Here is a 1,153,433-nt window from a genome sequence, read left to right as displayed (position 1 = left end):
GGCAGGGCCAGCCAAAACCATGGTATTGGAGGCAGGGCCAACCAAAACCATGGTATTGGAGGCGGGGCCAGCCGAAATCATGCTATTGGCGGCAGGGCCAGCCAAAACCATGGTATTGGAGGCGGGGCCAGCCAAAACCATGGTATTGGGGGCGGGGCCAGCCAAAACCCTGGTATTGGAGGCGGGGCCAACCAAAACCATGATATTGGAGGCGAGGCAAGCCAAAACCATGTAACTGGAGGCGGGGCCAGCCAAAACCAGCCAAAACCATGGTATTGGAGGCGGGGCCAGCCAAACCCATGGCATTGGAGGTGGGGCCAAAACCATGGTATTGGAGGTGGGGGCAGCCAAAACCATGGTATTGGAGGCGGGGCCAGCTAAAACCATGGTATTGGAGGCGGGGCCAGACAAAACCATGGTATTGGAGGCGGGGCCAACCAAAACCATGATATTGGAGGCGGGGCAAGCCAAAACCATGTAACTGGAGGCGGGGCCAGCCAAACCCATGGTATTGGAGGCGGGGCCAGCCAAACCCATGGTATTGGAGGCGGGGCCAGCCAAACCCATGGCATTGGAGGCGGGGCCAGCCAAACCCATGGTATTGGAGGCGGGGCCAGCCAAAACCATGATATTGGCGGCAGGGCCAGCCAAAACCATGGTATTGGAGGCGGGGCCAGCCAAAACCATGGTATTGGAGGCGGGGCCATCCAAAACCATGGTATTGGGGGCGGGGCCAGCCAAAACCATGATATTGGAGGCGAGGCAAGCCAAAACCATGTAACTGGAGGCGGGGCCAGCCAAGACCAGCCAAAACCATGGTATTGGAGGCGGGGCCAGCCAAACCCATGGCATTGGAGGTGGGGCCAAAACCATGGTATTGGAGGCGGGGCCAGCCAAACCCATGGCATTGGAGGTGGGGCCAAAACCATGGTATTGGAGGCGGGGCCAACCAAACCATGGTATTGGAAGCGGGGCCAGCCAAACCATGGTATTGGAAGCGGGGCCAGCCAAAACCATGGTATTGGAGGCGGGGCAAGCCAAAACCATGTATCTGGAGGTGGGGCCAGCCACAAATGTGGTATTGGAGGCGGGGCACACCAAAACCATGGTATTGGAGGGGGGGCCAGCCAAAACCATGGTATTGGAGGCGGGCCAGCCAAAACCATGGTATTGGAGGCGGGGCCAGCCAAAACCATGGTATTGGAGGCGGGGCCAGCCAAACCATGCTTTTGGAAGCAGGGCCAGCCAAACCATGGTATTGGAGGCGGGGCCAGCCAAAACCATGTAACTGGAGGCGGGGCCAGCCACAAATGTGGTATTGGAGGCGGGGCACACCAAAACCATGGTATTGGAGGGGGGCCAGCCAAAACCATGGTATTGGAGGCGGAGCCAGACAAAATCATGGTATTGGAGGCGGGGCCAGACAAAACCATGGTATTGGAGGCGGGGCAAGCCAAAACCATGTAACTGGAGGCGGGGCCAGCCAAACCCATGGTATTGGAGGCGGGGCCAGCCAAACCCATGGTATTGGAGGCAGGGCCAGCCACAAATGTGGTATTGGAGGCGGGGCCAACCAAAACCATGGTATTGGAGGGGGGCCAGCCAAAACCATGGTATTGGAGGGTGGCCAGCCAAAACCATGGTATTGGAGGCTGGGCCAGACAAAACCATGGTATTGGAGGCGGGGCAAGCCAAAACCATGTAACTGGAGGCGGGGCCAGCCAAACCCATGGTATTGGAGGCGGGGCCAGCCAAACCCATGGTATTGGAGGCGGGGCAAGCCAAAACCATGTAATTGGAGGCGGGGCAGCCAAAACCATGGTATTGGAGGCGGGGCCAGCAAAACCATGGTATTGGAGGCGGGTCCAGTCAAAACCATGTAACTGGAGGCGGGTATTGGAGGCAGGGCCAGCCGAAACCATGATATTGGAGGCGGGGCCAGCCAAAACCATGGTATTGGAGGCGGGGCCAGCCAAAACCATGGTATTGGAGGCGGGGCCAGCCAAAACCATGATATTGGAGGCAGGGCAAGCCAAAACCATGTAACTGGAGGCGGGGCAAGCCAAAACCATGGTATTGGAGGCAGGGCCAGCCAAACCCATGGTATTGGAGGCGGGGCAGCCAAAACCATGGTATTGGAGGCGGGGCCAGCCAAAACCATGGTATTGGAGGCGGGGCCAGCCAAAACCATGGTATTCCAAACCCATGGTATTGGAGGCGAGGCCAGCCAAACCCATGGTATTGGAGGCGGGGCCAGCCAAACCCATGGTATTGGAGGCGGGGCCAGCCAAAACCATGGTATTGGAGGCGGGGCCAGACAAAACCATGGTATTGGAGGCGGGGCCAGACAAAACCATGGTATTGGAGGCGGGGCCAGACAAAACCATGGTATTGGAGGCAGGGCCAACCAAAACCATGGTATTGGAGGGGGGCCAGCCAAACCATGGTATTGGAGGCGGGGCCAGACAAAACCATGGTATTGGAGGCGAGGCAAGCCAAAACCATGTAACTGGAGGCGGGGCCAGCCAAGACCAGCCAAAACCATGGTATTGGAGGCGGGGCCAGCCAAACCCATGGCACTGGAGGTGGGGCCAAAACCATGGTATTGGAGGCGGGGCCAGCCAAAACCATGGTATTGGAGGCGGGGCCAGCCAAAACCATGGTATTGGAGGCGGGGCCAGCCAAAACCATGGTATTGGAGGCGGGGCCAGCCAAACCATGCTTTTGGAAGCGGGGCCAGCCAAACCATGGTATTGGAAGCGGGGCCAGCCAAAACCATGGTATTGGAGGCGGGGCAAGCCAAAACCATGTAACTGGAGGCGGGGCCAGCCACAAATGTGGTATTGGAGGCGGGGCACACCAAAACCATGGTATTGGAGGGGGGCCAGCCAAAACCATGGTATTGGAGGAGGAGCCAGACAAAATCATGGTATTGGAGGCGGGGCAAGCCAAAACCATGTAACTGGAGGCGGGGCCAGCCAAACCCATGGTATTGGAGGTGGTGCCAGCCACAAATGTGGTATTGGAGGCGGGGCCAACCAAAACCATGGTATTGGAGGGGGGCCAGCCAAAACCATGGTATTGGAGGCTGGGCCAGACAAAACCATGGTATTGGAGGCGGGGCAAGCCAAAACCATGTAACTGGAGGCGGGGCCAGCCAAACCCATGGTATTGGAGGCGGGGCCAGCCAAACCCATGGTATTGGAGGCGGGACCAGCCAAACCCATGGTATTGGAGGCGGGGCCAGCCAAAACCATGGTATTGGAGGCAGGGCCAGCCAAAACCATGGTATTCCAAACCCATGGTATTGGAGGCGGGGCCAGCCAAACCCATGGTATTGGAGGCGGGGCCAGCCAAAACCATGGTATTGGAGGCGGGGCCAGACAAAACCATGGTATTGGAGGCGGGGCCAGCCACAAATGTGGTATTGGAGGCGGGGCCAACCAAAAACCATGGTATTGGAGGGGGGCCAGCCAAAACCATGGTATTGGAGGCGGGTCCAGACAAAACCATGGTATTGGAGGCGGGGCCAGACAAAACCATGGTATTGGAGGCGGGGCCAACCAAAACCATGTAACTGGAGGCGGGGCCAACCAAAACCATGATATTGGAGGCGGGGCCAGCCAAAACCATGATATTGGAGGCGGGCAAGCCAAAACCATGTAACTGGAGGCGGGGCCAGCCAAAACCATGTAACTGGAGGCGGGGCCAACCAAAACCATGATATTGCAGGCGGGCAAGCCAAAACCATGTAACTGGAGGCGGGGCCAGCCAAAACCATGGTATTGGAGGCGGGGCCAGCCAAACCCATGGTATTGGAGGCGGGCAAGCCAAAACCATGTAACTGGAGGCGGGGCCAGCCAAAACCATGGTATTGGAGGCGGGGCCAGCCAAACCCATGGTATTGGAGGCGGGGCAAGCCAAAACCATGGTATTGGAGGCGGGGCAAGCCAAAACCATGTAACTGGAGGCGGGGCCATCCACAAATGTGGTATTGGAGGCGGGGCACACCAAAACCATGGTTTTGGAGGGGGGGCCAGCCAAAACCATGGTATTGGAGGCAGGGCCAGACAAAACCATGGTATTGGAGGCGGGGCCAACCAAAACCATGATATTGGAGGCGGGGCAAGCCAAAACCATGTAACTGGAGGCGGGGCAAGCCAAAACCATGGTATTGGAGGCAGGGCCAGCCAAACCCATGGTATTGGAGGCGGGGCAGCCAAAACCATGGTATTGGAGGCGGGGCCAGCCAAAACCATGTAACTGGAGGCGGGGCCAGCCAAGACCAGCCAAAACCATGGTATTGGAGGCGGGGCCAGCCAAACCCATGGCACTGGAGGTGGGGCCAAAACCATGGTAGTGGAGGCGGGGACAGTCAAAACCATGGTATTGGAGGCGGGGCCAGCCAAAACCATGGTATTGGAGGCGGGGCCAGCCAAAACCATGGTATTGGAGGCGGGGCCAGCCAAACCATGCTTTTGGAAGCGGGGCCAGCCAAACCATGGTATTGGAGGCGGGGCCAGCCAAAACCATGTAACTGGAGGCGGGGCCAGCCACAAATGTGGTATTGGAGGCGGGGCACACCAAAACCATGGTATTGGAGGGGGGGCCAGCCAAAACCATGGTATTGGAGGCGGAGCCAGACAAAATCATGGTATTGGAGGCGGGGCCAGACAAAACCATGGTATTGGAGGCGGGGCAAGCCAAAACCATGTAACTGGAGGCGGGGCCAGCCAAACCCATGGTATTGGAGGCGGGGCCAGCCAAACCCATGGTATTGGAGGCGGGGCCAGCCACAAATGTGGTATTGGAGGTGGGGCCAACCAAAACCATGGTATTGGAGGGGGGCCAGCCAAAACCATGGTATTGGAGGCTGGGCCAGACAAAACCATGGTATTGGAGGCGGGGCAAGCCAAAACCATGTAACTGGAGGCGGGGCCAGCCACAAATGTGGTATTGGAGGCGGGGCCAACCAAAAACCATGGTATTGGAGGGGGGCCAGCCAAAACCATGGTATTGGAGGCGGGGCCAGACAAAACCATGGTATTGGAGGCAGGGCCAGACAAAACCATGGTATTGGAGGCGGGGCCAACCAAAACCATGTAACTGGAGGCGGGGCCAACCAAAACCATGATATTGGAGGCGGGGCAAGCCAAAACCATGTAACTGGAGGCGGGGCCAGCCAAAACCATGATATTGGAGGCGGGCAAGCCAAAACCATGTAACTGGAGGCGGGGCCAGCCAGTACCATGTAACTGGAGGCGGGGCCAACCAAAACCATGATATTGGAGGCGGGCAAGCCAAAACCATGTAACTGGAGGCGGGGCCAGCCAAAACCATGGTATTGGAGGCGGGGCCAGCCAAACCCATGGTATTGGAGGCGGGGCAAGCCAAAACCATGTAATTGGAGGCAGGGCCAGCCAGAACCATGGTATTGGAGGCGGGGCCAGCCAAAACCATGCTATTGGAGGCGGGGCCAGCAAAAACCATGGTATTGGAGGCGGGGTAAGCCAAAACCATGGTATTGGAGGCGGGGCAGCCAAAACCATGGTATTGGAGGCGGGGCAAGCCAAAACCATGTAACTGGAGGCGGGGCCAGCCACAAATGTGGTATTGGATGCGGGCCAACCAAAACCATGGTATTGGAGGGGGCCAAAACTGTGGTATTGGAGGCGGGGCAAGCCAAAACTATTTAACTGGAGGCAGGGCCAGCCAAAACCATGGTATTGGAGGCGGGGCCAGCCAAACCCCTGGTATTGGAGGCGGGGCCAGACAAAACCATGGTATTGGAGGTGGGGGCAACCAAAACCATGGTATTGGAGGCGGGGCAAGCCAAAACTATTTAACTGGAGGCAGGGCCAGCCAAAACCATGGTATTGGAGGCGGGGCCAGCCAAACCCATGGTATTGGAGGCGGGGCAAGCCAAAACCATGTAATTGGAGGCGGGGCAGCCAAAACCATGGTATTGGAGGCGGGTCCAGTCAAAACCATGTAACTGGAGGCGGGTATTGGAGGCAGGGCCAGCCGAAACCATGATATTGGAGGCGGGGCCAGCCAAAACCATGGTATTGGAGGCGGGGCCAGCCAAAACCATGTAACTGGAGGCGGGGCCAGCCAAGACCAGCCAAAACCATGGTATTGGAGGCGGGGCCAGCCAAACCCATGGCACTGGAGGTGGGGCCAAAACCATGGTATTGGAGGCGGGGCCAGCCAAAACCATGGTATTGGAGGCGGGGCCAGCCAAAACCATGGTATTGGAGGCGGGGCCAGCCAAAACCATGGTATTGGAGGCGGGGCCAGCCAAACCATGCTTTTGGAAGCGGGGCCAGCCAAACCATGGTATTGGAGGCGAGGCCAGCCACAAATGTGGTATTGGAGGCGGGGCACACCAAAACCATGGTATTGGAGGGGGGGCCAGCCAAAACCATGGTATTGGAGGCGGAGCCAGACAAAATCATGGTATTGGAGGCGGGGCCAGACAAAACCATGGTATTGGAGGCGGGGCAAGCCAAAACCATGTAACTGGAGGCGGGGCCAGCCAAACCCATGGTATTGGAGGCGGGGCCAGCCAAACCCATGGTATTGGAGGCGGGGCCAGCCACAAATGTGGTATTGGAGGCGGGGCCAACCAAAACCATGGTATTGGAGGGGGGCCAGCCAAAACCATGGTATTGGAGGCTGGGCCAGACAAAACCATGGTATTGGAGGCGGGGCAAGCCAAAACCATGTAACTGGAGGCGGGGCCAGCCAAACCCATGGTATTGGAGGCGGGGCCAGCCAAACCCATGGTATTGGAGGCGGGGCCAGCCAAACCCATGGTATTGGAGGCGGGGCCAGCCAAACCCATGGTATTGGAGGCGGGGCCAGCCAAAACCATGGTATTCCAAACCCATGGTATTGGAGGCGGGGCCAGCCAAACCCATGGTATTGGAGGCGGGGCCAGCCAAACCCATGGTATTGGAGGCGGGGCCAACCAAAACCATGATATTGGAGGCGGGGCAAGCCAAAACCATGTAACTGGAGGCGGGGCAAGCCAAAACCATGGTATTGGAGGCAGGGCCAGCCAAACCCATGGTATTGGAGGCGGGGCAGCCAAAACCATGGTATTGGAGGCGGGGCCAGCCAAAACCATGTAACTGGAGGCGGGGCCAGCCAAGACCAGCCAAAACCATGGTATTGGAGGCGGGGCCAGCCAAACCCATGGCACTGGAGGTGGGGCCAAAACCATGGTATTGGAGGCGGGGACAGTCAAAACCATGGTATTGGAGGCGGGGCCAGCCAAAACCATGGTATTGGAGGCGGGGCCAGCCAAAACCATGGTATTGGAGGCGGGGCCAGCCAAACCATGCTTTTGGAAGCGGGGCCAGCCAAACCATGGTACTGGAGGCGGGGCCAGCCAAAACCATGTAACTGGAGGCGGGGCCAGCCACAAATGTGGTATTGGAGGCGGGGCACACCAAAACCATGGTATTGGAGGGGGGGCCAGCCAAAACCATGGTATTGGAGGCGGAGCCAGACAAAATCATGGTATTGGAGGCGGGGCCAGACAAAACCATGGTATTGGAGGCGGGGCAAGCCAAAACCATGTAACTGGAGGCGGGGCCAGCCAAACCCATGGTATTGGAGGCGGGGCCAGCCAAACCCATGGTATTGGAGGCGGGGCCAGCCACAAATGTGGTATTGGAGGTGGGGCCAACCAAAACCATGGTATTGGAGGGGGGCCAGCCAAAACCATGGTATTGGAGGCTGGGCCAGACAAAACCATGGTATTGGAGGCGGGGCAAGCCAAAACCATGTAACTGGAGGCGGGGCCAGCCAAACCCATGGTATTGGAGGCGGGGCCAGCCAAACCCATGGTATTGGAGGCGGGGCCAGCCAAACCCATGGTATTGGAGGCGGGGCCAGCCAAAACCATGGTATTCCAAACCCATGGTATTGGAGGCGGGGCCAGCCAAACCCATGGTATTGGAGGCGGGGCCAGCCAAAACCATGGTATTGGAGGCGGGGCCATCCAAAACCATGGTATTGGAGGCGGGGCCAGACAAAACCATGGTATTGGAGGCGGGGCCAGACAAAACCATGGTATTGGAGGCGGGGCCAGCCACAAATGTGGTATTGGAGGCGGGGCCAACAAAAAACCATGGTATTGGAGGGGGGCCAGCCAAAACCATGGTATTGGAGGCGGGGCCAGACAAAACCATGGTATTGGAGGCGGGGCCAGACAAAACCATGGTATTGGAGGCGGGGCCAACCAAAACCATGTAACTGGAGGCGGGGCCAACCAAAACCATGATATTGGAGGCGGGGCAAGCCAAAACCATGTAACTGGAGGCGGGGCCAGCCAAAACCATGATATTGGAGGCGGGCAAGCCAAAACCATGTAACTGGAGGCGGGGCCAGCCAAAACCATGTAACTGGAGGCGGGGCCAACCAAAACCATGATATTGGAGGCGGGCAAGCCAAAACCATGTAACTGGAGGCGGGGCCAGCCAAAACCATGGTATTGGAGGCGGGGCCAGCCAAACCCATGGTATTGGAGGCGGGGCAAGCCAAAACCATGTAATTGGAGGCAGGGCCAGCCAGAACCATGGTATTGGAGGCGGGGCCAGCCAAAACCATGCTTTCGGAGGCGGGGCCAGCAAAAACCATGGTATTGGAGGCGGGGTAAGCCAAAACCATGGTATTGGAGGCGGGGCAGCCAAAACCATGGTATTGGAGGCGGGGCAAGCCAAAACCATGTAACTGGAGGCGGGGCCAGCCACAAATGTGGTATTGGATGCGGGCCAACCAAAACCATGGTATTGGAGGGGGCCAAAACTGTGGTATTGGAGGCAAGGCAAGCCAAAACTATTTAACTGGAGGCAGGGCCAGCCAAAACCATGGTATTGGAGGCGGGGCCAGCCAAACCCATGGTATTGGAGGCGGGGCCAGACAAAACCATGGTATTGGAGGTGGGGGCAACCAAAACCATGGTATTGGAGGCGGGGCAAGCCAAAACTATTTAACTGGAGGCAGGGCCAGCCAAAACCATGGTATTGGAGGTGGGGCCAGCCAAACCCATGGTATTGGAGGCGGGGCAAGCCAAAACCATGTAATTGGAGGCGGGGCAGCCAAAACCATGGTATTGGAGGCGGGGCCAGCAAAACCATGGTATTGGAGGCGGGTCCAGTCAAAACCATGTAACTGGAGGCGGGTATTGGAGGCAGGGCCAGCCGAAACCATGATATTGGAGGCGGGGCCAGCCAAAACCATGGTATTGGAGGCGGGGCCAGCCAAAACCATGTAACTGGAGGCGGGGCCAGCCAAGACCAGCCAAAACCATGGTATTGGAGGCGGGGCCAGCCAAACCCATGGCACTGGAGGTGGGGCCAAAACCATGGTATTGGAGGCGGGGCCAGCCAAAACCATGGTATTGGAGGCGGGGCCAGCCAAATCCATGGTATTGGAGGCGGGGCCAGCCAAACCATGCTTTTGGAAGTGGGGCCAGCCAAACCATGGTATTGGAGGCGGGGCCAGCCAAAACCATGTAACTGGAGGCGAGGCCAGCCACAAATGTGGTATTGGAGGCGGGGCACACCAAAACCATGGTATTGGAGGGGGGGCCAGCCAAAACCATGGTATTGGAGGCGGAGCCAGACAAAATCATGGTATTGGAGGCGGGGCCAGACAAAAGAATGGTATTGGAGGCGGGGCAAGCCAAAACCATGTAACTGGAGGCGGGGCCAGCCAAACCCATGGTATTGGAGGCGGGGCCAGCCAAACCCATGGTATTGGAGGCGGGGCCAGCCAAACCCATGGTATTGGAGGCGGGGCCAGCCAAAACCATGGTATTGGAGGCGGGGCCATCCAAAACCATGGTATTGGAGGCGGGGCCAGACAAAACCATGGTATTGGAGGCGGGGCCAGACAAAACCATGGTATTGGAGGCGGGGCCAGCCACAAATGTGGTATTGGAGGCGGGGCCAACCAAAAACCATGGTATTGGAGGGGGGCCAGCCAAAACCATGGTATTGGAGGCGGGGCCAGACAAAACCATGGTATTGGAGGCGGGGCCAGACAAAACCATGGTATTGGAGGCGGGGCCAACCAAAACCATGTAACTGGAGGCGGGGCCAACCAAAACCATGATATTGGAGGCGGGGCAAGCCAAAACCATGATATTGGAGGCGGGCAAGCCAAAACCATGTAACTGGAGGCGGGGCCAGCCAAAACCATGGTATTGGAGGCGGGGCCAGCCAAACCCATGGTATTGGAGGCGGGGCAAGCCAAAACCATGTAATTGGAGGCAGGGCCAGCCAGAACCATGGTATTGGAGGCGGGGCCAGCCAAAACCATGCTATTGGAGGCGGGGCCAGCAAAAACCATGGTATTGGAGGCGGGGTAAGCCAAAACCATGGTATTGGAGGCGGGGCAGCCAAAACCATGGTATTGGAGGCGGGGCAAGCCAAAACCATGTAACTGGAGGCGGGGCCAGCCACAAATGTGGTATTGGATGCGGGCCAACCAAAACCATGGTATTGGAGGGGGCCAAAACTGTGGTATTGGAGGCGGGGCCAACAAAACCATGGTATTGGAGGCGGGCCAGCCAAAACCATGTTATTGGAGGCGTGGCCAGACAAACCCATGGTAGTGGAGGCTGGGCCAGACAAAACCATGGTATTGGAGGTGGGGGCAACCAAAACCATGGTATTGGAGGCGGGGCAAGCCAAAACTATTTAACTGGAGGCAGGGCCAGCCAAAACCATGGTATTGGAGGCGGGGCCAGCCAAACCCATGGTATTGGAGGCGGGGCAAGCCAAAACCATGTAATTGGAGGCGGGGCAGCCAAAACCATGGTATTGGAGGCGGGGCCAGCAAAACCATGGTATTGGAGGCGGGTCCAGTCAAAACCAGCCGAAACCATGATATTGGAGGCGGGGCCAGCCAAAACCATGGTATTGGAGGCGGGGCCAGCCAAAACCATGGTATTCCAAACCCATGGTATTGGAGGCGAGGCCAGCCAAACCCATGGTATTGGAGGCGGGGCCAGCCAAACCCATGGTATTGGAGGCGGGGCCAGCCAAAACCATGATATTGGAGGCGGGGCAAGCCAAAACCATGTAACTGGAGGCGGGGCAAGCCAAAACCATGGTATTGGAGGCAGGGCTAGCCAAACCCATGGTATTGGAGGCGGGGCAGCCAAAACCATGGTATTGGAGGCGGGGCCAGCCAAAACCATGGTATTGGAGGCGGGGCCAGCCAAAACCATGGTATTCCAAACCCATGGTATTGGAGGCGAGGCCAGCCAAACCCATGGTATTGGAGGCGGGGCCAGCCAAACCCATGGTATTGGAGGCGGGGCCAGCCAAAACCATGGTATTGGAGGCGGGGCCAGCCAAAACCATGGTATTGGAGGCGGGGCCAGACAAAACCATGGTATTGGAGGCGGGGCCAGACAAAACCATGGTATTGGAGGCAGGGCCAACCAAAACCATGGTATTGGAGGGGGGCCAGCCAAAACCATGGTATTGGAGGCGGGGCCAGACAAAACCATGGTATTGGAGGCGAGGCAAGCCAAAACCATGTAACTGGAGGCGGGGCCAGCCAAGACCAGCCAAAACCATGGTATTGGAGGCGGGGCCAGCCAAACCCATGGCACTGGAGGTGGGGCCAAAACCATGGTATTGGAGGCGGGGCCAGCCAAAACCATGGTATTGGAGGCGGGGCCAGCCAAAACCATGGTATTGGAGGCGGGGCCAGCAAAAACCATGCTATTGGAGGCGGGGCCAGCAAAAACCATGGCATTGGAGGCGGGGCCAGCCAAAACCATGGTATTGGAGGCGGGGTAAGCCAAAACCATGGTATTGGAGGCGGGGCAGCCAAAACCATGGTATTGGAGGCGGGGCAAGCCAAAACCATGTTATTGGAGGCGGGCCAACCAAAACCATGGTATTGGAGGGGGCCAAAACTGTGGTATTGGAGGCGGGGCCAACAAAACCATGGTATTGGAGGCGGGCCAGCCAAAACCATGTTATTGGAGGCGTGGCCAGACAAAACCATGGTAGTGGAGGCGGGGCAAGCCAAAACCATGTTATTGGAGGCGGGCCAACCAAAACCATGGTATTGGAGGGGGCCAAAACTGTGGTATTGGAGGCGGGGCCAACAAAACCATGGTATTGGAGGCGGGCCAACCAAAACCATGTTATTGGAGGCGGGGCCAGACAAAACCATGATATTGGAGGTGGGGGCAACCAAAACCATGGTATTGGAGGCGGGGCAAGCCAAAACTATTTAACTGGAGGCAGGGCCAGCCAAAACCATGGTATTGGAGGCGGGGCCAGCCAAACCCATGGTATTGGAGGCGGGGCAAGCCAAAACCATGTAATTGGAGGCGGGGCAGCCAAAACCATGTTATTGGAGGCGGGGCCAGCAAAACCATGGTATTGGAGGCGGGGCCAGCCAAAACCATGGTATTGGAGGCGGGGCCAGCAAAACCATGGTATTGGAGGCGGGGCCAGCCAAAACCATGGTATTGGAGGCGGGGCCAGCCAAAAGCATGGTATTGGAGGCGGGGCCAGACAAAACAATGGTATTGGAGGCGGGGCCAGCCAAAACCATGGTATTGGAGCCGGGGCCAGCCAAAACCATGGTATTGGAGGCGGGGCCAACCAAAACCATGGTATTGGAGGCGGGGCCAACCAAAACCCTGGTATTGGAGGCGGGGCCAGCCAAAAACATGGTATTGGAGGCGGGGCCAGCCAAAACCATGATATTGGAGGCGGGGCAAGCCAAAACCATGTAATTGGAGGCGGGGCCAGCCAGAACAATGGTATTGGAGGCGGGGCCAGCCAAAACCATGGTATTGGAGGTAGGGCCAGCCAAAACCATGGTATTGGAGGCGGGGCCAGCCAAAACCATGGTATTGGAGGCGGGGCCAACCAAAACCATGGTATTGGAGGCGGGGCCAACCAAAACCATGGTATTGGAGGCGGGGCCAGCCAAAACCATGGTATTGGAAGCGGGGCCAGCCAAAACCATGGTATTGGAGGCGGGGCAAGCCAAAACCATGTAACTGGAGGCGGGGCCAGCCACAAATGTGGTATTGGAGGCGGGGCACACCAAAACCATGGTTTTGGATGGGGGCCAGCCAAAACCATGGTATTGGAGGCAGGGCCAGACAAAACCATGGTATTGGAGGCGGGGCCAACCAAAACCATGATATTGGAGGCGGAGCAAGCCAAAACCATGTAACTGGAGGCGGGGCAAGCCAAAACCATGGTATTGGAGGCAGGGCCAGCCAAACCCATGGTATTGGAGGCGGGGCAGCCAAAACCATGGTATTGGAGGCGGGGCCAGCCAAAACCATGGTATTGGAGGCGGGGCCAGCCAAAACCATGGTATTCCAAACCCATGGTATTGGAGGCGGGGCCAGCCAAACCCATGGTATTGGAGGCGGGGCCAGCCAAACCCATGGTATTGGAGGCGGGGCCAGCCAAAACCATGGTATTGGAGGCGGGGCCAGCCAAAACCATGGTATTGGAGGCAGGGCCAGACAAAACCATGGTATTGGAGGCGGGGCCAGACAAAACCGTGGTATTGGAGGCGGGGCCAGCCACAAAGGTGGTATTGGAGGCAGGGCCAACCAAAACCATGGTATTGGTGGGGGGCCAGCCAAAACCATGGTATTGGAGGCGGGCCAGACAAAACCATGGTATTGGAGGCGAGGCAAGCCAAAACCATGTAACTGGAGGCGGGGCCAGCCAAGACCAGCCAAAACCATGGTATTGGAGGCGGGGCCAGCCAAACCCATGGCACTGGAGGTGGGGCCAAAACCATGGTATTGGAGGCGGGGCCAGCCAAAACCATGGTATTGGAGGCGGAGCCAGCCAAACCCATGGTATTGGAGGCAGGGCCAGCCACAAATGTGGTATTGGAGGCGGGGCACACCAAAACCATGGTATTGGAGGGGGGCCAGCCAAAACCATGGTATTGGAGGCGGAGCCAGACAAAATCATGGTATTGGAGGCGGGGCCAGACAAAACCATGGTATTGGAGGCGGGGCAAGCCAAAACCATGTAACTGGAGGCGGGGCCAGCCAAACCCATGGTATTGGAGGCGGGGCCAGCCAAACCCATGGTATTGGAGGCAGGGCCAGCCACAAATGTGGTATTGGAGGCGGGGCCAACCAAAACCATGGTATTGGAGGGGGGCCAGCCAAAACCATGGTATTGGAGGCGGGGCAAGCCAAAACCATGTAACTGGAGGCGGGTCCAGCCAAACCCATGGTATTGGAGGCGGGGCCAGCCAAACCCATGGTATTGGAGGCGGGGCCAGCCAAAACCATGGTATTGGAGGCGGGGCCAGCCAAAACCATGGTATTCCAAACCCATGGTATTGGAGGCGGGGCCAGGCAAACCCATGGTATTGGAGGCGGGGCCAGCCAAAACCATGGTATTGGAGGCGGGGCCATCCAAAACCATGGTATTGGAGGCAGGGCCAGACAAAACCATGGTATTGGAGGCGGGGCCAGACAAAACCATGGTATTGGAGGCGGGGCCAGCCACAAATGTGGTATTGGAGGCGGGGCCAACCAAAAACCATGGTATTGGAGGGGGGCCAGCCAAAACCATGGTATTGGAGGCGGGGCCAGACAAAACCATGGTATTGGAGGCGGGGCCAGACAAAACCATGGTATTGGAGGCGGGGCCAACCAAAACCATGTAACTGGAGGCGGGGCCAACCAAAACCATGATATTGGAGGCGGGGCAAGCCAAAACCATGTAACTGGAGGCGGGGCCAGCCAAAACCATGATATTGGAGGCGGGCAAGCCAAAACCATGTAACTGGAGGCGGGGCCAGCCAAAACCATGTAACTGGAGGCGGGGCCATCCAAAACCATGATATTGGAGGCGGGCAAGCCAAAACCATGTAACTGGAGGCGGGGCCAGCCAAAACCATGGTATTGGAGGCGGGGCCAGCCAAACCCATGGTATTGGAGGGGGGGCAAGCCAAAACCATGTAATTGGAGGCAGGGCCAGCCAGAACCATGGTATTGGAGGCGGGGCCAGCCAAAACCATGCTATTGGAGGCGGGGCCAGCAAAAACCATGGTATTGCAGGCGGGGCCAGCCAAAACCATGGTATTGGAGGCGGGGTAAGCCAAAACCATGGTATTGGAGGCGGGGCAGCCAAAACCATGGTATTGGAGGCGGGGCAAGCCAAAACCATGTAACTGGAGGCGGGGCCAGCCACAAATGTGGTATTGGATGCGGGCCAACCAAAACCATGGTATTGGAGGGGGCCAAAACTGTGGTATTGGAGGCGGGGCCAACACAACCATGGTATTGGAGGCGGGCCAGCCAAAACCATGTTATTGGAGGCGTGGCCAGACAAAACCATGGTAGTGGAGGCGGGGCCAGACAAAACCATGGTATTGGAGGTGGGGGCAACCAAAACCATGGTATTGGAGGCGGGGCAAGCCAAAACTATTTAACTGGAGGCAGGGCCAGCCAAAACCATGGTATTGGAGGCGGGGCCAGCCAAACACATGGTATTGGAGGCGGGGCAAGCCAAAACCATGTAATTGGAGGCGGGGCAGCCAAAACCATGGTATTGGAGGCGGGGCCAGCAAAACCATGGTATTGGAGGCGGGTCCAGTCAAAACCATTTAACTGGAGGCGGGTATTGGAGGCAGGGCCAGCCGAAACCATGATATTGGAGGCGGGGCCAGCCAAAACCATGGTATTGGAGGCGGGGCCAGCCAAAACCATGGTATTGGAGGCGGGGCCAGCCAAAACCATGGTATTGGAGGCGGGGCCAACCAAAACCCTGGTATTGGAGGCGGGGCCAGCCAAAACCATGGTATTGGAGGGGGGGCCAGACAAAACCATGATATTGGAGGCGGGGCAAGCCAAAACCATGTAATTGGAGGCGGGGCCAGCCAGAACAATGGTATTGGAGGCGGGGCCAGCCAAAACCATGGTATTGGAGGTAGGGCCAGCCAAAACCATGGTATTGGAGATGGGGCCAGCCAAAACCATGGTACTGGAGGCGGGGCCAACCAAAACCATGGTATTGGAGGCGGGGCCAGCCAAAACCATGGTATTGGAAGCGGGGCCAGCCAAAACCATGGTATTGGAGGCGGGGCAAGCCAAAACCATGTAACTGGAGGCGGGGCCAGCCACAAATGTGGTATTGGAGGCGGGGCACACCAAAACCATGGTTTTGGAGGAGGGGCCAGCCAAAACCATGGTATTGGAGGCAGGGCCAGACAAAACCATGGTATTGGAGGCGGGGCCAACCAAAACCATGATATTGGAGGCGGGGCAAGCCAAAACCATGTAACTGGAGGCGGGGCAAGCCAAAACCATGGTATTGGAGGCAGGGCCAGCCAAACCCATGGTATTGGAGGCGGGGCAGCCAAAACCATGGTATTCGAGGCGGGGCCAGCCAAAACCATGGTATTGGAGGCGGGGCCAGCCAAAACCATGGTATTCCAAACCCATGGTATTGGAGGCGGGGCCAGCCAAACCCATGGTATTGGAGGCGGGGCCAGCCAAACCCATGGTATTGGAGGCGGGGCCAGCCAAAACCATGGTATTGGAGGCGGGGCCAGCCAAAACCATGGTATTGGAGGTGGGGCCAGACAAAACCATGGTATTGGAGGCGGGGCCAGACAAAATCATGGTATTGGAGGCGGGGCCAGCCACAAATGTGGTATTGGAGGCAGGGCCAACCAAAACCATGGTATTGGAGGGGGGCCAGCCAAAACCATGGTATTGGAGGCGGGGCCAGACAAAACCATGGTATTGGAGGCGAGGCAAGGCAAGCCAAAACCATGTAACTGGAGGCGGGGCCAGCCAAAACCATGGTATTGGAGGCGGGGCCAGCCAAACCATGCTTTTGGAAGCGGGGCCAGCCAAACCATGGTATTGGAAGCGGGGCCAGCCAAAACCATGGTATTGGAGGCGGGGCAAGCCAAAACCATGTAACTGGAGGCGGGGCCAGCCACAAATGTGGTATTGGAGGCGGGGCACACCAAAACCATGGTATTGGAGGGGGGGCCAGCCAAAACCATGGTATTGGAGGCAGAGCCAGACAAAATCATGGTATTGGAGGCGGGGCCAGACAAAACCATGGTATTGGAGGGGGCCAAAACTGTGGTATTGGAGGCGGGGCCAACAAAACCATGGTATTGGAGGCGGGCCAGCCAAAACCATGTTATTGGAGGCGGGGCCAGACAAAACCATGGTATTGGAGGTGGGGGCAACCAAAACCATGGTATTGGAGGCGGGGCAAGCCAAAACTATTTAACTGGAGGCAGGGCCAGCCACAAATGTGGTATTGGATGCGGGCCAACCAAAACCATGGTATTGGAGGGGGCCAAAACTGTGGTATTGGAGGCGGGGCCAACAAAACCATGGTATTGGAGGCGGGCCAGCCAAAACCATGTTATTGGAGGCGTGGCCAGACAAAACCATGGTAGTGGAGGCGGGGCCAGACAAAACCATGGTATTGGAGGTGGGGGCAACCAAAACCATGGTATTGGAGGCGGGGCAAGCCAAAACTATTTAACTGGAGGCAGGGCCAGCCAAAACCATGGTATTGGAGGCGGGGCCAGCCAAACACATGGTATTGGAGGCGGGGCAAGCCAAAACCATGTAATTGGAGGCGGGCAGCCAAAACCATGGTATTGGAGGCGGGGCCAGCAAAACCATGGTATTGGAGGCGGGTCCAGTCAAAACCATTTAACTGGAGGCGGGTATTGGAGGCAGGGCCAGCCGAAACCATGATATTGGAGGCGGGGCCAGCCAAAACCATGGTATTGGAGGCGGGGCCAGCCAAAACCATGGTATTGGAGGCGGGGCCAGCCAAAACCATGGTATTGGAGGTAGGGCCAGACAAAACCATGGTATTGGAGCTGGGGGCAGACAAAACCATGGTATTGGAGGGGGCCAAAACTGTGGTATTGGAGGCGGGGCCAACAAAACCATGGTATTGGAGGCGGGCCAGCCAAAACCATGTTATTGGAGGCGGGGCCAGACAAAACCATGGTATTGGAGGTGGGGGCAACCAAAACCATGGTATTGGAGGCGGGGCAAGCCAAAACCATGGTATTGGAGGCGGGGCCAGCCAAACCCATGGTATTGGAGGCGGGGCCAGCCAAACCCATGGTATTGGAGGCGGGGCAGCCAAAACCATGGTATTGGAGGCGGGGCCAGCAAAACCATGGTATTGGAGGCGGGGCCAGCCAAAACCATGGTATTGGAGGCGGGGCCAGCAAAACCATGGTATTGGAGGTGGGGCCAGCCAAAACCATGGTATTGGAGGCGGGGCCAGCCAAAACCATGGTATTGGAGGCGGGGCCAGCCAGAACAATGGTATTGGAGGCGGGGCCAGCCAAAACCATGGTATTGGAGCCGGGGCCAGCCAAAACCATGGTATTGGAGGCGGGGCCAACCAAAACCATGGTATTGGAGGCGGGGCCAACCAAAACCCTGGTATTGGAGGCGGGGCCAGCCAAAAACATGGTATTGGAGGCGGGGCCAGCCAAAACCATGATATTGGAGGCGGGGCAAGCCAAAACCATGTAATTGGAGGCGGGGCCAGCCAGAACAATGGTATTGGAGGCGGGGCCAGCCAGAACAATGGTATTGGAGGCGGGGCCAGCCAAAACCATGGTATTGGAGGTAGGGCCAGCCAAAACCATGGTATTGGAGGCGGGGCCAGCCAAAACCATGGTATTGGAGGCGGGGCCAACCAAAACCATGGTATTGGAGGCGGGGCCAGCCAAAACCATGGTATTGGAAGCGGGGCCAGCCAAAACCATGGTATTGGAGGCGGGGCAAGCCAAAACCATGTAACTGGAGGCGGGGCCAGCCACAAATGTGGTATTGGAGGCGGGGCACACCAAAACCATGGTTTTGGAGGGGGGGGCCAGCCAAAACCATGGTATTGGAGGCAGGGCCAGACAAAACCATGGTATTGGAGGCGGGGCAAACAGAAACCATGATATTGGAGGCGGAGCAAGCCAAAACCATGTAACTGGAGGCGGGGCAAGCCAAAACCATGGTATTGGAGGCAGGGCCAGCCAAACCCATGGTATTGGAGGCGGGGCAGCCAAAACCATGGTATTGGAGGCGGGGCCAGCCAAAACCATGGTATTGGAGGCGGGGCCAGCCAAAACCATGGTATTCCAAACCCATGGTATTGGAGGCGGGGCCAGTCAAACCCATGGTATTGGAGGCGGGGCCAGCCAAACCCATGGTATTGGAGGCGGGGCCAGCCAAAACCATGGTATTGGAGGCGGGGCCAGACAAAACCATGGTATTGGAGGCGGGGCCAGACAAAACCATGGTATTGGAGGCGGGGCCAGCCACAAAGGTGGTATTGGAGGCAGGGCCAACCAAAACCATGGTATTGGAGGGGGGCCAGCCAAAACCATGGTATTGGAGGCGGGGCCAGACAAAACCATGGTATTGGAGGCGAGGCAAGCCAAAACCATGTAACTGGAGGCGGGGCCAGCCAAGACCAGCCAAAACCATGGTATTGGAGGCGGGGCCAGCCAAACCCATGGCACTGGAGGTGGGGCCAAAACCATGGTATTGGAGGCGGGGCCAGCCAAAACCATGGTATTGGAGGCGGAGCCAGCCAAACCCATGGTATTGGAGGCAGGGCCAGCCACAAATGTGGTATTGGAGGCGGGGCACACCAAAACCATGGTATTGGAGGGGGGCCAGCCAAAACCATGGTATTGGAGGCGGAGCCAGACAAAATCATGGTATTGGAGGCGGGGCCAGACAAAACCATGGTATTGGAGGCGGGGCAAGCCAAAACCATGTAACTGGAGGCGGGGCCAGCCAAACCCATGGTATTGGAGGCGGGGCCAGCCAAACCCATGGTATTGGAGGCAGGGCCAGCCACAAATGTGGTATTGGAGGCGGGGCCAACCAAAACCATGGTATTGGAGGGGGGCCAGCCAAAACCATGGTATTGGAGGCTGGGCCAGACAAAACCATGGTATTGGAGGCGGGGCAAGCCAAAACCATGTAACTGGAGGCGGGTCCAGCCAAACCCATGGTATTGGAGGCGGGGCCAGCCAAACCCATGGTATTGGAGGCGGGGCCAGCCAAAACCATGGTATTGGAGGCGGGGCCAGCCAAAACCATGGTATTCCAAACCCATGGTATTGGAGGCGGGGCCAGCCAAACCCATGGTATTGGAGGCGGGGCCAGCCAAAACCATGGTATTGGAGGCGGGGCCATCCAAAACCATGGTATTGGAGGCGGGGCCAGACAAAACCATGGTATTGGAGGCGGGGCCAGACAAAACCATGGTATTGGAGGCGGGGCCAGCCAAAACCATGCTATTGGAGGCGGGGCCAGCAAAAACCATGGTATTGCAGGCGGGGCCAGCCAAAACCATGGTATTGGAGGCGGGGTAAGCCAAAACCATGGTATTGGAGGCGGGGCAGCCAAAACCATGGTATTGGAGGCGGGGCAAGCCAAAACCATGTAACTGGAGGCGGGGCCAGCCACAAATGTGGTATTGGATGCGGGCCAACCAAAACCATGGTATTGGAGGGGGCCAAAACTGTGGTATTGGAGGCGGGGCCAACAAAACCATGGTATTGGAGGCGGGCCAGCCAAAACCAAGTTATTGGAGGCGTGGCCAGACAAAACCATGGTAGTGGAGGCGGGGCCAGACAAAACCATGGTATTGGAGGTGGGGGCAACCAAAACCATGGTATTGGAGGCGGGGCAAGCCAAAACTATTTAACTGGAGGCAGGGCCAGCCAAAACCATGGTATTGGAGGCGGGGCCAGCCAAATACATGGTATTGGAGGCGGGGCAAGCCAAAACCATGTAATTGGAGGCGGGGCAGCCAAAACCATGGTATTGGAGGCGGGGCCAGCAAAACCATGGTATTGGAGGCGGGTCCAGTCAAAACCATTTAACTGGAGGCGGGTATTGGAGGCAGGGCCAGCCGAAACCATGATATTGGAGGCGGGGCCAGCCAAAACCATGGTATTGGAGGCGGGGCCAGCCAAAACCATGGTATTGGAGGCGGGGCCAGCCAAAACCATGGTATTGGAGGCGGGGCCAACCAAAACCCTGGTATTGGAGGCGGGGCCAGCCAAAACCATGGTATTGGAGGGGGGGCCAGACAAAACCATGATATTGGAGGCGGGGCAAGCCAAAACCATGTAATTGGAGGCGGGGCCAGCCAGAACAATGGTATTGGAGGCGGGGCCAGCCAAAACCATGGTATTGGAGGTAGGGCCAGCCAAAACCATGGTATTGGAGGCGGGGCCAGCCAAAACCATGGTATTGGAGGCGGGGCCAACCAAAACCATGGTATTGGAGGCGGGGCCAGCCAAAACCATGGTATTGGAAGCGGGGCCAGCCAAAACCATGGTATTGGAGGCGGGGCAAGCCAAAACCATGTAACTGGAGGCGGGGCCAGCCACAAATGTGGTATTGGAGGCGGGGCCAGCCAAAACCATGGTATTGGAGGCGGGGCCAGCCAAAACCATGGTATTCCAAACCCATGGTATTGGAGGCGGGGCCAGTCAAACCCATGGTATTGGAGGCGGGGCCAGCCAAACCCATGGTATTGGAGGCGGGGCCAGCCAAAACCATGGTATTGGAGGCGTGGCCAGCCAAAACCATGGTATTGGAGGCAGGGCCAGACAAAACCATGGTATTGGAGGCGGGGCCAGACAAAACCATGGTATTGGAGGCGGGGCCAGCCACAAAGGTGGTATTGGAGGCAGGGCCAACCAAAACCATGGTATTGGAGGGGGGCCAGCCAAAACCATGGTATTGGAGGCGGGGCCAGACAAAACCATGGTATTGGAGGCGAGGCAAGCCAAAACCATGTAACTGGAGGCGGGGCCAGCCAAGACCAGCCAAAACCATGGTATTGGAGGCGGGGCCAGCCAAACCCATGGCACTGGAGGTGGGGCCAAAACCATGGTATTGGAGGCGGGGCCAGCCAAAACCATGGTATTGGAGGCGGAGCCAGCCAAACCCATGGTATTGGAGGCAGGGCCAGCCACAAATGTGGTATTGGAGGCGGGGCACACCAAAACCATGGTATTGGAGGGGGGCCAGCCAAAACCATGGTATTGGAGGCGGAGCCAGACAAAATCATGGTATTGGAGGCGGGGCCAGACAAAACCATGGTATTGGAGGCGGGGCAAGCCAAAACCATGTAACTGGAGGCGGGGCCAGCCAAACCCATGGTATTGGAGGCGGGGCCAGCCAAACCCATGGTATTGGAGGCGGGGCCAGCCAAAACCATGGTATTGGAGGCGGGGCCAGCCAAAACCATGGTATTGGAGGGGGGCCAGCCAAAACCATGGTATTGGAGGCTGGGCCAGACAAAACCATGGTATTGGAGGCGGGGCAAGCCAAAACCATGTAACTGGAGGCGGGTCCAGCCAAACCCATGGTATTGGAGGCGGGGCCAGCCAAACCCACGGTATTGGAGGCGGGGCCAGCCAAAACCATGGTATTGGAGGCGGGGCCAGCCAAAACCATGGTATTGGAGGCGGGGCCAGCCAAAACCATGGTATTCCAAACCCATGGTATTGGAGGCGGGGCCAGCCAAACCCATGGTATTGGAGGCGGGGCCAGCCAAAACCATGGTATTGGAGGCGGGGCCATCCAAAACCATGGTATTGGAGGCGGGGCCAGACAAAACCATGGTATTGGAGGCGGGGCCAGACAAAACCATGGTATTGGAGGCGGGGCCAGCCACAAATGTGGTATTGGAGGCGGGGCCAACCAAAAACCATGGTATTAGAGGGGGGCCAGCCAAAACCATGGTATTGGAGGCGGGGCCAGACAAAACCATGGTATTGGAGGCGGGGCCAGACAAAACCATGGTATTGGAGGCGGGGCCAACCAAAACCATGTAACTGGAGGCGGGGCCAACCAAAACCATGATATTGGAGGCGGGGCAAGCCAAAACCATGTAACTGGAGGCGGGGCCAGCCAAAACCATGATATTGGAGGCGGGCAAGCCAAAACCATGTAACTGGAAGCGGGGCCAGCCAAAACCATGTAACTGGAGGCGGGGCCATCCAAAACCATGTAACTGGAGGCGGGCAAGCCAAAACCATGTAACTGGAGGTGGGGCCAGCCAAAACCATGTAATTGGAGGCAGGGCCAGCCAGAACCATGGTATTGGAGGCGGGGCCAGCCAAAACCATGCTATTGGAGGCGGGGCCAGCAAAAACCATGGTATTGGAGGCGGGGCCAGCCAAAACCATGGTATTGGAGGCGGGGTAAGCCAAAACCATGGTATTGGAGGCGGGGTAAGCCAAAACCATGGTATTGGAGGCGGGGCAAGCCAAAACCATGTAACTGGAGGCGGGGCCAGCCACAAATGTGGTATTGGATGCGGGCCAACCAAAACCATGGTATTGGAGGGGGCCAAAACTGTGGTATTGGAGGCGGGGCCAACAAAACCATGGTATTGGAGGCGGGCCAGCCAAAACCATGTTATTGGAGGCGTGGCCAGACAAAACCATGGTAGTGGAGGCGGGGCCAGACAAAACCATGGTATTGGAGGTGGGGGCAACCAAAACCATGGTATTGGAGGCGGGGCAAGCCAAAACTATTTAACTGGAGGCATGGCCAGCCAAAACCATGGTATTGGAGGCGGGGCCAGCCAAACACATGGTATTGGAGGCGGGGCAAGCCAAAACCATGTAATTGGAGGCGGGGCAGCCAAAACCATGGTATTGGAGGCGGGGCCAGCAAAACCATGGTATTGGAGGCGGGTCCAGTCAAAACCATTTAACTGGAGGCGGGTATTGGAGGCAGGGCCAGCCGAAACCATGATATTGGAGGCGGGGCCAGCCAAAACCATGGTATTGGAGGCGGGGCAAGCCAAAACTATTTAACTGGAGGCAGGGCCAGCCAAAACCATGGTATTGGAGGCGGGGCCAGCCAAATACATGGTATTGGAGGCGGGGCAAGCCAAAACCATGTAATTGGAGGCGGGGCAGCCAAAACCATGGTATTGGAGGCGGGGCCAGCAAAACCATGGTATTGGAGGCGGGTCCAGTCAAAACCATTTAACTGGAGGCGGGTATTGGAGGCAGGGCCAGCCGAAACCATGATATTGGAGGCGGGGCCAGCCAAAACCATGGTATTGGAGGCGGGGCCAGCCAAAACCATGGTATTGGAGGCGGGGCCAGCCAAAACCATGGTATTGGAGGCGGGGCCAACCAAAACCCTGGTATTGGAGGCGGGGCCAGCCAAAACCATGGTATTGGAGGGGGGGCCAGACAAAACCATGATATTGGAGGCGGGGCAAGCCAAAACCATGTAATTGGAGGCGGGGCCAGCCAGAACAATGGTATTGGAGGCGGGGCCAGCCAAAACCATGGTATTGGAGGTAGGGCCAGCCAAAACCATGGTATTGGAGGCGGGGCCAGCCAAAACCATGGTATTGGAGGCGGGGCCAACCAAAACCATGGTATTGGAGGCGGGGCCAGCCAAAACCATGGTATTGGAAGCGGGGCCAGCCAAAACCATGGTATTGGAGGCGGGGCAAGCCAAAACCATGTAACTGGAGGCGGGGCCAGCCACAAATGTGGTATTGGAGGCGGGGCCAGCCAAAACCATGGTATTGGAGGCGGGGCCAGCCAAAACCATGGTATTCCAAACCCATGGTATTGGAGGCGGGGCCAGTCAAACCCATGGTATTGGAGGCGGGGCCAGCCAAACCCATGGTATTGGAGGCGGGGCCAGCCAAAACCATGGTATTGGAGGCGGGGCCAGCCAAAACCATGGTATTGGAGGCGGGGCCAGCCAAAACCATGGTATTGGAGGCGGGGCCAACCAAAACCCTGGTATTGGAGGCGGGGCCAGCCAAAACCATGGTATTGGAGGGGGGGCCAGACAAAACCATGATTTTGGAGGCGGGGCAAGCCAAAACCATGTAATTGGAGGCGGGGCCAGCCAGAACAATGGTATTGGGCCAGACAAAACCATGGTATTGGAGGCGGGGCCAGCCACAAAGGTGGTATTGGAGGCAGGGCCAACCAAAACCATGGTATTGGAGGGGGGCCAGCCAAAACCATGGTATTGGAGGCGGGGCCAGACAAAACCATGGTATTGGAGGCGAGGCAAGCCAAAACCATGTAACTGGAGGCGGGGCCAGCCAAGACCAGCCAAAACCATGGTATTGGAGGCGGGGCCAGCCAAACCCATGGCACTGGAGGTGGGGCCAAAACCATGGTATTGGAGGCGGGGCCAGCCAAAACCATGGTATTGGAGGCGGAGCCAGCCAAACCCATGGTATTGGAGGCAGGGCCAGCCACAAATGTGGTATTGGAGGCGGGGCACACCAAAACCATGGTATTGGAGGGGGGCCAGCCAAAACCATGGTATTGGAGGCGGAGCCAGACAAAATCATGGTATTGGAGGCGGGGCCAGACAAAACCATGGTATTGGAGGCGGGGCAAGCCAAAACCATGTAACTGGAGGCGGGGCCAGCCAAACCCATGGTATTGGAGGCGGGGCCAGCCAAACCCATGGTATTGGAGGCGGGGCCAGCCAAAACCATGGTATTGGAGGCGGGGCCAGCCAAAACCATGGTATTGGAGGGGGGCCAGCCAAAACCATGGTATTGGAGGCTGGGCCAGACAAAACCATGGTATTGGAGGCGGGGCAAGCCAAAACCATGTAACTGGAGGCGGGTCCAGCCAAACCCATGGTATTGGAGGCGGGGCCAGCCAAACCCACGGTATTGGAGGCGGGGCCAGCCAAAACCATGGTATTGGAGGCGGGGCCAGCCAAAACCATGGTATTGGAGGCGGGGCCAGCCAAAACCATGGTATTCCAAACCCATGGTATTGGAGGCGGGGCCAGCCAAACCCATGGTATTGGAGGCGGGGCCAGCCAAAACCATGGTATTGGAGGCGGGGCCATCCAAAACCATGGTATTGGAGGCGGGGCCAGCCAAAACCATGGTATTGGAGGCGGGGCCAGACAAAACCATGGTATTGGAGGCGGGGCCAGCCACAAATGTGGTATTGGAGGCGGGGCCAACCAAAACCATGTAACTGGAGGCGGGGCCAACCAAAACCATGATATTGGAGGCGGGGCAAGCCAAAACCATGTAACTGGAGGCGGGGCCAGCCAAAACCATGATATTGGAGGCGGGCAAGCCAAAACCATGTAACTGGAGGCGGGGCCAGCCAAAACCATGTAACTGGAGGCGGGGCCATCCAAAACCATGTAACTGGAGGCGGGCAAGCCAAAACCATGTAACTGGAGGCGGGGCCAGCCAAAACCATGGTATTGGAGGCGGGGCCAGCCAAACCCATGGTATTGGAGGGGGGGCAAGCCAAAACCATGTAATTGGAGGCAGGGCCAGCCAGAACCATGGTATTGGAGGCGGGGCCAGCCAAAACCATGCTATTGGAGGCGGGGCCAGCAAAAACCATGGTATTGGAGGCGGGGCCAGCCAAAACCATGGTATTGGAGGCGGGGTAAGCCAAAACCATGGTATTGGAGGCGGGGCAAGCCAAAACCATGTAACTGGAGGCGGGGCCAGCCACAAATGTGGTATTGGATGCGGGCCAACCAAAACCATGGTATTGGAGGGGGCCAAAACTGTGGTATTGGAGGCGGGGCCAACAAAACCATGGTATTGGAGGCGGGCCAGCCAAAACCATGTTATTGGAGGCGTGGCCAGACAAAACCATGGTAGTGGAGGCGGGGCCAGACAAAACCATGGTATTGGAGGTGGGGGCAACCAAAACCATGGTATTGGAGGCGGGGCAAGCCAAAACTATTTAACTGGAGGCAGGGCCAGCCAAAACCATGGTATTGGAGGCGGGGCCAGCCAAACACATGGTATTGGAGGCGGGGCAAGCCAAAACCATGTAATTGGAGGCGGGGCAGCCAAAACCATGGTATTGGAGGCGGGGCCAGCAAAACCATGGTATTGGAGGCGGGTCCAGTCAAAACCATTTAACTGGAGGCGGGTATTGGAGGCAGGGCCAGCCGAAACCATGATATTGGAGGCGGGGCCAGCCAAAACCATGGTATTGGAGGCGGGGCCAGCCAAAACCATGGTATTGGAGGCGGGGCCAGCCAAAACCATGGTATTGGAGGCGGGGCCAACCAAAACCCTGGTATTGGAGGCGGGGCCAGCCAAAACCATGGTATTGGAGGGGGGCCAGACAAAACCATGATATTGGAGGCGGGGCAAGCCAAAACCATGTAATTGGAGGCGGGGCCAGCCAGAACAATGGTATTGGAGGCGGGGCCAGCCAAAACCATGGTATTGGAGGTAGGGCAGCCAAAACCATGGTATTGGAGGCGGGGCCAGCCAAAACCATGGTATTGGAGGCGGGGCCAACCAAAACCATGGTATTGGAGGCGGGTCAAGCCAAAACCATGGTATTGGAAGCGGGGCCAGCCAAAACCATGGTATTGGAGGCGGGGCAAGCCAAAACCATGTAACTGGAGGCGGGGCCAGCCACAAATGTGGTATTGGAGGCGGGGCACACCAAAACCATGGTTTTGGAGGGGGGGCCAGCCAAAACCATGGTATTGGAGACAGGGCCAGACAAAACCATGGTATTGGAGGCGGGGCCAACCAAAACCATGATATTGGAGGCGGGGCAAGCCAAAACCATGTAACTGGAGGCGGGGCAAGCCAAAACCATGGTATTGGAGGCAGGGCCAGCCAAACCCATGGTATTGGAGGCGGGGCAGCCAAAACCATGGTATTCGAGGCGGGGCCAGCCAAAACCATGATATTCGAGGCGGGGCCAGCCAAAACCATGGTATTCCAAACCCATGGTATTGGAGGCGGGGCCAGCCAAACCCATGGTATTGGAGGCGGGGCCAGCCAAAACCATGGTATTGGAGGCGGGGCCAGCCAAAACCATGGTATTGGAGGCGGGGCCAGACAAAACCATGGTATTGGAAGCGGGGCCAGACAAAATCATGGTATTGGAGGCGGGGCCAGCCACAAATGTGGTATTGGAGGCAGGGCCAACCAAAACCATGGTATTGGAGGGGGGCCAGCCAAAACCATGGTATTGGAGGCGGGGCCAGACAAAACCATGGTATTGGAGGCGGGGCCAGCCAAACCATGCTTTTGGAAGCGCGGCCAGCCAAACCATGGTATTGGAAGCGGGGCCAGCCAAAACCATGGTATTGGAGGCGGGGCAAGCCAAAACCATGTAACTGGAGGCGGGGCCAGCCACAAATGTGGTATTGGAGGCGGGGCACACCAAAACCATGGTTTTGGAGGCGGGGCCAGCCAAAACCATGGTATTGGAGGCAGAGCCAGACAAAATCATGGTATTGGAGGCGGGGCCAGACAAAACCATGGTATTGGAGGCGGGGCAAGCCAAAACCATGTAACTGGAGGCGGGGCCAGCCAAATCCATGGTATTGGAGGCGGGGCCAGCCAAACCCATGGTATTGGAGGCGGGGCCAGCCACAAATGTGGTATTGGAGGCAGGGCCAACCAAAACCATGGTATTGGAGGGGGGCCAGCCAAAACCATGGTATTGGAGGCTGGGCCAGACAAAACCATGGTATTGGAGGCGGGGCAAGCCAAAACCATGTAACTGGAGGCGGGGCCAGCCAAACCCATGGTATTGGAGGCGGGGCCAGCCAAACCCATGGTATTGGAGGCGGGGCCAGCCAAAACCATGGTATTGGAGGCGGGGCCAGCCAAAACCATGGTATTCCAAACCCATGGTATTGGAGGCGGGGCAAGCCAAACCCATGGTATTGGAGGCGGGGCCAGCCAAAACCATGGTATTGGAGGCGGGGCCAGACAAAACCATGGTATTGGAGGCGGGGCCAGACAAAACCATGGTATTGGAGGCGGGGCCAGCCACAAATGTGGTATTGGAGGCGGGGCCAACCAAAAACCATGGTATTGGAGGGGGGCCAGCCAAAACCATGGTATTGGAGGCGGGGCCAGACAAAACCATGGTATTGGAGGCGGGGCCAGACAAAACCATGGTATTGGAGGCGGGGCCAACCAAAACCATGTAACTGGAGGCGGGGCCAACCAAAACCATGATATTGGAGGCGGGGCAAGCCAAAACCATGTAACTGGAGGCGGGGCCAGCCAAAACCATGATATTGGAGGCGGGCAAGCCAAAACCATGTAACTGGAGGCGGGGCCAGCCAAAACCATGTAACTGGAGGCGGGGCCAACCAAAACCATGATATTGGAGGCGGGCAAGCCAAAACCATGTAACTGGAGGCGGGGCCAGCCAAAACCATGGTATTGGAGGCGGGGCCAGCCAAACCCATGGTATTGGAGGCGGGGCAAGCCAAAACCATGTAATTGGAGGCAGGGCCAGCCAGAACCATGGTATTGGAGGCGGGGCCAGCCAAAACCATGCTATTGGAGGCGGGGCCAGCAAAAACCATGGTATTGGAGGCGGGGCCAGCCAAAACCATGGTATTGGAGGCGGGGTAAGCCAAAACCATGGTATTGGAGGCGGGGCAGCCAAAACCATGGTATTGGAGGCGGGGCAAGCCAAAAACATGTAACTGGAGGCGGGGCCAGCCACAAATGTGGTATTGGATGCGGGCCAACCAAAACCATGGTATTGGAGGGGGCCAAAACTGTGGTATTGGAGGCGGGGCCAACAAAACCATGGTATTGGAGGCGGGCCAGCCAAAACCATGTTATTGGAGGCGTGGCCAGACAAACCCATGGTATTGGAGGCGGGGCAAGCCAAAACTATTTAACTGGAGGCAGGGCCAGCCAAAACCATGGTATTGGAGGCGGGGCCAGCCACAAATGTGGTATTGGAGGCAGGGCCAACCAAAACCATGGTATTGGAGGGGGGCCAGCCAAAACCATGGTATTGGAGGCGGGGCCAGACAAAACCATGGTATTGGAGGCGAGGCAAGGCAAGCCAAAACCATGTAACTGGAGGCGGGGCCAGCCAAAACCATGGTATTGGAGGCGGGGCCAGCCAAACCATGCTTTTGGAAGCGGGGCCAGCCAAACCATGGTATTGGAGGCGGGGCCAGCCAAAACCATGGTATTGGAGGCGGGGCAAGCCAAAACCATGTAACTGGAGGCGGGGCCAGCCACAAATGTGGTATTGGAGGCGGGGCACACCAAAACCATGGTATTGGAGGGGGGGGCAGCCAAAACCATGGTATTGGAGGCAGAGCCAGACAAAATCATGGTATTGGAGGCGGGGCCAGACAAAACCATGGTATTGGAGGCGGGGCAAGCCAAAACCATGTAACTGGAGGCGGGGCCAGCCAAATCCATGGTATTGGAGGCGGGGCCAGCCAAACCCATGGTATTGGAGGCGGGGCCAGCCACAAATGTGGTATTGGAGGCGGGGCCAACCAAAACCATGGTATTGGAGGGGGGCCAGCCAAAACCATGGTATTGGAGGCTGGGCCAGACAAAACCATGGTATTGGAGGCGGGGCAAGCCAAAACCATGTAACTGGAGGCGGGGCCAGCCAAACCCATGGTATTGGAGGCGGGGCCAGCCAAACCCATGGTATTGGAGGCGGGGCCAGCCAAACCCATGGTATTGGAGGCGGGGCCAGCCAAACCCATGGTATTGGAGGCGGGGCCAGCCAAACCCATGGTATTGGAGGCGGGGCCAGCCAAAACCATGGTATTCCAAACCCATGGTATTGGAGGCGGGGCCAGCCAAACCCATGGTATTGGAGGCAGGGCCAGCCAAAACCATGGTATTGGAGGCGGGGCCATCCAAAACCATGGTATTGGAGGCGGGGCCAGACAAAACCATGGTATTGGAGGCGGGGCCAGCCACAAATGTGGTATTGGAGGCGGGGCCAACCAAAAACCATGGTATTGGAGGGGGGCCAGCCAAAACCATGGTATTGGAGGCGGTGCCAGACAAAACCATGGTATTGGAGGCGGGGCCAGACAAAACCATGGTATTGGAGGCGGGGCCAACCAAAACCATGTAACTGGAGGCGGGGCCAACCAAAACCATGATATTGGAGGCGGGGCAAGCCAAAACCATGTAACTGGAGGCGGGGCCAGCCAAAACCATGATATTGGAGGCGGGCAAGCCAAAACCATGTAACTGGAGGCGGGGCCAGCCAAAACCATGTAACTGGAGGCGGGGCCAACCAAAACCATGATATTGGAGGCGGGCAAGCCAAAACCATGTAACTGGAGGCGGGGCCAGCCAAAACCATGGTATTGGAGGCGGGGCCAGCCAAACCCATGGTATTGGAGGCGGGGCAAGCCAAAACCATGTAATTGGAGGCAGGGCCAGCCAGAACCATGGTATTGGAGGCGGGGCCAGCCAAAACCATGCTATTGGAGGCGGGGCCAGCAAAAACCATGGTATTGGAGGCGGGGCCAGCCAAAACCATGGTATTGGAGGCGGGGTAAGCCAAAACCATGGTATTGGAGGCGGGGCAGCCAAAACCATGGTATTGGAGGCGGGGCAAGCCAAAAACATGTAACTGGAGGCGGGGCCAGCCACAAATGTGGTATTGGATGCGGGCCAACCAAAACCATGGTATTGGAGGGGGCCAAAACTGTGGTATTGGAGGCGGGGCCAACAAAACCATGGTATTGGAGGCGGGCCAGCCAAAACCATGTTATTGGAGGCGTGGCCAGACAAACCCATGGTATTGGAGGCGGGGCAAGCCAAAACTATTTAACTGGAGGCAGGGCCAGCCAAAACCATGGTATTGGAGGCGGGGCCAGCCAAACCCATGGTATTGGAGGCGGGGCAAGCCAAAACCATGTAATTGGAGGCGGGGCAGCCAAAACCATGGTATTGGAGGCTGGGCCAGCAAAACCATGGTATTGGAGGCGGGTCCAGCCAAAACAATGTAACTGGAGGCGGGTATTGGAGGCAGGGCCAGCCGAAACCATGATATTGGAGGCGGGGCCAGCCAAAACCATGGTATTGGAGGCGGGGCCAGCCAAAACCATGGTATTGGGGGCGGGGCCAGCCAAAACCCTGGTATTGGATGCGGGGCCAACCAAAACCATGATATTGGAGGCGAGGCAAGCCAAAACCATGTAACTGGAGGCGGGGCCAGCCATGACCAGCCAAAACCATGGTATTGGAGGCGGGGCCAGCCAAACCCATGGTATTGGAGGTGCGCCCAAAACCATGGTATTGGAGGCAGGGCCAGTCAAAACCATGGTATTGGAGGCGGGGCCAGCCAAAACCAGGGTATTGAAGGCAGGGCCAGCCAAAACCATGTAACGGGAGGCGGGGCCAGCCAAAACCATGGTATTGGAGGCGGGGCCAGCCAAATCCATGGTATTGGAGGCGGGGCAGCCAAAACCATGGTATTGGAGGCGGGGCCAACAAAACCATGGTATTCTAGGCGGGGCCAGCCAAAACCATGTAACTGGAGGCGGGGCCAGCCAAAACCATGGTATTGGAGGAGGGGCCAGACAAAACCATCGTATTGGAGGAGGGGCCAGACAAAACCAGGGTATTGAAGGCGGGGCCAGCCAAAACCATGGTTTTGGAGGCGGGGCCAGCCAAACCCATGGTATTGGAGGCGGGGCAGCCAAAACCATGGTATTGGAGGCAGGGCCAACCAAAACCATGGTATTGGAGGCGGGGCAAGCCAAAACCATGTAACTGGAGGCAGGGCCAGCCAAAACTGTGGTGTTGGAGGCGGGGCCAACCAAAACCATGGTATTGGAAGCGGGCCAGCCAAAACCATGGTATTGGAGGCGGGGCCAGCCAAAACCATGGTATTGGAGGTGGGGCCAACCAAAAACATGATATTGGAGGCGGGGCAAGCCAAAACCATATAACTGGAGGCGGAGCCAGCCAAAACCATGGTATTGGAGGCGGGGCCAGCCAAACCCATGGTATTGGAGGCAGGGGAAGCCAAAACCATGTAATTGGAGGCGGGGCAGCCAAAACCATGGTATTGGAGGCGGGGCCAGCCAAAACCATGGTATTGGAGGCGGGGCCAGACAAAACCATGGTATTGGAGGTGGGGCCAGACAAAAGCATGGTATTGGAGGCGGGGCCAGCCACAAATGTGGTATTGGAGGCGGGGTCAGCCAAAACCATGGTATTGGAGGCGGGGTAAGCCAAAACCATGGTATTGGAGGCGGGGCCAGCCAAAACCATGGTATTGGATGCAGGGCCAGAAAAACCATGGTATTGGAGGCGGGGCCAGCCAAAACCATGGTATTGGAGGCGGGGCCAGCCAAAACCATGGTATTGGAGGCAGGGCCAGACAAAACAATGGTATTGGAGGCGGGGCCAGCCAAAACCATGGTATTGGAGGCGGGGCCAGCCAAAACCATGGTATTGGAGGCGGGGCCAGCCAAAACCATGGTATTGGAGGCGGAGCCAACCAAAACCCTGGTATTGGAGGCGGGGCCAGCCAAAACCATGGTATTGGAGGGAGGCCAGACAAAACCATGATATTGGAGGCGGGGCAAGCCAAAACCATGTAATTGGAGGCGGGGCCAGCCAGAACAATGGTATTGGAGGCGGGGCCAACCAAAACCATGGTATTGGAGGCAGGGCCAGCCAAAACCATGGTATTGGAGGCGGGGCCAGCCAAAACTATGGTTTTGGAGGCGGGGCCAGCCAAAACCATGGTATTGGAGGTAGGGCCAGCCAAAACCATGGTATTGGAGGCGGGGCCAGCCAAAACCATGGTATTGGAGGCGGGGCCAGCCAAAACCATGGTATTGGAGGCGGGGCCAACCAAAACCATGGTATTGGAGGCGGGGCCTGCTTAAACCATGGTATTGGAAGCGGGGCCAGCCAAAACCATGGTATTGGAGGCGGGGCAAGCCAAAACCATGTAACTGGAGGCGGGGCCAGCCACAAATGTGGTATTGGAGGCGGGGCACACCAAAACCATGGTTTCGGAGGGTGGGCCAGCCAAAACCATGGTATTGGAGGCAGGGCCAGACAAAACCATGGTATTGGAGGCGGGGCCAACCAAAACCATGATATTGGAGGCAGGGAAAGCCAAAACCATGTAACTGGAGGCGGGGCAAGCCAAAACCATGGTATTGGAGGCAGGGCCAGCCAAACCCATGGTATTGGAGGCAGGGCAGCCAAAACCATGGTATTGGAGGCGGGGCCAGCCAAAACCATGGTATTGGAGGCGGGGCCAGCCAAAACCATGGTATTCCAAACCCATGGTATTGGAGGCGGGGCCAGCCAACCCCATGGTATTGGAGGCGGGCCCAGCCAAACCCATGGTATTGGAGGCGGGGCCAGCCAAAACCATGGTATTGGAGGCGGGGCCAGACAAAACCATGGTATTGGAGGCAGGGCCAGACAAAACCATGGTATTGGAGGCGGGGCCAGCCACAAATGTGGTATTGGAGGCGGGGCCAACCAAAACCATGGTATTGGAGGGGGGCCAGCCAAAACCATGGTATTGGAGGCGGGGCCAGACAAAACCATGGTATTGGAGGCGGGGCCAGCCAAGACCAGCCAAAACCATGGTATTGGAGGCGGGGCCAGCCAAACCCATGGCATTGGTGGTGGGGCCAAAACCATGGTATTGGAGGCGGGGCCAGCCAAAACCATGGTATTGGAGGCAGGGCCAGCCAAAACCATGGTATTGGAGGTGGGGCCAGCCAAACCATGCTATTGGAAGCGGGGCCAGCCAAACCATGGTATTGGAAGCGGGGCCAGCCAAAACCATGGTATTGGAGGCGGGGCAAGCCAAAACCATGTAACTGGAGGCGGGGCCAGCCACAAATGTGGTATTGGAGGCGGGGCACACCAAAACCATGGTATTGGAGGCGGGGCCAGCCAAAACCATGGTATTGGAGGCAGGGCCAGACAAAACCATGGTATTGGAGGCGGGGCCAGACAAAACCATGGTATTGGAGGCGGGGCCAGACAAAACCATGGTATTGGAGGCGGGGCAAGCCAAAACCATGTAACTGGAGGCGGGGCCAGCCAAAACCATGGTATTGGCGGCGGGGCCAGCCAAACCCATGGTATTGGAGGCGGGGCCAGCCAAACCCAAGGTATTGGAGGCGGGGCCAGCCAAAACCATGGTATTGGAGGCGGGGCCAGCCAAAACCATGGTATTCCAAACCCATGGTATTGGAGGCGGGGCCAGCCAAACCCATGGTATTGGAGGCGGGGCCAGCCAAACCCATGGTATTGGAGGCTGGGCCAGCCACAAATGTGGTATTGGAGGCGGGGCCAACCAAAACCATGGTATTGGAGGGGGGCCAGCCAAAACCATGGTATTGGAGGCGGGGCCAGACAAAACCATGGTATTGGAGGCGGGGCCAGCCAAAACCATGGTATTGGAGGCGGGGCCGGACAAAACCATGGTATTGGAGGTGGGGGCAACCAAAACCATGGTATTGGAGGCGGGGCAAGCCAAAACTATTTAACTGGAGGCAGGGCCAGCCAAAACCATGGTATTGGAGGCGGGGCCAGCCAAACACATGGTATTGGAGGCGGGGCAAGCCAAAACCATGTAATTGGAGGCGGGGCAGCCAAAACCATGGTATTGGAGGCGGGGCCAGCAAAACCATGGTATTGGAGGCGGGTCCAGTCAAAACCATTTAACTGGAGGCGGGTATTGGAGGCAGGGCCAGCCGAAACCATGATATTGGAGGCGGGGCCAGCCAAAACCATGGTATTGGAGGCGGGGCAAGCCAAAACTATTTAACTGGAGGCAGGGCCAGCCAAAACCATGGTATTGGAGGCGGGGCCAGCCAAATACATGGTATTGGAGGCGGGGCAAGCCAAAACCATGTAATTGGAGGCGGGGCAGCCAAAACCATGGTATTGGAGGCGGGGCCAGCAAAACCATGGTATTGGAGGCGGGTCCAGTCAAAACCATTTAACTGGAGGCGGGTATTGGAGGCAGGGCCAGCCGAAACCATGATATTGGAGGCGGGGCCAGCCAAAACCATGGTATTGGAGGCGGGGCCAGCCAAAACCATGGTATTGGAGGCGGGGCCAGCCAAAACCATGGTATTGGAGGCGGGGCCAACCAAAACCCTGGTATTGGAGGCGGGGCCAGCCAAAACCATGGTATTGGAGGGGGGGCCAGACAAAACCATGATATTGGAGGCGGGGCAAGCCAAAACCATGTAATTGGAGGCGGGGCCAGCCAGAACAATGGTATTGGAGGCGGGGCCAGCCAAAACCATGGTATTGGAGGTAGGGCCAGCCAAAACCATGGTATTGGAGGCGGGGCCAGCCAAAACCATGGTATTGGAGGCGGGGCCAACCAAAACCATGGTATTGGAGGCGGGGCCAGCCAAAACCATGGTATTGGAAGCGGGGCCAGCCAAAACCATGGTATTGGAGGCGGGGCAAGCCAAAACCATGTAACTGGAGGCGGGGCCAGCCACAAATGTGGTATTGGAGGCGGGGCCAGCCAAAACCATGGTATTGGAGGCGGGGCCAGCCAAAACCATGGTATTCCAAACCCATGGTATTGGAGGCGGGGCCAGTCAAACCCATGGTATTGGAGGCGGGGCCAGCCAAACCCATGGTATTGGAGGCGGGGCCAGCCAAAACCATGGTATTGGAGGCGGGGCCAGCCAAAACCATGGTATTGGAGGCAGGGCCAGACAAAACCATGGTATTGGAGGCGGGGCCAGACAAAACCATGGTATTGGAGGCGGGCCAGCCACAAAGGTGGTATTGGAGGCAGGGCCAACCAAAACCATGGTATTGGAGGGGGGCCAGCCAAAACCATGGTATTGGAGGCGGGGCCAGACAAAACCATGGTATTGGAGGCGAGGCAAGCCAAAACCATGTAACTGGAGGCGGGGCCAGCCAAGACCAGCCAAAACCATGGTATTGGAGGCGGGGCCAGCCAAACCCATGGCACTGGAGGTGGGGCCAAAACCATGGTATTGGAGGCGGGGCCAGCCAAAACCATGGTATTGGAGGCGGAGCCAGCCAAACCCATGGTATTGGAGGCAGGGCCAGCCACAAATGTGGTATTGGAGGCGGGGCACACCAAAACCATGGTATTGGAGGGGGGCCAGCCAAAACCATGGTATTGGAGGCGGAGCCAGACAAAATCATGGTATTGGAGGCGGGGCCAGACAAAACCATGGTATTGGAGGCGGGGCAAGCCAAAACCATGTAACTGGAGGCGGGGCCAGCCAAACCCATGGTATTGGAGGCGGGGCCAGCCAAATCCATGGTATTGGAGGCGGGGCCAGCCAAAACCATGGTATTGGAGGCGGGGCCAGCCAAAACCATGGTATTGGAGGGGGGCCAGCCAAAACCATGGTATTGGAGGCTGGGCCAGACAAAACCATGGTATTGGAGGCGGGGCAAGCCAAAACCATGTAACTGGAGGCGGGTCCAGCCAAACCCATGGTATTGGAGGCGGGGCCAGCCAAACCCACGGTATTGGAGGCGGGGCCAGCCAAAACCATGGTATTGGAGGCGGGGCCAGCCAAAACCATGGTATTGGAGGCGGGGCCAGCCAAAACCATGGTATTCCAAACCCATGGTATTGGAGGCGGGGCCAGCCAAACCCATGGTATTGGAGGCGGGGCCAGCCAAAACCATGGTATTGGAGGCGGGGCCATCCAAAACCATGGTATTGGAGGCGGGGCCAGACAAAACCATGGTATTGGAGGCGGGGCCAGACAAAACCATGGTATTGGAGGCGGGGCCAGCCACAAATGTGGTATTGGAGGCGGGGCCAACCAAAAACCATGGTATTGGAGGGGGGCCAGCCAAAACCATGGTATTGGAGGCGGGGCCAGACAAAACCATGGTATTGGAGGCGGGGCCAGACAAAACCATGGTATTGGAGGCGGGGCCAACCAAAACCATGTAACTGGAGGCGGGGCCAACCAAAACCATGATATTGGAGGCGGGGCAAGCCAAAACCATGTAACTGGAGGCGGGGCCAGCCAAAACCATGATATTGGAGGCGGGCAAGCCAAAACCATGTAACTGGAGGCGGGGCCAGCCAAAACCATGTAACTGGAGGCGGGGCCATCCAAAACCATGTAACTGGAGGCGGGCAAGCCAAAACCATGTAACTGGAGGCGGGGCCAGCCAAAACCATGGTATTGGAGGCGGGGCCAGCCAAACCCATGGTATTGGAGGGGGGGCAAGCCAAAACCATGTAATTGGAGGCAGGGCCAGCCAGAACCATGGTATTGGAGGCGGGGCCAGCCAAAACCATGCTATTGGAGGCGGGGCCAGCAAAAACCATGGTATTGGAGGCGGGGCCAGCCAAAACCATGGTATTGGAGGCGGGGTAAGCCAAAACCATGGTATTGGAGGCGGGGTAAGCCAAAACCATGGTATTGGAGGCGGGGCAAGCCAAAACCATGTAACTGGAGGCGGGGCCAGCCACAAATGTGGTATTGGATGCGGGCCAACCAAAACCATGGTATTGGAGGGGGCCAAAACTGTGGTATTGGAGGCGGGGCCAACAAAACCATGGTATTGGAGGCGGGCCAGCCAAAACCATGTTATTGGAGGCGTGGCCAGACAAAACCATGGTAGTGGAGGCGGGGCCAGACAAAACCATGGTATTGGAGGTGGGGGCAACCAAAACCATGGTATTGGAGGCGGGGCAAGCCAAAACTATTTAACTGGAGGCAGGGCCAGCCAAAACCATGGTATTGGAGGCGGGGCCAGCCAAACACATGGTATTGGAGGCGGGGCAAGCCAAAACCATGTAATTGGAGGCGGGGCAGCCAAAACCATGGTATTGGAGGCGGGGCCAGCAAAACCATGGTATTGGAGGCGGGTCCAGTCAAAACCATTTAACTGGAGGCGGGTATTGGAGGCAGGGCCAGCCCGAAACCATGATATTGGAGGCGGGGCCAGCCAAAACCATGGTATTGGAGGCGGGGCCAGCCAAAACCATGGTATTGGAGGCGGGGCCAGCCAAAACCATGGTATTGGAGGCGGGGCCAACCAAAACCCTGATATTGGAGGCGGGGCAAGCCAAAACCATGTAATTGGAGGCGGGGCCAGCCAGAACAATGGTATTGGAGGCGGGGCCAGCCAAAACCATGGTATTGGAGGTAGGGCAGCCAAAACCATGGTATTGGAGGCGGGGCCAGCCAAAACCATGGTATTGGAGGCGGGGCCAACCAAAACCATGGTATTGGAGGCGGGGCAAGCCAAAACCATGTTATTGGAAGCGGGGCCAGCCAAAACCATGGTATTGGAGGCGGGGCAAGCCAAAACCATGTAACTGGAGGCGGGGCCAGCCACAAATGTGGTATTGGAGGCGGGGCACACCAAAACCATGGTTTTGGAGGGGGGGCCAGCCAAAACCATGGTATTGGAGACAGGGCCAGACAAAACCATGGTATTGGAGGCGGGGCCAACCAAAACCATGATATTGGAGGCGGGGCAAGCCAAAACCATGTAACTGGAGGCGGGGCAAGCCAAAACCATGGTATTGGAGGCAGGGCCAGCCAAACCCATGGTATTGGAGGCGGGGCAGCCAAAACCATGGTATTCGAGGCGGGGCCAGCCAAAACCATGATATTCGAGGCGGGGCCAGCCAAAACCATGGTATTCCAAACCCATGGTATTGGAGGCGGGGCCAGCCAAACCCATGGTATTGGAGGCGGGGCCAGCCAAAACCATGGTATTGGAGGCGGGGCCAGCCAAAACCATGGTATTGGAGGCGGGGCCAGACAAAACCATGGTATTGGAGGCGGGGCCAGACAAAATCATGGTATTGGAGGCGGGGCCAGCCACAAATGTGGTATTGGAGGCAGGGCCAACCAAAACCATGGTATTGGAGGGGGGCCAGCCAAAACCATGGTATTGGAGGCGGGGCCAGACAAAACCATGGTATTGGAGGCGAGGCAAGGCAAGCCAAAACCATGTAACTGGAGGCGGGGCCAGCCAAAACCATGGTATTGGAGGCGGGGCCAGCCAAACCATGCTTTTGGAAGCGCGGCCAGCCAAACCATGGTATTGGAAGCGGGGCCAGCCAAAACCATGGTATTGGAGGCGGGGCAAGCCAAAACCATGTAACTGGAGGCGGGGCCAGCCACAAATGTGGTATTGGAGGCGGGGCACACCAAAACCATGGTTTTGGAGGCGGGGCCAGCCAAAACCATGGTATTGGAGGCAGAGCCAGACAAAATCATGGTATTGGAGGCGGGGCCAGACAAAACCATGGTATTGGAGGCGGGGCAAGCCAAAACCATGTAACTGGAGGCGGGGCCAGCCAAATCCATGGTATTGGAGGCGGGGCCAGCCAAACCCATGGTATTGGAGGCGGGGCCAGCCACAAATGTGGTATTGGAGGCAGGGCCAACCAAAACCATGGTATTGGAGGGGGGCCAGCCAAAACCATGGTATTGGAGGCTGGGCCAGACAAAACCATGGTATTGGAGGCGGGGCAAGCCAAAACCATGTAACTGGAGGCGGGGCCAGCCAAACCCATGGTATTGGAGGCGGGGCCAGCCAAACCCATGGTATTGGAGGCGGGGCCAGCCAAAACCATGGTATTGGAGGCGGGGCCAGCCAAAACCATGGTATTCCAAACCCATGGTATTGGAGGCGGGGCAAGCCAAACCCATGGTATTGGAGGCGGGGCCAGCCAAAACCATGGTATTGGAGGCGGGGCCAGACAAAACCATGGTATTGGAGGCGGGGCCAGACAAAACCATGGTATTGGAGGCGGGGCCAGCCACAAATGTGGTATTGGAGGCGGGGCCAACCAAAAACCATGGTATTGGAGGGGGGCCAGCCAAAACCATGGTATTGGAGGCGGGGCCAGACAAAACCATGGTATTGGAGGCGGGGCCAGACAAAACCATGGTATTGGAGGCGGGGCCAACCAAAACCATGTAACTGGAGGCGGGGCCAACCAAAACCATGATATTGGAGGCGGGGCAAGCCAAAACCATGTAACTGGAGGCGGGGCCAGCCAAAACCATGATATTGGAGGCGGGCAAGCCAAAACCATGTAACTGGAGGCGGGGCCAGCCAAAACCATGTAACTGGAGGCGGGGCCAACCAAAACCATGATATTGGAGGCGGGCAAGCCAAAACCATGTAACTGGAGGCGGGGCCAGCCAAAACCATGGTATTGGAGGCGGGGCCAGCCAAACCCATGGTATTGGAGGCGGGGCAAGCCAAAACCATGTAATTGGAGGCAGGGCCAGCCAGAACCATGGTATTGGAGGCGGGGCCAGCCAAAACCATGCTATTGGAGGCGGGGCCAGCAAAAACCATGGTATTGGAGGCGGGGCCAGCCAAAACCATGGTATTGGAGGCGGGGTAAGCCAAAACCATGGTATTGGAGGCGGGGCAGCCAAAACCATGGTATTGGAGGCGGGGCAAGCCAAAAACATGTAACTGGAGGCGGGGCCAGCCACAAATGTGGTATTGGATGCGGGCCAACCAAAACCATGGTATTGGAGGGGGCCAAAACTGTGGTATTGGAGGCGGGGCCAACAAAACCATGGTATTGGAGGCGGGCCAGCCAAAACCATGTTATTGGAGGCGTGGCCAGACAAACCCATGGTATTGGAGGCGGGGCAAGCCAAAACTATTTAACTGGAGGCAGGGTCAGCCAAAACCATGGTATTGGAGGCGGGGCCAGCCACAAATGTGGTATTGGAGGCAGGGCCAACCAAAACCATGGTATTGGAGGGGGGCCAGCCAAAACCATGGTATTGGAGGCGGGGCCAGACAAAACCATGGCATTGGAGGCGAGGCAAGGCAAGCCAAAACCATGTAACTGGAGGCGGGGCCAGCCAAAACCATGGTATTGGAGGCGGGGCCAGCCAAACCATGCTTTTGGAAGTGGGGCCAGCCAAACCATGGTATTGGAGGCGGGGCCAGCCAAAACCATGGTATTGGAGGCGGGGCAAGCCAAAACCATGTAACTGGAGGCGGGGCCAGCCAAAACCATGATATTGGAGGCGGGCAAGCCAAAACCATGTAACTGGAGGCGGGGCCAGCCAAAACCATGTAACTGGAGGCGGGGCCAACCAAAACCATGATATTGGAGGCGGGCAAGCCAAAACCATGTAACTGGAGGCGGGGCCAGCCAAAACCATGGTATTGGAGGCGGGGCCAGCCAAACCCATGGTATTGGAGGCGGGGCAAGCCAAAACCATGTAATTGGAGGCAGGGCCAGCCAGAACCATGGTATTGGAGGCGGGGCCAGCCAAAACCATGCTATTGGAGGCGGGGCCAGCAAAAACCATGGTATTGGAGGCGGGGCCAGCCAAAACCATGGTATTGGAGGCGGGGTAAGCCAAAACCATGGTATTGGAGGCGGGGCAGCCAAAACCATGGTATTGGAGGCGGGGCAAGCCAAAAACATGTAACTGGAGGCGGGGCCAGCCACAAATGTGGTATTGGATGCGGGCCAACCAAAACCATGGTATTGGAGGGGGCCAAAACTGTGGTATTGGAGGCGGGGCCAACAAAACCATGGTATTGGAGGCGGGGCAGCCAAAACCATGTTATTGGAGGCGTGGCCAGACAAACCCATGGTATTGGAGGCGGGGCAAGCCAAAACTATTTAACTGGAGGCAGGGCCAGCCAAAACCATGGTATTGGAGGCGGGGCCAGCCACAAATGTGGTATTGGAGGCAGGGCCAACCAAAACCATGGTATTGGAGGGGGGCCAGCCAAAACCATGGTATTGGAGGCGGGGCCAGACAAAACCATGGTATTGGAGGCGAGGCAAGGCAAGCCAAAACCATGTAACTGGAGGCGGGGCCAGCCAAAACCATGGTATTGGAGGCGGGGCCAGCCAAACCATGCTTTTGGAAGCGGGGCCAGCCAAACCATGGTATTGGAGGCGGGGCCAGCCAAAACCATGGTATTGGAGGCGGGGCAAGCCAAAACCATGTAACTGGAGGCGGGGCCAGCCACAAATGTGGTATTGGAGGCGGGGCACACCAAAACCATGGTATTGGAGGGGGGGGCAGCCAAAACCATGGTATTGGAGGCAGAGCCAGACAAAATCATGGTATTGGAGGCGGGGCCAGACAAAACCATGGTATTGGAGGCGGGGCAAGCCAAAACCATGTAACTGGAGGCGGGGCCAGCCAAATCCATGGTATTGGAGGCGGGGCCAGCCAAACCCATGGTATTGGAGGCGGGGCCAGCCACAAATGTGGTATTGGAGGCGGGGCCAACCAAAACCATGGTATTGGAGGGGGGCCAGCCAAAACCATGGTATTGGAGGCTGGGCCAGACAAAACCATGGTATTGGAGGCGGGGCAAGCCAAAACCATGTAACTGGAGGCGGGGCCAGCCAAACCCATGGTATTGGAGGCGGGGCCAGCCAAACCCATGGTATTGGAGGCGGGGCCAGCCAAACCCATGGTATTGGAGGCGGGGCCAGCCAAACCCATGGTATTGGAGGCGGGGCCAGCCAAAACCATGGTATTGGAGGCGGGGCCAGCCAAAACCATGGTATTCCAAACCCATGGTATTGGAGGCGGGGCCAGCCAAACCCATGGTATTGGAGGCAGGGCCAGCCAAAACCATGGTATTGGAGGCGGGGCCATCCAAAACCATGCTATTGGAGGCGGGGCCAGACAAAACCATGGTATTGGAGGCGGGGCCAGCCACAAATGTGGTATTGGAGGCGGGGCCAACCAAAAACCATGGTATTGGAGGGGGGCCAGCCAAAACCATGGTATTGGAGGCGGTGCCAGACAAAACCATGGTATTGGAGGCGGGGCCAGACAAAACCATGGTATTGGAGGCGGGGCCAACCAAAACCATGTAACTGGAGGCGGGGCCAACCAAAACCATGATATTGGAGGCGGGGCAAGCCAAAACCATGTAACTGGAGGCGGGGCCAGCCAAAACCATGATATTGGAGGCGGGCAAGCCAAAACCATGTAACTGGAGGCGGGGCCAGCCAAAACCATGTAACTGGAGGCGGGGCCAACCAAAACCATGATATTGGAGGCAGGCAAGCCAAAACCATGTAACTGGAGGCGGGGCCAGCCAAAACCATGGTATTGGAGGCGGGGCCAGCCAAACCCATGGTATTGGAGGCGGGGCAAGCCAAAACCATGTAATTGGAGGCAGGGCCAGCCAGAACCATGGTATTGGAGGCGGGGCCAGCCAAAACCATGCTATTGGAGGCGGGGCCAGCAAAAACCATGGTATTGGAGGCGGGGCCAGCCAAAACCATGGTATTGGAGGCGGGGTAAGCCAAAACCATGGTATTGGAGGCGGGGCAGCCAAAACCATGGTATTGGAGGCGGGGCAAGCCAAAAACATGTAACTGGAGGCGGGGCCAGCCACAAATGTGGTATTGGATGCGGGCCAACCAAAACCATGGTATTGGAGGGGGCCAAAACTGTGGTATTGGAGGCGGGGCCAACAAAACCATGGTATTGGAGGCGGGCCAGCCAAAACCATGTTATTGGAGGCGTGGCCAGACAAACCCATGGTATTGGAGGCGGGGCAAGCCAAAACTATTTAACTGGAGGCAGGGCCAGCCAAAACCATGGTATTGGAGGCGGGGCCAGCCAAACCCATGGTATTGGAGGCGGGGCAAGCCAAAACCATGTAATTGGAGGCGGGGCAGCCAAAACCATGGTATTGGAGGCTGGGCCAGCAAAACCATGGTATTGGAGGCGGGTCCAGCCAAAACCATGTAACTGGAGGCGGGTATTGGAGGCAGGGCCAGCCGAAACCATGATATTGGAGGCGGGGCCAGCCAAAACCATGGTATTGGAGGCGGGGCCAGCCAAAACCATGGTATTGGGGGCGGGGCCAGCCAAAACCCTGGTATTGGATGCGGGGCCAACCAAAACCATGATATTGGAGGCGAGGCAAGCCAAAACCATGTAACTGGAGGCGGGGCCAGCCATGACCAGCCAAAACCATGGTATTGGAGGCGGGGCCAGCCAAACCCATGGTATTGGAGGTGCGCCCAAAACCATGGTATTGGAGGCAGGGCCAGTCAAAACCATGGTATTGGAGGCGGGGCCAGCCAAAACCAGGGTATTGAAGGCAGGGCCAGCCAAAACCATGTAACGGGAGGCGGGGCCAGCCAAAACCATGGTATTGGAGGCGGGGCCAGCCAAATCCATGGTATTGGAGGCGGGGCAGCCAAAACCATGGTATTGGAGGCGGGGCCAACAAAACCATGGTATTCTAGGCGGGGCCAGCCAAAACCATGTAACTGGAGGCGGGGCCAGCCAAAACCATGGTATTGGAGGCGGGGCCAGACAAAACCATCGTATTGGAGGCGGGGCCAACCCAAACCAGGGTATTGAAGGCGGGGCCAGCCAAAACCATGGTTTTGGAGGCGGGGCCAGCCAAACCCATGGTATTGGAGGCGGGGCAGCCAAAACCATGGTATTGGAGGCAGGGCCAACCAAAACCATGGTATTGGAGGCGGGGCAAGCCAAAACCATGTAACTGGAGGCAGGGCCAGCCAAAACTGTGGTGTTGGAGGCGGGGCCAACCAAAACCATGGTATTGGAAGCGGGCCAGCCAAAACCATGGTATTGGAGGCGGGGCCAGCCAAAACCATGGTATTGGAGGTGGGGCCAACCAAAAACATGATATTGGAGGCGGGGCAAGCCAAAACCATATAACTGGAGGCGGAGCCAGCCAAAACCATGGTATTGGAGGCGGGGCCAGCCAAACCCATGGTATTGGAGGCAGGGGAAGCCAAAACCATGTAATTGGAGGCGGGGCAGCCAAAACCATGGTATTGGAGGCGGGGCCAGCCAAAACCATGGTATTGGAGGCGGGGCCAGACAAAACCATGGTATTGGAGGTGGGGCCAGACAAAAGCATGGTATTGGAGGCGGGGCCAGCCACAAATGTGGTATTGGAGGCGGGGTCAGCCAAAACCATGGTATTGGAGGCGGGGTAAGCCAAAACCATGGTATTGGAGGCGGGGCCAGCCAAAACCATGGTATTGGATGCAGGGCCAGCAAAACCATGGTATTGGAGGCGGGGCCAGCCAAAACCATGGTATTGGAGACGGGGCCAGCCAAAACCATGGTATTGGAGGCGGGGCCAGACAAAACAATGGTATTGGAGGCGGGGCCAGCCAAAACCATGGTATTGGAGGCGGGGCCAGCCAAAACCATGGTATTGGAGGCGGAGCCAACCAAAACCCTGGTATTGGAGGCGGGGCCAGCCAAAACCATGGTATTGGAGGGAGGCCAGACAAAACCATGATATTGGAGGCGGGGCAAGCCAAAACCATGTAATTGGAGGCGGGGCCAGCCAGAACAATGGTATTGGAGGCGGGGCCAACCAAAACCATGGTATTGGAGGCAGGGCCAGCCAAAACCATGGTATTGGAGGCGGGGCCAGCCAAAACTATGGTTTTGGAGGCGGGGCCAGCCAAAACCATGGTATTGGAGGTAGGGCCAGCCAAAACCATGGTATTGGAGGCGGGGCCAGCCAAAACCATGGTATTGGAGGCGGGGCCAGCCAAAACCATGGTATTGGAGGCGGGGCCAACCAAAACCATGGTATTGGAGGCGGGGCCTGCTTAAACCATGGTATTGGAAGCGGGGCCAGCCAAAACCATGGTATTGGAGGCGGGGCAAGCCAAAACCATGTAACTGGAGGCGGGGCCAGCCACAAATGTGGTATTGGAGGCGGGGCACACCAAAACCATGGTTTCGGAGGGTGGGCCAGCCAAAACCATGGTATTGGAGGCAGGGCCAGACAAAACCATGGTATTGGAGGCGGGGCCAACCAAAACCATGATATTGGAGGCAGGGAAAGCCAAAACCATGTAACTGGAGGCGGGGCAAGCCAAAACCATGGTATTGGAGGCAGGGCCAGCCAAACCCATGGTATTGGAGGCAGGGCAGCCAAAACCATGGTATTGGAGGCGGGGCCAGCCAAAACCATGGTATTGGAGGCGGGGCCAGCCAAAACCATGGTATTCCAAACCCATGGTATTGGAGGCGGGGCCAGCCAACCCCATGGTATTGGAGGCGGGCCCAGCCAAACCCATGGTATTGGAGGCGGGGCCAGCCAAAACCATGGTATTGGAGGCGGGGCCAGACAAAACCATGGTATTGGAGGCAGGGCCAGACAAAACCATGGTATTGGAGGCGGGGCCAGCCACAAATGTGGTATTGGAGGCGGGGCCAACCAAAACCATGGTATTGGAGGGGGGCCAGCCAAAACCATGGTATTGGAGGCGGGGCCAGACAAAACCATGGTATTGGAGGCGGGGCCAGCCAAGACCAGCCAAAACCATGGTATTGGAGGCGGGGCCAGCCAAACCCATGGCATTGGTGGTGGGGCCAAAACCATGGTATTGGAGGCGGGGCCAGCCAAAACCATGGTATTGGAGGCAGGGCCAGCCAAAACCATGGTATTGGAGGTGGGGCCAGCCAAACCATGCTATTGGAAGCGGGGCCAGCCAAACCATGGTATTGGAAGCGGGGCCAGCCAAAACCATGGTATTGGAGGCGGGGCAAGCCAAAACCATGTAACTGGAGGCGGGGCCAGCCACAAATGTGGTATTGGAGGCGGGGCACACCAAAACCATGGTATTGGAGGCGGGGCCAGCCAAAACCATGGTATTGGAGGCAGGGCCAGACAAAACCATGGTATTGGAGGCGGGGCCAGACAAAACCATGGTATTGGAGGCGGGGCCAGACAAAACCATGGTATTGGAGGCGGGGCAAGCCAAAACCATGTAACTGGAGGCGGGGCCAGCCAAAACCATGGTATTGGCGGCGGGGCCAGCCAAACCCATGGTATTGGAGGCGGGGCCAGCCAAACCCAAGGTATTGGAGGCGGGGCCAGCCAAAACCATGGTATTGGAGGCGGGGCCAGCCAAAACCATGGTATTCCAAACCCATGGTATTGGAGGCGGGGCCAGCCAAACCCATGGTATTGGAGGCGGGGCCAGCCAAACCCATGGTATTGGAGGCTGGGCCAGCCACAAATGTGGTATTGGAGGCGGGGCCAACCAAAACCATGGTATTGGAGGGGGGCCAGCCAAAACCATGGTATTGGAGGCGGGGCCAGACAAAACCATGGTATTGGAGGCGGGGCCAGCCAAAACCATGGTATTGGAGGCGGGGCCGGACAAAACCATGGTATTGGAGGTGGGGGCAACCAAAACCATGGTATTGGAGGCGGGGCAAGCCAAAACTATTTAACTGGAGGCAGGGCCAGCCAAAACCATGGTATTGGAGGCGGGGCCAGCCAAACACATGGTATTGGAGGCGGGGCAAGCCAAAACCATGTAATTGGAGGCGGGGCAGCCAAAACCATGGTATTGGAGGCGGGGCCAGCAAAACCATGGTATTGGAGGCGGGTCCAGTCAAAAGCATTTAACTGGAGGCGGGTATTGGAGGCAGGGCCAGCCGAAACCATGATATTGGAGGCGGGGCCAGCCAAAACCATGGTATTGGAGGCGGGGCAAGCCAAAACTATTTAACTGGAGGCAGGGCCAGCCAAAACCATGGTATTGGAGGCGGGGCCAGCCAAATACATGGTATTGGAGGCGGGGCAAGCCAAAACCATGTAATTGGAGGCGGGGCAGCCAAAACCATGGTATTGGAGGCGGGGCCAGCAAAACCATGGTATTGGAGGCGGGTCCAGTCAAAACCATTTAACTGGAGGCGGGTATTGGAGGCAGGGCCAGCCGAAACCATGATATTGGAGGCGGGGCCAGCCAAAACCATGGTATTGGAGGCGGGGCCAGCCAAAACCATGGTATTGGAGGCGGGGCCAGCCAAAACCATGGTATTGGAGGCGGGGCCAACCAAAACCCTGGTATTGGAGGCGGGGCCAGCCAAAACCATGGTATTGGAGGGGGGGCCAGACAAAACCATGATATTGGAGGCGGGGCAAGCCAAAACCATGTAATTGGAGGCGGGGCCAGCCAGAACAATGGTATTGGAGGCGGGGCCAGCCAAAACCATGGTATTGGAGGTAGGGCCAGCCAAAACCATGGTATTGGAGGCGGGGCCAGCCAAAACCATGGTATTGGAGGCGGGGCCAACCAAAACCATGGTATTGGAGGCGGGGCCAACCAAAACCATGGTATTGGAGGCGGGGCCAGCCAAAACCATGGTATTGGAGGCGGGGCAAGCCAAAACCATGTAACTGGAGGCGGGGCCAGCCACAAATGTGGTATTGGAGGCGGGGCCAGCCAAAACCATGGTATTGGAGGCGGGGCCAGCCAAAACCATGGTATTCCAAACCCATGGTATTGGAGGCGGGGCCAGTCAAACCCATGGTATTGGAGGCGGGGCCAGCCAAACCCATGGTATTGGAGGCGGGGCCAGCCAAAACCATGGTATTGGAGGCGGGGCCAGCCAAAACCATGGTATTGGAGGCAGGGCCAGACAAAACCATGGTATTGGAGGCGGGGCCAGACAAAACCATGGTATTGGAGGCGGGGCCAGCCACAAAGGTGGTATTGGAGGCAGGGCCAACCAAAACCATGGTATTGGAGGGGGGCCAGCCAAAACCATGGTATTGGAGGCGGGGCCAGACAAAACCATGGTATTGGAGGCGAGGCAAGCCAAAACCATGTAACTGGAGGCGGGGCCAGCCAAGACCAGCCAAAACCATGGTATTGGAGGCGGGGCCAGCCAAACCCATGGCACTGGAGGTGGGGCCAAAACCATGGTATTGGAGGCGGGGCCAGCCAAAACCATGGTATTGGAGGCGGAGCCAGCCAAACCCATGGTATTGGAGGCAGGGCCAGCCACAAATGTGGTATTGGAGGCGGGGCACACCAAAACCATGGTATTGGAGGGGGGCCAGCCAAAACCATGGTATTGGAGGCGGAGCCAGACAAAATCATGGTATTGGAGGCGGGGCCAGACAAAACCATGGTATTGGAGGCGGGGCAAGCCAAAACCATGTAACTGGAGGCGGGGCCAGCCAAACCCATGGTATTGGAGGCGGGGCCAGCCAAACCCATGGTATTGGAGGCGGGGCCAGCCAAAACCATGGTATTGGAGGCGGGGCCAGCCAAAACCATGGTATTGGAGGGGGGCCAGCCAAAACCATGGTATTGGAGGCTGGGCCAGACAAAACCATGGTATTGGAGGCGGGGCAAGCCAAAACCATGTAACTGGAGGCGGGTCCAGCCAAACCCATGGTATTGGAGGCGGGGCCAGCCAAACCCACGGTATTGGAGGCGGGGCCAGCCAAAACCATGGTATTGGAGGCGGGGCCAGCCAAAACCATGGTATTGGAGGCGGGGCCAGCCAAAACCATGGTATTCCAAACCCATGGTATTGGAGGCGGGGCCAGCCAAACCCATGGTATTGGAGGCGGGGCCAGCCAAAACCATGGTATTGGAGGCGGGGCCATCCAAAACCATGGTATTGGAGGCGGGGCCAGACAAAACCATGGTATTGGAGGCGGGGCCAGACAAAACCATGGTATTGGAGGCGGGGCCAGCCACAAATGTGGTATTGGAGGCGGGGCCAACCAAAAACCATGGTATTGGAGGGGGGCCAGCCAAAACCATGGTATTGGAGGCGGGGCCAGACAAAACCATGGTATTGGAGGCGGGGCCAGACAAAACCATGGTATTGGAGGCGGGGCCAACCAAAACCATGTAACTGGAGGCGGGGCCAACCAAAACCATGATATTGGAGGCGGGGCAAGCCAAAACCATGTAACTGGAGGCGGGGCCAGCCAAAACCATGATATTGGAGGCGGGCAAGCCAAAACCATGTAACTGGAGGCGGGGCCAGCCAAAACCATGTAACTGGAGGCGGGGCCATCCAAAACCATGTAACTGGAGGCGGGCAAGCCAAAACCATGTAACTGGAGGCGGGGCCAGCCAAAACCATGGTATTGGAGGCGGGGCCAGCCAAACCCATGGTATTGGAGGGGGGGCAAGCCAAAACCATGTAATTGGAGGCAGGGCCAGCCAGAACCATGGTATTGGAGGCGGGGCCAGCCAAAACCATGCTATTGGAGGCGGGGCCAGCAAAAACCATGGTATTGGAGGCGGGGCCAGCCAAAACCATGGTATTGGAGGCGGGGTAAGCCAAAACCATGGTATTGGAGGCGGGGTAAGCCAAAACCATGGTATTGGAGGCGGGGCAAGCCAAAACCATGTAACTGGAGGCGGGGCCAGCCACAAATGTGGTATTGGATGCGGGCCAACCAAAACCATGGTATTGGAGGGGGCCAAAACTGTGGTATTGGAGGCGGGGCCAACAAAACCATGGTATTGGAGGCGGGCCAGCCAAAACCATGTTATTGGAGGCGTGGCCAGACAAAACCATGGTAGTGGAGGCGGGGCCAGACAAAACCATGGTATTGGAGGTGGGGGCAACCAAAACCATGGTATTGGAGGCGGGGCAAGCCAAAACTATTTAACTGGAGGCAGGGCCAGCCAAAACCATGGTATTGGAGGCGGGGCCAGCCAAACACATGGTATTGGAGGCGGGGCAAGCCAAAACCATGTAATTGGAGGCGGGGCAGCCAAAACCATGGTATTGGAGGCGGGGCCAGCAAAACCATGGTATTGGAGGCGGGTCCAGTCAAAACCATTTAACTGGAGGCGGGTATTGGAGGCAGGGCCAGCCGAAACCATGATATTGGAGGCGGGGCCAGCCAAAACCATGGTATTGGAGGCGGGGCCAGCCAAAACCATGGTATTGGAGGCGGGGCCAGCCAAAACCATGGTATTGGAGGCGGGGCCAACCAAAACCCTGGTATTGGAGGCGGGGCCAGCCAAAACCATGGTATTGGAGGGGGGGCCAGACAAAACCATGATATTGGAGGCGGGGCCAGCCAAAACCATGTAATTGGAGGCGGGGCCAGCCAGAACAATGGTATTGGAGGCGGGGCCAGCCAAAACCATGGTATTGGAGGTAGGGCAGCCAAAACCATGGTATTGGAGGCGGGGCCAGCCAAAACCATGGTATTGGAGGCGGGGCCAACCAAGACCATGGTATTGGAGGCGGGGCAAGCCAAAACCATGGTATTGGAAGCGGGGCCAGCCAAAACCATGGTATTGGAGGCGGGGCAAGCCAAAACCATGTAACTGGAGGCGGGGCCAGCCACAAATGTGGTATTGGAGGCGGGGCACACCAAAACCATGGTTTTGGAGGGGGGGCCAGCCAAAACCATGGTATTGGAGACAGGGCCAGACAAAACCATGGTATTGGAGGCGGGGCCAACCAAAACCATGATATTGGAGGCGGGGCAAGCCAAAACCATGTAACTGGAGGCGGGGCAGCCAAAACCATGGTATTCGAGGCGGGGCCAGCCAAAACCATGATATTCGAGGCGGGGCCAGCCAAAACCATGGTATTCCAAACCCATGGTATTGGAGGCGGGGCCAGCCAAACCCATGGTATTGGAGGCAGGGCCAGCCAAACCCATGGTATTGGAGGCGGGGCAGCCAAAACCATGGTATTCGAGGCGGGGCCAGCCAAAACCATGATATTCGAGGCGGGGCCAGCCAAAACCATGGTATTCCAAACCCATGGTATTGGAGGCGGGGCCAGCCAAACCCATGGTATTGGAGGCGGGGCCAGCCAAAACCATGGTATTGGAGGCGGGGCCAGCCAAAACCATGGTATTGGAGGCGGGGCCAGACAAAACCATGGTATTGGAGGCGGGGCCAGACAAAACCATGGTATTGGAGGCGGGGCCAGCCACAAATGTGGTATTGGAGGCAGGGCCAACCAAAACCATGGTATTGGAGGGGGGCCAGCCAAAACCATGGTATTGGAGGCGGGGCCAGACAAAACCATGGTATTGGAGGCGAGGCAAGGCAAGCCAAAACCATGTAACTGGAGGCGGGGCCAGCCACAAATGTGGTATTGGAGGCGGGGCACACCAAAACCATGGTTTTGGAGGCGGGGCCAGCCAAAACCATGGTATTGGAGGCAGAGCCAGACAAAATCATGGTATTGGAGGCGGGGCCAGACAAAACCATGGTATTGGAGGCGGGGCAAGCCAAAACCATGTAACTGGAGGCGGGGCCAGCCAAATCCATGGTATTGGAGGCGGGGCCAGCCAAACCCATGGTATTGGAGGCGGGGCCAGCCACAAATGTGGTATTGGAGGCAGGGCCAACCAAAACCATGGTATTGGAGGGGGGCCAGCCAAAACCATGGTATTGGAGGCGGGGCAAGCCAAAACCATGTAACTGGAGGCGGGGCCAGCCAAACCCATGGTATTGGAGGCAGGGCCAGCCAAACCCATGGTATTGGAGGCGGGGCCAGCCAAAACCATGGTATTGGAGGCGGGGCCAGCCAAAACCATGGTATTCCAAACCCATGGTATTGGAGGCGGGGCAAGCCAAACCCATGGTATTGGAGGCGGGGCCAGCCAAAACCATGGTATTGGAGGCGGGGCCAGACAAAACCATGGTATTGGAGGCGGGGCCAGACAAAACCATGGTATTGGAGGCGGGGCCAGCCACAAATGTGGTATTGGAGGCGGGGCCAACCAAAAACCATGGTATTGGAGGGGGGCCAGCCAAAACCATGGTATTGGAGGCGGGGCCAGACAAAACCATGGTATTGGAGGCGGGGCCAGACAAAACCATGGTATTGGAGGCGGGGCCAACCAAAACCATGTAACTGGAGGCGGGGCCAACCAAAACCATGATATTGGAGGCGGGGCAAGCCAAAACCATGTAACTGGAGGCGGGGCCAGCCAAAACCATGATATTGGAGGCGGGCAAGCCAAAACCATGTAACTGGAGGCGGGGCCAGCCAAAACCATGTAACTGGAGGCGGGGCCAACCAAAACCATGATATTGGAGGCGGGCAAGCCAAAACCATGTAACTGGAGGCGGGGCCAGCCAAAACCATGGTATTGGAGGCGGGGCCAGCCAAACCCATGGTATTGGAGGCGGGGCAAGCCAAAACCATGTAATTGGAGGCAGGGCCAGCCAGAACCATGGTATTGGAGGCGGGGCCAGCCAAAACCATGCTATTGGAGGCGGGGCCAGCAAAAACCATGGTATTGGAGGCGGGGCCAGCCAAAACCATGGTATTGGAGGCGGGGTAAGCCAAAACCATGGTATTGGAGGCGGGGCAGCCAAAACCATGGTATTGGAGGCGGGGCAAGCCAAAAACATGTAACTGGAGGCGGGGCCAGCCACAAATGTGGTATTGGATGCGGGCCAACCAAAACCATGGTATTGGAGGGGGCCAAAACTGTGGTATTGGAGGCGGGGCCAACAAAACCATGGTATTGGAGGCGGGCCAGCCAAAACCATGTTATTGGAGGCGTGGCCAGACAAACCCATGGTATTGGAGGCGGGGCAAGCCAAAACTATTTAACTGGAGGCAGGGCCAGCCAAAACCATGGTATTGGAGGCGGGGCCAGCCACAAATGTGGTATTGGAGGCAGGGCCAACCAAAACCATGGTATTGGAGGGGGGCCAGCCAAAACCATGGTATTGGAGGCGGGGCCAGACAAAACCATGGCATTGGAGGCGAGGCAAGGCAAGCCAAAACCATGTAACTGGAGGCGGGGCCAGCCAAAACCATGGTATTGGAGGCGGGGCCAGCCAAACCATGCTTTTGGAAGTGGGGCCAGCCAAACCATGGTATTGGAGGCGGGGCCAGCCAAAACCATGGTATTGGAGGCGGGGCAAGCCAAAACCATGTAACTGGAGGCGGGGCCAGCCAAAACCATGATATTGGAGGCGGGCAAGCCAAAACCATGTAACTGGAGGCGGGGCCAGCCAAAACCATGTAACTGGAGGCGGGGCCAACCAAAACCATGATATTGGAGGCGGGCAAGCCAAAACCATGTAACTGGAGGCGGGGCCAGCCAAAACCATGGTATTGGAGGCGGGGCCAGCCAAACCCATGGTATTGGAGGCGGGGCAAGCCAAAACCATGTAATTGGAGGCAGGGCCAGCCAGAACCATGGTATTGGAGGCGGGGCCAGCCAAAACCATGCTATTGGAGGCGGGGCCAGCAAAAACCATGGTATTGGAGGCGGGGCCAGCCAAAACCATGGTATTGGAGGCGGGGTAAGCCAAAACCATGGTATTGGAGGCGGGGCAGCCAAAACCATGGTATTGGAGGCGGGGCAAGCCAAAAACATGTAACTGGAGGCGGGGCCAGCCACAAATGTGGTATTGGATGCGGGCCAACCAAAACCATGGTATTGGAGGGGGCCAAAACTGTGGTATTGGAGGCGGGGCCAACAAAACCATGGTATTGGAGGCGGGGCAGCCAAAACCATGTTATTGGAGGCGTGGCCAGACAAACCCATGGTATTGGAGGCGGGGCAAGCCAAAACTATTTAACTGGAGGCAGGGCCAGCCAAAACCATGGTATTGGAGGCGGGGCCAGCCACAAATGTGGTATTGGAGGCAGGGCCAACCAAAACCATGGTATTGGAGGGGGGCCAGCCAAAACCATGGTATTGGAGGCGGGGCCAGACAAAACCATGGTATTGGAGGCGAGGCAAGGCAAGCCAAAACCATGTAACTGGAGGCGGGGCCAGCCAAAACCATGGTATTGGAGGCGGGGCCAGCCAAACCATGCTTTTGGAAGCGGGGCCAGCCAAACCATGGTATTGGAGGCGGGGCCAGCCAAAACCATGGTATTGGAGGCGGGGCAAGCCAAAACCATGTAACTGGAGGCGGGGCCAGCCACAAATGTGGTATTGGAGGCGGGGCACACCAAAACCATGGTATTGGAGGGGGGGGCAGCCAAAACCATGGTATTGGAGGCAGAGCCAGACAAAATCATGGTATTGGAGGCGGGGCCAGACAAAACCATGGTATTGTAGGCGGGGCAAGCCAAAACCATGTAACTGGAGGCGGGGCCAGCCAAATCCATGGTATTGGAGGCGGGGCCAGCCAAACCCATGGTATTGGAGGCGGGGCCAGCCACAAATGTGGTATTGGAGGCGGGGCCAACCAAAACCATGGTATTGGAGGGGGGCCAGCCAAAACCATGGTATTGGAGGCTGGGCCAGACAAAACCATGGTATTGGAGGCGGGGCAAGCCAAAACCATGTAACTGGAGGCGGGGCCAGCCAAACCCATGGTATTGGAGGCGGGGCCAGCCAAACCCATGGTATTGGAGGCGGGGCCAGCCAAACCCATGGTTTTGGAGGCGGGGCCAGCCAAACCCATGGTATTGGAGGCGGGGCCAGCCAAAACCATGGTATTGGAGGCGGGGCCAGCCAAAACCATGGTATTCCAAACCCATGGTATTGGAGGCGGGGCCAGCCAAACCCATGGTATTGGAGGCGGGGCCAGACAAAACCATGGTATTGGAGGCGGGGCCAGCCACAAATGTGGTATTGGAGGCGGGGCCAACCAAAAACCATGGTATTGGAGGGGGGCCAGCCAAAACCATGGTATTGGAGGCGGTGCAAGACAAAACCATGGTATTGGAGGCGGGGCCAGACAAAACCATGGTATTGGAGGCGGGGCCAACCAAAACCATGTAACTGGAGGCGGGGCCAACCAAAACCATGATATTGGAGGCGGGGCAAGCCAAAACCATGTAACTGGAGGCGGGGCCAGCCAAAACCATGATATTGGAGGCGGGCAAGCCAAAACCATGTAACTGGAGGCAGGGCCAGCCAAAACCATGTAACTGGAGGCGGGGCCAACCAAAACCATGATATTGGAGGCGGGCAAGCCAAAACCATGTAACTGGAGGCGGGGCCAGCCAAAACCATGGTATTGGAGGCGGGGCCAGCCAAACCCATGGTATTGGAGGCGGGGCAAGCCAAAACCATGTAATTGGAGGCAGGGCCAGCCAGAACCATGGTATTGGAGGCGGGGCCAGCCAAAACCATGCTATTGGAGGCGGGGCCAGCAAAAACCATGGTATTGGAGGCGGGGCCAGCCAAAACCATGGTATTGGAGGCGGGGTAAGCCAAAACCATGGTATTGGAGGCGGGGCAGCCAAAACCATGGTATTGGAGGCGGGGCAAGCCAAAAACATGTAACTGGAGGCGGGGCCAGCCACAAATGTGGTATTGGATGCGGGCCAACCAAAACCATGGTATTGGAGGGGGCCAAAACTGTGGTATTGGAGGCGGGGCCAACAAAACCATGGTATTGGAGGCGGGCCAGCCAAAACCATGTTATTGGAGGCGTGGCCAGACAAACCCATGGTATTGGAGGCGGGGCAAGCCAAAACTATTTAACTGGAGGCAGGGCCAGCCAAAACCATGGTATTGGAGGCGGGGCCAGCCAAACCCATGGTATTGGAGGCGGGGCAAGCCAAAACCATGTAATTGGAGGCGGGGCAGCCAAAACCATGGTATTGGAGGCTGGGCCAGCAAAACCATGGTATTGGAGGCGGGTCCAGCCAAAACCATGTAACTGGAGGCGGGTATTGGAGGCAGGGCCAGCCGAAACCATGATATTGGAGGCGGGGCCAGCCAAAACCATGGTATTGGAGGCGGGGCCAGCCAAAACCATGGTATTGGGGGCGGGGCCAGCCAAAACCCTGGTATTGGATGCGGGGCCAACCAAAACCATGATATTGGAGGCGAGGCAAGCCAAAACCATGTAACTGGAGGCGGGGCCAGCCATGACCAGCCAAAACCATGGTATTGGAGGCGGGGCCAGCCAAACCCATGGTATTGGAGGTGCGCCCAAAACCATGGTATTGGAGGCAGGGCCAGTCAAAACCATGGTATTGGAGGCGGGGCCAGCCAAAACCAGGGTATTGAAGGCAGGGCCAGCCAAAACCATGTAACGGGAGGCGGGGCCAGCCAAAACCATGGTATTGGAGGCGGGGCCAGCCAAATCCATGGTATTGGAGGCGGGGCAGCCAAAACCATGGTATTGGAGGCGGGGCCAACAAAACCATGGTATTCTAGGCGGGGCCAGCCAAAACCATGTAACTGGAGGCGGGGCCAGCCAAAACCATGGTATTGGAGGCGGGGCCAGACAAAACCATCGTATTGGAGGCGGGGCCAACCCAAACCAGGGTATTGAAGGCGGGGCCAGCCAAAACCATGGTTTTGGAGGCGGGGCCAGCCAAACCCATGGTATTGGAGGCGGGGCAGCCAAAACCATGGTATTGGAGGCAGGGCCAACCAAAACCATGGTATTGGAGGCGGGGCAAGCCAAAACCATGTAACTGGAGGCAGGGCCAGCCAAAACTGTGGTGTTGGAGGCGGGGCCAACCAAAACCATGGTATTGGAAGCGGGCCAGCCAAAACCATGGTATTGGAGGCGGGGCCAGCCAAAACCATGGTATTGGAGGTGGGGCCAACCAAAAACATGATATTGGAGGCGGGGCAAGCCAAAACCATATAACTGGAGGCGGAGCCAGCCAAAACCATGGTATTGGAGGCGGGGCCAGCCAAACCCATGGTATTGGAGGCAGGGGAAGCCAAAACCATGTAATTGGAGGCGGGGCAGCCAAAACCATGGTATTGGAGGCGGGGCCAGCCAAAACCATGGTATTGGAGGCGGGGCCAGACAAAACCATGGTATTGGAGGTGGGGCCAGACAAAAGCATGGTATTGGAGGCGGGGCCAGCCACAAATGTGGTATTGGAGGCGGGGTCAGCCAAAACCATGGTATTGGAGGCGGGGTAAGCCAAAACCATGGTATTGGAGGCGGGGCCAGCCAAAACCATGGTATTGGATGCAGGGCCAGCAAAACCATGGTATTGGAGGCGGGGCCAGCCAAAACCATGGTATTGGAGGCGGGGCCAGCCAAAACCATGGTATTGGAGGCAGGGCCAGACAAAACAATGGTATTGGAGGCGGGGCCAGCCAAAACCATGGTATTGGAGGCGGGGCCAGCCAAAACCATGGTATTGGAGGTGGGGCCAGCCAAAACCATGGTATTGGAGGCGGAGCCAACCAAAACCCTGGTATTGGAGGCGGGGCCAGCCAAAACCATGGTATTGGAGGGAGGCCAGACAAAACCATGATATTGGAGGCGGGGCAAGCCAAAACCATGTAATTGGAGGCGGGGCCAGCCAGAACAATGGTATTGGAGGCGGGGCCAACCAAAACCATGGTATTGGAGGCAGGGCCAGCCAAAACCATGGTATTGGAGGCGGGGCCAGCCAAAACTATGGTTTTGGAGGCGGGGCCAGCCAAAACCATGGTATTGGAGGTAGGGCCAGCCAAAACCATGGTATTGGAGGCGGGGCCAGCCAAAACCATGGTATTGGAGGCGGGGCCAGCCAAAACCATGGTATTGGAGGCGGGGCCAACCAAAACCATGGTATTGGAGGCGGGGCCTGCTTAAACCATGGTATTGGAAGCGGGGCCAGCCAAAACCATGGTATTGGAGGCGGGGCAAGCCAAAACCATGTAACTGGAGGCGGGGCCAGCCACAAATGTGGTATTGGAGGCGGGGCACACCAAAACCATGGTTTCGGAGGGTGGGCCAGCCAAAACCATGGTATTGGAGGCAGGGCCAGACAAAACCATGGTATTGGAGGCGGGGCCAACCAAAACCATGATATTGGAGGCAGGGAAAGCCAAAACCATGTAACTGGAGGCGGGGCAAGCCAAAACCATGGTATTGGAGGCAGGGCCAGCCAAACCCATGGTATTGGAGGCAGGGCAGCCAAAACCATGGTATTGGAGGCGGGGCCAGCCAAAACCATGGTATTGGAGGCGGGGCCAGCCAAAACCATGGTATTCCAAACCCATGGTATTGGAGGCGGGGCCAGCCAACCCCATGGTATTGGAGGCGGGCCCAGCCAAACCCATGGTATTGGAGGCGGGGCCAGCCAAAACCATGGTATTGGAGGCGGGGCCAGACAAAACCATGGTATTGGAGGCAGGGCCAGACAAAACCATGGTATTGGAGGCGGGGCCAGCCACAAATGTGGTATTGGAGGCGGGGCCAACCAAAACCATGGTATTGGAGGGGGGCCAGCCAAAACCATGGTATTGGAGGCGGGGCCAGACAAAACCATGGTATTGGAGGCGGGGCCAGCCAAGACCAGCCAAAACCATGGTATTGGAGGCGGGGCCAGCCAAACCCATGGCATTGGTGGTGGGGCCAAAACCATGGTATTGGAGGCGGGGCCAGCCAAAACCATGGTATTGGAGGCAGGGCCAGCCAAAACCATGGTATTGGAGGTGGGGCCAGCCAAACCATGCTATTGGAAGCGGGGCCAGCCAAACCATGGTATTGGAAGCGGGGCCAGCCAAAACCATGGTATTGGAGGCGGGGCAAGCCAAAACCATGTAACTGGAGGCGGGGCCAGCCACAAATGTGGTATTGGAGGCGGGGCACACCAAAACCATGGTATTGGAGGCGGGGCCAGCCAAAACCATGGTATTGGAGGCAGGGCCAGACAAAACCATGGTATTGGAGGCGGGGCCAGACAAAACCATGGTATTGGAGGCGGGGCCAGACAAAACCATGGTATTGGAGGCGGGGCAAGCCAAAACCATGTAACTGGAGGCGGGGCCAGCCAAAACCATGGTATTGGCGGCGGGGCCAGCCAAACCCATGGTATTGGAGGCGGGGCCAGCCAAACCCAAGGTATTGGAGGCGGGGCCAGCCAAAACCATGGTATTGGAGGCGGGGCCAGCCAAAACAATGGTATTCCAAACCCATGGTATTGGAGGCGGGGCCAGCCAAACCCATGGTATTGGAGGCGGGGCCAGCCAAACCCATGGTATTGGAGGCTGGGCCAGCCACAAATGTGGTATTGGAGGCAGGGCCAACCAAAACCATGGTATTGGAGGGGGGCCAGCCAAAACCATGGTATTGGAGGCGGGGCCAGACAAAACCATGGTATTGGAGGCGGGGCCAGCCAAAACCATGGTATTGGAGGCGGGGCCGGACAAAACCATGGTATTGGAGGCGGGGCCAGACAAAACCATGGTATTGGAGGCGGGGCCAACCAAAACCATATAACTGGAGGCGGGGCCAACCAAAACCATGGTATTGGAGGCGGGGCCAGCCAAAACCATGGTATTGGAGGCGGGGCCAGCCAAAACCATGGTATTGGAGGCAGGGCCAGACAAAACCATGGTATTGGAGGCGGGGCCAGACAAAACCATGGTATTGGAGGCGGGGCAAGCCAAAACCATGTAACTGGTAGCGGGGCCAGCCAAACCCATGGTATTGGAGGCGGGGCCAGCCAAACCCATGGTATTGGAGGCGGGGCCAGCCAAAACCATGGTATTGGAGGCGGGGCCAGCCAAAACCATGGTATTCCAAACCCATCGTATTGGAGGCGGGGCCAGCCAAACCCATGGTATTGGAGGCGGGGCCAGCCAAACCCATGGTATTGGAGGCGGGGCCAGCCAAAACCATGGTATTGGAGGCGGGGCCAGCCAAAACCATGGTATTGGAGGCGGGGCCAGACAAAACCATGGTATTGGAGGCGGGCCAGACAAAACCATGGTATTGGAGGCGGGGCCAGCCACAAATGTGGTATTGGAGGCGGGGCCAACCAAAACCATGGTATTGGAGGGGGGCCAGCCAAAACCATGGTATTGGAGGCGGGGCCAGACAAAACCATGGTTTTGGAGGCGGGGCCAGACAAAACCATGGTATTGGAGGCGGGGCCAACCAAAACCATGTAACTGGAGGCGGGGCCAACCAAAACCATGATATTGGAGGCGGGCAAGCCAAAACCATGTAACTGGAGGCGGGGCCAGCCAAAACCATGGTATTGGAGGCGGGGCCAGCCAAACCCATGGTATTGGAGGCGGGGCAAGCCAAAACCATGTAATTGGAGGCAGGGCCAGCCAGAAGCATGGTATTGGAGGCGGGGCCAGCCAAAACCATGCTACTGGAGGCGGGGCCAGCAAAAACCATGGTATTGGAGGCGGGGCCAGCAAAAACCATGGTATTGGAGGCGGGGTAAGCCAAAACCATGGTATTGGAGGCGGGGGCAGCCAAAACCATGGTATTGGAGCCGGGGCAAGCCAAAACCATGTAACTGGAGGTGGGGCCAGCCACAAATGTGGTATTGGATGCGGGCCAACCAAAACCATGGTATTGGAGGGGGTCAAAACTGTGGTATTGGAGGCGGGGCCAACAAAACCATGGCATTGGAGGCGGGCCAGCCAAAACCATGATATTGGAGGCGGGGCCAGACAAAACCATGGTATTGGAGGCGGGGCCAACCAAAACCATGTAACTGGAGGCGGGGCCAACCAAAACCATGATATTGGAGGCGGGGCAAGCCAAAACCATGTAACTGGAGGCGGGGCCAGCCAAAACCATGATATTGGAGGCGGGCAAGCCAAAACCATGTAACTGGAGGCGGGGCCAGCCAAAACCATGTAACTGGAGGCGGGGCCAACCAAAACCATGATATTGGAGGCGGGCAAGCCAAAACCATATAACTGGAGGTGGGGCCAGCCAAAACCATGGTATTGGAGGCGGGGCCAGCCAAACCCATGGTATTGGAGGCGGGGCAAGCCAAAACCATGTAATTGGAGGCAGGGCCAGCCAGAACCATGGTATTGGAGGGGGGGCCAGCCAAAACCATGCTATTGGAGGCGGGGCCAGCAAAAACCATGGTATTGGAGGCGGGGCCAGCCAAAACCATGGTATTGGAGGCGGGGTAAGCCAAAACCATGGTATTGGAGGCGGGGGCAGCCAAAACCATGGTATTGGAGGCGGGGGCAGCCAAAACCATGGTATTGGAGGCGGGGCAAGCCAAAACCATGTAACTGGAGGCGGGGCCAGCCACAAATGTGGTATTGGATGCGGGCCAATCAAAACCATGGTATTGGAGGGGGCCAAAACTGTGGTATTGGAGGCGGGGCCAACAAAACCATGGTATTGGAGGCGGGCCAGCCAAAACCATGATATTGGAGGCGGGGCAAGCCAAAACCATGGTATTGGAGGCGGGGCCAGACAAAACCATGGTATTGGAGGCGGGGCCAACCAAAACCATGTAACTGGAGGCGGGGCCAACCAAAACCATGATATTGGAGGCGGGGCAAGCCAAAACCATGTAACTGGAGGCGGGGCCAGCCAAAACCATGATATTGGAGGCGGGCAAGCCAAAACCATGTAACTGGAGGCGGGGCCAGCCAAAACCATGTAACTGGAGGCGGGGCCAACCAAAACCATGATATTGGAGGCGGGCAAGCCAAAACCATGTAACTGGAGGCGGGGCCAGCCAAAACCATGGTATTGGAGGCGGGGCCAGCCAAACCCATGGTATTGGAGGCGGGGCCAGCCAAAACCATGGTATTGGAGGCGGGGCCAGCCAAAACCATGGTATTGGAGGCGGGGTAAGCCAAAACCATGGTATTGGAGGCGGGGGCAGCCAAAACCATGGTATTGGAGGCGGGGCAAGCCAAAACCATGTAACTGGAGGCGGGGCCAGCCACAAATGTGGTATTGGATGCGGGCCAACCAAAACCATGGTATTGGAGGGGGCCAAAACTGTGGTATTGGAGGCGGGGCCAACAAAACCATGGTATTGGAGGCGGGCCAGCCAAAACCATGTTATTGGAGGCGGGGCCAGACAAAACCATGGTATTGGATGCGGGGCCAGACAAAACCATGGCATTGGAGGTGGGGCCAACCAAAACCATGGTATTGGAGGCGGGGCAAGCCAAAACTATTTAACTGGAGGCAGGGCCAGCCAAAACCATGGTATTGGAGGCGGGGCCAGCCAAACCCATGGTATTGGAGGCGGGGCAAGCCAAAACCATGTAATTGGAGGCGGGGCAGCCAAAACCATGGTATTGGAGGCGGGGCCAGCAAAACCATGGTATTGGAGGCGGGGCCAGCCAAAACCATGTAACTGGAGGCGGGGCCAGCCAAAACCATGGTTTTGGAGGCAGGGCCAGCCAAAACTATGGTATTGGAGGCAAAGCCGAAACCATGATATTGGAGGCGGGGCCAGCCAAAACCATGGTATTGGAGGCGGGGCCAGCCAAAACCATGGTATTGGAAGCGGGGCCAGCCAAAACCATGGTATTGGGGGCGGGGCCAGCCAAAACCCTGGTATTGGATGCGGGGCCAACCAAAACCATGATATTGGAGGCGAGGCAAGCCAAAACCATGTAACTGGAGGCGGGGCCAGCCAAGACCAGCCAAAACCATGGTATTGGAGGCGGGGCCAGCCAAACCCATGGTATTGGAGGTGGGCCCAAAACCATGGTATTGGAGGCAGGGCCAGTCAAAACCATGGTATTGGAGGCGGGGCCAGCCAAAACCAGGGTATTGAAGGCAGGGCCAGCCAAAACCATGTAACGGGAGGCGGGGCCAGCCAAAACCATGGTATTGGAGGCGGGGCCAGCCAAACCCATGGTATTGGAGGCGGGGCAGCCAAAACCATGGTATTGGAGGCGGGGCCAACAAAACCATGGTATTCTAGGCGGGGCCAGCCAAAACCATGGTATTGGAGGCGGGGCCAGCCAAAACCATGTAACGGGAGGCGGGGCCAGCCAAAACCATGGTATTGGAGGCGGGGCCAGACAAAACCATGGTATTGGAGGCGGGGCCAACCAAAACCAGGGTATTGAAGGCGAGGCCAGTCAAAACCATGTAACGGGAGGCGGGGCCAGCCAAAACCATGGTTTTGGAGGCGGGGCCAGCCAAACCCATGGTATTGGAGGCGGGGCAGCCAAAACCATGGTATTGGAGGCAGGGCCAACCAAAACCATGGTATTGGAGGCAGGGCAAGCCAAAACCATGTAACTGGAGGCAGGGCCAGCCAAACCCATGGTATTGGAGGCGGGGCAAGCCAAAACCATGTAATTGGAGGCGGGGCAGCCAAAACCATGGTATTGGAGGCGGGGCCAGAAAAACCATGGTATTGGAGGCGGGGCCAGCCAAAACCATGTAACTGGAGGCGGGGCCAGCCAAAACCATGGTTTTGGAGGCAGGGCCAGCCAAAACTATGGTATTGGAGGCAAAGCCGAAACCATGATATTGGAGGCGGGGCCAGCCAAAACCATGGTATTGGAAGCGGGGCCAGCCAAAACCATGGTATTGGGGGCGGGGCCAGCCAAAACCCTGGTATTGGATGCGGGGCCAACCAAAACCATGATATTGGAGGCGAGGCAAGCCAAACCCATGGTATTGGAGGCGGGGCAAGCCAAAACCATGTAATTGGAGGCGGGGCAGCCAAAACCATGGTATTGGAGGCGGGGCCAGCAAAACCATGGTATTGGAGGCGGGGCCAGCCAAAACCATGTAACTGGAGGCGGGGCCAGCCAAAACCATGGTTTTGGAGGCAGGGCCAGCCAAAACTATGGTATTGGAGGCAAAGCCGAAACCATGATATTGGAGGCGGGGCCAGCCAAAACCATGGTATTGGAGGCGGGGCCAGCCAAAACCATGGTATTGGAAGCGGGGCCAGCCAAAACCATGGTATTGGGGGCGGGGCCAGCCAAAACCCTGGTATTGGATGCGGGGCCAACCAAAACCATGATATTGGAGGCGAGGCAAGCCAAAACCATGTAACTGGAGGCGGGGCCAGCCAAGATCAGCCAAAACCATGGTATTGGAGGCGGGGCCAGCCAAACCCATGGTATTGGAGGTGGGCCCAAAACCATGGTATTGGAGGCAGGGCCAGTCAAAACCATGGTATTGGAGGCGGGGCCAGCCAAAACCAGGGTATTGAAGGCAGGGCCAGCCAAAACCATGCAACGGGAGGCGGGGCCAGCCAAAACCATGGTATTGGAGGCGGGGCCAGCCAAACCCATGGTATTGGAGGCAGGGCAGCCAAAACCATGGTATTGGAGGCGGGGCCAACAAAACCATGGTATTCTAGGCGGGGCCAGCCAAAACCATGGTATTGGAGGCGGGGCCAACCAAAACCAGGGTATTGAAGGCGGGGCCAGCCAAAACCATGTAACGGGAGGCGGGGCCAGCCAAAACCATGGTATTGGAGGCGGGGCCAGACAAAACCATGGTATTGGAGGCGGGGCCAACCAAAACCAGGGTATTGAAGGCGAGGCCAGTCAAAACCATGTAACGGGAGGCGGGGCCAGCCAAAACCATGGTTTTGGAGGCGGGGCCAGCCAAACCCATGGTATTGGAGGCGGGGCAGCCAAAACCATGGTATTGGATGCGGGGCAAGCCAAAACCATGTAACTGGAGGCAGGGCCAGCCAAAACTGTGGTATTGGAGGCGGGGCCAACCAAAACCATGGTATTGGAAGCGGGCCAGCCAAAACCATGGTATTGGAGGCGGGGCCAGCCAAAACCATGGTATTGGAGGTGGGGCCAACCAAAACCATGATATTGGAGGCGGGGCAAGCCAAAACCATATAACTGGAGGCGGAGCCAGCCAAAACCATGGTATTGGAGGCGGGGCCAGCCAAACCCATGGTATTGGAGGCAGGGCAAGCCAAAACCATGTAATTGGAGGCGGGGCCGACCAAAACCATGGTATTGGAGGCGGGGCCAGCCAAAACCATGGTATTGGTGGCGGGGCCAGCCAAAACCATGGTATTGGTGGCGGGGCCAGACAAAACCATGGTATTGGAGGCGGGGCCAGCCACATATGTGGTATTGGAGGCGGGGCCAACCAAAACCATGGTATTGGAGGGGGGCCAGCCAAAACCATGGTATTGGAGGCGGGGCCAGACAAAACCATGGTATTGGAGGCGGGGCCAGACAAAACCATGGTATTGGAGGCGGGGCCAGACAAAACCATGGTATTGGAGGCGGGGCCAACCAAAACCATGATATTGGAGGCGGGGCAAGCCAAAACCATGTAACTGGAGGCGGGGCCAGCCAAAACCATGGTATTGGAGGCGGGGCCAGCCAAAACCATGGTATTGGAGGCGGGGCAAGCCAAAACCATGTAATTGGAAGCGGGGCCAGCCAGAACCATGGTATTGGAGGCGGGGCCAGACAAAACCATGGTATTGGAGGCGGGGCAAGACAAAACCATGGTATTGGAGGCGGGGCCAACCAAAACCATGATATTGGAGGCGGGGCAAGCCAAAACCATGTAACTGGAGGCGGGGCAAGCCAAAACCATGGCATTGGAGGCGGGGCCAGCCAGAACCATGGTATTGGAGGCGGGGCCAACCAAAACCATGGTATTGGAGGCGGGGCCAGCCAAAACCATGCTATTGGAGGCGGGGCCAGCAAAAACCATGGTATTGGAGGCGGGGCCAGCCAAAACCATGGTATTGGAGGCAGGGTAAGCCAAAACCATGGTATTGGAGGCGGGGGCAGCCAAAACCATGGTATTGGAGGCGGGGCAAGCCAAAACCATGTAACTGGAGGTGGGGCCAGCCACAAATGTGGTATTGGATGCGGGCCAACCAAAACCATGGTATTGGAGGGGGCCAAAACTGTGGTATTGGAGGCGGGGCCAACAAAACCATGGTATTGGAGGCGGGCCAGCCAAAACCATGATATTGGAGGCGGGGCAAGCCAAAACCATGGTATTGGAGGCGGGGCCAGCCAAAACCATGGTATTGGAGGCGGGGCCAGACAAAACCATGGTATTGGAGGCGGGGCCAGACAAAAACATGGTATTGGAGGCGGGGCCAGCCACATATGTGGTATTGGAGGCGGGGCCAACCAAAACCATGGTATTGGAGGGGGGCCAGCCAAAACCATGCTATTGGAGGCGGGGCCAGACAAAACCATGGTATTGGAGGCGGGGCCAGACAAAACCATGGTATTGGAGGCGGGGCCAGACAAAACCATGGTATTGGAGGCGGGGCCAACCAAAACCATGCAACGGGAGGCGGGGCCAGCCAAACCCATGGTATTGGAGGCGGGGCAGCCAAAACCATGGTATTGGAGGCGGGGCCAACAAAACCATGGTATTCTAGGCGGGGCCAGCCAAAACCATGGTATTGGAGGCGGGGCCAACCAAAACCAGGGTATTGAAGGCGGGGCCAGCCAAAACCATGTAACGGGAGGCGGGGCCAGCCAAAACCATGGTATTGGAGGCGGGGCCAGACAAAACCATGGTATTGGAGGCGGGGCCAACCAAAACCAGGGTATTGAAGGCAAGGCCAGTCAAAACCATGTAACAGGAGGCGGGGCCAGCCAAAACCATGGTTTTGGAGGCGGGGCCAGCCAAACCCATGGTATTGGAGGCGGGGCAGCCAAAACCATGGTATTGGAGGCAGGGCCAACCAAAACCATGGTATTGGAGGCGGGGCAAGCCAAAACCATGTAACTGGAGGCAGGGCCAGCCAAAACTGTGGTATTGGAGGCGGGGCCAACCAAAACCATGGTATTGGAAGCGGGCCAGCCAAAACCATGGTATTGGAGGCGGGGCCAGCCAAAACCATGGTATTGGAGGTGGGGCCAACCAAAACCATGATATTGGAGACGGGGCCAGCCAAACCCATGGTATTGGAGGCAGGGCAAGCCAAAACCATGTAATTGGAGGCGGGGCAGCCAAAACCATGGTATTGGAGGCGGGGCCAGTCAAAACCATGGTATTGGAGGCGGGGCCAGACAAAACCATGGTATTGGAGGCGGGGCCAGACAAAACCATGGTATTGGAGGCGGGGCCAGCCACATATGTGGTATTGGAGGCGGGGCCAACCAAAACCATGGTATTGGAGGGGGGCCAGCCAAAACCATGGTATTGGAGGCGGGGCCAGACAAAACCATGGTATTGGAGGCGGGGCCAGACAAAACCATGGTATTGGAGGCGGGGCCAGACAAAACCATGGTATTGGAGGCGGGGCCAACCAAAACCATGATATTGGAGGCGGGGCAAGCCAAAACCATGTAACTGGAGGCGGGGCCAGCCAAAACCATGGTATTGGAGGCGGGGCCAGCCAAAACCATGGTATTGGAGGCGGGGCAAGCCAAAACCATGTAATTGGAAGCGGGGCCAGCCAGAACCATGGTATTGGAGGCGGGGCCAGACAAAACCATGGTATTGGAGGCGGGGCCAGACAAAACCATGGTATTGGAGGCGGGGCCAACCAAAACCATGATATTGGAGGCGGGGCAAGCCAAAACCATGTAACTGGAGGCGGGGCAAGCCAAAACCATGGCATTGGAGGCGGGGCCAGCCAAACCCATGGTATTGGAGGCGGGGCAAGCCAAAACCATGTAATTGGAGGCAGGGCCAGCCAGAACCATGGTATTGGAGGCGGGGCCAACCAAAACCATGGTATTGGAGGCGGGGCCAGCCAAAACCATGCTATTGGAGGCGGGGCCAGCAAAAACCATGTAACTGGAGTTGGGGCCAGCCACAAATGTGGTATTGGATGCGGGCCAACCAAAACCATGGTATTGGAGGGGGCCAAAACTGTGGTATTGGAGGCGGGGCCAACAAAACCATGGTATTGGAGGCGGGCCAGCCAAAACCATGATATTGGAAGCGGGGCAAGCCAAAACCATGGTATTGGAGGCGGGGCCAGACAAAACCATGGTATTGGAGGCGGGGCCAACCAAAACCATGTAACTGGAGGCGGGGCCAACCAAAACCATGATATTGGAGGCGGGGCAAGACAAAACCATGTAACTGGAGGCGGGGCCAGCCAAAACCATGATATTGGAGGCGGGCAAGCCAAAACCATGTAACTGGAGGCGGGGCCAGCCAAAACCATGTAACTGGAGGCGGGGCCAACCAAAACCATGATATTGGAGGCGGGCAAGCCAAAACCATGTAACTGGAGACGGGGCCAGCCAAAACCATGGTATTGGAGGCGGGGCCAGCCAAAACCATGGTATTGGGGGCGGGGCCAGCCAAAACCATGGTATTGGATGCGGGGCCAACCAAAACCATGATATTGGAGGCGAGGCAAGCCAAAACCATGTAACTGGAGGCGGGGCCAGCCAAGACCAGCCAAAACCATGGTATTGGAGGCGGGGCCAGCCAAACCCATGGTATTGGAGGTGGGCCCAAAACCATGGTATTGGAGGCAGGGCCAGTCAAAACCATGGTATTGGAGGCGGGGCCAGCCAAACCCATGGTATTGGAGGCGGGGCAGCCAAAACCATGGTATTGGAGGCGGGGCCAACAAAACCATGGTATTCTAGGCGGGGCCAGCCAAAACCATGTAACGGGAGGCGGGGCCAGCCAAAACCATGGTATTGGAGGCGGGGCCAGACAAAACCATGGTATTGGAGGCGGGGCCAACCAAAACCAGGGTATTGAAGGCGGGGCCAGTCAAAACCATGTAACGGGAGGCGGGGCCAGCCAAAACCATGGTTTTGGAGGCGGGGCCAGCCAAACCCATGGTATTGGAGGCGGGGCAGCCAAAACCATGGTATTGGAGGCAGGGCCAACCAAAACCATGGTATTGGAGGCGGGGCAAGCCAAAACCATGTAACTGGAGGCAGGGCCAGCCAAAACTGTGGTATTGGAGGCGGGGCCAACCAAAACCATGGTATTGGAAGCGGGCCAGCCAAAACCATGGTATTGGAGGCGGGGCCAGCCAAAACCATGGTATTGGAGGTGGGGCCAACCAAAACCATGATATTGGAGGCGGGGCAAGCCAAAACCATATAACTGGAGGCGGAGCCAGCCAAAACCATGGTATTGGAGGCGGGGCCAGCCAAACCCATGGTATTGGAGGCAGGGCAAGCCAAAACCATGTAATTGGAGGCGGGGCAGCCAAAACCATGGTATTGGAGGCGGGGCCAGCCAAAACCATGGTATTGGAGGCGGGGCCCGACAAAACCATGGTATTGGAGGCGGGGCCAGACAAAACCATGGTATTGGAGGCGGGGCCAGCCACATATGTGGTATTGGAGGTTGGGCCAACCAAAACCATGGTATTGGAGGGGGGCCAGCCAAAACCATGGTATTGGAGGCGGGGCCAGACAAAACCATGGTATTGGAGGCGGGGCCAGACAAAACCATGGTATTGGAGGCGGGGCCAGACAAAACCATGGTATTGGAGGCGGGGCCAACCAAAACCATGATATTGGAGGCGGGGCAAGCCAAAACCATGTAACTGGAGGCGGGGCAAGCCAGAACCATGGCATTGGAGGCGGGGCCAGCCAAACCCATGGTATTGGAGGCGGGGCAAGCCAAAACCATGTAATTGGAGGCAGGGCCAGCCAGAACCATGGTATTGGAGGCGGGGCCAACCAAAACCATGGTATTGGAGGCGGGGCCAGCCAAAACCATGGTATTGGAGGCGGGGCCAGCCAAACCCATGGTATTGGAGGCAGGGCAAGCCAAAACCATGTAATTGGAGGCGGGGCAGCCAAAACCATGGTATTGGAGGCGGGGCCAGCCAAAACCATGGTATTGGAGGCGGGGCCCGACAAAACCATGGTATTGGAGGCGGGGCCAGACAAAACCATGGTATCGGAGGCGGGGCCAATGTGGTATTGGAGGCGGGGCCAGCCAAAACCATGGTATTGGATTGGGGCCAGCCAAAACCATGGTATTGGAGGCGGGGCCAGACAAAACCATGGTATTGGAGGCGGGGCCAGACAAAACCATGGTATTGGAGGCGGGGCCAACCAAAACCATGATATTGGAGGCGGGGCAAGCCAAAACCATGTAACTGGAGGCGGGGCCAGCCAGAACCATGGTATTGGAGGCGGGGCCAGCCAGAACCATGGTATTGGAGGCGGGGCCAACCAAAACCATGATATTGGAGGCGGGGCAAGCCAAAATCATGTAACTGGAGGCGGGGCAAGCCAAAACCATGGCATTGGAGGCGGGGCCAGCCAAACCCATGGTATTGGAGGCGGGGCAAGCCAAAACCATGTAATTGGAGGCAGGGCCAGCCAGAACCATGGTATTGGAGGCGGGGCCAGCCACATATGTGGTATTGGAGGCAGGGCCAACCAAAACCATGGTATTGGAGGGGGGCCAGCCAAAACCATGGTATTGGAGGCGGGGCCAGCAAAAACCATGGTATTGGAGGCGGGGCCAGACAAAACCATGGTATTGGAGGCGGGGCCAGACAAAACCATGGTATTGGAGGCGGGGCAAGCCAAAACCATGATATTGGAGGCGGGGCAAGCCAAAACCATGTAACTGGAGGCGGGGCCAGCCAAAACCATGGTATTGGAGGCGGGGCCAGCCAAACCCATGGTATTGGAGGCAGGGCAAGCCAAAACCATGTAATTGGAAGCGGGGCCAGCCAGAACCATGGTATTGGAGGCGGGGCCAACCAAAACCATGATATTGGAGGCGGGGCAAGCCAAAATCATGTAACTGGAGGCGGGGCAAGCCAAAACCATGGCATTGGAGGCGGGGCCAGCCAAACCCATGGTATTGGAGGCGGGGCCAGCCAAAACTGTGGTATTGGAGGCGGGGCCAACCAAAACCATGGTATTGGAAGCGGGCCAGCCAAAACCATGGTATTGGAGGCGGGGCCAGCCAAAACCATGGTATTGGAGGTGGGGCCAACCAAAACCATGATATTGGAGGCGGGGCAAGCCAAAACCATATAACTGGAGGCGGAGCCAGCCAAAACCATGGTATTGGAGGCGGGGCCAGCCAAACCCATGGTATTGGAGGCAGGGCAAGCCAAAACCATGTAATTGGAGGCGGGGCAGCCAAAACCATGGTATTGGAGGCGGGGCCAGCCAAAACCATGGTATTGGAGGCGGGGCCCGACAAAACCATGGTATTGGAGGCGGGGCCAGACAAAACCATGGTATTGGAGGCGGGGCCAGCCACATATGTGGTATTGGAGGTTGGGCCAACCAAAACCATGGTATTGGAGGGGGGCCAGCCAAAACCATGGTATTGGAGGCGGGGCCAGACAAAACCATGGTATTGGAGGCGGGGCCAGACAAAACCATGGTATTGGAGGCGGGGCCAGACAAAACCATGGTATTGGAGGCGGGGCCAACCAAAACCATGATATTGGAGGCGGGGCAAGCCAAAACCATGTAACTGGAGGCGGGGCAAGCCAGAACCATGGCATTGGAGGCGGGGCCAGCCAAACCCATGGTATTGGAGGCGGGGCAAGCCAAAACCATGTAATTGGAGGCAGGGCCAGCCAGAACCATGGTATTGGAGGCGGGGCCAACCAAAACCATGGTATTGGAGGCGGGGCCAGCCAAAACCATGGTATTGGAGGCGGGGCCAGCCAAACCCATGGTATTGGAGGCAGGGCAAGCCAAAACCATGTAATTGGAGGCGGGGCAGCCAAAACCATGGTATTGGAGGCGGGGCCAGCCAAAACCATGGTATTGGAGGCGGGGCCCGACAAAACCATGGTATTGGAGGCGGGGCCAGACAAAACCATGGTATCGGAGGCGGGGCCAATGTGGTATTGGAGGCGGGGCCAGCCAAAACCATGGTATTGGATTGGGGCCAGCCAAAACCATGGTATTGGAGGCGGGGCCAGACAAAACCATGGTATTGGAGGCGGGGCCAGACAAAACCATGGTATTGGAGGCGGGGCCAACCAAAACCATGATATTGGAGGCGGGGCAAGCCAAAACCATGTAACTGGAGGCGGGGCCAGCCAGAACCATGGTATTGGAGGCGGGGCCAGCCAGAACCATGGTATTGGAGGCGGGGCCAACCAAAACCATGATATTGGAGGCGGGGCAAGCCAAAATCATGTAACTGGAGGCGGGGCAAGCCAAAACCATGGCATTGGAGGCGGGGCCAGCCAAACCCATGGTATTGGAGGCGGGGCAAGCCAAAACCATGTAATTGGAGGCAGGGCCAGCCAGAACCATGGTATTGGAGGCGGGGCCAGCCACATATGTGGTATTGGAGGCGGGGCCAACCAAAACCATGGTATTGGAGGGGGGCCAGCCAAAACCATGGTATTGGAGGCGGGGCCAGCAAAAACCATGGTATTGGAGGCGGGGCCAGACAAAACCATGGTATTGGAGGCGGGGCCAGACAAAACCATGGTATTGGAGGCGGGGCAAGCCAAAACCATGATATTGGAGGCGGGGCAAGCCAAAACCATGTAACTGGAGGCGGGGCCAGCCAAAACCATGGTATTGGAGGCGGGGCCAGCCAAACCCATGGTATTGGAGGCAGGGCAAGCCAAAACCATGTAATTGGAAGCGGGGCCAGCCAGAACCATGGTATTGGAGGCGGGGCCAACCAAAACCATGATATTGGAGGCGGGGCAAGCCAAAATCATGTAACTGGAGGCGGGGCAAGCCAAAACCATGGCATTGGAGGCGGGGCCAGCCAAACCCATGGTATTGGAGGCGGGGCAAGCCAAAACCATGTAATTGGAGGCAGGGCCAGCCAGAACCATGGTATTGGAAGCGGGGCCAACCAAAACCATGGTATTGGAGGCGGGGCCAGCCAAAACCATGCTATTGGAGGCGGGGCCAGCCAAAACCATGGTATTGGAGGCGGGGTAAGCCAAAACCATTTTATTGGAGGCGGGGGCAGCCAAAACCATGGTATTGGAGGCGGGGCAAGCCAAAACCATGTAACTGGAGGCGGGGCCAGCCACAAATGTGGTATTGGAGGCGGGCCAACCAAAACCATGGTATTGGAGGCGGGGCCAGACAAAACCATGGTATTGGAGGCGGGGCCAGATAAAACCATGATATTGGAGGCGGGGCAAGCCAAAACCATGGTATTGGAGGCGGGGCCAGCCAAAACCATGGTATTGGAGGCGGGGACAGCCAAAACCATGGTATTGGAGGCGAGGTCAGCCAAAACCATGGTATCGGAGGCGGGGTAAGCCAAAACCATGGTATTGGAGGCGGGGCCAGCAAAAACCATGGTATTGGAGGCGGGGCCAGCCAAAACCATGGTATTGGAGGCGGGGCCAGCCAAAACCATGGTATTGGAGGTGGGGCCAGACAAAACCATGGTATTGGAGGCGGGGCCAGCCAAAACCATGTAACTGGAGGCAGGGCCAACCAAAACCATGATATTGGAGGCGGGCAAGCCAAAACCATGTAACTGGAGGCGGGGCCAGCCAAAAGCATGGTATTGGAGGCGGGGCCAGCCAAACCCATGGTATTGGAGGCGGGGGCAGCCAAAACCATGGTATTGGAGGCGGGGCAAGCCAAAACCATGTAACTGGAGGCGGGGCCAGCCACAAATGTGGTATTGGATGCGGGCCAACCAAAACCATGGTATTGGAGGGGGCCAAAACTGTGGTATTGGAGGCGGGGCCAACAAAACCATGGTATTGGAGGCGGGCAAGCCAAAACCATGTTATTGGAGGCGGGGCCAGACAAAACCATGGTATTGGAGGCGGGGCCAGACAAAACCATGGTATTGGAGGCGGGGCAAGCCAAAACCATGTAATTGGAGGCGGGGCAGCCAAAACCATGGTATTGGAGGCGGGGCCAGCAAAACCATGGTATTGGAGGCGGGGCCAGCCAAAACTATGTAACTGGAGGCGGGGCCAGCCAAAACCATGGTTTTGGAGGCAGGGCCAGCCAAAACTATGGTATTGGAGGCAAAGCCGAAACCATGATATTGGAGGCGGGGCCAGCCAAAACCATGGTATTGGAGGTGGGGCCAGCCAAAACCATGGTATTGGAGGCGGGGCCAGCCAAAACCATGGCATTGGGGGCGGGGCCAGCCAAAACCCTGGTATTGGATGCGGGGCCAACCAAATCCATGATATTGGAGGCGAGGCAAGCCAAAACCATGTAACTGGAGCCGGGGCCAGCCAAGACCAGCCAAAACCATGGTATTGGAGGCGGGGCCAGCCAAACCCATGGTATTAGAGGTGGGCCCAAAACCATGGTATTGGAGGCAGGGCCAGTCAAAACCATGGTATTGGAGGCGGGGCCAGCCAAAACCAGGGTATTGAAGGCAGGGCCAGCCAAAACCATGTAACGGGAGGCGGGGCCAGCCAAACCCATGGTATTGGAGGCGGGGCCAGCCAAACCCATGGTATTGGAGGCGGGGCAGCCAAAACCATGGTATTGGAGGCAGGGCCAACAAAACCATGGTATTCTAGGCGGGGCCAGCCAAAACCATGTAACTGGAGGCGGGGCCAGCCAAAACCATGGTATTGGAGGCGGGGCCAGACAAAACCATGGTATTGGAGGCGGGGCCAACCAAAACCAGGGTATTGAAGGCGGGGCCAGCCAAAACCATGTAACGGGAGGCGGGGCCAGCAAAACCATGGTTTTGGAGGCGGGGCCAGACAAAACCATGGTATTGGAGGCGGGGCCAACCAAAACCATGGTATTGGAGGCGGGGCAAGCCAAAACCATGTAACTGGAGGCAGGGCCAGCCAAAACTGTGGTATTGGAGGCGGGGCCAACCAAAACCATGGTATTGGAAGCGGGCCAGCCAAAACCATGGTATTGGAGGCGGGGCCAGCCAAAACCATGGTATTGGAGGTGGGGCCAACCAAAACCATGATATTGGAGGCGGGGCAAGCCAAAACCATATAACTGGAGGCAGAGCCAGCCAAACCCATGGTATTGGAGGCGGGGCCAGCCAAACCCATGGTATTGGAGGCAGGGCAAGCCAAAACCATGTAATTGGAGGCGGGGCAGCCAAAACCATGGTATTGGAGGCGGGGCCAGCCAAAACCATGGTATTGGAGGCGGGGCCAGCCAAACCCATGGTATTGGAGGCAGGGCAAGCCAAAACCATGTAATTGGAGGCGGGGCAGCCAAAACCATGGTATTGGAGGCGGCGCCAGACAAAACCATGGTATTGGAGGCGGGGCCAACCAAAACCATGGTATTGGAGGCGGGGCAAGCCAAAACCATGTAACTGGAGGCAGGGCCAGGAAAACTGTGGTATTGGAGGCAGGGCAAGCCAAAACCATGTAATTGGAGGCGGGGCAGCCAAAACCATGGTATTGGAGGCGGGGCCAGCCAAAACCATGGTATTGGAGGCGGGGCCAGACAAAACCGTGGTATTGGAGGCTGGGCCAGACAAAACCATGGTATTGGAGGCAGGGCCAGCCACAAATGTGGTATTGGAGGGGGGCCATCAAAACCATGGTATTGGAGGCGGGGCCAGACAAAACCATGGTATTGGAGGCGGGGCCAGACAAAACCATGGTATTGGAGGCGGGGCCAACCAAAACCATGTAACTGGAGGCGGGGCCAGCCACAAATGTGGTATTGGAGGCGGGGCCAACCAAAACCATGGTATTGGAGGCGGGGCCGGACAAAACCATGGTATTGGAGGCGGGGCCGGACAAAACCATGGTATTGGAGGCGGGGCCAGACAAAACCACATAACTGGAGGCGGGGCCAACCAAAACCACATAACTGGAGGCGGGGCCAGCCAAAACCATGGTATTGGAGGCGGGGCCAGCCAAAACCATGGTATTGGAGGCGGGGCCAGACAAAACCATGGTATTGGAGGCGGGGCCAGACAAAACCATGGTATTGGAGGCGGGGCCAGACAAAACCATGGTATTGGAGGCGGGGCAAGCCAAAACCATGTAACTGGTGGCGGGGCCAGCCAAACCCATGGTATTGGAGGCGGGGCCAGCCAAACCCATGGTATTGGAGGCGGGGCCAGCCAAAACCATGGTATTGGAGGCGGGGCCAGCCAAAATTATGGTATTCCAAACCCATGGTATTGGAGGCGGGGCCAGCCAAACCCATGGTATTGGAGGCGGGGCCAGCCAAAACCATGGTATTGGAGGCGGGGCCAGCCAAAACCATGGTATTGGAGGCGGGGCCAGCCAAAACCATGGTATTGGAGGCGGGGCCAGACAAAACCATGGTATTGGAGGCGGGGCCAGCCACAAATGTGGTATTGGAGGCGGGGCCAACCAAAACCATGGTATTGGAGGGGGGCCATCAAAACCATGGTATTGGAGGCGGGGCCAGACAAAACCATGGTATCGGAGGCGGGGTAAGCCAAAACCATGGTATTGGAGGCGGGGCCAGCAAAAACCATGGTATTGGAGGCGGGGCCAGCCAAAACCATGGTATTGGAGGCGGGGCCAGCCAAAACCATGGTATTGGAGGTGGGGCCAGACAAAACCATGGTATTGGAGGCGGGGCCAGCCAAAACCATTTAACTGGAGGCAGGGCCAACCAAAACCATGATATTGGAGGCGGGCAAGCCAAAACCATGTAACTGGAGGCGGGGCCAGCCAAAAGCATGGTATTGGAGGCGGGGCCAGCCAAACCCATGGTATTGGAGGCGGGGGCAGCCAAAACCATGGTATTGGAGGCGGGGCAAGCCAAAACCATGTAACTGGAGGCGGGGCCAGCCACAAATGTGGTATTGGATGCGGGCCAACCAAAACCATGGTATTGGAGGGGGCCAAAACTGTGGTATTGGAGGCGGGGCCAACAAAACCATGGTATTGGAGGCGGGCAAGCCAAAACCATGTTATTGGAGGCGGGGCCAGACAAAACCATGGTATTGGAGGCGGGGCCAGACAAAACCATGGTATTGGAGGCGGGGCAAGCCAAAACCATGTAATTGGAGGCGGGGCAGCCAAAACCATGGTATTGGAGGCGGGGCCAGCAAAACCATGGTATTGGAGGCGGGGCCAGCCAAAACTATGTAACTGGAGGCGGGGCCAGCCAAAACCATGGTTTTGGAGGCAGGGCCAGCCAAAACTATGGTATTGGAGGCAAAGCCGAAACCATGATATTGGAGGCGGGGCCAGCCAAAACCATGGTATTGGAGGTGGGGCCAGCCAAAACCATGGTATTGGAGGCGGGGCCAGCCAAAACCATGGCATTGGGGGCGGGGCCAGCCAAAACCCTGGTATTGGATGCGGGGCCAACCAAATCCATGATATTGGAGGCGAGGCAAGCCAAAACCATGTAACTGGAGCCGGGGCCAGCCAAGACCAGCCAAAACCATGGTATTGGAGGCGGGGCCAGCCAAACCCATGGTATTAGAGGTGGGCCCAAAACCATGGTATTGGAGGCAGGGCCAGTCAAAACCATGGTATTGGAGGCGGGGCCAGCCAAAACCAGGGTATTGAAGGCAGGGCCAGCCAAAACCATGTAACGGGAGGCGGGGCCAGCCAAACCCATGGTATTGGAGGCGGGGCCAGCCAAACCCATGGTATTGGAGGCGGGGCAGCCAAAACCATGGTATTGGAGGCAGGGCCAACAAAACCATGGTATTCTAGGCGGGGCCAGCCAAAACCATGTAACTGGAGGCGGGGCCAGCCAAAACCATGGTATTGGAGGCGGGGCCAGACAAAACCATGGTATTGGAGGCGGGGCCAACCAAAACCAGGGTATTGAAGGCGGGGCCAGCCAAAACCATGTAACGGGAGGCGGGGCCAGCAAAACCATGGTTTTGGAGGCGGGGCCAGACAAAACCATGGTATTGGAGGCGGGGCCAACCAAAACCATGGTATTGGAGGCGGGGCAAGCCAAAACCATGTAACTGGAGGCAGGGCCAGCCAAAACTGTGGTATTGGAGGCGGGGCCAACCAAAACCATGGTATTGGAAGCGGGCCAGCCAAAACCATGGTATTGGAGGCGGGGCCAGCCAAAACCATGGTATTGGAGGTGGGGCCAACCAAAACCATGATATTGGAGGCGGGGCAAGCCAAAACCATATAACTGGAGGCAGAGCCAGCCAAACCCATGGTATTGGAGGCGGGGCCAGCCAAACCCATGGTATTGGAGGCAGGGCAAGCCAAAACCATGTAATTGGAGGCGGGGCAGCCAAAACCATGGTATTGGAGGCGGGGCCAGCCAAAACCATGGTATTGGAGGCGGGGCCAGCCAAACCCATGGTATTGGAGGCAGGGCAAGCCAAAACCATGTAATTGGAGGCGGGGCAGCCAAAACCATGGTATTGGAGGCGGCGCCAGACAAAACCATGGTATTGGAGGCGGGGCCAACCAAAACCATGGTATTGGAGGCGGGGCAAGCCAAAACCATGTAACTGGAGGCAGGGCAAGGAAAACTGTGGTATTGGAGGCAGGGCAAGCCAAAACCATGTAATTGGAGGCGGGGCAGCCAAAACCATGGTATTGGAGGCGGGGCCAGCCAAAACCATGGTATTGGAGGCGGGGCCAGACAAAACCGTGGTATTGGAGGCTGGGCCAGACAAAACCATGGTATTGGAGGCAGGGCCAGCCACAAATGTGGTATTGGAGGGGGGCCATCAAAACCATGGTATTGGAGGCGGGGCCAGACAAAACCATGGTATTGGAGGCGGGGCCAGACAAAACCATGGTATTGGAGGCGGGGCCAACCAAAACCATGTAACTGGAGGCGGGGCCAGCCACAAATGTGGTATTGGAGGCGGGGCCAACCAAAACCATGGTATTGGAGGCGGGGCCGGACAAAACCATGGTATTGGAGGCGGGGCCGGACAAAACCATGGTATTGGAGGCGGGGCCAGACAAAACCACATAACTGGAGGCGGGGCCAACCAAAACCACATAACTGGAGGCGGGGCCAGCCAAAACCATGGTATTGGAGGCGGGGCCAGCCAAAACCATGGTATTGGAGGCGGGGCCAGACAAAACCATGGTATTGGAGGCGGGGCCAGACAAAACCATGGTATTGGAGGCGGGGCCAGACAAAACCATGGTATTGGAGGCGGGGCAAGCCAAAACCATGTAACTGGTGGCGGGGCCAGCCAAACCCATGGTATTGGAGGCGGGGCCAGCCAAACCCATGGTATTGGAGGCGGGGCCAGCCAAAACCATGGTATTGGAGGCGGGGCCAGCCAAAATTATGGTATTCCAAACCCATGGTATTGGAGGCGGGGCCAGCCAAACCCATGGTATTGGAGGCGGGGCCAGCCAAAACCATGGTATTGGAGGCGGGGCCAGCCAAAACCATGGTATTGGAGGCGGGGCCAGCCAAAACCATGGTATTGGAGGCGGGGCCAGACAAAACCATGGTATTGGAGGCGGGGCCAGCCACAAATGTGGTATTGGAGGCGGGGCCAACCAAAACCATGGTATTGGAGGGGGGCCATCAAAACCATGGTATTGGAGGCGGGGCCAGACAAAACCATGGTATTGGAGGCGGGGCCAGACAAAACCATGGTATTGGAGGCGGGGCCAGACAAAACCATGTAACTGGAGGCGGGGCCAGCCACAAATGTGGTATTGGAGGCGGGGCCAACCAAAACCATGGTATTGGAGGGGGGCCAGCCAAAACCATGGTATTGGAGGCGGGGCCGGACAAAACCATGGTATTGGAGGCGGGGCCAGACAAAACCATGGTATTGGAGGCGGGGCCAGACAAAACCATGGTATTGGAGGCGGGGCCAACCAAAACCATATAACTGGAGGCGGGGCCAGCCAAAACCATGGTATTGGAGGCGGGGCCAGCCAAAACCATGGTATTGGAGGCGGGGCCAGCCAAAACCATGGTATTGGAGGCGGGGCCAGACAAAACCATGGTATTGGAGGCGGGGCCAGACAAAACCATGGTATTGGAGGCGGGGCCAGACAAAACCATGTAACTGGTGGCGGGGCCAGCCAAACCCATGGTATTGGAGGCGGGGCCAGCCAAACCCATGGTATTGGAGGCGGGGCCAGCCAAAACCATGGTATTGGAGGCGGGGCCAGCCAAAACCATGGTATTGGAGGCGGGGCCAGCCAAAACCATGGTATTCCAAACCCATGGTATTGGAGGCGGGGCCAGCCAAACCCATGGTATTGGAGGCGGGGCCAGCCAAAACCATGGTATTGGAGGCGGGGCCAGCCAAAGCCATGGTATTGGAGGCGGGGCCAGACAAAACCATGGTATTGGAGGCGGGGCCAGACAAAACCATGGTATTGGAGGCGGGGCCAGCCACAAATGTGGTATTGGAGGCGGGGCCAACCAAAACCATGGTATTGGAGGCGGGGCCAGACAAAACCATGGTATTGGAGGTGGGGCCAGACAAAACCATGGTATTGGAGGCGGGGCCAACCAAAACCATGTAACTGGAGGCGGGGCCAACCAAAACCATGATATTGGAGGCGGGGCAAGCCAAAACCATGTAACTGGAGGCGGGGCCAGCCAAAACCATGATATTGGAGGCGGGCAAGCCAAAACCATGTAACTGGAGGCGGGGCCAGCCAAAACCATGTAACTGGAGGCGGGGCCAACCAAAACCATGATATTGGAGGCGGGCAAGCCAAAACCATGTAACTGGAGGCGGGGCCAGCGAAAACCATGGTATTGGAGGCGGGGCCAGCCAAACCCATGGTATTGGAGGCGGGACAAGCCAAAACCATGCTATTGGAGGCGTGGCCAGCAAAAACCATGGTATTGGAGGCGGGGCCAGCCAAAACCATGGTATTGGAGGCGGGGTAAGCCAAAACCATGGTATTGGAGGCGGGGGCAGCCAAAACCATGGTATTGGAGGCGGGGCAAGCCAAAACCATGTAACTGGAGGCGGGGCCAGCCACAAATGTGGTATTGGATGCGGGCCAACCAAAACCATGGTATTGGAGGGGGCCAAAACTGTGGTATTGGAGGCGGGGCCAACAAAACCATGGTATTGGAGGCGGGCTCCAGCAAAACTATGGTATTGGAGGCGGGGCCAGCCAAAACCATGTAAATGGAGGCGGGGACAGCCAAAACCATGGTATTGTAGGCGGGGCCAGCTAAAACCATGATATTGGAGGTGGGGTAAGCCACAACCATGGTATTGGAGGCGGGGCCAGCCAAAACCATGGTATTGGAGGCAGGGCCAACCAAAACCATGGTATTGGAGGCGGGGCAAGCCAAAACCATGTAACTGGAGGCAGGGCCAGTCAAAACCATGTAACTGGAGGCGTGGCCAGCCAAAACCATGGTATTGGAGGCAGGGCCAGCCAAAACCATGGTATTGGAGGCGGGGCCAACCAAAACCATGGTATTGGAGGCAGGGCCAGCCAAAACAATGGTATTGGAGGCGGGGCCAGCCAAAACCATGGTATTGGAGGCGGGGCCAACCAAAACCATGGTATTGGAGGCGGGGCCAGCAAAAACCATGGTATTGGAGACTGGGCCAGCCAAAACCATGGTATTGGAGGCGGGGCAAGCCAAAACCATGTAACTGAAGGCAGGGCCAGTCAAAACCATGGTATTGTAGGCGGAACCAGCTAAAACCATGGTATTGGAGGCGGGGCCAACCAAAAACATGGTATTGGAGGCGGGGCCAGCCAAAACCATGGTATTGGGGGCAGGGCCAACCAAAACCATGGTATTGGAGGCAGGGCAAGCCAAAACCATGTAACTGGAGGCGGGGCCAGCCAAAACCATGGTATTGCAGGCGGGGCCAGCCAAAACCATGGTATTGGAGGCGGGCCAGCCAAACCCATGGTATTGGAGGTGGGGCCAAAACCATGGTATTGGAGGCGGGGCCAACCAAAACCATGGTTTTGGAGGCGGGGCAAGCCAAAACCATGTAACTGGAGGCGGGGCCAACCAAACCCATGGTATTGGAGGCGGGGCCAACCAAAACCTTGGTATTGGAGGCGGGGCAGCCAAAACCATGGTATTGGAGGCGGGGCCAGCCAAAACCATGGTATTGGAGGCGGGGCCAGCCAAACCCATGGTATTGGAGGCAGGGCAAGCCAAAACCATGTAATTGGAGGCGGGGCAGCCAAAACCATGGTATTGGAGGCGGGGCCAGACAAAACCATGGTATTGGAGGCGGGGCCAGACAAAACCATGGTATTGGAGGCGGGGCAAGCCAAAACCATGTAACTGGAGGCAGGGCCAGCCAAAACTGTGGTATTGGAGGCGGGGCCAACCAAAACCATGGTATTGGAAGCGGGCCAGCCAAAACCATGGTATTGGAGGCAGGGCCAGCCAAAACCATGGTATTGGAGGTGGGGCCAACCAAAACCATGATATTGGAGGCGGGGCAAGCCAAAACCATATAACTGGAGGCAGAGCCAGCCAAAACCATGGTATTGGAGGCGGGGCCAGCCAAACCCATGGTATTGGAGGCAGGGCAAGCCAAAACCATGTAATTGGAGGCGGGGCAGCCAAAACCATGGTATTGGAGGCGGGGCCAGCCAAAACCATGGTATTGGAGGCGGGGCCAGACAAAACCATGGTATTGGAGGCTGGGCCAGACAAAACCATGGTATTGGAGGCGGGGCCAGCCACAAATGTGGTATTGGAGGCGGGGCCAACCAAAACCATGGTATTGGAGGGGGGCCATCAAAACCATGGTATTGGAGGCGGGGCCAGACAAAACCATGGTATTGGAGGCGGGGCCAGACAAAACCATGGTATTGGAGGCGGGGCCAACCAAAACCATGTAACTGGAGGCAGGGCCAGCCACAAATGTGGTATTGGAGGCGGGGCCAACCAAAACCATGGTATTGGAGGGGGGCCAGCCAAAACCATGGTATTGGAGGCGGGGCCGGACAAAACCATGGTATTGGAGGCGGGGCCAGACAAAACCATGGTATTGGAGGCGGGGCCAACCAAAACCATATAACTGGAGGCGGGGCCAACCAAAACCATGGTATTGGAGGCGGGGCCAGCCAAAACCATGGTATTGGAGGCGGGGCCAGCCAAAACCATGGTATTGGAGGCAGGGCCAGACAAAACCATGGTATTGGAGGCGGGGCCAGACAGGAGGCGGGGCCAGACAAAACCATGGTATTGGAGGCGTGGCAAGCCAAAACCATGTAACTGGTGGCGGGGCCAGCCAAACCCATGGTATTGGAGGCGGGGCCAGCCAAACCCATGGTATTGGAGGCGGGGCCAGACAAAACCATGGTATTGGAGGCGGGGCCAGCCACAAATGTGGTATTGGAGGCGGGGCCAACCAAAACCATGGTATTGGAGGGGGGCCAGCCAAAACCATGGTATTGGAGGCGGGGCCAGACAAAACCATGGTATTGGAGGCGGGGCCAGACAAAACCATGGTATTGGAGGTGGGGCCAGACAAAACCATGGTATTGGAGGCGGGGCCAACCAAAACCATGTAACTGGAGGCGGGGCCAACCAAAACCATGATATTGGAGGCGGGGCAAGCCAAAACCATGTAACTGGAGGCGGGGCCAGCCAAAACCATGATATTGGAGGCGGGCAAGCCAAAACCATGTAACTGGAGGCGGGGCCAGCCAAAACCATGTAACTGGAGGCGGGGCCAACCAAAACCATGATATTGGAGGCGGGCAAGCCAAAACCATGTAACTGGAGGCGGGGCCAGCCAAAACCATGGTATTGGAGGCGGGGCCAGCCAAACCCATGGTTTTGGAGGCGGGGCAAGCCAAAACCATGTAATTGGAGGCAGGGCCAGCCAGAACCATGGTATTGGAGGCGGGGCCAGCTAAAACCATGCTATTGGAGGCGTGGCCAGCAAAAACCATGGTATTGGAGGCGGGGCCAGCCAAAACCATGGTATTGGAGGCGGGGTAAGCCAAAACCATGGTATTGGAGGCGGGGGCAGCCAAAACCATGGTATTGGAGGCGGGGCAAGCCAAAACCATGTAACTGGAGGCGGGGCCAGCCACAAATGTGGTATTGGATGCGGGCCAACCAAAACCATGGTATTGGAGGGGGCCAAAACTGTGGTATTGGAGGCGGGGCCAACAAAACCATGGTATTGGAGGCGGGGCCAGCAAAACTATGGTATTGGAGGCGGGGCCAGCCAAAACCATGTAAATGGAGGCGGGGACAGCCAAAACCATGGTATTGTAGGCGGGGCCAGCTAAAACCATGATATTGGAGGTGGGGTAAGCCAAAACCATGGTATTGGAGGCGGGGCCAGCCAAAACCATGGTATTGGAGGCAGGGCCAACCAAAACCATGGTATTGGAGGCGGGGCAAGCCAAAACCATGTAACTGGAGGCAGGGCCAGTCAAAACCATGGTATTGGAGGCAGGGCCAGCCAAAACCATGTAACTGGAGGCGTGGCCAGCCAAAACCATGGTATTGGAGGCAGGGCCAGCCAAAACCATGGTATTGGAGGCGGGGCCAACCAAAACCATGGTATTGGAGGCAGGGCCAGCCAAAACAATGGTATTGGAGGCGGGGCCAGCCAAAACCATGGTATTGGAGGCGGGGCAAGCCAAAACCATTGTATTGGAGGCGGGGCCAGCCAAAACCATGGTATTGGAGGCGGGGCCAACCAAAACCATGGTATTGGAGGCGTGGCCAGCCAAAACCATGGTATTGGAGACTGGGCCAGCCAAAACCATGGTATTGGAGGCGGGGCAAGCCAAAACCATGTAACTGAAGGCAGGGCCAGTCAAAACCATGGTATTGTAGGCGGAGCCAGCTAAAACCATGGTATTGGAGGCGGGGCCAACCAAAACCATGGTATTGGAGGCGGGGCCAGCCAAAACCATGGTATTGGAGGCAGGGCCAACCAAAACCATGGTATTGGAGGCAGGGCAAGCCAAAACCATGTAACTGGAGGCGGGGCCAGCCAAAACCATGGTATTGCAGGCGGGGCCAGCCAAAACCATGGTATTGGAGGCGGGCCAGCCAAACCCATGGTATTGGAGGTGGGGCCAAAACCATGGTATTGGAGGCGGGGCCAACCAAAACCATGGTTATGGAGGCAGGGCAAGCCAAAACCATGTAACTGGAGGCGGGGCCAACCAAAACCATGGTATTGGAGGCGGGGCCAACCAAAACCTTGGTATTGGAGGCAGGGCCAGCCAAAACCATGGTATTGGAGGCAGGGCCAACCAAAACCATGGTATTGGAGGCGGGGCAAGCCAAAACCATGTAACTGGAGGCAGGGCCAGTCAAAACCATGGTATTGGAGGCGGGGCCAGCCAAAACCATGTATCTGGAGGCGTGGCCTTCCAAAACCATGGTATTGGAGGCGGGGCCAGCCAAAACCATGGTATTGGAGGCGGGGCCAACCAAAACCATGGTATTGGAGGCAGGGCCAGGCAAAACAATGGTATTGGAGGCGGGGCCAGCCAAAACCATGGTATTGGAGGATGGGCCAACCAAAACCATGGTATTGGGGGCGGGGCCAGCCAAAACCATGTAACTGGAGGCGGGGCCAGCCAAAACCATGGTATTGGAGGCGGGGTAAGCTAAAACCATGGTATTGGAGGCACGGTAAGCCAAAACCATGTTATTGGAGGCGGGGCCAGCCAAAACCATGTATTGGAGGCGAGGCCAGCCAAAAACATGGTATTGGAGGCGGGGCCAGCCAAAACCATGGTATTGGAGGCGGGGCCAGCCAAAACCATGGTACTGGAGGCAGGGCCAACCAAAACCATGGTATTGGGGCGGGGCCAACCAAAACCATGGTATTGGAGGCAGGGCAATCCAAAACCATGGTATTGGAGGCAGGGCCAGCTGAAACTATGTAACTGGAGGGGGGCCAACCAAAACCCTTTAACTGGAGGCGCGGCCAGCCAAAACCATGGTATTGGAGGCGGGACCAGCCAAAACCATGGTATTGGAGGCAGGGTAAGCCAAAACCATGGTATTGGAGGCGGGGCCAACCAAAACCATGTAACTGGAGGCGAGGCCAGCCAAAACCATGGTATTGGAAGCGGGGCCAGACAAAACCACATAACTGGAGGCGGGGCCAACCAAAACCACATAACTGGAGGCGGGGCCAGCCAAAACCATGGTATTGGAGGCGGGGCCAGCCAAAACCATGGTATTGGAGGCGGGGCCAGACAAAACCATGGTATTGGAGGCGGGGCCAGACAAAACCATGGTATTGGAGGCGGGGCCAGACAAAACCATGGTATTGGAGGCGGGGCAAGCCAAAACCATGTAACTGGTGGCGGGGCCAGCCAAACCCATGGTATTGGAGGCGGGGCCAGCCAAACCCATGGTATTGGAGGCGGGGCCAGCCAAAACCATGGTATTGGAGGCGGGGCCAGCCAAAATTATGGTATTCCAAACCCATGGTATTGGAGGCGGGGCCAGCCAAACCCATGGTATTGGAGGCGGGGCCAGCCAAAACCATGGTATTGGAGGCGGGGCCAGCCAAAACCATGGTATTGGAGGCGGGGCCAGCCAAAACCATGGTATTGGAGGCGGGGCCAGACAAAACCATGGTATTGGAGGCGGGGCCAGCCACAAATGTGGTATTGGAGGCGGGGCCAACCAAAACCATGGTATTGGAGGGGGGCCATCAAAACCATGGTATTGGAGGCGGGGCCAGACAAAACCATGGTATCGGAGGCGGGGTAAGCCAAAACCATGGTATTGGAGGCGGGGCCAGCAAAAACCATGGTATTGGAGGCGGGGCCAGCCAAAACCATGGTATTGGAGGCGGGGCCAGCCAAAACCATGGTATTGGAGGTGGGGCCAGACAAAACCATGGTATTGGAGGCGGGGCCAGCCAAAACCATGTAACTGGAGGCAGGGCCAACCAAAACCATGATATTGGAGGCGGGCAAGCCAAAACCATGTAACTGGAGGCGGGGCCAGCCAAAAGCATGGTATTGGAGGCGGGGCCAGCCAAACCCATGGTATTGGAGGCGGGGGCAGCCAAAACCATGGTATTGGAGGCGGGGCAAGCCAAAACCATGTAACTGGAGGCGGGGCCAGCCACAAATGTGGTATTGGATGCGGGCCAACCAAAACCATGGTATTGGAGGGGGCCAAAACTGTGGTATTGGAGGCGGGGCCAACAAAACCATGGTATTGGAGGCGGGCAAGCCAAAACCATGTTATTGGAGGCGGGGCCAGACAAAACCATGGTATTGGAGGCGGGGCCAGACAAAACCATGGTATTGGAGGCGGGGCAAGCCAAAACCATGTAATTGGAGGCGGGGCAGCCAAAACCATGGTATTGGAGGCGGGGCCAGCAAAACCATGGTATTGGAGGCGGGGCCAGCCAAAACTATGTAACTGGAGGCGGGGCCAGCCAAAACCATGGTTTTGGAGGCAGGGCCAGCCAAAACTATGGTATTGGAGGCAAAGCCGAAACCATGATATTGGAGGCGGGGCCAGCCAAAACCATGGTATTGGAGGTGGGGCCAGCCAAAACCATGGTATTGGAGGCGGGGCCAGCCAAAACCATGGCATTGGGGGCGGGGCCAGCCAAAACCCTGGTATTGGATGCGGGGCCAACCAAATCCATGATATTGGAGGCGAGGCAAGCCAAAACCATGTAACTGGAGCCGGGGCCAGCCAAGACCAGCCAAAACCATGGTATTGGAGGCGGGGCCAGCCAAACCCATGGTATTAGAGGTGGGCCCAAAACCATGGTATTGGAGGCAGGGCCAGTCAAAACCATGGTATTGGAGGCGGGGCCAGCCAAAACCAGGGTATTGAAGGCAGGGCCAGCCAAAACCATGTAACGGGAGGCGGGGCCAGCCAAACCCATGGTATTGGAGGCGGGGCCAGCCAAACCCATGGTATTGGAGGCGGGGCAGCCAAAACCATGGTATTGGAGGCAGGGCCAACAAAACCATGGTATTCTAGGCGGGGCCAGCCAAAACCATGTAACTGGAGGCGGGGCCAGCCAAAACCATGGTATTGGAGGCGGGGCCAGACAAAACCATGGTATTGGAGGCGGGGCCAACCAAAACCAGGGTATTGAAGGCGGGGCCAGCCAAAACCATGTAACGGGAGGCGGGGCCAGCAAAACCATGGTTTTGGAGGCGGGGCCAGACAAAACCATGGTATTGGAGGCGGGGCCAACCAAAACCATGGTATTGGAGGCGGGGCAAGCCAAAACCATGTAACTGGAGGCAGGGCCAGCCAAAACTGTGGTATTGGAGGCGGGGCCAACCAAAACCATGGTATTGGAAGCGGGCCAGCCAAAACCATGGTATTGGAGGCGGGGCCAGCCAAAACCATGGTATTGGAGGTGGGGCCAACCAAAACCATGATATTGGAGGCGGGGCAAGCCAAAACCATATAACTGGAGGCAGAGCCAGCCAAACCCATGGTATTGGAGGCGGGGCCAGCCAAACCCATGGTATTGGAGGCAGGGCAAGCCAAAACCATGTAATTGGAGGCGGGGCAGCCAAAACCATGGTATTGGAGGCGGGGCCAGCCAAAACCATGGTATTGGAGGCGGGGCCAGCCAAACCCATGGTATTGGAGGCAGGGCAAGCCAAAACCATGTAATTGGAGGCGGGGCAGCCAAAACCATGGTATTGGAGGCGGCGCCAGACAAAACCATGGTATTGGAGGCGGGGCCAACCAAAACCATGGTATTGGAGGCGGGGCAAGCCAAAACCATGTAACTGGAGGCAGGGCAAGGAAAACTGTGGTATTGGAGGCAGGGCAAGCCAAAACCATGTAATTGGAGGCGGGGCAGCCAAAACCATGGTATTGGAGGCGGGGCCAGCCAAAACCATGGTATTGGAGGCGGGGCCAGACAAAACCGTGGTATTGGAGGCTGGGCCAGACAAAACCATGGTATTGGAGGCAGGGCCAGCCACAAATGTGGTATTGGAGGGGGGCCATCAAAACCATGGTATTGGAGGCGGGGCCAGACAAAACCATGGTATTGGAGGCGGGGCCAGACAAAACCATGGTATTGGAGGCGGGGCCAACCAAAACCATGTAACTGGAGGCGGGGCCAGCCACAAATGTGGTATTGGAGGCGGGGCCAACCAAAACCATGGTATTGGAGGCGGGGCCGGACAAAACCATGGTATTGGAGGCGGGGCCGGACAAAACCATGGTATTGGAGGCGGGGCCAGACAAAACCACATAACTGGAGGCGGGGCCAACCAAAACCACATAACTGGAGGCGGGGCCAGCCAAAACCATGGTATTGGAGGCGGGGCCAGCCAAAACCATGGTATTGGAGGCGGGGCCAGACAAAACCATGGTATTGGAGGCGGGGCCAGACAAAACCATGGTATTGGAGGCGGGGCCAGACAAAACCATGGTATTGGAGGCGGGGCAAGCCAAAACCATGTAACTGGTGGCGGGGCCAGCCAAACCCATGGTATTGGAGGCGGGGCCAGCCAAACCCATGGTATTGGAGGCGGGGCCAGCCAAAACCATGGTATTGGAGGCGGGGCCAGCCAAAATTATGGTATTCCAAACCCATGGTATTGGAGGCGGGGCCAGCCAAACCCATGGTATTGGAGGCGGGGCCAGCCAAAACCATGGTATTGGAGGCGGGGCCAGCCAAAACCATGGTATTGGAGGCGGGGCCAGCCAAAACCATGGTATTGGAGGCGGGGCCAGACAAAACCATGGTATTGGAGGCGGGGCCAGCCACAAATGTGGTATTGGAGGCGGGGCCAACCAAAACCATGGTATTGGAGGGGGGCCATCAAAACCATGGTATTGGAGGCGGGGCCAGACAAAACCATGGTATTGGAGGCGGGGCCAGACAAAACCATGGTATTGGAGGCGGGGCCAGACAAAACCATGTAACTGGAGGCGGGGCCAGCCACAAATGTGGTATTGGAGGCGGGGCCAACCAAAACCATGGTATTGGAGGGGGGCCAGCCAAAACCATGGTATTGGAGGCGGGGCCGGACAAAACCATGGTATTGGAGGCGGGGCCAGACAAAACCATGGTATTGGAGGCGGGGCCAGACAAAACCATGGTATTGGAGGCGGGGCCAACCAAAACCATATAACTGGAGGCGGGGCCAGCCAAAACCATGGTATTGGAGGCGGGGCCAGCCAAAACCATGGTATTGGAGGCGGGGCCAGCCAAAACCATGGTATTGGAGGCGGGGCCAGACAAAACCATGGTATTGGAGGCGGGGCCAGACAAAACCATGGTATTGGAGGCGGGGCCAGACAAAACCATGTAACTGGTGGCGGGGCCAGCCAAACCCATGGTATTGGAGGCGGGGCCAGCCAAACCCATGGTATTGGAGGCGGGGCCAGCCAAAACCATGGTATTGGAGGCGGGGCCAGCCAAAACCATGGTATTGGAGGCGGGGCCAGCCAAAACCATGGTATTCCAAACCCATGGTATTGGAGGCGGGGCCAGCCAAACCCATGGTATTGGAGGCGGGGCCAGCCAAAACCATGGTATTGGAGGCGGGGCCAGCCAAAGCCATGGTATTGGAGGCGGGGCCAGACAAAACCATGGTATTGGAGGCGGGGCCAGACAAAACCATGGTATTGGAGGCGGGGCCAGCCACAAATGTGGTATTGGAGGCGGGGCCAACCAAAACCATGGTATTGGAGGCGGGGCCAGACAAAACCATGGTATTGGAGGTGGGGCCAGACAAAACCATGGTATTGGAGGCGGGGCCAACCAAAACCATGTAACTGGAGGCGGGGCCAACCAAAACCATGATATTGGAGGCGGGGCAAGCCAAAACCATGTAACTGGAGGCGGGGCCAGCCAAAACCATGATATTGGAGGCGGGCAAGCCAAAACCATGTAACTGGAGGCGGGGCCAGCCAAAACCATGGTATTGGAGGCGGGGCCAGCCAAAACCATGGTATTGGAGGCGGGGCCAGCCAAAACCATGGTATTGGAGGCGGGGCCAGACAAAACCATGGTATTGGAGGCGGGGCCAGCCACAAATGTGGTATTGGAGGCGGGGCCAACCAAAACCATGGTATTGGAGGGGGGCCATCAAAACCATGGTATTGGAGGCGGGGCCAGACAAAACCATGGTATTGGAGGCGGGGCCAGACAAAACCATGGTATTGGAGGCGGGGCCAGACAAAACCATGTAACTGGAGGCGGGGCCAGCCACAAATGTGGTATTGGAGGCGGGGCCAACCAAAACCATGGTATTGGAGGGGGGCCAGCCAAAACCATGGTATTGGAGGCGGGGCCGGACAAAACCATGGTATTGGAGGCGGGGCCAGACAAAACCATGGTATTGGAGGCGGGGCCAGACAAAACCATGGTATTGGAGGCGGGGCCAACCAAAACCATATAACTGGAGGCGGGGCCAGCCAAAACCATGGTATTGGAGGCGGGGCCAGCCAAAACCATGGTATTGGAGGCGGGGCCAGCCAAAACCATGGTATTGGAGGCGGGGCCAGACAAAACCATGGTATTGGAGGCGGGGCCAGACAAAACCATGGTATTGGAGGCGGGGCCAGACAAAACCATGTAACTGGTGGCGGGGCCAGCCAAACCCATGGTATTGGAGGCGGGGCCAGCCAAACCCATGGTATTGGAGGCGGGGCCAGCCAAAACCATGGTATTGGAGGCGGGGCCAGCCAAAACCATGGTATTGGAGGCGGGGCCAGCCAAAACCATGGTATTCCAAACCCATGGTATTGGAGGCGGGGCCAGCCAAACCCATGGTATTGGAGGCGGGGCCAGCCAAAACCATGGTATTGGAGGCGGGGCCAGCCAAAGCCATGGTATTGGAGGCGGGGCCAGACAAAACCATGGTATTGGAGGCGGGGCCAGACAAAACCATGGTATTGGAGGCGGGGCCAGCCACAAATGTGGTATTGGAGGCGGGGCCAACCAAAACCATGGTATTGGAGGCGGGGCCAGACAAAACCATGGTATTGGAGGTGGGGCCAGACAAAACCATGGTATTGGAGGCGGGGCCAACCAAAACCATGTAACTGGAGGCGGGGCCAACCAAAACCATGATATTGGAGGCGGGGCAAGCCAAAACCATGTAACTGGAGGCGGGGCCAGCCAAAACCATGATATTGGAGGCGGGCAAGCCAAAACCATGTAACTGGAGGCGGGGCCAGCCAAAACCATGTAACTGGAGGCGGGGCCAACCAAAACCATGATATTGGAGGCGGGCAAGCCAAAACCATGTAACTGGAGGCGGGGCCAGCGAAAACCATGGTATTGGAGGCGGGGCCAGCCAAACCCATGGTATTGGAGGCGGGACAAGCCAAAACCATGCTATTGGAGGCGTGGCCAGCAAAAACCATGGTATTGGAGGCGGGGCCAGCCAAAACCATGGTATTGGAGGCGGGGTAAGCCAAAACCATGGTATTGGAGGCGGGGGCAGCCAAAACCATGGTATTGGAGGCGGGGCAAGCCAAAACCATGTAACTGGAGGCGGGGCCAGCCACAAATGTGGTATTGGATGCGGGCCAACCAAAACCATGGTATTGGAGGGGGCCAAAACTGTGGTATTGGAGGCGGGGCCAACAAAACCATGGTATTGGAGGCGGGCTCCAGCAAAACTATGGTATTGGAGGCGGGGCCAGCCAAAACCATGTAAATGGAGGCGGGGACAGCCAAAACCATGGTATTGTAGGCGGGGCCAGCTAAAACCATGATATTGGAGGTGGGGTAAGCCACAACCATGGTATTGGAGGCGGGGCCAGCCAAAACCATGGTATTGGAGGCAGGGCCAACCAAAACCATGGTATTGGAGGCGGGGCAAGCCAAAACCATGTAACTGGAGGCAGGGCCAGTCAAAACCATGTAACTGGAGGCGTGGCCAGCCAAAACCATGGTATTGGAGGCAGGGCCAGCCAAAACCATGGTATTGGAGGCGGGGCCAACCAAAACCATGGTATTGGAGGCAGGGCCAGCCAAAACAATGGTATTGGAGGCGGGGCCAGCCAAAACCATGGTATTGGAGGCGGGGCAAGCCAAAACCATGGTATTGGAGGCGGGGCCAGCCAAAACCATGGTATTGGAGGCGGGGCCAACCAAAACCATGGTATTGGAGGCGGGGCCAGCAAAAACCATGGTATTGGAGACTGGGCCAGCCAAAACCATGGTATTGGAGGCGGGGCAAGCCAAAACCATGTAACTGAAGGCAGGGCCAGTCAAAACCATGGTATTGTAGGCGGAACCAGCTAAAACCATGGTATTGGAGGCGGGGCCAACCAAAAACATGGTATTGGAGGCGGGGCCAGCCAAAACCATGGTATTGGGGGCAGGGCCAACCAAAACCATGGTATTGGAGGCAGGGCAAGCCAAAACCATGTAACTGGAGGCGGGGCCAGCCAAAACCATGGTATTGCAGGCGGGGCCAGCCAAAACCATGGTATTGGAGGCGGGCCAGCCAAACCCATGGTATTGGAGGTGGGGCCAAAACCATGGTATTGGAGGCGGGGCCAACCAAAACCATGGTTTTGGAGGCGGGGCAAGCCAAAACCATGTAACTGGAGGCGGGGCCAACCAAACCCATGGTATTGGAGGCGGGGCCAACCAAAACCTTGGTATTGGAGGCGGGGCAGCCAAAACCATGGTATTGGAGGCGGGGCCAGCCAAAACCATGGTATTGGAGGCGGGGCCAGCCAAACCCATGGTATTGGAGGCAGGGCAAGCCAAAACCATGTAATTGGAGGCGGGGCAGCCAAAACCATGGTATTGGAGGCGGGGCCAGACAAAACCATGGTATTGGAGGCGGGGCCAGACAAAACCATGGTATTGGAGGCGGGGCAAGCCAAAACCATGTAACTGGAGGCAGGGCCAGCCAAAACTGTGGTATTGGAGGCGGGGCCAACCAAAACCATGGTATTGGAAGCGGGCCAGCCAAAACCATGGTATTGGAGGCAGGGCCAGCCAAAACCATGGTATTGGAGGTGGGGCCAACCAAAACCATGATATTGGAGGCGGGGCAAGCCAAAACCATATAACTGGAGGCAGAGCCAGCCAAAACCATGGTATTGGAGGCGGGGCCAGCCAAACCCATGGTATTGGAGGCAGGGCAAGCCAAAACCATGTAATTGGAGGCGGGGCAGCCAAAACCATGGTATTGGAGGCGGGGCCAGCCAAAACCATGGTATTGGAGGCGGGGCCAGACAAAACCATGGTATTGGAGGCTGGGCCAGACAAAACCATGGTATTGGAGGCGGGGCCAGCCACAAATGTGGTATTGGAGGCGGGGCCAACCAAAACCATGGTATTGGAGGGGGGCCATCAAAACCATGGTATTGGAGGCGGGGCCAGACAAAACCATGGTATTGGAGGCGGGGCCAGACAAAACCATGGTATTGGAGGCGGGGCCAACCAAAACCATGTAACTGGAGGCAGGGCCAGCCACAAATGTGGTATTGGAGGCGGGGCCAACCAAAACCATGGTATTGGAGGGGGGCCAGCCAAAACCATGGTATTGGAGGCGGGGCCGGACAAAACCATGGTATTGGAGGCGGGGCCAGACAAAACCATGGTATTGGAGGCGGGGCCAACCAAAACCATATAACTGGAGGCGGGGCCAACCAAAACCATGGTATTGGAGGCGGGGCCAGCCAAAACCATGGTATTGGAGGCGGGGCCAGCCAAAACCATGGTATTGGAGGCAGGGCCAGACAAAACCATGGTATTGGAGGCGGGGCCAGACAGGAGGCGGGGCCAGACAAAACCATGGTATTGGAGGCGTGGCAAGCCAAAACCATGTAACTGGTGGCGGGGCCAGCCAAACCCATGGTATTGGAGGCGGGGCCAGCCAAACCCATGGTATTGGAGGCGGGGCCAGACAAAACCATGGTATTGGAGGCGGGGCCAGCCACAAATGTGGTATTGGAGGCGGGGCCAACCAAAACCATGGTATTGGAGGGGGGCCAGCCAAAACCATGGTATTGGAGGCGGGGCCAGACAAAACCATGGTATTGGAGGCGGGGCCAGACAAAACCATGGTATTGGAGGTGGGGCCAGACAAAACCATGGTATTGGAGGCGGGGCCAACCAAAACCATGTAACTGGAGGCGGGGCCAACCAAAACCATGATATTGGAGGCGGGGCAAGCCAAAACCATGTAACTGGAGGCGGGGCCAGCCAAAACCATGATATTGGAGGCGGGCAAGCCAAAACCATGTAACTGGAGGCGGGGCCAGCCAAAACCATGTAACTGGAGGCGGGGCCAACCAAAACCATGATATTGGAGGCGGGCAAGCCAAAACCATGTAACTGGAGGCGGGGCCAGCCAAAACCATGGTATTGGAGGCGGGGCCAGCCAAACCCATGGTTTTGGAGGCGGGGCAAGCCAAAACCATGTAATTGGAGGCAGGGCCAGCCAGAACCATGGTATTGGAGGCGGGGCCAGCTAAAACCATGCTATTGGAGGCGTGGCCAGCAAAAACCATGGTATTGGAGGCGGGGCCAGCCAAAACCATGGTATTGGAGGCGGGGTAAGCCAAAACCATGGTATTGGAGGCGGGGGCAGCCAAAACCATGGTATTGGAGGCGGGGCAAGCCAAAACCATGTAACTGGAGGCGGGGCCAGCCACAAATGTGGTATTGGATGCGGGCCAACCAAAACCATGGTATTGGAGGGGGCCAAAACTGTGGTATTGGAGGCGGGGCCAACAAAACCATGGTATTGGAGGCGGGGCCAGCAAAACTATGGTATTGGAGGCGGGGCCAGCCAAAACCATGTAAATGGAGGCGGGGACAGCCAAAACCATGGTATTGTAGGCGGGGCCAGCTAAAACCATGATATTGGAGGTGGGGTAAGCCAAAACCATGGTATTGGAGGCGGGGCCAGCCAAAACCATGGTATTGGAGGCAGGGCCAACCAAAACCATGGTATTGGAGGCGGGGCAAGCCAAAACCATGTAACTGGAGGCAGGGCCAGTCAAAACCATGGTATTGGAGGCAGGGCCAGCCAAAACCATGTAACTGGAGGCGTGGCCAGCCAAAACCATGGTATTGGAGGCAGGGCCAGCCAAAACCATGGTATTGGAGGCGGGGCCAACCAAAACCATGGTATTGGAGGCAGGGCCAGCCAAAACAATGGTATTGGAGGCGGGGCCAGCCAAAACCATGGTATTGGAGGCGGGGCAAGCCAAAACCATTGTATTGGAGGCGGGGCCAGCCAAAACCATGGTATTGGAGGCGGGGCCAACCAAAACCATGGTATTGGAGGCGTGGCCAGCCAAAACCATGGTATTGGAGACTGGGCCAGCCAAAACCATGGTATTGGAGGCGGGGCAAGCCAAAACCATGTAACTGAAGGCAGGGCCAGTCAAAACCATGGTATTGTAGGCGGAGCCAGCTAAAACCATGGTATTGGAGGCGGGGCCAACCAAAACCATGGTATTGGAGGCGGGGCCAGCCAAAACCATGGTATTGGAGGCAGGGCCAACCAAAACCATGGTATTGGAGGCAGGGCAAGCCAAAACCATGTAACTGGAGGCGGGGCCAGCCAAAACCATGGTATTGCAGGCGGGGCCAGCCAAAACCATGGTATTGGAGGCGGGCCAGCCAAACCCATGGTATTGGAGGTGGGGCCAAAACCATGGTATTGGAGGCGGGGCCAACCAAAACCATGGTTATGGAGGCAGGGCAAGCCAAAACCATGTAACTGGAGGCGGGGCCAACCAAAACCATGGTATTGGAGGCGGGGCCAACCAAAACCTTGGTATTGGAGGCAGGGCCAGCCAAAACCATGGTATTGGAGGCAGGGCCAACCAAAACCATGGTATTGGAGGCGGGGCAAGCCAAAACCATGTAACTGGAGGCAGGGCCAGTCAAAACCATGGTATTGGAGGCGGGGCCAGCCAAAACCATGTATCTGGAGGCGTGGCCTTCCAAAACCATGGTATTGGAGGCGGGGCCAGCCAAAACCATGGTATTGGAGGCGGGGCCAACCAAAACCATGGTATTGGAGGCAGGGCCAGGCAAAACAATGGTATTGGAGGCGGGGCCAGCCAAAACCATGGTATTGGAGGATGGGCCAACCAAAACCATGGTATTGGGGGCGGGGCCAGCCAAAACCATGTAACTGGAGGCGGGGCCAGCCAAAACCATGGTATTGGAGGCGGGGTAAGCTAAAACCATGGTATTGGAGGCACGGTAAGCCAAAACCATGTTATTGGAGGCGGGGCCAGCCAAAACCATGTATTGGAGGCGAGGCCAGCCAAAAACATGGTATTGGAGGCGGGGCCAGCCAAAACCATGGTATTGGAGGCGGGGCCAGCCAAAACCATGGTACTGGAGGCAGGGCCAACCAAAACCATGGTATTGGGGCGGGGCCAACCAAAACCATGGTATTGGAGGCAGGGCAATCCAAAACCATGGTATTGGAGGCAGGGCCAGCTGAAACTATGTAACTGGAGGGGGGCCAACCAAAACCCTTTAACTGGAGGCGCGGCCAGCCAAAACCATGGTATTGGAGGCGGGACCAGCCAAAACCATGGTATTGGAGGCAGGGTAAGCCAAAACCATGGTATTGGAGGCGGGGCCAACCAAAACCATGTAACTGGAGGCGAGGCCAGCCAAAACCATGGTATTGGAAGCGGGGCCCGCCAAAACCATGGTATTGGAGGCAGGGCCAGCCAAAACCATGGTATTGGAGGAGGGGTAAGCCAAAGCCATGGTATTGGAGGCGGGGCCAGCCAAAACCATGGTATTGGAGGCAGGGCCAGCCAAAACCATGGTATTGGAGGCGGGGACAGCCAAAACCATGGTATTGGAGGCGGGGACAGCCAAAACCATGGTATTGGAGGCGGGGCCAGCCAAAATCATGGTATTGGAGGCGGGGCCAACCAAAACCATGGTATTGGAGGCAGGGCCAGGCAAAACAATGGTATTGGAGGCGGGGCCAGCCAAAACCATGGTATTGGAGGATGGGCCAACCAAAACCATGGTATTGGGGGCGGGGCCAGCCAAAACCATGTAACTGGAGGCGGGGCCAGCCAAAACCATGGTATTGGAGGCGGGGTAAGCTAAAACCATGGTATTGGAGGCGGGGCCAGCCAAAACCATGGTATTGGAGGCGGGGCCAGCTGAAACTATGTAACTGGAGGCGGGGCCAACCAAAACCATTTAACGGGTGGCGGGGCCAGCCAAAACCATGGTATTGGAGGCAGGGCCAGCCAAAACCATGGAATTGGAGGCACGGTAAGCCAAAACCATGTTATTGGAGGCGGGGCCAGCCAAAACCATGTATTGGAGGCGAGGCCAGCCAAAAACATGGTATTGGAGGCGGGGCCAGCCAAAACCATGGTATTGGAGGCGGGGCCAGCCAAAACCATGGTACTGGAGGCAGGGCCAACCAAAACCATGGTATTGGGGCGGGGCCAACCAAAACCATGGTATTGGAGGCAGGGCAATCCAAAACCATGGTATTGGAGGCAGGGCCAGCTGAAACTATGTAACTGGAGGCGAGGCCAGCCAAAACCATGGTATTGGAAGCGGGGCCCGCCAAAACCATGGTATTGGAGGCAGGGCCAGCCAAAACCATGGTATTGGAGGAGGGGTAAGCCAAAGCCATGGTATTGGAGGCGGGGCCAACCAAAACCATGTAACTGGAGGCGAGGCCAGCCAAAACCATGGTATTGGAAGCGGGGCCCGCCAAAACCATGTATTGGAGGCGAGGCCAGCCAAAAACATGGTATTGGAGGCGGGACCAGCCAAAACCATGGTATTGGAGGCAGGGTAAGCCAAAACCATGGTATTGGAGGCGGGGCCAACCAAAACCATGTAACTGGAGGCGAGGCCAGCCAAAACCATGGTATTGGAAGCGGGGCCCGCCAAAACCATGGTATTGGAGGCAGGGCCAGCCAAAACCATGGTATTGGAGGAGGGGTAAGCCAAAGCCATGGTATTGGAGGCGGGGTAAGCCAAAACCATGGTATTGGAGGCGGGGCCAGCCGAAACCATGGTATTGGAGGCAGGGCCAGCCAAAACCATGGTATTGGAGGCGGGGACAGCCAAAACCATGGTATTGGAGGCGGGGACAGCCAAAACCATGGTATTGGAGGCGGGGCCAGCCAAAACCATGGTATTGGAGGCGGGGCCAACCAAAACCATGGTATTGGAGGCAGGGCCAGGCAAAACAATGGTATTGGAGGCGGGGCCAGCCAAAACCATGGTATTGGAGGATGGGCCAACCAAAACCATGGTATTGGGGGCGGGGCCAGCCAAAACCATGTAACTGGAGGCGGGGCCAGCCAAAACCATGGTATTGGAGGCGGGGTAAGCTAAAACCATGGTATTGGAGGCGGGGACAGCCAAAACCATGGTATTGGAGGCGGGGACAGCCAAAACCATGGTATTGGAGGCGGGGCCAGCCAAAACCATGGTATTGGAGGCGGGGCCAACCAAAACCATGGTATTGGAGGCAGGGCCAGGCAAAACAATGGTATTGGAGGCGGGGCCAGCCAAAACCATGGTATTGGAGGATGGGCCAACCAAAACCATGGTATTGGGGGCGGGGCCAGCCAAAACCATGTAACTGGAGGCGGGGCCAGCCAAAACCATGGTATTGGAGGCGGGGTAAGCTAAAACCATGGTATTGGAGGCGGGGCCAGCCAAAACCATGGTATTGGAGGCGGGGCCAGCTGAAACTATGTAACTGGAGGCGGGGCCAACCAAAACCATTTAACGGGTGGCGGGGCCAGCCAAAACCATGGTATTGGAGGCAGGGCCAGCCAAAACCATGGAATTGGAGGCACGGTAAGCCAAAACCATGTTATTGGAGGCGGGGCCAGCCAAAACCATGTATTGGAGGCGAGGCCAGCCAAAAACATGGTATTGGAGGCGGGGCCAGCCAAAACCATGGTATTGGAGGCGGGGCCAGCCAAAACCATGGTACTGGAGGCAGGGCCAACCAAAACCATGGTATTGGGGCGGGGCCAACCAAAACCATGGTATTGGAGGCAGGGCAATCCAAAACCATGGTATTGGAGGCAGGGCCAGCTGAAACTATGTAACTGGAGGCGAGGCCAGCCAAAACCATGGTATTGGAAGCGGGGCCCGCCAAAACCATGGTATTGGAGGCAGGGCCAGCCAAAACCATGGTATTGGAGGAGGGGTAAGCCAAAGCCATGGTATTGGAGGCGGGGTAAGCCAAAACCATGGTATTGGAGGCGGGGCCAGCCAAAACCATGGTATTGGAGGCGGGGCCAGCCAAAACCATGGTATTGGAGGCGGGGACAGCCAAAACCATGGTATTGGAGGCGGGGACACCCAAAACCATGGTATTGGAGGCGGGGTGTAGTGATGAGGCGTACACAAATGAAAGTAAGGTTTTGCTTGTTCATTATAACAGAGCCCGCCGGCACAACCACTCCTTCTACCTCTCGGTCGACTGTCACTCTCGCCTCGCGAACACCCGTCTCCCTTGGTAACTATGAGACTGGGTTTCGCGTGATGCTGCGCGCGGCTCATCACATGTATAGAATACTATTCTCTACATATCTTCCCCTTTTGGAAGAAAATAAACATTTCACACATCAAACTTAAAACAGAACATGTTACATTAATTTTCCAAATAGGAAACTATCAATACATAACTGTACTGTAAAGTATACTAAAAACCTAAGAAAATGTATTTAATAAACAACACTGTTCAATGCTTTATTTGACATAGTCTCTTAACCAGATGGGTTTTGGCCTCGACCTGCCTGTATTCTTGACTTCGTCCTCCTTTCACTCATCTTTCTTGCCACAGTCCTCTCTACTACTATACTCTACTCTCCCTTCCCTTTCATTCACTCCTTTCACTTTCGCAATCCTTCCTTTCACTTTCGCAATCCTTCCTTTAGACCATACTTCTCCTCCTTCCAAAATTCCAACAGACTTCTTTACTGCAGAAATGTTCTTGGGCCCCAAATATTTACTCTCTACGCATTTGTTCACCACCCTGGGGTTCTTCACATATACTCTCTCCCCTACTTTCCACTCACGTTCTTTCACTTCCTCCCGATTATTGAAACTTGCTATATTATTTTCTTGGTTGACCTTTATGAGTCTCATTATGTGTGCTCTATCTACATGAACCACCTTGGCCACCCCTAACCAACCCAGACACAATCTCGTTCCTGGTTCCCTCCCTTTGAGAGATACAAACGGTGACACTCCTGTCACTGAATGTGGCGTTGTTACATAACTCCATGTCATTACATTCAAAACCTCTCTCCATGGTTGATTTCCTCTCATAGCCAATTATAAACCATCCTTCAGCCAACGGTTCACCCTCTCCACCAGCCCATTCGCTCTGGGATGATACAATGCTGTTTTGATGTGTTTTATACTGTAACTACTAATAAATGTTTTCATAGCTTCTGACACAAATTGAACTCCATTGTCCGATACCAGTTCGGTTGGAAATCCTTCTCTAAGCAATATCCTTTCCAGAAATGCTATTAGCTCTCTTGCGGTGACTTCTCTGACCGCTTCCCACTCAACCCATTTTGAATGATAATCCGCAAGTGCAAATATAAATCTTAGACCTCCTCCTAACCCTTTTTAGGCCCCATGATATCCACTGCAACCTTTGACCAAGGTTGACTGGGAACAGAATTTGGAACTAATGGGGTCTCTCGTACTACCTTGGTCTTGTCACTCGTTTGGCATAACACACAATCCTTCACCCACCCCTCAGTCATTTTGCCATTTTTAGGCCACCAATAATCCTTTCGCAATTTCTATTTCATGGCGCCTTCACCAGGGTGACCCTCATGAGCTTGTTCCATTAGACTACGTCTGACTGACTCTGGAGGGACAAACCACCTCCTTCTCCTAAGTTTATTCTCATACATGTTCAATTCCTCTTTTAGTTCCCACCAAACATCAAACTTCCTCTCCAAATTCTTCTTTTGAGGCCATCCCTTCACAGTCCATTCCTTGACTAACTTTAACTCCGAATCTGATTCCTCTCCTTTTGACCACATCTCCTCGCTAATAGCATTCAACACTTCAGCCACAACAGATTCCTGAACTTCACTCTCCTCGACATTAACGTTACTATTCTCAACAGGCAGCCTGGAAAGGCAGTCTGCCGCAACATTTTTCTTCCCCGGCAGAAAACTCATCTCAAAATTATATGCCTGTAATCCTAATCCCCACTTGCTTATTCTAGGAGAGCCTAAGGCCCACCTTCCACTCTCAAACAACTGCACTAAAGGTTTGTAGTCAGATCTGACTGTAAAACGTCTTCCCCACAAAAAGTATTTAAAGTGCATGATGGCCCAGAACATGGCTAACGTCTCTCTTTCGATGACCGAGTATTTACTCTCTGGTGCCTTCAACGCTCTGGATGCAAAAGCTATTACCCTCTCATAATTTCCTACACCATATTGAATTAATGTCGCTCCTAGTCCCATCACACTGGCATCTACTACCAATACAGTCTTATCTAAAGGGTCAAATTTTCCAATTGAGGGGGTTGCGCTAATTGCATCCTTAATGCTTTGAAATGTGGCATAGCACTCCGATGACCATTCAAATCTGGCACCTTTCTTCAACAACATTCTTAGTGGGCTAGAGGCTATCGCGAAATCTTTAACAAATTTATGATAATATGCCGCAAGGCCCAAAAAAGACCTCACTTGATCCTTGTTGGAAGGTTCTGGTGCGTTCTTTACCTCTTCAACCAAACTCTTTTTAGGTTTCACACACACCACATTTATCGATTTCGTGTCCCAAATACTCCACTCTGTCAACTCCTATTTTACATTTCTCTCTCTTTACAGTCAGACCCACTTCAGACATTCTGCTCAACACTCTTGACTGCACCTCATCATGTTCAGTTACAGAATTTGCATATATAAGTACGTCATCCTGGAATTTCACAATATTCTCTATCCCTTCTAATATGATGTCCATCACTCTTTGAAACACAGAGGCTGCGGAAGCTAGTCCAAATGGCATTCTGCAATCTTTGAATGATCCAAAGGGCGTAATGAACGCTGTGAGATGCTGGCAGTCTTCTTTCAAAGGAATCTGATGATATACCTGAGATAAGTCGATCACTGAAAAAACTTTAGCTCCCTTGAGTGTGGATAAGGCATCTCCAATTATCGGTAAAGGATGTCTGTCGATTAAAATGTTCATATTGATATCTCTCATGTCTACACAAAGTCTCAATTGTCCATTGGGCTTCATAGCCACCACAATAGGAGACAACCACTCTGAACTCTCACTTTGTTCTATGATACCCTCCTGTAACAGAGTTTCAATTTCCGCCTTCAATTTTCCTCTTAAGTCATGGGGTACAGGCCTTACTTTATGTACTTGTGGTATTGCACCGGCCTTCATTCGTATTTCGTGCTCAAACCCTCTAAGCATTCCCAACTCTGATCGGAACTCCTCAGAAAAGTTATTTTCCCACTTGTCATTAACTTCCGCAACTGTTATTGGCTCCTCTGCATTTGCCTGTATACGTATACCCAGTTTATGTTGCTCACTCCACCCTAACAGGGATGATCCTTCTTGTGTCACAACTTCTTCCTTTGTATTCAACAGTTGCCTTGAATTTTCCTAATGTCTCGATTCTAATATTGCCGTATGCATATGGTTCTATGTTGTGCTGTTTAAGATCATTGATTGAGCCATGGAGACAGTTCTCATAAGTCTTTTTGGATACCAAAGTCCAAGGTGAGCAACTATCCACCTTTAACGTGACCACTCGTTCATTTATCAAGAATACATCTGTGGGAGATTTTCCTTTGTTTGATAAGTCCACTATCTACAACACATGTTTGATTTGTTGGTTTTGAAGTAAATTTTCACTTTCTTCCTGTTCCGGCACTCTCATCCCTGGTTCAATATAGTTCACTTGGTTAGCTCCTCTGCATACTCTAGCAAAATGCCCCTTCTTATTGCACTTTAAACACAAAGCATTTCTTGCAGGGCAAAATGTGCTCATAGAGATGTGTCGATTGCTACCACACTTGTAGCACTTGGTTTCTTTGTTCATACTGGTTTTTCGGATTCATCTCACAGCTGCTACTTCTCCTTCTTGTTTGTCTCCCTTCATGGTCGCCATGTATTTATGTGTTTGCTCCATCCCTCTGGCAATTTCTACCGCCACCTCCAGAGATGCATCTTTTGTCAACAATCTCTCCTGTATTTTCAAGTTGCTAGTGCATCTCACTAATTGATCTCGCATCAACGAGTCAGTTAATTGTCCAAATTCACATGTGTGACTGAGAGACCTCAACGCTGCAATAAAATTCTCCACTGGTTCAATGGGATCCTGTGTTCTCTGGAAAAACTTGTGTCTCTCGAACGTTATGTTTTTCTTCGCTTCAAAGTGAATTTCTAGTTTTCTTTCTGCCAAGGTGTAGTGATCCACTTCACCTTGGCCTTCTAGCAGAGGTTGAGAGTTGAGGGAGACCATCGTATACACTGCGACCCTCTATGCCCAAATTATGTAAAAGTATTGCTTCTTTTCTGGACGCATCAAATTTATCCCCTCCAATTGCCACTAAGTAAATGTCAAATAATTTCTTCCATCTGTCCCATCTTATTGGAGGGATACCAGGTTCCATCAGGAAGGGTGGAGGTGGGGCCATGCTAGCTGCTGCCATTTTGAGAATCTCCGGTGTATTAGATCCCACTCAATATGTATTGTTAACTTTGTAGTATTGGAGACAATACAGAGATATATATTTTAACTCCTTCTCTATTTCTCTTGGCTCCAATAAGAAAACAGCCTCTGTTTGTTTACTTTTTCTTTTCTGTGTGGCAATAGAGCATGTTTTGTCCCTGGTAGTGGGTGTATCCCAAGAAGCAAGACTTAGGAGGCTTAGTATGGACCATTCAAATCTGGCACCTTTCACTCTCCTTGTGCGGATAGCTCACCTCCCCGCTCCCTCAGTACCCCTCCTCACCTGTCAGACTACATAGGCCGGGGAGCGGGGCAGGGTTCCCGAAGTTGCCGCTCTAGTGAGTGAGCCATCACAGGCTCTGCCGGCACCTCGCACCGTGCTCCCTCCCAGTCAGAGACACGGGAGGCGCCGAAACTCACGACGTGTGGCCTTGAAGCGGATCGTGCTCCGTCTGCATTGTCCAGTGCATGTGCTAAAAGAGATCTTGCGTTTATGAGTGCGCTCTTAATAGTAGGAGTTTCAAGGTCCTGTTTTTTTCTAGCAGGTAGATTATTTGTATATTTTAAAGTGTGTATTGGGGTGTGATGGTGGTTGATATTGTTAGGTATTGTGACTAAGGTAGGTGGTTGAGGCTGAGAGACTGAAGCAAAGCCTTTATCAAAGACATTCACTGATGTGTTAGGGTGGCTACTACAGGTGGTCTTAAGGCTGGTGGTGGGGTTAATAGAGCTAGATTGAGTGGCCAGTAGTAGAGTGTGATGAGTATAGTTATTATTGTGGTGGTAGACTCTTAATATTGGGTTGATACTTTTCCCTGCGGACTCTAGTGACAGTGTGTCGGACTGTTGCTTGTAAGTGGCTAGCATGGTAAATTATACCTGCCTTTAAGTTGCTGATATCTCCTTTAAAAAGTATATAGGTTTAACGTACCTTAAGGTAGCTGTTTGCCATCCTAAAATAAGTTACACGAGATATTGCTTACTTCAATCTGTGTTTTTTTGATCTCAAAAGCACCTGTATAATCGTGAGCAAGGAACTCATGGTGGAAACAGTAAAGATAGACTGATCACAGTTCCAGGGTGTTTATTAAACTGTATGCAGGTTGGAAAAACGCCTAATCTAAACCTAAATCTAGAATGGGAGCAAGCGCTGACCATCAAATGAAAAATAAGGCAGTCCTAGTAGCTTTGTCTCAAATGAAAAGGGCCTATACTAAAAAACCTATTGCCAAACCTTACAACTAATACAAAAAGGGTGAGGGATAGTTTTCAAGAAAAGAAAGAAGTGTTCAAAAATATTATGTCAGGATGCGGTAGCTTGGGTCCACTTTCCCCGTGCTTTGAGGACGGGGCAAGGTGGAATCTTGGAGCACAGTACTATCTCGAGCTTCCCCAGCACGAGACAACAGTTCGACTTTCGGCTATCAGGGCTGTCGATGGCCAAGTCTCGTTTCTCTTGAAAGTATCTTGACTTCGAGGGCCTGACATATTCAAATAACAAAACAAAAGTTATTTCAACAAAATGAAAGTTTTTTCTGGTTTTACTTAGGGTGAGGATTCTTCACCCCTGGGTCCCCTTCTTCCAGGCACTGACCCCTCTTTATTCCACATATACTCTAGGTGAGGGATTCACCCCTAGGTCCTCCTCTTCCGAGCGCTGACCCTTCACAAATAGTATTCCATAAATCAAATAATAGTTCCTTCTCTTGTTTGCATTTGGGTGATGGCTTCACCCCTTGATATTCCTCGTTCGAGTTCGGACCTCTCTTGACTGTTAGCCTCCCTTGCCGGGTTGCATGGCTTTAAGCAAAAAATCTTCCTCTATCATTTTCGTACAATGGGCCTCATTACGAGATGGGCGCAAAGGGATACCGGGCACCGTTAAGGACATCGGTGGTGGTAATCCCTTTGCGCTCTATTCTGAGGTCCCTTAGCGGGTCCCTTCTTTAATGCCTGGTTTTACCAGGCGTTATGGACGGGGCCTGTTAAGGACTTCAGAGCTAATAACGGTACCGCAATTTGCGATACCGTTATTAGCACCTTCCCCCTTCCCATTGAGCCCTATGGGGGCTGCAATGGGTATGTGGAATGGCTTTTTCAATGGGGATTTGCCGGTCCCGGAAAGGTCGGAATAGACCGGTAAGTCCCCATTGAACGAGGGCGGACTCGGTACCGGTTTTGGAGGTAGTCATGGCGCTAATAGCGCCATGACTACCTCCAGCCTCGTAATGAGGCCCAATGTCTTTTCACCAGTTCACTGTGAACCTCCCTTTCTCAGGTTCACTTGATCAGAGTAATAATGGCTCAACCCTAGGTCCCCTTCTTCCGGGCTCAGACCCCTCTCAATTTCCATCCTCCCTCCACCGGGTTCACTATGGCTTTTCTTGTTCATGATTTTCAATGTCTTTATAGACAGTTCCAGTGGACCTCCCTCACCCTTGTCAACACAGTGTTTCTTGGTACTTTAGACTTTGCCCTTTCTCCATCAGCATCCCTCTTCCTGGTTCACTCTTGCCAACTTCACATTCACATTTGCTTTCAATGTTTGCAGGATTCTCTTCCGTTGCTTTCTTATCAGTTCTTAGGTCAAAGGCTTTGGAATGTACTTGGATTTTGCTTGACCTCTTGTATGACCACGTTGACCTATCTTGGCAGCTCTCCTACAGCCTTCTGGTGTATGTAGTTTCACTCAGGCGGGGATCACCCAGAGTTTCTTGGAGCAGCACCCACGTGGTGCTGGTCCCCTTTTGCAGCTGGTCTCCCCTTTACAATTTAGAATTCTTTGAACTTTTCTCACTTTGCCACTTTAAGAATTTAATTCACCACAGCCCAGTTCTTATCGGTTCCCCCTTCGACTCACTGGCTGTGAACCGCTTGTCTTTCCTCTTAACTGGAGTCAAGGCCAGCAGCACGAAAGCAGGAGTCTCCCTCGCTCCGGCTTATCAGCATCAATATGCTCTTTGTACCATTGACATCTGCTGCAGGACACTTGGGCTATTGTCCTCAGTCTTACGATTCCTTCTGCAGAGGTTTTGCATGGATTTGTCGAGAATGGCAAGGTCGTGTCTCTCCTCGTCGGCCTTTCAATGTTTGCTGTCTTTCTCCTCCTCTTGAACTGCCAGGTATGGACAGCTGTCTCGTTATGCGGTCTGACTTGCTCGCACGGTGCTCTCTTGCTTCAACTTTTATCCCTGTGGGGAAGGGAAAGGGCCGTCAAGTGTGTGTGATTCTGGTCAATTGCGTGACTTTGCCTGACCCTTGTATTGGGACATTTCAGGTAAACCACTCTGATGTTAGTCTGTTGTCTTCTTTGGTGCGTGAAAGTCTTTGTGTTGGAAAGGGGGGATTAGAGAGGTTGAGTGTCCTATGTAGTAAGATAGAGAAGAGAGACTAATAGGAGGAGAATACCACATCTCACTCGTCAGTGTTCCCATTCCACTCCCCAAGGACCCCCCATCCAGATGATCCACCCTCACTGGAACTGTTTCAAGATAGCGATGGCCCTGTCCTGGCAACCTGGATGACAGATCCCCTGTGGTCTAGTTTGGGAGACACCTTCAGGTTTCTCACATCTATCACAAAATAAATTATAGGTTTTTACTGTACCTAGAATAAGTGTTCCACTGTTCTCAAAATGTATATTGTCGAGTTGGTTTACACAGTGATTTCTTACTGAGCACCACGGTCCAACTGCTAGGGTCTACTACCGTTATATTCTAAAAAGTAACTATTGATTTAACTTCCATAGAGGTTCTGTTAGGGGATCCAAATTAGGTTATATGCTTTGGTTTGAGTACCTTCAAGCATAGTGTTGTGTTTTTCTATAATGTGTTGATATGATCTGTGATAGTACTTGTTCCCCCCAAGATTTATCTGGGCCTACTTGTATTTAAATAAACCATTTATTTTTTACAATACATTGGGCCTCATCATGAGTCTGGCGGTAACCCTTAAATGCGGCTGTAGCGCTATTACTGCCGCATTTAAGGGTCCGCCAGATCATGGCATTGGCGGATTTCCCCCCAGCTTTGAACTGGGGGGAAATCCGGGGAAAAATTGCCGATTTTCGATGCTATTACCGCCGGCGGGAAATCCGCCAGCGGTAATAGTGCAAATTTTCCCCATTGGGCCCAATGGGGAATGAGGAATTCCCGAATGGGCCCAATGGGAAATGGGCAATAACCCTTCCACCCAACTCGTGATGAGGCCCATAGTGTTTCAGTGTTTCTTTTGACCATTTGTATTACAATGTCTTTGCACTGATTCTACAGCTCTCTCTTCCTCCGAATATAAGCTTGGCTGCTCTGTCTACGCTACTCTATACTCAGGTGGTACAGCCTTATGCAAAGAGTGGAGTCTTGTACTGCCTCAGTTGAATGGTGTTACTAAGCCCTTAGTTGGCCTTCAGAACAACAGACCTAGCACTGTTGGCATGCGCTGGGATAAATATGGATTGCATTACATTGATTTTTTATATACTTTGTGTCCAAAGGAAACCATCCAGTAGATTTGGATTAGCCAAAGTGAAGTGTACTTAATGTTTTTAACACAAGAACCAACACCATGGCCTGCTTTAGGCCTGAGGACTACTTGTGTGTTGCAATGGAAAGATTGTTCACAATGTGTAAAGAGAAGGGCCTTGATTTACTACAAAGGTTGGGGGAGCATAAGCATGGCTCCAGAGAACCTATGTCCACTTCTAACAATATTGCTGAGAGTGAGGATGATGAGGGTTCAAACAGCTGTGCAAACTCCTCTGAGGAGGAATAAGAGGGTTCTGATGCAGAGGATGTTAGTTCACCCCCGTTCCCTTCTCCTGCCTTTACCATACCTCATGCATGACTTCTGAAACGTCTCTGGAACTCTATAAAAGGCAACTCTTGTGGAAACACAACCTGCACATCTGGGAAAGTGAGAGAACATATAACCTGTCTGTCAAAGACAGGTTTCTGGACACTTCTTCCTTTTCAGGGTCTTCTGCGCCTGAGGTTTTGAGGATCACAGGACTGGTGAGTCAGTGTGATATGGAATGTGACTCTGTTGAATGGCTGAAAACATTTGAACTCACTTTTAAAAAGTTTGGTTTGTGTGAGTGATATAATACCCTGGGTTCTTTTTAGGCTTTCCTAGAGAGACTACCAAGTAATCTTGGATCTATATGTAGCTGAAAGAAGTAATCGGGGAAGGCTAAAAGAAGCTCTCGTAAATAAATATAAGACGACAGCTTTTCAATATCTAAGCCCCTTACGGGACTATGAGATGAAAGGTAAATCTTAAAGTGTTCTCTCCTCTTCCCTTAAGAATTCTGTCAACAAGGAGTGTAGCAAAAAAGATGTGGCCTTAAGCTCAGCTGAGCCACCTTGTAGAAAGGTTGAGGATCTTAAACTTGAAGTAAGAGAGGTCCACTTATGAAACCCCTCCTTAGAGATAAAAGGCATTTACTGCCACTCTATAGAGCACTTGGGTGTAGCACCCATAACTTCAAATAGGGAGAAAGCCCCTAGGCCCACAAAGCTAGAGGTCACTCCTGTGACCCCACCTTTAGCTGCTGCTAAGGTGACTGAGCCTCTTGAAAAACCACGTATAGTGGAAGTGGTTCAACTAGTTCCCAGAAACGTAAATGCTTCTGTCCTAGAGCCAATCTGGTGTGATGCCATTAACCAAGTTACTGATGTGACCCCACCTTCAGTTAACATTGATTTGAAAGAACCTCTTGAGAACCCACCTAGAGCGGGAGTGGTTCACCCTGTGAACAGGAACTTAAGTGTTCCTATTCACTACATAACACTTTGTAAAAACTGTGTTCAGGTCACTGATGTTATTGTTACTCTGCCTTCAACAGACCCTGAGGTAGAAACTCACTCTGAAAGCTCACAGACAGTGTGTGGGGGGGGGGGGGGGAGTGCTTGAATGTCAAAACCTGGACTCTCGACCAATTGCTGTGAAGGCAATTCCTAGGACTGACAAGAACCTTGGTGTTCCTGTCACACACCCTGTGTGGTGTATATCCTTTAGACTAAAGGCCCCTTCAGTTAAATGTGTAGTGGCTGGACCACTGTTTTCTCCTTTAGTTCAGAGTGCCCAGAAGGAAACTTCTAGGCCTGAAAAGCTGAAATACCAAAGGAGTAACAAGAAATCTAAGAATACCTTTCTTGTTAGGCCTTCTAATAAAAAGCCTGTGACTCCAACTACTTCTACAAGAGAGGTGTTCTGACAAGGCTAGGGTAGGTGGATAGGATGGACAGGTGTTCTGACAAGGTTAGGGTCTCTTCTTCAAGAGACCACTCTAAATATGTGGGATCCTCTACAGAGGACCCTACTGTCAGTCCTTATGTTAGTAGGGAAACCTCTAACAAAGGCAAATGAAAAACTCAAATGTTGGGGAAATGGGAGCTTAAACGATGATCCATCATTTCAATTCCATTTGTAAAGTCTTTGACCCACGCTGCTTCTGAGGAAGAGGTGGATAGACAAGTTGGAAACCTATCTAGGCCTTTGAGGACTGGTAAACCTCAAAGCGAGTGGAAATAAATACATTCTCATGCTAAACACCTTGAGACTTTGGCATCTTCCGCTGAAGACCCCATTGTAAATCCTAGTGTTAGAAGGGAAACCCCTAACCAAGGTAAAACCAGATCTAAGAGGAAGTGGAAGCATTTATATTTATTTGCTACACCCCCTCCAACTAAGATACCTGATACCCAACCTGCTTCTGTGAGAGAGGTGCTGAGGATTCATGGAGACCATTCTAGGTCTAAGGGATTTCTTTATACAAAAGAAACCCTTTAAAAGCCTACTGTAGGTTCAGAAGTTGTCACAACTTCTGAGGGGCTGTTAAATCATATCACCTATACCTTAGACAAGAGAAAAGTGCATGGGTGCTCATTTTACCAAAATAGCCCCCGTCTTCTTTTCTCACCAATTCAGTGTTCCTTGTCCTTTCTTGTTCCTTCCCCTGACCTGCAGGGGTGGACATTTCTTTTTTCGGTGAGAATCCTGTGGATTCCCTGCCCTGGCTCCAGAGTGTCCGTGAAGGTAGGAAGCAAGGGAGGAGTCCAAATCTCTGCAACCCTGTTTCTTTCAGCCTGAATGTGAGAATTCAGTTCAAACTGGAAGGCTGGCTGTCCTGAACCGACTGCCAACCCCCCCAAGTTTGAATGTTGCAAGGCGGTTTGATTGGCTGGGTTCCTGCATAAACATCTGATCCTGGAAGCTGAAGAGGTAGTCGACCACTGGACCCAAAAGCAAAGAGGAATATGAAGACTTTGGAGCTGAATCAATTTCTAGCGACCAGAGAGCCTGCTGTGTAACCGGAGCATGCTGTTACCCTTCCTTCCAATCAATCTGAGGACTCCAAAAATGATGACTCTGACCCAGAGTCTGGTGAAGCCCAATAGAATCAAGACAAGCTGCATTTCGAGCCATCCCACGCTGTGTTGCTACCTGGCAGGGATGCAATACCCCAATACCCTGGGATCTCACGCTGTTGTGCGGTGCAGTCTTCTGAATTCTGAATCCTGCAAAAGAAACTTCGTGGGCTTCCTGCTGGATTTCCAGAGGCACAAATCCAGTCTGGAAAGTCCCCTCACCAGAGTGCTGGACTTTGCACATGACGAGAATCTGACCAGTGAGATTCTGTCTTCTTCTGTGCTCCTGAAAAGGCGCCAAATCCACAGAGCTGCATCCAGCCAATCCAGCCATGAGGAAAACCTTGCCTAGAGCCTTCCCTGTGATCCATGCTGCAAAAGTCCTTCCAGTGTCCTTTCTTCTGTCTTCTTGATGAAGGAATTCAACAACCATGTTTTTGGCTGCAGATCATGAAGTTCTCCTGCTGCAAAATCTTATTCCATGCTGAGGTACTGTGCTGCCTTGGGTATTTCCTTACCTTACGTTTCGTGTGATTCCTGTGTAGATTTGGAGTGTTTTCTGTGATTGGGAATCCTCTCGTCCATTGCACTCAGGCCCCTGCTGGAATCCTCCTCGGGTGTCTTCTCTGAAGGCCCTGGAATCTCAACTAACTGTAAAAGTAAAGTACTTACTTGTTATAACAGTCTTCCTTTTGCTACTTTAGAACCTATCCTGACCTGCCTATTGGACACTAGACTCTAGTGACCTCCTTATGCCACTGAGAACACACATGCTCCACGAATAAGGGAAAGACTTCTAAGGATTTGGCCTTTTGCTTAGAAAAGAGAATACGTGTTTAAAAGTTACTTACTTTAAAAATAAGTTGGTTGATAAGTAACTCTGAGAGTGAACAGTTAGAAAAGTTATTACTTAGCTTAGAAATGTTCTGCCAGTCTGAAAAGTATATGTAAGGTTATTGCTTACCTTAGGAAAGTTCAGATATTGTGAAAAGCATATGTAAGGTTATTTTACTTACCTTGGTAATGTTCTATCATTCTGAAAAGTATATCTAACATCTTTCTTTGCTTAGAAATTGTTTCGCCATTCTAATAGTAGATTTAAGGTTATTTTACTCACCTGCAAATTGGCTGTGCCTCTTTCCCAAAAGTAATGTTGTTGGCTTCACTATTTCTCTCAGAGAATAGGTGTATAAGTTTCCCATCTGCGTCTTGCTTCCCCTGACTTGCTGTTAGCCTGTCCAGAATAAGTCAGCAGTAGGTTTTACCTACCTAGAATAACCTTGAGTCGTTCATAAAGTGTAAAACTGGGTTTTGCATTCCCTGGTCTGTTTTAGACCTGCCTTTAAGTTGCTGATAGCTCCTTTAAAAAGTGTATAGGTTTTACTTACCTTGAGGTAGCTGTTTGCCATCCTAAAATAAGTTACAAGAATTATTGCTTATCTCAAACTGTGATTTACTGATCTCCAAAGCACCTGTAATAGAATATTACATCCTTAGGTCTTACGCACTTAGTATAACCATGGGTTATCACAAAACAAGTTATAGTTTTTACTGTACTTAGAGTAATTGTTCCACTATTCACAAAAGTATTTTGTCCAGTTGGTTTACTACATGATTTGTTACTGAGCGTCACAGTACAACTGCTAGGGTCTTCTACGCTTATATTAGTGAAAGTGATCTAAAAAGTAACTATTGGTTTGACTTCCCTAGAACTTCTGTTAGGTAGGGGTTCCAAATTAGGTTATATGCTTCAAGCATAGTGTTGTGTTTTTCTATAATGTGTTTATATGATCTGTTATAGTACTTATTACCCCCAAGATTTATCTGGGCCTTCTTGTATTTAATTAAACCATTTATTTTTACAATACATAGGGCCTCATTACACAGAAGGCGGTGAACCATGGCGATATTAGCGCCATGGTTCATGCCGGTAAAATACTGGCACTGCCTTGGTGGAAAGGGGAATTACCACCCCATTCCAAGGTTGGTGGGGCGGTAATTCCCCCTTCCACCATTGCCCTTCCCCATTCCCATTTTTGCCCCATAGGGCTCTATGGGAATGGGGAAGGCGCTAATTACTGTACCGCAAATTGCGGTACCGTAATTAGCTCCACTGGTCCCTTTGCGGGTTGGTTTTTAACGCCTGCAAAAAGCAGGCGTTAAATTCCCCAACCCGCAAAGGGACCTCGTAGTAAGGCGGTAAAGATTTACCGGTACCGGTAAAATACCAGTACCGGTAAACCCTTACCGCCTACCGTGTAATGAGGCCCATAGTGTTTCAGTGTTTCTTTGCATCATTTGTATTTTAAATTCTTTGTACTAATTCTACAGCCCTCTATCCCGCTATTCTATCATTCTTTTTTCTGCACTATTCCGTCTTACAACTCACAGGGCGATTCATGGAATAATTAGCGCGGCGCAAGTGGCCAAAAACGTGCAAATCGCAGTGGAATAGCGAAAATCGCAGTGCAAGTGCCAAAATCGCACGAAAAGCAGCGCACATCGATTCATGGAAGGCCGTGCGCGAGAAAACCATCGGATGTGCGATAATAAAGTGCGCGGCGCACGTTAGCGCACAGGCCATCTAACTGCGTGCGCCAGGTCACAGCGAAAATCGCACAGGCCACAGCGAAAATCGCACATAGCGCGGCGCACGCAACAATAGTAGGCGGAACACGGGGCGTAACACTCGGAATGGGGAACAACTTGCCAAAATGTGGGCGTCACGGGGGAAGTACAGGGTACAAGTGCGCGGAATGCCCACACGCTCGCCTACAACACGTATTCATGGAATAGAATAGGGCAAAAAAGCGCACGCTCAAACCAGCGCACAGGCACAAACACGACCGCCACAAGAAAGCAAGCGGTAGCGTCTCTGCGCCTGTAAGAAATGTGCGCCAAAAGGTGCGGCAAAAAATAGCACCTATATACTGCCATGATGAATGTCCCATACTATGGCCCTCCAGGACAAATGACGTGCAAAGGGGTACCCACAAAGACGGACACCCGCTGACAAAAAATATGTGTGCGTGTATACCGGGGTGCGCGGGAAGTCTCACACGCGAATTGGCAGGGCATGTGAATTCCAGGGGTTTGCGGGAAGTTCCACACGCGATTTGTCAGGGTACGTGGATTACAGGGGTGCGCGGGAAGTTCCACATGCGATTTGGCCGTGTACGTGGAATCCAGGGGTGCGCGGGAAGTTCCACACGCGATTTGGCCGGGTACGTGGATTTCAGGGGTGCGCGGGAAGTTCCACACGTGATTTGTCAGGGTACGTGGATTTCAGGGGTGCGCGGGAAGTTCAACACGCGATTTGGCCGTGTAGGTGGATTTCAGGGGTGCGCTGGAAGTACCACACGCGATTTGGCCGGGTACATGGATTTCAGGGGTGCGCGGGAAGTTCCACACGCGATTTGTCAGGGTACGTGGATTTCAGGTGTGCGCGGGAAGTTCCACACGCGATTTGGCCGTGTACGTGGATTTCAGGGGTGCGCGGGAAGTCCCAAACGCGATTTGGCCGGGTACGTGGATTTCAGGGGTGCGCGGGAAGTTCCACACGCGATTTGTCAGGGTACGTGGATTTCAGTTGTGCGCAGGAAATTCTACACGCGATTTGGCTGTGTGCTCCCAGGTATTCCCTGTACACCCTCCACGGCCCCTGCACGCAGCACACACCACAGGGGACTACCCTGCACACCTGCTCATGTCACCCAGCACCCCCACCCCCCAGCATCCAGGGGCACCCTCCACCAGGCCCCCACTCATGTCTCCCACCCACCCCCACCCCCCAGCCACCATGGGCAGCCCCCACCAGGCCCCCACTCATGTCTCCCACCCACCCCCACCCCCCAGCCACCATGGGCAGCCCCCACCAGGCCCCCACTCATGTCCCCTATCACCCCCACCCCCCAGCAGTGCAGGGGCACCCTCCACCAGGCCCCCACTCATGTCCCCCTGCACCCCCACCCCCCAGCATCCAGGGGCACCCTCCATCAGGCCCCCACTCATGGCCCCTATCACCCCCACCCCCCGCCACCAGGGGCAGCCTCCACCAGGCCCCCACTCATGTCTCCCAACACCCCCACCCCCCAGCAGTGCAGGGGCACCCTCCACCAGGCCCCCACTCATTTCTCCCAGCACCCCCACCCCTCAGCATCCAGGGGCACCCTCCACCAGGCCCCCACTCATGTCCCCCTGCACCCCCACCCCCCAGCATCCAGGGGCACCCTCCACCAGGCCCCCACTCACGGCCCCTATCACCCCCACCCCCCTGCCACCAAGGGCAGCCTCCACCAGGCCCCCACTCATGTCTCCCACCACCCCCACCCCCCAGCAGTGCAGGGGCACCCTCCACCAGGCCCCCACTCATGTCTCCCACCACCCACACCCCCCAGCATCCAGGGGCACCCTCCACCAGGGCCCCACTCATGGCCCCTATCACCCCCACCCCCCGCCACCAGGGGCAGCCTCCACCAGGCCCACACTCATGTCTCCCACCACCCCCACCCCCCAGCAGTGCAGGGACACCCTCCACCAGGCCCCCACTCATGTCTCCCACCACCCCCATCCCCCAGCAGTGCAGGGGCAGCCTCCACCAGGCCCCCACTCATGTCTACCACCACCCCCACCCCCCAGCCACCAGGGGCACCCTCCACCAGGCCCCCACTCATGTCCCCTATCACCTCCACCCCCCAGCCACCGGGGGCACCCTGTACCAGGCCCCCACTCATGTCTCCCACCCACCCCCACCCCCCAGCCACCATGGGCAGCCCCCACCAGGCCCCCACTCATGTCTCCCACCACCCCCACCCCCCAGCCACCAGGGGCAGCCCCCACCAGGCCCCCATTCATGTCCCCTATCACCCCCACCCCCCAGCCACCAGGGGCAGCCTCCACCAGGCCCCCACTCATGTCTCCCACCACCCCACCCCCCAGCCACCAGGGGCAGCCCCCACCAGGCCCCCACTCATGTCCCCCTGCACCCCCACCCCCCAGCAGTGCAGGGGCACCCTCCACCAGGCCCCCACTCATGTCCCCCTGCACCCCCACCCCCCAGCATCCAGGGGCACCCTCCACCAGGCCCCCACTCATGTCCCCCTGCACCCCCACCCCCCAGCATCCAGGGGCACCCTCCACCAGGCCCCCACTCATGGCCCCTATCACCCCCACCCCCCAGCCACCAGGGGCAGCCCCCACCAGGCCCCCACTCATGTCCCCCTGCACCCCCACCCCCCAGCAGTGCAGGGGCACCCTCCACCAGGCCCCCACTCATGTCCCCCTGCACCCCCACCCCCCAGCCACCATGGGCAGCCCCCACCAGGCCCCCACTCATGTCCCCTATCACCCCCACCCCCCAGCAGTGCAGGGGCACCCTCCACCAGGCCCCCACTCATGTCCCCCTGCACCCCCACCCCCAGCATCCAGGGGCAGCCTCCACCAGGCCCCCACTCATGTCTCCCACCACCCCCACCCCCCAGCAGTGCAGGGGCACCCTCCACCAGGCCCCCACTCATGTCTCCCACCACCCCCAGCCCCCAGCAGTGCAGGGGCAGCCTCCACCAGGCCCCCACTCATGTCCCCTATCACCCCCACCCCCAGCCACCAGGGGCACCCTCCACCAGGCCCCCACTCATGTCTCCCACCCACCCCCACCCCCCAGCCACCATGGGCAGCCCCCACCAGGCCCCCACTCATGTCTCCCACCCACCCCCACCCCCCAGCCACCATGGGCAGCCCCCACCAGGCCCCCACTCATGTCTCCCACCACCCCCACCCCCCAGCCACCAGGGGCAGCCCCCACCAGGCCCCCACTCATGTCCCCTATCACCCCCACCCCCCCGCCACCAGGGGCAGCCTCCACCAGGCCCCCACTCATGTCTCCCACCACCCCCACCCCCCAGCCACCAGGGGCAGCCCCCACCAGGCCCCCACTCATGTCCCCCTGCACCCCCAACCCCCAGCAGTGCAGGGGCACCCTCCACCAGGCCCCCACTCATGTCCCCCTGCACCCCCACCCCCCAGCATCCAGGGGCACCCTCCACCAGGCCCCCACTCATGTCCCCCTGCACCCCCACCCCCCAGCATCCAGGGGCACCCTCCACCAGGCCCCCACTCATGGCCCCTATCACCCCCACCCCCCAGCCACCAGGGGCAGCCCCCACCAGGCCCCCACTCATGTCCCCCTGCACCCCCACCCCCCAGCAGTGCAGGGGCACCCTCCACCAGGCCCCCACTCATGTCCCCCTGCACCCCCACCCCCCAGCCACCATGGGCAGCCCCCACCAGGCCCCCACTCATGTCCCCTATCACCCCCACCCCCCAGCAGTGCAGGGGCACCCTCCACCAGGCCCCCACTCATGTCCCCCTGCACCCCCACCCCCAGCATCCAGGGGCAGCCTCCACCAGGCCCCCACTCATGTCTCCCACCACCCCCACCCCCCAGCAGTGCAGGGGCACCCTCCACCAGGCCCCCACTCATGTCTCCCACCACCCCCATCCCCCAGCAGTGCAGGGGCAGCCTCCACCAGGCCCCCACTCATGTCCCCTATCACCCCCACCCCCAGCCACCAGGGGCACCCTCCACCAGGCCCCCACTCATGTCTCCCACCCACCCCCACCCCCCAGCCACCATGGGCAGCCCCCACCAGGCCCCCACTCATGTCTCCCACCCACCCCCACCCCCCAGCCACCATGGGCAGCCCCCACCAGGCCCCCACTCATGTCTCCCACCACCCCCACCCCCCAGCCACCAGGGGCAGCCCCCACCAGGCCCCCACTCATGTCCCCTATCACCCCCACCCCCCCGCCACCAGGGGCAGCCTCCACCAGGCCCCCACTCATGTCTCCCACCACCCCCACCCCCCAGCCACCAGGGGCAGCCCCCACCAGGCCCCCACTCATGTCCCCCTGCACCCCCACCCCCCAGCAGTGCAGGGGCACCCTCCACCAGGCCCCCACTCATATCCCCCTGCACCCCCACCCCCCAGCATCCAGGGGCACACTCCACCAGGCCCCCACTCATGTCCCCGTGCACCCCCAGCATCCAGGGGCACCCTCCACCAGGCCCCCACTCATGGCCCCTATCACCCCCACCGCCCCCGCCACCAGGGGCAGCCTCCACCAGGCCCCCACCCATGTCTCCCACCACCCCCACCCCCCAGCCACCATGGGCAGCCCCCACCAGGCCCCCACTCATGTCCCCTATCACCCCCACCCCCCAGCAGTGCAGGGGCACCCTCCACCAGGCCCCCACTCATGTCCCCCTGCTCCCCCACCCCCCAGCATCCAGGGGCACCCTCCACCAGGCCCCCACTCATGGCCCCTATCACCCCCACCCCCCCGCCACCAGGGGCAGCCTCCACCAGGCCCCCACTCATGTCTCCCACCACCCCCACCCCCCAGCAGTGCAGGGGCACCCTCCACCAGGCCCCCACTCATGTCTCCCACCACCCCCACCCCCCAGCAGTGCAGGGGCAGCCTCCACTAGGCCCCCACTCATGTCTACCACCACCCCCACCCCCCAGCCACCAGGGGCACCCTCCACCAGGCCCCCACTCATGTCTCCCACCACACCCACCCCCCAGCAGTGCAGGGGCAGCCTCCACCAGGCCCCCACTCATGTCTACCACCACCCCCACCCCCGAGCCACCAGGGGCAGCCCCCACCAGGCCCCCAGTCATGTCTCCCACCCACCCCCACCCCCTGTCACCATGGGCAGCCCCCACCAGGCCCCCACTCATGTCCCCTATCACCCCCACCCCCCAGCCACCAGGGGCACCCTCCACCAGGCCCCCACTCATGTCTACCACCACCCCCACCCACCAGCCACCAGGGGCAGCCCCCACCAGGCCCCCACTCATGTCTCCCACCCACCCCCACCCCCCAGCCACCATGGGCAGCCCCCACCAGGCCCCCACTCATGTCCCCTATCACCCCCACCCCCCAGCCACCAGGGGCACCCTCCACCAGGCCCCCACTCATGTCTACCACCACCCCCACCCCCCAGCCACCAGGGGCAGCCCCCACCAGGCCCCCACTCATGTCTCCCACCCACCCCCACCCCCCTGTCACCATGGGCAGCCCCCACCAGGCCCCCACTCATGTCCCCTATCACCCCCACCCCCCAGCCACCAGGGGCACCCTCCACCAGGCCCCCACTCATGTCTCCCACCACCCCCACCCCCCAGCAGTGCAGGGGCAGCCTCCACCAGGCCCCCACTCATGTCTCCCACCACCCCCAGCCCCCAGCCACCAGGGGCACCCTCCACCAGGCCCCCACTCATGTCTCCCACCACCCCCACCCCCCAGCCACCAGGGGCACCCTCCACCAGGCCCCCACTCATGTCTCCCACCACCCCCAACCCCCAGCAGTGCAGGGGCAGCCCCCACCAGGCCCCCACTCATGTCCCCTATCACCCCCACCCTCCAGCCACCAGGGGCACCCTCCACCAGGCCCCCACTCATGTCTCCCACCACCCCCACCCCCCAGCAGTGCAGGGGCAGCCTCCACCAGGCCCCCGCTCATGTCTCCCACCACCCCCACCCCCCAGCCTCCAGGGGCAGCCTCCACCAGGCCCCCACTCATGTCTCCCACCACCCCCACCCCCCAGCCACCAGGGGCAGCCCCCACCAGGCCCCCACTCATGTCTCCCACCACCCCCACCCCCAGCCACCAGGGGCACCCTCCACCAGGCCCCCACTCATGTCCCCCTGCACCCCCACCCCCCAGCAGTGCAGGGGCAGCCTCCACCAGGCCCCCACTCATGTCTCCCACCACCCCCACCCCCCAGCCTCCAGGGGCAGCCTCCACCAGGCCCCCACTCATGTCTCCCACCACCCCCACCCCCCAGCCACCAGGGGCAGCCCCCACCAGGCCCCCACTCATGTCCCCCTGCACCCCCACCCCCCAGAAGTGCAGGGGCACCCTCCACCAGGCCCCCACTCATTTCCCCCTGCACCCCCACCCCCCAGCATCCAGGGGCACCCTCCACCAGGCCCCCACTCATGTCCCCCTGCACCCCCACCCCCCAGCATCCAGGGGCACCCTCCACCAGGCCCCCACTCATGGCCCCTATCACCCCCCACCCCCCCGCCACCAGGGGCAGCCTCCACCAGGCCCCCACCCATGTCTCCCACCACCCCCACCCCCCAGCCACCATGGGCAGCCCCCACCAGGCCCCCACTCATGTCCCCTATCACCCCCACCCCCCAGCAGTGCAGGGGCACCCTCCACCAGGCCCCCACTCATGTTCCCCTGCACCCCCACCCCCCAGCATCCAGGGGCACCCTTCACCAGGCCCCCACTCATGTCTCCCACCACCCCCACCCCCCAGCCACCAGGGGCACCCTCCACCAGGCCCCCACTCATGTCTCCCACCACCCCCACCCCCCAGCCACGAGGGGCACCCTCCACCAGGCCCCCACTCATGTCTCCCACCACCCCCACCCCCCAGCAGTGCAGGGGCAGCCCCCACCAGGCCCCCACTCATGTCCCCTATCACCCCCACCCCCCAGCCACCAGGGGCACCCTCCACCAGGCCCCCACTCATGTCTCCCACCACCCCCACCCCCCAGCAGTGCAGGGGCAGCCTCCACCAGGCCCCCACTCATGTCTCCCACCACCCCCACCCCCCAGCCACCAGGGGCACCCTCCACCAGGCCCCCACTCATGTCTCCCACCACCCCCCAGCCACCAGGGGCACCCTCCACCAGGCCCCCACTCATGACCCCCTGCACCCCCACCCCCCAGCAGTGCAGGGGCATCCTCCACCAGGCCCCCACTCATGTCTCCCACCACCCCCACCCCCCAGCATCCAGGGGCACCCTTCACCAGGCCCCCACTCATGGCCCCTATCACCCCCACCCCCCCGCCACCAGGGGCAGCCTCCACCAGGCCTCACCCATGTCTCCCACCACCCCCACCCCCCCGCCACCAGGGGCAGCCTCCACCAGGCCCCCACTCATGTCTCCCACCACCCCCACCCCCCAGCAGTGCAGGGGCACCCTCCACCAGGCCCCCACTCATGTCCCCCTGCACCCCCACCCCCAGCATCCAGGGGCACCCTCCACCAGGCCCCCACTCATGGCCCCTATCACCCCCACCACCCGCCACCAGGGGCAGCCTCCACCAGGCCCCCACTCATGTCTCCCACCTCCCCCACCCCCCAGCAGTGCAGGGGCACCCTCCACCAGGCCCCCACTCATGTCTCCCACCACCCCCACCCCCCAGCAGTACAGGGGCAGCCTCCACCAGGCCCCCACTCATGTCTACCACCACCCCCACCCCCCAGCCACCAGGGGCATCCTCCACCAGGCCCCCACTCATGTTTCTCACCACCCCCACCCCTCAGCCACCAGGGGCAGCCCCCACCAGGCCCCCACTCATGTCCCCTATCACCCCCACCCCCCAGGCACCAGGGGCAGCCTCCACCAGGCCCCCACTCATGTCTCCCACCACCCCACCCCCCATCCACAAGGGGCAGCCCCCACCAGGCCCCCACTCATGTCCCCCTGCACCCCCACCCCCCAGCAGTGCAGGGGCACCCTCCACCAGGCCCCCACTCATGTCCCCCTGCACCCCCACCCCCCAGCATCCACGGGCACACTCCACCAGGCCCCCACTCATGTCCCCCTGCACCCCCACCCCCCAGCATCCAGGGGCACCCTCCACCAGGCCCCCACTCATGGCCCCTATCACCCCCACCCCCCTGCCACAAGGGGCAGCCTCCACCAGGCCCCCACCCATGTCTCCCACCACCCCCACCCCCCAGCCACCATGGGCAGCCCCCACCAGGCCCCCACTCATGTCCCCTATCACCCCCACCCCCCAGCAGTGCAGGGGCACCCTCCACCAGGCCCCCACTCATGTCCCCCTGCACCCCCACCCCCCAGCATCCAGGGGCACCCTCCACCAGGCCCCCACTCATGTCCCCCTGCACCCCCACCCCCCAGCATCCAGGGGCACCCTCCACCAGGCCCCCACTCATGGCCCCTATCACCCCCACCCCCCCGCCACCAAGGGCAGCCTCCACCAGGCCCCCACCCATGTCTCCCACCACCCCCACCCCCCAGCCACCATGGGCAGCCCCCACCAGGCCCCCACTCATGTCTCCCACCACCCCCATCCCCCAGCCACCAGGGGCAGCCCCCACCAGGCCCCCACTCATGTCCCCTATCACCCCCACCCCCCAGCCACCAGGGGCAGCCTCCACCAGGCCCCCACTCATGTCTCCCACCACCCCCACCCCCCAGCCACCAGGGGCAGCCCCCACCAGGCCCCCACTCATGTCTCCCACCACCCCCACCCCCCAGCAGTGCAGGGGCACCCTCCACCAGGCCCCCACTCATGTCTCCCACCACCCCCACCCCCCAGCAGTGCAGGGGCAGCCTCCACCAGGCCCCCACTCATGTCTACCCCCAGCCCCACCCCGCAGCCACCAGGGGCACCCTCCACCAGGCCCCCACTCATGTCTCCCACCACCCCCACCCCCTAGCAGTGCAGGGGCAGCCTCCACCAGGCCCCCACTTATGTCTACCACCACCCCCACCCCCCAGCCACCAGGGGCAGCCCCCACCAGGCCCCCACTCATGTCTCCCACCCACCCCCACCCCCCAGCCACCATGGGCAGCCCCCACCAGGCCCCCACTCATGTCCCCTATCACCCCCACCCCCCAGCCACCAGGGGCACCCTCCACCAGGCCCCCACTCATGTCTCCCACCACCCCCACCCCCCAGCCACCAGGGGCACCCTCCACCAGGCCCCCACTCATTTCTCCCACCACCCCCACCCCCCAGCCACCAGGGGCACCCTCCACCAGGCCCCCACTCATGTCTCCCACCACCCCCACCCCCCAGCCACCAGGGGCACCCTCCACCAGGCCCCCACTCATGTACCCCTGCACCCCCACCCCCCAGCAGTGCAGGGGCAGCCTCCACCAGGCCCCCACTCATGTCTCCCACCACCCCCACCCCCCAGCCACCAGGGGCACCCTCCACCAGGCCCCCACTCATGTCTCCCACCCACCCCCACCCCCCAGCCACCATGGGCAGCCCCCACCAGGCCCCCACTCATGTCCCCTATTACCCCCACCCCCCAGCCACCAGGGGCACCCTCCAACAGGCCCCCACTCATGTCTCCCACCACCCCCACCCCCCAGCAGTGCAGGGGCAGCCCCCACCAGGCCCCCACTCATGTCCCCTATCACCCCCACCCCCCAGCCACCAGGGGCACCCTCCACCAGGCCCCCCTCATGTCTCCCACCCACCCCCACCCCCCAGCCACCATGGGCAGCCACCACCAGGCCCCCACTCATGTCTCCCACCACCCCCACCCCCCAGCCACCAGGCGCAGCCCCCACCAGGCCCCCACTCATGTCCCCTATCACCCCCACCCCCCAGCCACCAGCCACCAGGGGCACCCTCCACCAGGCCCCCACTCATGTCTACCACCACCACCACCCCCCAGGGGCACCCTCCACCAGGCCCCCACTCATGTCTCCCACCACCCCCACCCCCCAGCAGTGCAGGGGCAGCCTCCACCAGGCCCCCACTCAAGTCTACCACCACCCCCACCCCCCAGCCACCAGGGGCAGCCCCCACCAGGCCCCCACTCATGTCTCCCACCCACCCCCACCCCCCAGCCACCATGGGCAGCCCCCACCAGGCCCCCACTCATGTCTACCACCACCCCCACCCCCCAGCCACCAGTGGCACCCTCCACCAGGCCCCCACTCATGTCTCCCACCACCCCCACCCCCCAGCCACCAGGGGCAGCCTCCACCAGGCCCCCCACCCATGTCCCCCTGCACCCAGGTCCTCACAATCACCAACCATGTACGTAATGGTCAGCCTCCACAGCCAAAAGGCCCTACCAAGTAACCCATTCACCCACATGGAAATGAAAATTACATGTTACACCCCCAACGTACATAAAGCAAATGAACCCATGTCTGTCACACACAATGGTTGCAAATGAATTTGAAAACACCCAACATGACATGCATGAAACCAATGAGATGATACCACACAGTGAAGTATGAAAACAAAAATGTATTAAAAAAATATGAATGCAAATGAAATGAAACAAACTACAATGCCAATGAAAAAAAGAAAAGGTGCATGTCCGTCCCAAAAAATGAAAAACACCAAATCCAAAAAAAATGTACTTCAAAGTCACATTAAAAATGAAATCAATCCGACAGAAAAAATAAATAAATCCAAAAACCATTGCTCCCTGGAGAAGAAAAAATAAAATTAAAAAACAAAACAATCCAATGAAGAACTATGTACAAAATATCCAAGGGTCCATGAGCCCAACTGAACAAAGGAAACCTACAAAAAAGCCTAACAAAAATGCAACTATATACAAAAAGTGGAGATGTGTCCGTCGACTCCAAATCACAAGAATAAACAAATGAAACCTAAAACTAAAGAACTATATACAAAGGCGGCGGGCAAGTCCAGCGCCTCACTCCGTAGTGTTCCGGGTCAGGGCATCATCAAACTCCTCGTCTATGTCCCGGAGGCGGTCCTGTTCCATGGCCCAGAGGGTCCGCAGGGACGACGCCATCTGCTCCTCCAACCCCCTGCGGATTGCCTCGAGGCACTCGGCCCGCCTCAGGGCCCTCCGCATGGATTCTCCACCCTGACCATCGTGAGCCGCTCCTCTTCCGCCCGCCGCCGCTCCGCACCTATCTGCTGGCCCAACCGCAGCCACACGGAAGACACTTCCTGTCCTGGGTCCTCCTGCCCTCCGGCCGATGCCTGCCCCTCCGATGTTGATGGCCCCGAGCCATGATGCCTCCCACGTTGACTCTGCTGCTGCCTCCGACGCAACTGCCTCTGCCAGCACGACGGCATCCAGGCTGATGGAATCCACCGACGCCGTCGTGCACGTGCCCTGCCTGATGATGCCGGCACATCCTCCATCTGCTGGGGTACAGTTGCTGTGGTGTCCACCCCTGCTTGACCTCCGACTCCCGACTGTGGCAGGGATGGGATCCCCACCGAGCTGGCTGCATAGGTCAGGGCAGGTCCACAGGGGGCCCTGGTGGCATCTGGGCCGGAAGACGGCAAGGAGAACGACTGGCGTATAGCCTCCACAGAGGAGGAGAGGGCCGCCAGATTGGCCGACACATGCAGGAAACCCCCGAACATGGAAGATCCCAATTGGGCCACGTCGGCACGGTGCTCTTCGTGATGATGTGCGTGCTCCTCCCGGGAAGCACGCACGTCATCACGAATTGCACCCGCGCGCATCGCAACCCCAATCAGGACCTTCTCCATACGGACACGGGTCCCCTCGTCCGCAGGTGGAGGGGAGTCAGGTGACATGGACATCCCCTCTACCTGCGGACGGGCCTCGGACGGGGCAACCCTGCTGGTGCATGGTGGTGCACTCACAGGGTCAGGGACAGCGACATGCACAGGCCCCTCCACGGTGACCTGTGCTGCCTCCTGCCCCTGGCCCTGGAATGCACCACTTGCACCAGCAGGGATGCCCCCACCAGGCCCCATGTGTGCCCCTGTGGCGGCCTCCTCCTCCTCTGTGGAAACCACCAACCTGGATGGCTCCTCACCGTCTTCCACCGTAGCAGGCCCCTGTGGGGGCTCACCCACCCCTTCCGCTGCAGCCGTGGGGGCATCCCCGCCGCCTTGCTCCACAGCGCCGTCTCCGCCCTCTTCTTCACTAGCCGCTGCGTAGAGGGAGACAAAGAACACAAGCATCAGGGTACTGTACAATGGTCCCCTAGACAGGAAGCAATAGCAGACGAGTACCACTGTCAAAGTACACTTCCATCATGTCCCTCCACAACACATGGGTCAGTCCAGGCAAAACACACACAGTAACAGGCATGGTGCATGCCATGGACATTTCCATACATGTCCAATGGACTCTTGAAACATACAATGATATGGAACTCACATGCATCATGGGTCATGCCTATCACCTGCACACACTTCACCTCAGTCACATCCATCTGGCCCCATACACCCCAAACACAGCGGATACAAGGGTAACTAGGCTGCATCAGTGAATCTGTGCATTGTCACACACATGTGTCATGCATCCATGGCATGCACAAGTCACAGACACGCAGGTCAGGCACACAGACATGGCTACCATATATGTACCTGCCATCAGCACCGATCCCTCACCCCCACCCATGTCCAGGAACAGAGACTGGCATGATCTCATGTCTAAAATCTGCATAGGGCTCCCCATGTGGCATTTAAACACATGCAACAACCATGTGGTTCACACATCACTGGTCGCACATGCATTACCATGATGTCCCTGCACACATACATGCATACATGGCCTATGTCACACATACAGGCAAGTATCAGAGAACCAGCACACCGCAACATGCCCTGTCTCACACAGCAATGCTTGGACACTTACCGCTCAACTCCAGACGGGTCTCCCTCTCAAGGATCTGGGCGTGGAGCGCTGGGCGTACGCGTTCCAGGACCCTCATCTGGATGGAACTCATGTGGCCCCGGCCCCCCTCCACGAGGCGCCGGGCCTTCACGAGGGTCCTGGACCTCAAGTCCTCCCAGCGCTTCTTGATCTTCTGGACGTCGCGGGTTGCCACCCCCTCCGCGTTGATGGCAACCACACAGTCGGCCCAGATCCTCTCCCGTCCTTCCTTGCTGGCGCGGGACGATCCAAAGAGGGCATCATACTGCCCCAGGACATGCTCCACCAGGACACCAACTTCGGTGGCAGTGAAGCTGGTGCCCCTCTGCCCCTCTGGCCTGTGGTTGCCACTGGTGCCAGATGTGGAAGTGCCCGACATGGCAACCCCAGAGGCAGGTGTGGGTGGGCAACTGGGTCCTGGGGCTGGGCTGTGGAGCGATGTAATCCCAGTCGGGAGTCTTCAGTTCCAGCAGAGGTGGACACAGCAACTGGACCCCTGCAGATGGCTGATGTGCAGGCACCAAATGGCAGGGCACGGTGGCAGCAGGCAGGCAGCAGCAGATGGCACGTGGGAGGCTGCTCGGGGCACTGGGGGGCAGTAATTCGGCCTTCTGGGCAGGAGTGTGGTCTTCCGTGTGTTTTCGCGTGGCCAGCTTGATACGGAGTGATTTGGCACGTGAAAATCCTGCACGTCAGCGTGAAATTCGAGGAAAGGCCCTTAGCGCGTAAGCACACACCCAGAACCAGCCTTTTCGGGATGCCTGATGACCAGGTGTATGGGAGGTACAGGTTTCCACCACACATAATACTGGACCTGGTGAGTGAGTGGGAGGATGACCTCACATCACCCACCCTGTGCTCCCAAGCACTCAGCCCCCTGGAGAAGGTCCTCAATGTACTGCACTTCTTAGCCACTGGATCATTTCAGCGGACAAGTGCCATAGTGGGTGGGGTATCACAGGCCACCCAGTCACGCTGCCTACACCAGGTCTTGAACATCATCACTGCACGCCCATCGGTCCGCAGGCACATATACCTGCCCAGAACACCTGCAGAAAGGCATGCTGCCGCCCTGGATTTTTACGGTGTGGCACGATTCCCCAAAGTGCTAGGTGCCATCGACTGCACCCATGTGGCTCTACGTCCCCCCAGGGCATCAGAGCACATCTATAGGAACCGCAAGCACTGGCATTCCATCAACGTGCAGGTAGTATGTAATGCCAAGGGAATCATCACCTCAGTATATGCCAACTATCCCGGTTCCACCCACGACAGCTTCATTTACCGAATGTCAACCCTAAACCGGGACCTAGAAGCTGGACGGCATGGCGATACATGGCTGCTTGGTGAGTATGAATGCCACTGCACATGCATGCATGTCAGATACTGAGCAAGGTCACAACACCACCAATGATACCAATCACCACCTCCACAGGGGACAGTGCCTACCCTCTCAGCCCCCACATGATGACGCCAATTCGGAACCCCACCACGCCACCCCAGGTAAGATATAACACAGCCCACATTACAACCCGGGGCATAGTGGAGCACACATTCGGAGTGCTAAAGTCACGCTTTCGCTCCCTTGACCGTTCTGGCGGGCAGCTGTTGTACGCTCCCCCAGTATTGTGCAGGATCATAGTGGCAGCATGTCTCCTGCACAACGTTGCAACACGCCGGGGCCTGGCCGTGGACATGGTGGTGGCCCCACATCCCCAACCACATGCACAGCCGCTGCGCATGGGAGGGGAAAGGGCACGGGGGGAGGCAGCCCGTACACAGCTAGTGGCTAATTACTTCACATAGAAATCACACCCCTGTGGAGTGCACACTGCCCTGGCACATTCCATCTGACAATCAATGATGACTCAACCTGACACTGATCCTGAATGTCTGGAGATTCAACCGTGAAAACCATATCAGCCTGAGATTGTTCACCTGGAAGTGTTACAATGTGTGCATCCCTACCCACACAGACACCACCAATGCAGTTTTGTGAAGAAACACATTCAAGCAGCTAAAATGAATACCCACTTGCAAAATGCAACAAGAGGACAGTGCCATGTCAGCCAACCCATCCCCAGCACCGCCACACGACACACCGTGCCATGTCATGCTATTTGCAGGTAAACAAAGTAATCCCCACAACATGACACTAGTGTCACAATGTACAGTGTCCCTAACTGAAACTTGCAACACCTGAAATGCTCACAGTAATGCAGGACCAACAACAAACTTGAGCAGGTACTACCATTAACATGACATCACAAATGTAAGAAATTAGTAGTCTCACCACCTGGAAATGCCTGCACTCCCACCACTACCAACTGTGCAGTGTTGGCGCCATGTAGAGTTGTAGGTGCACTGCTGCCAACATGGACCCCATCTCCAAACTAGAGGGCCTTGTGTAGACATGAGGAAGGGACCTGCAAATTGGGAGGTAGACACAGATGATGAGTTACACATCAATGCAACATGCAGTGTACAACACAACAGCAATATGCACTAGGAATGTATACACAGTATTGACTAGACTACCCACACATGTAGTGGGAGTCCAATGTCACCATGTACGTCAATGTCACTTGGGCACACCCTTTGCAAGCCCATGGAAACGGGAAGCAGGAGCGGTGTGTGTGACTCAAACCCAAGCATCTGAACCAAATACATGAGAAGCCTGCATGTGCCCAGCCACAATGCAGCGTATGCCCACAGGAACCACGGAAGGCAACAAATTGTCCCAAAAAAATTGGGAAAAAAATAATTAAAAATAAAAATAAAAATAAAAATAAAAATTAAAAAAAATCAAAAATGGCCATTGATGGGCCCGGGGGGGTTGGGGAGGCCACCCAGGAGGTCCGAGGACAGGGTGCACACCAAAACCCACCTGTGTGGATCCTGGGAAAAAAAAAACACCTCCATGGGCTCATGGCCCACACGGCTACCCTATTGTGGGAGTATCACTGCTGTCGCTATTATCACCCTGTGCAGCTGCATCCGGAGGTGGTTGCACTATGGGAGGCAGCCCACGCAAGGCCCTAGTCTGCTCCTCCATGGCTGCAAGCATGCGGGTGTGGTAGGTCTCGTTCTGGAGGATGAGTGTGCGGAGGTCCCCATGCAACAACTCACGGGATGCCCGGACCTCCGCCCTCGTTGCCTGCATCTCAGCTGAGAGCCTACGGGTGAGACGCTCCAGCTGCTGTTCTGTCCTTTGGTGTGTTGAAGCCTCAAGCTCAACAAGAGTCGTCCTGAGGTGAAGGAGCTCCTGCCTCAGGGCTTCGCTGTGGCCCTGGGACTCTATGGAGATGGCCTCCTGCAGAGTCGCCAGTGCCGCCCGCCTGTCCCTGTTGGACGCCAACATGTCCTCCCTGTGTGACTGGCAGATGGAGTCGGTTGCCTGCTGTAGTCGCTCCATCAGCCTTTCAGGGGGAACAATGGAAGTGGCCACCCTATCCATGGCCTGAGCCATCATCTCGGATGATGCTGCCTGTTGGGTTGCCATACCGTAAATGGATTGCTCCCATGCGGTATTGCCAGGTGGCGTACGGCCACCACGTCAGCGGGCACCACACCTGTCTGGGGCAAGGCGAACTGCGCCTTGCTGTGCCGGCACTGCCTGAGGCTGCAGGACTGCATTCCCCCTCTGATCTGCTGGCCCAGGAACAGGATCAGATGTCGCGGAGTGTGACCCTGAATCCGTAACCACCAAAGGCGTAGCTGCCAACACTGACATCCCCATTGAGGGTTCTGACCCTGGTGCAGGTGGGTGTGACAGAACAGAATCCCTCCCTGGAACACTCACCTGCGACGGCACGTAGGTCTCATCATCCGACTGAGTACAGCTCGGGGGAGGTGCAGCCAGAGACACCCCTTGAGAGCACGACCTGCAGCCCTTGTGGGTTCTCACCCACCACCACACCACGTCCCTCACTGGTGGTTGGTCGGCCCTCAGACCCCTCCTGGGTCTGCACCATCTCCACAACCCCAGCAGTATCAGGTGCGTCTTCCCCTGCAAAAGACATAAAAACAAAGAAATGGAAACAGGCATTAGCACCATGGCACACAATGAGGGCTGAGAAGCAAAAGAACCAGTACTTGATTGACACATGTCCCGCATGACTAAAACCCTCCCATGCATGCACCCTCACTGCGTATGAAGGGGAGGCAAATGGCACACATTGATGACACCAAGATGGAAGATGAACACATTTTCTGCATGCTGCCTGGCAGTGGCATCACACATTGGCCTGTGATTGCCAGGTGAAACACACAGATTTTTCACCTGGAGCTGCCAGTCCAAAATGGTCCAATTGCACAGGGACATGTGTGAACAAATGTTATCCAGGTAACAAAGTCACTCCACTTTACCATAGCCATGTCAGACATGTGACTAGAGGACTGCGAAATGCCTAGTAAAAGTGGTGGAATGCAAACAATCTGACTGAATGAACAGTGAAAAATAAGCAACAATGTTGTGGCAAGGTGACACTTCAAGGGCAACTGGCGTGCAGTTGGGCTAGATGTCTACTGTTGGCAGAAGGGATACTGCTATGGCCAAATGCAGCTGCGCAGGATGTATTGCATGAAGCACATGGCTGACCCATACGACTCAGGCGCACACACTCTCACCTGGCACACAAACAGAAGCCCTCACACACACACCATGCACATGTATGACACACACATGCATGTGCACTCACCGGACAATGCCTCGTAATCAGGCAGATCTCCCACGCCTTGGATCTGTTCCTCCGTGACGTAGGTCCCAGCGACTGACTCATGTGGAGTGAGTTCCATGTCTACTACTGGAGACCCACCTCCAGTCACTAGAGTTGCGGCATGACTTGAGGCCAGCTTACTCTTTGCCCTGCGCTTTAGGTCATTCCAGCGCTTATAGCAATCATTGGCTGTGCGCCTCACGATTCCAAGGGCACTTACGATGTCCGCAACGGTCTGCCAGTGTGCCTGGCGTTGTGCAGGTGTGGTTTTGGATCCTGCAACAATGACCATCTCGTTATCATGTGCGGACACATACTCGACAAGTGCATTCAGTTCGTCATCCGTGAAGCTGGGCTTCCTCGACGGGCCGGACTGTGTAGCCGTGTCTGGGGCACCAGCCTGTGCCAGACGAGCACTCTTCCTCTTCCGCTTGGAAGGTGGTGGTGATCCTGAGTGTCCTGCGCCACTCTGGACACTAGGGGCAGGAGCCCTGGTGGACTCTGTATCAGGAGTGTGGGATTGCACACTCAGCATGGTAGTTGGTGCAGGCATTGGCTCAAGTGTAATGGTGTCAGGGGGAATGTCAGCAGGATGGACTAGGACCGACACTGTCCTGGCTGGGTGTGTGAGAGCTGGGGTGGATGGAGCCGCAGCTGCCCCTGCAGCCTCTCCGCCCTCCCTACTTGGGGCAGCAGATGACCTTGCTGCCCCAGATGCACGTGGCATGATGACATCAACGTGCACCAGCGCACGTGTCATAGGCCTGCTGACCTGGAAGTCAGCCATTGAGTCAGCCAGGTCTGGTGCCACAATGGGCTGGTCCAACAAGGGCTGAGCATGGATGGTGTCAGCCACATCAGCCTCAACGGGAGGGGGGGGGGGATTATGGGTGCCCTTGACTGGTCCTCCACACATGGGGGGGACAGGCTCACCCTGCAAGTAACGACCACGTCCCCTACCGGATCCAACACGGCCACCACTTGTGGCTCTTCCACCTTTGCCACCCTTACGGAATCCTCGCCTCCCAGCCATGGCACTGATGTTAATGTGCGTATGGGAGTGGCTGTAAACTATTGTCCTGGCCAATTGGGGGTCAAAGGGGTTGGGTACCAGATGGTAATTGTACCCTAGTGCTCTAGCAAGGCTGAATGTAACCCCTGGGGAAAGATGACGGGTCACGCTACGCACAGGAGCCCCAAAAAAGGGAGATGACGTGCACACAACGCCTCCTAGACCACGTGTGCAGAAAGAAAAACCTGCACTACGCTGTGGCACCCAGTAACACAAGAATGAACGTATGCGTGTCTCACGCAGCCTAGAATGATCTCTGAAGGGGTAGGCTACACACGGGGCAAGCACAGATGTTAGATACGTGCGTGACTCACCGTCTGCCAGGTAAAAGAGCGTGAAAAAGGAGCGCGTTTGGTTGGCAACACCCCCGCCAAAAGAAGATTTGTACGCTGTCTGAGGAGACAGGACAACAGTAGAAGGGAACACTGTTTGAGGGAACAGGCCAAGGTAAACCAGTAAAAGAGAAAAAAGAGAAAAAGCTGTCAGAGGTAACAGGGAATACGAACTTGAAACGCCGTGAAGTAAATCGCGTGTGAAACGACAAGAAGTACAGAATTCACCCACTCGCTCTCCACGAAAAGCACGTACAAGGAAATGGTGTTCTACACGTACCTTTTATACAGGCCCACACATCCAGCGTCACTTACGCGGCGTGTACGCGCTAGGGCCATTTCCACCAATTACACGCTTTGTCACTTCTGCGTGTAGGGCCATTTCCACCAATTACACGCTTTGTCACTTCTGCGTGTAGGGCCATTTCCACCAATTACACGCTTTGTCACTGCCGCGTGTACGCGCTAGGCCCATTCCCACCAATTACACGCTTTGACACTCGGACGTGTCTTTCATTTTTTTAACACGCAACATTTTCAAACGTGTGCCCAATTCAACGTGCACGTGACTTCATAGACGCGCATACGCTGGCGACGCGTTTACGCGCTAAGGGCCTTTGGTCCAATGACATCGCATATGCGTGCTGCCGTGCATACGCGCATGGCCCTTTCCTCGCATTACACGCGGACGTGCAGTTTTTCACGCGCGCTGAAATGCGCATGCACGTCTGTACGCGTCACGTCACAGGGGCGCTTGCGCTTGAGGGGCCTTCTGTCCAATGAAAATGCGTATGCGTGCAGAGGCGCTTACGCGCTAAGGGCCTTTCCTCGAATTACACGCTGACGTGCAGATTTTTCACGTGCCAAATCACTCCGTATCAAGCTGGCCACGCGTATGCACACCGAAGACCACGCTCCTGCCCAGAAGGCCGAACTACTGCCCCCCAGAGCCCCGAGCAGGCTCCCACCTGCCATCTGCTGCTGCCTGACTGCCTGCTGCCCACGTGCACTGCCATTTGCTGCCTGCACATCAGCCAGGGGTGCTGTTGCTGTGACCACCTCTGCTGGAACCGAAGACTCCCGACTGGGATTCCATCGCTCCACAACCCAGCCCCAGGACCCAGTTGCTCACCCACTCCTGCCTCTGGGGTTGTCATGTCGGGGCAAACACCATCTGTGACCACTGACAACCCCCGGCCAGAGAGGCAGAGGGGCACCAGCTTCAGTGCCACCGAAGTTGGTGTCCTGGTGGAGCAAGTCTTGGGGCAGTATGATGCCCTCTTCGGAAGTTCCCGCGCCGACAGGGAAGGACGGACTCGGATCTGGACTGACATCGTGACTGCCATCAACGCGGAGGGGGTGGCAGTCCGCGACTTACAACATGTCAGGAAGCGCTGGGAGGACTTCAGGTCCAGGACCCTGAACAAGGCCCGGCGCCTCTTGAAGGCAGCGGATGCCAAGGGGCGCCGGGGCCACTTGTCGGAAGAACAGATGAGGGTCCTGGAACGCATATCCCCAGCGCTCCACGTCCAGGTCCTAGAGAAGCAGACCAGTCTGGAGTCGAGCGGTGAGTGTACATGCATCCTGATTGTGAGCAGTGCGTGTGGTGATTATTCGGTAGTGTGCAGGTTGCACATCTGTTTGTATGGGGTCGAGTATGGGTGGGGGTGTACAGGGCCGTGGGACTGACACATGCGAGGGCTGTAATGTGTGAGACATGGATGGTGCTTGTGTGTGTAGGCTTGCATGCCAAATGCAGTTGTGTGGGCACACATGTTTGGATGAATGTGTATGTAAGTAGACATGTCCGTGATGTCACGCATGTATGTTGTTTTCGGCTGCATGTATCAGCACTGAGTACATGTGCATGTGTGAGTATTTGACAAGGGTGCAACAGTGATGCAACATGGATGCATGTGACAGCGGTATGTGGAAGCCTGATTGGCAGATGTGACATGGATGCCCGTCTGAACAGTGCGACACTTGGCAGAGGTGTACACATGCATGCAAGTGTGGTGGTGTGTGTACATGTGTGGTGCACTTCCTGTGTTGCATGTGATGTCGGGCTCACCTTTGGCTGCTCATGCTGTTGTATGTGTAGGGATGGTGGTGGCAGTTGCGATATGGCTGTGGTATGGCTCATGTGTGCGAGTTGTAATGACATGTGTGTTGGGGATTGTGATGACATGTCTGAGGTTTGCCAATGCCACTCATGTGCAACTGTCATGTGTGTATGTGTCCATTGTACAGTGCCCTGATGCCTGTGTTTTGTTTCTCCCTGTCTGCAGCGTCAACTGATGAAGAGGGCGGAGAAGGTGCTGTGGAGCACAGCGGTGGGGATCCCACCGCCAGCCGGAGACGCAAGGCCCGGCTCCCCTCCCGTATTGTCATCTCGTCGGGGAGTGAGGAGTCCGGTGCCGCGTCCCAGGCCGCAGCTGCCGGGAGGAGGTCCAAGAGGCGGAGGTTGGAGTTGGACTCCTCGGCAGCAGAAGGGGCAGCTGGGACCCCACAGGGCCCAACAGGGGAAGATGGCACGGAGTCATCCAGGTTGGTGGGGGGTTTGGTGGAGGAGGAGGCCGTGCAAGCACCAGAGACGGGGTCTGGAGGTGGGGATCCCACTGGTGCTAGTGGTGCAGTGCAGGACCAGGGACAGGAGGCAGCACAGGCCGCCGCGGAGGTGCCTGTGTGCAATCCTGTCCCCGATCCTGTCCCTGCATCATCTTGCACCAGCAGGGATGCCTACGTCCAGACCCGTTTTCAGGCAGGGGATGAGCTGACGTCAACTGGCCTTCCTCTGCCTGCGGACGTGGCTATCCAGATCCGGGTTGAGCCTGTCCTGGCTGGTGTGGCGTTGCGTCAACGGGCCATGCGAGGTGACCTGCAGTCTTTTCATGGAGAGACTGCACGTCATCTCGAATGGCTCGTTGACCACGTCAGCCTGCTGGGACAGGTCACCCAGGCCGGATTCCTCCGTCTGATGGGGCTTGCTCCGACCCCCTCCTCAACTGGACCCCCTACGCACCAGTCGTCCTCTGTGCCATCTTCCCACCCATCAGTCACCTGGGTGCCCTGTGGAGCTGCCTCTGACGGTGCGGCCAGGCTGGTGGAGGAGGCATCCCTGCCACAGTCGGGAGTCGGACGTCCAGCAGGGGTGGCCACGTCTACGACTGCACCCCAGCCGGCGGAGGATGTGCAGGCAGCAGGAGGCAGTGCACGGGCAGAGGCGGAGCAGCAGCAGCAACATGGTGGGAGCCATGAAGGCTCGGGGCCTTTGACATCGGAGGGGCAGGCATCGGCCGGAGGGCAGGAGGACCCAGGACAGAGAGTGTCTTCCGTGTGGCAGCGGTTGGGTCACGCCATAGATGCGGAGCGGCGGCGGGCGGAAGAGGCGCGGCTCACAATGGTCAGGGCAGAGAACTCCATGCGGAGGGCCCTGAGGCGGGCCGAGTGCCTCGAGGCAATCCGCAGGGGGTTGGAGGAGGACACGGCGTCGTCCCTGCGGACCCTCGGGGCCATGGAACAGGACCGCCTCCGGGACATCGAACAGGAGTTCGATGATGCCCTGGCCCGGAACACCACGGAGTGAGCCGCTGGACTTGCCCGCCGCCTTTGTATATAGTTCTTTAGTTTTAGGTTTCCTTTGATTGTTCTTATGATTTGGAGTCGAAGGACACTGCTCCACTTTTTGTATATAGTTGCATTTTAGTTAGGGTTTTCTGTAGGTTTCCTTTGTTCAGTTGGGCTCATGGACCCTTGGGAGTTTTGTACATAGTTCTTCATTGGATTGATTTTATTTTTCATTTGACTTTGGACAACATTTTTTTGGATTAGGATTTGGTGTTTTTATTTTTTTAAACGGACATGCAGCTTATCTTTTTTTCATTGCCATTGTAGTTGGTTTCATTTCTTTTGCATTCTTATTTTTTTAAATACAATTTTGTTTTCATCCTTCACTGTGTGGTATCATCTCATTGGTTTCATGCATGTCATGTTGGGTGTTTTCCCATTCAATTGCAACCATTGTGTGTGACAGACATGGGTTCATTAGCTTTATGAACATTGGGGGTGTAACATGTAATTTCCATTTCCATGTGGGTGAATGGGTTACTTGGTAGGGCTTTTTGGCTGTGGAGGCTGACCATAACGCACATGATTGGGGATTGTGAGGACCTGGTGGAGGCTGCCCATGGTGGCTGGGGGGTGGGGGTGCAGGGGGACATGAGTGGGAGCCTGGTGGGGGCTGCCCATGGTGGCTGGGGGGTGGGGGTGGGTGGGAGACATGAGTGGGGGCCTGGTGGAGCGTGCCCCTGGATGCTGGGGGGTGGGGGTGGTGGGAGACATGAGTGGGGGCCTGGTGGAGGGTGCCCCTGCACTGCTGGTGGGTGTGGGTGGTGGGAGACATGAGTGGGGGCCTGGTGGAGGGTGCCCCTGCACTGCTGGGGGGTGGGGGTGGTGGGAGACATGAGTGGGGGCCTGGTGGAGGGTGCCCCTGGATGCTGGGGGGTGGGGGTGGTGGGAGACATGAGTGGGGGTCTGGTGGAGGGTGCCCCTGCACTGCTGGGGGGTGGGGGTGGTGGGAGACATGAGTGGGGGCCTGGTGGAGGCTGCCCCTGCACTGCTGGGGGGTGGGGGTGGTGGGAGACATGAGTGGGGGCCTGGTGGAGGGTGCCCCTGGATGCTGGGGGGTGGGGGTGCAGGGGGACATGGTTGGGGGCCTGGTGGGGGCTGCCCATGGTGGCTGAGGGGTGGGGGTGGGTGGGAGACATGAGTGGGGGCCTGGTGGAGGGTGCCCCTGGTGGCTGGGGGGTGGGGGTGGTGGGAGACATGAGTGGGGGCCTGGTGGAGGGTGCCCCTGCACTGCTGGGGGGTGGGGGTGGTGGGAGACATGAGTGGGGGCCTGGTGGAGGGTGCCCCTGCACTGCTGGGGGGTGGGGGTGATAGGGGACATGGGTGGGGGCCTGGTGGAGGGTGCCCCTGGTGGCTGGGGGGTGGGGGTGGTGGGAGACATGAGTGGGGGCCTGGTGGAGGCTGCCCCTGCACTGCAGGGGGGTGGGGGTGGTGGGAGACATGAGTGGGGGCCTGGTGGAGGGTGCCCCTGCACTGCTGGGGGGTGGGGGTGCAGGGGGACATGAGTGGGGGCCTGGTGGGGGCTGCCCATGGTGGCTGGGGGGTGGGGGTGGGTGGGAGACATGAGTGTGGGCCTGGTGGAGGGTGCCCCTGGATGCTGGGGGGTGGGGGTGGTGGGAGACATGAGTGGGGGCCTGGTGGAGGGTGCCCCTGGATGCTGGGGGGTGGGGGTGCAGGGGGACATGAGTGGGGGCCTGGTGGGGGCTGCCCATGGTGGCTGGGGGGTGGGGGTGGGTGGGAGACATGAGTGGGGGCCTGGTGGAGGGTGCCCCTGCACTGCTGGGGGGTGGGGGTGGTGGGAGACATGAGTGGGGGCCTGGTGGAGGGTGCCCCTGCACTGCTGGGGGTGGGGGTGGTGGGAGACATGAGTGGGGGCCTGGTGGAGGGTGCCCCTGGTGGCTGGGGGGTGGGGGTGGTGGGAGACATGAGTGGGGGCCTGGTGGAGGGTGCCCCTGCACTGCTGGGGGGTGGGGGTGGTGGGAGACATGAGTGGGGGCCTAGCGGAGGGTGCACCTGCACTGCTGGGGGGTGGGGGTGATAGGGGACATGGGTGGGGGCCTGGTGGAGGGTGCCCCTGGTGGCTGGGGGGTGGGGGTGGTGGGAGACATGAGTGGGGGCCTGGTGGAGGCTGCCCCTGCACTGCTGGGGGGTGGGGGTGGTGGGAGACATGCATTGTTGATCAGTAGTGCAAGGTGACATCTGGGTTGGCTGGGGGGCATGCCCATGGTGGATGGGCTGCCTGCGGGACATGAGCAGGGGTGCAGGGTAGTACCCCGTGGTGTGGGCTGCCTGCAGGGGCCGTGGAGGTTGTGGAGCGTACACCTGGGAGGACCCACACGGCCACTTCACGTGTAGTACTCCCCAGAACCCCTGAAATACACATACCCTGCTGAAATCGCGTGTGGAACTTCCCGCGCACCCCTGAAATACACGTACCCTGCTGAAATCGCGTGTGGAACTTCCCGCGCACCCCTGGAATACACATACCCTGCTGAAATCGCGTGTGGAACTTCCCGCGTACCCATGGAATACACGTACCCTGCTCGCACTGGGCCAATCGCGTGTGGAACTTTCCGCGCACCCCTGAAATACACGTACCCTGCTTGCACGGGGCCAATCGCGTGTGGAACTTCCCGCGCACCCATGGAATACACGTACCCTGCTTGCACTGGGCCAATCGCGTGTGGAACTTCCCGCGCACCCCTGAAATACACGTACCCTGCTGAAATGGCGTGTGGAACTTCCCGCGCACCCCTGAAATACACGTACCCTGCTGAAATCGCGTGTGGAACTTCCCGCGCACCCATGGAATACACGTACCCTTCTTGCACGGGGCCAATCGCGTGTGGAACTTCCCGCGCACCCCTGAAATGCACGTTCCCCGCTTGGCGTTTGCTGTTTGCCAGCCCGGTGAACTGGTCCAGGGTTAGCGCAGCCCTTTGCGATGATTTAGCGATTTTGATGGCTTTTCCTTGCGCGAGGGCGTTCTTGGGGGCGTTACTGGCGCTGCTGCAGGGTCGCTGCGATTCTCTGCGCCACGGCTGGTTTGGGAGCCTAAAATCCATGAATACGCTGTGCGCGGAAATCGGTTTTAGCGCACGTGCCTGGCGCAGACAATCGCACGCGGACACTCTGCGCCAGCCGCTTGTGACACTTTTCTGCGAAATTCCATGAATTACCTTAGTATTTGAATATTTTCATTCTATTTTTACTTTTAAGATGCTTCTTTTTTAAATATTTTTTTCAATTTTCAGTGATTTGTTCGAATAGCTCAAGGGGATCATTATTAAAATCCCAGTAAATTGTGCAGAGGGGCCCTGTTACATTTGTGCTCGGGTGCAAACAGTTCCCCTCCATGCAATTTTAATCATTTTTTATATCGTAGTGCAAAAGGGAGGTGTAAACTAGAGGCAAAATCGCCTATCACAACTCTCTTTTGCACTCTGCAGTGCAAATTGAGTAAACACTGCCTGCCATTTTTTTTACCAAATGTCCCACTGTGGCTATTGCTAATCTGTTTTTGATCAGTTAAGTTTATTTTTGGGTATGCCTGATACCTAAAACTGGGAAAATATTGGTCCCAGAAGCCCTTAATGATGCACCATTTAATGTATAGCATTTTCATCAGTTCACTGCTCATACCCTGTGAATGGAATGCTCTGAATACTTACTGCTAATCTTCATTACACATAGTCCAACTCTTTCTCCTCACAGTACTGACATCACCATCCCCAGTGGTAAAATTGTCCTGGTTCTTTTGGGTATAGACTGATGGATTAGGAGACAAATCAGGAGATTTATTCCTGGCTTATAAAGGGGATGGGCCAACAAAAAAACTAAATGTTGGAAAGGATTCTGTCTGGCCTTCATAGAGTAAGCACTGGGACAAGGAAGAGAGAACGTGGAGGTTATGGACCTTTCCCAAATGGAGCAGATACATGGTTTAGGAATGGTTAGTGTTCCTTCTTGAGGGAATGGGCCTCAGCTACCTGAAAGCAGACCTTGCCATTTGTTGCAAACTCGCAACATTGTTGTAATGATCTGCTATTAAAAGGGTAATACTCTTGAGCAATATTTTATGCCGTTGATGTTTTGTTATTTTACTAAAAATATTAAACACGTACATCAATTATAATATAAAGAATGTGTTCTCCAAGCGTATCCCTTCACAAACACATTATTTGCAAGACAGTCTGCATCCAGGCTCGGACCGGCCTATAGGGCAATATGCCCATGGCCAAACCAAAATGCTGGCATGGGCCAGTTTTTTTTAGGTCAAAGTGGGCCAATTCTTTTTGGCCAATTTTAGGCCAGTTTGATCGGTTAATTCACAATTTTTGTATTTTTTTTATTACCACTTTGGTTTACACAGAAGAAAACCTTTGGCTATTACATTACCAGTCTTCAACAAACAAAAAAAAGGAGAAAAGAAAAAACACACAAAAGAAAAGAGCAAAAATCAAAACTAAAACAACAAAAAAAGAAAAAAGAGAAAAAAAACTTTTTCAAATCAACATCTCATTCGCGTTAGTGTACTGTAATCAGTTTTTCCAGTTCAAACCATATCACTTAAGTCTATAATGAGGGCTTCGTGTAGCCCGACTTTTTAGGTCTATGCAATTGTTGTTTCTTCAGGTTTATTTTCCTTTTCATTAGCAATTTTCTCAAAAATGATCAGTAAGAATTTTGTTACTGCTAGATTAGATGACATTTTTTCCCCTTCGAGGAGGTTTCTCCACCAGGTATCAGCATCTCTATGGTGACAATTTTTCCAAAGTTCTCCCAAATAGAGATCTCTTTCATTACTAAGGAACAGACATTGAAGTAGTAGATGTTTCAGAGATTCAGTCTCCTGCATGTCATGGCAGAGCCCACAATTCTTTGGTTCTTCCTTACATCTCACTCTATAGTTGTTATCTCTGCAGGGCCAAAGGTTGAGGCGAAATCTCAAGTAGGCAGTTCGTAAGAATGAGTTCGTAAAAATTGACAGGTACCTTGACAATCTGTTCAATTTGCGGGGTTCGGACCAAAACTCTTCATAGCCTCGATACTTCTATAGATCTTCTTGTGTTTCAATCCAGTCGTGTTCGTACATCTTTTTTTTTACTTGATCAGGATTTGTGATTAGGGATTCTTCTGATTCATTTAGATTTCCTAAAATGGCGTTAGAGAAATTTGCCATTCCGTTAGTAGAGGCTCATTTTGATTGTCTATGGCTTTTTTCAAAAGCTTAAAGCCACCAGTCAAAGCTTCTTCTCAACATTTTCTAAAAAATGAGATGGTTTTCCACTCTGATATAACTTTCAGAAAGGTTAAGGCCAGTTCCCTACAAATTATTTGAATCAGGTAGGATTTAGGGAGTCGAAGCGTTGTCCTCCAGAATATTCCTTTTAGTAATGGCCATATCTTAACAGATAGCAGGAAAGAGGTTTCTGCCCCATAAGTTAGAAATGGGACAACTTTAACTCTATAAAACGCAACCAACAGCTTTAGCAAAAATCTACAGAATCGTTTTAACAATATTTTTGCTTGGCCTGCCAGATTCTTTGTGCCTCATTTCTATCGTTGTTAACACACACACCAAGGTATGTTAATGCAGGGACTTCTATGATTTTTTTGTTCTTTACAGTCCATTTGTGTTTCCTTTTTTAGCCCCTGCCTGGTTTACCAAATGTCAATAGTCTTGATTTGTCTGGATTAATGGTCATGTTGTTAGTATCCACATAACTCTGCAGTGCTGCCAGTTGGTGCTGAAGGCCTATTGGAGTCTGATCGATCAGAACTATATTGTCTCCATAAATCAGTCTTCCCACCAACGAACCCGCTATTTTTGATAGAAAGATTATTGCTTGGAGAAAGGCATCTTCGATGTCCAATGTAAAAGATTGTATAGTTCTGGTGCCAACAGGCTTCCCTGTTTTAGACCCGTGTTGGTAAGTATCCTATCTTAAAACAGACCTTCTTTATTTGATTTTGATCGATGCATTACTGTGGAGATCTTTGATGTTGTCAAGTATAACATCTGGGCAATTTCGCTTTGTTCATTTTTCCCAATGGGCTGGGCTTTTAATGGTATCAACGGCCTTTGATAAGTCAATAAAGGCCACGTAAAAGTTAATTCCATTATTTCTTAATGATTTTTCTTTAAGTAAGTTAAGCATGAAAATATTTAAAGGGGTGCCCCTCTCCTTCCCAAAACCTGACTGCCATTGATCGCTATGCCCAGAAGATTCTGCCCATTTGACTAGTGCTTTTAGCAGTATGGAAGCAAAGATTTTTCCTGGCATTTCCAGTAAGGTTATAGTCCTATAACTTTCCGGGTTGGTTCTAAGACCTTTTTTGGAAATGTTCTACAATCACAGTTTCCTTCCATGTTGAAGGGACTCTAACTGATGTTAAGACATATTTATATAACTGATGTAAGAATTTTGCCCTTTCTTCAGGGTCACTTTTTAGTGCCTTATTGGTCAGCCCATCCGGTCCCGGCGTTCTTGAGTTCCTTAATTTTCTAATAATAGTTTCCAGAGCAGCTATGTCAATATCCAAGACAGTATGATCTTGACTTCTTTTGATTGACCTACTGAAGTCTAGATAAGCTTGATCTTGTAATTCTTTATAATACCTACACCATTGGGATTCCAGAATAGTATTAGCTGTTAATGTATTTTGAGGAGTTTACTTTTCATTTAGAAGAGCCCAGGTATCCGTCGTGTTCCTTTTACAAATAGTCATTAACATCTGTTGGGAGTCACGGTTTAACATTGTTTTCTTATGATTCAGTAACCAGTTACAATATTTTTGCTTGATCTTGCGAATCTCAATTGCTCTACTCGTCAGTATACTTTTGTTCAGTTGATTGATCATTTTCCTTAACGTTCTTTTCTTTAGGACGATTTCCCTGTCATAAACATGGCAATGGGTCATGGTTGGTTTGGTACCTTCAGTTTTAGAGATTGTCTGAAAGATTTTCAATAATGGAACATAATTGATTGTCTGCAGGGGAATTTGCTGATTCAACTTTATTATCGAGGTGGTAAATATTTCAGTCAGAGTAGGGATCTTTCCGGGTTGAATTTTTAGCCTGTTTCGTCCTGGGTTGATTAACAAATCATATCCATAATATTGATGCTTAGTTCTGTAGGTTGAAGCGAGAAAATGTGACGATCCCTTCCCACAATTCTCGTCCAAACCATGTCCTATGACCTCACGACCTAAGCGCACACACAGCGGGAGGAGTTTGCCCCGCTCACTGCCGCCCCAGATGTCAAGATCCACCGTGGCCACACCCCGCACACCCAGGCATGCTGGGCGTCATCCCAACCATGTGCTGGGACCTCGGGTGGAGCTGACACCGACCATATGGACCAACTCGATTAAACATCACCCACAAATATCACCATCGTTACAGATGCCATGACGACATAGCCAGCGGACAAGAACACACGTGCCACCAAGCACATGGATCAGACACACAATAATCCACACAGCGAACATAATCAGTGCTATGACGTAGAAAATGATTCACACTCACATATGCATTGTTGTTATTTTTCACATAGGCCAACTACAGCACTGCAGAAACGCAAGACGCCAGAAGAGCTTGTCTATATGCTTGCAGAGCCTCCCTTGCTACTAAAACCATGAAGATGTAGCCCTGTATATGGACTAATGCATAAGAACCCGTGTCGCCCCTCACAACTCCTGTATTATGGACTGTGCGCCGCCACCCATGAGCTAGGCCAAGGTAGGCCACAAACCAGAGTCCCCAGGCTGGAGCAGCTCAGACAAAGCTGCAAGATGCTGATCATGCAGAACAAACCCTGACGACAGCCCCACAGCCAAGGCCACGAAGTTGCAATTTACATGCTGCGTTCCCTGTGCCAAGGTTCACCTGCTACTACTAAATGCTCCTCAGAGCAGAAATACAAATCAAATACATTGTAATTCTGCTCCAGCCACGGTCTCCAACACGTGACCAGGCCGACCTGATACGATGCCAAGGACCAGAGAAGCTCTGGGGTCTCACATCTGGAACACAGACTGCAACAACGAAGTGACAAGTTGGACACCGATAGCGATGGGAAAGGGACAGCCAACAGCCATTAGTCAGACCTGTCCATTGTCCCCCACTGACACATAGTCATACATTGTTGCCAGCACCAGGTACACCGCGAGCTGGGAACAATGATGATCCCAGGTTTGGGGGCTCGTGGGTGAACCAATCAGAATACGAGGGGCTAACCACTGACGCCACTATAGTTTAGCCAATCACTAACTTTCCCCTTGTAACAATTCTTATGTAGCAACTGTTAGGGACGACCCAAGCGTAACACCTGACCCCTTCTCTACCAATAACCTTTTCTTCTATACGGGTCTATACTGACCCTATCACTCGGGGAGCCAACCCGAGATAGCATTAGGTTTAGGGGCTAGTTTTCCCAGGTGAGGCCTGTAGTCGCGTCATCCGGCTAGAAAAAGTGTCTGCGAGCCCACCACGGATGAGACGTTTTCCTGGATGCCTGTACTCCGAGAACCTGTCCCTGTCTGTTTTGTGCAATAAACAGCAGTAACCCTTTGCTCTTGTGTGTGCCTCATACTCATTTGGGACAAGGAGGAGTTGGGGCCTCCCAACCCTGGAGGTCCGCGGACGGCCCTGCCGACCCCTGGGCAATTACCACGACAAGTTGGAGGCACTGATGAGATGGTGAGATAGGCCACTTGCATCAAGGTGGCCTGGCAACGTGGCCCCCTCTTACGTTGCCCCCTTTGGAGGAATGCAGAACCATCGAGGAACTTTGAGATGACTGGACAGTGCAATTCGGAGATTGGCCGTCGGGAGCCGACTTCAGAAGTATCCCACCCGCGGTTGTAGAGTGTCTAGACGTGGTCCAGACTAAGGGAGGAGGCAAGGTGATTGGGAGGGGTGCCCGCAGTCAAGCGGCACCGGCAGGCGAGAGCCCAATGTGAGTACGGGACACTCAACCAGCAGTGTAATGATGTGCAGGTGGCAGGAGGAATTGTGAACAGGGTGGCGGGTGGTTTTTGCAGTCTGTTAAGAAAAGATTTTGGTCATTGAGCGCGATCGATGTGTAAGGTGTACTGGGATCGGGACGAAGGCCGTCCCCTCTAGTGTTACAGGGCAAGCTGGGTGGGGCTTCGAGCACCCACGTGTGACTGGCGGATCACGCTGATTGGTCTAGATCGTGGACACCTGTATAAGGGGATGTGGCATTCCTATGAGTTGGCATTGTAGATCAATGAATAGATGAGGATTCCTATTAATTGAGTGTTTTACCTCGGTGAATAGATCATGTATTCCCGCAGGAGGTAGCTAGAGTCTCTCTCAGATTGTGGAAGATAGTTGGCTGGTTAAGTTCCCCTAGCGAGGGAGCATATCACACGCGAGGTGACGCAGCAGGTGGAGCTCAATTATAATAACAAAGTGATTAATGAATACTCCACTCCAGGCATGGCGGGAAGACAGCTGTGGGGATTGTGGGGAATAACATTGTCAAAACTGGCATGCATTTTTCATGTAACTGTACATACCGGTAACACCTTGTAGTAGATGGTGACGTCACCCATAGGACTTCCATAGGATACCGTGGTCTTCTTCAACATAATCGGTGCAGAGGCACACGATAAAGGAGGGGTGAACGGGGGACAGGCGGCCATGCATGGAGAATGCCGGCACGTCCTCGATCAAAGGGGTCGCACTGAGAGGCGGTGCGACCAGTGGGAGGTGGAAGAGAAGGGCACACACTGCGCAGGCAGTGAGGTCAGAGAGGAAGGAGGAGGAGTTAGAAGTACATTGCAGGTGCGCCGAGTAGCGGCAGCACTGGAGAGGCGGTGCAGCTCAAAAGCACGCTGCGCGGGGCGCAAGGCCGCAGGGGGCTTCACAAGCCATGGGTCGAAGCGGCCCTTAGCTCCAAAAGGAGGAGTGTAAAGGGAGGTGATAGTGTTGTAAAGAACATTGGGGCGGTGGGGCCCAGCACAAAAGTGTTGTAATAATAACCTATCTATTCCTTGCAGCGGAAAGTCGGATGTCCCAAAACTATGGGGCCAGGTAACGGTGGTATTGAAAAATTGAACATTTCAAAATGTCTATGTATTACGGGGCAGGGGCAGGATACAGAGCCAGCACCTTAACTACACCACTCCAGCATATCTGCGCAACACTAACACCGCACAGAGATAAAATAGTAAAGTACAGTGTTGAGTGGACTCAAGGGACAGATAACAGAATTAGGATACCATGGTCGCCCAACGGCAGCTTTGACAGGTCCACTCAACATTCATTGCTAGCATATTTGCATAACACATATAAGGGGAAGAAGTTAGCGAGCCACCTAGAAGTTTTTGATCTCTGGAGAATGTTTCAGGGATATGTACCAGGCGTGCCAGGGATGTTAAGCATGCAGGAGGTAAAAAAGGAGAAGGTGAGTGAGGAGGGCGGGTGCAGCGCACCCCAAGCTCCTCCCAACACTGAGGAGAGTGAGGAAGAGGCAGAAGGATCATACCAAGTTGCAGAGGTAAAAAAGGAAAGTGAGGGAGAAACACCCACAATTAAAGAGGTGAAGAAAGAAATAGAAGGGCTGGATCCAATAAGGGAATTGAGAGAAGCAACACTACCACAGTTAAAAGCTGCTGAATGGTACTCAAACCCCGAATACAGCCCACCACCATACACACCAGCAGATAACCAACAAAAGGGGCTGGGTTCGGGGAGTCAGGTAGACACAAAACCAGCACAGGTAAGGTCCGCGAGCATAAAAAAGACACAAATAGATTTGGCAAGTACAGGGCCAGACGAATGGATAGCAGTGCAGTTGTTACTGAAGCTTTGGGGGACTTTAACAGGAGAAGAGGAATTAGCGGTAAAAAGGGTAGGTAAGGAAGAGATAGGACACACGCGTGGGGGTGCGAGGTAAGTACAAAGGAAGAGGGAAGAATGACAAGGGAAGAAGAGGCAGTGTTGGAGGTGAAATTAGCAGAGCTGAGGGAGGCGTGGAGCGTGTTGATTAGACAGCTCAAGCCGGAGGAGCGAGAGAGAAAGGTGAAGAGGAAGAGGCGCGAGCGGGGTTAAACCAGCAAGAGGAAGAAAGAAGGAAACGGCAAGAGGACTACATAAGGGGAATTGCAGAAAGAGTAGCACACATGGAGCAGTGGGAGATCAGGAGGAAAGAAGAGGAACGAGAAGAGAACGACAGGGAGATGACACTATGGAAGAGGAAGATTATATCAGAAAGCACACGAAAGTACGAGAAAGGGAGAATAATAGAGAGTATATTGGCAAAGGAGGGTGGGATATGGAGCAACAAGGATGGAGATGCAAGGGTGCTAGAAGAGGTAAGTGACGCGATAATGAACAAACTCTGTAGGGCAAGAATGGGTATGGAGGATGAAGGAAACAAACAAAGCAATACAGGGCTAAGAGGAACAAGCCAAGCACATGAGATTAAGACACATGTGTGTGACAATAAGGAGGTAACGATGACACAAGTACAGGGAGACGCGGAGAAGACGGGTGAGTATGCAGACATAGACTTAGAAACTTTAGCAGTGGGGGGGGAAACGCCCAAGCACAAAATTGACATTCTCAGACGGGTTTTGCGGAGAGGAGGAAGAGGGATCTTGCGGAGGCTGGAGTGTTGGGAGTGGGAAGGGCTAAGTAAATTATACAAAACACGCACAGACTTCGGGTTGTCATGGGAGTGTAAAACACAAGAAGAAGGAAAGACAGGACGTGAGGGCAAAAGACAACAAAGAGAAGGGACACAACGACCACTGACACCACCAGCACAACACACGCCATATGTTAATAGGATTAGAGACCTCCCAGGATGCAGAATGGAGGGATCAGCCACTCCACACAACAAGGATCAGATGGGTCAACAGAGAGGACATAAGGGCATAGGAGATACTCGGCTTACCCAACACATTACTGACTTTCTCGAAGAATTTTCTGACATGGAAGAGGAGAGCGAATACATACACACATCACCACGCAGATGCACGCCAGGGGGGGTAAAAGAATACATACAAATGCCATTACTGGAGAGAGTGGGGGCAAGGCCACAATATGTCCCATGTAAGCATGCAGACAAGGAAAACATTAAATGTAGACTACCATCCTTGAGTGGAGGGGCGGGGAAATGGATATATGAAGTGGGAAAGCAAACTGCAGGACACAAGCTAGCAGTGGGCGATGTCAAGGGGTTACTAATTTCCATATTGGGTGACGCAGCAGATGACATTTGGAAGAGGGCGGGATTCCCAGGGGTGACAATCAATGACACGTTGCATGATGGGGCGCCATTTGAAAATTGCAGACACGCATTATGGCAAGCGCTGAGGGTACAATATCTCGACACTTCAGACATAGGGGCAATAACAACACGCAAAATGCGTGAGAATGAGGACCCTGTTGATTACATCCAGGAAATTCAGGAGAAGTGGAGCCTGGAAACGCGGGAACCGTGGGATAAAACACTAGCAATTTTTTTACCACATACTGATACAGGGGCTCCCAGAACCAGTACAAAAGCAGTTTAAAAAATTGGTAGGAATGGAAGCGAAAGCATGGCCAGAAATACAGCTAACAATAGTACACCATTGTAGGCTATGGCAAGAAAAGATGAAACAGAAAGAGGAAGACAGAAAAGCAGATGAGGCAAAACGGGTCCAAAAGAAACTGTCAAAATATGCCATGGAAGGTGCGCTAATAACAAGCCCCGCCCAGGTGACACAAGTACCAGCCACACAAATACCAGCCACTACACAGCAGCCGCAACAACAAGCAGCACCACCACAGCAAGCTCAAATTACGACGCAGCAATTGCCACCGCCACCTCCATGCACAGACCAACACACCTATGCTTCTCCGATGGGGGGAGGATACACGCAAGTGGGAAATGGCTACGCAACAAACTACAGGGGGAGGGGTGGGTTAGCAAGAAGGAGGGGATTTGGACCAACAGCACCCCGGCACAGGGGAGGGTTCTGAGGGTACAACCAATATGGACAGCAGGGGTACTCAGACAACACTGGAGGATACCCGTGGCAAGCCCGAGAGCCACCAACGTGCTGGACATGTGGGCTAGCAGGGCACGTATCATGCACATGCAGGGCAAAGCCGGCACAAGCAGGATGGGGAGAGCATGGGCAAGAGGGTTAAACAGGGGACAACACTACTATCTACAACCACAGCCACAACAGATGACAGAAACACAAGTGCAACAACAAGTGCCACCACAACTGCAGCAGCAAACATACACAACGCCCCCTGCACAACAAATACAGTACCAACAAGCACAGCAACAAGCACAACAGCAAATGGTGACAGCACAAAAACAGCACGTCCAGACAGTACAACAGCTCAGACAAATGCAGGACAATAAACAACTACCCACGGACACGCCAATACAACAGATACAACTGCGAAAGGTGACAGTACTGGGTCACAACCCATACACAGGGAACAGATGATCACTATAACCCCCAATAGGACAGCCCACAGATGTCCCTGTTGTGTCCGAACCTGTAGATAACACCTAACCCTTTGGAGGAACCACGCATAAAGGTGGCGATAGGTGACAAAACATTTTCTTTCTTAGTCGATATAGGGGCCACTAGATCCTGTATTAGGGAAGGGAAGTTCAACTTGTCAGGCGAAGCCATGCACACTCAAGGATTCTCTGGGGCTCGAGGACTGGTTCCTTTTACTGATAACATCTCCTTATCTGACGAGGTCCATGACCTATCTCTGCGACTGTTATACTCAAAACAATCACCAGTAAATATACTTGGCAGAGACATCATGAGCAGAATGAACATGACTATATCCTTCACTGACAAGGGAATAGTATGCGCAACACTAGGCATACACATGCTCACCGCACGATACATACTCCAGTCTTACTGTGGCAAGACAGTGGCAAGGGCAGAACCAGTGGACGGGGACCTCTTCCAATATGGGACAGACATGGCAATAGCAAGGCTACTGGGAATTGAGGGCAAGGTGTGGAGGCCAGCAGCATACCTTTTCAGGCCAGAAACACCCACTAGTGAGGAGGAAGGGGCAATAATATCAGTGGACATCGAGAGTATTGTAGCAACCAGAGACTACATTGCAGTTCACGCCCAGGATGGGGAAGGGAAATTACAGAGAGCAGTAATAGCATTAGCTGAAGGATGCAGGCTGATGCAGGTGTCAGATGAGTAGTTGTTCTCAGACGAAGTAGGGGATGGAGAGATGGTGTTCCAGATGAGAGTCTATGTTTGGTTCAGGGTGACCTACAAGGAGGTAGCACAGAAAATGGCAATGGCACTAGAAGCACCCATCCCTACCCAAGTACCCTCCTACGAGGAAAACTTAGCAGCTGTACCCGCTTCTCTTTGGACTACTAGTCCCTATGACGTGGGTTGCATAAAATGCATCGGAGGAGTACAAATAAAATTAAAGAAAGGTGCAATTCTGCCCAGGATGAAGCAGTACCCACTGTCCAAGGAAGCTGATGAGGGGATGTACGAGACAATAAGTGCCCTAGTGGATAGAGGAATATTGATACCATCAGAATCCCCGTGCAACACTGCGGTGTATCCTGTGCGCAAGGCAAAGGGAGGGTCTTGGTGTTTCATACAAGATTTGAGGCCTCTTAACCACATTGGGGAGGCAGAGAACCCGATAGCAGCTAACCCAGAAGCCATACTGTGCGGAATACCAGCAGAGGCGTCACGATTCACAGTAATCGACCCCAAAAATGCATTTTCCCAATACCACTGCACCCTGACTCACAAGATTCAACAAGTTTCACAGACCGCAACACAAAGTGGAAACACACTAGACTACCCCAAGGGTACTGTGAGTCACCATCCATCTTTAACAGAGTAATACAAATGGACCTAGGAAACACAGATATGGAAAGCACGGTGCTGCAGTATGTAAATGATATCATCATCTGCAACACCACTGAGGAAATGTGCAGGAGGGACTCTGTAAACATGCTCACAGGTCTGGTTGAGAAAGGATACAAGGTTGACAAGGAGAAACTGCAGTATTGTCAAGAACAAGTACTTTATATCGGGCAGATCATTTCACAAAAGGGAAGGAACATTGCACAACAAAGGGCACAAGCAATAAAGAATACACCACAGCCGCAGACTGTCAGGGAACTGCAGCAATTTCTTGGCCTATGCAACTACTGCAGAGCATGGGTCTTTGATTACAGCTCATACATAGGACCACTGCTGGAGGCCCTCAGGGAGGCACAGAGGGGGGCAAGGAAGCTGGCATGGACAAGAGAAATGACAGATGCTTTCAATGAGCTTAAACACGCCATTTCTACGGCACCAGTAATAGGAACTGACAGGATTTGCGCGTGGAAGATATGGAATGCCTGGCAATTCTAATTCCTTCCGGGGGAACTGACTCCACGGTCTAGTCCTCATCCATCATGGCGGCAGATACTATAAATCCTGACCACGCCCACTGCTCAGCGCGTTGTATCTGTTTTCCATGAACTCTCAACACTTGCTATACACCGCCGAGTTTCTCTCCGCCTTGCATTCTACTTTGTCTGTCTTCTCGGTTTCCTACCTTTGTAGGAAACCGCCCGCTTGCTTATCTGCTGCTTTCCTCCATTCTTTATTTCTTGTTTCCGCCTTCTTAGCCTCCGGACTTCTCTTCCCGGTACCTCACCGGGGTTTGTTTACTCCCTACTTCCCTCTGTCCTGTCTGCCCTCTTCGCTTGCCTTTCTGTCCTCTTGCAGTGTTCCCTTCACGCTACGCTGTCTTTTTGCCTTCTGTCTCCTCTGCTATCAGGCTTTCTGTTCTTGTTCAGTACTGTGGATTTGACACGGAGCCCCTCCTCATCTCTTCTGCAACACACCTATTTAAACTTACCTTATTGCACTCAAGGCTGCACTTAATTCTCTCAGGTAAGTGTTTACCGCAGACCATCTGTTCTGTTTCTCATCCTCACACTTCTGCACGGCATTACCTGTTTTCTCTTGTGGGTCTCCGCTTTCCCTCTCTGTTCGTCCTTCTGTATGGATACTTTTCACATCACCCTGTGGATGTTTCCATCCTTTCCCGTGCAGTTAAGTGCTAGTCTGTACACAGCCCATTTCTGCCCTGGAGCTCCGTACATATCATCCATCTTCCGTTCTAAGGATCATCTCTACCTAACTACATTTGCAGCCTTCTGGAACTGTTACCAGTCTTGCTGAGGATTGGATTCTGTGCTTCACCAACCTTTTTTCTTCTATTACGGAATAAGACCACACTGTATTGCTTGAAAACTACCAGGGTTTTTTATTGCCCAGACGCTTTTTCCTTGTTCATTGGGGTTTAGATCCTCGGGGTTCCCCTTAGGTAGGTCCCATTCCCTGCCAAGGTGGCCTCTGAGGAAGCTAGAACCTACTTGCATGACAAGAAGAAAAAGACAGCTAAGCAAAGACTGATACCAGATCACAAGAAATCTCGGAGCACCACCACAGATTCCAAGGACAGTTCATCTGAAGGTCCAGGTGAGGAGGAGGTTGGGGAGGTACGACCTTTATCTGACAGAATACAACACTAGCAGATCCCTATGGCGTCCTTGGAACAACATCAAGAACTAGTTGCTGCTATGCAGAACCTCACAGTGGAGGTACAAGCCCTTAAGACTGAAAATGTGGCGCTGCGTCAACAAGTGGTCTTGCATAGAGATGATCGAGGAGATTTACCACCTATGACAATGTCGTACGGGAAGTATGATGATCATCCGGGAGGTTTGAAGGACTTCTTAGATGCTTGCCAGGTATATTTTACCTTCAGAACACACACCTACGAAACAGCCAGATCCAGAGTGGGAATCATCATAGCTAACCTGATAGGAAACGCATTACCATGGGCAACCCCGCTGGTGACAAACAATGATCAAGTCTTGAACGATTTTGACCACTTTGTGGGACTGTTACGAGAATGGTTTGATCACCCAGAAGTGTTGTACACCTCATTTGAAGCCATTCTGGATGTCAGACAAGGAACCATAGATGTGCAGACCTATATCTCCAGGTTTCTGAGACTGGCAACAAAGGCTGATTGGCCGGACCCAGCCAAACAAACTATCTTCAGGAGAGGATTACATGATGACATAAAGGATGAGCTGGCTCACATCGCTCGACCTGCTTCTTTCCAGGAGCTTATGACTCTAGCTCTGCAGATAGAATTCCGCTTACTCGAGCGATGCCAAGAGAAGAGCTGCCGCAATCTTTCCCTCCTTTGGGTCTCCTCCTCCAACCTCCTGCTAACGAAGAACCCATGCAAATAGGAACAACTTGTGGTCCCATGACACCTGAGGAACGCAAGAGATGCAGAGATGGGGGACTTTGTATGTACTGTGGCTCATCTAAGCATCTCCTTAGGAACTGTCCTGAAGTTCCGCCTCGTCGGAAGGAAAACGCCAGCCCCCGAACTTATGCAAGGGAAGTGTCGGCGGAACAGCCTACAAACCTTGCCACTTTACAAGACCAATAGAAGACAATCGTCTCATGGTCTTCAAGGTTCAAATATGGTTGTCTGGTCCGGAACCGTTGGAAGTATTGGCTATGTTGGACTGCAGAGCTGCTGGCAATTTCATTGATGTAGATTGGGTCCGTGAAAACCAAGTGCCAGAACGGCTCAAACAAAGGCCAATTCCAGTTGAAGAAGTGGATGGCAATCCCCTTTCTTCAGGGCCTATTGTCAAAGAATCCATTCCACTACGGATGATGTTAGGACAGCATCAGGAATACATGGTGTTTGACATTATCAGAGCTGTTCACTTCCCTCTGGTTATCAGCATTCCATGGTTGAGGAAACATAACCCTTTCATAGACTGGGCCTCTAGTAGACTGAGTTTCAACTCTCTCTTCTGCCGGTCTCACTGTATGGATGTACCTAGTTGCAAGACAGAGATGGAAGAGACAGAGGCTCCCAAAACTAAGACCGTATCTTCAATTCCCCTACAGTACCAGGACTACGCTGATGTATTCAGGGATGCATTACCAAGATACCTACCACCGCACCGGGTAGAAGACCTTTGGGTGCATGTATCCTTTGTCTTTGCCTGAAAGTAGGGCATTGAGGGAATACCTGGATGCTCACTTACAGAACAGACTGATTCAAGAATCCAGATCTTTCTGTGGGGCCTCACTGTTTTTTATTCCCAAAAAGGAATCCTCAGAACTAAGGCCCTGTATAGATTATCACGGTCTCAACCAAATCACCATTAGAGATCGATATCCAATGCCTTTCATAAGAGATATCGTAGAAGCTGTACAGGGATCACATTTTTTCACCAAGGTGGACCTCAGGGGAGCTTACCATCTCCTGAGGATCCGCAAGGGTGATGAATGGAAGACACCCTTTTGGACACCTTTGGGTCTCTTTGAATACAAGGTAATGCCGTTTGGGATTGTCAATGCCCCAGGCATATTTCAAAGATTTATGGACAAGATCTTTTCAGACTTACTGTTTATTTCAGTAGAGGTCTATCTACATGACATTTTGGTCTTCTCTCAAACTGTACAGGACCATCAGTGTCAGGTCAAGGAAGAGTTGCACCGTCTTCACACTAACCAACTATTGGTCAAACCCAAAAAATGCACTTTTGAAGCAAACGCAGTGTCATATTTGGGATTTATCCTCTCAAGAGAGGGTATACAGATGGATCCTTGTAAGATCCAAGCCATCCTGGACTGGAAGGAACCACAAAATGTCAAGGATATACAAAGATTCCTTGGGCTGGTAAACTTTTAAAGGCAATTCATACCGAATTTTTCCAAACTGGTACAACCCATAACAACCCTTCTGAAGAAGGGGGTCAAATGTGTCTTCAATCAAGAACAGAAGGAAGCATTCCACCAACTAAAAGAACGATTTACCTCATCACCCATTCTTGTGCAGCCAAATCAGATGAACCTTTCATCCTTGAGACTGATGCCTCTGCAGGGGCGGTGGGAGCAGTTCTACTGCAAAAGACAGAGGATGGTATGGAACATCTGGTGGCTTACTATTCAAAGATCCTGATGAGCAGTGAACAGAATTATTCTGTGCTTGACAAGGAGCTGTTGGCTATTAAACTGGCCTGTCAGGAAGGGGGTCATCTCCTGCTGAGAACCAGACATAGTTTCCTTATACACACAGATCACAGAAATCTTAGGGTCCTGCAACAGATGGAGTGTACCAAAGCTCGTCATGCCCGATGGGCCTACTTTTTTTTGCAGTTCAATTCCAAGCAACTCCAGGCTCGTGTTGCAGAACACAAAATCCTCGGCACTCGACAGTTAGGATATAGGGCTCGGCATGGAACTGAAACAGCCATGCTCGACCTTAAATCCACCCTGGCGGGCATTGCTGACAAGAATCAAGCCGCACTACTGATGCTTCTTGACCTCTATGCAGCCTTTGATCTGGTAGATCACATCTTGCTAGTGACAAGGCTCAGAGAAGTCGCTAATTGTTCCTCAATGGCATCAAAATGGATTGCCTCCTTCCTAAGCCCTCGCATGGTTAGGGTTTGTGTAGGTAGTCATCACTCAAATCCTATCTCTCAAACTTGTGGTGTCCCACAAGGCTCCTGCCTGTCGCCATTACTTTTTAATCTGTACATTCGCCCTCTCCTGGACCTCTTAAACAAACTTGGCGTTCAGTATACTAACTACGCAGATGACACACAGGTGGTCATACAGCTCCGTGGTCAGTACAGAAATGATGTTGATGTCATCAATAACATCTACAAAGCCATCCAGGATTGGATGGCTTGTAACTCTCTAGCCTTAAACAACAACAAAACCGAACTAATGATAGTATCCTCCAAGAACACCCGGAGCAAACTAGATACTGACTATTCCAAATTCTGTATTGCAGGCAATATCATCACTGTCCAGAGGAAAGTAAAGACTGGGAGTTGTCTTAGATGGTGAATTATCTATGAAGCCGCATGTCTCCTACATCAGGTCCAGCTGCGGACTGATCAATAAACAAATCAACTACATCCGTCCATTTCTAACAGCCGAAAACTGTGCGCTTCTAGCCACAGCGTTGATAAACTCCAGATTAGACTATTGTAACAGCCTAATGTCTGGCACTACTGCCGCAAATATTCAATCTTTACAAGTGGCCCAGAACAATGCTGTGTGAACCATTTTCATTCAATCTCATCGCTCCTATATCTCCATCTTGAGGAAGAAGCTTCATTGGCTTCCAGTTAAACATTGCATCACACACAAAATGCTTACCACGACACATAAATGCCTTTCTTTCAGCAGTCCCATCTACTTGTCTGAAAGCATAAATATCAAAAGCAATGGAAGAAATCTATGCTCATCCTCTGCCACTGTAAATGCTTCCCCCAGATTTAAGACCGCAAAATTTGGCAGCACTACGCTTGACGTTCAGGGCCCTCTACTCTGGAATGCCCTGCCTGCTGGGCTGCGACAAATCCAAAACTACATGCTATTTACAAAAAGCCATAAAAACCTATCTTTTTAACATGGAGTGATCCTTATGACCCCTTTATGATCCTGCTGGCTCTTCTCTTTGTTGTTTGTCCATGGGCATGCAGCGCGTTATAAGAATTAAAGTAAATAAATAAATAAATAAATAAATCACCTACATTTCAGGAACCGAAAACCAAGCAGCAGATGCTTTATCACGATGTCAAGGGGAAGAGGCTGGTACTTACCAAGATCATGACCTTGTTCTACCAGGGCTACGAACAGTTGCTATGGTTGTTCCATTCTTACAAGAACTGTTGGTGCAGTACCTACAAGAGACGGATATCCCAAAAACTGTCACACAAAGCAATGACAGTCTCTACTATCATGATACAACCCTGTATATACCTTCCAAGACACTCCAAGGTCAGATCCTCGTGTGGTGCCACGATACGCCATTGTCTGGCCATCCAGGTATATGGAAGACTCAGAAGCTGATCAGTCGCAGATTCTGGCGGCCCACTGTACTCCAGGATGTTAACAGTTATGTCTCATCCTGCCCGGTTTGTGCTTGTAACAAGAATACCACGGGTAAGCCCATTGGACTACTACAACAACCCATGATACCGGGTCACCTGTGGGAACACATCTCTGCGGATTTCATTGTGGATCTATTTCAAATGGTATGAATACAATCATGGTAACCGTAGACTCATTTAGCAAATTGGCTCACTCCTCAGCTATGTCGCAATTACCATCAGCCCCTGAGACAGTTGCAGTCTTTACGCGATATTTTTAGTTTACATGGACTGCCGAGGACTATAATATCAGACAGAGGTTCACAATTTACATCAAGATTCTAGTCTACCCTATGCCAACAGTTAGGTATTCACAGAGCTCTATCTTCGGGCTATGATCTGCAAAGTAATAGCCAGACGGAAAGACTCAATGCTAATCTTGAACAATATCTCAGATTTATTTGCAGTAGAAGACAAGAAGATTGGGCCTCCTTTCTCCGTCAAGCAGAATTCACTTACAATAACTCTCTTCTTACTTTGATTCAAATGAGTCTGTTTTATTGTACATACGTTTACCATCCTCAACCTCTGCCATGGACAGGAGCACCATCCACAAGCACGCCCGCTATAGACATTCTGTTGACTGAGCTCATGGACATATATAAAACAGCTAAGAAGGCACTGGAGACCAGTAGGCAGACACACAAGATGTGGGCCGACTGCAAGAGAAGAGCCAATCCCAACTGGAAGCCGGGTTGACTGGTTTGGCTATCCACTAAATTCCTACCCAAATGGGTCCATGCAGGCAAATTTTCCCCTCATTATATGGGGCCCTTTCCTATTGTATCCCAGGGCAAGCCAGTGGCATATACGCTTTGGTTACCCCAGAGTCTACGACGGGTACACCCTGTCGTTCATACCTCTTTACTCAAGGAACACAGGGAAGATCCGTATCAATGGAAATCACAGAGTCAGAGACCTCTCAAACACCCAATTCTGGAAGAATAAGAAGTTGCTTATTTGGTGGATTCCCGTTACAGAAGAGGAAGAGTGAAATATTTGGTTCATTGGAAGGGCTATTCTATTGAAGAAAGGATATGGGAACCAAAAGGTCACATACATGCCCCCAGGCTGTTGAGGCAATTTCATCTTCTACACCCGGGGAAACCCAGAGGCCCCCTAAGGAGAAAAGGGTATACTGTCAGGATTCACCCGTGGAAGATATGGAATGCCTGGCGATTCTAATTCCTTCCGGGGAACTGACTCTACAGTCTAGTCCTCATCCAACATGGCGGCAGATCCTATAAATCCTGACCACGCTGACTGCTCGGTGCATTGTATCTGTTTTTCCATTAACTCTGAACGCTTGCTATACACCGCCGAGTTTCTCCCCGCCTTGCATTCTACTTTGCCTGTTTGTCTTCTCGGAAAACACCCGCTTGCTTATCTGCTGCTTTCCTCCATTCTTTATTTCTTGTTTCTGTCTTCTGAGCCTCCGGACCTCTCTTCCCGGTACCTCACTGGGGTTTGTTTACTCCCTGCTTCCCTCTGTCCTGTCTGCCCTCTTCGTTTGCCTTTCTGTCCTCTCGCAGTGTTCCCTTTGCACTATGCAGTCTTTTTGCCTTCTGTCTCCTCTGCTATCGGGCTTTCTGTTCTTGCTCGGTACCGCAGATTTGGCATGGAGCCCCTCCTCGCCTCTTCTGTGACCCTCCTATTGGAACTTACCTTATTGCACTCGAGGCTGCACCTAATTCTCTCAGGTACGGGTTTTTCCCTTTCTCTGCGGCTTACCGCAGACCATCTGTTCTGTTTCTCATACTTACACTTCTGCATGGCATTACCTGTTTTCTCTTGTGGGTCTCTGCTTTCCCGCTCTGTTCATCCTTCTGTACGGATACTTTTTGCGTCTGCCTGTGGACGTTTCCATCCTTTCCCGAGCAGTCAAGTGGTAGTCTGTACGCAGCCCATTTCTGCCCTGGGGCTCCGTACATGTAATCCATCTTCCGTTCTAAGGATCATCTCTACCTAACTATATTTGCAGCCTTCTGGAACTGTTACCAGTCTTGCTGAGGATTGGATTCTGTGCTTCACCAACCTTTTTTCTTCTATTACGGAATAAGACCACACTGTACTGCTTGAAAACTACCAGGGTTTTTTATTGCCCAGAGGCTTTTTCCCTGTTCATTGGGGTTTAGCTCCTCAGGGTTCCCCTTAGGCAGGTCCCATTCCCTGCCAAGGTGGCCTCTGAGGAAGCTAGAGACTACTTGCACTACAAGAAGAAAAAGACAGCTAAGGAAAGACTGATACCAGACCACAAGAAATCCCGGAAGAAGACCATCACAGATTCCATGGACAGTTCATCTGAAGGTCCAGGTGAGGAGGAGGTTGGGGAGGTTCGACCTTTATCTGACAGGTACTCCTAATTATGAGGAAGATTTTTACATATTCACACATTGCGATGGTGTAGTAATGAAAGCAGTGCTAACACAAAGGACAAGCCTAGGACACAAACCAGTGGCATTTTACAGTGTCCATTTGGATCCTGTGATGATGGGGCACTTGCCGTGCAAACAAAGCCTAGCTGCAACAGCATTTGCAGTAGAAAAATCATCCTCAATCACCATGGGCTACTCCACCACACTGTACGTGGAACACACCCTCTTTGCAATATTAAACAAGCCATAATCCACACTGACTACGCAAAGAGCAACAGGGTACACGATTATCCTGTCTAGCCCTGAGCTGAAAATAGTAAAGTGCAGTAATGTCAATCCAGCAAGGTTTATAGCAGAGGAAGTGGAAAATGGAGAAAATGCACACGACTGTGCACATGCGATTGAATTTTACTCAGGTACCAGAAAAGTAGAAGAGAAAGCCCTAGAGGGGGGTGCGATATTGTACATCGATGGGTCATCAACTGTGTAACGCTCACCTGATTCTCGCAGAGGCGCCGGTCTTGACTGGGCGACTACTGTATCTTCAAAGGTGATGTGTAGCACCCGGTTGGCTCTTTGGGCTGGACCTCTGTGCACTGTATGCCTGACGTGTAGAGTAAGATGTCTGCAGATAGAAAATATGGGGTTAATGAACTGGGGTTATTGGGGTGTCCCTATCTCTTTCCTCTTCTCCTCTCCTGTAGACCCCCAAAGGTTAACGCTCTCACCTTAGGTAAGTGAATGCCGAGCTCTCCATCTGCCTCGGGGCAGGGTGCTGTAACCAGTTTCTTCACTGGATAGGTGGCGCAGGCCTCTTGACTTCAGAGGACTGCTGTCCGTCGTTTACTGCACGAACGGTAAGTTTCGAGTCATTCAAATGTCTTTAAAGTCTTTAGTAATGATGTCTCTTGTTTTGCAGGGTTCCGGCAATGGCGGATGACGGGCTGAAGTGAGTTGAAGATGGAGCCCGTGTGATGAATAGAAGCGCCTGGAAGCACGTAAGTAAGCGCTTGTTGCCTGCTTCACTATGCGCTCTAACTGTCTTTTTATTTTGCAGGTACGAGTTCGGAGCGGCTGCAGGGTGCCGGAATACCCACTGGATTAGATGTGGAAAGGAGTAATGGCACGTGAGTATTAAAGTTCCCCAATGTCTTTAAACGCACCTTGTTTTGTCTTTCAGATGCCGGAATGCATTGTGAAGACCTCCGGAGCGCACGAAGAGTAGGTAAGCCTTTGCCTTTCAGATGCCGGAATGCTAACCTGTTCTTTCTTGTCTTTATAGGTGTTGCTGAAGACTGGATTCAGGATGGTAAGCCTTTGCCTTTCAGATGCCGGAATGCTAACCTGTTCTTTCTTGTCTTTATAGGTGTTGCTGAAGACTGGATTCAGGATGGTAAGCCTTTTTCCTTAGACCCAGGACCGGATGCAGAAGACACGATGAGCGTTCTGCTGCAGAGGTTGCAGAATAACGCAAAGCAAGATTCATCCACCGGGTGTGGTTTAAATAGCCTCCTGTAGTGCTTAGGTATCTCCTTCCACAGCCACGCCTAAGTAAGAAAAGAGTTCCTGGTAAGAAAAGAGTTCCTGCCTTCCAGAAGAGTTCCAGTGTTCTGAATCTAGGGAGTGGCTCCAGCCCCACCCAACAGGAAAAGTAGTTCCAAACAGAAGAGGATCAGAGGCTCAACTGGCAGGCAAGTAAGCAGCATGGTCTGCTGAAGGTAAGTCCACCCAAGCATTATGAGCCCGGCGCTTCCAGCGCTGGGACTGGGCATATTTATGAGCCTGGTGCCACTGGCGCCAGGACTGGGTCCAAAAGGTCCCAATTGGGACTGGTTGGCACTCGGAACCTGGGTTATGGATCTGCTTCCAAGGGAGTTGGGAAAACCCTGCCCTTTTGGAAGCAGAGATCATGACAATACCCCCCCTCAAGGCCCCTCCCAAACCGGGCTTCTCCGGGGGTTTTGGCTTGTCAGGAAATGTTCGGTGAAATCTTTTGATTAGGCGAGGAGCGTGGACATATTCAGCAGGTTCCCAGGATCTCTCTTGGGGGCCGTAGCCTTTCCAGTCAATTAGGTAGAATAGTTTAGATTTGGAGATCTTGGAGTCCAGAATGCTTTTGACTTCAAACTCGAGTTCTCCATCCACTAGGATAGGTTTTGGAGATTTGGTTAGTCGGGTTTGAGGTTGCACGGGTTTTAATAGAGAGACGTGGAAGACCGGATGTATCTTCATGTGCGGGGGCAAGTCCAACTTGACCGCTACTGGGTTTACTATGGTAGTGATGGAATAGGGACCAAGGTATCTTGGGTTGAATGTGCGTGGCCCTTTTAGAGATAGATATTTGGTGGATAACCAGACTTGATCCCCTACTTGATAGTGAGGGGCTTCATTCCGATGTTGATCTGCTCCTTTCTTGTATTGTTCTTTAGCCCTTTGAAGGTGAGAAACAGCTTCCTTAAAGGCTTGGGTGATTGTAGAATGCAGGTAGTCTACTGCTGGTGTTTCAAGATCTTGGAGGGGATCCAATTCCGAGGTTCGAGGGTGACTGCCGTACAAAAGAAAAAACGGGGTTTTCCCAGTTCCCGAATGGACAGAGTTATTGTAGGCATACTCGGCTATCCAAAGGATATCTTTCCAAGTTTTTTCAGTTTGTTGCAGCATGCACCGTAAATACTGTTCCAGAGTTTGATTGGTCCTCTCGGTTTGTCCGTCGGTCTGAGGGTGGTGACTGGTCGATAGTCTCACATCAATTTGAGCCGACCGACAGCAACTTCGCCAAAAATGAGAAATAAATTGACTACCTCGATCCGAAATTAGAACCGAAGGAAAACCGTGCAGTCGGACGATGTTTTCGAGAAATTCTCGGGCCAGAGTTGCTGCTGTTGGCAAGCCTTTGAGCGGAATGAAATGCGCCATCTTGGAGAATAAGTCCACGATTACTAGAATCGTATTGTATCCGGAGCATGGAGGTAGATCGGTGATGAAGTCCATAGAAAGCGTATGCCAAGGGCGAGGTGGGATGTCAATAGGGCGTAAGAGGCCTGCTGGTCTTTCCTTTTGACTCTTGTTTTGGGCGCATACTCCACAGGACATTATAAAGTCTCTGATATCTTTTTTCCAAGACGGCCACCAGAAGTAGCGCTTGATCTTTTCTGAGGTCTTGGCTATACCGGGATGACCTTCCATTAAAGAGTCGTGATAACAAGAGATTACTTTTTTCTGTAAATCTGTGCTGGGTAGGTATAATCGTTCTTGGAAATACAATAAGTTGTCCTTTACTGCAAAGTCTTTTCCCTGCAGATGCCAATTCTGTATGTCTGCTGGAGTTACAAGTTGCCTGGCTTTATCCTTAACTTCCTCTATGGATTCTGTGGCGATTACACCCAGAATTCTTTGTTCGGGAATGATTGGTACAGGTTTAGGGTTGACCAAGTGTTCTTCCACTCCCATCCGAGAAAGGGCATCGGCTTTACCGTTCTTTGTACCAGGTCGATAGGTAATTATGAAGTCAAACTCGGCAAAGAATAATGCCCAACGGAGTTGTCTAGAGGATTGGGCTTTTGCGGTCTTCAAATATTGCAGGTTTCGGTGATCCGTAATCACAGTAACGGTGTGTCGGGCCCCCAGCAGATAATGCCGCCAAGCCTTAAAGGCAGACTTGATAGCCAGAAGTTCCTTGTCAGTAATCGTGTAATTGATTTCAGGAGGCGAGAATTTGCGGGACCAAAATGCCACGGGATGCAACTGATTGGTTACCGGGTCCTTTTGTGATAGAACTGCCCCCATGGCAAGGCTTGAAGCATCAGTTTCCACGATGTAGGGGAGTTCGGGGCGAGGGTGTTTTAAGATTGGTGCAGAGATAAATTTAGTCTTCAAATCCTGGAAAGCTTGTTCCGCCTCAGTAGACCATTCAAAACGTTTGTTTTTCTTTAACAAGGCAGTGATGGGCTGGACTATTCGAGAGAATTCGGGGATAAACCTGCGGTAAAAGTTAGCGAAGCCTAACATGCTTTGCACACCTTTTACGGAGGATGGTGATGGCCATTTGAGAACTGCATCGACCTTCTTTGAATCCATACGCACTCCGCCAGGTGATAATATGAATCCCAAGAATTCAACTTCAGTCACGTTGAAAACACATTTTTCCAACTTAGCGAAAAGTTTGTGTTGACGCAATCTTTCGAGGACCATTTTCACGTGTTTCCGATGTTCAGATTCTGATGAAGAATAAACGAGGATGTCGTCAATGTAAACAACAACACATACATCTATGAGCTCTCTGAGGACATCGTTCATAAAATATTGAAAGGCGGCCGGGGCATTGCAAAGTCCGAAGGGCATGACCTGATATTCAAATAGCCCATACTTGGTGCGGAAGGCCGTCTTCCATTCATCGCCCTCTTTTACTCGTACCAAGTGGTAAGCTCCTCTAAGATCCAGCTTTGTATATATGCATGCTTTTCTGACTTGGTCCAGGAGTTCAGGGATCAAAGGTAACGGATATCTATTCATAACGGTGATCTGGTTCAGGGAGCGATAATCGATACAAGTTCTAAGGTCTCCTTCCTTTTTTGGAACGAAGAACAAAGCTGAAGAAGCAGGGGACTTGGAAGGACGAATAAACCCATTTGCCAGGTATTGATCCAGGTATTGTCGAAGGTGAAGGTTCTCAGGCTCGGTGAGGGCATAAATTCTACTACAAGGAGGAGTAGATCCAGGTATCAGGTCTATCTGGCAGTCATAAGACCTATGAGGAGGTAGAGAGTTAGCCTGATCCTTCCGGAAAACATCTTGGTATTCTAGGTATTCGGGAGGTAACTGGGGAGTCTCTGAAGAAATTGCGGCCAGTGCAACACCAGGTGGAGGGTGACAAGTAGAGACACATTCTGGAAACTGGACCGTTCTTGCTCGCCAATCGATCAGAGGATTGTGTTTCTCTAACCAAGGTATTCCTAGAATAATCTGAAACTGAGGGGCCTTGATCACATCGAACACGATCTTCTCATAGTGTCCATCTTGACTTACTAGCGTCACCTCTTGAGTGGTATGCGTTACTGGCCCGGAAGCTATCTCCGTACCATCCACCGTAGTAATGACGTCCTTTACAGCCTTGGGACAAAGAGTTAGATTCATCCTCAAAACCATTTCATGATCCACATAATTGCCGATGGCACCGCTGTCGACGTAAGCTTCAATTGCATGTAATCGATCTGGATTATCAGGGCTAATGAGGAGCATAGGTATCACGAAATGCGAGGTCACGGAACTGGTTTTCACGCTCGGCAAGAGGACCTCTATTCTTGTCGGGCGAGGTCGTTTCCCTGCTCAGAGTTTGTAACTTTGGTAACTGCAGCGCCTACTGCCTTCTTGGCAGGTTTCACCGGACAGTCTCGAAGAAAGTGCCCTGAGTTTCCGCAAAATAGGCATAATTGCAACTGTTTCCTCCTTTCCCGCTCCCTTTGTGTTAGAGGACCTTTCAGACCCCCTATTTGCATGGGTTCCCCGGAGTCTACTCCTTTGGAAGGAGTTGGCGGTTTGGAAAATACTCGAGCATCAAACTTGGAACGATCGGCCTTCCTGTTCTGCAGCCTGTGATCTATTTGAACGACCAAGTCTATATAATCCGAACAGTCTTGTGGGGGATTCACTACTTGGGCTAAAACGTCTTTGAGCTCTCCACGTAGACCTCTATAAAACAGCGTAATCCTTTTGTCCTCAGGCCATTGAGTTTCCACTATTAGTCTATTGAAAGATGCAATATACGCCAAAAGGTCTTGATTACCCTGTCGCAACGAAAGAAGCTCATTGTCCAAGGCCTGCCCCTGTGAATGTCTTGCGAACAGTTTTTCCATACTAAGCTGAAAGGCTTGAAAATCATGGAGAACCGGATCATCTTGATTAACTAGAGGGATCGACCAGTCTGCCGCATTGCCACTAAGGTACGAAAGTACAAAAGCTACTTTTGCTTGATCAGTTGGAAAGGCTGCTGGCCGGCATAAGAAGTGCAACCGGCACTGATTGATAAATACTGCAAACCTCTTTGGGTCACCAGAAAATCGTTCGGGCGGAGCCAGTGGTACATTCCCAGGTAGGTTGATCTGCACTGGATTCATAGAGGATGTTGAAGGAAGATTTGCCCCTGATGCGGGTAACGGGGTCTGTCCGGCTTGTGACTGTAGCACTTGTCTAGCAAGATTGTCTGTTCTCTCCTTGGAAATAATTAGTTCCCTTCTTAGAGCATTCGTTTCCTGACGAGCTGCATGCACTTCTGCCCTTAGTTCCCCAAGTAACCGGGCTAGGGGGTCAGTATCCGAGGTTTCCATAGCGCCTGGGCGAGAGTTTTGCGGTAGGCTTTGCGTTCTGTAACGCTCACCTGATTCTCGCAGAGGCGCCGGTCTTGACTGGGCGACTACTGTATCTTCAAAGGTGATGTGTAGCACCCGGTTGGCTCTTTGGGCTGGACCTCTGTGCACTGTATGCCTGACGTGTAGAGTAAGATGTCTGCAGATAGAAAATATGGGGTTAATGAACTGGGGTTATTGGGGTGTCCCTATCTCTTTCCTCTTCTCCTCTCCTGTAGACCCCCAAAGGTTAACGCTCTCACCTTAGGTAAGTGAATGCCGAGCTCTCCATCTGCCTCGGGGCAGGGTGCTGTAACCAGTTTCTTCACTGGATAGGTAGCGCAGGCCTCTTGACTTCAGAGGACTGCTGTCCGTCGTTTACTGCACGAACGGTAAGTTTCGAGTCATTCAAATGTCTTTAAAGTCTTTAGTAATGATGTCTCTTGTTTTGCAGGGTTCCGGCAATGGCGGATGACGGGCTGAAGTGAGTTGAAGATGGAGCCCGTGTGATGAATAGAAGCGCCTGGAAGCACGTAAGTAAGCGCTTGTTGCCTGCTTCACTATGCGCTCTAACTGTCTTTTTATTTTGCAGGTACGAGTTCGGAGCGGCTGCAGGGTGCCGGAATACCCACTGGATTAGATGTGGAAAGGAGTAATGGCACGTGAGTATTAAAGTTCCCCAATGTCTTTAAACGCACCTTGTTTTGTCTTTCAGATGCCGGAATGCATTGTGAAGACCTCCGGAGCGCACGAAGAGTAGGTAAGCCTTTGCCTTTCAGATGCCGGAATGCTAACCTGTTCTTTCTTGTCTTTATAGGTGTTGCTGAAGACTGGATTCAGGATGGTAAGCCTTTGCCTTTCAGATGCCGGAATGCTAACCTGTTCTTTCTTGTCTTTATAGGTGTTGCTGAAGACTGGATTCAGGATGGTAAGCCTTTTTCCTTAGACCCAGGACTGGATGCAGAAGACACGATGAGCGTTCTGCTGCAGAGGTTGCAGAATAACGCAAAGCAAGATTCATCCACCGGGTGTGGTTTAAATAGCCTCCTGTAGTGCTTAGGTATCTCCTTCCACAGCCACGCCTAAGTAAGAAAAGAGTTCCTGGTAAGAAAAGAGATCCTGCCTTCCAGAAGAGTTCCAGTGTTCTGAATCTAGGGAGTGGCTCCAGCCCCACCCAACAGGAAAAGTAGTTCCAAACAGAAGAGGATCAGAGGCTCAACTGGCAGGCAAGTAAGCAGCATGGTCTGCTGAAGGTAAGTCCACCCAAGCATTATGAGCCCGGCGCTTCCAGCGCTGGGACTGGGCATATTTATGAGCCTGGTGCCACTGGCGCCAGGACTGGGTCCAAAAGGTCCCAATTGGGACTGGTTGGCACTCGGAACCTGGGTAATGGATCTGCTTCCAAGGGAGTTGGGAAAACCCTGCCCTTTTGGAAGCAGAGATCATGACAAACTGTTGATCAAAGTGATGGAATAAGAAGGACAGGAGCGGCAGTATTGCGATTGAGGGAACATTGGACTTACATACCAGTAAAATGTGTCAAACTACCTCAGCACTATTCAGCGCAAGCAGCAGAACTAGTAGCGCTCATTCTGGCCTTAGAAAAAAGCAATGAGAAACAAATAACTGTATACTCTGACAGTGCATATGTTATGTCAACAGTACATTCAGGATTAATAAAGCGGCAAAGAAGAGAATTCAGAAGAACAGCTGGTACTCCAGTTCAACATGCTCTCCTACTGGGTGAACTAATAGAAGTAATTGCCTACCCAGCAGAGGTAGCCGTGGTGAAGTGTCAGGCACACACTAATGGCGACTTTCCAATATCAAGAGGCAACAAAACTGCAGACGCACATGCAAAATATGCTGCGTACTTTGGCGAGACATGGGACCTCCAAGAAAAACAAAAGGATAAGGGGGGTAAGGCAGATGTTAATGAAGGATGGGTACACACACATCCCAGAGACACAGATTATGGAGCTGCAGGCAGCAGTGCCAATGGCAGAAAAGGAATTGGTCAAAAGAGGGTGAACAATGTCCCCCACAGATGCACTATGGTGACAGAATAATACAGGGAAAGTTGTGATCCCCTGGCCCTTCTAAAAACAGCTCTGGCCCACACACACAGGGAAAGAAGTAATTGCAGCACGAATAAAAGAATCATGGTTCTGCATTGGGCTAAACTCATACGTTGCAAATTTCATTAGCAATTGCCTCACATGTCAACAATACACGGCTGGTCACACACTGCAAGTGATAAAGGTACAATACCCCGACCTGAAGGACCCTTTTTGCACCTACACATTGACTACGTCGACATGATCAACGTATGTCAAGGATACAGATAGATGATTGTAGTAGTATGCCCATTCTCAAGATGGATCGAGGACGGTCCGTGCTCTCATGCAGACGCATTCAGAGCAGCTAAATTCTGGGAAAGGGAGGTGGGGAGTTTGCAAAGTACTGAGGTCAGACAGGCAACCACTTTGCTAATGAATTATTCCAACATGTAACTGCCCTTCTAGGAATAAAGCATAAATTTGCCTGTGTGTATCACCGACAAGCTAATGGTGTCTATGAACACCTCAATGGTCTCCTAAAAGAGGAAATAGTAAAGATCCAGCAAACAACCAAAAAGAGTTGGCTATACTGCCTCCCCCTGGCCCTGTTTGAGTTAAGAAATATACCAGGTTTGGAACACCACCTCACACCCCATGAGGTGGTGACCTGACACCACATGCACCTTCACCCAATACCACCATCAAGGGCAATGAGTGATTATAATAATGCAATTACTGTTTTTGGTGAAGAAATGCACGAGTATGTCTCTTCGTTGGTTACTAGTGCCGCTTTTATCTCTCAACAGATTCAACGGACAGAGGGCGGGTCGAAGAACAACCAACAGGGAAAAGCAACCAACGAGGAACAGGAACTGACTGCACAGTGGACAGTGAAAGAAGGAAAGGAAGTTTTCCTAAAGAACTATCGGAGGAAGTGGAATGCCCCTAGATTCACAGGGCCCCATATAGTACAGAAAGTAGCCCCTAGGGCTGTAACACTCCATGACAAGGACGTGTGGACACACATCCACGACATCAAGCCCTACAAAGCACAGACCTGCCCTCATCTCAGCAAAGGGGCCAACTCTTCAACAGCGACAACTGACAAAAACGACTCAACACAAGCACCAGATACCCCAAAAGACACAACCGATCAGCCACCCACAGCCCACCCCATGATTACGAGATCCCAGACAAAGTATGCCACCACACCAGAACAGTAAATTAAGAACATCCGATATGAGAACAAAAATAAATAAGTTTAACTAAAAGTAACACCCACCAGCCACCAGCTAAAGAAGAACACTGTCAAAGGAATCTGCAATATACACCACACTGTGTAAACACGTGCATGCTCTGTTCTCTTTTTTTGTCTCGCACATGCAGGTATTGCGCACTGTCATTGTATATGTAAGGGATGACATAGAACATACTCCATTGCCCAGGGGCAAATGCTGCCCACAGGTGATTTCCCAGAAGCTCTGTCACACCAATTTGTATATATTATAAAAAGGCCAAAATATTTAAGACCACGGAGAATACGCATCTAATATAACACGTTTCTCATGCTAATAGTACGCTCGTTTCCACACCTCCACGCAGCATTACCTGCTTTAAGAGAAAGGACGGTAAGGAAAGCATGGGAAGTGCTTTTCGCTTGGCCATTGAACAACCACTTGATACGCAGGGCTTGAATAAAAGTACTAACAGTAATAATGAATATTTTGAGAGATTTTCAGGCGGGCACCTATATCATCTAAAGTAAAGTAGCTGCAGGACCACTGCAAAAATAAGAGGAAAATGCCAGTGGTAATAGCAACTGTAATAAAGATGTTAGGGATATTTTTCACCACTGGTCTGGTTACTGCCGCTGTCTGGCAGGCCTACTATGCTTTTTATGTGACGGCATCTCCCACTACTAACATCTCCCCTACCATGGCTGCTAGGAGCACGGTGTCAGGTGGTACAAGTAGCACAGGGTCCAACATAAAGAGGGATAAATGCAGCATTTCTATTGATGTACATGGGGTGGACACATACCTCACAGAATCTGCGCACGTTGCCAAAAACATGTGGTACAAACACATGTTCAAAATTGGTAAGGACACGATAAAGGACAACTGCTTTGTGGGCTTGTTGATCCCATACGCCATGGGTGCCTCCAGAACATTTGTGGCAACTGAAGTACCTGCAACAACTGCAGAATGCCTGTTAAATTTAGCATTATTTCAAACACGAGGGTGATTTCAAGGTAAACAGGCAACACTAAGGTGGAAGACAAGATCAGCATACCCCTACGGAGACAACTTCATCAAGACACTACAGATGTATGACAATTACTGGCAGCTGACTGAAGGACTTCAATGCATAACCGACAGACCCAGCAAGGGAGAAACAAAAGAAGTGACATTGAACTACCTGTCATGCAAATGGAATGCAAGAGAGGTTGGAGGTGAACCAGGGTGCTGGGAAAGGCCACTGATATTAATATATGGCAAGGTATACACAAAGAACGGATGGGCAGACAGAGTTGTGGGAAGTAAACCTTTGACGTTGGCAAAATCATCAGTGGTGACAGTACAAGAAGAAAACGACAAATGCTACAAGAAATGGACAAAAGGTGCAGCATTGGTAGCATGGTTAGATAAAGAGGAAGAACCAATAACAATAGTTCCCCTTACAGCACCCACACTATGTTACCAGCATGATGGGAAGATTGATGTTGGAATAAATGAAGGATGAAGGAGAACGATCAAGCTTCCTGAGGGGGGTGCGGGAACAGCAGTATTGATGGACCACTATTCGGCCTGCGGAACACAAGCATATAACAGACTGCCACAGCTATGGAATGGAGTGCGCACTATGGTACACATCAACGTACTATCACTAGTAGTACCACAAAAGCATGTCAACGTGGAGAACTTCCTAAGATGGACAAAGGGAACAAAAGGAAGAAAACATCACTGAAGATGGTAGGAAGCAAGTCACAGAGCAACACTGCACACATATCCAGGAGTAAAACGACAATTGGAACCACTGACGAGAAATTACCTGTGAGGACGGTCAGAAACAGCACTGAGCGACATTCCACCAGCACACAGACTTTTTAGCAGAGCGGCTATGTTCTTTTCATCAATCATACATCTAGGTGTGCAGGCGTATGCAAATGCAAAATGGCTACAAATAACAAGATGGGCGCTAATGATGACGATTAACTGCACAGTTAACGGATTCAATGCAAAAATGGAAGAATTAAAAGCGATTAAGATGGTGGCCCTACAGAACAGATATGTGCTGGACCTTCTGACAGCAATGGAAGGAAGTGTTTGTGCAAAAATTGGAAGTTCATGTTGCACGTTCATTCCTGCAAATGACGAGGACAACGGCACGTTATCTGCAGCGATATCACAGCTGGCCAAGATGCACTCCAAGATGGACGAGGAAGCAGAGGGAGTGCAGAAGGATGGTAGCTGGTTTTCATACATCTGGTCGTGGATAGCATCATGGCTTTCAGATGGCCTAAAAGTTGTTGCAGGATGCGTTATTCTGGGAATGGCCTCTCTGATGGGGATAAAGCTATGGAGGACAAGATCAAAGCGTACTGCTGAGGAAATGATCGGCATGCACGTCCTAATGCCAGCTGAAGACGCCAAACACACAGACATAATCATCAAGGAATGTGAACGGCTACGCCAGCAAATAGTAGAAGCAGATTTGTCCCACCATCCATAAAAGATGAGAACCCAAGAAACCCAAAAAGCTATGTTGGAAAATGGGTTTATTGCAAGCCCGATGGTGGATGTGTATATATGTACTGGTCGTTTGAAGATCACGTGGACTGGTATGGGCACCTGGCACGAATAACGAAGGTATGACGAGTACGAGGCAATAAGAGATTGGATAATTTTGTGGTCGAAAAGTCGACCAGAGGGGGGACTGAAGAGAGAAAATGGGACGATCCTTTCCCCCGATTCTCATCCAGACCATAGCCTATGCCATCACAACCTAAGCACCCCCCGTGGGAGGAGTTTTCCCCCCCTCACTACCACCCCGGACATCAAGATCCACCGTGGCCACGCCCCACACAACCAGGCAAGCTGCGCATCATCCCAACCACATGCTGGGACCTCGGGTGGAGCTGACATCGACCATATGGACCAGCTCGATTAGACATCACCCACAAATATCGCCTTCGTTAGAGATGCCATGATGACATAGCCAGCGGACAAGAACAGACATGCCACCAAGCACATGGATCAGTCACACACCAATCCACACAAAGAACATACTCAGTGCTATGACATAGAGAAGCATTCACACACACACATATGCATCACTGTTATTTTTCACATAGGCCAACTACAGCACCGCAGGAACACAAGATGCCAGAAGAGCTTGTGTATATGCTTGCAGATGCTCACTTGCTACTAAAACCATGAAGATGTAGCCCTGTATATGGCCTAATGCATAAGAACCCGTGTCACCCCTCGCAACCCCTGTATTATGGACTGTACGCTGCCACCCATGAGCTAGGCCAAGGTAGGCCGCAAACCAGAGTCCCCAGACTGGAGCAGCTCAGACGAAGCTGCAAGATGCTGATCATGCAGAACAAACCCTGACGAGACCCCCACAGCCAAGGCCACGAAGTTGCAATTTACACGCAACGCTCCCCGCGCCAAGGTTACACCTGCTACTGCTAAACGCTCCTCAGAGCCGAAATACAAATCAAATACCCGTAATCCTGCTCCAGCCACGGTCTCCCAACACGTGACCAGGCTGACCTGATACGATGCCAAGCCACAAGGACCAGAGAAGCTCTGGGGTCTCACGTTTAGGACACAGACTGCAACAATGAAGTGACAAGTTGGACACCGACAGCAATGGGAAATGGACACCCAACAGCCATTAGTCAGACCTGTCCATTGTCCGCCACTGACATATAGTCATACATTGTTGCCAGCACCAGGTACACCGCTAGCTGGGAACAACGATGGTCCCAGGCTTGTGGGCTCGCCGGCGAACCAATCAGAATAAGAGGGGCTAACCACTGACGCCACTATAGTTTAGCCAATCACTAACTTTCCCCATGTAACAATTCTTATGTAGCAACTGTTAGGGACGACCCAAGCGTACCACCTGACCCCTTCTCTACCAAAACCTTTTCTTCTATATGGGTCTATACTGACCCTACCACTCAGGGAGCCAACCCGAGATAGTGTTAGGGGCTAGTTTTCCCTGGTGACGCATGTAGTTGCGTTATCCGGCTAGAAAAAGGGCCTGCGAGCCCACCACGGATGAGACGTTTTCCTGGGTACCTGTACTCCGAGAACCTGTCCCTGTCTGTTTTGTGCAATAAACAGCCTTAACTCTTTGCTCTTGTGTGTGCCTCATACTCCTTTGGGACGTGGGAGGAGTTGGTGCCTCCCCAACCCCAGAGGTGCGCGGACGGCCCTGCCGACCCCCGGGAAATTACCCCGACAAGGTCAGGCCAAAACATGTTAACTTAACTGGATTGTGGTCGCTTGATTCCGTATTTTTTACTTCCAGTTTGTGACTAACACTTGAAATGTTAGATGAAACCACAACATAGTCTAATACTGCCTCCGATTTTTTGCCATGCCAAGTTGGCTTAGCTGGTTTGTCTCCAGTTATGGCTCCATTTAGTATAGTGCAGTCTCATGATTGAATTGCTGTGCTCCATGCTAGACCTCGTTTCTGTTTTGGTGTTGCTAATGTTGTTATGTCTTCAATTATCTTGATAATTTTGTTTAGACAGGTGGAATTTAGATCACCTACAATTATTATAAAAGTATCATTCCATTCATCTCTTTGATCATCAATTAGCGTCAAAATAACTGTAGGGAGAATGTTGTAACTATGCCTTCCCCGGGGCCAATATATATGTAGCAGCTTATCGGTGGCTGTGAGAAAAGGCCAAATCAGTCATCGATACGAAAAGCAAGAACTTCGACCGAGACGTCAAGCACAAGATTAGCAATGATTGAAACCCTGGGATGCTCCATTTTCATTCCTCTCGTGGAACACCAGAGGATTCCATCACCTCTTGCAAGGCTTTGACGTACCTTTAGACGATGTATTTGCAATCTGTTTACAAGAAACTTGGCTTTCTGAAGCACCTATGAGAGATGGATATTCAATCCTCGTTAATCCTGCCATTAAAAATACACAAGGACGTCCGAGTGCAGGCCTAGTAACGATGGTGCGTCTGACTGAAAATTGGACAACACCAACGTGTTTAAATCCAAATCCCTTTGTTCAAGGCATAATCATGCACTCAATGATCGACACCACAAAGGTAAATTCATCATTGCTGATTATTAACTGTTACTGGAATCCAGCTAAAATAAAAGAAAAAGTCTTCATCACTGCGATCTGTGAGTTAATAGATGAGACAAGTCTTAAATATAACAATCTGATGATCATCTGCTGTGGTGATTTAAATTGTACATGGTTCAACTACGACTCAAACAACCAAAGTTATAGACAACTGGCCTATGAAAATCTGGATGCAAAAGAGCAAAATTGGTCAGATGCAATGAAGATGCGGGACTGTGTGTTGCTGAACGGTGCCGTTCAGGGTGACATCCCGGCGCAACCAACTTGCCACCGACTGTCCTCTCACAGTATTATTGACTATTTTTGGGTATCCAGGAACTTTGAGTGTAAGGTAACAACGCTACACGCCTTGAAAATGCCTTATAGCGATCATAGGCTACTAAAACTTGGTTGTCTATTGGCTTCTTCTGATTCCACCTTGCGTTATCCTACACCAGTGGAAGTGAATTTTAGTGGTAATCGTCTTCGGCTGAGTGTGACAAAAATTGGTAACTTAACTGAAAGACTAATGAATTCAGCAAATGGCGTAGACTATGCTCCAGTCTTGTCAATATACATAATAAATAAAAATGATGCAGCTCGACGACTTAATAGTCACAAACATCGATTTAGTAAAGTGATGGATGACAAAAAGAAAGAGCTGAGAAGAGATGTGCGTCTAATAAAAAAATAAAAAACATCACCAATTCTCAACAGCTTGAAGAAGTGAAATCAAGAAGAGCGAACTATAGAAATTGGGCAAGATCCCACAAAATTATTGTGGAGCAAGACCGCGCGGAACTATTTATGAAGCTTCTGTTCACTAAGAACACCCGTGAAATTTGGAAAATCTTAAACATGGGCCATGTACAGAGTGTAAATTCAACCCAGAACACAATCTCTGGTGACGTATGGTGCAATCACTTCTCGGCAGTGTTCAATACTAAGGACAATGGGATTAAATCAGTACAGGTAGCTGAAACAGTGCCTTGGGATGTCCAAATGTCTCAGTCAGAAATTGTTAGAGCTATTGAACTGTTGAAAAACTCACGTGCAGCTGGCCCAGATATGGTGAGCAACGTAATGTTAAAAACGAACATACTTCAATGGGCACCCTTTATTGAGTGTCTTTTTAAGAAAATCGCCACTGCTAAGAAATTACCCGAATCTTGGGTAACTGCAATAGTGGTTCCGATCCACAAGAAGGGCAGCTGGGGGACTCAATCGGTAAACTTTTTGGCTCGAACCTCAGGGTGAAATTTGTTAACTCAGCAAAACACCCTGGAATCCTTGATGTTCGCCAAACAGGTTTCACGAAGGGAACTGGAGTAGATGTCAATCTTGCATTATTAACAACTCTGAAACTAGATGCCATAAAATCAAAAACTAAGCTTCATCTAGCTTTCATAGATATGAAGCAAGCATTTGACTGTGTCAATCGTGATTTGCTTTGGTCAAAATTGCGCAAGAGGAACTGCCCGGCTGGGATTCTTAATCCAATTCTTGCACTCCATTCGAAGACCTCGTTCAGAGTTTGTCTTAATGAAAGCAGCGAGTTATCAAATAACATACCCACAAGGGGAGTCAAGCAAGGCTGCCCACTTGCAGCAGAGTTATTCAAATTATTCCTTGCGGATCTTCCTATTCATCTTGAGAAGGCCCATAGTTTCCCTCCAAAAATAAACAAGATCTTGGTAAGATACATCGCATATGCTGATGATTTGGTCCTGATAGTTAGAACGCAGATTGGACTACAACGTCTATTATATTGTCTGAACGAGTACTTATCCATCAATGAACTCATTATCAACACAGACAAAACAAAAATCCTCTCTATCGGTCATGCGACCAGCAGAAAAGATTGTGCATTCAAGTGGATGGTGGATGGCCAGTTCTTAACATCTGTTAACTCAATCCGCTATTTAGGAATCCAGTTTAATACTTCAATCTGCGAAGATCAATGGGTGAAAGTCTTAAAACTGAAATCTGCAAGACTAGCCCTGCAAGCGGTTAAGCTAAATAAAGACTTTGGCAAATTTTCGCTTACGCCAGTGCTCATGTTTTACCAACAAAAGGTAGTACTAATTCTAACGTTTGGCGCAGAAGCCGGTTGGAACATCAGCGAGTCAAAATGGAATCAATTTTAGGGCCTTTTTTGGAGACGTGTCCTCAATCTTCCGTCTTGCGTACCAATGGTATTGATACGGCATGAGTTATCATTGAACTCATTGTTTGCCCAGGTGATATGGAAATCTATCTCACTAATGCGTAAGATGAAAGAGTTTAGTGGAGCCCCCGCCTACAAGATATTTGCGATTAACAAAGAACTGAAACCTGGCTGTCTGTTGAGCCAATGGTATTCGAGAGTACAAGAATGGATTGATGCGGCTGAAATCAGTAACTATGACCTCTTTTCCCATCCTCAGCATGCTAAAAGAACATTTGAAGCTTGGGCATGGATTGTCAACTTAGAGAAACGGAAAAAACTGGTTGCAGCAAATTGGCTTGGTCTCGAACAGAAAAAACTGAATACACAGCCACACTATCTGACACAATGTTATTTTCATTACTATAGAGACCAATTTCTCTGCTTTCGTCTAAATACTCTGTACTCTAAAGAAATCCTTTGGCAAAGGAAAAATCCTGCAGTGAATAACAACTGTTGCCGCTTTTGCCTGGAGGCGGTGGAATCTTTGAAACATTTAATATTAGATTGTCAGGCAATCTGTGACCTCCGTTCGAAACATCTGGGTAATTTCGCCCCCTTAGATGGAGATATGGCAGCGTTTTGGAACAGGATTTCATCTGGCAATAACACAAAACATGTGTGCGCAATTGTCAACTATTTGAATGTACTCCTGCAATTCCCCGTTTAGCCCAATGGAGGCATATCAGCTCTGAATAGGTCAGGAGCTTGTTCATGATAAATGACTGCCATAACATCTGATGTGAAGGAATGGAGCTTTGTTTTTCTCCCTTTCTCCTTTTCTTCTTACTCCTGTGTTTTGAAACAAAAGTTTTTTCTTTATGTTAAAACTGAAGCTTTTCAATAAAAAAAAATATTCTATTCTATTAAAATCAGGATTTGGTCCTGACTCGCAGCCTCTACTTTAGGTAGTTGCACCACCAACATCTGAAACTATTGAGATGGATTTATAGCCTTCAACACTGTCCATTTTAAGTCATCCTTAATAGCTGTCAGTAGCCCAGTCATTGGTCTTCCCATTGGGCCTTTCACTGCTTGGTTTAAAAAGACACTGTAGCCTTCCATGATCGGAGAGTCTCCCAGCCATGTTTCTTGTAGGCAGAGAACTGCTAGTTCTTCATTTTCAAATTCATTTTTGAATAATAAGTGGTTGAAACCCCTGGTGTTCCAGGTTATGATGGCCCATTCTTTACTTTCAGGTACCTTTAAGCATTATTGGTTTTTCATTTTTTCTGCTGCTAATTTGGTATCCCTACAAAATATCCCCACCAAAAATATCGCCGTACATATGGCCGTTTGTCTTGCCATAGGCGATATTTTTGGGGAGGATATTTTGTGGGATCAGGGGGTACGGGGGTGTCCCCTGCACATTTTAAAATAATGCTGGGGTTTCGGGGATGTCCCCTGGAGGGTCCATGGGTCAATATTGCCGGAAAAATATGACGATATTTTTGTATCGCAATATTTTTGCAGGGATATTAACACATAGAATTCCTAATTTAGCCAGCCATTTCCATCTTATCTGCTTTTCATTTAGTGGCTGAGACACCTGATGTTGCTACATTGCTTGTTTGTAGGTCTCATAGGCTTCTTGGAATTGCAATTTCCTTGATTGGCTTCTAAGATCTTTTTCTATAACCGGTGTTGGTTCTTTAATTTTCTGTTAAGTAGAAGCCCGTAGGCTTCAGAGTCTTTACTTCCACCAGCAGCAGTTGATGCACTTGTTGTGATTCCATATGGACATACACTCGATCCACATACATTTTGTCTGGGAATTCTATTAGTGCTATGTCATTTTAAATAATTAGGCTAAGTGTTGGAATTTGATGAAATAATCTCAACACATTGGCACGATTCAGTCAAGCCGTCGGTCAGGTGTAGGATCCTCTCTAAATCTATCTATCTATCTACGTTCTTGTATTGCACCACTAACCCAAAGGCCTCAGGGCGCACACAGAAGAAAGAGAGGAGACAGACAACAGACAACAATGACAGACAGAGAAAACAAAGAGACAGAAAGCCGTGAGAAACCAGTACTCACAGAGGCCAACATGATGATAATGTATGGCGGGAATACAGGATAAAGATATCTCTCTGCCCTTTTCTACACTGATTTTGTTCTGGTTAGGGAGCATTAGGGGAAAAATAGTTTGGTCTTCTAAGGCAGTGTGTAACTCCTTTTCTTGACTGTCCAGGACTTGGGGATGTAAGGAATGTGCTGCTTTCGTATAGGGAGGATTTTTGGCATTTTGTCCTGACGTATTCTCCTTAACCCCCAATTCCTGTGCTGGTATTGCATTTTCTTCATGAGGACTATTTCTCGGCTTCTTCTCGAGCCTTTCATTTTCAATAATTTCTTTTGTTTTGATATTGCCCCTGATGTTCGATTTTTTGGTCAAGGGCTTATTCGATTTTCCATTATGTTTAGAGGTTGCTGGTTTATTATCTCTTTTTCCAAGAGCATCAGCCTCTTCTGCAACTAGCTTGTCCTCATCTAGATGTTCTTTTTTGTTTTTAGCAGGACTGATTCATCAGAGTCGGAACTTGATATATTCAGGCATTGATGTGAGATCCACTTTTCAGTACATGTTCAGATTTTGAGCAGTTGTTTTCTTTTGGAATTGACAGATTTTTAATGAACGCTCTACTTTTGTTGGATTTTCGTGTTCTCTGTGAGGCTTGATTTTTTGTTTTTTTTCACCATCTGAGTCACCCCAGATGGTCTTAGTTTCCATTCGGCCATCACTGGTATCCTCTCCATAGCCGACTTTGTTGTTTTGTTTAAGTCTGCCCGTGCTTTTTTTGTAAAAATTTCACATATTTTTGGCATTTTTATCTCCTTTGTTATTACGTCTCCATCTTCAGGCAGATCTTGCTCTATTGTGGCCTGTTTAATGCAGCTTTTTCCTTTTGCTAGAAAGGCGTCTAGAAACCACTTGTTTGGCTTTCTGTTGTGGGTGATTGTCCTCTTGAACTTTAGCAGAGGCATTGGTTAAACACCTAAAACTCTCTCCTGGACTCAGTTGCTCCTTTTGTATGTCCATATCTTTGTCGATGTCTTCTACCGACTCGACTATCCCTAGGTCAATTATCGATTTTGTAATATGATTTGGTATTTCCATGACTAGCTGTGATGGTTTGGAGTTGTTTAATCTTATCTCTTTTATTGATTCGATGATTTTCTCAGATATATGGTCCTCCCTTATCACTTGGTCATTATCTGGCGGTCTGTCCGCTGCATCTGAATTTGAAATCACGGGAATAGCCGATCCCCCTACTGACTCCCGTCTCAAGCTTTTCCATCTCTCTCTCTTTTCCTTTATAATCGGTTCCAATATGGTATGTAAAATTTGGGAGATTCAATGTTCCACATTATTCATATTGTTTTGTAACACTGTGATAAAGCCCTCAATATAGATTGTCTTTGAGTGGACCATTGCAAGGAGGGTAGTATGATCTTTTAATGTGTCAGTTGCCTCCTCGTGTAACTTCATAAAGGGGGCTAAAATTGCAGCCATTGTTGAAACCATTAGGAAGTTATCCTTTTCAAATATTTTCTGTCGCTCCCCGTCATTAATTAGAATGTCGTTGTTTTCTTGCGGGGACTTAGGGGTTGCCAGTGGTACTTGAACTGATGCATTTAATACCTGTTTTTCTTCTGAAGGATCAGTCTGTGTCATTTGATTTTTATTTTGTTCCATCTTTTGAAAATTTTCTAAAAGGATTGCATCCGGAATTTCTGCATGCTGCAATCTTTTTTTGCTCTCTCGATTGTTCAGAGAGCCTAACCCACCATTGGCTGGAGTTACTGTAGGTGCATGTCCAAAGAACTTTATGGATACTTCTCATTCATCTGTTACTGATAGTTTGTGAGGTTTCCATATGTTTTTCTCCGGTCCAATGTATCTTATGTATTGTTGGTTGTTAGGTTGCAGGGCTGTTCTAGTACTATTATTGGATTGTTGTTTCCACTGTGGAAATAGAGGTGTAGATGTTATCTAGATCTGTTTTTTGTGGTCGACCCTTCACAATGTATCTTTCTGTCGGACTAGTTGCACTGTCCACAGTTTTCTTCGGTATAGCTTCCATCGGTTGCAAAGGGTAACCGCCATGTTGGTTGTATCTTCTTTAATAATCGTATTATGAAGTGGTAGCTCAACTTAACGGTACTATTTTATACTTGGGAGACATATTATTGGCAGTTCCTGTCGCCGCCAGATGATGTGCGTTCAATGAGCTTTCATCGATTTCCTGCATGTACTCAGACGGGGTCATATTGGGTAACTGAACCGAGTCTTTAAGCAGGTTTATCGTTTCCTTTCCATCCGTCTGTGTGAATTTCTCTTCTTGAATGTCAGATACTATCGCTGGTTGAGCGGCTTCAGTTAAACCCTTCCCCACATTAAAACTCGAATTTAAGTTTGTGTTATTGTCTTCTTGTCTGCGTTGCATGGCCAAAGTGTCCATATATTGAGCTGTTAAGTTTAGTATATTTACATTGATTATAAGTGGACACGTTGGACCATTGTTCTCAGGTCGCATGTATTTGTCTGGGGTAGATTCTAAAATACCTCTTTCTTCCTGTGAAATAGGCATTAGCAGGAGCTGGAGCGTTCCATCTCAGGTTATGGAGAGTGAGAAAAGACACCAGTCCTTTCCTTGCTTCGCCTTTTACTGCCTTGCTGTTGGGTAATGCTCTGATTACTTACTGGTAATCTTCATTACTCCTAGTCCTACTCTTCCTCGTCCCAGTACTTACTTCATGAGGCACCCGCCTCCGACACAGGACCTTCTTATATTTCTTTAAATCCCTATAACTCCTCCCCCGCATCCATGTCACTCAGTTTCATATTACCAAGCCGGAGCATGGGACCTTCCCCGCAGGGAGGGTGAGGAGGGTCGTCAGTACTGTGACGAGGAAGAGTAGGACTAGGAGTAATGAAGATTACCGGTAAGTAATCAGAGCATTACCTCCACGTCCACTCTTCCTCGTCCCAGTACTTACTTCATGAGGTATACCAAAGCATCAACGGGGAAAAGGTCCCAATGAGACAGAGCCAAAAACAATGCAGCAAAACACACCCACAATAACTCTTAAATCACATCCCCACAGACAAAACTCCAACCACGAAGGAACCAACCCCCGAGTGGGAGAAACTCAACCCATAGCGGTTGATGAAAATGCCTAGACCAGCCAAGGCGGCAGCCATACAAATCTCTTGCAGAGAAAAACCCTCCTTACATCGGGCCAGGAAGCCGCGAAACCCCTGGTAGACCGCCCCTGATTGTGCGCAGGCACAGGCAGGCCAGAAGCCACATAGGCCCTAGAGATCACAACCCGGAACCACCGGAAAATGGAAACCACAGATGCGTTATGCCCAGCCCCAGCCAGACCACAAGCAATCAGAAGACTATCAGATTGGTGGAAAAGGCAAACCAAGCCAAATACTCCAACGCGTCCCGCCGGACATCAATGTTAAGCCGAGCCACCTCCTCAGGCGTTCTTGGATCATGAAAGAAGTCAGGGAGAACCAGACCCTGAGAGGTGTGAAACCCGAGAGACAACTGAAGGGAGAAACTTCGGACCACACCCCGGCACCACCGAGTCTGGCAGCACCCTCAGGAAAGGAGCGTGACATAAGGGAGCCCCAATCTCCCCAAGCCTACGGGCAGAAGTGAGGGCAATAAGAAAAGCAGATTTTAGTGTAAGATGTTTGATATCAATCTCGGAAATGGGCTCAAAAGGAGGCCCGTGAAGGAACCGTAATACAAGAGGGAGATCCCAAAAGGAAAACCATTTATCAGCACAAGGAAGGGAAGAAGAAAAACCCTGGATCAACTTCCCCACCAACACCTCCCCATCCAAGTGACCGTCAGAGTCCCCCAAAAAGAAAATCATGGAGGCCCGCTGAGAGCGAAGCCTGGAAAAACTGCCAGGCCCCTGTCAAAACCCCTCCTGGAGGAACCGAAGGATAGCAGAGGCCAGAACGCAGGGGAGGGATCCCAGACTGCCCATCCCAGTCTCGGAAATGGCCCCAATGTCTGCCTAACACCTTCAGAGTGGAGGGTCTAAGAGCATCCATTTGGACTCAACTACAGGATCTGAGAACCCCTGAGATATCAACCTAGACTGAGCAATAGCCACACCGCCCATTGCATCCGGTGGAATTCTAACCGCAGATCCCCTTGAAGGGGACACGGCCACCTCGGAACCAGCCAAGGTTCCTAGGAACGAAGCTCCAACAGAGAGGGGAGCCAACTCCGGTGGCACCAGAACAGAGCTAACAACAACACAGTCACCCTGGACACTCAGATGCGCCAAACCACCCGGGGCAGAAGGGGAATAGGCGGAAAGGCATAAAGGAAAACCCCAAGGCCACTGTACAGAGAGGGCGTCCATCCCCCAATCCCCTCAACCTGAAACCGAGAGCAGAAGAGGGGAACTTCTGCTGAGGCCGGGGATGCAAACAGGTCTAGAACCAAGGACCCTAATCTGACACAGGTCACCGCAAAGACCTGGGCCAACAGGACCAGTTCTGCAGAGGAGTGAAAAACCGGCGTCTGAGAAGATCCGCTTGAACATTGTCCACCCTTCTGATATGTGAGGCCAGCAGATACACCAGATGAGATTCCTCCCAGGTGCCAGATGAGATTCCTCCCAGGTGCCTATCAGCACTGCCAGAGCATTCAAGGAACAGCCGGAACCCCTTTTGCAGTTCACATATGCCAAGGCCGTCGTATTGTCCGATCGGACCAAAAACCGCCGGCCGTCCAGCAACTCCTCGAAGTACACCAGAGCTTGCACAATGGCACAACTCTTGCCAATTGGATGATCACCGGCTCTCCCCAGATCTCACAACCCTTGAGCTGATAGGACCCCCAATGTATACCCTTTCTGCTGGTGTTGGTAGTAGGAGAGGTCACAGGAGGAAGGACCATGCACACCTCAGCCTGTAGACCTGAAACCCTCCGCCACCATAGCAGGGACACTCGCAGCGCTGGGGACACTGAAAACAAAACTACGAAAGCCGAGATGTCAGGAGCCAGTGGGAGAGAGTATAAGACACCAGGAGACGTAACCGAAGACAGGCTCAAGGAATTGGAAAACATGCTAGACGCCACGTGCCCCGTAACTTCAGCAACAGGTGAGTCGAGACATACTGCCTTCTGAGAACCCAGCCCAGAACAGCCAGCAAGCGCCCCCCCTGCACAACATCCAGAGTACGCTCTCCCCAGACGTCCGGACAAGCAGTGCAGGGTCTTCAGACCCATAAGCAGGTGACACATCCTAGAAGGCATAGGGACCAGGAACACCCGCAAGTAGAAAACTTGACCCTGAACAGGGAGAGGAACGGGCAAGACGGTAACCCACAACAACCGTTCGGAGAGAACGGATCCCATGGCCAACTACTTGGACCGTGAGCTGGGTACCAAAGTCCTAACCATGCAAACCTGGACAGGAGGAGACAGGAACGGCAACTGATACCCCCTCTAGAAGGAGCCCATTACCCAGGAAGCCGAACCCCACCGGTCCCATACACCTCCGAGAAGATAGAGACGAGGAGCCAGGGAAAACCGCCAGTCACTGCACTTGCACCAGAGGGAAATCACAGGACGTTGAAACAGGCCTGCGCCACAATATAACAGCATGCTTGTCAGCCCACAAAAAGATTTGACCTATCAAAAGGAAGATACTGGACAGGCCAGAAGTCCAGCAGACTATAGCCCCCTCAGCCGACAGAGGAGCCACCAGGCTGGCGTCAAAAGGGCAGAGTACTGTCACAAAGCGGGGCAAAGCAATCCATCCCGGATAGCCGACATCAAAGGCAACCCCCTACCTGAGGTATGCCTATACTGGAAAACCCACTGAAGTGACATCCCCCTCCACCGGCACCAGGGGCTCTGAGAACCCCTCTAAGCACAGACATGTGCCACCATGTGCCCTATCACTTCCCACAAGTCTGAGAGGAGGCGTGAAAGCAACACGTCAGCACCGGAGGACCTAGGGCCTAAAAGAAGAGACACTGGGAACCCCCTGCATGGCCGTTACTTCCATGATCATTTTCCATAATCCCATGCCGGACAAGGGAAAAGCAAATCAACTCCTTTGACTTTCCCTTGCGCAGTTTAGAGGAAGAGGACAGGACAAGGAGTCTGCGTCCATAGCTAGCACAGACCCAAACACACCACTAACACACCACATGACTGAGAGGTGGCTTTAGCCCTGTATCCAGTAGCTGGTAGCCCCATGCTCTAAATCGTTCCAATGCATCGGTCTAGGAAGGATGAAGGACCGAGTCAGCACCGCTGAGACTCAAACCCGAAGTGTAGACTATGCCAGGCCGGTACCCTTCCGGCCGCTTGCAGATGTGTCCAAAATCTGCGCCGTATTCACAGGCAGCACGCAAGGAATGCAGCCAACATCCGGTGCATACTGGGCTGTGTGTGTCTGAGGAGCTGGTGGTATGTGACATGTCTGTGACAGAACAGAGCCCCACACTTTCAAATACTCTGTCACAGTCACCCCACGACAAGAAGCAGAGAGTCCTCACAACAAAAAAGGAAGGCTAGCCCATACTGCCAAGTGCTTGCCATAATTTCCAATAAAGATGTGTACACAGAGCACGAGGTAACGGCCTTTCAAGGGAGTCAAGATGGCCATACCAGCAAGAGAGGGGAAAACATAAAGCACAGTCCTCCCCTCTCCTTACCTTCCCCCAGAGAATGCAGCTGACATCCGGTGCATCCTGGGCCGTGTGTCTCTGAGGAGCGGGTGGTATGTGGCATGCCTGCGACAGAACAGAGCCCCCGCACTTTCAAATACTCTGTCACAGTCACCCCACGACAAGAAGCAGAGAGGCCTCACAACAAAAGGGAAGGCTTAGCCCATACTGCCAAGTGCTTGCCATCATTTCCAATAAAGATGTGCACACAAAGCACGAGGAAAACGGCATGTTGAAGGAGTCAAAATGGCCATACCAGCAAGAGAGGGGAAAACATCAAGCACAGTCCTCCCCTCTCCTTACCTTCCCCCAGATAATGCAGCCAACATCCGGTGCATCCTGTGCTGTGTGTGTCTGAGGAGCGGGTGGTATGTGACATGCCCGCGACAGAACAGAGCCCCCGCACTCCCAAAGACTCTCTGCCACTGTCACCCCACGACAAGAAGCAGAGAGGCCTCACAACAAAAGGGAAGGCTAGCCCACACTGCCAAGTCGAATCAAGATGACCAAAACAGGAGGAGAGGGGAAAAACACCAAGCCCAGTCCTCCCCTCTCCTTACCTTCCCCCGGGCCGTGCAGGACCCGGGACACAATGCTCACGCTGCGGTCCGGAGCCCAGCAAAGAACCGAGCGAGGCAATCCAGCTCAACTGTGACCCCAAGCCCCGCAGGGGGCCCAGGAGCAGTGCCGCACCTGAGGGAGCCGAGGGCCCCGCCACACAGCCCCCCCCAGGGGGCCAGCAATCGGTGCTCCCTGGTGCCCCGCACCGGGAAGAAAAAGTCCAACCTGCCGGAGGCAGGAAAAATTTAAACTGAGTGACATGGATGCGGGGGAGGAGTTATAGGGATTTAAAGAAATATAAGAAGGTCCTGTGTCGGAGGCGGGTGCCTCATGAAGTAAGTACTGGGACGAGGAAGAGTGGACGTGGAGGTAATGTAGTAAAAAGTTTCTTGTCACTCCAAAATGTTCGCTCCTGCTATCATCCCAGGACAAATCCACAATATTAGAAATTGTTGAGTGGCGAGTTCATGCGGCACACCGGACACTCTACAGCACTCCACTACACTTCGCTAGACAGTCGGTTTATGACTGCCAGCGGGCGTTAGCAGGAAGCGAAGCGTTCCGGCTCAGGTTATGGATAGTGAGAAAAGACTCCAGTACTTTCCTCGATTCGCCTTTTACTACCTTGCTGTTGGGTAATGTAGTTAAAAAGTTTCTTGTCACTCCAAAATGATCGCTCCTGCTATCATCCCAGGACAAATACACAAAATTAGAACATGTTGAGTGACGAGTTCATGCAGCACACTGGACAATCTACTGCACTCTGCTACGCTTCTCTAGACAGCCGGTTTATGACTGCCAGCGGGCGTTAGCAGGAAGCGAAGCGTTCCGGCTCAGGTTATGGATAGTGAGAATAGACTCCAGTACTTTCCTCGATTCGCCTTTTACTACCTTGCTGTTGGGTAATGTAGTTAAAAAGTTTCTTGTCACTCCAAAATGATCGCTCCTGCTATCATCGCAGGACAAATCCTCAATATTAGAAAATGATGAGTGGCGAGTTCATGCGGCACACCGGACACTCTATTGCACTTAATTCACTATGCTGCTAGTAGTTTTGATAAGTGTTGCTGAATAAATATTCTTTAAAATGCACAATTTGCATCACATCTCATCGAAAAAACTTCTGCTTGGGTACTACTGAAACAGTGTCACAAAAGTAATGAATAGCCATTTGAAACTCTGAGCCACTTTTTCATTGGTGCTCAAGACAATTGTATGGCCCAGTGCGAGCCTGTCTGCATCCCCTACAAAGCTGTCTCAACCAAGCCATCACTCTATTTAGCTGAGAAACTCAACACCTCTGGAGACCAGCACAACACCAGAAGCGACAACATCACCAGACTGGAAACAAAGAATGGAAGGATGGGAACAGGCATGTTCCTGCTTTGTACCCTGTCCCTCGAAATCAAAATACGATTGGCCCCTCCATCCTACACTTCAGGAACGACTTGAGGACCCCTACTCATCAAAGAACATCTCGTCAATCGCCCATCGCGACCTGTGCTCTCCCACACCATCCTAGCTCCACTGCTACAGTGCACTCTTACATGTAGCTCCCCCAGGACTCAACAACTATGTACAGTACTCCGTTGCTTCCAAGCTAGGTTTGGGATTTTAAAATCCCATACAGATGGTAAGGCTGCTGTTCAAAATATACACTTATTGTCAGTAATGTGTGAGGGAACTGTGTCTTGAATTGCAAGTCTTCTGCCCTTCGGGTTACCGCTTATATACTCCACCATTTATCATTGTATTCGGCATGCCAGTCACGCCCTTTTTATTTATTTTTTCTTCATAGTTCACTCTGGAACTTGTAGTTCTGGATTTCCTCCATTACAAACTCAGGACTACAAGTCCTAGAATGCAAAGTTAAAGCCTGGACTGGACTTATGTTCCCTAAATAGAATGGGTAATGTTGGCATGCTTGACCTCTTAATACTAGACGTGCGGGCATGGGCATGCCACTTTGTATTGAGATGAGAATATTCAAAACCGACGTGGGGGATGTTTGGGACTGCAGATGGTCTTACCACACTCCCTCCCCGCCTCACCCTCTGCCCTCCAACGCCCCTGCGCCCTGCGTGGGGGGTGGCTTGTGATTGGGTGAAGCTGTTGTGACAGATCTCCACGCTAGACCCTGGAGCAGCACTGGGGCCTCATGGTCAGTCACCTGCCTTGCGGCCAGCAGAAGGGACTTCAGACCCTGCTGCTAGCACGGCAAACATTGTGTTAATAAAAAGGAAACATCTATGAAAATTCCCACTGCAGATAGGGAGGGTGTGTGCAGCTGCATCAAAGCTCCGCCTTCGGCTTTCCGGGTGCAATGTAATAATTCTGGCAAAGGAGATGAAAGATCCTTAACATATGCGTCGTGCACAGATGGGTACCCCCTGGGGTGGATATCTATGGATACCTGTGTACTCCCGCTACCATCGCCTCCCTTACCCCCAGCGTATGCAAACATAAATCCGACCACACATTCTTTGTGTAAAATTAAAGGCCGCAGTGTATTCATTCCCCACTTACAAGCAAGTCAGCACTTGACGATCGGCAAGTCAGCACTTGACGATCGGCAGGCCATGTGCCTGGCGGTAGGCACTTCAACCAAGGTATTCCATTTCCAGCAACACCCCTTGTTCATTTCAGCTTTTTTCAAGTTATGTCCAACATCCCAGTCCCGCTCCCCCATTGCCTCCTGCCTTTCTGAGCCTTTCTCGCTGGGTGAATCGGGTGGCCTCAATGTGAATTGAGGGGAGCGGCAATTCCAGGGGTGGAAGCTGTGGGACTGCACCTGTCCATTTCCTAAACACTCATTTTTGTTCCTAAATCACGGGCTCCGAGCCCTGCTGGCACGCTGCCTGTGAGGTGTCTGGGGGGACGGAGCCTGTGATTAAGAAGAAAAAGTAGTGGCTGGGTGCACCGACCGAAGATATGGAACTAGTGCGCCCCAGCTCTCCTGGTATATCTTAATGAAAGGAGTTGACGCCCAGGAGGCAGCCCTTTAATCATGAAGCTCCTTGAGAGACAGGGCTGCTTGCTGGGGGTTAGCTCCCCTCACTAAGAACAATAAGAAGAGCTGGGCGTGTGGCCTTTCCTTCTGTTTCTTTGAGTGAAGAACCAACTCCCAGAAGACAGCCCTTTCACTCAAGTTGCTGCCTGGTTAAAGGGCTGCCTGCAGTTGTTGGTGCTTCTGATTAGAGGAGAGGCATCGACCAATGCTTCGCCTTTTTTCTAATCAGAAGCACTGACACTTGCAGGCAGCCCTTTAGCCATACGTCTCTTTAACTAAATGGACTACCTGAGGAGGTTGTTGTACCTGAGGCTAGTTGGGGGAACCCTGGCAGGGTCCCGGGTCAACAGCCTTGTTTGGACACTGCCAGGGCTCTGCCCCAGGCAGCCCCAGCCCTGCTAGTGATCAGGTGAAACTGATATAACAAGTGGAGCCAAGATGCTGGCAACAGTTACCCATATTATGTTTCTCCAATGATTACTGACCCATTGCGTAAGTGTTGGCAATAAAAAGGCAGTGGGCTTTTATTGTAGATTACGTAATATTACACAAAATAAATAGTCATAATAATAATAACCATATCATACATAATGTACACTTTTGGACACAAGGTCCAGGGTTATGCCCCCTGGCCCGTGCCGCCACACCTGGATGGGTTACCGGCCTTCCAGGTTCCCACAAATGTTGCTCCTCTATCTCTACCAGTGGCCAAATTATCTGACAGTTCTTAGGTGGGGCTTGCCCCTTCCCTGTGACCGGTACTGCCCCTCATGAGGGTTTTGTCATTACATGGTCTTGCTCGTTCCCTCGTGCATGTTTGCTTTCTAGTGCTGTACTTAATCCCCCTGTTATTGGTCCGGCTCTTTGCTATGACTATAGCTTGACATGGTCGTATGGGTTGGACTATTTTCTATCCCGGCTTTGGTGACTGCTTTTTATTAACCCTACTGTAAAAAACAAGTCAGGTCTCTGCCTACCTTGAGGTGGGCTCTAACACCCAGCCTTTCCGTTAAATGGCTCGACTCCCAGCATTTCCGTTAAACGGCTCGGACTCCCAGCCTTTCCGTTAAAAGGCATTAAAGGTGTGTGCTACAGAGAGTGTTTATTCGTTTAAGATAGGCTATCCCTGGTCTTCCCACGAACCCTAGTGTCTGCTGCTCTGACTGTTTCTGGTTTAAACCGGTTCTGAGCACCCTTTTATTTCATAAATTTGCTGGGGTACATTCATGAGACCCATTCCAACATGGCCTTCTGGCCTTTCTGCTGGGTCTATGGCTTCTTGTTCCTTCTTACTCCACCTCTTCTGCGGGTGCAGTGTTTGGGGATTGCTGCCCTAGCTTGACTTTATTCTGTATTCAAAATGGGCTGGCCTTGTATTTTCTATTAATTCACTTAGTTCATTATGTTAGGGTGTGTACATATTCTTTTTGCAAGCCCCAGAGTGCTAACTTAGTTTCTAGTATTACTGCTGTTAGCCACTTGCTATGTTGTGTTGAGTCGTGTTCACTATTGTTTTCTCAGTGAGCCCCCTTTAATTTTTTAACCCGTGTTCAGGTTTTGTGCTATTTTCAGCCCCTTTTTGGCCCCGGATGTCTGGTGTTGGCCTGCTATATTGGGTTGAGTGGTGTTTGCCACTGCTCTCTCGGCGAGACCCTTTTTATTATTTTTATTTTTTTTAACCCGTTTTTCAGGTTTTGTGCTACTTTTAGACCTTTGGCCCCAGCCGTCCGGCGTTGGCCTGTTGTTGCCTTATTTATTTCTTTAAAGTATTTTTCTCCTGTATTTTCCGTTGTCTTGTGGGCTATTGCTGTCCTATTTTAACAAAATTCTATCTATCTTTCCATGAATTGTTATTGTCCGTGGTTTGTCTCCTTACTCATTTCTTTCTTGTCTGAGATTTCTTGACGTTCTCCATCGATCCTTGTCGGTGTGAAGCTCCTTGAGAGACAGGGCTGCTTGCTGGGGTTTAGTTCCCCTCACTAAGAAAAATAAGAAGAGCTGTGCGTGTGGACTTTCCTTCTGTTTCTTTGAGTGAAGAGCCAACTCCCAGAAGACAGCCCTTTCACTCAAGTTTCTGCCTGGTTAAAGGGCTGCGTGCAGGTGTTGGTGCTTCTGATTAGGAAAAAGGAGAGGCATCGACCAATGCTTTGCCTTTTTTCTAATAAGAAGCACCGACACTTGCAGGCAGCCCTTTAACCATACATCTCTTTAGCTAAATTGACTACCTGAGGAGGTTGTTGTACCTGAGGCTAGTTGGGGGAGCCCTGGCAGGGTCCTGGCTCAACAGCCCTGTTTGGACACTGCCAGGGCTCTGCCCCAGCCAGCCCCAGCCCTGCTAGTGATCAGGTGAAACTGATATAACCAGTGGAGCCAAGATGCTGGCGACAGTTACCCATATTATGTTTCCCTAATGATTACTGACCCATTGCGTAAGTGTTGGCAATAAAAAGGCAGTGGGCTTTTACTGTAGATTATGTTATATTACACAAAATACATATTCATAATAATAATAATAACCATATCATACATAATGTACACTTTTGTTCACAAGGCTATCCCGTGCCGCCACACCTGGATGGGTTACCGGCCTTCCAGGTTCCCACAAAAGTTGCTCCTCTATCTCTACCAGTGGCAAAATTATCTGACAGTTCCTAGGTGGGGGCTCGCCCCTTCCCTGTGACCGGTACTGCCCCTTTTGCCCCTTTTTATTATTTTTATTTTTTTTAAACCTGTTTTTCAGGTTTCGTGCTACTTTTAGCCCTTTGGCCCCAGCTGTCCGGCGTTGGCCTGTTGTTGCTTTATTTATTTCTTTAAAGTATTTTTCTCCGGAATTTTCCATTGTCTTGTGGGCTATTGCTGTCCTATTTTAACAAAATTCTATCTATCTTTCCCTGACTTGTTATTGTCCCTGGTTTGTCTCCTTACTCATTTCTTTCTTGTCTGAGATTTCTTGACATTCTCCATCGATCCTTGTAGGTGTCAATCGGACTTCTGTTGGACCCTGTTCCTTGAAGCTTCTAGCTGCCATGCCTGGCAGCCACACTAAAACCTTGTTTGCTTACTTACCATCTTGTTATTGTGTGTACAAATATGAGTGTGCTACTTAGACAGTGTGAGTTCGGAGGGCATACTTATGTTATGTCCCATTATTGTGCGTTTGCGGGTGACCGTGTTGGCACTGCGCTGTTCCCTCGGTCCCCCTGTACCGAGGTGTGTTTGTTTTGGGGATGCCATTTTTCCCCACTGTGTATGCCCTGCCACACATTTTAGCTCCAAATGCTGTTTTGCGGTGGCGTCTATGTTATTGGAACCTCTCACCTGCTCCCCCTTGGGCTGCTTGTTGGTGAAGTGCCTTGATCTCTTGTTCCGGTCCAAACTGTGTTATCCTTGCCGGGATATGAAACTGGAAAATGTAATCTCCATATCACGTGCCTCAGGCAGCAGGACCAGGGAAAATCTAACCTGAGCTAAAATACTGTGCCTGAACCCCTGCTTATCCGTTTACTTTGTGCTCATGAGTGACCATCCCAATGTGTGGGAATTCAACTTACCGAGCTGATATACCCGCCCCTTACCTCCTACTTAAACCTTTATCTTATGCTTGTGTGGGAAACATCCTGTAGTCTGTGCGTTGTTCCCTGTCACGTTGGGGTGGGGTGTTGGGGTTCGGTCTTGTCTGGCTTGGCTTTGTGTCTCGCTGCTCTGCCACCTGCCTTCGGTACTCTTCTTTTATTCTTTGTTCTTCTGCTTGGATTCCCCTTATATTTCTGTGGGGGCTTTCTATTGTCCCCCTCGGCCTGTTGGCACTGGTCGCCAAATGCGGCACCTTATTGTGCCCTTTGTTGGCTCTTACCTCTTGCCCAGGTTATTTTGTATGTAGTTGCTTTGCTTGGTGCTCAGCTGGGAGTCCCAACACTGACTATATTTTCACGCTATTTGTTCAGTTCCCATGGCTTTTGTCTGCCTATGTGGGTCTTCTTTTACTCCCTCCCCTGGGTGCTTTCTTGCTTACCTTGACCATGGTATTTGACGCTGACTCTACTTCACCTTTTTTTTTGTTACAGTCTTCCAGCTGCCATGGTGTCCTGCCAGTTTCTGGTTCTTCTTTACTGTCTTGTCATCTCACTCGTTTGGTGCCTCCGTGTTGTTGTACCTGCTTAATACTGTGCACCCGGCCTGCTTTTGTTGCACTCCTTATGGAGTGCTGTGTGAGACTGGGTCCCCGTCTATGGGTTCTTCTTACATTTGGCAACAACCACACGTGCTGTGTTCTGAACCCCGTTTTCAGGGCTCTTTTCTTTATTCTGCGTACACAGAAAAATGTTGCTGCTTTCCGTTCGGATTGCAGCATAGAAAATGTATGCCCCTCTTTTTGGGTTCTCCCTTTATTTGGCTTACATCACCTGGCTGGGCTTATTATTTGATTTCATGTTCCCCTATTTGTTTGGGAACATTTTGCACGTATTTTTTTATCTTGTTGCAGTTGTTGTGGCTGCTTTCCGCTGTGCTTTGGTTGACCATTTTGTTCGGTATAACTGCAGCCCAACCTCTCGTCCCTCTTCCCACGTGTCCATGTAGGAGTACGTCTTGCTAGCCCGTATTTGGCCATGAGTCCTCAGCTCTCAGTAACTGACCATCTCCGAATGATTATAGCCAATCACTTTAACTGATCCAGTCTTGTAAACCTTGCCTCATTAAATTATTGCATTTTCATATAGCACTGCGACACTTCAGGCATGTGAGCGCTGTTTATTACACACGGGCCCTCATTCCGAGTTTGGAGGTAAGTAACGTCCCTTACCGGCATGGCATAAATAGGGTGTCCGGGCTGTCACCAGTCCGCTAATAGAGGACTATTCCGACTTAGCGGGCACAAGCTTTACGCCATGCCGGTAAGGTCATTTGCACCATGCCGTAAAAGGCATACAAAAAGCCCTTAGCGCATCAATCATAGCGCAGATAACACTACTGACATTGTTCAATGCGGCATTAGTGGTGACCGTAAATAGCGGTGACCACTAATTATGGTCACCGCTATTTACAGTCGCCGCTAATAAGCAGAACCGGAAGTAGCATCATCGCACAGGAACGGGAAGGAGCACGGCGGCCATCTTTAAAAACACAATCCATTGCCATCCTCACCACAGAGGACCCCTGGGACACTGCTGGTTTTCGGAAAAGATACACCTCCAACATCACTATGCCCAAGGCCCTGAAGAAGGGAGCTGCCCGCCAGCGGAAAGAAAGGTTCAATGAGGACGATCTGCAGATGCTGGTAGACACATCGAAGGAGCATGCTCCCACAGTGTTCTCAAGCAACATGAAGAGAGAGGCTGTACTAAAGAGGAAAGAGACCTGGGCACTTGTTGCCAAGAAGGTCAGTGCTGTGGGGAACACCCCACGCACAAATAAAGACTTCCGCAAGTGCTGGGACAACCTGCGACTAAGGGTGAGAAACCTCCTCTCAGTGAACCGCAGCCAGGCCATGGGAACAGGAGGAGGTCCCAGTTCCCCGATGAAGCTCACCACATGGGAGAACATCTGCGCCAGCATGATAGGGATTGAAGGCATCGAAGGTGTCAGCGAGATGGAGTGCGGCGCCACAACATCTGGCGATGGAGGTGAGTGTCCAAAGTAAAAATTGCAATGGCAAATCTGATGAAAGTCAACCAAAATGTCAGTTCAAAGAGTCAAGCCATGGTCGCACACACACACACACACACATACACTCACAGCAAAGTAGGCTGACGCATAACAGACACATGCAGATGCCTGGTGCAAGGCAATATCGTACATGACACATACCACACAAAGATGTAAATGCCATGAGTCACACAGCGTGAATGGCCAAAATACTATGCATGTCAGATAGCACTGCTCTTGGGCAACATGAGTGACGCGAGGTATGCCTGCATAAACCACCCATGTATCAATCAACGTGCTCATCCAAAAAGAAATGGCTATTACCCCCTATTGTGTGGGTGAGCAATTGTCCTAATGTATGTGTGATGCCTATCAAAACATCACGCATGCCGTCCCTCTCTTCGACCCCCATAGGCACTGACCATGACAGCGATGGCCAGGACGCAAACCCTGCACAGGCCACACCCTGGAAGAGGTCCTGGGATGACAGCAACCGGCCTTCAACCTCGAGGGGACAACCCAGGGGGTGCCGTGTACCAACAGCCAAGCCACTCCAGGTACCCATTGCACTGGTGCCACCAAGGACCGTAGAGGGAGAAGCACAACCACCACCTCCACGCATTGGCCATCCTGATGATAAATGTGAGGCACCACAATCCGAGGAGTCGAGTTTGGCAGGGGAGGTGGCAGCCACAGCACCCCTGGCTGTGGATTACACACCGGAAGATATCTGGGTGTCCATGGAGGACGACGTCTCGGAAGTGGTCCATACCCCAACTCCACCGGCATCCCCCCAAGTATCGTCATTTGATACAGAGCACGCCACCACCCAAGAGCACTCTGGTCATGAGCAGATGGAAGGACACCTCAGTCCAATTTACACCACTAAGGAGGCTGAGCAGACAGGGCAGGACAGCCAGGGGCCGACTACCTCCACAGGTGCACCCCTTGGGACAGTCTGACCTTCTTACTGCCTTGTGCGGGAGTTTGTCCAGGACAACAGACTGGCCAGAGAGGAGTGGAATCAGGACTTAGCCACCCTATGCAGGTCCATCACAGACAACACTGCCTCCTTAGCCAAATCATTTGCTGACAACACCAGTCACCTCTGCGAGGAGGTCTCGGCCCTTCGTCAGGTGTTAGGCCGCATAGCGGATACCATGGAGGCAGGACATCCCGCTACACTATCACAGCAGGTGGCCACACCGTCTTCCTCCAGTTGTACCCAAAAAAGCCCGCTCCGCAGGTCGTCACGTACCCTGCTCCGGCAAGACATGCAGCCCCCTGGACCATGCAGTGCCAATTAATCGCCAGGGCAGCCTCATGTAGGTGTTGGAGACTCAATGGGACTTGTGTTGGGGAGTTGTGGGGGGAGGGGGAAGGGGGTGAGGGTGTGTGGGGAAGTTGTGGTGGGAGGGGAAGGGGGTGAGGGTGTGTAGGGGAGTTGTGGGGGTAGGGGGAGTGGGGTGAGGGTGGTGGAGGATTTTGCACTTACGTTTACATTGTTACATTTAATACACCGGTTGTGTGAAAAACAAGACCTGAGTGGACATTCATCATTGCACATTTGTCATTTATTAACTTACAGTGCATAGTGTACATATACCCCCACACCCAGCGCCCTCTGTCCAACTATCATGTCACCTTCTGCTGCCATGTGTCTCAGAAATATTGTGCAATCACTGACTGGCGCACAGCACGTCCCTCATGTGCATTGGCACGCCGATCATGTTCAGCCACTTCTTCTTCATCCCCTTCATCATCACCAGGTGGTATCAGTTCAATGTCAGGGGGCAGGGGCACATTCCGGCGGATACACATATTGCGCAGCATGACATGTGTCATGATAATCTTCGCCACCTTCTCATGCCTTTAGAGGAATGCCCCTCTCGACCGGCTGAGGCAGTGAAATCATGCCTTCAACAGGCCAAAAGTCTGCTCGATGACCACACGGGTATGGGTATGGGAACGATTGTAGTCCTCCTCGTGCCTGTTCTGTGGGTTTCGGACAGGGGTGAGGAGCCACGGCTTCAAGAGATAGCCACTATCACCTGCATGAGAAGCAATTGAAGGTATATGTCAGGCGAATCATGATGGACAGCTGTACTAGTCACACATGCCTGCAGGTTTAAGTTGGCCACATGCACATGTCCCTGGATGTATTGACACCTTTTTCAGTCCATCAATGTGTACTGTGCCGTGGACTGATGGTGTGGGTTCAAGATGATGCATAATGTGTACTGCCGTCTTGTTGCACATGCATCGTGTGCGCATACAGCTGTGTTAGTGTCAAATTAGTGAGGTGTTGTGTTCTGTGAGATTTACTTGGAGGGAGCGTTGGCAGTAGTCTGTGCAATATTGGGCAATCAGCGCTGATCATTCCCATGGTGACATGAAGCACTCCTGTGAGTGTGCCGCCCTGTGCCAGACAGTGGATTCCCTAGTAGGTTCTGTTTGATGCACTCACAGGGATGCTTGACCTGTGTGGTTATATGTGTGGTTATATGCTGAGACAACCACATAGTGCATATGCACTGCATGGTGCAGGATGGCGTTACGGAGGGTGAGGGCCGCTGATGAGTGGTGCACGTGTTGTGGGATGCGGGGTGATTTCCTGTTAGTCATGTAGTGATAGGTGTCAACCTTACTTCACTCCTATGGGCTTTTGGTGTCATGTACCGTTTGTGATGCTTTGGGGCACAGTGTTCGGTGATGTGCACATTGTGCAGTCACCACACAAATGACACCAGGGTGGTGTGTGCATCTCTCCCCCCATTTCAATGCCATGTGCCGGTCATGCAATTTACCAAGCAGCCAGGCACGTCATCCAGCATGTCTCTCCATGAAGCGTGGTAGCATGGAATTCCGCAGGACCATAGAGTCATGAGTTGATCCGGGATATCGGACACAACAATGTGTGATGATCTTGCTGGCATTGCATACCATCTGCACATTGATGGAGTGGTATTGCTTGCAGTTGCGGTACACTGCCTCCATGGCATGCAGGACTACCAACTCCACGTGGGTGCAGTCGAGGGCACCTACACAATTTGGCATGCCTGCCAGTGCATGGAAGCCAACTTTTGTATCAAATATCTCCGGTGGAGTCTGTGGTAGGGATATGTAGTCCCTTGTGTGCTTGAGTAAGGCATCCAGCACTTGGTTCAGTATCCGGGAAAATAAGGGTTGTGATATGCCATGCATGTGCCCCACTGTGTGCTGGTAGGTACCTGTGGCTAGGAAGTGGAGCACAGACACTACCTTCAGCAGAGGGGGGATGGCGGTGCATATTTCAATGAGGCTCACTATGTCATTGTGTATCAGCTCCACTATGGTGGTGATGGTGTCCCGGTCCAGACGGTACAGGGTGTGGACCTGCTCAGGGGTTAGGTTGAATGGACTGGCTCTGATGCGAGGGATTGGGGGCTGCCGGCGTGGTAACAGTGGCTGCACTGGTTGGGCATGCTGTCCCTGTCTGACCCTCCTTCTCCTCTGTGGTGGCAGCTGTTGTTGTTGTTGTTAATGATGTGGCAATGCAAGCATGTCCTCCAGCTCCAGTAATGCTACTACTATTGGAATCATCTTGGTGTGGGAGTGGGTGTGGTGTGTGGGCGTGCTCCTTTTGTACTGGGCCAGACTCCATTGCCTCCACCTGTGCTGATTGTGTGCACCTGTGGCAGTTGTGAACACTGCTCAGGGCATTTTGTGGTAGGTGGGCGATGCCGGTATTTACGGCATGCCGGTAAGCAATATTTCCGCCTTCATGAAGCCGTTATTTGCATGTCCGCTTCCCTTGTGATCTACTCCAGTTTACGGCATGCTGCTATTGCCGGCATGGTGGGTCGCGTACCCGCGCCCAGACCGCTATTACAGCATCGTACTTTACGATGCCGCTAATAGCGGTCAGGCTGGTCAGAATAGCCCATAGCGGTAATCGATACCGGTATTCCTTTACCAGCATCGTTGTTCCCTTAGCACCAAGCTCGGAATGATCCCCACAGTGTGTGGTGCTCACTTACTGACCTCGGAAGGATGAACGGCTGAGTTGGGCCCAGCCGGGATTCGAACCTGCGTTGGCGTGTTCATGCACGGTTGTCAAAAACGAAGGCTCCACTCGCTGTGCTGTCTGACCGGTTAAAGTCTTTTGTTGCATTCCGTTCAGGCTGCTGCGTTTCAACTGGAGATTCTTCTTTATGGGTTCTCCTTTTATATGCCTCCCTTTATTCTGGATGGCTTTCTCTGTGGTTCTTTACCCTTCTTGGTTCGTGTAGAAACTCTTCGCCCTGTGGCTTTGCCCTCACAATTTGTATCCTGCATGGGTATGCCAGGCTGCCTTTTCTTTCACTGAGAGCTCTCTGTTACTATTACGCCAAGTTCTCGGTATGCTTTGTTTAGCATATGTTGTTGTGGCATGATTTTCTGTCTCGGTATGCTTTGTTTAGCATGTGTTGTTGTGGCATGGTTTTCTGTCGCCCATCTGACCCTCTTCACCTTGTTAAAAGTACAACCTTAAAAGTCTGCATTACTTAGTGTTCCCCAGGCGGAAAATGAAACCCCAATTGTGCAAAAATCACTTTTGCAGGGTAGTGTGCTGTGTTAAGTTGATGTAGTTACAGCTTTTGCCAGACTCTTGATCTTGCCACTTTTTCTTTTGAAGTTCTGTCGGCTCTCTGTCTTCCCTTCGTTGTATTAGATTAAAAGATGCTAAATTCTGTATTTCTCTGTTTTCTTAAAACCAAAACCAAAACTTTATTCAGCCTGTGTTTTTGTATTGGTGGTAGTGTTGTCTGGCTTTGCCCCCTTGACCATTAAGTACTTCATTTTTAATAATTTGCCTAAATTTGTTCCATTTCCTAGTTGTGAAGCCGGAGAACCAAAATATGTGCTGCTGTGTGTCCTCTTGCTTCCAATACAAGCGTTTTCTGTGTGCCTGCCTCCGTTGATTGCTCTAAATGCTTTTTGGCTTACTGCACAAAACACCATGACTCGCTTATAGTGGAAAAGGTTGCTTTAATGTGACAGACCAAAGCTTACAAATAACTGCTTAGCTGGCTCCCATGGCCTTACAGACTAACAACATATTTTAACAACCAATTAATAATGCAACACTTTCATTTTCCCAACAAATAAATAATTAAATAGTTCCACTTCCTCCCTAACTATCCCTTGGTCCCTACTGTCTCCTTACCACTTCTCAAGGCGTCCCGCTTTCTCCCTGGGGCCATGCCCCTCCAGGTTCAATACCTGCTCCCCCGGGGTAGCACGCTTGTGCAAACAGCACCACCCCATCCTTTCCCGCGCTATTCCCCCATTGTGCTTCCCTCCCTCCAAATCTAAAGGGGCCATGTCCCCGGCAACAGAAAAACCCTCCTCCGAGGTGTTCTTTCTGCCCCACCCCTACCATTTCTTTTAACTTCCAACTCCATACTATCTCTTCCCCTGCAAGGTCAAATCCGCCAGATAATAACTATTCCTGAAAACTGACAAATGGACACCATATTCTCTGATGGTCATGAAGTCTTTATGAACTATTTCTTTGTGTTCCAAAACCTTTACTGCTGCAGAGGCACAACATTTTACCAACTCTCTATTTATTCCCTTCCTTGCCCTCTCTATTGCTCACTCGCTTCTCGCTCCCCTCCAAACTCTCCGCGGCAACAACTTAGTCCAAACTACACATGCTTGGGGCCACATTTCCCCGATCCATACCAAATCCCTTTTCATTTTTCTAAGAAGAGCCACACCTGTATCTCTTACCAGGTCATTTTCCCCTGCATGAATGATCACCCCCTCTGGAGACCCATAGCGTTCCCTCAACCCCGCAAACATAGGCAGCAGCTGATCCCAGCACAGCCCCCCTAAACCAGACCATTTACCAGTGCCACATTGTAGCTGCAACCCAATTGCCTGCCAAAGACCCTTTTCTCTTCCTCCTTCCCCACCCACTTAACAATAGAGTGGCCCACAAACCAAATCTGCTGCATCTCCCTCCGACCTCCGCGCAGCATCTGAAAAAGAAATTACAATGTCACTTTCCATTCACGACCACCCCACCACATTCCGCCCTCCCCTAGACCCCTGACCATATTTCAAACAGCCCCTTTACCCAAGCCCGAATATACCCTTTGTACTTCCCAGACCTCCAGCGTCCTAAAGTCTTCACCTTATCAACCGATAAGTCCAACCAGCTACCTTCAGGTTCTTTACTCATCCTAAATCAATGAGTTCCACACTCCTCCACCTTTCCCCCACCGCTACTAACACCTTCATCAGGCAACCCATCATCACCTGGCCATCTCCTTATTCCCTCTACGGAAACACCCCCGGTCCTCTCCTACCTATCCCCCTATATTTCGCACCTTTAACACCCATCCTTTAAACAAATGCACCTACTCCCACTTATAGCCCCTTTCTCCTTTATTCTATTACCCTCCTGCTAACCCTTGCCCCCCACCTTCCCTCACATTCCTACTATGGCCCCGTGTTGCCCACCCTGCACTGGGGGCCCACGTGCACCCCTGTCCATGCAGGCCCTTTTCCTCATTACTCCTATCCGCCACTGCACCAGGGGCTAAACCTGCGTCCCCGTCCATGCAGTCCACTCCATATAACTTAATCTTCCAGCCCCTTGCGTCCATTAGCCCATGTTTCCCACCTGCACCAGGGTCCCTAGTGCACCCCCATCCATGTAGGCCCTTTCTTCATTACTCCTCTCCACCACTGCACCAGGGGCCAAACCTTTGTCCCGTCTATGCAGTACAATCCACATAACTTACTCTTCCAGCACCTTGCATCCGTTACCCCATTTTTCCCACCTGCACCAGGGGCCCTAGTGCACCCCTACCCATGCAGTCCCATCTCATCATTTTCCCCTGCTGCACCAGGGGTGCTCCCGCACCCCCGTCCATGCAGTCACCTCTCTTCATTCCCCGCAGCTGCACCAAAGTTCAAATGAGCCAACTTCCTCCCGTGCTGTGCATACTCAATTCCCGTCCTGCCCTGTGCCTGTCTTCTGTGAACCGGGGCTACTACCGCACGCTCGAAATTGCAATATCCTCTTATCCTCCGTCAGTCTCTCCGTATTTACTCTGTGCCGCTAATAACCCTCTCCTGTCCCCTTAAAGTTTGCTCACCTTGTCGTGCGGCAAGCGTGAGGGCTTCGCCACCGTTGTCCATGCCCTCCAAACGACGGCCACCAGCCCTTAACATTTTTTTTTATAGTTACACCCCCCCCCCGTGGCCCTTCCCTGCCCTACCTAAGCGTCTTTCTCCTCACCCCTCTCCTACCCCGTTGGGATCACCAAAACCTATGACCAAACTTTGTGCCCCCCCCTCCTTTCCCGATAAACTGAGCCCGACCTACAGGCACCCCCCACTTTAACTGGCATGCAGTCCTTCCCCCACCTCCTTGCCCCACTCCTCGCCCTGTCCCACTGTCCCCTGCCTGAAAACAATATGTAAACGGATGCCGACCCGCACACCTGCTGCACTCGTGTTTAAATTTGCACATCATCCTCGTGCAGCCTTCTTTATTGGAAGCCCCACATGCTGCTGAGGGCTGACCCCTGCCTCCTACCTCTGCCCCTTCTGGGGGCGAGGCGACCAAGAAAGGGCCAGTAAGGCACGGGTAAGCCACTTGCCGTGTGTACCGTTGGAGCTGTCCTCGTCGGCGCCATCCATTGCAACCATAGATCCATATCTATCTCCCCCAAACCGCCTGACTGTCCTCTGCCAACCTTGCCCTAAACTCCTCATCATAACACGCACAAGCGAAGCCCCCAAAACTTGTAAATCTCTTTCTAATCACATCCATGTATTTTAGCAGTCACGCATCGCTCCAGAAATTTCTCGCAATAGACACTCATAACGTCTCCTCCACCCACCTGGTCATTATGCCCCGAGCCCCTATTTGAGATTTCACCCAACTGCACACCCCACCTGGACGCTCTCCTGTCAATCTCCCTCCTCAACTTCCTACCCCTTAACTCCCAGACCTCCCCTCTACCCACCTCGGGGCTGCAAGCCACCACTGCTGCAAGAGCCCCATCTGCCGCCACTCTACATTGCGGTCTACCTCCCCTTTCCTCCCCTTCTCCCATAACCTCAACCACCGCCCCTTCCAGCTGGGCTTTGGATGCCCTGCTAATACTCTCCAGGACCTCCCTCAGCGCTTTGGCATCCACCAGACCTGTCTTCCTCGACCCCTTTGTCACCATGGCATACCCAAATTAATATGGCTGGGTGTCAAAATATGACCTTAGCTGCTCTACTCCAAATGAAATAGCCCCCGAACCGGGCCTCCACAAGGAAACTGCGCGTGAGGGGGGTATACCAATTAATTGGTATACCCTGGCACAGAGACCTCCCTGTTAACTTATAAATCTACTTTATTTATTATTACACACCTGCCCCTACTACCTCTTTTTTTATTATTTATTATTTATTCATTATTATTTTTTTAATTAACCCTTTAACTGCCATGGGTATTTCCTCCCAGTGCCAAGGCCTTTTTTGTTGATTTCTGTATGTCGCCATTCAAAGCCTCGTAACCTTTTTGTTACTTGAGTTATTTTGGCCAAATTTGGCTCCTTTTTTCCCACATGTAGGTGGTCTTAACGCCACCCAGGAATCCTAGGTTGTTGTAGGGGGGTGAGAGAAAATAAGCAAAAAGTGGGAACATTTTGGGTTTTTTCAAAAAATGCCAATAAAATGATGTACAAAGAAGCCTGTGGTTTTTTCCATGTAAGAGATAGGAACAAATGGTTTGCTGTGCTGAATTCCCCAATTTCCTGGCTTTCAAGAACAGGGTGAGTGGAAACGAAAATAAATTATTTTGATGTGGTTATCAACTGTTTTGTGAGAGGTAGGCGATTTTGGCCATTTTTGTCAATTGGACATGCATGGACGGAATGGAAGAAAAGGGTAGGAAAGCCGAATTGGAGGACAGAAAGGCATATATTTCTGAAAAGAAGACAAAATTCCAAGTTTATGAAGGGGTGATTTGCATAGGACAGGCAACAACTAGGTAGGGGAAAATGCCATAGATTGGTGGAAAAGCGGGAAAATGACCGAATAAAAAGGTATGTGTTGGACATGGTTGGCTTGGTACGGCGATGGCTTCTACGAATTTTGAGAAAAGCAATGCTCCGCTACATTTCCCCGACTCTTGCAGTCATGAAAGCACACATTTTTTGTAGTAGTGTTTTACAAAACAAGCAGTACCACAAGCCAAAAACTTAGCCATGGTACACAGGAGTTTTATGCTCACGGCCTGAACAGACGCACTTAGCATGTGTAAATCGGGAAAACCAATGTGGTGAGGAACAGCAAGCATACATTTTTTGAAAGAGCACAGACATACCTTTTCAAGGGTAGGTGACTTGTGCATGTTACAAAAGTGTTTGGTGCCTAAAGCAGTGACTAAATGTAGGTCACATTTGGGAAATGAAAGGGTTTTGTGACAAAGGGAACCAGCAAATGGGTCAAAACGTTAAGAAAACCACACAAACACAACAAATGTTATACCGTCTTGCGTTCCCACAGGTGTCCCGATGAAAACGGTACCTCACATGTGTGGGTGCATCTACCCGGGCACCAAGGGGAAAGCCTAAAACACAAATAACCCCAAGTCTGTTTTCACACCTGAATTTCACACTCTCTGCAGACGGGCACATCTTACAGAAATGGGCCTCGGGGGTCCAAACCATCAAGGAAAACAGGGAACCCCATGCATTCCTGAAAAAATGACACCTGTGGGAATCCGCAGAGGTATGATTTACGCAAATGGGCTGAGAATTTGTTACCCAGACACCCCGGCAAAGTCCGAAATGTGGGAAAAAAACATATTTTCCGCATATTTCACTCGGCTCACCCATCGAAACACACTGCCAAACACACATGGTCTACTGTCCTGCATTCCCACAGGTGTCCCGATGAAAATGGTACCTCACATGTGTGAGTGCACCTACCTGGACGCCAAGGGGAAACCCTAAAGCACAGGTAACCCCAAGTCTGTTTAGACACCTGAATTTGTCACTTTCTCCAGACAAGCAAAACATACAGATATCGGCCTCGGGTGTCCAAGCCACCAAGGAAAACAGGGAACCTCATGCATTTCTGAAAAGAGGACACCAGTGGGAATCCGCAGAGCTATGATTTGTGCAAATCGGGCCAGAATTTATTATCCAGACACCCCTGCCAAAGTCCGAAATGTGGGGAAAAAAAATGCATTTTCCGCACATTTCACTCGGCGCATCCATCGAAACACCACACCAACAACACATGGCCTACTGTCCCACGTTCCCACACGTATCCTGATGAAAGCGGTACCTCACATGTGTGGGTGCACCTACCTGGGCACCAAGGGGAAAGCCTAAAACACAGGTAACCCAAGTCTGTTTCGACACCTGAATTTGACACTTTCTCCAGACAAGCACAACATACAGATATGGGACTCGGGTGTCCAAGCCACCAAGGAAAACAGGGATCCTCATGCATTTCCAAAAAGAGGACACCCGTGGGAATCCGCAAAGGTATGATTTGCGCAAATCGGCCGAGAATGTATTACCCAGACACCCCGGCAAAGTCCGAAATGTCGGAAAAAAACGCATTTTCCGCACATTTTACCCGGTGGACCCATCGAAACATGCCGCCAACAACACATGGCCTACCTTCCCGCGTTCTCACAGGTGTCCCGATTAAAACAGTACCTCTAAGGTGTGGGTGCACCTACCGGGGCGCCAAGGAGAAAGCCTAAAACACAGGTAACCCCAAGTCTGTTTCGACACCTGAATTTTACACTTTCTCCAGACAAGCACAACATACAGATATGGGACTCGGGTGTCCAAGCCACCAAGGAAAACAGGGAACCCCATGCATTTCCAGAAAGAGGACAGCTGTGGGAATCCGCAGAGGTATGATTTGCGCAAATCGGCCCAGGATGTATTACCCAGACACCACTGCAATGTCCGAAATGTGGGGAAAAAACGCATTTTCTGCACATTTCACTCGGCGCACCCATCGAAACACACTACCAACAACACATGGCCTACCGTGCCGCATTCCCACAGGTGTCCCGATGAAAACAGTATCTCACATGTGTTGGTGCACCTACCTGAGCTCCAAGGGGAAAGCCTAAAACACAGGTAATCCCAAGTCTGTTTCGACACCTGAATTTGACATTTTCTCCAGACAAGCACAACATACAGATATGGGCCTCGGGTGTCCAAGCCACCAAGGAAAAAAGGGAACCCCATACATTTCCGAAAAAAGGATACCCTTGGGAATCCGCAGAGGTATGATTTGCATAAATCGGCCCAGAATTTATTACCCAGACACCCCCGCAAAGTCAGAAATGTGGGAAAAAAACGCATTTTCCGCACAATCCACTCGGCGCATCCATCGAAACACGCCGCCAACAACACATGGCCTACCTTCCCGTGTTCTCACAGGTGTCCCGATGAAAACGGTACCTCTAAGGTGTGGATGCACCTACCTGGGCGCCAAGGGGAAAGCCTAAAACACAGGTAACCCCAAGTCTGTTTAGACACCTGAATTTTACACTTTCTCCAGACAAGCAAAACATACAGATATGGGACTCGGGTGTCCAAGCCACCAAGGAAAACAGGGATCCTCATGCATTTACGAAAAGAGGACACCGGTGGGAATCTGCAGAGGTTTAATTTGCCCAAATCGGCCCAGAATTTATTACCCAGAAACCCCCGCAAATTCCAAAATGTGGGGAAAAAAACACATTTTCCACATATTTCACTCGGCGCACCCATCGAATCACACTGCCAACAACACATGGCCTACCGTGCCGCATTTCCACAGGTGTCCTGATGAAAACAGTACCTCACATGTGTTGGTGCACCTACCTGAGCTCCAAGGGGAAAGCCTAAGACACAGGTAATCCCAAGTCTGTTTCGACACCTGAATTTGACATTTTCTCCAGACAAGCACAACATACAGATATGGGCCTCGGGTGTCCAAGCCACCAAGGAAAACAGGGAACCCCATACATTTCCGAAAATAGGATACCCTTGGGAATCCGCAGAGGTATGATTTGCGTAAATCGGCCCAGAATGTATTACCCAGACACCCCCGCAAATCAGAAATGTGGGAAAAAAATGCATTTTCCACACATTCCAATCAGCGCACCCATCGAAACATGCCGCCAACAACACATGGCCTACTGTCCCACATTCCCATAGGTGTCCCGATGAAAACGGTACCTCACATGTGTGGGTGCATCTACCTGGGCGCCAAGGGGAAAGCCGAAAACACAGGTAACCCCAAGTCTGTTTCGACACCTGAATTTGACACTTTCTCCAGACAAGCACAACATACAGATATGGGCCATGGGTGTCCAAGCCACCAAGGAAAACAGGGAACCTCATACATTTCCGAAAAGAGGACACACGTGGGAATCCGCAGAAGTATGATTTACCCAAATCGGCCCAGAATGTATTACCAAGACAACCCCGCAAAGTCCGAAATGTCGGGAAGAAAACGCATTTTCCGCACATTTCACTCGGCGCACCCATCGAAACACGCCGCCAACATTACATGGCCTACCGCCCCACGTTCCCAAAGGTTTCTCGATGAAAACGCTACCTCACGTGTGTGGTTGCACCTACCTGGGTGCCAAGGGTAAAGCCTAAAACACAGGTAACCCCAAGTCTGTTTCGACACCTGAATTTGACACTTGCTCCAGACAAGCACAACGTACAGATATGGACCTCTGGTGTCCTAGCCACCAAGGAAAACAGGGACCCCATGCATTTCCCAAAAGAGGACACCCGTGGGAATCCGCAGAGGTATGATTTGCGCAAATCGGCCCAGAATTTATTACCCAGACACCCCCGCAAAGTCCGAAATGTGGGAAAAAAAACACATGTTCCGCCCATTTCACTCGGCGCACCCATCGAAACACGCCGCCAACAACACATGGCCTACCGTTCCGCGTTCCCAATGGTCACCCGATGAAAATGGTACCTCACATGTGTGGGTGCACCCACCTGGGCGCCAAGGGGAAAGCCGAAAATGCAAGTAACCCCAAGTCTGTTTTCATAGCTGAATTTCACACTCTCTGCAGACGGGCACATCATACAGATATGGGCCTCGGGGGTCCAAGCCACCAAGGAAAACAGGGAACCCCATGCATTTCTGAAAAGAGGACAGCTGTGGGAATCCGCAGAGGTATGATTTGCGCAAATCGGCCCAGAATTCATTACCCAGACACCCCTGCAATGTCCGAAATGTGGGAAAAAAACGCATTTTCTGCACATTTCACTCGGCGCACCCATCGAAACACACTGCCAACAACACATGGCCTACCGTGCCGCATTCCCACAGGTGTCCCGATGAAAACAGTACCTCACATGTGTTGGTGCACCTACTTGAGCTCCAAGGGGAAAGCCTAAAACACAGGTAATCCCAAGTCTGTTTCGACACCTGAATTTGACACTTTCTCCAAACAAGCACAACATACAGACATGGGACTCGGGTGTCCAAGCCACCAAGGAAAACAGGGAACCCCATGCATTTACGAAAAGAGGACACCTGTGGAAATCCCCAGAGGTACGATTTGTGCAAATCGGCCCAGAATTTAATAGCCAGGCACCCCTGCAAATCAGAAATGTGGGAAAAAAATGCATTTTCCGCACAATCCACTCGGCGCATCCATCGAAACACGCCGCCAACAACACATGGCCTACCTTCCCGTGTTCTCACAGGTGTCCCGATGAAAACAGTACCTCTAAGGTGTGGATGCACCTACCTGGGCGCCAAGGAGAAAGCCTAAAACACAGGTAAATCCAAGTCTGTTTCGACAACTGAATTTGACACTTTCTCCAGACAAGCACAACATACAGATATGGACCTCGGGTGTCCAAGCCACCAAGGAAAACAGGGATCCTCATGCATTTCCAAAAAGAGGACACCCGTAGGAATCCGCAGAGGTTTGATTTGCCCAAATCGGTCCAGAATTTATTACCCAGACACCCCCGCAAAGTCCGAAATGTGGGGAAAAAAACACATGTTCCGGCCATTTCACTCGGCGCACCCATCGAAACACGCCGCCAACAACACATGGCCTACCGTTCTGCGTTCCCAAAGGTCACCCGATGAAAATGGTACCTCACATGTGTGGGTGCACCCACCTGGGCGCCAAGGGGAAAGCCGAAAACGCAAGTAACCCCAAGTCTGTTTTCATAGCTGAATTTCACACTCTCTGCAGACGGGCACATCATACAGATATGGGCCTCGGGTGTCCAAGCCACCAAGGAAAACAGGGAACCTCATACATTTCCGAAAAGAGGACACCCGTGGGAATCCACAGAGGTATGATTTGCCCAAATCGGCCCAGAATGTATAACACAGACAACCTCGCAAAGTCCGAAATGTCGGGAAGAAAACGCATTCTCCGCACATTTCACTCGGCACACCCATCGAAACACGCCGCCAACATTACATGGCCTACCGTCCCACGTTCCCAAAGGTTTCTTTATGAAAACGCTACCTCACATGTGTGGGTGCACCTACCTGGGCGCCAAGGGGAAAGCCTAAAACACAGGTAACCCCAAGTCTGTTTCGACACCTGAATTTGACACTTGCTCCAGACAAGCACAACAAACAGATATGGACCTCGGGTGTCCTAGCCACCAAGGAAAACAGGGACCCCATGCATTTCCCAAAAGAGGACACCCGTGGGAATCCGCAGAGGTATGATTTGCACAAATCGGCCCAGAATTTATTACCCAGACACCCCCGCAAAGTCCGAAATGTGGGAAAAAAAACGCATGTTCCGCCCATTTCACTCGGCGCACCCATCGAAACACGCCGCCAACAACACATGGCCTACCGTCCCGCATTCCCAAAGGTCTCCCGATGAAAATGGTACCTCACATGTGTTGGTGCACCTACCTGAGCTCCAAGGGGAAAGCCTAAACACAGGTAATCCCAAGTCTGTTTCGACACCTGAATTTGACACTTTCTCCAAACAAGCACAACATACAGATATGGGACTTGGGTGTCCAAGCCACCAAGGAAAACAGGGAACCCCATGCATTTCCGAAAAGAGGACACCTGTGGAAATCCCCATAGGTATGATTTGTGCAAATCGGCCCAGAATTTATTACCCAGGCACCCCTGCAAAGTCAGAAATGTGGGAAAAAAAACACATTTTCCGCACAATCTACTCAGCGCATCAATCGAAACACGCCGCCAACAACACATGGCCTACCTTCCCCTGTTCTCACAGGTGTCCCGATGAAAACAGTACCTCTAAGGTGTGGATGCACCTACCTGGGCACCAAGGAGAAAGCCTAAAACACAGGTAACCCCAAGTCTGTTTCGACACCTGAATTTGACACTTTCTCCAGACAAGCACAACATACAGATATGGACCTCGGGTGTCCAAGCCACCAAGGAAAACAGGGATCCTCATGCATTTCCAAAAAGAGGACACCCATAGGAATCCGCAGAGGTTTGATTTGCCCAAATCGGCTCAGAATGTATTACCCAGAAACCCCCGCAAATTCCAAAATGTGGGGAAAAAAAACACATTTTCCACATATTTCACTCGGCGCACCCATCGAAACACGCCACCAACAACACATGGCCTACCGTCCCGCGTTTCCACAGGTGTCCCGATGAAAACGTTACCTCACATGTGTGGATGCACCTACATGGGCGCCAAGGGGAAAGCCTAAAACACAGGTAACCCCAAGTCTGTTTCGACACCTGAATTTTACACTTTCTCCAGACAAGCACAACATACAGATATGGGACTCGGGTGTCCAAGGCACCAAGGAAAACAGGGAACCCCATGCATTTCCAAAAATAGGACAGCTGTGGGAATCCGCAGAGGTATGATTTGCGGAAATCGGCCCAGAATTCATTACCCAGACACCCCTGCAATATCCGAAATGTGGGAAAAAAACGCATTTTCTGCACATTTCACTCGGCGCACCCATCGAAACACACTGCCAACAACACATGGCCTACCGTGCCGCATTCCCACAGGTGTCCCGATGAAAACAGTACCTCACATGTGTTGGTGCCCCTACCTGAGCTCCAAGGGGAAAGCCTAAAACACAGGTAATCCCAAGTCTGTTTCGACACCTGAATTTGACATTTTCTCCAGACAAGCACAATATACAGATATGGGCCTCGGGTGTCCAAGCCACCAAGGAAAACAGGGAACCCCATACATTTCCAAAAAGAGGATACCCTTGGGAATCCGCAGAGGTATGATTTGCGTAAATCGGCCCAGAATATATTACCCAGACACCCCCGCAAATCAGAAATGTGGGAAAAAAACGCATTTTCCGCACATTCCAATCAGCGCACCCATCGAAACATGCCGCCAACAACACATGGCCTACTGTCCCGCGTTCCCACAGGTGTCCCGATGAAAACGGTATCTCACATGTGTGGGTCCACCTGCCTGGGCGCCAAGGGGAAAGCCGAAAACACGGGTAACCCCAACTCTGTTTCGACACCTGAATTTGACATTTTCTCCAGACAAGCACAACATACAGATATGGGCCTTGGGTGTCCAAGCCACCAAGGAAAACAGGGAACCCCATACATTTCCGAAAAGAGGATACCCTTGGGAATCCGCAGAGGTATGATTTGCGTAAATCGGCCCAGAATATATTACCCAGACACCCCCGCAAATCAGAAATGCGGGAAAAAAACGCATTTTCCGCACATTCCAATCAGCTCACCCATCGAAACATGCCGCCAACAACACATGGCCTAATGTCCCGCGTTCCCACAGGTGTCCCGATGAAAACGGTACCTCACATGTGTGGGTGCACCTACCTGGGCGCCAAGGGGAAAGCCGAAAACACAGGTAACCCCAAGTCTGTTTCGACACCTGAATTTGACACTTTCTCCAGACAAGCACAACATACAGATATGGGCCTCGGGTCCCCAAGCCACCAAGGAAAACAGGGATCCTCATGCATTTCCAAAAAGAGGACACCCGTAGGAATCCACAGAGTTTTGATTTGCCCAAATCGGCCCAGAATGTATTACCCAGAAACCCCCGCAAATTCCAAAATGTGGGGAAAAAAAACACATTTTCCACATATTTCACTCGGCGCACCCATCGAAACACGCCACCAACAACACATGGCCTACCGTCCCGCGTTTCCACAGGTGTCCCGATGAAAACTTTACCTCACATGTGTGGGTGCACCTACATGGGCGCCAAGGGGAAAGCCTAAAACACAGGTAACCCCAAGTCTGTTTCGACACCTGAATTTTACACTTTCTCCAGACAAGCACAACATACAGATATGGGACTCGGGTGTCCAAGGCACCAAGGAAAACAGGGAACCCCATGCATTTCCAAAAATAGTACAGCTGTGGGAATCCGCAGAGGTATGATTTGCGCAAATCGGCCCAGAATTCATTACCCAGACACCCCTGCAATGTCCGAAATGTGGGAAAAAAACGCATTTTCTGCACATTTCACTCGGCGCACCCATCGAAACACACTGCCAACAACACATGGCCTACCGTGCCGCATTCCCACAGGTGTCCCGATGAAAACAGTACCCCACATGTGTTGGTGCCCCTACCTGAGCTCCAAGGGGAAAGCCTAAAACACAGGTAATCCCAAGTCTGTTTCGACACCTGAATTTGACATTTTCTCCAGACAAGCACAACATACAGATATGGGCCTCGGGGGTCCAAGCCACCAAGGAAAACAGGGAACCCCATACATTTCCGAAAAGAGGATACCCTTGGGAATCCGCAGAGGTATGATTTGCGTAAATCGGCCCAGAATATATTACCCAGACACCCCCGCAAATCAGAAATGTGGGAAAAAAACGCATTTTCCGCACATTCCAATCAGCGCACCCATCGAAACATGCCGCCAACAACACATGGCCTACTGTCCCGCGTTCCCACAGGTGTCCCGATGAAAACGGTACCTCACATGTGTGGGTGCACCCACCTGGGCGCCAAGGGGAAAGCCGAAAACACGGGTAACCCCAATTCTGTTTCGACACCTGAATTTGACATTTTCTCCAGACAAGCACAACATACAGATATGGGCCTCGGGTGTCCAAGCCACCAAGGAAAACAGGGAACCCCATACATTTCCGAAAAGAGGATACCCTTGGGAATCCGCTGAGGTATGATTTGCGTAAATCGGCCCAGAATATATTACCCAGACACCCCCGCAAATCAGAAATGTGGGAAAAAAACGCATTTTCCGCACATTCCAATCAGCGCACCCATCGAAACATGCCGCCAACAACACATGGCCTACTGTCCCGCGTTCCCACAGGTGTCCCGATGAAAACGGTACCTCACATGTGTGGGTGCACCTACCTGGGCGCCAAGGGGAAAGCCGAAAACAGGTAACCCCAAGTCTGTTTCGACACCTGAATTTGACACTTGCTCCAGACAAGCACAACATACAGATATGGACCTCGGGTGTCCTAGCCACCAAGGAAAACAGAGACCCCATGCATTTCCCAAAAGAGGACACCCGTGGGAATCCGCAGAGGTATGATTTGCACAAATCGGCCCAGAATTTATTACCCAGACACCCCCGCAAAGTCCGAAATGTGGGAAAAAAACGCATGTTCCGCCCATTTCACTCGGTGCACCCATCGAAACACGCCGCCAACAACACATGGCCTACCGTCCCACGTTCCCAAAGGTTTCTTTATGAAAACGCTACCTCACATGTGTGGGTGCACCTACCTGGGCGCCAAGGGGAAAGCCTAAAACACAGGTAACCCCAAGTCTGTTTCGACACCTGAATTTGACACTTGCTCCAGACAAGCACAACAAACAGATATGGACCTCGGGTGTCCTAGCCACCAAGGAAAACAGGGACCCCATGCATTTCCCAAAAGAGGACACCCGTGGGAATCCGCAGAGGTATGATTTGCACAAATCGGCCCAGAATTTATTACCCAGACACCCCCGCAAAGTCCGAAATGTGGGAAAAAAAACGCATGTTCCGCCCATTTCACTCGGCGCACCCATCGAAACACGCCGCCAACAACACATGGCCTACCGTCCCGCATTCCCAAAGGTCTCCCGATGAAAATGGTACCTCACATGTGTTGGTGCACCTACCTGAGCTCCAAGGGGAAAGCCTAAAACACAGGTAATCCCAAGTCTGTTTCGACACCTGAATTTGAGACTTTCTCCAAACAAGCACAACATACAGATATGGGACTTGGGTGTCCAAGCCACCAAGGAAAACAGGGAACCCCATGCATTTCCGAAAAGAGGACACCTGTGGAAATCCCCAGAGGTATGATTTGTGGAAATCGGCCCAGAATTTATTACCCAGGCACCCCTGCAAAGTCAGAAATGTGGGAAAAAAAACACATTTTCCGCACGATCTACTCGGCGCATCAATCGAAACACGCCGCCAACAACACATGGCCTACCTTCCCGTGTTCTCACAGGTGTCCCGATGAAAACAGTACCTCTAAGGTGTGGATGCACCTACCTGGGCACCAAGGAGAAAGCCTAAAACACAGGTAACCCCAAGTCTGTTTCGACACCTGAATTTGACACTTTCTCCAGACAAGCACAACATACAGATATGGACCTCGGGTGTCCAAGCCACCAAGGAAAACAGGGATCCTCATGCATTTCCAAAAAGTGAACACCCGTAGGAATCCGCAGAGGTTTGATTTGCCCAAATCGGCCCAGAATGTATTACCCAGAAACCCCCGCAAATTCCAAAATGTGGGGAAAAAAAACACATTTTCCACATATTTCACTCGGCGCACCCATCGAAACACGCCACCAACAACACATGGCCTACCGTCCCGCGTTTCCACAGGTGTCCCGATGAAAACATTACCTCACATGTGTGGATGCACCTACATGGGCGCCAAGGGGAAAGCCTAAAACACAGGTAACCCCAAGTCTGTTTCGACACCTGAATTTTACAATTTCTCCAGACAAGCACAACATACAGATATGGGACTCGGGTGTCCAAGGCACCAAGGAAAACAGGGAACCCCATGCATTTCCAAAAATAGGACAGCTGTGGGAATCCGCAGAGGTATGATTTGCGCAAATCGGCCCAGAATTCATTACCCAGACACCCCTGCAATATCCGAAATGTGGGAAAAAAACGCATTTTCTGCACATTTCACTCGGCTCACCCATCGAAACACACTGCCAACAACACATGGCCTACCGTGCCGCATTCCCACAGGTGTCCCGATGAAAACAGTACCTCACATGTGTTGGTGCCCCTACCTGAGCTCCAAGGGGAAAGCCTAAAACACAGGTAATCCCAAGTCTGTTTAGACACCTGAATTTGACATTTTCTCCAGACAAGCACAACATACAGATATGGGCCTCGGGTGTCGAAGCCACCAAGGAAAACAGGGAACCCCATACATTTCCAAAAAGAGGATACCCTTGGGAATCCGCAGAGGTATGATTTGCGAAATCGGCCCAGAATATATTACCCAGACACCCCCGCAAATCAGAAATGTGGGAAAAAACGCATTTTCCGCACATTCCAATCAGCGCACCCATCGAAACATGCCGCCAACAACACATGGCCTACTGTCCCGCGTTCCCACAGGTGTCCCGATGAAAACGGTACCTCACATGTGTGGGTGCACCTACCTGGGTGCCAAGGGGAAAGCCTAAAACACGGGTAACCCCAAGTCTGTTTCGACACCTGAATTTGACATTTTCTCCAGACAAGCACAACATACAGATATGGGCCTCGGGTGTCCAAGCCACCAAGGAAAACAGGGAATCCCATGCATTTCCGAAAAGAGGATATCCTTGGGAATCCGCAGAGGTATGATTTGCGTAAATCGGCCCAGAATATATTATCCAGACACCCCCGCAAAGTCTGAAATGTGGGAAAAAAAACGCATTTTCTGCACATTTCACTCGGCGCACCCATCGAAACACCCCTCCAACAACACATGGCCTTCCGTCCTACGTTCCCACAGGTGTCCCGATGAAAACGGTAACTCACATGTGTGGGTGCACCTGCCTGGCTGCCAAGGGGAAAGCCTAAAACACATGTAACCCCGAGTCTGTTTCGATACCTGAATTTGACACTTTCTCCAGAAAAAAACAAATACAGTTATGGGACTCAGGTGTCCAAGCCACCAAGGAAAACAGGGAACCCCATGCATTTCCTAAACGAGGACACCCATGGGAATCCACAGAGGTATGTTTTGCGCAAATCGGCCCAGAATTTATTACCCAGACACCCTTGCAACACCCCGCCAACAACACATGGCCTACAGTCCCACGTTCCCACAGGTGTCCCGATGAAAACGGTACCTCACATGTGTGGGTGCACCTACCTGGGCGCCAAGGGGAAAGCCTAAAACACAGGTAACCCCAACTCTGTTTCGACACCTAAATTTCACACTTTCTCCAGACAAGAACTACATACAGTTTTGGGACTCAGGTGTCCAAGCCACCAAGGAAAACAGGGAACCCCATGCATTTCTGAAAAGAGGACACCTGTGGGAATCCGCACAGGTATGATTTTCACAACGGCCCAGAGTTTATTACCCAGACACCTCCGCAAAGTCCGAAATGTGGGAAACCCACATTTTTCACTTTGTTGGGGGGACATTTCATTTTGGTCACCTATCAAAATAGGCTGCCAACAACACATGTCCTACCTTCCTGCATTCCCACAGGTGTCCCAATGAGAGGCAGACCTCTAATGCGCGGGTGTTGTTCCTCAGTGACAATGGGAACATCATTTGTACAGTAAGTTCTCTTTAGTGCATTCGGGAATCAGTAAAGTACTGACAGTAAGCCATTTCACATGCACCTTTCCTCACACTTATCATGCATACCAGTCACAATGCTATTGCACATGCAAGGAGGGATTTAGCACAAGGATGAACCACCTTGTGCAGCACAAGGCGGATCGTTGTTGTGAGCAGTGATGCCATGACAAGGCACCGACCAGATCACTGGCTATTCGTACCCCTTTCGTGTCTGCAGTCAGTAGGCATCCATTTCAGCAGTTGCACTTCTACAAAATCACTTGCGCCAGAGCAAGCATATCTACACTTGAGCATATCTACACACTTATAGCACGTGCACATCTACTCACAATGCAACTGTGTCAAAGCATGCCAAAGGGTACTGAACCAGAGCGGTGTTCCCTTCTTCTCCATGGCACGTCTGAAGTGAGGAGAGCTGAAGTGCCATTCCTTTCCAAGAAGCGCCTGAAGTGGAAGGAGCCTGAATGGTGTTACTTTGCAAGTTACACCTCGCGCAGAGGGAGCTAGACTGACGATTCCTTCTGAGGCAGACCTGGAGTGAAAGGTACCGGGATGGAATGCCTTTCCAAGGCAGGCCTCAAGTGGAGGGAGCAGTACTAGCATTGCTTGCCAAAGCATACCAAAGGGGAATGAACCACAATGGAGTTCCTTTCTTGTTCATGGCACGCCTCAAGTGGAGTAATCCGTAATGAATGTTCTTTGAGAGGCAGGCCTGTAATGGACGGAGCCTGATTTGCATTCCTTTGCAAGTCATGCCTTGAGCTGAGGGAGCTGGACTGATGTTTATTTCGTAGGCACGGCTCAAGGGAAAGCTACGGAAGTAGTGTGCCTTTCCAAGGCAGGCCTCAAGTAGAGGGGGCAGGACTAGCAATGCTTGTGAAAGCACTCTAAATCTAGTGAACTGAGTTGAAATCCTGTTGCATTATTATTGAAGGTACACCTCCAGTCCAGGGAGCAGGAGTGTCATTCCTTTATAAGACATGCACGATTTCAGAGCTTAATGGTCCAAGGAATGATGGGCATTTTCGGAAATCAGTCGATCTCCCAATATTTTTCCTTTGTATGATACAAAAGGAAACACGGCTGAAAGCAGAGGGCTGGGTGGGAAGGGCATTGGGGACAGTACACCCGAGTAGCCTTCCTCTTTCCTTGTTTTGTACACACCTTACATTTTCTGTAAGGTTGTGACTTTGTGGCTGTGGGAGGAATATAAACACTGAAGTGTCGCTCTTGCAATCTGGCCACATCTTCTACCTCTTGAAAGGAGGGAATTTGTACATGGCCCATAGTCAGAGAATGAACAACTTCTGTTTCAAAGTTCAGAAAAGAAAGTTTGTTTTGTGGAGTAGCTGCCCGGTACACCACATACGCATTGTACGTTGCAATATGCATGTTCGTCAGAAACCTGTGCAGTTCCCTTAGGGACCACTGCAAAAAGTTTAAGACTACAGGTGTTAGCAGTAAACCCAATTGGTAGCAGTCTGTACCACCCAGATGTACCTGGTAGCTGTGGCTGAGCAGTCAGACTTCTCTCAAGAAGAGTTAGGCAGTATATAGAGTATACACAATAGGGCCAAAAATACAGTAGCACAAGCAAACACTGACCAGAGCTTTGGTATAAAAGTATATAATTATTTATTTAAAAACACATTTGTAAAAATACACTGGCACTAATATGTCAAGCAAGTTCAAACACAGTAATTAGAAGTATATACGCCTCCCTGATTAATTATTCGACAAGTCTTAGAAAAAGAACACCACTTATTATCCACACAGAGGTGAGCTCTTAACCAAGATGGCACTCCAATAATTTGTTTAAAAAGGGAGAGAAAAGGCAGAGTATGGAAATAACACAGTACCAACACTTTTAAGTACCCACAGATAGTTAGAAAGGCAGGGTCTACTGTAGAGCAAAAAGTTCATAGGCCAGGCCTACTCGTGGAGAGAGCAAGGCGGAATGTGCCCAAGATCACACAGTTGAAGTACACTTTAAAAGTCTTTGCAGATAGTTCAAAAAGAAGTTGGACCAGTTCAGAAAGGTAATGTTAATGGGTCCGAGGTCACCCCAGGATAGAGAGTCAAGGATTTACGGGACACCTTGAACAGTCTGTTACAAGGGAGACCAGGTGGGACACAGTACCTGAAATGGCGAGAAAGCTCCAGCGGGGGCAGTTGTTCCTGTCAGTGGGTGCAAGTCAGTGCTTCGTCCAGGGGAAGAGAAGATCTCGAAGTGGAGGAAAGCTGGAGGTTGTTGCTCTGCCATGGAAGAAACCAGCCGCGGAGTTTCCCGGTTAAAAATTACTACCCTTTTATTTGCGGTAGTGGTGAAGCGTGGCTATCCGGCCGCCGGGGTGCTTGGCACAGCGATTTGACCATGAGACGATCCAGGAAGGCAAAAAAGGCAAACTGGTTAACCCCACCAGCTCAAAGGAAGAAGACTCTCCTGGAAGAAGATCTTCTCTGTCGTTGGGAAGTGGTGAGTTCGGTTCAGCAGGGCTCCACCGGTGGTGTCATCGTTGCAGGTCGGCTCAGCTTCTCCCTCTTCGGATTCTTTAGGTCCTGTGGTGACTTCTGAAGTTCCAGTCCCCAAAGCCCTGCTTTTATGCAGAAAACCCCCATTCATCAATCCTAGCTGTCACTCAAACATGCTAAGTGGTGAGCTGGGCGGCTCACCACTGGGCCAATCACACAAGAGTGCGAATTGAGTTGCCACGGCAACTCAATCCAGGGTGCCTATTCCACCCTCCCACACATCCTGTAGACCCAAACAGAGTGGCACCACCTTTGGGGGCTTCTGTGCAGAAGCCCGCCAAAAGTGGAACAAAGGGCTCGACTTGGGTTGGAGTTACAGAGGCAAACACAAACGCCATTTTATAACCGAGTCCTGGCAAAAAGACCCAACCGGGGAATAAATATTAAATAAATAACCCGGCAGTATCTTTAACATTGCACCAAAAAGTGGTGTGTTTAAAATGAATGGGAAAATCCCATAGGAAATATTCCGGTGGAATATTTCGCATGGTAACCACTGGCACCAGCCAGAAACTGGACAAGGGTGGACTGGACAGTGCCCCCTTGAAAAACAGACCCAGGGGCAATCGAATTACCCCTACCAGTACTTCCACAATATGATGGTTTGTGCTGGTTCTGTTCACAATTTAAGACTAGTAAAGTCAATGGTGACTTTACATGCCCTGGGAGACAGTAGTCAGTCCCAGGGTATGGAGTCTATGTTTGGGGGCCACTATGACACCCCTGTGTTACTGCACTGAGGGTGCTGTGTAACACACTTACCAAAAACACATGAAGCCCTATGGAGTAAAATACCACATAGCCCATAAAACACATTACAAAGTCAAAGGACATTCTCAAATCATGCCTAAGAGTGGGAGAAAAAGAGTCTCACTCTTAGCAGGAGAATAAATTAAACCCCAAAAAATCCAGCAAAGCTGCTGGGGGACTCACTAGGTTTGGGAAATTAGCCTATACAGAGAATTCTCCCTAACACTCGCCCCCCCAGACTAAGGGACAGGAGGATTTAATCCACTCCTGGATGAATCTCATACCTCTAGTCGATGACATACATCCTAGAGAGACCATCAGCATTTTGGTGGTGACACCCTGACCTGTGCTCAATGGTGAAATCAGACCCTTGAAGGCAGAATGACCATCTCAATAGTTTTGGGTTTTCCCCATTCATTTGCATCAACCATCTCAAGGGCTGGTGGTCAGTCTGAAGACAAAAGTAGAACCATACAAGTATGGCCTAAACTTCGTCAGTGCCCACACAATGGCAAAACATTCTCTTTCAATTGTTGCCCACCTTGTCTCAGGATCCTTCAGCTTTCTACTGATGAAGCAAATGGGGTGCTCCCTACCTTTCCCATCCAGTTGGCTAAGGACTGCACCTATACCTATACCTACATTAGAAGCATCTGTCTTTACAATGAACGTTTGGTGGTAGTCAGGAGCTCTCAGTACTGGCGCTTGGCAAAGAGCTTTCTTCAGGTTTTCAAAGGCCTGATTGCACTCCTCATTCCGTCTGATCTTCTTAGGGAATTTTGGAGAGGAGATCACATTCAGTGGAGAAGCTATGGTCCCATAGTTCTCAATGAAATTCCTGTAATACCCAATGAGGCCTAGGAAGGCTCTCACCTGGGTTTCAGTAGTAGGTGTTGTCCAATTTTGCACAGCTTCAATCTTACTGAGCAAAGGCCTTATTTCTCCACCTCCTACCTCATGCCCAAGGTAGACCACCTTACTCTGTCCAATCTGGCATTTGCTTGCCTTTATGGTCAGGTTGGCCTTCCCAAGAGCCTGCAAAACATGTCCGAGGTGGTTAACAGGTGCTCTTCCCAGGAGTGGCTGAACACTGCAATGTCATCCAAGTATGCCATGCAGAAGTCCTCCATCCCAGCCAGAACCTGATTTACCATCCTTTGGAATGTTGCAGGTGCATTTTACAGTCCAAAAGGCATACCCTTAAATTGGTATAAGCCAACTGGGGTAGAAAATGCAGTTTTCTCCTTGGCATGGTCTGTCAGGGCTATTTGCCAATAGCCTGACGTTAGATCAAATGTGCTGAGGAACTTGGCTGCACCAAGTCTATCCACCAACTCATCTGTTCTAGGCAAAGGGTGGGCATCAGTCTTGGTGACTGCATTAAGAGCTCTATAATCCACACAGAATCTCAATTCTTTGGATCCTGCCTTTGGTACTAACACAACTGGGCTAGACCATGGACTAGTAGAGGGCTCTATTACCCCGAGGTCAAGCATCTTGCTGACCTCCCCTTTGATGTGGGATCTCACATTTTCTGACATTCTGTATCCTCTGCTTTTGACTGGCAGACAGCCACCAGTGAGTATATCATGCTGGCCCCAAGGGGTCAAGCCTGGTGAAAGTGAGAACAGGGAGGCAAACTGATTTAACGTAGATTTGCACTGCTCTTGTTGCTCCGGTGTCAGATTTGAAGAGAGATTTACTCCTTCAATCTTTTCATCCAAGGGTAAGCCTCTGAGGAGATCAGGGAGAGCTTCACTCTCTTCTTCCTCTTCTGTTGAAGCTAGAAGCAAGGCTCCTACTTCAGGCCTGGAGACATACGCCTTTAGTCTGTTGGTGTGGAAGATTGATTGATTGATTGATAGTTTATTTCTATTGCGCTCGTACACAAGTGTTTCAGAGCGTGAGAGCTCTGAAACACTTGCCAAAGTCCACCAGATAGTTCACCTCTCCAAGTTTACCCACAACCTTGAAGGGTCCCATCGTATCTTGCAAGGCACTCTGCCTTGTTGGGATCATAACTAGAACTAGCTGGTCTTGAGTGAACTCAACCAGGTTAGCCTTTTGATCATGCCAATGCTTGACCAAAGCTTGTCCAGCTTTCAGGTTATCACTAGCTTCTGCCATCATGTGTGACATTCTCCTCCGAAGACCTATCACGTAGTCAGTCACTCTGACTGGCTTGGGGGAAGGAACACTCTCCAACCCCTCCTTAATCAGGGCCAATGGACCTCTGACTGGATGGCCATAAAGAAGGTCAAAGGGAGAATAACCTACTCCCTCCTGAGGGACTTCTCTATAAGCAAAGAGAAGTCATGGCAGTAGAAGGTCCCACTTTCTTTTATGGGGATCTTCCAAAGCACCTATCATGCTCTTCATGGTTCTGTTGAATCTTTCTACCAACACGTTTGTCTGAGGGTGGTATGCGGTTGAGAACTTGTAAGTAACTCCACAGGTTTTCAACATGGCTTTCATGTAGTGGGACATAAAATATGACCCCCTGTCAGAGATTACTTCCTTAGGAAACACAACCCTGGTAAAAATACCAAGGAGGGCCTTAGCCACAGCCTGAGCTGTAACAGTCCTCATATGAATTGCCTCAGGGTATCTAGTAGCATGGTCTACTACAACAAGGATAAACATGTTGCCTGAGGAGGTTGGGGGATCAAGGGGACCAACAATGTCAATCCCTACCCTCTGAAATGGGACTCCCACTACTGGGAGAGGCACTAAAGGTGCCACATTCTTGGAACCAACCTTACCAGAAGTTTGGCAGGCATGGCAGCTCTTGCAAAACCTATCTACCTCAGCCCCCATCTTTGGCCAATAAAGGTAGAGTGAGAGCCTTTCCTTAGTCTTCTTGAAACTCAAGTGACCAGTCATAGGAATCTCATGGGCTACTTGCAAGAACTGTTGTCTGTTTTCCTGAGGTACTACAAGCCGCTTGTAATCTCCAGGTGCAGACTCAGTCGGTTCACTGTAGAAGAGGCCATCTTCCCAGTGCAACCTATACTTCCCAGGCTATTTCCCATCAGCCTGAGAAGCTGCCTGATGGCAAAGACCTTCCAGAGTTGGACATTCTCTTTGTCCCTTAATGAAGTCTGCCCTGTTGGGTCCACCTTCTGCCAGTAAAGACTGCAGCTCAGGATGGTCAACAGGATCCAGATCTCCAATAAGTTATTGGCCTTCTACTAGCTCTTCTTCAGAGTCTAGTTCAACCATACAGGGTTGTCCCTCCCTCTCAGCCTCAGCTGGAGGTGGAGTTACAGGTGTAACTTTGGACAACCTAGGGGAAGTCCTGGTTGGAAGCACTGGAATGCTTGCTGCTGGTTTTTTCTTAGACGTCTTGGATTGCCCCTTTGCTTCTGTGGATTTTGAGACTGCAGTAAGTTTCTCCAGTGGAGAAGGAGTGATATATTTCTTCATCATCTCCAGAGAAGGACTTCTCATTGTTTTCTCTCTTGCAGGTCTGGTTAGCTCCTGTACACTTTTACTGGGAGGTCTGGGTGTGTGTGACACTACTCCAAGAGTTTTCAGGTCATTTCCCAACAGAACCCTTCCTGGCACCTCACATTGTACACTGACAGGTATCTTTACAGTCATATCATTGCACTGGATGAGAACTGGTAATTGGGGAGCATCTGCACAGGCCCTCCAGCTAACTTGGTGAGGCGTTTGGGTGCCTTAGCAACATCCTGTGCCTTGAAAAATGATGTATCCACCACAGTTATGCTGGCCCAAGTGTCCCTAATGGCAGGAGTCTCCTGACCATTCACCTGGACACTGTCCTTATAATACTCTTTAGTATTATCTGGGATAGAATTATACACATCTAAATTCTGTTGTTCCCACAACCCCAGAGACACTAAATAAACACTGGCTGAGACTCCAATGGGATCATCAGCCAGTAGTAGAAAGTTTCCACTGGCCATCTGTACGTCCTCCTCTGGAGCGAAGGCTAAGGAGACAGTGTGGACCCCTGAAGGTTTACCTTTACATCTGGGATCCCCTTTCACATGGTCAGGTGAGCTACAAACATAGCATTTACCAAATGCTTTTTGGAATGGTGGCTTGCTCTGACCTCCATCTGGTTTGGCACCAGAAGGTATACTGGCCTGATTCGGTTTCCCTTGTGGCTGACCCTTATTGTTTTGTTTGGGGCCCTCTTTGGGATTGGCATTATTAGAATTCTCTTTGGATTCCTTTTTAGGCTGTTTCCCCTCATCCTTTTTCTGAGTAGCCCTGTTGGCAACCCACAAGTCAGCAGCCTTAGCTAGTTTTCTGGAATCTAATTCCCTTGAATCAGCCAAGTGCTGTCTGAGCTCAGGAGAGCAGGTATCATACATTGACTCCAACATCACAAGATTCTTCATTCCCTCATAAGTGTTCACTCTGTAACCCTCAATCCATCTCTCTAAGTTCTTCAAACTTTCACTCACCCAGGTAGCCCAAGGGGTACCATCATGCTTTTTGAGAGTCCTAAACCTCTTAGGGTACTGGGAAGGGGTCTTCCCAAATCTAGCTATCAAAGCTAGCTTCACACATTCATAATCCTTCTTATCCACCTCCCCCAACTCCATTACCACATCGGATGCAACAGGGGGGAGCCTAGAGAACAACCAGGGAAGTAACTAATTCCCTGAGATGTCCTGGAGCCCATGGTTATACTCGAGCATAGCCAACCAATCCAACACATCCAACTTAGGCACATACATACCCACAATCTCTCTAGGCATCCAGGGTCTTTTGGGACTGGTACTCCTAGAGGACCCAGAGAGAGAAGCATTTTCAACAGACAATTTCTTCATCTCTAGCTCATGCTTGAGCTCCATTTCTCTGAGCCTTAGTTCTTGATTTAGTTCTTGGTGTCTTTATTCTGCTTGAGCATTAAGTCTCTTAAAATCCAATTCAAGTTTCATTTTCTCTAGTTCACGACATTGAGGACTAAGTGTGGGACCTGGTAAAGGCCCAGTAGGTACAGCTAGTAGAGCAGACATAGGCCTAGGGGGGACAGTCACAACAGCCTCACCCACCTCTTCTGACTCTGCCTCAAGATTTTCAATACTTTGATCAATATCAATATCATCACTGTTATCTACATTCTCTGGGAGAGTGGGTTCCTCTGAACCATCACCCAGACTTTGGTTTGCTAACAGTCTTTCTATTAGCTCCATTTTCTTGCCTTTAGTCAGGAGATTATTATTCTTACAGAGAACTCTTAAACAATCAGCAGTTTTTGTAGCAAGGGACCCTTGTCTATAACTTTCCATAGTTGACAGGTTAGAAAATAAACTTTTTAGTGCTAAGGTTTGTGGTTAGTTGCACTAAGGTATCTATAATCACACTAAAATGTATACTCAATACAAATCCCACCGCTGTACACCAGTGTTAGGCAGAAACCTGTGCAGTTCCCTTAGGGACCACTGCAAAAAGTTTAAGACTACAGGTGTTAGCAGTAAACCCAATTGGTAACAGTCTGTACCACCCAGAATTACCTGGTAGCTGTGGCTGAGCAGTCAGACTTCTCTCAAGAAGAGTTAGGCAGTATATAGAGTATACACAATAGGGCCAAAATACAGTAGCACAAGCAAACACTGACCAGAGCTTTGGTATTAAAGTATATCATTATTTATTTAAAAACACACTTGTAAAAATACACTGGCACTAATATGTCAAGCAAGTTCAAATACAGTCATTAGAAGTATATACACCTCCCTGATTAATTATTCGACAAGTCTTAGAAAAAGAACACCACTTATTATCCACACAGAGGTGAGCGCTTAATCAAGATGGCACTCCAATAATTTGTTTAAAAGGGAGAGAAAAGGCAGAGTATGGAAATAACACAGTACCAACACTTTTAAGTACCCACAGATAGTTAGAAAGGCAGGGTCTACTGTAGAGCAAAAAGTTCATGGGCCAGGCCCACTCTTGGAGAGAGCAAGGCGGTATGTGCCCAAGATCACAAAGTTGAAGTACACTTTAAAATTCTTTGCAGATAGTTCAAAAATGATTTGGATCAGTTCAGTAAGGTAATGTTAACGGGTCCGAGGTCACCAAAGGATAGAGAGTCAAGGATTTACGGGACACCTTGAACAGTCTGTTGCAAGGGAGACCAGGCGGGACACAGTACCTGAAATGGCGAGAAAGCTCCAGAGGGGGCAGTTGTTCCTGGCAGTGGGTGCAAGTTAATGCTTCATCCAGGGGAAGAAAAGATCTCGAAGTGGAGGAAAGCTGGAGGTCGTTGCACTGCCAGGAAAAAAAACCAGCCGTGGAGATTCCTGGTTAAAAGGTACTACCCTTTTATTCGTGGTAGTGGTGAAGCGTGGCTATCCGGCCGCCGGGGTGCAGGGCATGGGCGATTCGGCCACGAGACAATCCAGGAAGTCGAAAAAGGTAAACTGGTTAACCCCACGGGCTCAAAGGAAGAAGACTCTCCTGGAAGAAGATCTTCTCTGTCGTTGGGAAGTGGTGAGTTCGGTGCAGCAGGGCTCCACCGGTGGTGTCATCATTGCAGGTCAGCTCAGCTTCTCCCTCTTCGGATTCTTTAGGTCCTGTGGCGACCTCTGAAGTTCCAGTCCCCAAAGCCCTGCTTTTATGCAGAAAACCCCCATTCATCAGTCCTAGCTGTCACTCAAACATGCTAAGTGGTGAGCTGGGCGGCTCACCACAGGGCCAATCACACAAGAGTGCGACTTGAGTTGCCGAGGCAACTCAGTCCAGGGTGCCTAAACCCCCCTCCCACACATCCTGTAGACCCAGACAGAGTGGCACCCCTTTTGGAGGCTTCTGTGCAGAAGCCCGCCAAAAGTGGAACAAAGGGCTCGACTTGGGTTGGAGTTACAGAGGCGAACACAAACGCCATTTTAAAACCGAGTCCTGGCAAAAAGACCCAACCGGGGAATAAATATTAAATAAATAACCCAGCGGTATCTTTAACATTGCAACAAAAAAGTGGTGCGTTTAAAATGAATGGGAAAATCCCATAGGAAATATTCCGGTGGAATATTTTGCGTGGTAACCACTGGCACCAGCCAGAAAATCGACAAGGGTGGACTGCACAGTGCCCCCTTGAAAAACAGACCCAGGGGCAATCGAATTACCCCTACCAGTACTTACACAATATGATGGTTTGTACTGGTTCTGTTCACAATTTAAGACTAGTGAAGTCAATGGTGACTTTACATGCCCTGGGCAACAGTAGCCAGTCCCAGGGTATGGAGCCTATGTTTGGGGGCCACTATGACACCCCTGTGTTACTGCACTGAGGGTGCTGTGTAACACACTTACCAAAAACTCATTAAGCCCCATGGAGTAAAAGACCCCATAGCCCATAAAACACATTACAAAGTCAAAGGACATTCTCAAATCATGCCTAAGAGTGGGAGAAAAAGAGTCTCACTCTTAGCAGGAGAAACAATTAAACCCCAAAAAATCCATCAAAGCTGCTGGGGGACTCACTAGGTTTGGGAAATTAGCCTATACAGAGAATTCTCCCTAACAACGCACAATGCGTGTGGCCAACATTTTGTACCAGAAGCGCGACTTGCGCTCAGCACGGTACGACTCAAGCACTTGGTTGGTATTATCTACTCCACCCATGTACTTGTTGTAGTCCAGAATGCAGTTGGGCTTCCACACTTGCCGGGTCTGCCCGCGCGGAGTGACTGCTGAAGTACTTTCATCATGAATAGTACTTAGCATGTACACATCCCTTTTGTCACAAAATTTCACTGCTAACAGTTCATCCCGCCGCAATGCCATACATTCTCCCTTGGTCAACTTCTTACACACAAGTTGTCTGGGGAAGCCTTTCCGGTTCCTGCGGATTGTACCGCATGCCAGTGTGCCCACATTCAACAATTCCTTGAACAGTGGAATTTTGTAGAAATTGTCTACCTACAAATGGTGACCCTTGTTGTGCAATGGTGTGAGATCCCAAACTATCTTCTCACATGTCCCTAAATGGGCTGGGCAGCCCGGAGCATTTAGGGTGGAGTCTTTGCCAGTGTAGACTCTCATGCTGCTGACATACCCAGTGGTACCTTCACACAACATGTACATTTTGATCCTGTATCGTGCTCTCTTGCTGGGAATGTATTGCCTGAACACTAGGCGACCTTTGAACAACACCAACGATTCATCAATGGATATGTTCTGGCTAGGAACATAACCTCCGCAAATCGTTGACTGAAGTGCTCCAGAAATGGCTGGCGTTTGAAGAGCCTATCAAAGTTTGGATCAGTTCTGGGTAATGCTGCTGAGTTGTCATTGAAATGCAACATACGGTGCAGTGCTTGAAACCGATTTCTACTCATTATAGCTGGAAAGAAGGGGCTAGAGTATGCCGCTATGGTAGACCAGTACATTGAGATAGTCGGCTTCTGCGATATTCCCATGAGCAGAATGAGAGCCCAAAATGTTCTCAACTCAACATCGGTTGTGGGAACCCATGCATGTGCTCTGGACTGGGGTTTTAGAGTGGGACCCCGTGACCTTAAGAACTGTGCAGCGTATAAATTGGTTTGCTCAACCACATCTGCAGTAAACCCATCATCAACAAAAAGGTTGAAAAAATCAATAGGTTGAAACCCATCTGTATACACTATGCACCCAGATATACCAGTAAAAGGGGGCACAACAGGCTGAGCCATTGCTGGAGGGACCCACTGCGACTCTTCAGCCATGTCAGGAACTGGCACATTGCGTGGACATCCTGCACGTCCCCTCCCCCTTCCAGATCCCCTGCGTGTGGGAAGTGTGCGCAAAGGTTCATGTACTCTGTCATCCACTTCGTCATCAGATGATGATGAGGAGGAGGAGGAGGAGGAGGAGACGGCGCCGGAACCTTCATCCATTCAAAACTCACTTCCCAAATCACTTTCCTGCAACCCTCAGAAGCACTATCTGTTTCAGATTGCAAATCCACCTCTGTGCCCGAGGCAGACTCCATCACTGCAGCTAAAGCCTCTTCACCAGACATTGATCGACGAGAAGCCATGAGTGCTGTCGCTATGGAACCCTTCACTGCCCAAAGACCAGATGAAGACTGAAACAATAAGTATGTGTGCTTCTCAAATTATGGAAAATAGTACAGTTAGTGGTATTCAGTGCCACAAACCAACACCACACAAGTACGCCAAAAGGTCCAGACTTTGCTCAGAAACTGTAGCAGCCCTCTGCAATATGAGGTACTCTCAACATGCTACAAGAAATGGAGTACTATTTTGCAAACACTCACGTGAAATGCTAAGGACCAGCTGACTGCTTTCCTACAAGTGGGTCGACAGCTACAACACGCCTGCACCTAAGACAAAGACAACAAAAAAGCTATGGACAATGTACTCTTGCGCTATACATTACACAAATACAAGTGAAGGGACGAAGATTGCACCCACACTACCAATGCACAAACAGCCAACGTGCGTTGCACCATGCCCTCCTCCATGGGATGCTGGTGGATGGGAAATGGAGGTGAGAAGCAACCATGCAACATATAAGTGATTGGGTGAGTTGAAAAGCCAGAGGCAATCAAGACACAGGGCCTCATTACGACCCAGACGTTAACCATGGTGCTATTAGCACCATGGTTGATGCCGGTACCTTACCGATTCCGCCCTGGTGAATGGCAGAATTACCGCCCCATTCCAAGGTTTGCGGGGCGGTAATTCCTCATTCACCAATGGCCTTTCCCCATTCCCATTTTTGCTCCCATAGTACTAAATGGAAATGGGGAAGGCAGTAATTACGGTACCGCAAATTGCGGTACCGTAATTACCTCCAAGGTCCCTTTGCGGGTCCCGTCCTTAACAGCTGGTGAAACCAGCCATTGAGGGAGGACCCGCAAAGGGACCTCGGAATTGGGCGGTAAGGGATTACCGGCACCAGTGCCCTTACCGGTACCGGTAATCCCTTACTGCCTGGGTCGTAATGAGGCCCACAGACAGGGAAGATAAGAAAATAACATGGCAGGCCCTTCCAGACAATTGCTAGCACACTTTTGACAAAAACACCTGCACATTCATATAGGGTTCTGTGTTGGAAAGGGGAAGGTCACAAGGACAAAATGAATGCAAGGGCAAGCAAGTGGAATTAGGTTGATGAAAGTGATGATGGGTAGCAAAGAAATAAGCAGCATCGACATATACAAAATACATTGACATGCCATGCACAGAAATCAATTGCAAGGAAATCGGAGTATCGCAGTCACCATACTTATTGACATTTTTAGTCCATCAGTTACTGGCTTCCCCCACGCACAATAGCGTCTGGGCAAAGGTCAAAATGTCTTCAATGAAAAGGTCCATTCCTCTTTTTGAAAGGTGGACCCACCTCTGTGGAACATCACTTCCCCTTTGATGAGGCCATGGTGTATAGTTCAAATACTGTTGTTCCCCTTGGTCAGTCTGGCAAGCTCCCCATTGAGTTTCCTCACCGAGGAGTTGATAGCCCTTGCATTCCCTGGAGTTCTCCAATCCCTCCTGGGAATCATCTGGGACCAGGCCACCACAGTGTTTGCAAACCTCTGTGCGATCCATTCCAGTTCCCCCATAAGCTGCTCCCGTACCCCCTTTCGTCCCACAGACGCCAAATAATGTCCTCCCAGGTGAACAACTATAAGGTCAGGGGGGGCATCTCCTTTGGCCTTGACCTCGATGAGGCGCATCCCCCCGACCCCAAACCAATGCACCGCGAGGGCATCCCTTCCAGACCCAGATGTGGTTGGCCCTTGGACAAGTCGTGTGGCCCTTTTGATGAAAGAGTGGCCGAAAATCCACACAACCCTCTTCCTCACTAGGAAATGGAAACAGGAAAACCCCCATGAATATGGCCAGACATACAGTTTACCAATAAGCACAACAATTGCGTCAACACATGGCTCTTGTAACAATCCCAGGCACACACTTCACCCAATCGGACATGCACCTCTCACGTGAGATAACAGTAGGTCGATAAGTAATTGGCACATTATTTTGAGGGGAAAGAGGTGAAGAAGACAATATGTCACCCTGTGCCAATAACACAGTTGTGCTGGCGCAATTGTAATCAGTGAAGGTTTCTACTGCTGTGGGCCACCAACTGCACTGAACGGTGGTAAGGTGACTTGCACATGCTACACCACTATACTTTGGCAGGGTGACTACTCTGCCAGAGGAAGTCGACAGCAAGTGTGCTTTGTATGCTCTTTGAATATAGGTACCCAGACAGAATGTGCCCCATTTACCACAAATGGATGCAACTTTAGACACTTTGATTGGGAGCGCTTCGGCCACAGCTCCAGGACCAATGGTGAACTTGGGGGCACTCGACTACCAAGGCAGAGAGGCGGTAAAGGTCACTCACTACATCTCTGCCTGGCCAGCAATACAGATTTCCCCTCCAGGAAGGGATGGGGACCCTGCCGGGGCACCCTGCACCCACTGCTGAATTTGGGGGACAAAATATCCACCTGGGAGACAGACGCCCAATGCCAATGACATCCTCCCCAACGTCCTGCCCCTCTAGCTACCGTGCATTACAGCTTTTCCCTCTGCAAAAGGATGGGGACCATGGTGGGGCTCACTGGGACCACTGCTCGAATTGGACCACAGAAATGGTGACCGTTGCAGTAAAAGGAATGCGCTCTGTACCAAGTGTGCATAGCATGCTAAGAAAAAATTACCATCTGCATAACTACCGGAAACATTTTTGAAAGTTTGCTGCTACTTATGTCAGCCAAACCTTTCTTTCTGCAAATCAGCCACCTTCCTCAATGCAAGGCACACCCATCACTGCCCCCCCTGAACCTCCCCACTACCCTTTCCCACCCATACCACTGACACTACAGCCACAGTTCCTCCCACCACAGTAGCTCTCCACCCCCACATTACCAAGTAATATATGTAGTACTTACATAAGTCAGCAATAGCTTTTAAGTAGCCGCAACTGCAAAGGAAACATAAAAAAATTACATTCAGTGTTTTGCCTACCAATAACACATCCAAACTGTCTGGCGGCTATCTGTACATTTTTCAGTTCCTTCCACCAGATACATGACACTTCTCAGTCATCTACCACCACGGAAGGCTGGACTGCACACTGATTGGACAGATAATGGGGGAGCTGTCCTGCACTCCACCCATTTGGTGTTAGGGGGGAGAGGTCCCCCAAAAATGGTGGGACAGGCCCCCCAGTGAGTGGGGCAGTAAGGTTTGGGCACCTCGGGCCAGATTGGCACATCAATGTGCCTCTCTGAACCAATGGGAGTTGGGTTACCAAGGTAAAAAAGTGAAAATGGTGGGACGCTTTTTAGGGGAGGCTGTGGGGCAACCCAAAGGGTCGGGGAATTTTCTAATGGGATGGGGCATTGACCCCCTACCCGCAATGGAGTGGGTGCCATGTCATGCAGCCCTCCCTGGGACCAGATATCTGCTCCTAGGAACGGACGCCTGAGCCCAGAGAGGAGAGCAGGACAGCCCCCCCCTTATCTGCCCCTGGGTAGGGCTACATGAGATGGGCCGCCCCTCCAATTGGGGTGGGGTTGGTGAGGTGCACCCCCCTTCACATTAGAAAATTCCACAGTGGTGTAGGGGGCCCCTCCGACCCCGCTAAAGGGTAGCCTGCCATTTTGAATTGTCCTCTTTGTTTACTCTACCTGCCTTGGCGCAGAGGGGCACATTGGTGTGCCAAACTGGCACTGGGGTGCCCAAACCTTACTGCCCCACCCACTGGGGGGCCTGTCCTACCATTTTTGGTGGCCCTCGATCTCCGGCTTCAAATAGAGCCGGAGATCGAGGCAGAGGGAGAGGGGCTCTTACCTTGTCTCTTCACCGCGGCAGCCGAAAATGGCTGCTGCAGTGAATTTACTTTCAATGACGTGAAATTGAAGATAATTCAACCCCCGGGCCATGAAGAGGAACCTCCCCCTCACATAGCCTGGGGGTTGGATTACAGTTTTGTGCGATCCCTGCTTTGCAGGGATCGCACAAAACAGAGTGCCTGAAAGGATGAGCTATCTCGTCCTTGGCAACAGGGAGGTAATCCCAAGGACTAGATAGCTCGTCCTTGGCACTAATGAGGTTAATATATAACTGCCCCACAGAGAGGAAGCCCCTACCTGTTAGGGGACTGAAACAACCCACTACCCTCTGTATTGGCACAAATATAGTTAAAGGGGAGCAACCCTGCCAACAAACCCTCTTAATACAAGGGCTGACACAAAGCCCTCACACTGCCCCCTGCAGCTGTTGCGCAGCCCGGCGCCCACCTGCTCAGCTGTGTGCCAAATATATCCAGATTATTCCTTCTTTTTTCTTTTTTTAAATACCAAACCTTACTAAACCGTGTGCGGCCCTTTAAGGGCTCCGCACTGTCCCCTGGAGGCCACTCTGAAACATCGCACTCAACTCCTCACAAAACGCCCTGGACCCCGAATCTGCTGAAAGGCTCCCCAATAACTGTCAGGGCCCCCTACCGTACTGGGGCCGAGCGGACCACACGCAGGCCTCACCGCCCGGCGCAGCCCACCCACAGACCTTGGAGGAAAAACCCAGGCACTAGTCCTCTCCTGCCACTGGAGCCCGACGCCCAATACCAGCCGGGACACAGGCAGTGCCGCCGGCAAAACCGCAGGAAGGGGTGTACCTTATTCACGGTACCTCCAACTATGAAAATAATAATTCCAGTAAAAAATAATATTTAACCTATATATAGCTACCCGCACGCCAATTACCAAGCCCGACCTCACCTCAGCTTAACCAAAACCCGCAGGCCCACAAGATGCAGGTAAGGCTCGGGAGCAGGTGACCTGGACAAAATCATGTCCCAACCATCACCTGCTCCCGAACCTTCCCTGACCCCCTAAATACTCCGGAGGGCGCTCTATGTGCAGGCCAGCTCGCTGGCCTGTGCAGCACCAAAAATCACCCCAGGGGGAAACGCTTCGCGTTCCCCACTTGGCCCCCCTTTTGTTGGTATAATTAAAACAATTTTTCCTGTTTAAATTGGTGGCTGTCTTTTAACTGCTGGTGTTCCGCGTTACCCAAAATTCTTTGTGATGTTACGTTTTGAAAGTTTTAACTGTACTTCAATGAAATTTGGCTCGAGGAGCTTTCGCCTAGCCATCTGTTTCTTCTTTTGCAGCTTCCATCCGTTTTGCTTGTACGTTGCTTGGCAACCTTTTCTGGGCTCTCTTAACCTCGCCGCGCCCTAACTTTGTGCTACAGTGACTATTTTCCCTGCGTTCAAAAGGCCTCTCTTCCTCGCTGTTGACATTCGCCCCTTTGCTAGTTTTGGCTGACTTCTTCCCGTGTGTCTGGAGGCAAACGGCTGTGATCCGTCTCCGGACTGCTTGCGGCATCCTTCTGGGCATTAGCTGCTCCCAGAGGCGTTGCTAGGGGGGGGCTAATGGGGCTATAGCCCCTGATCTTTTGGTTGTAGCCCCGGATAGAATCTCAGGAGCTACAGCCAAAAGGCTAGCTAGCCCCCAGTCCCGACAGTTCCGACATCAGCATAGCCCCGGGTCTTTTCCAGACCTAGCAACACCCCTGGCTGCTCCTGCATCTTTTGGCCGCCGCTGGTGAGTTTCTAGTTAGTTTCTTTTTTGTTTTTAATTAATTTTGTTGTCAGCCGAGGTGCGAAGGACAAGCTCCCGCCCAGCTTCCTGATAATTTACCCCAGATACAGTAAAAAAGGTTCACAGACCCTTTCCTCAGCAAAAACCGAGCCGGTAACAGCTCTCATACATGGACCATAGATCTGTCTATGTTGCTGTCTGGAACAATGTGCACATCCTGTCTTTGTTGTTTCATTCGCCTGCGCCCCGCCCTGGATTCAGTTCTTGCTCTTGTTGTTTCGTTTTCCCTTCTTGCTGCCACCTGATGCCGATACGGCACCTGGTTTTTTCCCGCTCCATGTACAATCTTGTTCCCGGAGCAAAGCTCACGGGTAGCGTAACTTGTTGCATACAAAAACCATGTAAGCCAGATAAAGCTTGCATGGTAACCTCTTTTCGTGCAAATCTTGACAAAGGTCGCAGGCAATGTAATTTGATGCGTGCAAAACCATTGGAGCAAGTTAAAGCTCACAAAGTAAACGGGGAAAACAAGACAATGGGCCTCATTACGAGTTTGGAGGTAACCATGCCCTTAATAAGCCATTCCGACCTTGGAGGGCCCGGTAATTCCCTTTCGTGAGACCCTGTGCGGTACGTCCCCATTCCCATTGATCCCCCATAGGGCTGAATGGGAATGGGGAGGATGGCAACAACGGCCCTGTTAGCCATCCAGTACTGCTCGCGGGTGCCGCTCTGCAAACCTGGTCTGACCGGGTGTTCCAGAGCGGCACCCGAGAGCATACTCGGAATGTTGCGGCAAGGTAACAACGGCACCGGTAGCACTACCGGCGCCGTTGTTGCCTTACCACAACATCCATAATGGGGCCCAATGTTTTCAAAAAGAAAAGTTATCTGCGTCAACTTGTGGTGCTCCGTACGGAGCACCTAGGTTTGTGTTGTTTGCTGCGCAGTCAGCTCCTTATGTTTCCTCATGATGGCCACAGGCCCAGCCTGTGTGGGGGCGTGGCTTGCCCCGCCCTCGGCTGGCTGGTGCCGACAGTAGTTGGTGTCTTCTGGTGACACTCTTAGGTCAGCAGCTTTTCTTTCCTGCCCCCCCTGGGTTTTCTCACGTAGATGCGGCACATGTTAATGTGCTTCGCCCCTTGTGAGACCCCAGCTTGCCCTTCCTGCCTCTTTGTAGCTGGGGGTGGTGGGAGAGGGGAGGATGCAGACCCTCTGCCTGTTGGCCTGTGTTCTGCCCCCCCTTACGCTCTCTTGCCCCCCAGGTTACTTGCCCGCGCTTGCGAGCTGCGGGGTGCCCCCTCAGCAGCTCTGGCTAGAACTGCTCCCTGAATCCTGGAAAAGCACTGGGGCCTCATGGTCAGTCACCTGCCTTGCGGACAGCAGAAGGGATTTCAGACTCTGCTGCCAGCATTCCAAACGTTGTGTTGAAAAAAAAAAAGGAAAAATCTATGAAAATCCCAACTGCAGCCAGGGAGGGTGTGCTGCATCAAAACACTGCCTGCAGTTTTCCTTGTGCAATATTATCAGTCTGGCAAAGGTGAATGCGATGAAAGCCTCATTGCTTGATGACATGCCAGTGCTCAATGTTATCTACATGACTTCAACTACAATTTGTTTCCAACAACGAATAGATAAATACACATCCTGATCCAAGAAAGTTTGCCCGTGTTCAAACAAGTCACCAGGTGCCTTAAGAGACTTCGTCATTTTCGGTAGGATGATACGTTTCTTGGCATCAACTCTAACTTTGCGCAAGTGTCTGCACTGGCCCATGGCCAAGTGAACCACACGGTCTCCCTCTGCCCGTGCAGCATATTAGGATAGTGCGGTGAGGGGTTTGGAGGGGTGAGGGGGGGCGCTCCGATCCCTAGAAAGAAGTAGGAGCAAACGAGAGAAACCTTGTGTGGTTTGTAAAATAACGTGAGATGGACACTCGTTTTCGGAGACAGCCAAGCGGCGCTTATAAGCACCAGAGTTTAAGCAAAACGCCTCGTTTCCTGATCAGCTGAGGGCAGAAAGGTTCACTTTCCGTGTGTCCAGTGTGCCAGTACTGGCAGAGACGTCTTCTTTATGGGAGGGCAAAAGGGGCACTGCCCAGGGCCCCCACCTCGGAGGGGGCCCCCACAAGGCTGCCTGATCTAAAGTAAGATTCCATTGTTCACCAGACAAATGGCACATGCCAGCAGATTTCATGGCATGCTGCTGAGGCGCTAAACCTATTGCCTGTCTGTTTTGACAAGTACATTCTGCCTTGATCAATTACTCATGTAATGCTTTCTGTGTTCACTGAGGAATACAAAGTTTGTGCGTTTCATACGGCACAGCTTCTGTAGCATTCTTTCCTTCTTGTGGGAATTATGTTGATAATGTGCAATAGCCAAAGTTGAAATCCATATTGATAAATTGAGTGCCACAATGGTTCAGACGTTAGCTCAGTGTGTTAAGCACGCATTGCAAAGATGTGTGTTCATATGAAAGATTAGAAAAGCACATTCCAGCAAGGTTGGCTGAACCTTTCCTATGTGTGAAGTTTATAAACCTACCTGCATATATACTCGGTTTTCCAACATAAGAGGTGCTATTATCAGCATTGCTCCTGCACCAGATAGGGGTTGTTACAAAAACTAACATGTCATTCATATGGTGATGGTCTAGAAATTGGTTTGTTCAGATGGGGTGTTCTAAAACCTAGGCAATCCCCTCCAATGATGAGCATAAACTATTAGTCCAAAAGGTGAATAAAAGACTGTGCGACCAAAGTGTTCAATGCTTGTATCCAGGATTTGCCAGCAGACGATACAGTGATCCTGGTCAAATTATATATCGCTTGCATCACTATGCTGTCTTCTGTGAGGTTTGCCTTCTTGCATGCTGGTGGCATTGTTTAGCTCATTACTTGATCTTTCTTCTTATGTAGGCCTTTTGAGTGGAAGGGGTGGTAGACAGGAGAGAGCGGACCAGATGTTGTAGGCATTGGGCAAGCATATTTTAGAGTCTGTTCGTTTGACACAAACAACGTTTTGCTTTTTGTATAAAAGTCAAAGGTTTTTCTGCACGTTTATGAATGAGAATTTCACAAGCCCTTGTTTTGGAAGTATTTAAAGCTTAAAAGTATGAAAGACATACCTAGATTAAATCTGTTATATCACATCGATTGGTATGCTGGTACTTAAATACTTCCCTTGATGTAGAGAATATAGCTAGAATCATTCCCATTTTTGCATAGCACCCTTCTGTAATATTTTGGTTTTAAAAATTGTCAGGTTTGGAAATGTGATTTATGTACTTTGCAAGTCAGTTTTATAAAATGAGATTGTTTTAGTACATGGTAAGAGCTGGAAAAGAAAGTGTTCAAATTCAGAAATTGCAGAGTTGGCACAATTCCCAGCTTCACCCCGTAAAGCAATATGTGATCCTGGGCATCTCATTTAATCTTGTATTGCCTAACCTCTGTGTTGCCAGTCCATAAACCTTTCAAAATTGTCAGTCCCTCAGTGTGATTTCCTTCTCAGGGTATGATCTTCATAAAAGCCTCACTCATGGTTTCACTGGCTATGGGGTTGCTTCCACTATAATAGTGAGCATTGATATACTGCACACCAGAGGCACTTGTTCCCTTGATCTCTAATGGCGACGCTATTTGAAAACCATGTCCCACTTCTAATCTCAGTCAGTCTGGATATAGGCACCTTCCTGGTAGCTTCTAATCTGCCTCCACTATCCATGGTATGGTATGTGTAGCTTTCTCCTTCATTACAATTGGTCTACTGTATCCATGCTTGATCACTTTTGCATTCTCTGAGTCAGTTAAAGTGTGCTCTCTGCCTATTCTGGGTTACATGTACCTTTTACATACAGTACTGCATTAATAATACAGGCTGCATACCATCCCGGATGATATTGATAAAAAGTGTTCTGTTTCTATACTAGAAGAGAAGTAACCTCTTCGTAGATTGCTAATGTTGGCCTTCAAATGCTACTTGGTTATCAATCTGATCAGAGCAAGAATGATGAGGGTAAGGGTATTTAAAGGGAGTAAAGATGCTTATTTTGAATGCTGCGAGAGGGCATGTCTACCTATGGGTTTTGCTCACGGTTGTGGGGGTGCCACCAGATATACTTGATCACTTAATTCCTTTGGTTTGATTGAGGGGGGCCACCAAAGGTGTCCATGCCCAGGGCCCCAAAAAAGCTTAAGATGGCCCTGAGTATAGGAGGAGTTTTTTCCGTTTCCAGTGAAGAGGGAACATTGTTTGCGGTCAGAAGGAACAGGATGTAAGACCAGAGGAAGGGAACTCTCGTAATATGGGGGGGGGGGTGGGGCCTTGTTTACTATAGGGGGTTTTCAAGTGTTTTGGTTTGTTCAGGTTAACGGCCCACATGTGGGTGAGGTAGGGGTAAGGCTTTTGCCAGTGGAGCAGCGCAAGTGGGGCAGCGGCTGTATAAGCACTGCGAATTACGATGCATAAGGGGATTTCGGGTGATGAAAAACGCTGGGGCATAAAAATATCGCCATGATGCTGTCACTCACCGTACGCTGAAAGCCCAGAGCAGGAATTCACGTCTGTAGTGTTCGGGAATTGATTGTAGAGCTCGGGTTGGAGCCTCCACCGAGCCTCCTCCCTGCGAGGGAACAAGTTCTTTTTAGTGATATGATCTTCGACTGTGCATAACAGTACAAAGGTTCCCATCACTCAAAAGAGCGGGGAGAACGCACCGCCACGGAACCAGCTGTACGGGCAGAAGAGACCATGAATAACAGGTAACAGACACATGTACACAAACCACTACTTTTCCTGGGATGTACCTGATAAGTTCTCCCCCTGGTTTGTTACTAGGACTACGGGGCGAGCTCCTACCTAGAATACAAAGTAAGGTTCTAACATCAATTGGGAACCCAGTGTAAATTACATAGAAAGGTTTTATTTCTTTAGCGTCAGGGAAGACGATGGCAGGTACAAAACAATAAAAAGGAATGTTAGGGAACTACTCCCGGGCGGCACGAGGCGCGCTCTAGGTACGGGTTTGTGCACGTTCAGCGCAGCGTCCTTGGTGCATGTTGCAAAATATAGGTGCTCAATGGCTGTACATGTAGAAGAATATACAGTAGTGGAGTTATTACAGATCCTGATTGGTAGAAAAAACAGTGGGCGAGGCGTATGGGATAGTCACAACAGAAAATATGCCTTCCAAGGAATAAAGAAGGTAAGTAGGTTAACTCACGTCCAGAATCTACTCCAGAGCAGTGCAGCAGATGAAATGGACGAAGTGCAGCTAGAGAGAGAGAGCGAACTAGTGCCATCGGGAAAAGAATGGCGCAACAAAACGCTGCACACCACGGGGAAGAGCAGCAGTCCTACCCAATATGCCAGGAGTGATCTGGGAATTGCAGCATTGGGGTATGGGCAAGACCGGTGGCCGCCTATTTGCGCAGCGATGTGTGACAGATGCGCATAGCATGGAGGCATAACTACCGGCAAGTAGTGCATGCGTGGTAATCCATGAGCAGTGTACTGGCAGGTATTGCTTTACATACGGGGCCTAGTAGCGAGTTGTGGTAAAGGGATTCAGAGGTTGATGTGAAGGTCTGGTTCTTCTCTAAGCGCTTTGTAATTGCCATGTTATAGTCTTGGCAAGGTTATCCCGTGCTGGATTGCTGGATGGCAATTGACATGCAATGGTGGGAGGCACATTCAATGGGCAATAATACATAGTTGAATTTTGATCTTGGCTTTGTGCGCTCGTAACGTGTGGATGCGGGCAATTTGTGTGACCTTTTTGGCTGGCCTGGTCTGATTGAGTTGCCCCTTGACGGCGCCCAGTTAAGCAGTGTCCCAGCAGCAGGCTCTGAAAAGTGGAGCCAACATTGGCACAGTTGTGGCATGTGATGCGGGTGTGTTTAATGAGCATGGTATTGGCATAAGGGGGGGGAGTCAGCGTTGTGGTGTGCATCACAAAACAGACCAGGGGCTGTGATTTGCTTGCAGGTACCACATTGGTTGCAAAAACTTAGTACCAGCAACCCAGCAATGGTGGTCGTGTATAGCGAGTTTAGGCTTACGCTGCGCAATGTCAGAGTTGGGATATATTAAAGAGAGAAATATTATTCTATTGAAGGGCAATGCAAAGTGCCGATAACAGCAGATAGGAACATTAATGGATTTAGAGTAGAGCGAATAGAAGGCCTAAAGACCAGGTAGAAGAGGCAATGGTTAGGTACCAGGGGAGGGTAGGGGTGAGGAGGCGAGAGAGTTCCAGGCCCCTGGGAGCTAGGAATAAGATAGGGACCTGGAAACTGGGGGTCGGTGTAGCACGGGGTTGGGTGAATGAAAAGGTTAGCGCCCTTACACCTGGGTAACATGGAGCATGGGGGCGGGGGGGGGGGGCGACAGGAGAAAATGCTGTTTAATGATCATGCACATGGGAAAAGTAGTCTAGTGGAAGCGGCTGAATTATAAAGCCAATGACCGCAATGGGGAGTGTTTGGTTTGTGGTTAGTAAAGTGTAAGGGTGGCAGCTTTGCATGTGATGGAGGCTGCCCGCCACCAGTGGGGAAGTGTAAGGGCTTTCAGCTCACAGGAGAATCCTGATGCTGCATTGCCAAAAACAAAGGAACACCTGTAAGCTACCTCCTACTTAATAAAGCAACTGCGGCTTGTCCACCCACAATCTGAGTCAGTGTGTTATTTCAGGGGTGGGTGGGTGGAGGGTATGGCAATAAGTTTCATGTGACGGGAGTCATATGCAACGGAAACCAAATGGAAATCAGGCAAGTCAATGCAGGGCCTGGGGGGCCTAGTGTGGGGTGTTGCAGCTATGGATCTGAAGAGCTGAGAAGGTGTCCGTAAAAAGACTTGAGTGGTGGTGTTCACCAGGCATAGGAGCTTGAAACAGAAGCGGGCAGCTCTCTCTCGCAAGAGCTGTCACAACAGAGCTGCAGACATTACAGCCAGGACTGCGGGCTGCAAATGAAAGAGCAACCGAACCAAGGCCGCAGCAGAAGCAGAAACTTTTAGTGACAGCTTGGAGGGACGGCAGACCTTTCCACAAGAGCCCAGCCCACTCATCTGGCATTGTTCCATTTCACAAGAAAAGTGCACAAAAGACTGTAGTTCTGCAAAGAGTGGCCCTGCGCCTTTCAACTAGAAGTGCAAACGACAGCTGGAAAGGAAAGATCATAGGAGATTTGATACAACAGTAGCCATTTCACCAAGAGCCAGACACACGGGACTATCACAAATAATTCCCTTTCAATGAAACTTTCACATACGGTGGTTGTGCTGCAAAGAGTAGACACGCCTGTCCACGAGAAGCCCCAGCACCACAGGGTGAGTCTTAAGGTCGACATCCAATAGGTTAACAGGGCTAAAATATACTGAAAGTTTAGAAGTCGAAAGGTAATATGTTCACAAGAGCTTTCACAGCTGCAGGGCCATCTTAAGCACTTTGGGGACCCGGGGCACGAACACCTTTGGGGGCCCCCTCCATCAAGCCAAATGAATTAAGGTATCCAGAATATCTGGTTGTGCCCCGTCATCGCGATCACAACACATAGCTTGGCATGTTATCTTGCAGCCAATGGTATTCCTTTTCAGTCCCTTTACCCTCTTCATCCTTGCTGTAATAAGAATGATAAAGAAGTAGCATTTCAAGGCCAACATCAGCAGTCCACGACAAAGCTACTTGCATTCTAGCATAGGTACAGGCATTTTTCATCATTAGCAGTAACGAGGAAGGTACACCAGTCATAGTATACATGATTCAGGATGGAGATCGTATGTGAAATGCACACATAATCCAGAATAGTCATCTCCCTCACAGAATACAACAATGCTCCAGCATGGATACAGGAGACCAATTTGAAGCAAGGAGAAAGATACACCTACCATAGAATAGGTAGTGGATGAAGATTAGAAGTTACCAGGAAGGTACACACATCCAGACAGATTGAGATTAGAAGAGGGACATGGTTTTCAAGTAGGGTTGCCATTACAGAGCAAAGAAATAACTGGCTGTGGTGTGCAATATATCAACGTTCACTATTAGTTTAGAGGAAGCAACACTATAGCCAGTTAAACCATGTGTGAAGCTGTTGTGAAGCTCATACCCTGAGAACAAAATCACTCAGAAGGGTGACAATTGTGAATGGTTTAGGGACTGACAATTGTGACATATTGGGCAGTGCAAGAATAAACAAGATGCCCAGGATTACACGTTGGTTAAAAGGTGAAGCTGGGATTGGCACCCACTCTGCAATTTCTGCACTTTACCACTTGCTTTCCTAGTACGTACCATGAACTAAAATAATCCCATTTTAGAGATTTGACTTAGAAAGTTGACCAATCGCATAATTTAAGATGACAATTTTAAAAACAAAATGTTATAGAAGCTCATTATACAAAATGGGAATGATCCTAGCTTCATTGTCTGGATCATCAAGGGAAGTATATAGGTGCCAGCATACTATTTGATGTGATCCTTAAAGATTACATCTGGGTTTCTCTTTTGTATTTTAATGCTTTAATTTGGCCCAAAACACAGGCTTGTGAAATTGTTATTTATAAACATACACAAAAACCTTTAGGTTGTACAAAAAAGCAAACTGTTTTTTTATGCCAAATGAGCAGACGTTAAAATATGCTTGCCACAGGCCTGCAATATCTGATATGCTCTCTTCTGTCTAGGACCCCTTCTGCTGAAAGGACCTACATAAAAAGTCAGATTAGGTAATGAATGGGCTAAACAGTACCCCCAACATGTGAGAAGGCAAACATTTCAAGGAAGACAGTACAGTAATGTCAGTGAAATAAGTTGATTCGTCCAGGATCAATGTATCGTCTGCTGGTGAAGCCAGGATAGAAGCATGAACGCTGGTTCCACAGTCTTGAATTTGCATAACTAATCACTTCTCTAACACTTTATTGGGCCTCATTATAAGTGTGCCGGTCTGGTAACAACGGTGCCCGTAGGTTTACTGGCACTGTTGTTACCGGACCAGCACATTACTAGTCTGCGGGGGGGTGCTGTCCCGCCCGTTAGGGTCAGGCCTGGTGGTCGGAACAGCACCCGCCCGCACATTTTCATGGAAGCACCAGCACTGTTGCACACGGTGCCAGTGCTTCCGTGCTCCCCATTCCCATTGAGTCCTATGGGACCCAAATGGGAATGGGGATTTACATTTTCCGGCGCCTGACTTCACGGACCGCCGGGCTGTGATGCCCCAGTGTTTCTGTGAAGTCAGGTGCCAGAAAAGTTTGCAAGTCCGGCGGCAACCTGCCGGTTTTACCAGCACGGTTGCCACCAGATTTGTAATGAGGCCCATAGACTTTATTTGAGGTAGCCGCCTGGGTTTTACAAGCCTCCATCTGCAGAAACCAATTTATAGACCTTCACCATACTGATGCTATATTCTTATTTTTTTTTTTTATAGCAACCACAGTTACAGGTACACTGCTGAAAATAATACCTGTTTCACTACAAATCAAAGTACACATACCTGCAGATTTATCAACTTCAAACATAGGAAAGGCTGAGTTTTCCTTGCTGGAATTCAGTATTATAATCTTGCATAGGAACACAAATCTCTGCAATTAGTGCTTAACACACTGAGCTATCTTCTGAACCGACACGGCACTCACATCTATCAGTATGCATTTCAACTTTGGCTATTGCACATGATCAATATTATTCCCATAGAAAGGTGAGACTGCTACAGGAGTTGTAGTGAACACACAAACTATGTGTGGGACAGTGAACACATAAAAAGCATTACAGGATGAATTGATCAGAACAGAAAGTATTTGTTGCAACAGGCAAGCAATAGGATAAGAGTCTCAGCAACACGCCATACAATATCTTGACGTGTTCTACTTAAGTTTTGTAAACAATGGTCACTAACTTCTTTAGATTAGACACACTTGTGGCGGGGCACCCTCCAAGGTGGGGCCCTGGGTCAAGTGCCCATTTTGCCCTCCCATAAAGACGTCACTGCACAGCTGCACACGGGGCAACCAGACCTTTGCGCAAAAAAAACACAGAGACAGAGGGGAAACAGAAACAGTTTAGAAGGGAGCGAAGGGACAACGGAACAAGCGGTGCTTTACTCGTCAACAAGAGAATGTTGATCTACAATTGTAGTTTCTGGCAGAACAGACATCAGTGCTGCATAACCCAGGGAAGCATTTCCAAGGGAAGCAGTCACTACGGAAAATAAGCCTGGAAGTGCGCATAGCGGGGCAAAGTTACACAATATACAGATAGATGCTGTTGGAGGCCCTTCCCTCCCACACCTGCCCTCCCATTCCTTGGAAAACAACACCACAGGAAAACAGGTAGGGGGGAAAAGAGATTAGGCCGTAAGCTTTATTACACAAACCATAACCACCATACATAAGAAACAGAAAGAAAATGTTATGGGGGACCAAGGATCAGGTGAGCGGGGGCCCTGCTCCAAAGTAGGGCCAACTCTAGACTGATCCCTTCCACCCTTTCAGCAGCTTATGAAGAACCATGCCAAGCGTTCCTGCTCTGCTCTTCACTGCTAGGATAATAATTATAATTGTAGACACTTGCCCTGCCCAGCCTTCCTGCTGTGCTCTTTGTCTTTACTGTGCCCAGCGTCCCTGCTGTGCTGATACTTCTTATGGTATTACATTACCTTTTATCATTTGGACAAATGCCCTTGCCAGCGTCCATGCAGTGCTCTTCTTTATGTAATATAAATTATTTTTTTTATTTTTGGCCCTGTCTGGTGTCCCTGCTGTGCATCTTCATTCACCCACGGGTATGGCCATGTACGATCCATACACATCCCAATTGCAGTGCATCTGTGTTTTGCCCTTGCTGATTGACCCTTTAATCTTTTTATTTGGGTGGGAAGGCAGGTTGTATTGGTGCGCTACCTGAATTGCATGTGCCAATGTTCTGCGGGAGGAAGGAATGTGCTGGGGCTTGTAGTTCTTCCTCTTCTTATGGGCCAAAACCGGTCCGGAGGCAAATTCACACCTCCCTGCATTTTTCTTGTGCACGCCCGGCCACCCGCTAGCAACTGGGGTTGGCAGACCTTTGGTCTTGCCGCCCGGACAACGGGAGACACTTCACAGGTGTTTGTCACTTGCACCGCCCCTGGCAAGGGTGCCCGAGATCTGGGGCTCTTTTGTCCTGTGCCAAGCCTTACTCCCTGCAGACACCGATGTGAAGGGGAGATGGGCCTTTTGCAACCTGCGGCTCCTGCTTTCCCCCTTTTGTCATGCGGGGGAAGGAGACAATTCCTGTCACACCTGGCCACGCCCCAGCTTATGCTCCTGGGCCGTCCACCTCCGGGCCAAGGGTAATAAGCCTGGAAGGGTAACAGGGAAGTTACACAATGTACAGATAGATGCTGTTGGAGGCCCCTCCCTCCTACACCTGCCCTCAGATTCCTTGGAAAACATCAGCACAGGAAAACAGGTAGGGTGGAAAAGATTAATCACCCTGAGGGGCTATGTGGCCACTCAGGTGCCCCCAAAAGCTGCACTCTATATGCATCCCCTTTCAGCCAAAGTGCAGAAAATATTTCTTGTAAAATGTCCATCCCCTCTATTGAGAGATGGACCCCATCTTGGTGGAACAGTTCGCTATTGCCCAAAGTAATGGCACCGTGCTTGATGAACCTGATGCCGGTGTGACCACAGAAATTACCTAAATCCTTATTTAAATTTCCACTGCTTTGTTGGATTCCACATTTTGCCAGTGTTGCCTGGTAATTATCTCTGAGAGCATGCCCTCTGTCTGTCTCCAGCACCCGGCGATACGATTCATTGAGGTGCACATTTCCCTTGAAGCTGGCTTACGACCAAGCTGAGCTAAGGCATTGCCCCCTAGGTGTATGATCAAGAATTCCGCGGGGGTTGCCCCGACACCCAAAAGGTCCACTAATATGTTGTGTAGATCCCCCCACATCATACCTGGGGTGCCCCACCACAAAGTGATTGTTCCTTGAAAGTGGAAGCCGTTGTGTGTGTCCTCCATCCATGGGCTCGCTCTTGTTACAAAAGAGTACCCCACGATCCAAAATGATTTGTAGGAAGAGGGTCTGAGGGAAAAATAACAGGGAGGAGGCAGTTGGGGAAACTACACCGAGATTCACAAATCAGAGACACGCCCATGCAGGCACGCCAGCCACAGCTGGCTTACCACTGCCATAAGCCTGGAACTATTATAGCGGGGGGAATCTGTGCAGGGGTGTCAGAATAAAACTGTCCAAAATATTTTGGGCCCACCCGGGCCCACCCCTCCCTCCTACATGGTTATCGTGCACAATAATAAGAAATTCCAAGCCATGTAAGATGGAAAATTAGGCCGTAAGCTTTATTGCACAATAAGCTATGCATAAAAAACCAAACCAGATAAAATCAGAAATGGTAAAAACATTTTGGGGAACATGGGATTAGTTGAGCGGGGACCCTGCTCCTTCGTAGGGCCAACTCAAAGCTGATCCCTGCCGCCACCCTGAAGGGGTATACGGCCCCTTTGGTCCCCCCAATATATGCCTATGTACACCCTCCTTCTGCCAAAGTCCAAAAAAATTCCTTGTGAAAATCTCCATTCCTTCTATTGATAGATGTACCCCGTTGTTGAGAAATAATTCCTTGTTATTGAAAGAAATGACCCACAGTTTGATGAACTTGAGGCCTGTGTGTGCGCAGAAATGTCCTAATGTTTTGTTTAACTTTCTTCTGGAAATTACTGCAGCTTTATTAGATTCTGCCCCATGTCAATGCTGCCTGGGCAGTATTTCCGATATCTTCGATATCATAACCTATGTCTGTTTCCAGCATTGTGAAATCCTCCTGAGCGAGGTACACATTTCTGCCAACAGTGACTTTCTTCCCCACCATGTCAAATCATTACCCCCCAGGTGTATTATTAGGAAATCAGGGGGGGCGGGCGCTGACCCATAGTAGGTCGGCTAGTTTGTTGTGCAGTTCCCCGAAGCTCATGCCGGGCTTCTCCCACCAATAAGTGACAGTTCTTTGAAAGTGCAAGCCCTCCTGTGTATCCTCCAATCATCTGATTGCTATTGCAACGAAGGAGTGGCCCACAATCTAGGCTGACTTAAATGGAGGTCTCTCTGTAGGATGAAACAGGGGCGGGGGGATCTGTTAGACTAAATCTTTCCTGATGTATTTTTTATATACCCCGGATTAACAACCCCTGATTCCCTTGATTGCTTTCTCCTACAACCTCCCAATCCAGGCTGCGGTTGCTGCCCCAATCCTGAAAAAATGCGACCCAAATTCTGCTGGGTCCCATCCCACAGCCCTTATTGCCTTCTTAAGTACTGTACTTAGCTGGAATCTGCTAAGGGCCATGGCATTTTTATGCCTGAGGAGTAGCCCCCGCCCCTGACCGTTTGCCAAGGAAAGCTCTGGTGTTACAAATAGGGAAGTATGTTTTCTCATCAATGCAGTATAGGTTAATAATTGTCCCTTTTCCCGTCTGGTCTGTTTTGAATGTACTTAATTGAATGGCCATGCATTCATTTCCAAATTGATGTCTGACAGCACTAGTCCCTCATCAGAAAGCATCGTTTTTGCTGCTATTTCACTAATTCTAAATGCCCCATGATAGTTTAATGTGAAGGCAGATCTAAACAATGCTGTTTCATATGTATCATTGCATACCTTGTGCAGGATATCTCTTACGTTTTTTAGTTTCCCGAAGATTAGGGGGCACCTAGTATCCTTCTTCAACCTTCTAGTTTGGCCCACCCTTTTAATGCATACCGTTTCAGTGTGCTGTGTGTGGGGTCCACTCCCCCACTAGCTTACTATACTAAGCTACAGACACCAAATGGGAAGCTGTCCAGGCCTATTCTTGTTCTGCCTGAAGGCCCATTGCAAAATATCATTCACATGGTTTCCCCATATTTCTCTGATGTTGTCCTCATTCGTTATTTCGCCAAAATCCTTGAGGCATTTGCTCTAAAGCTTTGCTGTCTTTTGTGCCAATGCATTTTTTGCCAGCTCCCCGAAAAAATGCCTGTGTTCTCACCTGTGAGTGTTTGATGACTTGATTTGTTGCCTGCAGCACCAGTGACTTGGGTGCGGTCATGTGCAGGATTTTGCCTTGGACTTCCTTTCCTTCTGTGAGGCTGTGCAGAAATGTGTTTTATTTCATGATTGCCCTCACTTCTCTTGGTACTGCTGTCCTCTGTACCTCTGCCCGAGGGCTTAATGCTCTGAAAGTGTGAAAAGGAAAACGGGTCAGTGCGTCAGCAGCATCATTCTCCTTGCCGGAAATGTGCTATGCTTTGATTACAAAGTTGTATTTCAGGGTATGTTTGGATATTCCCCTTAGTGCCGCTAGTACTAGTTTGCAGGCTGTGGAGCCTTTGTTTAATATGTGCACTACTGCCAAGTTGTCAGACTAGGTCACTAGTTCGGTGTTGTTCAGGTTGTCCCTCCATATGTAGATTGCCATCCATATGGGGAATATTTCAACCAATATGATGTTTTTGGTCCAACCTCGTTCTTTCCAACTGGTTGGCCAGAGGCCTGAGCACCATTTGTTACCAAAGCATATTCCAAAACCCTTGCCTGCTGAAGCAGCAGTGGACAGGACCCTTCTGTCACTGTCATGTCGGGCGTGCGCCACATGACTTTACCGTTACATTTTTTGACGAATACTTCCCATACTTCTAAATCCTTTCGGATTGTGTCGCCCATCCTTATGTGGTGGTGTTTTTTAGTTGCACCTCTCATTTTCATTTCTAGACTTCTGTGGAAAAACCCGGCCATGCGGCATAATCCTGGTTGCAAAGTTTAGTTTTCCTGCCAGTGACTGGATTTCATTTTTGCGTCGCTTTGCTTCTGTCTGAGATTTTTTTGATTGATTTAAGTCTTTTGTTATGCAACACTCTCCAATTTTGGGAATCAATTTCGATTCCTAAGGAAGAAAGTACATGTGTCGGCCTACTATTTTTTAGTTCGCCAGTGGGATCCCTAGACCTGCCATGATTTTGCTGAATTTATTGAGTGCTGAGATGCACTGCTTGGACCCTTCCGGTCCTTTGAAGAAGAAATCGTCTAAGTAATGAACCACTCTCACCCCCGCAGAGACCTTTGTAGGGACCATTTTAAGAAAGAACTTACTTGCTCAAAATAGGCGCATGAAATTGTGCAGCCCTTAGGAAGGCATTTGTCAAAGTAAAACATTTGGTCAAAGTGGAAGCAGAGCCACAGGAAGGCGCTCTCAAGTACCGGCAGCAACCTGAAGGCTGACTGAATGTCTATTTGCCATTGATGCATTCCTACTGTTAGGCAGAATCATATGCAGTACGCTTTGGGAACACCACATACAATTAAGACTACAAGTGCAAGTACAAATTCACCTTTGGTACAAACCTGTACTGCACAGTAAAGTGGTAGCAGTGGCTGAGCAGCCACACTTATCTCAAGAGTTAAGTGAGCAGTATCAACAGTTACACAAAGGACAGCAGTTACTATGGTTCAAACAAACACTGATCAATGTTTCTGAGAAAAAGAATATACATCATTTACGTCAGTTGTAAAACAGTTCACTAAGTAAAGCAGCAGAAAGATCACACAGTTAATATACTACACAACACCCAAGGAATTCTGGACAAGTTAAGCTCAAAATGAAGTGTGAGCAAAATGGCACTCCAGCAATTAAAAAGGGAGAGAATAAATAAATTAAGCAGCACCAACAAGTAAGTAGGCAGGGCAATCTAGAAAAGGCTTTCTACAATGAGGATTCAAATCCATAGGCCTGGGCCAATGTTAATGGGTTAGTCTTTGCTCGGGATCACACAGTTCAGAGTAGTTCACGGTTAAGTCTTTGCCAAGACTTCGAAAGCAGGTTGGTTGGCAGAAAAGTTACTTAAAAGAGTAGAGAAGGGCAAGCCCTCGGATTGGCAAAAGATTTCAAACACTTTTACCGCGGTCAGACCAAGATAACGACCGGATTTGTACAGTACCTTAAATGATCAAGAAGGCTGTAGCTGAGGCAGAAGTTCCTGGCAGATCCTGCAGTCTCACAGTTCCTGAAGCGACTGTCGGACTGACACAAAGGAGGAAGACTGGAGGGTCCTCCACTGCCCAAGGAATAAACCAGCAGTAGAGCAAAGCAACAAAGAAAAGGTGCGATCCTTAAAACCCAAACAGAGTCCGAGCCTCCTGGCAATCCGGTTCACTGCAGCTGTGCACAGCAAATTCGACCAGGAGAGGGAGGCCTTGCTTGGTGTTTGGCGAGCTGGTTGCTCCCACCAGCTATGGGGAAGAAGATTCCTTGCAGATCTTCTCTGTCATCGAAGTTTGGAGATTCAGACCTGCAGCAGGGCTTCACCAGGAGGTTCAGTCGTGGTAGTGGTCCTCTTCTTTCAGCTTCTCTTCGGTTCTCTCGATCCAATGGTGACTCTGCCTTCCTAGTCCCAGAGACCTGCTTTTTATGCCGTTTTTCCCCATTCACACAGCCTGGTTGTCAATCACACAGCAGGGTGGCTGTCCTGGCAGTACAGTCCTAGCCAATCAAACAGGAGTGCAACTTGGGTTACCAAGGAAACCCGTGGCAGGGGTCCTAAAACCCCTCCCTCACATCCCGCCTACCCAGACATTCAGGCGCCTAAGGAGGGCTTCTGTGCAGAAGCCCGCCAAAGGACGATGAACAAAGGAACCAAACCTGGTTTGGCGCGCAGAGTAAACATGAGAAAGACCTTTACAAAAAGAAATGGCGAATAAACCAATCCAGAACCAAATTAAAGTAAATGTGGTCCAGTGGGTTAAGTTTGAGGCTACCAAGATAGCCTCAAACAGTACCAAGGCTATTTACATAACCCGCGGTAGGAAAAATATGGTAGATACCACTGCCACCAGCCAAATCTTAATGAAAGGGGAACAAAATAATGTTCCATGAGAGACAGACAAAAAGGGATAACTATTAACCCTTTCCAGTACTCTATGAAAGATAGTTTGTTCTGGGTCTGTGGTTTTAAAAAGACTAATAAAGTCAATGGGCCTCATTACGACCCAGGCGGATTTCGCGGTGCTAAATGCACCGCGAAGCACGGCGGAAAGCCGTCGATAGCGCCATGGGGGTTGGCGGATTTACCGCCCCATTCCGACCTTGGCGGGGCGGTAAATCCCCAATCCCCATTCTGCCCTTCCCCATTCCCATTTTCGCCCCATAGGGTATAATGGGAGTGGGGAAGGAGTTAATTACGCCGCCGTAAAGTACGGCGGCGTAATTAACAACGAGGTCCCGTAGCGCCATGGTTTTCTCCGCCTGGTAAAACCAGGCGGAAAAGGCCGCCATGGCGCTACGGGAACTCGTAGTATGGCGGAGAGGTACGCCATGCACTACGCTGGCGTAAAACCCTCTCCGCCAGGGTCCTAATGAGGCCCAATGGCAACTTTACATGTTCTGAGAGACAGTAGTGAGTCCCAGAAAATGGAGTTTAGAGTGGGAAGACTGAAAAAAACAACCTGTGTCACTGCACTAAAGGTGCTGGGTGACACACAGTAAAAAGATGATGCCTATGGAGTAGGTGAAGCTCCACAGTCTATGAACACAAAAATGTTAAACACACAGCAAAACACATGTAAGAGTGGTAAAAAAAGGCTCACACTCTTACCAGGTAAAATAAAATCCTAGAAATCCAGCAAAGCTGCTGAGGGACTCAGTAGGTAAGGGAAATTAGCCATTTTGGAGAATTCTCTCTAACACATACCTATCAACTTTACTAAGTCAACTGCATCTTGGAAACAGCTGTAGGTGACTGCTGCCTCTGTGGCAGGGATCCCATCATTCAATGAATTGCCCGGCGGGGGGGGGGGGTTGGATAATTGATGGATCATTCTGAATTCCTCTATTCCTTTCTTGGGCACCAGGCCTAATCATGAGCATATGAAATCCCTAAAAGGAGGTGTCTATCCTGCCTAATCCCTGTTCTTTCTTTTTTTCTAATTATATCTGGGCGGGCCATACCGGATTTTAGGTTGGTGGCAATGTATTGCGAGCCATGCCCCTCAAATGGGATTCTAAAGACTTCCTTGAACCCCTTCTCTCTGAATTCTCTTGTTGCATCAACTTGTCCAGTTTTACCGGCGAAGCCCCCATTTTAAATTGAATGTGTGATTTCTTCCTCTGTATTTTTGTGGCCTGACCGCGGGCCGTGTTCTTGGTGCATCTCCCATTGTCGTGATCTGCCCCACATGTGCTGCATTGTTGTCTTCACTTACAGATTTTGCCCCAACTGCAGAAACCTTTCTCAAAGTTCCAGCAGTATGCTGTGGTGGTACCCCTTGGCCTCCCCCGGGTTGCGCGATGCTGAATAACTGTGGTTCTGTAGGCCGGATCTCTGCCCCTCTGGGCCAGATTTCCGAAAGAGGTGTCTGGACCTATAGTGCAGAGAGGTGCCTCTTTGGTTTCTTTGGGTACTGCAATATCTTAAGGCACCCCCTCCCTGGCCCTGAACCTCATTCCCTTGTTTATTGCTATATATATATTGTGCAAGGTATTCTCTTTCAAAACGTGAAACATATAACTTTGCATCCTCCTCTACCCAATCTAGGTCTGGGAATTTTTGAGATTCCTTCCTGAATTCCTTGTCATAATTTAGCCATGATTCCCCCCAAAATTATTATATGTTTGGAGGATCCTGTGGTGATAGGCGATTAGCGCTGTGCCCTCTTCAGGGAATGTTTCTAAAATGATTGTGGCCAGCAGGGGTCAAGTCCTAAAAATTAAAGTGGGGGGATTCATCAACAAACGTAGTCGGATGTGACGTTGTCAGAAATTAGCATATCTAGGTGAAATATGCACATTCCATTAAATTGGCTTTGCATAACCACCCAAATTGAACAGGACGAATGGCAGTTGCCTTTCATAAAATCAACACACACACAAAACCAAGACAGGATATTTTCGTCTAATAGTGATTTTGAAAACATTAACCAATACAAATGTTTTCCCTGGGACTTGCAGTACCGAAATGGGATAGTTCACCTTTAGTTGGTTGTTAGTTTTGATCAGGTTATATAGTGCAGTGGTGAAGTGACCGCCCTACAAACCTAACGACTGTGGTTTGATCCCTGAGATCTTTATAAATTCAAAGGGGACATCCATGTTTCTCTCTTAGCTGGGGGGGGACTGAGTTCCCCCTCTGAATAAAGTGGGGGGACTATGTCCCCCGCGTGCGTGTACCCTCGACTTGAGCCCTGGTGGCCAGAATGTGGAAAGCTGCTTCACAGTTTTGCAAAGTTTTCTCTATTCCTGGTCTCTTTGCTCTCTCCTACTCTTCCTCTTTTCTGTCTGTCTTTATTATGTCAAAAACCCTCTCTTCACATTCCAGTAGAGAGAATATTTCAAGAAATCGTTTTTTCCATATCCTTTTCTTAATTTTAGATGCAATATGCCAAACAATTGTCTTTTTTACATTTTTGCTAATATTGTTTTCCTGCTGTTCGCCTGCCAAATTTGGTGGCCGTGGGGCCTGGTCCCTTGCTACTACTGTTTGTTCCTACCCATGCCGTGAGATGGCCTTGGCCATCCTCGCTATCCGTCTCAGATCCTATCTCAGATCCTGTGTCTGAACTTTCCCCCTCACTACTGGATCTGCTAGTGTCTTCCCTACTCATCTTCTTATTTTTACAGGAGCCCCCCTCTTTATGCCATTTTAAAAACTGTTCCAGCATTGCCCCCAAATCTGGCTGAACAGTACCTGCTTTTTCCTTTCTTTTCTTTCCTACTTTGTCCTCCGTTATTGTTGGCATGCTGCTTACATCCTGGTGCCTCTTCTTCCTCGCCTGGCCATCCTGTTCTGCTTGTTCCTCTTCTTCTTCCTCTTCCCCCTCTGTCCTGTTGTCTACCACTGCTGGTCCACTGCCCGTGGTGATCTCCTACATCTTTTTCCTGACCACGTGCATTCCTTGGCCGCCTCTGTAGTTATGCCTCTGGGAAATACACAATTGAGAAAAACTGATAACCCCACTCTGTGTCCAACCAGTACTGGCAAAATGATCTATAGATTTATTGTGAACATGGCTTTCACCTTCAAATTTAGTAAGCCAGATTTATGCAAAACATCTCGTATTTTGTGCAAAAGGAACAGAACCATTTAACCATTTAATACACACTAAACATGGCAATTTTTCAATATGTCCATATCAATTTATTAAGTGTTAAGACCATTTTAGAAACGTTAAAAAAGGGAGAGAGATAGAAACAAATCAATGGGACACACATTAATCGTGGTACATCAATATATCTTCTCGCTCGCTTCTTAAAAAACAATGTTTCATATGGGGTTTTGTTATCTTAGTAGAAAAACCACTATGAACAATTCAGTAGTTTACCGATACCAGACTATATTCTTTAGCTAGTCTATTGTCAAGTGTCGACATGTTTCGGCCATTTTAGGAGATAAAACACTATCGCTAGTGTCTCTGCAACCAATACTTTTTAAGGCCTTCTTCAGGACAGACAATTTCTTGTTAGTTGGTGGACATCTCTATTTCAAATCCCCCGTAACAGGATAATATCCTGGTTGGACTTAAGCTTTATACTAGGAGACACCTAGTCATAGCAGGTCTTAGTTCCTGCTTCCCAGATGTCACGGATCAATTCTGGTTTATCTTATTTCTTGGCTGTATGGGAAACTTTACTTCGGCTAAATGTGGCGGACCCGTAACAGAGTTTGTTCCATTCGGTGCGCGGGCAGTACTTCAAAATACTTCAAGATACTACACAGCTTGACAGGTTGGGAACAGCCCTCGAGACACATGCGTGTCAAGTAACTCGATGCGTTTCCCCGATAACCTTTTGCTGTCTTATCTTTAATTGATCAATCTTCTGATTTGGTTTTGAGAAATTGTCTGCACTTAAAGCTCAGTCATAGAATCCTGTTGGTGGATGCTCTTTTTACAGTATTTACCTTAAATCTGCCACTGCACTAATATTCTGAGGGGAGAAGGCCGCCGCTTTTTGAATTGGAGGGGGCTCTCTCTTGCACTCACAACTGGGAATATGTACGTACATGCCGCCCCTCGAGTTACACAATTCACCACAGCTTTCCTGACAGAAGGAAGCGTAACACGTCCTCTCGTTATGCCTCTGGGCCAGTGTTGCTGATGTTTGCGGGCAATCCCGAGCTCTCTGCTGCCCACCACCATTGCCTTTGTCAGTTGTCTGGTGTTATATGGTTACCAAAACGTAACCGTTTTGGCCTTAAACAAGGCAGCTTGTTGTAACTTGGTCCGTGTGGGCTGCTCTACCTCTTCTTGATTGTCCCCTTCCTTTCAGCTGTGGGCTGGCAGCCTTTTTCCTGCAGCTTGCTGTGTTGCGAGAGGGATGGGGGGGCTTTCCACAGCTTCCTTGCCTCCTGCAGAGCCCTCCAAGCCAGCTGTGGAGCGCTGGCCTCATTTCCTTTCACTCGCGTATGGGCCGCGAGGGCTGGGGCAAGGTCAGACACCCTCTTGAAGCATTGCTGCAGTGTTTCCCCCACTCAGCTGTGCGGTGTTGTTCAGCCACGACTTTTCTTGTGAGGGGATTCTATGGCAAGTCAGGAGGCTCCTATTATGCATTCAATCTTTACTCTGACATCACACTAGCAAAGAAGAAAAAACTTTTGTATAAAACATTTTGAAGAAAATGTTCATCACAACTTCAACAAACAATATATAAAATATCCCAATCCAAAATGGAGGACAGGTCATGCCCTTAGGGTAACCAATGGGCATTGAGCCAGTTCCATAAATGTCCCTTCCTCTAACACCAACTCCTCTTTCTTTGCTGCTGACAAACAGAGCTAAGTCACTCCTAGCTCTTGCCTTACTCTTGGTTTTTGGAGTTAGAGTGTTTCTTTAGAGTGTTACTTTAGGTCATTGTGAAAGATCCTGGTGTTTATTACATTGTGCTAATGAAATTGTCATTGCTTTGATGCTACGCTTTTAGTTTGTTGGAAACGGCGTTCGTGTTCGAACGCTGACCTCTAGGTCAATTTGTTACTTTGTGGCAGCATTCCGTGTGGTACGTGCCACTCATTAATTGCTTTCTGTTTCACTCAGCGGCGTCCGCGCCGAGTTTTTCATTGTATCTTCACACGTCGCCTGCCTCATTTTTACACGGGCGGCAACGCGCATATAATATAATATAATATAATATTGTTTCCCTCAGGTGAGGGGTTTTGTGGATAATACGTGACTGCCTCCCCGGAGTCAGCGCGTCCTCCCTTTGTTTATTGGTGACGCGCACAGCTGCTATAGAAGCGTATCTTCTTGCCGACGGCCGTTACCTCAGGATTTATTACTTCACACGCGACGTGTGTGTTTTCCTTTTGGACGCTGCTCATGTACCGTGCAGGATTATTGTTTCACACGCGACGCATGTGTTTTCCTTTTGTACGCTGCTCGCGTACCATGGATAAGACACAGGCGGAGGCCTGTCTTGGAAATAGTCACCTGTCAAGGTGTTTGTGTGCAACCACTTCCCCTATTTTTCCTTAGTTCCCCAAATTTAGGTGCATGCTATTTATTGGTTTAAATTGTTGCTTTTGTTGGCCTGCTCAGCTATAGCCTCTCCTGTCACCCTGCCAGGATGTTTTGACTGATAGCCTTCTCGGCTGCTACTGGTTTCAGTCACCCAGTTTGGGTGTACCAGTTTGGGTGTATACAATTATTTATTGGCCTGCTCGGCTAAATTGGTGCAAGTGCACACAGCCTGCTCGGCTTGGTGATTGGAAGTTCACACTTCTGTGGTGGCAAAGTATGGATAAGAATAACATGGGAAAGAATTTGATCCCTGCCTCTGCGGATGCCAGTACGCAGGTGAGGCCTTCAAAGAAAACAGATAATGGGGTAGACCAGGCAAATCAACAGCCGTCTGTGGCACAGGCCATTCAGTCTTCCCTGGATTCAGCCTTGTCGGGGCTTAACAATACGCTGGCTTCAGCGTTTGACAGACTGATTAAAAGAATTGCTGATTTTCACCCCCCTCAGACTGCTGGACCCTCTGTCGAACCTCAGCCCCCAAAAAAGTGTACTATGAAAACTAAACACATGTCAGGACAACTCAGTCCTTCCCTGTCACGTCCCCTGATTCTTCCCCTAACAGAGCTCAGAAGTGCAAACGTGATGAGTCACAGCAACCCCTCTCCTCGAGCCCTTGGCCATCATACGCACAGGTCCCTGTAGCAGTATCCCCTATACCTATATCTACCTCAGATTCCTCTGAGGATTCAGATTCGCCCCCTAAGAGGCGCAAGAGGAAAGTGGCTCCTGTCCCTACACAGAAAGGTCCTGTGTTAGATATCAATGGGGTTCCGTTTTTTGACCCAGCTCTGATATTGCACCCTAGGTCGGCTGAGTGGAAGCCCTCTCAGGAAATTTCCTCTTTCCTTGAAAATTGGATTAGGTGCCAGCTGCCTAAAGGGGACAGGAGTAAGTAGAGGTCCAAATGCCCTAGACATGTCCTGCAAGACAAAGTAGCTTGTACCCCTGAAATTGACCAACCCATGGCGGTTTTTCTGGCACAGAAGAGTAAAGACCCCAGGAAAGGGGTGGACATGCCCTGCCATAGCTGCCAGGATAAGCTGTTAGATGTTTTAGGTCCTGTGACGCAGATATTTGAAATGGCTGAGGAGGCTGCAGCCTCCAATTCCCCTGTGGATGTTAATGTTTTAAGAGGTTGGATACAGAGGACCGTCTGCCTGCTCGGCAATGCCAATGCCTCAATATCCAAAGAAAGGCGCAAGTCTCTGCTGATGAGACTAGACTCAAAATTGGCTGATATGTCGGAAAGGGAAGCTGGACCTTCCACTCAAGGAAAATTGTTTGGAGACAGTTTTCTAAAAGACCTTTCAGCATATGTGCACACTTTTACGGCTTTAGATAAAGCGCAGGTCAACATAAAAAAGGTTTTTACGCAAAAGGTTTTCCCCAGGGCCGGAAGAGGTAGAGCCCGCTCTTCCGGCCGGTTCTCCCAGGGCCATTCCCACCCCCGCCAGTTTGCTTCACGAGTAGCACAGAATTCCTCCTCTGCTCGAGGAGCGCACAACCAATTCTTCCCTCAGCATAATGCGGGTTGGAGAGGACGTGGAGGAAGAGGTACCAGAAGATCCAGAGGTGCATCAGGTACTTTCTTGAGTGTTAAACGTTTTTTCCCACAGAGGTCTAGGGGGCAGACTGGTCAGGTTTCTCCCACAGTGGGAATCCCTCACATCGGACCCCTGGGTGTTGCAGACAGTCCAAGGTTATCGCATAGAGTTTTATTCCCCTCCTTGCCAGTTATCAATTCCCCATCCTTTGGTTTTGGACAAGGTAAAACAGTCTCTAATAGATGTGGAGGTCAGAGACCTAATCTCCAAGGGAGCAGTAGCCCCAGCCTCTTACAGGGCATCTCAGTTCCTGAGTACCATTTTTCTAGTTCCGAAACCGGATCAGGGGTTTCGCCCAGTGATAAACCTAAAAGCCCTCAATTCCTTTGTAGTATACCACCACTTCAAGATGGAAGGAATTCACCTTTTCAGGGACACCCTACTGCCAGCAGACTGGATGGTCAAGCTGGAACACAAGGATGCTTACCTAGTGGTTACTGTGTTCCCTCCACACCAAGAGTTTCTCCAGTTTCAGTGGGGGGGTCAGGTTTGGCAGTTTGCCTCCCTCCCGTTCGGCCTGTCTTCAGCCCCATGGTGCTTCACCAAGTTGATAAGGCCTGTGATGGCTCTCCTCAGGTCCAAGGGGATCCGAATCATTATATATCTCAACGACATGCTCCTGTTAGCCTAGAACTCTCAGACTCTGCTCTCTCATCTGGAGTTTACGGTAACTCTTCTTCAGAGCCTGGGGTTTGTGTTGAATGCCAAAAAGTCCATATTGAAGCCTACCCAATGTATCCAGTTTCTAGGCTTCGATATAGATTCAAAAGATTGCATCCTTCTCCTCCCCGACAGCAGGTTAGCCAAGATAAGGAAAGAGATCTGAGTTATCCTCAAGAAGGACAACATTTCCCTCAGATTGTTAGCCAGAATAGTGGGGATGTTGTCGGCATCCATCCAAGCTATTTTACCAGCCCCTCTTCATTACAGAGCGTTGCAACGTCTGGAAGCTCGACATCTTCGTAGATGTCTTTCTTACTCTCAGATGGTGGTGCTGTCCCCGGAGGCCAGGGTGGAACTCCTTTGGTGGCTCAAACACATGGAGGCCTGGAATGGCAAAGCAATTTTTGGTCCCTCCCCGGATGTAGTTCTGGAGTCCGATGCCAGCAGAGCAGGTTGGGGGGCCAAGCTGGGTCACGTCTCCATGGGGGTGAAAGTGGTCCGAGGGGGAGAAGGAAATTCAAATCAACTGTCTGGAATTTTTAACAGGGTCTTTTCCAGTCTGAAGTTTCCTCAAGGATCAGGGGAATTGTTGTGTACTCCTTCGAATGGACAATGTCTCATCAGTGAGATATGTCAATCATTTGGGAGGGACCAGGTCCAAGGTGCTAGCGGATCTGGCGAAGGAATTTTGGCATTTTTGTCTGGACAGCAATATTGTATTGAGGGCAGAATACCTTCTGGCGATCAGCAACGAGGTAGCGGATTGGAACTCCAGACACCTCCAGGACAAAAGCGACTGGATGTTAGACAGGGGCCACTTTGCCAAGATAGAATCCCTTTGGGGTCCGTTTACAGTAGATCTGTTTGCCTCGAGACTAAATTGTCAGGTGCCCAAGTTCTTCAGTTGGAGACCAGATCCTGGCGCTCTAGCTACCAATGAGTTTATACAGGATTGGTCAGGTCAGAGGCTGTACGCCTTCCCTCCCTTTGAAATGATAGCTAGAGTATTGGTTCAGGTTTGCAGACAAGAAGTCATGCTAGTGATAATAACCCCCTTTTGGCCTTCCCAAATTTGGTTTCCGGCTCTCCTAGAGCTCTCAGTAGACATTCCCCATCTTCTTCCCTGTCATCCTCAGTTACTAACCAACCCGGGAGGTTTTCCTCACGAGTTGGTCCTTCAGGGGCACCTCTCCCTTATGGCATGGAAGATTTCAGCGCTTCCTGGTGCTTCTGAGGACTTTCGCAGGACTCTATGTCAGTCATCAGAGACTCTTGGGCCCCCTCTTGTAAGAGATATTCAATCAACACTACAGCTAAGTCAATGCCTAGTCTGGGATGCTGAGGAAAACCCTTATTGATGTATTTTTATATCCAGTTCAGTACTCTGGATGACAACCCTTGTAAAACACCCCCTCTTAGAATCCCCCTGACCCCACTGAGCCAAGAAGTAGGTTTGTTTTGCAAATTAAAAGGTTTATTTGAAAAATTAAACAATATATATATCACACTTTTATAATAAATTAATATCTGATAGTACACTTAGACATATGATGTTGATCAACAATGGGTAATCTGGCACTAGCACACTTCTTTACAATCAATGAGGAGTTAGTATAGGATGGATAAAGTAGCAAAAATACTTTTATGGTTTCAAGGGAAAAGCAATGAGGAATAAAATGCAGTACAGAAATACTTGATATGATTTTAGCAAAAGATAAGATAATCACTTTTTCTCTGGCAATTCACCCCCTCCCCTATGCAATGTAAGAAATGGAAGGAGATGGAAAGAGGAGCACACAGTTCTCAGGAATGTAATCAAATACAATACGAAATTCAGTTCCCCCCCAGCAAGCTTAGAGGAAACAGGTAGGAGTTTGAAACAAAGGCCCAAAATGCTTTTTAAATGTTATGGCAATGGATGGGAAAATGTGCCAACTGATCTTAATTCCCTCTAGAGATTCAGGGTGAGTGGGAGATGCGTGTTGGTATTAGTTCAGGCTCACTTTAGCAATGCTCTATGAGTTATTACCAAGTTGTAAACGGATTTTAACAAAAGAAAGAATGGAGCTGCTATTTTGACAAGTGGAGAAATTGAGCCAAAATCGCAAATCGCGGTAAATTTCGCAAGTGCGTGAATCGCGATTGCGGTAAAATCTCGTTCTTAGCCCAAACAGTTCCAGAGATACGGACGATTAAATAAAGGTAGTTTTTCGGATTTAAAGTAAACTCAAAATGACAGGTGACAGCTTGCTGCTGCAGAATTGACAGGTGACAGTTGTGCAGCTTTAAAAATGACAGATGACACGATTTCTAGGAGGCAGTTCTACTTAGGTTAAAATAGTTTGGATTAGATTATTTTAACGAAGAGATTGGCTCTGCACAGTTCTTCTAGGTACTCACAATATAAATTTGAACTAGGCCTCGTCACGGATCTGGTCAACACGTCCGGCTGCGGTTCTGTCTGCTCGGCGGGTCAATCAGGCACCGGTTCTGCTCACAGCGATCTGGGTCAGCTCTGCTCTGCTGGTCTAGCCTCTCTGAATTCTGGATGTAACACAGCTTTCTGGGTACTGCTACAGGTTCTTGCAAAAATTCTCGGCAAAACTTCAAACAGCTCGCCCGGCTGTTGAATAGTTTGGTTAGTTTTGAGGCCTGCTGAAGAGGATTCAGCTGGTGGATTCAGGCCTCTCTGCTACAAATTCTGGAGTTAATTTCTGCTACAGGTTCTGGAGATTGATGGATTTGAAGTCTGGATCTCTGGATGTGAAGTCGTCGATCAGCATGCTCTGCAGCAAATGGAATTGAATGTCTCTACCTGTCCCAGCAGTCTCTCTTTATGTGTTGTGAAAATGGGTGTGTGCCTGGGCCTAGCTAAGCCTGCCCCTCTCTACTTGTCATTGGCACAATTCTCCCCTCTCCCATGATTGGGGGAAGGAAATGGATTGTCATCATGATGAGGTCTGTTTATGGGTCAGAGGATCCTCCCCTGGTCAGTTTGCCCACAAATCTATATTTGATTCAAATACATCTTTCCCAGATATACAATTTGTTGAAATTACATGTACACATTATATATTCCTTGTGGTCCATGCTTGTCCGCCTCTGATCTTCCTGGGGGCTTGCATTAAAAAATGACAACATTTTGCGCTTTTTAATTGGTTTTGCAATATCGGACATTTACCCAAAATTACACACATGTGCGCAATGGACATTAATTGATGAAGTGTCAGATTTTTAACATGCAGACATTTGGAGTAAGACGCTATTTTCCGCTAGCAACCCCCCAGAATACACCACAGGGTCCTAACGCCTCTTAAAATGTGCACCGGAAAATCACAAGAATAATGGCATTACTTATATAATTCTGACAAGTCCGTACTATGAATTATACATCTTTTTTTAAATTATGCCCTGGTCAAAAAGGGTTGTGGCTTCCCATATCACATGGTGGAATAACTGGTTTATCCACTTCCCCCAAGCTCAGCTGGCTGGCAGAGGCACTGCCCCTCCCAGTTTCCCCCAAGAGGAAGCCACTTTATGACGCCCCCAATATAACATTTGCCTGAGTCAAGGAAGTTGCATTGTTCGGTCCCTTCCAGTTCCCAGGTGCTCCACCCCTAATCTAATCAGAGAGGTGCTACAGGTTCTTTTGGCAAGGGGCAGCAGGATGCAGCTAGGCCTGGGAAGAGTGGCTGTTGATCCAGTTTCAACTCCTGTCGGGGGTAGTTGTCAGGCAGAATTCAGTTTCATTAAGCCAGATTTCAGCTAAATGTCACTTTTTGTTCCCATTTTTCTACATTCAAATCAAACTGACAGTTTTTACCTATAGATTAAATAATTACTTCCTTCAAGCCATTTCAGAATATAGTTTTACATTGTATCCACCTCTTAGCAAGTCTTTCCTTGGTCTGGTTTTGTTTCATTTGTTCAGTTTTACACAAAAGTCTGGTGGTTTTAAAACGCCGGCTTTCTGATAGTGGTGAGTACTGGTAATGCAACCATTTTTGGGATTAAGAAAATGAATTCCCCACAGTTCTGAGTTGCTTTTTGACAATCAGCATTGCCATTCCCAAAGGTTTCAGGCTACTGTGTGTGTAGCCTAATGGTGGTTTTAGGCAGTGCCCTCCTGTGCTCACAACATAGGCAAAAATGGGTGGCAGCCTATTCTTCATGTTTTCCCTGTGAACTCTCTGGGGAGTTCTGGCCATCATGATGTTTTCCATGCTAGTACTGCACAGTTTTATGGTAGGGCTTGGATGCATGGGTAAAAATATCCCACAAGCCCCCCCTCTTGCGATGGCCATTCTGTCCTTTCGCTGATGGAACTCGCAAGATCTGGGATGTTCGCCTCCTCTTCTTCCAATTCCATGGATGGCACAGTTCAGCATCTTTTCCTCCCTCCAGTCGATCAATCAGTTCTCGTTGCTGGTCCTGATGGGAGGATTGGGTGGTTCCCTGGGCCCCTCAGGTCTCTGCTCCCAGTCCCCGGTCGTCCTCCTTGGTCAGTCTCCATGGTTTCATCTCTCCTAGGATGATAAAGCAAAGCAGCAATACCTATTCGTAGACATTTCTTCACCACTATTAATGGTGTGGCGAACATATACATTTATGAATCAGAAGATATGAACATATACATTTTCTTTTTTAACTTAGGAGACAAGAACATATATATATATGTACAAGGATCACAGAATTTTATATGCTATATGTGGAATATTTTAGGGTTGGAACTGAATTACTCTGGAGCGGCCCGCTCTGGGATTCCAGTGGATTCCTCCAGTTGTTGCGGAGTGTGCCTGGGATGGCAACACTTTAGCTGATTTATATGTACCCACTTATCCTCCCCCTCTGCCAAACCGCCTTTGGGGATGCGGATCTTGTAGGCCACAGGGGCGATTTTGTCTATAATTTCAAATGGTCCCTTCCAATTTTCGCTGTTTGGCCTGGTTTCTTTGGAAATTGTATAGATAGACCCGGTCCCCCACAGTATATTCCTTCCTGGTGGTCTTCAGGTCGTAGTGGGTTTTCATGCTATCAGCTGATCTTTCTAGATTCCGCTGAGCATAGGCAAAAGCATGCTGAAGGTGTTTCCTTAAATTCTCCACATACTCATGAGTTGTGGAGGCATTTATAAGTGTCTGCTCTTGAGTCCTGTAGAGCAAATGCTGGGGAAGTACCATCTTGCATCCAGTCATCAACTCAAATGGTGACATTTTAGTTGCAGATGAAGGAGTAGATCTGATGGCCATTAGGACCAGAGGTAATCAGATATCCCAACTTGGCCCAAAATCTGCCACAAACTTTTTTAATATGCTCACAATTGTCCGCTTGTAGCGTTCCACTGCACCAGAAGAAGCTGGCCTGTAAGCAATGTGTAGCTTCCTTTTAACCCCCAGTATGTCCCACATCTTTGTCATTACTTCACTGGTGAAGTGGCTACCTCTGTCTGACTCAATCCTTTGAGGTAGACCAAAACGGGAAAAGATGTGGTTAATCATCAGGGCAGCTGCTGTTTCTGCCTTGCAATTTGGGGCCGGGAGACATTTCACCCACTTGACTGTAACGGTCAACATGTACTTGTTTCCTCTAGACGAGCGAATCACAGGGCCTACAAAGTCGATTTGCAAATCTGACCATGGCAGTGTCATTCCCCTCTTTTGGAGAGGCGCACGGTGTGTGAGGGATGATGGCTGAAATTGTGCACACACAAGACACCCCTTCAAGTATTGGTCGAGGTCCTGCCCCATGTGTGGCCTGTATGCAACCTCTCTTAAGATTTCCAGGGTTGTGTGAAACCCCCTATGACCAGCGGTGGCCGCATCATGGGCGTGACTTAACATCAGGCTTCGGAATGAGGTAGGAACCGCCCACTGATCATGGCCAGCTTGGGATTTCCTTACCAACAAGCCGTCTTGGATTCAGAACATTTTTGGACATTTCATCAACACTCTTAGGTCCTCTTTCCCAATGTAATCTGTGTCCGTCAGGGGAAAGTTCTCAGGGTCCTCAAGGTGTTGGTAAAACTTACCAATGATTGGATCCCCCTTCTGAGCTGTAATCAAATCAGCATCAGGGGTCTCATTGCTCCATTGGGCAGTTGAAAGATCATTGTGAGCATTTGTCTGGGACCTAGTGATAGCAGTGACCTGGATTTCCCCCAACAGGGGCTCTATTTCTATTAGATCCCCTTGGATGGCCCCGGTTTTGGCCAGCTGATCAACTAAGTCATTTCCAGTTTTGTCTGGTCCCTCTACTTTGGAATGACCCTTGATCTTTTTCCAGTAGATGGTCATCCCATTGGATGTGACCAGATCATCAATGTTTTGAATTAACTTCCCATGTTTCAAGGGTTTGTTATTAGCACATAACATGCCTCTGGTTTTCCAGTTAACCAGGTGCTCCACAAACCCATTCCGTACATAATCCGAATCTGTGATTATGACCAGTTCGTGGAGTTGATGTTGGACAGCAGTGAGGATGGCCTGATGCACAGCCATCAATTCTGCCACCTGACTACTTCGGGGAGCAATTTTGTATCCAGCGGAGGGTTCTGGAAACTCCTTCACCCATGCATTCCCTACGCCGGCCACCAGTTCTTTCTCCCCGTTGTTGTCAACATGGTAAGAGCATCCATCCACATAGACAGTGGGCATTCCTTCACACTTGTCTTCTTCAAAGACTTTGTGTCGGGAATTAAGGTATGCCTCCATGTTGTCCTTGATTTTTAGACTTTCGTCCTCGAGACAGTTTTCTCTGGCACAATCACTCAAGTCAGCCAGCCCTTGCGCGAGGGGACTCTTCTTGTTTTGGCCATATCTGACCTCCACAGGAAAGCCTTGCATTGACAGAATCCAGGAAGTAATTCGGGAATTCCTCACATTTCCGGCCCGGATTCTGTCACTTTGGAGATATTGCAGAGGCTGGGGTGGAGTCTCCACTATGATGTGTTCCCCCTGGATAAACGGGCGGTAATTCTTCAATGCCCATACCGTTGCCAGGAGTGCCTTCTCACAATTGTTGAATTTTTCCTCCACAGAGGATAAAGTTTTGCTCGCATAGGAGATTACTTTATTGACCTTGTCATGCTTTTGGTATAATACTGCCGTCAAGCACGTATTAGAGAAGCTTGTCTCCAGGAAGAACTCCTTGTTTCTGACAGGGTAAGCTAGGCAAGGCGCTTGTGAGAGGTTTTTCTTGAGTTGTCTTACTGCCTCGGATTGTTCTGGACCCCATTCCCACTTGATGCCCCCTTCAAGAGATGAATAAGGGGTCTAGTGATCTCTGCGTAGCCTTCAATGAACTTTCTGCTGTAATTAGAGTCCAAGGAGGCTCCTTAGTTCCTGCAGAGTTGTGGGGTCTTTCAGTTTCTGAAGTGCTTCCACTTTCTTTTCCTGGGGACAGACACCCTGAGGAGTAATCTCATGCCCCAAGAAATTAACACGGGTTCTACACCACTGTGCTTTCTGAAAGGAAAGTTTTGCTCCGGCGGCCCTCAACTGTGTCAGAACATAACGGATCTCCGCTATGTGTTCCTCCACAGATGAACTTTTGATGAGGACATCATCTCCATAATCCAGGTTACCCCTCGCACCCAGGTCGTGCATGGCCTTATGTAGGAAAATGTTGAATTCATTGCCGGAGTTGAGGTATCCGAAGGGAGTTCGGGTCCATGTGTACTGCTGGCCCCCAAAGGTAAAAGCCAGTTTGTATTGGTCCTCCCTACTGACAGGCACGGTCCAGTATCCATTGGTCAGGTCTATTGCTGTGAATACCTGTGACCCCTGAATCTGGGCCAGCCCTTGGTCAATGTAGGGCAGAGGCCATCGGGAAGTATGGACCCGTTTGTTGACCTCCCGAAGGTCAGCGCAGAGTCTCCACTGGCCGTTTGGCTTCAATATTCCCAGCACCGGATTATTGAAAGTGCTGTGGACTGGACAGATTATTCCCCGGGACTCAAGGTTCTTAATTATTTCAGTAAGGGACTCCATGGATGCGAGAGGCAAGCAATATTGCTTCACAAACACTGAAGTCATTCCAGGGTCCGTGGGAATTGTTGTGGTGTGGATGTCAGTGCGACCACAGTCATATGAGTCTACCGCAAAGAGAGCTTGGAAATCTAAGAAAACTTGTTTCAACTTTTGTTTCTGTTCCAGAGGCACACAGGCATCAGCTAGGTTGACTCTCTCTTCCACCATCTGCCTGAAGCCTGGAAAGACTTCTGGTTTGGCTATTTCAGAGGCCTCCTCCAGCTGGGTGGAGAAGTCCCTGGTCAGAGTGCTGATTTGGACTGGAGGCTTCAGGTGGGAAAGGCAGCCCTCATGGACCTGGAAAATCACCTCATCCCTCCTGAAGTCACAAGTCACATCTTCCTTACCATAAGGGCAAGAAGTGTACAGCAGGAAGTTCCCCCCATGCCGGGTGAAAATCCTGTCTGGTGTTGTATTGTCCTCACTGTCACTGTCAAAACAGTCCTTGGGGATTGGTCCTAACAGTTCATTTCCTAAATTAATGGAGAAATGTCGGTCATCAATCGCCATTCCAATAATGGTGCCTGCGGCTAGAGTAATACTCTTTAAGTCGCTGTTATCCACCTCTATTGGAATGGTGTCATGTTCTATGTTGACTAATGGTGTTGGGTTTACCCCTAACCCTTGCTGTTGGAGAGAAGCATTTAGACGGATATAAGCATCAGGGTTTTTCAATTTTTGTCCTCTTTTAACTTTCACTCCCAGGGAGAATTGTCGGGTCCTTTCTGGGATGGTGACTTCCTCTTTAATCTGAATTTCAACTGCATAAGGTAGCAATTGAGCTGACCTAAATGCTTTTTCTGAATCATCAAAGCCCATGGGATCATCCGCTAATCGGGACCAAGCTTTGAAGTTTATTAGGTCCAAACTAATGGCAAAGCGATTGAGAATGTCACTGCCTAAGTAAAAGGCGGCAGTGACGTCTCGCACGACCCAACAATTATGGACTATGCTCTTGTTGCCAATGGAGATTTTGAGCATACACCTGCTTGGCAGGAGATGTTTGGAATTAGGTGCTTCCAGGTCCATTTCCCATTTGTCTATCAGTTTGAATGTGGGAATGGCTGGATCTTTTGGGAGTTGGCAGAACATGGCTTCGCTGATGAAGCTCTTACCGTTGTTCACACACACTCGAGCGAGAACAGAGTCCTTCCCATCATTTAACTGAACAGAGATGAACAACTGCTCTCCAATTTGCTGAATATCAGCCAGGCTCTGAGCTGATTTCACATCTTTCTGGACTATAGGAGTGGGAGTTTCTGATTGTGGATTAGTAAAGAATTTCAGGGTGTTTCCTTCCAGTGTGGAATACCACCTTAAACTGGAAGGAAGGTTGATTTTCAGAAATAGAGAGGACCCCCCATCACCAGTCTGTTGTCCTACTGCTATTACTGTCACGTCTGGAGTTTGGTTGTTCTGGAAGTGAAATTCTACTTGGTCAGATTTTTGTTCAACCATGTGGCAGGTGCCGTTTAAACTAACATGGTTGACACTCTGTTTTAATTTTATTGGTCGGCTAGTCTGGGTCCAGAGGACCTTGTTTACCCAATCTATTAGGGGTGACAACCTTCTCAGGAGGTCATTCCCTAGTAAACAAGGGGTGCCCTCTGGAGTCACTACTATGACCGGGTGTTTCACCTTGTGTCGCCCAATTTTAATGTCCAAGTCTGCAGTCCCCTCAACGGGAATTTCCTTCCCGTCAAAGTTCTGCAGTTGTCCAGGAAGAGAGGTGAGAGGAATTCGGTAATTCTCCCCCCTTCCTGCATTTAGTTCCTCAAAGGCCCTTTTGGACAGAAGGGTAGCTTGGGATCCAGTGTCCACCAGTGCCAAAATTGTACCCTGCCCATGTACTTGTACCGGGGCATAGTGTCTTCCCTCCTTCTCCTCAAGGGGGCACAGATAATGCACATTTTTGGACAACTGGTGGGCTAACTTTCTGGTTTTGGACATTGCTAGCGAAGAGATTTGGGCAGAATTCTGTGGAGAGCATTGGGAATCTGAAAGGAAAAGTTGGCAACTGGAGATCAGAGCCATTGTGGGTTCCCCTGGTTCCGGTTCTGGGCCGCCCCGCCCTTTTTGAAGGCAGTCATCAGGATGGGTTTGACCCTTGGGATTTTGGTATTGTCGGTTCTGGGATGAGATGATGGGCGGCGGTAGCTCAGTCTCCACATCTCCCCAGTCTGGATTGGAATCCCTTGGGACCCATTTTTCCTTGGGAGGAGTTCCCCCATCTCTGAAGGAGAAGATCCTTTTCCCAGGATCTTCTGAGGATCCCTCTCCCTCAAATTGGAAGACCTGTACCTCCTCCACAAAGTGGGTCTGTTTGGGTCCTTTGTTTCTCCTACCCCCCCTCTGCTCCTTGGGAGGCAGGCTTTCAGGGGCAGGAGATTTTGTTTCCGGTTTCTGGTTTTCCAGGGGCTGTTTACAAGTTGGGAAGGAAGCTTCCTCCAAGGCTTTACACCCCCCTTCCCCTTGTGCCTCCTCCCTGGGAACCGGTGGGTTATCGGGGTGCTGCCCCCGTCATTGTTCTGGAGCACCAGGTCCAGAGTTGGGATATTCTGCGGTGGCATGCTCATCTGAGGGTTCTGTTGAGCCCTCAGTATGTGACCCAGATCTCGTGCCATATTTTGGACCTGGCGCTCAAGTTGTGAAACCCGCTCAGGCTGATAGGGGGCTCTATTTTCTCCCCTGGGCTGATCCCGGGAAGGGTAGCTATCCCTTCTCTGGTAGTACCCCTGGTTGGGAAGATTTTGGTACCCCTCCACCCTTGGCCTCCCCTCTCCTGGATTAGGTTGTCTGGGCTCAGGGAATTGGGGAAAGAAGGATGGATGATTTTGGGGCTGGAAATTGGGTGGATACCTGGGGAAAAAGTTCTGCCCAGGATTTGGTGAATTTCTGCCCTCCTGGGGGAAGTTAGGAGGGAAGTTCCCCGGGTCAGGTGCTTGGCTGGACCCCCCCCCTTGGGCTGGAGGAGTCCACACATAACCCAGGATTGGTCAGTTTCCCTTGTAGCAGGGACTTACATAGTCAGGGGGGCGGGGGACCCCATTTGTGGGACTACCTCCTCGACTCCCTGTCTGTGACTGGCCCGAGGGGCTTCTGGGCTGTGAATTATTTGGTGCAGGCAGGTTTGTAGGCCCCCCCATCTCCAAATCTAAAACAGGGGCAACCTTTACCTCTGCCACCTTGGCAGCAGCAGGGGTGCTGTTGGTTTTGCGGTTTTTGGGTGCGTTATTTTTATTTTCGATAGGCTTCTGCACCTCATAGATCCAGGTAGCCTGTCCAATGACCCAGTCTAAAGATCTTTTCTCATGAAAATCTCTCACGAGCTGGGTCATTATGTATTTGGGTAAGGCATGGAAAAACGTATTGATAAATTCTCTGCTATCCGTGTGCACCCTTCTGGTGGTCTGCGCAAAAGCATGCTTTAATTCTTGCACAAACTCTTGTGGGGCCTGATCCTCCCCACATTGCAAATTGTAGGCTGCCTTGCAAGCCTCTTGAGGATTTCTGTGCACAGAAAAATGTTTCAAGATGGCCACCCTGTATGTGGACCACCTTGAATGGTTTTGATCCTCCAGCCCCACAAAGAAACTGGAGTATTCTGGTGAGAAGGTCCACTTTACATATTGAATACAGCTTTGGCTGTCCTTCAAATGGAAAGTCTCCATCATTTGCTCATAGAGCTCCAAGTGTTCCCAAACAGAATACTTGGCGATCTTATGATAAGGCGTGATGACACTCCTTATTGCCTGTATTTGTTTCAATGGGTCCTTAAGCAAGGCCCTTTTTGCCTTATTGGCCTTTTTGGTTCGGGTAACCCTGGTCCATTCATCCTCCGACTCAGAAGCGCTGCTCCCAGAGGTGCCCGTCTGATCTTCCAGGTTTTCTCAGATTCTGCGAGCCTGGGAATGGCTGGCAAAATGTGGGGACCTGGTCTCCTGTGTCCTGTTATGCTCAGAGGAGTCTTCAGACCCCTCCTTGCTGCCAGGATTTGATGGGTACCCCCCCACTGACCTAACTGGGCAGAGGTTTTCAGGATGCCCTTAATGGGCCTACTCTCCTGGGGTTCCCCACTAAATTGCACTGTGCTTGGGTGCCCATACCCGGATGCCCGCCCATCCATTCCTGGGAGGTACTGGCCTATGAGCCCCATACTTCTAGCTGGATAGTAATCTGCCATCTCCGTGGCCCTGGGCTCATGTGTGCGAGGGGACATGGGGGTGGCAGAGTCCAGGGACTGGGAGAGATGAAGGCCTCTGGTACCAGGGCTCCTGAGGTTATGCTCAGGCGTTTCCCTTTCCCAGCGCACCTCGTCTCTATCAGCCCCTGCTCCCTGTTGCAATGCAAGAGCCTGCGCTTTCAGTTCCTCAGTTAAGGCCTTCCTAGACTCTATCAGTCTCTCCTGCATCGCTACCTGTTGCTAGAGCCTATCATTGTGCTGACAGAGAGCCTCATTTTCTCTCTGTGCCTCCTGATTTGTCCTGGAGTACTGGGCCAGTCTCTGCTGCAGGAAGGTTACCTCCTGAGCTGTGTCCCTATTGGCCTGCTCCTTTCTTGCCAGAGCATCCTCCACCTTCCTGGTGTGCTCTAACAAGTTCTGGTGTTCTTTTTGGAGGTCACCCAGTCCCTGGAGGGCCAGGTGATTTTCTTCCATTTTCCTTTTTAAGTGGCAGACTTCCTGGCCTAAGGTATCCCTTTCCTGACTAAGAGCCTGCATCTGTGCCGCCAGGTCGTCCCTTTGCCTTTGGAAGGCACCAGCTTTCTGGCGCTCCTGGACAACCTCTGCCTGGTATCCAGGTCTTTCAAAATCAGTTTATTGCTCTCTGCCTTCTCCCTATCTAGGTGGCTTTGCAGGGCGACTACCTGCTCGGCACATGCCCTATTGAAATCTAATTGTTGCTCCAGCTTTTTCTGGCTCTGCAGTAGGGAGTCCGAACCTTCTTGGTACTCCTTCTGCAAGGCCAGAAATCTGGTATCCTGGTCCGCCTTTTCCTGTTGCAGCACATCCATATCCTCCTTTATTTTAGTGATGTACTGTCTGCTATCCTTTTCTGACTCCTGGCTCCTGAGCAGCCTCTGCTCAGAAGCGTCCAGATCAGATTGGGCCTTCTCTAACGCCATCTGTTGCCTATTTGCCAGATCTTGGCCATCAGCACATTTGTCCTGCATGGCTCCCATATATAGATACAAATATACCGCTATCCTGGCAATCTTATTATGTTCATCTTTGGCTTAGGGGGCCATATATAGTTCACTCAGGGCCACATGTAGGGGACCCTGATCTCCCCATTATCTGACCCTGTTTCAGTGACCTGTTGCGCGATTGCCTGCAACCAGACCGTTTAGTCCTGATGAGTCCACTCACCTCTCACAAATAGCTTATGTAAGAAGTGCTTCCTGGCTATTTTCATATCTACCAAGGTCATCATTCTGGAATTTGAGTTCCTTCCTGACTTACAGAAGTTTGTATTTTATTTTGCAAAACAGACCGTTTCCTTAGAGCGTTCCTTTGAGGGATGCTTTCACAGTGTAAAACAGCGTGGTGATCTAACCGGACATGTGTATCTGGTCAGTTGGCACTCCGTATTAATCTGCAGAAGTGGTAAATCTAACCCAGAATATCCTGGCTCCGAGCCCCCACTTTTGTAAGCGATATTCAATCAACACTACAGCTAAGTCAATGCCTAGTCTGGGATGCTGAGGAAAACCCTTATTGATGTATTTTTATATTCAGTTCAGTACTCTGGATGACAACCCTTGTATAACACCCCCCTCTTAGAATCCCCCTGACCCCACTGAGCCAAGAAGTAGGTTTGTTTTACAAATTAAAAGGTTTATTTGAAAAATTAAACAATATATATTTATATATCACACTTTTATAATAAATTAATATCTGATAGCACACTTAGACATGTGATGTTGATCAACAATGGGTAATCTGGCACTAGCACACTTCTTTACAATCAATGAGGAGTAGTATTGGATGGATAAAGTAGCAAAAATACTTTTATGTTTTCAAGGGAAAAGCAATGAGGAATAAAATGCAGTACAGAAATACTTGATATGATTTTAGCATAAGATAAGATAATCACTTTTTCTCTGGCAATTCACCCCCTCCCCTATGCAATGTAAGAAATAGAAGGAGATGGAAAGAGGAGCACACAGTTCTCAGGAATGCAATCAAATACAATACGAAATTCAGTTTCCCCCCCAGCAAGCTTAGAGGAAACAGGTAGGAGTTTGAAACACAGGCCCAAAATGCTTTTTAAATGTGATGGCAATGGATGGGAAAATGTGCCAACTGATCTTAATTCCCTCTAGAGATTCAGGGTGAGTGGGAGATGCGTGTTGGTATTAGTTCAGGCTCACTTTAGCAATGCTCTATGAGTTATTACCAAGTTGCAAACGGATTTTAACAAAAGAAAGAATGGAGATGCTATTTTGACAAGTGGAGAAATTGAGCCAAAATCGCAAATCGCCGTAAATTTTGCGAGTGCGTGAATAGCGATTGCGGTAAAAGTGTATGGAGTAGGAAATCGCATCTAGGCTCATTGGAAAGCTCAGATTCTAAGCTTTCAGAGGAAAGTTACATCTCGTTCCTAGCCCAAACGGTTCCAGAGATACGAACTATGCCTCGTCATGGATCTGGTCAACACGTCCGGCTGCGGTTCTGTCTGCTCGGCGGGTCAATCAGCCACCGGTTCGGCTCACAGCGATCTGGGTCAACTCTGCTCTGCTGGTCTAGCCTCTCTGGATTCTGGATGTAACACGGCTTTCTGGGTACTGCTACAGGTTCTTGCAAAAATTCTCGGCAAAACTTCAAACAGCTCGCCTGGCTGTTGAATAGTTTGGTTAGTTTTGAGGCCTGCTGAAGAGGATTCAGCTGGTGGATTCAGGCCTCTCTGCTACAAATTCGGGAGTTAATTTCTGCTACAGGTTCTGGAGATTGATGGATTTGAAGTCTGGATCTCTGGATGTGAAGTCATTGGTCAGCATGCTCCGCAGCAAATGGAATTGAATGTCTCTACCTGTCCCAGCAGTCTCTTTTTATGTGTTTTGAAAATAGGTGTGTGCCTGGGCCTAGCTAAGCCTGCCCCTCTCTACTTGTCATTGGCCCAATTCTCCCCTCTCCCATGATTGGGGGAAGGAAATGGATTGTCATCATGATGGGTCTGTTTATGGGTCAGAGGATCCTCCCCTGGTCAGTTTGCCCACAAATCTATATTTGATTCAAATACATCTTTCCCAGATATACAATTTGTTGAAATTACATGTACACATTATATATTCCTTATGGTCCATGCTTGTCCGCCTTTGATCTTCCTGGGGGCTTGCATTCAAAAATGACAACATTTTGCACCTTTTAACTGGTTTTGCAATATCGGACATTTACCCAAAATTACACACATGTGCCCAAGGAGTATGGACATTAATTGATGAAGTGTCAGATTTTTAACATGCAGACATTTGGAGTAAGACCCTATTTTCCGCTAGCAACCCCCCAGAATACACCACAGGGTCCTAACACCTCTTAAAATGTGCACCGAAAAATCACAAGAATAATGGTATTACTTATATAATTCTGACAAGTCCGTACTATGAATTATCCATCTTTTTTTAAATTATGCCCTGGTCAAAAAGGGTTGTGGCTTCCCACATCACATGGTGGAATAACTGGTTTATCCACTTCCCCCAAGCTCAGCTGGCTGGCAGAGGCACTGGCCCTCCCAGTTTCCCCCAAGAGGAAGCCACTTTACGACACCCCCAATATAACATTTGCCTGAGTCAAGGAAGTTGCATTGTTCGGTCCCTTCCAGTTCCCAGGTGCTCCACCCCTAATCTAATCAGAGAGGTGATACAGGTTCTTTTGGCAAGGGGCAGCAGGGGCAGCTAGGCCTGGGAAGAGTGGCTGTTGATCCGTGTCCAACTCCTGTCGGGGGTAGTTGTCAGGCAGAATTCAGTTTCATTAAGCCAGGTTTCAGCTAAATATTACTTTTTGTTCCCAGTTTTCTACATTCAAATCAAACAGACAATTTTTACCTATACATTAAATAATTACTTCCTTCAAGTCATTTCAGAATATAGTTTTACATTGTATCCACCTCTTAGCAAGTCTTTCCTTGGTCTGGTTTTTTTTCATTTGTTCAGTTTTACACAAAAGTCTGGTGGTTTTAAAACGCTGGCTTTCTGATAGTGGTGAGTACTGGTAATGCAACCATTTTTGGGATTAAGAAAATGAATTCCCCACAGTTCTGAGTTGCTTTTTGACAATCAGCATTGCCATTCCCAATGGTTTCAGGCTACTGTGTGTGTAGCCCAATGGTGGTTTTAGGCAGTGCCCTCCTGTGCTCACAACATAGGCAAAAATGGGTGGCAGCCTATTCTTCATGCTTTCCCTGTGCACTCTCTGGGGAGTTCTGGCCATCATGATGTTTTCCATGCCAGTACTGCACAGTTTTATGGTAGGGCTTGGATGCATGGGTAAAACCATCCCACACTCTACCAAGGTGGGATACTCTTCAGCTCGGAACCGCTGGGTTCGCTGGTGCGTGGTTAGGCACCTCAATCCCATTTCTGCCCCTCCTGTAGACGTGGTCAATTTTCTGGTGGATTTATTTAAAGAAGGCAAAGTTTATAGCACCATTAATGGCTTCAGGTCTGCTATCTCAGCAGGACACCTTTTGGTAAAAGGGGAACCAGTAGGTAGACATTTTTTAGTGCGAAGAGCCCTGAAGTCTATCCGTATCAAAATCCCTCCAAACGCCTAGGTATTCAGTTCTTTGGGATGTTAATTTGGTATTAGATCTCTTTAGAGCCTGCCCCCCTAATGAGGATCTGTCTTTACAACAACTTTTCTCCAAGTTAGCAATGTTGCTGTGCCTGGTGTCTGTTTACTCCTCAAGGAGTTACTTTTTTTGTTTCACAAAGAACAAAGTGTATGACTTCCTCAATATCTTATCCAGCCTTCCCTGAAAACAATAAATTGTGTGTTATAGCATGTTTGAAATGTTTTGAGTTAAAAACTGAGAGTCTGTGGCCTCCTAATACCGCTCAGCTGCTGATTTCCTATAGGAAGCCCCATAAACCAGTATCCCCTTCCACTTTGGCCAGATTGATTAAGTGGGTCATGCGGGAGGCGGGAATTGACACTTCCTCTTTTGGTCCCCATTCTGTCAGGGGTGCTATGGCCTCTAAAGCCGCCTTTTTGGGCGGCAGCCTAGAACAGATCCTTAAAGCAGCTGATTGGTCAAGAGAGTCAACTTTCAAAATGTTTTATCATAAACACATTGCTCATGTAGATGTTAATGTTCTGCAAGGGCTTTGAACTTGCATAATAGGAGCCTCCTGTCTTGCCATTGAATACCTAATCCCCCACACTAGAGTGAGATGGGGTTTAGATTCTATTAAAGACAAGGAGGCGAATATTATGACACCCACCCACCCTTACTTGTGTTCTGTTTATTTCAGATTTCGGGTGAGAGGTCCTGCTTTAAGGAGATCGGTTCGAGTTCAGTTGCGAGAGTTCAAGTTCGCCTGTTTTCATGGAATCATCGCTCCCGGTGCTACGCGGAGGATTGCTGCAGTGAATATCCAAGGAAGGACAGCATCAGAAAGAGGAGTTGGTGTTAGAGGAAGGGACATTTATGGAACTGGCTCAATGCCCATTGGTTACCCTGATGGCATGACCTGTCCTCCATTTTGGATTGGGATATTTTATATATTGTTTGTTGAAGTAGTGATGAAAATGTTCGTCAAAAAGTTTTATGCAAATTTTTTTTCTTCTTTGCTGCTGTGATGTCAGAGTAAAGATTGAATGCATAATATTCGCCTCCTTGTCTTTAATAGAATCTAAACCCCCATCTCACGCTATTGTGGGGGATTAGGTAGTGTGGGGGATCTCCAACCCTCCTGCAACTTCTTTTTTCAGCGCAGCAATGGGCTCCCGTTCTTTTCCTGCCTGCAGCTTAAATCCCAGTGCTGTCTTCTCTCAGCGTTCTATTGGCATAGCTCTGCTGTTCCTTACCTCTCTGGTGCACGGCATCCAACTCGCTCTCATACACAAAGAAAGGACGGGCTGTCCAAATCCCACGCAGCTGCTTGCAAGTTCGTTTTTTCTTCAGCACTTTTGTGCCTTGCCATGCTGCAAGGCAAACTTATGAAGAGGGGTGACCATGCCCTCCCCAGATAAAAACCAAAATTGGCCTGAGGGAAGGCAGTCACCTCCTGTTCCGTCAAAGGACTGGTGATCCCCCATCCATCTGGATGGGAGGCGTACTTTTTTCTTTGTTATCAGGGGCAGGGACCCCCTGTTTGTCAAGTGTCTTACCTGTCCCAGCCACCTTTACAGGACCCAGGCGCCCAGTAGTCTGGTTCGCCTCTGTCTTTTCTCTCCTGTGCACCTCCTTTTACCTGGGTGCCAAAGTAAATGTGCCTTTTGGCTGTTTCGCATTTCCTTGTGAGGAAACCCTTCCTTCCTCTATTCCCACCTCCCAGCTTATGCCTTTGGGCCTTCTACCTCTGGGTCCCATGGGAAGTGAAACCTTTCAGCAGAGACAACAGCACCGAAAGCAAAGGTGGACACACCTGTTTACAGGAGGAGAGACTGTAGGAGAAGGCAACCTTCTAACAAGAGAATGCGGTGCAGCAAACACCAGAGGAAAGTAAACACACATATCTGGAAGAGGCATATCAGGGCTATCCCCTACTGTAGCCTGCTAAACATTGGAATACATCACTATAAACCTTGTTTCCTCAGATAATTTTGACAAACACCATTTTTGAATGTAAAAACAAATGGTCACTTTATTGGAGTCATCCTAATGGGCGGTCCTAGCCCTGCTCAGACCACAAATATGCCTGGCCTACAAATACTTTTTCGGTGGCCCTGCCATAAATGTGTTATCTAAATCTAACTTCGGCATAAGATGCCACCCTATCCATTTGCCTACTATTTATTACTATTCCACCTTCAAATATTGTATAGATCTGTCCAAATGTCATGTTTTACCCAAGTTGGTGTGGGGGACCAAATGTGGCTCCTGGTTGCTGTTGGTATGAGCTAACCAGGCTCTTCTAGTCTACAAGCAGGAACTAAGCTCCTAGCTCCCTTGAAATGTGAACCTATACTCGTGTTTGCAGTTAACTCAGGGTGAGAAAGCTACTCTGATGTGATGTTTTGCCCAAGATGGTGTGCGACCAAAAGCTGCTCCTGGTTTGCCGTTGGGATGAAGCAAACCAGGCTCGTCTTGTCTACCAGCCGGAAATAAGCTTCCAGCTCCGTTCAAATGTGAACCCGGCACACTTGTGTTTGCAGTCACTTCAGGGTGAGAAATCGTCTTCTCATGGCCGCAACCTGGCTAAACCGTGGAGCAGGTATTTTAAACAGCCTTCGATTGACACCTTTGCACTGACACCTTTCGAAGGTTCACTGTTAAACATATTCACTACTCACTTTCAAGCCCCACCTTAAATCTTCCAAAATTGCATTGCATACTACCCACTTTCAAGTCTCAATGTCATTCTTCCAAAATTGCATTGCATGCCCACTTCTGCCAGCGTGTGAAGCCGTGAATCCCCCTTATTAGCATGGTATTGTTATGCTAACAAAGCATCAGTGTAGCTTAGGGTTAAACACCTGAGAAGACACTGTGCCCTTCTACTCAAAGAAGCAATAAAGCAATGACTAAACTACTAAAATAGTGCAGTCAAAACCCAGAAATGTAATCCTTTGTCTCATCCAAAGCAGACTTACCACCACGTCCTTTGTTTTCCTTGCGGGTAAGAAACGCATCACCTTTTCCTTTGTTCTCCTTATAGATAAGAAACGCGTGACCTGCTTTGTTCTCCTTGCAGGTATGACATGATAAGTCATTTATAACGCACCTTTGCACAAGTGTTTCTAGGAGTGACAAGACATGGAAGGGAGGACAGAAGCACAAAACAACGATCTTACTAGGCCTTGTGTCAGTCAGTGCGTGCAAGTGCGGGAGGAGGGAGGAGGAGAAGTGCCAGTGTGGGGGGAGGTGGGAGAGTTCAAAGTAACTAGTAAGTGCAGACGGGGGAGGGGAGAGTGCAAATTAACTAGTAAGTGCAGCCGGGAGGTGGCTCGTAAGTGCAGTGAACCAGGGGACTGTAGGGTTACAGATACAGTACCTTAAGTGGATGGGAAGCCCAGTGGCAGTGCAAGGGCAACTGCCCGTGCAGGAGCCTGGACCCTTAAGTTCAGTGGGTGCCCAGGTGACCAGTGTGCGCAACAGAACAGTGACATCAGCAAGGGGGAGGGGGAGAGAAAGCGGAAAGGAAGGTCTTTAGTTGCTTCCAAACCTTGGGTGGTCCTGCTCAAGTTTGAGAGTGGCAGCAAGGCTGTTCCAGAGGGAGGCTCTAGCCAAAGACAAATCAACCCCTCACTCTCTGCCTGGAGAAGCGTCTGACACTCAGAGTTGGAGGTGGATGAGCAGAGGGCTCGAGAAGGAAGATGCTTAGGAAAAGAGAGTTGGGTGTAGTGTGGTCCCTGGCCCCAGAAAGTCTTGAGGACGATGCGAAGCATCTTGTACTTGATCTTCACAGCCTCAGGGAGCCAGTGGAGAGATTTCAGGGCAGTAGAGACACGATCCCTGGGCTTGAGGCCAAGCACAAGACATGCAGTCCTATTCTGGATATGTTGTAGAGGGGGAAGAGTAGAGGAAGGCAGAATTAGAAAGAGGCTGTTGCAGTAGTCCAGCCTAGAGAGGACCAGGGCTCTGGAGACAGTAAGCTTCTGAGGGAAAGTGAGAAAAGGAACAATACCTCTGAGGAGGTGCAGCTGATGGTGTGACTTCTTAGAGACATCAGAGATGTGAAGAGAGAAGGAGAGGGTGGAGTCGAAGATGACCCCAAGGGTCTTAGCCTCACTGGAAGGAGCAGCTGGAGGGCCCAGCAGGGGTGTTGCTAGGTCTGGAAAAGACCCGGGCTGCGCTAATGTCGGAACTGTTGGGACTGGGGGCTAGCTAGACTTTTGTTTGTAGCTCCTGAGATTCTATCTGGGGCTACAACCAAAAGACCAGGGGCTATAGCCCTCTTACCCCCCCTAGGAATGCCTCTGGGGCCCAGGGTGGGAAGCCAGAGTGAGAGCGGGAAGGTAGGATCAGGAGTCCCAAGGAGGGGGATCTCAGTCTTACTGGAATTAAGGCAGAGATCATTGGCGACACACCATTCCTGAATTGCAGACCGACAGTCAGGTATGAGAGAAGGAGCGGTAGAGGCTGAGGGGAGCCTGAAGGAGAGCTGAGTGTTATCCGCATAACACTGAAAGTTAGAGCAGAAGGTAGGATGCGGTGGGCCAGAAGTGCCAGGTAGTGGTTAAATAGCAACAGAAGGGTTATTAGACCCCTTGGGGAACACCTTAAGTACAGAGAGAGATAGAAGAGAGGAAAGACCCAAGTTGGACCTGGGAGGGTCGATCAGGGAGAAAGGAGGTCAACCAGGCAAGAAGTTTCCGTGATTCTGGCTGCTCTGAAGCCAGATTGGTGGTCGTGGATGCAAAAAACAGATTCAGTATGAAGATGAAGCTGGGAGATGGCCAGTTTTTCCAGGAGTTTGCCCAGGAAAAAAGTGATGAAGATCAGGTGATAGTTTGCCGGAGTGGAACGGTCGGCAGAAGGCTTCTTAAGAAGGGGGTGCACAAGGGAGTGCTTAAAGGGAAGGGGAAGTTTCCAGTGGCAAAAGAGTGATTGCAGAAATCAGCCAAGGCTGGAGCAAGGGTGTCATTGTGGTTCTTAATGGTTCTGCAGGAGCAGGAGATCACCTGCTTTGACGAGACTTTCATAGATCAGACTTGTCTAAAAACATTGTTGGTAGTGAACAGGGGGAAGGAGGAGAAAGGAAGAGGAGAAACGGCCGGGGAGGGGCATGGAATGGTAGAGGGAGAGGCAGAGGAGGTAAAGGAAGAGTGAGTGGACAGGTTGTACTGAGTTTTTGTCATGAAATGAGATGCCATGGCTGTGGAAAGGGCCTAGGAGGGAACAGGAAAGGTAGAGACTGCAGCAGGATTGTCCAGCTCCTTGCAGATTTTGAACAGTTTGGCCGAGTTGTTAGAGGGCGCAAGGACACGAGATTGGGTGTAGGCTCTCTTCCTAGAGAGGACAGAGAGTCTGTACTGCCTTTGGAGAGGGCGACAGGCCAGTTTGTCAGAGGATGTGCTTGATGCCCTCCACTTCCTCTCTGCCACCCTACACTTGCCCTTAAGGGTGGCGAGGTCAGAATCATACCAAGAGTTACACTTGGATGCAGGCTTCAAATGGTTCCTCATGACAGGGGCAATGACATCAAGAGTATTAGAGATAGAGAGATGAAAGTTAAAGAGGGCTGTATCAGAGTGTAAGTCTCTCAAAAGTATCGCAGAAAGCCTCCACTGACACATGATTCATGGGCCGGATGGCCGAGAAGGTGGGTGGCAGTGCTGGGAAGACTTAGCTTGAGGGGCAGAGAGAGATAGGTGAGAGGAGAGAAGAAAGTTGTCAGTACAAAAGAGAGGAGTAGAGAGGGTGTTGGAGAGGGGTAGGTCTGAGGTAATTCTTTACGTGTTGGGAGTACATTTGCAAAATATAACGATAATTCCTTAGGCTTGTATCAGTTTTGGGTATGGAAGTTCTATACTTCCCACAGGACCCTTCATGGAAGTGAGCTACAGTTGTATTGCTTTCCAACTGGCTTGGCCCGGTAATCAACCCTACTAGCCTCACGCCTCTGAAACAAGACACTTAACCACAAGCCCATGACAATTGATACAACTCCGGTGTGAAACCTTTGCATGACTTTGGCAATTCACATAGAAGCCTGATGCGCTATCCAGTGCGCCACAGACAGAGCCGCAGCATTCGTATTGACTTGCTTTCTTTTGTGTTAAGGAAAGGTTGGCTACACCAGGGTACTTTCAATAGCCACCAAGTCAATTACGTAGCAGAGCATTCCTAACTGACAAATCTAAATACAAGTTCCTCACACATAGGAGGTCATTAAGACCTTGAAGGTAGCTATTTGCGGCATGGCTACCCCCATTCCGGTCTCATGATGCCTACCCCCGAGCATCTGGATCAAGCCCATCAGCCCCGGGAGCAGGCATCCAGGTATTTAATAAAACCCCATTAGCCCCGGCTGGGGGCTGTCTGGGTTCAGTCCTGGCGCCTTAGGCGCCAGGCTCATAGACTTTACTTACCTCATGCAGACCATGCTGCAAATGAATCCAAGCCAACGTGAGGCCTGGATGGGACTATTTATCTACTGGGACTATTTTTTACTCGGGTGTGGTTCTAGGGACTTCTTACCTGGAACTACTTTGAAGGCTATTTAAACCTGAACAGCAGCACATGCTTCGTGTTATTCTGCATCCAGCACCGTAACGCTCACCATGCCTGCAGTCAGCATCCAGTCTTCAGCCACGCCCGTCTTGAATCCAGAGCTCCTAGCAATAGAAGAAAGAAGAAGGAAAGGTTAGAAAACAGATATTATTTCAATCCTTACCTGAATTCCGGATCCATCACGTCTTCGAACTTGAAAAGGACATTATTCTACATGCGTCGCATCGCCAGCTGCAGCGCTGCGCCATACTCACCCGTCCTCACAGCATTTTTCGATCCGGCGCAGCCTCCATCATTTTCTCCGCCTGAATTCCACCATCTAGGGGACAAAAGAAACATAAGGTGAGCCGAGAGAGCCAACAAGTACAACCTCTACACCATAGACTTACCTGATTAACAACCGGAGGCATTATTCTGTAACTAACCGCAACTTCTTACGCCGCACCTGTAAGGAGAGAGAAACCAGCAATTTAAACACACGCATCTTTTGCCGGACAGTGTTGGGTAATACAGACTCTTACCTCAACACTATCAGTGGCCACAGACAATCTTCCCTTGGACCCAGCTGCAACACAAGAAAGGAATGTACAAGAGTGAACATCGGACATATTGAACTCTTTGAACTTAATACTTACGGGTTCTCGCCTGGAACCTCGGAGTCAATATTCATCCGGAACTCTTCCAACGCCCTCAAACCAGTGAAGTAACTGGTATCTACGCGCCCCTGCATTCCACACAGGATGGAGAGATCATCATTTACAAACATAAGGAGAATATTTCTATGGGTCAAGCATACGAGATTAGGCGGTCCCGTCCAATCTGTCATCTCTGCACTACGCTTCACGTTGGAGGAGGTCGCAGCTGTCCGGGTCCGATCGACGCCCCTGTGGGAGCCAGGTGAGCGTAACATCGGGTACCGGGTCAGGGTTCCTGGAATGGGGAAATACCGGGCCATTCCGACCTTGGAGGGCCCGGTATTTCCCTATTCCAGGAACCCATCCCCAGAGTCAGACCTCTGTGGATTCCCACGGTGTCTTCTTTTCAGAAATGCATGAGGTTTCCTGTTTTCCTTTGTGGCTTCGACACCCTAGGCCCAAATCTGTAGGTTGTCCACATGAGCAAAATTCCTGAAAATCTACTGTGTGAAAAGACTTGGGGTTACTAGTGTTTTAGGCTTTTCCCTTTGCACCCAGGTAGGTGCACCCACACATGTGAGGTATTGTTTTCGTCGGGAAACCTGTGGGAACACAGGAAGGTAGACCATGTGTTGTTGTCTGTATGTTTCGGTGGGCGACCAGAGTGAAATGTGCGGAAATTGTGTTTTTTTTTCTGTCATTTTCCCGATTTCCCCCCAAACTATGGAATCTTTCCCTACATAGTTGTTGCCTGACCTGCGCAAATCACCCCTTCCTAAACTTGGAATATAGTCTACTTTTCAGAAATGTATGCCTTGCTGGCTTCCCATTCATCTTTCCTACCCTTTTATCCCATTCTGTCCACGCATGTCCCATTCGACAGAAAACGCCAACATCGCCTACCTCTCACAAAATGGCTGATTAGCATATCCAAATATGTTATTTTGGTTTCCACTCAATCTGTTCTTGAAAGCCTGGAGAATGGCGAATCCAGCACAGCAAACCATTTGTTCCTAGCTCTTACAAGGAAAACACCACAAGTTTCTTTGTACAACATTTTATTGGCATTTTCTGAAAAACCCCAAATATTATCTTTTTTTAAAATGTTCTCTTTAATACCCCCCCCGCCACCCGCCATACAGCAAACTAGCATTCCTGGGTGGCGTTATGACCACCTACATGTGGGAAAAAGGGGCCAACTGTAACGCTCACCTGATTCCCGTAGAGGCGCCGGTCTTGACTGGGCGTATACCGTATCTTCAAAGGTGATGTGTAACACACGGCTGGCTCTTTGGGCTGGACCTCTGTGCACTGTATCTCTGGCTCGAAGGGTAAGATGTCTTAGATAAGTGAACGCCGTGCTCTCCATCTGCCTCGAGGCAGGGTGCTGTAACCAGTTTCTTCACTGGATAAGGGGAGCAGGCCTCTTGACTTCAGAGGACTGCTGTCCGTCGTTTACTGCACGAACGGTAAGTTTCAAGTAATTCTAATGTCTTTAAAGTCTTTAGTAATGATGTCTCTTGTTTTGCAGGGTTCCGGCGATGGCGGATGGCGGGCTGAAGTGAGTTGAAGATGGAGCCGTGTGATGAATAGAAGCGCCTGGAAGCACGTAAGTAAGCGCTTGTTGCCTGCTTCACAATGCGCTCTAACTGTCTTTTTATTTTGCAGGTACAAGTTCGGGGCGGCTGCAGGGTGCCGGAATACCCACTGGGTTAGATGTGGAAAGGAGTAATGGCACGTGAATATTAAAGTTCCCCAATGTCTTTAAACGCACCTTGTTTTGTCTTTCAGATGCGGGATGCAGCGCCGAAGGCCTCCGGAGCGTGCGAAGAGTTGGTAAGCTTTTGTCTTTCAGATGCCGGAATGCAGCGCGAGGCGTTGGTGACAGCCGATGGACCAGGTAAGTGAAGAGCTGTCACTGAAGACCGTAATGCTAACCTGTTCTTTCTTGTCTTTATAGGTGTTGCTGAAGACTGAATTCAGAATGGTAAGCCTTTTTCCTTAGGCCCAGGATCAGATGCAGAAGACACGATGAGCGTTCTGCTGCTGAGGATGCAGAATAACGCAAAGCAAGATTCATCCATCGGGTGTGGTTTAAATAGCCTCCTGTAGTGCTTAGGTGTCTCCTTCCACAGCCACGCCTAGGTAAGAAAAGAGTTCCTGCTTTCCAGAAGAGTTCCAGTGTTCTGAATCTAGGGAGTGGCTCCTGCCCCACCCAACAGGAAAAGTAGTTCCAAACAGAAGAGGATCAGAGACTCAACTGGCAGGCAAGTAAGCAGCATGGTCTGCTGCAGGTAAGTCCACCCAAGCATTATGAGCCCGGCGCTTCCAGCGCTGGGACTGGGCATATTTATGAGCCTGGTGCCACTGGCGCCAGGACTGGGTCCAAAAGGTCCCAATTGGGACTGGTTGGCACTCGGAACCTGGGTTATGGATCTGCTTCCAAGGGAGTTGGGAAAACCCTGACCTTTTGGAAGCAGAGATCATGACACCAACTTTGGCCGAGATATCTCATGTAACAAAGAAGTTACAAGGGATTGAATGGTGACATACCAAAATCATCAAAAAGGCCTTGACACTGGGGGGAAATACCCATGGCAGTTAAGGGGTTAAGACGGTAAAGCCCCAGAGGAGATATCATTTGTAAAGTAGCTCAGTTAGTTAATGCTCCAAATGCAGATTGTGCACAGGAATATGTAACATCTGTGTTCAGCACCTGTCTTAATCTTTAGGTGAGATAATAGGCAGAGTGAATGCATTCAGCTTCCGATGCAACACAGCATTTTCCAGGTCAATTGGTTCAGAAAAAGTGGTGGAAAACACTACTACTGTCGCTTTTTCTAATTGGCCAGATTTTCTGCATTTTCTGGGTGGAGTTTGGGAGCCGAGTGGACACACCAGGACCCCCTGTATTTCCTGCTCCACCAGACAAATGCGGCCTTACTGTCAGCATGGATTCTCTTGCTGGAAATAAGGAAAGGGATTCCTCTGGGATCTGCTTGGAAATGAAACCTGGTAAAAGCGGGCGGAGTCCAGAGGAAGCCATTGTCAATTCCGCCAGCAATCGCTAATTGCACGAGGTATTTACACTCTTCCAAAGTGGAAAAGCAATGTGATTTCACCTGCCTTTTACGATAAAATCTTCCATTTTGTGGCAGAAAAGTAAAAAAATGTGCCAATGGAAATGGTCCACTTCATGCAGTTTACTTTACACCTTGATGCTTGGGGGTTTTGCGTGCTGCTACACATGTACTAAATAAATAAATACATTTAACATGACCCCAGATAAATGGCAATTTGTGATCAGAATGAGTGAGCATGGCATGTCGCTGGTAAGAGGGTGTCCTGTGCTTCTTGAGTGCGTTGGCAAATGCCTTTAATTGCCATCTCGCGTTAAGCAGGGGCTTAAACCCATCAGTGTGGATTGCGCAATAATAAGTCGACAGAGGTATTTCAAATGGCCAATTTCGCTCTTTGGGTGACATTGTCAAAGTGGGAGAATGTGGCCCAGCATGTGCCACTTTCTCTGCGGAGGGAATTGTGCCATCCCGAGGAAGAAGTGTGAAAAACCCACAAGAGCACTGTGCCCTACTCTTTCTGTGTGCGTCTTCCCCACAGGGCGACAGATTCAGACTCATACATGGGTAAGTCTCAGGTGGCAAGCCTGTACCCTAGTTGATGTGGCAAAGGATTCCAGGACTTCTGAGGCTGATAACATTAGTAGCATTGAGTTATATACCGCCTGACAGGTATGTGTGACAACGTTGCAAAGCAGAGCTGTTAGTGGGCTAAAGCAGGAGGCAATGTCTTCCCACCCTCAAAGGGTACGTACACCAAAACTAATAGGCCCCTCCCCCCATCATGGCTGTAGGGGCCAGGCTCCAAATCAGGGCAAGAATACACTCCAATCATCGATGCCCACGAGTAAGGTACCACTTGTGCTCCAGGAACCCTGTTGAGCAACCTCTGTGCTTACCAGGTGATACTAAAGTTATTTAAAGCCAGAAGTCTAAAAGGTAATCGCTTAATTGCAGCTGGAAATTAGCTCCTGGCGTGATCAAAATGCCTTAACCAAGTGTGACATCACCCCCTTCATTTAAGCAATATGTGTTTTCTCGCGTTTCCTCATCCACTGAATTACTGTTAGAAACAAAGGCAAGAGTTGTGTCTCTTGTGTAGGCATTAGGAAGGCAGTTGCCAGCCCCTGGCATAATATGCCCATGTTCTTCCAATATTGGCTAGCTGTTGCCATCTTATGGCCAGGTTGACCGATCATGGCAGTGACTGGCAAATGCCTTTCTCCTGCAGACAGAAAAGCAGAAATAAGAGGCCAATTCAAAACACAGAACAAATAGAAGTTAAGACAGACTGCATCTGCCATTGCTCTGTTATGGAGAATATGTTGAGTGTTCAAGCAAGGAGATATGTATTAACCAAGCAAGCAGTGAGACAAGGGAGAGGCAAAGAAAGGCCAGAAGGGCTCTTTGAATAATGTAACAGGGCAGAGGAGCCATGCTCTGCCGTCCTAGTAACATATGAGAGAACCAAATCGATCAGGCTTTGCAGCAAATGTTAAACGAGAAAGGAACAGATTCCAGCTCTGCATTCAGAATAACAAAGGCAAAGAAAGGCTAGGCTCTGAAGCCAGCATGAGATGGAATAAGAAGGATGAGACTCATCGTGAGAGGCTGGCATGGCCCTCGCAGGGCCGCTAGAGGGGCAGCCCACATAGCGGGCTGACCCTCTGTCCACCCCCCTGGGTCCACATACACCCCACCTACTAAGAATCTCCTGGGTCCGACACATCCGGCCGCGGACCTGGGGAGTGCTTATAAGGCGGTGGGCTTGCGATCGCTCATCCTCCTTGTTTGCTGTACCCCCATCCCCCCTGAGGACAATCAAAGCAGCAACATCACACACATGGTCCCTCTACTCCCATAACAGGGCTTACTCAGAGGTACAAACAAGATTTCCTCTTTCTTTGAAACCCCCATCCTTCCATTCCAAGAGACACACACGTCTCCTTGCCCCACACAAAAAAAGTAGCAACTTGCAGTTGGTAGAAAAGGCTGCAACTCCTTTATTTGGCAGGAGTTCACTTACCGGTGATCTGCCTCTTAATGAGTTGGCATCCTAGCGGTCGCCCACTGGAAGTAATTGTTGTTTCCTCTCTCTTACCATGAGCTCATACTCAGATGAAAAATCCAGAAATGCAACATACAAAGACATGTTCTTTACTGCTGCATCCTTTAATGTTCTTCTGTTTTCTTTTCTTCTTTTCTCTTGTTTTATACAGTGATCTTTGTAATTTAATACGTGCTGCTATTTTAATTCTAATTTTGTGAAAAGTCCAGTTTTTTTACTAAAACACAATAAATAAATAAATAAATAAAGCGTAGTCCCCAAGATGTCCCCTGTCACCCCCAGATTTTGTGTCTCCTACGCCCCTGAATGTATGCTTTTCAAAATTGCAAACGTACTGCACGACCGATACGTTTATAAACACGCCTGCACTAATCTATATCTGTGCAAATATACGGGCACTGTTAGTAGTGTAAACTTATTCCATTCATGTCGTATTGTGTCAAAACCTGTCGTATCTTCCTGTACTAGCAGCACCGTTGTATTAACTTTGAACCGCTGCCACAAGGTGAGCTACTGGAGTACATTGTGTGCTTCCGAGTCAGTTGATGAGGGCTGCAAAGGGGGTTTGCTTTCTAGTCTCGGCCCTGGATATTTGTATACCTCCCCAGGTACAGCTGGTCCCAGCTGGCCCCTGGGGGCACGCCCCTTCAGCGAACCGACACAGTGGGGGGCAGAGGGGCGGCCCGCTGTGCCTGCTGCCCCTAGCGCCCCCTGTTTGGGCTGGGGCACCTGCTCAGACTGCTGAACAATTCCAGCCCTCGAGGCTGCGGAGCGACGCTCACTCCAGCACAGAGGCGGCACTGCAGGCTTTCGAGAAGCCGGACCTTTCCACGTGGGTGCGGGACTTCTGAGCCACTTCGAACCCTTTCAGAAGAGACTGCAGAGACCGCGGAGCAGAGCATCCTGGAACAGAAACTGCAGGGATCGCAAATAGACCGTTGCTGGGAACAGTTTTCGCAAGTCAGAGAGAGCAGCCTTCAGAGCTAAGTACGCTGAACGGATCCTCCTGACTGGCGTGGGAGACTGCAGAGGCGCACTAAACCTTTCACGAGAGACTGCAGAGCTACACCAAACTGCAAGAGGCTGAAGATATACGCGAACTATGTAACACCGGACTGCACAGCTACACCAAACCTTTCCCAGGAGACTGCAGAGCTACACAGGCTTGCCAGGAAAGGCTGCAGAGCTACATTAAACCTTTCGCAAGAAACTGCAGAGCTACACAAACCTATCGCATGAGGCTGAAGATATACGCGAATCATGCCACACTAGACTGCACAGATACGCCAAACCTTTCCCAAGAGACTGCAGAGCTACACAGCTTGTCACGGAAGACTGCAGAGCTACTTTACACCGTTCTCAAGAGACTGCAGAGCTACACAAACTCGCTCCCTCTCTAGATTCAGCACAGCTAAATGAAACCTTTCCCAATACAATGTGGAGCTATACTGAACCTGTCCCATTAAGGCAGCAGATCATCACCGGGGCTATCACAAGAGAGTACAGAGCTACATATAACCTTTCATAATAGACCGCAGAGCTACACAAACCTTTCACAGAAGACTGTAGAGATACGTTTAACCTTTCACAAGAGACGGCAGAGCTACATTAAACCTTTCATAAGAGACCGTAGAGCTACACAAACCTTTGACAGAAGACTTCAGGGCAACGGTGAACCTTTCACAAGAGACTGAAGAGCTGCAAAGCTTTTCACAGAAGACTAGAATTACGATAAACCTTTCAAAAGGGACTGCAGAGCTACACATACCTTTCATTAGAGACCGCAGAGGTACACAAATCTTCCACGGAAGTCTGCAGTGCTACGTTGAACCTTTCACAAGAGACTGCAGAGCTACACAGACTTGTCACGGAAGACTGCAGAGCTACTTTACACCATTCTCAAGAGACTGCAGAGCTACACAAACTCGCTCCCTCTCTAGATTCAGCACAGCTAAATGAAACCTTTCCCAATACAATGTGGAGCTATACTGAACCTGTCCCATTAAGGCAGCAGATCATCACCAGGGCTATCACAAGAGAGTGCAGAGCTACATTAAACCTTTCATAATAGACGGAAGTCTGCAGTGCTACATTGAACCTTTCACAAGAGACTGCAGAGCTACACAGACTTGTCACGGAAGACTGCAGAGCTACATTCGACCATTCAAGAGAGAATGCAGAGCTGCACACACTCTCACCAGATGCGGCAGAGATTCACAAAACCTGTCCCAATATACGGGCTAGCCACCCCGAACCTGTCCCATTAAGACCACAGAGCTCAATTAAACTGTCAGTAGCATTCCCAGTTACAGAAAATCACCCTCACAGGAGACCGCAAAGCCACCAGAAGCCTCTCAGCGGGGCGCAACCTGTCACTGAAAAGACTGAACTGCCTACAAGAGACTACAGAGCGTTAGAAAAGCTTTGGCATGAGGTTGCAGAGCTACAAAGAACCGGCTGCGAAGGAGACTTCAGAGGTACGCGAGACAGTTTATATTTCGGAACCAATAGGGTTTATTGTTTTTTTTTTTAATCTACAAGAAGAATTGCAGTTGGGAAAGGGTGCATCATGCAACTTCCTAAAGCGAATACGAGACCGCCGGGCTGCTGCTGAGTCCTCTCTCTCGAGATAGAAAGAGAGAGCAGAGCCCTAACAAGAGTTCCATCTTTGAGGCGCACACATTAGACTGCCGAGCTTCCAGGAAAACCACAACACTCTTCATTTTTTTTAGAAACCTCTCATATATCGACTGAGACATGAAAAGGGCGCAGACAGTCTCCTTTTCAAATACTTTTTCTGTGGCGACCTGACAAATGGAAGTGATACAAATGTCATCTGAAAAGACTGCCGAGCAGTCTCACCTGGACTGAGAAGTCAAGGACAGGGCTGGACTCTTACAGGTATTGGTGGGAGCTTGGACCAGTCGATCCACTACTAATCCACCCACCCCCCACTGCAGGTAAGTGCATGCTGACTCTTTGCTTTGAATACATAGGGCCGCACTTGCCCATAAAGTAAAGACTGACCATGCCATTGAATGTGCACCAGTTGCTTTTTGGAGTTCTAGGTTTTAATTTGGTCAATTGAAAATAAACTGGACTCCAACTCCCATTAGTTTGTGAAATGAAATTCTCAGCGTGGTCCATTCACGTTGGTCTGCAGTAACCCTAGATCAAATTCTCTCCACCGAGAATGGATTATGACTTACTTATATAATGCCAAGGCTCCTGACAACGAGGTGGGTAGCACGTCCAACTGGACCCATCTCATCAGAATCACCTGTATCTAACAATTAAAAAAAAAAGACATGGCTCTTTCTATTTGGGACTTGTAGGCACAGCCGTAAATGAACAAATAGATACCCATCATTCCATTTGCTGGTTGTTAAAAGGGCCTGATTAGAAGAGGGTGACCAGGATGGCATGGGGCAAGTTGGCAGATATTTCACAGTTTTTATGAATGCCAATATTCCCACTGCATCATCAATGCTATTAAAGCACGTAGGATGGAACGAAAACACTTTCAGCCTGTTCCTCTGGTTTCAAAGAACAGTGATACCCCTAAAAAAAAAATAACAGAAAGAAGGGGAGGAGGTGGGCATGGAATTAAATATGTGTAATGTTAACATTAACCTTATATCGTCTCCCACCCCATCCTGCAAACCAAAACATGTGTAATAATTTAAACAAAAGTATATTGTAGCCAGCAACCTTCATCAAGTGCCCATGAGTAAAGCAATGCATACCTGTCTATGCGTGTTTCGGTATTAACAAATTAGCGATTTTAATTCGCTCTTCATATTTCTACATCGGATCATTAGGGGGTGAAATATCGGTGTATCGGTCTTCCATTTGTCTGTAGCATGCTCTAATATACTCCAATTCGATCTAAGGAACAGAACATCTTCAAGATCCAATGCACATTGATTCCAAATTGCCTCTCATGCAATGTCTGGCACCTAGAGAAAATATGTGATATCAATGATATACGATATAATGATATACTGTTATTACAATTAATATAGACAACATACTACGTTTAATATTGTAATCTATGACTAAATAAAGCAGCCATCTTGCAACCACATCTCTATTTAACTCAGTAACAATTTCCTGGAGAAAATAAAAAACACTTTAAAGTCCAACATACAATTTTAAATCCCATACATATCACCAATATAACGCTTCCAGTACAAATTGTGTTGCTTCCATCCCACATTTGGCAACATGACCTTTATTTCAAAATGGAAAAACAATTTCCAAACAAAGGCACCATTCCGGACACTATGGATGAAGCTGATGGTTGTAAGTAATATCTCTTTCCACGCTCGAAATAGTTGGACTGTAGTGCTCTGTGTAGAATTTTTAAGGGTAAAGGATTTTGTCCCCACCAGTATGGTCTTACAATGGCAGCCATTCCACATATTACATACCATCCTCATGATGAATCAAGATGTACAGATTGTACGCATATGAAGTAAACATTATATTTCGTTTAGCAATAGGTTGTAACTTTTTCAAAATGTGTCATACTCCTCTAATGTCTTCTAGGTACTTTGAAGTAGATCTAATTAAACTTTTTGAAAATGTTATTGTTATAATAGGCTGTTTGTCCATGCCCTGATAGGACATCTTGGAGAGTTAAAAACAGAGTTGTGCACTTTCGGTTGTTAGGAAAAGGCAGGTGACATGGTATATGGATATTGTTCCATTATGCAATATTTATCTGTTGCAGAGATGTTTTATGTCCCTCTGCTTGTGGTACAATGATTTTAGTCGCGCTCTTCATATTTCTACATCGGATCATTAGGGAGTGAAATATCGGTGTATCGGTGTTCCATTTGTCTGTAGCATGATCTAATATACTCCAATTCGATCTATGCAAACTTTGTCGGCTCTTAAAAGGCAAGATTTTATTCGAAAAAAGAGCATCATTTTGAGCAAACCTCAAAATACTAGAGGTATCTTGTAACTTTCCAAAAAAGCGGATAGACACCATGAATTTATTTCTCTGTTCCCAGGCAGCCAACCCTATATTCTATGGTCAGCGTATTTTAAAAATCATATGTTTGCCACTCAGGTGCGATTTATGTGTGATCATTATTTTAGCACTAATGAAATTTATTTTCTGGAAAATTGGTCTTGTCCCTTCTGTCCGATCGCACAGGAAACCCTGATGCACTTTGTATTCCTCTGCTCCAAGTGAATCTGTGTGGTACAGACTGCTACCAAGTGGGTTTACTGCCAAACACCTGTAGTCTTAAATCTTTTGCAGTGGTCCCAGAGGGAACTGCACAGGTTTCTGCCTAACACCCTTCGACAGGGTAATCAGGATCTGCTAACCTATATCGCTACCTTCAATAGATTGGTGGTGGAAACCGGATGGCCTGAGGAGAAACTAATTACATTATTTCATCGTGTGCTTCGGGGAGAGCTCAAAGATGATTTGGCTCAAGTTGTGAACCCACCTCAGGTTTGCGCAGAATATATAGACGTGGTCCAGTTAGACCACCGACTTCAGAATAGAAAGGCTGAGCGAGCTAAATTCAAGGGTCGGGTATGGGTTAAACCCAATGTCACCCCCAAAGGAACAGATGCATCAGAACCTATGCAGATCGGGGGGGGGGTTAAAGGACCCTTAACTCAAAAGAAAAGAGAAAAGATACGGCAGATGCAATTGTTTCTGTACTGTGGAACCGCAGGACATTTTCTACGGGATTGTCCTATAAAACCACCCAAGAAAGTAGTAGGAGTTGCTGACAAAAGTCAAATAGAGCCTGATTCGGGAAACGACCACGCCCGACAAGCGTAGAGGTCCGCTTGCCGAGCTTAAAGAGGACACTCAAACCTCCCACCTAATTATACCAATGGTCCTAATTGATCCAAGGCAGCCATCAAGTATGCACGCAGTTAGGGCATACATTGATAGCGGCATAGGAAACTACATGGACCACGAATTGGCCTCAAGGATGAATCTACCCCTTTGCAAAAAGACTGCTTCGGATGTCATCACCACAGTCGATGGAACTGAAATTGCCTCTGGGCCTGTAACTCATTCCACTACTGAGCTGACACTGTTGGGTCAAGATGGGCATCGAGAAACTATTGTGTTTGATTTAATCAAGGCCCCGCAATTCCAAATAATTCTGGGAATGCCATGGTTGGAAACACATAATCCTTGTATTGTTTGGCGAGAGAAGAGAGTGACCTTCCCAGATTGTGTACACCACTGTTACCTGGAAAAAACCTTGAACAAAAGCCTGCCCACCGTTACTAATCCAGTTGTGCAGTTACCTCAGGAATATGAAGAATTTCAGGATGTTTTTCAAAAAGAACAGGCAAATACGTTACCACCTCACAGATCATATGATTGGCAAATTGACCTAGTACCCGGTGCACAACCTCCATGCAGTAGAATCTACGCCCTTACGGAACCCGAGAATCTTCACCTACGACAATATCTGGACCAATACCTTGCTAATGGCTTCATTCGTCCATCCAAATCTCCTGCATCCTCAGCTCTATTCTTCATGCCTAAAAAGGAAGGTGACCTTAGAACGTGCATAGACTACCGCGCATTAAATCAGATTACAGTAAAAAAACCGATACCCATTGTCTCTGATCCCCGAATTACTAGACCAAATAAAGGATGCTTGTATCTACACTAAGTTAGACCTCTGAGGGGAATATCATCTGGTACGTGTAAAGAAAGGCGATGAATGGAAGACTGCCTTTCGCACCAAGTATGGGTTATTCGAATACCAGGTGATGCCCTTCGGGTTGTGCAATGCACCAGCAGCCTTCCAGTATTTTATGAACGATGTCCTTCGTGAACTCATTGACGTCTGTGTTGTTGTATACATAGACGATATTCTAGTGTACTCCTCCTCAGAATCAGACCATGTGAAGCACGTTCGTGCAGTCCTAGAGAAACTACACCAGCACAAATTATACGCAAAATTGGAGATATGTGTTTTTCATTCTACAGAAGTTGAATTCCTGGGATTTATCCTGACTCCAAAAGGAGTTCGAATGGACTCTCGAAAGGTGGACGCAATCCTCAAGTGGCCATCACGCAGTTCTGTTAAAGGGGTACAAAGCATGCTTGGATTTGCTAATTTCTATCGCAGATTTATTCCTGAATTCTCACATATTGTACACCCCATCACAGCACTTTTGCAAAAAAACAAACGTTTTTTGTGGACTGAAGAGGCTGAAAGAGCCTTCCAAGAGCTAAAATCGAAATTCACGTCTGCACCTGTCTTAAAGCATCCACGCCCTGAGCTTCCATACATGGTTGAAACCGATGCATCCAGTTTAGCCATGGGAGCTGTCCTGTCCCAGAAGGATCCTGAAACCGGTCAACTTCATCCAGTAGCATTCTGGTCAAGAAAGTTCTCAGCACCCAAATTAAACTATGCGGTTACTGATAAGGAGTTATTAGCCATCAAGTCTGCCTTCAAGGCTTGGCGGCATTATCTTCTCGGTGCCAGGCATACCATCACTGTAATCACAGATCACAGGAATCTGCAGTATTTGAAAACAGCTAAAGCCTAATCATCGCATCAACTTTGGTGGGCATTATTATTTGCCGAATTCGATTTCGTGATCACTTATCGACCAGGTTGTAAAAACGGCACGGCAGATGCCCTATGCTAGGGATGCGAGAAGTATATTCGAACCCGGAACCGGTGCTTATAATTTCAGAACAAAGAATTCTTGGCATAACTACTCTACAGACTCTAGAAGACATTCATTTAAAAATCCAACAACTTTTCGATCCAGCAGCCCTGCAGGACTGGGTAAAGAAAGGCCAAGATTATTCAGTCATCAATGACCTGCCTTACTATCAAGGACGTCTACTTCTACCACACAAGGAAATACAAAAACTAGTCATCTCCAATTATCATGACGCCCTTATGGAAGGACACCCAGGTATCGCAAAAACTGAAGCTAAAATTAAAAGACAATTCTGGTGGCCCACCTGGCGAAAGGACGTAATGTCATTTGTGATGTCTTGTGGTATCTGCGCCGAAAACAAAAGTCAGAAGAAAAAACCAGCTGGCCTTTTACAACCTTTGGATATTCCACCTACACCATGGCACACCTTGTCTTTAGACTTCATTACAGATCTACCTCTGTGTAATGGATTTAACACCATTCTAGTTATTGTGGATCTTTTTTCCAAAATGGCCCACTTTATTCCTTTAAAAGGATTACCTTCCGCTTCGATTTTGGCCAAGGAATTTCTCGAAAACATTGTTCGAATCCATGGATTTCCTTCCGTATTGGTCTCTGACCGAGGTAGTCAATTCATTTCGCACTTTTGGAAGAAATGCTGTCAATTGGCGCAAATCGACGTAAGGCTATCAACCCGTTACCACCCCCAAACTGATGGTCAGATGGAGAGGACCAACCAGACTCTTGAACAATACCTATGTTGTATGCTACACCAAACCGAAAGCAATTGGAAAGATATTTTATGGATTTCCGAATACGCATACAATAACTCCGTACATTCAGGAACCGGACAAAGCCCCTTATTATACCATATATGGACATCATCCTCGAACCTCAGAACTCGATTCGCCTCAACACTTAGAAATGCTTGCAGTGAGTCATCTGCACTCTACTATTACACAAGCCTTTAAGGAAGCAATAGAACACTTGAAACAAGCAAAGGAGAAATAAAAGAAAAATGCTGATCGATTTAGAAGTGAAACTCCACAATACCAGATTGGAGATCAAGTTTGGCTAGCTACAAAACACATACCTCTAAAGGGAACTCAAACTTTCAATCCTAGATATTTGGGACCTTACACCATTAAGGCCATTATCAACCCAGAGTCCGTCAAATTGGAATTACCCTCTAATTTGCGGATTCATCCTGTCTTTCATGTTTCACTTCTAAAACCAGTTCAACCTGGGACAAGATTAACCAAACCACCTGACCCCATCCTAATAGATGGAGAACCTGAATTCGAGGTAAAGAATATCCTCGACTCTAAGATGGTTAAATCAAGACTTTTTTATTTAATCGACTGGAAGGGTTACAGACCACAAGAAAGGTCATGGGAACCTAGTGACCACGTTCATGCACCTCGGTTGGTGAAGGAATTCCATCAGAACTTCCCAGACAAACCAGGACCAAGGGGAAGAGCAACTTTAGGAGGGGCTTTGGGGGGGAGTGCTGTCATGATGCCTACCCCTGGGCATCCGGATCAAGCCCATCAGCCCCGGGAGCAGGCATCCAGGTATTTAATAAAACCCCAGCAGCCCCGGCTGGGGGCTGTCTGGGTTCAGTCCTGGCGCGTTAGGCGCCAGGCTCATAGACTTTACTTACCTCATGCAGACCATGCTGCAAATGAATCCAAGCCAACGAGAGGCCTGGATGGGACTATTTATCTACAGGGACTATTTTTTACTCGGGTGTGGTTCTAGGGACTTCTTACCTGGAACTACTTTGAAGGCTATTTAAACCTGAACAGCAGCACATGCTTTGTGTTATTCTGCATCCAGCACCGTAACGCTCACCGTGCCTGCAGTCAGCATCCAGTCTTCAGCCACGCCCGTCTTGAATCCAGAGCTCCTAGCAATAGAAGAAAGAAGAAGGAACGGTTAGAAAACAGATATTATTTCAATCCTTACCTGAATTCCGGATCCATCGCGTCTTCGAACTTGAAAAGGACATTATTCTACATGCGTCGCATCGCCAGCTGCAGCGCTGCGCCATACTCACCCGTCCTCACAGCATTTTTCGATCCGGTGCAGCCTCCATCATTTTCTCCGCCGAATTCCACCATCTAGGGGACAAAAGAAACATAAGGTGAGCCGAGAGAGCCAACAAGTACAACCTCTACACCATAGACTTACCTGATTAACAACCGGAGGCATTATTCTGTAACTAACCGCAACTTCTTACGCCGCACCTGTAAGGAGAGAGAAACCAGCAATTTAAACACACGCATCTTTTGCCGGACAGTGTTGGGTAATACAGACTCTTACCTCAACACCATCAGTGGCCACAGACAATCTTCCCTTGGACCCAGCTGCAACACAAGAAAGGAATCTACAAGAGTGAACATCGGACATATTGAACTCTTTGAACTTAATACTTACGGGTTCTCGCCTGGAACCTCGGAGTCAATATTCATCCGGAACTCTTCCAACGCCCTCAAACCAGTGAAGTAACTGGTATCTACGCGCCCCTGCATTCCACACAGGATGGAGAGCTCATCATTTACAAACATAAGGAGAATATTTCTACGGGTCAAGCATACGAGATTAGGCGGCCCTGTCCAATCTGTCATCTCTGCACTACGCTTCACGTTGGAGGAGGTCGCAGCTGTCCGGGTCCGATCGACGCCCCTGTGGGAGCCAGGTGAGCGTAACATCGGGTACCGGGTCAGGGTTCCTGGAATGGGGAAATACCGGGCCATTCCGACCTTGGAGGGCCCGGTATTTCCCTATTCCAGGAACCCATCCCCAGAGTCAGACCTCTGTGGATTCCCACGGTGTCTTCTTTTCAGAAATGCATGAGGTTTCCTGTTTTCCTTTGTGGCTTCGACACCCTAGGCCCAAATCTGTAGGTTGTCCACATGAGCAAAATTCCTGAAAATCTACTGTGTGAAAAGACTTGGGGTTACTTGTGTTTTAGGCTTTTCCCTTTGCACCCAGGTAGGTGCACCCACACATGTGAGGAATTGTTTTCGTCGGGAAACCTGTGGGAACACAGGAAGGTAGACCATGTGTTGTTGTCTGTGTGTTTCGGTGGGCGACCAGAGTGAAATGTGCGGAAATTGTGTTTTTTTTTCTGTCATTTTCCCGATTTCCCCCCAAACTATGGAATCTTTCCCTACATAGTTGTTGCCTGACCTGCGCAAATCACCCCTTCCTAAACTTGGAATATAGTCTACTTTTCAGAAATGTATGCCTTGCTGGCTTCCCATTCATCTTTCCTACCCTTTTCTTCCATTCCGTCCACGCATGTCCTATTCGACAGAAAACGCCAACATCGCCTACCTCTCACAAAATGGCTGATTAGCATATCCAAATATGTTATTTTGGTTTCCACTCAATCTGTTCTTGAAAGCCTGGAGAATGGCGAATCCAGCACAGCAAACCATTTGTTCCTAGCTCTTACAAGGAAAACACCACAAGTTTCTTTGTACAACATTTTATTGGCATTTTCTGAAAAACCCAAAATATTATCTTTTTTTTAAATTTTCTCTTTAATACCCCCCCCCATACAGCAAACTAGCATTCCTGGGTGGCGTTATGACCACCTACATGTGGGAAAAAGGGGCCAACTTTGGCCGAGATATCTCATGTAACAAAGAAGTTACAAGGGATTGAATGGTGACATACCAAAATCATCAAAAAAGGCCTTGACACTGGGGGGAAATACCCATGGCAGTTAAGGGGTTAAGACGGTAAAGCCCCAGAGGAGATATCATTTGTGAAGTAGCTCAGTTAGTTAATGCTCCAAATGCAGATTGTGCACAGGAATATGTAACACCTGTGTTCAGCACCTGTCTTAATCTTTCGGTGAGATAATAGGCAGAGTGAATGCATTCAGCTTCCGATGCAACACAGCATTTTCCAGGTCAATTGGTTCAGAAAAAGTGGTGGAAAACACTACTACTGTCGCTTTTTCTAATTGGCCAGATTTTCTGCATTTTCTGGGTGGAGTTTGGGAGCCGAGTGGACACACCAGGACCCCCTGTATTTCCTGCTCCACCAGACAAATGCGGCCTTACTGTCAGCATGGATTCTCTTGCTGGAAATAAGGAAAGGGATTCCACTGGGATCTGCTTGGAAATGAAACCAGGTAAAAGCGGGCAGAGTCCAGAGGAAGCCATTGTCAATTCCGCCAGCAATCGCTAATTGCACGAGGTATTTACACTCTTCCAAAGTGGAAAAGCAATGTGATTTCACCTGCCTTTTACGATAAAATCTTCCATTTTGTGGCAGAAAAGTAAAAACATGCGCCAATGGAAATGGTCCACTTCATGCAGTTTACTTTACACCTTGATGCTTGGGGGTTTTGCGTGCTGCTACACATGTAATAAATAAATAAATACATTTAACATGACCCCAGATAAATGGCAATTTGTGATCAGAATGAGTGAGCATGGCATGTCGCTAGTCAGAGGGTGTCCTGTGCTTCTTGAGTGTGTTGGCAAATGTCTTTAATTGCCATCTCGCGTTAAGCAGGGGCTTAAACCCATCAGTGTGGATTGCGCAATAATAAGTCGACAGAGGTATTTCAAATGGCCAATTTCGCTCTTTGGGTGACATTGTCAAAGTGGGAGAATGTTGCCCAGCATGTGCCACTTTCTCTGCGGAGGGAATTGTGCCATCCCGAGGAAGAAGTGTGAAAAACCCACAAGAGCACTGTGCCCTACTCTTTCTGTGTGCGTCTTCCCCACAGGGCGACAGATGCAGACTCATACATGGGTAAGTCTCAGGTGGCAAGCCTGTACCCTAGTTGATGTGGCAAAGGATTCCAGGACTTCTGAGGCTGATAACATTAGTATCATTGAGTTATATACCGCCTGACAGGTATGTGTGAAAACGTTGCAAAGCAGAGCTGTTAGTGGGCTAAAGCAGGAAGCAATGTCTTCCCACCCTCAAAGGGTACATACACCAAAACTAATAGGCCCCTCCCCCCATCATGGCTGTAGGGGCCAGGCTCCAAATCAGGGCAAGAATACACTCCAATCATCCATGCCCACGAGTAAGGTACCACTTGTGCTCCAGGAACCCTGTTGAGCAACCTCTGTCCTTTCCAGGTGATACTAAAGTTATTTAAAGCCAGAAGTCTAAAAGGTAATCGCTTAATTGCAGCTGGAAATTAGCTCCTGGCGTGATCAAAATGCCTTAACCAAGTGTGACATCACCCCCTTCATTTGTAAGCAATATGTGTTTTCTCGCGTTTCCTCATCCACTGAATTACTGTTAGAAACAAAGGCAAGAGTTTTGTCTCTTGTGTAGGCATTAGGAAGGCAGTTGCCAGCCCCTGGCATAATATCCCCATGTTCTTCCAATATTGGCTAGCTGTTGCCATCTTATGGCCAGGTTGACCGATCATGGCAGTGACTGGCAAATGCCTTTCCCCTGCAGACAGAAAAGCGGAAATAAGAGGCCAATTCAAAACACAGAACAAATAGAAGTTAAGACAGACTGCATCTGCCATTGCTGTGTTATGGAGAATGTGTTGAGTGTTCAAGCAAGGAGATATGTATTAACCAAGCAAGCAGTGAGACAAGGGAGAGGCAAAGAAAGGCCAGAAGGGCTCTTTGAATAATGTAACAGGGCAGAGGAGCCTTGCTCTGCCGTCCTAGTAACATATGAGAGAACCAAATCGATCAGGCTTTGCAGCAAATGTTAAACAAGAAAGGAACAGATTCCAGCTCTGTATTCAGAATAACAAAGGCAAAGAAAGGCTAGGCTCTGAAGCCAGCATGAGATGGAATAAGAAGGATGAGACTCATCGTGAGAGGCTGGCATGGCCCTCGCAGGGCCGCTAGAGGGGCAGCCCACATAGCGGGCTGACCCTCTGTCCACCCCCCTGGGTCCACATACACCCCACCTACTAAGAATCTCCTGGGTCCGACACATCCGGCCGCGGACCTGGGGAGTGCTTATAAGGCGGTGGGCTTGCGATCGCTCATCCTCCTTGTTTGCTGTCCCCCTGAGGACAATCAAAGCAGCAACATCACACACATGGTCCCTCTACTCCCATAACAGGGCTTACTCAGAGGTACAAACAAGATTTCCTCTTTCTTTGAAACCCCCATCCTTCCATTCCAAGAGACACACACGTCTCCTTGCCCCACACAAAAAAAGTAGCAACTTGCAGTTGGTAGAAAAGGCTGCAACTCCTTTATTTGGCAGGAGTTCACTTACCGGTGATCTGCCTCTTAACGAGTTGGCGTCCTAGCGGTCGCCCACTGGAAGTAATTGTTGTTTCCTCTCTCTTACCATGAGCTCATACTCAGATGAAAAATCCAGAAATGCAACATACAAAGACATGTTCTTTACTGCTGCATCCTTTAATGTTCTTCTGTTTTCTTTTCTTCTTTTCTCTTGTTTTATACAGTGATCTTTGTAATTTAATACGTGCTGCTATTTTAATTCTAATTTTGTGAAAAGTCCAGTTTTTTTACTAAAACACAATAAATAAATAAATAAATAAATAAAGCAAAGTCCCCAAGATGTCCCCTGTCACCCCCAGATTTTGTGTCTCCTACGCCCCTGAATTTATGCTTTTCAAAATTGCAAACGTACTGCACGACCGATACGTTTATAAACACGCCTGCACTAATCTATATCTGTGCAAATATACGGGCACTGTTAGTAGTGCAAACTTATTCCATTCATGTCGTATTGTGTCAAAACCTGTCGTATCTTCCTCTACTAGCAACACCGTTGTATTAACTTTGAACCGCTGCCACAAGGTGAGCTACTGGAGTACATTGTGTGCTTCCGAGTCAGTTGATGAGGGCTGCAAAGGGGGTTTGCTTTCTAGTCTCGGCCCTGGACATTTGTATACCTCCCCAGGTACAGCTGGTCCCAGCTGGACCCTGGGGGCACGCCCCTTCAGCGAACCGACACAGTGGGGGGCAGAAGGGCGGCCCGCTGTGCCTGCTGCCCCTAGCGCCCCCTGTTTGGGCTGGGGCACCTGCTCAGACTGCTGAACAATTCCAGCCCTCGAGGCTGCGGAGCGACGCTCACTCCAGCACAGAGGCGGCACTGCAGGCTTTCGAGAAGCCGGACCTTTCCACAGGGGTGCGGGACTTCTGAGCCACTTCGAACCCTTTCAGAAGAGACTGCAGAGACCGCGGAGCAGAACATCCTGGAACAGAAACTGCAGGGATCGCAAATAGACCGTTGCTGGGAACTGTTTTCGCAAGTCAGAGAGAGCAGCCTTCAGAGCTAAGCACGCTGAACTGATCCTCCTGACTGACGTGGGAGACTGCAGAGGCGCACTAAACCTTTCACGAGAGATTGCAGAGCTACACCAAACTGCAAGAGGCTGAAGATATACGCGAACTATGTAACACTGGACTGCACAGCTACACCAAACCTTTCCCAGGAGACTGCAGAGCTACACAGGCTTGCCACGGAAGGCTGCAGAGCTACATTAAACCTTTCGCAAGAAACTGCAGAGCTACACAAACCTATCGCATGAGGCTGAAGATATACGCGAATCATGCCACACTAGACTGCACAGATACGCCAAACCTTTCCCAAGAGACTGCAGAGCTACACAGCTTGTCACGGAAGACTGCAGAGCTACTTTACACCGTTCTCAAGAGACTGCAGAGCTACACAAACTCGCTCCATCTCTAGATTCAGCACAGCTAAATGAAACATTTCCCAATACAATGTGGAGCTATACTGAACCTGTCCCATTAAGGCAGCAGATCATCACCGGGGCTATCACAAGAGAGTGCAGAGCTACACTAAACCTTTCATAATAGACCGCAGAGCTACACAAACCTTTCACAGAAGACTGTAGAGATACGTTTAACCTTCCACAAGAGACGGCAGAGCTACATTAAACCTTTCATAAGAGACCGTAGAGCTACACAAACCTTTGACAGAAGACTTCAGGGCAACGGTGAACCTTTCACAAGAGACTGCAGAGCTGCAAAGCTTTTCACAGAAGACTAGAATTACGATAAACCTTTCAAAAGGGACTGCAGAGCTACACATACCTTTCATTAGAGACCGCAGAGGTACACAAATCTTCCACGGAAGTCTGCAGTGCTACGTTGAACCTTTCACAAGAGACTGCAGAGCTACACAGACTTGTCACGGAAGACTGCAGAGCTACTTTACACCATTCTCAAGAGACTGCAGAGCTACACAAACTCGCTCCCTCTCTAGATTCAGCACAGCTAAATGAAACCTTTCCCAATACAATGTGGAGCTATACTGAACCTGTCCCATTAAGGCAGCAGATCATCACCAGGGCTATCACAAGAGAGTGCAGAGCTACATTAAACCTTTCATAATAGACGGAAGTCTGCAGTGCTACATTGAACCTTTCACAAGAGACTGCAGAGCTACACAGACTTGTCACGGAAGACTGCAGAGCTACATTCGACCATTCAAGAGAGAATGCAGAGCTGCACACACTCTCACCAGATGCGGCAGAGATTCACAAAACCTGTCCCAATATACGGGCTAGCCACCCCGAACCTGTCCCATTAAGACCACAGAGCTCAATTAAACTGTCAGTAGCATTCCCAGTTACAGAAAATCACCCTCACAGGAGACCGCAAAGCCACCAGAAGCCTCTCCGCGGGGCGCAACCTGTCACTCAAAAGACTGAACTGCCTACAAGAGACTACAGAGCGTTAGAAAAGCTTTGGCATGAGGTTGCAGAGCTACAAAGAACCGGCTGCGAAGGAGACTTCAGAGGTACGCGAGACAGTTTATATTTCGGAACCAATAGGGTTTATTGTTTTTTTTTTTTTTTTTTTTTTAAATCTACAAGAAGAATTGCAGTTGGGAAAGGGCGCATCATGCAACTTCCTAAAGCGAATACGAGACCGCCGGGCTGCTGCTGAGTCCTCTCTCTCGAGATAGAAAGAGAGAGCAGAGCCCTAACAAGAGTTCCATCTTTGAGGCGCACACATTAGACTGCCGAGCTTCCAGGAAAACCACAACACTCTTCATTTTTTTTAGAAACCTCTCATATATCGACTGAGACATGAAAAGGGCGCAGACAGTCTCCTTTTCAAATACTTTGTTCTGTGGCGACCTGACAAATGGAAGTGATACAAATGTCATCTGAAAAGACTGCCGAGCAGTCTCACCTGGACTGAGAAGTCAAGGACAGGGCTGGACTCTTACAGGTATTGGTGGGAGCTTGGACCAGTCGATCCACTACTAATCCACCCACCCCCCACTGCAGGTAAGTGCATGCTGACTCTTTGCTTTGAATACATAGGGCCGCACTTGCCCATAAAGTAATGACTGACCATGCCATTGAATGTGCACCAGTTGCTTTTTGGAGTTCAAGGTTTTAATTTGGTCAATTGAAAATAAACTGGACTCCAACTCCCATTAGTTTGTGAAATGAAATTCTCAGCGTGGTCCATTCACGTTGGTCTGCAGTAACCCTAGATCAAATTCTCTCCACCGAGAATGGATTATGACTTACTTATATAATGCCAAGGCTCCTGACAACGAGGTGGGTAGCACGTCCAACTGGACCCATCTCATCAGAATCACCTGTATCTAACAATTAAAAAAAAAAGACATGGCTCTTTCTATTTGGGACTTGTAGGCACAGCCGTAAATGAACAAATAGATACCCATCATTCCATTTGCTGGTTGTTAAAAGGGCCTGATTAGAAGAGGGTGACCAGGATGGCATGGGGCAAGTTGGCAGATATTTCACAGTTTTTATGAATGCCAATATTCCCACTGCATCATCAATGCTATTAAAGCACGTAGGATGGAACGAAAACACTTTCAGCCTGTTCCTCTGGTTTCAAAGAACAGTGATACCCTAAAAAAAAAAATAACAGAAAGAAGGGGAGGAGGTGGGCATGGAATTAAATATGTGTAATGTTAACATTAACCTTATATCGTCTCCCACCCCATCCTGCAAACCAAAACATGTGTAATAATTTAAACAAAAGTATATTGTAGCCAGCAACAACCTTCATCAAGTGCCCATGAGTAAAGCAATGCATACCTGTCTATGCGTGTTTCGGTATTAACAAATTAGCGATTTTAATTCGCTCTTCATATTTCTACATCGGATCATTAGGGGGTGAAATATCGGTGTATCGGTCTTCCATTTGTCTGTAGCATGCTCTAATATACTCCAATTCCATCTAAGGAACAGAACATCTTCAAGATCCAATGCACATTGATTCCAAATTGCCTCTCATGCAATGTCTGGCACCTAGAGAAAATATGTGATATCAATGATATACGATATAATGATATACTGTTATTACAATTAATATAGACAACATACTACGTTTAATATTGTAATCTATGACTAAATAAAGCAGCCATCTTGCAACCACATCTCTATTTAACTCAGTAACAATTTCCTGGAGAAAATAAAAAACACTTTAAAGTCCAACATACAATTTTAAATCCCATACATATCACCAATATAACGCTTCCAGTACAAGATGTGTTGCTTCCATCCCACATTTGGCAACATGACCTTTATTTCAAAATGGAAAAACAATTTCCAAACAAAGGCACCATTCCGGACACTATGGATGAAGCTGATGGTTGTAAGTAATATCTCTTTCCACGCTCGAAATAGTTGGACTGTAGTGCTCTGTGTAGAATTTTTAAGGGTAAAGGATTTTGTCCCCACCAGTATGGTCTTACAATGGCAGCCATTCCACATATTACATACCATCCTCATGATGAATCAAGATGTACAGATTGTACGCATATGAAGTAAACATTATATTTCGTTTAGCAATAGGTTGTAACTTTTTCAAAATGTGTCATACTCCTCTAATGTCTTCTAGGTACTTTGAAGTAGATCTAATTAAACTTTTTGCAAATGTTATTGTTATAATAGGCTGTTTGTCCATGCCCTGATAGGACATCTTGGAGAGTTAAAAACAGAGTTGTGCACTTTCGGTTGTTAGGAAAAGGCAGGTGACATGGTATATGGATATTGTTCCATTATGCAATATTTATCTGTTGCAGAGATGCTTTTATGTCCCTCTGCTTGTGGTACAATGATTTTAGTCGCGCTCTTCATATTTCTACATCGGATCATTAGGGAGTGAAATATCGGTGTATCGGTGTTCCATTTGTCTGTAGCATGATCTAATATACTCCAATTCGATCTATGCAAACTTTGTCGGCTCTTAAAAGGCAAGATTTTATTCGAAAAAAGAGCATCATTTTGAGCAAACCTCAAAATACTAGAGGTATCTTGTAACTTTCCAAAAAAGCGGATAGACACCATGAATTTATTTCTCTGTTCCCAGGCAGCCAACCCTATATTCCATGGTCATCGTATTTTAAAAATCATATGTTTGCCACTCAGGTGCGATTTATGTGTGATCATTATTTTAGCACTAATGAAATTTATTTTCTGGAAAATTGGTCTTGTCCCTTCTGTCCGATCGCACAGGAAACCCTGATGCACTTTGTATTCCTCTGCTCCAAGTGAATTTGAATTTTAGAAATGTATCTTCTTTACTTTTATGGTATTTGTTACTGAAATAAAGTTTTCTGAGTGACTGAATTATCTACTGTTTTCAGGGCCACCAGCCATGTGCCCCGCTTATCAGTGGGTGTGAATGTCAAATTGTCTTTCACAAAAAGTTTTTTTATTCTGCTCATTTGACTGAATGTTAAATTATGTCTTTATCTTGGTTGGAAAATTATTTTTTCATATCTTCAGAAGTGTTTTAATGAAAATAATCCATTGGTGAATTTAGCATTGTAGGCCTCTCAGTACTTTTTTCTTTAAATGAAACATTCCTTGTTCAATTCAATTATACATTTAAACTATGCCATGGTGTTTCAGACCTAGACGCGGTTAATGGCACTGAGCAGAATTTGGAGCAAAACTGCAGTCAATTGCTTTAGAAAAGAGTTGTCTTATTATTAAAGTGTAACCTGATAAAAGCAATAGGCATTATGGGACATGAAATGTGGTCCATATTAACAATACATTCATGCACACTTTAGCTTCAGAACAGCTATCATTTATATAACATGTGTAAAAAGCGGGAATAGAGAAGTCAACGGGCAGGGTTGATGTTTTTGGAGAACGCTGGTTTGTCTTCCAGAGAGAGGAGATGCAGTTTGAGTTGTGTGTGCATTGACAGTGGGGATTCATGGGCTAGGGACTTCCAATACAGGAGAGAACAGGAGTGGGAACAGGAGGCAATATAGCGTGTGCAGGGGAAGCAGTATCGAGTAAGGCTCTGGAGAGTAGAATACTCCATAGGCTATAGCGGGTGATAGAGGTGGCCAGATAAGAGGGTGATATAAACTGTGCATTTAAAATGAATAGTTGGAATTTAGCGGCAATGGATCTCTGATGGCTGGAAAGCAAGGCGACATGGAGGTAGTAGGAGAGGGGTGATGGGGACTGCACAGAAGGTGAGTTGTGAAGTTGAAAATGTTGTCAAGTGCAGTTAGGAGTAGTAAGGGAGGAGGTCAAGGAGAAGACTAGAACGATAGACAAGTTGATTCAGTAACATATGAGAGTTGAAGTGGAGTGGTAGGTAAGGAGAGGGCACATTTACCTTGTGATGAGTAGGGTTAGCCATGCAATGGTCACAGTGCAGATAATAAACTACTGGAGTCTGAGATCACTGCTGAAGAGAACTCCAAGATTTTGGACTATGGAGATTGTGTGTGAAGATCAGGCAGAAACAAGAAGGCAGCAAGGATGGAGCAGTATAGACAGTGAGGTAAATGACGCTGGTTAAGAGGACTTGAACGTAAGACAGCCAAGTGACATTCAGTTATGGGTGGCTGATGGGCAGTTCAAGATTAATGAGGAGAGGTAGTGGTGATGGTAGGGGTAGGCGGAGAAGATTTGTGTAGCATCAGGGACCAGAGTAAGTGATGAGTTTATCAAAGTTAACCAAGATAGTTGATGCATGTGCTAAAGAGTAGTATGCTAAGGGCAAACATTTGGGGGACTGCCATTGGGAGATGGATGGGGACAACAGATGTTTGTCTTTCAGTAGATGAAGAATGAACGGCCTCAAGGTAAGAAGCAACCCAGGCAAGAGCAGGGCTTTGGAATGGGAAGTGCGAAAGGGTTACAAGAAGAGAGGTGTGGTTGACTATGTGAAATTCGTCTGAGAGATCAAGAAGGATTCAGATGGAGAAGACATTGGAATGTTTGACACTGGTAAGACATTTGGACACTTGGTCAGTGCTGTTTCAATGAAGGCTCCACAGTCCGGTTGGTGGAGTCGACACATGCATTTCACCTTGATCTACATGGTAGTTCCTTTGAAAGACTTTTGGAGAAGTGGGTCAGAGGCACAGAACACAAGTTGCCCAGGTCATTAGGGTTGGCAGAGGGCTTCATGAGGATGAGTAGTACTGTTGATATCATGAAACACGCTGATAGGGTCTTTGTTTCAAGAGACAGGTTAAAGGGGGGTAGCAGAAGTAGCAAAGGGGCACCATGACCTTCATTTTTTTTAGGAGACAATGGTTTGACAGGTGCACAGGATGGACAGGCTTTCCAGAGAATTGGCGAAACCTCAGTAAGTGGCTTAGATAAGAATCGGCAAATAACAAGAGGGGTCCTGGGAGACTCCCTGCCAGACATGAGTCCTGGTTACAAGAGCCTTACCCAGAGTCATTAGCTCACTATCTTTTACAGAGGAGAAATATCCTAAACATATCAGTCTTTGCCCTGCCCTGGGGCAGTCCAGCACCGAAATGATAGGCAATTCTCCTCTGAACAAGAGTACCAACAGCAACGCCAGACACAAGTTTCGGTCTGGTTGAACCTCATCAGTAGGGTGCCTCTCTAAGAACAGTGAGCAAGGGGTCCACGTCTGGATTCCCCTAGTAACTGAGGGTGAGACCCAAAGTTACTTGAAATATGCAAATAACAAGGGCGTTCCTGGGAGACTCTCTGCCAGACATGAGTCCTGGTTACAAGAGCCTTACCCAGAGTCTTTAGCTCACTATCTTTCACAGAGGAGAAAAATCCTAAACATATCAGTCTTTATCCTGCCCTGGGGCAGTCCAGCACCGAAATGATAGGCAATACTCCTCTGAACAAGAGTACCAAGAACAACCCCAGACACGTTAGATAAGAATGGGGCCAGGGAGGATTGATTAGGGAGTTTCCTCGTGATGATAAAAAAAACACTTTAATTTCAATTAATATGTTTGATTTTGTAAATCTACTTCAATTTTGAAATAAATCGTACTGTGTGTAGGTACAGAGGAAACTCCCAATTGTAGTGGTTTAATTGCAAAATATATGAAGATAGACATGGATTTGCTTTACTTAATATGTGGGGACCGAATATTGCTCCCAAAATGTGATGTCATGTTGAAATGTATCATTAACAAAATGCTTTGTGAGCTCTCGTCTCAGAAATTAAAACAAAGATGCCATTCTTCAACGAAAAATCTGGGCACCAAATGATACCTTTATTTTACATACAGTGTGCGCAAGAATAGTGGGAAACCCTCTAAGGAGAACAGATACGGCAAAATAACTTGTTCTCTAGGATGATGTTCCCATTGAATGAGTTGCACATTTGCTGAGAAGTGATAGTATTTTTTTTTTATTGGAAGCCTTGCACTCGTGCTGAGATTTGCAGAGAGTTTCCAAACAACATGCGTGCTGAGAAGTGTCATGACACTACCACGGAAAACACTGCAACCTTGCTTGTAAGTGTTGGTGTTAGCCAATGAAAACATTTGCACCTGTAATGGTTTATTGAGAGGCCACCATCAAAACAGGTAGTTCCTTCCTTCCGCAATCTAGGTGACACAAATGGTTTAGTGTCAGATCTTTATTCAGCCCTATTTCTGATTCATATAATACCCCTTGGATCCCTCCCCCTGAGCTAACAATGAGCCAAGAACCAGGTCAGTGTACAGGAAATATATTTGTATTTATTTGGATGACAGGTGATAGAAAATCACACTAAAATGTCACCACCACCTTATCCGTAGCACAACACAAAAAACTTCTCTCTGGATAAATAAATCACACAGTTTGGTTGGGAAAACTCAAATCACAATATTATACTTTATACACATTTCAAAATAAATGATCATCAACGCTGGTCTTTACATTTGCTTGAAAAGCTAGCAGTAAATAAGCACAGGGTGAATTAGCAGTGGGGTTTTCAGAGCACCACCCCCTACTTTGGTCTTTGTTGTGGAAGTCAGACAGAATAATTGGGATGAATTAAAAATTTGGGATTTCATACACCCACCCCCCCTCCACTTAAAGACATGTGTTGCGGAAACTGAATGGTAACAATTGGGATGATTTGAGAATCTTAGATTTCAGACCCCCCCTACACTTAAAGGCATGTGTTGGAAAAGCTGGATGGTTAAAATTGGGATGATTTGAGAATCAGCGTGAATGTGGTTGAGTGTATTGGTAGGTGGGCAGAGCATATTTTCCTTCTTGTGCTACACTTTACACATATTAGAGCGTGTGAATTTTACTGTGCATCAGACTCTACTGAGCTCATCCCGCACTGGAGCATTTGATTGGGTTTGCCTGGGAGCAGTCAGGCCAGCTATTACAGTCTGCCTGAAAGGATCTACTTAACCACTACCACCACGCGATTGTGAGTGCGGTTGAGTCAGAGACATCTTTATCGGAGGGCAAAAGGGGCACTTGCCCAGGGCCCCCACCTTGGAGGGGGGCTCCAAAAAGGCTGTCTGATTTGAAGAATATAGATTACATTGTTAACCAGTCTTAAATAGCACACATCAGGATATTTTATGGGGTGCTGCTGAGTCCTTAAATCCATTGCATTTTCTGTTTTGACAAGTACATTCTGCCTTGATCAATTCATCATGTATTGCTTTCTGTGTTCACTGTGGTATACATAGTTTGAGTGTTCCTTACAGCACAACTCTGTAGCATTCTTTCCTTCCTGTGGGAATTATGTTGATCATGTGCAATAGGCAACAGTGAAATGCATATAGATAAATTGAGTGCGACAATGGTTCAGAAGTTAGTTCAGTGTGTGAATCACCCATTACAGAGATATGTGTTCATATGCAAAATTAGAATATCATATTCCAGCAAGGCTGGCTGAGCTTTTCCTATGTCTGAAGTTTATAAAACTGCCTGCATATGTACTTGGTTTTGCAGAACAACATCTGCTGGTATCAGCAATGTACCTGTACCAGATAGGGAATGCTATAAAAACTAACACGGAGTCTAGAAATTGGTTTGTTCAGATGAGGTGTTGTAAAACCTAGACAATCGCCTCCAACGATGGCATAAACTGTTAGTCCAAGAGGTGAATAAGTATCCATTTTCAAGACTATGGAACAAAAACGTTCATGCTTGTATCCTGGATTTGCGGGTAACAGGAGGGACTGCTCAGAGAAAGTGGTAGGACTTAAGAGCTACAAATATTTGAAACAAAATGATGGCGTCCTGCCACATACATTTACATCAATTTGCATTATAATTTCCTGCAAAGGTTATCTCATTTGGCATGCTGAATATCAGAAACACTGTATACTCATGATTATGGGAGATATACATACAAAAGGAATCCCAAGTTTGACTTTTAGCTTATTTATTTGACTAAACAGACAATACAGTGATCCTGGTCAAATCATCTAATATATCTTACATTACTTTGCTGTCTTCTGTGAGGTTTGCCTTCTTGCATGCTTCTGGCATTGTTTAGCCCATTACTTGATCTTTCTTCTTATGTAGACCATTTGAGTGGAAGGGGTGGTAGACAGAAGAGAGCGGACCAGATGTTACTGGCCTTAGGCAAGCATATTTCAAGGTCTGCTTGTTTGACACAAAAAAGTCAGCTTTTTGGTAAACGTCAAAGGTTTTTAGGCACGTTTATAAATGAAAATGTCACAACACATTGCTTTGGGAGTATTTAAAGCTTTAAAATACAAAAGACAAACCCAGATTACATTTGTTAAATCACATCGATTGGTATGCTGGTACATATATACTTCCCTTGATTATGGAGAGAATGAATCTAGAACCATTCCCATTTTGCATAAAACCCTTCTATAATATTTTGTTAAAAATGGTCATGTTTGGTAATGTGATTTGTGTACATTCCAAGTCCGTTTTTATAAAATGAGATTGTTTTAGTTAATGGTAAGAACTGAAAAAGAAAGTGTTCAAATGCGGAAATTGCAGTGTTGGCACAAATCCCAGCTTCAACCCTTCAGCCCTTAACCAATGTGTGATCCTGGGCATCTCATTTAATCTTATATTGCCAGCCCCTAAACCTTTCAAAATTGTCAGCCCTTCAGAGTGTTTTCCTTCTCATGGTATGATCTTCATAAAATACTTAGTCATGGTTTCACTGGCTATAGGGTTGCTTCCACTTTAATAGTGAGCATATTTATATTGCACACCACAGGCATTTGTTCTCAATCTGTCTGGATAAACACACCTTTCTGGTAGCTTCTAATCTGCATGCACTATCCATGCTGCGGTATGTGTAGCGTTCTCCTTCCTTCCAATTGGTCTCCTCTGTCCATGCATGAGCCCCTTTAAATTCTGTGAGGCAGCTAATGTGAGTTCTCTGTCTATTATGGGTGACATGTACCTTTTACATACAGTCCTGCACTAATACTACAGGCTGCATACCTTCCTGGATGTTATTGAAACAATTATCCTGTATGCACTAGAGCAGTAACCTTTCGTAGACTGCTAACGTTGGTCTTCAAATGCTGCTTGTTTATCATTGTCTATCATTCTGATTAGAACAGGAATGAAGAAGGTAAGGGGACTTAAAGGGAGTAAAGGTGCTTAATATGCTGCGAGACAGCAAATCAACCTATAGGTTGTGAGCGCAACGAGTGGGGGCGGGGGTGCGATCAATATTCTTGATCCCTTCATTTGTTTGGTTTGGTGGAGGGGGGGCCCAAAGACATCCGTGCCCAGGGCCCCAAACGTGCTTAAGATGGCCCTGGGTTGAGTGTATTGGCAGTTGGGCATTTTGGCCGTAAGGTGGCACCAGATTTTTAAGCAACTCATTGCTCTTTTGAGGAATTATCACAATCTGCACAAAGAGGTTACTTTTTATTATTTCTGTGCTGTGGCACTTTCTCTAAACTGATATTTCCGGCAAGTACAATCTTCGTAGTGGGAAAGGACTGCCTTTGACTTTCTCTGCACATTTTGTTCCTATTACTGACTTTGAAATTGTACAGGTTATTAGTCTTCTCCTCCCACCATCACCGTGGGGTTCTTATTCCACAGGAAGTTCCCCCACACATAAGCTCACCCTTGCACTGTATGCAGGGTGAAGAAACGTTGCAAATAGTTGTTAAGTGTGAAGAATGTACTTCTTGTGATGAAGCGCACATGGCATTACCAGCAATATCCACTTACAGGAAAATGATGGAGGACTTCTCTACATTCCCTGCTGTTGCAACATTGCAGCTTTCTCAAGTTAGTCAAAACACAATATTTTAGTTTTTGTATTTATTTGCATTTTTAAAGCGCTCACACAGCCCCGGGGGCATCGAGGCGCTGTTACAGGAATATGTCTCTTAGTTGCGTATTTATAATGCGCTTAATACCCAGAGGTTTCTAAGCACGGACCCGGGGATAGAACCTGTGTTGCTTCACGTTGGCGCTGAGCTATTCTCCCGGGACAGATAGAGCACTTCCACAAGTTGAATTATCAACTGCACGGACATTAGAAGTACCCATAGAGGTATGTATGCAAAATGAGGACAGTTTTATATTGGAATCCCCACCAGAACTTATTTCCAAGCAATCTTCAAATGATGAGTGTTCTTCTTCATCCTTTCTTTCCTCACCTGGACAGCCTCCGATGGGTAGTATGCCAATGGAACTTACTAAAACGGCCAACCCCACTGATGGTCTAGAGCCTGATATTTTAACTGAAATAAATCAAGTACTATGCATATTGCTTTCTCTCTATGAAGGACTTAAGATGGAGACTAAGTTGCACTAAGTTAAATTGTAAACATTATTTTTTAATTTGAAAATATTAATGTACATACTAATTTGAAGAACTTTCTATTTAATCAAAAACATCGAATACCTCCTATAGAGGTGTCAGACAAGGGTAGGTATGACAAAAGTATAATGGAAATTCCCATGGTGTGCCTAATTGAGGTGGGGGTGATTCTACGAAAGGAGAAGCTCCTTGTAATTGTTTGAGGAACCCTGGATCACTACTAGTCTTTCTACCATTAATGTTGTGAATCAAGCATTTGTGGGGGGTTTAACTACTGTACCTCATGGACCAGTTTCATCAGCTGACTAACATCTCATGAACCTCTACAAATGGGAAGACATTTAATTGTTAAAAGTATGTATGTTGAAAAGTCAAATCGAGTGGGGGTCCCACTCGCTGTGGGTAAACGTAAAGTTCCCATTAAAATGGTGGTAAACAAGTTAGGAAAACAAAAAATATGGCATTTAATAGGCTGAATAAGCAAGCAACGAAACATTTTTTGAATCGCTTTTTGAAACAGTTTTATCAGAAGAACTCACAATGCGAGTGTAATTGAGATGGCGGAAAGGATAGAGGGAAACCACTAGTAGGGTGGTATCGAATGAGAGGAGGAATTATTGTGTTTTGTTGCCTTAGGCTAATATTAATTTAGTCTTGCAGTCTATGGGGATACCCTCTGCTCCTTTTCCTTTGAATCAGGTAACTTCCTGTGCTACAATGCAGGTGTCCAATCTCTTGATTGGTGAAGGTACGCAGATTCCTACTGCTTCCACTTCTGGGGTTTGTCCCTGTTCATTTAAAATCAATACTAACTCAACCAATTGGGCTTCTAACTAAAAATGCTACTCATTGCTCTATTGGTTGTAGAAACCCCTTCTTAGCTGGTGCAAGTGAAGCAATTTACACTGTGAAACCTTGCCTCCAGCCATTTCGGTTGAATATACTGGATTCAGTTTCTGTTCTAAAAATAATTGAGAGGAAAATAAGAGATCTGAGAACCTTCAGAAACTCCAAATTGAGGTGTGTAATCTACTCAAGGGTTCAAAGGGTATAGAGCTAGTAAGGGAAGCAAAAAGATCAGCTTCATCCAAAAAGTCCAGTGTTCTACTGAGGATCCGTTTTTTGAGGAAGATCTTTTTTTAAAAAAAAAAAAAAAAAAAAAAAATAGTGAAATTACATCTGCGCTCAGAGCGCGTTGTTGTGCCTGCTCTCCCCTCCCCTCCCACTTCCTAGTTCTCCTCTCCCTCCCGCCTCCCTGCCCGCCCACACCCCCCCTCCCCTTCCTCTCCTCCCTCTTCCTATAACCACCTCCTTCTGGGCAGCCCTCTGCCCGGCAGCCCCCTGCGGCTAAGGGCCCCAAGGCCAAGGGCGACTCCTACTTCTCCCTGTCCACCCCACCTACGCCTGGCCACTGCATTCGCATGGTTTCTTCACCTCACTGTGTTCCACAGTTGCGGTAAACTAGGGTTTTTCTCCCCTCGCAGGATTCTCAAACTTAGGTGGACTCTCCACTGTGTACCTAAAACGCATTACTGTTGCTGTTCTTAAATGTGGTAAACTAGGGTTTTTCTCCCCTCGCAGGATTCTCAAACTTAGGTGGACTCTCCACTGTGTACCTAAAACGCATTACTGTTGCTGTTCTTAAATGTGGTAAACTAGGGTTTTTCTCCCCTCGCAGGATTCTCAAACTTAGGTGGACTCTCCACTGTGTACCTAAAACGCATTACTGTTGCTGTTCTTAAATGTGGTAAACTAGGGTTTTTCTCCCCTCGCAGGATTCTCAAACTAAGGTGGACTCTCCACTGTGTACCTAAAACGCATTACTGTTGCTGTTCTTAAATGTGGTAAACTTGTGCTTGTCGCTCTCTTCCTGTCTACAGGCTCTCACATCGTCTGTCTTCCCCCCCACTCCCTCCTACTCTATGGTGCTCTCTATCTCGCCTATCTTCTCTAACTGCTTCTCTATTGACTATCCTGCTCTCCTCACTAAATCTGGTAGGAAAAAGTTTAAAAAGGACATCCTGGTCTCCAACCCAGGCCTCCCTATCGCTGACACCTACACTAGTGCCTGCTCTAAGGAAACTCTCACCGACATCCTCTTTTTTGTGCCTTCGCCTGACCTATGGACCCTTCATATGGTCTCTGTGCTCTCTCCTTTTTCCTCTTCACCCATTAATGGTGGCACCCGCTGGGATGTCCTCTTGGCCCCCTTCCACTCTTCTAAGGCCATCATTAATGTCTACGCTAATGGGACCGTCTTGGTCCAAGGCCCTCAGGCCAACCTTCACCTCTTTGATAGACGCTTCCCTCGCCTCATCAACTTCCTCTCCTCTCCTGCTGTCCCCCCTCCTCTGTCCTCGGCTACCTTGCCTCTACCCTCCCTCCCTGCCCCCTCTCTTGCTCCTTCTTCACCTCCTTCTTCTACACCTCCGCAGGGCGTACCTCTGATCTGTACCCCTCCCCGGAAGTCCTTCAAGGATGGCAACCTTCTCCACATTGCCACTCTTAACTCTCGCTCTGCCATCAAGCATTCCTCTGATATCTGTCACCTTCTTGAGGAACTGGACCTTGACGTCCTCGGTCTCACTGAGACATGGTTCACAGCCAGCTCTGTCACCAGCTTTGACACACTCCTACCTGATGGTTACAAGATCCTCTCCGTGCCCAGGCCCAACCGTGCAGGGGTGGGGGTGTTGCCCTTATCTTCCCTGAGTGGATTCCTGCCACTGTCACTCCTATGCAGACCTATTCCTCTTTTGAATGTCTTGTCTGCCGACTCTCTCTCTCTCTCCTAGCCATTCCCTTACCGTGGCTACTATCTATCGGCCACCTGGTCAAATTTCCTCCTTCCTCTCCGAGTGGGCTGACCTCTCCTCCTCACTCCTGTCCACTACCACTCAACTCCTCCTTCTTGGTGACTTCAACATCCACCTAGATGCCTCCTGTCCCCCCACTGACCTCTGCGACTCTCTCTCACTCTCTATTCTCCCATCTGGGCCTACTCATTCTGCAGGGCAGACTCTTGATGCTCTGATCTCTTCTGACCTTCCCCTCTCAGTCCCTCTCTCCACTCCTTTCTCCTGGAGTGATCACTTTCTCCTATCCTCCCACCTCACCCTCCCTACCCTACAGGCCAAGCCACCCTCATCATTGCCACCCACCTTCTCGGTCATCCGACCCATGAAGCGCGTGTCAGTTGAGGCTTTCGCTGCCACCTTCTCTCCCCCCCTCCCCCTTCGGCTGACTCCCACCCTGACACAGCCCTCTCCTTGATCCACTCTGCTATTTCTGATACTCTTGATATCCTTGCCCCTGTCATGAGAATCCGCCTGAAGCCCAAAGCCAAATGTAACTCCTGGTATGATTCGGATCTCGTCACCCTAAAACGCAAGTGCAGGGTGGCAGAGAGGAAATGGCGTGCTTCTTGTTCATCCTCTGACAAACTGGCCTGCCGCCTGCTCCAAAGGCAATACCGTCTCTCCGTTCTCACCAAGAAGAGCCCTTATCCAAGCCCGCATCTCTGCGGCATCTAACAATTCGGCCGAACTCTTTAAAATCTGCAAGGAGCTTGCCACCCCTGCTGCAGTCTCTACCTCTCCTGTCCCCTCCCAGGCCCTCTGTACTGCACTGGCCTCTCACTTCATCTCTAAAACTCAGGACATCCTGTCCTCACTCTCCTCCTATCACCTCCCTCCCTCGCTTCCCTGCTCTTCCTCCGGCCCTTCTGCAGCCACCCCTCCTCCCTCCTTCTCTGCCTTTCCCCTTTTCTCTGCTGACGAAGTTTCCAGACAAGTCCGATCTATGAAAGTCTCGTCTAAACAGGTTCACCCCTGTTCCTCCAAAACTATCAAGGACCACATCGACTCCCTGGCTCCTGCCCTGGCTGACTTTTGCAACCTCTCCTTCGCCTCTGGAGTCTTCCCATCCCCCCTCAAGCACTCCCTTGTGCACCCTCTTCTTAAGAAACCCTCTGCCGACCCCTCCTGCCCGGCTAACTATCGCCCAATCTCCATCACTCCCTTCCTGGGCAAGCTCCTGGAGAAACTGGGCATCTCCCAGTTTAACCTCCATGCTGAAGCTGTTGGTAGTCTTCATGACCACCAATCCGGCTTCAGAGCGGCCAGAAGCACGGAAACTGCTCTCCTGAACATTTGTGATGACCTGCTCTTGAACCTCGACTCCAACACTCCGTGTGTTCTCATTCTGCTCGATCTCTCTTCTGCCTTTGACACTGTCAACCATGCCATCCTGCTCAACCGTCTCCGCGATAACCTGGGTATCACTGGTCAGGCTCTGGCGTGGCTGACCTCTTTCCTTTCCAATCGACCCTCCCAGGTCCAACTTGGGTCCTTCCTCTCTGACATCTTTTTCTCCACCTGTGGTGTTCCCCAGGGATCTAATCTCTCTCCCTGGCTTTTCAACCAGAATCTGGCACTTCTTGCCCACAGCATCGCCGCCCTCTGCCCCAACTTTCAGTGATATGCGGACGATACCCAGCTCATTTTCAGGCTACCCTCGGCCTCCTCCTCTCCTGCCCTCATCTCTGACTGTCTGTCTGCTATCCAGGAATGGTGTGCTGCCAACGACCTCCGCCTTAATGCTAGTAAAACTGAGATTCTACTCATCGGCACACCCACTCCCTCCTTCCCTGCAGCTCTCTGGCCAGCCTCTCTTGGGCCTCTTCCTGCTCCTACCTGCAAGGCAAAAAACTTTGGGGTCATCTTTGACTCCCCACTCTCCTTCTCTCCTCATATATCTGACGTCTCTAAGAAGTCACACTACCAGCTGCACCTCCTTAGAGGTATTCTTCCCTTCCTCTCCTTCCCCCAGAAGCGCACTGTCTCCCGAGCCCTGGTTCTCTCGAAGCTGGACTACTGTAACAGTCTCTATCTTAATCTGCCTGCCTCCACTCTCCGCCCTCTGCAACTCATCCAGAACAGAACTGCGAGACTTGTCCTTGGCCTCAAGCCCAGGGACCGTATCTCTCCAGGACTGAAATCTCTACACTGGCTCCCAGTGGCTGCGAGGATTAAGTTCAAAACCCTCTGCATTGTCCACAAGGCCTTCTGGGGCCTGGGGCCTAAATACCTGCAACTCTCTCTTCCTAAATATCTTCCTTCCCGAGCCCTTCGCTCATCCGTCTCCAACTCCCTCAGGGTCAGCCGCTTCTCGAAGCAATGAGCTGGGGGTAGATCTCTCTCCGCGGCAGGAGCCTCCCTCTGGAACAGCCTTCCTGCCTCCCTGAAACTTGAGGAGAACCATCTCCGGTTCCGGAAGCACCTCAAAACCTTCCTCTTTGCTTCTGCTTTCTCTCTCCCTCTCCCCTGCTAATTCTTCACTAAATTCTGCACTGAATCTGAAACTTGGCCACTCTCACCAACCTCGGTCCTGGGCCCAGCCACTCTCCACTTGCACTGCCTCCCTGGGAACCCCTGCACTGCGGGACTGTTCTCTGTATCCCTACAGCCCCCCCCTTCCCAGCACTTGTCTGCACTTACCTTGCACTTGCCACCAACTGGCCCTATTTATTTATTTATTTATCTATTTATTTCTATTCTACTTACCTTGTACTGCACTTTTCCCTTCCCCCTACCCCTGCACTTGCGCGGTCTGAATGACACCTGGCCTAGTAGGATCGTTGTCTGTCCTCCCCCTGTTCCCCCTCCCTGCCTCGTCGCGCCTTGAAACACTTGTGTATAGGCGCGTTACAAATGCCATATCATATCATATCATATCAATGTCTGCTTGGAAAGTGTTATATATGATAAGAAACACATTCATTTGAATCATGCAAAGAAACTTAGGTTGCTGAATGCCGTCCTGTCTCTTAGTACTATTCTTTGTGGGACATTGATAGAATTTACATCTTCAATCACTTTAGAACGGATCAAGTGGAGGTGGTATTTAGACACAGAATGGTCCTAGACATGGTTATGTGTGAACTCAGCATTATTCAATCTTTCAGCTTTGATATTACACCCTATAGTGATAGATTACATCCTATTGTGATAGGAGTAAATGTAGGGGTGGAGGAGGCCATGGGGATCAGGTAAACCCTCCACTAAGCGAGACCATGATTACCGTGGCATCTGAACAAGGGCCAGATTGACTAGGGCAGAATTGTAAAAACAATGTGACATATGAAGCAAAATCTAGTGACTGGCCATGGATCGCGGGTGCCCTTAAAGGGAAACACTAAGGGTCAGCTTCACTCTGTCCCTAACAATAGCTTCTATGTAATGTCTTTCCTGTCATGGAACACCAGGGGTCATGCTCATGTCCTTACAAATCCTGCAGAGGGTGTTTTTTTTTAAGTCTAAATTAATTATTAACTTACAATAAACTTGGTTAAGTGAACTTCCAGTTATTGATGGTTATGAATGTAATTTTCAGCCTGCTAAATAGGGTAGTTGGGGGGGGTCGAACATCAGGAGTTTTATTGACCCTTGTTAAATCTAGCTCTCCTTATTCAATCATGAGGTGAACAAATCACATATTTGGTTTCACAGCAACTCACATTAGATCTTTAACTGTGAATGATCCTGATATTCTGGTTATAAGCATATACTGGCACTTAGGTGGTTACATGTCTTTATAACGAAATATTGAATAACTAATACATATAATGAAAAATATACAAAAACAAAACATAACAAATTCATGTTTTTTTTTTTAGGGGGGGGCCAAATTCCTGTTTCCCACCCCTAAAAACCAACCCCAACCATTTCCCCACAAGAATTAACCCATTTCCCCACCCCCACACACATTTTCGTTCTTTTTATTTATTATATAATTTTGTTATATATTCATTTGTTATACATTTTTCATTATAAAGACTGCATACTGGCTGGGGTAATTTAAACCTTTTTTTGCAATGTTGTGGCAAACAAAATCATTGAATGGCCAGGCAAATGGAAAAGTGGAATGATTCTTTTGTTGGGGATCTTAACGCTGCATGCTTATTAGTGGACTCAATGATGGATTCAATCTCGAGTCTCAGAGGGAAGGAGTATTTTGGTTATGTCTGGACAAAATTATTGGTTGGGTTGGTGATTTTGAATGGAGCCGTGACAGGGGATATACCCAGTTACTTTACCTGGTATAGTTCTTCTCTTGAAACTGATTTATTTGCATTTCAGAAAAAACAATACACTATGGGGCCAATTCATAGAATTCGGCGCACAAGTGGCGCACGCGGCTGGCGCACAGTGTGCGCGTGCGCTAGTCTGCGCCAGCCGCGTGCGCCGAAACACATTCAGGCGCACAGCGTATTCATGGATTCCAACATCCACAAAAAGCCGTGGCGCAGAGTGGCGCAGCGACCCTGCAGCAGCGTCAGTTACGCCCCCAAGAACGCCCCTTGCGCAGGGAAAAGCCATCAAAATCCCCAATCCAGCGCAAAGGGCAGCAGCAAACGCAGAGCGGGGAGCGTGTATTTCAGGGGTGTGCGGGTGTCCCCACACGCGATAGGCCTGGGTACGTGTATTACAGGGGTGCGCGAGAAAATCTACACGCGATTGGCCTGGGTACGTGGATTTCAGGGGTGCGCGAGAAATTCTACACGCGATTGGCCTGGGTACGTGTATTACAGGGGTGCGTGAGAAAATCTACACGCGATTGGCCTGGGTACGTGGATTTCAGGGGTGCGCGAGAAATTCTACACGCGATTGGCCTGGGTACGTGGATTTCAGGGGTGCGCGAGAAATTCTACACGCGATTGGCCTGGGTACGTGGATTACAGGGGTGCGCGAGAAAATCTACACGCGATTGGCCTGGGTACGTGGATTTCAGGGGTGCGTGAGAAATTCTACACGCGATTGGCCTGGGTACGTGGATTTCAGGGGTGCGCGAGAAATTCTACACGCGATTGGCCTGGGTACGTGGATTTCAGGGGTGCGCGAGAAAATCTACACGCGATTGGCCTGGGTACGTGGATTTCAGGGGTGCGCGAGAAATTCTACACGCGATTGGCCTGGGTACGTGGATTTCAGGGTTGCGCGAGAAATTCTACACGCGATTGGCCTGGGTACGTGGATTTCAGGGGTGCGCGAGAAATTCTACACGCGATTGGCCTGGGTACGTGGATTTCAGGGGTGCGCGAGAAATTCTACACGCGATTGGCCTGGGTACGTGGATTTCAGGGGTGCGCGAGAAAATCTACACGCGATTGGCCTGGGTACGTGGATTTGAGGGGTGCGCGAGAAATTCTACACGCGATTGGGCTGGGTACGTGGATTTCAGGGGTGCGCGAGAAAATCTACACGCGATTGGGCTGGGTACGTGGATTTCAGGGGTGCGCGAGAAAATGTACACGCGATTGGCCTGGGTACGTGGATTTCAGGGGTGCGCGAGAAATTCTACACGCGATTGGCCTGGGTACGTGGATTTCAGGGGTGCGCGAGAAATTCTACACGCGATTGGGCTGGGTACGTGGATTTCAGGGGTGCGCGAGAAATCCTACACGTGACTGGGCCTGGGTACGTGGATTTCAGGGGTGCGCGAGAAATCCTACACGCGACTGGGCCTGTGCGAGTGGGGCAGTGTATTACGTAGGTGTGCGGGAAGTTGAAGAGGTGAATTGCCAGTGTGGGTCCTCCCAGGTCTCCCCTCTACCCCCTCCACGACCTCTGCAGGCAGCCCACACCACAGGGGACTACCCTGCACCCCTGGTCATGTCCCGCAGGCAGCCCATCCACCATGGGCATGCCCCCCAGCCAAGCCACATGTCCCCTTGCACCCCCACCCCCCAGCAGGCCCCCACCCATGTCTCCCAGCACCCCCACCCCACAGCAGTGCAGGGGCAGCCTCCACCAGGCCCCCACCCATGTCTCCCACCACCCCCACCCCTCCAGTCACCAGGGGCAGCCTCCACCAGGCCCCCACCCATGTCTCCCACCACCCCCACCCCTCCAGTCACCAGGGGCAGCCTCCACCAGGCCCCCACCCATGTCTCCCACCACCCCCACCCCTCCAGTCACCAGGGGCAGCCTCCACCAGGCCCCCACCCATGTCTCCCACCACCCCCACCCCTCCAGTCACCAGGGGCAGCCTCCACCAGGCCCCCACCCATGTCTCCCACCACCCCCACCCCCCCAGTCACCAGGGGCAGCCTCCACCAGGCCCCCACCCATGTCTCCCACCACCCCCACCCCCCCAGTCACCAGGGGCAGCCTCCACCAGGCCCCCACCCATGTCTCCCACCACCCCCACCCCTCCAGTCACCAGGGGCAGCCTCCACCAGGCCCCCACCCATGTCTCCCACCACCCCCACCCCCCCAGTCACCAGGGGCAGCCTCCACCAGGCCCCCACCCATGTCTCCCAGCACCCCCACCCTCCAGCAGTGCAGGGGCAGCCTCCACCAGGCCCCCACCCATGTCTCCCACCACCCCCACCCCTCCAGTCACCAGGGGCAGCCTCCACCAGGCCCCCACCCATGTCTCCCACCACCCCCACCCCTCCAGTCACCAGGGGCAGCCTCCACCAGGCCCCTACCCATGTCTCCCACCACCCCCACCCCCCCCAGTCACCAGGGGCAGCCTCCACCAGGCCCCCACCCATGTCTCCCAGCACCCCCACCCCTCCAGTCACCAGGGGCAGCCTCCACCAGGCCCCCACCCATGTCTCCCAGCACCCCCACCCCCCCAGTCACCAGGGGCAGCCTCCACCAGGCCCCCACCCATGTCTCCCACCACCCCCACCCCTCCAGTCACCAGGGGCAGCCTCCACCAGGCCCCCAACCATGTCTCCCACCGCCCCCACCCCCCAGCCACCAGGGGCAGCCTCCACCAGGCCCCCACCCATGTCTCCCACCACCCCCACCCCTCCAGTCACCAGGGGCAGCCTCCACCAGGCCCCCACCCATGTCTCCCACCACCCCCACCCCTCCAGTCACCAGGGGCAGCCTCCACCAGGCCCCCACTCATGTCCCCTCGCATCCCCACCCCCCAGCACTGTGGGGCACCTGCCAGCAGGCCCCCAACCATGTCCCACTCATGTCCCCTTGCACCCCCACCCCCCAGCAGGCCCCCACTCATGTCCCCCTGCACCCCCACCCCCCAGCACTGTGGGGCACCTGCCAGCAGGCCCCCAACCATGTCCCACTCATGTCCCCTTGCACCCCCACCCCCCAGCAGGCCCCCACTCATGTCCCCCTGCACCCCCACCCCCCAGCACTGTGGGGCACCTGCCAGCAGGCCCCCACCCATGTCCAACTCATGTTCCTGTCCCAACATGTCATCACAATCCAGAACCCTGGTCTCTATGGTCAGCCCCCAAATGCAAAACACCCACCCGAGTATTGCATCCACCCACTCATAATTTGCAATCACATCACAGAACACCAATTGCAAGTTCCGAAACAAACACATGTCCCTCACATACACCCAATGGGTGTCAGTGAATCTCAAAACACATAACATGAAATGCATGAAAACAATGAGATACCACACAATGAAGTTCAACAAAAAAATAATGTATTAAAGGAAACATGAATAGAATCAAAAATTAAAAGAAACAGAAATGTGAATGAAAAAAAATTAAAAGAAGCATGTCCGTTCAAAATAAACAAAATAAAAATATATTGAAATCCAAAGTAATGTTGTACTAAGTCAATGTCCACAAAACAAAATCCAATGGGAAATAAAAATAAAAGCCATTGATCCATGGAGAATGTTAAAAAAGAAAGTATGTACAAGTCTACAACTATGTACAATGCAAGAAGCCAGGGTCCATTATCCCAACAAAATAAAGGAAACCTATCTAACTACACTAACTAATAAAAAAAATATATACAAAAATGTGGCCAATGTCCAAAAGGTCCAAATGAAACAAAAACAAAAATGAAACCTAACACTACCTACATAACTATGTACAAGGGCAGCGGGCTAGTTCCACGGCTCACTTCTGGATGTGCCGGGCCAGGGCATCATCGAACTCCTCCTCAATGTCCCGGAGGCGGTCCTCCTCCATGGCCCCGAGGGTCCGCAGGGCTGTCGACGTGTCCACCTCCAAACCCCTGCGGATTGCCTCGAGGCACTCGGCCCGCCTCAGGGCCCTCTGCATGGAGTTCTCCGCCCTGACCATTGAGAGCCGTGCCTCTTCCGCCCGCTGCCGCTCTGCATCTATGGCGTGGCCCAACCGCTGCCACACGGAAGGCACTTTTTGTCCTGGGTCCTCCTGCCCTCCGGCCGATGCCTGCCCCTCTGATGTCGAAGGCCCCGAGCCTTCATGGCTCCCACCATGGTGCTGCTGCTGCTGTGCCTCTGCCCCTGCACTGCCTCCTGCTGCCTGCACATCCTCCGCCGGCTGGGGTGCAGTCGTTGACGTGGCCACCCCTGCTGGACGTCCGACTCCCGACTGTGGCAGGGATGCCTCCTCCACCAGCCTGGCCGCACCGTCAGAGGCAGCACCACAGGGCACCCAGGTGACTGATGGGTGGGAAGATGGCACAGAGTACGACTGGCGCGTAGGGGGTCCAGCTGAGGAGGGGGTCGTGGCAAGCCCCATCAGACGGAGGAATCCGGCCTGGGTGACCTGTCCCAGCAGGCTGACGTGGTCAACGAGCCATTCGAGATGACCTGCAGTCTCTTCATGAAAAGACTGCAGGTCACCTCGCATGGCCCGTTGACGCAACGCCACACCAGCCAGGACAGGCTCAACCCGGGCCTGGATAGCCACGTCCGCAGGCAGAGGAAGGCCAGTTGACGTCAGCTCATCCCCTGCCTGAAAACTGGTCTGGACATAGGCATCCCTGCTGGTGCAAGATGATGCAGGGACAGGATCAGGGACAGGATTGCACACAGGCACCTCCGCGGCGGCCTGTGCTGCCTCCTGTCCCTGGTCCTGCACTGCACCACTAGCACCAGTGGGATCCCCACCCCCAGACCCCATCTCTGGTGCTTGCACGGCCTCCTCCTCCACCAAACCCCCCACCAACCTGGATGACTCTGTGCCATCTTCCCCCGTTGGGCCCTGTGGGGTCCCAGCTGCCTCTTCTGCTGCCGAGGAGTCCAACTGCAACCTCCGCCTCTTGGACCTCCCCCCGGCAGCTGCGGCCTGGGACGCGGCACCGGACTCCTCACTCCCCGACGAGATGACAACATGGGAGGGGAGCCGGGCCTTGCGTCTCCGGCTGGCGGTGGGATCCCCGCTGCTGTGCTCCACAGCACCTTCTCCGCCCTCTTCATCAGTTGACGCTGCAGACAGGGAGAAACAAAACACATGCATCAGGGCAATGTACAATGGACACATACACACATGACAGTTGTACATGAGTGGCATTGGCAAACCTCAGACATGTCATCACGATCCCCAACACACATGTCATTACAACTCGCACACACGAGCCATACCACAGCCATATCGCAACTGCCAACACCATCCATACACATACAACAGCATGAGCAGCCAAAGGGGAGCCAGACATCACATGCAACACAGGAAGTGCACCACACATGTACACACACCACCACACTTGCATGCATGTGTACACCTCTGCCAAGTGTCGCAGTGTTCAGACGGGCATCCATGTCACATCTGCCCATCAGGCTTCCACATACCGCTGTCACATGCATCCATGTTGCATCACTGTTGCACCCTTGTCAAATACACACACATGCACATGTACACAGCGCTGATACATGCAGCTGAAAACAACATACATGCGTGACATCACGGACATGTCTACTCACATACACATTCATACAAACTTGTGTGCCCACACAACTGCATTTGGCATGCAAGCCCACACACACAGGCACCATCCATGTCTCACACATTACAGCCCTCGCATGTGTCAGCCCCACGGACCTGTACACCCGCACCCATACTCGACCCCATACAAACAGATGTGCAACCTGCACACTACTGAACAATCACCACACGCACTGCTCACAATCAGGATGCATGTACACTCACCGCTCGACTCCAGACGGGTCTGCCTCTCAAGGACCTGGACGTGGAGCGCTGGGGATATGTGTTCCAGGACCCTCATCTGTTCCTCCGACAAGTGGCCCCGGCGCCCCTTGGCATCCGCTGCCTTCAAGAGGCGCCGGGCCTTGTTCAGGGTCCTGGACCTGAAGTCCTCCCAGCGCTTCTTGACATGTTGGAAGTCGCGGACTGCCACCCCCTCCGCGTTGATGGCAGTCACGATGTCAGTCCAAATCCGAGTCCGTCCTTCCTTGTCGGCGCGGGAACTTCCGAAGAGGGCATCATACTGCCCCAGGACTTGCTCCACCAGGACACCAACTTCGGTGGCACTGAAGCTGGTGCCCCTCTGCCTCTCTGGCCGGGGGTTGTCAGTGGTCACAGATGGAGTTTGTCCCGACATGACAACCCCAGAGGCAGGAGTGGGTGGGCAACTGGGTCCTGGGGCTGGGCTGTGGAGCGATGGAATCCCAGTCGGGAGTCTTTGGTTCCAGCAGGGGTGGTCACACCAACAGCACCCCTGGCTGATGTGCAGGCAGCAAATGGCAGGGCACGTGGGCAGCAGGCAGTCAGGCAGCAGCAGATGGCAGGTGGGAGCGTGCTCGGGGCTCTGGGGGGCAGTAGTTCGGCCTTCTGGGCAGGAGCGTGGTCTTCCGTGTGCTTACGCGTGGCCAGCTTGATACGGAGTGATTTGGCACGTGAAAATTCTGCACGTCAGCGTGTAATTCGAGGAAAGGCCCTTAGCGCGTAAGCGCGTCTGCACGCATACGCATTTTCATTGGACCAAAGGCCCTCAGCGCGTGAGCGCGTCTGTGACGTGACGTGCGAGGGAGTATCCCTCATTGCACGTGATGACAGAACACACGTGGATTTCAACCAATCGCGTGTGAAAGTTCACGCCAGCCCGGAACACACGTACCCAGGCCAATGGCGTGTGGAACTACCCGCGCACCCCGAAACACACGTACCCAGGCCAATGGCGTGTGGAACTACCCGCGCACCCCGAAACACACGTACCCAGGCCAATGGCGTGTGGAACTACCCGCGCACCCCGAAACACACGTATCCAGGCCAATGGCGTGTGGAACTACCCGCGCACCCCGAAACACACGTATCCAGGCCAATGGCGTGTGGAACTACCCGCGCACCCCGAAACACACGTACCCAGGCCAATGGCGTGTGGAACTACCCGCGCACCCCGAAACACACGTACCCAGGCCAATGGCGTGTGGAACTACCCGCGCACCCCGAAACACACGTACCCAGGCCAATGGCGTGTGGAACTACCCGCGCACCCCGAAACACATCGCGTGTACGCTCGCTCCCCTCCGATCACACGCGATGACACCCGAATACGGGAAACCAACGAGTCCGCCCACACGGAGGCGTCCCGCGCCCGCGCACAGCATAAAAGTGCGCGCAAACAACAAACGCGTATATACAGCGACGATGAATGCCCCATTTGTTGCTGCACTGATTGTGGGACACCGCAGGAGGAGGAGAATAGCCAGGGCACGCATTTTTGCACCACGGACAAGCCTTTTTGGGATGCCTGACGACCAGGTCTACGGCAGGTATAGGTTTCCACCCCATATCATCCTAGACCTGGTCAGGGAGTGGGAAGATGACCTCACATCCCCCACCCTTTGCTCCCAAGCATTGAGCCCCTTGGAGAAGCTGCTCAATGTCTTGCATTTTTTGGCCACTGGGTCGTTTCAGCGGACCACTGCCATAGTGGGGGGGGTCTCACAGGCCACGCAGTCACGCTGCCTACACCAGGTACTGGCAATCATGACAGCGCGCCCCTCAGTCCGCAGGCACATATACATGCCCAGAACACCCGCAGAAAGGCAGGCCGTTGTCCTGGATTTTTTCAGGGTGGCACACTTCCCCAAAGTGCTCGGTGCCATAGATTGCACCCATGTGGCCCTACGTCCACCTAGGGCCACTGAGCACATCTACCGAAACCGCAAGCACTGGCATTCCATCAATGTACAGGTGGTATGCGATGCAAAGGGAATCATCACCTCTGTCTATGCAAACTACCCTGGCTCCACCCATGACAGTTTCATATACAGAATGTCCACCCTGAGACGGGCCCTGGAAGCTGGGCAGCATGGCGACACATGGCTCCTAGGTCAGTACAAATGCCCTTGCACATGCATGCAAGTCACACACAGACAAATATCCAAACCCTAATTATCTCAACTATTATCATCTCCCCAGGGGACAGTGCCTACCCTCTGAGCAACCACATGATGACGCCAATCCGGAACCCCACCACACCACCCCAGGTAAGATACAACGCCGCCCATATTGCAACCAGGGGCATAGTGGAGCGCACATTCGGAGTGCTCAAGTCACGTTTCCGCTCCCTTGACCGCTCTGGTGGGCAACTACTCTATGCACCACCAGTAGTGTGCAGGATCATTGTGGCAGCATGTGTCCTGCACAATGTTGCAACACGGCAGGGCGTCCCGGTGGACATGGTGGTGCCCCCACATCCCCAACCACAGGCACAGGCGCTGCCCATGGGAGGGGACAGGGCACGTGGCGAGGAAGCCCGGACCCAGCTTGTGGCCACATTTTTCACCTAAACTCCCACCCCTGCGGAGTGCACACAGGCCTGGCACATACCAGGTGACAATCGATGATGACAAAGTGACAGTCAACTGTCACAACCCTACCACCCTGAGATAGTTGCCATGGAAGTGCCACATCATCTGCATCCCTAGCTACTTAAACACAAGCTATCCTGTGCAACCAAAATGCACACATATGACATGTGACATGACATGGGCCATACACAAGTATTCCAAGGCCCAATGAGGCAGGGGGGGGGAACAAGGGAACACAGAGAACGGTACTACTAGGCCAGGTGTCATTGAGATTGTGCAAGTGCAGGGGTAGGGGGAAGGGAAAAGTGCAAGGGGAAGGGTGGGGGGGGGAGTCCAGTACAGGGGAAGTAGGCCAAAAGAATAATACATAGGTCGCCTGGTGGCAACTGCAAAGATAAGTGCAGACAAGTGCTGGGAAGGGAGGGCTGTAGGGATAGAGAGACAGTACTGCAGTGCAGGGGTTGCCAGGGTGGCAGTGCAAGTGGACAGTGGCTGGGCCAGGGACCAAGGTTGGTGAGAGTGTCCCAGTAGCAGCTCCTGTGCAGTTCCAGTGAAGAATTCTGCAAGGGAGAGGCAGAGAGTAAGCAGAAGCAAAGAGGAAGGTCTTGAGGTGCTTCCAGAACTGGAGATGGTTCCCCTCAAGTTCAAGTCAGCCAGGAAGTCTGTTCCAGGGGGAGGGCCCTGCTGCGGAGAGAAACCTACCCCCAGCTAGTTGCTCTGAGAAGCGGATGACCTGGACATGCAAGGTGTGCATCACACACACCTGCAAAACAGGCCATGGCCATCACTGTCATGTCACTCAAACCCTCCCAAACATCAACATGACATGGCAAGCAATACCCATACACTGACGCAGTAACAATAAGGAACACATTGCCATGTCCTAAATGTACAGTGGCATCGGACAATGATGCCTGACCCGGAATCAGATGAAATGACAGACCAACAAAATGTCCCACCCAAAATAAGTCGTTTCCAAATGCATTGCAACAGTCGTAGACGTAACATCACAATGAATGCCTGTCTATATGCACATTATGCATTGCAAAATCAACACTGCAGCTCATGTGTGCAGTGTCCCACTCCTGCATCACACTGCTCAGCGCACAGCACAGTGAACAGCCATTGCGTGTGATGCACACCCTGAGCATCACATCTAAGTGACAGACTACATCAAACATCAAATTTGGCATGTACTGGAACCATAATCTGTCACAGAACATGTGCTGCCGGGACACAGTGGGCACCAGAAGGCAAACAGTGTACACGTGGATATGCAAGGGTGGGAGTACATGGAGTGCATCCGAGTGCAAGTGTGTGGTTCTGCAGGGACATGCACTCCACATATGCATGTGCACTCAAGTGACCATCAGTGTTCCCTACACATCACATGTGAACATCCACCATGTGTACACCCCAGCATGTCAAACCACAACTATCCCCTCGCACCTGAAAGGAAAACACAACACATGAACAGGCATTGATCAGCAGAACACAACATGTACATAGGACAACAACATTACAATGTCAGAGTTCCCATCACACTGCAGGGCAATGCAACTATCACCAACAACCCCCCCTCCCGCGCAAATGACCATGACCCGCTGAACAACTGCACCTGGGTCATGGAGCCTCCAACCCTCATTTCCACCTGGCCACAGGATCACCTTTACCCTTCGTGTCCATCTCCCACCTTGTGTGTAAAAAGATGCCTGAACCCTCAGAATCCACACTCATTTACAAAATCACAAAATCCAAGGCATGAAAACGAACCCAAACACCCTCCAGTAGATGACTTGACGTAGCAGTACCTCACAAACACCAAGTACTACCACAATGATGCAACAACCAAGGTAGCACAGCAGAACAATGTCACGACAGGATGTGAGACATGTGTGGTACATGACATAGGATGATGCACAATGAATGGATGTGTACTGTCACAGGTCCCCTGTACAGGCGCGGGAGTCTCATGAAACAACCACCCACACCATGTCCCGGGTGCCTGCAAGGTCAAACTCACACAGGCCCCTGACATCATGGTGGGGAATGAGGTTCAGGGATATGCAGTCGGGACAGGTGTAGACACACTTGATGACTGGAATGAGTGGCAGGTGAGGGGAGGAGGAATGACACATGAAACTAGGGAATGCACGAAAATGTACAACCTGCATGAACACATACACAATCCAAACAAACTTGGACATCATTGTCATGACATTCTGTAGTCCAGGCTCTGGAGTGGTACGAACCAACCACCCCCTCTAGGGTTTTGGCGCCTGCAAGTTCGGGGCTTTCACAGGCATCCGCAACCCCAGTGGGGAAAGAGGGTCAGGGAACGTTGCTTGGATAGGCAGGGGAAGCAGGAACACCGGGTAGAGGGTACAGGTTTCATAATTGCATAGGATCACGGGTGATTAGGGAAAAAAACATACCAAATAGGACCACACATACATCCGTGCATCAGTACACTCCCCAGCAAGCCTATGCAGGGCAGTTTGTAAGGAAAACAACAAGACACTTAGCTCTGGTTTTGAGTGCTGGCCTCCTGCCTGCGCACTCTCAGGGCCGGTTACAGGAGCACTCCAATGCTGCAAAGAGAGACACAGTCAACAACCTGTATGTGCCAATTACACGAAAACACAACACAAAACATGCCCCATAGCAACAAACTACTCTACAAACAGACAATCAGTGCTCGATGCTTCGTACCCATATATAACATCACCCCTGTGACGGGTCATACACAGTCAATGCAGTGAGTCAGGCGCTGGTGGGTGCGTGGCAAATGGAACACCAATGTGTCACAATTCACACAACATGCAATGTTCCCTGGGTAAGCAGACAGACCCATATGGCAAGCCATGACTACAGAGCAAGTTGCGTACCACCATGACCAAAACAAAGTTGGCAGTGCATTTATCATGAAGTACGTGGAATAGACATGCACTGCACCCAAGTATGTCCCTTGCTGTATGTCCCTGTGAGCTGCCCCTTTCCATGTCTCTGAAGGCTACATGGTTGATACAAGTGCCTCAATGAACCTTGGTGTACCGCAGGGTATGTGCCACTGCCCCTGCATGTGTCCCAGACAACCCTACTATCAACAGCCATCAGTCCACAAACACATCTGAGCTGCATTGTGTGCTTCCACACCAATATTCATCTAAGCTCTCCCTCAGTGCTGTGACTAAGCCTGCATGTGCAACTCGCCTGGTGCAAGCTTTGCTGTGTCGTGGCCCCCCTGTGATGCTCACCTTGCCTGGAGTTCCTTGGAACATGTCAGCAGTTCTAGGATGTGGGTCTGCAATCACTGTGGCTCTGCTCGTGCACACATGTGCATGTGGGCACCAACAAATGGGTCAGGAATTCCGTCGTCCAATGGCCCATGTCTGCTGGCAAAGGTGCTCTGGTGCCTCATCCCCCTGCAGAAAGTGCATGAAACAAATGATTAATGCATCAAAGTGATCTGTGTGTGTCTCATCAGGCATCTCATTACTCGACCATGTCAGAGAGTCACATCACAAATCACACCATCAGTCCGTCTTTGACTTCCAAAGTGTGGAACACTATCTACAGCATTAATTGCAACAGGCACGTGTACAGGAAAGAAATGAGACATAATACACAATGCATAGCAATCAATGTCCCCATTAATCATGACACACCCCATCTAGCAAAAGCTGAACAGTGGACAATTACACCTAAATCATCCCCACTAGGGGTGTCAACACAAGTCACAAAGCACCAGACATGCCACAGATATGACAGTCCAAAGCCCTTGTGTAAAATTCTGTAACACCGAACCATCCTTGCGAGCCCATGGATAAGGGAGGCAGGAGTGGCATATGTGAGTCAAGGAACCCAAGCAGCAAACACATACACAAGACAACCATGAAGGGCCCAGCTGGAACAGACAGTGGATGCCTTCAAAAACCACAAGGCACCGCACTGTCACATGAAAGCACAATAGACTACAAATTTTAAACTAACTCAACTATTAACTAATTACACTAACTATGGAAAACCTACATTACCTATTTAAACTAACTATCAAACAGAAACTTAACTAACTAAACTAAACGAAAAATCAAAAATGGCCACATACGACCCGGGGGGGAGGGGAGGCACCCAGGAGGGGGGAGGTACAGGGTGCTGCTCAACATCCACATGCGATGATGCTGAGCCAAAAAAAAATACCTCCATGGGCTCAACGCCTGCACAGCACGACCTATGTGGGAGATAGATGGTCGTCCGAGTCTGGCTCATCCCGGAAAGGAGGACGTGGCACAGTAGCCTGGTCACGCCTAGCCGCAGCTTGCCCCTCGTCGGCAGCAAGTCTGCCGGACAGGTGAGCCTGGTTCTGTGTGGCGATGTTACATAGGTCTGCATGCAGAACCTCACGTGATACACGTGCTTCCTCTTGCAAGGTAGCACGTGTAACACGGAGTTCCTCCTGCAAGGCCTGGCTGGACAACCGCTGCACCTCCCGGCAAGCCTGTAGCTCAGCCGAGATGGTGCGCTCAAGCTGTGCAAACCTCTCCTCTGCCTGCTGCCTCTGGGACATCATAAGGACACCCAGAGTGGATCTGAGGGAGGCATACTCCTCCCTCAGGGCATCCATGTGCGCCTCTGCGTGAGCAGCAATTGCTTGACGCAGAGACGACATTTCAGCCTGGCGTGCCCTGTCTGAGGCCGCCATGCCCAGCCTGAGCGAGCCGGCCGTGGACCGTGCCGCCTGCTGCTGGAGAAGCACCTGCCTAGCAGGGGGGAGCACAGATCGGGCCACACACTCCATGCTGTCAGCGATGTTCTCCATTGCTGCCCCCTGCCGTTCGGAATTGGCAGTCATGTCTTGCTCCCACTCAGTATACAGCGGTTGCGCGCGGCGACCGCGTTGCCGGGCTTGACCCCTGCGGGACCCAAGGACCGGAGGTCCTCGCTGTGTTGGCACCGCCTGCGGCTGCACGACTACATGCCCCCGTCGACGTGATGTCCCAGGCACATCAGTGACTGGTGTGGAGGGTGACCCTGCGTCCCGATCCACCACGGGCGGAGGAACCAAGACTGTCTGATCCCTCAGTGCAGGTGTCGCAGACAGAGGAGTGTCCACATCAGAATCACTCACCCCTGACACATGGACTTGATGGTCATCCAACTCAACATGGACGTCAGAGTCGTCATCAAGGCTGGACTCATAGGCAGCCAGAGACAGGATGGACTGCAGCACTTGGGGGTTTTCGTGGCCTACCACCCCACGACCCCCACTAGTGCCGGGTTGATGTGGTCTTACCAACCCTGTGTCTGGCGTGACAACACCATCCTCTGCATCCATTGCGTCATCACCTGAAAAATAGAGAGGAAAAGGTCACTACACATGTCAGAAGCACACAACACACACACACACACACCGACAGCAAAGGCATCCGGCAGACATGTGACACACAACATATGACCTGGCATGCATGCTGGGTCTACTTAGAATAGCCACTGTGATCAGACCTGTTGAAAGGTGGCAGTTTGCATGGAAGTGGGTCTATGCAGTGCTGAAAATGTGTACGCCACTCACTACCTACATGTACAAGCACTCCATGGTGTGTGCCAGGAAATGTGAAGGCAGTGCAATGTCAAATTCAGACATCACGTGCATTGTGTATTCAATGTGTACCATGTCTAGCAGCCAAGCACCCCTCCACCCCAGTACCAAAGCAGGGATGCCTAGCATGGTATCAAAAGGCTGCCCATACACCTGTGTATTGACAAGCAGTGTTGACTGGCATCAACAGCTTAATGTGAATCAAATTACAACACTGCTAATGATGCTGGGACAGTGGGCAGGACACATGATGGAAGATCCGGAGGCCAGCCACGTGTGAAGAAGACACGACAAGAGTTGGACAGAGTCATTGGCCATTGAACAGGCTGAGGCCTGTGAGCCACACAGATGTCATTGCCTAAACATGTGTGCAACGCAGGACTGAGCCACAGTTGACATGGGGAGGCCGATAATATGGCAGGCAATGTATGTAACCAAGGACTCATATTACAGTGATCATCCAGTCAAGGACACATAGGGGCATGCGTGCAATGCACATGGAGCATGAATGGGCGCTCATGTCCCTGCGGGAAATCTACCCATGCACAGTACAAGTGGGATACCCTGCATCGAGTACTAAGGCTGTACCACACGGCATATGTCTGGCAGTTTCTAAGCTGGAAGTTAGCATCTACACAGGACACATGAACAAGAAACTACACATTGGCAAGAATGTAGCAGACCAGTGCAAAGGTGGAACTGGGGTGCAGAGTGGCGGAGGAGGGGCAAGGGAGCATGCCCACATGGAGTCCCGCATGCAGGCAGAGGAGACATGCATGACGGTAGCATTGCATTACTTACACCTCAGAACCATGTACACGTCACATGTAGCAGCAATCATGCACAACACATCCCACAAGTGAAACACACACGTCCTCAACAACTACGCTTCAACACTCACTGGACTGGGCATCAAAGTCCAGCATCTCTCCCACACCTTCGACCAATTCTGATGGTATGAACTCCGCAACGAGAGCCTCATGCGGAGTGAGTTCTTCCTCCTCTGGTGCAGGCCCACCGCCAGTCACCAGAGTCAAGTTGTAATTTGAGGCACGCTTAGCCTTAGTGCTGCGCTTGATGTCATTCCAGCGGTTTTTGCACTCCTGCGCTGTGCGCACCTCATGGCCGAATGAACTGACATGTTCCGCAACATGCTTCCAGTGGGTGTCACGTTGGGCAGCCGTAGTCTGACTATTGGCACCCACTAGCATGTCACGGCTGTGTCCCCGCACGTAGTCCACGAGGAAGTCCAGTTCCTGCTTACAGAAAGGCTTCTTCCTCGACGTGCAGGAGGTCGTGGCTGTGTGTGGGGTCCCAGCCTGTGCTGCAGGTGCAACCTTCCTCCTCTTGGACTGTGGCGCAGACCCTGGCTGGCTAATGCCGCCCTGACCAGTATGGCCAGTGGGTTCGGTGGATTGAGCCGAGGGAGTGGCAGGTGGAGGGATGACCAAAGCCCTGACTTGTGTCAGTGGCAGCTGGGTGCCCACTAATGGACCCTGCGCAGCAACTTCAGCTGTGGCAGGGTCATTGACCGCAACGGTCCTGGTTGGCAGACTCACAACCGGGGTGCTGTTGGGTGCATCTGCCCCTGCACTTGCCAACACCCGGCTGTTCGGGGCAGCAGATGACATGACTGCCCCAGGGACATGTGTCTTGGTCTGAGCAGCCCAGCGTGCCCCTATGGTTTCCCCCCTGGCCTGTTGGAGATCTACCAAGGGCTCTTCAAGTGCCAACGCAGCCTGCGCTGGCAGACCCTGAGCCTGGGTGGCGGTGTCCACAGCTGCACCTGCAGCTACCGCTACCCTTGGGCCCGTGGCAGTCGATGGAACGGACTGCTGGGTCATACGGGTGCCAGTGCCAGATGCAGGAGCTGCATCCCCCGGAACCACAGGGGGTGGTGGCATGGCTGCACCGACACATGGCACAACATTGTGCTCAAGTGGCGCACCCCTGCCTCTTCCCCCTCTGTGGCTGCCCTGGACACCCTGGAGTCCCCCTACTCCCTGGTCACCACGGCCACGTCCCCGACCTCGCCCGCCACGAGGAGTACGCCCAGCTGAGGCGCCCCTCACCTTTGGTGGCCTCCCAACCATGGCACAGATGTAATAGTGCTGGCACAGATGGAGTGGTGCCAATGGGAGGTGTACACCACAATTGTCCTGGGCAATTGGGGTGAAGGGGGTGGGAAGCAAGATGTTAACAGCCCCCCTGCACCTGCAAGGCTGTATGTGACCCCGGTGATGTGGTGACGGGTCACGCAACGCTCAGGCACCCCAAAACTGCAGTAAAACCGTGCACGCAACCCTGCAGCCTACGTGCGTGGATTTGACCTCCCGCAGTACGCGGTGGCACCCAGTAACACGAATAACGCGTACGCGTGGGACACGCAGGCTACGATGACATCGAAAATGGGTGCAATACACAGTGGCACCCGCAGTGGGAAAAGGAGCGTTTGCGACTCACCGTCTGACTAGCGCGATGCAGAAAAACACGCGTAGCCAATACCCCCGCCAAAAGAAGAGATACGTCCTTGAGAGCTGTGAAGTAGATGGTGCGCGAAACAACTGGAAGCAGCAACACACGTCGGTCTCCACGGAAGGCACGTACAGCGAACTGCTGGGCCCGCTCACCTTTAACCCGTGCTGAGGGAAACGCACGTGCGCGTCACGTCACATGCAGACGTGCAGTTTTTCATGCGCGATTACGCGCATTACACGCAGACGTGCAGTTTTTCACGCGCAATTACGCGCATTACACGCGGACGTGCAGTTTTCCACACGCGATTAGCCTGGGTACGTGTTTTTCCGGGTGTGCGGGTAGTTCCACACGCGATTAGCCTGGGTACGTGTGTTCCGGGGTGGCGTGAACTTTCACACGAGATTGATTGTAATCCACGTGTGTTCTGTCATCACGTGCAATGAGGGATACACCCTCGCACGACACGTCACAGACGCGCTCACGCGCTGAGGGCCTTTTGTCCAATGAAAATGTGTATGCGTGCAGACGCGCTTACGCGCTAAGGGCCTTTCCTCGAATTACACGCTGACGTGCAGATTTTTCACGTGCCAAATCACTCCGTATCAAGCTGGCCACGCGAATACACACGGAAGACCACGCTCCTGCCCAGAAGGACGAATCACTGCCCCCCAGTGCCCCGAGCAGCCTCCCACGTGCCATCTGCTGCTGCCTGCCTGCCTGCCTGCCTGCTGCCACCGTGCCCTGCCATTTGGTGCCTGCACATCAGCCATCTGCAGGGGTCCAGTTGCTGTGTCGACGCCTGCTGGAATAGTAGACTCCCGACTGGGATACCATCGCTCCACAGCCCAGCCCCAGGACCAAGTTGCCCACCCACGCCTGCCTTGGGGGTCGCCATGTCGGGGCAAGCACCATCTGAGACCAGTGGCGACCCCCAGCCAGAGAGGCAGAGGGCCACCAGCTTCAGTGAGAAGGAAGTTGGTGTCCTGGTGGAGCATGTCCTGGGGCATTATGATGCCCTCTTCGGAAGACCACGCGCCAACAAGGAAGGACGGGAGAGGATCTGGGACGATGTAGTGGTTGCCATCAACGCGGAGGGGGTGGCAACCCGCGACATCAAGCACATCAAGAAGCGCTGGGAGGACTTGAGGTCCAGGACCCTCAATAAGGCCCGGCGCCTCGCGGAGGGGGGCCGGGCACGCCTGAGTGACATCGAGATGAGGGTCCTGGAACGCGTAGACCCAGCGCTCCACGCCCAGATCCTTCGGAGGCAGACCCATCTGGAGTTGGCCGGTAAGTGGCCAAGCATTACTGTGTGAGACAGGGCATGTTGCAGTGTGCTGGTTGTCTGATACCTGCCTGTATGTGTGACATAGGCCATGTACGTATGTGTGTGTGCAGGGACATCATGGTCAGGCATGTGAGTACAGTGATGTGTGAACCACATGGTTGGTGCATGTGTTCTATTGCAACATGGGGGGCTCTGTGCGGAATGGACACATGGAAGCATGGCAGTCTCTGTTCCTGGACATGGGTGGGGGTGAGGGATGGGTGCTGGTCCCATGTACACGTATGGTGCCCATGTGTGTGTGTCTGAACTGCGTGTCTGTGACTTGTAACTGCCATGGATGCACAATGTTCAGATTCACTGATGCAGCCTAGTCATCCTTGTATCCACTGCATCTGTGGTGTACGAGGCCAGATGGATGGAACTACAGTGAGGTGTGTGCATGTGATGGCAAGACCCATGATGCATGTGAGTTTAAAACCAACATTGTATGAATCATGTGTCCCTTGGTCATGTATGCCAATGTCCATGGCATGCGCCATGCCTGTTACTGTATGTGTTTTGCCTGCACTGACCCATGTGTTGTGGCGGGACATGATGGAAGTGATGTATGACAGTGCCACTCATCTGCTGTTGCTTCCTGTCTAGGGGACCATTGTACAGTACCCTGATGCTTGTGTTCTATGTCTCCCTCTACACAGTGGCAAGTGAAGAAGAGGGCGGAGAAGGCGCTGTGGAGCAGAGCGGCGGGGATGCCACCACGGCTGCAGCGGAAGGGGTGGGTGAGCCCCCACAGGGGCTTGCACCGGCGGAAGACGGCGTGGAGACATCCAGGTTGGTGGTTTCCACAGAGGGGGAGGAGGCCGCTACTGAGCCACACATGGGGCCTGGTGGGGGCATCCCCGCTGGTGCAAGTGGTGCAGTCCAGGGCCAGGGGCAGGAGGCAGCACAGGTCGCCGTGGAGGTGCCTGTGCATGTCACTGTCCCTGACACTGTGACTGCACCACCATGCACCAGCAGGGATGCCCCATCCCAGGCCCGTCCGCAGGTAGGGGAGATGTCCATGTCATCTGACACTCCTCTACCTGCGGACGAGGGGACCCATGGCCGTGTGGAGAGGGTCCTTATTGGTGTCGCGTTGCGCACGGCTGGCATTCGTGATGAGGTGCATGCTTCCCGGGAGGAGCATGCACATCATCACGAAGAGCACCGTGCGTACGTGAACCATTTGGGAGCCGCCATGGTGGGGGGTTTCCTACATGTGTGTGGCCTTCTGGCAACCCTCTCCTCCTCTGTGGAGGCTATGCGCCAGTCGTGCTCCATGCCGTCTTCCGGCCCAGATGCCACCAGGGCCCCCTGTGGACCTGCCCCTGCCCCGACCAACGCAGCCAGCTCGGTGGGGACCCCATCCCTGCCACAGTCGGGAGTCGAAGGTCCAGCAGGGGTGGACACACCAGCAACTGTCCCCCTGCAGATGGAGGATGTGCCGGCATCATCTGGCAGGGCACGTGCACGACGGCATCGGTGGATTCCATCAGCCTGGATGCCGTCGTGCTGGCAGAGGCAGTGGCGTCGGAGGCAGCAGCAGGCTCGACGTGGGAGGCATCATGGCTCGGGGCCATCAAGATCAGAGGGGCAGGCATCGGCCGGAGGGCAGGAGAACCCTGGGATGGCAGTGTCTTCCGTGTGGGAACAGTTGGTCCAGCGGATAGGTGCGGAGCGGCAGCGGGCGGAAGAGGAGCGGCTCACCATGGTCAGGGCGGAGTTCTCCATGCGTCGGGCGTTGAGGCGGGCTGAGTGCCTCGAGGAAGCTCGCAGGGAGTTTGAGGTGGACACGGGGTTGTCCCTGCGAGACCTCGGGGCCAGGACAGAGTCCCGCCTCCGGGACATCGACATGGAGTTCAAGGATGCCCTGGCCGGCAACATCACAGAGTGAGCCGCAGGACTTGCCCGCTGCCATTGTATATAGTTCTTTAGTTAGTTAGTGTTAGGTTTCCTTTATTTTTTAAGTTTTTTTTGGACCGCTCGGACAATGGCCACTTTTCTGTACATATTTTTAATATTAGTTAGTAGTAGTAGGTTTAATTTATGGTGTTGGGCTCATGGACCCTGGGATATTCTTGTACATAGTTTGATGTTTGGAAAACATTTGTTGGATTTATATTTGTGTTCACCATGAGGCAATGGTTTTTCCTTATTTTTCCCCCCATTATTTTGCTTTGGACTACATTATTTTTTGGATTCCTTTGTTTTTTGATTTTTTCTATTTGTTCTCGGACATGGACCATTTGTTTTGTCATCCCCATTGTTGTGTGTTTTATTTCTTTACTTCATTTTCATCTTTAATACATATATTTATTACTTACATTTGTGGTATTTTCTCATTGGTTTCATGCATGTCATGATATGGGTTTTGACATTCACTTGCACCCATTGTGTATGTGTGTGTGAGGGACATGTGTTCATTTACATACTTGCCATTGGGGTTGTATCATGTAATTGCATCTACTATGTGGGTGGATGCAATCCTTGCCTGGGTGTTTGTGCTGGGTATGCTGCCCATTACTGCCATGATTGTGTTTCGTCAGGACCTGGGGGCAGGGGGACATGAGTGGGGGCTTGCTGGGGGGTGGGGGTGCAAGGGGACATGAGTGGGGGCCTGCTGGGGGGTGGGGGTGAAAGGGGACATGGTTGGGGGCCTGGTGGAGGCTGCCCCTGGTGACTGGAGGGGTGGGGGTGGTGGGAGACATGGGTGGGGGCCTGGTGGAGGCTGCCCCTGGTGACTGGAGGGGTGGGGGTGCAGGGGGACATGGTTGGGGGCCTGCTGGCAGGTGCCCCACAGTGCTGGGGGGTGGGGGTGCAAGGGGACATGAGTGGGACATGGTTGGGGGCCTGCTGGCAGGTGCCCCACAGTGCTGGGGGGTGGGGGTGCAGGGGGACATGAGTGGGGGCCTGCTGGGGGTGGGGGTGCAAGGGACATGGTTGGGGGCCTGCTGGCAGGTGCCCCACAGTGCTGGGGGTTGGGGGTGCAAGGGGACATGAGTGGGACATGGTTGGGGGCCTGCTGGCAGGTGCCCCACAGTGCTGGGGGGTGGGGGTGGTGGGAGACATGGTTGGGGGCCTGCTGGGGGGTGGGGGTGCAAGGGGACATGAGTGGGGGCCTGCTGGGGGGTGGGGGTGCAAGGGGACATGAGTGGGACATGGTTGGGGGCCTGCTGGCAGGTGCCCCACAGTGCTGGGGGGTGGGGGTGCAGGGGGACATGAGTGGGGGCCTGCTGGGGGTGGGGGTGCAAGGGGACATGAGTGGGGGCCTGCTGGGGGGTGGGGGTGGTGGGAGACATGGTTGGGGGCCTGGTGGAGGCTGCCCCTGGTGACTGGAGGGGTGGGGGTGGTGGGAGACATGGGTGGGGGCCTGGTGGAGGCTGCCCCTGGTGACTGGAGGGGTGGGGGTGCAGGGGGACATGAGTGGGGGCCTGCTGGGGGGTGGGGGTGCAAGGGGACATGGGTGGGGGCCTGGTGGAGGCTGCCCCTGGTGACTGGAGGGGTGGGGGTGGTGGGAGACATGGTTGGGGGCCTGCTGGGGGGTGGGGGTGCAAGGGGACATGGTTGAGGGCCTGCTGGCAGGTGCCCAACAGTGCTGGGGGGTGGGGGTGCAAGGGGACATGAGTGGGGGCCTGCTGGCAGGTGCCCCACAGTGCTGGGGGGTGGGGGTGCAAGGGGACATGGTTGGGGGCCTGCTGGCAGGTGCCCCACAGTGCTGGGGGGTGGGGGTGCAAGGGGACATGGTTGGGGGCCTGCTGGCAGGTGCCCCACAGTGCTGGGGGGTGGGGGTGCAAGGGGACATGAGTGGGACATGGTTGGGGGCCTGCTGGCAGGTGCCCCACAGTGCTGGGGGGTGGGGGTGAAAGGGGACATGTGGCTTGGCTGGGGGGCATGCCCATGGTGGATGGGCTGCCTGCGGGACATGACCAGGGGTGCAGGGTAGTCCCCTGTGGTGTGGCTTGCCTGCAGAGGTCATGGAGGGGGTAGAGGGGAGACCTGGGAGGACCCACACTGGCAATTCACCTCTTCAACTTCCCGCACACCCACGTAATACACTGCCCCACTCACACAGGCCCAATCGCGTGTGGGATTTCTCGCGCACCCCTGTAATACACGTACCCAGGCCAATCGCGTGTAGATTTTCTCGCGCACCCCTGAAATCCACGTACCCAGGCCAATCGCGTGTAGCATTTCTCGCGCACCCCTGAAATCCACGTACCCAGGCCAATCGTGTGTAGATTTTCTCGCGCACCCCTGTAATACACGTACCCAGGCCAATCGCGTGTAGATTTTCTCGCGCACCCCTGAAATACACGTACCCAGGCCAATCGCGTGTAGATTTTCTCGCGCACCCCTGTAATACACGTACCCAGGCCAATCGCGTGTAGATTTTCTCGCGCACCCCTGTAATACACGTACCCAGGCCAATCGCGTGTAGCATTTCTCACGCACCCCTGAAATCCACGTACCCAGGCCAATCGTGTGTAGATTTTCTCGCGCACCCCTGTAATACACATACCCAGGCCAATCGCGTGTAGATTTTCTCGCGCACCCCTGAAATACACGTACCCAGGCCAATCGCGTGTAGAATTTCTCCCGCACCCCTGAAATCCACGTACCCGCTCAATCGCGTATTTAACTTCCCGCGCGCCACTTTTTTGATGCGCTGGGACTCTACCGCCTGCCTTCGTGTGGCGGCCGTGTTTCAGCTTGTGCGTGTCTTTGGCTGTGCGTGGCTTTGCCCTATTCGATTCCATGAATACGTGTGGTTCGAGTGCGTGTGGCCGTTCCGTCTGCTTCCCTGCAGTACATCCCCAGCTACGCCCTTATTTTCGCGTGTTGTTCCCCATTCCGCGCGTTACGCCCCATGTCCCGCCCACTTTCTGGTGTGTGCGCTGCGGTTGTGCGCTTTCACTGTGCGCGTCGCGCACGCCTTTCACGATGTTGCAGTGACGTGTGCGCCATGCACGGGTTTGGCGCACATCCCAAAGAAGACACGCGCAGGGACTTCCATGAATCGCACGCGTGCGCGTGCGCCTCTTTTTTTCCGCTTGCGCCTGCTTGCGCGTAGATTTTCGGCGCACGTTTGTTCCATGAATCGGCCCCTTAATGTCATTATAACATCTCAAAATCTAATGCTTATGAAGTGAAAAGAGAGAAAAAAAAGAAAAAAGAAAAAAAAGGTTAAGAGAAACCATACAGACAATACATGGAATAGTTCTTCTCACATGTCTACATTAGACTATATATTCTGCAGCCCTTCATTGTTTGAGAAATCTAAATCATTAACTGTACTTCCTACTGAATATAGCGACCATTGTGTTCTGAACTCTGATTTTGACCTGGGTGAGCTCAATTTTCAAGAGTCTGACCAAATGGATGTAGATACACGACTAAATGTCCCTGGGAATCGACTCAGATTAAACCTCTCGGCGGTGCACCGTGTCAACTCAAGCATCCTAAATTATTTTAATACCACTCTGTCAAGCCAGTTAAAAAACTGTTTTTCAGTTTATAACTTTGGAAGCTCTGTTGCTGATCTAATAGATAGTTGCTTGTTTAGACTTGGTGTAGGGTGTAGTGGGGGAACCATTTACATTTATATGAAGCAGAAGTGGCAGTAAAAAGAAAAATATGAAAGCCCAAGTAAGAATGATTGGGTGAACACCATCTTTATCATTAAAAGCAAGAAATATGTCAATTAATAAAATCAAGCAGACATATAAAAATTGGCTGAAATCCAACCGTGCCATTAGGAGCCAAAGAAAGTCTTAGGTGATATTCCTGGCCTTGTTGAATAAAAACACACAGGCATTCTTGTGATTGATTAATGACCCAGGAAGACATTGTTGGGCCGAGAGGTGAATCCTTGCTCTGAGGAGTCAAGGGTATCTCACTTCACTGATATATTTGCTCTTTTGGGGGAAGGTGAAACCTGTGATTGCTTGGAGCTGTCCCTGGCTGACACTAGCTGGAAGTTACCAGTTACTACTGACTCGATTGACACTATCATACATCGTATTAGAGTATCCCGGGTGACGGGACCTAACAAGTTGTAAAATGTGTTGTTTAAGGGAGACCCACACTTGTGGGAAGAAATCTTGACCATTCTCTTTAAACACATTTCGGCAATGCAGCAGTTGCCTTCCTCCTGGTCTACTGCGCACATCGTACCGTTTTTTTCAAAAGCGGAGTAGGTAGGATCACACTAACTACCGTCCCCGTTACAGTCGTAGATGCCAACAGCAAGGTTTTTGCTGCCTTGTTGTTGGAGCACCTAGAGGATTGGCCATTGGGCGAAGGTAGAATTTCAAAATGGCAGGCTGGTTTCCGCAAATGTTTGGGAACTATGGTGAATGGTGATATACTAAATTGTACCATGAGCCAAGTTTGGATGGCCAAGTATGAATCTGTCTTTTTGGTGAGTATAGATCTCCCAGCTGCATTTGATGTGGTAGCTAGATCTCTTCTCTGGGCTAAATTAAGCAGATGGGGGATCCCTTGAGGGGTGTTGAGATTGATAATGGGCCTTTATGCAAATATGCTTAAACCAACAAGGTCAACTCTTGCGTCAGATACAACATCACAGACGTAAGGCCAATTTAATCTATAGAAGTCCGACATGGGAGAATTCTCACTCCCATCAGCGTTTGCAAGCCCAGCAGTTGAGACTCTAAAGGTGATGTGGCTGGCATACACCGATGACTTTCTTTTGTTTGATTGCACACAGAGAGGCCTTCAGGGCTTGATCAACGCTTTTGCAGATTTTGCTCGGGACCATAGTCTGACAGTGATTTCCTCAAAGAAGTAGGTTGTGTATTGCACATTGCGGAAACTTGAAACCATGTTTAGGTGGAACCTTGAAAAGGTGTTGATTGGTCTAGTGGATCACTTTACTTATTTGGGGTTTTCTATTCACAAGAAACCGCAAAAATATTTTATTAAAGATCAACTAAAAATAAGCATGAATATCTTGTCAAACAATTACGTCAAATTCACCTTAAATATGGCTAAACTACCCTGCACCTAGAATTAAGATTCTTTGAAGATAAGTTTGTCCCAAAAAAACTGTACGGGATTGATTTGAAGGAAATCTGGGTTTTAGAATATTTGTCTGTGCTAGAGGAATATTGTGGAGTAACATCCTCAAGTTCCAAATAATGTGCCAATCTCTGCCATTAGGTATGGACTTGGAATGCATTCCCTAAAGGTCAAGGCGTGCTGCAAATATCTAAGGCTCTACAGCAAAATTGTAAATCCTACTAATAAGTCATTGTTTGTAGACTTAAATACAACCCTGGAAAGAAATGGGGACAGATGTATCAATAATCGATTGACAAATTCAGATCTGGTCACTAACACATGTAAAGTAAAATGTTTGCTATACCAAATTGATTGGTCCAATTGCTAACAATCTTCAAACCATCTGAATGGGGACCACAAAAAGGTAGGAATTCTAGCCCCATATCTTTCTATATATCCAAATAGGCAAATAAGAAGAAATATCTTGTATTTTCAATGGAATATTTTTCCAACTAAGGAAATAATGATTCGATATGGGTTATTGGCATAAGATCAAGGAGGCTGTTGATTTTGTAAATACGAACAGCATAATAAAACCCTCAGACATGTTGTAACAACCTGTGCTGGTTCAAGGGAAAAGCTGGAATTATTTTAAGAAATATGATGATTTGACCTCTCTAGATGACAAACAGATTGTGTGGGAATGTTATTTGTCAGGCAGGACCAATGCAATAGTTCTGGCCGTGACAGTATTTTTGGAATCACTTCAAATGGAAGAGTTATCATCAACTGTACAAGGTATTTGAGCATTAGTTAAATAACTGTATTACTGATGGTTATAGCTGCTTCTTATTGAAAAATGCACTTTATTGTGTATGGAATCTTGCACTTTATAGGTTGCCTTTGTCTGCATAATGCATTTTATTGTGTTGGAAATGTTAGCATTTTATAGGTTGTTATTTTTTTTTTAAACTGCATAATGCACTTTACTCTTTATCTGGGCCAGGTAACACTTTACTTATACAGAAGGGAACCCCCATACTTTATTGTTGAATGATGAAGTCTGCTTGTTGCAAGGGGTAGATGATTTTTTATTTAGCTGGATTTATGAGTATATTTGCACATCAGTTGAGTGCCCCCTGTTTTTATGTATGTACTTGATCTGTCTGGCCTATATGTGTGGGTTTCTTTAATCATGAAATTCAGTGCTCTAAATTCATTCACCTGATATATTTGGTGTGTTGCTTTAATGATGTATATGCATATAAAGTGATTTAATTGTGATTTATTGTGTAAAACCATGTTAAAGGTTATCGTTTTAACCAAATAACAATAAACAAATTGATAATTCTGGATTTAAGACCCCCCTCCACTTAAAGACCTGTGTTGGGGAAGCTGGACGGTAAACATTTGGATGATTTGAGAATATTAGATTTCAAACCCCCTCCACCTAAAGGCCGGTGTTGCGGAAGCTGGATGGTAAACATTGTGATGATATGAGAATTTTGATTTCAGACCCCCCTCTACTTAAAGGCCTGTATTGGGGAAGCTGGATGGTAAAAGAAGCCCCATTAAATTAGAAACTATAGTTATCAGCGCAGACTGGTAATGAGCTTTGTTAATTTAGAATTTTAACAAAAAAACTTGTGTTGTGTCCCGCCAAGGGGAGTTAATTAAATTATTATTTTTAGTCAAAAGGCTAAGGGTCTACACAGTTTTGCCCCTCCCCACCCACTATAAAGTGAACGGATTTAATGGCAGCAGATTTCCCCACATTTATGTTGAAAAAGGGTTCAATTCTACTGACATAGAAAACCTCTGTTTAAAGTTCTGGAAAGCCAGCTGCATGCCAGTACCCTCTGGAAGGGCAGGGCAGTGGTCAGGTCACTCCACTCTCAAGGATGGTCCCCCGCTCTCCACCATAGGACCCAGTCAGCTTTCAGGCCTTCCCAACAAAAGACTGCTGCACCCAGATGTAATCTCAGCCAAATGTTCTCCTTTTGATGTTTCCTTGTGGCAGTTGTATTGTAATTATAAGCAGCTCTCTTGATGGTGATTTTAGCAGCTCTCCTGATGGTAATTTTAGCAGCTCTCCTAGTGATAATTTTAGCAGCCCTCTCCCTTCCTCATACTGCAAACACTTTATATACCAGTTATGACACCATCAAGTTTACAACATTGGGCAGTTCCCTGCAAGAGTACTCGCAACTAGGATTGGGCAGTTACTCTTCTCTCTGCCCCCAAAGTCCAGCCTCTTTCTATGGATTGGTTTAGGCATCTGGAACAGACATATGGCAACTTCCTTTTGAAATACTCTTTTGTTCTCATCTCAAATTCTGTCAAAAATCTAGTTATATGTTAAAAACTTTGTGATTTACTAGTAACTGCCATTTTATATATATATACATATATATACTCTATTTATTTCACCAATTACTTAACGAAAATTAAGCCGCACTCACAGAATTGTTTCATTCAAAGTATGGGTTCTGCCAGAACGAAGTGGTTTCCTCAGTCAAACATGACAAAAATATTTAAAAAATAAATCCTTTATTTGTCCAAAAACATGGAATTAAAATCTGTTTGCAACCGCGCCCAGTGTACACAGGAGGCCATCAAGGGGATAACGCGTTGCGCTACAACTCGTAGCTTGATCACATGGTATTCCCAACATTCTGGGCACGAATATACACATTGCTGTTACTTGATTCATGCACAAAGAAAGAGGACTAGTGTCATCTCTCAATTTCTAACTGACTACCACACAGTGATAAATGCTGCCAGCATTGCAGATAGTATGCTTAATAATGTCTACCAGATCAGAACTGTAAAGTGCACATGCATGCATCTCAAAATGAGAATGGATAAGTAAAAATACTTTTGTTATCCACAATTATACTCATGGTATGGCTGATTCAGTGCAAAGTGCAATCAAACAAATGTTCCACGTTCATTATCGGAAAATGCATGGTGCGTATATATTTTATCTCACGCATTGGAGGTATATATGTAAACATTCTAGTCTATCCCATTTAAAACACCACTTTCGCTTGTCAAAATAATTACAATATTTTTAGTATACTTGGGGATAGGATGTGAAATTTCACAAATATTAAAATGCATACTGCAAATTTACCTCTATGTCTTATGTTTGACACCGTCCATTTCACATTGTAAAAGGTTTGCATGAGTGCAGCAGATTTTAACAATTTGTCCCTTGCTTAGTATCTGCATGTTGAAGTACCTCAAGTACCTCACATGTAATCTACTTGTGTTTTCAAATGCTTAATGCAAGTTGCTACAGTTCATAATACTGTCATCTCTCACAGCATTACTAACCATCATAAAGTGCATAGTGAAAGCACAATGTGCCCTGGATGGACTGTCATCAGTCGATCCCAATTACATAATTCTTTCTCATAGACATTCCTCAAAATGTCCAAATAAATCTCTTTGTGCATAAATCTTAACCATCATCAAAACTATGCTTTCAGTCTGATCCAAAATCCCAGATCTCCTATGTGTATACACAATCACTACATATATCTTCCGCTTCAGTTAATCATGGGGAATGTAATAAACAACACCCGGGTTTGCACCATGCTGCACGGCAGTTTGGCAATTGTATGCCGTTTTTACAAAAAGCATAATTGTTCAGAACATGCAATTTATTCCCCACATACCTAATTTTACCACCACTAGTTCGCCAACTCTTAAATCTGAGACACGTTCATAGCTGCCAGGAACCTCTTTTAGCTGGCCATTACAATTCCCTAAGTTGCAGGTGGAGGAATTGTTCTAAAGAATCGCCTTGAAATTATCTACAAAATGACATGGAAATCAAGGAAGTACGATTTATGGTTGCTGAGAAAAACACCTAAATGATAATAGCTATTTTAAATTAATAGGACAATTTTATTTTATGAAAATTGGAGTCCTCCTGTCCCCAGAACCATTTTCATATCTTTGCCAGTGTTTGTATTAGTATGTTTGTTGTTTGAAATGTAGCATGCAGATTTTAAATGAGCGATGCATTTGCTACACAGAGATTCCCCTCCCCACATTTCCGACTAGAGCCGTTTGCTCAGCACAGAAATGAGCTTTCAGAGACACCAATTCAAGGGAAAATCTGTTTTCAACACCTCTTAGCAGCCACAATGTATTGCAGTTGTAAGCAGTTGTGATGCCTGACAGGCTTTCAGTAGGGGAGTCCTTTGTGAAGTTCGCCCCAAAGCAAACAAACGGGTCTGCCTCGGGCCTACAGGAACGTTTTCATGGAAACAAAGTGGTCTTTTCTTTTCAAATGTTTGCTGGTGTTTTGCAAGTGAATCATAATATACATTAATGATTGTCAGCACACACCATTTCTTTTCCCTGACATATTTATGTTGGCAGGGGAAAATGTTTCTCTTGTCTTGCATTAAACTGCAAACACACATGCAAAGTCATTTTGGTGTCAGTGTTTCAAAACCCTGTTTTTCATGTGAAGGGGACCTTTGGATTCTTCTGCCACTGTGTAATAACAAAAAGGCTGCTTTTCTTTTTGTAATGACAGGCAAGCCTGTTTTTCATCCTTGTGTTGCTTGGAGAAACCCCCACAGTTTGCCTTAATAGGCCCAGTTTCGGTGTGAAGGGTTTTCTTATTTGCTTTGATGAAAGCAGGTCATGCTTCCCATGGCCCTTCAGTTTTGCTTATTTGGGGGCTTTGATTAATCCCTAGATGTCCCCCCTTCTGGTTCTTTCATGGGGAAGAGCAGGGCAGAGTGGAGTTTTCATTCAAAGCATGTTTCTTTCCTTCTTTTTCCTTATGTTGGAGTCCGTCCGGCTCGATTTCCTTCATTAGGGAGTGGACACTCCAGTCTTCCCATCTGTCTCTGCTTTTGGGGGTGTGGAATGCCACCCCATTTCTTACTTGTTCCCAGGGTCCCTGGGGTTCTCACCGGATCCCCCCTTGCCTCCAGCCTGGAAGTGAATGGAGTTAATTATCTAACAAATAGAAAAAAGAGGTTCAGTAATGTGTACACTACATATTGCCCCAGAAGATGTATAATGCATTTGAGAGAAAATATTTACATATAAATAGACATGACATTTTAACACATCCATTTGAAAGGGAACATAATTACAGAAAACTAGACACAACATTTGAGAACATCCTTTCAACACCTTTTCTTTAAGATTCCAAAAGTATATTAATTACACTATTCACCTCTTATAATTTCCCATCCAGGGTTTTCACTCCTCAGATAGTTCCTCTGCTCGACTTTCATTTGGCACCTCAATCAGTTGCAAAGCTTCTGTGGGATGACAGCTTTTCAACTGATTGATGTGGATCCATTTTTCTTCTGTCTTTTCTCTTTTTGGGATGTGGATCTGGCAGGCAACAGGTGATATTTCATCTACAATTTCAAAGGCACCACACCAAGATGGAAGATATTTCCACTCCTTGGCCTGATTCCTTTGAAGATTGTACAGGTACACCTTGTCACCTACTTCATACTCTTTCTTGGTGGTCTTTAGATCATAATAGGTCTTCCTTCCTTCAGCTGACATTTCTAAATTGCGCTAAGTGTAAGAAAAAGCATGCTGGAGGTCCTTCCTTAAATTTTCAATGTACTCATGAGTAGTGGGCACATTTATCAGTGTCTGCCCCTGAGTTCTGTAGAACAGATGGTGAGGTAACACCTTTTTACTTCCGGTGATGAGCTCAAATGCAGACACCTTTGTTGCAGAAGATGGTGTAGACCAAAAAGCCATCAAGACAAGCAGTAATCAGATGTCCCAACTGGGTCCAGAGTCTGCCACAAACCTCTTTGAGATACTCACAATTGTTTTGTTGCATCTCTCTACCCCACCGTTTGAGACTAGGCAGAAGATAAGGTGGAGGTTTCCTTTTACCCCTAGAATCTGCCACATCTTCGCCATCACCTCACTGGTAAAATGGCTTTCTCGGTCTGACTCAATCCTTTGCAGGAGGCCGAAACGAGAGAATATGTTGTTGTTCATTAGTGCAGCAGCTGTCTCTGCCTTACAATTTGGGGCTGGAAAACACTCTACCTACTTTGTGAATAAGCATGTCTCTGTCAACATTTACTTGTTTCCTCTAGTGGAGCAGATCACTAGCACAATGAAATCAACTTGCACATCAGACCAAGGCAGTATCATTTCCCTTTTTATGTATGAGAGCTCTGTGTGTGAGTGAACTGGGGTGAAATTCAGCACACAGAAGATACCCCTTTAGGTAAGTATTGAGGTCCTGGCCCATGTGTGTCCAGTAATCAACCTTGCACAAGATTTCTAATGTCGTGAGAATCCCCTAATGACTGGCAGTGGCCGCATCACGGGTATGGTTCAACATCAGGCTTCAGAATTAGGTAGGTAAAACCCACTCGTCATAGCCAGATAGGGCTCTCCTTACCAACAAACTATCTTGGATCTGGAACATCTTGGAAAATGTCATCAACACCCAGAGATCCTCTTTACAGGTACAATATGACTCAATTAGAGGAACGCTCAGAGGGTCTGAAATGTGTCGATAACATTCCCCAATGATCGGGTCCTCTTTCTGTGCAGTGATCAAATCTGCATCTGGGTTATCTTTACTCCACTGGGCAGTTGAGAGTTCACTATTTGCACAAGTTTGTGACCTGGTCACAGCTGCAACTTGGATTTCTCCCAGCAGGGGTTCTGTTTCTATAAAATCCCCCTGTAAGGCTCCCGTTTATGCCAGTTGGTCAGCCAGGTCATTCCCAATCTTATCTGGCCCTTTTATTTTGGAATGACCTCTTATCTTCTTCCAATAGATGGCCATCCCATTGGAGGTCACCATATCGTCAACTGACCGGATCATTTTGGTTTAATGTAGGCACAATGCATGCCTTGATTCTTCCAGTTAATCAGGTGCTCCACAAACCCATTCCTGACATAATCAGAGTCAGTGATTATGACCAGTTCATTCAGCTGGTGGTGCACTGCAGTGAGGATGGCTTAATGAACTGCCGTCAACTCTGCAACCTGACTACACTGGGGTCCTATTTTGTAACCAGTAGAGGGTTCAGGGTATCATTCACCCAGACATTCACAGTGCCAGTCACCAGATCTTTATCCCCATTGTTGTACAACATGATAGGAACACCCATCCCCATAAACTGTGGGTATCCCCTGACAAATGTCTTCTTTATAGACCTTGTGTGGGGAAGTTAAGTATGCCTCCATATTGTTTTTGGTCATTAGATTTCTATCCTCCCTTGAGCACAATCATGCACGTCTGCCAACCCTTGTGCTAGGGGACAACTCTTGTTTTGGCCATATCTGACCTCGACAGGAACCCTTGCATGGACAGGATCCAGGAAGTAATTCTGCAATTACTGATGTTTCCCACCCAGATTCTGTCATTTTGGAGATATTGCAAGGGTTGGAGATGAGTCTTGACAATGATGTGCTCCCCTGGGTGAATGGGTAGTAATTTGTCAATCCCCACACCATTGCCAGGGTGCCTTCTAGCTGTCAATGAATTTTTCCTCCACAGAGGACAAAGTCATGCTCGTGTATGAAGTGACTTGGTTGACCTTGTTGTACCTTTGATACAACACCGCTTTTAGGCAAATATCTCAGAGCCCTGTCTCCAAGAAGAACTCCTTGTTCTTTATGAGGTAAGCGAAACAAGGAACCTGGGAAAGGCTTCACTTCAGTTGTTTAAGTGCTGCGCCTTGTTCCATTCCCCACTCCTACTTGACCCCAGCCTTTAATAAATGGACCAAGGTTGAGTTACCTCTGCGTAGTCTTCAATGAACTTCCAACTATAATTAGTGAGTCCAAGAAGGCTTCTTAATTCTCACAGAGTAGTAGGGTCTTTTCATTTTAATAAGGCGTCCACCTTTATTGCCTTTATTTATTTATTTATTGTACTTATTATTATTTATTCTGTTCTCTCCTCTGCTCCACACTTTCCACTTCTCCCCTTCCTTGCACCTTCCCTTTTCCCTTTCCCATGCACTTGCACTCTCTAAATGTCACTGGGCTTAGTAAGATCGCTGTTTTTGTTCTCCCCTGTTCCCTCCCCTTTGCCTGGTTGCACTCTGAAACACTTGTGTACAGTGCACAAGTGTGATATAAATAAAATATCATATCATATAATACCTTATTTGCCTGGGAATAAGAAGCTCAGGGGTAATCTCAAGCCCTTAGAAGTTCACTTGGGTCTTACACCACTGTGTCTTCTGAAAGGACAGTTTTGCTCTGGCTTTCTGCAACTAGGTCAGAACATAGCAGATTTCTGCTATATGTTCCTCCACAGTTGAGGTCTTGATCAGAACATCATCTACATAGGCCAGGTTACTCCTTTCGCCCAAGTTAGGCATGGCCATATGTAGAATGATGTTGAACTCATTACCAGAGTTTATTTATCCAAAGGAGGTTTGGGTCCACATGTACTGCTGTCCCCCGAAGGTAAAGGCAAGCTTGTACTGGTCTTCCCTACTCATGGGTACAGTCCAGTAGTCGTTGGTCAGGTCAACGGTGGTGTACACCTTAGACCCCATGATCTGGGCCAGCCCTTGATAGATGTAGGGAAGTGGCCATCTTGACAAGTGGATCCGTTTGTTCAACTCCCTCAGGTCTGCACATAGTCTCCATTGGCCATTTGGTTTGAGTATCCCCAGTAACTGGTTGTTGAAGGTTCTGTGGATTGGACAAATTATCCTATGGGATTCTAAATTCTTAATAATCTCTGTGAGTGACTCCATGGACATGAGAGATATCTGGCATTGTTTGACAAATACTGGATCCATTCCGGGGTCCGTGGGTGTTGTGGTTGAATGAATGGATGTGTGTCCACAGTCAAATGAGTCCAATGAAGAGATATCTTGGAATTCCAGGAAGGCCAGCTTCAGCCTTTGTCTTTGCTCCTCAGTCTCATAGGCATCAGCAAGATTGATCCTTTCCTCAACCATCGGCTTGAAACCTGGAAAGACCTTTGGCTTGGCAATTTCAGTGGTATCCTCCAGTTGGATGGAGAGATCTCTTTTGATGGGGTTGACCTAGACAGCATGTTCTAGAGATTCAAGGAAGTGGTATTTAACTTGGAACACTATGTCCTCCCTCCTAATGATTTCATTACCTAAATCAATAGAATAATGTTGGGCATCAACCGCCATTCATAATAAAGGTGTCTGCACCCAAATTGATACTTCGAGGGTCGTTGTTATCCACCGATATTCAAATGCTGTTGTGTTCTAGGTCTACTAGAGGTGTCAGATTTAAATACAGACCTGGTTGTTGGAGATGGAAATATTGATTCATATAGGCGTTCTGATGTTTGAGGTTCTGTCCTCGCTTCATTTTTAAGGGGAAGAGTGAATTGTCACACCTGTCTTGGGATGGTAACCTCTTCTCACACTTGAACTTCAACCACATAAGGCAGCAATTGAGCAGACCAGAATGTTTTTTTTTGGTGTTGTCAACCCCTTGGGGTAAACCCCCATTCAGGACCAATATTTTATTATTAATTAGGTCAAAATTGATTGCGAATCGGTTGAGAATGTCACTGCCCAAATAAAAGGCGGAAAGGGCATCTCTCACAACCCAACAATTATGCTCTATGCTTTTATTAACAATGGACATTTTTAGCATACATCTGTTTGGCAGGAGATTTTGGAGTTTGGAGTTTCCAGACCTACTTCCCATTTGTCAATCAATTTAAATGTGGGAATGATCTGATCTTTTGGGAGTTTCCTAAATAATACTTTGCTGATGAAGCTCCTTCCGTTATTCAGGCATACTCTGGCGAGCACCGGCACCGGCTCCTCCCCCTAATTTAACTGACTGGGAAAAACAACTGTTCGCCCTTTCTCTGAATGTCCATCACACTTGGAGTGTGTTCTTCCTTATCTGGTCTCACAGGACTCAAAGTTTCTTCTGATTTTGGACTGGTGTAACTGGTGTAACATTTTAGAGTGTCCCCTTCCAGTTTGGATTGCCACTTAAAACTGGGAGGAATGTTGATTTTCCAGAGTGGAGAAGGGTTCCCATCACCAGTTTGTTCTCCTACAGGGATGACAGTGATGTCTAGGACGTGGTTATTCTTGAAATGGAATTCTACATTCTCAGAAAGTTGATCAATTAATTGACAGGTACCATTCATGCCCACATAAATGAAACTTTTATATCCCTGTGAGCCTGGGTCCAGAGGACCTTGTTTACACAGTCAATCATATGTGATAACCACTTCAGGAGATTGTTCCCCAGTGAACAAGGTGTGCCCTCTCGAGTCAACCAATGTTCCCTCTAAGCTGTGTGCCTATATGCTTGACCAGCTTGCTCCTGGGTGCCGCTCAGAAGAATTTTAGCAGTGCATACAGACAATTCTCACCTATTCAAAAAGATTTAAGCCACAATTACCTGACATTTGTTTTCTCTTAAAATACTAACTAATCTTTATATTCTGGTATAGCTCATTTGCTAATGATAGTCCCTAATATGCAAGCATGACCTTAACGACCTAAAAGCCCCAAGAACAGAATACACCCACAAGAGGTTAAACAATAATATGAAAAAGTGGCTCCATGAACAGCAGAATGTAACCCAGATTTGCCTGGACACATTAACCAAACAATGTTCCCTCCCCATCCATGACTCTGATACTTGACTCGTCCACACTTTTACCTTATGACTCTAACTTCTGCCCTAGAACACATTTAGAAATCAAACTTGACTTGTACCTACATCCACTGGTTTTATATTTGTTTTAAAACAAATACTGAGAACTGACCGGTCACACAGAGTTCTGTTTTTTTTGTGTATGACATCGACAAGTCATTTTTAATCCATCTAATCTGACGTCTCAGTTCTTGTCTATGGATGACTAATTAATTACTTTATGTATGCTGTTGTTTCATGGGACGAGACTGCCTCTTACTGTAACCCTTGGTACATTCAGTTATTATTCCCCTGAAAAAGCATTCAAAGTTATGTACATTAAGGACAATACTTCGCTTAGTCTCAGCTAGGCACAAAAGATGATCACAGAGTGTTGCAGTTACACGTGGTGCCAGAGCTGGTGACCAAGCTAAGTGATTTCCTTGTGTGTTCAGAACAAGTGCAGGACGAGTATGATGGTGTAAGTTCCCCTGTTTCCCAACCTTATGTTGAAGTGGGCGGATAAAATGGCATGGTCGCTTAAGGGGGTTGGGATAATGTATAAACGATGTTCCCAGTCTCACTGCGCCAAGAAATTATAATTAATTGTTTGTGCAAAGAAAAGCCTTTATTGTTTGTGCGAAGAGAAGCCTGACACGTGTTTCAAGCTGTGTACAGCTTTTCATCAGAGGCTTAAATTGCATAGTACATCATTCCCATACAAATTGGGTAAAGTTAGAAATAAAACATACACATGATTGTTTTGTGCAAAGAATTGTTACATAAAGAACATAGGCACAAGTTGTGAGCAAGCAGTCCAGGGCGCGATGCAACCACAAAAAATATATAACACATGTACATCACATGTAGGAAGAGTAAAAAAGTAGAAATTAAGTTACCACAAATTAACCAATTTCATTCGTAGTAGTCCGTTGACAGACAAACAAAAAAAGAAGAAAAAGAAACATAATTTTAGAAACAAAAGTTGGCCATAGCAGCGCAATCAAGTTCCACTTAGTAAGCTAAGTCTTAAATTAAAGACTGTGTAATGTATTCCAAAAATAAGTACCTTAGGTTGCAGCAATAAGAACTCCACATTTAGAGTAGGACAATGCCAAATACAGTTCTGTAGGCAGATAGATTAAGTAATTACTGGAAAGCCAATTGCAAAAAAATATTACATAAGTTACCAAAACAAACCGTAATGCTGTCAATAAAATCAATAAGAACATACCTCAAAATGCCTCGCAGTTGCGGAAAGCTAATTTAGCCAAAGAAAACAGGAAAAGAAAATAAATCTCAAATTAGTATTCAAAAAACCACCAAAGTACCCATTAGATTAACTCCAATTAACTTATGATTCAAAAGGACTGTGGACAATTCCTGACTGGTTAACCAAAAAAGCCAATTAAAAGTTAAAACTACAACATGGGGAGAGCAAAATAAACAGACCTACCTCAATGACCGCTTGTTTCAGTCTACTCGTGTTACCATTGCAAAATGCACGAAAGAAAGGTAGGACTAAATATACTGGAATGCAGTATAGCACAATGCATGGCCTTCCAAGTTAGACAAACAGAAAGGGGCAAAAGGGATCGCCATGTTGGGTGAACTAAGCACACCTTTAGAAAAGCCTGAACTTAGTGAAACCGGTCCATAAACCCAAATTAGCCCAAAAATAAAAAGGAGAATTTAGCAAACAATTACTCATGTTTTGCTGATGAAATTTATTTTAAGTTTTTTGCTTAAATTTATTTATTTAAATATCTATATATTTTTTTTTTTTCTTTTTAGAAACAAAATTAATTTAAAAGTAAACCACCGCTAGTCAAAAAAAAAAAAAAAAAAAAAATTAAAAGTGTGTGGTGCCTGAGTGCGCTGCTACTGAACAACATTACAAATAGAGGCGCATTGCACAGTAATAAAACACATGGAACAAGAATATAATTACAGGGGGGGCTCCCCCCAAGAGGATAATGTAAGGCACTTGTCAACCCCAACAGAGGAAATATGAATTATAAAAATATGGCAAACTCATGATCTGAATTAAGTCCTTCAGAAACAGTGCGATATTTACAAATTAATTTGGCCTCCAATTGTCGTAATTTTAGTGTAAGGTTACCACCCCGTGGGGGCAATGACACTTTGCACAGCCCCACAAAACGAATGTCATTTTTGCAGTCCATTTGATGAGATTTTTGCCAATGATAGGCAAGGGGATATTTAGCATCTTGGCTCCCAATGGAAGCCAGATGTTCACGAATTCTAATTTTGAGTGGGCGAATAGTGCTCCCACTCAAAAGAGACTGCGGATGTTTCAAATGTAAAGTTGCACATATTACAAACACCACATTTATGAAAGCCAAGGACTCTGGCGGAATTGAGCCAAGTCTTGGGTATAGATAAGGGGCTCATAAATGATGGACTCAATACATTTTTAAGGGATGTACCTTTGCTGTAAGTCACACTGACATTAGTGTCCAACCAATTTGAGATGTCTTTGTCGAGATGTAACAAGTGCCAATGTTTACTTAAAATAGTATGAGCCCCTTATCTATACCCAAGACTTGGCTCAATTCCGCCAGAGTCCTTGGCTTTCATAAATGTGGTGTTTGTAATATGTGCAACTTTACATTTGAAACATCCGCAGTCTCTTTTGGGCTACGAGGTAATCATGAAATCAAGTCTTTCATCAATTGCAATTCTATGTATGTAGTGTATTGCATTATATGCACCTGTGGCCTGAAATATATAGGGAGCACTATTCGCCCACTCAAAATTAGAATTCGTGAACATCTGGCTTCCATTGGGAGCCAAGATGCTAAATATCCCCTTGCCTATCATTGGCAAAAATCTCATCAAATGGACTGCAAAAATGACATTCGTTTTGTGGGGCTGTGCAAAGTGTCATTGCCCCCACGGGGTGGTAACCTTACACTAAAATTACGACAATTGGAGGCCAAATTAATTTGTAAATATCGCACTGTTTCTGAAGGACTTAATTCAGATCATGAGTTTGCCATATTTTTATAATTCATATTTCCTCTGTTGGGGTTGACAAGTGCCTTACATTATCCTCTTGGGGGGAGCCCCCCCTGTAATTATATTCTTGTTCCATGTGTTTTATTACTGTGCAATGCGCCTCTATTTGTAATGTTGTTCAGTAGCAGCGCACTCAGGCACCACACACTTTTAATTTTTTTTTTTTTTTTTTTTGACTAGCGGTGGTTTACTTTTAAATTAATTTTGTTTCTAAAAAAAAAAAAAAAATATATAGATATTTAAATAAATAAATTTAAACAAAAAACTTAAAATAAATTTCATCAGCAAAACATGAGTAATTGTTTGCTAAATTCTCCTTTTTATTTTTTGGCTAATTTGGGTTTATGGACCGGTTTCACTAAGTTCAGGCTTTTCTAAAGGTGTGCTTAGTTCACCCAACATGGCGATCCCTTTTGCCCCTTTCTGTTTGTCTAACTTGGAAGGCCATGCATTGTGCTATACTGCATTCCAGTATATTTAGTCCTACCTTTCTTTCGTGCATTTTGCAATGGTAACACGAGTAGACTGAAACAAGCGGTCATTGAGGTAGGTCTGTTTATTTTGCTCTCCCCATGTTGTAGTTTTAACTTTTAATTGGCTTTTTTGGTTAACCAGTCAGGAATTGTCCACAGTCCATTTGAATCATAAGTTAATTGGAGTTAATCTAATGGGTACTTTGGTGGTTTTTTGAATACTAATTTGAGATTTATTTTCTTTTCCTGTTTTCTTTGGCTAAATTAGCTTTCCGCAACTGCGAGGCATTTTGAGGTATGTTCTTATTGATTTTATTGACAGCATTACGGTTTGTTTTGGTAACTTATGTAATATTTTTTTGCAATTGGCTTTCCAGTAATTACTTAATCTATCTGCCTACAGAACTGCATTTGGCATTGTCCTACTCTAAATGTGGAGTTCTTATTGCTGCAACCTAAGGTACTTATTTTTGGAATACATTACACAGTCTTTGATTTAAGACTTAGCTTACTAAGTGGAACTTGATTGTGCTGCTATGGCCAACTTTTGTTTCTAAAATTATGTTTCTTTTTCTTCTTTTTTTGTTTGTCTGTCAACGGACTACTACGAATGAAATTGGTTAATTTGTGGTAACTTAATTTCTACTTTTTTACTCTTCCTACATGTGATGTACATGTGTTATATATTTTTTGTGGTTGCATCGCGCCCTGGACTGCTTGCTCACAACTTGTGCCTATGTTCTTTATGTAACAATTCTTTGCACAAAACAATCATGTGTATGTTTTATTTCTAACTTTACCCAATTTGTATGGGAATGATGTACTATGCAATTTAAGCCTCTGATGAAAAGCTGTACACAGCTTGAAACACGTGTCAGGCTTCTCTTCGCACAAACAATAAAGGCTTTTCTTTGCACAAACAATTAATTATAATTTCTTGGCGCAGTGAGACTGGGAACATCTTTGTTTTTCTTCAACTATTCCTGTGGATGTGTATTGGCAGTACACCCACACCGCCCAGATACCCGCAGCCTTGATGTTTATTTTCTTAATCACTGTATAAGCGCTGTGAACTTGTGACTTTTTCTGCCATAACTTTGTTGTTGTAATGTATAAACGAGTACAGTTGTGAAATAAGCCCATACCTAAATAGATGCAATCTATTGTGGATGAGCTCACCCCATTTGTCCAGGTGGAATGTGGGGGAGCATCACCTAACACTACTCCATTCAGTACTCTCAAACCCATCCTCGAAAGACTATCGTCCCACATTATCCCATTTTTCAATTTTTGGCGGTAGTTTGAACTATCCTTTCTCGCAGACTCCACTGTCCTACTCCTGAAAAATTCTGAATTGAGATCCCCTGCCACGAGTATGTGTCCCCTGGGTACAGAGTCACTCCAGCCTGCTATGAATACCATAATGTAGATAAGCAACATGGGCACATTACCGGGTGCCAGTATAAGTTAACAATCAGTATAGTCAGGATTTTTGCAGACCCTACTATTATGTGGGTTGCCATACAACAGAATGAGACATCAGCATATTCCATGACAGTAATCTCAGGGCAAGAGCGCCCCAGGGTAAGTAACCATCCATATGGACACCCACGTACCCCCTGCTGAGCGGCCTGAAGGAGAACTGAATAACCTTCATAAGATGGAATTGCACACAACCAACAGGCCGATTCATGGAATAATTAGCGCGGCGCAAGTGGGCAAAAACGTGCGAATCGCAGTGGAATAGCGAAAATCGCAGTGCAAGTGCAAAAATCTCACGAAAAGCAGCGCACGTCGATTCATGGAAGGCCGTGCGCGAGAAAACCAGCGGATGTGCGATAAAAAAGTGCGCCGCGCACGTTGGCGCACAGGCCATCTAACAGCGTGCGCCAGGTCACAGCGAAAATCGCACAGGCCACAGCGAAATTCGCACATAGCGCGGCGCACGCAACAAAAGTAGGCGGAACACGGGCGAACACTCGGAATGGGGAACAACTTGCAAAAACGTGGGCGTCACGGGGGAAGTACAGGGCACAAGTGCGCGGAACGCCCACACGCTCGCCTACAACACGTATTCATGGAATAGAATAGGGCAAAAAAGCGCACGCTCAAACCAGCGCACAGGCACAAACACGACCGCCACAAGAAAGCAGGCGGTAGCGTCTCTGCGGCTGTAAGAAATGTGCGCCAAAAGGTGCGCCAACAAATAGCACCTATATACTGCCATGATGAATGTCCTATACTGTGGCCCTCCAGGACAAATGACGTGCAAAGGGGTACCCACAAACACGGACACCCGCTGACAAAAAATACGTGTGCGTGTATACCGGGGTGCGCGGGAAGTCTCACACGCGATTTCAGCAGGGTACAACTTCACGCGATCGGGCCTGGGGGAGCGGGCTACGTGTATTACAGGGGTTCGCGTGAAGTTTTTCACGCGATCGGGCCTGGGGGAGCGGGCTACGTGTATTACAGGGGTTCGCGTGAAGTTTCTCACGCGATCGGGCCTGGGGGAGCGGGCTACGTGTATTACAGGGGTTCGCGTGAAGTTTCTCACGCGATCGGGCCTGGGGGAGCGGGCTACGTGTATTACAGGGGTTCGCGTGAAGTTTTTCACGCGATCGGGCCTGGGGGAGCGGGCTACGTGTATTACAGGGGTTCGCGTGAAGTTTTTCACGCGATCGGGCCTGGGGGAGCGGGCTACGTGTATTTCAGGGGTTCGCGTGAAGTTTTTCACGCGATTAGCCAGGGTACGTGTATTTCAGGGGTGCGCGGGAAGTTCCACACGCGAATAGCCTGGGCGCGTGTATTTCAGGGGTGCGCGGGAATTTCCACATGCGAATAGCCTGGGCGCGTGTATTTCAGGGGTGCGCGGGAAGTCCCACACGCGATTACAGCAGGGTACGTGTATTTCAGGGGTGCGCGGGAAGTCCCACACGCGATTACAGCAGGGTACGTGTATTTCAGGGGTGTGCGGGAAGTTCCACACGCGAATAGCCTGGGCGCGTGTATTTCAGGGGTGCGCGGGAAGTTCCACACGCGAATAGCCTGGGCGCGTGTATTTCAGGGGTGCGCGGGAAGTTCCACACGCGAATAGCCTGGGCGCATGTATTTCAGGGGTGCGCGGGAAGTTCCACACGCGAATAGCCTGGGCGCGTGTATTTCAGGGGTGCGCGGGAATTTCCACACGCGAATAGCCTGGGCGCGTGTATTTCAGGGGTGCGCGGGAAGTCCCACACGCGATTACAGCAGGGTACGTGTATTTCAGGGGTGCGCGGGAATTTCCACACGCGAATAGCCTGGGTGCGTGTATTTCAGGGGTGCGCGGGAATTATCACACGCGATTAGGCTGGGTGGGTCCTCACAGGTGTTCCCTGTACACCCTCCACGGCCCCTGCAGGCAGCCCACAAAACAGGGGACTACCCTGCACACCTGCTCATGTCTCCCACCACCCCCACCCCCCACCATCCAGGGGCACCCTCCACCAGGCACCCACTCATGTCCCCTATCACCCCCACCCCCCCAGTCACCAGGGGCACCCTCCACCAGGCCCTCACTCATGTCTCCTGTTAGGCAGAAACCTGTGCAGTTCCCTTGGGGAACACTGCAAAAGATTTAAGACTACAGGTATAGCAGTAAACCCACTTGGTAGCAGTCTGTACCACCCAGATTTACCTGGTAGCTGTGGCTGAGCAGTCAGACTTCCCTCAAGAAGAGTTAGGCAGTATGCAAAGTATACACAATATGTCCTCAGACACAATAGCACAAGCAAACACTGACCAGAGCTTGGTTTCAAAAGTATATAGTTATTTATTTATAAAACACACATAAGTTGAAAACACTCTAGCAAAGTATAGTAAAAACACTTCAAACACAGTTATGATGGAAGCAGTTTCAACCCTTACTCCTATCTAGACAACTCTAAGTTAATACCACATAATTAAAACAGAGGTGAGCGCTTAACGTTAGATGACACTCTAGTAGGTTAAGGAAAGGGGTAAAAAGAAACAGAAATGGGTTAAACACACCACTCTAAGATCCAGAACACTTGCAATAGGCTCAAAGAAGCACAAAGTCACAGGTGAGCAAAAGTCACTAGGCAGGGCCCACTCTTAGAGTAGCCGGAGCGAAAATGTGCCCAAGATCACACTGTTATTAGGGATTCAAAGTCTTGCAAAGAGTTAGGAAGAGGGTAGAGTGGCTTGGAAAGTTTAGCCAGGGTGTCTCAGGCACTCCCAGGTTCGAAAGCCGGGGGCTAAATCTACCCCGTACAGTCGGTAGCAAGGGAAGCCAGGCGGAACACGGTACCTTAAGCGGAAAGGATCCTCCAGCGGTGGCAGTTGTTCCAGGCAGTGGCAGCAGGGCTCGACGTCGGTCAGGGGAGAAGAAGTTCTCGCTGAAGAGCAGAAGAAGAGGGTCGTTGCACTGCCCGGGAAGAAACCAGCCGCGGAGTCCTCCGGTTGAAGGGTTGTACCGACTTTCGTGGTTGGGGTAAAAGTGGTGGGGTTCCGGTTGCCGGGGTGCTTGGCACTGGCAAGGCGGCCACGAGATACCTCGAGAAGCGAAAAGAAGGCGAAAACTGGTTGTCCCCACCAGTCAAGGGAAGGAGCCACTCTGTTAAGAGTTCTCCTCGGTCGTCGGGAAAAGTGGTGAGACGGTTCAGCAGGGCTCCACCGGGTGGTGTCGTCGAAGCAGGTCGGCTCAGCTCTTCCCTCGTCGGATTCTTGGTCCTGTGGCGACTTCTGAAGTTCCAGTCCCCAAAGCCCTGCTTTTATGCAGCAAACCCCCATTCACCCAGCCTAGCTGTCACTCAAACATGCTAAGTGGTGAGCCGGGCGGCTCACCACTTGGGCCAATCAGGACGGAGTGCGACTTGAGTTACCAAGGTAACTCAGTCCAGGGTGCCTAAATCCCCCTCCACCCCTCCTAAGTACCCCAGACAGAGTGGCACCACTTTGGAGGGCTTCTGTGGAGAAGCCCGCCAAAAGTGGAACAAAGGGCTCCACTTTGGGTCAGAGTTACAGAGGCGAACACCAACGCCATTTTAGAATCAAGTTTTGGCGAAAAGTCCCAACCGGAGTTATAAAAATAAATATATAAACCGGCGGTATGTTTAAGGCTACCGTAAATAAATAATTAAATGTGTTAGCCTAAAACAATGGGAAATCCCATAGGAAAATATTCGCGGTCGAATATAAAAAGTAGTTTCCACTGCCACCAGCCAAAACTCGATCAGGGGGGACGGAGACGTGCCCCCTCGACTAACAGACCCTGGGGCAATCGAATTGCCCCAGCCAGTACGTCCACAATATGATGGTTTGTACTGGTTCTGTTCAGGATTCAAGACTAGCAAAGTCTTTGGTGACTTTACATGCCCTGGGAGACAGTAGTCAGTCCCAGGGTATGGAGTCTATGTTGGGGAGTCCCTAGGACACCCCTGGGTCACGGCACAGAGGGTGCGGTGTAACCCACATCACAAAAATACATGAGGCCCTATGGAGTAAAAGACCCCATAGCCCATTCAACACAAGGTTTGTCCAAGATAACACAGTTCAACATGTCCAAGAGTGAGGGTAAAAGAGTCTCACTCTTGGCAGGAGAAAAAAATAAACCCCAGAAATCCAGCAAAGCTGCTGGGGGACTCACTAGGTAGGGAAATTCAGCCTAAACAGAGAATTCTCCCTAACACTCGCCCCCCCCAGACTAAGGGACAGGAGGATTTAATCCACTCCTGGATGAACCTCATACCTCTAGTCGATGATATACATCCTAGAGAGTCCATCAGCATTTTGATGGTGACACCCTGACCTGTGCTCAATGGTGAAATCAAACCCTTGCAGGCAGATTGACCATCTCAATAGTTTTGGATTTTCCCCTTTCATTTGCATTAACCATCTCAAGGGTTGGTGGTCAGTCTGAATAACAAAAGTAGAACCATACAAGTATGGCCTAAACTTCTTCAGTGCCCACACAATAGCAAAGCATTCTCTTTCGATAGTTGCCCACCTTGTTTCAGGATCCTTCAGTTTCCTACTGATGAAGCAAATGGGGTGCTCCCTACCCTTCTCATCCAGTTGGCTTAGAACTGCACCTATACCTACATTGGAAGCATCAGTTTGTACAATGAAAGGTTGGTGGTAGTCAGGAGCTCTCAATACTGGAGCTTGGCAAAGAGCTCTCTTCAGTTTTTCAAAGGCCTGATTGCACTCCTCATTCCATTTTACCTTTTTAGGGAATTTGGGAGAGGAGATTACATTCAGTGGAGAAGCTATGGTCCCATAGTTCTCAATGAAATTCCTGTAATATCCAGTGAGGCCTAGAAAAGCTCTCACTTGGGTTTGAGTAGTTGGTGTTGTCCAATTTTGCACAGCTTCAATCTTGCTGGGCAAAGGCCTTATTTCTCCACCTCCTACCTCATGTCCAAGGTAGACCACTTTACTTTGACCAATCTGGCACTTACTGGCTTTGATTGTCAAATGGGCCTGTTCCAGAGCCTGCAACACATGTCCTAGGTGGTTCACATGTTCTTCCCAGGAGTGGCTGAAGACTGCAATGTCATCCAAGTATGCCATGCAGAAATCTTCCATCCCAGCCAGAACTTGGTTCACCATCCTTTGGAATGTGGCAGGTGCATTTTTTAGCCCAAAAGGCATGACCTTAAACTGGTACAAGCCAACTGGGGTTGAAAATGCAGTTTTCTCCTTGGCATGGTCTGTCAGGGCTATTTGCCAATAGCCTGACGTCAGGTCAAATGTGCTGAGGTACTTGGCTGCACCAAGTTTATCCACCAACTCATCTGTCCTGGGCAAAGGGTGGGCATCAGTCTTGGTGACTGCATTTAGAGCTCTATAGTCCACACAGAATCTCAAGTCTTTGGATCCTGCCTTTGGTACTAACACAACTGGGCTAGACCATGGACTAGTAGAGGGCTCTATTACCCCGAGATCAAGCATCTTCTTGACCTCTCCTTTGATGTGGGCTCTGATATGTTCTGACATTCTGTATCCTCTGCTTTTGACTGGCAGACAGTCACCAGTGAGTATCTCATGCTGGCCCCAAGGGGTCAAGCCTGGTGACAGTGAGAACAGGGAGGCAAACTGATTTAACATAGATTTGCACTCCTCTTGTTGCTCAGGTGTCAGGTCTGAAGAGAGATTGACTCCTTCAATTTTTTCATCTAAAGGCACACCTCTGAGGAGATCAGGGAGAGATTCACTCTCTTCCTCCTCTGCAGCTGAAGCTAGGAGCAAGGCTCCTACATCAGGTCTGGAGATGTATGCTTTTAGTCGGTTGGTATGGAAGACTCTAGGAGCTTCCCTGGGTCTGCCCAGATCCACCAGATAGTTGACCTCTCCAAGTTTTCCCACAACCTTGAAGGGTCCCATCCATTTGTCTTGCAAGGCCCTCTGCCTTGTTGGGAGCATAACTAGAACTAGCTGGTCTTGAGTAAACTCAACCATGTTAGCCTTCTGGTCGTGCCAATGTTTGACCAGGGCTTGACCAGCTTTCAAGTTGTCACTTGCTTCTGCCATCATGTGTGACATTCTCCTCCGGAGACCTATCACATAGTCAGTCACTCTGACTGGCTTGAGGGGAGGAGCACCTTCCAACCCCTCCTTAATCAGGGCCAATGGACCTCTGACTGGATGGCCATAGAGAAGCTCAAAGGGAGAATAACCTACTCCCTCCTGAGGGACTTCTCTATAAGCAAAGAGAAGGCATGGCAGTAGAAGGTCCCACTTTTTCTTAAGGGGTTCTTCCAAAGCACCTATCATGCTCTTCATGGTTCTGTTAAACCTTTCAACCAACCCGTTTGTCTGAGGGTGGTAGGCGGTTGAGAACTTGTAGGTAACTCCACAGGTTTTCCACATGGCCTTCATGTAGTGGGACATAAAGTTTGACCCCCTGTCAGAGATTACCTCCTTAGGAAACCCAACCCTGGTAAAAATACCAAGGAGGGCCTTAGCCACAGCCGGAGCTGTAACAGTCCTCATAGGAATTGCCTCAGGGTACCTAGTAGCATGGTCTACTACAACAAGGATAAACCTGTTGCCTGAGGAGGTTGGAGGATCAAGGGGACCAACAATGTCAATCCCTACCCTCTCAAATGGGACTCCCACAACTGGGAGAGGCACTAAAGGTGCCACATTCTTGGAACCAACCTTACCAGAAGTCTGGCAGGTATGGCAGCTCTTACAATATCTATCTACTTCAGCCCCCATCTTTGGCCAATAAAAGTAGAGGGAGAGCCTTTCCTTGGTCTTCTTGAAACTCAAGTGACCAGCCAAAGGTATCTCATGGGCGAGTTGTAAGAACTGTTGTCTGTTCTCTTGCGGGACTACAAGGCGTTTGTAGTCTCCAGGTTCAGACTCAGTGGGTTCACTGTAGAAGAGGCCATCTTCCCAGTGCAACCTATACTTCCCAGGCTCTTGCCCATCAGCTTGAGAAGCTGCCTGGTGGCGGAGACCTTCCAGAGTTGGACATTCTCTTTGCCCCTTACGAAAAGCTGCCCTGCTAGGCCCACCTTCTGCCAGTAAAGACTGCAGCTCAGGATGGTCCTCAGGGTCCAAATCTCCAATAAGGTTGGGGCCTCCTTCTAGCTCTTCCTCAGAGTCTAGCTCAACCACACAGGGTTGTACCTCCCTCTCAGCCTCAGCTGGAGGTGGAGTTACAGGTGTAACTTTGGACAACCTAGGGGAAGTCCTTGTTGGAAGCACTGGAGTGCTTGCTGCTGGCTTTTTCCTAGGAGTCTTGGGTTGCCCCTTTGCTCCTGATCTGGTAGTTACTGCAGTAAGTTGCTCCAGTGGGAGAGGAGTGATTTCTGTCATCATCTCCTGAGATAACCCTCTCAGGGTTTTCTCCCTTGCAGGTTTTGTGAGTTCCTGGAACCTTTTGCTAGGAGGTCTGGGGGTATGAGATACAACTCCAAGAGCTTTGAGGTCATTACCCAACAGAACCCTACCTGGCACTTCACATTGTACACTGACAGGTATTTTTACAGCCATATCATTACATTGGATGAGAACTGGTAACTGGGGACACATCTGCACAGGCCCACCAGCTAACTTGGTGAGGCATTTGGGTGCCTTAGCAACATCCTCTGCCTTGAAAAATGATTCATCCACCACAGTTATGCTGGCTCCAGTGTCCCTAATGGCAGGAGTCTCCTGACCATTCACCTGGACACTGTCCTTATAATACTCTTTAGTATTATCTGGGATAGAGTTATAGACATCTAAATTCTGTTGTTCCCACAACCCCAGAGAGACTAAAGAAACACTAGCTGAGACTCCAGTGGGTTCATCAGCTAGTAATAGAAAGTTTCCACTTGCCATATGTACTTCCTCTTCTGGAGCGAAGGCTAAGGAGGCAAGCTGGACCCCTGAAGGTTTACCCTTACATCTGGGATCTCCTTTCACATGGTCAGTAGCCTTACAAACAAAGCATGAGCCAAAGGCTCGCTGGAATGGAGGCTTGTTCTGACCTCCTTCTGGTCTGGGACCAGAAGGTACACTAGCCTGATTTGGTTTCCCTTGTGGCTTACCCTTATAGTTTTGTTTGGGGCCCTCTTTGGAATTTGTAGTATTAGAATTCTCTTTGGAGTCCTTTTCAGACTGTTTCTCCCCATCCTTCTTCTGAGTTACCCCAGAATCCTTGTGAGTGGCCCTGTTGGCAACCCACAAGTCAGCAGCCTTAGCTAGTTTCCGGGAATCCAATTCCCTGGAATCAGCCAAGTGTTGTCTGAGCTCAGGAGAGCAGGCATCATAAATAGTCTCCAACATAAACAAATTCTTCATACCTTCATAAGTGTTCACCTTGTAACCCTTAATCCATCCCTCTAAGTTTTTCAAACATTCACTCACCCAGGTAGCCCAAGGGGTACCATCATGCTTTTTGAGGTTCCTAAACCTCTTAAGATACTGGGAAGGGGTCTTCCCAAACCTAGCTATCAAAGCTAGTTTCACACATTCATAGTCCTTCCTATCCTCCTCCCCCATCTCCATTACCACATCAGTTGCAACAGGGGGGAGCCTAGAGAACAACCAGGTGAGTAAGTCATTTCCTGTGATGTTCTGGAGCCCATGATTATATTCAAACAGAGACAACCAATCCAACACATCCAACTTAGGCTCATACATACCAACCAATTCTTTAGGCATCCGGGGTCTTTTAGGACTGGAACTTCTAGAGGAGCCAGAGAGAGAAACATTCTCAACAGATAATTTCTTCATTTCTAAGTCATACTTGAGCTCCATTTCCCTTAGCCTTAGTTCTTTGTCAGTTTGAGCATTAAGTTTCTTATACTCCAATTCTAGCTTCATTTTCTCCAGTTCAAAGTACTGAGGACTAAATGTGGGACCTGGTAAAGGTCCAGTAGGCACAGCAGGTAGAGCAGGCAGAGGCCTAGGGGGGACAGTTACAACAGCCTCACCCTCCTCTTCTGACTCTTCCTCAGAATCATCAACATTTTGCTCCATGTTAACTTCAACACTGTCATCTACAGTTGCTGGAGTGGTAGGTTCCTCTGAACCATCACCCAGACTTTGGTTAGCTAACAATCTTTCAATCAGCTCCATTTTCTTGCCCTTAGTCAGGAGATCCTTATGTTTACAGAGCACTCTTAAACAATCAGCAGTTTTGGCTGCAAGGGACTCTTGACTATAGCTTTCTATAACTGACATGTTAGAGGTTTTACTTTTACAGTGCTAAGCTTTGTGGTTAGTTGCACTAAGGTATCTAAAGCACAATAAAATGTATACTCAATACAAATCCCACCGCTGTACACCAGTGTTAGGCAGAAACCTGTGCAGTTCCCTTGGGGAACACTGCAAAAGATTTAAGACTACAGGTATAGCAGTAAACCCACTTGGTAGCAGTCTGTACCACCCAGATTTACCTGGTAGCTGTGGCTGAGCAGTCAGACTTCCCTCAAGAAGAGTTAGGCAGTATGCAAAGTATACACAATATGTCCTCAGACACAATAGCACAAGCAAACACTGACCAGAGCTTGGTTTCAAAAGTATATAGTTATTTATTTATAAAACACACATAAGTTGAAAACACTCTAGCAAAGTATAGTAAAAACACTTCAAACACAGTTATGATGGAAGCAGTTTCAACCCTTACTCCTATCTAGACAACTCTAAGTTAATACCACATAATTAAAACAGAGGTGAGCGCTTAACGTTAGATGACACTCTAGTAGGTTAAGGAAAGGGGTAAAAAGAAACAGAAATGGGTTAAACACACCACTCTAAGATCCAGAACACTTGCAATAGGCTCAAAGAAGCACAAAGTCACAGGTGAGCAAAAGTCACTAGGCAGGGCCCACTCTTAGAGTAGCCGGAGCGAAAATGTGCCCAAGATCACACTGTTATTAGGGATTCAAAGTCTTGCAAAGAGTTAGGAAGAGGGTAGAGTGGCTTAGAAAGTTTAGCCAGGGTGTCTCAGGCACTCCCAGGTTCGAAAGCCGGGGGCTAAATCTACCCCGTACAGTCGGTAGCAAGGGAAGCCAGGCGGAACACGGTACCTTAAGCGGAAAGGATCCTCCAGCGGTGGCAGTTGTTCCAGGCAGTGGCAGCAGGGCTCGACGTCGGTCAGGGGAGAAGAAGTTCTCGCTGAAGAGCAGAAGAAGAGGGTCGTTGCACTGCCCGGGAAGAAACCAGCCGCGGAGTCCTCCGGTTGAAGGGTTGTACCGACTTTCGTGGTTGGGGTAAAAGTGGTGGGGTTCCGGTTGCCGGGGTGCTTGGCACTGGCAAGGCGGCCACGAGATACCTCGAGAAGCGAAAAGAAGGCGAAAACTGGTTGTCCCCACCAGTCAAGGGAAGGAGCCACTCTGTTAAGAGTTCTCCTCGGTCGTCGGGAAAAGTGGTGAGACGGTTCAGCAGGGCTCCACCGGGTGGTGTCGTCGAAGCAGGTCGGCTCAGCTCTTCCCTCGTCGGATTCTTGGTCCTGTGGCGACTTCTGAAGTTCCAGTCCCCAAAGCCCTGCTTTTATGCAGCAAACCCCCATTCACCCAGCCTAGCTGTCACTCAAACATGCTAAGTGGTGAGCCGGGCGGCTCACCACTTGGGCCAATCAGGACGGAGTGCGACTTGAGTTACCAAGGTAACTCAGTCCAGGGTGCCTAAATCCCCCTCCACCCCTCCTAAGTACCCCAGACAGAGTGGCACCACTTTGGAGGGCTTCTGTGGAGAAGCCCGCCAAAAGTGGAACAAAGGGCTCCACTTTGGGTCAGAGTTACAGAGGCGAACACCAACGCCATTTTAGAATCAAGTTTTGGCGAAAAGTCCCAACCGGAGTTATAAAAATAAATATATAAACCGGCGGTATGTTTAAGGCTACCGTAAATAAATAATTAAATGTGTTAGCCTAAAACAATGGGAAATCCCATAGGAAAATATTCGCGGTCGAATATAAAAAGTAGTTTCCACTGCCACCAGCCAAAACTCGATCAGGGGGGACGGAGACGTGCCCCCTCGACTAACAGACCCTGGGGCAATCGAATTGCCCCAGCCAGTACGTCCACAATATGATGGTTTGTACTGGTTCTGTTCAGGATTCAAGACTAGCAAAGTCTTTGGTGACTTTACATGCCCTGGGAGACAGTAGTCAGTCCCAGGGTATGGAGTCTATGTTGGGGAGTCCCTAGGACACCCCTGGGTCACGGCACAGAGGGTGCGGTGTAACCCACATCACAAAAATACATGAGGCCCTATGGAGTAAAAGACCCCATAGCCCATTCAACACAAGGTTTGTCCAAGATAACACAGTTCAACATGTCCAAGAGTGAGGGTAAAAGAGTCTCACTCTTGGCAGGAGAAAAAAATAAACCCCAGAAATCCAGCAAAGCTGCTGGGGGACTCACTAGGTAGGGAAATTCAGCCTAAACAGAGAATTCTCCCTAACATCTCCCACCACCCCCACCCCCCCAGTCACCAGGGGCACCCTCCACCAGGCCCCCACTCATGTTTCCCACCACCCCCACCCCCCAGCAGTGCAGGGGCAGCCTCCACCAGGCACCCACTCATGTCCCCTATCACCCCCACCCCCCCACCACCAGGGGCACCCTCCACCAGGCCCCCACTTATGTCCCCTATCACCCCCACCCCCCAGTCACCAGGGGCACCCTCCACCAGGCCCCCACTCATGTCTCCCACCACCCCCACCCCCCCAGTCACCAGGGGCACCCTCCACCAGGCCCCCACTCATGTCTCCCACCACCCCCACCCCCCAGCAGTGCAGGGGCAGCCTCCACCAGGCCCCCACTCATGTCCCCTATCACCCCCACACCCCCCGCCACCAGGGGCACCCTCCACCAGGCCCCCACTCATGTCTCCCACCACCCCCCAGCAGTGCAGGGGCACCCTCCACCAGGCCCCCACTCATGTCCCCTATCACCCCCACCCCTCCAGTCACCAGGGGCACCCTCCACCAGGCCCCCACTCATGTCTCCCACCACCCCCACCCCCCCAGTCACCAGGGGCAGCCTCCACCAGGCCCCCACTCATGTCTCCCACCACCCCCACCGCCCAGCAGTGCAGGGGCAGCCTCCACCAGGCACCCACTCATGTCCCCTATCACTGCCACCCCCCCGCCACCAGGGGCACCCTCCACCAGGCCCCCACTCATGTCTCCCACCACCCCCACCCCCCAGCAGTGCAGGGGCAGCCTCCACCAGGCACCCACTCATGTCCCCTATCACCCCCACCCCCCCCCGCCACCAGGGGCACCCTCCACCAGGCCCCCACTCATGTCCCCTATCACCCCCAACCCCCCAGTCACCAGGGGCACCCTCCACCAGGCCCCCACTCATGTCTCCCACCACCCCCACCCCCCAGCAGTGCAGGGGCAGCCTCCACCAGGCACCCACTCATGTCCCCTATCACCCCCACCCCCCCGCCACCAAGGGCACCCTCCACCAGGCCCCCACTCATGTCCCCTATCACCCCCACCCCCCAGTCACCAGGGGCACCCTCCACCAGGCCCCCACTCATGTCTCCCACCACCCCCACCCCCCCAGTCACCAGGGGCACCCTCCACCAGGCCCCCACTCATGTCTCCCACCACCCCCACCCCCCAGCAGTGCAGGGGCAGCCTCCACCAGGCCCCCACTCATGTCCCCTATCACCCCCACCCCCCACCACCAGGGGCACCCTCCACCAGGCCCCCACTCATGTCTCCCACCACCCCCACCCCCCAGCAGTGCAGGGGCACCCTCCACCAGGCCCCCACTCATGTCCCCTATCACCCCCACCCCCCCAGTCACCAGGGGCACCCTCCACCAGGCCCCCACTTATGTCTCCCACCACCCCCACCCCCCCAGTCACCAGGAGCAGCCTCCACCAGGCCCCCACTCATGTCTCCCACCACCCCCACCCCCCAGCAGTGCAGGGGCAGCCTCCACCAGGCACCCACTCATGTCCCCTATCACCGCCAGCCCCCCGCCACCAGGGGCACCCTCCACCAGGCCCCCACTCATGTCTCCCACCACCCCCACCCCCCAGTCACCAGGGGCAGCCTCCACCAGGCACCCACTCATGTCCCCTATCACCCCCACCCCCCCAGTCACCAGGGGCACCCTCCACCAGGCCCCCACTCATGTCTCCCACCACCCCCACCCCCCAGCAGTGCAGGGGCAGCCTCCACCAGGCACCCACTCATGTCCACTATCACCACCACCCCCCCGCCACCAGGGGCACCCTCCACCAGGCCCCCACTCATGTCTCCCACCACCCCCACCCCCCCAGTCACCAGGAGCAGCATCCACCAGGCCCCCACCCATGTCCCCCTGCCCCCAGGTCCTGACGATACACAATCATGGCAGTAATGGGCAGAATACCCAGCACAAACACCCAGGCAAGGATTGCATCCACCCACATAGTGAATGCAATTACATGACACAACCCCAATGGCAAGTATGTAAATGAACACATGTCCGTCACACACACATACACAATGGCTGCAAGTGAATGTCAAAACCCATATCATGACATGTATGAAACCAAAGACAAAATAACACAAGTGGAAGTAAAAATAAAAAATGTATTAAAGATTAAAAATAAGTAAACAAATCAAACATACAACTATGTGGATAACAAAATAAATGGTCCATGTTGGAGAACAAAAGTAAAAATCAAAAAACGAAAAAGGAATACAAAAACAAATGTTGACCAAAGCAATATCAAGTAGAAGCAAAAGAATGAAAAACCATTTCCACATGGTGAACACAATAATGAAAAAAAGAAAATGTTCCTTCAAAAAACAAACTAAATACAGGAATGTACCAGGGTCCATGAGCCCAACACCATAAAGGAAACCTACTACTACTTAATGAAAAAAATATATACAAAAAAGTGGCCATTGTCCGAGCGGTCCAAAATAATAAAAACAAATAAAGGAAACCTAACACTAACTAACTATATAACTATATACAAAGGCAGCGGGCAAGTCCTGCGGCTCACTTGTTGATGTTGCTGGCCAGGGCATCATCGAACTCCATGTCGATGTCCTGGAGGCGGGACTCTGTCCTGGCCCCGAGGTCTCGCAGGGATAACCCCATGTTCAGCTCAAACTCCCTGCGAGCTTCCTCGAGGCACTCAGCCCGCCTCAACGCCCGACGCATGGAGAACTCCGCCCTGACCATGGCGAGCCGCTCCTCTTCCGCCCGCTGCCGCTCCGCACCTATCCGCTGGACCAACTGCTCCCACACGGAAGACACCACCATCCCAGGGTTGCCCTGCCCTCCGGCCGATGCCTGCCCCTCTGATCTTGATGGCCCCGAGCCATGATGCCTCCCACGTCGAGCCCGCTGCTGCCTCAGACGCCACTGACTCTGCCAGCACGACGGCATCCAGGCTGATGGAAACCACCGACGCCGTCGTGCACGTGCCCTGCCTGATGATGCTGTCACATCTTCCATCTGCTGGGGTCCAGTTGCTGTGTTGTCCACCCCTGCTGGACCTCCGACTCCCAACTGTGGCAGGGATGGCATCCCCACCGAGCTGGCTGCATTGGTCGGGGCAGGTCCACAGGGGGCCCTGGTGGCATCTGGGCTGGAAGACGGCAAGGAGAACGACTGGTGGATAGCCTGCACAGAGGAGGAGAGGGCCGCCACATTGGCCAACACATGCAGGAAACCCCCGAACATGGCCGATCCCAATTGGGCCACGTCGGCACGGTGCACTTCGTGATGACGTGCGTGCTCCTCCCGGGAAGCACGCACGGCATCATGAATCACAGCCGTGCGCATCGCGACCCCAATCAGGACCTTCTCCGCACGGCCAGGGGTTCCCACATCCGCAGGTGGAGGGGAGTCAGGTGACATGGACATCCCCTCTACCTGCGGACGGGCCTGGGACGGGGCATCCCTGCTGGTGCATGGTGGTGCACTCACAGGGTCAGGGACAGCAACATGCACAGGCCCCTCCACGGTGACCTGTGCTGCCTCCTGCCCCTGGCCCTGGACTGCACCACTTGCACCAGCAGGGATGCCCCCACCAGGCCCCATGTGTGCCCCAGTGGCGGCCTCCTCCTCCTCTGTGCAAACCACCAACCTGGATGGCTCCTCACCGTCTCCCACCGTAGCAGGCCCCTGTGGGGGCTCACCCACCCCTTCCGCTGCAGCCGTGGGGGCATCCCCGCCGCCTTGCTCCACAGCGCCGTCTCCGCCCTCTTCTTCACTAGCCGCTGCGTAGAGGGAGACAAAGAACACAAGCATCAGGGCACTGTACAATGGTCCCCTAGACAGGAAGCAATAGCAGATGAGCACCACTGTCAAAGTACACTTCCATCATGTCCCTCCACAACACATGGGTCAGTCCAGGCAAAACACACACAGTAACAGGCATGGTGCATGCCATGGACATTTCCATGCATGTCCAATGGACTCTTGAAACATTCAATGATATGTAACTCACATGCATCATGGCTCATGCCTATCACATGCACACACTTCACCTCAGTCACATCCATCTGGCCCCAAACACACCAAACACAGCGGATACAAGGGTAATTTGGCTGCTTCACTGAATCTGTGCATTGTCACACACATGTGTCATGCATCCATGGCATGCACAAGTCACAGACACGCAGGTCAGGCACACAGACATGGCTACCATATATGTACCTGGCATCAGCACCCATCCCTCACCCCCACCCATGTCCAGGTACAGAGACTGGCATGCTCTCATGTTCAAAATCTGCATAGGGCTCCCCATGCGGCATTTGAACACATGCAACAACCATGTGGGTCACACATCACTGGTCGCACATGCATTACCATGATGTCCCTGCACACATACATGCATACATGGCCTATGTCACACATACAGGCAAGTATCATAGAACCAGCACACCGCAACATGCCCTGTCTCACACAGTAATGCTTGGACACTTACCGCTCAACTCCAGACGGGCCTCCCTCTCAAGGATCTGGGCGTGGAGCGCTGGGCGTACGCGTTCCAGGACCCTCATCTGGATGGTACTCATGCGGCCCCGGCCCCCCTCAACGAGGCGCCGGGCCTTCACAAGGGTCCTGGACCTCAAGTCCTCCCAGCGCTTCTTGATCTTCAGGACGTCGCGGGTTGCCACCCCCTCCGCGTTGATGGCAACCACACAGTCGGCCCAGATCCTCTGCCGTCCTTCCTTGCTGGCGCGGGACGATCCAAAGAGGGCATCATACTGCCCCAGGACATGCTCCACCAGGACACCAACTTCGGTGGCAGTGAAGCTGGTGCCCCTCTGCCCCTCTGGCCTGGGGTTGCCACTGGTGCCAGATGTGGAAGTGCCCGACATGGCAACCCCAGAGGCAGGTGTGGGTGGGCAACTGGGTCCTGGGGCTGGGCTGTGGAGCGATGTAATCCCAGTCGGGAGTCTTCAGTTCCAGCAGGGGTGGACACAGCAACTGGACCCCTGCAGATGGCTGATGTGCAGGCACCAAATGGCAGGGCACGGTGGCAGCAGGCAGGCAGGCAGCAGCAGATGGCACGTGGGAGGCTGCTCGGGCACTGGGGGGCAGAAACTCGGCCTTCTGGGCAGGAGCGTGGTCTTCGCGTGGCCAGCTTGATACGGAGTGTTTTGGCACGTGAAAATCCTGCACGTCAGCGTGAAATCCGAGGAAAGGCCCTTAGCGCGTAAGCGCGTCAGCACGCATACGCGATTCTATTGGACCAGAGTCCCTCAGCGCGTAAGCGCGTCTGCGACGTGACCCGCACGGGTGTTCCCCACTCAGCACGTGATGACGGGGCACACGTGGAAATACTGCACGTCAGAGTGTCATCACGTGTAATTGGACAAAAGTGCGCGTACACGCGATTGGCCTATGTACGTGTATTTAATGGGTGCGCGGGCACTTACACACGCAAGTACGTCAGCGAACCTGTATCCCGTGGTGCGTGTGAATTTCCACACGCTATTGGACTGGGAACTGGATTCCAGGGGTGCGCGGGTCACACGCTGTATCCCGTGGTGCGTGTGAATTTCCACACGCTATTGGACTGGGAACTGGATTCCAGGGGTGCGCGGGTCACACGCTGTATCCCGTGGTGCGTGTGAATTTCCACACGCTATTGGACTGGGAACTGGATTCCAGGGGTGCGCGGGTCACACGCTGTATCCCGTGGTGCGTGTGAATTTCCACACGCTATTGGACTGGGAACTGGATTCCAGGGGTGCGCGGGTCACACGCTCGCCTAGAACACGCGCAAAGCATAAATTTGCGCACTTTAACAATAACAAGCTCAGACGCCAGGATGAACATACCGTTCCTAGCAGCAGTGGCAGTGGGCTACCAAAGGAGGAGGAGGAGGATAGTCAGGGCCAGAATATTCACACCCAGAACCAGCCTTTTCGGTATGCCTGATGACCAGGTGTATGGGAGGTACAGGTTTCCACCACACATTATACTGGACCTGGTGAGTGAGTGGGAGGATGACCTCACATCACCCACCCTGTGCTCCCAAGCACTCAGCCCCCTGGAGAAGGTCCTCAATGTACTGCACTTCTTAGCCACTGGATCATTTCAGCGGACAAGTGCCATAGTGGGTGGGGTGTCACAGGCCACCCAGTCACGCTGCCTACACCAGGTCTTGAACATCATGACTGCACGCCCATCAGTCCGCAGGCACATATACCTGCCCAGAACACCTGCAAAAAGGCATGCTGACGCCCTGGATTTTTACGGCGTGGCACGATTCCCCAAAGTGCTAGGTGCCATCGACTGCACCCATGTGGCTCTACGTCCCCCCAGGGCATCTGAGCACATCTATAGGAACCGCAAGCACTGGCATTCCATCAACGTGCAGGTAGCATGTAATGCCAAGGGAATCATCACCTCAGTATATGCCAACTATCCCGGCTCCACCCACGACAGCTTCATTTACCGAATGTCCACCCTAAGCCGGGACCTAGAAGCTGGGCGGCATGGCGATACATGGCTGCTTGGTGAGTATGTATGCCACTGCACATGCATGCATGTTGGATACTGAGCAAGGTCACAACCCCACCAATGATACCAATCACCACCTCCACAGGGGACAGTGCCTACCCTCTCAGCCCCCACATGATGACGCCAATTCGGAACCCCACCACGCCACCCGAGGTAAGATATAACACAGCCCACATTACGACCCGGGGCATAGTGGAGCGCACATTCGGAGTGCTAAAGTCACGCTTTCGCTCCCTTGACCGTTCTGGCGGGCAGCTGTTATACGCTCCCCCAGTAGTGTGCAGGATCATAGTGGCAGCATGTGTCCTGCACAACGTTGCAACACGCCGGGGCCTGGCCGTGGACATGGTGGTGGCCCCACATCCCCAACCACATGCACAGCCGCTGCGCATGGTAGGGGAAAGGGCACGGGGGAGGCAGCCCGTACACAGCTAGTGGCTAATTACTTCACATAGAAATCACACCCCTGTGGAGTGCACACTGCCCTGGCACATTCCATCTGACAATCAATGATGACTCAACCTGACACTGATCCTGAATGTCTGGAGAATGAACCGTGAATACCATATCAGCCTGAGATTGTTCACCTGGAAGTGTCACAATGTGTGCATCCCTACCCACACAGACACCACCAATGCAGTTTTGTGAAGTTACACATTCAAGCAGCTAAAATGATTACCCACTTGCAAAATGCAACAAGAGGACAGTGCCATGTCAGCCAACCCAACCCCAGCACCGCCACCCGACACACCGTGCCATGTCATGCTAATTGCAGTTAAACAAAGTAATCCCCACAACATGACACTAGTCTCACTATGTACAGTGTCCCTATTAGAAACCTGCAACACCTGAAATGCTCACAGCAATGCCGGACCAACAACATACTTGAGCACGTAGTACCATTAACATGACATCACAAATTTTACATATTAGTAGTCTCACCACCTGGAAATGCCTGCACTCCCACCACTACCAACTGTGCAGTGTTGGCGCCATGTAGAGTTGTAGGTGCACTGCTGCCAACATGGACCCCATCTCCAGACTAGAGGTCCTTGTGTAGACATGAGGAAGGGACCTGGAAATTGGGAGGTAGACACAGAAGAAGAGTTACACATCAATGCAACATGCAGTGTACAACACAACAGCAATATGCACTAGGAATGTATACACAGTATTGACTACAGACTGCCCACACAGCTCATGGGAGTCCAACGTCACTGTGTAATTCACTGTCACTTGGGCACACCCTTTGCAAGCCCATGGAAACGGGAAGCAGGAGGGGTGTGTGTGACTCAAACCCAAGCATCTGAACCAAATACATTACAAGCCTGCATGTGCCCAGCCACAATGCAGCGTATGCCCACAGTAACCACGGAAGCCAACAAATCGTCCCAAAAAAATTGGGAATAAAAGAAATAAAAATAAAAATAAAAATAAGAAACAATCAAAAATGGCCATTGATGGGCCCGGGGGGTTAGGGAGGCCACCCAGGAGGTCCGAGGACAGGATGCACACCAGAACCCACCTGCGTGGATCCTGGGAAGATAAAACACCTCCATGGGCTCATGGCCCACACGGCTACCCTGTTGTGGGAGTATCACTGCTGTCGCTATTATCACCCTGTGCAGCTGCATCCGGAGGTGGTTGCACTATGGGATGCAGCCCACGCAAGGCCCTAGTCTGCTCCTCCATGGCTGCAAGCATGCGGGTGTGGTAGGTCTGGTTCTGGAGGATGAGTGTGCGGAGATCCCCATGCAACAACTCACGGGATGCCCGGACCTCCGCCCTCGTTGCCTGCATCTCAGCTGAGAGCGTACGGGTGAGACGCTCCAGCTGCTGTTCTGTCCTTTGGTGTGTTGAAGCCTCAAGCTCAACAAGAGTCGTCCTGAGGTGAAGGAGCTCCTGCCTCAGGGCTTCCCTTTGGCCCTGGGACTCAATGGAGATGGCCTCCTGCAGAGTCGCCAGTGCCGCCCGCCTGTCCCTGTTGGACCCCAACATGTCCTCCCTGTGTGACTGGCAGATGGAGTCGGTTGCCTGCTCTAGTCGCTCCATCAGCCTTTCTGGGGGGACAATGGAAGTGGCCACCCTATCCATGGCCTGAGCCATCATCTCGGATGATGCAGCCTGTTGGGTTGCCATACCGTAAATGGATTGCTCCCATGCGGTATTGCCGGGTGGCGTACGGCCACCACGTCGGCGGGCACCACACCTGTCTGGGGCAAGGCGAACTGCGCCTTGCTGTGCCGGCACTGCCTGAGGCTGCAGGACTGCATTCCCCCTCTGATCTGCTGGCCCAGGAACAGGATCAGATGTCGCGGAGTGTGACCCTGCATCCGTAACCACCGAAGGCGTAGCTGCCAACACTGACATCCCCATGGAGGGTTCTGACCCTGGTGCAGGTGGGTGAGACAGAACAGAATCCCTCCCTGGAACACTCACCTGCGACGGCACGTAGGTCTCATCCGAATCAACACCTGAGTACAGCTCGGGGGAGGTGCAGCCAGAGACACCCCTTGAGAGCACGACCTGCAGCACTTGTGGGTTCTCCCCCACCACCACACCACGTCCCTCACTGGTGGTTGGTCGGCCCTCGGACCCCTCCTGGGTCTGCACCATCTCCACAACCCCAGCAGTATCAGGTGCGTCTTCCCCTGCAAAGACATGAAAACAAAGAAATGGAAACAGGCATTAGCACCATGGCACACAATGAGGGCTGAGAAGCAAGAGAACCAGTACTTGATTGACACATGTCCCACATGACTAAAACCCTCCCATGCATGCACCCTCACTGCGTATGAAGTGCAGGCAAATGGCACACACTGATGACACCAAGATGGAAAATAAACACATTTTCTGCATGCTGCCTGGCAGTGGCATCACACATTGGCCTGTGATTGCCAGGTGAAACACACATGCCATCACACAGATGGCATGTACCATTGCTATTGAGTGAAGATGGAGAGGAGGGCAGCACCTATTCATTCAGTCCAGTTCCCGCATGTAATTGCTTTTCTAATTCTAACAGGTCAGATTTTTCACCTGGAGCTGCCAGTCTGAAATGGTCCAATTGCACAGGGACATGTGTGTACAAATGATATCCAGGTAACAAAGTCACTCCACTTCACCATTGGCACGTCAGACATGTGACTAGTGGACAGCGACATGGCTAGTAAAAGTGGGGGAATGCAAACAATCTGACTGAATGAACAGTGAAAAATAAGCAACAATGTTGTGGCAAGGTGACACTTCAAGGGCAACTGGCGTGCAGTTGGGCTAGATGTCTACTGTTGGCAGAAGGGATACTGCTATGGCCAAATGCAGCTGCGCAGGAAGTATTGCATGAAGCACATGGCTGACCCATACGACTCAGGCGCACACACTCTCACCTGGCACACAAACAGAAGCCCTCACACACACACCATGCACATGGATGACACACACATGCATGTGCACTCACCGGACAATGCCTCGTAATCAGCCAGATCTCCCACGCCTTGGATCTGTTCCTCCGTGACGTAGGTCCCAGCGACTGACTCATGTGGCGTGAGTTCCATGTCTACTACTGGAGACCCACCTCCAGTCACTAGAGTTGCGGCATGACTTGAGGCCAGCTTACTCTTTGCCCTGCGCTTTAGGTCATTCCAGCGCTTATAGCAATCATTGGCTGTGCGCCTCATGATTCCAAGGGCACTTACGATGTCCGCAACGGTCTGCCAGTGTGCCTGGCGTTGTGCAGGTGTGGTCTTGGATCCTGCAACAATGACCATCTCGTTGTCATGTCCGGACACATACTCGACAAGTGCATTCAGTTCGTCATCCGTGAAGCTGGGCTTCCTGGACGGGCCGGACTGTGTAGCCGTGTCTGGGGCATCAGCCTGTGCCGGACGAGCACTCTTCCTCTTCCGCTTGGAAGGTGGTGGTGATCCTGAGTGTCCTGCGCCGCTCTGGACACTAGGGGCAGGAGCCCTGGTGGACTCTGTATCAGGAGTGTGGGATTGCACACTCAGCATGGGAGTTGGTGCAGGCATTGGCTCTAGTGTGATGGTGTCAGGGGGAATGTCAGCAGCATGGACTAGGACCGACACTGTCCTGGCTGGGTGTGTGAGGGCTGGGGTGGATGGAGCCGCAGCTGCCCCTGCAGCCTCTCCGCCCTGCCTCCTTGGTGCAGCAGATGACCTTGCTGCCCCAGATCCACGTGGCATGATGGCATCAACGTGCACCAGCGCACGTGTCGTAGCCCTGCTGACCTGGAAGTCAGCCATGGAGTCAGCCAGGTCTGGTGCCACAATGGGCTGGTCCAACAAGGGCTGAGCATGGATGGTGTCAGCCACATCAGCCTCAATGGGAGGCGGGGAGGGGGTAGATTATGGGTGCCCGTGACTGGTCCTCCACACATGGGGGGACAGGCTCACCCTGCAAGTTACGACCACGTCCCCTACCGGATCCACCACGGCCACCACTTGTGGCTCTTCCACCTTTGCCACCCTTACGGAATCCTCGCCTCCCAGCCATGGCACTGATGTTAATGTGCGTATGGGAGTGGATGTAGACTATTGTCCTGGGCAATTGGGGGTCAAAGGGGTTGGGTAACAGATGGTAATTGTACCCTAGTGCTCTAGCAAGGCTGAATGTAACCCCTGGGGAAAGATGACGGGTCACGCAATGCACAGGAGGCCCAAAAAAGGGAGATGACGTGCAAGCAACCCCTCCTAGACCACGTGTGCAGAAAGAAAAACCTGCACTACGCTGTGGCACCCAGTAACACAAGAATGAACGTATGCGTGTCACACGCAGCCTAGAATGACCTCTGAAGGGGTAGGCTACACACGGGGCAAGCACAGATGTTAGATACGTGCGTGACTCACCGTCTGCCAGGTAAACGAGCGTGTAAAAGGAGTACGTTTGGTTGGCAACACCCCCGCCAAAAGAAGATTTGTACGCTGTCTGAGGAGACAGGACAACAGTAGAAGGGAACACTGTTTGAGGGAACAGGCCCAGGTAAACCAGTAAAAGAGAAAAAAGAGAAAAATCTGTCAGAGGTAACAGGGAATACGAACTTGAAACGCCGTGAAGTAAATCGCGTGTGAAACGACAAGAAGTACAGAATTCACCCACTCGCTCTCCACGAAAAGCACGTACAAGGAAAACGTGTTCTACACATACCTTTTATACAGGCCCACACGTCCAGCGTCACTTACGCGGCGTGTACGCGCTAGGGCCATTTCCACCAATTACATGCTTTGTCACTTCTGCGTGTAGGGCCATTTCCACCAATTACACGCTTTGTCACTTCTGCGTGTAGGGCCATTTCCACCAATCACACGCTTTGTCACTTCTGCGTGTAGGGCCATTTCCACCAATCACACGCGATTACACTCTGACGTGCAGTCTTTCCACGTGTGCTCTGTCATCACGTGCTGTGTGGGAAACACCTGTGCGGGTCACGTCACAGACGCGCTTACACGCTGAGGGCCTTTCCTCAGTTTTCACGCTGACGTGCAGGATTTTCACGTGCCAAATCACTCCGTACCAAGCTGGCCACGCGTACGCACACGGAATACCACGCTCCTGCCCGGAAGGCCGAACTACTGCCCCCCCAGAGCCCGAGCACGCTCCCACCTGCTGCTGCCTGACTGCCTGCTGCCCCTGCACTGCTGGGGGGTGGGGGTGGTGGGTGACATGGGTGGGGGCCTGGTGGAGGATGCCCCTGCACTGCTGGGGGGTGGGGGTGGTGGGAGACATGGGTGGGGGCCTGGTGGAGGATGCCCCTGCACTGCTGGGGGCTGGGGGTGGTGGGAGACATGAGTGGGGGCCTGGTGGAGGGTGCCCCTGGTGACTGGGGGGGTGGGGGTGGTGGGAGACATGAGTGGGGGCCTGGTGTAGGGTGCCCCTGGTGACTGGGGGGGTGGGGGTGGTGGGAGACATGGGTTGGGGCCTGCTGGCAGGTGCCCCACAGTGCTGGGGGGTGGGGGTGGTGGGAGACATGAGTCGGGCATGAGTGGGGGCCTGGTGGAGGCTGCCCCTGGTGGCTGGGTGGTGGGGGTGCTGGGAGACATGAGTGGGGGCCTGGTGGAGGCTGCCCCTGCACTGCTGGGGGGTGGGGGTGGTGGGAGACATGGGTGGGGGCCTGGTGTAGGGTGCCCCTGGTGACTGGGGGGGTGGGGGTGGTGGGAGACATGAGTGGGGGCCTGGTGGAGGGTGCCCCTGGTGACTGGGGGGGTGGGGGTGATAGGGGACATGAGTGGGGGCCTGGTGGAGGCTGCCCCTGCACTGCTGGGGGGTGGGGGTGGTGGGAGACATGGGTGGGGGCCTGGTGTAGGGTGCCCCTGGTGACTGGGGGGGTGGGGGTGGTGGGAGACATGAGTGGGGGCCTGGTGGAGGGTGTCCCTGGTGACTGGGGGGGTGGGGGTGATAGGGGACATGAGTGGGGGCCTGGTGGAGGATGCCCCTGCACTGCTGGGGGGTGGGGGTGGTGGGAGACATGGGTGGGGGCCTGGTGGAGGCTGCCCCTGCACTGCTGGGGGGTGGGGGTGCAGGGGGACATGAGCAGGTGTGCAGGGTAGTCCCCTGTTTCGTGGGCTGCCTGCAGGGGCCGTGGAGGGTGTACCGGAACACCTGTGAGGACCCACCCAGCCTAATCGCGTGTGTAACTTCCCACGCACCCCTGTAATACACGTACCAAGCCAAATCGCGTGTGAGAATTCCCGCGCACCCCTGAAATACACGTACCCTGCTGAAATCGCGTGTAAAACTTCCCGCGCACCCCTGAAATGCATGCGCCCAGGCTATTCGCGTGTGGAACTTCCCGCGCACCCCTGAAATACACGCGCCCAGGCTATTCGCGAGGGGAACTTCCCGCGCACCCCTGAAATACACGTAGCACGCTGGGAGACATGAGTGGGGGCCTGGTGGAGGGTGCCCCTGCACTGCTGGGGGGTGGGGGTGGTGGGTGACATCTTTTGGGGCCTGCTGGCAGGTGCCCCACAGTGCTGGGGGGTGGGGGTGGTGGGAGACATGAGTCGGGCATCAGTGGGGGCCTGGTGGAGACTGCCCCTGGTGGCTGGGGGGTGGGGGTGGTGGGAGACATGAGTGGGGACCTGGTGGAGGCTGCCCCTGCACTGCTGGGGGGTGGGGGTGGTGGGAGACATGGGTGGGGGCCTGGTGTAGGGTGCCCCTGGTGACTGGGGGGGTGGGGGTGGTGGGAGACATGAGTGGGGGCCTGGTGGAGGGTGCCCCTGGTGACTGGGGGGTGGGGGTGATAGGGGACATGAGTGGGGGCCTGGTGGAGGCTGCCCCTGCACTGCTGGGGGGTGGGGGTGGTGGGAGACATGGGTGGGGGCCTGGTGTAGGGTGCCCCTGGTGACTGGGGGGGTGGGGGTGGTGGGAGACATGAGTGGGGGCCTGGTGGAGGGTGCCCCTGGTGACTGGGGGGGTGGGGGTGATAGGGGACATGAGTGGGGGCCTGGTGGAGACTGCCCCTGCACTGCTGGGGGGTGGGGGTGCAGGGGGACATGAGCAGGTGTGCAGGGTAGTCCCCTGTTTTGTGGGCTGCCTGCAGGGGCCGTGGAGGGTGTACAGGGAACACCTGTGAGGACCCACCCAGCCTAATCGCGTGTGTAACTTCCCACGCACCCCTGTAATACACGTACCAAGCCAAATCGCGTGTGAGAATTCCCGCGCACCCCTGAAATACACGTACCCTGCTGAAATCGCGTGTAAAACTTCCCGCGCACCCCTGAAATGCATGCGCCCAGGCTATTCGCGTGTGGAACTTCCCGCGCACCCCTGAAATACACGCGCCCAGGCTATTCGCGTGTGGAACTTCCCGCGCACCCCTGAAATACACGCGCCCAGGCTATTCGCGAGTGGAACTTCCTGCGCACCCCTGAAATACACGTAGCACGCTGGGAGACATGAGTGGGGGCCTGGTGGAGGGTGCCCCTGCACTGCTGGGGGGTGGGGGTGATAGGGGACATGAGTGTGGGCCTGGTGGAGGATGCCCCTGCACTGCTGGGGGGTGGGGGTGGTGGGTGACATGGGTTGGGGCCTGCTGGCAGGTGCCCCACAGTGCTGGGGGGTGGGGGTGGTGGGAGACATGAGTCGGGCATGAGTGGGGGCCTGGTGGAGGCTGCCCCTGGTGGCTGGGGGGTGGGGGTGGTGGGAGACATGAGTGGGGGCCTGGTGGAGGCTGCCCCTGCACTGCTGGGGGGTGGGGGTGGTAGGAGACATGGGTGGGGGCCTGGTGGTGGGTGCCCCTGGTGGCTGGGGGGTGGGGGTGCAGGGGGACATGAGCAGGTGTGCAGGGTAGTCCCCTGTTTTGTGGGCTGCCTGCAGGGGCCGTGGAGGGTGTACAGGGAACACCTGTGAGGACCCACCCAGCCTAATCGCGTGTGATAATTCCCACGCACCCCTGTAATACACGTATCCTGCAAAATGGCGTGTGATAATTCCCACGCAACCCTGTAATTCACGTACCCTGCCAAATCGCGTGTGATAATTCCCGCGTACCCCTGTATTACACGTGCCCTGGCTAATCGCATGTAAGACTTCCCGCGTACCCCTGTAATACACGTTCCCTGGACAATCGCGTGTTGAACTTCCCGCGTACCCCTGTAATACACGTTCCCTGGACAATCGCGTGTTGAACTTCCCGCGTACCCCTGTAATACACGTTCCCTGGACTATCGCGTTTTGAACTTCCCGCGCCCCCCTGAAATACACGTACCCTGGCACCCTGGCTAATCGCGTGTATAACTTCACCCGTACCCCTGATATGCACGTTACCCGCTTTGCGTTCCTTGTTTGGCAGCCCTGTAAACTGGTCCAGGGTTAGCGCAGCCCTTTGCGATGATTTAGCGATTTTGATGACTTTTCCTTGCGCGAGGGGGCGTTCTTGGGGGCGTTACTGGCGCTGCTGCAGGGTCGGTGCGATACTCTGCGCCACGGCTGGTTTGGGAGCCTAAAATCCATGAATACGCTGTGCGCGGAAATCGGTTTTAGCGCACATGCCTGGCGCAGACAATCGCACGCGGACACTCTGCGCCAGCCGCTTGCGACACTTTTCTGCGAAATTCTATGAATTACCCTGTAAGTCTCTTGCAAAGTAACAATAGAATGTTTCCTAAGAATTAGTGACAGGTGTATATTGTTAAACAAATGTCTTTTGCCCCGAGTATTAAAGGACAAGAGACACAAAATAATCCACACTTCAGGCGGTTGGATTGCAGTTCTCAGTCTAATTCGACTGAGTGCCCAGGAGTCAGGACCAATCCTGGGTCTCCTCAGACTTCAAAATTTCCCTTTTTAGAGTCAACACCTGCTCATCCATCATATGAGTACTGTAAGGGAGGCATGGTATCACAGGTATTACACTAACACAAAAGGTACAATCTGGAAAACCTTTATTGAAGTTTCAATGGGGTTGGAGAAACTCCTACTTTGCCATATAGCTAAAATGGGAGTAGTCTCGACCATCAAATAGTAATCGAAACAGTCCTAGTTGAGTCCGTCAAATCAAAATGGCCTATACTAACAAAATCTTATACCTGCCCGATATCTTGTACAAAAAGTGTGAAAAGGAAAATATGTATGTAAAGGAAACTCAGTCTTCAAATTTAAAGAATAACTGTGGCTGAGTCAACTCTCCTCCCCAAGTTGGACTGCACAGAGTAAGGCGATCTCTGTAGGAAATATGAGACACTCTGGCTCAGGCTCTTAACTCAAAGGCAGTTGAATAAGTGGATCGAGGCCCACCTGGCCTTCCATGTTAAAGTATTTCTTTCCAATTTTCAAACACAGTTCACCAAACAGTTTACGTATGTCCCCCTCTGTGAGGCTCAGACCTCTTAAATCAAAGTTCACATCAGTCTCCCTCAATTGATCTCAGACCGTTCACAGCCAAAAGTTTGTCGGTCTCCCTCAATCAAGCTTGGAACTTTCACTCCAAAACAAAACACTTGCTGGGGTTCCCTTCCCTAAGCTTAAATCACGTCCTTTAGGGGTTCCCTCACCCTAACTTATTATACCTTCTGACTCCCTCTGTCAGGCTCGGACCGGTTCCTGATGTTGAAGACATTTGAATGTATGTGGCTTTTCTTCAGACCTCTGCAGGACCATTTCAACTTTCCATCTTGTAACTCATACTTCTATATCATTTGTCCCAGTGCTTCCTGGTCTGGGTAGTTCACTATATTATGCACCAAAATTCAAGGTTCACCTTTTTACTCTCCCTTTTCAATCACCTCGCTTTTACAGTTCATTCACTTTATGGCTCCAAACTTTTCACCTTTCACAGAGACATTCGAGTGGGCTACTTCCTTTTGCCGTACCATTCCATTACTAAGTACTGCTGATTATCCAGCTATCGTTACTTCAAAGTTCACTCACAGGTCTGCCTTTCTTTGTGTCTCATCCACACCCGTGCAGCCTTCAATTGTGGGATAATATGTTGCTACTTCAATCTTTCTTTAGCACACACTGGTCTGTCATATCGCTTGCCAACTCACCAGCTGTGTGCTTTTTTTCTGTTCTGTGCTGCTTTCCTTCTCGAATAAAGGTTAGTACCATAGGCTTCACCTCGCCTCCTCAACTCTGCCGTTCACTCGGGAGGGTCGCTGGCATCCTTGAAACACATTCTTGTTTGGGACTCTGCCTTTTCCAAGTGCCTTTTGCTGCCTTTTGGAGGCAACAACCTCCTGCAGGGAACTTGTGGGATTCTCCAACCGTGGCTCTCGTCCGTTCTTCCATTGCTGTGCTCCAGTAGGTTCACATTCACCCCAGAAATTCTGCTCTCACTCGTGTTTCACCTTGCTCAGAGTGTGTTTCTACGTTCCACGTTTTATCTGTGTGAGGAGAGCTAATTGGCATCAGATGTTTGCACTTAGGGTTAAGTGCCTGACTTCTCCTGACCAAATTAGTGGGACATGTCCAATGCAAAGTGTAAGAGTTAGCATGATTACTCTCAGTTGTCCTCTTTTGTCAGCCAAGTGTTTGTGCAGAAAGGGTGGGGGGAGAGTTGGGACATTAGAGAATTCTATGAATTAGGAGGGATCCTGGGTACGAGAAAGGGCAGAATACCATGTCTCACCACCAGTTGCCTCACCCCCACTCCCCGAAGACCACTCAGCTGGGTGATCCTCCCACACTGGTCCACCCCCAGGAACTTGATCCAAAAGTGATGGCCATGTCCTGGCCACCTGGATGACCGGACCCCGAGGACTAGCGGGTGAGAGACCCTTTGGTTTCTCACAGTACCCCCTACTTCATTCACCTGATTTTTACCACTAATATTGCCTCCCACTGTAATGTTCCCTCCTTCTTGAGGAGGCTGAGTTGAAAAGGCAAATATATCTAAGTTGAGCTGCCTCACACTATCACGTTCCTTCAACAATACATCCCACACCACTCTCGATAGTATAACACTGCACGGTCAGTTCTTTGTCATTCCAGTAAGTGTACTCTCATCAAGTCACTCAAATTTATACTGGCCAAGGTTGGAATGGCTTATAGTAGGACCAAAACATTGGTCTGATTTAAGTTGACCATGTTAGTTTTGGGAACCACACTTTTCACTATGCCTGCATATGAATTTGGCGACAAACTGAACTGCAGAGGACGTGATTATTTAGACCCATAGGGCCCTGGGGCATCCTTTCCTTTGGACACTGATAGAACAACAGTATTTGCCCAGGATTAAAGTTTGGGCCAAAAACCGAGCTTCGATGGGATCCACTACTCACTGAGTTGCCCCTTAACTCAGCTGCAGAGATCTCCTCTACCTCTGGTCTTTTTAACACTTGATCTAATTGTGGCTTGTTAGCAGTCAAAGCTGCCTTTATAGATAGCTGTGAGCAAACAGAAGCTATAGATTTCTGGGCCACCTGTTTGCTTGAACGTTATTGAATAGTGTTTTTAGATTTTCGTATTTGTATCCCACTTGTTTATCCACCGGCTAGAGACTTTTTAAAGGCTGGTGCCTCTACTGTCATGAACATACTTAAAATATCTTCCACACAGTCATCTCCTGGAGTTTTCCTGGGGTCCCTTGTGAGTGATCTCCCTTGAATCGTCACCCCAAGACTATTATTCGTAAGTGGGGGGATTACCACAGGATTTTGCATAGGGTGCAGACTTGAGGGTTTAGAACTCTTGTTTACCCCTTCTCCTTGTCCTGGCAAGCCTTCACCTCCATTTGTCCCAGTCACCATGTCAAGACTAGTCTTGGTGACTACAAAGTTACTCAGAGGAGATAGGGGTGGCTGTCCTTGATCGTGTATTAGCTGATGCTTGTTCTTTATTCAACGCTTTCTCAGCAAAAGTCCCCACCCCACCATACCCACCTGAATGGTTTGTTGATGAATTGAAGGTCAGAGCCTTAGCCTCTCTCAGGGAGTTACTCCGAGCAGTAAGTAGATTTCTTCCAGTCACATGAAGATTTTTGTGCTCAAATTTAAATAGGAGCTACTCCAGTAAAACTGTGTTCGCCTTAGTGTCCCTGTGTACACCCTCATACAGAGAAACTAAGATACACAGCACTTAGTTTATCTCAACAAATAGACCCTCCCGCTCCTCAGAAGCACCTGTTTCCTCTCTTCAAAGGGACGTTAAGAGGCGTTGTGGTGGAAGATGGGTAGGTGATGGAGCCGGGGAGGATGAAAAAAGGTTTGTTCCGGAGAGATGATACATACTTGAAGGGGGCACAGTCGATGATAGAGTAAAGTCCAGGGGGGTGTTGTCCATAGAAAGATTTATGGACTCTCTCACTTTACTTTGAGTCTTACAATCCTAGTCGTCACTCAAAGTATGTACTTCATGCATATCAACGTGCTTGCTGTTTGCACAATCACTACAATTTGCCTTCCTCTATACACCTCCCTGTTTACACCCCACCATCTAAGGGGTCAATTTGAGTGAAAATTGATGTTTCCAAGATGCAGGGTGCTTTTTGTACCGGAATGAATAAGGACACGATCAAGTTAGATCTTTGCTTGTCGGCTTTTTAAGTTCACCTAAGTGGGGGAGGAGATAAAAGTGTTGCCCTGGATGTTAGGGCCGCCAAATGTTCTCCCTCCAATGGTGAACACGGTAAGGTAGATTAATTGCAACTAACATCTCAGCATCAGAAATTGGAGTGAAGTTCAAGGGAAATTTTAACCCCCGCTGTGCAAATCATACATTATGTGTCCCTCACCAAAGTAGCCAAAGCGTCCACGGTGTACGTCTTTGTTTATTCACTGCTCTCCCATAGTGATTGTAACACTGGCTCCAGCCCCCAACCCCCAACTCCAACACACCAAAACACTGCGCTGCACACCGTGCATGCTCAGTGCCAGTGTGAAGTATTAATAGTGCATGCTCCTCCTTCTGACAATGAAAACAGAGGCCAGATTTCCAACACCAGCACCAATAGAGACACTAGCAGGTACAGCAGACACCAACATACTGTGCCACACACTGTGCCGCACACCGTGCACATTCCTCACCATGTGGAGGATTAGTAGTGTAAGCTCCTCCTTCTGGCAATGAAAACAGAGGCAAGTCTTCCAACGCCAGCACCAACAGAGACACTAGCAGGTACAGCAGACATCAACACACTGCGCCGCACAACACACGCACTCTGTGCCGGTGTGGAGGATTAGTAAGGTAAGCGCCTCCTTCTGGCAATGAAAACGGAGGCAAGATTTCAAACGCCAGCACCAATAGAGACACTAGCAGGTAGAGCAGACACTAACACACTTCTCTGCACACCATGTGTGATCCGCGCCAGTGTAGAGGATTAATAGTCTAAGCTACTCCTTCTGGCAATGAAAACAGAGGCAAGACTTCCAACACCTACACCAATAGAGACAATAGCAGGTACACCAGACACCAACACACTGTGCTGCACACCACCTGTGCTCTGCTCCGTTGTGGAGGATTAGTAGGGTAAGCTCCTACTCTGGCAATGAAAACAGAGGCAATATTTCCAATGCCAGCACTAATAGACACACTGGCAGGTATAGCAGACACCAACACACTGCGCCGCACACAGGGATATTTTATGCTTATTAAAATTATGTCCTTTCCTCTTATAATTCCTCTTGAGATCGGGCAGCAATCTTATTAAGAGTTGTTTCCTATGCCACTGGTCTGCTGGCAACTAACTTGAAAACATATCAGTGCAGTTTTGTGGAAAGAGTCGGGGGTAGGCTCCCATGTGTTCATTGCTTCCTGTTTTTAGGAAGTAAAAAATGATGGTGTATATGTCTCTTAGCTATAGGGCTTGTTTCGAGTAAGTGTTGTCACAACTCATAGCAAAACGCATTGTGGATAGTAAGCACAGGCCCAGGAATTTTGACTGTCATATTCTGAGGTGCAGTTATTCTGATGCAATTATCATTATTACACAATATACATCCTTACACAAACTATGCATGTTCTCCTGGCGCTTCAATAACTTCATTAAAGTGGCATATGAACTCCTATTGACAGGCTTTCTGACATATTCCTTTCATTTGCCAATGTTCCATGTGCAAATATTGTATTCTGTCTGAATTGTCTGACAGTTACATCAATTATGCAATATATGTTTTTTGTAATACACAGGAGTGTTTTTCCAGTGGCATAAAACACACAGTTTTCTCTGCACAGGAGTAATTTTGCTAGGCACTGTAACAGATCTTGAAGTCTTCGGCTAGTTGATGAGTTGTCTTTATAATAACATATAACATTTTTTTTTAGCCTATGTGTTTGGAAAAAAGTGATGTAAGATGTAACATTTACACAGATTTGTAAATAATTGCATTGGATCAGAAGTTGACATTCCTTTCCACACTCTATTCAGAGACAACAGCACACTAACTATGCAAACAAAGTTGCTTCCCGCATTGGTCAGCTGCACCAAAGGGAAAATATGTGTGCACGGCAGCCAACCAGTTCTGCACATAGATGTTTAACCTGAAGTCGCCCAATTTTTGTTTCCAGATCTGCAGTTTCTTCGACAGAAATGTCATTTCCCGTCAAAATTTTGGAGTGGTGTGAGTAGAATTTGGTGGCCTTCTCCCAACCTGAGTTTAGTTGGTCAAAGGCCTTTTTGGGCAGGAGGGTGGCTTGGGATCCAATATCCACCAGAATATCCACCAGAGGTGACAATGACCCTGCACCCTTACTGGTGGGTAGAATCAGCCTTCTTTCTCCTTGAGGGTGCAAAGAAAGTGTGAGTTATTTGCCAGTCCGGTGGCCATTTTCTTAATATTGAACGCAGACACTGTGATCTTGGGTGATTTTCTGTGTCGGAGATCAGGAATCTGAAAATAAAATGTTACATCTGGCAATGGTCAGATTTGGGGAACCTCCCCTCCCCCTGATTCTTTAATGGCCCTCTTTTCATGGAGGCAGTTCTCAGAACCTGTTTGGGGAAAGGACCCCTCCATTTGTACCTTGTCTGGCTCACATTTTGGGGGTTGAATGATTTCTTGTTTTGGGTCAGTCTCCATACTTACCCTGTCCCACTCAGGGTCTTTCGGGACCCATTTTCCTTTGGGAGGGGTCCCCTCATTTCCCTGTTCCTGAAAGAGAAGATGTGCTTATCTGAGTCCTCCAGGGACTCTTCTCTTTGAAAGGTAATGATCATAAGCTCTTCCACAAAGTGGGTTCTTCTTTGGCCCCTCCTACTTACCCAATGCTCTTTGGGTTCTAACATTTCAGGGGTGGAAGAGTCACTTTCAGGCTGAGAGGTTTCGAGGGGTTCTGTCTGGGTGAGAAAGGAAGCTTCCTCTAGGGCTTGGCATCTCCCCTCAACCCGGGGCCACCTTCTCAGTAACCTGTGGTTTGTCTGATATTTCCTCCCGTCAACCCTAACCCCTCCCAGGGCATCAGCCCTAGGTGTTGGGGAAACCTGGGAAGCAGGGTTAAATTGAGGATTGGATTGAGCCCTCAGCATGCACCCCAGGCTGTCGGTCAGTTGCTGGACCCGTTGCTCCTGCTTCAAGACATTTTCTAGGCTGTAGGGAGGTCTGGAGTCATAACTCTGCTGCGCATAAAAAGGGTGACTGTCCCGTCTCCCGGAGTAGCTCGGGTACTGGAAATTTCCCCCATAATTTTCCATCCTGAATTTCACTTCTTCCGGGTTCAGGGATCTATTGTCCTGGAACCGGTGAGAGAGAGCAGGATTATTTTGGAAGTTCTGGTTCGGTGGTTACCTGGGGAAAAATTTCAGGATATGGAGTGGAGTGATACTTAACTCCTGAGGGAAGTTTGGAAGTGAGGTTTCTCAGGGCAGTTCTTACCTGATTGCCCCCCCCTTTGGGCCGGGGAGTGTATAAATACCCAAGTATGGGTTTGGTACCCTTGTACCTAGGGCTTATTCAGGTGGCAGGGTCTGAGGAATCATTGTTCTGGGACCCTACCTGATTACCATTTAAGTGGGCTGGGTTGGGGGTTCCCTTCTGCTTGTTGGCAGGAGGGTTACTTTTAGCCCTCCCCAACTCCAGATCCATTGGAGCGGTAGTTTGTACCTCTGCCACCTTCACAGCAGAAGGGTTGTTAGATTAGGCAGTATTTTCACACTCAGCTGGCTTGGCTTTTGGACCACATAGATACTGGTGGCCTGTTCAATCACCCAATCCAGTGTCACATGCTCGTGAAAATCATGCACCAACTGAGTGATTATGTATTTAGGGAGTGCATGAAAATATGTAGTTATGAACTCCCTACTATGTGTGTTCATCCGCCGGGAAGTCTGACCAAATGCCTGCTTTAACTCCTGCACAAACTCATTAGGTGCCTGATCCTCTCCACATTGCAAATTGTATACAGCTTTATGGGCCTCTTGTGGGTTACTATGTGTGGAAAAATGTTTCATAATTACTGCCTTATAAGTGTACCATTTATAATGATTCTGGTCCTACAGTCTCAAAAAGAAACTGGAACACTCAGGAGAGAATGTCCTTTTCACAAACGCCAAATAATTTACATAATTTTTTATTCCAAATTAGGATGTCATTTGTTCATATAATTCTAGATGTTCGCCACACTGAATACTTTTTTATGGTATGGAGTCATGAAGCTCTTGATGGCCTTGATCTGTCAAATTGTGTCTTTTACAAAACACTTTCTTTGTTTCCATGCCTTTGTTTTTCTCTGTACCTGTGTCCATTCACCTTCTGACTCAGAGATGCTATTGGTACTCCATTCCCTCTCTCCTAGGCACCCGCTATCTCTATGAGGCTGGGAATACCTCCCAGACCCATGGAATCAGGACTCCTCTTGCCTGTACCGCTTTGAATTCTCAGGGTCATTTCCCCTGTAGTCACATTTTGGCACAGGATAATACTCAGTCCCTTCCTTAGACTGACTCAACTGTGTAGTATCCCCCGTTATAGACAGTCTGGGGACATTCACCCAATTCTCTGAATATAAAGAGGTTTTAAGAGGGCGCTCCTGGGCGGAAACTTTGAATGTTCTTCCCCAGTGAAGTGAGCTAGGTGGTATCTCTGCAATCTCAGTCCAACTCCCTCATTTTCTCATCAAGGGAGTTTTCATAGTCTGAAGTACTCACTGGATTATTCTAACTTCTCAGGATACACTGGTCTGGCCACCTTCCCTTCTGTGTGAAAGAGGTGAGTACGTCTCAGTCTCAGATAAGGACTGGCCTTCTGTATCAGTTTGGTTAGGCCTGGGTAAGTCTAGGTGCCTGATGTTTTTTGGGGATTTGTAGGTGGAAAGCATGAGGTCAGTCGCAGTTGGCCCATAGGAAGTTGTGGTTAACTGGCAAGAGGTTCCTGATAGGGAGAGCATCACCCCTGGATCACCCCTGGATCAGAGGGCCCTTTCACATACACTGATTGTTCAGTGTGCCTCAATGCCTGTTTGTAATATTCAATTTAATTTGCCCACTGCTCACACCTGCCTCTCGCAGATTTCCTGATGGTGTTCAGAGAGCTGGCTTTTTAACTCTGAGACAAGGCCTTGTTGGCCTCGAGCACTTTAATCTGGGCCATTAATTGATCTTTCAATTCCCTTATTTCATTCTGACTTCACAAATTTTTGTTTTGTGCGGCCTGCATTGTGCATATTCAAAGCGGTTTGCTTTCAAAATTCCAATCGCTTTCTCTTGCGCCTTTCTACACGGTGCTGCCTGTAACAGGTCAGCTTCCTCTTGCCTCACACGCTCCATGAACTCTACATTTTCTTGCCTATTTCCAGTCAGTTCCTGAGAATCTGACTGACTATTTTCTGCATCAATTTTCAACTGATGCACCTCCTGTGCAAGGACACCATTCTCGTGGTTCAGGAAGTATTTTTCCTTCACCACTTTAATTTTCTGTTGTTTCAATATGTACCTGCTGATCTATCTGATTGAAGTCATTTTGGGAATCAACCTCTTTTATAATTAACTAACTGTTTTCATTTTTCAACTCCTTTATTTGTAATTGAAAGGCCATCGGGTCATCTAACAGCCCTCTATAATAAATATTCTGATCATTAACCTAATGTTGCAGTTTGCTCAAATTTTCCACATGCTCTTTATGTGCATTTTGCAGTGCAGGAAACTGTGTTTCATGCTTTGCATTTTCTTGCTGCTGGGTTTTTAACTAATTTTTAAGTTGTTCCATGAGTTTTTCTGGTTTTAACTCAAACTCATGACTCTGCTGTGCTTGATCTTCTAATTGTTTAAATTCTTTCAAAGCCTCAGTTAGATTCTCAATCTGACTATGCACACAGGCCTCACTCTACTGCACTCACTCTTCCACTACGAGTCATATAAAATGGCTCTGATGTTGTGTGCCATATTCCACCTTCACACCATATGTCAATTCCTTCTGATATAACATATTGGCCCTCATTACGACCCTGGCGGAGATCGTGGTGCTAAATGCACCATGGAGCACGGCGGAAAGCTGCCGATACCGCCATGGGGGTTGGCGGATTTACCGCCCCATTCCGACCTTGGCGGGGCGGTAAATCCCCATTCCCCATTTTACCCTTCCCCATTCCCATTTTTGCCCCATAGGGTATAATGGGAGTGGGGAAGGAGTTAATTACGCCACCGTAAAATACGGTGGCGTAATTAACGACGAGGTCCCGTAGCGCCATGGTTTTTTCCGCCCGGAAAAAACGGGCGGAAAACTCACCATGGCGCTACGGGATCTCGTAGTAGGGCGGACGGGTCCGCCGCGAATAACGCTGGCGTAGACCCACTCCGCCAGGGTCGTAATGAGGGCCATTGCATGATTTTAGCTTCACAGCTCCCTTCCTCTGACTCTGTACACTCACCACGAATGAACAGCTTAGTAAGGACGTCCCTCCTGCCATCATCTAATTAAATTGCATTCATTTAAAAAACTGTAATGTTAGCAACTTCTGTAGAATTGCCTTTGTGAGGGGACAAACCTTGCCCTTTTCCCATTTAATTTCCACTCACAATGCCAAATCAAAATAACTTTTTACTCAATCTTAATTTTTTAACCTATACACCTCCCTGGAACTCCTTGTGGCATTTTAACAAGACACAGATGACTTTCCCTCCACCTTAATGCAACTACATCAAGTCTGTCACAATGCACTTGTCATGAGTCAAAAACAGCCAGCCAAATCCTGGCCAACAGCCCCCAATTTGTAATGGTTTATTAAGAGGCCAACATCAACACAGGCAGTTCCTTCCCTCCCCAATCTAGGTGTCACACAATAAATGCTTTCATGTCAGATCTTTATTCAGCCCTATTTCTGATACATATAATACCCATTGGATCCCTCCTCCTGAGCTACCAATGAGCCAAGAACCAGACCGGTGTACAGGAAATATATTTGTATTCATCTGGATGACAGGTAATCAAAAATCACACTGAAATGTCACACATCACTATATCTGTAGCACAACAGAATAAACCTCTCTCTACATAAATAAATCACACAATTTGGTTGGGAAAATTCAAATACTATATTTCACTTCATACAAACTTCAAAATAAATTATCATCAACACTGGTCCCAAAATAAAATCACTTTACATTTGCAATGATGTATCATTTTAGATTTCCTGTGCGCTTAAAAGGCTAGCAGTAAATAAACAGAGCGTGATTTAGCAGTGGTTTTTTCAGACCCATTGCCCCTACTTTGGTCTGTGTTGGGGAAGTCGGACAGAAAAATTGGGATGAATTAAGAATTTGGGATTTCAGACCCCCCTCCACTTAAAGGCTTGTGTCGGGAAAACTAGATGGTAAAAATTGGGATGATTTGAGAATTTTGGATTTCAGACCCCCCCCTCCACTTAAAGGCCTGTGTTGGGGAAGCTAGATGGCAACAATTGGGACAATTGGAATGGTTTGAGAATTTGGAATTTCAGACCCTCCTCCACTTAAAAGCCTGGGTTGGGGAAGCTTGATGGTAAAAATTGGGATGATATGAGATTTTTGGATTTCAGTCTGCCCACCACTTAAAGGCTTGTGTTGGGGAAGTTGGATGGTAAAAATGTCCCCATTGAATTACAGACTACAGTTTTAAGCGCACACGAGCTTTGTTATTTTTCTATTTTAACAAAAATCCCCCCATTGGATTCCGCCAAGGGGAGTTAATTAATTTGATATCTTTTTTTTTTTAATAGGCTAAGGATTTACATAGTTTTGCACCGCCCGTCTCCTATGAAGATAAAGGATTTAAGGCCAACAGATACCCCAACCTTTTGGTTGCAAAGGGTTCAAATTTACTTGCCTAGAAAACCTCTGTTTAAAGTTCTACCCACTCTCCATCTCAGTTTGGTGCTTCTTTGTGGCTGTTGGATGATCATTTTAGCAGCTCTCTTGATGGTAATTTTAGCAGCTCTCCGAATGGTAATTTTATCAGTCCTCTCCCTTCCTCATAGTGCATACACTTTATACCCCAGTGATAACAACATCAAGTTTATAATTTTGGACAGTTCCCTGCAAGAGTACTCACAAAGAGATTGACCAGTTACCCTCTACGCACAAATGCAATCTCTCTCTTTGAATTGGTTTAGGAGTCTGGAGTTGACATGTGTCAACTTTCATTTCTAATCCCCTTTTCTTCTCATGTCATATTTTGGTAAAAATCTAGTTATGTGTCAAAAACATTGTGATTCACTAATAACCGCCATAATATATATATAAATATATCTTCCATTTCAGCTATTCATGGGGAATTTAATAAAATAACAGCTGGGTCTGCACCATGTTGTATGGCCGTTTTGCAATTTTCGGCCGTTTTTACAAAAAGCATAATCATTAGGAACATGCAATTTATTCCTCACATACCTAGTTCTACCATGTCAAGATCCTCTGGAAGGACAGGGCAGGGGTCTGGTCACTAAACTCTCAAGGATGGTCCCCCACTCTCCACCATAGGGCCCAGTCAGCTTTTAGGCCTTCCCAACAAAAGACAGCTCCACCCAGATGTAATCTCATTCAAATCTCTGTTTGGTGCTTCCTTGTGACTGTTGGATCATAATTTTAGCAGCTCTCTTGATGGTAATTTTCGCAGCTCTCCGAATGGTAATTTTATCAGTCCTCTCCCTTCCTCATAGTGCATACACTTTATACCCCAGTGATAACAACATCAAGTTTGCAATTTTGGACAGTTCCCTGCAAGAGTACTCACAAAGAGATTGACCAGTTACCCTCTACACACAAATGCAATCTCTCTCTTTGAATTGGTTTAGGAGTCTGGAGTTGACATGTGTCAAATTTCATTTCTAATCCCCTTTTGTTCTCATGTCATATTTTGGTAAAAATTTAGTTATGTGTCAAAAACATTGTGATTCACTAATAACTGCCATAATATATATATATATATATATATATTACATGGACGCGGTAGTGTCCATGTCGTTATGGTTAAGTTGGTGTTTCCATAGGAAGAACATTTTTTGGGTGGCTTATAACTTTGCTCCCTCTGGACGAATCCTCACCAAACTTTGCAAAAAAAGTATATGGCCCACTCTGAATTTTCTTGCTTTGGTGAGGATTCGTCCGGGGGGGAAAAGTTATAGGGGGGGCCCCAAAACTTGTGTTTTTTCCTATAGACATAACTTTGCGCACGGCCACAGGCCAAACTGCTGGACTGATTTACACGTAATTTGCGGCAGGCGCGGGGGCTTGGTCCCGAAAGCGTGCTTTTGCAGATTTGGTGTAAATCCGTCCAGTAGTTTTTTATAAAATGACCAAAACGTAAGGCAAAAAAATTAGTGATATCTGTGTTTGCTTCGCGGACAGACTTCCATGTTTGCTCCGCGGACAGCACCCCGATTGGCCCATGGCCTTGCGTCATGTCCGCGGACATGCAACGTGTTCGCTGATTGGACGGCGAGGGGCCTGGAGCGCGTCAGATTTTCTGTGGCGCCCGCCATCTTGTATTCGCCGTCGACCGCGTACAGCGCGGTGAAACGTGGATAAAAAATTGTATTTAGTGCCGTGTGTTGGTGTGTAAGAGTGTTTGGGGAGGGTGGGGGAGTATGAGATAGGTTCAATGTATTGTTTGTTTATGTGCTAGACGTTTTTGTTGTGTTCGATTTGTCCGTGGAGAACACGGCTGTTCTGACATTTTGTAAATAAACTAAATGGTGGGGTGTTTAGAGGAGGGAGTATGTGTCATTTTTGTTCGCAAGGAAGGTAAAAATGAGCTATCAACACTCGCGGTGTACCAAATTGTTCATAAATACACAAACTGGGGGTGTCCTCAGGACGCTGTCCGTATTGTAATCTGTCTAGTTGAATGTGTTCTAAGAACACTCGCGGTGTCCCGAAATTTTTGCAATTACATAAAATGGGGGTGTTCTGAGAACGTTGTTTGTATTGTTCGTTGTCAGGGTGAAAGTGTTTTAAGACCACTCCTTTTGTCCGCTAATAGTACAATTTCCTATGGGCGTCAACCGACTTTTTGTCCACTAAAGAAACGATAAATCCGGCTGGTGTGTGATAATCCTATGACTGGCGCTATTGACGTGGCTGACTTGCTTTTGCGACACTAAATCATATCTCCCGCCCCTAAGCCTGATATTATCAAAGCATTCATATTCCCCGCCTCTCTCCATGACGTTACAGGGTGCGTCATCAAACGCGCCCAGTCCTCTCCAGTCCTAAGTGACTGTGATGTCATCTTTGATGTCCTGGGTGTTAGTGTTAGCAGTGCACGGTGGTGCGAGTTATGCTTGCTTATCTTACCATAACTGCCGAATTTCAGGTGTTTTTCGGTTTTACTTTGAACCATAACGTCCCTTTAACTAAGTTTTTTCACTGAATAAATATATATCTTCCATTTCAGCTAATCATGGGGAATTTAATAAAACAACAGCTGGGTCCGCACCATGTTGTATGGCCGTTTTGCAATTTTCTGCCATTTTTACAAAAAGCATAATCATTAGGAACATGCAATTTATTCCTCACATACCTAGTTCTACCCCTTAACAGTTTGCTACCTCTTAAATCTGGTATACGTTCATAGCAGCCAGGAACATCTTTTAGCTGGTCATTACAATTGCCTAACTCTCAGGTGGAGGAATTTTATTTCAAAATCATCTAAAAAATGTCACTTCTGGTTGTTGAGCAAAAAATTCCTAAATGATAATAATTCTTTTAAATAAATAGGTCATTTTTTGTTTAGGCAAATAGGGGCCCTCCTGTCCCCAGCACCATTTGCCTCTCTTTGCCAGTGTTTCTATTACTCTTTTTTTTGTTTGAAGTGTAGGCTACAGATCATAAATGGGGGATGCATTTGCTACACAGAGATCCCCCACCCCACATTCCCATCATGCACCTGCTAAAGCCATTCGCTCTGCACAGAAATGAGCTTTCAGAGACACCAAGACTAGGATAAGTCTGTTTTCAACACCTTTTAGCAGCTTCACTTTATTGCAGTTGTAAACAACTGGGCTGTCAGCATGACTTTCATTATTATTGAGCCCATTAATTGCCTGTTGGACAGGCTTTCCTAGTCAAAGCACTTAGCAAATAGCTAGATGGAGAGGTACCCCGTCATCCAACTGAACTGGGTTGAGGTCCAGATTTCTCATTAAGCTTGAGCTATTTTTTATCCGTTTATAATTACGTTTACAATTACAATGTACGGGTTTTGATGATTGTATATGGTGCACATCAACTTTGTATTTTTGCACTTTTCTTTGTTTCAGTTTGATTAATATTTATTTTAAAAAATGTGTGCCTAACCAAATGCTTAATAAAATTTGATTTATGGCAAAAAATGATTTTTTTTCCATGTAACTACATACGACTGAGACATCTCTCGTTTACAGGTTTCCATCCGGTAGGCGTCACATTCAAAGTAAGACCCAAATTACTGCACCTTAGAAATAATATGAATTTAATTTTAGGTTTAAATACCTTTCCTGTCTGGACAAACCCTTGTGTGATTATTTACAAAGTTTCCCCAGTCCCACACAGAGAAAGGAATGGTCCTCAAGTAGAAAGTATAACTCCAGCCTTGGCTGAGTCTTGGACTTTCTCTCTTAGTACAATTTCCTGCTATTTACGAAAGGGTACACATTTGCTTTTTACACAACTCTGGTTTTTCCAGACCACAGAGCCCATTAATTGCCTTTTGGGCAGGCTTTGCTAGTCAAAGCACTTAGCAAATAGCTAGATAGAGAGGTACCCTGACATCCAACTGAACTGGGTTGAGGTCCAGATTTCTCTTTAAGGTTGGGCTATTTTTTATCAGTTTATGAGTACAATGTATGTGTTTTGATGATTGTATATGGTGCACATCAACTTTGTATTTTTGCACTTTTCTTTGTTTCATGTTAGGTTAATATTTATTGAAAAATATGTGCCTAACCAAATGCTTAATAAAATTGTATTTATGGCAAAAAATGAAAACTAATAGTAATTTAATTTTAGATTTAAATAACTTTCCTGTCAGGACAACCCCTTGTGTCATATTTACAAAGTTTCCACAGTCCCACACAGAAGGGGATTGTCCTCAAGTACAAAGTAGAGCCATTTGTTCTGTACAGAAATGAGCTTTCAAAGATTCCAAGACTATGGAAAGTCTGTTTTCCACACCTCTTAGCAGCTGCACTTTATTGCAGTTTATTGCAAACAGGTGGGTTGCCAGCCAGGCTTTCAGTGGGTTAGTGCTTTGTGATGTTTGCTCCATAGCAAGCAAAAGGGACTGCCTCTGGCATACAGAAACCTTTTCATGAAAAAAAAGTGCTTTTCTTTTCAAATGTTTGCCAGTATTTTGCATGTGAAGCATACTATACATTTATTTTTGTCAACATGCACCATGTCTTTTCCCTGAAAACTTTATGTTGGCAGGGGAACTTTTTTCTCTTATCTTTCACTAAACTGCAAATGCACATGCAAAGCCGTTTTGGTGTTAGTGTTTAAAAATCCTGTTTTTGATGTGAACTGGACCTTTGGATTTCTTCTGCCACTGTGAAATAAACAGGCTGCTTTCCCTTTTGTAATGACGGGTAAGCCTTTTCACATAGCACATCCTTGTGTTACATGCAGAAGCCCCCATGTTAAACGGGAAATCATATTGTGCCTCCTTTCTAATATATATTGGCCTAAGCCCAGTCGATCTGCGGAAAAAAACGCATTTCAAAAGTTCTGATTTTAGATTGACTTTGCCGCCATTTTGGGATCATCTGCCATTTTGATTTCTGGTCATTCTGACGGGTTGCCTGCATTTCTGCACACATGGCCGCCCATGATGCCCGGATCTCCTCCTGAGTTGCCTGCAGCTCAGCTAAGAGCGAACGTGTGAGCTGCTCCAGCTGCTGTTATGACCTTAAATTTCGGGAAGCCTCAAGTTCACCCAGAGTCTCCCGTAGGTTATGGAGTTCTACCCCCAGGGCTTCCCTGTGTCCCTGTGACTCTATAGATATGGCTTTGCGCAGAGTCTTCAGTGCAGCCCGTCGATCCATGTTGGACGCCAACATGTCTTCCTGACCCTTGCACCTTAAATTAATGTTTAGGCTGTCCGTGGGCCGAATGTTTAGACTGGGTAAAGAGACCTTGTCCCATGCCTGACTTGTGGTCTTAGGATTGTCTGCACCAATAAGCCTCATCCACGAACATACATCGAAGCAATGTAAAGTAAATGTCGAACGTGGACACTGGCTGAACTACATTGTGAAGGGACATGTGCTAAGGCTTACTGCTAAATCCTGGAATACACAGTTGCCATTGTAATTTGTTTGTATGTAAACTGAAGATAATCCGTGTGCATGTTGTTGTATAAGCCATAAGTGAACTCGGCACAAACTCTAGACCATGGATTATTAACTTGCAGAGGGGCTGGACATTGTTACTAAAATTGTATAAATACATGAATGTCCAGATGTCCAGTACCTCTCACTTCTCACACTGAAGGGCTGGTATTCACTGTGATGTACTGAGGGCCAGATAGCTATCTGATTTGTTCTTTGTAAACTGTGCAATAGTAATAAAGATGTGTGAATCTTTATAAGCCGTGTTTGGTGTATTTCCTTTTGTGGTACTCAGCCTCGATATTTCCTCTTGCTTTTACACCCACAGTCTGCCTTAATAGGCCCAGTTTCTGTGTGAAGGTTTTTTTTATTTTCTTTGATGAAAGCTGTCAGGCCATGCTTCCCATGTCCCCTCTGTTTCGTTTATTTGGAGGCTTTGATTAATCCCGACCCACCCCTGCTGAGAAATACTAATATTTTCCTAAATAAAGCTTTGCACACCTGCAGAGATGGGCCAGTGCTCTCCTATAGAAAGAATTTGAACCCTAGGTGAAAAGTGCAGTTTTTGTCTGATTTAAAGCATCACACTTCTACTAAAAAGAGCTGAACTCCTCCGATTCAAAGCACTGCATCCCTGTTGAGAAGTGCCACGACTCTCCATTGAAAGTTTTGCACCCCTGTTGAGAAAACCTGGTAATTTCTGTTTGAAAGCATTTGTGGGATATACTTACCCACTCAGCAGTACTTGCCCACATCACCAGGCTGCACTTCAGCAGGACCAGCCAAATGGCTGTGCTGGCTCCTTTCAGCACCAGGGTCCTTGCATCAAAATTGCGTTTTGCAGCTACAAGAGGATGGCTGCACTGTTTTGCCAAGCACAATTGGGCAAGCTGGAACAAGGAGCACTCAGAGAAAGGCTGCCAGGGTGTGTTTTTGTGTATACTAAAGAAGCTAAGTGAAATGCTTTGCTGAATTGCTGCTAGCCCAAAGTTTCCCATTGAAAAAGGGAAATATTTTACATTTGAAATTATGCCGTTCTGATGCTCCTTTCATCTGTTCTACATTACTCTGCTTTTTTCAGTAAGGCACTGCCATGCCCATCCATATTAAGATTGTGCACCAGCAGGAGAGAGTATTCTTCCTGAATGGCAGGCTGTGTCAGACCAAGTCTGGGAAATCAACTGAAGCTTTACTTTCAGCTGCATGAAAAACGCTTGACTTTTGGTATACAAAATGTCAAAAATCACTGCTTCAAAATAAACCCTAGCTCTAAGGGCATATGTCAACAACAGTGGATCTGTGTCTTAAACAGATTGTTGTATGAGAGAAACTGGCTAGGGCTGCAAAACCATGTGGGAAACTCATATGGTAGAGAAGATCTTTTTAAAGGGAAATACCAGCAGGCTTCACCGCATGTTTAAATGTGCTTTTGCAAAATTAGAACAATACTTGTGTTAAAACTGTAGGCTTTATAAGGCCCTGTCCTGGCCTAGCAATGTAGAGGGGTTTTTGCTGGGAAACATATATGGGATGTTTTATTGCAATAGCCTTGCTTCTTATAAAGAACAAAATAAAATAAAATAAAGAATTAAATGCATTAGTTTGACGGAGGAAGCTCCAGAACAGGTTTGTCTGCTGGCTAAACGGAGGCCTTCCCCCTAAAGTAGCCACCATGAAACTTCTGGGACACATGCATGTCATTTGCTACCTTCGAAAACTTTGAATGGACCAAGACAAAGAAAGATCACATGCTCGTCAAACTTTTGTCTGTGCTCCAGGCTAAGACAGTAGATTCTGGGACACCTAAGTGTGAAGTGGGGGAAGTTGAAATAAACATTCTATCAAACTGGGAAACCCCCATGGCCACCCAGGGCTGAACTGACAGTTGGTGGTAGCTGAAGAAAAAAATGGTCCCAGTTGAAGGACAAAGGCTGACCATCTGTCTCAAAATACTATTTGATGAATAAACTTTTGATTCTGTAACCGGACAGTACAGAAATGTAAAAGATGTACAGTTTAAATGTGGTTTTCATGGCTTCTAAACAAGATATCGGAGCTGTCCATAGCATGTATGGGAAACAAACGCCAGGAGAATGTAAATCGTGGGGAAAGGACATAGGGTGGGATGTTAAAAATTAAAAGAAATATGCCCTATGATAATATGCATACACAATTAAAATTGTGGGATTTTGGGTGAAGCTGTTCTAACTAAAATCACGAAAAACTATTAGAAGGGCAAAACAATGGCGTACAGACCTGAGAATTGGACTGTCATGCTCTGCGTTAAATATGTGATCTGTCTATGTAATTTGTTGAAGTCCCACAACTGTACAAATGTGTAATTTATTTTAAAATAAATGATTTTTGGCGAAAAGGACAGTGGGAAGGCTTTGTACCTCATAAAACACAACCTCATAAACTGAGTCCCCTCCTAGAGGAGGCAACCAGCATCAGCTGACCTATGTGGTTCTTGGGGTTAGGTCTAGCACGGTTCTGCCCATCAATAACCCTGATGATGTCACCCGGTTTTATATAAAGGGTGGGAGCTCACAGGGACAGGACACACTCTCTCATGAATTTCCAGCACCTTCATATCCTGACATTCCAGATCCACCTTGGCTAGATTCTAGACTCTACAGCAAGGCCAAAGCATAGCTGATCCTATGCCAGCAAGGCCATTGATCCAGAAATTCCACTAAAATCCCAATAACCAAGAGGAAAAGCTGTGGTACTTTTGGAAAGCATCTTGTGACCAGACCGGCTTTTCCCCACTACCTGCATGCCCACTGTATCCTTGCCATCATACAGTGACCACACTTGCCCATCTGTTTGCTGTTAGGAGAACCGCCTTCCTGTGACCAGAATCTTTTGAGTCCAGAATCCGGTTGGCTACCCAAATCCCCAAACTCAAGTGCAGATTGTGAGTATTTCCCCATCCCATAGCCACACATAGTCTACCCCATCTTGATACGTTGCCTTTGTTCTACTTTCTAAGTAATCTTATCCATGCCTTGGTAACTTGTTTAAAACTGTTAGAATTCTCTGTGCATCCTGTCCTTGATGTTCTAGTGTTAGAGCAATTCTTCCATTTCCTTCTGTCTTTCATAGATCATAAGTCCTTAGCAATATTTTGATTAAAAAAATTAATTTTCCATGAAGAAAAGGCGTACACTGCCTGAAAGGTTACAACTGCAGCGTCACTTTTATATTCACGGGTGGCGTTCCTCTTTACTAGCCATTAAATCTTGTGTAAGTAAAACTTGTCCTTTTTCTTTCAAAACCGATTTTCGCTTTTTTTAACTGCTTTATTTTCCTTAAATTGAACCTCATTCCACCTTGAAAATCTCCTTCAATTCTTCAGCTATAGTCACTCTCTCACTTCTGTATTGTCACTGTGATGTTCATCCATCACCCAGCCTAAAAACCACATTCTGATTCTTTGTTTTTCACAGTTTTTCTTAAAAAACGTTTTTGACATTTAAAGCTGAAAAAGAGAAAAATGCAACTTTTCCATGTGTGATTTGACTGCACTGTGTTTTCAATGTCAACCTGCTTTGTGAACTGTATGCTTTTTGTGATACCTTACCCTATAGTTGCTAGTGATATGACATCCCTGAGACTGTGATAAAACATATGTACATTATTATTAAATTACACAGATAATTAATTATTTGTTAAAATCCAAGGGCCTCATTAAGAGAATGGAGGTAATGAAAAAAGGAAGGTGGAATGGCAATACCGGCATCGTTAACGGGTCCGGGGCATTATGAATCAGCAACCCGCCAACACCGGCACCGCCCGTACCGTACCCCCTCATACCAGCATGTGCGCAAATACGTGCCCCTTCGGGGAGTAAATACTGGCATGCCGGTAGTAGGAGGACATCACAACCCACACGGGCATGCAAATACCGGCATCCCGAAGGTGGTAATCAAGGCCTGCACGATGGCGGCCATACAGGCATCGCGGACCACCCGTAAACAGCAATCAGCAATCAAGCCAACTGCCACAGGTCCACACAATCACCACAGGTGGATTCAATGGATCCTGGCCCAGTATAAAAGGAGTACACCCACACACCACACCCCTTCCTACACCAAAATGATACCACTAGCTGTTGCAATCATGGCGGTGGAGGGCATGCTGTCATGATTCCTGCCCCTCATGTCCCCAGCCCTCCAGGATGTCAGGCTGGAGCCAGGCCACGATCACCTACATGGCCCTCAAGAGCCTCTCCATCCCTCCAAAGACCCACTTGGAGTCAGACTTGGCACTTGTGGCACCAGACTCACTCACTCCCATAGGATAACATTGGGGATTGGACTTATAGTGCATTGATGGGGACAAGATGGATGCCCCCACATATTTCGGTTCCCAGATTTGCATATGCGGTCTTGTCTTTTGGGTGTGGTTCAGCCCAGAGGCACCTGGGATACCCAGAGACTATTTAAGCCACACCCAGGCTGAGAAACATGCTTTGCGTTTTCTGCACCTGCAGCGTGACACTCACTGTGTTCGGATCGGTCTCCAGTAGGCCTGCATCTTTCTTCTGCGCTAGGCTCCTGCAAGAACAAGAAGAGCATTAGGAACAGCCTTACCTTGCAGCGCTTCTGCCCATCAGTCATAGCTCCTTCTGTTCTGCGGGCATCTTCGGCGGTGTCATTCCCATCCCGGCACGCCGCTTCCTAAGGAAAAGGGAAAAGAACAGAAAAAAGGCATTAGTAAGCATTCTGCAAATCTTCGCTTATTTTTGAATACTGTACGAGCTTCAAACCCTTACCTGAATCCCAGCCGCTCTGTGGGAACTCTGTCTCCGGAACTTCTCATCCATCTGCAAGAGGGAAAAGACACCCCAGGTTAGCATGGAAACATCTAGAGGCATCGCATACCGCGCTTACCCACCGCATTAGTTCTTCATAATCGGCATCCACGCTGAAAATGTTGCGGCACCTAAAAGACACAGAAAAAGAACTCAGTTCAATGCAAATACGAAAGGGGTGCATCGCGCATCGTGCTCGCACTCACCTTCAGCGCTACTCATCTCAGCAGCACACTGCCATCCCCGGACACCGGCCATCATCTAAGGAAGGAAAGGAACGAATTCAGAGAACTGTTCAAAAGACTCATTATACTTACCTGTCGGACTCTTGCCAGTGAAGTAACTAGGCAGCAACGAGCCCGCATCAATCAAAACGCCCCTGCGCTGAAGGCAGGATGGAGAGCACACTATCCAAGAAAACAAGGTGAGCTGTGGATCAAGGGAAGGGTTGGACCCCGGGGAAGAAGCGGTTCAAGCACACAGAGACAATAGGGAGTTAAACTCTACCAATCCTGTATTTCAGGCCCAGACTCCAGTCGAATAGCCTCCAGGGAACAGTTCGAGGTCGTAAGAGGTCAGAGCAGGCTGAGTGACGTCCCCGTGGATACCAGGTGAGTGTTACACATGCCTATACTGCTACAACTACAGCAACAATAGCAACTACAACTACAACTAATGCAGCAGCAACAGGCAGCACAGAGGAGATGCAGGACGAGAAGGAGAGTGAGACAGGCCGAGCAATTACCAGTGCAGCCAGTAGTACCTCGTAGGCAGCCACCAATCCCTCGCATCAGACCCATTCCATTCAATCTAACCCCTGACCAGATCCATACCCTGTACCGGTTGGACCGGGACACCATCACCACCATAGTGGACATGATAGGAAAAACATTGCCAGCCTCATAGAAATACGCACTGCCATCCCCCCGCTACTAAAGGTGGTATCTGTGCTCCACTTCCTGACCACAGGTACCTACCAGCACACAGTGAGCCAATTGCATGGCATTTCGCAACCAGTATTTTCACGCATTCTGAACCAAGTGCTGGGTGCCCTCCTGAAGCATGCTAGCACCCACATATCTCTACCACGGACTGCCCAGGCGATAGCCGACACCAAAGTAGGCTTCCATGCACTGGCAGGCATGCTCAATTGTGTCAGTGCCCTGGACTGCACCCATGTGGAATTGGTAGTCCCCCATGCCATAGTGGCGGTGCACCACAATCGCAAGCAATACCACTCCATCAATGTGCAGATGGTATGTGACTCCAGGAAGATCATCACTCATCGCTGTGCCCGATTTCCTGGATCAACACATGATGCCATGCTGCTGCACAACTCCATGCTACCCCGTCACATGGAGCGACATTCTGGACTACGTGCCTGGCTGCTTAGTGAGTTGCCTAACTGGCCCATTGCGGTGCTTTGGGGTAGTGATGATTGGGATGCATAATCCACCTGTGTGGAAAAGGGGGAGATGCATACTCCACCTGGATGGGAAAGGGGGGGATACATACTCCACCTGGTTGGGAAAGGGGGGGATGCATACTCCACCTGGGTGGGAAAGGGGGGGATGCATACTCCACCTGGGTGGGAAAGGGGGGGATGCATACTCCACCTGGGTGGGAAAGGGGGGGTGCATACTCCACCTGGGTGGGAAGGGGGGATGCATACTCCACCTGGGTGGGAAAGGGGGGATGCATACTGCACCTGGATGGGAAAGGGGCGGATGCATACTCCACCTGGGTGGGAATTGACAGTGAGTGGAGAATGCACGCAGAGCTAAACACTCCTGACCTGAACCTCCCAAATCCAACATGGCACATCACTGGCACACATTTGACCAATTACGCATATCAATGACAACATGTAAGACGCACAAACTAGCCACCATGGGTATGTCAAGCAATGCATGACTGAACAGGGTTGCAACTGTGCCAACGTGGCTAGTGTGACCAAGCAGTGTAGTATACACAGCAGAAATGGGAGCCAAAACAAAGTCCTACAACCACAGTACATCCGCATCAGCATGCATGATTTCACCCTGCATCATCTGTACAACGACATACAGACTCCCACACCATATTGCAGTATACAATGCATCTAAACAATATTTGTGCATACCTACAGGGACATGTGCAGGTTGACAGCAAATAGCTGCAGCCATAACTGTGTCTCCTGAAGGTGGCAGCTCATAGTGACTCACCTAGACCTATCTGTATTCGCTTGCAGGTGATAGAGGATATCCCTTGAAGCAGTGGCTACTTACCCCTGTGCGGAACCTGCGGAACAGCCATGAGGAGGAGTACAACCGGGTACATACCCGTACCAGTGTAGTGATTGAGCAGACCTTTGGTCTATTGAAGGCGCGGTTCCGCTGCCTAAACCGGTCTGGTGGAGCACTCCTCTATGCGCCTGAGAAGGTGGCAAAGATCACCATGGCCTGTGTCATGCTGCACAACATGTGCATCCGGAGAAAAGTACCACTGCCACCTGACATTGATATGCATACACCAGGTGAGGATAATGAGAATGAAGATGGAGGGGAAGCAGCACCCCTGCCAGTACGTGATGCACAGGATGGCCGTGCAGTACGCCAATCACTGATTGACGAATACTTCTGACCCACAGGGACGTTGATAGATATGTGTCAGTGACACTTTGTACACTGTGTCCATGTTGACATGCACTCAGGGAATGTGTGGAGTTGGGCACTGTACACCGTCATTAATAAAATGGATACACACGAAATGAACAATGTCCAGCCATCGAATGTTTTTTAACACAACGGGTGTATTGATAACAAGGGGAGAAAGTGCAAGCCCCCACCCGCAACCCCCAGTAAACTCCCAAAACCCCCCAGTAAACTCCCAACCCCCCCAATGTACTCCCCCTAATACTCCCATTCACCGCCAACACCATCTGACCCACTCCCATAGTTCTCCCACACTATTTCTGGGACTTCTTGCTGACCTTGTGCAGCATTCCAGGGTGCCTCGCACTGCGCATTGTTTGACGCACAGGGCAGGAGGGTCCAGAAGAAGGGGGGGCAGAGGAAGCGGGTGTGGTAGATGGGGAGGAAGCTGTGGTCATTTGCAGGCCTTGTGCAGGTTGGCGCTGCTGCATGTGCAGCAGGATGGATGTGAGGACCTGTGTGATGGCCCCCAGACAGTCTCTCATCAACAATGCTGATGTATTGATGGCGGCTGTGTTGGCGGCTATGGCGGCTGTGTTGGCGGCTATGGAGGCTGTGGTCCCCGCTATGGCCTGGGCTATCCCACGCCTCGTGTCCTCCCCATCTGTGATATATTGCCGGAGCATGTCCAACATGGAGTCCTGTCTGGCCTCCACCCTTGCCAGCTTTGCCTCAAGGCTGATGGTGGGAGCAGGCATTGTCGAGGGTGCTGTGACGGGGCCTGCAATGGCAGTGCTGTTCTCGTGGATGCTGCTTAGGTCTGAATCATGCAGGCAGGGATCCGCACTGCTGCAGGTGGGTGAGGGCTGAATGTGGGTTGGGGGAGTGGGCACAGGGCCTGGGGAGTGTGGACATGCCACATGTGTCAGTCCTTCCTGGTCCACATACTCCTCCTCTGCATCATCGGTGTTGGTCAGTGGTTCTATGGCCTCACCTTCCACTGGTGTAGGTGTAGGCAGCTCAGTGTCCACAGTGTCAGGCGCACTGGGTGTTGTTGTGGGCTGCGAGGCTGCCCCGCAGGTGGTGTTGTCGCTGGCCGTTGTCTCTGGCCGGGACGTGGATGCCCTTGTGGTGGGATACTGGCTGGCATCTTCTCCATCGGTGCCTAGGGGGGTTGAAGAGATGCAGGGCATCAGTGATGGTGTTACATGCTAGATGCATTATATGGTGCTGAGGAGTATTTAATTTATCATGCATTCATATCTTACAGGTGTGTCACACAGAGTAGTATGGAGGGGGCATTTTGGCATTTGATGCATGGCAGGTGACATGACGTTGTATTGGGGTTTGTGTGATGTATTACATGGGCACATCCATGTGTGTTGGCTGTGTGTTGGTAATGGGATTGGCACTCAGCATGCATGTCAGTGTGGCAGGGTTTGGCCCTCCATCTGGACAAGAATATGTTAATGTGTGTGTTGGGACATGCATTGCCTTGCCTAGACTCTCTTCCACATCACTTGTGCTACGTCATGGTTTCCCCTACAGGGATCTGGAGGGTCACTCACCTCCATCTGCAAATGTTGCCGCACCCGTCTCCATCTCCCCAAATCCCTCGATGGACTCCATCTGGATGAACGTGCTTGCCATCTCCTCCCAGATGGTCAGTTTGGCAGGAGAGTGGGGACCCCCGTCTGTAGCCATGGTCTCCCACCTGTTGCTTGCCAGGATATTACGAACCCTAAGGCGGAGGTCATCCCACCTCTTTTTGCAATCCTTCACTGTCTGTGGAGTTGTTCCGACAGCCGAGACCTTGCGGGCTACCTCCTCCTAGATCTCCTTTTTGCGCTGCTGCGCCTCACGCTTCAGGTTCTGCTGAATTTTCTCATCAGCATGTGCGGTAAGGGTGTCTGCCAGCATATTAAGTTCTGCGTCTGAGAAACACTTTTCCCACAGGTAGGAGGTTGTTTTACGGGTTGCTTTCAAAATGGTGAAGGGATTGCCACTGGTCTCTCCTGAATGCAACTGGTGGTTTGGGAGGATGGCAATGGATTGTGTTTTTAAAGATGGCCACCGCAGCATTTCCCATTCCGACGCAATGACGTTACTTCCGGGTCCGGTATTACAAGCCCGGTATTAGCATGTTGTTATTACCGGGTCGGTATTAAGGGGTGCCTCCTAGGCGGAGGCGGTATCGGCAGGTCCCGTGATGGCACTATCGGGTGGTTGGTGGGCCTTTAGCGGCATGCCGGTATGGCCATTACTGGCATGGGGGTTCGCGTGTGCTCGCGCACTCGTAATCACCCGCTGTTAGCGGCGTCATACGTGCATGGACCCGCGAGTACCTCCATGCCGGTAATGACCCTGTTTTTACCATGCTGCTCGTAATGAGGCCCCAAGTGTCATTTTAAGCCATTGCAAAAGGTTTTGTGTGAGGGAAGGTCGGATTTTGATTCTGTTTGCTGCCTCATATCCCTGAATACCTGCTGCTTCTTTCTATCAGCTCAGAATTCGAGTAATTGTGGGTTGAGGAAACATTGCAGCGGGAAACCTTAGGTTCTGTGCTATCTATCCTAATAGAAAAAGTGTTCCTATTCATTTGTGATTTAGATATGTCTTTGTAGAAAGTGACCCAACTGTATTTCCGTAGTTTTCAGTGTAATTATCACCCCATTGGTGATTGCTGCCCCATATGAAGATTGTGTGATTTCCTTTGAAATTAAAATAAATATTGTATTCCCACCAACCGGCCTGGTTCATGGTCCATTGTGACCTGGGGTATTTGTAAAAGGGTGTTTGAGACGGATTGGGTATCGGCTCAATTCAAATTCGTAGAACATAATGAAAAAGTATTCTAATTGAGCTCTACATGCTAGGCTAAGGGCAAGATGCCTGATCCAGTGTGTGACGCCCAGTTAGAATCCTTCACACATTGGATACCTGCTGAAAAGTGTTATTATGCACTCATTAAAATAATTGCACCCCAGAGAGAAGGGCTAGCATTTTCTCATGTAAGGAATTTCACTCCGGTGAGAAGTGTACGCATTCTTCCATTAAGGGCAATGCAACCCCACTGAAATATGCTGCTATTATTTCATGGAAAGCATTGAATGCCTTTGGAGAAGTGCTGATACTCTCACCTTGAAAGCAATGCAATCCTGCTCAGACATGCTGATATTCTCCCATGGAAAGCATGGTACACCTTCTGAGATGTGCTGATACTATAACCTTCAAGGCAATGCTACCCTGCTGACAAATGCAGATATTCTCACATGGAAAGCAAGGTAGACCGTCTGAGACGTGCTGGTGCTCTCACCTTGAAAGCATTGCAACCCAGCTGAGAAGTATTCTCCCAATGCAAGCATTGTGCCCTGCCTGAGGAACGTCTTCAGTCAGATTACAGAAACTTTGCAATAGTGCAAGGGTAAAATTTCAAGTTATTCGCACAAGGCAAACTTCGCCCTACTGCAAAAAACATCGGGCCATATTAAAAAAAGTTACACCATGACAAGTGCAGTTTTGCATACTTTAGATATCTTACCGTCGATAGCTTTGGGTACGGCAAAACTACTAAACTTGAAGGTTCTACTGCAATGCAAAAAGTCTAAATGCCAGAATCCAAGCCAGAGGCTATCCCAAAAAACTGTTGAGCTACTCTAAAGAATTTGCTCGTTATGCACCCAGAAAAAAACCCTACTTAGAGGTAGGGCCAGACCCAACTCAGAGGAACGAATTGCATGTGTCCTGACATATTGTGTGAATATCTCCGACTTCAGAAAAATTGTTAAGTACTGGCCCCTAGTACAACTGAGTTTGCCCTCTGAACCAATTACAAGAGCGGAACTCAATTTTTCATAAACCTGCGCAAACATCTGGTCCATTCAAAATTCAAGAAAAACACACCCAGAAATATACTTTGGCACTTGCGACCCCTGATGGTACACTTCCCCTTAGGCAGTTGCATGGCTTGGAAATTCACTTCTAAGATGCACTCCGTCCACTTGGGCCACAAGGAATAGCAACTTCGGCACTTTACCAACTGCAAGACCACAAAAAACATATACTGCATTGAATGTCCCTGTGGATTATTCTATATAGGATAGACCAGCAGAGCAGCAATTTACGGATAGTGGAACATCATTCCAGAATCCGGTGTAAAAATGACGCAGGACCCATGGTGACACATTAACTTGAACACCACCACACAACTGATGACACATTCTGGTGGATTCTAGACGTCATCAAAACTTCGGCCAATACACAACGTTCACTCCTCTACAAAGAAGCATAGTGGATCCACTGCATGCAAACACATATTGCAGGCCTTAATGAAGAGCTGCCCGCTTCATCACTAGACCTACAGTCTGACTTTACTTTGCTAGGTCTCCATGCGCCTCTGTTACGCTCACCTGATATCCCCGGGGGCTTCTGGAAGGCTCTGAGATCTGGAACCCTGGATGCGTAGTTGCCCAGTGCTGAATAATGAATCTGCAATTACAGAAGGGAGGATTTGTGATACCTGTCTCTAATGGGTGAATCTCCCACCTCCCTCTGACCGATTCCCTTCCCACTGGGTTCTTTTCTCACCTTAGTTATTTGTAGGGTGAGCTATCCATCCTGCGTTTCTTGTGTAGGGGCGGTTTACATTGGTTGGTGAGCTGCCCGAGTTGCTTCACTGGTGCAGTACACCTTCCTTGGGCCCAGGCCTGCTGTGACCCCGAATCTGCTGGTAGGCAGGTAGGTTTGTTAATTGTAAGTCTTTGTTCTGTTTATGGTGGGAATTTGTTAATGTCTTTATCTCCTTCTTTTCAGGTGCGAAGGTCTTGTTGCTGGCATGCCGGATGGAGAGGCACATTTCTAGGTAAGAGAAAGCGCGAAGCGCAGCACCTTTATTGTCTTTTAAAGCTAACCTGTGTTTTCTTCTTCTCCTCACAGGCTGCTGTGGTGCTGCGAATGGATGAGAGTGCAATGAAAAACAGGCCCCCGGAATCCGTCAAGGTAAGTACAGCGCTGTGCAGTTGTTTCATATTGAAAGCGAACCCCAATATGTCTCTTTTCCTTTGCAGATGTTGCTGTGGTGCTCCATATGGAAGTGTGGTATAGCGCGATGGAATTCAGGTAAGACTGATGGAATTAGATCATTTGGAAGCGCGCATTCTAATGTTGTTTTTCCCTTTCTCGTTGTTGCAGGTCGCAATGTTCGAACAGCAGCTGTGGTAGCGGTTCGCCGGAAGTCCTTAAGCTAGTACTCACAGGTGAATGATGTTTCTTCTTCTCTCGGTTTCCACAGATTGCAGCCCAGTTGAAATGCTGAGTGCTGGATGGTGTTTTCTCAGGTAAGTCAGAATAATCTTGTTCTTGTTCTTGCAGGATTACAGGAAGATGCTGAAGACCAGGAGCCGGGCACAGTGAGCATCACGCTGCTGGTTGCAGAATAACACGAAGCGTGTTCTGCAGTCAGGGTGTGGTTTATATAGCCCAGGTAAAGTAGTACCAGGGAAAGTAGTTCCAGGCCTGCCACACCCAAAACACTAGACCGCATGTCTTGGTTCATAGAACTAGACTGTGTGGGTGCTTCCATGTTGGATTTAAAGGCCCATGTACATAAATGGGACCTAGTTGGAAAAGCCCTTCATTCATACATACGAGCCTGGTGCCAAAGGCGCCAGGACTGGCTCCAGGAGACCTTTTGCAGTGGTTTTAAGGCCCTCAGGGTTCTGGTGGGAGCCTGCTTGTGGCACAACTTGTGCCCCCTCATAGTGGTCATGGCAGCCTCACCAGTTGCCCCTAGCTACAAGGGAATTATTAGCCAGTTCTATGCAGAACTTGGTGGCCTCTTAGCTCCTCCAGACATATGTGTCTTTGCATGACGGTTTCACAACTGTATTCATTTTAACTGCACAGTGTGCTGCACTGCGCTCTTCCCACCCCTACCATCACCCTTTCCATTACACAGTGACATTGTTCTACCCTACGTCACTCTTCCTGTGAGGTCAGCACGCCAGCAATGTCCTGACGCCTACACTCTGGCAGCAGTCTGACATGGCAATGAGTCAGATATGGGCCCAGCCTTATAGCCTCGCCCTTGACATGTCTACCTGTGACGATCATCCCATCTGCGAAACACATTCTGTGAGACTTTCAGTAAGTGTGATAGCGTGCATTTGAGCACCTACTTGTTTCCAATATACTGTTATACTAGCTTCTAGATCTAAGGAGAATATACTGTTATACTAGCTTCTAGATCTAAGTAGAATATACTGTTATACTAGCTTCTAGATCTAAGTAGAATATACTGTTATACTAGCTTCTAGATCTAAGTAGAATACACTGTTATACTAGCTTCTAGATCTAAGTAGAATATACTGTTATACTAGCTTCTAGATCTAAGTAGAATACACTCTTATACTAGCTTCTAGATCTAAGTAGAATATACTGTTATACTAGCTTCTAGATCTAAGTAGAGCATTTTTGCTCGATCTGTAGGTGACTCATGGTCGTGTATTCCACCAAATTCATGAGGGTGTCAGCTAAAAACTATCAGGTAACACTTTCGCTAGCACAGTAATTGCACTTTTGTGTTGGTGTTTCACACTGTCTACTCTTTTAAAAAAAAAAATATGTTTCCAGCAGACATGTGTAACTTTCACTGTAAAAAACCTGTGTCCACTTTTAACATATAATGAGTTACACCCGGTTTTATCTTGATAGCAGTCTCAATTAATTTCCCTTATAGGGGTCCACTCATAGATGCCCATGTTTCCATAACATAACACACACATTGTATTCATACGAACGATGTGACACCAATTTTTGCAGGTAAACAGGCAGCATTTTAGTACAGACAAAATTCTCCACAATAATTCTGACTGAGGTCTTTAACACCGTACATCATCGGTTACCATGACCTTGTCCCTAGCCGCCCTGCTGACCTGCTAATTGACTTTCTGGCTGCCTGAGCTGTCCCAGGGTTAATTGCAGAAAATCCAATGTCCAGCTGGACAGCCTAAATGCCCAAGCCTACGCTAAAAATCCTCCCATTGGGCAACCTGAGGGGCCACCTCCGCCGCCCTCGCCTGCTTCGCCTATTGGACACAAGTGGGCCCATGGACCCAAAACCCGAGTAGCAAATTCATAGTTCCTGTTAGTTCAACATTTTAGTCATGGTCTGAACCTTATTTGTGTAGGTCCCTGTCAACAGCGCCGCAGGGCTTATAGGGCTACTGTTCAAAGGCTCTCCCCCAACGCTAGGGTGTAGGCACTCGTAAATGTTCCAGGGTTAATAGCAAAATCAAAATGTCAATGTCTAGCCGGACAGTCAAAACCCCAAGCCTTGGCTACATTTCACCCAATGGGCAACCTGAGGGGCCACCACTGTCTCTGCCAGCTTGGCCTGTTGGATGTGAGTGTATCCCTCAACCCACAACCCGGGTAGCAAAATCATCAATACCTAGCCGGACAGTTCGAAACCCAATCCTTGGCTATATTTCAACCCAATGGGCAATCCGAGGGAGCCATCGTCCCCGCCGGCTTGGCCTATTGGATGAGGGTAGACCCCTCAACCCCCCACATGGATAGCAAAATCATCACCAACCACAAACCATCTGTCACAGCCCTTAGAAATCCTCAATGTAAAATCACCAGCCACATACAGTGCCCGTATACAGGTAGGAAACATTAAAGGCAGCAGAACAAATGGCCACAAATGAGGTCGACTAGAGCCAGCCGGATTTATAAATACTACAAACAGGTGGGGCACGAAAGTGCATAACATAGAAAACCCTGATAGGGTTTCTATGGAGGCAAAAAGCAAAACTTCTGATCAATGTGACTGGTACATTATGCCCTAGATATGTGCTCTTTTCACTCCTACCAATATTACCTTAAACCTCAAGGATTACCATATAACCCCCACAAACACGCACATTAATACATTAAGAATGTGATTGATTTCACAATGTTTTTGATGCATTTTCTGGATTATGACCACGCACAAATAAGAAAACGTATGTTCTGTTCAATACCAACACTGCTTAAATGCATTGCCCATTAATTGGATTGTCATTGCAATTTGAATGATCATTAGCGTTTTGCCAGGAAACAGTCTCTGGCTTTTTTATACGCTTCCCCCAGTCTCTATGCCATGGAGGTTTGCCCTCATAAAAACATGACATAGGCAGTAGGGCAAAAAACATGCATTTTTGCACGAGGGCAAAGGCTGCCTTAGTGCTCATACGGAATGGTATTAGCACTAGGGTAACTTTGCCATCATGAGAAATCTATTGAAAATGCATGCTTTCTTTTTTGCACTAGTGCTTATACCATGCAAAATTGTACTTGTCATGATGCAAAGGTTTTTTTAACGCAACCCCATTTCCTAGTTCTTACAAAAATTGAGAAAAGCCAAAGCGAAAGAATACAAGTTTAAACAAGCAAAGGGACTAGGTTGCAACGAGAGGACTGGATGGTTGAGTTTCTGATGACCTGGGGGCATGTTGACAACTCTGACACGCAAAATGTACAGGCCCTCATTCCTGCTGCAGCCAGACAGCCCTGTCACTGATCCAATCAAAATGCTCCCTATGAGGCAATACAAATTGGGAACAATCCACATGGCCCTAAACAGATTTAAGACAAAGGGTAACAGTTCTGGGTCACTTGAGGGCAGACATTGTGTAGAAGCAGTACACATAATTTCGACAAGCTGCATCCTCCATATCAAATGACCGACGACATTGTGTGCCTGTTTGGCACCTTTGCCAGGGTCTTGTTGGCGTCTGCTTGGATATTGGAGCATCCTGTTTATTAGGCTGCCCAACACGCACCCATGCTGGAAGCTGGTGGGACGCTCAGCCGGCCGCAGTAGGAGCCCAGCTGCTGTATGCACACTTGCCTCTCCCATTCTGCACCGGTGGCTGCTAGTAAGCAGAGATACATTCAAGGTGCTGCAATTATGCACACGTAACTCCTGGGCACTGTCTCGAATCGTTTGATTGAAAAGGCGCCAGACTGTACCACAAGGGGATCCTGCATTTAACCACATCATTCACTTGATGCACAGTCTGATCGTGACTATGCCCCTCGGCTTAGGCTTTGCCTCACAGTAATAACATTCCCGAGTTTGAGCTGGGGTACAAACTAGCCCCCAGGCAAAAAAGCCACCAAACTTCCAAGATGGTGATGTATCTGAGTCAGGAAAGACATGGCGCAGGAACCAGGCTGACTCAGGTCAGTGTAAAAGGAACAGGCCTTATTCTTCTTGGTAACATAGCATAGTCATGAAAGGTAGGAGAGTAAGTAATAAACCTCTGCCCTGGTTCCCAGTCTATCTCCAAGTGCCCACTGACACTCTCTGGAACCCCCATGTCTCCAGCACTCTCAGCTCCACTTTAACATTCTGTGAGGCCCTTTCATACACAAGCACTAGCTACAATCATACCAGGATACCACAGATGGCCCATGCACACTAAACCTTCAGTTATAACAAGGGCAGAACCAATCTGGATAATATAGATAACAGTCCGAAGGGCCATTATAATACCGTAACTTGTGTGCATAATTCACAAAGCATCACGGTCATTAGCATAGAGCGTGATGTACGTTACTTGACAACGCCAATAGGCCGCTATACATAGGGCCCAATTTGTTTTTTGCAGCAGGATGGATGGCGTGCCATTTTACACTGTATGTGTTTCGGCTAATAGCTCCCTACAGTTTCAATTTCCTGGTGCTTCCCTGAGATGGGTAATGCGCTTATTATGAACAGTGTTTACTTAATTCAGTTGGAGAAAACAAATCAGGCCACTGATCATCCCTATTGTTATTAAATTAGATTATCGTTGCTTCCTAAAATCATATTATTGGCAAGCATGCTTTTCAATTTTTCATAACAAAGTCTATTCAGGGTAAATAGAACTGAATATGCTATAGTCATCCTCCATTAAGGACATACTTAATCATAACTCCTCCTATTGATCCACACATTGGTGAAGCACGTGTTAAAATGTGGTAATCGTAAGATAGGTCAGTGGGCTAAGAGCTGGTTGCTGTGATCTGTAGGTTGCAGGTTCAGATCCAGGCAAGGTCGACTCAGCCTTTCATTTTTCGGAGGTTTATAAAGTGAGTACCAATTTCAGATGGGTAATAATATATGTTCTATGTAAATTGCTTTGGATAAAGGTGCTATATATAAATATTGAACAAATAAGTTATAATAGTAACATTATTTAAGAATAAATATCGGTTCTAAATTATGAAGATTTATTGTTTGACCGCAGCAATTCATTTTTTTTTAAAGATCTTAAAAGCACAAGATTTTTTCCCTCTTTTCTCAGTAACATTTTGTTTGGGGACTGTGCAGATGAGGTTCGACCACCGCCGCCACAACGATACACTTGCATGAATCAGGGACACCTCCCTCTTGCCATCTAAACTGCCACCCTCTGCACGCTGTGCAACATCAAGATCAGGAACAATTCAGCAACAGCACTGCCTTTGCAGCCTCATAGTTCTCAGGCAGGGGGCAAAAGAGAGGGAGAGCACCTCTTTCTCCCTCTTCTTGTACCCGCACCACACAGCCAGAGACCCTCAGTCCAGTGCTTCTGTCACCAATCAGCGGCACTCGTGAATGGCATCATCACGCCTCTCTGTGCCCGAATGTCCACCCCAATCTTCTGAGCAACTTACCCCTGAGATTGCCTCCTCGCCTCTCAAGACGACGCCCGGCATGCTGCCAGGGTTTGCTGTTGATTGCTCTGGCACATACTCCTGTTCTCTGCCCCGTGAGTTCCATGTGGTTCTGTACCCACAGCCACTCACAATGTTTCACCTGTTTCTCTACCATCCTCATTCTGTGCGCGATGTGCTTCTGACACCCACTCACCCTTTGTCCCGTGTCCGCCTGCATCCTCTTTCATTCAATCTCCCACGTGATCCAGTCTCCCCTCTCAGGCTCCGTCAAAGTTCTTCCATGCAACCTCTTGCTACTTGCTTAGGGTTTGCAGTAGAGCCATGGCCCCAGAGACAGACGTGATTAGCCTCAAGGGAGTAATGAGACGCAAACGAGAGGGGGCCACAACTGCAGGACAAAGTTCCTAAAGCCGCTCCTTCTCAATCCACTTTACAAACCCTCCACCCCATCCTTTTCCCTCAAGCTCTTATGGGGCTATTGTCCAGTCTTCCACCTGGATGGCCTATTAATCGCAGAGAGGAGTTACTTAACTAATCAGGTTCCTCGCAATGTGTGCAATAACCAATGCTATTGTTTCGACGTTCTGAACAACATACTTGCCAACCCTACTGATTTAGGTAGTAGGCTACTGCTTTTTAAGCAGTCCTACCACCTACAGATGTGGGTGACAGATCCTACTGCTTTTTATAGGGTCAGCACATTTATGTGACTCTAAGGCAGGCTGCTTGAGACCGGCCCAGGACAAAGCATGCAACACATTAGTTAGTCTGTCTGTGCGGTGGGCGGGTAAGTAATTACTTTGAATGATGGGCTCAGACCAATCCAGTGACCTGACAGCTACATGACTCTTCCCTGCACTCTGGCTGCAACAGCCGTTAGGTGAACCACCAGAGAAGGCAAGTGGCAGAGCACACCACCATCACACAGCATCTGCCTATCAGACTGAGGAGGGCATCAGTCTTCATGTTGTTCAGTTATTAATCTTGCACTGCAGGAATACATATGTATTGCCCAGGCTGCTGCTACAGAGAAATGGCAAACGTTGCCTAACAACTCTGTATGATTACCTTTGATGAAGTTAGGTGATTGAATTTGGTGTTAATTTACCATTCAGAAGTATACATTTTAAACATTTGAACATCTTTCCATGTTGTGCTGTTTGATGGGTTGTGTATTTTAGAATGCTCCAGTGGTGCCAACGATGTAGGTTTTGTATTTTGCTGTGATGTATTTGTTATGCAAAGTATTATTTTTGAAACTTGAAAAATCCTACATCTTTTTGGTCAGAGAATGTTGGCAAGTATGCAAACAATCTGTTTTTGGAGTGACTTGCCTGAGCACTGCCGTTAGTGCTTCTTACTTGGTCTCCTTTCCTCATAGGATAGGCTTGTCTGCGTCTCGGTTGGCGTGTGTTTGATAGAAAGAGAAATGGGCGTCTTTCATTTGTCAAAGCATGCCCCATTTTTTCATTACGGGAGACATGTCTGTGCAGAGTTCAGAATGCAAATGCGTTTCCCTTAATGAAAACCTAGCACAAGGGTGCCTGACCCGGCTTCCAATATCCTTATAGCTCACACCTCCGGCTGACAAAGCTGCTAAAGCCGCGAGCCCTTGTCCCCTGGGGCAGTCAACTCAGGTTTCCGGGGGTAAAAAGTGGGCATAGCGGTAGGTATTATGGTTATAGCAACATGCTGAAATGTTCAACATTCACCACTTCGTGCAACACTGCAGTGTGCATAATAAACATCTGTTATCTGTCAATAGCGCCAACCCTCTGGGGGTGAACGGGTCTCTACAAACACTTATGAAATGCCCAACACAAGTACTCCCTCCCTCAAAGCGTACATGATCTTGTAATTGATCTGTAACTGCTGGAATAATGCACCTTTGCAATATCTGATTTACTATGTATGGCTGAGGGATATCACTACATGATATCCCCAACAAAAATATCGCCGTAGATATGGCCGTATGGTTCGCCATAGGCGATATTTTTGGTGTGGGATATTATGTGGGAGCGGGGGTTGCGGGGTGTCCTCCGCACATTAAAAAATGATGCAGGGGTGTCCCCCGCGGGGTCCATGTGTGAATTTTGGCACAAAAATATGGCGATATTTTTGCATCGCGATATTTTTGCGCCGAAATTAACACATGGAACCGGCTGAGGCGTAACTTCAGTTAACATTTTTCCAATGGAGGAAATGCTCCTAAGTGCCTTCCATAATGCATTGCAGAGTTGTTTTGGCAAGTGTTCAAGATTTATGGTATTGCTCTCATGCAAATTGCTCAAGACATGCTACACATTATTATTGTCAGGCATGGGCATTACTCTTATGAGACATCCCCAAGAGTTGCAAAACAGAGGTCCAAAAGATGCTATTGATATAGCCCTGCATCCCTGTCATTTGCACTCCCGATTTTGATAGATAGAGGAGATGGGGGTAAAAGAAGATGAAGTGCTTTGCCCAGAGTCACACATTTTTCTCAAGTGGGGAAGCAGAGATCTGAAGACTGATATTGTGGATCCGATCTGAGCCACTTCACTGCATCCGCTAGTAGTAGTTTTATGAGAAACATCCAATCATTATAGTCTATATGGATCCCATTGGTCTCAAGTGAATTGTTTAATATTATACGGGTAGGCTGTTTTTTTAAAAAATATCAAACTTCATGCTGGAGACCAGTCTCTGCGCCCGGGAGCAGGAATCGAACATGTGACTCTCAGCCTTGCTCCTGAGCTATTCTCCCTGCCATGTGTCATCGTTCTTTTCGTTAAATGGCTGAGATTTAGAGCATACATATGTTATATCCACTGCATTTTTGTCAATGTACTCCAATACTCAAGATATATATGTAGCTCATTGGCGTCATGCGCAATATTCAAGATTTGCTCTACTAAATGCTCTCAGAACTCTTCTCGTTCTCATTAGGATGAGAGTGACAGGTATATGTGTAAAGTACCATGAACCGATCTTAACATAATTAAGGAATTTAGACCATATGATGTACTTCCTATCTACAATGTAGACAGATGTTGATGCCTTTCAAATCTTGCAGATGTATCTAGCACAAGGAGGGGCATTACTGGCCCTTTAACAAACCTTCTCTCTTTCAGGAAGCAGGTTGGAGGCTAAGCATGTCTCCTGCAAGGGTCGGGAAGAAACGCAATTACGTTAGAACTACAGATTAAAGATAATACCCCCAAGCTCTAAACTTTCAAATAATAAAAAAATACACATTTCATGATCATATACCCGAACATTGGAATACAAAACCAACCAGGTTATACTGGGGCCCTTAAAATGTAAGTATTGACACTTCAATCAGGCAATCAGGATACCGCAAAGTCAAGTTAAAGGGCAACAAGTTAAGAAAACCCCAGCGTTCATCCAAGCGAATAAGAACAATCCTGACTTGTACCTTCAGAAATGACATTTTAGATCAAAAGAAAACATTCCTACACATGGATTGAAATCCGATTGCACACATGATGATGCACATGCTTTTAGTGGGCGTGTTTACCTTCAGCTTTTGCCTTGGCAACTCACCAGCACAGGAAAGGCCGGTCTGCCTAGGCTCTATTGACAGAGCTACCGTATTGGCATTACTTTCTGGAGATCTCCATTCTAACGAGTCCTTCCCTTTCTCGTCGCAGTCCTTCTACTATGAGATCAAAAGGGCTCAAAGAAATCAGACATGCAGTGCTAGTCGTGCGTATTTACTAAAACATGCTTAGCCCCTTCCCTGGACTGAATGCACGCATCCCCTAACCTACATACAATTCTGTTGCTACCAACTGAACAGTGCCACAATGATCAAGGCATGTTACAGAGAGGACTGGCATGAGGACGAGTAGGACTCGTAACAAAGACTACTGGTAAACAATGAGAACATACCACTTTGTCTCATCCTCATCCCAGTTCGTATATTTCTGATCACATGTCAAGCTGTGCTAAACCTTCAACCAAACTGCCCTCGGGAGCTGCCCATACTATGTGCATCCCCGGGCATGATATAGAGTGCCTGCTGAAACAGAAACTGAGAAACCAGTGACCAGAAGAACCACTAACAATACACTGGTCGCAGAAAATTGACAGCATAACTGTAACACACCTGTGACAGAGCAGCAATGCAGTTGAACAGCCCTGCCAAAGGGTGCCAAGACCTATTCCTGCAAATAGATAAAACACTGTAGATGAGGCAATATCCAGATCTGCCCAGAACAAATCAAGCAGTAACCCCCAACTAGATGCACAGCCAACCATACTTGGACAGAGAGGGGCCGGAAGCCAGTACCTGACATTTAAATGCACTGTAGAATGGCACCACAGCACATAGGAGCAATACAAAGACAACATACACAGGAGTGGAAATCAGATCCTGGGAGTTAAAACCGAATAAAAGATCACAGTACAAGAACTCCCATGAAGACCCCATGGCCTGTTTATGAGGTAGCAAAGGAAAAGCTTATAACTCATTGAGTGGCTATTTCATATATGATTATTGAGTAGGAAGTACACTATTCAAATACATATAGGTAATTCTCAGTTTTGTAGGTTCTCCTAATATCTAATACAAAGAAATATTCTCGGTCTTCAATTTTACATGAAATTAAGAATTTCTTCTGGAGACATATGTAAGGAAGGCCTGACATCAAATTAAGACAGATACAAGTGATCACAGTTTAAGGGTGTTTGTTAAACTGTAAAATGGGTGAGATAAATGCCTAATCTAAACCTAAATCTAAGATGGGAGCAAATTACGACCATCAAATAATAATAATGATACCGTCCAAGTAGAGTCTTGTCAAATAAAAGGGCCTATACTAAGAAAGTCTTAAAGCTATATTACAAAATAGTGTGGGATAATGTTCAAAAGAAAAGAAGTGTTCACAAAATTATAAGTCAGGACGTCATTGTCGGGGTCTCCCTTCCCCAGGTTTTTAGCATGGGACAAGGCAGGGCTCTCGAGCACAGCACACTTCTGGGCTTCTCCGGCACACACTTACAGTTCCTTTTCTCAGTATCACTGCCTTCTGTGCCCAGGTCTCTTCGCATGCAAAGTCTCTTGCTTCAGAGGGCCTGATTTACCAAAAACAACAAAACAAAAGTTCCTTCTGCTCATCTTCATGTAAGGCAATTACTCTTCACTCTTGGATCCCCCTCATCCAGGCTCTGATACTTCTCTCAACGTTAGCCTCCCTCAGTCGAGCTCAGATCAACCACTCACTGTGGACATCACTTCCCTTGGCTTTCTTCTGGCATCCCTGCGTCAGGTTCACATTGCCATTGCGAAGTGGATTGCAAAGTGGTAGCAGTCTGCAGTGATTAGCAGTCCTGCTCTCTGTTTTGCTGTGTGAGGATTGTGTGCTCTGGTGGAAACCAGGAGGCTCCGCCCCAGCAACTTCAAACGTCAATGGCTCTGCGAACAGCTCACAAAGTGGATTGCAAAGTGAAAGCAGTCTGCAGTCTGCTGTACGATAAAATACGTGGCTTGCAACAGATGTATAAGATAGTCATCGCACACCTGTAAGCCACTACACGCATCCATTTTGCTGAGTACCAACCATTTTGGAGTATGCACTTTTGTCCCCCGTTACGGTCCTAAAGTGCTGAGACTGGTGCCTCCTGTGTAACTTTATTTGACTTACTTGTAGGCGTAATAAGCACACTGAGCTTGGCTAGTTGAAGCAACTACAGTATTATCTCCTCTTGGATTTGCCTGACATTAAATGTTGAGCTCTACCTCTTGCCTTCACTAGTACATACGGCAGCAGCTGCAGGCTGGTTGGGCCTTTGAGCCTCAGTGTCTTTGCTCCGGAGCATGATTACTTTATTCCTGTTTACGCCAGTGTATTTTTTTCTGCCCTGTCACTCAGCCGAGTGCCTGCTAACGGTGCCTGCAGACATACCGTCCATGAGCCATTTACAGTTTTGTTTGGCAAACCTTGAGCTGCAAGTGGTGACTGCAGATGTTTTATCTTTGAGAGACGTGAAGACTTTTTTTTTTTTTACATTTGCTCCAGTTTGGGCTGTGTTTGGTTCCTGCAAACTTCTCCTGTTCTTTGTGCCTGTCAAGATGAAGTTACATAGCAAACAAAAGACGAATACAAATTTTAAAAAGGAGCTGATTACCTACATAATAGCCTTGATAAGGACACTAGAGGTCGAAACACATGTCAGCTGACCACAAAAGACAATATGTCTTCCCCTGAAATAAAAAACAGTTGAATTCACCCAAACAATTGTGCGGATATTCGTCCTTCTATGAAAAACAAGTGCAAGGTAGCCGGGCCCCTGCCTACTAACCAATTGGTTAATTGGTTCCACGGACCATAGAGCTAAAGCCTTATCGGTTCCTCAAGCCATCGAAGAAAAATCGTATGTAAGCTCTATGGATTGTACTAACTCATCATTGGAAATCAGTGTAACATCGACTGAGCCTAATGTTAAAGAGAAAACCCGAGAAATGAAACGGCCATTTGTTGAGCCTAGTCCAACCAAGAAACCTAAGTTGTCTGATGGGAACAAAAAATGTTCTGCAGAAAAGGAAAGTCAACTACCATCTAAAATGCTTACCATCTCGTGCACATCTAAGGGGAAGAAAAAACGTATAAATAGAAGCAGACTTTTGGAAATTTTTAACCACCTTTTGCTGCTGAGGATCATTAAAAGCAGTGACTTTAAATTTGTGAAGCAGTGTTATCATTGTGTATCTAGGATGCATTGTATATCTGAAGATGTGGTCCGTTTAATCAGGGATAATGCACTTGATTTGAACAGACAGGGCTTTGAATTGGATTATAATAGGGATGATTATGGTTTCGAATAAAGTGTGTTTGACTGTAGAAAATCGGGACAGGAAGGGGCCTCTAAGCAGAGGACAGCATGTAAGATTAAACTCTGATCCCACAAGCGATGCTAATGTGAAATCACACTGGGAGTGGCTTTGCTCTTTTTTGCCAAAAATGTATCTGATATTAAATGTATGTCCTGGAATACCAGAGGACATAAACATCTCTTTACTGAAGGTTCTAGTAGGTTATTTAATAAAGCATAAATTATATTTCTGCAAGAAACTTTGCTCTTATGCTTGGCTCTATTTGATGGCTATACGTCCTACCTCCAACATGCTAAGAAGGGTAGCAAAGGATGACCTTATTGAGGCCTGGCTATCCTGCTAGCAAATGATATCTGCTCTAAAGAGTGTGTTAAAGTTGTGATCTATCAAAATGTATTATCGGTTGAAATACAACTGCGAAATGATCAGAAACTACTATTAATAAATGTCTATGACCCTCTCCGTGATGGCTTAACATTGGGGATTCAGCTAAACATTTTTTAACTGGCCAGTATTAAATATGCTGAAGATCATAATGTTAACCTCATACTAGGGGGTGACCTTAATGCTAATGGTCTCTCTGATGCTGAAACTAACAATCTAAAAACCATCAGAAATCTATGAGGTGGAAAACCTTCTTTGAAGATCTTTATTTACGGATTATTAATGGTACGGTAAAAGAAGCTATCCCATTTGGTCATATGTGGCGTAGTGGTCCCTGTTTATCCACTCTGGACTATATCTATGTCAGCGAAAAGATATACCCTTTGGTTCTAAATATGCACATTTGCTTTAACGAATTTAGTGGTCATGCGATATTGTCTTTTAGATATGCTCTTTCTACTAACAAGATGTCATATTGGGACAAGGTTGGTGCATTAAAGGTGACCCATAGTGGAAACAGACTGTGCTGGTCAGACAGAAATTTGGATAAAGTCAGGAAGTGGAGTAGAGGAATAAGAGGCGAATATAGGTCTATGGAGACTGTGGATGAGATTGTCCAGTGGCTGTCTACATGTATGTATGCTTTCTTGCCCACGGGTAAATTCTCGTCTATGGATCCAAATGCGAGAGACAGTATGATAAAGTCATAGGTTTGGAGAAAAGAAAGATGGGCTTTGAAATTTTATCTATTGACCGAATGAATATACATATAGATGAAGCTGTTGTTAGAAAGCAAAAAAGAGGAATTTGGTCAAAAGATATCAGGTGTCCGTGGATAATGTAGAATGGCAAAATCTGGTCAGGATCCTGTTGGATGGTGATTTGAAAAAACTTTGGTCAAAATATAAAATGGTTACTAGCAACGGGCAGGGTGAGTTACTTTGTAATATTGATGAGGCAAGCTGGGAAGTATATCTCCAGAAGAAATTCTCTGGTAATGAAATACCAGTGTAAAGAGAATTCCGGATGGACCTAAAGTTTGATCGTGATGATCTACAAGCCATTATCAAGAGGCTAAAATATTCCAGGGCTCCAGGGCTTGATGGTGTGTGTAATGTAATCATTAGGGATAATCCAAACGTTTGGAATGATATCCTTATGATACTCACAGGCATTACTGCGGAATCTTGGAGGACTTTGCATATCATATCAGTCTTTAAGAAAGGGTCAAGATTGTTACCTGATAAATACCGCCTGTTAGCACTGACTGATGCAACCCGCAAACTATTTTGTACCCGTATCCTGAAGGAAATCACTCGTTGGATAACTAGGGATAATGTCATCAGCAGTTTCCAGACTGGCTTCAGTAAAGGTTGCTCCACTAACACAAACATTTTTGTTTTAAATAGTCTTATTGAAGAGGCCAAACGTTAATATGCTCTACCTCTGTACCTATTGTTTGTAGACTTCTCGTCTGCATTCGATACAGTGGATAGAGCTAAACTTTGGGCTAAACTTGGAAAAATGGGTATACCTGAGCACCTTTTATATGCATGCAAAATTATATATGGAATTAATACTGCCAAAGTTAGACTGAACAATATAGGTGAGCTGTCCAAACAGATAGTGATTAGAAAGGGAGTTAGACAGGGGTGTGCACTTTCACCTATCCTGTTTAACTTGTTCCTAGTGGATTTCGGTATCTTATTTTAAGAAAAGCGTAATGCATTCCCAAAAATAGGAAGTCATTGTCATGGCTATGGGGCAAAGGCCCAGGCCTTCATCACCCCCAAGGGCCACTTGGACCCAGTCCTGGGGCCTTTGGTGCCAGGCTCATAGAAATATGTGCTTGGAACATTCTGTACCTAAGGCACGTGCATTCGGATGGGCGTGGCTATAGGATCGCATTGGGGGCACGTGCTGGAATCCTTGGGCGAGGCAAGGTGGAGCCACAGGGCGTGGCTTAAGGGTGGGGCCGGAGCAAGCCTATATAAGGCCAGCCCAGCTGCATGCCCTCGCTTCGCATTACTCTGCTTTGCAGCGTGACGCTTACCGCCGCACCTTACCTTCAATCCGGTACCTCCATCGCTGAAGGAGTGCTTACCTGACTCCAGCCGCTGCATCGCTGAAGGCGTGCTTACCTGACTCCAGCCGCTCCATCGCTGAAGGCGTGAATACTTGACTCCAGCCACTACATCGCTGAAGGCGTGCTTAACTGACTCAGCCACTCCATCGCTGAAGGCGTGCTTACTTGACGCCAGCTGCTCCATCGCTGAAGGCGTGCTTACCTGACTCCAGCCGCTACATCGCTGATGGCGCACTTACCTGACTCCAGCCACTCTATCGCTGCGCGTGCATCCTACCTGCATTCCGTCGGAGTCAGGGCCTTCTCTCTTCCGCTTCGGACTCCTACCGACGTGGGAGCATCTCTCATCTTCTCCGCTTCACCGCGGAAACTTCCTCCAGAGCCATCAAACTGTCTTCTAGCCTCCGGACTCTGCTCCACTCCGTCGGACCACTCCTATGAGGGAAAAGAATACAACAGGTTAGAAATCTCACAATCACGAACTCTGGGCTGCATTTTACCTGAGTCTTGACTTCCATCATATCAACCAGTACACCTGTTGTCCTTGAGAGCTCATCTTCCTCAGGGGACTTCCAAGAGCAGCTCTACGCTTCCGACCCTCATTTTCACACCTATTAGGGAACAAGCAGAGACATAGCAAGTTACCATTATTGCTCATCACTACGTCAATACTCACCGCAAAAGACATTATTAAGAACCAAAGACTTACCTTCAAGTGGATTGGTCACAGCCGGTCTGAATCACCACTTCGAGGGCCAGTGAAGCAACTAGGCCCGTTCTACGTGCCCCTGCTGAAGAAAGCAGGACGGAGAGCCCAGCATCACAAAAAATAGGTGAGCTTGCATGGGAAGACTCTTGCACACACCGTTCTGGCACAAAAGGGATGAGGGGATTCAAGATACCTCCATGCCATCCTCATTGCCTCTCCTCTTCCATCAGGTGCGACACCAGTATCCCGAACCCTATTCTCTGAGGCAGCTGGGGAAGACAGCCGACACCAGGGAGCAGAGTCGAGTGAGGGCTCCAACCGTGCCCCAACGCCCCCGCAGAGACCAGGTGAGCATAACAGTAATAAAGTGGGATGGATCGGTTACCCAGACGATTTAATAATCATTGGCAATACCTTTATGGGAATCTCCTATAGTGCTCAGGCTGTGTTTAAGTATGCAGAACTAAATGGCTTGAAAGTAAATCTGGAAAAGACTCAATGTTGGGCAGTTGGTAGAAAACGTACTTGGAGGGTTTGCATTTACAGTCCTTTGGGAGTCATCAAAAGGGCAACCTGTTATAGATATCTGGGTTATGATCTTACATCTGAAATAAAGACAAATTAAATAGTGCAACAACATAAGAGAGCTAAAGCACTATCTACCATGGCGGCCTTAATGATTGTTTTTTTAAAAGACAGCTGGTTATAGTCTATTGGGTATTCTGAATAGCCATAAACAGAAACTGTCCACAGCATTCCTATATGCGTTGGAAACGTCATGTGAAGAATGGGTTCATTGGGCCGACCGCCTTGAGCGACTCATCTGGAAAAGGATTTTGGGGCTTACAATTTATACACCGATTGAAGCCATACGACTGGAGTTGGGCCTGATTTCTCTGTCTACGCTCATTGAAATAAACAGAGGTAAATTATTCATAAAGATAATGTTCACTAAACCTTATTCTCTATTGTACATCCTCAAAGCTGCATTAGATGAAAATAAATGTGATACACTGCAGAAATTTAAAACAATAAATTACAAGTTTTTTGCTAAGATAGGATGGAAACCCCATTGGAAGTATGGAGAAGGTGTTGTCCTAAAAGAATTAAAGAATAGTGCAGAAAAATGGGACTGGGTGGTGAGCCATGATAAAGTGTCTGTTATGAGTTCACTAAGTACATTCTCTAGGATGTATTTTGCTTATAAACAGCCCCAAGCTTATCTCAGGCTCATTCCCTCTCCGGTAACACGGAGGATGTTTATGAACCTAGGGTTAAACAGAATGGAGGTTCTGGAGGTTAGGGGTGCATGATGGCTTGGCCTATCTAAGGAGAAGCGGACCTGCCAAATTTGTAATGATACCCAATGGATTTTGTCAGCCAGGCATGTCCTCACCTCCTGTCCAAAAATGAGGATACACTCGGAGCGCTATATGAGTAAATATGTGGAGCACTTAGATGATATAACCAGAGAAATATTCTGGCTCAGATGTGTATCGGGGTACAGCCGTGGTCGTACTATTGCAATAACACAGGTGTGGAAATGTGCCAGAATGCACTTATTGAGTTTTGAAGACGATGTGAAACTCTTAGCAAATCTCTAGTTTTGGAGTGAAAAAGTTGAAGTGATGTTATTGTCTACCTCTAGTCATCCTTCTTTCTCTTATGCTCTTTTTCCTATACGTCTGTCTCTATTCTCTATTTTAAAGTTGTTATTATTTATGACATGTATTACGTGTTATAAAGGAATCAATTGAATGCCTTATACATTTTTTTAAGTGTATCCTTTTCTTTGTAATATGTGTAAAGGTTTGTTTGAACTATAAATACACAAAAAAATAATTAATACAGTTCAAAAGAAAGCAATTCTATACCCCTTAGGTTCTTCCTTTACCCAAGTTTCGGTCTCACCCCCCCCAGTCAGGCTTTCCCTTAAGCCTCCAGTCAGGCTTCACACATTTCTATCATCACAATGAATTTGCAGGCATCCCTCAGTCGGGTTCACCAATGCCTTTCAATCAGCTCTTCATTTGTAATATTCAAGAGTCTTAATGTCTTTTTAAACAAACGCACAATGTTCACATTCGGTCCCCCCCATCTTGGCTCAGATCTCCCAAAGCACTTTACAAATTTTCAACAGAGACTTCCAGAGGGTATCCACTTCTCGCCGGGTGACTCTGTTAGCCTATGGCAAGTGCAGGCTTCATACCATCACAGTTCGCACAGCGTTCCCCTCAGCTGGGCGCAAATGCCTGTTTCACAATATCCACACTTCTGCAATGTAATGGCCTCTTGGTACTTGCAGTATCTTTATTCACAATGTTCAACATAGTATATTTGTTCAAGGGAGGGGTATCAGCCAGAGACCTTCGACTGAGCACCCACGTGGTGCCAGACCACTCTATCTCTAGTACCCAGTTTTTTTCACAAAATACCTCTTGCCTATTTATCTTCTTAAAGTTGCCACTGCAACCTTGAGCCTAACACAGTCCGGTTGACTATCAAGTTCTTCCGACTCACCCACTGTGCTGAACTTGTTGGCAGTTACTTTGCCGCTGGAGTCAAGGATGGTACCACGATGGCAACCACTTCTCCCCGCCCTGGCTAATAATGCGTGAGGGTGCCATGTACCGCTGACGTCCATCAAACCATGGGCCAACTGCGATTCCCGGTCTTATGTTTCTTTCATCGGAGGCTTTGCTGGTCTGGGTTGAAAAGGACAAGGGTAACTCCCTCGACATCCTTTCAGGTCTGCCGTCTTTCTCCTCCATTTGAACTGCCATCCTGGAATGGCTGCTTCCTTGTGCAGTTGGCCTTGCTCGGAGTGTGGCCTTTTATGCATATGGGGAAGGGAAAGGGTAGTCGGGCGTGTTTAGTTGTCGGCAAATGCTTGACTCTGCCTGACCCTTGCGTTGGGACATGTCAGGTAAACGGCTCGGGCATTAGTCTGTTGTCATTTATGCTGTGAGAAAGTGTTTATGTAGGAAAAGGGCGGGGGTAGAGTTTCTAAGTATCCTACTGGCCAGGATGGGGATACCGCCTCTCATCCTTCGGTGTCGCACTTCCACTCCCTGAAGACCCCCCATCCAGGTGATCCTCCGCCACTAGTGCACCCAGAGGAACTGGACCCATAGCGATGGCCGTGTCCTGACCACCTGGATGACAGATCCCTGGGAACAGGCTGGTGTAACACCTTCAGGTTTCTCACACATAGGCAAAGGCATTCTTATGGTGTCCAATGCATTTTTGTCTTGTGAACCATCTTCAGGGACCGACAATTGCGTGTGCGATGACTGAAGGTGACTGAAGACCACTGCAGGTCAGCACCATTGATGTAAAGGTAGTCCACCAGTGTTAAGCCTGCTAGCAGGTCATGAAGCACATGTAGGAGTTACACATTTACAGGCAGGTGATATAGACACCTGCAAACTCAGAGATGATATGAAGAAAATATCTGTAAATATTTAATACTCACAGAATGTATTTGGTTATTATTTTTATAGAACGTGGTCCGTGAAGATGGTCCAGAAGACTGAAATGCATTGTACACCATAAGAATGCCTATGTTTCCAGAATACATCTAAAACCTGCATCCCAACTGAGTGACCCTGCAGCCATCAAACTCCTTTATTCCTGCATAAAGAAATGGTGTGGGCATGTTCTTCAAACCACACAATCTGTAAGAAAACCATGCAGAAGCACACGTGGAACATGGACTTTGAGAAACATGACATGCCTTGTCATAGTAGACCAGACTCTGGAACGTCTGATATTGAAGAAGTATCATTTATTACGGCCAGGGGGCATGGTTTGTGCACATTCTGGTCAATACTTTCCTTCCATCTTTGCAATCAGGAATGTGGACCATAATCCTCTCTATTTCTGAACTGTATCACAAAGCACTGAGAACAGTTTATCTCATCAAAAAGAAAGGGAACAAGTTTGTCATGTTGGCCTAGGCTCACTTTCAAGAGGCAACTAGCTCAAACCTTCTGGTCAAGCAAGACTGAGCCATCAAACCTTTCCCTCTAAAATGAAGCCATTATGTTGACATCAGAGACTACTCTGTGTATATTCAGGAGACTAACCAAGGCGTATCTGATCCACGATAAACCTTTAATAGCAATACACCATCCCAACCACAAAGAAAAATCCTTATTAAAATTGAACCATAAAGTCCTCTCAAGCAAAACCATGGCGTTGAAAATATAAGCAGGTACATAGTGCAAAGGCGGGCAACAAAAGATCAGTACCAATTCCCTTAATGTAACACAAGAGAAAGTAACTTAATTTACGAGTATCAAACAGGAACTACAAATGTGTCCCAATAATCCTTCTGAAGTCTTGAAAAGGAATTTTGGCTCACAGAAAACAATAGCCTCACTATTAAACAGGATCATAGGTGGTAGACAGACAGCCAGGATCTTTCTTCCTCCGCTATGCATTGAAGTATCAAAAAAAAAGCAGGAATTTGAGAAGTCTCACTAAAGTGTCTGATTGACCTGCACCTGCTCCTGAAATCCTGAAAAGGAATCTTCTGATAAAGTGTAACACCTACTAAATGCAATCCTACAACAATCCCAGAAGTAACATCTCAGATGAACAGAAACCTAACTGGCCCATACAATCACACAGTGTTTTGATTCTTCTCAAATCCTGTAGAGATAATGAAAGATACTGAACCTGGAAAAAAGAGTTTCACTTCTATGAACAAAACGAAGTTATATGGCCAGCACATGGCCTTGTAACCTAATACCCTACAAATCAGGCTCTTGCCTTTAAACATCCACGATAGATAAGAACCTGGTGGTCACTATAGAATCCAGCCTTACCATGAACCCAAATTTCGTTTTGCCCTTCAGAAAGGCAAACCATTGAAACAAATATTTCCTTTTCTAGGCTACACACATATCGAACTATCTATGGAATGTATCCACTGTGGACTATTCAAAAAGTGTTTATCGTGGTAACCTAAATCCCTACACAGGGTACAGAGGGGGTCATCACGAATTGGGCAGTAACCCTTAAATCTGGTTGTAATGCGATTACCGCTGCATTTAAGGGTCTGCCCAATCATGAACACATTGCCCACCCCCATCAGAATTGAGTCTTTGTTCCTAACTTTCAAGAATAACACCAAATCTTGGCTGTTCATGCAGACTCTATAGGTTCCTCCACCAGCTCTGCTACTGTATTATATCTTTTGCTTGTATATTTCTCAGAATATCATAATGTATATGTATATTATTGTATGTATATTGTTTATATTGTAACTTGCTTAAGAATATGCGCCCGGTTGCCCATGGGCCTGGCTGCGCTTTACAAATAAAATGAACTTCAAACTTCATCAGCCTGGCAGCATTTACCTCCAGCTCTAATGCCTATTTTCGGGCACAATTAGCACAGCGATATTAGCGTGCTAATTGCACTGAAAATGCCCCATGGGGAATGGGGAATACCCATTACCGCCCAACCCTTGATCCAGCACTAAGAGCGCTGGACCAGGTGGCGATAATGCTATTAGCGCGGGTGGTAGCACAGCAGTAATACTGCCGGGATACCGCCCAACTCGTGATGAGGCCCAGAGTTTTGCAAGTCGGTTGTTATCCAGAGATCGCCATCATGAACACATCTCACTGGTGTTGCGGTCCCTCCTTGCATGCCAGTGGGGAACAGAGTGGAGCATATGGATCTCTGCACGGCCCATTGTGCGTGATATGGTTTAGTTCTTGCACTCAAAACGGTATGAATATACTTCTGCTCACATTGTCTCCAGCGGATAGCTCAGGAGCAACACGCTTGCCTTGGAAGCAAGATGACACAGAGCAAAACAGGTTCAATCCCTGGGTCTGCGCTTTGAAAACTCTGGGTATTAAGTGCGTTATAAATAACCAATTACAATTGACACATTATGCTCTGGCAACTCCCTCGCCATCCAAATTCCTGGGTTGAGGAGAATATAGAGATAATCACCAGGTTCGGAGGCAAACATGGGTGGTAACGGTTGATTAGCTTGAGCGTGGTAAAACCAACCGAAGCAAGGTCCTCTGGGGTAGTCTATGTCCAACCGCCAACACAGGGATTATCACTAGAAGCATCCCGGGCCAATGTCTGGGGCTCTAGTATGTATTTTTTTTTTGTTATGGGAGGTCAGCTTTGTGCAACTCATGTCAGTTTCCCATTAAAAAAAATATAAATCGATGTGGGCGCCTTGGATAACAATAAAGTGGGTCGATCCATTTACTATTGTCATGGCGGCCCTCTCGGGAGAGGATAATGGCTGTTTGCAAGGAAGTGAAGCATAGACAGTTAAGTGGGGCGGGCACCATGGCTGCCACAAGGGGCTGCATTACCTTTACACAAGGGGGAACCCAATCTGTTGGGTACAATAGGTTCAATCGAACATTTTTCCCAGAAGCAGGGGCTCTTGGGTGATTAGTGGGAGTCACAACACGTGGTGGGAGTGGAGGAACAGTTGCTCCGCTCTGGTTTAATTTGATATAACTAATGTTCTATGAAATGTGGTGCTGAACCAGCAAATAAAAAAAACTAACTCTGTTAAAAATGACATGTACAATTCTTAATTCATGTAAGAACATGTCGGTGGGCAAAATGATGCCAGAAAAGTATCAATGCTAAATTATAAGTATACAAAACTTAAACCTATGTATTGGTGGTGCGCACACCAATTTTCATACATTTGGGATGTCAATTTAGTGTATAGAAGATTTGAAACCATCGCTTGAGGTGCGGGGGAGAAGAATGCAGCTCTGGCACAGAACGCTGTTACCGTGTATTGAGAAATAAGTGATGCCCTATACTGAAGGGCACTGCCGTCCCCTGCACACTCTTGGTACTGAGAAAGCTCAGTCAGTATTTGTGATTTATATCAGTAGTTATGACTGCTAAATACAGTTTAATTAGTATCTGAGGAGCCGACAATAGTCAGTGATTTTTTTAATATAAAGCTGCTAACATAACATACAAACAAGAACATTTACCATGAAGGTATTCCACAAAAATAATATATTCAACAAAAAAGTGTACGTAAAGTGGGGGGCTCTACGCATTTCGGGTATACACCCTTCTTCAGGAAGCAAACATATGTACATCATTATACCAGATACGTCAATGTCATGTCTATAGGGCAACAAAAACATATGGTCAAACATCTATCAAAGACTTCTACAGATTAGACCGATTCGATGATCTCCTATGTGGTTGAGTAATCATTCACCTAGATGTCATGTGAGAGACTCGCCATATGCCCCTTGGCGATTTCGTGCGAGAGCACAGCACTTTGATGTCTGTTTGAGGATTTCCCTTGATGCGAGCTGTGAGGTTCGAGGTCCACAGTTCTACCTGTTGCTCTAGACATGCTTCCTTGGGCAGTCAGCAGCTTTCCAAGGCAGGCCGCTTTCCCGCCCCAGACTGCCGCAGAAAAAGGGCAGAGAGGGCAGAGAGTCTGTCCTTTGAGCACGGGACAAGGATAATATGCACTCTGAATAATCAATCGTACATATCATTTCTCCACTCTAGAAGAATGGTTTCTGAAAAGAAAAGACAGTTTAAAGACACACATACACACTGAACGCAAACACACCAATACATTCAACAGAAGCAAAGCAGAAGGTGATGAAACAAACCACTAACTTTAGTAAATCCGATTCACCAAATTCAGATTATCGAGAATAGTGCAAATTGGTAATGAAAATGTACTTCTTATTGCCTTTTTAAGAAAAAGAACTGCCGCTTAATAATTTTCTGGTTCCGCAAGGTTTAGCTCTCAATTATCTGGTATTCAGCATTAATGGCTCAGGCCTTCTGCCTGACTTAGGCCTGAATCCACAACCATGAAGTACATTGTGGGAGCTCAATTCTCCAGACTTCCATCAAATGAAACTGCTGCAGGTCAGCCCTCCTCTGTTCACTAACTAGCAGTCATTATTATATAATGATCACCAGTCTACATCGCAGAATTGATCCACAACCAAACCAGGCTCAACTATTGTCTACGAAAAGGTATTGTGCAGTCATCACATTCCACAGACCTAATATTACTTCCCCATCATTGCTATAAAGTGAAGAGACTGACCTAAATGAAACTGGCACAGGCACACACGTCATCAGCGCAGCGTTCTGCAGTCAGCCAGGGAGATCTTACATCTGCCTGCCCAGAGCGCCGCCATAAACTCCACTCAAGTAGTCTGCGACATTTCTACAGTCCTTGTCACAAAGGAGCACGAAAGGGAGCGAATATTTGAAAAGCTGAGGGAATAAACAAATGTAGCCCTGCAAGCAAAGGAAGTTTAACAAGAGGAGGGAAAACAAAAGAAGCATTGGCAATGCCAACAGTGTGGGCTTTTGTGTAGGCATGGGAAAGGCAGCTGCCAGGGACTGCCATAGTGGTATTAACTGGCCATAGATGGTAGCAGGTGTAAAATGATGTGAGTAGCTGGGCATCTAATAGCAGTGTCTGACAAATGCCCAATACGTTTACACAAGCCAAAACCTGTGGCTTTGCCAATGCATGTTTTAATAGGACTCAGTGAAGGACATGCATAGTGCTTATAAATCGAGTGACTGAATGCAGACCTGGTTAAGACATTTTAATTACACCAGTAGCGGGCATACTGCCACAATTAAGTCATTAACACTCATAAGACTGTTTTGACAAAACTCTGCCAGGTACTTTGAGTGCAACGTTTGATGGTAAAGCTTGATAAAATGGGCTCAAAAAGTTCTGATGAAGAGGTGTTTTGTGCATGGGGGGGCAGGAACTGGGTGGGAATGGTAATAGGTATTAGCATGGCCATGGGCAGCCAACGCGTCGGCAAATAACCAAACAACACCTACATGCTGCGTGTCCCTTCTAATATGCCATTTCTCCCTATCTGTACTCTTATGCAATCGTTTAGGATTACAGGTGGTGAAAGCCACTTAATAGCCCAAAACAAATAGGGATGTATGTGGGGAGGAGCAAAGCAAGGGCCCCCTTTTCAATGTAAACACAGATCCCCTAATTGTTCTATTTTTGCCAGGGCTATGTTCGAAAGCTGCACGTTAGTTCCATTAGAGCCCTCCCTCCCTGTTAAACTCCAAGGCATCAAAATGAGGAATATTATATCATACGTCATATGGTTAATAGGGATTGAGCAGGGTGAATGGGGGATAGCCCTCTAGAAGCTTCAATTCACAGTATTAATACATACCCGAAACAAGCTACATTATCAATGGGGGTTTAAGTCTTGACAGACTGCACCCACAAACGCGGATTCCACCCAGAATCATGAGGATAAGATTCTTAGGTTCTGCCATGTGGCTAGGTGAGGTTCTCAATAGTGTACCCTCGTCCCCTGATTCCAAACAATTAACTTAGATGAGGTAGGAGATCTACCTGCATGTGTTTTTGATGGAAAGGGGACACTCTCAGACATGATTGGTCCGTTGGCTCTGCTTGCAAGCATCTAGTCTGCCATCCAATGTTCCGACTCATTATTTTTGGTTTTGTGCAGCAAGTCAATCCTTGAATTTGCACTTTTGTTGGTCTTGTGCGCAACTGATTGATACTGTCGGTGACTCTGAGATACTATGCAAGTGGCAAGTTTGCAAAGTTGATAATTCCATACTTCAAATGGGGTTTAGGCATTCTGAAACGGTGGCTCCTCTCAGAAAGGGAGTTTTGCGCTAGTTGAGAGATGCTGTCTGGTTAAGTGACATACAGTCCCTAGGTATCCCACTGGTGAGGTATCCTACCGACTGTCTGCCTCCACAATTTGTTGGGGTGTAACCCCACATTTGCAGGTACTATAAACCTCTCATTATCAGATGCTAAGTACTTGAAGTGATGAACACCTAGGACAACAGGTAGGCTTTCTGGTAGGTATTTATTTCCATAAAGTAAAAGTCCCTCCTGTCAGTACATTTGGCTGACAGAGGGGTAACAGTCCATATTTATATACAGTGCCTCATCATGAGTTGGGCAGTATCCCGACTGGGATACCACTGAACTTTATTTGCATTACCGCCAACCCATCCGGGGGTATTACCCCCACATCATGGGTTGGGTGGGGACCCAATGGGGAATTGTTGGCGCAATTACCGCCGGCGGTATTATCGCATGGTAATTGCACCAAAAATTTGCATTTTTCCGGCATGCTTACCCCAGCTCTCAGCTGGGGTAAACACGCCATAATCATAATTGGACAGACCCTTAAATGCAGCGGTAACACCACCACCACATTTAAGGGCTACCGCCCAACTCATGTTGAGACCCAAAGTGCTGTGGAACCCTGTGGAAGTTCCATGTCAAGAGCATGGCAACAACAACAAAAGCAAGTTTAAAAAGGAACATGTAATCAAAACATGTTTATAAATGCAGTTTTAATAAGAAGCATACCTTGTTTGTTTATTGCAGTTGTACATATTGTTTACCTCCTAATATGACATTGGTAGCCAAAACATGTTTGTCATCACATCTACAAAAGATACATTTATATAACATAGATCACACACCTTATAAGGAGTTAATAATGTAGTGTATATCTAAAATAAAATGTAGTGAAAGATCCAACATTAAGATATAACACACCTTTCCTCTTATACCCAGGAGGAAAAAATAATATCAGCATTTAGCAATCAGCTTTTGTTCCAAGTTCGACCATCATTTAAAACAACTGCCTCATCCATAAACTTGTCCACCTGAAATGGACCACTGAATTTACTCTCTCCCTTAAGCACCGCCACTAGTCACCAAACCCATACCTTGTCACCTTATCTAGTCTTGATAAACTAGTGTAGAACTTGTTATAAATTAACTTTGCTGCTTCATTTGTCTTTCTCCCTCAGATCCTCCTCACTCCATTCAATGAATTTTATTCTAACTACCCATGGAGGACAAACATGTGAGGCAGCTTTCCTTCTTCTTAATATTTCAAAAGGTTTTAGCTCTGTGGAGGCATGAAGTGATAGCCTGCAGGTTAATGCAAGCATCTCAATTACATTTTCCCAATCTCTACCTGCTTGAATTGACATACAAATATACTGCATTAGTTCTATTAAACATTTCGACCATGCCATTGGTAGAGGGATGGAATACAGATTTTTTGTGGTGTTTGTCAGGTGACTTGACCCACGTTTGAATTATTATGCTACAACATTTGGTGCTATGGGCTTAGAAAATCCAAGATGGCCGAAAAGCCCACATTTGCGCCAGAATCCAGGAAAACTGCTCAGTTTTGCACACACCAAAATGGTCACCTGACCTGCCACCCACCAGTGCGAGCGTGATGGACCAGAAGCGCCATGAGTGAAACGTGGTGCCAAAGGAAAAACAGCAGTGCCTGTTAGCTCAAAAAGCGTTTTGAAATCACAATTGTTTCTCTGAAATGCAAGCTCAAAATGCCTATTTCAAATATTGCAAGATATTCAAAAATCTTACTGAACACCAGCAGACATCTGGTAGAATGAAGTCTTGTGTGCATACCAAATCTGGAGAGATGAGGAGCCTAAAATAATGTTCATAACAAAACTGGCTGAGCTGTGGATGTCAGCAGCTTAAGTGAAATTGGACTTAAAGCCACTAAAATCGAAATGTTTAAAATAAATGAGTGATTTACTTTGGAGTCTCACATAGGTTGCAACTGTTTAAATGTCATAGTTTTGAACTTAGAATCAGCGGTCTAGCTGCATGTGTCAAAATTGTAAGTTTGATTTGAATGAAGAAAAACTGGAACAAAAGTGGCATTTGGCTGAAGCCTGGCTTAAAGAGATTGAATTCTGCCCGGCAACTACCCCCGACAGGAGTTGAAACTTGCCCAGCAACTGCATTCACAGGCCTGGCTGCCTTCTGCTGTTCCCACCAAAAGGAGATCACACCTCTTTGATTGAATTAGGGGAGGAGCACCTGGGAGCAGGGAAACAGAACAATGAACTTCCCTTTGCTCCAGGCAAATGTTAAATCAGGGGGTTGTAAATGGCTTCCTCTTGGAAGGAAATGGGAGGAGCGCTGCCTCTGTGAGCCAGCTGAGCTTGGAGGCGGGGACAGACAGAAATCCCCCCATGTGCTTTGGAACCTAAACCACACCCATCTGGGCCAGAGCATAATTTTAAAAAGATGGATAATTCATGGTAAGGAAGTGTCAAAATTATGTAAATAATCTCATGATTCCTCTGATTTATCTGTGCACATTTTAAGAGGTGTTAGGACTCTGTTGTATGTTCTGGTGGGTAGTAGCGGAAAATAGGGTATTACCCCAAATGTATGCATGTTAAAAATCTGACACTTCATCATCTGATGCCTATATTCCTTGCGCACATTTGTGTAAATTCTGGAAAAGTTTAGAGGTTGCGTTTTGGATGAAAAGGGCAGAATTCTGTCAGAAGTGAACACAGCATCTTACAAAGACAGGGATCAGATGGTTTGGTGCTAGAGAAAATATGTTAACTGGACATATAATATTAGAAAAATTGTACATAGATAAATATGCATTTAAGTCAAAAATAGATTTGTGTGCAAAGTGACAAGGGGAGTGTTCTTTCTGTATGCCATAAAAATGACACCGGATGACTCACAACTCTGTTCTCCAGTGAGAGCACAGAAAATACGCTGACCTATCAGGATCTTCAGAGGGTTGGGCATAGAAAGTCAGCCTTCCCACCCACTTTCAAAAGACATAAAAAGGACCACTGAAACCCAGTTAGAGACACTCACTTCCCACTTCAAACTGATTTCCTGCGAAGCGCTTTGCCAGAAGACTCCAGAACCAGAACTTAGAATCCAGACTTCAAATCCAGAAGACTCCAGAACCAGAACTTAGAATCCAGACTTCAGAACTTGTAGCACAGAGGCCTAGTCAACAAACTGAATCCTTCAGAGGCCTCAGAATCCAGCAACCTAACCAAACTAATTAACAGCCAGGTGAGCTGTTGATTCTGGCCTAGAACCCTGTGCCAGGACCCAGGACCCAGAAAGCAGAGCTGTATCCAGACCGCCGTGCAGTGCCGATAGAAGACCAGACCCAGACCAGACCGCTGTGCAGTGCCAGAACTTTTGCCAAAACCAGAGACCCAGACCAGATCGCTGTGAACAGAACCGGTACCAGAGACCGTCCATGGTGAGTGAAGCCCAAACATGACCAGATCTTGATGGCCTATTTCAAATGTATAGTGTGAGTACCCACAGAACTGTGCATAGTCATCTCTTAGTTTAAAATAATCTAATTCAAACCATTTCCACCTATTTAAAACTGCATCATAGAAATTGTGTGTCCATTATGTGATTTCAAACTTGTGAAAGTGTCATTTGTCATTCTGAGCTTTACTTTATTTTTGAGAATCTACCTCCGCTATATTGTCCGTATCATTTCTACTCCTTATAGTTTTTCCGTAATCACGCTCGATGCAATCGGAAAAAGTGCAGCAAATTGCAATTTGAATCAAATTTCTCCACCTGTCAAAATCGCTTTCTTTTGCTTGCAACTGCTGAAATCCTTTTTCAACCTGATAATCCCTCATGAATCACTGATAGTGTTGACCTGAACCAATCTTAAGTAGCTATCACCTACCCGGAATCTCCTATAGGGAATTCAAATCATTTTTAGCATATTTTCACTTCTTTGCAAATCACATTTAAGTATTTTTTCCTGTGTTTTAAAATCATCCCTGTTGCTCTAAGCTTGCTAGGGGGGAACTGAACTGCTTTTGATTGTATTCCTGAAACCCTGTGTGCTCCCCTTCCATCTCCTTATGTTGCATGGGGGGGGGGTGAATTGTCAAAAGAAAAAGTGATCATATTATCTCTTGTTGAAACCATATCAGTTTATTTCTGTGCTGCATTCTTTCCATCATTGCTTTTCCTTGAAACCATACAAAGTATTCTCTGCTACCTTATCCTTTCTATACCAACTCCTAAGTAATTCAAGAAGTGTGCTAGTGTAGTGTTATCCATTGTTGATCACTGTCATCTTCATAAGTGCGATATCAAATATAATTTATTCATAAAAGTGTGGTATATATATACATTGTTTAATTTTTCAAATAAAAATTTTAATTTGCATCCTCCATAAGCTTGTCCACCTCAAGTGGACCACTGATATTAACCATTTTACCTTTACACTCTACGGTTGGTTCCTAATAATCTTACAGTGTAAAGGTAAATTAACAAAAAACAAGGTTTATATTTCTGACAAAGGTGAATATTTGTTGTGATGGTATCAGCAACATCAGATGGGTCTGACAATCAACCCAAACATTGCAGGTTGTGTGTCAAGGACATCCTCCATCTCTGAAAATTGCATGACCAATGTTTTCATAGAGAACCTAGGTTGCTTGACAGGCTGCTCGAAGGGCTGATGAATGAGATCAAATTAAAAAAGGGCTCCAAACCGGTGGCTACCAAGTTAAAATGTGTCCCCATTGCCTTAAGAGAAGAGGTCACCAAAGAAATTACCAGACTGTTGGACCAAGATATCACAGAATTGGTGAAGGCCTTATAGTGGCGTTCCCCTGTCGTGGTTGTAACGAAGCCCAGTGGCAGTGCTCAACTCTGTGTGGACCACAGGGCTTTGAATAAGTGTGTTGTGGTTGACGCCTTTCCCCTTCCAAACATAGGAGAATTAGTAAGCCTCACTGCAGGGGCCAAAGTGTTTTCCACACTTGACCTAGCATTAGCACACCACCAAATAATATTACATACTGAATCCTGAAACCTCATTACTTTCATCACACAGGATGGCACTTTTAATTTTAAAAGAATGCCATTTGGTCTAATGTCTAATGCCTGCAGCTGCATTCTTTCAAAGAATGATGAAAGAAGTTTTTGGAGATATTGCAGGGGTCTTCAATTATCAAGATTATGTTCTTGTTATGGGGACATCCACCAAAGACTGTGATGACAAACTTAATACTGTTCTCAAATTAGGTGATGCAGGACTCACCCTTCAGAAGTACACATTTTGTTTTAGGACCCCACGCATTGATTACCTGGGACACTGCTTATCAGAGAAAGGTATTTCTCTCAGAGAGGTTTGGTTTCCTCTATAATTCAATCCACACCACCCAAAAATATGTTTTAAGGTTGGGATCCCACTACATCCAACTCTCTCTCCCTAAATATCTCCCTTCTAGAGCCCTTTGGTCTTCTATGTCCAACTCGCTGCAGATCAGATACTTCTGCAAGCATAGAGCAGGTGGGTAGATCTCTCTCCTCCACAGGTGCCTCCCTCTGGATTGACCTCTCTGACCCTCTAAGACTTGCGCCAGATCGCCTTAAGTTCCAGCAGCTTCTCAAGATCCTCTGTACAGCTTTGACATGTTTTACATTTTTTTTTACCAAAGAACAATGGAGTCTAGTTGAAATGCATTTTGGGTGTAGTGGACATTTCCTCCCTCAGTGAAGGCTTCATTTTAATGTGAGCTCTGACTACGATATGCATTCTTTGAATCACTAGAAAAAAAATCTGTTTTTTTTACTTTGCCGTGTTTAAGGACTGTTTTGAATTACTGCTCGATAACACTACAGGAGCCACAAATTGTCTTTCTTGCTCCAATGAGAAAGCAAAGTGTTTACCTCTTCAGATCACCATGGGTTGTTCAGCCGTCTATCTCTGGAAATGGAAACAGGTGAACTGTGAGAGTCAGGACTTTCTGGAAAATGCCTTTACGCATTTGTCTAATGTTTAAAACAGAGGACACTGGATTAGGCAGTCAGAGAAAAGGCTTCTGCTGGGCTGAGAGAGAGGTTGGATGCATCCTTTCTGGTCCCGTTGTGAAGATTTCTCTTTGCCAACCTGGTTTGGATGCTGTCCAGTGAAGTTCTTGGCAAGGATAAAGTGGCATACAGTTTGGCCAACGGTGATGTATGTTATCTCATAATTTTGTTTATTGCATTTTCTTTACTTTTTTTATGTTTAATTGTTAATAATAAAAGGCCGTAAACAGAATGTTTTATGATCTAGTTGCAAGTGTGAGCAAATTCTTTCATTTCAAGCATACAGTGCTTTCCTTTTCAGTGTATTGAGGACAACAATAACTAATCTATAGAGACAGTTGTGCACTATCTGGGAGAGCAAAACACCCTCCTTGTCTCTTCCTCCTTCCCTCTCCCCCTCCCCTGCAAATGTCCCCCTCTGTCTCTTCACTGGCTGTCAGGTTCTTTTAGATCCTTACAGGCCACCAGGCACTCCTGGTCCAGTCTACCCCTACACTTGGTCTCCTCTGACCCCTCCCACTCCCCAGCCTGCACTTGCCCTTCCGGGCTCCCTCAACATGCATCAGCGTGGCTGGGACTGCACCCCTGAGTCCTTCCAGGACCGTTTCCTCGCACTTAGCATGTGGACCTTCCGCCCCTGCACTCTCTTCTTCCCCTGGCTCTGTCCACCTGGCCTCCCCTGGTATTCGCCTAACCCTCTAGCACTTCTCCCCGCCCCTCTCCCCTGCACTGCTGTTTTCTGCACTTGCACAATCCAAATCTCACCATGCCTAGTAGGAGCTTATTTGCTTTTGTCACCCCCCCCCTACCCCCCGCCACGTTGTGCCTTGAAACACATTGTGTATAAGCACATCATAAACACCCAATAAATACAATGAAATAAATAAAATAAATAAATAAAATAAGGTTCCATGTCTACTCTCTGGATTCCTGCGAAGTTTCAAACAGTTGAGGTGTAAATAACCAGAACCCAATTTACCTATAATCTCTATCCAGGGAAGTGCCTTTAACATCTACACTCATCTGTAAACTAACCACACATTTCAAGTAGACTAACCAAATTAAAATACACCAATTTGTGTATTTATATTCCTTTATTCACCCTCGCACATTTTTATTAACACGAAAACACTGTCACATAATAAATATTGTCCCAAAAATTACACTCACGTTACGTTGAGGTGGAAAGGGATGTGCCAAATAGCGAGGCACTGGGAATAAACAATATTTTCTATTTGGAAATGGATGTAGCAGCATTGTGATTATTAATCATTTGATGACTCAATTAGTTGTAGCGTCATTGTTATTTTTTAGCTGCTTTATCTGATTTTTATGTAATTTATATGCCCATATAAATGATTGTTTAGGCAAATCATCTCACACTTCTGCACGGTTTTCAAAGTGAACACAGCGAACGCAATAACTCTTGTCTTGTGCAAGGAAGAATGTGCGAGTTTGGTATTGGAATGGCCGCAATTGAAGTCATTGAAGACTTAACCTAAGAATGACTTCACTTAAGAATTGAAGAGCAGCAGTCTCGAATGAGGATGGTGTTGCAAGCTGTTGAATAAAATCAGATGGGCTGCTGAGGGATAGGAGGGTCCTTGGGGGACTTTTTTTTTACTAAACTACTTTATAAATGCCTGAATAGTGAACATAGTGCTCATTATTTACAATGGGTGTAATACATATGAGGATGGTGGTGCATGCTGTTGGGTAAAACCAGGTGGGCTGTTGAGAGATAGGAGGGTCTTTGGGCTACTTTTTTTTACTAGACTCCTTAATAAAATGCCTGAATAGTGGGAAAATAGTGCTCATTATTCACAATGGGTGTAACATATGTGAGGATGGTGCTGCTTGGACAGCTGGGAGATAGGAGGGTCTTTGAGGGACTTTCTACTAAACTCCTTATCAAAAGCCAGAATAGTGCATCTAGTGCCTGTTAATCACAATTGGTGTAAAACATGGAGGGGCTGGAAAACAAATCCCTGTGTTTCGATATCCACTGCTTTTGCAAGTATTACCCAATTTTGCCAAATGCCATTTTTGCCACATTTTGTACAAATACTTTCACGTCAAACATATATATGGGGTTTGGGTTAGGCATATAGAAAGGTGGGTGATAGGAGTAAGGGAGGATGCAGGGGGACTGCCCACGCTTTTTGCATTAAAAATGTGGTAAAATTGGCAAAATGAATTCACTGAACATGTCATACAACGAAAAAACCTCAGTAAGTCTTTATAGATTCGCTTTCCCTGCCATTCACGGCCTTGAACAAAAAACTAACATTTAATATTGGTGACATTTTTCAGACATCGGAAGCGATGCTTTGGGGACATGAAGAAAATGTCAAAGGCAAAATCTGTTTTTGGAGGGTCTCACAATATATAGCAGGAACCTGCGGCCCCCCAGATGGGGGTGATCTACGACTCCCAGGAACATTCAGCATAACCTATATCTGCTACGGATGAGAAGCATAGTGTAACATATCGGGAGGGCCAAAGATTGCCGAGCCCTTATTTAGAGTATTGAGGCTGCACCTTTTGACGTATGGAATGACGTCATGAGCAGGGGTGTTGCTAGGTCTGGCAAAGATCCGGGGCTACACATGTCGGGATCGTTGGGACTTTGGGGTAGCTAGCCTTTTCGTTGTAGCCCCTGATATTCTATCTGGGACTACAACCAAAAAACCCCGGGCCATAGCCCCCTTAGCCCCTCCCCCACCCCCCCCAGCAACGCCTCTGGTCATGAGTAGCCTCTTGCTAATCGAATTTGAAGTTGAACAGTTGTGCAGATCCCCGTATTGGTAACTGCATTTATCAACCACTTGCCCACAAAGCAGTCTGTGGGGAAAATGGCATTGCAGTACCATAATGACCAATGACAGATGTCATTTTTATTGTGGAATTCTGACCATAAATGTAACATTAAGTTTAGACTTGGGGAATTTCCAAATGGCGGAATGTCTGCGGACCTGGGAAAAGATACCAAGAGGGAAACAATGTTGTGGGAACACGCCACTTTTATTAGATTTTATGTCGTTTCAGTCTGCTACAGAGCATGAGAAATGCATTGGCATTCACAGTGAACTCAGATACTCTGGAATGTCAGTCTGCCTAAAATAGGTTTGATTAATCTGTAATATGGTATGTGCTTTGATTTTATCTTTTTGTTCTTATGTTTCCATAGCAAATGAAAATACCCGTAACTCTCCTTTTTTTCATAGTACTGCACCATGGATGCAGGATGCAGGCGCTCACACAGTTCAATCTGAAAAGTACTTCAAATGTATTTGTGTGAAGGTGCTCCCGACCAGTTATTTACTGGCAACACGTGGCAAGAAACAATAAAAGTGGGGTCTTACTTGGGACCCTTGCAAGCGATGTACACATTCCAGCCCCAAATGACTTAAATAAACTTAAAACCCTCTTGAAAGCTCAAAAAAGCACACAAAGTTATTTAATTTCTATTAATAGCTCTGCATGTTCAGGAATCCAACTCCAGGGTAAGCTCAACTGTGTTCAACATGTTTCAGCATGTTTCGGCCATTACACGGCCTGCGGTTGTGGCCGTGTAGTTATGGTTAAGTTGCTCAACTCATATGAAGAGCACTTTTTGGGCGGCGTATAACTTTGCTCCCGCTGGCCGAATCCTTACCAAACTTTGCAAAAAACTTATATGGACCGGTCTGAATTATTTTGACAGTTTGGTGAGGTTTTGTCAAGGGGGGACAAAGTTATTGGGGGATCCCAACATTTTTTTTTCCATAGACACTATGGAAAAATGTTTTGCTCACGCCTATAGCTCAAACCACTGGACAGATTTTAACCAAATTTGCACCAGGAGTGACTCCTTGGTCCCGAAAGCGTGCTTTTGTAAATTTGCTGTAAATCTGTCAATTCTTTTTTTAAAACAACCAAAAAGTAGGTAAAAAATAAATTGTGATATCTGGGTTTGGTCTGCTGACCCATTTCCCTGTTGGGTCCGCGGGTGGGAATTCGATTGGCCTAGAGGGTGACGTGATGTCTGCGGACATCAGATGCGCCCACTGATTGGATGATGAAAAGTGTGAAGTATGTCATATCTTTGGATACGCCCACCATGTTGGATTCGCGGACAGACGCTGGTGTCCGCAAACATCGCGGTAAAAGCATATAAAAAAACACAACATTGTACTTGTCAAACTTATCAAACAATCTCTGGGGAGTGAGGGATGATGAGACTGGGATGGGATATGGCCATAAGAAGCCACACAATTGGTGTTTTTTTGTTCCCGAAGTCTGTGAACAGTTCGGATGTTCGGGGCAGTCCAGTGATGTTCGCGAACACTTCAGATGTTCGGGGACATCTGTGCCTATTTCTGCATTACAGGGTTGGTGAAAAGCAGTTCTAGGATGGCTTATAACTCTGGCGTCACTTAATGAAAGTGCATGAAATTTTGGAATTTTATTCTAGACTTGATTCTGAATGGTTTTGGAAAGGTGGAGCTGTTTTGTCAAGAGGGAACTAAAGGCTTATAAATGTACAGCCATTTGACGAATCTGCACAAAAGTTTGCAACATGATTTTAGATATCAATATAAATGTTTTTGTGAAGTGTGGTGGGATTTTCTCAAGAGCGGGCTAAATTAGAGGGGGCCTCAACATTTTTAGATGGCTTATAACTTTGTTGCTGTTTGACGAATGTGGACAAAAGTTTCAAGAAATACTATAGACCCAACCTTGAATGCTTGCGTAAAGTTTGAATGAATTTTGTCAAGTGGGGGCTCAGTTATATGACTATTGTATGTACATACATTTTGACACTTGTCAAAAAATAAAACACAGGCACATTTGCAAAACCATGTGACAAGTGTCAAAAACCACGAGGGGGCGCACGGATGTGTTCCTTCTCCGTGTGAGCTCTGCTCCTCGGATCCAGAAAAGCGATAAGAGCCCCTGCTATTGGACCCCCCCGAGGTTGAAAAGTGTACGAGCCAAGGTCGGAAGAGACCCCCTACCACCTGGGAGAAAACTGGAGGAAAATCGGACCAGTTTTCCCAGAGAAATCTGCTTCTTTTGAGCAGACGGACAGCAGCGCCATGGAAGCCTTAACCTCCGCGATCACGAAGACCGCTGTTCCATCCTGCGGAGCGGTGAGCCCTGCGGTCGACCTGGGGGCCCCTTCAACACAGCTTGCATTTACCAGAGCAGTTCCGAGGCAGCAGAGGATTGCGCTGGCCCCCTGCCGGGACAGGATGAGTGATACGCCCCCACAGAGCAGGAGCGGAGAGGAGGCCTGAGCACGGCAGAGCCGTGCGACGCACACCCACCAGCCGCCGGTGCTGAAACCCCTCCAGCGGCCCCCACACCAGCGCACCCCAGTGGATCCCCTTTCAAAGTAATAATCACGCAACCCACTAGACCCCCCCAGGGAGGCGGAAGTCATCGGGAGCGGAGACTGGGCCCGGATGACAATAAGTCCCAAAAAGCACACCTAGTGGGCCCGACACTGCGTGAGGAGGCCCACTTTAACACACGAAGGCAGAAACAACAGCAACCAGTGTGGACTCACGGGTCCCTGTGCAACCTAGGAGCCCATTTGAACCAGAACGCTTATAAACGTTCATTCCATCTGATCACAGGGCAGACCCCCGATATTGAGGCATCATGGGAGGGAGCCCGTGTTCACCGCAGCCTCTCAAACAGGTCCCTCCACCGTACTTGACTACCACGGCGTTCGGCTCCCGCCGTGCATGCAAGGGAGAACTTGAGCCTCAGTGACTGTTGCAGAGAGCGGACATGCGAAGGGAGGATCCCCTCCCTTCGGACCACACAAGAGACCTTTGCAGGGTTGTTTTAGGAGGCTGGTCGTGCACCCAATGTGCCCCAACGGCCCCGCGACTTACAGCACAGGGCATTTGGAACTGGCACAAGGGCCCCTATGACGGCGCACGCATGGAAAACAATGGAACCTCTGGAGACACCCAAGCACAACTATCTCGAGAGACAACACCAAAAACTATGATCCCCCTATCGGCGGAGCACAACAGCCGTCCAATAACACAAAGGCAATGCCCCCACCCCCTCCCCTTGGTCACAGCATGAGTGAATGCCCCCCACCCCCTCCCCTTGGTCACCAGTGTGAGTGCATGCCCCCCCTTGTCACCAGTGTGAGTGCATGCCCCCCACCCCTCCCCCTGGTCTCAGCACGAATTAATGCCCCCCAACCCCCTCCCCTTGGTCGCCAGTGTGAGTGCATGCCCCCCACCCCCTCCCCTTGGTCGCCACTGTGAGTGTATGCCCCCCACCCTCTCCCCTTGATCATAGCGTGAGTAAATGCCCCCATCCCCCTGGTCTCAGCACGAATGAATGCCCCCCTCCCCTTGTTCACCAGTGTGAGTGAATGTCCCCCACCCTCTCCCTTTGATCATAGCATGAGTAAATGCCCCCATCCCCCTGGTCTCAGCACGAATTAATGCCCCCCTCCCCTTGGTCACCAGTGTGAGTGAATGCCCCCCACCCTCTCCCTTTGATCATAGCGTGAGTAAATGGCCCCATCCCCTTGGTCTCAGCACAAATTAATGCCCCCTCCCCTTGGTCGCCAGTGTGAGTGATTGCCCCCCACCCCCTCCCCTTGGTCACAGCATGAGTGAATGCCCCCCACCCCCTCCCCTTGGTCACCAGTGTGAGTGCATGCCCCCCCTTGTCACCAGTGTGAGTGCATGACCCCCACCCTCTCCCCCTGGTCTCAGCACGAATTAATGCCCCCCAACCCCCTCCCCTTGGTCGCCAGTGTGAGTGCATGCCCCCACCCCCTCCCCTTGGTCGCCAGTGTGAGTGTATGCCCCCCACCCTCTCCCCTTGATCATAGCGTGAGTAAATGCCCCCATTCCCCTGGTCTCAGCACGAATGAATGCCCCCCTCCCCTTGGTCGCCAGTGTGAGTACATGCCCCCCACCCCCTCCCCTTGGTCACCAGTGTGAGTGAATGGCCCCCAGACTCTCCCTTTAATCATAGCGTGAGTAAATGCCCCCATACACCTGGTCTCAGCACAAATTAATGCCCCCCTCCCCTTGGTCGCCAGTGTGAGTGATTGCCCCCCAACCCTTCCCCTTGGTCACAGCGTGAGTAAATGCCCCCCACCACCTCCCCTTGATCACAGCGTGAGTAAATGCCCCCCACCGACTCCCCCTGACCTCAGCATGAATACATTCCCCCACCCCCATCCCCTTGGTCGCCAGTGTGAGTGTATGCCCCCACCCCCTCCCCTTGGTCGCCAGTGTGAGTGTATGCCCCCTACCCCCTCCCCTTGGTCACCAGTGTGAGTGTATGTCCCCCACCCCCTCCCCTTGGTCACCAGTGTGAGTGTATGCCCCTTACCCCCTCCCCTTGGTCACCAGTGGGAGTGAATGCCCCCCACCCCCTCCCTCTGGTCTCCAGTGTGAGTGAATGCCCCCGTACATCTCAAACTCCCCCTGCTGCCCCCTGTATATCTTACCCCCCCACCCATCCCTCCTCTACCCCCTTCATGTCCCACTCTCACCCCCCCCGCCTGCCCATGTTCATCCCCACCCCCTTCACCTACCCCCTAGTCTTTCCTTCCTCCCTTCTCCTCCCACCCCAGTAAGTATATGTAGCTGCCCGCCATTCCATGAGACCTGCTCCAGGCTAGTGCCCGTTGATTTAAACCTAGGTAATAGTAAGCACTTGCCTCCGTCCAATAAGGAACTGGCCCCATGCTATTCTATGTATGAAACTAACCACGCACCTATCTGTAGCTTCTCTCCTATGTATCTGTGCCGGTCACCACGCACTTGCCCTTTGAACATGATCACACATTCATGAGATGATGCCGCCATTCAACCCTTAGGTAGCACTAATGTATGCTATACTACTCTTGACCCCGCAACTGTTTGTAGCTGCCGCCATGCAACATGTGGCTAACACCATGCTCTTGCCCACCGAAACCGACCTTGCAACTTTATGTAGCTGCCGACCCCGCAACTGTTTGTAGCTGCCGCCATGCAACATGTGACTGGCACCATCATCTTGCCCACTGAAACTGACCTTGCAACTTTATGTAGCTGCCGCCGTGTAAGATGTGGCTGGCACCATATACTTGCCCACCAATATATGTAATCGCTGTTATGCTCTTACTGCAATTGTCTAAGCTATCATCTATGCATGTATGCCTTCTAACTGCACTTATGTAACTAAGCAAGCATTCCTGACAGCGCCACTATGCTCGAGGGCAGTGGGCCCTTTACATGTCTTACCCCCCATCCACCCTTCCTCTCCCACCTTCATGTCCCCATTCTCCACCCCCCCGCCTGCCCATGTTGTCCCCACCCCCTTCACCTACTCCCTAGTCTTTCCTTCATCCCATCTCCTCCTATCCCAGTAAGTGTATGTAGCTGCCCGGTATTCCATGAGATTTGCTCTAGGCTAGTGCCCGTTGATTTAAACTTATGTAATAGTATGCACTTGCCACCGTCCAATAAGGGACTGGCCCCATGCTATTCTATGTATGAAACCAACCACGCACCTATCTGTAGCTTCTCTCCTATGTATCTGTGCCGGTCACCATGCACCTGCTCATTGAACATGACTACCCATTCATGAGATGCTGCCGCCATTCAGCCCTTAGGTAGCACTAATGTATGCATACTATTCTTGACCACGCATCTGTTTATAGCTGCCGCCATGCAACATGTGGCTGGCACCATGCTCTTGCCCACCGAAGCTGACCTTGCAACTTTATGTAGCTGCCGCCGTGTAAGATGTGGCTGGCACCTTTTACTTGCCCACCAATCTATGTAATTACTGTTATGTTCTTACTGCAATTGTCTGAAGCTATCATCTATGTATGTTTGCCTTCTAACTGCACTTATGTAACTAAGCAAGCATTCTTAACAGTGCCATGATGCCCGAGGGCAGTGGGTGCTTTACAAATTCAAATAAATAAATAATGTAAGTACAAAAAATAGTGATATACCTTTGGTGACTGAAGTATAGCCTGTGGCCAGATTGTCCAGGACCTTATATAAGGTCATGACTCAGACAATCTGGCTACTGGCCATGACCGCAAGGGACAACAAATGGGGTTAAAGTGGCCATGTCCACCTGGGACCGGCTATGTGGTAAGGTTATTCGAAAGTGGGATATGCTTGAAAGGGAAAAAAATATGCTTGTGGTAATATGGTCATAGGGTTCTGTCTTCACCTTCTGCAGGCCATGGAAAGGGAAGAGGAGCTCTGTACAGAGCCCTGCCTTCCCTTTCCATGGTAGCCATCTAAGAAAAGGATTTTCCTTCCTACGGCAGAACCCGGAATGCTAATGTCTTTTATCTCCTATCGCAGGGCCTGGAATGGAGGATGACAGTCCGGAGCCCTCGTTATTTATTTATAATATGCCAAAGCCCACAGGCATCAGGGCGCACACAGCCACACTTTGCTTAGGCCGATAACTTGGGCTGCCAGGCCGTTATCCCCCGTTCCAAACCCTAGAACGGGGGATGAACGCCACATTATTCCCATTAGCATAACCCAAAATGATAATGGAAATGTTGGAAAAACGTATTGAGTCTATGTACTTTACTGAGTAATGTAAAGTAGATGGAGTCTATAAGATTTTTTTTTTTAGTTCTGTTTTTGAACTGTGAAAGGTGGTTCCTGAAGGAAGCTTTCTTTTGTTCTTTTTTAAAGGAAAAGGTTCACAGGGGAGGTTAGAATGTAAGGTGGAGAGGGAAATGAGGGTAGAGTCACCAAGCACTAATATGGAGGGGCAGGTGGACAGGGGAAGATGTTGCGCTTGTGTTACTTCTAAGGTAGTGGGCAATGTTTCCCATTCTCCTTGATTAGAGCTTCATAAGCACTTTGAAATTGCCCCCCTGTAGAGTGGTGTGTTGAAGTATATACAGAGGACTGTTGTCTTCGAAAGATATGGATCAACAGCCTCTTTTATTGCTTGCAAGGTAGCTGGTGGGATTTTGTGTCCCACAGCAGTAGGCTGTGTGGTTACAGTATTGGTTGAGGAAGATGATGTGGAGGAAGACAGCCTACTACTTGACAAGAAAGGAACAACCTTTCTGAGAGCATTGCGGTGGTTGGATTTGGTGTGGCGGCGCATGGAGGTGGTCCTGTAGGAGTAATGTCCATCTAGTCCGTGACTGAGCACTCAGTGCATTTCACTTTTTTGCCTTTGGTACATTCCCAACAGTGGTAAAGAACTATCACACCCATTATTCTCTGGTGCTAGCGGTAGGCACTTCCTCTACCTCATCTTCTTGGTTCTCTTCATTGTCATTGGAAATACTGTGCTTTTTTTTGGTCCGAGAGGCCTCCAGCTGGTGCTGGCGGTGGCTCTTGGGGATGAGGGATGGCAATAGCTAATGAGGAACCTTCATTGATGCTATGTGCCCCCCCCCCACTTTCTCATAGGGGTATTTCAGAACAGTACGCACGAATATAATGAACAGTCTTATCTTATCATGACTTCCATATATAATGCTTTTTCACTTTTGTCATTGGGCAGAGGGTCTGCAATGTGTAGGCCTGTTATTTGTGGGTTAAAGTGATGCAGTGGAATGGTGCCTTTCTCCAGAACTACTAGGCAATTTGAGGTTATGCATACATATAACTGGTGTTGCGGTCGAGTAATGATTGTGTTAGTACTTCTATGCATGTCTATATATTTTTATTTTACAAATAAGGTGACGAGCTAGAGTGATAACGTTTAGTTATTTTTCCCCCCCTTTGGAATTTCTTGTTATATATTTATTTTACACCATTTAGTATGAAGCTTTTCCAACTTTTGCATAGTGAGCCCACCTTGATTAAAGATGTTGTTGGAGAAGGTCCACCAGATGCTGGACATACCTAGCTTTTTATTTAATCTCCACTTTATAAAATAGCCTCATATTCATCCTTTCTACATACTCTGTGGCCTTTTAGAGGGAAAGGGCCACAGCGCACAATTGGAAACCACAGGCTTAGAGAAAGCAATCGCCATCCTCTCTTTTTAAAAGTGCTTTGCAGACGGCCACTGGACATGCTCTGTAGCCCTCTTGGTGAACAGGACCAACGTTTGACCACTTGTTTAGTAGTATGGTACTTGGGTGAAGCCATGGGAACAATTAAAAAAAAAACTCTTGATTTCGTTTTCTAACTTACAGGAATGACGGTGCCTCGTCTTGTGCTTTTACTTCACCTTATGTGTCCTTACCCGTAGTCTGGAGATCTATGGGCCTCATTCCGAGATTGGAGGTAGCCATGGCGCTATTTGCGCCATGGCTGCCTCCAATACCGGGACCGGCACCGGTCTTGTTTAATGGGGACTTACCGGTGCAGTCCGACCCTGGCGGGACCAGTAAGTCCCCATTGAACAAACCATTCCCCATTCCCATTTGAGCCCCTATAGGGCTCAATATGAATGGGGAAGGTGCTAATAACGGGCTCACGACTTGCAAGCCTGTTATTAGCGCCCTGGACCCTTAGCGGGACCCGTAAGAGACCTTTTAATAGGGAGGTAAGGGATTACTGGCACCGGTCTCCTTACCGGTGCCAGGTATCCCTTACCGCCCAAGTCGTAATGACCCCCTATGTCTTTTAAGGTCTCTGTGTGATGAAAGAAAAATATATCATTGTGCTGTTGCATTCATGTTAATGTTGTATTTATAATTAGGCTATTTACGTAATGTTTTGGAGGAGGATGGGTGGTGGGTTGTGGCCTCCTAAGGTATGAGCTATGGGACATGGTCAGGTTACTTTGTTATTACTGTGATCAGCGAGAGGATAGTTTTTCCGGAGCAACTCTTTGAGTTAACTTTATCCCGCCTTCGATCAAACTTTGCTCTTAAAATGCCTGCTGGTGTTTTTTCGAAGCAATCCTCTGAGAGTTAATGGCTTAATTGGAGCTGGAAACACGCTACTGGTGAAATAAAAATGTCATAATCAGGTCTGACATCAGCACTATGTGTGTCCTTCACTCAAGTGCTGTTAGAAACAAGCATGAGCAAAGCCAACTGTTTTTGGCTTGTGTACAAATATTAGGCATTTGCCAGGCACTGCTATTATATACCCAGGTAATGCCACCATTTTGCAGCTGGTGTCATTGATGGCCAGGTAATACCACTACGAAAGTGCCTGGCAAATGCATTTCACATGACTATACAAAAGCCCAAACTATTGGCCTCGCCAATGCTTGCTTTTGAACTTGATTGATACTTGTATGTTTGAATCCTTCTGCTTTCTGGGGTGCATGTCTGATATAACGTGTTAGTGGCATTTGTAATGATTGCTTGATCTGTGTGCCAGGGCTAGGGAGCCACTATGAGGATGGCCGCTTACATAAGGGACTTGGGATTTTCTGATATATGTTCTGTTATGATGGTCTGTACTGGTGTGAATTGTCTTCTGCTGTTGACGTGCAGCAGCTATCTTAAAAAATGGGACACTTCTTGTGGTTTTTATTTTCATACGGTGCTCAACTGACATGCCTTCGTTATCACTAGTTATGTTTTACCCGACGTGGTGTATTCTTTTTTATGTATCCTGCAATTACTTTGCATGAACTTGTAATCATTAGGTGTGTTGAGGTTGGTGCAGTGCATTTTGTGACCCATTTGTTTAAGAGTGCCCGGTAGTGTGTGTTGCTTAACACACCAACTATGATGTATGTGTTTTGCGGATTACATTAAGCACACATGATGTGTAACTCGTTGCACCACAACCTGAAATATGAATTTACAGAGATACAACTTAAACAAATATAAACGTTATAAATGCACTGAAAGAGCCTACCGAAAAAAAATGATTTATTAAAGTTGAACGTCTTATTAAAGAAGACACGGAACATGGATTATCTTATGTGCAACTTGTTAAACATATGTTTCAATTGCACATCGTATTAAGAACATTCCAAAATATGGTTGGCCTTACTTGTTTGACATATGTTTAAGTTATACCTTGTATTAAACAGCAGACCAAAAGATGGATTACCTTATTTGTTTGATGTACGTATTTGCTTTGTGCTGCACATTCTAACACATAAGATGCACGCAGAGAACAAGCTATAAATTAATCAATTGTAATTGGCTATTTATAATGCGCTTATTATCAAGAGCTTTCTAAGCGAGGACCAGTGTTGCTTAGCTTCGTCTCGTTTCCTAGGCGAACGCGTTGCCCCTGATCTATCCTGCCGTTCAATCAAAACTCATTCAGACTTTATGAAACACATGAAAACATAACGTTCAAAGATGCTTTATAACATATCAGGAAAAGTTGTAATAAGAGCTCCAGAAAGGGTGCTGTAAGGCTTGGCACCCATTACCGAAACATGTGTTTCCTCCATCAGAAGACGAGTTAAAGCTGATGGGAGTAGCATGGGTAAGTTTGGAGGAACTGAAAGAGGGGCGCGGTCGTGGGTTTTCAACCTAGTGGCAAGATGGTTTGGAACTGTCTTTTAAACACTTTTATGAACAAATGTTGCATGCAACCTGCAAAAGAAATTTTGACAGGAATCCATTCAATGGAAGTGGCAGAAAATAGGGGTGGCATAGTATATGGAAGGTAAACTAGTAACATTTCTGGGTCTGTAATCTTGAATTACCTGAATCCTCTGCACTGATCACTTCAGCTAGCCCATGTACAGGACATGGTAGAAGCCGATTTTAATACCTACAAAGTTCGAAGAAATAGTGACTAGGAGAGATCTACTAAGACAAAGATGTATTTGCTTGAACATTGTATTAAACAGCACACCATATGTCCCCTCGGGTTTCCCTTCAGCAAATCCAATCTGGTTATGAGGTGGTGTGCTCGGATGAGGTGTGAGTAAGAGCTGGTTTCAGGAGTCCCAATCCTTGGAATAACTGTGTGCTGTGATGTCTTTTGGAGATGGGTTTTGGTGAGTTGTGAAAACGCATTGAGGAATAGCTATAAGTATCCCCTGTCATCAGGTATGCAGTGCTGGGATGTTTCAGGTGGTACCTGCATGGTGCTGTTGTCCTACCTAGTGGTGATGGTGTAAATACAGACGAACCATTCATTTTCGAGATATGTGTACGATGAGGTGCATGTGTGCTTTTTTGTCAATCAACCTGTAACCCTGGGCAAGTTTATGCTTTTCACTTACCAGCCCCAGTGCCACTGTACAGCAATTGCGGTGTGGTAGACAACCTGTGAAATGAACTCAGATGATTATTGCATGTATGTGAGTGGAAATGCCTGTGTGTGTGGTTACTGTTACATTGGGATAAAAACAAACACACGTTCAGCTTCTCTCTGTGACTCCATGTCCAGAACCGGTGGCCTGGTTGTGACATGACCTTCAGTGTGGGCGTAGCAATTTAAGCTGTGTGGCTATATGAGGGCGGGTTTATGGCAGAGTGTGGAAGCATGATTTATCAGTGCATCCCAGTGGTGTATGTTGTCATACGTAAAGCTTTCCTTTAACTGTGCGAAGAGTGTTGGGGGGTGTGTGTGTGTGTGTGTGTGTGTGCGCGCGCGCACGTGGATTTGTGTTGCTGTAGAAATAATGTCCAATCCATCGACAGAGAGCGTAATCTACCAGCAACACTTCAACATGAAAATTATCATCGCAAAGTGAGACTCTGTTCGTGGAACACCAGAGGGCATTCACACTTAACTGTCCCAGGAGACGTCAACCTAGGGCAATACGACATCATATGTCTCCAGGAGAAATGGCTAACAAGTGCACCAACCCTAGAGGGGTTCGAGATAAAAATGGCCCCAGCAGCCAAGGGACATTTAGGGAGACCAATGTCTGGGCTTTTGATCGCATGCCGTACCGGAAGTGGACTCTCTATTGGCACAACCGTAACCGCAAACCTGTCCCTCCTGGCAGTAAGTGTTACATGGAAACAAGAAGATAACACAGAAGAACCAGAAAGCACCATAATTGTCATCAATGCATACTGGAATCCAGCAGCAATTAATGGTGAAAACGTCATCACCATGTGTGAACAAGTAATAGATGAAGCTATCTCCAAGCTGTCAGTGTCCTCGTTACTGATATGCGGTGATCTAAATGCCGTATGTAATACCAAGAAGAGCTCACAAACAAAAAAACATCTAACAGCCGCAGAACAGCGAGGCAAAACTTGGCTTGATCTGACTCGTTCAAGAGACCTGCATAATCTCGATCTCGCCTTTCCACAACAAAATCGCATACCGACATGGGAACGTGCTGAAACAAGCGAGACAATAGACTACATATTTGTCTCCAAATCACTGCTAAGTGCTATCACATCTTTTAATGTGCGTCGAACAGCAGCCAGTGACCATAGCCTCTTGGAAACCAGTTGGACAATAAACAGTGCAAAAAACAAGGGCACAAATATGGACATCGAAACTAATACAAGAGGAACCAGACTCAAATTGAGCACAGTCGCAATCAAAAACCTTACGCAAAGATACAAAGACACAGCACACCCAGCCGAGTCTAACGTAGTCAATTACCAACCGCTGTTAGTGGCATACCAACAAAAGAAAACAAGTTCAAAAATCGTAGCTGGTATCAAAAAACATACTTACAATAGTGATTTAGTAACAAGAAGATGCGAGCATAGAAGAGCTATGAAAAATGCAATTAGACTCACGCCAATTGAGCATGTGAAGAACGCCCAAAAAGCGTTAAAATCAGAATACAGAGCCTGGACACGAGTGCATCGAGGCAAACTGTATCAGCAAGATGCCGAAGACATAATAAAAGTGCTAACAACAAACAACGCAAGAGACTTTTGGTCCCTACTAAGATCAACAGAACAGTCAGAGGAGAACCATATAACCAACAACATTTCACAACTCACATGGAAACACACTTCGCCGAAGTGTTCAAATCAGTCACATCCAAAAATAACGTGCAACACCAAAATCAAGAAGTACAGTGGAGAAACCTAGAAGACAAAGACGACATTCGGGAGATCATCAAGAAACTTAAAAATTCACGAGCGCCTGGACCCGATGGAATCACCAACTTTGAACTAAAAGCACATGCTGAAGAATGGGTCATCTTCATCAGCGAAGTCTTTCGACGCTGTGCAGAATCAAGCTCGGTACCAAAATCATGGACTTCAGCAACAATAATTCCTATATACAAAAAAGGAGACATAAAGGATCCCGCAAACTTTCGGCCGATAGCCTTACTAGATTGCATCGGGAAGGTCTTCGGGTCAATATTACTAAGAAAATTCCAAGCCTGGGCAGCCACAGCAAAGTGTAACGACCACCTACAATCCGGCTTAAAAAAAAATGCAGGAACAGCAGGTAACATTCTAAATTTCAGCATACTGAAAAGTAGAGCCCTACAGTCTGGTCAGTCACTATTCGTGGTATTCATCGACTTTACACAAGCGTTCGATCGCATCGAAAGACATCGTCTCTGGACAAAGCTAAGAGAATGGCAATGCCCGGACGACATACTGGCCACAATACAAGCCTTGCATCACAACACCTCGTTGAGAGTGCGTCTGAGTCGCGAGGGAGAGCTATCTGATGAAATTCCAACTTCCCGTGGAGTGAAACAAGGCTGCCCTTTAGCACCAGCCTTATTCTTAGCCTACATAGGCGATCTCCAGATCCAAACAAGCAGCACACGGGCATTTCTGCCGAAAATGGGAAATTCTTCGATAGAACGGCTTCTATACGCAGACAATCTCACATTATTTGACCAGACCCCGGTAGGCCTACAACGCCAGCTTAACGGCCTACAAGAATATGCAAGGGAAAATGTTTTAGAAATTAACAAAGGAAAAACTAAGGCAATGATTCTACAGAACACAAGGAAGAAAATCATCAATTATAAGTGGTCTCTCGAAGACGCTAAAATTGAAATTGTCCAAGACTTCAAGTACCTTGGAGTGCAGCTTGACAGCACCAAGACGGAAATAACTATGCAAACTGTCATGTTTAACAAGATCAAAAAGCTAGCAGCTCAAGCTAAGGTAATAGACCGCAAATTTGGGAAATTTTCATTAAAGCCTACAATCAATTTTTACAAAATGAAGGTTGTGCCTGCAACAACATATGGAGCAGAAGCCATGCCGACCATTCCACAAAACATCTGGCTCAAGCTCGAAGCCACATTTTGGAAATCAGTGCTCAAGCTACCGACCTCGACTTCTGGGGTCGCGATAAGACACGAGCTGAGCCTGCAGTCCATGCAATGCACAGTGTCCTGCAACACACTTATGCTCTACAGAAAATGCAGAATGAACGATGGCAACAGGGTCTACAGCCTGATCAAGCGTTAGATAGATTCAGGCAAATCCAAAATGCTATCAACTTGGCAAAAAGAGAACATCTGTCTTCTGGACTCTATTGCATCAGATGAAGATGAACTGATCCACAATCCATGTAGAATATTACGAAAACTCAAGGAAGCAGATTGGGCTAAGACAACGGAACAAGCTGCAGCTCAAAGGCTTGGCGCACACCTTCCTGGTAATACAAGAAAATTAAACGAACTACAAAAATACATAAAGATCTTCCCAAATAAATGGGCTCTGAACCTGATTTTAAGAGCACGTCTGAATCTTTTTCGCACAAATGAAATCCTACACATATGAGGACTTTCCCCAACCGCAAACTGCCGTTTTTGCCACGACACAGAGCCACCGCCACATGAAACAATTCGGCACTTGTTAACGACCTGTCACGCGACGCGTGCTTTGAGACAGAAGTTTTTCATGCATATAGCAATAAAGGAGCAATTGATGGAAGAACCGACATGGTGGTGTCGACTCATTGGTGGCGACAAAACCAGCTGGCAAATAATAACAGCCAAAATGCTTGAATACATCGTGACTGTTCTATTACAAGACAAGGAATCCTCCACAGAGTCCGAGCCCAACACAGTCAACAAACCACAGTTGACTTGAACTGATGTCCGAGAGACAATTAAGAGACATAATGAAACAGGAAAATATTGTAAAAATCTAAGTTTGATTAAAACAATAAAAAAAATAAAAAAATAAAAATATTGCATGTATGTGAGTGGAAATGCCTGTGTGTGTGGTTACTGTTACATTGGGATAAAAACAAACACACGTTCAGCTTCTCTCTGTGACTCCATGTCCAGAACCGGTGGCCTGGTTGTGACATGACCTTCAGTGTGGGCGTGGCAATTTAAGCTGTGTGGCTATATGAGGGCGGGTTTATGGCAGAGTGTGGAAGCATGATTTATCAGTGCATCCCAGTGGTGTATGTTGTCATACGTAAAGCTTTCCTTTAACTGTGCGAAGAGTGTTGGGGTGTGTGTGTGTGCGCGCACACATGTGGATTTGTGTTGCTGTAGAAATATATATTCTTTTGTGTATGTTGGAAGTGTGTTGGGCAGCATACACTTTCTTTTCTGTGGTTATGTGAGTGCAGGCTTCCAGAGGAGCATGGATTTGTGGATGGTCATTACATTCCTTTCTTGCACTTGTCATAACATTCCTTGTTTGCACATTGTCATAACATTCCTTGTTTGCACATTGTCATGCATAATGGATCCTGCTCCAGCAAACATTCATTAGTTTGTGCAAAGAAGACGGATGTGTGCTGTGTGTGGAACTGTGCTATTGTGTGGTGTGTACTTTGAGTGTGTTGAAGATGATTGTATGCATTGTACAGTTGTGTCTTAAATGTCTTTCATCTTCTCCCATCTTTCAACGGGATGTGGACCTATGGATCCGTGTGTGTGTGTGTGTGTGTATGTTGTGTTCTTCGAATGACTGTGTGTGTATCACAGTTGGGCTCGGAACTACTTTAGCCCCGCACATGCTACTGTACATGGGTTACATGTGGCCACAATACATACATCCCTTTTCACCTTAAAGATCACTGCGCAAATCACCACTGTGTATGCTGCTTTCTAAATCAAATTAAAATGTCATTAACAATAAAATGAAGACTGCCCCATTAATACATTCAGTATAGATAGATATGTGTGGCTCAGGTCTTGTTTTGGGTTTGTATTTTGTTATACTTTTCATTTTTCTGGGTACATCTTTATATACAGTTTGTCAATGTGTTTTAAGTTTATCCGTTTGAACAAAAAGTGATAGTATCTTTGGAACAGTAATACACAGAACCAAAAGAGACTGTGTTTCCTGGCTTCAATACAACCATTTTGCAGAAAAATAAACATTTGGATCGCTCTGTTGGTGTAAGAAGCTCATCGCATCTGCATAAATATTTAAATTAAAGAATTCTAAATTGTGCACATCCTAATATGTATGCACGTTCTCTGTAACACTGACGTGATGAAAACCGCACGGTAGATAGGGTTTCAAGCGCAATGCTTCGGATGTGCCACGATTTTGGTTTAAACCCAAATTAAGCAGCGTAATAATAATCCATCTAGATTTACAATACGTCAAATGAATCTTAAAATATACCGGCTTGGAAATCTGACAAATATTTTTTAAAATGTGCTACACAAACTGCAAATGTTAGATGGAAGCAGACTATACATTCCAGCTTGAACCTTACACCGACTGGCATGCTGCCCTCTATTGACAGGACTTGGAAACTGATCGAAAAGAGGTCGCAAAGACTAGACAAGGTTGGATTATGCATATTATTTCCCAGAAGTGTGCAGCCTACGCCTAAGGGAGTCCTGCCTCACACTCACAGCTATAACTATCCCCATAAAGTTCCTAGCAGGATACAAGAACACCCAAGAGGCCTGCTCTAGACGCCCGGCAATTCGAAACTCCACCCTCCTTTAGAAATGCCCCTATTTCCTACCATCTTTCCTGTCTATAGAACCTGGTCACATTACACCGACAGGCATGCTGCCCCCTATTGACAGGACTTGGAAACTGATCGAAAAGAGGTCGAAAAGACTAGACAAGGTTGGATTATGCATATTATTTCCCAGAAGTGTGCAGCCTACGCCTAAGGGAGTCCTGCCTCACACACACAGCTATAACTATCCCCATGAAGTTCCTAGCAGGATACAAGAACACCCAAGAGGCCTGCTCTAGACGCCCGGCAATTCGAAACTCCACCCTCCTTTAGAAATGCCCCTATTTCCTAACATCTTTCCTGTCTATAGAACCTGGTCATTCATGGCAAGGGGAGTGAAAAGTAGATTGCTATTCAGAAGGCCTTTTCTCTTCTCTTGTATTGTGCATGGTTTCAACATTCCCAGGCTCACAATGGCACCCTGGCACTGTAGACAGACTAGACGCCTAAGCACTGCTGAGCCAACAATATGCTCAAGTCCTGAAGCATTTGTACAAAAAGACAAACCTGGGTGCTCCTATACTGCTATTGTGATTCTTTGGCACAGTTTGAAAGCGTTGCTACGTAACATAAAGAAGGAACGAACACTACAAATATTGACCAAATGAATTCCGGGCATTTGGGCTGTTTTTTCTTGGGTTCGAAAAATTGGCAAACTCGAATTTCTGGCACAGAACCACTCGCGACTGTTGTTATTGGAAGGATGTCCATGTGTACAAGGTGTTCAGATCAGCAGTGCTCGTTCATGTGACTCCGTTTTGGAGCAAATTGATTGCAAGCCCATGCTCTCTAATTTGGCTGGCTGAGGTGCCCTTCCGTGCTGATCGTTGGGTAAACATGTTTGGCTTGCAGCCTGAAAGATACCCTCCATGCTCTTCAGTCCTGTGTACTGATGTGGCATTTTTGTGGCATAATGCATTGCACAAACAACAAAGCATGCCATATTCTTACGAGTATCTATCTGATCACTGCACCGCCCATAATGTCGACTTTCAAAAAGCCGACTTCCATTATGGCGCGCCGCAGTGATCACATCCCCCTACTCACCTCCCCCTTCCCACTTATCTTTTCGGCGCCACACACAGATGTGTGCTGCCATCTCTCCTGTATACGTGCAGCATCAGTTCTGTCCCACTAACGTGGGTCTGAACTGGCACTGAAGGGTCCTTTTTTTTCTTCTTTTCTTACCTTTCTCTTTATTGTCCCCCGCTACCATCTAATGGAAGCGGGGGACACCCCCACAATCTCCATTACTCCGACTAACAGGAGCGGGGGAGACCACTGCAATCACCGCTCCCATTAGTTGGAGTAATGGGGGTCAGGAGTTTTGTACGGTGCAAAGGCACTGTATCCAGTATTGGCGACATTTTGAAGGTGCAGTATTTGTACAATCCCGCCTTACGGTAACAATCAAACCATAGTAACAACTGGAATGCTCTTCCACATGCCCTTAGATTCGAACAGTCATACCCTAGATTCAGACGCAACATGTTAAACTGGATACGACTGATTGATAAGTAATTACCCTACCACCATGTTGCACTAGCTGTGCACCTGACCATGTATGCTCGTCTTTATTTTATGCACTTGCCTGTCTAACTGACCTTTGCACCTGATTATAAATGTTATGTATGTACCGCATTCCCTAACTTGTCTACTGTACCTCTTATATGTTGTAACCAAGCTTCAAGTATTCTTGTATCTGCTGCGCCCAGCTACCTAAGGGTTTGGTGCACCTTACCAAATAAACAAACAAACATATAGCATAGTAGAATTTGGCAGACTGTCACTGAACACAGTCGGACACATATCAAGCCCTTTTCTCCCTACCTACTGTGTTTGTCTTGCATCCACCACCAACACCTTTCACACAGTCTAATGAACACAGTCAGATAGGACACTCAGGGTATGTGTTTTCGCCAAACATATTTACAAATTACTCTACTTTGATAGACTACTTCCAAGTAAGGCACCACCCTTTCTCACCCTGAATTAAAATAAAAGCTAGCATTAAATGACACAGAACAAATTCTTAATAATAACCTTTTTGATACCAATCAATGTTAAGACTTATTTTAAAATGCACTGTACTCGTTTGACCACTTCATTCCCTTACTTGTGTTACCAACATTTTCACTTCTACCCATTCTATTCCTGACTATGCAACTTTTGGCCCAGAATTGGCAGTCAAAAAATTAACATTCTGGAGTTTGATGCAGGGTATAGAGATGACGGCAAACTTTCAGCATTGCCCAAGCACAGTCTTGATGCACTGATGTATCCAACATGAAATTGTGTACTAATTTACAATTCCGGAGGAGACAGAACTAGGTCTCTACTTGTATAACCATCTTTCTTTTAACAAATATAAAGAGATGGAAGGCTCACATTTCACAAAAATAGATCATGTATTTATTATGTTATCATAAATCATAAAAGAGACCAAATAATTGTCTTTTTTTAGAATATGTTTTATGTTGTTGAGATTTGCAAATGTGACCAAATGGTCTGTTTTATGATTTATGATAAAATAATAAATACATGCTCTATTTTTGTGAAATTTGAGCCTTCCATCTCTTTATATTTGTTAAAAGAAAGAGGGTTATACACGTAGATGTGGACTGAGACCTAGCTCTGTCTCCTCCGGTGTGTACATCGAAAGGTAGCTCTGTGGGATCCCTTTATGTTCATTGTTTTCGAGTCCTCTTCCCACAAGCCCCTTAGAAAAAAGAGGACACACTTTGCATCAGTGCGCTCACTGATTTTTTCACACTAACTTAAAATTCTACAAATCTGCCTTGGAAACACAACCCAATTATCAACACTTTAGGACATATCCGCTTCCTCCCTTTTGCAGAACTATGTCCATCTAAGAGTCCTGACCTGCACCCATGCTATCAAAAACATTATTCCGTGTATGAATACCTGCCTCCAACCCTCACTCCCTAGGTTTATAGCACATATTTAGAAAATTTGGTAGAGGAGGTGCACTCTGAGTTTATATTTTCTTTATGTTAATCTAAGTCTCTGTGAGAATTAATTTGAATACTTAGGTGCAATCCGTTAAGCCTGTGCTACCAGACTAAAAAACGGAGTGAATTGTATATGGTCAACCGTTGTATCGGAAAACATAACAGATGCACACTTTTGTGCTGCACTACGACAGCCAAATATTATTCAATAAACTTCACATGTATGACAACTTGACAACTTGCTTATGTAAAAAACACAAACTTGTGTGTGTGTTTATTTCTTTCGTTACAAGGATTTTCTGTTATCTCATTCAGTATATCATAGGAACATTGCATATTATATTGTCATATACAAACTTGTTCGTGTATGCCTGTTTCAATAATATTTTTTTTTCCCAATTACAGTTTTAATCACATCATGATTCTTCAACAAACAATACTTCATTCATTTGCAGTCAAATTGTTCCAAAATGTCTTGATATCCTTGGTTTACTGTCCCAGTTTTACACAAGTCCTCTTGCAGGCTTTTAGGATTCTAACCTATGGGTTCCACTACGCGTTTCGGGAAATGTGTTCGCCCTTCTTCAGGTGGGGATATCAATTTTTTCTTTCTTTTTTCTGCAAAATCAATGTGTACAGATGTCTGCATTAGTTTCTGCTACTTTCTACAATCATTCTATGTATACGTCTGACAGTTAACACTTGACTAACCTTGGTCCCGGTGAACCGGTATGTGGCAATACTCTGCACACTTCTGTGTGGTGACTGTGTGTCTCTTAGTTTCTCTTTTGTACAACTTCTTATTTTCAGAGTTCCACCACTATAGGAGATAAAGTTAAAAGCCTGGATTCAGTCATGTATTCTGTGGGGAATCATACTAACATTGTTTCTTTCATTTGCGCTTTGGGTGAAGAGTAGTCAGATCACAAGTGGGATAATTCGCTAAAATCAGCGCTGAGTCGCACTATGTGATCCGTATTACAGATATTGCTTCTTTCATTCATTCTTTGTTTGGTGAAAAGTAGTAAGATCACGAGTGGGATCAGTCGCTAAATTCAGCGCTGAGTCCCACTCTGTGATCAATATTGCAAACAAGTAAGACCTTTGCTGTTTAAAAGACTCACCGTTAGGTGTGGGACCCGTCTCATGTATATGCGGTTGCGGTGTTCTGTGTCCAATGTTATAAGCGTTCCTGGGTTAAGATCCCTCCGGGGATTCCTTTGCTTTGTTCATGAGGCTCGTGGGCTAAAGGACACTCGTCCTACACGGTGGACGCGGAGCGTCTTACTGTAGATGAATGTGCAAGGGCAAAAGGAGTCCCTCGCGGTACGGAGTACTTTCGTTTCACTCGCATTCGCTTTTTCACCGCTGTTTGATTCCTGTGTTCTATTCCCCGTAATGATGGTGTTGCCGTGTGCTGGGTCCTACATTGGAGGGTTGCTAAGCAACCACTCTATGGCTGTCTGTCTACTGACTTGCCTCTTTTGGTTCACGGCGTAATTAAAGGCGCCATGTGGAAATAATGTACTTGCTGCACTGTCTTTCATGTAATGAGTTCTTGCTCATTGCCTACATGTTGTGTCTGCTATATTGTCTATTCGGGGGCCTTTTTCATATTCGCCATGTGCGGTCGGTATGTTTAATGAAGATTACCGGCATTGTTAATTCTGAATACTTTCCCTTTTACATTCAGATAATTTTCAACATAAACTAAGCCCATTAGCATCCATTGCAGTATATTCAGATGTACCACCAATTCAATACATTTGATATAAATCCTTTTGAGAAGTGTCACTTACAATTTTTCTTGATTATACATAACTGTTGTAACCAATGGTATATTTACCCTTTAACCATGTGTTGTTACCATACAAAATATATTTTGGTACATCTTATATATAACAATTATTATAATACAATATCTTCAACGTTTCTGATGGTTAATTATAACAGATCACCACGTGCATTACATTCATGGATGTTGTAAGTCCTAATCAGTACATTTGTGAATATGTTTTAATACAGTTTGCATAGAATTAATGACTCTAAGTTTCTTTTATTCACATTGTTAGTTTCACCCACATTGTGCAATCTATCCAAGGATTGATAGTTCGTACTGAGGCAGTTTCCCTCATCATTTATGGCCTTTCTAACTTTTCACAAGGTAGATATGCCTTGTGATGAATTCACAAGAAACAATTTAGGTCCTATTCCATGTTCATTCCCCTTGGGTACATGCTATCAAGTTTTTCTATCCAGAATATTTCTCTTTATTGGAGCATTTTGTTTAGATTACCTCCGCTCCTGGGTAATACCACATGTTCCAGTATGACGAACTTAATTTGTGCAATTGTGTGCTTTTCTTTCACAAAATGTTGGGCCACTGGGGATTTTTCTGATTTCTGTCTGACTCCTAAAAACGTCTCTTATTCTCCCTCTGCCCCAGGACTAGTCCTCATGGCTTTCCTCTCCTACAGTACCCCAAGAATAAATATGTATTACTATTTCCATAATAAAGGTGTTTAAAATAGAACAAAAAACGTTAACATGCCCCAGTGCCATTCAGGGGCTTGCCTGGCTGTGGGCATGTTAAAGGGTTCTATGGGGCAAATTAGTAGCCTCCCTCTCTCTCACAGGAACCCCAATTATATTATCTCTGGGTGACCTCTAACCTGTCTGAGTTAATTTCTGGAAAAGTTTGAAAAGTTCATGAGACTCAAACTATCCACGCTGGGGTGGTTCGAGTTTTCCAAGAACGAGTACACTCCACTGTAGTCATCACCCATCTTCCTTAGTCAGAGCTCTATAAAAAGTGGAGGGGGTCCACCACAAGGCAGCCCCTTGTTGACCAGTCATCTTCTTAAAGCATTGAAAGAAATCTGGCCTTCACCTTTTACGCAAAGGGTGCAGAGGGTTGTGAATACCATCCACCCCTCGCCCATCCCTCACAATGTTGCACCATACTTGTTGTTAATTATGGCTTCCGTGCCTTTGGGGGAGTTGTGGAACGTGCCCACTATATAAGGTGCTCCGGTTTCTAAGTGCAAGGTAGTGCTAGGCATTGAACACCCAGCAAACGGGGTGCTGCTGGTTTTCCTGAAGGTGATCACAAATTCAGTGGCTTTAGCAGATGTATCCAATGGGGAGCAGTGCCAGGGCTGATAAATGTGTGCTTGGTGCAATCAATTGTGTCTGGAGTTCGCCCAAGAACTTAGTGCCGGCGAGTCAGGCACGCCGCAAGGAGTGGAAGGAGGAGGTAAGCTACATGCTGCTCTGTGTTTTCTTTTCTTCACTGGTGTGTTGACAGCAGATAATTGAACCCTATCGTTAGCTCAGACGCCACTTTGTGGCGCTGCTAAGTTATCCTGTCAATAGGACATAGCACTAGAGATGGGCTCAGTCTATTCTCGAGGATAGACCACAGACACATAAGCACACTGGAAAACATCGGAAAGGGTATTCATTCTGGAAGCTGCCCCATCCCTGTCACACCTACCTGTGTGTACTGGGAGCAGCTACAGCAGATGATTGAAAAGACTGTTGCTGTTGTTTTGGCCAGAAAAGATGATACTGCTGTGATGCTAACTAATTCAGAAGCAAAGCAAAAGAGTTATGTTGGGGGTTTTGGGGACATGACCAGTGTGATGAGGCTTTTGTCAATCAAGGAAAATGCATTTTGAGACAGCTGTGACAAAACATCATTGTTATGTTTGTTCTAATTTGGGGACTGTGAATCCTGACACACTATCCCTATCCTATGATGATAAATGATGCACACATTGGGCAATTGAAGGCTAGAGACATGGTGGGCCTTCCCCATGCTCCCAGAGAATAAGGATGTGTTCCTAGAGAATGGATGTAGCCCAATAACTGGGTTCTGAAGATGATGTGCTGCTAAAACTGAAGCTGAAGGTTGTTGCATTGCTGCTTGTGTACGGTGTCAGAAAAAACATGAAATGTCAAATCTGGAACAATACATTTGCAAATCAATGTGGATATTTAATCAAAAAAATCTCAAATTTGATTTTCAATTCACGGAAAAAGGAACATATCAATAGTACATACTACAGCAAAACTTGGTTGATGAAGAAAACTCAACCGAAAACGTAATCACCATCACATACAACACATCCAATTATAGCATATACATAACAAACAGATCCACAACATAATGTGCATAGGAACTAATGCAAACAGTCAAGGAGTTGTGTGGCATGCACAACCAAAAATCCCCAGCTTAAACAGTTGAAATAAATTAGACAAACGTTTACCCAGGGGGAGACCAAATGAATCAATTTGATGTAATTGTCTTCCGGCTACTTCCAAAAGCACAGGCTCGTTTCGATGTTAGTCATTTAATTGCAATGTCTTCATCAAGGAAGAATCAACACACCTAAAAACATGTTGGGCACACATAAATCACGAATTATGCAACCAATTATGCAGTGTAGTACAAGGAACTAATTCAAACTATAATTACAATTTAATCAAGGCCTTGCAATTCAAGGAGGCCTAAAAATTGGCAGGAAGCCAGCAAGAAATTAGGAAACCTGTATGAAAAACAGGGTAATTAACTAAAAGTACATCCTCCGCAAGAGCACCAGCAAGCCCAAGAAAAATAGAGAAGGCAAAGTGCCAACCTGGTACACCAAAGGTTGCACCCATTGCATTGTATAAAGACATTTGAAAGCCAGAAACAGGTACAATATCAGGCCATATGGTCGTAGCATTGAGGAGGCAGCACCTTCCAATCCATTTTTCAAGAATGTAAAGATCTCTTACAGTCATAAACATTCATTTACTAAGTTTGGGATCCATGTTTCCACCTACTTCATCTACTTGATTCAGCCAATTCTCTATGCTAGAAGGTTGTACTGGCTCTGCTAGTCCAAGGTTGATGCACCTCAGGCTAATTCGCGTCTTCTTCCCTTTTATGGACAGAAATCTTTCGGTTCCAAGCTCGGAGATCTGTCGAAGAAAACAGGCTTTTCCAGTAAGGTCAAGAACATATTTGGCCACATGTAAAGGGCCATTATATCCTGCAATTCCACGTGTTTCTGCTTTCCAGTCCAGCAAGAATTTTGCCTGAGGTAAGGGCTAAAACTGTTGTGGGTCCATCATTTATTCCTCTGGAATTGTGGTTCTCCAAATTCACAGCAGCAGAACTAACATACATCATCCCTTAGGATACAAGATAAGGCGACTTTTGAGAAAGGAGTCATTCAAAGTTATTTTTCCCTTTTTTTCTGGCCAGACTCACTTTCAAGCCAGTAGTTTGAGGATATTATCTGCTAATGATATCAATTGAGCTTTACAAATACCAATGATATAATTTTCTGTCAATGCCTGGTCCTGTAGCAGAGGGTCTGTGCATTTTTCAGAGCAACGAAGACTTAATGTAGAAATCGGCTGGAGGTATGGTGGATCTTCCAGAATGGTAAATGATATTTACTCAGTCCTTTTTAGAAGAGTACTGCCTGGACATGGTTGGTGTATAAATCACCAACACTTCCAGTTGTTGCGCTCCATGGTCCTCACATTCTTCAGAGTTAGGTTACACTCTAGATGCAACAAAGTCTTCTTTCTTCTGCATCTTCTCCACCTAACTCAGGTGTTGTGGAGCCAATTCAATTCAATGTTTAAAAAGCTTTTTCGGAATACTCCATTAACAAAACACACATAATAAAATTAGTCCACACTACACACTGGTGTGGAGCCAGCAGCAGCTAGTTGTTCTGAATCATTAGTCTTATTCAGCTCATCATTGGCTACCAGTACACAGGAGGATGCCACCTCTGTCTCCACTGTTCATTGTGCACGCCTTCACTGGAAACCTGTTGTGCTGACTAATTCAACATCTGAGCAACTGGATTATGAGATACTAATCCCAATTTTACAAGAACTAATGTCTTCCCTGCAAATGTGGTTTTTACCAACAAATATGTTAAGGGGAGTGGATTTCAATTCCTTGTCCCTTAATCATCACAATGTATACCGTTAACACCTGCCATGGGGGTATTATCCTATTTGACATAAAACATTTGACTTAATGACCAAATTCACCTTTTTTTTGCATCTGGTCCAAATTGACCATTTTCGTTTTAGGTCAAATAGGCTATTGACTGACTTGTTTTCCAACCTGGGATAATTGGCTGAGATGCGTCTTCATTACCTTATGGTATAATCCATCTCATGAATGGGCAATGTGCTGGCAGGCAATCTGAACAGGGAGCTACCATCATTTTAGGGAATCTGCCCGTTGGCTCCACTTTGTTCCCAGATTTGTTAATCACTGGGTGTCCCTTAGACAGTCATGCTAGCATCAGCATTGCAATCTCAACTGCAGAGGTTTTTCGTTCCAGGCACAAGAATCCCTAAACCTGGGTGTTAGATGCCCCATGAGTATCTTGGCCTCATGAACATCTCTACCTTGTCTCCCAGATTCCTCTCATATTATGCATAAGATCTCAAAGATCTGCATTACATGGGTAAGAGTGATTTTGGTTGTTCCTTTTTCTTCACAGATCACAGAAGTCTTGGTTTCCGCTTCACCTGAGGTTGTCAGTGAGGGTGATTTGGGCCCACCCCCTGAGTCAGTGCTTTCTGAATTGGCCAGTTCTGACCAAGTAGAATCTCTGATGCCTCAGACTGCCAGTATGGACTGTGAAAGGAGGCTTGATGAACAAGAGCATTTCTCCTGAGTTGACACTAGTGACTGCGCAGTCTAGAGACCCATCCAACTTGAAGCCCTGGAATAGGCATCCATCTTCATTCTTGGCTCAATATCCAACAAATGCCTTTTGCCACTGTCTTGTCAAATGTTTTCCACTCTTGATATTCTGAGTGAAGGTTATATTTTGTGGTCCAACTAGCAGCCAATAGGGTATTCGGGGATATATTTAGCTGAGAAATCCTCTGTTGGAACCCTATGTTTCTAGTCTTTTCAAAAAATGTTGGTTATGTTGACTGGTCCTGAGTGGACCTTTCCTTTCTGTGATCCCAATCTGGTTCTTGCAGCTCTTCAGGACCCTCTGCTTGAGCCATTGCAGGATGTTTCTCTCAAGTTCCTTTCGTTGTATCAATCTGGCTATAAGGTTCAGCTCGCTCCGGACTTTACTCACATTGAAACTGTACCTCACCTAACTCTTCCTGCTCCATTCATAAGGGGAAGAAACCTTCAAGAGTCCTCGTCAGTGACTGTGGAAGGAAGCTGATTGTCTTAGTTGATGATTTGAAACACGCTGCTCCCCCTCTATTGGTCCACGGTAGGCTTACCAACGGAGTGGCCATCCTTTTGGCTGAAATTAAAGGAACGTCTGTGATGGAAACCTGCTGTGCTGTGATCTGGGAATCTCCTTTCACATGTATGCTTCACTACAAGGTGCAAGTGTTGGATCCAAGCATTGGATCTTTTGGCTCTGCAGATCAAAATGTTGCTTACTACCTCTTTGATTAAAGTACGATGCAGCACATGCAGTGTTAGTTGTGCCTTTTTCTGCTCAAAGGTCAGTTTTCTTGTTATATCCTCACTTGTTCTAGGACTGTGACAAGGAAGATGGTTGATGTGTTGATGATCAGATTACTTAACACTGGTATGCATTATTCTGAGTCCTAATCTTCCTGCTCACATTACTTGGTCCCCTCCTGTGCATCGACTTTGTTGGAATTTGATACTGGGTTGTTCCATGGGCCATACTCGATGTTATATGGCAGGGGATATTGTGGTGGGATTTGTATGGCACTCGCCCTCAGGAGGAGCGGGGAGGTGCCTTAAACACATTTTAAAACATTCTTTGTCAGCATGTATCTGTCTAAGGTGGGCCCCCCCTCAAATGGTTTAGAACTGTGGCACAAGATAGTAGCATTCTAAATAAGGAGGGTACCGGTAAGTGATCCAGCGGCCCAGGGCTGGTGCAATACTTAATGCAACCTCTCAAAAAGACATTCTTGAGCCTCTCCACCCTTATAAAGAGACCATATTTGATGTTTTAATGTCTAGGCCCCCCCTGCGCTAGCCTATATGAGAATGTGTGACTTGAAAGAAAGCCGTGTTTCTTCTGAGTGCAACACTTACAACACAAGTACTTCTAGTAATGGTTCTATTTGTCATAGAAACGATCACTCTCTTGTACTGTTGCTTTCATCTGTTCTCCATCTGGCCTGTGCACAAGCAGATCAGGATGCAGAGGTTGGAAGAGTCAAGTGTTTGAGGACTCGGAGCTGCATGCCAGTGTTTCCCCCACCCTTTCAATTACTCGATTGGGCTGTATTTGGTCCTGCGTGCACACAGCTTTATCTGATGTTTATCCAAACCCTCATGTATTGTGGTTTGTGGAGACATGCCAAACACCATGGCCAATCCTTCCAAGCACTGCCACATTCAAACACGTGTCTTTCATTACTTGCAATAACGGAAGACCAGTGGCGGCTGCTGATATTTTGTATTGGGGCGTACATCATATTTCCCACAAAGGTTTGTGAGCGACTAAACGTAGCAAGGGAACCCAACCAAGTCAGACTGGTCTGGGGGTTCTCCCTACAGGGACCATGTTTTAAAAATTGTGTTAAAATGGTGTAATTTCACAGCATGTTGTGCAAATAAAATGGGGAAACTTACAATTGTCATCCAGTTATGTAGAGTAACATTAGAAAAAATTCCAAAAATGCTAGCTCACCAAAGTACATAAGAGCATTTGACAACATATTGGCGTGCTGTCTCTGCCCACAATATAGACCAGCACAAACACTGTAAAGCATAGCTTCACTGTGACTCAGCCCACAATATATGACATCACTGTCACTGTAAATAAACATTCATGATGCTGGTGTCCACACTGTATGTCAATATTGCCCCTGTAAAAGGCTTTCCTGTCACTGTTGTCCACACAATATATAATCATGACAATATAAAAGGCTTCTACTCTGTCATCCCTGGGATGGCCTTTGCGGTTCCTCATTGAGCTAGTTGCGCATGCGTAATTTCTTTCCCAGCCTTACGCTGCATTAAGGTGTTATCGATCTAGGCTCTTGCTGAGTCGGGATGATTCTTTAACATCTACGTGATCGTAATGTTTCCTCTAATACAAATGTGCCATTCTCTCCATTCCATGGGCCGGCATCCATGCACAGTTACCTTACACATATGTTGAGCACTTCTCCAATTAGAAGTGCACTAGGTCCACCTGTTGGAAACAACGGGTCTTATTGGTTAGATTGTTCATTTGGACTCAGGGTAGAGGGTTCCGTCCTGGTGCACCTAAAAAAGCTTTAAAATTGTACTGAGAATTGTAGAATGGCGAAGAAGAACTGAATACTACAGTTGTGCACCTCCGTCTTGTTTATTTTGTTTTCACATATCATAATTACATATTAATCAATAGCACATTTGGCTGCTACAAGCAGAAGCTTAGCAACTTTCCTCTATATGGATAACATTAATTCATAATATACCTCTTTCCGATGCCAAACACCACAAAGCTACATTCTTATAACCCCACATCCTACCAGTGCCCTCTTTCTTCTGTCACATGGAAGGTAAGATCTCATAACATATTGTTTGCCCAAGATCACAAAGATGCACTGCAATGTACTCAACCTCTTCCCTGCTTCACCACTAACTCCTCATTATTTAGAATTGCTTGGTTCCTCTACTATGTAAAGAATCAGCCTGTACTTTTCTAAGAAGCCATCTAGTATTTGCAACATATTAAAATGATGCTAAAACCTAAGGCAGCATGTGCAATGTCAGAACAGATATCCCATAACCTCCTCCATTGCTGCAGATTTAGATCCCTGAAAGTAAGTGTATGTTTGCAAAGAAACGTGGGTAAGAAGATGTCTTTGGGAAAGATCTTTGCATATGAGGATTCTATGCAGCCCTACACTCACATTGTTTGAGGAATGCATGCAAGGCATTGGTATTTAATAAGAGAGATACATATAGTGTTTTGTAATGTGCTTTCCTGGGATAAGCACTGGATTTGCTTTTTGGTACTCCCCATCAAACATTGGGGCGAGATAAGCCGTCTGAGTTTGAAGGAACCTTTGCAGATGCTGACCAAGGCTCATTTGAAGCTGTACATAGTTTCTTCGTTTGGGGTTGCTTATTTGCAAGCTTTAATACACTTTATTGGGTAGCACTGTGCCAAGAATCCTATAGGTGTACATGCCGTATACAAACCCCATTCATATAAATATGTAATTCCACTGTCTCACATAATTTACAGAATTTTAAAGAAGCTAATCTACGTTTTATTCTGTTGTCAGAAAACTACCCATTCAAATTGATATAACCAGCAATGCACCCTACAGCCACACCTAACCTATATTTACCACTGGATCAGAGAGCCTACACTTCAAATGCATGCATTTTTCAAGTACAAGAGAATTTGCCTGCACTGCATTATCCCAAAGATCCGCAGTACACCTTCTGAGCTTTTCATAGCTAACGTTATTCTTGCTATAAACTTGCAACCTAAATCCTGTCCATAGATACGTTACCATACATGCCAACCCTCACAATTTTTCATATGAAAATATTGCTACTGTTTAGTTTCTCCCTTCTAAAATGATGGTAACCCCAGTGCAATCCATTGGGAGAATTCGGTTCTCCTGATTTCTGTGAGACGATCTCCCTCCAAAGTGATGCAGAATGTTGGTATGCATGTGTTACAAACTGAACCTATGGTTCTTTAGTATTGTGCATGCAATGGATGGGGTTCACAGAATAACTATGAGTCCAAATAATCAAACCAACTCAGGAAGATGGCAATGGAGACTGTTTTATTAACAATTATCTAAAACAGGGTGGTTACAACGGACATCAATAGACGTTCGCTCAGTTCTCAACAAATTTCCCATAAAAACATCTTTATATGCAAAAAAATACATCAGCAGTGATGTCACACTACGTGGTAAATTAGAAAAACCTATGAGGGATAGGGTCAAGGGGAACATCTAAGTATATTTTCTATAAGGACTGGGATTGTAATTGGCTGTCTACTATCAGGTGGACAACTTATCCCTACCTCTAAAAATATGTCATCTTCAACACTGTTTATCATTGGCTCACAAACTATATGGACCTGTGTTATGCGGCCATCTACAATTAGTTGGGATGCTCGTGCCATGTCTGAAACAATTGGTTCACTTAGCACCACGTAAGCTCATACCCAGGTGCCAGGAGGTGGACTTGACTTTACCTCCCCACCCAATTAGCCCATCATCTCTCATCACCCATGTCTTCTGTCATGCAGATTGTCTTTGAACTTGGCCTTGCAAACTATCCTTATCTGTGGGAATATATGGGAGTAGAGGCTTTCACCATCATTGTTCTATGACTCCAAGCTCAACTCTATTTCCATCTTCAGCTCACGTAACAGGAGACCATGATTATGGTCTATTCTGCAGCATTTAAATGTCTTAAATGAATAAAACTTGGCACTCTTGGTGTTCTTTCTTTGCCCCTCGATAAGGGATGATTCATCCTTCTAACCTATATTGCTTTCAAGAATAGATAACCGACCTTAGCTACTTCTGTTTTGATGCCAGGCCAGACAGCCCTGCCAGGCCCTTCCACAATCTCAGCTTATTATTGCTGCAACACAATTCTCAGCCTTTCCTCTCCATGGGATGCAGTTTACAAAATTCATGACACCAATGTCCAGCTTCTATACAATGGCGGCTTCGTCTGCAGTCTATTCACTATGTGTAGCCATCTTCTGTGATCACTGAGTCTACTTGCGTTTCAGCATCTGTACAATCATTGAATGGTTCCATTTCTGTAGCACTTCGCATACGTGCAATCTTTGTTAACTTTGCCATCAGTTCTGTAAGATCCATGCATTCTCTTCAACCAGTATTCCCAGTGCATCACACTTGTCTCTTGGGATGCCAATAGCTTCTCTTTCACTCTTTTTCATATTCCTTCAGGGAGCTCCTCCCTCAGATTATCATCTCTTAGGGGATACATTTGATAGGGTTTTCTCAGTAAAACCTTTTCTCAAATACTCGCTGTGGTATTGGCACAACTGCTAGTGTCAAACATGGTGTAGTCTCCTACTTACAACATATAGGAGGCAGGGGGTGGGATTTCCTGCAGAGGCATGCAGCTGCTCCTCTACATTCCCCCCTCTGGTCGAGTCCTCAACCACCTCCTCAATGGTTTCCACATCTTGATATTTTCTTTTGAAGAAGTGCTTCTTCGGAGCCCAAATCTTTATCACCCCCCTCAGGTTGCCAGCTGACTTTTAACATGTTTGTCTACATTCCAGGTCATGTAGTTGCACTGTCCATTCGGAATACAATAAACCCAACGTCCCAAGTACTTCTTGTGATTCCTGGAATACAGGAACTTCGTTCCTTCAGGTGCTATAATGCTGGCCTCTATGTATGTTCTGACATCTTTATCCGTCAATTCCTTGGGTCCAAATCCGGTTTCGACATCTATCATGATCTTTATTCCTACTGCCTTCTTTGCTGTCTTCTTACATTGTGCAATTATTATCCTGATCACACAGAATCCAAACATCACCATGACCAATATTGCTCCAAGGACTTTAAATATGTTTACCAACCACTGCAGAATCCATGAGAATATGGAGGCAAACCAACTGTCATCCGTAATGGCCTCAGTCTCGTCTTCCATCTTGTTATGCAGGTTTGTTAACAACGTTATGGCCTCTGTCAGGGTCTAATTCTCATCATCATGAGAAGGTATGACTGTGCAACATGAGGGCCCAATTTTGGCAGAAACTCCTTCCATCGCTGTGATCATGTCAAGGACATATCTATTTTGCAGGGTCGATGCCCTGAGCTCTTCTTTGATGGCATTGAATCCCTTTATGGTGGTATTAATCATCTGCAGGAGCTCCCATCTTGTGATCTGCAACCACCCGGCATTGGCCATCATTTGGATCACTCGCATAAAGATAGTCGTGAAGATTGAAGCAGTCTATGCTTCTATTGATTTAGCAGAAAAATTATTTTCTCGTCTGGTCCAATTGAGAAATTTAAGCGATCTTCTTCTTAAAAGGGCATATGCTTTTGGGAATTTTCCAATGTTCAGGTCACTCTGAGGAATCACTAATGCTGGAACATGAATGGGTACCAAAGAACACGTTCCTCGTCAATCCTTGTGCAACTTCATGTAGGCTCCAGCCGCACAAGCCCAAAATCGATCCATCAGGATGGCTGTCCCCGCTCCTATCCTGGAAATGTCAACTGTTGTCCTATATTTCTTGTTGTCCCCACATGCTTCATCCCATATCTTCGGAAGCACAATGTCTCATTAGCCAATGGGACTAAAGCCATGGGACCTGATTCATCTTCTACCCATGTCAACAGTTTGGTATGCTTAGGCCATGACTTCCTACATCCATCATTTACTCTTTGTACCTCCTGTGCGTACTCTTGCTTCAGTAGATGAGCTTCACAGGACATCAGACCTTCTTGGATTTCACTCGTCCATAGACCAAGACTTGAGTTCGCTCCCAATATCCAGGTGATCCAGCTATTTCTGTCACTTCAGGACAATTCATTTTCTTAATTTCTTCAATGACCACCTCATCCTATCCTGTTACAGGATACACACGCATCTTGCTCTTCCATTCAGGTTCCTTTTCCATCTGTGTAATCTTAATATAGTCATCCTGGTATGGAAACAACCATTTCGATCTACATTGCAAAGTGGCCCACCCTCCTTGAAATTGTCCTCTGGTCATGCATGATGCAAGTTAGATGAGTCACCTAGCATCATGTTCTGGAACATCTATGGGGAGAGCCATAGGGACCTCTCCCTCAGCAGAAGTACCAACATTATAGAGAGTGTGAAAGATGAGGAAGAGGAAGACAAAGAGAACAACCATGCAAGCATATATTATGCATAAGAACATAGGCATTCATCTTTCGTGCCATCCTACTTCTCGTTGCACTTGTTCTTCACCTTGAACCGTGCCAGTTTCCTCTTTAACCATTTTTAATACAATCAACAACGTTCTTTTATACTTGTGACTGCAACATCTGCTTGATAATGGCAATAAGGAGCCTCCTTATCACTGGCCATTTTTAGGATCCTGTAAGAAAGTGCGAACATCAACGTTTCTTATCACAAAAGCAGGGTAATCTTGAAGTATAAACACAAAGACAGCAAGCAAAAGTCGAGGAACATCACTATCAGTAAGCACCATATGATTAACTGCTTAGAACAGGTATTCTCCTGAAATACCTGTTCAGAAATTAATCTATCTGGATACTGATCTTGTTTCCAATTTCTAATGAAGAACTGATGTTTAGGCATGACTCTGACGCTTCAATGCGTATCTCTAAAGTTCATTTTCAGCCTACTGAAATTCTCTGTAAAGTCTTTTCACTCACTGCTAAAATTTCTATAAAGAGTGTCCATTTGAATTTCAGTCCAAGATAAATCTGTATTATCCTCTGGTTGCTTTATCATCCTTCTTCTTCATCATCAATCGAGTCTACAAACGCTGAAATTGTTCTTCTTGTCTTGCTTCTGGATTGGCAATGGTGGACGGGGGCTTCTCATCTTTGTAGGCCTTTACGTCCCCTAGGTGAAGCCAAGCTCATCTCCCTTGGCCTTTCACAGCTGAAGGAGTTATATTCTCAATGCAAAAGGGACCATTAAAACGTGGCTCATGCCACCTTCGAGTAAAATTCATGATTAGGACTAGGTCTACAACATATAACTTAGGTGCCGATATTAATGAATTGGGTTGGTTGTTGAATTGTCTTCTTCTGTGTTCTGAGACCAACCCCCCTTGTGCTGACTTGATCTGAAATGAGAGAGATGCTAGAGGTCATACATGTCAAATTGTCATGCAATTCAATGCCTAAAGTTTTAGCTACACAATGGGCATCACTTCTACTCCTAGATGGAGGTGTGAGGGGCGTTCTCACACGCCGCCCTGTCACTAGTTCATGAGGGGTGAGGTGATGGTCTGATCCTGGCTGATTCCAAAGAGCATATAAGGCTACAGGTAGGCAATATAGCCATCCATTCTTCAAAGTCATTTACATTTTAGCAATCCTTTCTTTAATAAGCCCTTGAGTCTCTCACATATCCCGCTCGCTTGAAGGTGATAAGCAGAAGAAAATGTATGTTCAATGTTCAATAGAAGCCATATCTGTTCAAATAGCTCATTAACAAAATGTGGGCCATTGTCGGATCTCAGCACTTCACACACACCTCGTCTCAGGAAGACTTTGTGAAATAGAAATTTTGCTGCGCAAATGGCATCAGGGTGCATACATGGACCTGCCTCAATCCACCGAGAAAAGGTATGATCCACCACTAATAGATACCTATATCCATTACACACCTGCAGCATATTGACATAGTCAATGTGTAAATGCTGAAACGGATCATTGAGTCGAGGTATCACTCCTCTAATCTTTCTCCATGTATGCCCAGCAGTAAACTTTTGGCACATGATGCAATTTATCATGAATAGTGCAACGTGTTCCAACAAATTGTGTAATGAACCAGACTTCTGCAATTGTAGCAGCAAGACTTTCTCTAGTTACATGTGCTCGGTAATGCAGCTGTTCAACCGTGACCTTCAGTAACACTACTGGCATCACTGGCTTTCCTTTGCTATTTTGTCGCCATAATGCTTCTGTGGGGGATAAAGAACACCCATTTGTTTCCATAATTCCTGCTCTTCCTATGGTGCACTTCCTTGAATCTCTATTAGTTTGGTTATCAAAAATGTATTAAACCCTTGCACTAACAAGGTTGTGACTACTTTTTCTTTAACATTCTCAGTATCAAAACTTGAAATGTCTGGAGAATATGCAACCCTTTTGGCTTCTACATCTGTGGCTTCGTTCCCACAAGAGATAAAATCTGTTCGCTTAGTGTGCACTGCGCATTTAACGACCGCTCTGGTGACTGGGAGTTGTAATGCCTTAAGACGCCTGTCCAATAGGAATGCATGCTGAAATGGGGTGCCCTCTGCACAGAGGTAGCCCCTCCTTTTCCAATGTGCTGAGTCACTGTACACCGTCAATTTCTGTCCTTCGTGTTTCTCGAGCATGAATGTGAGTGCTACTAATTCTGCTGCTTGCGCTGAAAAGTGAGACGGTGGCCTTGCACTTGCTACAACTTCAAATTCTCCATTTAATCTATGTCTCTATACTGCAGTGCCTGAATGCCTTTCCCCACTAGCCTGATCAATTTTCAAAGAACCATCAATAAAGAGAATTTCCCCTCCTGCTAAAGCATTTACCTTCACGCGGGGCATATCACCATAAAATTCAACCTAATTAGCACCGTCAAGCACATGATGACCTTCTTCTATTGGCTCAGCTATAAACGTGGCCCGATTCACTATTTTACATCTTACAATTTTAATTGTTGGGGTCAACATTATTATTTTATATGTTGAAGCTATTTCAGATGTCAATGTGTTTTTGGGTTTCTCTAAAATAGCAAACAGAGCATGCTCCACGAAAAGGGCCATAGAGCAGCCCATAATAATACTTGTAGATTTCTCAATCAAGAACACGGCAGCAGCCAATGACTGTTCGCAAGGAAAGTGTCCTCTCATAACTAAAAATTCCACTGTAATATGCTAAAGGTGTGTACCCCAATGTAGTCCTCTGCATAAGCACTGCTGTCATGACTGTCCCATGTGTGTGCGAAAACAAATAATTTTCCTCAGCATAATTGGGAATTCCCAAAACAGGGGCTTTACAAATCGCTTTTTTCAGTTCCTCAAATCCTTCCTCCATTTCTTCAGTGCATTCTATTTTTACTTTTTCCACCTGTGCTTTCTTTAAAGCTTGCAAAGGTGGTCTTGTGTACATGCTGTAATCAAATACCCAGGCTCTGACATAGTTGCATAACTCCAAAAACCTTTGCATCTGTTTCACTCTGTTTGGTTTTTCATAATCGCCTTGGTTCTTTCAGGCATTACTTACTTTCCTTCTTGCAAAATCAATTGACCTATGTATAACACCTCTTCTTGACAATATTGCAATTTCTCCTTGTCTACCTTACATCCCTTGTCTGCTAGAATAGTCATCAACTGAACAGAATCTTGTCTACACTTATCTTCTGTGCTGCTACAAATTAAGATGTCATCTACATATTATATCACCACACTCTTAAGATCAATATTGCCTAAATCCATTTGTAGGACTCTATGAAAGATTGATGGGGCTCACAGTACTCTTGGAGCAAATGAGTATGTTTTAGTCAAGTTTGACGGAACGTAATTGACACCAAGTCTTGTGAGTCCTTGTCAAACGGGATCGAGAAAAAACGCACTCTTCAAATCGATCACCGTAAAATATCGAGCTTCCACTATTGTCACTGTATTAGGAACTAAAGGAACATCTGCACCTACAATCTGGTTAATCATTCTCATATCTTTTATAAACCTCCATGACCCTCCTTTGGATTTCTTAATCAGATTCACTGCAGTATTACACAACAATTCCGATGGCACCAGAATTCCTTGTTTTATCAGTGCTCAGATAGTCTGGAAAATACCCTAATATCAGCTTCTTGCCATGGCCACAGGCCTCAGAACACAAAAAAACACCATCTAGTGATGGGGCATTGGGTCACTTGACTCACTTATGACAAGAAAGACAAGGTTAGAACATCAGTCCTAGGGCCGCACTGCATTTGAACCCCACACGCTCCCTAGTTAACAACTTACCAGCTACTGTTCTGCTGCAGCTTTGTTCCTCATTCCATCCGGCTGTCGCCTCAAGCTCCGCAGCTTCTGCCGGGCTGGCAACATCACCTGCAAGGGAAGAAAGCAAAAGAGCAAACAACAAAAGTGGAACGGACAGCAATACAAGACAACAAACTTTACAATACAACAAAAACAGATGAGGAAAGACAAAGGCAAACAGCTACACTTACCTGAAGTATAGTGGCTTAGTCGCAGCAGGACTGGACTACCATGTGCAAGGGACCAGTGCAGGAACTCTGTCCAGATCATACAAGCGCCCCTGCCAGAAGCAGCAGGACAGAGTGCATGCCAAAACTAATCAACATGTGAGCTTTCCAGGGACAGTGCATCCCACAGATACCACAGTTTGGGAGAAGGGGTCTAGAAGGGGATCAGACGCACAAGCTGGCATACTGACGCCCCCTATTCTCCACGCAGGAGCAGTCCTGAGCAGCATCACCTATTACCACCAGTCACCACATAAGCGCAGAGGGCGAAGTCGGACCTGAGCGACCTCACCCCTGGGAGGACTGCAACCGCGAGCTAACGCCTCCGCAGAGACCAGGTGAGCGTAACAGAACACAAACCCTCTTTGAATCTCTGCCTGGGAGTTATGGCAACTTCTGAAACGGACCAATTGGCCCGATTACTGAGAGAGTTATGGGCTGAAGTTCATGCCTCAAGACAGGAAACCAATGCCCTAAGGATGGATCTAATTCTGAACTGGGAGCGGACAGATGAGCTAGCAAGGCAAATGCTCCATTCACAGGCAGGCCAGATCCCACTGCCAGGGTATGCTCCTCCTGCTGCGCCTCCACAGGCCACGCCAGTACAGGTAGTTCTTCCAGGGGGGTTCCCCTGGCCCCACCAGAATGCTTCACAGGCAATCCGAATAAGTACGCCATCTTTATGAATCAATGTCGCCTACATTTCTTGTGCAGACCTGGGGCATTCCCCAACGATCAAGTGAGAGTGGCATTTGTAATCTCATATTTGGGAGGTAGTACAGCGGACTGGTCAATACCCTTAGAAAACCAGGATGATCCTTTGCTTCAAGACTTCTGAGGTTTCCAGCATGAAATGGAGAAACTATTTGCACAGCATACTCAAGGGCGGGCTCTGGACAATTAATTGTCATCACTACGGCAGGGTAATAAAAATTTACTAACATATATCGCTTCCTTCAATCGTCTGATAGCACAAACTAACTGGCCAGAGGAGAAAAGAACTACTCTCTTTTACAGAGGCTTGCGAGGGCAACTTAAGGACGTATTAACCCAAGTAGTAAATCCCCTGGAAAGATGTGCTGAATACATCAACCTGACGGTGCAGCTCAATCACAGATTGCAGGATCGGAAGATGGATCGGGCCAAGGCTGAGGGCTGGTCTGTCTACGTGCAACCCTGTGAGTATCAAACTAAATCACATGATCAGTCTGAACTAATGCAAATTGGAGTCTTGCGGAGCCCACTCACCAAGGCAGAAAGGAAGAAAAGGAGACATCAACAGCTTTGTTTATACTGTGGTAATGCAGGTCACTATTTCCGAGAATGCCCAGTGAAACCACCCAGGAAAGCAGTTGGAGCAACTGACATGGGTGAAGAAGGAAGCTATACAGACCTCACATCTAGTCATCCCTGTGTTCCTGGTAAACCACAAGCAACAGTCAAAAATACATGCTTTGGACGCATACATTGACAGTGGGGCTGTGGGTAATTACATGGACAAAGATCTGGCTACCCAGATAGGCCTTCCTCTCTGACAGAAGCAGGTTTCGGAAAACGTCACAGCAGTTGATGGATCTCAGCTATCATCCGGCCCAGTGATGCATTACGCCAACAAGGTCACGCTTCTGTGTCAGGACAGTCACCAAGAGGTTATCACCTTCGATCTCATTAGCGCTCCTCATTTCCAGATGATATTGGGAATGCCCTGGCTGGAGACCCACAATCCCAGGATTGACTGGCGTAAACGAGTTCTGACCTTTTCCCAAGTCTGTGCCGAATACCTGGACTACCAAGATGTCTTTCAAAAAGAGCAAGTGAACACCCTACCTCTGCACAAACTGTATGACGGCCAAATTGATCTGGTACCTGGAGCTCAAGTTCCCTGCAGCCGGATTTACAACCTAACAGAACAGGAAAACCAGCATCTAAAAACCTAGCTCGATCAGTATCTGGCAAATTGCTTCTTTTGTCTGTCCAAGTCCCCTGCATCCTCACCCCTCTTTTTTGTGCCTAAAAAGGAGGGAGACTTGAGAACTTGCATCGACTACAGAGCACTTAACCAGATCATGGTAAAAAAACGGTACCTGTTACCGCTTATCCCCGAGCTCTTAGATCAAGTCAAAACCACTCAGATATATACAAAACTATACTTACGAGGGGCCTACCAGCTAATAAGAGTCAAAAAAGGAGACAAGTGGAAGACGACCTTTCGCACGAAATATGGCCTTTATGATATCAGGCTATGCCCTTTGGACTATGTAATGCCCCGGCGGCGTTCAAATTTTTCATGAATGACGTGCTCCCCGAACTGTTGGACGTCTGCGCTCTTGTCTATATTTATGACATTCTTATCTATTCGACCACCAAGGAGGACCACGTCAACCATGTCCGGGCAGTTTTGGAGAAACTGCGCAACACCGGCTATATGCCAAATTGGAGAAATGCTTCTTTCATGTGACAGAGGTAGAGTTCCTCAGCATTATTCTTACACCACGGGGCGTACGCAGGGACACGTGCAAGGTAGGTGCTATCCTTAACTGGCCCTCTCCGACATCCATAAAGGGAGTACTCGGGTTCGCCAACAGAGTATACTCGGGTTCGCCAACTTTTATCGCAGGTTAATTTCCGGTTTCTCCCAGATCGTCCACCCAATCACCTCTTTAATACGGAAAAATAAACAATTTAATTGGTCAGCAGAGGCAGAGAAAGCCTCCCAGGAACGAAAACAATTCTACGGCATCCTCGACCAGAATTACCATACGCGGTCGAAACTGATGCTTCCAACATAGCAATGGGAGCAGTCCTGTCACAACGAGACCCCCGACACAGGTCAGTTGCATCCTGTGGCATTCTGGTCTGGCAAGTTTTGAGACCCTGAATTGAATTATACAATCACTGATAAAGAACTGCAAGCAATTAAGGCAGCGTTCAAAGCCTGGAGACATGGGGCCTCATTACGAGGAGGGCGGCCATGTAATGAACGGTGCCGGTAGGGGACCAGCATCGTTCATTACGGGCTGCCACATTACGGGTCTGCTCGCAGTTGGAGGTAAGGACGTCTGATCCAGACCAGACGTCCTTACTGGCACCCGTGAGCAGTCCAGCATGCTAACAACAAGCCCATTATTAACGGCCCGTTGTTAGCATCCTCCCCATTCACATTGAGCCCTATGGGGGCTCAAATGGGAATGGGAATGTACCGGTTTCCCGGTCCCAAGAATGGGAATTACTGGGCCCGCCAAAGTCGGTATGGCCCGGTAATTCCCTATTTTTGGGACCCGGACCCAGACCCGGTACCCGTTTTGGGGGTAGCCATGCCGCTAAAAGTGGCATGGCTACCTCCAAACTCGTAATAAGGCCCATTATCCTCTTGGAGCTAGACATACAATCACCGTTGTCACGGATCATCGCAGTTTACAATATCTGAAGACCGCTAAAGCGCAATCATCACGCCAACTCCGCTGGGCTCCTTTCTTTGCTGAATACGACTTCGTCATCACCAATAGACCCAGAGTACGCAATGGAAAAGCGGACACCCTCTCTTGCATGAGTGAGGGAGAAGAGGCATTCACTACACCGGACCCTGTGGCCGAATCCAATGCCTGATTGCCACAACCACCACTCTAGATAACTTAAAATCTGATCTGCAACACTTGATGAGTCCACCAGTGCAACAGCAATGGCTAGGGAAGGGAAACCGGTATATGATTGTGGAAAACCTACCATACTACCAAGGACGATTGTACTTCCCGGGTAAGAAATTACAGAATCAAATCATTGCAAACTATCACGATTCATTAGTACAAGGGCATCCGGAATAGCCAAGCTAAAATAAAGAAAAATTACTGGTGGCTAACTTGGCGAAAGGACATTGTCCAGTTCATCGCAACCTGTGGCACCTGTGCACAACACAAGTCCCTAAAACAAAGTCCTGCAGGTCTGCTAGGTCCTTTAAAAGTACCCTCAGCAGCTTGGCATATGCTATCAAAGGATTTGATTACAGACCTTCCCTCCTGTAACCGATACAATACCATCTTAGTCGCTGTAGATCTGTTTTCCAAAATGGCCCACTTTATTCCCCTGAAATGTCTCCCAACTGCTTCTACTCTGGCTACGCTGTTTTTGGAACAGATAGTCCGGCTACACGGGTTCCCATCAATATTGATATCAGACCGAGGAACTCAGTTTGACTCTGCATTCTGGAAAAGGTGTTGTAAAATTGCCAAAATCGACCTCCGGTTATCTACAAACCATCACCCCCAAACCGATGGCCAGACCGAACCGACTAACCAGACCCTCGAGCAATACATAAGGTGTATGCTGCAACAAACCAAGGATACCTGGAAGGACATACTTTGGTTAGCACAATACGCATATAACAACTCCATTCACACCAGTATGGGACAAAGCCCTTTCTACATAGTGTACGGTCAACATCCAAGGACATCCGTTTTTGACCCACTCAAATCATTAGAAATGCCTGCTGTAACGTCCTTACACAAAATCATCACCCAGGTTTTAAAGAAACAGCAAAGCATCTTGCTAAAGCCAAAGAGAAACAGAAGCAGTTTGCAGATCGTCACTGAAGGGAAGCTCCCAACTACCAAGTCGGAGACAAGGTTTGGTTAGCATCCAAAAACATCTCCCTGAAAGGATCACAGGTGTTCCGTCCCAGATATCCGGGACCCTACACTATCAAGGCTGTGATCAACCCTGCAGCCATGAAATTAGAATTACTGGCCCACATGCCGATCCACCCGGTGTTTCATGTCTCCCTCCTAAAACCATTGAGACCAGGTACGTGGATCGATACTCCACCAGATCCCGAAATAGTTGAAGGAGAACCAGAATACGAAGTTAAAAGGATCCTAGACTCTAAGATGGTCTGGTCCAAGTTATACTACCTTATAGACTGGAAAGGTTATGGACCCCAAGATCGGACCTGGGAACTCAGTGAGCATGTCCACGCTCCACAATTAATCAGGCAGTTCCACCGCAATAACCCCACGAAACCAGGGCCAGGGAGGAAACCACCCATGAGAGGGGCCATGAGGGGGAGTGTTGTCATGACCACAGGCCCCAGAACACAAAAACCACACCATCTAGTGATGGGGCAATGGGTCACTTGACTCACTTATGTCCCTTTGGGACCTATAAATACAGGGGCGCTGGCTGGACTCAGTCCTGGTGCCTTTGGTGCCAGGCTCATATAGCGATGTGAGCAGGAGCCCTTTATTTCAGTGCAGGAGTGCTTTTACTTTATTTCAGTGCAGGAGTGCTTTCATTTTACAAGACCTTTCCATTTGGGTGTGGCTCCCTAGGCCAGGTCTTCATGTGTTGACTCATCGGGTGTGGCAGGGTGTGTCAGGCAGGCTGAACCTGGTGGCCGTGGCTTCTGAAGCTCAGCTATATAAGCTGCTCCATCCTTAAGGCCGGTGCTTCGCGTTACTGTGCACTCGCAACGTGACGCTCATTGCAGCTTTGACCAGTATACTTACCTTTGAAACCAAGCGTTCTCCTGCATACTCACTTCCAGGAAACTGGTGCTTCATCGCTTCATATGCAGACTCATCTCAAGTTGGACATTCTCTCAATCCACATCCAAGTGTCCTGGGAGAGATGTTGCCTTTTTTGCAAATCTTTACTGGGTCTTGCTGCAAACAACTTGCTTACAATATTGGCAAACTATCTATTGCTATCTACACACTCCGTCCCTGCAAACTGGAGACTTAGCGTCCTCTCTGATCTGTCTGAAGCTAACATCTCGCTTGACCTGCTCAACAACCAATCTAAAGCCAAGCTTACATTATATCAACTAGATTGGCATCATACCCAACCGAAAGGTTTACTGCTAAGAGACTTTGATGCATCATCCTTTGGTCATAAAAAATGTTGGCAAACAGCTGACTACTTACTGAGGTGTCCGTCATATACACTTAGAAATCAAATCCTAAGATTTCGTATGAACTTATGGCCAACTAATCAAATCTTACTAAGAAGGGGTCTAATCCATGTTGCTGCCTCGTACTGTCGGTTTTGTAAAATTGATGGAATGGAAGAGACATTAAAACACATTCTGATTGTCTGTGTGGCCTTGAGAATACAAAGGAAAATTGTTCTCCACAAGTTAACTCAAACACATCATATAATGTGTTCAGATGATGAATTATGGTATGAATTATTTGCTACCCCTAAAATTTCTTTAAGAATAGCTACTATGCAATTTTAAGCTCAGTACTGTCTATAGATTTAGCATTTAGAGATCAAGTTGATCACATTGTACCTAGAAGTAATATGTAGCCGCTTAGGGATCTGGATTTTACTCTGGGTGATTGGTTTTCACACATGTCCAGATTTTATTTTGTGTGTGATTTTACGTTTGAACTGAGTTTGCTAAGTATTCTGTGTTAGGCAGAATCCAGTGCAGTTCCCTTAGGGAGTACTACACCAGATTAGGACTACAGGTGAAAGCAATAAATCCCCTTTGGTATCAGTCTGTACCACAAAGATTTAGTTGGTAGCTGTGGCTGAGCAGTCAGACTTATCTCAAGAGGGAGATGAGCAGTATTCAGGGTTTACGCAATAGGCCTACTGTACTATGGCACAAGGAAACACTGACCAAAGCTTTGTAGTTAAAAAGTATATATATATATATTTATTTTATACACTTCTAAGAAAGTACATGTATCACAAGTATCAAGCAAGTTAAATTAAATCAAATAGAAAAATATACACACTCCCTATATAAATTGTAGCCCAAGTGAACCAGAGTGAAACTGAGCAAAACGGCACAGTGACAACTGCACACCAGGGATCCTCTAACAATTTCTCACAAGGGAGGAAAAACACAAGTTATCTAGAAATAGCTTCTTATACACCCTAGCAACACTTCCCATCAGTTATGAACCAGTTCAACAAGACAGTGCATCAGTATAGGCAATACTTCAAATGAAAACTGAGCAAAATGGCATGTCACAATGATTATGCAGTGGGAAAGAATGGGTAGTTATAAGAAAGGGTTGCACCACACAGTTCGAATTGGGAATCAATCTCGAGAAGGCAGGTCTAACAAATGTGACCAGAGTCAGTAGGCCTGTGCCAGAGTTAGTGGTACAGGACAAAGGCCCAGGAGCAAAATGTTCTTGTAGCTGCAGCCAAGTCTTTGGTTAACGATGTTGAAAAGGTGGATGCAGAAAGCGAACAGACAATGTTAAGAGGGGGGGCGGCCAACCCAACAGGTAGGTAAAGGATTTAAAACACCTTTAGCGCTACCGCGAAGAAAGGGCGGCCTGGCGGAACAATGTACCTTTAAAATGAAGAAGTGGCTCCTGCGGTGGCGGTTGTTCCTGGTAGTTCCTGCAGTTTGGGGGATCCAGCAGAGGAAGAGAGGCTCTCGTCGTGGAGGAAGGTTCGAGGTACTGCACTACTCAGGGAAGAAACCTGCTGCCAAACAAAGTTTAAAAGGTACGCTCCTTTTAATCAAGGTCCGGGTCGATAGCTGCGTGGCTATCCGGTCTCCAAGTGCGGGGCACTGGCAATTCGACCACAGCAGGTTCGGAAAGGCGATGTGCAAACTGGTTGGTCCCACCAGCTCAAGGGAAGAAGGCTCTTGCAGATGAAGATCTCCTCTCGTCGTGTGGAGAAAAGTGGTGAGACGCTGCAGCAGGGCTTCACCGGTGGTGGTAGTCATTGCAGGTGTCTTTGGCTTCTCTCCTCTTCGGTTCCGTAGTTCCAGTGGCGACGTCTTGGTCTTCCAGTCCTCAGGACCCTGCTTTTATGCAGAAAGAGACCCATTCATACAGCCTAGTTGTCACTCACACAGTGGAGTGGTCATCTCGGCGGGAGACCCTCCAGCCTATCAGGATAGAGTGAGACATTAGTTGCTGAGGCAACCCTGTCCAGGGGTCCTACGCCCCCTCCCACACAAAGGACACACCCCAGACTCAGTGGCGCCGAAAGGAGGGCATCTTGTCAGAAGCCCGCCAAAAGGACGAACAAAGGATCCCCGACCTGGGTTAGGATTGTAGAGAAAGACACGAAAAAGAAGTTATATCAAAGTTCTGGCAAATAAAACCTACCGGAGCAAAGTTAATATTAAAATGCACCAGCGGTATGTTAGAGGCTGTCAGAAAAAGTAGTAGCCTCGAACAATGGGAAAATCCCATAGAGAAATATTTGCGGTCGAATATTTTTTGGTAGTAACCACTGCCACCAGCCAGAAACCTTTTAGAGAGGTACTGTAGGGTACATTTCTAAAATGAACATAGGGGAAAAACTATTAACCCCTTGCAGTACCTCCATAGTAAGATGGGTTGTACTGGTTTGGTTCTTAAAAATTGACTAGTAAAGTCAATGGGTACTTTACAGGCCCTGGGAGACAGTAGTCCGTCCCAGGGTATGGAGTCTATGTTGGGGGTCGCTACGACGCCCCTGTGTCACTGCACTGAGGGTGCTGCATAACACATGTGCATAAAGATGGTTCCTATGGGGTTGAGAAAATCCCATAAGCATTAAACACAAACATAACCTAGGACACACATAGCAAAAATGCCTAAGAGTGGGAAAAAGAGTCTCACTCTTAGCAGGTAAAAAGAAACAAACCCTTCAAATCCAGCAAAGCTGCTGGGGGACTCTATAGGTAAGGGAAATTAGCCATTGAATGAGAATTCTCCCTAACACTCTGTTGTATCGATTTCTGTATCCCTTTGCCTCTTTTTCTTGTGGCTTCTCTTTTCTTTTTTTTCCTTGTCTTTTTTCCTTTTTCTTTTTTTTTCTTCTCAAGTTCTTATTGTCTCTTCCAATTGTGATGTGATGTAATTTGTAACTTGAAGTTTTATGTAAACATTCCTTTTGAAAGGTTAATTTAAGTTAGACAACCAAAATAAATATTTAAAAAAAATATGTCTGCATTGCATGGTTGGTTAAAAGCTGTTTCTGGATGGCTTGTAGCTTTGGCGCCACTCAATGAAACTGCATGAAATTTTGCAACATCTTTCTGGACCTGACCCTGAATGGGTCTGTAAAGATTGGTGCTGTTTCGTGAAGAGGGAGTAAAATTAGAGTACGGATCCCTCAATATTTGAAAGGCTTAGAAATTTGGTGACGTCTGACGAATCTGTACAGACGTTGGCAAAATGATTTTAGACTCAGATTTGAATGTTTTTGCAAAGTTTTGTTGCCGTTTGACAAATCTGCACAAAGGTTTTCAGAAACATTATAGACCCAACCTTGAATGTTTGTGGAAATTCTAAATGGATTTTGTTAAGTGGGTGCTAACTTATATGACTATTGTATGTAAGGAAATTTTGACACTTTTGAAAAAATAAAACATGGACAGATTTGTAGCAAACTCGTGCAAGGAGTATTGGCAAGGACCTATACATGGTTTTGCAAATGTGTCTGCGTTTTATTTTTTTTAAAAGCATCATAATGCAGGGACAAAAAATAGTGATATACCTTTGGTGACTTAATGGCCAAAGGCAATGAGCTGTACAATCTGGCCTCTGGCCATGACCATGAGGGAGTGGGAACAGGGTTGAAGTGGGAATGGGCCCCATGGAGCGTCTGTGTGTTAAAGATCTTTGAAATCGGGATAGGTTGCAGTGTGAACAAAATTCAGCTTGCAGATGCAGCCCGAAGTGCCGGATATGATTGCAGCAAACATTTGCGAGGAGCATGAGCAAGGACCTCAAAGCATGGTTTTGCAAATCTGTCATGTATTTTATTTCTTCTAAAGTGTTAAAATGTAAGTACAGAACATGTTGATATATCTTTTGTGCCCAGGCAATGGGCCTGCCCCAGGGCAAGGGCAAATATGTACTCTGATTTTCTTAGTGGGGCATGCGGCATGACCGAAGCCCTAGGTTTGAATGGGAAAGAATATTCTGGCTGCGGCTACAGCTTGAAATGTTGGAGTAGAGTTGTGCGAAGAGTATCAGCAAGGACCTGAAAGCATGCTTTTGCACATTTGTCGTGTGCTTTATTTTTCCAAAGTGTCTAAATGTAAGTATAAAACATAGTGATATAACTTTAGTGCATGGGCAGTGGGCTTGGCTCTCGGCAAGGACAAATGCCTACTTTGGTTAACTTATTGAGGCATGAGGAAAAGAAGTCTGGAAAATATGTTTGGGGTTATTTTTTGGATGAAAGAGGGATTGGAAAGGGTGGGGGATTTAGAGCATGTTTTATAGGTGAAAAAAACTGTCTAGATGATGGCGTGTTTGCTGTGAATTTATGTGTCTGCAGATGTTATTGAGATTGTGGGCGGGTGGGGGTTCTGGGTGAGTTTTGTTATTCAAAAGTGCATTGTACATACTTGTTATATGGTTTCATTGTATTGTGATGGTTGTGTTCAGTGGCCAGTTTCTGGCCACTGGCCATATGCACTATGGTAATATGTGTATAGTTATCATAGCTAGTACAAGGGGAGTATACTGTATTTGTAATATTGTGTAATTATATAATTGAAGTGTATATGGTATTTTCGATTGTAGTACAATTAAGGATAGTGCGCATTGATATGTCTTCCGGCTTTGGCACAGTGAATCATTCTATGTTTATTGAACACCTCCATGATACCTTTGGGATCACAGACCGGCCACGTGACTGGCTGACCTCTTTCCTGACTAACTGCCCTTTCCACCTCATTTTCTACCCGCATCGTCTCCCAGGGTTCTATCCTATCAGTGTGGCTCTTTAATATGTATGTTGCCCCTCTGGCTCACCTCATCTGCAATTGTATGGTGATGTTACACAACTTTGCTTCAAACGTTCCTCTACTACTTTTTATGTGCCTCTATGATCTCTGATGGTCCATCCCTTTCCGGGCACGGTTTGTGGCTAACAATCTCTGTGTGAATGCAAGTGAAACACAGATTTTTGTTATTGGGACACTTGTGCCCTGTTTCCTTCCTACTTTCTGGCGCTGTCCTTGGGCTCTATATCCTCACCATTCTGTGAAGCCAAAAACATTGGGGTTATCTTTAACTGATCTCTTTCCTTGACTCCTCACATGTTGGACCTTTTGAGGAAAGGTCCATTTTGAGCTTCACCTCTTTGCAGGAATTCTAGGTTTCTTTATATTCCCTTACAAGGTGAATATTTTGAGAGCCTTGGTCTTCTTTAGGCTGCACTACTGTAACAGCCTCTTTGTCAACCTCCTCCTTTCTTCTGTACGGACCCTTTAGCTAATCTAGAATACGGCTGCAAGAGTTATGCTTGGCCTGAAGGCTAGGGATTGTATCTCAGCAGCCCTCCAATTTCTACACTGGTTTCTGGTGGCTGTAAGGATGAAATTGAAGACCCTCTGCATCATCCACAAGGATTTTAGGGTCTGGGACCACGCCATTTCCAACTTTATGTCCCTAAATACTCTCCTGCTAGAGCCTTCTACTTCTTTAAGTCAAATTGTCTATTTGTGAAACGCTTTTCCAGACAGAGAGGGGAGGGAGATCTCTCTGGTTAGCTGGTGCCTTTCTTTGGAACAGTGTTCCTGCCTTTCTTGACTTTGAGCCAGACTTTCTTAAGTTGCAGAAACTTTTCAAAGCTCTGCTTCTGTCTTCGTCTTTCCATTTCTCATTTCTGTGCTAACTTATCCTGCTTCCACTAACACTGGTGGCCTGGTGCCTCATTAACTTTATAGGTTCAAGGACCTATTTCTAGTTGAGACCAGTACCCCCCCTCCTTCATTCTCCCCTTCAGCACTGCCCCTGTGGGTGAAATGTCTGGTGGCTGTGCATCCCACCCTTGTGACTCTTTTGGCCAAGCAGTTAGGTAGTAGCCTCCCACATTGGCACGCATTGGCTCTTCTGTCTTGGCCTTCCATGAGTACTTGCTCTTCCCTACTACTTTCATTAATATACGTCTTTTACTGCACAATGTATATGTGCATTTATAGCAGTACTGTGTAAAATATATTTCTATAAGTAAAGGAAATGCAGTTGGGAAATATGTGTAGAACATTCTTAAGTGACAGTTGTGTGGATGTTAATTATTTTCATAGGGTTACATGTAGAGTTTTTGGAAGTTATTGGTGGATGGATCTGTGACTGTTCGAAAGCAAGCAATGAGGGAGTGTTGCAAATATAAAAGTGAAAAGGATGGAAGAGCTGTCTTGTGCGTGGGTGTGCACGTGCTATCCGGTGTTTCAATTATGCCTGCTCTGGAAAGTGGACTGCGAAGAACGTCTATAGTTATGAAGGTCCATTGGTTATGGTCATTGTTGTATGCTAGAGAAAAGTATTTGGGACGGAAAATTGTTTCTGTGCTTTTTTTCTTTTTCTCTAGTATACCATTGTCCATTACTTTCATTAGCATAGTACAAAATGCTAATGGACATGTTGGAGAATCTTATTGAGTCGAACTACTTTATTAAAGAATGTAAAGTAGATGGACTCTATAAGCTCATTTTTTTTACTTGTTTTTTGAACTGTGAAAGGCGAGGTTAGGAAGTATGGTGGGGAGGGAAGTAAGGGAAGGGACACTGACCAGAGATAAAAAGAGGCAGGTGGACAGGGGAAGATGTTGGGTGTGCGTTCATTTTAAGGTAGGGGTCAGGGCGTGGCTAAGGAGCCATGTAGGAGGACGCGTCCTTGCTAGAGCTCCTGCAGATCCTCTCATTATCCTGCAGAAAACCGAGCAATAAATGACACAAATGTCCTATAACAGAGAGGATCGTGTATGGGAAGCTTTGGAGCATGTACGGATGTAGTGACGCACTGACCAGTGAAACAACAACGCTGCCGGAGGCTGGAGAAAATCTTTGAGCGAGATTGCGATGAGAGAAAAATGGCCGCCGCCTGACAGGTTGAGAGAACAAAGGCGCGACTGGACTGGGTGCTGGTCCACTTAACTTCTGGCATGCTAGTGGCAGAGGTGCTCGGAGCGGATCAGGCGGTGGCCAGGTGTGCAGAAGACATAGAGTATACTCGTATAATCGGCACCCTGATCGGGGCTCGAGGGGTGTGCAGACTGCATGAGGATGCAGCCCTGTGAACTGCGGCTCTAGTGATTGTATTGCTAGGGAGGCTGCCTGAAGCGGAGGTGAGACGAGAGCGAGGAGGGGAACAAGCCGGGCCTGATCGGGGCGATACATTGTCTCTGGTGACGCAGGAGCCAGCGAGAGCGAACTGCTGCGGGCACACACCTAGCCTTGGAACTGACAGAAGGCTTTGGTTGATGAAGATACAAATGTATCTAGCACAATTGGTCCTGAGGCACATAGCATCCGAATAACGCAGCACGAAATACCAGAAGCCATGAGAACTCACGAACACTGGAGTGGTAGCTTGTCTGAAACGTACAGATCAACAGATTACAAGCTATAGACGGAAAAGAGAAAGTATATGAACTGTGGCACACTAAAAGAAAATGGCGACCAGCCCCATGGGGAGAACAAAGAGCAGCGCTACCCGGCAGGGGATACACCAGCAACGTGCCCATAATAGAGGCAGCCGAAGACAAGCAGCACGTACGGTGCACACCGCTGCAAGGAAGGCGATCCCACAAACCAGGAGTGGGAGATCACTAGTATAGTGGTCGGAAAGCCGAGGTGAGCAATGCACTAAAGCAGATACGAATGGGGCACGAACACATGTTGACAATTCGCAACCAGCGAATTCAGCGGTAACCACTGGGACATTGGTAAAGACGTTCATACACACGAGATGGCCCAAAGGACCTAGCCACTAAGGACGGGAGGAACTGCTGGCATGACACTAGCTCAGAAGGAAATTAGAGCCATCACTGTGCTCGCCACATTTGGGGACACGGAGCACTGCACTGCCACCGCAAAGGACAGCGCGGTATGTCACCGGAGCCAAACTGTAAACAGAACTCCATGCCGCAGAGTGCAAGTGGTTTATAAAAAAGGAGGGGGAAATAATAATAATAAAAACTGTTTCTGGGCGATTGAATGTAGCAGCACACAAGGGTAGCTTTACCCTTGGAACAGTGGAGAGGGCAGATGCACTATACCAGTGCCAAGGCACAACCCCAAGCTATATCCGCAGCGACCATTCCAGGTAGAGTGGAACAGAAGGTCAGCACTTCGTACAAGAAAGTGGGACACCTAAGTACACAGTACGAAGGACTCCTGGGGCTACTCAGCAAGACAAAGCACATACAAGCAATGAACAAAGAGTGGCTTGTGCACAGAATGGCTGGGGCCCTTTGTTACAAGCCAACTGGGTGACCAGAACGCCAAGGCCCACGTAATCTCCCAGTATGACACGGAGATAATGGATATACGATCACGACCCCCAGCCACGCCGAAAAAACAGACACTGCACACGCTCACATAAGTGCACCCAGCTCAAGGCAGTGGAGAGCTGACCTAGGACACCGAGCACGGCACCCTGAATTGAAGGCCTGCAAGGATACACAGCGCAGAACTGCAGGAACAAAAGGGAAGGTGATTGGAGAATAGTAGCAGGAAGAGAAAACGAGAAGTGCAATGGTGTCCAAACCCCCGGAATCCAGAGGGAAACAAGCCACAATGGAAGATTATACTAAAACACCCCAGGCTATGGAAGGGTCCAGCAAGAAAGACAAAAATCAACCACCAGACAACATGCCGGAGCGAGACAATCAGCCGATCCTGGATGCAATCGCAGACCTAAAGTCAGCTTGGGAGTCCAAGATGGAGGCAGCTATGGCAGATCTTAATACATCATTAGATCTTAAAATTGGAGCGGTACAGGAAGAAGTGAACATCCTGAGACAAGACTCAAGAAGGGGACGGAACGCACAAGCGAAGTAGAAAAAGAAGCAAGCTCAAATTCTGCAGCCTGTAAGTCGCATGCTTCGGAGATCCACATACTACGACAATAAGTGGACAACTTGGAAAGCAGAGCTGAGGAAGCCGAAGGACAGGCACAAAGGAATAACGTACGCATTGTTGGGCTCCTGGAAGTGGAGGAAGGCCAAAACCCTATGGACTATATAGAGACCATGCTACTACAGGAAATACAGGCGGAGCTCTCACTCAGGGATTCGCAGTGGAGAGGACGCATAGGGCACTCACGAGGAGACCACCACCGGGAGCCCCCTCAAGGCCTATTATCACCAAGATCCTGAACTATCGAGGCAGGGAGAAGATCCTAGAATTCTTCTGGAAAGGTGGCACGATACGCAGGGCGGGGGCATCCATCACCGAGTACCTAGACTAAACGCTCCTGGTGCAGAGAAGACGATTGAACTATGGGTTCATCAAAAAAAGGTTGTGAAATGCAGGCTACAAGTACATGTTCATGTACCCAGCAAAGTTGAGAGTGCTCCACAAAAACAAGGCCTTTTTTTCAAGATGCCAGAAGAAGTGACAGAGTGGCTAGACAGCCAGAGCTGCTGATGAGACTGGCCTGCAGAAGGTGGACGGACAGGAGAAGTGAAGCAGTGCCTCCGGAAGCCAAGGTGCTGTATTACTTAAGACAGTGGGACTAGAATATAAAAATAAGCACAAAACAGCGTTGCGGTAGTTGGTGCTTAACGCAAGAAGATCTGTGCGTGTAGCATATTGTGCATAATGCAGGACATAGCGGACCCACTTCCACACCCCAATAGTTTAGTTAGTTAGGTTGCCGGTAGTAAGTTAACCGCCCTGCGGTGTTCCTAATATCGGCCTGCCGAGATAGGACTAAATGCGGGAGCGCCTGAGATCCAGGGATGGAGCTGGGCAGCAGTTTGGGATGGGTAGGGAGGGGGGAGGAAGGGAGTTGAGGGAGTTGGATGTATTGGGGGCAGGGAAGGGGGTTTTGGGAGTTGGGGCGTTAATAGTTTGGGTACGAGCCTACAAATGTGCGCATCCAAGGCAAAAATGGATGAAACGAGGGGATGGAGGAGGGATGGAATATAGATAAGACATGGGTGATCTGAAGATAATCACCTGGAATGTTAGAGGGCTAAATAGTTATCTAAAAAGGAATAAAGTCATGATGTATCTAAAGAGACAAAAGATAGATGTTGCATTGATACAAGAAACGCATCTCAATAAAGAGAAATTAGAAGTCCTAAAAAAGAAAAGGAAGGGAACCCTTATAGGCGCAACGTCTTCAACCTATGCTAGGGGGTGGTCCATTGGGTGGCGCCACATGTACCATTTAAGTTGCTACAGTCAACGACGGAGTCCGATGGGAGGATGGTGATACTGATGGGGCTGATTGAAAACAGAGAGGTATGCATAGTTAATACATATGCCCCGAATCAGGACACAGTGACCTACCTTAGGACCCTATATAGCAAAATGAGCCGTACCTAGGTTGTGCAGTAATTTGTGGTGGGGACTTTAACTGTACACTGGATCCAACAGTTGACAGATCAGATACAAAATATGATAGACCCACTCCTGCCGCCAAAGCTCTAAGAATGCTACTGCGAGAACTCCAACTAGAAGATACGTGGAGGCTGTGCCACCCACACGACAGGCACTACTCGCATTACTCGGCCCCTCAAAATTTGAACACACGGCTGGATTATATATTTACCATGCCAGAGATAACCCGAGAAATTGTGAATCCAGAATATAAAGTGAGGGTCCTTTCAGACCACTCGCCACTGACCTTATCATGGCAATCCGCAACCACCAGAGCCAAGATCCCCACTTGGAGACTTAGAGCAGAGGCCTTAAAGGACACGGTCTTTAGAGAAGACCTCAGAAACGAAATAGCAGAATATTTCCGAATTAACAGGGGAAGCGTAAAGTCAACTGGGACCCTGTGGAAGGCTTTTAAGGTGGTGGCTATGGGAGCAGCTATAGCCACATCCAAGGGACTACAAGGGGGTATACTACGAAAACTTCAGAGTGCAGAGGTGAAACTTGAGACATTACTAAATAATGGGAACCATTCCCAGCAAGATGCTAATAACATTATACAACTCCAGTAGGAATGTAGGGGATATTGGGAGAGATAGTGTAACTTAAACTATAAAAAATACACGGAGCGGCAACACGCCAAAGGGGATAAACCAGGAAGATTACTGGCATGGTTATATAAAAGTGAGACCCCTAGGCCCACGATCAGAGAGATACAGGGAGAGGGTGGAAAATTATTGAATACCCAAGAGAGCGTGAACGAGGGGTTCTTTGAAATTCTATAAGCAATTGTATAGCGATACTCTATTGGGGAATGAAAAAGAAATAAAAGAAACTTTTGAGGATATCGGTTTACCAAAAATAAGTGCTGAAGAGCGAGAAAATCTAGAAGCCCCGATCACACTTGAAGAATTGGAGGCGGTAGTTGAGCAGCTACCAACTGGCAAGACTGCAGGCAGACATGGCCTCCCTGGTGAATTCTATAAAATGTACAAGAATGAAGTACCTCCCCCGCTGTTAGCAATGCTTAATGAGCCTTACGAGGTAGGGACACTGCCGGAATCCCTCAGAGAAGCGATCATCATCCCACTCCTCAAACCCAACAACCCAGACACGGACTGCGGATCGTACAGACCGCTGTCATTGTTGAACCAGGACAGTAAAATCCTAACGGCTGTGCTGGCAAATAGAATGAAAGGGGTAATTGGCAGGTTGATACACCTCGATCAGACCGGATATGTCACACATAGAAATATATCCAATAACCTTAGAAGGCTACATCATGTCATAGAGCAGTCTGAAGGGGCCTCAGGCAAATTAGCTATAGTGTCTTTCGATGCAGTAAAGGCTTTTGACTCGGTCAAATGGCCATCGCTGTTGGCAACTCTGAAAGAAAATGGAATGGGATCAGGGTACCTGAAATGGGTGGAATTACTATATAGCTCACTGCTAGCCAGAGTTAGAACCGGAGCAGTCATTTCGGAAAGATGGCAACTTAGTAGAGGCACAAGACAGGGATGCCCCTGGTCCCCGATGTTGTATATCCTAGCGTTGGAACCTCTGGCGATATACCTGAGACAGCAATACGAAGAAGTAGGGATTTATACAAGGAGGGACCGCACCTAATATCACTGTATGCAGATGACAAGCTACTATATCTGAGATATCCAGAGGAAAACCTACAATATATCCTCGAGGTACTTGAGCGATTCGCATCGCTTTCGGGCATTGCAATAAACCTTAAAAAGTCCTGTATATTCCCCCTAGGACGGTATATAAGGGTCCCACATGACAAGCTACTGGTATTGCCAGTACCCTGGGTGTAGATACCTTTAGATACCTCGGAATTGATATTTACCATACAACGGAGGCAGAACATATTAACAATAACGAAAAAGCCCTAACGAAAATTGTCAATAGCATGAAGTTCTGGAACAAACTCCCCCTAGCCATGATGGGGAGGGGGGCACTAATGAAGATGGTGGCATTGCCCAGATTACTGCATCTCTTTGGGAATATACCGTACATCATACCAATGCACTTCTTCACTAAACTCCAAAGCATATGCAGATAATTTTTATGGGCGAACACAAGGAATAGGATAGCCCTATGGAAATTGCAAAACACATATAATAAAGGAGGCATAAACTTACCCAATTTTGAGATGTACTACCTGTCCAGCCAACTGAGAAACATAAGTGAATGGTTAGCCGAAGACTCCATAGCAGAGTCCAGGCTGTTAGGACATGAATGTGCCCGTATTTCTTGAGAGAATGGATCTGGCTCCCTAAACGAGAAACAGGGAAAGGCTCAGGTATGCTGGCGTTAGGGAGGCAAGTATGGTGTAAAATGTGCCAGTCCATAAATAATCTGACTCCATATTCACCACAAGTGCCGCTAGTGACACTAACTGGAGGAGACGCCCAGCTAAGGAAATCGATCTGAACACACTGGGAGTCAGTAGGGGTCGCAATGACCGGTGTTATATGGCAAGATGGGGTGGCAAAGCGTTTTGATGCGCTGGTAGAGGAATCCGGATTACATCTAGGACAGCATATAACCTACACCAGATTAGCACGGCAAGGGAAAGAGACATGGTATGAAATAACGCTAGTGGAGCAACCAGACATGGTCATAGAAACACTCCATGACATCTCGGAAGGAGGGCACAAGGTCTCCCGGATATATGAACTGTTGATGTCGAGAGTGGGAAGGGAGGTGACACAGTTTAGACAGGAATGGGAGGAAGAAGCCGGAGAACCAATGACGGATGAGCTATCGGAATGTTTTCAGGGGTACCACAAAAAAAGTGTCCAGAAATGCAAAACTATAACAAATACAACTGTATATAACCCATAGAGCATATATGACCCCCCTGAGAATTTCACGATTTAAAGGCGCGGAACCACAAAAGTGTTTTAAATGCCAGGAGGAAAATGCCAGGTTGATACACATGTTCTGAGCATGCCCTGAAATAAGAAAGTATTGGGGAGAGGTGGCCCAAGACTGCACGAAAAGGAGATTAACCTGAATATAGATTTAATATCGTCATGTATGGTGGGAGGAATCCCTAGGCCACGCCAATTGAAACACATTGGCAAACTCAGAGATATGGCCTATATACTGGCCAAGCACAGGATAGCCATGAGGTAGAAAGCAACAAGCAGACCCAAAGCAGAGGTTTGGTGGGCTGATCTCCGTAAATGGACCGAAGCTGAAACAGTGGAGTGAGGCAACTAACAAAGGGGGTGAAGAAGAAGCGGAAACCCTAACAGCCTGGAAACATCTAGTGGCCACACTATGGGGCCCCATCCAAGAGGGCTTGAGAACAGAATCTTCTGAGGATACAGACGAGGGAATACCTCCTATGAATAAAGACCGAAACGATGGAGCGGGGCAGGCTTGTTGGAGGGAGGGATAATCAGACCTTCCAGGATTTTGCGGCATGAAATGGCAAATTTTGCGGCATGAAATGGCAAATTTTGCAGCACAAACCTTTATTTATTGCGGCATTTTTGCGGGACATTTTGTATTAACTGGAGGGTGTAAGATTGCCACATTGCAGGAAATAGGCAGAGTGCAAGGCTAGAAGAGAGCCAGGGTATCATTATTATGTGTCTTTTGTATTCATTTAATAGGAAGAGTCCCAGATGTCTCTGGCTTGGCAGAACAGTGTTTGATTTGGCTACATTTCTGGTTTAATGTTCATGCCTATTTAATAGTATTAACTAAATTTATCATTATCAATTGTAATGCTGAAAATATTCCCCTTCTATGTTCTCCAATCCCCCAAACACCCACACACATCTCACCAACTCTCCATCACAACTTACATTCCTTAACCTCTCACTCTGTCATACAAATACTCACGTGCTATGTCACACTGTCAAGTCACAATTTGCACTGCCCAGCCCCTGCCACACTCCAAATCATACTCCCAACGCACACCTTACACTCTACAATTCCTCCCTCAATATGCAGTCCTTCATTCTTTTGTGCTGCTTTTGCATCTTGCATCTTTTCTCCCATTCTATCACATTCTTCCCTCATCCTTTTTCCCAATCTGCAGCTCACTGCCTCTTTCTGGCCAACCACTTCCTCTACTTTCTGTACCTCTGCTCGCTCTCAGATTTCTGGCCCACCGCATCACTGCTTCCTCTGCTCTCTTGTGCAGCACTTCCTCCTCTGACCCTCTGCTCTCCCTCTGCTTTCTTGCCCATCACTTCACATCTCACCCATCACTCTCCCTCTCTCTCATAGTGTAACCATTTTTTTGTTTTTAAATGTAGATTTTGACCCAGTTCCTCAAATGATGGGGCATTTAAAAAAAGAACGGAGGATATGCTATTTTTAGACAACCCATTTTTGGAAATTAGCAGATCACCTTATTCTCAAAGGTGACCGGCGCATTTCCACAGGCTTGAGCTGTAGCGCAAATTGTGCGCTGGCAGCTGCCTTGAATGGTGTTCTGGGTTGTTTGACCGAATGGAAATGATTTGCGGCGGAATTGACCGTAGTCAATTTTGCTGCAAATTGATTTGCACTTCAGCCAAACAACCCAAAATGTACCTTTCACCACCACCCGACCCCCACCCCTACTTAACTGCTTGGTCGCTGCCGCTTCCCCTGCAACCCTGCGGTGCCAGATCCATCCCTGTAACGCGGGTCGGATCTGACTCCGCAGGGTCCTTTTTTTGTTATTTTCTTTTTGAGGAAAAAGGGGAAAACACTTCTGCAACCACCCTAGACCAAAAATACTAAACAAGGGGAGCGGGTGACACCCCCGCAACACATGTTCAGTATTTATAAAAATCGATCGAATAGTACTGGACGAAATTGGTCAAATTGTAACATTCGATAGATTTTTGTCATCAAAATGGGCAGTACTTTGAATAGCATCGCTCTCCCGACAGTGTTCTGCAAGCTCCCAGCGCCTTTCACAGGGACAGGCACTCTAGGTGCCTGCCGCTGTAAAATGTGACCCAAAAAATGCATTTTTATCCTGTTTGAGGAACAGAAACGCAAGCGACTCAGCAGCGGTTCATACCTTAAAAGAAATGCATGACAGGGTCAGGAAAGACCCTGTCATGCAGTGGCAGCCCCACATCCTGTGCGCGTAGGGTTGCCTACAATTTCTGCACATTTAAAAGTGCATCTTGCTTGGAAATGAGGGATGTGCTTTTAAATTGACAGAAACGCCACTTTATTTGATCAAGGAGGTGAAAAAGGCCATCTGAATGGGCGCGCATATAAAATGTGCCCATTCATGTGTCCCTTGTGGATTGGGCTGCAATTTTTGGGGCACAAGTGATTTCATTTCTTGTGGAAATAAAAAAAAAAAAAGTTGAGGACCTGGCACCCTGAGGATTCTTTTTTTCAAAACAGTAATTTTTGCAGATTACTTAAAAAAAAAAAAAAAAAAAGTAATTTTTTTTTTAAAGATGCTGTTTTTGCACAAAACGGCCATTTTTGCGGCATTTTGCACAAAATGGCAGTTTTCGTGGCATTTTGCGGGATCGCAACATCGCAATAAGCTGGAGGGTCTGGATAATGGAAACAGTACACATTGAGCACAAGTCCACATCATGCAATATAATATAAGTACTGTGGGAATTGTTGATTTATCGTTGATTATTAAATGTAATGTTTGTTTGGAAACCAATAAAAATTGTTTACAAAATAAAAAATAATTTAAGGTAGGGGGCAGTGTTGCTCATGCCCCTTTATTACAGCCTCGGAAGCACTTCGAAATTTCTCCCCTCTGCAGAGTGGTGTGCTGCAGTTATACACAGTACTGTTGTTTTGGAACGATATGGTTCAACAGCTTCTTTAATGGCTTGTAAGGTAGCTCGTGGGATTTTCTGCCCCACAGGACTAGCCTGTGTGGTGGTAGTATTGATTGAGGAACATGAGGTAGTAGAAGACAGCCAACTACTTCCTGGCAAAGGAACAGCCTTTGTGATTTGTGAAGTCATCTTTGATGTCCTGGATGTTAGTCTTAGCAGTGCACAGTGGTGGCACGAGTTATGGTTGCTTAGCCTACCATAACTGGAGAATTTCAAGGGTTTTTCGGTTTTACTTGTAACCATAATGTCCCTTTAATACAGTTTTTTCATTGAAATTCATGTGTTTTTGTTGGTGCACCTTAACCATAACGTCCCTTTAACAAAGTTTTTCAGTGAATTTTATAGGTTTTCATTAGTGCACCTTAACCATAACGCCCCTTTGACAAAGTCTTTTCAATGAAATTACATATCCTCCCACTGATAACACTGCACATAGGATACACAATACCATTTTACATGTATGCAAATGACACACAGCTCATGTTCAGACGTACTCAGCCAGAGGTCATTACTCAGTCCTTTCATGCATGTCAGAAGGCAATCAATCAATGTTTGCTAAAACCTAATCCATCCAAATCTGAGATGTTAATAGTATGGCCACATCCAAAACTCTGTCAACCTGCGGTTTGGCCATCAGAACAAGACAAGTAGCCATATCTGTCTCATGAGTCACCAGTCTTGGTGGACTTTTTAAAGTAATCTTTTTCTTCTCAGGTTTCAACAGTCAATCAAAGTAGACTTTTTCACCTATGAACCTTGAGATACATTTTTATGCTCCTGGTCGTATCAAACAGAATACTGCTAATTGTAGCAATTGTCTTGTCAAGGACTGGCTAGTCCAACAATTTGTTTTTGGACTTTCATCACATTTACTAAAACAAGCATTGGGAAAGCCAACAGTTTTGGCTTGCATATAAGTATTAAGCATGTGACAGGCACTGCTATTAGATACTAGATAGCACCTGCTACCATCAATGGCCAGTTAATACCTCTATGGCAGTGCTTGGCAAGTGCCTTTCCTATGCCTACACAAATGCCAAAACTGTTGGTTTGCAGACTTCGTGGGGCTTGGAGATTTGTGTGGTGCTGGGCCAGATGACTATGTGTGCTCTTTATTCGCATGTGTTCTCCCACTAACAGGCCTATCCAGCACCTTGTCCTGTGCATGCAAGCCTTCCAGGTCCTGATTTCACAGAATTTTGAGTATTCAGCTAAAGGGGATCTGAGGTCTATGCGGTATGCTGCAACACAGTTTACTGGACATGCAGCCTTAGATTATGGGGCACAGATTTCAGTATTCATTTAAACTAGCTTGAACGATCTTGCAAGGTGCAGGACAACTGAGTGCAAAGCATCAAGGGATGTTGTCTGTATTTCTATAAATTGAATAGATTTCGGGGTTGAAATGAGACTGAAAGTATGTCGAAAGTGCAGTCGTTATGGAGACATAGGGCCTCATTACAGGTTCAGCGGTAGCCGTGCCTGTAACAAAGGCTTGGCTGCCGCCAAACCCGTGATTTTACCGGCACCCGAGAATGGGCAATTACCGGGTCATGCCGAGTTCAGTGGACCCGGTAATTGCCCATTCACGGGTGGCTGCAATAAGGGACTCCCCATGCCCATTCTACCCCATATGGCTGAATGGAATGGGGAGCTCGGATGCACCGGCACCATTTATAATAGTGCCGGTGCATCCACGAGTTGTGCTCACGGGTGCCGCACTGTCTGACCTGGCGGGCAGAGCGAGACCCGCGAGCACAACTCGTAGTATGGCGGTACGGTAGCAACAGTGCCAGTAGCGATACCGGCACTGTTGTTGCCTTACCGCCATACTTATAATGAGGCCCATAGTGCCTTATTAGGAGTTTGTGGTGCTGAAAAGAATGGCGGTAAAATGGCAGAAACCAATTTACTACCACATTACCACTAGTTTCCTGCACCGTGGAATTCCCACCTCGGAGGTGAAGTGGATAATTTATATAATCGTCTTGTTTACTGCGGAGGAATTACTGATCGCAGTAAATCCCCAAGAAATCCTCATTGAGTCCTATGGACTGCTTACATAGACAACACTAGACACCAACACCCAGGAGATGGGTGGGAATGGGTGGAAAATCACATAGATTTGACTTAGAGAAGGGTGTTAAATGGGTGGACACAGAGCCAGGCAACATGAAAAGCTTATGTATCCATCCTCATATCTCATCTGCATTGGAAAGCCTTACAGACATTCACTATTTGAAGCTCTTATATTAAATCTCTTATTTTAATGACAATAGTTTTGGCTTAAAGGTAGCTCTTTCAGCGCCACCCAATAGCCAAAACTAAAAACCAATATATGGGGAATGCTATTATGCTGCATTGGATTCCTGGTCAGGGACCAGCCGATCTTTAGGTCTATGCCTTTTATAGCAATGTTAACTGTAGCAAGTATTTATTTTAACAAGTGTCAATTAGAATGTCAATTTACCATGACTGATTGAACACCCCACTGAAACATTATTGGTATAGCTTATTTTCCCTGACCTTGTACTACAGCGCTGTTGCACTACAAGTATCCAATGTTCCTATTAATCAACTTTGAGCGAGGGAGATTCTAGAAGGTAAGGGCACAGACCAATCACGTTCCTTAAACAAGTTTCTATCTTTGCATAATCTCTGAAGGGCATTGTGATCCCTTCCTAGGGACATCAGGTGCCATCTTTCTGAAGGAAAGCATCACAAGGCTGCACTGCCGTGACTCCTACTGACCAGTGGTGTTTAGCTTTCTCCTCACCCATACCCATGAGAGCCAAGAATATGTTGTGCATCCAAGACGAACAATATGCGACTTGTTGCAGTTAAGAAAAATGCAACCACCCATCTTGGCACTTTCATATCACTTGCATGTAAAATGCAATGCCAAGTAAAATAGTTTGTTAGAAGTTCAAAGGCGAGGGCTTAGGGGTATTGTACTCCTGCCTGGATCAACTATTAGATTTGGAGGATACATATTTTTGGAAGTTTCCTACAGTAGAGAGAGCATTGATTCACTTTGTTATTGCAGGTTTATTTGACCGTTGTCATGTTCCATGTCAAACTTGTGTGAAGCGGTATCATTCAGGGTGCAACAGGTGCACTAGCCATTGGCTCATGATATGTAACTCTTGGCAAATAAGAAATGGTGTGCTGTGTGTATGTATGGCATTGAGTTGGTGAGTGATTTCCTATGGCTGGCTATTAGCTTGCAACTTTCATTTTTGCCCCATTTATAATTACAACATCAGAAATTACATGTGTTTTAAGGATTTGTACATATTAATAATGATTGCTACTTCAATGTAGCAGGCCACTACCTTTTTGCTGACGTTTGTGGCCTACTTTAGATTACTTGACTTGCCCCAATGTATAAACAATAGTAAAATAGCACCAAACAAAACACCATAAATAATCCCTAATGTTATCAGGGCATTGTGGCTAAAATAAATCACTTAGCAAACGTATTTACTATAGATTAAAAAGAAATGAGCAGAGAAGAAAACTGAAATAGTGCGACTTGAATTAATGTGATTAGAAGCTTTCTGTTGGTGAATGTTATTACTAACACTTGTGTAATTGGATAATCTAGGAAACACACTTGAAATACACATTTAAAAATGTCACTGTGCGCTTGCTTCTGCATTTTCAAAAATCACAACTAGCCCAGTAAGAGAGCCAGATTGATCACAAGCTCACTGTTTTGAGAAGGCCCAGCAATGATGTGTCTTCTAGTGAACACATGTTGTTAACATTCCTGCAGTGCATTAGCAATGCTGTCTTCGCTTTATTAGTTTACAACAAATCACTGTCCTTTGACAGCAAAAAGAGATGCAAACGATAACTTGGTATAAAGAAATGAAGCGTATTGTTAGGATAACAAGACTTTCATGTTATAAATACCGTCATACCAGAAAGCTAATATTGATATATACCGCTTTCAGGGCAGCTGGCTGGGAATGCCGCACTCGGGCCTAAGTGGCTAGGGCTGGAAGGCTGTTACTGGCCCTGCCTGGCCTCGAAAGCAATATTTATCACTTTATTTAAATCATTTCATTTTAATGACAGGCAAAGGCCATCTTGTGCAGCTGAAGTTGCCATTAACCTGGCCTGCTGACACATCATACTCCATACTTAGTTCCCAGCTCTGACTTTCTTGTAACATTTAACTTCTTGTATTTGGGGACACTGCCCTGGACAACGCTCACTGCACCCAGCTACACAAAGCCTTGCGTTGAAAACTGTTTTCAGGGCATTTTTAGCATATTCATTTAATGGGATTTTTTTGTATCCTATAATGCGGTTTGCTAGACACTCATCTCACCAATATCTTATTTCATTAATACACATTGGCCCTCATTCCGAAATAGGACGTAAGTTCCATCCATTCCCAGCATGGTGCAAATAGCGTGTCCGAGCTGGCAATAGATAGCTAAAAGCGCACTATTACGAGTTTGCAGGCACGAGCTTTGCGCCATGCCGGTAAGATCATTAGCGGCTACCCGCAAAAACGGCAGGAAAACCCTCTACCGGCATGACCCGCACTGTAACGAACACTACCGCCTTATAGCAACGCGGCATTAGCGGTGACTGTAAATAGCTGTCACTGTTATTTACGGTCACCGTTAAAATGCAGAACCGGAAAAAGCATCATTGCTCAGGAACTGGAAGGAGCACAGCAGCCATCTTTAAAAACACAATCCATTGCCATCCTCACCAGCCAGGACCCCTGGCACACTTTCGACATACCGGGAAGATACCATCATCAAGGAGGAATGCCCAAAGCGCCAAAAAAGGGAGCTGCCTGCCTCCGAAAGGAGCGGTTCAGCCCTGACGAACTCCAAATGCTGGTGGATACCCTCCACAAGCATGCTGACACTGTTTTCAGCAATGACATGCGGAGGGTGGCGGTGATGAAAAAAAAGGAGATCTGGGCTCTAGTGGTGCAGAAGGTGAGCGCCGTGGGCAACACCCCCATGCACCACAAAGGATTGCAGAAAAAGGTGGGATGACCGGCATCTGAGGGTGCGGAGCCTCCTCTCGGCTAATAGAAGCCAGGCCCTGGAGACAGGAGGAGGCCCAGGTTTGCCCATGAAATTAATGCCGTGGGACGAGACATGTGCGGCCATGATAGACACCAAAGCCATCGAAGGGGTTGGAGATATGGATTGCGGGGCAACGTCATCCGCTGATGGAGGTGAGTGTCCAAAGTCAATACTCCCAAAGCCAGTGTTTAGAAAGTCACTGCTAAGGGCTGGCCAAGGTGTCACGGCATGGTCGGCCAACCCCCCCACCCCTTTAAATCATGCCGAAACAAGTGAGACCCAGGCTAGTGCCAGGTGCGAGGCCGTAACCTATATGACACATACCACACAAAGTGGGCCATTCCATGAGGCACACAGGGCAATCGATGGAAACAGTGTGCATGTGAGCCAGCACAGTACCCGGCCAACATGAGTGACACAGACATATGCATGCATTTACCACCCAAGCATAGAATAATGTGCCGTTCTCCACCCAAATGCCGATAACCCACTAATATCTGATTGTGATATTGTAGCCATGTCCAAATGCCCAAATGCTGGCTCTCAAATCATCACTCATGCCGTCCCTTTCTTCCAGCTAGCATGACAGTGAGGAGCAGGCAAGCAACCAGCCCAGCACCTCCATGGGCCAAGACAGGGACCACCGTCTACCTGTGAGCAAGAGAACACATGGAGGCACACCACCAGCTCCAGTAAGGCCTGTGGAGGGTGCACCACCCCCACCCCTACCTCACCCTGCACTGGCACAGACACAGGCCCTACACCGCGCTCTGAGGAGATTGCAGCCACGGCCCCCCTCGATGTTGCCGACAGCCCCATATCCATATGCGGAGTGACTGAAGAGGACACATATGAAGTAGCCCACGCCCCTGATGCCCAAACCAACCCCCAGGTCTCCTATAGTGACTCGGGTGAGAGTGACACACCTAAGCTTACTGGGCAAGGAGCAACACAGGGACATGCCAGTCCTGTGGCCAGTTCCCTTTCTGAAGCGCCGGAAACACATGTCAGCCCGATTCCTAGCAGGGCCACAACATCAGCCATTGATGCAGAGCGGGCTGAGCAGCTCACAGGCCTGATGAATGACTTCATGCAGGACAATCGGCAGGCCAGGTAGGAGTGGCGGAATGAACTGAGGGCACTGGGCCAGGTCATTACGGACAGCACCAACCGGCTCTGTGAGGTCCTTGGCCGGATAGCAGATGCTCTGGAGGCTGCACATCCTGCACAACAGCCCCAGCATGAGGACCCACCTTCTGCATGCTCCTCCACCCGGACCAGCCTGCTCCGTCGGTCCCAACGTACGATGCGCCGCCAGGACATTCCACCCCCTGGCTCTGGGAGCCCACAGTGGCAATGCTGCCATCCACATGTGGCCTATGTGGTCCTTATGGGACTAGTGTGGGGTTGTTGTGGTGGGAGGGGGTGAGGGTGTGTTTGGGACTTTTGGTGGGAGGGGGAGGGGGGTGAGGGTGTGTTTGGGAGTTGTGTTGGGAGGGGGAGGGGGGTGAGGGTGTGTATGGGAGTTGTGGTGGGAGGAGGAGGGGGAAGGGTGGTGGAGAGTTTGTTTCTCACGTTTAAACCTTCAATTTTAATACACCGGTTGTTCATCTAAAAAAAACAGAGTGGACATTCATCATTGCACATGTGTCATTTAATATTGCACAGTGCATAGTGTACATGTATCCCCACACCCAGTGCCCAATGTCCTGACATCCTCACACCATCTGCTGACTTGTGTGTCAGAAATATTGTCCAATCAATGATTGCCGCACGGCACGTCCCTCCTGTGCATCGGCACCGTGATGCTGTCCTGCCCCTTCTTCCTCCTCCTCCCCTTCATCATCATCAGGTGGTAGCAGTTCCATGTCAGGGGGCAAGGGCACGTTCCGACGGATGCACATATTGTGCAGCATTACACATGCCATGGTGAACTTGGACACCTTCTCATGGCTGTAGATGAGTGCCCCACCCGACCGGCTGAGGCAACAAAATCGTGCCTTCAACAGGCCAAAGGTCTGCTCAATCACCACACGTGCACGGGTATGGGAACGATTGTAGTCCTCCTCGGGCCTGTTCTGTGGGTTTCGGACAGGGGTCATGAGCCACGGCTTCAAGGGATAGCCACCATCACCTGCATGAGAGGGGAATGAAGGTAAGTGTTTGTACATTCATGGCGGACAACTGAACTAGTCTTACATTGCAGCAGGTGATTTCTGCCCATACGCACATGTCCCTGGATGCATTGACCCCATTTCTGGCCCCGCTATGTGTCCTGTGCAATGGAACGATGGAGGGGGTAGCATCTTCAAGATGGTTTATGGTGTGCACTCACATCTTGTTGCACGTGTGTGCATCGTATATGCATGCAGCAGTCTTGGGGTAAAATCATTGATGTGCTGTGTTCTGTGAGATTTGGTATTAGGGAGTGTTGGCTGTAGTCAGTAGCATATTTGTCATTGTGCACTGATCAGTACCATGGTGACTTGCAGCACTCCTATGGGTGTGCGGAACCAGTGACACGCTGTAGTATCCCTGTTAGGCTCACTTCAATGCACTCCCAGGAATGACTGTCCTGTGTGGTGATATGCTGGAGGCAGCGACATAGTGCATATGCATTGCATAGTGCAGGAAGCCCTTACGGTGTATGAGGGCCGCTGATGAGTGGTGCATGTGTTGTTGAATGTGGCCTGGTTACCTGTTAGTCATGTAGTGTTAGGTGTCGGCCTTACTTCATCACTGTGGGATTTGGTAGTCATGTGCCGTTTCACTTGCTTTGGGACACAGTGTTCGGTGAGGTGCACATTGTGCACTGGCTTCAACATTTCCACCCAGGTGGAGTATGCATCTCCCCCCCTTTCCCACCCAGGTGGCGTATGCAGCCACCCACCTCACAACCTCGATGCACTGCCATGGCCCAGTCAGGCAACTCACCAAGCAGCCAGGCACATCGTCCAGCATGTCGCTCCATATAGCGTGGTAGCGTTGAGTTCCGCAGGACCAAAGAGTCATGAGTTGATCCTGGATATCGGGCACAGCAATGTGTGATGATCTTGCTGCCATTACATACCATCTGCACATTGATGAAGTGGTATTGCTTTTGGTTGCGATATGCCACCTCCATGGCATGCGGGACCACCAACACCACATGGGTGCAGTCAAGTGCACTTATACAATTTGGCATGCCTGCCAGTGCATGGAAGGCAACTTTTGTATCGAATATCTCCTGGGGAGTCCGTGGTAGGGATATGTAGTCCCTTGTATGCTTGAGGAGGGCATCCAACACTTGGGACCGTATCCGGGAAAATAAGTGTTGTGATATGCCATGCATGTGCCCCACTGTGTGCTGGTAGGTGCCTGTGGCAAGGAAGTGGAGCACAGACACTACCTTCAGTAGAGGGGGGATGGCGGTGCGTATTTCTATGAGGCTCACTATGTCGTCGTGTATCAGGTCCACTATGGTGGTGATGGTGTCACGGTCAAGCCGGTACAGGGTGTGGATCTGCTCTGGTGTTAGGTTGAAGGGGGTGGCTCTGATGCGAGGGTTTCGGGGCTGCCGGTGTGGTAACGGTGGCTGCACTGGTGGGGCATGCTGGGCCTGTCTCACCCTCCTTCTTCTCCTGTGTATCCTCTGTGGGGGGGGCTGTGTTTGTTGTTGTTGCTGCTGTTGTTGTTGTTGCTGCCTTGCAAGGAGGGCCTCCAGCTCCAGTAGAGCTACTACTATTGGTATCATCTTGTTGTGGGAGAGGGTGTGCTGTGTGGGTGTGCTCCTTTTGTGCTGTGCCAGACTCCATTTCCTCCACCTGTGCTGATTGTGTGCACCTGTGGCTCTTGGAAACACTGCTCAGGGTTCTTAACACCTTCTCGGAGATTCCGATATTTACTCCATGCCGTTAAGGTACTTTTTTCGGCCTTCAGTAGGCCATTATTTGCATGTCCGCATGGCTTGTGATCAGCTCCGGTTTACAGCATGCCGGTAATGCCGGCATGTTGTGTAGGACGCGCGCGCCTGGACCGCAATTTACGGCATTGTAAAGTACGATGCTGTAAATAGTGGTCTGGTTGGTCAGAATAGCCCGTAGCGGTAAGCGATGCTGGTAATTCTTTACCAGCATCGTTTTTACCTTACCTCCAACCTCAGAATGAATGTCGTTGTATTTTTGCTCATTGTATCTCTTGAGTATGAACAACTTCTGGTGACATTAAAAATAAGAGTACAGAATTGCTAATCAACGATTCTGGAATTTGCTCATCAATTATTGAAAACAAGTATTTTTTGCACAATGCGTTAAGAGAGGCATGAGTGCTGTTCACGAGACACGTTTTCCCTAGCAATGGGAATAGTGCTATTACCTGCGCTTCACTAGCCATGAGACAAGTGGAAGAGGGCCCAACGTCCCTATGGAAGTAATCACCTATGCTACCACCTCAACAATGGTTTTCAGTCAAGGATAACTGTCACTCTGCCATCCCACCAACCCCAGCCTCGCCAATCTTATTAATGCCCAGATGTGAGCAGGGGCAGGAGTGAGAGACTGGAAGTTGTCAAGGTATCACCCTAGGAAGTAAAGCAAGATACGTTTTAGAACTAGACACAATCCACGGTAACAAATGTACTAAAAGGTTCTGTTCCCCATCCCAAATTACACAACCCAGTCCCTTGGTTCTGCTTCTAATATTCACTGAAACTTTACACTAGACAAAAAACAGTAAAATAATATCTGACTCTTCCATCTAAAACTGCCAAATACCACTGTGTCTATCATCCCCTCACAATAGCAAAACACTAGTTAATGCAACTAATGTATTATACACTCACCTTTGGGAGTTCTTTGACTCCCACAAAGGGTTAATATCACAATTCCTTGCATGCTTTGATATCTAGCAGTGACTAGGTTTCTACATTCCACGGTATAATCAGCTGGTTCCCTGCGGTCTCAACACTGAAATTGTGTTTATAGTCCTGTGTCCTCTACACAAGACTATTTAGAACAAACTCCCAATGTATTTATCAGACATTCTAATGGCATACATCCACTCATTCTCTATGTTAATTTCAAAAACCAATCATAAATCAGATGTTTACAGAAGCAAGGCTGCACTGCCTGGGAAGTGCAGGTTGCCTGATGTCCTGGCCTGTTAGCATTGTTGTGCTGTTGATATGGTGCTATCCCATGCTTTTCAAATAATAATCAATTCTGACCAAGCCATTTCAATGTTGGCCATGTCCCTCTTTTGACCCAAAACACGTATCTTTTAATATTCCCAATGATGTTGGTGTGGTGGACAAGGCACAAGTACCATTAAGCTGTTATTTACAACACTATAAAACAACAATCCTCTGATAGCATCACCAAAAATATAAAAAAGAGAGTATTATTGTGCATGAGTGTAGAATAGTCAGTAGGAATGGGGGCACACAGTGAATGGAGATACATAATTTGGGTGAGGCTTGGGCGGGCTGTCAGAACTAGATTGGCATGATTCTACATGAGAGCGCAGATCAGAGAGCATAGAAAACAGGAGGCTCAGATTCTAGAAATACTGAACTTTCGCTATGAAGACAGGCTCGAGAGGGATAGAAAAAAGAATACAGGAGGGGCGGACGGGACATTAATTAACCTTACGGGGCCGATGCGTGGCCGTCAGCTGCATTCCAAAGGTGGGGCCCTAATGATATAGGGCTACAATGTTGCTGATGTGCACCCTTGTGCCTTGCCTAAACTGAGGGGTTATCTCAACAGAGAAACATCTCGGCTGCTTGCAGCATCCAAGCCGTTCCAGAGCTAAAGGGCAACAAGAATAGAGGAAGATGTCCTTTCTGAATCTGGAAGTATGGTAGGGAAATTCTGGAAGTGTAGTGACCAAACAAATTACAAAACTATGGGGAAGCAGATCCGTAGAGATCTTTGTTATAGACTAGAAATTACCAGGTCCTTTTGGGTTGAGCAAGAAGTTCCCAGAGAAGTTGCATGCAGACTTTCCATGCGTTTGGGCGAATTTGCTGGTAGGGGAGTTGGACTAAACTGTAAGGGGTTCACAGGCAGTAAGATGCCTGATTTGAGATGAGGTCTGATTTGAGAACCGAGGAAAGTACAATTTAAAATGTAGGGATCAGTTGTGATGGGATCAAAACTGCTTGTATCCTACAAGAACTTAGTTAAAAGGGCATCAACAGCTACCAGAAGCTACTCTCCAAACTAATAGGCACCATACAGATATACTTATGTCACTAGCTCTGTGTTTGGGAATGTGTACAAAGGAGGATTTATACTTTAAAATGCTCATCAGATCTTTATTTCGATCGTGTGTGTGTGTGTGTGTGTGTGTGTGTATCTGTTTAGAGTGTAGAAGCATGCTGTGTTATGAAGATGACAGACGCTTTAACCTGCTGCCTAAAGCCAGTCGCGCGGGATCCCTAGCCTAAGCTGGTGCAGTAGCTGGAGGAGCGCTGATAGCGGATGCGTCCAAGTCAGTGGAGGAGGCATCAGCAGCTCTGACTGAAGGCAGTAGAAGGGGAGTAGGTGCAAGGATCCGGCGGTGCCGATCTGCGGGGGCCATCCCAAAGATATGCAGTAACACTACCAAAGCCATAACTGCACCTCCTGGGCATACTCTTTCGCGAACACTGGGGGCACCGAGGCAGCACCCGCCTCTCACATGCTGGGTGCCGCTGTCACCGTCAGATCATAACAAGGCCTGGGCTGTAATCACGCCATAGACAGGATAAAGGGACAAATGACAGCTTAGCCCAGCGATAAACATAGTAGATAGAATGCAGATCTTGCTGCATCGGGAGGATATGGGCCTCATTTAACTCAGCAGAACAATTGGACCCATGGAACCAGGAATAGCCTCTCAACACATTTATTTACTTCATAAATATCAATAAATGTTCAATTTTCAATTTATAAAAACTTTTATTTGCATATCATATTCATATAAAATACTAGAACATTTCCACAGACCAATATCTACAAGTTCCATTCATACTCATTCACTCCCACCATTCATTCAATTTTTGCTTTTTCGTATCAAATTTTTTGACATGTAAATATAAATGGCCTCATATATAGACGGCCTCCGACCCTAACTCCAGATTACACAAAAGTCCTCCATTCAATTATCTGATGGTTCTGTCTGTGTGTTTCTAATTACACCAACATTAGTCTACACGTGTTTCGGTTGTCTTTTTCGGGACATCAACATTCATCGGCCCTTTGTTCATACAACCTTCTTCAGGACAAAATTAGGGGAGTTTCCTTATTCCCATACGCATCGAGTAGGGTGAGTATCACCACCTAAAATACAATATATATAATATCAAAAGCACGCTAAAAATCAATTAATTTCAGTTGCATACATTTTCTGTTAGACATAGGCTATTGCCGCTGATTTGAACCACAATTAATGTGAAGGTATGATTCTTAATAGTAATCATCATGACAATGTTTAGGGGTGACACGCTTGTTTAGCCCCCCATTTCCATTGTAAATTGGATAAATCCTGTCTACATCTCGGTATAGTAACCACCCCTATATGGCCCCGACAAAGATGCAAACAAACATGTTGGAACACTACTTATGGAGCATTGTACTTACTCAACTAGATTGTGTATTCCCTTTCTGTATCATTACAGGATATTCAAAATCTTTCCTCAAGAGGGATTCTTCGCAGCTCAGTCAGGAGGGACCTATTAATTATCTTTGGTCTTTGGAAAGAAGGAAAAGAGCACTTAAAATGAGAGTTTGTCAGAGTCTCTTTTATACATATATGTAAGCCAAAACGATACTTACAACGGCTATGATCTCGTAGTAAACCAATTCTAAACGCGTCTTAATTTGCCAATGTGCACGACGTACACCAATTCTTAACGAATAGCCGATCTCTTCTTGTAGTTGTTATATCATTAGACACGGTCTGTGGGTCAAAAATGGGTGAAAATGACTTAGAACGTTTGTGTTCTTTTACATCGAACAGGTCGTAATTAGAGCTGTTCCCTACATCTCATGGTGGCCTTTCTAGTATACGCCCCTACATGTACCCGAGCATTACACATGATCTAGTATATCTAGTAGAAGCTAGATTCTACTACGTACTCACCCACCATTCGGTTCTCTCTGTTGTTTGCGGGCGGCCGTCCCCACTCATTTGCTTACCTTGCTTCCTTTTTGCAGGTCCCAACTACATGCCGTCTCGCTTATCGACTTCCTCCGGCATTGTTTACATGCGCGCAGCGAGGATTTATTTGTACTTCCGTGTTGGTCGCGATAGAAAGAGGACTGCTGATAGTGTTCTAGTAGCCACTGTAATGGATGGGCTACACCTTAATTTTAGTCGCGATAAAGAACGGACTGCCTTTACTAATTCATACATGATCATGGGGATTTAACCTTTCTTCCTGCTTCTTGCATAAGTAGTCCATTGACATATCTCGATGTTCTGGATCTAGATCATATTTGTACATATAAGAGATACTGGCCCATTCCACATCTATTTAATGTGTTATCAAGGCTCCCCATTCCACCGAAACTTTCAGGCCATTTTTCACTGTATCTAAACGATATATCCATCATTGTTCCTATTTGTGGATAGTTGACATGTCCCCGCCTCTTTTTTGTTTGGAACAAAGTGGCCGAAAAACCCTTGGTGGACCACTTTAATCTGAAACAACATAAAGACACCGACCTGAGATGGTTCGTGTTACAGACTATCAGACCACCAAAAAGAGGCGGGGACATGTCAACTATGCTCCACAAATTGGAACAACGATGGATATATCGTTTAGATACAGTGAAAAATGGCCTGAATGTTTCGGTGGAATGGGGAGCCTTGATAACACATTAAATAGATGTGGAATGGGCCGGAATCTCTTATATGTACAAATATGATCTAGATCCAGAACATCGAGATATGTCAATGGACTACTTATGCAAGGAGCAGGAAGAAAGGTTAAATCCCCATGATCACCTATGAATTAGTAAAGGCAGTCCGTTCTTTATCGTGACTAAAATTAAGGTGTAGCCCATCCATTACGGTGGCTACTAGTACACTATCAGCAGTCCTCTGTCTATCGCGACCAACACGAAAGTACAAATAAATCCTCGCTGCGCGCATGTAAACAATGCCGGAGGAAGTCAATAAGCGAGACGGCATGTAGTTGGGACCTGCAAAGAGGAAGCAAGGTAAGCAAATGAGTGGGGATGGCCGCCCGCAAACAACAGAGAGAACCGAATGGTGGGCGAGTACGTAGTAGAATCTAGCTTCTACTAGATTTAATTGATCATGTGTAATGCTTGGGTACATGTAGGGGCGTATACTAGAAAGGCCACCATGAGATGTAGGGAACAGCTCTAATTACGACCTGTTCGATGTAAAAGAACACGAACGCTCTAAGTCATTTTCACCCATTTTTGGCCCACAGACCGTGTCTGATGATATAACAACTACAAGAAGAGATCGGCTATTCGTTAAGAATTGGTGTACATCGTGCACATTGGCAAATTAAGACGCGTTTAGAATTTGTTTACTACGAGATCATAGCCGTTGTAAGTAACGTTTTGGCTCACATATATGTATAAAAGAGACTCTGACAAACTCCCGTTTTAAGTGCTCTTTTCCTTCTTTCCAGGGACCAATGATAATTAATAGGTCCCTCCTGACTGAGCTGCGAAGAATCCCTCTTGAGGAAAGATTTTGAATATCCTGTAATGATACAGAAAGGGAATACACAATCTAGTTGAGTAAGTACAATGCTCCATAAGTAGTGTTCCAACATGTTTGTTTGCATCTTTGTCGGGGCCAGATAAGGGTGGTTACTATACCAAGATGTAGACAGGATTTATCCAATTAACAATGAAAATGGGGGGCTAAACAAGCGTGTCACCCCTAAACATTGTCATGATGATTACTATTAAGAATCATACCTTCACATTAATTGTGGTTCAAATCAGAGGGAATAGCCTATGTCTAACAGAAAATGTATGCAACTGAGTTTAATTGATTTTTAGCGTGCTTTTGATAATATATATATTGTATTTTAGGTCGTGATACTCACCCTACTCGATGCGTATGGGAATAAGGAAACTCCCCTAATTTTGTCCTGAAGAAGGTTGTATGAACAAAGGGCCGATGAATGTTGATGTCCCGAAAAAGAAAACCGAAACACGTGTAGACTAATGTCGGTGTAATTAGAAAAACACAGACGGAACCATCAGATTATCGAATGGAGGACTTTTGTGTAATCTGGAGTTAGGGTCGGAGGCCGTCCATATATGTGGCCATTTATATTTATATGTAAAAAAAATTGATACGAAAAAGCAAAAATTTAATGAATGGTAGGAGTGAATGAGTATGAGTGGAACTTGTAGATATTTGTCTGTGGAAATGTTCTAATATTTTATATGAATATGATATGCAAATAAAAGTTTTTATAAATTGAAAATTGAACATTTATTGGTATTTATGAAGTAAATAAATGTGTTGAGAGGCTATTCCTGGTTCCATGGGTCCAATTGTTCTGTTCACTATTATATAACACCTGAAGGACCTGAGACTGTAATCAGGCACCCCTTTGTTTTATAATATCTCATTATAACCCAGGCGGGACGGGGTTAACGGTGCCGGTAAGGTTGCCGGCGCCGTCAACCCTGTCCCGCCTGATTACGAGGTCTCCTCGCGGGTCCCGGTCTGCACGTCTGGTTTTACCAGACGTGCAGAGCGGGTCCTGCGAGGGGAGGAGGGAGCAAACAACGGGTTGCTCGTAATCGGCCCGTTGTTTGCTCCCTCGACCATTCCCATTCAGCCCTATGGGGGCTGAAATGGGAATGGGGAAGGTCCGAGTCCGGGTTCCTAGAAGGAGGAATTACCGGGCCCTCCAAACTCGGAATGGCCCGGTAATTCCTCATTCTGGGAACCCTGACCCGGACGCGATTTCGGCGGCAGCCATGCCGCCAATAGCGGCATGGCTACCGCCGAGGTCGTAATGAGGTCCTATGTGTTTCTTTTCTGGTATAATTATCTGAAAACTAACATTTAAAGTATGTTTTTAGAAAACGTGATTATGCATTCAAAGCATCACCTAGCATGTCAATCTGTGCGTGCTTACGATTTGTTGGTCCTAAGGTTTTTCAGTAAAACGATCCTTTTAAAATGTGTAAAATATGCTGTTTATTTTTACTTCTTGTAGTAGAACTAAATCATTAAAAATGGAACTTCTCATGGTTGAACAAGGTCGCAAATGGAGCTCATGAAATACAATATCACCCTCTCTTTTAGGACTGGGTACACAAATTGTGGCAGTTGGAAAGTATGTAAATACACAAGATCTGTGTTGGTAGAATAATTTATTTACGCTATATCTCCTTACATTTACTTGCATCCGTTATGAAAGCTCTGTGCTAGCACCATCCCGCTTGGATGAGGGAAAGCCTCTGCTAGCACCGTCCTGCTTGGATGAGGGAAAGCCTTTGCTAGCACCGTGCCACTTGGATGAGGGAAAGCCTTTGCAAGTCCGTGCCGCTTGGATGAGGGAAAGCCTCTGCTAGCACCGTGCCGCTTGGATGAGGGAAAGCCTCTGCTAGCACTGTGCCGCTTGGATGAGGGAAAGCCTCTGCTAGCACGGTCCCCTTCAGGGTTGCCAGGTCAGAAGGAAAAAATAAACTGAATGCTCCTTTAGATCAAACTGACTCCCAACCAAAAAATGCAGTCAAAGAGTGCAAAAAGGGGTGTTGTTTGGAGTGAGATGGATGGGAATGGGAGGAAAATCATATACATTTCACTTTGAGATGGGTGTTAAATGGGTGGGACAGTACACATAGCCAAACAACACAAATCCATCCTCATATGTCATCTGCATTGAAAAGCATTAGAGACTCTCATTCAAACCCCTTATTTGAAGCTCTTAAGTTAAAGCTCTATTTTTTTTTTTTTTTTTATTTAGCATTTGGTAAAAATCTTAAACCTTAAGTACATACAACTAAAACAACACTAAATCCACAAAAAGAAAAAGAGAAAATAAATAAAACCATATTCACACATAGTCCAGATCTCCGACAGACATCCACACAATACCATTTCCAGTTCATGACCTCTATTTAGAGATGAACATCTTCCCCTTTAGAGGTCAACCGATCTTTGGACGACTTGTTCGTTAGTAGATCAATTAAATCGAAAAGTTCTTTCAAAAAGGCCAGCAAAGCCAAACTCAACAAGGTTTTAGTGCTTGACATCAATATTCCCCACCAGTCCTCCTCTGAGATGGTAGAGCATGAATTAAAATGCTCAGCCAGCCATTTTGAGCTGAGATCTTTAGCACCCGGACACTTTAATATCAAAATTAATGACACTAGTTTCAGCTTAAAGGTAGCACTTTCAGCGCCGCCTAATAGCCAAAACCAAAAAGACTTCAGTGCCACCAAATGCTGCTGCCGCACACGTTTTGAGGCTAGAACAAAGAGATCATATTAAACTGGCCCTGAGTACTCTTCATTGACTACCAGTTTTTTCAAGGGTTGAGTTAATCCACTGTGCGTTTTATAGTAAGAGACAGGCCCGGCTTAAGAAGTGCAGGGGATGCATACATTATAATGGTGACAAATGCAGCCAGAGCGTTAAAATCCGCTGATTATCACATCAGCCAACAGGCAGAGGACTGAAACACTAAATGCTGCCTGATTATCACCTCATTGTCCTTTAACACCAGGTCCTCCACATCAACTCCTTGCTGACAAAGAGGAATGTATAGCTTTTCTGTAGGCATTTAGTGTTTCAGCTCCCTGCTGGCTGGCTGCCCTGTGATAATCAGCAACTACTAACGCCTGGGTGTATTTATTTGCTTTGAATGTGCGCTTTCCAGCACTCGGGTTACAAACTTAATTTGCTGGCGCCCTTCAGGTCTTAACTTCCAAGTGACAGCCTGAAGGGCACAAGCAAATAAAGCTTGTAATGCGAGTGCCGCAAAGCGCACATTTAAAGCCCCAGAGCAAAAATAAAATAGAAAGTTATCTATCGCACATGAGAGCAGTTGCTGTGGGCCTCCCTGAGGCTCGAAGCCCCTTCCATTTGAAAAAGTTGGAAGGCCCTGGCGCCGTCCTATGTAAGGGATAACTCCTCATTTGAGAATTCATTAAATTGTTTATCTCTTGCAGACATCTTAGATCAGGGGTGTCAAACATAAATCCCTTGGGCGAGGTCAAGGACCCGGACACCTTCATCAAGCACTCCACATGGGCATTCTCATTGCAGCAAAGAGCAAAGAAAAGTCTTTGTTGCTGCCGTGGCTTCAATTTCTGTATTATGAGTGAAATACTCTTTCACCAGAAACCTATTGCATGCAGAATTTCTGGGAGCACCACCAGAATAGAAGCATAACTGCATAAAAGTACAGGATGTTAAAGCAAGGTAAACAACGCAGAGATGAGCAAAAATGTAGCCTGCCAAAAAAATAATAGACCTAAACCGTCTACTTACCCTTAAACAATGACCATCTTTTGACCAAAATCTCAAACGAATTTGTTTGTGCAGCTACGCCATGCAAATCTGGTACCATTTGTTGAGAGAGAAGGCAATTATTCTGAGCTCAGCATGATTTTCAAAGATATCCTATAAAACATCACGATTGCATGGACCATGCCATGAACAAGGAAGCCACTTCTGATATCTGTTCAATATCTGAATCAAATATGAATCTACAATCTTTATTAAACTACCAGACCAGTTTCTTCAGGAGCCCCCTGCAACACTGCTGGGGTGCCCTCATTTGCACATTCACTTAAAAAAGAGCTTTGCAAGACTTGTGCATGAAGCACTCACATTGTAAACCTGAACTTCCAAATGAAAGGTTGCAGTTTGAGATCCAGCCCATCTCTGTGTGGAAGCGCCAACAGTATAAGGCGGTGCTCCAGTGGGAAAAGGGCATACATATGGAGGCAGTGCATCCAGTGTTTCTATGTGTCACACTCTACGCTGATGGGCACAACCATGAGGGCACAAAGTGTTCTGATGGGCACCACCATGATTTGGTCCAGTGAAATGGCTCTGTATTCTGCGGGTAATTTGGCATCGGAGTTACTGAAATATTTCATGGGCTCCCCTACAGAACTGTTTTTAAATCTAATATCAAAAGTATGCTGTAAAGTGCACCCTTTCGACTATTTTAAATTTCTCAGAGGGGGGTCGGAGGGGAATAAAATCTGAATTTTCCTGAGCGGTTTTAGTCTGGCTGACTCTGCCTGCTTCTCTGCACTAACTGCTTTAAACATTCACTAGCTGTCAGGGGCCAGATTACAGAAACTTTGCACCGGTGCAAGTGCTAAGTTTGCACGGTATTAGCACTAGGGCAAAGTTTGCCCTATTTTTAAAAACACGTGGACATATTAGAAAGCTATTTCACCATGACAAGTGGAGTTTGGCATGGTATAAGCACCAGGAAAAAAATTGCCATAGTGCAAAAAAGATGCATCTCCAATGTGTTTTTTCACCAGGGCAAAGTTTGCCCTAGTGCTAACGCCATTCCATATTAGCACTAGGGCAAACTTTGCCCTGGTGCAAAAATGCAGTGAAAATGTATCTTTTTTGGCCAAGAGCAATTTTTCCCTGATGCTTATACCATGCCAAACTGCACTTCTCAGGTTGCAATAGTGTTCTAATATGTCCAAGTGTTTTTAAAAATAGGACAAACGTTGCCCTAGTGCTAATACCGTGGACATTTTGCATTCGCACTGGTGCAAAGTTTCTGTAATTTGGCCCCAGGTGTGTATTATCGTGCTTTTAATGTGCGTAGAGTCAATGGTGTGGCTCGGGAGAGGTGCTCTTAAATCCAAACTGGCCTCTTGTCCAGTTGATTTCGACACACCTCTCTTAGATCAACCAGTTGCCTCCTTCTCAATACCACAAAAGGTAGGGAAGGTGTACCCCGAGGACCAGTTTCTGATCTCGTGCTCCTTCTTCATGGAACACTCCTGCAATAAAGCTCAGAGAGACTGAATAGTGTTCTTTGTTAAAACACACACTACAAACGAAACTGTTCTCCTTACACTTTCAACAATTCTGTAATATTCCACTGCATCAAGCACTGCGCGACCATATCCTGCGAGTGTGCGCTATACAGGCTCCTGAAAACAACACATGGGGAATTGTGGCTGTTTTTAAAGCCTCCAGATTGTGGATCAACGTGGCATTTTTTAACATGCGAGGGACACCACATGCGATATTCCCGGAATACTGCATCTCGCAAATTGCTCATGATTGCAGGGTCCAATATTTCCATTTAACGCCGCACATTTTCCCACCATCTAAGAGAACCACGCTAAATGTGGTGTCCCTCGTAGCATGTAGTTTGCCCTGTAAGTGAGGGAAGAACAAGGTGCTGAGGACCCCCAGAGGGAGTGGCAATGTGAGCAACTGAGACGCCCACCTTCTCACCTCTTAATACATATTACACAGAAGAGTCATTGCTGGACCCTTCTTTGCATTTTTCCTTATGGAACAGCAGCTGTTTGAAACTTTGCTGAACCATATGCATTTCCATCCCTGAAAATGGGATGCCAATGCATATTTTAAACGTTTCCATAAACACGGCATGGGGTAGTGCAGAAATACCCGATGAATATTTCTTGATAATGCTCTTACGCCCTGGCTTTACAGCTATAGCGGTGGTGAAGTCATGATCCATGCGGACCCTTCAGAATACGCTATTGGCAAGGGATAATACTGCATACAGTATTCCTCTAAGGCAGGGCTCCGCCCCCTTGGCTCTCCAGATGGTTTGGACTGCAACTCCCAGTCCAAAACATCTGGAGAGCCGCAGGTTGCAGACCCTTGCTCCAAAGAATACAGATGATGCCTCGGTCCCTCTAAACGAAGGGGTGTGCAACCTGCGACTCTACTAATGTGTTGGACTACAACGGCCATCAGTCCAAGTCACCATAGTCAAAGGTATAGGAGCATGGGAGTTGTAGTCCAAAACATCTGGTGAGCCGAAGGTTGCAGACCCCTGTTATAAAAGTAGTCTGACTGAGGCCCAAAGTGATAGTCTAAATACGTATCATCTTTCTCAGAACAGTATCACATTCTGCCTACATCGCTCATAAAGCATACACGCTTGGAATGTCGGGTACTCAGTTGCAGGCTCTGGACACTCAGGGCCCGACTCACAGATACTTTTCCCATGGGACTGCGCCATTATGAAATGGGTCTGTGAATCAGGCCCTAAGTGTGCAATAATGCCAGATACATGCCCACTTGATCAGCATTCCTATTACAGTCGCGCGCCATCCGGGAGTTTCCCAGTTCTCTCCCTGCTCGCTTTCTCCTAGTGTTCGTGCAACCTTGCAGAGCATGCTGAGCAAGGCAAGGCATGTCTGCCGTTTCTGATTGCTTCCCTCCGCCCCTTCATCATCGCCTGCAGCTGCTGTTCACTTGTGAAGCGTGCTCTAGTAGTAGAGTACTGCAACATGTTCATCCTTCCCCACTCTGAAAATAAAACTCTTGCTTAACTTCTTGCAAAATGTTCCGGCAGATGTCATTCCGCAGTTTGTGGGAGATTTCAGTATGGATAAGGGACCGGATTGTATGAACATTTCTGTCTGGTAAAAAAATGTTTGCTTGGCAGTAACTTGAAGAGACGTGCACTTTGCACCCTATCACAGCACAGCCATGTTTGGCCATGCTCATTTTGTCCAGCCTCAGCTCTGCTCATGGGTGTTGCTAGGTCTGGAGAAGGTCCGGGGCTATGCTAATGCCGGGACAGTCGGAACCCCTGAGATTCTATCTGGGGCTACAACCAAAATGCCAGGGGCTATAGCCCCCTCACCCTCCCCCCTCCCGCCCCCCAGCACGCCTCTGGCTCTGCTATGTCACATTCTCTAGTTGGTATGAATGTACTTATTCTATACACCAGTTTTCATCCTCCTTTCTGTCCACTGCAAATAATGCTTGCGTTTTAGTTTGTGGATGCAGTGACTTGTGTCGAAGTAGACCCATGTGACCGTGACGCGTGACGCCATAAAACGGACTTGATGTATTGCTTGGCATGCTTGTCCTTCAGTGTAATGGCAAAAAGGCAAACTGCAGATCCCAGAAAAGAGACCTGCAGAAAGCTGTGCAAAATAAAAGTGCTGAAACACGTTGCTGTTCTGCAGTCCAGAGGCGTTGCTAGGGGAGTGTGGAGGGGGCTATAGACCTGGGTATTTTGGTTGCAGCCCTGGGTAGAAGCTCAGAGGCTACAACCAAAAGGCTATAGCTAGCCCCGAGTCCCGACAGCCCCGACATTAGTGTAGCCCGGATCTTTTCCAGACCTAGATACACCCCTGCTGTAGTCCATACTTACCTCCAAGTAAACATTAATCACAGGCTGAAGTAATTTATGTAATCCCTCCTAGGGTGCCGCAACTGACACAGCACTGTTCCCCTTTTTGCTCCTTTGAGCTCTCCTTTGATCTCTCCCATACAGTCTGAACGGATGTAAACTATTGAAACCCATGCAGTGCTTGCCGATATACCACCCCAGGTAGTGACGCAACAATGGTCGAACTTTTCTGCTCATTGGTTGCAGCCTGGCCAATCATTCCAGGGGGCAGGACGCATATCCTTTGCAGAGGCTTCTTCCAAAGGTACTTTATTGGTACAATCCTCGCGTGCATTTTGCAAAGCAGTGGACTTTACTGTAACATTGTTTTATCGTTCTATAACCACATTATGACCATTAACCAATTCAGTGCATGTTTGACCGGACCAAATGTGAATTGCTGGACCTGCGCGCGGTGTCTCCAAGGACATGGTCATGACAGCACACCCAGCTGCAAAGTTTTTTGCGGGAACAGTTTTGCTTCCAATATTGCACAGTTGCCCTTTGCTTACTTACTTATTTCACGTTATTGTGTGCAGGGGAAATATACTCCCATTGTAGAGAATCAAACATCTCTTCCAAGACTTAGAGCCTAATGCCAAACTCATGTCACTGCAACAGGAGGCTCTGCATGATTCACAGTCATGTAGATCCTTAAACTGGTCCCCATGGAGATGGGCAGTGGGGAATGCTTTACTACCACATGTGGTAGGTAACATGTCATGCAGTACAGCCTGTGTGTGGAGGACATTTTTCCTCCAGAGTGTGTGTGGAGGAATTTTCTCCACACAAACGCAGGTGGTGTTGAGGAATTTTGGATGTGAAACTCAGAATTTGGTGGCATGGTATAATATCTGGTCTTCTGAAAACACATAAACTCATAATAAAGCCATAAGAGTAACCCTAATCCATCATAATCCCTGGATTCCATATGGCAAACCGAATTACACTGTTCTCCCTCATCTCCTTTCTCACTTGCTCTCATATAAGATGTATCCTCACACGACATACGATGCGAAGGGCAACTGGGAAAAACACTGGCAGACAAGAAGACACATTTAAGTGACTGAAACACCTGTGTTTTATTTGTAATGCCCACATCAAGGCAGTATACCCATGGCTGTAAAATTGGCTTAATCCACCATATTCACGTCTGGCAGCATTCCCACTTGCAGTTTGTCGAGAAGGTCAAGAAGCAGCTGGACAGGTGCCACCAAGGGCCTTGGTCCAAGAAGGAGCCATTCCTCTGGTAGTCATGGGTCTGCAACCTGTAAGCGCTGATGGGATTTGTATTCCAATACATCTGGGCAGCCAAATGTTGACGATCCATGTGAACACAATTGATGGGAGTCACATATTTGTACACTTGTAAGCCTTTTGAAATACACAACCATAGCCATCACTTTAAGGTAGAAATAGAAGGCTTCCTTTCCTCGCTACACTTTTACAAACGTGACATATTATCCCATTTTCTAAAGCAATCTCTCCTAATTAGGTACAGTAGTTGAGGGCTTCCATTATCACTTAGAGAGATTACTCTTCCGTACTACTGGTGAAGGAAGTCAGCAACAACACCTCCTGATCCTGGTTAAATGAAGAGCAAAAATTTAACGAACGACCCGGCACTGAACTCAATGCTAGAGCATCCAGTACATTCTTCAAATGAGGACCACAACATGACAAATTACAACTACAATGTGTTATACAAGAAAATATCAACGGTACAGTTGTGCAAAGGTTTACATGGGGTCCCTGGTAAGGTGTGCAACACATTTGCAAGAACCATTGCCTTTCTAGGAAGATTGAGAAAGCCAGAACGTTTCAAAAGCCTCATAACCAGTTCTTCCATTAACACAAAATCACCCCAAGGATGTCTGAAAGCCTCATTAGACTTGGTTGGCACAGCGAACCCTTGGTTGCCACTATCCATTAAGAAATCAAAAACTCTATGGGGTTTGCGTGACAATGGATCCAAACCCTTCACTATGCAACACCATCCTGGCAAAGGTGACCAATGGTGAAAATAGGCCCCAGACATAGCAGCCCTTCTGGGCCCCTAAACAGCTTCTGCAACTTTTAAGCAAACCCCTAGTTGTTGGAGTCCTTCAACAGCCATTCCACTAGATTCAATGTGGCTATCTCCAGTCTGGACAATCGACTACACCTCAGGTTTTATGGCTTTTTGCTTTCCATTCTGGTCCATGATCCTTGGGTGGTCATCTGCTTCCAAGTTGCACATTAGCCCTGTTAGCATGCATCCATGGGGATTATCTTTGGGAATTCTGGACTCAACTAAAAAACGTGATGTTTTGTCTGCAGACACCACTGCAGTTGTTTTCATATCGTCTGTGACACCGTTCTCTCGACCTCCTAATCTCCTGAATAAGAGTTCCAATGATCCAGGATATGCGTGATCAGAGACTTCCTGTGAGATCTGCCAAAGGCAACATTGTTAAAGAAAGCGTCTCTTGGGCGCAGAGTACCTGAACTTCCGGTAGTTGATCGTGGTGAGGTCGCCAGGCTGTCCGACTGATGGCTGCAGAAGGTGTAGCGCGAGAAACCGGTGCAGCCCTCTCCCTGGTGTCAACAGGCTAGGGGTGGACCAGCTCCCAACGCCACAAGTGTGCACCTCCCTGATTCTCGTGGCGCCGGGGCTGTGCAAGCACAGTCAGGGAGGCCGGTGCTTGTGGACTGTATGCTGAAAAACTACTTCTGAGATGACTCCAAAAGTAGGCTGATGATTAAAAGCTAATGTCCACAAAAGAAGTAGCAAGGTTCCAGGAAATGGCTGAGGGCCAATAGTAGAGCTGAGTAAATAGTCCAAGGCAGTGGCTGCAAGGAAGGCAGCAGGCAAGTTGGCTGGTCAGAGGAGAATAGTCCAAGGCAGTAGCTGCAAGGCTCAAGGAAGGCAGCAGGCAAGTTGGCTGGTCAGAGGAGAATAGTCCATAGCAGAGAGTGGCTTGGCTTCAGGAAGGCTGCAGCAGGCAAAGGCTGAACAGAAGCAAGGCTGAGAGGGAAGGAGGGGAAGTAGAAGACCAAGGCAGCCTAAGGGAGAACCAAGGGAAGGAAGGACCAAAACCCAAGGAAACTGAAGGGAACTAGAGGAACAGGAAACCAACAAGGAAAAATGGATGGCAGCGGAAGGCTGCAGGAGCGAAGAACGCGATCCGAGAACAAGTCTCAAGACTCCATCCCTTAAATAGGGCCGGCAGCACCCGGGAGGCTTGGAACGCAAGCCGTGCTGTCTCCGGGTGCTACCGTGCCCAGAACGAGGCTTGGGAAGCAAGCTTGTGGCTTCCCAAGTGTCTCGTGGACCGCGCATGCGCAAAGGACAAAACGCGGCCTTCCGCGCATGCGCGAATCCCGAGACACAGAAAACCCGGAAGCGCCGAGTGCCGCAGAAGACCGCGGTCCCCCCAGCCGGTATCGGGGATAGCAGCGCCAGGATGGGGCGCGCCGGGACCCATAGGTGCGCCCCCTGCCCCAGGTAAGTGAAGAGGAGCACCCCCTACGACAGGTAAGTGATGTGGTAACAAACATAAACATAGTAACTGCCATAACCATCTGGACTCTAAACCATTCACCTGTGCTGGCCTGGTTGTCTCTCTCCAGTCTCTTCCTGAGTTTGTTTGTCCTTGCTGAGGGCGGGGAGACTTCACTGACACTCATGGTAAAAGTCACTCCTATGAAATTCAATGGTTGTGTAGGTGCGGTAGTTTATCTTGAATCCTACTTGGTGAACCAGATTACATCACATTGCTGTGTTGTGATTTTCTTGATGCAGAGACATCACCAGCATAAGCCAATCATCCAAATACAGGTGACTCCATAACCCTTTTTATGTACAAGTATGCCACCACTGGGACTAATACCTTGGGACGCACTGATCTCAGCCTAAAAGGTAGTATTTAATGCTTGTGTAACCTGCCTAATAAGGCAAATATGAAGCATTTCTGGTGACAAGGTTTAATTGAGATGTGAGATAAGCATCCTGTAGGTCCATGGGCATCAGGTACACATTCGTCTTTATACTTTATATAATGTTTTGGATTTTTCTATCATGAACCTTTGGTTGAATGCCGAGTTGTTGAGTTTCTTCAAGTTCATTATAAGGCGGAAATACTCCAATATTTTGGAAATCTGGAACACTGTAGAAAATAACCCTGTTACCTTTTTAGATTTCGAAACTGGCGTTATTGCTTGTTTGAGTAGAACATTCTCTATCATTGCCATCATTGAAGTCTCTGCTCAAATTCTTTGGAAGTCTGTGTCCAAATAATCCCGGAGGCAGGTTAGGGCCATGAACTCTAGCCAATATCACAATCAGACTAGTCTACACGCCATTGCATCCCAAATGAGTTCTCTTGCACATCAGCTGACTCATCCTTCCACTGGGATGGTCTGAGTTGGCCTTCCTTGGATTATTCTGGACTGACGTGAAGCACATGCAGGATTAACTGTAGGGTGCATTGGTTTTCCTACTCTGGAATGTGATTTAAAGCATGGTTTTGGGAATGCACCCTGTCTTCGGAAAGACTTATAGTTATGATGTCTCTTTCGGAATGTGGGAGTAAGTCCCATCCTTGCAGGACTTGCTCATAATTCCCACCAACGGGCTTCCAACGGGCTTCCAAAAAGCTTGCCACTAAAGTAAGGAATATTCAGCATGACATCCTTGTGAATGGAATTGGTCTTCCACACCCTACATGATCATGTTGGGTCTTGTTTTTATCCATTCAAGAAAAGAACCCCCAAAACACCCAGCCTGAACCCAGAGGGTATTGTGCTTACTAACCACTTTTCTCTGCAAGAGTCGCTGGGCAATGTTGATTGGCCAAAAAAGGATGGAGCTCCCAATGTCCCGGGAGCATCAAACGATTGGTGCAATGTCCATAGTTATTCTAGGACTGTGTCCCTGCCCCCACTGGGAAAATCTGCAAGAGCTCTCACCTGTAGATCCCTCCTATAAGCAAAGATGTGTCCCTTGTGCTCAAACTGATAACAGCACTTGAGGGCAGTGATGCATGAGAATTAGGGCAACCTATGACACACCGGGATGTTGCTGGTATTACTGATAAATGAAAGATCAGTCACTTCTGGAATTATTTTTGATATCGCAATGCATTCGTTCTGCAAGAGACACTGGCCCTTAGCCCTTAAATGCACATTATATATGGGGTGATTATACTTCTTCCATTGCTGCTTTAAGAAATAGACTAGGGGTGACTGTCAATTAGGCTTAGAAATTAATTTCTATGGACTACGTTTGTCGCTCTTAACTTGAAATTCTCGCTGTTTCGAAAATGAAGAGCACATGTCCCCACATCTGTGATTGGTAAATTGCTACTGTATAGTCCTCCACAATGTGGTCTGATGGCTGAGCTGGGGCATGAATTAAGAGAAGATATCCAAACATGTCAGGCGGGTGGATTACTTACAACCATCCGGGGCAACTTCAATGCGAAGATAGTGGGTGTGGTGCCCCAGAGCACATTTTTGATATTGAAGACAATGCACTTATAGATGTGAGCAACCCAGGCTGCGAGGGTTAATTATCCCCTTCTGACCAGGACAGATTACTGACCTTGGACCTCATCACGACTTTGGCGGTAACCCTTAAATCCGGCAGTTGCGCTATTACCGCCGGATTTAAGGGTCCGCCAAATCAGGACTTCGGCAGATTTCGCCCCAGCTCTTGGCCGGCGGGAAATCTGCTGGTGGTCAGAGCGCGAATTTTCCCCATTGAGCCCAATGGGGAATGGGGCATTCCCGAATGGGCTCAATGGGGAATGGGGAATTGCATTAGCGCCGAACTCGTGATCCGGCGCTATTAGCGCCGGGGAGTTCAGCGGTAGGGCTAATACCGCCGGCGGTATTACCACCGGCATTACCGCCAAAGTCGTGATCAGGCCATGTCATAGTGGGGACCGCCAAATCCACTTTCACTGCCTCAGACAGGTTGGCATCATCTGCCTCAATGGGTTAACTTTTCACCATTAGCTTTAGTAGCACTTCTTTCTCAGTGCCGTTCTATTCCCTTTTTAGAATCTTATGCACAGGCCTCAGACCAGGCAGCTGGACATGGTAGGTGTCTCAAATCTGCACAAGCAGCCATTTTCATGCTCACTGCCCAGTTATTGCTCTGAAAATATGGTATTCAGTGAAAATGTTGCCAACCAAATCTAGTCAGTGAAAAAGTCATGGTGTAAATACCTCTGCAGTGAAAAAAGTTGCCAAGCAAAAGGTAGTCAAAATGTAAGCTGAAAGGTGTCTAAAAATGCAGTACTGCTAAGACAATTGTTAGGATTCAGGAGGGTTTAGTGGGTTTGTGATTGCCTGGTTCAGGGTTGGGTTAGGGGCTAAGGAACGGGTAGGGGTTAGGGGAAGATTAAAGATGTTTCTTAGAATTATGGTAAGAGTTAGTGTCAGGGTGGTTGCTACAGGGCTGCTGATGTCAGGGTAAGGTAGATTACTTGTCATGTTAATGTTAAAGGTATTTATACTGCACACCGTCCCCACCAGAGGTTGTCCCCAGGCGCTCTGTGGTAAGTGTTAAGTTAGGATCTATTGCGAAAAATGAAATACCAAAAGTGAAAATGTTACTATGTTTCTCTTTTTGCCGCAATTATATGTGGGGCAGACCCCTGCAGCTCCTCTTCCCCATACCCCCTTGCATAATTAATTACCCCAATGCACCCCCACATATAAATGTGGTGAAATTTCGGGGGAACAATTTCTGTATTTTTGCATTCTGTATTTTTGTAGGCGAAGTAAACGTGTGATACCGTTCTGTTAGAGGTTATGGTAAGGATAGGGGTTAATTGAGTAATGGTTTGGGCAAGCATTAAAGAAAGGGATAGGAAGGTTGGAGTGGGTTGGTGAAGGTTAGGGGTTAGCATAAGCCTAGTGGTTAGGTTAAAGCCAGCATTGGCGTAAGTGTTATTGGTACAGTTAGGGTAAGGCTAAGGTTAGGATTAGAGCAATGGTTTGGGGTAAGGTAAATTGTAATTTGTGGTGCCCTGGTGGTGGTGTTGGAGTTAGGTTCACTGTTAATTGTGTATATATGTTGTATTGAGTAACATGCAAATAAAATGCTTTAGTATGCTGAAGCGTTAGTGTTCTGTAAGAGTTCAGAGTAGAAAAAGCAATGCAATTAGAGTCAGGAGAATGGAGTTACATTGATTGTAGAGGATTTCTTAGAGATTTCAGTCATTGTTAGGGTTACAGCCTTGTAGCTTTGTGTATTGAAAAAGAGCTTTCTTGACGACCTCGTTACTGGCAACATTTTCACAATTTACTTTGCTTGTATTGAATGACTACATTTTTAAATCCATTTTTGCAAACTAAATGTTCGCATGGCTACATTTTCCTAGGGACATTTTCACATAAAACCGCACATTTCAGATCTTTCGAGACATGCTCCAGTATCTCTGATTTGGCATCCCTCCCCCTTCTGATCTGGGTCTCCCTCTGCACTGGTATCTGCCCCTTTATCTGTAATAGTGCCCTTTGGATCTATCTAGAGATAGCGCAGGGTAGCTTCACCAATCAATGGCCGCAATGTTGCCTTTGATTTGGAATGCCGAGAGAAGGGAACCCTTTCCTTGTCCAAGGCTTATCCATAGGGTGTGATCTCCCACACATGTACACCTTTCATCATGTTATAGTGATCAGCATGTTTCTTTCTCAAAATCACAGTCTCACAGAAATTGTGCAAAGTACAGTTCTTAGCTCAAAATCGCAGTAACGGGGTTAGAGGGCCCAGTTGCTTCTTTTCTCCAACTCACAGTCGCAGGGACAGAGCCTCTAGCCCCTTCTTTCCTCAAGTGACAGTCACACGGATATAGGGGGTCATTCCGAGGTGGGCGGTAAGGGATTACCGGCACCGGTAAGGAGACTGGTGCTGGTAATTACCCCACCACCCAATTCCAAGGTCCCTTAGCGGAACCATAAGGGACGTGTGGTCAGACCACACGTCCTTTACGGGTCCCGCTAAGGGACCAGGGCGCAAATAACGGGTTTGTCATTCGCAAGCCCGTTATTTGCGCCCTCCCCATTCCCATTCAGCCCCATGGGTGCTGAAATGGGAATGGGGAATGGCATGTTTAATGAGGACTTACCGGTCCCGCCAGGGTCGGACTACACCGGTAAATCCCCATTTAACTACACCGGTCCCGGACCCATTATTGGTGGCAGTCATGGCGCAAATAGCGCCATGACTACCACCAATCCCGGAATGAGGCCCAAAGTCCTGCTTCTTTGCCGCAGGTCCTCTTCACAGTGATATATAGTGCCTAGCTCACTGTGTGTAATCAATTCTGGAGTATAGTGCCTGGCCCATTTATTGATGATCCGGGATTATGCTGCAATATAACTCTGGCGGGGGTGGGGTGCACTCTGTATGTAACATAATTAACTAAATGTTTAACAATTTACTACTATTACTTAGAGCTATTTTAGGTGCGTATGGGAGATATAAAAAAAAAACAATTGATATCATGTAAATACATTATTAAAAAATTGCCCTTTTAATCAAAAAGTGGATCCATGTCGCACTCTTGATGGGCAAAACTCCCTTCTGATATTTCAACACCACTTAAAAGATGTTAGCAGAAATCTTTAAAATTGGTGTTCAAATATTGAAACAGTGTTTTGGCCATGAAGAGTGTGACTGGGATCCCCCTTTTGATTAAAAGGGGATTTTACATTTTTTTTTGTAATAATTTGTTTTATAATCCTGGATTATACTGCCACAGTTCAGTCTTCACTGCTAAAGAAATAGGGTGCCCTTTGCACCATTAAGGGTTCTGGGTCCCGTCACACTATCAAGAATAGCTAGACTTTGGGTCTCATCACGAGTTGGGCGGTAGCCCACTCGTCTCGCAGTATTACGGCCGGATCACGAGTTGTTCGCTAACCGTTACTCCCCATTCCCCATTGGGTCCATGGGGAATTTTCGGCACAATTACTGCACAGTAATACCACTGGTGGTAATTGCACTGAAAAGAGTCATTTTTTCTGCATGTTTACCCCCAGATGTGGGTAAACATGCCAGACACGAGATTGGACGGAGCGGTAAATCATCGGTAATACCATTTAAGGGCTGCCGCCTAACTCGTGATGAGGCCCTTTATCTCTTTTTTTCTTGTAAGTGACATAGTGCCCTTCTCATTAAAGGGGATCTCTGTCTCATGAGGGAGGTGGTTCTCGTCTCATGTTTAAGGGATATATAGTGCTCTTACCATTCTTATCAAGGGAACCAACACCGTTTCATTCTGGTAAGCAGTGTAGCCATTGCCGGGATTCCCTCAGGCTTCCAACTCCTTGCACCTTCCTTGAGCAATCTCCAAAGAATAGGCCGTTCATGTTCAGCCACCTCAGAACTCTTGCCAGAACCCATCACAGGCTCCTTTGTCCATTGGCTGCTTCAAAGGTAATGATCTCTCCAGATGCTCTCCTGGCTTATCCAGCATCTTCTGCTTCTCTCCCCTTAGTTCTGGGTTCCCTTGTCTCCTTGACAACGTTTCTACTCTCCTCCGCCATCCATCTTCTACACTTAACCTCTAGTGCCTGGCCTTCGTATAGGCATTCACTAATGACCTCCATTCTCTTGGTAGTCCTAGTTCACCTATGTGCACTCACATTAGCTAGAACCGCTGATTGTTTAGTTTGACCCTCACGCTGCAGGTCTGTGGCTCCACTGAATATTGAATCCTGCACACTCACCCGTTCGGCACAGCCCGACTGCTAGGTCCTGACTCAACTGCCCGAGTCTTGCCTTCTTCCACAGAAATAAGCTTGCTCTTCCTGCAGTCATCGTCAGATGTCTGGTTTTTGGTAGTTGTGTTATTCAGGATGCTGGTCCTTTCATCCTCCCAAAACCCGCTCTGGCAGAGGCGGTCACCCACGCTCAGGAGACTTAATCACAGTATTCTCGCTGAGTGGTGACTTTCGCTTGTGCAGTATTCAAAGGCTATAAAACCAGATGGATCCTTGAGAATCACATGATGCCAGCATTGCCCACGCCTGTAGCTTTGCTGCAGTTGCCATTATATTCTAGGACCTGCATGTAAGAGCTAGGGTTTGAATATTAGCCCTATAACATGGAGGTGACACCCACTTAAATCAGAACAATGCTCTGAGCATGGTGAGTGGGGGGCACCCTGCAAATCACACCATGCGCTGCCTCCAGATAGCTCATGCCTCTGGCTAGATTGCCCTGATTGGCTGGCTTTATTGGGCTGCCTAGTCCCTTTGTTGGCCTTTTGATAATGTTAGAGGAATGACTTCTAGCCTGCACTCCTATACTGTCTAGAAGGCTATCAGCACACAGCATTTGTAGCAATCAAGGTTTTGGAGTTGTCCGGGTGAATTAAAATATGCGTGCTTAATAATGCGTAAAGTACACAAAATGAGTCCGTAAAGCAAACGTGGTTTCATTTTGTAATATTTAAATATATGTACACAACGAGGTTGTCTTCATAAGGTAAGTATTTTGATTGTGATCTTGGTTGAACAGGGACAGTTCTGGGATGAGGTCGCTTTAAGTGCAATGTTAAAAGGAACTGTCTTTCTTTACAAAAGTGAAAGCATTGTTCCATGTTTTAGCTTTCACTTTGCTCTGCTATGTTAGCTTCTAATGTATTGTTGAAAGAAATCTTGCTGGGAAATTGCATTTCTGTTTCTTGAATGTAGAGAATAATGTTCGTTTCTTTCCCTGTCCGCTTCTGAATTTCAAAAAAAGTCTGAAAATAAGTCAATAACAGTAATAGTTATTGACCACATTCCGAGCATTCCTGGGAGGAGTTCAGTAATGAGTTCCATGTGCTAATAAAACCTCTCTTGAGGGATAAGAAATGGTTTTAAATCCAGTAGTTAAAATATTCAGCACAATATAAATACTGGTCTGACATTTAGCTTTCCTGACCATCGGCATATGAATTGGTCAGTGGCATACATAGTGAATAGATAGCTCGAAAGTTAAGCACTCACCTCAGGCAAGGGACCAGGCTACAGTTAACATGTTTGGAGTATTGCTGGGAGAACCCAGCCCTTCATCCTTTGAAGCACATACTTCGAGCATCCTTGAACTGGGTATTAATAAGGCACGTGATTACAGCGCTTAAAAAGTGGAAGGCCTTATGTACTCTTCACAAAGTCTTCTAAGGAAGGGGCCCTTTACTCCTGCCAGATGTATAACCCAACAATGCTGACACCCAAAACTGCACATCCAGCTAGCTGATTAACCCAATAAGGGATAAAAGAACGAAAGCTGGAGTTCAATCACATTAGGCCCTATTCTGTGGAACAATCTGCTCTGCTTTTGAGATCACACCAGGGCCATCAATGATTCGGGAAGGATCTATCAGCCAATCAACTCAAAGGGGGTATTTACAAGTCGGGCGGTAGGGCATACCGGGCACCGGTAAGGAGACCGGTGCCGGTAATCCCCTACCGCCCGATTCCGAGGTCCCCCAATGGGAACCGCAAGGGATGTGTGGTCGTACCACACGTCCCTTGCGGGTCCCGTTAGGGGACCAGCCCGCTATTTACAGGCCTGCCATTAGCAGGCCCATAAATAGCGCCTTCCCCATTCCCATTGAGCCCTATGGGGGCTCAATGGGAATGGGGAATGGCTTGTTCAATGGGGACTTACCGGTCCCGCCAAGGTCGTACTACACCGGTAAATCCGCATTGAACAACACCGGTGCCGGACCCATTATTGGTGACAGTCATGGCGCAAATAGCGCCATGACTACCACCAATCTCGGAATGAGGCCCAAAGTATTATTAAGCCTTTAGTAAGCCACATTCACACACCTCTGCTCGTAAGGGACCTGTCCCTACAGCATATCGCTGAAGTACACCCTTCATACCCACTGACCAATGGCAGCCTAGCCAGACATGGGAAACAATAACAAGATGATGGGCAACTAAATTCCCATTAATGCCCATTGGCCTGCTTGGGTTCCCACAGGACACTTGCCGCTTAGAGTTGGACGAGTGAGATCACTGATGCAGCGGCAGTGAGGAGCACAGAAGTGGGGGGTGGGGAGGGGTGGGGAAAACCCTTAAATAGAAAAAGATTTACATCGTTGCTCTCAATCCTCATGGTTCGAATAGATAGCTCAATGCTGCAAATTGGTTCCTGATTGCAGCCTGAGTTACTAGCATTCCAAGCATTTAAGGATCCTTGAGCACTAACCGCAAAGTGGCATGAAATTAATCCCACTTCTGAACTATTGCAGATGAGTTCATCATCGAGATTTGCTTTTAAGATTGTGTTCCTCTGTTGCTCAGCAATAAAACATGGAAGCACATTCTTGAGACGCATTTCATGTTACGCAGACATTTTACCGTTTTTTCTCACCAGCATTTTTAATATGAGAAGAAAGTGTCTGAGCAGACATACCCCATTTTCTTCCAGTCAGTCTGCTTATCTGGATTGTGGTTTATCAAGAAGCGTTTTAACCCTTTGTGGGTGGATCTTGCTGCGGGAGATTCCATTGTTGTATGCTGTGTATCCCAGTCTGTTGTCTGTTGTCCGTCCCACCCCGGAACTCGCCTATTGCCCAATTGAAGGTTCCGACTCAGGCAGTCTGGTCACTGAAATTTGATTTTTACTTCTAGCTCATTTAATCTTCATGGGATCTATTTCAAACCCACTCTTATTCGAACTGAAAGTGATCCGCTCACTATCAACCTTCATACACTCTGCTACTCCCAGGCACCGGTGTAGCCAGGGTCTCGTGGTATGGTGGGCCTGCAACATGTCAAACTGCACCTAGGGTCGGGTTCCCCAATTGTTGTGCTGTGGTCTGTCGGTTGGGCCCTGAGAAGAGAGAATGTGCCTTGGGCCCTTAGGCTAGGCCCAGCCTAAGCCACTTCTGGGCCAATCTTCTGGAACACATTCAGCTCCTTTACAAGTTTCACAGTACTTGCATGCCCCCAAGTTCTCTCCATCGATCAATTCAGGGGCAACCTTGATATCACCATGATATACGTATTTGGTTGCCCAATGCCTATGATCCCTAAAGTTGATCCACAAAAGACCCTAACTTTCCGTAGTGATATTTTTGCCTTATACATGTAAGATCAGCAAACGAGCTTGCAAAAAGGTTCTTTCAATACGATTTGTGGGCACTTTCTTGGTTTGTGTGAATTACACTATGCTTCTTCCAACGAATCGGAAGTCTGTTTGGCCTCAAAATAACCACTGCCATGTCCTTGGCGTAGAGAAAAGGTGGGAAATATTTTCGTGGCATGTTTTGTGCACTTTTCTCTTCCCTAAACGGTTTCTTGGAATCAACAAAAAATAGGAAAGTCTGTCAGTGACCCAGATTGACCTAGGTACCCATGATAGTGCACCATTTCGATTATTTTTAAACTTGAACCACCATGCAAGTAAAAACAACCCTTTGCCAGATAAAAATGTAATAAATGTATTTCTCTTAAGGAGTCTAGTGTTATGATGACCTTTGGATGCGTGTTTGGTAAGTATTTATAACTCACTTGAAATAGCTAAAGACCATGGCAGAAAACAAGTATCCCGTAAGGAAATCTCCGTTGACATCATCGACATGGTGTTCACTTATGGCTGACTTGGGAAAACTTCTCTGTGCACAGCTCACAAATCACACACTTTTGGCAAGCGGTACCTACCATGGATCCAGTTCACTCACACAGCACGCCCTTCAACCACCCATAGACTTTAACAGGCTCGCAGACACCCAAATCAAAATCATCTGTTTTCACCCGACCTGGAGACTCAAGTGGTTGACAAGTATGTTCATGCATATCAGGAGAATATAGTAATGGTTATGTTATGTTAAAGGTTCTTATACATGCATTGTTGCCAACTGCGTGGTATCTTGGCACTCTGGGGGATCTGCAATACAAGAAGGGTGGTGGGTGTTTTAGTAGGACTGGGCGAGAAAAGGGAAAGAGAGCTGTGATGTGCTGTTTGCAGCTTCAGTTTGGAGAAACCTATCATTGAGTGTAGGTGTCATTTTCGGTTGGTAGTCACTATGTGGTGTTGGTGCAAGCCTAAGGCCCTGATTCATGGAACTTGTTGCGCAGCAAATAGGGACTTTGCATGCCAAACTGCACGCGAAACCCTTTTCGTCGATTCATGGAATTGACTGCACAGGACTTTGAAGGGACTTGCGTGGACTTCACGCCGGTCCGGCTCGTCTCTGCAATCAGACCATCACCTTGCATGAGGATCCTCACAGAGTGTGGGCCGGGCCTACGCAGAAGCCGAAATAGGGGGTGGAACATGCAGAATGAGGAAGAAAACAGCAAAATGTGGGCTTGTTGAGAGACGGTCCATGGCTAAGCAAGTGTATGCCCATTCCTATGCAAACCCAAATGAATTCATGGATTTCAATGCGCAACCTTGCATACACGCAAACCCAGTGATCCATCCACCACATGATAGCAGGCATACATTTCAACACGCATAGGAACCAATGTGTATAAAGCACACAATGCACACCAAATTAACATCTACAGCCACGATGAACCCAGCAGTAGTAGGTGCTATCTTGCACGAACACCGCAGGAGGAGGATTCCCAGGACCTGGATCTTCACAACACACACCACGCTGTTTGGGATGCCGGGTGACCAGGTATATGCTAGGTACAGGCCCCCCCATATAATCCAGACCTCGCAGAGAGCGGCAAGATGTCTTAGCATCACCCACCATCTGCTCTCATGCCTTTACCCCCTAGAAAAAGTGCTGAATACACCCCATTTCATAGCAACTGGGTCCCTCCTGCGAACCACCGCAATAGTTGGTGGGATATCGCAGGCCACCCAATCCCACTGTCTACACCAGGTATTGCCATGCATAACAGCACATGCATATGTGCGCAGGCACATATATATGCCCCGAACACTGGTGGAAAAAACAAACACTGATCCAGGAATTCTATGCAGTAGCACTCTTTCCCCAAGTAGTAGGTGCAATTGACTGCACACATGTTGCGCTGCACCCCCGATTGATGGAGCAAATCTATCGGAATCGAAAGCACTGGCACTCTATTAATGTTCAGGTAGTGTGTGATGCCAATGGAATCATCATGGAAGTGTATGCCAATTTCCCAGGCAGCACACATGATAGCTACATCTGCCACCAGTCACCATTGCACAAGGCCCTGGCATCTGGAAAACATGGCAACGCATGGCTTATTGGTAAGTATGAAAGGTCATGAACATGCATGCACATGACACACTGAACAACAGACCCTGACAACAAATGACATGTACACATCTATAGGGGACAGTGCCTACCCACTGTCAACAATCATGATGACAACACTCCGGAATCCCACAACGCCAGCTGAGATGTGATACAATACAGCAGATGTAGCCACTAGGGACATAGTGGAGCACACATTCAGAGTGCTGAAATCACGGTTCTGCTCCCTTGACCATTCTGGTGGGGTGTTGCTATAAGCACTACCAGTAGTATGTAAAATCATATTGGCTGCATGTGTACTCCACAATGTTGTCACACAGCGTGGCGTACCAGTGGAAATGCAGGTGACACACCAATCCGGAATCCCACAATGCCAGCTGGGGTGTGATACAATACAGCACATGTAGCTACTAGGGACATAGAGGAGCACACATTCAGAGTGCCGAGGTCACGTTTCTGCTCCCTTGACCATTCTGGTGGGGTATTGCTATATGCACTACCAGTGAAAATGCAGTTGGGACACTGCCCGCACCCACAGGCACCACCCTTCCCCTGGTTGGTCAAAGGACATGAGGAGAGGCTGCATGCACCCAGCTGGTGCAATCATACTTCACATACAAACGTCCCCTGTGGAGCACACACAGTGAGGCCACATCCCAGGTACCATTCAATGATGAATTGGGGCCCATCCTCAGTGCCCATAACAACACCCTGAGGATGTGTCTCTGGCCGAGCCAAATTGGGTGCATCCATTATACATAAAACAACGTGCAGAAACAGAGTCCCCGATAGCACTTGTAAGTGGGAGTAGTCCACTCCCACTTTGCAAAGTTTGGAGTAAAATGGTTTTGGAGGCATGACAAAAGTAAGTACAAAACACACATGTGAGAAATACATAAACAAGTAAAATTATGTTGGAACAGAAAAAAGCATACAATTGGCAACATGCAAGTCTTAGCAACTATTCATTCATGGCCATCAATAGTTAAATGTTTACTTATTCCAATCAGCCAGTCAAAATACTATTGTCCACCCATGGGACTACGTGCACTACAGGACCAAACCTATCCATGTTGCTGTGAGTGTGAAAGCAGGGGGTACAAGATTCCACATGTCTCATACATACTGTGAATAGGGAGCATTTGAACTCCATATTTAAATGTCCTCAAAGTATGAGCCAATTTGTAAGTGAGCAAAAGGGGTTGATACACCCCTAATCTGTATGGCTGTGCGCAAATCACCAACACAGTCATAACAACTTTAACCGTCCATGTAGTACACCCAAAAGCACACAGCGCAAAAGAAGTCCCTGTCCACCGTCACATGGACAACAACACCTGTTCTGCACGTAGACACCAAACTGCACACATCAGACTACAAGTAGAAAGGCATAGTACAAAATGGAAGTTATAAAAGATAGACATGTGAGTTGTGCCCTGGAACCACTATGCATGTTCCACAACAATACACAGGTTGAGTGGCCAATACATTCCCTGACACCAACTGTGCTCACGATACTCAGTCACATCCAAGCAGTCATGCATATTGAAAAAAAAACAAATGCACTGCATGAAATATGACATCTCACCTCACACCTTATCCTTGTGATCCTGTGAGCATGCACCAGCCGGACCCTGGAATCCATGGATGTCCCCCTCTGTGGGCCTGGAAACCACCAAACCCTGATGCTGTGTCCTGTACACGCATACAGCAGCAACTTCCCTTTCAATCACAGCAACCATCTTCACTCGCAGAGTGCCTCTGTAGAGAAATACAACACAATGTGAGGACAGCCAATGCATCCATGCTCCCAATTACACAGCAACATGTGCCTCCCTGAGTGCCATGCAACAAATGCAAACAAGAAATCACCAGCCACCCACCACCATGTGTCCCTGCTCCCATGCAGCCAGATCCACCCACCTCATGCCAATGCAATATGAACACCCCACACAGTGACACCTTATCCACCCACAGCACCTACACTGCCTGCTCCCCCCGAGTACCATGCAAAGAAGGACCAAATAACACTTCCCTATTAACATGGTGATGGGACATTGTGAACACTGTGATCCGGCGATAGTCATTATGACACTGAGAGGACTCCCAAATAGAGAGGTTTGAAACCCAGGATCACCTGGAAAGTACTCCCAATGCCACGATATGGCACCCCTTATTTAATGTGGCAGTGGGACAGTGCAGTAAAAACTGACAGGGGATCCGGTGATGTAAAGTCCAAGACGATGTGATGGAAAAATATCACCAATTGCACAGAAGACAGGATCTGGCAGAAGGCAGTTCTTCAGAGAGGCAGCTGTCATACTGGAAGGCTGGGCACTGAGGCAACTGGCATGAAAGTGAACCCTGGGACATGGGGCCCTTTAAGATGAGGTAGCAATACTTAGAGATGGATGGGGATGCAGACCTTACTCATACATCAATATTCAGACCGACTTAGGAAGTTCGCAAAACATTGTGCTGTTTTATTAACAATGATCTAAAACAGGGAGTTACAACAGACATCCATGGACAGTCGCTCGATTTCTCTCAAAGCATCACATGAAAAAAGCATTCTTATACTAAAACTCTGTGACTACTGACTTCATCCTACGTGGCAAACTAAGAAAACCTACTAAGTGTTAGGGATAATTCTCCAGAATGGCTAATTTCCCTTACCTGATGAGTCACTCAGCAGCTTTGCTGGATTTCTAGGATTTACTATTTTCACCCGGTAAGAGTGTGAGCCTTTTTTCCCACTCTTACATATGTTTTTTTGCTATGTGTTGTAAAAAAATGTTGTGCCCATGGACTATGGAGTCTAACCCACTCCATAGGCATCATCTTTTTACTGTGTGTCACACAGCACCTTTAGTGCAGTGACAGAGGGTTGTCTTTTTAGACTTCTCACTTTAAACTCCATTTTCTGGGACTGACTAGTGTCTCTCTGAACATGTAAAGTTGCCATTGACTTTACTAGTCCTTTTAAATTTACAGGCCCAGTACAACCTATCTTCCAATAGAGTACTGGAAGAGTTAATAGTTATCCCTTTTTGTCTGATTCTCATGGGACATTATTTCCTTCCCCTTTCTCTAAGACTTGGCTGGTGGCAGTGGTATCTACCATTTTTATTTTACCGCGGGCTATGAAAATAGCCTCGGTAACGTTAGAGGCTATGGTGGTAGCCTCAAACTCTAAACCCGCTGGACCCTTTTCATTTTTATTCGGTTACGGCTGGGTTTATACGCCATTTCTTTTTGTAAAGGTCTTTCTCGTGTTTTACTCTGCACGCCAAACCAGGTTTGGTTCCTTTTTTTGCCGTTCTTTGGCGGGCTTCTGCACAGAATCCCTCCTTAGGCGCCTGAATGTCTGGGTGGACAGGATGTGAGGGAGGGGTTTGAGGCCCCCTGCAAAGGGTCTACTTGGAGACCCAAGTCGCACTCTAGTTTGATTGGCTAGGTGACTGTCCTGCCAGGACAGCCACCCTGCTGTCCGATTGACAGCCAGGCTGTGTGAATGGGGGAAACTGCTTAAAAGCAGGTCTCCGGGACTTGCAAGGCAGAGTCGCCACTGGATCAAGAGAGCCAATGAGAAGCTGAAGGAAGATGACTGCTGCAACTACTGGACACCCGGTGAAGCCCTGCTGCAGGTCCGAATCGCCTGAAACTTCGATGACAGAGGAGATCCGCAAGGCGTCTTCTTCCCTTGAGCCTGGTGGGACCAACCAGCTCACAAAGCCCCTGGACCTCCTCTTCAGTTTGGTCGAATTTGCTGTGCTAGAGGAAACCGGATAGCCAGTGAGAGAGAGTCCCGTTGTGCTTTTAAGGAGCGCACCTTTTATTCAATGCTTTGCTTTGCTGCTGGCTTCTTCCCTGGGAAGTGCAGGACCCTCCAGTCTTCCTCCTTCTTGTCACCATGACAGTCGCTTCAGGAACCGTGAGCCTGCAGGAACTATCAGGAACAACCGCCTCAACTACAGCATTCTTCTTCATTTAAGGTACTGTGCAAATCCGGTCGTTCGTTCCGTCCGACCGCGGTGAAAGTGTTTGAAATCTTTCACCTCTCCGAAGGCTTGTCCTTCTCTTCTCCTTTAAATAACTTTTCATCTGACCAACTTTGTTTTGAAATCTTGGCAAAGACTTAACCGTGAACTACTCTGAACTGTGTGATCCTCCGCAAAGACTCTGAACCATTAACATTGGCCCAGGCCTATTGATTTGGATCCTAGTTGTAGTAAGCCTTTTCTAGATTGCCCTGCCTATCACTTGTTGGAGTTGTTGATTTTGAATAAACTTGTCTTTCCCTCCCTTTTAAATTGCTGGTGTGCCATTTTGCTCACAGTTCATTTTGAGCTTAACTTGTCCAGAATTGATTGGGGGTCATTGTAGTGTATTAAGATTCTGATTTTCTGCTGCTTTATAATAGTGAACTGTTTTATAACTGATGGTGTAAATAAATGTATATTCTTTTACTCAGAAACTTTGAATCAGTGCTTGCTTGAATCATAGTAATTGTTGTCCTTTGTGTAACTTCTCATACTGCTCACTTTAGTCTTAAAATACATCTGGCTGCTCAGCCACTGCTACCACTTTACTGTGTAGTACAGGCTTGTACCAAAGGTGAAATTGTACTTACACCTGTAGTCTTAATTATATGTGGTGTACCCAAAGGGTACTGCATATGATTTTGCCTCACACTAGGTGATGCGATAGGTGCAAAGGGAACATCTAGGTATTTTTTCCATAATGACGGGAGTTGTGATTGGGTCTCTAAGATCAGGTGGAACACTAAGCCAATCCCAAGTGCAAGTCATCTTCCGTGTAATACTAATACATGACACCCCATTGGTTACACAAACTATACAACTCTTTAATACGTGGCCCTCTATAATTGGTTGGCATGCTTGTACCCTTCTGCAATATTCCACTTTCTACCAGCATGCAAGCTGGTTACCCCAGGTGTTGGCAGGGTTGACCTGGTCATGCCTCCCTAGCCAATTACCCCTCATTCATCATCACTCCTGCGGTCTGACATTCAATTAAGGCTTTGAATTCGGCCTTATAGAGGCTCACTGTGTCTGAGAATAAAAAGGAGTGTGTCATAGTCTTATCTTCTGGTTTCGGTGTAGCTCGACCCAAAGTCTATTTCCATCTTGACCATGTAACTGGAGACCACGTTCTGGGAGCTTTTTACTGCATAAAATACTATTAAATGATGAACTCTTTACACTTTCAGTGTTTTTCCATTACACCTCAAACAGGAGCTTGCTTCTTTCTCAAGCTCATGTAGCTTCTCAAGCAGATAACCAGGCTCACGGAGGCCCGACTCTAGATACTGGCCCTGTCAGCCATTCTTGAATTCTCCTTCGACATCAGTTATTTTCAACTGCGCCACACTTCGAGCAATTTCCATTCACAGGGTTTACATTTTCTAAAGTGCATTGTGGAACATCCAGATTCTATATATGTCCTTTATATATACATTGGCACATTGCCGCAATCTATTTACTACGTAGCCAGCCTCAGGATTACTTTGTCTACTTGTGTTACAGTATCTGTACAATTGTAAAATGACTTTGCATTTCTTCAATGTTTCTTTGCACAAGCAATCTTCGTTTTCATCCCGAAATGTTGATTTACTTTGATACTTCATCCTTAAATCCTACAAAATGTCTATATTCTTTCTTCATTTGTGTCTTTTTCTGGGTGCGTCACTTCTGCTTCGCATGACGTCACCAGTCTTCTTTCTTATTCTTCTTCACACTTCTTCCTGGACCTTCTCCAGAAGACCATTATTTCTTTGTGAATGCATATAGGGTTTTCTCAATGGATACCTTGTTTCAAGGATTCTTTGCCATATAGGTATCCTCACTGGTACTGCGCATGTCGCAATTTCTGTTCCCAGCATATAGGCAACATGGAGGCGGAACTTCTGGTGGGGGGGGCTTGGCTCTTCCTATATACTCCCCCTTCTGGGCGATTCATCAACCACTCTCTCATCAGTCTTCACATCAAGACATCCTCATCTAAAGAAGTGCTTCTTTGGAGTCCATATCTTTATGACTCCTTTCAGGCATCGTGCTGATTTCACATGTTCATCAACACTCCAGGTCATAAAACTACATTGTCCATTCGGATTGCAGTAAATCCATCCTACTTCTTGTGGTTCTTCGTATACAGGAACTTTGTTCCTTAAGGTGCATAAATTCAGGCCTTTTCGTAGTCTCTGATTTCTTCGTCTGTCAGTTCCTTGGGTATGAACCCAGATTCAACATCGATCACGATCTTCATTTCTACTGCTTTCATTGCAGTATTCTTACATTGTGTTATTATTATCCGAATCACACACAATCCAAACAGGATCATCACAAACAGGGCTCCAAGAAACTTGAAAATCATCGCCATCCATTGTGGAACCCATGAGAAGATTGACACAAAACAGCTGTCATCAGCAATGTCTTCCACTTCGTCTTCCATCTTGATGTGCAAGTTTGTCAACATCGTTATGGCCTCTGTCAAGATGCCATTCTCGTCGTCGTGAAAAGGTATGAATGTGCAACATGATTCTCCGATTTCGGCACAAACACCTCCATCCATGGCTGTTATCATATCCAATACATATCTGTTCTGGAGAGTCATCAGGTTTATGGCTCTTAGCTCCTCTTTGATGGCATTGAATCCCTTTATGGTGGTGTTAATTGTCTGCACGAGCTCCCATCTGGCAATCTGCAACCATTTGGTGTTCACCATCATCCTGATCCCAGACATAAAGATAATAGTACAAAGTGAAACAGTCTTGCTGAATAGTCTGTGCTCATATGGGATAGCATTGAAAGCATATATCAATTTGGCAGATAAATAGTTTTCCCTCTTCATCTGATTAAGGAGTTCAGCAGATCTCTTCTTTCTCAGGTGAACATCTGCTTTTGGAAACTCACCGATGTTCAGGTCACTCTTTGGAATCAATAATGCTGGAACATTGAGAATCACTATAGAACACTGTCCTCCCCAATCTCTGGGCATCTTCATGTAAGCTGTGGATCCTCAGGCCCAGTGGTGATCTATTATCACCACTGTCCCATCTTTCATTCCTGGCAAATAGAATATTTACCACACTGCTGATTCTCTCCACATTTTCTTGTGCCATTATTTCTGAGGCATAGCTCTGCACTATCCAAAGGCTCTATCTGCAACAGGCCTCCTTTTTCTTCCACCCACATCAGCAATTTTGCAACCTTCAGCCAGAGAGGTTTGCATCCTTGTTCAACTCATTCGATAACTGGCTTGTGATGGCCAGTTACTGCCACAACTCTGCATACAACAATGCCTTCTTCCCAACCATCTGGAGAAAGTATTGTTCTGGCCTCTTTCCTTGCAGCTTTATATTTGTTCATCAGTTCTTCCTTGACAGTTGAGTTTCCTGTTTATTTCCCATCTAATTCCAGCTCCCTTCATGCCAGGCTGTTTGTATCTTATCACATGATCTCTGGTATGTGCTCTTTCTCTTGTCTTCAAATTTTGAACATAATCATCTTCTTCTGGAGCTGACCATTCTGTCACCCTAGCAAGGTTGCCGTTTGACCCTGGAATTGACCTCTTGTATGACAGAGTGCAAAGTGAGTCAGGCAATGAGCTGTTTGGACATCTATCTCTATAGCTATGAATATGTTAGACTTTCCCATAGCATAAGGTAGGAGAGCACATACATAACAATCCTCCTTAGAAGTTATCTTTCCCACTTCTTTCATCTGCTGATACCACATGTTGTTTCCCAAATGTGCTACACTGTCTAAATAATCATTTAACTCGTAATGATCCTCCCTTGCAATTCTCATAGGTCTCTTTCTTGCCAGGTGAGCTCTCAAAAGCATCTAATTGAATACATCAATATACATTCTTCCTACATGGTGAATCGTAGGAACACTTGTCAGTGAAATAGTTGCCTTCAGATGTATCACTGGTGTAGGAACGATCACATATGGCCTTGGCCTTCTTACGATGTCTAGTTTGGCAAAGGTTACTGGAGTGGGAAGGACTAACGGGACTCCTTCCTTTATGGGATCGATAAAGTAAACAGTGTGGATCAATAGGAACAGAAAAAATAATAATAGATGCTGAACAGGCATATATTATAAACCAATACATTACACCCCACCATCGGGGTCTCTCCATACGTCATTGACTCTGTTCACTCTCTGGATTTGCAATATGTTCAATAAACCACATCATGCCTGTGATTACTTTTAAGGAAGGAAAAACTTTTTTTTTTCAAATTTAGTTTATTGGTGAAGTAGTACAATCACAATTTGTGATAAAGATAAAAACAACTGTTTGTATTCAATAGCATATATTCACCATACAAGTTTTAAATGTTTTGTCCCTCCCCCCAACAATAAGGTAAAACTCTCCTTTCCCACCCTACCCCTCCCCCCACCCTTAGCTGATCTATAGAGGCATCAAGCCGGTCATGTCAGTGGTATCTTTGAATCAACTGTTCCAACGGTGCCAGAAACATCCGACTGGTCGCTATCACTTTTTCCGGGTCTCATCCTGGGCACACCCATAGTTCATCCCTCCTGTGTTCCTACATTGAAGATGAACAGTCCCCTTGTCATACTCCTCTCTTCATTTGTGGGGAAAGTCCTCTGAGTATTCCTTCCCCACCCCCACCATTTCCTCCCCCGTATCTTCCCTGCTTTTCCCCTTGGTGGATTTTCCGGGTCATATTTTGCTAGGAATGTAGTCCATTCTAATGCCCTTGTCGGGGTCTGATCGTGTATTAGCCTGGTTAGTTCCTCCATTCTATACCGGTCCATTGCCTTTGAGGCCCATTCCTTCTTGCATGGGAGCCTCTCTCTTTTCCACCCACCCAACAGGCATCCCCTGGTTGCCAGGAGGAGGTAGTGCGGCATATGAGGTATCTTTGCCCAATCTTCCTCGATTGCCTCCATACCAAACAATACTAATAAGTGGTCCATCGGTCTGTCTATTCCATCCAGGTCCTTTATCCACCTCAGGACCTCCTTCCAGTATCGCCTGACCTTCTCACACCCCCATCACATGTGCCAGTAATCAGCGACCTGTCTGCATTTTTTCCAGCAGCGGGGTCTGCCCCTGAAACATTTTGGATCTCCTTGCTGGATCTCACTGCCACCTGTATAGGAATTTAAGCCCGTGCAGTTGATACTGGCATGCCACTGATGTACGGTGAGCATTTATGCATAACCTCTTCCACTGCTCCCAGTCTATTTCCTCCCCCATGTCCTCCTGAGTGCATCAGTGTCATCTGCCCTTGCCTCTAGCAACGCCTGGTACATTCTAGATATAAGACACTTAGTCCCCTTTTCTGTGTCTAGGAACTTCTCTGTACGTGTCAGCTCTCTTTGCAGTTCTATCTTCAATTTTTCCGACATCAACACCCACTTGAGTTGTAGATATTTGAAAACAGAGATGTTCCCTATTCCCAAGGATTCTTCGAGGTCTGCAATTTCTATAAATCTGTCCTTCTTCAAGACCTGTCCTATTGTCTACAATCTTACCTCAAACCAGTCTTGGAACCTTTCATGGTCTGGTATACCATCTCTTATCAGTGAGGCCCATATGTGGCTTAGCGGCGACGGCCATGTTGTCACCCCCACCATCTTCCTCCAAACCCTCCACAGTCTCCAGAGGGGCCCCAGGATTCTGTGTGAGTGGACTCTGTCCGGCACCGTGTTGGCAGGTGCCCAGAGCCATTCTCCCAGGGTGACAGGTCTGAACAGGAAGTTCTCTATCTCCACCCATTGCTTATCTTTTTCCATGCGCAGGTGGGGGCACTAGTAACTTGTAAGCTACCCTCTGCTTTTTCCCCTGCCATAGGAATCTTAATATTCTTTTCTTGAGTTCTGCAAAGTGGGATATGGGGAGTTCTATTGGGAGCACCTGATTTAGGTACAGTAATCTTGGGAGAAGCATCATTTTTACTACATTCAGCCGTCCAAGCCTGGAGACTGTCAACTTCGACCAAGCTTCCAAATTACTAAAAAGCCTGTGTAACAGTGGGGGGAAGTTGCACTCATACAAATTATCTAAGTCTCTCGGTATCCTCACTCCTAGGTGTTTTTGCTACCCCTCTCCATCGGCATTCCCAGGTCCGCCCATGTCCTAAGTTGTTCCTCTGTAAGCTCCTGCAGTGGAAGGAGAATCGATTTACCGATATTTACTTTGAAACCGGATGCCTCCCCGTATTCCTCTAACATCCATAGCGCTCTCTGCACTGATCCTCCTGCATCTGAGAGATGTAATAGTACATCATCAGCATACATGCTCACTTGTGACATTGGTTCCCTACCATGATTCCCTTTATCTGATCATCTTTCCGTATCCTGTCCCCTGGTCGTTCCATTGTCCTTGCAAATAGTAGGGGTTAAACCGGGCACCCCTGTCTGGTTCCCCTGATAAGCTCAAACTCTCTAGATCTCGTCCCATTCACTACCATCCTAGCTGTTGTGTAGATTGCCTTTATTGCCCAGCACATTCTGTCCCCAACCCCTATTTTGCACAGTATTGTAAAGAGGACGCCCCATTCCACTCTGTCGAAAGCTTTTCCGGCATCCAGGCTTAATAGTGCCTGGTCCCATGGATTACCATTTGCGTGTTCCATAAAATCCAGTGTCATCCTCATGGCATCTGGCCTTCTCTGCCCCCTTTTGGTCTGGGTGAACTATACAGGGTAGCTTCCCTTCTAGTCTCAGTGCCAAGATTCTTGTAAATATTTTCTCGTCTACATTCAGGAGCGAGATAGGGCGATATGACAAAGATTTGCACCGGGTCCCTCCCCTCCTTTGGGATTACCAATATCAATGCCTTACTGAACGTTTCTGGCCCCTTCCCTGAATCTAAAATATGATTATAGAGCTTCGCCATATGTGGTGTTAGTATTCCTGCGTATTTTTAATAACACCCTATGGAGAAGTCATCTTCGCCTGAGGCCTTCCCATTAGGGGGACGTGCTATGGCGTCTTTTACCTCCTCCACTGTAATTGGGCTTTCTAGGTGTCAATCTCCAGGTATGTCAGTTTAGGCATGTCCACCCGACCCAGGTATGAGCTCACCACATCCTCCATTTCGGGGGCTTCAGACCTGTATAGTGTTTCATAATACAGAGCTTTTTTTCTGCCATGTCTTTTGGTAATACCCAATCTCCCTCATCCGTGCCCGCCAGTTTAGTTACCCACCTCTCTGCTCTCTGGGCCCAGAGTCTTGTTGCAAGCAGTACGTCTGCCTTATCCTCCTTTTTGTAGTATTTCTGTTTGAGATACCTCAACTTCCAAAGCGTTTCTCCCACACCCAGTGCCTTCAGCTCTGCTCTCTTGGACAACACTTCTTCCCTAATCCCTTGTATGTTTCCTTTTACAGTGTGAATCCTCGCTTCCCCTTCCAGTATCTCTTTTCTAAGCTTTTCCTCCTGCAACCTCCTCTCCCTCTCTTCCTGGCTCCAGCCCTGATCAAGAGGCCTCTCCAAGTGGCTTTCCCTGGATTCCAAACCACCTCTGTATCCACCGCCATCGTGTCATTCAGCTCGAAGTATTCCATTATCGCCTTACTCAGTTGGTCTCTGAAGATGGGATTGCCCCAAAGTGACTCATTACACTGCCACATGCCCTCTGGTCTGTGTAGTCCCACCACATCCAGGGTCATGATCACCTGTGTCCAGGGTTATAGATCTCTGTCTTCGGCTGGTGCCTCCTTTTGGAACAGCCTTCCGACTTACCTTGAAACTTGAGGAATAACATCTTTGGTTCCTTAAGCATCTCAAGACCTTCCTCTTTACCTTTGCCTTTGCCCCCCTTCTCCCCTGTTGATCTGTTTCTTCTCTCGGCATTGTGCACCTGGCCACCCTCTGTTCATTCAGGCTCAGGTACCTGCTCACCCTGCCACCCTCCTGCACTGCCTCAAGGCCACAATCATCACTAGGGTTCTGTATCTGTACCCATACAGTCCCCCTCCCACTTTTCTTCTGCACATATCAGATATACCTTTCTGACTAACTTTCACCTGCCACTTGCCGGCTGCACTGCCATGGTTGATCACCCTTATTTTTTTTAAATTCTATTTAATATTTATTTATGTTTTCTCTCCTCTGCCTCGCACTTTCCACTCCCCCCCTTCCATGCACTTTTCCTCTGTTTCCCTTTTTCATGCACTTGCGCTTTCTTAAATGTCACTGGGCCTAGTAAGATCGCTGTTTTTCAGTTGTTTCTCTCTTGTTCCCCTCCCTTTTTGCCTGGTCACGCTCTGAAACACTTGTGTATGAGCGCAATATAAATAAAATATCATTTTATTTCACCATGTCATGATCAGTCCACTCCATGGGTCTAATACTACTTTCCAGAACTCTTGTGCCCTGATCCTTGTTTTTCAGTAGAAAGCCGATCCATGTATATGTTTTGTGCGGCACTGAGAAGAATGCAAACCCTCCTCCCTTCTCCATACATCCACTAGGCCTCGACTCTCGATTGGCAGCCCCAAGTGACCCAGCTTGACAACCCCTTTATTGGCTGTCTCCTCTCCTGCCTTCCTGTCCCAGGTTTCGTCTGCCCAAGAGTTTAGGTCTCCACCTATGATATATAGGTCCGCTTCAAACCCTTGTATTTTCGCTCCCCCAGGTTACCTTGCAGTATCAACATTCTGCCCTCTAGCAGATTCGTAGTTACACATTCCAGTAGCCTACATTGTTTGTAAAGAACTATACTGACTCCTCCTCTTTTGGTCGTCCTAGAAGCCCAGTGCAACTGCCCTATTCCCCCCTCTCAGAGTCCGTTCCTCCCCATATATTAGGCATGTTTCCTTCAAGAAAAGAATATCCAGCGAGGCCTTCTGGAATTCTCTCACAATTAGGAATCTCTTTGTCGGAGATTTCAAACCTTTCACATTAAGGGTGGCCACAGTGAGACCCCTCTTGATATCACCCTTCGCCAAATACAGATGTTTCCATCTTCTCCCTTTTCATGCCTACATATGATTATTGATTCGTACCTCTCATTTTCCTCAATTATTCTGAGACCATATTTCTTTTCCCTAATGCACTCTGCCCTGAGGCATACCCCCAAACATAACTTAATAACTAACATTGTAACTGTTCGGTACCCAAACTCAATGTTTTGTGTACCAGTCTCGGAGACACCCTCTCTCTCACAGGGGGTAACTTTGGAGCGATAGGTTCTGCCTCCTTCCAAACAAGTCTTAATCACTATTTCAGGCATCTGCTCGGCTCACACGGTCTAACTTAAACCTACATACGTTCTAGTCCCTGGGTTCTTGCTCCAGCTGTTTATCTTGCATCATGTGCACATTGTGGGTGAGTGTCCTGTGAGCCTCATATATTTTCTTCCTGTTTGTGCCCTCCTTCTCCTTTGTGGGCCTGGTAGGGGTCGTTGTCGTTCTCCGTTCGTGGATTGGCCCTCTGGGCTTCTTGCCTGGCCTTCAATGTCCGCTGTGAGTTGTCTCAGGGATTGCTCTGCTTCCTCTGCCGATGTTAGCCGATATTCTATCCCCTCCACTTCGAATTGTAGTGAGAGCGGGAAAAACCCCATCTGCACCTAATTTCCTTGTCTCGCAGCCATGTTGTGAGGGGCCTGCAACTTCTTCGTCATGCGAAGGTGACGTTGGAGAGTTCCTGGTATATTGCGACTTTTGAGCCTTAGAATTCTACTTCTCGTAATTGCTTTGCCCTGTTCAGTACCTCCATTCGGTCCTTGTAGCTCATAAATGTAGCTACTATACAGCAGGGGCCATTTCCGTAGGGCCGTCCTCCTCTGTGTGCCCTTTCGAGTTGCACTGCTTTGCCCCCTTCCGCTTCAAAGAGTTGATGAATCAACTCGAGGACTTTTTCCTCAACTTGTCTCAGGGTCTCCCTCGCTGATTCTTTCAGGCCCTTTATCCTTATGTTGTTGCGTCTCTCCCTGTTTTAAAGGTCATCCATTTTTAGCATAATCTCCTCTTCCCTGAGTTCCAGCTGTCATTCTTGCGTCCAGCTTCATTTCAACCATGTCCACATTCAGCTAGTTATGCTCAAGCCCTTCGTTTTTGTTCTCTACTGTGGCCATTCTGCCCGTCAGGTCTGCCAGTGAAGCTTGTATGTCCCTCTGAGGGCTTTAATCTCAGCCAGGATATGTCCTGTATCTTCTTTCGTGGAGAATTTGGTCAAATCTATTCCCATCACCATTTTGGCTTCTGGAGCCTTGGTTGTCATCGTGATCTGTTCCCCAATGTTGTCCTTATTTGTTTTGAGGTCTTTTGCTGTACTCTGCCCCACTCAAGCGGCCCCGTGATTTCCCTATCCTCGCTTCTGTTTCTTTCCACGCTTTATTTTCGCTACTTCCAATCCAGTCCGGGTATTGTCCGCTCGCTTATTTCTACTTTCCACCCACTCAGTCTGCCCCACCAGTGCAGTCTGCTCCCAGATCCACTCGCGTGAGGTAACAGGCAACAGGATCTAGCTTGGAGTGCACCACTGTTGCTTAACAGTTCCTCTTGTCAGGTATTTCATTCTCTACTGCTTCCAGTCTTTGTTCTGCTGGTTCCACCCATGATTGGCACCCCCAGGCAGCTGCCTGCAATACCCCTCCTCTGGTCCTCCTCACCCTGTGGGTCTTGTCTCCACTTTCTTCTTCAGCTGTGGTGTGCCTCGTGTTGGGTTGCCCTTCCTGTTTGTTCTGCGACTCCCTTATGTCCTCGGAGCCCCTTGCCTATGTTCTGGGTCACTCCTTTACAGTGCAGCCCCTCTTCTGTCAGGCCACCTTGGATGGGGCACAGATGGGGGATTATAATCACTCCTCTGTCCTTATCCGCATACCCCTCACCTCCTCTGTTTCACCCACTCGCTTCCACTGGGTCTTTGCATTGGCAGTTACATTGCCTTTGTCTCCAGCCTTCACTTTTCGTCCTTGTTGTAACCCCTCTGGCCTTCTTAATTTGGGCTGCTCTCCGTGCTCAAAGCCTTTCGGTGCCTTTTTTTATATAGCCAGGCCTTCCAGTGGCTCCGCGTCTTACCCTGCTGCTTTGTCCTTTGTTGGTAATCTCCTCTGTCCTCGTCCGTAGTTCTCGAGTGTTTGTTTTGAATGCATTACGCAGGGGGAACCAGGTCAGGGAAGAATGCACAAGTTTTGCGCTCCCTCCCCACTCTGCTCATGTTTTTCCATCCGGCTCAATCCCCCTGATGGTTTATGCTTACTTCTCCCTCCTGGTCCTTCTTCCACTCCCCGGGCAAATTTCTCTGTCGGAGCTCTTCGTTTCTGTCTCAGGACCTCAGGAGGAGGGTCATGTGTACCTGGCAGCTTCTGCAGCATCCTCTGTGGCTGCTCCGCACTCCTTCCTTGGCACTCCAACAGCTCCACTAGTTGTGGAGTCTTCCCTCTGTCAGCCGGGCGTCTTGTAATTGGCACACTGTGTGGCTGCGGCGCCTGGGCTACGGTTGTTTCCAGCCCTTTCTCTCTACCCACAGAGTGGCTGCTCACTCCTTCAATTTACAGACCTCCAGAGGCCATCCCTCCAGTACGTTGTGTGATTGCCTTCAGGCAGTCTCCTGTGGGGGGGACTGGTCATGCCCGGTTCATCTCGCTGTCCCAGGGGACCACACTGGCCTTCTTTGGGTTATCCTCCATCTGCACCGGGGGCACGTGGTGCAAAGGGGGAGATGCAATTCTGGCTGCAAAGGGCTGAAGGTCTTGTCTTCACTGAAGGCGGCACGGTGCACATCCTTCTCTTTCCTCCAGTGTTCTCCCCTCTGCTTGTATGTTATCGGATCTGTCCTTCACTGTACGTGTTCCAGAAGTCTTCCGCTCTTCATGGATGCATGCAGATTCACTAATCTCGGACGCTAATGCTCTGTATCATCTCCATATAGCTGGATGGAGCAGGAGCTAAGGTCTTAGGCAGCCATCTTTCCACGCGCCCCCTAGTGTTATGTTGTTATGTTAATTGAGCTTATAAAGCGCATGGTCGCCGAAGCATCATGGTGCTGAGAGGGGAGAACTGATCCCACAGAAGGTGGCCAAGATGAGAAAATTAGAACAGGATATTCTTAAGAGCTCTTCTGAAACCAAGATGATTAGAAGCACTTCTTAGTGTTGGGGGAAGGTTGTTCCAGAGTCTGGCCGCAGCGATAGAAAAGGCTCTGCCCCCGATCCTTCCACGATTGAAGTTAGGGACAACAAGAAGATTGGTGGTCGAGGAGCGCAGAGCCCGTATAGGGATATAGCGGGTGAATTTTGCTTGCAAGAACTCAGTTCCTTGGCCAGGAACCGCCTTGTGCACAATACACAGGGACTTAAAAAGGACCCGCTGGCCCAAAGGAAGCCAATGCAGTTGGCGAAGTACTGGGAGATGTCGGCACCATAAGGCGTGCCAGTGGTTAGCCTAGCTTAGTGGTCTCAGGAAAAAGTCTTTTTAATCAGGCAATCTCGTTAAATGCTCAGGTAGCTGTCTGATCTGTTCTATTATTGCTGCCAATAATCGTCTAATCGCCGTGCCATTTTTGAGATTTTGGATCAAAGTATGCACATCTGTGCTGCGCCCAAAAAGAGCAGGGTAAGCTCGGAGTATAAAAATGAAGATAGCACGAAGTAGTCTGTGAACATCAACATCAGACAATGCCATTGGGTGTCCAAAAGGATACTCAGTGAGAAACAAATCTGGGAACTGCTCCCTTTTCCCTTTTCCGTCGTTGGAAAATCGGGCATTTTTCATTTACTTCATTTACTTCAGCACTTCATAAGGTCCAATGTTAACAGATTCCTGTGGATCAAGAACAATAACTTTCTCGCTTCCTGCTAAAATATCTATAAGGAGTGTCCAGGGGAGCCACAGTCCAAATGCACACTTGCATTTATTTATTCCAGTCTTTGCATCCTTCTTCCTTGTCATCGATCCAGTCTGCACATGCTGACTTCTTCTTCTTGACTTGTTTCCGAATTGGGTGGCAGTGTGACGGTCTCACCGGCGTAGACTTTACATCTCCCAAGTAAATCCAAGCTCGTTTCCCTTGGACTTTAATTGCTGAAGGAGTAATGGCTTCTACAATATAAGGACCACTAAATCTGGGCTTGTGCCACTTCCTAGTGAAATTCCTAATTAGAACAGAGTCTCAGAAAGTTAAGGAACACATAACTTGGTTGCTATATTGTCTTCATCTGTGTCCTGAGACCGACACTCCTTCCGCTTAATTTGATCTGAAATGACAGAGATACTAGAGGTCATACATGTTCAGTACGAATATAACTAATTTCCTAACAATTCTGCAGTTGTCTGGGCATCACTTCTATTCCTTGATGGAGAAATCAGAGGTGTTCTCATCCTCCTACATGTAACTAGCTCGTGGGGTGTGAGGTGGTGGCGTGACCCAGGCTGATTTCTCAATGCATATAATGCAAGGAGCACGCAATGTAGCCACCCCTTCTTCAGTGTCAATTTCAGTTTTGCTATCCGTTCCTTGAGAAGACCGGTGAGTCGCTCACATATCCTGTTCACTTGCAAGTGATAAGCAGAAAAAACATATGTTTAATACTAAGCAATAGGCTCATCTGTTCGAATATCTCATTCACACAATGGGGCCCATTGTTAGATCTCCGTACCTCACATACTCCCCATCTAGGAAATACTTCTCATACTAAAATCTTTGCAGCGCAAGTGGCAGCAGGATGTGTGCATGGACCAGCTTCAATTCATCTCGAAAAGGGGCACACTACTACTATCATATGCCTATATTCATTAAATACTTGTAGCATGTCAACATAATCAATATGTAAATGCTGAAAAGGACCGTTTGGTCGAGGAATCACTCCTCTGACTGTTCACAGTGTGTGCCCAGCAGTAAACATTTGACATATGATGCAATTTACTACATCAAAAGCATTGTGTTCTAACAGGTTTGGTACAAACCAGTCCTCTGCAATGGTTGATGCAAAGCTCTCCCAAGTTACATATGCAGGGAATTGTAGCTGTTCTATCGCCACCCTTAATAAGGCTACAGGCATTACCGGTTTACCAGTGCTATCCTGTCATCACAATGCTTTGGAAGGGGATAGAGAACACACCCTCTGTATCAACAGCTATTTTTCTTCCTGTGGAGCGCAGCCTTGGACTTCCATCAATTGTGTTCTTGACAAATGATTAAACCCTTAATTTACAATCATAATTGTGACAATTTTCTCTTTCACATCATGAATATCAAAACTAAAAATATCAGATGAATATGCAACCTTTTTGGCCTCTTCGTCAATAAAGTCAGTTCTCTTAGTATGTGCTACGCACTTAACTATTGCGATGGCTACTGGGAGTTGTAGTGCTTTAATAAGCCTGTGCAATAATGCTGCCTGTCGCAGTGGAGTGCCGTCTGCTCGGAGGTTGCCCTTCCTTTTCCAACGTGCTAACCCTGCATGTACAGTTGATATCACATAGGCAGAGTCACTGTACACCGTCACTTCCTGCCCTTCGAGATTCTCAAGCATGACAATAAGTGCCACCAGCTCTTCAGCCTTTGCTGAAAAATGAGACGGTAGTCTTTCACTTGCTACAACTTCAAATTCCCCATTAGTTCTGTGCCTTACCACAGCTGAGCCTGAATGACTTTCTCCATCAGTTTGATTGATTTTCGAAGACCCGTCAATAAAGAGAACCTCCCCTGCTGCTAGAGCATTCTGTTTTACCCTCAGGATCTCATCATAAAACTCCTCATAGTTAGACCAATCATGCACTTGCTCATCCACTGCAATGGTTCGGCTACAAACGTGGCAGGAATCACTATTTTACACCTCACTATTTTGATTGCTGTATTCGATATAACGACCTCGTAAGCAGAAGTCCTCCAAGACGTCAATGTACCTTTAGGTTTCTCCAAAACCACAAATAATGCATGCTCAAAAAATAAAGTCATGGAACACCCCATCACTATGCTTGAAGACTTCTCAATAGCGAATGCGGCTGCTACCAGTGAATCTTCACAAGGAAAATGTCCTCTCATAAGTGGGTCTAGAATCCCACTATAATATGCTAAAGGTTTGTACCCTAATGTAGTTCTCTGTGAGAGAATTGCTGTCATAACTGTTCCATTTGTGTGCAAAAACAGGAAGAACTCCTCAGAATAATTGGGAATTCCTAAAACTGGAGCTGTACAAACAGTTTTTTTCAATTCCTCAAATCCTTCCTCCATTTCCTCAGTCCATTCAATTATTTCCTTATTCACCTGTGCTTTCTACAGAGCCTGCAAAAGGGGTCTCGTATATGAACTATAGTCAAATACTCATGCTCTAATATAATTACACAGTTCCAGAAACGGTTTAATTTGCTTTATCATGTGCTGTTTTGGCGTTTTTATAATTGCCTCAGCTCTTTCAGGTGTAACCTTCTTTCCTTCATGCAAAATTAACTGACCTATGAATAACACCTCTTCCTGACAATATTGCAATTTCTCCTTATCCACTTTGTACCCTTTGTCTGCTAGAATAATCATTAATTGGATCGAGTCTCGTCTGCACTCTTCTCCTGTTGTGCTACTGGCTAGAATATCATCTACGTATTGCAGCACGATGCTTGGCAAAGCAATATTGCTTAGGTCCATCTGCAGGACACTATTAAAGATCGAGGGAGACTCACTCTACCCTTGGGACAAAGGTGTGCTTTTCAGTTTAGTCTGACAGAACGTAAATGACATAAGGTCTTGAAAATCCTTGTGCAATTGAATTGTGAACGGTGCATTTTTCAAGTCAATCACTGTGAAATCTCATGCCTCTGGGGGAATACTGCATGGAATCTTTGCAGGATTCGGAACTAAAGGAAACTCTGCCTCTAAAATCTGGTTAATTGGCCTCATGTCCTGAATTAAATGCCACAACCCCCCCCCTTCGATTTTTTGACAGGATACACTGCGGTATTACACAGTGACTCTGACGTCGCCAAGATAACTTGTTCCATCATAACCGATATAGTCTTAAAAATCCATTCATCTGCCTCTCGAGACATTGGGTACTGCCTTGCTCAGGGGGAAAATCTCTCCTGGTTTCAGCTTGATCTTTACTTCTCCCACCCCCTTCAAAAGGTCTAAGTCATAGGGGCCTTTGGTCCATAAAGAGGCTGGCACTTTTTCCTTATCCTCATCAAAATGATGGACATTGGCTCACTACCATCATTCACTGTGGGATTTCTCTTCTTTATATCATAATCCAATAAGTAATGCTCATTTCAAACACCACTTCATCGTCTGACGACCTTCCCCTATGGCAATTACTATTCTCCATGGACTGATAACGAAAATGTTTCCTCTTGTATACATGAGGGAGTTGCCCCTGTGTCTACTAAAAAAGAAAATGATTTGCCTCCTATAGTAACATCAACCCTTGGTTCCTCTTGCGGATTTGGCGTCACAGATAGTACTGACACATTAAGTCATCCTGTGTGTTGTCCTATTGTGGGTATATGCTTATTCCTGTACCTGTAAAATGACTCCCACCCAGGACAGTGACATCCCTACTCTAAGAGTCCGTAACTGTCCTGTGTTTGCATTCTTCTGTATCTGCATGGGTGTGTGCTGTGACTGCCCTTGCGGCGGATTCAATGGTGCTTGTTGTGGTTGTAAAGCCTTTTGCAGTGGAGGTGCTTGCCCCTGATACACTGTCTGATCTTGGCTGAATCCATCCCTATTTTGTGAGCTATATGCTGGAGGATAAGCTGTCCCCCCTGATGAGAATTGCCCATTCTGTATGTGCCCTTGGCTCCCACATGTTCACGCAATGTGCCCTGTCATTCCACATGTCCAACACACAGGAGGAAGTCTTCTAATCTGCCCTCCCTGCATGCTTTGATTATCATTCTGTACATTCTGAAAAACACCTTGGTTACTCTGGAAGCCTCTTTGATTATTCTGTAAACCTCCTCTTCTTCTGAAACCTGTACCACTGCCTCTCGGCACAAACCCATTCCCTCCTTCATCCAATTGATGTTGATTATTTGTCTGTGACATACCCGCTGCTCGCTGTGTTCCCAGCCTTCTCCGCTTGTCAGTACTGCTCCTTCTATAGCGTACTTTTACAATTTCTTTGGAACTAATTTAGCTTCCTCAAGTTTCCTAGCATCTTCCCTCTTCTTATTCTTTTCTTGTAACAGTCAGCAATGATGTGCGATAGTCAACTGTATTTCTGCCCATGGTTTCACTTCCATTCCCACTAACTTCTTGAGCTGCCTCTGTACCTGTTCTGGCAGTCCCTGACACAAAATATGATAGACTACAGATATTGATTTCCCCCACAGCTCTCGAGTTTCCAAAGACCACCGATCCTGAAAATTTTGAATGTAAACAAGCAGATCTTCGTCCTCTTTCAACTTACGTGCCATAATTGCACCCATATCTGACGTATCAGGATATTGTACTCCAAGCGCTTTCCAGACTGCCGCCCTACGATTATTGAACAGCGCCCCATCATGCGCTGTGTTCTGTGCTGTGACACATGAGTATCCTGCTCTCATCCAAATGTCATCAGCCCTTTCCCCAAGGATAGCTGCTAGAAGACCCTTAATGTCCCCTATGGCTGAAGTATTTCCTCCTGTCATTTTCTCTAACTCATTAATGCATTTTCCTGCACCTGCCATTAAGCTAGGAAGTTTGCATCTTAAATTGTCTTTATCCATCTGGGGCCAAGGGATTTACTGTGGTCTGACCCCTCCTTTCTCTAATAAACAGAATTACGAAATACCAAAATCGTAATCAGCTCCCATTGTCTGCCTATCCATAGAATGGACAATGGTTCCTGATCACTTTCTACCTGGTAATGACCTCAGTCTACTCACATATGGTGGTGATTCCCCCCTCTCATTATGAGATCGCCCTCTAGACTGCTCTGGGTTCACCATAGGCTCTGGCATCCTTTCTCTAGGTTGGTCTCAATCTGACCATCTTACTTCCTTGTCTGTCTGAAAGCATCCCTCAGGACTGCATATACTTGCAACCTCCTCCCCCAGGACGTTGTCTCTGTTTTCATCTAACATATCTTGTCCCCAACTAGTATGACTGTCATTCTTCTTGTCTCTGTTTAGAGTCAGCCTGTCCAAAGACAAGGTTCTGTGCTCGAGATTAAACAGGCTTCCCTCTTTGCCTCGTTATTGGGCAACTATAGATCAATCTTCTTTTCCCCGGTAAAACAGGCATGGCTGCCTCCTCATCCCCATTCCGCCCCATAGGGCTGAATGGGGATGGGGACATCGGATGCACCGGCACATTCAGAGTTGTGCCCGTGCATCCGACGTGCTGTCCTCGCGGTTGCCTGTCAGCCTGCCAGGAAAAATCTGGTCGGCTGACAGGCACCCACGACCACAACACGTAGTATGGCGGTCCGGGAACTGAGGTACCAGCATGCTTACTGGTACTGTAGTTCCCAGAGCGCCAGGGACGTAATGAGGCCCTATGTCTTAGCTCTTCCACTGTCTGAAATGTCGTCAGGCCGAATAAGATAGTTAATTTCACATCCTTACTGTTCACGACCTCTAAGAATGTCATTGTATTTTCCTTTGTTCCCTGCCTTGCCTTGAAGCGCTTTGAAACACATTGTGTATAGGTGCTATATAAACAAACTATCATATCATATGAGCAGGTGGTTCATATATCAGATTACTATAACCTGTTGCTACTTTTAATTCCCATTTTTTGAACTATCGCCATTTACATCAGGTTAGGTAAGTGGAGCAGAAGGCTCAACACCCCCCTCTTTACACTGATTAAGCATCGAATCCTCAGGAGGTGGATCTTCCCGTTCCTCCTGGTACTTCTTCCAAAGCTCTAAGCTAGCTAACCCTTTTTCCACTTTCTTTCCCGTGTACGCAGCGTGCATGTATGTGGTCATGTGCTTCAAAACTACTTTGGACAATGATCTCCCCTCTGGCCATGACATGAACATTTTATCTGCCGCACCGGTAACCCATTCTGCACTATATTGCTTAAGCTTGGGTGCGTGTTTTGGCAATTGCTCACACAGGTGCGTTAGTGGAGTAACATCCTCCATTTCAAGAAGTCTTGATCAACTGTCGATACGTACCGTTATTTTACTCAAAAATATGTTTCAGAAAAACAATAAATATGAGCATACACCAATCGTCGCCACAACAATTCTTCCTGTCATACCTCTGCTTGGATTATTAATTTCTCTCTCACCTCATCCACTTCCAAACCTTGACTTACCCATCCAACAGGGGCATAGATCTGTATTGGGCTGCCTAACCCGCAATAATTCAAATGGGGGTACCCCCGTCACTGTGTGTGGAGCTAGTTTATATTGGAACATCCTTTCCATGACTGTCTGAATCCAATCACTGCAATCAAGATAGCATCCATCAAGGTGTGGTTGCACCTCTCAATGCACCAATTACCTTGTGGATGATAAAGAGAGGTTGTAACCTTTTCTATACCATATTTTTCCAAAATCCCCTAAATTCCTTCGAAAATAGCTGTATCCCATTATCCGACAGACACTTACGAGGAAAACCCTCTCTCCAAAACAGTGGTTCCAAAAACCGTATGATGTTACCACTGGTACAAATAAACAAGGTGGGTAAACCAGACTCAGTGCGCTAAACCCAGACTAAAGTCACTCCATTTGTCAGCCGCAAGGACCAGTATAGTAGTACTACACCTATACTACAACAAGCATCAAGTCAAAATTAAGTATACTGGTCCAATGCATTTAGCAACACAAATTATTGTTTATTCAGTTCTTCGCAATAATCTGGTGCCCGTATGTTGCCATAGCAGCTAACATGTGTTTTGACAAATTGCTTTTTCAAGGCTGCCCCATGATCCAAAATGTACATGACAATTTAATAAAGTAATCAAATCATAGCAATGCGTCATTTGTCAGTGAGCAAGCACATACATAATATTCAATGAGATAAACCCAAGATCATAACATATTGCAATACATTAGTTTTACATACCAGGGTGAAGTGTGTGGTAGAAATATCAGATGTTGCATGGAAAAAATATCTAATAATGTCATATGAACAGCTGAAAAGTTGACCAATTTTTTAACGAAATATCCTATTGCAGTGCTTATCACCACAAATGACCATGTTAGTGTGGGCCTGTGGTGGCTCTCATGTTACATGACACAATATTAAGGATACAATCCTTATGTGAAAAGACAAATGCCAGTATAACATGCACAGGTTTGAGATCACCCAAAATGGTATCTGGATGGAATGATTAGCATATTGGCCGCCTCCTATTTGTGGTAACACGCAGGTAAGACCCTTTTAGCCATATATTAATGTGTACACGAATTCTAGGTAGTGATGCGACCTGAAATATGTGTGGGTGATTCCCATTTTCGAAAATGAAACACTCACCCCATGAACCTTTATCAATCTGTGAATGAATAGCATCAACATGAGTAATAAAATGCCGGAAACAGGTTTAATTTCCCAGAAGAACAAAATAAATAAAATAGTAGCGTGTAAATTGTACAATAATAATTTTCTTACCCCTTATGTTTGGTAAAGTCAATCTGTAGTCCTGAAATTATAATGTAGTTGCTGATTGCCACGTATTAGTATTCCACAGTATAGCTGTTTAATAAAAGCAATTATATAAGGTCGAGTGATGGGTGGTTACCACAATCATGGTTGATTTAAATGTGCCTCACTTGCCTACAAGGCTGATATTATCAAACAAGCGCTTACCATTTTTACTAGATGTGCATTGATTTATAATAGTGTCTTCCCTGAGATATTTGACAACTGCTAAAGACAATTTGTCGAAATACGCTACCACTGGTCACTTCTTTCAGAACACAACCTCCGGCCACTTAGACAAAAGATCCATCACCACCAGCAAATAAGTATCTCTGGATCCTCTAATATTAAAAGGGCCTAACAAGTCCAAAGTGACCTCATCCCACAGCATCCTTGGACTCTCTCTGACCACCTTGGGTGTTTTCTGGACTCTGGGACCCATGTCTCCTTCACTGCAATCAAAATTTATTTATTTATTTATTTATTTATTTATTTATTCACATTTGTTAAGCGCACATCAGACCGGAGGCATCGTGGCGCTGGTTACAGTGTTTCTTACACGCATTTGTGCCCTTGGTTACATTGGCAATGGTTATGCTTTAGTACATGTGCATAGAGAGCACAGAGGTGGTCAGGTGCACAAGTTAGTTGAAGAGAGAAGTTTTAAGTTGTTTCCGGAAGGAGAGGAGGGAAGATTCTGCTCTGAGGTTGGTGGGCAATGCGTTCCAAAGCTTAGGTGCCAGGTATGGGAAGCCTATACCTCCTGCCCTGGATCTATTGATGCGTGGTATGGTGAGACGGTTGGCGTATGTGGATCTGGTGGGTCTTGTGGATTGGGATCTAGACAGTGTGTCAGATAGGTAGGAAGGTGCTGTGAGGTTGATGCATTTATGCGTTGTGGTGAGTATTTTGAAAGCAATACTGTCCTTAACTGGGAGCCAGTGGACGGCTTTCCTTGCTGAGGTGATGTGCTCTCTTTTGGGTATGCTGAGTGCTGCTCTGAGGGCATTATTTTGGGTGGTTTGGAGCCTTGCTAGGTTGTTCTTGGAGGTGCCGGCTAGGAGCGCGTTGCAGTAGTCCAGTTTGGCTCCAATAGTGGCTCTTGCGATGGACAGGCAGTTTTCTTTTGTTAGGAACGGTTTTATAGCATTGATGAGTTTAGTGCTCAATGCCGATGCTGAGACGATTGCGTTTACTTGTTTATCCATCGATAGGGTGGCATCTATGTGAACTCCTAGTGTTTTAACTGATGATAGGACTGGGATAGTGCAGTTGTCTATGCTAAAGTTAGTGTAGAGTGGGTTGAGGTTGGCAAGGGTGGGCTTCTGGCCTAAAATGAGGATTTCAGTTTTGTCCCCGTTCAAGCAGAGTCCGTTGGTGGCCATCCAGGCTTGTATGGTAGAGTAGATTAGTTGGAGGGAGGTGGAGTCTTGATGATAATTACCCGTCAGGGGCAGGAGTATCTGCGTGTCGTCAGCGTAGTTCGTGTATGTGATCCCCATGGCGTCCAGTTTGTCGAATAGGGGCTTAGTAAAGAGGTTGTATAGCGTAGGGGCCGTGCAAGAGCCTTGAGGAACCCCACAATGGATGATGGATGGTGCAGCGTGAGCTGTGTTTGAGAAGACTTTCATAGCTCTGCCTTGTAGGAAGGAGGTCACCCATGAGGCCGCGTTCTTGGAAAAGTGTGCTGCTTGTGTTAGATGATTGGTGAGAGTGTCGTGGTCTACCAAGTCAAATGCTGCTGATAGGTCGAGGAGGAGGAGGAGGGCAGGCTTGCCCTTGTCGAGGATGTTAGTGATTTCATTTTTTAAGTCTAGAAGGGCAGTTTCGGTTCCGTGTCCCTTACGGAATCCAGATTGCCTTTTGCCTAGAATTGCGTTGGATTCTAGGTAGTGTTGGATCTGTATATGTGCGGCTTTGTCAAGTAGTTTTAGAAGGAATGGGACTGTGGTTATGGGGCGATAGTTGTTAGGGTTTTCGGGGTCAAGTGTGGGTTTTTTTAGGAGGGGGCGCACCCAGGCCTCTTTGAGGGTGTCTGGGACTATGCCTGACCTGAATGATGCGTTGATGAACGCAGTGAGGAGAGGAGCGAGCTGTTCCGCACATTCTTTGATGATTTTTGGGGGGCATATGTCACCCTTACAGAGTGAGGGTTTGAGATGTTTGAGGATGTTGATGACCTCGGTTTTGGTGATTTCGTTGAAAGTGAACTTGTGTATGTTGTTGGCTTCGACACTATGTTTCATGTGTGTGTGTGTACTTTGTTTAGGTAAGGAGTTGTAGTGGTGTGATATCTTTTTTTGGAGGAGGTTAATTTTTTCTAGCATGGCTGTTTGTATGCCTGTGCACCATGCCTCGTCCTTGATGATCTCGTCTGGGCAGGTGGGCGGTATGGTTAGTTCTTTAAAGATACAGAATAGCTCTTTAGATTGAGAGTTGGCCGCCGTGATGCGTTGGTTGTACGCTTCGGATTTGGCTCGGAAGATGGCCTCTTTGTATTTTTTGGCTATGGTTTTGAATATATCTTTTGTGTTGTCGCAGGGATTACGTTGCCAGTTCTTGAGCGCTTGACGTTTGTCTGTGCGCATTGCTTGGAGATCCTCTGAGAACCATGAGTTGGAGTGGAAGGATTTTTTCTCTTTTTTGCTTTCTAAGGGGGCGGCAGTGTTAACTGCCCTTGTGATAGAGTCTTTAAATATTTCCGCGAGTGTATTAGGGTCTGATGAGAAAGGGGGCTTTAGACAGGGCACGTTGAGTAGTGCACTGATATTAGCTGCTGTGAGTTTTTTGGCACTTCTGGCTAGAGTAGCCGCAGCTTTGGTGGGCACTCTACCGCTTACAGTGCATGGGATATCGAATAGGATGAGGTTATGGTCTGTCCATGGGAGGCTGGTGTTGGCGGTGATTACTATAAAACATCCCTTTACCTGCTCCTCCAGATCCTTATCGACATAAGGCCACCAAAAGTCAAACCTTATCAATCCTTTAGTTCTTACAAGACCCAAAAGACCACAGTGCGCCAATTCCATTACTGCACCCCTCATTTTCTCTGGCACAAACAACGTATGCCCTCTCTTACACAGAGCTCATTCTTCACCATCCTGTACTCTTTCGTCTTCTCATCGCCCACCTCCGAAGAATTGCTACTCAGCAAATTCATAACTAACTGGTACACCAAATCCTCCAAGCACACCACATCCCAATCAGGTCTTTTAATAAACTCTTGCACACAAACACTCTCTGCCACATCTTCAACATCACACCCAACCTCCTCACTCTACCACCACTGACCTTGATAAGGCATCAACAACTACATTGTTCCTACCTTGAACATGCTTCATACAAAATTGTAGCCTCTGAAGTCTACTATTCCACTTCATTATTCTCCTTGACACTTCTTCCAACCCACCTTTTGAGAAAATACTAATTAATGGCTTATGGTGAATTCTCGCCCCCACAAGTACATTTTTAACTTTTCCACACCTCACATGGAGCCAAAGCCTCCTTTTCCACCACAGAAACCTCACTTCTACTTCATTCAATGTCCTTGAGGCAAATGCAATGGTACACATATCGCCACCACACTCCTGCATTAGGACCGCCCCAAGACCAAAATTGTTAGCGTCCGCATAAACTGGAGTCCTCCGATCCTCCACAAAACTAGATAAAACTGGAGATGATATGATCGCCCGCTAAACATCCTCAAATTCTTTGGCACGTGCCACATCCCAATAAACAAACCCCCTTTTCATGTTAAACCTCCTCATACTTTGTGTCCTATCCGACAATTTCTCAATAAACTTGCTATAAAATTCCACCAGACCCAGAAGCAATGACACATTACCTTACTTCTGGGACACTCCTTTTTCCTGATGGCCTCAACCGCGACATTCTTCAGCCTCACTCCTTCCGAGGAAATGTCATGCCCCAAATACACTACCTTCTGTGCCCTAAAGGTACGTTTCTACTTGGCAATGGTAAGATGCACTTCACTCAAGACTTCCAATACTCTCCTTAGCCACATGTCATGCTCCTCTTCACTCCCACCACAGATGAACACATCATCCTGGTAAAACAACACACCCTTCTCATTTCCAAACAACCAATAAATAACATTTTGAAATACACTGGCCACTGACAAACAAAAGGCATTCTCCGGCACCTAAAAAGATCAACAGGTGTAAAGAATGCAGTTAGATCCATGGAACTTTTGTGCAGCTGAATCTGGTGGTAGGCAGATCTGAGGTAAAAAATGGAGAACATTCAAGCTCCAGCGATCCCAGTCAATAAGTTGTTAAATCTAGGAAGTGGAAACTTCTACGCCACCACCATGCTGTTTAAATTTCTAAAATCTAGGCACAGACTTACTGAACCATTGGACTTCCTCACAACAACGATGGAACTAATCCATTCTGAAGTCTAGATCTTCCCAATGACACCTTCACTTTCCATCCTGGCAATTTTATCCTCTACATCTCTGCCAATGGCACCATGCGTAACTTGGCCACCTTGGGTTGATATCCATGTCTGTATCAAATGCGGTACACAAATCCCTTGAGGCAACCCAGTTTTTTCTCAAAATCTTGTTGACCAAACTACAGCGACACAGTTGAGTTGTCACCTGGTTTAACTTCATCTATTGCTACAACTTGCTCAGGATGTCTCATGTTTAGTTGTATCTCATATTCAGCCTGGTCACTCCACGATAATTGCTCTCCTCCTTTGCTTGCTACATAAACTGCCTCTTCAGCCTTTCTCCCGTTGAATTCTAATGCTCCTTCGAACTGGCCAAGAATATCTGGGAATGTCACCATATGCATTGGCCCTTATATCCGGTTGATGTAGAGTGCAGCAGCCAAACTCGTCTCTCCATACTTGAACACTTATAAGCGTATAGTCAGCACCACTGTCTAGTAACATTGATATGGGTACTCCTTTGACATTTATGATGGCGTAGTGCTTGAGTCTCGTCACTTTCCCCAACACCACCTGCACTGAGCCTATTATTTCCTTCTCCATGCTTCCATATTCTTTGTCCTCATTATCTTGGACGATCTCCTGCACTTGTCCACAGGGTTTAAAGGTTTTGCAGCAGTGGGCCACATGGCCTTTGCGTCCACACTCACAACAGATGATGTGGACTGCCACTCTTTCCTTATCATATGCCAAGTGGGACCGTGATGCTGGAAATGCATCGGAGGGACAGGGCCTCCGTATCCTTGTCCTTTACTGCTTTTTATCGTGTGTTCTGTCGTGTTTTCCGCGCAGGAGTTCATGTGGGACTCCTGGCGGTGCAGCTCTCTTTCTTTTGGTTTGGTGAACGGACCCGTGGGATACCCTTATGGCACCCATGGGTGGGGGTACAACCCTGTGCCCCTAGTGTATGTTTTTGGGCACCTGTGGGTGGCCCACAGAGCAGGGTATGGACTGGTGGCAGCTCCATGCTGAATCTGACAGGTGCGTGGAGTATCCTCCATTTTGGGATACCCCGGCCCTGCCATTGGGATCAGTTGATCCCTGATGGAAAACAAGATGGCCCCGGTGGCCCCTTGCTTTCCATTACCCATTACCTTGTATTCCCAAAGTCCTGGGAAGCCCTGACTCTGTCCCTTCCCCCTGACTGGCTGTTGGATGGAAGTGCCATTTATGGTGTTGTTTTGAAGGCCTAGTCAGACTAGCAGGAGCCTTCCCGGTGATGTATGTTGTGGGTACCTCCTGTGGGTGGGACCTGGGTGAATAGAATCTGTGACGAATCTGCATTCTGTGTTGTGGGTGTCTAGTATCTGGTGATTGACACAATGACTGAGACAACCCTGCCCGAAACCTGTATGAATGCAGCTTGGAGTGTTGAATGGCTCAGTACTTGTCCCAATACACATAACTGGTTGTGAGTGTCTGGAGAGAAGTGAATGGCCTGAATACCTCATGTGCCTGATTGGCTGCCTGCCTGCATGAATGCCCGCAGTCGTGATTGGATGCTTGAGTGTGACCCAGCGGAACGAATGGGAGATCAACAGTATATCTGGGGACCTCTCACTGCTAGGAATCGTGTTCAGAAGCTGAAGTCCACTACGATGAGTAACTGGATTAACTGACGCTTGACCTTGAAGCCCTGCTGGACGAGAAGAATTGCTGTTGCTCTCCTTCACAATCTGAAAGCTGTTGTGCCTCCAAGGACTGATCCAGAGAGGACCTGGTAGGGAGCCCTCTTTTCGAGCTACGAGGGACCATCGTGCACAGCTGACCTTTGCCAACGCTCCCTTGTCGACAGACCTACGACAGGCTGCCAACCCGATAAGGGGACTGTTGCGGAACTCCAAGGAGAAGGACTCGGACTGTTGGCTAATACTGTCGACGACCGCCGTCGCCGACCGGGGCCGCCGTGCTCCCGTTTGCCTAAGAACTTCCATTGGTCATCAGACGCTCTCATCTGCATCGTCACCCCTTGTCTCCCGCTGGAGAAGGGCCGACCGTCGATGGGCCAAGGAGCATCCACCGGTGGGTTTCCCACCACCTAAAGACCGCAGAGACGCTGATGACTCGACGCCCTTGCTGGGCCACAGTTCTTCATCATCTCTTTGCGGTCCCAAACTATCGTCACCGAGGTGCCCCGCATGCCTCTTCCTTGCAGGACGCCAACGCTCTGTCGTCGATGAGCACAGCTAGGAATGCAGCTGCCACTTCCCTGCCATAGTTCATCCTGTTCACCGTCGGACGTTCGACGACCCATGACTCCTGCCTTAAAGGGAGGGCACTCAAGAAGGGCCGTCGATTCCCCGACACCGAACGCCAAGTTCCCTGACACCTCTCGACGATCCGTGGCTCCCGCCTGAAAGGGAGGCACTCAGGAAGGATCGGTCGGTGCATCGTCGGAGAACTCTACTCCACCAGGTACATTGGGGGGGAGAAGTAAGACTATTTAACATTTGGACTGGGCTTGTGCTATATATCTTTATTTACAGGTTGCCCATGTGGGGGGATCTCCACACAGAACTGTGCCTAGCGGTAGGTGTCAGCATTCTGCCTATTGTTTCAACCATCTTACGTTCCTTCCTATCTCTATTGCTGGTTTACTCGTTATTGATCTGTGTGACATTTTAACCGTACAGTTGATGCACTTTAATGAGATTTGATAACGTTAGTGGTACCACTCTAGACGTGTATATATTTATCATTATTGACTTCCAAGTACAAAGTGAGTTATTGTGATCGTGTACATACCTTTGAATATTAATTATATAAAGACTGTGTTTTCAGTAATACAGTGTGTGGACATTCCTTTGTGGGGGTTCGGGGACTACACTGTACTTAAGAACCAGCCGCATCACCTCCTGAGAAGCAAGGCCTTGATTGCTCGTCCATTGCTACCAAATAGAGAATCTTGGCTGGGGTCCGCTGTGCCTCTCCTCTACCATATAGAGAGCGGAAGTACAGACACCCCCCACCGGTCTTTACAGCGACCCACTGCCACACCTATAGCACTTTTTGCCCATGGAGGGTTTGATCTCCTTCGGCGGTACCCCTGATTGTACCATGTTCCTGTTGTTGTGCAGACCAGCATCATTTGAGATGTCTCTTCCCTTTCTCTCCACTCTCTCACCCCTCTTTGAAGTTCCAGACAAATGCCTCTGAGATGCCTTTGAACTCTTGTTCACAGAACCTTCCTCTGGTGCTGTCCTGGAACTTTCCGCGCCATTCTCCAGATGAAGGGCATTGATGCACTTTTCGGTGTGCTCTATTCACTTTGTGGTCTCAGTCGCCCTTAATAAGGTGGGGTTGCGCTCTTTCCACATTTCCTGCCTTATTCTATCATTGTTGCACTTAATCATCCACTGACCTCGCAAATGTTATTCTTGGCAATGAGTGAACTAGCACTTCACAGCCAAAAACCTCAGGGCTGTGACACATTGCTCAATGCTCTCCCCTACCTTCTTCTCTCTGGTTGCGCTCCAAGATAATGTTCTCTTGCACTTCATAGTGCTTGTCGAGTTTGGCAATTGTCTTTTCATACACACCTGCGTCCTCTTATCCTGCCGGCTCCGGGAGCTTCTTTAAGATATCCTGGCCTGCGGATTCCAAACAATGGAACAGCAGTGCCTCCTTCCTATCGTTGGAATAGTTGGTGCCAAATACTGCCAAGATGTATTTAGTGAAGGCATTCCTCCATCTTACGTTCCTTCCTATCTCTATTGCTGGTTTACTCGTTATTGATCTGTGTGACATTTTAACCGTACAGTTGATGCACTTTAATGAGATTCGATAACATTAGTGGTACCACTCTAGACGTGTATATATTTATCATTATTGACTTCCAAGTACAAAGTGCGTTATTGTGATTGTGTACATACCTTTGAATATTAATTATATAAAGACTGTGTTTTCAGTAATACAGTGTGTGGACATTCCTTTGTGGGGGTTCGGGGCCTACACTGTACTTAAGAACCAGCCCGCATCACCTCCTGAGAAGCTAGGCCTTGATTGCTCATCCATTTCTACCAAATAGAGAATCTTGGCTGGGGTCCGCTGTGCCTCTCCTCTACCATATAGAGAGTGGAAGTACAGACACCCCCCACCGGTCTTTACAGGGACGTACTGCCACACTTATAGCACTTTTTGCCCATGGAGGGTTTGATCTCCTTCGGCGGTCCCCATGATTGTACCATGTTCCTGTTGTTGTGCAGACCAGCATCATTCGAGATGTCTCTTCCCTTTCTCTCCACTCCCTCACCCCTCTTTGAAGTTCCAGACAAATGCCTCTGAGATGCCTTTGAACTCTTGTTCACAGAACCTTCTTCTGGTGCTGTCCTGGAACTTTCCGCGCCGTTCTCCAGATGAAGGGCGTTGATGCACTTTTCGGTGTGCTCTATTCACTTTGTGGTCTCAGTTGCCCTTAATAAGGTGGGGTTGTGCTCTTTCCAAATTTCCTGCCTTATTCTATCATTGTTGCACTTAATCATCCACTGATCTTGCAAATGTTATTCTTGGCAATGAGTGAACTAGCACTTCACAGCCAAAAACCTCAGGGCTGTGACACATTCCTCAATGCTCTCCCCTACTTTATGCTCTCTGGTTGCGCTCCAAGATAATGTTCTCTTGCACTTCATAGTGCTCGTCGAGTTTGGCAATTGTCTTTTCATACACACCTGCGTCCTCTTATCATGCCGGCTCCGGGAGCTTCTTTAAGATATCCTGGCCTGCGGATTCCAAACAATGGAACAGCAGTGCCTCCTTCCTATCGTTGGAATAGTTGGTGCCAAATACTGCCAAGATGTATTTAGTGAAGGCATCCCTCCAATCAGGCCAGCGCACCCTAGGTTCACCATGGGTAGGGAGAAAGGTACACTGGCCATGTCATGCTGACTGTGCGAAACAGAAACGTTCTGTGTTGCCACACTCAGTGGGTGTCTCCTGCACCTTGTTCTGGGATGTCACACAACATTCACTAGCAGTGTACCCTGAGACCCCAGTTATTCTCTCCTGGCCTGCTGTTAATGGGTGTTTTGTTTTCTATTTCTTCTTAAGAAATGGTCACAACACAAAATAAAATAAATAAGTCTTTGTAGAGAATAAGGGTGGTTCCTTTTATTGTCTGTACTTGGGTGACTTCAACTTCTTTGGGGAGTCTTGTTCTCTGACTGTGCACAGCGAGTAGAGCGCTCGCTTTGACATCCGTGCAGAGCCTGCTAACGCAGGTTCGAATCCCGACAGGGCCAAACTCAGCCTTTCATCCTTCCGAGGTCGATAAATGAGCACCACACACTGTGGGTAATAATAAGCAACGCTCAGATACCTGAGAGTTCGTTGCGCTATATAAGTGCTAAATTATTATTATTATTATTATTATTATTATTGCATGGCCTCAATTATTCGCGTAGTGCAGCCTTGTGGTTTCCTTTCTAATCCTGGTGCCCTTATCACAGCGTGTTGTTTCTTTCACTTTTTTTTTATTTTTTGTGGTTTCTGCTCTGCACAGCAGCTCAAATTAATCTCAGGTCACAAAGCTTCTGGAAAGTGCTGCACCTAGTTGGAGGATGCCTCGGTAACCTGTTGCTACCATTAGAAAGGTTGCATGCACACCAACACCTCTGGGTCCCTTCCTCTAATGTGACCGTCGAAGGCAAGAAGCTTATGCGATGGTGCTGCACGTGCTTATCAAATGGCTTCTTCTCTTCAGTCAACCAGACTGCATCTGTTGGAGGCTGCAGGTCCAATCCAGCTCGGCTCTGGTGCGGCTCTCCTTCCTCCTTTCTTCCTGCTTTGCCAGGGGTCGCTGCTTCCTGCTTTTTTCTCATTGCCAGATTGTTATGCGTTGTCACAGTTTTATTACACGGGGCACTCCAGCTAGGGACTCCTTGCCAGACAATGGATCTGGTGTACAATAAAGCGCTTTTTATTTTTAATAAACCACAGGTTCTTTTCCGTTTGAGTAGGCCTCCAACCCGTCTCGCACCCAACCTCCACAAACACCCCATGTCACAATGGACCAGGAATCAGGCCGGTGTGTATCAATAAGATATTTATTAATTTATTATTTGATGGAAAAGGAAATTCAAACAATTTTACATTCACTACTGTTGTGGTACACAATTGCACTAATCTTTACAAGCAATTCAGTGAAGATAGACTGTTACAATTCTCACAATCTGTAATGGCAACAAAGAAGAGCGCAATTTTTAGAAAGAGATATCACCAATGGTTTAACACTCCCCCCTGCAACACTCACCCCCAAACATTAGCTAACTTGACTCCATTGAATGAAAGGCAGTGGCAAGAAGTAGGGGTAGAGAGAGAAAATCGGATTTTGAGTAAAGCCAACCACCCCAAGATGGTAGGCCCACAAAGAAAGTGAGAACCTGTTTTTGGAGCAAAATGGCAGAATTGGATTTTGATTATTATTCACATGGCCATGGGACAGAATGAAAGGAAATTTGTGTTGCTACACTTGAGGAGACAGGGAAACTTAGAGTCTACTAATCAGTTCGCCAGGTTAATGTCAATTCATTTTACACTGGATTTACAATGACAGGCAGCTCCGGGAAGGGGTATAGCTCAGAATAGAAAAAACGGTTTTCTTTGACACAGACAGAGACACATGACAGATAGATTGGTAGGCAAAAGGGATTGCTCTGAATGGGACTATGGTCTGGGGTTTTAATAGGACAGATGTAAATAGGAATTTGTGGGGGAATACGCACAATACACGGGCAAATTTGGTTTTCAGTTACAGGGAGACTAATTCCTTTGATGCAATACTTTAATGACTATAATTATTAAAGAAAGACACTAGGGAAAAGGGGGTTAATTTCGAATTTTAACCAACTTGTACCATGAATTTCAATTGGAGAATTAATTAATTTACTTAAGAATATGCTAAGGATTTACACAGACACTGAGAGGTTTACCAAAGGTAATATGCTAACATACACGGGCTAAACACAGATTCTTCTATGGGAAGGTGACTGAATTACACTAGCAATGTGAGGTTTTCAATGGGTTGTCATTGGGTTTTTCAATGGGACTTTCTATGGGTTTTCAATGGGTTCAGTGCCACAAAAAGGAAGGGCTTATGCAATTTATGGCTGGGGTTATTTGCTACTTACAAAGTAAGCCTTGGTTTGGGATTCTGGAAAGTCAGCTGGATTTCAGGACCCTCTCGACAGCTAGGCAAGGGGTCTGGTCTTGCACTCTCCTTGGTGTGGGATTGATTCTGGACAGTCAGCTGAATCTCAGGACACTCTGGACAGCTAGGCAAGGGGTCTAGTCAGTGCACTCTCCTTGGTATGGTTCAGCTGCATCCTTTCTGTCCTCCTTCTCCTGTCTCCACAGATTTTTGTATCTATGTGAGACTTAGTACAGTCCCCCTTATATATCCCAAATGACATCACTCACTTTACCATCTAGGGGGAATACTCTATAATTACCCCTACCCCTCGGATAGGACAGTTTACCAATCCTCTCTCCACCACTTGGTATGATTGGTCCAAGGGAAGGGAGCACCATCTGTCTATTGGCATTTTATTACCCTTCTTTGTTCTCTTGGCCACTTTTTGACAAAAACTCAGTTATGTCTCTACTAGCCCCTGACATATGCATTAAATATACGGTTTGAGGGGTTCATAGGGAATTAGGTAAGCCAATCGCCAACTCCCTACGAGGTAGCATGGCCCTGTGGCACATTTTTGTAATTTTCATCAAATGTATAACAGTTATGATTTTGCAAATAATCAAGCATATTCCTAATTGCACCTTCCATCTCTACATCAAATCTCACAATCGTCAGATATTTCAAGCAGCCAGAAACTAGTTTTAACTGGCCATTTCAGTCCCAAAAGTCCTAGTAAAATTCATTATAGCTCTCAAACACTGCCTGTAAATTACATAAAAACATAGCATAAACTGAAATTATTTCTCATTCTTATTGTTACAAAAAAGCCTAAAAATTGACTCAGTCCTTTAATGTCAGTTTGAAGGATCTGTCCCACTCTGTGGGAGGAGTGCTTTATCCCCCACAGCCATTGACCAGAGATTTTGGTTAACCCCTTTGAAGTTGTCAGTTGGTGCTTGGTAGTGGGTGCAGGAGGAACTCACACCTCCCTGTCAAGCACGGCAGAGGAGGGAATTATAACACCCTCAGTACATCACATGTCATTGCAGGCCTATTCACTAGTAGGTGTGAATTCCAGTGGAGAGCAGGGCTTTCAATTGAGAGTTTCCTGCTTGAATCCAAAAACAGTTTTTTTCCGGTATTGTAAGCCTCTTCCAAGGTGATTGAGGTCTTGTGGGTGGGAGGAACATAATGTATTTGCTTAGCCAAACCCCTCCCCACAGCATTTTTCACAGACATGTCTGTGCGAGCAAAGCTATCCTTTCACGGTGGCTTTTTAAAGTAATTTCTTTATTTTTACACATCTGGAAGCTGTTTGTGAGTCTGATGTTTGAACTCCTGTCTTGTATGTCACAGGATTCTTTAATTTGTCCTTTTTGTGTGAGTTGGCATTTGCTGTTGGTCCATTGACAATGACCTGTAGGCCCCCTTCCACAGGGTTCTTTGATTGGACACTGAATAAAAGAAAAACCAAGCCGTTTTTCATATGCAATGGTTTAAAGGGCAGATGTTCAAGTGAAATGGAAAGCAAAAGCTGTGTCTGGTTGTAGGATTGCAATTCTTGCCCCTCATGTGAATGAAAAGTACAATAAGGCCATTTTTGATGCAGTGCATAACTTCATGTCATTCAAGTGAAAGAAAAGCAATGCAGGGCTGTTTTTGGTTTGCAGAGTTCAACTGTTTGCCACTCCTGTGACATGGAAGACCTTTTTTGGTTTCAATGTGGTTTTTTCAGGTGAAAAGAGATTTCTGTTTAAGGCCTTAAATGCATGCCACAGTGTGAAAGGAGGCAAAACACACATGCTCGAGAGGTGAACCTGTCCTTTATTCACCAATTGTCAACAAGGTAAGACAAGATGAACCATAGTGACTCCCAGCCACTGCACCTCTCCTCCACCTTTCCAGGTTGGAACCTAACACCCTCCACTCAGCAAGGTCCCAGGTTCCACTTGGGAATACAGACGCCTTCCACACCAACAAAGATCTCATAACTATTTACATGTAAACAATATCAGAACATCAAGCAACCTAACCTGTATGAACTATTTACATGGGGACAGTGCTGCCTAATTAGGAATTCCTAACAGGCCCCCTCTACCCAATCCCACCCTCACCCACATCACCCAGTTTGGCTAGCTAACCCTTTTTCCACTTTCTTTCCTGTGTACGCAACGTGCATGTATGTGGTCATGTGCTTCAAAACTACTTTGGACAATGATCTCCCCTCTGGCCATGGCATGAACATTTTATCTGCCGCACCGGTAACCCATTCTGCACTATATTGCTTAAGCTTGGGTGCGTGCTTTGGCAATTGCTCACACGGGTGCATTAGTGGAGTAACATCCTCCATTTCGAGAAGTCTTGATCGACTGTCGATACTTACTGTTATTTTACTCAAAAATAAGTTTCAGAAAAACAATAAATATGAGCATACACCAATCGTCGCCACAACAATTCTTCCTATCATACCTCTGCTTGGATTAGTAATTTCTCTCTCACCTCATCCACTTCCAAACCTTGACTTACCCATCCAACAGGGGCATAGATCTGTATTGGGCTGCCTAACCCGCAATAATTCAAATGGGGATACTCCCATCACCGTGTGTGGAGCCAGTCTATATTGGAACATCCTTTCCATGACTGTCCGCATCCAATCACTGCAATCAAGATAGCATCCATCAAGGTGTGGTTGCACCTCTCAATGCACCCATTACCTTGTGAATGATAAAGAGAGGTTGTAACCTTCTCTATACCATATTTTTCCAAAATCCCCTAAATTCCTTCGAAAATAGCTGTGTCCCATTATCCAACAGACACTTACGAGGAAAACCCTCTCTCCAAAACAGTGGTTCCAAAAACCGTATGATGTTACCACTGGTACAAATAAACAAGGTGGGTAAACCAGACTCAGTGCGCTAAACCCAGACTAAAGTCACTCCATTTGTCAGCCGCAAGGACCAGTATAGTAGTACTACACCTATACTACAACAAGCATCAAGTCAAAATTAAGTATACTGGTCCAATGCATTTAGCAACACAAATTATTGTTTATTCAGTTCTTCGCAATAATCTGGTGCCCGTATGTTGCCATAGCAGCTAACATGTGTTTTGACAAATTGCTTTTTCAAGGCTGCCCCATGATCCAAAATGTACATGACAATTTAATAAAGTAATCAAATCATAGCAATGCGTCATTTGTCAGTGAGCAAGCACATACATAATATTCAATGAGATAAACCCAAGATCATAACATATTGCAATACATTAGTTTTACATACCAGGGTGAAGTGTGTGGTAAAAATATTAGATGTTGCATGGAAAAAATATATAATAATGTCATATGAACAGCTGAAAAGTTGACCGATTATTTTACGAAATATCCTATTGCAGTGCTTATCACCACAAATCACCATGTTTGTGTGGGCCCGTGGTGGCTCTCATGTTACATGACATAATATTAAGGATACCATCCTTATGTGAAAAGACAAGTGCCAGTATAACATGCACGGGTTTGAGATCACCCAAAATGGTATCTGGATGGAATGATTAGCATATTAGCCGCCTCCTATTTGTGGTAACACGCAGGTAAGGCCCTTTTAGCCATATATTAATGTGTACACGAATTCTAGGTAGTGATGCGACCTGAAAATATGTGTGGGTGATTCCCAATTTCTAAAATGAACCACTTACCCCATGAACCTTTGTCAATCTGTGAATGAATAACATCAACATGAGTAATCAAATGCCGGAAACAGGTTTAATTTCCTAGAAGAAACAAAAAATAAAAATAGCGTGTCAGTTGTGCAATAATAATTTTCTTACCACTTATGTTTGGTTAGGTCAATCTGTCGTCCTGAAATTATAATGTAGTTGCTGATTGCCACGTATTAATATTCCACAGTATAGCTGTTTAATAAAAGCAATTATATAAGGGTGACTGATGGGTGGTTGCCACAATCATGGTTGATTTAAATGTGCCTCACTTGCCTACAAGGCTGATATTATCAAACAAGCGCTTACCTTTTTTATTAGATGCGCGTTGATTTGAAATAGTGTCTTCCCTGAGATATTTGACAACTGATAAAGACAATGGGCCTCATTACATTGGGCCTCATTACGACTCAGGCGGTAAGGGTTTTACGGCGGCGTAAACAGCGCCGACCCTTACCGCCTGAGTACGAGGTCCCTTAGCGCCATGGAGGTTTTAACACCTGCTTTTAGCAGGTGTTAAAATCCATGGCGCTAAGGACCATGGAGTTAATTACGCCACCGTAATTTATGGTGGCGTAATTAACGCCTTCCCCACTCCCATTATGCCCTATGGGGCAAAATGGGAATGGGGAAGGGAAAATGGGAAAATGGGGATTTACCGCCCCGCCAAGGTTGGAATGGGGCGGTAAGTCCGCCTACCACCATGGCGTAAACGTAGTTTACGCCATGGTGGTAAAGTCACGGCCCAGGCGGTAACTTACCGCCTGGGTCGTAATGAGGCCCATTGTAGGCGGTAGCCATGGCGCTATTAGCGCCATGTCTACCCCCTTACTGCATTCCGGGTCCGTGTTCCCAGAATAGGGACTTACTGGGTCATTCCAGCCCTGGAGGACCCGATAAGTCCCCATTCCGGGAACCATTCCCCATTCCCATTTGAGCCCCCACAGGGCTCAATGGGAATGGAGAAGGAGCTAATAACGGTACCGCAAATTGCGGTACCGTTATTAGCTCTGAAGTCCCTTAGCGGGTCCCTTCCATAATGCCTGGTAAAACCAGGCGTTAGGGGAGGGACCCGCTAAGGGACCTCATAGTAGGGCGGTAAGGGATTACCGGCACCGGTGCCTACCGTGTAATGAGGCCCAATTTGTCGAAACACGTGTTGGCTGCTATGGCATAATATGCTACCACTGGTCACTTCTTTCAGAACACAACCTCCGGCAACTTAGACAAAAGATCCATCACCACCAGCAAATAAGTATCTCTGGATCATCGAATATTAAAAGGATCTTACAAGTCCAAAGCAACCTCATCCCACGGCATTCTTGGACTCTTTCTGACCACCATGGGTGTTTTCTGGACTCTGGGACCCATGTCTCCTTCCCTGCAATCAAAACATTCCTTTACCTGCTCCTCCAGATCCTTATCGACATCAGGCCACCAAAAGTCAGACCTTATCAATTCTTTAGTTCTTGCAAGACCCAAAAGACCACAATGTGCCAATTCCATTACTGCACCCCTCATTTTCTCTGGCACAACCAACGTATGCCCTCTCTTACACAGAGCTCATTCCTCACTCTCCTGTACTCTTTCGTCCTCCCATCGCCCACCTCCGAAGAATTTCTCCTCAGCAAATTCAAAACTAACTGGTACACCGAATCCTCCAAACACACCACATCCCAATCAGGTCTTTTAATACACTCTTGCACACACACTATCTCTGCCACATCTTCAACATCACACCCAACCTCCTCACCCTACCAACACTGACCTTGATAAGGCATCCACATCTGAATTGTTCCTACCTTGAACTTGCTTCATACAAAATTGCATCCCCTGAAGACTACTAATCCACTTCATTATTCTCCTTGACACACCTTCCAACCCACCTTTTGAGAAAATACTAATTGGTGGCTTATGGTCTGTATGTATGGTGAATTCTAGCCCCCACAAGTACATTTTTAACTTTTCCACAGCTCACATGGAGCCAAAGCCTCCTTTTCTACCACAGAAACCTCACTTCTGCTTCCTTCAATGTCCTGGAGGCAAATGCAATGGTACACATATCGCCACCACACTCCTGCGTTAGGACCGCCCCAAGACCAAAATTGTTAGCGTTTGCATAAACTAGAGTCCTCCGATCCTCCACAAAACTAGATAAAACTGGAGATTATATGATCACCCGCTTTACATCCTCAATTCTTTGGCACGTGCCACATCCAAATAAACAAAAACCCCTTTCATGTTAAGCCTCCTCATACTTTTTGTCCTATATAACAATTTCTCAACAAACTTGCTATAAAATTCCACCAGACCCAGAAGCAATGACACATTACCTTACTTCTGGGACACTCCATTTTCCTGATGGCCTCAACCGCGTCATTCTTCGGCCTCACCCCTTCCGAAGAAATGTCATGCCCCAAATACACTACCTTCTGTGCCCTAAAGGTACATTTCTACTTGGCAATGGTAAAACCCACTTCACTCAAGACTTCCAACACTCTCCTCAGCCATGTGTCATGCTCCTCTTCACTCCCTCCACAGATGAACACATCATCCTGGTAAAACAACACACCCTTCTCATTTCCAAACAACCAATTAATAACATTTTGAAATACACTGGCCACTGTCAAAAGCTCAAAAGGAATCCACCGGCACCTAAAAAGATCAACAGGTGTAATGAATGCAGTTAGATCCATGGAACTTTTGTGCAGCTCAATCTGGTGGTAGGCAGATCTGAGGTAAAAAATGGAGAACATTCGAGCTCCAAAGATCCCAGTCAATAAGTTGTTAAATCTAGGAACTGAAAACTTCTACGCCACCACCATGCTGTTTAAATGTCTTAAATCTATGCACAGACTGACTGAACCATTGGACTTCCTCACAACAACGAAGGAACTAATCTATTCTGAAGTCTGGATCTTCCCAATGACACCTTCACTTTCCATCCTGGCAATTTCATCCTCTACATCTCTGCGCAGTGCCAATGGCACCATGCGTAACTTGGCCACCTTGGGTTGTGCTCCACGTCTGCGTCAAATGCGGTGCACAAATCCCGTGAGGCAACCCAGTTTTTTCTCAAAATCTTGTTGACCAAACTACATTGACACGGTTGAGTTGTCACCTTGTTTAACTTCATCTATTGCTAAAACTTGCTCAGGATGTGTCGAGTTTAGTTGTATCTCATATTCAGCCTGGTCACGCCACAATAACAGCTCTCCTCCTTTGCTTGCTACATAAACTTCAGCCTTTCTCCCATTGAATTCTAATGCTCCATCGAACTGGCCAAGAATATCTGGGAATGTCACCATATGCATTGGCCCTTATCTCAGGCTGATGTAGGGTGCAGCAGCCAAACTTGTCTCTCCATACTTGAACACTTATAAGCGTATAGTCAGCACCACTGTCTAGTAACATCGATATGGGTCCTCCGTTGACAGTTATGATGGCGTAGTGCTTGTGTCTTGTCACTTTCCCCAACACCACCTGCACTGAGCCTATTATTTCATTCCCCATGCTTCCATATTCATCGTGCTCATTATCTTCGACGATCTCCTGCACTTCTCCACAGGGTTTAAAGGTTTTGCAGCAGTGGGCCACATGGCCCTTGGCTCCACACTCACGACAAATGATGTGGACTGCCACTCATTCCTTATCATATGCCAAGTGGGACCCACTGCCACACCTATAGCACTTTTTGCCCATGGAGGGCTTGAACTCCTTCGGCGGTCCCCATGATTGTACCATGTTCCTGTTGTTGTGCAGACCAGCATCATTCGAGATGTCTCTTCCCCTTCTCTCCACTCTCTCACCCATGTTTGAACTTCCAGAAAAATGACTCTGAGATGCCTTTGAACTCTTGTTCACAGAAACTTCCTCTTGTGCTGTCCTTTGATGCACTTTTCGGTGTGCTCTATTCAGTTTGTGATCTCAATCGCCCTTAATAAGGTGGGGTTGCGCTCTTTCGACATTTCCTGCCTTATTCTATCATTGTTGCACTTAATCATCCACTGATCTCACAAATGTTATTCTTGGCAATGAGTGAACTAGCACTTCACGGCCAAGCACCTCAGGGCTGTGACACATTCCACAATGCTCTCCCCTACTTTCAGCTCTCTGGTTGTGCTCCAAGATCATTTTCCCTTGCACTTCATAGTGATTGTCAAGTTTGGCAATTGTCCTTTCATACACAGCTGCGTCCTCTTATCCTACCGGCTACGGGAGCTTCTTTAAGATTTCCTGGCCTGCGGATCCCAAACAATGGAACAGCAGTGCCTCCTTCCTATCGTTGGAATAGTTGGTGCCAAATACTGCCAAGATGTATTTAGTGAAGGCATCCCTCCAATCAGGCCAGCACACCCTAGGTTCACCATGGGTAGGGGAAAGAATAGCCAGCAAGGTTCATGGGTCATGTCGTGCTGACTTTGCGAAACCGGAACCTTTGGTGATGGCACACTCAGTGGGTGTCTCCTGCACCGTTCTGGGATGTCACACAACATTCACTAGCAGTGTATCCTGAGACCCCAGTTATTCTCTCCTGGCCTGCTGTTAATGAGTGTCTTGTTTTCTATTGCTTCTTAAGAAATGGTCACAACACAAAATAAAATAAATAAGTTGTTGTAAAGAATAAGGGCGGTTCCTTTTATTGTCGGTGCTTGGGTGACTTCATCTCTTTTGGGGAGTCTTGTTCTCTGACTGCGCTTGCATGGCCTCAATTATTCGCTTAGTGCGGCCTTGTGGTGTCCTTTCTTATCCTGGTGCCCTCAGCACAGCGTGTTGTTTTTTTCATTTTTTTATTTTTCGTGGTTGCTGCTATGCACAGCAGATCAAATTATTCTCATCTCGCAGAGCTTCTGGAAAGTGCTGCACCTAGTTGGAGGATGCCACAGTAAGCTGATGCTACCATTAGAATGGTTGCACGACCACCGACACCTCTGGGTCCCTTCCTCTAATGTGACCATCGAAGGCAAGAAGCTTTTGCGGTGGCACCGCGTGTGCTTTTCAAAATGGCCTCTTTTCTTCACTCGACCAGACGTGTCTGTTGAAGGCTGCAGGTTCTTCACCTCCCACATGCTAGCGCGGACCTCACCTTTAGCTGATGGTGAGGTGCCTGCCCAATCCAGCTCAGCTTTGGTGCGGTTTTCCTTCCTCCTTTCTTGCTGCTTTGCAAGGGGTCGCTGCTTCCTGCTTTTTTCTCATTGCCAGATGTTTATGCGTTGTCACGGTTTTATTACACAGGGCACTCCAGCTAGGGACTCCTTGCCCGACAATGAATGTGGCATACAATAAAGCTCTTTTTATTTTTAATAAACCACAGGTTATTTTCTGTTCGAGTAGGCCTCCAACCCGTCTCGCACCCAACCTCCACAAACACCCCAGGTCACAATGGACCAGGAATAAGGCCGGTGTGTATCAATAAGATATTTATTAATTTATTATTTGCTGGAAAATGAAAATCAAACAATTTTAAATTCACTACTGTTGTGGTACACAATTTCCCTAATCTCTTCAAGCAATTCAGTGAAGATAGACTGTTACAATTCTCACAATCTTTAATGGCAACACAGAAGAAGAGCAATTTTTAGAAAGAGATAACGCCAATGGTTTAACACTCCCCCCTGCAACACTCACCCCTAAACATTAGCTAACTTGACTCCATTGAATGAAAGGCAGTGGCAAGGAGTAGGGGTAGTGAGAGAAAATCGGATTTTGAGTAAAGCCAACCACCCCAAGATGGGAGGCCCACAAAGAAAGAGAAAACCTGTTTCTAGAGCAAAAACGGCAGAATTGGATTTTGATTATTATTCACATGGCTATTGGACAGAATGAAGGGAAATTTGTGTTGCTACACTTGAGGAGACAGGGAAGCTTACTAATCAGCACGCCAGGTTAATGTAAATTCATTTTACACTGGATTTACAATGACAGGCAGCTCCGGGAAGGGGTATAGCTCAGAATAGGAAAAACGGTTTTCATTGACACGGACAAGGACACATGACAGATAGATTAGTTGGCAAAAGGGATTGCTCTCAATGGGACTACGGTCTGGGGTTTTAATAGGACAGATGCAAATAGGAATATGTGGGGGAATGCACACAATACATGGGAAAATTCGGTTTTCAGTTACAAGGAGACTCATTCTTTTGAGGCAATACTTTAATGACTATAATTATTAAAGAGAGACACTAGGGAAAAGGGGGTTAATTTCAAATTTTAACCAACTTGTACCATGAACTTCAATTGGGGAATTAATTGATTTACTTAAGAATATGCTAAGCATTTACACAGACACTGAGAGGTTTACCATAGGGAATATGCTAACAGACACGGGATAAAAACAGATTCTTCTATGGGAAGGTGACTGAATTACACTAGCAATGTGAGGTTTTCAATGGGTTGTCAATGGGGTTTTCAATGGGGATTTCTATGGGTTTTCAATGGGTTCAGTGCTACAAAAAGGAAGGGCATATGCAATTTATGGCTGGGGTTATTTGCTACTTACAAAGTAAGCCTTGATTTGGGATTCTGGAAAGTCAGCTGGATTTCAGGACCCTCTGGACAGCTAGGCAAGGGGTCTGGTCATTGCACTCTCCTTGGTGTGGGATTGATTCTGGACAGTGAGCTGGATCTCAGGACACTCTGGACAGCTAGGCAAGGGGTATGGTCACTGCACTCTCCTTGGTATGGTTCAGCTGCCTCCCTCAATCCTCCTTCTCCGGTCTCCTCAGATTTTTGAGTGTGTGTGAGACTCAGTACAGTACCCCTTATATGGCTCAAATTACATCACTCACTTTACAATCTACGGGGAGTACTCTATAATTACCCCTACCCCTCGGATATGACAGTTTATCATTCCTCTCTCCACCCCTGGCATGATTGGTCCAAGGGAAGAGAGCAGCATCTGTCTATTGGCATTTTATTACCCTTCTTTGTTCTCTTGGCCACTTTTTGACAAAAACCCAGCTATGTCTCAACTAGCCCCTGACATATGCATTAGATATGCGGTTTGAGGGGGGGTCATAGGGAATTACGTAACCCAATCGCCAACTCCCTACGAGGTAGCATGGCCCTTTGGCACATTTTTGTAATTTTCATCAAATGTATAACAGTTATGATTTTGCAAATAATCAAGCATATTTCTAATTGCACCTTCCATCTCTCCATCAAATCTCATAATCGTCACATCTTCCAAGCAGCCAGAAACTAGTATTAACAGGCCATTTCAGTCCCCAAAGTCCTAGGAAAATGCATCATAGCTCTTAAAAACTGCCTGGAAATTACATAAAAACATAGCATAAACTGAAATTATTTTTCATTCTTATTGTTACAAAAATGCTTAAAAATTGATTCAGTCCTTTAATGTCAGTTTGAAGGATCTGTCTCACTCTGTGGGAGGAGTGCTTTATCCCCCACAGCCAGTGACCAGAGATTTCAGTTACCCTCTTTGAAGTTATCAGTTGGTCCTTGGTAGTGGGTGCAGGAGGAACTCACACCTCCCTGTCAAGTCAGGAAGAGCAGGGAATTATAACGCCATCAGTAAATCACATGTCATTGCAGGCCTATTCACTAGTGAGTGCAACTTTCAGTGGGGAGCAGGGCTTTCAATTGAGAGTTTCCTGCCTGAGCCCAAAAACTGTTTTTTTCCGGTATTTTAAGCCTCTTCCAAGGTGATTGAGGTCTTGTGGGTGGGAACATAATGTACTTTGCTTAGCCAACCCCCTCCCCACAGCATTTTTCACAGACATGTATGTGCGAGCAAAGCTATCCTTTCACAGTGGCTTTTTAAAGTAATTTCTTTATTTTCTACACATGTGCAAGCCGTTTCTGTGTCTGATGTTTGAACTCCTGTCTTGTATGTCACAGGATTCTTTAATTTGTTCTTTTTGAGTGAGTTGACATTTGCTGTTGGTCCATTGACAATGCAGGGTAGGCCCCCATCCACGGGGTTCTTTGATTTGACACTGAATAAAAGAAAAAACCAAGCCATTTTTCATATGCAATGGTTTAAATAGCAGATGTTCAAGTGAAATGGAAAGCAAAAGCTGTGTCTGGTTGTAGGATTGCAATTCTTGCCCTCATGTGAATGAAAAGTACAATAATGCCGTTTTTGATTCAGTGCATGACTTCATGTCATTCAAGTGAAACAAAAGCAATGCAGGGCCATTTTTGGATTGCAGGGTTCAACTGTTTGCCACTCATGTGACAGGGAAAGCCTTTTTTGGTTTCAATGCATTTTTTTCAGGTGAAAAGAGATTTCTGTTTAGGGCCTTAAATGCACCTCTAACATGAAAAGGAGTTGGCGTGCCCTTTGGGGAGTATATGAACAGCAGCTGGGCACAAGGAATACTAAATAACACAACAAGATAATGCTGCAAAGCAAGAAACAGAGCATGCAGCACCTTGCCTTGTGTGCTGAATTGGTGGAGTGTCTTTCAGTAATTGGGTTTTTTTCTTGTATCAAATCCCACTCCTAGTTTTAACCATATTCATGCATGGTTAAATATATAGAAAAACAAGATGTACCACAACATTTCCAGTGTATAATTTATACTATTTTAATGCTGTAAAAAGTTGCAAACAAAGATTACTATATGTTGAATAACAGAATTAAAAAACAAAACAATTATACATTGAATCGTAAACATGGAGAGGGGAGATGAAACAATTATTTACATCATTCATCAAACATATGGTTACACATAACGAAGGTTAAAGAATAAAGGAAACGGATGCTGATAAGTGCAAGTGTGAACAAACGAAAAACCCAGTGCTCAGAATAAGGGGAAAGAGCAAGAGAGGAAAAGCTCCTCTGATTTAAAAAAAGGGAAGGAAAAGGATAAATGAAACAGTTTCATAGTGACAGTTTCATATATTCAGATTTGAGCAACAATCTAAACAAATCAAAAAGAGGTTGGAAATTCCTCAAATGTCTAGTATTAGTATACAATTTATTTCAAAATGAGCCAAAAGGTTTTTTTTAAAAAAACGTTTTCAGAGATCTTCTCATAAGACTCATATAAGGGAATCCCCACTGGGTTTGCCAACGCATATAGGGGAAACAGAAAACATATATGGATACACCAGATTTGGACAGAAACAGTTTTCAATATGTCGTGTTTGCTGCCAAGTTATTTAATACGTTCCAAGAAAGGGAACACATGTCCAAATGTTCAAAGGCCGAGAATCTGGAAGCCAATCCCCCTTATCTTTTTTTAGCATTTCGGTGGTTGTGTGTTACCACCTTCTTCGGGGCAAATTCATGATACCCCCAATTAGAAGACTCCTTATTAAACTCCCTGGTGCACAGTACAGGAATCAAATCTGTTGTTGTACTAGCACTTCCAGTTCCCGCCTTCCTCTAGGGCGCTGGGTTGCTAGCTGGGGGAGCAGCACATAATACAACGGTTGTGGAGAAGGCGAGGGATGACGTCTAGTATCACTGGGCACTCTCCCTTCTGCTTCTAATTGTTTCTGCTCTAAGGAAAAGGAGGGGCCTTAAATGCACCCCACAGTGTGAAAGGAGGCAAAACACACATGCTCGAGAAGTGAACCTGTCCTTTATTCACCAGTTGTCAACAAGGTAAGACAAGCTGAATCATAGCGACCCCCAGCCACTGCACCTCTCCTTCAACTGACCAGGTTGGAACCTAACACCCTCCACTCAGCAAGGTCCCAGGTTCCACTTGAGTATACAGAATCCTTCCACACCAACAAAGATCTCATGACTATTTACATGTGAACAATAGCAGAACATCAAGCAACCTAACCTCTAAGAACTATTTACATGGGGACAGTGCTGCCTAATTAGGAACTCCTAACAGGCCCCCACACACACAACACCCAGTTTGGTGGTCAGCACATCCCTTCCTCGGGTGGAAGTCTGGCAGGTACAGAGGTGGTGGTGGCTGACCAGGCACCTGCACAGAAACAAGCATCATTGGGACATCTGATACATCAGGACAGTGCTGGTACTGTACCCCCCCCCAGTTCAACATCCAGATGGCGGAGGTACTTGCGCAGTGTAGGCTTGGCCAGGTAGCAGCAGTATATGAGTGGCCAGAGGCAATCCTTGCAGGGCCCATCAACGTTGAGGAGGCAAGCAAGGTAGCCACATACGTTCACCTGGCAGGAGGAGCGCAGATGCTTTTGTGAATTGGTGTGCATCCAAATGGACCTTAGAATGCAGCTGATGGTGGAGAGGCAGCTAGGGAAAGGGCAGAGGTGATGTAGGGAAGGACACTGAGGCAGGTTGCCATACTGGAGGAGGCTTGCAGGGATGCAGAGGAGACGGTGTGGAGGTTGAGGCAGAACCTGCAAGTCATCGAGACCGGATGGCGGACTGCCTCCAAGTGGAGGATGACGAATGTGAATCTGCCTTGGAGGATGTCATGAAAGACTATTGAGCCCACTGCCTATGTATATAGTTCATGGTGTTGTTTTGATTTTTGGACTTTTGCATATTTTTATCCTTGGACATTTCCCCCTTCCATGTTGTTTTTTTATCATAGTGTACATAATGCTAATGCAGTTTTCTCTTTGTTCATCACACAGTTGTTGTTGTCTCTTTGTTCATGTGCTGCGTTTGGTTTAGTTTTAATTTGTTATGCATTTGTTCTGTGACTGTCACGTGGGATGGTGGCCTAACTGTTGATGTGTGTCCGACACTCATTAATTGTGTAGTTGGGGGGAGCTCACAATGCATGGCCACCCACCTACACACATCAGCTACCAGTCAGTGTGTGCTCTCATGTCATGTTGCACATACGCCACTGGAATGCTTCATCACATGTGAGTTTGTTTATATCTGGCTGTACACATCATCCATCTGCTTGGCTCACACACTCTCAGACTTCCTTCGCATCACCCCAACACATGCCTGTTCAACTTGTGTTAGGCCCTTGGAATGCTATGCTTTCTTACCGGAGTCCCTTCATTCATTGATTGTAGCTTGCTACTAGGCACTCACATCACATTGTTTCCTCCTTGGTCATTCACCTACGGCACTTTAGGCCATTGCAATAGCACATGGACACCATGATAGGTCACATTGCATGCCATGACTCTACTGTGTCACATGTACACAATGCTTTCACTGTGTAGCTGGTGCTACATTCTGCTGTCCTGTCGCTGTGCCACTGGTTGTGATGTACCACAGAGTCCTGTGATGAGCTACAGACATGGATTCTGCATCGGTCCCCCTAGTTGCTATGTCTAAGGGTGAGTATGTGGCCAGTGTGCTTCATGTTGGTGGCAGGCCACTGGAGTTGATGTAAGTTGTTGGCCAACATTGGACTGGTATAGGGGTTATTTGGCAGGGATAGGCTGGGGTTTTGTCAGAGGTGAGGGGGGCTGGTGGGTGGTGTGAGGACCTGCAGGGATGCCTGGGAGTGGTGTCAGAGGTTGGCAAGCTGGTGAGCTGTGTGAGGACCTGTGGGGCTGCCTGTGGGTAGTGTTGGAGGACCTGTGACGCTGCCTGGGGGTGGTGTCGGTGATGAGAGGGGATGGTGGGTGGTGTGAGGACCTGTAGGGCTGCCTAGGAGTGGTGTCGGAGGTCAGGGTTGTGGTGGCTGGTGGTCTGAGGACCTGTGGAGTTGCCTGGGGGTGGTATTGGAGGTGAGGGGGGCTGGTGGGTTGTGTGAGGACCTGTTGGGCTGCCTGGGGAGGTGTCAGAGGTGAGGGGGGCTGTGAGAACTTGTGGGACAGCATGGGGGTGGTGTCGGACGTCTGGGGAGGCTGGTGGATGGTGTGAGGACCTGTGGGTGGTGTTGGAGGTGAGGGAGGCTGGTGGGTGGTGTCTGGGCTTGATGGTGCTGCTGTACAGTCTTGGTATTTGGCAGCTTTTTCAGTCCTTAGGGAGTAGGGTGTAGCAGGATCGCAGGCGTGCAGCCGTTAGTAACGTGGGGCCTTGCACAGACTGGCTGGGATGCAGCCGTTACTTGTATGGGGCATCACATATATTGACTGGTGTGCTGCTTTTACTTACGGGGGAGCTCACGCAGATTCTTAGGGGTGCAGCCATTAGGTACGGGCGTGCTCACACAGGTTTGCAGGAGTGCTGGTTGTTGGGTCAATGGAGGACACAGAGGTTTGCAGAATGGTTGGTCTGTGGCTATGTGTTGGGGTTGCTTGGGGGCATGTCATGGGCTTTTCTCGTGCAGCTCAATTTTCTTTGCGGGTGGAGTCGGAATGCACGTTTCATTCCATGAATACGCAAAGCACACATTGGAAACTTTGCATCTAGGGCCGCACAGAGCCGTTCTCCGCGTGTAGGCTTTGTGGGATCAGTGTGCACTTTTCTATGAATTGGGCCTTATGTGTCGTTTGTTTTGTTGTGGTGTTGTGAAGTGGGGGCAGTTTGTGGTGCTATGGAGTTATTGCTGTGTTTAGTTCAGATTTTCAGTAGGTGTAAGCAGAAGGATGAGTTTTTAGTATGTTACTCCCACTGTTATAACTAGTTGCGACCCATACCCTTTCTCCTGTCATTCCTTTGAGTGTGTAGAAATTACCCCACTCCGAACCTCCATCAGTTCATCCAGGAGTAGTGATGTGCTCTTTGTGCCCTGCGATCAATCCGCGGGTTACACAGTTTCTGCATCCAGCTGCATTCCTTTATGTATGACGAGTTTCTCACCCCCGGTGGTCTGGTTAAGTGGGACATATCTCCCTCCACCAATGGTTATATGATATTATATGATAAGTTATTTACAACGTACTTAATCCCCAGAATTTTCTAAGCGCTGACCTGAGGATCGAACCTGTGGTTCTCCGTGTTGTCTTGCTACCAAGGCGAGCACGTTGCCCGTGAGCTTTACTCCCAAGACTGTCCGTTATCCAAACCACAGTCCAGCCTTTGCATTAATCAGTAGATCACCGAGCAGGCTGCATGTTCATCGCAAGGTGTGCCATATTTGAAACTGAGGCAGGCAATTTATCTGTTTGCTGTGCTTGATGGAGTGGGCGGTTGCCCAGTCTGTCTCTTCCAGGCATGCAGTGGATGCAACAAGGTCGTGGCTGCCATAGGAAGCACCAATGCATGTGGTGGCTTGCTTGCTCCTGCTGGTTTATGTTCACATCATGCTTTGTTGGCCAGGTAAGTAGGATTCAACACCTGGGTGACATGATGGATATGTGGGGGGTAAGTGGGGGCATGTTGTGCACGGCTATGGCACCAGTTTTCCTGGGATGGCTTGATCATGTAGCAAGTGTAGATTCTTGCCCATAGCCGACGAGAAGAAGATATGTAATTTGTTGATATTCATCTTGTTATTTACGTTGTTATTGCCTCTTTAATATTGCCTAAGCAGTTCTGCTAAAGCAGAGGAAGCTTGGAGTAAATTCAAGATGTTTAAATGGAGCTGCCAGTAGCTGATCCGAAATCTCTCTGCCACTTGCAAACACACGTAAAAAGCAAAGGTGGGTAGATGTTAGGCAGAATCCTGTGCAGTGCCCTTAGGAACCACTACACACAATTAAGACCGCAAGTGGTAATACAAGTTCAGCTTTGGTACAAGCCTGTACTACTATGTTAAAGTGGTAGCACAGTATATGAGCAGCAGCAGAGATTACACAAAGGGACCACAATTACTGTGACTCAAGCAAACACTGACTCAAAGGTTCAGGTAAAAATGTAAGTACATTTATTTTTAAACCATCTGTAAAACACAACACTTCTATTAATTCAAAACCACATGTAAAATACACTACACACAACCAATTCACTTGGTACAGTATAACTCAAGGTATGTACCCTATGTTTTAACAGACCGGTGTTGTGAAACAAAAGACGTTACCGGGAGCACATATGTGATCACTTTTTCACAGTAAGGACAGTTCGGTCTTACTAAAGTTACGCATATCCACGGCAAGAAATGTTACCGGGGCAAAAACACACTTAGCACCTGAGTTAACCAGAGAGAGTTGGGGGCAAAAATCATAGGCAATACTTTTGTCAGGGCAGACAGTGTCAGAGAACGCTCATTGATAGAAATACAAGAGTCAGTAGGCCGGAGCCAGTGTCAAGTGGAACCGGGTTCCTGTTGTCGAGGGTCACACAGTCGGACAGTTCAAGATTCAACGTTGCCAGGAGTACTTAGATATTGTCAACAGTGGAAGCAAAAGTTATACGAAGGAGGGAAGATAAGGACAAGCCTTGGAAGAGAAGAAAAGGGATTCACCCTAGTTCCTCAAAGCAGAACACAGTACCTTTTTCAAGGGAGAAGCTGGCGCCACGGCAGTTGTTCCTGGTAGTTTCTTGCAGACCCACGGTTCCTGGAGCTTCGGCAAGAAGGAGAACGACTGGAGGGGTCTGCACCACACAGGGATGAAGCCAGCAGCAGCAACGGTGAATAAAAGGTGCCCTCCTTAAAAACAGGAGAGGCTCTTCAGGTGGCTATCCGGACCACTACAGCAGTGTGCAGCGATTTTGACCATGAAGAGGATCCTCTGGCTGTGGAAGATGAGCTGGTTGACCCCACCAGGCTCAAGGGAAGAAGACTCCGGACTGGATATTCTCTGGTCGTCGAAGGGTAGATATTTCAGGACTGCAGCAGAGCTTCACCAGGACGGGGTAGTTGCAGCAGCCGTCTTCTTCCCCGCTTCTCTTCGGTTCCTTGTAGTTCCAGTGGTGATTCTGACTTCCAGCCCAAGAGTCCTGCCTTTTAGGCGAAAATCCCCCATTCACACAGCCTGGCTGTCAATCACGCAGCAGGGGGGTTGTCCAGCCCGGACAACCACCTCAGCCAATCATGGCCAAGTGCGACTTGGGTTTCCTAGGATACCCTGTGCAGGGGGTGACTACACCCCTCCCTCACATTCAGCCCACCTAGACACCCGGGCGCCTAGAGGAGGGCTTCGTGGCAGAAGCCTGCCAAAAGACAGTGAACAAAGGAGGCAAACCTAGTTTTCCACGCAAAGTAAAACACAAGAAGGACTTTAACAAAAAGAAATGGCGACTAAACCCGACCGGAGCCAAAAGAAAGAGTATTTGGTCAAGCGGGTTTATGCTCGAGGCTAATATAATAGCCTAAAACAGTACCATGCTTATATAGTATAAACGCAGTAGAAAAGTTAGGGTAGATACCACTGCCACCAGCCAAGTCTAAATGTTAAAAGAGCAAAACAAGGCTCTAGGAGGTACAGATAAAAAGGGCTAAGGGGTAACCCTTTCCAGTACTCCATGTAAGATGGGGTGTACTGGATCTGTGGTTAAATGACTAGGTAAAGTTAATGGCAGCTTTACCTGTTTCTGGGGGACAGTAGTCAGCCCCAGAAAAAGGAGTTATTGGCAAGTCTTAGAGACACCCATGTGTTACTGCACCGAAGGTGCTGTGTAACACACACAACAAGCTGGGCTCCTGGTGTGGTGTGCTCCAGAGTCCAAGATCACACAACAAGTAGAAATGAACATGTCAGAACACAGGTAAGAGTGGGGAAAAGAGGCACACTCTTACCAAGTGGAAAAAAAAACCCTCCAGAAATCCAGCAAAGCTGCTGGGGGATTCACTAGGTGAGGGAAATTAGCCATAGACTGAGAATTCTCCCTAACACTAGAGAGAGAGAGGAAAGAGAGAGAGAGAGAGAGAGAAAGAGAGAGAGAGAGAGAGAGAGAGAGACAAAGAGAGAGAGAGAGAGAGAGAGAGAGAGAACTGTCAACAGACCCATGCAATGAGGGACACCATCAGCTATACCTAACTCTTAAGACAGTAGCACCTTAGTACCGTGCTTCCATTAATGTGACCCTAATACTGAGCCCTGTTGATTAAAAACATTGGGGGTCATTACTGGTTGGGCAGTATTCCAGAGGTAAATCTGCAGCAATACCACCCAACGGATTTACCATTACCACCAGTTGGTCCGGTGGATTTACCACCGGATTACAAGTGGTAGTGGTGGTGTTAGATCCCATTAATTTGGAGTCTTTAGGACTCCATGGGGGATTATGACAGAATTACCACAGTGGTAATTCTGTCTGCGGTAACTCTGCAGGTTTTCGGCAGACAGTGGGAGGAATTTACCTCCAGCATAATGCTTGGGGTAAATCCCCCACTCCAAGGCCAAACTCATATTGTGGCGGAGCGGGAAGAGTGGTGGTAATTGCGTTGCCGCCACTTATTTCCCACACCGCCATACTCATAATGAGCCCCAGTTGACTGGCTGAAGTTGATCATCATAAAATGTCAACAGTTGGAAACACAGGAAGAAGAGAGAGAGAAAACGAAAAACATGTATGTACATCTCCTGTTCATATGAAAACTCACAACTAAGTCAGTCCTGAAATGTACATGTATGTGTACGAAAGATACATGCACATTTCGTACATGTTAATGCATATTTTAGGCTATTCTAGGTTTTGATAATATGCTCTGCTCGGTAAGACAAGTGCAACACTCTTCATTTTCAAGAAGGGAGTACTTAAGTTAGTGCAATTAAATGATGTATTCTGTTTTTATACCTTTTTTTGTCGGGACCACACATTATCTTGTCTCTCAAAATGCCCTTCTTTTTTGGAAAGAGTCAGTCTCAGATTAAATGCAAAGAGCTTCTGCTGTGAGCACCAGGGCAATGTTTAGTTTTGCATGCTGGCCACTGATTGGTACTTAACGCCGCTGAACACCCTAATTAGTTACAGTTTGCACAAACACTAAAAATGAAGACAAAAAGAACATATAAAATAAAAAATGCAGTCATAAATCCGGCAGCCTGGTCCTCTGGTTCCTTACAAGGTATGTCAGAAGGTAAGACACACTCCCCGTATGGACAATGCGCCCTCAGCGTGATGGTGGCAATCCTGCAGGACGCATCCAATGACAATATACCTCTCTAAATACCAGCTTGGTCACCACATCAGGGAATGTCTCTGTTGGTGCTGCTCTCATTCTGCTTGTTACCATAAAAAGAAAAGCACCCTTCTCGCCCTTCATGTTTTCATTTGTTTGTATTATTTTGAAAGTGGTTCATTGCCATAGAAATCGTTGACATACATAAACAAAAGCATACTAACAAAAAGCAGATAAAGTGAACAATAATATACAGACCACATTAAAATACATGTATCAATTCATAAAACGCTGGCCCATTCAGCAGATGGACATAGCATTTAAGTACGGCCTCGCATAAGAAAGTCTTTACGTTTCTTTATAAAATGGCCAAAGTGACTCCTAAGATTGCGGAAGTGCGTTCAACATTAAGACACCAGCAAATTGTACAGATTTACCTCCTCAGAGTACTTTTTTTTTTTTATCTAGCAGCCACTGGTTTAAGATGTGCTCCAGAGATACAGGAAAGCAACACGATTTGTTTATTTACCATTTCCAGGCTAGATAAGATAAGGTGTCTTTTTTTCTCTTGTCATGCTTCTTCAGCCGCTCCTGGGGCGGCTTTAGCAAATGGGGAGCAAGCAATGTGTTAGCGGAAGAGAGTAGGACGAATAGATGGGTTTCAAGGAAATTCAGACAACACTCTCCCCCCAACCCCCACATGAATCCCAGACAAGAATTGCCACTTGACATCACTGCTCAGGGTGGCTGACAGCTCCCGGAATAATAGGGCAAAGGAATGTTGCACATGTACAAATTAAATGAAATGGAATGCAATAAATAACACTGGAATGTCACGACTTCCATTTGATAGCATACTGAAGAGCAGGCAACTCCACTCTCTGCATTGGGGAAATACAAAACTCTTGTAACAGAAAGAAAGAATCCAGAGGATGCACTTTACAAAAGTGAAACATTATTTATTTGATTATTATAAACATTTTGACTAAGTCAAGAATAAATCAAGGAACAACAATTTGATGCACGAAAATGAGAAACAATTATTTCTTAGATCCACACTGGGCATAGTGCCTTAATCGGAAAAAAACTAATACAATTTTTTCTTCTCTCCCTGGAGTGGATTTAATTAATTGTCATGATCCCATTTTCAAACATTTGGAACAAGACCGACCGGTTTCGACATATTGAGGGCAATTTAACCACGTCTTCATTCAGGGAACACACAACAGTCCCTGCATCAGGGGCTTCTGTTTTCAATCGTGGATGTGCCACTGAGGCAGTAGGGCTGTTGCCACCATACATTTTTAACTGCTAGCATGTATTTTTTCAATTTACACAGCAGCCATAACTGCTACTCTGCGGTGTGTAAGCAGTGTGTTTGTCAGTGTTTGGTGGATGGCTGGACTCGAAACGACAGTGCAGCGGAACTTCCAGGGCATTGCTTGCTGCAATCCTGACAAAAATCGGAGCCGGGAAAGTGAGAAACAGACAGACGAACGTCGGCGGCGCGACGGCTGCCATTTTTTGGCTCTGGACCGAGACGGCAGGCAGCCCGCCCGCCTACAACTTGCAAGATCCCGCGAAGCCTGGAGGGTGGGACACTGGATCACTGACGAGATCCGGGAGCGCAGACTGCCACCGGGTGCCTGCTGTGTGTAACAAAGGCACTATATAGAGCACCCACGGCGGCTATTGATACCCTGGAAACCCCCAGCCCCAATTGGAAGTGCTCCCTGGGGCACATGAGACACCCGACAGCTGACGGTTGGGGTGGCCGCCCTCCCCTACACAGACCTCGAGTGCGGCGCACCGGCTGATCGAGGAGAGGCATTCCGCAAATAGGAAACCCTCCTCCAGGTACCCCTGAAACCGCAGCAGTACACGTAGTGGTACACGTGCCTCTGGCGCATACGGAGCGGACCTCCGGGCCCGGTTGAAGATGGACCATAACACGTGTCGGGGGGGGGCAGAAACCCTCATGGACCGGAGGTGGGGTCTGCTCACATGCCAGGGAGCGCCTTTTGGAGCCTGGGTCCTGGGCTCACAATAAAGACTGTGTGGGGTAAGGTGCCACACACGCCTGGACCTCCCCCCCAGGTTGCCTTTCAAAGCAAGCGATGGACCCCCAATGCCCGTGCTCCAAGTGCAAAAACTGGCAGGCATTTCCACGCTGCAGGTCCTGGCGCGCCGTGTGTGGAGGGGGCAGACAATCCAAGGAAACCAACTGGCCTCAGGAATACTGTAGCCCCCCACCCCTTCATTGAGGCACATCCAGCTGCTGTGGTGGCTGGACCCGAGGCATGAATGTCACCAGCACCGACTCACCCGAGAGGCCTGCCTCCCTTGCCCTCTGTCTGGGGTGAGCGCCTACGACGACCCAGGAACTCAGGGGCCCCCACAGCACAAACCCAACTCAGACACCTTGTGGCCACCCCCTGTGCCCACAGCACCAACCTCCTGGACACCTGCCCGACCCCGGCTTGTGGGGCCTCTCCTGCCGGACCCCCAGCAAATACAGAACCCGCCTGGGCACAGCACACCACACTAAACCTGGAGGAAGCGAGAAACCTATGATACACCGCCAGCCACCCAAATTGCCCCACGACCTGTGCAGTGGCAACTGGGTGCTGTCAGGGGACCCCTGAGTCCATACAGAACAAACCTAGGGAGCCAACAACCTTCTCCCCCCCCCCCGCTGACATCCTCACTTAACCTGCTAGATCGGGGACGTCTGGGAGGTGATTACCTCGGAGAACACCCATCCACTACCTGCATCTCGCACATCTCCCCCAAGACCATCCGCACGCAGACACACCAGCTGCTATCTTCCGAGGCTGTGACCAGCGAACAGCACACAGCCACATTGCACACGACTCCCTGCTCCGAGTTGCAGACAGGCTAGAGGAGAGTGACGTACCCCAGCGTCCCCAGCATTGGCCGGCATCATAGACTCTGGTCACACACATAGACCACAATGACGAGTCTCAGCAAGGGACAGTACGACCAATTCAGACCCAGTGCTTCACTGAGATCGCACAGCAGCTCCATGGGTAAAGATAAGGTCAAGAGACAGGCCCTGCAGAGCAAAATGTACCTTTTCACAGTAGGGGCCCGTCCCCAACACGCGGCGCAATCCCTGGATGGGGGAGAGCCCAGGGAAGAAACCCAGGATCCTCCAATTTCACTCACCGACATCATGAGGGCAATTGGCGACTCGAGAACGTCTCTAGAACTGAAGATCGGATGACTGTCCTCTGAGGTGTCCTTCCTCTGCCAAGACCTACACAACCTCTCATCCAGAGTCAGGGAATCTGAACAAAGAATATCGGACACAGAGGATATGGTTCACCAATTGGAGCAACAACTAGCAGCAATCTCCAAGAAGGACAGCGAAGGAAGGGCGCAACAAAACAACCTAAGGATTCTGGGGATCCTGGAGAAGGAGGAGGGCCCCAGCATTGAACAGTTCCTAGAAAACTCGCTGGCCCATATCTTTGCTCCCAAAAAACTGTCTCCATTTTTCTCCATCGAGCGGGCGCACAGAGTGCCTTCTGGGCGGCCCACCCCCCAGAGCCCCACCAAGGACAATTATTGCATGCCTCTTGAACTTCCGGGACTGGGATGCTATCCTCTCGATGGCCCGTGCCTCGGGCCCAGTAACATACAATGGATACCGCGTGGGGTTCTACCCGGACTACACATAAGAAGTCCAGAAGGCCCGCCAGTCCTTCAACTGCCTGAAGAAAAAGCTCCAATCATTGTCAACCAAATATGGCCTTTTTTTGCCTGCATTACTTAAAGTCCATCATGAGGGTGCTACCCATCTGTTTTACACCCCCAAAGAGGCATGGGAATGGCTGGAAACTCAAATCCTTAATGGACCTGACCTCCACCGATCACCTCCTGGACCATCTGGACAGAAACCTAGGTCCAAACAGCCCTCACCCTGCTCAACCCCCGATGGCCCGGAATCTGAAAAGGTATTCCACCCCGACAAGAGCACTACAGAGAACGGGTGAGACCTCCACACTGCGCTGACTAGGCTGCAACGTAACTTCCCAATGGGTCTGATAATGCAGCCACTGCTTCCCATGTGGCGCATTTACCGCACCAGACCGGATTACCCCAAATAAGTTCTTATTGTTCATGTTATATGTTTGGGACGACAGGTGCTTCCAGTTGGGGGGGAAGTACAGGGTGAGAGGAGTTCACGGGTGTTGGCAACCAAGAATCACAGAACAGAAAGGCAAGATATCTATTGCAGTTGACGCAGGAAATGTAGACACTGACTCCGTTGAGATTGGGACATGCAATATACCCTGGTTTAAGCCATACAGTTACATGGCAGCCTCCGAACAGAGCCCTGAAGATGGTACATCCAGACATCTAGAGCGTATATCACATACTCACTCGGCAGCGGCAGGACCAATTTGCAGGGGGTACTGGGACAGAGGGCGGGAGGGCACATATACACAAATCTGGGGGCCACTAAGGCATATGATCCTTTTTGATGTTTTAGGACGTGGCACATGTGCTCGGGATGCATGCTGATAAACTGTCATTATTGTCCTGGAACGTCAACGGCCACGGTTTCTGTGTCAAACACAGACTAGTGGTCCAGTACATCAACCGATACTCACCAGATATAGTCCTCCCCACAGAAACCCATTTGATCAGAACTGGCAGCGGCTTCTTTAAAAAGTCCAACTACGCACACAGATACCAGGCAGGGTTCTCTAGAGGGGCCAGAGGCACGATGGTACTAATCCACAAACGAGTTCTGCTGCAGGTCAGGAAAGTGCGGACCGACCCCTGCGGTCGATTCGTAGTGGTACTCTGTGACATATGGGGAGAACGATGGGGCTTCATTGCAGCCTACGCCCCCCCAACATCCACAAAGGAACTCCTCTGTGAACTACAGAACATTGTTAGAGGAACAAGCAGACCTGTAGGCCCTTGGGGGGAGGATTTCAATGAAGTCATGGAGATCACTGCTGATAGATCGCACAAGGGACCCGGGATTCGGCATACCCCGACTTCTCTATACACTTTCGCCGAAACACTAGGATTGTCTGACACGTGGAGAACACTACACAACACTGACACCGGATTCTCGTTTTATTCCCATGCACGAAGACATTCTCTAGAATTGACTGTGCATTCATCCCTCGCAACATGTCCCATAGACTCATCTCCGCTAATTTTTGGCAAGGGGTATCTCGGATCACTCCCCTCTGCTTATAACCCTAAAGACCACACACCACCGACCAGACACCACCTGGCGTTTGAACACATACTACCTGGGGCTCCCAGAGATTGCAGAGGGTCTAGAAAAGAAGACCGCGGAATACATCAAAATAAATGAAGGCTCAGTGGAATGCCCAATTTTGATATGGTAGGCGAACAAAACAGTCCTCCGCGGGGAAGCCATCTTCTTGGTGTCAGCCCACCGCAAGCAACACACCCAGAAGATTGTGGACGTGAAAGACGGGTGTCCGAGACTGAGGAACAATTCCTGGTGCAGGGAACCAGGGCCTCACAAGAGGCCTTAATAACGGCACAAGAGACCCTCGGTAACATAACCCTTGACAATGCCAGGACCGTTCACTAGCTGGTTCGGAGCCAAAGCTATGAGCGGGGGGATAAGGCAAACAAAACCCTGGCCTGGCAGGAGAGGCGCAAACAAAGGGGCATGTGCGGAGCATCCGATCGCCCGAAGGGGATCTACTGACAGAAGACTCCGACATAGTAGAAGCATGTGCCACCTACTACGAAAAACTTTACTCCCCACCCGTATTGAGTCCCACACCCAATCGCTGCAACTTTCTTGACCAGATAGAGGTCCCGAGACTCTCCACACAACAGACAGAGCTCCTAGACACTGAGATCACAGAGAATGAAGTGCAGGATGCGCTAGTACAGCTCCAAACCGGAAAGACCCTGGGGCCTAACGGTTTCCCAGTGGAGACCTGGAAACGCTTCGGTAACACATTAACAGAACACATGCACCGCATGTTCCTTCGGAGCAAAGAACAGGGCATACTCCCCCCTGACCTCAGAAGTACACACATAGTGGTTATTCCTAAACCGGGAGGCCCCCAGACGGTTGTGCCTTCTATCGGCCCATCTCGTTGATCAACAGAGAGGCAAGAATCCTTGCATGGATACTGGCTAGTAGGCTGCTTGGGGTGATTGAATCCCTAGTCCACCCAGATCAGTGTGGGTTCATGCCCAACAGATCCACCCGCATGAACCTACGTAGAGTCCACCAAGCTCTCGACAGAGCCCCGGAGATAAAGTGCCCACTAGCCCTGCTAGAGGTCGACTTTGAAAAAGTGTTTGACTCGGTCGGGTGGGAGGCCCTATGGGAGATCATGGACTGGATGAACTTTGGTCAGGGTTTCATCTCATGGATTAAACTTCTCTATGAATCCCCAGAAGCAACTGTGAGAGTGAATGGCAGGTCTTCCAGATCGTTTCCACTGGGTCGCTGAACCAGGCAGGGCTGCCCCTTCTCCTCCCTCCTATTCCTACTAGCCATTGAGCCGTTAGCAATTAAACTTCGAACAGACAAAAATTGGTCTGGATTCACCTGGCCAGGGGGAGGAGAGGATCGACTCTCGCTATATGCAGACGACCTCCTCATATACCTTAGCAACCCTGTGAGCTGCTGTCCAATCGTGTCCCATACTCTTAGGGAATACCAAAATTTCACTGGCCTGAAGGTGAACAGCCAAAAAACCATATACTTCCCAATCCAGGGAGGTGACGCCACGATCCCCGAGACCTGCCCCTACAACGTCTCCATACGAGACTTCACATATCTGGGCATACGGATTGGCCCAACTCTGGACAGATTCCTTCAGTTTAACTTACAACCTGTACTTGACAGATTCAGTAAGGATGTTTCCCACTGGCAATTGCTCCCACTATCACTAATGGGCAGGGCAGCGTTGTTCAAGATGATGACACTCCCAAGACTCTTGTACGTCCTACATAACGCTCCACTCCCCATCCCCAATGAAACATTTGCATCAATAGACAAGAACATACGTACACTGCGTTGGGGGGGGGCAAACAACCCAGAATCGCACTCACCACCCTGCAACGCTCGGTATGGGAGGGAGGCATCAGCCTACCATGTATTCGCACATACTACTTAGCGGCACAGATTGGGGTGGTAAACGATTGGCTACATGGGGAGGCCACACTACCACACATCCGCGTAGAGACAGAGGCTATGCACCCCGTACCACCCCTTCAAGCTCTATACGCAGGCAACGGACGAGTATAGAAAATACCCAGTATGTCACTTCATACCGCCACACCTGGAGGGAAGCACACAAAACATTGGTTGGGAAGCAAAACCAACACTAGCCCAACCCTTATGGTACAATGTGCACCTACCAGAAATACAAAGAATGGGCTGTCTCGAGAACTGGGAAAAGCGAGGGATATACACACTGGTACACATGCTCCAAGAAGGGCGCCTACAAGAGTTTTAAACCCAGAACGACAAATTTGGCATGACGCCCATGGACCAGTTCAGACACGCACAACTTGTGCATGCCATACACACCCAATTCCCAGTCATGACTGCTATACCTCCTTGCTCCCCCCTGGAGACCATCATTTTCCTGCAGCGCATCACCTCCAAAGTCACCTACACGCTCTACGAGGCCCTTAACTCTTTCAGAACTAAGGAACTTACTAAATTGAAAGAAAAGTTGGAAAGGGACTTGGGTGTGCTTGAACCGGAGGACTGGGTAGACGCACTGATGTTCTCCCGAGAGATCGGTATTGAGGCTAAACTGAGGCTGATACAACTCAAAATACTCCACCGTTCCTATTATCCTCGGACAGCCCTTGCCAAATGGGGAGGGACCAGGGATGAGACTTGCTCCGATGTAGACCCGGAACGGGCACCTTCTTTCATATGCTCTGGGACTGCGATGTGTTACAGTCCTTCAGGGATGAATGCACCAATAAGATATCCAACGTAATAGGAGCATCAATCCCGAAGGACCCCAAAATGACACTTCTGAGAATCTGGTGAGAGGCAGAACTCACCAAATACGAAAAACTGTTCCTAGCGGGGGCACTCGGAGCTGGAAAATGGCTGATCGCCGCAACTTGGGGCTCGGCAGAACCAATATGCCTGAACCGATGGATCAACAAAATGAGCAGGTGTGCGTCCATGGAACACTGCATTTACAATGCGAGAGGCCGCCCCCGGAAATTCGCGAAAATATGGGGGAACTGGCTAGAGGCATACTGAGAAATGTCTCTCTCTTCATCCCCTTCCATCCCCTCCCCCCTCCTCTCCCCTTCCCTCCTCCTTGGACATCCAATGCACTTGATGATATATCCAATGTACCCCCTTGATCCCGCTGCCTCTTACTGTTATTACTGCCGCAACTGACAATTGAATGCCTATACTTATGTTGTGTCTGTTTTTATTTATGTTGTATAAACCCAAATAAACAGTGTTATTAAAGAAAAAATACCTACGGCCGGTAATTGCAGCAGAACCCACATCATGGAGTCCTATGGGACTTAAGGGGATGGGGAACGACCGCCCTTTCCGGCACTTGTAATCTGCCGAATATTCCAACAGACCAAGAGCTGTTAATAGCAATTCCATTTGCTCATATTCTGATGGATTTACCACCGGAATATAAGCAAACTTGGAATGAGGCCCATTTTTCTGTGGGGGCATTACAAAAATGTACCTGACACATTTACAATGCTAGACCTATTGGCTTTGGCATTGTGTATTCTATTTTCCAACTCCAGGCCATAGCCATTTGATTAGTTGTGCATTTTTGCAAGTCAACAATATCTAGGTCTGAAGGGCACTGTCTGTTTAGAGCAGGGTTATGAATAGGGCCTGTGCCAGGGTGTATGCTGCCCCAGGAGAGGTGGCATTTTGAAACTCCCTCCTTGCAATGGGGTCAGATTTGATGTTCGTAGTGCCATTTCTGCTAGTGGCACCCTAGGCAGATGCTTCGAATCGCCCTATTGCCTTACACCGGAAATGGCAGTGTAGAATAGATGTTCACCATGTCCACAGTGTGCAGGCATGAGTGATGAGACAAAGCACAACAGCGTGGGTGTCGCTTCTTGTGCATGCAAGAGAAACACTCACACGCATGGAGAAAAAGAAAATAATGCCCAGATACCCTTGGGTCGGGTGACCCGTACAAATAAATAAACAAACAAACAAACATATCTGTGACCAAGCGGGTTGACACAGGCTACCAAAATTAAACACTACATATGAAGAGGGACACTGCCAAGTTGATTAGCAGCCGATACCAGGTTAAATGATATACTTGAAATGGGTGGTAGACTGGCACCATGCAGAGAGAACAAGGCAGAACAAACCAATACCTGGGAGTGACCCAGTGGAGGTAGGACACTTCAGAGGGTGTCCGGCTCAGGGCTCTGGAGAGGACAGGGGTTGGGCAGAAGAGATCCCCAGATGTAGGGACTTCTCAGAGGCTCCATTAAGGTGTGAATGCACAGGTAATGTATTTGTAAGGCTATTAACATGTTTGCTTTGTGTTTAGTGGAGAAAAGACGTTGTTATATATTGCACAAAATTCAATTGTAATGGTGCATAAAGAGGAAATCCGCCTATGTTTACCCACGTGTGTAATGTATGTTATCTGATTGTCAAATAAAGGCTATGCCATCAACTGGACCTGGTTGGGAACATCTTCAAGTGGTTTCTACTCAACCAAGTTTTTTACATATGTTGTTGTGCTGCTCCTGTATTGCTATGAAAGAAGTTCAATTGGTGATTTATTTGTATTTAATGAATGTTCGTTGCTAATGAGTTTTATATATCTAAAGTCTATTGACTCAAACCTTTTTTTGTTGTTGCATTTTTTAATCTGCTGTACTAAACAACTCAGACAGTGCTTCTGCTTGTACTGAAGGGAGACAATGCCAGGCCAGTTTAGCAGTGCATATCAGAAGGCTCTCTGATGTAATGTAACCTGGCACCCACGTGGGCCATATTGACCGACATAAGCATAGTATTAAGCTTTAATCACCTCCACAACCGTGGCGCAATATCATTTCTGCTGAAGGACCCTCAGAGCCACCAGATTATGGAATATACTTCCATAATTGCCAATGTTCCTGCATTGTACAGTGCCCCTCTTTAGTCATGGTATATCACTCTGGTGTGGTGTGAAGCCTACTAAAGACCAGTGGATTGTAAGACCTAAATGTACTTTCCAGATATAAACAAGCAGTTAGCCAAACCAGGCCACTCTAGCAACAAGCCCTGTACGAAACTTACAAGTGCAATCCCTCTCTTCAATATTTACAAAAAACAAGTGTAGCAGACTATGACTGTGCAAAAACCAAACAATATTGCATGTCTGCAGCTTCCCTCTTGCCCTGAAATAAACCTGCATGAAAAACCCCAAATTAAATAAGTGCCAGGCAATGCCTGTAAAAGTTCTGAATTCAAATGTAGTTCCTACTTGCTGCAACATTTTCTTGCTAGTTTATGCAAAATGTGAAAAACAAACATGGCTGAGGCTGATAAATATATTTCATAAGTACTGGCTGCCACCGGACTTACCTAGATTCCCCCATGCCCATGTCTCACCTGTTTGTAACTAAGCAATAAGCCCTGTGCTGGCTGGGTCATTTCCGCTTCAGGTAATGCCCTGCGGCTCATCGTTAATGCAGGCCTTGGGGCATTACCTGAAGCGGTAATGCCCCCCCAGTGAGGGGGCTATTGCTATTAGTAACCTGGCCCGTAAGATCGAGGTACTACTAATAGTGTCTTTTTTAAGTTGCGAGACGCCTGTGGCGTCTAGCAATTGAACTTTTTAAAATTCCTCTTTCTAAGCCGGCCATTGAAAAAAAAAGCAAATGGAAACAAAAAAAATTCCTGCCCGGGAACGGGGAGAAAGGACTACACTTAGTCCCTTCTCCCTTTCCATGGCGACCTTGACGAGGCTGCAACCAGCTTGACAAAGCCTTTGTCCGGCACGTAATGATCCATAGAGGACCAATGAGCTAGCTTGTTACAAGCTCATTGTGCCTCGCCAGGTACTAATTGTCTTATAATATACTTTTGGTTCTGCGTGCTGTCTGGCATAGCTCCATTAGATGACTGGTGTAGATAGTCCTTCTTTCCCTGATTTAAGGGAGTTACCTGCATGATGTAAGGACCATGGTCATTTTATACACTCCCTCAATTAGTAGGTTTCCATTCCTTTGCTCTCTTAGTTAAGCACCTTGATGAATAGCTTTCAAATTGTAAACCTTAATTTCGCTCTGCGTGGATTGAAAACCAGCAAACAAAGTAGTAGCGTTTGCCGGGCAATAAAACCACGTGTGTAAAGCTTATTATCGATAATGGATGCACTTAAGGAGATTGCATTCACTCATCCTGCCAAAAGTATACAGCTAGCAGAGGTAAAGATTGCTAAAGGCTTTCAGTTTTCGGTAATGACCTTGAAGTACTTAGAAATCGTTAGCAAATGACCTAGAGTTTAGCAGCAGTTGCACACTAGGTCCTTAAAAGAGGGGTCATCACATTCCATGTAGACCAGACTGCCAAGTCATTCAATGAGAGGCCTTTTCTCAGTAGGTCAATTTGCGTTTGCTCGTTTTACTAGCCAGCAACGCCTGCCAATAGCTATCCTGTTATAACACTTGAACTACGTCAGACTAGCTAGAACGTACAACTGCCTCATGGACAGTCGAATCATGCACCGGAAGAAAACAATCCAATTCTCAAAATACAGTAAGGGTGCACTGGTAACATTCGTCTCCTGTGTAGGTGTCATGATGCATTACATTCACACAAAGGCTAGCATGCCCACTGTTGTGTTGTTGCACTGGGTATAATGTCATCAACTGCCTGCCAGGTACTACCCGTAAACAGTGACTGTCATTAATGCACCTTCTTAGAAAACTGGACTTACATCCATGAATAGAGTGCTGAGCTCTGCTGAGCAGTGTCAGTTGATAATTGTGGGTGGGTGACATTTTTTAACTCTTTGGGTGAAACATTTAGCTCAGCACTGGCAGAATTCAATGCTTTTACAATGGGTCAAATGCATCCACCCTGTAATAGGCAAGGCACGCCAGCTATGGCTTGGGCATAAATACCACTTATTTTGTATATGAAGCGTGGTGTTACAGTTTCAAAGTGCTGGAAACAATACACAACAGGAAGAGGCTCGTTGCATTGACCTAAGAGCAACGAATTCGGCACTTCCGGGATTTAAGCCAAGGATATGCAATTTACACAAAGTATGGTCCATATGCAGCATGTATCCAAAAAAGCAATTGAGCTCTGGATGCACGTGTTAGGGGTCCACTGTGCCAGAGCCACCATTTGCAAATCCAGTAGCAACGGGCAACCATTATTAACATAGGTATAGCAACCTACGGATTGTCCAGTAAAACACACAACCGGTCACACTGCCAAACTCACAAGCAACATAAATCAGCTGAACAAAGTGCAAAATTAATTTGTTAACAGGTTCCCAATCATGAAATGTATGCAGGTTACACCTTCAATAATTAGGCACTACACAAGTCAGTGAGTTGTCAGTAGACATCAAATGGGTCATGGCTGAGTTTACCGTACGGCCCGGCACCACATTATTAACCGTGCACTGACCACCATTCAGTGACTACGCTCTTAGCCATGCTAACCATCGGAGCACTGCGAGAAATCTTTAAATTGGCTGATAAAATCAGTTGTGCAAAGTACCAAAGCCATGAAATATATTCAATGAAAATGATCATCTGTGGTTTGCGTAACCTTGAACTGCAACGCATGGGATCATGTTAGTTCACGGTGCCGCGGGCGGCATCATTCGAATGAAGCATATGCAAATACAGTGCAGTTGGCTTGTTTCAAGAGAACATGGTGCAACACAATCAAACCTACACTTACTTGGTAGCCTTCTAAACCGGTGCCCTGGCCACACACCGACAGATACAAGAGCTCAAGTAAAGGCAACTGAATCTAATACATGTGTTGCTCAATGTATAATTCTTGAGCCATTCACTGAATTCTGCATCTGACCTCGAGCTATAAAAAACAGGTGAACTAACAATCCTGGCAAGACTCACTCTTCTCTGTCACTCATCGCAAATGTGATCTCCTGGTCTAAGCCATTCCAAGCCCCGTTAGTCCTTATTCACCTACCTAAAAGGTCAGCATCATGGCTAGGGTATGTCCACGATCTCTGGTGTGATTCCATTGACTGGTTATACCAAGTTCGCTAAAAGCCACAGTTGTGATATTCAACCATGAGAATACTTGTGTGGATCCTTGTGATCTTTTAATGCAAACGTCACCCCCTCTAGAAATTCTGGACTGATCATAACATATTGAGGCCCATCTGAATTCAGAAATGTCTGGGCTATGAAAGAGGGCTCCTAACCAAGGAAGGATTGTTTGGCGAAAACAATGCCAACACTCCTGAATGCACACACTGCCCTCCCGGCAGCAAGAGGGTGAGAATACTGTTAAAGCAGCAGAGGGGTATGAGAGACCCCAGTGCACCTCTGCATCAACCTACTAGAATGGAATGGAAGAAGAGACGTGGAATTAGTGACCGGTACTGGCTTATAGGTGCAAGCAGATTCGGGGGGCTGCTGTTCTGATGAATACCAGTCTCTGCTCATAAATCCAAACAAACTACCCCGCAGGAAACCTTGTCACTGTGGAGAGCCTCATACTAGTCCGAACCTTTGCGGGCCCCACAGCATGAAGGCATTTGGGCACTTGCCCTCTCCATGAAAGAATTGGTTAGAATTGTGCTTCCTCAACAGATAAGATGCCACCTCTTTAGGGCCACCACATGCAAGGAAAGGCCTGACACAAATTATCCAAAGCCTCGGGAGTGGTTCCAATGACCTCCAATGCAGCAGAGCTGGCCAAATCATGGCAGATCATGCACAAAGTGAGGCAACCTCTCCCAGTGTTTGATTTGAAAGTAGTAGTTGCTCTGCACACTCCCGTGCCTCATGCGTCTGAACGCAGGATCCTTACTGTACTCTCTCCTGCCAACATGGGGCCTCATTATAACTATTCCGGAATGGGTTTAATGGCGCCGGTAATGATGCCGGTACCACTAAACCCACTCTGCAATATTAGGAGATTCCCTCGCGGGACCCGCTGTGGACGTCTGGTTTATCCAGACGTCCATTGCGGGGTCCCCGAGGGAACCAGGGAGCTAACAACGGGCCCATAATGAGTGGGCCCGTTGTTAGTTCCTCCCCATTCCCATTGAGCCCTAAGGGGGCTCAAATGGGAATGGGGAAGGACTGGGCCCGGGTTCCCTGAAGGGGAATTACCGGGCACTCCAAACTCTGAATGGCCCGGTAATTCCCCATTCAGGGAACCCAGACACGGTTTTGGAGGCAGCCATGGCGCCAATAGCGCCATCGCTACCTTCAAAGTCGTAATGAGGCACATGGTCTTATAAATTCCACCTTACTTGGTGTCGGTAGCATTTGGTCTATGATTAAATTCGGTAGCATTTGGTCTATGATTAAATTCTGTGTCAAGGGTAAAGACAGTGATAAAACCTGTTTATTTTAGCTGTAAATAAGTCAGTGCATACCCCACCCTCTTGCTCCATTGCATGATCAATTTACCCGCTCACAAGGCAATGGCTTAATGATCCCACGTAGCAAGGCAAGCCTAAACCAACAGGAGTCGGCACTGGTACCTTTGATGCCATATGACAGCCTGCTTTGTTTAATGATCAATCTGTCTATCCCAACCTATTGCACCGAATACCCCAACTCTAAATCTGCACTGCATGCAGTGGTGGATCCAGGGGGGCAAAGTGGGAGTTTGCCCCCTCTAGCTTCACCCTGGGTGCCTGATATGTCCCCCATGGGCTCTTGCAGGGACAACGCGACACTTGGAGCATCCGCCATGAATTTACAATCAATGCTGCGGACACTGAGTTCCACTCCCCAACCAATCTATACTGTTTGCAGCCACGACCCTGCTGCTGCTGGCAGACCTTGGTTTGCTGATACCGTGATCAGACCGTCCTCCGTATGGTGTTAGTTAACTTAGGGGTTGGGACTTGAGGTGGTGCTGAAAATCGCACTATGCGGTTAATCATGTGCTGCTGGTGTGTTTCGATGTACCCGGCCAGACTTTCTGGAGCCTGCCTGCAGTCAGTGCCTTCAGCTCCCTGACAAGGAGGAAGCCATTGGCCAGTGGAGAGGGGCTACCTGCAGGGCACATTTGACATTTACTATTATGTAGCAATTTGTAAATCTGCCCAGAAACAAGCATGGGCGTCTCCTGGTTATTGTGCATCACGTGCACATGCAGTCAATGCACAATTCAGTTCAGCATCAGCCAGACTAGAGCTTCAGGGCCACGCAGCGGCACATAAACACCTCTATTATTCCTGTGGTGTGGCTTGCCCTACCTGCAGTCTGCCCAGCCCAGGACCGACGTGCAGTGCTGCCCCACTGGGAGAGACGACGATCTGAGGAAGGGGAAGACGAAGAGAACAATTCCAGAACAACTGGACTGTCTGCTGCAAGATATACAGGTGACTGCCGACCGTTTGAATTGAAAGGCACCAGGCATTCTTGGCGGGGAACAGCCCACAGTTCCATCCCCCCACAGAGTCAGGTTTCATCCACTACACCATTCATAGTGGGCCCAAAACTTGTATCCGCACTCCCGGTATCCTGCTACCTCCCTAAGACCCCCTTGCGGTTTTCACTAAATAAGGAGGCCGGACCAGTTGTCAAGGTAAAAGTCACAAATGATGCAGCAAGCTTTATTGAACATCAAGCCAGGAGTTAGCTTACAGGTGATCTATTTCTCCACCACACCTCAGGATTCCGCTCTGGGTCTGGCTTCCTAAGCCCCTCCCCGTGAGCATCTGGAGGACCATGCCCGGTAGACCTCGGCCTCCCTCGCCATTTCCTCTGTACCCATGGTCTTTTTTTTTCTTCGTATTTTCTTAAGTTTACTTTCTTTCTCATTCTTTCCTTCTATCCATTAGTTTTCCTTCTCATTCTATCCTGCTAACAATTGGTTTTCTTTCTCATTCTTTCCTTCTTTTCATACGTTTTTCTTTCTTTCTCATTCTTTCCTTCTGTTCATTAGTTTTCATTTCCCCATTTCTTTTATTCCCCAATCCATGCCCCTTCCCCCTTTTATCCCGTCCCCAAATCTGCCATGCCTGAGTATTTTCTCACTCCCCCTGTGTTTTCTTCCCCCTTCAGTTCTGCCTATTTCTCCCTACTATTCCCTTTCTCAATTCTTCATATTCCCCAAATACCTGGGGTTCCCTCCCCAATTCTTCCCATGCTCCACATCTCGGTGCCCAATGTTTTGCCTGCCCCCCAAATCCTTCCATCGCTAATCGATTCCATCTCCAGTAGTACACTCATTCCCCAGATCTACCAATACCCCAATACCCAAGTCTATTCAACCACCCAATTAATTCCAGTCTCAAACCCCTTGCTCCCCCAATGCCTTTCCATCCCCCAACTCTTCCCATCCCCCAATTCTTCCCATTCTCCAACTCTTCCTATCTCCAAACTCTTTACCATTCCCCGGTTCTTTCCTTGCCCAATTCCTTGCTTGCCCCAATTTGTATCCATTCCCCAATTCCTTTCATTCCCCAATCCTTTCTGTTCCCAAATTCTTCCTTTTCCCATTAGTTTTCATTCCCCATTAGTTTTCCTTCCCATTTGCTTTCATTCCCCTTCTCACAAGCTTAATCCCCCGTCCCCACGTTGTTGGACGTGGAAGGACTTCCAAGCCCCCTACACCTCCCCCTTTCCCTAGGCCTCCCCTGAGTCTAGTACTCCTGGGCGCCATTCTTTCTAAGCTAGCAGCTATGCAGTCCCCTTGTAGTATCCGTCGGTGCTGTCAACAGGGATACACCGTGTTACCATGTAACATCTGCTGGGCAATTCTGGAAGAGAAAAAATACCATTACAATGTTACCAACAGGACCACACAACAAAAGAGGGAAGGGTGGGCGGGTATCTCTGTGCTTTGGGGAGCAAGATCAAAGAGGGCGCAACCTTTGCCCCCAGCGCCATATATAGGCGCCTCTCTGGCCCTACTTCTTTTTCCGTTGCCACCCTGTGATGTGGCTTCCATCCCCTTCCCCCTGGGCAGGGGCCACCCAGCCAGCCCCCCCATCTTAGTTAGCCCGGTGCTCGATGGGTGTCCCCACTAAGGGCGACGCCTGACAATCGCCGTCCTGATGGCACGTTTGCCTACCATTTCCCCGAGTTATTTTGTTTAGGTGGGTCCGATTGCACTTTCCTTTATTTCTTTTTTTTTCCCGATATGCTCTGCCATCACCACCGGCAGTATAACATTTCCCAGCCCCCAGCATGCATGTAACAGTTAAATAAAAGAAATGAAGGCAGGTACCCGGGAAGGTAGCTGGGGTGCCTTATGTTGTAAATGAAAGGAGTCTTCCGTTTTCAGTCTAAACGAGTTAAGGGGAAAGAAACAACTCCTAAAAAGAAAATGCCAGAGAAACAGAATATCTGGGTACCATTCTGAAAAGGCAGAGTCAAGTTGTGTGCCATTCCGCAGTGTGCGCTATATAAATGATCACAATCATTCCCAGCGGGCTGCTGCACATTCAGAAACGTGCGAGTAATATCTCTTTTGAAACAGTTATCAGGACATTTCTGCGCCCAACCTGGCTTACTGGAGGCTATTTGCAGGGAGGACTTCACTTCTACCTAGTGTCTTTCAAGTAATTCTATTTTAAGTCTCGGAGGCCAGTCGGAATCCGTGCATTCCTGAACCAGTTTTGCTTAGTAGACCGTCATTGCTCTGAGAAGGATGGACAGTTGGATGGGCAAGCGCTCAGCTCAAATGAGAAAACATGGGGAATGTAAAGGAGCGGAAGTCCAGAAAAAAAGATAAGATGGCTTCAACAATGAAACAACAGATGAGTCGATCGTTTTCATAGTTTGCCTTATGGACAACATATGTGTCTCTGGTGGGAGTGAATTAAATGTCGCACAGTGAAGGAGCTGCATACGCAGGGTGTACTCTGAAATTCGAGGCTCCCCTCGCTGCCAGTTTACTGAAGCTCGGGCCCGCTTCGTATTCACCATGTATGTTTCGGTGTGGATGTCTAGTTCATGAATGAGTTGCAGAGTATCTTCGCGCATTCTGCCACCTGCAGATTTCTCACCCACCCCATGTACTCAAGATTCAGCTGGCTGCACATGTGGGATGGGAGCAGTGGAGTAACTTTGCTGAAAATGTTGGAGGGGACATGACATCTGAAGAAAAGATTCCCCAGCCAAATGAATGGGGCCAAAATGGTGTGCCATGAAAATTGGTGGGTCAAACACCCCCACTCCCCCATAAAATTACACCCGTGGATGGGAGATTCCTGTGGGGAAACGACCTAGTGTCCTGCCTTAGGTTCTTTAACTATTCAAAATGAAAATGAGGTGCCCCTTCTACCGAGAAAGGGTATTATTGCAAACTTAACAGTCCCATAGATAAGTGCGTGTACTGCCCCCCAGTAAGCCTGCAAAGATGTGCCTATGGCTATGTCCACACTGCAGTCTCATTATAAGTGCTACAGCTCTGCTAGGAAGTGCAGGTAGGTATGTGTACATTTAAATATATTGATATGATATGATATTTTATTTGTATCGCGCTCGTACACAAGTGTTTCAGAGCACGACTAGGCAAGGGAGGGGACAGGGTAGAACACAACACAACAACAACAACGATCTTATTAGGCCCAGTGACATTGAGAACGCACAAGTGCATGGGAGAGGGGGAGGGGAAAAGTGCATGAAGTGCAGAGCAGAGGAGAGCACATAAATAATAATAAATAAAAATATATAGATATGGAGGCAATAAAACAGTGGTAGTGCAGCCAGCAAGTGGCAAGTGCTGTGTTTAAGGCAGAAGACTGAGAAAGTCTGGTAAGTGCAGAAAAAGAAAAATGGGAGGGTGGGGGCTGTAAGGGTACAGATACAGTCACCAGTGTAAGGAGTGACCAGGAGCCAGTGCAGGAGGGTGGCAGGGTGAGCAGGTACCTGGGCCCAGGGGACAGAGGGTGGCCAGGTGCACAGTGCCAAGAGAGAGCTGATCAGCTGGGGAGAGGGGTAGCGAAGGCAGAAGCAAAGAGGAAGGTCTTGAGGTTCTTCCAGAACCGGAGACGGTTCTCCTCAAGTTTTAGATTGGCAGGGAGGCTGTTCCGGAGGGAGGCCCCAGCCGAAGATAGAGATCTACCCCCAGCTTGTTTCTTTTAAAAACGATTGACCCGGAGGGAGTTAGAGGCAGAGGAGCGAAGAGTTCGAGACAGGAGGTATTTGCGGAGGGATAGCTGAAGGTATTTTGGACCCAGGCCCCAGAAAGTCTTGTGGACAATGCAGAGGGTTTTGAATGTAACCCTTGCATCCACTGGGAGCCAGTGGAGAGATGTCGGGGCTGGAGAGATACGATCCCAGGGCTTGAGGCCAAGGACAAGTCTTGCAGTCCTGTTCTGGATAAGTTTCAGAGGGCGGACAGTAGAGGCAGGTAGATTTAGAAAGAGGCTGTTGCAATAGTCCAACCTCGAGAGAACCAGAACTTGGGAGACAGTCAGCTTCTGGGAGAAGGAGAGGAAAGGCAGAGTACCTCTGAGGAGGTGCAGTAGGAAGTTTTACTTTTTAGAGACCTCAGAAATATGGACAGAGAAGGAAGTGTGGAGTCATAGATGACCCCAAGGTTCTTAGCCTCGCAGGTAGGGGTAGGAGGGTGCTACACGAGGGCCCAGTTCAAGATGGGCCTGCTGACCAGGGCCTCCAAAAACCCAGAGGAAACCGATGACATTCTACAATCATCCTGCATGGCAAACCGTGTGAGGTGTTTTGGAAGTGCACCAGAGTGGGGATTGGCTCAGCTGGTCCTGGTGCAGCTGACATTGTAAGGCTGCATGTGATGAAGCTCTGGGATTCATTGATTACCAAGGTGCAGATGCATGGCAGAGGAATACTGGACTATTAGCAACTGCATTCACGCGCGGTGCGAGGGTTCCCTGTTCCTTCTTTAGATAAGATTGGGAAGGCAATATTGCCGTAACACATCCGATCTGGGCATAATCTGCGGTTCTATTAATACCCCATCCACTCATGATGACACAAACATGCTCAGTCCTCCGGCGGAGGAATGTCATATACCCGCCAGCTCATTCAATGTGTCTCCGATAGCTCCACACAGACACTGACACACAAGACCATCATTAATGTTGCCACTTACCCTGTGTACATTTCAACCCATGTAGGGGGTTAAAATCACTCACTTAGATTCATGCCCACCCACACAGTGCCACACACAGACAGCCCCATTGGTGTTGATACTCCTCTTTACTCAAGATCTATACATGAAGCTCACACTTATAGGGTTTCGAATGGGCACTTTGAACAGGGGTCATTTAGAAGCATTTAGAATTTGGAACTCTTACGCACGTGCGCAGTAATCAGAGAACGAGTCTGATTTCTGTCCTTTTGACTACCAGGTTGAGATATACTCCAGCAGTAGCCTACCCCTATAAGCAACTTATTAACGTAAACAAGGATCCTAACTGTTAGGTGGCGACCCAGTTATTCAGCCGTCTCCTCCGTCCAGGTAACTACTCACTCACATATTTGCTTGTCTAGTGGGATTGAGACAGAGACCTTTCCTAAAGCATGATCCATGTATATTTACAGATTCTCGACATAAAGTAATCGTGAATCATCGTCCGTCGTGCACAAATCTTCCATGCACAGTAAGCCCATTATGCCCCACTGGGACAAATCTTTGAAGAAATCAATAAGCAGTGAAAGATTTATGGTCTTAGAAAGTCACCCGAATATAGACCTCTCCACTTACAGACATTTTTTTGTTTATTGTAGACCTGCACAGAAGAACCCATTTAGTGAAAACGCATCCAAATTGACTGTCCTGATGAAGGCTGGTCTAGCCACAGCACATTTCAACCACTCCCTTTGGCCAAAACACAGTTGTGTCAACAACTAAATTACAACACAATGTTTATTGCTCACACTGCTCACCATGCTGACATATACAGCAGAAACAATGTTCTCTGGTTCCAAGAAAATGTACAGGGACCAATCTGCATTTGCATAAACTAATTTTTGCAGAATATTTAATTACTTTTCCATGTTTGTATCTTATGTTTGATATATATATATATTGTTTTTCCTGTGTTGCATTTTGCCCAATAATTGTATTTGAACGTCTTGCACCGGACAAATGAATTGAACATTGTTTGTTTACTGTTTTAAAATTAGATAAACTTATTAAAACATCTCTTTGTGTCAGAGTATATTCGGGTCCGCTCTGATCACTTGTATCTATATCAGAGAAATACCGGAGACATGGTAAAATGTTAATCCAGTGAGACTGCAGTGCATGGCATACACAGCCGAAATCAGGCAGCCATCTGTCTTGGCAGAGCACAGGTCACCTGTGCTCTCCCCTTGGTAACCAAATCCCCTCACCTGCCTGGGGGCTGGCGGTGCAGTTCTGAAGAACCTTGGAACCCCTGGGATTGTTCTCTAATGGGGTGATAGCTGTCTATGAGCATGAAGGACCTGGTGAAAATGTTTGGGTGCCCAAGTGGTCTTAGGTGCAGTGCTGCTGGTGTGGCGATGGTGGCCTTACTGATGGACACATCCTGGGGATTACGGTGGACATCAGAGGCTTGTGTGAACTGCAGAGGGCTCCTGTGCAGGCGTCTGAGCCAGGTGACACTGCTCTTGATAAAGCCCTCTTCTGTCTGGCAGCCACTGTTTCAGTATCATCCTTGCCATTCAAAAAGCAGAGCCTGATGATTGGATTTGAGCAGGCCGAGTGTTCTGGGCCCAAAGCAAAGTTGTGTTTCTTCCTATTGGTTAGTCATATGCACAGTGGAGAAACTTTGCTGAAAATGTTGGGGGGGGGCATGACCTCAGAAGAAAAGGTGACCCATTCAAATGAATGGGGACATATTAGTATGCCATGAAAGTTGGGGGGACAAACACCCCCGCCCTCCCTAAAATTATGCCCATGCATATGCAGATAGCCACATGTACATAATAACCCGACGTCATTGTAAAATTAAAAATGGAGCACCTTCTATTTCCTGTCTTCCAATCCAGATGGTTTCATGAGCCTGAAGTGCTGATTCAAGCAGGGGTAAATCTCTCAGACATTTGACCAAAACAATTCGAAGTGCAATCCCAAGCATGTCCAATGTCAGTGGTAGATCATGCTTGCTTTCAGAAAGAAGCTGAGGAGTTTGGAGACATCAGGAAGGTGTTCATGGAACTCCAGTATGGTGTTCGTGGCATTGGGAGGATAGCTCAGGGGCACTGTGCTTGCCTTGGAAGCAAGACGAGGCGGAGCAACACAGGTTCGGTCCACGCTTAGAGACCTCTGGGTATATATAAATTATATAATTATAATAATATTTTATCATTATAGCAATGATATTATTATACATAAGCAATTGTAAACATACACATGTTAATAATGATCAATAGTAAGGAGTAATCGGTATTGCAAATCCTTTTTTAGCTGGGATTTGGGGAGCAACAGATCTTGATTGGGTTCCCTTCGTTGGGACAGGTACCCTCGTTGTGCTTCTAATGAGGGGGCCAGGATATAGATGGAGGAGAAGCTCCGCCTTGCACCTGCTGGGCGAGGGGATCCCAGTGAAGCAGGAGTTAATAGTCTATTGGGGCCCTGGAATTCCAGCCACATTATGCCAGAGAAACGGTGCTGGGCTCGGCTGTAGGAAAAGCAGACACGCTGTTTTCTTACGCGGAGAATGGAATGGCGGCCTCTGCTGGAGTCGTTTACGAGGTAGAAGGCGTCCACTGCTAGTTAAGGCTCGTTTTACATACGCCCATGACATACCAGGGCTCGTTCGCAAGGCCTTTTCAATTCTAGGAAAAAATTGAAATGTGTAAGTCTAAACTAAATTACTTGCAACTCGTGTAACTAGAAACGCACTGAAATTGCATGTGCTCAGAAGCCATGATTGGAATGTGTGCATGAAGTGCGAGTGCAGGGTACTTTGAACGGAAATCAGGTGGAAACATGCACAGGCTAAATTGCAAGTATTCCCAAATATTTTGCGATACATTTTCTAGATGTATATGCACCCTTTACTGGCTAATGGTGCAAGCACGGCAGAAAATGGCGGAATGTTCATCAAAACGTACCCGTCGCTGAATACCCCATGCAGTGGGGCGGCTGGGTGGAGACGCCTGAAGGCGCTCTTTAGGAGGCCCTGTGACCTGTGGGTCAAGGCTGGGGAACAGGTCTGCATGGCTGCAATGTGCCTGGGCACTGGGAATGAGCACAGGGAAGACTTGGCAAGATGGCATTGAGCCTGCTGTGGCTTGGTGGCATTACTATTGTAGAGTTTGGGAACACGATACTGTTTCTACGTTCCTGGCGATGGTACGCTTTAGACTGTAACCACGGAGAAAAGATTAGAGAAGCAGAGAAACGTAGGCACAGACCTCGAATCCAACAGTTCTTTACCACTGAAAAAGCCAGGAAGAAACATAGGGGGAAGCCTGCAATCGCTGGGAAAGGCATGTTTGAGCCATTTAAAAAGGCGATCAAGGAAGAACTCAGCAAGAAACTCGGGAAGCACAGGAGCTCTCCCTTCTTCCCTTCATCCACAGTCTCTTTGATTTTCTGGTGTGTGTGAAGTATGTTTATCTCCCCGGTGGAATTCAGGGACAGGCCCTTGCAAACCGTATATTTTACAGTTGTCATGACCCAGAGAGGAGGCACGCAAGGAGCATTTTTGATACAGAGGTTTCATTGTGCACACTGCGCTCTGAGTCACTGTTAGGCAGAATCCTGTGCAGTGCCATTAGGGACCACTACACACAATTAAGACTACAAGTGGTAATACAAGTTCACCTTTGCAAAGCTCCCAACCATTTGTGTTGCAAAGGTGGGTGAAATCACCCGATTTTGTTTTTGGTGGGTGAGACGCCCATTGGAATAAATGGGCGTGCAGGAGGCTTGGCGGGTGAGTCAGCCCTTTAAAAGGTGGGTAACACCCGCCAAAAGCATGTGAGTTGAGAGCTATGCCTTTGGTCAAGCCTGTACTACTATGTTAAAGTGGTAGCAGTAGCGGAGCAGCCACTGTTATCTCAAGAGTATATGAGCAGTAGCAGAGATTACTCAAAGGGACCACAATTACTGTGACTCAAGCAAACACTGACTCAAGGTTTCAGGTAAAATAATATAAGTACATTTATTGTTAAAACCATCTGTAAAACACAACACTTCTATAAATTCAAAACCACATGTGAAATACACTACAAACAACCAATTCTCTTGGCACAGAATAACTCAAGGTAAGCACCTTATGTTTGGCGGACAGGTGTTGTGAAACAAAAGACGTTACCGGGAGTACATATTCAATCACTTTTTGACAGCTCGGTCGTATTAAAGAAACGCGTATCCGCAGTAAGAAATGTTTCCGGGGCAAAAACACACTTAGCACCTGGACTAACCAGAGAGAGTTGGGCAGACAGAATCAGAGAACACTCGCTGACAGAAGTACAAAAGTCAATAGGCTGGAGCCAGTGTCAAGTAGAACCGGGTTCCTGTTGTCGAGGATCATACAGTCAGACAGTTCACGATTCAACTTTGCCAGGAGTGCTTGGCCATTGTCAATAGAGGAAGCAAAAGTTGTAAGAGGGAAGGAAGACAAGGGCAAGCCTTGGAGGAGGAGAAAAGGGATTCACCCTAGTTCCTCGAAGCAGAACACAGTACCTTATTCAAGGAAGAAGCTGGTTCCAGGGCAGTTGTTCCTGGTAGTTTCCTGCAGACCCACGATTCCTGGTGCTACGGTCGTGGAGACGAGAAGGACGACGTCTGGAGGGGTCTGCACTACTCAGGGATGAAGCCAGCAGCAGCGACGGTTAATAAAAGGTGCGCTCCTTTAAAAACAGGAGAGGCTCTTCAGGTGGCTATCCGGATCACTACAGCAGTGTGCAGTGATTTCCACAATGAAGAGGATCCTCTGGCTGTGGAAGATGAGCTGGTTGACCCCACCAGGCTCAAGGGAAGAAGGCTCTGGACTGGATCTTCTCTGGTCATCGAAGGGTAGGTAGCTCAGGATTGCAGCTGGGCTTCACCGGGATGGGATAGTTGCAGCAGCCGTGTTCTCCACTTCTCTTCGGTTCCTTGTAGTTCCAGTGGCGACTCTGACTTCCAGCCCAAGAGTCCTGCCTTTTATGCCAAAATCCCCCAATCACACAGCCTGGCTGTCAATCACGCAGCAGGGGGGTTGTCCAGCCCGGACAACCACCTCAGCCAATCATGGCAAAGTGAGACTTGAGTTTCCTAGGATACCCTGTGCAGGGGGTGACTACACCCCTCCCTCGCATTCAGCCCACCTAGACACCCAAACGCCTAGAGGAGAGCTTCTGGGCAGAAGCCCACCAAAAGACAGTGAACATAGAAGGCAAACCTGGTTTGCCGCACAAAGTAAAACACAAGAAGGACTTTAACAAAAAGAAATGGTGAATAATCCTGACCAGAGCCAAAAGAAAGAGTATTTGGTCAAGCGGGTTCATGTTCGAGGCTAATATAATAGCCTAAAACAATACCACGTGTATATATAGTATCATCGCGGTAGAAAAGTTGGGGTAGATACCACTGCCACCAGCCAAGTCTAAATGTTAAAAGAGCAAAACAATGCTCCAGGAGGGACAGATAAAAGGGTTAAGGATTAACCCTTTCCAATACTCCATGTAAGATGGGGTGTACTGGATCTATAGTTATTTCACTATGTAAAGTTAATGGCAACTTTACCCTTTTCTGGGGGACAGGAGTCAGCCCCAGGAATGGAGTCAGTGGGAAGTTTCAAAGACAACCCTGTGTCACTGCACTGAAGGTGCTGCGTAACACACAAAAGAGTGGGGCTACTGAAGTGGTGTGCTCCAGAGTCCACAATCACAAAAACAGAGCAGATACACATGGCAAAACACAGGTAAGAGTGGGGGAAAAGCTCACACTCTTACCAAGTGGAAAAAAGTAAACTCCAGAAATCCAGCAAAGCTGCTGAGGGACTCACTAGGTAAGGGAAATTAGCCATTGAATGACAATTCTCCCTAAAAGTCACCCATCACGAGTTTGCATACAGTGGCGTATGCACCATGCGTGGAGTGTGCATACTGGCCTCGGCATCATAGTTCTCAGCTAGTCGCATGTGTGAGCACTCTCAGAAGGTGAGCTGTGAAGTCTTCTGGCCTGAGCACACTCTCAGAATGAGTTCATTCATGAGCTTGAGACATGATTGTGCACAGTATCTGGACTGTTTGCCCGGATACTGGAAGGTAACGTTTGCATGCCTGCCTGAGCATGCCTGAGCATACTCTCAGACAATGATCATGCACACTGACTTGCGCACAGTCTCAGCCCAAGATTGTGCACACGCCGGGCCTGCCCTCATCCTCCTGCCCGCAAGCCTCCCTGTGTCCTCTTATCGCCTCCTGCCCGGACTGAAATCTGCTCTTATTCTCTCTGAGGTCCCTGGCTCTGTGCTGCATTCTCTCATAGTGCCTCAATCCATACCACCTTCCTGGAACTATACGCGTGTTCGCTATGTTGTGACTCCCCTTCTAGAATGGCACCTAGATCCCACTCTCGGCTCAGTCCGTGTGCGTTTGCACATCCTGCATTGGTGCTTGCACTGACCTTAATTATCCTCTCTCTATTGTTCACTGTCACTAAGGAGGCTTGCATTGTTCCTTTGCTGGCAGTGCTGCATCCACAGTGAGGGAAGCTTGCACTTCTGCAGCGCGTGTAATGCATTTTGTTAGGGTAGCTTTATTGTCATTTCTGTTTCTTTTCTGAGGCAATTTGTGCAGCTTGCCACCTTGTACTTTACCCAATGGTAGTGACCCGACCCCCCTCTTTCCCGACCGGTGTGGTGCCCCCTGAGGAGCACTCCGACGTCCCCTGGCATCAAAACCTGGCTCTGCCACTGCCTGCATGCATTTACCTTTTCGCCACCTCCTGATCACGTGTAATGAGGGATATTGTCGCTAACCAAAAAATGACCCAAAACAAACGTGTGCAGAGCATCCAGGTCTGGCAACTATGATTACTTAGTTTAGATGTACACTTTTTCCCAGGTACAGCGTTGGGAGCGGGGGAGGGACAAGAGGTAGCGTTAATTTACAAAGGTATGATAACGTGCATCCAATCAAGATGTGGCTGATGCTGTTATATAAGCGTTCAGCAAAACCTTGCTTGGACAAATGCTCTGCAAGAAGGTGATGGCAAACGAAACTATCCTTGCACTATTCCGAAAGTGCACACCTCATATCATAGGAATATTTTGGGCAAGTTGACTTTCAGCTCAAATGTATAAGATCATGGTTTCCAGATTGACCTGTTGCTGCAAATCTGGCTTGTAGTGAATTAACTTGTGATGCGTGCATTCCAGCGATAGCTGTGGAAGCTTTATTTCTCTCAGAGGGGAGGCTTTCACAGTGGTGTGTGTGGGGATGCAGTGTGTATACACTTACACATAAATATCCTTATGATGCTGAATCGTACTGCTTCAACATAAAGTGGGAGCAAGATGTTGCGAATGGATCTATGGGATCACTGGGCGTAATTATAGGGGTGATGAGAGGGACAAGTCCCCGCCAACTTTTGTGGCATGCCTTTTTGTCCCCCCCATTTTTTGGTGGGAGGGCCGAGGGTCCGTATTGTGTCCGCTGCATTCTTTGATCATGTAATAGGACAGCTCGAGCCTGGCTGAGGTGCCCAGCCAGGCTCTCACTGTCTGATTACATAATGCTGAGCTGAGCTCAGCTGTGTGTATGTTTGTTGGCGGACTGGGCTGCAGGCTGACCCTAGTCAGGGATCCACATTTGGACAATCACATTTGGGGTCAGGGCAGAATCCAGCATTGCAAGTGAGGGGTGAGGTGAGCCACAAAATGCAGTGCGTGTAAACATTTTAATTCACATCCCCAAACCGCCCACCCCTGCCACAATCTACTTTTTTGGTAACATTAGTCACAGATGGCATTTTTACAATAAAAAAATAAAACTGCTGTATCATTGCAGATGCAGGAAACTCATCTATTACAGCTCTGTCAAGGCCCTCTGGTGCAAAATACATGGAAACCTCCTAATTTGCACATGGATTGCACCAACAGAAGTGACTTCACAGAAAAGGACATTGCAAAGAGCATCATTGGTCTTTGATACATAGAGGCACCATGGAAGTGACTTAAGAATAAGTTGCCATAAGTAAGCCAAGTGGCAAATAACTTTGTGGTGCACAGAACCTATGTTGCACTATTGTTATATATGGAGCAACTCTATAGTCATTCGGCTGTTTTTAATTATAATAGTATGATATATTAACATAAGCTTTCAAGTGAATGAGATTCAAGTACAGAGCTTCAGATGAGACACAATGTGATTTAATGAATTGCCCAGGATCACACACTTTGGCTAAACGGTGAAACTGGGATGTGAGCAATTTAAGCAACTGTGCACTTCTTCCCAGGTTTAGTTGATATAGATATTTAGTAAGGGTTTGCTTTACATTTCATTTGCTTAAATAATTATTTCTGGCAATGACTTGTAAGCAAACCACATTACATAATAAGCTAGCCTTTCATACATTGCCATAGATATATGTTGAGGAGTGAGAGTATGGCTTGAGTTGCATTCTCCCCATCCTGAATGCAAAGTCACAATAGCATCATGCAGATTAACGTGAGCCTAACAAATCCCCCTTGGGTTTAAAGCCATAGACATTATTTCATAAAGCATGCCACATCATGCACCCGTATCACTTCTGATCTCTCCCTCCCATACACATTTCTAAAGGGACAAAAGTCCCTGCTAATAGTCCAGTGCCTAATGGCTCGCAGTGCAATGCTCTGTTGACACAGCAACGTGAGGACCCTCTGATTGCCAGAGCTCCTTGAGATAAGTCTTGGCAGCAAAACACCTCTACCGTTCGGAATGGGTAAGGTGTCCTGTTGCCAGGACAATAAGCGTGCTGAGCGGGAATTGCTTGCCACACATTGTCCTACCAGTGGGACACCTTTTCCTTTCGGCACCCTCTTTGAGATGCCGAACGGAAGTGGCGTCCCATTGACAAATGTCCCGGTCTGACCTCCCGCTGATACGCTACTGCTTGGCGTCATTTGAACACAAGAAAACATACCTTCATTTTAAGGAGTCAGAATGTTGCAAGCAATGAATGAAATCAGAATAAGCAACCTAATGTGCTGATTCAAAATCGTGCAGGCCTCCATTTTGTATTATGTCTATATGCTTGTTTGAGCCAGTGCCCTGGTGTCAATAATCAAACACCAGCTCCCTTCAGCCTGCTTGCAGGCCCTCTTTAGGGACAGGGGCCGCAGGCTTTTTAACTGTTGTCAATGCAGTGAATTCTAAAGACCAATTGTAGTGTTATATCTTTCAGAAGACTGGAGTGTATTTAGAATAGAATTTCAAAATACGCCACCAGTCTTATGAAAGTTATAACAGATCGTCAGCAATGGACTCTTGTGGTGTAGTAGTTTAGTGTTATCCCTCAGAGCCACCATCCGCCCTTCCTCCAACCTGCCCTTTTCTTTCAGTTGTCATGTCCCCCCCAACATTTTCAGCAAAGTTACTACTCTGTATAAGCGCCACCGAAAATGCAAAGAAAATGCTGAATACAAAAACGGTGCAGCGCAGTGATCACATAGATCACTTTTGCCCACATCCCCATACCCGCTTTACCTTTTCCTCCTTAGTTCCTGCGTGTGCCGCCGGCTCCCTCTATCAATGCAGCGTCAGTTCCCATCCACTAACGTGGGTCGGAACTCACACTGCAGGGACCTTTTTTTCCAATTTTTATTTTTACTTTATTGTCCCCCACTATCCATGTAATGGAAGCGGGGGACCCACCCGCAACCTCTGAACCCATTACACTGAATAGGGGGAGCGCATTCTTCATTTTCTTATCTGCATTTTGGGCCGATACCGTTCTGAACATGCAAACATGTTTAGCCTTAGATGCTTACTTTAAGAGATTAATGTGTATGCGCAGAGTTCTCAAACTGTACTATGTCAGGTGGATTTTCTCATTCGCTCTTGATTTTTGCTTTTCTTTTTGGGACTTATAGCACTTTATAAGTGTCACAGGATGCAAATAGAGAAGCAGGAATAGATGTGCTCCTCACAGCTGATGTTAGACCTCTTGAGAGCTCTCCTTATGCCATTCCAATGTGACTGCTTTCGTAATAAAACAGAGCTTTGTTCTGAAATATGTATGCTGTTTATTTACTTTGGCTTCAGAGAAAATATTTTGTCATTGAGGCATCATACATTGAGGGCCCAATTCATGGAAAAGTGTGCAGAAATCGTGCAATCTCCGCGCGCCGAGTACATCACTGCCTGCGTGCCAAATTTTTTCTGTTTGCTCCGCAAATTCATCTAATTGTTTGCGCAAAGTAACCGTATATACAAGTTGCTTCTGGAACACCCCCAACACGCCACCACACAAGTCAAAAACAGCCAGAAACAACCACCTTTGCATGCTCCCCAGGCGTGAATACATGCACCTTCAAAATAGTGCGTGGGTTCCCAGTAACTGTTACCGGAACCCCGACAACATGCATACAATTTTTCGTAACTTGGGTAAAACTAGGAAAATATGTGTGGGAACTTGCGAAAACCCTCCCTTCACCCCACTATACTGCATACGAGCACCCTTAAGTTAGATCGGAAACCCGGCTACTTTCACAGACTCCTAAATCCGACAACCTATGCGTCTGTGCGTCTGTACGTCTGCCTTCGGGTGGCGGATAGTATGAGGGCTTTGTGTGGCCATTTCCCTGTCGCGAGGTTGTGTGGTCGGATCCTTGAATATGTATTGTTATGCATAATAGCGGGCATGCAATGGACTGCTTGCGGGCGGTCCCTCGTAACGCCCACTTTTTCTGCATGTTCTTCCCCTTTTTCGGTGTCCTGCCCCCTTACCCACCCTCTGCACAAGCCATGCCCACGCTCTGTGTGGGGTCTCGCGCAAGGTACTCAGCCGCTCATAGCGGCATGCCAGGCTGATGCAAAAATGCCACGCAAGTCCCAGGAAAATCCTGCATGTTCGATTCCATGTATCGACAAAAAGGATTTTGCACGCAGTTTGGCGTGCAATTTCCCCGATTTTCTGTGCAAATAATTCCATGAATCGGGCCCTAAATGTCATGTTTGTATGGGTATGGTAATACTACCTGTTTCTGATGCAGAGAAAAACTACTGTAAATGCATCCTAATGCTGATTCGTAGACATGCTGCTGGAGTATATCTGGGCTTGGTTTGGGGTCCATTGGTCTATAAACAGGTTCCCTTTTCTGGTAACCCCATTTGTAATTGCGCTTTGCAGTTAAAGAGGCAATGATGGTAGGTTAAATGATTGGTAATTTGAAGGTCTTTGTTATTTTGGCCCCCAATAAATGCACAGACATAGGGGTGTTGTTCCAAAATAATTCTCTTTATTTATTTGTGTGTGTGTAATCACCCGAGCCCATCATTTGCCTGGTCAACCCCTACATATTTTATTTGTTTTAGTTTCCCCTGTCCACTTCCCTAACTCTGTCCTTTCTCAGTACGGCACAGTAAACAGTGTGGGCATTTCTCCGTCCATACATCTGCACACTGCCAAATGCACTTACACGTTCGTTCGTTCCTTCCTTCCTTCCTTCCTTCATCCACCTTGGAAATATGGCACTCTTCTCTCCATCACCATACCATTACACATTCATTTATCCTCGCCTTCATCCCCACATCCTCCTTTGCTCTCATTCATTCGTCACTTGTCACATTATCATTCATTAATCCACAACTCTCTCGGTATGAATGAAATCAGGAAAGCTTTTCACTGTGCAGACTACAGTTTACTTGTGTCAATGATTGATTTTTATTTAAGTTTGAGATTGAATTCTGAAGAAAAAAAACAGCTACTGAAACAAAACATGTGTCAATAGTGTGCAATGTTTAACCCATTTAACAAAACTGGTTGACTCCTTTCTAGCTCCTTGTTGTTAACATTGAAACATTGGCTGTCATGACCATGCATCCAGGTGTAGATCATATAACTCTTGGTATTCAGAACAAATAATAAACCCAGTATTTCGTGCATATGTCAAGCGCCTCATGCTTAGGCCTATATTTTACATGCATTATAGTCCAATGAACTCAAACACAGAACCCAGACACATCCCAGAGACGCGCGCACACACACACATCGTTCGCATCACTCTGGCTTGAGGTTAAACCCTCAGTGTACCATATACATCAGATACTACATAAGATGAAGCTGCCTGGGTCAGAAACCTATCAAGACATGCATGCTGCAATGGAATACCTCCATCTAAAAGCAAGATTCAGACATGCTACGTTTTGAGGGTGTCTGGGTATCTGGCAGAGTATCACCACTGTACTACTTACAACAGAATGAAGTGAGGCTTGGGATGTTGTTTTAAGAAGTTATGTGGGGTGGATTTTTAATTATTTTTTTAATAGAATTATGAATATTGTAGTGTTGATTAAAAAATGTTCTGTGTTAAGGTTTGAAACAAACTATAAACACTATAAAATGTTATTTAAAATGCATGGCTTCATCTCCTCAAAACCTCCTAGATCCACTGATACAGGCTGGCAGGCAGACACATAAAACACCCCAAAACACAGCCCCCCACCTTGAGCCTCAGTACATTGGTGTGCTATACAAATATAAGGTTATGTTATGTGATATTTGTATATCAACTACCTGCCATTGTCATGTCTTGGAAGTGCTTTAGGTTTCTGAGTGTCTGAACATACAGTAATTGTGCATTTCATGGCAGAAGGACATTATATTATATAAAACATTTATGACTGCAGGCAGTGGTGGAAATGGAAAATAATTGGTTGAGGATCACACAAGGGCCGGGTTGCGGGCGGAGTTTGGGAGGGCACTGCCCGAGGAGGTGGGATTTAGGGGGCAGAACTGGCAGTTGACCTCTGACCAAAGGAAATGTCCAAAATAATAGTTTCAAACGGTGCTATTTCTTTCATGCTGCTCCTTTTCCAAACTATATATCAATTCCACTTTAAACCATTTCCATGGCACTGGTGATGAGTTATACTTTACTATGCTGATAATACCAACTGTTGCTGAGTAAATATTCTTTAAAATGCACAATTTGCATACCATTTTATAAAAAAAACTCCCCCTTGGGTACTATTCAAACAGGGTGATTTCTGTTCGTCATAAGTAATGCTTTCTTTTACTTGAACCACACCCGACACAGCTCCTGCATCTCCTCTCTGAAAGCAGTTGGGTGGCTGCATCGTGTGGACATGGACCCAGATTAATTATTTATTCATGCAATGTTTGTCGAATACCTGTATATTTATTTATTTATGCCATGTTTTTCGGATGCAGGTATCCGACAAACATGGCATAAATAAATAAATTATCCAGGTCCATGTATTCGACAAACAAGGCACAAATAAATAAACTTGGTCGTGGCTGAGGACCGGGTCGCGGCTGAGGACTGTAACTTCCTCTTGTGACCCCTTGCACAGGGTCACCAGAGGAAGTTACATTTTGATCGTGGGTGCTTTTTTTTCAGCGCTGACTCAGGCCGGATCCCGAGATCCCGAGGCCTACACATCTGGTGCCGGGTGTAGCCAGATCTCGGATCCGGCGAGAGACAGCCCAATCGCCAGCGCTGACTGCAGGTAAAATACGAGGTCTGGCAGAAATGATTAGTCCTGTCATGTTACATGTAGCAGTTTAATGTGCTGCATGCAGGGTGCTGGGTAATGTGGTTGCTGACAAGGGAACTGAATTTTTCTTGGGGCTCATCCAACTAACATGAGGACGGTGCATTCAAATGTAGCGCGAGCAACGTGTATATATGCAACTTTCACCAGAACGCTTGGTTTCCAGTTGCGCGCTATGCTATACTTTAAATTACATGCACATTTGATAAACTGTCATTTTCTAAACAGCACATTCCATTGCATGGATATGGTGACAGACCGAAGATTGGCCATAAAGTAGAAAGAATATGATTTGTTAAACTTAGAAGACATATCAAACTGTGCTGTTACTGTACTTGCCTCTTCGGTAGAGCACACTCTGGTCTTTGAAGGTGAAAGTATGAATTAAGCCATATGGACAGAGGGGGGGTCATCATGGTGAGGTCATTATGGGGGTCATGATGGTGACATTCATGACCCAGTCATTACTTGTTGTGGAGCCGAGGGCTATAAGTTGGGGAACGTCATTATTCCAAGCAATGTTGACGCACCCAAGTTCTATAATGCTACCAGCACATGGAGTTGTGCGACTAAAAAGAAAACTATTTTCATTGTTATGAAAAAAATAGCACACAGTTGTAACTTGTAATGTTATTTTAGGGAGAAATGGAAATACTAATAACAATAAACTTTACTCATTTTGCATTTCATTCCTGGTTAGTTTGGGAAATTAAATGTGCATGTGCCTGTCTATCTTTGAATAGATGAAGGCAATTGTTTCCGTGCTGCCTGTCAGGCTGCTGCTCAAATCAGAAATCTGGAATGAGGTTTATAAACGATATTATAGATTGCATGCCAAGCATTCTGATTGGCTGAGAGGAGGTCTATAAGGAAATTCATGTGGTAAAATAGCCAGTAGACCAACGCAGAAGGACATAGGTTGGGGAACAGTCATTATCATAGGTGATACTGAACCCTCCTTAGCTCCATAAGGGATTAGCACTCAGTAGTATTAGCACTAAATGTTTTGGAGTTTGGTGGTGCTGAATTAAAAATGTAACTTTAGCAGTGAGTAAAGTAAACAGACAAGCTGAGTGTTGTTTTATTTTGTAGTATTTAAATAACTTGGTTGTCTACATATGTGAAGCACTTTAATTGCAAACTTGGTTGAACTGAAACAGGTTTAAAGTGAGCATGAATTTTGTGTCATGTAAAAGTAAACAGTTTCTCTATAAGAAGGTGAAAGCATGTTCCCACATTTTAGCTTTCTCTTTCATACCTTAAATTCGATGTTGCAGCCCAAAAACAATTCCCTCTCACGAGGATGTGTCCTGTCGAAAGAAACTTGCCTGGAAAGTGCATTGTCAATTCCCTGCTGCTTTGAAGACAGAATGTTCACAATGCAGTCAATATCAGTATTTATTGACTTCACTGTAAATGCTGCCAATGGCTGAGAGAAGGTCAATAACGATCTCTGTGTGCTAATCAAGCAATAAGCCACTGGGGCATTACTGAGCCAGGTAATGCCCCGGGGCCCACATTTACACCATAGTTTGCACAGCAAAAATACACTTTGCACAGTTCCATGAATCATGGCTTGTGTCGGCAGTTCAAAGTCACTTTTCAGCGGTGCAAATTCACTTTGAACCAGGCAAACATTCCATGAATCGGGCCCATAATGTCTCTCTCGCATACTCTCCAGACTACCTATCTGCATCCACCCACTTGTCTGCTCGACATGGGTGACTAGCAGGGACTTGGCCACGCTTACACTGGTGTAAAAGGGGCACCTGCAGCCCCCGCAGTGCGGGCGGCCCTAACACCACATGTCCTGGGCGGGTCCCCTTGCACTTTAAAAGGGAAAAAAACATTCTTTTTGTAATCACTCTTCGTTCATAAAGAAATAATTTCTGTAACAGAAATAATGTCTTTAAGAAGGCAGAGTGACTACAAAGAGAAACTATTTATTTTTGAAGCAGTAGGGCTCCACTCAACCCCATGACATGTGCACGTGTGAGTGTATGGTGAAAGGGTGCACATTTAAATGTATAGGTGGCTGCCTGTGTGAGTGTATGGTGAAGGGTTCCACAATTAAATATATGGCTGGCCGGGTGTGTGTGTGTCGAGTGCATGGTGAAAGGGTGCACACTTAAATGTATGGGTGGCTACCTGGGTGTGCATGGATGGTGAAAGGGTGCACCCTTAAATGTATGGGTGGCTGCCTGCATGTGTCTGAATGATGAAAGGGTGCACACTTAAATGTATAGGTGGCTGCCTGTGTGAGTCTATGGTGAAAGGGTGCACACTTAAATGTGTTGGTGGCTGCCCGTTTGTGTGTGTACCTGTATGGCGAAAGGGTACACACTTAAATGTATGGGTGGCTGCCTGGGTGTGCAAGTATGGTGAAAGGGTGCACACTTAAATGTATGGGTGGCTGGGTGAGCACATGTGTATGGTGAATGGTATCTGTGCTTGTGTTCAGGGGCGCAATAAGCCTACATTTCGGGGGTAACCCTTCAAAGTAGGGAGAGGTGCTAACTTCATGGGCGGTGGGGGAGGGGCAAACCTATTTATGTGGGGGCATCTAACTTCTTTATGCATTCTGATGAGACTTTTCTAGTAGACCTTCAATGTTACAAGCAGTTAACTCTGATAAGTTAACCATGATAAGGGTTAATGCTACGACTGGCATTTTGGTGCAACCAGTCCAGGTATGTTTACATGTGGCCTGCCATGCTTTACTGTAATATGTTATTAGGTATCTAGACTGGTCTATATTGTGAATCCAGTTGGACATGTTTTCATTGTGGCATGGCATTTTTACTAGCAAGCATTATATTAATTAAAGCATTAATGTTCCTGGGCACTGTTGATGACTTGCATGTATTGGATTTTTAGATTCGTGTCATCCTACAAATCAATACCAAACACTCTGGCCTTTTAGCCAATTCTTCTCAGAAAGTGTGCAGTATAATGCATTAAAACACATATTTATATCTTTCTCCTAGTGCAGTTTGAGGCATACCCCTGCAGCAGGACGTTTGTGCGTAATACGCAAGCGTGTTAATCTAGGCCGGCCCATAGTGTGACGCAACCTGTGACGTGTTGCTGAGTTGGGGGGGGGGCCTCAACATGGCTCACAAGGGGGGCCCCAAATGTTGTGTTATGCCACTGCACGCTTACCTATCTTCGTATTTTCTCCAATGCACACACGCATTTTACAACTCTCTGATGAATTTCCATACTTGGACTTCGGTCTCCAAGGGCGTTCAACCTACACTGTGTTGAGACCAAACCAATGTTAAAAGGCGCTATACAAATGCCCATTACATTACATATCAAGATGTGCATACAGTATCGACATATATGCAGCTACACAAATGGTTATGGAATCTACTTAAAAGGCCATGGGTGAAACTCTTATATAGTCAGATGCACCACACCATGTACACTGCACACACAGACACAGGGGGCAGTCAGACTTTGCTTACAAGCACATATAGGCCACCCATAACCACAAAACACACAGACAGCACTGGGACATCTTGTCACAGTTTGAGTCTCAGCCCGCTCAAATGATATTGGACTTAAAAAGAGGCGCACTGAATCAGATGTATTAAGAGGGGAATGCCAATCTTATCTTTTACTTAAGTGTATCCTTTGCACTAGAATTCTTTACTTGCGTGTGTGTTTTACTTGTGTGTGCACCCGTTCAGCTGTGCCATGTGATGTAACAAGCTTTTCTGAAGGTGTATATATTTAGCACTATTTCTGGTACATTTTAAAGTAAGATTGGCCATGTTTATTCTTGTACCACTGGCCACCCACTCCCCACTGGACCCTTCATAATCCATCCTGAGGGAAAATATAGCATGAATTACAGCTGTCAAATGTAACTACCTGGACGTCATGGGCCTGCAAATAAGGCCTTGTTCATGTCTGGAACATGCATGATAGGTGCTGCTCAGAGAAATTAAAAGACGAGTAAAGCTGAAGAGCAAGTAGGGAATCTTGACAACAACATGAAGTAGAAGCTTTGGGCATTTCCTTGTTTATTCTCTTTGATGGCAAATGTACAATAACTTGCACTGGCAAAGCCAATAGGTCTAGCTTTGCAAATGTAGAAAAAAAGGTCTTCCCCTCGTCAGTTACAAAGATAGACCAGTAGTAGTCCCGCACACACCCATATACCATGGGTAGCTGTTTTCTGAAGACAGGACCCCTATCATACCGATACAGAAACAAAGTTATCTAAATTTCACCTTGCCGGCACTACAAAGGGAGCAGTGGCTATGTGTAGCCTGTGCTTACCTTCTATTTCCGCACATAGCAGTAATACAACTTTTCTTAAATTTGAGATTCATTTCTGGAAACAAACCATTTGGCCCGGATATCAGTTTTTAGCCCTTCTAAAACATTGTGAAGCTCCTTTTTGTGTATCGGAAAGCATGTGCTGTTGATACCACAACTCGAGGTGTAGCTTTTGTCACTAATGGCATTGGCAACAAATTACAGAAGCCAGTCTCTGAAACATGTGGCAGCATCGCAGCCCTTAGACTGCATTCCACTTACATAACAGGTCACACAACTCCCATACATACACAACAGCACTTACAAACGCAAGTGCATGCACCACGCACACACAAAATACATACACTCAACAACACCAGCCCTAGAGTCTCATCTGGCTTGAGCCTAATTAGCATAATGTACAAATCAAAAGTTGCATAAGAGCATATACACTGGCATAGGTATATGGTCTGTCCCCTTTCGTAGTGGCATGGCAGCCAGCCTTTTGGTTGTAGTCCCTGAGCTTCTATCCAGGCGTACAACCAAAAGACCAGGGGTTATAGCCCCCTCAGCCCCCACCCCTAGCAACGCCTCTGCAAATAACGATGGTCTGGAGGATTGCCCAGAGAAAGGTCAGTAGTTAAGATTCTTTCTAAACCTTCCAGCCATCTCCTCTTTTGTTTTTTTATAGACACACATCAGCAAATGCCTGAAGCAAAGGCCTACCTTCCGCTTCTTAAGGAACGAATCCAACCGTTCCTATACAAATGTGTATGCACACCACACACAACACTCGCAGCACATATACACAAAAATCACACAGGCTCATGCAGTATATATTGATGTATGTACGACATGTATGTAAAGCAGCCCACCTAGAAAGCAACAGAGCGCTCTACAAGAAATGTGCAGAGTATAGACAGAGGACAGGGAGAGAAAACACAACACACACGGCAAACCTTCCACACGCGCTCACATACCACTACCTCACTCCCACATGCACTTTTCTCTAAGTTTCACACGGTCCAAAAAAGCATATTATTTAAATCAGATACAATTAGGAAAGTGCATGCCGCGTCAACCATATTTTTCCACCACAAAGATCAAGCAATCAACTTAGGTGCGCGCGCGTTGCCTAAGAGAATATAGCGAGAATTAGCCCAGTGAAAAGAAAATAAATTCCATGAAAACCAAAAGAACTCGCTGAGCTAAGTACTTCATTTTCCTGTCGCTTTCCTGCAGAAAAGGAAGTGGCATGCAAAGAAGGTTCTTATCGCGAGAGTTGAAAGTAAGGTCGGGTCTCAGGACCACGAAGAGAATGAGAGGAAAAGGAGTCCAAGCCCATAGCCAGTAAGTCACGCACCCGGTGCCCAGTCCTGCCAAGTCTTTCCCAGCAGTCACATTTTAAGAACATGTTTTCCTTGTAATCCCCTTCCTTTGGAACAGAGTAACGGATATGAACTTAAATCACAGCTCTCAATAATGTGCACGTCCTGCAAGATGGACATTTAGCTGGAGGGACCAGTGAATGGAGCCATGCGAGCATTAGGACGGGTGGCCTGACAGCACACCTTCTACACGTTGCACAGGTAATTACTGCCCTTTCCTAAATATTCAATTGCAACAACTTGCTTTATTTGGCCTTGTGTAACCTTTTATGCATTTATGATTTTGTAAAGCACTAAACGCCACCCTTTAGTGGCTTCAGGGCACTATACGTTGAATCTGAAATGTATGCAGGAGAAGTAAGGAAGGAGGGAAACAGGAGAGTTCATGGAGCACTCGTAGGGTACGATTCAAGGAACGTTTAGTGTGGTGCTAAGTGACTTTGCACTGCCAACAAACATCCTGATTCCCAGAGCGGTGCACAGTGTGTTTTTGCAGTGCAAAGTCACTTTACAGCGGTCCAAAAATGGTGCAAAGTCACTTTGCACTGCAAAAATACACTTTGCATCACTCTTTGAATCAGGGTGTTTGTTGGCAGTGCAAAGTCACTTTGCACCAGTGCAAGGTCACTTTGCCCCATGCTATACATTCCATGAATCAGGCCCTTTGTCTCGTAAGCAGAGAATTACATGTGCACCTTCAGTGCTTGTCTGAGAGTCTTAAGGTCAGGTACGCATCCGACGTTCACATGTGACAGTCAGGTGCAGAGGCGTTGCTGGGGGGGCGGAGGGGGCTATAGCCCTGGGTCTTTTGGTTGTAGCCCCGGATAGAAGCTCAGGGGCTACAGCCAAAAGGCTAGCTAGCCCCAACTCTCGACAGTCTCAACATTAGCGTATCCCTGGATCTTTTCCAGACCTAGCAACACCCCTGGCCAGGTGCACACTGAGATGCAGTGGAAGTGACATCCAGAGGACGTAGCACCAAAAATTAGGAGATCTGCGCCAATGTCATGTATATTTCAGGTGCCAGCGGGTTATGGGATGCTGACCGTAGGAATATGGTTGGCTGGTAAAGTGGTAGTGCTTTGATCACGTAGTAGTTGGATTTGGCGTTTTTCCCACCTATCAATTAGCCCCTCATTGTTCAATCTATAACTTGGCTTCATGTGTTCTCATTGGGATTTCTCCCTTTGATTCTATCATCTCTTCTTTTGCTTCGCTTTCAGGGCTCCCTTTACTTTTACTTTACTTTATTACATTTATAGTGCGCATCCATAGACCCATGGGTGTGAGGGCACGGACAAAAAGACAAACACGACAAAAAATGAGCAGAAGCTGTCCTGGGACAAGAAGGTTGCCTAAGGGGGGCGATCAGATGGAGAGCTACCTAAAGAGGAAGGTTTTAAGACCCTTTTTGAAGATACTCAAAACTGAGGAGCTTCTCAAGTGGCTGGGTAGGGCATTCCAGAGTGCCGGTGCCATGAACACAAAGGCACCCAGTTGTGTTTTTTGGTTTTGAATCTTGGCTGAAAAAGAAGATTTTGGTTATTAGAGCGCACATTTCTAAGGCATGTTTTTTTTTCTATGTACCTTTGTAAGTAAGGTGGCATAGTGCCCATGAGGCATTTGAAGATGATGACCGAAAGTCTGAAGGAAATCTGAGCCTCCACTGGGAGCCAATGCAGGGCTCAACGTGCTTCTGAAACATGGGCTCTATAAGAGAGGCCAACTACGACTCTAACCGCCCCATTCTCAACTACCTGAAGATGATTAATAGTAGCTTTGCTAGAGCCAGCCAGCAGACTGCAACAATAATCAAGCTTAGCTCCGATAATGGCTCTGGCAATAGACTCAGCATTCTGTTTGGAGATGAGTGGTCTCAGATGGGCCAGTAGTTTAATATAAGAAGTAGCAGTTGCAACTGTACTGGCTACGTAGGACTTCATAATAAGCGACTGATCCAGGACCACTCCCAAGATCTTTACTTTAGGGAGGGTAGCAATTTGATAATGATCTCCTTTTTTGCTTACTGTGCATTGTCGTCAGGAGCATCCATGGTCTTGCCCCTCCCTACCTCTCTTCTCTTGTCTCTGTTTATCAGTGGTCGAAGTGTGCCGGAATGGTCGGGAGCGGATTTCCACTACTTTTATTTTTTACTGTTAACAGTTGGACTACTTTTTTGCAACCATTTTCACCATTCTGGAACCACTCTTTGTGAAGTTAAAGCACATTTCTCCGTTTTACCACCCAATAGCAGTTACAGCAAAAATGAAATCTCTTTCAACTCAACTGGCTGTAGGACAGCGTTGCTGCAACCCTTGAAAAATGTATTGCACGTTGCTCCCTGCCCGGGTCACAATTCCACTACTTTTTTTGGCACACTTCTACCACTGCTGTTTATAGATCTCCACATTCTATTTGTTCCCAAGCTCCCTTTCTTCTGGTCTTCACCAGCCTTCCGTGTGCTCAGTACCGCTTCCGTGCTTTTTGGCTGCTGACTCCTAAGCAATGGAACCTCTTGTCTCTGTCTATTTGGTCCCCACCATCATTTTCCGTTTTTTCTATCTTGTTGGTTGTTATATTTTTGTAGGCTTATTTTTACTACTGCCATTATTTGTTATTGCAGCGTTGATTGTGTACAGCGCTTTGGTGAAAGTGTGCTATAAATTCAATAAAATACAAGCAAAATACAAATAAAGTCCGGTCAGGCTGCAGGTTTTATATTTTTGCTTCCTGCTCGATTTTATCAATCACATGCAATCAATCACTCGTCCTGCCATGAAGCATGTTTCAGCACAACATTAAACAATGTGTTTCTCACATATTACGCTTTATGCCAGATCCCAGCCTCTAAGAACGGCCAGTTATCGAACCTATGCTGCTCACTATAGTCTTGTTTCCAAGATGAGCACGTTGCCCCCGAGCTATCCTCCACGGCCATGCTGTACATATACATCTCGCTGTCCAAGCACACAACTTACACTGCTAAAATTTATCTTCGCACCATTGTCAATTTTTGCCTTGGCCACAGTGCCCCATTCTAGTTGACGTTTCAGGGTTCTATGTGACAATAGGTTTTTGAAAAACGTCTTTGGTAGCATACCTTCAGAAGTCTCCCTTTTGCAGTCTCCCTTTTGCAATCGGTAAAGGATTACCGGCATTGCTTATCGCTACGGGCTATTCTGACCAACCAGACCGCTATGTATGGCACCGTAAAGTACGATGCCATAAATAGCGGTCTAGGGTCGCGTGCACGACACACCATGCTGATATTAGCAGCATGCTGTAAACCGCAACTGATCCCAAGTAAGGCGGACATGCAAATAACAGCCTCCTGAAGCCCGAAAAGTACCTTACCGGCATGGAGTAAATACCGGCACCTCTGAGAAGTTATTAAGAACCCTGAGCAGTGTTTTCAAGAGCCACAGGTGCACACAATCAGCACAGGTGGAGGCAAAAAATCAGCACAAAAGGAGCACACCCACACACCACACCCCCTCCCACACCAAGATGATACCAATAGTAGTAGCATTACTGGAGCTGGGGGCCCTGCTTGCAAGGCGGAAACAACAACAACAACGACCACAGCCCCCACCACAGAGGATACATAGGAGGAGAAGGAGGGTGAGACAGGCCCAGCATGCCCCACCAGTGCTGCCACCGTTACCACGCCGGCAGCCCCTAATCCCTTGCATCTGAGCCACCCCCTTCAACCTAACACCAGAGCAGATCCACACCCTGTACCGGCTTGACCGTGACACCATCACCACCATAGTGAACCTGATACATGACGACAAAGTGAGCCTCATAGAAATACGCACCGCCATCCCCCCTCCACTGAAGGTAGTGTCTGTGCTCCACTTCCTTGCCACATGCACCTACCAGCACACAGTGGGGCACATGCATGGCAAATCACAACCTTTATTTTCCCGGATACTGAACCAAGTGCTGGATGCCCTCCTCAATCACACAAGGGAATACATATCCCTACCACAGACTCCCCAGGAGATATTCGATACAAAAGTTGCCTTACATGCAATGGGAGGCATGCCAAATTGTATAGGTGCCCTTGACTGCACCCACGTGGAGTTGGTGGTCCCGCATTCCATGGAGGTGGCGTATCGCAACCGCAAGCAATACCACTCCATCAACGTGCAGATGGTATGCAATGCCAGCAAGATCATCACACATTGCTGTGCCCGATATCCAGGATCAGCTCATGACCCTTTGGTCCTGCGGAACTCCACGCTACCATGCTATATGGAGCGACATGCTGGGCGACGTGCCTGGCTGCTTGGTGAGTTGCCTGACTGGGCCATGGCAGTGTATCGGGGTTGTGAGGTGGGTGCCTGCATACTCCACCTGGGTGGGAAGTGGGGGGGAGATGCATACTCCACCTGTGTGGGAAGTCGGGGGGGAGATGCATACTCCACCTGGGTAGGAAGTGGGGGGGGACGCATACTCCACTTGGGTGGAAATGTTGACGCCAGTGCACGATGTGCACCTCACCGAACACTGTGCCCCAGAGCCAGTGAAATGGCACATGATTACCAAATCCCACAGTGATGAAGTAAGGCTGACACCTAACACTACATGATTAACAGGTGAACAGGCCACATGCCACAACACATGCACCACTCATCGGCAGCCCTCACACACCATAAGGGCATATAGCACTATGCACTGCATATGCACTATGTCACTGCCTCCAGCCTATCACCACACAGGTCAGTCATCCCTGGGAGTACATTGAACTGAGCCTAACAGGGATACCACAGCGTGTCACTGGTTCCGCACACCCATAGGAGTGCTGCAAGTCACCATGGTACTGATCAGTGCAGAATTACGAATATGCTACTGACAACAGCCAACACTCCCTAGTACCAAATCTCACAGAATACAACACATCAATGATTTCACTCCAACACTGCTGCATGCATATACGATGCACATGCAACAAAATGTGAGTGCAGACCATAACACATCCTGAGGATGCTACCCCCTCCATCATCCCATTGCACAGGACACATAGCAGGGCCAGAAATGGGGGTAATGCATCCAGGGACATGTGTGTATGGGCAGAAATCACCTGCTGCCATATAAGACTAGTACAGTTGTCCGCCATGAATGTACGAACACTTACCTTCATTCCCCTCGCATGCAGGTGATGATGGCTATCCCTTGAAGCCGTGGCTCATGACCCCTGTTCGAAACCCACAAAACAGGCACAAGGAGGACTACTACAATCGTTTCCCATACCCGTACACATGTGGTGATTGAGCAGACCTTTGGCCTGTTGAAGGCATGATTTTGTTGCCTCAGCTGGTCGGGTGGGGCACTTATCTACAGCCATGAGAAGGTGTCCAAGATCAACATGGCATGTGTAATGCTGCACAATATGTGCATCCGTCGGAACGTGCCCATGCCCCCTGACATGGAACTGCTACCACCTGATGATGATGAAGGGAAGGAGGAGGAAAAAGTGGCAGGACAGCATCACAGTGCTGATGCACAGGAGGGACGTACCGTGCGGCAATCATTGATTGGACAATATTTCTGACACACAAGTCAGCAGAGGGTGTGAGGATGTCAGGACATCGGGCACTGGGTGTGGGGATACATGTACACTATACACTGTGCAACATTAAATGACACATGCACAATGATGAATGTCCACTCTGTTGTTTTTTTGATGACCAACCGTTGTATTGAATTAGAATGTTGAAACGTGAAAAACAAACCCTCCGCCACCCTCCCCCCTCCCCCACAACTCCCAAACACACCCTCCCCCACCTCCCCCTCCCCCCACAACTCCCAAACATACCCTCACCCCGCTCCCACTCCCCCCACAACTCCCAAACACACCCTCACCCCACTCCCCCTCCCACCACAACAACCACACAGTAGTCCCATAAGGACCACATAGGCCACATGTGTATGTCAGCATTGTCACTGTGCGCTCCCAGAGCCAGGGGGAGCCATGTCCTGGCGGCGCAATGTATGTTGGGAGCGACGGAACGGGCTGGTCTGGGTGGAGGAGCATTGAGAAGGTGTGTCCTCCTGCTGGGGCTGTCGTGCAGGAGGTGCAGCCTCCAGGGCATCTGCAATCTGGCCAAGAACCTCGCAGAGCCGGTTTGTGCTGACTGTAATGACCTCGCCCAGTGCCCTCAGTTCATTCCGCACTCCTCCCAGGCCTGCCGATTGTCTTGTATGAAGTCATTTATGAGGCCTGTGAGCTGCTGAGCCCGCTCTGCATCAATGGCTGATGTTGTTGGCCCGCTGGGAATCAGGCTCATGGTGCGTCACTAAGGGAACTGGCCACAGGACTGGCATGTTCCAGTGTTGCTCCTTGCCCCGTAAGTCCAGGTGTATCACTCTCACCAGAGTCACTATATGAGACCTGGGGGTTGGTTTGGCCATCAGGGGTGTGGACAATCTCATAAGTGTCCTCCTCAGTTGCTCCGCATATGGATGAGGGGCTGTCGGGGACATCGAGGGGGCCCGTGGCTGCAATCTCCCCAGCCACACTAGACTCCTCAGAGTATGGCGTAGGGCATGCGTCTACCGCCAGTGCAGGGTGGGGTAGGGGTGGGGATGGGGTTGTGCACCCTCCACGGGCCTTGCTGGAGCCGGTGTTGTGGCTTGAGGTGTTTTCCTGCTCGCAGGTAAATGGCAGGCCCTGACTTGGCCCCTGGAGGTGCTGGGCCGGTTGCTTGCCTGGTCCTCACTGTCATGCTTGTTGACTGTGGGGGTGGAAGAGAGGGACGGCATGAGTGATGATTTGAGAGTCAGCATTTGGACATGCCTACAATATCACAATCAGATTCTAGTGGGTTGTCGGCATTTGGGTGCTGAACGGCACATTGATCTATGCTTGGATGGTAGATGCATGCATATGTCTGTGTCACTCATGTTGGCCGGGTACTGTGCTGGCTTACATGCACACTGTTTACATCAACTGCCCTGTGTGCCTCACGGAATGGGCCTCTTCGTGTGGTATGTATCATATAGGTTACAGCCTTGCACCTGGCACTAGCCTGGGTCTCACTTGTTTCGGCATGATTTAAAGGGGGGGGGGTGGCCGACCATGCCGTGACACCTTGCCCAGCCCTTAGCAGTGACTTTCATAACAAATGCGTTGGAAGTATTGACTTTGGACACTCACCTCCATCAACGGATGACGTTGCCCCGCACTCCCTGTCTCCAACCCCTTCAATGGCTTCTGGGCCTATCATGGCCGCACACGTCTCCTCCCACAGCATCAATTGCATGGGGGAACCTGGCCCTCCTCCTGTCTCCAGCGCCTGGCTTCTGTTGGCTGAGAGGATGCTCCGCACCCTCAGGCGCAGGTCGTCCCACTGTTTTCTACAGTCCTTAGTGGTGTGGGGGGTGTTTCCCACGGCGCTCACCTGTGCTACCATAGCCCAGATCTCTTTTTTCTTGATTACCGTCACCCTCTGCATGTCACTGCTGAATACGTTGTCGGCATGCTCGTGGAGGGTGTCCACCATCACTTGGAGCTCATCAGGGCTGAAGCGCTCCTTCCTGAGGTGGGCAGCTCCCTTTTTTGGTGCTTTTGGCATTCCTCCTTGATGATGGGATGTTTCCACAGTGTTGAAAGTTTGGCAGGGGTCCTGTCTGGTGAGGATGGCAATGGATTGTGATTTTAAAGATGGCCGCCATGCTCCTTCCAGTTCCTGTGCGATGACGCTGTTTCCGGTTCCGCAATTTAACGGTGACCGTAATTAACAGTGACCGCTATTTACTGTCACCGCTAATGCCGCTTTGCTCTATGGCGGTAGTGTTTGCTACAGTGCGATTCATGCCGGTAGAGGGTTTTTCAGCTGTTTTTGCAGCATGGCGCTAGGTTCATTACCGGCATGGCGCAAAGCTTGTGCCTGCGAACTCGTAATAGGGTGCTTTTAGCAGTCTATTGCCAGCTCGGACACGCTATTTGCACAATGCCGGTAATGAACAGAACTTACCTCCAAACTCGTAATGAGGCCCAATGTCTTTTGTTTTATCTCTTGGGTGGGGATTACGCACCACCTGTAAATGGAAACTATTTAATTGGAGTACAGTTCGGAGGGAGAGTGGGTGTGGGGACGGGCATCCCCCCGCTTGTAGTGTTTGGGTATTCTCTCACCCATTGGCTTCCCTTGGCCATGGTAATCCCTATGGCCATTCACACCCACTAATTGCCCATCCAAACCCAAATCACAGTCTCCTGTGATCTCTTTGAGCTAGCTCTATCAAGGAATAACATATATGTTATGTTGTTAGGAGCCCTCTAGTATTATTTCTAAGCAGCTTTAGAAGGGTTAATGGATTAATTGCAGATGCAAATGAGCTACTGATGTAATAATGATGTCTTAACCAAGTGTACCTTCCATTGCTTGATTTATAAGCAGTAGTTGTGTTTTCATACTTGGTCCTTGCACTGATGTCTTGCTCAAAACAAGTATGGGCAAAGCCAACAGTTTGTGCTTAGTTATATGCAGTAGATAGGTATTTCCCAGGCACTGGTATCATATGCCCACGTACCCATACACTTTTCAATATTTTGCCATCTTATGTCCAGGTAGTGCATTTTATACATTTATTTTGTACTGCACAAAACTGTTGTTTTTGTAGTGCTTGTATTATCACTGTTTCTGGAAAAGAGTGTGTGTTCTTTCCTTCACATGTCAACGTGGTTCATTGTTAATGTGTGAGTGGAGGAGTTGCCTTATTCAGAAGGGATTTTCACATGTTACCAATATGAATTGACATTTTCAACATATGTTCTACTGCATCCAGTTGTCTCATATTGGTTTTTGAACGTATACTAGGTATGCCCAGCACATAAAAGGGAAATGCTGCTCTACTTCCTGAATGTAAATACCAATTGTGATCAAACAAACACCTAAAACCAGTACCAAGGTTCAACCAAATTGACCTCCAAAGCAGTACAGTAGGAGCCCAATGCACACAACATACATTTATTGTATTTAAAACATGAGTAATGCACACACCTTAATAATAATAGGTTAATGGAGCATTGTACAGAGCAACTGTCTACTGCTCCAATACATACATATATGTATAAACAATAAAGACAGCAACACTGTAGACTGTCACTAGCATATGAGAACTCAACAGAGGATACCCTTAATATCCTGTGAGGTACCATTACAAGTAATGCCCCCCTTCCACCAACCCAATGCTAAACTTAAAACTTGTATCCCCATGGGGAACAGAAACGTTTTTAGCTCACACCTGTAGAATGTGATATAGGAGCGGCTCTTACCCACAAATGCCTTCATAACCAAGCTCCCTGCTACCTGGCCAACCGGTTTGCCCTCCACAACTCCATTAGACTCCGCAGAATGGCTCATTTAAACTGCCTTGAGGTTCCACGTTTCAATCTCCAAAGATCAGGTGGAATTAGCTTCCCTATCTTGGCAGCTAAACTCTGGAACACGCTTCCTAATGAGCTTAGAGCAGAACCCTCATTCCCGAGATTCAAACACTTTACAAAAATCTGGCTGGCCGCCCAGGACATTTAGCTCTGGGTTCTCTGCTTAATTTGTACATGTATATATAATCTGCTTGTCCTTTCATTGCTGTTATTATACTTGTAAATTCTGTATTATACTTGTAAACTTTGTAATTATAGTTCTGTCTGTTTTTCTTATGTTGTAACTAAGTGATGCGCCCTGTTGCCCCTGGGCCTGGTGCGCTATACAAATAAATAAAATACAAATACAAATAAATACAAATACAAATGCATGCACACTCATTTTGATTCTAATGAGATGACCACCCAGTCAATACCCTTATGTAATACACTGGAACGATCATTCGTCTTTTGAGGAACTTGCTTAAAACTATGTTGCAAGAAGGTTTAGTAACCGTTGACCCCAAGTCGACAATACTGACACGACTCCTTGAGAAACCGTCATTTGACCCAAATGTCCCTTCTAGATTCAGGCCTGTAGATGAGCAGCCGGATGCCTCTGCAGGAAGTCCTGCCCCCATACTGCCTGTATGTTGAAAGCCTGAAACTGTACCATGCTTGACACCAGTAGTTGTAGCCATACCGTGACAAGTGTTCGAGGAAAGGTATCCATTGAGAAGGCAATACCAGATGTATGCATGAAGAGATGGCAGTCTCTTGGAAGAGGTCCCTGATGGAATATGAAAAAAGGAGAAAGAGAAGCTGAAGATGTCAAAAGAATTGAGTGTGACGCACATAGAAGATAAGAAGAAGATGTATGCACATTATAGAGGCTGATGATGAAATAAGGAATTGAGTGAATATCCTTATGCGGAAAAGAAGATTGCATGTGTATACGACATACTGCAGAAAATGCAAGCCGTTCAATAAATGTACAGACGCAGCAACATAAGTAGACTAAGTAATCATAGAGGCTGGCTATACGTAGTGAATACACTGCAGTCAAAGCCACCATTGTATAGTGTCTGAACATAAGTGTCATACATTTTAGTAACTTCAAACCCAAGGAGAAAGAAGGATCGAGAGCTGTGTGTGTTGGAGCAAAGAATTAGCAGGAGATCGTGGACTTGAAGCGAGAAGGACTGTTTGGCCTGATATCAAAGCTGGAGCAAGACAAGGCCGGATATATCTCCCTGAAGAACAGAAACCGTGAGATGCTAAATCATCCGGTGTTAAGGTGCAAACAAATAACACCATGAGTTCCAAGTTTATTAATTCAGGACAATTAAATGCTATAAAATGGGCCGAATTGCAGTCGCCTGTCACGTGAGCCAAAGATGGAAATAGGAGTTGGTCATGCAGACCAGAACTGTGATAAGCATGTGCTGTACTCTGTTTTATACCCAAGAGAAGTGAATCTACTGCAAGGCCAAGTTCAAAGACAGTCTTCACGGCAGAAGGCATGGCCATTGAGAGATGTGGGGCTAATTGGGTGGTCGCCTCCCAGCACCTGGGTGTGAGCTTACATGCTGCTAGGAGCCGAATGTTCCAGACATGGCACAAGCATGGCAACCAATTATAGAGGGTCGTATAATGAAGGGCCTTATCGTTTAGGAGCCAATAATATTCTGTGTATTTAATACATGTTGAGGATAACTGGCACTAGAGGCAGGCTTAAGTTGTACACCTGACAGTAGATGTCATATCACAATCCCAGTCCCCATAGAAGGTATACTTAGATATTCTCCTTCAGTCTATCATAATCACCCATAGGTTTTTCTTAATTTCCAAATAGTATGAAGTCACCTATGATACATGTCTAGTACTTAAGTGTGTTTTTTTGTGATTTGCACTGAGAGCATGATCGAAAGTCCGTTGATGTCCTTTGTAACTCCCTGTTTTAGAAAATTGATATTAAAACAGTTGAATGAGACTTTGCCAACTTCCTGAGTCGGTCTGATTATTTGGTGTAAGAGTTATTCTGCCTCCCATCCTTGCATGACATGTTACTGATTAAGGACCTTATGTTCAGGCCCATTTCTCTTCTACTGACCCCTGCTAATATGTTGCAGTTTTCGGTCTGTGTACAGAATGATGTTCAAATGGGATCAATCAATAATGTTATATTCAAATTATTTTTGTAGTGAGTCAATCTACACATTTCCTTAATAAGCAGCATTGCTGTCCTTTCCTAATTGTACATTCCTAATACAAAGTGATTCTGAAATTAATCAAATGCAAATATAATTACATTGCTTTCAGACACTACATATAAAACAAATAAAATAAAATTACATTATATACAAAAAATGTCATCACATAGGGAAACACATATTTAGCAGAACTGTGACTAAAGCCATGTACATACTATTTTTCAAGAGTCATTCATTTCATAGCCTATGTTGTCTGTCGATTGTCTATTATTCAATTAGGGCACAATATTCCTGTGTTTCATCCAACAAAAAAAAACGATTTCCAATTTTGTCAACAGACTTCACCAACATCTTTCACCACCAGCCAGTTTTAATGTATACAACTGACTGATGCCAGTCTTCATCAGTGTGATGAATTCATTATACAGATGACAAATTTCCAACCTGACATGTCTATAAAACAATAATATATCTATACATTAATTCTATGACTACCTTCAGCTTAGTTACTTGAAGCAGTGCTATAATTCAAAATCGTGCTTCTTTATTTGTAATAGGGTGATACATTTTTTGCCTGTTTTTTGGGGGGGACGGTGATAACAAATGATTAAAACACCCCCAGCTCAGTGACCACCACCTCAAAACACACACATGCTGAACTACCTACATTTGACATGTCTGGAAATTCTTCAACCCTTAAGGCTGACAAACATATTCGGTTTTCCTTACACATCCTATTGAGAGTGTATGCAATGCAATTTGTGACTAAAATATAAATGTTACCTTTAACTTTTTTATAATGGTCGAGGGATACATTGTAAATATTATCTATCATTCATTGACACCCAAAATATAATACTAATTTTCAATGTTACTTGAAAAACAGGTCAGAGTGTAATCACTAGTCGGCAAAGCTAGCAGTACTTAAGAAAAGAGGAGATCCACACAGAGTTCCCCCCTCCATTTCCATGGCAGCCATGTTGAGTGAGAATTTGTATGAAACCCCATTATTTCATAAAATTGCGCGTGAGCAAGTGCGGTGGAAGTGTTTTTCTAGTTTGGCAGTTTTGGCCATGGAGAAGAGTGGGCACTGAGAATATGGGATCTGCTACTACTGCCTATCTGTTTGGTGTTCTGATTTTGTGCCTGTACATCATAAAAACTGTTGCACCAAGCACGCATGGGTGAGCAAGTGCGGGTGAAGTGTACTTGCCGTTTGGCAGTTAGCCATGGAGAAGAGTTGGCACTGAGAAGCTGGGATCTGTTACTACTGCCCAGCTGTTTGGTATTCTGATTTTGTGCCTGTACATCATAAAAACTGTTGCACCTAGCACGCATGGGTGAGCAAGTGCGGGTGAAGTGTACTTGCAGTTTGGCAGTTGGCCATGGAGAAGAGTTGGCACTGAGAAGCTGGGATCTATTACTACTGCCTAGCTGTTTGGTATTCTGTTACAGTGCCTGTACAGCATAAAAACTCCTGTGCCGCATGTGAGCAAGTGTGAGGGACATGTATTTGCAGTTTGGCAGTTGGCCATGGAGAAGAGTTGGCATGGCGTAACTGGGTGTCATGATGCCCGCTCGAGGCGGTTCAAGCCCTGCGTCCCCGAAAGCGGACATCCAGTCCCCAAGGAAGGACCCAGCAACCCCATATAGGGGCCCTTTGGACATTGTCCTGGCGCCTATGGCGCCAGGCTCATAAAAGTCATCAGTCCTGGCACCATAGGCGCCAGGCTCATTATGGGAGTGCTTGGGTGCACTTACCTGATGCAGACCATGCTGCAGGATCCCGGCCTCCTTGAGGCCTGAAAGGAACTACTTTACCTGTGGGACTAATTTACCATCCAAGCGTGGTCGGGGAAGGATACATACCTGATTAGAGGAAGGATACATACCTGGAACTTCTTCCAAGGCTATTTAAACCCCACCCGAACAGCCACACGTGCTTCGCGTTGTTCTGCATCTAGCAGCTGGACGCTCACCGTGTCTGCTCCTGCATCCTGACTTCTGCCACGCCTGCCAGCATCCTGGATCACCTGCAAAGGAAGAGAAGAAGAGAACAGAAGAAGGAAAAGTCCTTACCTGCTAAAACCGCATCCCGGAGACATCTCGCCGACAATCCTGAATAGGAAGACTTTTATTTAAAAGCTCATCGCGTCGATCACCGCAGCGCCGCATTCCACTCACCTTTACAGGGTGCCTCCATGTTCAGCAGCGATCATCCGGATTCGCAGTCACGCCCCAACGCCTAGGGAGAAAAAGACCAGAACAAAAGGTGAGAGAGAGAAGGGAATAAGGAAAGCTAAATCTCCATGTTAAGACTTACCTGTTGATTCATTCCCTCTCCATTTCGGGTCCGCGCCGCATCCTGGCATTTCCGGACCCCGGCCCCTAAGGGGAAAAGGAGACATCAGCGTTAATGAGCGAATGAAAAGACATTACCTAAAAGGCTCATTAAAGACTTACCTGAAGGCTCATTAAAGACTTACCTGATTTCTACAAGGATTTCACCTCTCATCTCGGGTCGGTGCCTGTTCCCCGGCATTCCGTACCCCGGCCCCTATGGGGAAAAAGACACTAGCATTAGTACATTAATGCATGGACACAAGGAGAACCTCTTATCAAAAAACTTACCTGGAATCCAAGCAAGTTTGGTTCTCACCAATCCGAAAATCCAGTGAAGTAACTGGATACCAACGCGCCCCTGCATCAGAAGCAGGATGGAGAGCTCGTCCTTCCAGACCCTAAGGTGAGACGCTACGAGGAATCACAGAAGGGTTTCGAGGAGGGTGAGAGGGGAAAGTGGGAGGCCGATTGCATTACCCCGCAGACAGTTAATCCCCTATTTTCGCCTACAGAAGGATACTTCTGTGAGCCAGACAAGCCAGATTTGGGGGGCCGGTCAAGTCCGTCTTCCGAACCCTGCGCATCACCTTAGAAGAGGTCACAGCAGCGCGAACCAGGCCAGCGCCTCCGTGGGAGTCAGGTGAGGGTTAAACTGGGTTCTGTTACTACTGCCTAGCTGTTTGGTATTCTGCTATAGTGCCTCTGCAGCATAAAAACTCTTGCGCTGCACGTGATAAAGTGTGGTGGAAGTGTACTTGCAGTTTGGCAGTTGGCTGTGGAGAAGAGTTGGCACTGAGAAGCTGGGACTTGGTTAACACAGCCTAGCTGTTCGGCATTCTGTTATAGTGTCTGTTTAGCATAAAACCTCCTGCCCTGCGCGTATCGCAAGAGTGTTGGAAGTGCACTTGCAGTTTGGCAATCGGCCTTGGAAAAGATTTGGCACTGAGGATCTGTGATCTTTTACTACTGCCTAGCTATTTGGTATTCTGTTATAGTGCCTGTTCAGCATAAAAAACTCCTGTGCCGCTTGTTGCGTGAGCAAGTGTGGTGGAAGCTTACTTGCAGTTTGGCAGTTTGCAGTGTTGCAGGTCCAGAGGGTAAATCACCAGGGCTTATTTCATAATACACTGATAGGTGAGTCCTTGACCCCTGATTCGTGTTACCCGTAACTGTTTGATAATATGACAGGAAATGAGAGGAAAAAAAAAGGATGCTACAATTTGAAATAAAAAAAAAAACAGCATGTAGCACGAACTGCAAGGCCCAGGGCACCTCTGCAACTGAGGAGACTGATGAAACACAAGTGCTGCAGACAAATTCGCCTTTAAATCTGTGCTATTCACTTCAAACTGAAATCGGGAAAAATGTGAGGCAAGAAAATGGTGCGGATGGGGCTAATTCCCAGGAGGGCTTAGTTAATGTTTCAACAAGAACAAATCAGCAAGCCAAAGTCAAATGAACTGCCTCCTCTGCCTTGTTCGTAGAAAACTCCTGCGGCTTTAATGAGTCTAAGTACTGCGAACACAATCACGCCGGAATCCTCTATGGGTAAGTTGCAATTTGCCATTAAGTTTCTATTGAAATTGTGCAACAAAATAAATGAAGAGCTCAGTGTTCAAGCTACTAGACTAATGCGCCTAGAAAAAATGCAAGCAGTCTCTCTGTACAATAGAAGTCCCTACGACAATAATTTAGATATGGTATGTGAGAAGGCACTGGGGTCAAATGTACACGGCTAAGGGGCCCCTGGACACAACTTTGGCAGGCAGACAAGCGGAAACGCCTGTAGAAAAAGTTCAACAGCGCTGTCATTGAAGCGCGGATTCTTAGGCTATTCATATCATTTGGAAGGAAAGGAGGCGAATTAAGAAAATGCCGATTTAAAATCCAAATTAGGTCAAAAGAAAGTTAAGATCAGCTCCATTGATGAGCCCCAAAGGATTTAAGCGGCAAGACTACTAAGCCCAGAAAAGCAAGAAAAAAAGCCAATCGACAAAGAAAAAGAGAAGGTGTAAAAGACGGGTTCTAACTAATTGGGTGATAGAAGCATCTGAGACTAAAGATATATTAGAGGACTCCATACATTCTGAGAGCTCTGAAACGGATGCCTGGCACTGTCAGACGGCACAAAGTGACAGTGTAATGACGATTACACCTGTAAAAAAAACCTCTGAAACAGAGCGATTGGGTACAAAATCAAGGCAGTTGGATAGGGCCCCCATTGGGGAACCTGAACAAGGAATACTATGGCCCTCCACTTCAAGGGCATTTGTTATTAGCAATATATCACCTGGCAGATATGACTACTGATTGAACCATTTGCATATATTGAGGCTCATTCGAGTCTGCCGATCCGGAAACAACGGTGCTAGTAAGCTTACCTGCACTGCTGTTTCTGGACCAGCATATTACAGGTCTGTGGGTGGGTGCCGTCCCGCCCGGCAGGTCAGACCTGCCGAGCGGAACAGCACCCGCCCGATGAGTTTTCACGGAAGCACAAGCACCGTTATTTACGCTACTGGTGCTTCCGTGGTACCCACTCCCATAGAGTCCCTTGGGACTCTATGGGAACGGGGATTTACAATTTACCAGCACCTGCCTTTCCGGTCCACCGGGTTTTTAATCCCCCAGTGTTACAGGGAAGTCAGGCGCCAGTAAATCATTAAGGTCTGACGGCAACCTGCTGGTGCCCCGGCACGGTTACCGCCGGACCCGTAATGAGGCCCATTGTATTTGTTTAGACTGATTCCACCCTTGTGAGTTTTGCGACTATATGACATTGATGAACATGTTGCTATTCCTACTGCAGTGCTACACTGTTATACAAGGGAGATATTAGAATTAATTATGTCACATATGCCGAACCTTTTGAAAATGGGGTACAATTTGTATGCCAGTGGTAGTAGTAACCCCATAGTTTGTCTCGGTAGGATAGCTCAGGGGCAACACGCTCGCCTTGGAAGCAAGATGATGCGGAGCAATATAGGTTCATCCACGGGTCCGCGCTTAGAAATCTCTGCGTATTAAGCGTGTTATAAATATCCAATTACAATAGTAAAACAGGGAGTTGACCTAAGTCGGGACCTAAAAGTGACTACTACAAAAGAAGGCAGACAGGTTCTCAAAGGAAATTACAATGTTCAAGAGAAAAATGAAGATAAAGAGTGGGGATGGTAATCTGGGTTTTTTGCCAGTAAACTCTCAAAGGAAGCCATGATTATGGAATTTTCTGACATGGATAAGGCATTTCTCTAGCAATAGGGGGAGGAAGGATAGTTCAGGGACAATGCATTTGTCTTCGAAGCAAGACAACGCAGCGCAACACAGGTTTGAATCACAATCCCGCGCTTACAAACCACTTGTTGGTATTAAGTGTGTTATAAAAATACAATTATAATTATAATACCAATGGACATAATGTTCTCACAAATTCAGATATATTTTTGATACAAGCATTTTGGATGACAACTGCCTTTTATTTAGATGGTTTTGGTATATTCCCAAAATTAGCCCAGAAAGGCTTGTTGGGTAGACCAACAGTGGGGCTTGTAATCAGGGTACAAAATGGAATTTCTGCAGCTGAGTTAAAATATCTGGGAATGTCAACAACATGTTGGCTGTTGAACTCAAATTTCTTGGTTGTGATGTGACAAAGTTATTGCTGTTGAATGTCTATGACCCGCCTGGATGCAAGCCTACTGATAACATACATGAGCGAATGCATAGTGTTTTAATGAAGTGGTGTCTTTGTAACTGTAACAGCATGGTCTTGATGGGTGGTGATTTTAATGGACTTTTTTGAACGATACAACAATAACTGAAACTGAGACTGCTAAAAGTCCAGAGGTATCATGATACATAGAAGTCCCAACAAAAAATGGAAGCTTTGGTCAGATTTGATGGAAGAATGGAATTTAATCATGTTTAATGGCCACATTTCAGGGGCCCCTATCTGGTAAATAGACCTGCTGTGGTGGCACTAAATGTGCTACATTGGATTATGTATATGTGAATAAAGCTTTGCTAAATTGAATGCTGAATGTGAGCAAGAAGGAATACAGCGATCATGCTGTGTTTAATTTGCACATGGATGTTGCTTTTTCACATCAAAGTAAGATTAAGGATGGGGAAATCGACATAAATAAGGGGGGCAACAAATTAAAATGGACGGAGAACAGTATTAGCGTATTTAGTACTTTGATGATTGAAAATAGTGCAAACGTTCGGACACAAATACAGATTATGACCTGCACTGTGATTGTACAACAAATCATGTTTTTGGAGGAGCTGGGGGAGTTTATAAAATACAAGACGCGAGAAACCATGCACAGAGTTATGATGTGGAGATTAGAAGGGCCAAGTGTTCTTTGAGACATGAAATAAGGCACATAAACAAAATGCCTATCATGAGAATGGTTGAAACTATCAAAAAAGCAAAAATAGGTGTAACAACTGGGTAAAAGCAAAGAGGGTAGTCTATTAAAAATGTGGAATGGCAGAATTTGTATCTTTGAGCAAGGGTGGTCAAAAAAGGTTTGTGAGATGTGAAGGCAATAAAGGCGAACATAGTAACTAACCCTGGAGAGGAAGTTTGAGTAAGGTAACCAGCTGAGAAATATGGCGCTTAGGAGAACTGAAATGTCATAGTTATAAAACACGCTATAGAGGTAACAACATAATGGATTATGACATTCAATATTTTCTAAATGTCATACAAAAATTAAAGAAATCAAGGGCTCCTTGATTGGCCAATATTGTCTTGCTTAGAGAACATGAATTATGGGCAGAAATATGAACTATCCTATCCAAAGGCTAGGAAGTGAGGGGTTTATCCCTAACTCGTGGAAGAAAGCCATATTAATCCCAGTACACAAGCAAAAGGCTCGGAAGAACCCTATGAATTATAGGTTACTGTCACTTTTAAGTGTTACCAGTAAGGTGTTCACCACACATATATTTTGGAAATTACAATTTTGGGCTGATGTCAATAATATATTTTGTGGGTTTCAAACAGGCTTTCGCACTGGCCTGGCTACAGCCCATAATACTTTGACGTTGAACATGCTCATTCGTACAGCATAAAGAAAAGATAATTTGCCACTGTATGTATTATATGTGGATTTTAGATCTGCTTTCGATTCGGTAAATAGAAATCGACTATGGAAAAAAAAACAGAGTTGGAATCTGGCGAAGGACTGCTTGGCATCATCATACAATTACATCAAAACAAAAGCGTCCAGGTTCGGTTGAGCAGCATGGGAGCCTGCAAAAGGGATGTTCCAACCTCTGTGGGACATAAACAGGAGTGTGTGCTGGTTCTGGTGTTGTTCAACCTATACCTGGTCGATCCCCCTGGGAGACTCAAGGAAGTCAATAGAGTGCCCCCTAAACATGGATTTCATCACGTTGGATGGCTGCATTATGCTGACGTCATCTTACTTGATCACACATTTATGGGTCTAAAATGATCAGCCACTAACAGGTATGGTGGAGAGAATGGAATGTCACAAAATGTTGCCAAGAATAATTACATGTTTCTTGGTACCAACAGACGTGAATAACGTACATTGAATCTGTCAGTGGGATAACATGAACAAGTACCCACTTATACATATTTGGGCTATGATGTTGGCAGTTTAGCAAACAAGATCGCTGATTTAATTGCAGGAAAACAAGCAAGAGCTATTGCTCTTATGACAATGATGAAGTCTGTCATGGAACAAACTGCTGGCTACACATTAAAGGGTGTCATGCTGGCATATAATCAGTCAGTGGTTCCTGCCACATTATATGGGCTGGAATCGAGCTATAAACAGACTGCAAATGGCTAAAAGTCCTGGCGGCTAGAATTAGGCAATCTATATTGGGATTAGCTTAAAGCGTCTCCATAGAACCTGTTAGACTAGAGCTGGGGCTCTTGTCATTGGCTGGACCTTTAATGCTTAGACGTGTAATACTATATATTAAAGCTCTTAAGAACCCGCTTTGTCCACTTCTAAATATGCTGGGTGTAAATATGACGCAAATCAGAACTCATTTGCTGAGTGGATTTGAGAAATTGAATTTAGAGCTATGGATTCGACGCCAGAGTGGGAGAACAAATATATCACGCTCAGTAAAATGTTCACTAAAAAAAAATGCACCTATGCGACTGGAATAGGAATCATGAACATATTGCAAAGTTGAAAACTACGACTGAGTATAATAGAAATATATGCACATTTAGGCATCCACAGAAATATCTCTGCGTACCTCTTGGTCTGGTGGTGGTGTGGCTCTGATTGTCCCCTAGTGGGTTCCTGCCTCCATCATCTCCACTCAAACCTACTTACCCTTTGAAAGCCTGACCTACTTTCTCTCTCACTCTAGCTTCCATCAACAGACCACCCGGCCTGATCTCCCTCTTCCAATCTGAATGGGCTGACCTGTCCACCTCTCTTCTTGCCTCCTCCCCCAAACTTATCTTCCATGGGGATGTCAATATCAATCTTGACTCTCCTGATGCAGCCTCTGTTCTTTTCCGTAACCTTTGCAACACTCTTTCTCTCACTATCCTCCCCTCTGGCCCAACCCACTCTGCTGGACACACCTCGCACTCTTTCATCTCAACAGACATCCTTCTCTCTAATCCTCTCACTCTCCTTTCCTCCCACCTTGACCTCACCTGCCCCCTGTCACCTCCACCGCACTGCCAGTCTCCTTTTCTGTCATTCGACCGATGATCCATGTGTCAGTCACTGCATTTGCCTCTTCTTTCACCCCTCCTCCTCCTCCTCCTCCCTCACTAGACTCTCATTCTGACTCTGCTAGTCATGAGGATCAGTATGAAGCCGGCCTACAAATGCAACTATTGGTATAACTCCAACTTGGTCGCCTTGAAACGCAAGTGCAAAGCTGCAGAGCAGAAGTGGCAGGCATCTAGCTCATCGTCTGACAAACTGGCGTGCCACTCAATATTGTCTCTCCATCTGCTCCAAAAAGAGAGCTCATGTCCAAGCCCTTATCTCCGGAGCCACCAATAACATGGCTGAACTCTTTAAAATCTGCAAGGAATTTGCCAACCCTACCGCAGTCTCTTCCTCTCCTCTTCCCTCCCAGGCCCTCTGCTCCTCACTGGCCTCCCACATTTCCTCCAAAACCGTGGACGTCCTGCCCTCCCTATTATCTGTCATCTTCTCTGCCCCAAATCCCCCTTCCCCCTGCCTCCCTTGACCCCCTGTCCTCTCCATAATCTCCTGTTCTCAGCCATTGCACCTGATGAGATATCTAGAGTTGTCAGCTCTCTGAAAGTCTCCTCTAAGCAAGTGCTCCCCTGCTCCTCTAGAACCATCAAAGACAGCATTTCCTTTCTCACAACCACTCATTTGACACTGGCTCCTTCCCTGAATCCTTTAAGCAGTCTCTTGAACACCCTCTCCTAAAAAAGCTGTCTGCTGACCCTTCCTTCCCAGCTAACTATTGACCCATTTCTATCACCCCTTTCTTGGGCCAACTCATGTAGAAGCTGGTCATCCCCCAACTGACCCTCCACACTGAAATGGCTGGTTGCCTCCATGAACACCAGTCCAGTTTCAGGGCAGGTAGAGGCACAGAAACTACTCTCCTAACCACCCGTGAAAACCTACTCTCTAACCTTAACTTTAATACTCCCTCTTTCCCGATCCTCCTTGATATGTCTAATGCTTTTGATACAGTCAACCACTCCATACTCATAAACCGTCTCCAAGATACCTTTGGCATCATGGACAGGGCACTGGTGTGGCTGACCTCCTTCCTCTCAAACAGACCTTCCCATGGGCAAATGGGTCCTTTTTTCTCCTCCACCTTACTCTCTACCTGTGGTGTCCCTCTATCCTATTGACATGGTTTTTCAACATCTACCTAGCCCCTCTTGCCCAGCTGATCTCCACTTTATCCCCTCATTTCCGGTGTTACGCAGATGACACACAGCTCTCTTACAGGCTGCCCTCCCCTACCTCCTCCTCTTCCTCCCTCATTGCTGGCTGCCTGGCTGCTATTCAGGCATGGTGCTCTGACAATGATCTCTGCCTGAATGCCAGTAAGACAGGTATCCTTTACATTGGGCGGCCTGCTCCTTGTTGCCCCCCCCACACTCACTGGCCTGTCTCCTTGGGTCCTCTCCCCTCACCCACTTCTAAGGAAAAAAATAATTGGGATCATCTTTAACTCCTCTCTCTATCTCTTTCTATCTACACATCATGGATCTTGCCAAGAAGTCTAATTTTCAGGTTAATCTCCCCAGGGGCATTCTGCCTTTCCTTGCCTTATCCCAGAAGCTCAATATCTCCAGAGTCCTGGTCCTCTCTAGGCTTGACTACTGCCATATCCTCTTCCTCAACCTGCCTCTTTCCTCCCTTCACCCACTTCAACTAATCCAGATTAGGACTGTAAAACTCATTCTTGGCCTCAAGCCCAGGGAACACTTCTCTCAAGTGCTATAATATCTCCCCTGGCTCCTGGCGATGGCAAGGATCAAATTCAAGACCCTTTGCATCCTCCACAAGGCTGTCTGGGGCCTCACACCTCTTCACGTCCAACTTTCCCTCCCAAAGTGCCTCCCATCCAGAATCCTTTGATCTTCTAGCTCCAACACTCTGCAGGTCAAACGTTTCTCCAAGCAGAGAGTGGGGGGTAGATCCCTTTCCTCGGGTGGCTCCTCCCTCTGGAACAGCCTCCCTAACCCTCAGACTTGAGGCAGATCTTCTTAAGTTCTGGAAACCTCTCGAGACTTGCCTTTTCTCTTCATCCTTCCTACTACCCCTCCCATGCTAAACTCTCCATCTGCTGCTGCGACTGGAGCCTGGTACCTTCAGAGTCATACAGGGGCCAGACCACCCCCTACCAGTCCCCCCAGCATCCTTTGCCAGCACTTGCACTCTGGCTCCCTCTTCCGTACTAGCCCAACGTGGTCCTCCCTGTCCACTGCAAACCCCTACCCTAGCCCGCCTCTACCCCTCGCACTTGCCACCTTGGCAACCCAGCACTTGACCGCCCACCCACCGATAGGGGTACCCCACTCTGGTACTTCTCCCTCTACCACCTCCCCCTTGCACTTATCACCTTGTCATGCAATTGCACAGTAGGATTGTCACAAGGCCAATATAACCGTTTTTTGCTGCTCTACCTTTTGATTCACATGTCCCCTCCTTCTTGTCTTGTGGCGCCTGGAAACACCTGTGTATAGGTGCCATACAACTGTCCAATAAATAAATACATGAATAAATATAGAGATGACACCCTCTCCAGTACTTAGGAGGTTTATAATTCTGATGCAACACAACCAGCTGCCAACTTTATCAATAATTGTGCCCAGATTAGGCAAAAAGCGCAAACTAAGGATGTCTAGGTAAATCCCTACAAGACTTAGAGAAGACCAGAAAAGTCTTAACATATTGCCATAAACTGGAGACTATTGTAAACTTTACTTGCAGAAATGTGTACATGATCCAGAATGGGTTATTTAAGAACATATATGGCAGAATTATTTAAATGGAAAGGTGTCTCATTAAATATTGCACTATTTAACATCTGGAGACTATTGGATCCTAAATTGGCATTTTAAAGAATATTTAAAATTTTAAGTATGGAATTGTAATCATAACAACTGGTTTAATCATAGGTGGGCACCTTGTTGCCATGTGATTGTACTAATGAGGTGTATAGGTACATCCACATATATTTTGTGTTATATTAGGACATTTATATAACTAATGATGAAATTAATTGAACTAATGTCCAATTTAAGGAGTATATGTATGAGAGTATGATTTTGAATATATTCAGCCGAATTTGGATATGATGAAAGTGGTGTAATTTTAAATGTAGTATATGCATTAATATTGAAATACAGAATTTGGACATGGTAACCGATAATGTTCTTTTTATTGTAAGTTTGAGTGTAATTGTTCTTAAGATTGGAACGTGTGTGAAAAGGTCATAATGAACTAAAATACATTAAGAATAAATAAAATAAATAAATAATAGATATTTGCAGTAGCCCACAGAAAAATAATGACCTATGTAGTTTACTATGTTTTGTAACATGCATGGATGACCTCATATTATGAGAGAGGTTTCACCAAAGTTGGTTAAATATGGGAAGTGATTTTGATTTAAAAAATTGATACAGCCCTCTGTTTTATCTTTTGATGAACATGAGGATGGGATATTAGGCATTTCTAAACCATCTCTGTCAGACCCTCGAATGTGCTCATACGGCCTTATATTGTTTGCATGGTTATTTGAGTGGTGCCTGCGCTCTATTAATGGTCGAGTCCCCAAGTATAACCCAGGCAAGTATACATTGAGAGCCTATCAAGTAACTCCACAACTGATTATTGTTCTATTCCTGCTTCCAAATGGTCACTTAGTGAGGATTTCTTCATTGTAGATTAATTATACAGTGACCATAATCCAATTGTGCTACCCAGTTATGCATGGCGAATGCAACATCTACCCACAAAAGAATAAAATGGGGGTCAATTAATGAATTAATCAATTATTTGTCAAAACATAATTGGGTCAAACTTACATGATTTTAGTACATTATTGGACACTGATGCTCTCCATTCTACGGCATTGGCCACATGCGGCTCATTAATGAAAATATCTCAGAAGTATTTTATGTTAGTTGCTCCTCCGGATTAATTCCTAATACGAGGGAATGGTTTAATGAAGAGTTTTAGATCGGCCAAATCTAATTCACTTGCCATGCTGAAAATCACAATATCCACAATGAAAGAGATTGCAACTGTGGGGACTTTTCATAAGAGTGCTATTACAAGATTCAAACTTGAGCTGGATAATGCGGTATGGTCCGAACTGGTAATGACTTGTGTAGAAAATGATTCAACAAGTTTTGGGTTTTAGTGGACAATGGTCCGGTGTATGGCCATAAACAAAGGGGAACTGTAACAAATGGTGTCGATCAGGCATTGATAGAACATGATTCCACTATTATGTAGTGCTGCTTACACAACATCTGGCAGGAATCCTGTTTGATGGATGCTCATTAGGAGGATATGGGAACTGCTCAACAAAATGTGTTATTTTCCTTGAATTCTCCTTACAAGAGGTGACTGATGTCATAAGGAATCAGGTACATAATCATTGCCCTAAACACGATGGCATCCCTGCTGTTTTGTAATCAGTTGAATGTCTGGACTCCCATATTCACTGTTTACTTTAATGATACAATAGCATCTTCAAAGACACCAGTATCCTGGTCAAAGGCGGAGAGTACCCCAATTTATAGAAAAGACAGGAAGCATAGCCGGATTGCTTATAGGCCAATCTGTCTCATTGACTCTAATTTTAAGACATTTGTAAGGGTACCTTTTACTAAATTGGACCAATGGGTATGCATTAGCAGTATTGCAGTATTGTAGCAAAAATACTGCTGGAGTTTCGTTCTAGTTTGGGGACAAGTGAGCCAGCACTTAATCCTTATCTAATAGTGGCACACTCCATGTATGATAAGAAACAACTAATTAATTTGACCCTCATGGACCTGAGCACAGCCATCGATAAAGCAACTCGTCTAAACTTTGACAGGTGCTCAGGTCATTAAAATACCCAATTGAAATGTTGTATATTCTTATTAATATACATCATGGTCCCAAGGACTGTGTTAGAAGTGGTGGCCAGGGTTGGGGTACTTCCCATTTCCCGATAGATACAGGAGGGCAACAGAGATGTGTTCTTTTACCCCTGTTAGTCTCCCTTTATATTAATGGTGTGTACAATACTCTGGTACAGATTGGAGAAGATGAGCCCAATATCGGAAATGTGTCACTACCCATGTAAGAATACGCAGAAGATACTGTTTTAATAGTCCAGATTCCTGAAGCTCTGCAACACTGATTACAGAGTGCACTTAACTTATGAACTGACTGGATCTGCAGATTAATACAACAAAATCTGCCATTCTTTTCTCTCATGTAGGAAAAAATGTATTAAAGTCTGAAAGATGTACAATAATAGTAAGGAAATTATAAGTGTGACTGGATTTAATTATCTTTTTCTTGAGGACTAAAATGAACTTATCACATGAAAAACAGGCTTTTAGAATGAAACCACCCTTGAGTGGTGTTACCCATATTACTAAAATATGTAAAGCCCAGCCTATACATATGAACCAAATGTGCACACTACGAAAACAATGTCAGTAGCAAAATATGGAGCCACACTATGAGGCTTTTCGAACATAACTCTATTACAAATTGTTGAGAATGATTTTATTTAAAAAAAAAGAAATGCTAGGATTCCCATGATCTGCTGCTAATAATGCAGCATATGAGATCGTGGGTTTACAATATTTGGAGGATGAAATGTTTCTCGAACCTGCTTATCACTGGTTACGAATTTGGAGTAATCCTAAAGCAGACTTAACACGATTTATAATTGGAGGGCTTTAAAATGGGTGCACTTACTAGACCCTGGTTTCAGCCCATTAAGCAGTTACTAAAGAATATTACCACATGGAGAACTCTAATGACCTCTTCTCAGCCAATCAGAATGTTCAGAGTCCAGTCAATAACTACTGGTATTGACTACAGTGTGAACATTCTGTCTTCTAAAGGGAAGCAACAATGCAATGCAATTTCCAGGCAAACTTTTATTTAACAGGACACCTCTTCTCTGGGATGACCATCTTTTCGTTGCAACATCCTATGTAACAGACCAAAGAGAAATCTACAACATGGACAAATGATTTCACTTTATTATAGATACACATTTACTTTTACATGAAATGCAATTTATGTGCATGCTGACCCCGCTAGAGTTTAACCAAGTTAGCAATTAAAACTAATTCGAGTTGTCTATTTACTCTACTTACTATTAAAGTAACGTTTTATTCATCACCCCATAACTCCTAAACATGTAATACTATTACTATTAAGTGCTATTGGCCTTAAAGAACTTGGGAGGGCTCATTATCACTTAGTATAATGGCCGTTTCCCAGTTTATGACACTCTGCTTCGCCTTGGGCCATGACTTAGTGGTGGGACATTGTGCCATGAAATTCACACCTCACTAGGTCCATAGGCTAAATTAATGAACAACGTCATTTTAATCAACTAAATATTTTAGATTGGACTTCGTCATCCTATTTTATAGAATTATTAGGGTCTTTTAAGCAAGATGTCGGGGAAAACAAGGATTTCATTAAACTGTTGTATCATATATATATGGTGATTACATACAACACAAGACAGGAAAATCTCTCCTGGAGTAATTATTCATATGACAGGAACGTAATAACTAGGACACGATTTAACGTTATCCCTCTATGGGCAGCTACTGCCATATGGAAGGGTGTAACTGAGGCGAATAATTGTTTAATGTATGCTGCAAGTTGCAAAGATTTATTTCATTCATGTTTTTTTGTCCAGCCTGTACACATTTTAGCTTGAGAGTGCTAACCTTCATTTTACGGGATGCTGTTTTTTTTATGCGTGTTGCCCTTCATTGTGTTACTTGTGAACAGTAGATCCTCCACTAAACTGGACCTAATTGACTAATCTGCAGAAAGCCTTAAGAATTAGGAATCGTTATTTTGTGTCCTAAGTGCCACACCTGCGAAGACATTTTGTGTTATGCTCTATGTGTTCTATCTTCTGTGTTTTAGGGAATAGTTTAATTCCGAAATAAACTGGAACCGTATAACTAGTTCATGTTATTTTAAAGCCTTTCTCTGATGCCAGCACTTGTCCTTGTCTGTGGTCAACTCGACTAATAAATGATGCTAGCCAACAAGCAGTGAGACCTAATCTCAGTTGCTGATCAAGTTAGAAAAGCGCGGTTGCGCCTAATTCTGGAATGCTAGTACTACTTGCGTCCTATATTATAACTTTGTATAAGTGTACCGATCATTAATATTCTCCTTGGTTCTTTTTTGTGGCATTTTTCCTTTCAATTTTTGATTGTGAACATTGTTCTTTTCACTTATTTATCCCAATGTTGTGCATGTGATTATTTATGTGATTATTTATGATAGTATCACTAGCCCTGATTTGAAAAAGGCCTCCAGTGGCCGAAACACGTGTCATCACTATAGGGCATGAATTAAAACTTGAGTAACGCAACCACATGAGTCTGGCGCAGTTCTTATACTCTGAGTTTGTGGATTAAACACAATATTACATAGTTTACTCATATCCTCCTAGTCAATGCATGTAGATTTCAATGTATTTCTTGAGATAAAGTTAATATATTCAAGACAAAAAATGTTTATGATTGAGAAACACATCGAAAACAACTAAATGAAGGCTTGTATGTGTCTGTCAAATGTAGACCTCCATAGACTGCCAACCAGGTTTCGGAAATTGGTCTAATATTTTCACTTGACCAATGCTTCTTCAGGGCCACCTTACTCATGGTTGTGAAACCTTGTACAAATAGTCTACTAAACATACTAAACCTGCTTGAAATGGGACTATGATAATAGTCATCACTGTGACCTGCATGCATTTAAAACTGTACATATATCTAAAACACATGTTGGACACACAGTTGTACTCACAATTATTATTATTATCATTATTATTATTATTATTATTATTATTATTATTATTATTATTATTATTATTATTACATACTTTTATAGTGCAATCCTAGATCGGAATCAGCAGAGTACTGTACAGGTCATAGAGCAAAAAACAATGTTGTTTATTTACAAGAGTGAGTCATAAGTTACAGCTATGGCCTGGACAATACCATTTGTGCCACACTGGCATTCGTGAAAGCCTGTTGGAGGGCTGCTACTACCACAGCTTCAGCAATAGCCCTTCCCTCCCCGCCCTGCAGCATCCCTCTGTGCCACAACTGCCTCCCAGTGGGTTTCATTAGTCTCCTCTGGCATGTTCTTCCTTGACATGTTCGTTACAGTCAAGCTCTGTTACAGCTGCACTAACATCTGAGTCATTTGGCTCTCAGTAACCACAAAGTCCTTCCCATTGTGTAGCCCTTGGCTGCATATCTCGTGCTAGCACTTGCAGCTCCTCAGTCTCTAGGGCTATAATGCTCCCCAGTGCACGACTCTCAACCAACCTGTAGTCTATTCAGTGGGGCTAGGCCAATGGAGGCATGGCCTTGGCATGGCATGGTATCTTGAGCTCTTTTGAGGAAAGCCAACCTACTCCAACCTTCCAAGGCTAGCCTCATGGGATCAGATTTCTTCACTGCTCTTTGACATAACTATTCATAGTGCCTTGTCTGGCTGGACCAAAGCAGCAGATGATGGTGAACAGTGAACATACTAGTGAAAGAGTCTGAGGAGGCAGGTGGAAGGTGATATACTGAAGACTTGGGGAAGCAGTGTGAGGATGCTAGTGACTCAATGTTGATGGTACAGTATAATTCCTTTAATTTTCTGGGTTCACAGTGGGAAGGTGATTGAGTTCTACATCTGATGTCAACAGGGGCAGGGTTGCAATGTGAGTGAAGGTAACCCTATCCCACAATGCATCTGCACGCAGAAACACAGAAAGTAAGAATGGATAGCATGGGCGTGTTCAAGTACATGCTGATGTACCCGTCTAGACTTAAAATACTTACAAAGGTCGGGCAGTGTTCTTAGACACACCGGCGGCAGCCATAATGTGGCTAGAACACAACAACCTGGATAATGGAAAAGAAGCAGAGGCATGAGGAATGAACGTCCGGAGAGGAGATGGAAGGGGGGAAGGCTACATTTTCAGCAGGCCTGTGGGTGAACGACTTGATACAATGGGGCAATCTGTTCTGCTATACGGCAGAAGCAAAACAGGAACCTCACTCATAGCATACAGACAAACCCCACTGAGCGTTAGGCGTCAGCCAGTTGCTGACGCACAACACCCTGCACGTCAGGGTCTGGATAAGCCTGGCAGATGCGGGGGCGCTCGAGCACCATGCCTGTTGCATGGTCGCTGAGCGCAGTTTCTCAGTTAAGGTTTGTTTGGAAGTTGTTAACGGTTTAAATCCTACACAAAACGAGGTATGTGTCAAGAGGTGTACATGTGTTGCTGTGTGCGACCGGAGGGGGGAGGTGTCTGCCTGGGGCGGGAGACTAAGGAGGATGCTGGGATGGGGGTTGGGACCACAAAGGTCGAACGGCTGGGGGCGGCAACTATGTATGGGAATGGACAGCGAAATTAAAATTCTAACATGGAACGTCCGAGGCCTGGGCACATACATGTGCAGGAACCAAGTAAAGTCCTTCCTTAACAGAAAGAGGATGGCAATCGTGCTGCTACAGGAGACCCACTTGACGCAGCACACTAGGGGGTCGGTGATAGACCACTGGGATGGGCAGTGCTATGGGGCTCCTTATTCCAAATATGCTCGGGGGGTACTCATTTGGATAAGCCCAATGATTCCATTCAAACTACTATGCTGGGAGGCAGACCCACAGGGACGCTACTTGATAGTAAGGGGGAGGATTGAACAGGTTGAAGTCTATATAATAAACTTGTATTTCCCCAACTACAGGATCCTGAAACACCTAGATGCACTGGGGGCCAAACTAGCTCAACACCAAGATAGCTTCTGTATCTGGGGCGGAGACCTCAACTGTGTCAGGGATTGGGAGCAGGACAGCTCTAAACTGACAGCAACTAGAAATGATGCAGCGTCAGGTGCACTAAATACACTGGTGGAGGCCCTAGATCTGGTCGATGTGTGCTTCACCCAACGGACAGGGGCTACTCGTACTTCTCCTCACCACATACCTTACACTCTAGAATTGACTATCTATTTGTGAACAAGCATCATCAGCCAGAAATAGACTCAGCACAATTTTTGGGCAGGTCAATCTCGGACCACTCGCCGCCGCTGGTGACGTGGAAACCAAAAGGCCCCCGCCCACCTATACCACTGTGGTGAATGGCATCAGACGCCCTGACAGACCAGGCCTTCGGGGAAGGGCTGTGAGACAAACTGGAGGAGTACACAGAGGTGAACGAAGGCAGCGTTCAACAGTGGGGTACAATCTGGGAGGTGTTGAAAGTAGTAGTAAGGGGCAAGGCCATCACAGGAGCGGGGGCATACGTAAAACGCTAAGAGCGGATCTAGAAAAATGGAGGATGAGATAAAGCGCAAAGAATGAAAACCACGGGGGACACGAGAGGAGGAGGCAGAACTGACGCAGCTGCGCTGGGACTGCCAGGAAGCATGGGGGAGGCTCTCCAAGTTTGATTACACAGTAAAAACCGCCTGGGCACATGCTGAGGGAGATAGGCCGCGCAGACTCCTATCCAGGCTGTGTAGAAGGGTGCACCCATGACACCAAATCCTGGAGGTCAAAGACGCAACAGGCACAGTGCACAAGACACAACAGGAAATAAACAACACATTCCAGGATTTTTACTCCCGTCTCTATAGCCATGATCACCAAGTGGTGCAATCAGACATATTAAATACGCTAGACGAAATAGGTCTCCCCAAATAGAACAGGCACAATGGGAAGCCCTAGAGGCATGGGACAACATTGCTGAGGCAATAAGATCCCTTGCCTCCAGCAAAACACCCAGAAGCGATGGGCTCCCCCCGGAGTTCTACAAAACATACGAGACACTTATCATGCCAGTGCTGCTTGAGGTCTTCCGGGAGGCATTCACTAAAGGGGAGCTGCCTGAGTCCATGAGAGAGACACTAATAGTACCGATACCCAAGCCTGGGAAACCATCGGAAGAGTGTGATTCTTATTGCCCACTGGTGATGCTGAATTATTACGTTAAGGTCCTCACAACAGTACTAGCCACCCGCCTGAATAGGATAATGGGGGGCCTAATACACAGCGACCAGACTGGTTTTATACCAGGGTGCAGCACCGCATTAAACCTACACAGACTGCAGCACATCCTGGCGCAGACAGAGGGATCTCATCAGGAATATGCCATACTCTCACTAGACACCATAAAAGTGTTCGACTCAATCTACTGGGAATGGCTGGTGGTGTGACTAAGGGAGTTTGGATTTTGGGAAGTTTTCATTCGCTGGGTGTGGATCGTATACATGAACCCCAAGGCTAGGGTTAAAACCGGGAGGTTGGTGTCAGTGATCTGGGACATAAAGAGGGGGACCAGACAGGGCTGCCCACTATCCCCAATGCTATACATTTTGGGTCTAGAGCCAATAGCGGTGTACCTCAGGAAACAGGGAAACAGTACCTAGACGCTGCCATCCGAGTTGGGGGAACAGGGCGCCTACTGTCACTCTATGTGGATGATGTGCTGCTGTACGTAAGGGACCCACACCTAAATGTCCCAGTAATCCTAGATATACTACACAACTACGCCAAGGTGTCGGGGATTAGCGTCAGTAGATCCAAATCCTGCATATTTCCAATAGCGGGGCTAAGAAGGAGGGATGCCAGTGCGCTGCCATTAGTGGGACTCAACTGGGAGGTGGACTTGTTCAGATACTTAGGGGTTACCATAAAGCATACGCCAGAACAGATGCATGAGCGCAACATGGCAAAGGTGGTTCAGGGTCTGAAGAAGTCCATAAAATTCTGGTCCAAGCTACCACTGTCGCTGTTAGGCAGGGTAGCCATCGCCAAAACAATTATCTTGCTGAGATTCCTGTACTTCTTCAATAACGTGCACTGCTACATCAAAGCGTCTTTCTTCTGATCGTTGGAATGTCTGATCCGGGAGTTCTTGTGCGGCACCTCCCGTCACAGGCTCTCAATGACGACACTATACCTACCGTACGACAAGGGGAGCGTGAAAGTGCCAAAGCTGGAGCGATATTACCTAGCAGCCCAACTTAGCCATGTGGTTAAATGGCTGGCGGATGAGTCCACCTCAGAGTCTGGCTTGCTGCAATACCTGGTGGCTCCCGCCAAGCTGAAAGAAATACTGTGGGTAACACACAGCGGCACAGAACACACCCCAATGGTGGTAACACTATGGAGGAAAATATGGAGGAGGGTGGAAATCCTGCTGAAACTCACACACCCTTACTCCCCAGAAGTGCCAATAGCAGCGGATACATGCCGAGACAGCACAGACATGGCGGTGATGAGGAGATGGGAGGGGAAAGGGATATACGCGTGGGGTGACCTATATGATGAGGGGGCCTTCAGGGAGTTTAAGACAACGTTCTGCACTGTTTTTTTTTGTTGGCACCAGCAAATCTGGAAAGTGGCCAAAGACAGATGGGAGGGCTGGCCGGAAGAACCGCAAGCAGAACCACTACTCACCCTGATGTACAATCTGAGCGACGGTTGACGACCAGTCTCCAGGCTGCATGGCATGCTAATAGACACACCCAAACCACCCAAGAGCACAGCACTGAAAAAGCAATGGGAGACAGACCTGGGTAGAGAAATAACGGAGAAGTAGTGGGAGAGGATATTGGGCTACTCCAAAGCAGTGTCGCGGAACGACTGCTTCAAACTAATACAACTAAATGTGCTGTATCGCGCATCCATGACTCCGCACAGAATAGCCACATTCAATAGGAGCGCTAGCTCACAATGCCTATGGTGCAAAGGCGAGGGAGCTGATTTGATACACATGTTTTAGGGTTGTGGGCGTGTGAGAGGATTTTGGACACAGATAGAACAAACTTGCAGAGCGGTAGGCGTAGCAGGGTATGAATGGTCATCAAAGGAATACCTGCTTGGATCTTACCCCAGAGTCAGCAAACACAAACACGTGCTCAGATTCATGGATATGGCATGCATTCTAGCCAAAAGAACTATTGTCATGTCCTGGAAAAATGCTGGGGGTCCACAATACGGTAAATGGCATAGGGAATTTGAAAAGCAGGCGGAGGCTTAAACCAAGGTTTGGTTTGAAGGGGTCAACAGATCGGAGCCGGGCGGCAATGACCAATGGGTTGCATGGAAACCACCTGTGTGGGACTTGTTCCACCCATCTGATGATAAACCCCCCTGAATGAGCCACACTGAGTGAGCCACAGCTGCCCCACGTGCAAACAACAATGTACCCACGCCCAACCCACAATTGCCACTAAAGGCATCAGGAAAGCGAGTCGGGGAACTGAACTCTGGACACTAAGATGCCGGCCCCGGCGAACACTGCGGCACACCATATGACTTGTGTAGGAAATTGTTTGTTTGTTATTAAATGGTTACTGTTATATTATTGGTATAAATGTACGACATGAAGAAAAACAAAACACTGAAATGCATGGTTGTAATTAAACAAATTCCAATAAAAACAGTTAAAAATAAAAAAAATGGGCGAGTTCAATGTGCTTGAGAGTGGATAAGAGAAAAAATCAACAGCAGCAAACTGCAGTGTGTAACAGACAGGAAATCCTGGTGCGGACAATGCAGGGCATGGACCATGAAATCCTACTGTTTCCAATGTTCTTCATACCATACGCTCAGTGATCCGAACACCCAAGCAGCCACCCTGCATCAGAATGGTTGAAAGGCTTGGAATTTTGAACCCGTGACAGGCTACACAGAGGTGCACAGGCAGCACGATTCACAGTCAATCTCCTCAGTCGCCCCTTTAAATAAGAGCTTTAACATAAGAGCTTAAAATATGGGCTTCAAATGAGGGTCGGTATTGCTTTTCAATGGAAATGAAATTTGAGGAGCTACACAGTGTTTTTGGGGTTGTCTGGTTATTCAATCCCTCCCATTTCCTGCCAGCTCCATGCAAATTCCTATGACTAATACCACCAATTCCTGCCCGTCTAGGAACCCTTTGAGCTCTGAGCTCTTCCATGGAGGCAGCCATCTTAGATGACTGTCTCTAACCAAGCTCTCTGGAAGCAAGCCAACACTAGCGGGCATCTTTGAATGGGAGAGATACCATGCATCCTCCAAATAAAATGATCCATTGAATCATGTGAGTATAATCTTTTTTCAAAATAGCTAAAGTAATTTTCATTTGACAGCTGGCTTAGGACTTGAGGCCTGTCAACACTTAAATGGGTATTTTGATCAAATTATGTATTGTCCGTTGCACAGTTCTTCATAATGCTTGAACTGGAAGCAAAGCTTGCATGGTTCGGCCTAACCTGCTTTGTATCATCTGACAGACTGCCACTCTCTTCAAGAGAATGACACAAAGCTCAGGGCCATGCACATCCAAAGGCGGTGGCTGGTCTATCTTCTTTCCCAAGCTGCCCTCAGTATGTCTTTCATTTTCTTCTGTGCTCGTCTGATTTTGTAAGTGCAGCTTGGGCTGTTTTCGGGTGTGGGCGGAAGTGACGTCGAAGGTGCGCCTCTCGCGAGATCAAGCTGCTGAGCTCAGTGAGCTGTGAGCAGCGGGGCTTGTCCGCTACAGATGCCCGTGAGTGAGAGGCCAAGGTGGGCGCTGCTTGCCCCCGTGGTGACTGAGGTGGAACAAGTCACCCTCCAGCAGGGACCCCTGCCACTATGACTCACTCCTGAACCACCTTCTACCGTCAGGAGCTGAACAAGAGTATCTGGGAGGTATCTGAGTCCTAAAAGCACTTTTCACTGGTGGGCTCCAGGGACTATGGCTCAGTCTGGCGAGTGTCCAAAAGGGTTGGCTTGTGATCGAGGGAGGAGTGGTGCAGGGCATAGTGATTGCAAATCCAAGTGAGGTGCATCACCGGATTCAGCCCTAATAAGTGTCCAGCACTCAGTACATCACAGTTGCATATCGCAGCACAAATTGCATGCACAAATCTGTGTCTATGTGCTGCACAACGTGCACATCAGTTGAATGGAATCACTTGAGTTATGACGTGCTCATGCAGCTTTCGGTGCACAGGTGTATATGCTGCACTGTCAGCATGATCGATAAAGGGTGCACAAGGGGTTAATGTGCAGAAGTGGATGCTGTGAGAAACCTGAGGGTATTCTCAATCCTAAACCCCTTGGTTCCTCTGTGCAGGTGACCAGGGAAAGGCCATCACTCTTGGATCCCATCCCTGGGGGCAAAGAAGCAAGGGAGGATCACCTGGGTGGAGGGTCTTTTGCGGACTGGGAGTGTGGAGCCTTTGGGCGATACATGGTATCTCCTGTTACCTATTGACGACCAACCCAAACTTTCCCTGACCGTTATAGGTTATTGTAAGCCAACCCCCCTTGTTTCCCCACATGTAACCCCTGACTGTACTGAGGCGAAGAAGAGGCAGCTAACAGCAGTAAAGACTACACACTTTTACCAATCTGGTACTGGGACGAGGAAGATGCCTGCTAAGAGCTGTGATGGTCAGGCATGTCCCTTTGATTGTGGTCAGGCAGGACTAATTGAACATTCACACCTGCAGCCTGTCAAGGGGCTGCAGGTGTATACAAGGAGACCAGCACAGCAGGGCAGAGAGTGACAGTAGAAACAGCAGGGAGGCCAGTGCAAGCAGCAAAGAACCTTAATTGAGAAGCACGCCGAGACGCTGAGGACTTCAGAGAGAGCCGGGCGATGAAAGTGTGGCATGGGAGCTGAAGCTCCAGGGAGTGGACAGCTTGGGGCGCTGTTTTCAACAAAGTAAAATAATGTGATTTGAAGTTAAGTGGCCTTATTTAGAGCCTTTAGCCATGTTTGTTTGCACTGCTGTGAGAGGCTCCATGGTAGCGGGATAGCGGGAGAGCCAGATGTGAAACCTATATGTTGATGGGGGCAGGTCGGCAGTCCAAAGTCCTGAGCTTTGTTCTACTTTCACGGAATTTTCGAAGACAAATTTGAGAGTTATATCCAAACATCAGAGCCCAATCTCTGATAGACTGAAGCACGTTGGGTCTTATTAAGTAGCTCATTTATCTCTGATGGTTAACACAGCCCAATCTAGGAATACAGTACATTTGTTTTTTTAAATAGAGCAGTCCTTGCTAACTCCCACTAGCATGCTCCAAGCTCTGCATTTCGTCACAAAAAAGGTTTAAGTCCAGTGCTGTCCAGATTTGGGCATGAAGATCCAAAACGACCAAATGTTTTTAGGATATCCACACAAAATAAATGTAACCAGAGTGAAACTAAAAGAAACATAGTTGCATAATTGATGGTTTTCATGATAGCATGTGTGACTGGGGGCTTCCGAGGGACGGGCGGGAAGACCCCTAGTGCTGAACAAGCCTACAAGAGTAAAGACATACTCTAACGTCTTTTCAAGGGCAAAGTCAAATTATTTCTGAACACCTCGTTGCCCAATTATTCTTTCCATCAAATGAAATCCAATATTTTATTGATCGAGCCACTATAACAAAGAGACAGCCTCAGAAACAAACCAATGTCCACCCGTCACAGAATAACATTGACACATTATGGTGAGCACTTCAGAAGGTGAAGATGTGCTCTGGTATTTAGGATTCCAGAAAATATTGATCTGAGACTCTTCATTGCATGCTTGGCAATAGGAAAAACTTGAATCTAGAGTGTACTGAAGGTGAATTACATGTATATTACGCACAGGGCATACATGACACCCCTGAGGATATCGAGGTTTGAAAATGCTGGCAGACAAGCATGTCCCAAATGCGACGAAGAACAGGCTGATATGGTACATATGTTCTGGTCCTGCCCGGTGATTGAGCGCTTCTGGAGCGAAGTAGCTGGGAAACTAGCGGAAAAGGGGGTCACTATAGTTATAGATTCAGCCTGGGCCTGCTTACTGGGAGGGTTCCCCAGATCGCAGAAACTTAAGCATGACAATAAACTAAAGGATTTATCATATGTGCTTGCAAAAAGGAGAATTGCCATGGGATGGAAGACTTGTCATAGGCCACGAGTTGAGATTTCGTGGAAGGGTCTGCAGAAATGGGCAGAAGCGGAGACCATGGTATGGCAGGAGGCAAGTAACATAGGGGGAGAGGAGGAGGTGGCAACCCTGATGGCATGGAAATTGTTGGTAGCTGAACTGTTTGGAGCGATACAAGATTTGACAGAATCTACTGAAAATGGAACCCCACCATGCGGTGCAGATGCAAAGTGAGCAAAACAAATAGGCTCGGAAGGAAGGGTGGGATAAGGGGAGCAGTGACTAAAATGGTGTAATGAACAATGTTGAAACAGTACTATTGATATTTGCACTGCAAGTTTGGTTTGTATTGGTTTTGTTTGTTTGAATATGCAATAAAAATTAAATAAAATAAAATAAAATATTAAGCAGCATGTAGAAATGGCAGGAACATGTTGGTTACGTTAAAAGGAAGTTGAAAGTGGTATATTTTGTGGCTTTACAGTTGTGGGGGTAATATAATATATTATAGGGGGTGGGTAGAGAGAGGTGGGAGAGGGATGGGGAAGATGTAGAAAGAAAAGCTGTGAAAGATCCCACATTGACAGGGGGGAAAAAGAACAACATGCAAAAGCCAGATTTAGGGCGAGCAAATTTAGCACTTTCAAATTTATGTCAACAAAAAAATGCAAAACCAAATTGCAATAATTCTTCCATCCTGCCAGCCCATAAGAACACAATGCTACCAGCACACATAGCCTAATAAATGAGTAATAACCACCCTATCCATTGACTCTAGTGTGTATTGTAGGTACGATTGCATCAATTACACGGTTCTATGTCATTTCATAGTGGGATGAAATTTCGCTGGCTTTTTTCTCCGTGGGAAATTTTACGAAAAAAACAAATCAAATTTATATATTTTTTCTTTTTGGGGAGGTTCCCACCCCAAGCCCCATCCCCTTTATATGTTTATCTATTCCCAAATACCCTCCCTCCATATATATATTTTTCTAACGCCTCCACTTAGAAGAACCCACCGTCCTTTCATCCCACGATGAAAGGATGTCATACCCAGTTACACCACATACAGCATTGCAACAGTTCTTCCATCCTGTCAGGCCGTATGATCAACATGGTACCAGTGTGCATACTCTAATACCTGAATAGGAACAACCTTTTGGAGGAGATCACACAAAGTTTGGCTTGAGTGATGAATCAGTTTGCCATGGCAGGTGGTGAGCTAGGCTACATGCCACCTTGCAGCTGCTTTAGAGTGCTTTCACAGCATAGGTTTTGTGCAGGGCATTACTGAGGGTTTTACAAATGATAGAGCCAGAAGTTTGAAATTCTTAAGTGGTCAAAGAACTCTGATTAGTGTGAGACCAGGGGTTCAAGGATGATGGCTTTGGGGTGGTGGACTGAATCATTGAAGTATCTATCTCTTCCAGTACCCCAACGCCTTGAGCATTGGATTCATTACCCTAGGTCTCCTGTTTTGCCAATCTCATAGAGGAAAGCAACTCACTTGCTGTAGGTAGAGTTCATTCCTTGAGGAGTGAACTGTGTGCCCAGGTTGTGATTGTGGTACCTGCTCTGCTTTTTCTAGATTACTCAGTAATAGTGGTCCATAATGACTATCTTCCCATTCAGAGCTGCTGATTGACAGGATGTCGCGTAAACCTTTTTATGCCAATATCAGTCTTTCTAGATCATGTCTGAGCCATTGAATCATTGCCTAGGTCTCCAAAGTCTCTGAGGCTCCTCTCTTATCTATTTTCCAGGTGAACCTCGACCTAACCGTTGACAGCTTCTAAATCTTTGACTCCAGGCTCCTCTTAAATCTTTGCCATCTTCTGCTGAGAAAGCGGTCGACACCAGAGACTCAATCTCTTCCCTGGAGGTCATCTTGCCCGCTGCAGGTATTGTAGAGTTGAGCAAAAGGGAATGCTGCACCGCTTCTAGGTTCTGCTCCTCTGTGTGTTGTCGGAAATGAGGGTTTCGCCTTCTAATGATGGCCTCAAATAGACGTTCTGGAAGAGCCAATGGAATACTTTTATGTGATTTTCGCCAATTTACAGAAGCAATCTCATTTGTCTTTAAACCTTGGCTATAAAACCAGCATGGATGTAGTAATACTACTTATTTTCAGTGATGTCTTACCTTTAAATACTTCTATGATGGGCCTTGTTTTGTGATAACAGGCCTATTCAGGGACGTCATTTCATCAAAATGCCTGGGGCAGCAGAAGTGACATCACACAACCCTTGACCTCCCTCAGGACATCAGAAGTGATGCCATTTGGCCCTGCCCACAAGTGACATCACAGCAATCGGTGTAATGTCATTTAATCCTGCCCCAAAATGACCTCACAAGAAGTGATGGCACACAACCTGTCACCGCTTGACATCACATAGCATTGTTCTTTACTACACTAAGAAAAATATGAGAACTCTAATGGTAAGGCATGATTAAAGCAAACTCGAAAATTGCACTCAAGTGCCTGCCAGTGTTCTTTCAAAGCAGTCTGCTGAGAGTTAATGACTTAATTGGAGTTGCAAACCCACTTCTGGCGTAATACAAATGTTTTAACCAGGTCTGCCTTCAGCCACTGGATTTGTAAGCCCTAGGCCTGTCCTTCACCAAAGTAAAGTTAATAAACAAGCACTGGAAAGCCAACCGGTTTGGCTTGTGTATAAGTATTGCAATTTTATAAGGCACTGCTGTTAGAGGCCCAGGTGCTTGTACAATTTTGCACCTGCTACCACCAATGGCCAGTTAATACCACAAGGGCTGTTCCTGGCCAGTGCTTTTCCCAAGCCCACACAAAAGCCCAAACTGTTGACATTGCCAATGCTTGTTACATATCTGGTATGGTTCATCCGAAAAAAAAATCATTTGATCTGCATGAGGGTATAACTTGACTTGTCAGGTTTACACTGTACTGTCGCTTTGTTTCGTCACCTTGATATCAAGAACATTAACTGCCAGGTGAGAGCCCCCAATTTGGGGGCCTTCCAAATGATAGCCACATCGAATGTGTAGTTCCCTTGAGTGTCTGCTGCCCAAATGCATTACATTTCTCTTGACTGCTGCCACAGGCAATCCTAGGTGACACTTTGCAGAACATTGTCAGGTGTGTCATTGTGATTTAATATCTGTGGTGTGCCATATTGTCAAAGTGCCAGATTATCCCACACTGTACCAGAACTAAACCAGAATGTCCCATCATTTGTCAAATCTTTGACAAACGAGGCCACCCTGTGCAGCAGAGCTATGGTAACATATTCTATCATTGTGCGTGAATAGCTGAGAAGGGGCCAAAGGGTTGGCGATCTGACCATGCAAGAAACATTCACTTTAATGAATATCACCTCCACAACTTTTCATTTGAAATAGTACAAAAACTACAAGAGAATTTGATACAAGAGAAAGACTAAACCAAAAACGACATGGGGTGGAAATAGCCATAATGCAGATTAGCAAATTCAGCTGTTTGCAACTATACCGCACCAATGTGCTGCTGTTTTGAAAGACATGCAAGCCCAGAAGTCAGAAGGGTGCAGCTCTCAGAGAAAGGCACATTTTTTCATTACAACCTATTGAGGACATTTCCTATTTAATGCCCCTCACTGGCAATTTAACAAACACATAAAATGGGCGCACACGATCCAATCCCCAACTCCTTGTATTAGGACACGACACCCGGTATGTTTTTGACACTCTTCTAAGCACCCCCAATGCTGCCTGAGCCACCAGCTGCCCCTCCCATTCTTTACTGTCCTGCTGCCCTGCACATGATTCAGTGAAACCCCATGGTTTTCTACAGCAAACAAACACATCATTCCCACAAGGCTCCCCTGCATACCCTCAGACAGCGTTGTCTTGGTTGTGGACATTGACATCAGCCCTGTGGGATGTCAATGTACACAACCAAGACAAAGTTGGAGACTAGAATGCACAATAGGAAACGGCTATACACATGCCTATGAATAAATGAGTCGTGGCACTCCCAGTCATCACCCAGCCAAGGGAGGGCGGTGAGTCTGTCACACCCACCCACAGCGAAGGTGAGGGGTGGGTGGGGCTCCCGCATACAGTATGCATCTGCAGAAAAGGTGCAAGGAACCACCCTGGTGCCCTCCTCAATACTGTAGTGCCAATCCTTCAGTGTGAGTGGCCCACCGTGCAAACCTTGGGCCAGGTGTGATGCCCGATACGCCTCCTCTAATGGTTTGCAACATGGGGAGAGATAAGAAGAAAACCCACTTTATATTCATTGCAGTGTCTTGCAGTATGTCTTTGCCACCACATTGTATGTGATACACTTTAAATTGCGCTAAGGCCTATTTTAATGTAGTAAGCTGAAATGTGTGTTTAGTTGTTTCCCTTCGCGCCTCCCTAGAAGCAGCTGAAATCAAATGCAGACGTTTCTCTAGACAAGTTCTCCATGGGAGCTTGATGACAATTTGAATTAACTCTGATTTTCCCCTCAGCTCACTTCTCATGGATACTCTTTCCAGTACTATACAGTAAACCAATGGTCCGATGGGATTGTGAATTAGAATAGTAAAAAAAGAAGAAGAAAAACACTAATAAAAGACTGTTCAACGTTTTTAAATATCATTTTCCTGCAGCCAAACTGAAAAGCCTAATAAAGAGACTGCCAATCAACCTACTGCCCCCACTATGCCTGCTGCCATATGTATGCCTATTTTCTCTGCTATGCCTGCTTCCATATGTATTCAGGGGCTGGGTGCCTCTACTATGCCTGCTGCCATATCTATGCCAGAGCCTATTGTCCCCACCACGCCTGCTGCCATATGTATTCAGGGGCCTGCTGCCTCCACTATGCCTGCTGCCATATGCACACCTCAGCATATTATCCGAACTATCCCCAATGCCTCAATCTATTTAGAACCTAGCACCTTGGATATTGCATATGACTCACACTCATCAGAGCTCACCACCGCTGAAAGCAACAATGCGTCTAGCAAACGCCCCACAGCCACCCTCACCTGCAACCACCATGTAGCAGCCAAGGCTATCCCTGTCATTAGCGAGACCAACACAGATGCACCTACAACGCACCTCAGAGGAGCGCTTATCAATACCAGATCCCTCCTGGAACATGCGCTTGACATATCTGTTCTTATTACGGCAAACAACCTAGACATTTTAGCCATCACGGAACTCTGGCTGCATGCAGCCGCAGGACCTTCCCTCTCACTCACCTTCCCTGACAACTACACCATCTTCCGTAAGGACCGATGGCTTACAAAAGGAGGAGGTGTGGCCGTCATAGCCAAGAATCACTTAGATATTAGAGAAATGCCAAACCAAGTATTTCCCTCCAGAGAACTGCTCTCTATCAAATTATCCCTATCCAAGACTATCACACCAACCATGTACTCCATCTCCAGACCTCCTAGCCCTTTGCTCTCCTTTGAGGAAGACATTGCACTTCTCCTCTCTAACAACACTAAGCCTTCGTCTAAAATTATCCTTTTGGGTGATGTGAAATTAGGCCTTCACGACCCTGCAGACACCAATGCACTGGCCATAGCCAAGTCTATTGAAGCATTGAGTTTCACGCACTGCATCTGAAGCCGCACTTACGACAAAGGTTGCACGCTGGATTGGCTAGCCAAAATGAATTGCAATACAAATATCACATCAAACACCCCATGCCCTTGTTCTGACCATAATGTTATCTTGTTCTCTATTCCTAAAAATAATCAATCAAATGCAACCCTTCAAGCTGCACCAGCCGCCCTCTCAAGAAAGACTAGCAACATCACGCCAGAAAACATGCTCCCATTATTGCAACACATAGTGATCTACCAACACTCAGCTAGCAATCCTGAATACATAATAGAGTTATACAACACTCCTACTAGCCCTCAACAAAGTAGCTCCCCTGAAGACATGCAAACCTAAACCACTAGCTCACCTAAATACTTGGTATACCACAAATCTGAAAGCTCAAAGCTCTACCAAGCGAGCGGCTTAAGCCTTGTGGAAAAAGTCCCTGTCAGCTGCCAACAAAGAGCTCTTTAGTTCATCGGCCAAATCCTAAAAACAGGCCATCCACCTAGCCAAACGGTCAACCTACAATGAGTGAATTCATAAGGCCAATTCTGGCCTTAGAGAACTCTTTGTCATCCGGTGAGAACTGGAATCACCAGTCACTCCCCCAGATAGCTTCCTTAAGTGGTGCTCCAACATTCAAAAGGCCCTAACGGACCAAATCACTGTATGCCACACTAAAATTGAGATACAAAATAACAAACTACCACTAACTGAAACACTGCCCGTCCACTACCCTATCGATCTTTGGAACCATTCAAATTCAACCTAATCTCCATGCCAGAAGTCACAAATATTATCCAGGGCTTGAAGACCTCCAGATACCAAGGCGATATTTGCCCAGCCTCCCTCATTAAAGACTGTGTGACAGAACTCTCCCCCTTCATCGCATCGCTCATTAACCACTCCTTGTCCTCTGGCAACATCCCCACCAACCTAAAAGATGTGTCAGTATTTCGTCTCGTCATACCCCCCTCCTCTTCCTTTTCTATGTCATAGCTCTTGCACTATCTGAAATGTCACCAGGCCTAGTATGATAGTTTATTTCACATTCTGAACATTTCAAGGCCTTATAAGAATGTTCATTGTATTTTCCTTTGTTGCCTCCCTTGCCTTGAAGCGTTTTAAAACACATTGGGCCTCATTACGAAAATGGAGCCATGGAGCTATTAGCTCCATGGCAGCCTCTGCTCCGGGCTCCATTACCGGGTTCCAGCAATGGGGATTTACCGGGTCATTCCGACATAGGAGGACCCGGTAAGCCCTCCTTGCTGGAACCCATCCCCATTCCCATTTGAGCCCCCATAGGGCTCAATGGGAATGGGGAGGGAGGTAATAACGGGCAGATTACATCCAGCCGTTATTTCCTCCCTCTTCCCCTCACGGGACCCGGAAAGCATGCCTGGTTTTACCAGGCGTACGATCTGGGTCCCGCGATGGGAAGCTTGTAATAAGCGCTCCCGTAATGAAGGGGGCCGGACCCGTACCGGTCCCCTTCATTACGGGAGCGCAAGACTTATAATGAGGGCCATTGTGTATAGGCGCTATCTAAATAAACAATCAATCAATCAATCAATCTCCTAAAGAAGCCTACTCTAGATTAAACATCCCCACCAACTAGCACCCCATTACAACAGTACCCTTCTTACTCAAAATACTAGACAGAGCAGTATACCTAGAAATCCAGAAATACCTTGAAACCAACAACCTTCTTGGCCTGCACCAATCCGGTTTCCACCCAGTTCATGGGACTGAAACAGGACTCCTGTACCTAAAAATCCTAATGGACGAAATTATTGACAATGGTAGTCTGACCATCCTCCATCTACTCGACCTCTCTGCAGCATTCAATTTAGTGGACCATAAAATCCTATGCCAACACCTCTCCTCTGCAGCCTATTTCTCTCCCAAAGCCATAACCTGGATAGAAACCTTCCTCTGCAATCGAACATGAGGGTTTTCTCCAATACTGATGAGGCCCTACCAGCCCTTATGACCTGCGGGGTCCCCCAAGGTTCCTGCGTCTCCCTGACTCTGTATAATATTTTTACAAAGCCACTCTTCGACTTACTGGACAAGCAGGGAGTCTCCTACAATAACTACGCGGATGACACCCAGATTCTCCTTCCCATCAAAGACAATTACAACACCGACTGCTCTCAGCAAAATATACCAAATCATCCAAGTTTGGATGGCTCAACATCTCAACATGGACTATGCCTGAACGACGAAAAAACAGAGTTACTCCTTGTAAGAACTCAAACACATCTTAATAAACTAAATGACGACTACAAATCCTTTGTCATAGAGTGGAATCCTATTCCTGTCTCTAAAGAATTAAAAACTTTGGGAGTCTACCTGGACTCTTCGCTTTCACTAACAAGACACATGAACACAATTTCTTCTGCGACAGCATACACAACCAAACTCATCAATGCTTGCAGACCTTTCCTGACCCCTGGGAGCTGCATCACACTAGCCAGAGCATTGATTCTTTCCAGTCTTTCCAGGATCGACTATTTGAACGCGCTCTTTGCAGGCTCAACCACCTGTAATATGCCAAAACTTCAAGTAATACAAAACAGTGCCTTAAGAGCAGCCTTGAATAGTCCAAAAAAAGAGCACATCTCATCTGCCAAACGGAATGCCCACTGGCTGCTGGTACGTGATCGTATTAGGTTTAAAACTCTCTCACTTATGCATAAATGTCCATCCAACACTGCCCGTTATACCTATCTAGTAAATTCACAAAATCTCAATCCAACCGACCCACCCAGCCGGCCAACTCACACCTACTCACCGTCCTCAGCTTCAAGCAGACAAAGGCAGGTAGCTGTAGTTTCCCAGTGGTGGCAACCAAACACTGGAACGCACTCCCACTTGCACTAAGATCGGAATCTTCACTCTGGTCCTTCTGCAAAAACCTGACTATTTACACAAGACTCTTAAATCCTCAGAAGCCACTTTGCTCCATCAGGTAGGCCAATTCCTCATGTATGTAAGTGACAGCACCAAAGGCCTGGACTGCGCCTTCCTGTAACCAGCAACAAGACACATGTGAAATGTAATTCGACCATCTGCTTTGTTATCATATAAAAATGTAACTAGCACACAGATGCCCATGGGTGAGGAGCACTCTACCAATGTCAAATAAATAAAATAAATAAATGTGGCACTTATTAAAGGTAACAAGCATCCTGTTAAAACAGATCTTTAAAGCACCTGAAAATGAATAGGAAAAACAAGACAATGGCCCTCATTGCAGGTTTGCCAGTAAGGCACCGGTAATTCCGGCAAATGGACTTACCGTTACCAGCGCCTGATATCCTGACATTTCCGGGATATTATATGTGCCGGCAAGTGCAGTAATTCCCCATTCCATGGAGTCCTTTAGGACTCCATGGTGGGAAAATGTGGTATTACCAGCACCAGTAATACCAGTGCTGGCAATACTGGCTGGGTTTTGCCAGTGGGGGCCTGATTAACCTTCAGCTCTTGACTGGAGGTAAATCTGTCAACCCCCACTGGCAAAAGTGTACTTTGGTAGTGCGGGAAATGTGGCAGTAACGGATGTACCGCCACTTTTTCCCGCACCACCAAAATTGACAAAAAGGCAGTGCTTAATTTGTAAGTGCCAGTGCCCAAAAAATATTGGCCCCATAATGCCAGGTGCGGCGCCGTCCTCAGCGTGGGCACTGCGCCAACCTTAGTGCGGGCGCGCCGGCTGCGCCAGTTCAGTGCTAGACCTACCTAGATCGGCTCACCACCACCCCATCACACTGCTGCTGCTCCATGCCACATGTTTGGCGCTGCAGCAACTGCTGACACAGGCTAGTAGTAAATACGCAACTAAGACATACTTCTCCTGTAACTGCGCCTCGATGCCCCCGGGCTGTGTGAGCGCTTTAAAAATGCAAATAAATAAAAAAGCATTCTGTTTTAGTCACTGTTGCACTGTGTCACTACCCCTTCTGCCCCATCTGACGGTCTGTTAAAGTACACCAAGTATTGTTAATCTGTTACCTCCAGGAAGAGCACCCTCCCCTCAACCTGTTCTTCAGTCACCTCATCCAGGTGTTTTGTGTTATCAATTTACTCTCAAGCCCTCATCAGTCATCGCATCTCATAAATGCATCCCCCTTCACCCTTCCTTCAAGCATGAGCATGGTGTTGCATAACTTGGAAAAAGTCATTTCTGCAAGACATTGTGAAATCAACGGCCTGTGCTACTTCTACTTTAGGGCCTCTTTCCACCTTAACACATATTAAAAAACGAAATATGTTTTGTCACCCAATATTCAGGAGCCAGAGGAGAATGCATATTCGGAAATCTCCTTCCCACTGACATGTTCTTGACATACTTCACTAAACTGCGGGGTGTAACAGACACCCACCTCCCTATCTGAGGATTCCTATCTGAGGATTGCATGTGCTCTCATTCGGAGCACATGCTCGGAGCATATTGTACCCAGGTTAAGGGGCCACATCTGGTGTATAAACCACACATCAGGATAGAAAACATGCGCTGGAATTATGTAAAAATAGACAGCAAAAGACGGTTGAGAATTATACACGAATACTCTACTCAACTAGTGCTTTTATTTATGACGACAGATTAGTGGGCACGTGCACAATGTTTATCGCCGTCTAGTTTCCATGTGTGTATCTTTAAGCCTAAAATGGCATTTCAAAAGTTTGTCTTTGCATGGGCTTTTCTCGTGAAGTGCAGCTGGTTCGGTTTCGGCCCAATACGTGCACCGTTCCGGGTCCCCTCGCTGAAGCTCATTTGTGAACTAATGAGGCCGATAACATTAAAAGGAAGAATGGAAACACCCATTCACAGTTCATGTTTCGTTTAGCTTAATGCTATCCAGAGTCATACTGGGGCATACAATTGTCTCGAGTCGGGCTCGGCACCAATGAAAAAGTGGCCAAAGTTGCAAACGACAATTCATTCCTTTTGTGACAGACACTAGTGGGACCACGTTGCCGCCCGTGCCCCGCCCGGTCCTGGGCTTTGCCCTGCCTTGCCTCTATAACTTATGCTACCTTCCGTAGGGCCACCACCGCCACGGCCATGCTGAGCCTGATGATGACAAAAATAGGTGAGCGGCACAGCAGCCCCACAGAAGGTAAGATTTTAAAAGACAAAACGTATATTTGGGCGGCTGGGCCCATCACTTTCGAAGTGATGCCACAGCCACCACTCAAAATAAGTTATTTCTTTTAAAACCTACCTTCTGTGGGGCGGCCCCACAGAAGGTCAGATTTTCAAAGACAAAAGTAAAAAACATACTTTTGGGCAGAATCCACGGGCCCAGCCACCCACGGCAGAGTTATCTGACTCAGTCTGCGGCAGCCGGCAGCCCCTAGTCACAGAAATTGGCCTGGGCCTGGCACTGACTGCAGTCAGCAGCACACTGCACACAGGTCATGCAGACGGAAGCCTGGGTGCGGATGGGCCCCTGGTGGAGTCCTGACTCCTGGGCAGTCAGGACACCACCAGGGGACCGTGCCGCCGCCCGGGCCCCGAACTGGACCTTCCTTGCCTGATCACTTGACTGTGACAGGCTCAGGCTGCACCGCACGCAACAATAAGTGACTTACCTGCTTTTCCGGCTGGGACTTGGTCTCTTGTCAGCCCTCAGGGTGGGGGGGGCGGGTGCGCAAACTGGCACCCGCACAAATGAAAAAGCAGGCAGAGGGGGCCCCAGGAAGCAACTAGGCCGCACCACGCAGTGCAGCGCACAGGCTCTCTCTCTCACTAGTCAGGACCGATGACGCCACGTCTCGACACCTTCACTTCACAGTAACTTGTGAAATGAAGGTGGTGCTGCGCTGCCTCCTGTGGCAACAACAACACGTCACCATTGTGATTTCACTGGCTCAGAAAAACAGCCAATGAAAACTGCACATTCTGTGTTACTATACAGAATGTATCAAATACTGCATAGTAACAACAGAATGGTTGTTTTCATTGGCTGTTGTTTGTAGCAGTTTGTTGTTCATTGCTATTGCTCCCTCCCTCCCCCCACGCCCAGCCAGCCATGGCCTGCAAGCAGCAAGCACGAGAGATATCGAGATCAGAATGAAAAATCCCAATGATTTATAATCGAAGCAAAGCAAAGTGGAAGAACAAACAAAGCAATTGCACGTGCGCTGGCCCCGCATGAGTTCCGGTGCCCAAAAAAGAGTGCCGGTATTGGGCACCGGCAACCACCCCCAAAAATTAAGCAGTGCAAAAAGGCCATTGGCAAATGCGGTTACTAGACACCCCGGATACCGCCTAGTTTGGGCTAATCCTTACTAACTAGACAGAGCTTTGTCTGAAATGGGTAAACTGCAATACTCCTTGACAGCTTACAGTTGCATGTGTCCTTCTTTGCCCCAAAAAACAAATGTTGTTTGCAAAAGAAACAATTATTTTTTTAAAACTGATTTGTGCTATGCAAAAAAAGAAGAACGACTTGCATTCCTACCCATAGAGTGTCTTTGTTTTACTCAGTAAAATGCTCCTAAAAAAAGACCAGGTGGAAAAGACTCCACTTGAATCAGATGTCAAATTAACCCATCTATATTGCCTGGTCATATGAGGCAATCCTGGCTGACACACTGTACCAGAACCTTACCGGCAGTGTTTCACATTCACACCTCCTGCTCATCAGAGATTGCATTTCACAATCCAGCCTTGCATTAAATCCTTTATCATGGGCTGATATGAGAACAGGGGAGCCCGAGCCCCTCTTTCCCCCATTCCCCTCCACAAACATACCATTTAACAAATTCAAATCCAGCAAAGAGCTGATTGCTTCTTTGAGAGCTGCTATCCTTTTTATAGTCAGACAGATCTGCACCACCCCTCCCAGAATTATTAGGACTAGGGCCGGGCTTTAACCCATCCTTGTGTTTCTTCCCCGCTTATGCAACAATATTTTTTACAAGTAGCTTAGCTACAGAGTGTCTTGAAGGCTCTCACGCACGAGTCTGAACCGAATGGAATCATTTGAACTATCACAATCCTGGAATCAGGAATGTGGTCGATCAGGTCTGGCTGGGAATCTCTCCACGGCCTTTATTTTCTTTTTGGGAATTCTGAATTGGTTCCCATTTTGCGTTTGCCTAACAAAACAAGACACAAATAAACACATACATTGGACCATGTGCATACATTTCCTTTACCTTCGGAAGGTTAATTGCCGCTCAAATAGCTCTGCTGTATTGCTTTTTTTTTACTTGTATTTATGTCTTTTTAACACCGTACCCATAGTGCTCAGTGTTCGGATGAACGCTTCCTGCCGAGCTCAGTCAGAAGCTAGCATGGAGTCTGAGTCTGGCAGCGCATAGCCAGTCTGTGTGATTTTGTCGGATGATAAAATAGTCCTGACAGTGCTGACATGGGAGTGATGATGCCCTGCTAGAGTTAGTCAATGACGTCCCTCTTCCCTAGAGCAGCAAAGGAGGGGACTCAAAGTCGCTCTCACACAATGCCCGACCCTAGCCCTCCCTCAGGCTCCTTCTCACTTACCTGATTTAACTGAAATCAGTGGTCGAAGTGCAGGAAAAGAAGTAGTGGAACTATTCCTTGCTGGCCTGCACCCGCTCTCCACAAACCCCATCGCTGCACCCCCCCACCCCACACACAATCCAAACCCCCAAACAAACACACCTGCTATTTAAGGGAATGTTCAGTGCAGTGCACTGAAGTGCAAGCTTCAACTTCTTCCTACACTTTTATGTTAGAACTAAACCACTCCAGAACGGTTTATTTTTCAAATAAAAGTATAGGAACAGTGAAACGTAAAAATAAAAAGTATAGGAGCACCGCTCCGTCCGCTTCGACCTCTGAATGAAATGCTTCATAGTGAACCAGGAACGCTCACACGCTGATGGCGTTCGCATTTGCCAACCGACAACCTTCTTCACAAGTGGGTTGCCAGGACAACATTGAGAAATTCAGTCCGTGCTGCGTGCATGCCTCATTTTGTGTTTAGGCATGCATGCAATAAGCAGCGTTTTTGTAGGAGAATGGGATGGTACGGTATGCCCAGGTGTCACAATGGATTGGCCAGGGACCGCAAGCTAACGCCAGATGTCACAGCTGCGACCCCTAGCGACCCCTAAATGACGTCCATGGTAATGTGAACCCCAGACCTCTCTCTCTTACCCACAAGTATAATTTTAAAATATTGCAGTTTCACGGAGTAGAGGAGGAGAATTTGATTTTTGCCATAGCGAAGCAATTCAGCATTGCAATGTCCATTAAGCCAAGACAGACCGACAACATTTTTTTCATAAGCTGTAAAGTAGCCAGAACAGAGCAAGGGACAGGTTAGAAAAACAGTACGTGTTTATAAAATGTGGTTGTGAGTCAGTGTTGAGTAAATGTCTGCGCATTTGTGTGCTTCCGGTGGTAAGTGTATTTATTTTTATTTATTTACATTTATAAAGCGCTCACACAGCCCGCAGGCATCGAGGCGCTGTTACAGGAATTGTTTTTCTTAGTTGCGTAATTGTGTTTTTTTGTCTTAGTTACGTATTTATAACGCGCTTAAGGGCGGACCCGGGGATCGAACCTGTTGCTGCTTTGTGTCGTCTTGCTTCCAAGACGCGCACGCTGCCGCTGAGCTATCCTCCCAGGACAAGTGTGCATGTGTGTGTGTCCGGATGTGTGTGTGTGTGTGTATGGGTATGAGGCATGCTTCAGAACAGGAACGGTTACACTGCTATTACAAGAAAATGCTGGCATATGTTGTGCACACTTGTTGCATAAAAATTTTCTTTTGCAGGGCAGTATCGGCATATATTGTCAACATCGGCTGCATAAAAACTTGATTTTACTGGAGAAAACACATATTCATTGGGCACACTGACTACAAAGAAATGTGTGATCAACTGGGCACACTGGTTGCACTCAAAAATATTTTTACAGTAGCATACTGGCATTTATTCGATACACTTTTAAAAATCCACACTGGGCTCACATACAAAGCTCATAAAAATACATGGCCTCACCAGTTACAACTATGCAGCTGGCACTCAACCCATTTTTAAAAATTACCAGGGAAGAACACAGAAGTGCCAATATCAACAACTATCAAGCACAAGTGAACAGTAGGGTGATAGCCAACAGCCTACACCTTAAACAGGCAGCACTGAAATAATGATAGTTTCACTAAATCCTGTGTTACAGGCACACATCCAATGGCACTGGAAATAAACCACTGCTAGAATAGAACACATAAAGGAAGCAGAAATCTTGGTACACAAATGGAAAATGACATCACACTGCGCCCACAAGTCTACATAATTGTCAAACATTCTTCTTCCACTCATGCTCAATCACATAGATTGTGCCCTACCTTACCTCCCTCCATAGAACACTTTCCATCTTATCTGTGATTATATCATGAGTTGATTGTGCCAACAGAATCTTCCTAGGTATGCCAGAATACCTCACAAAGAAGCTATAATGCATGCAAAACACAGCAACTTGACTACTTATCAGACTCGACAGGAGGGAACACATACCTCCAGATGTAAAAGCACTCCACTGGCTACCAATTAAGAAAGGAATCCACTTCAAAGCACTCTGCATCGACCAGAGAGCACCCCAAGGTCCAGGAACTGAAATCTGACAATACCAAGCAGCCAGAGGATGGAAATCTCTGGAACACACTGAGTAGGGAAATGTGTACTATACAGCAGCACCTTAAATTCGGAAAAACATGTGCGGCATGGCGGTTCAATGCATACATTATGGAAAACCCAGCCAGTCAATGATAAATAAAAGAAACAAAACCAATGTACATGGCATTCAAATTCATTATATGGAGCAAACCCAGAGGGATTGCCACATTGGCTCCTGGTGCTCACTTAAAAACCAATACGTGGCACACAGAGAGGTCCTACTGACCAGTGCCCACAGAAACACCATGCCACTGCAGACACAACACTGAGGAACCTTGTAGAAAAAGGAAGCAAGCTCCAAGAGTACACCACACTGGCTCACACAACCAGCCAACCCGTACCAAGAAAGCAAAGCAAAAGACCCACAGACTGAGTGAGAACCAATTAGAATAACCCAGCAGTCAGTACTACAACATGAACATGAACAAATAAGATCACTGTGACTTCACTCTCTCTCCTGAGAATAACATTTCAACACAAAACGCTGGATGTATCATGAAACATACCTACTAAACCACAAGTTTTACAAAAAGCTTTGCACCTCCCATACAAATGGCAGAGGTCAGAGGTAGAAATACCAAAATACTAATGGCTGGTTTGAAACATGCTTTACCTTGGCATGCAGGCACACATTTGGCACACTGCTTGAAAACAGATTATCACAGCGTCATATTTTAGGCATATTCACCATGTTTATGCAGTGGGAATGATTGCACGAATTGGACACTGCTTGCATAAAACCTGGGCTTTTACTACAATGTGCTGGCATATATCACACTGACTGGATGAAAAACAGTTTTGCAGAATGTTGTGGGCACAGCCAGCATGGAAGCACGTTTTCAAAGTCTTAATAGTAGCACACCTATATTAGTCAATGACTGAACCACAATCTGTTTTGAAAGTGGCAATTAATTCATTATTTGTGTTTGTATGTATTGATGTTTTAGACGCTTTCACCAAAGTGCCGAACACACAATAAGCAGGACAAATTACATATGAATAATTGACATAAGAACCAACAGTATGAAAAGCTAAGAGCTGGTATAAAGTAGGTGGAATTTTACTTGTGAGAGGAAGTGGGAGCATGTAGGGACAGACCTGTTGTGAAGAGGAAGATAATTCCACAGCTTGGGAGTTATAATTGAGAAGGAACGAAAATGATATTGCAAGTGTTCTGCCGGTGCCTATTGTGGTCTGAATATACAGTTGAAGTAGCTATGGCCCTTGCTGTATGGCAAGGAGGCACCTAGTGGCAAAAGGATATCTGGCACCTCACAGGGCTTTGTTAAGCAGTTATAGAGATGGGTTGGAGTTAAAATAGTGGTAAGATGTGTTGGTGAGCTAGTTGCTTTGATGGTGAAATAGAGTGATATGCAAAAATGTCACTCTTAATAACAGCGTCATTTATCACAACCAAACCCATGAAATTGGGTGGGTTTGGGAAGTGACAATCATTTTAACTTGGGTGTCCCCCATGGAGGTGTCCCCAATAATGTAATTTCTGATGTCATTGTTGATCCCTGCAATGATTTCATGCATGTGCTCATAGGCTGAATAATCGGGGGCGGGGGCTCCCGAGTTAAGATAGTCATCGCTTCACACACCCACAAGTGTCATAGGCCTTTTCACTGAATTTCAAGGGTACTCTTATGCTCCATCTTCTCCAAGTCCCACTAGCTTTGGCCTACGGCTATGGCCAGTGGCCACAGCCTTCAGCTGTGTCTGCTCTCCATGTTGCACCAATTATTTAAGATGGTGGCTCACTGGCGATTTGCCTTTGGCTGAGGTCCATCACCCCTGCCTAGTAACGAACTAGATCCCACAAGCAATGGACTTTAGCTTTGCCTTCGGCCAGTGGCGAAGGCCTTCCATTGGTGAGGCCAATCCGCACGCCTACTAACTAACCAGATCCCACCAGCCATAGGGCCTCATCACGAGTTTGGCTGTAGACCTTAAATGCGGTGGTAATGGTATTACAGCCGCATTTAAGGGCTGGCCCTATCACGAGTTGGGCGCTAAATCGACTGTTTTACCTCCAGCTTTTTTCTGGCGGTGAAAATCCCTGTTTTCGGCTGTATTACAGCCGGCTGTATTAGTCCGCATAATTAGCGCTGAAAATTCCCCATTGGATCCAATGGACCCAATCAGGAATGGGGATTTACCGTTAAGGCCCAAATCGTGATCCGGTGGTAATACCACCGGACTGGTCGCTGTTAGGGCTATTACAGTCGGCTGTATTACAGCCGGCAATACAGCCCAACTCGTGATGAGGCCCACAGTCTTTTGCAGTAGGCCATGCCCGCTTTTATCCCTCTCTTTTAATTTTTTTGGTAGTTTCCCCCCAGGAAATTCTTATTACTGCCCCCTTGCTGCTTTCTAGTCCCAGATTACCCTTTGCTGGTAATAATTCTCGAGGTAATGCAGTGTTTTCTAATTTCTGCAGGAATCGGAAAATGCTTCATAATCTAAAAGTCTTCCTCGTCCCCACTGCAACTTTCTATGTTGCCCCCTCCTCCTTTCTAGGTCCCTCCTTTTGCAAATACTGTAAATCCTCCCTCACCCTCTTCTGTCACCACCTGTCACTCACGGGTTTGAGTGTTTAACTGATGAGCATTTAATCAGTTCACCTCCATGTGATGACTGCTTTTCTTTTCTCCCCTTTAAAGACCAGACCTCACAGTATCTGTAAATAGTGCATACCGCCTGCCCCTAATTAGAAGAGTACACAGCAACTGGTCCTTACAATGCCGAATGGTGACTGCTTGTCTTTTGTCCCCAGAGAACACATGATCTTTCCATGCACTCCTTGCTAAAGATCACAAGGATGCACAAGAAGGATTGCTTCACTCTCCAATGTCAATTGCATCCCTTTCCTCCCCACACACAAAAGGAGCTCTTGACATATGATGTTCTTGCGATCAGTAGGTGCTACTTGATACGACCTACATGGCCTCATTACGACCCCGGCGTAAGGGATTGCTAGTACCGGTAAGAGCACCGGTACCGGTAATCCCTTACCGCCCTATTATGAGTTCCCTTTGCGGGTCCTCCCTTAACTCCTGGTTTTACCAGGGGTTAAGGACGGGACCAACAAAGGGACTTTGGTGCTAATAACGTACCGCAATTTGCGGTACCGTTATTAGCGCCTTCCCCATTCCCATTGAGCCCTATGGGGGTTCAAATGGGAATGGGGAAGGGCTCTGGTGAATGGGGAATTACTGCACTGCCAACCTTGGAATGGGGCGGTAATAGCTCCATTCACCAGGGCGGAGTCGGTAAGGGTTTGGAGGGAGCCATGGCTCTAATAGTGCCATGGTTACCTCCATACTCGTAATGACCCCCACAGTCTTCTGTCAGCAATGCTTTTTACATGCCACACCAAGTAGCTCTTATTATTGTAAAAATAGGTGTGAAATCTGAGAAAATTATTTTCATGCCTAATTCAATTATAACTACAAATGACTTTGGGAGGATTTAGAAATCGATTTTGCGTTATGTTGAAGTTCAATTTAACCAATGCCATGTTCCATATCAGCCTTGTGTTATGCAGTTTCATGGGCGATCGTTGCGCTCTATAAGTACTATTTAAAAAAAATGGTATAACATCAAAAATCATTTCTAATTTGCTTAATTTATTTTAGGAGGTATGGGAGTTAGTGGTGTCCTTCCAAACCGCTATTGTGCACTGCTATTGCTATTTTGGTGGCAATCTGATGGCCTCTTTGTGATCATAGATGTGCCAATTGTTTAGTGGTAATGACTGTCGATTTGCTGAAATATTGCTAGCTGTCGTTTACTAAACTGCATGCATTATTATTATTTTTTTTTGGCTATAATTACCATTCCCTCCCTTAGCTCAAGGACGTGAATGGACCATGCACAGCCACAGATCACACCTCTAATGTGTTATAACGCAGAAAAGTTGTACTCTTATTTCTTTTGTGCATCACATTTCAAAGAGAGTGAAACGTTGGTTATCAAAAATGCCCAATTTGTAACCTCTTTTTTGTTGGGGTCACCATGCAGAAATGAATCTCCTGCCGTGATGAGAAGCACATATGCTTCCTGTCACTACGGGAAAAATAGTGACTGGGCGTGAATTATGGACGTGTTTTATTTATAGTGGTGGTTTTGTAGTGGAAATCGACATTGTAATATGGTGATATGTTTGGCCAGTGGTAGTCCCTGTTAACACAGCCAGCGGCAAATACCCCTAACCATGTAACGTGACCAGGTGGAAAACAGGCAGTATTTAAAAAACACCATCTGTTTTTAACTTTGCCGCCAAAGCTGTAATTATGCATTTTGAATTATATATTTATTATTCTTTTACTTGAAGATGCTTTCCTCTACAATGTATGAAAATAAGCAGGCAGGGAGTGGATATAGCTTGGCTGTTTTAATTCCATGAATGCTCGTTAATGTCTACAGTTCAAGATATTCAGTGTAGTCAATGTTCCCCCTTCTGTCGCCTCACGTCGCATTTGATTGACATAAGGGCCACTCCAATTAGAGAAGTTTTTATGGGAGGGCAAAAGGAGCACTTGTCCCCGGGCCCCAACTTGGAGGGGGCCCCACAAGGCTGCCTAATCTAAATAAGTAAGATTCCATTTGTCACCAGACTTAAACAGCACACGTCAGGATATGTGATGGCGTGCTGCCGAGGCTCTAAACCTATTGCCTTTCGGTTGTTCTGCCTTGATAAATTCAACATGTAATGCTGTCAGTGTTCACTGCAGTTTACATAGTGTGCTCACTACTGCCCAACTCCTGTAGCATTCCTTTCTTCCTGTGGCAATTATGTTGAACATGTGCAATAGCCAACGTTGAAATGCATATTGATAGATCAGAAGTTAGCTCAGGGTTTTAAGCACTCATTGCAGATGCATGTGTTTATATGCAAGATTAGAATAGCACATTCCAGCAGGGCTGTCTGAGCCTTTCCTATGACTGAAGTGTAGAAACCTGCCTGCATATGTACTTGGTTTTGCAACATTAAAGGTGCTAGTATCAGCAATGTACCTGCACCAGATAGGAGTTGTTATAAAAATGAACATGTCATCATATGATGACGGTCTAGAAACTGGTTTGTTCAGATGGGGTGTTGTAAAACTAGGCAATCACCTCCAATGATGAGCATAAGCTATTAGTCCAAGAGGTAGAATAAGTATCCAAATTCAAGACTATGGGCCTCATTACGAGTTTGGAGGATGGCTGCCTCCAAACCGGGCTCCATTACCGGGTTCCTGCAATGAGGACTTACCGGGTCATTCCGACATAGGAGGACACGGTAATTCCTCCTTGCAGGAACCATTCCCATCTGAGTCCCCACAGGGCTCAATGGGAATGGGGAGGGAAGTAATAACGGGAACATAACAACTGGCCCGTTATTACCTCCCTATTCCCCTCGCGGGAATCGGAAAGGACGCCTGGTTTTCAGCATCCTTACAGGGTCCCGCAAAGGGAACCTCGTAATCAGCGCTCAAGTAATGAAGGGGACTGGTCCCGTACCGGCCCCCTTCATTACGGGAGCGCAAGGGTCGTAATGAGGCCCTATGAAATGAAAACATTCAATCTTGTATCCTGGATTTGCCAGCAGACGATACAGTGATCCTGGTCAAATCATCTAATATGTCTTACATCACTATGCTGTCTTCTGTGAGGTTTGCCTTCTCGCATGCTGGTGGCATCGTTTAGCCCATTAATTGATCTTTCTTCTCATGTTGGCCATTTGAGTGGAAAGGGTGGTAGACATAAAAGAGCAGACCAGATGTTGCAGGCCTCAGGCAAGCATATTTTAAGGTATGCTCATTTGACACAAAAAACGGTTTTCTTTTTTGTAAAAGTCAATGGTTTTTCTGAATGTTTATAAATGACAATTTCACAAGCCAGTGTTTTGGAAGTATTTAAAGCTTTAAAATACATCTGTTAAATCACATCAATTGGATTCAATTCAGCACTACAGCTAAGTTAACGCCTAGTCTAGAATACTGAATGAAAACCCTTATTGATATATCTTTAGGTCCAGTTCATGCGTTCTGGATGACTACCCCTATATAACACCCCTCTCTTGGAATCCCCCTGACCCCACTGAGCCAAGAAGTAGTTCTGTTTTGCAAGTTAAAAGGGTTTATTTGATAATCTAAACAATAGATATATATATGACACTTTATAATAAATTAATAATTGAATATCACACTTAATCTGATATGATACAGATTAACAACAGAGAATCTGGCACTAGCACACTTCTTTATAATTACTAAGGAGTTGAGATGAAATGGATAAGGTAGCACACTGGTAAATAGGTACAGAAGTATAATGTGGTAGAGAATGCTTTATAGGGTTCAAGGAAATGCAAGGTTGAATGAATGAAATGCAGTATAGAAAACAACTTGATATGATTTCAGCAAAACAATGTAATCACTTTTCTCTGGCTATTCACTCCCCCCCTCTTTATGCAATGCAAGGGAATGGGAGGAAAGCACACAGTTCTCAGAAATGCAATCAATGTAATCAGTTCAATCCCCCCCAAGCTTAGACAACAGAAGTTTAAAACACAGATAGGAGTTTTGAAAACACAGGCCCAAATGCTTTGATATGTGCTAGCAATGGATGAGAAATATGCTGGAAATGCTTTTTAATTCCCTTTCAGAGGTTCAGGGTGAGTGGTATCTAGTTAATATTAGTCCAGGCTCACACTAGCAATGATGCAGGGATAGTTAGCAGGTTAAACGAATTTCTGGCAAATGGAAGGCAAGCAGCAGCAGTTTTTACATGTGAAGAAATTTGCAAATTGCGGTAAAATTCGCGGATGCGTGTTCCACGATTGCGGTAAAACTATAAGGGGTAGGAATGCGGTTCTAGGTGCGATTCAAAGCTAAGATTCTAAGCTTTCAAATAAAAGTTATTGCAAGTCTCTAGCACAAACGGTTGCGGAGATATGAGCGATTTTGTGAAGGTCGTTTTTCAGATTTGAAATTTTAAACGCACACTTTTTCAGCTTTAAAAATGATGGCAGGATAACACAATTGCTAAGCTGCAGTTCTACTTAGGTTAAAAATGGATTGAATTATATTATTTTAACTAGGAGATTGGTTCTGCACAGTTTTCTAGGTACTCACACTATATTCTTGAGTGAAATGGGCCTCATCACGGATCTGGTCAGGGTTTTAGACTGGGCTCGGGTCTCTCTCTGGGCACAGCATTGCTTTCTCTCTGGGTACAGCACTGCTTTCTCCCTCTGGTCTGGTCTCTAGTTCTGGATAGATTGAAGTCTCTAGTTTGGCTCTCTGGAGGTTTGATGGAGGTAAAGTCTGGATCTCTGGATGTTGTATGGTCCGGCAGAGCGCGTTGCAGCAAATGGAATTGAAGGTCCCTATCTGTCCTGTCTGTCTGCTTTTATGTGTTTAGAATGTGGGTGTGTTCTAGCATCACTGACCCTACCTCTCTCTCAGCTTCTAATTGGTCAAACTTCCATTTATCATTTGATTGGGGAATGAACTGTGAGTCAGAGGGATGTCATTTTATGGCTTGCAGATAGGACACTCCTCTGTCAGATTGCACACATTCTATATTTGATAATAAAAGACATATTTCAGAGTTACACAGTTGTTTGAAATTACATATACATGGTGTGGCTGAATTTAGCCATGTCTCTGTCCAAATCTGCTGTTTCTAAGAGCTTGCATTCAGAAATGGCACATAATGGACTTTTTAACTGAGTTTTCAATTTCTGACATGGACCCAACTTTACATACATGTGTGCAGGGAGTATGGACATTAACTGAAGAAGTTTCAGATTTTTAACATGCATACAGTTAGAGTAATATCCATTTTTCCGCTAAAACCCCCCTGAACATACCACCGGTTCTAAAAACCTCTTAAACTGTGGGCAGAAAAATCACAAGAATTATGGTATCATTTATAACATTTTCACATGTCCGCACCATGAGTTATTAATCTTTTTCTAAACAATATTCTGGCTACAAAGGGGTGTGGTTTTCTCTCAGCACAAGGTAGAAATACTGGTTAATCCAGTTCTGCCAAGCCAGCTTGCTCTCACAGGCAGTGCCCCTCCCAGCTCCTGCCAAGAGGAAGCTACATTTTACGACTGCGGTAATAAAAACCTTTGCCTGAGCCAGGACAGGGCTTTGTTCACTTTCCTGCAGAGCACAGGTAATTCAATTATCAGATAGATGGCATATCCTTAGTGTGAGCAGCAAAAGGGCAGCTAGGCCTGGGAACACAGCTGTGACTCAAGTTTCACTCCTGATGGGGGTAGTTGCCAGGCAGAATTCAGTTCCTTAAGCCAGGTTTCAGATAAAATGTCACTTTTTGTTCCCCAGTTCCTGCATTCAAATAAAACTAAACATTTTTACATATGCAGCTAGAATGCTGATTCTAAGTGCAAAACTATGACATTTCAACAGTTACAAAGGCATGTGACACCAAACATAGGTCACTCATTTAATCTAAACATTTTCGATTTTAGTGTCTTTAAATCCAGTGCAACTTAAACTGCTGACTCCATAGCTCAGCCAGTTTTGTTATAAGCATTGTTCTGGGCTCTTCATTTCCCAGATTTTGTAGGCACACAAAACTCCATTCTACCAAATGTCTGCTGGTGTTCAGTGAATATTTTGCACATATTGCAATGTTTGAAATAGGCACTTTGGCTTGCCTTCAGAGAAACACAGGGTGGTTTTAAACTGCCGGCTTTTGGATAGTGGTGAGTACTGGTACTGCACCCATTTTTGGGATTTAAGAAAATAAATTCCCAACAGTTATGGGTTTGCTTTTGGCAATCAGCATTGCCATTCCCAATGGTTTCAGACTACTGTGTGGGTAGTCCAATGGTGGTTTTAGGCAGTGTCCTTCTGTGCCCATAACATCGGCAAAAATGAGTGGCAGCCTATTCTTCATGCATTTCCCTGTGCATTTTCTGGGAAGCTCTGGCCATCATGAGGTTTTCCATGTCAGTACTGCACAGTTTTGAGGTATGGCTCGGATGCATGGGTAAATACATCCCACAAGCCCCCCTCTTGCGATGGCCATTCTATTTCACGAATGGGACTCGCAAGACCTGGGATGTTTCCTCATCTTCTTCCAATAGATGGCACAGTTCATCATCTTCTTCTCCATCCGGTACTGATCGATCGGTTCTCCTCGCCAGTCCTGATGGGAGTATTGGGCGGTCCACTGGGCCCATTGGATCTTCGTTCCCGGTCTCCGGATCGTCCTCCTTGGCCAGTCTCAAGGTCTTCTTTCTCCTAGGACGACAAAGGAAGAGCGGCAATACCTACTCATAGACTTTTTCCACCACTGTTGAGATAGTGGGGCAGCATATGCATTTCATCATAACAAAACATTACATTCTTATTTTGAAAAAAAAAACAATATAACTAAGAGACAGTTTCATGCAAATCACAATATTTTAGAGACTAGATGTGGTATGTTTTATGGTTGGAACTGAATTAGTCTGAGACAGTACCCGCTAGGATTCCAGAGGATTCCTCCAGTTGTTGCAGAGTGTGCCTGGGATGGCAACATTTCAACTGGTTTATGTGGACCCACTTGTCTTCCCCCGCTGCCAAAGGACCTTTGGGGATGTGGATTTTGTAGGCCACAGGGGAGATTTTGTCTATGATCTCGAATGGTCCCTTCCATGTAGGCAAAAATTTGCGCTGCTTGGCCTGGTTCCTTTGGAAGTTGTATAGATAGACCCGGTCTCCCACCTGATATTCCTTCCTGGAAGTTTTCAGGTCATAGTGGGTCTTCATGCTATCAGCTGATCTTTCTAGATTCCGCTGAGCATAAGCAAAAGCATGTTGGAGGTGTTTCCTTAAATTCTCTACATACTCATGAGTAGTGGAGGCATTTATCAGTGTCTGCTCTTGGGTCCTATAGAGCAAATGCTGAGGAAGCACCATCTTGCGCCCAGTCATCAACTCAAATGGTGACATTTTGGTTGCAGATGAAGGGGTAGATCTGATAGCCATTAGGACCAGAGGTAATCGGATATCCCAACTTGGCCCAGAATCTGCCACAAACTTCTTTAATATGCTCACAATTGTCCGGTTATATCTCTCTACTGCCCCAGAAGAAGCTGGCCGATAAGCAATATGCAGTTTTCTCTTGACCCCCAGTATCTCCCACATCTTTGTCATTACTTCACTGGTGAAGTGGCTACCTCTGTCTGACTCAATCCTTTGAGGTAGACCAAAACGGGAAAAGATGTGGTTAATCATCAAGGCAGCTGCAGTTTCTGCCTTGCAGTTTGGGGCTGGGAGACATTCCACCCACTTGGTAAACAAGCATGTCACAGTCAACATGTACTTATTCCCCCTAGCCGAGCGAATCACAGGGCCTACAAAGTCGATCTGTAAATCTGACCATGGCAGTGTCATCCCCCTCTTTTGGAGAGGCGCACGGTGCGTGAGGGATGATGGCTGAAATTGCGCACACACAAGACAACCCTTCAAATATTGGTTGAGGTCCTGGCCCATGTGTGGCCAGTATGCAACCTCTCTTAAGATTTCCAGTGTTGTGTGAAACCCCCTATGACCGGCGGTGGCCGCATCATGGGCATGACTTAACATCAGGCTTCGGAATGAGGTAGGAACCACCCACTGATCGTGGCCAGCTTTGGATTTCCTTACCAGCAAACCGTCTTGGATTCGGAACATTTTTGGACATTTCATCAACACTCTTAGGTCCTCTTTCCCATTGTAATCGGTATCCGTCAGGGGAAAGTTCTCAGGGTCCTCAAGGTGCTGGTAAAATTTACCAATAATTGGATCGCCCTTCTGAGCGGTAATCAAATCAGCATCAGGGGTCTCCTTACTCCATTGTGCAATTGAAAGGTCGTTGTGAGCATTTGTCTGGGACCTAGTGATGGCAGTGACCTGGATTTCCCCCAACAGGGACTCAATCTCAATTAGATCCCCTTGGATGGCTCCGGTTTTGGCCAGCTGATCAGCTAAGTCATTTCCAGTTTTGTCTGGTCCCTCTACTTTGGAATGACCCTTGATCTTTTTCCAATAGATGGTCATCTCATTCGATGTGACCAGATCATCAATGTTTTGGATCAACTTCCCATGTTTCAAGGGTTTGTTGTTAGCACATAACATGCCTCTGGTTTTCCAATTAACCAGGTGCTCCACGAACCCGTTCCGTACATAATCCGAATCTGTGATTATGACCAGTTCGTGGAGTCGATGCTGGACAGCAGTGAGGATGGCCTGATGCACAGCCATCAATTCTGCCACCTGACTACTTCGGGGACCAATTTTGTATCCAGCGGAGGGTTCTGGGACTCATTCACCCATGCATTCCCTACGCCGGCCACCAGTTCTATCTCCCCGTCATTGTCAACATGGTAAGAGCATCCATCCACATAGACAGTGGGCATTCCCTCACACTTGTCCTCTTCAAAGACTTTGTGGGGGGAATTAAGGTATGCCTCCATGTTGTCCTTTATTTTTAGACTTTCGTCCTCGAGACAGTTTTCTCTGGCACAATCATGCAAGTCAGCCAGACCTTGCGCGAGGGGACTCTTCTTGTTTTGGCCATATCGGACCTCCACAGGAAAGCCTTGCATTGACAGAATCCAGGAAGTAATTCGGGAATTACTCACATTTCCGGCCCGGATTCTGTCACTTTGGAGATATTGCAGAGGCTGGTGTGGAGTCTCCACTATGATGTGTTCCCCCTGGATAAACGGGCGGTAATTCTTCAATGCCCACACCGTTGCCAGGAGTGCCTTCTCACAATCGTTGAATTTTTCCTCCACAGAGGATAAAGTTTTGCTCGCATAGGAGATTACTTTATTGACCTTGTCATGCTTTTGGTATAATACTGCTGTCAAGCACGTATTAGAGAACCCCGTCTCCAGGAAGAACTCCTTGTTTCTGACAGGGTAAGCTAGGCAAGGCGCTTGTGAGAGGCTTCTCTTGAGTTGTCTTACTGCCTCGGCTTGTTCTGGACCCCATTCCCACTTGACCCCCCCCTTCAGGAGATGAATCAGGGGTCTGGTGATCTCTGCGTAGCCCTCAATGAACTTTCTGCTGTAATTAGTCAGTCCAAGGAGGCTCCTTAGTTCCCGCAGAGTTGTGGGGTCTTTCAGTTTCTGAAGTGCTTCCACTTTCTTTTCCTGGGGACAGAGACCCTGAGGAGTAATCTCATGCCCCAAGAAATTAACACGGGTTCTACACCACTGTGCTTTCTGAAAGGAAAGTTTTGCTCCGGCGGCCCTCAACTGCGTCAGAACATAACGGATCTCCGCTATGTGTTCCTCCACAGATGAACTTTTGATGAGGACATCATCTACATAAGCCAGGTTACCCCTCGCGCCCAGGTCGGGCATGGCCTTATGTAGGAAAATATTGAACTCATTGCCGGAGTTGAGGTATCCGAAGGGAGTCCGGGTCCATGTGTACTGCTGGCCCCCAAAGGTAAAAGCCAGTTTGTATTGGTCCTCCCTGCTGACAGGCACAGTCCAGTATCCATTGGTCAGGTCTATTGCAGTGAATACCTGTGACCCCTGGATCTGGGCCAGCCCTTGGTCAATGTAGGGAAGAGGCCATCGGGAAGTATGGACCCGTTTGTTGAGCTCCCTGGGGTCAGCGCAGAGTCTCCACTGGCCGTTTGGCTTCAATATTCCCAGCACCGGATTATTGAAGGTGCTGTGGACTGGACGGATTATTCCCCGGGACTCAAGGTTCTTAATTATTTCAGTAAGGGACTCCATTGATGCGAGAGGCAAGCGATATTGCTTCACAAACACTGGAGTCATGCCAGGGTCCGTGGGGATTGTTGTTGTGTGGATGTCGGTGCGACCACAGTCATATGAGTCTACCGCAAAGAGATCTTGGAAATCCAAGAAAACTTGTTTCAACTTTTGCTTCTGTTCCAGAGTCACACAGGCATCAGCTAGGTTGACTCTCTCTTCCACCATCTGCCTGAAGCCTGGAAAGACTTCTGGTTTGGCTATCTCAGCGGCCTCCTCCAGCTGGGTGGAGAAGTCCCTGGTCAGAGTGCTGATTTGGACTGGAAGCTTCAGGTGGAAAAGGCAGCCCTCATGGACTTGGAAAATCACCTCCTCCCTCCTGAAGTCACAAGTCACATCTTCCTTACCATAGGGGCAGGAAGTGTACACCAGGAAGTTCCCCCCATGCCGGGTAAATATCCTGTCTGGTGTTGTATTGTCATCACTGTCACTGTCAAAACAGTCCTTGGGGATTGGTCCTAACAGTTCATTTACTAAGTCGATGGAAAAATGTCGGTCATCAACCGCCATTCCAATAATGGTGCCTGCGGCTAGAGTAATACTCTTTAAGTCGCTGTTATCCACCTCTATTGGAATGGTGTCATGTTCTATGTTGACTAATGGTGTTGGGTTTACCCCCAACCCTTGCTGTTGGAGAGAAGCATTTAGATGTATGTAAGCATCAGGGTTTTTCAACTCTTGTCCCCTTTTAACTTTCACTTCCAGGGAGAATTGTCGGGTCCTTTCTGGGATGGTGACTTTCTCTTTAACCTGAATTTCAACTGCATAAGGTAGTAATTGAGCTGACCTAAATGCTTTTTCTGGATCATCAAAGCCCATGGGATTATCCGCTAATCGGGACCAAGCTTTGAAGTTTATTAGGTCCAAACTAATGGCAAAGCGATTGAGAATGTCACTGCCTAAGTAAAAGGCGGCAGGGACGTCTCGCACGACCCAACAATTGTGGACTATGCTCTTGTTGCCAATGGAGATTTTGAGCATACACCTGCTTGGCAGGAGATGTTTGGAATTAGGTGCTTCCAGGTCCATTTCCCATTTGTCTATCAGTTTGAAGGTGGGAATGGCTGGATCTTTTGGGAGTTGGCGAAACATGGCTTCGCTGATGAAGCTCTTACCGTTGTTCACACACGCTCGAGTGAGAACAGAGTCCTTCCCATCATTTAACTGAACAGGGATGAACAACTGCTCTCCAATTTGCTGAATATCAGCCAGGCTCTGAGCTGATTTCACATCTTTCTGGACTATAGGAGTGGGAGTTTCAGATTGTGGATTGGTATAGAATTTCAGAGTGTTTCCTTCCAGCGTGGAATACCACCTTAAACTGGAAGGAAGGTTGATTTTCAGAAATAGAGAGGACCCCCCATCACTAGTCTGTTGTCCTACTGCTATTACTGTCACGTCTGGAATCTGGTTGTTCTGGAAGTGAAATTCTACTTGGTCAGATTTTTGTTCAACCATGTGGCAGGTGCCGTTTAAACTAACATGGTTGACACTCTGTTTTAATTTTATTGGTCGGCTAGTCTGGGTCCAGAGGACCTTGTTTACACAATCTATTAGGGGTGACAACCTTCTCAGGAGGTCATTCCCTAGTAAACAAGGGGTGCCCTCCGGGGTCACAACTATGACCGGGTGTTTCAACTTGTGTCGCCCAATTTTAATGTCCAAGTCTGCAGTCCCCTCAACGGGAATTTCCTTCCCGTCAAAGTTCTGCAGTTGTCCAGGAAGAGAGGTGAGAGGAATTTGGTAATTCTCTCCCCTTCCTGCATTCAGTTCGTCAAAGGCCCTTCTGGACAGAAGGGTAGCTTGAGATCCAGTGTCCACCAGTGCCGAGATTGTACCCTGCCCCTGTACTTGTACCGGGGCATAATATCTTCCCTCCTTCTCCTCAAGGGGGCACAGGTAATGTACATTTTTGGACAACTGGTGGGCTAACTTTCTGGTTTTGGACATTGCTAGCGAAGAGATTTGGGCAGAATTCTGTGGAGAGCCTTGGGAATCTGAAAGAAAAAGTTGGCAACTTGAGATCAGAGCCATTTTGGGTTCCCCTGGCTCCGGTTCTGGGCCGCCCCCCCCTTTTTGGAGGCAGTCACCAGGATGGGTTTGAACCAGGGGATTTTCTTGCTGTTGGTTCTGGGATGAGATAGTGGGCGGCGGTAGCTCAGTCTCCACATCTCCCCAGTGTGGATTTGCATCCCTAGGGACCCATTTTTCTTTGGGAGGAGTTCCCCCTTTTCTGAAGGAGAAGATCCTTTTCCCAGGATCCTCTGAGGATCCCTCTCCCTCAAATTGGAAGACCTGTACCTCCTCCTCAAACTGAGTCTGTTTGGGTCTTTTGTTTCTCCTACCCCCCCTCTGCTCCTTAGGAGGCAGACTTTCAGGGGCAAGGGATTTTGTTTCCGGTTCCTGGGTTTCCAGGGGCTGTTTACAAGTGAGGAAGGAAGCTTCCTCCAAGGCTTTACACCCCCCTTCCCTTTGTGCCTCCTCCCTGGGAACCGGTGAGTTATCGGGGTGCTGCCCCCGTCATTGTTCTGGGGCACCAGGTCCAGAGTTGGGTGCGTTCTGCGCCGGCATGCCGATCTGAGGGTTCTGCTGAGCCCTCAGTATGTGACCCATATCCCGCGCCATGTTTTGAACCTGGCGCTCTAACTGGGAAACCCGCTCAGGCTGATACGGGGCCCTGTTTTCTCCCCTGGGCTGATCCCGGGAAGGGTAGCTGTCCCTCCTCTGGTAATACCCCGGGTTGGGAAGATTTGGGTACCCCTCCACCCTTGGCCACCCCTCTCCCGGATTCAGTGGTCTCGGCTCAGGGAATTGGGGAAAGAAGGATGGATGGTTTTGGGGCTGAAAGTCGGGTGGATATCTGGGGAAAAAGTTCTGCCCAGGGTTTGGTAAATTTCTGCCCTCCTGTGGGAAGTTTGGAGGGAAGTTCCCTGGGTTAGGTGCTTGGCTGGATCCCCCCCCTTGGGCTGGAGGAGTCCACACATAACCCAGGATGGGTCGATTTCCCTTGTAACGGGGACTTACATAATCAGGAGAGCGAGGGACCCCATTTGTGGGGCTGCCTCCTTGGCTCCCTGTCTGTGACTGACCCGAGGACCTCCTGGGCATAGCATTATTAGGTGCAGGTAGGTTTTTAGGCCCCCCATCTCCAAATCCAAAACGGGGGTGACCTTTACCTCTGCCACCTTTGCAGCAGCAGGGGTGCTGTTGGCTTTGGGGTTTTTCTGGGCATTACTTTTGCTATCTATCGGTTTCTGCACCTCATAGATCCGGGTAGCCTGTTCAATGACCCAATCTAAGGATCTTTTCTCGTGAAAATCCCTCACGAGCTGGGTCATGATGTATTTGGGCAAGGCATGGAAAAACGTATTAATAAATTCCCTGCTATCCGTGCGCACCCTTCTTGTGGTCTGTGCAAAAACACGCTTTAACTCCTGCACAAATTCTTGTGGGGCCTGATCCTCCCCACATTGCAAATTGTAGGCTGCCTTGCGAGCCTCTTGAGGATTTCTGTGAACAGAAAAATGTTTCAGGATGGCCGCCTTATATGTGGACCATCTTAAATGATTTTGGTCCTCCAGCCCCGCAAAGAAACTGGAGTATTCCGGGGAGAATGTCCACTTTACATATTGAATACAGCTTTGGCTGTCCTTCAAATGGAAAGTCTCCATCATTTGTTCAAACAACTCTAAGTGCTCCCAAACAGAATACTTAGCGTTCTTATGGTAAGGCGTGATGACGCTCCTGATCGCCTTAATCTGCTTTAAGGGGTCCTTAAGCAAGGCCCTTTTTGCCTTATTGGCCTTTTTGGTTCGGGTAACCCTTGTCCATTCTTCCTCGGACTCAGAGGCACTGCTCCCAGAGGTTCCCGTCTGTTCTTCCAGGTTTTCCCGGATTCTGCGAGCCTGGGAATGGCTGGCAGAATGTGGGGACCTGGTCTCCTGTGTCCTGCGCAGTTCAGAGGAGTCTTCAGATTCCTCCTTGCTGCCAGGATTTGATGGGTACCCCCTCCACTGACCTAACTGGGCAGATGTTTTCAGGATGCCCTTAATGGGCCTACTCTCCTGGGGTTCCCCATTGAACTGTACTGTACTTGGGTGCCCATACCCGATTGCCCACCCCTCCATTCCTGGGTGGTACTGGCCTATGAGCCCCATGCTTCTGGCTGGATAGTAATCTGCCATCCCTGTGGTCCTGTGCTCACGTGCGCCAGGGGACATGGGGGTGGCAGAGTCCAGGGACTGAGAGGTATGAGGGCCTCTGGTACTAGGGCTCCTGAGGTTATGCTCCGGAGTTTCCATTTCCCAGCGAACCTCATCTCTATCCGCCCCTGCTCCCTGTTGCAATGCAAGAGCCTGCATTTGTGCTTTCAGTTCCTCTGTTAAGGCCTTACTCGACTCTATCAGTCTCTCCTGCATCGCTACCTGTTGTTGGAGCCTATCATTGTGTTGGCAGAGAGCCTCATTCTCTCTCTGTGCTTCCTGATTGGTCCTGGAGTACTGGGCCAGTCTTTGCTGCAGGAGGGTTACCTCCTGGGCAATGTCCCTATTGGCCTGCTCCTTTCTTGCCAGAGCCTCTTCCACCCTCCTGGTGTGCTCTAACAAGTTCTGGTTTTCTTTTTGGAGGTCACCCAGCCCCTGGAGGGACAGGTGATTTTCTTCCATTTTTCTTTTTAAATGGCAGACTTCCTGGCCTAAGGTATCCCTTTCCTGACTAAGAGCCTGCATCTGTGCCGCCAGGTCGTCCCTTTGCCTTTGGAAGGCACCAGCATTCTGGCGCTCCTGATCAAACTCTGCCTGGGTATCCAGGTCTTTCAGAATTAGTTTGTTGCTCTCTGCCTTCACTCTATCTAGGTGGCCTTGCAGGGTGACTACCTGCTCAGCACATACCCTGTTGAAGTCCAGTTGTTGCTCCAGCTTTTTCTGGTTTTGCAGTAGGGAGTCCAAACCTTCTTGGTATTCCTTCTGCAAGGCCAGAAATCTGGTATCCTGTTCTACCTTTTCCTGTTGCAGCACATCCATATCCTTCTTTATTTTAATGATGTGCTGCCTACTATCATCTTCTGACTCCTGGCTCCTCTGCAGCCTCTGCTCAGAAGAGACCAGGTCAGATTGGGCCTTCTGTAATGCCATCTGTTGCCTATTTGCCAGATTTTGGCTTTCAGCACATCTATCCTGCATGTCTCCCATATATAGGTACAGGTATGCTGCTATCCTGGCAATCTTATTGTGTTCCTCTTTGGCTTTAGGAGCCATATATAGTTCACTCAGGGCCACATGTAAGGGACCCTGATCTCTATATATATCTGACCCTGTTTCAGTGACCTGTTGTGTAATGGCCTGCAACCACGCATCCTGGCCCTGTTCGGTCCATTCACCTCTCACAAATAGCTTATGCAAGAGGTGCTCTCTGGCTATTTTCATGTCTACTAAGGTCGTCATTCTAGAGATTGGTCTCTGTCCTGACTTACAGAAGTTTGTATTTTATTTTTGCAGAACAGAACTTTTCTTGGAGTGTCCCTTTTGAGGAATGCTTCACAGCGTAATGCAGCGTGGTGATCCGACCGGATGTATGTATCCCGTCAGTTAGCACACTGTATTAAGCTGCACAAGTGGTAAATCTAACCCAACGTCTCGGCTCGAGCCCCCAATTTGTAAGAGGATTCAATTCAGCACTACAGCTAAGTTAACGCCTAGTCTAGAATACTGAATGAAAACCCTTATTGATATATCTTTAGGTCCAGTTCATGCGTTCTGGATGACTACCCCTATATAACACCCCTCTCTTGGAATCCCCCTGACCCCACTGAGCCAAGAAGTAGTTCTGTTTTGCAAGTTAAAAGGGTTTATTTGATAATCTAAACAATAGATATATATATGACACTTTATAATAAATTAATAATTGAATATCACACTTAATCTGATATGATACAGATTAACAACAGAGAATCTGGCACTAGCACACTTCTTTATAATTACTAAGGAGTTGAGATGAAATGGATAAGGTAGCACCCTGGTAAATAGGTACAGAAGTATAATGTGGTAGAGAATGCTTTATAGGGTTCAAGGAAATGCAAGGTTGAATGAATGAAATGCAGTATAGAAAACAACTTGATATGATTTCAGCAAAACAATGTAATCACTTTTCTCTGGCTATTCACTCCCCCCCTCTTTATGCAATGCAAGGGAATGGGAGGAAAGCACACAGTTCTCAGAAATGCAATCAATGTAATCAGTTCAATCCCCCCCAAGCTTAGACAACAGAAGTTTAAAACACAGATAGGAGTTTTGAAAACACAGGCCCAAATGCTTTGATATGTGCTAGCAATGGATGAGAAATATGCTGGAAATGCTTTTTAATTCCCTTTCAGAGGTTCAGGGTGAGTGGTATCTAGTTAATATTAGTCCAGGCTCACACTAGCAATGATGCAGGGATAGTTAGCAGGTTAAACGAATTTCTGGCAAATGGAAGGCAAGCAGCAGCAGTTTTTACATGTGAAGAAATTTGCAAATCGCGGTAAAATTCGCGGATGCGTGTTCCGCGATTGCGGTAAAACTATAAGGGGTAGGAATGCGGTTCTAGGTGCGATTCAAAGCTAAGATTCTAAGCTTTCAAATAAAAGTTATTGCAAGTCTCTAGCACAAACGGTTGCGGAGATATGAGCGATTTTGTGAAGGTCGTTTTTCAGATTTGAAATTTTAAACGCACACTTTTTCAGCTTTAAAAATGATGGCAGGATAACACAATTGCTAAGCTGCAGTTCTACTTAGGTTAAAAATGGATTGAATTATATTATTTTAACAGTTTTCTAGGTACTCACACTATATTCTTGAGTGAAATGGGCCTCATCACGGATCTGGTCAGGGTTTTAGACTGGGCTCGGGTCTCTCTCTGGGCACAGCACTGCTTTCTCTCTGGGTACAGCACTGCTTTCTCCCTCTGGTCTGGTCTCTAGTTCTGGATAGATTGAAGTCTCTAGTTTGGCTCTCTGGAGGTTTGATGGAGGTAAAGTCTGGATCTCTGGATGTTGTATGGTCCGGCAGAGCGCGTTGCAGCAAATGGAATTGAAGGTCCCTATCTGTCCTGTCTGTCTGCTTTTATGTGTTTAGAATGTGGGTGTGTTCTAGCATCACTGACCCTACCTCTCTCTCAGCTTCTAATTGGTCAAACTTCCATTTATCATTTGATTGGGGAATGAACTGTGAGTCAGAGGGATGTCATTTTATGGCTTGCAGATAGGACACTCCTCTGTCAGATTGCACACATTCTATATTTGATAATAAAAGACATATTTCAGAGTTACACAGTTGTTTGAAATTACATATACATGGTGTGGCTGAATTTAGCCATGTCTCTGTCCAAATCTGCTGTTTCTAAGAGCTTGCATTCAGAAATGGCACATAATGGACTTTTTAACTGAGTTTTCAATTTCTGACATGGACCCAACTTTACATACATGTGTGCAGGGAGTATGGACATTAACTGAAGAAGTTTCAGATTTTTAACATGCATACAGTTAGAGTAATATCCATTTTTCCGCTAAAACCCCCCTGAACATACCACCGGTTCTAAAAACCTCTTAAACTGTGGGCAGAAAAATCACAAGAATTATGGTATCATTTATAAAATTTTCACATGTCCGCACCATGAGTTATTAATCTTTTTCTAAACAATATTCTGGCTACAAAGGGGTGTGGTTTTCTCTCAGCACAAGGTAGAAATACTGGTTAATCCAGTTCTGCCAAGCCAGCTTGCTCTCACAGGCAGTGCCCCTCCCAGCTCCTGCCAAGAGGAAGCTACATTTTACGACTGCGGTAATAAAAACCTTTGCCTGAGCCAGGACAGGGCTTTGTTCACTTTCCTGCAGAGCACAGGTAATTCAATTATCAGATAGATGGCATATCCTTAGTGTGAGCAGCAAAAGGGCAGCTAGGCCTGGGAACACAGCTGTGACTCAAGTTTCACTCCTGATGGGGGTAGTTGCCAGGCAGAATTCAGTTCCTTAAGCCAGGTTTCAGATAAAATGTCACTTTTTGTTCCCCAGTTCCTGCATTCAAATAAAACTAAACATTTTTACATATGCAGCTAGAATGCTGATTCTAAGTGCAAAACTATGACATTTCAACAGTTACAAAGGCATGTGACACCAAACATAGGTCACTCATTTAATCTAAACATTTTTGATTTTAGTGTCTTTAAATCCAGTGCAACTTAAACTGCTGACTCCATAGCTCAGCCAGTTTTGTTATAAGCATTGTTCTGGGCTCTTCATTTCCCCGATTTTGTAGGCACACAAAACTCCATTCTACCAAATGTCTGCTGGTGTTCAGTGAATATTTTGCACATATTGCAATGTTTGAAATAGGCACTTTGGCTTGCCTTCAGAGAAACACAGGGTGGTTTTAATCTGCCGGCTTTTGGATAGTGGTGAGTACTGGTACTGCACCCATTTTTGGGATTTAAGAAAATGAATTCCCAACAGTTATGGGTTTGCTTTTGGCAATCAGCATTGCCATTCCCAATGGTTTCAGACTACTGTGTGGGTAGTCCAATGGTGGTTTTAGGCAGTGTCCTTCTGTGCCCATAACATCGGCAAAAATGAGTGGCAGCCTATTCTTCATGCATTTCCCTGTGCATTTTCTGGGAAGCTCTGGCCATCATGAGGTTTTCCATGTCAGTACTGCACAGTTTTGAGGTATGGCTCGGATGCATGGGTAAATACATCCCACACATATCAGCCTTGTGTTATGCAGTTTCATGGGCGATCGTTGCGCTCTATAAGTACTATTTAAAAAAAATGGTATAACATCAAAAATCATTTCTAATTTGCTTAATTTATTTTAGGAGGTATGGGAGTTAGTGGTGTCCTTCCAAACCGCTATTGTGCACTGCTATTGCTATTTTGGTGGCAATCTGATGGCCTCTTTGTGATCATAGATGTGCCAATTGTTTAGTGGTAATGACTGTCGATTTGCTGAAATATTGCTAGCTGTCGTTTACTAAACTGCATGCATTATTATTATTTTTTTTTGGCTATAATTACCATTCCCTCCCTTAGCTCAAGGACGTGAATGGACCATGCACAGCCACAGATCACACCTCTAATGTGTTATAACGCAGAAAAGTTGTACTCTTATTTCTTTTGTGCATCACATTTCAAAGAGAGTGAAACGTTGGTTATCAAAAATGCCCAATTTGTAACCTCTTTTTTGTTGGGGTCACCATGCAGAAATGAATCTCCTGCCGTGATGAGAAGCACATATGCTTCCTGTCACTACGGGAAAAATAGTGACTGGGCGTGAATTATGAACGTGTTTTATTTATAGTGGTGGTTTTGTAGTGGAAATCGACATTGTAATATGGTGATATGTTTGGCCAGTGGTAGTCCCTGTTAACACAGCCAGCGGCAAATACCCCTAACCATGTAACGTGACCAGGTGGAAAACAGGCAGTATTTTAAAAACACCATCTGTTTTTAACTTTGCCGCCAAAGCTGTAATTATGCATTTTGAATTATATATTTATTATTCTTTTACTTGAAGATGCTTTCCTCTACAATGTATGAAAATAAGCAGGCAGGGAGTGGATATAGCTTGGCTGTTTTAATTCCATGAATGCTCGTTAATGTCTACAGTTCAAGATATTCAGTGTAGTCAATGTTCCCCCTTCTGTCGCCTCACGTCGCATTTGATTGACATAAGGGCCACTCCAATTAGAGAAGTTTTTATGGGAGGGCAAAAGGGGCACTTGTCCCCGGGCCCCAACTTGGAGGGGGCCCCACAAGGCTGCCTAATCTAAATAAGTAAGATTCCATTTGTCACCAGACTTAAACAGCACACGTCAGGATATGTGATGGCGTGCTGCCGAGGCTCTAAACCTATTGCCTTTCGGTTGTTCTGCCTTGATAAATTCAACATGTAATGCTGTCAGTGTTCACTGCAGTTTACATAGTGTGCTCACTACTGCCCAACTCCTGTAGCATTCCTTTCTTCCTGTGGCAATTATGTTGAACATGTGCAATAGCCAACGTTGAAATGCGTATTGATAGATCAGAAGTTAGCTCAGGGTTTTAAGCACTCATTGCAGATGCATGTGTTTATATGCAAGATTAGAATAGCACATTCCAGCAGGGCTGTCTGAGCCTTTCCTATGACTGAAGTGTAGAAACCTGCCTGCATATGTACTTGGTTTTGCAACATTAAAGGTGCTAGTATCAGCAATGTACCTGCACCAGATAGGAGTTGTTATAAAAATGAACATGTCATCATATGATGACGGTCTAGAAACTGGTTTGTTCAGATGGGGTGTTGTAAAACTAGGCAATCACCTCCAATGATGAGCATAAGCTATTAGTCCAAGAGGTAGAATAAGTATCCAAATTCAAGACTATGGGCCTCATTACGAGTTTGGAGGATGGCTGCCTCCAAACCGGGCTCCATTACCGGGTTCCTGCAATGAGGACTTACCGGGTCATTCCGACATAGGAGGACACGGTAATTCCTCCTTGCAGGAACCATTCCCATCTGAGTCCCCACAGGGCTCAATGGGAATGGGGAGGGAAGTAATAACGGGAACATAACAACTGGCCCGTTATTACCTCCCTCTTCCCCTCGCGGGAATCGGAAAGGACGCCTGGTTTTCAGCATCCTTACAGGGTCCCGCAAAGGGAACCTCGTAATCAGCACTCAAGTAATGAAGGGGACTGGTCCCGTACCGGCCCCCTTCATTACGGGAGCGCAAGGGTCGTAATGAGGCCCTATGAAATGAAAACATTCAATCTTGTATCCTGGATTTGCCAGCAGACGATACAGTGATCCTGGTCAAATCATCTAATATGTCTTACATCACTATGCTGTCTTCTGTGAGGTTTGCCTTCTCGCATGCTGGTGGCATCGTTTAGCCCATTAATTGATCTTTCTTCTCATGTTGGCCATTTGAGTGGAAAGGGTGGTAGACATAAAAGAGCAGACCAGATGTTGCAGGCCTCAGGCAAGCATATTTTAAGGTCTGCTCATTTGACACAAAAAACGGTTTTCTTTTTTGTAAAAGTCAATGGTTTTTCTGAATGTTTATAAATGACAATTTCACAAGCCAGTGTTTTGGAAGTATTTAAAGCTTTAAAATACATCTGTTAAATCACATCAATTGGTATGCTAGTACTTCCCTTAATGATGGAGTGAACAAAGCTAGAATCCTTCCCATTTTGCATAACACCCTTCTATAACATTTTTTTTTTAAATGTCATGTTTTTTTTAAAGAAATTGTCATGCTTCGTAATGTGATTTGTGTACTTTACAAGCCAGTTTTATAAAATGAAATTGGTAATGTTGGCCAACAAATGCTATTTGTTTATCATTCTGATAGAGCAAGAATGAAGTGGGTAAGAGGACTTAAAGGAAGTAAACATGCTTACTTTTGCATGCTGCTAGGCAGCATATCAACTTGTAGGTGTGATCACGACGAGGGGGGGGGTAGTGTGCAACCAGATATTCTTGATCACTTAATTCCTTTGGTTTGGTGAAGGGGGGCCCCAAAGATGTCCGTGCCCAGGGCCCAAAATGTGCTTAGGATGGCCCTGCCTCCAATATGTTCCTTCAAGTGCTCTGGCAAAGAGCTAAAATGCACTCTTTCCCGACATAAAAAGGGGTCCCCCAATATGGGTATGTTCATTTTAAATGTCATCTGCACCCTTGAATTTGAAGGCCTGATTTCCAAACAGAATCAAGGTCATGGGAGATGTCATAGGCCGTGCATGGTGGTAGGAGAGTTATTGTTGTTTTGCAATGGTGATGCTGTCATGGTTGCCTTACAAAAATTACCGTGACATGTGTGTGTATTCATCGTTTTGTTTTGGACAAGGATGTCCCTTCAATAACATTTTTCCATTGAATTTCATTGTGGGTTTTAAAGGAAAAGTGACCCCCAAGCCAAAATGCTCTCAGTGAATGATTTTTTTTTATTGGAAGCTTAACCAAATTGTCTTTTTTATTTTGTATTTAATTATATAGTGCCCACTAGTCATGCATGCCCTGCAGCCATGTCTAGTGGGCATGTTGCCCAGTGTCCTGGGCTCCCCCAAACCACCTGCAGTCGCTACTGCTCTGCTGGCTACTAAGGGTGTACTACACTTGGTCTGTGGCCATGCCCAGTGGTCACTTTGCCCCGCGTAGCAACCAATAGTGGCCAGTGGGGATGCCACGGGTCACCAAGCTACTCATACAAGGCAATGGTCAAAGACTCCGTGCCTTCTGGTTGGTTGGGAGGGGGGACGCAGCATCTCCCCCATTTCTTTGGACATGTTGGCATTTATTCATGTGCCTCCACGCCCTGTCCCCGTATCATTTCTGTCTCAAACCTGCCACCCAACGGGTGCCGAGTTCATTGTCTTCCTGCCTTCAGTAAGCTTGTCAGGTGGCACAAGTTTGGCCAGTTTGCAGAGCTGTAACAATGCCATTCGTAATCTCTTTGTACAAACTTTGCACCATAATCTCCCCGACTCCTGAGCTTGCGTCACCAAGGTCACATCCAAGTTTTTCGATCCATGAATGAATTTGCCCGCTCTACCTATCTCTATGCCATGACGGCTATTTTGGCAGTTTGTTGCAGGTAGACATTCCACCAGTGGGGGTGGGGAGGATCTTTGTTTTTAATCCAGTTCTCTACAATAGATGTATTAACACACCTAACAATGATAAAAATGACTGTGTCTTTTCCTGCCTGCTTTGCTAGTGTAAGGGAACCACCAGCTTCCCCGCCCAGTGTGACCACACCTGCCCTGTCCTTGTGTCCATCCCCAAACAAATCAGAGAGTGGCAAGTTCCCCAATGCATCTCCAAGATATGCCACTTTCTCCCTTCCCTGAAGAAAGACGCAACCAACAGCAAAGCTGCTTATTTGCAGTTACACATCAACTGGTAGATATCACCATTGCATGACCGATAGAACAGCCCAAACTACTCACTGTTCCACTAGTATGTTGGCATTGTTTCAGTACTTTAACATGCAGACATATACATCTTGGCTGCTTGGCTGATTGCTTTTTCGCCATTCTCGTGGTCATTTCAATGCTACCACAGTCATGCAGTATCCATCTGTCCTCATGGTAGCATTGTGGTCAGTATGTGAAGAAACAATGGGCCTGATTCATGAAATTTTTAGCTCGGTGCAAAGTGACTTTAGACTAGTGCAAAGTGACTGCACTGCCAACAAACACTCCGATTAACAGAGTGGTGCAGTGTATGTGTGCAGCGCAAAGTCACTTTGCACTGGAAAAGTTCTCTTTTCACTGTGCTAAATGGGCTAATTCATGGTGCAAAGAGTACTTTTGCAGAGCAAAGTGACTTTGCACTGCAAAAATACACTTTGCACTGCTCTGTGAGTCAAGGTGTTTGTTGTCAGTGCAAAGTCATGTTGTACCGCGCAATAAATTCCCTGAATCGGGCCCAATTAATGTTTGGGTACATAGGGCCTCATTACGACTCAGGCGGTAAGGGGTTTACGGCGGCGTAAACAGCGCCGACCCTTACCGCCTGATTCCGAGGTCCCTTAGCGCCATGGAGGTTTTAACACCTGCTTGGTGTTAAAATCCATGGCGCTAAGGGACCTTGATGTTAATTACGCCACCGTAATTTACGGTGGCGTAATTAACGCCTTCCCCACTCCCATTATGCCCTATGGGGCAAAAATGGGAATGGGGAAGGGTAAATGGGGATTGGGGACTTACCGCCCCGCCAACCTCGGAATGGGGCGGTAAGTCCACCAACCACCATGGCGTAAACATAGTTTACGCCATGGTGGTAAAGTCACGGCCCAGGCAGTAACTTACCGCCTGGGTCGTAATGAGGCCCATAGTAATGTCGGGAGATCCTCGTCTCGTATATGATCGGGAATGGGAAATGTAAGGGCCTTTGATAGCAATGAGTGTGCAGTATGTATCGAAGATCATTGAGAGTTGTGATGCATACAGTGGGTTATGAACTGGGAAACATTGCAAGGTTTTAACAAGCATTGGCAATGCCAACAGTTTGGCCTTTTGTGTCGACATGGGAAAGGCACTTACCAGGCAATGTCATAGTGGTGTTAGCTGGCCATTAATGATAGAAGGTGGAGAATGGGGTATGCACCTGGGCATTTTAAAGCAATGCCAGCAATTGAGTAATACATATACACAAGCCAAAACTGTTGGCGTTGCCAATGCTAGTTTAGAAAAGGACTTAAGTGAAAGACACACATAGTGCTGATAAATCAAGTGGTTAAAGGCAGACATTGGCATTACACCATTAGTGCATTCACAACTCTAATTAAGACAATAACTCTCTTCGAAAAAACACTGACAGGATCTTCCAGCACATCATTTGATGGAGAGGCTTGTTTAAAGTGAGCTCAAAAAGTTCCCATGGGGAGGTGGTTTGGGTGGGGAGGGGCAGGAACTATATGGCCATAGGGATCAGCATAGCCATGCGCAGTCAATGGGTGGGAAAATAACCCACAAACACCAACAAGTTTTGTGTCCCTCCTCATATGCCATGTCTCCCAATGAGTACTCTAATGCCATAGTTTCGGCTTATAGTTGGCGCTTAATGCTGCCACAACATAGCAAAAGTGTGTTTGTGTACAGAAACACAAGCAGCCCCTATTTTTCGAAGTCTCTGGAGTATTAAAAGACGGTTGCAAATCTGGCGTTAAAACACAATAGGGGATTTTCAGCATTTCCTCAGGTGGATCTGGACCACAGAATGGTATAACTGTTTCTGTCCGTCCCCTAAGCACCACCAGCATTTTTCTTCATGCTTGTGTAAAACCATTGGATTATTTGGGAATCCACATGTTAAAAGCAGGCAGATTCCATAGGAATCCAATGTAAAGTGCCCCCTGCAAGAGGCATTTAGATTATTATATTTTGAAGTGCAGGAAGAGCATGCCAACCTGTTTCTGCCTGGTTTATCACTGTTGTGTTGCACATCATAGTGCACATTAACAAATTACAAGGAGGGGACCAACGTGCATGAAAGTGCAAATTTAAAAGATCCACTCCATGCAATGTATAGTAATTCAGACAAGGGACTGATAATCCTCTGCGCAAACCACTCACTAATTAGGTAGACTGTTGAGCAAAAAACTACACTATGGGCCTCATTAGCGCCATGGTTGCCGCCCGTATTTACCGAGTCAGCCATGGTGAATGGCGGAATTACCGCCCTATTCCAAGGTGTGTGGGGGCGGTAATTCCCCATTCACCATGGCACTTCCACATTCCCATTTTTGCCCACATAGGGCTCAATGGGAATGGGGAAGGTGGTAATTACGGTACCGCAAATTGTGGTACTTTAATTACCTCCAAGGTCCCTTTGCGAGTCCTGTCCTTAACGGCTGGTAAAACCAGCCGTTAAGGTAGGGTCCCACAAAGGGACCTCGTAGTAAGGCGCTAAGGGTTTAACAGCACTGGTACCCTTACCGGTACCGGTAAACCCTTACCACCATCCGTGTAATGAGGCCCTATATCAATTAATGTGCTATTGCCGCATGGACATGTGACAACAGGCCCTCTGTCCCAAAACAGGCCTGACACAAGAAAAAGAAAATTAATTTGTCGGTCCAATGCACTACACACCAAAAACTCAACTAAAAATATTTAATGAGATTAATTCTGTCTACTCTTTGTTAGAGAAAATACTCTTTAATACACACTGATAATATTTTTAGCCTTGCCAACACATGTTTCGACCTCAAAGAACGTAGGTCTTCATCAGGGCTAGGCTCCAAAATAATAAAGACAACGTCCAATACAATTGTACTCTTCTTTCCAAGATTTGATTTATCAGTCTTCACATCTTTTTATAGAAATAGTCGACCCAATAAGATGGTACCTCGTGACTCGAAGTTAATCCAAACGAAAATGTAGAGTGTTCCTTTTGCTAATGCAACTTCTCGCTTCTATATTTCTTATATCTGTCTCCTGTTAGCCCAACACGATCAAACACTTAGCCCCAGCTGTGTGTGTGCAGTAGTACAAAAATGTACACTATCACAGTTCTGAACATTGAGAATAGTGTGCACCACAACAAAATTATACTGTAATTAAAACAATGTGTGCACTATATAGGTGTGCATAGTATTGTACAAGCCTGTATCAAAGCACTTAGAGGCTGGAGATGGCATTATGCATGTTATAAAACAACAATGTATGCATGTATTTATTTTACTCTGGGGACTTCTGATAGGACAAATTGTAATATTTATTACACTGTCAAGTGACACTTTTTCAATGTCATTCAAAAACATTATAGGTGTAAACAGTTGTTAGAAAAGGGATATTCTAAGTGCCTGCACTATCACAGACAATTAAAAAGTGAGGTGGTGCTGCTCTTTTGAGTCCTTAGACACCCTTCTCACATGCTATAAACACAAAGAAAGAACTGTGGGAATGGGGAAGCAGAGCATTCCACTAATTCCAATATTTAAAAATTAAATCGAGACAATCAAAAGCATTGACATGCTCTTGATTGTCATTCATTTGCAAATTTCTATTAGAAATATATAAAGAAATTCAATAACTCAAATGAAAATTGTTATGTACTTAGGTATGTTGCTAAAGATTCATAACCTGCACATACTCAAATATGTAGCATAAAGATATTGAAGAACTGAAACAAATAACAGAACATTTAAATGTTTATGACCCTTTTAAGATGTGTTAATATTGGTTCCTAACATGTAATGACTAATCATCAAAATATGAAAGAAAATAAAATGTGAAAAAAACAAAAACAAAAATATAACAAATCCAATAAACGTACATGATCTCTTTAAAAATATAAGCGATTATATCTAACAGTAGTCAGACCCGTAGAATATTCTTTCTCAGCATATTAATAGAGAACCATATTGTTTGGGTTGTTTGGCAAAGAAAACTTATTTGTAATATTCTGTGGTGCATCCCAACAATAACAGCTGTGCATACTTAAAATTTGAAGACAAAGTGCTATTGCTATAATTTATCTCAGAATCCAGGAGATAAAAACCTGATTACCTCATACTCATGGTTAATACTCATGTTAATTCCTTGCACATTGTAAAATTTGCACGCAGACCCTTATGCTGCTGCTGGTGCGTTATAATGTGAAAATGGTTGCATGAAACCTCTTCACATTAATTGAAGTGTATCTCAAAAGAAAAACTCAAGAAGGTCTTGTTATGAGATCTGAAAACAAGCGGAATGAATATTACATACATCATGAAACTGAATTGCTCCTATCTGTTTCGTGGGAACAGAAAAGTGACTACTCACTCGCAAACGGCAGCACCAGTTATAAAAGTGGGTCGTGTCTGCTGATGTATCTCAATAGTCTCCTAGAGGACCGAAAAATAGGAAATATAAGAATCCCAACAGAGCTGTATCTCCACACGTGGCCAACAGTGTACTTGTAAGTAGGAACAAATGAATTGTTATATATGCTATTACCCAAAAGTAAAACTAACGATAGGTTCTACTTAATCAGGGTAATGGCCTTGCAACTGCAAACTAAACAAAATAGGTTGGTGTTACATAGCCAATTGGCAGTGGTGATTTGATAGCAACCCACCTAACAAAATATTGAGATGCAGGAAACTCATGTATTCAGCTCCAGATCAAATAAAGGAAGGACTAAAGCATGCATGTTAAACCCGTTGTATCCGTCTCAGGTCTCGTGTTACATGATGATGTGAGGCGTAATAAAGGGCCTGCCCGCCGGGAGACGGCAGAGTGGAGCAAGACTCATATGCAGGATGGTGTGTCTGATTAAGCTCACGCACCGCGCCCATGCTGACACCCTGGCGCCCTACCAACAGCACATACCCCGCCGGCACTCCCGGCACGCAGGACCTAACATTGGCGATGAGGAGTTAGTACGGCCCACTCATATCAGCGCTCAAAACGGCGGTTCGAACCCAATCGATCCGGTCGACAATATTTGGAACTGCTGAGGAGGCACACTCCTCGGCACGAAAATTGAGAAATAAAAAAGAGAACAAAAGAAAGCAAACAACACATGTAGCGTTTGTTTCCTTTATTGCAAAACAACACGTGCAGCAGTCATTTTCTCTGATCTTCAACATCACTGAAGAACAATGATACATCACCAGCAAGGAACCATCAACAATGTGGACACACACCACAAGTGAGGAGGAAGCAAGTCCGGGCTCCCATTTATGCAGAAGTGGACACCCCCACGTGCAGCGACATGGCCACAGTATTCACCACACCCAGGAGCAGCACGCCGGCAAGGCTGGCAGCAACACTGTAACCCCAGACGCAACCCCCTCCACCACAGGTGCATATCAACAGCACTTGGACCATTTGACCCCCACACTGACCCATCATCTGTGGGGCCTCGCTGGACAATGTGGATCCAGAAGCTTGAGATGGCCATGGACTGTAAGGATATCACCACACCGAGGAAAATGAAGTCAATGTTGGTGACGATGTTGTACGCATTTTCAATTTGCTAGTGATAGGCGACGGCACAGGCGCATACCAACTGGCCAGAGATGCTCTCACCGCATACTTCATGCCACAACTCAATCCAGACTTTGAGCCTTTTAACTTCTGCACCACAGTGCAATCGGAAGAGGAGACTCTAGACGCATACCATACGAGGTTGAGGCGGTTGGCACTGTCCTGCGAGTTTGTGGGCAAAGAGAAAGAGATAAGGTGCCAGATAATAAATGGCATGTCTTCTGAGAAACTGCGCAGAATGGTCCTGAGTGGAAGAGGAATCACATTGGCAAGGATACTTGAGCACAGACGCCAGAGGCAGCTGTCACACGCAAGAGCGGCACAAATGGGCACCACTCTTCAGAAACTGCAGGTGATGCCAACAACAGCAACCATTGTGCAGGTAACAAACCGGCCCTAACAAAGGGAGGACAACATCGAGACACACAACTCACCATGATGGCAGCTGAGAATCCATGGCTAAACAGAGTGTGGTTGGTGCGGAGGCACACGACACAGAAGAAGAAACTGCCCAGCCCAAGGGATCACGTGCAGAGCCTGTGGCTGAAGAGACCATTACGCACGTGTCTGCAGGGCATCAGCAGGCCAGGACCAATGCCCATAACTGCCACCCACTAAACAATTCGACAAAGAAGAAGAAACAGGCGGAGACATGCCTGGTAGTAATGGAGAACAATTCATTGACAGATGAATCACAGATTGAAGACGAGGAAGCGACAACAGCAATCACAGAAAAGAGGGAAGGTCCATCTAATTTCTGCACTTAACCAAGGCGGTGACACCCATAAGAAAAAGAAAAGGTCAAAGTGCCTTGTGAACAGACAGGAACAAGAGACTTTGATGACCATTGTCATGGGGGCCTCAGTGAACGTCATGCCGACAACCATGTTCCAGAAACTGATAGCGCAGCCTACACTCAAGCACACAGACACCCAACTGTTTGCCTATGGCAGCAAGAAACCGCTCCCTGTAGTGGGGCGATTCTGAACCACATTGAGTAGGGGTGACACAAGCATCAACTCCAAAATATGCGTGGTCAACGCTAGCATCAAGTGTATACTATGTTGCAAGGCTGTGGAAATCCTGGGACTCATTCAATTCATTTGTGATGTAACCGATTCTGCTGAGATCGCCAGCCTACTAACCAAACACTTGAACATTCTACAGGGCATTGGATGCCTCAAAGGCAAACTGATCAAGCTCCACATTGCTCAAACAATACAGCCACGGGCAGTCCAACACAGAAGATCCCCCTTTTACATGAGGGACATCGTAGCTAAAGAACTGCTTGAACTTGAAAAGGCTGGCATCATCGAGCAAGTTTGGTCCAACCCTCTAGGTCTTCCTGATGGTTGTCTCCAATAATCCCAAACAACGGTTGAAGTTGCGGATATGCATTGATATGCGCCTATCCAATCTGCCATTAAAAGGGAGAGACACATTACCCCAACACTGGACGAGATCATCGCGGACCTCACAGGGTCAAAGATTTTCTCCAAAATAGACCTCAATGCTGGCTACCATCAGCTCAAGTTAAATCGGGAGTCGAGGTACATAACAACCTTCTCAACCCACCTGGGCCTGTGGCACTACAAGAAGCTAAGTTTTGGGATCTCCTTGGCAGCAGAAGTATTCCAACAGGCCATTCAGGAAGTAATCCAGGGCATCCCTGCGTAAAAAACATCAGTGGTGATATCCTCATCCATGCTGAAAACTAGCAGGAGCATCTGCGCTGCCTAGAAACAGTCTTTGACAGGTTGGAGAAATCAGGGCTCATGATATACAGGGACAAATGTGAGTTCCTGAAGGAGGAGATCACATTTTTTGGCTACATCTTTAATAAAGGGATATCAGCCGACCCCAGAAGGTAGCCAACATAAAAGTGGCCTCCCCTCCAACCATACCCACAGAAATGTGCAGCTTTCTTGGCATGGCCACATACTGTGGCAGATTTATTCCCAATCTGGCCACCATGTCAGAGCCGCTCCAAGAATTCACCAGGCAGAATGTCAATTGGGAATGGAGCCCACACTGCATGAAAGCGTTTGAGTGCATCAAGAAATCACTGTCATCCGACACAACAATGGCGTACTATGCCCAGCTCTGGCCACTGAGCTATATGTGGACGCAAGCCCAGTCAGACTTGGGGCAATCCTGGTGCACAGTTCTAGGACAGGGCAAACCCGACCGATCTCATATGCATCCAGAGCCCTCACACCGACTGAACAGCGGTACTCCCACATCGCCAAAGAAGCAATAGCAGTCCTGTGGGGATGCCGACATTTCCATATCTATCTTTATGGACAGAGATTCAAGACATTTACCAACCACAAAACACACCTCCCGATCTTCATGGAATCATCAGCACACCCTCCGGCCAGGATAGGAAAGTGGTTACTGCACCTGCAGCAGTACGAGTTTGAGTTGTCGTACCAGGCGGAGGCGGACAACCTTGCAGACTTCCTATCCAGGCACCCGCGCCCAGCAACATGAGGAGAAGTGGACGAAGCGGAGGAGAAAGAGGAACACATATGCCAAGTGATCAATGCCACAAAGCCCAAAGCAGTCAGCATTGCAGACATCATCGAGGCTACGCAAGATGACCAGTGCTGTGATATCATCAAAAACACAATCATAGCAGGGGATTGGAACGCTTTCCTCCGAAGTGTTCACAACCGCACGCAGCGGCTAGAGGCTTCCTGATGGATTGTGATCCCCTGCAGCCCCTAAAGTTAGGATTGTCTCCCTTGTAGATGAGGAAAACCAAGGGACAGTCCGTACGAAGGTCAGGATAAGACACCGGGTGTGGTTGCCGCACCTAGACACAAAGGAAGAGGACACCGTTGGAGCCTGCCTCCCATGCCAGATCATGGGGGCACCCCCACACCCAGAACCGATCCAGTCTGCGGAACGCAGATCTTCGAGGTAGGATGCCATCAGTATCGACTTTTTTACCATACAGGAGGGCATCTATCTCCTAATAGCAATTGAAAACCACTCATGGTACCCTGAAGTGGAGATCATCAACTCAACTTCAGCTAACAGTTATCCCCGCACTGGAGAACGTTTTTGCGATGCATGGTCTACCATGGCGTGTCAAGAGCGACAACAAACCACCCTTTCAGGGAACAGACATGAGGAGACATGGAAGAACTCCATATCCTGCACCACCACATCACCCCCATTGGCCACAAGATAATGGGGGTGTGGAGAGATTGATGAGGACAATCAACAAGATGTTACTCATCTCCAGGAGCCAAAACAGCAACTGGAGGGTGGACTATACCGGTTCTTGAGGAACTATCGTGTCACACCCCATAGCAACACAAGTGAACCCCCGGCAGAACTCATGTAAGGGACAATAGTAAACTCGTCCATTCCCCATCACCCGAGCAAGGGTGTGGACGATATTGACAGTGAACGGACTCATGCAAAAAGAGTTGCGGCAAACAAGTATATGAGCCACAAGAGGAACGCCAGGGAAGCAAGACACAAAGTAGGTGACAATGTGCTGGTGTTGCGAAACCCCACAAAGTCAAACGAGTCGAGTTATGACCACCAACCATGGAAGGTGACAAGTACCGAAGGGTCGATGGTGACGGGAAGTAGAGGACAGCAAACCATCACAAGAAACGCCTCCTGGTTTAAGAAAGTGCCTGAGGAGATGTGGACGTACGGAAGCGAACGACCATAAGCAGATGACAACCCTGCACAGCACCATCTGTCGCCAGTGTTTAAGGAGGAGGACACTCAAGGTGGCAGTCCAGGTTAGCCATCAGACGAAGAACATGGACCTGACCAAAGAGAAGCTGTGCATAATGGCGGAGGTGAATCAGAGACAATTCTGACCCTGCGGCTCCATAGATATAACCTGAGGGCTGCCCCCAAAGCCCAGGCGAAGTTGCGGAACTATGGGCCTCATTTCGAGTATGGACGTAGTCATTGCGCTATTTGCACCATGACTACCTCCCATACCAGGTCCGGGTCCGACCTGGTTCAATGGGGACTTACCGGTCCATTCCGACCCTGGAGGGACTGGTAAGTCCCCATTGAAAAATCCATTCCCCATTCCCATTTGAGCCCCCATAGGACTCAATGGGAATAGGGAAGTAGCTAATAAGGGTACCGTAATTTGCCGTACCGTTATTAGCTCTCTGGTGCCTTAGCGGCTCCCGCTAAGGGCGCCTGGTAAAACCAGGCACCCATTGCGGGACCCGCTAAGGGACCTCGGAATATGGCGCAAAGGGATTACCGGCACCGATGTCCTTAACGGTGCCCAGTATCCCTTTGCGCCCACCTCGGAATGAGGCCCTATGAGTGGCGATAACCGCAAAGTCTAATGGGGACCTTTTTTCCGTAGAAGCAAGGGATATATTTGACTGCATTGGACTTGAGTATGCAGGGAAGAGCAACCATGTTGGTAACTGTAATTGTTAATGTCTTGTTCATTTGAAATGAAGGCAGAATTTTGTATCCGCCTCACGTCTCGCGTAATGCTATGATGTGAGGCATAATAAAGGGCCCACCCGCTGGGAGACGGCAGAGTGGAGCACGACTCATACGCAGCATGATGTGTCTGATTAAGCTCCCGCATTCCGCCCACACTGACACCCTCGCGCAGCCTACCAACAGCGCATCCCCCGCCGGCACTCCCGGCGCACGGGACTTAACACCTGTGTGGGTCCAATCCATTTTGATAGCAATACAAATAGGGGTTCTGATTCTCGAATGGGATCACCATTTATAAGGTAACTAATATTCACTGAACAGTTCAATGGACCCCCAGAGGACTAATGAGCAGAAATGAAGTAGCACACATTCCCACTCCTCTACATTTCAGAAAACAGTATGACTATATATATTTCGTGTATATGGTTTAATAACTGCCCACGGCCTGTTGATTTCATTGATGACAACATAAGCTTGTGGCCCATCCCTCTTTAAATTCTGTGGTTTATCGTTTTGCAAAATTGTTATCCTTTGTGAAACGGGATTTATAAAGATTAATGAATGGGGAGATAGCGTGTGCCACTCCTGGATAGTATTGGTCTGCTAAGTTACGCCTCAAACAAGGTGCTTTAATGCCATCGAGTCTGAGCCAAACCAATCCTATAGCGGGTCTACAGAGAATCTGCAAATATGCGTCCTTTGACATAAACCACGCCTTCTACACCACCACACATCCTGTTTATGTTAACTCATAAAACTTACCACAATAAACAATACAAAGCACAACTCAACATAGATAGTAACTTGCCCCACACAGATACAACATAAATGTAGAATATTTAGGATTCAAGTTGAGGAACTGAGTGTTTAGACCACAGAGCTCTAATAAAGAACTAGATGGCCAACAATCCATGCTTATCGAGAGCAAAAAGTGAGGCAGTTGTTTTGCATTCATTTAGCGGCCACGAACCCCATGACGTTGGAAAAACTGCCATAGAAAACAATGGAAAGTGACGTGTTTTTTCCACCAGCATGGTGTTCAGGGCTGACAAAACTTCTGGTGGTATGTTGGCCCTCTAGTTCTTTATTAGAACTCTGTGTTTTAGACAAAGTATGGAAGTTCATAATTCGGAGTACTATATGCAGTGCTTTAAGTGGGGTAAGAAACTGAGGGGGGCCCTCATTTGGGGGCGTGGCCTAAAACGTGATGGGCATGGCCTAATTGGTGGGCGGGGCCTAAATGCGACATGGTAAAACTGGTCGGGCCTACATTACTAAGTACATATTGTGGAGCAGACTGCTTGCTACATGGCTTAAAGTATAACAAATCAAAGCTCTAGGGGATTATTTATTTATGTGGTTTACTGCACTGAACATAGCTTATCTTATTTGTGAACCAGATTTTATGCTACCCATGCCTGCCACTTATGCTGTGCCCATGCATTTTTTATAGAACAAAAATTGGCAATAAGGGCACATTGCTAGTGAGTCACATTGCGAAAGAAAACATTGCAAAAGAAAAAGAAAAAAAAAGTTTATTTGCCAGGTGGCATTTTAAAATGCTCATTTGCAACAGTTAAATACACCTCAAACCACTTGTGACAATTAGAATTTTCAGGAATATTGAAAAGTTAGGCAGTGACAAAGGCAGTATTCTAATGCCATAGTGGGATGTTATAGCCCAGGGCCAAGGCCTTATCTGGTGTATTGGCCCACACTCAAGTAACAAGGGTAGGATTTGTCAACACCCGATTGAAGCCCCTCTCCCATTTTGTTATGAAATTAGAATACAGCAAAGTCCCAACCATGAGTCAAAAACGAAAGGTGCTTAGTACATTGGAATGGATTGTACATTGGAATGGATATTGTGAAAGTGGAATGTCGGCTCATGGACATACAGTAATTAGCACCACGAATAAAGATCAGGGTGTTAAGGGCCAGCATTGTGTGAAACAAATCCGGTATCAAATCCGGTATGGCATGCCAAATGCAGTAATTAGCACCAGGAATAAAAATCAGGGGAACATAAATGAAAGAAAATGATCATCAAGGGTCAGGAGAATGCTTCATATTTGTGCTAGGCAAAGGAAAACTACCCAACATAATGCCCATGTTGCTTCACACAACAAAGATAGTCCAGAGGACCAAAGACAACTGAATATCAGGGTGCACCAGGCTGGTTCACAGAGCCACCATGAGGATACTGCTGACTTCGGTGCAACAAATGGTGCAATGGGAAAATAAATGGAAGAAAATGCATGCGATCCCATACTTGCCAACCCTACAGATTTAGGCAGTAGGCTACTGCCTTTCAAGCAGTCCTAGCGCCTACAGATTTCAGTGACAGATCCTACTGCTTTTTACAGTGGCATGTAATTTTTGTGACTCTAAGCCAGGCTTCAGGACAAAGCATGCAACACATTAGTCTGTCTATACAGTGGACTGGTAGGTGATTACTTTAATTGGACTCAGACCAATCCACTCAACTGACCGCTACTTGACTCTGTCCAGCACTCTTGCCGGGACAACTTTTAGGTGAACCACCAGTGAAAGCAAGTGACAGAGTGTAACACCATCACACAGCATCTGCTGACAATTTGGTGTTAAGTTACCATTCACAATTATTCAATTTTTACATTTCAACATCTTTCCATGTTGTGCTGTTTGCATGTTTTGTATTTCCCTGTGATGTCATTGTTATGGGAATTATTATTTTTGAAACTTGAAAAATCCTACACATCTTTTTGGTCACAGAATGTTGGCAAGTATGCGATCCTCCTTGCATGCGAGGGAACAAACAGCAGAATGTTTGGAACAAGGAAAATAAATGAACGAAAATGCGTTTGAGCCTCGCACGCATTTTCTTTCATTTATTTTCTCCATTCCAAACTTTCTGCTGTTTGTTCCCTAAACAGCAGAATGTTTGGAACAAGGAAAATAAATGAAAGAAAATGCGTGCGAGGCTCGCACGCATTTTCTTTCATTTATTTTCCTTCCCGGGACTCTAACTTCATCTGGTAACCCTCCCGAGGGGTTGCCAGAGGAAGTTAGTTTCCAAGGTGCTCTTCCGGCAGCACTGCAGCAGGCAGCTGTGACTGGCAGAAGTGTCAGCCAGTCACAGCGTCGCTCAAGCTGTGACTGGCTGGCAAGTCTTTCAGTCACAGGCTTGCCTGACTCTGCCATGCCTGACCTCTTGATGGGCGGCCGGCGGGCTCATCTCCCGTCTCGTCTGTGGCAGGAGATGCACCCGCCGTGGCTTGGTGAGATCGGGGCCCCGGCTCAGTCTCACTTTTTGGAGACTGCCGGGGCCCGGCCCGGCAGGCCCCGGCCCACTTTAAGCACTGACTATATGAACTCAAAACAAAGTGCGCAACGAAGTAGCAGCATATGAATGACAATAAGAACAAAAGACAAAATGGCAGCACAATTAACAAAAGGGTGTACAATAACAAATATAAATATGCACAAATCCAGAGCATTTTGATGAATACAAGTTGAAGGCAATGTGAATTATTGAAGTAACATAGTATACTAATACAAGTTGCGGCAAAGCGTATGGCACGATTGTAATTGATTTTTGCTAGCCGTGCATGCTTCTTTAATACAATGTTCTTGTAAAAGGTTCAGAGACAGTGGGCCTCATTACAATACAGGCGCTAGCCGTGCCGGTATGACAGGCACGGCTGCCACCGGTATTGTAATAAGGCCCACTGTCTTTGAACCTTTTACAAGTACATTGGGCTTCATTAGGAGTGTTGCAGTAAGGCAACAACAGCGCAGGTAGTGCTACCGGCACCGTTGTTATCTCGTCGCAGCATTCCGAGTTCTGCTCGCGGGACCACTCTGTACGCCTGGTCAGACCAGACGTGCAGAGCAGCACCCGCTAGCAGAACAGGATGCTAACAACGGCCCCGTTATTAACGAGACCATTGTTAACATCCTCTGCTCAAATGGGAATGGGGACATACCGGGTCCCGCAAATGGTAATTACTGGGCCCTCCAAGGTCGGAATGGCCCAGTAATTCCCATTTCACGGGACCCGGACCCGAGTTTGGGGGTAGCCATGCCCTTGTTAAGGGCATGGCTACCTCCAACCTCGTAATGAGGCCAATTGAATTAAAGAAGCATGCACGTCTAGCAAAAATCAATTACATTTTTTTTTCTGGCGCCCGCAAATGGGCAATTACCTGGTCATTACAGTCCAGCTGGACCCGGTAATTGCCCATTCGCGGGCGCCGGAATAAAAGCTCCCCATTCCCATTTGAGCCCCATAGGGCTCAATATAAATGGAGTGGTCGGATACACCGGCACCATTTGTGAATGGTGCCGGTGCATCCGACGTGCTCTGCTCAGGGGTGCTACTACGCCCGCCAGGTCAGAAGGCACCCGCGAGCAGAATAGTTTGCCGTTCCGGTAACAACAGTACCGGCAAGTTTACCTGTACTGTTGTTACAGGACTGGCAAACTTATAATGAGGCCCAGTATGCAGAATCTGTGCATTATTGCAAGAGTTTTTGCCCTAGTGCAATACACTGAGTGCCTGATTTAGAAAGACATTTTTCAATGGGATTGCGCCATTTTAAAATACTTTTCTGAATCAGGCCCATATTCTTTCAGTGCATGTTTCACCGGAGCAATAGCACTAGTGCAAGATATGCCCCAGTGCAAACATGCATGCATTGAAAGAATACGTTTTTTTTCTTGCACTGGAGCACTAGAACAATTATTTGCCAACGGTGCATATTTTCTGTATTATAGCGCTATTTGCTTGGAGTGAAACATTTTATAAAAAGCATAGAAAATGAAAGCTGCATTGGGGGACTTTAACCTGGTGTCGCCACATCTACAGGCTACAGCCATTTGTCTCCCATTTTCACCCAGCTCCAGCTGCCAGCTAAAAAGGCATTTCATAAAACTATTTGATGCTATAATGCTCCTGCTTTTTACAGTGTGTTCTGCATTTGCGTAGTGTGATTGTGACATTGCATTGGTCTTCAGGCATAAGTGAAGTCCCTAAAGATGTATCTGTTTTCTTTTTTTTTAATAATGAGAATGTAACCAAAAACTCCAGTCGGGGTGATAGCTCAACGAGTTAAGTACTTGCTACTTACATTTGTTTGCAAACTTTTAGTCATTTGTTGAAATCCCACCACTTTATGCATCAAATGTGGAGAACTTAAGTGTCATTAAGGGGGTAATTCATAGAATTTAGCGCCCAAGTGGTGCATGCGGCTGGCGAACAGTGTGCGCGTGCGAATCTCTGCGCCAGCCGCGTGCATTAAAATCCATTTCCGCGCACAGCATATTCATGGATTTTAGCTACCAAAACCAGCCGTGGCGCACAGTGGTGCAGCGACCCTGCAGCAGTGCCAGTAACGCCCCCAAGAATGCCCCTCGCGCAGGGAAAAGCCATCAAAAGCCCCAATCCAGCGCAAAGGGCTGCGCTAACCCTGTACCAGTATACATGGCCGCCACACAGCACACGGCAAGCGGGGACCGTGTATTACTGGGGTGCGCAGGAAGTTTCACACGCGATTGGCCCTGTGCGAGTGGGGTATGTGTATTACTGGGGTTCGCAGGATGTTTCACACGTGATAGGCCCTGTGCGAGTGGGGTAGTGTATTACTGAGGTTCGCGGGAAGTTTCACACGCGAAAGGGCCTGTGCGAGTGGGGTACGTGTATTACTGGGGTTCGCGGGAAGTTTCACACGTGATAGGCCCTATGCGGGTGGGGTACGTGTATTAATGGGGTTCGCGGGAAGTTTCACACACGAAAGGGCCTGTGCGAGAGGGGTACGTGTATTACTGGAGTTAGCGGGAAGTTTCACACGCGATAGGCCCTGTGCGAGTGGGCTATGTGTATTACTGGGGTTCGCGGGAAGTTTCACACGCAATTGGCCCTGTGCGAGTGGGGTACGTGTATTACTGGGGTTCGCGGGAAGTTTTACATGCGATTGGCCCTGTGCGAGTGGGGTACGTGTATTATTGGGGTTCGCGGGAAGTTTCACACGCGATTGGCCCTGTGCGAGTGGGGTACGTGTATTACTGGGGTTCGTGGGAAGTTTCACACGCGATAGGCCCTGTGCGAGTGGGGTACGTGTATCACTGGGGTTCGCGGGAAGTTACACACGCGATTGGCCCTGTGCGAGTGGGGTACGTGTATTACTGGGCTTCGCGGGAAGTTTCACACGCGATTGGCCCTGTACGAGTGGGGTACGTGTATTACTGGGCTTCGCGGGAAGTTTCACACGCGATTTTGCTGTCAGAGCGGGGTTCGTGTATCCAGTGTGGTGCGCGGGGAGTCCTACACATGAATTGGCAGTGTGGGTCCTCCCAGGTGTCCCCTCTACCCCCTCCATGGCCCCTGCAGGCAGCCCACACCACAAGGGACTACCCTGCACCCCTGGTCATGTCCCGCAGGCAGCCCATCCACCATTGGCATGCCCCCCAGCCAAGCCACATGTCACCTTGCAATATGATCACCAACTCATGTCCCCCTGCATCCCCACCCCCAGCAGTGAGGGGCACCTGCCAGCAGGCCCCCACTCATGTCCCCCTGCACCCCCACCCCTCAGCAGTGAGGGGCACCTGCCAGCAGGCCCCCACTCATATCCCACACATGTCCCCCTGCACCCCCACTCCCCAGCAGGCCCCCACTCATGTCCCACTCATTTCCCGCCACCCACTCACCCACCCAGCAGTGACATGCCCATCTCATGACACAAACCAAAAGTCAACTATGTACATCAACACATGCCCGTCACACACACGCACGCGCACACACACACACACACACACACACACACACACACACACACACACGTTGCCATTGATTGAGTAAACCCACATGTCAACATGCATGAACCCAATGAATGAATCCCACACATAAAAGATCAAAATGTATTAACATGAAAACCAATTGAAAGTACTTAAAGCATAAAATAATGGCAAACATGAAATGAAATGCATGTCCAAATAAAACAAAAAAAAATTCCTCAAAAAAACCCAAGCAATCCAAAAAAAAAATGGCCAAAACTCTCTGTCCACCAAACCAAATCCAAATGAAACGCAAAAAGGTAAATCCATTGATTCATGGTGAAATGAAATTAAAATGTCCGAATAAATCCAACGTCCAACTATGTACAATAGAATTTTCAAGGGTCCATGAGCCCAACGAAACAAATGCAACCTATCTAATAATCTAGCTAACAAAAAAATGATTTACAAAAGTGTGGGGCATAGTCCAAAAGCCCCAAAATAAAAAAAAAAGAAACCTAACACTATAAACTATTTACAATGGCGACGGGCAAGCCCTGCGGCTCACTCATTGTTGTTTTCGGCCAGGGCATCATTGAACTCCATGTCTATTTGCTGGAGGCGGGCCTCTGTCCTGGCCCCGAGGTCTCGCAGGGAGGCACTCATGGCCTGTTCCAACTCCCTGCGAGTTGCCTCGAGGCACTCTGCCCACCTCAACGCCCGACGCATGGAGAACTCTGCCCTGACCATGGTGAGCCGCACCTCTTCCGCCCGCCGCCGCACTGCACCTATACGCTGGCCCAACCGCAGCCACACGGAAGACACATCCATTCCAGGGTCCTCCTGCCCTCTGGCCGATGACTGCCCACCTGATGTCGATGGCCCCGAACCATCATTGGTCCCACCTAGAGCCTGCTCCTGCTGCTGCTGCTGCTGTCCATGTGCCCTGTCCGATGATGCCTGCACATCCTCCATCAGCTGGTCTCCAGTTGTGGTGTCCACCCCTGCTGGACCGCCGACTCCCGACTGTGGCAGGGATGGGATCTCCACCAAGCTGGCTGTGTTGGTCAGGCCAGGTCCACAGGGGGCTCTGGTGGAATCTGGGCTGGAAGACGGCAGGGAGAACGACTGGCGCATAGTCTCCACAGAGGAGGAGAGGTCCGCCAGAGTGCGCGTCACATGTAGGAACCCATCAACCAGGGCACCTCCCAACAGTGCCACATCGCGACGCTGCTCTTCGTGATGGCGTGCGTTCTCTGCCCAGGAAGAACGCACGTCATCACGAATGTCACGCGTGCGCAACGCGACACCAATCAGGACGGAGCCCATACGTTAATGGGAAACCTCGTCCGCAGGTAGTGGAGCGGCAGATGACATGGCACTCTCCCCTACCTGCGGACGGGCCTGGAACGGGGCATCCCTGCTGGTGCATTGTGGTGCAGTCACAGGGTCAAGGACAGGGACATGCACAGGCCCCTCCGCGGAGACCTGTGCTGCCTCCTGACCCTAGCCCTGGGATGCACCACTTGCACCAGTGGTACTACCACCACCAGGCCCCATGTGCGGCTCAGTAGTGTGCTCCTCCTCCTCCGTGGAGACCACCAACCTGGATGTCTCTGTACCGTCTTCCTCTATTGCAAGCCCCTGTGGGGGCTCACCCGGCCCTTCTGCCACAGACGTAGTGGCAGACACAACACCAGCCCCCTCGCTCTCAGATGATGGCAAGTCCTGGGAGGGTGGCTGGGCCTTGCGTCGCCACCCAGTGGAGGCATCCCTGCCGCTTGGCTCCACAGCGCCGTCTCCGCCCTCTTCTTCACTTGATGCTGCATAGAGGGAGACATAGAACACAAGCATCAGGGTACAGCACAATATTCCCCTAGACAGGAAGCAATAACTACACTACCGGGGTCACATACAGCCTTGCAGGTGCAGGGGGGCTGTTAACATCTTGCATCCCACCCCCTTCACCCCAATTGCCCAGGTCAATTGTGGTGTACACCTCCCATTGGCACTACTCCATCTGTGCCAGCACTACTCCATCTGTGCCATGGTTGGGAGGCCACCAAAGATGAGGGGCGCCTCAGCTGGGTGTACTCCTCGTGGTGGGCATGGTCAGGGATGTGGCCAGGGTGACCAGGGGGTCGGGGGACTCCATGGTGTCCAGGTTGGCCGCAGAGGGGGAAGAGGCAGGGGTGCGCCACTTGAGCACGATGTTGTGCCATTTGTCGGTGCAGTCATGCCACCACCCCCTGTGGTTCCGGGAGATGCAGCTTCTGCATCTGGCACTGGCGCCCGTGTGACCCAGCAGTCCGTTTCATCGAATGCCACGGGCCCAAGGGTTGTGGTAGCTGCAGGTGCAGCTGTGGACACCACCACCCAGGCGATTGAAGAGCCCTTGGAAGATTTCCAACAGGACCAGAGGGAAACCGTAGGGGCACGCAGAGCTGCCCTGACCAAGACACATGTCCCTGGGGCAGTAATGTCATCTGCTGCCCCGAACAGCCGGGTGTTGGCAAGTGCAGTGGCAGATGCAGCCAACAACACCCCAGTTGTGAGTCTGCCAACCAGGACAGTTGCGGTCAATGACCCTGCTACAGCGGATGTTGATGCGCAGGGTCCATTAGAGGGCACCCAGCTGCCACTGACACAAGTTAGCCCTTTGGTCGTCCCTCCACCTGCCACTCCCTTGGCTCAATCCACCAGTCCCACTGCCATACTGATCAGGGCGGCATCAGCCAGCCAGGGTCTGTGCCACAATCCAAGAGGAGGAAGGTTGCACCTGCAGCACAGGCTGGGACCCCACAAACAGCCACAACCTCCTGCATGTCAAGGAGGAAGCCTTTCTGCAACCAGGAACTGGACTTCCTCGTGGGCTACGTGCGGAAGCACAGCCGTGACATGCTAGTGGGTGCTAATTGTCAGACTACGGATGCCCACCGTGATACCCACTGGAAGCAAGTTGCGGAACATGTGAGTGCATTTGGCCATGAGGTGCGCACGGCGCAAGAGTGCAAAAAGCGTTGGAATGACCTCAAACGCAGCGCTAAGGCTAAGCGTGCCTCAAATTACAACTTGACTCTGGTGACTGGCGGTGGGCCTGCACCGGAGGAGGAAGACCTCACTCCGCATGAGTCACTCGTTGCAGAGTTCATACCATCTGAATTGGTCGAAGGAGTGGGAGGGATGCCGGACTTTGATGCCCAGTCCGGTGAGTGTTGATGCGTGTTTGTCGAGGATGTGTGTGTTTTACTTGTGTGATGTGTTGTGCATGACTGCCACTACATGTCACGTGTACATGGTTATGATGTGTGAGTAATGCAATGCTTCCCTGATGCATGTCTACTCTGCTGGATGGTGGACATGTGGAGCAGACAGGGACTGTCCACATCACCACTTTTGCACCGTAGTCACATGCTGGTTACCAGTATGTCCCTCCGGTCCATGTTCCAGCTCACTGGCACTTCTGCATGTAGCGTGGGGTGAGCTTCCTCTCAGCCCAGGAACTATGCATAGCATGACTGACGTGCATGTGTCCTCTGCCTGCAAGGGGGTAGCCAATGTAGGCATTCTCCCTTCCCCCTCAACTCCCTGCTCTGCACCCCAATTCCATTTTAGCACTGGTCTGCTACAATATTGCTGTTGGTTACAACCCTGGTCATGCCTCCTGTGTACATTCTAACATCCAGCGGCCAATCTGCCAGACATATCCATTGTGGTACTTCCTTAGTACTTGATGCAGGGTGTCTCACTTGGACTGTGCAGAGGTCAGATGCCCCGCAGGGACATGAGTGCCCATTCATGCTCCATGTGCATTACACGCATGCCCATATGTGTCCATGACTGGATGATCACTGTTACACAAGTCCATGATGACCCAAATTGCATGGCATTTCATCTGCCTTCCCTTGTCAACTGTGGCTCAGTACTGCGTTGCAAACATGTTTAGGGTCTGACAATCTGTGAGGGTCACAGGCCTCAGCCTGTTTAATGGCCAATGACTCTGTCCAACTGGTGTAGTGTCTTCTTCACACGTGGGCGGACTCCAGAGGTTTCATCATGTATCCTGCTTACTGTCCCATCATCATTTGCAGTGTTGTCACTTGACTCACATGAAGCTGTTGATGCTAGTCAACACTGTCTGTCAATACACAGGTCTATGGTCAGCCTTTTGATACCATGCTAGGCATCCCTGCTTTTGCACTTGGGTGGAGGGGTGCTTTGCTTGTAGATATGCTAACCATTGAATGCACATTGCACGTGATGCCTGAAGTTGACCTTGCACTGCCTTCACATTTCTGACACACACCATGGAGTCCTTGTACATGTAGGTAGTGAGTAACATACATATTTGCTGCACTGCATAGACCCACTTCAATGCAGACTGCGACCTTTCAACAGGTCTGATCACAGAAGCAATTCCAAGTTGACCCAGCATGCATGCCTGGTTCTATTTTGTGTGTCACAGGTCTGCCTGATGTGTTTGTTGTCGGTTTGTGTGTGTGTTGTGTGCTTCGAACATGTGTAGTGACCTTTTTTCTCTCTATTTTTCAGATGATGACGCAATGGAGCCGGAGGATGGTGTTGTCATGCCAGGCACAGGGTTGTTATCACTACATCAACCCAGCACAAGTGGGGGTAGTGGGGTGGTAGGCAACGAAAACCCCCAAGTGCTACAGTCCATCTTGTCTCTGGCTGCCTATGAGTCCAGCCCTGAAGAACACTCTGACGACCATGTCGAGTTGGATGAGCATCAGGTCCATGTGTCAGGGGGGAGTGATTCTGATGTGGACACTCCTCTGTCTGTGACACCTGCACTGAGGGGTCAGACAGTCTTGGAACCTCCGCCCCTGGTGGATCAGGATGCAGGGTCACCCTCCACACCAGTCACTGATGTGCCTGGGACATCACGTCGACGGGGGCATGTAGTCGTGCAGCTGCGGGCGGTGCCAACACAACGAGGACACACGGTCCTTGGGTCATGCAGGGGTGAAGCCCAGCAACGTGGTCGCCGCGCGCAACCACAGTATACTGAGTGGGAGCAAGACATGACTGCCAATTCTGAACGGCAGGGGGCAGCAATGGAGAACATCGCTGAGAGCATGGAGCGTGTGGCCCAATCTGTGCTCCCCCCTGCTAGGCAGGTGCTTCTCCAGCAGCAAGTGGCACGGTCCACGGCCCGCTCGCTCAGGCTGGGCATGGCGGCCTCAGGCAGGGCACTCCAGGCTGAAATGTCGTCTCTGCATTAAGCAATTGCTGCTCACGCAGAGGCACACATAAAGGCCCTGAGGGAGGAGCATGCATCCCTCAGATCCCCTCTGGGTGTCCTTCTGCAGAGGAGAGGTTTGCACAGCTTGAGCCTACCATCTCGTCTGAGCTACATGCTTGCCGGGAGGTGCAGCGGTTGTCCAGCCAGGCCTTGCAGGAGGAACTCCGTTTTACACGTGCTACCTTGCAAGAGGAAGCACATGCATCACGGGAGGTTCTGAATGCAGACCTACGTGTCATCGCCACACAGATCCAGGCTCACCTGTCTGGCAGACCGGCTGCCGATGAGGGGCAAGCTGTGGCTAGGCGTGCTCATGCTCCTGTGCCACGTCCTCCTTTCCAGGAAGAGCCAGACTCGGGCGACAATCTATCTCCCACATAGGTCGGGCTGTGCAGGCGTTGAGCCCACAGAGGTTTTTTTTTTCCTCAGCATCATTGCATGTGGGTGTTGAGCAGCACCCTGTATCTCCCCCCTCCTGGGTGCCCCCCCGGATCGTATGTGGCCATTTTTGATTTTTCTTTTAGTTTAGTTAGTTAAGTTTCTGTTTGAAAGTTAGTTTAAATAGGTGGGGTAGGTTTTTCATAGTTAGTGTAATTAGTTAATATAGTTTAAATCTGCTAGTCTATTGTGCTTTCATGTGACGGTGTGGTGCTTTGTGGCTTTTGAAAGCATCCACTGTCTGTTCCAGCTGGGCCCTCCAAGCTTGTCTTGTGTATGTGTTTGCTGCTTGGGGTCCTTGACTCACATATGCCACTCCTGCTTCCCTTATCCATGGGCTCGCAAGGATGGTTCGGTGTAACAGCCTATTACACAAGGGCAATGGACTGTCATATCTGTGGCATGTCTGCTGCTGTGGAACTTGTGTTAACACCCCTAGTGGGGATGATTGGGGTGTAATTGACCACTGTTCTTCTTTTGCTAGATGGGGTGTTTAATGATTCATGTGTACATTCATTGCTATGCATTGTGTAGTATGTTTCTTATCTTTAATGAACATGTGCTTGTTGAAAATCATGCCGTAGATAGTGTGTTCCACACTGTTGCTGTGAAAGACGGACTGATGGTGTGATTTCTAATGTACGTCTCTGACATGGTCCACTCATGTAATGCCTGAAGAGACACACACAGATGAATATTAAGCATTAATCATGTGTTTCATGGACTTTCTGCAGGGGGATGAGCCTCAAGACCACCTTTGCCAGCAGACATGCGCCTTTGGACGTCTGGAATCTGGACACGTTTGGTGGTGCCGACATGCGCATGTGTGCGCAAGCAGAGGCACAGGGATTGTGATCATATATTCAATAAACGATGACGTGTTTCAAGGGACTCCAGGCAAGGTGAGCAGCACAGGGGGGTCACAACACAGCAAACCTTCCACCTGGCCAGTTGAACATGCATGCTTAGTAGCAGCACTGACGGTGAGCTTGGATAAATATTGGTGTTGAAGCGCACAATACAGCTCAGATGTGTTGGTGGACTGATGGCTAATTGATGGGAAAGTTGTCTCGGGCACATGCATGGGCAGTGGCACATACCCTCCGTTCCACCATGGTCCAATGAGGCACTTGTATTAGCCATGTAGCGTTGCAAGACATGGAATGAAGCAGCTCACAGGGACAGACAGCAAGGGACAGACTCGGGTGCAGTGCATTTCATTTCCAAGTAGAATTTGATACATGCACTGGCTACTTTATTTTGGTCATGGTGGTACAGGACTTGTTCTGAAGTCAGACCTTGCTATATGTGTCTTTCTGCTTACCCAGGGAACATTGCATGTTGTGTGAATCGTGACACATAGTGTTCCATTTGCCACGCACCCACCGGTGCCTGACTTAATGCATTGACTGTGTATGAACCATCACAGGGGTAATGTTACCTCTGGAATCTGATTGGCCACCTCAGGTACCACCCCATTATCCTAAACTATGATTATTCATTGTGAGTGCGCTCGTACTTCATGCCACCCCTGCATAAGTCCCAGCCCCACTTGTGCCACCCCTGCCAAAAGAGTCTGGGCACGCCACTGTGCAATGATATGTTTAACTGTGTAAAATAAACAGACAAGCATGGTTTGTGATAATATTATGCATTGAAATGATAGAATGTGTATACCTCAATGGAGTGTATTTTAGCAAAACCAGAACTGAATGGCTGCATTGAACACCTTGGACCTGCAGCCGTGTGCGGATATTAATCTTTTGAGTGCCGGCCAAATAGCATGGGTCGATGGTGCATTGGAAGAACACGTGGGGTAGGATTGAGTCCGCTACGTCCCCAAATAAATATATTTTTATTTACACTTTTTTTCAGGGTATTTACGTACGTACATCCTAAAGTTACTCAAAGGTTTTAAGGGAGCCAGATGCACTATTAATTGAGATACCTAGATGTTAAAGCCGACATTACATGGCCACGGTAGTGGCCATGAAGTTATGGTTAAGTTGCTGTTTCCATAGGAAAAGCACTTTTTGGGCAGCTTATAACTTTGCTCCCCCTGGACCAATCCACACCAAATTTTGCAAAAAAAGTATATGGCCCACTCTGAATTATTTTTGCAAAGTTTGGTGAGGTTTGGTCCGGGGGGGCAAAGTTATAGGGGGGTCCCATTTTTTTTTTTCCCATAGACTGAATGGGAAAAAAACTTTGCTCACGCCTACAGCCCAAACCGCTGGACCGATTTTCACCAAATTTGGACCAGGAGCAGCGGCTTGGTCCCGAAAGCGTGCTTTTGCAAATTTGGTGAAAATCCGTCCAGTCGTTTTAAAAAAAATGATCAAAAAGTAGGTCAGAAAAAATGTGTGATATCTGTGTCCGCTTCGCGGACACACTTCCCTGTTTGCTCAGCGGACAGGACGGGTTTGGGCAAGTGGCTTGCATGATGTCCGCGGACATCTGACATGCCCTCTCATTGGCTGCAGTAAAGCGTGCAGTGCGTCTCATTTTCATAGACGCCCGCCATCTTTGTTGATCGTTTCAGGAGCAGGATCTGCCGCCTACATAGTAAGCTCAGGCCCCATGTCTTCCTCCCGTTCCCCCACCCCGCTCATGCCGGTGTCTTCCTCTCGTTCCCCCCACCCCCCGCACATGCCCGTGTTTTCCTCTCATTCCCCCCACCTCCCGCTCATGCCCCGTGTCTTCCTCCTGTCCCCCCTCATGCCCCGTGTCTCTCTTTTGTTCCTCCACCCCCCGCTCACGCCATCGGCACACGGTGGCCTGCGGAGGGCCGAGGAGCGGGATCTGCTGCCTGCACAGTTAGCTCAGGCCCCGTGTCTTCCTCCCGTTCCCCCACCCCCGCTCATGTCCCATATCTTCCTCACGTTCCCCCCACTCATGGCCAGTGTCTCCCCTGTTCACCCCCACTCCCCGCTCATGCTCCGTGTCTGTCCCCCTCCTTTTCCCCCACCCCCGCTCATGGCCCGTGTCTCTGCTGTTTACCCCCACAACCTGCTCATGGCCCGTGTCTCCCCTGTTCACCCCCACCCCCGCTCATGCCCTGTGTCTCCCCTGTTCACCCCCCGCTCATGCTCCGTGTCTGTCTCCCTTCTTCCCCCACCCCTGCTCATGCCCCGTGTCTCCCCTGTTCACCCCCACCCCCTGCTCATGCCCCGTGTCTCCCCTGTTCACCCCCACCCCCTGCTCATGCTCCGTGTCTGTCTCCCTTCTTCCCCCACCCCCGCTCATGCTCCGTGTCTCCCTTCTTTCCCCCCAACCCCCGCTCATGCCCTGTGTCTCCCTTCTCGCTCCCCACCCCCGCTCATGCCCCGTGTCTCCCTTCTCCCCCCCCAACCCCCCACTCATGCCCCGTGTCTACTTTCTTTCCCCCTGCACCCCCCGCTCATGCCCCGTGTCTCCCCTGTCCCCCCACCCCCTCCATGCCCGTGTCTCCCTCCTGTACCCCCCACCCCCCGCTCATGCCCTGTGTCTCCATCCTGTACCCCCCACCCCCGGCTCATGCCCTGTGTCTCCCTCCTGTACCCCCCACCCCCGCGTCTCCCCTGTTCACCCCCACCCCCGCTCATGCCCTGTTCCACCCACCCCTGCTCATGCCCTGTGTCTCCCTCCTGTTAACCCCCACCCCCCGTTCATGCCCCGTGTCTCCTCCTGTTCCCCCCACCCCCTGATCATGCCCCGTGTCTCCCTCGTGTACCCCCCCACCCCCAGCTCATGCCCCATGTCGCTCTCCCTCGTGTACCCCCCACCAACCTCTCAAGCCCGGTATACCCCCCACCCCCCACTCATGCCCCGTGTCTGCCCTGTCCCCACACCCCCCGCTCATGCCCGTGTCTCCGTCGTGTTACCACCCACCCCCCGCTCATGCCCCGTGTCTCCATCGTGTTCCCCCCACCTCCCCCTCATGACCCGTGTTTCCCCTGTTCACCCCCTGCTCATGCTCCGTGTCTCCCTCCTTTTCCCCCCCACCCCCCTCTCATGGCCTGTGTTTCCCCTGTTCACCCCCACCCCCCGCTCATGCCCCGTGTCTCCCTTCTTTCCCCCCCGCGCATGCCCCGTGTCTCCCTTCTTTCCCCCCACCCCCCGCTCATGCCCCGTGTCTCCCTTCTTCCCCCCACCCCCCACTCATGCCCCGTGTCTCCCTTCCTTCCACCCCACCACCCCCCGCTCATGCCCTGTGTCTCCCTTCTTTCCCCCCCACCCCCCGCTCATGCCCCGTGTCTCCCTTCTTTCCTCCTCACCTCCCGTGTCTCCCTTCTTTCCCCCTACCCCCCGCTCATGCCCCGTGTCTCCCTGCTGTTCCCTCCCACCCCCGTTCATGCCCTGTGTCTCCTCCTGTTCCCCCCACCCCCTGCTCATGCCCCGTGTCTCCCTCATGTACCCCCCACCCCCCACTCATGCCCCATGTCTCTCTCCCTCGTGTACCCCCCACCAACCTCTCATGCCCCGTATCCCCCCACCCCCACCTCAAGCCCCGTGTCCCCCCCACCCCCCGCTCATGCCCCGTGTCTGCCCTGTTCCCCCCACCCCCGGTCATGCCCGTGTCTCCGTCGTGTTACCACTCACCCCCCGCTTATGCCCCGTGTCTCCCTCGTGTCCCCCCCACCTCCCCCTCATGCCCCGTGTCTCCCCTGTTCACCCTCACCCCCTGCTCATGCTCCGTGTCTCCCTCCTTTTCCCCCCACCCATGCTCATGGCCCGTGTTTCCCCTGTTCACCCCCATCCCCCCGCTCATGCCCCCTGTCTCCCTTCTTTCGCCCCGCTCATGCCCCGTGTCTCCCTTCTTCCCCCCCACCCCCCGCTCATGCCCCGTGTCTCCCTTCTTCCCCCCACCCCCCGCTCATGCCCCGTGTCTCCCTTCTTTCCACCCCCCCACCGCCCGCTCATGCCCTGTGTCTCCCTTCTTTCCCCCCACCCCCCGCTCATGCCCCATGTCTCCCTTCTTTCCCATCCCACCCCCTGCTCATGCCCCGTGTCTCCCTTCTTTCCCCCCACCCCCCGCTCATGCCCCGTGTCTCCCTTCTTCCCCACCAAACCCACTCATTACCCGTGTCTCCTTTCTTTCCCCGCCACCCCCCGCTCATGCCCCGTATCTCCCTTCTTTCCCCCCCACCCCCCGCTCATGCCCCATGTCTCCCTTCTTCCCCCCACCCCCCGCTCATGCCCCGTGTCTCCCTTCTTTCCCCCCGCTCATGCCCTGTATCTCCCTTCTTTCCCCCCACCCCCCGCTCATGCCCCATGTCTCACTTCTTCCCCCCACCCCCCGCTAATGCCCCGTGTCTCCTCCTGTTCCCCCCACCCCCGCTCATGCCCCGTGTCTCCCTCCTGTACCCCCCACCCCCCGCTCATGCCCTGCATCTGCCCTGTTCCCCCCACCCCCTGCTCATGCCCCGTGTCTCCCTCCTGTTCCCCCCCACCCCCGCTCATGCCCGTGTCTCCGTCGTGTTACCACCCACCCCCCGCTCATGCCCCGTGTCTCCCTCGTGTTCCCCCCCACCTCCCCCTCATGCCCCGTGTCTCCCCTGTTCACCCCCACCCCCTGCTCATGCTCCGTGTCTCCCTCCTTTTCCCCCCACCCATGCTCATGGCCCGTGTTTCCCCTGTTCACCCCCATCCCCCCGCTCATGCCCCGTGTCTCCCTTCTTTCGCCCCGCTCATGCCCCGTGTCTCCCTTCTTTCCCCCCACCCCCCGCTCATGCCCCGTGTCTCCCTTCTTCCCCCCCACCCCCCGCTCATGCCCCGTGTCTCCCTTCTTTCCACCCCCCCCACCGCCCGCTCATGCCCTGTGTCTCCCTTCTTTCCCCCCACCCCCGCTCATGCCCTGTGTCTCCCTTCTTTCCCCCCCACCCCCTGCCCATGCCCCATGTCTCCCTTCTTTCCCCCCACCCCCTGCTCATGCCCCATGTCTCCCTTCTTTCCCCCCACCCCCTGCTCATGCCCCGTGTCTCCCTTCTTTCCCCCCACCCCCCGCTCATGCCCCGTGTCTCCCTTCTTCCCCACCAAACCCGCTCATGACCCGTGTCTCCCTTCTTTCCCCCCACCCCCCGCTCATGCCCCGTATCTCCCTTCTTTTCCCCCCACCTCCCGCACATGCCCATGTCTCCCTTCTTCCCCCCACCCCCCGCTCATGCCCCGTGTCTCCCTTCTTTCCCCCCGCTCATGCCCTGTGTCTCCCTTCTTTCCCCCCACCCCCCGCTCATGCCCCATGTCTCACTTCTTCCCCCCACCCCCTGCTCATGCCCCGTGTCTCCTCCTGTTCCCCCCACCCCCGCTCATGCCCCGTGTCTCCCTCCTGTATCCCCCACCCCCCGCTCATGCCCTGCATCTGCCCTGTTCCCCCCACCCCCCGCTCATGCCCCGTGTCTCCCTCCCACCCCCGCTCATGCCCGTGTCTCCGTCGTGTTACCACCCACCCCCCGCTCATGCCCCGTGTCTCCCTCGTGTTCCCCCCCACCTCCCCCTCATGCCCCGTGTCTCCCCTGTTCACCCCCACCCCCTGCTCATGCTCCGTATCTCCCTCCTTTTCCCCCCACCCATGCTCATGGCTCGTGTTTCCCCTGTTCACCCCCATCCCCCCGCTCATGCCCCGTGTCTCCCTTCTTTCGCCCCGCTCATGCCCCGTGTCTCCCTTCTTTCCCCCAACCCCCGCTCATGCCCCGTGTCTCCCTTCTTCCCCCCCACCCCCCGCTCATGCCCCGTGTCTCCCTTCTTTCCACCCCCCCACCGCCCGCTCATGCCCTGTGTCTCCCTTCTTTCCCCCACCCCCCGCTCATGCCTTGTGTCTCCCTTCTTTCCCCCCCACCCCCTGCCCATGCCCCATGCCCCATGTCTCCCTTCTTTCCCCCCACCCCCTGCTCATGCCCCATGTCTCCCTTCTTTCCCTCCACCCCCTGCTCATGCCCCGTGTCTCCCTTCTTTCTCCCCACCCCCCGCTCATGCCCCGTGTCTCCCTTCTTCCCCCCCAAACCCGCTCATGACCCGTGTCTCCCTTCTTTCTCCCCCACCCCCCGCTCATGCCCCGTATCTCCCTTCTTTCCCCTCCACCCTCCGCTCATGCCCCATGTCTCCCTTCTTCCCCCCCACCCCCGCTCATGACCCGTGTCTCCCTTCTTTCCCCCCGCTCATGCCCTGTGTCTCCCTTCTTTCCCCCCACCCCCCGCTCATGCCCCATGTCTCACTTCTTCCCCCCACCCCCCGCTCATGCCCCGTGTCTCCTCCTGTTCCTCCCACCCCCGCTCATGCCCCGTGTCTCCCTCCTGCACTCCCCACCCCCTGCTCATGCCCTGCGTCTGCCCTGTTCCCCGCTCCCCCTGCTCATGCCCCGTGTCTCCCTCCTGTTCCCCCCACTCCCCGTACATGCCCCGTGTCTCCTCCTGTTCCCCCCACCCCCTGCTCATGCCCCGTGTCTCCCTCGTGTACTCCCCCACCCCCCGCTCATGCCTCATGTCTCTCTCCCTCGTGTACCCCCCACCCCCCTCTCATGCCCGTATCCCCCCACCCCCCACTCATGCCCCGTGTCTGCCCTGGTCCCCCCACCCCGCGCTCATGCCTGTGTCTCCGTCGTGTTACCACGCACCCCCCGCTCATGCCCCGTGTCTCCCTTGTGTTCCCCCCACCTTCCCCTCATGCCCCGTGTCTCCCCTGTTCACCCCCACCCCCTGCTCATGCTCCTTGTCTCCCTCCTTTTCCCCCCACCCCCCGCTCATGGCCCGTGTTTCCCCTGTTCAACCCCACGCCCGCTCATGCCCCGTGTCTCCCTTCTTTCCCCCCGCTCATGCCCCGTGTCTCCCTTCTGCCCCCCCACCCCCCGCTCACGCCCCGTGTCTCCCTTCTTTCCCCCACCCCGCGCTCATGCCCCATGTCTCCCTTCATTCCCCCCCACCCACCGCTCATGCCCCATGTCTCCCTTCTTTCCCCTCCACCCCCGCTCATGCCCCGTGTCTCCCTTCTTTCCCCCCACCCCATCTCATGCCCCATGTCTGCCCTGTTCCCCCCAATCCCCGCTCATGCCCCTGTCTCTGTTGTGTTACCACCCACCCCCCGCTCATGCCCCGTGTCTCCCTTGTGTTCCCCCCACCTCCCTCTCATGCCCCGTGTCTCCCCTGTTCATGCTCCGTGTCTCCCTCCTTTTCCCCCCATGCCCCGCTCATGGCCTGTGTTTCCCCTGTTCACCCCAACCCCCCGCTCATGCCTCGTGTCTCCCTTCTTTCCCCCGCTCATGCCCCGTGTCTCCCTTCTTTCCCCCCCACTCCCCGCTCATGCCCCGTGTCTCCCTTCTTCCCCCCTACCCCCGCTCATGCCCCGTGTCCCCCTTCTTTCCACCCCCCCACCCCCCGCTCATGCCCTGTGTCTCCCTTCTTTCCCCCCACCCCCGCTCATGCCCTGTGTCTCCCTTCTTTCCCCCCCACCCCTGCTCATGCCCCGTGTCTCCCTTCTTTCCACCCCCCCACCCCCGCTCATGCCCTGTTTCTCCCTTCTTTCCCGCCACCCCCCACTCATGCCCTTTGTCTCCCTTCTTTCCCCCCCACCCCACGCTCATGCCCCGTGTCTCCTTTGTTTCCCCCCTCCCCCCGCTCATGCCCCGTGTCTCCCTTCTTTCCAACCCCCCACCCCCCGCTCATGCCCTGTTTCTCCCTTCTTTCCCCCCACCCCCTGCCCATGCCCTGTGTCTCCCTTTTTCCCCCCCTACCCCCCGCTCATGCCACGTGTTTCCCTTCTTTCCACCCCCCAACCCCCGCTCATGCCCTGTGTCTCCCTTCTCTCCCCTCACCACCCGCTCATGCCCCGTGTCTCCCTTCTTTCCCCCTCACCCCCCGCTCATGCCCCATGTCTCCCTTCTTCCCCCCCACCCCCCGCTCATGCCCCGTGTCTCCCTTCTTTCCTCCCCACCCCCCGCTCATGCCCTGTGTCTTCCTTCTTCCCCCCACCTACCGCTCATGCCCCCCGTGTCTCCCTTCTTTCCACCCCCCACCCCCGCTCATGCCCCATGTCTCCCTTCTTCCCCCCCACCCCCCGCTCATGCCCGTGTCTCCCTTCTTTCCGCCCCACCCCCACTCATGCCCCGTGTCTCCCTTCTTCCCCCCCACCCCCCGCTCATGCCCCGTGTCTCCCTTCTTCCCCCCCACCCCCAGCTCATGCCCCGTGTCTCCCATTTCCCCCCCACCCCCCGCTTATGCCCCGTGTCTCCCTTCTTCCCCCCAACCCCCGCTCATGCCACGTGTCTCCCATATTTCCTAAGCCCCCACCCCCCGCTCATGCCCCATATCTCCCTTCTTTCCACCCCCCACTCATGCCCCGTGTCTCCCTTCTTTCCCCCCCTCCGCTCATGCCCCGTATCTCCCTTCTTTCCACCCCCCACTCATGCCCTGTGTCTCCCTTCTTACCCCCCACCCCCCGCTCATGTCCTGTGTCTTCCTTCTTTCCCCCCCACCCCCGCTCATGCGCCGTGTCTCCCTTCTTTCCCCCCACCCCCGCTCATGCCCCGTGTCTCCCTTCTTTCCACCCCCCACCCCCCGCTCATGCCCCGTGTCTCCCTTCTTTCCCTCCGAACCCAGCTCATGCCCCATGTCGACCTTCTTCCCCTCTACCCCCGCTAATGCCCCGTGTCTTCCTTCTCCCCCCCACCCCCTGCTCATGCCCCGTGTCTCCCTTCTTCCCCCCCCACCCCCCGCTCATGCCCCGTGTCTCCCTTCTTTCCCCCACCCCGCGCTCATGCCCTATGTCTCCCTTCTTTCCCCCCACCCCCCGCTCATGCCCCATGTCTCCCTTCTTACCCCCCCACCCCCCGCTCATGTCCCGTGTCTCCCTTCTTTCCACTCCCCACCTCTTGCTCATGCCCTGTGTCTCCCTTCTTTCCCCCCCACCCCCTGTTCATGCCCCGTGTCTCCCTTCTTTTCCCCCCTCCCCCCGCTCATGCCCTGTGTCTACTTTCTTCCCCCCTGCACCCCCCGCTCATGCCCCATATCTCCCTTCTTTCCACCCCCCACTCATGCCCCGTGTCTCCCTTCTTTCCCCCCCTCCGCTCATGCCCCGTATCTCCCTTCTTTCCACCCCCCACTCATGCCCTGTGTCTCCCTTCTTACCCCCCACCCCCCGCTCATGTCCTGTGTCTTCCTTCTTTCCCCCCCACCCCCGCTCATGCGCCGTGTCTCCCTTCTTTCCCCCCACCCCCGCTCATGCCCCGTGTCTCCCTTCTTTCCACCCCCCACCCCCCGCTCATGCCCCGTGTCTCCCTTCTTTCCCTCCGACCCCAGCTCATGCCCCATGTCGACCTTCTTCCCCTCTACCCCCGCTAATGCCCCGTGTCTTCCTTCTCCCCCCCACCCCCTGCTCATGCCCCGTGTCTCCCTTCTTCCCCCCCCACCCCCCGCTCATGCCCCGTGTCTCCCTTCTTTCCCCCACCCCGCGCTCATGCCCTATGTCTCCCTTCTTTCCCCCCACCCCCCGCTCATGCCCCATGTCTCCCTTCTTACCCCCCCACCCCCCGCTCATGTCCCGTGTCTCCCTTCTTTCCACTCCCCACCTCTTGCTCATGCCCTGTGTCTCCCTTCTTTCCCCCCCACCCCCTGCTCATGCCCCGTGTCTCCCTTCTTTTCCCCCCTCCCCCCGCTCATGCCCTGTGTCTACTTTCTTCCCCCCTGCACCCCCCGCTCATGCCCCATGTCTCCCCTGTCCCCCCACCCCCCACTCATGCCCCGTGTCTCCCTCCTGTACCCCCCACCCCCGCTCATGCCCCGTGTCTCCATCCCGTACCCCCCACCCCCGGCTCATGCCCTGTGTCTCCCTCCTGAACCCCCCACCACCCGCTCATGCCCCGTGTCTCCCTCCTGTCCCTCCCACCCCTGCGTCTCCCCTGTTCACCCCCACCCCTGCTCATGCCCTGTTCCACCCACCACCGCTCATGCCCCGTGTCTCCCTCCTGTTAACCCCCACCCCCCGTTCATGCCCCATGTCTCCTCCTGTTCCCCCCACCCCCTGCTCATGCCCCGTGTCTCCCTCGTGTACCCCCAACCAACCTCTCATGCCCGGTATCCCCCAGCCCCCCACTCATGCCCCGTGTCTGCCCTGTCCCCCCACCCCCCGCTCATGCCCGTGTCTCCGTCGTGTTACCACCCACCCCCGCTCATGCCCCGTGTCTCCCTCGTGTTCCCCCCACCTCCCCCTCATGCCCCGTGTCTCCCTTCTCCCCCCCACCCCCCACTCATGGCCAGTGTCTCCCTTCCTTCCACCCCACCACCCCCCGCTCATGCCCTGTGTCTCCCTTCTTTCCCCCCCACCCCCCGCTCATGCCCCGTGTCTCCCTTCTTTCCTCCCCACCCCCCGCTCATGCCCTGTGTCTCCCTTCTTTCCCCCCTACCCCCCGCTCATGCCCCGTGTCTCCCTGCTGTTCCCTCCCACCCCCGTTCATGCCCTGTGTCTCCTCCTGTTCCCCCACCCCCTGCTCATGCCCCGTGTCTCCCTCATGTACCCCCCACCCCCCACTCATGCCCCATGTCTCTCTCCCTCGTGTACACCCCCACCAACCTCTCATGCCCCGTATCCCCCCACCCCCCACTCATGCCCCGTGTCCCCCCACCCCCCGCTCATGCCCCGTGTCTGCCCTGTTCCCCCCACCCCCGCTCAAGCCTGTGTCTCTGTCGTGTTACCACCCACCCCCCGCTCATGCCCCCTGTCTCCCTCGTGTTCCCCCCCACCTCCCCCTCATGGCCCGTGTTTCCCCTGTTCACCCCCATCCCCCCGCTCATGCCCCGTGTCTCCCTTCTTTCGCCCCGCTCATGCCCCGTGTCTCCCTTCTTTCCCCCCACCCCCCGCTCATGCCCCGTGTCTCCCTTCTTCCCCCCACCCCCTGCTCATGCCTCGTGTCTCCCTTCTTTCCACCCCCCCCACCCCTCGCTCATGCCCTGTGTCTCGCTTCTTTCCCCCAACCCCCCGCTCATGCCCTGTGTCTCCCTTCTTCCCCCCCACCCCCCGCTCATGCCCCGTGTCTCCCTTCTTTCCACCCCCCCCCACCGCCCGCTCATGCCCTGTGTCTCCCTTCTTTCCCCCCACCCATGCCCTGTGTCTCCCTTCTTTCCCCCCACCCCCTGCCCATGCCCCATGTCTCCCTTCTTTCCCCCCACCCCCTGCTCATGCCCCATGTCTCCCTTCTTTCCCCCCACCCCCTGCTCATGCCCCGTGTCTCCCTTCTTTCCCCCCACCCCCCGCTCATGCCCCGTGTCTCCCTTCTTCCCCCCCAAACCCGCTCATGACCCGTGTCTCCCTTCTTTCCCCCCACCCCCCGCTCATGCCCCGTATCTCCCTTCTTTTCCCCCCACCTCCCGCACATGCCCCATGTCTCCCTTCTTCCCCCCACCCCCCGCTCATGCCCCGTGTCTCCCTTCTTTCCCCCCGCTCATGCCCTGTGTCTCCCTTCTTTCCCCCCACCCCCCGCTCATGCCCCATGTCTCACTTCTTCCCCCCACCCCCCGCTCATGCCCCGTGTCTCCTCCTGTTCCCCCCACCCCCGCTCATGCCCCGTGTCTCCCTCCTGTATCCCCCACCCCCCGCTCATGCCCTGCATCTGCCCTGTTCCCCCCACCCCCCCCTCATGCCCCGTGTCTCCCTCCCACCCCCGCTCATGCCCGTGTCTCCGTCGTGTTACCACCCACCCCCCGCTCATGCCCCGTGTCTCCCTCGTGTTCCCCCCCACCTCCCCCTCATGCCCCGTGTCTCCCCTGTTCACCCCCACCCCCTGCTCATGCTCCGTGTCTCCCTCCTTTTCCCCCCACCCATGCTCATGGCCCGTGTTTCCCCTGTTCACCCCCATCCCCCCGCTCATGCCCCGTGTCTCCCTTCTTTCGCCCCGCTCATGCCCCGTGTCTCCCTTCTTTCCCCCCACCCCCCGCTCATGCCCCGTGTCTCCCTTCTTCCCCCCCACCCCCCGCTCATGCCCCGTGTCTCCCTTCTTTCCACCCCCCCACCGCCCGCTCATGCCCTGTGTCTCCCTTCTTTCCCCCCACCCCCCGCTCATGCCTTGTGTCTCCCTTCTTTCCCCCCCACCCCCTGCCCATGCCCCATGCCCCATGTCTCCCTTCTTTCCCCCCACCCCCTGCTCATGCCCCATGTCTCCCTTCTTTCCCTCCACCCCCTGCTCATGCCCCGTGTCTCCCTTCTTTCCCCCCACCCCCCGCTCATGCCCCGTGTCTCCCTTCTTCCCCCCCAAACCCGCTCATGACCCGTGTCTCCCTTCTTTCTCCCCCACCCCCCGCTCATGCCCCGTATCTCCCTTCTTTCCCCTCCACCCTCCGCTCATGCCTCATGTCTCCCTTCTTCCCCCCCACCCCCCGCTCATGACCCGTGTCTCCCTTCTTTCCCCCCGCTCATGCCCTGTGTCTCCCTTCTTTCCCCCCACCCCCCGCTCATGCCCCATGTCTCACTTCTTCCCCCCACCCCCCGCTCATGCCCCGTGTCTCCTCCTGTTCCTCCCACCCCCGCTCATGCCCCGTGTCTCCCTCCTGCACCCCCCACCCCCTGCTCATGCCCTGCGTCTGCCCTGTTCCCCGCACCCCCTGCTCATGCCCCGTGTCTCCCTCCTGTTCCCCCCCACTCCCCGTACATGCCCCGTGTCTCCTCCTGTTCCCCCCACCCCCTGCTCATGCCCCGTGTCTCCCTCGTGTACCCCCCCACCCCCCGCTCATGCCTCATGTCTCTCTCCCTCGTGTACCCCCCACCCCCCTCTCATGCCCGTATCCCCCCACCCCCCACTCATGCCCCGTGTCTGCCCTGGTCCCCCCACCCCGCGCTCATGCCTGTGTCTCCGTCGTGTTACCACGCACCCCCCGCTCATGCCCCGTGTCTCCCTTGTGTTCCCCCCACCCCCTGCTCATGCTCCTTGTCTCCCTCCTTTTCCCCCCACCCCCCGCTCATGGCCCGTGTTTCCCCTGTTCAACCCCACCCCCGCTCATGCCCCGTGTCTCCCTTCTTTCCCCCCGCTCATGCCCCGTGTCTCCCTTCTGCCCCCCCACCCCGCGCTCATGCCTGTGTCTCCGTCGTGTTACCACGCACCCCCCCTCATGCCCCGTGTCTCCCCTGTTCACCCCCACCCCCTGCTCATGCTCCTTGTCTCCCTCCTTTTCCCCCCACCCCCCGCTCATGGCCCGTGTTTCCCCTGTTCAACCCCACCCCCGCTCATGCCCCGTGTCTCCCTTCTTTCCCCCCGCTCATGCCCCGTGTCTCCCTTCTGCCCCCCCACCCCCCGCTCACGCCCCGTGTCTCCCTCCTTTCCCCCACCCCGCGCTCATGCCCCATGTCTCCCTTCATTCCCCCCCACCCCCCGCTCATGCCCCATGTCTCCCTTCTTTCCCCTCCACCCCCGCTCATGCCCCGTGTCTCCCTTCTTTCCCCCCACCCCATCTCATGCCCCATGTCTGCCCTGTTCCCCCCAACCCCCGCTCATGCCCCTGTCTCTGTCGTGTTACCACCCACCCCCCGCTCATGCCCCGTGTCTCCCTTGTGTTCCCCCCACCTCCCCCTCATGCCCCGTGTCTCCCCTGTTCACCCCACCCCCTGCTCATGCTCCGTGTCTCCCACCTTTTCCCCCCATGCCCCGCTCATGGCCTGTGTTTCCCCTGTTCACCCCAACCCCCCGCTCATGCCTCGTGTCTCCCTTCTTTCCCCCGCTCATGCCCCGTGTCTCCCTTCTTTCCCCCCCACTCCCCGCTCATGCCCCGTGTCTCCCTTCTTCCCCCCTACCCCCCGCTCATGCCCCGTGTCCCCCTTCTTTCCACCCCCCCACCCCCCGCTCATGCCCTGTGTCTCCCTTCTTTCCCCCCACCCCTGCTCATGCCCTGTGTCTCCCTTCTTTCCCCCCACCCCTGCTCATGCCCCGTGTCTCCCTTCTTTCCACCCCCCCACCCCCGCTCATGCCCTGTGTCTCCCTTCTTTCCCGCCACCCCCCACTCATGCCCTGTGTCTCCCTTCTTTCCCCCCCACCCCCTGCTCATGCCCCGTGTCTCCTTTGTTTCCCCCCTCCCCCCGCTCATGCCCCGTGTCTCTCTTCTTTCCAACCCCCCACCCCCCGCTCATGCCCTGTTTCTCCCTTCTTTCCCCCCACCCCCTGCTCATGCCCTGTGTCTCCCTTTTTCCCCCCCTACCCCCCGCTCATGCCACGTGTTTCCCTTCTTTCCACCCCCCAATCCCCGCTCATGCCCTGTGTCTCCCTTCTCTCCCCTCACCACCCGCTCATGCCCTGTGTCTCCCTTCTTTCCCCCTCACCCCCCGCTCATGCCCCATGTCTCCCTTCTTCCCCCCCACCCCCCGCTCATGCCCCGTGTCTCCCTTCTTTCCTCCCCACCCCCCGCTCATGCCCCGTGTCTTCCTTCTCCCCCCCACCTACCGCTCATGCCCCCGTGTCTCCCTTCTTTCCACCCCCCACCCCCGCTCATGCCCCATGTCTCCCTTCTTCCCCCCCACCCCCCCGCTCATGCCCGTGTCTCCCTTCTTTCCGCCCCACCCCCACTCATGCCCCGTGTCTCCCTTCTTCCCCCCACCCCCCGCTCATGCCCCGTGTCTCCCTTCTTCCCCCCCACCCCCAGCTCATGCCCCGTGTCTCCCATTTCCCCCCCACCCCCCGCTTATGCCCCGTGTCTCCCTTCTTCCCCCCAACCCCCGCTCATGCCACGTGTCTCCCATATTTCCTAAGCCCCCACCCCCCGCTCATGCCCCATATCTCCCTTCTTTCCACCCCCCACTCATGCCCCGTGTCTCCCTTCTTTCCCCCCCTCCGCTCATGCCCCGTATCTCCCTTCTTTCCACCCCCCACTCATGCCCTGTGTCTCCCTTCTTACCCCCCACCCCCCGCTCATGTCCCGTGTCTTCCTTCTTTCCCCCCCACCCCCGCTCATGCGCCGTGTCTCCCTTCTTTCCCCCCACCCCCGCTCATGCCCCGTGTCTCCCTTCTTTCCACCCCCCACCCCCCGCTCATGCCCCGTGTCTCCCTTCTTTCCCTCCGACCCCAGCTCATGCCCCATGTCGACCTTCTTCCCCTCTACCCCCGCTAATGCCCCGTGTATTCCTTCTCCCCCCCACCCCCTGCTCATGCCCCGTGTCTCCCTTCTTCCCCCCCACCCCCTGCTCATGCCCCGTGTCTCCCTTCTTTCCCCCCACCCCCCGCTCATGCCCCATGTCTCCCTTCTTTCCACTCCCCACCTCTTGCTCATGCCCTGTGTCTCCCTTCTTTCCCCCCCACCCCCTGCTCATGCCCCGTGTCTCCCTTCTTTTCCCCCCTCCCCCCGCTCATGCCCCGTGTCTACTTTCTTTCCCCCCTGCACCCCCCGCTCATGCCCCATGTCTCCCCTGTCCCCCCACCCCCCACTCATGCCCCGTGTCTCCCTCCTGTACCCCCCACCCCCCGCTCATGCCCCGTGTCTCCATCCCGTACCCCCCACCCCCGGCTCATGCCCTGTGTCTCCCTCCTGAACCCCCCACCACCCGCTCATGCCCCGTGTCTCCCTCCTGTCCCTCCCACCCCTGCGTCTCCCCTGTTCACCCCCACCCCTGCTCATGCCCTGTTCCACCCACCACCGCTCATGCCCCGTGTCTCCCTCCTGTTAACCCCCACCCCCCGTTCATGCCCCATGTCTCCTCCTGTTCCCCCCACCCCCTGCTCATGCCCCGTGTCTCCCTCGTGTACCCCACCACCCCCAGCTCATGCCCCATGTCACTCTCCCTCGTGTACCCCCAACCAACCTCTCATGCCCGGTATCCCCCCGCCCCCCACTCATGCCCCGTGTCTGCCCTGTCCCCCCACCCCCCGCTCATGCCCGTGTCTCCGTCGTGTTACCACCCACCCCCCGCTCATGCCCCGTGTCTCCCTCGTGTTCCCCCCACCTCCCCCTCATGACCCGTGTTTCAACCTGTTCACCCCCTGCTCATGCTCCGTGTCTCCCTCCTTTTCCCCCACCCCCCTCTCATGGCCCGTGTTTCCCATGTTCACCCCCACCCCCCGCTCATGCCCCGTGTCTCCCTTCTTTCCCCCCGTGCATGCCCCGTGTCTCCCTTCTTTCCCCCCACCCCCCGCTCATGCCCCGTGTCTCCCTTCTCCCCCCCACCCCCCACTCATGCCCAGTGTCTCCCTTCCTTCCACCCCACCACCCCCCGCTCATGCCCTGTGTCTCCCTTCTTTCCCCCCCACCCCCCGCTCATGCCCCGTGTCTCCCTTCTTTCCTCCCCACCCCCCGCTCATGCCCTGTGTCTCCCTTCTTTCCCCCCTACCCCCCGCTCATGCCCCGTGTCTCCCTGCTGTTCCCTCCCACCCCCGTTCATGCCCTGTGTCTCCTCCTGTTCCCCCACCCCCTGCTCATGCCCCGTGTCTCCCTCATGTACCCCCCACCCCCCACTCATGCCCCATGTCTCTCTCCCTCGTGTACACCCCCACCAACCTCTCATGCCCCGTATCCCCCCACCCCCCACTCATGCCCCGTGTCCCCCCCACCCCCCGCTCATGCCCCGTGTCTGCCCTGTTCCCCCCACCCCCGCTCAAGCCTGTGTCTCTGTCGTGTTACCACCCACCCCCCGCTCATGCCCCGTGTCTCCCTCGTGTTCCCCCCCACCTCCCCCTCATGGCCCGTGTTTCCCCTGTTCACCCCCATCCCCCCGCTCATGCCCCGTGTCTCCCTTCTTTCGCCCCGCTCATGCCCCGTGTCTCCCTTCTTTCCCCCCACCCCCCGCTCATGCCCCGTGTCTCCCTTCTTCCCCCCACCCCCTGCTCATGCCTCGTGTCTCCCTTCTTTCCACCCCCCCACCCCTCGCTCATGCCCTGTGTCTCGCTTCTTTCCCCCTACCCCCCGCTCATGCCCCGTGTCCCCCTTCTTTCCACCCCCCCACCCCCCGCTCATGCCCTGTGTCTCCCTTCTTCCCCCCCACCCCCGCTCATGCCCCCTGTCTCCCTTCTTTCCCCCCACCCCGCGCTCATGCCCCATATCTCCCTTAATTCCCCCCACCCCCCGCTCATGCCCCATGTCTCCCTTCTTTCCCACCCACCCCCGCTCATGCCCCGTGTCTCCCTTCTTTCCCCCCACCCCCTGCTCATGCCCCGTGTCTCCCTTCTTTTCCCCCCTTCCCCCGCTCATGACCCGTGTCTCCCTTCTTTCCACCCCCCACCCCCGCTCATGCCCTGTTTCTCCCTTCTTTCCCCCACCCCCCGCTCATGCCCTGTGTCTCCCTTTTTCCCCCCCATACCCCCTGCTCATGCTCCGTGTCTCCCTCCTTTTACCCCCACGCCCCGCTCATGGCCTGTGTTTCCCCTGTTCACCCCAAACCCCTGCTCATGCCTCGTGTCTCCCTTCTTTCCCCCGCTCATGCCCCGTGTCTCCCTTCTTTACCCCCCACCCCCCGCTCATGCCCCGTGTCTCACTTCTTCCCCCATACCCCCCGCTCATGCCCCATGTCTCTCTTCTTTCCACCCCCCACCCCCCGCTCATGCACTGTGTCTCCCTTCTTTCCCCCCACCCCCGCTCATGCCCTGTGTCTCCCTTCTTTCCCCCCCCACCCCTGCTCATGCCCCGTGTCTCCCTTCTTTCCACCCCCCCGCTCATGCGCCGTGTCTCCCTTCTTCCCCCCACCCCCCGCTCATGCCCCGTGTCTCCCTTCTTCCCCCCACCCCCGGCTCATGCCCCGTGTCTCCCATTTTCCCCCCCCACCCCCCGCTCATGCCCCGTGTCTCCCTTCTTCCCCCCCAACCCCCGCTCATGCCACATGTCTCCCATATTTCCCATGTCGACCTTCTTTCCCCCCCACCCCCGCTAATGCCCTGTGTCTTCCTTCTTCCCCCCACCCCCTGCTCATGCCCCGTGTCTCCCTTCTTTCCACTCCCCACCCCCCGCTCATGCCCTGTGTCTCCCTTCTTTCCCCCCACCCCCTGCTCATGCCCCGTGTCTCCCTTCTTTTCCCCCCTTCCCCCGCTCATGACCCGTGTCTCCCTTCTTTCCACCCCCCACCCCCGCTCATGCCCTGTTTCTCCCTTCTTTCCCCCACCCCCCGCTCATGCCCTGTGTCTCCCTTTTTCCCCCCCATACCCCCCGCTCATGCCCCGTGTCTCCCTTCTTTCCACCCCCCCACCCCCCGCTCATGCCCTGTGTCTCCCTTCTTACCCCCTGCTCATGTCCCGTGTCTCCCTTCTTTCCCCCCACCCCCCGCTCATGCCCTGTGTCTCCCTTCTTTCCCCCTCACCCCCAGCTCATGCCCCATGTCTCCCTTCTTCCCCCCTACCCCCGCTCATGCCCCGTGTCTCCCTTCTTTCCCCCCGCTCATGCCCCGTGTCTCCCTTCTTTCCTCCCCACCCCCCGCTCATGCCCCGTGTCTTCCTTCTTCCCCCCACCTACCGTTCCTGCCCCCCGTGTCTCCCTCTTTCCACCCCCCACCCCCCCCGCTCATGCCCCGTGTCTCCCTTCTTCCCCCCCACCCCCCGCTCATGCCCATGTCTCCCTTCTTTCCCCCCACCCCCGCTCATGCCCTGTGTCTCCCTTCTTCCCCCCCACCCCCCGCTCATGCCCCGTGTCTCCCTTCTTCCGCCCCCACCCCCCGCTCATGCCCCGTGTCTCCCTTCTTTCAACCCCACACCCCCTGCTCATGCCCCGTGTCTCCCTTCTTTCCCCCCACCCCCTGCTCATGCCCCGTGTCTCCCTTCTTTTCCCCCCTTCCCCCGCTCATGACCCGTGTCTCCCTTCTTTCCACCCCCCACCCCCGCTCATGCCCTGTTTCTCCCTTCTTTCCCCCACCCCCCGCTCATGCCCTGTGTCTCCCTTTTTCCCCCCCATACCCCCTGCTCATGCTCCGTGTCTCCCTCCTTTTACCCCCACGCCCCGCTCATGGCCTGTGTTTCCCCTGTTCACCCCAAACCCCTGCTCATGCCTCGTGTCTCCCTTCTTTCCCCCGCTCATGCCCCGTGTCTCCCTTCTTTACCCCCCACCCCCCGCTCATGCCCCGTGTCTCACTTCTTCCCCCATACCCCCCGCTCATGCCCCATGTCTCTCTTCTTTCCACCCCCCACCCCCCGCTCATGCACTGTGTCTCCCTTCTTTCCCCCCACCCCCGCTCATGCCCTGTGTCTCCCTTCTTTCCCCCCCACCCCTGCTCATGCCCCGTGTCTCCCTTCTTTCCACCCCCCCGCTCATGCCCCGTGTCTCCCTTCTTCCCCCCACCCCCCGCTCATGCCCCGTGTCTCCCTTCTTCCCCCCACCCCCGGCTCATGCCCCGTGTCTCCCATTTTCCCCCCCCACCCCCCGCTCATGCCCCGTGTCTCCCTTCTTCCCCCCCAACCCCCGCTCATGCCACATGTCTCCCATATTTCCCATGTCGACCTTCTTTCCCCCCCACCCCCGCTAATGCCCTGTGTCTTCCTTCTTCCCCCCACCCCCTGCTCATGCCCCGTGTCTCCCTTCTTTCCCCCCACCCCCCGCTCATGCCCCATGTCTCCCTTCTTACCCTCCACCCCCCGCTCATGTCCCGTGTCTCCCTTCTTTCCCCCCCACCCCCGCTCATGCCCCGTGTCTCCCTTCTTTCCCCCCTACCCCTGCTCATGCCCCGTGTCTCCCTTCTTTCCACTCCCCACCCCCCGCTCATGCCCTGTGTCTCCCTTCTTTCCCCCCACCCCCTGCTCATGCCCCGTGTCTCCCTTCTTTTCCCCCTTCCCCCGCTCATGACCCGTGTCTCCCTTCTTTCCACCCCCCACCCCCGCTCATGCCCTGTTTCTCCCTTCTTTCCCCCACCCCCCGCTCATGCCCTGTGTCTCCCTTTTTCCCCCCCATACCCCCCGCTCATGCCCCGTGTCTCCCTTCTTTCCACCCCCCCACCCCCCGCTCATGCCCTGTGTCTCCCTTCTTACCCCCTGCTCATGTCCCGTGTCTCCCTTCTTTCCCCCCACCCCCCGCTCATGCCCTGTGTCTCCCTTCTTTTCCCCCCTTCCCCCGCTCATGACCCGTGTCTCCCTTCTTTCCACCCCCCACCCCCGCTCATGCCCTGTTTCTCCCTTCTTTCCCCCACCCCCCGCTCATGCCCTGTGTCTCCCTTTTTCCCCCCCATACCCCCTGCTCATGCTCCGTGTCTCCCTCCTTTTACCCCCACGCCCCGCTCATGGCCTGTGTTTCCCCTGTTCACCCCAAACCCCTGCTCATGCCTCGTGTCTCCCTTCTTTCCCCCGCTCATGCCCCGTGTCTCCCTTCTTTACCCCCCACCCCCCGCTCATGCCCCGTGTCTCACTTCTTCCCCCATACCCCCCGCTCATGCCCCATGTCTCTCTTCTTTCCACCCCCCACCCCCCGCTCATGCCCTGTTTCTCCCTTCTTTCCCCCACCCCCCGCTCATGCCCTGTGTCTCCCTTTTTCCCCCCCATGCCCCCCGCTCATGCCCCGTGTCTCCCTTCTTTCCACCCCCCCACCCCCCGCTCATGCCCTGTGTCTCCCTTCTTACCCCCGCTCATGCCCCTTGTCTCCCTTCTTTCCCCCCGCTCATGCCCCGTGTCTCCCTTCTTTCCTCCCCACCCCCCGCTCATGCCCCGTGTCTTCCTTCTTCCCCCCACCTACCGTTCCTGCCCCCCGTGTCTCCCTCTTTCCACCCCCCACCCCCGCTCATGCCCCGTGTCTCCCTTCTTCCACCCCACCCCCCGCTCATGCCCATGTCTCCCTTCTTTCCCCCCACCCCCGCTCATGCCCTGTGTCTCCCTTCTTCCCCCCCACCCCCCGCTCATGCCCCGTGTCTCCCTTCTTCCGCCCCCACCCCCCGCTCATGCCCCGTGTCTCCCTTCTTTCAACCCCACACCCCCTGCTCATGCCCCGTGTCTCCCTTCTTTCCCACCTCACCCCCCGCTCATGCCCCGTGTCTCCCTTCTTTCGCCCCACACCCCCCCTCATGCCCCGTGTCTGCCCTGTTCCCCCCACCCCCGCTCATGCCCCGTGTCTCCCTCATGCTCCCCCCACCCCCCGCTCATGCCCCGTGTCTCCCTCCTGTCCTCCCCACCCCCGCTCATGCCCGTGTCTCTTTCCTGTTCCCCCCACCTCCCGCTCATGCCCCGTGTATTCCTCCTGTTCCCCCTCCGCTCAAGCCCTGTGTCTTCCTCTTGTCCACCCTCCTATGATGCCCCTTGTTGACCTCTTGTTCCCCAAACCCCCCGCTGATGCCCTGTTGTGTTCTCTTTATACACTCTGCGTTCCCTTTCCATGGTAGCCATCTTTGTAAAAGATTTTCCTTCCTACACCGGGATGCCGCAGGCGTCCAGGTTTGGGAAGAAAAATCCTTTTTTTACCGCCCGGGGTTCCCACTTTGAGGACCTAGGATGCTAGTGGTCTTCATCTATTGAAAAGGACGATATGGTTACGTTGCACTAACAAAAACCTATGAAATTCAGTAAAAAAAAAATGTGTTAAAGGGACGTTATGGTTAAGTTGCACAAATAAAAACCTAAGAAATTCAATGCAAAAACTTTGTTAAAGGGACGTTATGGTTAAGTTGTGCTACTAAAACCTATGAAATTCAGTGAAAAAACTTTGTTAAAGGGGCATTATGGTTACGTTGCGCTACTAAAAACCTATGAAATTGAATGAAAAAACTTTGTTAAAGAGACGTTATGGTTCCAAGTAAAACCGAAAAACCCTTTAAAATTCACCAGTTATGGTAAGCTAAGCAACCAGAACACGCGCCACCACCGTGCACTGCTAAAACTAACACCCACGACATCAAATGATATTTGTGATGTCATCTTTGATGTCCTGGGTATCCAGTAGTTTTTTTTAAAATGACCAAAAAGTAGGTAAAAAAAAATAAGTGATATCTGTGTTCGGTCCGCGGACACACTTGCCTGTTTGCTCCGCGGACAGTGTCCTGATTGGCCAATCGTCTTGCGTGATGTTCGCAGACATGCAACGTGTTCGCTGATTGGACGGCGTGGAGCGTGAAGCGTGAAGCGTGTCAGATTTTCGGTAGCGCCCGCCACCTTGGACTCGCGGTCGTCTGCGGACAGCGTGGTGCAACTTTGTTCAAAATTTGTATTTAGTAGAGTGTGTTGGTGTGTAGGAGTGTTTGGGGAGGGTGGGAGTGTATGAGATAGGGTGAAAGTTGTGCTTTTTATGTGTTAGACGTTCGTTTTGTGTTCGATTTGTCTGCGGACATCACGTGTGTTCTTAAATGTTCTAAATAAACTGAATGGGGGTGTTCTGAGGACTCAATATGTGTCCGTTTTGTTCGCAAGAAAACTGAAACTGTTCTAAGAACACTCGCGGTGTCCTGAAATGTTGGCAAATACACAAAATGGGGGTGTTCTGAAGACATTGTCGAACACTTGCTGTGTCCTGAAATGTTCGCAAATATGAATGGGGTTTGTGGCTGACAAGTTGAATGTGTTCTAAGAACACTCGCGGTGTCCTGAAATGTTCGCAAATAAATAAAATGGGGGTGTCCTGAGGACACTGTCCGTATTGTTCTCTGTCAAGTTGAATGTGTTCTAAGAACACTCGCGGTGTCCTGAAATGTTCGCACATAAACAAGATGGTGGTGTTCTGAAGACGCTTCTAAGAACACTCGCAGTGTCCGGGGAATGTTCGTAGGGGGTATCCTGAAGACGCTGTCCGTATTGTTCTCTGTCAAGTTGAATGTGTTCTAAGAACACTCGCGGTGTCCTGAAATGTTCGCAAATAAACAAAATGGGGGTGTTCTGAAGACGTTTCTAAGAACACTTGCGGTGTCCTGGAATGTTCGTAGGGGGTGTACTGAAGGCGTAGTCCGTATTGTTCGCTGGCAAGTTGAATGTGTTTCAAGAACACTCGCAGTGTCCTGAAATGTTCGCAAATAAACAAAATGGGGTGTCCTGAGGACACTGTCTGTATTGTTCGTTGTCAAGTTGAAAGTGTTCTAAGAACTATCGCGTTGTTCTGAAATGTTCGTAGGGGGTGTCCTGAAAACGCTGTCCGTATTGTTCGCTGGCAAGTTGAAAGTGTTCTAAGAACACTCATAATGTCCGCGGACATTAAAAGTTTCCATAGACCATAGTTGAAATGTTTGACTCTATGGATGTGATATGCTGCGGTGGTTGTTGCCAGGGCATACAGTCTTGGGTGCATGGCCATTTGTTCTAAGACCATTTGGCCATGCACCCAAGACTGTATTCCCTGGCAACAACCACCGCAGCATATCACATTCATATTTGCTTATAACTTTGGGTGAAAAACAAATGTATAAGGAACAAAGGTGTTAGATACTATGGATGTGATATGCTGCTATGGTTCTCCTTATTATTGTATACTTACTGTTTGGTCTAGTAACCGGAATACATGTATTTCTTGTTAATTTCTGTGATAAAAGAAAATAGCATGTTAGTATTAGTATTTTGTAATGACTTATTACATTGTATAATCAATATATATATTTATTTTTTTGGACCCTCATATTTAGTAGATTACAAATCAGAGTACTGTGCAATTTGCTCAGTTTCTGTATTTGTTGCTAAAATCATTGGGTCTGTGGGAGAAAAAAAAATCCATGTTGGATTAAAAAAAAAACTTTTTCTGTTATGCTACAGTTTATTTGTTTGTTTGTTTTCAGTGTTCACTTGTTGTTTCTGGCTAATGCTTTATACTTTGGCTTGTTGTATTTTTTTGGAGCAGTAACATATTATTTATTTGTTTTGATATTATAAAATTTTGGAGCAGTTAGATACCAATTGGCGTATTCTAACTCTCTATTTTTTTTATATATTTTAGTGGTATTGATTTATCTATTTGAATATTGTTAAATTTTGGGACAGTTAGATACCAATTGGCGTATTCTAACTGTGTATTTTTTGGTCTAATTTAGTGGTATTCATTTATCTGATTAGTTGTAGAATCTTTGAGCAGTTAGATAGCTTTTGGAGTATTCTAACAGTTTATATTTTTTTAACACAAGTTTACTTAGGGTTTAAATACAGTTTAGTTATCAAATTTTGGTTTTAAGAACATCAAATAAGCATTTGTAAGATTTCCTGGTAATCTCTGCTTTAGAGTAATGGTACTATCATTACATTCAAACGATCCACATTTCTTTTTTATATATGCAGTGTAGTGCCCTGAATTGGTTGTGGCTCCTGCGTGGTAGATTATACCTATTGTTGTGAAGGTTTTCTTACCAAGTGATATTTGACCATGTGTGAATCCAGTCAGCTTGCAGTTGTTTTTGGTACCATCTGCATTGTAACGTAGAAGCATTAGTATTATGTATTTACTATGTGTTTGTATTACTAACGTGGAGCGAACATCTGAATTGCAGGTAGAGCATAATCTACCATGGTTTGCATTTTGTACAAGTCGCTGAAATGCAATGGATTCACAATTTGGTATTGTTATATATATATGAAGCGTTCATTGGGGATTTCTTTGTGTGTCACATTGTTGCAGAGAGTGCATGTATGTTTCCACATGTATGAAATCTGAAAGATTTCATTTATAGGTATGTTTTTGTTTTTTTCCAGTACTTGTAGTAAGTACATTAGAAATTCTTTTGGATCTTCCTGTGAATTTATAGTGAATTTCACCACTCCAGCACAGTAGTCCAATTGTTGTCTTATTCCATAAACACTATACGTGTTGTCAGGATTGTTTGCTGCATTTCTGTGAAGTACTAACATTGCAAACACAATGGGTCTGTACTGTGTAAGTAAATGTTGTCAACAATTGGTGGTAATTTAAATATAATATTCATTGCTACATTTGCGTAGCAATTTACACCAACTATATTTGAGAATTTAAATGGTCCAGGTAGTTCTGTATCTAACTGCTTTTTTTGGAGTTTGTCTTCCTTCTTTAAAGAAGTACCTGGTTTACTTTCCCTAATTGATTCTTTTTTGCTTGTTGTACCTGATGAAGTATTAGTTTCTTTTACTCTCTTTGGAGGATTTGCAGTGACATCATGTTGCATTTCTGTTTGATTTATTTTTCTTTTATAACGTTTTACTTTTTTGGAACATAATATGTGTTTAGGTGGGGGGTGTATAGTGAGCGAAGTCTATTGTATTCTAAAATGCAAGGAATATCAGCGTTTATTTTACTTGCATCAAAGTTGATTAGAAATAGACCGTCAAGTGTACGTAAGCATGATAGTGCTACATAGCTCATGCCTTCTTTAAAGACTGTGTTACCAATATCTATCATTGCTTTGTCTAGGGTAAGACCTTGTGATTAATGAATCGTGACTGCGTATGCAAGAGTTAGAGAAAATTGTTCTCTGTGTACATACATATCTTCGAAGAGAAGGAATCTAGCTGTTGAGCGTCCTATCCTTTTTACTTCTGAAAGTTTGTCAAAGAGTATATTGACAAACTGAATTTTGTTGTCGCGTGGGTATGTTTGAAAGCCAACAACTGTACCCAGTGCTCCATTAACTAGTCCTTGGATTACATGCATTATTGCCATAAAGTGCATTAATGTGCCGGGTTTTCAATATTGCGTCTGCTTCTTTAGAAAGTATACCAACTCTGATACCTTTTAAAATGTTGGGAAAAGTGAGATCTGCAGATTGCTGCATGTTTTCTGTTAATTCTCTGTATTGGAAATGTTGCCAAAGGTTGACATTTCCAATGCTGCCAACAGTTTTACGGCAGAGTTTGTGTCCTAATGTTTTAAAAATAGGCTCACCTTTTGCTGGTGTTAATTGAAGCAGATCTCCAAAAACAATAATGTGTTTTCCTGCAAAGAGCTCTTCATAGTCTGTTTTGAGTACTTCTTGTAATCTGAGGTGAATCAAAGCTAACATCAGGTTGGAGACCATGCTCACTTCATCTATTAGTAGCATTTTCATTTTATTTCAATACTCTGCGTAATTCCATTGCAGCTTCTGCAGAAAGTTTGCAATAGTCTAATTTGTTCTGGTGTTCTACGGGTAATAGTAGTAATCGGTGTAATGTAACACCACCTATGGTCTAGGCAGCTAAACCTGTGGGGGCAGTGACAACAGCTGACAGTTTGTTGTTTGTCAATTGTTGAAGGAACTTACTAATGATTTTGATTAGGAATGTTTTGCCAGAACCAGCTTCCCCACTGACGTACAGTAGTATAGGTTTATAATTATGGCAGGAACATTCTTTATTTTCATGTTTTAAACCATGTACATTTTGTTTTGTTACTTCTTGAAAAATGCTACTTTGCTCATTGTTTAGTTTTGATTGTAGTATAGTTAAGTCTTCCTTATCTTCACACTGACACATGGTGTTTTCTACTTCTATCATAGCTAATTCTGCCTCATTTATTATTAGTGGTTCTCCCAGTGGTTCTTGGCTTCCTGTTACAGAAGGTTGACTACTGTCAGGAGTGTCCTTATCTAGTTGGGCTTGGAATTCTTCTTCGTGTTGCTGTTCATTGTGCAACATTGTTTTGTACTGTGTAAAGTTTACATCAGTTATAGTGCTTTCATTTGCTTTGAAAGCATCCTCATATGAGTCATAGTTATCTAGTAATTGTTCTTCTTTTCTCCATGGTTTGAAGAGTTGTAGCAGGGACATGTAATATACTTCTTTATGTTGAGGAGTCTTTAATGACAATTTGATATGATTAATTAAATTTGGTTTAGTGAGTTTAACTAAGCTGCCTTCACAGTTTGTCACTCTATATTTACCTTTTTTTTCATCAGGTTTCATATTATTTTTGTATGTGTAGTTTTGGGCTATGTGGTATAGACACATGTTTTCCAAAGTATTACTTCTGTTTGGGTAGTATGCGTCCAATACATTGTTTTTTAAAATGTCTTGGCTGATGGGATCATGTTTGGCTATTGTTTCTATATCTTCATATGATTTTAGAACTCTTTTTCTAGATTTAGCTGGACCAAGACTTAGCCATACTATATTTTCAGATTTACCATACAATGCAGTACCAGTTAAACGATCAGCTGCTTCATATGATCCACATTCTCTATGGGTGAGCATTTTTATGCCCAAGGTGTATAATTTCTGAGATACTGTTTTATCTGATGACAGGTCATTCCAGAGGTCTTGGAGCTCTGTCTTTTCTGCTTTAGTTAAGTATGCTGTGACATATCGTGCAACTGCAGTAGAATTGTCTGCAATGTACTGCACATCTATGTTTGCATTCCATAAGTGGGCAATGATTGCATTATAATCATTGATATATTTTTCTTCTTCTTTTCTTTTTATGTAATATGTATTTTTCGGTGACTTACCTTTATCACTATGTCTAACTGAAGACATGAGGTTGTTCACTTGACCTGTATTTGTAACTGGTCTAGGGAAACCAAATCGGCATTTGGTGTAGTATTTCCCTTTGTTTTTGTATTTGCGACAACAATATTTTCCACATTTGTGTCTTTGAAATTGTAAAATTTGTGCATGAAGATCACTATTTGTGGCTTCTGATGGAATTTCACAAGTGACATATTTTTCAATAAACTATAAAACAGTGGCATCACTGTCTTGACCAAATTTAGGAGCATCTTTAATCCATAAAAGCATGTGGATATGTGGTGCTCCTCTGGCTTGGTATTCTTTTCTCCAAAAGAAGTGTTGGACTTCTCCAAGGGGAGGAACAGTTTTATCACAAATAAAATGTAGCATAGCAATGAAGCGATGGTGAAAATATCTTGAAACATTAACAGGATCCAAAGAACAAAGTTCTCCAGGTGTTAGTATATCTATGTTTGTTTTGTTTTTATTTGATATGCGTAGGAAATCATGTAAATCTTCCCATGCATATTCTGCACAAATTAATGTAACAAACCAAGTGGGTGGGCCAAGGTTTCTGATCATACAACGTACATCTCCATGACGTCAAAACCAGTACTCTTTAGTACCACGCATATTTGCTAATAGATTTGTAATATTTGATTGTAAAACCTCATCCTTTTGTTGCACTTTTTCTAATAATTGTGTAGCTGTCATATTTTGAAAGTGTGATCCTGATTTTAATATGTGTGCAACTCCGTAACATAAAGTTGCTAGTTCACTTTCAAAGAGTAGGTGGAATATGTATTCCACATTTTGTCTAAATCTGGGATCTTCAGAATACATCCGTAATGAGCGGTATTCTGAAGCTGATATTTGAATAGGTCTATCATCATACCTTCCTCCTTTGCCAGTAGGAAAGAGTAGAGGAAAAGCATGTGCTTCTATACTTTTTTTCCCATATGCTGATTGGTGATCCTTTTGTTTGACGCATTTGGTAAGTTTCCAGTACATCTTCTACGGTGTCATTACAGTGCAAAGGATGAATTGTATAATGGTCTAAAGTATTTGATATTGTAGCAAGATCTAGTAGCTCAAATTGACCAGCTTCTTGTGTTTCTTGAATTATTTTAGTTGTATCTTTCAAGTTTTCTTCAATATTAATTTCTTTGTAATACTCATTATTCTCTTTAAGATATTGGAAGGCTTGTCTAACTTTATATAAATCTACCAGCTGTTGCCATATTTTTTTGTCTTTTGTAGGTACTCCATTTACTAAGATAATTAAAGATTGCTGCATTAGACGTTGCACTCCTAGAGTATGCACATTTTCTTTTAGATTTAATGGTAAATAAACTACTTTTCCACAAATGCCTTTTATCAATTCAGAGGGAGGTAATTTTGCTGTTTTTGGTTGAAGGCGTATTATTACTTGAAATGGGTGTACTGTTTGAATTATGATGCTCTCATATAAATTATGTTGTTGTAGGGATTTTGGTACTGGGTATAATTCCAAATTATTTGTGATAGCACGTGAAGGAGTTTGGTTGTTGTCAAGTTTTGTAGTGCAGTAACTGCAAAGTATTAAGGGCTCAGTTATTTCGTATTTGTTTTCTGCTACAAGGTAGAGAGCTAATTCAAACCATTTAGAATCTTCATTGTCTTCTATTTTGTATGATAGGTCTACAGTTTTTGTGTTACTTTTATAAAAAGTTCTACGGCAACATACACATACATGGTTTGGTACTTCAGCTGATGTACTTTTAAATTTTAGTATTTCTTTTTTGTATGTGTTTAGCAAAAGGTTGCCATGTGTAGAATTGTTGCTTAATTGGTTTAAAGCTATTTCATTCTGTAAATGGCTTTCACTTCCAAAATATTTTTTCTGGATATAGTGAATTTCTTCAAGTAGGTCTTTTGCTGTACCATGTAGAAGGATGTTATTTAACTTTGCTAGTGCTAAAGCAGGACTTTTAGCATAGTACAGTTTATAGACTAGATTTCTTATAGTTGAATGACGTGTTGATATCCTTTTGATATCATGGAAAGTGGTTTTACAAGTAGGTCCTGTAATGCAGGCCAATGAATGTCCTTGTAGTCCTGTGTACTTCGCACTGGACAGGTATCCATATTTTGCAGTAATTTAATTTTGATTTTGTCTTTGCTTTTTACATATTTATTGAGGAATTGGCGTAAAGATTTGAAACATTGTTTGGGAATGTTACACATTGACGTGCATGGCCATTTGTACACTAGACATTCTGATTCAGTTGAATGGAGGGGTAATTCTAAGTTTTCAGGGCATATTTTTGTAAGGAGTACTTCTTGTTCCATTATGGTATTATTCACTTTTTCATAACCTCGACCACTGCTATGTATGGCAATTGTATTTGTTTGCTTTTGTTTGTACGCTTCTTCATTAAAATATGGTTCTGTGCTCGTAGTGTGATTCAATTCACCTCTGCAGATACTTAAGAAGTTCTTTCTGTTGACATTTCGCTTATTGAGAAGTCTTTTTTGTAATTTATTTATTAGTTTTGTTAGTGTTTTCATTTTGTTTAACAGTAAAATAAATAACTTTCTTTTGAGAAGAATTGCACTGTCCATCAACGCTTCTAAGATTAATTTCCTACGATAGGTTTTAAACATTGAACCTGATTTCTCTCCTGTTTTTATAAGATTTTGAAGGACTTTGTGATGGTACATTTTGGCTAAAATACTTTTCTTGGTATGCTTACTTTGCACTATATTAAAATTTGAAGAAGTAGTTTTATCTGTAGTGATAGCTGATTTTCTGTTAATTGTTTTTTGGTTTGTTTTACATTTTGATAGAGGAGGCAAAGTTTTTGTACTTGAAACTTCTTGTGTTTCACTAAATGACTGTATTAGCTGTTTTGTTTCAACTTTTTTTTACAAATTCTGCTACAGATGAATGCTTATGTTGGACACATTTATTTTCATTTGCTCTACTTTTGCGTTGCTTTCTACGGACTTGACTTTTGGTAGGCATTCTTTAGGGTCTGTTGAAAAAAATGAAGAAAATATGGGTTGGGGTGTTCTGGAATGTATGTGTGCTGTGTGCATGAGTGTTTGAGTAAGATGATAAAGATGTATGTAATGGTGTGTGATTGTGCATTGGGAACTACAACTAGTAGGGATAGGTATTCTTGAATTTATGTGTTACTAAACTGGGGTTCAGATGACAAAAATAAGTAAGCTAGTGGTGTGGAAAAGTACAAATAGTAAATCTAATGTATACAATTAAAACAGTTGTTTGTTCTATAATATGAAAATTGTAGCGGTTCAGTTGGGTAATTTGTGTGTCAAAAGATAGGAATTTGTGGGCCATTCTGGCTGTAAATCACTGTTTAAGACATGGAGATTTTTGGACAAAATGGTACACAATCTCTATTTTTAGGCACAGAAATAGCTTGTATTAACGTCATAGTATGTTTGAATAATAATACAAATATTATGATGATATTCTACTTACTTTTTTTCTTAAATTAACAGGTAACTTCTTAGTTCTTCTTTGTTCTTCGAATTCGGCTGCTTCTTTTCAGCAGACTGGGCTTCACTGCAATTGTAAAAGCTTCAAATGAGTAACTTTGTTTGTATATAGCGCTGTTTTTAATTTAGATATTGATTTTTTAAATTGAAATCCTCAGTGCCTTCTTTAAAACCATTAAACTAATTTATTTACATAAGATACATTGCATCAGTTCAGTACATATGATATGTTCTTAATGAACAAATTGTATTGAATGACTAACTGTAGCAAAATAAAATATCTTTACTATGTCTTGTGAAATTTATAATATACCAGTGAATACCACTATTTCTGTAAGTAAGCTGTTCTAGGTAATAGCACCTCAATGTCGTGTCTAAATTAAAGTAATTAAGTAAATAAATAAATAAAAACAAAAAAATATGAAATTGTATAAGTATTTTTTTTAATTGTGCTTGCATGCAATTTTGTTTGAATATATGTAGTCTATATATTTCATTTAAAAATGTTAGTTTAACATGATTTGAGTGTGTGTGTATAAAGAAAGTAAATAGTATAAAGGTTTATAAGTGATAGTTGATTTTAGGAAATTGAAAAAAATACAGTAAATTAATTTTACAGATTACACAAGCTAAAAGTCTGTTTGAAAATGTGTTCATCTCCTGTACAGAAAATATGCATACCTGAAGTTTGTGTTCATGCATATGGATATGTATGGAGCTGCAAGTAGAAATCTTGGAGAGTTGTACAGTATTTCTGGTAGACGGTGCTTGCCAATGATATGACACTTGTACTCAGAGAGATTCACAGTACATTTGCAGTGCTGATCTATGATGATGCAGTTAGATGTAGAGGTCTTGGATGTGATTGGTGCATGGTCATGTGATTTTTTAGCTACTTCCAATGAGGGAATGGCAGAGAGAGTGAAGTGGAAATGGTAGCAGGGCTGTTCATGTTACGATATGTCCGCGGACATGGTGGTAGTTCGCCGACATCAGGAGTTACATCCGGGGATTTTTGGGTTCAGAAGTCATGCAAATGAGAATAAGCACTGAAAGGGATTGGTCAGGAAAGTTTAGTGGGTGTGTTGTGCCAGGAGAGAGTTTTTCAGATACTCTTTTTGCTGAGAGAACAAAAGATAGCTATGGGTGTGTGTTTCAGAAAACAGATTGTTTGGATTTTGGGAGATTCGTGGATACATTGGTTGAAGGTGCATGCAGAAAGCTGTGGAGTAGCTGTAGATCTTGGATTCCCACATGTGGAAGTACACTGGCATGGAGTACGTGGAATGAAGTGGTTGGACTTGCTACCTCTCTGTGCTACTTTGGAGACAGAGCAACATCCAGATATAATTGTAATTCATTGTGGAGGGAACAGTTTAGGACATGTGACTGGAATTTTTTTGCAATTTGCTATGAAAGAAGGACTTGGGAAGGTTATGGACATGTTTCCTAATTCTGAAGTGATATTTTCACGGATTGCGCAGAGACAAATGTGGCTTTGTTCTTCTTCATTTGGTCCACAAATGGAAAAAGCAAGGCGCAATGTTAATAAGGCTGTTTGTGCCTTTCTAAGAGATTTTGGCATGTCCTCTTTGCACAATGAAAATATTATTTTCCGTAGTACATACATTTTTCGCAGAGATGGAGTCCATCTTACTTATGCTGGCAATCAGATTTTTCTGAGAAATGTACAAAATGCATTGCGACCTTTTTTGGAATTACAACAACCATTTTGAAGTAGGTGTTAAGCATTTATAATTTTTGACTTACAAACACCACCCAAAGGCTCTTTTCAGAGCCACCACTTCTACCCAGAGAAAATTGCAAAGTTTGTGATGGGGTAGCAACCCAATTTTTTAAATGTTCGCGAACTGTCCGCGGACTTCTAAAAAATACAAAGGGCCCTGCTTCATTTATTTGCACTTCTATTTTTTAACTTTGAAAGGCGGCTCTGAAAAGAGCCTTATTTTTTTTTTTGATTTTTGATATTTTGTATTTTTTTTGGTTTTTTATACACGACACACTAGGAGAGGAGGGGAAAGGAAGGTAAAGGGGGGGACACCAACCACAGGGATAAGAAAGGGCGAGCTGAGAGAGGAAGATGTAGAGTGGGTTTTATTTGGGTAGTGAGCAGATCTTCTCGTGCTCTGAGACGATAGTCTCAAAAGCACTACGAAGTCGCTCCCCCTGCAGAGTACTGTGTCACAGTACATACACACAACTGTAACCCTCGAAAGGTAAGGGTCATCAGCATTCTGTAAGGCCTGTGAGGCAGCTTGAGGAAGACGCTGTCCCACAGAGGTGGTCCTTGTGGTGACAGGATCAGAAACAGAGGATGAAGTAGAGGAAATCAACCTGCTACGTTCTTCGCAAGGTACAACCCTGCGAATAGCCCCGGAGTGAAATGACCTCAGGTGTCGCTTCATAGTAGTGGTGCCAAAGCTGTACTTACCGTGCTTCCCACGACTGAGTATCATTTTGCACTCATTGCAGGTAACACGGTTCGCACGAGCCTTAGGAACATTCCCATGGATGGTAAATAACCGCCACACCCAAGACTCAAGCCTAGTGCGGGTAGTAGGGTTTTCCTCTACCTCATTCTCATCATCCTCTTCTTCCTCCTCCGCATCCTCACTCCTGTTCCCCTCTTCAGGCCCTTGGGGAGGTGGTGGTGGTGGAGGGGGTGGGGGTGGTGCTGAAGCAGGTGCAGCACCAGGTGGCAGTTCTGCAGCCAGGGATGCCATCTCGATGGTGTAATCAGCAAGTTGCTGGAGAAATAGCTGTGCTCTGAAGAATAGCCAGAAACACAATGAGAATAAGCTCTAGGGCGTGGTCTTTTATAAGGGTGCTTGTGCGCGGTCCGCGGACAGATCAAACACAAAAAAAGTTTCAAAAGTTTCAAAAGGTATGTAGAAACTCAGGATTACTATGTGGGACTTGTGCCATGGTGAGATTTTATAGAAAAATATTATAGATTAATTGAAAATGTACTTTTAATTTGTTCGGGGACCTGAACAGTGTCCGCATTCAGAACACGCAATCAGCGTGGGTGCGGTCATATGATCCGTTCGCAAACAAGTCCGCGAAGGAAGCGCATGTCCGCAGGACACCAAATGCACGGAGATTGGCTAGCGCATGCGCGTTGATGTTCTATGGACACTGTTCGGGTCCTGAACTAATTAAAATTGCGTCACACGTGAAACGAACATTTCAGGACACTGCGTGTGTTCTTAGAACAGTTTAAATTTGCTAGCGAACAGTAAGGACAGATATAGTGTTCTTCAGGACACGTTCAATTTCGTTTATGTACGAACATTTCAGGACACCAATTGTGCTCTTAGAACATTTTCCACTTGCTAGCGAACAGTACGGACAGGTATAGTGTTCTTTAAGACACCTCCATTTTCGTTTAATTACGAACAATTCAGGACACCGCGTGTGTTCTTAGGACAGTTTGAACTTGCTAGCGAACACTACGGACAGATATAGTGTTCTTTAGGACACTTTAATTTTTTTTTTTTACGAAGATTTCAGGACACCGCGTGTGTTCTTAGAATAGTTTCATCTTGCTAGCAAACAGTACGAATAGGTATAGTGTTCTTCAGGACAACTCCATTTTCGTTTATTTACGAACATTTCAGAACACCTGCACTTTCCGCAGACACCTACATTGTTTTTTTTTTTAAAAAAACGAAACTATTTACAACACAATATAAAAATTAAACTTTATTTAACATATATTAATAATTTATGACAGAGAAGGTGAGGCAGAAACAGAAACAAAATAGAATTAGGGGTTTCATCATGATTGTTATTAGGTGAAGAAGGGATGGAAGTCTCATCAAAACGTTTTGGGTTATGGAGAGGGTTTGGGGATAATTGACTGGGATATGGTGAGGAGGGACAAGTACATGTGGGGCAATGGTACGAGGTTTTTGGTTTAAAATGATCTTCCACAAAAGTTTTCAAATTATTAAAATTAGTCAACAATAAATCCATTTTTTCTTCTATACTGTGAAAAGTGTTATCCGTAACAGGTTTTTCTGAAGTATTTTCTATTTTGGTATGCTCTGTACAAATAAATATATATATATATATATATATATATATATATATATATATATATATATATATATATATATATATATGTTAAATGTATACAAAATAATAATAATTAGATGGTTTATATTATAAAGTGTTTACCATTAGTTTCACTATCTTGTGACATTTCTTCATGTGGGAAATGTTCCTCTAGCCATTCCAGAGTACTAGACATTTCTGTGAGAGAAAAAAAAAAAAGATGATATATTTTTTTATCTAATACAGAAAGTTTATAAATATATGAATAACATTAAGTACACTTACTATTTCAGGTAAGATATGTCCTATGTACTCAGTGGGTCTGCTCTTGTTCTCAGTTCTGTTGTGTTTGTGAGGTAATTATGTTGGAAGCCAATTTATTTTCTTGTGGTATATTCCATTTTAGAACATAGTGCATTTAAATGAATGGTTAGTGTTTTGTATATATGGGTTACATTTCTTATGTATTAGTACATATAGGGGCCGATTCATGGAACAAACGTGCGCCGAAAATCTTAGCGCAAGCAGGAGCAAGCAGGCGCAAGCGCAAAAAAACAGGCGCACATGCACGCGTGCGATTCATGGAAGTCCCTGCGCGTGTTTTCCTCGGGATGTGTGCCAAACCCGTGCATGGCGCACACGTCACTGCAACATCCCGAAAGACGTGCGCGATGCGCACAATGAAAGCGCACAACCTCGGCGCATACACTAGAAAGTGGGCGGAACACGGGTGTAACGCGCGGAATGGGGAACAACGCGCGAAAATAAGGGCGTAACTGGGGATGTACTGCAGGGAAGCAGACGGAACGCCCACACGCACCCGAACCACACGTATTCATGGAATCGAATAGGGCAAAGCCACGCACAGCCAAAGACACGCACAAGCCGAAACACGTCCGCCACACGAAGGCAGGCGGTAGCGTCCCTGCGCATTACAAAAGTGGCAACATACAGCAATTGTGCCTGTGCGAGCGGGGCACGTGTATTTCGGGGTTGCGCAGGAAGTTAAACACGCAATTGAGCGGGGTACGTGTATTCTGGGGGTGCGCGGGAAGTCACACACGCTATCGGGCCTGGGGGAGCGGGCTATGTGTATTTCAGGGGTTCGCGTGAACTTTTTCACGCGATCGGGCCTGGGGGAGCGGGCTACGTGTACATCAGGGGTTCGCGTGAACTTTTTCACGCGATCGGGCCTGGGGGAGCGGGCTATGTGTATTTCAGGGATTCGCGTGAACTTTTTCCCGCGATCGGGCCTGGGGGAGCAGGCTACGTGTATTTCAGGGGTTCGCGTGAACTTTTTCACGCGATCGGGCCTGGGGGAGCAGGCTACGTGTATTTCAGGGGTTTGCGTGAACTTTTTCACTGGGGGGAGCGGGGTACCACTCACCGTCTGCCTTGCGTGTAGAAGAACGCGTAGCCAACACCCGCTGTGAAGTAATAGCGTGTGAACCCCAACGGATGGAAAACACACGCACCGCACGAAAAGCACGTACAGAGCAGTGTAAAGGCACGCGGGATCTCCAAGCCCTGCCAGGGCAACGCCCGTGCGCGAAACGTCACAGACGCGCTTACGCTGTAAGGGCCTTTGGTCCAATGAAATCGCGTACGCGTGCTTACGCGCTAAGGGCCTTTCCTCGATTTTCACGCTGACGTGCAGGATTTTCACGTGCCAAATCACTCCGTATCAAGCTGGCCACGCGAAAACACACGGAAGACCACGCTCCTGCCCAGAAGGCCGAATTACTGCCCCCCAGTGCCCCGAGCAGCCTCCCACGTGCCATCTGCTGCTGCCTGCCTGCCTGCCTGCTGCCACCGTGCCCTGCCATTTGGTACCTGCACATCAGCCATCTGCAGGGGTCCAGTTGCTGTGTCCACCCCTGCTGGAACAGAAGACTCCCGACTAGGATAACATTGCTCCACAGCCCAGCCCCAGTACCCAGTTGCCCACCCACTCCTGCCCCTGGGGTTGCCATGTCGGGCACATCATTATCTGGCACCAGTGGCAACCCCCGGCCAGAGGGCCAGAGGGGGAGAGGGGCACCAGCTTCACTGCCACCGAAGTTGGTGTCCTGGTGGAGCAAGTCCTGGGGCAGTATGATGCCCTCTTCGGATCGTCCCGCGCCAACAAGGAAGGACGGGAGAGGATCTGGGCCGACTGTGTGGTTGCCATCAACGCGGAGGGGTTGGCAACCCGCACCATCCAGAAGGTCAAGAAGCGCTGGGAGGACTTGAGGTCCAGGACCCTCATAAAGGCCCGGCGCCTCATGGACGGGGGCCGGGGCCGCATGAGTTCCATCCAGATGAGGGTCCTGGAACGCGTACACCCAGCGCTCCACGCCCAGGTCCTTGAGAGGGAGACCCGTCTGGAGTTGAGCGGTAAGTGGCCAAGCATTGCTGTGTGAGACAGGGAATGTTGCAGTGTGCTGGTTGTCTGATACTTGCCTGTATGTGTGACATAGGCCATGTACGCATTTATGTGTGCAGGGACATCATGGTAATGCATGTGCGAAGAGTAATGTGTGAACCGCACGGTTGTTGCATGTGTTTAAATGCGACATGGGGAGCCCTATGCAGATTGTACACATGAGAGCATGGCAGTCTCTGTTCCTGGACATGGGTGGGGGTGAGGGATGGGTGCTGATGCCAGGTACATATATGGTATCCATGTCTGTGTGCCTGACCTGCGTGTCTGTGACTTGTGAATGCCATGGATGCATGACACATGTCTGTGACAATGTACAGATTCACTGATGCAGCCTAGTCATCCTTGTATCCACTGTGATTGGGGTGTACGGGGCCAGATGGATGTGAATGAGGTGAAGTGTGTGCATGTGATAGGCATGACCCATGATGCATGTGAGTTCTATTACATTGTATGTTTCGAGAGTCCCTCTACGCATTGTGTTCTATGTCTCCCTCTACGCAACGGCTAGTGAAGAAGAGGGCGGAGACGGCGCTGTGGAGCAAGGCGGCGGGGATGCCCCCACGGCTCTAGCGGAAGGGGTGGGTGAGCCCCCACAGGGGCCTGCTACGGCAGAAGACGGTGAGGAGCCATCCAGGTTGGTGGTTTCCACAGAGGAGGAGGAGGCTGCCACTGAGGCGCACATGGGGCCTGGTGGGGGCATCCCTGCTGGTGCAAGTGGTGCAGTCCAGGGGCAGGAGGCAGCACAGGTCACCGTGGAGGGGCCTGTGCATGTCGCTGTCCCTGACCCTGTGGGTGCACCACCATGCACCAGCAGGGATGCCCCGTCCCAGGCCCGTCCGCAGGTAGAGGGGATGTCCATGTCATCTGACTCCCCTCCACCTGCGGACGAGGGGACCCCTGGCCGTATGGAGAAGGTCCTGATTGGGGTCGCGATGCGCACGGCTGTGATTCGTGATGCCGTGCGTGCTTCCCAGGAGGAGCACGCACGTCATCACGAAGAGCACCGTGCCGACGTGGCCCAATTGGGATCGTCCATGTTCGGGGGTTTCCTGCATGTGTCGGCCAATCTGGTGGCCCTCTCCTCCTCTGTGGAGACTATACGCCAGTCGTTCTCCTTGCCGTCTTCCGGCCCAGATGCCACCAGGGCCCCCTGTGGACCTGCCCTGACCAATGCAGCCAGCTCGGTGGGGATCCCATCCCTGCCACAGTCGGGAGTCAGAGGTCCAGCAGGGGTGGACACCACAGCAACTGGACCCCAGCATATGGAGGATGTGCCGGCATCATCAGGCAGGGCAGGTGCCCCACAGTGCTGGGGGGTGGGGGTGGTGGGAGACATGGGTGGGGGCCTGGTGGAGGGTGCCCCTGCACTGCTGGGGGGTGGGGGGGTGGGAGACATGGGTGGGGGCCTGGTGGAGGCTGCCCCTGGTGGCTGGGTGGTGGGGTTGGTGGGAGACATGAGTTGCACATGGGTGGGGGCCTGCTGGCAGGTGCCCCACAGTGCTGGGGGGTGGGGGGGTGGGGAACATGAGTTGGACATGGGTGGGGGCCTGGTGGAGGGTGCCCCTGCACTGCTGGGGGGTGGGGGTGGTGGGAGACATGAGTGGGGGCCTGGTGGAGGGTGCCCCTGCACTGCTGGGGGGTGGGGGTGGTGGGAGACATGGGTGGGGGCCTGGTGGAGGGTGCCCCTGCACTGCTGGGGGGTGGGGGTAGTGGGAGACATGGGTGGGGGCCTGGTGGAGGCTGCCCCTGGTGGCTGGGTGGTGCGGGTGGTGGGAGACATGAGTTGCACATGGGTGGGGGTCTGCTGGCAGGTGCCCCACAGTGCTGGGGGGTGGGAGGGGTGGGGAACATGAGTTGGACATGGGTGGGGGCCTGGTCGAGGGTGCCCCTGCACTGCTGGGGGGTGGGGGTGGTGGGAGACATGGGTGGGGGCCTGGTGGAGGGTGCCCCTGCACTGCTGGGGGGTGGGGGTGGTGGGTGACATGGGTGGGGGCCTGGTGGAGGCTGCCCCTGATGGCTGGGTGGTGGGGGTGGTGGGAGACATGAGTTGCACATGGGTGGGGGCCTGCTGGCAGGTGCCCCACAGTGCTGGGGGGTGGGGGTGGTGGGAGACATGAGTTGGACATGGGTGGGGGCCTGGTGGAGGCTGCCCCTGCACTGCTGGAGGGTGGGGGTGGTGGGAGACATAGGTGGGGTCCTGGTGGAGGGTGCCCCTGCACTGCTGGGGGGTGGGGGTGGTGGGAGACATGGGTGGGGGCCTGGTGGAGGGTGCCCCTGCACTGCTGGGGGTGGGGGTGGTGGGAGACATGGGTGGGGTCCTGGTGGAGGCTGCCCCTGGTGGCTGGGTGGTGGGGGTGGTGGGAGACATGAGTTGCACATGGGTGGGGGTCTGCTGGCAGGTGCCCCACAGTGCTGGGGGATGGGGTGGTGGGGAACATGAGTTGGACATGGGTGGGGGCCTGCTGGCAGGTGCCCCACAGTGCTGGGGGGTGGGGGTGGTGGGAGACATGAGTTGGACATGGGTGGGGGCCTGCTGGCAGGTGCCCTACAGTGCTGGGAGGTGGGGGTGGTGGGAGACATGAGTTGGACATGGGTGGGGGCCTGCTGGCAGGTGCCCCACAGTGCTAGGGGGTGGGTGTGGTGGAGACATGAGTTGGATATAGGTGGGGGCCTGGTGGAGGCTGCCCCTGCACTGCTGGAGGGTGGGGGTGGTGGGAGACATGGGTGGGGGCCTGGTGGAGGGTGCCCCTGCACTGCTGAGGGTTGGGAGTGGTGGGGAACATGAGTTGGACATGGGTGGGGGCCTGCTGGCAGGTGCCCCACAGTGCTAGGGGTTGGGGGTGGTGGGGAACATGAGTTGGACATGGGTGGGGGCCTGCTGGCAGGTGCCCCACAGTGCTGGGGGGTGGGGGTGGTGGGAGACATGGGTGGGGGCCTGGTGGAGGGTGACCCTGCACTGCTGGGGGGTGGGGGTGGTGGGAGACATGGGTGGGGGCCTGGTGGAGGGTGCCCCTGCACTGCTGGGGGGTGGTGGGAGACATGGGTGGGGGCCTGGTGGAGGGTGCCCCTGCACTGCTGGGGGGTGGGAGTGGTGGGGAACATGAGTTGGACATGGGTGCGGGCCTGCTGGCAGGTGCCCCACAGTGCTGGGGGGTGGGGGTGGTGGGGAACATGAGTTGGACATGGGTGGCGGCCTGCTGGCAGGTGCCCCACAGTGCTAGGGGGTGGGGGTGGTGGGAGACATGGGTGGAGGCCTGGTGGAGGGTGCCCCTGCACTGCTGGGGGGTGGGGGTGGTGGGAGACATGGGTGGGGCCTGGTGGAGGGTGCCCCTGCACTGCTGGGGGGGGTGGGAGACATGGGTGGGGGCCTGGTGGAGGGAGCCCCTGGTGGCTGGGGGTGCAGGGGGACATGCGTTGGTGGGCAGTAGTGCAAGTTGACATGTGGGCTGGCTGGGGGGCATGGCCATGGTGGATGGGGTGCCTGCAGGACATGTGCAGGGTAGGCCCCTGTGGTGTGAGCCACCTGCAGGGGCCGTGGAGGGTGTAGAGGGATCACCTGGGAGGACCCACACGTGCAATTCACGTGTGGTGCTCCCCGCGCACCCCTGTAATACACGTACCCTGATGGAATCGCGTGTGGAACTTCCCGCGCACCCCTGAAATACGCGTACCCTGCTCGCACGGGCCCAATCGCGTGTGGAAATTCCCGCGCACACCTGAAATACACGTACCCTGATGGAATCGCATGTGGAACTTCCCGCGCACCCCTGGAATACACGTACCCTGCTGATGTTGCGTGTGAAACTTCCCCCGCACCACGAAATACACGTACCCTGATGAAATTGCGTGTGGAACTTCCCGCGCACCCCTGAAATACACGTGCCGTGCTGATGTCGCGTGTTAAACTTCCCCCGCACCCTGAAATACACGTACCATGATGAAATCGCGTGTGGAAATTCCCGCACATCCCTGAAATACACGTACCCTGCTGCAATCGCGTGTGGCACTTCCCGCGCACCCCTGAGATACGCGTACCGTGCTCGCACGGGCCCAATCGCGTGTGGAATTTCCCGCGCACCCCTGAAATACACGTACCCTGTTGAAATCGCATGTGGCACTTCCCGCGCACCCCTGAGATACTCGTACCCTGCTCGCATGGGCCCAATCGCGTGTGGAAATTCCCGCGCACCCCTGAAATACACGTACCCTGCTGAAATCGCGTGTGAAACTTGCCCCGCACCCCGAAATACACGTACCCTGCTGAAATCGTGTGTGGCACTTCCCGCGCACCCCTGAGATACGCGTACCCTGCTCGCACGGGCCCAATCGCGTGTGGAAATTCCCGCGCACCCCTGAATTGCACATACCATGCAGAAATCGCGTGTGGAACTTCCCACCGCACCCTGAAATACACATACCCTGCTGAAATTGCGTGTGGAACTTCCCGCGCACCCCTGAAATACACGTACCCTGCGGAAATCGCGTGTGGAACTTCCCGCGCACCCCTGAAATACGCGTACCCTGCTCGCACGGGGCCAATCGCGTGAGGTACTTCCCGCGCAGCCCAGTGATACACGTAGCCCACTTGCCGTGCTGATACAGGGTTAGCGCAGCCCTTTGCGCTGGATTGGGTATATTGATGGCTTTTCCCTGCACGAGAGGCGTTCTTGGGGGCGTAACTGGCGCTGCTGCAGGGTCGCTGCGCCACTGTGCGCCACGGCTGGTTTTGGTGGCTGGAATCCATGAATACGCTGTGCGCGGAAATGGATTTTATGAATTCTATGAATTACCCCCATAATGTGTTTGTGTGCTTTTTTTTTAATTTGTTAAATGTTCCTATGTTATGATATAACAATCAAACATACCCCCCCAGAGTTTTTTAGGCAGTGGTACTGTTCTTCGAACATGTCCGCGAACATTAAATGAGTTTGCGGACATCAAGTACAGTAGAAGAGATTCAGTCAGTTCCATATGATATGTATATAAAGTGAAAGTCATTATTGTTAAGTTGCACTACTAAAAACCTATGAAATTCAATGAAAAAACTTTGTTAAAGGGACGTTATGGTTAAGTTGCGCTACTAAAAACCTATGAAATTCAGTGAAAAAACTTTGTTAAAGGGACGTTATGGTTAAGTTGCGCTACTAAAACCTATGAAATTCAGTGAAAAAACTTTGTCAAAGGGATGTTATGGTTCCAAGTAAAACGGAAAAACCCTTGAAATTCGCCAGTTATGGTAAGCTAAGCAACCATAACTCGCGCTACCACCGTGCACTGCTAAGACTAGCACCCAGGACATCAAAGATGACATCACAAATGTCATTGATGACATCACTGATGACATTACATGTCTGGCTCACTCTTTTTTCTTTTGCTGACATATCTAGGCCACATGGTTTTCTTCAGTAACAGTCAGAAACTAAAAATGTTTTTTTATTTGTAGACGTATCCTTCAAGTAGGTTCTTACAGTAATTCCCTTAGAGGCCAGACACATCATATGAAACATATACATATGGGAATACACAAGCTTGAAAGACAGCAATCCTTTTTGTGCATAAAGATAATCAATAGACTTATGAGCACTTTCTGATAGTTATGTTGTTTTTTTTTTTTTTATGGCTGTACCTTCCCTGTATATGGTCATATTTGTATACATTGTACTCACACTACTTTCCTTAGGGTCCAATCACATCAAGTGATACATATGCCTAGGGTAAATAGCAGCTTTGAAACAGAGCAATCATTTATTTGCATGAAAATAATCAGTTAAATTATGAATTGTTTCTGCTACTACTTGTGCTTTTTTGCTTACTTCACTTTCCCTGTATATACCCATATTGGTATGTGTTCTTTTGTCTTTGTGTTTTGTCTATAGTAATGCAATCATGTAATACATGTGTTTTATTAGCTACTTATTACATATTTCACAGTACACAAAAATCTATTAAGAAAACAATTATCATTTTATTATTCAACATATTAACATTACGAATATTATACCTTCATCTTGTACGCTGCACACAATGTTATGTTTCTGTATGAGTAGCTTAGTATACTAGATAGAACCCCATAATAGAATGCTATTTATATCAATGCATCGTTCAATGCACTAATTAGGGTATGATATTTATCGCAATGATCCTTGACACTTGTTTCGCAACATTATAATAAGAATCCCTTGTTCACATATTTCATGAAAAGTACATACACATGTGATGTCATCAGTGATGTCATCAATGACATTTGTGATGTCATCTTTGATGTCCCGGGTGTTAGTTTTAGCAGTGTGCGATTGTGGCGCGAGTTATGGTTGCTTAGCTTACCATTACTGGCAAATTTCAAGGGTTTTTCAGTTTTACCATAACATCCCTTTGACAAAGTTTTTTCACTGAATTTCATAGGTTTTTAGTTGCGCAACTTAACCATAACGTCCCTTTAACAAAGTTTTTTCACTGAATATATATATATATATACATGTATGCATTTTAGTATGTAAGTAGGTATGGGATACATAAAGTGCAAACCTAGCTGAGATGCAAAGCAGCACTGTACATAGGGGATGCACCTATGGGTTACATACCAGTGTGGGGGTGAGATCTGAAGGGGAAGATGTGGGGTTCTGTAGAGAAATCAGGGACTGAAGAAAGGTAAGAACTTCGGGTCTTTCCTGAAGTGTAGGATCGAGTCTTGTCAGTCTTATCTGCTACTTAGAGAACCCACATACAAGGCCAGAGTGACAAACAGCTGCAAAGCATGCACGTCTGCACATTGATTGTTATGTCTTTATGCATCCTGATAAGTAACAGTCTCGGGCCAGATTACAGAAACTTTGCACCAATGAAAGTGCAAAGTTGCATGGTATTAGCACTATGCAAAGTTTGCCCGGGTGAGAAAATGCATTGAAAGTGCTTTTAATTTACTAGCAAAATGCCTGCCCCAGTGCTTATACCATAACAAATTGCACTTATCACAGTGCAAATGTTTTCGAATATGGCAACAATGTGTTTTGCACTAGGGTAAACTTTTCGCTAGTGCCGGTGCAAAGTTTCTGTAACCTGGCCCCTAATGTTGTATGTTCCTAGCATGTTTATGAGTAAAATATGTATGGGACGTGTTACATGAGATTATTACTTAACAGCATGCAGAAAGCCTAATGCATGTGCAGCCGTCCATGCTTTAATGATAGTAATAGATTCTTACATGGAATAGCACCCCACATCCCCCCACTCCAACCTCCCCACTCCGGGATAAGAGAAAAAGATGCAGGTACAAATTCCTCACCGGTGAACACTTGAACCAAACAAATACACATCGTCGGGAATAACCTTTGTTTGTCTCTATATGTTTAAGTCTCCTTGTATGCCTACGGTATCAAGCTTACACATTCCAGGAAGTGCTGCAAGCAGACATGTTCTGCTATTTCATACACCCATGGGTGCATGTTGCCTGAGATCGATTTATTTAAGGCTTGGAGGACAGTATAGACGCATTAGGCAGGGCTCAATCACACTTAGTAACCAAGCAATCGGCTCAATGTCTGCAAACGCCTGCTCCTTTGCTGGCCTTTCACTCAGGCTGACGGCCTATTAGCAGTCGCCATTGGGGTTTACAGCTGGCTCCTGTTGGAATTACTAGTGCAGATGTATGGAAATAAACAGAGATGACCCCACGACTATGACGCTTACCCTAGCTGTGGGGGGGGGGGGGGGACATGGCCTTTAACAGGCCGCCAGCCCGAGCCCAGGGGACTCGATAGAAAATGTCAGAAGAAAAACATATGGTAGAATTATTCGAATTTCGGCTATAGAAAAATTTAATATAGCCGAAAATTCAGAACAATTGCACCATCCGATAAGCATTATAGCAAACAAGGGGAGCAGGAGTTATGAGGGTGTACCCTTCACCCTTGTTTGCTATAATGACATTGGGGGCTGCCGGGGTGTCCCCCGCTTTCTAAACAACAAAGATTAGAAAATAAAAGTTAAAAAATGACCCTGAGGCTGCGGTTCCTTGGAATTTGCATCGCAGGGAGACAGGGGAGTCTGCGGCACACAACGAAGTGTGCCGCCAAAAGGTAAGTAGGGTGGAGGGTGAGGTGGCAATAGGAGAAACGTGAATATTTCGAAAGGGGAATGCAGTTAAATAAACTTCAGTTTGTCCTCCCCGTTGACTTTTCCCTTTCAACATGTTAACATATATCCAGCCCAAGTAGACCAGAGCAAAGCAAGGGCCTAAGTGGTGTAAATGATGTCTTTCTTTTTTCAGGCGATTGGTTGTCGCAAACGCCAACAATCTCCAGAGGGGAGGGGGGGAGATGGCTGCCATCATAGGGAAAGGAACTAAGTCCCTTTTCCATTTCTATGGTGCCCAGGAGTGGGAGGAGTGCTGGGACTGGTGCACAAAGCTCTGGTCCAGCAGGAATGTGAGGAGCAAGGGAGGGGATGGGGAAGCGATTTGTTTTGTTTTGGGTGGGTGGTGAGGTGGGGAGGCAACAGGGATGCATGCCCTGTTGGCTCCCTAAATTTGAAAAAACGATGGTGCCACCAGGGGGAGGGCCTCGGCTGGCTGAAAACAGCGGGCGGAGAATGTGTATTCTCACCCGTTGTTCCAGCCATCTGATTGGCTCAGCGCCCCTCCCCAGGTGCAAATATTTATTTATCCCACCTGTGATATGACCTAACTACCTCTTCTCCATTCAAGAATAACTTCTTGTGTGTTCCCATGTTTCCCACTTTATGATTTGTACTGAACCATTTGAGCTGCATTGCCAGCTTCTGCGGCAGTTGTGTACTGAATGAATGACTGTTGAAAGACCGCAAGCAGACATCGTTCATCCAGACATCAAGCTCTGCACTCTTCTTAACATGTTTGCAAAGAGCTTACACTTAAATAGCAGCCAAAGGAGTAGCGCCCAGTGCTGACAAATGTTCTCATACCTGGAGGGGGGGCATTCCTCCTTCATATGGGCCCTCAAGCTCCAGTATGCACGCTTTGAGTACTTGCCATTGAAAATAGGCCCTGGCATGGGAGGTCACTACCTCACATTTGATGTCAATACCTAGCACTTGATATGAGTACTGATGGGAATAGGCGACATAGATGCTCAGCAGACGAGATGTGGCCACTACCTGGTAACTCCCAGTCAGCCTCTATCCATAATTGTACACTCTAAAATGCGATAAATAAAATGATGCAATAATCTGCCATTAGATGGGACATCATATATGCAGTGAGTAACTAGAATGGTGGTCGGTCATTTTTTCGAAAAAATAATGTCGAATGACAATTTTTTCGAAAAAATGTCAAAATAAAAAATGTCAAATTCCGTTTTTTTAAATTATATATTTATTTTGGGGTTCGGGATAAAAAAATGGGTAAAACAAAAAAAAATGTAAAAAGGGGGTTAGGGGGGAACCCCCCCATTTCGAAAAAAAAATGCATAAAAAAAAATGTGACTTTTTTTTTCTCGAAAAAAAATGACTTTCGACATTATTGGTTTCGACATTATGACTATAAACCAACTAGAATATATGACATCAGTGCCTACCATTTGATATATATAACAGCTGACATGTCATATGAGTACCCTCGCATTTGGGGGGACTTCTTGGCATATGAAGTAAATACACAATGGGCCTGATTTACAAAACTGTTTAACAATGTCGCAGTCCCATTGGAAAACATGCAAATCAGGCCCATTGTAATTCCAATGTCTGCCAAGAGATGGAAGTGGCTGGTCATTCAAAAAAATACCTGCCTGCCATATGAAGTGAGTGGCTGGGAAGGGGCTATGCGGCACATGATAGGAATGCCAGTATCTTGCCGGAATACAAGGAATGGTGGGAGTACCTGGGCATTTGATGGCCATATCTGGCATGCCATTTCAGTATCTGACATTTGATTGCTATCCCTGGCCTATGCTGTGAGTATGTTAAGTTTGATGCAAGAGAAAAAGTTCCCATTCTATGGGAACTCCAGCCCCCTGCAATCTATCGGTGGCCTAAATAAGCCAAACAATTCAATATCAAAGATATATAAGACTCTAAATGAAGATATTAGCATCATTATTGATTAGTGATTAGCCATTTGATGTAGAAAGAAAAATACTTTTTGGCATCCAATTAGATAATGAGATATACAATTGTTAATAATATCTAATATCAAACAAAAAACGGACCCAACGTTTTTCGAGAAGCAATTCAAGGGTATAATTATAAACAGGTTCTGTAAATAATCAAGAAAAAACATTATAAGAAAACTCTTCAAATCCTTGCCATAATTTACAACATAAGGTATTCCAATAATTAGTGCATAGTAGGCTTGGTAAGTCACCTCATGTGTTTTAACATTTTGATCAATATGTCGAAACAGGGACAATCTTCCCCAAAAGTACTTCTTGGTTTCCTGCGAGAAATAAATGTGAATGTGTCAAAACATGAAGAACCCGAGTTATATTACACATATGCAAGATCATGTATGCTCTTGCTCAGGGTGGCCTTACCTAATAGCAAATCCTTATATCTTGACTATAGTTCCCTAATCTTTATTGCAAAAAGTTCCCCTGGCTATAAACCCTATGTGGTCGGGCAAGAATTGACATACCCATAGTTACTAACATTAAATAATATCGATGCCAAAGAGAAGAACAGTATATATGAATAAGGATTTCTCCCCCATGTTTCCATCCGGTGTGACACTTCAAGTGCATATGAATGTTGACTAACGTTCTAGTCTGAAGCGGATCACGGTCCAAACAATTGGTACTGAATCCTAGAGAGACAATGCCTAAAGTAGCCAGAAAAAATGCTGTCATTCACAGTGCCCTAAATGAGAGACAATGGCGTACAGCTTATCTCATGATAAGAGAAGAACACACAAAAATACGGAGCAGCGTCTTACCTGGGAGTCTGTCCTCCCCAAATATTCTTTATGTGGCATAAGGGGTCCTCCCAATGAACCGGAGTGCATCACTAGGGATTGTTCCCAGTACACCCAAACAGTGAAAAATAACCTATGTCGGGAACAACACCAGTCACTAAAGGCTATAATTGGAGTTAAATGTTCAATAAGTGATGCACAAAATCCTTGCATGCCTTTCTGATGGCTCGTGGTAGCACTCACCTATTTTTGCCGCAGCATAGCAACTAGCAGTACAAGCTACAATCTTCTCCAAGTGCGGCTCACAAAAAATGGGCACCATAATAAACTGCGTGCAACGCAACGCGATGACATCATCACGTCATCCGTTGCATGGTCCCAGTAAGCCAGTTAAATTAGAATAATGGATACTCTCTTATTTTAATGATGAATAATCGAAAGAGCTTAACATTTTGTTGTAATGACAATGATTAAAAAAGGGAAAATAAAATCGTGTTACTGTGCCTATGCCATTAGAGTTGGTTCTCTACTACATGTGTCTCCATTCTCCCAAATGGCCATTGATGAGTCTTTACAAGTGGAGCATTGCATTATTTTAGCACAAGCTGCCACATAAAAAAGAAATGGCATGTATGGGTATAGTGACAATCAGATGGAGAAACACGACCTAAGGGGCCAGGATATATGCAAGTATAGATTGGTGAAACCCTCTTATTATATGATCAGTAGAGCATAGTTAAGGTAGTTCTAACAAAGTCCTAGTGATATATCATACTGTTAGCCGTATAACTAGTGAGGTCATTGAACAAGCCTGCAATGTTACAATACAAGGTTGACAATACTACAGTAAATTACTTATGTCTTAATGGGAGTGACTTTATATACCACATAGTACCGCAATGAGGTTATCGAGCATCTGTCCAAATGGTGCATTCTGTGAATGGACAGTGTCACAATATTAAACATACAGTCAACTTTACAATGGACTCCAATGTCAGATACCTGCAGGTCAGATTACAATGTATCATCAAAAAAACACACAGTGTTATAGTGGTGAATACCCAAGAAACATGCAAAGGCAGAGGCCTAAGTAGAAATCTTTGTTCATCCCTTAGGGGTAAGCTGCATCAAGTTGGTGTATCCAGAATAACTCTCTTTGTGATTACTTTTTTTGTAAATCTCCACCCCGTGGGTGTGGGTGAATTACCTCTAAAACAACACATCTCATCTGCACTATTGTGTGTCTCATCTCGGAGATATGTCTGTAGGCAGGGGACCTGGTGTTGGCTGTCCTAATGTTAGACTTGTGTTCCGTCCACCTGTCCTTCACCAATCTTATCGTTTGGCCAACATAATATTTGCCACAAAGGCATCTTAAACCATAAATGGCACAATGCGTCTCACAGGTAGCATAATGTTTTAGTCTGATCATTCTTCCCTTCCAGAGCTGGGTTGCCTCACATGATCTTTAATTTTGTTGTAACAATTTTGGCTGTTAATACAGCGATATGTGGGAACTTACGTCCCCTGCACACTATCCTATGGCCTGAGATCAGGCAAACAGTAAAAGGTCTGAAGCAGTCGGTCCCAACAATAATTTGGGCCAAATATGTTGCTTAAAGTAATAATTGCGTATAAACATAACAATAGTTATAAGATCAATTATATTAGTCCATTTTCAACAAGAAAGTAGCATTCAGAAGTCCATTAATTCATCAAATTTAATGTGAGGAAATGCCCAACGCATTTCGAGTATGGTCACTCTTCATCAGGGGCTTCATATAAATACACTACAAACAAAACTAAGACAAGAATAATGTCAGATATCTGAAGAGCTTAGTTCTAATATAACAAGCAATGAGCAAAGTAGTGTAAGGTATGAATCATCCTAATATTTTCTCTCTTGGGTGTTGATCTCAACAGATCCTCTCTCCCGTGTGTCTCTGCTCTTGTAATAGATTTCTCTAAAACCTCAGATGGATAGTCCCGTTCTTTGAACCTATTGGTCATGAGGTCATATTCCCTTTGTAGTATTGTAGTATCTGATATAATCCGCTTAAGCCTTGTGGGAGACTCTCTTCAAGATGGGTTGGGTGGAAGCCATCATAGTGCAAGGCGTTGTTAACATCTGTTGGTTTCCCATAGATGCGGCTCAAAAGTGTGTTCTCCTTGTATATCCAACAGTACATCGAGAAAGTGTAAACTTGGTTCTCCAATCTCTATGGTAAACTTGATATGTGCATGACAGGAATTAAGGAACTTATACACAAACTTCCAGCAGCAAGCAAGATCGCTGCATCATAGGATGGCTCCCATAATGGCCCTGGGATATCCTTTTCAACATACCGCTCTTCTGGGGTTTGCCTAACTTAATTAGCTGGAGGCGTACAGCGGAATGCTCCTGGATGCCGAATCCCCCCTCTCCCGACACCGGAGGCCAGCCAGAGCACTGTGTGCTGCCTAGATAAATAGCAGGGCCTGCTTCTTCTTCCTGCCGCATGGGGAGGCCGCTGCCTCCACTGCGGACTAGGGATTCGGGTGTCAATCCCTGGGGAGCAGATCACCTCTCTGCTATGTCTGCAGTGCTGCTGGAGAGAGACACTGCCCTGTGGGGACTGCCCTACTGATGTTGCTGCTAGAAGTTATTACAGATGCCCCCTTGATTTTGAAATTGAAAGGGGAGGCCTGTTACACTGTTTTCTGTGTTGAGTCATAGGCGTGGCTACCGGGCCGTCTGTCTTCCCCTTCCCATTAGAGGACAGAGCTGTAGGAGGTAGCAGGCCGGTGGAGGCTTGTTGGGGGTGTGACGCCCTCAAGAGTGACCCGTCATGGGGCTGTGCTGTCTTCGTAGGACGGCTGTTCCAGCAGCTGGACCCGCGGTGTTAACGGAGAGCTGGTCAATGCGGCAGAGCTGGCGCTGAGGAGGAGGATCCCAGAGGAGACTGATGACATTGAGGGGCAGGCTGGGCTCCCAGCCTGACACACAGCTGGCGGCTCACAGCAGGTGCTGCAACAGCCTGTAACTGCATCCTGGCCAGCGGCTGAGCTTTTTGAGTGGGTGCATTTTCCAGCCCAGCCCTATGCTGTGTTCCTAGACGTCCGTGAGGACAAATACTTCCTGCATACCTGCACCGGAGACTAGTGGATTTCGTTCGTTGTCTGGAAATGCTTTCTATTGTGGTCTCATAAGGGCATAACAAGCATTATAGCCAAGTCCCTTGCAGAGGGAGAAAGAATACAAATAAGAACAGCATCTGATGGAAGCATGGGACTTGGCACATCAGTTCTGGAATAGACTGATCTCCTCCAGTTCTGCCGCACTAACACCACTGGCGGTGGTTACTTGAAAGGCCTCATCGGTGTGCACCAGTTACTGTTCTGGATTTATGGGCATGGTGCTCCCAAACACCTCACTGCATATAGTCCAGTTGGGTTCATAACACCTTATTGCAGCACCCCATTGCTTCTACCACTGCCTAGTGTATTTTCTTGGGTGCTACTGCAAGGGGCAGTACTGTTCCATATCCACTGTTCAGCAGCGTCACTACAGTCCCTGGTGCAGTATTCTGCAAGGCAATGCTGTTCTCATATGCTGTCCAGTAGAACATGTATTGATCCCTTGGGTATAGTGGGTCAAGCTGCATGGGACATACTAACCACTGGCAAGCTGATGGTGTGGGGATCTGCAAAGCCTGCCTCGTGGCCAATTGAAGTGAAGCTCGGCCGTCCTTGATCAGGCTTGAGAGTGGTGTGACCCTCTGAGAAGAAGATCAGCTGCAAGCAAGTCTCTGTTTGGGAGGACTGAATGATCATGGGTACCATGCAGGTGTGGACTGGCGTCCCCGCGGATCAGAGGAGAGATAAAGAACGTTCCTCCACCTCCATTGCTCCTGGGGGTGTCTCTCAACAGTATATCTGCACCGATAGTGGGAAGGGAACTTTTGTCAGGTGTTGTGATGCTGGAATTGCATTGGAGGGACAGGGCATCCATGTCCTTGTCCTGTATTCCTTTTTCATGTGTGTTCTGTGTTGTTTTCTGCACAGGAGTCCATGTGGGACTTCTGGCAGTGCAGCTCTTCCTCTTTTTGGTCATGGTGAACAGACCCTTGGGATACTCTTATGGCACCCATGAATGGGGGTACAACACTGTACTCCTAGTGTATGTTTTGGGGCACCTGTGTGTGGCCCACAGAGCAGGGTAAAGGTTGGTGGCAGCTCCATGCTGAATTTGGCAGGTGCTCTGAGTATCCCCCATTTCAGGATACCCAGGCCCTGCCACTGAAATCAGTTGATTCCTGATAGAAGACAAGATGGCCCTGTGACCTTTTGCTTTCTAATGCCTGTTACATTGTTTTCCCAAAGTCCTGGGAAGCCCTGACTCTGTCCCTTCCCTTGACTGGCTGTTGGGTGGAAGTTCCATATATGGTATTGTGGGAAGGTCCAGGCCAGACTGGCTGGAGCATTCCCAGTCACTGTATGTTGTGGGTACACCCTTGGGGTGGGACCTGGGTGAATGGAGTGTGTGACCAATATACATTTCATGTTATGGGTGTCTTCTTTCTGGTGTGTGATACAATGTCTGAGACAGCCCTGCCCAAAACTGGTATGAATGCAGTGTGGAATGCTGAATGGCTGGGTGCTTGTCCCAATCCACATTTCTTGTTTAAGTGTCTGGATGGAGAACAATGGCATGAATGCACTGTGAGCCTGATTGGCTACCTGCCTGCTGAATGCCCTTCTGAATGATTGGCTGCATTAGTCTGGCTCATCAGTGTGAATGAGAGACAGAACAGTATATCTGGGGACCTCTCACTTACTGGAATTGTTCATAAGCTGAAGTCAAAACTTGATGCTTACCTTGAAGCCCAGCTGGAAGAAGAAGGCTCTGCTGCTGCTTTCCTTCGACACAATCAGAAAGCTGTCATGTCTCCAAGAACTGATCCAAGAGAGAACCTGGTTTGGAGACCTCTTCCCAAGCTATGAGGGAACATTGTGCTCCAGCTAACCTTCACCAGGTCTCCCTGGAAGTCAGTCCTCGAAAGGCTTCAGACCGGAGATGGGGAACACCGAGGAATCTGATGTGAAGCACCAGGATGTTGAGGCCCTCAACGACCATCACTGTTGACTAGAGTTCAGAGGACCGCTGTAACCTCGTCGACCGGAGCCCACCACTTCATTGCCTAAGACACTTTGAATTCAAGGACTCCCTAGCGCATCACAGTCGAGGAGAATCCACCAGTGGGATTTCCCACCACCCAAGGTCCACGAAGACTCTGACGAAGATCCGAAAGACAGCTGTGGGTGAGTCCTGAACGTGATGCCAAACACTGATGACCCAACGCCCTTGCTGGGCCTACGTTATTCATCAATCTGCTTTGTGGCAACAAACTCTCATCATCGAGGTGTACTGCATGCCTCATCTTCGCTGGACGTCCACGATCGACCGTCAACGAGCACTGCAAGGCCGAAGCTGCTGCCTCAACGACATTGTTCACATTTTCCTCAAGGAATCTCTATGATCCGTGGCTCCTGCCTTAAAGAGAGTTCTGCTAAACCAGGTACATTGGGGTAGTAGAACATTTTTAGAAGGGAACAAGACTCTGCTAAACAATATATGGACTGGACTTGTTGATACACTGTATTTACAGGTTGCCCAGGTGGGGCGATCCTCAGACAGAACTGTGTCTTGGGTAGGGACAAAGTATTCTGCCATTTGTTTAAACCCAACTTGTTTTCCTTCCTATGTCTATTGTTGATTCACTTTACTATTTGATTTGTATGCCATTGAGACTGTCAGCAGTTAGTGCATTTTAAAGGAGTCAAGAGTTAACTGTGGTACCACATAGACATTGTACATATTTACCATATTAGTATTGCCTGAGCACAAAGTGGGGTTATTGTGTGTGTATATATTCGGAACCTTATTTATATAAAGAACTGTGTTATCACTAACATAGTGTGTGGACATTCCTTTGTGGGTGCTTGGGGACTACACTGTACTTAAGAACCAGCCTCCATTACCTCCTGAGAGATTAAGCCTTGATTGCTCGCCCGTTACCATATAGAGAATCTTGTCTGGGGTGTTCTGTGCTGCTACTCTGCCATATATAGGACAGGAGTACAGATACCCGCCTCCAGTCTTTACAGGCGTATCATCTGGCATTGGTCAGATCTTTTAGCCTCCATTTTGAGATTGCTCTCTGGACTCTCTACATTGGGCTGAACTTCCCTCTCGTGCTACTGACTCATCTGCTCCTGCCTTGCTGCAAAGCCACCTGTTACCCCAGCTGTCACCTTCCTCTTCTGTTGCTGGGGCAACTCAATACCCTGCGCTGTGATCTGGGTTCCATTGTGCACTGATTCATCTGTGCCTGTCTTGCTGCTAGGCCGCCTGGTGAGTTTATCTTGCCTTGTGCAGTTTCTCCTTCTCTCTCTCTTCCCCTCCCTTTTCCCTGTCCTCTCCTTCCATGGTGCTCTCCTTTTCCCCTATTTACTCTAACTGCTACTCTATTACCTAGCCTACCTCTCTTTCGAAGCCTGGAAGGAAAAAGTTGAAGAAAGATCTCCTGTTATTCAACCTAGGCCTGCCCATCGCTGACACCTATGTCAACGCTTCTTCCAGGCAGACTGTCACAGACATCCTCTTTCACGCTCCGTCTTTGAACCTATGGACACTCCACATGATCTCTGTCCTCTCGCCCTTCTCTTCATCACCCATTAATGGTGGCACCAGATGGAAAGTACTCTTGGCATGCTTCTCATCCTCTAGGTGCATCATTAATGTCTATCAAAATGGCACTGTCATGGCCCAAGGCAACCTCCTCCTTTTTGATAGGTATTTTCTGTCTCTCATCAACTTCTTACCTTCACCTGCCACTCCTCTGTCTGCCACCCCTATTGCACTTTCTCCATCACCGATGGGCGTACCACTTCCCTGTACCCCCTCCCTTGGAAGACCTTCAAAGGTGGAAACCAGCTACACTTAGCTACCCTCAACTCTCGCTCTGCTGTTAAACACTCTGATATCTGTCTCCTTCTTGAAGAATTTGACCTTGACGTTGTCGCTCTCACTGAGATGTGGTCCGCTGCCAGCTCTGTCACTGCTTTTGACACACTCCTCCCTGAGGGGTTGTTAGGGAGAATTCTCAAGAATGTGCTAATTTCCCTTACCTTTTGAGACCCCCAGCAACTTTGCTGGATTTCTAGGATTTGCTTTTATTACCTGGGAAGAGTGTGAGCCTTTTTTCCCACTGTTCCATGTATTTTGATGTGTGTTTTACTTTTGTGTTCTTTGGTTGTGGAGTTTTTAAACAACTCCATAGGCATCATCTTTTTCTGTGTGTCAGTGCAGTGGCACAGGGATGTCTTTCAGACTTCATAAGGTTTAAATACCTTCTCTGGGACTGACAACTGTCTCCCAGAGCATGTAAATTACTTTGACTTTACTAGTCTCTTTAAATTTACAGACCCAGCACACACTATCTCCCTTCCACCCTTAGGCATGAGCCGGATCTCCTTAAGTTCCAGAAACTCCTCAAGACCCTGCTTTTCTCTTCTTCCTTCTCTCTCCCTCTCCCTTGCTAGTACCCTCATCTGCCGCAGTGACTCTCTGAGTTCTACAGGGCACCAGGCCCCCCACCCAGTCCACCCCCTTCCTCGCACTTAGCATGTGGACCCTCAGCCCCTGCACCCCATGTAATTCCCTGGCACTTGACCCCCTGGCCTCCCCTAGCACCCACATAGTCCCAGTTGCCCTCTCCCCCTCCTTTCCCCCTTTCACTTGCACCCTCACCTACCTACCCTCCACTTCCCTTCCCACCCTAGCACTTTGCATTCGCGCACATTAGAACTTCCCACCCACTCCCTTGCAACTCTTGTAACTGCAGTTGCACGATCCGAATGTCACAAGGCCTAGTAGGACTGATATTTTTATCTTTCTCCAAGTTCCCCCATCCGCCTTTTTTTGTGCATTGTGGCACCTTGAAACACCATTTTGTTGTATAGGCGCCTTACAAGTATCCAATAAAATAAAATACAAACCCCAATAGTTCTCTTTTTTCGTGCCCTTCCAAATAGCAAACACGTTGTTGATATGCCTTTTCCAAAAGATAACATTAGAAGCACATAGTTATCTACTGAAAATGTAGGTGTTTTCAAAGTAGTACATGTAAATGGTGGCGTATGTGGGTGCCACTGCCGAACCCATTGAGGTGCCAGAAATCTGAAGGAAGTATTTTCCTTTGTACCCAAAATAGTTGTTGTATATGATAATGTTAATCAATTTGTGAGCAAAAACGTTATGTATTTGTACATATTCATGTCTCAGTTGGAATCACTACATAGCCACAATCTGCTCCCTATGTGGGATGGAGGTATATAAGCTATTCACATCAAGTGAGAAAAGGATTAGGTTGGGATTGTTAAAGGGAAGTTCACTGAGTAAACTCAAGAAATGGGGAGTGTCCTTGGGATAAGTGGAATTTTGTGTCACCAGTGGTTAAAGAGCTGTATCCAGATAGCCAATGGGTTAAAGGCACTATCAGTGCCCGCTACTATTGGCCTTAATGGTGGTGTCTTGGGATTTGTATGCACTTTAGGTAGTGCTTAAAACACCAGTACTATTGCGTGATTCTGTATTAAATATTTTGTTGGTGCGTGCTGTTATCCACTAATTGTCATAAGCTTTATTAATCGTGTCTTTGATTAGCTCCATGGTGGTATTTGTGGGATCGGGACCTTTTTCAAGATAGGTTCTAAGGTCTTGTAATAGTTCCAGGCAACCTGTGTTGTAGAATGTGGAATCCATAATAACAAGAGCCCTGCCCTTGTCAGCTGACTTCATGATAACACTTGTGTCGTTAGTAAACGTTTTTGGTGTTTGCGTAGATTACCCTTAGAATAGGAACTGTATTTAATCCACCTATGATCTTTACTAATTTTGCATTTAAACAAATCAATGACTGCATTGTTGGCTTGGGGATTGAACGGAACCTTTAGACTTAATCTCTAGAAAGTCAAATGTACCAGATCTTTCTTGGATCTCTGGCAAAGATTTAAAAGAAAACGTTACATTCCATCTTCCTGATACTGAATAACCTCCTCCTCAAAGCATGTACTATTGAGTTTTGGAATGTAGGACAAGCCTAAATTTAATGTCTCAATCCGAGCAGTCGTGAGTGTTTTAGAAGAAATATTCATTACCAGTGTTTCACCTATTTGTCATTTCTCTTCGTTTTCACTTTCCATCTTCGGGTCTTCCTCTGTCTAAAAAAGGGACCTGACTAGGTGCTGTCTCTGATGTACTCGTACTTGGTAATGTCACCACAGGCCCCACAGTAAGTGTGGTGGTTGGTACTACTGTTACTTTTCACTGATCGGGCATACTGGGAATGATCCCTACTGATACGGTCTGGTACATTGGGAGGACCCGTTTTGCCACATAAAGCATAATTGGGCAGGACAGACTCCCAGGTAAGTCAGCTCTCAGTTCTTTTGTGTGTTTTTCTCTAATCATGAGATAAGCTGTAAGCTGTTGTCTCTCATTTACAGCCCTGTGAGATACAGCGTTTTTTCAGGCCCACTTTAGGCATTGTCTCTCTAGGAATTCACTACCAATTGTTGTGAACGTGGTCCGCTTCAGACTAGAACATAAGTCAACATTCATCCGCACTTGAAATGTCACACCGGATGGAAACACTGGTGAGACATCACTATTTATTCATATATATACTGCTCTTCATTGGTACTTGATGGCAATAGCTTCTATATGATGTATCTGTCATATGATGCGAATTCTGCTTTGATATACCTATATGATAGAACACTTGTTCTTACTTTATTTCTACAATTGCACCAGAAGCTTATACTTGCTGGGTGAAGTGTTTGGGAAGAACGCTGCCTAGGCAGCATTGTATCCTGCAGCCTCTTACAGATACCTAACACAGTCATTCCTCTGTACCAGCTTGGCATATTAACTTAGATTTTTTTCAATTCGGGTTCCATGTTACCTCCAATTATCTTCAAGCCATCTAGAAATCTGACGTCACCTTCTCTGAACTTACTGTCTTGATATGAAAGTTAAGTGCCAAATTACTTGGTATGTTCTTCCCCCTGAGATGAGAGCTGGCCCTATTCACTTAATGTTTTGCAGTGCGCTAAAGACTGCAGCAGTGATTATCAGTTCCCTACACTCCCATTCCAAGACTTTGACACTGCAACATTGGGTGTCTGTCCTGCTGCTCCCACATTTAAGATTCATAGATGTTTGCCCGTCATTTATGGCATGCATTAAACAGGACAGGGTTCTGTAACCTTTCACTCTTCAGATGTTATGGACTACAAAGCCTATGATCCCTCCTCATTGACTATGCTGTATAGGGCCTGTGGGTGTTGTATCCCAAAACATCTGGAGAGCCAAAGGCTGCAGACCACTGTTTTAGGGCTTACTACACCAGCACTGGACTAGTATGCACTCCAGGAGTCCGTCCTTCCTGCTGACAGGCTCTTGCACTTTAATTCAACATTGAAATGTGGTCCCTCTTTGCCACATCCCTTGTTCTATCCTACACAGCTCTGATGTGGCAGCAATGCAGCATTCAACACTACACAAAATCCCAAATGAACACATAAATCGACATTTATTAAGTCCCTGAGTATTTAAGAGAAATCCAGAAGAAATGCTAATTGACAGTCCTATCCACTGAAAGGCATACTGAAAAGGTCTATCTTTAAACTGATGCATGCGGTTAATAAGACCCCTCCATAGCAGTATAGGCATAGCCAGCATTGTCTAATAAGTGGGGCCTGTAGCCAGGGGGGTTTCTAGGTCTGGAAAAGATCTGGGGCTACGCTAATGTCAGGTCTGTCGTGACTCTGCGCTAGCTAGCCTTTTTGTTGTATCCCCTGAGCTTCTCTCTGGGGCTACAACCAAAAGACCCGGGTCTATAGCCCCCTCAGCCCACCCCTAGCGTCTCCTCTGCCTGAAGCTAATGTAGTTGGGCCCTCCGCAGTGATATTAACATCTGTAAATGCCCACACAGCTCTCCTGAGCGGGCATTTATAGATATTGGATGGCACTTGCCTGCTCAGGCCCTGCCCTGTCGCCACCTCTGCATAGCAGACACTACCTTACATTATTACAATGTTGCAGCCATTCGTTCAGAACCAGAATGAATGCATGTACAGGAATGATGCATTGAGGTTCTTTTGTAGTGTCTTCGTGTTTTAGGTTTTTAAAAGGAAGCAATAATAACATACAAACAGGCCTGGACTGGGAACCAAAGGTGGGCCTGGAAATTTTGTTCAAAGTGAGGGACCACCAAATGAAAAGAATTGTACAGTGATTGAAGATTTAGCATGATAAAGAACACGAAAGACTTTGGAGTCTGTTGAATAAGAAGTTATGTGAAATGGGATGTGGGCGAACAATCAAAGCAGTAGATTGTATTCCTGGAAGTAATTACTAATATGCTATGGACGATGAGGACAAGAGGGATAAAAAAGCCGCCTGATGAAGACTGAAATAGCATGATAGGGTTGAAACGTGCATTTTGACGCGGGGTGTAGAGGTTAATGATTTTGTGTACAATTGTTTTTAAGGCCAGTCAATAGTATGTATATATTTTGTAAGAATTTTGTAGTGCCAATACAGTTATGAAATGTTTCTGAGCACTTAGATGTATTTTGTTCAGGCACAGCACTCACTCTTTACCTGCACATCGCCTCTATCACCTTGATCTGTATTTAGAGGAGGTTTACATGAATACGAGGTTGTTGGTTATGTTGCCCACAAAATATAAAATATGATGAAATAAAACAATCAATGTAGTTTTGCAATGGAATAAATTGTTATTTTGTTGATTTACTGGGAGCTGTGGACGTGCATTCTGAAACTCAGCTCCCCCTATTATTTGATAGGTTTATATTAACATATACTGGAAGCTTTGCAACACATTCTTTACTTCATCCCACTCAAAGGAGGCCCAGGGTGCAGAGGCCCACCAGGAAATTCCTGTAGGCCAGTCCACCACTGCATTCAAATGTGCATGCAGAGGTTTTGCCTGTGTCAGGCTAGTACTTTCTATTATTGCAAGTTGTCAAATTCACTTAGGCGCCTTCTTTAGGCAGTTATAGTTCAATTGAAAGAAAACCTTCACTAATAGGGTTGGTATCATCTTTTAAAGAAGCTGGACTTTTTGAGTGTCTAACACGGTATTTCCCTTATTTTCCATAGGGTATTTGTAGAAAAAAACTATATGAAAAAATCGAGGAAGAAATGACTGCATTTTTTGGGCAGATTTTGTTTTGAAATGTTTGCACATTATTTTTAACTAAATAAATGGGGGGTGGGGTAAGGGTATAACTTGAGGTAGGTGGAAGGGGGGGTTGTGGGGGGTCTCCCCTCGCATTATTGTTTTTAAAAAGTGCAAAGAAGCCTAAACATTTTGGGAAATTCAGACCAAAAGAATTCGGTCTTTTCTTCTTGGATTTTCTTTTTCATTTTTTTCATGGACAAACTTTTCATAGCGTGCAATGCAATTCCAAAGGCTTTAAGGCACTTACAAGTAACAGCTGTCAGCGATCAGACGTACATTGCACTAAAATTTAAAAAGTTAGGTTCTATACTTTTGGGATGAAAATTGTACAACATAAACAGAAAATAAGTATATTTCATTTAGTACTTTAAATGAACCGTTTTAGTGTATCCGCACAAAATATTTTCTGAGATTACCTAGGGTCAGTTAATTATGGACAATAGTGGTGGAATTCCTCTCTCATTAATTGGTGGCCATGTGTATTTATTTTTTTATGTTTTACACTGTATCGCAAAAAAAAGTTAAAATTTCCTTTAGATCCACTCACATAAGACATCTTATCGGTGCAGGTAGCCTTAGAAATGTGCTCTCTCTGATCTTTTTCAGTAGAGGGATAGTCAACATGTATAGAGTTGCATAGGCGATGTTGTTTTAAGAGGTTTCAAATCCGGTGAACTGGTCTGTATAACATTAATTGGAGTGCAGAAGTCTTTCTTCCCTGGACATAGTCAGGTAACAAAGTCAGCGGCAGCATAGAGGGAAGAAAAAGCTGATAGAAGAGAAAAGAAATGAATCTTCGCTTGTCAGATGAGCAGGGGCCTCAAATATGCTGTGATGCATATGAGAATCAAGGAGGGCAAATCTACCTGGTGAGAGTTGCGGATGTCTGCCGGGAAGACTATGGACCGGTGCTGTACGCTAGAACCTGGCTTTAAATTTATGGGTGAACATTGAGAGAGGGTATTGAAGGAATCCTGCATGCTGGAACTTGAAGTCAGAATTCATCAAGCTTTTTGAGAAAGAGAACTATAGCAGGTCACTGCCAATGATGACATCACGCATAAAGTAAAGATACAAAAATCCTTTATTTTCTTTAGGTCCCAATATAAGAAAAACTCTCCACTAATTAAGTCTCAGGTTCTCTTTCTTTCTCTAATTAATCATTCTCTCAGCCAACCCTCGCGATGGCGATCGATTATTATGTTTCACAGTTCATGATGCTCTACATTCGTTGGGTCCCTCTCTCACAATTACTAATCTAGTCTGCCATTAGCTACTGGAAAGGTTCTCTCTTTCTCAGGACATTAACTCTCATTAAATAATATACTTAGGGTCTTTTGAGACTTCTCCGTGTAGCCTGTGGGCTAAATTTGGCTTGGCTATGGGAGCTACACACGTGTCTACTAAGGGAAATGTAGAAATAAAGAAACGGACACCATGGTGCATAAAATAAATTATTTTATTTAATGTTTGTGTATTGTGTGGTGTTTGTGGAACCTACTTGAACTTAACCATCCAGCGCACGAGGCAGGCTGACAGGGAGCCTGGCCAGGTTGCCGGTTTGAGCCACCTCATGCACGTGGCCCAGAGTAAGTGGCTTTTCTTTCTTTACATGTGGTCCGTGCCTTTAGTCAGGGGCCTGTCCGATCCGGCCCCCTGGTGTGCCAATGGACATCATGACTCTGTGGGAGCCTGGGCTTCCTTTCTCATGCAGCCCGGGCCCACAGGGGCTACAATGAAGTCACTGCTGAGATAGGCCTCTCAGCAGTACCTTCAATAGAGCCCTTGTTTTCCGGCACCACCACCTCCCTCACCCCAGGCTAGGGACAGTCCCCATGGAACCAACCACCCCCACCCTGCAGGCCATCTGGATAGGGAGCGGCACTGCACCTGCAAATAAAGTTGTTGTTAAAATGTATATGGGCTATGCCCGGAATCCCTCCATGTGACACAGGCTCCAAGCCACATTATTTAGGGACACCAACGTGGACCGCTCTTTATTTTTAAACACATAAACCATTTCTTAGTAAACATTCCTATCCTTCCCTCCCATTCTATGTTCCCCTGGTGTGAGTTCTTTCTGAAGGGATCTGCCCTGTCATCCTACCCTCACTTTGGGGGATCAGAGGAGGGCCAGTTGGGTGGATCCCATGGAACAGACCCATGACCTACACCAGTAGTTGGCCCCTGTGCGTGGACTCTTCTATGCAGCCTCTGGCAAACCTACCTCATGCCAGGGTATCAACAACACTCTACTGTTCAGATCCCTTTCCCCTTCTCTACACAACTATTCAACACTATCCCCTAATTAACTACTAGCATTCCCCGTCCTATTAATAACCTTAATTATAAAGAACTATAAACCTAAACATACACACATATAAATATGCATTTAATCATACAACACCTTATCAACACATATTATAGTACAGAGGGGTAACTGGTGCAGTTGTCCATCCCCTTTCAGTGTCTGTGTTGCGACTATCCCAGGCCAGGGGTGAGGGGGGTGTACACGCTTACCCCTGGAGGGGCTGGAAAACAGAGACTGCATCTGCACCACACGCTCTGCCTTATAAAGCGTTTCATTCATAATTTTAAAGAAACGGTTTTTACTGGTTGCTTTCCCTTTCTCAATGCCTGATGAGTCACATTGGAGAGTGACAGGATTTTCAGTCCCAGAAGACAGTTCACTTTGCTTCTCTTGAGGCTTTTTTAGTGCTATGCCTGAGAGAGGCGGATGGGGCGTCCCCCCATCGGGCCAGCTGAGACTGGCTTCCGTGGGGGGGGGGGGCATAGCCCAGGGGCATTAAATTCCCTGCCGCAACAGAGAGGCACTTCCTTTGGCGGCCGGGACGCGACAAACCAGAAGTGGCAGAGCGCATCTAGAAAACGGGAAGTGACAGAGTTCACCCGGAAGGACAAAAAACCAAAGTGAGGGTTCACTGGTTTGGTTGAAGCCCGCGAATGGCAAAGGGCCACCCAGAAATGTACTTGGGACCAGGTCCACTTGTGGCCTGGGCAAGGCTAGGACCGCACGTAAACTGACTGTGAATAAAGTGATCTGTTTTCTTCCAAAATGATGAAATTATCTGTGGAAATTATTTGCATGAAATTGTATTAAAATGTCACCTCACCAGGTGGGGGCCATAGTGGGGCCTAGCAGCGCTATACTTTCTGCAATGTCAGAAGCACGACTTCCAGCAATAGATTTGCACTTATTCACCTTGTCTCTCTCAGTACCAAATGCACCCTCTTGTGGAGTGATGGCACTTTAACTCCCAGAAGTCAGTTCACTTTTATTCTTCGGAGGCTTCTCAGAGACTGTGAAGTCGTATGTAGTGTAAGCACCATGAGTTCCAAAAATACATTCGGACTGGTTTACTTTCACTTTCTCAGCGGCCCTTGTACCATTTTGTTTAGTGACAAGACTTTGACTCTCAGAAGACAGTTCACTTGTGTTCTCTTGTGGCTTCTGAGAGCCACCTGCTTTGTGACTACTAAAGAATTCAAACCACAACTTCCTAAAAACATTTTCATTTGTTTGCTTATTCTCTCTCAGTTCCTCTTGTGCTTTGCCAGGGAGTGAACAGACTTCAACTCCTCCCAGAAGGCAGCTCAATTTGGTTCAGGTGAAGCTTCTCAGCAGAACATGCATCACCTTGTGATGTGTTAGAATCACAACTTCTCACTGGTTCGCTTTTTCTCTCTTGTTGCCTCTTGCACCGTGTTGTGGGGTGCAGCTCCCAACATACAGATCACCTTATGTTTTCCGTCAGGGTGTCAGCTCTCCCTCCACTCTGCTGTGGAGTGCCAAAACCACAATTCCCACTGTATAGTTCCCATGTGCACTGTTCCAATCTCTCAGCATGCACTGCTCACACTCTAGATCAAAGTGCCTGATTCACAATCTTTCATCTCTTGTTTCCCAGGGCTCACTCTCTGACCTCAGTGCTGTTCGTGCTCTGGTGGTTTCTAACCACCACTTCCTCCCCTATCACGTGTTCCTCTTTACCTTGGCATGGCTCTTTTCATCTGCTCTTCGTAAGTTTCTTGAGTTCATGCCCAGTCAAACTCAGCAACATATTGGGAACTCATAATAGCACCAGGGGCTGGAGGAGCATCCAGTCAGGTTCTCTGGATCACAGGCTGAAACTCCTGATCTCAGCCCACCTTCCGCAGAACCCATAAGCTTGCTCCCCTGCCCCAGACCTCCATCTTCTCCCCACCATCCTTTCCCTTTTCAAAATGTTTGTTCAGCCTGATTTACCTGATTGTGATGGTGGCAAGGCCCGCCCCGCCGCTGCTGCTTCTGTCCATCTCCCTTTGTCGGCCGCAACGGAAATGTAAGAGGTAGATGGCCACTTTACATCTCTGTCACGGCCATCTTAGATATTTTAATTCATTCATAGAAAAGACCCTGCTATCCTTTAACTCACGGAACAGGTTACTAATGCCATAATCTATTCAGTTCACACTAGCTCAATGTTTTCATCTGAATGCTGTTCTGCCCTTTTATATTTGCTCTATAGAGCTGCACACAAGGTCAACTGATAATAGAAAAGGACAACAGACTTTATTGTATTCTGTAAGGTGATGTCACGTTGCCAAATAACACAATGATAGAAACGGTATGCTGGAATTAGAAATCTAGGTTTCCAATGCACATTGAAATAGGCCACATAAGGAGAAATGCTTAATGCGGACCTTTGATTTAGAGTTCCGTTAAGAAAGTGAGCACAACGAGAAATCTAATATCCTGGAACAGGGAGTCAAGGTTACGAGAGCAAATTGAGAGAGTGCACCTGAGGAGGAATGCTGCATTCTGGAACTTAAAGTCAGAGCTCTTATAGTGGGCCTCATTATAAGCCTGGTGATATCTTGCTGGTAAATCCACTGAGATACCACCAAACTGTATTACCATTACCACCACTTGGTCCGGCGGTATTATCTCTGGATTACAAGTGGAGGTAAATGGTGTAAGTCCCCATTAATTATAATCCTTAAGACTCCATGGAGCTTTTGGCAGTAATTCTGCTGGCAGTAATACTGCCGAATTGGTGGATTCTGGGCGGTAAGGTGGCAGAATTACCTCCAGCTTCTTGCCAGAGGTTTTTCCTCCACCTGACCCCCGAACTCGTAGTTGGGCGGTGGGGTAATGTGGCAGTAACTGTATTACTGCTTCATTTTGTACCACACCGCCCAACTTATAATGAGGCCCAGTGTCTTGAGAAAGTGAACATAAGATGAAATGATGATGGCTGGAACTTAGCAAGCAATGTCCTAGAAAGCATTAGAAAAGTGATTGAATTAAGAAATGTTGATAGCACGACCTGGAAAACATTTCCCTGGAGTAAACTAAGAAGGAGATTGAATTACAAAATGCTGATACTGGAACTTGGGGAGAAAGTTCCTAGGGAAAGTTGAAAAAGAGAAAGTGGTCAGACACCCTGACAATACTAACTGGGAGGGAACGTTTCTAGAGCAAATTAAGAAAGAGCATGGGGTAGGATAATCTGATGAAAGGAACTGGGATAGAAGGGGAAATTGAGAATGAGAGGTACGTAAGAAACTCTGATGCCTAGAACTTTGAGTGAAAGGTTCCTAAGGCAACTTGAGAAAGAGAGGGAGGTGAGAAACCCTGACAACTAGAACTTGGAATGAAAGGTTCCTAGAGCAACTTGAGAAAGAGAGGGAGGTGAGAAACCCTGACAACTAGAACTTGGAATGAAAGGTTCCTAGGGCAACTTGAGAAAGAGAGGGAGGTGAGAAACCCTGACAACTGGGTCTTGGAGGGAAGTTTCCTAGGGCAAATTAAAAGGGAGCAAGGTAAGAAGCCCCAGGAAAGTTCCAAGGCTTATTTGACAAATGGCTTCAACTGAGAAACAGTTTATCTCGGAATTTGGTGGAAAACTTCCCAGGGCTGTTTGAAATACATAGAGAGACACTGATCTTTGAGGCTTAAAGTCCAGAGTCCCAAGATACATTGAGCAAGTGAGTGCTAGAGATACATTGGGCGGTGGAACTGGAAGTCAAAGGTGCCAAGAGACATTGTAAAACTGAGTGCTAAGAGACATATTTAACAATGGGACTTGAAGTTGCGGTCTCAAGAGACATTAAACAAGTGAGTATTAAGATATGCATTCTACACAGGGACCTGCAGAGCAAGATTCTAATAGACCTTCAAAGAATAAGTTCTGTAAATTGGGACCTGGAGTCCTAACAGTCATTGAAAAAGTAAGTGGCATGAGATGCATTGCACTGTGGGACCTGAAGTTCAAAGTCTCAAAGGGCACAGTGGACCAGGGCTGTTCTGACAGCTCAAAGGCAAAGACTAGAGTTCGAGACCACCTAAAAAATATCAACATTTCATGTTGAAAATAAAAACGTCCACCTCTATGCCTTGTCATCCTATTTTCGTGTTTGTCAAGCAAAAGAGCATGAGCACAGGTCCACACATTTCCTCAGAAGGACAGGTGTGGGGAACCCTTCAATTAGTGGCAGTAAACAACCGTAGCAAGACAAATGATGTTCAGATTCTGCACAGCTCAAAGCAATCCATATGGAAGAGACATGCCTCTTTTTCCTCTATATAACTGGACAAAGTCCAGGCCTCGAGGGGAGGAAAAATGTCCATGCATTTAGAATCACTATAGGCAAATTTAATTCATGAATATTAATGAGGGGTATCCTGAAAACCTGACATGGATCCGGCCCTTCTGTCCTGGAAGTGGACAACTCTGATTTACAACATCTGTTTTCTATTAAACAAACGGCTGCTATGATTATTCTTCCTTACTTATGCGGGGCCCATCAGTGGAGGTGTGCACCCATATATGCATTCCCCTGGCCCTCCAGAAGGCAGTGGTGCATAAGGACCATAGCATTAAACAGTGCTTCTGTGCAGAACAGATGTTTCCCATGGATGACTCCCCCTTGGCATTTGGCAAGATTTGTCTTCTAGAATCAGATATGTGCTTGCAAATGTGCCAGGGACACTCATTGCCTGGCAGCGCTATGTTGCGGATAAGAAGATGCCCATGCGCTGGAATGTGGGTATGGACATTCATTTGTGTCAATCTGTGCAAGCGCACAGTGTAGGTGTAATTTATAAGCATTAAATGTAGATTATGCATAAGTTATAAGCATTAAATGTAGATTATGCACAATTACCTGACTTTCATATCTGTATTAGTGGATGTTACCAAGGAAGTAATAAATAAAGGCTAGGGCTGGGCATTGAAAGGTGGGCGTACACTCAATGCATTTCCAACACCTATTTAAACATTTAATTCACACTACACCTGCGTGATCTTGGCATAGCTGATACCCAAAGTACGAAAAGGTGTGCCAACTTCTGCAGTATTGGCAATATGTGGATAAGGAAGTGCAACAGCTGTTCATTTTGTGCAATTAAAAAATAAAGGCAATCAAAAGTTAGCCATTTGAAATAACTCTTTTGCCACCCAAAACATGCACACATGGCATGCCTACATGTCACGTAGGGTCTCAAAATCAGGTGAAAGTGCACTATCTTCATGAACTGCTTCCCACTGCATACATTATTCCCATCATGCATAACCTACACGCGTGCATCCCATAGATTTCGTTGACTGCCTTGCCTTGGCATGATTTACAGGGACATATAGAACAAGATGCATATCAAATACATTACATGACTGAGTCCTTGCCTTTGTGAATCCGTCTTCGTCGTGTACTTGCAGGTGACGACGAACACAAAGCCCTGGGAAGAAGGGGAGACGCCGTCCTCAGCGCGGAAAAAGGGAAGGAAAGCCTGGGAAAAAAGAAAGCGCAGCGAAATCAGGGAAAAGCCCGCGAAGGGCTGACAAAAGAAAGGTAGGGGCTTCCCCTTTTATAACAAACGGGGTCCGACAGAAGACAGCATCCAGCCGCTGCCGTAGGACGCCCGCCCGTTACGCAGAGAAGGTTTTCGTTTTGTTTGCTGCCGTAGGAGGAAGTTATCGCGTGTCTGAAGGGAGGCTGCGAGAGTCGGGAGCAGTACGGGTGGAGGAGCCTGCTTACGCGGCGGTCATTGCTCGCTCTGAGTAGAGCTGCTGCACGCCTGAGCCACCGGATCGAGAGTGGCACCGGCTCCAACAACGTAGAAGTGCGCCGCGGTGTGCTGAACAGCAGAGGAACAGCAGGAAGAAGCTGCGCGGCAGGACACTGTCGACGCGGGAGAAGGACGACAGCTGATCGAGTGAGGAGGCAGTACCAGAGGACGATCGGCTTCAGCGACGGAGAGGAGACACGTGGATCGCGGAAGGATACCTCTGCCGCCGGACAGAATTTCAAACGTGAACGGCAATAAAGGTACGGCGGGGGAGGCTGCGATACCGGGAGGAAGCGGATCAAAAACAAGAGCGGGTGCGAAGAGGAGCATGTAAAAAAACAAGCAAAGGTATCTTTCCCTGTGCCCGGATACCTCAGTCGTGTAGAGCATCAGACTCTTATAACAGGACTAAGCATTGATACAACCGGTGTAGTATCGGCTCAGACGGTGCTGGGGGCAACCACAAAGCCTCTGCCTCATTGACTGTGACGGCCACACAAAGCGGAAAGTGTGCGGCTTGAGCAGGGGCAGATCGGAGCCACGCCACAAGCTCAGCCACACACGTCAGGACACCGCGAATACCTAAAGAGGAGATTCAGGTGGCCTCGAAGGCACACGTGGCCTGAGGAACAAAGCAAAGCAACAGGACTGCTCAGGCTGCACTCATCATTAAGAATGGACATGGACGGTTTCATGGCAATGGCCAAGCTGGTGGTGGCGAAGCATGGCAGCAATTGGATGGAGGCTTTGGTGTCACAACCAGGAGAAGAACAGCCAGGCCCAAGTGAAAGGTCAGAATCCCAATTGATGTTCCAGGATGAGGAAGAAATACAGGAACAAGACGGGGAAGGACTGTGCGAAGAGGAAGAGGAACCTCCTGCGGGGAAAAGGAAAAGAGTAATGACGCAAAGGGCCAAGGCGAGCAGGGAGCAAGTTGCGAACAGCAAGAAAGCGAAGGCAGCATGGACAAGAAACAGGGGAAAAACACAGGAGGTTGTAGCCGTACCGGCGCCCGCACCTGTGGAAACACCAAGGAGTGAGGGACCACCCAGCACGCCTGTAACCAGACCGGTGGCTGCAAGGGAGGACGGACCCACATCCTTGGAGGCTGTGAAAGGTATGGTGATGCAATGTATGCAAGCATGGGGAAATGTAAATGGGGGTAGCGGGCAGTTGCTGAGTGGGAATGTAAATGCATTTAACCAAATGGGAAGTGGGGCAGCGGTACTACAGCAGAGAGTAGCTCCTGGAACAGGGGCCGGGGGTGCATCGGGGTACCAACAGCCAGGGAACCTGTTCAACCTGGGGATGCCGGGTGGGGGGAGCCAATGGCCAGGGTCCTGGACATCCACATCACCAGTAGGTGGGGGGTTCAATCAGGTTCAAGGTCAAGTGGCCAACTCGATGGCTAGGGTGGATACTGGGGGCATTACCATGCCACTTTCCCAAATCCAACAGCCCATGGCGGTAAGCATCACAAACCCCTTAAACAGGCCTGGCCCAGCAGATCAAGGGGGGCTAGCGGTAACAGGGGCAACACACGCACCCGCATGGTGGGGGCAAGGGGTGTCAGGCCCAGGGTTACCTCCGGTTCTCAGCAACAACACCGGACAAGAAGTGGTATGGGGCCAATGACTCAGTATGGGAGAACAATGCCGGGGTTTGGTCCAGTCAGGGTGTCAGTTAACTCTTTTTCATGGCATATACCTTTGTCAATCAAAGAGAGGGTATGAAGGAAAGAGTTCATAGAAATCCTTGATTTTGTGGGGAGGGAACCACTGGGTAACGGGATAAAGGAACTATCTGAGAAGGAGAAGGAGAAGAGGGATAAGGAGACACCCAAGACTGAGGCAACCATTCATAATTGGCTAAAAGCATTCAAGGTATATACATCAATAATGATAGAGAAGTATCCACAAGATGCTTTAGCAATTCTGGCGTATGGTCAATACATCCATGATATTTATTTAAAGCGAGGGGGTGAAGGGTGGCTACAATATGATCGGGCATTCCGTTTGAAAATGCAGGTATGGCCAGCCTTGTCCTGGGATGAAATGGATGTGGGCGGGTTTTTGGATAAATTGGTACTCTCAGGAGAAGGGGGTGAAAAACCAGCTGGGGATAAACCTCATCTATGGAGGGGCCGGGGGGGTCCTCCTGGCGGGGGAGGGCGTCCTTTCATGGGTACTCCTCTTGGAACAGCAGAGCCAGCTACCAGGGGGAGCAAGCTGATTGCTGAAGGGTCAATTCAGAGGAAGGTTGCCCATTTGGCAAAACATGCCGATTTAAGCACCCTCTGGGAGGGAGCAACAAGAAGCACAACTCTTCTGCCACCGAAGGGAGGCGCAGGAGCAGCCCAAAAGGAAAAAACAAGGTAAAAAAAGAATGAAGTTAAAAACATGATATCAAAGTGTACCCCGGAACGCATGTGTAATGATTTGATTAAAAGTGGGCTGCCAACCCCGGTTAACTTGCAAGCAATGACTCCGTGGTTGAATACGTACCATAACAGTGAAGATGCAAGATTGTTGTGGGAAGGTTTCAGGTGGGGTTTCAGGATTCCATGTGCAGAAGTGAGGAAAGGCACGGAGGCACGCAACTTGCGGTCAGCACAGGGGATGCCGGAAGTGGTGGCACGGAAAGTAGCAAAGAAGGTGGAATTGGGCAGGGTGGCGGGTCCTTTTTCGCAACCCCCAATGCCTAACCTGGTAGTGTCACCGCTAGGGCTGGTCCCTAAGAAGGAAGAAGGGCAATACCAGCTAATTCACCACCTATCTTTTCCAGAGGGGGAGTCAGTTAATGATGGGATCATTGAGGAAAGGTGCAGAGTGCAGTAGGCATCCTTTGATGAGGCAGTAGAGGTGGTAAGGGCAGCCGGGAGAGGAGCCTTCTTGGGAAAGGCTGACATTAAGTCGGCATTCTGCTTGTTGACCATTCATAAGGAAAGTCAGCATTTGTTGGGTTTTAAAGTACAAGAGCTATATTATTATGACAAATGTTTACCGATGGGGTGGGCCATTTCATGTGCCTATTTTGAAGCATTTAGCACCTTTTTAGAGTTCGCAGTAAAACAAGAATGCCAGGAAGGGACAGTGATACACTACTTTGATGATTTTCTGTTTGTCGGAAAGAAAGGGTCTAAAGAGTGTGAAGAACTCATGCATACTTTCCAGAGGTTGATGAAAGTAATGGGTGTCCCGCTAGCCAGGGAGAAAACAGTAGGCCCAGTGACCTGTCTGACCTTTCTGGGGATTGAAATTGACTCTGTGAAAGGGGAATGCAGGCTGCCGCAGGACAAGGTAACAAAACTAAAGGAGATCATCAAGGGTTTAAGGTGCAAGACGAAGGCAACCCTGAGGGAGCTCCAGGTCTTGGCAGGCAACCTCAATTTTGCAGGAAGAGTCATCCCGGTGGGCAAAACATTCGCAAGGAGTGTTGAACTAAAAACAGTAGACCTGCAGCATGCAGGACAGCATGTGAGGTTGGGGTCTGAAGTGCGGGAGGACTTGGCCATGTGGGACACATTCCTAGTGAACTTTAATGGGGTGCTAATGTGGAGAAGCGAAAGTAACTGCAAGGACAGGCGCAAGTTGTTCACAGATTCATCTGGGGCGTTGGGATTTGGGGCAATCCTTGACAACAAGTGGTGCGGCATGGCATGGCCAGCGGAATGGCATCGGTCAGGGGTCACCAAGGATATCACGCTGTTGGAACTCTTCCCCATCGTGGTAGCATTTAAGCTTTGGGGGGAGCAGCTGAAGAACGGCAAAGTCATGTTCTGGTCAGACAATTTAGCAGTGGTCCAAATCATTAACCAAGGTTCTGCCAACGGCGTAAAGGTTTTGAGGTTACTAAGGGAGCTTCATAGATGCATGCTAGAGGGGAACATAGAAGTACGAGCTAGACACATTCCAGGGGTCCTGAACACAGCAGCTGATGCTCACTCTCGTTTACAGTGGGTGAAATTTCGGGAGAGTTGTCCTGGAGCGTAGAAAGTGATGTCCCCGTTCGAAACACAGTGGTGGGACATGATTGGGGTAATCTGAGTAACCTGATTCAGACGGCACTGGCACCAGGCACGACAAGCAGGTATAAGGCATGCTGGGAACGGTACCTGAATTTCAAACAAGAGGTATTGGGAGAAAACCAGCAAGAGATTCCAGTGAGGGCCTTTTTAGGTTGGGGCTGGCATGAAGGGAAAACCAGGTCATGGATGGCACACCACCTGGCAGCTATCGCCCATTTTTCTAAACTGGAGGGTAAGAGCGATCCCACAAAGGAGCACTATATTTGCATGGCTATGAAGGGTTGGTCCAAGCAAGTGAAGCCTAAACGGGATGAAAGGAGGCCCATATATGTGGTCAAACTCCAGAGGGTAGTGGCTTGCTTGGAGCGAATTTGCCACGGGGGATTCAAAGTAGCATTATTCAAGGCAGCCTTTACGATAGCATTTTTTGGGGCGTTCAGGGTGAGTGAGCTAGTGCCAGAGAACAAAAGTGCGAAAGGGTCGAGTTTTCTACAAATACAGGACGTGCACTGTTCAGAAGTACAGGTGACACTATGGCTAAAAAGATCTAAAACAGACCAGGAAGGCAAAGGGTGCACAGTGTCACTCCAGCGCATCACGGGAAGCACAGTATGCCCGGTCAAGGCAGTGTCAGGATTTGTCTATTTAAGAACGCCTTCAGTAAAGGAGGCTCTGCTACTCATTCACCAGGATGGTTCAGCACTTAGTCGCTTCCAGTTCAGGAGGGTGATGGAGTTGGCTCTGGAAGAAATTGGGGAAACGGAAGGGGTATTTGGGACACACTCATTCCGGATTGGGGCGGCTACATCAGCCGCAGTAGAGGGCATGGGGGAAGTGGTGATCAGACAGATAGGTAGATGGAAATCTGGTTGTTTTAAAAGATATATCAGGCCTGAAAAACTGTAAAGTTGACTTGCCTCTTTCTTTCCCCACCAGCACCAGCCCGAAGGAGGAGGAGATCTGTATGGGTGATAGGACACTAATTTGTGTCTAGGGCAGGGGCAAACTGGACGGCGGAGCAAGAAAAGCTGACGGCGGGCGAGTTCAGGATTAAGTGGCACGAGGTTCCGGGTATGAAATGGGCACAATTACAGGGTCAGGTGCACAGCTTATTGAGCACTAAGCAGAAACCAGATGTATTGGTTATTCACCTGGGGGTAATGACTTGACAAGTTTGGGGAGAGGGACTCTGATGCGGGAAATGTTTTCTTTACAGGAGCTGGCGGGGGAATTGGGGGAAACAGAGATAATTTGGTCAGAGATTATACCAAGGCTGGAATGGAGAGGTGCCGAAAAGCACACAGCAGTGGAGAAGTCCAGGTGCATGCTCAATTGCGCAATGGCAAAATTCTGCAGGGACAGAGGCTTCGGCCAGATCAGGCACGGCCTGAATAACTTGAAATCGCCTGAATATTTCCTCAATGATGGGGTGCACCTGTCACCGTTAGGTATGGATTTGTTTTTCTGGAATGTCTGCACAAAGATCTTGGAAATGTAAGGAGGGGAGCAAGGGGGGAGCCACATTGGGAGGTAACCCACTCGTGGCGTGGCAGTGTTTGGGCAAACAAACACATGAGACAGACTCCAGGTGAGCCAGGAGAAAGCAGGAAGGGTCTTCGCTCTTCTCAGACCCAGCGCCTCTTGGAAGCCTAGGCGGCAGGGGCGTCTGGGAGCAACAACTAGGGCTCAGCTTCCCCCAAGGAAGCTGCACTCTCCCCGCCCAGGAGCGCCTGCAGGGGCAGGAGGGGCTCGGACGCAAGGTTGGGAGAGTTGGGCCTATCTGGACTTTTGGGGAAGGAAAGGGGGAAGCAGGTTCTTTTGGACACGGAGCAGTCGCCGCATCTTATGAGTAATTTCCACAAATGTGTGCAGTTTGTTTGTGTTATTGTGGAATAAATCTGCGGCCTTTTTATGCCAAAAACAAACAGGACTCATTCTACACTGCTCTGGGGGGAAAGGGGAATGAGCTATGTGTATATGTGGGATACAAATGGGCAGATGCCGGGGTTATGCAGGTGACGACGAACACAAAGCCCAAAGCAAAATGGAGGAGGCACCCCCGATAACCCGGGCAGTGTCCTCCTCCTGGCCTCCCCCTCCTGAGAAGAAGGGGAGGCACCGTCCTCAGCGCGGCAAAAGGGAAGGAAAGCCCGGGAAAAAAGAAAGCGCGGTGAAATCAGGGAAAAGCCCGCGAAGGGCTGACAAAAGAAAGGGGAGGGGCTACCCCTATTATAGCGAGCGGAGTCCGGCGGAAGACAGCATCCAGCCGCTGCCGTAGGACGCCCGCTCGTTACGCAGAGAAGAAGGTTTTTGTTTTCCCACCCACCAACCCTAGGAACAGAGCAAGCAGAAACACCTGGTCGTCGACGTCACAGGACGACAAGGCGGTGTGGCGGTGTTTGGACGAACAAACACATGAGAAGAGACTCCGGATGAGCCAGGAGAAAGCAGGAAGGGTCTTCGCTCTTCTCAGACCCAGCGCGTCTTGGGAGCCTAAGCGGCATGGGCGTCTGGGAGCAACAACTAGGGCTCAGCTTCCCCCAAGGAAACAGCACTCTCCCCGCCCAGGAGTGCCTGCAGAGGCAGGAGGGGCTCGGACGCAAGGTTGGGAGAGTTGGGCTTATTCTGGACTTTTGGGGAAGGAAAGGGGGAAGCAGGTTCTTTTGGACACGGAGCATTAACCGCATCTTATGAGTAATTTCCACAAATGTGTGCAGTTTGTTTGTGTTATTGTGGAATAAATCTGTGGCCTTTTTATGCCAAAAACAAACAGGACTCATTCCCCATTTCTCTGGGGGGAAAGGAGAATGAGCTATGTGTATATGTGGGATACAAATGGGCAGATGCCGGGGTTATAGGAAAACAGTTTGGTTGAGAGTGTTAGTTATTATTTGTAAATGCCGTTAATACTGTCATAGTCAGCTGAAAAGTAGAGCTTGCTCTTTTGGACAGTCTACGGGCTGTGGTGGGCACAACATGAGCCATTTGCATATCCCTTGAGTGCAGTAGTTCACAATAACAAGATGACCTGATCAGCACTTAGGCACCGGGTTCTGCAACGCTCTAAATGTTTTGACTACGACTCCCGTGATCCCTCACCATTGACAATGCTGCCCAGGGCTGAGGAGACAGGGGGATCAAAACATCTACAGAGCCAAAGGATGCAGAGACATCTGGCAAAGCACAACAACTGGCTCTCGATTTTCTATCGATGATTCCTGGAAGAATTGCAATAATTATTAAAAGGTCTAATATCCCCAATTAAAAATAAAAAGTGTTTATTTTGTGCATGTTGTAGTTAGAAAGGGGCCAGTTGGAACTGAATCAATTAAATACCTAAAAATGTCAGCCTTTCAGGATGAAGAAAGGGTTTTCTTACAGCGGTGAGCCCTGGAGGTCTACCTGCTAACGTGGCATTTTCTTGGGATGATTTAAGCGGAAGCGTTGAAGTGCACTTTAAGAATGGGAAACGGCTTGTAAACTGCTGCACTTGTGACAGCAATTACTGTGCTTGGAAGGCCAAGTTCAAGAATGCATTTCAGCTCCCTTGCATTCCTCGAAAACGTTTTATTGATGCATTTAGTTCTTTCACAAGTTTCAAACGAATGTAAATGATCTACTAACTTCAAACAAACTTTTCTGGTGTCGAAATCTATCTAAGGAGATTTGAAAGCATTTCTCAAACGATGACAGTTTGATGTGTTTCTTTTCATGTTATTGCTTATAGCGCGGACCTAGCTTGACAGCAGCGGAGCGCTGTACAACGGAGGGTGGCAGCATTGGGCTTGGCATGTTGTGCTCTAGCGCAGGACTGGCGGTGATTTGTACTCCCCTGGCTGGTACTGATGAAAGATGACACGTGTTTGCAGGAGGCAGCCCGCACGCGATGCCTGCCCTCCCTCACACAGACAAGGAGGGAGTATTGGCTTTAAAGGCCAACGAAGCTGCTTTGAAAAAGACACCGGCGCCCAGGAAGGGCAAGAGAATGTCGTTCAGGAAAGAGGGGATATGTAGGCCGGCCTCTTGGCACCGTTTATCAGCCCGACCACGGCATGAGAACATCCTTTAAGAGGTGGAGGAACACAACAATAGATGTCAGAAGGCCACTAGCACTGCATTACATCGACCCCGGGCCTTGACAAGACCGTTGTCATAGCAGCAGGTGCACATTGGTTATTTTCCAGTAAAGGTTTGAAATGACATACCAGAAAATGTTGGAGGTTAGCTGCAGAAATCCTCTTACTTAGGTTATTTTGCCATCAGTATGATTATTGAGTGCAGTTGTTGCAATGAGAAACTAAGATGGTAAGTCCCGAAAAATCAGCATATTTAGTAAACTACAGGATGCACGCTTTTGTCTCAGGCAAGAAAAGCCATTTGTGCAATAGTGCCTGGAGCGTTCCAAGTGGCGAAGTGGGAAAATGATCTTGGGCCCTAATAACCGGACAGGCTCAAAGAATAAGGCAAAATACGACTTTATTAGCAGTTCAATAAAGTAGAGAGACCTGGGCCGATTCATGGAATTACGCGCAGAAAGCATGCAATGCCCACACACCGAAAAGGCCACTGCGCGAGCCTGTGCGGTTAAGAAAATCTGTGTGCAACGTGTATTCATGGAATTGTTCACGCAAAGTAACCGCATTCACAAGTCCCGGCTGGAACACCGCTGACACGCCCACACGCAAAGCAGGAAATTGCCAGATCAGCTACCGTTGTGCGGTCCCGCAGGTGCGAATACATGCACCCTTCAAACAGTGTGTGGGGTCCCCTGTAAGCAGGCCTGTGAATCACGGAGCATGCGCAGGGTTCCCCGCAACTGTATCCGGCACCCCAACAACATTTTGTATGAAAAATCGTAACTCGGCAAAAACTCAAGAAAAGTGTGTGCAAACCCATGTAAAATATAAATGACATGTACATCTGCCTCTCTACATTTTCACGAACAGCATACAGCAAACAACTATGTACAAGCATACAGCAAAGACCCTGACCACCCCCACAACCGACTGCCATAGTACGCAGAGTTGACACTATGCTGTCGGGTTGACAGATAACCTCTTGCCCCGGGGGGCAGAGTTCGCCAGTCTTGTGCTTTCCTTTGATGCACCATTCTAGTCTTGTTGTGTCTTCCAGTTAGTTCCAGTGCAGTGTAAAATACCTGCATCTTTTAAATTGCATTGGGATGCTGAGCAATGGATTAAGGCCTTCAGCGCATATTATGAATTGAACAGGACAAAAAACATGTTATATAGTAGGGGCCTATGACCCACGACTCTCCGTATGGCTGTGACTCCCATAATCCCTCACCATTGGCTATGGCCCCTAGTTCTGAAGGGAGTTGTGGTACCAAAGATTCTGGGATGCAAAAATTGCCAAACCCAGCTATATAGGTATGCTTGTGTGGCCCTCTTAAAATCTAAATCGACATCCTGCGTAAAAGCATTGTCTATATCCTCAGTGGCACTGACTCATGTGGGAGGAACGATACACTAGTGGCTGCAGAAGCTTTCCCGGGGCAAACAGATCATTGTGCCCCAGTGAACCTTTTGATATCTGTTCAGTTCTGACCATTAACTTGGCACACTAGATCTGGGTGACAACAATCAGAAAGAAGAAATAATTTCAGGAAATAAGTCGTCCACAAGACATTTTAAAAAAATGGTGCTAATAACACCTCTGCCAAGAAAAGCCAAGGCTGGTTGACCTGCAATCACCACAGTTCAAATCTCTTTTTCAACAAAAACAACCAAACAAACGCAGAAACTGTGATCACCTGCATGACACTGTAAATTGGACAATATAGACATTGTGTGCTGAATCACTCTCTCGACGTCCAGGGTCACGTCCTGTCCATGGTGGGGGGTGCCTGGCAATACTTATATTGTCACGCCTTTAGATCAACTTTGACACCAATTCCCAACAGTTACGTCAATTCCGGAAAATTCCAGGACTCCAAGAAGAGGCGTCCCATGCCCATAACAGTGCAGTAGCCTTTTGACAACGACTAGAACATCAGGAAATTAAGTGATGTTGCATGTCATTGGAACTTGTTGAAATCATAGGATGTGAAAACACTGTGAACACACACAACCATGTTGTGGAATATTAATAAAATAACACAAATGCACTGGTGCAGACAAAGGTTTATTTTAGTTCCAATCCATATTATCAATGGGACCAAGGAAAGTAAACATGGACGTGCCCATGTGTAGAATTGCTATCTAATGACCAGTTGAACTCTAGCTTTTTGATTTGTATTGAATAATAAAATGATGTGGGTAATTCTATCCCAGAAAGAATTGCCTGCTTAACAAAAAACCCTTTTAGAAAGATTTGCGCCAAAAGCATAGTGAGTGCCTGTACCCTGATGCATCAGTCTCCTGATATGCTGCTCCTGCTCCTCACTGGCACAGATTGGGTTCAAAGGTGCCCTGTTTGACAGCCAGCCTCTGTGACAGCAGTCACTACAGACAGGAGCTGCATTTAAATCTGGAACTATGACCCAAAACCATAATCATTATGAACAACTACTCATCTGGTGGCATGGTAATTTCAATTAATAAAGTATACATGTACGTTGGCATGGTGATGGATAGTTCAGACAGGCATTAAAGCCACATCTGATTTGAATCACACTCGTGTCAACCCTGTGAGCGCAAGCCTGGTGTGGAAAGGCTATGCAGATTCTTACCAGCCTGCCTGTCTCTGCTCAGCCAGCAATACAAAAGCAGAACAGCTGGGCCTGTTTGATCCCATGGGAGGTTGGGCAACACCACACCAGCCCAGGAAACTCTTAACAGGAGGACCCCTGGGAACCCTGCTTCAAAAGGCCCACACTTAACAAAGGGCCAGCCTCATACCACTGTGTTGCATCCCAAAGGGCCTTTGAATCTGCAGGCTCGGGAATGGGGTGGGGTTCGAACAATCAGACAGAGCAGAAAACTTTAGGGAAGGGTCCCTAGATTGTGGTTTTCACTGGGCTTTTCTTTCCTTCCTGTCTCCTCCACTGCCTGCCAAGTAAAGTGTTTTGCATATGATGCAAAAAGGCAAACGTCTCTTGTACATTGACAGGGATTGGACCACTAGGCCTGCTTTAGTCCAATCCCCTGTGACCTTTTATCTTTATAAGGACTGGGTCTCCCACTGCTTCCTTGATTCATCTTCGACTCTTAAGGACTGCAAGGATTCATTTGGAGCCCTGTTGAGAGAACAGTCCTTTCCAAAGCCCTCTGCCAGAGTTGATGACCAGTGCTCAAAGGCTAATACAAGCCCTGCTCGCAAGCCATCCCCAGGGAACATTGGGGGTGACTGTGGTTGGTCCAAGAAATGCACTCTCTACTAGCTGCACCAGTGCTTAGGCTCCTTACTGGAAGTGAAGGCTCCTGCCATTGCCAGCTAGCCTCCCGAACTTGAAGTGAAGAGGAAAATGACTAATCTTGTTCCTGAGCACCCGGATTGGGATTCACAGCACCAGAAGAAGCCAAGCAGCTCCATTCATGTATTATGTAGCTTTGAGCCATTCTCCCACAAGAGTCGACCACGTTTGAATGCATCCGAACCATCAGGGCCCGCTGTGCTACTTTTGGCACTCTCTTCAAACTTTTTCGACCAGCTGTTTGGCATTCATTGAACCTGCTTGATGCTATATCATACCAGCAGAGCACATCACCTGTACACAAGCAATACAGGCAATAAATGCCAACATTCATATATTCCTTGTCAAGTTGGTATTGTGGACTTGGTTTCACCAACATGGAGTAGGGTAATTGTGTATGTGGTTGCCTCTGTAGGAGTATGCATGGGAGAGGGTTTATGGTAATTTCATCTAAAACCATTGCATTTAATGCCATTCCATTGAAATTGTTTCATCTAAAAATGTCCATCTAATGCATTTTTTTTGGGGGGGGGAGGTCTGCCCACCCCCAAACCCCTGTTTTTTACCCTTTAAAATACACCTGAACTAAAATTAACCCTGTACCCCCAAAAAACAGACATTAGATGGAATTTTTTTAGATGGAACAATTTTGATGGAATGGTATTATATAGAATGGGTTTAGATGATTTGACAAGATACTATGGGAGAGATTTGTGAAAGTTATTTCATTCAGTGGCGCGGGTAGGTGTTATTCTTAGTGTGGGGAGGGGGAGGCGCAGTCATTCATTTGTATATTGTTTTTTATTGAAATGTGTGAATTGCTTTCGCAAAAGCACTGTACATGTTTGAAAACAACCATACACTGATATGTAATTGGGGAAGGAGAAATAATCAGGTTGTAAAGGGTTTAGAGAGCAGATAGAGGGGCTAGAAGGTGAGATTTTAAACGGCAGTGGAACAAATGGAGAGAAGGTGAGGAACAAATCTCACGGGCAAAGCGTTCCAGAGTGAGGGGCCAGAAGGGAAAATGAGCAGAAGTGAGAAGGAGCACAAGGAGGTGTGGGAAAAGTCTGTAGATGAAGATTTGGAGAATGAAGAGGTCAAGAAGGCGAATATAATGAAACGAGAGTTGCAAGATAAAGAGGGGCGAGACTGTGTTAACATTTAAATGACGCAAAGGTAGCGAAACAGAAGACAAGAGTTATAGGGGAGAAGGGAGATGGAGAGATGTGATGGAGTAATATAGGATCAAAGGGGACTTAGGAAAGTCTAATAGCAGCATTGAAAACAGAGCGAAGCTTGAACTTGTGATAAGCAGCTTAGCTGCATGAAAGGACAACAAAGGACAAACCCAATGAATATTAAAATGATGAAAGCGACAGGCGCAGGCAAATTAGGAGGTGTGAGCTGAGAAGGAAAGAGACGAGTCAAAGATGACACCAAGATTATGTGCAGAGGAAGAGAAAGGTAGCAGAGAGGGAGGGCCAAGAGAAGGAGGGAAAGAGAAGATGGTGGTAAGAAAAGGATCTCTGTTTTAGAGGGATTGAGTTAGATGAAAAGCAGAACGACCGCCAAGCCTGATCAGCAGAGAGGTGTGATGAAACGGAAAAGAGGTCTGTAGGTGTAATTGACAAAGTTGGCCTATTAATATTTTAAAGGATTTGTTCTTACAGTATTTTTGCAAAAACGAACAGTTTGTTTAGTTCTTTGGCGGTCATTTAACTGGCATGTTCTTCTCAAACTTTTTCTGTTTTCTTTAGTATAGTTGTTTGTCCGCTAACCCGTTTTCTTTTAGGCATTAACTTCCTACGCGGGAATTCCTTGGTGTGCCTAATGTCACACTACCAGATTCATTTGTTAATGAAGCTGCAGCTTTGGGGCTTAGGTTGGATGCATGTCATCAGCAGCATTGGTGCGCCGGTGTACCAGTGCAGCTGGTTCTTTAAATAGATCTACGTGTGCAGTTAGTGTTTACTGTCGTGGAGGTATGTTTCTTGCATTGCAACACAATGTTACTAACATAGATTGGAATTGCTACTAACAGCGTTATTATTTGCTTGTAGCTAAATAGCATTGCATGGTATAGTGCTTTAGACGTGCTTAACAAAGTTGAAGTTTGGTAAGTGAAATGGTTCACTTACTGGCATATTGCCAATGCCGTCAGTGTGAGTTATGTGTAAGGTGTAAGTGCCCCTTAATGAATGTATGAATGAAGGAAAATGAAGGAAGGAATGGCTAATTAGCAACCTGTGCAGAAATATATGAAGGGCGCCCGCCTTACCATGCACCAGGCACGAGTAGAAATCCACCGGGGTAGCCTTGAGGAACGGTGATCGGCAGCTTGTGATTACATGACTAAAAAATTGTCCCTCTGTGTATAAAGGGCTAATTCCATTAACCCACCGGTGGTATGTGATCGTTTTTTCCCCTGTCTTTTAGTATGGCCCTCCCAACCGGTACACGGACTGAATACCAGCCTACACTGTAAAGTGTACATGCGTGTGTTATACACTCGGAACACCAGTGGCTATTAAAGCACTATGAAATCCATATGTCACTTCAGGATGACCACACATAACAATATCGCTCCAAATAACACATGCGGAAATAAGAACTTGCTGACAACACCGGTAAGAAATTCACTGACTGAAAAACACTGTTAAACGGACAAATCTTTATGATAAATATTAAATAAATAAATAAATAAATATGTCAGCAGCATCATAATACCCATTAGCCCAATGAGTGGTCTATACATGTAAATAATGTCACAACAGCACTTCAGTTCACCTGCACGCTACTTGATGAGAACTTTCCTCTCAAGTATGTATTAGAATATTTACATGTATGATTCAAAAGATCAATAGCAATCAAAGGCATAAAATACAATGTATTAATTAACAGTCCTAGGCACCGTGGATTAAATACAATCTTTAAAACCTCTCAGCCCCACAGAGTCTAAAACATCCCAGTGTGTGCGGGCAGCCACTATGGTTAGTTTGGATAAATAGCCAACTAGCTGACAGAACTCAAGTACTAGCTATTTAAATTGCAGGCCCAAAACACGCCCACAGATTTCAGGGTTGGGCAGCTAGGTTATAGAGTTAATCATCAGGGCCCCACATAGGTGGTCTTACAGTACCAACATAAAACACAGGAATGCAAGCTCCGACCCTGACGGGTTTCTTATGAAACTACATCCCTATCGGTAGCTGCAGTCTACCACACTCGAACAACTGTACACATAGACGAACCAAATTAAAACATGACATGCGTGCGTCCCAGAGTTCCTGCACTAACCAACTGGAAAACCGAGGCAACTGGACTCAATAAACTTGCTGGATTATTCCTAAACGGAAACAACCCGAAATCAAGCAACCCCAGCACAAACTAGAATACCTATATAGAGACAGGGTGTCACTCCGTTAAGGCCGTAAAGTACATAATCCAATATACAGCCTCTTGCGAAATTCCAATTCAAGATCAATGTGTACAGGACCTCGCAGAGGCAACTCCCGAATAGGAGCGCCCCACATATTTCACTGACCCCCCCAACAGCAACCCCTGGCACAGCAGCACAATTTACTTATCACTCAGGAGAAAACAATCCCGGTGACTGTCCTTAAAACAGGCCCTGGCGATACTTGCTAAAATGTACAAAGCAGCACCCCTGATACGCATACCCTAAACGTTTTGGTAATCTGGGTATGGTGCATAGGGATGCGTATGGAAAAGTAAACCCATAACCACAGGGAAACACAGCTAGTCTTTCAAATGTGAAAGCCACATGTATGGAAACCAAACTCCAAGCCGTGCCATTAACCAAAGGACTCTTGGACCATAAAGGGTGCCTGTGGACTGAATTATTACAAAGCTGAACATGTCACTGTCCCCAGTAATTACACCTGGATTTATTTTCTAGGGCTGTGCTGAATTGCATATTTTGTATTCGGCCGAATACCGAATAGTTTGTCAACTATTCGGCCAAAGCCGAATATGAAGCCGAATAGTTGCTTTTTTTAATAAATCATGTTCCAAACTTGAAAAAACACTTATATAAAAAACGAAATAAAGCACCATTTTAAATGCATTCTATACTTTTATTTGTCTTCATTGGAATCATTGCAGCATCTTTCTTTTAAAGTATAAAGGCCAGGCAGATTTAACCAAAATGAAGGGACTAAATGTACAGAAGGTTGTTGCATATTCAAAACCAGTGCCAGTCAAAGTAGGAGGCTTCACAAATGCAAAAGGACAAGGTTGCCATGAACAAAATGGTCATTGCAATTTGCAACTGCCTTTGTGAATCAGACGCATTGCATTCTCTATCCAGTTGCAAAGTCACCGCAATGGAGTTTCAATATTTCTTTGCAGCTCACATAGAAATGTATAAAATGGTTTATGTCCGCTCATGCAGGACACAAGTCAAGAGGAAATCTGAAATGCGTGAACTCCATCTCACAACTATTCACCCTACCCCCTCATAGGCCAAACAAAGGGGAGGGCTTTCCCAGAGAGGCTGTTGGTGTTTGGTGAACGGGTAAGCACCCGTTCATTTATTATCATTGATTTTGCACATCAGTTCTAACTAATCATTGCATTAAAAAAATGCAAAAAATATAATTATGCTGGATCATACATAGTGGAAGTTTGTTTATGTAACTCTGATGGCCTGCAAAATAATTAAACAAATTATAGCAGCACTAAAATATACTTTAACATTTGTATTTGTTTTTGTATTTTGTTTATTTGTATAGCGCAAACCAGGCCCGGAGGCAACCGGGCACATATCTTCAAGCAATTGTTACAACATTACATGAGCATAGTACAAGGCCTAGGCATACAGGAACGATACAAGAGCACAGTACAAAGCATAGGCATATTGGAACAGTGCGGGTTAGTTTGGTATACATAACCAAATCTGGGAGGACAGCTATTCAGAAGACAGTTGGACATCTGAAATGGCTAGCCATTGTTTAACCTTGAGTTTAAATAGGTTATGAGATGAAAGATTTCTAATAGTAAGGGGTACAGTGTTCCACAGTTTGGCTGCCAAGACTGGGAAGCTAGCCCCTCCAGCTGTTTGTAGCTTGAATCTAGGGATTGCGAGGCTTTGGTTATGGGCAGACCTGAGTGACCGTGGCAGGATATATTGAGTAAACCGTGAGGCTAAGTAGATAGGTGCTTGGTTGTGAATGCATTTGTAAGTAAGGGTAAGTGATTTGAGTGAAATCCTTTGGGAGACTGAAAGCCAGTGTAAGTTCTTCCTAGTTTCGGAGATGTGTGCTGATCTAGGGATGTTAAAGGCTGCTCTGATGGCGTTTTTTTGAATGATCTGGAGTTTATTGAGGTTGCACTGGGTGGTGCCTTGGTACAGTACGTTGCAGTAGTCCAGTTTGGACATAACCAGAGTCCTAACGAGGGTGATGCAATTCTGCCTAGAGAGGAAAGGGCGACAAGCGGTGATCAGTTTACATGTGTAAGCTGATGCGGTCGCGACTGCCTTGGTTTATCTGTGAAGTGAGAGTTTAGAATCTAAGTAGATTCCCAAAGTTTTAGTATCTTTGGAAACTTTGATGGGGTTGCCATCAATGTTGAAGGAACTGAACAAAGTGTTCAACTTGTTGAGTCTTTGTTGAGTACCTAAAATGAGGAGCTCTGTCTTATCGTCATTGAGACTGAGCTCATGTTGTGCCATCCAGGCTTGGATGACATGGTAAATGTTGTTTAATGATATAGAGTCTACAGAATAGTCGCCTGTGATGGGAATGAGTATCTGGGTGTCAACGGCATAATTGGTGTAGGTTACACCCAGATAGTCAAGCACATCAAACAGGGGTTTAGTGAACACATTGTAGAGGGTGGGGGATACACAAGACCCTTGCGGGACCCCGCAGGGGACTGGCACTGGGTCTGCTGAGGAGGTAGGGGAGAATACTCTCATGTGTCTATTGTCTAGGAATGACCTGATTCAGTTGGTAGCGTTGTCAGAAAAATGAGCTGCGGATTTCAGATGTTGACAGAGGATTTGGTGGTTGACCAGATCGAAGGCAGCAGATAAGTCCAATAGGAGTAGTAGTGCCAGTTTACCATTATCTTTTAGGTCCTCAATTTGGGTTTTGAGGTCCAAGAGGGCTGTTTCGGTCCCATGTTTGGGTCTGAAACCAGATTGTCTTGTGCCTAGAAGATTATTTGTTTCTAGGTAGTTCTGTATCTGTAGGTAGGCTGCTCTGTCTAGTATTTTTTTTTTTGAAAATCACTTTTTATTAAGTTTTATATATGTAGCACGACATTACATAGCATGTGTAAGCATGGGTTAACAAAGAAAAACAGTCGTAACACCCCCACCCCCCCGTCCCTCCACCCACCCCCCTACAGTTCAAGATCCCATTAGTTGCTTGTTGCTTGTTTGACGGACTTTCCTGAGACAGATGTATCGTTACAGAGTGCACTTGGCGCGCCGAAGTCCTGGGTCCGACTGGGAGAAGTTCACAATCAGGTCAGTGTGCAATGGTCCAATGCCCCTGGGGGAAGACCCCCGGCTCAGGCGTGGAGCGTTAAATTGGTCGGCCATATTTGTCAAAGAAGGGGAGCCAGATTTCCTCAATGTTGGACTTGGACTCATCGAGTAAGTGTGTGAGAAACTCCATGTCATATATGGCCCGCACCTTGGTCACCCACGTTTTTTCCCCCGGCATTTCCGGGCGTTTCCATTTTTGTGCGAGGCAGCATCTGGCCGCCACCAACATGATTTGGAGCATATGGTCCTGAGTGCCCTCCTGTCCCTCCCCAATGTCGATTCCAAACAGGAGGAGCCATGGGCAGGGAGACCGCTCAACCCCGTCCACCACTTTGATCCAGGCAAGCACCCTTTCCCAATAGTTTTGGACCACTGGGCATCCCCACCACATGTGGATGTAGTCCCCCCTCTCGGTCTTACATTTCCAGCAGTGTGGGTCATACCCTGGTTTTATCCTGGCAATCCTCTGCGGGGAGGTAATGCCATCGGTGTAGTATTTTGAGGGCTTGATGGCGATACTGGAGGGAGGCCGTGGATCGGTAGGCCCGCCTGCACATCTCCGCCCACCTCTCATCATCAATCTCCTCTCCTAGGTCCCTAACCCATCGTGTGCGCACCGGTGGAGGATCCCTGGAGACAGAAACAGGAAGAGTTTGTAAAGGCGAGATATTATCCCCTTAGAGCCCCTCGCAGATAGGAGAAGCTTTTCGAACTCCGTGAGATCCCTCCTGAGGGTATCGCCCCAGGATGGCTCGGTGAGGACACCCTTGAGCTGGAGGTAGCGAAAGGGGGACAGGGTACCAATTCCCAGAGCCTCCTCGAGGTCAATTAAGGGCAGAAAAGAGCCCTCACCCAAAGATGGCCGGTCCTGCTAAGGCCTGCCTCGAACCACGACTGATACGCCGCTGGTTCTGCTATTTTGGCAAGGAAGGGGGGGGGGCCAAATGCAGCTCAATGGGGATGGCCACGTCGTGAGCCACCGATAGTAACCTCCCTCTCCCCACAAGGACCACAATACCTTCAGGATTGGATGATTCAGGACACTCCTGGGAATATTCTTCCTCGGGACCCAAAGCCATTCCTCTATTGTGACAGGGGCAAGGGGCCTGTTATCCATAGCGACCCATTGTTTTTTCGTATCTGGGGAGAAGTGATCAACCAAAACCCTCAGCTGAGAAGCTCTGTGGTACGTTTCCAGGTCAGGATAACCCACTCCCCCATCTTCCTTAGCCCTAGTCAACACTTCGTAGGAGATCCTATGCTCTTTGCCCAACCAGAGGAAGTTGAGCAGGACTCGCTGTGTTTCTATAAAGAAGGTCTTGGGGATTATCACCGGGAGCATTTGGAAGAGAAATAAAAACTTTGGGAGGAGAACCATTTTTATGAGGTTAAGGCGCGCCATCCAGGAGAGCCCCGATCCCGACCACCTCTCTGCATCTCTTCTGATTGCGGACCAGAGGGGGGGGAAGCTGGCTGGGTACAGTTCCTCAAGGTCACGCGTAACCTGTACTCCCAAATACCGGAATCCCTCTTCAGTCCATCTAAAGGGGAGCCCTTTCACAAAGGCCATCTCTGGGTCTGACAGGTTCCCACCCATAAACGCCATTGACTTATCCAGATTGACTTTATATCCCGATAACTCTCCATAGCGCGTGAGGCCCTGTAATAACCGGGGGACTGTTTGGGACGGTCTGGTGACGTAGAGTAGGGCATCGTCTGCGAAGAGGGAGATTTTGCATTGCATGTCTCCCATCTGTACTCCCCTAATAGCCCCGTCATTGCGGACTGAGATTGCCCATGGTTCCATTACTAGTGCGTAGATTAGCGGAGACAGGGGACATCCCTGCCTTGTACCACGTTGGAGGGGGAACTCTCTCGATTCTGTCCCGTTTGCCAACACTCTAGCCGAGGGGGAGGAATACAGCGCGGCCATCCACCCCAGCCACCTAGGACCCATCCCCAGAGATGCGAAAACCTCCCCCATGAAAGCCCAGCTAACCCTGTCGAAGGCTTTCTCCGCATCGAGAGCCAGTAGGAGAGCCCCGTCGTCCCGGGCCCCCTCTGTGGCAAGTATATGGAGTGTCTTCCGTACGCTATCGGAGCCTTGCCTGTTGAGGACGAATCCCGCTTGGTCAGGGTGTATTAGGCGTGGAAGGCAGATCTCAAGTCTGGAGGCCAAGATTCTGGTAAAAATCTTGGTATCTAGGTTAAGGAGTGAGATGGGTCTATAGGACCCACATTCCGTCTGGTCTTTACCGGACTTGGGTATGACGGTGATGAGGGCTTGCAGAAACGTCGGGGGAATTGAGTCTCGGCTCCTAATCTGATTGAACAGTTTGGTCAAGGGCTTCACCAAGATCGATTGGGTCTGTTTATAGAAATCAGCCGTGTAGCCGTCCCCACCCGGTGCCTTTCCTGCCTTCAGTCTCTTAATGGCGCTCTCCACCTCTTCCTCTGAAATCTCCCCCTCAAGGGCCCCCATGTCTTCGTCGGATAGTTTGAGGAGGGGGTGCTCAGCCAAGTAGGCTGAGATATCTTCCAGTGATTCGCCTGCTTGCCTGGAATAAAGTTTGCTGTAATAGTCGGCAAAGCAGTCCGCTATTTCCTCCCGGCCCCTGTGAATCCTACCTTCCTCATCGCTAAGCTGGGTAACCCCCCTTTCCACCCTGCAGCCCTGGGATCTTTGTGCCAAAAGAGTCCCCACCCTGTCTCCCCGTTCATGGTATCTTTGCTTGGTGTACCACATTTTTTTAATATCCTCCCCTATAAGAACCGTGTGTAGCTCTTGTCTTTTGCCCTGCATTTCCTCTAGGAGTGCCTCTCTGTCTATTCCGGGAACACCTAGTCTGGCCCGCAAGACCCCCAACTCCGCCCGGAGTTTGCTCTCAATCAGGACCCTCTCCCTTTTACGCCTCGAGCCCTCTGCTATGAGGAGACCCCTAAAAGTGGCTTTTCCAGCTTCCCATACTGTGGGCATGTCGGTCTCACCATTATCATTTGTTTCAAAATAGGCCGACATTTCTTGTTTCATAAAATCCCGGAATACGGGGTCCCTAAGAAGCGTGTCGTTGCACCGCCAGCGGGAGGATCTTGGGGCGACAGGCAGTGACCAGTCAGCCACAAGCAATTCATGGTCCGACCACGTTATGGCTTCCACCTTGGCTGTTGAACCACCCCGTTCCCCTCCTCGGAGATTAGCATGAGGTCAATTCTAGTGTAGGTACAGTGTGGGGGAGAGAAAAAAGTGTAACCTCCCTGGCCCGGATGTGCCCTGCGCCAGACGTCCACCCAATAATGGTCCCTCAAGAGGGCCTGCAGGGCCAGATTGTCTTTAGAAATCCCCTTGGGCCCCCCTCCCTTGGCAGACCACCAGTCCAGACGGGGGTCAGCTACCAGGTTGAAGTCCCCGCCCAGTATCATGGCCCCTTCTGCCCATTCATCCATGAGATTAAAGATCCGAGTGAGGAACTGCACTTGCCCTGAATTGGGCGCGTATAAGGTGGCCTGGGTGATGCGCTGTCCCTCGCAGAACCCCTTGACGCCTAAGAATCGGCCCCCAAAACCTCTCTTAGTTTCTACCCCCGTGAGATGGAACGTCCTCCCCAGGAGAATACCTAACCCCTCCTTCTTGGAGTTCGCATGTGAGGCCCAGTAATTGGAACCAATGTCCTTCCCCTTAATTCTGGATTCCATTCCCCGTTTGTAGTGTGTTTCCTGTAGAAAGAGGACTGTTAAATGTTGTTTGCGGAACATATTGCTCGTAAGGGACCTCTTGTTTTGGGAGTTAAGACCCTTGACGTTCAGCGTGCCTATCCTTCCTTCAATCATTATCGTCTTTTAGGTTGTGCACCTTGAACCCCTCGTAGCATCTGCATTTCAGAGCCCGCCAACAAGCAAGTGTCTGTGATTTGAACTGGTCCCCCCCCCTTCATCCCCATCTCTTTCGCTAATCATTCCCCCCCCTCCCCCCCAAGCCTCCCCCTCTGCCCCCTCCCCCCCCTTTCCCTCGTAATGTAGGGCGTTCATCCACGTCCCCCAACAAGTGTCGGGGTTGGTCAACGAACCACCAAGGACTCTAACCCCAGCCCCGGGATTTTTTTGTATTAGGGAATCTCAAGTCTTGGAATCAATATAGGTCTACCCCACCAAATCCTCGGCGCAAATGGCCGAGGTAGAATTCTGGAACCGTGAACCCCCGCTTCAGCCTGTAAACTCCAAACTCAGACTTTCTACGTGGGTCACCGCAACAAAACAGCTAACAATTAATAAAGTTCTGCCCGCCCTCCAAACCAGCGGGCCGCATGTCACGCCAACGCGGCGCCCCAGCGTGGCCCCCCCGGGCCCCAGGACCCCTTACTGTCAGATCCTGGGACTGATGCTCATCATAGGATTTCCTCGATCTCCGGAAGGGCAGTGCTGTTATGGCTTCGGGTGATCCTCGGAGGTCGTTGACGGGTGCCTGGTTTTCCAAAATTTCCGGGCCCCTTTGACTTTAGATTTCCCGCTAAGCTGTCCCAGTCTGTCGGGGCCCCTCGGAGGGTCCCGGGCTCTTCCATCTTGGCCGCTTGAGTGGCCCGCCTGGTCGCCGACCAGGTCCTCCGTGGCCCTCTGAATGTCTTCCCCAGACACCAGGCGATGTTTCTCCCCCAGCCATTCAAATTCCAAACAGAAGGGGTGGCCCCAGCGTTATCGGACCCCCCTTCCCTGAAGCCATCTTGTGAGGTTTCCACATTTCCTTCTCAATGACAGGGTGAGAGCCGACAGGTCCTGAAAGATGGACACCCTGGAGTCACCGTATTGAACATTGCCAAGGTTCCTCGCTTTCTCCAGAATTTTAGCTTTGTCCTTGTAATAGTGTAGCCGGGCCAGGACCGAACGCGGGCCTCTGCCCCCTCCTCCTGCCCGATGGACCCTGTCAAACTGAATGGCACCTTCGGCGTCCCCCCCCAAGACAATCCTTACGATGTCATGTACTTTGCCCTCAAGGCCTTGTATGGTTTCTCCCTCAGCCTCCACTAAACCAAAAATACGCAGGTTATTCCTTCTCTCCCTGTTCTCCATATCGTCCACCCTGAGCCGGAGTTCCTCTTCGCGTCTTTCCATGTCCCGGAATCTGATTTCCATTTGGGTCTCAAGGAGAGTAGTGGAGAGCTGATTGTTTTCAACTCCCTCCATTCGATCTTCCAAGGTGGCGACTTTAGTCGTAAGGTCTGCCAGTTTGGCTCCCATGTCCGTCCTTATCCCGCGGATCTCCTCCAGAATCGTCTGAATATTATTCTGGATAGCACCCAGGTCTGGGGGTGGGGTGGAGGGGCCCCCGGTCGCCATGACGTTCTCGTTAGCCACAAATTGGTATTTCGACAGGTTTTCTTTCCAACTCATGGGGGGCTTGTTTTGGCCACCTGCTATTGGCGAGGCGGGTGGGCAGCGTGCTTTCCACGGTCGTCTCAGTGCGTGTCTGGCCCATCCGGATCCGTCGGTTCCCCCTGTGGTGGTGGCTCTGGATCACAAGTGGCCCTGGATGCCCCCCTCTGGTGACCGTGGGAGAGGCGTGCGTATTGGGGGGGGGCGCGCTCCCTCGTCGGCCTCCCGGTTCTCGGACCCCACGGGCCTCCTGGTGGCCTGTAGGTCCGCTCAATATGGAGAGGGGGCGGGCAATTTCCAGGGCCCCGACACTGCTCTTTTTTTCTCAGCTCCGGGGTCCCGGGATCACCCCCGGTCGCCGCCCAGTGGGATCGGAACAGGGGAGGTCAGGGGGCACGCTCCCGTGTCGGCCCCCTGGCGATGTTGCTGCCCCGTGGGCCGGTGGCCTTCTCTTTTCACCTGGCTCCGGGGTCTCGGGATCACTCTGGGTCGCGGCCCGCGTCGGCCCCCCGGCGGCGTTGCCGTTCCGTGGGCCGTAGGCCGTTGGCCCTCTCTGATTCAGGCCTCTCCTGCGTTGGGCCGCGTCAGTCGTGCTCTGCCAGAACCGTGCCCAGTATCTAGGGCCGGGGCGGAAAGCCCCGATGCATTGCGGGTGTACGGCCTCAGGTTCTTCCTCAGTGCGGCGCCGCCTCTTCCTCGCCTGTGGCTTCCTCACTCCAATCGAGGCCGCGTATGTGTGGCAGTTGCGGCCTCCTCCAGTGCGCCGCGCCGAGCCGCGGGGGAGGAGCCGCGGGAACTTTCAGGACCGTAGAACTCGGCTCAGGGGTGTCGGATTGGCACCGGAGTTGGGTGTAGCGGGGGGCCACAGGTTCCCACAGTGTATGGTGGGGATCTTGCAGATCATGGGACCCCCGTTCCGTGCTAGCACCGTCGTTCTCCCGGGGCTGGGTACGGAGCTCGAAGCTCAGGCGTCCATCTTGCCTGCACCCCCTGGTGGCCTTCCGTCTAGTATTTTTAGAAGAAATGGGACCGTAGTAATGGGCCTGTAGTTAGTTGGAGACTCCGATCGAGAGTCGTTTTTTTTGGAAGGGGGATAACCCAAGCGTCCTTCAAATTGTTAGGGACCACTCCTGAATGAAATGAGGCATTGATGAAAGTGGTTATGAACGGAGCCAGGTCATGTGCCGATTCCTTAATGATCGGTGCCGGGCAAGAGTCACCTTGGCAGTTCGAGGGTTTTAGGGTACTGATGATTTTTTCGACCTCAGAGACGGTAAGAGACGTAAAACTGAATGGCTTGTGGGAGAGTGGGAAGGTCGTTTCAGGTGGCATAGTTTTAGATAGGGGCACAGCATTTAGGTGAGCCAAAGCACATATCCAAATCTTTCATATATTAACTAGACCGGTCCTAAATGCACATTCTCATTAAAGAATTTCTTTATGTCAGAGTTGAACCCACTGCTATTGGCCAAACCAAATTAAAAACACGTTAAAGGAAACATTTCAGAGGAATAGTCGTATGTTTTGTAGAACAAAAAGGCAAGAACAAAGGTGTGCGCAGTGTGTTTTGGTGAGAGCCTGAGTCTGCCAGGGCTCTTTGTTTCCTGCTGAAGTCTGCTTTTTACTTCCATTGCTTCTGCTTCCTGGAGGAGGCATCTTAAAACACCCAGCACACACGGAGAGCACAGTGTGCGCAGTGTGTTTTGGTGTTTGGGTGTGAGTGCGGCAACTGATACTGAGATCACGATGTTAGCATCGACAGGCGTAAGTAACATCCTTACAAACAAAAATGCCATTGACATTGACAATGGTACTACTAATGACATTGCTAATGAGCTGAGCTGCGTCACTGCTAGCACAGAGGACAACAAGTCTTTAATAGTGAGCCCAGCATCGAGCCAAATGAGCATATTGAACTCTGCCGAACAACGGCTATCTGGCTCGGGGAAAGCTCTACAGATGTCTGCAGATTCTTTGCCCCTCCATTCCCATATGAGCTCCCCAACTCCCGCACAATCCACACAATCCGTCCCGCCGACATTACCTGACAGAGAGGAGATGCCTTGGGGTGCAAGTGGATGCGGGATGGTGGGTGGTGGCTTGTTGGTGTTGAGCGAGGCCCTGCCATCGGAGGGCCGGTCCTTGGAGGAACTCATGCCCGCCGACTCTGATAGGCCCGCCGGGGCTGTGTTGGTGAGTGGTCTTGGAGGTGCGGTGGCCGTTCGGGTGAATGGGTGTGGGGCGGGGCTGGAGCATGCTGCAGCTGTTGGGCGGTGCGGGGCGGAGCCAACGAGTGTGGTGAGCTCTGCCTGCTCGAGTGCTCCTCTCTCTCTCCTTCGTGCTCCTGCTGAGCTGCACAGCTGCGCAGTCGTTCCCCCCGCCCCCTCTGGCCGGGCAACCCTCAAAGTGTCACAAAAAACACCCCAACCTCCACGAAATCATTTGATGCCACAGCAGAGCCCATGACTGAGCCAAGTGCCCTTCCCGTCTCTAGTGTAGCATGGCGCTCACATAAGTCGGTGAACACAAATCCGACTTTGTTAGAGAAAGCCTTGCCTGCCAACCTTACGTTACAATTGGATGTCTCTCAAACGCTGGGAATTGCAGCCAGCACACCAAACACGCTTAGTGTCTGAATAGAAGACATCCCAATGATTAATTACAATGAAAACTGCACTGGTATGGAGGATGAGGTATTTCGCCCCCTAAACTGGCAGCATCAGTCAACAAATGGGAACGATGAGCTCAGCTCACATAACAACAACAGAAGAGATTCCCTAGAGGTTGTAAACAAAATGTTGCATAATATAACTCAAATTAATAAAGTGTGCAATACACATAAAAGAGTTGAAGTAATGACACCTGAACGGGAAAGAATTTATATGACACCCTTGAGAGAATTGACGGATCAAATGGATCACATTGACATACCATTGACAAATCGGTAGTATAAGTCGCAGTCGTAAACCAACCCCAACATGGAGAGCTAGAGAAAGAAGCAGTGGCACCAGTGGAGGCCAACGATTGTGCCCAACCAAAACTGACAACGCATCCCACCGAGTTAGAAATTGATTCTTTGACGAACAAATCTTCTGCAGCTGGCCCCACCAGAATTTGCTTGTTAAAACCAAAGATTCCCACGAAAGGTGACATACAAAATGAACCAGCCAGCCCCATCTTTAAAAAGATGGAGGACAGGCGTATGGAACTTGAAGGTGCAATGCGACCTTCCTGGCCACAGAGACCGTCGGAGCAGCCTCTGAAGGGATCTTTTCGCCCGGATCTCAAACACCACGAAAAGGCCCTGGATGATCCCTTAAATCGGCACATGAGCAACTTCAGAAAGAAAACGGAAGACAATCAATGCCCAGGTGGGGTCAAAAATGCTGTGAGACTAGAGCAAAATGCAAAAAAACAAAACGATAATTGGCAGAGAGCCAAAGCTCAAAGTATGACTAGAGCTCACTTGGAATGCATCGAAACCAGTGATAATTTAATTAGGGGCAGGCGGTCAATGTGAATATGTCCCCACCATTGCTTTACTCCCAAGCTCGTCTTCCTAACCTACATGGACACACTCAAACCTCAAGATCAAAACGGGGCAATTTAAGAGCAATGCCTCTAATATGTAAATCGAATGAAGAGAGTTCTGACTCTAGTTCCTCTTCTTCTATTTCTGATACAACAAACTCCTCGTTCATCGAGCGTGAATATCCAGAGGTTAGACGCTCTAAGGCCCCCCAACCGCGGAAACAACAGCTTTGCTCCAAACAAAATCTGACTGAAATCCTAATTAAAGAGTTACAACCACTAATGATGTCCTCAATGTCAATTGTGACTGCTCCTTTTCTAAAGCTATACGAGTAAATTAACAACAACGTCACAGACTTAACAACTCTGGTGGCTCTATTGAATTCCAAACTTGTACACCTGGAAAAGGACTTCAATTACTCAAAAAAAACCTGTGGGATTTCAGAAAACAAATTTGAGGCCTTATTTTCTATAATCAACGACCAAAAGGAAAACAACAGGTTGGATAAAAAACTCTTGCCGGGATTGCAAGAGAAGCACTGAGCATCCTATAACAAAAACATCGAGGGGGCTTGGAAAATGGTGGTGCTCAATCACAGGAACTGATACCAAATACATTGCCTGAATCAACATCCACCTCAGCTGGATTTGGGTGTAGAAATAGTAACTTGGCTAATTGTGCTGAGAAAATAAAAAACACTAACCCAGTAGAAGACTCCCACTTGCCATCATTAAGTACCAGCCAAGTCGGAAATTGGCCACAATGTGGCCTCTGCACCCCGCTAAAACCAGCAGAAAGTCCTAAAACAAGCCTTACGGAAGTGATACATTTGGTTAAAACAATGACCCCACAGCATGGTGTGGATGTAATCCCCGTGCCTGAACAGGTAGACACCCTAACCACAAAGGCTCAGGATCCAACAAATAAAAGCGAATCCTTTGCAAGTATTTTGGAAAGCAGCAAAGGATCAGCTAATCTTGCAAGTTTGGATCCCCAAAACCCAACAACCTCAACACTGACACCAGGACTTACCATTGACCAGGGATGTTCTATCCTGCCTACGATACCATCAATTGAAAAAAATAACAAAATATTTCCCATATTTAAAGAAATTTTGGGGCAAAATGCGGACAGGAGTCCCAAAAAACTGCCACAAACAAAAAACCAATGAGTAATAAAACAATGCAGATGCAACGACTCCAGAAAATTCCTTAGAAACCTTAAAACGGTAAATATCACCGTTCTTACCAACAATCGCGTTAAGAGAGTGTTTACCTCAAAAAAGGAGCCTAAAATTGGTCCCATGCCCAAAGACCTAGAAATGGTTGTGCAACCCTCAAATGATAACAAAGAATCCTCAATCGATCTAATGGATCTGTCAGTGTACGAAGATGACCGTGACAAATCGGTAGTAGAAGTCGCAGTCGTAAACCAACCCCAACATGGAGAGCTAGAGAAAGAAGCAGTGGCACCAGTGGAGGCCAACGATTGTGCCCAACCAAAACTGACAACGCATCCCACCGAGTTAGAAATTGATTCTTTGACGAACAAATCTTCTGCAGCTGGCCCCACCAGAATTTGCTTGTTAAAACCAAAGATTCCCACGAAAGGTGACATACAAAATAAACCAGCCAGCCCCATCTTTAAAAAGATGGAGGACAGGCGTATGGAACTTGAAGGTGCAACGCGACCTTCCTGGCCACAGAGACCGTCGGAGCAGCCTCTGAAGGGATCTTTTCGCCCGGATCTCAAACACCACGAGAAGGCCCTGGATGATCCCTTAAATCGGCACATGAGCAACTTCAGAAAGAAAACGGAAGACAATCAATGCCCAGGTGGGGTCAAAAATGCTGTGAGACTAGAGCAAAATGCAAAAAAACAAAACGATAATTGGCAGAGAGCCAAAGCTCAAAGTATGACTAGAGCTCGCTTGGAATGCATCGAAACCAGTGATAATTTAATACTAAATCGTACAAACTTGCTACAATTATTCCACTATGTCCCATGTCTTAGAACCATCAAATCAGAGGACATCAAAACAGTGGAATTTCCAGAAGAAGGCCATTATGACAGAATCATTGCATTTTTGCTCTAAAATTGTACTGAACATTGTGCTAGAGGCGGCAGCAGCTCTGATGTCTCTGGGCTTCGATATATCGGAAGCACTAGAACTTGACATTGATAAACAAAAACAAAATTCCTTAAATACAGGCCCAGAATCAAGAGCTGGAAATGTCAGCTTAACAGGAAACTCCAGCTGTGATACAAAGCACAGTGAGGTTCGCCCAACAGTAGGCGAAACTGCACATCCCGCAAAAAGTAGGAATGACACGTTGCCTTCACGTAATACACCTGCATTATTTAAAAATCTGTCTGAAGATGACAATATTCAGATTACAATAAATGGGAGCTATGCACTAGCCCCTAAATGCATGGATTTTATGTCTCCGAAAAGAGTTGAGGATAGTCGCAACAAATGGTGCTTGCTGGCCGAAGCACTAAACAGATCGACAACCCAATAATGCCATGCAGAGGAGGACCTGGATCTCATCAAGATTGGATCTTGGAACACTAGAGGCTTTTCCCACCTGTTCCAGGTTCCCTGGATGGAGGGTTTGGACGTGGCCTGCCTTCAGGAAACCTGGTTGGACGTGTGCCCAACAATTGATGACTATGAAGTGGCAATCAATCCGGCCTTTAAAAAATCTAAAGGTCGCCCTATTGTCGGTCTATTAACGTTCATAAAGAAAAGCTCTGGGTATTGCCTTATTCAATCAGTGAACCATTCAGCCTTCATTCAAGTAACCACAATTGGGTCCACAAAATCTACAGATTCCAACATGAGTTCCATCCAGATCTTTAATTTATATTGGAATCACTTGGCAGCAGGTACGGTGCACTTTATAGATCAAGTCTCAATACTAGTGGACACCATTTTAGAATTGGACCAGACACCAAACATCATTATATGTGGTGACCTAAACATCAATTGCTTTATGACAAAAGAGATGGATGTCAAACCCACCAATAAACCTAACAGTCTCACAACAAAGTGGTTGTTAGAGATGGACTTAAGAAACCTCACTATGTTAAATGGAAACTCCATCAATGATATACCAGCCAACCCCACATGGAGGAGGGGTGCCCAACAATCTATCTTAGACTATTTCTTTGTCTCAGCTAAAATACAACAAGCAACTACATCGCTAAAGGTCTCACCCACAATGCATAGTGATCATGAGATGATAATAATGTCTCTAGCAAGACCTAGGCAGAGCGACTGCAAACCATGGAATCATCGGATCAAAGTTGAATCAAACCGAGTAAGGTTGAGACTCGACACAGATGAGGTCACATACCTCACAACAACATAAACCGAAATAAAAAATGGTGTCGAATACAGCCATTTGCTGCAACACTTTGTGGACAAAAACAAGGTCTAAAAAACCCAGGTCACACAAACAAACACAAATTCGCAGTTCTAAGAAAAAGCGGGAACTGTGCACCATGATTAGACAACTACAACATACTGAGCGCAGAGTGAGCTTGCAGACTTTGGCAGACTCCAGATTCCACAGAGTCTTTCTACAGTGGACATATCCTGTGTGGCTTGAAAAAGCCATCCTATCCGCGGAGCGGCCGCGGAGTGAGCGCAGAGTGAGCTTGCAGACTTTGGCAGACCTTGGCTGGACCTCGCGGGACCGCAGGGGCGGTGTTTCTCATTCCAACCCGCCCGCTCCTGCTGACGTCCTCGATCAATTCAATTCCATCGGATCACCGGTCCCGCTTCATGATGGAGGTTCGCCCGCCCGACATCAACATCCTCGAACCAAGACCTGATTCAGGACTCGAGGTAATATTGCCAAACAACACTAGAACTCCTGGCTTGGAACCACCTCGCCCCTCACAACCTGCCGCCATTGAAAGCTCACCTCCTACCCCTGCCCCTTCCCAAGCCCTTGTCTCACCCTTCTACCCTTCCCATCCCATACCTGCCTTCCCTCCCTTCACTCCCGCCTTACCTACCCTTCCCATTCCAGTACCCGCCTTCCGCACGCCACCCTTACCTCCTGTTCCTTCCCGAGCTGTCTCGGCGGACCGTGGCTCTGTGGGATCCGAGGAGGAGGGGGAGGAGCCCTCACGCCGGGCTCTTCGTGCGAGGAGAGAGACTGCCGTGCCCGCTGCGCGTGGAATGCCCACGAGGAAGCGAGGTGAAAGGTTGGCGCTCCCCAGGCGGGCAGTGCGGCGCGTGGCCTCACCGGGCCCGATCGTTCAGACCTTGCAGCCCGTGGATCCGGCGGACGAGCCGGCGATGGAGTTGGCCGTCTCGGCAGAGTGCGAAGAGGCGGTGGGCACTGGCTCCTTCAACCCCGCCTCCCTTGGCTCGGGTGGCCGAGCGGCCCGCACTGTGTGCGAGTCACTGGGCTGTATCGTGGACGAGGATTTCCAGCGCCCCATCTCAGTCTCGGCGGAGCTGGGGAGGCGGACCTGCCCCTCTCCTCTGGGGAACGCGGCTCCGAGCACATCTTGTGGGCAGATTGACCCGTTCCCACGGCATAAAGGAGATCTAAACCTCGCTGCAACGGATACTGCAATTCCCTTAGAGGGAAACGAAACGGCAGTGGAACATTTTCCACCAATCCAGGTGGAAACCTATTCCACCAGCTCAAAAGGATCATCATTCCACGTCGAGGTCCACCAAATACCTAATCGGAATGCCCTGTCGAGCCCTAAAGAGACCTCTCACCACCCAGAGTCAGTTATAGACACTATTGAGTGCACGCTGAACCCAATACCTTTTCCCAATTTAGAACTTCACTTACTTGGTGCAGATATCCTTAACAAGGACGAGGTTCCATCATCAGAGCCTGGAAGATTGGGAAGTCGTCTCCCTAATACACATTCGAAGAAAGTACATCAAGTAGCCCAGGCGATGTCTGCTCAACAAGCCCCCCACTTACAACCCAAAAAACCAGATAAAATCCTGCCAGCTGAGGAAGATCAGAAGCCAACTACCAAAATCTACATTAAACGACATCGTAACACAAGTAGTAAGTGCAGAAAAAGGCAGATCACGAAACCAACGGTCCCGCAAAACAAAAAAATGGGACCCATGAAACATCCCGCACTACCCCTTACCGAGGCGGCCCTGAATGACTTTTTTAAAAGGAAAACGGATAGCAGGTGGACTCCCCAGGATGAAATCTCTGACAACGAAATTTTGGATAGTTTAAACCATCAAGAGCAACTTGCCTCTCACTTAAACTCAGCGCCAGGGGGCCATCCTAAAAAACTTCAAGAAGTACAGTTCAGAACACCGCCTCCATCGGCAAAAGACCCTTCTGTGGTCAGATGGCATTGCACTCCCAAATTCATATCAACAACGGAAATAATTAAACAAAGTACTGAACCAACTCTTGATACTGCCGCAATCTTACTAAACAAAGAAGGTGAGAGGCTAAACACCACACCCCCGAAAGAATGCTCAATTGCAGTTCACATAGAGTCTTCCATAAACCCGGTTTGCCAGGGATCTGACCAAAGGAGTATGTTCGACGTTCCGAGTCCTCCTGTCTCAGTACAAGCAACCATTAAGTCTCCACATCTCAGAGGAAAGAGTCCTGCCTCAACAAAAACTAGAGGGTCCACCAGTTCGTTTAACGTTCCTTGTACTCCGACACAACTGAGAAGATCGAATAATGGAGGCTACCCGACACCCCAATCAACGCCTCAACACAAAAAGGCAGACCTGCTGTCTATTATGTCTACGGTGACGATTGCGCTTGCCCCTTTTAGCAAGCTGTATGAGAGCATTAACGACACCTTACAAGACCAGACGTCCCTAATAGCATCAATGCAGTCAAAGCTGAACTATCTTGAAGGCTTTATCGTCGGTAACAACGGCAATCTCGCTTCAAGAATAGATCAATCACTTAAAACCGCTCTTCCCGAAACCTCACTGCCCATGTATGGCACATTGGGGGATCAAGTAAACAGAGTGTCTACATCTACCCAAACAAATCAGGACCCACCTCTATCTGAAGCTCAGGACCACCATGAGGCCGAAGTCTCCAAAACACGCGATAATAACGTCTCTGAAACAGAAAATTTATTGGATCCCCTTGACGCAATAATCGCGATAATAGATGAAAATAATAAGCCCATCCACAAGGATAATCGAACCAAATCCTTTACTGGACCTAAGCCTTCAATGTTAAACCCTTTCTCCTACACAAAACCAGTGGGTCACCGAACGGCCACCATCAAAGGTCCAGATCAAATACCGAAGGTTTTTTCCTACGGGATCTTCAACCAGCAACAGACCACATTTCACTTTGGTGCAAAGAAAAACCCAAAAAAGATTGTGACGTTACAATGCTCTCAATTAGTAAAGAATAAAACCAAGCGGGTGGAACGAACCCAAGACCCAACAACCAAGTCTCAAGCTGAAAATTCTACCCTGACGAACCATCAACCGATTACAATAAACTTAACAGGATCAGAGGAGTTATCGGACTCAGTAATGACTGTTGAAGATCAACTTGACTGGAGCCCGATAACGATTGATGAAATTGGCTTTGAACCAAGCAAGAAAAAATCTTTAAAACGGAAAGCTACAGAAGCGTGTACTCTACCAGACAAACGAGAACCACCAATTAAAGTTCTTCTGCACGATCGACCATCATCAGAACTGCGTGTAGAAAAAAAATATCCAAAAAAACAAAATGACTGTTTAGAAAACCCAAAGAATCAAACAGTCAACAAAAAAAAACGATAATCACGCAGTAAGAACATCAAAACCCTCTAATCGAGGAATCAGATCTCGGTCTGTGAGTCTACGTCCCCGCAATCCTGCGAGAACATCCGAGTACAAAACTCGCTCATACGGAATTCAACACGAATTTAGCAACAGATCTCAACTACTCTCTCAGAACCATCGTGCAGCAACAACTATCAAAAATTCGATAAGGCAGAAGAGAGAAAGGGACCCAAAGGCCCCAACGAAGCAAATCATAAGTGACTCCATCATTAGGTTGAAAAAGATCAACCCAAATGGGGGAGAAATCACATTGAACAGAACCAATATTCTGAAAATATTGGCCCAAATCCCAAACCTAAGACAGATCAGAAACTATGATCTGTGGATAGTGGAACCAAGTACATCAGGAAGAAAGGACTATTCATACATTCATTTAAACTCGGAAATCATCAAGAACCAACTGATGAAGGAAATAGAATCACTGTTGATCCTCGGTTACGAACTTACAGAAATTAAGCGGCCAAACAATCAAACTGAACCATCATCTAGATCACTGACGGGCCTGAGAGAACCGATAACCTCACCAACAAAGCCCGGTCCCTCTCGCATCCATATTGTCAGCAGGATGGATCACCTACGAGCATCTGACAATAAGCGAATAAGCGAGAAACTAAGAAGACGGACAGTTCCAGATGCGGACCCCGATTCTCCAATCAATTGTCACAGGGGACAGCTAGCGCACGAGCAACCCCAAGTAAGATCGCAGAGAAGTTTACATCAGCCTCAGAAACTAGCACCATCGAATCAACTGGAAAAAACAGAGGAGAGAACTAAAAGGCCTTGGACTTGGTTTAAGGAAGAAGCACAACGTAATAAAAAAAATTAGCAACTATCATTAGAAGACGGAACTAATTTACCAGATGCAGGAAAAAAGGAAAATCGACCTAAAACAGACTTAAAGAACCCCCTAAAACTGGGAACTTGGAACACACGTGGATTTGAGCACCTAACTAAAATAACTGATGTCAACTTAGGCACCTTCGATATCCTATGCCTGCAGGAGACATGGCTGACTACTAAACCTCAATTGGACGGGTATGAAATAACTTTTTCAGCAGCAACAAAGGGAACCTTGGGTCGACCGTCTGCAGGGCTAATCACGGCTCTCAGATCAGGATCGGGACTTAAAGCAATTGAAGTTCTGGCTACACCTAAATGGATCCAGGCGATGATCTTAAACCAAACATTCAACCAGGAACTCTCCCCGACTTCGAACGAGGGGAAAACCCTCTTACTCAATATATACTGGAACCCAGAGGCAACATCTATCGAGGAATTTGAATCCACCCTCTCAAATTTGTTCGATGAAGCCGACGAAAAAATTCAGCACCATAACATCATAGTAAACGGGGATTTCAATGCAGTATGCGAAGGGATAGGGGAAGATGGCAAACATCAAAACACTTCGGCAAGAAGAAGAGGGAAACTGCTTGAGCATCTCATGAAAGCAAGGGATTTGCATAACCTTCACCTGATGCGTACCAACGCAAACCTGGAGATCCCCACGTGGGAAAGAGGGAACCAACATGCTTCGATCGACCACGTATTCGTCTCCAAGGATCTAGTTCAGGTGATCCATTCCTTTGCGGTTAAGCGGACGATGTTCAGCGACCATAACCTTCTCATTACGGAGGGGAAGAACTGCAGACCCCTTTCTCTCGCATACCCAATCCCCCTGGAAAAGTCGACTACGGGGAATCGGGTAAAGATATCGGAAAAAGGACTTCGAGATATCGATTGCCAATACTCCAATCTCCAAGTTAATGGCGAGGCTCTGGGAACAACTGTCAGAGACGCCCTGGATTACACCCCTTTGTTGACCAAATTCTCGATACCAATGTCAAAATCCCGCAACTCGGCAACTGCCCCCAACCACCTATATAACATCGATTTGGTGGAAAAAAGAAGGCTCCACCGACGCTTAAAGAAAGTCTACTTTAACAAACCCACCGCAGAAAATTTTAACTTGTGGAGGCTGGCTGTCCGTGAATACAAGAGTTGGCTTAGACACTACCGCCACAAACTCTATCAGTGTGACGCAGAACATATGCTGTCAGCCATCTGTGGAAATAAACCCAAAGAATTTTGGAACCTGATTAAGGGAACTCTAAACAAAACATCTGGAGACATCCAGAATAACGTAGGAGAGGCCAAGTGGATAACCCACTTTTCAAACCTGTTCGCACCGATAGTTGATAACAACTTTCCGTTGGGTTTTGGCACCAGAACAACAGTCCATGACACCGAATCTTGGAATATCCCTGCTGACGAAGCAACGATCCTGCTAAAAATAATTAAATTGAACAACTCGAGGGCTCCCGGGCCGGACGGCCTTTGTAACGCCGAGCTTGAGTCCCATCCAGAACTATGGGCAACGATAATGAGTAAGATCTTCAAAAACTGCAACCGCCTCCAGGATATCCCTCCGTCTTGGAAAAGAGGCATTATTGTACCTATTTTCAAGAGGGGTCCTACAGACGACCCGGGTAATTATAGGCCGATTGCCCTTTTGGACGTCATGGGCAAGGTGTTTGCATCTTTGGCCCTGGATGCTTTCCAAAAATGGATCATGGACTTGGACCAAGTGGACCCTTTTCAAAACGGCTTCGTAAAAAACTCTGGAACATCGACCAACATCTTTCTACTAAGGTCTCTGAAAGCCAGAGTATTGCAGGGAGGCCCTCCCATTTACATGGCTTTTATCGACCTGGTCCAAGCTTTCGACCAGGTCAATAGACAACGATTATGGGCCAAATTGGAAAGCTTAGATTGTCCAAGGGACATCTTGGAACCCATAAAAGCCTTACAGCACGGAACGTCAATACGGGTGCGACTAAGCCCCGAAGGCAGATTGTCAAGGGAAATACTCACATCAAAGGGCGTAAAGCAGGGATGCCCGCTAGCACCAGCCCTGTATAATGCCTATATAGCAGACTACAAGAAATCATCGGAACTGATCAGAAGTTTCCCCCATCCCTAGGAGGCTCAAAAATTGAGAGACTACTCTATGCAGATGACATTATCCTCATGGATTTAACCCCTATAGGCCTGCAACGCCAATTAGACAATCTAACACGCTATATGGCAGAAAACAACTTAAGACTGAATAAAGAAAAAACAAAGATTTTAATATTGGGAACAGTAGCTACAAGAAGGAAAACATTCACTTGGTATGGAGAAGGGAAGATGCTGGAATACCTGGGCATTATGATCAGCAACGACAAGGAAGAACAAGTCATGCAGGAGGCCCTTTGGACAAAACTGAAGAAGCTAACGGCGCAGGCCAAAGCAGTGGATAGGAAGCACGGAAGATTCTCCATCATTCCCGTTATAAGATTTTACAAAGCCAAAGTCGTTCCTGTCCTGATTTATGGCATGAATGCAATGCCACTGATCCCTGACTCAATCTGGCCCAAACTTGAAGGTTTTTTCTGGCGGGGTGTTCTAAACCTGGCCACTTCGACACCGATAATACTGATAAGAAGAGAATTGTGCTTATCCTCTCTTCGGGCCTTAAAAATGAGATCGACCATCATGCTATATCGCAAAGTCTTCGATTCTCCAAGAAATAAAGTTCTGGACCTTATTAGGAGAGAAACTGACTATGGGAACAACTTAATGTTGACCAAATGGGCCCAATATAACCTCTCCATTCTCCAAGAACTAAACCTTAATCTGGAAACATTAATACAAAACCCCAACCGGGTATCAAAGAAACTTCTCGAAGCACACTGGATAAATACCCTGGAAGTTGCAAACAACTACTCGACGACAGCCAATCTACCCAGCACGCCGATGAAACTCGACGGGGTACGTGGATACCTATGCAAGTTCTCAGATAAACGGCTAAGTAGAACTTTCTTAAGGTTCAGACTGAACCAATTGAAAACAAACGAAGTCCTAGCGATTCGAAATCAATCCAGTTCAAACAACTGTCGGTTTTGTGAAACATCGGACATTGTGGAAACTACTAAACATCTGATCCTCGAATGCCCTGGCCTAACAGGGAACAGACACCGATTTTTGGCTGACCCTTTGAAGAACTACCGCACCTTCGACTTAGAAAACCTATGGGCCTTATTGGTTAGCGGTAACAACAGAAGGTGCACCATCGGTCTCTCTCTGTTTCTGGAAAAACTGAACTTGTGAAATTGGTCTTTCTGTTAGGAGATCTCATTCAGAATTAAGAATTAATAATTCAATAACTCATCATTGGTCGGATTTTTTGTAAAAATTGTAACACAATTAAATAAAAAATAAAAAAAAAAATAAAAAAACAACATAAAGGGGACAAAACCTTTATAACAGCCAAATGAGCAGCCAATCAGAAATAATAAAACTGGCTATGGGCGCACAAAGACGTTATGCTGCAGAATGATGCAGAAGAAATAATGCAAAAGATGGGGCAAAATAATTTGTCTAAATTTTGGAAGATTTTGAATAATGAAGGTGCTCCCCAAGCTGCCCTTATAACCAACATGGTTTCTGAAACAACATGGTCCACTCATTTTATAGAACTGTTCAGTAAAAAAGGTCAATGGACGGGGCCAATAATGCCAACACTCGAGAAATGGAATCTGAATTTCGAGTTGGAAGACATTCAACAGATCATTAGACAAGCAAGTGCATGGAGAGCTCCTGGACCTGACAGTCTTACTATTTTCACAATAAAACAAGAGCCGAAATAATGGGCGGAATTATGTAATGAAGAATTTCTGTCAAGCGCACTACCCCGAAATTCTGGAAAAATGCCATCATTGTCCCCATATTCAAAAAGGGAAATCACGCTGATCCCAAGAACTATCGGCCGATAGCCCTTTTGGGTGTGCTTGGGAAGGTATATGCCACGATGTTGCAACACAAGTTACTCCATTGGTCCATAGAGAGCGGGCATAGGGACATGCGACAGACTGGTTTTGTGAAGGGAGTCGGCTGTGGTTTAAATCTCTTGCTAATAAACCTTTTTGAAAATGGAGGCTATAAGAACAGGAAAAAGGTCTTCTTAGCTCTAATCGACTTTTCGCATGCCTTCGACACCATCAATCAGGAGCTTTTATGACAAAGATGCAGAACTGGGGCTGTCCTGCGAATCTGTTAGCTGCCATTAAAGAAATCCATACTGCAACCCCCATCAAAGTTCGGCTAGATCAAAGTGGAACCTTAATGGACCCCATTAACAGCTATTGTGGTGTAAAGCAGGGTTGTCTCCTAGCCTCTATAATCTTCAATCTGTACCTGTCTGATATTGGCCTCACACTAGAAGGCCCTCGATCCTTCTCACCTAAAATCCATGGGTCAATATTAAGTTGGATGCTATATGCTGGCGACCTGATCCTGTTGGATAGTACTCCGATTGGTCTTCAGAGGAAATTAGATGCACTCCAAAGCTATGTGAATAGCAATGGCCTACAAATAAACAACGCCAAGAGTGAAATCTTAACACTACAAAATCTACAAACAGGTCAGCATGGATCCAACAAAAAATTCAAATGGTACCTTGGAACAGAATGTTTAAGCACAATCAAAAATACTCGGTACCTTGGAATGCAAATCAGCTCAAACATACATGATGGGCCATGGGTGGAGAATGTTAAAACCAGGTGCTGGCAGTTTGCGGGTCAAGCATCAGTACTGAACAAAAAATATGGGAAGTTCTCTCTGAAGCCGGTAATAATGTTTTATCAGCAGAAAGTCATCCCAGCGCTAACATTTGGGGCTGAGAATGCCTTTGGCTGCCCAGAAGATCTTTGGTCGACCTTGGAAAATATCTTCTGGGTAAAGGTTCTCCATCTACCCATTGGCACTCCTACAGTATGTATTCGACATGAATTAAGTCTAATCTCAATTCAAGCGCTAATCAGCTGGAACACCCTAACATTGTTCAGAAAAACCGTTATGAAAGATGTAAGCCCCCAGTTCAAAATTTAACACAATCCTGAAAATGGAAACCTAGAGTGTCTTTTATCATTATGGCACAAAAAATGTGAGGACATTCTTGAAATACACACCACTGACATGAAAACTCTCCAAGAGAATCCAGACGCGGTAAAGAAAACAATATGGAAACTGGATTGGATTCTAACTGGAGACAAAAGAAGATGCCTTGAATCAATAAAAGAATCACCTAGCGAAAGCAGAGCATACAATAGCCTAAAAAACTTTGTGATTCTATTCCCAGATCCCAAAAGCAGAACTATCTATCTGCAATTTCACTTAAATTTGTTTAAGACAAAAGATAGAACCAGCCACTGGACAGGGCCTGGTGTGACAAACACAAAGTGTCGGCTATATATCATCAATGAAGAATCTTCAAAACACCTCACGCTATTTTGCCCTGCCCTCAAAATGCAAAGAACCATACACCTAGCCCAATTGTTGGAAGACTATCCAACGAGGGATGCAGAAGAGTGGTGGCACCAAATGTTCTCTGGTGCAAATAAAAAATTAATCTTTGCACTGACTCTTTTCCTGGCTGACATAGAGAGATGACTAGAAACACAGACTCTGAAGGTACAGTGTCCTGACCCAGTGTCTCCCTCACCATCTCAACATTTACAAGATCAACTCGGCCCAGTGGTAATTTGAAAGCCTGGATAAACTTTAAAACAGAGAGAGATGATGACACACACTGCTCTCAAGACTGATATTAAGTACACTTTTGTAAATGATGAAATAATGATACTGTTTTTGTTTTTGTTTTCTTCTTTTTAAAGGTTTGTACAATCCAATAAAAATAATTTTAAAAAAATGTAATCACTACTACCTAATAGTTTATTTCTTTATTCCTCGTTAAAGCAGAATCATTTTCTGGCTCTGGTTTCCTTCATGGTCTGATTGCCGAGTAGGTGTAGGATGTTATCTCTCTGCATGGTCTGGGGAGGTGGGAGGCAATGCAGGAATTTGTTTAGTAGGGATGGACAAGCAGAATTCCAGGTAGGGGATTTGTGTTGTTGATGTGGGAGGTGGAATGCCATGTTTGGTATTTGGGTTTTGGAGTGGCAGGCCCCAAGTAGGAAGTTTGTGGGGATGTTGCGGAGGCAGGATGCCAGTAATGTGGGCTTGGACTGTTTGCCGGCACAGTGTTAGAAATGGTGTCTTTGGTTTCAAGACTTAAATGCTAATTTTGCCATTTCAGCCCATGTTTGCCATTGGAGCCAAGCCGGACTCAGGAATTCTCTTGCTCTCCCAACTCTACATCCTACAAATTCCACCAACAGAGCATAGCTCTCTGACTGTATTATACAGAGTCCTCCCAACTATCTTTACCTGCAGTCACACACTGGCCCACTTTGGAACTGGAGAGATTACCCAACATAAATACCTCTGAGAGGCCTGTTAGGTGGGGCATATTACTCTGCCAGACATAACCGAGCCCTACTATTCTCTACTACCTACTGTGAATTCTTAATGTTTCCTCATGGGCATGGCCCATAGGAACAAATGCTGCTCACTTTTCAGTTATCCTCGCCGCTCCTTCTCGCCAATACACAAACATATGCACCTTATCATTCCTGATTAAATATCAGATAATGTTAAACTCAACACTCGAGTCCTTAAAAAAAGAAAAAGGGGGACTATGATGTACGCAATCGGAAGTGACATGACAGGAAATGAATGTATCCTTTAGTGAAATATGCACATTTCTTTCAGTCTCTTTTCCAATTGAAGAAAGTGCACATTGCATATAAACATTCGCCAAAAGAAAAGATGTTCCTGTATTGTTGCTGGCAAAGTATAAAAGGTAAGCACCTTTTATGTCTAAGAATCGGTAACAAAACATGCCCTAAAGAGCAGATTACAATATCAAATATTTTGCAGCTGTGTGATAGCAATTTGTCAGGTCTTTTGGCTAAGTGTCTGGTCTAATTCTATTCAGTTTTGCAAACTAAAGTCTATATTTGCCTTTCTGAGTTCTTGTCGCATTTTATTCAAATGAAAACGCAAAGTATTCAGCTGGAGCAGGGTTGGATTGGCCCCCTGGCCTTTCGGCCCTTGGCCGGGCCAAAATTGTCCCTGGGGTGTTGGGGCCAGATTCTGGCCACACCTGGGCTGGTTTGAAAAAAAAAAATTGAAAAATAAACCAACTTTTTTTTTTCTTTTTCAAAAAGCCTTTCATTCTTCTTAGGTCGATAAATGAGTACCAACACAGGTTGGGTGACATTGTTTGCATATTTGTTCTATAAAAAAGAGCTTAAGTGTAAGTGCTACACAACAACATTATCAAGCTGGTCCAATAGCACAGAGAGTAGAGCGCTCGCTTTGACATATGTGCATGGCCTGCTGATGCAAGTTCGAATCCCGGCAAAGCCAAACGCAGCCTTTCATCTTTCTGAGGTTGATAAATGAGCACCACACACCATGGGTAATAATAAGCAGCGCTCAGTAAACTGAGGGTTTGTAGTGCTATATAAATGCTAAATTATTATTATTTGGCCTTGGACATCTGCTTGCAGTCACAGTCATTTGGTAATATGTATCTATACACACAGATATTAATTATACAAATGGTGATCCATTCTTGCATGAAATGTGTATCACATTAGTGAAATCGTAACCATATTTTTCAAAGTGTGCTTAGGAACAATGCTATCTGATGCTACTTCCTGTTTTGTCGAGGGGTGAAAGGTTGTGTTTCATTGCTTCCCAGGATGTCACTTTGGTGTGGGGTCAAATGACATCACGTCCGGTGATATCATCAGCAGTTAAGGGTGCTGAGGCGAGGTGTGGGCCGCTTTTTTGAGGTGAGGGGTGGGCCACTTTTTGTTGGGTGACTGGGCCTATTTCTTGTCCCAGTCCGACCCTGGGCTGGAGCCAAATAGCAAGATACTATTCAGCTGGAGCCGAATAGCTTTTTTTCAGCCGGAACTCAATCGAATACTTACCCGAAGCCGAAGTTCGGTACACCCGTAATTTTTACATTTATCAATTTTTACATTTATAATGCTCACTAGACCCTTTGGAATCAAGGAACAGCTTAAGTAGAAAGGAGCAAGCAAAGCAGACAAAAGGAATAGCTTTAAAGGACAGTGTTACAACTGGTAAATTACGTAAACAGCTGAGTCTTCAAGAGTTTCCTAAAGACGGTGTTAAGAATGATGGCAAGGCATGCACTCTGGCTCCCAGTCAAGTTTTCCTGCTGAAACAACAATTTTTCTTCTCCTGCAAACGTTTTCTTGACTCCATCAATCATCAGGGAGGATGTGTTTCTTTTCCTTTTCAGGCGTGTCTAGTTACATTTCCTTTTCAGGTGTTTCAGGTTAATTCACATTGATGTCTCTAAGGATTCTGGTACTTATATTCTTAAATGTTTTCAATTGCAGGTGACTGGGAAACAACTCCCTCCAAAGCTCAAATCTTACCCTTGATAGGGGGAGGGGGAAAACCATGTTCATGGCTCTCCGTAGTAAGGCCTGATGGCCCTGGTGCTGCAGCCTCTTGAGCCCGAGACTCCTGGAACATAGTGTTAAGAATGATGGCAAGGCGCGCCAATGTGATATTCTGTGTTCAAAACCCTATTCCCCCCTCTCTTTTACCAACGGTTTTGGCAAATTTGTGGCTTGCACCACAGAAATTCGCCAAAACCAAAAACAGGATTATGTAGTGGAGCTATTTACTGTAGAGCATACACAGGATGAGGGGCTTTGGGATGTTAATCCCCTCTTCCCAGTGAACTGCTGACTTCACAGAGAGGGGGTCATTAGCACTTCCCATTTCACAATTGTGTCTGAGCCAGTCCAGTAATAAAAGATAAGGCTTGAAAGAGGCAGACATGAGGAACGTCCTGGTGCCTGTGAAGCTATGGGTGCTATGACTTTGGCTTGCACTATACAAAAGCAACCCTTATGTTAGGTATTTCATGGACGTAGACCTCTGTGTTTTACACCTCAGCATAGCCCCCTTTCTGCGTTTTAGGGGCGAGGATACATACCGCAAATCAGTTCAAGTGCCACCACTGGGGCATATCAACAGCCAACCGTATCTTCCCCTCCTTCAGTGTGGCCTCTCTTTCCTCTCTGGCGCTCGCCAGGTGTCCCTCACTCTGTACAGGATGGAAGGCCAGTGTGAGGCATGGGCAGTCGATGTGGTATCCCAGGGCCCGGCATTGATTGAGGCCCTGCAGGAAGCAGCTGGCACAGCATAGTAAGTGGAGTCTGGAAGACTTCCCATCAAGAGACCCATCATTCCCACTCCCGTTGCAAGGCCTTGCTGACTCTCCTCACACTGCACCCCAACATGTTCCTGGCAGGGCACAACTCAAGGGTACACGCTGGTTGACCGAGTCGCCCCACCTTTTTTTCAGAGGGCACCTTGATATGTTAATTTCTGGTTACATCACATTCAATTGGTATGTTGATGAGTCCCCCTACTTTAAGTTTTAGGACTTGCCGCCTGGTTTCTGGAGCTAACTCCTCTGCCTCATGGACCAGGGGCTCTACCTCTTCCTCACCGCCATCTGAGGTCCTGCAAACTTCCCTTCACACCACCGACCACACCCTGCGTGAGACCCTAAAGACAACTTCTCTCCGCAATGACCCAGCTGAAGCTGTCCAGCAGGTGTCACTGTGGAGTTGTAAATACTTAACACTATTAGTTATTGGCAGATAATTAAAATATGTAGCTTTTTAAGTGATGGTTCATTTAAATAACCATTGTTTTCAACAACAAGAGTGTAAAGTCTTATAATGCTTCCGTGATGAGAACTGTGATAGCTGAACTTAAAACCCACACACATTTCCAGTAAGCTAAGCAAAGCTGTTCCTTTTTTCAAGACATTTTATGTATGCCGCACAATAAAACCCTTTTAAAGGGGTGTGCCTTGTTTTCATGTGTGCTTGCTTGACAAATCAGGTTTTTGCTCTTTTGTAGAACTTCACTGTTTCTTAATATCATTTGTCAGGCATTTCTGGGTTAAACAATGATTGCACCCAGCTGATCTTATCAAACATTAGTGTATCTTTAATGTCATTAAGTACACAGACATAATCTAGGGGCCTTTATTTAGCCTCACACAGATTTGTATTCTTCCATTCAAGATGAAGAAAATAAAGCTACAATCATCCTTTTTTGCACAACATATTTTCGGTGAGGATTTCTATATTTGCCACCAGGAACCAGCAACTTCCGAACCCACAGCAACATCCGAACCCACAGGTATACAACTCTAACGGAATCATAAGTACATGAACCTGGATACAGACCCCACTAACCCAACCCTCAATCTTCTGCATACTTAAACCCACACAAAACCACACAACCATCTCTCTCCCAGCAATCCGCACACACTTTACCACACCGCATCAACAACACATAAACTTCACCCACAGCACTCGAGGCCTTCATCCGATCCGATACTAGCACCAAAGCCCAGCACTCGGTGTATACCGAGCTGAAGCTCCCAACAGCACACCACATCTCCCACTCTCCTTCTCCCGTCCTCCCGACTAACCCTACCCCACCCTTCCTGTTTACAGATCCGCCAGAGCGCCTGGGGACCAATTCCGTTGGTGACGGTGCGCTATACAAGTACCGATAACATAACATAACATAACATTTGTCAGAGTCGTTTATTGTGATCTGTGTTATTCTCAACTTTTCTCTATAAAACCAGGTATTCTTGAAAGCACAAAATTCATTTCTACCAATTGGAGCTTGAAAGATATGTGGTAAAATGTCTCTATTGCAGACTGTCTCAACTCCTGGCTTCACCGCTTAGCTACACTATGTGATCCTGTGCAAATCATATTATTTCACTGTGCTTTAAATTCCAAAATAAGAAGTCTCTAAGCAAGATTCAGTTCACACTATTCACCACACAAAAAAGCCTTACTCGTGGTTTTGTTCTATACATTATAATAATCATGATTAAGACTTATAGAGCAGTGGGGAGGTCTTTATCAATGGATAATGACCCCCCACCGCAAGTTATGGCCACTGGCTGAGTCGAGAGCCAAAGTTTGAGAAGGGTCACTATCCCAAGCGATAATGAGGTCTATAAGGCTATCACCATTTAGTGGTAACATCAATATAGGTTATGGTGTTGTGGTGCTGAACTAAAAAACAGTAGCTTAGTAGACAATTAAATAAACCAATTGTGTTAGTAAACTAAATGTGGTTTTATTTTGTAGGATTTAAATAACAAGGTTCTCTTTACCTTGTAAGCATGATACGTGTTAACTTCGTTGAACCATAAAGATTTTAACATGAGCATGCATTCTGTATAATGTGAAAGTGAACAGTTGCACTGCTCCTTTACAGCATGTTTCCATGTTTTTTTGTGCATGTTTTTGGAGTGGGAAAAAACTCTCACAGACAGGGAGTGTCTTATTGAATGAAATCTTGCTTGGAAACTGCATGTTTGTTTTCTGCTGTTACCCTGTCTGCGTTTACATCCGAATGTTTGTAATGCAGTCTGTATCAGTAGTTATTGCCTGCATTTTGAGCATTCTGATGGAATGAGGAGGTCAGAAATGATTTCCAGGTGACGATGATCATGACGTTAACAATAATCTTTCATGTAGCACACATCACAAAGTTTGTCTCTTGGCTTACTTAAGCAACTTGTAACATAAGCCTACGTGACCCCCTTTAGTGCCAAACATGTATGATACCCCCTGTTATCAGGGGCACATAGGAGTCAGGGGGCCCTGTACCTTTTTTGACACACTGGGTCTTGCACATCCTAGAACTGGCCTTGACAGCATGGACCTTGACAACATGGCTGTCCCACCACTGTCATCACTGGCTTTCACTCAAAACAAGACAATACCCTGAGCACGTCTGTTTAACCACTGCAAACAGTTCCGGGGAAAGGTTAAAGGTTGGGTTGATTTGCACATCATGCTGTTATTTAAAAAAAAAACTCCTGACTATAGAGTTGCTCCATATATAACAATAGTGCAATTAGGTATTTTGTACCACAAAGTTATTTGCCATCTTGCTTAGTTATGGCAACTTATTCTAAAGTCACTTCCATGGTGCCTCCAAGTATCAAAGACTGATGCAATGTCCTTTTCTGTGAAGTCACTTCTGTTGGTGCAACCCATATGTAAATTAGGAGGCTTGTATGTTTTTGCCCCAGAGCGCCCGGGCAGAGCTCTAATAGATGAGTTCCCTGCATCTGTAATGATTTGTAGATGTCTTTTTTTGTTATATGTTAAAATGCCATCTGCCAATAATGTTACCAAAAAAGTAGATTGGGGCATGGGTGGGTGGTCTGTGGGCGTGAATAAGACCTTATAGAGTTACGTGCACTGCATATGGGGGAGAAGTAGCAGGACCTTTTTTTCGAAAAACCAGCATATGAATATCAGCGTGACCCCCCATTAAACAAGTTGCGTTTTGTAAGAGAGGTTCATACGGTCTGCTCTTGAACTTTAAATGGGCCAGCACCGAAGGCCTACCAAACCCCGCATATTTGTTTTTCAAGGCAGGCAACATGCACGTCTAAGCCTAAGGGTATTTGCACCTCTCTTCTGTTAGACAGCGGCGCTGCACCCAGCGATTCCCATTTTAAGCAAGTGGTGTGTGTGTGGTCCTCGCAGCAACGCCTGGTAGAGGCCTCGGCTTCTCTGGCCACTTTCCTCAGAGCTGGAGGCAGACAGGACGGATCTGGGAGACGGACTGCCGCAGGCCAACCAATTAATTACAATTGCCTCCAGCGCCTGGGCCTACGGGTCAGCGGCATAACAGGAAGCTGCGCTATGTTTATTCTCTGTGGGAGATTTGGCAGTGTGTGCTAATGGTTATCTGTCTGTTTCTTTCTCTCCCTCCCACCTTTCCCGCTCCCTCGCCAGTCCCTCTGTCCCACTCCGCTTCCGTTTCTCCGCAGCAGGCCAGCGGGCTCCCCACTCCTCTCCTGGCGCCCCAAGACACAGCATCAATGGAAGACCAGCGTCGAGACCAGTGGACGCGATGGCACCATGAGGGGACCTGTGACTTGGCGAGCGTGTTATGGAGTTAAACCGTGAGTTTTTGCGGACAGCGTGTTTAGGCTCAGACTCCACAACGATTGAGAAATGCATAAGTAATCGATTGAGAAATGCATAAGTAATACATTTGAGGAACCCTGGAATCCAGTCTCGAGGAGCAATTTGCCAATCGAAATGAAGTAAGCAAAGATGGGATAAAGTGATTGGTTAAAATATATTGGTGAGCATTGTAGTATGGCTCCTTTAAGGCGCAATGACAGGAGACGTCATTGCGTCGGGTTAATCAAAATGGCCCTGTCTCGCCACATAGGGCAGTGCACGAGCAGAGACCCATACGAGCAGAACTTGCTTCTCGGTTCAGCCCCTGGGGACACACCCGTGCACCCCAGGCCCACTGGTCCCCACTGGACATAACAAGCATGGCATAAATAACCTACCAGCATACTGTCAAAAAGGAAACTTACGAGTTTGGTGGTAATTTGGCAGTAAATCAGCCAAATTACCGCCAAAATCGGTTATCGTTACCGCCACTTGGTCCCGTGGGTTTAGCATGGAGTTGATTACGTCGTGGTAAAGTGGTGTAAGTCCCCATTTCAGAGTACATGCGACTCAATGCGGATATATTTTCAGAATTGCCATGAGCGATATTTCCACTGATTTTTGGCGTTAAGGTGGATGATATACCTTGGCGCAGTGATAAGAATTGCAGCAATCCCATTACCACAAAAAAGGGGGGTAATGGACTTACTGCCACTTATTTACCGCTCCGTCAAACTCGAATGACCCCCTTTGAGTTCTATCCATAGCTAACCCAGTTGACCAAATTGTGTGATTCCTGGCAAACGTATTTAGCTCCTTGTATCGGAGTTCACTTATCTGCATTAATTGTAAGAACCAGAAAACAAGTCAATCCCCAGTAGTAAGCACTTAAAAAAAATGACATGGCATCTTCTATGATGAGGGGAGCATTTGTTTATCAAACCCTACTTTCTAGTTCACTATCAGTGCCTTATGGGTCTGATTAGATAATGAAATGCACAAGTCCTGCACAGTATGGTTAGGATGCTTCGGGTTTAAACCTAGTGCAGCTGCAGCTTTCTTGCATCCAGCATCATCCCCTCACAGACCCAGTAATGCTTAGGTCGAGGTTACGCCCTCTATGTTCCTTCAGCAGCAAGAGATTATTCACACAGTTGCCCATGGATACTATTTTGAAGATGTGTTGCCCTCCGAGGCAAAAACCTGCAGCTGAGATGTAGAGATAGTGAGGGGCACGCGCATGATCTCCCAGATGCTTGCCGTAGTAGCATGGTAAAGCGCTTTGGCATGTGCTTATGGCTTGTAGCCTATCCCTCAATCGGCTTTAAAGTGCTTTGAGAATTGAAGAGAGGGAGGGGGACAGTAGGTGGATACACGAGGGAGCTACGTTCCCATTCTGAAGTTATTCCATTCGTGTTTTTTTTTCCGGATAAATCCAGGACTACAAGTTCCAAAATAAAACAAAACAAACATTGACAATGCCAACAGTTTGGGCATTTGTGAAGGCATGGGAAAGGCACTTGTCCTATTCTTACATGCAAGCCAAAGCTGTTGGCCTTGCCAATGCTTATTTTTAACAGTACTCCAGTAAAGGATGTTCCAAAATAAAACAAAACAAACATTGACAAGGCCAACAGTTTGGGCATTTGTGAAGGCATGGGAAAGGCACTTGTCCTATTCTTACATGCAAGCCAAAACTGTTGGCCTTGCCAATGCTTATTTTTAACAGTACTCCAGTAAAGGATGCGTATTGTGCTTATAAATCGAGTGGCTGAAGGCAAACCTGGTTAAGACATTTTTATTACACAGTAGCTGTTTACAGCTCCAATCGAGTTATTAACGCTCAGAAGACTGCTTTGAAAATACACTGGAAGGCACTCTGGGTGCAAAGTTTGATGGTAAGACTTGATTAAAGCGAGCTCAAAGAGTTCCCATGAGGTGTTTTATACTGCAGAAACTAGGTGGGGAGTATCATAGGGATTACAATGGCCATAGGGCGATCAATGGGAGGGCAAATAACCAAACGACACCTAAAAGCTTTGTGTCCCTCCCCTAATGCCATTTCTCCCTATCTGTACTCTGATGTAATAGTTTTGGATTGTAGGTGGCACTAAAACGCCACCCAATAGCCCAAACTAAAAAACAGGAATTCACAATGTTTTCAAGGTAGTCTTTAGATGTGTGGAATAAAAAGTCTCTGGTTGAGTGTGGAGTAATTAGTTGATACATGAACTTCTAATACTCAGTCCTGAGTGTTTCCAAAGGTTTTCTTCCTTCCCTATGCTGCCTCATTACGAGAGTGGCAGTAATTCTGTCAGAATTTCTGCCAAATTCGATGACCGGTACCACAAATCAGTCCAACCAAATGACTTCAGGATTCCTAGCAGCAGTATGTGAATGTCAGTCCCCAGTCAAAAAGTCCATACGACTCTGCATTTGCAGGATTTGCCAAGCGTGATCACTCCATTCAAAGGAAGAGGTGCATTTACATCCAGTACAAGCACAGCGGAACTCATAGTTTAGATGCAGGGAAACAATGATGGTAATTCCATTTGTGAAAACAAATAGTGGCATTGAAATTTGCTGTCTGGTCCCAAAACCGGTTGTTTATGCAAATAGTTTTTAAAAAAAAATGATTATGGGTCTTCCTTCCAGTGTGGTAAATGTGTTGGTACACATGGACTGATACCATATGAGACTGATTCATTTGTTTGCTTTAAAGCCATTTTCTTATTGGAAACTTTGGCTAAATGACTACTGCCCTGCAGGAGGACAAGGATGAGTAGAGGCTAAACCGCCATATCAGCCCACAAACTACTACAAACCAACAGTGATCCCAGCCATTAAGGTAAAACAAGCACACCCACGCGGTATACCTCCTTCGCCTTTTGCACTTATGCGGGCAGAAGGAAGGCATACTCGTAGAAGGGGTGTAAAGGTGAGGCAGTAGCAACTCAAACAGCAATTATACACAAGTTCCAAAATAAAAGAATGCCAAATCCATGCTCTTTTTTTAAAACGTTTATTTATTAAACTTTTCAAGTTGATAGAATCCACAACAAAGTAAGAACAAGCAAGTAAACAAAGGTATATTAATTACAAAACAGTGTAACAACAGTAACCATTATCTATAAGCAAAGAAGGGAGGTGGGAGAGGGAAGAAAGGGAAGAAGGAACAAATCCATGTTCTATAACAAATATATGTATACATACATTAATTAAACAAATCAATCATACAAATAACTACTAAAAACACTATCAAAATGCCACCCTGTAAATGAAGACAGAAAATGCAGAACAAATAGACGTGATCACTCTGGATACTTTAGCAGGGAGGAAAAGGGCAATAATTGCAACAATGTCACTCAAAGGATATGTTGTTGAAGGAAAAGGAGCAGCAAAAAGCTTACTCACTCACTAGGGCCCCACAAATGAACACAGGCTCTCAAAAACACCCTCATTCCAGTTCTTAGGCGGTTTGATGGGGTTGAACCACTCTTCGAGATGCAAGTCAGCATTGAGTCCGATTTGTGCAGTGCTCCACGTAGTTTGAAGGTAGTATCGAAGGGTGCAGGATGATGGATCACCAGGAATGGTTTGATGACCGAGTGTGGTTCGAAATGGTGAGTACTGCTGGTTTGGGTTGATGAGTGATACAATGATTCTCGCGGTACAAATTGAGCTGTGATGAAAATTCCTGATGTTTGGATAGTTGGTTCAATGATGCAGTGTTTCAAAATCATCTGAACAGTGCGCTGGTCCTCAAGCCAGAGACGTGAAAAGACTCTGCTGGCAGGATGCAGCGTTGGGTGGTTTGATGGATGCAAGCAGCAGTTTAAAGTTGAAAAGTGAGTGCAAAAGATGACACTGCAGAACATGGTGGTTCAAAAGTGGTGAACACGGTTTGAAAGTGTTTCAAAGTGGTTTTGAGCGATGGAAACATGAGTCTTGGCTGCTTTGGCCCTCTGGATACTGTGAGACATACTGCAGGGGGCTCTAGGGGATGGTGAGTCTTTTTCAGTCTCTGCTCTCCCAACTTCCAGAGTTGTGCTAGCAGAGTGGCAGACCTTGGTCCTCAGCTGAGTAGCCCCTAATATGCCCTGGGAAAGGGGAATGAGAGAGCTTTCCTGTACATTGGAACACCTGTCTTCACCTCTGGCAGAGGGCTTTGGAAGAAACTGCTCCCCCAAAAGGGTCCAAATCAATTCTTCCTTATATATTGAAGGGTCCAGGGCAAATTCATGAAGAGTTCGATGAAAGTAAGCCAGCTTTAAAGGGTCCAATCCATGTCCCTGAGACAAGTGACCTTTTCCACCTGTTGTCATTTCAGTTCCTCGTTCCACAGGAAGTGGGGTTGGGGAGCAGGAAGGGAAGAAAGGACCCCACAGAAAAGTTATACAGAGGTACCATTCCTCTGGACCCCTTGTGTTCTCTGACTGCCTTAACTATACCACTTTACCAAGCCTGCAGCTTCAAACGCTTTCTGTTAAACAATCCTCTAGTGTGAGGCAGGTCTTTGATATGGAAGTGCCTCTTTGAATCCAGGTCCTCATGATATCTCCCAGTAATAGCTACTGGGCAGGCAAGGGAGAAGTTTTGTGTCTTATTAATTGGAATGCAAACCGTCAGTCTGCCTGAAATCCACATAAACTCTCATAGCTGGAGTGAGCTCACATGCTTGGCACTGGAATGCTGCAAATCAGATGCGGCTTTAATACTATGTGAACCACCAGCCACCATGTCACAATCTACGTGTGACTTATATTTGAAGATTATCCTGCCATCATGCAGTTGTTAATCATAATTATTAGAGTTTTGGGTCAACAATACCAATATTAAATGCATCCTCTATCTGAAGTGATTTTTCTTTCGCAACAGCAATCAAACAGGTGTGACAAAACAGAAGGTGTCTCACCTGTTAGTCCCTGGGGATCTGTCATCCGGGTGGCCAGGACACAGCCATCACTTTTGGATCCAGTTCCTAGGGGTGGACCAGTGTGGGAGGATCACCTGGATGAGGGGTCTTCTACGAGTGGGAGTGGGACATTGGATGGTGAGACATGGTATCCCCTTCACTGCAACACCTTTTCCCCATCGTACCAGGTAAAATCCCTAGGCACTCAACCCCCTCTCCATTTGCCAACACAAACTCATTCTCGCTGTGAGAGAAAACAGGCTAACACCAGAGCTGTATACCTGACATGTCCCAACACAAGAGTTAGGCAGAGTCAGGAAATTACTGATAATTACACACACCTGACTCCCATCACACTTCCCCACATGGATAAAAGGCAGAGCATGAAAGCACACTCTGAGCAAGGCAAAACACACAAGGAAGCAGCAGTTCTGAGACTGCAGTTTAATACGAGGAGAAAGACGGCAAGACCAGTGAGGGTCGGAAGGAGGGAAGTGCCCTTGACCTTTTCGGAGGAAAACTTCTACTTTCACGAGCCTTTGAGAATAAAGATAAGACCTGGAATTAAAGCTGAAGAAAGGTGCATTGTGTGATTGTGTGTCGGAGGTACCCAGGGCTAACCTGCGTCGCTAGCCAAGGCGGGGAGGAACGATTACTGCCGTGGTACTGTCATTGGCTCTTACAATAGTGCAGCACCAGTAAAGTCCGCACATCCGGTGAGTCAGCAGACTGATAGCAGAACTGTGTTAGAACCAAGGTTGCAAGCAGCAACACATGATTGGTTAAACCTATACAATATAAACATATTCTCTTTAGTTCCCACACTTCTTAATGGATACATTAATCTAAGCTCCATCCTCTTTAACTTATAATCGCATGTTTCATATTTACACTACACCCCTCTCTGGGGCCTTTCCATATCTGGTCATAGTCACATCTACTAGTTACACAGTTTACACAACTTACAAACAATATCAATTATCACAGTTTCCATCTGGTTAGAAACCTTTACCCCTACTTACGACGCACACGCCTATTCTATAGAAATTCCATTGATCTAAAAGAAGTGGAGAGTGAACACATTTCCTTTTGATCTATTGTTAATGGTTGTATCGCCCAAACATGTTGGAGTTCACATTTCATTCTAAACTATGCGACTTACCATTCCAGTCCACATGGTCCCAACCCACATCTTGACAACTGTATTGAAAATCCATGATTTATCAGTGCTCCTTTCCCCTCAAGGAGCATGCATCAGGTTTAATTGTCCGGCCCTAAAAGGTGGCCGGAATATTCAATAACAGACTCCTATATACTTACAGAGATTTTATCGCCCCTTCACTATGCACCTAGACGATTAAAAAAACCTGCCCAAAACTGACTATCTGATATTTATTTCAACTGCTGCTGTCTTTCCCCAACCTTGTAAAACTATTTTTTCAGTCACACAGAGTTCAATTGCGCAACCCAGGTTTTTAGCCAGTGCAATTCCTAACTTGTCAGAGAATTCTGTGGCAAAACATATCTGTATATTCATGCTGCCCAAAACCTACTTCCCTAGAGACACCAATGCAAGTGTACCTATACATGTATGTTTAGGACTACTGCATCCCCTCACACTGATTTTACCATTGCCAAACTCTTACCTCGCATGCACTTGTAGAGCTGCCCGCTGCCTGATTGTTAAGCGCTATGTAGCATGACACACCTGTATTGCGTTAATATGGTATCAGCAGTTTTGACACTTAGCTTGCTGTGCATATGCAATTAGAAAATGTATCAACTAAAACACCAACCACACTAAAAAATAATGCATATCTCATTCCCATTAGCTACACTAGATGAATACTAAATTGCCACATTATGTCAACATCTCTGTCAACCCAGCCACCAATATGGCATGCACAATTCAAACTTCTCTTTACCGTGGGACCCTTATCAACCACCTCTACACCCCCGATGTCTTCTCCAGGGTATCTTATCCAGCCACATTTACCCATTCTCAGTGCAGTATACTTCAGGTTGCAAAGCACATCAAGCGATAAGCCAATCGGAACAGCAACCTACATGATCATTGATTTTCAACAGTTGATCAGAGTGTTATGGCTGTCTGAAGAACCCATTCGGAGAATGGGTACTTTTGCTAGTTATATAATAAAAATGAAAATATATATATATATTTTACACTTTTACCAGATAGCAATTCCTCACAGATAATACAGAAGGCCACTGATGTCCAATAGTTAGATGCACTTAGGGATGTTCTCAAACTGGAGGGTGCTTATAAACTCCCAGGGTTTAGACATATTCAGAGGTTGACAACACAATTACATCTGCCATACAGCTGGAAGAACAGGCAACAATGAACAGTGTGAGGGGCATGTGGAGAAAAAGTGGCAGTTGGATTATTCACTGCACAGAAAGCTTTTGTTTTGAATTGTTTACTAATGAAAGACTTATGAGGCTATAAAATGTATCTTGATTTTAGTGACTGAGCTCATGTATCCGCTCTTTATATAAAAATGCACTTTGGCCTCCTGCCATTAGCCAAAGAGCAGGACAGTTTTAAACCAGCCAGTTCAAACCTTTGGTTGTATTGTGAAATGGTGGAGGAAACACTCCAAAATGTTCTATTTCTCTGTCATTCGTTTGCTGATATCAGACAACAGAATCATGTTGCTTGCTTAGAGAATCATGGTGTTGGACATAGAAATAGGGCTGAAGTACTGTATACATCGAAAAAATATGATCAAGTGATTTATGCTGTACCTATTAAGATCGTGGCAGCGCCGGAAGTGCTCATTTAAGACCGCTCTCCATATTCCTGAGCCCGTATCACAAAATTAATTTTGTATTTGATACTTGTATATGGGTTCTATCTTTTACCCGTGTTTGAAAATATGGAATATGCATTTTTAATTGTTTCCCCATGCTTATTTTATAAACATTCATTTTTATATATTTGTATCGCTGTTTTACTGTATATTTATTCATGCTGCAAGCTAATTGTCTAAAAGAAGCATTTAGAATAAATAAATAAAATTAAATAGTATGACTATGCAGGAAGTGCAGCAATATATAAAATGACCCTCCCTTCTTCCATGTCTTTCCAAATTACTGATGAAAGTGAAGCCCTGGTTCAGTGCTCTGGCCTGTCACTCCTTAGTTGTATATTTACAAAAGTGACTCTAAAAGCGTGAACCATACACAGAATTGATCCGGGAGCGTTGCTCTGCAGGCATGAAAGGAAGAAAGTCCCAGTCCAAACTGCAGTGATCCGGGAAACCAGAGACGGTCTTTCATCAAGATACATGTCCACCAGGTGTTTCATACTTCCAACTGTTCCACCAAACCGCCATATCAGCCCACAAACTACTACAAACCAACAGTGATCCCAGCCATTAAGGTAAAACAAGCACACCCACGCGGTATACCTCCTTCGCCTTTTGCACTTATGCGGGCAGAAGGAAGGCATACTCGTAGAAGGGGTGTAAAGGTGAGGCAGTAGCAACTCAAACAGCAATTATACACAAGTTCCAAAATAAAAGAATGCCAAATCCATGCTCTTTTTTTAAAACGTTTATTTATTAAACTTTTCATGTTGATAGAATCCACAACAAAGTAAGAACAAGCAAGTAAACAAAGGTATATTAATTACAAAACAGTGTAACAACAGTAACCATTATCTATAAGCAAAGAAGGGAGGTGGGAGAGGGAAGAAAGGGAAGAAGGAACAAATCCATGTTCTATAACAAATATATGTATACATACATTAATTAAACAAATCAATCATACAAATAACTACTAAAAACACTATCAAAATGCCACCCTGTAAATGAAGACAGAAAATGCAGAACAAATAGACGTGATCACTCTGGATACTTTAGCAGGGAGGAAAAGGGCAATAATTGCAACAATGTCACTCAAAGGATATGTTGTTGAAGGAAAAGGAGCAGCAAAAAGCTTACTCACTCACTAGGGCCCCACAAATGAACACAGGCTCTCAAAAACACCCTCATTCCAGTTCTTAGGCGGTTTGATGGGGTTGAACCACTCTTCGAGATGCAAGTCAGCATTGAGTCCGATTTGTGCAGTGCTCCACGTAGTTTGAAGGTAGTATCGAAGGGTGCAGGATGATGGATCACCAGGAATGGTTTGATGACCGAGTGTGGTTCGAAATGGTGAGTACTGCTGGTTTGGGTTGATGAGTGATACAATGATTCTCGCGGTACAAATTGAGCTGTGATGAAAATTCCTGATGTTTGGATAGTTGGTTCAATGATGCAGTGTTTCAAAATCATCTGAACAGTGCGCTGGTCCTCAAGCCAGAGACGTGAAAAGACTCTGCTGGCAGGATGCAGCGTTGGGTGGTTTGATGGATGCAAGCAGCAGTTTAAAGTTGAAAAGTGAGTGCAAAAGATGACACTGCAGAACATGGTGGTTCAAAAGTGGTGAACACGGTTTGAAAGTGTTTCAAAGTGGTTTTGAGCGATGGAAACATGAGTCTTGGCTGCTTTGGCCCTCTGGATACTGTGAGACATACTGCAGGGGGCTCTAGGGGATGGTGAGTCTTTTTCAGTCTCTGCTCTCCCAACTTCCAGAGTTGTGCTAGCAGAGTGGCAGACCTTGGTCCTCAGCTGAGTAGCCCCTAATATGCCCTGGGAAAGGGGAATGAGAGAGCTTTCCTGTACATTGGAACACCTGTCTTCACCTCTGGCAGAGGGCTTTGGAAGAAACTGCTCCCCCAAAAGGGTCCAAATCAATTCTTCCTTATATATTGAAGGGTCCAGGGCAAATTCATGAAGAGTTCGATGAAAGTAAGCCAGCTTTAAAGGGTCCAATCCATGTCCCTGAGACAAGTGACCTTTTCCACCTGTTGTCATTTCAGTTCCTCGTTCCACAGGAAGTGGGGTTGGGGAGCAGGAAGGGAAGAAAGGACCCCACAGAAAAGTTATACAGAGGTACCATTCCTCTGGACCCCTTGTGTTCTCTGACTGCCTTAACTATACCACTTTACCAAGCCTGCAGCTTCAAACGCTTTCTGTTAAACAATCCTCTAGTGTGAGGCAGGTCTTTGATATGGAAGTGCCTCTTTGAATCCAGGTCCTCATGATATCTCCCAGTAATAGCTACTGGGCAGGCAAGGGAGAAGTTTTGTGTCTTATTAATTGGAATGCAAACCGTCAGTCTGCCTGAAATCCACATAAACTCTCATAGCTGGAGTGAGCTCACATGCTTGGCACTGGAATGCTGCAAATCAGATGCGGCTTTAATACTATGTGAACCACCAGCCACCATGCCACAATCTACGTGTGACTTATATTTGAAGATTATCCTGCCATCATGCAGTTGTTTATCATAATTATTAGAGTTTTGGGTCAACAATACCAATATTAAATGCATCCTCTATCTGAAGTGATTTTTCTTTCGCAACAGCAATCAAACAGGTGTGACAAAACAGAAGGTGTCTCACCTGTTAGTCCCTGGGGATCTGTCATCCGGGTGGCCAGGACACAGCCATCACTTTTGGATCCAGTTCCTAGGGGTGGACCAGTGTGGGAGGATCACCTGGATGAGGGGTCTTCTACGAGTGGGAGTGGGACATTGGATGGTGAGACATGGTATCCCCTTCACTGCAACACCTTTTCCCCATCGTACCAGGTAAAATCCCTAGGCACTCAACCCCCTCTCCATTTGCCAACACAAACTCATTCTCGCTGTGAGAGAAAACAGGCTAACACCAGAGCTGTATACCTGACATGTCCCAACACAAGAGTTAGGCAGAGTCAGGAAATTACTGATAATTACACACACCTGACTCCCATCACACTTCCCCACATGGATAAAAGGCAGAGCATGAAAGCACACTCTGAGCAAGGCAAAACACACAAGGAAGCAGCAGTTCTGAGACTGCAGTTTAATACGAGGAGAAAGACGGCAAGACCAGTGAGGGTCGGAAGGAGGGAAGTGCCCTTGACCTTTTCGGAGGAAAACTTCTACTTTCACGAGCCTTTGAGAATAAAGATAAGACCTGGAATTAAAGCTGAAGAAAGGTGCATTGTGTGATTGTGTGTCGGAGGTACCCAGGGCTAACCTGCGTCGCTAGCCAAGGCGGGGAGGAACGATTACTGCCGTGGTACTGTCATTGGCTCTTACAATAGTGCAGCACCAGTAAAGTCCGCAAATCCGGTGAGTCAGCAGACTGATAGCAGAACTGTGTTAGAACCAAGGTTGCAAGCAGCAACACATGATTGGTTAAACCTATACAATATAAACATATTCTCTTTAGTTCCCACACTTCTTAATGGATACATTAATCTAAGCTCCATCCTCTTTAACTTATAATCGCATGTTTCATATTTACACTACACCCCTCTCTGGGGCCTTTCCATATCTGGTCATAGTCACATCTACTAGTTACACAGTTTACACAACTTACAAACAATATCAATTATCACAGTTTCCATCTGGTTAGAAACCTTTACCCCTACTTACGACGCACACGCCTATTCTATAGAAATTCCATTGATCTAAAAGAAGTGGAGAGTGAACACATTTCCTTTTGATCTATTGTTAATGGTTGTATCGCCCAAACATGTTGGAGTTCACATTTCATTCTAAACTATGCGACTTACCATTCCAGTCCACATGGTCCCAACCCACATCTTGACAACTGTATTGAAAATCCATGATTTATCAGTGCTCCTTTCCCCTCAAGGAGCATGCATCAGGTTTAATTGTCCGGCCCTAAAAGGTGGCCGGAATATTCAATAACAGACTCCTATATACTTACAGAGATTTTATCGCCCCTTCACTATGCACCTAGACGATTAAAAAAACCTGCCCAAAACTGACTATCTGATATTTATTTCAACTGCTGCTGTCTTTCCCCAACCTTGTAAAACTATTTTTTCAGTCACACAGAGTTCAATTGCGCAACCCAGGTTTTTAGCCAGTGCAATTCCTAACTTGTCAGAGAATTCTGTGGCAAAACATATCTGTATATTCATGCTGCCCAAAACCTATTTCCCTAGAGACACCAATGCAAGTGTACCTATACATGTATGTTTAGGACTACTGCATCCCCTCACACTGATTTTACCATTGCCAAACTCTTACCTCGCATGCACTTGTAGAGCTGCCCGCTGCCTGATTGTTAAGCGCTATGTAGCATGACACACCTGTATTGCGTTAATATGGTATCAGCAGTTTTGACACTTAGCTTGCTGTGCATATGCAATTAGAAAATGTATCAACTAAAACACCAACCACACTAAAAAATAATGCATATCTCATTCCCATTAGCTACACTAGATGAATACTAAATTGCCACATTATGTCAACATCTCTGTCAACCCAGCCACCAATATGGCATGCACAATTCAAACTTCTCTTTACCGTGGGACCCTTATCAACCACCTCTACACCCCCGATGTCTTCTCCAGGGTATCTTATCCAGCCACATTTACCCATTCTCAGTGCAGTATACTTCAGGTTGTAAAGCACATCAAGCGATAAGCCAATCGGAACAGCAACCTACATGATCATTGATTTTCAACAGTTGATCAGAGTGTTATGGCTGTCTGAAGAACCCATTCGGAGAATGGGTACTTTTGCTAGTTATATAATAAAAATGAAAATATATATATATATTTTACACTTTTACCAGATAGCAATTCCTCACAGATAATACAGAAGGCCACTGATGTCCAATAGTTAGATGCACTTAGGGATGTTCTCAAACTGGAGGGTGCTTATAAACTCCCAGGGTTTAGACATATTCAGAGGTTGACAACACAATTACATCTGCCATACAGCTGGAAGAACAGGCAACAATGAACAGTGTGAGGGGCATGTGGAGAAAAAGTGGCAGTTGGATTATTCACTGCACAGAAAGCTTTTGTTTTGAATTGTTTACTAATGAAAGACTTATGAGGCTATAAAATGTATCTTGATTTTAGTGACTGAGCTCATGTATCCGCTCTTTATATAAAAATGCACTTTGGCCTCCTGCCATTAGCCAAAGAGCAGGACAGCTTTAAACCAGCCAGTTCAAACCTTTGGTTGTATTGTGAAATGGTGGAGGAAACACTCCAAAATGTTCTATTTCTCTGTCATTCGTTTGCTGATATCAGACAACAGAATCATGTTGCTTGCTTAGAGAATCATGGTGTTGGACATAGAAATAGGGCTGAAGTACTGTATACATCGAAAAAATATGATCAAGTGATTTATGCTGTACCTATTAAGATCGTGGCAGCGCCGGAAGTGCTCATTAAAGACCGCTCTCCATATTCCTGAGCCCGTATCACAAAATTAATTTTGTATTTGATACTTGTATATGGGTTCTATCTTTTACCCGTGTTTGAAAATATGGAATATGCATTTTTAATTGTTTCCCCATGCTTATTTTATAAACATTCATTTTTATATATTTGTATCGCTGTTTTACTGTATATTTATTCATGCTGCAAGCTAATTGTCTAAAAGAAGCATTTAGAATAAATAAATAAAATTAAATAGCATGACTATGCAGGAAGTGCAGCAATATATAAAATGACCCTCCCTTCTTCCATGTCTTTCCAAATTACTGATGAAAGTGAAGCCCTGGTTCAGTGCTCTGGCCTGTCACTCCTTAGTTGTATATTTACAAAAGTGACTCTAAAAGCGTGAACCATACACAGAATTGATCCGGGAGCGTTGCTCTGCAGGCATGAAAGGAAGAAAGTCCCAGTCCAAACTGCAGTGATCCGGGAAACCAGAGACGGTCTTTCATCAAGATACATGTCCACCAGGTGTTTCATACTTCCAACTGTTCCACTCTGGTTGATCTTCATCGAGTTACTAATCTCTGTGGACAGGCCGCACAACTACTGTTTGCCATGCATTTCTGTGCAGATAGCCCAAAGGAGTGATATCAGAAACATTGATGTTATCAGTGACACCTTGGAGAATAACAATATATTATATGCAACAAGAGTCCTCAGAATGTCTCCCCGGGCGATATGTGGGTATCCATTTTGAAATATTTGTCACTCTGCAGTAACTGGTACAAAGTAACAAGAATGGATTCATTACTGAATGCTTGACATTGCTCAGGTGAGGCTACACCAGGTTGGAAATGACATGGTAAAGTAACATTTGTGACAAATTCCTGGATTGTGTCACTTCTCCCCTAGGGGGAGCCCCTTCCCATGAGGCCAGGGAAGTGAGGCCTCCCTACTCAGCGGGTGGATCTCATAGGGAGGGAAGCACCCTATGGGATTAGTGACCACCTGGGGAAAGCATGGTATCTCCACAACCCACCTAACCCTAACACTCCTTCCTACCCCCTCCCAATAACACTTTCCCTAGTGTTCCTATGTGTTTTTGTCATACCATCAATGTAGGAAGTACTTCAATGAGGAAGAGTGTAGACGTCTCGAGGGACATGTATCCCTTCAGTACTGAGACGAGGGAGAGAGCAATTGACTCACTGGCAGACCTCAAGATCAGTGACAAAGAAGAAGTGCTGAAGCATAGAGAGCATTTACGAAAACTTGAATGAACAGTCTAGTTTTTCTTGAGACCTGATTTAGCAGAGCCCATTCAAAACTGAAGGGGGAAACCAGAAAGGAGAGAAGCTCTCCGTGGAGTCACTGCGAGACGGGAAGCTGACCGGTGCGAGAACAGGAGGAGTCATTGCAGGGGGAGCTGTCACTAAACGATCCACCATGAAGAGACTGACTGGAGCCGTGGAGAACTAGGCGCCCAGACACAAGGAGTAGCTGGAAAGCGTGGTCTACAGGAGACGTGCAGCCCTCATGGAACCAAACGCTGCAGAGCCACCCAAGACACCAGAAAGCAGCAGTGGCTGCAAGAGACCTGAAAGGACACAGAGGAGAGCCTGCGACAGATTGAAGTACACCGGCAAGCTCCTGTCAGGTACCTGGGTTGTCAGGAAGGTTGGTGAGCCTGCGGCAGGGATAGCACACATTCAAACATGCGGCAGGGACCTGCACCTTTTTATGAAGATTAACCTAAGTCATCTTCATAGTCACAGTACATGGCAGGATAGTGACCCAGGATTGCTGCAGCAAGACAGGAGGAATACACAGGTCTGGGAACGGCACCCATAAAACTGGGAGCTCATGTGAAGTGTGAACTTTTGAACTAACAATGAAGCCAGGGGAAGGGAGGCATTCCACCTGGTAATATTGTACTGTGAATTGTGAAAGCCAAAAGGAGCAAAGAAGTCAAGTGAAGGGAGGCATTCCTGTTGACAGTGTGAACTGCATGCTAAAGCCTAAGAAGGGCCTGGTGGAAGGCAGTCATTCCGCCCAGCCCTTGTGAACTGTGAAGCAGGGAGCCATTTCACCAAAATGCTAGAGGTAGTGCAAGTGACACCACACTAACCTTGGCCTCCAATGACATCACAGAATGTGATGTCATTTGACCCTGCCCCGAGTGACATCACAGGAAGTGATGGCACACAGCGTTTTACCCCTTGACAAAACAAGAAGTGGCATACATAGCGTTGTTCCTCTACACTAAGAGCAATATGGTTACGATATCACTGTGATATGATATACATTTCATACAACAATGGATCACCATATATATACAATGGATCACCATATACAGCATTAATATCAGTGTTTATAGGCCCATATTACCAAATTACTGTGAATGTAAACATTTGCACTTACCTTGGCTTGCCTGCAGTTATGGTCATCTCGAGGTTCCGGACAAGGCAATACAAGCCGCTCTTGCTTGGTGTTAATGTGCTCCGGCAATCCTGCTCCCAGTACTGTATCACAAGATGCAGAAACATGGCATAGAAGAAAGTCGCAACGGGTGGTCAGTGTGCACAATTACACTTAAACTAATGCAACATACACCTAAAAAAAAAAGTGTCAAAGCAGCATGCAGCAAAAGCGACAGCAAATCTTGACAATCTGTAATTCCCTTGGACTTGGTAGGGAATTTTGAAAAAAACAATGCTGTCAAGAAAATATTAAGGTCATATGTGTAGAGGCAATACAATTAGTCAAATTTTAAATCATAATTTCATACACAGATTCCAAGATGTCTACGTCGCTGTGACGACTGCGACTCCTGGGCTCCCGACCTGCGAAGATTAGCAACCATCATTACCGCGGCAACAGCCCTCCCTGGCAACCGCAGCGGGCAGAATACATCTCCGGAGCAGTGTGGGACAAAGGAGACAATGAAGGAGAGCGATGCGGCCCCCCCGAAGCGCGGCGCTGAGGTCTAGCATCTCGACCCAGAGTGGCGCGCGGCGGTTGTCGGCAGATGGCCATGGGACACGCAGTTTGAACGGGCGGCGAGTCTGACGCCGGTTTTCTCCGATGGCCTCTTGAGGGCTTCCTGCAGAGCGGAGGTATGGAAGCCATTGCGGGAGGGCTGGGGGAGGTGCTTGTGTGCTGGATAGGCCCTCCCCACCTGCACTGAGGGCCACCGGAGCGAGGTGGAGACCCTCCGGTCTGAGGAGATCTGGCACATCAGGCCCGGGCACCATGGCGTGGCGTGAAGTGCACCATTTATTCAGACGGGAGCGTGAGACGGTGGGAGCGCTTGGCTCCCGTCTCGTGCGGACAGCCCCCGCTAAGCAGAGGTGCAGAGGTCCGCCCCGGCTCTTTTATCTGGGTGGGTATGGGAACGGCCCGGTGAGTCCATGTGAGGATCAGGCTCTGGAATATTGACTCCTGGTGGAGGCCCCACAAGCTTGCGTGGGGTTGGGTGGCACCCCCCTGGTGGCTCCATGGCATATCTCTAGACAAGCCTCACTCTCCAGCGCAACCTACAGAGGGCATTAGTCTTCGGGGCTCAGAGACTTTCGGAGGGGGAAGGGGGCTTGGCGGCTCCAGTGGGGGGGGGGGTGCCCGCCGCAGAAGCAGCACTAGTGGGGCAGCACACCGGATCTCTCGTCAGAATTTTCAGATCCTGGGGCAGTGGGGGTCCATCAGAGGAGCTGCATAACAGCAGTCTGAGAGTTACTATATCAACGCCTCTAGTCCTCTATAGACTCACTGCAGCGGTAAAACCCCCCATTCGACATCCCTACAGTCACGACGGCGGGTAAGCCGCACTTCCAAAGGTCAACCACTAGCTTATATAAGAGAGGCAGCAGAAAATGTCAAGGAACAGAAGCAAGGACGTGCCGGCCGTCCCGAAAAGCTCCAAGAAGGGGATGGAAGGCCCCCTCACGAAGATCTGGGCAAAAGAACACGGGACAACAGAGGACCAGGTGGCCGGCGACTGGGCTGATGAACAAGCTGCACCCTCCTGCCAGGAGGCGCTAGACAGGCCAGTGTTTCAGGCAATGCTCACAAAATTCATGGGCAAATTGGTTGACAAGATCACAGCTGCAGGGCAAAAGCAGATGGACACGCTACGGGAAGACTTGGCAGAGGGTCTAAGAGAAATTAAAAGGGATATCAATAAAGTAGAGGAGATAGTTGACACCATTGAGAGGGCCATCCAGGAGCTGACAGAGGATGCAAGAAAAGTTGACGATCTGCTGGAAACGTTGGCCGCTGCAATGCAAAATCTCGAGTTACAGGCTGAAGACCTGGAGAACAGAACAAAGAGAGCAAATATCAAATCTCTGCCTGAAGACATTCCGGATCAGGAGTTGACCAAGGCACTCAAATCAATTTTTATTGACCTCCTTGAATCTGACTCCGAACCGGAGATGCAATTTGACAGAATCCACAGGGTGGGCGCGCGCAGACCGGAACCTGGTGCGAGGCCGAGTGTTGTTTTGGTGGCCTTCCACAACTACGCTACGAAAGAGAACGTTTTGGCAAATGCTAGAAAGGCTGCTCACATCACTTACAACGGCCACACAATCTTCCTGTATCAAGATTTAGCCCAGATAACTCTAATCAAAAGGAGGCGAATGGGTCTGGTATTGTCCTACCTATGCTCACAACAAATCCGCTATAGATGGTCCCACCCGTTCGGTCTGACCCTCACCCGGCAGGGCTCTCAACACAAGATTACAACCTGCGATCAAGGGCTCGCCCTGCTGGGATTGGAGGAGCAGCCCTCGGAGCCCCCGGCGGCAGGGGGATTCACCCGAGTGTGCGAAAACCATGGGATTGGTCTACGTTCAGGCCTAAGAGAGCGAGGAAGAGGGAACAGGGAACAGTACCCGTGAATACTGCCAACAATCCGGATGCGGGCTCCCCCCGGATGGGGTTAGGGGGTCCACCAACGCTCCCGGAGATAGCGAAAAGTCTTTGTGGATATAGGCTGAGCCCGGGGAGGGCGCTCGCCAATGACGATGTGTGTTATGTTTGGGGTGGTTCACTAGGGGTTGGTATGGGTAGCAGGGAGGAGGCAGGGCAGGAGTCTTGGAATGCGATTGGGAAATCCTGCGTGGGGTAGTTCTGGGATACTTGAAGGGTCCGGCTCTTGTCTTTGTATTACGAAGGGGGTCTAGTGCCAGTCGGATTCGCCTGGAAGGAGGGGTCTGGGGAGAGTGGGGGTGGGGGTGGAGGGGTGTTGAGATCCAAGAGTTCCAAGCTAGATGTTCAACTAGTTGGGTGCCAGACGGCATGCGGATCCTAGGCCAGGGAAGGTGGGGGACTTGGGTCCTAATGAGGTTAAAAGTAAACTACAATCCCCCCGCATGACTAACACAGGCTCCTTGAAACTACTTTTGTTAAACGTAAATGGCCTCAATTCACAGGTCAAAAGGAGAAAGGTTGAGAGGTTCCTGAGGAGGGAAACCCCCCATATAGTAACACTACAGGAGACCCATGTTGACTCCAGGGATACACACAGGATAAAATTCCGGGGCTACTCGAGACTGGCTCAGGCCACACAAGCAAGCAAAAGGGCGGGGGGTCCTGATCGCTCTAAAGGATGGTCTAGATCTGGCCATCACTGGGATGCAGAAAGACAATCAGGGGAGGTACTTAGCAGTGATTCTCAAGGGAAGGGCAGAGACCTTTACAGTGGCGACCCTTTATGCTCCTAATCAGGCGCAGGACCCCTTCATTCAAAACGCTCTCACCCGTCTAGGGAAATTTGCCAGGGCAAACATTCTGCTGACAGGAGACTTCAATTTGGCATGGGACCCCTCGAGGATAGGAGCTCGGGTACATGGGCTACGCAAGGGAAACCCTCCAGAGATCTGGTAAAAAAGATGCAAGATCTGGCCTTAGTAGATGCATGGCGGGAACTCTATGGAAATAATGAGGGGTACACTTTTTACTCGCACGCACACAGGGTACACTCGCGTATCGACTACGTATGGCTATCAAAACCATTGCTAGGGTGACCGTTAGACATGGACATTGGCTCAATTACCCTTGTGGATCATGTACCAATTACCTTATCGATAGCTCGATCGCGGGGACCCCCCAGATTATGGAAGTGGAGATATCCAGTCTCACTTTTCAAGGATCCTATTCTTGTCAAGGAACTAGAGGGGGAAATGAAAGAGTTCACTGAACATAATAACTGGGAGGACACAGCCTCACAAATTTGGTGGGATGCCCTTAAGGCAACGATTCGGGGGAGAATTATAGCTATTAAGGCTAGAAGGGAACGGGAGTTGAGGCTGGAGGAGCAACAATTGGAAGCCAAACTCAAAGGGATCATGGTTCAGATGGGCCATAAACAATCAGCAGCCATTTAAAGGGAATATAGGGCAGTGAGAGGGCAGTTGAATCTTATACAGACAAGAGCGGCTGAGCGTAATCTCCTATGGCTGCATCACAGATATTATACCAAAGCGAATAAATCTGACTACCTTCTCGCCAGATTGCTAAGGAAGGAGACAGGAGGCAAAAACATTTTGAAAATTAGAGGAGGGGGTGGGCATGTATACACCAACAACCCAGACATAGAGAGCGAATGCTGCAAATTCTATGCTGGCCTTTATAGGTCCGACAACCCTGTGCAGGAGGCATATCTAAATATGATAGACCTACATCAGGTCTCGTCAGAAAACAGGGAGTTGCTAAAACGCGAGATAATCTCGGCTGAAGTTAGAAGGGTAATTAGTAACGTACCGTCCAACAAAGCGCCTGATCCAGATAGGTTTGTACCCGAATTCTATAAAGTACATAAAGAAGTCTTAATCCCCTTCCTCACTAAATTGTTTAATTCCATAGGATCCACCAAGGTCCTCCCCAAAACCATGGACAAAGCCAAAGTTATCCTAATTCATAAGAAGGGTAAAAACCCGACGGAGTGTGGGTCCTATCAACCTATAGCTTTAATTAATGTGGACGCAAACATCCACACTAAAGTTCTAGCAAACCGCTTGGACACAATCCTCCCCAAACTAATCCACACGGACCAATCGGGTTTTATTAGTGGCAGGCAAACATCTGACAACGTAAGAAGATTGGCCCACCTTGTTGAAAAAACCCAGAAAAGGAAAATCCAGGCCCTTTTGCTAGCAATCGATGCAGAGAAGGCGTTCGATCGGGTCGAGTGGGGATTCCTTTTTGCTGCCATGGCCAAGATGGGCTTCGGCCCTGGTTACATCGATCAAATTAGGGCTAATTACCAATATCCAGTTATTCGATTAGCAATTAATGGCCAAATCTCTGCCCCATCCTGGTAGGACGAGGCACAAAACAGGGCTGTCCAATGTCACCCCTTCTTTACGCTCTCCACTTGAAGCCATTTCTAGCAGCAGTAAGGGCAGCCAAAGACATAGAGGGGATTCCATTTGGTGGCCACGTCCACAAGGTAGCATCCTTTGTAGACGACATGATCCTGTCATTGACTCATCCGGGCTCTTCTCTGCGGGCACTGGGTAGGGAGCTGGTCCGGTTCGGTCAGGTGGCAGGGTTAAAAATTAATATGCACAAATCTGAGGTCCTCTCTCTTTCATTGTCGGACAACGCAGAGCAAGACCTGAGGAGGGAGTATAAGTATAGATGGGTCGGCAACTCCTTAAAATATTTGGGAATACATCTAACCAAAACGGTACAGGATCTTTACAAAGCAAATTATCCCCCTCTCCTCCAGAAGCTGAAATCCAAAATCGTGGACTGAGGACCCCTGGTGATATCTTGTCTGGCACGCGCTAATGCTTTAAAAATGTTGGTTCTACCTCGACTGCTCTACGTTTTTTCGGCCCTCCCGACGCCAGTCTCAGCGTCCTTCTTCAGAGCCGTCCACAGAATAACCAACCGGTTTGTCTGGAACCAGAAACGCCCGAGGGTGGCGGCTTCACTAATGAAGGCCCTGCCGGACAGGGGCAGCTTGGGGGAATCGGATTTCAGGGTATATTACTTGGCGGCACAGATTCAAGTTATAAGGGATTGGCAAAGGGGGGATAGGGAGAAAGTCTGGAGGCCGATGGACCTAGCGGTGGTGGGAGGACACTTGGAGGGGATACTGTGGCTGCCAAGGCCTGAGAGACCTATTCAAATGTACTGTAGTGTAATAACCGCGACAACGGGAGAGGCTTGGGACCAAGCGGTAAAAAGAGCGCAGATCACCTCCTACCCTTCCCCCTACACGCCCCTGCATGGCAACCTGCAGTTCACCCCAGCTTACACTCGAGTATCGGCTTTTAACCCCTGGCATCAAGGGGATGTAGGGCGCTGCGAGACATGTTCATAAGAGACAAGGCTAAACACTTTGAGCAGTGTTAAAAGGATTTTGGCATAGGCGAGATGCAGAGGTTTTCCTATCTCCAGATGAGGCATTGGCTTTCACATCCAATGGTAAAGCAAGCGGGGTCCCGTCCCCTTACTCCTTTTGAGAGGTATCTAGACATGGACACGGGGGACAAGGGGGTGCTGGCTTCCATTTATAAACACATTAAGCAAGGAGAAGCCCTGTCGTGCAGGACCTACATGAAGAAATGGGAGGGTGATACAGGGACAGTGATTGAAGTGCGGGCCTGGCAAAAGCTATGGTCGCAGATCCCCAAACTCACAAGGTCGATTCAGATTCAAAAGATGTGGCTGAAACGAATGCTTCAGTGCATTTCACCTCGGTCAGGCTAAATAGAATATTTCCCAATGCGTCAAGGCTGGGTTGGAGGGGTGCGGGCTGGAGGGCACCTGGGCTCACATCTTGTGGGAGTGTCCAAAAATAGACCAGTTCTGGCTACAGGTACAGCAGGCGGTTACCCAGGTCTTGGGAATCAGGCTAGGCCAGAACAGAGGTCTAAACCTGATGGGTTTAAACAGGGCCCTACTAACCCTCACAACGAGGGCAGACTGGAAACTTTACGTGATGATGACGATGATGTCGGCAGCTTCGGTTTTGGCCTATAAATGGAAATCGAAAGATCCTCCACAAGAGCATGAATGGATTGCTAAAATCTGGTCTTATGTGACCCCGGAGGGGCTCACCTACACTATCCAGGGAGATCACAGGCGGTTTGTCTCAGATTGGTCCAACCTACAGTCATACCTGAAAGATGGGGGCACTCAAAGCATGGTGCCCCAAGGCCAAGGAACTTCTTGGTATAATTAGACCATAGGACAAGTCTGATCTGTGAAGAACAGTCATAGAGGGACCTATGGTGTGATGGACCCAGAGAAATAGGTCAACAACTTCATATAGCTGCTTAACCTGGTTTACTATGCATGGTCACTAACTGGTGTGCTCTTGGATCATGGGAGGGGGGAGGAGGGATAACGTGGGGGGCTCATTGGGGGGTTGGTTTTGTCTTTTTGTTTTCTTGTTCATGCAATCTGATTGAAATTCTCAATAAAAACTTATTTGAAAAAAACAAATTCATACACAAACTGAAAGGGAATGCATACATGGTCATCATCAGGCAGTCCAAGAGCCAGCCAAGACAGAAGTGTACTCCTATATGTCATTGACCTTACATGTTAATAACCATACTTGATATGATAGGTTATTTATTACACGCTTAATACCCAGAGGTTTCTAAGCGCAGAACCGGGGATCGGACCTGTGGTTCTCAGAGTTTTCTTGCTTCCAAGGGGAGCACGTTGAGCTATCCTCCCAAGACTGAGCAAGTCTGAGCTATATGGACAGTGGCATATATGGTTGAGTAGACCTTGCTAGGCTTCAAACCTATGATTGGCAGAGAACACATAGACCCAACAGTGAGCACTTAACCCACTGAGCTATCTTACCAGCTATTTATCCTTAAATGTGTATACCACAGCATTTGGTAATGCGTTGGCTAGGGGGGTTACATTTCTTATTAACATAACACTTATTACAGTGCTAAGAAGGTTGTTGCCATTTCCAACTCTAACTGTGACGGCTTTCCTTATGATAAATGTATACGGTCAGAAATGTAGACGAGTATCTGTATTTACAGTCCTGTGCATGCACCAATAGTAATGCCAAAGCTAACCCACCTTCAGAGGTCGTACAAGACCTATCAGATGTTCAAAGCTTAGTCTCAATGCCTAAACATATACTCAGCATGGCCATTTTCCTTGATGGGTATTGTGCTCCATAGCATACACAAGTATGCACAGACTGTAATGTCTGGAATGTGCATGCCTTGTGTAGCTTGCGGAGTGCTGCAAGGGAGACTACTGCCACAACTCTTGATGGGTTTAATTCCTCCCTAATTGGTGAGGCTGCTGTTTAGCATTTCCCTTTGTAGTCTTATTCGATGACATGGCCGGGGATCCCTAATGGGCATGGCCAACCGCATCGCTGGGACAATAAGTCCTTTTCTTATGAGGAGACACTTGCCACATGGAGCACAGTATCTGCAGAGGCAGGCTCTTTCTGCTGAACGAAAGGAGAGATTAAACAGGTATGTCTGTCTATCTATCTATCTATCTATCTATGGAATTGTAATATAGGGCCTCTCGCCCATGGGCCTCAGGGCGCTCAGTAAGACTCACAATCATAAACAAAGAAAAAAGAAGGTAAGCACGATGAGTGGCATTTAGGACACAGAACCCCTGGGAACCTGTGGTCTTACGTTTCTTTATTTAATCAGATTCCCTGTGCATAACAAACGTAATTATATTCAGGTGCTGAGGGAAATGGGATTTCAATTGGTTAACGTTGCCTTTTAGTTCAACTTTACTTAAAATGATGCTGCCATTAGAGCTTTCTCTGGTTCGTATCTTTTACATGCCTGCCTACATTTAAAAATGAAAAACCAGGAGATCTACGTCACCGGAATGCCCCACCCACAGGTTTGCAAGGACACGCCCACATGTTTGCAAGGCCACACTCACATGATTGCAAGGCCACGCCCACACGTTTGCAAAGCCACACCCACACGTTTGCAATGCCACACCAACATGCTTTTTACCTTCATGTTATATATGAAATATAAAGTAAAGTTGATGTGCACTGCACGAGCGAAGTTAAAGCAGGCAAACATTTTTTCCCCCAATATCCCGGGTTTATCTTTCAACATCCATTGCATTTGTTCATTTTAGCTGCTCACCCGGCAGACTTGGGGGGAAATGGTTTTCCACAGAGAACAACTACTGTGTTATTTTCTCAATGGACGTAATGTCTTGGGAGGCAGCAGCAGTGAACGTTGAAAGCTGCTTTTTTCCTTTTACCACTGACCTGTGCCAAAACTATTGTTGAAAAAGATAAGTCAACAATTGCATTGTAACAATTGCATTTTTCCAAAGGAAAGAGGGTGGTGGTTAGGCCCGCAGCCCAAACAATTGTAGATAACAGTATTCTGTTATCTACCGCAACAACGGTGGGCCCTCGCAGGTCCTTTGTGATGCACTCTCCTTCTTTTTCCATACTAAGACTATGGCTATTTGCAAAAATATCCATAGTGGGTTGGGTATGCTGGCGTCTGATGCTATACCAGCTATCTCTTCTTTTTCCAATGATACCTGGTCTACTTTCCCCACTTTCTCCAACTAAGACATACTGGAAGCGATTCATCGCTTCAAATCAGCTTCTCCTGCTGATGCCATCCCTCTGGCCCTATTGAAGGAAATTTCAGGCGACTTGATTTCCCATATTACTACAGCAGTCAATGCCTAATTTCGCGACAGGGTTATTCCTAACACTTTGAAGCACGCTCTGGTGATCCCCCTGTTGAAAAAAACCCTCTTTCAACCCCGGGGTGCTTGCCAATTTTCACCCTATCTCCCTCCTGCCCTGCTTGATGAAGGTAGTGGAGGCTTTGGTCTCATCCTTGCTTTCCACCTTCTTGAAGTCCTCTGTTTTTTTTTTACTCCTTTCAATCTGGGTTTCGGCCTGGGAGGGATACAGAATCAGTACTGAACTTTGTGCTGGATGACCATGCCTGGCCTGGTGGATCAGGGGGGTGTCGGAGCAGCCCTGTTGTTAGATTTCTCACCTGCTTTCGACACAGTCGCTCACCCTACCCTGATCTCCCGTCTCTAGGAGGCTGGTTTATCTGGCTAAGTTCTGGGATGGTTCTCGGCCTTCCGTGCCAATCGCTCCCATTCGGTCTCTCTCCTCCTTTTTTGTTCCAAACCAGTTCTGCTTTCCTGTGCAGTCCCTCAGGGATACGCTCTTTCCCCTATATTTTTTAATGTTTATATTATGCCTCTTCTGTTTCTTATTTTATCCTATGGCTTTCGCAACTATTCAAATGTCTACGACACACAAATCCTGGTCCGCCTGACTATTATTCGATCTGATACAGTGGCACAGTTCTGGAGGTGTCTTGAAGACCTGGGGGCGTGAATGGTGACCAACTGGTTAAAGTTAAACGGCAACAAGACTGAGGTCCTGGTCATTGGCACTAACTCCCCTCTTTCCTTCTGGACCACTGACTTTTGGCCTGCCTCCCATGATCCTTTCCCTCTGCCTTCACCCTCAGTCAGGAGTTTGGGGGTTAAGATTACCTCATCCCTCTCTATGGATGAGCAGGTCACGGCGGTCTGTAAAACTGGCCATTTTTAGCTGTGTATTCTGCAGAAAGGTTCTTCCCTATATTCCGGGCAAGTGTCGAGCCCCGGTTGTGGCTGCGCTTGTTCTGAGTACGGTGGACTATTGCAACTCACTCTACTTAGCCCAGCCTCTTTTTCTCATCAGTTGACTTCAGCTGCTCCAGACTGCTGCGGCCAGGGCTATTCTCAAGCCTTTGTTTGGCTCCCACATGTCTCCTTTATTGAGGCAGCTCCATTGGCTGCCGTTTGAGAAACTTATTCTTTTTAAATCCATGTGTTTTTTTCATTGTGCCTTTTATGGGCTAGGGGCTGAATATTTGCAGGCAAAATGTCCACGTTATGTGCCTGCTCGTTGTCTTCGATCTCAGTCCGCCCTCCTGGTGTCTGTCCCTCATGTCAGACTGTCACGTATGGGTGGTCGTGCCTTCTCAGTTGCTGCTGCCAAGACCTGGAATGCCCTCCCTTACTCTCTCCATGCAACTGTTGATCACCTCTATTTTCGCCGGCTGTTGAAAATTCTTCTTTTCTAAGACTTTTTCAATATAAATTGCTGCTCCATGCTGCTAGCGCCAAGATGCCCTTGGGCGAATGTAGGCTTAACAAATTCAGATAACATAACAAGTGCGTTTCCTTGAACCGTGTCCAGAAGTTACCGACTGTGTATGTATGTGTGTGTGCTTCTTTGCATGTGTATTAGATCTGGGTGCGAGCCTGAGGTGGTGGTGGTGTGTGCTGTGTGACAAGCTGCTCCCCCACCAAGCGCAAGGAATGTGGCCCAGAGCAGGGGGGCTGGCTCCTCTGTGATCCAGAATGGTACTGAGCAATCCCAGCCTTTGAAAAGGAAACCCCCGAACTGTGTCACAAGCATTGGCTTCCCTCTGGGACCTCACAATGGGCATAGGCCAGGTCTTGCACTGGATCTGTGCAGTACTGCAGCTTCTAAACAGATGGTAGTACTCTCACAAGTTGGGAAATAAAGGAACTGTGATTAACTCGCAAAGGTTTTTCAATGTTCACAGAAAGAAACTGTAGTAATACAAAGTGTGCAGGCTGATGTAGGTAGAAGTAGGTTCCTTTATTGGATCTTATGTACACAAATTACAAGTACATGGGAAGGAGAAGACCCACCCGTCCCCACCACCAAGGTAGCTATCTCCAACTCTAGCTCTTGGAACCTATTGGAAGGAACCTTCCATTATATGCATTCATTCCATCACTCACTCATGACATCACAGCAACAAGGTTAACACACACTGGGAAGGGATACAAGATACTACAAAAACTCATATACCACAAAAAACCATAAGAACAGCGGGTAGACTGGAGATGGAATGAAGAGAAGGGTAGAAAGGAATGGCGCTGCTAACCCAGCAATTACATGGAGGCGTGGGTGATGGAGATGCTTGGACGGACGGACGGAAGGAAAACACAGAAGACTCCACGCTCTTCGCCATAGACCCGGAGAAGAGCGTAAAAACCCTGAGTATCTGGGCTAATCCCAGAGGTTGGGCAGGCATGATCGTTTACTTCACGTGTGAAGAAACATATCTCAAATTAGAAATGGGCCTCCAAGTCTGGGCTGAGCTGCTCTCGACTCTCACAAATGGCCTCATTCCGAGTTTGGAGGTAGCCATGGCGCTATTTGCGCCATGGCTGCCTCCAAAACCAGGTCCAACTCCGGTTTGGTGACATGGGGACTTACCGGTCCATTCCGACCTTGGAGGGACCGGTAAGTCCCCATTTACCAAACTATTCCCCATTCCCATTTGAACCCCAATAGGGCTCTATGGGAATGGGGAGGGTGCAAATAACGGCCCGGCGCATGCCAAGGCCGTTATTTGCGGCCTGGTCCCCTAACAGGAACCGTAAGGTACGTTTGGTCCGACCAAACGTACCTTACGGGTCCCGTTGGGGGACCTCGGAATAGGGCACAAAGGGATTACCGGCACCGGTGTCCTTACCGGTGCCCGGTATCCCTTTGCACCCGGGTCGGAATGAGGCCAATTGCAACCTTGTCCTGAGGTAACCTGCATTCCCCTTTCACTGAATCAATCTCTGTCCCCAGAAAGGTAATACAAGTAACTGGACCCACTGTCTTATCTTTGGTTAGAGGAACCCCCATTACCTTCATCAGTCTTTGAAATGTCTCCATGTGTCATGATGCCCGCTCCCGGGGAGCCGGTTCAAGCCCTGCGTCCCCGAAAGCGGACATCCAGTCCCCAGGAAGGACCCAGCAACCCCATATAGGGGCCCTTTGGCCAGTGTCCTGGCGCCTATGGCGCCAGGCTCATAAAAGACATCAGTCCTGGCGCCATAGGCGCCAGGCTCATTATGGGAGTGCTTGGGTGCACTTACATAATGCAGACCATGCTGCAGGATCCTGGCCTCCTTAAGGCCTGAAAGGAACTACTTTACCTGTGGGACTAATTTACCATCCGGGCGTGGTCGGGGAAGGATACATACCTGATTGGAGGAAGGATACATACCTGGAACTTCTTCCAAGGCTATTTAAACCCCACCCGAACAGCCAAACGTGCTTCGCGTTGTTCTGCATCTAGCAGCTGGACGCTCACCGTGTCTGCTCCTGCATCCTGACTTCTGCCACGCCTGCCAGCATCCTGGATCACCTGCAAAGGAAGAGAAGAAGAGAACAGAAGAAGAAAAAGTCCTTACCTGCAAAATCCGCATCCCGGAGACATCTCGCCGACAATCCTGAAAAGGAAGACTTTTATTTAAAAGCTCATCGCGTCGATTGCTGCAGCGCCACATTCCACTCACCTTTACAGGGCGCCTCCATGTTCAGCAGCGATCATCCGGATTTGCAGTCATGCCCCAGCGCCTAGGGAGAAAAGACCAGAACAAAAGGTGAGAGAGAGAAGGGAATAAGGAAAGCTAAACCTCCATGTTAAGACTTACCTGTTGATTCATTCCCTCTCATTTCGGGTCCGCGCCGCATCCTGGCATTTCCGGACCCCAGCCCCTATGGGGAAAAAGAGACATCAGCGTTAATGAGCGAATGAAAAGACATTACCAAAAAACGCTCATTACAGACTTACCTGATTTCTACAAGGATTTCACCTCTCATCTCGGGTCGGTGCCTGTTCCCCGGCATTCCGTACCCCGGCTCCTATGGGGAAAAAGACACTAGCATTAGTACAATAATGCATGGACACAAGGGGAACCTTTTATCAAAATACTTACCTGGAAGCCAAGCAAGTTTGGTTCTCACCAATCCGAAAATCCAGTGAAGTAACTGGATACCAACGCGCCCCTGCATCAGAAGCAGGATGGAGAGCTCGTCCTTCCAGACCATAAGGTGAGACGCTACGAGGAATCACAGAAGGGTTTCGAGGAGGGTGAGAGGGGAAAGTGGGAGGCCGATTGCATTACCCCGCAGACAGTTAATCCCCTATTTTCGCCTACAGAAGGATACTTCTGCGAGCCAGACAAGCCAGATTTGGGGGCCCGGTCCAGTCCGTCTTCCGAACCCTGCGCATCACCTTAGAAGAGGTCACAGCAGCGCGAACCAGGCCAGCGCCTCCGTGGGAGTCAGGTGAGCGTTACACCATGAGATTTTCACACTCCTTAGACCCCTTCACCCTGATAAACAAGAAATCATTGAGGTAATGAACCACTGCCCCTTCTGCGCATTCCTGCTTTACTGCGAACTCCAGAAACGAGCTAAAGGCTTCAAAATAGGCACAGGAGATGGCGCAACCCATTGGCAAACACTTGTCGTAGTAATAAAGCTCTTGTACCTTAAATCCCAACAAATGTTGACTGTCTGCATGAATAGGGAGTAACCTGAAGGCTGATTCAATGTCCGACTTGCCCATAAGAGTTCCCTTACCAGCAGCCTTCACCACTCGCACTGCATCCTCAAAAGAAGTATATTGCACCCTGGATAGGTCTTCGCTAATCCCATCATTGACTGACTCACCTTCAGGAAATGAGAGGTGGTGAATCAACCGATAATGCCCTTCCTCCTTTTTGGGCACCAACCCTAACGGAGATACCACTAAGTTTTGCATTGGAGGTTGCCTGAAGGGCCCAGCAACCCTGCCCAGTGCTACTTCTTTGGCCACTCTCTGAGCCACCACTTCTGGTATCCCTAGAGCTGACCGTAGGTTGCATGCTTCTGTGTCCTTTCTTACTTCCATACATGGGATCCTGAACCCCCGCCTGAAACCTTCCCACAACAATTTAGCATCAACAGTGTTATGATAAATATTTAACCATGGAGTCATCGCTTGTAAGTTAACTGGGGTTGGCAGCCCAATTTTATTCAAACCATTACATTTCCGCTTCAGCGCCATTTTTGTCAACCTATTTTCAAACTCATTCTTTCTTGACTTTATCTTTTCCTCTTGGACTACCCTTACGCCTTCCTTCACTAGACGTGACGCTGCGTTCTTTCCCGCTACCTCCTCGAGGGTGCCTAAATCGGCATGATTTACCAAAGGGGCAACCTTCTTCTGAATTAACCCTCCAGCAATCCGCTTGCTCCCGCTGGTAGCTGGCTCTGTTATTCCAAGAGGAGTGCCCGCGAAAGGACGCCCTCCCCCTACGCATGAAACCGCCCCTACCCCTCCACACCTGGGTTTTCTCTACTGTGGCTTTTTCACTTCCTTCTCCCGTGAGAACCAGCTTATCCATAATCCCCCCACATCCATTTCATCCCAAAATAGTGCCGGCCAGACATGCACCCATCGCCGCCCCGCTTCAAATATATATCCTGGATGTAATGGCCATAGGCCAACATTGCAATAGCATCGTGGGGGTATTTTTCTATCATTATTGAAGTATAAACAAAGAATGCCTTTAACCAATTATGTATGTTAGCCTCTATTTTGGTGTTTCCTTATCCCTCTTATCTTTTTCCTTCTCAGAAAGTTCCTTCAGACCATTTCCCAGTGGCTCCATTCCCACCAGTTCCAGGATTTCTATGAACTCTTTCCTCCACACCCATTCCTTGATTGATAGCGGTATATGCCAAGATAGAGAATTGACTGCCACCCTAACAGGTGCATACCCCGGCATTGTTCTCCCGTATTGTGTCATCGTGCCCCACACCCCGTCCTGTCCCACAACAGGACTAGCCCCTGGAGGCACCCCTGTATTAGCCACTCCTTGCCCCCACCATGTGAGTGACTGAGCTGCACCCCCTGGGTTCACGCCCAGCTGCATATCCGGGCCACCCCCGATTACTGAACCTGTGCTGGTCATTGGGATGGGTTGTTGTACTTGTGAGGTTTGCAATGTATTGCCGCCTCCAGTTTTGCCCCCAAGCCCCGCCCTATTCCCTTGGCTCGGCGGTTGCCGTATTCCCCAATTCAAACTCGCTACCATGGGCCATCCCCCCAGCCCTTGGCTTCCTGCCCCAGGAACCCCCATGTTGGAGAGGCTCCCTGCTTGTTGGTAACTCCCCGGGCACCCTATCCCCATACCCGGTGCCAGACCCCTCTGTTTTAATACTGCCGCCCCACTCCCCATTTGATTAAATGCATTAATGTTTCCACATAACAACTGACTATTGCCCCCGTTGCCCCAAGCTTGCATGCACTGCATCACCATACCTTTCACCGTCTCCAGGGATGTGGGGCCTTCTTCCCTCGCAGCCACCGGTCTGGTTGCAGGCGTGCTGGGTGCACCCTCTCTCCTTGGGACTTCCACAGGTTCAGGCGCCGGTACGGCCACAGCCTCCTGTATCGTTCCCTTTCCTCTTGCCCCGAGCTCCCTAGGTCTCTTGTTCTTGGCCACCTGTTCTTTGTTTGCCAAGGCCTTTTGAGTCATTACTCTCTTCCTTTTTCCCGACGGCACCTCTTCCTCCTCTTCGTGCCAATCTCCATCTACATCCTGCCTGTCCTCCTCATTGTTGAACATCAACGGTGATTCCGGGCACTCGCTTGTGCCTGGCTGCTCATCGTCCAGTTGCAACACCACTTCCTCCATCCAATTGCAGCCGTGTTTGGCTACTACCAATTTGGCCATTGCTACAAATGCTTCCAAATCCATGTTTTTTGCTGAATGTCTTGCTAGGAGTTGCTGCTCAGGTGCTGCTTGCCTGCTCCTCTTGCTTGCCCCGAGCTAATGTTCTGGCCACCAGCACTTCTAGTTCCCCAAGGAAAGCGAGTTCTGCCCGTAAAAAGCTGTTTTCTGCAACCAGCGAATTGCTCAGAAAAAGTGTCAAATTACTGATGCTGAAAAGCTTGCCCAGGAGGTTCCGGACCTTGGATTAGAACTCCGATTCCCAGCACTCCAAGACCAAGCACTTATCAGATGCACAACTGGTGAAAATTCGAGTCTCACCTGCACCCGACGTGATCTGAACACGCAACCTTCTGATCTGAGTCCGATGCGCTATTGCTGTAGCACGAGGTCCGCTGTGTTTTTAGGCATATTAGTGCTATGTCAGCAAAATTATTTTAAATTGCCCAGGATGCGCCGGACACTGGATTAGAACTCAGGGCCCCAGCACCCAAGTCCGTGAACGTCACAGGTGCGCCACTGACGGCTGTCCGAACGGGATGTTGCAGTTACCCGTTATGATTTTGGCACTGCAACTGTCCCTTAAAGTTCTCGCACCGCCATTCTCGATCCGAACCAGCTGCCTCGGCTCACCTGCTTCGCCATCAGCCGCCGCGGCCACACAGCAACGGCCTTGAAGCACTCTGTGCTTCCCTGCTTCCGCAGGTGAGAAGCTCCTGCTTGCTCCGCCTCTCGTTGTCGTCCCGCGGCTCCTCTCCCCTGCCGCCGCGGACTCAGAGCGCTGCGTCCTGCCAACGATGACTATGGTGTGGGAATTGCTCCCGCAGCAATGCTGTGTTCTCCGGCGTCCGCAAAGGTCTTCTTCACCGCCGCCCACGTTCCTGCTCGAATCCTTCTTCCTCCAAGGTAACGCTGCTTATTTCCGGGCCCCGCCTGCCTCCGGCAACGCAATGTTCCTCCAGACAGCTTCCTCCGTCAAACGAAAAAACGAAATGCTTCTTCCGGGACTGAATCCTGGGCTGGTGATCTTCGTGGCGGCTGGATGCTAGTTTTCTCGCAGTTCCAGCCTGATTATAAAGGGCGAGACCCCTCCCCTTTCCTTTGTCCCCCTTTCGCGGCCATTTCCAAACTTTCCCGCGTTTCCTCGTTTCGCGGGCTTTGCCTGCGTTTTGCCGCGCTGGACACGGCACCTCCCCCTTTCCAGAGAGGGGGAGGGAGGCAAAAGGGAGACACTGCCCGGGTTATCCTGGTTGCCTCCTCCATTTTGTGGCGCTTTTCGTCGTCACTTTCAGGAATCGGTGTTTCAGAAAAGGTTAAGCAACTGCAGAAATATCGTGTAAATATCGCACCTAAGCCGACATCGTGTGCAGATAGTCTGTTTCGTTGTGCGATAAATTTACGAAACTGTGGATTATGTTCTAAAGAATGGCAGTGCCAACAGCAACACAAGACAAAGCCTCACGTGGTTGGCTTTGTTTCCGGACAGCTGTCAGTGTGCGTCAGCTGGCAGATAATGATTGAACGTTGGTGCCTCGTCAAGTAGAAGTGATGGGCATCAAGGAAGCTTCCTAAAAGACAGCATGCCTCGAGACAGGGAAACTGTCCAAGCACTTGGTTCAGAAGCACATCATAACAAGAGACAAGTGTGGCTCTCACGGGGGCAGTCCATCCTGTAAACATACGCACGTGGGCTGGGCATGGAGGCAGTGCCCGGGGAAGAGTGAACAATCTAGACACATTCTTTTGGATGCTATTCTGGCCACATTTTATTCCATAGCAAAACATAAGCAATCAAAATGTGACATTCCTGAAAAAAATCACTGCAATAATGATAATGCAATGCAACATCTTTATACTGACAAGTGGTCCAGGCGGACCATGGCTCCCGCCAACCAGGTCGAGGCATGGCGGTAAGACCCTGTCCACTCCACACCCTTCTCGGGAGGCGGTACCAGGAGCCAGCCCCATTGTCACTGGTCCAAGCTGCCCCCTGATAGCACCCTCCTTCCCTTCCCCCAACAGGACCCTCCGGTGCGTGTACACCCATTACAACTGGGAGGAGGGTGCCCTCCGCCCTTTCCTCAGCTCTATTGCTGCTCCAGAGGCCCGCGGAAGGGTATCCAAGTTTCCCCATGGTTCTCCTCCCACCACCAGAGGGGCGATGACCCGTCGGTCTGTGACACCCCCACCTGTACCAATGTTCCAGTTACAGCCAAAAAGTTCTCAAGCAATAGTTTGGTACCTAGTTGTTATAAGTGCACCTTGTCCTGATTACATGTCCCAGGGCCACTCAACAGGCCATTGTTTACGATCCACAGGCGCCGGTGGCATGCCGCCATCCAGGCGAGTTCATTGTTCAACTTCTGAGCCGAAATGTTCAATGGGCGTGCCGGGCCCAGTCACCCCCAGTCCAACCTTGGAATAATCTAAGACCAGACCAGCAAAGCCCGAGAGCAGAAAACCAAGTAAAGAACGACACAAAGCATTCTATCAGGTCCTTCTCCCCAACTGTGCCAAGTCATTGCTCCCTAAATGTCAAATAACCAACTCAGCGTTCGACAACCCCTTCTTTCTTTTCCGAGACTCCATCAGCAAGCGCACCTGGCAGACCTGTAAACCCCCAGAACCAATCCAGTGTATGTCAAAGCCGCCACGTCCGACAACAGCCCTGGTTGCTCCCAGACCCTCCGCTCCATTCTCTGTATGAACGAGTGGCCGACAACCCATACCAGTGGCCTTGTTATTCGTCCTGCGCAGAACAACACATAGAAAGTATGTTGGAGACATCTTGATAAAAACAGCTGGGGGAGTGTCCCCCCGCACATATTGTATCTATAGCACACTCTTTCCTGCACAGTCCCCCCACTCCTTCATCCTTCCTCCTCTTCCCGCCGCTGTGTCATCAACGGAGGGGATGCGGCCTGATATACCCTTTGTAGACACAGGACTTCCTTCACTGAGCACCTTGATCTGCCTTTCCTTGCACCTATACACTGCAGCTGTGTTGGCTGTCCCAATTAAATAGGAACAGGGGCAAACCCTAGCCCCCCGAGCCCCACTTCCTCCAAGGTTCTCTCAAAGATCTTTGTGAAGTGAAACCTAGAGAGGCATGAGGCATCCTTACGTAGAAACAGAGGGTCACCCCCTTCTCCTCTGTGTGTCAAAAATGACTACAACATCCTTACTGGGCAAATATCTATCATGCCATGTACTGTCACAGTAACCCTGGTACTCTTACCCTGCTGATCAGTTTTTAACTGTCTCATCCATAGATGCGCCACGCAATCCCCCTCGTGGGAAAATATCTCTCCTGGACAATCCTCCCATCCGATATGTTATGGTTGAGCCCACCAGTTCCCCTATCCCAAAGGCACCAAATAATCAGTCGCTAATGCCGCCGTGAACAATTATACCTCCCACTCACCCTTACAGATCCCTCCTAACACCCTCAAGATGGAGACCAATTTTTCAGGCTACAAGTGGCGCGTGCTATCCCCCTGGGAGACCAGGCCCCTCCTCCAGCCGGTTAGTGCCTTCTTTACTGAAAAAAAAGTCGAAGGGAGGGGACCTTCCCTGTAAGCCTGCAAAAAACTCAATAGTGACCATCTTTGTTCCGTCCACACCTACAGATACTCCCTCTTCCCCTAGCAGACCCAGGAATGTAATTGTTGCGTCCTTATGGAATATGTCAATCAGGCCTCCAGCTCCACAAAATTCCCTGAATTCCCTAAAGGATTTTTCATAAGCCCTCTTAGTCGTCCTTAACACTGGGACCTCAATTAGTGAGGCTAAATCCGGCCACCAAGCCCCCAGAGTATCTCAGGAAAAGGCATCATCACTGGGTCCGCCATTGGTAGGCACAGCTGGAACTCCTGTAGTTTGTAACGCGACAAAGCATCAGCCGCATTGTTGTGCATGGCAGGTATGTGTTTCAACTGAAAGCTATATTCCCACAGATACACTACACCACCAATCTCTTCAACGACCTCAATACCATTGGGCATGCGCCTCTTTGGCTATTAATGGAGCAGACCACCAACATGCTATCTGACCAGAACAGCACATCTCTGCTCTTCATTTCCTCTCCCCAGATGGTTAATGCCACCACTATTGGGTAAAGCTCCAAAAAGGTTATGTTCTTGGTCAGCCCACTGTCTGCTCAGCGGAAGGCCACCGTTGACCACACCATTTGTTTCCCAAGATGGCTCCAAATCCCATGCTACCCGCGGCATCAGTGTAGAGTCCCAGTTGTACACTGTCCTTGACTTCTGTCGAGTGTTGGGTAAGATTTTCATATCTATGCTAAATATACCGGACCAGAATCAGCCCAAGAACTTTTTGTTTTGACTAGGTAACTATTTTACCTTGTCACTACGTGAAAGGGAATCTTTTGCCCCTCTCACCTAGTTTTTTTCTTTTTTTATGGGTGACCTTTGTATGTCTCTCCATAGTGTATGGTTGGAGTTATAGTTTCCTATAAATTTTGGCCTTAGGCTGGGTTGCTCCTTTGGGGTTCCCTGTTAATTTCTCTTTATTGTACTTGGGTGAATTACTGTTTCCAAGGACTAAAGAGAGATTTTAATCCCCTTTACATTTTATATAGTGAGCCAGCAGACCCCATCATATGTGGAGTGCTGGGGGGATACAATGTATCCCCTTGCTTACTTACCTGTATCATTTTTGTTACAATTGCAAGTTTACTTGAATGGCTGGTGGCAGTGGTTTTACCTTAATTATTTTAAAGTCTTATTACTCGCAGGTTGTTAAATTAGCCTCTGTAATGCACAGAAGGTATACCATTTTTCTAAAGTAGTGGACTCCTACTTCTATCACCATTTCTTGTGTGCTTGTAGTTTTGGAGTTCTTTCCCTACGATTCTAGGCAGGAAAGACCTCAGTGAGAGTTTTGCCTTTGGTAGAAATCCTTTGTATTCCCTGCCAAGGCTCAAGAGTGTCTGAGAAAGCAACCTCCAAAATCGTAATGAGGCTCATAGTGTTTCAGTGTTTCTTTGGACCATATGTATGGTACAATTTCTTTATACCAAACTACAGTTCTATCTCCCTCCTAAGAAAAGCCTGGCTGCTCTATCTAAGCTACCAAATACTCAGGTGGTACAGTCCTATACTAAGAGTGGAGTTTTGTACTGTCTCAGTTGTATGGTTTTACTAAGACCTTAGGTAGACTTCAGAAAAACTGTCCTAACAACGACCATAACGGCAGCCCATTAAAATTGGTTCCCAAATCACAAGATCCTGTTTCAACTCCTTTGAAAACCTTGTGTGGTGATGTGTCTTGGTTAACCCTGACATGGCTCCCGCAATTGCCTGTGAGAAAGGCCTCCCTATAGGGATTATCCTCATAGCAAAGTTCAGCTGCCCTACCAGGCTCTGAAGCTGCCCAATATTCACTTTTGTAGGCCGTAGACAGGTGGCCACTGCCTCCTTAAATTTGCATCTTTTTCCTCAGGGAGGCAGCATTCACCCAACTCGTAGTCAATGCCTATCCCCATGAAATAGAGGGACGTCGTCTGGCCCTCTGTTTTACCCATGGCGAGAGGCACCCATAGTGTGTCTGCCACTTTCTGAAATGCCTTCAGGGCCTTCCTGTACTCATCCGTGCCCTGCCTGCCCATAAAGAGGAAATCATCTAGGTAATGAAAAAAATGAGCTCCTTTGTACTACCTTTTATTTTACCCATTGCAAGAATGTGCTGAAGGTTTCAAAATAAGAACAAGATATCGAGCACCCCACGGGCATACACTTGTCAAAGTCATACTCACCCCACCTAAAAACCCAACAAATGATAATTAATTCAGAGGCACATGAAGTAGCCGAAAAGCAGATTCAATGTCCTATTTTGCGAAAAATGCACCTCTACCATACCACCACAATTGAGCCAACACCCCATCAAAAGAAGCATACTTCACAAAGCATAAGTCATCATCAATTGCATCATTTACAGAGGCCCCCATAGAGAATGATAGATTGTGAATCAACCAGTATTTCCCCAGCTTCTTCTCGGGAACAACGCCTAATAAGGAACATACCCAATTTTTTAAGGGGGATGGGGGAAGGAAAATGGTCCCGCGACCCTACCCAATTTGACCCCATTTTCCACTTTGCTTATTAATGTCCCAGGTTGAGTCCTGGCTGAACTCTGCTTCTTGGGGACCGGGGAGTGAACCCCCAGGCCAGAATTTGGAAACCCTGCCAAAACCCTACACCAACAATTTGGCACCCCCCAATGGATGGTACCCATGTTCCCATGCCAGCAATACATTTACCTGCACGGTCTAGGGGGTGCTTGTCGGGGTTCCCCAAGAGACCTGTCCCTGTTTATGCTCTTTGCTGCATTTAACACACTTAATATCCCTGTGCCCAAACATCCCGCAGAATGAGCAAACGTGCTTGAACTTACAGACCGGTCTTGTGCACATAGTTTTGTTAAATGCCTAGCATGCTCCCTTCGTGTCCCCTGCTCCCCTGCTGTTGTGCAAGGACTTCCCTGGTCTCCCATTTCCCAGTGCCTTGCTTGATGATGAGCACGCTGCTGTGCAGCTGGCCCACAAATCCATCGCCCTAGTCATATAATCCACCAGTGCATTCCCAGCCTTGGCACTTCTGAAGCTTACATCAAAAACTAAGCAGGCCCCGAATATACATTCATGGTACATGACCAGCACTAAAGGATTATAAGACAGCAATTTTTGGTGAAGTTCTGGAAACTTATCCAACAATACAGCAGAAAATATTGCAAAACCCATTGCCCAATTAGACAAGGATCTTTCTACAAAGAATTTTCCTTCCATATCTTTTCTTTTGTGTCTTGTGACACGTGTCATGTGAGCATACCTGGGACTGCTGCCTGAACTGGGGCGGAGGCCATCACTGCCTGCCCTCCCCCGATAAACTGGCTGCTTCACCTGTTGTGGCGACACTTCCGCCTGACCCTACATCAGTGCCGGTACCACTTACTGTCCCGGGTGGGTTCACGCTTACTGCTGATGCTGATCCTCCCCCAAGGCCCACTACTGCTGATCCTAAAGAAACCCACACTCACACTCAGCGCCCAGCGGGGTCTGGCTTTGTATCGCTGTTCCCTTCGATCCCGCTGCTGTCACGATCAGCCCCTGCTGTCACTGTGTCCACCTGTCTCCCTTGCACAGTTGCAGCTGCCTGAGGTTGCCTAACTGGGCTTCCCCTTACCTCACCCTGGACTGGGGGCAAGCCCATTGTTCCCATCCCTCGAGGCCCATCCACTCACGGAAAAACAGGCCCCCCGGTGAAAATCAAGACGGATGCTGTGGCCCCCTTGCCATCTCCTGAAATTGCCCTGAAAAGGGTATCCCACTCCTCCCTCTGGGGAACCGGGCAGCGGAGTGCCCCAGCCATATCCACCACCCTGCCAGTTGTTCATCCCGTAGGAGCTACTCTGTATTCCACCACCCGACCCGCACTGTCCACAATACAGTGGGTCCTCCAGCCATGTTCGGTTGTACCATGGCAGGCTGTGTCTTGTCTGCGCTGTGCCCCCTGTTACTTCCTGCGACGACCACAGGTTACCAGTTCCCACTGCCCCCGTATTCTCAATTCCCCCCACACAGAGCCTGTTAACTGCCAATGGTGTGGGAGTGGTTATCACCACAATCTCTACTGGCACAGGGTGGGGAGGTCCGCTTTCTTACCCCTTCCTTCTTTAGGCCAGCATGAAAACAGCACTTGGTGATACATTCTTCTGCTGTGGCCGTACGGGGAGAGGCTCCTCACTACTGTCCCCCCTTTCTCCTGCCCCCCACTTGTTCTGGTCGAGTGCTCCTGGATAAGGAGCCAAGAAATGCGTCCAAATCCTTTCCCTGTAATAAGGCAATTGCCGCTGGTAACTTGTCGGGGTCCATGTTGTCCAATAATTTGTATTTTTTATCCCACAAACACCCTCTCTCACTGGGTTCCCATTAACTGTATAAGCACACCTTACTGTTTTAAATTTTGGATTCCTATTTCAATACTGAGCACAGCTGTGCCACTAATCCCACTATGGATCCCTCTTTCAAAGAACCGCACTGATCACAATAATATGTCACTTAAAATCCACAGACACAGTATGAAGTTGTGTGGCTGCCCCACAACTAATGAAACCGAGCGTGTTCAGCTCGCGCCTTTGAAAACCTGGGCATTCCAGCCAAAAAACGATTTCACCCCAGTCCGCCGTCCAAATGCAATACACCCCTCGCCTTCAAACAATTATACTTTTCTCTGCAAACAAAAGAATTTCACAAAACACTTGACCCGCATCACCCCTAAACTCTGCCTGCTACCTGCCCTCCTCAGACGCCGGACCAGACACCACTGTGCCGGTCCCAACTCCCTCTCACCTCCCGACCACCTTACCTTACTGCATGGCTCCTCAGGGTCGAAGACGGAAGGCCACAAACTCCTTGATCATCATGATTCCACTCTCCACCCGGAGGGCGGCAGGCAGCAAAGCAGCAGACATGGCGCAAGTAATCACAAAGACCGGGAAACCGGGAAAGAAAACTAAATGAAGTTGGCAGTCGTGACGGCTCGGGTCAGGTGGCAGGAGCGCAGCAGCGAGAATACCAAAGGTGGATGAGGCAGAGTACAGTAGCTCCTTGCCCTGTGACCCTTCTTTTATGTGGGCTCTTGGTGCCGCTGCGACCCCACAAACCCCCGCTGGGCCCAATTCTGTGAAGCTGACCAGCCCCCCGCTGGGGGAACTAGTTCCCACTCGCATCCACTGAAACATTGCTGAATGCACTCAACATCTGGATTTTTTCTGGCAGTCTACTGTTGGCGTAAAGTAAAAGTGTTGCCACCAAAACGAATTTGAAGTTAACGCGGTGGCGTGCATACAAATTGCACACTGGGCCCAGAAAACCTATTACATTGCTTGCAATGCAGCTCTGTCGTCATTGTCTTTTTTATATTGCTATGCCACTTCACTAATTAATTCAGGAAGTACAGACGTCGGATGTCTGCTAAGCAACCATGAGCTTGAGAACACGCTTGAGAGTCGAGACACGGTAGCGCCCACCGCCCATACAGGCAGTCAACATCATGGAGCTTTGCGCTGAGCTTTTTTAAAGCTAGTTTGTGGTTTTCAACAGGGGTACCCTGTTGAAAACCACAAACTATTTTAAAAAGGTGCTGGGGTTGCAAAGACCATGCCAGAGTTTGCACGGGGGATGCCTGGACTGGAGGTGCAAGCACAACCCCCAAATAATCTTAATGCTTTGAAGCCAAGAGACCTCAGGAGAAAGAAGCAATACCTCCTGGTGCTTTTCCCAAAGATTGTGTATCGTGAAGCCAATCAGACGGAAGAAGGCCCAGGGAAGGGCGTCATTCGCCTGGTACTGAGAGCATTGAAAATCAAATATCTGGAGAAGGGAGGCATTCTCGAGTAATAGTGTAACAAAACTATGGTCAATAAGGAATGATGTTTGAATTGGAACTTTTGCTTTTGAATTGGAACTGAAACCTTACAGCACCACAAGCTGGAATTGTGTTAGTTTTCCTCAGAAAGGAACTGAGACCTGGAGAAGGGAGTCATTATCACAGGCCAAATCCCCCCTATGATTGGAACTGTGGCTCATTGTCCAGAAGAAGGGAGTCATTCTTCTGGACCAAGAAGATCCACTTCCCTTTTCTTATTAGTTACAAATGTGAGGGACAGATGTATGCATTTTGACACAACGGTGGACTCCTTTTATTTACATTCTGACCAATTCCTTAGTTCCTTACTAGATGCAGGGAAACCCCTCTTAGAGTTAGGGAGAGATAGGTTTCCTCTTTATTTTTGCCTGAAAAAAGGTCTTTGCCAATCACAACAAAACCACGGATTTGTACTTCTGCACCCTTGCACACTCTAAAGAACGAGAGTGATGGACCGAGTTACAAATGCTATTGTTATGTTATTGTCTATTGCAGCACTTTCATTACTTGAAGACTGGATGTTGCCTCACCTGATCAACACCAGGATTCCATTTATCCATCAATTATTGTTACTTTGTAACAGTTCCTGCAGATTGGCAAATGGCTCTCTGTAGAAGTCAATTTCAGCGCTAATTTTGGTTGCTAATTTGGGTTGCTAATTAACATATTACATTTACGGGCTCATTAAGAGTTTGCCGGTATACAGTAAAAGTGGCATTAATTCCAGTTACTGGCACTTTTACCATTCCAGTGAAGTACGAGTTGGCAGCAATACCATTGCCCGTATTACCAGCGCCGTAAATACCTGTGCCGGTAAAATGGACAACGGAATACCTGATGGCAGTACAACCAGAGCTTTGTATTACCGGCACAACAGTATAACCAGCCGATTGTAAATCGGGAAATGGCAGTAACACTGCCGTTTATAGATGGTAATGCTGGCAAAAGCAAGGTGAAGATACTTACACCTAAAAGCGGACAGTAAATGCATCCAGGTGATGGAAATTAGGCCACAGGTGCACCCAATGCACTCAGGTGCACCCAATGAACATAGGAAGTGTACAAAAAAGGCCACACCTTCCCAAACACATTTCCCTACATGCACTTCCCTACATGCTGCCACTTATCACAGTCAGTAATGACATGCAGTTGCTCCAGGCCAACATGGAGCTGCAGGGGCTGGATGCAGGGCTGGAGTGCCACCAGAGGGAACAAGAGGCAGGGGAGAGGAGTAGGAGGATTGAAAGGAGGAGACACCACGCAAGAAATGCAGCATTACCCTGTGAAAGGGCCACACCATGGATCCCCACTCATACGCAACTCCTCACCCTGTACCTCCTCAACAGGGAGACCATTGCAGACCTCATCAATCAGATCCAGGATGACATAGGGAGTATGATCGGAATCAGGACAGCCATACCATCTCTGGCAAAGCTGGTGTTGGTACTGCACTTCCTTGACACAGCCATGTTCCAGCACACTGTGAGCCAACTACATGGCATTTCACAGCCTGCATTCTCATAAGTGCTGGGTCAGGTGCTGTATGTACTGCTGCACCATGTGGGACAGCACATTGCACTCGCCACCACCCTGGCACAGGTGAACACCACAAAGGCAGGATTTGATGCCATTGCACGCATGCCCAATGTGGTGGCAGCCCTGGATTGCATGCATGTAGAGCTGGTGGCACCCCAGGCCTCCGAAGAAGTCTACAGGACATGGAAGTAGTTCCATTCACTAAATGTCCAGGTCACCTGTGATGTGGAAATCATGATCACCCACTGCTGTGTCCGGTTCCCAGGATCAACCCATGATCCCATGGTCTTGCGGAACAGCGCTCTTCCAGCATTCATGAAGGGGCATAGAGGCCAATGGACCTGGGCATTGGATGCGTACATGCTCCATCACACTATCGTTGCTTTACAAGTGGCATGCAATGGGGGGTGGGAGGATTACCCACACATGGAGATTGCATGCCCTGACAAGACCCCATACATGCAGGACCCATTTGCCCACCCAACACATGACAGGCTGCAAACCACAGGAGTACAACATGACTCACGATGCAGCAGTGAATGGCTAAGACTTGCATCCCCAACAGGCCAGCCACACACACAGAACTACATGCACCAGAAGGCAAGATCACACATCCCACTACAGGCGTGGGGTGCAAAGGTGGGGGGCTGACCCATACAGGGGTGTCCAACGTATGCTCAGGGGTGCGCTAAGAGCCATGGAAGAAGTGCAAAGACGACAGATGGCAACATACCCAATGACCAAGGTTACTAGTCAAACCACATATTAGAAAATATACACAAAGAGAGCAGTTGCTACTACGTCACCCTGGAAGTCGGAACAGTCGGCCCAGCCACAGACACCCTTAATACGCGCTCAGCATGGTGGGGTACGACCAGGGTAGGGCCAACCAATTGAGCTCATGGGATGTTCATTATGTCAAGGCCTGAATAACACTGCCATACATTTATTTATTTCGTTTTTCCATTTGTAGAGCGCCTAAGCCCTCAGGCATCAGGGCGCTGTTGCATACCAGTTACATTTGCACAGATCTTAAGACATTACATGAGACATAAAGACAGACAGTGGCACCAATGGGGTTAGGGTAATGTCAGTGGCTCCTCAGGGGTTAGGCAACAAGCCAGGTTTTCAGAGCTTTGCAGAAAGCCCAATAAGATTCCTGGGTTCTGAGCTCAATTAGAAGGGCGTTCCATTGGTTTGCTGCGACTGAAGGGAAGCTTACCCCTCCACCTTTGGGTCTTTGCACTCTTGGAGTGGCTAATTTGAAAGCATGGAGGGATCTTACCAGCCTGTTCAGTTGTGCTCTTGCAATTATCTCTGACAAATACTGTGGGGGCAGTTTTGTGTGTGATTGTGAGGGTTTTGAAGATGATTCATTGCCTCATCGGGAGCCAGTAAACTTGTTTTCTGGCAGCTGATATGTGTTTCCTTTTGGAGAGGTTGAGTGCTGCTCACAGGACATTGTTCTGTATTGCTTGAAGTTTATTTAAGTTCTGATTGGAGGTTCCTGCAAAGCGAGCATTGCAGTAATCTAGTCTTGCACCCGTGATTGCTCTGGCAATAGTTAAGCAGCTTTCCATGGTGAGAAATTGTCTTGACGCATTGATCAGCTTGGCAGTATAGGCTGATGAAGTCGCAATGGTGCTCACTTGTCCATTGAGGGAGAGTAAAGCGTCCAGGTATATGGCTAGGGTTTTACTCAATTTGGAAACTGGGATCTGGATTCCGTCTTTCGTGAAGGCTGACAAATGCATGCTGAGGCTTCTTAGCACTGCAGGTGAGCCTACTAGCAAAATCTCAGTCTTGTCATCATTGAGGCATTGATGATTGGGAGCCATCCAGGCCTGGATGGTGGCACATACTTTGTTGAAAATGAGGGAATCATTGTCGTAGGAGCCTATCAGGGGAAGGAGGACTTGAGTGCCATCCACAAAGTTAGTATATGAAATGCCTAAGTCATCCAGTAGATCAAATATGGGTTTTGTAAAAATATTGTAGAGTGATGGGGATACGCAAGGTATGCCGCAAGGGATGGGGATGGGTGCAGCACTGGCTTTGTCAGAGAAGACTCTCATTGATCTCCCTTCAAGGAAGGAGGGAATGCAATTGGCAGCTTCTAATGAGAAATTGGTGGCAGACGTGAGGTGATGCAAAGGATTCTATGGTCTACAAGGTCAAATGATTCTGACAGATCTAGTACGAGCAAGAGGGCCGGTTTGCCATCGTCTCTGAAAGAGTCAATTTGTATTTTAAGGTCTAGTAGAGCAGACCCGGTTCCGTGGCCTGGTCTGAAGCCTGATTGGTGCATTCCTTGGATGAGAATTGATTCTAGGTAGCCTTGGATCTGGTTGTATGCTGCTCTGTCTAGGATTTTTAGCAGGAAGGGTATTGTGGTGATGGGGCGGTAATTGTTGGGCAGTGCAGGGTCTAGTGATTTTTTTTTAATAAGGGGAGAACCCAAGATTCTTTGGGGCTGGTAGGTTCACGGTTGGTGGTGAAAGAGGCATTGATAAACTTAGTGATGAAGGGGACTAGGTCTGAGGTGCAGTATTTAATGATAGCAGCTGGGCAAATGTCTCCTGTGCATCTGGAGGGTTTAAGATTTTTGATGATATTAGTTGTTTCCACTTATGAGATTTCTCTGAAATAGAAGGGAGGTATGGCAAATGATCTAACCGGGGTGGGGGCTTGCTCGGGTTAGTTTGACTTTGCTTTAGTGCCATTTTTTCAGCAAGAGCACATCTTTATTCCTCATAGCGTTCCGGATGTTGGCACACCAAGATGCTTCTTTGAGGATGGAAGAGGGAGGTTTTGTGGGTGTTTCAAGTTCTCTCAGTGTTTTGAATAGTTCCTGTCAGTTAGAGTTTGCCTTAGCTATCCTGGCATTGTGCGTTTCTGCTTTAGCCTTTATGATGCCTTGCTTATGTTCGTTGGCAAGTTTAAGAAAGGTTCGTTTTAGGGATTCTGATGTTTTTTTTCTCCAGCTAGCTTCTGCTTGTTTCTTTTTAGAGCGCAGTGCTTGGAGGGCATCAGTGAACCAGGAGTTGCAGTGCTCTTGGTGCTTAGGTTTTCTGGGGAGGAGTGGCACTATCGTATCAATTGCTTTGATGAGGGTGATAGAGTAAAGATCTGCTTGTTTTTGAGGCTCAGCTGTGGTTATGTTTTCCCTAGCCAGCTTTGCGAGGAAGGGGGATAATGAGTCTTTGGTGATTTTCTTGGTGCTGCAAACTCAGGTGGGAGGGAGGGGGCAGTGGTGGGTGAGGGTTTTTGTACAGGGAGACTAAATGTAAGGAGGTGTTGGTCCGACCAGAGGATGGGTTTGTTGGGTGTGATAATAATCTGGTTGTTGTGTTCAGCTACCCAGGATGTCATGCTATGACATCCTGATAAATTCCTACTGGGGACATTACACTGGCGCCCAACATGGTATTTAACCAGGGCACCATGGATTTGACCCCTTCAACTGATCCACACAGACCACCTGCACGTGTAACCCAGACCCCATCAGGAACCATGCATGGGAGCAATGCACAGGCCTAAAATACCCAGCATGGCATGCTGCCCTGTCAATCACCGACCATTGAAGGTACGAGTGTCGACTGTGAGCAGTGTGCAAGATGCACCATGACAGACCGAACACCCGAATGTGAAATAGTGTAGTGCGATGCCACATGGAACATGCATTCACATACTGTCTAATGAGATGCTGCTGTTACAGGCAACACATTCACAGATCACCATGCTTGACTCCCATGTCCGTTCCTGTTGTATGAAGGGTGTTTGCTTACTTCTGTGACCAGCCCAAATACACTATGACACCCGCCCCTGCCCTCTCAGGTTTCAGTATTATGCGAAGCAAAATGAACTCATTCTGGAAGAAATTCAACAAAAAATGTGATATACTTGCATTTATTTGACAACAAACTAATTATATAAATGAGCAGTATTTTAGTAGAATGTGAAAATCCTTTCAACACAAACAGGTCTTATGTTCCTAGGTATTGTGGATGTTGTAACAAGATTGTCACATCTAGGGCCCAAGCTACCCTCACGCCTGGTACCTTTGCTCCACAGGACTGACCAAGTCCCTCTCTGGAACCAGCACAAAGGTGGGATATGGCTACTAGGAACCTCTGCCTCGGAGTGGTTGCTGGCTCCAGGCACTTTGCAGTGTGCATTCAGAAGAAGCCCATTGGACGAGTCCCCCCGCTTAATGTGGGTATGCATTCTTATTGGGCAGGCCTGTAAATCAGAGTGACACAACCTTCTAGAATCTTTGTGGTGAAAAACATGTTTTTGATGGAAAAATCCACTTCTGCGCTGTGCTCTTCACGCCTCCTGCATCTATAGCTGGGATGTGTTCCTTAGGAATGTAGTTTTATCTGCACCTGCCAAGGTCACGACTTCAGTTCTGTTTTCCCATGCTTGGCCTGCCCATGCCTCTCAACCTTTGGAGTCTCCTGGGCGGTTGTAAACGGCAGATTCTGTTTTTCGGCAGATGAGAGCCCATTAAACTGTATGGACAGTTCAGGGGCTTGGCGGGTGAGTGGCGTGATTCCTGTGCGACAGCATGTGAGATGAGCGATATGCCTGCTGGTAATACTGGCAGTTTCCATGCCGGTATCAGTATTAACAACACTAATCAGCTGATAACACCGGCTGATGGCTGTTGGTGCCAGTAATACTAGCATGCCGATATTAATGTTTCTGGCGGGGCGGGAGTTCTGCTCATGCCCGAGGTCGCGTAATACAGCGATAAATCTGCTGTTCACCCCGCCGGTACCGGTAGCATTGGCACACCGGTATTCCCGCAGTTTTACTGGCAAACTCTTAATGACTCTGATAGTTCTTTCCTATTCATTAGGATGTCTCTTTTTTATGTTGATTAATTCCACTCATTTAATGTTTTACAATCCAGACATTATTCAGAGTTTGCAAAGTAATAAATATATCACAGTGACATTGTAAAGTACATCACTGTGACATTATATTTAGATTTCATTTATCGGTTTAACTATGCTTACTTTGCACTGGATAGAAATCCCAAACCAGGATTTGATATCAACTTTAGGAGTGGGACCATATTTGACTGACCTTGTTATCACCCCACAAGACAATAGCAAGGTGCTAAATAGCAGCAAGGAGGCACTTATTTGTGGGCCGGCATCCATTGCAGAAGTTGGGAACAAGAGAACCACTGAGACCATCGGAAATGCAGACTAATACCAGTGATTATTTCCTGCACTCCAAAAATCCTCATTGATTGGGATAGTTGATTGCAGCCAAGTTAGACGTCCAGAGTGAATTGCTAGCACGTAGTTGGATCTCCAGCTCTGGTCGTAGGTTTTGAGTGATCTGTAGCTGTATCTATAGCTCTGACTGATCTCCAGCGCTGAGCTCCAACCCTGAGGTCGGATCTCCAGCTCTGACCTCCAGAAGATTCTTAGATGATCCATGGCTTTGAATGTTGTCCAAAGCTCTATTAGGGTCTGACCCCCAGCACACCCCACATTCAGCATCACTGATGTGTTGCTATACACACAGCAACTAGGGTAGGCTGTTCAGATGTGTGTCCCATATCTAACTTGTTCAACAGCTGATGATTGAGGACAAAATGTTCTGTCACTACCATTGTTTCAATTTTCCCATTTATTTTAAAAAGAGTGGAATATTTGGGATAGACGGTGTGACAAATCCAGGGAATTCATCGCCTCTCCTCAAGAAAGAGCCACCCCCCTTCAGACTAGGAAGGTGAGCCTGCTATGCAAAAAACTACTTAGGGGACAGGGCACGTGGCATCTCGCTGGGGGTGACCTCCCTTTGGGGGACAAAGAATCCCCAAGTGAAATGTTTGTAACATCTCCCTTACCACTAAACTCCCAATTGTTTGATGGAGACATGGGGGCTGAACACATGAATACTGTAAAGTGGCCTCTAACTGTTTTTGGTTTGGATGATGTCCCCACCTTGATGCCAGAAGCGTGGTTACGCAGCTACCGGAGGAGCTGCCACCTGTGACGCAAACACTTCTGAAATGCAGGTATCTGGATAATGCAGAGGAGAGGGAGGAGGGTGGAAATGCTCAGAAGCTCTCCACAAGGGGGTCGGAAAAACATAGAACCCACATGGCCTGTGAGGTTGTGTTATCCAAGCAGGGCTGATTATCCAAATAAAGCCAGAGGGGTTGAGGACAGTACGCAACACACAAGGCCAGTGAGGCTAACAGCCCACGCTGGTCTGAACCATCTAATAGCCTCCGGAGGAATGAGGGTAGCGAACACTGAGAAAAGCTAAAAAGCCAGTGGGCCCATGAAGGGCTACTAGAGACCTAAATCAAATAAAAACACATATGTGTGGTTAAGCCAAAAAAAATACCTTGCAAGGAGGTACTAGTGGCCAGAGAATCAAAAGGTCTGAAGGACCAGAGAGCCCAGTCCAGGCTGAGAAACCAAGCCACTCACTGAGGGTGGAGGATCAGCATAAGCCAAGAATGACAGTAGAGCCAGAAGGTCCACTTTGGACCAAGAAAGTCCTTTACCCAAAAGAAACTGAAACGCCCCGAAGGATTGAGCAAGAGCTACAAGTTGCAAAGTTGAATGATTTACACATATAAGTGTTGTATGTAGGTAACAAACTTTCTAAGTTGAGCAAGACTTTGGTGACAGGGTCAGGTGTCCCCTTTGGTATAGAAAATCGAGGAACTTGTTTGAACTGCACAAGCAGGTCAAGGCCTGAAATACCAAGAGGAGAATTTTAGAGACAATTCTGAGGAATTCAGCACCATCCAGCACAAGCACACAAGAACACTTCCCCTGGCTGTTTTGTTTTCCTTATTGTTAGTGGGAGGGTCAGTCAGTAGGTTAGAATAGGTTTTGAAAGAGGACAAGGTTTATTTGTGTTCAAAGTCCTGATATGCACCCGTTTTTTATTTTTTAGACTTCGAAGAAGTAGGGATAGTCGAGGCCTTTCTTTACTTTAATGAAATAGAGACACTTTAAAAAATGTCTTCTTGTCCATCTCCTATGTCTGACTGACCACAACAGGTAGCGCGCACACAACCTTTAAGAATAAGGATTGTTGTTGGAGGCATGGTGCATGAGTGAGAGTAGTTATAGCCTCAATATGGCGTGTTGAGGTAGCAGTTAGGGAGGTGTGGTTACATGTGCTTGTGAAAGGGGGTTAGTGAGCAAGCCGTGTCTTTTTAGTGTGCTACTTACTGTTCTACCTAATCAGTTGTGAACAAGCCAGCCATGTGCTGTGGTTATATCCTTTTCATAAACAAATTGCAAAGCACATATGATAATGCTTTGGGTACCTGCCTTTGTACTAGGAGGAAACTGCACCCATGTACAGTTCCCCTGTGCCACCAAGGAAGCCGGAGCAGCCAGGAGGGCCTGGTGGGCAGCATGTGGCTCCCCACAGGGCCAGGGTGGATGGAGAGGAGCAGTGCAAGGACCAGAATGAATCTACTAAGGGAATGAGAGTGATAGGGACACAACAATCATCTGTTTTTTATTTGTTGTGGGGTAGAGTGGAAGCGGGAGGCGGTATTATAAGTAGGAGTGTGTGTGTGTGTGTGTGTGTGTGTGTGAGAGAGAGAGAGAGAGAGAGAGAGAGAGAGAGAGAGAGAGAGAGAGAGAGAGAGAGAGAAAGAGAGAGACAGAGAGAGAGAGAGAGCGCGGGCGAGCCTGGGACCAAAGCAGACTCAGAGGTTGTGCAGTCTCAGAGATTAAGGGGGTTGTCTGGTCATAAGTGCCTGAACCTGAACATTGGGGAAGCCCGTGGGCATATGAGAAAGATTTTGAACATACGCTGCACCTGCCTAAGCAAATAAGGTGAATCTGGCCATATGAGGATGTATCTGGACATAGAAGTATGAACATTGGCATTAAATTATTCCTTAAGCATACAGGGATTGCTCTGTGCATACGAAGCTGGACCTGGGCATACAGGCAGTACCTGGGTGTATGGGGTTAACATAGCAAAACAAAAGACGGGAGGACTGGACGGTTTAGAATGAATCTTAACCTCTGGGCGATGGACCAAGCCGGATTTCCATACAGTCTTTTCCCTTCCAGTAATGGCTTGGCGTGGGAAGAATGATGGGCTGAAAGGTTGCCCAGAGTAATTGTCAGAGCTTTAAGATTAATTCTAAACCTTCCAGCCATCACCACTTTGTTTTGATGCAAGGGGCTTAAGTCCGGGTATATGTGGCTGAATCTGGGACTCCCAGGCTGACACTAGCATAGAGGCAGTCCCCGAACATATACGACTGAATCTGGGGAAAGGAGGTTACAACTCAGCATAGAGACAGTCAAGAGGATATGACACAAACCCTGTCATACAAAGCAGAACCTAGACTTGTGATGGCTGATCGTGGGCGCTTGATGTCGCGACTGGGTATGTGAAAACCAATGTGGGATCATGCAATTGTTTCGTGCAGGTGAGGCAGTATGTGGGACTATGAGGTTGTGTATAGGCATGCGAGTGTTAACCTAGGTATAAAGCTGCTCCTAATGCCAGGTGTTATAGACATATGAGGCCATGCATGGGAATGTGTGGTAGTAGATGCCAATAACGAAGACACGTAACTAACTGCCAGGCTATTATGCAAGTCTATGCAAAAAGGACGAGCATACTCGCCCTTGACACTTAAGGGGTAAGGACAAGCTGCTGTTTTTAGGATAAACAGTGTTTAATTAGTACAAAGGAAAAGGTGATGTTTGGGTATAACATAGGCATTTTCAGAAAATGACAAGTTAATGCTTGTGCAACAAAACAGTGTATTTACTAAATAGCAACATCTGGTATTTAGGGGCACAAACAATTTATGTGCTAAAATCGAAATATTTGTATCTGTGGACCAAACTCCTCTACCTTCTATAAATGCCAATCAGGTCTTTATGTACGAAATGACTTCACTTACAAAATGTGGAGTCAATTTGATGGTAAAACAAAACTTGATTAGTTTGTTTAAAATGAAAGGCTGATATTTGGGATCTGGTACAACTCACATTGGAGGCCATTTCACTGCTGTTTACCTTGGCATTTCTTATGAGAGGCAAGCTCCCCCACCCCCCATTCGCCGCTCCTACAACTGTCCCCCATCCCTCTGCTAGCATAAAATCCATATTAAACTATATTCCTACTCTGCACCACCCTTAAAAAATGCAGTAAAACAGAAGATGTGAAGAAAATACAGCCTTCTAAGGAAAAAGGCCCAAGACACTCTTGCAAAGATAACAAGTATTTATTTCTTACAAAATAGAAATGCATCAGCAAAGAACTCTGCTGCTGCCGAACGTTCTGAGCTCCGTAGGCACGTGCAGCACATTATAAGCACAAATAACATCACTGATGGCGTAATTATATATATTACAATTCTACAATCCTAATTGGAAGGGCTCTATATCTGTAGGGCCTGTTCCATATAGGATGCCAGGCCTTTGGTCCATCTTCATCTGTCCATCTCCGTCCATGTGGGTGCTGCTAGGCTCGTCATGGTGGGGTTGGCCTAACAATGAATTGCAATTAATAACAAACAATGTTATTTTATCTTCGTAACTGTGCACCTGGCAGATACAGGGATGAGCTCAGCGGGAGGGCTGAGGTCACACTAACTCACATGCTCCCCTCATTTCCCAGACAGATCAGCAACTCCCAATGTCCTCCACCTTCGTTTTGGTCAATAGTTTGTTGCCACCCTGAGCCTCGATGAACACATCCTGTGACCCATTTGTGGAAAGCTATATTTCTTGTATGGGGATTGTTGTGGAGGGCCTTGCTATCTTTCATGTGGGATGGCGTTGCTAGGAGGCGCGCTGCTCCCTTCACATGACCTTCCAGGGCGCATTTTTCCCTGTGCTCGAGTTCCTATAACTTTTTAGAACAATGGAGGATTTCATGGACTCTGTGAGACCTGGCTGGGGTGTGGGGGTAGGGTTGATGTTCCCACACATGCAAGGGACCCAATACTAAAGTACATAATGCTGTTCATCGCGCTTAGGGCTAAGTTGTAAAATGGCTGCCATTCGCAAAGATTGCGTTCACAGTCACATCTACCTTATAGCTTGTAATGCATGCACTACGGTGATTGTGCACCCTCCTCTATGTGCACCCCTTACCCCAGCTCCTCTCCCCCTTGCTCCCTGGATGTGCTCTCTTAGCATTGATTTCTCATTTGGTATCACCTAGGGGCGTGGGAAGAGCCTCTCTTTCCCAACATATATCTGCAGGGGTGTATGCACGTACTGATATGTTGGGTCACGGTTTCTTTTTCCTGAAAATATAAAGATGGTGTTTGGGGAAAACATTTATTTTCCTAAAATTGAAAAGCAATAATTCAGGGAAAAAAGTAGTGCATTTTCAAAAACAGCAACCAAATGTTTTATAGTAAAGTTTGTGCATTTACTAAAAGCAAAAACCAGTCAAATTGTGTATTTTCACAAAATAGTGAAAAAATGTACTTTTTACCAAATACATTTCTGTCATTTAGGGAGACAAATGTTTAAATTTGAACAAATTACATTTTGGGAATACTTGAGTGCTTTTACAAGATGTAAGCTGATTTTTAATAACAATGCATGCTGATTTAGAGACTGTTTTTTGCTGAAGGTGTGCCATTATTTATTGATGTGAAAGGACCCTTTCCTGCTAAAGTTGTGGCTATTTCTAATGGAGGCATTGTGTCATCTGTATTGATAACATTGAATGAGTCTTTTATGCACGTTTTTGCACGGATCCAAAATTCAGCTAATTTGCATAACTATGATGCATTGCTGTGTGGTTCTGACCTTGAGGTGAATGTCCACTGATGACTGCTGGATGGCCCTGTGTCATGTGTGTCATGTTAGCGGAAATGGCCTAACCTTCTCTCACAGTACAGGTAGAGGGGTTTTTATTCTTGCTTTTTTTATACCAGCATTAAAATATATATGTTTGGTAAACATGCCCCTATGTTCCAATCACAAGGATGTCAACCTGAACCACACTGACGATTCCACACTGCCCTTTAAGATTTACTGCATATAGCAAAATAGCAAGGTTTTCGACATGATGCATTGTTGAGTGGTTCTCGTCTGGAGATTCATTTTTACTGATGACTACTAAGTGACGCTGTGTTGCTTCTGTCTCATTAGATGAAATGTCTTTTTTACTGACTCAGAGGGTCTGATTTCACAGCTGGTTTACTTTACTTGTTTGCCAGAGAATTTCACTGCAAATCTACATTAATACTCTTTACTGCCAGAGAATTCCAGTGCAAAAGTAGACAAACATTTGCAGCCAGAGGACACCAGATAAGTGACTTCATTTTACTTTGCTGTTGGAGAACTTGAGCACATTACTAGATTAACTTTATTTGGTGGAAGAGGACCTCATTGCATGGCCAGACTGATTTGATTTGCTGCCAATCTAGTTGTTGAATTGGTTGCTTTTTCTGCTATAGACTTTCATTGCACATCTAGTTTTTCTTCCTGTTTTAATGCCCAGAACCTCCAATTGCTTAGCTGGATTAATTCTTATTCTTATTTATTCTTCCGGAAAATCTCATTGCAAAACCAGGTCACTTTTTTTTCTTTGACAGCCAGAACATTTCCTTGCATTGCTACATTCAACACTTTGTTCCTAATTAGAGAAGCTTCTGCTGACAAAGAGCCTCACTGTACAGATGGCACCGCTATATTGTTTGCCAGAGGATTCCAATGCACATGCTTGATTGTGCCAACCTTCCACCAGAGAATCGTACTCCATTGATTCTGCCAGAACAAGGCTGAACATGCCTAACATACAGAACAACAGCATGATCAGAGCTGAAGGAAGAAGGATGAGAGTCAAGGAGTTGGCTTTGAGAACAGCCATTAATTATGCAACAAGGGACGCCAGAGGCAGACTTCCACCCAAAAGAGCTATGTCTGCCTTAATCTCCAGCTACCTCCTCAAACAAGTACCAGCCCCACAATCACACAACCAACTCTTGCCTCGCACCAGCAACATGTTGTAAGAGGAATTGATTGAAAACAACAGCGATCACACCATCCCTAAATCAAACCGCAAGATGACCTCAAAGTCTGCACCCCCCATCCAGCATGACCTCAAGAAGCACATCAATATATGGATCACCACTGACTATACCTTATATTGCAACACAACACCCAACTGCCAGACCTCACTGGAACCAGGTAGATCTTCGCAACACCACAGAAAATCTAATGAGCTTATTGGAGGATGAAAGCAAGCACCCAGAGCATTCGAACAATGGTAGTACAAACAACAGAAAATTCAACTATTGCATACAGTGCTGCAGTTTATGGAAGCTTTTGACAGTAGATTTCTCCTCATCAACACCCACTCCATCACTGAACACTCTTCCAGCATCTGTGATAGTCTTAGAGAAGACAAAATAGACATACTCGTTATCACAGGAACCTGACTCTTTGTTTCCAGTCATACTGGAAAGCATTCCTGCAGGTTTCAAAACTAAGTTCCCCAACAAAATAGCCAAGAGAGGGCGAAATCACACCCATAGATTGCATCAAAGTTAGAACTTCAAGTTTTGACAACATCCAAGTCTTAAAATCTCTCCTCCTTGTCTGCTAATCCCACACACATCCATGCTTTACTTCCTTGTCATACAGAGACCTCCATCCTACAACCCTTTCTTCACTGACAACTTGGCAGATATGGTTGCTAACCTTTCCATAAACCACCAACACCTCACCATGTTGGGAGATTTCAACATCTGGCTTGAGAAGGAAGACCACACAGACACAAACTCTCTCTCTGTAAACCTTCTTGTCCTCCACTTTAAAGAATTGGCTGTAGGATCTACCCACGAGGCCGGACACAAATTGGAAAGCATCTTATGCAACACGAAAGTCATTATCGTCTCCACTACAGCACATTTACTCTGGGGAGGCCACCCTTCGATACAGTTCATCATTCTCACTGAAGCAATGACACTAGTAAAAGCCTCTGAAAAGGGTCCTGAGTGTTAACCAGGCCAGTGGAAAAATATCCAATTGGACTCCCTGTTGGAAGGATTCAAAGCCACTAAATGCCTCATATCATTTGAAACTCCAGATGACCAACTCATCAACATTCACAACTGGATAAAGACTATCGTGGACAGCAGAACACCAAAATAACCCTTGAAAACCTTGCAACAGACACAGATTTACAGATAGTTTATCCCCAAACCGAATCACCTCAAAAATTAAAACTAGAAGCTCCTGAAAATTTGAAGAAGAAGCAACTTAACAACTGACAAATGATCATACCAATGTATTTTGCACGAGGGTAGGGCATAAATAATCAAATGAAAAGACGCTCACCACCTACATCATATAGACTTGTGAAACATAGCCAAAAGGAGGTTTTTTAAATTATCCATTAATACAAAAACACACAGCCTGCACCACAGCCCTATGCACACACTTAGGAGTCTTGCAATGCCATTGCGTCACAATTCAGCAACACAATCCAACAAATACAGAACTGTCTGGGCAGGAAAGGGTCAACAGTGTTTTACCCACATAGGGAAGAGGCACTGACAACATCTTCTGCAGCATCTTTGCCTTTTTTCCAACCTATCTCTTTCAGTAATTGCTTCTGCAATCAATTCCAGCAAAACAGCATGCTCCCTGGAAGATCCCTGTCCCCCTCTACCTGTAAAACCGTAAGAAAACACACAGGTTTGGCACCCACTTTCCTTCTCAACTTTTCCATCAAGCAAAGGACTGCCCCACCTGGTTTCAAAACTGCCTTAGTTGAATTTAAAACCCATCTTAATAAAAATGTGGCAAGCCAAAGCAACCCAGTCTACTACCACACAATCTCTGATATATCTTTCAAGACCCATCAAGGCCAACAATTTTCTCAAAGAATCCCAACACAGATTCAGAACAATGGGAGGAACAAAATCCCCCCTTTGCTTGAGATAGGACATGCTAAAGAACAAATGCAGACAATGACGCATCTAATGAACTCATCCTACTGGATAGCTCCTTAGCATTCACCATCAGTCACAAGTTTGTGTTAAAGAGAATAGAGGATATGAGAATAACAGGAATCGCCATATGCTGGATCCTGTCTTTTGTATCCGGTAGAGCAAAAACAGCAATCATGGCCCCTTTCAGATCACCCCTTCACAAACTGACCTGCAGAATAACCCACGTCTCCAGCCTCTCCTCTTCCTCATATACATGACTCCAACTCAGAAACACAGCAGCAAGGCAGACGTCATATGCTTCAACTATGCAGATGATACACACCTTTTCTACAAACTCACCATTGACCCAATGACTAACATAACAGACCTCAGTGCCTGCCTCACACATGTGGACTCATGGATGGCTGCTATAGACTTAAGCTTAACCCATCCAAAACAGACATACGGATCAGTGGTGCAGCTCCAGCAAACATTACAGTTCCTCTGGCTGAAAGTAATGGGATCCTGTGCAGCGCCTACACAGACCTTTGAAAACATGGAGAGTCACACTGCACACTGGAAAGAAACCCGAACACTAGAACCTCAAGTTAAAGCCACACAGGTACTCGTTTCCACCAAGTGCACATCCTACAATAAATCCAACCTTACCTGGGCATCACTAACAGGACGATGGCAGTTATCCCTTTGGTAATATGAAGACTTGACTATGCAAACAGTCTTAAACTTGAACTACCATAATGTCTACTTAACAAATTGCAAAGTCTTCAAAATGCAGCAGTCAGATTTCTTCTTAGAATGAAAAGACACAAACACATCACCCTAGCATTTTGCACACTCCACTAGCCCCCAATCAAAAAGGGGATCACTTCAAAGCTCTATGCAGTGCTCACCACTTATATTATGGCAGTGGGCCAGAACTCAGCAGAAGGATTTTCTTGCACTGCATACCATCAAGAGTTGAACGATCCAGCAACCATGCACTAGTAACAGTGCCAGGATTCAACCTGAAACAACACACTTTCTCCTTCCTCGCAACCAAGCTCTGCAACTCCATACCCTGACACCTCTGTATAGAGGAAGACAATCTAACCTTCAGAAAGCAGTAAGAAACCTAGCTTTTCAACTAACTCAGTTAGGGGATCACTTTCTGAATGCCTGCACAATAAATAGATGTACTCGCCTCTCTCTGCTCTCAACAAAGCTACATCAGAATTGCAGAAAACACCAGGACCCTTTAGACACCTGATCGATGAACATACCAAATGAAACCTACGCTGCTCAGTGTCCGCGCAGAAGGTATCCCAACAACTATCAATGAAAAAAAAAAACAAACGCCACCCAGCTGCCTCAAACCACAGGTGCAAAATACCACAATCCAAGAGAACCTCTATGCTTACATCTCCCAACCCTCAAATGTAAACAACCAGCTTCTAAAACATCATCCTTTCCATCTTACGCTGTACAAGAACGTCCCCAGCTAACGACAATCTAAGGCCCCACCAACACTGCTTAGTAAATAAGCCCAAATGTTACGGTAAAGTAGTACTGATAAGAATTGAGGGTCTTTTTTTACTTTGGTGGAGTGTCATACTTACATTCTGTATTGAAAGATTGAAAGATTGACTTTTAGTTAATAGTTGATACGGTCAACCATGCCATCCTGCGCAACCGGCTCCATGATAACCTGGGATCATGCCATGGGCTGGCTGACCTCTTTCCTCTCTGACCAACCCTCCCAGGTCCAACTTGGTCCTTCCTCTCCTCTATCTCACTCTCTACGTGCAGTGTTCCCCATGGGTCTAATCTTTCTCCCCAAGTGTTCAACTAATACCTGACACCTCTGGCCCACCTCATTGCTGCTCTGTGCTCCAGCTTTCAGTGCTATGCGGATGACACTCATTTCACTTTCAGGCTTCCCTCAGCCGCCTCTTTTCCCTCTCTCATCCCGGATTGTCTGTCTGCAATCCCCGAGTGGTGTGCCTCCAATGTTGATCTTTCTTGATCTTTCTTAATGCCAGTAAGACAGAGATCCTCCTCATTGGCACACATGCACCATCCTTTCCTGTCACTCTTTGGACGCCCACTCTTCCTGCTCCCACCTGTGAGGCTATGAACCTTCGGGTCACCTTCGACTCCACACTCGCCTTCTCTCCTCACATCTCAGACATCTCTAAGAAGTCAAACTACCAGCTGCACCTCCTCAGAGATATTCTTCCTTTCCTCACCTTCCCCCAGAAGCTCACTGTCTCCAGAGCTCTGGTTCTCTCCAGGCTGGACTACGGCAACAGCCTCTTTCTAAATCTACCTGCCTCTACTCTCTGTCCTCTACAACTCATCCAGAACAGGACTGCAAAATGTGTTGTTGGCCTCAAGCCCAGGGATCATATATCTCCAGGCCAGAAATCTCTCCATAATCTCCCATTGGCAGCAAGGATCAGGTTTGAGACCCTCTGCATTGTCCACAATGCTTTCTGGGGCCTGGGAACTCAATATCTCCAACTCTCTCTTCAGAAATATCAGAAGAATGGAGAGATCTTTTAAGGGTTGGAGTGAGTACAAGAATGGATGTGAGCTTACGTTTGATCATGCCAAAAGTTATCGGGCAAATTTAGTGGACAACTATGAAGATGTTTAAGCTGAAGTTGAGGATAGATGAGAGATGTTGGAGCTGTGATGATGATAAGGGAACACTGTTGCATCTACTATGGAGTTGTTCGAGAGTACAACATTTCTGGAAGGAAGTTATAGATAGAATTGACATGATATTTCACATAACCTTTCAGAGATCTGCTGCCAATATTGTCCTGTTACTGCATAGAGAGAGGTGTGTAGCTACGAAAAAGCATAATATTTGGATTGATAAGGCCATTGTAATAGCAATTAAGGTGATTCTTACAGTCTGTAAGACTAGGAAGAAACCCTGTATAGATGATTGGCTAAGTATGAAAAAATGTCTTTGGATGGCAAAGGTAAAGAAGATATGTATCTTTTACTGTGGGATCCATTTAATGCTTTATATGGGTAGGGTAGGGGGAAGGAGAGAAGAGATCATTTCATCCATTTTGTTTTCTTTTTTCTCTTTCTTTTTTCATTTTCTCTTTTCTCTCTCTCTTTAGTGTTGTATGTCTACGTGTGAAGTTTGGGTGTTTTTTTTTTCATTTTTTTTCTCTTCACATGTGTTTCGTAATGAGTTGTTAATTTTAAATAATATGTTTGGTTTATTGATGAGTTAGATAGATTGTATTGTTATCGTCATAGCATATGATGATCTTGCTCTTTTTGGATTTATCCTATTTGTAATTAGTTAACAAACTCATGTATGTTGATAATGCATTTTGATGAAAAGCCTAATAAAAAGATTTTAAATACATAAATATCTTCCTACTCAAGCTCTACGCTCCGCCACCCCCAACTCAAGCTCTACGCTCCGCCACCCCCAACTCTTTGAGGGTCAGTTGCTTCTGCAAGCAACAAGATGGGGGCAGATCTCTTTCTTCGGCTGGTGCCTGTCTCTGGAACAGCCTCCCTGCCTCTCTGAAACTTGAGCAGAACCATTTCCAGTTCCGGAAGCACCTCAAAACCTTCCTCTTTGCTTCTGCCTTCTCCTTTCCTCTCCCCTGCTAATCTCCTGTCTGATACTGCACTGGTCACCTGGCTGCGCTCTAAACGCTGGCCCGGGTCCATGCCCGCCCAGTTGGACACCCACACTTCCGCCTGGCATCCATCCCCTGCACTTGTGGTCTGTATCTGTTACCCTATAGTCCCCTTTCCTGTACTTATCAGACACTTGTTGTCTGCACTTTTAACACTCACACTTACCACCTGGGCCTGCACTACTTGTATTGATTCCATGTCCTGCACTTGCCCATCCTTCCACCGTCCCAGCACTTCTCCCCTCCCCGCTCCTCTGCACATGCGCGATCTCAATGTCACCAGGCCTACTAAGATTGTTGTTTTTGTCCTTACTCTGTCCCCCCCTGCGTTGTCGCGCCTTCAAACACTTGTGTATAGGTGCGTTATAAATGCCATATCATATCATATCATCAGTGGAAACTAGCCCAGGCAGGGAGTATGTACAGGAGTGGACTGGGAGCCAAAAGTGGCTTTGGAAATGTTTTTTAAAGTGGCTGCTTTTTACATCATGCAATCAGGCCCAAACCCTCTAAGTAGGATTTGGGGTGGCTCACAAATAGGAGATTTGGGAAAAATGTGTCCGAATAATGAATTATAAAGCATATTCGCCTCTATGTGTGCCTAAAAGTAGTTAAGCATAAAAAAAACAAAGTATAACATTTGTTAAGAGTGATGAATGACATACTGGCAGCTTTAAAGCAAATTCTTTACTTTCCTTCAAATCCCACTTCTTATAAATTGTAACTGATGGAGGCGTTACCTGTGTCCATCTTGCAACCACTGAAGTAGCTGCTAGCGAAAATGGTGGTACGAACTCAGGATCTGTTTACCCCTCTGCAGGCGATAAAGGATAGCACCCAAATGGGGTGGTGCAGAAGAAATTCCTGAACCCTCCTTTTTCGGCCCTCCCCCCACAATTTCAACATTAGGGCCTTTCCTGCTTTTTTTCATACATCCTCCATAATTCCAAGATGTTTAACTGCTACTCTAACTTCGAGCCCTTGTGCTTTGTAGTTAAAAAGGTATGCAGGTTCTCCAATATCCTTGTATCATGGGATCCCTCAATAGGCCAAGAATTTATAATTTTCCCCTTACTCTCGCGGAACCATTCCCTGTGATATTTTAAAATGTTTGCCCCATAGCCGGACAACACATCATACCACAAGTGATTCAAAGGAGTCTCCATACTCCGACACAAGTTATCAAAAAATAGTTTCACAACAATCAAATACCGAGCTGAACCTGGGGACCGAAAACATTTTCACCCAAGAGCTCCCTTTTTACCCTTACCCAAATCCTTAGTCGCACTTCACACTCATACACCGTACTTGTCTATATCGCAATTACCTCACTTCACTATTCACTCCAATTCTACTTCTCACTCATACACAGAAGACAGCATCTTATCAAAAACACTCTCCGGACAATAGTTCCGAGATATACACACCACTCGAGTTTAGGAGGGGCACAATGCTTTCCACTACAGCACCGCTGCTCTCGCTCTCTTCATCACTAGTTAGATTGTCTCTACTACAAATCTGTCTTTTCCTGAGTTCAGGAAGTTTCCCTTTACTACTTCGACTAACCAAAATCGAGGTGAGGGGCTCCGCCCGCACGGAAAATACAAAAGAATGTCAAGGCCTACTTCAGAAAGTTATCCACAGTTGGATTTACCCTAAAATACCACCCTACCTTCAGTTGAGGGCTCCAGTCTGCTAGACAAGCAAAACTTAAGGGTAGCAGGACAAGCTTCACACGAGGCGTGCAGGGTAAGGCACCCCCTCACACCTCCAAAATAACAAATTAGGTGAAAAATATATACAGAGGACTTAAAACACAGAACAGTTCAACCACTCTTATCAAAAAACAGCCACTTTTCCAAACCCTGCAACCTCAACTAATTTCACACCCACACTCCAAGTCTACCCTTTCCCAAACATAAATCCCCCAAAAACTTTAAATCAAAGAAACAACCCCTTTTTTTACCCTTATGTCCCCCTTTGCTTTACACCCCCAAATATGTACTTACGTGAACCTGAGGTGCTCCGAAGTGGTGCTTCGTCAAATGGTTACGCACAGCTAGGCTACTGCACCACGTCTCATGGAGCAGATCGACCTTTTCACCAATATGGTGTCTGCAGACCTCTTTTTCACTTTGCATGGAAGGCTGGTTGCCGCCGTAAGGCGCCACAGGTGAGTGGTGTGATCAGAAGACCCTCAACATCTCGGAATGCCTGGGCTCCTACCCTGGCTCGACAAATGTGGGGATGGGCCTTTAATCAACTTAACCAAAACAGGCCCACCACTTATGAAGAGAGTACATGGTTGTATATAAAGCACGTTTATTGTACAAAGCTTCCGGCAGTGGTTAGATGGTGTTGCAGGACCCAACTAACCCAAGTCTCAACAAAACAACATCAGTTGGCATCTTGTATACTTTTTGCAAAAATTAAAACACTCCCAGATACTCTATTACAATCCACCCCCCAAATATGATTGGACAAAAACCTCTTCAAAGAAATCCCATCTTTTCACAAATCTTCAATTTACATTGGCCAGTCTTATCTTGATTGTCATCTTCAGATCATATTCAGAACACACCTCTTCTTAGGATTCATCAGTAGTAGGCCATGACGTCAATTCATGGGTAAACGTTGGTATTGAGATTGGTATTGAGATTCTAGTTTGAGTAGGCACTGCTGCATATATTGTTTTTAATATAAATAAAAAAGTTTACAATTCTAAGATTGGATACTTTCTAGACATTCTTTGGCCCTGTTGGCAGAAAAGCCCCACTTATACACCCATTAAATTTTGGCAATGAAAACATAATTTTTTGCTACTGATTGTGATCTCAATCCCTCAGACTCCTGGCGCTTCTGAAGACCTACTCATTTATGCGACACCAACTCCAGAACATACAACCTCTGATAGCCTGTAGAAACAATTAACTGCTGGATACCCTCGCTTTGGGCCTCATTTTTATTACCACCAAACAAATGACCAACCCCCCTCTATCGACTTGAATACAATGAGCGAGATAACATCTGTTCCCTTGCAGGACTGTTAAATCACCAACCTTGTCCTGTTCGTACGCTGACCTTCTTAGGTGACTCATTCTTCTTTCCGTCAAAAATGTCCCTGCTATTTAAAATTCATGTTCAGCAGCTAACCACAAAATTAAAATAACTAATTTACTTGTTTACTAATTTTCAGCTGTCTGAAAACCTGAGAAAATCTGTTTAAAAGTCAAACATGCATTTTTCAAGAGAGCCCCAATAACCATGTTTATTTGCAAAGCACCCCATTGTGTGGAATGTGTTCATGTTGCATTTGCAGTTTTAATACTGTATCTTTCTACGTGTGTGAAGCTCTAATATTTATACATGCTAAAAAACTGTAACACTAAAAGTATCATCTCCCACCCATAATTAACTGCACGAGATACATATGGATGTGCCACAATGCGCCCAGTTCGCTGCCGTCCCCCGTCATCAATATGGTGTGCGCCACAAGAATCTGTTGTAATAATGGGGACTCTTCCTGACCACCCCAACACTAACCATGGCTGCTCAGTCTTTCATTAAAATACTAGGGTGGGGGGCACCAGTATTTTGCTGTGTATTGAGTTGACATGATAACAAAACAACAGACAACCTAAACCCACAATCCAACTGCAATAGAACACTGATTACCAATACAACTCTTTGGGGTTGGGTATTTTACACAAATTCAAATGCATCATGTGACTACCACTTAACTCCCATGGTAGTGAAATGTAGTTGTGGCGGAAATCAGTGCTCTGAAGCCCCATTACTAAAGTGCATTCCACTAGGAAGCGATCAATTGATTGTCATGTGCCTAATGACTCACGGAGCGCTTTAGAGAAAGGTCACTCAGTTATAGTGCCCCTTTGATTCCAAGCCTGACATAAGTGGGCAGACCACTGCTTTATTGCAACACTCTGATTCACAGTACTCTTCTGCAAGTGCTGGGGTGGGAAACCTACAGAGGTGAACATTATATCCCCCTTGCAAAGGTAAACAGCCCTTTGGGGGCACTCATGTATATATTTCTAAAATGCACTTAGCCATTCCGAATCTGTTGTCTAAACTGAGGGTGAACGCTTCTTGATGGTTCTAGGCAAACTGGGTTTTCCCTGCTCTCTAACTCAGAATCAAGACTGTGGCATCACTCCCCTAGAGGCACCCAATGGACTCAAGTCTGCCCCAGAAGCTGAGTGTGATTGAAAGTTCTGGAAGTTCCATGATACAATATGAGCTCTCTCCCACTGGAGACAAGAGGGGCTCCTGTTCCTGAATCCTACTGATTGTGGACCAGATCAGATCTGGTAACGTCATCACTGCACAGACAGGCAGAGGCAAACTGCTTAAAGAGTGCTCTGGGCCCCATTGCAGCCAGGTCAGGGGGAGGATTCCCTCACCATGCTGGACCTCACACCTAGACTGCATGGCTTCAATAAAGCCTATGCAGTAACCCAAGGGAAATACTGCCAAAGTATAGTTCGGGCATAGCCTCTAGCTTGAGTCTGGTTCCCGGTGACACCCCGAGGACAGCAGGCTGACCCAGACAAAGACCCAGAATTACAGTGAAAGAAAAGAGAGGAATACTTAGGCTGAGAGGTAGCCTTATATTTAAAAACCTTTTCTTTTCCTGAGCTACCATTTTTTTATATCTAAAGGAAAAGCCAATAGTGACAGACACTCACTGCAAAGGAGGATACACAAACCTCACTCTTCCCCCAACCTTAACTCCTTTCTGCTATCCAGTCCATCCCAGGCCTCCCACAGAGGTCTGCCTATGGCTGGGTGCTCCCTGTATAGGGTAATGTCCCCACAAAAAAGATTACCAAAACCCTCGAACAAGTCCTTTCACCGTTCTTGCTTTAATATCTGCAAGCACAGATCTACCCAATAAGGTCCAAATAAACAAAATGCAAAATTGAGGAATGGAATTTCAACTCTCCTGATTCAGATGAGGAAGAAAGTTACATGTTAGAGAAGATGTAGATAGCTTAATTCACTAGCACTTTTGCTGCGAAAGGCAGCGTTGTATATGTGATTAGGAGCTTACTAGATAAGTACTCCTATAGTGTAGGAAATAAAAGTTGTCTACTGTCACTGCAGCGTGTGAGCTTTACTTAGTAAATTTTTGAATTGATGTACATATGATACCTGAATTAAGGCGCGGCCACTCAGTGCTCTGTGTAGCAGTTGCTAGAGTCTTCTTGCCCATTCTTTGAGATAAGTGGAGGCAGTGGGCGTTCTTCCCATTATAATGACATCTGCACTGGGATGGTACCTACAGGGCAGCTAAGGAATTAAAAGATACTCAGGTAGGTGTCACTCATAACCGATGGCAACCTACAGGTAACACGATCATTCCTGCAGAACAGCGTTAGACACAGATTTTGCTTAAGGGTTTTTATCATCTAATAGTCTTCTTTTTTGTCTGTGATAGAACGTATCTTTTTGTCAATCCCCTTAATGGCGAGTGGTTGATCAAAACTGAACAGCTGTAAAAACCCTACTTTTGACAGTCAGTTGTACACTTTCCCATTTTAGATGCATTACAAATCATCTTCAAGTAGTGATGTGAGGGGTAAGGCAAAGTGGACCGTGTTGGGGTCTTAATTCTGTCTTTTGAAGGCAGATAAAAAGACAGCCTTTTTAGGCCGCATTGGAGCAGCCTCCATCCAACACGTGGGAATCTGCTACCATCAGGGTGGTTTTACCCTCATCCCCCAAATACCAACAGACTATGCCATCGCCCGTGCATCCTCAGCTGCCTACCTCCCCCGTCATGTAATGGGCTCCATCAGGGTTTCAAGAACCCCCAAATCACCATCTGGCCCGCTCTGTCCTCCGTCCTGCCTGAAGCATAAATGGGCACCATACTCCGCCTGCCACTTACCCAAGCCCCGCCTACAACCCCTGGCCCTCACACACACACTCCCCGCGAAACGCCATTTCCTGCTTCCTTCTTTTGAAGCAGCCCAGAAACACAGCCTAACGACCTCATACCAAGAGAACATCCTCAATAAAGCCAGTATGATAGGCTGCAACCACTGACCCCTAGGTTGTCAGGTGGTGACCAAATTACATCCCAAAATCATAAGTCTACTTGGTTATATGCGTAGTTTCCTGCTTCTTACATCATGACCTTTCTTTATTTGCTTTTGTTAAACGTTGTAGTGTAACGCCTTCATCACCCATTACTGAAATCATCTGTAGGAAACTCAGACAAATGTAGCTGAGGTTTGCTGACACGTGGACTATGCCACATCGGAGATAATTTTCCAAAAGCAGGCCCCACTATCTGTGCTTTATTTAGGCTCTGAAATAGCCTCTTCTTCCGGGTGATTCCTAGAGGATGGGAAATAGTTGGTGAGGGATAATAAGGAGGGGCCTCAGCAACAGCTGAGGTATTTTATTTTGTGTTTATTGGTTATTTGTAATGTGCACTATACAGCAAAAATTGTGTTTCAAGGCGCATCAAAGCAAGGGGGGAATAGGGACGAGGAGAGGGTATAAGACAAACAAAAACAAAATGTTCTTAAAAGGTCTTGAAACATTTGGAACGTGCAAATGCAATAGCATGAGGGCATCAGAGAGGGGGTTTAACCGGAAGGGGGTAGAAGAGAAGGAAAAAACAATAGCATTCTGACTATGTCATGAGACAATTTGAAATGTGCAAGTGCTAAAAATGAAAAAAAGGGGGTGAGTGCAGGAGGGAAAGAAGGTGAGAGGTGCGTTGAATACAAAACAAGTTTAAAAGGTTCAGGAACAAGTTGCTAAACTGCATTAAGGAAAGACCAGACATGCTGTTGTGGCAAGCTGGTATGAGTGACTGCAGCCTGGAAAAGCCTCACCTCATGTAAATAGGGGCTACATCAGGCATGCAGACATGCAGTTAAGACTAAGCTGGTACAAGTGACTGCAACCTGGGAAAGCCACGCCTCATGGAATGAGGGGCAAGATCAGGCATGCAAGTATGAACACAGGTAAACAAGTCTAAAACACAGCACAGGCTGTGAACAGGCCATGCAGCGGCTGCATGTAGGTCACAAAATGCAAAGAGACAACAAGTTGCAGAGGTAGGTAAGATGGCACATATGGCAAGGTTGCAAAGTCAATCAGTTGTTGCAGGTAAATAGAATGCAAACACAGCAAGGATGCAGAGTCAATAAGTGGTTGCATGTAGGAAAGATGCCACACAGGTCAAGGTTGCAAAGTCAATCAGTGGTTCCAGGTAAGTAGGATTGCAAACACAGCGAGGGCCCGATTCATGGAATTTTTTGCACGGTTCAAAGTGACTTTGCACTGCTGAAAAGAGAATGTGCACTGCCAACAGAAACCATGATTCATGGAACTGTGCAAAGTGTATTTTTGCAGTGCAAATGTCCTGTCATTTGATTACAATAAGTTATCACTGTTTCTATAAAATATATATTTGTTGCAATTCAACTTCCCAAAGTGTTTGGGTCCGCCTCCAGAAGTCTGGGTGGGTCAGTGATCACATGTCTCTCCTTGCTGGCAGAGGGTTGTTGACAGGAAACACTCAAAATTAACATACCCCATTCAACTGAAAGGGGCTATTGTCTCTCTCCTCCAGGCTGAAGGGGCAACCCCCTCCCTCTCACTCAGAAGGGCCATGAGATATCCTGCCTCCTGTTGTGAGTCTCTGGGGTGTTAAGAGTTCTCAGCCTCTTGGCCTCTGGGAACAGCAGGTGGCTAGGATTTTCAATTACCCAACAAGCTTTGAAGTCCCTGCCCCTCTTGCAACTCCTAAATACAGTTTCCCTGTCAGAGTTTAGACCGCTAGCGCCGCCTTGTGGAATTTGTCGGTACTGCATCCATTTAGGAGTTGTCTTGAATTTGACAGGAGATTTTTGCTATTGTTCTAATAGGCATCCTGACATTAGGGTGGTTATGTGGAACCCCCCCACAAGAAGGATGAATCTTTAGAGTGGTCTTGTGCCCATGATTTCAGCAACTTTTTGACATCAGTAAAACAGATTTTTGAACAAAGGTCTCCGGTAGTAGCTATCTTGCAATGTTTGAACTTGACATTTGGAGCTTGCCCTCAAAGAAACAGAGGTGATTTAAAAGCGCTTTTGCTCTGACAGGTGCTGCTATTTTTCCTTTGGCACCACCTTTCACCCCTGGCGCTTTTGATATGCGCACAACTGCGCGGTTCTCCTGGACCCTTCACAAACCCCCCACCCGACTACGCTTTGATTCAAGTCGAGGGGAAGTCGTGTGCAAAGGAGGTTTTGAGCCCTTGCGCTGGTATGTCCACATTATCTTCTTCCAATTCTGTAGATGGCACAGTTCAGCATCTTTTCCTCCACCCAGTTGGATCGATCGGTCCTCCTCGCCGGTCCTGATGGGAATATTGGGCGGTACCCCGGGCCCCTTGGATCTTTGCTCCCGGTCCCTGGGCGTCCTCCTTGGCCAGTCTCCAGGTTTTCTTTCTCCTAGGACGATAAAGGAAAGCAGCAATACCTATTCATAGACATTTCTCCCCCACTATTGATATAGTGGGGCGACATATACATTTTATACTTTAATAGACATAGCATTCCAATTTTGAAAAACAAGATATACTTCAGAGACAGTGGCTTACAAGTGTCATAATATTTTAGAGACTATATGTGGGATATTTTAGGGTTGGAACTGAATTAATCTGGAGCGGTCCCCTCTGGTATTGCAGAGGACTCCTCCAGTTGCTGCAGCGTGTGCCTGGGATGGCAACACTTTAGCTGATTTATATGTACCCACTTGTCTTCCCCTTCCACCAGACTACCTTTGGGGATGCGGATCTTGTACACTACAGGGGAGATCTTGTCTATAATTTCAAACGGTCCCTTCCATGTAGGCAAACATTTTCGCTGTTTGGCCTGGTTCCTTTCGAAATTGTATAGATAGACCCGGTCCCCCACAGTATATTCCTTCCTGGTGGTCTTCAGGTCGTAGTGGGTTTTCATGCTATCAGCTGATCTTTCTAGATTCCGCTGAGCATAGGCAAAAGCATGTTGGAGGTGTTTCCTTAAATTCTCCACATACTCATGAGTTATGGAGGCATTTATCAGTGTCTGCTCTTGGGTCCTGTAGAGCAAATGCTGAGGAAGCACCATCTTGCTTCCGGTCATCAACTCAAATGGTGACATTTTAGTTGCAGATGAAGGGGTAGATCTGATGGCCATTAGGAGCAGAGGTAGTCGGATATCCCAACTTGGCCCAGAATCTGACACAAACTTTTTTAAGATGCTCACAATGGTTCGGTTGTATCTCTTCACTGCTCCAGAAGAAGCTGGCCTGTAAGCAATGTGTAGCTTCCTTTTGACCCCCAGTATCTCCCACATCTTTGTCATTACTTCACTGGTGAAGTGGCTACCTCTGTCTGACTCAATCCTTTGAGGTAGACCAAAACGGGAAAAGATGTGGTTAATCATCAGGGCAGCTGCTGTTTCTGCCTTGCAGTTTGGGGCCGGGAGACATTCCACCCACTTGGTAAACAAGCATGTAATGGTCAACATGTACTTGTTTCCTCTAGACGAGCGAATTACAGGGCCTACAAAGTCGATTTGCAAATCTGACCATGGCAGTGTCATCCCCCTCTTTTGGAGAGGCGCACGGTGTGTGAGGGATGATGGCTGAAATTGTGCACACACAAGACACCCCTTCAAGTATTGGTCGAGGTCTTGCCCCATGTGTGGCCAGTATGCAACCTCTCTTAAGATTTCCAGTGTTGTGTTAAACCCCCTATGACCGGCGGTGGCCGCATCATGGGCGTGACTTAACATCAGGCTTCGGAATGAGGTAGGAACTACCCACTGATCATGGCCAGCTTTGGATTTCCTTACCAACAAACCATCTTGGATTCGGAACATCTTTGGACATTTCATCAACACTCTAACGTCCTCCTTCCCAATGTAATCGGTATCCGTCAGGGGAAAGTTCTCAGGGTCCTCAATGTGTTGGTAAAACTTACCAATTATTGGATCCCCCTTCTGAGCTGGAATCAAATCAGCATCAGGGGTCTCTTTACTCCATTGTGCAGTTGAAAGATCATTGCAAGCATTTGTCTGGGACCTAGTGATAGCAGTGACCTGGATTTCCCCCAACAGGGACTCTATTTCTATTAGATCCCCTTGGATGGCCCCGGTTTTGGCCAGCTGATCAGCTAAGTCATTTCCAGTTTTGTCTGGTCCCTCTACTTTGGAATCACCCTTGATCTTTTTCCAGTAGATGGTCATCCCATTCGATGTGACCAGATCATCAATATTTTGGATTAGCTTCCCATGTTTCAGGGGTTTGTTATTAGCACATAACATGCCTCTGGTTTTCCAATTAACCAGGTGCTCCACGAACCTGTTCCGTACATAATCCGAATCTGTGATTATGACCAGTTCGTGGAGTTGATGTTGGACAGCAGTGAGGATGGCCTGATGCACAGCCATCAATTCTGCCACCTGACTACTTCGGGGACCAATTTTGTATCCAGCGGAGGGTTCTGGAAACTCCTTCACCCATGCATTCCCTACGCCGGCCACCAGTTCTTTCTCCCCGTTGTTGTCAACATGGTACGAGCATCCATCCACATAGACAGTGGGCATTCCCTCACACTTGTCTTCTTCAAAGACTTTGTGTGGGGAATTAAGGTATGCTTCCATGTTGTCCTTGATTTTTAGACTTTCGTCCTCGAGACAGTTTTCTCTGGCACAATCATGCAAGTCATCCAGACCTTGCGCGAGGGGACTCTTCTTGTTTTGGCCATATCTGACCTCCACAGGAAAGCCTTGCATTGACAGAATCCATGAAGTAATTCGAGAATTACTCACATTTCCGGGCAGGATTCTGTCACTTTGGAGGTATTGCAGAGGCTGGTGTGGAGTCTCCACTATGATGTGTTCCCCCTGGATAAACGGGCGGTAATTCTTCAATGCCCCCACCGTTGCCAGGAGTGCCTTCTCACAATCGTTGAATTTTTCCTCCACAGAGGATAAAGTTTTGCTCGCATAGGAGATTACTTTATTGACCTTGTCATGCTTTTGGTATAATACTGCCGTCAAGCACGTATTAGAGAACCCTGTCTCCAGGAAGAACTCCTTGTTTCTGACAGGGTAAGCTAGGCAAGGCGCTTATGAGAGGCTTCTTTTGAGTTTTCTGACTGCCTCAGATTGTTCTGGACCCCATTCCCACTTGACCCCCCCCTTCAAGAGATGAATCAGGGGTCTAGTGATCTCTGCGTAGCCTTTAATGAATTTTCTGCTGTAATTAGTCAGTCCAAGGAGGCTCCTTAGTTCCCGCAGAGTTGTGGGATCCTTCAGTTTCTGGAGTGCTTCCACTTTCTTTTCTTGGTGACAGAGACCCTGAGGAGTAATCTCATGCCCCAAGAAATTAACACGGGTTCTACACCACTGTGCTTTCTGAAAGGAAAGTTTTGCTCCGGCGGCCCTCAACTGTGTCAGAACATAATGGATCTCCACTATGTGTTCCTCCACAGATGAACTTTTGATGAGGACATCATCTACATAAGCCAGGTTACCCCTCGCACCCAGGTCGGGCATGACCTTATGTAGGAAAATATTGAATTCATTGCCGGAGTTGAGGTATCCGAAAGGAATCCGGGTCCATGTGTACTGCTGGCCCCCAAAGGTAAAAGCCAGTTTGTATTGGTCCTCCCTACTGACAGGCACGGTCCAGTATCCATTGGTCAGGTCTATTGCAGTGAATACCTGTGACCCCTGGATCTGGGCCAGCCCTTGGTCAATGTTGGGCAGAGGCCATCAGGAAGTATGGACCCGTTTGTTGAGCTCCCTAAGGTCAGCGCAGAGTCTCACTGGCCGTTTGGCTTCAATATTCCCAGCACCGGATTATTGAAGGTGCTGTCTACTGGACAGATTATTCCCCGGGACTCAAGGTTCTTAATTATTTCAGTAAGGGACTCCATGGATGCGAGAGGCAAGCGATACTGCTTCACAAACACTGGAGTCATTCCAGGGTCCGTGGGAATTGTTGTGGTGTGGATGTCGGTGCGACCACAGTCATAGGAGTTTACTGCAAAGAGATCTTGGAAATCCAAGAAAACTTGTTTCAACTTTTGCTTCTGTTCCAGAGTCACACAGGCATCAGCTAGGTTGACCCTCTCTTCCACCATCTGCCTGAAGCCGGGAAAGACTTCTGGTTTGGCTATCTCAGCGGCCTCCTCCAGCTGGGTGGAGAAGTCCCTGGTCAGAGTGCTGATTTGGACTGGAGACTTCAGGTGGGAAAGGCAACCCTCATGGACCTGGAAAATCACCTCATCCCTCCTGAAGTCACAAGTCACATCTTCCTTACCATAAGGGCAAGAAGTGTACACCAGGAAGTTCCCCCCATGCCGGGTGAAGATCCTGTCTGGTGTTATATTGTCCTCACTGTCACTGTCAAAACAGTCCTTGGGGATCGGTCCTAACAGTTAATTTCCTAGATCAATGGAAAAATGTTGGTCATCAACAGCCATTCCAATAATGGCGCCTGCGGCTAGAGTAATACTCTTTACGTCGCTGTTATCCACCTCTATTGGAATGGTGTCATGTTCTATGTTGACTAATGGTGTTGAGTTTACCCCCAACCCTTGATGTTGGAGAGAAGCATTTAGATGTATATAAGCATCAGGGTTTTTCAATTTTTGTCCTCTTTTAACTTTCACTTCCAGGGAGAATTGTCGGGTCCTTTCTGGGATGGTGGCTTCCTCTTTGATCTGAATTTCAACTGCATAAAGTAGCAATTGAGCTGACCTAAATGCTTTTGCTGAATCATCAAAACCCATGGGATTATCCACTAATCAGGACCAAGCTTTGAAGTTTATTAGGTCCAAACTAATGGCAAAGCGACTGAGAATGTCACTGCCTAAGTAAAAGACGGCAGTGACGTCTCGCACGACCCAACAATTATGGACTATGCTCTTGTTGCCAATGGAGATTTTGAGCATACACCTGCTTGGCAGGAGATGTTTGGAATTAGGTGCTTCCAGGTCCATTTCCCATTTGTCTATCAGTTTGAATGTGGGAATGGCTGGATCTTTTGGGAGTTGGCGGAACATGGCTTTGCTGATGAAGCTCTTACCGTTGTTCACACACACTCAAGCGAGAACAGAGTCCTTCCCATCATTTAACTGAACAGGGATGAACAACTGCTCTCCAATTTTCTGAATATCAGCCAGGCTCTGAGCTGATTTCACATCTTTCTGATTGTGGATTAGTAAAGAATTTCAGGGTGTTTCCTTCCAGTGTGGAATACCACCTTAAACTGGAAGGAAGGTTGATTTTCAGAAATAGAGAGGACCCCCCATCACCAGTCTGTTGTCCTACTGCTATTACTGTCACGTCTGGAATTTGGTTGTTCTGGAAGTGAAATTCTACTTGGAAAGATTTTTGTTCAACCATGTGGCAGGTGCCATTTAAACTAACATGGTTGACACTCTGTTTTAATTTTATTGGCTGGCTAGTCTGGGTCCAGAGGACCTTGTTTACACAATCTATTAGGGGTAACAACCTTCTCAGGAGGTCATTCCCTAGTAAACAAGGGGTGCCCTCTGGAGTCACTACTATGACCGGGTGTTTCACCTTGTGTCGCCCAATTTCGATGTCCAAATCTGCAGTCCCCTCGACAGGAATTTCCTTCCCGTCAAAGTTCTGCAGTTGTCCAGGAAGAGGGGTGAGAGGAATACGGTAATTCTCCCCCCTTCCTGCATTTAGTTCATCTAAGGCCCTTTTGGACAGAAGGGTAGCTTGGGATCTAGTGTCCACCAGTGCTGAAATTGTACCCTGCCCCTGTACTTGTACCGGGGCATAGTATCTTCCCTCCTTCTCCTCAAGGGGGCACAGATAATGCACATTTTTGGACAGCTGGTGGGCTAACCTTCTGGTTTTGGACATGGCGAGAGAAGAGATTTGGGCAGAATTCTGTGGAGAGCCTGGGGAATCTGAAAGAAAAAGTTGGCAACTGGAAATGGTTTCGGGTTTTGGGCCGCCCCCCCCTTTTTGGAGGCAGTCATCAGGATGGGTTTGACCCATGGGATTTTGGTATTGTTGGTTCTGGGATGAGATGATGGGCGGCGGTAGCTCAGTCTCCATATCTCCCCAGTCTGGATTGGAATCCCTTGGGACCCATTTTTCTTTGGGAGGAGTTCCCCCATCTCTAAAGGAGAAGATCCTTTTCCCAGGATCCTCTTGGGATCCCTCTCCCTCAAATTGGAAGATGTGTACCTCCTCCTCAAAGTTGGTCCGTTTGTGTACTTTGTTTCTCCTACCCCCCTCTGCTCCTTAGGAGGCAGACTTTCAGGTGTAGGAGATTTTGTTTCCGGTTCCTGGGCTTCCAGGGGCTGTTTACAAGCGGGGAAGGAAGCTTCCTCCAAGGCTTTACACCCCCCTTCCCCTTGTGCCTCCTCCTTGGGAACCGGTGGGTTATCGGGTGCTGCCCCCGTCATTGCTCTGGAGCACCAGGTCCAGAGTTTGGGGCATTCTGCGGTGGCATGCTCATCTGAGGGTTCTGTTGAGCCCTCCGTATGTGACCCAGATCTCGTGCCATATTTTAGACCTGGCGCTCAAGTTGTGAAACCCGCTCAGGCTGATACGGGGCTCTATTTTCTCCCCTGGGCTGATCCCGGGAAGGGTAGCTATCCCTTCTCTGGTAATACCCCGGATTGGGAAGATTTGGGTACCCCTCCACCCTTGGCCTCCCCTCTCCCGGATTAGGTTGTCTGGGCTCAGGGAATTGGGGAAAGAAGGATGGATGATTTTGGGGCTGGAAATTGGGTGGATACCTGGGGAAAAAATTCTGCCCAGGATTTGGTGAAATTCTGCCCTCCTGGGGGAAGTTAGGAGGGAAGTTCCCCGGGTCAGGTGCTTGGCTGGATCCCCCCCGTTGGGCTGGAGTAGTCCACACATAACCCAAGATTGGTCGGTTTCCCTTGTAGCGGGGACTTACATAATCAGGGGAGCGAGGGACCCCATTTGTGGGACTACCTCCTCGACTCCCTGTCTGTGACTGGCCCGAGGGCCTTCTGCGCTGTGAATTATTTGGTGCAGGCAGGTTTTTAGGCCCCCCCATCTCCAAATCTAAAACGGGGGCAACCTTTACCTCTGCCACCTTGGCAGCAGCAGGGGTGCTGTTGGTTTTGGGGTTTTTCTGTGCATTATTTTTATTTTCGATGGGCTTCTGCACCTCATAGATCCGGGTAGCCTGTTCAATGACCCAGTCTAGTGACCTCTACTGGTGAAAATATCTCACGAGCTGGGTCATTATGTATTTGGGTAAGGCATGGAAAAACGTATTGATAAATTCTCTGCTATCCGTGCGCACCCTTCTGGTGGTCTGCGCAAAAGCACGCTTTAATTCTTGCACAAACTCTTGTGGGGCCTGATCCTCCCCACATTGCAAATTGTAGGCTGCCTTGCAAGCCTCTTGAGAATTTCTGTGCACAGAAAAATGTTTCAAGATGGCCGCCCTGTATGTGGACCACCTTGAATGGGTTTGATCCTCCAGCCCTGCAAAGAAACTGGAGTATTCTGGTGAGAAAGTCCATTTGACGTACTGGATGCAGCTACTGCTGTCCTTCAAATGGAAAGTCTACATCATTTGCTCATAGAGCTCCAAGTGTTCCCAAACAGAATACTTGGCGTTCTTATGATAAGGCGTGATGACACTCCTTATTGCCTTTATTTGTTTCAATGGGTCCTTAAGCAAGGCCCTTTTTGCCTTATTGGCCTTTTTGGTTCGGGTAACCCTTTTGCCTTATTGGCCTTTTTGGTTCGGGTAACCCTGGTCCATTCATCCTCTGACTCAGAAGTACTGCTCCCAGAGGTGCCTGTCTGATCTTCCAGGTTTTCCCGGATTCTGCGAGCCTGGAAATGGCTGGCAGAATGTGGGGACCTGGTCTCCTGTGTCCTGTAATGCTCAGAGGAGTATTCAGATCCCTCCTTGCTGCCAGTATTTGATGGGTACCCCCACACTGACCTAACTGGGCAGAGGTTTTCAGGATGCCCTTAATGGGCCTACTCTCCTGGGGTTCCCCACTAAATTGCACTGTGCTTGGGTGCCCATATCCGGATTCCCGCCCATCCATTCCTGGGAGGTACTGGCCTATGAGCCCCATACCCATACTTCTGGATAGTAATCTGCCATCCCCGTGGCCCTGGGCTCATGTGCGCGAGGGGACATGGGGGTGGCAGAGTCCAGGGACTGGGAGAGATGAAGGCCTCTAGTTCTAGGGCTCCTGAGGTTATGCGCAGGAGTTTCTCTTTCCCAGCGAACCTCATCTCTATCTGCCCATGCTCCCTGTTGCAATGCAAGAGCCTGCGCTTTCAGTTCCTCAGTTAAGGCCTTACTAGACCTCTATCAGTCTCTCCTGCATCGCTACCTGTTGCTGGAGCCTATCATTGTGCTGGCAGAGAGCCTCATTCTCTCTCTGTGCCTCCTGATTGGTCCTGGAGTACTGGGCCAGTCTTTGCTGCAGGAGGGTTACCTCCTGAGCTGTGTCCCTATTGGCCTGCTCATTTCTTGCCAGAGCATCCTCCACCCTCCCGGTGTGCTCTAACAAGTTCTGGTGTTCTTTTTGGAGGTCACCCAGTCCCTGGAGTGCTAGGTGATTTTCTTCCATTTTCCTTTTTAAGTGGCAGACTTCCTGGCCTAAGGTATCCCTTTCTTGACTAAGAGCCTGCATCTGTGCTGCCAGGTCGTCCCTTTGCCTTTGGAAGGCACCAGCTTTCTGGCGCTCCTGGTCAAACTCTGCCTGGGTATCCAGGTCTTTCAAAATCAGTTTATTGCTCTCTGCCTTCTCCCTATCTAGGTGGCTTTGCAGGGTGACTACCTGCTCAGCACATGCCATATTGAAGTCTAACTGTTGCTCCAGCTTTTTCTGGCTCTACAGTAGGGAGTCCAAACCTTCTTGGTACTCCTTCTGCAAGGCCAGAAATCTGGTATCCTGGTCAGCCTTTTCCTGTTGCAGCACATCCATATCCTCCTTTATTTTAGTGATGTATGTCTGCTGTCCTTTTCTGACTCCTGGCTCCTGAGCAGCCTCTGCTCAGAAGAATCCAGATCAGATTGGGCCTTCTCTAATGCCATCTGTTGCCTATTTGCCAGATCTTGGCCTTCAGCACATTTGTCCTGCATGGCTCCCATATATAGGTACAAATATGCCGCTATCCTGGCAATCTTATTATGTTCATCTTTGGCTTTAGGGACCATATATAGTTCACTCAGGGCCACATGTATGGCACCCTGATCTCTCCATATATCTGACCCTGTTTCAGTGACCTGTTGTGCGATTGCCTGCAACCAGACCGTTTGGTCCTGATGAGTCCACTCACCTCTCACAAATAGCTTATGTAAGAAGTGCTCTCTGGCTATTTTGATGTCTACCAGTTCGTCATTCTGGAATTTTAGTTCCTTCCTGACTTACAGAAGTTTGTATTTTATTTTTGCAAAACAGATCGTTTCCTTAGAGCGTTCCTTTGAGGTGTGCTTTACAGCGTAACACAGCGTGGTGATCCGACCGGATGTATGTCTCCTGTCAGTTAGTACACTGTATTAATCTGCACAAGTGACAGATCTAACCCAGAATCTCCGGCTACGAGCCCCCACTTTGTTAAGCGGCTTCACTTCAACATTACAGCTAAGTCAATGCCTAGTCTATGATGCTGAGGGAAATCCTTATTGATATATTTTTAGGTCCAGTTCATGTACTCTGGATGACAACCCTTATATAACACCCCTCTCTTAGAATCTCCCTGTCCCCACTGAGCCAAGAAGTAGGTCTGTTTTGCTAATTTAAAAGGTTTATTTGAGAAATATAACAATATAAATCTATCACACTTTTATAATAAATTAATATTGGATATCACACTTAAAATATGACAGTGATCAACAATGGATAATGTTCTACTGGTAAACTGATTTGGTTACTTAGAAGTAGTATAGAGGATGAGGTAGCTGAAATGCTTTATGGTTTCAAGGAAATGCAAGGTGGAATAAATGCAGTACAGAAAATAAACTTATATGGTTTCACAAGAGATAATATGTTCACTTTTCCCCTGGTGGCAATTCACCCCCCCCTATATGCAATGCCAGGAGATGGAATTAACAGACACAGTCTTCAGGAATCCGATCAAATACAATACGGAATTCAGTTCCCCCCCCCCCCAGCAAGCTTAGACAACAGGTATGCTTTTTAAAACACGGGCAAGAGTGCTTTGTAATGTGGTGGCAAGGAAGTGAAAAATGCTAAAATTGCTTTTAATTCCCTATAGGAGGTTCAGGGTGAGTGGTAGACACTTTAAATCAGTTCACGTCAGCCCTAACAATGGTTCAGGGATGGTTATTAGGTTGAAAACGAATTTTAGCAGTTCAGACAAAAGCGGCTATCTTTTTACAGATGACGAAATCAGGCCAAATCGCGGTAAATTTTGCGAGTGCGTAAACCACGATTGCGGTAAAAGTATAAGGAGTAGGAAGTCGGTTCTAGGCTTGTTGGAAAGCTTAGATTCTAAGCTTTCAGAGGAAGTTAAATCTCGTTCCTAGGACAAACGGTTCCAGCGATACGGACGATTTTGTGAAGGTAGTTTTTCGGATTTAAAGTAAACTCAAAATGACAGGTGACAGCTTGCAGCTGCAAAATTGACAGGTGACAGTTGTGCAGCTTTAAAAATGACAGATGACACGATTTCTAGGAGGCTGTTCTAATTAGGTTAAAATAGTTTGGATTAGATTATTTTAACTAAGAGATTGGGTTCTGCACAGTTCTGGCGGATACTCACTCCTAATTTTGAAATGAATGGGCCTCGTCACGGATCTGGTCAACACGTCCAGCTGCGGTTCTCTCTGCTCGGTGGGTCAATCAAGCACCGGTTCTGCTCACAGCAATCCGGATCTCTGGTTCTGCTCACAGCGGTCTGGGTCTGGTCTGCGGTTCCGGCAAAAGTTCTTGGCAAAGAATTGAAACAGCTCGCCCGGCTGTTGAATAGTTTGGTTAGGTTTGCTGGATTCTGAAGGCCTGCTGAGAATACTTTTGCTTGCAGTGGGCCTTCTAGGTTCAAAGTTCTGTAGTCTATGGGTCCCTGGTTCTGGTCTCTGTCTGGATGGGATGTCGGCCGTCAAAATGCTCGGCAGAAATGGAAAATGAATCCTCTACTTGGGTTTCATTGTTCCTTTTATTTGTTTTGAAAGTGGATGTGTGCGTAGCATCACTAAGCCTGCCCCTCTCTTGATTTGATAGGTCAATAGATTCTTTGGTCCCTGATTTGGGAAGGGATGGTGTGTCAGAGTGATGTCATTTTTATGACCTACAGAAATGACACTCCCCTGGTCAATGTGCACACAAATCTATTTCTGATCCAAATACATATTTCCCAGGTACACAAGTGGTTGACATTACATGTACATATTACAACTTGCTTAAGGTAGTCTCTGTTCCGACTCTGGCGTTTCTAGGAGCTTGCATTCAAAAATGGCAACTTATTTTCGATTTTAGTGGGTTTTGCAATATGGGATTTTCATCAAAAATTATACAAAGGTACATTTCCCTTCCACATGTATCCCAGTAACTTTCCATGTCTCTAGCTTAAATACAGTGTCTACAATATTCATAATTAGCGGGGTTTTGCCCAGAACATGGTAAAAATTGGAGTTTGGACTCAAATCGTGAGAGCATTTTTCATACTAAGACTCTCAAAGTTGTACATTCCTGTCATTTGGTTACAATAAGTTATCACTGTTTCTATAAAATATATATTTGTTGCAATTCAACTCCCCAAAGTGTTTGGGTCCGCCTCCAGAAGTCTGGGTGGGTCAGTGATCACATGTCTCTCCTTGCTGGCAGAGGACTGTTGACAGGAAACACTCAAAATTAACATGCCCCATTCAACTGAAAGGGGCTATTGTCTCTCTCCTCCAGGCTGAAGGGGAAACCCCCTCCCTCTCACTCTTCCCCGCCTCTTCACCTCTGGGAAAAGCAGGTGGCTAAGATTTTCAATTAACCAACAAGCTTTGAAGTCCCTGCCCTCTTGCAACTCCTAAATACAGTTTCCCTGTCAGAGTTTAGACCGCTAGCGCCGCCTTGTGGAATTTGTCGGTACTGCATCCATTTAGGAGTTGTCTTGAATTTGACAGGAGATTTTTGCTATTGTTCTAATAGGCATCCTGACATTAGAGTGGTTCTGTGGAACCCCCCCCACAAGAAGATTGAGTCTTTAGAGTGGTCTTGTGCCCATGATTTCAGCAACGTTTTGACTTTTTGAACAAAGGTCTCCGGTATTAGCTATCTTGCAATGTTTGAACTTGACATTTGGAGCTTGCCCTCAAAGAAAGAGAGGTGATTTAAAAGCTCTTTTGCTCTGACAGGTGCTGCTATTTTTCCTTTGGCACCACCTTTCACCCCTGGCGCTTTTGGTATGCGCACAACTGCGCGGTTCTCCTGGACTCTGGGATGGAATGATGGGCGGCGACAGCTCATCCCCACATCTACCCAGTCTATTGATTCAGCATGGGTCAAAACCCTTCACACTCTTCCCACAAACTCTGTCCACTTTCTTCCTAAAATCCACAATTTCCTATTTCATGATCTGCATTTCTATTTGTATATTCTCCCAAATTGCTTTAATTTCTCTCAAGCAGTCCTTAATTCCATCCTTTTCCATGTCCTCATGTGGTGACCAAACAATCCTCTTTCTCACTTGAATGACTTCTTCATCTGTTATATCAAAATTGTAAAATGTTATAAAACAAAAAAAGACATAATTAAATACATTCAAAGTAATACTAGCACACAAATTACTAACCTAAGTAGTAAACCAGCAACACCTCTATTAAGTGTTGCAGGACATAATGAAAATAAATGTACACTTAAATAATAAACCACAAGAGGCATAGCATTACTAGGTCATGAAAGACCTGATGCCAACCTACAGACCCAAATGAAGCAATTGCCTTAACATTAGCCACGTGACAATTGCAGACCCAATAACTCCCCTGCCAAAGGTATACACTGCTATTATCATGGTGGCATGTTTCTCCCTTTTCATGGCACTCATGCTAACACTTACCTATAGCCTCAACCTATGCTACAGTGAAAAACATTAAATATAAGTACCTCATTCACATAATTTACTTTAATCACTATCTTCTTTACCCTGCTAAGGCATTCCTAAAACCACAACAATCTCTATCACTGAGGTGTATTAGTGTTTAATACATTTGGTATGAACATAAACAATAAACTCACATAATCCAGAACACCTCAATATTCCTCCTGGCGGCAGCACCGATGCAATCCCCTCCTGTATTTTCTCCTCTGTGGGGACATTTTCATCTAACCAGGCCTTACAGTGGTACAATGTTGTTTTTTGTAATTAGTTTTTTGATGAAACATTTTAATGAAAAAACTCATTGAAACATATATACGGTTGAGTAAAGGGATGTAAGGGGTCTGGGTTGGGTAGAGAGATTAAATAATAGATTAAATAATGATTAAATAATCATTGAAGAAATGTTCAGCAAAAACTCATAGAATATAAACCTGGTGATGAAAGAACATAGAACCCTTATAGCTCTCCATTTGTTCAGAATCCAAAAATAATGCTCTCCACACAGCACCAAACATTGGGGGTCCTTACGAGGTAGTTGGTAAGGGATTACCGGCACCGGTAAGGGCACCGGTGCCGGTAATCCCTTACCACCCTATTATGAGGTCCCTCATGTTAGGGGACTTCCGAGCTAATAACGTACCGCAAATTGCGGTACCGTTACTAGCTCCATCCCCTTTCCCATTGACCCCTATGGGGGCTCAAATGGGAATGGGGAATGTTTCTCAGAATGGGGACCTACCGGGTCATCCAAGGTCGGAATGACCTGGTAAGTCCCTATTCTGGGAACAAAGACCCGGAATGCGGTAAGGGGGTAGCCATGGCACTAATAGCGCCATGGCTACCTCCAACCTCGTAATGACCCCCATTACTTTTCTGCTCTCCTCTTAGAATGGAAAACTGAAACACATTAACATAACAAGCAAAATGGGATTCTTTCCATTTCATTTCTTATTGGTACTCTTCCTCTGCTGCTCTTCACCTTTTGAGCCAATAAGACAATGGGCCTCATTACAAGTGTCCCGGTCGGTACTAATGGTGCTGGTAATCCTACTGGCACAGTTGTTACTGGACCAGCACACTATGGGTCTGCTTGCCGGAGTTGCAGTGCCCGGCAGGTCGGACCCTGCTGAACACAGTGGCCATGGTAAGCAGACCATCACGGAAGCACCACCACCGTTATTAACCGTGCCGGTGCTTCCATGTTCCCCATCCCCATTGAGTCCTATCGGACTCAATGGGGATGGAAAATTCCATTTTACCAGCGCCTGACGTGCCAGACCGGCGGGGTTAGAATCCCTCGCTGTTACCGGAAAGCCAGGCGCCAGTAAAAATCTCAAAGTCTGGCGGCAACCTGCCGGTTTTACCAGCACCGTTACCGCCAGACTTGTAATAAGGCCCAATATAATTTTGTGAATGACAACTCTATGGACCAATTAAAACTGGAACACTCTTGTCTAGTGACCTTAGCTGCCTTCCTTTCCTGGCATAACATGCCTTACTATTGTACAAGATGGAAGATGATGGTAATGAGATCTTCATTTCAGCTGAAGAGCTGAATTCAGAGCAAACTGACAGTGATTCTACCAGTATAGCAAGAAACACAGTACAGTATGATTATGGTGAAGAAAAAAAAACTGTTTTTTTTTTTTCTTTACCCACACCGTAGACAGTATTCTCATGAACATATGGGCAGCCTTTCTTCGCTGGTTCCAGATGTTTTTATTCCTCTGGAAAGTGACTGCACATGTAGATGTCAGGGTCATTGTCCATGAAAATGTGGCATGTTAGTGAAAGTCACCTGGTGACAGACACAATGTAATGTCAATGCACAAGTGCAACGTACTGGGAAATGTAAATGTTTGGGCCTCTTACCCAGATACTTTACCATATCACAGGGATTGTGTTTTAAATGCAAACCTCAACCAAGCTTTGCACCTGAATCCACCCAAGTGATCTGCTGTACCAGTGATGTCACTCATAATGCCATAAGTGATGTCACATGTGATATCATCAGTGATGCAATTTCTGATGTCATCTGGGTGCTTACAGGCTGTAAATTGGGGGCTTCATAGTTAAGGTGGGGTTGCTTCCAGCACCTGGCGAATTTCAGGGGTTTTGTGGTGTTAAATAGGCACCTTAACATCTCTTCAACTAAAGTTTGTTCACTGAATTTCTAGGGTGTTTTTGCGCTAAATGTATTCACCTTAAGCTTTCCTTTGTAGTACGTTGGTAAAATGTGATATCTTGATTACAAATAGTGCACTGCTGAGAATGTTCCTGTTTGTGCAAAATATATCAAACACATGTTCACTATAATATAATATGTGTATACATTTACAAACAAAATTTGTATAAATAAATAGAAAGCGACACATGTTGAACCCTAACTATTAACAGTGTTTTAAAATAACTGTGGGGTACATTTGCCAGCCCCAACAGAAACCCCCCTACAACAAAAACCACATTTCCCCATTTCACCCAAAAGCGGTTGTGCTTTCTTTCCCTGGCGCAGGGGTGGCAAGCTTTCAACACTGCCACTACAAAAAATGGCTGCATTTGCTTCTTTAATATAAATCCAGAAGAAAATTACCTATGCTCAAAACGGCATCACCTTATTTCTGTTCTGTCACGTTGAATACTAAAAGTGCGCACATGACTCCCAAGACGGCTTTGAAATTTGCTCTTGATTCATTTTCCACAAAGATTGTGCTCTTCAAGGAAACCCCTCCTGGCATGTTTCATTTCTGCTGAGAAGCAAGAGGTGAGGCAAAAGCATTCCCAGAGCAGCTTATGTACTCGGAAACCACTTGAAAGGCCAAGAATTCTGACTTCAACTGAAACACGGCTTGCATTTACTTTTGGAAACAAGTTAACTCATGCAAAGTACTTCAAAAGAAGCTCTCTCTCTCACTTGCAATGTGTCAGTTTCAAAGAACCCATTTCCCAAGCATATCCGTGTGTACATAAACTGACCAGAGCTATGAAAAGCTTTCAGAAAGTTAATGCCAAAGAAAATGTGTGCTACTGAAACCACATCGGGAATCTCAAAATGAACTGAAATAAACACACGTGTGAAATCTGCTTTTGCAAAATCAAGAAAACTGCTCTTTTGAAAGCTAAATGTGAAATCATCCCAATACTCGCACAGAAACAGTATTATATGTGTGGGGCTGGCATGGTTCAAATGTATATTATATTTATTTACAAAAAGACTTGGGTTCTGGGGAAGAAAGAGAGAAAAATAAAATAAAATATTTGACGACTCCAGAACCATTTTGGCAAGGCAGGCACGTCAAAGGTACCCAGCCCCCATGGGAAAGGAAGCCCCTTAACAAATGTGAAAGGGCCAAGGTGTGGAAATTCGTAAACTCATCTGACTGGCTGGCATTTCCCCAGCAAGGGACAATGGACTAAGGGGAATTAGTGCTTCACAAAGAAGTGTGAGTTCCCTTCCATTCAAATTGGAGGTCTTCAAAAGGGGGAGTAATGGCAACCCCTGTGCAAGCTGATCAAGGGAAGACATTTGGCTGGGGGTTGGAAAGACTGCCCACATTTGGGGACAATTCCAGCCCATTTGATTTAAAAGACTTTTTACATTAAGACATATATTTCAGTAATCTAAAGAAGCAGTAAAGTAAAATTATGACTATTTTAATGTAATGTTTGTACAAGTAAAATAAGACCATGCGTGTCTTCCTGACATGTGGTGGATGTGGACGTGAATGGCAGTAAAAAGGCATTTCTGGGGAAAGAGTAAATGGCACAGATATGAAACTTGATAGAAATATGTCTGACACCGTTAGGCTTATTTGTAGCTATTTGTAGAATTTTTGATAAAATGTTTTCCAAGAGAAATTGCAAAAGAGTGCCAAAAAAGAGAAGCAGCATCACACAGACTGGGTGTTTGAACTAGCATATTCCTTGTGAAATATGGGATTTGCCTATCTAATTTGTATAATGTTGAGGTTTGTAAGTATAAGGGTTTTGTTCCATAACCTATTTTGGTAAAAGTAACTGTGGTGAAACAAAGCCAGTCATAAAACACCCACACTTAAACTGATGTCACTTGCTTGGAACCAATCCACCCGCAGGGAGGCAAGGACCGCAATTTGCATAGCCTGACCTATCCCATCCAAGGGGTATGTTCCCCCCACATTGTAAAAATCTTCTGATATCATCCTGCCTATATAAGAAGGAGGCATAGGGAGATTAAGGATACACACTCAAGAATCCTGACATTCAAAATTCACCCTGCAAGACTCCAGGACTCAAGAATAGATCCATAGGTAGCTGATCCAGATCCAGGCAGAACCACTAATCCAGAACCTCCTATATTGATCTAGATCCAGGCAGAACCACCCATCTAGGTCCAGGCAGAACCACTATTCCAGGGAGAAAAGAGGAGAATCCAGAGACCAGACCCCTTTTGCCCAGCTGTTCCCATGAAGGAGCACCCAGCCGCTGCCCAGTGACCAGACCCTGGCCTCACTGTCCAGAGACCCAGCTAAGCTGTCCCAATAACCCTACTCCAGTGCATTTTGTAAGTATCATGCTCCCTAGCATCAGAAAGCTGCATACACCGTTCCGTTCTCTTGCATGCTGTCCCAATCCTATAAAAATCCTATAAGAAACCCTAGTAATTTCTCAAATTGTCAGCATCCTCTGTTTATCCTGTCCTAGAAGAATCGGTGTTAGTCTCCACATGTGATCTGTGTAATTCCTTAGTACCATTTTTAGATAAAGTAATTAATTCCCATATGAGAGGAACGCAGCGCAAATTGGTTAACATTGCAAATTAACCTCCTTGTGTGCAGTGTCTTTCTTTGATGATCTAGTCACTAAAATACAGCTTCAACTAATCATTTCTGTTAACAAAACACAAAACAAAATTTCTGATAAAATTGCTGACTCACTCCCTCTCATATACCTCCACATGGGGATTATGGAGGAGAAATATAAAGAAAATAGAACCCTTGCACAAAACCAGTCTGAACTCTTAAACCAAATTCAGAGTGAATTAAAACTAGTAGAAGAGAAATTGCAAAAGAGCTGAAATTCGGAGGAAGAATTTGATAATCACATTAAAGCAGTTAAAAGAGGAGTTGGCAGTACAGCAACAAACCAACTCAGAGCAAAAGGCCCCATTAGATGCATTAAAAGCATTGTGTCAGGAAAAGGTTGACTCTCAGGAAGAGAGTCAAGAGAAATTGAATCAACAAGGTGATCTAGAAGAGCACAACCAAGCAATAAATGCACAAAATCAGGAGATATATCTCCTGCAACAAAAATTGTCTCTGTGTTCCCAGGCAATACAGGCAATACAGGCAGTACAAAAAGACAATGAGGCACTCTTTGAGGATAACAGTGGACTCCAGAGTCAGGTGGCAGCTCAAGAGAAGGTAATAGAGCTAAGTCAAGCCTGATAGCAGAGCAAAATGCTCAGGCCTTAGCCTACCGTCAGGAGATAGGGGCTGAGAGGGAGAAACCTGAGCTGTTAGAAAAAGAGTATGTTACGCTTAATCCAAACTTGAGGGACCCTGAACAAGTAGAGAGGGACAGGGCCAACCCTGATCACAGGGTGATGCCCTCTGTACCAAGGGCCTCAAAACCATTTACTACCTTGTATGCACAAGATACTGCTAACTTCATGTCCACCAGTTCATATGAGCCAGAAGCCATGAGGCTACCAGACTTCCATAGGCCTAATATAATTGAGATGACAAGACAGCGCCCATCAGAGACTGATGAACGGGCATCCCTGTTCCGGTTCAAAAATGTAATTGCAGAGGGATCTGACTAGGAAAGCTCCTATGAGGAGAAAATCAGGGAGCTAGACCTGCAGAAACATCACCCACAAAGGCACCATTTGGTTCGCTTTGCAGAGAAAAAAGAGCCGGAACCGAGGCCCCAAAAGAGTATTCTGAAACCCTCCACCCAATCAGGGCAGTGGGGGGATTTTCCACCAACACTGGAAGCAGGGAGGAGTCAGATGACCACTCTCCTGTACGAAAGAGGGAGTCTAAGGGGAGTGACCCAGAGAGCCCAAAGTACAACATGGGGAGCAGAAACTATGCCCCACCATTCTGAGAGAGACTCCCAAGCTCAACGAATAAGTCAGCGCCTAGAGGATAACGAGGGGACCTCAAATAGCAGCAGCACTGAGTCTGAGGATGAATGGCCTCAGGTGAAGCGGCAAAAGAAGGCTAATAAACAAAAGAGAGCTCTGGTGAAAAACCCCATCAAACAGATTTAAGCTCTCCATAATTTCATGTTCTTATAACACAAAAATGACCAATATTCTGTCTGTGAGCACCTGGGGCTGTATGAACAGATGATGAACTCTTTCGACATTAAAAATAGTCAGAATTGTATAGAATTTGCCAAATGGATGTTCTCTCCAGAGTACTCCAGCTTCTTTGCTGGGCTGGAAGACACCATTCAAGGTGGTCCACATATAAGGGAGCCATCTTGAAGCCCTTCTCCACACACAGAAACCCCCAGGAGGCCTGCAAGGCGACCTCAAATCTGCAGCGTGGAGAGGATCAAGCCACAAGAGAATTTGTGCAGGAGCTAAAACAGACATTTCGCAAACCACCAGGCAGCTGCACACGAATAGTAGGGAATTTATAACCAAGTATTTTCATGCACTCCCAAAATATATTATGACAAAACTGTTAAGAGATTTTCATGATAACAGGACCCTGTACGGGGTAATAGAGCAGGCTACACAGATCTACGAGGTCCAAAAACCTGTAGAAAGCAAAAACCAAACAAAAAACCCCAAACCAACTGGACCGCTGCTGCTGCTAAGGTGGTGGAGGTAAAGGTTGCCCCCATTTTGGACCTAGAAATAGGGGGGCCTAAAAACACACCTTCCCAAAACCAGCCAAATCAGAGGCAAAGAAGACCTACTGATCAATTAGCAGCAGATGGTAATCAGGTAGGAAACCCTGACAATGTGACCTCTAACTCTGCTAATTATATCAGTCCAAGGTATAAGGGCAATAGACCTTGGGGTACATGTAGACTACCCCAGCTCAAGCGGGGATCCAATCAGGTGAGTACTGCCCCAATGGAACTTCCCTCCTAACATCCGTCTGGAGGTCAGTAATCCTCCAAATCCTGGGTTAAGTTTCTTCCACGGTACCTTCCAAACACCAACCTGCAGGACGAGCTTCCTTTCCCTCCCTGCTTTCAGGAGTCCAGAACACCCAAACCGGGAGAGGTGAGGCCAAGGGTGGAGGCTTACCAGGGGAATCCCCAGTACCCAGGGTACTCCGGGAGGAGGGATACTTACCCTTCCCGAGAACAACCTAGATTTGATCAAAGACCCCCGTAACAGCCAGAGCGGTTGTCCCAACTGGAGGGCCAGGTCCAGAACCTAACTCAGGATCTGAGTCGCATGTTGAGGGCTCAGCAGAACCCTCAGAAGAACATGGTGGCTCAGAAACCCTCAAACCAATGGTCTGGAACCCTGGAACAATGACAGGGAGAGAACCCCGACAACCCACCGTTTCCAGAAGAGGAGGCGCGGGAGGAAGGGGGGTGCAAAGACCTAGAGGAAGCTTCCTTCCTCACCCGTGAAAAGCCCCTGCACACCACAGAACCAGAACTAAAATCTCTTGCCCCCGAAAATCTGCAACCCAGGGAACAGAGGGTGGGTAGAAGAAACATAGAAACCAAAAATGGCCATGTTGTGGAGTAAGTCAGTGTCCTCCAGTTTGAAGGGGAAGAATCCTTGCAGGATTCTGGGAATAAAGTTTTCTCCTTCAGGTTCGGGGGAATTCCTCCCAAAGAAAAATGGTTCCCAAGAGACCAGAATTCAGACTAGGTAGGTGTGGGGACTGATTCAGAATCACCCATCCCTGAACCCCAGAACTGTTATCCAGAGAACGTAATGATCACAAAGGGATCATCCCCACAAACTGGTTCTAGTGACTGTCTCCAAGAAGGGGGTCAGCAAAGAACCCGAGGAAAAAGGGGATTTTCATATTCCCCAAATTAATTCTGCTGGCTGTCTCCAAGAAGAGGGAGGGGACGACGGCACATGATCAAGAAAGAAAGGGGAGTCTGAGACTCCTCAAATCTCAGAATGCAAAATTTTGTTTTCAGATTCCCAGACTCCGACACAGAAAACTGTCAAAAATCCCACAGTGTTGCAATCCAAAATAAACATAAGAAATTAACCGCCCAGCTTGCCCAAAATGTCCATTACCTTTGCCCATTGGAGGAGAAAGAAGGTAGATTCTATGCCCCCGTTCATTTGCAAGGGAATGTGCATTTTTTGCACTGGTGGACACTGGATCCCAAGCCACTCTTCTGTCCAAAAGGGCCTTTGAACAGCTAAATTCAGGAAGGGGGGAGGGACACCAGATCACTCTCGCCCCTCTTCCTGGGCAACTCCAGAACTTCAACGGGAATGAAATTCCCATCGAGGGGACTGCAGATCTGGAAATTAAAATTGGGCGACATAACGTGAAGCACCCGGTTACAGTCCAGACTCCAGAGGCGACCTCATGTTTATTAGGTAATGACCTCCTCCGGAGGTTGTCTCCACTGATAGACTGTGTAAATAAGGTACTTTGGACTCAGACTAACAGGCAAATAAAATTAAAACAAAGTGTCAACCATGTTAATTTAAATGGCACATGCCACATGGTTGAACACAAATCTGATCAAATTGAGTTTAATTTCCAAAATAATCAAATATCTGACATTACAGTTATTGCTGTAGGACAACAAACTGGTGATGGGAACTCCTCTCATTCTTGAAACCTTCCTTCCAGTTTCAAGTAGCATTCCACACTGGAAGGAAACGCCTTGAAATTTTATACCAATCCCCAATCGGAAAATCCAAATCCGGTAGTCCTTTTGTTATAATTTGCACCGTGTCAGTATCTAAATTGCATAGTATCAGTATTTAAATTGCATTGTGAAACCTAGGCCTTTCTCCCTCTATTCAGGATTCTCAAACTTAGGTGTGGTTTTCCCCCTTTGTTTATAATTTGCACTGTATCAGTATCTAAATTGCATTGTGAACCCTAGGCCTTTCTCCCTCTATTCAGGATTCTCAAATTTAGGTGTGGTCTTCCCCCTTGGTTATAATTTGCACCATATCAGTATCTAAATTGCATTGTGAAACCTAGGCCTTTCTCCCTCTATTCAGGATTCTCAAACTTAGGTGTGGTTTTTCTCCTCCTGTCTAAAGCGTGCATTTTGGATAGTTATTAATCCTGATTGTTGTCATCTTGTCCTATTGCTCAACCTTCTTGCCTCCTGCTGTCTCGTCTGCCTGCACCCTGCCTGGTTTCCTTCCCTAGTTTCCCACCCCTCGACCCCCTCTCCCTTCCTCCTCTCCCCTCTCCCTACCTACTCGATGGTGGTCTCTGTCTCTCCTATCTTTTCTAACTGCTTCTCTATCGCTTCTCTCCCCTCTACCTACCTACTCCAGAGTGTTCTCTCTCTCCTATCCTTTCTAACTGCTTCTCTATTGACTATCCTGCTCTCCTCACTAAATCTGGTAGGAAGAAGTTTAAAAAGGACATCCTGGTCTCCAGCCCAGGTCTCCCTGTCGCTGACACCTATACAAGTGCCTCCTCCAAGGAAACTCTCACCGACATCCTCTTTGTCGTTCCCTCGCCAGACCTATGGACCCTGCATATGGTCTCTGTGCTCTCTCCTTTCTCTTCCTCTCCCGTTAATGGCAGCACCCAGTGGGATACCCTTGTGGCCTCCTTCCACTCCTCTAAGGTCATCATTAATGTTTATTCAAATGGGACCGTCCTGGTCCTAAGCCCTCAGGCCAACCTTCACCTCTTTGATAGACACTTCCCGCGCCTCATCAATTTCCTTTCTTCTCCTGCTGTCTCCTCTCCCTCCTACATGGCCACCTTGCCTCCCCCGCTGCCTCCCGCTCGGCTACCTTGCCATCTCATTCACTCTCTGCCCCCCCTCGGGCTCATTCACCACCTCCGCAGGGCATACCTCTGATCTGTACCCCTCCTCGGAAGTCCTTCAAGGATGGCAACCTTCTCCACTTTGCCACTCTTAACTCTCGCTCAACTGTCAAACACTCCTCCAACATCTGCCACCTTGTGGAAGAACTTGACCTCGATGTCCTCGGTCTCACAGAGACATGGTTCATGGCCAGCTCTGTCATTAGCTTTGACACGCTCCCCCCTGACGGCTACAAGATCCTCTCCACGCCCATGTCCAACCGCTCCGGAGGGGGTGTAGCCCTGATCTTCCCCGAGTGGATTCCTGCCTCTGTCATCCTACGCAGGCCTACTCCTCTTTTGAATGCCTCGTCTGCAGGCTCTCTCTCTCCCCTAGCCATTGCCTTACTGTGGCTACCATCTATCGGCCACCTGGTCATATTTCCTCCTTCCTCTCTGAGTGGGTGGACCTCTCCTCCTCACTCCTGGCCTCAACCATGCAACTCCTCCTTCTTGGAGACTTCAACATCCACCTGGATGCTCCTGTCCTCCCTCTGGACTCTTTCGCGACATCTGCGACTCTGTCTGACTATTTTCTCCTCTAGCCCGACTCACTCTGCAGGGCACACTCTGGATGTTCTGATCTCCTCATACCTTCCCGTTTCTGTTCCTCTCACCACTCCTCTCTCCTGGAGTGATCACTTTCTCCTTTCCTCCCATCTCACCCTCTCTACCCCACAGGCCAAGCAACTTCCATCACTGCCAAGCAACTTCAATCAATGCCACCCACCTTCTCGGTCATCCGACCCATGAAGCACGTATCAGTTGAGGCTTTCGCCACCACTTTCTCACTCCCCCCTCCCCCTCTTACTCTCACCCTGACACATCCCTTTCCACGCTCTACTCTGCTATATCTGATACACTTGACATCTTTGCCCCTGTCATGAGGATCTGCCTGAAGCCCAAAGCCAAGTGCAACTCCTGGTACGACTCAGACCTTGTCACCCTCAAATGCAAGTGCAGGGTGGCAGAGAGGAAATGTTGCGCTTCTGATACATCCTCAGACAAACTGGCCTGACGCCTGCTGCAAAGGCAATACCGCCTCTCTGTCCTCACCAAGAAGAGAGCTCATATCCAAGCCTGTGTCTCTGGAGCATCTAATAACTCGGCTGAACTCTTTAAAATCAGCAAGGAACTGGCCAATCCTGCTGCAGTCTCTACCTCCCCTGTCCCTTCCCAGGCCCTCTGAACGGCACTGGCTTCTCACTTCATATCTAAAACTCAGGACATCCTGGCCTCACTCTCCTCCTCTCCCCTCCCTCCCGATACTACTTGCTCTTCCTCTGGCCCTTCTGCAACCACCTCTCCTCCCTCCTTCTCTGCCTTTCCCCTTTTCTCCTCAGATGAGGTTTCTAGACAAGTCTGATCTATGAAAGTATTGTCGAAACAGGTTCACTCCAAAACCATCAAGGACCACATTGACACCATGGCACCTGCCCTGGCTGAATTCTGCAACCACTCGTTCGCCACTGGAATCTTCCCATCCCCTCTGAGGCACTCCCTTGTGCACCCTCTTCTTAAGGTGTTGACCTGGAAAACAGGGGGTTTCAGGTAGGAGAGGCAGTCATTGTGGTCCTGGATAATCACCTAATTCTTCCTGATGTCACAGGTCACCTCTCCCCCCCATAAGGGCAGGAAGAGTACACCAGGAAATTCCCACTTTGCCGGGTGAAGATCCTTTCTGGCAATATGTGATCGCCATTATCATAGCAGTCATTGAGGATTGGTCCTATGAGTTCATTTCGTAAATCCATGGAACAATGCTGGTCATCAACCGCCATTCCAATAATGGTGTCTTCACCCAGAGTGATACTCCTAAGGTCGCTGTTATCCACCACTTTTGGAAGGGTGTTGTGTTCTACATTAACTAATGGTGTTGGGTTTAACCCCAACCCCTGCTGTTGAAGATGGACATTGAGGTGTACATATGCGTCTGGATTTTGAAGTTTCTGTCCTCTTTTAATTTTTAAGTCAAGTGGGAATTGTCGGGTCCGTCCTGGGATGTTGACCTCCTCTCCAGTTTGAACTTCAACTGCATACGGCAGCAATTGAGCTGATTTAAATGCCTTTTCAGAATCATCAAAGCCTATTGGGTTGCCCCCCAGTCGGGACCAGGCCTTGTAATTTATAAGGTCCAAATTAATTGCAAATCGATTGAGAATGTCACTGCCTGAATAGAAGCCAGCAGGGACATCCCGCACAACCCAACAATTGTGCTCTATGCTTTTGTCACCTATGGAAATTTTGAGCATACACCTGCTAGGCAGGAGATGTTTGGAATTGGGAGTTTCCAGGCCATTTCCCACTTATCAATCAATTTAAAAGTGGGGATGGTTGGATCTTTTTGGAGTTTCCTGAACAGTGCTTCGCTGATGAAGCTTTTTCAATTATTCAGGTACACTCTGGGGAGAACAGGCTCCCTCCCCTCATTTAACTGAATAGGGAGGAACAACTGTTCTCTTATTTTTTGAATCTCAGCCAAACTTTGAGCTGGTTTTTCATCACTTTTGATATGATATGATTTGATATGATATGGCATTTATAACGCGCCTGTACACATGTGTTTCATGGTGCGACAAGGCAAAGGGGGGAACAGAGGGAAGACAGACATCGATCTTACTAGGCCAGGTGTCATTCAGATTGCGCAAGTGCAGGAGAGGGGGAAGAAAAGTGCAGGGGGGAGGGTAAAGTGCAGTACATGGGATAATATAACCAAGATAAATAAAAGAACGGAAAGTGCAGTACATGGGATAATAAATAAACCAGATAATAAAAGAGCGGCCAGCAGGTGGCAAGTGCAGGGAGAGTGCTGAAATAAGTGCTGGTGGGGGGACTGTAGGGATACATAAAACAATCCCCAGGAGCAGGGGTGCCAGGGAGGCAGTGCAGGCGTGCAACTGGCTGGGCTAGGGCTTGAGATCAGAAGGGGCCAGGTAACCAGTGTAACCTTAGTATCAGACAGGTATTCAGCAGGGGAGATGGGGAGAGAAGGCAGAAGCGAAGAGGAAGGTTTTAAGGTGCTTCCGGAACCAAATGTGGTTCTCCTCAAGTTTCAGGGAGGCAGGGAGGCTGTTCCAGAGGGAGGCCCCAGCTAAAGAGAGGGATCTACCACCAACTTGTTGCTTGAAGAAGCGACTGACCCTGAGGGAGTTGGAGGTGGAAGAGCGAAGAGTTCGAGAAGGAAGATATTTAGGAAGTGAGAGTTAAAGGTATTGAGGCCCCAGGCCCCAGAAGGCCTTGTAAATGATGCAGAGTGTTTTGAACTTAATCCTCGCAGCCACTGGGAGCCAGTGCAGAGACTTCAGTCCTGGAGAGATACAAACCGTGGGCTTGAGGCCAAGGACAAGTCTCGCAGTCCTATTCTAGGTGAGTTGCAGAGGGCGGAGTAAGAAGCAGGCAGATTTAGAAAGAGGCTGTTGCAATAGTCCAGCCTAGAGAGAACCAGAGCTCTGGAGACAGTGAGCTTCTGGGGGAAAGAGAGGAAAGGGAGAATACCTCTGAGGAGGTGCAGCTGGTAGTGTGACTTCTTAGAGACATCAGAAATGTGAGGAGAGAAAGAGAGCGTGGAGCCGAAGATGACGCCAAGGGTCCTAATTAATTCTCAACTGTGGAGGAACACATAGCAGAAATCCGCTATGTTCTGACCCAGTTGAGGGTTGCTGGAGCAAAACTGTCCTTCCAGAAGGAACAGTACTGTAGGACCTGTGTCAACTTCTTGGGACATGAAATATCCCCTGGGGGTCTTTGTCACCAGATGAAGAAAGTAGAAACACTACTAAAACTGAAAGACCCCACAACCCTGTGTGAACTAAGAAGCCTTCCCGGACTGACTAACTACAGTAGGAAGTTAATTGTGGATTACGCAGAGGTCACAAGACCCCTGGGCCATCTGTTGAAGGGGGGGGGGCAAGTGGGAGTGGGGTCCAGAACAAGCCGAGGCAGTAAAACAACTCAAAAGAAGTCTCTCACAAGCTCCTTGTCTAGCTTACCCTATCAAAAACAAGGAGTTCTTCTTGGAGACGGGGTTCTCGAATACATGATTGACAGCAGTACTATACCAAAAGCATGACAAGGTCAATAAAGTAATCTCCTATGCAAGCAAGACTTTATCCCCTGTGGAGGAAACATTCAACGATTGTGAGAATGCACTCCTGGCAATGGTATTGGCATTGAAAAATTACCACCCGTTCATCCAGGGGGAGCACATCATAGTAGAGACTCCACACCAGCCTTTGCAATAACTCCAAAGTGATAGAATCCGGGCAGGAAATGTAAGTAATTCCAGAACTACCTCCTGGATCCTGTCCATGCAAGGCTTTCCTGTGGATGTCAGATATGGCCAAAACAAGAAGAGTTCCCTCGCACAAGGTCTGGCTGACTTGCATGATTGTGCCACAGAAAACTGTCTCGAGGACGAAAGTCTCAAAACCCAAGACAACATGGAAGCGTACTTGAATTTCCTGCATAAAGTCTATGAAGAAGACAAGTGCAAGGGTATGTCCACAGTTTATGTGGACAGGTGTTCCTACCATGTGGACAACAACGGGAAAAAGGAACTGGTGGCCGGCGTGGGAATGCCTGGGTGAATTATGACCCGGAGCCCTCCGCTGGGGACAAAATCGGTCCCCGCAGTAGTCAGGTGGCAGAGTTGATGCCAGTTCACCAGGCCATTCTCACTGCCGTGCAACACTGACTCCACGTACTGGTCATAATCACCGATTCAGATCATGTTCGGAAAGGGTTCGTGGAGCACTTGATCAATTGGAGAACAAGAGACATGCTGTGTGCAAATAACAAACCACTTAAACATGGCAAGCTCATACAAAATATTGACAATCTGGTCACCTCTAATGGGATGACAATCTATTGGAAGAAGATTAAGGGTCATTCCAGAATAGAGGGGCCAGACAAAACTGGAATCGACCTGGCTGATCAGCTGGCCAAAACCAGAGCCATCCAGGGGGATCTCCTTGAGATGGAGTCCCTGTTGGCGGAAATCCAGTTCACTGCTGTCATAGGTCCCAGACAAATGCTCACAATGAACTCTCAACTGCCCAGTGGAGTAAGGAGACCCCAGATGCTGATTTAATCATGGCACAAAAAGGGGATCCGATTATTGGGAAATTTTACCAACACATTGAGGACCCTGAGAACTTACCTCTGATGGAAACCAATTACATTGGAAAGAGGATCTCAAGGTGCTGATGAAGTTTCCCAAAATGTTCCGATTCCAAGACGGCTTGTTGGTAAGGAGATCCATCCTACCTAATTCCAAAGCGTGATGCACAGCCGGCCATCGTGGGTTTCATACTATAGAAATCTTGCGGGAGGTTGCATACTGGCCACATATGGGGCAGGACCTCGACCAATATTTGAAGGGGTGTCTTGTGTGTTCACAATTTCAGCCAAGTTCACTCACACACCGAGCTCCCCTTCAGAAGAGGGGGATGACACTGCCTTGCTCAGATTTACAAGTAGATTTCAGTGGGCCTGTGATTCGCTCCTCTAGGGGGAACAAATACATGTTAACAGTAACATGCTTGTTCACCAAATGGGTGGAATGTCTCCCGGCCCCAAATTGCAAGGCAGAAACAGCAGCTGCCCTGATGATCAACCACATCTTCTTGCACTTTGACCTTCCCCAAAGGACTGAGTCGGACCGAGGAAGTCACTTCACCAGCGAAGTGATGACAAAGATGTGGGAGGTACTTAGGGAGAAAAGAAATCTTCATATTGAATACCGCAGTCCTCTAGTGGGGGAGTTGAGAGGTACAATAAAACCATTGTGAGCATTCTCAAGAAGTTTGTGTCAGGTTCTGGGCCAAGTTAGGATATCCAATTACTGCTTGACCATCAGATATACACCATCTGCTGCGGCCAATATGTCTCCATTTGAGCTAATGACTGGATGGAAAATTGTGCTACTTCAGCATCTGCTCTATGGAACACAAGAGCAGACACTGATAAACGCCTCCACAACACATGAATATGTTGCGAATCTAAGAAAACACCTTCAGCATGCTTTTGCAAATGCTCAGCAGAATCTGGAGAAATCGGCAGAGGGGATGAAAACTCACTATGACTTAAAAAACAACCAAAAAGAATGCCAAGTAGGAGACAGGGTCTACTGGTACCATTTTCAGAGGAACCAGACTAAGGAGAGAAAATCTCTCCCCTCCTGGTGTGGTCCCTTTGAAATTGTAGACAAAATTTCACCTGTCGCCTACAGAATCCGCATCCCCAAAGGAGAGCTGTCAGAAGAGGGTCCACATCAATCAGTTAAAAATGTGTCACCCCAGACAAACTTTGCAGCTGATTAATGAGCCAAAAGAAAATCAAACAGAAGAGACGTCTGGAGAATGAGAAGAAAGGAAAATAAATAGCAGAAGGAAATAGGTAGGTCCATAGGTATATTTATTCATTGTTATTGCAAAAATGTATAATGAAACCATGGTGTAAAAGTCCAATCATGTCTTTGCCTTGTTAAGTAAATCATTTGATGATATTATTCAAATACCCCACCAACAGAAACCCCCTACAACCAAAAACACATTTCCCCATTTCACCCAAAAGTGGCTGTGCTTTCTTTCCCTGCCGCAGGGGTGGCAAGCTTGCAACACTGCCACTACAAAGAATGGCTGCATTTGCTTCTTTCATCTAAATCCAGCAGAAAATTACCTCTGTTCAGAACGGCATCATCTTTTTCTGTACTATCACGTTGAATACTAAAACTGCGCACGACTCCCAGGACGGCTTTGAAATTTGCTCTTGATTCATTTTCCACAAAGATTGTGCCCTTCAAGGAAACCCCGCCTGGCATGTTTCATTTCTACTGAGTAGCAAGATGTGAGGAAAAATCATTCCCAGAGCAGCTGATGTGCTGAGAAACCACTTGAAAGGCCAAGAATTCAGACTTCTACTGAAACACGGCTTGAATTAACTTTTGAAAACAAGTTAACACATGCAAAGTACTTCAAAAATAAGTTCTCTCCCTCACTTGCTATGTGTCAGTTTCAAAGATCCCATTTGCCAAGCATATCCTTGTGTACAGAAACTGACCAGAGCTGTGAAAAGCTTTCAGAAAGTTAATGCCAAAGAAAATGTGTGCTACAGAAAACACTTTGGGAATCTCAAAATGAACTGAAATAAACACACTTGTGAGAATCTGCTTTTGCAAAAGCAAGAAAACTGCTCTTTTGAAAGCTAAATGTGAAATAATCCCAATATTTGCACAGAAACAGTATTATATTTGTGGAGCTAGGGTGGTTTAAATGTATATGTAAATTATATTTATTTACAAAAAGACTTGGATTCCGGGGAAGAAAAAGAGAACAATATATTTTCTTTTTGAAGACTCAGAACCAGTTTGGCAAGGCAGGCACTTCAAAGGTATCCAGACCCCAGGGGAAAGAAAGCCCCTTTACAACTATGAAATGGCCAAGGTGTGGAAAATTCACGACCTCATCATACTGGCCGGCATTTCCCCGGCAAGGGAAAATGGACTAAGGGGAATTAGCACTTCACAAAGAAGTGAGTTCCCTTCCATTTAAACTGGAGGACTTCAAAAGGGGGGGGTAATGGCAACCCCTGTGCAAGCTGATCAAGGGCAGACATTTGGCTGGGGGTTGGAAAGACCGCCCACATTTGGTGACAAATCCAGCCCATTTGATTTAAAAGACTTTTTACATTAAGACATTTATTTCAGTAATCTAAAGAAGCAGTAATGTGAAATTATGACAGTTTTAATGTAATGTTTATACAAGTAAAATAAGACCATGTGGGTCTTCCTGACATGTGGTGGATGCGAACGGCAGTAAAAAGTGTAAATGGCACAGATATGAAACTTGATGGAAATAGGCCCGACACTGTTAGGCTTATGTGTAGCTATTGGTAGAATTTTTGATGAAATGTTTTTCATGAGAATTTGTGAAAGAGTGCCAAAAATGTGAAGCAGCATCGGACAGACTGAGCGTTTGAACCAGCATATTCCTTGTGAAATATGGGATTTGCCTATCTGATTTCTATAATGATGACGTTTGTAAGTATAAGGGTTTTGTTCCATAACTCATTTTGGTAAAATTAACTGTGGTGAAACAAAACCAGTCATAAAACACCCACACTTAAACTGATGTCACTTCCTTGGAAAGAGTCCACCCACAGGGATGAGGGGACACCCATAGTCTGATCCATATCATCCAAGGGGTATGTTCAGATTACTTCCGCCCACATTGTAAAAATCCACTGATGTCAACCTGCTTATATAAGAAGGAGTCATAGGGAGATTAAGGATACACACTCAAGAATCCAGACACTCAAAAATCGTGACATTCAAAATTCACCCTGTAAGACTTCAAGACTCAAGAATAGATCCAGAGGTAGCTGATCAAGATCCAGGCAGAACCACTGATCCAGAACCACCTATCCTGATCTAGATCCATGCAGAACCGCCCACCTAGGTCCAGGCAGAACCAGTAATCCAGGGAGAAAAGAGGAGAGGCTGTTGATCCCCTTTGGGAGAATACAGAGACCAGACCCTTTTTTCCCAGCTGTTCCCATAAAGAAGCAACCAGCCGCTGCCCAGTGACCAGACCCTGGCCTCACTTTCCAGAGACCTGGCTAAGCTGTCCCAATAACCCAACTCTAGTGCATTTTGTAAGTATCACCCCCCCACCCCAGCATCAGAAATATGCATACACAGCTCTGTTATCTTGCATTCTGTCCCAATCCTATATAAATCCTATAAGAAACCCTAGTAATTTCTCAAATTGGCAGCATCCTCTGTTTATCCTGCCCTTAGAAGAATCAGTGTTAGTCTTCATATGTTAGTGTAACTCTGTTCAAATCATTTCAGCAATCTGTGTAATTCCTTCGTACCATTTTTAGATAAAGTAATTAATTCCCATATAAAGAGTAGCACTGCCGAATTGGTTAACATTGCAAATTAACCTCCTTGCGTGCAGTGTCTTTGTTTAATGATCTAGTCACTAAAATACAGCCTTAGTAGAATGAATCATTTCTGTTAACAAAACCGAGTTTGCCTGTGAAATTGTTTTCATTATAAAATTGGATTTACCTTTCCTATAAAGAAACCCATACTGTTATCCCATAAAAAGTCATCCTTTCACTTTAGTATCTTACCTATTATGTGCCTTGGTACCCCATCATAAAAAAACGATTTTCGATTTAACTGTTTAGTTCATTTCCTTAGCTGTTTGCTTGTTTAAATCTGTGAAAAAAGAAGAAATTGCAATTCTGCCACATGTGATTTTGCTGCGTTGCTTTCCTTCCTAATGTCGATTGTCTTACCTGTATTCATGTTTTTGTAGTTCCCTGCCTTGTAAGCTTTCTTGGTCTTTAGTACAGCCACACACATTCTTGTCCTATCCATTCTACCGCACATATAAACCGACCTCTAATTATCCGGTGATTTCCGAGTGCCTTTTTGTTCATTTTTCAAGGGCTTTTCATTTCGTTTTGGGCTCCCATTCTGGCATGGTAGGTCGAATTTCCAATCTGATTTTGCCGTCTTATTTGTGACTCCTTGCCACTCTTTTCCACCCACACAAAACCTAGCCAGCAGGTGTTTGGGGGGATTTTTGCAGGGGGAGTGCATAACAGTTGTGCCATCTATAAGTATGTCCAAAAAGTGAATTTGCTTCCACATCCATTAAACTTATGTGTCAAATGTCTGAAAATTAAATTAAGTGTATCATAACATTTTGCTGTATATTATCACCCCACTGGTGATTGCTGCCCTAAGTTTGATTTGTTTGATTTTGAGTTTGAATTTAAAAAGAAATAAATATTATATTATTACACACTGGCTTGATTCATGGTCCATTGCGACACAGGGTTTCTGTCAAGGTGTGTGTGAGACAGGTTGGGTGCCTTCTCAAAGCAGAATATGAAATTAATAAATTAGAAGCGTTTTTATTGTGCGCCACATCCCTCACCAGTAGAAAGAGTCCTGGTCTGGAGTGTGCCGTGTCTTTAAATCCATTACATAACCATATGTAAATACACAGCTTCATTTGTGTGCACTCTAGAGTAGTGGCTGCAGTGTCTGCAGTGTATCAAGTCCTGACCATCCTTGTTTCCGCGCTACTCAAGGTAGGAGACACCATTGACTTTGTACACGCGATGTAATTTCCGGCCTCGTGTTGCTCCCCCACCCGCAACCTACTTATTCACTACACCTCCTCATCTCATTTTAAGAGCCTGCCGCTGTGCATCTCCGACACCCACCAGACACACAGCTTCATTAGTGTGCACTCTACAGCAGCGGCTGCACGTACGGCAGTGTATTCAGTCCTGTGTATCCTTGTTTCAACACTTCTCAAGGTAGGAGACACCGTTGACTCTGCACTAGTGTTGTCTTTTTGGGTCTCATTTTGCTCCACCACCTGCAAGCTTCTTACTTAGCACTGCTATTCCTCTCATTTTCAGAGCCCGCCGCACTTTTTCTCCAGCATCCCCCAGCCAAATACAGATGCCTGGTCTATGTGCGAGATTCCCCTATGCAGTTGGTAATCACTAACCGGCCCAGTTGTTTTCGACCCACACAATACCGGATCCAGCTCGCCCGCTGACACACAGCCCCACTACTTGATTCTCATACACTCCCTGTTCTTCTTGTATCAAAGTGACCTACTTCATTTGGGGCACTCCTTTTTCCTTACCCATCTAGCTCTGAACCATCTTCCCTTCCACGCCAGTGGCTCAAACCCAGGAACACGCATTCAAGGTCAGTGTGGCATTGGACGTGTGCAAACCACACGTAATTTTATTATGTTTTCTCCTTTGTTTCGTAATGTAGATGTATACTCTGCTGTGTACCCCAGCTTACCTCAGTTCATTCCACTAATCCACTGCCCTTATTTACATGTCCCTCATTTAGGGAGACCTTTTCCTGGCCCTAGAAGAAGGCTTCTATCTCCTCAAGCCGAAACGTCTTTGGACGCTGCACCTCTGGTGCCCATACAGTCCACTGCAAGAACATGAACCCATGATTTAACATCCAGACGTCGACCTACCAATAGGTCACTCTTCTGCCTGGCATTGGTAGACCTTTTCAAGGTTTCCAACTAGGAATGTGATACCACACACACCCCTGGGGACTCAGAATTTGTATGCAACTGTTCTGCACGGATAGGGCTCTGTCTTGCCTCTGAGCCCTATTTTGTGCCAACATTTCTAATATGGTGTTTGCTCTGTACCATTATTGTATGTCAAAGAAAGAAACATTTGCTACATACAAGTCTAATTCATGGAGCCAAAGTTGCTGATCACTTGTTTTTGAAATACGCTCTCACGGTTTGTCAATTGTTGATGATTGTTGTATTTTTGTTTTCACATTGTATCTGTGGGATAACACCACAGAAAATTTGTTTGTGGACTCTAAAAAGTGCCTTTTCTATTTAATTTGTACTAAAAAAAACGTTCTTACTGACCAACAGTGAAATAACTACAACTGCTCTCATTCAAGAAAGTTTATAAAAACAAAAACAAAAATCAAAAAAAGATTAGCAGCCAGTAATAAAAGCTGTTTGAACATAACTCAGTTTGAGTGTGTTGTTGAATGTTATGCTTTGGTTATTAGTGAGGCAAAGAGAGTCTTGAAATGGTAGCAATTATTGAAATGTGTTGATAGGACGCCCCCACTGCTTCAATCTACTTCCAGCCCATAGTCCTGTCAACCCACGGGCTGTCCCTCAAGTTACCACTATAATTAGCATGTGGCTGACATCAATCTTCAAGAAGCTCAGTAAATTGTACAAATGTTTTCTTGAAAATCCTACCAAATATGGCGAACATGATCTTAACATTGATTCTCCAGACAGATCACTTGGTTATGCCTCAGAAACTTCTCTAGTTCTTTACAGACTCATTATTTCCTAGCATAAAGAAATTTTTTCAGCTCCGTTCTGGAAGTCTATCGTTCAGTAGATTAGGAGCACCGAGAACCTCTCTGCATTGAGCAACTTAACCCCAGCCTGATTTGCACTGTGCCCTTAGTCAAAAAATAATTTAATAATCATTCCAATAAATGTGTGACACAAAGGGCTGGGTTGGGAGGGTCTATAGCTCCTGCTTTTCTATGCGATCGAGGGGAGTGGCAATTTTAATTCGGAGAAATGCTCCATTGAAGATTGTACGAGAACTGTTGGATCGAGAGGGTAGGATGGTGGCACTACTGGTTAATATTCAGGGATGTTTTGTGAAGTTGTGTAATATTTATGTCCCATCTATAGATGATGGATCTTTCTATAGGAAAGTGGCCCAGACAATACAAGACTTGGGTACGGATAATATCATTCTTGGTGGTGACTTTAACACTGTTTTGTATAAGGACTTGGATAGAAGTGTATCTGTGAATAATAAACATAATGATCGTCACTATCTTTCTCTGATCAACCTCCTGGAGGAACACGCATTGCGGGATTGTTGGAGGTTGGAACATCCACTTGCCAGAGAATATAGTTCTTACTCATGCGCCCACTCGGTTTACTCTAGACTAGATATGTTGCTGACGGCCGGGCAAATGACTGAAAATCATAAAACTAGTGAAATAGGCACCATCCTACTGATGGATCATGCACATGTAACAATGTGTATTAATTTTTTTGATGCTGTACAAAGGCAATATACATGGAGAATGAAAAATACGTTCTTGCAATTGGAAGAGGAGGTCGAGAAGTTGAGGACATAAATTAATTTTTATGTTTCAGCAAATCACACGGGCGAATTGAGACCAGAGGTTGTATGGGAAGCTTTCAAATGTACTAAGCAGGGTTATTTGATTAATTTGAGATATGGATTGAATAGGAAACATGCTAGTAGACAGAGAGAACTTGAGATGAGAATTGGTGATTTACCTAAGATGGTTATGGCTGACCGGCTTGACAGAGATGGTCATTCTGAATTAGTGAAACTGAAGCGAGAGCTTAGCAGTATAATTGAGGAAAGGAGGGAAAGGAAATACAATAACCAGAAATGTGAGTACTTTGAGAAAGGTGAGAAATGTGATAGGTGGCTGGCCTATAGGCTCAAGATGAGGGAATCAGAACGGACGATTACATCCATTCGAGATAAAGACCTTTCTTCCAAAAGAGATTAACAATATCTTCAGGGACAATATCTTCAGGGACTATTATGTGGATTTGTACAAGAGTGAAATTGATGCACCAGTCGGGAGCGGTGACTTTCTTGAGAGGGCGAAACTAAGATTTCAGATCATGAATCGCAGTTACTGGAGGAGGATTTGACATTGGATGAGATCAAAAGGGCTATAAACAGATTAAATGTTGGGAATTCACCTGGGCCTGATGGCTTTCCAGTGGAATTCTACAAATTATTGCCAGATTCAGCCCTGGAATTACTCAAAGATATGTATGTGGTCTCCTTGGCTAATGGCCTACTCTATAGACTGATTAGTCTTATTAACACGGACAACAACATTTTGGCGACAGCTGATGTTAATACCAATGGGAATCGCTCTGATCCTTTTGTACTGGAAAGAGGGACAAGACAGGGATGTCCCCTTTCACCACTGTTGTTTGTTCTGGCGATTGAACCTCTGGCAGCTGCCATTAGAAATTTTCTTGATATACACAGAGTGTCGTGTTGGGGATTACAACAAAAATTGTGGTTGTTTGCTGATGACATTCTTTTAGTTCTACGGGACTTAGAACACTTATTGCCGACTTTAATGGAAGTCTTAACTTAATTTCATACATTTTCTTGTTATAAAGTGAATTGGACCAAATCAGAAGTGATGCCGCTAGTTCCTAGTTGTAGTAAAAAATATGTTACTGACCGGGAATATCGATGGTGCCCGGATAGGATGTTGTATCTGGGGATATGGATCACTCTGAAGATTTGTGATTTGGTGAGAGTGAACATGAGTGTGATTACTTTGGCTTTCAAGAATGATTTGGAGCGCTGGGGATTTTTGAATCTTTCGCTTTGGGGGAAGGTTAATGCTCTAAAGATGGTGTCCACCCCTAAGATCAATTAAATCTTGGGTATGATCCCGCTAAATATTGAGGCTCCTTACTGGAAGGATTTGGACAGGCTTATACAAGGGTTTTTATGGGACAAGAAACCACCAAAGAAGAGTTTGTGGAAGCTACAATTGCCATTGGAGAAAGGTGGACTAGGAGTACCAAATTTTAGGGCCTATCATCTAGCCTTTAATTGTACTTTCATAGTTGATTTCTTGGCATCAAACCCTAATGATTGGGCTATGGCAGAGGCGAGTTTTAATGGTCCTTTGTCACCGAGGGCGCTTTTGACTACAGTATCGAGAGGTGTGAAAAATCCTTTGACTGCATGTCTGAGAAATTCCTGGAAGAAACTGACTGGCTTGCTGGGTGTGAATGCATACAAAGATCCTGGTGCGTCATTATGGATGAATCCCTCTGTTAAATTGGATGGCAAAATGGTATTCTGGCCTGAATGGTTTTTGGGTGGTGTCAGCTGGATTGATGACCTCTTTAACGAGGGGAAATGGAAGAGTGCTAGAGACTTACAACTCAAATTTCAAATTGAAAATTTCAGGTTTTCAGATTACAGGAAATTGAGGATTGCTGTTGGTGAGATTGATTTCCAGGTTAGATTGAATCTGGACTTTCTTACGAAGAAATCTTTGGTAAATGAAGGGGGCTTGGCTAGCCGGGTATACAGGCAGATTCTGAATGAACATAATAGCAATGATTTGCTAAGAATTGAATGGAGTCAGAGAATTGGCTCGGACATTACAGTGGAAACTTGGACAAGGATGTGTGAGAATGTCAAACTTTGTTCCTTGGGTTTGACTGAAAGAACAAGACAAATTAAGATCCTAAACAGGGTTTATTGGTCCCCGGAGAGATTGTGGAAAAGAGGTTTGAAGGATGATCAGGAATGTTGTGCATGTGTTCATGAGAGTGGTACTTTGGAGCATATGTTGTGGGATTGTGGAAAGGTACGGGGTTTTTGGATTGGTTATTGGTGAAATTTGTGAAAAGGTCCTGAATGACTCTATTAGTTTTAATTTTGAGACATTAATTTTGGGGAATGATTCAATCTTGGATGATCTCACTCAGAGCCAAAAGAAATGGTTATTTAGAGGTGCTGCAGTGGGTAAGAAAATCATCCTTAGAAATTGGAAATCTAATGTTACATTAGAGAAGGAAGTTTGGCTGAATGAAATGCATACTTTGGTGGATATGGAAGAACGTTTATATAGGAAACAAGGCAAAAATGGATTATTTGCAAAAATATGGGGGACATTTTTGGCGATGTATTGAATCTGACTTTGTATATAATAAGATGTGAACTTTGGGTTTTTATGGGGTGTGCTTCTATGCTAGGGTTGGTTTTGAAGTTTGTGTGCCTTTGTAAATAGACTTTGTAAATATGTTGTCATTTTTGTTACATTGATGTTATTATATATTGAAAATAAAGTTTCAAAAAATAAAAACAATTAAGAAAAATGTGTGAATCCATTTGTATATTTCCAGGAATTCACTCTGAACGTATTGGACTCTCTGTATATTCCATTCATAGTCCATCTTTGTATTTTTTTGATCCGCTTGCCTGCACTATTGAATTTGTTACTCTGACTGTCATACATTCTCAGTGTTTTGGTCAGGGCTGCCATCTGTATTTATATACCTCTTTATACTACCCTACTATCTATTCTTGCAGGAGACATCTTCCTAGCAGCATTTCTCATAATTGCAAGTTTGTCCATGTTGAATTCCCACCCGCTGTGGTGCGACAGGAATTTGATTCATAAATACACCAATGAATTCAAAGACACAGAGGAGAAAATGGTAAGAATACTGACAAATTTTGGGCTGTGGGATAGAAAGGCCAAGGGTGAGTGAAGACGAGAATCAGTGAAAGAGCATGAGTTTAAAATAGTGGTATGGGGAGGCTGACAGAAAGAAGGGAAATGATACACCGATGAGAGAATACCAGACATGTCTTCTGTATGCTGCACCACAGACTTGAACATGATAGAACAATATTTCGATGTGCGCACCTCCACAAGTCATAGATTGCAGGAACACAGATAGCTTGCTAATTATGGCAGTGTGGCAGAGAGGTGTAGTTTCAAATGCTGCCAATGAGCTACAACTCAAATCATGTTACAATATGCAATCCACCTTGGTTGGAACTACAAGAAACCTTTGATGTTGTGCTATAAATGTTTAGTTTAAACTAAATTCAAATTTAGCAACACCACAATATTTTGAAAACAGGTTGCTTGTCGGCACCTCCTACGGGCTTTATGTTGCTATTTGTGCCCGTGTTTATCAATCACCCTTTCCAATCTCTTCCCCATCATTAATGCAACATGGTCTATTCTCATGGCATGCTACAGACAAGAAGGAAAATATGATTGGGGAAAGAAAGAACCAGATTAAAAAAATTGTAGTGTGTAAAATAAAATTAAATTATGAGAACAATATGCCTGTAAAACAACAAAGGGAAATAAGTCCCTGGCAAGGAGCAAAAGAATGGCTCCTCCCTAACACGTAGGTCCCTACACCAAAAACACCACATCATACGTAAGACTGGGTGATCTGATCCTGAATGCTCCTCCCCTGGTTGCTTGTATACCCATTGCTGACAACAGCCCTCCCACCACTATTGTTAGATCCCCGCTCACTTGTTTCTATGCTCCCTAACCTTGTTCTTCCTCTATAATTGTACAGCACTCTGCTGCTTCCCGAGACTAGATCCACACTCAATAAATACCCTAATAATAATATTAAAATATTAAGTTCCACCCTTTCTTCAAAAAGCTACCTCCACTTTCGTCTCTTTTCCATCATTTTCAATGCATGCAGAATCTTCATTCAGGTCTTCCTTGTTTATCCTTTCTGGACTTTGCAAACCTTCTGTACTTCAACCCAACAGATTATTTTTCCAATCTACCCATCTGTCCCAAAGGATCCATCTGCAACCCTTTGTTTGCTTCTCTACAAGATCCAATCCAAGTTCTTCGGCTACAGCTCTGCCGGAGACTTACTGTGGGTTTACTTCCAAATCTCGTCTTTCTCAGTGAGTCTATCACACTTTCTGCAAGATGTACCTCTATGCTTTGTTTTGTGCATTCAGGAATTCTATTCAAAAATTCAATCCCTCTAAAGTCTATCTAATGCTTTACTAATGAAGATATTTCAGTTTCATTAATCCCATAAACCACTTTGCATTCCAACACTATATTTGTCATGCTACATCTTCCTGTCGGTCTGTCTCTTCCACAATAATCTCCTGGTGATGATTGCTTTACTACTTCGCAACCCTCTTGCAATATATTTACATCTTAATCTCTTGCCCTCTTTCTCACCATTTCTGTCACTCTCTTCACATCGCTCACACCATCTCTTAATTTCTTTCCTATCTCCTCTTCTCTTCAGATAGGGCTCTCTCAAAAACATGGTTGGTAGGAGATCAGTTCTTCTTTTTTTTTTTAAAGAAATAGTTTATTGAACGTGAATTCCTTTACTCAATTGTATCTCTGTCTTCCTGTTTTTCCCTCTCTAGGCATCACAAGGGTGTTCACCGGCTCCACTGCACAACGTCTCTGTTATGCTTTCTTCTGTTGGCATGAACAGGCCCGAATGGCAAAGAAAAAGTGTAAGTAATGTATTCAGTCTAATAACTACAGTCTGGCAAACATAGGAAGTGGGAAAGTAGAAGGATTACTGTTATACATTTCTTCTTGACCGTTTTGCATCAAAGCAAACAAACATTTAGGAAGGCCACTTTCCATATCTTCCTTTCTAATGAAGTGACCAGGACAGAGTCCCTATTTCTTCTTCGCTTGAAATGCTAACATTTCTCCACAATTCCCAGTAGCCCCCTTATTCTGATGTGGATGGGAAGCACACTGGAGTGAACCTAGCCCACATCCGCGTCTGAGGTCTGCTTCAGTGAACTTTCATAATTTTCTTATGGGGTGGTCACAGGTTTCCATGCCATTATCCACACCCGCTGAGGAACGCTCTATGGGAACTAATTTGCATGCCTGCATGCTTTGTGATGATCAATAATGGCAACCGCCTTGTAAAAATGAACTTACATAGGATACCTATGGATTCCAATTGCCGTTGCACATACAAAGGGTCAAGCAGTACCCAAATGGATCCTAGCTTCTCTACCAGAGTCAAACGTGCTGCGTGCAAATACACTGGTAGGTACCCTGCCTAAAGGGGGGACATAAGCAGAGAGGATTTCCCTTTCCTTTCCCCATCTAGGGAATTCTAACCACACTGGTCTCTGTCCTCATCCTACTGGATCTCTTTTCAGCCTTTGACATGGTCAATCATGCCATCCTGCTTAACCGGCTCCATGATAGTCTGGGTATCACCGATCAGGCTCTGGCCTGGCTGTCGTCTTTCCTCTCTGACTGACCCTCCCAGGTCCAACTAGGGTCCATCCTCTCCTCTATCTCTCTGTCCACCTGCAGTGTTCTCTGGGGGTCTAACCTTTCTCCCTGGTTGTTTAAACAATACCTGGCACCTCTCACCCTCTGCATTGCTGCCCTCTGCTCCAGGTACCAGTGCTATGCGAATGACACTCAGCTCGCCTTCAGGCTCCCCTCTGCCGCCTCTTCCCCTTCTCTCATCCCTGACTGTTTGTCTGCAATCCAGGAGTGGTGTGCGGCCAATGATCTCTGCCTGACTGCCAGTAAAACAGAGATCCTCCTCATCGGCACACATGCACCCCCCTTTCCCGCCACTCTATGGCCGGCCTCCCTTGGCCTTTTTTCTGCTCCCACTTGTGTGGCTAAGAACCTCTGAGTTATCTTCTACTCCACACTCTCCTTCTCACCTCACATTCTGACGTCTCTGAGAAGTCAAACTACCGACTGCACCTCCTCAGAGGTATTCTTCCTTTCCTCTCCTCCCCCCAGAAGCTCACTGTCTCCAAAGCTGTGGTTATCTCTAGGCTTGAATATTGTAACAGTCTCTTTTCAAATCTACCCTCCTCTAATCTCTGTCCTCTGCAACTCATTCAGAACAGGGCTGCAAGACTTGTCCCTGGCTGCAAGCCCTGGGATCGTCTCTCTCCAGCACTGGAATCTCTACATTGGCTCCCAGTGACTGCAACGATCTAATTCAAGACGCTTTGCATTGTCCACAAGGCCTTCTGGGGCCTGGGACCAAAATACCTCCAGCTTTCTCTTCAGAAGTATCTTCCTTCTCAAGCTCTTCGTTCTTCCACCTCCAACTCCCTGAGGGTCAGTCGCTTGTCTAAGCAACAAGTTGGGGGCAGATCTCTCTTCGGCCAGCACCTACCTCTGGAACAGCCTCCCTGCCTCTCTGAAACTTGAACAGAACCATCCCCGGTTCCGGAAGCAACTCAAGACGTTCCTCTTTGCTCCTGCCTTCCATCTTCCACTTCCCTGCTGATCTGCCTGATAATGCACTCGTTACCTGGTTACCCTCTGAACCACAGACCCAGATCCATGCCCTCCCCGTTGCACACTTGCACTGCCTCCTGGCAACTCTGCACTTGGGGCTGTATCTGTATCCCTACAGACTGCCTACTTGCACGTATCTATCACATGTTGTCTGCACTTAACCCCTGCACTGCCACCTGTTGGCAACACTCTTTTTTTCTATGTCTGATCCTATGTCTCGCACTTCTCCATCTCCCCTTCCCCTGGCACTTTTTCCCCTTCCCTCTTCCCCGCACTTACATGATTTCAATGTCACTTGGCCTAGTAAGATTGCTGTTTTTGTCCTCCTTTGTTACCCTCCCTTGCCTCATCACCCCTTGAAAGATATGTATATAGGCACGCTATAAATAAAATATCATATCATACCATGGCACAGATGAGTGCAAACATGCATAGAAAACGGATTGCGCATTTTTACTCATTCACACCATTTCCTTTACAAGAAAATAAGGCCCTAACTTAATCAGTTAACTGCAGCATGTTTTATATTCATGTCACCAAAATAATATTGGGGGTTAACTTGCATGACCCATTTTGCCTTTAGCTTGCTGTTTACAATTAGAATATATTTTAAACTGACTCTGATAACTGTCAATATTTGCTTTGGAACCCTGTGTATCACACTTGGCCAATGCAGGGTTTGCAAAATAAGGGTATCTAACAGGGAAGAGACAAAAGACAAGTGTCCAACAAGTGAATAAACAGGATGAGCCCCTTTCTTATGAACACTCTAAATAACGAAAACGGAACTACGTTTCTCACTGTGAAAGATTCTGATAGTGAAATAAGACATGCTCCTCAGAGAAGAAACCAGGAGAAAAATGTTCATGAAATCAAGGACACCACATGTACTCTGCACTAAAGTCTTGCAGAAATGTAGGACTAGAGCTATTTTCATACTGCAGCAGAGGGATTAGTCAGGAAACCCTGTGAAACGTCATTCTGCCAGGATCCATCTTTGATGTTGTCCTCTTCATTATCTGAAATATTGTCTGCCATCTTGAAATGGGAAATAGCCTCTGTCTGTATTTGTGCATTATGTAAGATATGGCCAGTGCTGATAAGTGACCCTTTATGTGTTACTAAAAGCTCTGCACATAGTGGACGGAGGCCATGGAGTCAGTGTTGGAAGACTGAGCATGATGAAAGGCAAAGACAGAATCAACATTTCCTTATGTGCTTGTGGCACATTGACTCATGAGCCCCTGCACCATTCTGGGGAATCTGGGTCCCACATTCATACCCTGTAGCCTATGTAGACTAGCCTTAGAAGGTAGCCTCAAGGTTGTTAGTGGTGGGCTGTAGATGGGTGAGGACAGGAGGTGAAGGAGGTGACCAGAGGAGGAGAACGTGGAAGCAGCGTGGAGGTTACTTGAGAGAAGGGTTAGTATAGTGTTTGCGTGTGAGAGAAAAGAGTGAGTGTGGTAGTGGTAGAATAGAAGTAGAGAGGAGTTAGTAGTAGTTGGCAGTGGAGATAGTGGTAGTGGTAGTGGGAGTAGGAGAGTAGTAGCGGGAGGGAGAGGTAGTCATAGTAGTAAGCAGTAGTCACAGTAGTAAGAGGTAGGGGTAGTAGCAGTGGTAGAGTGTAGGAGTGAGAGTTGGGAGAGATAAAAGTAGCAGTAGTAGTGGAGCAGTAGTGGAAGTAGCTGAACAGAGGGAGTAATGATAGCGAGGTGTGGTAGTCACAGTGAGAAGCGGTAGTGGAGTAAGAGTAGTGATATGAGCAGAGAGGTGTTAGTATTAGTGGAGAGGTAGTGCAAGGAGACGGAGTAGTAGGAAGGAGAAAATAACAGCAAAGGGAGTAGTAGAGTGGTAGTTGTGGGTGGTGGTAGTGAGATAACGAGTTAGAGGAGAAGTAATAGCAAAGGGTGGAGGTAAGAAGGCAGAGTGTAGAATCGGAGGGACAGTAGGTTCATGGAGAGAACATCTTAGGACCCAGTGTAGGAAAGGGACAGGTGAGACTATACTTACGTGAAGAGAGTGTGACACTTGACGAAAGAAGACACCATCCCAGACTTCCCTTGTACACTTAGCGGAACTAAGAGAGGGACAGTGAGAAGACCCCTAGTCAGGCAGCTAGTGCTACAGGGAATCCATCAATAGACCAAGGCAGAAAAAAGACAGCCAGGTGTCACCTGTCAGTAATATTAACACCCACTATGGAGGCCTGGGGTAGGAAGGAGGGAAAGGCCGGGGCAGTCGAGAGAGAGAGAAGGACAACCCTAGCCCCAAATTCCCCAAGTCCCCAAGTACCCTACAATTGTGATATAATCATTAACCCTTCTTGAGTAGAACCACAATTGCGTTTCTATTCTGGAAGAGTCAGAGATGAGAGAGAGCTGGAAGAGGAAGGAGGAGAGTGAAGACTGCAACACAGTTATATCTTATAAGAAGAATATGAAATGTACCTGAGATGTAGTCGTCATCATTTGTGTATGGACTACAATACCTATATTCTGGCTTCATCTACAAGGGCATTTGTTGTAAAGGTCACAAATAAACACCCTTGGACTGACAGATGGCGTCAGCATGGTTATTTGTGGTGGATGCCCTGTCACATGCCACACCTAGTGACAGCGACCGAGTGCTATGTCTCACCTGAATGTAAGCTTTGTTCTTGTCTGAGAACCGGAATGAATGCCCCATTGGTATCAGTTACCAGACTGTGACTCATGATGTATGATAGAACCATCTGCCACAGGCAGAGGCAGTGTCACACATGGGCAAGAATAATGGAACTGTACTGGTAAAACATGGACTTTTAGCCATTCGCCAACAGTTAGCCGACCGGGTGTTGTTGGTCCGTTTGTTTATGTGTGGCTTCCTGTGGACTCCAGCATTTGATAAATAATTAAATAAAAAAATACATTCCTGTAAAACCCTATGAAAGCAAAGGCAACTCTGTGTTAGGGGCCACATATTCAAGACTATCTGTTCTGTACACCTGGATAGACATAAAGCTGACTCTGTTGATGCTGGCATGGCTATCGTGTGTGGATTTTATTGTCAGTTTCAATATTACCCATTATGAGAGTAAAGAAATTAGCTGGTAGCATTTTAAGTAATTGTTCTAGGTCAGAGAAGAAGAGCTGGAGGTTGCTGGTTGAGCATTAGTTGAGAAAGCTGATAAGAAGGGTGAGAGGAAGGAGTTGGGAAGAAAGGTGTCAAATGAAGAGGGAGCACTAATAGTGGCTGATGGTGTGTCCTTGCTGAGCATGATGCCAACACCACTGCGTTTCTGTCAGTTAAGGGAAATAGAAGAAGGTGGAGACATCAGTGTGGATTGCAGCTAGAGAATTGTCACCAGGGAAGATACAGTTTCCAGTGATGCCCATTACAGAGAGTTTCTGGTGATGTCAGTTAAATTGACCAGCGAGGAAAGATATTTTGTCGCAGAGGAATTGGACAAGTCAAAGGCCCCGAATGAGGTCAGTATGGAGGGCACAGGGTGGAAAAATCCAGCGAGTTTCTTTGTTTGCCAAGTCTGCGTGTGGATTGGTTGCCTCTTTTACCACATCTATTATGTACCATGATATGTCATTAGCGGAGTGACCCATTTCCATATAGTGACTTACCAGCGGAGAAGTAATTGACTTACATCTAATGCTGGATCAGTGTTCTGTTATGCGTGTATGTACCGGGCGGGTGGTCTTGCCAATGTATATAAAGCCGCAAGGGCTTTCAAAACAGAAAATTAAATCACCCAGGGTGTTTTGCAGTTTTGCAGTTCGTATGCCTCTGTAACGTCCATATTACATTGGATGTGCTTTTCCATTTCATGTTGAAACTGTTTTCTTACTTAGTATTTGTGTTTCCTCACAACAATATTTTCTCTGTTGCTAGCTATTCCCCATATGATTATGTTCAAATATACATTTAGATTTTTTCACAATCACTGTTAAATTGTTGAAATAATAGCAAGTTGCTATTATTATAAGCCGGAATGTCTATTTCATGAATCTCAGAAAATGTTCTTTTGCACTAAAATCTTTTTAAAAACCATTTGTTGTACTCTATTTACTTTTTCTTTTCTTTTTTTAGATTTTGGCATAATTGAGACCCTGAATACTCACAGGGTTTATGTTACAATATATATACAGGTACCATAGATCTGTAAAAATATGTGATTAAATCACCACTTAAGGCAACGTCTAAATAGCATAAGTTGTACTTACAAAGTGAACTAATTTTATACACGGGAACACATTTTTTTGTACTTTAGCTAACTCCATTTTTGTTCCCGTTGTTTTGGAGTTCCTCTTTGTCTTACAGAAGGTATCAAAGCAGGTTGACTAGAAGGGTAATGATGAAAACTGGTTAAATTGGCCGGTAACTACCAAAGTAGAAATTGGTCTGTGGAAGTAGTTTTGTTAGGTTAGTAGCAACCAAAAACAGGTAGAATAGGCCAGTAGTGACCAAAACATATCATATAGGCCAGGAGAAGTCAAAATAGAATAAATAGGAAGTTGGTGAGCTGATGCATGTCTATCTAGGTCATGTGACCTAAGCACCACCCAACTGTCAATAACTGCTAATCTTTTGATGTCTTCTTGTTTTGCCGCCCTTTTTCCCTAGTTAGGCAGCCCTCCAGCCACTTTTCTTTTGCAGTTTGTGAGCTGGTGCAAGGGGATAAAAGTCACATGACCTAAGACCCACCCACCAGCGAGGCGCTGCCCCTTCCTTTCCTTTCTTAACTCTAAAATCAAAGGGTGTCTCTCACCCATGCATCCAAGGTGTAGGGCAGACAAAGAAATTGGCAATTCCTGTTCGGACCTGTTCGGCCTTGAAGGGCCCAGGACCAGAACCCCTGCTCCTGTAACATCAGTTAAGATCCCTCAAAAATGTGTTTCATCCCTCTCTCCCAACAGCCCATCCCCACTCATCGCCAGCCATACTGCTCACCAGAAACTTCATGGACACTGCATCACAGCAACCTCACCTATGTCATCACAGATCACACCAGCACTCCCATCCTCCACCACTTCATGAAAACTGATGCTCGCCCATCTGCACTCAGCAATAAGTTATGCAGTAGACATCACCAACCTCATCACCACATATGACTTGGACACCATCTACATTACAGAGAGCTGGATGACATCCACATCCACCCACATGCTAGACACCCTCATCCTGAATGGCTACACAATTCTAAAAGACCGTCCAAACAAGATGGGTGGTGGTCTCACCGTCATCCACAAGGCATCATGATGATGCACCCAAGTGAGCGTTGTCATCATCGGTTCTTTTGAAAATATTTCCTGCCAACTCCCGATCGCCCATATAGACAGTCACATTCCACCTCATCTACAGACCACCGAAGCCCAACACCTTTTTCATTAGAGACTTTGTGGACTTGTTCACCACAATGTCTCTCACACACGCCAACATCTTCCTTGGAAACTTCAACAGCCCTGATAAGCCTGCAACCAAGTCAATGAAGGAAGATCTGCACTACCTACTAAACATTCTGAACCTCACACAGCACACAATAGACCTAACTCACAGAAAAGGTAATACCTTCAAGCTCATCATCCATCTCACCTCTCCATTCCCGCTGGACTGGTTGGACCATCTGGAAATCCCCTTTGACATTAGTTGCAAGATCTCAGTCAAACACACTTATCGGAAACACAGCAAACAAGCCTTTGTATCATTCAAGCACTCCCCAGTGGAGGCTCTCATGGAAGACCTTGTAAACCTCAAACTCACATGGGTTGATGGACCTTGCACGTACCAGCACCTGCAGATTGATACTAAACCAAAATCATACATTGAAGAGATAGATTTAGCTAGGAATACCTGCCCTATACTGCTAAATGAATCAGTCATAACTGCCACCCACAATACTGTAACTAAGGCCACACTTAATGATTTTAATTTAGGTGGACTTTACAAATCCATGAATGAGTCAGAGATACCCAAGACAGACTACGCTACACCTGCAAATAACTCACTAACATTTGTGGATTTCAGCACTAGTGCAAATACCATAAGGAACGTAGTTAATCAAAGAGGGCCTCTCACACCTATTTCAAATATTAAAGTTGTTTTATTCAACACTAGATCACTTGTGAAACATGCCACAGAGGTGGCCACGTACATACAGGACAAACATATTGATGTTTGCGCACTCACCAAAACATGGGCATATATCGCTGCAGCCCCCTCACTTAATCTAGCCATTCCAACAGGATATGGCATGCTTAAATATGATAAAAAAGGAAGGTAAAGGTGGAGGTGTTGCCTTAATTCACAAGCTATCTCTCACGATCTGGGAAACCAATGGGTTTGTTATGGAAGGGATTGAATCCCTTTATGTTAAAATCAGCATGAATGCGGAAGCTACATTGAATGTGCTCCTAATTTATAGACTGCCGACCTTACCTGGAGACTTCCTATCTAACCTCTCGAGCTTCCTATTCTCCTGCCTGAAACCCAACTCTAACTACATGATTATGGGGTATATCAACTTATGGCTGTAATCTCCAACTTTATTAATAAACTGAAACCTAGCAAGGATAAAGACATCCCTGCTCGTAACCTAAAAAACATTACAGCTACTAGTCTTGAACCCTTAATCACGCTACTAAATAAGCTCTCTAAAAGGGACGCCCCTGAAACACTAGCAAAAGTCATATCAGGCAATTTGTGTATAGCCGCCAATATCTTAACACCATCAAAAAGTAAAAAACGGAAGGAGGAGGGTATTAAACATAATTCATGGTTCTCTCCTGAACTTCAAAGCTTAACATCTCACACCCTTAGACTTTTCCATATCTGGAAATCTGTAAGAACGCAAGATTTATTAACAGAATACAAGACAGTAGCTAAAAAGTATATAGTTGCCATTATCGAGGCAAAAAAAAGCTCTTTTAACACCAGAATAACACAGGCCCAATCAGACTCTAAGGGACTCTTTAAAATATTGAAGGAGCAGGAATGCATTAATTCCATGAACTTAGATTTAGTCAATAAGGATAATATATGGTGTAATACCATGCAAAAAGCTATGCAAGACAAACTCCATAATATTTTAAAGGACATTGCCACTAAAAAACATAACCAAGATGACAATATTAATGGCATACAGGAGTCTTACATTAGATGTCCTGCCATTCCTGTTTTTGAATTCGTACAAATTACTACTACAGAATTGACTAGCATAATCAACCACCTTAAAACTACTAAATGAAAGAATGACATTGATACAGCCATGATGATTAAAACACGTCCCCCTCCATTAATCTCTGTGATTTGTGATTTTATTAATGCCTCCTTGGACTTGACTTGTCCCTCAGGAATTGACGGATGCTTGGGTTATGCTGATCTTGAAAAAACCCTGCCTAGATGTGAATCTAGAAAAGAATTATAGGCCTATCACCAATACCAGCTTCCTCCTGAAAATCCTGGATTGTGTAGCCTACAAACAAATAGCCAAGCACCTTGAAAAATACCCAGTTCTACATGACCACCAGTCAGGCTTTCGAGTGGGCTTGGGCACAGAGACAGCTCTCTTAGAACTTAAATCTAAGCTCCTAGCGTGCCTGGACAAATAGGAAGCTTCCCTGTTGATGCTACTCGATCTTTCGGCCGCTGAAAAATTAGCTACCTCCTTCAACCTGGTGGACATGATGGAATGGTCCACCAGGTTGAAGGAGGTAGCTAATTTTTCTCCTCTGGCGGTCCAATTGATTTCTTCTTTTCTTAGCAACCGAGAAAGTAGGGTTTTCTTTGGCGAAGCAGAATCGACTCCTATCAATGTTGCTATGGGTTTACCACAGTGGGCTTGTACATCACCATGTCTACACAATAGACTTACTGCTCCCTTATTTGCCATGAGGGTGTAATCTTTACGAACTATGCTGATGACACACAATGTGTCATCCCTCTAACTGGCAACTATGAAGCAGACACTTGTCTGATCAATAAGATCTACTCCTAGTGGAATCATGGATGATCTCCAATAAACTAGCACTCACCAGAGAGAAGACTGAATTACTGTTGATCGGTTCCCCTCACACATTACAGAAATGAGGTCCCAACTATGACAATTTTTCATTAGGAGCTGTAAACGTCGCTCCTCTGAAAGAAGTTAAATCTTTAGAGGTAGTGTTTGATCAGCACCTTACTGTCATGATCTCTGCTTCCAAAAGGTCAGGGTTTTCCCAACTCCCTTGGAAGCAGATCCATAACCCAGGTTCCGAGTGCCAACCAGTCCCAATTGGGACCTTTTGGACCCAGTCCTGGCGCCAGTGGCACCAGGCTCATAAATATGCCCAGTCCCAGCGCTGGAAGCGCCGGGCTCATAATGCTTGGGTGGACTTGCCTGCAGCAGACCATGCTGCTTACTTGCCTGCCAGTTGAGCCTCTGATCCTCTTCTGTTTGGAACTACTTTACCTGTTGGGTGGGGCTGGAGCCACTCCCTTGATTCAGAACACTGGAACTCTTCTGGAAGGCAGGAACTCTTTTCTTACCAGGAACTCTTTTCTTACTTAGGCGTGGCTGTGGAAGGAGACACCTAAGCACTACAGGAGGCTATTTAAACCACACCCGGTGGATGAATCTTGCTTTGCGTTATTCTGCAACCTCTGCAGCAGAACGCTCATCGTGTCTTCTGCATCCGGTCCTGGGCCTAAGGAAAAAGGCTTACCATCCTGAATCCAGTCTTCAGCAACACCTATAAAGACAAGAAAGAACAGGTTAGCATTCCGGCATCTGAAAGGCAAAGGCTTACCATCCTGAATCCAGTCTTCAGCAACACCTATAAAGACAAGAAAGAACAGGTTAGCATTCCGGCATCTGAAAGGCAAAGGCTTACCATCCTGAATCCAGTCTTCAGCAACACCTATAAAGACAAGAAAGAACAGGTTAGCATTCCGGCATCTGAAAGGCAAAGGCTTACCTACTCTTCGTGCGCTCCGGAGGTCTTCACACTGCATTCCGGCATCTGAAAGACAAAAGTTTACCAACTCTTTGCACGCTCCGGAGGCCTTCGGCGCTGCATCCCGCATCTGAAAGACAAAACAAGGTGCGTTTAAAGACATTGGGGAACTTTAATACTCATGTGCCATTACTCCTTTCCACATCTAATCCAGTGGGTATTCCGGCACCCTGCAGCCGCTCCGAACTCGTACCTGCAAAATAAAAAGACAGTTAGAGCGCATAGTGAAGCAGGCAACAAGCGCTTACTTACGTGCTTCCAGGCGCTTCTATTCATCACACGGGCTCCATCTTCAACTCACTTCAGCCCGTCATCCGCCATCGCCGGAACCCTGCAAAACAAGAGACATCATTACTAAAGACTTTAAAGACATTTGAATGACTCGAAACTTACCGTTCGTGCAGTAAACGACGGACAGCAGTCCTCTGAAGTCAAGAGGCCTGCGCTACCTATCCAGTGAAGAAACTGGTTACAGCACCCTGCCCCGAGGCAGATGGAGAGCTCGGCATTCACTTACCTAAGGTGAGAGCGTTAACCTTTGGGGGTCTACAGGAGAGGAGAAGAGGAAAGAGATAGGGACACCCCAATAACCCCAGTTCATTAACCCTATATTTTCTATCTGCAGACATCTTACTCTACACGTCAGGCATACAGTGCACAGAGGTCCAGCCCAAAGAGCCAACCGGGTGCTACACATCACCTTTGAAGATACGGTAGTCGCCCAGTCAAGACCGGCGCCTCTGCGAGAATCAGGTGAGCGTTACAGAACGCAAAGCCTACCGCAAAACTCTCGCCCAGGCGCTATGGAAACCTCGGATACTGACCCCCTAGCCCGGTTACTTGGGGAACTAAGGGCAGAAGTGCATGCAGCTCGTCAGGAAACAAATGCTCTAAGAAGGGAACTAATTATTTCCAAGGAGAGAACAGACAATCTTGCTAGACAAGTGCTACAGTCACAAGCCGGACAGACCCCGTTACCCGCATCAGGGGCAAATCTTCCTTCAACATCCTCTATGAATCCAGTGCAGATCAACCTACCTGGGAATGTACCTCTGGCTCCGCCCGAACGATTTTCTGGTGACCCAAAGAGGTTTGCAGTATTTATCAATCAGTGCCGGTTGCACTTCTTATGCCGGCCAGCAGCCTTTCCAACTGATCAAGCAAAAGTAGCTTTTGTACTTTCGTACCTTAGTGGCAATGCGGCAGACTGGTCGATCCCTCTAGTTAATCAAGATGATCCGGTTCTCCATGATTTTCAAGCCTTTCAGCTTAGTATGGAAAAACTGTTCGCAAGACATTCACAGGGGCAGGCCTTGGACAATGAGCTTCTTTCGTTGCGACAGGGTAATCAAGACCTTTTGGCTTATATTGCATCTTTCAATAGACTAATAGTGGAAACTCAATGGCCTGAGGACAAAAGGATTACGCTGTTTTATAGAGGTCTACGTGGAGAGCTCAAAGACGTTTTAGCCCAAGTAGTGAATCCCCCACAAGACTGTTCGGATTATATAGACTTGGTCGTTCAAATAGATCACAGGCTGCAGAACAGGAAGGCCGATCGTTCCAAGTTTGATGCTCGAGTATTTTCCAAACCGCCAACTCCTTCCAAGGGAGTAGACTCCGGGGAACCCATGCAAATAGGGGGTCTGAAAGGTCCTCTAACACAAAGGGAGCGGGAAAGGAGGAAACAGTTGCAATTATGCCTATATTGCGGAAACTCAGGGCACTTTCTTCGAGACTGTCCGGTGAAACCTGCCAAGAAGGCAGTAGGAGCTGCAGTTACCAAAGTTACAAACTCTGAGCAGGGAAACGACCTCGCCCGACAAGAATAGAGGTCCTCTTGCCGAGCGTGAAAACCAGTTCCGTGACCTCGCATTTCGTGATACCTATGGTCCTCATTAGCCCTGATAATCCGGATCGATTACATGCAATTGAAGCTTACGTCGACAGCGGTGCCATCGGCAATTATGTGGATCATGAAATGGTTTTGAGGATGAATCTAACTCTTTGTCCCAAGGCTGTAAAGGACGTCATTACTACGGTGGATGGTACGGAGATAGCCTCCGGGCCAGTAACGCATACCACTCAAGAGGTGACGCTAGTAAGTCAAGATGGACACCATGAGAAGATCGTGTTCGATGTGATCAAGGCCCCTCAGTTTCAGATTATTCTAGGAATACCTTGGTTAGAGAAACACAATCCTCTGATCGATTGGCGAGCAAGAACGGTCCAGTTTCCAGAATGTGTCTCTACTTGTCACCCTCCACCTGGTGTTGCACTGGCCGCAATTTCTTCAGAGACTCCCCAGTTACCTCCCGAATACCTAGAATACCAAGATGTTTTCCGGAAGGATCAGGCTAACTCTCTACCTCCTCATAGGTCTTATGACTGCCAGATAGACCTGATACCTGGATCTACTCCTCCTTGTAGTAGAATTTATGCCCTCACCGAGCCTGAGAACCTTCACCTTCGACAATACCTGGATCAATACCTGGCAAATGGGTTTATTCGTCCTTCCAAGTCCCCTGCTTCTTCAGCTTTGTTCTTCGTTCCAAAAAAGGAAGGAGACCTTAGAACTTGTATCGATTATCGCTCCCTGAACCAGATCACCGTTAAGAATAGATATCCGTTACCTTTGATCCCTGAACTCCTGGACCAAGTCAGAAAAGCATGCATATATACAAAGCTGGATCTTAGAGGAGCTTACCACTTGGTACGAGTAAAAGAGGGCGATGAATGGAAGACGGCCTTCCGCACCAAGTATGGGCTATTTGAATATCAGGTCATGCCCTTCGGACTTTGCAATGCCCCGACCGCCTTTCAATATTTTATGAACGATGTCCTCAGAGAGCTCATAGATGTATGTGTTGTTGTTTACATTGACGACATCCTTGTTTATTCTTCATCGGAATCTGAACATCGGAAACACGTGAAAATGGTCCTCGAAAGATTGCGTCAACACAAACTTTTCGCTAAATTGGAAAAATGTGTTTTCAACGTGACTGAAGTTGAATTCTTGGGATTCATATTATCACCTGGCGGAGTGCGTATGGATTCAAAGAAGGTCGATGCAGTTCTCAAATGGCCATCACCATCCTCCGTAAAAGGTGTGCAAAGCATGTTAGGCTTCGCTAACTTTTACCGCAGGTTTATCCCCGAATTCTCTCGAATAGTCCAGCCCATCACTGCCTTGTTAAAGAAAAACAAACGTTTTGAATGGTCTACCGAGGCGGAACAAGCTTTCCAGGATTTGAAGACTAAATTTATCTCTGCACCAATCTTAAAACACCCTCGCCCCGAACTCCCCTACATCGTGGAAACTGATGCTTCAAGCCTTGCCATGGGGGCAGTTCTATCACAAAAGGACCCGGTAACCAATCAGTTGCATCCCGTGGCATTTTGGTCCCGCAAATTCTCGCCTCCTGAAATCAATTACACGATTACTGACAAGGAACTTCTGGCTATCAAGTCTGCCTTTAAGGCTTGGCGGCATTATCTGCTGGGGGCCCGACACACCGTTACTGTGATTACGGATCACCGAAACCTGCAATATTTGAAAACTGCAAAAGCCCAATCCTCTAGACAACTCCGTTGGGCATTATTCTTTGCCGAGTTTGACTTCATAATTACCTATCGACCTGGTACAAAGAACGGTAAAGCCGATGCCCTTTCTCGGATGGGAGTGGAAGAACACTTGGTCAACCCTAAACCTGTACCAATCATTCCCGAACAAAGAATTCTGGGTGTAATCGCCACAGAATCCATAGAGGAAGTTAAGGATAAAGCCAGGCAACTTGTAACTCCAGCAGACATACAGAATTGGCATCTGCAGGGAAAGGACTTTGCAGTAAAGGACAACTTATTGTATTTCCAAGAACGATTATACCTACCCTGCACAGATTTACAGAAAAAAGTAATCTCTTGTTATCACGACTCTTTAATGGAAGGTCATCCCGGTATAGCCAAGACCTCAGAAAAGATCAAGCGCTACTTCTGGTGGCCGTCTTGGAAAAAAGATATCAGAGACTTTATAATGTCCTGTGGAGTATGCGCCCAAAACAAGAGTCAAAAGGAAAGACCAGCAGGCCTCTTACGCCCTATTGACATCCCACCTCGCCCTTGGCATACGCTTTCTATGGACTTCATCACCGATCTACCTCCATGCTCCGGATACAATACGATTCTAGTAATCGTGGACTTATTCTCCAAGATGGCGCATTTCATTCCGCTCAAAGGCTTGCCAACAGCAGCAACTCTGGCCCGAGAATTTCTCGAAAACATCGTCCGACTGCACGGTTTTCCTTCGGTTCTAATTTCGGATCGAGGTAGTCAATTTATTTCTCATTTTTGGCGAAGTTGCTGTCGGTCGGCTCAAATTGATGTGAGACTATCGACCAGTCACCACCCTCAGACCGACGGACAAACCGAGAGGACCAATCAAACTCTGGAACAGTATTTACGCTGCATGCTGCAACAAACTGAAAAATCTTGGAAAGATATCCTTTGGATAGCCGAGTATGCCTACAATAACTCTGTCCATTCGGGAACTGGGAAAACCCCGTTTTTTCTTTTGTACGGCAGTCACCCTCGAACCTCGGAGTTGGATCCCCTCCAAGATCTTGAAACACCAGCAGTAGACTACCTGCATTCTACAATCACCCAAGCCTTTAAGGAAGCTGTTTCTCACCTTCAAAGGGCTAAAGAACAATACAAGAAAGGAGCAGATCAACATCGGAAGGAAGCCCCTCACTATCAAGTACGGGATCAAGTCTGGTTATCCACCAAATATCTATCTCTAAAAGGGCCATGCACATTCAACCCAAGATACCTTGGTCCCTATTCCATCACTACCATAGTAAACCCAGTAGCGGTCAAGTTGGACTTGCCCCCGCACATGAAGATACATCCGGTCTTCCACGTCTCTCTATTAAAACCCGTGCAACCTCAAACCCGACTAACCAAATCTCCAAAACCTATCCTAGTGGATGGAGAACTCGAGTTTGAAGTCAAAAGCATTCTGGACTCCAAGATTTCCAAATCTAAACTATTCTACCTAATTGACTGGAAAGGCTACGGCCCCCAAGAGAGATCCTGGGAACCTGCTGAATATGTCCACGCTCCTCGCCTAATCAAAAGATTTCACCAAACATTTCCTGACAAGCCAAAACCCCCAGAGAAGCCCGGTTTGGGAGGGGCCTTGAGGGGGGGTACTGTCATGATCTCTGCTTCCAAAAGGTCAGGGTTTTCCCAACTCCCTTGGAAGCAGATCCATAACCCAGGTTCCGAGTGCCAACCAGTCCCAATTGGGACCTTTTGGACCCAGTCCTGGCGCCAGTGGCACCAGGCTCATAAATATGCCCAGTCCCAGCGCTGGAAGCGCCGGGCTCATAATGCTTGGGTGGACTTGCCTGCAGCAGACCATGCTGCTTACTTGCCTGCCAGTTGAGCCTCTGATCCTCTTCTGTTTGGAACTACTTTTCCTGTTGGGTGGGGCTGGAGCCACTCCCTTGATTCAGAACACTGGAACTCTTCTGGAAGGCAGGAACTCTTTTCTTACCAGGAACTCTTTTCTTACTTAGGCGTGGCTGTGGAAGGAGACACCTAAGCACTACAGGAGGCTATTTAAACCACACCCGGTGGATGAATCTTGCTTTGCGTTATTCTGCAACCTCTGCAGCAGAACGCTCATCGTGTCTTCTGCATCCGGTCCTGGGCCTAAGGAAAAAGGCTTACCATCCTGAATCCAGTCTTCAGCAACACCTATAAAGACAAGAAAGAACAGGTTAGCATTCCGGCATCTGAAAGGCAAAGGCTTACCATCCTGAATCCAGTCTTCAGCAACACCTATAAAGACAAGAAAGAACAGGTTAGCATTCCGGCATCTGAAAGGCAAAGGCTTACCTACTCTTCGTGCGCTCCGGAGGTCTTCACACTGCATTCCGGCATCTGAAAGACAAAAGTTTACCAACTCTTTGCACGCTCCGGAGGCCTTCGGCGCTGCATCCCGCATCTGAAAGACAAAACAAGGTGCGTTTAAAGACATTGGGGAACTTTAATACTCACGTGCCATTACTCCTTTCCACATCTAATCCAGTGGGTATTCCGGCACCCTGCAGCCGCTCCGAACTCGTACCTGCAAAATAAAAAGACAGTTAGAGCGCATAGTGAAGCAGGCAACAAGCGCTTACTTACGTGCTTCCAGGCGCTTCTATTCATCACACGGGCTCCATCTTCAACTCACTTCAGCCCGTCATCCGCCATCGCCGGAACCCTGCAAAACAAGAGACATCATTACTAAAGACTTTAAAGACATTTGAATGACTCGAAACTTACCGTTCGTGCAGTAAACCACGGACAGCAGTCCTCTGAAGTCAAGAGGCCTGCGCTACCTATCCAGTGAAGAAACTGGTTACAGCACCCTGCCCCGAGGCAGATGGAGAGCTCGGCATTCACTTACCTAAGGTGAGAGCGTTAACCTTTGGGGGTCTACAGGAGAGGAGAAGAGGAAAGAGATAGGGACACCCCAATAACCCCAGTTCATTAACCCCATATTTTCTATCTGCAGACATCTTACTCTACACGTCAGGCATACAGTGCACAGAGGTCCAGCCCAAAGAGCCAACCGGGTGCTACACATCACCTTTGAAGATACGGTAGTCGCCCAGTCAAGACCGGCGCCTCTGCGAGAATCAGGTGAGCGTTACACTTACCATGAGATTCCATGTAAGTAGCCTGATATCATCATTCGCCTACTACATAAAATTACTTGACTATCTTAGACCCTTTATATTGCAAAAGAGCGGAGAAACAATTGCGAGAGTGAACATAGGGGCAAACATGGATTATTGTTCTAGCCTTTTGATAGGCATTTGCAAAGCCACATGCAACAAATTGCAAGTAGTCCAAAATGGAGCGGTAAGGTTGGTAAAGAGGCTTGATCGCAGAATCTTCTCACTATTCCAAGATGTTGGACGTTGAAGGTCGCCAATACTGCCTTCTATGCTATTGCCCTGAAGGCCTGGAAGGATCTTCCACTAGAAATATGCTGCATCGAATCTCTTGATATATTTAAAAGAAAGCTTAAGACTTACTTGTTTGCATAATTTCTGACATTAGTGATCCATAGGCCTAATTTTCCACCATGTCCCTCATGCTTTACTTGTTATATGTTGTCTTTGTTTTTGTTGCGCCCTTAAGCACAAGGGTCAATGGCTGCGCATTATAAATCTAATAAAGTAAAGGACTGCAACTCGTTTCTCCAAGCACTCAACACAATGCTCACAACTCACATCAAGCGCAATGCCCAAGTGAAACAATGCACACCCAAGCCTAAACCTTGTGCACCCTGATAAACTCAAGAGCTCAACATAAGCAAAAAAACCATCAGACAACAGGAAAAGACCTGCCGAAATGCATACAGCACATCCAACTTCGTCCAGCTCAAGGAACTCTGTGCTACCTAAAGACGACTGATCACAACTGCCAAGGCCATATACTACCAAAACACCATACCCAAGGCCAACAGTGAAAGCAGAACCCTCTTCAAAGCCATCAAGCATTGCATCAACCATGTGACTGACCCACCCATAGGGCACTCCATCGAAAAATCAACCACCATTAACTTTCTTCATAAACAAGATCTGTATGAACCAACATCACCTAGACACCAACTCTGCAACTGGTACCCCAATAAATGCCCCATCTTGCAAAAACACCACTTCCCGGACAACTTTTAAGACACTCACTAGGGATACCTAATTTTCACCCTCACATCCCTCAAGCCCACATCGTATTTGGACAACATCGTCCCTGCCTCCATACCCAAGACCCTCCGATTGAAGCAATCCTCACTTATCTGACAATCATCAACAACTCCCTCGCTCAAGGCACCTTCCCCTCAACCATCAAGACCTGAAAAATTCTGCTTCTCAAGAAAGAAACACAGGACCCTGATGCTCTCCTCAAATACTGCCCCATCACCCCTTTTTCCTTGCTAGGTAAAATCTTTGAGAAAGCAGTAGTCGTCCAAATCCTCAAACACATCGACACCAACAACCTTCTTCATTCTTATAAATCTGGCTTCATACCTAGATGCAGCACGGAAACGGCTACCATCTAGGTAATAGACGTTTATTTATTGGGTATTTGTAATGCGCCTATTCAGCACAACAGTGTTTCAAGACACATCAACGCAAGGAGGGGGGAAACATGGAAGAAAAACAAAACAAATATGTTACTATTAGGCCTTGAGACATTTGAATTGTGCAAGTGCTGTAACATAATTTAAAATGTTGGGGCGGGGCAGTGCAGGAAAGGAGGAACAGGGATGGAGAGACAAGCCAAAAAACGTTCCTACTAGGCCTTGATACAATTCCGATTGTGCAAGTGCTATAACGTGAAATGCATGGATAGGGGGGTAGGGGAGTGAAGGTAGGGGGGGAAAGCGAAGTAAGGAGGTAGAAGGGAGAGGTACATTAAGTGCAATAATGAAAAGGTTCAAACACAGCCCAAGGCTGGAATGGAACAGCATAGGAGTGGTTGAACACATTGGGAAAGCCTCACCTCGTGCTGTGGGGGGCTACACCCCCTTATTGGCGGAGGCTACAACAAAAATGCAGGTACAATAGGTAGGATGAAATATTAAGGTGGGTGCACAAAATGGGAAACCCTCACCACATGGTTATGAGGACTACATCAAATGGCAGGTACAAACAGTTGGTGCAGCGCAGGACTACAAGTGTCAATCTGGTGGTCAAGGTAGGTCAAGTAAGTAGTGCAGTGCTGAGCTGCAAGTGTCAATCCAGTGTTCAAGGTAGGTCAAGTACATTGTAAAGCGCAGGGCTGCGAGTGTCAATCCAGTGTTCAAAGTAGGTCAAGTACATAGGAAAGCGCATTAGCTGCGAGTGTTAATCACGTGTTCAAGGTAGGTCAAGTACAGGGTGCTCCGCAGGGCTCAATATTTGTGGGGCTGGTATGCAAGCAGAGATCAGGATGGTATACAAGTCAGCTGTGCCTTACTACGTTGAGTAGGGGAGTTAGTGAGCAAAGGGTAGAGAGAAACTCTAGGTAGGACTCAGGTAATGGGGATAAGAGAGGGGGTACAACCAGGACAAGACAGCAGTATGGAGCCAGAGGTGGGGAAGGGCAAGATAATTGTAAAGACAGCAAGCACTAGTAAGAACAGGAGGAGAGGTGCTGAGACAGCATTTGACACGAGCAGGAATGGGGACAGGAACTAAGAGGGGAAACCTTGTGGGGTTGTTGAGGGGCAACTGGAAAGTGGAAGAGGGGAGAGCAAGTTGAAAAGAAGGAAGTAGAATCAGGCAGAAGGCTTACCTTAGATCACATTACAAGGAGAGATGGTTTGAGCAACCTGGTACATACGGTAGACATTTGGGTTTTAACTTCTATGGAGGGTATATGGGTAACATTTGGGAAATCTGGTGACATTTCAATTACATTTCTGGATGATTTAGTAGCATTTAGGTCCGGTTTTGTCTTATTTCGATGCAAACTAGTGAGGTTCAAGGGTATATTTCCATCCAGGTCCACTTGTATCCATCCCATGTCCATTTGCTCCCCCGCCCTGCTTTTATATGGCCAGCCCAGATAAACATGTGGTACATTGGATCACCATTTGTGTTAGGTGCTCCTGCAAGTTTGGAATGAACCAATCTTCCTGGAGATCGGCAGCAATGTGTTGCTTAGAACTGTGGGATGGAAAATGTAGCTGTTCAAATGCTGTGTACAGTAGCTCGACAGGCATCACAACCTTTCCTGTTGTCTGCTGTCACCAGAGGAGATGTGTGGGTGCTTGAATACACCCAGTACACCCAGTTTTAAGCCATAAGTCCTGTTCTTCAGTTGGTGCCCAGCGCTGCAATTCAATGATTTGTGCTATTGGGAGGGCTGTGGATGCGTCTGCTGTCTGGGGCGTTACAGAGGTAGCTAGGATGTATTCTGCACCCATATGGATTGGAAGGTATGCTGCTTTTTTGGCTGCCGCATCAGCGACGGTGTTTCCCAATGATATTTCGTCTGTGTTGTGAATTTGAGCTAAACATTTATTGAGCACTACTACAGAGGGCTCTGCGAGGGCCGCAATCAATGTATTTAGTAGGTCTGAATGTTGTACTGGGGAACCATCTGCCCTTCTGAACCCTCTTCTTCTCCACCGGGATAGATCTGCATGCACCGTGGTGGTGACATACGCAGAGTCCAAATAAATGGTAACACAACATTCCTTTAAAGCCTTCAGGGCCTCTATAAGAGCTTCAGGTTCTTCCGCTTGTGTGGAAAAATGCCTGGGTAATCTTTTCATGATTAGTGTCTCGTATTCTCCCTCCTCCAATCGCATCACTGCTGCCCCAACATGCTTTTCTCCTGTTTCCTGATCAATTGATGCTGACCCATCAATGAAAAATGCCTCCCCTTCTTCTAAAGCACTGTCTTTGGGAATGTCCTCCCCCTCCCCTTCATATGTCGCACAATCATGCTGCTGCATACCCTCAATAGTGCATGGCTCTGTAAGGAACGTGGCTGGATTTACTGTCCTGCATCGTACCACATGAATATGGGGGCATGACAAGATTATTTCATATGCAGATGCCCTTTGTGTGGTCATGGTAAATTTTGATTGTTCCAGTTTTGCAAACAGTGAGTGCTCAACGTACAATGTTATTGAGCACACGATCACGATGGTGTAACTCTTTTCAATGGCGAAGGCTGCAGCAGCAAGTACTTGTTCACATGCTAACTGTCCCTGCATGACAGAATTGTGCGTGCTGCTGTAATAGGCCAAAGGCTTGTGTCCCATGGAACTTTTCTGTGTCAGCACCGAGGTCATGAGGGTGCCATTTGAATATGAAAATAAGTAGAACTCCTAGGTGTAGTCTGGGGTCGCTAGAACTGGAGCAGTTGGAATTACATCTTTGAAGTCATTAAACCCAGTTATCATTTCCGCTGTCCATTGAATGGTTATTCCCTCTTTTTGTGCCTCTTTGAGGCCTTGCAGGAGTGGTCTGGTGTAGGCTGCATAGTCTAGAATCCAGGCTCTGCAATAATTGCAGAGCCCTATGAATTTTTGCATCTCTTTTACAGTGGTTGGTTTAGGAGTGGCACATACTGTGGCAGCTCTATCTAGTATTATTCTTTTGCCATCATTGGATATGAGCTGCCCCAGGTAGAGTACCACTGGCAAACAGTACTGGAGTTTGTTTTTATCCACCTTGTACCCTTTGTGAGCTAGTAACTGGAGTAAGGCAATATAGTCCCTTCGACAGCTCTGTTCGCTGTCGCTGCAGACCAGTAAGTCATCTATGTATTGGATGATTGTGCTGGGCAGCTGAATTTTGCCAAGGTCTTCACGCAGGATTCTTTTGAAAGCACTGGGGCTTTCACAGTACCGCTGAGGCAAGCAATGGTGTTCGTATTACTTTACTGTGATCCTGGGTCATGGGGCACTGTGAAAAATGAATTTCCTAAGTCCAACACAGTGAAATGGGTGACTTGCTTTGGGATGCCACACAGGATAGAGGCTGGGTTAGGGACAAGAGGAACCTCTTTCTGCACAATGTCATTAAGGGGCGCAGGTCTTCAATCATCCTCCAACTACCCCTCTAGCTTTTCTGATCGGATAATGGTATTGCACGGTGATGTGGGGGGCCCTATAATTCCCTGCTGTAATGTTTCCTGAATTCCTTCCTCTGCTTCTCTGGACAGGGGTACTGTTTCACCTTTGGCAGTACTGCATCTGGTTTGAGTGTTATTTTTACTGGTGTCACTGCCTTTAATATCCATACATCATGTGGGTTAGTGGTCCATACATTTACGGGAACCTGCTGTAGATCAAGTTCACAGAACGGGGGTGGCCCACTTCCAATAGTACTCATCTGTTAGTTCTCGTAGGGGTATATTGGGGTCAATGCATAACATTGTGCACCACCAGCACACATGTGTATCTGTTCCTAGTACTACAATTCTTTTTGCAGACACCTATAACCCTTCTACTTCCAGGGACAAGATAGTGCCAGCAACAACTTCGGGGACGGCAGCAGGTCGAAAAATGAAATCAGCAGGTGCTCACGATTCTTTCCTGGTAATCTGGAGCACAGCTTGGGAAAGCACTTTAATGCCATAGATAAACATATCTGGGTTCACAGGTATCCCTCTCACCACCATCTCATTAGCCACTGCTTGTTTCACTAGCATTGCCCAGAGAGAGCACATGCCAGGGTTGGTGCAGATAACCCCTCTATCTGTAAATGAAATGGCCATGTTCAATTTGCTGAGCAGGTCTCATCCCAGTAAGTTGACAGAGGAGCTTTCAGAGTAGAGAAGGGGCCCCCACATGATCTTCCCTCCTATTTTGACATCTAAATCTTCTGTGTATGGAACTGAAACTACAGCCCCAGAGAATCCCTGCATGTCGAGAGTTTTTCATGATAGCATGAAGTCGCCTTCACTTATACATGACTTTTCCGCCCCTGAGTCCACCATGAAGATGAATTGATTATCTCCTATCTCTGCCCCCACCAGTGGTTCCTCTATGGATGCAAGGTCATTAACAGTACTGGACATTGAAGTGCTCTCTGTGGGCTGGTCTAGTCAGGATAGGTGTCCGTCCTGGGAAATGAGAAGGGGTTCTCTCCTACCACGATTGCTCCTTGGTGGGGGGCCAATGCACCGTTGGGTCCAGTGGTGAAAGGGTATCTTCTTCCCTCGGCTTGTTGGTTGGGGCAGGCCCCGGGTTGCTGCATCGCTTGCTGTTGCAGCGTTGGTCGATACAGGCAGCAGATTTGGGGAGGTAACTGAGTGTATGCTTGGTGTATTTCGTATGGGATCATGCTCAACCCGTGTATGGGACCTAGTGGGCTTCCGGGGTGGGGTTTTCATAGGCTGGTTGATTGTAGTTGGTTGAAGGTCCCTCCCTGTCTGCTGCGACATTCCCTGGAAAAGTGTCCCCACCTCCCGCATGACCAACACTGCCCCTGTCCACCCCCTTTTGGCCCTTGTCCATCGAATCCACCTCCCCTCTGCCCTCGGAACCCACCTCGTCCTCTTTGCTGCCCTACTTGTCATTGGGTCCTGTATAGTGTCGGTTTACTCCCCACTGTCCTTGCCCATTGTCTGCCCATACAGCTGCCATCCTTGCCTGTGTAGCAACAGAGCCACACCCTTCTTCTCCCATCTGTTCTGGGGGCGGTGCCACTGACACTGCCACTACTTTCACTAGTTTTGCTTCCTCTGCCTGTCTTCTTTGAATAGTTTCCTGTTCACGCTCTTTGATCCTCCTACAATGGTGCACCTTGATGCTTTGAATTTCAGGCCAACCTTTTGCTTCTACCCATGCTATCTTATCGAGCGCTTTCTACACTTCTTGGGGAGTTCCCGCTTCACAATGAAATAACACAAAGATGTTGATTGGTCCCAGGCGCGGCCTGTCTCTGCTCTCCACATTTCCTGAACCCGAAGAAAGTACTGCGCAGCATCTTCCTCATCTCCCATTGTGCTTTGCATTATTGATTCGGGAATGTCCTCCACAGTGTATCCCAAACACGTGCTCTGATATTGCTGAACGATGCCCCATCATGGAAGTCGTTGCTTAGTGTTATTCCCGGTAACCCCACTTTCACCCATACTGATTCTGCCTGATCTCCCACTGCTGATACCAACAAACATTTGATGTCTCCTATCGCGAGGGGCACCCCTGCAGTGTCTTTCTCAAAAGCATAAATCCATTTCTCCGCCCCCACATTGAGTTGGGGGAGGGCCTTGAGGAGGTTTTTTGTCCATCTGCACTCAAAGGACATAATGAGGGCGTCCTGCGCCTTTGTGTATTAGGGGCATTTGCCATTTTCCCCGTTTTCAGACCACGTCCCTTTTTCTTTGCCAATGCTATTCTCCTGAACCGTTCCCTCAACCTTCTGTCCCACAGGCTTTCTACCCTCAGTGTGGTGGGGGGTGCTACCTTAGCTCCTCCCGCTGCACCTTCCTATGTGTCATCAAAATCGCTCCACAATTCCTCGTCCCCTCTTGCGGACCCTACATTCTCGTACCCCAAGCTGTCCATCTCCCCCTCCCTTTCTACACGTACAGCTCTTATGGGTGTGCTGTCAATCCTGAACAGAAAGTCCCTGGACTTCCACTCGTCCCCAGGTAGTAACGGTGGGATTCCCGGGGGTAGCATCAAAACTTCTGTCACTCTTGCTGTCTCACAAGCTGCTCGTAATCTAGCTAATTCTGTGCTTGTGGTGGCCAATGCCACTTTGAGGTCTCTAGGGTTTACTCCTGTGTGTGTGTGGACATGGCTGGGGGTGCAATGTATGGTGGGGCTGGGGCTGTGCTGGGGTGTGCTAAAATCGCTCCTCCAGACAGATATGTTGGATTCGTATACCCCTCTGCTGGTCGGATTAATAACGGGTAAATCCCCTTCATTTTCTCCCCCGTCTTTTCACTTTTCACTTTCCCCTGTGTTGGTCACAGTCCCATTATCCAGTATTATCCCTTCCTTCTCTGGTTCTGTAGTGGTCTCCCCTTATATTTGGCAGTCGGGTAAGTAGACATATGTTCTAAGGAACACCTATCGAAGGATTCCCCCCTCTGGCCAGGAATGGGGCATTCCTTCTCCTTTAGTTTCTGATACCCATTGATTGTGATATTTTTTGATCTTATCACAGTATAGCGGTAAGGTCTTACATATGTGGTCCAATTGTGTGTCTGTCCCCATATTCATACTCAGTCAATGTCATGTCAGAAAATGTCCTTACACAAGTGCTCCACACTAAAAAAAACGAACCAATACAATACAATTGGCTCTTTTCCCCTTCCCGCCACTCCTTTTATAGCATACCTATTCTAGTCATACATATAGGGTCAGTCAGTGCAGTCATAAATATTCATAACCAAAAAACAGTTACTTTAAGTCTTTTCCCCTCTAGCATTTCGGTGCTGGACTGCCCATGTGGGCGAGACAAAGACTGATATGCAAATGGATATTTCCCATCTGTGAAAGGTACAGTGAGCAAAAAGTGTGTGCTGCAAACTCTCATCTCAGAACAGGTTATCATGCAATGTTCTTTCTGGAGAGGAGTGCATGCTACCTTTTTTTAAATGTTTCCCATCTAGAACACCTTTCACTCTCATAACACTCCTCTTATTCACCCATACACACACACGCACACGATACACGCCCCTCCTGGGCCTCCTCCGCAGATAAGAAAACATACGCCTAAAATAACAAGCTAAAACAACAACGATATGATATGATATGGCATTTATAACGCGCCTATACACAAGTGGTTCGAGGCGTGACAAGGCAAGGGAGGGGGAACAGAGAGCAGACAGACAACGATCCTACTAGGCCATGTGTCATTCAGATCGCGCAAGTGCATGGGAAGGGGAAAGTGCGGGGGGCAGGGGAAGGGACAGTGCAGTACATGGGATAATAGAATAAATAACAATAAGTAAAATAACGGCCAGCAGGTGGCAAGTGCAAGGGTAAGTGCAGACATCAGGTGTAAAGTGCTGGTAGTGGGACTCTAGGGATACAGAAAAACAGTCCCCAGGTGCGGTGGTTGAAAGGAAGGCAGTGCAGGTGTGCGACTGGCGGGGGGGGACCTGTGCCCGAGATCTGAGGGTGGCCAGGTAGCCAGTGCAATTTCAGCCAGGAAGTCAGCAGGGGAGAGGAGTAGAAAAAAGCAGAAGCAAAGAGAAAGGTTTTGAGGTGCTTCCAGATCCGGAGATGATTCTCCTCAAGTTTCAGGGAGGCTGTTCCAGAGGGAGGCCCCAGCCAAAGAAAGAGATCTACCACCAACTCGTTGCTTGGAGAAGAGAGGGACCCTGAGGCAGATGGAGGTGGATGAACGAAGAGCTCGAGAAGGAAGATATTTGGGAAGAGAGAGTTGAAGGTATTGAGGTCCCAGAAGGCCTTGTGGACAGTGCAGAGGGTTTTGAACTTAATCCTTGCAGCCAGTGGGAGCCAGTGCAGAGATTTCAGTCCTGGAGAGATACGATTCCTAGGCTTGAGGCCAAGGACAAGTCTCGCAGTCCTGTTCTGGATGAGTTAGAGAGGGCGGAGAGTAGAAGCAGGCAGATTTAGAAAGAGGCTGTTGCAATTGTCCAGCCTAGATAGAACCAGAGCTCTGGAGACAGTGAGCTTCTGGGGCAAGGAGAGGAAAGGAAGAGTACCCAAGTTGAACCTGGGAGGGTCAATCAGAGAGGAGAGAATCACTACTTTTCCTGAGCAATCTAATTATGCAGGGCTCCTAATTGTTTTCCTTATATTTCTTTTTCTGCACTGGTCAGGACAGTGCACTGTGACTGCCACCTTCTCCCCTCACTTGGGGAGGCTCCCTGTCCTTACTATTTTTATCTCTTTTATAGATATAGCTCAAAAAATAAAATAAAGTTAAAAATGGCAAAGAAACAAAAACCTTCTACACCCGTCAAACAAACTATACTTTCACTTCCATTCACTGCGTGTTCCTTCTTTCATAATGTTCCATATCCTACCCCAAACATTGTTATTTCTTGCAATCTATACTCACGTGTCCATGTTCTTCCGAACGTCTCAGTTTGTGAGGAATCCATAACAGGTCTGGGCCTGTCACTGGGCCCGCACCCCGCTCCTACGAGCAGGCGGGATTTCTGCAAAGACGGTACCCACAAGAGCCACTTCCGCTGCGTATGCGTTTTGGGACACTGGTCACTCTAGGTAGGCGTGGCCCTTCCAGAGAGGCCACCTAGATTTCGCCGCAAGTATGGGAGCTATGGAATCGCGTCAGCACCACCAAATGAAGGGAAGTCCCCCTATACGCACACTCCAGTGTAAATACAGCCCACTAGGGAAATAAGCCGGGAGATACCTTTGAAAGGATAACAATGTTTACTTGTACAGTATACAAATGCCAGCAAAGGAATCTGCTGCTCGAGAGTGCTCTGGTCTTACATTCGTAAACATGGGTTTATGAACACAGAAATATTCGTTCACATATAGGATGAGTTGGTGCCACTGATTGGAGGTAAACTTTTCATGGGCCTGCTCCACAGGGGATGCCCGGAGGTAATTGGCTGGTTCTTCCCTGTCAATCTTGATGCACGTGGGTCAGCTGGGCTCATCCTTGCGGTGAAGGTCAGGGCATGCATAAAACACAATGTTTCTGGCTAAACTAAACAACTAAGACGGACTAATCATTCATTATGGCAGGCACTTGGGTGGCACAGGAAATGGATGCCATGGAGAGGGGAGCATAAAATACAGTCGTACTGACCCATACGCTCAGGGCTTCATTGATACCACAGTTCCTGCATCCAATGTCTCCCCCCTGGGGATTAATCTTTGATTTACCATTCCTGGTATCACATGTTACAGGAGACGTGTGTTGTTGCTAGAGTGAAATACAGTTGTGTAGGCTTTAGATCTGTGGTGGGCATTTTATGGAGGTAGGACCTGGGAGTGGAATACTTACTAAGAATTTAAAGGTGTGGAGGTCGAGTTGGTGGTGTGTGGCTGGCTCCAGCCTGGCTGGGTGGGGGTTAGAGGCCTGAGATGAATGGATACAGCACGGAGCCTGGTGCTGTCTCACGCTCTTTTCCGGTGCCTTCCTCAAGGCGATACTAAATATTCACAACACTAAAATGACGAGAGGGAAATGGATTTCTGTGGGAACAGGTCTCAAGCGGAGTCAGCATGTAGCACGGAAATTGGGCTTTGTGAACTAGGAGCATGAGCAGTGTGAGCATGCAGCCTGTCCCATTTTGGGCCTGACAAAAAATGGCGTCACTGAGTGTGGCCACTTCTAATTCTAAGCACCTACTTCTATGTGCTCTAGGGTCTTTATATGATACCTGGTGATGCATACTGTTCCCAACTTGTAGGTTACAATGCCTCATCCTCATATGGGGTTCGCCTTATTTGGAAGCACTTAGGGGGTGGGATAGGCTCATTTTCATCACAACCATATTCAGAGAAGGGGAGGGGCCCTCCAGGCCCGGACAGGCCCAAACAGGAGGTGCAGTAAGACCTTTAAATGGGGCTCCTAGACCTTTCAACAGCATTCAACACAGCAGACCACCAGCCACTCACTGAGAATTTGCAATGCCGAATGGGGATAAGCAAAATCGTCCTCAGCTGGTTCAAATCATAACTTGCTAAATGCCACCAATTAATTCAAATGGATCCCTCTAGATCACCAACTTTAATTGCATATCACCTGTGGAGTCATCCTTGGTCATCAACAATTTACATGGAACTGCTCAGAACCCTCCTAGCTCCACAAAACATCTACATCCACCAATTTGCAGATTTCACATAGCTCTTCCTCAAGATATCCTCAATCTGAGACATCCACAGACTCAAGGACACCTCACATTGATCCAGTCCAGGATGTCCAGTACTTACGTGGAGCTTAACTCCTTCAAGACCGAATTCCTACTGTTGACCACCAACACAGACACCTCAAGGACTTCACACCCCATCTGGCCACCTGCCCCAATACCCGTTGGTTTGACATTGACAGATCCCTTTCCTTCAAGCAGCACATAGCAAGAAAGACAAAAGTGACTTTGTACCATCTTTTTCTCTCTTGCAGAAAATCAAGCCCACCCTCCCAGAAAACAACTTCAGATCTGCTGTCCAAGCCATGATCCTCTCCCACTTAGATGGTAGAAAATTCGACCACATCACCCCAACGCTCATCAAACTGCACTGGCTCCGGCTGCAAGCAGTATCATCTTCAAATCCTGCTGCGTTATCTACAAGGCTGTCACCCTGAAGTCCCCAACCTACCTCACTGAGAAACTCAGCATCTCTGGAGGCCTACAATCCACCAGGTGTAAGGACATGTGCAGACTTGCACTCTGACAGTGCAGGAAGGAAAAAAATATAAGACAGGCCTTCTCTGTCTATGCCCCCAGATCCTGTAGCTGCCTCCCTGTCAACACGAAACTTGGCCCCCGACTTCTATATTTCAGGAAGGAGCTCATGACTCTCCTCTTCCAGGAATTGCTCCTCCCTAATTCCTAGGTCCAAACAACCTTTACGCACCTAACCTGTGGCTGGTTGATTGTCTCCCCTGTTTCCTTCCTTGGTTGCTTGTAGATCTATTGCTGCCAAATTGCCTTCCCTCCCCCTCCTTCATGGTTACCTCACCTTCCCTCGTATCTCAATTTATCCCACTGTGTCCTTCTGTCTTTGACTTGAAAAGCATTCTGTTGCTTCCCAAAACGAGGTCCTTGCTCAATTAATACTATAATAATAATAATAATAATAATAATAATAATAATAATAATAATAATAATAAAGTGTAGCGACCAAACACAGAACCTTATCACAGAGCTTGTTGGGGGATGGGAGCAACTGTGCCACTCATGGCCATCATCTTGTTTGCAGAGAGGGTGTGGAGTGTAGGCCAAGCTCAGCTGGGAGGAGATCATGTTTGCCATCATTCTTTTGCAAGCTTTCTGGACAAGTCCACCATAAGAGAATTAGTGAAGTGAGTGATGGTCTGGCCACATGATCCTCAAGGGCCCAATTGGCTGCTGACTCTGAGTAAATTAAGGAGGCTGATGTGCTGCTAGTGAACACAGTACTTACTATCAGCAGGCTGCCATGGTGGTGCGATAGCCTCGTTACAGTGTCCAGGTGCAGAAGAAGTGTGCATGGTTTTGCATGGTTCCCTCAGAAGTGTAGCAGTAGACTGAGGACTTAGTTGAATATGGAGACCACCCTTCTTGCTGGTATAAGAGGGGTGGTGAAGAGTGAATCACACTGATTGACCAGCAGCAATCCTGCATGTTGGGGGCGGCCAGTCATCTTGTTTGGGTCACTTAATACTTTCCATTTCATGGTAGGTTTTTATATTTTATTTTGTATCTCTAACTGTTCACGTACAGTGACCCTATTGTATGTATGGTACGGCAGTTCATTTTATGCGTTTTGGGGAATAGTTTTAATTGTGCTGTGTACTTTTCTCCCTCTGACTCTAACTGTGCATGATGGGATATGGGTGTGTGAGTGTGTTTTGTGTGTGCGTATGTATGCGCGCACGATACAAATGCAGCTTTTTTGTGTTTCTGTCATTCATTTTTCTTTCCAAATTGGTCTCTGTGTCTGCTCCACATGTCCGGAAATATTGTAGATTTGTTTTCTTAAAAAGCGAAAATCGATATTTGCTGATCCGATTTTCTAAATTATTTCATCTTGCACAACTTCAGGATACATTTCATATGTGTGCCAAAAATGTGAAATATTGAAGTAGACCAATTTGAATATGGAAGAAAGCATTGATGAAACTTCACTTCAAATTTGGCACAATTGTTAGATTTTGGCCAGATAAGTGGCATGCAGAATTTGGTGCACTTCCATTGATGAGAACAAAGTTTCAGTGGAAAATATGTCTGCATTTTTCTACATAACGTGAAATGTAATCTAACCACCCTCTGCCCCACTCGACCACACGCACAGAATTACATTAATCCCTTAACTGCTTAGGGTTTTCGCTCCCAGTGCTGGGCCCTTTTTTGGACATTTCAGTATGTTGCATTCAATCCCTTGTAACCTTTTCGTTACAAGTGATATCCCTGCCAAATTCTTTTCTTCCCACATGTAGACAGTCATAATGCCACTAAGGATTAGTAGTTTGCTGTAGGGGGGTGTGAGAAAGTAACACAAAAGTGACCACTTTTTGTTTGTTCAGGAAATTCCAATAAAATGATGTACAAAGAAGCCTGTGTTTTTTTTTCTTTGTGAGAGCTAGGAACAAATGGTTTGCAGTTCTAAATTCACGATTTTCCAAGCTTTCAAGAACAGGTTAAGTGGAAACAAAAAATCATATTTTTTCATAAGGTTACCATCTGTTTTGTGAGAGGTAGGCAATTGTTCCCTTTTATTTCAATAGGACATGCTTGGACGGAATGGAAGAGAAGGGTAGGAAAGCTCAATGGAACACAGAAAGACATACATTTCTTAAAAGTAGACAGAATTCCAAGTTCAGGAAGGGGTTATTTGCGCATGTCAAACAACAACTTTGTACCTACAGTTCCCATAGTTTGGGAAAAAATTGGAAAAGTGACAGAATAAAATAAATATGTGCTGGACATGTTTGAACTTGAATTTTTTGTAATGTTTCACAAAACAAGCAGTACCACGAGCCAAAAAACGGAGCCATGATTCAAAGGATTTTATGCTGATGGCCTAAACAGATGTATTTAGCATTTGGAATTATGGAAAACAAATGTGGTTATGAATGGCAAGCATACATTTTCTGAAAGAGCACAGGCAGACCTTTTGAAAGATAGGTCACTGCGCAGGTTACAAAAACATATAGTGCCTAAAGCAGCAACTAAATGTAGGTCACATTTGGGAAATTAAAGGGTTGTGTAACAAAGTGCAGTAGGAAATGTATGAAAACAAACGTTAGGAAAACAGCAAATGTCCTACCTTCCCACATTTCCACAGGTGTTTCAATAAAAATGGTGACTCATATGTGTTGGTGCATGGACCTGGGCACAAAGAGAAAAGGCTAAACCACTGGTACATCAAACGCCCTGGGGAAGACTGGATTTGGCTTTGTGGACAACCCACAGATTTGTGCCTAGGGTGTTGTAGCCACAAAAGGAACAGGGAAACCCATGCATTTCTGAAACAAAGACGCCCGTGGGAATAGAAAGAAGTCTGACTTCCACAAATCGCTCTAGATTTTATTGACCACAAGGCCCGGCAAAATCCAAAATGTAGGGGAAAACACAATTTTCAGACATTTGTCACCAGGAAACCACTAAACCACGCAGACAACAACACGTGTCCTACCTTCCCACGTTCCCACAGGTGTCCTGATGAAAACAGCAGCTTGCATGTGTGGGTGAACTTATCTGGGAGCAGAGGGAAAAGGTTAAACCACAGTTGCACCAAACGCTCTGGGAAGACCCAATTTTTACTGGATTTGGTCTTGTGGACAACCCACAGATTTGAGCCTGCATTGGCACAGCCAACAAGGAAAACAGGGAACCCCATGCATTTCGGAAAAGAAGACACCTGTGGGAATCCAAACAGCTCTGACTTGCACAAATCGCCCTACAATTTGTTACTCACTAGGCTGGCAAAGCCCAAAATGTGGGGTAAAAACTACATGTTCAGACATTTGCCACCAGGAAACCAATGGAACATGCCGGCAACAACACATGTCCTACCTTTTTATGTTTCCACAGGTGTCCCAATGAAAATGGTACCTCACATGTGTCGGTGCACTGACATGCGCGCAAAGGGAAAAGGCTAAACCACTGGTACATCAAATGCCCTGGGGAAGACTGGATTTGACTTTGAGGGAACCCCACAGATTTGGGCCTGGGGTGTCGCAGCCACCAAGGAAAACAGGAAACCACATGCATTTCTGAAATGAAGCACCCGTGGGAATCCAAAGAGGTCTGACTTGCACAAATTGCCCTAGAATTTATTACCCACAAGGCACAGCAAAGTACAAAATGTAGGGGGGAAAAACACTTTTAGATATTTGCCACCAGGAAACCACCAAAACACGCTGACAATAACACATGTCCTACCTTCTCATGTTACCACAGGTGTCCCGACGAAAACGGTGCCTCACATGTGTGGGTGCACTGACCTTGGCGCAAAGAGAAAAGTCTAAACCATTGGTACATCAAATGCCCTGGGGAATACTGGATTTGGCTTTGTGGACAACCCACATATTTGGTCCTGGTGTGTCGCAGCCACCAAGGAAAACAGGGAACCCCATGCTTTTCTGAAAAGAAAACACCCATGGGAATCTAAAGAGGTCTGACTTGCCCAAATCGCCTTAGAATGTATTACCAGAAGGCCTGGCCAAGTCCAAAATGTAGGTAAAAAACACTATTTTCAGACATTTGCCACCAGGAAACCACAGAAACACACCAACCACAACACATGTCCTACCTTCCCAAATTCACAAAGGAGTACTGATGAAAATCCTACCTCATATGTGTGGGAGCACTGACCTGGGCACAAAGGGGAAAGGATAAACCACTGGCTTTTTGGACAACCCACAGATTTGGGTCTGCGTTAGCACAGCCAACAAGGAAAACAGGGAACCCCATGCATTTCTGAAAAGAAGACGGCCGTGGGAATCCAAACAGGTCTGAATTGTACAAATCGCCCTAGACTTTGTTACCCACAAAGCTGGCAAAGCCCAAAATGTGGGGGGAAAATTTCTGAAATGAAGGCACCCGTGGGAATCCAAAGAAGTCTGACTTGCATGAAACACCCTAGAATTTATTACCCACAACAACCAGCAAAGTCCAAAATGTATGGGGAAAAAAACAATTTTTAGACATTTGCCACCAAGAAACCACCAAAACACGCCGGCAACAGCATGTGTTTTACCTTCCCACGTTCCCAGTGGTGTCCCAACGAAAACAGTACCTCACGTGCGTGGGTACACTTACCTGGGTGGAAAAGAAAAAGGGTTGACCGCTCCCAAGCACAGCGGCAGTGCCAGGGAGCCCCGGCAGGGTCATTATCCCATCGCCGGCGGGAAAAGCTGTAGCGTAGCCCAGCCAGAGCTCCAGGACAGCCAGAGCTGCTGCCTCCGGCCTTGGGCACCTGTCCTTCCTGTGGGTCGACCATCCCCAAGACCAGAGGTGGTTCCAGGGAGGCCTAGCAGGATCCCCATCCCTCCTTGGAGGGAAAACTTGTAACACAGCCAGGCCAGAGCTCCAGGATGGTCGAGGTTGATGTCCCCGGACTTGGGCGCCTGTCTCCCATGTGGGTCGACTGTCCCCAAGTGCAGCAGCAGTCCCAGGGAACCCCAGCAGGGTCATTATCCCTCCCCAGTGGCAAAAGCTGTAATGCAGCCCAGCCAGAGCTCCAGGACAGCCAGGGCTGCTGCCTCCGGCCTTGAGCGCCTGTCTTCCCTGCGTGGTGACCATCCCCAAGACCAAAAGTGGCACCGGGAAGCCCCAGCAGGGTCCCCATCCCTCCCTGGAGGGATAATCAGTAACACAGCCAGGCCAGAGCTCCAGGATGGTCGGGGGTGATGTCCTCGGCCTTGGACGCCTGTTTCCCATATGGGTTGATGGTCCCCAAGTCCAGAAGCAGTCCCAGGGAGCTCTTGCAGGGTCATCATCCCTCCCTAGAGGGAAAAGCTGTAACACAGCATGTATACAGGCTCCAGGACGGCTGGGGCTGTTTACGCTGTCCTTGGACGCCTGTCTACAATGTGGGTCGACCGTCCACAAGTCCAGCCGCGGTTCCTGCGAGCCCCAGCAGGGTCATCATCCCTCCCCAGAGGGAAAAGTTGTAACGCTACATGGTTACAGGCTCCAGGACAGCTGGGTGTGGCTGCCTGTCTCACATGTGGATCAATCGTCCCCAAGTCCAGCAGTGGTCCCAGGGAGTGCCGGCAGGGTCCCCATCCCTCACTGGAAAGCTGTATCACAGCCCAGCCAGAGGTCCAGCTCGGCCGGGCGTGCTTCCTCTGGCCGTGGGCACCTGTCTCCAATGTGGGTTGACTGTCCCCAAACCCAGTGGCGGTCACAGGGAGTCCCGACTAGGTCCACATCCCTCCCTAGATGGAATAGCTGTAACTCAGCACAACCAGAGCTCCAAGACGGCCAGGGGATCTGCCTCCAATGTGGGTCAATCGTCCCCAAGAACAGCGGTGCTCCAACGAGTCCCCAGTAGGGTCTGCATCCCTCACTGGAGAAAAAAGCTGTAATGCAGCTCAGCCAGAGGGTGCTGCCTCTGGCCTTCAGCGCCTTTCTTCCATGTGCGTCAACAATCTCCAAGTCCAGCGATCGTCCCAGGGAGCCCCGACAGGGTTACCATCCCTCCCTGGAAGTAAAAGCTGTAACACGGTACTGCCAGAGCTCCAGCTGCTGCCACCAGCTTTGGGCGCTTGTCTCCAATGTGAGTCGACTGTCCAAAAGTAAAGCTGTCGTCCAAGGGGGCCCTGGCAGGGTCCCCATCACTCCCTGGAAGGAAAATCTGTAACACTGCCCAGACAGAGCTCCAGGACAGCCGATGATGCTGCCCCTGGCCTGGGCACATGTCCCCAATGTGGATCGACCGACCACAAGTCCAGTAGCGGACACAGTGATCCCTGGCAGGGTCCCCATCCCTCATTGGAGGGAAAAGCTGTAACAAAGCCCAGCCAGAGGTCCATGATGGCCGGGGGTGCTACCCCTGGACTTGGGTGCCTGTTTCCCACGTGGGACAACCGTCTCCAAGAGACCAGTACAGTCCCAGGGAGCCACGGCAGGGTCCCCATATATCTGTGGAGGGAAAAGCTTTAACGCAGCCCAGCCAGAGCTCTAGGACAGCCTGGAGTGCTGCACCCAGCCTTGGTCATCTGCCTCACACATGGGTCGACCCCCCCCTAGATCAGAGGCGGTCGCAGGAAGCACTGACATGGTTCACATCCCTCCCTGGAGGGAAACGTTTTAACGCAGCCCAGCCAGATCTCTAGGACAGCCATGAGTGCTACCACCGGACCTGGGCATCTGCCTTGCATGTGGATCGACTTCCCCAGCCCAGCGGTGGTCATGAGACGACCCAGCAGGGTTTCCATCCCTTCCCAGAGAGAAAAGCTGTAACACAGCATGGCCAGAGCTCCAGGACAGTCGGGGTGTTGCTGTCAGGCTTTGGCGCCTGTCTCCCATGTGTGTTGACCATTCCAAAGCCCAGCAGTGATCCCAGAGAACCCCGGCAAGGTCCACATACCTCCCTGGAGGAAAAACCTGTAACCTTTCGGCTTCAGCATGTAAATTCTATTGCCTGATGACATCGGTGCACGCTCACCCGACCCCCAGGCACGGAAGCAGAGGTCTTCCCCTTCACAGCCTGGGGGTCGGGTGGTGCAGCGCAATAGCAGGGTGGGCGATCCACACTCCCAGAGTTGAGTAATGCGGAGGACAAGCTATCTTGTCCTCCGCACTGTGAACGTAGTGCAGAGGACGAGATAGCTTGTCCTCCGCACTTAAGGGGTTAAACAAAAACGCAGATGGGCGGGATTACATGGAGCAACATAAGTAGACAGGAACACATTTCACTAATTTGGTATCGGAGCCAGGCAGAAGGCAAATGATAACAGGATGCTATAGGATACTGTTGTGGAATATTCATGGTAAGAACAGTCTTTCAGAGATAAATTGAGTGATGTGCTATATTCAAAGAAGGTAGGAATACGCAAAATGTTTAGCTACAGGTGACGTACCTGCTTAGGGAGGAAATGCTGAGCTTAGTAACAGTTGCAGGGGACATTCATACCACCCCTGATACTTCACTTATTTTCAGTGAGTACCAATGTGGAGTTAAAATAAAGTTATTTTTAATTTCAGGAAGAACTGTGAAATCTGAATGGTAAGTATGGTCGGTATATTATAATCAGAGCAATGAATATGACAGCAGTCACTGTAGTTAACTTCTATGCTTCGAGTATAGACAGCACTTCTTTCCTAAAACAATCAGAATGTATGCCCACCATAGGAGAGACTGATTGATAACAGCGCAAGGGTGCCTTTAACTTTGTGAATCACTTAATTAATTAAAGGTCCAACATACAAATTCAATGTACACAGAGGTCCTCTAACACTAATCAATATGATGAGGGACATTAGATTTGTAGAGGCTTACAGAGGAATATTAAGAACAAGGACTTTTTGTTCTACACTGCAGTCCAAGGCATGCCCACTAGTTCAGACATGATTTCTTGTAGGGGTGGGGTCACAAGTGATTCCTTCTTTATTTAAGAGAAAGTGTTATTTGGGGGTTGGCTTTCAGTGTTCTTCACATTACTAAAAAACAATGTTGGGTACATCAAGTCCAGACGACAGACATCTCAGTTAAAATTGCATTTTCCCAGGGAGAAGATAATTTTTTGGGACAATTACAGAAGGAGGAAGAGTAATTAGTGAAAAAAGCATCAAGAATATCAACTAACAACGCATTACATTCCAGGGAAAACATGATAAGCAAAATAAAAACAGCCCACACTCTGTTTGCAAAATGATGGACAACATGGTCAGTCAATCCAAATAGCACAATGCATGACAGGAAGTGGCTTAACAGAGGAGTGTTGCAAAAGCATTGGATAGAACCACCAATGTAATTTTCACCCCTTCCTACCATTCATTTTGGCGCCATATTTTAGCCATAAAATTAGAAGACTAATTAAAACAATGTATATATTATTGTGATTAGAAAGTGACAACCATAATATTATAGGTCAAACTTCCTGATACCTGCAAAGTCCCATTCTCTCCCACCACTGATAAACCAAGCTCAATTGCCATAACTGTGTTTTATCACTAAGTGGTCTTATCACTCACGCATCCCAAAGCACAATGTCCTTCACTTTCTACTGCAGCTGTTATTTTAAAGATGACTTTGCTATTTTCTAATAATAATCCAAAACTAGATTTTATATTTCAAAAACCCATAAAGACTTTTGTGTTCTGTTGCTGAATTAGGATTCACTGATAGTTAAAATGTTCTAATCCAGTTCCTCTGAATTTTGATGTTTTCTCAAGGGCCTAATTATCCATCCCATATTGTTTTTTAACTTAGCATCCTGTTTAGTGTATTTTCATACCAGAGATTTAGCAAAACCCAATCACAGCCTAACATTTAAAGTTTTGAATTTTTAAGAAAAAAACTTCTACGAATCTATTGAGATATAACAATGCTCGCTCTATTGAAAGAAGTTACTTTTTTCAAAGGTTTCAAGACTTTTTTCCAAGACTTTCATACTGAATTTATAATATAATATTACTGTACCTCAATCTATATTGCATTGGTCAATTTGAAGGGTCATTGGAGGTTATATAATAAACTAGATTCAACATATTAAAGGAAATCAGGGTTTGAATGTACATGTTATAATAATCCCACCAATAAAATGATTCATAATTTGACAGCCAAACAAATTGAATAAAATATCTGTTTTACAGACAAAGAATAAAGGATCCTGACCAAGGTTAAAGCTAAATATTGGCCGGCAACTTTAATCTCATATTTAAAACAAAAGAATGAAAGAACTAAGGTGAAATTAATATGAATTGATATAAGGACCTTATAAGGAATGTATGTTGAACAATGCTGACATTGCTAATGTATTTCTGAAATGTTATAACTAATCCTATAGCAAAGAACAGTTGATTGAGAGTAGTTAAATGTACTTTCAGAAATTAAGACTTTCTTAAATAATTTAGAATTCTTTTCTGTTGAAGTATCCTTGTCTCAGAAGGAGATTTCTAAGGCTATTTGGGACCTTAAAAAGGGAGGACCCTGTCCATGATAGTCTTTCTACTTATTTTATAATATATTTATTTATTTACTATACCCTACTCTTTTTAAATTTGTTTTTAAGTTTTGTAGATTTAAAAGGCTAAGAGGGCTCTTTTTCTGTGGCACCACAGATCCTGAACCCCGATATGGAGCTTTCAGATGTTAAAAATGACAGAACATTCTCCCTGATAAGTACTGAGTGCAACATATTTTCTAAGATTCTTTCCAATAGACGGTATTTGTTTATTTCCATCTTATTAATGATGATGTTTTAATTAAGCATTGGCTTGGCTTTTCCATTACTCTTGTGCTGTGTACTTAATATTTCCAAATTCCATACTTGTTGTAATTCCTTTTGTTTCATTAACTGTGGCAAATAATTAGATATGATTCTATGGAAGTTTTTGAGGGAGATTCTGATATTAGTTTATATTTGCCTTTCTGTCTCCTCGGTTCTTTTTAGTTTATGTACTAATTCAACACTTAATGTTGTATTAATGATAATATATCAAACATTTAATGTTGAAAGTGGTGCAGACATGAGGGTTATCTAGCTGCTTTCTGCACTCCCTTTTATACTAATGATTAAACCTTTACTTGACTCCATTAGAATCATGCATAATATAACTAGTAATAAAATGAATGTTTTGGAGCCTAAATTATCACTGTATGCAGTTGGCATTCTATTAAAAATCTCTCTAAGATTAGAGAGATACTTGACCTTCATACTTGAAAATTTGAAAGATTAGTCTTGTGTTACAATCTATGCATTAAATATGAGTAAATCTGAAATTCTACCTTTGACTAATTAACATTTTTCAAATGTTTTATATGCAAGTGTATATGGATGAATGTAAACCTTTACACTGTGTATTTCAAAAAGAAAGAGCAACAAAAATTAATATAAAATCATACAGAAGTAAAACAGGATAAAATCATCAAAAATAGTTACAGACATAATTTGAGTTTTACCAGTATCAGTTTCCAAACCAAATGTGCTGCATTTGTAATGACTATAGAATGAGCTACCACAATAGTGGACCACAATTGGTCCATATTAATGTCCTCATTATGATTTACAAAGTTAAAATAGTGAAGCACATACAGATCATACAAAGGCATGAATTGAGTGAGGAGGAGTCTAATTGTCAACAAAGACTTCTTACAAACGTGGCATCGCCACTCATCCCTAGGGATCTGTTTTATTGCACCAAGTACCATTAAAGTAGGCAAGTACGTATTAAAATGCCTCAAAACCTGATCAATGGTATATATTGGATAATCCACCTGTTTAAGGTAGGCAAAACTTGTGTAGCATATTCGCAGTACAAAGTCTTCCCACTTAAGTAATCAACTGACTGGGCTCTGTCCAATGAGTTGGCTTTATTGATTTGGGTTCCCCTGGCTAAAGTAAATTTAAAATAATCACCATCATCCCATTCCCAGCCAGTCAATTTATGAAAATCCTTGCAATCCTTTCTCATATTGTCTAAAGGACGCGAGGAATGGCGATAAAAGGGAGTCAGCTGTAGTTGATGCCAAGAAAAATATAGCCTTGCCCTCATGTAAGATTTTAAAATGCAGAACAGATATTTTAATTTTAATTTGAGTGATCAGTGATACTAGGCCCATCTCCATGTATAAAGCAGCCACAGGGAGTGATTGAGGGAGGCCAAGATTGTGGCGCCACAGCGTACCCTCAAAAACTTTGATCCAACATAATCAATGATCAGAATAGTTCTGTAGAACATATAAAAGGCTAGCAACCACACTTGTTTTATAGTGAGGAGACCTATCGAGTACCCACCTTTAGATTGAGTAAAGGCCTTAGCAGCCCCAAATTTACACAGAGCTTTATTTGGTACATATTACTCAAACAACCTGGTTGATAGAGTAGGATTTAATAGGGTACCTTGGTAGACGTATAAATCAGCTTAATCTAAAACCTGGCCTCCTATACCTCTGCCGTTGTCTCTTGTTTGCCACAATCATAATTATAGACAAGGCAGCATTTATTTGCATATTGTTAGTCACAGAATACTCATACAGAGCCTTCAGCGACCTCTGCAAACCGACGGGAGTTTTATCAAAGATGACAATACCGTTGGTGTAAGCCAACCAGGTAATGGATATAGTTGACAGCCTGAGGGGAAAGTTGTTACAAGTCTTGAATGCTCTTGCAATGTCTGAAGTGTATACATTAAATCGGAGAGACGAGAGTACATGCCCCTGTTTCAGGCCATCAACAGTGGGTATATAACAAGTAAGATGTCCCTCCTTGTCAAGCCTCACCACCACAGACGTGTCAGTGTAGAAACCCCTTATAAGATCCAGACGAGGAGGACTAATAACCAATTTACTTAATTTATACCACAAATTAGTTCTTTTGAGCCTGTCGAAAGCTGACAAGTAATCTATAAATACTATGTAAAGTGGAACTCTACACATAATGTCATGAGATATCAACTGTTGCACAGTCCAGATGGTATAAACTGTGCCTCAGCCTTTCCTAAATCCTCTCTGTTGTATGGGAAGCAACCTAAGCTCCTCAACCCACATCAAAAGCTTATCCAGGATAAAGGAACAGATATGCAGCATAGCAAGCAAACGATCATTAGCGGGATCGATCCTGCAGCCCTTTTAATTCACATTAATGTAAAAATATTTTGAATACATTTCTGGTTATACTGACTAATGGTCTCTGCTATTATTATTCTAGTGTGGGGGTTAGACTCAATTAAAATTATTTTGGTGCCAATTGCTTTATACTTCTTGCCATCTACCAGGTGGGAAAGAAAAAAAGGGCGCGTGGCGGAGTCTTGATATGGCCAGGTGGGTACCTGTATATATAATGCTGGAAATCAGGATAGGCGATCCACAGGTAGCTATCTGGTTGAGAAACTATTTAATTCGGTTTCCGGCCAGTTTTTTTGCACAGATAATCAATTTAAGTATTTACATGACTTTCGATAATCACGAAAGTGGTACGGACAGGTGTCATTCTAAACATGAGAAATACAGGTGAGTATCAACCTCTCTAGTTAGAGGTAAAGATTCCCAAATGATGCACAAGTATAGAATGCAGATAAGTGAGGAAAACAAATTATATACAAGAGCTACCCAGGACTGTAGTAGGTCCGGGGTGTTGAACAAACAATGGTGTACACAACACTATCTACAAACATATATACAAAGAAGTTTGAACAGTTGTGTCACGGAATATCGACACTGAACTGTTTCGGCCCTGTGGGGCTGGGTAAGAGCCCTAGGTATTAGAGGCCTTCATCAGGATAAACGTTGAGCGTTGTCCTGTCCGTGTTAGAGATCTGTGGGGGAAAAGGGGAAAGCTATCAGGATCTCCAGGGAGTTGTTTGTAATTTAAACATTATCAAATAGTGGCTCATTGGTGCCTAAATACACAAAGCCGTGTATTTGGAAGAACAGTTTACCGTTTGCTGTGGTTGCAGTGGTAACGCTGTGCTTGAGAATCCTGAGTGGGTTAGCAGGATTATGAAGTGCCCATAGCACTGGGTTTCATGAACTGACTCGGATGATGGTTGGTCTAGGAGCTGTTGGAGGGAAGCTAAAGACCGTCAATCCACGACAGCCCTAGGTGGTGCTGGTGTCACATGGTCTCAGGAGTGGCCGTGGTGCAACGGCATGGTACTAGGTTGTTGCAAGCTGCGGAAGAGGTGCCAAGCAGAAACGAAGCCCTCAAAGTATGCAGCCAGGATGGTCAGGTGTGGTCAAATACGGTCAAGTGACCAAAGAGTCACGTGGTAGTGGAGCCAGTTCGCAGAGGTAAGGGTGATGGTGCTACTGGCCAATGTGCTGGTGGAATTACACAAAATCATGGGAAGATGTCCCAGTAAATTAAAGAGAAGTGAGGAGTGGACTTGTGAATGCCTCCCAATGGGAAACCGACACACGCCTCAGTGCGGTTTTTGTCAAAAATGCTACAGAAAGGCAGCAATAGTGAAACGCTAGTGTTCCACGTTGTGGGAGCCTATTATAGTGCCTCTGGTTGTAGTGGCCCCCTAAACGGGCATGCCGAGGTATACAGCAGGAAAGAGCAGCACCTACCAGAACGAAGTAAATGCGACTGTGCTCGGAGCGGTGATGGTGGTTGTGTAAGCTCTGACAAAGCAGATATAAGGTGTCAGTCCACAGAGCAGGAGCCAATTGCATCACGGGTGTGCCTGGCTGGCCATGTCACTAGCCTGTGCGGTGCTCCTGATTGGTGGTGGCTCTGCCAATGGTAGTGAGCACACATAGGCGAAACGAAAGAGAAAACTTGGACTAACATCACCAGCCTGTGCGAGGCTATTGATTGGTGGGTGCACAGCCAATCATAGTGGGTTCACGTACACGTATGAGACCGAAAGTAAACACACTGCCGCTTGAAAACGGTAAAGGATACCCGATTCAAGAGTGTCAGGACTTGCGATGAGCTAAATTTGTCGTGTCCCCAGGATAAACATGAGCACGAAGGCTGATAGCGAGAAAAAAACGCTGCTGTGTCTAAGCCTCGTGTGAGAAAAGGATTGAGAACTTAGTGGCTTAATTTATGAGCTATGTAAAAAAATGCAATTAGTGCAGAATTGCATGGTATATGGTGATAAAACATTTAGCAGTGCATTGCAATAACCAGTGTGCTATACAGGATATGCCTCTGGTGGCTATGCATGGTGACAGCCAAAACCAACTTTTATATAAAGGTACAGTTGGTGGTACAATCCGCTGGTCATAGTCCTCACATAGTAGTTTGGTGATTAGTGCATGGTACATAGTAATTGGTGCAAATTGGCACGGTATTACAGAGGTAAGTGCACTAGTGAGCAAATCACAAACTTTCAACAAAAAGGTTCAGCTGGTGGTATAGTTTGCTGGTCCCAGTAATCACATGGTGGTGCAGTGGTACATGGTGATTGGTACACATTGGAGTGGGAACCCACAAATTCATGCACTTGGCCTGGTGTGCGCATGATATCCTGATTGGTGATACAGAGTAAGGGCTTAGAGGTACATTGGTAATGCACTTGACATAGTGTACACATAATAGAACACTTTAATGCCGGGTACTTAAAAGGCGGGACCATCTGCAACAGTAAATTACTCCCAGAAGTGTTTCCACTCTACAGTGATGTTTAAGCTGGTTTTGACTGTGTCCAATCTGTGGACCCATTTCTGTTCAAGTCTAGTAAGGGCCAAGTTGATGTCTCCCCCTCTTTTTTGTTGTTGAAGTTGTTGTAGGATGGTCCACGTGAATTGCTCATGGGTGTGGCCTTTCTTGCTAAAATGTTCAACAATGGGTTTGTCTTGTATAGTGTTTTTTATGCAGGACCACCTATGCTCATTTATCCTCTGCTTGATGGGTCTGATAGTATTCACAATGTAAATGAGGTTGCATGGACACTTGATCACGTAGATGACGTGTTTGCTCTCACAATTTGTGTGGTTTTGCATTGTCCAGATGAAATCTTTATGTTTGAAGGTCTTGCTGGTCTCAGTGTAGTGACAGGCAACATATTTGCCACAGCTGTAGTGTCCTACGACCGGGGGTAGGTTCCATAAAGTTGGTTGTGTTCTCTCTGGTTCTAGGAAGGTATGAACCAAGGTGTCTCTGAGGTTTTTGTTCTTTCTGAATGCAAAAAGAGGTTTTTTTTTTCCAGGGTTCCTTTGTTCTTGATCAGGTACCAATGTTTATTGATGGTGGTCTTTATGAGGTCGCTGACGGGGTTGAATGTGGTCTCCCAGACTGTCCGGTCTATTGGGTCCTTGGTCCTTTCAGTGAGGCAGATGGTGCGATCAGTGTTCGCTGCTCTTTTCCGAGCCATTCTGATGGCTTTTTTGGGGTAGCCCCTTTCAGCCAAACGTGCCTGTAGTTGTTTCGCATGATGTTCAAATTTGTCTTTATCCGTGTAGTTCCTGCGTATGCGGAGGAACTGTCCGTAAGGTAGATTATATTTCAATCCTTGAGGGTGGTAACTAGAGAAATGAAGTAGGCTGTTCCTGTCTGTTGGTTTCCTAAACAGTTCTGTTTTGAGTGTGTTCCCAGAGCGGTATATATGAAGGTCCAAGAAATTCACGGCTTGGCAATCCCACTCGATGGTAAATTTGATGTGGGTGTTTCTTAAGTTTAACCAGGTGTGGAATTCAAACAGAAGGTCCTTGTTTCCTTGCCAGATCAGGAGAACATCATCGATGTAACAGCGCCATAGTTTGATATGGTCTTTATAGGGATTGTCATCATTGTACACATGATCTTCCTCATACTGGGCCATGTATAAGTTGGCTACGTCTGGTGCAAATGTAGCGCCCATACTCACGCCTTTGATTTGCTGGTAGATCTGATGTTCGAAGAGGAAGAAATTCTCTGCCATGGCTAGGCGAATGCATTTGAGGATAAAGTTGGTAGGAGTAGAAGTGGTGTCAGTTCTTCTATTGAGGCAGCTGGCCAAAGCCTCTAGTCCTTCCAGTTGTGGGATTGAGGTATAGAGCGCCTCTACATCCATGGTTACCAGAATAGAGTTGGTAGTAAGGTCTATAGTCCGTAAGACTTTGATGATGTCTATGCTGTCTTTGATGTAAGACTTCATCTTTCCAATGAATGGTTTCATGAAATGATCGGTGTATAGTGAAAGGGGTCCTAGAAGAGAGTCACAAGCTGAAACAATAGGTCGGCCAGGTGGTCTAGTGGCGTGTTTGTGGATTTTCGGTAAGATGTAGAATGCCGGTGTCCTTGGGTGCGTTTTGTTGAGGAAGTGGCATTCATCCTCGCATATCCAGCCTTGGTCTTCCACGTGTTTTGTAAGACTGAGGATCTCTTCTTGCAATCTTGGGGTAGGATTCCTGTTCAATTTTTTATATGAGATGGTGTCAGCCAGAAATCGCAAACATTCCTTGTTGTAATCTGTGGTGTTCATACATACGATGCCCCCACCTTTGTCAGCTGGTTTTATCGTGATTGACCGGTCTTGGTTAAGGTCGCCAAGGGATTTTCCTTCTTCTTTGCTCAGGTTCTCTTGGTAAAAGTTTTTCTGCGCTAGTCCAGCGCTGATTGACTATTTTCTCGAACGTGTCGAACTCTGCAGGGATGGTGTGTGGTGGAGGCACACAATTGGACTTGGGTCTGAGTCCTGTGATGTTGTTTCTGCTTCTCTCGGGTCTCTGTGAATTAGTGTTTTCAGAAGTCTGTTTTTCCAGGCGGTATACCTCAAAAAAATACTAATTTGAGTCTGAGTGTTCGAAAGAATCTTCTAAGTTCAGATTCAGTTTAGAAGGGGTCTGCTTTAGTGGCTGGAACGAATGATAGACCTCTTTTCAGAAGGGTCTGTTCTGAGTCGTTCAATATCCTTGATGATAGGTTGAAGACGGGGATTGCTGACATGGTTGGTTGGAATACCACTGCCTCGTCTGCATGAACTGGCCTGTCTGTTGCAGTTTCCTCCTCGGTCTGCCCCGTTGTCCTCCCCTCTGAAAAAAGGCTGTTGTGGGGGTCCTGTGGTTCTGCTGCTCCCTGGGGGGCTTGAGATGCTTCCGCTGGATGATCCAGAGCTTCCGGGAAAATTTACGACGCGGTTGCATCTGTTATAGTTTTGTTGTTGTTGTTGCTGTAGATCGCTATAGAAAGTGTCTTTTAGGTATGGGTAAATTTTTTTCCTCTGCGTAGTTCCCCAGATCTTTTCTGAATTTCTGCACCTTTCTATCTACAGTTAACTGCTTAAATTTGGCAACTTCTTCTTCTAGCTTCTCAAGTTTCTTTTTGGCTTCTGTGATGGTTTTGTTATTTATACATTTTTCTTCTAGAGTGGCAAGTTCTTCACCCTGTTTTTTACATTCCTCTTCAGCTGTGTCTATGATGAGGATGATCCAATCCCGACTACACTTGTTCCCAACCCCGCTGAAGTTGGTTTTAAACTTGGGGTTGTCTGTGAAGATTCAGGGGATGTTCTTAACTTGTAATCCTTCGGGTATGATGCCAGCTTTTAGATATTCAAGCATGAAGGTGCCAAGCATCTCTGTGCGGATCAATTTTTCCTTTTTTGTTGGAGGGTGTCTAGGTCATCTTTATTTGTATCTTGTGTAATTGCGCCACCTTCGGCTCCTAAGGATGATGTGGTGCCTAGTAGTTTTTGTAACTATTCATCTGTGTATAACACAATGTTAACGTTTTCCATAGTACTTGGTGTAATAGTATGGGGGTTTTATTGCATACTATTGGATCTGGATAGCCCTACAACCACGGGTTGTGCTAAGTCAGAAAGAAAAAAACGGCGCCTGGCGGAGTCCTGATAGGCCCAGGTGGGTACCTGTATATATAATGCTAGAAATCAGGATGGTAGATCCATAGATAGCTATCTGGTTGACAAACTATTTTATTCGGTTTCCAGCCAGTTTATTTGCACAGATAATCAATTTAAGTATTTACATGACTTTCGATAAGCACGAAAGTGGTACAGACAGGTGTCATTCTAAACATGAGAATTTCAGGTGAGTATCAACCTCTCTGGTCTGGAGGTAAATATTCCCAAATGATGCACAAGTATAGAATACAGATAAGTGTGGACAACAAATGATATACAAGAGCTGCCCAGGACTGTAGTAGGTCCGGGGTGTTGAACAAACAATGGTGTACACAACACTATCTACAAACATATATACAAAGAAGTTTGAACAGTTGTGTCATGGAATATCGACACTGAAGTGTTTCGGCCCTGTGGGGCTGGGTAAGAGCCCTAGGTAGTAGAGGCCTTCATCAGGATAAACGTTGAGCGTTGTCCTGTCCGTGTTAGAGATCTTTGGGGGAAAAGGGGAAAGCTATCAGAACTCATAGCTTTCCCCTTTTCCCCCACAGATCTGTAACCTCCAGACCAGAGAGGTTGATAATACTCACCTGTATTTCTCCTGTTTAGAATGACACCTGTCCGTACCACTTTCGTGCTTATCGAAAGTCATGTAAAAACTTAAATTGATTATCTGTGCAAAAAAACTGGCTGGAAACCGAATAAAATAGTTTCTCAACCAGACATCTACCAGATGTACAGTTTTATTTCTCAATTCCTGTGGAAACATGTGTAGTCTGTTCTACATTTATTTCAAAGACTAAAATGGCCCTCATTACGACCCCGGCGGTAAGTAATGGACATTACCGGCATGGCGCAACTAACATGTCCGTGCTGGCCTGAAACCGTTAAAAGCGGTACATTACGACCTCTCGGGCACGAGCATTGCGCCATGCCAGTAATGTAATCTGCGCCATGCCGTTAACGTCCCAAAAACGGCACCTACCGGCATTGTATGCCGTGCAAGCTGCACCACCGCCACCCTACCCACCGATATTAGCGATCACCGCAAATAGCGGTGACCGCTATTAGCGGTGACCGTAAAGAAGCAGATCCGGAAGTTACGCCATCGCACCGGAACGGGAAAGAGCATGGTGCCCATCTTTAAAAACACAATCCATTGCAATCCTCCACAACCAGTGCACATCTGACCCTGAGACCCGCCACAAACCTTCACCCACATCCACCCATCGTCAGAATGCCGAAAGTTGTCAAAAAATATTGCGATCGGCTGCGGCAGGAGCACTTCAGTAGGGAAGAGCTCACCATGTTGGCGGAAACCCTACAGGAAAACACAGACATCGTATTCTCCACTGAAACGACCAGACCGGCAATAGCACGGAAGAAGGCCATATGGGACCTAGTCGCACAGCGGGTCAGTGCAGTAGGAACAACACCCCACACCACAAAACAGTGCCGGAAAAGGTGGGACGACCTCCAGCTCCGTGTAAGGAGCATACTGTCTGCCAACAGAAACCTGGGCATGGCAACTGGTGGAGGAGCAGACTCACCGATTAAAATGGAGCCGTGGGAGGAGATATGTGCCACAACCATTGGCATCGAGAGCATCGAGGGGGTCGGTGAAATGGAGAGAGGAGCCCCGACATCAGGTGACGCAGGTAGGTGCCTCAAATTAAGCCATGCTAAACTTCCTGAAGTCCAGTTTCATGGGAAGCACAATGTTGCCTAATAGGGTTAACGCAACACATCAGCAGAAGACTGCCAACAGGCATCATTGACCTACACCCTGTACACATGCAGTATGCACACTCTCACTGTAGGCACCCACATTCCTGCATGCTTCTCCCACCCAAAATGGAGACAACCTGTATGTCACTGCCTCCAAAGTGCACCATCTAGTCATCAAAATCATGGCAGTCATCACAATGCCTCCTCAATGTCCACAGACCCAACAATAACACTTTCCCTCCTTTGCTCCACCACAGGCTCCCATTCGGACCTTGGCGAGGACAAGACTGGCACCACACCTGCCAAGAAGGCCAGGCCTGAGGCAACACCACACCAACCCTCCACCTCTGCTGGACAAAAAAAAACCCACAGCAGCCATAATCGACTGCCACAACACAGGCCAGGGCAACGATAAGCACCAAGGCAAGCAGCATGGTACCACCAGCAACAGACATCCAACAACTGGTGGCCACTGAAGGGACTGTGTCTGCAGGAAGCAGTACGATTGGGCAGACTGCTGCCATTGCAGCTTGCTCTGATAGTGATGTGGGGAATGATGATGATGTCATAGAATGTCCCCCCACTGCCCACCCTCATTCCCCCTACCTGTCCCCATGTAGCCTGCATGATAATAACACACAGGGGCTATCCCCTGATGACTCCTGGCCAGCCACTCCATGCCCAGCGGAAGGTGTGGAGGAGGGGAGTAGCCCAATGAACACGCCAATGGCATCATCCAATGCCCAAAAATACCAACAGTCGCTGGACCAAATCTTAACAAGGCAACACCAACTGTCCTAACTCAGCATGTGGTCGAATGTGGAGGGGCAAGTGCTGACATGCAAAAATGTGCCGAGACTGTGAAGGCAGTCATACAATCCTCCACCAAGGACATCTGTGCCGAACTTGCCGCGGTGCGGCACATGCTCTCGGAGCTTGTACAGACAATGAGGGACATGCGTCCTAGTGAGCAGCCGAGTACCTCCTCCGCTGCCAGTTCTGCCCCAAGCAGCCCCGTCCGCAGGTCAGCCAGGAACCTGCGGAGTTCATGCAGGGGTGCCCCGGGGGCCGGCAGAGGGGGCTGCAAATAGAGGCCGCCCAGTGGAACAATTCCACATTAGGCACTTCAACACAGGCATCCACGCACTTTTGCGGGGAGTTGAGGGGGGAGGGGGGAGTGGGTGTGTTGGGGAGTTGAGGGGGGAGGGGGGAGTGGGTGTGTTAATTGAATTCACATTTACAATACAATTTTTGCTTGATCACAAATCACATGTGTGGACATTGCTCATTGCGTATGTGTGCTTTATTGGTGAACAGTCCACAGTGTGCATATCCCAGACACACACAGTGCCCCAATTGCCATCTCCATGTGACACCCCCCATCCGTGTGTGCTAGAAACATTGGTTGATCAGAGTCTGACGCATGTCATGTCCCTCCTGTGCATCGCTGCCTCCCTGAGGTGCTGCCCCATCCCCACCCTCCTCATCCTCATCGTCAGGTGGTTGCAGTTCAGCGTCAGGGGGCAGGGGTACATTCCGTCTAATGCACATATTGTGTAGCATGACACATGCCATGACGATCTTTGCCACCGTCTCATGGCGGTACAGGAGTGCCCCAGCAGACCTGCTGAGGCAGCGAAACCATGCCTTCAATAGGCCAAATGCCTGCTCAATCCCCACACGGGTTCGTGTATGTGCACGATTGAAGTCCTCCTCGTGCTGGTTCTGTGGGTTCCGGACTGGTGTAAGGAGCCACCTCTTCGGGGGCTAGCCTGCATCACCTGTATGTGGGCAACAATGTATGTGTCAGTCATGACATCAAATCTCAAATCATGACGTGCCACCATGGCATACATTCAACTGTTACTTTGTACCACTTTTACATGCACAAATGGATTCACACTATGTGACCGGTATATGTGTATTCCTCTCATGGACTGTTTTGCATGCCATCAACCAATGTATGCAGGGGGGTCCAGTGCCTTGTGAGTCCCCATCCACTGTGTTCATTCACGGCGTTTGTTTTGGTGACCTGGCAGGTGTCCTGTGATATCAACGCTCTCATCATGGCAACATTGCTGTCAGCCTCATGATGACCCCACTGAGCACTACTATGTTGATAGGCAAATATTTTGGGCCTCGGTGTCTGTGTAGTGGTGTATTGATGTTTTTGTCCGTCATGTGCCTCCTTTGTGCGCAGTTATGGGGGACTGGCCTTTCAGTTGATGGTGTTTGGTGCCGTGTATTGGCTGAAGTCATTGCATGTAGGTGCATTTCGTTGAGGTCAATGTGGTCGGAATCGGTACAATGCACTTGCAGATGGTTGTGTCATGGTTGGGACACACCTTCATTTACATGGTAGGGCTGCTTACATCGGGCATTATGTGTACAGATGTCAGTTGACGTTTGGGCTGCTTTAGGGTATGAGCTGGCTCCATTGCCTCTGGTACTCGCAGCCAGGTAAAGTATGCATCATTCCCCCCCCCCTTTCAGCCAGGTAAAGTATGCATCATCCCCCCCCCTTCAGCCAGGTAAAGTATGCATCATTCCCCCCCCCCCTTTCAGCCAGGTAAAGTATGCATTGGTACGTCAATCACCTACCCACTTCACATTTCCATGGCCATGACATGAGACTCACCGAGTAGCCAGGATCTTGGCCCTGCATGTCGCTCCATGTAGCGTGGTATTGTGGAGTTGCGCAGGACCATTCAATCATGGGTTGATCCGGGGAATCGGGCACAACAATGTGTGATGATCCTGTTGGAGTCACATACCATTTGCACGTTGATTGAGTGAAATAGTTTACGGTTGCGGTAAGCTACCTCAATGGCATGTGGGACCACCAATTCCACACGGGTGCAGTCGATGGCACCAATTCAACGAGGTATGGCGGCTAGTGCATGGAAACCCACTTTGGTGTTTGCTATCTCCTGGGCACACCGTGGTAAGGAAATGTGGTCGTCTGTGTGCTTGAGGAGGGCATCGAGCACTTGGATCAGTGAACGTGAGAATAATGATTGTGAAATGCCAAGCAAGTGCCCCACTGTGTGCTGGTAGGTGCCTGTGGCCAGGAAGTGGAGCACAGACATTACCTTCAGTAGGGGGGGGATGGCAGTGGGTGTTTCTATCATGCTGATGATGTCATTGTGTATCATGTCAACGATGGTGGTGATGGTGTCCCGGTCCAAACGGTACAAGGTATGGATCCGCTGAGCGGTGAGGTTGAATGGACTGGCTCGGATGCGTGGGATTGGGGGCTGCCTGCGTGGTGGCACTGGCTGTGCTGGTGGGGCTTGCTGGCCCTGCCTTGCTCTCCTTCTCCTCCTGTGTCTCCTCTGTGCTGCCTGTTGTTGTTGTTGTAGTTGTAGCACTTGCATTGCAATCAGGTCCTCCAGCCCCAACATTGCTAGTCGTATTGGAATCATTGTGGAGTGTGACTGGGTGTGGGAAGTGGTGGGATGTGCTCTTTTTGTACTTGGTGAGTCTGTATTGCCTCCACCTGTGCTGAATCTGTGCACCTATGGCAGCTGGGAACACTGCACATGGCCATTTATGGTTGGTTCGCGATGGCGGAATTAGCGCCATGGCGGTAAGGTACTTTACGGCCTTCGCGATGGCGTTAAGAGCATGCCCGCTTGGTTCGTGATTTGCCCACCTTTGCGCGATGCCGGTACTTACGGCGTCGAAGGTCGCGTGCGCGCGAGCTTGGTGCTGTTAGCGGCAACGTTAACTGCGATGCCGCTAATTGCACTTTCACGGGTCATGGTCGGACCTAGCGGTAAGCGATGCCGGTAATCATTTACCGGCATCGTTTTTCACTTACCGCCGGGGTCGTAATGAGGGCCAATGACTTGTATTGCTTTTAAAAGCACACATCTCCCAACTGTAGAAGGGACGTAGAAGGGATTATTATAAAATGTGGCTTCAACTTCTAGATTTTCTTCTATATGTTGCATTACTTTTTTAAATCAAAAATGTCAATTTTCCCACATTTCATGAATACGATGACTCTTTTGACCTTAATATTTTACCTTATTGGTGTTCAGAGGAGAATGTTGTGGGTGTTACTTGTAAATTAACTGACGTGCTACAAATGTCTCATCATCATTTTACAGGAGTTCAAAAATGGCAACCATATCTTGGGATTCCTTACTAAATTCCAGATTTTTTTTGCTATTAATTGGTACAACAAAAATATGTATTAATGCTTGTACTATTTTTTGGAACACACATTAAGATAATTACATTCTTTTTGTCCATCAAGTTTTTAGGAAAGGCATTCTTAACCATTTTGCTTCATTGATTTCAAGATGTATTATATGTAATTCACACTTCATCTTTTATATGCAAATTACACAAGTTCATTTGCAATCTTACAACCCTCTTTCATTAAAAAAAAACTCCTAAATCACTTAATGTTGAAACTGTGGTTGTTTGCATGAAACCTCAAGCTTATACAATTTGTTGAGTAGTTTAACTGATAATCTTATGGACTGGCAAATGGAGATTGACTTAGAAAGTTATTGTAATATTAAATTAAATTCAGGGTTTAAAAGAGATCTGTCCCAAGACCTTTAACATCTCTAGTACTTCTAGCATGGAAGAGACATTATTATATTCATTCATAGAGCCTTACAGACACCAAAATGATTGTCTGGGTTTATTGACATCTTTGTAAATTCTTGTTGGTCCTTTCCCTCTCTTTTTTTTTCATCAAAACATATGTACTTTGATTGTCAACTCATCTCCTTATGTTTGTATGAGATTTGATCTCTTCTGCAGAAATGTTTTTATTTTCAGCTCTTTGGTCATTGGTCAACATGTCATTGATCCCACTAATATTTTATGATAGCAATAAAATTGAGCCACATAGATCGCTTATCTTTTTTATTGTTATTGCCTTCTACGCAAGTTCAATGCAAAGAATTATAGAAAGATGGTGCAATAAAAATGTATTTGGATTAGAGAAGCATAATAGCAAGTCACAAATATTATTGTTGTTTCTCAATAATTAAAAAGCAACTGTATAGCATGTTAACTTTTAGTAAATATTCTAATGTTTCCAAACATCCATGCGCATTCAATTGTGATTGTTAAGTTAAGTGTGATATTTTGCATGTCATCCTTGATTTTTATTTATTACAGCATGCCTGATTTACGTTAATGAAGTATGCATTGTATATCCATAATTCTCTCATTATTATATGTGTGTTTTTCATTGTATGTTGTCTTATGTCTATACCATTGTGTTCATCTCTTAATACATTATATTTATTAACTTCCGATTTAGTGAAATTACTTATATATTCTTAAATTATTATTTATATGATCTTTAGTGATATATCTTACATTGTATATGGCAATGGTTTGATATGTACACATTTTCACTTTTTAGACCCACATCCACTTACAATTTAGGTCCTCTCAATCCAAATCCCAAATGTCACCTACATTTCTAATTTGCAACCTTTGCAATTTCCCTTCCAAAAATTCTTGGGAACAATCTCAGTTGTGACAAATGTTATTGCGACATTCTGACTTGTAGGACATGTTTGCCCATTTTTCTTATTTAAAAAATACTCCACCCATTTAAATGTCATTGGCTGTTGTTGTTAAGGTGTTTACTTGTCCCGGGAAAACTAACCACTATTCTGTTTCTGGAATTAAATACTGAATCTTGAACCCTTTCCTTGCCATGGCTATTTGCAGATATGATGGCCACACATTATCAGTCAAACATGACACAATGTTCAGCAGGATAAAGCAATGTTCAGCAGGATAAAGATATACACAGCCAACTTCAACAATAAAAAAGAGAGGTGGAACATCATTTGGAATACTTAGTCTTATAATTTCCCATTGTCACATCTCAGATGTCCTTAAAGTCTGTCCATCCCAAACCTGGCCCCAACAACTCATCTACTGCTCTCTGTCAATCTTGCCAATTATCCCACTTGCAATAAATCTGTTCGTACCTCTAACTGCTCACACCTGCTTCCTCAGCACCAAATTAACCTGTAATTGTGCAATGCCTTCATTCATGTGTTATCAATATTATTCCCTGGCAGACGAGAATGCCCAGGGCAAGGATAAAACTATGCCCTGCTAACTAAACATAAGGCATAATTATTTGTGACAAATCCCAGGTTATCATCACTGCTTCTATGGGAGCACCTTTCCATGAGTCCAGGGTTGTGAGGCTGCTACCCTATAGTCCGACTGGGAGTGGTGCTCAGTGGGTGGATCTCATGGGGAGGGAGAACCTTCATGGTACCAGTGATGGTGGCCATGGGAAAATGTAGTATCCCCACCAATCACCAGACCCTAGACCCCTTTTCTACGACCTTAACAACAGCCCCTTCCCTCAGGGATCATGAGTTATTGCCACAATAGCATTGCCCTAATATGTACTGGAAGGAGGAAGATTAGGAGTCACCATGTTGAAGATGTCTTTCGTAGTACTGTGACGAGGAGGCACTTCATAAACCCACAAGGAAGCCAGAAGATCAGTACTGTGACGAGGGAGATGCCACAGAAGTATGAGGCTCACCTGTGAAAATCACAAGGAACAGTCTAGTGGTTACTGGTTTCAGATTGGTCCATCTAGTATAGAAATAGAGGAGGGAAACCAGGAAGTGTTGTCAGTTACTCCCTGGAGAAGTCTGGATCTAGGAAGACATGCTGCTGCTGTTGATGCTGCAGGGGAAGCTCTGAACCAGAAAACAGGTGTACCCTTGAAGGACCAACAGGAGTCCTTACCTACTTGGAGCTCCAGGAAAGACTTCACCATCACCCAGTTAAGAAGGGAAGCTGGGGCCCTGAATCTGCTGCTACTGTGCAGACCCAGGAAGGGTCAGTCCTTCCAGCAAGACACTGGGAGGAAGGCAGTTGTCCTGTTGGAGAGGAGGCACAGGAACAGTATTAACAGTTGTCTCCCAATAAGCTCCAGGAAGGATTGATCTGCCATGAGCCTAGAAGGCAAGTTGGGGCCCTTGGTCCAGTGAAGGGGAGCAGACCCAGGGAGAGTCAGTCCCTCCCCGGAGGAATTAAAAGGAAGTTGCTGAACAGGGTGTAGAGAGGCAGATGTACATATCATCTCTCATGCCCACCCCCTCACCTCAGTCATATTGCAAGAACAGCAAGAAGGCATTGTATGTGACCCCTGGAATAGTCCCAATACTGCATCATAGATAGGAAATATGTTACGTACTCAGACAACCATATTGAATGTACCCTCGTGTTGATTTGATGGAAGGATGCCTGCATACATCATTAGGCATAGAGGAGCTATAAGTGAAGTTAGACAAGAATAAAGTGACACCATAAAGAGAAGACACGAGGAAGCACTGAAATGATATAAGAATACTTAAAGAATGAAGATGTAATTGAAGTATCAAAGTAAACATTTATGTAAATACAAGGAAATCATATGCTCTAAAGAAAATAAGTGAGAAGAGGCTTAGTAGATGCATATACACAGAAATGCAAGGTAGATGCGACATATAGATGGTTGCTGCAGTAGAAAATATAACGCTTGTAAAGTGGCCATGATGAAAATATGGATGTCGGTTTTGTATAACAGCGAGCTAAGAAGCTTTAAGGAGAGAGACTGAGGCTGCAGAATCTGACAGGTGTTGGAAAACAGCTTTGTGCGAGTAGTCAAGTATATCTGGTTGGCTTGGGATCACGGGGAATCCACACGCTCAGAAGTCTCTACGCGTTCCCCCCTTCCTTCTGTCAGATTACCATGTACAAGCTGGTATGTCGATTCTCCACACCAACCTTGCCGGATCCCCTACAAACAAGTGGTAGCAGACTCCGCCATAACCGTGCCCAGTAAAATCTGCATGATACACACAGAAACCATAATTTAGCAAACCTTTATTCATTCCTCTTTTCTCAGTTCACAACCTCAACAAGTGCCTGCAGGCAAGTACACATTAGCTATGTACATAGGTCAAGACGGCCATGTTGTATTCTGGAATGACATTGTCCACCATTTTAACTCACAGGGTGACTTTTACAAAGCAAAGCCTAAAATGGCGGTTTGACCTAAAATGGCGGCTTACATGGATTTAAGGTCAGGACCTTGCAACACGGATTTCTTTCGCAAGCGACTTTCGAGCAGTTTGGCGTAGGCCAATATTAATATATTTATTAGAATAGGAGGCACGATATACTTTCAACATGTTGGCCCCCCCTCCTCTTCCTGTTGTACATCAATGAGGTGGTAAGATACCTTAGACGGAAATGCCTGGACCCACCTAAATTGGGACTGGAGGGTTACCCACTGATGTTTTTAGCTGATGATAATGTTATACTAGCTACATCAGCAAGGTGCCTTAGGAATACCCTGGAGGCATTTGTGGACATTTTTTTGGAGCTTAGCTTGGAAATAAACATGGCTAAAAGCAAAATCTTGGTTTTCCGCCTGAAAGTTTGTAAATTTGATAAATTGGTCGTACATGGTAAGGATTCACCCATCGAGGTTTAACAACGAGGGGAATTGGTCCCTGCAAGTGGGTTAATCCTCTCTACAGATAAAGACATTTGGCGGGGGGATTCTAAGATTTCACCTGCAATTAGAATGCTTTCCACACAGGTAAAATCCGCAGCTATGTACGGGGCTGAAATTTGGGGTAGCGCAGACTGTAATAAATTAGGCCGAGCATAGAGAGCTATTTTAAAGAAACTTATGGGGCTCCCTAAATCCAACCCTGGCCCCACATGTACATGGAACTGGGTTTGAGACCTATACAGAGCGTTGCCGAATTTAGACCAGTATTCTATTGGCTGAGGCTCTGTTCAACCATAGAACTGAAAATATACCAGTAAGCTGTATCCTATATCCTAGAGGTGGAAGAAGGGAGATCCCTCCCATGTTTCCAAGATGGCAAATATTTATTGGGGAAATTGGAGCTGCTGAACCTATGGCAGAACCCACAGGGAATAACCCAGGTAGCACGCAAAAAAGCCAAGCACAGTGCTCGGTCGTTCATGGAGACCAACCTAGTGAATGGATTAGGGCATCTTTCAGGTGGCACCCTCTACTTGGCAAGTAAGACATGTCAGGGGTTTGAAAATAATCTAGACATGGTTATGTCTCAGTTTTCACGTAATCGATATATAAGGTACAGAGTGTCTAACCTAAATTTGGCAGATGTTACAAAGAATTGGCTCCCCAATGGGTACAGTCTGTGCCCCATGTGTCTTTCAGCGAAGGAACTGCTGCCGTATTTCCTTAATTTCTATGATGGTTATCGGGCCATTAGACGTAGGTTCTTATTCCCGTTATTGATTAGAAATGGCATCAACAACGTAAATGCAGCACTCCACTTTTTTAAGAAATGTGATGATATCAAAGTGGTGTACTGTGTGGCCACTTATTTATCTCAACCCTGGAGGGTAAGTGGGAATACATTGAAAGAGTAAAGCATAAGCCACTACTAATGAGTTGATAAACATGTCCCAATGAGGGGGCGTGGCTTGGAGCACCACTGATGCGGCTGCTCCCTTGAGGCCACCCGTGCGATGCCCGCCGTGTTTCATGTAAAAATGCGGCTTTTCGGTTTCTCAATGGGGCCATGCTGACACCCCCGGCAAGCGCAATGCCTGGGGCACCGACAGCTCATCGCTGAGAGCGTAACGCTCCCGCTGGACCCAGGAATCTGCTTTGGGGTGGCGATACTGGGCCCGATCCCGGCACCCAAGATGGCGGACGAGTCTCCGACGGGCTAGTGGAGTCCATGGAGGCGGCCCGTTGAGCGTCACTGACCCCCCCAGAGGGCTCCGTGAGGTCTGCGGTCTGAGCCCCGTGCCCTGGGCGGTGGGGGGCCACAGTTCCCTCGTGACGGACAACCAGGCGAGGGTCCTGGGCTGAGGGGGTGGAGCCCTAACATCATCCCTGCGTCGGGCAGCCTCCTGGAGGCGGCCGCCCTGTCACATCTCGGCGGCCCCTGCGGCGCTCCAGAGATCGTGAGCAACCACCCGCCGCCGCGGATCCAGGAGCACCCTCACCCGGGAGACACCAGCTGCGGCGGTGACGTGGCGGGCCCGCGCCCATAAGTGAGGCTGGCTGGGGTGGGCTGGGACCTTCCTGGCCCACGAAGAAGAGCAGCGCACATATCGGCCGCCCCCCCAGTCTCCTAGGCGTTCCTGAGGTCGGCCCCGGTCCATTCCTCGGATCCTATTTGGGGGGCGTCAGTGGCCCGCACGGCCTGCTCCTCCCCACCTCCTGTGCCCACTGGATAGTACAACATCACCAGCAAGTGCCCCCCCCTCCAGGCCAAAAGAGCGGGGGGCGTGCCTGTCTCTCCCCTGCTTCATGCGATAAGCGGGGGCCTTGCCTGAATCTTCCGGCGCAGGCGGGGAGGACCGCCGTCTTTGCCCTGCGGCACCCGTTCCCGGAGCCGCCGAGTTCTGGCGGATCCAGACCGGTGAAGGCTGGCGGAGTCATATAGCCTGCCCCTTTCCTCCTGGGGCGCCCAGGCCCCCAGCACCATTCATCCAATCTAGCCCCACCACGCCAACCAGCTCCTTGCCCCGCAATCAACGGAACGGAGGCCCCGACCTTCTCTGGTTACAGTTCAATAAAGCGGGGGCCCTGCCCTGACCTTCACCAGCAACTCCTCCCCTCTCCACCTGCACTCCAACCTGCCGGACCCCCATAGGGTCCTTTGGACAGGCACAGGAACCTGCATCTTACGCCCAGCCTCTCCCCCCATCCTGGAGACATTGCTTCCCTCATCTCCTGCACTCCTGGGGCGCCCCGGCCCACTTCATTGCCCAGAGCCGGACCTCCTTCCCCGTGAACACCGCGCCAGCAGCCTCCGGATCCTGCATCCCCGAACCAACCAGTTCAACGCTCCCAAGACAACGGAGCAGTGGCCCCGCCACTCTCTTGCCACAATCAAATAAGCTGGGGCCCCACCTCGACCTCCACCAGCAACATAAGGGGCCCGGGTCACCTCCCCACGCCATCTATACTCCAGCCCATCGGACTCCTTCGGACAGGCAGGGGGATCCTGCGTCCCACGCCCAGCCTTACCCCCCGTTCTGGGGACAACGCCTCCCCCATCTTCCTCATTCCTGGGGTGCCCCGGCCCATTTCATTGTCTAAGGTCTACCCTTATTCTCCGAGAGCACCTCGCCAGCAGCCTCCGAATCCTGCATTCCCGGGCGGCATCCCTGCGGGGGCGCACTCTTTGCCCTCTTCGTGTCATCTGCAGCCTCAGGCCCGACCACCATGACCAAGCAAACAAAAGCCAGCAAACAAGGGGACATAGCCACCATGCTTAATGCCGCAGACAAAGGGAAGAAACCCGACCTCCCCGGCTCCTCAGCACAGAGCCACCAGCAAGGGGGTGAACCCCCTGCTACCAGGAAGGATCTACTGGCTTTCATGGCGGAATTTAGATCCTGCATGACTGAACTCTCCTCCAAGCTAGATCAAACCAACCACATAGTAACGGAAGTGGAGCAGTGGCTGGGGGAGGTTGAAGACCACTCCCAAGAACAGGCATCCACATTAGGGGAGATCCAACAGGAAGTGAGAGCCCTGCAGGATAAGCCCTGAAACAAGAGGATTTGGAGATAGGGCCCGCCGCAACAATCTTTGAATCCGGGGGATCCCATCCTCAGTCCCGGACAAAAAGCTAGCGGAGTATGTGGAGTCCTTTCTCCAAGCTCTGCTTCCAGACCTGGACAAATCCCTTCTACTCCTGGACCGCACCCACAGGCTTTCCCCGCGTCGGGGGTGGCCTCGGACCTCCCTCCGGACGTTATCACCAGGGTCCACTTCTTCTCTACGAAAGAGGCCATCACAGCCGTCAGTCGCTTCCAAGACGAGATCTCTTTTCAGGGCGAGCCTCTCCAGATCTACCAGGACCTCTCGCGACTAACCCTCCAGAGGAGAAAAGCGCTTTGTCCCCTGGCCATCTTCCTCCAAGAGAGGCAGGTACGATATAGGTGGCTCTTCCCAACGGCCTTGCAATTCACGTATAACGGCACCCTGCGAAGGATTACCCACCTGGAAGACGCCAGCAGGATCATGCACCCGGCCAGCCCTGAGGAAGCCGCCACGGTGAGCTCAGATACGTCTGGGACTCCGGAGGCCCTCCCGGCCCCGCGGCCTAGACGAGCCTCATGGTCCAGAGCCTCCCGTAGCAACAAGAGGGGATGAACGCCCCCGGGGCTCCTCCATGGGGCCCCGGGGTATAGCTACAGACTATGCACCCAGCCACCTGGAGCACCAACCCAGCATGCCCGAGTTAATCCCTAAGCTTGCTCCTCAACACGGCGGGCCTCACCCAAGGCCCATGCCCATTCCTAGGTTCGTTCCATCTCCATGTCCTTGGAAATCCAAGTTAACCAACTGACCCAATTGGCCCTGTTGGCCAGGGGTTTGGCCGAATACACAATACTGCCTTCCCCGCCAGTTAAAAAATTGCCCCCCCCTGTTGGGGGCCCTTGTTAAAACCCCCAGAGCAGGACAACCTACACTTATTCCTCACCGATGGCGGCGGATGATAGCTTAACCCCAGGCCCCCGCCCACTGGCGCAATCCATGGAGGGATCGCAGGTTCTTAAGCATCAGACTTTACAATGCCTTTCCCTAAACGTCAACGGGCTAAACTCCCCCTCGAAATGCAAATCGATACTACGAAAGTTGCAGGACAATGGAGTGGCCATGCTCCAGGAAACCCACCTCCTCCAAGCAGACTTTGGGTGCCTTCGCTCACGCCTGTTTCCTCACCAATTCTTTGCCTCAGGAGGAACCAAGAAGGGGGGCACAGCGATCCTTTTCAGGAAAGACTTAAACCCCCAGATCCTGGACTCTCTCTCATGCCCTGAAGGCCGCTTTGTGGTGGTTAAATGCCTCTAAATGGGGGATCTCTTCACTTTTGTCTCGGTTTACGCCCCCAACTCGGGCCAGGTGAACTTCTACGACTCGCTGGGCGCCTCCCTCTAGGGATTCACAGAGGGCCAAACAGTGATAGGGGGAGACTTCAATGGGGTGCCAGATCCCACCAAAGACAAATCCCACCCCCCCACCGTGGCAGACTTCACACTAGCCCTCAGCCTCCTACGTCTGTTCAGGACACTAGATGTGCTAGACGCGTGGAGGGTGCTCCATCCTACCGAAAGAGATTTCTCCTTCTTCTCCCATGTCCACCGAATGTTTTCAATTATCGACCTTCTCTTTACCTCCCCTCAGACTCTCTCGTATGTTAATGAGATCTCCATCGGCTTAAGAATCTTAACAGACCATGCACCAATAATCATGGAACTCCGAACCCAAAACTCTAGAGCCAACCCCGCACGCAGATGGTCACTCTACGACCCGATCCTTAACGGCATGCTGGTCAGGGACAGCATCGCAACCACTATCAAAAACTTCCTTGAGGAAAACCCGATCGCGGACACCTCCCCCGCTAACAATTTGGACGCTATGAAGGCTGTGCTCAGGGGTGCCCTGATAGCACAAGGGGCGGCTTTCCACCGGAACCGCCGACTAACCGGGCTAGCCCGTGAGGAAGAACTGCAAGAGGCAGAGGAGGCGCAGAAGCGGAAGGGGTGGTCTCCCAAGGTGCAACGTGCAATCCGCACAGCAAGCAAGAAACTTGAAGCCCACTATGTGGAACACACCGCACAACTAATGGCTAAGACCCGACAATTTTATTACGCCAAGAATAAAGCCAACAAATTCCTAGTAGCCTAATTGGCCAAAGCAAGGCGGTCCAACGCGATCACGGGGCTACGCGACCCACAGGGGAGGATGCTCTACTCTGAGCAGGAGAAACTACAGCTCTCCATAGATCACATTACTCAAGTAATGACTGCACCCCCACGCAACCAGGCCGCACAGAGAGAATACCTCCGGGGAACGGCCCTGCCCCAACTGCATGCCCCAACGAGAGAGAGCCAAGAGGCCCCGATCACCGCCGAGGAGGTCGACAATGTCATCAAGTCTCTTAAGGCCAGAGCCCCGGGCCCAGATGGCTTCTCCCCAAGATTTTACAAGATTTTCAAACTCCAATTAATCCCCACCATGGTGACGCTCTTCAACTCATTCGAAGTGACAGGCGTGGTGACCCCCTCTATGCAGGAATCTACGACTATACTCTTCCCCAAGCCGGGGAAAGACCCGAGAGACCCAGCCTCATTTAGGCCAATTGCTCTAATGAATATAGACGCTAACCTCTACTCGAAGATCCTGGCCAATCGCCTACCACACATTCTCCCGTCTATAGTTCACCCTGACCAAACGGGCTTCATTCTCAACAGAGCTGCGGGGGACAACATTAGGCGAACTCTGAACCTGGTCGAAATAGCCCACCGACGCTCCCAGGGCCTTGCGCTGATGGCCCTGGACGCCACTAAAGCTTTCGACAGAGTAGATTGGTCGTTCCTGGAGCTTACCTTGGAGGCCTTTGGCTTTGGCCCGACCATCCGAGCTATGATAATGGCCAACTATAAATCACCCAAAACCCTCCTGAGGATTAATGGTGCCTTATCCACCCCGATTCCTATGACTTGCGGGATGAGGCAGGGCTGCCCTCTGTCACCCCTGCTCTTTGCGCTAACAATGGAACCCTTTGCCCAAAGAATAAGACGGAATGAGTTCATCAGAGGCCCTCAAGTAGGACCATCCTAGCACAAAATCGCGCTCTACGCCGATGACGTCTTATTGTCGCTTTCAGAACCTATCACCTCAGCATAGCACGCCCTGGGCGAATTGGCGGACTTTGGGGAAGTCACCGGCTTTGCAGTTAATTTTGCTAAATCGGTGGCCCTGGGTGTCGGCCTCCAGCGGGAGGAACAGGAAGCCCTGTCCAGGCTGTGCCCAATCGCTTGGAAGAAACGATCCATTCCCTACTTGGGAGTCCACATTACGGCGGCTCCGCGAGGCACATACCAGGACAACTTCCCACGACTCTTCCGGGATCTAGAGGGGGGCCTAAAACTCTGGGCCACTCAGGAAATCTCCCTAATGGGCCGGATCACGGCTGCCAAAATGAACCTACTCCCAAGATTCCTCTACGCGTGTTCCTCCCTTGCAGTGCCGATCCCGAATGCAGCAATCCAGGATCTGCAGAGGAAAATACTAAAGTTCATATGGAAAGGCAAAAAGTCCAGAATCCCCCATAAAACGCTTACGGGCAGCTCCAGACTAGGGGGGCTGGGGGTCCCCGACCTGCGGGCCTACAGGGCGACAGCTCAGCTGGCCACACGTTTGGGCCTGGCAGATAATTTTAGACTGCCCTAGATGGGTGGAGCTGGAGCAAGCGCAGCTTTCGCTCCCCCTCAGATTCCTCCCACACGTTCAGCCCGCCCAAAGGGAGTACTGGGGCAACCTCCTGCTAACCACTAAGCACACCCTACGCTCCTGGGACTGGGCTCTGAAACAAAAGGGAATCCCGAGGGGCCTTGGACCCTTCTTCCCAAACTTTCTCAATCCAAACCTCTCGCCTGGGATGTATCCACGCAACTTCCGTAACTGGAAAGATGGTGGCCTCGAAACCCTGGAGCAACTATACGAGGGGAACTCTCTGCGCACCTTTGAACAATGCAAGACCGAGTTCCGACTCCGCGAGACGGACAGGTTCTCCTACCGCCAGCTCCGCCACTGGTGCTCACATCCCCAGACCCTCCAGGCTGCCACGCGCACGCTCTCTGCCCTGGAACTAACGCTTAAGGATCTCCCCACCTGGGGTAGGATCTCCTCCCTATACAGACGCTTCCTGCGGGACTTCCTGGCTTCCAGAACGTGAGGTATGGCCCAGTGGGAGGCCGACCTGGGCCACCCGATTGACAACCAGACGTGGGTGGACATCTGGACGCGCACCCATTCTTCATCGACTTGCATCACCAATAAAGAGTTTGCATTTAAGCTCTTCTTGCGCTGGTACTTCGACCCCCTCCGATTACACCACATGAACCCACGAGTGAGCGCCGCCTGCTGGAGGGGTTGCTTGCAGCCAGGCTCCTTCTTCCACATGTGGTGGTCGTGTCCAAAGATCCGACAATTCTGGGAGCGGTGCTTGGCGATGGTTGAGCAAATTACCGGGCAGACACTCCCCCTGGAGCCCGAAATGGTTCTCTTGGGGGTCCCAACCCCTGGGTCCTACCCTCGCTCGGGGTACAGAGCGAAACTAATAACACAACGCCTTCTGGCAGGAAAAACGGTCCTGGCCCTCTTCTGGAAGTCCCTGGACGGCCCATGTATAGCCCACTGGTGGGGCAAACTATGGGACATCCTGATAGTGGAAAAAGTGACTGCGGCAAGGGCCGGGGTTCTCCACCGCTTCTGGAATGTTTGGGCCCCGGTGCTGGACTACGATCAACGCTTCCCCGCTTTGACATTCAAACCACTTAACGCTCAATGGACCCTGAGGGATGGAGAGCCCACCTGAGCTGCAGGGGCCCCGGCGGTTCCCAGGGAATATGGGAGCTGGAAGAGGACCCCTGGAGGTTGAGGGGGGAAAGGACGGCGGGGGGGTATGACTTGAAAGTATATCGCTACTGGTGTGTCCGTTAAGCAATGCTATTGTTGTCTTGTCCTGCCTTGGTTTAAAATAAACACAGTTAAAAAAAAAAACATGACCCAATGAAGTGGTGTTTTTTAGGGATGTGTTTGGCACCGGTGAAACGTTTATCATACACTGAACATACACTGAACAAATTTTAATTAAAAGATTTTATTGTACAAGCAAAATATTTTGAAGTATTGTTGTTATTGTCATTATACTTTTTGTAAATTTGCGTTTTTGCACATGTAACTGTGGCTAGATAACATTGTGTCAAATAAACATCTTTTGAACAAACATACTGTTGATACAACTGTTTGGTTCAGCCAACAACATGATTTATGGCTCCGAATAGATGAAATGGGACCAACTTTCTCTTTGTAATTTTGTATGTAAAAAGTTTTTTTTTACATGTACATTCACATGTGCTGCTTCCAACATTAATTTTCCTCTGTCCTGTGAACACATCACATTTTTATTATTGTTTATGAATGTCTAGCACTATGATGATCTTTTGTAATGTAATGTCAACTTACTTACAAATACATTCTTTCAAATGTCCATGGTTACTGGAGTCTGTTTATATATTCGTGGATGTCTTGATTGATTAGTGTTTTAGCATTTACTTGCCTACCTGGATAGATCAGGGAATTGCAAGGAGCCCTCTAACTTATACAATGTGACAACTATGCAATGTTTATAGATATATTTTAGTACTAGTATGTCCCTTTCTTTTCTTGGTGGATTGAGGCAGGTCCATGTACGCACCCCGAGGCCACATGTGCTGCCATGTTTCTCGTACGTGAGGTGTTTCCTAGATGGGATGTGTGTGAAGTCTTGCAGTCTGATAATGGGCCCCATTTTGTAAATTAACAATTTGACCCGATCACTCTTCTATTAGGTATAAAACACAAGTTCTCATTTGGCTATCATCCACAGGTGAATGGTATTTGCAAGAGACTAAATGAACTTATCAAAGAAAGGATAGCTAGGATCAAGATAACTTTACAGAAGAGATGGTTATATTGCCTAGCCCTCGCATTAGTTACACTTAGAAATCAGCCTGGCTCCGATCACCACCTGACTCCTCATGAGTTGTTGACTGGAACGCTGCATGAGAATACCACTTGCTCCTCCCACTCGAATAGAAACTGATGCCCACAGTGTAGTAAAAGCATTAGGTGATCAGATGCATGTTTCTTTAACAAATACAACAGCTAGTGTTGCTTTCATTTCTCAATAGATCAGAAATCGGGGGAAGGGTCAAAGAAGATTGAAGAAGACAGCCAAATAGTTCATCCAGTGACTTATTAAAACAGCCTGGTTTGTACCTACGGGACCAAGTGCTTGTAAGTAGTTTTGTACGCACTTGGAATAAGCCCCGCATTGAAGGACCGTTGTACAGTGGAGGGAGTCACTCCCACTGCAGTAAAACTAGAAGGCAGAAGAGCCTGGCTGCATCTACATGACATAAAACCTTAAAAAGAAGAGACCATGACCCCTCGTGCACCCGCTCACAGTGAAGCAAGAGAAGAAGTTCCACGTATGATGGCGAGATCGGCTACCAAGAGACAAAACAAAGACATATTGAAATAAAGACACTTTGAAAGCTTAAATAATTCCCAACTCTAAGGGCAAAGAATAAATAACTTTTGCAGCAGTTTCAGAATTATTCTAGATAGGTAAAAGAGACAATGTGTTGGTGATCAAAATACAAAGATGAATAACATACAACATTTTATGTTAATAATAACGTTGCTCAAATTCTTGTATGCTGTTTTCACATACTTCCTACAGTCTTACCCAGATTTAGTAAGACGACACGTTGATGTTAAATATTTTGGAAATCGTAAAAACAGTCTTATTATTTTAAGGATCATCACTGCAATAATTTAACAATTTCTATTAAAAGGAGTGTGGTTTATAAGAGTGATAAACGTTACACGTTGAATTAAAAAAGAATGGGAATTTACCAAGTCATAAGAGATAACACTACCAGCAAGAAGATCAATACATTTATTTGGAACACCAGTATGAAAGGAAAGGTCCAGCCACCAGTGTGCTGTGGTTCACAATTTATAGGAAATTGATTAACATTACTAAGACATCCATAAGTCAATTAGCATAACTGAAAAATCTCCTTACCAATACTAAGACATCCATAGATCAAATTAACATAACTGAAAAATCCTACAATAACTCATTACACAGCACGTGCTAATGTTTTGCCCACCTGGGCTTTGTCTATGTAGTTGAGTCCTATTACTACACATACACAGTAGATATTTACTGCAGATACCATTTTCCTATACCACATGTACAGTTTGTTTGCAATCAATCTTATTTCTCTATTATTACCCTTAGCACCATAGCCTTTAAGGTTTGTAATCTGAGGGGAAAAAGGAGAAGTGGGGGGGAAAAAAGAGAGAGAAGGGATGATTGGTGACATTGGTTGTTTGTAGTGTTGCAACCACCAGACCGCCGTTGCCGCAGTGGATGATTTATGAAATAGATGTTTTTGCACTAACAATTTCATGTTAGGGGGGCACAGTGTCCTGTTTTATTACCACTTCGCAATCAAAGTATTTTTATTTGGAATACTTCTTGTAACCTCATTCTGTACAATGATTTGTCTTTTCCTCCTAATTATCATGGCATTTAATCAAATAATGATCAATAGTGCAGATGAATATTAAGCAATGAGACATCTAGTTTTAGCCCTAATAAAATCACAAGTAATATTTTCTCTGACATTTCTAAGCAAATTTGTCAATTTAAAACAGACGCTAAATAAGATCATTGGGATATACATGCATATCTTGATAATTCGGCCCATTTAAAGAATAATATGTGGTATCAACACATGAAGGAGGTGGGGAGGAGAACATCAGATGAGAGCTGCTATGTGTGTACTCTCATCGCTTATGCCATGAGCACAGCCAGACATTAATTGCAAGAGACATACCTGTACACAATGTGAAGTGTCTCAGCCATCTAGCAGCATGTACAACAAGAGGACAATTTGAAGGAAGGTGGGCAACCCTGCGATGGAGGTCAAGAAAGACATTCCCATATGAAGATGAATACATAAAAACACAGCAAATGGAAAAAGACCCAGCCTGGATAAGTAAAATCCTCATGTATTCTCTCAGTGGTATGATTGGAGGCCAAATAAGGATTATCAAACAAAAGAGACTGGGTTGTGCATACGCATGGAAAATGCCAGGATTGACAGGGAGAGATCTCAGCTATTGGTATATGGACGAAGAGCAACCACCACAGGATGGGAAGGCACAATGCTAACTTGAATCGCACATTCATTGATGACAGCACCAGTACAGATAGTGAAGATAGTGAAGGATATATATTTGAACGGTTGGGCCAAGTATTCAAAACTGTTAACATGGGTAAAAAATGAAGCAGGACCTGTATCCATATTGCCCATGTTGGAGAAAATACAGAATGCAAGCAGATATTTGACATACCAGGAATGAATGGATAAACCGCCTTGCTAATAGACCACTACTGGGCCTGTGGATCCAAAGCGTGAATGCAGTTGCCTAAAAACTAGGGAGGAATATGCTCTATAGTGATCATACATGTTCCTGCATTGGTGATTCCCCAAGGTGATTTCAATATCAAGGATTTTCCATAGATGGATGCACATCAAAGAAAGAAGAGATCGCTTACCTCATCTGACTGAAGAAAAATAACTATTTCTCAGCAAAATCAATGGAAGCATATCATGACATTCCAGCTCAACATAAACTGTTCAGTAGAAGAGCAGAGATATGTATATCTATATTCATGCCAGGAATTCAGACGGCAGTGAATGCCAAATTGTTGCAAATAGCTAGGTGGGAACAGTTACAAACAATAAACATGACAATAAAAGGATTTAATGTGATTCTAGAAGAATTGAGTGCCATTCGACTTACGACTCTCCAGAACAGGTATGTCTTAGATTTGATTACAGCAATGGAATGTAGCATGTGTGCCAAGATTGGACCTTCTTGCTGTACATACAATCCTGCCCATGATGGAGAAAATGGAACCCTGAAAGAGGCAATAACTATGCGCTTGTAGTCAGTTATATTCCTGTTCCGGTCATTTGGTCTGACCACTTTTTGGTCCCTTTTACTGTCAAAACCTCTTTTCATGATTTGGAGGCTTCTCATGGCCTACAGTCCCGCAGGGCCTGGCAGAAGGTTGACTTGTCTGTTTTCACTGACCGATTACTGGAAGTTAACGACGAATATGGAGGGGAGGGAGGTGATCCCTTTACCACCTTCCTGAAAGCGCATGTAAAGGTGGCCAATAATCTGGCCACCCTGAAAACTCATTTCGGGAGATCTATACCTACTGCTGCCTGGTTTACTTCAGTACTTCGGGAGTAGAAACAGGCTTGCCATCGCCTGGAAAGAAAGTGGCATTCTAATTAGTCGGAGGAAGACCAAGATTTTTTATAAGCAAGCAATATCCTGCTACCACAAGATTATTGTAGCCGGAAAATCTAAATACTATGCTAATCGAATAACTGATGCATCCTATTCCTCTAAGGAATTGTTGTTAGTGGCTAAATAACTGTCTGTTTCCTCCTCTATGAAGCAGGCTAAACTGACCGATTCTCAGTCTCAATGGGCCTCATTACACGGAAGGCGGTAAGGGTTAACGGTCACCGGAAATGATACCGGTGACCGTTAACCCTTACCGCCTTACTACGAGGTCCCTTTGCGGGTTGGTACTTTAACGCCTGCTTTTTAGCAGGCATTAAAAACCAACCCGCAAAGGGTCCAGGGTGATAATTACGGTACCGCAATTTGCGGTACCGTAATTAGCACCTTCCCCATTCCCATTATGCCCTATGAGGCAAAAATGGGAATGGGGAAGGGCAATAGGGGAAGGGGGAATTACTGCCCCGCCAACCTTGGAATAGGGCGGTAATTCCCCTTTCCTCCAAGGCGGTGCCGGTATTTTACCGGCATGGACCAAGGTGCTAATAGCACCTTGGTCCACCGCCTACCGTGTAATGAGGCCCATTGTAATGCTATTGGCACTTTTTTCTTAGAAATAATGTGTGATATACGCAAAGCAATTCTGAATGGACAACCTGCTGACTGGGCCAGCCAGCCTTTGGTCGGGCTGGCTAATGCACTCTGCCCCACCCTCAGTTAAGCAAATTTTGCCGTGACCCGGTAGAGGATGGAGCTGTAATGAGAGCATTGGGCGGCCTTAAATGGGCCTCTCCTCAGGACGCTGTTCCGCTCCGGATCTTAAAAGCTCTCCCACAAAGGGCAATCTTTATGTTCACAAATGCCCTTCAGCACTCCTTCGCCATGGGGAATATTCCTGCTTCCTTGAAGCATACTGTTGTTGCTCATCTCCTGAAAAAAGCTAACCTAGACCCCATGGATGTGGCAAATTATCGCCCTATCTCCCTTCTCCCTGCCATCATGAAACTGATGGGGGCAGTGATCACTCCTCAGTTTTCGAGATTTTTGGAAGATAACTTCTGCTTACACCCATTTCAGTCCAGTTCTTGTCCTATTATGGGCACTGAATCTGTTATGATATCTCTACTGGATGATTTAGCTCTTCTCCAGGACTACAGAGAGTCAGGAGTTCTTATTCTCCCGACTGGAGCAAGCAGGGGTGGCTGGTCCTCTGTTGATATGGTTTAGGTCTTTCCTTAAGGGGCAGTCCCAACCATCTCTTTTCAGGGATGCCTTGCTCTCACTCTAAGTCTGACCTGCGGGGGTCTGCAGAGTTCAGCCCTCTCCCTCTTCTTTTTAACTTGTATGTTCGCCTTCTTGCCAATTTTATTGCTGAATGTGGAGTCCTTTTCTATACCTGCGCCGATGACACTCGGTTAGTGTTCCATTTGGACTCCACTCAAACTGACCCCCACTGGAAAACTGCAGGATTGCCTAGATGAAATCAGTAATTGGATGGAAGGGAATTGGCTAAAACTAAATGGCAGCAAAACTGAGGTTCTGGTGTTTCGGCCCACAGGGGTCTGATAACCTCTGGAATGCCCAATACTAGACTGATTCTTTGGGCCCCAGCCCAGTTGCCTGTACATCAGTAAAAAGCCTAAGGGTGCAGTTACTCCCTAATGGCTCACGAGAAGCATAGATCTAGGCAATATGTAGTGCCGGGTTTGGGAATCTCAAAATCCTGAGGAAAATTCCCCCCTTGATCCCTCCTACATGCCACACCATGGTGGTTACTTCCACCTTATTGGGGTCCTTGGACTACTGTAATGGTATTTATTTAGGTAAACCGAAATACCAAATCCAGCAGATGCAGGTTCTTCAGAACTCAGCAGCCAGACTGGCACAGAGGGCCCCATGGTTCACCACATCCACAGAGCTTCTGCAGCATCTCCATTGGCTTACAGTGGTGGCAAGGATACAGTTTGGGATGCTCTGCATCACTCACCGGGCTGTGCATAATATAGGCCCAGAATACCTCAAAAGGAAGATTAAACAATACTTTTGAAACAGACATCTGGGCTCTGCATCACAGCTGCTCCTAAAAATACCAAGGTTTCAGCGGGCCCGGTTAGGGGGCCGTTCATTCTCAGTTTTGGCACCCAGACTGTGAAACTCACTTGCCCCCTCCCTTGCATGCTATTGAGGACTATCTGCCATTCCCTAGGGTGCTGAAAACGTATCCGCTCTGACTGTTAAATGTGGCTCCTCCTTTTCATTTGTAATGGTCCTTTCTTGATGTACTGCTTCCCTCAGTGCCTAGATGCCCCCAGGCCATAGTCCGTGCTCTACAAGTCTTCAGTAAATAAATAAATATGCTGTTAACCTTGCATACAAAAATGGAGTAAAAAGTAGACGAGACTGAAGACGATGACTGATTCTCGTCCCTGTTCTCGTGGGTTCCAACCGGGCTGGCAAATGCTTTCAAATTGCTTGAACCAATACTAGTGTTCGTATTGCTAGGATTCTGTCTTATAAAAATAATCATAGGACAGTGTAAGAAGACAAGCTATTTGAATTAAGATAATGATCAATGTGAATGCTGAGCCTGGCAAGCACATACAAACTGAAAGCACCACCTGTGTGCACCTGAAAGGAAGTCCCCATGCACCCCCAGGAACAATGTTTTATTACCGTAAGGGTCATAAGAACTATTTAGTATATTCAGTATTCTGTCAACCGACTGGGGAGTGTTGCCACATGAACTGGAGTGTGTATGAGTACATAAAGAATGCAGGTGACCTGAGGTGGGTGTGGAAGATATGGATTCCAAAGGAACCGAAATATGAAGAAAAGGTGAAAAAAATTTGGGAGGTGGTCGAGGACTGGACCAGAGGGGGGAATGTAGAGAGGCAGATGGAAATGTCATCTCTAGTGCCCGACCCCTCACCTCCATCATATTGAGAGAACAGCAAGAAGATATTGTGCATGACACCTGGTATAATCCCAAAACCACATCGGAGATATGAAAGACGTTATGCACTTAGACATCCATATCGAATGTACCCTTGCACTGATGTGGTGGAAGGATGTCTGCATACACCATCAGACATTGAAGAGCGATAAGTGAAGTTAGACAAGAATACAATAACTCCATAAAGAGAAGACACAAGTACGAACTGATACAATATAAGAATACTTAATTAATGAAGATGTAATTGAAGTAACAAAGTAAACATGTATGCAAATACGAACAAATCATATGCACTAAAGAAATAAGTGAGAAGGGACTTAGTAGATGTATAGATTAAGTAAAGAAGAGAACATTTGCAAGTGCCAAGAATTGAACAATCAAAGCTGAAGAAAGCATCTGTAAAACGGTGCAACCAAGTCTCCAGAGGCCAAGAGGAGTTATAGCACCCAGTATAATTTAATTAAATAGCACTAAATAAAAGGTCAGAATGGACAAAATTGTGGTTTAAGATTGGAAAATAAGGCCTATTCATTAAGCTCCAACTGAAGATAGCAATACACCTACACTCCCTTTGAAGTCCCTAGCAAGGTCAACTACAAAGAAGAAGCCTTAGCTTAGGGCCTAACTGATGAGAGATAGTAGGCAACTTGGCCAAGTGGGCAGTGGTCTGACATTATTCTCTGCACCTCATTTTAATTTTGCTTACGTGCTACTAACGAGACAAGTGTCCAAGGTTGGGAAAAAATGCCAATCAATCATGAGGGCATGTGTAGCAGTGTACTATACATTGTTACAAAAGCCAATCCGCTGATGTTATTCTGCTATTAATCTATATTATACATAGTTAGAGGTAGTTATCGGTAGGTAGGTAGGATAGCTTAGCGCAACGTGCTCGCCTTGGAAGCAAGACGACACAAAGCAACAAAGGTTCGATCACCGGGTCCGCGCTTAGAAACCTCTGGGTATTAAGCGTGTTACAAATAACCTATCATATTAAATAACCTATCATAGTTCAAGGTGTGCCTATCAGATAGGGGGCAGCCAATTGTGTTGCTAACACCTAAATGAAGTATAGGTATATGTGTTCCCTTAACCAATCCCTCCGATCAATAGGTTTTTATTGTTTGCCATGTAGGATGACGTCATAGCTGACATACATTAAGGTATAAAGCTTGTGTGCAATGGAAATGTAATCGAGAGTGAGTGAGATGCAATCTGTTTGTTCACCAAGTTTCCCTACTTTATTTGAGCTGATAGTAAAGTGGTATTTTGCCAGCGATCCTCCTCATCAGCACAACTGCACCTCTCTTTCAGGCCACTCTTTGGCCTGCCTCCCTTGGCCCTCTTCCTGATCCCACCTGTGCGGCTAAGAACCTCAGGGTTATCTTCGACTCCACACTCTCCTTCTCTCCTCACATTTCCGACATCTCTAAGAAGTCAAACTACCAACTGCACCTATTCTTCCTTTCCTCTCCTTCCCCTTAGAAGCTCACTGTGTCCAGAGCTCTGGGTCTCTCTAGGCTTGACTACTGTAACAGTCTCTTTTAAAATCTACCTGCCTGTACTCTCCGTCCTCTGCAACTCATCCAGAACAGGACTGCAAGACTTGTCCTTGGCCTCAAGCCCAGGGATCGTATCTTTCCAGCACTGAAATCTCTCCATTGGCTCCCAGTGGATGCAATGATCAAATTTAAGACCCTTTGCATTGTTCACAAGGCCTTCTGGGGCCTGGGACCAAAATATCTCCAGCTTTCCCTTCAGAAATATCTTCTTCCTTCTTGAGCTATTTGCTCCTCCACCTCCAACTCCTTGAGTTGATGGCAGATCTCTCTCTTCGGCCGGTGCCTCCCTCTGGAATAGCCTCCTTACCTCTCTGAAACTTGAGCAGAACCATCTCTGACTCCAGAAGTAGCTCGATAATTTCCCCTTTGTTTCTGCCTTCTATCTTCCACTTCCCTGCTGATCTCCTGTCTGATACCGCACTGGTTACCTGGCTACCCTCTGAACCACGGTTGCAGGTCCCTGTCCTCCCAGTTGCACACCTGCACTACCAACTGGCAACCCAGCACTTGTCGCTGTATCTGCAACCCCACAGTCCCCCTACTTGTATTTATCTAACACTTATTGTCTGCATTTAACCCCTGCACTGCCACCTACTGGCCACACTTATTGTGTATTGATCCTATGTCTCACACTTATCCTCATCTCCTTCCCCTGGCACTTTTCCCTTTCCCTCTCCCCTGCCTTTCGCATTCTCAATGTCACTTGGCCTAGTAAGTTCGTTGTCTTGTTCTCCCTTGTTCTCCTCCCGTCCCTCGTCGCGCCTTGAAACACTTGTGTATAGGTGCTTTATAAATAAAGTATCATATCACATCATATCATATTCTTTGAGACTGTCTGGTTATTTGGGTCTGAGATTGTTTATTGGTAATTCCATCTGGTACATGGAACACTCCAGGTTCTGCTGCACATGGGATACCTGCTACGAGCTGTGGCATGGTTCCTTGGTGTCCTGCAGTCGGCAGGCCACCCAAAAGGCAGAGAACAGCTGGGCCGCGTGGAAGATTGCTGCTTCCTACTTCGTCAATGGAAGGATAGGTCCACTGAGCCTGAGGCTGCTGCAACAAGAAGAGAAGCATAGTGGAGTACCACCAACAAGGGTCTGGGACCCACCATTACCCAGGGGAAGCCTGGGAACAAGAGATGCAGGGCGGAGTGCCACCAACAAGGGTCTGGGAACCACCATTACCCAGGAGTAGCGCGTGAGCAAGAGAGGCCGGGCGGAGTGCCGCCAACAAGGTTCTAGAACCCACCATTATCCAAGGGAAGTTTGGTAGCAAGAGAAGCCAGATGGAGTACCGTCAACAAGGGGCTGGCACCCATCATTACCAAGGGGAAGAGGAGGATTGAGGAAAGAAGGACGGAAGGCCGCCAGCTACCCAGGGAAGAACAGGATAGATGAAACCAAGGGCCTGGGATCCACAACTATCCTAGGAAGGCTAGGGCAACCCGAATTGAACAAACAGAGAATGGGAAACCCAGGGCAAAAGCCCCATCCCAGTAGAGAGTGATCTGGGAGATAAAAATAAAAAGTGTGAGAATAATGAAGAGGAACACACCAGGGGAAGGGAAACCTCAGTGTATGTGAACAAAAACGAAAATAAGATTGTCGAGATCAAGTCTGGCAGGCGAGTAAACCAGACTTGATACACTATTAGAAAAGTCTATGATGAAGTCTGGCAGGTTAGTGAACCAGAGCTGACAAGAGACAGGGAAGGGTCCATTTTTGTGTTATGGACTGGGGGAAGAGGAATTCCCCACAGGATTTTGAGGAACTTTATTTTGTGAAGGTAAGGAATCAGGAACCCAGGAAGAGGTTCCCCAAGGAGAGTGGGGAACTGAGTTATATTTAAGTTTGGCTGAACAGGGATCATTGAACAGACTGAAAGGGGAAGAGAAGTAAACCCCTTTCAAGTGTATGGAACTTTATTTTCTTCTTTTTGAACCTTGATTGAGAACTGCAAAGCAGGGTTGCAAGTGGCCACCCAAGAGACATGTTCCCTTTTCGCCTTAGGTTAAGTTTAGCATGTGAGAGATAGGATAGGATTTGGACACAGGACAGTGTAATTTACTTTGGGCATTCTGGCATTAGCTATTTGTGGTGAGGCAGGGAAACCCCTCTTAGGTTTAAGGCTAGTTCGGATTGTATGCGAACCCCGTTTTATTTTATCAATAAAAATCTTTTTCAATCAACATGCCACGTACGTCTATGTCCAAGTTTTACTGCTACGTCCTCACACATTATACTGACATTTTGGAATGTGCTATGGTACTAAAGAAATGTACATTTTTACATCTTTATTCTCATGTTCTAGTTGCCTTTAATTGTTTATGTATTGTCCCTCTCTCAGTACAACAGGGGAACTAACATTCAATTTAGACTGTCATTGCAGTAATCTTTACATACATTCTATATCATGATATGAGGTGTATCTCTGACCTCTATCTCCTAGCGTACTATCCCAGAGTAGCAGGTAGATTTCCCAAAATGGTCTGACCAGTGCAGGGTCCCCTCATTTAGGAACACCACACTGAAGGATCTGGTACAGCATCTTACTCGAGCGCACACCCTTAGAATATATTCTGAATCAACATGTAAAACAACAACATGTAAGATATCCGACACTATCTAGTCTTTATCACACCTTCTGCTTGTCATTTTCTAAAAGTCTTCTGACCCTCTACATCACTACATAACTTGTACAACACCAGCAGCTCAATATGAGTCTGCCAACATCGATTTGACACCGCTGATAGCATTATATCTGAAGCAATGCGGGACAATTCCCTGCCTACAGAGAGTTGGTGCAGTTACATTTGAGAACATGAATTCCAGCCTAGGGCCAAAGATACGGGCAAATTTCACTCCCAAGCCCTGAGCCACAATGAGTGCGACATCTGCATACCTTTTCGTTGCATTTAGCATCTTTCTTTTGCAGCTCAGCTGTCCAGTAGCACACCATGCATTCTAGCATAGTTTATCAAGGGCCTAGCTCACACAAAATCTGGCTCTAGCACACACCAAGGCTCTCTTACATACACACACACCCACCACACGCACACACAGTGGCGAGTAAACAACTTGTAGTAGCAGAACTGTCCTTTAAAAACAGCTCCAGGAAAAGGTCCAGTACTTACCTCACCTTATGGAACTTTCCAATAATTTACTGTATCATTTAGACAACACAGCCAATTTATAGGAAATGCAGGTCACTCAACAAACCACAATGAGAGGTCTTCCCATCACATGGAAAGCAACCGAAAATCGGTTCATCAATGTCTTCGTAACTATGGGACAGTAGCTTTGGCATGACAAACCATTGCTACCATGCAACCATGTGTGTTGGGTATGTGCTGGAGTGTGGTTAGTGGTTTCCAATTGGGAGTTGGTGATAGGTACATGTTTGAAGTGTGTGGGGGTCTTTAGTTTATCTGAACTAGTAGAGTTGAGTATAGTCAGACATTTCAGCACTCCTTTGTTTCAGAGATATGACAAATGGGACACATTTTTAACAAAACACCCCTTATGCTTTATGTCTATGCTTTCTATGTATGTGTCTGTATGGTGAGTGTGTGCGTGTGTGGGGGGGCGGGTGTATATTGTGATATGTATTTGTTTATGGACATGTTTATAGGAAGATCAGTCTAGATAAAGCATAGCAAGGGGTCCGGCTGGATTAGGTGGGGAGATACAAATAATGGGATGATAGGATTGAGAAGAGGCCACATATTCAAAGGTGAGAAGGGGGCATAAGGAGGGGAAGCTGATGGCAGCACAAATCAGGGAGACTGATGAGGGAGAGGTGTCGGTGGGGAATGATTCAAGGGAAGGGTGTACTGAAGAGATGGTATTATGCAAGGGAGAGACAGTAGTGGGGTGGGGATGCAATGGCAGGATCTGGGGTGTTGTAGGAAAGAAAGAAGAGTGGGGGAAATTGTGTGGTTTGGAGGCCAGAGTGTGATCTGTACAATTTGGATATGAGTGAAGAAGTGGGCAATCTGCAAAGAATGTGGGTATGAATAGCAGAAGCCTGGGTGAAGGGGCTTTCACTAGCACATGATCTAGTGTCAGACTGGCACCAGAGGCTACCTGGGGCTGCCTGCAGTGGTCAGGAAACCTACAAGAACCACCCAGGGTGTATCGTTTAAACTGATTCTGTGACCCCTGACCCATCTTTGAATGGTGTTTGCATCCTCAGAAGGGGTTTTAACTTGCCTGAGAGGAACACTGAGCTCAGCACAATACCACCAAAGACCCTCATTCCAGCTGCCTGGGGATTTCTGCTAAGGCCAAAGGACCTACATTAACCACCGAGTGTTGATCTATCAAATGATTCCATGTCCTCCAACAGGTTTTATTGTGAAACTCACTTAGGGGCATCCTTCCCTCTTACATCCTGTTAGCAGCCAAAGGTAGGGTTGCCATCCTACCCTGCCTCCTAGTGATGCCATTTTGCAGCCAGAAGCTCCCCTTTCTGTCCTTTATCCAGCTCCTTACAAACATCTTGTGATCCTGTTGATGTTGCTTTCATTGACAAATAATGACTGGCTTCCTGTTTTAACTGTCTCCTGCTAAAATACTTCAGGGTTACTTTGGGAATGTATGCAGTTTCCTTGATCCGTCCACCCATCCGGGCATTCAGATCAAAGGCTGACAGAGCTAAGGGTTCTTGCAATAATGTTTCTCCTTTTTCATTGTTTTCTCCCAGTTATCCCGTTTGCCACTGTGTGCCAATAAACAGGAAACAAACAAAGCACAGAAACAAAGCTCACAAACAAAGTTCATCCACCTTCATTCTGCTTTATTGCCACTCTGCACCTGATCACACACATGAAATTAATGAACTCATTAGCACCCACTCCCCAGGCATGCTCTCCATTCAAAAACGTTGTGCAAACCTCACCACGCACCCATTAATCTGACATGCTTCCAACACACTATCTCATCCACCACAGTGACCGCACACACAAACAAGGTGGTGGCATTGCCATAATTTAAAAAGATTCACTCACACTTAGCAATCGCACACCCCAGACACATCCTTTGAAGCCCTCTCTCTCAAATGCTCCCTTCCATCACACCCACACCCAACCTTTATCCACCTTGTTTATTGCCCCGATCACGCAATGCCAACTTCCACGCTTACCTGATTGATTTCACAACTAACAGTCATAGCTCCCTCTGGATCTATATCTATATGAGCGACTTCAACCATGGTAGTGCCCATCCAGAGACCAACCCCATTCTAATGATTATCCTCAACCCATTCACCCCCTATGACCTCACACAACTCCTGCCTCACCCTACACACAGCTGGTAGCAACAACCTATACCTTATTATTTCAAGCCAGAATCATGTTATCTGTGGAATATCAAATTGGGTGGTCATGGTCAGACCACTTTGCTACCCCCTTCATACTCACTTGACCACACAGGATCCCCACAATTGCCACACACTTGGCTCCCATCCAGACAAATCAAACACATTACAGACAAAGCCTTAGCACCACTCATACCACCACTGCCTCCTCAAACAAATCTCTCCATTCTCTGCAACAATTACAAGAAAATCACCACTCAAGTACTTTACAAAATTCCCCCCCCTCACAACACAAATGCTGTGCAGCCACCACTATCAACCATGGTTCAACAGTTCCCACCTCTCGCACCTAGAAAGAGCACCACCACAATAATTCCACTCAGACACTGCTACAACAAATATAAAACAGCCATTTGCAAGACCAAAGCCACCCTTTAACTCCAAGAACTCCAATCCACCACCAATCGTACATAGAAACTATTCAACATTGTCAAATCTCCCTCCAAACCACCATCCACACCTTCCACACCCCATCCACCTCAGTATGCAACTCCCTCATGGGCTACTTCAACTGCAAAATACAGAGCATTAGGCCAGCACTCTGCTTTACTCTTCCACCCCCTGCTCCCAAACATGTCAACACATGGAACCCCTTTCACCCCTTCAACACAGACACCATCATCACCCTTACTGCAAAAACAAAACCTGAACACTTCCTAGATGAAACATGCATCCCACAAGCTGCATCCAACTTCATCATTGCACTCGTGTCCCACTAGCTCTACGTCATCAACTCCTGTCTCTCACATAGCACTATTCCCTCTGCACTAAAAACTGGACAGATCTCTCCACTCCTCAAAAAAACATCTCTCAACCCCATGCTCCCACAATTTACCACTCTTCACTATCCGGCCATATTTTGCCAGAATAATGGCACTCTTTGCCACTACGCCCCTGCAAAAGCACAGCACCACAACGACCTACTCAACCCCTTCCAATCTGGCTTTCGACATGGACACAGCACTGAGACCACTACACTTAACATCCTCGATGATCTCCATAACATCACTGCCAAAGGACACACAGAGCTACTTCTACTACTCAACTTCTCTGCAGGCTTTGACATCATTGACCAGACCATTCTACTTGGCATCCTAGCCCACAAGATGAAACTCTCAGGAACCCTTCTTGACTGGTTCACCAACTTCTTTACTGACAGGACACACTTTGTCTCCATTTATTTTATTTATTTATGTATTTCATTTGTTACACGCCCAGACCCTTGGGTATCACAGCGAGGTTACAGACAGCTTATAAAATTCTTATACAATGTTACAGTCACAGTTCGATAAACAGTCAGGCAGATGGCACTTAAGAATAGTAAAGTTACAATTTTGACAGAAAAAAGACACTTTTCAATCGAACCCCACCCCTATCAATTACGGCATCCCACAAGGCTCCTCCCTATCTCCAATCCTCTTCAATCTATATGTTGAATCCCTTATACAGACACTTAACAAACAACATCCATTTCCACCATTACACAGATGACACACACATATACTTCCAAATCTCATCATCCTTACAACACCACACCCTGAAAAGCTGCATCTGCACCATCACCACCTGGATGGCCACTCACCTCCTCAAGCTCAACTCTTCCAAACAGAATACCTCCTCATCTGCCTCCATAGACACAAAACCAAACTAACCCCTGGGATCAAATAACTCACCATGGACAACCCTTGCATATCCCCTTCCACACCTTTCAAATCCCTTGGCTTCATGATCAACCCCCCGCTTTCCTTCCCTCACCTCACAACTGCTGCCACTAAAACATGCAACCTAGAACAGCACTTCTTACAAAAGATCAGACACATCCATCCTCATGAGGACTTCCACACTGCAGCCCAAGCACTGGTTCTCTGCAAGCTGTAGTATTGCAATGCTCTCCTCTCTGGACTGTGGGGTACATTTGCCAACCCCAGCAGAAATTCCCTTCATCACAAAACCGCATTTCAGCATTCACCCAAAAATGGCACATTTTTGGGTGAATGCTAAGGAAGCCTAAGGAATCCTTAGGCTTAGCACATATGTGGCGAGATTTGAACGCAGCCACCCCAAGAATGGCTGCATTTTGTTCTCCTTCACGTGAATCCAGAGAAAATAACCTAAATTCAGAATGGCTCTGCATTGCTGTTTTGTCATTTAAAAACTCAATAGTGCACAAGAAAATTACCTGCATTCAAGACGGCATCAAACTTGTGCCTCCCTTCATTTTAAACATCACACAGTTTTACTACATTAAAACACAGCCCTGCATGTGTATGCCATTTGATTGCCACAAAATATGCCAATTCCTCTCAGAACAGCATTGTTTTCCTTAATAAAGTCCCTGAAGAGCAAAGAATTCTGTTTTATGTCTGCACAGCTAGGATTTACTTTTGAAAGGAACCAGCACACACAAATCACTGCAAAGGAACGCTACCGCGTGGCTCTCTCTTGCCATGTGTCAATTACCAAGAAACCATTTTCAGCATTCTCTTTGTCCAGAAACTGACCATACTTTTAAAAGCCTTTCAGAAAGTTAATGCAAAGTAAACTGTGTGCGGCAGAAACCGCATTTTGTGAAATTAACATGGGAGAAAAAGAACATGTGTAAATCTGCTTTTGCAAAGCAGGAAAATTACATTTTGAAAACTAAATGTGAAATAATACAGTGGCTCGCACAGAAAAACAATTGCATATGTGGGTAGAGGGGCTGCAAAGCTATCTATATTATTCTCTTTCCCCCCAAAAAGACCACTCAGCCCAGCTGAGACCCAGGAATTACTGTCAAACCAGTTTGGTATAAAGGCTAATTTTGCACCTACCAGTGAACTGATGCTGCCAGGGCATGTCAAAGGGTGATGCAACATCACACAGAATAATCCCAGGAGAAAAGAGGAGAGCCCTCAGATCCCCTTTAGGAGAATCCAGTGACCAGACCCTTTTCCCAGCTGACCCATCCTGTTGTCCACAGTGCTCAAGTGTACCTTTTATCACATCACCCAGTATCCAAAAACTGCATATCCCGCTCTTTCACCTTGCATCCTATTAAAATCCCATAAAAAGCCTTGTCATTTCCCAAATTGCCAGTATCCTCTGTTTACCCTTTCCTTAGAAGAATCTGTGTTAGTCCATATCTGTTAGCATATTTATTTTATAATTATTTTGGTTATCTGTGTACGTCCTTAGTACCATTTTGAGATAAATTAATTAATTCCCCTATAAGGAGGTACGTAGTGAAAGCTGGTTGAAATTCGAAATTAACCCCCTTGCGCGCAGTCTCTCCTTAAGAAGATAGTCATTAAAATATAGCATCAGTAGAACCTGTCATTGTGCAACCAAAACCGAATTTGCCAGTGTATTGTGCTTTTCTTTAAAAAAATCCGATTTGCATTTCCCATAGAAAAACCAATACTATTATCCTATAAAAAGTGATCCCTTCCTTTCAGTGGCCTATCTGTTCTGCATCTTTGTTCCTCATCCCAAAAAACCGATTTCCGATTTTGACTGCTAAGCCCATTTTCTTAGCTGTTTGCCAGTTTAAAACCTGTGTGTAATTAGAAATTGTAATTCTGCCGTGTGTGATTCCTTCTACATTGTTTTCCAGGACCCCCAATAGAACCCTTGACCCCCTGAAAGCCATAGAAACTACACCAGCCAGTCTCATCCTACACCTACCCAAGCATTCACACATCACCTCATCTCTTGCCCAGCTCCACTGCCTCCTTGTATCCCGAGGAATGGCCTTCAAATGACTGCATGATTTTCAAAGCCTTCCACCACAAAACCCCATTTTACCTTCCCGACAAACTCAAATCCATCACCCACACAAACACCAGACAAGAAAGCCAGCATCTCCTACACTTTCCACACTGCAAACTTACATGCACACAGAAACATGCATTTACCCAGCGGGCATCAAGAGACTGCAACACCCCACCTCTTCAAATCCACATTCCACCCTTCACCACCAGTTTCAGAAAGAGCCTCCAACCATGCATGTTTCTTCACACATAACCCTCCCCATCCAGCTCCCCTGCCACCAATTGTCTATCCTAATCTTCCTATCCTATCCTGAAAATATTTTGGAACTCGAGTTTTACTTACCACCTTTTGAACCTTTGAACCTTGTAAGGAGCTCTGAGAGCTTATGTGAATGGCCAGCCGTGAACACAAATTCCAATAAAATAAATAAATGAAATAAAGCCTAAAGTACATTGTCCCCTTCTAGCATTCTATGTTTACTTTCCACAATGTGTGTGATCAGCGTGTGAGGTCGTGGATCTAGTCCTAATGGAATTCTACATACCCACAAACATACATTCAGGTGGACCGGCCTGGTCTCTCAGCCATCCAGTACTCTCTCTGGGTATCTAGAGACTGGTACCTTCAGGATCAAGTAACATAATGGATTCCCTATTGTGGGGTACATAGGAGAAAATACAACATGCTTACACAATGGTACCCTACATATGCTTTGATTAATCTAATGTGTTTCACATTCTTTGGTCTTTGTTGCATTGAATGCATTATGCAAGAAAATCTCATCACTCATTATAAAAAAAAACATAATGTATTGATTTACGTTTTCTCTTTCTTCCTTGTGATATCTACATTATTTGTTCATAACAAGTTTACACATTTCTTTGCATTTATTTAAAGTGATGTATTTTTTTTTTATATATTCTTTCTTATCATCCTCTTGTAGCAGACCGCTGGTGTTTCATTACTGTCACACCAGCAGACATGGTCATAACTTTATAAAATTCACATATCTTCTTTTTTATATAAAAAACGAAAACGTGTGCTGTTTTCACAGCTGAACTGTTTCTAAATCACCCTGTGCAGTAAACTGACTCCCACTAATTACCCCCAAAACACAATTCATTAATAACCAGGATCAATCAGATAATTTAAGAAAAATACCGAAAATAAAACAAGGCCTAAAACAACAAATTTATTTTAGTCGGATTGCCAAAATATTTGTTCGTATTTGTGTACTTTTTTATTTTTTTAATGCGGGCGGACTCCCCCACAGCCTCCCCCGCCAACATACGCCTACCTTAATTTATACCCGAGCCCAACCACCCATCTATTTCTATGATATAAAGTGCAAAACTCCCGCAAAAAAATAGATTTAAAAAATTGGCTGTTTTCGGCCTTGTTGTTTTTGCAATCGTTTTTTTTTTTTTTACACAATGCCAAAGCACAAACATCATTCTTCTTTCGTAGCTAATAAAGGGCCAATATCTTCTGCCTGACCTCCCCTTAATCACTATAAAGCAAGACGAGGCTACTTACCTTATTTAAGAAGTATGTTATTGTTGGACCTGTACTGGTTTGCAGTGCCTGTTGCTCCCTTCACAAGTAGAAGAATTGTTTGCACTATGGCAAAGCAATGACAATGTTGATGTTGTAGAACTCTAACCTGCTTGCATGCCCCTGTCTCTTTTAGAGAATGACGCAGAAGACAGAAATCCTTTCTCACCTCAGCATGCTCTCGGACGCGGTGCGCGTGCCCCTGAACCAGACCATGCCAGAATGCATCAAACAACAGCTGCAAAATCTCAGCCGAGTTATCCGCGTCATTGGAGATATCCTGAAACCAGTCCTCATCGAGGTGAGATGCTAACCACCTTAATTTTATTTAGGTGACGTTTTCCAGGAGTCACTCAGTATATGTTCGGAAAGATTTGCTTACGGAAGGGGACGGGCAGGAATACTTTGCATATTTGTCAACATTCTGTGACCAAAAAAAGTGGCACGATTTTTCCAGGTCCTCAAACATTAATCAGCATGATGTCGAAGTCACCGGAAATTGCATCATATGGCATGCGACCCAGACCAGATCAATGCTCTGCAGTGACTGCTCAATGTGTGCAGTGCTGAATATGTGCTGACTCGGGACACAGCGCTGAGTGTAAACCGCTTAGTATTGCGCCTAGTAAACAGTCCTGCGCTTAGCATGCACTACGCAATGCTCTCTAAACAATGCGACGCCCAGTGTGCACAGTATAGTAACTTGGTTTCATGTCAGCATGAGATTGTCATGCTGCCGTGAAACAAATGATTTGCATTGGAAACCGCCTGCTTTTTAAAAAGCAGGTGGTTTACAGGAAATCATTGTGAACGACACCTGTCATGCATATATGGCTGGTGGCATTTACTCGATTTGCATTGCTGTCGCTTTACAATTCTCATTTGCGCTCCACCGTGCAAAATTGTGAAAATTGGCCGGAGGGGATCGGTTTCCACGGAAGTGCAAACGTAAGTGGTCCCCTCGGTAGCCTTTACGTTTTTAAAGAAAATGAGCTCCTAAGAAGTGTTCAGTGCATGGCACATCTGCAACGCACCCTGCTCAGGATACAGCATCTTCAGGGTCCAGTGAGTATTGCTCAGTATAAAGCCTGCACTGATCAGTTTGGCAAGTTCATTGAGATGCAGAGTGTTCTATATCTAATTGGGCAATGGCCAAAATGCATTGTGGAGTGAGTGCTATAAACAATGGTATGACGTTGTTTTCACGAAGTAAATTACTTTTCAGTAATTGACTTCCTGGTAATTACTTGGAATTACTTGAAATTATTTACATGTACATGTGGGTTAAGGCACAAAAGGGGGCTGGGGAGAAGTTTTAGGTAGGGGTAATAGTGAAGGGGAAAATGGGGCATGGGAGGGGATCCCCGAAATTAAAAAAAAGAAAAATTTGAAGTAATAATTCGAGGTACTTACCCCAAAGTAATGTAATGTACCAGAAAGTAATCTTATTTATTGAAATGGCATGAAATCATAAACAATATGAACATCCATATGGAAGCAGTCACTACTTTACCTGGCCTTTCTCCTTTACCCACATCCTCCATTCATATCCCACACCTCACTCACAAGCCACAAATATGGCTTCTGTATACAACTACTTGCAGGTCTGTTCCTTGAGTTCTAGCATGTTGTCGCTATCTCCAGTCACACTGAATGATCTTTGGATAGATAGATAGATAAACATGTTCATGTTTTTCTGGGATCATTTATCTCTATTCTGTTGCAGGAACCCATTCAGAACACATTCCAGGACCTACATGAATGGGTTTGTAGACCTGTCCTAGGTAGAACTTCAGAGACAGATCTATGTCCGAACACTGGTAACAAAAGACTCACCTTGCGGATTCCAGACCAATCTGAGTGGTCGGCCTTTTGTTGTCGGTCCTCATCCGGTTCTTTTTGGGGGGTTACCTTCTCTGTGCACTGCGCCCCTTCTGGCCCTACCCCTCTGGACCATGACCCACTTACCTGCTGTGGCTCCTACTTCCTCAGCGGTCTACTGGCATGGGACCCAAAAGCCCCGATGCACAACATGTCACACATCTGACAGTAGCCTTTTGTGCCGGGTTCACAGGCTTCATACTGCGAGATTGGGAGACACACGTCCTTCTACCACTTCTAAAATTAAAGTATGATCTGACTCATAATACCATTCCGTGGCCAGTGGTGCTTGTTGGAAAGCAACTGCCTCCCAGTTAAACCCACAGGGCTGAAAAGTAGAATTATTCAGTCCTCTCCACTAGACACATTGGCAAAGATTTGTTTTTTTGGAAAGGCATGGTGCATACAATTATTTCTGTGTTCTGAAGTTGAAAGTGAAGGAAAACTACCTCTGACACAAGAGGACAATTTTCTCTCTTGGCAGTGACAAAGGTGAAAGGGACTGAGACAATTTTCTTTGGAGGCAAGCAATGGACTTCTAAGCCACTAATGCAGTGGTCTTCAAACGTTTTTGGCCTGGGCCCCCTGACCACAATTTGGGTAGGCCACCCCTCCCCCCAAAATGCCATATGGACATTATGTAGAAATGGCTATTAACTATTGCACGACATAACCGCACCCTAAAGTATAGTTCCTGTGCTCCCCCACCTGCTCCCATCACAGTCGCTGGGCTCCCTCATCCCACTCCTACCCGGTCTCTGGGCTCTCTCCACTCCATCAGACCCTGGGATCTCCCCACCCTGCTCCCACCACTATCCCAGTGCTCCCACCCATCCTGCTCCCACATCAGTCCCTGGGCTCCCCCCCACCCCATTCCCAACACAGTCCGAGGGCCAGTTGGAGCTGTTGAATTTTTGAAGTGGAGGGGCATAAATATTTCCCACAAAAATGCCATAGCGACCGAGCGCAGCCGAGGGAGCTCGAACCAATCAAGGGGGATGCGGGGGGTTGTCCCCCATGAATTTATTTTTAATATTGGGTTAAAATGTTGCATTTTAGGACATACTTTTTAAAAAAAAATGGGTAAAAAGCCAAACAGTTTGCAATTGGCCCTCTGGGGCCAAGGGGGAAAGCATGGTATTTTTGACTGGACATCTATGATAGATATCCAGTAAAAAAAATACAATCCCTGTCCCCTTGGCTCCAGAGTGCCTCAGGAGAGCTGATTTTGGCAGATAGGTAGGGAGATTTTGCAACAAAGGCATTTTTAAAATGCCTTTGTTGTACAACCCTCCTTCCCCCTTCCCTCCTCTACCCTCCACTCGCCAAAATCAGCTCAACCGACCAAAACAAACACACACACACACACATTCACACAGCAATCACTCTATCATTCATACGAGCACCCATCACCATACACTTACTCATAACACAAGCATACACGCACCCATATTTATTTTTATTTAAATAAAAAATAAATTAACATAAACGTACCTTCTGCAGGGGCCTACGAGTGGGTGCTGATTGCCCCGCTCCAGGTTGCTCTGTCCATATGTGTGAGGAGGCGCAGGAGCTCCCCCTCACACATATAGACATGCAGTGCCCCAGCCAGCATTTGCAAGGAGCTATCTAAGGCTGGCGGATCAAAACGCCCCCAGCGTTGCATGGCTTAGTGAGCATGTGCGGATGGGGGACTCAACTGTCAAAGGGAAGCAGTTTTTCCCTTTGACAGTTCAGCCAGCCCAGGAGCACTCCCTTAGCTGGAAAAAGTTTCACTGGGCTGGCTCCTCGGCTCCTCCATAATGGGTGAGGAGGCCTCTGGGTGGACGCCCCATTGCCCATTATGGATGAGCAGCCAGGCTCAGACTGGGTTATAGGGCAATAGGGTGATGCCTGTAACAAAAATGCAAAATGCTAGTGTAGGCCAGTCAGAATGGGACACTTTTTTGGCCAATATGGGCCAGTTTGATGAGTTACTTCACTATGCAGCTAGTAGTTTTGACCATTGTTGCTGAATACATATTCTTTAAATATCACAGTTTGCTTACATTTTAACAAAAAAACACCCCCTTGGGTATTATTCAAACAATCTGTGACTAAAGGAATGAAAATCCATTTGCAACTGCGGGGCACTTTTTCATTGGTGCCAGAGCAAATTGTATGTTCCACTCTGACCATGTGAGCCGCCCCTACCCATTTCCGACAATCTAAAAAAATATATATATTTTCTAAAAGTTTGTTTTACATTTCATGCTGGCCTCTGGCCCCCGTCTGCCCTATTTCCCCCGCCCCCAGTTTGATGACCTCTACTCTAAGGGGATACTGGCCAAAGTTTACATCCTTCCACTAAAACTAAGCAAACTGTTCTGAACATGGGATAGTTCTAAATGCGAGGACCTGAAAAAGGAGCCATCAGTGACTTGAAAAAGTGATTTTGGAGGCAGGATATTAAACCTGTGCCTGTTACAGCTGTATGGTAAAAAATCAATCGATTGAACTCACCTTAAGTGGTACAATAGAACATGGGGTACGAGTACGTCTCCTGGATAAGCAAGCTAAATACAGGTTCTGCCGTAGGCGGCTCCTTTAAGTGACATGGAATGAGTGCCCCTCTGTTCATAATCAAGAAATCTTAGCTCAGCTGTGCTTTCAAAAGACTGAGCACCCTTTACTAAAGGACCAGAGCACACAATGACATTTAAGGTGCATTTTGGTCTCAAATATGTTGTTGGCATGTGGACTGCGTTCATGGACTGACAATGAATATTTTAGATTTCCTAATTGGTGATTTTAACCTTTACAATTGCAGTTTCAGGCCACTTTGAGTTCCTGCACTGCTACCGATTTGAGCAGAAGGTTTGTGAGTATTCACAGTTGAAAGAAGGGGTCTGTGCTGCCCACGGAGACCTTAAGCAGAGCCGCTGGAATTAAAGAAAGAATACAGTATTGTGAATGCAATTTAAGGCGCCATAATTGCAAATTAATGAGAAATACCAAATTTAGTGAGGGTGAAATAATTTCTTTGGCTGCAAAAAGGAAACATTTGCAAACAATAACAAATATGGAAACAACAGGGTACATTCTAGGACATAATCGGCTGTCAACTGCCTTCCCTAACCGTTAAACAAATCAATTCGGTATCACAACAACAACGGTTCTTAAGGAGAAATAAATTACAGTGCGCATATCAATCACAAGGTTAACACACAGTGGGCCTCATTACGACCCTGGCGGAAAGTTACCGCCAGGGCCGTGACTTTACCGCCATGGTGCTAACTACGTTAACACCATGGCGGTAAGGGGATTTACCGCCCCATTCCGACCTTGGCGGGGCGGTAAATCCCCAATCCCCATTTACCCTTCCCCATTCCCATTTTTGCCCCATAGGGCATAATGGGAGTGGGGAAGGCGTTAATTACGCCACCGTAAATTACGGTGGCGTAATTAACACCAAGTTCCCTTACCGCCATGGATTTTTACACCCGCTAGAAGCAGGTGTAAAATCCGCCATGGCGGAGAGGGAACTCGTGATTGGCGGTAAGGGGTCGGCGCAGCTAACGATGGCGCTAACCCCTTACCGCCAGGGTCGTAATGAGGCCCAGTGGTTGGAGAAATGATGTGCTAGCTGTCCCTAGAGGAAGAAGACCCTATCCCTGACAGGGGTGCCTAGCCCTAGGTGGCGTATGGTGTAATGCCTATCTAAAAAGGATAGCCAAGAAGATCTGTCCCTCAACACTAACATTTGTCACATTCAAATACAAAAAAAAACTCAACAAGAGCACGTCCAATCGGCTGTTATATACTCGACACAACTAGTTATTAGATTCTGTTGAAACCGTTCAAAGTGCTGTGTGGGATGTTTTAACCCACTAGTCCATGCCCTGCAACATTACTGTGCACTGCTTGCATCAGAAACATCAGAATGGCCGCCGGAAAGCATGATGTGCGCTAAAATCACCCAGAAGTCCGCAAGGAAAACCTGAAAAATAGGCCGCCAATCCACCTTTGCCTATGTCACTGGCAACACAGAAGACCACTGCCAAAACCCATCATTTGGCTGCCAACGGAGGAAAATGAAATTATTTGAAAAAGCAGTCCTGCCTTGCAAGAGAAACACAGAGCTGTTTAAAAATCCATTTTTCCTTGACTGTAGAAAGTGCAAAAATCTTGGTTCTCAAACATCACAAAAGATCCAACGTCCCTGTTGGGTGTTAAACATCATTGTATATAAAAATTTCACCTAAGCACAGTGTCAGCAGAAACATATTTGATCAGAAGAAAATCCACATTTAAAGATGCTTGCGTGGAAGAATATGTCAAAAATGGGCGCAGTACCGCTACTCGCCTGTGTCAGAAGCTGGCGATTACTTAACCTGTCAATTTAAACTGATACATTGAAATCATGGTATGAAAAGGTAAGACTTGCTATCAGAAGCAATAGAGGTCAATACAATTCAAAACTATATTGTAAAAAGGCTGGAATTAAGAGATTGGTGGATATATTTGTTAAAAATGTAATTTGTATTTTAGGATAAGACTATTTTAAACATAGTATTAAAAGTTAAAGCCAGCTACACTGGGCTTCAAAGACATTCCACAACTTCTCCCAGACAAAGGAATCTTTTCCCCTGCCCTCTGCTAAGGAACGGGCAGGGAGGTGCGAAAGGAAAAGGGAGGAACACTTTGGCCTGTTGCTCTGCTAGGAGACAAAAGACTCCCTTTGACTCAAAGCAAATGCTAAATCTATGAGAGACCTACTTTGTGAGATAACACTACATGTTGAGCAACAGAGTCCTAAATCAGAGTGAAATGAGAGACATTAATTTGGAAATTAAGATTGCATACTGTAATCTGAGTTCTTAGCCAAGAGCAACATGCGAGATATTCATTGTGAGAGCGTGTTGCATTCTAGCAAACTTACTCCTGACTCCCAGAGCGAAGTGTGCAATCGGGAGATAACCCTACAAGCTGGGAATTCAAAAGTCCTGAAGCAAATCTGATAAACCTTCCATGGGTACAGGGGTGCATGCTTGGAAGCCAAGAAATACGCCCCTGGACAATTGATAAACATTCAATCTGTAACAAACTTGCATGATCTGTGCTGGATATACTCGTAAAGCCCCAGAGAGAGAATACGCTGTTACAAAATTGAATACAGAGCTGAGAAGATTCCACAGTGTCGACAAAATCCAAGGCTGATTTAACAAACTCAAAATAAGGTTATGTGCAAACTTCATCCATGAATGCATCATCATTTTGTCGTAAAGTCTGTCACCGTGTTCAGCGGGCATGTTACTGAAATTTTATTGCTGAGACATACAGATCCCAGTTTTAAAGTAGAAGGGGTCACAGAAATTGCCTGTAAGTGTGCAACACTGCCCTTAACCTGACACACTCAGTGGTTCAGGAATGATCTCCATCATGCACAGGAGCATACAGAAGAGTTCACCATGCACTAAAGCTGACATCTTCTGATATTGGCAAAACTGCGCCTGCTTTTTACATGTTAAAGAAGTAAGTGATGTGGAATCATGTAATCGTGTAATTTCACACGCATCAGAATGATGACTGCTGTCAGAATCAGAGTTACTTTACTGGAGTGAGAACTCTGCTTGAGACATCCACTGTGGGGCTGCCACACCAGCGTGGAAACTACAAGGTCTCCAGGAACCAAAAATGAGCAGATGAGAGGTGAACACAATTCATGCAAGCACGTCATGCATGTGTGTTCGCATGTGCTGGCTAAGTGGCTAGTGGTCTAATGAAACAGCAGTCCAACACAACAGAAAATGCACACCAACCACAATACATCAGTGTGAGAATGGCCGATCGTGTGCTCTTCTGTGACTGTTGGATTAATCCTTTATTATGGTGTAGTAATCACACATAGATTGCAATGTAGGATGCAGCAGGTGGGCACTGACATCTTCAGCTGGTTCTGCAACAGATTGGAGAGTTCCCGTAACACTTGCACAGCTTACCTTGCACTCTAAGAGCAGTTGAAATGCATTCAATGGGTCACAACAAGCAAAACCAAGGCAGGATCTAATTGATAAATGGAATATGCCATCACATGGTAGAACATGTGGAAATCCCAGTACATAAATCTGTAGGACTAAAATCACATTTGTGCAAGTATTGGTTGCTACTATAGCCACATATAACTTTCCGGACTTTATGCACAGATGAAACACATCCTCCATTATCTCCCAATTGTCACCTGCACTGTATGGCTTCCAGTTAAACACATTAATGTACAAAGGGGTTTGTTTTTGTTGATGAAGAGCAGTAGAGCAGACGGTGACACTGGCAAACATGTGCCCAAACTTATATAAATGTGTGAATTTTGCTGAACTTAAAATCAGATAGAGGTTTGGCATATTGCATGTTTGCACAATTTGTTTCAGCTATTACTGCTCGCCATCCAAAACCACTTCTCAAATGTGACACCTGGTGGGCCTGCATAGTGACCATATGTGGAAGAGATACAGGCTTGGGTTCCTACTATCCATTCTCTGGTCCTGCCCCAAACATGAACTTCCTGACACATGTGTCCTCTGCAACATGCTCACTGCCATAAAGGGTACTGTATTATGCTGTGCCCACTCCTGGCAATATGTCGTTAAAGCCCTGTTGCTGTAGGGAACTTTCAGAAGTCCTGAATAATTCTGGCAACGCATATGAGGTCTGTTATGGTGAAAATAATTGTGCAAGATATAGCACTTAATTGACTCTGGAAAGCCACCCAGGTTAAATAACCTTTGAAGATGGATAAAGAGATTGAGTACATCATTAAGGAGCACCTGCTCCACAATGTAAAATGAGCACCTGCTCCACAATGTAAATATCCACATATTAGTGGTACCACCCGGCGTTGCCCGGGTCTGTAGCTGTCATGCACGTGGGGGTCTGCTGTAGCCGTGTGTATATTTTATTGTGTCATAACTTTATATTTTTGCAAAATTGGCAATCTCCCGAAATCGCCTTTACTGATAGCACAGGGCTGACGCCCGCTCTACCCCGTGTGCAGGGCGAATGGGTAGGGTTGGTCAAATTTCACTAACGCCAGTACACCCCAAACTGGTATGCCGACCTTGTAGCCTAACCTCCAATTTCTGGAAAAGTCGCAAAATCGGCAATCTCCTGAAATCGCCTATATTGATAGCCCAGGTGCGCACCCTGCCCTGTGCAGGTTTTTTTATAGGCGGCTTTGGTCAGATTGCACTATCGCCAGTACACCCTAGTGAGGTATGCCAACCTTGGGCCAAAATATAAGCCCATCAACTGTTTTGGGGCTGGAACCAACAATCGCAAAATCGGCAATCTCCCGAAACCGACTATACTGATAGCACAGGGCTGGACCCTGCCCTGTGCAGGGCAGATGGGTGGGGTTGGTGAAATGTCACTATTGCCAGTAAACCCCGGACTGGTATTCCGACCTTGTACCACAATTTCAGCCCACCAACTGTTGTGGGGCTGAAGCCAACCCCGAACAAACAAATACACTTTCACAAATATATATATATAGATGACCTTTTCTGCCAAAGTATTGCTTGCTGGGTATTATGGCCTTCCTGTTTCACAATATCGAACTTTTAAAGAAACTTGATTTAAATAACATTGGACAACTGACACATTTGTTAAGTGGCTGTTGCAAATAGCCCAATGGCACGCAAGAGTGACATCTTGTAATGGATGCCGGTTAGTTGAGCAAGGCTCAGAGAAGCCCAGGATGTGAAGTTTAACTATGTCACCTGAGGCGAACAGGCTGGGGACTTGCATTAGAACTGGAATAAGCGAACAGGCATACAGCTAGAAATTATTTTGGAATAGTAATGCAAAGTACGGAAGAAGAACATGAATGTGTAGGGGTTATTATTGTTTTGTTGCACCCTGGCTTCCCAATATGTCAAGCAAAGTGGGGGTAGTTAATGTCTCCATAATTTCTTTCACTCTGATAACTACAGATTCAACATTAAACTGAGCTGTTTCCTCCATTTTCTGGGAGGAGTAGACGAGTAAATATTTAGAACTTAAAACCCACCTGTTCAAGGAGTTTCTCCTCCTCAACACCGGGCCCATCATGTCGCACCCCAGGCTACCTGATTCACTTGCCTCCTTCCGCCGCTCTCCTCCCTGCCATCCTGTACAGCTGTACCCCTCCTCTGTGCCCCTCTGTAGCCAAGGCCCGCTGTGTATCTGTTCTGTTGTGCTGAAAAGCGTTCCTTTATGCATCAGTACTGTTATATACCTCTGTAAAGCGCGCCACTGTGTATCTGCATTGTAGCATACATCTGTAAAGCGCGCTGTTGTGTATCTGCATTGTAGCATACATCTGGAAAGCGTTCTGTTTCTTCTCGAATCTAGGTCTGCGCTCAATAAGTACCATAATAATAGTTTTATTGTCCGTCTACTCTAGATCACAATATTCAACTGCAGATCTATTGCAATGTACTGTGAAATGATTGACATATATTTTGCAGAAATAATACCCGTGTCCATGCTCTCTGCTAGGCAGAATATTTGGATCGAGGGATTTTCCTCTCTCATTGTCTGCCTGCACATCCAGTTGCTCTGTATATGCTTGCTTCCACAATTGCCTAAAGAGAGGATGCCACTCCAAACCTTCCCTTTCCCTTTTCTGTGCACCTCTTAATGGTGATCTCACATCCCCACCAGTCCCCCCACCATCTTTGTGCACAGTTGTCCCATTCAGCCTCTCCTCGAGGCCCGCCAACAGTCTCCAAAGTTGTCCCTCCTTCTGTAATGGTGAGGCAGTGCATTGTGTCCTTTACTGTTTACAGGTTTTCTGCCCGGAATACAATGTTGGTTGCGCCATTCTACAGGCACCAAGTGAGTACCCTAGGACACCACTGCACCATTTAATCTGTGCTGCTCAGCCCTTAATATTGGGCCACAGGTTGTTACCTCCTAGTAAAGACCCACCTGCCTCAGGGAAGCCAGTTTCTATTTGTACAAGAAAATGTTATCGGCATAGGTGACACTCACAGATGTTGGGACAGACTCTGATTGCTTCAAGGAAACCCTCCATGACAAGGATAAAAAGGGCATAACCCATTTCTTGCATGTCTGGTGAGGGACAATAAGGGGAAAGTACTATTGATGACTATACATGCCCAGGAATCACTGTACAGTAGAGAAGCCATACCAACGTTGCGAAGAAGGGACCCATCCTATGACAAAATATTGCTTGCATAACAATGGTCCATCATACCATGATGAATGTGCTGTATACATCCAAGGCAAAAGCTCTTGCAGATGTTTTGAGACAGAGAGAGGGCATTACAGAAAATAACAGACATTCAATGAGGACTGATACCCCATGTCAAAGCCAGTCTGATTCACACAAACTAGAGAGGGTAAAAAGGTTTCGATCTGGTGGCAAGACATTGTGCAACATTCCTACATTCAGAATTGATGAATTAGATGAATCTGTGTTTTCTGGCTCATCCGAAAGTGTTCATTCAATCCTTTCTCTTCGATAATGTTTGTGGCTAGTAGGGTCAATCATAGCCGAATTGCTCCAATGGGATGCCGCCTAATCCTAGGAAGTTCTTTTTCTTGAGGTTTCTATTAGCTTTTAAAATGTCAGGTAGTGCCAGAAGTTTACAGAAATCACTATGATCCAGAGAATTTAACTTGGGACCCTTCTTAGGAAATCTATAACCAGCCTCTTTGCAGAATATTTCAGCAGTCTCTTTATAATTGGTGCAGAGCGATAAAAATCTTCAGGGGAAGGATCTTGCAATATTATTTCTTTGATTTAGAAAAGAAAAGAAGGAGTCCACCCACCTTTTCGGTATCACCTTAATATTTGATTTTACATGTTACAATTTACCAGACACATTGGCCCTAAATACAACACCCACACAAGCTCTCTCTTGGTATACCGCTTACCAAGTGAATTAAGTGTCACTGGCTGTGCCCGCATTTGGACCCAAACATTAGATACAATGACGTAGTCAGGACTAGTTGCAGGATATATGTGTTTTACCCAGTAGGGACTGCCCTCGCCCCCAATAAGCCAATGGTTAGAATCAAATGAGTCCTGTAGCAGAACCTGCTGGGGTTCAGTGGCAGTATAAATGTTGTCTTTCTTCTATAGTTCCTTTGTTCTCATTGTGCCCTCTGGTTTTGTTTTGGACAGGAAGAAGGTACACCATCTGCACCGCTTCCCACAGACAGGTTCAAGACCGAAACCATCTCTTCAAAAATCTTCAATTGCTACTACCTACTCATGAAAGGGAAGATAGCCATGTTCTTACATGGACTTCCACAGACAGAATGCAGTAAGGGCTCAAGGCAGCAGCAGAAGAAGCCTGCAAATACGGCGACCACAGATTCACTTGCTCCAGGGGGATCACATGGATGTCGTTCACCTGCATGTGACTTTACTCACAGGTGATGTGTCAACCTGTGTCCATCGTGCCCTTAGATCCCTCTTCATTATGAGAAAGGGTCAGAGAAAGCAGCAGGGTCAGGGCAGCTGGGCCAGACAGAGCGTCTTCCCTGTGCAGTGACTTGCAGGGGCCAAGGAACAGCAAGTGATGAAGGACTGACTGAGAGATCGGTGATCTGAATGACTGATGGAAGGCCATCGGACTGGAATTGAACTAGGAATCCTAGTTCCAGAAATGGGGCTCTTGTGGGACACTTTAAACAAAATCGGGGCTGTCAATGCTTGAACTTATGTTTCCCATGTCTACGCTGTGTCCTGGAACACCAGGACATATGGCATACCTGAGTGAATGCCTGGTCTCTCCTCCCATTCTTGTTCAGGCCTAAGCGCATCACAAGGTTTCTCATCATTTTATTCACAGACGGTTCATCAGAACTCTCCACCCTGGAATTAAACCATGTGAAATCCTTTGGTTCCTCTCTTGCCCAAGCTCAAGGCAGCGCTTTACCTTTCAATCAAACCACGCTGATGCTCATGACGGCAGCCCCTTCGCCCAAATTAGAGATGGACAAAAACAGTTGTGTTCAGAAAGATGAACAGGTGCTACCCTTTCACATAAAATGTAGCAAAAATGATGTGCAGAAGAAAAAAGAAAACAAGGTTTTAAAAAATCAATTTCTAAATGAATTATCAGGATTGTCACTCCTAAAGGAGCTAATACGTTAATGCTTTCAAGTCATCACTCTCCCCCGTGCTTTCACCGAGGCACAAGATATTTGAGTCTTATGTGTCTGGGCCTTTTTTTGGAATCTCACATAATCTCTAATAGGAAAAACTATTCGCCATCTCCCATTGGTAGACTCATTAAAGGCAAGGCAGTACTCAGAAGATTCTGTTCCCAGTCTCATTCATTATCACGTTGGGACACATCTGGCCAGACCAGAGGCCCAGGTCCATTTCATTTCAGGACCCCTTTGTATTCAGAATTGCAAACCAGGGTTGATTATCCTTGCTTGGTCCCCTGGGCTAGCACTGAATATTGCAGACGCCATGTCCTTTACCTCTAGTGCAGGCTTAACACATTTCCAGGTCTCCCCATACAGAGGTTCAGCCAAATGCATATAGGGCACCCACTAGCTAAACCTTGCCGGTTTCACTCTTCCCTCTCCCGTTAGCAAAACCAGATCATCTCCCCTCCATCGTTTCATCAGGGCACTAACAGGAAGCTGCTTTCTGTTCTCGCTTTTGAGGTGGAGCGCATGTCTTCAGCAAAGAGGCTCAATCCCAGCCTCAACCCAATATCTTTGCACACTCAGTCTTAATGAAAAGTCGGAGCCTGCACGAGTACCTCTCATCCTATACAGAGCAGAACATTCTTATGCCAATACATCTGACTGCCATCCAGCGTGGGAATGTTTTGTTGAACAATCTTGTTTGTGCCCGATGCCCATTTGCTGGGTATCTGTCAGCAGGAGTAGTGGGACGGGGGAAGGATGAATCAAATGTATGCATTTTCAACAAGGGATAACTTTTCCTTGTATAGACACATCATCAGGATCAGGTGATCCTGTCCAATTTGGTCACCTGAAGCTAACCAAGACCAGAACCCTCAGAGTGAGGGTGCATTAATCTGGCAATGGAAGCCCAGGTCTAAAAAGATTATGTATACACAGCTGAAGCTGGGCAGGGCGGAGAAGATAAAAGTTGTAGGGAGGTGTCTGAGAAGCCAACACGTGTGTTTTGGTTTTAAACAAAACTAATTTGGATCTTGCAATACATGCACGCAGAATAACTCTGATTGGTGTTTAAGGAGACTGAGTTATAGAAAGTGTTGTTTCATTGGGAAACAATGGCCATGACACTCCCATGTTTGCCAAAAGTTGACACCACCAATTTGGGGGAAATTGAGCTAGCATCAGGATGATATTTGTTTATCCTATTGGCATTCATTTGAAAAAGAGGATTGCATCAGGGTCTGAATGAAAAAATATTTCCCTGTTGAAAAAGTGGAAACAGAACATAGGCACAAATACATCGAACAAGAGACTACAAAGAGAAATCTCAGGAAAATGCCAAGCAACACTGAAGAGAGCAGAAATCATGGCTGTAGTCACACATGCCAAGAATGAACCAAAGCACTGCCTTGTTAACATGTTTTGCCAATGCAGGAAGAGCCTGCTACGAGACTGTTGTCACGAGCTGTTGGTGGCTGGGAATTTTCTCTGGTGGGTAGGTGTAATTATTTCTCCTGAAAAGTGTTTGGCGCAGTGAGCAAGCCTGAAACAATTATACAGCTTCATAGGGGGAGTGTATTCTACAACAGCATTTTTAAATAATGTGTTGGAATTGTGCATTTTACATCACACATTTCAGATACACTGCTTAAACAATACATGCAATGAACAATTGGTGCATTAAGGCGACACTCCAGTAGATGCCACATTACACACTAACAGTACAAAGAAACATTGTGCAGCACATTTTCACACTGCCAGGGTCTAAAGAAAAACCTTGAGGCCTGTTTCAACAATATATGTCATAAATGCCCTATAAAACACCTTTTCATTCTGACAATGCACAACAATAGATGCCAGCTTTTCTCTGTAAACACATTTCTATGCTGCTTATGTGCAAATCATTCCAATATTGTCACTGTATAATCACATTTTCATGCTCTGGGCCCAATTTATACCAACATGTCAAAGCAAAAAAATGTTTCCTAATGCTGGCTGCTATATCATGGCACTGTAAGAACACACTGAACATATTTTCATACAGACTTTGCTCATGATATGATAGCATGACATTTTAAAAAACACGTGTGCATGCTGGCTGTTACAAATACATGCTAGCATGCCAATTTAATTACACATTTTGATGCTGGCCGGACCCAATGCATGCCAATTGTGCAATGTAAAAACACATTCATGGTCGCGCTGTCCAATATATGATGGCATGCCACTGTATGAAGATATTTTTATTCTGGATGTATCCAACGTATGCTAGCATGCCACCGTGAGAACATATGTCAAAGCTGGCTATACCTAACAGCTGCCAATATTACAAATGTACAATTATTTGTATGATACCTGTTCCCAAAATATGACAGCATGCCCTACAAAAACGCACTTTCCTGATGCCTGTGCCCACAATCAATGCCAGCATTGCTATGGGAAAAAGTGTTTACGAAAAGTGGCGGGCAAGTGTGTGGGATACAGTGGTTGGTGACATTTTCAGTGGAACTTGTTTTATTGCAGCATCTTGAGGAAGCGGAAGTCACGCCTTTTAAGAACCCATACACTGTGTGGAGTGCCGAATGGAAATTGACAGGCAAGTGTGTGGTCTGCAGGTGGCCGCAGGTGACCAGTGATTGAGATCAATTGACATTGACCCCTGTTTTAGACCTGGAAGAATAAAGTCTTGTTTTGTCTGAGTCCTCATTTGAGTCCTAATGGAGCAAGGTGAGCGGGCTTGAACCTTTAGTTATTTGTTGACAGTTGTATACTTTATTAAATCTATTGATGTCTTCTCCGACGGTTCCAAATATAATTTGAGAAGTAACACTAATATTGCTGTGAAACCAACACTCAAGAACGAGGACCAAAATATGGCGCAATCACCTTCCCATACTATCACGGCCCTCCGATTAAAACAAAACTGGGCTCCACTATCCAGGCAAAATTGCGGAATTTTGCCAGCTACTTCAGTTAAGAGCGGTAGTCCCAATCAATCGGATTTGATTTTTTTAGACCAATATTTTCTCTGCATGTGGCAATAACTATGTAATGATTCTCTCTCAACTGAATCAAAAGAGAATGATTTTACAACTAGGTGCTCTACATTACACAACAAGGTCTTATCTAATACAGACCGTCAAAAGCAACCTACACAAGTGGGGTTTAAAACACCTAATTACTTAAAAAAAGAGATGGCCTTACTTCGCCGCCTTTATTAGATACACTAGATCCATCATCCATCACGGCCTTAAACCTTGTTCTTGAATCTATAATGAGGCTATACGATAACACAAAGGACATTGTCCAACATAAATCCTCCCTATTAACTAATATAGCAAAAAAATAAAAACACTGAAAGCGAACAACATCGTAAACCCTATACCAGTGGATCACCATTAGCCCAATTAAACTTGGAAACATCTGTCTCAGAAGAGATATCACTTGGTTCTACGAATATTCTGCAAACAACACCCCTATGTTCACAGAGATTGAGTGCTTCTTCGGACCTGTTGCTGTCCACAGGAACGGTTGAATTACAAGAGGTTGATTGGACCAATGATGTAATGTAATGTATGTGATGTAATGTGTTATTTGTATAGCATCTTTTCCCATTGGTATGGCCTCAAAGTGCTGTAGGTGAACGCCCTTGGGGGACTGAAGACCAAGGTATGGGAGATTCATCACTGGGATTTAGAATGCATGGGTGCATTTTAGACAATATGAAGAAAGGTAGGGGTGGCCAAGTCCCTACTAGCGACCCATGTCAAGCTGGTTTGTGGATGGGTGCTGTGAGGTTGTTGTGAGAGTATGCAAGTGCAGAAGACTGATTATGTGTCCAGCAAGACTGCATTTTTTTCATGGGACATAGCTGCATTCTAATGGCAAAGATGTTGTGCGAGGTAGCCATGCCTGCGGCTATCTTCCATCGACATGGAGTGTGATACGTACCCATGTGCCCTGGCTTGTTTCTTGGTTTCATAGAGGTGGCACAAATTCTGTCCTGCAGTCTGCTGGAGTTTATTCTCTCTCTCGCTCAATACTTTCTATGAGGGGGTTCAAATGCTGCCTCAGCCTATCTGGCAGGGGGGTTGGGTAGACCGGGTTCCGGAGTGGGTTTGTCTGGGTGGGGGGCCGAAGGGGCAGATCTTGAGGGCCTTCTGGAAGGCAAGATGATCCTCTAAGCAACGAATGCTGAGGGGAATTACGTTCCAGATTGTAGGAGCTTGGACGGAGAAGGAGGAACCCCCTATTCTTGTCAATTTGAAGAGGGGATGACAAAGCAAAGTGTGGTGCCTGATCACAGGTTTCTATTGGGTCTGCCACTTGACTTAGCTTTATTAAACTGAAAATAAAGTTGTACTTTACCATATTCCTTGAGTCTGTTCGGTTATTTGGTTTGTGAGCATTATTGTAATTCCATCTTGCACAAAAGACGCTTCAAGGTGCTACAGCACAATTTGGTAGCGGTGCAGATTGTTACAGTCTAGTCGACCTAGGGCAGATCCAGGCCCCTGGATGTTCGGCTGCTTCCCGCCATTAGTCAGAAGACCATGGACTTTCCTGTGCAGATCATCGCGCAGAGTCATGCGTGAAGACGATTTGGTCAGCACGTCAGTTGAGGAGAGAGTCGTCGCCGGGGTATACAGTGATAATAACAAATTCACAATAACAAATTACTTTTTCAGTGAATAAAAAATAACGAAAAAATATTGAATTTTTGGGTAAAAATATATATGGGGTGGGTAAGGGATTAAAAAGGGGAGTTTTGAGGGGGCTAATGACGCTAGGGGAAATGGGGGGATTGGTAGTACCTCCCCAAATTGAAAAACAAAAAATAATTTGAAATCTTTTCATTATTTTTAATTCACTAAAAATGTTTTCGTTATTAGTGAATTTGTTAGAAACACATGGAACCGACGCCGGAGGACTCAATCTGAGTTACGGATGTAAGTAGAACAATGAGCATGGCAAAACTGGGGGGAGGGATTATGTTGTAAATAATAAGTGTAAAAAGTAACAGTATTTTTTGTGAAGATTATAAAGAGAAAAAACTATCTCAATTCCTGATCCCAAGTGGACAGAAGGGTATGCACTAAGTTATTAAAGATTCCTGAGGCAAGGCCCACAGAAGAGTGCGTATCAAACTCTGAAACTGAAACAGATACAGGATACATTTACAAAAATAGTAAAGGAAGGTGTACAAAGAAACTTCTTTTTTAAAGTGCACATGTGTGGGGTTATCAAACTGTTAAAATACATCTTTTGTTGTGTTTAGACTGATGAATATCAATTGATAGTAAAAAAATAAAGAGCTTGGTGAAAAACCTGACCAAGAGATTGATGTCAATCAGGAAGGGAAAAATCTAAGTAAAGTAATATATAAGTAAAGAAGAGATTCCTAATATGCTAATAATACAAGAAGTATATAATAAAAATGTATTAAAAAGTGTAAACAAAAGAGGAAATAAAATACCATTGCATACATTTTTCATTAGATAAAAACAGGTCAAATATATTTTTGATTGGGATAATAAACGGCAATTGATGGTTCCTGCGCTAATTGATCGGAGTGGTATATTTGATCAAATAAAGAATCAAATAAAACAACGGGTAAGTATCAACAATCAAAACCAGACTGTCAACATGGGGATACACCCCTTTTACATTTATGTAGGACATTACCGAGATAAACAGTGAAAATAAGGAATGGGTTTGAGGCACGACCAATAAGACACTTGTGCCGTGGCCTCAGGAGGGTTCACTGTCAAAAGATGTATTGCAACATATGACAACATATTTGCATGCCACATATAAAGGGAAAAAGCTGCAGAAAAGGCTAGCCATTTTAGAACTTTGGAAAAAGTACCAGAGCAAGAAGGAAGATCCAGCCTATATGGAGTGGTTGCTCAATCAGCATAAAGGGGAGGATAAAACGCCTTTGGCTCCCCTTTCCCCTCCTGAAGAGAAGAGTGCAGATGCATAAGAGAAGGAATTTTACCCCTTAAAGGAATTAAAAGCAGTGGCGGGGTATGTTAATCCAATGTATGCACCCCCCACTAATAGCAGTGAGGTTAATGCAGAAGAGAGCAAGAGCAGAGAAGGCAAAATATATTAGCATGCGATGAAAGTAAACAGCGTGATGAGAGAAAGGACAGACAGACGAATAGAAACAGAGGAAGAAGCAGGGTAATAGAAAGAAGTAAAGGACAAAGCTAAGGAAATAACAATAGAATTGAATGAAGGGATGGGAGGACAAATATTGCTTAAGCTAGACGATAAGGTCATTGTTAGGGAGAATTATCTGTTTAGGCTGAATTTCCTAACCTAGTGAGTCCCCCAGCAGCTTTGCTGGATTTCTAGAGTTTGTTTTTTTCATCCTGCCAAGAGTGAGACTCTTTTCCTCCCACTCTTGGACATGAATGTGGTTGATATCTTTGAATGTCAATGTGTTCGATGGGCTCTTTTACTCCATAGGGCCTCATGTGTTTTGCTATGTGTGTTACACCTCACCCTCTGTGCCGTAACACTGGGGTGTCCTAGAGGATCCCCACCATAGACTCCATACCGTGGGACTGACTACTGTCTCCCAGGGCATGTAAAGTCACCATTGGCTTTACTAGACCTAAATTTACTAACAGAACTAGTACAAACCATCCTATTGTGGACGTACTGGTAGGGGTAATTCGATTTTCCCTGGGTCTGTTGTACGAGGGGGCACTGTCCCATCCCCCTCGTCGAGTTTTGGCTGGTGGCAGTGGATACTACTTTTTATATTCGACCGCGAATATATTCCTATGGGATTCTTCCCATTGTTGGAGGCTAATACTTTTTCACATTAGTCTCTAACATACCGCCGGTTTATTTGTCTTAAATAAATCCACTGGTTGGTATTTTCTGCCAGAACTCGGTTTTTAAAATAGCGTATGTGTTCGCCTCTGTAACTCCGAACCAAAGGTTGAGCCCTTTGTTCCACTTTTGGCGGGCTTCTGCACAGAAGCCCTCCAGAGTGGTGCCATTCTGTCTGGGTACCACAGGGGGTATGGGAGGGGGTTTAGGCACCCTGGACTGAGTTGCCTTGCCAATTCAAGTCGCACTCTGGTGTGATTGGCCCGAGTGGTGAGCCGCCCCGCTCACCACTTAGCATGTTTGATTGACAGCTAGGCTGAATGAATGGGGGTTTTCTGCATAAAAGCAGGACTTTTGGGACTGGAACTTCAGAATTCACCACAGGACCTAAGAATCCGACGAGGGTAAAGCTGAGCCGACCTGCAACGACGACACCTCCGGTGGAGCCCTGCTCAACCGACTCACCACTTCCCAACGACAGAGAAGATCTCCCTGCTGGAGAGTCTTCTTCCCCTGACTGGTGGGAACAACCAGTCCCTTGCTTTTTCTTCGCTTCCAGGACGTCTAGTGGTCGAATTGCCCGTGCTGCGCACCCCGGCAACCCGGATAGCCATTAACCACTGTACCGCAACCAAAAGGTGGTGCCTTGTGACGGAGAACTCCGCGGCCGGTCTCTTCCCTGGTGGTGCAACGATCTTCAACTTTTCCTCGACGACGGGATCCTCTCATCTTCTGGCAAAGCCCCGACTTGCATCCACCACCAGGAACAACTGCCCCCGCCGGAGCTGTCTCTTCACTTGCAAGGTACTGTGTCCGCCTGGCTTCCCTTGAAACGGTTAGCGTGAGGTGTCTCAAATCCTTACCTTTCCACTGGGTCGCCTCCAGATCTTCTTAACTTTTTGTTCTAACACTGGTTCAACCTTTCTGTGACATTTTGCTACAAAGACTTGAAGTGCATTTCCACTGTGATACTTTTGGGACATACAGCCTTGCCTCTCTCCGAGTGGGCCTGGCCTCTGAACTTTGTGATTTACAGTAGACCCTGCCTTGCTCGCCTTGCATTTGTTTCGTAAAAGTGTTGGTACTGAGTTGGTTTCATACCCTGCCTTTTTCTCTCCCTTTCTAACGAATACTAGAGTGCCATCTAGGTTAAAGCATTCACCTCTGTCTGCAAAGTTGAGTTAGGAATGAAAAAGTTGTCTGTCGAAACTGCTTCTGTCTCTGGCTGCTCTAGAAGTTCCAGTCTCAAAAGACCTGGATGCCTAAGGAATTAATTGGTATGTATGAACCAAAGTTGGATGTGTTGGATTGGCTGAGTTTGTTTGTGTATAATCATGGGCTCCAGAACATCACAGGTAATGAGCTACTTACCTGGTTGTTCTCTAGGCTCCCCCCTGCTGCAACTGATGTGGTAATGGATTTGGGGGAGGAGGATAGGAAAGAGTATGAAAGTGTGAAACTAGCTTTGATAGCTAGATTTGGGAATACCCCTTCCCAGTATCTTAAGAGGTTTAGATCCCTCAAAAAGCATGATGGTACCCCTTGGGCTACCTGGGTGAGTGAAGGGTTGAAAAACTTAGAGGGTTGGATTAAGGGTTACAAGGTGAACACTTATGAGGGTATGAAGAATCTTTTTATGTTGGATTCTATTTATGATGCCTGTTCTCCTGAGCTCAGACAGCACTTGGCTGATTCGAAGGAATTGGATTCCAGGAAGCTAGCTAAGGCTGCTGACTTGTGGGTTGCCAACAGGGCTACTCATAAGGATTCTGGGGCAACTCAGAAAAAGGATGAGGGAAAACAGCCTAAAAAAGACTGCAAAGATAATTCTAATAACTCAAATTCCAAAGAGGGCCCCAAACAAAACCATAAGGGTAAGCCACAAGGAAAACCACAGCAGAATAGTGTACCTTCTGGTGCCAAACCAGAGGGAGGCCAGAACAAGCCACCATTCCAGAAAGCATTCGGTAAATGCTTTGTTTGTGGCTCTACTGACCATGTGAAAGGAGATCCCAGATGCAAGGGTAAACCTTCAGGGATGTCTCCTTAGCCTTCGCTCCAGAGGAGGAAGTCCAAATGGCAAGTGGAAACTTTCTACTGCTGCTGATGAACCCATTGGAGTCTCAGCCAGTGTTTCTTTAGTGTCTCTGGGTTTTTGGGAACAACAGAATTTAGATGTCTATAATTCTATCCCAGAAAATACTAAAGAGTATTATAAGGACAGTGTCCAGGTGAATGGTCAGTAGACTCCTGCCATCAGGGACACTGGGGCCAGCACAACTGTGGTGGATAAATCTTTTTTTCAGGCTGAGGATGTTGCTAAGGCACCCAAACACATCACCACGTTAGCTGGAGGGCCTGTGCAGATGCTTCCCCAATTACCAGTTCTCACCCAGTGTAATGATATGACTGTGAAGATACCTGTCAGCATACAGAGTGAGGTACCAGGACGAGTTCTGTTGGGTAACGATTTAAAAACTCTCGGAGTTGTGTCTCATACCCCCAGACCTCCTAGTAAACAGTTACAGGAGCTATCCAGATCTGCAAGGGAGAGAACCATGAGAGGTACTCCCGAGGAGATGATGAAGAAGGATATCACTCCTGCACCACTGGATTTGTCAGCTGCTGTCTCAAAGAAATTGGAAGCGAAAGGGAAACCTAAAACTTCTATACAGAAACCAGCAGCCAGCACTTCAGTGCAGTCAACAAGGACTTCCCCTCGGTTGTCCAAAGTTACACCAGTAACTCCCCCTCCAGCTGAGGCTGAGAGGGTGGTACAACCCTGTGTGGTAGAATTAGACTCTGAAGAAGAGCTAATGGAAGGCCAGGAACTCACTGGAGATCTGGATCCTGTTGACCATCCTGAGCTGCAGTCTTTACTGGCAGAAGGTGGACCCAACAGGGCAGACATCAGTAAGGGACAGAGAGAATGTCCAACTCTGGAAGGTCTTCGCCACCAGTCAGAAGCTCAGGCTGAAGGGCAAGAGCCTGGGAAATACAGGTTGCACTGGGAAGATGGCCTCTTCTACAGTGAACCGACCGAGTCTGAACCTGGAGACTACAAACGACTTGTAGTACTGTAGGGGAGGATTGGTCCAAGAGACCCCCCTCGCCTGCGTTTTCTCCCCAGGTGAGGGCAATGGCTCATTGGGCGTCCCCTCATGCCACCCGGGCCCAGGTGGTGGAGGGTTCACCCGCTGGAGACATTGCCCACACGTATTGATTGCCCAACACATATTGACTGCCCACATGTATTAAAATTTAGCTAGGCCCAGAAACCATTTTATTTAGTAAAGATGGTGTGAGCTTGGCGCACTGTAGCGCGGCCCCCACCCTTGGAGAATCTCAGTCATCCCTGTCACCGCAGCACCCTGGCAGATCCGCTGCGAGCACGTTCCCACGAACAAGACGGACATGAGCTAGCGTAATACACTAACATTGTATCAGTTCACCTCCCGCAGTGTATCATCGCTCCCAGCATGACCCGGCCAGCAGGCCTGGGAAATGAAAAGAACAGTAAAACGGTCATCCGTTTACTGGCAGACAGTCTTTATATATTAATGTCAAGACCACTCGCAAAGTATGCTTTCTTCCACAAGAACCCTGTATATTACAAAAGCCTGTAAAATGTATAAACCTAAGAAAGCATGCTTCCATGATATAAGCGATGGCGAGCCCACACCATTGCAGTTAGGTGCTAAAAACAAAGGAACGCACCAGGGATCTATTTGTCACGTGTATCACTGGGAAACTTACACTCTATGGGCTTGCGCCATAACTGAACTAATGCTGCTAGAGGACACGAGAAGATGAATGTAACCATACAGAGGGCTTATGTGAAGGATGCACGAGAAGGCGTTTGTCATGTGTGCATGTCTAGGCCCCACAGGTGCCACCACCGTCACGAACAGTGGCGGGTTATTTTCTGTGTACTCCACCAATTCTAATTCTACCTCACTTACTGCAAATATATATATATACATATATAACCAAGTACTGTAGTTGTTAAAACATAATGTATGAATAAGGTGCTCAGACTGGATATAATTGAAAAGCATCCAGCAAAGTTTAAATGTATGTTTTGTATTAATTTGAATGAGTATTATAGAGTGTTCAAATGTTTGTGATGTCTTTACCCAAAACCGGCACCACACGAGGGAGATACCTTTGTGAAATACGGGCAAGGCCATTCCCCCTCCCACCCTGCGAAGACTGCCAAGGCATGAGAACAAAGACCGCGCCACACTGCTTTACCTCCCCCAACCAGACTGGAGCCGCTTCAAAGAGTTGTAATCCCCTCTGTAGCACCCAAGGCCGCGGCCCGCCACCTGCATTATTTACAGCTCAGCAGTAAACCTCTGCCTGAACACACGCGCCCCCTTGTAAACCCCACAACCTACCGGACCATCTTAGACTTATGGCCCTGTGCAATCAGGACACCCAACACGTTGACAACACACAGAGGAACATCCATAACAACTTCTAACAAGGCAGAAAGACTTGTACCGCCCGTCCCAGGCTCTGAAGCTTAGCCCCTCGACCTATGGCCCCGGTCAACAGGACACTGGTAACCATGTCCTGACGTATTACCTCCAGACCCCTCACAAGGTACATTCCTCCTGTGTTGCATTAACCTGTAAAATAACCTATTGGAAGATTTACTAAAGAGAATAACACTGTAATGATTGAATGACTGATGTGTGCATGGCCGAGGGCAAATAAGTCAGGAAAGGCATTCATCTCTGCCACAGGCCGCATTGGCACACCAACACCGCCCGGATGAACTCAAGCCGACCTGCCAGGTCAAGCCCAACCCACGAGGCTAACCAGTGACGTCTTCCAGCCAAGACCAACCACGCCGCAGCAGCACCTATAGTTAGTCGTCGCCACCCAATCCCATTAAACTTGTGCCCCCTATAGTGTGTAGGTTCTTATGACGTTTTTTGTAAATATATACGCCTGTCTTTGCTATTGTCAGGCAGAGCGCTCTCGGAGGTTGCAGAGTTCTTTGCATGCCCTATTCTGATTGATAAACTCCCATTTACTCTCACCCGCACTCTGTCTTGGCCTTATTCCCATCTTGGGAGAGTCCTTCATTGTCTCTCATTGCGGGGAGGATCGTGCTGGTTGGGGACGCTTGCCTTCAGTGGTGACCCCGAAAGCGTGATTTTTTATTATTATTTCCCGATCCAACATTACCGTCCCCTTTTGGCACGAGAATCTCCGGTCGAAAAGGGATACGCACGGTGAGCCGGCTCCGGGAGGCTGCCCGCCAACGGCGACCGGTACACTAAGAAGTGCGCACTCAATAGAGAGAGGGTACGGGATCCCGGTTGAAAAATCCCCTTTGAGTACCGCTCGCCGGAGCCGGGGCTGACTGTTGAGCTGACGGCGACACTGCCTGGACGGACCCAGTTTTGGAGAATATCGGTTCAAGACGGGCACGTGAGTACTGAGTGCGAGCGATTGTAAGGGGAGCGGGAAGAGAAGTGTAGGACAGGTAACGAAGAGGGAGTACGCAGATCTACTAAAGATCATCTTAAACTTTCTTTGCTTTTTCTTTGCATATGGCCATTAGGATTACGAGGTGAATAAGAGATAAAAGTGACGGGAACCTAGCTCCGAAAGGGGGTGGAAGGCGGCGCCGCATAGTGCTATCTTGACTAGTACTGGGAATATATGAAGAAGTGGAATATGAAATAAAAGTGTTCAGCAAAAGGGGGCACTGAGAATATATTAGTGATCGCTATTAATTCTTTCTTTTCTTTTCTTTAGGGGTAGGGGGAGAATAAAAGTGAGATTAACACAAACTTAAGGAAAAAAAAAAATAATAATAAATAGGAGAAAAAGAGTCCTACTGGAAGGGGGGAGAACAGGATAACATATATATATATACATGCGCATCCATAGATTCAAATAAGACGGACAGGGACAGCCGGCTAGGGAGGAAAGGGAGGGCAGCTTGAATGGTGAATTGAGTGGTACCAAGAGGTGTGTGCACCTCGTATGTGTCAGAAGACAATCTGATGTTGCGAATGTGTAAAGCGACTATAAGTGTATAATAGTTAAATGGTCATGGTAAGTGTGACCGGATAAAACTTTTTTTTTAAAGACAACGTTGATACAGTGAAGCGAGTGGGTACCTTTTGATTTCTGGATTGAAATTGTCAAAATAAATGATGGGTTGCTCTTGTATGTGCCCCCCAAAGAGAACACAGTAGAAACTGTGTACAGTCAGTTTTGTATTGTACAATCAAAGGGGGGGGAGCCTAAACGAGCCTAACATTGAATGTGAAGTAGAATATATATATAAAAAAAAATAATAATAAAAACAATATTGATATTACATTTACATTGTAGTTGCAGACACACACACAGAGACACACAAGCACTAGAAGTGCACAGAGATGGGGGCTGAAACACCATTATCACATATTTGTAAGAATCTCCCAGGGTACGCAGAACGGATTAAGAAATATCACGACCAATGGGTAACTGAGCTGAAAGGAGAGGGGTTACCCCAGATATGGCCAGAGGGAGGGTCATTTGATAAGAGTGTTCTGGATTTGGTGACCACATGCATTTGTTTGAAGTACAAAGGAAAGCAGCTGCAAAATAGGAGAGAAATAGTAGATCTTTGGAGGTTATTTGAAGAGATACCACCGCCCAAAACACCAGCATTAAATACTGATCTCCCATCCACCACAGACAATCCACTACTGATACAGAAAGATGTCAAAGAATTGCCAAGTGTAGCGCCACCAGTAGAGGTAATAAGTTTGTACCCGATATTAAACAAGCCAGTACCCGCAGAAGGATACAGTGACCCCACATATGTGCCTCCCCCGACAACTACCACACCCCACCAGCCTACGGCACCCCCACCATATGAAAGTACGAGAGAGCGAGGCCAGGCGAGTACACAAAGGGGGGACATACAGAAGCTCACAGATGATTTACAGTCAAGACTGTCAATAGCAAAAGACGAGCTCTCAAGGATAAGGGACATGTGTGGGCAAACAGCACTTAATGCACCTAGATCAGGGCGTGCGTCTAGAGCGCCAAGTGAGAATAGAAAACCTGAAGAGGGGTGGAAAAAAGGTGAGATACTGTTCAGAATTGAAGAAGAACCGACACGAATAATTGAAATAGGGATGCGAGAGGAAGATGCCGACAATGAAGAAAGGCCTATGGGGGACAGAGAGGAATTACTATGTGACATAAGGGACGAATTAGAAGAAAGCGACAGGTTGAGCATGGCAATGGGAGGGGGAAGCGAAGGGGGGGATGGTACGTGTTCGATGAGAACACTGGATGATGAATGGACGGGGCGATTAAGGAACAGAGTGGTGAAAATGGCATCACTGGGAACATCAGCAGCCAAAACGGGTCCGGATGGGACGACGAAAGGAAAGCTACAGCTCCCGTTGATACACAGGGGAGGAGGGAGGCCTAACTATATCCCATGGGCGCAGATGGACAAAGCCAATTTATTAAAGCTATTGCCCCCGTTATCAGGAGGGGCAAGTAAGTGGATATATGCCTTTGAGAAACATACTGCTGGGGTACCCCTAGCTATAGGAGATGTGAAAAGTCTGCTCGTGTCAGCAGTGGGCGATCAGGCTGAGAGAGTATGGGTAAAAGCCGGTTTCCCGGGAGTAACGTTAGACTGTGACCGACACGATGGGGCCTCCTTTAACACAGTGCGTGCCAGGGTGTGGGATGCCTTACGCGAAACATTCCCAGATACGCCAGACTTACAGTCAGTGATGCAGTGTACCATGAATGACGGGGAGGAGGCTATGGATTACATTTTTCGGGTCCAAGAGATGTGGAGAGCAGAAACGGGTACACCCTGGTATCAATCGACATCTTTATTTTACTTCATTATAAAAAGAGGGCTCCCAAAGGAAGTGCAGAAGGCGCTCGACAAGATAGCAGGTATTGAAGCAAAGGGATGGCCAGAAATTCAGAGCATAATAGTACACTATTGTAAACGAATTAAGGAGAGGGAGAAGGAGGTGGCGCAGAAAAGATTGGCAGACGAGGCGAAGTTAGTACAGACAAAGTTGGTGAAGGTTGCAGCAGCAGTAGCCGCGCTCCCACACAGCAGAGAGGGAGATGATGAGGAGGAGGGGCTGATAGCACTACAAGGAAGAGTGGCAACTAGTTGGGCGGGAACAGGACAGCGGCAGTGGAATGAGCAGGAGCAAGGCGGAGGTCCGCAGTGGCAAGAGTGGACCCCTCGAGGGGGACGAGGTGGGTACAGGGGCCGAAGAGGAGGTGGACCGGGGTACGGGGGAACGGGAAGAAACGGATGGCAGGGTCCTAGAGGTGCACAAGGAAGTTGCTGGAACTGCGGGCGGTGGGGGCATTACTCTAGAGAGTGTAGAAGCAGACCCAACAACGGGTTCCAGGAGGTAGAACAGTATGGCCATCCCCACCCGGGAAGCCCATATGGCCTTCCGATGGGACAACAGCAACTGAGAAACCCAGGCCAGGGTAATCCTGGCCAGCAACAGGGACCCCAGTACAGAGCACAGAACCACCCACAAAACAATGACAGCGTGCAATACACGCCAGGTAACCCTTTCGCGGTACATGTAAACGGGGCCCCCGCGCCAGCACCTTACAACGGTATGTCAGTGGTTTCCGGAAGTGTATTTAATGAAGGGGGGGCAATGAGACACCCCGCATAGGACAGCCCACAGAGAAAACTTGCGTGTCCAGTCCTATCCACCACCTACAGTGCAGCAGAGGAACCATTGGTAGGGGCGCAGATAGGAGACAAGCAATTCATATTCATGGGAGAAATCATGTGTCAGAGAGGGCCGATTCCCGTTATCTAACAGGAAGTTAGAGACGCAGGGGTTCTCTGGGGCTGTAATTGAAGTTCCTTACACAGAAGCATTGGATGTAACAGTGGGGGGTAAAACTGTAAAGGCACCCTTACTATACTATGAAAACTCACCAGTAAATTTATTAGGGAGGGACCTCCTGAGTAAACTTAACATGACCATATCATTCACCGAGAGAGGAATAGTGTGTTCTACACCCGGAATATGTCCCTTGCGTGCGATGCTGGTAGTGCACGCCTACATAACCACACAGGAAATACGAGGGCTGCCACAAGATGAGGAGATGTTCATTGCAGGGCTAAAAACCTTGGCCCTCATAATTCCAGAGTTAAGAAGCATGGACTGGAGGATTCCAGCGGAATTCCTCTTCCGCCCCATAGTATGTCCTAACGCAGCACCAGGATCAGTGGTATCATTGGACTTGCACGCTGTACAAGTATCTGCGAAAAGGATCGCTGTGATTGGGGTGGACGGAGAAGGATGCGAGTGGCGCACAGTGCTGTGTACAAACCCCAACATCGCCCTACGAGAGGTAACAGATGAGGATCTCTTTTCTGACATAGAAGGGGATGGCGAGATAGTGATGGAAATAGCGATGCCCTGTGACATTTTAATACAAGCCAGGGAGACCCCCGTCCAATTAATGACAGTGGTAGGAGCACCGCCGTCATTTTTTGATGACGACATGAGGTTCGTACCAAACAATTTATGGACAACAGGCCCTCATGATGTAGGGCTGTTGCACGGAGTACAACCTGTGGTAATAAAACTAAAGCAAGGAGCAATTTTACCCCGAGTTAAACAGTATCCATTGTCCCGCGAAGCTGAAGAAGGGATAAAAGAAACAATAAATGCACTGCTAGCACAAGGGATAATAGTGCCTTCAAACTCCCCATGTAACACATGTATTTATCCCATCAAAAAAGCAAAAGGAGGGTCTTGGAGGATGATACAGGACTTACGCCCCCTCAATGATGTAATTCAGAAGGAGTTCCCTCTAGTCCCGAACCCTGCATCGATACTATGCAGCATCCCGAAAGCGGCATCACATTTCACAGTAGTAGACTTGAAAAACGCATTTTTCTCAATACCCCTAGCTGAAGAGAGTAGATACCTTACCGCCTTCATACTGGGGGGCAAGAGATATGAACACTGCAGATTACCACAGGGATACTGTGAGAGCCTGAGCATATTCAACCGCATATTGCATGAAGACTTGGGAAACCTGTCAGTTGAGAGTACGATTATTCAGTATGTAGACGATCTATTAGTGTGTGCACAAGATGAAGCAATATGTAGAAAAGAATCAACAACGCTCCTAACTTTACTGGCCAACAAGGGATACAAGGTAGACAAGGAGAAGCTACAGTACTGCCTGACTGAGGTCTTATACCTGGGACAGCTCATATGAAAGGATGGAAAGAGAATAATTCCCGACAGGGTAGAAGCAATAAGATCAGTAGGAGCACCCACAACAGTGAAAGATATGCAGAAATTCCTGGGGATGTGCAACTATTGCCGAGCATGGATATTAGATTATGCAGCATACACGAGGCCCCTCCTACAAGCAATCAAGGAAGCACAACAGGAGAATGAAAAAATACAATGGTCAGAAGAGATGAACGAATCATTTCAATCATTGAAAGAGCTAATTTCAAGCGCTCCAGTACTAGCAAACCCCGATTATGGACGCGAATTTTACCTATTCTCACACTGCAAGGAAACACTCATGACCGCAGTACTGACACAAAAAACATCCTTGGGACACAAGCCATTGGCTTACTATAGTGGTACCTTAGATGTCGTGATGCAGGGCCATTTCGCGTGCGAGCAATCACTCGCTGCAGCCGCGTTCGCGATTGAGAAAAGTGCCACAATAGTAATGGGTTGCCCTGTGACATTGTTTGTGGAACACTCATTATTTGCAATACTTGAGAGATCAAAAAGCACACTGACCACACAGCGGGCGACCGCCTACGAGATTATATTGTCCAGTGCTAATATCCATATAGTGAGATGCAAGACAGTGAACCCCGCCACATTCATTACAGAAGCGTGCACACTCGAAGACATGCAGAACCACGATTGCGCAACTTACACAGGAGAAAGAGGGGAGGACACAGTGGTGTGTGAGAACGCTCTAAGCGAGGGGGAAGTGTACTTTGTGGATGGGTCTGCATCAATCGATGTGGACACGGGAGAAAAACACTTTGGCATGGCAGTAGTTAGGTTAGAAGATGGTGAGTATGAAACACTAGTACAATACCGCCTCCCATCACATTACTCCGCACAGGCAGCAGAGCTGATTGCGCTCATAGAAGCACTGCATGCAGCAAAGGGTTGTGCAGTGACAATATACACAGACTCAGCCTACATGACGACGACAGTACATGGAGGGCTAGCAAGATGGGGGCGTAGGGGATTTAGACGGGCAGACGGAACGCCAGTACAGCATGCAGAATTGTTGAAAGAGCTAATTGAGGCCCTACAAAACCCTACTGCAGTAGCAATAGTAAAGTGCCAAGCACATACATCCAACACAGATGTTGTGTCTTTGGGGAACACGGCAGCGGACGCTGCCGCCAAGGAGGCTTCCTATTTTCAGAAATATGACACAGGTGAGTACATACTTAAGCACAAAAGAAACGAAGAGCCCCCAGAGGGATACAACATGATGCCCGTATCACAAATACTAGAATTGCAGGAAGGAGCTAGTGCAGAGGAAAAATTGATGTGGACAAAAAGGGGGTGCAGCAAGTCGGGAACAGACCTGCTGTGGCGGCAAAATAACTCAGGCAAAGTGGTAATGCCAATACAGTTACTAGAAATTGCATTTCAACAGTTACACTTCCCTGCACATAACACCAAACAGCACATCGCAGCAGAAATACAGGAAGAATGGTTCGTGCCCTGTCTCCAAGAGCATGTGTCTCGGTTGGCAATGGAATGTACAACATGCCAAACATACAATTCAGGAATGACCTTACGTACTCTCCGGGGAACAATTCCTAAACCCATTGGCCCATTCAGAGAGCTGCATATAGATTATGCAGACATGGGGGAAAGGTGTAATGGCGCGCGGTACATGATCGTGGTTGTGTGCCCATTTTCAAGGTGGGTGGAAGCAGGACCCTGTGCGCGACCTGATGCCAAAAGCGCCGCCAAGTTCCTAGTATGGGAAGTGTTCCCGCGCTGGGGAATTTGTGACGTGATTCGCTCAGACAACGGCAGCCATTTTGTAAATGAGCTTTTCAAGGAAGTCACTACATTATTGGGAATAAAACATAAATTATGTTCAATTTATCATCCTCAAAGTAATGGCGTAGTGGAAAAGATGAACGGACTGTTAAAGGGCAGGTTATCAAAACTGTGCTTTTCATTAAAGAAGAATTGGATTTACTGTCTACCCCTTGCGTTATTTGAATTGAGAAATCAGCCAAGCAAAGACCACCATTTGTCCCCGCACGAAATAGTGACTGGGAGACGAATGAACACAGCACACTCTCCACTGCGCGAACACTCAGATGCTCACAGAAGCGCCGCGATATTGGGAGATGAGTTCACAGATTATTTAAGGAAATTGACAAGGGCAGCGCGCGTGATATCAAAGCAACTGTCCCCACCCTTCACTAGAGAAGAGGGTAACGTCACAGAGTCCGTCACGGAGCCAGAGCAACAGCTACAGCTGATGCCAGGCGACTCAATTTATGTCAGAAGCTTTGTGCGTCGGTGGAACGCACCATGATTCCATGGCCCATATGAAGTAATATTTTGCACGCCCACGGCAGTGAAGGTGAAGGGCTTGAGGTACTGGGTACACTTGACCGATGTACGTAAAGCATATAGCAATGTACAAGAGGAGGTAGATGAGGAGGCACAGACAACAGCAAATGATGCAACTGAACAGAATGACTGAATATGAACTTGTGTGTGTATATTGGTACTAGATTTGAATGGGAGAATAACTGACAAGGATACTATCAAAAAAAAAAAAATGTGTGAAGTATTCTCTTTACATCTTGTTGATTTGAATATACTTAATGAAATGACCAATTATGGACTCTATATACCCTTGTCTGTGAATACCCCTCCCCACATCCCCACCCGCCTCCATTTCCCGTCAAATATATATATATATTGGCACTGATGGTGCTAGCAAAACGTTAACATGCATGTACTTAATGCACTTTTATATCTCAAACAGGAGCTTCCATGGCATCTAACGGGCAGCCTGCAACGGATAGAATTAGTAGAATGAGAGAATTAGTACATGAAAGATGCAGATATTCGTATGAGTGTGGATTATCTGTATGCATAACATTGTTTTTTATGCTAATGTTTGGTCTGGTTACATATTGGTTTGTAGCGTTCATCTCTATCGAGATGAACGAGGTGGGAGGGATTAACAGCACTACTGGGCCCAATACAACTACAAGGGCCAATACAAGGGAAGGTGATTTTTTGAGATGGGACGGAACTAAACTTGTATGGGGGTATCATACCACACCATCCAGTGCTGTCATCGTACAAAGAAAGAAGCCACAAGGTGGAATGCAGAACAACACAGGGTCTCCACCAGGGGTATCTAATTACAATGCCCACAGTTTAAATGACCGAAACCCGTCTGCCATATCGTGGTTGTATAACACCCCCACCAGCCAGCCTGCCCCCATACTAAATAACTACCTGCCAGATAACGCCAGGAAGGAAGAGGAAAAGCTGCTAGCAATACACGAAATATTATATGATGCATGGGCCAAGGGGGGCGGGAATGAGAAAGGGGGGTCTAGTTTGTCCCTTGCCCAGGGAGTTAGAAGTACATGAGGAACAAGAACAACAGACGGAAGAGGGAAGCAGGGAGGAGGAAGTATGATGAGTACTATGGGCTAGGTCTAGATAAGATGGAGGACCCACGACACCCCCACCAAACAAATAAGTGGTATGCAGATATGAGTGCCACAGCTAAACAAACAACAAACGAGAGCTGTTATGTTTGTTCCCTCATCCCTCACGCATCAGGTACACCCAAAGTACTGTTACCCAAAGAGTTGCAATTATAGATGCCCAATGTCTCCTTCATCTCACGTTATGCAGAATTAAGAACACCTTCCAGGCACATGAAGTGACTTTTCAAATGCTGCAGAACGAGAAAACGTGCTACCCGAAACCGGCAGGGGTGGTATGTCTGAAAGAACCATTTTTTGTAATTGAAGGGACACTTTTTTCTGATAACAAGCGGAAGGATGAAGAAGTAGTGTGCAAAGCGGAAGCACTGAGAGGTGTGGCACCGGAGAAATTGCAGTGGATAGAAGAAACATGTACACCAGTATGGAAGGAACACATTTCAAAACTAACTTGGGTAACTGCAATCGAAAAACCTTTCAAACTACAGAGCGAAATGGACTATGAACTATGTTTTAAAGGAGAAGGAAGAACCTCCATGGGAACAAACAAGAGCTGTAACAAGACCCTCACCATCCCAGATCTAAGAAAAGGGACTGCGGCCCTTATGGACACGTACTGGGTATGCGGCAACCAGGCATACCTACACCTCCCCCCGTCATGGAGTGGCAGCTGCTTAATGGCCACTCTGCACTCAGCCCTAATGGTGATACCCGAAAGCCACATCGATGGGAGCAAAAGGACAAAGGAACGCATGCAGCAAAGTGTGGCTCAACCAACTGCAGAGTCACAAATGTATGTCCTGGCTTCCGGAAGCAAGGGAGAGGTGCTGACCCGTAACAGACGCGCATCAAATTATATATCAAAGGCATCATCAGAACTATTGGCTCAGATCCCAGACAGATATCGATTATTCAGCTCAGCAGAAACATTTTTTGCCTCGCTCGTCTCAAGTGTCCAAGCAAGGGCAAACGCAAAATGGCTCCAGATAACCCGCTGGGAATTGATTCAGCTGGCAAACGACACTGAAGAAGGGTTCAATATAATAAAAGTGGAACTAAGAGCTTTACGACTGATGACCATGCAAAACAGGTATGTCCTGGACCTGTTGACGGCGATAGACGGCGGTGTTTGCCGAAAAATAGGAAGTGCCTGTTGCACTTTCGTACCTTCCCAAGACGCAGAGAACGGCTCCCTATCCCATGTGATTGAAGCAGTCCACAACCTAGGAGAAAAAATGAAAATGGAAGGTGGAGCCGAAGACAGTACCTGGTTCGATAACATCTTCTCCTGGGTCCCCTCATGGCTTGGAATAACTGTGAAATTTTTGATGCCAGCTGTGGTGTTCCTCCTTTTAATTTTTTGCCTGTGCCAGGTGGGTCTTCGAGTTTGTGCTAACGCAGTACCAAATGGTGCAATGATGATGGTGACAGTGGGCAACTCACAAGGTACAATGAAAACGATGCAAGAAGCACAAGTACAAACAGGGATAGATAACACACCCAGGTACCAACTGGTGCCTATATACCACGATAAGGATATTGTAGATAAGTTATGGCACACCACCATCAAAGAGCCCCGTATACTAGAATGGTACGAGGAAGTTTGGGTAGATTTAGAAGGAGACGGTGGATGCATATACCTAACGTGTACTCCAGATGAATACGCCAGGAGAGGTGAGAGCTTAAGGGGGTGTGCAGAGCATGGATGCCCATCAAAGGAACTCCTGCATGGGATGAGGCAGTGATGGACGAAGCAGAATGTAGAAGGATAGAGGATTTAAAGAATTTGTTACTTAAGTAACGAAAGGGGGGAAATGTAGGGGAGGATTGGTCCAAGAGACCCCCCTCACCTGCGTTTTCTCCCCAGGTGAGGGCAATGGCTCATTGGGCGTCCCCTCATGCCACCCGGGCCCAGGTGGTGGAGGGTTCACCCGCTGGAGACATTGCCCACACGTATTGATTGCCCAACACATATTGACTGCCCACATGTATTAAAATTTAGCTAGGCCCAGAAACCATTTTATTTAGTAAAGATGGTGTGAGCTTGGCGCACTGTAGCGCGGCCCCCACCCTTGGAGAATCTCAGTCATCCCTGTCGCCGCAGCACCCTGGCAGATCCGCTGCGAGCACGTTCCCACGAACAAGACGGACATGAGCTAGCTTAATACACTAACATTGTATCAGTTCACCTCCCGCAGTGTATTATCGCTCCCAGCATGACCCGGCCAGCAGGCCTGGGAAATGAAAAGAACAGTAAAACGGTCATCAGATGGCAGACAGTCTTTATATATTAATGTCAAGACCACTCGCAAAGTATGCTTTCTTCCACAAGAACCCTGTATATTACAAAAGCCTGTAAAATGTATAAACCTAAGAAAGCATGCTTCCATGATATAAGCGATGGCGAGCCCACACCATTGCAGTTAGGTGCTAAAAACAAAGGAACGCACCAGGGATCTATTTGTCACGTGTATCACTGGGAAACTTACACTCTATGGGCTTGCGCCATAACTGAACTAATGCTGCTAGAGGACACGAGAAGATGAATGTAACCATACAGAGGGCTTATGTGAAGGATGCACGAGAAGGCGTTTGTCATGTGTGCATGTCTAGGCCCCACAGGTGCCACCACCGTCACGAACAGTGGCGGGTTATTTTCTGTGTACTCCACCAATTCTAATTCTACCTCACTTACTGCAAATATATATATATACATATATAACCAAGTACTGTAGTTGTTAAAACATAATGTATGAATAAGGTGCTCAGACTGGATATAATCGAAACGCATCCAGCAAAGTTTAAATGCATGTTTTGTATTAATTTGAATGAGTATTATAGAGTGTTCAAATGTTTGTGATGTCTTTACCCAAAACCGGCACCACACGAGGGAGATACCTTTGTGAAATACGGGCAAGGCCAATCCCCCTCCCACCATGCGAAGAATGCCAAGGCATGAGAACAAAGACCTCGCCGCACTGCTTTACCTCCCCCAACCAGACTGGAGCCGCTTCAAAGAGTTGTAATCCCCTCTGTAGCACCCAAGGCCGCGGCCCGCCACCTGCATTATTTACAGCTCAGCAGTAAACCTCTGCCTGAACACACGCGCCCCCTTGTAAACCCCACAACCTACCGGACCATCTTAGACTTATGGCCCTGTGCAATCAGGACACCCAACACGTTGACAACACACAGAGGAACATCCATAACAACTTCTAACAAGGCAGAAAGACTTGTACCGCCCGTCCCAGGCTCTGAAGCTTAGCCCCTCGACCTATGGCCCCGGTCAACAGGACACTGGTAACCATGTCCTGACGTATTACCTCCAGACCCCTCACAAGGTACATTCCTCCTGTGTTGCATTAACCTGTAAAATAACCTATTGGAAGATTTACTAAAGAGAATAACACTGTAATGATTGAATGACTGCGGTGTGCATGGCCGAGGGCAAATAAGTCAGGAAAGGCATTCATCTCTGCCACAGGCCGCATTGGCACACCAACACCGCCCGGATGAACTCAAGCCGGCCTGCCAGGCCAAGCCCAACCCACGAGGCTGACCACTGACGTCTTCCAGCCAAGACCAACCACGCCGCAGCAGCACCTATAGTTAGTCGTCGCCACCCAATCCCATTAAACTTGTGCCCCCTATAGTGTGTAGGTTCTTATGACGTTTTTTGTAAATATATACGCCTGTCTTTGCTATTGTCAGGCAGAGCGCTCTCGGAGGTTGCAGAGTTCTTTGCATGCCCTATTCTGATTGATAAACTCCCATTTACTCTCACCCGCACTCTGTCTTGGCCTTATTCCCATCTTGGGAGAGTCCTTCATTGTCTCTCATTGCGGGGAGGATCGTGCTGGTTGGGGACGCTTGCCTTCAGTACCCCAAGAGAACAGACAACAGTTCTTGCAGTTAGCCCACGAGATTCCTTTGGCTGGTCACTTGAGTTTCAAGAAGACTAAGGAAAGGCTCTCTCTCTACTTTTATTGGCCAAAGATGGGGGCCGAAATAGAAAAACACTGCAGGAGTTGCCACACCTGCCAGACCTCTGGTAAGGTTGCGCCAAGAATGTGGAACCTTTAGTGCCTCTCCCAGTTGTGGGAGTCCCATTTGAGAGAGTAGGGATTGACATTGTTGGTCCCCTTGATCCTCCAATCTCCTCAGGCAACAGGTTTATACTTGTTGTGGTAGACCATGCTACTAGGTATCCTGAGGCAATTCCTTTGAGGACTGTTACAGCTCCGGCTGTGGCTAAGGCTCTCCTTGGTATTTTTACCAGGGTCGGGTTTCCTAAGGAAGTAATCTCTGACAGGGGGTCAAACTTTATGTCCCACTACATGAAAGCCATGTGGAAAACCTGTTGAGTTACTTACAAGTTCTCAACAGCTTACCACCACAAACCAATGGGTTGGTAGAAAGGTTCAACAGAACCATGAAGAGCATGATAGGTGCTTTAGAGGAACCCCTTAAACGGAAGTGGGACCTTCTACTGTCATGCCTTCTCTTTGCTTATAGAGAAGTCCCTCAGGAGGGAGTAGGTTATTCTCCCTTTAAGCTTCTCTATGGTCATCCCGTCAGTGGTCCCTTGGCCCTGATTAAGGAGGGGTTGGAGAGTGCTCCTTCCCCCAAGCCAGTCAGAGTGACTGACTACGTGATAGGTCTCCGGAGGAGAATGTCACACATGATGGCGGAAGCAAGTTATAACTTGAAAGCTGGACAAGCATTGGTCAAGCACTGGCATGATCAAAAGGCTAACATGGTTGAGTTCACTCAAGACCAGCTAGTTCTCGTTATGATCCCAACAAGGCAGAGGGCCTTTCAAGACAAATGGATGGGACCCTTCAGAGTTCTGGGTAAACTTGGAGAGGTCAACTATCTGGTGGACTTGGGCAATCCCAAGGAGGCTCCGACAGTCTTCCACACCAACAGACTCAAAGCGTATGTCTCGAGACCTGATGTAGGAGCGTTGCTTCTAGCATCATCAGAGGAAGAAGAAGAGAGTGAAGCTCTTCCGGATCTCCTCAGAGGCTTACCTTTAGACGAAAAAATTGAAGGAGTAAATCTCTCTTCAAATCTGACACCTGAGCAACAGGAAGAGTGCAAATCTATGTTGAATCAGTTTGCCTCTCTGTTCTCACTTTCACCAGGCTTGACCCCTTGGGGCCAGCATGACATACTCACTGGTGACTGTCTGCCGGTCAAAAGCAGAGGATACAGAATGTCAGAAAGTGTAAGAACCCACATCAAAGGTGAGGTCAGCAAGATGCTTGATCTCGGGGGAATAGAGCCCTCTACTAGTCCATGGTCTAGCCCAGTTGTGTTGGTACCAAAGGCAGGATCTAAAGAACTTAGATTCTGTGTGGACTACCGAGCTCTTAATGCAGTCACTAAGACTGATGCCCACCCTTTGCCAAGAACAGATGAGTTGGTGGATAGACTTGGTTCAGCCAAGTTCCTCAGCACATTTGACTTGACGTCAGGCTATTGGCAAATAGCCCTGACAGACCATGCCAAGGAGAAAACTACATTTTCTACCCCAGCTGGCTTATGCCAGTTTAAGGTAATGCCTTTTGGATTGAAAAATGCACCTGCTACATTTCAACGGAGGGTAAACCAGGTTCTGAATGGGATGGAGGACTTCTGCATGGCATATTTGGATGACATAGCAGTGTTCAGCAATTCCTGGGAAGAACATGTAACCCACCTAAGAGATGTTTTGCAGGCTCTTGGACGAGCCAATCTGACCATAAAGGCGAGTAAATGCAAAATTGGACAGAGTAAGGTAGTCTATCTTGGACATGAGGTAGGACATAAGGCCTTTGCTCAGTAAGATTGAAGCTGTGCAAAATTGGACAACACCTACTATTCAGACCCAGGTGAGAGCCTTCTTAGGTCTCACTGGGTATTACAGGAATTTCATTGAGAACTATGGGACCATGGCTTCTCCTCTGAATGTCATCTCCTCTCCAAAATTCCCTATGAAGGTTAGATGGAACGAGGAGTGCAATCAGGCCTTTGAAAACCTGAAAAAGGCTCTTTGCCAAGCCCCAGTACTCAGAGCTCCTGATTACCACCAAACTTTCATTGTGCAGACAGATGCTTCAAATGTAGGAATAGGTGCAGTACTCAGTCAACTGGATGGGAAAGGTAGGGAGCACCCCGTTTTCTTCATCAGCCGCAAGCTGAAGGATCCTGAAACAAGGTGGGCAACAATCGAAAGAGAATGCTTTGCTATTGTGTGGGCTCTGAAGAAGTTTAGGCCATACTTGTATGGTTCTACTTTTGTCATTCAGACTGACCACCAACCCTTGAGATGGTTAATGCAAATGAAAGGCGAAAACCCAAAACTACTGAGATGGTCAATCTGCCTGCAAGGGTTTGATTTCACCATTGAGCACAGGTCAGGGTGTCACCACCAAAATGCTGATGGTCTCTCTAGGATGTATATCATCGACCAGAGGTATGAGAATCATCCAGGAGTGGATTAAATCCTCCTGTCCCTTAGTCTGGGGGGGGGGCGAGTGTTAGGGAGAATTCTCTGTTTAGGCTGAATTTCCTAACCTAGTGAGTCCCCCAGCAACTTTGCTGGATTTCTGGAGTTTGTTTTTTCATCCTGCCAAGAGTGAGACTCTTTTCCTCCCACTCTTGGACATGAATATGGTTGATTTCTTTGAATGTCAATGTATTCGATGGGCTATGGGGTCTTTTACTCCATAGGGCCGCATGTGTTTTGCTATGTGTGTTACACCAAACCTTCCGTGCCGTAACACTGGTGTGTCCTAGAGGATCCCCACCATAGACTCCATACCCTGGGACTGACTACTGTCTCCCAGGGCATTTAAAGTCACCATTGGCTTTACTAGACCTAAATTTACTAACAGAACTAGTACAAACCATCCTATTGTGGACGTACTGGTAGGGGTAATTCGATTACCCCTGGGTCTGTTGTTCGAGGGGGCACTGTCCCGTCCCCCTCGTCGAGTTTTGGCTGGTGGCAGTGGATACTACTTTTTATATTCGACCGCGAATATATTCCTATGGGATTCTTCCCATTGTTGGAGACTAATACTTTTTCACATTAGTCTCTAACATACCGCCGGTTTATTTGTCTTAAATAAATCCACCGGTTGGTATTTTCTGACAGAACTCGGTTTTTAAAATGGTGTATCTGTTCGCCTCTGTAAGTCCGAACCAAAGGTTGAGCCCTTTGTTCCACTTTTGGCGGGCTTCTGCACAGAAGCCCTCCAGAGTGGTGCCATTCTGTCTGGGTACCACAGGGGGAGTGGGAGGGGGTTTAGTCACCCTGGACTGAGTTGCCTTGCCAACTCAAGTCGCACTCTGGTGCGATTGGCCCGAGTGGTGAGCCGCCCTGCTCACCACTTAGCATGTTTGATTGACAGCTAGGCTGAATGAATGGGGGTTTTCTGCATAAAAGCAGGGCTTTTGGGACTGGAACTTCAGAAGTCGCCACAGGACCTAAGAATCCGACGAGGGTAAAGCTGAGCCGACCTGCAACGACGACACCTCCGGTGGAGCCCTGCTGAACCGACTCACCACTTCCCAACGACAGAGGAGATCTCCCTGCTGGAGAGTCTTCTTCCCCTGACTGGTGGGAACAACCAGTCCCTTGCTTTTTCTTCGCTTCCAGGACGTCTAGTGGTCGAATTGCCCGTGCTGAGCAGCCCGCCAACCGGATAGCCACTAACCACTGTACTGCGACCAAAAGGTGGTGCCTTGTGACGGAGCACTCCGCGGCCGGTCTCTTCCCTGGTGGTGCAACGATCTTCAAATTTTCCTCGACGACGGGATCCTCTCATCTTCTGGCAAAGCCCCGACTTGCATCCACCACCAGGAACAACTGCCCCCGCCGGAGCTGTCTCTTCACTTGCAAGGTACTGTGTCCGCCTGGCTTCCCTTGAAACGGTTAGCGTGAGGTGTCTTAAATCCTTACCTTTCCACTGGGTCGCCTCCAGACCTTCTTAACCTTTGTTCTAAACTGGTCCAACCTTTCTGTGACATTTTGCTACAAAGACTTGAAGTGCATTTCCACTGTGATAATTTTGGGACATACAGCCTTGCCTCTCTCCGAGTGGGCCTGGCCTCTGAACTTTGTGATTTACAGTAGACCCTGCCTTGCTCGCCTTGCATTTGTTTCGTAAAAGTGTTGGTACTGAGTTGGTTTCATACCCTGCCTTTTTCTCTCCCTTTCTAACAAATACTAGAGTGCCAATTAGGTTAAAGCATTCACCTCTGTTTGCAAATAAGTGGTGCCGTTGAACCTAGACTTATCGAAATATTGTTATGGGATTGATATATACTTATAGTAACTGTGATTGAAGTTGTTTGCCATATTAGTGCCAGTGTGTTTTCCATAGATGTGTTTTTAAATAAATAATTATATATCTTGACACCCAAGCTCTGATCAGTGTCTGCTTGTTCTGCTGTGTAAATTGCCCTATCCTGTATACTCCAAATACGGCCTAACTCGTCTTGAGAGAAGTCTGACTGCTCAGCCACAGCTACCAGGTAAATCTGGGTGGTACAGGCTGCTACCAATTGGGTTTACTGCTAACTCCTGTAGACTTAAACTTTTTGCAGTGGTCCCAGAGGGAACTGCACAGGTTTCTGCCTAACAGTCATTGATGGGGTTTGAGAAAGAGAGGAGCGGGAAAAGAAAGAGAAGGAAGAAGAGCGAGCATACAAGGAAGAGAGGTATAAAGAGTGCAAATGAAGGGAAGAACAGAGGAGATACAATGCAAGAATAGAAAAGGAGAGACTAGAAGATATGAAATGAGAAGAGATAGAAGCCCAAAGAATGAAAGTACGTAGGTTGCAACGAAGGCAAGAGGAAGATGAATTGAGGGAGATGAGGAGAAGAGAAGAAGAAAGGAACAAAAGTAGAGGATTAAAAGACGATGAAATTGAATATTTATGCCATAGCAGCATAATGCTGATCGAGGCACAAGAAGACTGGAGATAGAGAAATGATCACAGCAGCCCGGGAGGGAGCTAAAAGGAATGCTGCAATCAGCATGGGCTGGTGGGCAGGGTAAAGAAGACATAGAGCAGGGGCTTGGGAAGTTATACAGGCACATGAGGGACAGAGGAAGGAACGGAGCTCAAGATAATATAGAAGAATCTCTATTGAAGGGAACTGAAGGTAGATCAGGTGATGACATAACAGACGAGTATGGAACGTTGTTTTTAAACAGATTATACCTCGATGACGCAGAAGAGGACAACAGTCACACGAGTTGGGGCATAATGATGTCAGACGAAGAAAGACAGGGGAATGAGAGTGCACAGCGAGAGGGTGCATGCCGGTTCTCAAAAGAAGCAACTGTAGACAAAGGGGTAAAATTGTCAGATCTGGAGGACACTAAAGAGAGGACACCAGTACCAACACTGTATACTGAGCGACCACCAGCACAATTGCGTAGTACAGGGGACATATCCCTGCCATATCTAAGCAGGTTAAGACCAATACCAGGAAGGAAACAAATGGGTGAGGCTAGCTCTGCCTTAAAGACAAGGAGCGTAGGTAAATATTATTTTGAATCAGGATTCTCACAATTCCCTTTATTGAAGAAAGGGGGAGGACAACTACAATATATACCATGGCCGCAGATGGATATAGATAATTTAAGGTGTAAATTGCAGAGTTTAACTTCTGGTGCAGGGAAATGGATTTATGAATCAGGGAGGATAACATCAGAAATGACGTTAGCTATAGGTGACATAAAAGGGCTGCTAGGCGATATTCTAGGGGAGAGAGCTGATGACATTTAGAAGCAAGCAGGATAGGTAGGTGTGACTGCGCAGAACACAACACAGGAGCACCATCTAATAATTTTAGAGCAGATGTATGGCGAGCGCTCAGAGTGCAATATCCCTATGCATCCGATATGGGTGTGACTGTGACAAGGAAAATGGGAGAGGATGAAGATCCTATTGTTTATTTTCAAGATATTCAAGACAGATGGAGGCAGGAGACTCGCAAACCGTGGTATAAAACGGCAGCCTTATTTTATCACATTTTGTGTCAGGGGCTGCTAGAGCCAGTGCAACAGCAATGGAAAAAATTGGAATGGAAGCAAAGCCATAATCAGAAATACAATTGAAAATTGTGCATCACTGTCGATTAATGCATGAGAAAAATAAGAAGAAACCTGAGAAAGCAGGAGGAAGGAAAGTTAGTTCAGAAGAAGTTGCCTAAAATAGCCATTGAGGGAGCGGTATTGACAAGCAATCAAGGGGAGCGTGCCACAGGAGACACAGCCAGGGCAGCAGAATAATGCAGGGTATCCCGCAGATCAGAGTGGGTATAATTTTTGGCAGAGAGGAAGAGGGAATTCGCCTAGAGGAGGAGGACGAGGTGGATTTCAAAATGTTCAAGGAAGAGGGGGATTTAATGTTGGACACTCACAATAATGTTGGAATTGTGGGAGAATGGGACCTATAGCTTGGACATGCAGAAACATAGGAGGCATGCAACAGAATTGGCAAGCTCCAAGAGGGGTCATGCTTTATTCTCCACATTATAATGCAGAATCACAGGAATATTACGCCGAAGAGCTTACGTATGCTCAGACATATGCACTGCAACCTCAACAAATGCAGCCAGCACCACTGCAAGTGCAATCACCGCAAGGGCAACCACAGTAAGCACCCATGCAAACATAAAAAGTAGAACTGCAGCAAGAACAGACACAGCAGGCTATGGTACCACAATGGCGCATGGTGCCAGAAACACAAGTCACCCGCACTCAAAATGGGAAATGTGACTGCGATAGGAGGAAATCCTTTCACAGGTACAGGGATGAATTTATATCCACAATAGGACAGCACACAGAGTGACTTAATATGTTCAGTACTATCAGTGACACCAGACCCACAAGAGGAACCAGGGGTCAAGGTGATGATAGGAGGCAAGACAATCTCATTTTTGGTATACACAGGAGCTGCTCGTTCTTGTGTCTGTGAGGGAAAATACCCAATGTCGGATAATGCCATGAATGCTCAAGGGGTCTCTGGGGTGACAACTGTAGTTCCTTTTACAGACGAATTATCAATTTCTATAGGAGAACTTGACATGTCAATGCCATTATTATATTTGGGATGTGAGTTAATGATGAAACTTAACATGACAATATCTTTTACTGATGAAGGAATACTGTGCTACACTCCAGGGAAACATTATATGAATGTCGGAGAGTTTATACTAGCCTTTACAGGCGAGAAGGCATTATGAGGAATACCTTTAGATACAGAAGAATTTTTGTATGGAGTGACTATTTTATTATCCTGGTTACCAAGGTTGGAAAGTAAAATATTGAGAATACCTTATGAATTTTTGTTCAGACCAGAAATCCTCATGGACGATCAGGAAGGGCAGATCATTCCCTTAGAATTGGAAGCAGCAGTGGTCAGAGAGGAAAGGATGACGCTACATCAAACAGACGATGATGGAAGGGGATGGAGGACAATAATAGCTCTCAGTGAAGGATACAGGTTGACAGATGAAGAACTGTTTAGAGATGACTACTCTGAAGATGAATTTGTGTTTTCTATAAATTTCACTTATTGGATTAAATTGAAGAATACAGAGATACCGCAGAGAATGGCATTGGAACAGGAAGCTGCCATTTTTTCAGGAAGACTTAGCGAAAGTGCCAGAGATTTTATGGACTAAGAACCCATATGATGTGGTGCTATTAAAAGGGATAGGCGCAGTTAAAATTGAATTAAAACCAGGAGCTCTTTTACCACTCCAAAAACAATACCCCATGTCCAGAGAGGCGGATGAAGGCATATTCAAGACCATGTCCGCTTTAATAAAGCAAAGCATATTGGTGCCATCACACTCATCATGTAACATGGACCCTGTGAAAAAATCGAAAGGGGGTTGTGGAGATTTATCCAGGACCTTAGCCCCCTAAACAATAAAGCCAAAGCCTTCGGTTACAAACCCTGTAACAATATTATGCAATATCCCATCCTTGGCCATGTATTTTAAATTTGTTGATTAAAAAAATGCATTTTTCGCTATACACCTTCATGAAGACTCACGAGAGTTGACCACCTTTTTGTATAGAAATAGGCACCTTCGGGTTCACTCTTGACAACGTTGTCAATCACAGCAACTCTTACGATGTGGGGTTCACTTCCCTTAACTTCACAATCTTCTGTCGGTCAAAGACTTTCGGCTGTACAGAGGATTTTACAAGACCCCCACGTATGATCACTTTGACCCCTCTCTCGCCTTTCCCAATACCTTCTGGTTATAGTAGTTTCAACAACCGGATAATAGCCCAGAGTTTCCTGAGTGTGCACCCATGTGGTGCCTGACTCCCCTGTTGCTGCTTTTCTCCTCTTCTGGTATCAACAGTTCTTTGTACTTACACAGTTAAATTAGCCGTTGGCTACTTTCGATCAACACATTTTGGTTTCTTATCAGTTCTCCCCTCGACTCACTGGCTGTGATGAACTGCTTGGCTTTTCTTCTCTCTGGAGTCAAGGTTGGTACCACGGAGACAAGAGTCTCTCCCCAGCTTGTTTATCAGTGGAGGAGGGCTCTGTGTACCATTGACATCTGCTGCAACACACGCTGGCTACTGTTCGCGGCCTTACATTTAATTCCATGGAGGGTTCACGGGCCTTGGTTGGAAAGGGCAAGGGCGCTTCTCTCCTTGTCACCCACTCAGTTTGCACCATCTTTCTCCTCCTCTTGAACTGCCGTGCTGAGTTAGCTCTCTTGTTGTGCAGTCTGCCTTACTCGTATTGTGCTCTCATACTCCACCTTTTATCCCTGTGGGGAAGGGAAAAGGCCGTCAAGTGTGTGTGATTCTGGTCAATTGCCTGACTTTGCCTGACCCTTGTGTTGGGACATGTCAGGTAAATGGCTGTCATCCTTCGTGATATATAAATAATATAATAATAATATAATATATGCAAAAGTGTTTCGTCGAAAAAGGGAGGGATAAAGTTTTTGAGTACTTTACATGTTAGGTTGGGGAAAAGAGGATGTGTGGTTGAGATACTGGGTCTCAAACATCGGTGCCCCACTTCCACTCCCAGAGGACCGCACATCCAGGTGATCCTCCCTCAATGATCCACCCCCGGAACCTGGATCCAATAGTGATTGCCGTGTACTGGCCACCTGGATGACAGACCCCCGGGGACTATTTTGGGAGACACCTTCAGGTTTCTCACATACCCTTCCTCCATGCGATGTAGCCAAATTTGTTTCACAGAGGAACCAGGCAAGCACATCTACATTTCCCTGGTCTTTTCCTTTTCATTGTTCCACAGTGAAACAATAGGATTGTAGGTCTAGAAGCCATCCCATGACCCAAGGGTTAGAGTCTTTGCATTGGTTAATCCAATCTAAGGGTGAGTGATCTGTGACAAGTGTGAATTTTCATCCCAAGAGGTAGTATCTAAAATGGATTATGGCCCATTTGATGGCCAGGGCCTCTAGCTCTAACACAGAATACATTTTCTCCTGCAGGAACAGTTTGCAGCTGGTGATCAATATGGGGTGTTCCAATACATCGCAAACCTGGGATAGGACTGCTCCTAACCCTGTAAGGGAGGCATCCGCTTGTAAGATGAAATCTTTAGAAAAGTAGACTACGTTTAGGATAGGGTTTTGGCGCAGAGTTCGTTTCAGGGTAGCATATCTCATCCTTGTCATTCCAATGAAGTTTCTGGGGTTCAGCATTCTTACGTGTATCTGTTAGCCGAGCTGTTTTATCCGAAAAGTTGGGGATAAACCTACGATAATACCCTATTAACGCGAGAAAGTCTTTAAGGTCTCTTTTGGTCTTGGGGGTTGGTGTATCTAAGACAGCTTTTACCTTCTCATTTTGGAGTTGTACATTCCCATTCCCTATGAATCAGCACTTAGCTCGGTTTGCAGTTAGGCCAGCTTTTCTGAGGACTTTCTTGAAAGTATAAAGATGGAATAGATGGTCCTCAATGTAAGCTCCAAATAGGGTTGCAAAATGTTATCCATGATGCGTTGGAAAGTGTCTGGTGCATCGTGTAAGCCAAAAGGCAGGACTTTAAATTGAAATAGTCCTAGAGGCATTGAGAATGCATTTTCTTCATTATCTGGCCCATACACGGTAACTTGCAAGTACCCTTTGGTTAACTCTAGGGTAGATAGAAAGGTGGCTGCTCTGAGTTTATCAATTAGGTCATCGATGCGAGGCAAGGGATATGCATCGAAGTCTGAGAAGGCATTAACTTGAAGGAGGTCTATGCAGAATCTTCAGGTCGGGTTTAGTGACCAACTTGATAGGAGAGGACCATGGGCTTGAAGATGTCCCAATAATATTAACATTTAACATTTTATTGAATTCCTCAATCACTACCTGTTTATGGGCTTCTTAAATGAATGACTTTACCTTTAGGTGTTCTAGTATAGTGGTATGTGCCTTTTACTCTTCTTGGTTTTTCTGAGAATACATTGGGAAATTAGTCTGCTACATCTTTTAAATATTTTTGTTGTTGGATAGATCACTCGGGAGGTATTCATTCAAAGTTATCTATCTCCTCGGGAAGCAGAAAGGCTAGCACTTTGGCATGGGTGGCTGACGGGTTCTCCTTCCACTCTTTCAAGAGATTTACTTGATAAAAATTGATTTTATGTTTTCTGTCCGGTTGGGCTACTTTGTAAGATCAGGTTCCCCTTTGCACAACGATTTCATAAGGTCCATGACACTTGAAGACAAGTTTGTTTTCTGATGTGGGAAAGAGGACTAGTACTTTCTGTTGTATGGAGACTGATCTTAAGTTCACTTTTTTTATCGCACGTGGATTTTTGTTGGCTCTGGGCCTTTTCCATATGTGTGCAAACCAAGTCTCGCACCAATTTCATATGTTCTCGCATTCTGGTGGCAGTTTGTGAGATGGGAATGGGAGCCTCCTCTCATTCTTCCTAGGTTTCCCGGAGCATGTCCAGGACATCTCTGGGCTCACTACCATAGAGCAATTTGAAGGGACAGTATAAAATACAGAGAATACAATACAGTGGCAAATTTCAAAGCGCAGCTAGATTCAACACAGTGGCTACACTGAAAATGCAAATAGATTCAACCTAGTAGCAAAATTCAAAGCACAGCTAGATTTAACACAATAATTACACTCAAAATACAGCTAGATTCAAAATTGAGCTGGATTCAACACAGTGACTAGACCCAAAATGTAACTAGATTCAACCCAGTCACAAAATTCAAAGTACAGCTAGATTTAAAACAGTTATTACACTCAAAATACAGCTAGATTCAACACAGTGGAAACATTCAAAGCTCAGCTAAATTCAACACAGTGGCAACATTCAAAGTGCTGCTGGATTTTGAAGGGTGGCAAAATTGAAAGCACAGTTAGATTTAAAAGGGTGGCAAAATTCAAAGCACAGTTAGATTAAACACAGTGGCTACACACTAGTTCAACTAGATACAAGACAGTGGCAAGATTTCACAAATACAGCAATGGCTCTGCACCTAAACATTCACCCTTTACCTGATATTTGCCGCTGGCAGAAAATTGACTATTGGCTAGGGTGCCCAGGGCATACAGACACACAGGTAATGGAGGTGCCAAAGGAGGTGCCCTTTGCTGGGCACTTTGCCAGCTGTCTGGGCAAGTCTGCATTGCTGCTTCTAGATTTGGCTTTTTAGTCCGGGTCCCATGACCAGCGATTGACCAAATCAGGGTCGGGGTGCAAAGGGGAGGGTTCAAGGCCGGATGGAGGGTGGGAGGGAGACGAAGAGCATGGAAGACACTTGGTGAAGGGGAAAAGTAATCCTGTATAGTGGCTGACAGCTAACAGATGGGATGGTATCTGCAATGCAGGCCTTACCTCACTTGAGAGCGATGTGTGATATCTAAAGGAGGGATATCATTCCTTTCCTTGCCATCCGCTGACCCACAATTGCCCAATCCTGGGTGGGGAGGTTGGGGAGCAGTGGTTCAGGGCAGGCTCTAGAGAGGGAGGGAGAGGAAGAGTATGGAAGAAGCTTGGTGAAGGGGAAAATAAATCCTCTATGGTGGCCAATGGCTAGCAGGTGTGATGGCGTATGGATGCAGGCCTTACCTCACTCAAGAGTGATGTGCAGTGTTTAGAGGAGGGCAGCTATGTCCTTGAGGGGGATATATTTCCTTTCCTTGCCTTGCGGGAGCCGTGAACCGCAATTGACCGATCTGGGCTGGAGAGGGCAGGGAGGCTGTGGTGCAGGGCGGGCTGGAGGGAGAGAGAGGATGAGCAAGGAATGCCCTTGGTGAAGGAAAAATAAAATCCTCTATGATGGTCGATGGCTAGCAGATGGGATGGGGTCTGCAATACATGCCATACCTCACTTGAGAGCGATGAGCGGCATCTAAAGGCGGGCTGCTATGTCCCTGCGGGGATATCTTTCTTTTCCTTTCCTTCTGGGTTCCGTGAACCACGACTGACCAATCGTGGGCAGGGAGGGTAGGGAGGCGGTGGTGCAGGGCGTGCGAGAGGGAGGACGAGCAAGAGCATGGAAGACACTTAATAATGGGGGGAAAAATTCTCTATGTTGAATGGTGGCTAGCAGATGGGATGGGGTCTGCAATGCAGGCCTTACCTCACCCGAGAGTGATGTGCAGCATCTAAATGAGGGCATCTTTGTCTTCAAGTGGGATATCTTTCCTTTCCTTGCCTTCCAGGTTCTGTGATCCGCGATTAATCAATCCTTGGTGGTGCAGGGCAGGCTGCAGGGAGGGAGAGGAAGAGCGTGGTAGGCGCTCGGTGAAGGGGAAAATAAATCCTCTATGGGGGCTGACAGCTTGCAGATGAAATGGGGTCTGCCATGCAGGCCTTACCTCACTTGGGAACAATGTGCAGCATCTGAAGAAGGGCAGCTATGTCCTCAAGGGGGGGGTGGGGTGGCATCTTTTTTTTCCTTGCCTTCTGGGTCATGTGACCAACAATTAACCAATCTTGGGTGGGGAGGGCGGCGAAGATGTCGTACAGGGCTGGCTGGAGGGAGGGAGATGTATTATGTGGAAGGCGCTTTGTGAATGGGAAAATAAATCCTCTATGGTGGTTTACGGCTAGCAGCTGGGATTGGGTGTGCAATACAGACCTTACCTCACTCAAGAGTGATGTGCTGTATCTTAAGGAGGACAGCTATGTCTTCAAGTGGGATATCCTTCCTTTCCTTGCCATCCAGGTCCTGTGATCCGCGTTTGACCAATCTTGGGCGGGGAGGGTGTGGTGCAGAGCGGGCTATAGAGTGGGAGAGGAAGAGCATGGAAGGCATGCGGTGAAGGAGAAACAAAATCATCTATGGTGGCCAATCATTAGCAAATGTGATTGTGTCTGCATTGCAGACCTTACCTCACTTGAGAGTGATGTGCGGCATCTGTCATCGAAATAGCCAAAAATAACCAGGCACTGTTTGTTGGCAAAGCAAAAAATGACCTGCTCAACTTATATATAAACATCTTCCTAATGTGAGTCCTGATTTAAAAAGAAATGTCCTGGACGATTTTAAGATAATTACCTACTGAAGAAAATATAATAGATTTAAATACTCAAGTGAACGAAGATAAGGGGAACAATGAAATTAGTACAAATACATAACCTAACAAAGTTACAATGAAAAATAAAGAAAACAGGGAAAAATAAGACAAACAAGTGTGACTCTCAAAAGAAGATAACACAATGTTTGGTTCATACAGGAATGGATTATTTATGTGGGACACCCGTTCGCGTAGCAAATTCACCTGCGCATGCAATACTGCCAGTGTTAAATTTAGCAGCAAGTTCTATAGGAAATTACCATGAAACTGTTTAGCAGAAGAAAAATATAAAACATTTGATAACTTGGAGAATAGAAATGGGAAGACTTTAACCAACAAGTAACACCACTTGACAAATTTAAGTTACATGGTGATTTTAACTTTGATGGAAGAGTGATTGGTTTCAACCACATAACGCAGATATATGACGAAGTATACCTTAATCAGTCAAAATGACTACATATCTTTTCAAAGATACTGGCTCTTCGATTAATACACATAGGAGATATTGACTGTATTGAAATCCCTGACGTAGCAGATGACAAACTGGTGGTCCACTTTTATTTGCACATAATGGCACGTTTAGTGTGGGAGCAGATTGATGTTTTCAGGTCTATGGGCTTTGACTTACTGAGTTTCAGGAATACATCTCATGTAAATTAATTTTTAATCTCAAATGCCTTTAATTAATATCTATTGGAATCCTGACAAAAACCAATTGACTATATCCATCTTGTTTTAATGAGATATTACATACATGGTTGGGCAAAGGCATGAAAACAACTTTGTGATATATGGTGACTTCAACTCCCTTGGTGAAGACAAATTTGTTTACAACAACTTCATAACCCCCCTTCGACTCATTCTGATATAGTTTGTAGTAATAATAGGGGAGCCTGTGCGGTTCCATCCTGGAATCCTGGGACTTCATCTCCTAACACCAAGTGGAATTGAGTCACTATCTAAAATCAATACTTGGAGAAGAGGTACGTCTTCTTCTTGAATTGACCATGTTTTTGTGTCCAAAAATGAATTGCCACAATTCTCTGCTTTAACAATCGAACATGCTGTGTTGAATGATTATGCAATGATTACATTTAATATCAAATTGTGAATACAACTTCGTAAAATGTTAGCTACGCTTGCTTTCGAAACTCTAGTGTCAAAAGGAAGTACGTTTTACTGAAAAAATTCACATAGGCAATGGTTTGACTTTTTAAAGAAAAACACATATGTAACCAGTGCTGTCCTTTTGCCGTGGGAACTATCAACATGACTGTCCTTAAGTGTCAAATTGTATCTGCACCGACCTATGGACTGGATGTAGTCCTTATAGACATGGGGACCTACCATCATTGATACTGGGGAGTATTTGGAAAACACCTTAGGCCTATCCCTTTCATTACCCAATTGTGTCACTGGAAATGAACTGGGGCTTACATCTTTTGCATCTATTGTGCTCTAGAAAAATTCGAATATTTAGTCTAAAAGTATTGCTCCTTCTGGTTAATCTTTATTTTATTGATCTCAATACAACTTTTTTTTTTTTTTAAATGATATAGTTTAATTTCTTTAAACTTTTCATTTATCTGCCAGTTTAAAATAGGAAGGAATTAGTTTCTCTTTTGTTTTAGATATTAAGTGGTGGTTTTTCTAGATTGAGAATTTCTTGTAAAAAGTGGCATATTGTCAGGATGAGTTTTCGCGATCTGCCGTTCAATATCTCCATCCATCTTTCCTCTGTTTTCATTGTTTGTTCGTAGATCTTGTGGTATCTGCCAAATCTTATTCTTTCCTCAGATAGGGCTGTGCATTCCATGACTAGGTGAAAGATTGTTTCAGATTTTTCGGTATCTGAGCAAAATCGACAGAAATTATCAGATGATGGAATTTGTCTTGTTTTGGCTAGGAAGTAGCGGGTTGGAAGTATGTTCATTCTGAGCCTCAGATATGTTGCTCGAGTTTTGGCGTCAGGGAAGATGGTCAGGTATGCCGGGAGTTCGTTGATAGATCTGAGGTCTATTATGCATTGTAAATTCAGAGAATATTTTTTTTTTCTCTTCAAGTGTTTTTATCCAGTCGTTGTCCATTATTTTCTTTTTCGCATGCTGAGGGCGGAGTGTAAGCATTTAATATGAAATATCTTCTGTTTGCATTCGCTGTTTTAGGCTGGCTTTCCACTTCTTCAGGATTGTATTGTTCATTGCTCCTTCTTTGGCTCTCAGGATTTCGATTGCCGGTGTTTTTTCGTCAGTAAGGAGCTTTCGGTATAAGTCCAGCTGTTTCCATAAAATTATTGAGCCGATGGATTGTAGAGCTAAATCATGCCTTATTCTTGGCATAGGAAATGCAGGTGGAAGTTGTAGGATTCTACGCCAGAAGAGTGCCTCTAGTTTTGTCCAACAAGTCTGGTCTATTGCATGTATCATTGCGTCTGTTCTATAAACTATTGTCGGGACTACTTTTTGTTTGTAAAATGAAATTATCGGTTTGAAAGAGTATTTCCCAAATTTGCGCTGTATTGAACATCCTTGTCTTGCTAAGGATTGAGTTCGTTCTTCCAGTTTTAATGTCCACTCTTTTTCGCACTTTGATTGATTTATTAGAATGCCGAGGTATTTGAAGGTTGTTACTTCTTCTAGCTGCTTTGTATTGAGATAGATTTTCAGTTGTTTCTCATTTTTGATGTTTGATGCTCTCGTTAATTGCATGATTTTGGTTTTTTTTGTATTGACAGTGAGTTCGTTGAGGAGCATATAAGAACTCAGTTGGTTAAGACTGTGTTGTAACCCTGACGGTGTCTTGTCCAGTAGGATTATATCGGTGTCTTGTCCAATAGGATTATATCATCTGCATATGTCATAATTCTGACCGGAGTTGAGTTCATTTTTGGAGGGTTGAGCGCGTCCGTCTGCAAGTGGGTTTCAATGTCTGCAGTGTAGAGGTTATATAGAGTTGCAGCTAGGGGGCACCCTTGTTTTAGTCCGTTTATGACATTTATTTTAGATGATGTATGACCTTCTCGTGTGAGTCTTATTGTAATAGAAGTATTTGTGTAGAGTTGTTTGATTGGGCCCAGTATGTCGTTAGGGCATTCCCATGTTTCCAGTTTGGTCCAAAGTTTTTGTCGAGAGATCCCATCGAAGGCCATATGGAGATCTATAAACGCTGCGTACATTTTTATTTTGCTATTGATGGCTTCGTGTTTTATCAAGTTTAGTAGTAGGAGGTTGATGTTAGTCCCGACATTTGCGGTGAAGCCCGTTTGTCTTGTGGCGAAGTGTTTGGTTTGAGTTGCCCATTGGTTCAGTTTTTTCAAGAGGATTGAGGCAAACAACTTTCCTAATGGATCTAGTAGTGCTATTGGGCGGAAATTGGTCGGGTCATCTTTTGGACCTTGCTTATGGATAGGAACAATGGTTGCCGTTTTCCATGACTTTGGAATTTGGTTTAGGTTGTTTATGAGTATTATAATATTTTTCATCAGGTTTGCCCATGCATGTGGATTTTTCTTTAACATTGCATTTGATGTTCCATCTGGTCCTGGGGCTCGTGATGCATTGAGTTTTTGGATGATTTTGAAAATGTCTTGGTGAGTACATGTTTTTGTCCATTTATCGTTCTGAGATTGTGAATTATTTTCAGCATCTGTTCTTGCTTTGTATAATTCTGTGTAATGGGCAATCCATTGTTGTTCCGTCACGTTAATAGTCAATTTTTGTTGTTGTGCAGAGTTGTTGTTCAGGAGGTTCCAAAGATCCCTAAGATTATGTTTTTTATAGGTTTCCAGGATTGCTTCTGCGTCAGATTGTAGTAGCATCATCTTGTGATTTTTTATCCAGTTCCTGTAGCTTTGTTTTGCTGCTTTTATTTTGATGATCGATTCCGTGTCTTTGTTTTTTGATAGTTGGCGAACTAAGTTTCTCGTTGATCTTTTTCTTTCAGCGAGCTCTTTGTTGTAGCAATGCTGATGAATCTGTGAAGTTTGTCGTTTAAGTGTTTTGTAATGAGGTTGGAGTAGCCATTGATAATTTAATTTCTGATCGTCTGGTAGAGAATTTTGAATGAATTTGCTTGTAAGTTGAAGTGTTGCTTTTTGAGTAATGCGAAGTTTCTTTCCAGCTGCACAGACTTCAAGTGGAATGGGGTGTTCGGGCTGATGTTGGCGCAGGATATTTTTCCCTTGTGTGACTATTTGGTTGTGGTCACTTTTTGTTGTTGTTATTATGCTTATAGTTTCTATTGAGTCTTTTAGGTTGTTGGTAAGGTATATATAGTCAATTACGGCAGAGGATTTGCCTCGAAACCAGGTTGGTAGAAGGTTTCCTTTTTCGTCTTTTGGGTGATCGATGGGTTGTAAGTTACGAATCATGGTTTCCTTGGTCCATTTTTTGGCACGAATTGTTTGATTTTCACTTGATATTGGTTGTCCATCTTTTTGCCATAAGTGCACATTTAGGTCTCCGCACAGTATAAATTCGATTCCTATATGCTTCTGGATGGGATTGTCGATTGTTAGGAAAACGCCGTCTAAGAATGCTTCGTTTGTAATAGCCACCGGATTCCAGTATAGGTTCATAATTGCCATTTTCCTTTCGCGATTATTTTTCACCAAAGCGCAGGTTGGTTCGCTGTTTGACATGATTTTGATGACTGTGTTCTGTATCCATGAGTTAATGTTTGTTGTTTCGAGTATAGACCATGTAGTGTCAATCTTAATTAGCCTTAATAGTCCCGAAGACGGTCTTCCTTTGGTTCTTATTGGGGCTGGATTAAGAAAGGCTAAAAAGCCATCACAACTCGGGTTAATGGAGAGCCAGGTTTCTTGGAAGCATATGATCTGATAGGAAACAAATTCAGGAGAGGGTTCGTTGAACAGGTGGGAGTTTCCTCGTGTATTCCAGGAACATAGGGTCCAGTTTTCCAGTTTGTTGGTTAATGGTTATGAGATATTGCTTAATTCTGTGTTATCTGAGTAATTTAGACTATCCTTTGATCCGTATTCACGTCTGATTGGACGATCGTTGTTGTAGCTTGTCTCTGTTTCGTCTTCGCTATATGTAATTTCTTGAGTGTCCTGTCGTCTAATTTGGTGATCTTCCAAGGTGTTCGGTTGTCTGAGTTGGCAATCTTCTAGGGTCTGCTGACGTCTGAAATGGCGGTCACTTCTGTGTTTGGGAGCAGCAGAATAATCTGTTTTGTAGTTATAGTCCGTTATCATCGATTGTTTTGTCTGATTTGTCTTTGTAGAGGTTTTTCTAGAGTTTTCTTTTTTGGCGATCTCTTCTCTACATGCCTTAGTGCCAGTTGAGCAGCTAAAGCCAAGTTTGTTTAAAGCATCTTTTGATGTTGTTATTTGATCCATGGTTGATTTGTTATGTAGTTTTAGCAGTATTTTGTCGTTTGAGTTTTCATCTATAAAAATTACCAGATCGATATCTCCAGAACATATTTGGTTAAGTTTTGGGATTGTTTGGAAGAGGATAAGAATGTTCGCTCTGTTCAATACTAGTTTGTTCGATCTGGTGGTAACATTTTCTATTTGCACTATGTGCTTCTCTGTTGGCTGAAAGGGGTTTATAAATTTTGGTTCTGGAAGATCTTGGTGTTCTCTTGGTTGGTTTGTGTCACAGAATTCTTGATATGATTTGGAAGGGATGTTTCCAGTAGTAATATTTGGTTTGTTGAAAAGTGAAGATGAAGAGATTTCCTCGTAGGTCATTTCGTTAATTGAAGTGTTCGGTCGATTGATCGTTGAACTGTCAGAGATTTCTTCGCACGAGATTGAGTTGCTGGAGTGTTGGTCTTGCTTATATTCATCAATGATTATTAGGGTGGATTCTTTCCTTTCGTGGTTGTTTTTGTTGTTTTCTTGTGAGAGTTGATCTTCGTGTGTCATTAAATTGATTACATCATCCAAGTCGGAGCTTTGATCTTTATTTGCTGACTTTAATGTCACTTTTGTTTGTTTCTGTAGGATTGACGGTTGTTGATCGTTGTGTGTTCTTGTGGGTTTCTTTACAGTGCTTTTAGGTCTTTTTTCAGATGACAAGGGTTGAACTGTTTTTTGAATTTTTTCTGGGTTCGCCGTTGAAATTGACAAATTTCGTAGGAAAGCTCGTGAGCCTGTTTGTTTGTACGATTGTTTGGTAGGTTTCTTTAGAGGTACTTTGTTGGTGTTCCTTGTTTCTTTGAAGATACCGAATGTGTCGTTGCTGATCAGGGTTCTAGGATCATCTGTTAGTTTTTTATTTCTTTTACATGGTTTTTGCGCAGTTTTTGGTTGTGATGATGAGGATATTTGGGAATTGTTTAGGGTGTGGATTGCTTGATCGAGGATCACTTTTTCTGGTGTCAGGCATCGTGGCATGCTGTCTTGTGTTGTTTTTTGTTGTGGGATCGATTGTTGTTGCTGGTTTTTGAGTAGGACCATGAGTTCTTTTGCAAGTTGGATCTTTTCTTCCTTGTCATCTCATGCTATGGTGAACAGTCTTTGTTGCCATGTACGGGATTGTTCTGCTTCGAAATCTAGGCGCTTCCCAATCGTGTTGATAAAGTCTTCTGTATGTATTTGTTTGGTATGCATCATTGCGAGGAGCGTTGCGTGGTCTCTTATATTATCTTTTATGGCTTCATGAAGTTTGAGAAAGGGTATCATGGATTGGGATACAACTGCTAGCAGCATGTTTTGTAGTTCAATCATGGTTGTAGGAAGTCTCTGATTTTGTGCGTTGTCAGCGAGGGAAGGGTATCTGTCTGCATATATGGGTTCAGGAGTTTGATTGTCTGATTCGTTTCCTTGTGCTGGCGTGTGAAAGGAATCTTCTTTTTCATGTCCAAATTGGGTTACTTTTTGTTCGTTTTTTTTTTGGGAGGGAGAGCATATGATCTTTCTCTGTGGTTATTGTGATTTCCAGCCGGACGGCAAATTGGTTGTGCAATTTTTTTTGTTTGGTGCTGGAGTCGACGTGCTAGATGGAGATATCAAATGTGATGGTTCTCCGAGGATTTCTCTCATTTTTTCAGCGCTGTTCATAATGGATTCGATTTCTATTGTGTCTATCGATAATTGAGCAGTTTTTTCTGTGGATGTGTTCCGAGGAGGCTTGTTTGATTCATTATGTAGTTTTTGAGCATTGTGTGATTGCAGCCATTTCAGTTTTGCCTGTTTGGCTTTTTCTCTTTTATCCATCTTTGTCGTTTGCAGTTCCGGTGTGTTTGTCTGACTTGATTGGGTTGTTATTTCTTTGTTGTGTCTTTTGTCCCATGTTAGTGGTACATCACAGTCGTTTACACTTGTCTTTCCTTGAGTTTGTTGTTCTGATTCTTTACTGTGTTTGTGTTCCAAATGGAGCAGAGCTTCACTTGGATATTCTTCACTATGTATTTTGTCCAATGTCGCCGGCACGTCGCAGTCATTTGTGCTTGTGGTTCTTTGTTTGTGTAGCTCTGGTTTTGAATGAGGCAGGGCTTCGCTTGGCTGTTCTGCGAGAATTCGTACTGTAATATCAGATTGTTTTAGGATTTCGTTTTTGCAAAAATCGCTAGATGTGTCTGTGAATGTTTGATCTATATTAGCAGCTTGTTTTTGTGTTTGTTTTTCTAGGTTTGGTGCATCCTGGATGGATGTAGACGTTCGGTTATAGTAGTAATTTTGTTCGAATTTTTTAGTTGGAGTATCTGTTCCATTGTTGGTTGCATGGGATCTGCAGGACGCTTCCCTCTGAGCCTTGTGTTTGGCCGTGTATCTTGTCTTTTTTTGGCTAGGGAGGATGGGAGGTTTGTTGTCGGCTCCGGTGTTTTTGCGAGCATTAGATTACAATTAGTTCCGGTTTGCATCCTGACGTTGGTAGATTTTCTCACTTTGTGCTCTTTTAGTTATTCCCAGTCAAGGTGTCTTTATACAGGATCAAAGGGGCAGGATCCCCCGCAGTCTCCTGTGTTCTTAGTTAAGTGCTTGTTTGTTCAGGGTTAGTGTAGAAAGGCTGTAGGCCGCTATAGCCTTCTCTAGCCGGATATGTCCTCAGGTGGCTTGGTGCAGGATGTGCGCGTAAATTGAGGCGCCGAAAAGCCGGTTCCAGCCGGAAACAGCAGAAACAGTAATGCCATCTAGATGCGTTGCCCTTTTCTCCGCGGTCGGGCTTATCGCCGCAAGGGTGGACTGGCCCTGAGTTTGTGGGCAGGCAATGCCACGTGATCAGTCACGGGACCGGCGCGATGCTCCGCCTCCTCTTTGAAGCGGTCGTCCGACGAGCGCGAGTTTGTTGGAAAACTCCCAGCGCAGATTGATGTGAGGCAGCACCAGGCACCAGGTATGTCTGATCGTGTCTGCAGAAAAAAAAGGAATGTCCTTCACTTCAGAAGAGCGGTTCACGCCGCTCGGCTGCACTGGCCCTGAGTTTGTGGGCAGGCAATGTCACGTGATCAGTCACGGGACCGGCGCGATGCTCCGCCTCCTCTTTGAAGCGGTCGTCCGACGAGCGCGAGTTTGTTGGAAAACTCCCAGCGCAGATTGATGTGAGGCGGCACCAGGCACCAGGTATGTCTGATCGTGTCTGCAGAAAAAAAAAGGAATGTCCTTCACTTCAGAAGAGCGGCTTTAATGTTGTCTCTGTTCACAAAATATTCCAAAATTGTCAGGGTAAATATTTCCATGTTGCCTCTGCCAACAATATATGCCAGAATTGCCCTGCAAAACATGTTTTCATGGTACAGGTGCCCCCAAATATTAATATGCTGCATTTTCCAGAAAAAAAACAATGTGTTTATGTTTAGTGCCACTGTGTACTTATCCGGGTCTCACCACCACCTGCAGGCTCACATAAACAGCGTACACCCGCTCTCATGCATATATGTTCTTCCCCCAAACACACCCTTACACATGCATTTGCACTGACAGTCATGTTTCACAGACATTCCAAATTTTACATGCATGTACCTTCGATCTCTGTGGTGGTTTTCTCCTGGCTCCCTCCAGCCCTTCTTACTAGCATGTGGGTAGTACAAACAGTAGATAGGGGGCCAGCAAATGCATGTTCCATACACCCCTTCCTGTCCCTGCTTCTGCACAGAATGGTAGTGGGGTCAGCATTCAGACTCCACCCACAGCATATGTGACACATTTTAGGGAAGGGTTAAGGTCATGATTTGTCAATGTCGGTCTTTTGTTTTTCATATCCCTCATGTTACTGTTTGTCCCTGACTTGAGAAACCTTTCTTCACAAACCTGGGACGCACCTGTACAGTAAATTTGTGCAGGGTAACTCAGACAGCCATAACACTGCACTTATAGAGTAGAGAGAGACAATGGCCATTAGTGAAAGAGGCTACGTTGAGCCTCATATCACTGTTGGACAATATCTCTCCTTAAAGTGGCAAGTTAATGGCCATGAGGCACTCCAACCTCCAATCTAGCAGACACGCATAACCGGTGCATGGGACATAGGGACACTTCTTTACAGTACTGTACTTTAAAGAAGAACAGTATATTTAAAAAAAAAAAAAAGAACAATATGCTGATACTTGTAGTTCCAAATGTTCCTTTATAGGTATGGCCTAAAAACTCTCAGCATACAGAGAGTTGTTGGCTAATTGTAAGGATTGGATGACTGTGACCCTAACATGATGTGGGGGCAATAGGCAGCTATGTTCAAACAATGGTATCCAAACATCTCACGGCATGCTTTAAAATGACAGATATGTGTATGCTTTCCATTACATTGAATAATCTTTATAATGCACATTCATTGGACGGATAAAAAATCCATTTGAACTCCACAAAAAACATAAAAAAGGGAAAATTAATATATGAGTGCAAAAGGCAAAGTAAATGGTGGTTCGGGTGTGTGGGACCGTGATTGAGTCTCTATTCACCAATATAGTTACACCATTTTTTGTTAGCACGGATATATCAATTAACTCCTCTTTTTGATGATAACTAGAATATAACTTGAACGTTCTAGGCACTACTGGACCTGCCAAGTGAGAAAAGTGGCAAGTTGAGAAAATATGCTGTTTTTCCACCAGTGCACAGGTGCTAGGAGAAACACTTTAAGACAAACGTTGGTAAAGGGCAGCAGCAGAGAAAATCAATGCCTTTATGTTTTTTTTTCCATCCACTTTATTTGTAGTTTTAAATGAACATACAAAGAACAGCAACACAATCTCAATATCGTAACATTACATCCAGATAGTAAACAATCATACAGTACTATTCTTAAATTCATGAAACAGAGAAACTAATAGCAATCACAAAGTACTATTTTACAACCAATTTATAGATATTTGACGTACAATAATCAAGACAAGACAACATTGATAGGCACAAAAGACAACTCCATATATCCATTAAACTTTCCCCCTAATTAATGTAAACAGACGATGATACACATGGTACATGACTTTTAACTGTACAATTCATTAAAAGGCCCATAAAGTCGAGAATAATACCCCTTTCTTCCTTGTTTTAACAGCATAACTTTTTCATAGTTTCATAAGGTTTGAACATCCAATAACCATTTATCCACATTTGGTTTCTTTCTTGACTTCCAGACTCGTAGTATTTGCTTTGCCGCCATTACCAAAAACTCTATTAATCCAGTCCATTCTTATTCTGGATTTATCTCCCCTTCCTCTGATAATAAAATTGTCGAATAGAAAGTATGTGGAAGTTGCTCCTCTACCACAATGTCCAAATATCTAGTATGTCAGACCAAAAGCTAGATACTCTTGAGCATACCCACAGCAAATTCATCAAAGTACCTCTGCCACATCCACAACCCCAACAGGTATTAGCTTCCAAAAGTCCCAACCTGGACATCCTAGATGGTGTCCAATCTGTAAAGGATCCTTTGCCTAATGTATAGTAGCCCCAGATCCATTCTTGGGTGCACCCCTATGTGAAGCAGATATTCCCATTCCTTTATAGGAATATCTATGTCAAGATCCTCCATCCAAGCCTGGCGAAGCTTATCCCATGCCTCCACTTCTGACCTTTCCATTGGCATTAGCTTCATGTACGTGGACACAGCACACGGGAAAGAGCAAATAATCTCACACACTGAGGGTCTCTCTTTCATAACTTCATTCAACATTCCTGCCCTTTCTATCAAAAGAGCTTTCAAAGTTCTATAACGTTCCTGTTCACTACCATCAATCCCGAAGGATATTCTCAATTGATCGAAGGGAATCATGTGATCATTTTGCCACACATCACGAATTTTAAGTATGCCCTTACTGATCCAACTTTTCCAGCATAAAGTTTTATTCACCATTTGCAGTCCCATATTATGCCACAAAAATGTGTCATAATGCATCCAGATACTGTCCCCTCTATTTTTCATGAAACTTTGTAATGCCTCCCTAGTAGCACACATAATAGGTAGTTTCACTTCTGTATTTGGCATTTTTGACATTGAGTACATATCACTCAGAGCATAAGGTGAAAATTGAGCATTCTCAATAACATGCCAATTGGGAACATAATTGTTTACTTCAGAGAAATAAGAAGTAGATTTTTTTAGGACAAACCCAGTACAGTAATTCACCAGGTTTGGGTACCCAAACCCCCTTCTTTCACAGGACGTGTCAAAATATATTTAGGCACTTTTGGCCTGTTACCTTCCCCCAGAGGAATCCCTGAAAAACCTTATGAATAGAACAGATGGGTATGGACTGTATGATGTAGAGTATCTTGGGCAGAGGTACAATTTTTATGGCGTTAATTTTAGCCCATAATCCCAGTTTTAGTTGGCCCCATTTTAATATGTCCCTTTTAATATTCTCCAATATTCTTGATATATTGTATTCTGCCATCCTTTTCAAATCTCGGACCCAGATACTTCATTGCGCACACTTCCCAGCCACAATTCCAGGAACCCAAAACATGTTGTGATTGTCTAACATCTAGAGGGAAGACCACTGTTTTTTCCCAATGTATCTTTTGGCCAGATAACAGACCCACCTCATTAAACATACATTTAAGTTTCTCACATCCCTCCGCTGGATTTATCAAGACAATAGTCATGTCATCAGCGTAACAAAACATTTTGACTTTACTATTACCAAATTGAAGGCCATGAAGACTCTGTTCTTGTTTTAGGTATGCAATGAGTGGTTCCAATGCCAAATTAAACAGATATGGTGACAGTGGGCATCCCTGTCTTGTCCCCCTAGACAGCAAAAATGAAGAAGACGTAACACCATTTACCCAGACCTTTGCACTAATGGTGGAGTTCAATGCTCTATTAGTTTTTATGAACGTGTCCCCAAATCCCATTCTCTTAAGAGTATGATACAGAAAAGACCAGTGAACCCTATCAAAGGCTTTTTCTGCATCCATAAAAATGTATAAGGTATCCTGGGTTTTCGCCTTTGGTAGTCCCATAATGTCAATCAGCATTCTAATATGGTCATACCCATATTTACTTCTCATAAATCCAACTTGAGAGCTACTAATTAGGTTACCTATACATGTATTTAGTCTATTAGTCATTATCCTTGTAAATAGTTTAAGGGCAACATTCAATAGTGAAACCGGCCTGTAATTTTCTAATTGTTTGCAATCTTTCCCCGGTTTTGGAAGTACTACAATACAAGCTTCTCTCATTGTGGGACAAACTACCTCATTCCTCATAAAACCATTATACAGAGTGCACAAGAATGCCACCAACACCCCACTCATTGCCTGGTAAAATTCAACTGGGAGGCCATCCAGGCCTTGTGATTTACCTTTACTGAGTTGTTTAACTGCTGCCAATAATTCCTCCTTCGTAATAGGGCTATCCACAATTGCCTTTATGTGTTTAATCACACTGAGGTTTTCCTTCAAAGCTTTGTGTAGTAATGGAAGTATCAAAGACAAGGAGGACAAGAGACAGGTAGTCCAGGGAGTGTGCTTCATTGTAAACCCAGAACACTCAGCCAGGTAGGCATTTGGAGGTTAGTGCAAGTTTGTAAAGGAGAGTTAACACTTCTTTCTTCTTTACACTGAAACAAAATGAAGAATAAATAGGACGCAGAAGAAATTCCAACTTTGCATTGACGAGAAGGGAAGCTGACAAGAAGCAGGAAGCAGAAGCAGAGGTGTAGCCAGGATTGACTAACAAGTGGGGTCTGAAGCTAATGTATTTGAGCCCAATGCAGTGCCATTAACCTCTGTAAAAGCCCACACAGCGCTGCTCAGTGGGCATTTATAGATTTGGGGTGGGCCTTGCTCGCTCAGGCACTACCCTTTCTACGCCTCTGAGCAGGAGGCGAGGGTAAGGTGGCCACATACAAAATGCACACCCCAGGAACATGACATGGCAGTAAGGATGGAATGAATACACCCAACTTCTAAACCAGTAAGGAGGTAAGAGCACAGATACAGAAGCGCAGAAGGAACTCCATAGTATGTGCGGACAAACATGGGTCTCTTTGTGGAACGGAATACAACACAATGGACACGTCTGTATGAAGGCAGGGTGTGAATTAGTGGGAAGCAGACCAAGACAACAGAATGAGAAATAGGAGAACTTGGGCACTAGCACCCTTTCTTCCGGTATGGAAAACACAGGAAAACACAGAAAATGGCAGGCAGCGCAGGTGGCTATGACTACATCATAAATATCTTAAATCTGGGATCATTCCTTATACATAGCAATGCCTGTCAAAAAACAATGATTGAAGAAGCAAAGGTGATAGTGCTAGAACGATGGATGGAAATTGGCTAACATGTTGACATTAAAGTTGCTGATAATTTGATGACATCTTTATACAACTCATGGGGGTCACTATGAGTTTAGCCAGTATCCCGCCGGAAATTCTGTCGGGATACCGTCAAACTGACCATACCATTACCGGCACCTGATATCCCGGTATTTTCAGGTTATTCCAGGTGGCGGCAACGGCAGGAAATCCCCATTCCATGGAGTCGCATAGGAATCCATGAAGGTGAGTGATGCAATTACCAGCACCGGCAATACAGGTTCCGGTAATTACAGCATTGGCTTGCTGGTGGGGGCCTGATTTACCAGCAGCTCAGGGCTGGAGGTAAATCAGTGCCCCCACCGTCATACTTCTGTTTCCCTCATGTGGTAAAAGTGCCGGTGGTGGAATTACAGGAACTTTTATCAGCATTTTTACCGCAGCGGGGAAATGGCAGTGAGGCCCAATATGTCACAAGTGTCCTAAAGTGGGCAGAGCCACCTGGAGGATGGAATTCAGTGAGAACCGCAATCTCAAAGGGAACTCTGGTACCAGGGTCCTGCGTTGACAGAAACATTGCCACTGAGGAATTTGATTGTGGCACTGGGCTGGCCAAGCCCAACAGAAGCAGGCGGGGAAGCCTCGAATGGCGAATGTCCCACATTAGTATAGGCACTCCAACATTGTAGTAACTCTGATAGCACTTGGTGTATGAGCCCAATACACTTGTTTGAAGAGTGTATTCAAGTGAATGAACGATTGCATGCAAAAAGGTGTATGGTGCATGTGTGAGTGAGGCTTGTTTGAATGCCAGCAGGAAATGACGCATGTGTGAATGAGTGCGTTGTATGTGCCGAAGGATGTGGAAAAATGGGTGAATGTATGAAAGAATTATTGTGCAAGGAAGATGTTGGAGGAAAGAGATGATGCAAGGGGAATTGGTACAATGGAATTTACTACTACACCAAAAAATTAAGCCAGTCATCCAAAGCGAAACATTAAAGCATAGTTCAGCAAACATGCACATTGTGGTGCATATAAGACATACATTAAGTACAGTGAAACTAAAGAGCTGCAAGCGTGACCCAGATTCAAAGCAGACAAAAGGGAAGCAGGTGTAAGGTCTGAGCAATAATGTGTGTCAGCATTGGTAACACCATCCAGAATGAAAATGCCAAGAGCCGGGTCCTTAAGGTAACACAATTTGACAGTAAGTGGAACCCTGTAAAGGGAAATGGGTTAGCATAAAGGAAGGCTGGAGGAAAGGTCCTTGTGAATTTGTTACTGGAGAACAGAAATCAGATGTCATGGGAAAGTAAACAACAGAAGACCGTTCTTATTCAGGCTGATTTGAATAAGTATAAGCCAGGCAATAAGAACACTGCCTGAAGTGCTTGCAGGCACACACGCCACAACTGAGGATGCCAGCAGTGCTTTAAGTGGAAGGAGGATTCAAGAGGGGGCGGGGGAAGGGGAGATCAACAAAGGGGGCGTGGCCTAAGTGGGCGAGGGGGGGATATTTGGCAGTGTGCGTCAAGCAGGAGTGATGGGACACACTGCTATTATTCCTTTGGTGTGCCCATCTCCTTTTGTTTCTTAATCACAGGCTTCAGGGGTCGGAGCCTGTGATTAAGAACCTAAAAGAGAGTGGTGCGCCCCAAAATCAATGATAACAGGGAGAGGCTCCCTGTTTCCTGCCCACAATTAAGCCACCTGCTTGGTTGCCGCACCCACCCCGGGTGCGAATATCTTTTTTACTTTGAATGATTGTAAGCAAACATTCTGAATAATGCCATAATCTAACAGGTATTATTCAGCCAACGACAGACATAGTCACAGACGTGTTTCACCCGCTAACCTGGGCCTATTAATGCGATGCTGTTGCTTTTATTTGTGAACAATAAAGGTCACAGAATGATTAAAAAGAAAGAACATAACCGTTGGTTCATGACTGTCATCTTTATCTGCTGCTTCATCACGACCCCATCCATATTTTCCAGGGTGCACTCTGATATGCAGCCAACACTTATATAAAGATATACCTCTAGTAACCTAGATCTATGACTCCTCATGGAAACATACTTCTACTGTCTAGTTCCATGACAAACAAAGGCTCTGTTGTCCAGGAGAATTGTTCTCAATAATGTATTACAATGATGTGTTAGAGTATATTGCTGTCAATTGCACAGCCCACAATTGCTCTCTGTTGCTTCAGGATAAATAGCCATGTCCCACTTTCTTTGCATTCTACATCGTTTAGCACAGCATTCCAATAATAGCTGGCAGAGTCAGCTGGCCTGAATTTGGTTCTCACAAAAGCAATCACTAATTCATACATGCATTCCCAGCACATAACACTGTTAGGGATAATTGTGACACATTTAAGAATGTGTCCCTTCTCCTCAATGTGGAGATACCCCCTTTCAGACTAGGGAGGAGAGCCCGCTATGCAACATACTCCCTAGGGCATAGGGCAAGTGGGATCTTACTTTGGATGACCACTCCCCCTTAGGGGACAAGGACTCCCCAGTGATCAAGTCTTTAACGTCTCCATTACCACCAATGTGCAAAAGGGATATTGCATAGATGGGGCTGATAACAATGTTAAAGAAAAGGGACAGTGCTTGATTTGCCTGCTGACCCCTCCCTGAGACCGGAATTACAGGTCCAATGGAAGTATGCCTCGTGCTACGGGGAGAGACTTATAAGGGACACGACCTTTACCTCGCATAGAGGAGTCAATGAGGAATGAGTTGACTGCTAGGGGCAGATGAACCAGAGAGAGACTGCGCTAGACAGAAGCTGCAGCTGTAGCGGAGATCGAACGTGTCCTGGAGGCAGGACCATGACACATACGTGGTGGGCGGAGAGCTTGCAGAGCAATGCCAAGCTCAGGAGCACTGTAAGACCCAGGCTTGAAGTTCTCTAGAGGAGCAAGGCCAAACCACGACCAAAAGGGAAGACTGAAATGCAGAAACCACGGCAGCCAAAGGAAGCAACAGGGAACCAATCGCACGAGGAGCCTTGTTCCACCGTGGAAGAAGTTACCACCTCCCCCAAAGAAGGCTACCGTGAAGAACAGGTATGCGGTTCTCGGTAAGGAGAGGGAGGAGGGGAGTTGACATCTGCAGTGCTCCAACATGGAGCCAGAAGGCTGAGAAAGCGAAGCAAGTGCCAAAGAAGGCCAATGGACCTATCAACCAACAGAGCCTGAGAGAAATACCGAAAAATGCTGAACATAAGAAACCAAAGCACCCGAGAGGTTATTAGAAACCAGCAATGACAATGATGTGGTATTTTAATAGCGCTTTCGCCAAAGTCCTTTACAGAGAACATATGTACATACAATTATCACCCAACCGAAGTTGGTAATGAGGGTAAGCAAGTGAAATACCGAAATGTGGATAACTAGAAAGCTACAACCCATGAGGGTTTTTTAGAAACCAGTAAGGGAACTAAATACCAAAAGTCGATGAAGCCGTGAACCACTACCAGTGAAGGGTTATCAGAAGTCAGAAAGCAAAGGAAATACCAAAAGAGGTTAAGCTGAGAAGCACAATCCACGAGGGGTTATCAGAGATCCAAAGGTGAATGTAATACCCAAAGGGGGTGAAGCTGTGAACCACAACGCCTCATTTTGGGTGAGCTCAGTGACGGCTTGTCCATAATGGGCAAAGAGACGCCAACTCACTAGCCCTTTTCTCATTATGGAGGAGCTGAGGAGCAAGCCTAGTGTAAAAACTGAGCGCTCCTTCTGCTGCTTTTCACAGCAAATTGAGCGCTTCTCGGCTGGCTGAACTGTCATAGGGAAACACGTTTTCCCCAGCCGCACATGCTCAATGAGCCATGCAAGGCCAGAGGTGTTTTTCATCCCCAGCCTTGCATAGCCCATTTGAAATGCTTTCTGGGGAACTCGGTGTTTGAATGTACGAGGGGCATCTCTCCGCACATATAAACAGAGAAGGCCAGTGCAGGGTGCTTCGTCACCAACGATCTGGCTCCTGCGCACATATGCAGGAATCAGGAAGATAATGCCTTTGTTGCACATCCACCCTCAGCACTGGCCAAAATCATCCCTGCTTCTGAGGTGCTTGGGGGCAAGGATGGTATTTCTTACTGGGTAACTATGATAGATGGTTAGTAAACAATACCATGCCTGCCTTTAAGCCCTCCATCGCCCACATACATAATCACATCGATTGAGTGCGTGTATGTGAGGAGCTGGGGGCCAAGGGGGGAGGCAGGCCAATTTTTACTGGGCATCTATGATAGAAGCCTTGTAAAAAATACCATGCCTGTGCCATGGGCACCCAACATCTCATGTACAAACATAATCACATTGATTGTGTGCGTGTGTGAGGAGCTGGGGGTGAAGGAGGCAGGCATGTCATTTTTTTTATCTGGTCATCGATGATAGATGCCTAGTCAAAAATGCCATGCCTGCCCCCTAGGCCCCAACGCACCTTGCATACACACATAGTTGCACTGAGTGTGTGCATGTGAGGAGCTTCAGAGTTCAGGGGGCAGGCATGACACTTTTTGCTGGGCATCTTTGCCCAGTACAAAATGTCATGCCAGTCCCCTGATGGACTGGGAACCAAAAGAGACCCTGGAAATAATTTTCAAAGTGGCCCCATATTACACCTTTTCAGCAAGCCCAACCCTTTTCTTATGGGAACATTTGGAAATACTAACACTAAAGAGAAACAGAGTGGGATCCACTCTGTAAAACCATGTGCTCCTCGTTGCTCCTCAATTGGAGCTCAATTTCTTTGTTTTATAGTTGCAAAAGTTTATAGCTTGTGTTCATATTTTAATTAGGCGTTCTGCTCAGAGCAATTAAGTCTCAAGCCTCTAAGTTCAATTTTCCAATAATCAATATTTCAAAATATACTGTAAATAGTTTGTGTTTTAATCACACAATTATTTCAGGCGAATCAGCAAATCCCCGATTAACAGTATAAGCTATTTTGCCAATGCATTTCGGTGCAGAGCACCATCTTCAGAGCTACATTAGTTAGAAAACATCACACATCACATTTCCATTGTAAAGTCAATTACGAATTTTAAATATACATACCCCCATGTGAGTGTGTCATATAGAATGCATCAATTCATACCGATGAACAGATAAGGGAAAGAACAGAAGTCACCTCATTAGTATACTCAAACCAATTCTAACACCCGTTAATTTAAAGCATATTTCATAAAATGCCTAACGTCGTACTCAAGAATTACCTTAGCTTTGAACGGGAAGTGCGCGCGCCTCATATATCCTCAATCACAAACATGCGGGAAAGGTTCCTGATCGAAAGAAACGGTAGTGAATTACTGCGCTGTGCTGTACAAAGTGGAGATTCCATGTGACCGCGGGTGGCAGTTGCAGAGTCTTACCTCTGTGCTTTGCTATTGTAAACCGTGTCTCTCGAGCGTCGGGTTGCAAATGCGTCCGCCCGATCGAGCCTTTGTTTTGAGGTTGCCATGGCAGTCGAGGCGGCGCCACACGTCCTGGATTGGACAGAGCAGACGCGCCTCCAGTCCCACCCTCCCAAGGAGCTGGGAGGGTGGGACTGGTGATCTTCATGGCAACGCTGGTTGTATATGAAACTACGGCGGATCGGGACCCCGATCTCAAGGAAATTAACGGAAATAAATGATGGTACACCTCAAAGGGTTGGAATTAACCATATTGCCGGACCTCTACAAGTCCAGACTGTATAATGGGGTGTGTAGTGAGACATATCGTCCCATGTTGTAAATGCCGGATAAGTTAACAGGTTGTGCCTCAAATAATTAAAGCGCTAATGTGCCTAATCTTGTCATCTCTAATGAGAGGGGGATATATGTAGGGGGCAAATGTATTGTCCGTATGGGGAAGGGAACCCCAACAAATGTGTAGAGGGCCCTTATTGTAGTCCCTGTGCATACGGAGGTATAGCCTTACTGTTCTTCATCTAGTAACGGCCAAGGTAATCACTCTTTCTCATCCATTAGACATTGGGCATTAACAGTCTGTGGACCATAAGCATTATCATGTTGTCATGTGGACTCTGGAGGTATATCCCCCTATCATGTTGCATGTATCTACCTTCTTACCAAAATCATCAGCAGATTCTTTTGACAAACATATACACATTGATAGTAAAACAGATACAAATCATTCCTAAAGAAAACAAGCAAAATTTAGCTCTTCATTTAATCCTCTTGGTGTAAGAGTTTCAAGTTTGTCGATCCAAAAGGTTTCCCTCTGGTCAAGTCTCTGTTGTATATTCATGTGTGGTTCTACTTTCTTCACCAGTTCCAGTATTTGAAATCTAATCTGGGATAGATTATGTTTTTTCGAGTCCCAATGTCTTGCCACTGCCAAATTTGTGTTGTGGTTACGAATACAGGAACGATGCTCGTTCCATCTTACTTTTGCAGTGCGTGTCGATTGTCCCACGTAATATAAACTGCACAGGCATTTTATGGAGTAAATAACATTGATGGAATTACATGTCCCAAAATGTCTGAGCTTTGTTTTTTCTCCCGTGTGTGGATGGTGTACTATGTTTCCTTTGAGTATGTATCCACAGTTGGTGCAATTCAAACGTGGGAATGTTCCAGTTTTTGTCGTGTCCTTCGTAGAGGTGCTACTCCTTGTTTTCTCCAGTTTCTCTTTCAGATTCTGGCGCCTCTTGTAAGCGAACGTGGGCAGTTCCTTGAATAGTGGCTCTACCCTCTCGTCTAGGGCCAATATGTTCCAATTCTTTTTAATTATGTCTTTAATACATTTGCTTTGTTTAGAATATTTGGAAACAAACACCATCGGTGGTGTTTTATCTGCTTTAAGTTGTGTTTTCAAGAGATCATCCTTTTTCTGTTTCCCAATCTCTCTTCTGCCTGTTCAATTTCAGAACTTGTATAACCAGGATTCAGAAATGTATCTCCCATCTTGTTAATTGCTTCTTCATAGTCCGTCGGATCACTCACGATCCTCTTCACTCTTAGCATCTGACTGTAAGGCACGTTCCTTATCAAGCTAGGTTGGTGAAAGCTCAATTTGTGCAGAATGTTGTTCCTATCTGAATGGCTTTTGATATATATTTGTCTTGAAATCTGCAGTTTCTTTGCTGACCTTTACATCAAGAAAATGTATTGTTTCCATAGAGAATTCTGATGTGAATTGGATACGTTGATCAATGATGTTCAGCTATTCAAAAAAGATCTTCAATTCTTCTTCAGTGTCATGCTAAATTCCAAAAATATCATCAATGTACCAAATCCATTACCTGATCTTACCATTCCACCTTTCATTCCTCAGAACATGGTCCGTTTCGAACTTATACATGAATGCATTGGCGTATGGTGGTGCCATGCTGGCCACCATTGATGTTCCCGCCGTCTGTAGAAAAAACTCTTTATTATATTGAAAATAAGAGTTTTCATTGATAAATTCAAGTAATGCCATGATTAATTCTTTTTGAGCCTGGATGTTACCCTCTTGTAATAATAGCCATTCTACTGCTGCTCTTTCTTGGTCATGTGGTATCAATTTATAAAGACTTTTTACATCTATTGTGAACAAAATGTCAGTTTTGATATATTCACATTCTTTCAGATGTTTCAGAAAATGGGTAGTGTCCTTCACATACGTGGTAGTTTTTTGAATTAACGGCTGTAAGAAGTAATCTATATAGATTCCCAAGGGTTGTAATATGCTGTTGGTGGGGTTCCCTTCCCCATATGGACAATACATTTGCCCCCTACATATATCCCCCTCTCATTAGAGATGACAAGATTAGGCACATTAGCACTTTAGTTATTTGAGGCACCACCTGTTAACTTATCCGGCATTTACAACATGGGACGGTATGTCTCACTACACATCCCATTATACAATCTGGACTCATAGAGGTCCGGCAATATGGTTAATTCCAACCCTTTGAGGTGTACGTCATTTATTTCTGTTAATTTCCTTGAGATCGGGGCTCCCGATCCGCCGTAGTTTCATACACAACCAGCGTCGCCATGGAGATCACCAGTCTCGCCCTCCCAGCTCCTTGGGAGGGTGGGACTGGAGGCACGCCCGCTCTGTCCAATCCAGGACGCGCGGTGCTGCCACGATCGCCATGGCAACCTCAAAACCAAAGGCTCGAGCGGGCGGGCGCATTTGCAACCCGATGCTTGAGAGACACGGTGTACAACAGCACAGCACAGAGGTAAGACTCTGCAACCGCCACCCACGGTCACATGGAATCTCCACTTTGTACAGCACAGCGCAGTAATTCACCACTGTTTCTTTCGAGCAGGAATCTTTCCCGCATGTTTGTGATTGAGGATATATGAGGCGCGCGCACTTCCCGTTCAAAGCTAAGGTAATTCTTGAGTACGACGTTAGGCATTTCATGAAATATGCTTTAAATTAACGGATGTTAGAATTAGTTCGAGTATACTAATGAGGAGACTTCTGTTCTTTCCCTTATCTGTTTATCGGTATGAATTGATGCATCTTATATGACACGCTCACATGGGGGTATGTATATTTAAAATTCGTAATTGACTTTACAATGGAAATGTGATGTTTTCTAACTAATGTAGCCCTGAAGATGGTGCTCTGCACCGAAATGCATTGGCAAAATAGCGTATACTGTTAATCAGGGATTTGCTGATTCGCCTGAAATAATTGTGTGATTAAAACACAAACCATTTACAGTATATTTTGAAATATTGATTATTGGAAAATTGAACCTAGAGGCTTGAGACCTAATACGTTCTGCTCTGAGCAGAACACCTAATTAAAATATGAACACAAGCTATAAACTTTTGCAACTATAAAACAAAGTAATTTAGCTGCAAATGAGGAGCAACGAGGAGCACATGGTTTTACAGAGTGGAACCCACTCTGTTTCTCTTTGGTGTTAGAATTTTGTTATAGCCCTGGTGTCGTTGGGCTATTTTCAACCTGGTGGCTCCACATACAAGCAGTAAGATACCTTTAAAGGACTCAACACGCCATCTGATCAAGAGATTGAACGCACAGCAGTGCCCACCTCTCTGCCTTTTTTTTTTTACATTTGGAAATACCACACAAACGTGCTTAACTGTAATATGATGGTCTTGTCTGCTGTATGTCTGCGCCCTGATGCCTGTGGGCTCCGGTGCAATATAAACAAAGAAACAAAGAAAAGAAGCCCAGGGTGCAGAGGCCTATCAGGAAATCTCCAGAGGTCTGTATAGGCCAGCCCACCCATGGCTGCCATTCCCAGCGCCTAGCATGCTATATCATGCCTGATTATCTGTCCCTGTGAGATGCTAGGGGGCCCATGGGAATTCATGTCATTTTTAATGAGCATCTATGATATATGCCCAGTAAAAAATGCCATGCCTGGGCCCCTAGTGCCTCGCATGCACAAAATTGATTATGTGGGCCTGCAGTACGCTGGGGGCCTGAGTTGGAAGGCATGGCATTTTATATTGGCCATTGTTTCCCAGTACAAAATGCCATGGTTGCTTCCTTGGATCCCAGCACCTCACACACATAATCTGCCCCCTGAGCCCCCAGCCCCTCACACACACACATAATCACATTCTTAATGAATGTGATTATGTGTAAGTGAGAGGTGCTGGAGGTCCAGAGGGCAGGCGTGGCATTTTTTTACTAGGCATATACGATAATGAAAGCATGATAATGTTTATTAGGTGGCTAGACTGGCATTTCAGTGCAGCCAGTCTAGCCATTTCTTACTGTGGAATGACATTTAGCGTTGGCTATTTTTGAGAAAATGAGCATGGTACGTCATATTATGTTACTGAAGTGGCATTTTGGTGCAGCCAGTGTAGCCATTTCTTACTGTGGCATACCATTGTGTATTGGCCACCTTTCATAAAGCAAGTATGATAAGTGTTGTTATGTAGCTAGACCAGCTTTTTAATGCAGCCATGCAGCCAGTCTAGCCAATTCTTATTGTAGTATGACATTTTGTATTGGCCATCTTTGATAAAGCAAGCATGATAAGTACTAATATGGAGCTAGACTGGTATTTTAATTCAGCCAGTCTAGCCATGTCTTAGTGTGGTATGATGTTTTGTATAGGGCGTCTTTGATAAAGTGAGCATGAAAGGTGTTATTATGTAGCTAGAGAGGCATTTTTATGCAGCCAGTCTAGCCATTTCCTATTGCGGTATGACATTTTGTATTGGGTATCTTTGATAAAGCAATCATGATAAGTGTTATTATGTAGCTAGAATTGCATTTTGGTTCAGCCAGTTTCGATATATTTTCATACTTTTGCATGCAATTTTAATGGTAAATTCAACAGGAGTATGTTGTGGTGGTACTGGTATTATTCATAGAACCAATGTAGACATGTCTTCTTATGGTATCATTACTGGCATTATGCGCAAAGCAAACTTGAATATGTTATTATATGGGAATACTGGCATATATTGGTGCAGCTAGAACAGAAATGTATGGGCACAGCCAGCATGAACATGTGTTTATACTGGCACATATTGTGGGCTAAGGCATCATGAAAATGTGATGGAGAAATGCTCCTGTTCACTGTTGGTGACTTGCATCTATTGGATTCTTTTCATGAGTTACCCTACAAAACCAATTGCAAACTGTTTGGCTTTTTATCCAATTTTTCTAAAAAATTGTGCTGTAAAATGCACCATTTGAATCAATAATTGTAAACTTTTTCTTGGGAGAAAAACCCACCCAAACCACCCTTAGTTGGTTTGAACTTCCTCGCTACTCTCAGTCGCTAGGACATATTTGAATGAAATATGTATGCCCTTGAACGCTGCAACCCACGAGACTAGAATCCAGAAAGCAAACCAAATCCAAAAGAGGGTGAAGTTGAAAGTCATAACCCACGAGGGATTAATAGAAACTGGAAAGAGAGCAAAATACCCAAATGGGGTGATGTTAAAAGTCACAACCCACGAGGGCTTTCGAAAAGGAAGAAAGTAAAGCCAAAATCAAAAGGGAAAGTACTGGAAAGACATAACCCTCAAGGGGTTCAGAGAAAGACAGATTAAGAGAAATACATGAGAAAGGTTTAGAGAAATGAAGCAACCCAAGAGAGGGGAAACCCCGGCAAAAAGCTCTGAGGCCAGTCTGGGCTAAAAATCATAGCCGCTCAAAGGGGGCTGAAATCTACAGTGTCTAAAAACCTCAAGAAGAGGCAGAAGGTCCCCATAGGGCAAGAAGAACTTTCTATTGGCACATGTCTGAGGCGGCCTGGTGAGGTGAGCGAGAGACAGTGCTTAAACAACTGCAAAATCCACAAATCACACTTGTTTCCCAGCACTGTGTGAAAAGACAAGAACTAAAACTTGGTGGAGGGCCAGGTTAGTGCCCATTGTAATAGTGGTCTGGGAAGTCAACAGGACTAATTCAAGAGACCTTATTGTGAGGGGGTCATGCACCAGCCAGCATAAACCAAGCAAGGTGAAATAAAAAAAACGTCTCTGGGCTATGTTTATTTTTCATTTGTTAGTGGTAGGGTCAGTTAGAAATATAGCATAGGTTTGGATGGAGGAAGAAGTTGAGTTCTGTAAGACATCCTGACAAGTACCCTTTTTTTTTACATCTTATTAGACTAGGGAACACTCGCTGTAGCAATAGGGCAAGGTGAGGGCTTTTATTTTACTTTAATAAAATCCTGAAAGGCTGAAAACATATCCTTTTGTCTGCTTTCTTTCTCTGATCTACTACATAATGTTAAATATGCAGAAATAAAGTAACTATGATGAATGTTACAGTACTTATCACATTTGCCAAAAAATAATACTATTTCCTACAATGTAAAGTGTAGTTTGTCATATAATGTTTAGATTATGGTCTACATAATTCTGAGACAAGTCACATTGCTTCAAGGCCATAACAGTTGTAGATCAGCACTTTACAAGGCTCTGTACTTGGCCCTTTTCTTTTCTCACTCTACACTTCTCTTCTTGCGCCCGTTATCACCTCATTCGGTATATCTCATCATTTCTACGCTGACGACACCCAGCGTTTCCTCTCATTCTCTTCTTTCACTCCTGATCTCAATTTATCCTCCTGTTTTACTGCTATCAAAAACTGGATGTCTTCCCACTTTCTCTCCCTCAACACCGAAAAAACAGAAGTCCTTTTCTTTCCTTCCAACACACTTCCCCATGCCCCCCCCTCATCCACTTCTCCCCCTTCCAATCTCCCCATCTCTGCTCACACTCGTAATCTAGGCCTTCACTTTGACTCTTCACTCTCCTTTTCCCACCATATTTCTCTCACCTCTCGTTCCTGTCGCTACCATCTTGTCAACATTCACAAGATCCACTCCTCCCTCACCTTCCACGCCTCTAAACTCTTAATCTCCTCCCTCGTTTTCTCCTGTCTGTTCTACTTCTCTTCCCTTCTATTTGGTCTTGCCCCCCTCAAATCCATCTACCATTCCTCCATCCGTACACTTTGTCTTCTTGCCCCCTGTGACTCCATTTCCTCTTCGCTCTCTTTACTTGGCTAGCTTCCCTTCCACTCACAACTTAAATTCCAATTCCTCTGTCTTATATTAAAATCTCTCCACAACCTCGTCCCCCTATCTCTCTTCCCCCCTCTCATTCTATACTCCCTCCCATCCTTTCTGCTATGCTGATCTCTTCTTACTCACTGTTTCCCCATCTCCTTGTGCCTCCTCACGATTCCGTTCCTTTCAGCTCTTGCCCCCCCTGAACTGGAACTCTTTACCTCTCTCTATCCACTCCATTCCCACATAATCCTCCTTCCGCACCTCCCTGAAATCTCTTCTTCTCCACTCCCCTCTGATCTCCCGTGCTACCTACTCACTCTCCTACTTCCCTATTCTCCCTCCCATACATCTCCCTTCCCTCCCTTCCCTTATCCCTACTCCTCCTCCTTCCCTTAACCTCTCCCTCACCTGCCCTACCTAGGTAAATTGTTTTATATATTGTCTTGCTGGTTTGTCTCATGGTTGTTATTATGCTTCATTCATTATTATTGTATCCTGTTGTTATATTGTAAAGCACTTTGGATTAAAGCGCCATATAAAACTAATAAAAATACAAAATACATATTGCACACAACCTAACATGCAATTTGCCATGTGTACTAAATGCATCCTAGGGAAACCAACATGCGAGACCCACACCATGTACAGCAGGCTGGATGGATGGAGACAAGGGAGATGAGCATGGGTTGACTGAATGAAGGATGTGAGCTTCATAGCGACAGATTGAAATGGGGAGGTCAATTAAGTAATCAGACAGGCAGAAGCAAAGATGTGTCCAAGGGAAACACTGAGCACAGATATAAGGGACAGTCAAGCAAGCCAAGAGATAGTGTGATGATTGGGGATTGAGAGAAAAGCAAATAAAGGTCCCCCTACCAGAAGACGGATGACAAAAGAAAGAGAAAAAACAGACAACTAAGCAAATGTAGGCAATAAAACTAGTGATAGAGACAAGGAATTATTGACAATGAGTGCGAGACAAATATGCAAACATGTAGACAGCAGAACACACAAGGAGATAGGGAGTCAAGGAAAAAAGGTAGGCAGCAACATTACAGTGTATGCAATCAAGAAGAGATAGGGAGCTAGACAGCAGGAGAAAGGCATGGAAAACATGCATAGCTGGAATCTGACACCTGAACAGAGTCTTATAGTTAAGAAGGGTACAGAAAACCCACCATGAAGACACAGAGAGAGGAGAGGATGTCAACCGCAGTAAGACAGTTGCCTAAACATTTAATCAATGGTGACAGTGGACTTCTTTTGGATTCTCAAATAAAGGATCCCCACTGGCTCTCTCATGCTCTATTAGACGGTTGCCTTTGACCTGAATTACGAGCCTTGTGACATGGGAAGGTAGGTTTGCCTTTGGGCCTGTTAAACTGGACAAGCAGTGCATTTAAAGACACTGTGCAATACATGATTGTGCAAGTGTGTAGGCTGCTGAGGTTTGCTCTGGGTTGTGCACCACTGCTGGAATGCTGCCTACTAATCTGACATCAGGTAGCGTAAAGGAGTCCATAACTAGCAGATTCAAGTGACCTCGAGAAGTAGGATAGGACATGATGGGATGAAAGGGTAATGAGTGTCCTACATTGTTATAACTACACATACAGACTGCAGACTGCAGGGCATGGGTGCATGGTTGGCACATCCAGAATCGATATGTGAATAACAATTACCTTCAGGGCTTTGAAAGGGCAGTTACTGTCAAACTCTGCAGCAAACCTGCACTTCTTTAATTTGAAAAGGCTAAGGGTATGAACTTATCTGCATTGATGTGCAAAACATTCATTGATAGAGTATCAGCAATTTTATCTAAATATGCAATACCTAATGGGTGAGAAGTGGCAGGTACTAAGAGCCAAAACAGTTACTTGGAGTGTGATTAGTCCTGCCATGGAGCCGAAATTTTAAACATACAGATGTGTTATTTTATTACGATACAGGTGACCAACTAAAGAAAGAATATCTTAACAATGTAGTATTGTTTTGTTTGGAAGTTCAAAGAACAAAGTGTCTGGGATGTCCCTATACTTCTTTCCTGCCCCTTCTTGTAGACCTAGGTGATCTCCTTCTCGTTCTCAACTCCTGGGAAACCTTTTGCTTGGGGGTCGGGGGCTTGTGTGGACCTCCATGGGCATGGGTATCAGCAGAGGTTAGATTGAGCTGATACCTGCTTCCACCATAGGTCTGGCCAATTTAGCTTCTTTATAGAGTCAATAAGGGCCTTTTCCACCTCCCTGTGTTAGTTCCTCAATCTGGCCCCCAATATCCCATACTTATCCTTCTCCCCGATGAGTGACAACAGTATAATGCCTATGGGGACCTTTTCCTGCAGCCCCTATCTTCTACTATCCTTTATCTCTAACTTCTACCTCCTCAACTCTTCTCTATGTAACCTTATATGCAAACGCCTTCACTCACACCCCTGAACCTTAGAGTGTGTCTGTTGCTGTCATACTTTCCTCTGTTCCCCTTTTTCTCCAAACCACTTATTAGCCAATTCCCCTTAAGTGTAGACCGCCTCAATGGCACCTGCATTCTCCAGAATGTACTCATCCTCCCTCCACTTAATAGGCCTCAATATGAGGTCCATGTTAGAAGCTGCCGGTAGGCAGCGAGCTACCACTGACCCCGTAACACTGTTTGCCCCACCTGACATCCCAGTGCCACTAGGATATCATATGCGGCAGGGGAACGGTAAATCCCGATTCCTGTGGATTCCCATAGGACTCCATGGGAATGGGAACACTGACACACTGGCACCGTTACTAACGGTGCCAGTGCTTCAGTGAAAACACTGCAGGTAGGGGCCTGCAATCCCAGCAGGTCACGCCTGCCTGGAGTACTGTGCCCCTGCCGGTAGACCCGTAGTTTGGCAGTCTGGAAAGGTTGCCGGTACGTTGCTACCAGCACCCTTATTTCCAGACCGCCATACTTAGAATGTAGCTCAATGTCACCTCCACCCTCCACTTGAATGTAATCCTCCCCTTTCCCCTAATTTTGCCTCCATAATCAACATCCTCCTTTGTGTCACCTCCAATCTTGTCCAGAATGTTCCCCTTCCCTTCCTTAATGTCTCCTGCACTCTCTTGTTCAAAGTACAAATCCTCCTCCACCCTTGTGTTCCTAGCTCCAAACTCCTTCATCTACCTTCCTCCATCATTTACACCCTTAGCTTTCCCTTGATCCCCTTCAATCCTTCTGATGTGCTTCCTCTCCACCTGCGTGTTTTCCACTTCACCACTCATCTCCCACTTACTGCCTACCTCTCTACAGACTCCTACAGGCTGCTTCACCTCTGGCTCCGTCCATCTCCATCTCCAACTCTCTCCCAAGTGTATTCTCTTCTCAAAAGATCCACACAACTGTCACAAAACTGTGGGATTTTTTAGTGGGTTGGGCCTGCTCACAGACAGGCAACTTCCTTATTCATACTCAGTTATTGTTTTTATTGGGCCGTGAAATAAATTGGTTAAGCAGTGTTCGTTTGTAGATTTTCCGATGCCCCTTTTGCCCTGCACATTTGCAGCCCAAGCATTTATCAAGGTCAGCCGCTATATTGGGACTCCAAAATGTGCATGCCAGAAGCAGGGCTGCTACCACAGAGCTCATGCTTGGTGTTTGCATTTCAATTGTGAATGTAATTTAGTCATATGTAGGTTTCTTGGTGCACGTTGCAAGGAGAAGGGCCCAAGGGGAACATGAGAACTCTGTCGAGTGAGACGCAGTATTTATCTTCTCCAAAGATGGAAGTACTGGGATATCAGAATATGTAATGGCTTGCTGTCCGACTTTTATTTTCCCAAGCCAACTATCTCAATGTGGGTGAAAAACTTCATAACCAGTTATGTATTGGGGGTGATAAAACACCTTTTAAAATCACTGACATTCATAGAGATGAAAGCTCCTATGTTCCTCAGGGGAGTATTAAATATTGGTTTGTAAATATTATCAGCATGTAAAACTGAATTCTTTATTAAATCCTTATAATACTCCTTTAGGGAATATAAATAATGAAAGAAAGAAACTTGGTATTGATATATCCATTACAAAATCTGATGTTGACATCGTGGACTCCAAGCCAATAATTCCCAAAATACTGGGACAAAGAAGAGGGAGGCAGAGGCACAAGACTGAAAGTTGCAGTCTATTAGTGGAAATGACCCACACCTTAGGGCGACTAAGAGGCATAAAAGACCCCCTCAGGTGCAGGCCATGGGGAAGAGTAGCAGCAGGAGGTTGAGTAGCATGGTCTATCCACGTTACAGCAGAAGCAGAAACTGGAGGAGAACGCAGGCGCCATGACCATTGTCGTGTGGCGAGCAGTTGCCCATCCTGAGAGGGTCTTTTTGTCTAGAAACCTTAATTGCAGAGGTCGCGCAATTAAGAAAGAACCATTGTCAGCGGTTGGTTGATGTGGAAGTGAGGAACCAAGAATGGCAGGAAGGCTCTCCTCCTGACGGAAGATATTCAGAAGGAGTGGAGCATTATCTGCCTTGTGTGTGGCAATCACAAGTGCGTAACAGACAGCACCAATGTGTTTCTTGTCTTCCCAGATGTAGTCAAACTTGATGTAGTGAAGCAAAAGACTTTGCTAACTGGTTGGAAGTAAACCTTTACCGCTGAAGTACTTGTAGTTAGTAGTCTAATTCTGTCCTGGCAGGAGTGTACACCAGGGCAGATGACTTTTTAATAATAGGCCTGGCAGGTGAGTGGACCAGGTGGACGTTAATGAAGTACTGAGGTGTGGTTAAATCATTAAGAAGAAGTGGTTGAACAACTGAGGTGTTTTGGTGACATGATATAGAATCCTCCTGACAAATTAATGTTGCTGAAGCAAGTGTTGCATGAACTGCTGCAGAAACATCTAACATTGTTAAAACAAGTGTTTTGTGAACTGTGAAAGTGTTCTTGGTTTATGAGAAGAAGTTGCTTTGAGATCTTTTGTCACCAGTGGAAAGAGAAAAGAAACTTGTTGAACAGTTTTGAACTATTATCTGAATTCAAGTTGGAAGAAACAGAGCTATATTGGAACTTTTGTTATCAAGTTGGAACCAAAAGAACTGTATTGGAACTTTGTACAAGACAGGGTTTCCTTATCTCTTTTGAACTGTTGAACTGAATCCTACTTGAATCTAGGGAAGGGGAATTCATCCAGATTATAAGGAGAGACATATATTAGGCTATGAACAGAAATGTTACATTTGTTGTCTTTGAAATTTCATATATGACCTTGTTTAATTGTATTTAGAAGTGCGAGGGGCAGAAACCTTTTATTAGAGTGTTTCTTTCAGTTTATTTTAGGCCGGGAAATTCTTGTCAGGATAAGGATATTGAAGTATCTATCCATCCTTTTGAGTTAATAAAATGGCATCTTTTGAAAAACCTTCACAAAGTTGTCCGCCTCACATTTCTGACCCCTCACAGTGCCTACAATGAACACTATCTTTGGAGATGGTTATGTGTTTCCCCAATCCTAGCAAACCCTGGAAATGGTTGTCTTTGCATGCAAGTCTTGACAAATATTCTCTCTCTCTCTCTCTCTCTCTCTCTCTCTCTCTCTCTCTCTCTAGCTCTCTGTCAGGTGGGCCCAATATTACCTCAACTAGGTTTCAAACTGCCATATAAGAACCCCTCTATGGAACCAGGGAATTTACAACCACTATATGGGATGATTCGTGGGAATGATTGGAGAACAGAAATGTTTGTAATTTAAATGTTCTACCCAAGCTTGGAATCCCTTAAAAAGGAAGGGGGGCATAGTCCTGCCCCATGCAATGAGACCGTGCCAGATGGCCTGGACATAATGGGTTTGCACAAGCAATCTTTCCCATACCACCTATGGATGCAGTATCACGTAGTCCCCCCGTGCTAGCCACCCCACCCTATACCCCTAGAGCCAGGCATCGGAATTCATCATAAACCACATCTATGCCATACCCGGACTTTAATGTTGCTGGAGTTAATTAAACCTTTCTGCTTTCGTTATAATGAAATTCCTTTTTTCTGAACGCATGCAGCTTGAATAATAGCCCTGTCATATCTGTACTGGACAGCCTGGGCTCATCTCAAGTGGCCGTCTTTTACAAACACAGAGGTGGCCATCTCAGTAGGGTCTGTCTGTCTAGTGCCGGTGAGCACTGTTGTGTGGCAATACATTTGAGCACCCCCTGGCCCCGATTGAACATGGAGCCTCCGACAATGCATGTGCTCCTGCATGGACTGTGAAATATGCTATTGCAGATCAAGATAATAAAGTACCCACAACAGCGCCCACGTGGGAGGCAAGCCTTATTCATGTCCTTGTGTTCTTTTTCATTCCTGGGCATAAAATCTAGCAAACCGTGGCAAGTACCAAATGCTAAAGATCATACAAGGCTGCAGCTCAAGCAGGTTGTACACGCGCCTCTTATCAGAACCTCGTGTTTATCTACAGAAAATCCTTACAATGTCGAGGCATAATGAGCTGCCAGGTTCTCCTGCTGAAGTGATTGAACAGGTGATTGGCTAGAACCTCATGAGGGAGCTCGTGTCATCACGAGAAGGAAGGTGAGAGAGTTTGAAGTGTGACCTGACAACGGCACTATGACTAAAAGGTGCAACATTCAGATATCTGCATATATATTGTGGGTACAGCCCACACTTACCAGATGAATTTGCTGAGAAATGCCAAGTGTGAGAAAGCAGTGACCAACCAGTCACTTTTCCAATTTTTGCAAAGTGAATTTAAGAATGAAAACAGACTAAATAAGCGGAAGGAGTCCCCAAAATATTTGCTATGTTTGCTTCTGTTCTGAAGATCCAAGGTCCAAAGTTCTGTGTGAATCGTCTAGCGACAAAGAAGGCTCCTCAACAACGTCATGTTAACATTAAGGGAGATTAGGTCTCAGCCCTAGTTGACACTAGGGCATATACAAATGTACTGCCAAATCATAAATTCCACACATTGTTGCCAAAGCCTCTCCACTACTTATTTGTCCTATGTCAGTCCTGCTCCTATTCTCCTGTCCCGTGTCTACACGCCAACCCTAAAATGAGAGCATCCTTCCACATGCCAAGTATTTGTAACCAAGGCAAGCAAAGACATGCAATTATACTGCCGGGCAGAAGAACCGCTAGATTCGCCAGTGTTATGTTTAGCACCGTGCCATGGCAATTGAAGATCCACCAGAAACATTCCAAGACTAGTTTACTTTCTTCGTTCTCATAGCCGCCGCCTCTCAATCTATCTGTGTGTGGGTTTCTTAGCAATGTCCAGTCTTTGGAAAAGCATAAGCTTTATGTTCACAATCTTCTGGGTACCCACAACCCTGACCTGGTTGACTGAAGCAGCAGCCCCTGATATATTTCATGCAGTCCCAGTGGAGTATGTCATTGTGCACGCTGACACTGAAAGTGGACAACCAGGTGGAGGAGTGGCACTTATCTTTAAGAATAATTTGAAGTTTACCATCATTCCTGCTGCCCCAAGTGGTAAATTTGAGTCTGCGTTGGTCTTATAGTGTATCGCCCCCTTCATATGATTAACTTTTTTCTACAGATCTTGCCAACTTTGTAGCCTCTTTACAGTTGAAACACCCCTATTTAATTGTCCTGGGTGACTTTAATTTTAGGGTCGATGATCCCTCAGAGTCACTTGGTGGTACTTTATTGTCCGCTATTGCTGACCTAAACTTGGTCCAACTCGTCACCGGCCCTTCACATTGGTTGAGACACACCTTAGATTTATTTTTTGGTGAAAATAATCTTAACTCTATTTCCGCTTGTCAGTTTGAGTGGACTGATCACTATATCGTCCCTTATTTGTTAATAGTTCCTGCAGCACGCCCTTGCTGTAAACCTACTTGGTGTTTTCCTTGCCTTTGGAATCAAGTAGAGCCTCCCGCCTTGTGTGATTCTATCCTTAAACACTATGAGGTGATCAAACTAGAACCCTCATGGAACCCCTTCAGGCATTATTCTCTGCTTTCCATCTAGCGGCGGTTGAGTTGGCTCCAATCAAAAAACGGAAGAAACCTATCAGATCATCTGCCCCCTGGTTTTCTCCACAGTTGCAGACACTTAAGGCTGCAATAAAGACAAGTTGAGTGGCACTGGCATCAACCTTAGTGTGATAGTGATAAGCTTCTCTTGAAGAGTGCCCACCTTGAGTACCACAAAGCTATTTCTGAAGCAAAAAGTATTTTTTTTTCTGAGAGCATTGTTAGGGAGAATTCTCCTTCTAGGGCTAATTTCCCTCACGTAGTGAGTCCCCCAGCAGCTTTGCTGGATTTCTGGAGTTTATATTTTCCACCTGGTAAGAGTGTACATCTTTTTCCACTCTTACATGTGTTTTGGCCTATGTGTCTTTACTCATTGTGTGATCTTGGGCACTGGAGCACACCATTCCAGGTGCCCCTGTTCTTGTATGGGTTACACTGCACCCTCAGTGTAGTAACCCAAGGTTGTCTTTTAGACTTCTCTATGACTCCATTTCTCTGGGGCTGACTACTGTTCCCCAGAGAAAGGTAAAGTTGTCATTTGCTTTACATAGTCATTTTTACCACAGACCCAGTACACCCCATTTTACATGGAGTACTGGAAAGGGCTAATCTGTACCCCTTTTCTGTCTGTACCTCCCTGAGCATTGTTTTGATCTTTTAACATTTAGACTTGGCTGGTGGCAGTGGTATCTACCCTAACTTTTCTACCGCGATTATATTAGATAAATGTGGTACTGTTCTTGGCTATTATATTAGCCTCGAACATAAACCCGCTTGACCAAATCGTCTTTCTTTTGGCTCCGGTTGGGTTTATTCGCCATTTCTTTTTGTTAAAGTCCTTCTTGTGTTTTACTTTGCGCGGCAAACTAGGTTTGCCTTCTTTGTTCACTGTCTTTTTGGCGGAAGGCACCTGGGTGTCTAGGTGGGCTGAATGTGAGGGAGGGGTGTATTCACCCCCTGCACAGGGTATCCTAGGAAACCCAAGTCGCACTTTGCCATGATTGGCTGAGGTGGTTGTCTCGGTCGGACAACCCCCCTGCTGTGTGATTGACAGCCAGGCTGTGTGAATGGGGTTTTTTGAGCATAAAAGGCAGGTCTCTTGGGCTAGAAGTCAGAGTCGCCTCTGGAACTACAAGGAACTGAAGAGAAGCTAAGAGCATGACGGCTGCTGCAACAACCCCGTCCTGGTGAAGCCCTGCTGCAGTCCTGAGCTATCTACCCTTCGACGACTAAGAGAAGATCCAGTCTGGAGTCTTCTTCCCTTGAGCCTGGTGGGGATAACCAGCTCATCTTCTTCAGCCAGAGATCTCCACCGTGGTCGAAATCGCTGCACACTGCTGTAATGGTCTGGATAGCCACCTGCTGAGCCTCTCCTGTTTTTAAGGAGCACACCTTTTCTTTGTCGCTGCTGCCGGCTTCATCCCTGTGTGGTGCAGACCCCCTTCAGGCGTCCTCCTTCACAACGAAGTTCCAGGAACCGTGGGTCTGCGGGAAACCAACAGGAACAACTGCCAGGGCTCCAGCTGCATCGTGGAAATAAGATACTGTGTTCTACTCTAGGAAACTGGGTGAACCCCTTTTCTTCATCTCCAAGGCTCATCCTTGTCTTCCCTCCTTCTTATAACTTTTGCTTCCGAACATTGACAATATTCAAGTACTCTTGGGCTATAGGGAATCGTAAACTGTCTAATGGTGTGATCTTCGGCACAGGCCTCCGGTGTCATCTAAACCTGGCTCCGACCCTTTGACTTTTGAACTCCTGTTTCTGAGCATTTCTCGATACTGTCTGCCTAACCTAAATATTGCCTGTGATTTTTGCCTCCAACTCCCTCTGGGTATCTCAGGTGCTAAGTGTGTTTTTGCCCCGGTCGCATTTCATGTCACAGATACGCGTTTATTTAGTAGACCGAACTGTCAAAAGATGATCGCAACCGTGTCCGCGTTATCGTGTTTTGTTCATAACAGCGGTTCATTCAAACACAGGGTACTTACCTTGAGACATACTGTACAAAGTGAATTAGTAAGTTGTAGTATATTTAACGTGTGGTTTTGTTTAAAGTTTAATAGAGGTGTTGTGTTTATAACTGATGGTTTCAAAATAAATGTACTTATATTTTTTTACCTGAAACCTTGAGTCAGTGTTTGCTTGAGCCACAGTAATTGTAGTCCCTTTGTGTAATCTCTGCTACTGCTCATATACTCTTGAGATAGGCCTGGCTGCTCTGCTACTGTTACCACTATAACTTATTAGTACAGGCATGTACCAAAGGTAGAACGTGTATTGCCACCTGTAGTCTTAATTGTGTGTAGTGGTCCCTAAGGGCACTGCACAGGATTCTGCCTAACAAGCATACTCAAAGTAAAGAACTATTCTAAAGAACTTTTCAGTCAGTCGTGCAGGAATTTTCTCCCCCAGTAGTTGCAAGTTCCACCAACCAAGCATCTCAGGACATGTGTGACTCTCTCCCAGAGTTCTTTTAAAAAAAAAAAATAGTGAAGATCCAGGAGTTTATTTTGGCCTCTTCTAGGGAGGATTATTTTACTTGTCCCACCTCACGCACTTGTTAGAGAGAGGGGTCAGAGGTCCTTTCTGAGCTTTGCCCTGGCTACCCTGTACTACACAGACATGGTTTGAGCAGAGAAATGGGAATGTAACCACTGAAGGACAGAACCAGATAATTCAAGAGAAATGAGTGAGGAAAGAAGAATAGAGCGGTCGACAGTGTCAAAGCCTGCAGATAGGTCAAGAAGGATCAGAAAAGAGGAAAGCTTGGCATGGCAGGCAGGAGGGGAGCATTAGAAATATGAATAGGAGTAGTCCATGTGAAATGGGATGGCCAGAACCCAGATAGGAGTAAAGGAAGAATAGAGTGCAGGTTAAGAAAATAAGAAACTTGGGAGTAATCAGCTCCCTTCAATAGTTTTGTGAGAAAATGAAGAAGAGAGATAGGGTGGAAATGACCAGAAAGAGTTGGCACAAGGGTGAGTTTTTTAAGTGTATGTATAACCACAGAGCATTTAAAAGAGGATGAGAAAAGAAGTGTGAGGGAGATGTTGAGGAGAACATTTAGATAGAAAATATGTGGAGGATACATCAAACGAAGAAGAGAAGAGGGGAGAAGGTCAAGAGGAGATGCCATAGGGCGAGCTCGAGTTAAAAGGGGGGCATTATCGGGATCAGTAAGAGCTGAAAAGGATGACAGTGAGGTAGAAATAGTACAAGGTGATAGTTCAGTGGAAGGGGGAAGAGAGGGAAAGAGGAATGTAAGGAGGGCACCTCGGGAGTAGTAATCTGCAAAATTGGAGTAGAGAGGAGATGAAATAGATGGATCAGGGGGACGCAGTGAAAGAATATGGCTAAGAAGTTGAAATAAATGACAAGGATGGTGAGGGAGATGATAAGTTCAGTGAAATAAAATGTCTTGTATACCAACTGTGATGTAACATAATATAAATGAGGAGAAGAAATGGTGGAAAGATAAAAAGGCAAACAAGATTCATTCTAACACCACTCAACTTTACGTAGCAGATTTGGAGGGATGCAAGAGTATGAGAAAGCTAAGGTTGCAGAGGCGTGTGAGATGGGGAAAAGGGGCGAGTACTAATAATAATAATAATAATTAGGCTTTTATATAGCGCTACAAACCCTCAGGTATCCGAGCGCTGCTTATTATTACCCACGGTGTGTGGTGCTCATTTATCGACCTCGGAAGGATGAAAGGCTGAGTTTGGCCCCGCCGGGATTCGAACCTGCGTTAACAGGCTCTGCACGGGTGTCAAAGCGAGCGCTCTACTACTGAAGAGAGGGTAAAGTGTGGTGAGAAGGGAGGAAAGGAGGGAAGAAGCAGCATGGTAAAAGGAGAGGGAAGAAAGGGTGTTAAGTGGGGGGTATGGGTATTAGACAAAAAGGGAGAACCATTAAATGAATGTAGATCAAGATGAGAGAAGACAGATATAGGGGATGGCAGAATAGGGTGAGAAGGAAGAGAAGGGGAAAAAGAACGCAATAAATGATCAGAAGATTGAATGGGGTACACCTTTGTAGTAGTACTAGTAGGAAAGGAAGAGAAGATCAGATTGAGAGAAATGTGGAAGATAAAACATGAGTTAACCCAAATTACAATACAAATGCTTAAATGAGATTTGTAAATTTTGATGAATATGGCCCAGTAACTTCTGTTTTAATTTGTTTTTTCCTGTCATCCTAGTAGATCAGTTTCAAACATTTGGAGTTAGATTATATGTTTTGTAATACTCTGAAGGAAAATATAATAGAGTGAATATATTGTTTGACTTTTGCATCATAGTATTATGTTGAAGTCTTGTCATTAGAATGATTTAATAAACTTAATTAGTGCATAACAATAATAGATTTCCCTCAAAGGAAATGAAGAATCAGCACCAGCACTGACCTGTGTAGTTTGATGCCTTTTTTATATGTTTTATAAATATATTTAGTCGTTTTTTAATACCTGATTAGTTATATTTTATTTAACACAATGTTTAAAATAGATTGTACTTCCTTTCATGCAAGGCATGTCAAGTGTCGCCACACACAGCCACAGAAGCAAGGTAATGTTCTTTACTATGTTATTATAGCCTGGTCTTCTTCTTACACCGCTCCAACGACGCCTCCATCTGTTCTGGAATCCCTTTCCATTCTTTCCTCTCTGCATTCCACTGGTTCACAGGATGCCACACACACCTCGCCATCCAACTTCTCTCCAACAGTTGTATCATTCTACATAGATATTATATGATATGTCATTTATAACGTGCTTGTACACAAGTGTTTCTAGGCATGACAAGACAAGGGAGGGAGACAGAGGGAGGACTAGACAACCAATCTTACTAGGCCTTGTATCATTCAGTTTGGGCAAGTGCGACAATGCAAAGTGCAGGGGGAAGGGAGAAGGGGAAGTGCCAGGGAGAGGGACAGGGGAAGTGCAATCAGGGCAGCATTGCTCTGAGTAAGTACAGCCAGGGCAGCTCACCTCTTGGTAAGTGCAATGAGGCAGGGGATTGTAGGGGTACAGTTACAGCGCCTAAGTGCACAGTGGGCACGGTGGCCGTGCAGGGGAGACTGATCATGGAGGAGCCTGGTACCCAGTGAGATTCTGAGGGAAGCCAAGCAACCAGTCAGCGCAGCAGACAGGTAGGTCAGCTGGGGAGAGGGAGAGAGAAAGCAGAGAAGAAAGGGAAGTTCTTGAGCTGCTTCCAGAACTTTAAGTGGTCCAGCTCAAGTTTGAGAGGGGCATGAGGTAATTCCAGAGGAAGGCACCTGCAGAGGAGAGAGATCTACCCCCTACTCTCTGCCTAGTGTAAGCCTGGACCCACAAAGCCTTGTGGACGATGCAGTGGGTCTTGAACTTGGTTCTTGCAGCCACCGGGAGCCAGTGGAGAGATTTCAGGGCTGAAGAGATAATGTCCCTGGGCTTGAGGCCAAGGACAAGTCTCGCAGTCTTGCTGCGGATTAATTGCAGAGGGTAAAGAGTAGTTGGAGGCAGGTTGAGAAAGAGGCTTTTGCTGTACTTCAGCCTAGAGAGAACCAGGGCTCTGGAGACTGTGAGCTTCTGGAGGAAAGTGAGAAAAGGAAGAATACCTCTGAGGAGGTGCAGCTGGTAGTGGGCCTTCTTGGCAAGGTCCACAATGTGAGTAGAGAAGGAGAGAGTGGAGTCGAAGATGACACCAAGGTTTTTTGCCTCACTGGATGGCGAAGGGGGAGGGCCCAAGGAGGTCAGCCAGAGTGAGAGAGGGAAAGCGGGAGCAGGAGTCCGAATGTGAAGCATCGCCATCTTACTGGCATTAAGGCAGAGATCGTTAGAGGCGTGCCAATCCTGAATTGCGGATACACAGTCAGGAATGAGAAAGAGAAGAGAGGAGGCTAAGGGGAGCCTTAAAGAGAGCTGTGTGTCATCCGCATAGCACTAAAATTTAGAGGAGAAGGTAGAGATCAGGTGGGCCAAGGGGGCAGGTAGACATTGAAAAGTCAAGGAGAGAGGTTGGAACTCTGGGGGATACCACGTGTGGAGAGAGAGGCGGTGGAGAGAAAGAACCCAAGTTGGACCTGGCAGGGTCGATCCAGTATGAAGGCGGTCAACCACTCCAAGGCCAGATCCATGATTCCCAGGTTCTCACTGAGTCAATTGATCAGGATGGCGTGATTGACAGTGTCAAAAGCAGAGGAAAAGTCACCTAGGATCAGGCCCAAAGGAGAGTTGGAATCGTGATTAGAGAGCAGATCTTTGCAAATGTTCAGGAGAGCTGTTTCCGTGCCTATAGCTGCACTGAAGCCAGACTGATGGTCATGAAGACAACCAGCAGATTCAGTGTGTAGAGTAAGCTGTGATATGGCCAGCTTTACCAGGAGTTTGCCCAGAAAAGGAGTGATAGAGATCGGGCGATAGTTTGCTGGACAGGTAGGATCAGCAGTTGGCTTTTTAAGGAGGGGGTGCACAAGGGAGTGCTTGAGGAGAGAAGGGGAAAGATCCAGTGGTGAAAGAGTGATTGCAGAAGTCAGTCAAGGCTGAGTGAGAGTGTCAATGTGGTCCTTCATGGTTCTGGAGGAGCAGGGGAGAACCTGTTTGGATGACACATTCATAGATCCGACTTGTCTAGAAACATTGTCAAGTGTTGTAGGAAAGAAGGAGGAGAAAGGAGGAGCAGAGGCAGAGGTGGCCAGGGTGGGGCCGAGAGAGGTAGAGAGAGAGGAAGAGGAGAGAGAGGACAGGATGTCCCAGGAGATATCTCAGTCTTCTCCTTTGTCGGCTCTATTTAGCTAGAGCTG

At 47.7% G+C, this 1,153,433-nt stretch overlaps 1 protein-coding gene and 1 long non-coding RNA gene across 4 annotated transcripts; one reads left to right on the top strand and one right to left on the bottom strand.

Annotated features, from left to right (window-relative positions):
* Positions 1 to 304,736: 304,736 nt before the first annotated feature.
* On the top strand, positions 304,737 to 1,077,007 carry LOC138491918 (erythropoietin-like). Of its 3 annotated transcripts, XM_069618783.1 has the most exons (8): positions 304,737 to 306,963; positions 688,170 to 688,307; positions 750,591 to 750,758; positions 866,753 to 866,922; positions 974,063 to 974,190; positions 975,914 to 976,006; positions 1,061,410 to 1,061,574; positions 1,073,323 to 1,077,007. In XM_069618783.1, the coding sequence occupies exons 4-8, from the start codon at positions 866,910 to 866,912 to the stop codon at positions 1,073,578 to 1,073,580; spliced, it is 657 nt and encodes a 218-aa protein (XP_069474884.1). In that variant the 5' UTR covers positions 304,737 to 306,963; positions 688,170 to 688,307; positions 750,591 to 750,758; positions 866,753 to 866,909; the 3' UTR covers positions 1,073,581 to 1,077,007. The 3 variants fall into 3 exon arrangements, with proteins under 3 accessions (XP_069474884.1, XP_069474882.1, XP_069474883.1); XM_069618781.1 differs by lacking the exon at positions 750,591 to 750,758; XM_069618782.1 differs by lacking the exons at positions 304,737 to 306,963; positions 750,591 to 750,758 and adding an exon at positions 648,866 to 649,019.
* On the bottom strand, positions 475,299 to 476,553 carry LOC138493266 (uncharacterized). Its single transcript, XR_011276340.1, has 3 exons — positions 476,139 to 476,553; positions 475,726 to 475,834; positions 475,299 to 475,632 (listed from the first exon to the last, which is right to left on the bottom strand). It is a non-coding gene; the product is annotated as an uncharacterized lncRNA (long non-coding RNA).
* Positions 1,077,008 to 1,153,433: the final 76,426 nt, after the last annotated feature.

The sequence above is a fragment of the Ambystoma mexicanum genome, chromosome 10, assembly GCF_040938575.1.
Source record: "Ambystoma mexicanum isolate Mex_15411 chromosome 10, UKY_AmexF1_1, whole genome shotgun sequence".
Taxonomy (NCBI): Eukaryota; Metazoa; Chordata; class Amphibia; order Caudata; family Ambystomatidae; genus Ambystoma; species Ambystoma mexicanum.
Note: the sequence above shows the minus strand (reverse complement) of the source record. Positions and strands in the feature narration are given on the sequence as shown.

Bases quoted from the DNA above. Each gene is read 5' to 3' on its own strand.
- LOC138491918 (XM_069618781.1), top strand. The intron at 974,191-975,913 runs GTAAGAATACTG...TTCCCTCTCTAG, and splicing joins AAGACACAGAGGAGAAAATG to GCATCACAAGGGTGTTCACC. The intron at 1,061,575-1,073,322 runs GTGAGATGCTAA...TGTTTTGGACAG, and splicing joins TGAAACCAGTCCTCATCGAG to GAAGAAGGTACACCATCTGC.